This window comes from Mesocricetus auratus, unplaced genomic scaffold (assembly GCF_017639785.1).
Source record: "Mesocricetus auratus isolate SY011 unplaced genomic scaffold, BCM_Maur_2.0 Super-Scaffold_100019, whole genome shotgun sequence".
Classification (NCBI taxonomy): domain Eukaryota; kingdom Metazoa; phylum Chordata; class Mammalia; order Rodentia; family Cricetidae; genus Mesocricetus; species Mesocricetus auratus.
Window position 1 is genome coordinate 19,070,438 of NW_024429200.1, and position 1,153,433 is coordinate 20,223,870.

The 1,153,433-nt window shown below is 37.2% G+C and overlaps 3 protein-coding genes, 4 long non-coding RNA genes and 2 other non-coding genes across 13 annotated transcripts; 4 read left to right on the plus strand and 5 right to left on the minus strand.

The window, feature by feature from the left end:
• Window positions 1-4,081: 4,081 nt before the first annotated feature.
• Window positions 4,082-32,217, minus strand: Ing3 (inhibitor of growth family member 3). Of its 3 annotated transcripts, none has more exons than XM_013119073.3 (12): window positions 32,077-32,217; window positions 31,776-31,847; window positions 29,121-29,221; window positions 27,522-27,587; window positions 15,693-15,789; window positions 13,987-14,058; window positions 13,128-13,214; window positions 12,705-12,862; window positions 12,027-12,220; window positions 9,964-10,159; window positions 8,304-8,342; window positions 4,082-6,535 (listed from the first exon to the last, which is right to left on the minus strand). In XM_013119073.3, exons 1-12 carry the CDS (start codon window positions 32,102-32,104, stop codon window positions 6,419-6,421), a joined length of 1,227 nt encoding a protein of 408 aa, XP_012974527.1. In that variant the 5' UTR covers window positions 32,105-32,217; the 3' UTR covers window positions 4,082-6,418. The 3 variants fall into 3 exon arrangements, with proteins under 3 accessions (XP_012974527.1, XP_005078102.1, XP_021087470.1); XM_005078045.4 differs by having other exon boundaries at window positions 13,128-13,247; XM_021231811.2 differs by lacking the exon at window positions 31,776-31,847 and having other exon boundaries at window positions 13,128-13,247; window positions 32,077-32,189.
• A 77,773-nt stretch (window positions 32,218-109,990) lies between these two features.
• On the plus strand, window positions 109,991-174,365 carry Tspan12 (tetraspanin 12). Of its 3 annotated transcripts, none has more exons than XM_013119120.3 (9): window positions 109,991-110,089; window positions 110,334-110,489; window positions 111,414-111,549; window positions 122,880-122,962; window positions 123,805-123,940; window positions 144,722-144,796; window positions 148,653-148,760; window positions 152,681-152,824; window positions 172,326-174,365. In XM_013119120.3, exons 3-9 carry the CDS (start codon window positions 111,484-111,486, stop codon window positions 172,629-172,631), a joined length of 918 nt encoding a protein of 305 aa, XP_012974574.1. In that variant the 5' UTR covers window positions 109,991-110,089; window positions 110,334-110,489; window positions 111,414-111,483; the 3' UTR covers window positions 172,632-174,365. The 3 variants fall into 3 exon arrangements, with proteins under 3 accessions (XP_012974574.1, XP_012974575.1, XP_005078101.1); XM_013119121.3 differs by having other exon boundaries at window positions 109,995-110,056; XM_005078044.4 differs by lacking the exons at window positions 109,991-110,089; window positions 110,334-110,489 and adding an exon at window positions 110,933-111,050.
• On the plus strand, window positions 114,320-117,418 carry LOC121132987. Its single transcript, XR_005869701.1, has 2 exons — window positions 114,320-115,503; window positions 115,616-117,418. It is a non-coding gene; the product is annotated as an uncharacterized LOC121132987 (long non-coding RNA).
• Window positions 174,093-178,333, minus strand: LOC121132986. The gene is made up of 2 exons (XR_005869700.1): window positions 178,225-178,333; window positions 174,093-174,902 (listed from the first exon to the last, which is right to left on the minus strand). It is a non-coding gene; the product is annotated as an uncharacterized LOC121132986 (long non-coding RNA).
• Window positions 178,334-209,002: 30,669 nt separating this feature from the next.
• Kcnd2 (potassium voltage-gated channel subfamily D member 2) lies at window positions 209,003-703,962 on the minus strand. The gene is made up of 6 exons (XM_005078043.4): window positions 701,883-703,962; window positions 225,070-225,232; window positions 216,480-216,575; window positions 215,679-215,771; window positions 212,569-212,816; window positions 209,003-211,615 (listed from the first exon to the last, which is right to left on the minus strand). The coding sequence occupies exons 1-6, from the start codon at window positions 702,995-702,997 to the stop codon at window positions 211,438-211,440; spliced, it is 1,893 nt and encodes a 630-aa protein (XP_005078100.1). The 5' UTR covers window positions 702,998-703,962; the 3' UTR covers window positions 209,003-211,437.
• LOC121132994 lies at window positions 340,122-345,531 on the minus strand. Its single transcript, XR_005869709.1, has 2 exons — window positions 342,206-345,531; window positions 340,122-342,058 (listed from the first exon to the last, which is right to left on the minus strand). It is a non-coding gene; the product is annotated as an uncharacterized LOC121132994 (long non-coding RNA).
• Window positions 703,963-703,992: 30 nt separating the features above from the next.
• On the plus strand, window positions 703,993-717,179 carry LOC121132993. The gene is made up of 3 exons (XR_005869708.1): window positions 703,993-704,077; window positions 706,701-706,909; window positions 716,740-717,179. It is a non-coding gene; the product is annotated as an uncharacterized LOC121132993 (long non-coding RNA).
• A 126,204-nt stretch (window positions 717,180-843,383) lies between these two features.
• LOC121133076 lies at window positions 843,384-843,490 on the minus strand. The gene has a single exon (XR_005869820.1). It is a non-coding gene; the product is annotated as a U6 spliceosomal RNA (small nuclear RNA).
• Window positions 843,491-874,094: 30,604 nt separating this feature from the next.
• On the plus strand, window positions 874,095-874,226 carry LOC121133082. Its single transcript, XR_005869824.1, has one exon. It is a non-coding gene; the product is annotated as a small nucleolar RNA SNORA72 (small nucleolar RNA).
• Window positions 874,227-1,153,433: the final 279,207 nt, after the last annotated feature.

Consider the following 1,153,433-nt stretch of genomic DNA (forward strand, 5'->3'; position numbering starts at 1 on the left):
ATTTGCATTGTGGAAGCCTACGCATTACTGATTAAAATACTTTATATCATTATCCCCATTGTTGTCCTAATAATTTAACATCGTGGTGGTATTTGGCTCAGGGAGTTAGTTTCTTCCCCAGGGAACACTTAGTAATTTTTAGAAACAATTTGGTTGTCATAACTGGCATAAAATGCGTTTGGCACAGATGCCACTGACTTTTAGTGCAGAAGCCTACAGTTGTTATTAACTCTATCCTCTAATGAAGACAGTCCCAAAACAACCATTGGTAGAGAAATGTCAAAAAGTGCCAGGTTGGGAAATTTCAAATTTAACTGGAGGTAAAATTACACAATTCCTATCCGTGGCTGCATAAGATCTGTCTGTTCCTTACATTAGGATAGTGAGTACTTCAGCAGAGGCATAACCAGCTTCTGTATGATTTTAGCAACTTCCTGGGTATAATTATACAGATCCTTTTCTCCTGTTAATTATGGATACAGAGCTTCTTTTAAGCATCTTAAATACCTTTCACATTTGCATCCTTTAAACTATATATAATCTGGGTATGGTGGTAAATGTCTAGAATCCAAAAACTCAGGATGCTGACTCAAGAGGATCAGCACAAATCCGAGGCCAGCAGATCTACTCAGTGAATACCAGCCTGAACTATACAGGGAGGCCATGTGTCAGAATACCAAACCAAACCAAGCAAAAAAGGCCCCCAAACAAATACCAGGTAGATTATTATATACACACATGTCTGTGAATGTGGCTGGATGGGCAGAGAAACAGCTAGGAGGGAAAGACTCACTGGGTACACAGGATGGGAACCACTTAGTCAATGCATGATCCTATGTTTATCGTTCTTTAGGACAGATAGAATTTGTTCTTAACAGTTCAGTAATATAGAATATATTAATTTACTTAGCTTTTGTTACATAGAATATCAACTTACATTCTCAATAGAGATCTCATTTTTCTTTTCTATAGATCTGCGTTATAGCATCCCTTAGAAACTAAATTTTTATGTTATAAAAGAGCTATATGATTTTTGCTTTTTCGTTCATCCCTCCCTCTTTTACATTTCCTCTCTCCTCCCCTTCCCATCATTCTCTTTTATTTAATTCAGGAATCTATCTCCACTTCCTGAAAATAAAGATATTTTAAGACTTTTATAACATTAAACTTGTCACAAGTTGAAGTGTGTGTGTGGTGTGGAGAGGTGGCATAGGTTATCTAGTGGCTTAGGACTGCTGGCCTTTTTTAGGACATGTGAGTGCCCCTGTGACCATGACACAAAGATCCCTTCCATTACTAACCCAAACCTTAAGATCAACACATATGCTTCATTACTTTTCAACAGAAAACCAGATTTCTCTTTAAAGCATCTGCCAATGACAAACATCAGTTGAAGAAAAGCACTCTGGGCAAACTGGGAAATCCAGCCGTCTTTTTTTTTTTTTTTTAAGTAGATTCAACGATCTACCCTTTTTTTAAAAAAAATTTATTTATTTATTACATATACAGTGTTCTGCCTACATACCAGAAGAGGGCACCAGATTGAATTGTAGATGGTTGTGAGCCACCATGTAGTTGCTGGGAATTGAACTCAGGACCTCTGGAAGAGCAGCCAGTGCTCTTAACCTCTGAGCCATCTCTCCAGCCCCTACAAGCCATCTTTATAATCCGTTTCTCACACTCAAGAAAATAATCGCTTCATCCCAGAGCAATATACAAGGACGTGGACATGTATTTTGGTAAATTCTGATGTGACATACAAGGAAAGACAAACTAAAACCTACTGCCAACTATTAGCAGGTGCCTCCTACACTCAGGGTTACACAGAAGCAGTCCTGGCTGAACTATTCCATTGCACTTACCAAGTACAGTCATTTCCTGTCATTTGACACCTACTCTATATAAATGTCCCAGTGTCAAGACTGCCTCTGCTGAGCAGATCTAACAAAGCAAAGCATGAAGTCAAGGCCACCAGGGTTTTGTTTTGTTTTTGTTTTTCTCTGCTACTGTATTAAGAGCTCGGTGCTTTAAATGAGCTCATCTTTAAAACTAGCAGCCACACAGCTTCCTAAGCAGCGAGATTACGATTTCCTACCAATGGCGAGTGGCCGTGGGGAATGGCAATGAGAGAACACATCAACGGCTTACGTGCACGCACCGTGCAGCCCATCTTGCTCCCCACACCAGCTCTGCCCCAGCAAATGTTCGGGTTGTTTTTAAGCAACAGAAAAATGACAATGAATTCTAATGTTCTTCTCTAGTTGCCTCTGTTGGGAGTGAAGAAATTAGGGAGGAGCACCGGATTAGCCGAGACTGAGTGCTATGGCTCTGCAGATCACAGGGAGGAAATTACTCAAGTTCTTTCAAATAAGAATTCTAATCATGCTGAAGCTTGTAACAAACAATTACAATATGAACGCACAAAGCACGCGTGACTTACTACCTTAAAACCATCTTGCAGAAAGGAGTTCAGTTCTTTCTTACCAAACTTCAGTGAAAAACAAAACCCTAAAGCCAACTCATCTTTAAACCAACATTTCTCTAACAGAATCAAACCACAAATATTTTATTAGGTCAAAATCAAAACCTGATTTGACAATTTAGATTCTTTTGTAAGTAAGGAAGTTTATAAATCTTGACTCCTATTTGCTGTTCAGTAACTGAGGGTAAGGCTGGCCAGATGGGTCAGCGGGTAAAGACACTCGCCTGCAAGCCGGGTGACCTGACTTCAGATCTCCTGAACCCACATAAAAGCAGGACAGAACCTGCTGTGGAATATTACTTTAACTAGGCAAAGGTGTGTTACGTTTGTTTACACTGCACTTGCTTAATGATGGAAAGATGTGTTGCTCTGCCTACCGAAGGCACCTGATTGGTCTAATAAGAAGCTCATCGCTCAAAAGGCAGTAGAGGGAAAGGCAGGGCTGGCGGGAAGACAGAATAAATAGGAGGGGGAATCTAGGTTCGGAACAAGAGAGAAGAGAGAAGGAGTGAAAATGAGTGGGAGATGCCCGGGGTCAGCTAGCCAGGCAGCTGCTAGCCAGTCAGACATGGAGAAGCAGAAAAGTAGGGCGTACAGAATGAAAGAAAGGTAAAAAGCCCTAGGCAAACACAGATGAAGAGAAGCGGGCTAAATTAAGTTATAAGAGCTAGTGGGATGAGCATAAGATAAGGCTGAGCATTCATAACTAATAAAAAGTCTCTGGGTTATGATTTGGATGTTGGCAGTGTGAGAAAGCCTTCTACAAAAACCAACTCCACAGTTGTTCTCTGATCTCCATGTGAACACTATGGTATGTGTGCCCCCAAGCTTGCAGGCTACTTTGAAGACCCCCGTGCTTTTTAATTGTTATGATTTTTAATCCTTATCATGGGTAAGCAACAAGAGGTAAATATCCCCCCTTGTATTACGAACTATCTCTTGGTTAAGTACTCTTCTTACGTCAACTGCTGCTCAGCTTCTGGATTCTTCAACATTCTACCTATGTCCTTCAGGTCGACATATTGCAGATCACTGGTGTTCCTAGAATGCATATGCTGTGTCTTCAGGACACAGTTCAGATAATTCATCCTTTGGGTTCCCTGCCTTCCAGTGTTCCCACAGTGTTTTTACATTCATCATAGCATTTACCAAGATGTTGCAAGTATTTGTCGGCATGCTGGCATCCATCATTTCTGTCATCAACAACGCACATTCCTTAATGAATGTCATTCTAGGCATCTAAGCGTTTAACATTTATAAAGTTATATAGATATTTTTGAGTTTTTTCTCTTCAAGCCTGTTTGCTGGAAGATTTTTTTTAATGTGTGAAAGAAAACCACAGTGTGCACATACCAAGTAGCTTGCCTCTTACAATCCAAATTTAACAGACAATGATTTGTGTGAGATTAAAGTTAATTAACTGAATAAAGAAAACTATTTCTAAAGTCCAGGGGCAAAGGACCAACATTATACAAAGCTAACATCATTAAAAACCTAAAATATATTAAGTGTGCTTTAAGGAAGAAATAAGCCAAAAACCTGGCTACTCTTAAAAAAGAAAGACTGTAAGTTTATCAAACACTCAGCTTCATGTAGGCATTGAATTAAGCCATTTATTGCTTCAAACGTGTCACCATGAACATTTAAATACACACTACAGCAGTAAGGCCTCCTGTTTTTCAACACCTACAAACTGTGAACTCACGCTTGGGCCCTTTGCACCACCCACTGTAACACAAATTTTGTACAACAAAGATTCTGAATGTCCTTGGTGCAAATGTAACAAAGAATATTAACTGCTGACTGTGTTGCTTTAATGAGGTAGTTCCATGTTTGGCCATATATGTATGCACATACACATATATACAGCTATACAATTTAGTGACAGGTTCTACTCATTTCTAAATATTTAATTAAACGTCTGGCGCATTTCTTTATATATAGTTGGTAAGATAATCAATGCTTGACCTCAAAGCTTGCTAACGTGTTTTCCAAATGACTCAGTAGGCAGTACTTGGTAAGTTAGAGGAGCTGTAGCAAATGAATACAGGGATGCTCCTGAATGACAGGCAACTTTCTCTTACAATAAGGTGATTTCCTCTAGCCAGTTCTCATAGAGTGAATGAGCTTGAACAGTCACACAGTGTGACGACAGGATGTAAATGCCTTTCCTATAAGCATCTTCAGATTGCATATGACTGAGCTAACAGAACACATTTTAGACATGACTTGAAGGCTTCTGAAATCTCCATGAAAACACGAGCATGAAACCCTAACACCCTTGGTGAAATAAATAGTAAGGACCATATGAACCTGCCTTTGGGGCCAATGAAAGTTATAAAGTTAGCCTGTGGAAGTTGAGTATCACAGGATCTTAGAGTTGGTCAAAGCTCCTAAAATCTATCAAAGCTCTCCTCTTTAGGTAGCAGTACACAGATTTAATACTACCTTAGTTCTAAAAGATTCACAAGTGGGCTTCATTAAAACACAAATCTGATGGACTTCATACATTTCACTAGATAGGAAGCATGATATAATAACTATTTTTCAAGTTTCAACAATTTTTTTCCACTCATCATACTGACCATATTTTAAACGAACCCTCCACTCTGCAGTCCCTCATCTCAGTAGCACGTATAGGGAAAGACCGTAGGAGTGCTCTGAAGACATCCTGCAAACAGCTTTATCTGGTCTCACAAAGCCCAGAGTGATTAAAACTTGAATTAACTGCCACATCACTGTGTCATAGAACTTAACACAGAGCTGAGTTTTAAGGTCTCCTTAGCTATACTGCCACACTGCTTCCAATCCAAACATCTACAGTCATTATTTTTACTTTTTTCTTCTGTAATTAGGTTTCTTTTTTATCCCTTAGATTCAAAGCAAAGCCAGAGAAATATCTTAGAAAAATACATTTGACACTTCGAATTTACATTAAAAATGTCCTTCCCTTATTCTCATTAACACAATTTCCAACCATTGTTATAGAAATCATAGATTACATAGCATTCTGCATGCTAATCGCTAATCTTTTTTAGGTTATGAAAATTAGAAATAAATTGCAATTAAGAAATTTCCATAATTAAGTGTGTAAAGTATAAATACAAGTTATTTTTTTAAAAACTTTATTTTAACACCTAATACAATTCCAATTTAAGGATTACTCGCACAAAAAAATAAACACATTTGGTATAAAAATGTATCACTTTAACGCCCTTTCCCCCATAGGCCCCCACCCCCACCCTCTTGAGCTGCACTCTATCTGGATGCAGAACATATAGACTAATGGCACGAATCAGGTTTCACCTACAGGAGTTTCTGTTTCTGTACCCAGGTACTCTAGAGGACACCAGCCCACTTTATCACATGAACCAATCCCTTCAGCCTGCTGAATGAGTTTCACAAAGAAACAAAGCTTATTATAAAGGCATCTTAAAAACCATTATCTTAAATCCTTTTTAGAAGGACTGATTTTTTTTGTTGTTTTGTTTTTTGTTTTTGTTTTTTTTTGCAACCATTTATATACAGTGTAACATAACATACTCTGGAGTACAGTACATGCAGCAGAATATACCTGGTGAATATAAAATACTTTCTTAAAATCTTCATCGTTGGAATTCTTTGAAGTTTAAATTATAGAATGCCCATTACTTTGAGAAAATGGTTGAGGAGTACAAATGTCTGCATATGTTGGCCACAGAAATAATCCAAGGCTAACTGGAATAATATTCATAGCACACCAGGAGTGCATAAATAATTTACTTACATTATTAAAATACAACTCATAAAATTCAAGTTCAAGATCTTATAGGATTGTCTATGTAAATCCTTTAAGTGGTTGCCTGGAAATGAGTTGTTTCTTCTTTCTCGTGCCTTCTTTCTAGAGTCCGGTATAAAATGCCACGCTGAAGTCCTTCCTTCCTCCAGGGCAGCCCTCTATTTGTGCCGACTGCCTCTTCTCTTCATGGCAGCAGTGCACTGGGGACAGTACCACTTCCCCTTCGGTGCTTCTGTCAAGCCCACACACCCATAGTGGAACCACTCTATTGGACACTGGAAAGCAAAATTAAAAATTGTTGTTACTTCTAAAGAAAAGAGAGTAAAAAATGCCCAGGGGACAGAGTATTTCATTTGACCAAAATTCGACTTGTGCAATCCTATTTTTTGGATCCTGGCCATGCCTTAGAGGCTAATGAGTCCAGCTGATCTAGTTCATGAACAAAGAAATGAAAGCCCAGAAAAAGGATGCTTCTTTGACAAAATGGAGGCTCACGGACTCTATGACCTGAACACTAAAGAATGAACAGGCACTCAGGGTCATCAACTTGGACAGCCAGGCAGAACCATCCTCCAAGGACAAAAGAAGATGGATCTTACACGAAAAAGGAAAACACGTGAAAGATTTAAAGATATTCAGATATAGTTGTTCTCTCAGGAAGTGGACATCATGGCTGTGCCTCCTTTCTGGTGCTCTATTCAGAGATATGGGGAAATCCTCTGTGAAGCATTCAGAGACTCTTCACTCCACAGGAGGAAGCAGAGGGACCCCAGAGGCCGCGGGCTCTCAGTCAGCATCTTCACTAGCTGCCAGAGACCTACCAGGGCGCCGCTCTGGAAATGGAGGGGCAGCTAGCACTGCTTTGCACCCCGTTCCCTCCATGCACAGGCGACTGCACAGGGCAGTTGGGGAAAGGCCTGCAGCCAGCGAAAGGACACACCGTACCCACCCTGCCAGGGAGGGAACACATATGACCGGCACCGCATCAAGGCCATCTTTGCTATTCTTTAGACTACTTTACAGCCACTCTTGTTAAGCTTAGGATTCCGATTCTACCGGCGTCACTACTGCCGCAGATCTCAAGCTACTCCTCTGACGTAAGAGGGTTACAAAAGGGGGCTCTTCTGTAAGGCAGTTAACCAAAATTAAGTCCCTGCTGTGGTTCAAATATGAAATCCCCCATAAGCTCCTGTGTTTAAACAGTTGGTCCCCAGCTGTTTAGGGAGTTTCTAGAACCTTTAGGAGAGGGAGCCTTGCTAGAATTACTTCACTGGGGGTAGGTTTTGAGGTTGTCTACCCTGCTCCACTCCTGCTAGCTGTCGCACTATTTCCCACGTTATCAGGCAGATGCCGGGCCAACCACACACACCTGCTGCCATGCTGCCCCTGCCACAACACACTGTGTCCCCCTGGAACTGTAAGCTGAAAACACTTTTCCCTCCCGTAAGCTGTTCTGGGTCAGGGCATTCTTATCAAGTAACTGATACACCTCCTAAGAGAGGAAGCAGGAGTGCCTTCCTTCAAACTGCCTCTCATTTTCCCATTAGAGATGGCTTGTTCCAGCATAATAATAATAGAGATGGCTTGTACCAGCATAATAATAATAGAGATGGCTTGTACCAGCATAAATCCCTGGTGGAGGGAATGCTGAGCGCCGCAGTAATGAGAGAGAGATAACCTCATATTAGGTCTTCATTATTCCCAGACCTAGGGCTTTAAAGTCTCATTACCTCAATGAGGTAAATGGCCTCGACTTTAGCAAATACAGTATCTTAGCAGAAAGAAAGGAAAGCACTTAGGATTGCCAAAAATAAACGTTGAGAATTTAATCTGAGCCTAACACTGTAACACTACCTTGAAAACTGCTAAGTAAGGAACTCAGGAAGGGACTTAATCCTGCTGGGGACATGTAGCTGCTCCCATAATGATAATGTAGTTATCATAGACAAAACCCTGATTTTCAGATTGGGAGATGACAGTTAATCAGACAAATATTCAATTATCTATAACTTTTTACATAAAATTAGAAAATGAAATACTTACATCTTGGTTATCACATCCCACCATCTCACCATAGGACACCTAGTTGAAAGGAAATTAGACAAATTTATTATAACTACATAACAAGCATCTAACCTAAATTAGGTGTTTATAATGTCAGAGAACAGAGAGAAACTCACTGAAAATACAGTGAAGGATTTGGGAATATGGTGGTTTTTGTTGTTGTCTTTCTTAAAAGACTATGGGACAAGGCAAGAGGATATGTATGCCCAGGAACTGTGGCTCTTTGGCAGTCTGAAAGAATCCGCTAGGTATGCCACCCAGAACGGGAGTCAGATTTGTGGGGGTAGTCCTCATGGTCAAACTGTAAAGCTTCTTTCTGGCCATCTACCAAGTGATGGGTTTTATTCCTCTCGGGTCACGTCTGCATCAACAGGCCATCTGAACCTACTACTGAGGTCAGAGGGAGACAGCAGGTATCCTCAATGACTCTCCATAGTGTTTTGAGTTGGGCCTCTCAAAACATTAATAACATACATTAAAAAAAAACACAGAAAATACAGCCAACTTTGGTAGAAGTTAATTTATAAGAATATAAAATGAGCCGGGCGGTGGTGGCGCACGCCTTTAATCCCAGCACTCAGAAGGCAGAGGCAGGTGGATCTCCCTGAGTTCGAGGCCGGGCTGGACCGACAGCCTCCAAAACAATACAGAGAAACCCTGTCTCGTAAAACCAAAAAAAAAAAAAAAGAATATAAAATGGTTTAAAAGGCATGCATAACCAACGCCCACTAAAATGATCACGTAATACAAAAGTTTCAAATTGGTACACTGTATTTAAGAAAAAATAATAGTGCTGGACTGGGCTTTAGGAAATACTATGCATATCAATTTTAGGTAGTGTGTGTGTGTATCATACAAACATATATCTTGGTAGACTATATCAAACTTTCATAATATCATTATACTTGAATGGATCAATATAAAGTTAGTATAAAGGAATTACATTAGAAATGATGTTTAGAACTTGAAAGATGACCCAGAGGTTAAGAGAATTGGCTGCTCTTCCAGATATCCTTAGTTCAATAGCCAGCAACCACATAGTGGCTCACAACCATCTGTAATGAGATCGGGTGCCTCTTCTGGCCTGCAGGCATATATGCAGGCAGAACTCTGTATACATAATGAATAAATCTTTGTTGTTGGTTTTTTTTGTTGTTGTTGGTGTTGGTGTTGTTTTGAAACAGGGTTTCTCTGTATTGCTTTGGAGGCTGTCCTGGAACTCGCTCTGTAGACCAGGCTGGCCTTGAACTCACAGAGATCCACCTGCCTCTGCCTCCCGAGTGCTGGGATTAAAGGCGTGTGCCACCAACGCCCGGCTAAAAACTGATGTTTACAATATTTGTGATTTAAAAGAAGTGAGAACTGTATCATAATCTACAGCTAGGTACAGACTAAATAAATTACGGTACAAAGCACAAGCCAACAGATAGCAAGGTACACACTGGTAGGACATCAAAGCGTCTCACTGCAGGTCGTACTGGAAGGATGACACTCTGTGTGACTCACGTTTATATTCTGGCATTTACAGCAAATGTGTTACATATGATACAAACAAGCCATTCTTTGTTAGCCAGAATGAAAGCTGTGCTGCAAATGGAAGAGGAGTTATCACTTTTGCAGAGAGGCAGCCAACTTGTACCTGATTACAGATGCAGTATCGAGGTTCGTTTGGGTCGTACGTCCAGTCCACTTGACTGTTGGAGTCAGATTCGGGCACGACTGTTGATTGCTGGGAGACTTCTTGTACTATAGTTGAAGATGACGAACACAAAGATAAGGAGGAGGAGGACGACGACGATGAGGACGACTGCTGGCTTGAAGACTTGGTGTTGTTTCTGGAAAAAATTAGAGACAGTTTTATTTGCGCATCACAACTGGCGCCCTAAGAGTGACTCCTAGTAAATACGGATGCCTGGTGCCACGCTACAGAATCTCATTCAGAAGCAATTGCCCAGAGCAAAAAAAAGCAACACTGTTTGTAATAGCTTAACTTTGTTTACAACTTTTGCTTTCTAGAGAATAAAAATACTGGGAAGAAAATACTTTTAAAATGTTCTATTGAAGATAAATAGAAGAAAATTCTCTTAAAATGCTTTCAACTTTTAAAAATAATTTCTAAATTAAAGTTACTATTTATTGTTGACCTAAAACTTTTGGTAGTATTCAGAAATAATAGCTGTACTATCTCATATTATATTTTCACAGTAAACTGAACAGTTCTCATCAAAACCCTAAATACAAATATGTAAAAGTATTTGGTAAAAATCCTTCTCACATCAGGGGCACGTGCACAATGCCTACCAAGTATAGAACATGGAGCTGAGATTGTCAAAATTCATGAATCATTCACCACCAACCCTATTCTAGAGTTCCAAACGCAGGAACTTATTATAAGGAGTTAAATTAAATTTGGGCAATTTTATAAATTTTAATATATATAATGGTTCTGTGGATATTTTACACTGATTATTCTTTCAGGAATTTTGTAGAGAAGTAATACATTTAAAAATAAAGTTAAAATACAATTATTAGATAATTCCTTTTTCTTTACTTATTCTTCTCAGAAGACGACTCCCAACAGTTTTCCCCCCTCCTCTCCTCCCAGCACCTTCCCTACTCTCCTCTCCCCCAGATCCACTCCTCCTCAGTTTCCCTTCAGGAAAGGGCAGACCTCCCAGGGGCATTAAGCAAACATGGCATATCAAGTTGCAAGAAGATTAGGCATATCTCCTCATTTTAAGGTTGGACAAGGCAACCCAGCAGGAGGAAAAGGGTTCCCAAAGCAGGCAAAAGTCAGAGACAGCCTTCGCTCCCACCGTCAGGATTACCACAAGAACACCAAGCTACACAATGATAACATATAAGAAAAGGACAGAGGTAGACTCATAAAGGCTCCCTGATTATAGGTTCAGGCTCCCTGAGCCCCTGTGAGTCCTGGTTAGTTGATTCTGTGGGCTGTTTTCCTGTAAGATAATTCTTTAGGCCTAGCACTCGCATCTTTTTTATCTTCAGCTCTGCAGCCCTAGCTGGCCTGAACTCCCCATGTCGAGCAGGCTGGCCTTGAATTTGAGGTAATCCTCCTGCCTCTGCCTTCCAAGTGCTAGGCTTAAAGAGGAGCACCACCATGCTTGCTTGAATTTCAGTTGTATAAATACCTGGTATATTTATTGCCTTAGATATAGAGTGGCACATAGTAAGTTTTCATCTCCACAATCACCCTAAGTCTAATACCAAATCTAGGGATATTTTCATGTAATCAGTTTTGAGAACATCAGCAAAAATTTAGATGCTTTACTGTTAATCAAAAGGAAAGATCCTGTATTAAAAAAACTTCCTGGGATACACTTTATATTAATATTAATATATAATACATTTATATTAATTATATAATATATTTATATATTAACTGTGAAATACCTAAGTTAATAATGGAAACAGTACCACAAAATGGTTTATCTTAAAGAACAAAAGAAAGTAAAAAGAAGTCAGTATATACAAACTCAAAAAAAACCCCAAAACACAAAAAAACGACTTTAACACTCAAACACTGCCAGCCTTCGAGATCAGGCAACGCAAACAGCCTTCTGCCCACCCTAGCGGTCAGCTTGAGCCACTGCACCCAGCCTTAGTTCCTTGAGGCCCAGCAGAGGCTCCATGCAGACAGCACTGAGCAAAGACACACGCTTCTACTCCAAAACTTACTTGCTCTTCCTGCCACTCCGTGAGTCAGCTGCTGAGGAACTGGCATTCTGGGTTAAGGTTGTCATGAGTGCCGATGAGGAGGAATAGCCAGCTGTTTCTCTGGGCATTGAAAATTCTTTCCCCAGCTGAAAGTCATTATTCTTAAACGCTTCGTAACTGGCTTTTAAACTTGATGTTCTTCGTCCTTCTTTCATCTTAAGTAGACATGCATCGACAGCATTAATATATGTAAATACATATTTTCTCTCTTAAGCATTACAAGTTATGGTTACTTAAGTCATTTCATGTAAAGATTCTAAATCATTTTCATGCTAAATTGAGAAAAACTGTGGGAAATGGAACTTCTTGACTTGCACTGTGTGCAAACCTCAGAAATGAGCTAAATGCAGCCAACACAAATCCAGCGGAAAGCCAACTGCGCAGAAAGAACAGTAACTGTCCTCACAATGAGAACAAGGCTACTTGAGCACTGGCTGGGAGAAGGTCGGCCACGATGCATCGCTCTCTACCCAATAACCCCTTGCATTATTAATCACACACCCCGTAGCCTAAAAGCCCACTTCAAACGAAACCACGCAAAGTCTCAAACCAGTCTCTTCGCACCTAGTGGTTCCTATTGGGGGCTGCCAAGGACAGGAACAAAACATAACATTTGCCTCTAAGCCTCTGACTTTTCACCTGTGCTGTTGCTTGCACGGCTTGAGCTGCTGCCATGGTGATTGCCCCTGCACCAGTCCCTGAAGATAATGAGCCAATATTATAGGATGCCAGGGGTTGGGACGAATTCACATTGTAGGCATTGTTGGAGGAAGCTGTGGAATTATTATTTCGACAACCTGTAAAGAAGGAAAGAAATAAAAATGGTTGCTGAGAACATAAAGTTACTGAGTTTAAAATACATTATTTTTCAGCATATATAATCATTACATTTAAATTCTTCAGGTACTTCAGGGATTGAAAAACGGAAGCCAATTTTCCTTTTCCATATGTAGACTTTAACCAGGTAACACATGTGTGAATGATAACCCTGAGTGCTTCTCTATGCCTTTACTCCAACACAAACAAAACAAGGGAATTATCACATTGAAGAACACAACTTACCCAGTGTGTTCTCCTTAGAAGCATCAGATGTCAGGGTGGACAGGAGAGCTTCAGATTTGAATTTCTTTTCGGGGATATGATCTGTTGCTGTATGGTGAGAAGTTGGATTATATTTCCTTTCTGAATGAAAAGAAAGAATTCACACAATTTTAAACTTTAGAGGACTACAGACAGGGCATATAATACTTCACCTCTTTATGAACCAGTACAATTATGATCTAGGTTCCCCATGAAACCGGCCATTATGCTCATCAAGGAGAGGACAAGCAAAGTCCTAAGCCACGTGTTTCACTTAGAGTAGACACTTCAAGGACTTTAGAAACTATAGGAGCAAACTACTAAGGACAACTCATGATGTACTATGGTTTCACATACACCATTAGAGGAAGTTCATTTTAATATACTGCCTATCATTCAGAATAGCTTTCAATTTACCACTCTTTCCTCTTGTCAAAAAAATGCAGCAACACCATCAACTAGTCATATATCCAACAATTCTTTTACTAACTCATTAGTAGTGAGACTTTTTACATGCTAAACATTAGGCTAAGCACTGAGAGTCAAGGCTGACAGAGACGTAGCCGTATGAAGAAAATAGTTCAGGTCAGTCATGATACTCCCTAGGTCTACAGGAAGCTAATAAATGCTGCTGGTATTTCTACATATTCTGCCTCTATATTTATAGAGGACTGCCTGTTCTCAGATTAAATACACTTTGCTTAAATGGGAAAGTCAACTGTGACAAAATGTATTTTTTAAAAGGGGAAGGGAAAGATATTTCTCAATTGGTTATGTGGAGCTAATAAAAGGCATATACGTGACATTAATGAGTTTTCAATTGTACTTGAATCAGACTTACTTTCCACAGGAGTATGTGAATGAGCGTGGTGATTGTTCACTGGCTGAGAAGGAGTATCTAATTCTAAAGATCCTAAAGAGAGAGGCACAGAGACAAACAAGGATTAAATGTCACCATAGGACTTTACACATCAACCAACCATAAGCAATGTGTCGCCTCACAGATGACAGCCAGGCATGTAGAGGGTCATGACTTTCAATTTCAACCTGAACAACCCTCTCTCTAAGCAGTAAGACTCATCTTTCAGTGTTCATCTTATGTCCACAAGAGCTCAAGGAAGGCTAATGTCTATTTAGGGAATCTCTGATTCTGCCTACCACATAAACAGGAAAAGGGGTATTACAACTCTATTGATGGCAAGAGCTAAAAAATTCAATCTAGTAACAGAGATGACCTTTCAATAGGTAGTTTGAAGGTCTAGGTATGGGGGTATTACTGCATACAAAGACATTCCTTCAATCATGAATACAAAATGTGATACCAACAACTCCAGAAAAGAACTTAGAACTTTGTTTGCAAAAAGTAGAGGGTAGAATTCCTAATACCAAACTTTAAAATACTTCTAAAGAAATTCTGAATTTGTTCAGGATCCCTTGAGTTAAAATCATGTCAGGGGGCAGAACGGAGCAGTTTTTGTAGTGTGATCTGGTTCCATTTCGTGTGTCTGTGTCCTCGGAGTAGATGCTTTATTAACCTTCCGGCAGCAGAAAGTAGGCAGCATGGGTTATTGTTATTCACAGCTACTACCAGCATTTCCACAAGAACAAAACAAAACAAAAAACAAAAAGAAAAACCATTTCAAAGGCAGTTATACAATATTTCATTTTGTTCTCTAATACCTGTTATCCTCACATAGGTTTCCTCCAGAATAAAGGTATCCCCAATAGAGAAGATAATTATGTGAAGTGATGATCTACTTTTAAATTTAAAAATGCAATTTGCACTAACAGACACGTGCCTGGTAAACATAGGGCTTGGGTACCTTGCAGTCATGAAACCCACTATCTGTAGTAGACATAGGAACAAGTTCTGGCTGGTGACTGTACCAAGGGGCATGGTCTGTTGGAACACTGTAATTGAATTCTCATAGGAATCTCCTTTAACACTCAGTGACTATCTACCTAATCTGACCCTACTACCAAACTATCCGCTTTTATTTCACCTATCTGGGTTGGAAGATATCCTAAATCAGTTAAAAACAGAGATCTTGAGCTTGTTCACATTTTGAGGAAGTCTCCAGAGTTAAGCTCAGGAAGTACTTGGTACTGAGTTGGCGCACATCAAGTTAAATCTTGCAGAACAGAAACTACTATCACTCTTGGCACTTGCATTTCTTTGCCTCTTCCTTCTTACCACTGATCAGATTAGCATATGCAGATATTAAAGATGGGAGGAATGTTCAATGTGCAGCCACCTACTCAGCATCAAGTACTCCAGAGCCCTAGGCAACAAGGCTTTATATATAGTAAGATCCAAAATAGGGAAAGACTGTATGTTTTCATAAAGAGAGTGGGGCGCCATCTTGTATTATCTCTCAGTGTTTCTGACTCAAAGACTTCAATGCTAGACTCCAGGTTTTAAGACCCAGAGGCCACCATCCACCAAAGGGCATGTATGATTTGGAAGGCTTCTGTGAGAAAATGTCTCCTTGGTGATTGACACAGCTAGTTCTCCAAAACAGATGGAAAACCATCAATTTTACTTACGCCTCTCTAATATTTCCGTAATCCCAGCATTATCCGCTTCCAGCTCCATTTTAAACTTAGCCAGTTCCTGATCCAGTTTTCTTAAGTGGCGATCTACCTGTTTCAAAGAAGATAAAAGATGACACCGAAATCTGGGACCCTGATAGACTACAGTTTAATGAAGAACCTTAAATCTTTGTTTCTTTCAGCAAATTTGTTTCATATACTTAAAAGCAAGTCAATCAATGTACACCTTCGGGTACTAGGCTAAAAGTCTCCCAGTCTTATGTTTAAGAAACATATGTTAGAAAATGTTCTATGACCAATTTTCAGAAGCGGGGCTATGAAAATCCAAGCAAGTGCCAGTTGTGGAAGCTGGAGGACCAGCAACATTTCAAAAGGTGCCTGTTACCTTCTGTCTAAACTCTACCCCGGAGCCATCCACAGCACCATATAGCACTGCCCCTGACTACCAAAGGGAAGATCCTCAGTTAACAAAGGACAAACACAATCAGTGCTACACAGCAGGAACGTGAGCAACCACTGTAACTGCAAACATTTGTGTAAGGGCTCAAACAAAAGGGAGTTCTAGCTAAAAATCCTCATTTTTGAAAAAGCTTGGTTAAAATGATTTTATTTGTAACAGTACTGTCTTAGTTATGATGGCAAATTTTTATTTTATGATTTGCTTATAGATCTTTTCAGCAACAATACTGACAAGACTTTTTTTCAGTGGATCACTGTAAAGACTAAAGATAGCAGAGGATGGAGAAATGGCCCAGTGGTTAGAAAGGTTTATGCTCTAGCAGAACACCCGAGGTTAGGTGCCCACAGGAGGTTAGGTGCCCACAGGAGGTTAGGTACCCACAGGAGGTTAGCTGCAGGGGATCCAAAGCCCTCTTCCAGCCTCCATGGGCATTGTGTTTATGTGCACAAACCCATATAACAGATAACCCCAGATATGCACAATTAAAAACAAAGTCTCAACAAAACAAGAAAGTTGATGGGTATGGTGATTCATATGTTTAATTGGGAAGTAGAGGCAGGGGATGGTCTACATAGTGAGCTCCAGGTCAGCCAGAGCTACAGTGAAATCTCTTCTCCACAGCTGCCCTCTCCCCCCACAGACAACAACAAACCAAATCAAATCAACCAAACCAACCAAACAAGAATATCTTTGTTATAAACACCACAATGTACCACAACATAAAATGAAGAAAAAATTTTCAGTTGTTCAATTAAGTACTTTGTTTCTAACATGAGGAGGAAGAGGAAAACACCAGCAAAACACAAGATGCAGGTCAGATGTTTCTGAGGCCTGGGCATTGTGATCTGTGCTTTAGATGCTGTCTTGGTTACTTTACTGTCCCTGTGATAAAACACCATGACCTAAATCAACTTTGGGGTGAAAGAGTTTAACTTACAACTTCTAGTCCATTATCAGGAACCTGCAGGCTGGCAGTGATGCAGAAGCCACGGGGACAGTTGCTTACTGGCTTGCTCCTCAGGGCTTGTTCAGCCTGCTTTCTCACAGCGCTCAGGCCCACCAGCCCAGGGACAGCACCACCCACAGTGAGCTGGGCCCTCCCATATCCAACTGAGAAAGGTGCTACAGTCTCACTGTAGTGACTTGAAAGAGAATCCCCTTGCCCATTGGTTCATGTTTAGTCACCAGGGAGTACAACCTTTTGAAAGGATTAGGAAGTGCAGCCTTGTTGGAGGAAGTGTATCACTAGGGGTGCTAGGTTTCAAAAGCCCATGCCAGGCCCAGGGTGTGTGAGTGGGTGAGTGTGTGTCTGTCTGTCTCTCTCTCTGCATACTGATCAGGATGTACCTCTAAACTACTGCTCCAGTGGCCTGCCTATATGCTGCCATGCTTGCTGCCACAATGACAACAGACTAAGCCTCTGAATAAGCAAGCCCCAATCAAATGCCTTCTATTTTAATAGTTGCCTTGGTCCTTGTCTCTTCACAGTAATAGAGGCCCTTGCCCATAAGCCAGTCTGGTGGGGGCACTTTCTCAGCTGAGGTTCCCTCTTCCAAAATGATTCTAGCTTGTGTCAAGGTGACATAAAAAGGGCCTGGATAGATGTTCTCACCCTAAACTTTCCAATTTTATAAGAAAAAAAAATCCAAGGTTTGGATGGGTTAAGTAACACACCTAAAGTTAGACAGCTTTTGTAACACACATATAACATTTAAATTTTACCTATATATAAGAAATTATGCTTTATTATTTGTATCTAATGCCTTCTAAAATGGTGTACAGGAACCAACTGTTTTTTTTTTAAACTCAGGGACATAATTCAAATAGCAACACTAGTAACACTGTCTTAATAAGTTTTGCATATTAGCAACAGCCTTCAACATATTATTTTATAATTTTCAGTCATGTAAAGTCAAATTATCACTTAATATTTACATGAAAATGCCCTTCAGAGTTTGACCGAAGCCACAGTCACAATATTTAAAGCATTGTGGTATCATATGTTCAGGATACTTACTCCTATTCATAGGACATAGGTGACTTTTGAGTAGCCTCTAATGGAATCTCCCTTTCAACAAAAGAATGACCACATATCTCCATTATTCAACAATATAGTGTCTCTTTCATTGTCAAATTTTAATCTCGAGAGAGCTAAGCATAATGAAATATTTTCATTCCAAAACATTTAGCACAATGGAAACCTTCCATGGATTTATCTAAAATTAAACCAACAATAAGCAATGAACTTCTAGTATACACTTAGCACTAAGTTAAATGGAGGGCATGTGAAGACTGAGAAAAATCCCTGCCTTCATAGAAATTAGAATTTAACAAATAAACCAAAATCCACAAAAATATTTTAACATAATAAAGACCTCAAGAAGAAACAGTGTGAGTGCAGTAAATAAGGCTCAGTTCAAAGGGAGAGGCCAAGTAGTACAGGGACAAAAGATGGATACAACAATGCGATACTGGGCGACGGGAGACACAAAGGTATGAACAACTTAGTGAAGAGCACGGTGTATTGAAATAAAGGAAACAAGTAATCAGACGAAATGCAGAGACTGTATGTTTAGAGGGAAAGAAAAATGGTCTAGCCTGTAACATAAGGAATATGGAGGGAGAACGCTGGCATCTCAGTTGGGAGGGTGGTGTAAAGCGATATAAAAGTGCTTCCCCCACACCATATACTTAATTCATCCTATCTCTCTACTTAAAATCAATTCATTCAATACATTCCTGATGAAGTTCACTAGGTGGCTCAGAAGAAGCAATAGAATTCAAAGAATTAAAAATCCTCAAAACTAATTTCCTACCTCAGCAGGCAGAGAAGCCGTAATCACCCTGAGGGTGCAGCTCTGGAAATGGCTTCCTCCATTTAAAAGCAACTGTGAACTAATTACTTTATAAGCAACTCTTGGGCAATGTGAATTATTTTTCCTAAATATATCATCGCTGCACTTACTAAAATAAAATTAGAAGTCAGAAAGTAAGTGGACAAGAAGATTTAACTTGCACTAAACCCCCTGAGACACAGCAATGTAAACAGTAGAGAAGGGCTATACAAAGCTGAACTCAACTGAAATCACATCTTCCCTATGCCACACAGGTAAGGACCTGTTCTTGTAGCTCACCGCAGTGTGCACACAGGTATCATCAGGCAGAGCAAGGTCATAGACTGTACCATCCCTCTACACATAGATGAACCTGCAAGGCTGGTTTACAGTAGTAAAGAAGGTACTGATCTACATAGCAGAGATTTTGATGCTTGTCAAAGATTCCAAATTAAAAGCTAAACATAGAGTCTTATTGATTCCATGGCAATGAAAGGTGTCCACAAGAACTCTCTTGTTCTAGCTCCAAATCACTCTATAACCTCAACACAATAGCTAAATTTAAACCGCTGTCTTTTTCCAGAATCTTTCTGAGGCAAAGAAAACATTCTTTAGCATACTAATGATCATAAAGAATTTTGTCACACTTGGCCTCTTTGTATAAAACAACAACAACAAAAAGCCCTATCCCCTTTATATTTTACAATTTAACTATTTTATTTTCTCCTTTGAATCTCCCAGTTTTTTTTTTAATGTTCAGATTTTTCAAAGAGTCACTGATGGATCTAAATTAAATCGACATGTAACTTTTTTGTTTTTGTTTTTCTTTTTTTGGGGGGGGGTTTACGAGACAGGGTTTCTCTGTATTGTTTTGGAGGCTATCGGTCCAGCCCAGCCTCAAACTCACAGAGATCCGCCTGCCTCTGCCTCCCGAGTGCTGGGATTAAAGGCGTGCGCCACCACCGCCCGGCGACATGCAACTTTTTAAAAATTTCTATATGATTACTTCCAAGATAGTCAAATTTTCCAATTTAGACATCTAGCTTGACCTTAAAGAGTGAGCAAACAGTTTATTAGGTTCTAGGAGAAAACTCACAGCACTGACAGGCAAGTTTCTTCCGTGAGAGGATTTTGCTATAATGAAAAAGGTAAATTGGTGGGTGAGGCCCTGGAACAAAAGCTACACCTCACCATCTTCCAAAAAGGCAGCAGGCACAGAAGGCAAATTAAAGGTCAGGCTCACACAACATTATTGCCTTACTTGGAGGATCAGGAGGAGAACACTCAGTTTCATAGGTTAAACTGTGGGTCTGAAGATCAGTCATCTTAGGATGGGCCAGGATATATAAACAGAAGCACACTCAAGGGTGTTTGGCCACACCAGACTATGAAGAGCACTCAAGCACTAACTAAACGCTCTGATTTTAGCCAAGTGCACAGAAATCAACTTTATTGGGAACTGCAATGTAATGCTTCTTAGACGGTGGTATTTGTCTAAGGATCACAAATAAGTAGTTAATAACTGTATATGTATTAGGATTTTAGGAAATTATTTAACAAGGTAGTTTGTTTTGTTTCTAGATACTCTTCATTTGTAGAGGCACACGATGGCTTCTTTCCTTAAGAAATGAATATACTACTGATGTTAAAAACAAATAAAATGCTACATTGTGAAAGAGCACAATGAAATCCCATTTTATATAAAACACTGAAGCATGAACTCTGACTATAGACAGGTTCAGTGCTTCTTACTGGAAATGTATGTACAGGACAGCAGATGGGTTTCAGATTTCAAGTGTTTTCAGATTTGGGGAGGTTTACATAAATACCAAGATATCTTGAGGACAGAATCAAGTCTCATCACAAACTTCATTTCCATCTCATATACATGGACTTTAGAGGGAATATCCATATCCTGCTTTGCCTGTAACCTATCAGATGTGAAATGTTTTATGTGTCAACACCCACAAAGCTTCTACTCTGGGGAGCATTTCACATTTTGAGCCTTCAGATTTGTAAAATCTACTCAACTATTCTATTCCACAAGCTTGTGGAGGTCAGAGACCAATTTAGGAGAGTCAGTTCTCTCCTTCCACCATGCAGGCTCAAGGGATCAAATCCAGGCCACTAGGCTTGGCGGAAGGTGTCCTTACAGCCTGAGCCACCTTGCCAAGTCAAAGATTTAGTATTTCAAAATGCCCTCTTTTGCTGAACAAATCTTTTTTTTTAGAAGTCTTTCACAATTATCACATGCATTAGAAAAAAAACTATCTAAATTGAAGAAACTAAAAAACACAAGAACACATTAGAAAGAATACTAAAAAGAACTGAGCAAAGACAGAATCAAGAGGGTCCCTGGAGAACACAGTAAAATAAATCCGGAACAAAATGCCAATGATTTTGAAAAATCAAGGACACAGCATGATGAGTGTGTTTTAGAATAATCATGATAGATTTATCAGCTGGGGCTGGGCACCCCACAGTCACTTATTCTCTGCATGTGACCAGTTGTGGACCTCTGTAATAGTCTCCATCTGTTCCAAACACCTTCTTTGATGAGGAGTAAGAGCTTCACTTATCTGTGGGTACATGGCTAAGTGTTTAGGATATAATTACAAATTGTGTTGGTTTTGGAAAATGACAACAGTAAGCTCTCCTTTAGAGTCTATAACCTCTCCAGTCATTAGTAACTGGATAGGTTTACAGTATCAGGCATGGGTTTCATCTTAATAAACAGGCCTTAAATCTAATTAGACAGCTACTGGTCACCCCTAAGATAAAAGAGCCATATTGCAGTATTGGGGATTTCTTGCTATACAAGTCACTGTTATGGTTCATAAACTTTATAGCTAGGTAGGACTTGAGAGCTCAGGGAAAAATCATGAAAGGAGTGTGTGTGTGAGGAAAGATTGTAAGTGCCTGAGGATCAGGATACCTAAAGCTAGATGTCTTCTAGACATAATAGGGAAGCTGCACTCAGGAAATTTCAACAATAAGTAATATCTGCATAATTAATACCAACTGCCATGCCAACATGGATAGAGACATTCCACACCCCATAGATGAAGAGTTATGGGAAACCAATGGCTGATGAAAGAATCAGTTTTCTCCTAGGATGCACTTCCTGTTAGGTTATCCAACCCCAAGTGGTTAGTCCAAAATATATGTATAAATGATCAAGGCTAAATAGACTAAGTGGCTCTCCCTGCTACACACACATACACACACACACACACACACACACACACACACACACACTCTCTCTCTCTCTCTCTCTCTCTCTCTCACACCCACACATGTGCACACACACATTCAGGTATATAGAAAGATTAGATAGACAATAAATGATAGATAGGTCATATGCATGTTTATATGTAACAATAATTATTAAAGAGTTGTCACAGATTTGACAGGCAATAAGAGGGATGTGGGAGGACTTGGGGACAAGAGAAAGAGGGTAGAAATGAAAAAATAGTATTCATGTCTGAAATTCTTAAACTTTAGGAAGGATCAAAGCTGAAACAATTTGGAAAAGCTACTTTCTAGCAAGTGATGACTATACTGGAGGGTAAGGCACTGTAAATGATGCAGAGGGTTTTCTAGAGACTAGCAGTGCTCTTTATCTTGTCTAGGCTATGGTTACAATTAGTCAAAATGTAAGTTATGTATTTAGTGCATGTATATTGTATTCTTTCTAATTCCATTCAGTTTTTTAAAAGTACTAGAAGTAGAGTCAGCTAAATAAGTGGGGAGGAATTACTCGGTGAGTAAAATGATCAGGTCGTGGAGATCAAGGGTGGGGCAGATGGGAAGAAGGACTTTAGGAGGACTTTTAGTTCCTACTCTGAGGAACTACAGACCAGTGGATCTTCTGTGATAAGGGCAGGGGGTGAGAGAGAGGGAAGTCTCAGATGATCTGATTCAGTAACTCAGAAATGTTCAGGCTTAAGGAATTGCTATCTAGTATAAGAAACTAAATGAACAGATGGAAAGGTAACCGAGATGTATTTCTCTACTTGTGTGGAAGGTACACGGGTAGGAAATACAAGAACTCCTACCCAAACAATTTACTGTGTGGTATGGTAACTGATCTCTACTGCCCTCTGGACAGGGAAGAAAAGAGAGGCCACAAAGGTGGCAACGTTTCAGTAGAGCCTTTTAGTAACAATATATGAGCAAAAATACCAATGAAAAGAGAATGGCTAACAGCACTCAACTTCCCAAGAGAGTCAAAGTAGACTAGGTGCCCAATGGATTAAATTAGGAAGTTACCAACTGAAGGTTCAAAGAACTGGCACAGAGAACACAAATTACAATGGATCTGGGAATCAGTGTGAGATTAGAGAACGCCAAAAGCCTGGATGGGATACTCAAAAAAGACTATGCTTCAGGAAGGATTTGTTAGGGTGCCTAAGTGTCTTTAAAAAATAAGGGAGAAGTAAATGCTTAAATGCTGTGGTATACAGTCAGAAGACAAGAAGAGACTATATATATATATATATATATATATATGTATATATATATATATATATATATAAAGAAAGAAAACAGAGGCTGAAGATGAAGTATAAAATGCATGTGATGTAACAAAAGTTAAAGAAGGTATTAGAAGGGACAGGAACAGTAGTGAAAGTGAACACTTACAAATTCCAGGCTAGCCTGGACTATATGGAGAGATACCACCTGAGACAGACAGACAGAGACATAAATACATACAGAAAGACAGACAGATGGCAGGGTAGGGGTATGGAAGAATAAGAGGGAAGTAAGTAAGTAAAGCTATAGAAAGATGACTCATTGAATAACTGACAGGCAGAGATAAAGGCCCAGAGATGATTGCAGAAGCAGTCACCAAAAATCCTCAAGTTATATTCTTGTCAATGCAAGGCAAGATCACATGACTAGAGAAGGAACGTTTGTAGGAAATGGGGGCATTGTTTTGAAATAACCATGGGGAAGAACAAAAAAAGAGACTCTATTTAAACACAAGGACTAATACATAGTGTCTAATGAAAGGGTCCAAATACTAAGTGAAGCCAAGAAGTCTGCACAGAGCACCAGCTTCACACTTGCCTTGTATCTCCAACTGTGCTGGCTACAAGTGATGGCTGGTGAGTGTCAGAGCAAGTGAAGACACCGGATGATGGCAGTGATGCAGAAGGTACTGAAAAATGTGGAGAAAAGCCCAAGAGCTCAACTCGAGTCTCAGGTAAGGATGGATGGCAAAGTAGAAGGAAATGAGCACAGACGTAAGAGGTATTCCAGGGGTGCGGAAACTCAGGTGCAGCAGGTGGAGAACAGAGACCACACACAGTACAGAAGACTGGAGAACTGGGAGGTGAGATGGCCCACAGCACAGGCAGGAAGCGGGCCCTGTTTCTTCATGAATGAACGGCACTATAGAAGCCACTAAAAGTTGCAGCCAGTAAAAATTGGAGGAAAAACAAAGATGATTTAAAGAAGGCATTCTTGAAACCTAGTATGCAGGGGCTAGGGAGATGACTCAGTAGTTAAGAGCATATACAGTTTGGCTCCCAGATCACAACATCCTCTCCAACTCCAAAGGATCCCAAATCTTCTTCTAGACTCCACAGGTACCTTGTGTTCTCTCTCTCTCTCTGAAATCTCGTGTATGTTTTTACTCTCTCTGAACCTTTGTGTTTTTTCCATCCATCCATCCATCCATCCATCCATCCATCCATCCATCCATCCATCCATCCATCTACCCACCCATCCATCAATGTCTTTCTCTCTCTCTCACACACACACATAATAAAAATAAAATCTAAAAAATACGAATTCAGAAAACCTGTGTTTCTGAGTTACAATATGATACATCAAAACATATAATTTGTAATGTTCAAATCAGAATAAATACATCCATCTCCTCAACACTTGATCTCTTTTTTCTTAAGGGCAAAAAACAATGAAACCCTCCCTCCCTTTTTAACTTTTGAAAACAGCAAGCACTAGTAATGATAGTAGGTATTATAACTTAGTACCTACTCACCAACATCCCCCTATGATCCCTAGAATCTTTATAATCTCTATCCTGATTCTGAATCTACATAGGAGACAATGCAGAAGAAACGGTACTTCAATAGGAATAAAAAGGTTACTGGAATAGCAATGGCATAATTTAAGGGAAGGGAGGCAAAGTAGCAAAAAAGATGACAGAAGCAGCAAGAAGGGGAAAGGAAAAACAGAAGAGAAAATGTCAGACCTAGTGATATCAGCAGGGAAAAGAAAACAGCCTCAATGTGGAAGGCCTGAGAAAACCCTAGCTGGAAAAAAGGAGATAAAGTGAGTCTTCAAAGGAGGGAAAGCCACTGTAAGAGTGGTACGTGTGCTTGCATGTATGCATGTGCATGCACATGTATGTGTGCATGCAAGTGTGAGTGAAAATGGTTTAGCAGGAGATTAAAAATTCATGTTATACAGAAGCTATAGGTCCCACCCTCCCTGGGGGTATGCTGGCAGTTAATGGTTGCTGGAGGTAACGAAACATTTTCTTCAGTGGCGGAACCACCGACCAGTTGTTCATGCTCAAGGGAAGCTCCTCCCACCCATGCTTGTGCAAAGAACTCTCAGTGAGGTGGGCCACACAAGAGGATGTGAAAGTGGGAGGCTGGCTTCTGAACAGTGACAGTCTCAGCAGGAGTCGGGATGAAAGAGCAGAATTAGAAGTGAAAATGACGAAAATTCATTGTACACAAGTGACATAACTGTCAAAGGACAAAAGCAAGCAAAGCAATAACAAAAAAGAATATGACTCATCTATAAGATGCGCTTCTACCTTTACTAAGGTCTTAAGCATTTCAGAAGCCTCCGGGTAGTAAATACAGGGTTTTCAAGGAAACTTTGCTTTTTTTTAAGCATCAGTTTATTTGCAACTGTCCCTTTTAACCACTTGTCAGTCCAGCAAGCTTAAAAAAAAATTATCAAAAACATAAAAGCTTGCCGGGCGGTGGTGGCTCACGCCTTTAATCCCAGCACTCGGGAGGCAGAGGCAGGCGGATCTCTGTGAGTTCGATGCCGGGCTGGACTGACAGCCTCCAAAACAATACAGAGAAACCCTGTCTGGTAAAACCAAACAAAAACAAAAACAAAAACAAACAAACAAACGTAAAAGCTCCACTACATAAAAAAAGGAGACTTTTTTTAATATGATACTGATATTGTAGTTTAATGCAAGCATTTGTATGTATCATATATACAGCGGGTACTTTTTTTTCTAGGTAGCTTTAACTTGACAGCCAAGAGTCATCTGAGAGATGAACTGCCTAGATCAAATTGGCCTATGAGTATGTCTGAGGGGTGGGGGTTTCTGTCTTGATTGTCAATTCATATGGGAGGGTCCTATCCACTGTGGGTGGTACCATTCCTTAGGCAGGTGGTCCTGGGCTCTATAAGCTAGCAGAGCATGAGTTTGTATAACACAGCAAGTACAATTCCTGTCCTGACTTTTCTCAACAAGGAACTGTAACATTCGGTGAAAAAAAATCTTTTCCTCCCTTACATTGCTTTTGGTTAGAGCATTTTAAACCAGTAAAAAGAGATAAAAATCAGAGCATTTTATCATGTGTCCTGTTCACTAACAACATTTTATTTGTATGTACTTTTGGTAACCTATATCTGGAAAACACTGCAAAATTAAGATATAGAATATAAAAGCTGAAGTCAACCAAAAGTGAACATTGTTTTTCTGCTTCTACTTACTCTGACACAAAAACAGAAATTGATTTTTCCTAAACTAAAAACTTACAGAAAAGTTTTGCATGAAAAACAGACATTTCATATCATATAATGATGCCATCATAATATCAATTTGAGAAGTAGCTGCATGTGTAACTCTCTTCGTGGTGATTCCAAACTTTTAGAATTACTATTGCAAGAAAGAAACACCCTTTTTCCTTTTCTTTTCTTTTTATTAAAATTTTTTACATACAATATATTTTTATCATATTCTTTCCCCTCCCCCAACTCCTCCAGGATCCTCCCTACCTCCCTACCCCCCCCCACTTCATGCTCTTTCTCCCTTGCTCTCAAAAAACCACAACATAAAATAAGCCGCCCCCCCCCCTACAGAGGACAAAACAAAACAGTAAGACAGAAAATGACAACAGCAACAAAACAAAATGCACACACTTAACATGGAGCTTCCTTCTCATTTTAATCAGACTACCAAGAGCTTTCACCAACACAGTACGCTTAATTACATTTTATCATAGAAACAAATTCAAAATAGCAGAAAAATGGCTAACTACATAATGCCAATTCTTCATGAAATAAAAATATCACCCACAGTCTTATGGTAATCTTATTGAAATGTATGGCTTTTGACCTATTAACTAAAAACTGTGGACTTCTAAGACTCTTCCCCCAAAGAAACCAAGACATAGACACTGAATTATCAAATTAAATATGACCAAGAGAGCAACACCCCAGTTTACACGTAAGCTAACAAAACTGATAACAAAATTCTGAATTCTAGCACACACTGCATAATACGCACACCATTTTACTTACCAAATCATATATTTGGTTTGCCAACTGTACTTTTTCATCTGCATCTTCCAAAGCTTTATAGTAGTCCTAAAGAAAAATATTTTCATTTTAAGCACTGGTAACTTTAGCATGCATACATACATACATATTCCTGCCTTTTCATGATTCTACCTTGTTATCATCCAGTCTTCCCATATTCGCAATAGCAAGCCTCCCATGGTAGGGGGTAGTTGGCAGAACATTAGAAGAGAAGTGCAATGTCAAAAATTATAAAGTGATGCTCAAAAAATCTCAGAAAAGACAATAAAAAGAAACTATGCCAAGTCTAACCTCTTTTACTAAAAATTGATGAGTGATGAGTTAATAAATACATAAAAGAACAGAAAAATGCTAAGAATTAGCTAACATATAAAATATACTGACACTCCAGTTTTACAACTTAAAAAAATATTTATCTTACGTGTGTATGTTGCCTGCATGTATGTATATGTACCAAATGTCCCCAGAAGTCAGAGGGGGCATCAGATCTACTCAACTTGCAGTTATAGATGGCTGTGACCTATCACATGGGTGCTAGAAATAAAAGTTGGTCTTTTGGAAGAGCAGCCAGTGCCCTTTCTCCAGACCCAATTTTTAATAACAAAAATATAGCCATAGAAAGGATTCTGGTCTGCACGTTTCCGCTGTCTAATTGGTCTACAGCTCTAGTTTAAATTAGGTAAATTCATGTCACCCAAACTGTAGTTTATATTTTTCCATATTATGGTTTAGAAAACAAAATAACTTTTTAAAAAAGAAAAAGGTATCCTGTGGGCTTCCACAAAGCACTAGACTTGTAGAGGTATGTTCATGTTGTGCTACACCAAAAATGTTTTAGTTGAATGGATGGCCAGAGAAGTTTAGATTTACATATCCAAGTTCTAAACTCCTACATACCCGGCTCACCAGGTATTTTATAAAGCAAGACCACTTCTCTATGAATGCAGACTTTCCCCCTAACCGAAACCATCTTCCTTCCAGATGGAAGAATAACACAGCTATGAAAATTTAGTTTCAAAATTATTTTTTCTGTAGATGCCTGAAAATGTATATAAAGGTTGGGTACAGGTACATATTCTTCCTCATATTAAAGGACTTGACCCAAGTCACACAGCTGCATGGCAGTGAGGACCAAAGCCAAGTCTTTGAAGTTGTGCTTCCAACGCATCCTTGAAGACACCAGATCCCACATAACAGCACACTCAGCTGCACTCTGATCAGTGGGACAGCCCTAAGTCCCAGCACTAGCTAAACCGCAGAAACAATTATAAGCAGCTCTAATAAATACGGCGGTTCTCAACCTTCCTAACGCAGGGATCCTTTAATACAGTTCCTGGTGTTGTGTTGACCCCCAATCATAAAATTATTTTCACTGCTACTTCAGCACTGTAATTCTGCTACTGTTATGAATGGTAATGTACCTGTGTTCCCTGATGGCTTTGCAGGGGTTGTAGAGGGGTCGTGACCCACAGGGTGAGGACCACTTCTCTATGGCATACACCACCCCCAATTCCCTCTTAATGCTCCGTCACTCAACGTCCAGGACTCTACTGTGGCAATCATCCACGGCATTCCACTCACTTTTTTGATGGATGCCATCTGTTCCTCTCGCCACTCAGGCTTGTTCTTCTTTGCATTCATGAAGAATTCACTGACTCTTTGTTCTAGTTGGTCCATTGCATCTGGCACAATAAAACATTTCATACTTAGCTGACCAAAAGCTTTCACTTGAGGAAAGAAAGTTACTGCACTGTTTTAGTTTGCTAGTGGTTTATACACATTATGCTTCTACTCTATAAACAGTAGTGCCTTAATTAACTTTGTTTCAAAAAGCTGTACTGACTTTTGCTATTTCAAAATATCTTCCAATAGTCAAGGTAGCGTCAACCACACAGGCAAGCGTCTATGCCACAACTCGAGACTAGCAGAGCACTGAATCAGCTAATGGCATTAAGTCAGCTGGTCAAGGCAACCGTAGTTGCTTACTCAGAGCACTACTGGAGAGTGTCCACACTTCTTTTAATAAAATATACTCAACATTTGCAACACAGAACTAAGCACCCCACCACTTCATGTTGTATAAAGGTATGAAGTGTGTGATCATTTGTTCATGTAAGATGCCATTTACTCACTCAATACACATGCTATTTATTCTGTGCAAGGGCTTTCCAAAGCCCAGGGAAAAATAATGTCCTTAGTGGATGACTGCTAAAAAAGACAAATACATAAAAAGGATTTTTTTTTTTTTTTGGTTTTATGAGACAGGGTTTCCCTGTTTTGGAGGCTGTTGGTCCAGCCTGGCCTTGAGCTCACAGAGATCTGCCTGCCTCTGCCTCCCGAGTGCTGGGATTAAAGGTGTGTGCCACCAACGCCCGGCCATAAAAAGGATTTTTCAACATAAATCATATAAAGTCAGGGTGTATATTTTAGTGGCATCTTGTTCTGCCAATAGACTTGAGGTAATGGCCTTGGGCTTCAGTGTGCGGATGTAATCACTTATAAGGAAGAGGAGGGGCCTCACCGGGCTCTCTCTTGGGTTGTGGTCTGAGCATCCTGCATTACAGACTCTGCTCCTCCACGGGCAGAAGACTGTAGAGGTTATTTAACTTCATTGTGTGAGTGCTCCCCAAATAAATATCTGTTATACTTAAAAAAAATAAAAGGGATTTTCTGTTATGGAAATGGAGAAAAACTTGATCAATATATTCATTGTTTAAAGATCTTCAGTGCATAATAGCTTTTTAAAAAAGATTCTGAGACATTCTATTTACTCTTAATTTTTTTCTTTAAAAATCTTACTTTCAGTTCAATATTGCCAATATAGACTTCCATTAACACATAGTCACTGTGTAGCTTTGGAGCCTGTCTGGGAACTAGCTCTTGTACACCAGGCTGGTCTGGAACTCACAAAGATCTGCCTGCCTCTGCTTCCCAAGTATTGGGATTAAAGGCATGTGCCACCGCCTACCTAATACATAATCACTTTTAACTTCAGAAAACACCAAGTTTATAAAAAAAAGCAAACTTGAGAAACCCTGTAGTATGCATAGACTAAATCCAAACTATGACAGAATTTAAAAAAAAATTAAACGATTACAAATGTTTTAAATAATCCCTTATTCTATACCTATTTATAACAGGTATTATACAACCCAATTATATGTATATTTTAAATCCTCAGAAGATTGTCTTTTACCAAAAAGAAAAAAAAAAGTCCCAAGGCAGCAAAGCAGCCAAGTTGAATAAGAAACTGGTGATGTCCTAAAGTGAACCCAAATACCCAAATCTATCTGCTCTGATCAATCCCTTTGGAATGTGCTTTAGTAAATGTTTACTACTGCAACTGTATTAAGTCAGGGAGGGAAGAATCACACATACACCTGTCACACGTTTATGACCACTACGGGGCTATAGGGTCCAAGGGATGAACCAGAGACTCAGAAGAGAAAAGTACACAGTACATTCGGGGGGGAGAGGGGGCGGTGCGGGACTGACAATGAAAAGAACGACCCCTAGCAAGCCCCACCAAGCATTGATACACACACACACACACACACACACACACACACACACACACACATCAAAGCTGCGCCAGTACGGTGGCTAGTGCCTGTAAATCCCAGCACTAGGCAGGCAGAAGCAGGGAGAGCAGGAGATCAGGGCCAGACTATGATACCTAGTGAGTGGGAGACCAGCCTGAGCTACGCGGCTGGGTTTACAAAACAAGTGAGAAACCGGTAGAAAAGCCTACCGAAGGTCTAAGTTTTTATAAAGCGCAGATCGGGAGCTTTCCATAGCAATCATTTCTCTCACTTGCTTTGGCTGACAAAACAACCACGTTGCTGACAGCTCTCGGTGTCTTTGATAACATGCAACTTGTCAAAGTTCGCCCTTCCAAGTCCATTAAGGGTCCCTAAGGAGCCGCGCCGAACCTGCGACTCTGTGAGTGGTTTTTCACTCTGGAGAAACTCGGAATCTAATGAACTTCTTAGGTATGACTGCAGAACTCCAAGTTCCACACGCAGGCTCCAGGGCAAACCTTCTGGGAGCCACGCGAGTTTCCACTGCGGCGCAGTGTCGTCATCTCCAGGGCAGTCCAGTGCACCAACACCGGGCTGGTGCGCCAGCCGCCTCCTGCTGAACAAGCCCGAGAAAAGTAGCTCGGGGGACCCGCCAGGCGATGGCCGCCCGGGGGGAGGCCGGGGCTGCGCGGGGCCGCGGAGACGCGCCACTTACTCTGCACCTGCAGATCCATCTCGCGCATCTCCGTGAAGCGGTCCCGCAGGTCCATCGGCAGCTGCTCAATCACTGTCAAAGGCACAGTCCGTCAGAGGGCGGGGCCAACGGCGAAGGTACGCGCTGGCGTCACGCGTGCGTGCGTGCGTGCGGGGGGGGCGGCTCACAACGAGGCTGCCAGTTACCGTGAGAAAGAAACATCCCCCGCTCCCCCTCCCTCCCGCCATCCCGCCCGCCCGGCCACTCGCGCTCCCGCCCGCCGCCGATCCCGCCAGCCGCGTCGCCGGGGCCGCGCACTCACTTTCCAAATAGTCCTCTAGGTACAACATCGCGGCCCTGACTGCTGCGGGGACGAACGGGTCCAGGGGTTTATTTGTGTCACTCGCTGTCGCCGGAGTTTTGTCCCTTCCAATATGGCGCCTCCGCTAGCAGCACCCGCTCGACTCCGGCAAAGGGGAAAAAAAAAAAAAAAAGCGGAAAAAAAAAAAAAAAAAGGCTCCACTTTGGCGCCTGACGGCGCTTGCCTCACTGCCGCCCGGCGTTACCATTGGCTGCCTGGGGCGCTGACGTCAGCGGGCCGGTGCGGATCCCCGTGGTGTTCTGGGAAATGTAGTCTTGTTTTTCCCCGAACGGGGGCCATCAATGCGGGCAGCTCTAGGCGTCGCAACTACAGAAACCACACGCCTGCGCGAAACGGGTACGCCAGAATCCGAAATGCGGTGCCTCTGATTATTTGTTGATTTCTTTCAAGGGGAATGCCGGGAGTTGTAGGCGCCTGCCTGACAGAACTAGGGACAACTTTTCACCTGTTCTGTGCTGTGATTCCAAGCCCGCCGTTTGTGAGTCACGGATTTCTAACCGTGGCTGGGCAAATAGCAAAGATTCCAAACGCTAGAATAATCGGCCAAGTTCGGAAAATTCGAATTGTTTAGAACAGGACTCTCTGCTGGGATTTATCTTCATTATTCACCCTTGAGATATAAACGGGACGGCTGATTGTTGTTCCTGTAACTTTAAGATAATTTATACTAAGAATGGAGCGAATGTGCATTTCCCAAATTGAAAGATGCCCCAAATTGTCTGCAATAGCCAGTTATGTTTCGCGGCGTGTCTCGAATTCATTGTAAAGCAAATATTCTGATGCACCTCCAAATAAATAAATAAGTAAATAACGACCATTAACCCATTTCTGGGATGTACAGCAAGGATTCGAAGTTATATTGGGTAAATATCTGGGTTAAGGTTTATAAGTCCTGGGCTGGCTCTTTTTCTACCCTTAGCAAGTGTTCACTAGTGGTATAATTAGTGTATCACCGCTCCGTTTCTGTCTTAAAATTACTTTCATAAAAAATTCGTGCACTAAATAAATGCTTTGTGCTTTGAGAAAGTGATCCCTTCTTAGACTATCTAGCTGAGCATCGAGACACACCTGTAATTCCCAAACTCGGGGAGTTGATACAGTTCGAGGGGAGCCTTGGCAACATGGGTAGTGGGAGGGTAGCCTAGACTATGAGAGACCCTATTTTACACCAAAAAAGTATAGAAACAAATATGACATTTTAAAGATTTATTCACTACTCTGAATATATTTATATGTCCAATTTAGAAATTTTCGAAATGACATACTCTTAGAAGCTGTATTTTGTTCTCTTTTAAAGTCATTTTCCTATTTCTTGTGTATTAAACATGTCTAGTCCACATCTGCTTAGTTTAAATCCAGTACTGAAAACTATGTGTACATTTGTCCTGTTTCTTCTAAAGCAACTGCATTTGCTCACAGTGCCTAGTTCCAGTTCCATCTGGGTTTGGGGCTTTTAACTCTGAATTCACTTTTCTAGGGTTAATAAATGTGGAAATTCTTCAAGGCTGGAGTTAAAATTGAGTTTACCTAGAGAATATTAGCATTTGCTTCTTCAAGTTGCTGCAAGACACCATCAAACTTAGAGTCAAATTAAGTTGTGTAGTTGAGGTTTATTATATTGCACAGATAGATTGAATTTGAGTCTGTAACTCAAATACCTCATATATTCCTGGGGGAGACTTTCTTCCTTATTGGCCTCTCAGTCCAACGAAAGCATGTTTTCTTGCTAGCCTCTTATGAGAAAGAGTATTTCTCACCCACCTTTACATGAGGAATATAACTCTTGGGAGCCTCAAAATTTGTCTTCCATTAGACTTCTCTTTGAGAACTGACCATTGACTATAGTCTTACAGTGGCATGCTTTGGGGCTGACAAAGCAGCAATTCTACAAGTCCAGGATTTGATTGATAACCTCTGAGCAAGAAGTTCACTTTGGCCCTTGTTTTCTCCAGAAGTGCTAATATTCCTTCCCTCATTTCTTTTTGTTTCCACTCTGAGAATTTCTTGATGTCATACAAGACCATCCATGTACTTGAGTTTGGCTTTTTTTTTTTGAGAAAGGCTTTCAGGTAACCCAAGCTGGCCTCCAACTCACTATTGTAATCACAGATGATCTTGAACGTCTAATCCTTATGCTTCTACTTCCAAAAAGCTGACTTTACAGGTTCATACCACCTCATGTCATCTGGCTCTATTTGAGCTTGGTAATCCAGAATTTTTCATAGTTTTTAGCAGACATTGTATTCAGAATAGGGAATATGGCATGCTGTCAAAAGTAGAAGTCTGTCGTGTCAGTGTAAACTGAGCTTCCTCCGGGAGTGTTCTGTATTGAGGAAAATGAAATTTTAAAATGATTCTAATTTAGTCAGTGTACATATACCCCCCAGAGAAACCCAGAGTAAAGCTTACACACAGCCCATTTTCCTTGTACCAAACATAACTCTTATTGCTGGACTGTATATCACCTGTGGGAAGCCAGTTGGGTTACGCAACTAATAATACTTGGCAGTGCCACCCACACACAGCCAACACATTTCTTGGCAGTGTTTCTGATGGGAATAAGGACTGTTTGTGTGTGACTGTTCTTGTGTTCCCTGATAACAGCTTATTAGTTCATCGGGAGTAGGCTGAAGGTGGCCCTATTACATGCACTGGTTTGTGGTGTAAACTTGAGAGAGAAGAGACAAGAGGCCAATAACATTGTGACACAAGTGCAATAAATGTAACACAATAAATGTATGGTCCTTTTGTCCCTGTTGCTGAGGTCCACCAGATCTAGTTCTTTCCTTGCTATTCTCAACTTTCTCTGCCACTCTGTCTAATAAGAGCTGTGTAGTGTTGAGGGTGGTTTTAACATTCAATGTGTCTGTGTCCAGATGTGTAAATGGGAAGTAGCAACAGCAGTTCAGACACGGGGGCGCTATCATCTTTGCAGAGCTCTTAGATTAATTCCAGGTAGATGTTATTATTCAGTGAATGTCAGCTGCTATAACCATCATCACTCATTTGTCTGCCGTGTGTTACCCACATTACAGCTGGGACTTTGCGCTGCTCTGGGTTCTGCTTGGTACCTGTGCGCCTTTGCAGGCGAGACAGTGTTGGAAAGTTAGCATTATTTGGAGAGAAAAATTTTTGTGTCTGTGTATTTGTGTACTTGTATGGACATGCACATGTCATGGCTCATGTGTGGAAGCTAGAGGACAGCTTATGGCCATACATTGTTTCCTTCCATCCTTTTTTGTTCCAGAGAGGAAACTCAGGTTCTCATGCTTGACATTAAGTGCTACTACCACTGACCTATCTCCAAGGCCCTCTAGCATCAACTTACCCACAGCTGTGATGCTGCTCTTGTCATGGTAAATTCTAAGGAGTGACATGCAGAGAGAGAGTATATGTACTATGATGTATATACCATGTACATCAGGGAAAATTAATGCCTAAGTAGGAGTTAGAATTTAGGGAAATGATTCAAAAGTTGATGCAAAATGTGAGGTTATCAGAGTTCAAAAGAAAGGGGATTTAAAATTCTTTGGGCATCGTGTTCTCATGAGAACATTTCCTTAGCCTAAGGTTCTAGCACTTTCCTGGCTTACAAAGAAAACCACCATCATGAAACTTACAACAGACCTTGAAGATTAAGAGTAGATTTTAATTCTACCTTAAAGGGTATGTCGGCCGTTAAGACATCTGCATTATGTCCAAAGAATGGAAGGTGCCTTTAGCAAACTTCTCTGCTTTACCAAGTTAAAACTCCATTCAGCCATTCTCTGAATGAATCACAAGCACACCCACAGAGTGACAGACTTCCCTTCTGTGGAAGCCAGACCTTTTCTCCCCAATCTTCATCTTTCTCAGAGAGATCTGCTTTCCTGACTTGGTTTATTGGTATTGTGGATGGGGAATCTTGAGGGCAGAAGAAAGCAGGCAGGAAAAGGGGGACTAAAGGAGGGAGGGGTGCTGGCCGCTCTTCAGGAGAACAGTGAATGGAGAAGGGAAGACATTGAAAGGAATGGTAGGTCCATGGATAAAATGCCATCGCAAAACATTCTTACAAATAAACGATCAAATCGAAGAAGACACCCAGAGCTAATAGAATGGATCTCCCACAGGCTAGAAATAAAAATACTTCTGAACACCTTCAGAAGCCTAAATAATTTCATTTACAGGTCTTAACTAATGGGATTTATTATACTGTTTTTGTTTTCAGAGCTGGAGATGACACCCAGGCCCTTAGACACACCAAACATATGCTATAATACTGTTGTATTCCTAGTCACCTGGTGTTGAGGTCCTGATATATGGAGGGAAAATACCAACCACCTCACATCCTGTGCTGATGGGAAGCTAATATTAACCATCTTGCAATATGTCAGCCATCATAGACGGATCAGTTAATGTGCCTGGGCAAATGGTACAGCGTTTTCCATTTATCCACGGAAATCATGGTTGAAACATTCATCAAAGTTATGAGAACCTCAAACCAGCACACCTTTTTTTGTAGAGGCCAAACTCAAACTCCTCACAGCCTGCAGAGATTACTTCTCTATGACAGTAAACATCATTCCAATCTGATGTTTGAATTGGTACCGCTAGAGGAAATAAACAACGACCTAGCTAAAGAGAAAAGTGTTATTTAGCTCATAGTTTCAAGAGTCAACATCTGAGGTTAAGGAAGGGAGTTGCTTTGGCATTTGGTAGAGGTGGCAGGTAGCTATGCCGGAAGGATGTGTCCAAGTTAGTAGTCAGATACTGAACAGGAAGAGAAAGGGAGAAGACTGGGCAGAAGACCAACAGACCAGTCTCCCAATCTCCCAAAAACCACAACGGCTTTAGGACTTGCTACTAGGCCCCACCCTTTAAAGGCCCACAGCACCTTCCAGTCACCCTGGCAACCAAGATGTTAATATAAAGGACCCTACAGGATATTGAAATTTTACTAAGGCCATTAGCACTACATGAGGGTGCCCTCATGAAGACAAATGTAATACTGCCCACCAAGGTTTTTCCTCACTCTAGGAAACCAAGAGCAGTTTGGATTGGAAATGATCTCATTTCTAAATATAACAAATCAGAGAAAGAACTGAATACTCTGGTGGAGTAAACAGGGATTTTGAAAGTGTAAGTTCTAGAAAGGTGTGAGTAATGAAATCAAGTCAGAACAGACAAATAAAGCAGATGGACTGATAAACTGAAGAGTCAGTCTGGAAGGTCAATATGGGTTCCAGAAAGAGAATAGGGAAAATATAGAAATTCAAAATAATCCATACTTAATGGCAGCATTTTGATGTAGTTTTTTGATAAGTGAAACTCTGATGGCAGAAACAGAAGAAAGGAATGTGGGGGGCTGAGCGATCTTGGGCCACTTTACTGACAGAAGTCACCCTGTGTCCTGCCGTGTAAGAACTTTCAGAAGCACTGAGGCATTTATGTCATGAGTAAGAAATGGTACTGGGTAGTTGTGGAATTTTAAAACTCGACAGAGTGGACTTAGAATTCTAAATGATTTAGTCACATGAATTCAACTGAACTGCCCAAGATCCCTAGGACTAGGCAGAGAAGAGTAGTCTGCCCTGTAGGATTGTGGCCACCCTCACAGTGCCATCTAAAAATACTTTGTGCACTGCCCAGCACATAAATATAATACTGAAAAATTATTTTAGAATTGGCAGTGCCAAGAACTAAATGGGTTGTAAGTAGCATACCAAGGGCGCTGTGATGAGAGCAGTCACCAGAGTAGGCAAACAAAGGAAGATACTGTCTCCTGAAAATATCATAGTCTGCTTTGTGTAATCATGTGCCAGCCACTCTAAACACTGTTAGTGGTTACAAAAATATTTCTAATGATAAAGCAACATGTTGACCTAAGTTCTACACAATTGTTGCGCTGTACTTGAATTGTAATAACTGATGTAATGAGTAATGGGTTGGAAATGGAAATCAAATATGTGAGGATTGTGAAGACAGGAAAAAAATTTTAAAAATCGACTTCAATTATATCATTCTGTGTGATCACTTGTAACTTTTATTTATGCTGTAAAACCATGACATAGTAGGTATAAATTTTAGTATATGCAAATTTTTTCTTAAGCATGAAACAGTACTGAATTTGAGTAATATCTTAGAAATTTTTGACATGCATTATTTAACATTTTTATTCTCTTTACTTAATTGATATGACATTTTAATGTATCCATAAATATAACAGACCCATGTTTTCTGCCTCAAAAAAGAGTGATTATGAGTTATAGAGGCTGTATAAAATGATCCCAGAGACAGAGTAGTCCCAGAGGGCCGTTAGAGGGGAAGGGAGGAGCAATGACAGGTGTGTGGAGGAGTAGATGTAGAGGCTGGACATCGAATACGAAACCCAGGATGATGTGAGAGCTAAGTTCTAGCATTCTGCGGCATCTTCAGGAATATACCATCTGTCACATAATAACTAGGAAGAAGGCCAAAGGATCCCAACACAAGAGATGCTAACTATCCTGATTTCATCACTAAGCCCTTGTGCTACTCAATTATCCTACTGCATCTTGTAAATATCTACAATGACCAATTAAAAATGTCAAAGTATTAAAATTATTAAAACTACTGAATGTCTATTTCTTTACCACAGTCAATTAAATAATTCATTGAATTTTATCATAATTTAGAAAGAGAAAACTTAGATTTTTTCTGGTTTTTATTCTTTTTTGTTTGTTTGTTTGTTTTTTGAGACAATTTTTTTGTGTGTCCCTGGCTGTTGACCTGGAATTTGCACTGTGCTCTGTAGACCAGGCTGGCCTCAAATTCAGAGATCCACCTGCCTTTGCCTCCTGGGTGCTGAAGTTAAAGGCTTGTGCCACCATGCCTTTAATGCTGTGTTTCTATCTCTGCTTTATGACATCAGAGATTGAACACAAAGCCTCATGTATGCTAAACCCTCTCCAAGCATGTCACCGAACTACACATTAAACCCGAATTTCATAACTAGTTTTGCAAACAAGTTTCTCACATAAAGAGGCATTGTAAGAAAATTATCTGCTCCAGCAATCAGATATCCCAAATACCTTTTCTTAAAATGTTTTACTGAGTGTAAGTATAAATTAGTTTTTATCAGTCATGTAAGGACAATTTAGGTTGCCTTTGAAGGGGTAGTTTGAGTTTTATTGTTGCTGTATTAAAGCATTATGACCAAAAGCAAGTAGGGAAAAACAGGTTTTGGTCCAGTGTATATAGTTACAATCCCGTAGTGAGAAAAGTCAGGGCAAGAAATCGAAAGAAACCTGCAGGAGAAACTGTGGAGGGATACTTGCTTGCTTGTGCTCATGCTTGGCTAGCTGCCTTATACATCCCATAGCCATCTTACAGTGAATTGTCATGCCCACAGTGAACTAGACCTTCCTACATCAATTAACAGTCAAGACAATCCCTCTTAGACATACAGGCCAATTTGGTCTGAATAATACCTCAACTGAGACTGCCTTTCAGGTGACTAGCTGTATTGGCAAATACATCGATGTGTGTGTGTGTGTGTGTGTGTGTGTGTGTGTGTGTGTGTGTGTTTGTGTCTGTGTCTGTGTTTGTGTATGTATGTGTGTGTTCAGGAACTAGGTTTGGGGAGGGGAAAACTGTCCACACTGGGAAGAAAGAGGCAGATTTCATGTGTCTGCCTTTATTGCTTTCCACTTTTTTTCAAGACAGGGTGTCTCACTGAATGCAAGGCTTGCCAATTTGCTAGACTAATTGGCTAGTGTGTCCCATTATTCTCCTGTCTCTAGCTCTCATGCTGTGGAATTGCAGGCCCACATGACCATACCTGTCTTTGTGCATGGGTGCTGAATATCCAAATTCACTTGTCCAGCAAACACTATCCACCATGCATCACACCAGGTCCTCAGGGTGCTTTCTTACTTTGTCCAAATCATTAGAATTGTAGGAGGAATCCTTACTTTTCTAGAAGGAGAGAATTATTTTTTTCTAAAGTTGTCTAGGATATGCTCACCATTGGAAAATAGTGAAGTACGATAATACAGTGCTTTTCCGCACTCTGCCGTAAATATATTATGGAACTTACTACCTTGCATTATAGGGCTTGCCTCTCCCACTAATTCAGAATTCCTCAAGGGCAGAGACCATGTTTTATTCATCTGTTGATCCACAGAGCTGGCAGGTAATATGACTTCAATAAAGATGTGATGAATTATTGAATGAATGCATGAGCATTGAGAACAAGTTCCTAAGTTTTCAAGTTCAGACTGGCGAAGGCAGCATAAAGTGTGGTGATGACTAACTACTACTCAGCTGTCTGGAGAAAATGAGATTCTATTGACCAGTGAAGTAACAGACCTGAATGCTGAGAAGAGTCTTCTAAATAGAAGGCTTTGAAGGAGTCTCAAATACAGGAGTAGGTCAACTCCTTGAGAGTGGTTTTGAATTAGCTTGCCTTAAAAGATTAGGCAGAGGGAAAATGAAAGTAATATGGTAATTTGTGATGCTCTATATTTTAAAAATCCTTTGAAGTTCTAAATGCTAATCTGAAATAACAAGGCTTTTTGGGAATCTGAGAAAATATCTACTGCAGTTTATCCCAGCAAATATTTATTTAGCAGCAAATACTGCTAATATGGTGATTTTACAAGGACACAGTTCTTTCAACACATAGAACTGATCAAGACAAATTTGCTTAGTGCTACAATAGAGTGAGGTTTTGAGGAAGGGAGCAGATGATTCATCAATATAAGTTAACATAAAATCTATTGAGATATTGACTTACTTGATGAAATAATACACAAACAAAATTATAAGGTGATAACGACAGAGATACATAAAAATATCTACAGATTAAAAAACATTGCAGTCACTAAATATCATCTATAGTAGTGGTTCTCAACCTTCCTAATGCTGTGACCCTAATACGGTTCCTCATGTTGTGGTGACCCCCCTCCAACCATAAAATTATTTCATTGCTACTTCATAACTGTAATTTCACCTGTTATGAATTGTAATACACACACACACACACACACACACACACACATATATATCTGATGTGCAGGATATTTGATATATGACCCCCAAGGGATCACAACTCACAAGTTGAGCACAACTGATCTACCATCATGTATTAATGATCAGAATACTTTCTAAGAAATGGATGTCATTGTTTTGTAAGTGTTGTCGTATTTACACATACAAATTAAACTGTGTGTTACATGTTTTTGATGGAGCCTATAGTTTCCAGACTACAAATATGTACTTCCTACAATATTGAATGGTCTAGTAATCTGTAACACATGATAAGCATTGTGATTTAAGTATATCTAAGCATAGGAAAGTTATAGTAAAAATGCTAGGCAATAAGAAATTTTCAGTTTCATTATAATTAATTGTGTGGGATCACCAGTGACCCTGATTGTAGACACATATTAAAATGTGATAGATGGGGTTGCTTATGAGATGATTCACTTAATAACAAGCCTACCTAGTTGTTAACATCAGTGCACTTCTACTAGCTGGCAATCTGGATTGTCTGTGCAGTGGAATGTCCCATTCTAACCTGGTTGCCCTGTGACCCCTTGGTATACTTTCTGGACAACCCTCACTATGTATATATCTAGCCAAGGCCTCCCAGTACTTGGTTTTCTATGAAGCAAGGTTTTATACACTGTTACTTATTTTGAATACCATCCCTAGGCCCAGTTTAAAGTATAAAAGTGGGATCTATAAAATACTTTGTAAAATATGATGTCACCTTTGTAAAAAATTGAAAATATGGCATACATATATGGACTTTTACCTACAGATATATTTATATTTAGACAGTGAAAGTTAATAGTTATTTCTGAATGATAATACAACTACAATCAATGATATTTTAACATGTATTAATTTTCCGAAGTATATGACTATTTCATAATGAGAAATATATTTTGTGTATACAGACAATGAAAGCGGTAAGACTGTCATCACAGTCTTCTGTGTCTGTGTCTCACATTTTTTCAGGTCTTAAACTTCAGACAAATATCTCACAGCTGTGCTTTTCAAAGTTGGTTGTAGTCTCTAAAGCCTCTCATGTTGGGTTAATATTGGTCTGAGGATCCAGGTGGCACCCAAGTGTCAAACTACCAAGACAGGTCACAAAGCAAATAAAATATTAGGGATTCTGGATTCTGAGTCCCATTGCTAGACCTGGACCAGACACATAATACTCAGAGGCAGGAGAGGCAGGCACACAAATAGGAAATGAAGTTAAGACCAAATAGAGCAAAGAATTTCTTGCCAAGTCAAGCCTGGAACACAAGATGCCATTCCAACGGCTAGCTAAGGCCATTTGAGGTGGCAGGAACAAAGAGTGAGAGAGAACTGATACTATCAGAGTAAGATTAAGTTCTGGTTTTGCACATGCTCGAATCATGCTCCATGTGGAGGGATGGCTGAAGCAGGTGACAAAAGAGGAGGAAGAGTACCCTGTGTCGTGGGATCTCTTGAATTGCTTTCTCATTTAGTTCAGCATGCGAGCGTGTGCTTTTTAGCACTAGACTGATGCACGAGTCCAGATATAGATTGTAAGTGGATCCATTAGGTGATGCTGTTCAATGTCTTGAGCTTTGATCCACAGTGAAGCCGCATTACAGAAAGATTGCTGGCTCTCAAACAAGAGTGAGTTTGCTTCCCTGTGGACATTTGTCAATATGTATCGCTATTTTAAATTTCAAGCCTTGGCAAAGTTCTGGTGGAGGTAAGAGGATAGGATCCAAGGATGCTGTTAAACATTCCATAATAAACAGCAGAGGTACATGTAGTCGTTACCAGATCTAGAGTGCCAACAGCAACGTCACGTTACAGTTGAAGAGCACTCAAGGTGCCTATCAGTGATATTGTCATTCCCTTAACTGAGTAGTGTTGATTTGAGGAGAGCATATGGAGAACAGTGATAAAGTATTGTTATACAAACACTTTTCCTCCATGATATTTTCCTTTTCAGCTTTTCTAATCACTGAAACAATATTAATAATGGAAATAAAACAATTAAATGAAAGGAAAGTTTGCATTTTGGGGGATACACGCTATGCCAGTGGTTCTCAACCTGTGGGCCATGACCCCTTTGGGTGTCGCATATCGGATATCCTGTATCAGATATTTACATTACAATTCATAACAGCATAATAGCAAAATTACAGCTATGAAGTGGCAACAAAATAAGTTTATGAGTGGGGGTCACCACAACATGAGGAACTGTTTTAAAGGACTGCAGCATTAGGAAGGTTGAGAACCACTGCTCTATGCAATGGTATATTAATGATTTTAGAAGATGCAACCATACTCTTAGAACTGACCTCTGCTTCATTTTGTTTGCTTCTTTTCTTTAAAAAATTAGTAAAGGCATTTAAATGTTGAAAACATGAGGTACCATCTAATGCTAATAAAATGGTCATACTTTTATTGGTAGCCTTTTCCAATATTTAATAAACCTTATTTAGGGGAACTTACTATAATGCCTATATCCTTTTATAGTAAGATGTGTATTCTCTTTAAATGAGTGTGTTATATGATGAACTTTATATATCCTTAGTCCTTTTTTTTGTTAAATTAAATATTTGTCCAAAACTAAGTTAGTTTCAGTTAGTCCCTTTAAAAGTTACTACTAACTACTACTTTTTGTTCCCTTGATAAGAAATATGTCTATAATAGTTAAAATTTTGCTAGAATAAAAGACTAGAATATAGCCTAATTATTTTTCAATGTCCGTTCAGTGTCCTTTAATTTTATATATAGGAGCATACATAGACAAGGACAGGATAGATGTATGAAATTAGATACTTTTCAAAGTAATATTTACAAATGCCAATAATTTAACAGTATAAAAGCCTTTAGGATGAAATGTAATAGACTTATGCCTTTTTGTTCTTAACCTTTCATTCTTTGGGGATAATTATTACTTGTATTTTTAATTATTCTAACAGCTGGCTTTAAAAGTGAAAATTAAAGGTTCATAAGCTTTTTGAATCATTAAAATTTAATGAGATGTATCGCCTCTTTATCCTAAAAATGTGAATATAGGTACCTTACATTTTCTTCTTTATCCTGGAATTTTACATAAATTGGTGCTTTGCTCATTACAATTTTAATAATATTTAAACATCTAAGAATATGAACTTAGCTCAGTTCTATCATCTTGGGTCAGTATCTCTTGACTTTTTCTCAAAAGACAAAAAAAAATACCTTCACTTTTTCCTTCTCTCTCTCCTCCAACTTCCCACCCTCTGCAGATATCTTGTCAGTTTTCATATTTGTGAATAACATCTTGAACTACAGAGCAATCTTTCTTCCATTATCTTTAGGATAAATCTGGGAAGTAAAAAATAAGTAGCATTGACATAATTCTAAGCATATCACACATTTTCTTAACACTTAAGCAATGAACCTTTATTTTCCTAGGAGTCCAGTGTTACAACCATAGGAAACATTAAAGAAAAAATTTTCATTCATCAAATTCTCCAGTTATGTCACTTTCTTCTTTGTTAAATATTTAAGCATTGACCATTGATTTTTTTCCTCATCATCTTTCTATAGTTGGCCTTCTCTTTCATTCATTTAGTATTTGCCTTGTAGTTATCATGCGTCTACTCCACTAACTTCATTTCTATAACCCTCACATTCTTCATATTTTTCTTCAATCAGTACTGCTATTGTCCTGTTACATAATTTTTTCACACTGGCATATGCTATGTGACTAACTTCTAAATGTTGACTTCATATTTTGTTACTTTGCTTAATTAATCTAATCTTAATAGAATTATCCTTATTTTCATAAATTTCTTAGAGTACTTTCTATGTCCAAAATAATGTTATCGGTGGACAAGGTAATGTCATGGTATGAATTACATCTTCCCAAAATCCATAGGTTTAAATTCTAAATGCCAGTACATTTCTACATGATGGCCTCTGGAGTTTGGCCTTTATACATTGACAACTGAGTTAACATGAGGTCTTTGGTATGGTTGCCAATCTCATAGGATTGATGTCTATAAGGAAAAGAGACATACAGAAAAAAAACTGATGAGAAAATATAGGAAGAAACCTTTAGAAAAAAAACAATTCTTTTGAATGCTCAGACTTCTAACCTCTAAGAGAGTTAGAAAATGTATTTCTGTTTAATAAACCACCCAATCTACAATGTGTTGTTATGGTAGGTGTAGCAAACTTATAATTTCCCTTCTGTATTTTGTGCCCAGTTACACTGGGTAGAATTTCTCGAGTAGAATTCCAAAGTGAATGCAGGAAAAATGCTCCTGCTTTGTTTCCAAGATGGTGGTGGCAGTTGTAGGTTAGATTTTCTAGAAATACTACTTATCTGGCTGAGAAATTTTCTTTCTAGTTCTAGTTTGTTAGAAACTTGTTTTTTCAAATAATGAAGTAGTGTCAAACGTCTCTAAATGTTTGTCTAAACCTAGAGTTTATCATATTATTTTGATAAGGGGTGAATTTCATTTTGATTTGAAATTTGATTTGATCATTGATGAGTAAACCAACTTTGTGTTCCTGAGATAAACATTTTTTGGTTATGCTACACTAATAATTTCCATAGAATAATGTATTTAATTTGGCTATTATGGTATTTTTGAATGTAATTGGCTCCCATAATCTTAGGGAGTGGCACTATTAGGAGGTGTGGCTTTGTTGGAAGGGTATGGCCTTATTGGAGTAAGTGTGTCACTGTGGGCAGACTTTGAGGTTTCCTATGCTCAGGATACTGCCCAGTGTGTCAGTCAACTTCCTGTTGCCTTCTGATCAAGACATTGGACTCTCAGCCCAGCACCATGTCTGCCTGTATGCTACCATGCTCCCTACCATGATGACAATGTACTGATCCTTTGAAACTGTAATCAAGCCACCCTCAATTAAATGTTTTCTTTATAAGAGTTGCCACAGTCTTTCCACAGCAATAAAAACTCTAACTAATGCAGCTGTCTTCTGGGAAATTTGTGTCTATGTTCATGAGGATTATTAGTTTGCAGTTTTCTGGGTTTTTGCTAGTCAAATTATGGTAATGGGGTTATGCTGGCCTCAGTGTGGAGACTATGAGAAATTCAGGGTCAGGTGATTGCTTTAGACATTGTGTTAAAATTGAACAAAATGAGAATAGAGAATTCCTCTAAATTGTTTGCTCAGTGCATTCCAAAAGGCTTTCTATGACTATAATAACAAAGGAAAAGGAATATTTCCTTTTGCCCCAACCTGGGCATTGTCAGTTAAATCCTGTATGTTTTATACTTAAAACATCAGAAAAAGCACCACCATATCCATGTCTCTCAGGCAGACATAATGCTCTGTGCTTGCTTTGTTTCATCTTGCTTTCTCCAGGAAGAGAGGAGCAAGTACAGGAGCAGGCTGTACAGGAGTTCTCAGATGATTAGAGAGACCCACAAAGCCCCAAACACTTCTGAGTTTCCATTGTCACACTCCTTTGTGAGTACTGAATGGGGTTATTAACACTTGTCTAAAAGCCTTCAGTGATGTTTCTTGGAACATTTACCTCTCCAGTGAAGGGTTTACTTACCTGTCTCTAGCAACTGCTTTGATTTCCTCCAAATCTAAGTAAGAGTTGCATTCCAACTCCACTCAAGGAAGGGAAAATTCAAAGTACAGGCGTAAAGAGAAAGTGTATCCACGTTTTCAATGTTTGGCCACTTTGTATCAGAGATTATGGAGGCAATGATATTGGTAATAAAGTGGGATTGAATGATGATAACAGAGAGAGGGGGGAAGGGAGGGAAGGAGGGAGAGAAGGAGAGGAGAGGAAGGAAGAGAAAGAACAAAGGAAGGAAGAGAAAGGAGAAGTGACATTTGGAGGGTCTAAATTTATGAGTGTGTCGGGGCAGAGGGGGGGCATATACCAGAGCATGCAGTGGCTCTGCTTGACTCAGGAGTAAGTAGGTACTGAACAAACACCTGCATTTAGTACTGAACTTAAACCTGGAATGTTAAGAATTCCTTGATGAAAAGTTTCTAAGTCCTCAGAAGATAGTAAGTTGGGATTGGTGGATAGCTTCCCTTACTCTTCTATTCTTATCTGTTGAGTGAGTCTGGAGATTTTGCTTTGACCCATAGAAACATGTTTTGAGAAGACCCTCAGTTGCTTGGTAAATGCTCTTGGGGGTGGGGTACTCTCTGCCAGCTGAGCACACAGATACAAATTGCTGCAGTCTATATAAACTCTGAGATAGTGAGGATGCTAGGAGCCAAAATGGCATGAGCCAAGCAGCCGTGGCCAGATAGACATTTGACTATAGGTAACAGAATAGACTTGGCCTTTTGAATCAAAAAGGATTGTGTGGATCTGTCAATGAGCTGACTTGTCATGGTGTTTACTGATATCTAGATCTTTAGTGGGTCCTTATAAGTTGATAGATTGATAATACATTAGCATCCAGGTCTTGTTTATTCTCTATGATCAAAAGCCTGTGGTTTAGAAAAGAGAATCTTGATTTGAACCGTGTTAGATTCTAAAACCCGAGTTAGTTTCCATGTCTAACTCCCCCTGGTAATGGGAAGATTGGTGTATTTGAAGAGGGACAAGGGACTTGAAGTGTATTATAAAGGCCATTCCGCCAATTTTCTTTTTGTCCTCAGTCCTCATCCAGAGACAATTGTCACTGGAATGAACCCTGTCTTCCTTTTCTGAGACTGGATGATGCTCTGGGTTGATTTTGTCTCTAGGTGTAGAGAATTGTATAACCAATAAATCAAAGAAGGTGATTAATGAAGTTCTTATCAGATCCTGCCACACAGTACAACCAGTGCTACATTGAACTCAGTCGATGATAATGTCTCTAGTGTCTTAATGTAATGGTGAAATGGATGTATTGAGAACCACACAGAGAATCGCCACTTTAAAATCATGATAGGAAAGGATGAGTGGAAGACTTTCTCTCTCCCACCAAAACTAGATTTCAGGGATACTAGAGGGATTGATGCTACCATTATAAATTTAGATATGTATACTTAGTCCCCACTAGAAAAGTTACCATTACGTCTCTATATTAGTGTAGTGAGATTCCAAGTGACCCCCCCTTTCCCCTCTACCTTTACTCTTTCCCTTTTCTATACTACAGAAGGAGTTGTCCTTTTAAAAGGTGAGGCACAAGAAAAGCCAGAGACTCTACCATAGCCCACAAGTCCTCAGATGCCCTGTCTTTCTGTCAGCCTTATCCTTTAACTTCTGCTTCACCACAAAAAATACAGTAAAACCATGAAAGCCTACTGCTCCTTCAAGACTTCAGTCGGACACCCATCTGAAGGTCTTTCTGTTGAACAGCTCCCCAGGTAGTGGCTGCATTGGTTCTTTTTCATTAAGATCACAGGATATCAGTTATTGCCTTCTCAGTGTGCTTTTCTCTGGCTATCCTACTTAATATGTTAATGCCTCCTCATTCTCTTCACCAACAAGGGCCTCTTCCTCTCCTCCCCACCCCTTTCTGGCTTCTGATCCCCTTCTCCCTTTTTTTTCCTTGTCCCATTTTTTTCTTTATCTGGACTTTCTTCCTGTTCACTGGAATGGAAACTCTAGGTGGATAGGGAATTTGTCTCTGTTAACTGTTGTATATTAGAAAACTCCCCGCCACAAAGAAATCCTATGCTGTGATGAAAAAGCAAGAGGCTTCATTGTGATGACTCTCATTGCATTGGCATTTACACAAACCCACATTTGTCATATTTTCATATTTATCATATTGTTGATTTATAAGACTTCTGAGTAGTACATCTAAGTAGGTGGGAGTATGTGCTAAGAAACTACTGGCCTGTAGATTTCTATATTCCAATAAAAAGAACATCAAAAGAAGCTGAACTTCTCCTAGAATAAACAGCAGGACACACCTTTGGATCCATGATAATGTTACACCTAGCCTGTAATATGCCATGAGGAAAGAGAGAGACAACACTTATGGGTTTTAAGGATTTTATTAAATCACCCCATAAGCAGATAACTGGTCTATCAGGGCTGCAGAACAAGGACTCAGGAGCTTTTTTTTGTGATGGTCCCCATCAGGGGAGGAAGCAGGTTTATAGACACAAAAATAACGAATATTTGTTGCCAAATTACAGTTATAATTTTCACCAAACAGGACCCAAAGGGTGGGAACTTTCCTTGTATGTTTCATCATTGTTCATTGACATACAATGCAAGCCTCTCAGTGCAACCCACCAGATTCATTTGTTCTTTCTGTTGTTAGGATTAGCCATACTGTTTCTAAAGAACTAAAGATGCATAATAACCATTTCTATGGTTTAGGGATGAGGCACATCAACTATTGGAAGGTTTCCAACTTCACTAGTACTTGGAAACCTGAACTTTATTTCACCTTACAGGTAAAATGGAGTCTGAAGTCAAAATTGCAGTACTTGGGCCAAGGTGCTTCTGCTTGCTGCCTTCAATACAATATATTGGTGTAGGAGGAAACAGTGCTCCACCATTAACCATGTGACTTACTAGAGGCGCAGACAGATGAGGTAATAAAAGGGCGTTTTACCTCACTGCTAACCACACCCACTTTAGCATGACTAAGGATGTATATAGACATAGGCGGTGAACTATGTCACTAGCCAGGCCCACTTATGGGCATGGCTAGGGGCGTTACGGGAAGGTATAAAAGACTGAACAGCAAAAGTCTAGCTTTTTCTTCCAGCTTTCTGGCTTCCAGTTCAGCAGTGGAAAACTACTGGGCTCATCTGGGTTACTTGTTTGTCTCGTGTGGGTAATTTCTACAATAAATACTCACTTTTACTTTCAGTAAGTGTACCATTTATCGTTACAGCATCATATTGGGACATGGTAATTTCCACTCTTTTCTGGGGCATCATGATGACTCTGTGTGGTGAAATAATGTAGATAGGACTGAATGCTAATGAGTCACATATACTTTGAGACTGCATCTCAGACATTTCTTACAAATTCCATCAGATTCTTGAGTACCATCCACTTCTTATCTCTCTGACTGGTTTTACTTGGGCACAACCAGGTGGGTGTCTTTCATTTTTGTCACATAGTGTGCTTTGTCCCTCTACTTCTGCCATGATGTTCTTATTCCATTAATCATGCTACTCCTTTTCCTCACTTCTGCTCTGTTGTCACAACTCCACACTCACATTCTGGAGCCACCAAGAAGTCAATACACTGTACAGTACATCTTTTGCCCTTGGAGGATGGAAGCCAATGAAATTCGTGCATCCTAACTCGCCAAGTGATTATCCAGAAATGCAGCTTACACTTCTTAAGAACAAACATTAGCCTTGTAAGTGGCCCAAACCCATCCTAATATGTTATTATCCTTCATACATATCCTTTTTATGCTATTGCCTCTGATCTCTTGGGTTTATTCTCTGGTGGTAAAATTACAAATAATCCATATGCTGTAGTTGCTGAGAAAACAAGTCTCCAACAGTTGGTAGGAGTGAAAGTCTTAAGAGTTTCCTCAAGGAAGAATTTTGATGTTGGCTATTAGAGAGTGAAAAGGTTGTTAGGGTGGGTACTGTACTGACTGTTAGTGGAAAACTTGTTACAGACAGACTTTTTCTCTTGTGATAAATAAGATAAGGGAAACAGGATAGGCTGTGGCTATGGAGATGGGAGAAAATACAATCATGGCTCATTAGAAGAAGCAAGGAGTGGGTGGTTCCCTAGTACCAGCTTATGGATATGGTTAGTGATCTCATCAAATTACCTAAGACTTGGGAAAAGAAACATTGGAAAACTGATAGTAAGAGCTTTGGGGCCAAATGACATGTAACAGATGCCATGTGTGAGAATATTTGTGTCTGTGAATGTTCACACAGAGGTTTACCAATTCATATGTCAGGACTTCTTTGTCTTGTTCAAGCCTAGGGTTCTCAGTAGCATGTGTCAAAGACAGAGATTTTTCCTGCTATCAACAAAAATGGCTTTTCCTCATATAGACAGACACGACATTGTGATTCCTTTGTGTCAAAGGATTTGGCATGACCAGCCATCTCAGCCTATGGGGCTTGGAATCTTCTGAATTAGAAGAGATAACAAAGGTAGGCTTATTGATTTTCCCTGCTACCATGTACTGCCAACACTACCATCTACAGGTTGACTATCCTGATCCAGTGATTCATTTCTCAATGGAAAAATTAAGTAACAAGGTACTAGTCATAGAATTTGAAAATATTATCATTTATCCCTGCCTCTAGAGAATTTGTAAGATAAATTGGTAGAATAGTCAGTTAAACACTTAATTCATTTGGGAGATACTCAATATATATATGATTAGATTGTTGTTATACCCAGAATGTTTGACTCAGGGCGAGTAAGGAGTCAAGCAGGAGTGATCAATTTCCCCATTGTTTAAACTCCAATCATGTGATTCTACAGGTTAAAAAGGCAAATGATATGTATTATTTTGACCTGTCTCTCTTTTAGGTGGAGTTTGAATCTGCTTTTACTATGTGGGGAGTACTGAACTTACATAGTTTTAGATGAAATTAAAATTGTGAAATATGTAAATATTTTATAGCTAATACTGTGGGCTATGGTGAATATTAGTCATATTTTTACTTACCAGTAAATATGTTAATTATGGATATTTATTTTTGGAAGTGTAAGGGGACAGTGTCTCATGTAATCCAGGCTTGCCTTGAACATGTTATGTAGGCTAGGATAGCGTTAAACTACGAATCATCCTGCTTTCACCTCCAATGTGTCTTGATTACAGGTATGTCTTAGTTACTTTCCTGTTTCTGTGACAAAACACCATGACATTCCTTCCCTCCAAGCTTCTTAGTAGAGCTCTGAATTTCTAGGATCTTATGCTTTTTTTTTTTCTATTTTTGCTGACTTCTAATATTATTGACTTGCAATCAGGGACTATAGTCCACATTGTTTCTGCATTTTAATCTGTTGAAGATTTTTAGCCATAGTAAATTTTAGCAAATGTTTAAATGAGTTGCACCAGATCATTACCGGGTCTTATATTCTTATTTATTTTTGTACCTCGATTCTGTCATTTTCTGTGACTATTTGTATTTTTCTGCAGCTCTTTGAAATTAGAAGCTGATATTTTATTTTGGGAGTTCCCTGGGAGATATTTGTTTTAGGTACAGTCCTTATCATGGGCAAGTAGCCAGTATTTTCATTAATGCCATTTGTATTCATCCTCACCTTCGCAATTGCCTAGACGAATTTACAAACAGCACCTTAAGCCCTGCTTCCCCATATGATTAGCATCTCTTTGTCCTTTTACTTTCAGCCTTCCTCGAATCATTTTATTTTAAATTGTCTGCTCTATCTGTTGGAGTGTTCTTTTCTGCCAATCTAATAGATTAATATATTCCATTTCCCCTGGGATATGACAGCTGTATTGAGATATTGTTATTATCTCATATTGTTTTCTTCTCAGTATTGTCATGGTTTTCTATGATTTATCAAGAAAAATATTGAGGACACAAGCTAAGACAGCATAAAAATTTTTTAAATTAGTTTTTTTTTCTTCAAGGGCAATAGTTGTGGCAACCAGTCTTGAACCTAACTTTGGTTTACTCATCTGAACTAAGGAGACATATCCCTACGACACATCTTTCATGTCCAGTCTCCACAGCCATGAATTCTCAGGCCCAGGTTTTTGGTTTAGGATTTCGGACAGTTCTCTATCAAGTATCACATATAACACAGTTCTTTCCCTTGTGAGGCCTCCTAGCAAACTCTTGCCTATGGGGGAAGTTGCTTTCTTTCTCTCGTTCATTTGCCATGCTTTAAAGATGCTGTACAGACTAGGAGGCAAAGAGCTCGGGTGACTTGTGTTCACAGTGTTGGAATTATCTCATTCTAGATGTTTAAAAGAAAAATTCTTTGTTTAAGTGGATCCTCCCTCTCATTCCTTTGAGTTTCAGACCTGTAAAATCAAGGTTCATTGAAATAGTTGGTAAGTCTTGCAAACCCTCTTGTAAATGTACCACTTATTAAAAAAAACCCACAGTTATTAGGTACTATGCCTCTACTTTCTCTTGCTATCCCTTCCCAGGCAGCATGATAAACATACACCCATACCTTCCCTCGGCTTTCAAGACTAGACCATTATACATCACCTTCCTAAAACTAAGCATCTGTGCTGTCTCTCTTCATGTAAACACTCATAGCTATGTCCATAAATGAAATTTGATGATAATAAATACCAAATAGTATTTTATCGTAAACTTGCTATTTTAATGGAATTTTCACTTTAACTTGGATAGTTTCATGTAAAGAAATAAATTATAGATCATAAAAATTACTTAAAGATTATGATTTACTTGATTCAGCAACAGGAAAATGGAATTTCCGTGTATCTTTAAACTTGACTTTTAGCCCAGATTTTAGACAAAACTCACCATCTTTTTTAGCTAATTTTATGTGCAGCTGAATTAGTCATAATTTCCTTTTTGGTCTCTTTTAGACTGCAAACACATCATCAGTGATTAACTATTTACTTTCTACATGTTAAAAGTCTGAAGTAAATTATATTCTCATTGTTCACTCCTCTTAACATAAAGATCAAAATTTGTCTCCCATACCGTCATAGGAAGCAACAATTGTAATAATTAAAAACTTTTATGAGTCAATCTTCAAAAAGAATTTACATTTTAATAACTCAAAAGGAATATTTAAAAATTATATCAATATTTAAATTCATATTAAGACAATTGCAAAGACAGGTCCCTGCATTTTTTCATGCACACACTAATACAGTGTTAAATTAAAATTTATACTGTAGCTACACTTACTCAAGAATTAATCAACAACAATAACAACAATAAAACCCAACCAAGATAGACACCTTCTCCATAACTCACTGCTACATCTAACCATTCTTCGCTTCAGTTCCTTGTTTTGCAATTGAAGACAGGACTAGTTCCTATTTCCTCAGCTGCTGTAAAGACGAATAGATGAGATATAGCATAGAATTCTAGCACATTCTTAGAAGAAGCTTGACTTTCAGAAACACTACAATAATATGAGTGGTAGAACTGAAGACACTAGAGTTGATCAGACCCAGGTACCGAGCCATGTTCTTTGTCCTATTGGATTGGTACTGGCAAATAAGTGATTTCTTTGTTGTGTCTTCTTAGCATCTAGCTAGCTAGCTTTCCCATCTGGTAAACGACGGTAATAATACATGATGATTCCTTTGTGTGTAGTGGAGCACATAAGACGCAGGGCTCAGTACACTGTCACCATGTGGTGAGACACAGTCAATGGTTTCTAAACACTCCAAATAATTTTCAGAAAAAATCTTCAGTATTTTTGACAGGAACAAAAATGGAACACTAACGCAAAAAGAGTAAAGATCCAACAAAAAGCATGGACTCTTTTGGTCAGTAGTACTTAACTATGTTATGCAGGAACATCACATCCTTAAATGCCAGTCTAAGGACAGGAATAGAATTCATTTTGACTTCATTTCATGCAACTCTGGTCAGTGTCTTCTTATTCTAAAGCCCCTTCAATTCCAAGCATCTTCACCTGCTCACATACTGACTCCATTGTGATGCTTTTTCCTGAGGCTGGGTTCTTGAAGGGCTGGCAAGTTTAAAGGTAAAAGAAATATTGTTTTGTAAATATTTTTTATTTGAGAACAAAATGATAAAATAATTGAATGTGCTCTGAGGATTCTTTAAATTTTTGAGGATAGCTTTTAGATATGGAAACCACAATTTGAAAACAGTTCCTGTTTCATGGTGGTTAAAAATAATCTATTGGTGGGTGGAAGCCCACATTTATGTCTAGAGGTCATTACAAATAGGAACACGGCTCACAGAAACCACATTAGACAAAATCTCCTTGAAGCAAGCTGGAGATAAGATTTGCATTGAGATTTATACGACTTGTGTTCCCTCTGGGAACTGGGCTCCTTGTCTCTCAGTGGTATCCCTCTCCCCTTCTAGTCCACTTTTACAGCACATTCTATTTTGGGGTGCAGTTATGTCCCATTTCTCAAAGTCTTGCTGCTAATTTGACGCAGACCCTGCCTCAGGTTTGAGTCACTGTCCTTGTAAAGTTATGCTCTGCACAACAAATGCTCCTGATTTACTGTTACTGTTCTGTCTGCCCCTTTACTATCTCCATAATGACTGCAATGCATATTGTCTATTGTCCAATGGTAAATTAAAACTTAATAACTAATTTCTAGCGAAGCTGCAATACACTAGTCAGGATCATTTTTTTCATACTCAGTGTTTTATACAATTTCCCTTTCTTGCATAAAATATCCACAGAAGTAGCAGACAGAAGATTAACTTCATTGAACTTTGTGTTGTCTGGTTAATCACACTGATGGAACTTTTCTTCCAAGCTATCCTTCTGCACTGTTTTTTCCCTCTGAAACTATTTATTGGGACTGAAGACTGTGGCTCTGTCCCCTAGGAAATAATGTTTACATGGAAATTATTGTTTCTTTCTGATAAGAGTGGGGTTTCGGTGCCCTCATTGATTCAAGGATGAGTTTTCCTTGATAAGAAGCAGCCTTTCAAGCCGGGCGGTGGTGGTGCACGCCTTTAATCCCAGCACTCAGGAGGCAGAGGTAGGCGGATCTCTGTGAGTTCGAGGCCGGGATGGACCGATAGCCTCCGAAACAATACAGAGAAACCCTGTCTCGTAAAAACCAAAAAAAAAAAAAAAAAAAAAAAAAAAAAGCAGCCTTTCCTAACAGTTGGATGATTAATGATGCTTTGCTCTAGAAGCCAAGGTACTTACATGAGAGTGTGGTAAAATGATACTGCTCTAACTGGCTTCATCACAGGGTGTCATGATTAATGGCAAAGAGTTCTTTAAGCAGGGGTATTTATTTATACAAAGAAGGTAGTCACACTTACTATCTTTACAACAAAAATACCACTCCCCCCTTAATTTTCTAAAAACCAAAACAGTGAAATATAGATTAAATATATGAGCTGTGTTGGTTTTGGGTTCACAATATTCTCAAGGAGCTACTAAATTTTGAATTACTGCAACTTAATTATAATAATTAATGGCCTAAAGTTCTTCTAAGTGTATATTTTAGAATAGAAGTACAATAACTAGCATAAATAGATTCTTTATTCAACTTTGTTTACTGTAGTTTTGATTAAAATCTTTGAATGCACAGCAATATAACAATAATAATCTCTTGAAGAAATAGTTTTCTGGATAAAGTTGGAATCATCAGGAGATATTATTAAAGCATATATCAGCGGCTCATGGGAATTCACAGTAGAGAGCCTACCCCACTACACATTTTTGAGACAGCTCATTGGGCAAGTGATACAAGTTTATTTCTGGCAATTTATGCTACAGTGTTTTGGAAGCTTAGAGGATTACAACTTAGACATGTAAGGCAAAAGAAATGGAAGTGTTTCCCCTTTTTCTTCCACTACTAAGGTCTTCAATCCATCCCCTCCAGTCTCCATCCTGCTTGCCCCACAGAGTTAAGAAAAGATAAAGAAAGAAAAGATAGTATGGAAAACGTAGAAGATAAGGAAATTCAGAGACTAAGCCAGAGGTTCACCAACAGCTGTTAGAATCCACTTCAAAGTGCTCAAGAATTCCCTCCAGTTTTAACTCTCCCTCTCCAAATTAAGTATAACATGGTATGGGTTCATTTTTTTTATTTTAAGAATTATTTTATTATTTTATTTGTATAGGTGTTTTGCCTGCATGCATTTCAGTGCTCCACATGCGTGCAGTGTCCTTGGAGGCCAGGAGTGTGTATCAGAATCCTTGGGACTAGAGTCACAGATGGTTGTAAGCTGCTGTCTGGGAGCTGGGAATCGAACCCAGGTCCTCTGTAAGAGCTGCCAGTACTCTTGCCATTGAGTCATATCTCTAGGTCTGGGTCACGTTTTTTGAACTAAAGACTAACTGATAGGATGAAATCTCATTGACATCATATGTAAGAAAACAGAGAAATACAGAGAGCTTCATGAGATGCCATGTCCCATGAAAAACATTTAAAATAGCCCTTCCACGCTCATAGACTAGAAGAACTGTTATTATGAAAACGACCATTCTACCAAAGGCAATCTACAGATTTAATTCCCATAAAATACCAGGGCTTTTATTCACAAGCATAGAAAAAAATAATCCAAAAATTTGTCCATGTCCAAAGACCATGGATAGCCCAAGAAATCCTGAACTAACTAAAAGAATACTTTGGAAAAGTGTCACCATACCTGATTCCATGTCACTCCATAGAGTAATAAACACAGCACAGCATTGGCACAAACATGGGCACATAGATTGCTGGGGTAGAATAGAGGATCCAGATATATAAGTTCATGCAACTTTCGATACATAATCTTTGACAAAGATTATATATATATATATTATACTGACATAATATATATATATATATATATTTAAAAAGACAACATGGTGATGGGAATAGAAAACTTCAATATACAGGAAAATGAAGCTGAGTCCTTACCTCTCACTTCACATAAGGCTAAATTAAAACTGAATCAATGATCTCTGAATAAAACATGACACTCTAAAGCTGCTAGAGGAAAAACTGGGGAGTATATTTCAACTTAAAATGCACAGGTAAGCTTTAACTTATAGGCACAGGTAGGATTTTTTTTAAAATAAGCTCCAGGACCTGAGGAAATGAGAGAGTTTGGCAAATGGAAAAATGGGATCTTAGGGAACTAAAGCAACCTTTGCACAGTAAAGTAATGGTAAGGATGCAAAAAACAGCATGGGAGAAAGAAATCTTTGAAAGCCATTCATTTGACAGAGGATTAGAGTCTAGAATATACAAATAAAAACAGTCTACCAGCCAGTAAACAAAACAACAAATGCCCAGCATCCTCTGCTATCAGGAAAATGCAGATTAAAGTCACTTTAAGTTACCATCTCACCTCAGTGATGATGTAAATGTGAGCAAAGGAATCCTTTTGCTGATGATGGGAGCATGGACTAGTACAGCCCCCTTTAAAAACTGTCTAGAGGCTTCTCAAAAAACTAGGAATAGATGATCATATGACCCGGCTATACACCCAAAGGACTTTATATCTTACTACAGAGACATTTTCATATCCCTGTTTGTTATCACTCTACTTACAATAGCTAGGAAATGGAATCAATCTGGACGCCCATCAAATGATGAATGGATAATAAAAATGTGACACATATACACAATGGATTATTACTCATCTGTAAATAAAAATGAAATCATGAAATTTGTAATTAAATGGGTGGAAACAGAAAAGAATCATGCTTAGTGAGATCACTCAAGGCCAAAAGGACAAATACCATACTTTCTGTCTCGTATGTGGATACTAGCTTCAAGGTTTTGTGTATTTAGCCTAGAGTACATGTGGAAGTCAGTAAAGCAGTAACTGGCCAGTGGGTAAGGGATATATACACATATATGTGTGTGTTATAACATATATAATATATTAGATGATATGTTGTTGAAGGAATATTTGTTTAACCGTGCAAAGATGTGTTGCACTTGTTTAGGTTGTGGAGTATTTGTTTAACTATGTAAAGATGTGTTACATTTGTTTAATTGTATAAAAATGTCATGCTGTTTTACCTTACCTGTCTTAGACACCTGATTGGTCTAATAAAAAAAAACTGAGCAGCCAATAGTGAAGGAAGATGTATAGGTGAGACTTATGGGCAGGGAGGGTAAATAGGAGGAGGAATTTAGGCTCTGGGGAAGAAAGAAAAAGTGAGGTCAGGGTCCAATTAGCCAGACACAGAGGAAGCAGGAAAGTAGGACATACAGAAGGAACAAAAGGTAAAAGGCTCAGAGACAAAATGTAGATGAAGAGAAAAGGGTTAAATTGAGTTAAAGAGCTAGTGGGACAAGCATGAGCTGAGGGCGAGCATTCAGAATTTATTACAAGTCTCTGTGTCTTTATTTGGGAGCTGGTTGGTAGTCCAACAAAAGTTCTAGCTAAAATTGTAGGTGTGATAAGGGTCTAGGCCCTGCCCTATATGAAATGACAGACTATGGACACCCCCATGGAGGGCCTCACCCTCCCTGGGGGAATGAGGGGATAACGGGGGGGGGGGGGCTGGGGGAAGGGCACGGGAGGAGGGGACGGAATGGGAGAGGGACCTGGAACTGACTTGTGAAGCAACCTCGTTTCTTATCTAAATTTAAACTGGAAAATAAAATAAAAAGTAGAGTTGGGAAATTCTGGCAGAGAAAGGTCCAAGCATATAGTAGAGTGGTGGGGGTGAGAAAGGAGGGGTCAGAGGAAGGGTTAACCAAAATGAAGTGTGCATGAAAAGTTGCATGGTAGCCTGCGACCTTGCAACTATAAAAGGATCGATAGTAGAATGTGATATGGACAAATTGGAGGGGACATGCAGGGAGTCACAGGTTTAAGTGGGGATGGGGGTCAGGGATGGGGAAAATGAGAAATGAATTAACAAAAATTAAGGATGAGTGAAGAAGCCTTATGAAACTCCACTAGTATGCAAGCCAATTAAAGATGATTTAACAGGGGAAGGAGGAGGAGGGGGGAAGAAGAGTGAATAAAGGTTATCACACATAGTTGAACAATGACTTGCCTGCATGTAGCATATTTCATTTTGGAAGAGAAAACATACATAAGTTGGAATGCATAGCACATGACTATGTCAAACTGGAGGAGGAAGGGTTGGATGAGCAGAAATGACTCAGAGAATGAAAAAAGCTGCACAAATATTTGAAGTTAAACACTAATCAGCCACATACTTGGGGAAGAATGTCCCAGGTAGAAGTAACAGAAAATGCAAAGTCTTGGGCAGGGGTATGAGTGGTTTGTTATAAGAACAGCAAGGAGGCCTCGTAGCTGGGGTCATCCTTGTGGATTCCTGGGAATTTCGGGTGCCTATACTGGCCTTCCCCTATAATCAGATTAGTGACTACTAATTCTCACCCAGTAACTGATGGAACAGATGCAGTGACCCACAGCCAAGCAGTGGGCTGAGCTCTTGGACACCAGTTGAAGAAAGGGAGGAGGGATCATATGAACATGGGGGGGTCAAGAGCATGACGGGGAAAACCACAGAGACAGTTGACATGAGCTCCCACTAGCTAAGCCTTGACGTGGGAAGGAGGGGCTTGATCCTGCCTCAACTTGGTATACCAGACTTTGTTGACTCCCCGAGGGAGGCCTTACCCTCTCTGAGGAGTAGCTAGAGGTGGGATGGGGGGGAAATAGGGGATGGGAGGAGAGGAGGGAGGGGGAACTGGGGTTGGTATGTAAAATGAAAAAAAAAGTAAATAAAAATTAATTAATTAAAAAGAAAGAGCAAAGAGGCTGGTATGGGCAGAAGGAAGAAAATAAAACACAACAAGAAACAAGGAAGAGCAACAACTCGTAAACACATCAGCAAACCTGACCAACCACATTGGCACCATCAGTCTGCTGACCAGATAGGTTTGTTGTAGACCTATTACCAGCAGAGTATGGCTCCAACCTGCACTCAGGAGATGTGGAGAGCATCAAGAAAATGGTCCAGTCCACACCCTTTCAAGGCGCTTCCCTCTCCTGAGACTTTATGTTTAGTGTAGTGTCTTCAGTTTTCTTTTCTCTCTCTTACTTGTTTGTTTTAAGATGGGGCTCAAATAGCTGAGGCTGGGGTTTCATTCTTTTTCCTCATGTTTTAGTCTCCTGAGTGCTGAGATTACATGCAGCTGTGTATTAGTCTTTCTAAGACTCAGTGGCCCATCTCTGTTTTGCTTGATTGATTGGGACATTTTGTTTTGCTTTTTAAGAAATCAACCTCTATCTACAGATAGGGTTTAGCATAAAATTATGACGCTAATGTTTTATTTCTTTGGTCAAGTATCTTACAGCCCCTAAAGAAATCTCCGTTTGTTAACCCATAACAGGCCTGTGTGCCATGATCACTTTGTGTTGTGACTTAATGTCTCTAAAAATAAAATCCCTGACTCCACTCATTCAGGATACAAATCACACATCTTCCATATCTAACTAAGGAACTATGGTATGGTCAAGTATCGCCTTAAGATTTTGCTCTCCGTTTCTTGCTTTATTGGACCATTTGAATCTGTAATTCATTTTCCATGATCAATGGTGACAAACTAGAAGGACAGTCAGATCCCAAGAATAGCAAGAGAACGCTGAGCCAGGGAAGGCCTTGAAAGCTCCTCTATATTCTCCTCTATGTTCTGTTTCATTTTTTCCTCTTTCATTTCCAGGACTGTGCAGGGTCATTGAAGTTTTTTGTTTGTTTTTAGTCTAGAATTGTTCACTGTTCAGAAGACTCCTTTTTTTTAGGGAAAACATACAAATGAATCCTGTGTATTTAACTTTGGAGAGACTTATTTTCTGATACCTGATAATTCTTTAATTCTCTGTGGCCTCATGATGGGTGACCCATGAGTCAATTCTACCACACTAACTACTGAGAGGTAGTAGGCTGTTTTGTAGGTTCAAGGGCTCTACTCTCATATAAGATGGTGAGTGCAACTGCAAAAAACCCTAGGCACTTCTGTATAACTTGGTTATAAATGTACCTGTCCAAGTTCAATGGATAATTCACTAGAACTCAGGAAAAGACTCCTACTTGTCAGTTTACCCTAATGCATTTGGATCAGAAGCAGCCAAGCAGACGGGATGTGCAAGGCATTGAGGGTGATGTAGAGCTTCTGTGACCTGTTCTGGTGCTCTCCACACATTGATTTCACCATCATAGAGGGGATTCAAACTCCACTTTAAACTAAAGTCTGATTTGTTTGTTTAAATAGAAGTTTCAAGCTGGCAAGGAGACTCAGCGGGTAAAGGTACTCACCATGAAGCTGAAAACCTGGATTTGATCTTGGAAGCCACATTGTGGAGGAAGACCCAACATGTCCAAGTTGAAGCGTCTCCCACATGCATGCTATGGTACACATGCCTGGGCTCTTATATGTAAAACAGGTATGAAAGTTTGTGCTAAAAAGTTCAGTTTCATTATGTAGACATGATAGATTAAAGGTCAATCATAATTGTCGAATGAAGCTCCAGCCCTAGCTCTTCTTTTACTAGAAGCAAGGACTAGGATTGCTAAAAGCCTAAACCATCATCAGTCAATCAAAAGGCTGGCAAGTCACCTCATTACCATAAACTCAGATGTGGCTGAGGGGATCAGCATGTATAACAAGATATTTCTCACTCAGAAAAATCTCAAGGAGTTTGAAGTTTTGTGCCACCAAGAGACAAATATTATATATACATTATATCACATCTATGTATCTCCAGTCTCTTTTATGAGGTTACATGATGAACTCCTGTTGCCCTTAGGAACTGTGTTACAGGAACTACTACCGGCCAAATCTGGGACAGTTAAATGACAGAAAAATATACTTATTTTTATTGAAAATAGTTTTTTCATACAGTACATCCCAATCACAGTTTCTTCTACCTCATCTTCTCTCAGATCCTCCCCAACTCCATGCCTTCCTTCTTGCTCTCTTTAGATAACAAACAGGAAAATTAAAAAAATCTAACAAACTAGAATAAAACTTAACAATGAACCAAATGAAATTGCATGAGAAATACACACATACACACACACACACACAATCCATAAAAACTCAAAGTTGGAAACTGTAATATGCAAGCAAAAGACCAGTAAACAAAAAAAAATACCAAAACAAAACATGAGAAAAAATCTTCAAAAAGACCATTGAGTTCACTTTGAGTTGACTCTCTACTATTGGGCATGGGACCTGCCTTTAAGTGTGGTTTGTATATTCATTGAGACTCCCTTGGAGAAAACTAAATTTTCATCTGCTTGTGGTTGTCAATTGGAATGGCTTCTGGGTTAGGGATGGGGGCTTATGTTCACTTTACCCTCTCAACACTGGCTTGTACTTGTGCAAGTCCTGTGTATGCTACCAAAGTCTGTGAGTTTATTTGTACATTAGTCCTCCTGTGTCTGGAAGACATCATTTCCTAAGAGTCCTTCAACCACTCTGACTCTCTCTCTCTCTCTCTTTCTCGTTTTTTTTTCTAGACAGGGTTTCTCTGTATCAACCACTCTGGCTCTTAAATTTTTCTGTTTCTTCTTCTTCAGAGTTCCATGAGCCCTAAGTTGAGGGATTTGATGAAGATGTCACATTTAGGAATGAATGTTCCAAGGTCTCTGACTTGCTACATATTGTCCAGTTGTGGGTTTCTGTATTAGTTCTCATTTCCTTCAGGAGGAAACTATAGATGGGTGAGTGAGACACTGATTTATGGGTATAGCAGAATGTCATCAAGAGGAATTTTATTGATATGCTCCTTTAGCAAAAAGTAGTATTTGTTTTTTCCCTAGGTCAGTAGTCTATCCAGTCTCAGGTTCTAGGCTACCTGAGACTTGTACATGGGATCCATTTCACAGAATAGTCTTTAAATCCAATCAGATAGTGCTTGGTTTTTCCTCTGATAGCACCAATTTATCATTCAGGCCAGTCACCATTGTCAATGGCAGTGTTTGTAAATGAGTTGCGGTTTAGCTTTCTCCTCTGGTAGTGTGCAGAGTACCTTCTAGAACCATGAACAGTAGGGATGAAAGGTCTAGTTAGGCATCAGTTTGATGTCTCCATATTCAGTGTGATATGTAAATGTTGTCTTCAGCAATGGGGTCTTACTCTCAGTTTGTGGAGAGCAACCAACAGCCATGACAACAGCCAGAGTTTTTTGGGGATTTCCATGAGACCATGTTGGCCAACAACTGAGTTGTAATATGCAGTAGTGTCACATTAATGGATGTCAAAACAAATACCCCAACATGTTATGATACATGGTATGTTTGTATAACATCAAAGTATCTCTCCCTAAATACTTACTAATTAAAAGGGAATTGGCAATGAAATTTTGCAATGAAGAAGCCTGACAGACAACTAAGCATATATGATTAACATTTAGCATCAGCAAAAATGAGGCACACAAACATCACATGTTCTTAACACAAAACTCTGGAAGAACACCATATCTCTGCTAAAGCAAAATGGAGCACCTGTTTCAAAATGTATGATCAAAATCAACCAACGTGGGATATTATACAAACCTAGAGTGGGGGATATTCTACAAAATAATTGGACTATAATCTTCAAAACTTGTTATGGTCACATAAGACAAAAAATTAAAAATGATAGTTTTAGATGAAAAGAAACTGAAGAACTTGGCATAGGATTCTTTTTTATTTTTTTATTTAAATTTTAAATAGCTTGTTTTACATGTCAATCCCAGTTCCCTCTCCCTCCCCTCCTCCCGCACTCCCCCATCCCCCTCCCCAGCCTCCCACCCTATTGCCAATTCCTTCCACATAGGGGATATCTAGAGTCTGTCATTTCACTCAGGGTAGGGTCCACGCACTTCCCTAAGAGTCCAGGCTGAAAGAGCATCCCTCTTTGTGCTATGGGCACACGATATCTGTTTGTGTTCCAGGGATAAACACTGATCCACTGCTCAGGGCCACATAGGTTGCCCAGGCATCCTCACTGACAATCACATTGGGGGGGGGGGGGTCCGGATCAGCCCCATGCTGGCCTCCCCGCTGTCGGTCTGGGGTCCAAGAGCACTTCCCTGTTCAGATCAGCTGTCTCTGCTGGTTTTGCCAGCCCATTCTTTGCCAATTTGCTCATCACTCCTCTCTCTCTCTCTCTGTCACTGGGTTCCTTGGGTTCATTTCAGTGCTTAATTGTGTGTGTTTGCCTCTGCTTCCATCAGTCACTGGATGAAGGCTCCCGGATGGTTATAGACGTCAAGTTCATTATCAGGAATGGGCATTTGAGGTGGTCTCTCCACTATTGCTTAGCTTGCCAATTGGTGTCATCCCTTTAGATCACTAGAGGTCACTCTGGTGCCTGATCTGTCTTCTAACCTATGATTCCCTCTTCCCCCTATTCTACCCCCCCCACTCAACCTTCCTGTTCCCCCATGACCTACTCTCTCTTCCTCTTCTCCCCCTCTCTTCTTCCCAGCTCCCACTCCCCCCCCCTCGCCGTGTTCCCCTTCCATTCAGAAGATCTTGTCTCAATCCTCTTCTCTTTGGTACTATGCATATCTTTTAGGTTCTTTCCTGTTTCCCAGACTCTCTATCAGTGGAAGTGCAGACTGGCACTATCCCGATCCATGTCTAAAATCCCTATATGAGTGAGTACATACCATGTTTGTCTTTTTGCGACTGGGTTACCTCACTCAGGATGGTTTCTTCCAGTGCTATTTCAAGATTCCATTGTTTTTTTCTGCTAAGTAATACTTCATTGTGTAAATGTACCACATTATGAAAAAGTAAAATATACTTGTATATTTGACTATGATAATAATTTATTAATTCTAGTGTTTATAAAAGGCACACAAAAGAAAAAATCTTTTTCTATTAACTATAACTGAGGTTTATAGTGCAGACAAAATTGTATATGAAAATATCTCAAACATTTTTTAAATGCCAAGGATTAAACCCAGAGTTTTACCTATGTTAGCAAATTTTTAATCACTTAGCTACATTCCCAGCCATACATATTTCTTGAAGATATATATATATACACATATATATGTACTTCTTAAACATTAGAGAAATGTTTTTCTGAATAATTTTCTATACTGTGTATCTATAAATATAGAGTATATGAAAGTATGCATACTGTATATGGAAAACATCTCCAAATCTTAACAATTGCAGAATCTCAGTAAAAATGAATTTGAAATTATTTCACAATGTAAAGTGACACAAAGAAAGTGTAGCTATCATAGTTTCATTCAAGTCAGAAGGAATCTATTGTGGAGCTAAAGAGCCTTCACTGTCTGGATCACCTGTGTGGGCCTGGGAAGGACTCTAATGGTAATATGGCCTTCTAAAGTTGTCGTAACAAACTATCAAAAACTTGATAATTTAAAACAACAGGACTTTCTTCCTTCCCAGTTATAGAGCACAGAATTCTGAAGTCAAGAGTCTCAGAGCTGCAGTCACACTGGAAGTTCTAGGAAAGGAATCTCATGTGTCTGGTTCCTGGTGGTGGTAGGCATACCTTGTGACTGGCTCATAATTTGTGAACATGGCTTCCTCTGCCACTGTGTGTCTCCCCCTCCCCCTCCTCCTTTTCCCTTCTGCTCAAGTGTTCTTGTCACTTAGATTCAGGGATCTCTTCTGCAATTCAAGATAATCTCATCTCGTTTCTTAATTATATCTGTAAAAACCCTTTTCCAAATAAGGCCATGTTTACTGATCTAGAGGTGTGATATAACTGTATCCGTTGTGGGGGTTGGAAAAATTTCTCCCACCATTTATGCTCATCTGTTTTGGAAAATAAAATTTCTAAAAGAAAGGTATTTTAAATGAGCATGGTTAAGACAATGTTTTTATATTTCAACGTTTTTTCTCTCACACTTTTTGATATTGGATGACTCTGAGGCCAGTATGAAGTGTGAAACAAGTTTAGGTAGTTTGTTGGGTTTGTTTTTTATTTTTGTAATTAAAGTGAAGAAATTTAGAGTAGGGATGGCTTCCTGGAATACTTGTGTGCAAATTATACTGACTTACACTCACTATCCTGATTCAAAAGTGCAAAGCCATAGATATATTATCCATGTCTATTCTATATAGGACCTGGTCATGCCCTTTAATGAGAAACACTATTAACACATGTCTCAGTCAAAGGGGAGTCAGAGGTGAGTTTCAATATTCTGAAGAAGTGGTGTGTGGAAACTTCTTCCTATGACCTTGACTAGAAGTCCTGAGCTGCCCCAAGTGTCTCCCACCAGTAATATACTTGTAAAGGCAACATGAAGATTCATAAATTCACAACTTTGGGGGGTTTATTGAGACAGGATTTCTCTGTGTTGTTTTGGAGGCTATTCTGGAACTTGCTCTGTAGACCAGGCTGGTCTCGAACTCACTGGCTAGTCTCTGCGTCCTGAGTGCTGGGATTAAAGGCATGTGCCACCAACGACTGGCAAATTCACAGTATTTACATGTAGACAATGTGGAAGTTCATTAAAATTGCATTTTTCAAAATCCTTATGTTTTAAGACATTGCATTTCAACAATGCTTTAAGTAATTAGCATAACTAGGTGTGAAGTCATACACTGGAAGTTATTCAATTATATATTAATAGAATTGTTATATCATAAGCTAGAGTAGTCTATCCATTACAAGTTAAATATACACATTACTATGGACACACTGAAATGACCTAAAGAAATACCAGTTCTAGTTGCTAAAACTGTACTCTCTAGAGAAACTTATTTAATTTTTCAAACAATCCCAAATAAATATTTATATAACTTTAACCATACAGAATTGTGTACCTACAATATGCTTGTGTATACTATTGACATTAACATTGAAATTTAATCAAGTATTTGGATAAAGAGCATACTTTTATCCTCTCTACGGAGGACAAAATTACAAAATAATTATTACACGAAAAGCACATATAGTCTAAAATAGTAAAAGTAATTCAGAGATGAATCAACCTGATCAGTAAAAATACTTGCCCAGGAATATGGTTTTACAGTATGTGTGATTCTTCCCATTCTAGAATATTTGAAACTCATTTGTCGTAGCCTAACTGTCCTTCTATATATTTACATGTAGAAAAACTAGGATTATATTGCATGAGATTTATACACACACAAATCTTAGCTTACAACTGTTTCTTTTTCATTATTGATTTTGTATTTATATAGTTATATTACTTTTTAGGGAATGGGCTCATAATGCACACATATTTCAGGGCCTCTTTTTATCTGGTCTAGGAGTTTTGACTAGATGGCGACGTCTGGATAAGGGTGAACATTAGCAGTTCTGTTTTATCACAAGTGGTCGTCTTTATGGTGGTGGTTTGAATGAGCAACTGCTCCCCCCAGCCCCCTGCCCACATAGGATCATGTACTCAACACTTTCCAAGCTGGTGGCTCTGCTTAGAAAGACTGTGGAACTTCAGGAGTTCTTACTGTATTTTGTTCCATCAGCAGAAAAGTGACTAATATATGTAGAGATGCAGAATTTAGCCTCTTGAAAGAGCCTCCATCACCATGTTCCTTGTAAAACAAAGTTTGTGAAATAAAACTACATTTAGATATCTCACATGATTTAACTGTGATTTATTTTTGGAAAGGTATCCTACAAACAACTAAAACACTTGCGATGAAGCATATATTGGCAAAAATACAAAAACTTGAGTTTGAATTTGTTTCCAAAATGTGTATATTTGTTCACAACTAGTAAAACAGAACAACTATGTTAGGTACGTTTTGTTGTTGGGATAAAATATGACCAAATGTGGCATATGAAAGAAAGCATGAATACTGGATTACAATTCCAGAGGGAGTCTACAATGATGAGGGAGGTATGGCAGCAGGGCAGGAGCAAGAAGCTGAAAAATACATCTTCAACCACAAGCTTGAAGCAGACAGCACATGGAAGCGATGGGAGGTTATACACTCTCAAGACTGACTTCTACTGTAGTACGTCTCGCCAGCAGAGCTCCAGCTCCTAAAGGTTTCACAACCTCCCCACACAGCACCACCAGTTGAGGACCAAGGTTCAAATCCCTGAACCTACGAGGACATTCCTTATTCAAGTCACCACAATGACTACGTGTACGTATTTTCATTTACTTAAAACATAAGAGTTAAGACTAGGATGGTAGCCTACTTGATGCTTGTAGTGCAAAAATTAGAACCTCAGTTGGATCCCCAGCAACCAGGTAGGTAGATGGCAGCAGCACATACCTGTAATCCCAGCACTAGGAAGGCAGAGAGCAGGGGCTCCCAGGGATTTAGGAGCTCCAGGGTCAGTGGGAGAACTTGTATCAGAAACTAAGGTAGAGAGTGATAGAGAAAGACACCTGCTCTCAACCTCTGGCCTCTGCACATGTACAGGCACCCCCACATTTCTACAAACAACCCCACACCATCCCACGCATATTAATAACTAAGCTTTTTGAAAACAGACTAACATATTTTATGTATTAGTCTTAGCCTCAGAGAAAAAAATCTAATTTTTGTTTTGACAATAATATGCTAATAAAGTGACTTAATTATCCCAATTCTTCTTTCTAAAGATGGCCGTTTTAAATCCTTCTTGATGGCACAAACTGTGGCTGGAAAAAGAAACAAAACCAAATGGGAAAGAGGTTTTTCAAGCCAACCTCCCCGCTACCCTGCTGTCACCCTTTTTATTATGAACAGTGCAGTAAATATCTGCAGTGGTAATGAACTGATGCCTGGAATACTAGCTAAACTTTGGTTATATATTTTTAATGCACACATTTTATCAATAACACATTAATATTTCATTTTTTTAGTTTACCAGGGGATTTCCAGTTAATTATCTTCAGGGAGAAAGTTTTTTCATCCATCATGGCACAAATGTTTTATGATTCATGTGCTTTGGGACATAAAATCCATCATTTTTTTGCCTAAACTGTAATCCCTCAAGAGGACAGTCTGAAGTTCGGTTTGTGGCAGCCTCCTTTATCTCTGCTTGCAGCCAAGTCTTTATCTAAACTCTGACTCCAGGGTCCTCTTCTCAGTGTTGTGTCTTCCTTGCTTGTCCCTAACCAGTGTCTGTTTCTATTGTTTTTGTTTATTTTGTTTTTACTAATTTCAGCCTGATCATTGTGTCTACAGTATCAAAATGAGTCATGTGATCACAATTCCCTGGCCAAGAGAGTTTTTAGCAATTGCCCAGCTAGATCTTTGGGGAACAGGCATTGATCTTTCCATGACCCAGTACATTCTGGCTAGGGTTCCTGGAGCATGTGACACAAAGCATGGTTCAAGGTACTTTATTTACTTTTCAGCAACTGCTTTGAGGAATGGAGTGATAGCTCAGTCACCAAAATGCTTGCCTTCCAACCATGAGTTCTAACCCCAGTGCACATGTGGAAAAGCCAGGTGTGTTTGTACATGTCTCTAATCCTAGCACAGGGAGGGGGAGACAGAGGAATCCTTTAGGCTCATTAGCTGACTAGATTGGCCTAATTAGCAAGCTCCGGGCCAAAGAGAGACCCTGTCTCAAAAACAATAACAGCAATAACAACAAAACAAAACAAATAAGTGGATTGCATATACATATCAATACCTGTGGTTTTCTTCAGCCCTCCATATGCACATGGGCACACACACACACACACACACACACACACACACACACACACACAAATTTAAAAAGCACTTTGAAGGTATAATTAAAAATAAGATGCAGATATATTGCATGCATTGAACATTTACTTCAGTCAAACAAGAATTAAAATTATTGCCACATATAAACCTAAGAAGACACAATGTGAAATAATACCCTGATATACTAAATAAAACCCGAATTGGCCTGGCCGGAAGATAAATTGTCTTCAGGTTTCCAACCAAACTAAAGGTTAGAAGAGCAGTGACAGATTACATATGCTCGAGGCATATTTTGGGTATCCCATCTGTCATAATTACTCCGTGTTATTTAGAATGTATTTCATCACCATCAAGTGGAGTCATGCTTTATCTAAAATGACCAGATAATATCACCACTACCAAGATTCTGGATCCCAGCCAGTCCTCTGGCATTTCAGCGATCCCCAATGTAATCCAACACCACTGTGAACAGGATGTGGAAGCAGCTGTTGTTGCAGGCGGCAAGGCAGGGTAGCGTTGGTACCCGGCGGACAGAGGACTGTATCATAACTGAACAGAGAAACCTAAAGCATTGTAATCATGCCTTCAGCAAAACAGTCTTTCTGAAAGTGTGTGGGCACAAGCAAAGGCTAACTTGCAAAGCCAGTAGCTATTTCTCAATAAGCATTTCTGTTCTGAAGAAGCAAGATTTGCGCATCTATTTCTGTATACATCTGTGTGGGTTGTCCATTTTTAAACATACGTTAATATACGATTCGCTTTTTCAAGTCATTCTTGTAGGTCATTGAAGAAACAACAACTCAGACTAGGGATAATAGAAATGGTAAGAAAAATCAAAAAGAGAAAAGGGGGAGAGGAAACCATGATAGGGATATATTATATGAAAAGCATCTATTTTCAATTGCAAAGGAGAAAACACAATCTCAAAAAGAGGCACAAGTGAGCTGAGTCATGAACACAAAAAGCCAAAGGATTTGGACTGTAAGTATATTGCCCTAGAGTCAAGGAAGAATGGACTGGTTTGTAGCATCAGCACCTCTAGAGCTTTAATTGACAACGTCTATAGCGGTTTAGTTTGTCAACAATGGTGGCATATACCTTTCTTCTCTTCACTGGCTACTGAAATGGATTCTGTCTCTTCAAATTAATTTCCCTCCTTTGATCTCAAAAAAGCTTCTGACTTAGTCAGCAGTTTTTACGATGTATTATTAGAAGGAGGGATGGGGCCTGAGGTGAACAATTTGAGGACCAGAGGGTGATTTAAGAATTGAAACTTGCATGGAAGCTTTTTACAGGAAGTTTGTTGAGGGACACAGACACTGTCAAATAAGAGGAGCTGAAGAGAAGGGGAGGGTACTTCAGGGATTGTAATAGACTTTATGCCTTCTTTCCAGATTGTAAGTAAAACACATGAAGAACATGAATGATTTAAAATTGCTGCTTAGATTCCTGTGTCCTGTCTGCTTTGCTGATCCCACCCTGGACTCCTGGGAATCTGACTCTATAAAAATTATGTTAACTTGTGCCTAATCCTTAACTTGATCCAACAGCTGGGCATGCTTCTTGTTGAGACTACAGTGAAGACAGGGAGCCTAAATAGTGACTTCGATGATAAATAGAGAATAATAGCACAAAAGAAAATGTGACTTGCTTCATTAATCATCATTGACCTTGTCCTTGGTGATAATGACTTCTTTTCTGCTTTGTGTTGTGAACTAAATAGCATAAAACTTTATTTAGTTAATGTCTAATTTCAGTTACTCCCTTATGTTTTTCTCAGCCATAAATTTTCTAAAGAATTTTCAAAGATATGACCTCTACAGTCAAAGGAGTACTATTGTAGTTTTAAATTATTCATAAATTATATTGCTCATCTCAAGCATATGATTTCCTCTTCCCTCCCACATATGTCTGAGATGCATAGATACCAAGATACAAAGAGGCAGACAACACACACACACACACACACACACACACACACACACACACACACACAAAACACTCTCCCATCCTAACCCTTTGTCTCTCTCGTTCATTCTTTCTGTCTCTCTCTGTCTCTCTGTCTCTGTCTCTCTGTCTCTCTCTCTCACACACACACACACACAGATACACTTCACTAATTCACATGGCTTTTAAAAAGTCACAATAAAAAGATAAGATGTGTATCCTTTAACTGAAGGCAAAGTCATTAACAGGTTTTCATTAAACATCACAGATTTAGGCACTGTGAGAAGAATCCTATAGCTTAAAATATAGTTAACTAGCTGTGAGGATGCCTCATTGGGTTAGAGTTCTTGCTGCACCATCATGAGAACCTGATTTGAACCCTCAGCACCCATATAAAAGCCAGACTTAGATGTGTATGCCTACACACTACAGTATTATGAAGTGAAGAAAAAGGAGGGTGACTGGGCCTTGATGGCCACCAGCCTAGCTCTAGGCTCAACGAGGGATAACTTGTCAAAGGAAATAAGGTATAATGATAACCTACAGCACCTGAAACCCTCCTCTGGCTTCTGAGGGCACACACACACACACACACACACACACACACACACACACACACGCAACACATATATATATATATACCACACACACAAACAAATATTAAATAAAATGATGAAGACCTAGGTTTCCTGGAAAAATGCAAATTCAGTATCTCTACACTGTACCTGTCAAGAAACAAGCTACACCTGAAGAGCCAGATACACTATGGCTGTGTTTATATGATGGAAATATATAGAGACTGTCCAAGTCATAAAACTTGATAAGAAACCACAACTCCCCCATAACGTTTCTACCATGATTAACTGAAATTCCCTTTAAAGCTCTGGACCAAAATACCATTTTTTTGTTCCTTACTTCTGTCAGGTATATTGTCACAGCAAGAGGAAAGTAACACCTGTTAGCTGAAGTATCTGCTTTCCCAAGAATGAGTACCACTCAACCAACATGAACACTTTCATCTCTCCCAAGAGACTCTCATTCTCTCTACTTTCAGTTGATAAGGAGTGAGTGGATAGTATGGATGGAGATAATCACAGATGCTGGGATAGTGGAGGCAGGAGGAACCCGCAGCCAGGAACTTCCTGGGCAACACCTAGTTCAAGGTCATCCTGAGCATCTTAGCTGTGCCTAAAAAGGAAAGTATTAGAAGCACTGAGGATGTGTGTCACTGATACAGAACTTTCCTAGCATGTGCTATAGTAGGAAAGAAGGGAGGAATGGAGTAAGGGAGAGAGGGAGTGATGGAGGGAGGGATGGAGGGTGGGAGGGAGGGAGGGAGGGAAGGAGGAAGGAAGGGAAAATGAGAAAAAGAATGTATGGTTAGTATCCTGGTCCTTTCCTGGGACAGAGGCAGAGCTGGCCACTGTGGTTTGCTTAAGTAGCAACCCAGAACCATTGTGCTGTAGCTTTGTAGCTTTTGATGAGGAGGATACACAGTGTCACACACAAGTCTCTCCTTTCCCCTCAAAGGTTCAAAATTCTAGTGTTGTTTGCTTCTCTGCCTGACCCTCAAATATTTGCAGTTGGAGGACATTCCTCTCTAGTCAAACCGAAGGCAGAATCCCATTATTTGGCCAGTCGTAATGACACTGCACCTGGCTCTGCACCTACACGACACTTTCAACATGTCATTAGCTGGAAATATCCCATGTGTGATAAGAAAAACGCTACTAGGACATTTAATGATGATACCCAACCTTCTACTTAACAAGGAGCCATGCCACCCGAAGCCCATTATGTTTTGTTTTGACATTTAATTTGTTAGTATTTTTTCACCATGACATTGTACGGAAGATGAATGAGAGCTAAATCTGAAGTATGATGTAGTGGTCTAATGAGAAACTTCCACCATAGTCTTGGGCATTTTAACATTTGGTCCCCCGTTGGTGGCGATGTTTCTGGAGGTTTAGATGACAAGGCCTTGCTGAAGAAAGCATGTCACTGTGGCTGGGGATTAAAAGCCTCACCCGTTCACCGTCTGTTAAGGATGTGAGCCCTCAGCTTCCTGATTCTTTCACCGTGACTGTCAATCATTGCTACACCTCCCCACAAAGATGGACTCAATCGTTTGGAAGCACAGGCTCAGACTTTCTTCTATGAGTTGTCTTAGCCAAGATGTTTTATCCTAGCAACAGAAAAGAATTATTGCACATAGAGTTTATAATGTAGAATCTTTTTGCTTCTAGTAAAAAGAAACCTTCAGACTGTCACTTCTGTGTGAGGACTTTCAAAGTGTTTGAGAATTGGGATATTCCATGCTTCCCACTTACTTGAGTGACACCTGAGCTAGTCAGGTCTACTTAAGTTGCTTATTAATTTGCTTACATGTATTCTGGTTTCCCTACTTATATACATTACAACTACACAGCACAAAACAACTATAGCAGATCATGTTCATAGCTACCTCCTCATATTTTTTAATATTTTAAGGTGTGTTCCATTTTCTCAGTTGAAGTGTTGTACAGAAACGAAGGTAGAAAATATGGGCTTTAGAGTCAAACTAACTCAGTTAACACAGAACTTAATACTATCCTAGAATTTTGTATAATTCTTTGGAAATGGCTTACTAATGGACAAACAGAATTCCAATGTAACTAGACCTATATTAATTTGAAATAATTTATGAAAATTTTAACAACACAACTAGGAATAAGTAGCACATCTGTGTGACAGGAATAAATTATTTACCACATTATACCCTAAAGAACATGTTCAGAAAGTAGTAGCTTAGTGCATTGCCGTCTATCGTTTTCAATATGATCTCTTTGAGATGCCATTAAAGACTCTTAAAGGAAGATTTAATAGAAAAATGCAGTATATAGGATAGAATTTGGGGTCATCTGGTGAGTGTTCTCATGGATTGATAACCTGAATATCAGTGGGTCAGTAACACAGGAAGTTTAGGAAAACCAGCAAGAGGCAAAACTTCTGTAAATCTAAATTCAGGGAATGTCTCTTCTTTTTCAATGCCCCCCCTTTTCTGCTCTCCCTTCTCCTCTCTCCCTCTCTCTTAGAAAAGCTATGCTTCTATCTTTCAGATTTAAAAAGGAGTGCACTTTGTACATATTTAATGTATTTTTCAGCAATTGTTTGTGTTTCATTAGTTTCTTTTAAAATTTAATTTGTCAATGAAATTATTTTGTAAGCATAGTTTCAAGTAAGATCTTATATTAGTTCATACTGTAAAAGCCACAGTAAAACTTTGCTTGTTGTTTGTAGTTTAAAAAGCATTCTTTAAACTAGCCATTAAGTACAATTAGAACATTTTCCTGCTTCTAGCAAAAGAAAAGATTGATTCTTCATGTACATCAAACAATGAAAACTGAGCAAATGAGAGCAGCTGTCAAGGCAGCCTTTGCACTTCCTGCTTGGACCACACAAGGCACATCATTTTAAGAGGCAGACATATGGCCTTATATCACATGTATTTGGCATCTGTGAATTAAATGCCAAAAATTTCTACCCCAAACTATAGGGATATTTTGTATCTTATAGAATTCCACAGAGTGGAATATATCAGGTTTTGAGATTATTAATATATTTCGTTTAGTGGCAATATATCATAGTTACTAAAAAAAACACCACTTTCCATTTGCTATTCCTAGCATTTTTTGTTTTGGCTGAGATATAACGCACATATAATGAAAGAACAGTTAACTCATGAATAATATTGAGGTTGGGAGCAATGACTGTGTGCACCATGAATAATAGTGTGCAACTCAAAGACGTAACCAAAAAAAAAAAAAAAAGATGTAACCCATAACTGACTACAACTGACCAGAGTAATCAACCAGGGATTCTCAACCTGTGGGTCATGACTCCTTGGGTTGAATAATCCTTTGACAGGCTTTGCCTAAGACCATCAGAAAACACATATATTTACAATATGATGCATAACACTAGCAAAATTAAGATTGTGAAGTAGCAATGAAATAAATTTTATGATTGGGGGTCATCACAACATGAGGAACTGTATCAAAGGGTCCCAAGTTAGGAAGGGTAAGAGTCACCGCTTTGTGCCACATTTACAATGTATCCTGAAAAATATATGGGAACTGCCAGAAATGATTTCTTATGGCCATATGTAATTTACGGAAGGGGGACAAACTTTTCACACAGAGATTATTGGTGTTGTGTGCATCTATCTTATGTATCATAAGTAAAATATTTAACTTCACTGCAGAAGTATCAGGAGGAAGGTATGAAATTATATCAGTATATTATTAGTGCAGTCAGATGTATAGTTTTAAATTAGTAATTCACCATTCTATTCGTTTTAATTTCTCTTGATTAAAGAATAGAACTATGTATGGTATGAAACTTTCCCATGTGTAGTGGGTAAACGGACCTTACTGAGGGCGCCAAAGACACTTTATATGAGAAGCTGAGAACTGAGCTCAGCACTCTGATCTCCGAATCTTGTCCAGAATCCAAGAGAGAGCAGATCCTCTCCTGTACCCCTTTTTATCCCTGGTTTCTCCAACATACTTGTGACCATGCCCCTATGTGCGTGGTCAGTGTTGCAGGTACGTGATCTCTCCCTACACCCATGCAAACATGGGAAAGTTTTAAATAAAAACTTGATTAGTCTATATTTTACAATAGTAAACAATAGACTATTATCAGGATACTTTTTACATTTTCAACATTTTTCTTAATTTTTTTGTTAGCTCCAGATTTTGCGGTTCAAGATTTTTCAAATTATTACACATTAAAATATTTCTTGTGCAAATGGACCCTTGTACAATATGTGTGGCCCACAATCTTCCTTCCTTCCTTCCTTCCTTCGTTTCTTCCTTCGTTCCTTCGTTCCTTCCTTCCTTCCATCCTTCCTTTCTTTCTGTCTGTCTTTCTTTGTGTTTTGGAAAACACTCTGCTGTTCAGATATAGAACAATCCCACTATTCCCCCAGATTCACTGATGCCATCACTATCTGCTCTTCCCACACATAGTCTGTGACTGACTTGCTTTCTGCCCTTGTTTTACATTTTCAGGATGTCAGACAAATAGGTTTAGACACCATGCAGATTCTGAGGGAGATTATTTTATGTAGCAAAATGCATTAGAGATTGATCATGATTCATGCATATCAAGCCAGCATTTCTTTTAATAACCAAGAAACACCTCACTGATGAATATGGAATGGTTTATTAATCCATTATTCATTGACCGTCATGTAGATTGTTTCCCATTTTAACAATTATTCATAGTTTATTTATAAGCATTTCTAAGATGTTTTGCACTAACTTTTCATTTTGGAGTACTTGCCTAGGAAATGAATTGTTATGGTGTATGATACATGTATGTTTAACTTCATTTAAATTTGCCCAAATATTTTCCAAGTTAATATGAGTCTACACAATTTCACAATGATGACATTTTGGCCCACACTTGCTATTGTTTTTTTTTAATCCTTTTTAGTCAGAGGCCCGTTTTTGTGGAATTAACTGACATTTCTCTAATGATTATTGATACAGACTATCATTGAATGATATCACATTTTTTAAAATTCAACTTTCTTTTGCTGTTTTGAGAGACAGTTTCATTCTCTAGGCCAGTGTCTCCTGGAACCTACTTTGAAGCCAAGGCTGTCTTCAAACTCACAGCAGTTCTCCTGCCTCAGTCTTCTAAGTGCTGGTGGTAAGCCATGGTGCCTGGCTCATATAAGCCTGTAGCATCATTGGTGAAATCTTTGCCTATTGAAAATACTTTTGTATTATGTCTTATAAATTCCTACTATATTTTTGATAGACGTTCTTTCTTATATGTGTTTTTGCAAATATTTTCTCCCACTCTTTGTTTTTTCTTTCCAAGCACTTCCAAGTGACTCCCATGGAACAGGTATGTTTAAGTTTCATAAACTTAGTATTTGTCTTTTATCTGTGGTGACTTGATATCACATCTAAGAATTCTTTGCAATATCCAAAGTTCATAAAAATTTAATATTTTATTCTAGATATTTTTGTTGACTTTTTTCTTTTAATATTAACTTTTTCTAAGACATAAGGTATGAGCATTGGCTCAATTTCACACTGATGTCAAGTTGTTCTAATATTAACTTTTTTCTAAGACATAAGGTACGAGCATTGGCTCAATTTCACACTGATGTCAAGTTGTTCTAGCATTAGTAGTTGAAAGATTATGCTTTCTCCATTTAGTATCTTCTTCACTTTTATTAAGTACAAATTGAAAATGTATGTGTGCATCTTTTTCTTTTTTGACAATTTTTATTTACATTAGAAACAAGCTTGCTTGGCATGTCAATCCCAGCTCCCTCTCCCTTCCTTCCTCCTCTGCCCCAACCTCAACCCCCCTCTGCTCCCCAGGGAGGGTGAGGTCTTCCATGGGGGATCTTCAAAGTTTGTCATATCATCTGGGGCAGGGCCAGGCCCTCCCCCATGTGTCCAGACTGAGAGAGCATCCCTCCATGTGGAATCGGCTCCCAAAGTCCATTTGTACGCTAGGGATAAATATTGATCTACTATCCGAGGCCCCATAGATTGCCGAGGCCTTCTCACTGACACCCACATTCAGGGGGTCTGGATCAGTCCCATGCTGGCTTCTCATCCATCAGTCTGGGGTCGAAGAGCTCCCCCTTGTTCAGGTCAGCTGTTTCTCTGTGTTTCACCAGCCCTGTCTTGACCCCTTTGCTCATCACTCCTCTTTCTCTGCAACTGGGTTCCAGGAGTTCAGTTCAGTGTTTACTGTGAGTGTCTGCCTCTGCTTCCATCAGCCACTGGGATTGTAGGCTGGCCCTCCCCTGATCCGTATCTAAAATCCATATATGAGTAAGTACATACCATGTTTGACTTTTTGTGACTGGATTACCTCACTCAGGATGGTTTCTTCTAGTGCCATCCATTTGCCTGTAAATTTCAAGATTCCATTGTTTTGTTCTGCTGAGTAGTAAATGTACCACATTTTCTCTATCCACTCTTCAGTTAAAAGGCACCTAGGTTGCTTCCAGGTTCTTGCTACTACAAACTATGAACATAGCTATGAACATAGTTAAACAGATGTCCTTATTGTATGAATGTGCATCTTTTGGGTATATGCCTAAGAGTCGAATTGCTGGATCTTATGGTTGACTGATTTCCATTTTCCTGAGGAATCTTCATACTGATCTCCAAAGTGGATGTACAAGTTGGCACACACACCAGCAGTGGAGGAGTGTTCCACATCCTTTCCAGCATAAACTGTCATTGGTGTTTTTGATTTTAGCCATTCATCTTTTCTAAACCCGTGGTTCTATTAATTAACCTTCAAGTCTGTTCAACAACAGTATCATTGCATTTCTTTAGGAAATGCCTTAAAGTCAAGAATGTGTAGTCTCCAACTCTTTCCCTAAAATTTTGAAGTTCTAGTTCCTTCACTTTTAGACATAAATTGTAGACACTGCTTGTTAATTTCTACAGAAAGGAATCTGTTGGGATTTTGGTGGGACTGTACTGTTTCTAGCTACAAGACAAAATGACAGAAAATGACATCTCTGCAATAGTGAGTGCATTACCCATGGACATCATATGTCTCTATGTTCTTCAATGTATGCTTTCTCATTGTTATTTTTACTTGGTATTTTTTGGCAAACAAATCCTTTATTTTCAGGGGATACTTTAAAAATTCATTTCTAAGCCAGGAGGTGGTGGCCCATGCCTTTAATCCCAGCACTCGGGAGGCAGAGGCAGGCGGATCTCTGTGAGTTCCAGGCCAGGCTGGACCAACAGCCTCCAAAACAATACAGAGAAACTCTGTCTCATAAAAAACAAAAAAAAATTCATTTCTAATCATTGGGTGCATACGTATACAAATGATTTCTGTGTACTGACTTTGTTTCAACCCTGATAAAACTGTGTGTTAATTCTAAAATTTTATGGTAAATACTATATAATTTTCTACTCACACAGTTGTATAGTTTTATTTCTTCCTTTTTACTCTAACTTGACTTTTTGCAATATACAGACCTTTGTGTTTGGAGATCAACACTGTATAAATTCAAACTGAAAGACAAACCTTTACAATTTTAAGTTGTAATGGTCGTTAATATTGCATCTTTTATACTCAACACCTCATCAAACAATACCATGACTTTTATTTTTAAACTTTATACAGAATTTATGTAATTTATACAAATTAATTAATTAATATGCTTCATATATAATTATATATACACTCATGTATAATTATGTTTTACATATAATTTATAACTTATTAAGTATCTTATATATTACTTATAAGACTTAATAAGTAATTTATAAAGAATTTAAGTAGAAATATCTTTGTGTGTATCCATTTCCTTAAAACATCTCCCATTATTTTTGAATATTCAGATTTTTTTCTCCTATAGTAACTTCACTCAGTATTCTTTTACAACAAGTTTGTTGGAGCTTGTTATGCTTTCTTTCATATGAAAATTTCTATGTTTTTCCTGGAATATATTTTCCCTAAATTAATATGTGAGGGAGGTACTGCATGCCTGTAATCCCTGCACTAAAGAAGCAGAGGCAGGGGGATCTCTGTAAGTTTAAGAACATCAATTTCTATAGAGTTATGACCATCCAATGCCATATAGTGAGATCCAGAAGGAGAGGAGGAAGAATCAGAAGAGGAGGAGTGAGAAGAGAAGGAGAAAGAGAAAGAGGAGGGGGAGAAGGAGGAAGAGAAAGAGGACGGGAGAAGGAGAAGAAAGAGGAAGAGAGAATAGAAAAGGAAAAGGAAGATGGAAATAATTTGAGACTGGGAATATTTCTCTTTCAGAAGATTAAAGACTTGTCATCCATTGTTATATGGTCTGCACAGATTCCGCTGGGAAATTTATCATTTTCCCCTTGCAACATAAGGAAAGAACCAAAAGTGAGGGGCTCAGCACACACAGCCTCACTGTGCCAGCCATGGCTTGCCTTCGCAGGCTGCCTGCTCTGACTTACTTTGCCGTTTCTGGCAGAATCCTGTCCAGAGTTGTTATTTGTTATCAAGAAGTGCTGGCTTTACTGGGTCATGAACCCATAGGAGAAGAGAAGCTGTGTATAAAGTGCTTATGATACTATTTGCTTTACCCTGCATATGTTCTTAAACTTTCGCTCACAAAGAGGGTGAGTTCATGGAAAAAGAACCTAATTCACGACAATCTAAACATCACAGCAGCATCTTTAGGGATATAGTCATCACAAGGCAGTGTTACTGCCTACAATCAGGTCGTGAGCAGGATTTCCTGTCTGACATCTTCATCCTCTGGAGTTCTTCACTACAATGCCTCAGACCCAGCACATGTAGACACTTGGACATCAGTTGTTCCTGGTGCACAACTTACTGCATGTGTACAAAACACTAAAATAAGCCCGTAAATGACTCTGAAATAAATCAGAGTGTGGATAGGAATCAGAAGATCTTACCCAGGGGTAAAATAGAATTCTAGTAACAAAGTAATCAAAGAAGCACAAGATGAAGGAGGGGCAGTGTGTTCCTTTGCTATCTAGAACCACAACCTGAACTAGATTCTCCCTCAAGTACTCTTTGACTGTGCATGTTTATGTATATAAATATATGTATGTATGTATGTATATATATATTAAATCCTTGAAAAAACATTCTTTATATTATTCCTAAAGAATCTTCTCTATAATGCTATCTGGAGTAGAATTGCTAGTGTCTACAGTGGATACTTGAGTCTATAACAAATATTCATGAAATTTTCTGTGAATGTGCAAATGATGGTCAAAGTGAAGGATTGCCATCTTACAGCAGTGTCATTTGCTGGTCTACCTCATTTGCTTGCTTTGAGCATCTGCCCTTTTCTTTCAACTTCAAAATTCGGAAGGACTGTCATCAACCTCCACGGGCAACAGTTAGGTTGAGAAAGTTAGTGGGTAAAAATAAAGGGTGACTTCGTTTTTCCTTCACCTTAGAAAGGAATAAGCTCAGAATGCACAGAAGATAATGTTTGTAATGGTTTATTTAACTTCCATGTGCATTGAAACTGAAATGTTCTACAACAAAATTTATAACATATTACTCACTTCTCCCATTGCATCAGATGGCAGAGTTGTGTGGTGACCACAGAAATCTAATGTGTATTTCAACCATTTATCCTTTTGGAGCTGAGTTTTGGGTTTCGCAAACATTCCTTTCAATGTTGTTTTGATTCAGATGGGTTTTTGCTTTGGGCAGTAGGAACTGCACATGCTAGGCAAACTTTCTACCACTGAGCTACATCTCAGTCCCTCTTGTGTCACATAGAATAGCATATATTCAACAATTCGTTAAAAGTTTCAAAATAATTTGGTATGTTTTCTGTTAGCAACTGGAGGATAAGAAAGAAATAATTGTTATTTGAAGTTCACAATTACAAGGAGACAGTAATAAAAAAAATCCTCCTCTTAACTCCCTGTGAATTTCAGGAAATCCTCCTGATCTGCTGTAAATTCATAAATAAATATTTTCTCTTTGCTGTGTGTAGGTGTAAGCATTCTACTTATCACGAGGGAATGTGTTGTGTTGTTGCCTTAGCCAGTTCGATTGAGCAGTACATCTTCCTTTGTAACGAAAAACTTAGAACAAGCTGCCTATAAAGTCCGGTTGTATGATGGCAGTGTTGAGCATCGGTTAAGACCATGGGTTTTCAGTCACATTGCTCAGACATTCCTCGCTACTCATTTAATGACTGATTGTGGATGCTGCTGAATTAGTTTCTTTAAATGTCATCTTCCACAGATGCAGGCTATACTTCATAGCATTGTGAAGAAGATTCCAGAGAAATGTTCTGTAAAATGCTTAGCATGATGCTTGGCACATGGCCAATTAGACGGTATCTCCTAGTCATTGACTGTCTTACACATGTTGAAAGCATTAATTGTATTCACTGAGCTGAAGGAAATTGCTTTTTACATTTTAATATACCTCAATTTTCTAGGTCCTACAAACAAGTTTAAGAAAACTTACGTGAGACCAAGTCAGCCAATCCTCATGTGAACCACATCAAAGAAAATTGTGGACTTTAGACAATAGAACATCCTCTTTGGGAATGCTATCGTTTTCGGGAAGTTGCCTGAAGTCTTAATGTCAAAGGAAATAGTCCAGAGGAAACTGTCCCTGCAGCTTTTGAGAGCAACAATGTCAACCGCAGACCATTCTAACTAACATTTAAACCCTCAAGTTGGCCACCGTGAGGAATGAGGGGAAGTTGAGTGCTTTCATTTCCATTTTCTTTTCTATATTCTTTCCTTCCCAGTGTCTGGTATAGTAGCTGTTTGCAATGATTCTAGGAAGAAGGCAGGAGAGGCACAGTGGTAACAGGAAAAGATGAAGAGGAGGAAGAGATGGCTTCATTAATTATGTATCTCTGTAAGCTTAAAATAGCATAGTCACTTTTTTAAATGCACAAGATCAAAGAGAGGGAGAAAAAGGAAAGCCACAGAGCTGACTTACCAGCTCCCAAGTGTTGGCACTATCAGATGGGATCTTTGCCTTGGTGGTCTACAATGTTGCATTGAGTTGGGCAGGTCATCCTGTGGTGACAAAGTTCAGTGGTTTTAAACAGCGAGGCTCTTAGAGCAGGTCATTCTCAGAGGCATTGGCCATCCATAGCATTATAGTGCTGTTCTGCTTCGTCATCCAGAAATAAACCGAGTGTTTGTAAACTTTCCCAAGTCAATGAATCTTCCAGAACTATTATGTTTCTTCTATTTATTCCTCATTGGCCCAAACAAGTGCATAAACTCAAAAGGGAAGAGAACGCACACCTCATAGGAGGAGAGTTACAGATACTGACAAGCAGTCTTGTCTCCCCCTCCCCCACCCCCAAGCCATTTCTTCTTTCTAACGATAAGAATGAGATTCTGGGAGGTGTGGACATCTGAGACAAACAATTTAGCAAGTTATTTGGGTACACATCCCCCAAATTGTCTTTCTTTTGTGTCTTGTTGCTTCATATACATTCATTTTTACATTACCACATGTACTATTTCCCTATGGAGCAGTGAGGGGTGTAACTCGTACCAATGTTGAATCAGTGTCCCAGTTTTGACTGAGACATTGATATTTCGTCCTGTACTTCCTTTATGGATATTGAGATAAGTATTTTCAGTTCCACAGTCCTGTTTTATGTTGTTTGCTTTGCTGTTCCATACTTCTTCAGCACTCACAAGGCCTGAAGGAACCTCTGTGTGCACTTCCAGTCCAGTAAAACCATGGCATGTAGTTCAAAGAGAGGGCACCCATTAAGCTAAGAACATTTTCCAGATTCAAGAGAGCCTCTGCATTTAGAGCACGGTCTATGGATCAGCGGAGATAGTAGTTCAAAGGGACTAGCCAGTTTCGTAAAATAAGCACCTTGGTTACCCATTAAATTTGCCTTTGTAAATAAAGCAGAGCCCGCTTCCCTTTGATCTTCGGAAGACAGTTCAGCATGCTATACATAGCACAGAGATGAAAGCAGATGAGGCAGCTTAAAGTGGAATACACCACCGAGTGATATACAGCTGTGAGACTGCTGCGAGAGGCTCAAGGAATTTGTAAGTAATGTCCTTGTTTTGTAGTATTTTCATAGGGCGGTTGACATTAATTTCAGGGTTTTAAAAATTCATATAAATAAACAATGGGCACTGCAGGGAGTGTTGTAAAACACGAGTCATAAATATGATCGATGGTTCATAATCGCCTGCATGTACCTATTTCCTTCCTTTAAAATTACATCTTACTTTCACATTATTTCATCAAGTGTCCTTTGCTAATCTCTCTGCTGGCCAGGACACTGATTTTTGCTTTTTAAATTTAATAGAAATGCCTTGGTGGTATACATTTGATTTCCCCCCCCCCCAGCTGATTGGCATGGGTTATGTTTCTGTTGGTAGAGGATGGTGTGCTTTAAATAGAAAATAATGTTAAGTTTTATCTTAGTTTTTAATAGCTGCAGGGAGGTAACTGGTTATATCCCGTTTTTCCTTATGTTTTGCCATTTTAGTACAGAATTGTAAATCTAAAGGAGTAAATCCCTATTAGAGTGAATTTTAACCGAGGTTAGAGATGAGATAGAAAAAGAGGGCTGTTTGGGATGCAATAACTTGCTTCTGCTGTCACTTACTTCACCCCGGAGAAAGCTTTCTTTGTGAACAAATACATATGATATGTGAAATCCACATTTTACTTTAACCTTTTCTAATGTTTGTTACAAAAATCCTTAATTTAAAAAAAGCCAAAGTTATCTCCAAAGTCAGACTTTTCAGTATTTATCAGGTTGCATTTTCTTTAATAAAAATGTAAAAGTACCTACTTTCAACTGTGTTTTTTTAATTTTCATAAGCAATATCTTCTGTATTTTGCTTAAAATTCATTTTAAATAATGTTTATACTTGACAGTATCTCTTCATGGTTTTAAACTAAATTTTGGCATCTTTAAAAATTAGCAGAAAGTAGCCTGTAGAAAAACACATAATCATGTAATGATGTCTTAGATCCATGTGTGACAGAAAACATGACGACTATATAAAGATGCTCTGTTTAAATCTTCGGCAGCTACATGAAAGTGGTAGTCTGCTATAGCAATAAAGGAAATATAATACAGATTTTTGCAACAGGAATTCATTTTCACCTGTCCAACAAATGTCAGCTGTGTGTGTGTGTGTGTGTTGTGTGTGTTGCATGTGTTTCTGTGTGTGTGTGTGTGTGGTGTGTGTGATGTGTGTGTGGTTTGTGTGAGTCTGTGTGTGTGTATTTTTGTGTGTATTGCATGTGTGTTTCTGTGTGTGTGGTATATGTGTGTGTGTGTGTGTGTGTGTGTGTGTGTGTCTGTGTGCTGAGGACTGAACCTATATCTAACATATACTATCTTAGGTCCTCTCTTGCTGAACTACAACCTCAGCCCCTTTCATAAACAGAGAAAATAAGCGTGAAGGGGCTCAGTTTAATAACAAGAAATTTGGAAAAATAGATTGCAAACAGAATTTCTTTTAATAACTTCTTATGTGTATAATTTATATCTCCTTTTTAATGAAAATAGCTTTATTGATTTTTCTCATTATACTGGTAATGGAAGAACATTAACACAGGAAAAAAACCACAAGCACAATCCAGTTCAAATTTATTTTAACCATTGTGAATTTCACTATTTTGAAATGTCTGCAGTTAGCATTTTGATGATTTTATGGAAATTGGAACTATATTCTTTTCTCAGATCAAATCACTATTTCAAGATAATGCTAAACTTGTAATGACTTTAAATCAAGATTATAACACTTCTGAGCCACATTTAATATTGCCAGAAATAAGTCCAGGATGACCAATTAAATTTGAATTTTGAATAAGCAATAAATATTTTATTTTTGGTCAGTCCCCCTCGGACACACAGAAAAAATAGTATGGTTTATCCACAATTCAAATTTAATCATGTACCTTGTATTTATATTTTCTATGTATAGCATGCCTTCCAACATGATTTGGCTACCTTAAGTAAGGACAGAGAATTGGAGCTGGAGACATGGCTCAGGCTGGAGAGATGGATCAGCAGTTAAAGGCTAGGCTCACAACAAAAAAAAAATGTAAAAACAGAAGAATGAACATATAGCTGGATTCTTTGAGCATACATAGGCTTGACAATGTTGGGCAATGCTTGTGACCTCATACTAATCAACTCTAAGATACATTTTTTATATGTTACATGGTTAAACTTTCTAACGTTGGCTGGACAGAATAGACTCATATTTTACTACCCACAGAAACTTGTTATTACCATTATTATTAGAGACAACATATAGCCATACATGTGTCAATCAGAAAATCATTCAAGGAGCATTGGAGGAAAGACCTTGATATCTGCTTGCTGTATACAGCCATCTTTCTGACATGTCTCATTAGGAGCCAGGATGTACAATTATCAAACCTGAAGACAAGATGTGTGGTTTTGAAGAAAACCTTGGGTCTTTTCTTGGAAATGCTGCAGTCTCAATGCCATTTGTGGCACAGAAACAAGTTGTGTGGTACATCATCGGGGCTAGCGACATCAGGTCAAAAGGTGATTGAATATAGTTAATCTCTAAATGAGAAATACTACTCAGAGCACTTTAAGTGCTTTGTTTTCTATTTTCTGCAGACAGTTGAGAGACTGATGGTACAATCTGTCCTAAACTAGTCTTGGAGGAACTTTAATAAACATGTGATGGTAAGACTTAACCCCAGCCTCTAAGAATGTCATCAGAGAACCAGCCAGATGGTTCAGTGCTCAAGAGCACTTGGTTCTCTTGCAGATTTGGTTCCCATTACCTACTTGGTGGCTGATAACCACCCACAGCTTCAGATTCAGGGAGTCTGAAACCTCTTTTTGACCTAGTCAGGCAGCTGGCATTTACATGGTGCAGTACATGCTTGCAGGAAAAACACTCACACACATAAACAAATAAATGAATGAATAAATAAACAAATAAATCTAAACAAATTGCCTGGGGACATAGGTTAATGGTGCAGCAGTAGCCCAGCATGCACCTGTCTGAGGGTTCATTCCCCACTACTTCTAAGACAAGCAAGGAAGCAAACAAACCAACAAACCATCACATAAAATGGTCATATTTTTAATTGACAAAGTTTTATGTTTGCTAACAGAGCATAATGCTATATTGCAAGATTTCCTAGGAAGTGCACTGGAGACATAGCTTGGTTGATAGAGTTCTTGCCTAGCATGCAGGAAGCCCTGGATTCGATCCCAGAGCTGCATCATCCAGATACAGTAGAGCAAACATGTAACGTTAGCCGTTGGAAGGGGAGATGGTGGAGGCCAGAAGATGAGACAGTCAAGGTCATCCTCAGTTACATAGCTAGTTCAAAGCCAGTCTCCGATACATAAAAACCTGCCTCAAAACAAACAAACAAAAATTAAAGAATCAAACAATCAGAAGTCAGAGTAGATCAAACACAGTATTTGTTAATGATTTGTTAAAAGAGATGTTAAGTTTTGAAAAATATAAAACTTGCCCTTGTTATGGGATTATGTTTTATGGAACATATTTTAATCTTTAGAAGTAGTATTCAGTGGGACCTTATTTTGGAGACCATGTTGTACAAATTCATTTTGTCATTGTTATGCTGGGATCTCCTAATGGGGCCAGTGTTAAGAAGGAATTGGTGTTGAATGGAAATTAAAATGATTACCCCTCTTTCTTCATTGTCCATTAATTTAGCTAATCTGCTTGTTATTTCTCTTTGAGATTATAATTTAATTTCAACATTTCTCCCTTCTTTTTCTTCACTCCAAACCCACATATATAACCCTTCCTAATCTTCATGGCCTTTTTGTTCATGAGTTGAAGTTGTATGCATATATGCATATACCTATATATTCCTAAATATAACCTGTTCGGGCCTGTATGTTTATTTTCAGGGCTGACCATTTGGCACTGGACAACTGATTGGTGTGCTCTTCCCTGGGGAAGACCACCTCTGCCATTTCCAGCTTTCCTCAGTTGCCTATTGTTTTTTGCTATCTTTATCCAGGAATTGCTGTTTCCACAGTAGGTAGATTTAGGAAATCAGTATATGATATTGAAATAGATGTTTCAAAACCAGTTCAATAATATAACATTTTTTATTTCTGTTGATAAGTAAAGAAATAACTGGATGAAGAACATAAAGTCAATCCATAAGGGATCCCAGCTAAGATTCTTAGGAATAGTTGAGAGGGTGCCTGAACTGGCCATGTACTGTAATCAGATTGGTGACTACACTAATTCTCATCAGAGAGCGTTTATCCAGCAACTGATGGAAGCAGCTTCAGAGATCCACAGCTAAGCACTGGGCGGGGAGGGCTCTGAAAGGGAGGAGGGATTTATGAAACACGGGGGTCAAGGTTATGATGAGATAAACCACAGAGACAGCTGACCTGAGCTCTTGGGAGATCATGGGTTCTGGACCAACAGTTAGGGAGCCTGTATGGAATCAACTTAGGCCCTCTGCATGTGTGTGACAGTTGTAGTAGTCTGTGAAGCTCCCAGCCATGAGATCAGGACCTGTCCCTGGCTCCTTTCAACCATGACATAAGGTTATTTCAGATTGATGTCATTACTTAACCCAAACATGCCCCTAACTTCTCTTCTTTTGATTCCATCGTATCAAGAAATCCTTGAATAGTAACTTGAGTTTTTATGAGGATCATTTCTAGGAAAGCAATATGTGCAGCAGATTTTAGGTGTCTGGTCTCCTTGGTACTTACATTCCTTCTTGTGAATTAATAAATAACCATTTGATTTGATACTTCATTTTTCTGAGCCTGGTTAGCACGTATCAGTCCACAAGAGAAAGGCCAGTCTACAAGATGATCTTGACATTTTCATGCCAAAAAGGCAAAGTTGCTAGATATTTCAGAATTCAAGCTGATATGCTTTCAATATCAGGCAGAGTTGCATGATTTGATTAGTCGGAGAAAATGTATGATTTCTTTACATTCAAATAGGTTCATCCTGAGGTGTAAATTATATTTACTTGCCTCAAGAACTGGGGAAAATAAAATCAGTGATATGATTAGCTGATTAAAAGTTAATAGATTATAAACTGACTTGAAATTGGATAGTGATATGATTCACTTGTAATAGATGTGAGTCGGAGGGCACAGGAGGAGGGGAGGGAAAGGGAGAGGGACCTCGTACTGACTTGTGAAGCAACCTTGTTTCTTATCTAAATTTAAAATGGAAAATAAAAAAAATATTAATATAATAAAAAAAAATATTCACTCATCCCAAAAAAAAAAAAAAAAAAAAAATGAAATAAATAAGTTGTTTTATTCCTTAAGTCCTCTGTATTTCATCCTATAGCTGATGCACTTAGGATTAGTTAAGTGTTATTCTATCAAGATAATTTTCTAGAATGTGTCAGCAAATATCTATTTCAAACTGCTAATATCTGTCTCATTTTGGGTCTAGATTTAGATGAGAAAGAGGAATTACTGTATGTTTGAGATGTAAATTTGTATACTGCTCTAAGCCCAGGTACAGTTTTGTTTCTCCATATATTTATTTACAGATCAGCCGATGCTTTGTGGAGTCCTTTTATGTGAGAGAACATGGTTTTGATTTTCCCTTTTAAAATCATTTTCGGATCTATAGTATGGGAAATAGCTAAGGATGAATTACCATCTTCATTTTTATAATTTGTAAAACAAGCTTATTCTTACCATTAAGTATTTTTCATTAATTTCTTTGTTTTATTTGTGTGTGTGTTTGCCTGTGTGATTTGTACACCCCATGAATTTGAGAGACCATGGAGACCAGAAGAAGGCATCATATCTCCTAAAAGCCTATTGAAAGCCTCCATGTAGGAGCTGGGAATTGAACCTACGTCCTCTGCAAGAACTGTAGGCACTCTTGACAACTGCTACATCTATCCATCCCCACCATTAAACTTTTTTTGATACAAAAAAAAAAAAAAAAAAGATGTGAGTCATGTTAGTGTTTTTCTTTTTTAGTTTTGAAGTTCTTGTTATGGTGTGCTGTAATCAATCTCACAATGTTTTCGTGCCATAGACAAGATACAGTCTTGTCCTAGGACTACTCTCCAATTAATGAGACGTTCCTAAAATTATAGTGTAGGAAGATAGTTGAGTAGGTAAAGAGCTGGACTTGAGTTTGAATCTCCAGCTCCCATGTCAAATCTGGTGCCACCTGTAAACCCAGTCTTGAAGGGATGAGCTGAAGGGATCCTTGGAGTTCACTGACCATTTGGCCTAGTCAGTCACTGAGTTCCAGGTTTAGTGAGAGAACCTATCTAGAAAGCAAAGTGGAGCCCCACACATGACCAAGCTACACAACTGTCACATATTGTAGAGGGCCAAGGTTGGTCCTATGTAGGCTTCCTAGCTGTCAGTCCAGAACCTGTGAGCTCCTATGACTCTAGGTTAGTTGTTTCTGTGGTTTCCCAGTGATGACATTGACTCCCCTGGCTCTTATAATCCTTCCCCCTGTCTTCAACTATTTATGATACTCCTAAAAGTGTGACCAAGACTTGAGCTGGCTTTTGGGAACCTATTCCCCTTATTGGGTGGCCTGATCCAGCCTTAATGCAAAGGGAGGAGCTTGGCCCTACCTCAACTTGATATGCCATGCCCTGGTGACACCCATTCGAGGCCTGTCCCTTTCTGAACAGAACCTGAGGAGGAGTAGATAGGGGGCAGGAGGGAGGTGGGGGAAGGATGGGAGGAGAGAAAGGATGGGAAAGCACAGACAGGATATAAAATGAATGAAAAACTAACTGATAATAATAAAAAAGAAAGAAACCAAAGTGGAGCAAGATAGAGGAATGCACCTAACATTTCCTTCTGGCCCCTACGTGTGCCTGTGCACATTCATGCATACGACACATAAAACATATTGAAAACTTCACAAATGTTGTGAGATTTTCTTTGTGGAAAAGGTTATTATTGATGGTAGGCTTTTATAACAAACAGTGCCTTGCTATTCAGTCTAGATTGGTAGTTCTCCATATGTGGGTCACTACCCTTTGGGGTCACATATTTATATTATAATTCATAACAGTAACAAAATTACAGTCATTAAGTGACATTGAAATAATTTCATGGTTGGGGGTCACCACAACATAAGGAACTGTATTAAAGGGTCACAGCATCAGGAATGTTGAGAACTGCTGTTAGAGTTTCCTCATACTCACGATCTTTCTATACTATCCTCCTTAGTGTGAGGCATCATAGTGAGCTTGAAAGTACATTTTTTAATATATAGGAAGAATTAGATTTCATTTTAGAGAGGCTCAAGGGGATCAAAATGCAATATATTTTTTTCCATTAATGGTACATGTTTGCTGTAAGTAATGGCTTGTGGGTTAAGAGCACCTACTGATCTTGCAGAAGACTCACGCTCAGTTTCCAGAACTCACATGGCAGCTCACAACAATGTGGAACTCTAATCCCAGGGAATCCCATGCCTTCTTCTGGTCTCCACAGGTACCGGCACCTGTATATGTGCATACTTACTGATACAGGCACGTACACACACACACACAAACACACACACACACATACACACACACGTGCGCTCATGTGCTTGTATGCAAGCACAAATCATATTTAAAACCCATATTTATTTTGAGTGATAATTACAGATTCCAAAAGGTCCAAAGCAGGTCAACATTAGTAATAACGAAGACGTGTTTGTACCTTTAATAACCTAACCTCTTAATGACTTTCTGAGACATTTCAAACAAGCTTTTGCCATGTCTCTGTGTCTATTAAGATGCATGGATAGATGAATAGATATGAACAGGCAGACCTTGTAAATTCCAGGTGAACCTTGTGCTCATTTTCAGAACTTGAACAAGATAAAGATCTTTAAACTCCTAGCTTTCTAATTGGGTGGCAATACATTATAGTTGTGTTGTAAAGTTTTACAGTATTACATGAAAAAGCTTGTTTCACAGCTGACTCAATGGATAATAGATACCTTTTTTTTAGTATACCCAAAGCATTTAGCATGCTAAAACGGTGTGCTACCCCTGAGCCACATCCCCAGTTCAGATATGATTCTGATGAGTGCACGTAAACTGATATGAGGAAGGGTTAATTTATTACAGATCTCTCTCTGTCTCTGTCTCTGTCTCTCTCTGTCTCTCTCTGTCTCTCTCTCTTTCTCTCTCTCTCTCTCTGTGTGTGTGTGTGTGTGTGTGTGTGTGTATGTGTAGAACCAGCTGCCTTGACAGCATTCTGTTGCATTGTATCATGGCTGACTGCCAAACAGAGATTCTAAAGCCTCTTGTGCAAAGTTGGGTGATGAGCTGCATAGTATAAATGATAGGCCGCCAGAGCCCTGACTTCAGATGTCACGGGTTGGAAGCCCCACACAAACCCCCAGGGATCTCACACTCATTAGAATGAGAAAAGTCTGTGAGGCTGACACTTATCCACACACACTTTTGGGGATGTTTACTTAATTCTGCAGGATTTCTTTCCCTTCATCAACTATATTCCCAGGTATTTTAGTCCTATGACCATTGAATGCTTCCCTACATCCCCTCTAGCCTCATGATCATTTGAACTAAATGAATAGAACTCGAATTGTTTATGGAACTTTTAAAAAAGTGTGTCTGTTGTGATTGGGGTAATTCTGATATGGCATTTTACATCAAGTCACAACTCTAGACTGTATTCAAATAACAAACAGGATGTCTAGAACTGAGAAGGTGTGAGGGATTAGGGATGCTAACAAGATTCTGACTTTCAAGACTCTGAAACGGAGTGTGCAGACTTTTAAAAATAGCTACATAAAGAGGAAAATAACACCTCCTGCATTGGCAACCTTACAGAAATTGACTAGTTTTCTGTGAATTCTTTATATATATATAGACACCTTTCATATGAAATAATAGAGATGGGATCTGACGCATGCCAGAAGAAAACTGATATCAATTCCGCCAGGTACAGGGAGCTGAAATAAAAAGCTTTATCATCATTTCAAATTTACTTTGCTGATATCTTCAGTCAGGTGTGCCAAAGCCAAAAATTTCTTCTTGATAAACTGCTCCATGGAATTTTTCCCAAACTAGCCCCAGTGAAACTAATTTAATCACAAAACAAATGCTTTTATGAAATAGAGGTTTCAGTTGTAAAATACATGTTGGTTGACTACATTTTTCACACGTTAGTTATGTATCTTATGATGATAGAGATTTGGGTTGAGTGAAACATTTTTAATTATTATTTTAGAGAAGTTAAATGTTTTAGTTTGAAAAATGTTTTGAGCATGCTTCTAGAATACTGCTAATTCATTTGGAAAATGAGCAATGGAGATTATATTTAAAGCGGTTGTTGTCAAATGGCAAATATAGATGAAAAATCATTATAAAGTATAATTTGCCTGTCCAAGGGATTCATGTAATGTGTTATGGGAGCATTGGTGAAGGGAATGCAACTATCCTTGGCCTATGGAAAGTTTTGTTTCTGGTATAACTGTGTTGAAAATACCAGTGGGTTATCAGCAGAAAGCTAGGTTTACTTGTAGCAATTTCAAGTAAAAGTTATAGATAGAGCTAGGGAATATTCACATTTGTGGGAAAGCAAATCAAATGCTTCTGAGAACATTGGTATTCACAAGGAATGTGCCATTTTTCATGATTAGTTTTAAGAATGTATGAAAATGCAAGTTAGTTACAAGTATTTTTATAGGTGGCTTTGGATCTAATAGATAAAGGTTTGATCATTTTTCTCAGGACTGATTCATGAGAAAGGAAACTCCTTGATTGGTTGTCCTAGTCTCAGATGTACAGTGGTTTTTGCTATGTCCTGTGACATACTCTATGAAATTAGCAAATATATATATATATATATATATTTAAAAGCAATTAAAATAGCTACAAGTTGATATCAAAGAATCAAATGTTTCAACCTAGCATATTTTTGTGAGCATTAGATATACTTTCATCTATTTAAATTTTATTATGTTTTTCTTATAATGGTAAATACATGCCCTTAGTAGGGGACCTGAAAATCATGAAGATATTGCTGAGGCTATTAAATCATTCGGAGTTTCTCACTTCTGCTTCTTCCCCGGAATCATTTACTATTCTTACATTTTCTGCAATACGTATATTCACACACTTAATTGTATTGTCTGCCTTACTTTGAGGACCTTGAAACGTATTTCTGTTGCCACTATTGCTGTAGATATAGGGTGCTAGCATAATCTAACAAAAATAACTAAAACATAAAATATCCAGATCCGTTATCTGGTTATTCATATGAAGTGGGCTAAGTTGTTCAACACCTTAGTTAGTTCACCTAGAGTAAATTTCTAGCCATTGTAAAGCATGTAACTTTGGAACCTAGTTTAGGATATCTAAAAGAAAGTCTCAAAAAATTAGAAGGCTAGAAGCTAGAGTATTTCAGGTAAAAGACACAATATATGCAATGACCCAGGGAAAGAAGAAGGCCAATGTATTTTAAAAACAAAGAGTGATTATCAAGAAGGGACCAGACATGTAGGGAGAGCTTGAAGGATGGTTTGTCAGGCGAAGACACTTGCTTGTGACACATGCACACACCACACACACACACACACACACACACACACACACACACACACACACCATGTATGGGAATGTGAGCACCTACTTAGACAAGTCACCATGGTGAGGCGTTTGTATGTCACTGTGACTACAAGAGAAATATATCTCAGTGTTTAGGCATGAAAATCACCAATTTTATTTGTGTGTTTATAGACATTAGTCTACTTTTTAGAGAGGGTGGATGAGTGATAGGTTAGCGGTAGTAGACTCAGAGAACAAGAAACAACTGAACATCTTTTCTGTTGTATAATTGATGCAATTTTCCATCCAAGTGACCACACGTGGGGAGAAGAGTAACTGAGGGATTAAACACTAGATTTCCAGTAGAGAAAAAAATATTTTGAGTAAATGGTGGCTATTCACATTTACTGAAGAGCAGCGTGGTATTCTATCCATGAAAACATAATGTGCACATTAGACCTGAGAAGATGGGTAAGTTTGGATACAAGAGTTTAGAGTTCTAGGCTAGAGTCAGCATATACCTGTAATTTAAAGCTGGGGAACTAATTAAGATTATACAATGGGATGGAGTGACTGTGGACCCAGAGTAAAACAAGACAAACAACTAGACGAGACAAAAATGCTCAGCCATGCAGCTGTTCTCTACTCTCAGAGCCCTGCAGGGTGAGAGAGCTATTGAAATTAATCCTGGGTTAATTTGGTGAAGTAGGACAGGAAGAGTAGAGACATATATGAAATCCCTAAATAGAAACAGCTGCTCACTCTTATGTGTAGTAACACGATGACTATTTACTTAGCTTCAGTAGAATAGTTTGTTATAGGAAATAGTCTTACGCTGTGTGTATCTTGACATCTTACCGATACTTCTTGGGCTGTATGGATACATTCACAGAAAGGCATTTTTAAGTAGAATTAAAGTGTTTATAATGTATAGAAAATTTGGAGACATCATATGAGTTACTCTAAAGAACCAGTGCTACTTCTGAACTTGTAATGCTCTGTGTATTATTAAAAATGAAGCCTTTTCTACCTATGCTTTGTGTGGTCATCAGAAAAAGTAAGGTCACCTTGGAAATTTGCCTATCCTGACTCTGCAGTGTTTAGTAAGTGATTGCTTTTTAGTTGGCATTTACTGGAAAGAAATAATTTAGTAAGCCCATGATAGCTTTTAAATAATTATTTCACAGACTAAGAAGCTTTTCTTGTTTCTCCTTATTTGGTTTCAAAACCTGGAGACTTTTGTTTGGCTCTGTCTTGTTTCTTTCCCTTTTCTAAGGCATGAAAGAGTTGAGAATCTAAAGCAGCCCTGTTAAGGTCTGTATGGGGCTTACTTAGTTAAAAAACAAGTTCAGCGAGTTTTAAAGAAAAGACCTGTTGGTTAAGTAGAAGGCAAATATTTTCTTTAGTGCTGAGTGGGAAAGGGGAGTCTCAGGTGACATGTCACTGCCCATTGCTTCTCACTAAAGCTCCCCCTTATCAGCAGAAAATAGAGAAACAAGGTAATACTTTTCAAATAAGGTGCTTGATGTCAGAAAAGCACCCAGTTTCTTCATATAATACAGAATGAAGCAATGCCATGGTTTTATCCAGCACCTCTGGTTTTGTTTTTGAATCAAAACAAAACAAAACAAGTTCCTACAATTCTATGGGGGTATGTTTTCGACAAGGATGGAATAATTAAAGATGACGAAATGAAGATACTAAATGCAGAAAGGAAGACTAAGAAAAAAGTACCTTCTTATGGCTGGCCCACAGTAAACATGTGGTGGAGCCAGCACATTCCCTCACCCCAGATGCCTCTGAAGGCTTTACTGACCCCCTGGAAGACAGCCATGTCTGTGCACAATAAAAGTGACCTGAGACTTGTAATGAACTCTAGAGCAAAAGATTTTTCTTAACAGTGATCTTAGTTCCAGAGAACTTGGTTTGAAAAGGGGAGAGCCATAAAAGTGTTCTGTTTTTGAGCTGTGAAAGTTAAATATTACTGACAAAGTTTGATGTTCGCTACTTTGAGTACCGTCAAAGTTTAGAAGAAATTTGTTCCAATAAAATGTTCATACTGGAAGTTTCTTTAGGAATATGTTGGAGTTCCAAAGCTTTCTGATCATGACACAACTCAAAGAAATGCTGTCCTTGTTGGAGAAGCCCCATGTTAGCTCCATAAATAGATACTGTTCTACTGAGGGACCAGAACAAGAAAGGAGGCAAAATGTCATGATTTTCCAGCATCACCCAGAGCAAGATTACTGAGGTAGAGTTCAATAGTGGGAATGCAAGTTAAGTCTTGTTTTTAAATCTGCTTTAATGGTGCCTGCAGGCATGCTGAGGTGGGGTGGCCTTGCTGAAGGTCCGAAGGGTATAAAACCTTGCAGTCTGAAAAGAGGAACAACACCCATTGTTGTGTAATATTTAATTGTGTAAAGGTGTGTTACATTTGTTTATTCTACTGAATATTACTTTAACTGTGTAAAGATGTGTTACATTTGTTTATGCTGCCTTTGTTTAATTATGTCAACATGTGTTGCATTTGTTTCACCTTGCCTGCCTAAGGCACCTGATTGGTTTAATAAAAAGCTGAACAGCCAATAGTTAGGTAGGAGAGGGATGGGGGTGGTGCTGGCAGGCAGAGACAATAAGTAGGAGGAGAAATATAGACTGAAGAGAAGAAGGAAGAATGAGAGAAAGAAAAAAAAAGGCTAAAAAAAGCACTGAGGCAAAACATAGATAAAAGAAAACATTAAAATAATAGCTAAGATAAGGCTGAGCAGTCATAACTAATAATAAGTCTCTGTGTCATGATTTGGGAGCTGGTTGGTGGCCTAAAGGAAAGCCTGATATATCCAATAGTTATAATATCATTCTTTCATTCTTGTGGTTTCTAAAATTTGTAATATATATTCCATTAAGGGACAGTACTAAAAATATTTAGTGTATAGCCCAGACTCAAGCAAATTAGAATGGACATTCCAAAGCCTTGGAGAGTGATTAGGTAGTGAAAGTAAATTAGCAACCATGTTGTTCAGAAGAATACAATTATTTTGATGATAATTTTGGTCACATCAATGCTTGTCAGAAAAATATGGTCTCTGGAAAAATTCGACAAAATTCTAACTGAAAACTTCAGTCAATGACATGTAGCATATATTTTTTTACAGACGTGGTAAACTCCACTTGTATCATCATCATCATATATTATTTTACTAAACATTAATTCTGACAGAAAATATTTCAACAGTGCTTATTTTGGGACTCTCTATACTTCAGATGTAATCAAAACTAAATTGTTATCAAGTGACATTTATTTATTTATTTATTTATTTATTTATATTTCCAAGATAGGATGTCCCTGTGTAGATTTAACTGTCCAGGCTGGTCTGGAACTCAGATCCACTTGCCTCTGCCTCCTGAGTGCTGGCATTAAAGGTATGTGCCAGTGAGCCTGGGTACAATATTTCATATATATATTATATATATATTTATATATGCAAGTATTTGAAATGCCTCAGGACCATATTGCCTGAAAATTTGGGCAAAAGTCATTTAGCACAGCTTTTCCAAGCATGATTTTTATTGGAACATGATCTTTTCTAGCCATAGATTGTAAGCAAGTTGAGAGGATTCAAGACCTCTGCGTTGGTTCTTAAATTGGTCTCATGTGTGGTTCTATTCAGCCTGCCCGAGTGTAGCCCTGACCAAGCAAAATATGTCACATACATTAAATAGCTTTTCAGCAACAGAATTAACTTTTCCTCTACCCTCCTATAGGCCTTGGTGATTAAGTACCACATTCTCAGGCGGCAGTAAGGAATGTGGTTCTGGCAAACAAAATTGTGCAAGTGGGGTGGCTCAGAGCTCCCTTGGTTATAGAGGAAGGAAAAATAAACTGTTAGGTAACTGGAGAACTTTATCTCTTCAAAAATAATAGGTCAAATTTAGTTCTCTCTGCGCTTTTCTCCAGAGGCAGAAGGATGCTTGAGATGGGACTGGAGGGATGGCTCAGCAGTTGAGAGCACTGACTGCTTTTACAGAGGACCTGGGTTTGATTGTCAACACCCACATGGTGGCTCACAACCATCTGTAAGACCAGTTTCAGAGGATTTGATGCCTTCTTCTGGCTTATATGAACAGCAGATACACAGTGGTGTGTGTGTGTGTGTGTGTGTGTAGGCTGTATCTATATCCATCCATCATCCATCTATCTACCTATCTATCTGTCTATCTATCTATCTATCTAGGCAAAATACTCACACAACAAACAACCTCCAAAAGAGAAAGTAAAAGAAATTGCCACCATAACAAAAATACCATCAATCACTTTCTTCTATGGTATAGGTAAGATAATAGATAATAGACAGACAGACAGAGATAAATTGAGAGATTGGTAGATGGGTGATCATAATGGGTATGCTCAATACACACACACACACATACACACACACACACAATCAGGCTTAGATGACCTGCTGAGCAATGTGAACAGAGCATGATCTTTGTGTCCCTATTTTCACATGTTGCAAGCCATGTCATCAAGGCTTACTTTTCCATTTTTTTCCTGCCTTATTCCAGTGTCTTTGGCTCTCCATTTCTTTTCTCCTCCTCGTCCTCATCCTTGTCCTCGTCCTCCTTGTCCTCCTCTTCCTCCTCCTCCTCCTCCTCCCAGCATCCTTCTCCTAGCCCCTGTTGACTCCCCTCCTTCTTCTTTTCTTCCTTGTCTGCATCACTACACCTGTTTTCTGCCTCCACTCACCTGGTGTTCCACAAATCTTTCCTTTCCTCTTCTACTGCTTCAGTACCTGCAATTAGCACCCGCAATGGAAATTTGGACAAGTTTCTGAGGGGAAGATATAATGATGCCTAGGAAAGGCTTTGGGATACAGGGATTGTAAAATACTTCATATGAGAACATACTCAGGTTTTGTATAATTAAGATGCCTAGAAAAACATATAATGGGGTACGGATGAAACTGAATGTGCCTTGTAGCTGCTCATTAATTAGATGAAGCGAATGCTTATGATTTGTTTTATCATTTTTACATTAAGGAAATTTCTCAGATGGAGGATAATTACAGCAGAAGCCTAATTACATGCTAACAGACCCTCGTCTTTCTGTTCCGATGCATTAATGACTTCTTTTGTGCTGTAATTGTTGTATTCATCAGGGCATGGTGAGTGTTTCCTTTGCAATAATCATGTGGAGAGTGCAGGGTGCCAAGTGGGGGATGTGACACTGAAGAATGAGCCAAAGACTTCAAATGCATTTGATATTTCTAGCTGAATGCACCACAGCTTTACGGCCTACATTATGAAAAATGACTAAAACATGTTGTAGCAAGCTTTCTTGTCGGACTCTCTTTGGATCTCCAGCCCCCAAATAATGACATGGAGACCTAATGTTAATTATGAAATCTTGATCTTAGCTTAGGCTGTTTTTCCAACTTGCTCTTATAACTTAAATGAACCTGTCTCTATTAATCTACATTCTGCCATGTGGCTGGTTACCTATGTCTGACTTCTTCAGAGTCTCTGACAAAATCCGATGATGTAATTCCCTCGTACCTAGATTCCTCCTCCCTTCCTCTCTCTCCCCTGAAATCCTTCCTATCCTCTCCTGCCCAGTTATTGGCTATTTGGCTTTTTTATTAAACCGATCAGAAGATGCCTCAGGCAGAGACACATCTTTACAGCATATACAAATATTCTGCAACAACTCTTGGGATTCTCCTGTGAGTTTTAGCAGAAAATGTGTCATTTGAAAAATTGTACCTTTCACTCATTCTATTGAATCAAAAATCACAAGAACACTTCCATGGAACTACTACAGATCACTGATTCACTAATTATTTTGTGATGGTTTTCAAGTTTAAAAAATTCCAATAGTATTGTCACTTGGTGTTGTAAGTGAATGAAGGTAAGTTAAATGCATCCTGACTCATGCACTTGACTATGGGTTAGAAGAGAAAACAAATAAGTAGCTATTGGTTAACCCAGATTCATAAAGTGAAATTACACTCACAATGAATGCTCAAGGTCTAAAAGAAATTATGAGTAAATATGAATACATACGTTGTGAAACTACATGTTTTAATTATAGCCATTTTAAGACTTGAAAAGCCGAAGGAGAATCAAAAGAAAAGCAGATTTAATACTTAATATTCTTAGATGCACCCAGGAAAACCATGAATATTTGAGCTAAATAGTACATGGGATGTTTCTGAAGTTTTCTTAAACAGGAAGTATTTGTTATAGTTGTTTGAAGTAAAAGCAAGTAAGTAAACTAATCTTGTACCTTTGAAACCCTATACAACAGAGATAGGGTTTGTGTCTATTGCAACTGTTAGGTTTCAAAAGCTGGACAAATGGCTGAGATACCTATTTAACATATCAAAGGTGACTCTGGCTGCCAGGTTTCCCTAGCACCCCTGAGGGCCTACCTGTTACACAGGCCTCCTGGCTGGCATACCACACCCCCTACCCCAATTCTCTAGCCCACTGGGCTGCCCTTCCCTATATAATCCAACCATTCTGGTTACCTGGTCTTTTTAGTCTACTCTCTTTGTGTCTCCTGGCTGAGTTACCTGGTTTCTCCCTCTTCCCTCTGACTTCCCCTCCCCCTTTTCCTCACAAGGCTCAGGCTCATGTCCACTCTGGGCTCTCCCAGCTGTCTCTGACTCCGGCTAAGTTCTCCTCTACAGAAACCAAGAGCTGCCATGCTCTTCCCCTGTTTATTTCCCGTTTTCATTCATCTGGTGCCAAAACCCGGGGCCGGTTTTGTTCCTTTCCTTTTTCATTATTTCTTTTTAGTTTCCTTCGAAAACACTGAACTATTGTTATCTGTAGAATGAAAGTGCTCGGCCTTATCATACTAATTGTTTAGCTTTCTAAGAATGGGTGTTAGAGTCATGAATATTCTTCTGGGACACCGAGGCAGTCTGGAGTGGCCAGGAAGCAAATGGCACTGTTCTCTTGTTCTACTTTGTGTGATGTGAGGGCTGTGGAAGGACTAGCATTTCAGGGACAAGTGTCAGGAAGTGGCCACCAAGAACAAGGAGGGCCGGGTCACAGCTCTGGGGCAGCAGTCATGGCAAGTCCCTTCCTTTCCTTTCCTTCCTCCTCTCTCCTTTTCCCCTTGTTTCATCTCTCCCCTCTGTCTTCTTTTTACCTTGTCTCTAGCTATTTCCTATCCCCTTCCTCTTCCTCTCTCTTCCTCCCTCTCTCATACACATAGCTTCCTTCCATTTCGACTATTTTCTGTGTTTTTGTCCTTCGCGTCTCCTGCTTTGCCAAGTCCTTTAGAATGACTCAGTATTTATAAAAACTAGTGTTGGGCTGGAGAGATGGTTCAAAGGTTAAGAGCACTGGCTGGTCTTCCAGAGGTCCTGAGTTCAATTCCCAGCAACCACATGGTGGCTCACAGCCATCTGTAATGAGATCTCATACCCTCTTCTGGCATGCTTGCCAGAACACAGTATGCATAATAAATAAATAAATCTTTAAAAAAATAGTGTTTATTAAAGCATGTGCAATGGAGTATTAAGCTTATTAGTGTTAATAAGAGTATTCCATATGTACATATATAAATCTGTACACACACACACACACACACACACACACACACTTCTGGCTTATATACTAAATAAAATGAACTTCTTTCCTATAGGAGTTGTCAGAATGGTCAATACATTGAAAGGCTTGCCAATGTTTAGGAAGCAAATGTAATAGCTAGTGTTTCCTCTGCCCTTAGATTCCTTAAAAGGTAAGTGTTTGTTCCCTTTCGTAAATGCTGCCAGTAGAGACGATCTCCTTTCTCCCAGTCTTCTTGCCTCCAGCACATCCTACCTAGTGCTATCAAAATATTCTTCCTGACCACTATACAGACATTGGTTTCTAGGTATTTTGATCGGCTATTTATTAGGTCTTAGAGGACTGTGGGACTAGACATTGCATTTTTGTCTTTGGCCTTTACTTAACATGACCTGCCTTGATTTCCTCATAACTAAGATGGATGTAGTATTAAATTACCACTATTTGTATGATGCTTAAAGATAGTTCCTACCATACAGTAACCACTGTAAAATAAAACAAAACAAAGAAAGGTTTGCTGATTTTTCTTAGGGTAGGAAAGCCAAAATTTCTAGGGCAAGGGCAGATAATTAATTAAAGGAGATAGCTATAGCATCTGCGTGAGAAGTTACCAGTAATTTGGAGCTGAGGCTTCCTTGGTGGGAGACCCCAGTATGAGGGGCTACTGGGAAGACAAAGACATCAGCACACTGAGATGCACACTAATGCTTGTTCTGAGTGATCTGTGTGTTGCTACAGAAGCCCGGTCCTCATTCTTTGAGGCATTGGTCAAAATCTACAGTCGGCATAGACTGTGCTGGCTGTACTTTGGGAAACTTTTTCTGAAGGCTGCCACCTTCTGAGAGAAGGCTGGGGCGTGCAGGAGCTGCCAAGATGATCTGTAAGTGCATCAGAACTCTACAACTACTTCCTCCTTCTGGCCCCATTCTTGAATCCCCAAAGGGAGGGAAAGGTGAAAACATTTTTACCCACTGCTTGCAGGAAAGTGGCTTAGCCTATTCTATTTAAATCTCCAAGGACAGTGGGACCCCAGCTAAATTTAGGCCACTCACATATTGCGAAACCTTTATGGCCACTTCCGGAGGCAGGTGTACAGATAAGAAAACCGAGGCTGCTCACGGTGCTTATCACATCACAAGCAAGAGATAAAACCACCACTCAAGTTCGGGGGACCTCTTCAAACTTCTGCTGTGGTTTGCTATGGTTTATTCATGTATATCAACTTTCTCTGCAGGGGGCTGCTGGGGGGTCGGGTGGGCGCTGACGCTGCCTCTAAAATCATGACAAGTTCATCAGCCCCGCGTTAAGGTGTTCAACCCAGACACTGCAAACTTTCCTAATTAACATATTGGACTCTTAAAATTAGGCTTGGGAAAATATTCCCAGCAACCTTATTTCCTGATGTTTCATGGACTAGAGTTCAGGTCTCAGGATCAGTCACAGAGCTTGGGCTTGGCAAAGAGTGTCTAAGTCACCTTGACAGAAAAGGGAGTCTTGCTTCAGAGAGTCTTTCTACATTCTACATTCCTTCCCTCCCCCTCCCTCCCCCTCCCTCTCTCATTCCCCCTCCCCCCTCTTTCCCTCCCTCCCTTCTCCTTTTCTTTCTCTTCTGCCAGACTCCCTCCCCGCCGAGCCCTGTCCGTCTGCCAGGGCACCTGCCTTACACCATTTGCCCTGCCTCTTTGTGGCCATCCACTTTCCTGCTGAGATTTCCACCTAGGGCTTGCCAGCACATTCCCCTCATTCCCCGTTCCGCTTGGCTGCCTATATTTACACCGCCTTTTGATGAGTCTTTGCTCAAGTTCCAGTCACACTCTAATTGATTGGTCTAGATTTTAGGTTCTGGCCGTCCTCATCTGCTCCCATAACTGAGTGAAATGAGGCTGTGTGTGAAAGCTTGGTGTGGCGCGGACTGGGTAAGTTTGTCTGGGACACTTTGAGCCTAATAGCTTGAAGGTTGTGGAGCAGAAGGAAAAGGGACTGAACTTATGGTGTCGTTTATCTGTAGGTAAGTTGATGACAGTGTGGGGGAGGAAAAAATGGGGAGAGAATCAGTTTAGGTAGCATGAGTTTCCCGTTGGATTCTAGGTTTCACGTCTGATCTGAGGAATGGTCACTGGGACCCAGTTAATGAAGTGATGCTATTATGGTCAACTCTCCAGCCCTGGCTGGCTGCTGCTGTTTCTTAAGCTTTCTTCCTGGAAAGGCAACTGCTTCATCCTCCATGACAAGCTTGGGAATATTTCACCCAGGTAACAGACTCATTAAATATCAGCACAAAACTTTCTCTCTCTCTCTCTCTCTCTCTCTCTCTCTCTCTCTCTCTCTCTCTCTCTCTCTCTCTCTCTCTCTCTCTCTCTCTCTCTCTCACACACACACACAAAACTCAAACGTTTTAATTTTTACCAGTTATTTTAGAAAATATTTATAAATTTTCCAAACCAATACTGATACATTCCAAATCTGTTCTAGTCGCAGTGATTTACTTTGATGATAAAGTTAAGAGATGTACTCCAATGAAGAAAACACCCATATGTCATTAAAATTAACTGCAGGGGTTCACTATGAAATTCCTATGTCGCTGGAACACTATCACCCACTCCTTTCCCCCTGATATTAGTGGTCATCTTTTATCACTTTCTGAGAAAGAAAATCAAACCTAAAAAGATACACCTTAATGGAAAGCAACGTGTCATTTAAGAAAGCATGGCATCACCACTAAGTAAGGGAATAAGGATATTAGTCATCCTTCAGCCAATCACGTGAGCATCTATACTGTGAAACCTGAAATAGAAATTCGCTGCAGATCAGAATATATGGTTTTGGCTAACAAGCACACATATGCATACCTTTATGCACACGTGTACACACAGACACACATGGATATGCATGCAATAAAGAGAAAATTTAAATTCCGATGACACTGTTTTTGTAAAGGCTGAATTCTAATTACAAAATTGCAGCTGACACTACACGTAATAGTTATCATATACATGGTAGAGTGAGCATATTTGTGGACATCATTTTTAAAGTCACACATTTCAATATTATAAATGAATAGCCACTTGACGACTTGTCCAGTTGGATAGGAATTGAAGGGGTGAAGGTGAGGCATGTCACAGTTTGTTTCATCTTTCTCTAATTGTTGTGCTGTGGACACCACAGAAAGTTGGCATCCTGACACAGTGGAGTGCTCTGTGACAATTAAGGGAAGGAAGGTTGGAGTCTGATAGTTAATTAGACCTATATTCTTTCTTTTCCTTTACATTTATTTTATTTTAAGTAACTGAATTTAGATTTTTCATAAAGGAGGGGCACTTTTAGATTTCCTAAGTTTGGCTTTCTGAAGGGAAAGTATGCTAATGAAGTTGTAAATTGATAGTAGGGGTTTCTCTAAGTTTCTAATAATGATTTAGTGGATGCCTATTGAGTACAACAGGGCTGTTGGTTCCATTGGCTGCTGGTTAACGAGTTCAAAGTCTCTGAAGTTGAAACAAGAGCTGCCTCAGGTTCAGAGACTGTATTCTCATTGGTTTAATATCCATCTTGGTAAAGCCATACTTATTGCTAGAAGCTAATTCATTCATGTCTCTGGAACAGGGTCATAGAAAATGAGGCAAGAGTGACAACTTCTCATACCACCTCTAAGGAGGTTTCTTTAATCCGTAGAGAGATCCACAGGGAGGAAGCAGTTTCTTTTATGTCTAGAAATAGTGGTGAGGTAATATGACGTCTGGATTCACATAATGGCTTTCTGACTATAAGGAAATGGGACGGATAACGATTCAGAGATGATGTAAATGATGTCAGAAGATGTAGGAGAGACAAGACCTGCCCCCATGACTCCTACAAAGTAAAAGAGCTGTGTTTGTCAATTCATTGTCAAGTAAAATGCTGTTCTCACTTAGTGTGGAGGCATTTTGAGTAGAATTTCTAGTTTCCAATTTGTATATATGTACAAATTTAGTTAAGAAAAAATTTAGACTACTCTGTTAAAGAATAATTTCAGGTAAACACTGAAAGCTATATAAAAATGGTATTCTGTGGAACACTGGGGGCAATTTTGTTTATTTGAGATTTAAATCTGACTAGATACTTTGCTTTTTATTTTTTTTTTCATAGAGTTTCACTATGCAGTCCGGGCTGTACTGAAGCGAATTAAGTAGATCAGGCTGGCCTGGAACTCATAGGGATCCTTCTGCTTCTGCCTTCTGACTACTAGGATTAAAGACGTGAGTTACCATGCTCAGCAAATACCTTGCATTTTATATGGGTATTTTAAACGTACAGTACAGTGAAGGTTACCCAATTCAGAAAAAAAAAGTATTTTTGGTCTTATTGGGCATGTGCTTTCAGAAAAGCAAGGTAAGAGTATATTCCACAGCTTGAGTATGTGAGCTTGACATAGAACCAGTAGGAAGCAATCAGTCTGTCTTCCTTCTTGGAGCCTTCTCGAGGACTCCACTCACATCTGAGATGCTGTAATAGAGGTTAACAATGGAAAGGGGAAGATAGACCTTATTTAGAAACTAAAATAGCTCCCTTACTAGCTACATGTGTAGTCCTGAAGAAGTCAGTTGAGTCTCAGTGTCCCATCATGGTTCTGAGAAGTTCCCGTGTCATTGCGGGTAGCTGCAGTTATGTTATTTACATACTACTTGCTTTTAAAAAAACCAAAAATCTGTTAGCCTCTTTTGGCTGATGATGATGAAGAACTGGCTTTTATGGCCAGAAGTCAGCAAAACCAATTCATTCATGCCACCAAGCACCTCTCCTGTTCTTCCTCTACTCGGAGCAGAATGGGTAGGACAAGCTGTGCATAAGTGAACGCCTTATGCAGAGAAGAGCCTGTGCCCATCTTCTACATGGCTGAGCTCTGCTTTTTAACTCAGGAACTGATAAAAGAGTGCTTGTAAATGTAGGTCTTACTCATATTATTACCATTAAACAAACAGAAAGGAACTCTTTTGCCTTTTCTCAGCAGGCAGGGACTTACATTTTTAATATCTACAGCAGGAGGGAGGTACAGTAAGTGCTGAACACTCAAATAATACTTAATGCAGCGTGCAGTGCCTTAGAATGGGTTCCTGCCTTTAGGGCAATGAGTAGAATATGAATTCTTAATATGCTACTCCCTCCTCAAGTGGTGACGGTCCCCATGTAGTGGATGCTGTTGAGAAAATGACAGAGCTTACAGAATGGCAGCTGTGATGCCCATCCTGGAGAGGGAGGGAAACTGACTACTATCAAATAACCCATGTGCTGCCTAGTAGCAGACCCTGCTCAGGCTGTGGAGGCAAATGAGTAAAATGAGGGCAGAGAAGTTGCAAGAGGTATGTCACACTGAGGCCATTACGACTGCCTGTATTGCAAGGTTTTAAATGTGTTGAGGTCTCTCACACCGAAGTGAATTAAGCTCCTGAAGACCATTTGTCAGGAGTACCAGAGAAATAACTACACTTGTTTTCTCCTTACTTGTAACGTGGGCATACTCTATGCTCATCAACTGGCCGGTAAGGGATTTAACCCTGCTCCACCTGAAGCTGCTCGTGTGATCATCTGAGGCTTCCACCAAACCCTAGTAGGTTTTTAAACTTTACTGAACACTAAAGTTGCCTTTGGAATTTTGAAATCAATTTCAAGCTAAGGCCAAACCTTTGGAGACTCTGACTTCAGTGTGCTGAAGTCCACCAGCGTTTCAGGATTTTTCTCAAAGCTCACTAGAAGTGATCCTAACACGAGACCAACAGCTGGGATTCCAGACAGTGCCGTGGACTCTGAATGGACTTAGGGGTGATGTTAAACTATTACTTTGACTTTTTTTCCGGTTCCACATTCCTTCCTATGGAAAGACGGGATAAATGTGCCTCTAAAGCAGCATTTTTTTTTATCTGTTTCATTATTTTATCATTCTAGGATAGGTGACGGATCTTCTAGCAATGGAAGGGGGTTTTCTTTCTGAGACACTAGCATCGTTGGCATTCCTTTTCTCCATTTTAATGGCTAAGCCTCCCCTCTATGAGGAAATTCTTATATCTCTCAGGAGGTGTGTGGCACCAACAGAATTTGGATGGTGGTTTGTTTCAGTTGCTTTCCCTGTGAATCAGGCAGCTGCCTTCGCTTGTGAACACACTGACAAAGGATAAAAGCAGCTTTCTTAGCCCCTCCCACAATTCCAGAAGTCACTGTGTGACTGCAGTGGGAGTCATCTGATGGACGCTTTCCTTGCCGATCTCTGAGGATGGCTGTCCTTCTTGTATGCTTCTCAGGGCTGGCTGTCTTAGGACTTGCTTAGGAAGAACGTTAATAACTTAGCCCTGGGCGTCCACATTGTCTCTTGGTGTTGACCTCCGTCCCAACCAATGTAGACCGTGTGTCTTGGTTGCTTTGGCCACACGGCCAGCAGGTGATGATGGACACAGACTACAGCTGCAAATTGTACTGAGGACTCCAGTTATTAGTTTTTCTTAAAGATGTTGCTTGGCTCTCATGTAACACACGTTTATTGGTGTTTTTATTTGCTGTTAGATGTGGGAAGAAATGATCACAGCAATATTTGCTATTGTGAGTGATAAAACACAACCTTTTTTTGGAGAGCAACATGATCCAGCAATTTTAATTTTTCAGTATGAAATTTCTTACTTCTGAGATAGAAGCTAGGTTTGGAGAGATGCTTTGTGGTTATTGTGATACTTCCTGAATTTCTAGTTTAAAAAAAGAACATTCACCACTCTGTGTTCATTTTGAGATACATCACCAGTTAGAACATAGTCAACACAACCATATCAAGAGAAAATTGGGAAAGTTTGGATTACTCATGAATAAATTAACTGTTCTTTTCTCTATCTGAATTCTAAGCCTGGATAGAGATACTTTGATGGTTTTGCAAATATTAGTGGAGCGGAGTGGGGTACATATATATATATATATATACATACATATGTATATATATATGTGTGTGTGCGTGCTTGTGTGTGTAAGTGTGTGTAATTTGATTGGGGAGTAGTACAACAAATCAATAAGGATCACAGGGCACCACGTTAATGACAAGTCACAGGAGGCGGTTCCATAAAGATTGTGAAAACTAGCCTCTCATTGCTGGAATTGGGTTGGGCCACTCGTGCCCCCCCTTCTCAAACACAAATATTTTCATATAATAAAAGCCTGTTTCCTTATGCTTATAACAGCCACCACTCCTGCGACGCCACCATTTAAAAGGGATTTGTTGCGAGGACTTCTCCAGCTTTGCAGGTTTTTATCTCTCCAGCATTCTATCTTGCAGAGGTGAAGAATCCCTCTGGGGTGTCACTCTGGGTGAGAGGGACAAGAAACACCCACTAGGACCCAACCCGGGCAGCCAGCGGCCGAGCATGCGCTGAGAGTTTGTGCAGCTGGCCCTGGCTGCCGCGGCTGCCTCGTCCGGACTTGGCGAGGACTTGGGAGGGACAGCAGCGTTGGGAGGTGGCTTAGCAGAGACTTTCCAGCGACTGCTGCCCGGGACTTTTTTTTTTCCTTTTCTTTTTCCCAGGAGTCAGCGACGGCGACGGCTGGGGAGAGTAAGACAAGGAAGCGTCGGCAGCTGGAGTCAATGCCGCCCTTTGGCTCTCCGGGAGGAGCGTCCCTGCCCGGATGAGAGTCCGCCGTGTGTCTCCGACTGTCCCCTGGCGGGAGCGCGGCTCGGAAGGTGAGTGGCCACAAGTCCTGCATCTCTTCTGCCTGCGGTCCCAGCAGCCCGCCCTAGAGGCTTCTGCGCTGCACCGTGCGTCCTGCCGGGGGCGCGCAGTCGTGGTGGCTTTGCCTGACCGCGCGGGCTTTGTGCTCTGCGGGCGGCGGGGACCTCAGGGTCGCAGCGGCGTGAGGGGCCCCGAGGTTGGGAGGGGCGGTGGTGGTGGTGGTGCATGAATGACCTGCCCGGAGTGGGCACAGCTGTACCAGCCTTGATTCCCCGAAGTTCCCTCCCGGCCACCCCGCCCCAGGCTTATCCATTATTCCCGGACGAAAACAGTGTTTCTTACAGTCTCCCAAAGAAACCCTAGTCCCGGGGCGGAATCCTAGTTCTGCGCTGCGCCCCCTGTGGTCCCCTGAGTTCACACCCAGGCTGTGTGACTGGGTGGTAAGGTGGGGAGCGCCGAGCTGTGTGTGTGTGTGTGTGTGTGTGTGTGTGTGTGTGTGTGTGTGTGTGTCCGCCCATCCGTCCGGGAATGGGGGTAGCAGTGGAGCCTGTGGCATCTCCAGAGATGTGAAGGTTTGTAACATTTAGGACAGTTGAGAGCAAGCTGTCTCCAGGGAGGGGGCAAAGAAAGTCTCAACAGAATACAGAAGGCCAAGGCCGCTCTGCAGGTCTCCTGGGAACGAGTTTACTGTAGACCTTCATTCTTCCTGAGGGTCAGCCTTTTCTCTTGGCAGCAGGTGTTATCTGAAGCCGCCTTAGAACTTTTGGGAGTTTTGTTCCCTTTATGACCCTAACAAAGGAGTTTTGATGAGACGATGTCTCGAATAAACTAGACTTGGGGATTCTGGGGACCCATCTGAAGGCCAGCAGAATACAGGGCTGGCAGAGGGGCACACTTGCTGTGAATTTAGTTCTCTGCTGTACCCGCCCTTACAGATCGTGGCTGCTTTGCCTGGACCGGTAGGATGTGGTGAAATGATGGGGCTTCTCCCTCCGGAGATTCACAATGGCCAGAGAAGATTCCGTGAAGTGTTTGCGCTGCTTGCTCTATGCCCTCAATTTGCTTTTTTGGGTAAGTTTACAGTTCCACCATCCCAGCAGGTGGGCATGGCTGGACCCAGTTTTCTGCACCACTAGAGAAGGCGCCAAGGGACATGGCTCAGCATTAATTAATGATGTGAGATCACATCCTCTGTTTTTCAGAGAAGTAAAATTTGACCTTCTTAAAATGCCTTTGATCTAGCTCAAGTTCCATCTGTAATTAGAAAAAAAGTCCACTCCTGTATACAAGTGCCAGTAACATTAGACATGAAGCTAATCTAAGGATATAAATAAAGGCACACATTTGTACTCTGGTAGATAAGGCAATTATGACATAGCTCTCGGGAACTGCTAATTTGCAGGACTTAAGATAACTGTGCAAGCCTTACAACTTTTCTTTACGTCTGAGCCTACAAAAACTAGTTGGGGCAAACAGTCTTAATATCCCTTTAGAAGGATTCATACATAGAGAGTCTATCAAAAGTCTGGATAGATTTTCAAAGGGAATTCCATAACTACTTCTAAGTTGGGATGTTTGAAGAGTTTTATGTATATATACTTCTGGAAAGAAAAGACACAGTCTTTTAAGGATACAAAATACATAAAATTTAACAAGTCCTTGGAAATGCTGCTGTATGAGTTGCTGATACTTCATACTTCCATAAAGTGTTAGTACTGTATTGTTTATAATGCTAAGGAAAATATAAATATTAAAACTGTGAGTGCTACTTCAGAAGGCTGTTATGCTTAAGCAAATTCCCTTTTGTCACTTTTATTTCCGTTCAGTAATTTATATTCAGCATTTCCTGCTGTAAACTTTAGTGTGCAGTGTATTTCTCTGTCTGTTGTCTGCCTGGCATTGGCCGGCCCCCTTATTTCCCGACAGCTTTAATATTTGGTCTCTAGAGAATCATTTGTGCTAAATGGCTCCTTTAGGATTGACACCATTCTCAGATGACAAATTAAGTCGTTAATAAGTCATTTGAACAATATCCAAAATGACAACTTTTAAAAAGTCAGTGTGAAAATTAGAGCGTTGGGTAGTTGCACTCAGCGTTTGGAAATAGAAAATCACTAATCAGTCTTACCGTACTTTTCAATTCTAAAAGGACACATTTTAGAGTGGGTCATTGAGTTACTGATTTAATATCAGGTATTAAGACTCTGAACTCTGTGTAATTATGTGTAATTATGACTCTTATTGCTAGGTTTTGACTTGCCTGCATTATGCATTCTAGTGGCACATTTGTTACTGGTACAGTTTCTCACTGAAGGGACCTTTATGGAAGGCCTGGTTGAACTTCCTTTCTTTGTAAATCAGGAAATTGAGAGCAAGTTAAATGGCATGTCAGAGGTCAGCTATTCCGATGGCGATGCCAGGGACAGGACTAAGCTCTCTGGCACCTAGATGATGCCTTTAACAGGCAGCCTTGACTCACCTCTGAACCTCCCCATTAATAAGATCTTTTGTTTGTTTTTCAGTGAAAAATTAAATCACTGCGGAAATTTCTTAATTTTTTTTCTATTGGGGAAAATACCCAAATCATTCTGCAAAGGTATTGCCCTTCTGAATAATAAAATTTGCTTAAAAACATTCCTCCCCCTGCCTTAACCATTTGCAGGCCCCTTTATGCTACCAGGGACTTCAAAATGTTATTGTTTTACTGCTAGCCTGTCCTTCAACTTTCTGATTGTGGGAGTGTGCACATTATGATTTGCTGCTTATCTAGGCTGTTACCTGCTCTGTCTCCAGCCCTTCTCTGCCCCTCCCTAGTATCTCCTCTGCGACAATCCAGTATGCTCCCCCTGTGTTTTCATTTGTTTTAGACTGAAGTACCATTTACTTATTGCTACCCACATGAACCTATTCATAGTCATATACATGCACGACTTTTCATTTCATTATTTTTGTAGTTGCCGTAGACACGAGATTGTTTATACCAAAATATATGTGTGTTGACCGCAGTAACACAAAGACAAAAATGTAGCCAACATCAATAAAATATTACAATACAATCTATACAAAACAGCTCATATGTGGTTATTATGTATTTGACAGGTAAATTTAGTGCCTTTGTTTTCTAGTATTTTTAGGGGTGTGATGAGCATTTAGAACAGTGACACATAGTGGTGTCTGTTTAGAAGCTGTGTGGCCAGTGCGCTGACCACAGTCTTGCTAATCTCCTCCAGGAGACAAACAGGAAGTGGATTGCTACTATTCCTGGTAGTAGGAGCGGTAATTATTATTGTCCTGATTAGAACTGCCGTGACTGCCACTACTAGCACTATCCTTTTGATCCAGCAACCTTGTTTTTGCATTCTACAATTTAGAAATAAAGTCATATACCTTATGATTTGTACGAAAAGTATCAGTTGTCACCTTGTTAAGAATACTGTGCTTTTCAATTTTGGCCAGTCTGAAAGTTTTAAGTATCGTGTTATTATTACTCTATCTTCTACCTCTCCCAATGCCTGCAAGAATTACCCCCTACATAAATATTTACATGTACTTCTGACGCGCTTCCTAATGTACTTATAGTCATTGCCTATTTTGTCCTTATTGAGGTTTCCCTCTTGCTTGTTGGTTTTGTCTGTTGTTACACAGTAGTGAAACACATTTTCATAATATTTTATATATACTTTTTGTAGGTGGGTATATGTTCTCCTATGGCGCTGACACTTTTTGTCTTGGTTATTTTTCTTTTTCCATATAGACTTTAAGATTTTTTTAAGAGAGAGAGAGAGAGAGAGAGAGAGAGAGTGTGTGTGTGTGTGTGATATGTGTATGTGTGTCTGCCAGTGCCATGGCCTGTAGGTAGACATCACAGGGTGATTTTTGTGTCATCAACACCCTTTTTCCACCTGTATATGGATTTTGTCGAACCCAGGTATTAAGGTTTGTGTGGCAAGCTTTTGCTGATTGAGATGTAGCGCCAGCCGAAAGATTTTTTTTTCATTCAGTTAAAAATATCCATGTTGCAATCTTGCTCATGCTTGCGATCCTAGCATTAGGAAGGCTGATAGAGGAGGATTGCTGTGAATTCAAATTCAGCCTGGTTAGGTAGTGAGGTCTAAGCTAGCTCTTGGATGCAAAATGAAGCTTTGCTTCAACAATAAAAACAAGTAAAGAAACAAACCAACAAAACCCTTCTGAAATATTTGTTAAGCTCCCATGAAATGATTCCTCTACCTTTGGGAAAGCAGGCAATGTGTCTTAGAGAGAAATGTTTTCCTTGTGGCCAGCTTTCAGCCTGCTTCAGGCCTTGTGTGGTCTCTCTAGTTTGCATCACAGCCTCCCATACACAGGCTTCTTTCTGTCTCCTTCCTTTTTACATGATTTTTTTTAAATAAAGAAAGCAGTGCTCAGATGAGCCCAGTAACTTAGTTACTCTCTCGGAAGCATCAGAACAGGAAGTCCAGGTCCAGTGTTGTTTACTTATGCATATGTAGAAAATAGAAAAGTTATGCTGCTGGGAACCATGCTGAGTGCACTTGCAATGATGTCAAAGAAACGCCCTCAGTGGGGAAGGATAAGCTATCCACCTACCTGCTCATTCCACAACCTCTAGAGCTGCCTCTCACTCCACAGCGTGCAGGAAAATCACCTGATCATGCTACTAAACTTCAGGTTCAGCTCCTGCGTGTTCCTGTGTGTGTGTGTGTGTGTGTGTGTGTGTGTGTGTGTGTGTGTGTGCTCTACACAAGTGTGTTGGAATTGAACTGAAGGCCTTGGACATGCCAGTACTCTGCCACTGAATTATATCCCTAGCTCTCAACATGTTATTGAAGTTTCTCTGTCACGTATTTTCCACCAGCAGGAACAAGGGCTGACTTCTAGTTACTATTGACATGACAAGGAGACAAACAGTTGGTATCTACAACGCATTTCCTAAATGAAACTTCACACCCTGACGATGGAGAGATTGCTCCTTTTTCTCTTTTGCCAAGTGGACACATTTTCCCTTGTTACCCATAGGGCTCCAAGGTAGACCCATCCGTGCTTCATGTCTTAAATTCACAAACTCAAACCTTTTATGTATTGTATTGGCACTCAATCCCCTTCTTCCCACACTGAGTCTTTTTTTTTCTTTCTGTAGAAAACAGCACATCCTAATTGGGAAACATAGCCCGTGTAATTTTTGTTTCGATCTCCTCAGAGTTGAAACGTCTTTAAGGAAAAGCTTAGATCTTGAGCATTTTACTTTTGTTGAGTACGAGGTGTCAACGTGCTTAAGAGGACACAATCTGCAGGTTCTCAGACCCCAGCGCTCTGCACTCCCTTCCTGAGGAGCTGTCACACCTGACTTGCCATCTGTGGAGAATCTTCCACATTATGAAGAAGCTTGACCCTGCTGTGGCTGCACAGGGACAGAGGACAGACTCTGGTTGTCTGCTGTTGCATGGGTGCTGAGCACCTGTGTGGGCACAGCACATAGGAAGTGATTGATACTGGATCTCTGCTATTGAGTGCCCTCTGGAGATGATGATGCTTCTTACTGCCCAAGTTACTGAAAGGGCGGGAATTATCTTTATCTGAAGCATTACACTCTTCCTGTTCAAAGGACACATTAGTTAAAGAAATGAAAGCTTCTGTTTTAGAAAATGACTTCTGTAGCTGTCTGATATGGGTACTATTCTCAGGTGTTTTCTCCCTGTCATTATAAAGAGGAATAGCATGATTTTTGGAAGTTTATGAAAATGGCAAACACTTCATGTTTCCCAATTATGTATTTGTATTTTTCTAAAAGTGTGATACCCTTTTTGTAATGTTAAGCTCCCTTTTCACTTATCATATGAGTGTCATTGGTGTTGGCTTGCTATTTTAAAACATTCTAAGGGTGAACTTTCCCTGATTTAACATGAAAAGTGACCTAGAAGAACTAAAAGGTGAACAACAAATCTTGTTTGTGATTTAGGAATGGGCTGGAGACAGATGAAGCATGGAAGGTGGCATGAATGGAAATCTCCTTGTGTTATCTGGATATCAGCATCAGTAGTGAGATTTTCTACCATATGCTCCTTAAAAAGTTGTACTCTTGGCAAATGAGACTTTGCCTCCAAAAAATAGTTATGATGTCATATTAAAATTCTTTTAAAATTGATACTCTTAGCCTTATGCTATGAATGGCATTCAATTTTTTTAGGCTCTTCCTAAATGGTGGTGAAAAGTCCTCTGGTTTTTTGAGCTCTCTTAAACATAAATTATCATCATGGAAAAACTTAATCAAGGCAAAACTATTATTTTTAGAATACATTGTTTCAGTTATCATAGGCTTGAGTCCCTGTGAACCTCATGGAATGCTTTTGTGGAGTATATGGTAGATTCTGGATTACTTCCATTCCATCTTCTAGCTTAACTCAAGGAATAATCACAAGGTGGACACTGGGACAGTAGAGTTGACTGCCCCAGATTATCAAACTATAGTGCGGAATGAAACCTTCTATCTTTCTTTTGTGACCATTTTCATTCTCTTGTAAACCAGTGTGCATCTGAGAATGATGAAGTCTCCGTTAATTATATCGGAACACCGGAGACTTAAAAGTGAGTCTCTCTGGTCCAGAAGAGTCATCATAAGCAGGGAGAGATGATGATGTATGCACACTCTCATTCCAAACTGTTATTCGTTGCCACTTCTGATTAATGGAGTCTGTACTTAAATTATGCCCATAAATAATTTCTCAATCTTTCCTGGCCACTATTAAGATTGACTATTCGTTCAAGATGTTGACAAACAGTTTTATATGTTTGTTCTCTTCGTTTCTGTCATCCTCTCCTACAAGGGAAGCTGGGAAGGCATGCAGGGTGGGAGCGGAGGTATCATGGGAACATGTAGCTTTGGCCTCTAAACCAGCAAGAATTTATTTAATTTTTAAGTAAATAAACGCCAGTTTCTAAAGAAGCAAAGTTCTTGCTTCAGACTCAGAATCCACAAGATGGGTAGATGGAACTGAAAGCCTGGATGCTTTGTCTGAGCGCTCTTTGTGGAGACAGTAGGAGAACTAAGATCTAGACTTTGTTGACATTCTATCCTTGCTAACAGATTTGACAAAGGAAAGTTCTGGAAGGTATCTATCATTCTTGAAGAGAATCTGTGCCACCGTCATGTTCTATGACTTATGCAAATAGTTGAATACTTTAAAATCTTTGTTTTTGGCAATGACCCAGCTTGTGCGAACTATAGGTATATGTTTCATAGCACAACTTAGAAAATGTGAATGCATACACATTTCTGGTTTACAAAACAACTTTCCTTAATACTCCTACCCCCATAATTAGATTCAGGAGAAATTGGATCATGCCTTCAATAGAGCACATTTGATATTTCTAATTATTTGAGCTAGCATTTTTCTAAGCACTTCACCAGACAGCATGTAGCAAATGTCAAAGGCATATTTATGAAATAATAATTGTGTTATTTTATACATATTTCCTTGATAACTAATTAGACAATATGTGACGGTACTGAAGATCATGAGTAACAGGTGAACAATTATATCCCATTATATCCCTGATTTGACCCATATGTGCAAAATTTGTAAATTAGGATATGAATACCCCATAAATACATGTAGTATTTTGTATGCTTAGTCAAAAATAGGAGATGTAAGTCTAAAACAAAATAAAAACTAATTTGAAGAATTCACAAAAAACACCACAATTGAGTTAGGAACATGAGTTGTTCATGTAAGCTACATGAACATGTGTTACATAATGTCTGGAAGAAATTCAGTCTCGTTTTGGTTTACTTCCTCGGTGTGGCCATGTTCCGTATGCGCCTTCTGATACCACTTTCCAAGTCTCCATGAGTAAAATCACTCTGTGAGGATAAGATGGTTTTCAGGAAGTTAAGCCATTTGTTTTCAAAGGTGCTTGCTTACTGTGCTAGCAGGCTTTGTGTTGGTATTTATTTTGACCAGTGTTCCAGGCACAAATGCAATGTTTGCTTGACACCTGTCAGGGAAACATAGTGAGACAGGGTAGACTGTAAAGTTTACACTTTGAAGCATTCCTGTACTAGTTTCTAACCTGCATTGGAAAGCATTACATTATCATTTGGCTGGTGTCTCCCTAGAGAAATTTTTAGCGCGTTAAGTGGAGTTTTCTGTTAGAGCATCTGCTTTTGCTAAAGATCTCTAATACTCAGCTTGCTTAGAAAGCAGAAAACATTTCCATATAGTTTAATTATTTTCCCATTTACTCACCTAGCTGGTATTTGGCCCTACTGAGTGAGTACTCTGTAGATGGGGAGGTAAAACAGGAAATGAGGCTTCCCCCGGGATTGTAGCAAGAGCATTCAGAGTGCTGTGGGTACAGAGGAAGCCTGGAGACAGTCTTTCCACTCTAACTGGTGTTTGGGCTGGTGTCCAACGAGAAGTGGAGGTTACTTTGCTCCTGAGGACTGCAAGGTCAGTGCGGGGCAGAGGCAACTGCAAAAACAGACACGGGACCTTGGGAGATGTTCATGGTGGCCTTTGCAAGGATTTCCATCATTGTTCAGCTATGGGAAGGAGCTGGCAGCAAACCGGAGAGAAGAACTAGGTTAAAGAGTGAGTAGAGTGCCTTGTGTGACCTCTGCAGTCACTTCAGCTTTATTCTTTAGGAGGGAGATGAGGGACGAGGCAGTATGAGTTGGAGAATGGCATAGGTACAGCTATGTGCTGAAGCATATGCTTGATCCTGTATTGTGGAATAGGAGTCTATGAGTGGAGAGATATCATATAAAGGTGATTGCTACATCCTGACAAGAGAGGATAGTGGCTTGAACTAGCCTGAAGCAGCAGGAAATGGGGAGGGATTTGCCAGATGCTTCTCAGGAACCACGTAAAGGATTCAAAACTAATTAAATGTCCAGCGAGGAAGAGGGAGAGGTTCAGGCTGTCTGCCAAGTTGCCAGTCGATGTGATTGAAGGGTTCATTATTCCATTCACTAGGCTTGTAAATACTGTGAGGGGAACAAAAGAACAGAGCTGAGATCAGTTGTAGACATGTTAAGATTGATCATGGCTGTCTAGTGGCTCTCTGCACTGTCTACTTGGTAGACCCCCACAATCTAGATTCTTACATTGAGAAAGATTAAGAGAAACTCTAAGGTCAAAAGTGTTTTTTTTTAAATGATGATTTAAAGGTGGAAAAAAAAAACGAAGAAAGATTAAATGTTGTAACAAAGTTGTTGGCTGAAAGGGTACAGAAATAGGATTCTAGCCCGGCGTTGGTGGTGCACACCTTTAATCCCAGCACTCAGGAGGCAGAGGCAGGCGGATCTCTGTTAGTTCAAGGCCAGCATGGTCTACAGAATGAGTTCCAGGACAGCCTCCAAAGTCACAGAGAAACCCTGTCTCAAAAAACAAAACAAAATAAAAAAAGAAAGAAATGGGATTCTAGTTGTAGTTAAAGTTTAGAGTTCAGTGGCTTCCCATTGCCATCATGGTCAAGGACATACACCATCAGGTGGCTTCCAAGGCTATTATCTGACCCTTGACTGCTTGTGCATTCCCACCAGGAGCAATTTCCTTTTCCTCAACATATCATGCTGCCTTCCACCCTGAAACCTCGGCTCTTCTTTTTGGCTGGAAAGTTCTTTTTATCCTTATTCCTTCCTAATTAACTTGACATTGCTCTTCAGGATCTCAGTTACCTTAGAGAAGTCCCTTTGACCCTGTGGATTAGATCAGTCAGCTCAAAAGGAGTTGTTAAAGCATCTTGTACTATTTCTTTCCTGCATGCATGCTCACACCTCTGATGAGTTGGTAATGTGTGTCCTCTTCCTTCAGCTAATTGCATTGTGGAGACAGTGTCAGTTTCTGCTCATTACAATATCTCTAGCACATAGCACAGTACCTGGCCAAGGCTAATGTCTATTCTTTGAATGGAATAATGACTTCAAAGACAAGGCTTTATTCATCCTGCCATTTAATAAATGTTCAAAAGAAATGAATTTCCTTTTTCTCTTTGTTTCTTTCTCTCTCTCAAGTAGAAGAACTGTGTCTAGTGACAACAACTGTTAATCATTTTTCCACAACGAAGAGTCAGGACTGTAATGTTGAAAATGGACTAAGAAACAAAAGGATGAGTTGGACAGGCGAGAAGGAGCAGATATGATCAAAATGCATTATGCTAGTTCAGGAAACTCTCAAAATGATTAAAAAGAAAAAAAGAGACATTTAAGGATGGAGATCTGAAGATTATTTCTTACTTTGTAGAGCACCAAAAGTGTTCTTTGTAGCTGCAAAATAATTTGAAATAATGAAATATCCTTTCTCTGTGACATTTGCAAGGTAAAGACCCACATATAGTCAAGTAGATGTGAGATGGAAGGTGTAGAATAGAGATTTGTAAACAAGTGATGAGACGGTGAGTTCTCTCACTGGGTTCCGGCACACAGCCATTCTTCAAGGATGGGAGGACATCAGCTCACCTTGGAGGCTCTATCTAAAGAGCTGCTTTCGAAGTCAGTGGCTGCATCAACTCAGACTCATTACTTTCTTAGATGACCATACCTGCTCAGCATTAACTCTGAAATAATGAATGTCCCTCAAAATGCCAGAATTTTTAAAAATCAGGTTAAATCAAATTTCTTGAGTGTCATACTATGTTTAAGAAAAACAATGACTCATTTTGAAAATATTTCAGATAAAACAGGAAAATCTTCATAACCCAAGAACCAACCAGCTTTCCATTTTTAGCAAAAGGATCACTACCAACATGCATCTTTTTTTTCTTGCATTTTTGAGGTATGAGATTTTAAAATACATATTACTTGAAAGAACTCTAATTAAGCCCTATTTCCTCATTGCTCAGTGTCTGTAGTTGCCAACGCATCCTGCTCTGCTTCCAACTAAACTTCCCTGCAGGGCATGGTAACTTATTACTGCTTCTCAGTCATAGTTAACTTTCAGCCACAAGTCACAATAGACCTCTAGAAAGTAAGGGCCCTTAAAAGTAAATTGAATTTGTATTCATACCTGAAAGAATATTCAAGTTCTTAGTAGTTTTAAACATCTAATCAATGTTTCTCCAGCTTTCTGTGAATTTCTTTGCAGTTGATTTCTTTGAGTCAGAGTTCAAAGCAGGTCAGCCATATTACATTGGGCAATCTCTTGAACTCCTTTTAATCTTTAATAGATTTTCCTTTCTTTTTTAAAATTGGCATTTCAGTGTTTATTTTTTTAAATTGAAGAAACAATCTTGTTTGCCTTGTGAAATTATCTCATGTTCTTGATTTTATTTACTGTATCCCAGAAGTGGTGGTTAGAGCTAGACCTTGTAGTTTGTTCTCATTAACTAATACAGCTGGATGTTTAATTGGGTTGAAGCTCAGTTTTTTGGTAAAAAATATTTATATATTTCTGGGTGCTACTGATTGCTCAGATCATGAAACTTACAGGGTCTGATTGTATGTTTTATTCAACTAGATGGTTCAGCTGGGTCTGGTATCTGCAGTCTGATCTTTCCATACTATACATCTCCCTCAGCGTTTCATAGCTAAAGTGGTCCTCAGCCCAGTCAATGAACTGGAAGACCGCCAAACTGTCACACTGATGCCGCTTTGCCCCTACTCCGAAGGCTGGTCTACTATGGGCTCAGGAAATGTTTGAGTCCTAGGTGACTCTAATGTACAGACAAGACTGAGAATCTCTGATCTGCTAATTTTGTTTGGCATTGAAGAATTTCCTGTATAGCACCAACATTCCAGGAGAAGTTGTTAAATGGTGTTACTGCAGTAGAATTGCTGCATGGGTGACTAGATGTTCTGCTTTAAAAATCTCACTCAATCTTTGGTTATGTGTTTACCTTGTATAAGAAGAATAGAATGAAAATAAATAAGAGATTTGGGTCATTTTCTGAATAGTAATATGGGTGTCCATCATGCTATAATCCTTGAGGTTGGAACATATTGATGTTTCCAACCTTTACATTTATTGTTATTATCATTCTAATATACACTTCGTTGGGTTTTGGTCAGTAAAAGTTTTTTATGGTAGCTCCTATAGCCCTTTTGACAATTAATTGTTCAGAAACCATATTTAATTGCTTTATTGGGTTTAAGCATGATGCTTTTAAGTTCATCTTATAGATTTAAAAGTAGAGTTTGTCTTAGGTAATTTCATTACTGAACTTGACACCACCGACTTAAGAGTTCACTTGTCTTTACCCTATTTGCAGATATTCCATTTAGTGTATGTGTGGTATGTAAATGGATTAGTCAGATATTTATGGTACCAGTAAAATTCAATAGAAAGCCAAAGGTTATTAGAAAAACCATGAAAATTATATAGCAGATTCTCCACTTAAGGTTGTTAGTCTTCAGGGTGAATGCTACATAAATCTCTGGTAACCAGTTTGTTATTTCTCCTCTTTAGTTAATGTCCATCAGTGTCTTGGCCGTTTCTGCTTGGATGAGGGACTACCTGAATAATGTTTTGACTTTAACTGCAGAAACAAGGTAGGTGTATTGAATTATTTCACTTGCTCTCCCCAGATCCCAGTTTTTAAACATCTTTTCTCTGACCTGTTCATTGAACTGTTGTCCTCCACAATCTTGTAGAACACTTTTTTTCCTGCACCAGCCACTTATTTGCTGAAATTTACATTTATTTCTCGCATTTTCATTAAGGAATGCTACTAGTCCTACAGGACATTAGGTAACAGTACAATTACATGGACAGTTCTGTGGTTAGTAACATGCCAGTTGCCTGACTTATCCTTGTCTCTGAGTGGAGACTGTGGTATATACTACTCTGAATCATGGAAAGGATCAAGTGAGAAGAAATCTTTTTGAAAAGTCTTTAACACAACAGAATTTATAGGCACTGAATAATATCTAAGTTTCATTATCATCACAATCACAGGCTCTGGTTAATGACTACATGTGTCCCAGCAAAAAGTCCCCTCCTTACCTTCTCCTATTCTCCAGTTTTCCTATGTATTCCTGTTTCCCTCACATCAGAAAATGATTAGTTATCAGAGAAAAGAAAAGTGCTGTAGAGACTCCAAGATCAGAGAAAGGGGCAATTCTCCCGGTTGGGACCTCACGTGGGTTCCTTAGTCTGGTGTTTTGGAGTCCATAATTAAAATGTGTTGGGGTAGAAATGCTAACACCTACATAAAAACTAAAACAAAAATAAAATAAGCAAGCAAATAGACACAAAGTGACAAGTCACCAACTTTTAAAGGATGATAATTTACAGAACCACTGTTCACAGTGGCATTTGCTCAGTGTTTGGGAAGCATTTTGAGTTTTTGATAATGATCTATTTATCTTGTGATATGATCTTCCTCTTTTAGGGTAGAAGAGGCAGTCATATTGACTTACTTCCCAGTGGTTCACCCGGTCATGATTGCTGTTTGCTGTTTCCTTATCATCGTGGGAATGCTGGGGTATTGTGGAACAGTGAAAAGAAATCTGTTGCTTCTTGCATGGGTACAGTTTATACCTTCTCTTTATTATACTTAAAGCATCCCATGATAATGCATTGTTACGAGTTCACAACTGTACTAGCAACTCTAAGAGGTAGTCATAACAGCATTCTGTCAGACGGGACTTTTCTTTCCATATGAGATGACTTTGGCACAAATATTTGCTATATTTGCATGATGATGCAGGAAGATAACATAGACTATGTAATTATTTCACTCTGTCTCTGTTTTGACATTATCTTTTGATAATAATTTTTTTAGTGGTATAGATCCCCTTTCTTCAGGGCCAGAGTTGAGACATCATAATGGATACTTCTCTCTTTCAAACAACCCACTTGGCTAACCTATTTAGAAATTCAGGTGGTGAGATGGATAGTATATTGTAGTTCCCATGCTGCCTTATATGGTCTGGTGGGTGTAAGAGTCTTGGCTTTCTTAATCTAAATGTTTTGAGTTTTTATTTTATTTTTTAAACTGTAAACGAGTTGTACCAAATTACTTCTTAAGTTGATTTTACCCCTTCAGCTTCTATAATTAATCTTATAAAGATTGCTAAACTTTAAAAATTAAAAAGGAGAGTCAATTAAAATAGTTTACAAGTGTATTTCTAAAAGAATACTGTGCTGTCAGGCAGTGAGCCTGCTAACATGTAAATGTTGGCCTTGAGAGACTCCAGAACAATTAATTCATCGACTATGTTCCTTTCTTTGTAGTAGGTTTCAAAATGAGTAGTTTGCTGGCTAACTGAGTCTTTGGGCAGAATGAAGGAACTACATTTTAGCGCTTAGAGTATCCCCATAAGGCAAAAAACTCCCAGCATGACTGACTTCAAGTTACCAGGATGACATCACTGAATGCAGGGCTGGGGAGGAGTGAGTACAGATTGGCTTACTACAGTCAGCTTGCTCAAATCCATGCTTGCCAGGCTTCCAACCAAGCCAACTCAAACAGAATCTTAATGTGAAGCCAAATTAATCTCTAAGTGTCACAACCTTGAATACATTATCTGCGTGTTCCTTGGAGAGTATCTCCCAGGTTGGAGAATAGAAAACAAAGGCTGTAGAAAAATAAACCACACTCATAGGATTGAAAATGTGCCTAGCGCCCTACTTCACATGTGGGCCAAAGAGAAAAGGAGAATGGTAGAAGGGTTTCAGAGATTATGATGTCCTTATGGTGTGTTTAAGAGACTCGGGGAAGTTTAAGAATTCATGTGAGTGACTTCATACAAGTCTCCTATAATCCAAATACTGGGAAAATTCATTTCAAAGGTAAGAAAACTGCATCAGCCTTCCTAAAAACCACAACGCTGCAATGATCTCTCAAGACCAGTTTCTTTTATATCCAGTTTCAGTGTGACTGGTATTTTCTGTTTCCTTCCAACTTTTACTCTGGTTTGTCCCTGGAAAGTGGTGTGGGGTGAGGTGGGGTCAGATATATTATGGAACCACAAAAGCTTTTGAGAGCCCATGTTAGAAGCCATTTATGTATTCCATTAGACTGTCTCAATGCTAGCAAAAGAAGCCGGTAGAGTAATTCAGTCTGCTACTTGACATATTTGATCCAGATTTGTGAATGAGTATCTAGTTTGTGATGTAGAAAGAGGCCTTGTAATACACAATAGCATGGAAGACTGAGGTTCTATTGGCATTCACTTATTCATTCACTGATTCTTGAAACACTTTGTGAGCTTGTATATGCTACATGGTTCTTTTGCCATCAGAACAGTGTGCGCGATGGATGGATAAGTCCACTGTTCTCTGATAAGACCTCTATTAGGAGGAACAGCCTCACAGGCACAGGGTCAGCACAGGTTGTAGAGGTGATGTTGAGCACATCCTCCTTATTGCCCTTTCCTGTCTCCTCTCCCCTTTTTGTTTGCTTATGTTCTTTCTTCATGAGGTGTCTTTGGGCTTTTGCTGCTCTCTTAGTCCACAGGTGCCACCTACACCTTGGTTTCTCCTTCTGTCAACTGTCTTTGGTAGTCCAGTCTCCATTCTCAATATAACTTCACTTCTCACAGCAAGCTTCTAGGCCTTGCTCCGTCTAGACCCAAGCACAGTTTCTCCATTGCTAAAAATAAACTGTGCTCTCAACTCCCAGTGGTCCATCACTCCCAACTAATACGTATCTGCAGTTTCTCAAGCTGTTCATCCCCCAGCTTCCTTCCCAAGCTCCCTCTTTCCTAGCCAGTCCCTATGGGTCCTGGTTCTAAAACCACAGGAACTCAGACCCCTTTTCTGTTCTTATTTCGTTTGCTCTTGTACGAGCTCTCAGGATAGTTTCCTGCCTCCTCTATTGCCTATTCTAACCCAGTGTAGTTCAGTTAAGCCAATACAACCATGGTTATATTATTCCTGTTATGTTCTAAGACTTTGATAGTCTCCCCATTGGGTAGTGAAGGTTTTTACAAGCATCTGGAACTTGCATCAAGCCCTTCTAAAGCTAAGCCTTCATCTTCCAGTTTTAGCTTTTCATACCTACTTCGTTATTCTCTAGTTAAGGTGCATTTTCTGATCTTCGGACAGTTTTTCTTCTCCTTTTCCCTACTTTTATTCTTGCTGTCTCTTTAAGAATTCTTGTTTTAGCCCTTTTGTCTATCTGTGTATCTACTACTAGTCCATCAAGGCTTATCTGAAATGTTATCTCCTGAAATAATAGTGACAGTGAGAAAAGTAGTAAGTGATATTTCCATGATGCTTCTCATGCCACACACACACACTGTAGAGTTTTACCTGGATTATTATTATATGAGGATTCTCACATGAATTAATCAACTTAATTCTCTCCATGACTCTAATGAGATAGGTGCTATAATTGTCAGATAATTTAGATGGGGAATCTAGAATGCAGAGATGTTAAGTGACTTCCCTGAGTCTGCATAGTTCTTAAATAGAGAATCTGTCCCTCAGACCACAGCAACCCACTTTGGATAATTTGCGTTTTTCTCTGTTAATGTATAAACACTGACTTTTCTTTGTAGTGTGTATTGCAGAATACAAAACATTTTAGATGTGGTTGTTGACTTCAAACATGACAGCAATGGTCTCTGACAACTAAATGTTAAATGAAGCTTAGAGAGTTTAGTAACCAGTCCAAGGTCACCAAAGGGTGAGGACTATGTCTGTGATTCAGCCCTCGGTGACTCTGTTTGCCAAGGCCAATTCTCACTGGGCCTTTTTTCCAACTTAGAATTCCAGTGAGTTACCCTTGCCATAAATTTATTATGTAAAATCTATCAGTCAAAACTACCATACTTTGAGCAACCATTCACCTTTCCCATTGTTTGAATAAATGTTTACTAAGCACAGTTACAGACATGAAAGGTCATGAAACTAGAATGGTGATAGAGAGTTACTAGCACATTAGACTGAAGATGGACCCTGGGATACTACTGTGAGAATAGATGGATGAGCTTGGCTGTTGGGAAGGTTTAGATTACAGAGGGAAGGGCTTGGTTAAGGAGGGGTCAAGTCAGTGTAGAATGTGACATTGTTGGGTCTTGGGTAAATATTTGTGGAGCAATCATGATGGCTTCTTCTTTGGTGCCTCTTTGCCTTTTATCCTAATTGGGGAAGGTTCATTCCTTTTATTCAAGATATAAATATTTAGGTATACACAATGTGTTTCTCTAATTTGTCTGTTTCCTTGTATTAGCACTTATTTCAGTATTAAGATTTATAAACCAGATTAGTGTGAAAAAGCTATTTTTGCTTTGCATTATTTTTTCAAAACCAGTGATATTTCTGAGAACTGATGTGGTTCTTGAATAGTTACGAAAACAGGACCTTAAGTGGGACTGGGATGCAAGTCAAGTAAAGTAAAAGTGTCATCATCCAACAGTCCAGTTTAAAACAATTTCAGGGTCTCCTTCCAAACAAATCTCTATAATCAAGGTGCCCCTGCCATGCTCCACCCCCAAGAAAGACACTAAGTCCAACTATCTGTAAGCAAACAGGTTACCAATTAAAAACTTCTGATGAATGATCATTAGCATAGCCCTTGTATTGAATTATTGGTTTATAGATGCAAGAGTTTAAAAGGCTCCTATTTAAGGTGCTCAAATAAGACACAAATTGTACAATTAAATTGAAGATAAATAATGGAGTATATCATGTGAATATAAATGTACCAAAATATTATTTGTTGTTTATGTGAGGTTTAAGTGACCATTCTGTGTTTCTTATAAATATGGCCACCTTGCTCCCACTAGAAATGTTTCCTCCCTCCGCCCTCCATCCTTTGCTGGAGATAAGATGCAGGGCCTTGTTTATGTAATACATGCTGCAGCCCAGCCCTAAATTTGATCCTAATAAGTATGAAACTATCATAGAATAAGAACATATATTTATATTTCTTTTTAAAAGAGATTTATTTTTGTGTGTGTGAGTGTTTGACTCCATGTACCTAAGTGTATCATGTGTGTACCTGGTGCCTGCAGAGGTTGCAAGAGGGCATTTGATCCCCTGGAACTGGAGTTACAATTAGTTGTGAGCCTCCATGTGGGTGCTGGGAACCAAACCCAGGTCCTCTGTAAGAGTAGAAAGTGCTCTGAACCATGGAGCTATTTCTCCAGCCCCAGACACATATATTCCTATGAATAGATTAAGAGTAATTAAATTCTAACTATGAGAACATTTTCATTTTCTCATAGATCAGAAATAATTGGGAAAAGAAACTTGGACCAAATAGTGACTTTCAAAGTAATTTCAGTGGCACAAATTCCTTCAGTCTTTTGCAGAGATATTGAAGCTAACTGGAAATTGGGTTTAAGCTTTAGATAGCTATTCCCCAAGGCTTTACTAGCAGACTAAATGAAATTCATTTGTTATTGCAGTTCCGCTCTGCTATTAAGGCAGACATTAGTGAAGCTGTACCAGCTCAGGGGGAATGTAAACAGACTAACAGACACACACTCTTACAGAGTCAACAGCAGCTGAATACGACCAGGTCATCATTTGCCAGAATGGAAAGCTAATGTTTCTGCTTCCCTGTCAGCACATGGCAGGTAGCCACGGCCTGGTCAGAATAAAGTTGGTAGACACGTGGAGGACCTGTGGATTCTTTCAAGGAACGTTATTTTTCAACTCTACCATTCCAGACAACTTGTGAAAGATGATTGAGTTTGTGGAAGTATTTCATATGCTTCCTTAAAATATGCAGTGACTGAACCAGCTCTGAACAGTTTCCTTTGTGGAAATCAAAGAAATCTTCAGCAACCTTGGGGGAGTTTTCCTTTCCTCAATGGCACTGTTTAAAGCCAAACTATATCTTTACACAGTCATAAATTTTCTACAAGCCTTGGTTTAAATTTTTCTCTTAGGTAGATGTACCTTTTATAGTTACAAAGCTATTCATAAGTTATCAAGCTAAAATGAATTTATCAGGTGGCATGTTTCTCATCTGGTTTGAAGTTTGGAGTTTCGAACCTAGCAACTTTAGACTTTACTTCTAAGTTGAGGTTCACTGTGCTATTTTTCACGTGCTCTGCTTCTGACAAGTTTTACCTTTGCCTTCTGAGAAAATATTCCCGATGATTCGCTTTGGGTAGGCTAGTTACAGAAGAGGAGAAGGAGCGTGCCTGAAGATACACAGCTGGTGATGCTGTAACTAGCCTTCAAATAGAGTCTGTGTGCAAAAGCCATGAGTGTTTCACTGCAAGGCACTGTTACTGTACATCTGATCGGCTACATTGGCCATGCTTTTTTTTAAATGTTTAGTTATGCTCTATTACTCCTACCCACTTTATTTTTAATATACTCTTTATATTTTACCAAGACTTTTTACCACAGTTACTCTCACTAACCCTGTCAAAGTGTCAAAGAGGTTCTCCTCTCCTTGCTTCCTCCTTCCTGTGATCCTGTCCCTCGGTAATCACATGCACTGAGCCTACAGCCTGTGGCAGGCATTTCAGAGACAGCAACCGGTGTGCTGTCACAGTAAGCACCTTGCTAAATACCGTTTCCTAATAGGTTTAGTTAGAGGTAAGCCTACATCCATTGAGTCAATGGCTGCTCTTAGTGTCATTGTTTAAAGTTTAAAGTTAGGTGTGTGCATGGTGGCACCTTATTACCCCGCCTTTAAATGCTGTTCATGACTTCTGCTCCATGTGCCTATGGTGAAGAAGGTAGCAATTGTGAAATATTCCTGATCCCGCCTCTATTTCCATATCATCTCTTTTCTGTATGTGTTTGGCAAATACCAAGTGGTAGCTATTCGTTTAAAATCATGTAGCTCTTTAAATGACTCGAGAGAAACTCTTGTGCCCAGAGTCTTAAAATAAGAGGGCAAATAATGAAGGATAAATATGAGAAAATTCAACCCTGTAGGCCAAAGAAGAAGCTAACTTTCAGATAAACTGCTAAGACCAACTGTTTAATGGCCAATGCTATCAACTCCTAAGTAATATTATAATGCAAAACCACTTAGAAATTTAGTTTTCAAAGATTGGCATCCATATGCCTTTATTCCCTGTCAGATAAAAAGTGGTAACAGGCCCTGGTTTTATTTTTGTAGGTTAAGGTGAATATTGACAGGGTTTCTCTGTGGCTTTGGAGGCTGTCCTGTAACTAGCTCTTGTAGACCAGGCTGGTTTTGAACTCACAGAGATTCGCCTGTCTCTGCCTCCTGAGTGCTGGGATTAATGGCGTGTGCCACCACTGACTGATTGGTTAAGATGAATCTTAACAACTCAAATGATAAAAGTAATTATTTGAATTTTATTTAAATGTGGAAATAATATCGTTGTACCCCTCAATTAAGCAATACACGGAGTTACTCCAAAATAAGTGGCTATTCTTTTATATTTGTTAGATTATCATTAATTGTGTTTTATAACTTTTGAGCTTAGAAACGACAAATATGCTCAAAATGATTGTACCCATGAAGACGTCTTAGAAATAGGTGTTCAAGCAGATGGCAGTTTTTATTAGTTGATGCTTACTGATTTAAGAGTTATTTTTAATTAAGTAAAAATCGGAACGATTTCAGGGCATCTCTGAGGTAATCCCTCTTTAAATATTTTACAGTTTCAAGCTCTGAAAGCATGGACTGGAAGCTTAACAGAGCAATGAGAGGTTTGCCTTTTTTAGAATTAAAATCATGTAATTCCACAAACTTCTTTTGTGTGATTAAAAGTACTTCGGTAGAATTCTGAGAAACAATTGTCTTCCAGTTCTGTGGAGGGTACACAGCGTGCGTCTGCGCTGAGACCTGAGGACTGAGGATAAGGGCAAGCAACGGGAGGACGTGGTGGGCAGGGGCAGAGCAGTGGCTACCAGGGCCCCTGTGGGAGCAGGGAACATCAAAGAAACTAAAATGTTAATAAACAGAGCAAATCTAGCGACATTAAGAAGCTTCTGGTAAGCTAGGAGCAGGGCACGTGTGTGTCATAGGGAGCTGTGTACCAGGTATAGTTGAGGTGACCTGTGGGAGCTGGGATAGGGTTAGGGACCGACAGTCCTGAATATCACACCCATGATTGGCAGTCTGTGGTTTTTAAACAGAAGAGTCGTCTGGTTCATCTTTAGGGTATATCCCTGGTAGCAGTGTGTACCCTTAGTTACTTTGGGGCCTCTTGCTCAGCAGAATGGAGGAAAATACCGGACTATGCCACTCTGGACTAAGGGGACCTTCTGTTTATAGATTTTTAATGGCAGAAGAGAAAATAGAAGAGTTTCTTTAATACTCTCAAGATGCTTTTAGCTCTAAAAGTATCCATTGTAAATAAAATTATAGCAGTCTGGGTGTCTTTAGTGCAGATTTGATAGCAAAAAATATAGCCATCTAGCTAAATTGACACCAAGAAACTGCAAGCTGGTCTAAGACATTTTGTGGAGACAAGTGAGCACCTGGAGACCTTGTTGGACAGTGCAACAGTCTGTATTTGATATATATATATATAATCTTGGATTTTTTTTTAGCCTCAGAGAAAACAGTTCCACAGACAGCAGGGCAGGATGGTACATACCTTTAATTCTAGGTACTGAGGCAGCCAAGGGAAATGTATTTCAAATTTGAGTCTAGCCTGTGCAACCTAGGGAGAATTCCCAGCACTCAAAAGGTTCTGCTAACAGCTAATTTATGTAAGTATTGTGGTTGGAACTGGTTGACCTGCTTGAGATAGTGAAGGTTGGAAGAGTTGTCTTGGAGATAACTTATATGCTTTACTTGGTCATCATGTGTTTGTCTAAGAATGGAGGCCTCCCAAAGTCATTACTTTTCTGTGTTGTTCTATTCAAATATTTGTTTGTAATGAAGTGCATTTCTTTGAAATTGATTTGAAACTCATGTGGTTCAATTCATACTCTCCCTGCTGTCATCTAGTCCAGTGCTTCCCCGCCTTCCTAATGCTGTGACCCTTTCATACAGTTCCTCATGTTGTAGTGACAGCCAACCATACAATTATTTTGTTCATAACTGTAATTTTGCTACTTTTAGGAATAATAATAATATAACTATTTAATATTCAGGATATCTGATGTGTGACCCCCAAAGGGGTCACGGCCCACAAGTTGAGAACTACTGATCTAGACTGAACTGTTGCTATTTTGGTAACATGAGCTTGAATGACTGTGCCACTCACACAATTTCCCTCCTTTGTACTCCAACCATGACTGCCAATCAAGAATTGTTTTCCTTTATTATTGTTATTATTATCATAATACGTGTTTATGCATAGTGTGTGTGTGTGTGTGTGTGTGTGTGTGTGTACCTGCTACGGTGTACATGTGGCTGTCACACAACAACTTTGGACATTGGTTTTTCCCTTCTATTTGTGTGGGTGCTGGGACTGAAGTGCTTTTACCCAGTGAGCCATCTCATCAGCCCAAGAGTTTTATTCTTGTAGCTGGCTCTTTGCCCTTCTACTTTTAACTGTATGGTGGGGTTTCCTTTTTTGTGTGATATATGCGAATAGAAAAGTAGTTGGCAATGAAAGTGTAAAACTCTAGGTGAAGCTCCTGGGCAGAATGGCCATTCTAACTACATAGAAGGTCACTGAGAAGTATGGGGTTTAGGATTGGGCAAGGGTTTGAGGGACTACCTTAATTTATCTGTGTGATATGTTATTTGTGAGTTTATTACAATACAGTTCTTTTATTTTATTTATTTTAAAGAAAACATATCTTCACTCAGGAAGATAACATTATTTACTTAAATAGGTTAAAACTTACAAAAGAACAACTTGTCCACTTATATACATATTTGCCTATGTGGATTTAGAAAAAAAAAACAATTTTTCTTTAACACTCTTTATGGCAACACTGAGGATTTAATCCAGGACTTCATGAATGCTAGGAAATTGCTCTATGACTAAGTTGTACTCCCCACCTTGGTTAAAAAAAACCTTTCTAACATATAGGCATATATGTATAAGTGTGTGTGTGTGTGTGTGTGTGTGTGTGTGTGTACATGCACGTGTGTATACAAAGTAGATTGTATAGACTAACTGGAAAAAAGGTAAAACAATGTGATTGAGAACTTGTTTTCACAGTTGTAAGGTTTTGAAGTTATTAGCAGGTTTTAAAGTTGAGTTTTCATACTTTAGTGTTTTTCCTGTTGAATAGCATCTCCTTAGCCCTCCAATTTCATCTCTTATTAGAATTATTGTCATGGTGATGGCTGCTACTCTCATGCTTGGAAAGGGTTGGCACATTTGGTTGGGGCTGAATGAGATCATGCTCTGAGTCGTCAAGTCTAGCCTTGCTTGTCTGTGTTGCTTGGGTGATGTCTAAGGCAACTTTCCATTTGTGTGTTCATGCATAGGTTATGGGAACAAGGGGCCCTGTCTCTGCCTCTGAGGAATGGCCCAATAATCTGTAGCTATTGCCTCTTCAGAGACCAGGAACAGCCTGTAAATTATTTGGGATCTGGCTGCGCTCGCAGACTTGAGCTGACCTAGTTTACAAGAGAACAGAAGCTGTATAGATGGTGACCTTTCTAGTATGTCCAGCTGTTTTATTGCATGACCCTTAATACCTTCCCTCTCATGATATAGGTCATTGCCCCACCCCTACCCCGGGAACTTACAGCACTCAGCCAGACCCTTAGAGTCCAGCAGGACTCATTTCTCTGATGAGTTTTTGAAATATCATATGATGCAAACACTGACTTGAGGCCCACCAACAGCTTTGATAAAGACATCATTTCAGCAAAGACCAGTGAAAGCAAAATTGCATAGGGAATGGGTGAAGGTATACTTATTTTCAGACATCAAGCGTGAATGTAAGAGCATAACATGCCAATATTTACCTGAGCTTGGATTTCTGCCCGTATCGAGTGGGTACAGGACTGCAAGGTTGTTCCTTCCACCACCCTCGTTCTAGTTTTTTCCAAAACTAGATGAACTTCATCCTGTTTGCAATTGCTTAAAGGAAGGACATTCAGTGTTGCCTTTTCTTTGAAAAGTCTGAAGGACGACATTAGACTTGACTGATACGCCTGTAGAATGTCCTGGCTCTGCTGTCACTCCATGTTGAGAACTAGCTAAACAGAGGCTGTGTGTGTATATGTGTGTTTTAAGCAGCAAGTATTCTTGGGCTGTTAGCATTTCAGTCCCTGTGAATTCCTAACAGAAGGGCAAACCATTCCATTATCTTGCACAAATATTTGGCACTGGAATTCTCTTATTTACTAACTATAAGTAATATAATATTTTTAAACCCGCAGTCTCCGAGGGAGGAAAAATAAACAGCTGACACAAAGGTACTCAGCACTGACAGCTCACAGAGCTCAGTATTTGACAGGGCAGAGACTGGAGTTTGTCATTGATCATTTAGTGAACACCGGCCTTTAATCAAACTTTGCGTTTGCTAAAAGAGTTTTTCTGGAGCAGGGAGAAAAAGTCAAAGGGTCTGTGTTTTTAAAATATTAAGATGTCCAGCAAGGCATGCTGTATTTGAAATTAACTTTATTTGGGAGGATTTGTGTGAATTTTCCTAGATAAGCAATTCAGGCTTTTGTGGTTTTAAATTATATGGAATGTTATGTATAGAAAAAAATCTAACTGGTTAGTTATAAATTAAGAGGGGAGTATACTTAAATAATTTTTATAGTGTTTATCACTTTTACTTTTTTTAAAATCAGGAAGCATTTTCATAGAGTTGGTGATACTTGTCAAATTGTTTCTTATTTTCTCACGAAATATATGTAAACATTACAAATTTTGTTTTATTGGAAAAAACTTCTTTTCCAATTGGTTTTATGGGAGAACCTGGATGAATAACAACTACCTTATTTTCTGATGGTTTTCATTTGTAATCTGTACCACAAAGTTCTTGCTATAGAATTGAATGCAATAGTGCTGTTTTTTGCAGATCACTCTTTCACTAAGAACCACTATTGTAATTAAAATATTCATTTTCTATATTTCTCAATGTCCTACTAGGTTTAGAATGCTCAAAACATTGATTTTGCTGACAAAGATTAGTTTTCTTAAATACATTAGTTTGACAAAAGTTAGAAACAAAAATATTTAGGAAGTAAGCTTCCCTATTAATGAAAATTACTTAAAATATTTCATTAAAATACATATTGCCTTCTTAGAAAGTTTTTAAAAAATATCATTAGTAGTAATGAAGTGAAGATATCAAAAGAACTAAAATCACACTCTTTTGTCATTTTACTGAACTCTAGGCACTCATCTGTCTAGTTCTTCCTCATAAAGATGTAACATGTAAATAGAAATGAATTAATTTTATTTTCAGAAGGAAGCTAATCTGACTGAAGTTGAAGCTATAAAACAAGAAGACTATGGATCTAGTTTCTGATAAGATTTGCCAGTGGTGTCATAGAGCAATTAAGGTCGTGCCTTAAACTAGCCAGGGTGTGACAAAGGAAAAAGGGAGTTTTTTTATTATTTTTTTTACGAGACAGGGTTTCTCTGTATTGTTTTGGAGGCTATCAGTCCAGCCTGGCCTCGAACTCACAGAGATCTGCCTGCCTCTGCCTCCCAGGTGCTGGGATTAAAGGCATGCACCACCACCGCCCGGCAAAGGGAGGGTTTGTTTTTCATTTTTAAAATGATGTATTGGTAGGTTTTTTATTTTTCTGCAACTGGAAAGGTAAAAGATGGATATGCAAGTTTTGGATGATGCTTCTCCTTAGTTTAAAGGCAAAGACACGTGTATGCCCACACATGCACACACACACACACACACACACACACACTCATACACACACACACACACTCATACACACAACCTATATACATATAAAAAAAGACCCAGAATGGAGAGTAGTGCTGTGAGATAGTCATCTTGAATATTTCAGCTTGGATGGAGAAGGACCATGGAGTAGTTAGGAGGGGAAAAGAAGGAGGTGGAAATGACCAAAATACACTGTCTATGTGTATGGAATTTTCAAATAATAAATTTAAAGTATTATTTAATTAAAAAGAAATGATGGCCTTGTAAGTTTACAGTAGTAAATTGTATTAATATATGTAGATACTATATGATTTGTGGGTGTGTACACATGTTAATGTGCATCTATGTATACTTAGTTGTATATACATATACTAGATTTTTTTTGCCCCCACTTTGGTGTATATGATTTGATTATACCCATATGTGGATATATTTCTTCAGTAAATAAATTCAAGTCTCAGAATAAAGTTACCTTCATGATAGCATCTTAGGCTTCATAATGTTCTTGAAACAAATTATTGTAGAAGATAATCCTACCCGTGCTAGTTTAGGTAGAATGTGCATATGTTTTTAAGGAACAATGATTTCCAGTGAAGGTCAAAGCTGTAAATCACATTTAAGTACATACTTTGTGTGTTTTACTTAACTACCCCTAATTTGAACTACTAAAGGTATATTAACAAAAGGAAGATAGTAACTTGACCATTTTGGGATATTTCCAAATGCCACTCAAAGTATTTGACTCTAATAACCCTGCAATATATTTCATGTACTTACAGTTTTCAGTATTTTGGAATGGCTTCTTTCAGAATTAATTCTTCAGTGTAAAGCACACTTAAGGTCCCCTGGTTTCTACATCGTTTTTTCCTGGCCCCAAGGCTGCAGGGAGAGATATCTGCTTTAAATTTCTGTCCTCCCTTCTATGAGAGCGCTCCATGGATATAATTTAAAGAGTTAATTTAGTGCTAAAAGCCTTATGAAATATAGAAGTCCTTCACCCCTGCCATTTTCCACTCCCAAAGGCAACTGCTATCAATTGTGCCTCTGCAGATTCCTCTGCCATTTACTGCCATATCTCTAAATCACATTTTTATGTAAGGCTTCTCATTCTTCCAGGCTTAGTTTTAAGTGCCGTACATTGACTTCAGTAAAAGACGAACTCCTGGTCCTTTCCTGCCCACCGTTGCTATATTTCCTCTCCTTAACCCAGAGGTATCACAGCTTGGGTTAGTTCAGTGTTTGCAAGATTAGAACGATGGAAAACCTACTTACAGCTGGACCACATAAACTAGTGCATCTATGCTTTATTTCTGAAATAATGTTTTGCTAAAATTTAATAACTCTTATTATAATCTCACCTAATCATAATTCCTTCTGAGATCATTTTTCTTCACCTTTTGAAATGTATCGAACCACTTGGTTTTCCAGATCCCTCAGGCTATGCCAATCCTGCTCCTGTTTAGGTCTGAGGGAAGCTGTAGCCATTTATCAGATCATCTTTTACCATTCTGACAATTCCTGTGCCATCTCTTATTTTAAATACATTTAGGATTCTACCTCACTCCTTTTGGTTTATTCTCTCATTTCCATTATGAGTTCCTGCCAAAGCACACATAAGAGATTTGCGTGTATGTGTGTGTGTGTGTGTGTGTGTGTTTGTGTGTGACTACAAATTGCAAATGGCTTTTTAAATGCGACTCATGCATTGATTTTGGAGGGTGAAGAATTACAGCTTGGAAATCGTTTTGGCAGAAATTTGGGGAGAGCCTTTAACACCACATGTTGTGTCCATTTGTTTGATTGAGTTTTGAAACTCTGTAGAAGGTGTGTAGACTTGACCTTCAGATCGGCTTCTGCTGTCCCCTGGAGGAAGACGATTAGTGGAGACAGGGTAGTCACCCAGCTTCATGGTATTGGGGAGGGGACAGCAAAGGGTTCAGTGTTTCCTTAAATGAGTTTTCAACAGATCTTCTTTTTCAGAAGCTACCCCCGGAAGTGGACAAATTTGCTAGTACTCTATAGGAATCAAGTTGTTCTGAGATTTTCCCTCTACCCATCTATCCGTTAGCTTTCTCGACTGTGAACAGATTTACTATTATCCTTTCTCTTTGCACTCTCCTGAGTAAGCCTGCTGCTGTGCCATTTCATGTTTTGTTTTCTCTGGGATGATACCTTTGTTATGGTTTTAGTGACATTTTAAGAGACAGAACAGACAGACAGGCACGCGTTTGATGTGTTTACATTAGGGTGGAATCCTAGTGAAGGGGATATCAGGGAACCAGACCATTTCTGTAAATAATTGCCTCTGTAGTAAACTGGAGGATTTGCTATTGCTATAATCTTTAAAAGGGGCTGCCTATGAATGCCCTCGTTTCTACTGAGGGATACATTCGTCCACAAGTCACCAAACACTTAAATATATCTGATCTTTACCCTTGCCATTTTCTAGTCTTAAATAGTGGGATGCCACATCTTTCCCTTCCTCTTCAGAAACATCCCATGGACAGAGACTAGTCATTGATGCCATGCTTCTATGCTGTGAACAGACTTAGTTATTTTTAAATAATATGTTGATTTCAATGCATTACAAAAAGAAGTTGACTTATCTATCCTTCAGTAGTTTTATAACACAGACATTTTGAAAACTTACACATGTATTCTCTCCAGACAGATATTCCACTAATGATTTTAATAAATAATCTTTGGGATTACATTCTGCTGTGTGGATGACACTTATAGTCTCGAAATGATGAGCAATGTTTGACACGGCCATCCTCTAGCCATAATAGCATAATGACAACAGTGCTGTATTGGCCATGCGCCGGGAGATGAGGCTAGTTATTTTGAACATAATGTGTGTCCTAATAGAGTCTATTATGTGATTAAGAATGGCTACCATTATTTTAGGGAGTGGTCAGAATGCAAGGGCACATTATGTCATTGAATCCTGAGTATGGTACTGCTAAGCAATTCTCATTTTATAAAATAGGAAACAGTCTTACTGGTTTGTGGAGGACCATCAAGCTATTAGTTAAATTAGTCAGAACCTGAAGCCAGGTCTATTATGTCAAGGCCCATATTTTTCTATTACTATAACATTTTCAAAAAAAGGCAGCAATGCAATTCTACATGTGTGTTGGATGTCCAATTATTACTAGATGCTTTTTCAAAATTGCAGTATTTTGAGGGTAAAACTGGTATGTATAACACAAATTTCAGCTTAGTTAGAATAGAGGGTCTTCACTATTTTAAGGAACCTTTCATTGGACAATTTTACAAAGTAAGTAAAATGGTAATGAAAATAATTACACTTGAGTTTCCCTACAGAAACATGCAATTTCTTATTCTTAGTTCTTTAAAATGATTAGTTGCTAGTAGACCTGGAAGATGGGGAGGGGCACAGTGCCCCCCCTTTAACTGTGTAAATGATCTTAAATGTTTCCAGGCACACTGGATTATCAGAGTGTGGTCTACAAAAACAGGCGAACATAAAACAGAGAGGCAATATTTAAAATACAAATGTGTAGACAAATACCAAGGGAGTCACATGTTAGCGAGAGACTCAAGATTCGAATAAGGAAGAAGAAACCTAAGGAGATGCTGAAATTGGCCTTTTTTGTTTGCAAACGGATCATTATTTCCACTGACATTTATTGAGTATGCACTGTGTGACAGGTACTGCTTAGGTGCTGGGAGGAAGATGATGTTTAAGAATAAGATCTTGCCAGCTGGAACTGGTGACCTGGATACTGACTGATACAGTAATTTGTGGAGAAGGCAGGCAGCTGGTTTAAGCCTCTGAGGCCTTCAATACAGAAGACAGGGAGACCCTGATACATAGAGTGAAGGAGAAGAGTCCAGAGGTCAGCAGCAAAAGAAAGCCCAGGACTAGATGGTGCCCCATCGCAGACAATGTGCTGGAAGGAAGGTTAGAACCAGCGGTATTGCACTGGGCTTCACAAAGTAATACAGAAAAGCAGTTGTAACACACATCACATTTCCTGGAGCACTTGGTTGGGTACCAAATGTCCCTTAACAACTGCAAAGAAAGCTTCATTTTTAATCTTCATATTATACAGATGAGTCAACGAGCAGCAGGGCAGTTAAATGAACAACCCCAAACCACTGCTATTTGGAGCTGGCTTTGAACTTCAGTCTTCTAACTCGAGATTCAGAACCTTCCATATTCTAGAAGGAAGGCATATGGGAGAGGATAGGCTGAGTTGCTGTGTAAGTGAACAGGTTCAGGTAAATTCATCAAACAAACCGCATGCACTGGGAAATTTGGACGAAAGGTATACAAAGAAAGCCATAGCGGGCTGGAAGTTAGTTGCATAATGTTCCTCCACTGTGAAATGCAGCCTGGCCATGCCGTTAATACTGTAGCATAACTGGATGTTCCCTCATTCCTTAGCTAGGTAAACATTGCCATCATGCATCAAGATGCTCAGCTCCTCAGTTAAAATAGTGATTGAGTGGTTCTCTTCACAATGATCAGTAGGATACTGACTTAATGATTCAGATGTCCTCAGAAAGAAAAACAAAGGGTACATATAGTTGACTTGTATGCTGTAAGGATGGACTTGACATGCAGAACTGTCCCAGAATGGATTTGACATTTTGAATGTTCCTGGAATTAGGTGACTGAATGTTTCAGGTTACAGTAATAGTAACAGAGTACAATAATAGACAGGACCATGGGGCATCCTTCATAAAATTGTTTGGTTGAATTAAATCATACATTTAATTTACTTCAAGAAAGATTGATAATGTAACGAGGAATATTTTCAACCTCAAGGGCAAATAAGTCAGTCTCCTTGAATGTTAATGGGATAAAGGCCCAGTGATTGTTTCATGTGGGATAACTAGCATCAGATGAAACCACTGGAACTTCCCAGAGTTAAAAGAATGGCCAGGTCATATGGAATTTCTCCTGTCATGTGGTCAACAAACAGTTTTGACTTTTGGGACGAGAGCATGTTTGATGTATGTGCTTTCCATCCCATGTCTGTGGATGTTTAAGTAATGATAACAGCATCTCACTATCCTTATTCTTTTAAGAAACCAAATGCAGGGGCTGGAGCGAAGGCTCAGCAGGTAAGAGCACTTGCTGTCCTTGAAGAGGACCAGGGGTTTAGTTCCCTGTACTGGGTGACTCACAACTACCTATAACTCCTATTCCAGAGGAAGTTCCATACTCTTCAAATGGCCTTCATGGGTGCATGCATACACCCAGGCACATAAACACACAAAATCAGAAAAATATAAAGAAACTAGACATAATAGCATATCTGTTGGTGTAGGCCTGCAGCTTGAATCTATAGGCCTGTCGGTTCTTCACGTACTGGACATATTGTATACATCTGAGTACGTACCTATGGCCAGGTCCTGGACCATTTTCGAGAATCACCAGTGACTTCAGAAGGCAGGGAATGAGGATGGTAACTCAACCGGGATTTCAAAAGATTTAGCTCAGTCTAAGAAATCTTTGTGGTTATCACCAAGCTGGAGTCAGGGAAGCTCCTTTTCCAGTCAACACACTCAGTTATCACCCAATCTATGTTTATCTGTAGTGATATCTTGCTTTTTTCAGGGAACTGCTTCGGCTTTGACTGTGAGTGGACATCAGTTTTCTTTTTTAAAAAACACATTTTTAAAAATTGATTCTTTGGAAATTTCACATCATGTACCCCAATACCATCCATTTCCCAGCCCCCCATAGCTGCCCCTCACCCTTACAGTGTCCTCCCAAAGGAAAACAAAAAAAAAGAAACTATAAAAGTAAGATAAAGATAATAATCGTAACAGAAATACAAAGAACATGAATTTCAATTAAAAATCAACCAAACAACAACAAACCAACCAAACAAAACAACAACAAAAAAAGAAAGAAACAAAGAATCTGGGTTAAGGCTCTGTGAAGGTATCCCTTAGTGCAATTTTTTCCTTGGAGTATCACTGCCTCCTAATAGCTCTACCTTTTCTTTTTTAATTACAGGTAAAAACATTGGTTAAGCAGAAAAATCCTGAATATGTGATGTCTTTGTAACATAGTAGTAAGCATACTTTTTCATGTTGAAATATTTCTTAAATATTAAAGAGAGAGACTGACGTGGGGTAACCTAGTTCACCAGATTTCTTCTAGCCGGCTTTTCAAGGTTGAAGTTTTTCAGCTCATCCCTAGAAGTAACACGTAGAGGTGAGATCTGAGTCTTGAAGCTGAGTATGTCTGCATTCATGTTAAGACAGGTGCCTGGCGAAATGGGAGCCCCTTAGCAAATGCTAACTTAATCTTTTCAACTAGCTCCTGCTTCTGAGCTATATTACTTAGAGATTATGCAGTTGTGTTTTTTGTTTGCTTGTTTGAGTGCAAGAAATGTGAAGGAAGTGAGTTAAAACTACTAGCAGAGGTTTCTATTTTTAAGTCGCGAGGACAATTTCACAGAAATAGTAGAAAGCTGTAATTTTTGGCATCTTTGATCGCTCTCCTCTTTTTGACAAACTTTGAACAAAGACCCTGAAAATGTCAAGCGTGGAAGTTGACAGTCCTGTGCCAGCGTGCTCCTTTGTGGTCCTCTCCTCCTAGCCATCATTTTTGTTAATCTCATGACCTTGCTTTTCCTGGAGGCTGCTCTCTGTAAATAAAGTAGCCAGAAATGCTTTCATCATGGGCATCAGATTATGCCACCCATTACTGGTTTCGTCACACTCACTCAGAATAAAATCCAAAGTCCTTTTGCCCAGCCCTCTGTACCTCAAATCGTTGACTGGCATCTGCTCTATTGACCCAGCGACATCTGTACTGTGGTTACCTTGAGTTTGATTAACTCTCTCATCCACAAAGTGGCTTTGCATTGGGTACTTCCTACTCTGAGACTTCTTTTTGTCTGGAATCCTAAAGATCCCCTTTGTTAAGAAGATTTCTTCTTGTCCATGGGAAGGCAACCGTTCTCATTTCATCGTGCTTTGTTTTTACTTGTCATTCAGTGTAACAAGGACTCACTATGTGATAAAGAACACATTCTGGTGTCTGCATTTCCTAGAGCTGATTGCAAGGAAGGAGGTAATTGAAGGTAGCACCATCATCCGGTGCTCCCACCCAATCTCATACTGCCTAGGAAATAGAAGACCTGTGGGTTCAGTGGTGTTCTGTTCCTGCTGGAATCAGCGGAGAGAACATGTAGGAAGCCTATTCTTTCTTCGGTTTTCGCTAGTTGCTTCTGTAAGGTTGCCTCCACCAATGGGGAGTGGTAAGGAAGAACACACAGAGCAATTCTGCAAAGATCTAGTTCACCAAATTTACCAGGCACACTCCTAAAAGTCACATGACCTAACTTTTGTACTTATTCCCTTGTGTGTGAAGTGGGACCATCCTGGTTCAGAAGGCTCTTGACTAAATTATGAACTTGAAAAGTAGGAGGCTATCCAGAAGTTACTCTGTCCCAATAAGAGAATAGTTTTCTGTCCCCAGTCAGGTACCTGAGCTCTGAAGTCACACTTCTAATGGAATGTGTTTCTAGAGTTTGTAAATAAAGTGCACAATTTCTCTGTCCTCCCACAGAAGGGTTCTTACTCCTTCCTCTTCCCCGGCTTTGGGGAGATACATCTTCATCTCTTCATCTGTGTACCCAGGTTGTCCAATGTCCTTTTGCTAAATTGTTGGAAGGTCTTGTTTCCTACTTTTTTGCAAGGCCAAATTCAGGTCAAACCCCTGTTGGCTGTCTTCTAAGATTTTCAGCTCATCATTTAGCCCTTCCCTTTCAAACTGATTAGTATCCTGACATTTAACCCATTTATGTCTTTTTCTTATTCAGAAACACAGAGAGATGCCATCTTACTGCCTATATGATGGGTTTAAAACTCATTAGTGGGTCATCTGGTATCCCCATGATCTGGCTTCAATCTGCCTTTCAATTTTGGTCTCTCACTTTTCTTTCTTCTGGGTGTGTTTGTGTTCCTTGTTGCTTTGTTACATCTGTGTATCTATTTACCTCATTTTCATCTGCCTATACTTCTCTATTCTCTTTGTAGCAGATCTGCTCCGTGTTCAGGATCCTGTGTATTCTCCATTTCACAAAAATACTGACTCTTTATTTGCATTTTTGTTTTCAATACTGCATTCATCATTGTGACCTATTTGCCTCTGCTTGCCTTCCAAAACCTCCTCCCACAGGAGAAACTTACTGTTCATTTTAAATTAGCATGAGTAGTAGAGATTTTCTTTTGTATTTTCCTTTTTATAAATGTAAAGGAGCCCTCCTCCTCCTTATCCAAAAGAAAGTGAAAATACGCAGCAGGGAAAAGCATTGAACTTGCAGACATCTCTTCATTCATTGTGAAAAGAACCAGGTAGATTTTCTCAATGAAGTCAATTCAGCTTTATTAAATTGCATCATATATGTTCTTAGTTAGCTCAATGAAACTGTTGACATTTATAAGAGATTTACTCTAACAGCTGAGGAATGACAGAACAAAAGGCCATTTAGGTGAGTCCTCATGGTTACCAGTAGCTGGCCCCGGGCTTGGGGAAACTTTCCATGTGCTCCCTGAAGAGGGGATCTGTGTGTTTTTGTCATAGATCAATGCAGCCATGATCCCTCAGATAGTTTCATGCTAATGCTCCCTCTGTCTCTCTGCAGTACTTCGGAACGTTACTTGTCATCTTCTGTGTAGAACTGGCTTGTGGTGTGTGGACATACGAGCAGGAGGTTATGGTGAGTTCCCAGTGGGACAGAATCACAGTGTGGGGCACTGGAGAGTGACTTGCTACATGGTCGTTACTTCACATGATCACTTGATATGGGAGGGCTGAACATTCTTGACACTTCTGAAAAATCATATATATATATATATGTGTGTATATATATATATATTTTTTTTTCCCCTGTGGCTGAAGCACATTTCCAAGGGATAATTTAAAATCTTTATCTTGGGATACTATGATACATTGTAAATTTTATGGATTTCTTAAACACGGACATCATGGATTAGAACTACTCTAAGACCATTGCACCATCTTCTGAGTTGGTAACGAGGAAGATTAGTGTGTGTTTGGTGGAGAGTGCTAGACTTCCTCCTTTAAGCCCATCCTTGCTGACCACAGCAGAAAGCAGGGAGGAAGCCAGCATCTCCTGATTGCAGCAAGCGGAAACCACATTGCCCTTTAAGAAGTGCATTTGAAGAATTGCTGTGTGCTCACCGTGGTGTAGAAACTCTCACAGCTTGAGATTTGGCTGCTTGAAAACAGCAGTTCAGCATTTTCCTCTTATTTCAGTCATTGAAACCACTAGAAAAGACCTTCATAGCTTTCTTAGAATGAATGAGGAGTTTTTTTTTTTTTCAGCCTTTTTCGCCAGTTGCACCGTACTCCATAACAGCTCCCCACCCCAACCCTGGTCCTTGCATAATTTCAGTGGTGAAATTAGTACACTTCTTCCCAGTGAGGAATGGAGCCGCTTTGCATGCCTGTGAATGCTGACTGGTGTCATGCCTCATAGAATACTTCTGTTTCCATAACATGGTGCTTTTCAATGTGTTGTCCTTGGCCTTCTGGGGAAGCTGGAATGGTGACTCTTAATCATGTGCGTTCCTTTGTTCCAGTCCAGATGTGCCTAGTTAAAATGGAGGGTAAAGACGGGGTCCAGGCACCTGGCGAGTTTCTGGTGAATTTTAAACATTTAAAAAGTCAAGACCTCTTAAGAGAGGGTGATAGTTTTGTATTTGTTTCAGAGATAAGCGAGACATTAGGCATTTGTGTAATAAAACTGATGCCATTTCTGTTGTCAGTACAGTTATTAGAGGTGTGGTGAATCTGTAGAGTACTGAGACTATGGATACTCAGTGGCTACCGCAGACTAATGTCAAAGTTGACCTGTGCAGGCCGCCATGCCAGCAGTCATAGCTCCGTGAAGACACTCATACCTCCACTATGAGGACTCATGGGAAGAAGACAGAATCTATGGAAAGTTGAAGGCACAGGGTCTGTCCTAACTAACTCAATATAAAACTGAGATGCAGGGGAGAAACTTTGTACGTTAGGAACAGTGAAAAAGTAGTAAGGCCCCAGAGTTTTGCTTTGGCTATATGGCAATTTACCCTGTTTTCAGTTTTCAAAAATAACCTTCAACCCTGACATGCAGACAACAGAAAAATAAATCTTATAATTCCTTTTTGGTTATGTTCTATTTGGTAATTAAAATATTTTTTGAAATGAGTATCGTTCTATGGACTCATTTATTCATTTAATTTAGAGACAGGATCCTACTTCATAGTCCAAGCCAGCTTAGAACTCGCTACATAATGCAGGCTGTCTTCAAATTCATGGCAACCCTCCTGTCTCAAGCTTCTGAGTGCTATAGTTCTTGTCATGAGGCAGCACTCCCCATTCATTCTATGGATTCTCTACCTGGGTTGTGAAGTCAGAGTCCTCCTGATAAATGGCGACTCTCCAAAGCTGGGAAGCATGGAATGAGTTAATCAGTGTGCTTGAGAGGGGTGCTTTCTCCATGCTGGGAAGCAGAAGAACATGAAGCAACTTCCATTTGCTCAGACGCTGCCCTCTAAGCAGGGACCTCCATGGCTTCAGCTCCTGGGGCGCCAAGTGAATGCATACTGCCAGCCATTTCAGTCACAGGCACACGTCATTGTTTTGCTTGTGTAAATCTTCCCCATGACATCACTGGGAGAGAGGCAGGAAGGGCTGTTTAAAAGTGAAACGTGGAGAGCAGCCTTACAGAGAAAGGAAAGTCAGCTTTACAATTTTTATTGCCTCTGCACTAATAACAATGTGAAAGAAAAGTGCCATTAAAGTTTATTATCTGCCAAATTTCACAGAATCCAACCTTTACATAGAATGGGCTTTGTGCTCTAAGCTGTTTCATGCAAGCAAGCTGTGTGTTGTGCCTTATGGCCGGAGCCCAGTATTTTGTGCCAGAACCTCAATGGTCCTCTGTTCTCTTGCCACATTTGGTTTGAGATTGATGGTGGCCGCAGTGAAGAAATAACCAGTGTTGATTTTGGAAAGCAAAAATTTACAAAAAGTTGTTCTATTAACCAAGTCAAGAGGCTTGACATCTGTCTGCTCCCCGATTAGTTTGATAGTTTCTATGTGCTCAGTTCCTATCGATATTCCAGTTAAGATCTGTCCATAATACTGTTTCAGATGATATATTTCTCGAGAATTTTTTTATTTCCACTTACATTGTGCCCTAATGGGTATGAGATAATAATAATTTATAGCAGGTAGCTTGAACTTTATCTAGTTTTCTAGACTTTATTAAACCACAGGAATAGGATGCATACCCAACTAACTTGCTATTTTTGTATTATATATTCCCAAGTGATTATTAAAATGAACTAGAAAAGAAACAAAATTGAAGAATTTCTGTGACTAAGGAATTTTAAACTTACTTCTACTGATATTACTATTTTTTTTTCCTGAAGTAGGTCTGGCTATCCTTGAACTTGCTTTGTAGACCTTGTTGGCCTTGAACTTACAGACACCCACCTGTCTGCCTCTGGGCTATTATTACTATTTTAAAATTTAATTTTAATTAAAATGTATGTATCTATTCGTACCCTGTGTGCATGTGTGTTCACAGTGTCTACAGGTGTACATATCCATGCCCAAATGCTGAGGTCAGAGAAAAACTGGTGTCCTCTTCCACCGATCTCTGCTTTGTCCCTTTGGCACAGCATCCCATGCTGAATCTGGGGATTGGCATTTTCTGCTAGGTTGGTACCCTTAAGCTGCAGTGGTCCTCTGCTCTCTGCCCTTCCTCCCACCGCCTGAAGTGCTGGGGTTATAGGCACGTGTAGCCGTATCCAGCCTCTTTTGGATACTGGAGATCTGAGCTTAGGTCCCAGAGCAGCATGCATCTTTATAGACGGAGCCACGTCTCCAGCCTGATTGTACTGTTTTTTTAAAATAATATTTCAAAATTACCCTGGTCTTAGGTCTTAGAGCAGGGACTCTCAACCTGAGGATCACGACTTTGGGTGGGGTGTCAAATAACCCATTCACAGAGGTCACCTAAAACCATTGGAAAACACAGATATTTACATTATCATTCATAACAGTAGCAAATTTACAGTAATGAAGTAGCAATGAAAATATTATGGTGAATATTATGGTGGGGGTCATCACAACAGGAGAAACTGTATTAAAGTGTCACAGCATTAGGGGGGTTGAGAACCACTGTTTTAGAGGCGTATATGCAATTCCCCTTCCTATATCTTAGTTCTAGATCTCCATGTCAGTTTCTTGAATGGAAGGTGTGTTGGTATGAGCTTAATTTAGGTTCTCAGCAAGTATAAATTAAAATGGTATGTGTCAGCTATAACACACTCTGTATATTTGTGGTGTTGTGTTGTCAGTGTGCTCTAGGTTGTAGATTTACATATGTGAGTAAGCCTTTGGCTGTAGGTTTATACATGTGAGTGAGTCTTTGCCTGTGGTGTTGTGTGGTCAGTATGGTGAAGACTGTGTAGATTTATAAGTGCGAGTGAGTCTTGCCTGGCTGGTTGAGCTTGTGTGTTGATATTTTCTTTTCTTTTTTTCTTAATCTTTAGGTGCCAGTACAGTGGTCAGATATGGTTACTCTGAAAGCCAGAATGACAAATTATGGCTTACCCAGGTATAGATGGCTTACACATGCTTGGAATTTTTTTCAGAGAGAGGTAAGTGCTGCTATTCCTGGGGGTAGAAAGTGTAGCATAATTGGCAAGTTGTCAAAACAGGTGTTCAAAGCCTTGGCGTTGATGATTTTCTGCAGTGAAATCTGAAAGCCCGTGCAGTTTTTTACCCTCTGCAATGCCTCGAGTCATCCCTGCTTGTCTTTTCATCTCTCATTCCCATATTCCCACCTCATTCCTTCTGGTCACATGTGCCTGTCTGGAAGCTGTTTGGCCCAATTACTGTGAAGTTTCTTTTTCATGAGTTACCTAATAAATAGCCAAAGTTTTACTTACACATTTCTCTTTTATCGTCATTTTACTACTTTTAGAGTTACCTGTGTTTTAAACATTATTTCAACACTTTAAGAGGTTGCTTCCATTTGCGAATTTTGTTAGTGTGATCATCATTATCAGTCTGTTTTTTTCTTTTCTAGTCAGGATGTCTTTGGTTCAAATCGTAGCTCTGCTACATTCTGTCATTTTACTGAATTCCCTAGGTCTCAGTTTCCCTACTTATCACATAGGAATGGTACAGGTATTCACCTCGTGGGGTGCTGAGCACAGTAAGAAGAGTGAACCAATGGTACCATTGACCTTATCTCATTTAGCCTATGCTGACACTACAAAATATACCTTTCTTCCAAATGTCTTTTGCATTTCATCAGAGTGTCTTAAGCAGGAACTGTTTCCTAGACGCTTAAAATCCAGTGTCTTGAGATTACTCATTGCTCTTGGCATTAAACCATCTCTTCTGAGCATTTTCCTTGTGAGCGACATGACAGTTCTAGAAGACCAAGTATCTCAGTTTGCTTTCCTTTCTCTTGCTCGGGACTATGAGGCATGGGAGAATGAGCGTCACTGGACAGCCATCCCTGTCTATGCCTGTGGCAGAGATTCAAGTCTAAGACAATCTCCAAACCTGGCTTTGTGTCTCAGTTGTTGAGATGGTAAAATTATCAGCGTCGCGCAGATTTCCTGTTATTTCATTGTTTCCTGACTTTGTTTGTTGCACAAATTTAGTAAAAAGCAGTGCAATGAGAAGACACATGAAGCCGTTTTCGGGGGTTGCCCTGGGTAGAGCTCCGGAGTCTTTATTTCCTGGAACTGATGCAACAAACTGCCCGAAACCAGGCTGAGGAACAGGGACCTTGTTCTCCTCCTTATAGGGGGCCTCTACCTCCATGGACAGTTTACAAGCACTGCGGATGCTACATGCTAGTTTCTCTTGGCAGGTTCCCTCTTATTCCACAATGCTAGTTCACATAAAAGGCGTGGTGAATACTTCCAAATACCTGGAAGACTTTGCAACTCTTTATATTAATCTGATAGGACTGCCACAGTTAAGTGTCACAGACAGGGTCCCTTAGTCCACGTGTTTGTTCTCAATTCTAGAGGTTGAAAGTTCAAGGTTGGCAATATTGATATCTTTTGAAGCCTCTCCACCGGCTTGTAGATGGCTTTAATCCCATGTCTTCTCATTGTCTTGACCGTATGTGTGCTGTGTTTAATTTTCCTCTTCCTATAAGGATGTTATTCGTACCTAGTTATGGTCCATGATGATGGCCTTATTTGAAATTAGTTATTCCTAATGTCTCTTTCACCATAAACAGTTGCATTCTGTGACATGAGGGCTAGAATTTTAACATGGAGGTTTAGATGGAGAGAGACAACTCAGCCAAGGATGGCTTTCTTCTCCAATAAATCATGGACCAGAAAATCACATGGTCAGGATTTAGCCCTCGAAACTCCTCATTCCCTGGTACCCTGTGCATGTAACATAACTGAATCAAATTTGCATAATTCTTAGTGACACTAATTTTTTAACCCCATTTAAGAAATATATTTATTTTAACATGGTAACGGTTGTATACTTTGGAACCACAGATGCTGCCTTACACTGACCTATGACTTTGGAAAGTAACGTCACCCATCAAGGGCCTCAATTTATTTACATGTAAAATAGTGATTCTATTTTCTACAGCTTGATGTAGTATCAACTTGGGGGGAAACAGTCTTGTCAGGTAGTGGTAGACACAGGCGTGTACTGGTGTAATGCTGAGTTCACCTTAAGGAGGTTCAGGAAGCCTCTGTACAGACCCAGTCTCCTCTGTTGGGCAGGCAAGACAACCACAGAGAAGAGAACGGATGTTAGTGTTTCCTTAACAATGTTGGCACCGAACATGGCATATTTAAGTTATCTGGAAAAGCCACTGCTGTGAAAATCTTCATTTCCTGACAAAGCCAGATTAGTTGGCCACTCCACTGAGGCTGGAGGTAGAAGGCTCTGAGACCTGCCCTGTGACATCAGCTCCAAAAGGTCTTATGTGGCTAGGGACTGAGGGAAGTGGCTGTTTCTGGGTAAAATGTGGTATCAAAATGTAATAGTTTACAGCATTTAGAAAGGGGAGTCTTAATTCTGACCCTTATTTTCAGGCTTCCAAATGCTTTGCATCAGTGTGTGACATCAGATTAGTCAATCTGTGACATTTATGTTACATTTGTAGTGCTCAGGATGTGTCTCTGTTGTGACGCTTGTGGTACACCCATGGTTTTGTTTTGTTTTGTTTTGTTTTGTTTTTACGAGACAAGGTTTCTCTGTATTGTTTTGGAGGCTGTCGGTCTAGCCTGGCCTCGAACTCACAGAGATCCGCCTGCCTCTGCCTCCCGAGTGCTGGGATTAAAGGCGTGAGCCACCAACGCCCGGCTCACACCCATGGTTTTGAAACAATGGAGAAAGTATTTTTAAAATTTCTCAAAATCCTTGCTATTAATGGCTCCCAGTGATTACCATTCAGAGTGCTTTTCAGATGCTTTTTTTCTTTCTAAATCATAAGCTCGTTAAATCATAAGCTGTTTAGGCACAGAGAGTGAAAACATACCCAGTATATTGAGCATTTTCCTCGCTTGCTGTTGCATGAGGAATTCAGAATTCTTCCAAGTTTTGGTTAAACTTTGAAATGGCACCGGATTGTGATATTTTGTGCTTCAGTGTTAATCCAAGCACAGATTGGTCTCCTGGGCTATGTAATTTACATAGCCGTAACTCTTGGCAGGGTTCTTCTCTGTGAGTTCCCATATTCCTTCCTTCTCACTGTGTGCAGAGAATTTCTCTTTTATCCAAGTGCAAAGCTCTCCTCGTCACAGTTATTTTTCTGAATCCAGCCTGCACCTGCCTTCAAGCAGTGTTTATAAGCCTTCATCAAAGTTTTTTAATAATCAATGTAAAGTACAGCAAAACAAAGCAGTCTGCTTAACCATGGCATAGAGAAAGATATACTTACTTTAAGTCCAACTACATTCAAACTAGGAACATCATCATTTTTTTGAGTTTATAATGATACAATATGATAGTAGATCAAGAACTCCATTCTATTGGGTGATACCAAGTTGGACAAATTATTTATAAACTTTTTTGCCTGGATTAAGGAACCTAAGATTGGCTGGTAACCTTTGTGACGTGGGCTTTGGTCATCAAGTCTTTCCATAGAATTTTTGGAAACTTTTATCACAATAGTTGAATTTGTTGAGTAGCATGTTACTGAATGGCCAATCAGTAAAACGATTAACTACTTTCAACTGACTAGAAGTTAATGTAACACAAGTTCAGCTATTGAATTTGTAAGGATGTGTGTGAAATCTGTCATTGTTGTGATCATCCGCGGAAGATCCTAGAGGTGGAGAGTGAGACTCATGTTGGCTTTTAGGCGGGGTGGGTGTTGCTGTTTGGAACCGTTCCATTATGAGATGTTTACTTTGATATTCCCTTGTGATGTGTCTGCCGCCAGTATAGAATGCACACACAGCTTTAGCTGATAGGTGAGCTTAGCCCTGAGCACAAGCATTTAAGGCATCATTCGCATCTCTCGAGTTAAACAGAAACTATTTTGTGTAGTTTCTAAGTGTGACCGCTAACTCTTTTGTAGTTTAAGTGCTGTGGTGTGGTGTACTTCACTGACTGGCTGGAAATGACGGAGATGGACTGGCCTCCAGATTCCTGCTGTGTTAGGGAATTCCCAGGATGCTCCAAGCAGGCCCACCAGGAAGACCTCAGTGACCTTTACCAAGAGGTAAGACCAAGCGCGGTCATCATACCAAGAGCAAAACTTCCCAAAAGAACCTTCAACAGCGTTCTGATTAAAATTTCACCTTCTATTCAAATCTTTAGGCCTCAAATTTTTCTCTGATAAGTGCAGCAGCAAGAGGACAAAGTGAAGAAAAATTATCACTAACCACATTTTAACAAAGGAGAGTGGGAAAGATCTAGTTCCATCCTTAATTACATTTTATTTTATTATTAAAAAAACCCAACCCTTCCAGTTGATTAGATTGTACACTCTAGTACTTAGAGCCAATTTCTAGTGTGTTTTAGGGTTCCTTTGAAAGTAAATGTGTGTGGATTGTGTAGCTGAATGGATCTGTGGGAAGCCTATCTCTGCAGTTCCGGGGGAAACTGGTTTAGGGCCCTGATTTAGGGGAAAGAAAACTCTCCCGAGAAAAGCCCGTGTGTTGCTCTTTGGTTCCCCCTGCTGGTGACAGCTGGTAACCTCAGTTTTGGTTTGCTGAAGCAGTTTTTCTTACAGGGTTTGAATTAATCATTTGGTGCCAAAAGTTTACATATTGTGTGTTCTTCTGGAATTTATCCTAGTCATCAGTTGCCATTTCTTAAGAGTTTTTACATCCCTTTACATTTAGTGTTTTCCCAGTCAATAATGGGATTAACATGTATAGTTTTACTGTAGCTGGGCTGGAAGGTTCTGTGTGGTTAAGAACAATTACTGCTCTTCCAGAGAACCTGGGTTCAGTTCCCAGCATTTTGTGGCTCACACCCATCTGTAACTCCAGATCCAGGGGATATGACCCCCAGGCTCCTGCACACACATGCATGTCTCTAAATTCAGGCATACACACATATACACGGGATTCAATACATGAAAAAAATTAAAGTTTTACAGTAGTCACTGGCTATGTGTGGTTATTTTCATTAAATCAAGTAATTAAATTCAAAGTTCATTATTTAGTTGCAGTAAGTACATTTCTACCTGTGGTCATGCAGCCATGGGGCATGCTGAACTCTTGGGGCTTAACATAAATACTTGGAGTGAGGATATGTATTGGTGTTATGTGTATCTGTGATATGACTGTAATAATAAAACATCTGAGGGTGTGTGTGTGTGTGTGCACACGCACGCTTGCCAGTGTGTGTGTGCAAGCTTGCCCATGTGTGTGTGTGTGTGCACGCTTGCCCGTGTGTTGTGTGCGCGTGCATGCTTGCCCATGTGTGTGTGTGTGTGTGCATACTTGCCTGTGTGTGTGTGTGTATCTGTGCATGTGCTCACGTGTGTTTGTGTGTGTGTGCACACTTGCCCGTGTGTGTGTGTGTGTATCTGTGCATGTGCTCGCGTGTGTTTGTGTGTGTGTGCACACTTGCCCGTGTGTGTGTGTGTGTGTGTATCTGTGCACGCGCCAGCCTCCGAATGTTTAAGATATATGCCTTTTGTTTACTGTGGGAGAATATGCTTTTTTTGTTGCTGTTTCACCACTCAGCATTGTCTGTTCATTTTTTAAAAAGGCTACCGACCAAAGTCAGTTGTGGAGATGCATAGTTTAGACTGTGTGCTGATTGATCCGAGTTAATTTCCACAGTGCTACAAGCTGAGTGGATTCAGCAACAGAGACAGGCTTGCAGTTCTACAGAGTAGAAGTTCCCGGTCACCATGTTTGCAAGGAGAGGTCAGCCTCTTCCAAAGTCCAGGCAGAAGGGCACAGTGTACCTCTCCCCCAGCTTCTGGTCTTGTCAAAAAGCTGTCCTGACCTGTGTTTTTCTCTTCGCTTGGTATTTTCTATGTGTCTTTCTGTCTCCAGATTTCCCCTGAAAGGTCACCTTGGAGCCCACCGTTCTGCAATCTGGGTTCGTGCTCACTTCATTACATCCTAAACAACCCAGTTGTCATAAAATCACATCCTGAACTGTGAAGAGAACACATTAAACATAAAATTTTCAAGGTCATAGCCTAACCTACAATTGGTATTTTTGTAACAACTGAGTAATTCAGCTTGTTTATTATAAAAGATAATAAAAACATGTATTGTGATTCCTCACATTACTGAAAATATGGTGTTTGGCTTTGATTATTTTGAACATGTTATGATTAGATGCAGTTGGCTCCAATGACACAAAGGATACATCAGTTAAAGTTAACTGAACAAGGCATCATGGAGTCAATGTTTCTAGGCCTCTCCGTGTTTGTGCTCAGGTGAAAGTCCACTGTTCTGTTGTCTAGCGGATGTTGTAGGACATGATGAAATGCCACCAAGCCAGAGTTTTCTGTGCTACAAAACACAAGAGACTGTTAAATAGAAACTAATGTGGGGATTAAATGAGTTATAGCTTAAAAGAACATGGTTAGAGCATACACACATGTAGACATGTGAATTGCATCCTATCCGTGTTCCTACTGTAAATCTTGCTCATTGGTCGGTTCTGACAAGCAGCAAGTCAGTAGTGAAAATGACTGGGCTTCAGCCCAGCCCAGTGACGTGGCGTCTGCCTTGGTGATGATGGTTAGAGCCAGGGTGGAGACGTGTGAAGGCAGCGCCACTGTGCAGCTCTGCAAAGCCTGGACGTGGCTAATCTCTCCTCAGTTTTCCTTTATTTAGCTGAAATTTGTTCACTTTCTTATTTGCTGGAATTTTCTTCTTGTAAAACTCAGTTATTTTTTCCCCCAGAGTGGCTTAGATTAGTTCTGCTAGTGCCTCACTTCATAATGGGATGCTTACTCTCGGCGGTTTGTTTTCAGGATGTCTAATAGAAAGGATGGAAGAAGCCATTTTGTGGCACTTGTGCAAACTGGTAACCCAGATCAATCTAAATATCTTCCTATTTTAGTCAGGAAACTTTCCATTAGCTGATATGAGCAATTATAAATTGATTTCAGACACAGACCTCTGGTTAGGTAGGTTGTATCGGAGTAATCTGCTTTGGCATTTTACAATTAACAACCGATGCTGATATTAGTAATGATAACCGTACACAGTTATACGCATTATTGACTTTCGAGAGTGGATCGTTTAGTAGCTTTATAGCTCAAGTACAATTAGGTCCATAATTAAGAGATTAGCATCCTAAGATCACCCAGTAACAAAATGGGTGTTTAAAAGAAGACATAGTGAGTAAGAACTGGGGGATTTGAGAGGATTCTTTGGAAGTTGAGAAATCTAAGGGAAACTAGTTTAGACGTTTTCAAACATCTCAAAGTTCATAATTCATACCAGGAATGAGACATTCAGAGTATTGCTCCCAGGGACAGATGTTACAGGAATGAAAGTTTGCATCAATGGGAGGAAGACCTTGCTCATCAACCTCTGGCCAACCACAAAGCAGGTTATCTTGTAAGATACCGTCTCATCACCGAAAATATTAAAGTCAAGGTCAGATGGTTACGTCATTGGGGCCTTTAGAATGAGTTTTTAAATTAAGAGTGAATCTGTGCTAGATGGACTTCAAGGTCCCTTTATCTCCCATATTCTGTAAGCTCAGAGATAAGTACTGGCTTTCTTCCTGTCCTCTTTCTTTAGAAGTCTGAAATCGGGGAAATAAATCACTCTCAACCATCTGGTGGCCTGCCTGGTTCCCTGACCCAATAATATTTTATGACAGATTTTGAAACCTGTGAAAAATGATAGGGCAGAAATACAGCAACAACTGCACATTTTTGAAATATTCTCACCAGAGGTGCAGTTAGGTTCAGCATACAAATCCTTGAATGTCCATAGTAAGAGGCATACACACTTGAATAAAATGTAATTACAGGTGTGACTATCTCTGACTCTCACTTTGATTTTCTGTATTCATTTACCCAAAATGTTTCGTGATTATCTTGAGTTCCATACGCAGCGTAGAATGTTGTGGATAAAATTCTCACTGATAACTTAAAAGGGTAGTAATATAGACATTTAGTAACAACAAGAAAAAGGCTATTACAGAAAGAAAAGAAAACAGGTGTTAGTAAACACTTTGAGGGCTTTGAACTCAGTACTGGAGTGAGGCTTTATCGATGAGGAAGCTTCTTTGGGTAGCATGAGGCTGTCATAATGGGTACAATTTTACCTGAAACCAATTGGTGACATGGACCCAGCTGGGCGAAGCTTGTGTAGACTATTTTTGGCTTAGGAAACTGCAGGTGCCAAGATTCAGGTGGCCTGAACCAATGATCACTGGCTTTGTGGTACCTCATTCTTAGGAAGTGTTTGTGTAACCATGCCCTCTAATGCTGGATGGTAGACGTGGTCTCAGCCAGGCTTTGAAGTCAGAGCTGATGTTGGTGAAATTCAGCATGCTGCATGCCTCCTTTCTCCCATATAAACGTGCATTGTTTGGCTTGGTCTGGAGAAAACAAACCGAGAGAAGCAGAAAATACAAGATGTTAGGAAGTTTCACACGGCTGGGATTCCCAGACCTGCTGCCCATGGCTGTGGGCTCTTGGTAGAACAATAAGTTACACCTCAAACAAACTCACTCTCAGTGTTTTGTGTGCGTATTGCTGTTAAGCAGCTGTCATCGAATCTTTAAGGGCCTTTGTTTGGGAGAATAACTGTAGTCCTTATCTCAGATGGGAAACAAACAGGCCCTTCAAGGGAACCCAGAGGCTTCGTGCTCCATCTCAGGAAACTGCAGGTGCCAAGATTCAGGTGGCCTGAACCAATGATCACTGGCTTTGTGGTATTCCATTCTTAGGAAGTGTTTGTGTAATCATGTAAGATGAAGCTTAATGGGAACATACCAGCCATGATTCAAATGGGCCCACTCAAAATGTAAAGCAAAGGCGGGCAGAAAGCCAAGCGATACACATATCTTCTCAAAAAAAGTGATGGTCTCAGTGATGTATGTGGGGCAGGGCAGAGTGATACCCCTCACATAGCAGGTGCCTTTGGGACATTTTTCCTTTAAACTTTCTGAGTTTCATGGGTTGGGTATGAATCTCAAATAATAAGTGAATTTATCTCAAGCAATTGTGTTGCTATAAACCACATACGACTTAAATCAGTGGTTCTCATCCTGTGGGTCCCAAGCCTTTGTGGTCAAACAGCCCTTTCACATGGGGTCACATATAAGATGCCCTACATAGCAGACAATTACATTATGATTCATAACAGTAGCAAAATTACAGTTACGAACTACCAATGAAAATAATTATCGTTCAGTGACCAAAGATGAGGAACTGTATTGAAGGATCATAGCATTAGGGAGGTTGGGAACCACTGCTTTACATGGTAGCTTCTTCCACTACATCCATGAATAAAGAAAGTCAGAAAGGGCAATAAGTGTGGAAGTGAGGGTATGTCCCCTTTTTTCTGTTCCTTAGCCTTCAGGACATAGTGAACCTGGACAAAACCTAGTATACAACAATCTTCAAATACATCATTGATTGGGTACCAGGGGCAGGGCCTTAATTAAGATGCAGGTGAGCATCAGGGAATGGAAGGTTACTCAAAGGAAACCTTAGGAGAAAGGGGGATTTGAGCTATCAGGAGTCAATAGAGTTCTTGCTGATGGCTGACTAATGTGATCGGACTTTCACAATGGGATGTGGGGTGAAGGATGAGATAGAAGAACGTGGAACTCTAGGTAAACCAACGGAAGAATTCTTGCTAAAAGTGTGGCATACCGATGGACATGGAGTAGTTGAAAAGAACTAAGGATAACCTAGAATCTGGTCATCAGTACTGTCTGAAGTCTTCCTACTCTCATTAGTGTATTGAATGATGTATGGGCTGAGTATAATAAATTCACGCTGTTTATCATCATGGAGATGCTGTGTGGGTTGGTTATTGCCGATCTCTCTTGTATTCTGTACCTGAAAAATAATCAGTATACACTTTCTTTTTTTTTCTGAGAAGTCCCCGCCGTCCCCGCTGTTTGTTAATATCCCTCTCCTGTTAAAATTGTCAACCAATTCTAACGATTAGTGTTCTTTGTGTACGGAAGCATTTTTCACAAGTGACATCCTACTATAATCTTCCCTAGCATCTCTGAGCTGAGGTAGAAATACAGCAAAGATACAAAGTGCTCTGGTGAGAAGTAAGTATGGCCTTTTGTAAAGCTCTACCTACTGATAGGGGCAGCTGACTTTCACCTAGGTCCTCCTGTTCTTCAGTTTGTGTGGGATTCTCCTCAGGACCAAGCAAGTCTTCACACATGAGACAGACAGGAAATCAGGAGTGAGAATTACAGAGAAATACAGGGAGGGGAAGGAGGAGGAGTTTAGACCTTTGGGCACGTTGGCCAAGACACTGGTTGAATAGTCACAACAGGGGCTAGAAAATGAAGTAAGATTTAGATCCTCTTGAAGGAGGGCACAGAAAGGAACTGGTGTGAAACAGTTGTCATCGTCTTTGTGCTCCAGATGTGCAGGAATCCATAGCAGTGATGGTATCTCACAGGCCTTTCAGTCTAACGGGTAAGTAGGTGCTACCCAACTGAAGAAAGCATTTGATTGGCAGGTGGCAGTAAAGGCCATTTCCAGCTAAGCCATGGTACAAAGTTAGAAGTGACAGCAAGTGAAGAGAATGGCCTGTCACTGTGAGGCACAGAGAGCGGCCTGGGTTATGAATAGCCCCATATGTTCTGCTAACACGCAGATTTTATACTGTAATTGCCTAGTCAAAAGGCGAAACGTGCTCACAAATTTAAGGCATTTCTATGAAAGGCAGGCTTAGGACAAAGTAGTCCTGGGATGCTGATTTATTAATAATGACTCTCCACTACCAGATAAACACACAGAGAGCCCCCCTGCCCAGATGGTAAACGGTAGGCAGCTTTTCAGGCTCAGTGGTTATTTAGATGGAATTTCCCCAAGAAGTTCCTTTCTCAGGGTTCTTTATACAAACACAGAGGTCTTCCCTCCTGCCTCTCTTCTGGCTTCATTATCTCTTTCTAAACTGCCAGCAGGATCAGGTTGACTCTGGCTTGGAGTATTATTACCTGTTTTATCAAAGCCCCTGCAGGACTAGTTTGGGTTGTTTGCCGCTGGTGGGGGCCGGGCCTTTTATCTTCAGGCTTCACTTGATCTAATCTGGCTGCAGGTATACAGACGCATTGTTCTCTTCCCTCGCTGTCTTTCTTGATGCAGTTCAATTGCGAGTTTCCTGTTCCTTATTCACTGTTCAAAAAGGACCGCTTTCCTCCTCCGCTTTATTAATAGAGACTAGTGGTGCTTGCCGGCACAATGTAGTGCCATAAGAAACCTTTATCGTATTTTGGCAAAGCATGTTACACAGCAATAACTTTAAGTCTGCCCTGAAAAATCGTCATGCTGGTGTTGTGAAAAGGGGATGGGTGGGCAACTAAGGTTGATGATCCTGGCTTGAGGTAGGAAAATTAGAAGACTGGTGGATAATTCGTGTGATGGTAAGGGCTAGCATTCAGCGTATGGCACTGAGAATGGGCTGGAGGGAAGGCTCGCGGAAGGCACTTGAAGTCAAGAATGGAGAGAGTAGGTGCAGGCTGTGGGTGATGGCAGCGAGGCTGAAAACGTGTTGGCTTTGATTTGGACGCAGGATAGATGAAGCCTGTACGGAGGGGCCGGGGGTCATTGGCCGCTATCGGTTCCATTGTTGAAACGCTGCATTGAAGGCTGTGGTTAGGTGCAGGTTGATGCAGGAACCCAGGACACAGTTTGGAGCTCAGGAGGCAGAATTCAGCTGGAGATATGGATTTAGTGGGTGCGAGGTAAAGAAAGACTAGGTCAATGGCTTGGATGAGGTGGGAGTTTGTTGCTCGTTCCTAGAGCAGCCTGGACTGCCAGTCAGCTCTGAGGTCAAGTTTGTTCAGGGGCCAATGGTGATTCTAAGTACTTGTAGAGTTACTCCTACTTTCCTCTAGGGCCCTGGGCAGAAGGAACGGATGTGGCATGGGACCAAAGCCTATTTCAGAAAGGCTGTCTACATGTTGTCGGGGCTTTGGCTTCCCTCACTCAAGGGTTGAAAGCTACGGGGGAGGCAAAGGACACTACTGTTTCCTCACCAACCAAAGGACCACGGCCGACGCTGCTGTAAGACAGCTTAAACTTCCTCAGGAGAACTTTTACATGAGAAGGTACCTTGAGCAAGGAAAACACAAACACCCAGAGAACACTGTTCCTTGAAATCCAGTGAACGAAGTGTGGAGTAGCGGAGAAATATGTCCAGACAAGAGGGATGTGAGATTGTGATGATCAACCCGAGAGGAAAGATGTCAGCAAGACATCCTTTGTTCCATTTCCCGACGGCCCCTCAATGTGGAGCTAGACAACTGTCACTGGATTTCCACAGGGAGGAGGAGATTAGAAAAGTCGTTCTTAGGTGTTATGACTTGCTTCAGAGGACTGGAAGTCTGGTGTCTATCCATGCACCTGGCTTTAAGAGAAAAGGGGAGGGGGGCAGGAGGATGTCATAAGACCTTGCTTCTGCAGTGTTTTTTCATAGTCATCTTTAGGGTAGGGTGTATGCAAGCCCTGACAGATAACTGAGTTTTTCTTTCTTTCTTTTTTTTTTTTTTTTTTTTTTGGTTTTTCGAGACAAGGTTTCTCTGTGGCTTTGGAGGCTGTCCTGGAACTCGCTTGGTAGTCCAGGCTGGTCTCGAACTTACAGAGATCTGCCTGCCTCTCTGAGTTTTTCAAGTAGGAGACTCACTCACATGAGGTTCTGAGTAAGCATGTTGAAGGCATGCCTCCCTAAAGCCCCAAGACAATTTCTTCAGTGTTATCAGCCTTTCGTGGAAAGTAGCCTCGGGTTGTAAAGGCTGCAAGGGACTTGAGTCTGCTTGTTCCAGGAGCCCAGGCTTAAATGTCTCAAGTGTTGGCTACACGATCAAGGGCAAGCTGAGTGTGTTCACACTCCTCAAATGTCTTGTCTGTGAGATAAGATATCAACAGTGCGAAGAGAAACAGTACACCACTGGACATGAAACAAACACACATTTTCAGTGCACAGTGGTGGCTAATGACGCCAATAACAGCAATTTATTAAAGGGTTTATTGACTTAAATAGAAAAAGCAGTGATCTGCAGTCAGGCTTTCAACTAGCTGTGCGGCCGTCATTTTGCTCATAGAAACAGAAAAGGCTGCGTCTTCTGGCTATGTGATTTTGTGTGATACCTGAAGGAGGGGTTTTCAGGTTAAGGATTTTGATATTCTGTAGTTTTTCCTTTACCCCCTTCTGGTAGCTGAACAATTATGGTGGGTGTGGTGATATTTGGTTTATGATTTAACAAATAAAGCTTGCCTGAAGATCCGAGTGCAAAACTAGCCACACTAGAGGCCAGGCAGAGGTGATAACACACCTTTAATGCCAGCACTTGGGAGACAGGCAGATGGATCTCTTTCAGTTCAAGGCCACCCTGGGCTACATGATAGTGGATCAGTCTAAAAGAGAAACAAAGCTCACACAAAGGTGATCACACTGGGAGTGACATGCCTTTAATCTCAGCACTAAGGAGGTAGAGACAGGAGTTATGTGGCTGGGTGGAGAGAGGAATATAAGGCAGGAGGAGACAGAGGCTCAGTGCAGTCTGATGTTTGTGGAGACAGTTGCAGTCTTGAGATTGCAGTCTGAGACAGGATCGCCCCTTCGGTCTGAGCATTGGTAGAGGTGAGAACTCTCTAGTTGCTGGCTGCTTTTCTTCTCTGACCTTCAGCTTTAACCCCAATATCTGTATTTTATTACTAATATCAATTAGAATTTGTGCTATGGGTGGACAAATCACATTAGTTGGGACCCATAAATAAACCCTAGTGTGAGGCAGGCATGGGACCTCTTCTGCTGTGGAAACCTGGGTGTGCCTGTTGAGTTGTTAGACTAGTCTCTTTATATGCAGTTTTGATAAAATTGCAAAATGTTCAGCAAAAGCTGTTTTTCATACTTGGTAATTTTTGCCTATGTTCTGTGGACATTATAAAGATTCAGTGAGCTGTGAGAACCTGTCGTGCATTCAAAAATTATAAAGTGACTTCTGCATTCATGTTTCTTGTGCCTGGATAAACTCTACTCTTTAGAGGACAGGAAGTTTTGTTTGTGTATGCTGTCCAAGTTTTTTCTTTAAGGAAACACTTATTATCCTGATGGATTTAAGATTCTTAGTGAAGAATTTTTTGACCAACCTGTTTAACACCTATGAACTCATGAACTGATGTCATTCAGTTCTTGGATTCTAAAAAGAAATTAAACTGAAGATTATATATTTGTACCTGATAATTACCACAGTCACTTCAAACTTGAGAGTCATGCTTAGGATCAGAAATCAATTACAAAAATATCAATACTTCTGTGCATATGTTGGCGACTAGATCTTACTTATACTTTCTTTATCTTTATAACCATTTCAAGGCTTGCCTGGGGTACTGATGTGGCCTGGGAATATTGAGTACTGAAAAGCCGTGGGTGTTCTTCCAATTTTAGAAACTCATTTTGGAGATAGATCAGAGAATAATTTCAAGTGTATAATTTCTATGAGTGAAATGAGGTATCCTGACATGCCTTCAAATAGATGCCAGGAAATGTAGATTCATGTGGTTTTTCTTTTCCCCTTTCATAAATGTAGCATTGTTATTTATGGTTAATAGTTGGCCAGAATATTAATATTGTGACATGGAAAATAGGTGAGCCAAGAAGTCTTATTCATAACTTTGAATTATCTGAGATTATTAGCATAGGGCTTATGTGGCTTTATTTAAGATGAAAGCATGTTCAAGCAAAATCAATTCAGAATATTTTATCTGCAAATAATCAAACGAATGAAATTCAATTTTTTCCTATGGTGAATAAAAATGAAACCCATTTTGCTCGCTCGTAAGATGTTTGTGTTTACAACTACATGTCTGTGAACGGTGACAGCTCTTGCAAGCAAATACCCCAATTGTTTTGTCTAGACCTAATGTCCTACTTTTCAACAATTCAGTTTTACACTGTAAAAGTATAAACCTCAGTTCAGTGGCTCAAAATAAGTTCAGGGTTATGTTCTGATTTAATTATTTCAAGAGGAGCGGTGCAAAAATGAAAACTAAATGCCAGCGCTATTTCTGTGACAAATTTAGAGAAGGAAAGGAGAGGAAAATGACCACACATGGCAGAATGTTGGTTTGGAAAGCTAATCTGACTTTAAGCACTTCTGGAAATGATTCACTGATATTCAGCATAATATTTATTATGCTCCAAGACTGTTGCGAATCTTCGAAGATGTGTTAAATTGTGTGCACCTTAGAGAAATTTGTGCTGTTATTATATGCTCACACCTTTGCCTTTTATTAAATAAAGAATCTAATACAGCATATAAGATGCAGTGTACTAATAGTAATGAAATATAAATAGAATTGAGAAGTCAAGGTGAAGGGAGAGGGAAAAACAAGCAGACATGCTAAATATGAAGATCTCTAGTTGGTGGTTGAGTGTCCTACTACATCTTAGTTTCCTGACAGACCCTGAGCAGGAGACCTGCTTTTCTGCATCATCCTGATGCTGGAAGAGCTAATAGTCTAATTTTTCAAAGGATGGGAAATTCTGAAATCCTATTTTTAAGTGGGATTTTATGTGCGCAGCTTATAATTTATCTAGAAACGTATCTTCAAGAGTATTTTCACCAGTTTAGAGATGGATTTTCCACATTGTTCTTCAAAATATCCTAGTGGGACATAATACATAGAAGCCCAGGCTAGGATATTGAACATTGCCAGAATTTGGTGATCTGATTTGCTGGTACATAGAGATGCCACTTTATTCTATTTCATTTGAATAATCCAGAGATGATACTTCTGAGAGGTTCTTGGTAGAGAAAATGTAATATAATTTCACATACTAATGAACCAAATTTAAGGACTAAAAATTCTGCATTGTTTGAAGGGTGAACTTTGTGGACAAAATGATGAGGTGATAAGATAAGATAGACACATTGTTTGAAAAGTAGAGGACTTCAATAGGATCTCTTCTCCGAGTAAACTATATTGTCACCTCAAGGGGGAGATCAAGTCCTTTCATGGCCTCCTGGGTTAGAAAGAAATCATACCCAGTCTAGTGGTACAACAATACAAACTCAATTTTGATGCTCTGAGTGAACCAAAAAGTTTATTTCTCACCTGGATCCAAACACATTTATAACAGCCTTGGTTTTCTAAAAATTCTACTGAATTTTATAGTTTTTTTTGAGGTTAAAAAGCTTTATCATTTTCAGTGTAGCTCAGCATGATTCAGAAAAAGATCACTAGAGAATCTGGCCCTTGTGGTGCACAGCTTTAATACCAGCACTTGGGAGGCAAAGACAGGAGGATCTCTGTGAGTTTGAGGCCAGCCTGGTCTACAGAGTGAGTTCCAGGACAGCCAGGACTACACAGTGAAACCTTGTCTTGAAAACCAACCAACCATCCAACCAACCAAATACCCCTCCCCTCACCCACAACAACAACAACAAAGACCCAAAAGATCATTAGGAGCTAGGTATATATGTTTGAGAAGCTAGGTATATGCATTAAGGGTTAAAGTGAGGCAGCATGGACCCTGTTGTAGGTAAAGGAATGGGCTGAGCCCGGAACTATAACTAGCTCATACTGATAGAGGGGCACTTCCAGCGTAGAAATGACAGATAAGAGCTAGTCGTATGGGGCACTTAACTCAGTTGTAAGAATGCATATGTAGCATTCAGGAGTCCTTTGGTTTGGTCCCCAGCATCACATAAACCAGATGTGGTGCACACAGCTGTAATTTCAGCACTCCGGAAGTAGAGTCCATTCTCAGCTACAGAGTGACTTTATTTGATGCCACTGGCATGGAGGAGACCTCGTCAGCAGGAGCAGGAGCAGTGTGGGTAAGACTCACTAGTGAGACAGGCATATCCTCTTGTTAGAAGTGCAGCTTCCTGGTCTTTAACATATACTACACATGTGTGCCTTCCCTCTTTCCTTGCATATCTTATAATTCTTTTTTCTTTCCTTTTTCCTTCTTCCCTTCCTCCCTCCCTCCCTCCCTCCCTCCCTCCCTCCTTTCCTCCTTTCATTACCCTTCTCTTTCCATGTCTCTTTATTTTTTCCTTCCTTTCTGTCCTTCCATCTGGGCACTTCAAATAATTTTTTTTGGTTTTACGAGGCAGGGTTTCTCTGTATTGTTTTGGAGGCTGTCGGTCCAGCCTGCCTCTGCCTCCCAAGTGCTGGGATTAAAGGCGTGCGCCACCACTGCCCGGCCATTTCAAGTAATTTAAGGGCCCCTCCACCTGTGCCAAAAATGTTTCTTGTGGTTGCTTGATAACCTATTGAGTTTTCTACACTCAGTTTGTAGGGCCTGTGTTATCTTTTGTTATGAATGGCTTTTGAAGTCCCTGATCAGGTAGTTCTGAGTCAGTTTATGAATGAACAGGGATTTTCTTAGGTGATTGGAGTCAGGTAAGTCTCCTATCCTTTTCTCAAGGGCTCAAAGGCCTTGAGAAGTGAGATCTTAGGGGCCTCTCAGGTCTTTAACAAGGTTATGTATAACCATGGGCCTGTGTATAACTTTCTAGTTCCTCAAAAATAAACAGGAGCTTTTCTAAGCACACCATTGACTCATCATTCTCCAACTGTGACACCTCATAACCATTGTTTGCCCCCCACCCCCGCCCAAGGTACATATGTCAATCAATACCTCTAGCAGCCTCTGTGACTAGCAGACACTCTGAATGTCTTCAGTGGACACTTCCAGGGACAAAGCTGAAGCACTGGCTGAGCTCTAGGGTCACATAACAACAGAGAATCACCCGATCTGATAAATAAGGGCAAGTCTCATTAGGAATTAGGCTTCTGAAAGGCATCTCCATCCTTCTCTTTCATGCCCAGCATCCACCATGGATTTAGACTGCTTGTTTTCAAGACTGCTGCAAAGTTGAGAAGAAAGAAAGAACAGGGGACATCCAAACGCTACAAAAGCTTTTTGCTCTTCCTGAAAGCCAGGTGCTTTCTGGAATATATGCTGCCCGGATTGCTGCAAACCTTTGGCTAATTCCCAGAGTTCTGAAACCATGGATTCGGACTGCTTCTACTCTGCTGTCATTGCTTGTGTGGAAGACACTGCTCAGAAGTCTTACTGGGTCCACTTTGCTGTTGTCACTATTTTTCAGCCCATGCTTTAAAAAAAAAAATGGAAAGGGAGCCTATTGACTTCCAAGATCCACCTCACTCTAGAACAGTGTATATTAACTAATGTACCTTATTCCCAGTGTATCCTGGATAACATGATTTATGGTGCCTTTTAAAAGCTAAATTTGATGTTGAAAATATCAACACTGACTTCCCATAATGCCAAAATACAAAGTCCAACCGATTGTACCTAACCAACTTCTGTTATGCTTTACCTGCATATGTGAAACAGAAATATTGCCTCTCCTATGAGATTTCTGCCTAAAATGAATTATTTTTAAAGGAAGAGAGACTTGATACATAAAAGATACATATGTAAATTTAAGTTCCAGAGGCTTTTGAAATGGTAAAAAAAATTGACTGATGTATTGTATTTCAAAGGATTGAGCCACCAGCATGTATGTATACTTTCTGAATGCTTTGCTTTTTAAATGCATCATTAACTGTAGTCACCATGGTACATAATAGATCTTTTGAACTTACCTTTCCCATTTAATTGAAAATTTGGATCCTTCAATGCTTCACCTTTCATTCTAAAACTTATTATTAACTAAATATTAGAATGTCCATGCTAATTTTTCTTATGCATCGAAGACTCATATTTATACCCCAATGCTGCAAACAGGGAAAAAGACCAGCCCACATCACCCAAGGCTGTTGTATGCTCATTTCCCGAGAAACTGATAGAATATGATACATATTTCTCAGTGATAGTTAAGGGAGGGAGGTATCCATCTTCATTAACTTTCCACATATCTGAAACTAAGACATTTGAATTTAAATGGTTTTGAATAGCTATTTCTAAATTATATAAACTATTTGTCAGCTTTGTCGGGAGGCTGGTGGTCTAATCTCTCAACAGCAGGTAGACATTTTGGATAGTGATTTCACTTTCCTAAAAAATACTTACAATCACTTTGGCTCTTGCAGGCAAGTGTTAAAACACTAGTATTTGTTGGTAACATAATGCTATGTTTTTGGTATTTTTACAATCTGCAAAGTGTTGTCACCCACTTCTTGTCTGCTGGCCATCAAAGTTTCCATCTGCATTTAGTTGAGCTTTCTAATCCATAGGCTGACACAGACATCAGAATTAGTACCCCCTTTGTTCTACTTGTGTTCTGGCCACAATCCTGAGTGTATTTTATTAATCCTCCCAACATCCCAAAACAAGTGGGACCTATTAAATGCTTTCAGGTGAGAATATTGAATCTTCAGTTAATTAATAATGATATTATACTGTTCCACATAAAGATTATATATGACCATTTTAAATATGATTAGGCTCTGATAGAGCACCTGAGAGGGACAGTTTAAAATGTTGCTGAACTTTGTCAAAATCTCTTGGTGATGTGCATGTTTTGGTTTTCTACAGATTATTTGTATGTGTCAGTGTGTGTTCTCAGCTTTCTTGCTGTGGTAAGAGAGCCAGAGGCATGACTACAAGTTGATGTTACGTGTTATAAATTCTTTTTTTTTTAAGTTGGAATTTTTTTTATTTTATCATTTTTTATTTTAATTTTAAATAGCTTGTTTTACATGTCAATCCCAGTTCCCTCTCCCTCCCCTCCTCCCGCACTCCCCTTCCCCCCCTCCCTCTCACCCTATTGCCAAAGCTGTGGATCAGTGTCTATCCCTGGTATACAAACTGTCTTCATGTGCCTATAGCACAAAGAGAGATGCTCTCTCAGCCTGGACTCTTAGGGGAGTGCCTTGACCCTACCAAGAGTAAAATGACAGACTCTAGATATCCCCTATGTTATAAATTCTTAAGCACTTTATATTCACTTTTGGTAAGATGGATTATCTTTTGTTTTGTTTTGTTTTTTTCTCTAAAGTATTTATTACCAGCAAAGGGCAGTTATTGCAGTGTGTCTGACTACTTTTATAGGATTTCTTATTGCTTTGAAGTGATGCGTTATTGAAATAAAATTATCAACCGGTATATTTGCAAATGGAAGAACCTCAATAAGATGTGTGCAGTGGTGAGTGATCCCTCATCTAGTTCTCATACACATATGAATTCTTTTTGGACTCTAGTAAGGAAGACAAAGAGGTGACAATTTAAATATTTATGAATTTCCTTTTATTCGAGTAGCTGTCTTTATAGGGTAAACACTAAGTCACTTTTACTGGAAACCAAAAGCTTTTAAGGTGTTCAGGATGTGTTTTAAAATGATATCTCAGCTATTCACCTTAATTTAAAATTAAATTCCTTTTAGCAGAGGGAATTATTTCTGAGCCGTGTGTTCATCAGGGACACAGGCCCTTAGAGATTAAACACTGGTTTCTCAAGAAGATGACATGAAGAGATGCTCTCTCAGCCTGGACACATGGGGAAGGGCCTAGGTCCTGCCCTGGATGAAATGACAGACTCTGGAGATCCCCCCAAGGAGGCTCTCACCCTCCCTGGGGAGTGATGTGGGGACTGGGTGGGGGGTTGGGGGGAGCTGGTGGAGGGACAAGGGAGGAGGGATGGGAGAGGGAGCTGGGATTGACATGTGAAGCATGCATGTTTATAATTTAAATAAAAACATATATTGAGGGAAAAAAAAGAAAAAAAGAAGACGACATTGCAGTTCTTAATTACAGTTCCGTTTCTTTGGTTCTTTACTCCATTTTCCCATGTCAAGATTGTTCCCTTCTACTTTTATTCATGCATGAGTTCTGTGCTTACATCGTTTCCACCCCACATTTACCTTCCTTCAACTCTTCCCATTCCCCTCTCCCTATCCCCTCTTAACTTCATGGCCTCTTCTTTAATTATCATTGTTGTATAACAGTATGTATGTATAAACACAGCACAATAGGTCCTTTCAGTGTTATCCATCCTTATGTGTGCTTAGGGCTGACCACTTGGGGTTGGAGAACCTATCAGAACCTGTCTCTGGAGAACACAGATTTCTCTCTCTCTCTCTCTCTCTCTCTCTCTCTCTCTCTCTCTCTCTCTCTCTCTCTCTCTCTCTCTCTCTCAGAAGCCATCCCACCAATTGCTGATAGCTCTTCATCTAAGAGTAGGGCTTTGTGAAATTTCTCCTGCCCAGGCTGGGATGTCAGCTGGGGCTGTCATTGTGCAGGCCTTTTAAGAGATCATTTTGTTGAGATTTCATGGGTACAACTGTCTGTAATATATAGATGACAAGCATCTTGTAGCTGACATTCTGGTCCTCTGAATCTTCCTACCCCCTCTTCCGAGATGTTTTCTATGCCTTAGGTGTAGGGCTTGTGTTATAGAAGCAGCAGTTGGGGATGGGACACTCCACAGTTAATTGTTAGCTGCACTGTGATGAGTTGTGGATTTCTATAACAGTTTCTCTGTTACAGGTGAGGGATGAGAGCAAGTGAGATCATGGACCTTAGAGAACCTATGATTGCAGTGTTCCTAAACCAATATAATTCCCAGCTGCTTTCTAAATACCTATCCTTGTAGCCACAGACCATAGTTCTCCTACTGTTACTTTTGTTACCTTCCCTCTTCCTTTAGAATTCTTTCCTATTATATGCTGTAGATTCTGGTTAGACTCTTTTCATAAAACCAACAGTGACCCTGGTAACTTTTTTCTCAAGTCAAGTACCTGTGACCTGTATGGGAACTTAACATAAATGTTTCAGATCCATCTCTGGTAGGATAGATGTTTCATCATGACAGTAACACTCCCATCAAGACCCTTTGTGCAGAGTACAGACCTAGTGAGGAGAACAGCTTTACACACTTGTATCAGTATGTTTGGAAGCAGGCTGAGGAGATGCTTTTGATTTTTAGGGGGAAGTTTCTGACCAAGTGAGGCATTGCTATAACTCAGCAGTGAATAGTAATGACAATAGTAATAATAATAATATGTTTTGAAATAATCTGGATTAAATCTAGATTGAGAATTTGCAAACTGTGTCCTTGAGCTAAATCTGGCCTGGTGCATTTCTGTGCACTGAACTTCATAGCAGCAGCCCCACCTCTATCCAGAGATATAGTCTGTATCTGTTTCTGTATTACAAGGGCAGAAACACAAAATTACAATATATAGACCATGTAGGCTTCAAAGCCTGAAGTACTCTCTCTTTAGTCCTTGACGTGAATACCAAAAAGCTTGCCAACTTCCTTTAGATCATAGCTTCTCAAACTGTGGCTCACGATCCACGTGGGGTGTTATGAAAATTTTGGCGAAAGTTAAATCAAAATCAAACCTGCAATGAACGCTAGGTGTTTCTAACAGCACTTCTCCATGTCACATCACAGAAGTCACTGCAGTTTCGGTTCTGGGCACACTTGTGAACTTTGCACTGTGCTTCTGTGTGTTCATTCCGTACAGAGTCAACAGCGTTGCCTAAAACAGATCGGCTCAGATATTTGACTGTCATATACTGCCAATTGTAGTGCTTTTAGCTATATAAGAATTTGGTCTCTAATTTTAGCTACTGATTTTAGTTTATTATAAATTTATTAAATGAATGTTGACTTGAGACTAAAATAGAATTTCCGACAGCTTCTGAAATGGACCTAAACACACTCCTGCTTCTATGTATTTTATTCAAACTAGTATCCTTGGCATTAAAAATTAAATAAAAATATTGATCAACTCTGAAACACATGGTGTAGGTTAAAACATTGCGATCTGGAATTTCAACCAAGATTCAATTCTTCATGTTAAAAACAACAAGCACACCTGGTTCATATCATGCAAATTTTCTTTAGCCTTTCATAAATGGTAAATTTATATGCACACTAAATTTTATATTTATTTACATCTTTATTTGTGTACGTGTGTGTGTGCGTGTGTGCATGTGTGTGTGTGTATACTCCCAAGAGTGTGTGTGTAGGTGTATTAGCCTGTACTTAACTACAAAAACTGGAAGAGGGCATCTGGTGCCTCCTCTGTCACTCTGCCTTTTAGACAGGGTTTCTCCCAGAACCTGGGGCCAGGCTGGAAATGCCATCAATCCTCCTGTCTCACTGTCTTTAACTTGGAGGTTCAGGCATGCACAAGACACCTGACTTGTTTTGTGGGTGCTTGGATAGAACTCCGGTCCTAATTGTGAAACAAGTCTTAACAGCTAAATTATCTCTCGAATCCCAATGAAATGTTTTAAGATACATTTCTTTATGTTTTATTGTCAGTAGATACTTCATTGATCTAGCTATTTTATAAACCCATATACCCAAAGGTGTATTAAATTTCTTAAGTGAAAAGCAGTTACCATTACAAAATGTTTAATAAGTCCTGCTCTAGATGCTGGGTTTTATGTAAATCTCTGTGTGTGGAAAACAAAAGAAGGCTGGTCAGAATTAGCTAAGGGGACTTTTCAAGGTGCATAACACCCTCTGTGGGTTGAGGGCCGCTAACTTAAAATTCAGGGACTTGACTAACTGATTCATTTTTTTTAACCACCATTTTGACAGTCTAACACAGACAACATGAAATTGATTATGTTGTTTCTTTTACAGGGTTGTGGGAAGAAAATGTATTCCTTTTTGAGAGGAACCAAACAGTTGCAAGTGCTAAGGTTTCTGGGGATCTCCATTGGTGTGACACAAATCCTGGCCATGATTCTCACCATTACTCTGCTCTGGGCTCTGTATTATGATAGAAGGGAGCCTGGGACAGACCAAATGCTGTCTCTGAAGAATGATACTTCTCAGCACCTGTCATGCCACTCTGTGGAACTGTTAAAACCAAGCCTTTCAAGGATCTTTGAGCACACATCAATGGCCAACAGCTTCAATACACACTTTGAGATGGAAGAATTATGAAGAATGTCAAAGAAGGAAATCACAAACCTGTGGCACTCATGAGTTTGGGGGTACACAGTTATCTGTTTCAGGAAGCGTTAAACATAGGGATATTCTGCAAAAGATTTTCTAAGCAGATAATTTCCACTTTCTTTAAAACAAAGAAAAGTTGGTGGCAGGCTTTCTTGAACCGCCAGCCCCGAACCATGACATGGAGATTTACTAGTTATGAAGGCTTGGCCTTATCTTATGCTTGCCCTACTAGCTCTTATACCTTAATTTAACCTGTTTCTCTTCATCTACGTTTTGCCTAGGGGCTTTTTGCCTTTCTTTCAGTCTGTATGTCCTGCTTCTTCTGTGTCTGGCTGGCAGGTGGCTGGCTGGCTGGCTGGCTGACCCCAGGCATCTCCCCCTCTTTCTCCCATGTTCTCTCCCGTCTTCTCTCTCGAGTCTAGATCCCTCCTCTTGTTCTCTCTGTCCACCAGCCATGCTCATCCCTCTTCTGCCTAGCTATTGGCTGTTCAGCTTTTCATTAGACCAATCAGGTGCCTTAGGCAGGCAAAGCACCACATCTGTACACTGTTAAACAAACGCAGCATAAACAAGTGTAACACATCCTACAGGGTTAAAGTAATATTCCACAACAAAGGTTCCACATGTTAACACACAGACAATAATTGGTGCCCTTCAAAATGCTGAGGGTAGTGCTAATAACCACTGTGTATATTTTCCTTTTAGTTTTTTTTTTTAGCACAATGGTATTTTGAGGTGATGCAGTTTGACAATCTTTTCTGTATCCTTTCGTGGAAATGAAGCATTCGTGGTGGTGGCACTGGAGCGACTGTGAAGATTAACTAACTTCCTCTCGCTAGCCTGTAAACTCTCAGCTGACTTATACTGTAGGAATTTAAACAGTTCTAATGATCTTTATTACCTGATGATGTGTTGTTTGAGGATGATTATATACATACATATATATATATATATATATATATATATATAATCCTGTCAAGATTGGTGACTACCTAAATATGGTTTTTGTTGGTTATTAAAATAATCTTATTAACACTTTGGAAGAACTAACACATTGTCTTAAACTTATCAGGGATATGTATGTATATAAGTCTGTGCTGTGTCTGTATAATTCAGTAGTTTTCAGTTCTTATAATGTTATTAATAACGATATTTGAAGATGATGCATTTGTCTTAAATGACACCATTACTTTTTGTATTTCCCACCAACAGAGCTTTTAAATTCTGTCTTGGATCTGTATTTACATCTGTAACTGTTAATTTAAGTTCTTAACCACTAATTTTGGAAATTACTGGTGTGATACATAAGAATCATTGTAACTCTGGCTGCAGGAAGTATTAACTATGGAATTTACACATAGTTGATTCAGCAGAAATTTGGTTGCTTTTTTCTCCCAAGTGAGAATTCTTCTTGGCAATAAACATTCTGTCAAAGAGCTTAGATTTTCCTTTTGCAAAATAGAAGCGACAGTAGTGAAGTCGATGTAATTTTATGGAGAAACAACATTATCTAAAATGATAGATTAACTAGAGGGAATTTTTGCTTTATTTCACCAATTAATATAGTTTGGCAAATTACACAGAATATTAATTTTTTACAGAAGCAGAAGATATTTATTTGAAATGGGAAATGTGCATTTTACTGTATTTTGTGTATTGTGATTATTTCTTGGATTATGGAAAGAAAATTAATACAGGTGTCAATAAATACTTTCTAGAGCATGATGGTTAGTGCGTGTTTATTTTTAAGACAAGGTCTCACTATGTAGCTCTGGAACGTGTTCCCATTTTTGGACACAATAAGCACTTTTATCAGTGCAGAGACTAGCAAGGGGGAGACTAGAACAGGAGGGCAGGGGTGTGGAGAAAACTGCATGGTTGGAACTGATGCAGCCCACAGTCCCAGAACATCTGCCATACCACCACCATCTTCGGGATGCCTGAAGTAGAGAGAGCACTGAGTTGAGTTGAAACACATGCTTGAGGACATCCTCAAGTGAACATCTGAAGACCAGCGACTGTATAAGGAGGAACAGCATGTCTGGATGAGGATATCTTCACATGAGAACACAGCCACAGGCCCCAGTCACAGAGGGCATGGCCTTGTAGGCAAATAACACCTTCAAAGCCCCGTGCCTTAGGACCTTCTGGAGCTTTCTGATGCCTCCAGATGTGATGAAGCTTCAGGACTGTGGAGGCAGCATTATGAGCAAGTTGTACAGGGCAGCCCCAGACTCAGCCACAGATACCCATTCCTTCCTGTAAAAGAAATTCAAGTATTTGTCTGGTGTCTGCCTCTTTGTGTCCTGTGCCATACCAGGCATCAAGGTCCCTAGGATGGGCCCGACTCCATTTCTTTGGAGGCTCTCATTTGTCAAGATGTCTATAGCACTGTCCAGTTTAATACTTGGCACAGATGCCCCTCAAAGCAGCCATGGGGACGTAGGTTGCCCTGAGGGTCAACTATTTGTGTGTTGGACCCCAGTCCCCATGGGATCTCTGTGAGTCACTGGTCAGTCCACAAGTCCATCCTGTTTTCCAGTCTAAGTGCATCCTGTTTTCTAGTCCTGGCTTCCTGCCCTGGCCTTGACCCTCTGACATCAACATCCAGCAGGAGGAAAACACACTCTCTGGGGTTTTTTCACTGTGCTGTAAACCTGTATATAAGACTCCTCCCTCCCTACAAGAGAGAGACCTCTTAGCACTTGCAATAAAGACACACACACACACTCACACACACACAAACACACACACACACTCACACACACACACACACACACACACACACACTCCTGCCAATAAAGGCAGCATATGCATTCTCTTAGTGCAAACAGCTGGACGGCTTGTCTTTCTTTTCCTGATACCTTGGACTTGATTGTGGCACTGGCACCACAATTGGAGTTCCCACCGAGATCCAGAGAGACTTGGAAAGACTGGGAAATATCTGCCAAAAAGAAGACTCTGGAGAGGAGAGACTCAAGAAAGAAAAGTTTTGAAAACAGGAACCTCAACTTCTGACAGTAAAATTGAATGGTCAAATCTCTAAGCTTTTGCCTGAGAGATCACCTTCTAAGGAGAAGGTGTATTGAATTAATCTCCAGCCTTCGCCTGATCCACTGAGGTCAGGAAAGTAAGGGGAACCTGAGAATCACCCTCAGTTGGAGGGTGGATTGAGTAAATCTTCAGGCTTTTGCCTAAGAGATCATCCTATGTTTGAGGATGGATTGAAAATGGGTGAATTGAAAATTGGTAACAGTAAACGAGGTACTGGTATTAAGTGAAAGAAAAGGAAAAGATAAAGTATATGGAATGGAAAATACATGGAGAGTCTGGATACTGTGTGCTGTTGTGTTGTCTTTAAACTGCTTAGTTGCTCAAAAGGAACAAAAACTGCTAAAAGACATTTGATTATCAATGCTGCTGAATCAATTCAACTTATATATTTTGAAAATGCTTTGACTTCTAAATTTAAATATAAGGACAGGTTACTTGGGAAAAGAACTTTTGCTTTTGTTTCTACAGAAAATAAAAAGCTGTGGATTCCTCCCAGACTAGTATGGTTTGATGAAGCAAGACCACCTGAAGCAGTGGCCCAGGTGATCCAACATCTAAAACAGCTGAGATGATGCAGCCTTGCAGACCACAAAAACAAGGACTTCAACAGGTCTCTGTTTTTTTGTCATGATCCCCCTTTTATTTCAGCACCCCTTAACAGTAGGAAATAGTTTAGAAAGAGCAATGCCCACATTCCCAAATATTGTTTATAAATGTTTGTTTGCATTTAATGCCAATTTTGTCACCTGAGATAGGTGCTAATTTATATATAAAGAAGGGGGGAGATGTTGGGCCCCAGCCCCCATGGGGTCTCTGTGAGTCACTGGTCAGTCAACAAGTCCATCCTGTTTTCTAGTCCTGGCTTCCTGCCCTGGCCTTGACCCTCTGACATCAACATCCAGCAGGAGGAAAACACACTCTCTGGGGTTTTTTCACTGTGCTGTAAACCTGTATATAAGGCTTCTCCCTCCCTACAAGAGAGAGACCTCTTTTCATTTGCAATAAAGACACACATACACAATATCTCTCCTGGCAATAAAGGCAGCACATGCATTCTCTTAGTACAAACAGCTGGATGTCTTGTCTTTCTTTTCCTGATACCTTGGACTTGATTGTGGCATGGGCGCCGCATTTGTGCTCACTAGATAGCTACAGAAAGAAGAGAGGGCTGAAAAGCAAGCCTTGGGTCATTTGTTTTGTTTCAAGTCTTCAGAGTTAAGGGCTAAAGGCCAGTAGCAGAACAGGTTTTGTGAGGTCTCATATGACCAGGGTCAAAGATAGGTCTTCTATTTTTTTTTTTGCATAATAAGGGTGGGGGTTGGGTGTGTTGCAGAGTATACAGACCTCTCTTTCAAATGATTGGATACAATGTTACTAATTTTCAAACTCAGTAACGAATATGTAAACTACATCTTCACTAAAAAGAGGTTGTCTTTATTTTTTCAAGCTCATATTTTAGCTAAGTGAAATAATGTCATTTGATATAATAAATATGGTAGCTTCTGTTAGCTTATCTTAGTGCTTTCCTATTGAAGATTTCGTTGTTGTTGTTGTTGTTGTTAATTTGTAAAAAGAAAAAGAGTTGTCCAATTGCTACATGCCTGTAATCTCAACTCCTTGGAGGGCAGAAGACCGCTTAACCCCTGAAACCCCTGAGTTCAAGGCTAATCTTGCCAATAAAGAGAGACACTTGTTCTTTAGAGGTAACGAGAGGAAGAGAGAAACAGAATATGAAGGTATATAGGATGAAACCTCGATAAATCACTTCCTCAGATCACTTATGATACCCCAAAATTTTAACAAAGCTATGCATTTCACTTGAATTATTTAGATAGCTGTTAAGTCTGGTTGCATCTTTTTTGATGTATTTCACAGTCATATGACATGCTTATATTATATTGAGCTTAGGGGGAAAACACCAGTCTTCAAATTATAGGAATTGACTTTTTAAAACAGGTATTTGATTTATTACCCGATTTAGTACCCTCTAGAATAGTCACCATAAATTTAGACAATCATCTTCTATATAACACATTTGCTTAATGGGAACAAATGACATTTATAGCTGTGGTCCACAAAGGCCTCTTATGGTAGCAGTGCACCTGGAATAATAAAACTGCAAGGAACTTTACAAAGTGCATTTAATACTGTAGAGCTGAGGGACTTCTCTGTTTGGGTACAGTGGGGAAAAACTGTTAACTGTGTTTTTGGGAACTTTTAAAAGCTTTTTTTTGGGTAAAATCACAAGTTTTAAAGCAAAAAAATTTAAGAGATTATTTTTAGATTGGTTAACAGGCAATTCAAAGCACTCCTGAGACTCTGAGAAGGCAATTGCAACAATAATTTGTATAAAGCATAAAAAACCTGGGTTAGAGATACTTGTCATAACCCCAGGAAAGGTAAATAAAGGAGAACCCAGTGAGGGAGGTCATCCTGAGCCAGGAGAGGAGGAAAGTGGGATGGAAGCAGTTCCACCAGACAAATGGTCCTCAAGCAAGCAGAGATGAGAAGGAGGAGTAGAACTTACCCTTCTCATCGCAACATTCCCCGAGTCAAGGCTCTGAGATTTAAATAACTGCACATGATTTTAAGGCTATGCCCTGGAGTTCAGTGCCACTGGAACAGCTCAGAATGCTGGAATGAACGCCCGGGGAAAGGAAGTAGGTGAAACGTGGAATAGTAAGCTGCTGACGCGTTTTCAGAAAAGGAAATGCATGACTCAGAACTTCCGCTGTTTTATCCGAGCAAGAGGGAAAGGGCGCGGGGCATGGGGGGGGGGTAGAACAGGTGCAGCCATCCTACCAGTCCCTGGGGACAAGGCAGGCTTGGGTCTGCTGAAATAGAGATCTCTGGAGCTTCAGCTAGCTCTGCAGACTCTGGGGGATGAGCAGAAGGACTTTTTCTCTGGGCTTGTGGAGACGAGAGAGACAAAGATCCTCACCAGGAAAATGGAAGTCAAGCAACAGAGTGCATAAAACAGACTCAACTTCTACACTGTGAATCTGCAAGTCAGCAGCAGGTTGACATTAGGGTTAAGGGATAGAAATTAAAGAACCAACATTTCTAGATTTTGTACACGGTAAGTTGGCAGTGGTGTTAACTTAGATAGAAGGTTGGAGACCGACAGTGTGGAAGGGTAATTAATTTGGTTTGGGATGTACTGAGCTGGAGATGCCTGCAGGACATGCAGATGGAGAAGTCTATGGGCAGCTGTAAATTCCAGTCGGCCACTGAGGAGGACTCACTGTGGAGCCTGAGAATTTTTATGCCTTGCTTTCCCATTTCAGGAAGCCTGACAGAAAACGGGCTGAGGACCAAATCTCATGGAGAGAATCTTAAGCAGGGTGCTACAACAGCTTCTCTTTGTCTGACCTTCTATTCCTACAGATGTATCAAAAGAGGTAAAGAAACAAGAAATAAATAAGCTACTGAGTCTTCAATGACAAAGGAGCTCGCCTTCCTTAAAAAATATACTGCCAACTGCCATGCTGCTCCAGTCGCCCATGCTCGTTCATTTATGTGAGCTTGTGATTTAAAAGCGCCTTTTCCTTTCCTAAATGCAGGGTACATACCCAAGCAAATCTCAGAAGCACATATAGAAGAATCTCAAACATCACCTCAAATGCTCTCCTATTTGGCATTTTAGTATGGCAATGGCAGGCTTCTGTGTATTCATTCATGGGAGCCTCAAAGTGGCAAGCCCAGCCTGCAAGGTTCCAGACACATTTCTTCGGTTCACCATGGCTATTTTTCACTTGTATGCATCATTTTGCAAACAAAGAAGAGCAACGTAGACTACTGATGTAGTAAACACCAGTGCGGCCTCTGATTCCCTGCTCTCCACGTTGTGACACAGCGTCTTTATTACCTGTGTCCAGGTTCAACTTTTTCCTCCAGTGAGAAAGCCAGATTCTCCTTCATGCCATTCAGTATCTTCAGGCACAACTGTCCTTCAATGTCTTCCTTCAGAGTGGCCCCTTTATCCATCTAATTTCATCCCTCCTACTTATCCAGAATAAGTCTAAATCATAGTTTTGATTGATAGCATGCATTTCTATATCTCTCTTCTCTCTGCCACTCTATTACTAGTCTAGCTTATAAACACAAGTGCATCCAAGTTAATTTCTTAGTCTATCGACGTGTCTATAATATGGTGTAGTCTTAGTATATATAATATGCAAACACTTATGTAACCATAACCACAGTCAAGAGGTAGGGCATTAGTATTGTCTCAGAAATGGCTTCTTTCTTGCAATCTTGTAAATCCTATTCCTAGCCTCAGTCAGCATGGTTTTGACCAATGGCATTAACCCAGAAGGTCCCTGTTTTCTAGAAGACAGAACTATCTACCTCAGTAGCATATATATCATTTATAACTCACTTTGTGATAAATGAAGGTCAGAGGACATTAGCTATCCTAAGACTTGTCTGCTTAACACCACAGTTATAAGAAAGCAATGGCTCAATCCATGAACTAGTGTCTCATGTTCAAAAATACTAACGGGCTAAACAACATAGAAGAGCAGTTGCACTTTAGGAAGCACATGTGTGAATAGTAGCTCCAAGTCTGTCAGCCTGATGGTGTTGTTATTCTCTTCTCTTGTGCTAGCTCTCCTACCTTACTCACATACCAGGACGTGCACATCACCTCCACTCTTACAGCCATGCATAAGGAAGGGATGCTGGTAAACACATTTCATCCTGGACACCCATTGATGCAGCTAACTGGGAAACTGTATGATCATTCTTCAGCACCTATAGAATACAGCCTTCCATTTGGAACTGTTTTTCTAAATGAATACCATAACACTTTCTTATGCAGCCTGGACAGTCATGATCAATTCAGAGTCTGTTACACACCATGTGTCCCAGGTCTTCTTGAATTTGGTCACATCATGGACTTCCCTAACATATTTTATCTTTACCTGTATGTCTCAGACAAGCAATTAATTCTTCGATGAAATGTCTTTTTCCAAGCTCTCTCTTAGTCCCATCTAAATTGGTGTTCTGTATTTATTATGCTATTCTGCTTATGTATTTTTAAGTATTTTTCTGATTTCTGTTTACAAACATTTTGTTTTTTATTATTTCTACTAAGTATGTGCATATGTAAGTCCAGGTGATACTTACAATATTTTATTTGTAAATTTATTTATCATATGTATAAATTAATATACACATAAACAATGAACACCATAAGTAAATTCTAAAATCTTTGCTCATGACAGCCCACAGTAAAGGAGGCCATTTACTTTCCCTGACTTAGACAGAGAACTCAGGGTTATCAAGGGCTAAGCAGTCATTTAGCTACAAATGGATATAGATTGGATCTGTAGAATACGTTTAGGATTCAGTGACGTCTTATAAAAGTTCGAGTGGACTCTCAAATTGTACTTGTGGTCTAATCATATAATAGTGCCTTAGATTTATAAAATGCTTTTATGCCTAACCTTGGATCACTCAACTTTCAATATACATTTATTTCCTTGGTCATGTGTAGGGTAAAAAGCTGAGTATACATCACTGAAGAGCAAGAGGCTGAAGCCAGTAATTTCTAATTGCAGTTTCTATGCTACTTTAGAAAGGGACTTGAAAAAAAATGAGGCAACAGAAAGTGCTTGTGCGTGTGTAGCAAACAGCACACAAGTGCTTTCTCAAAGTCCCCACTGAGCTCCAATTTGTCAACCAGATAAGATGTTGAAGAATATTGGCAGGTAAATAATACATGCACTTAATCAGATTTGCTTAACTCCAAGGCCCACACTCTTAACTACTTTTTGAAAGAGCTACTTTGCTAACAGACTTACAAAATCATTTCTTATGGTTGTGACATAATGTTAAATCAGCATGTTGCATCATGTAGATGCTATTCTTTATGAATTCTGTAACATATTCAAAGTTAATACTAGTTCATTTTGTTGAGTGAATATATGTATCCTTGGTACATATTGTACCATCAGCTTATTGTATGTCAGTGTATTTACTTTAATCTAAGAATTTTGAATGTGTATATCCTATCTTTAACCTCTATCAGCATTAGAAGTGAGAAAACAGGACATTCTCTTCCAGTTAAGACAGAATGATAGGAGCCAGGGACCAGATTTAACTTCCTACCTGACATAAATAATTTAAAAATTTGTGCCCAAATATTTTAAACTAATTATATTTGACATTGTCCATCAGGTAATAAAAGAACAGGGTCAGTATAAAATGGGTAAAAATGAGTTTAGCACTGTGATTCCCCAGTGCACCGCTTTGAGGGGGCCTTCAGGATGTAGGAAAGAGAAAGAGAAGCCAAATACAGCCTAGAGGATGCCATAAATGCAAGAGGAAAACTGAGAGTTCAGGCACACCAACGTGATACAATTTGGAAGGCCAAGGAACTAAGTGGAAAGAGGTGTAAACAGTCACACTGGGAGGATGAATGTCTCATCTGATTATTCAGTACGATGCGGCTGACATTAGAGGATCTGGATAAATTCTCCTCATGCCTACAGAAGACTGGAAAATCTCATTGTTCATAGAGCGTCATGAGGAGCACTCAGGACAGTGCCACCTCAGGTCCTGGGCCAAAGCAAACCTTAAAATAAACACAGCTCTTTCAACACCAATGAGTCACCAAGAAAAGACCCTGAATCATAACACTGCTTCTATGTGGCTTAACTGCACCCTGGAAGAATCTTAATATTTATAGAAAGACCTATATATTCAATGTTAAAAAAAGACCTTCACAGTGTTAGACATCCAGTAACGATTATCAAGGCATGCCTTGAAAAGCTATGAAAATAGGATCCATAATGAAAAGAAAATATCAACAGAAACAGACATAGACTGTCACTTATGCTATAACTAGTGAAAAAAAAAAGTAGAGACCGTGACTATGGAAGCATTCACACATTCAAAAATTTACGAAATAAAGAAGATATGTGATTGAAAGGCTCAAATCAAGCTTACAAATGGAAAAAAAGAAACAGGGAAGATATTCTGAATAGAATTGACATTAAATTCCTCATCATAAAAGAACAAATTAACAAATGCCAAAACATAGAAATATAAATAATAAAAAGAAAGAGAGAAGGTAAAATCATTAAAAAGCAATCAAGGTTTACAAACTTCAAGTAACCTAATGTGTATGTAACTGGATCCTCAAGGAAGAGAGCAAGATTGGAATGAATGTTAGATGAGTTTCCAAATTTTGTTTCATTTTATTTTTTTGTAAAATTACCTAATTTGACTGAACTCAATGATTAAGAACATCACACAGATAGATTAACGTAGCTGTCAAGTGATCATTTGTCCAGCCCCAAGCTCCATACATTACCATTCTGAACTCCAGAATTTTACTTAGGATTTGATATTTTTACTATCAGTTCTATTTTCTGCATTTTTCAACACAGAAAAAGAAATGTTCCCATTTTCTAGCTTTCAAACTAGAGAGCCAATTAGCTTTATTTCTTTCATGACTAAATTTGATTGTCAAAAGATATAAGAATCTAAGAGGATCCCAAGAAATAAAAAATACAATGTCACCAAGGAAAAATATGATCAATTTCTCTAACTCAGTCATAGATAAAAGCATTTTATTAAAGCCAGAGGGAAAAAAATCCCATATGCTTAATCTAAGGAAAACAACTTCCTAACAAGGTGTATGTAATATAGCGTCTCCTACTAAAACAAACAACAGCAAAAAAAAAAAATCACTACCCATGGTGTGGTGGCTAGTTTTATGTCAACTGGACTCAAGCTAGAATTATCTGAAAGGGGGGAACCTCAACTGAAAGAATGTCCCAATAAGATCTACCTGTAGGGCATTTTCACAGAGAAATTAGCCTACAATGGGTGGTGCCATCCATGTGTTGGTGGTCCTGGATTATGTAAGAAAGCAGGCTGAAGCAAGTCAGTAAGCAGCACTCTCCATGACCTCTGCATCAGCTCCTGCTTCCAGGTTCCAGCCCTATCCTGAGTTCCTTTATCAGTTCACTAGGATGTGGACATGTCAGCCAAATAACAATATCTTCTACAACAAATATTACTGTATGAACTGTTCACAATCCTATAGAAAATAATGTCAGGTAACAAACATATCTATGTAGAAGAAGTAATGAAAATGCTTGTCTGTGTAAATACATTTAAGTCTTTTTTCTCTTTCTTATTTTGCCAGGCAAAGTAAAGATGTAAAAGGCCATTCACACTGTTTTTTTTCCCAGACAACAAGACAGTGTATGTAGGAAGCTCAATGGGATCTAACAATATTTACTAGGAATAATGTTATTTTAGCAAGGATAAATATAAGCAAACAAGCAAAAACTGCTTTTAATTCATCGACAACAAACAGAAATGAAAATTAAATAAAGTACCATAATCAGTGTGATTATTACATACTTTCCCCGGGGAAACACATTTCGATGAACTATAGATTGAAAACTATACAACATGACTGAGAAAAAAGTTATACATATAAACAGAAATATATGGCATGTAAGAGGGAATATGAAATTTAATGTTAAAGTGTCAATGTGCCATGCATTTATTTCTAAGTTCAAAGTTATTACATAAATTGCCAACCTTATTCCAACCACCTGAAAACTCAAACTATCTATGACAAGAAATGAGAGTATAAGTTGAAAAATATGAGCAAGGTAGAAAGATAATGCAATGCTCCATGATGTCAGTGTTCTGCGGTTCTGGTGTTAAGACAGACAAATATGCAAATGCAACGGAATACAGACCTCAGGTATAAATTGCATACATGTACAACATACTTCTTTTGAGCATTTTTATTTGCTTTAATATGAAAATATTTCCTGAGCTTTGTTTAGTAAGCAATACTTCTACAAGATACTTAGTTTGAAAACATAAAGATTACAATAATTATATGAAAGTTAGAAGATATCCATCCAAATGCCTTTACCCCACTCCTGAGGTGGAAAGTGAAACACAGTGGTCCCGTGGAAGTGCCCGAATCTGTAGTTACAGCGGCACACAGAGAGCGATAAAACCAGAGGCCTCCTGATGCTGTTGCTTTCCACCATTCTCTTGTACCCAAAGTTGTCCCGCTGGGAATCATTGGATACAGGTAGTGGGATCCATTCATGCTGGCCTTGTTAACATTTTCTAGATGGGTGACTCTGGGCAGCAAATAGCCCTTGTTAGAATGGAGGGTTTTGGGCCTACACAGTAGTTGGGGATTAAATATTGTGAAAATCGATACACCATGAAAATATATGGGCTGGTTGAATACAATCCCCCTGTAAAATTCTGATGTCATACTTCCTAGAATTAGAAAAAGCAGTCATAACATTACCACATAAGTACAAAATACCGTGGATAGCATAAGCACACGTCATATGAAGTCAGTGCTTGACAGTCATTGTATCAAGTTCAGACTATAATTGGAACAAAGCAGATTGTTCAGAATAATGCATTTATGTTGGGTTCCAGTTGTAAATACATGTAGTTAAGGCTCTTGCGGTTTTAGGTAGGTATCAAAAATGTATCTTTACTTTCACATGGACTCTTCATTAAATCATGCTGATTCATGGATATTCACATGTACAGAAAGAAACTGCATTCCACCAGCTTATCGGAGCATTCCTTTGGTCTCAGGACTCTTGAGGCAGGGACACAGTCAGAGGCTGAGGAGGAGGCAGAAGAAGGCAAATCTTTGCGATTCTAAGGCTTGCCTGGCCTGCTTAGTTCCATGACATTCAGGGCTATGGAGAAAGATCCTGTCTCAAGAAACTAAAAATAAGTTAACAAGTAAATGAATCATACTTCCTATCTATCACCCTTTAAAAAGTCAATGTCAAATACCTCAGAGGAGCCTGTGGACAGTGCTGGATCAATTGACAGCATGGATGGGCACTTGGAGGGCAAAGTGCAAAACGCCACACCAAGCAGGCATAGCAAGTGTTCACTGGCAACACACGACCAAGAGGACCAGAGAAAACAACTCCAAGGAAACAGAGCAGCTGAAGCAGTCTAGGAACAGAGTAAAGGCAGAAGAGAATCCCACCGTCCCCAAGACCAAAAGGAAGAGGAATCCACCTGAGCTCAGTCGTTGCAGCTTTAAAAAGATTCAAACCCATCTCAGCATGCGCGTGCAAGAGTCTGTGAAGGGCTCTCATCCACTGGAGGAAAAAGGAGAAGAAAATCTCAGGAGAAGAACACTGCATCTCCTAAACTTTCAACTCTTTCTGCTACTCTGTGTTCTTATAGTTTCAGAGTTGGTTACACTTTGGCCTCTAAGGTATTTGGAATTGACCTTTTACAGATAGGTGGCAGATAGGAAATAGAATCCATTTATATACACAACTTACTTTTGACCATGATGCCAAAAACAAATGTGGTGGGAAAAAATGTCTTTCAAACAAATAATGTGGTTCAATTAGGTGTTCCACATACAAAAGATGAATGCAAGGATTTGGATTACACGTATAAATATATTTCAAAATGGATAGTAGACCTAAATTAAGACCAAAAATAATATACCCTTAGGAGAACAGATAACAGGTAAACTTTGTGATGTTAGTCCTATGCTTGACACTAAAGCACAATCTACAAACTAAGACATTTGGAAAGTGGATTTTATCATAATTTTAAAGATCCCTGATTATTAAAAAAACTGCTGTTAAAATAGGAGAGATCTAGACCTAGGACTGCAGAAGCCAGGTAAGTAGAAAGGGATCATGGGCAGAGGTAGACATGGAGCTCTGGAAAAGGGTGTAGTAGGATACAGGTGTTGTGAAGGGGGTTAGGGGAAAATGGGGTGGGGAACTTTTACTAGGAAGGTGAGATAAATAGTTACAAGGATGTTTGAGAAAGCTACAGGGAATTATTTTACAAACTTCCTTTATGATCCATATATAGTGTATTTATATGTGCATAATATATGTGTATACATGAATGAATTTGTGCCACACAGGGTGATTGTGCTCCCTGTAAGAACCATGTACTATCTAACAACCTTCCACCCCTCAGTGTAAAGCATGGAAATCTTCTCCAAGGGGTGTTGATCTGGAGAATAGAAGAGACTCTCAAAACAATATGGGCTATTGCCATTGTCCTTGATTGCCTTTCAGAACTTGAAAATAACATCCTGTTGATAAAAACTCTGTATACCTTAGACATAGGACTTGGTGGAATTGAGTTGGAACTGACATGGAAGTCTCCCAACTGAAGACTGACTCTCATAGTACATGAAGCTACTATGCTGCCAAGAAGTAAATGCAATCACTACTCCTACTTGAGTAAAGCGTATTAATCACAGCAATGAGTACCCAGCATGCTGAACTGTCCCCAAAGGTACAACAGTGGTACTTACATTTCAGAGGTAACTAACAACTCCCTTGAACTCAGGCCTCCTCAGTAAGAAGGAAATCATTCCTGGCACTGTAAACCTAGACAACTAAATTGTGGCTGGAGAAGGAATAGATCTTAGTGAGAACTTGCTACTTCCATTTTCCTAAATAAATGTGATCTCTTATTATATTGTAAATACTTACACTCATTCCCACAAACAAGTACAGTTCCTAACCCCTCATCAAAAAAAGATTCCTTTTGTAACTGATGGAAACTATTAGATATTCATGATGCCAAAATGCAGAGAATCAGTGACAAGGAAGAACCTATCCCCAACTGATGCATCTCCAATGAAATCCCACACCTATGGCTCAGCCGATATTGTGGAAGAGGGAGCAGAGAAGTAATAAAAGCTAAAGAACCAGGATACATCCTCTGGACAAAACAGGGAACTCACACCTATGTTCTCAATAATGTTGTTGCCTGAACAAGATTGCATAATGAAAATACAGTTGAAATGCCCAATGCAGGCTTACAGGAAGTCAGTGATTGCTGAGCATATTTAATGTATACAATTTCATAGTTGGATATATGTCCATGAGTTAAAGCTGAGTTCCCCTTTACAGTCCACACCCGCAAGAGACTGGCAGCATCTTTTCCATGGCATTGTCTTGACTGCAGCAGTCATGCTCTGCCCACATCCAGGAGAAGGCAAATTAGATTCTGACCTGCAAAGGATGAACGCATCATTCCAGAAAAGCATAGGTCATGCATAAGAATAGAATCTGACATAAGTCCTTAAAACTTGATTTTTCCCTCTTTTGAGCCAAATTCAGGTCACACAAGGTGAATACATATGACAACAGAGCTACATTCCTACCTACACTACACTTTTATTTTTGACAAGTTCAGTGGAATGTTGAAACATATTGTTCTCTGTATTCATGCTGTGATTTCCTTGAAAATGACATTTTCCTCCTGTTTTATTACTTTATTTTAAATTTAAATGTTAGTTGTTGTTCAATACACAATAGGTTAAAGCATGACATTTGATACACAAATATTGTAATTTGCTCACATCCACCTCCTCACCACCCTCCCTTTCCCTTGTCTCACTTTTGCTGGTCCTCTTCCTCATTTATGTAGTTTTGTGTATACATATCCCCATACTATAAATACTATATATAGGCAAATCTAACCTTCTAACCTGTGAGAGGCAATGTGACACATGATCTTCCTTAGTCCCCGATATGTGCTTTCCCCCTCTTCTCTTTATATTCCTTCCTCAAAATAATCCCGTCTCTACTTTCCTGTTATACATATATCTACACACACACACACACACACACACACACACACACACACACACACAAACACACACCCTACACATGAATGTCTAAATTCTGTGTATGAGAGAAAACATATTCTACTTGTCTTTCTCAGTCTGACACATTTTGTTTAACATGGTGAGCTTCTCAATCTTCAAATGACAGAATTTTGTTTTTATTTGTGGTGGAAAAAAAACCTCCACTAAGTGTTTATAGCACATTTCCTTGTGTTCATCTGTAAGTTTCACATCTTGGTTAGTGTGAATAGCTTGGCAATAAAAATGAATGTTCAAGTATCTCTGTTTTATGATTCCTTCGGGTATTTCCGGGGTGGTAGAGCTTGGTCATATGATAGTTCTATTTTTGTTTTTATATAGAAACCTCCATTCTGCTTCCCATAGGAGCTGCACTAGTTTGCATTCTCACCAGCAGTGAATAAAGGTTCCTTCACTCTCTGCCTCCCGCCTATCCTATTTGTCTTTTTTTTCTAGAAGATACCTATTCTGACTTAGTAATCATTCTTACCTCAGTTTTAATTTGTATTTCTCTGATGACTAAGGGTGTTTAACAGGTTTTTAAATGTATTTATTAAAAATGTATACTTCTTTTTATCTATTTTTTGATTTTTTTCTTGTATACTTCTATTAACATCTGTCTTTTTATTTCATTTGCCCATTTGCCAACTCAATGATTTGGTGTTTAAGATTTTAAAAATTACTTTTGGTTTCTGGGCATTAAGTTCCTGCTATATGAATGTTCACAAAGCTTTTCTCCCAGTCCATATGCTGTCTCTTCATTCTGCTACTTGAGAAATAATGTCTCTTGTTTTTGATTTTATTGGTTAAAGAAAGTATTACCTAAAAACGAATGGATAAGAACAAGGCCACATTGTCGCAGGTATGCTAGGTAAGTGAAGAGACATCACTGACAGGGTTTGAAACCCGCTCTATGGGCCAGGTCCTCACTTGACTGTTCAACTTTGCTCCACTTCATGTTTTGCTCAAGCTTCATTTGGATGGTCCCCAGCTCAGCCTGACTCTGACCAGTATGATATCCCTTCTTTAGTAGCAATTCCAGCAACTGATTAGGTAGTATCCAGTAGCTAATACACTGTTAGGACTTGGCTAATTTTCTCTTATTTTATTTTAAGGTGGTTTAATATGAATAGAGACGAACAAATCAAATGTTGATCATAAGCCAATCTGTCAAGCTCTTGTAGCAGAGACTCAGCAAGCCAGGAAGTTCCTTACATTACTCATATACATACATATGCATCAGTCTTCCTGCCTCAGCCTTCCAAATAGCTGAGAATACAGCCTAGGCTACCTTACTGGCTATTTTTGTCTCCATAACTCATTACTCAAAGGTCAGGGCACTGTAAGAATAGATAAAGAATTGATATAGTTTGAAGAAATTTAAAATAAAGACTATTGCCTCTCATATTTTATAGAGTAAATATGAGAATTTAACATGCATAGGTTAAAAATCTTTTATCTGCTCCAAAGCTGTTCTCGAGCAAATTTAGAAGAAGAAAATTATGGTGGGGAAGGCTGTGCTATTCTTCTTCTTGAGGTTCAATGGGAATCAATCTGACAATCAAATGTCTAATGGTAATTCCTAATTCTCTTCTATTGTCTCCTAGTTTTACTTGGAATTCATTTTCTTATTTTCTTCTGCCAAGTTTGAGAGCAATTCAATTCAAGCCAGGAAGAAATATCAGTCTCTGCTCCAGAGAGTAAGTTGGGCTGAGCACTAGAGAGCAGAAGAAAATTATAAAATCCAATCTCTGACTCAAGGAGTTCTCTGTTTACTTGAACAAAGAGGCGTGGGACACGGAGTAGTTATTGAGTGCCTGATGTAGTCTCTGGTACAGTGAAGGAACTCATTAATGTGTGGACTGAAAAGCAAGGGGCACAGGCTCTATGTGCCAGGAAAATGAAGGTATCCAGAAAGGCAGAAGTTTGCACAGATCACTAAAAGATCAAACTTCCATAAGACAGATTTGAATGAGAAAAATATGATTGGCAGTCTAGGTTAGGTTAAATAAAAGAATGAAAGAGATGGACTTTGTATGTATGTATGTGTGTATGTGTGTCTGGTTAACTGTGTGTGTGTGCATGCATGTGTGTATGCATGTGTGTGTGTGCATGTCTGTGTGTGGTATAAAGAAGACATACTGTGGCTGGACAAGGTGGAGAAGACAGAAACAGAAATGACAAGACTTCATGAGAACTTTAGGATTTATCCAGAAAATATGGAGAATCCTTTATGGGTTCTACATTCATGTTGCTCCCAGGATAGACTAGGAAAAATTACACAAAGGCAAGGATATGTGAATATAGGGATGAAACAGAGGAGACTGTATGTTGAGCAAAAAGGGGGCCATATTGTTGAGTTGAATGAAAACTTGTTGGAATTCAGTTTCAATAGAATGGAGTTTTAATATATTCAGTTCCAGGATCAACATGACGTTAGATAGGATGGAAAGATGATTGAGGTCTCTGGAATTTTGTAGTAACAAGGAATCCAAGTTAACACAGCCTCCAAATGATTATAACCTCTCTTCGGTACAGTCCGTGAGCAAAAAGAGAGTTGCAGGAGTTAATATGGCATACTAGGTTTAATTAGGAGACTCCATAATGACAACTATAAGTGTGAAAGCGTAGAGGGCAGTGGGACACACAAGCTTCAGGACTGTGTGAGTTAAAGGGAAAAGGACAGTCAGAGTGAAGGATGTCACTTCTAATTACAGTGCGTCATTTCTTAATAATAATAGATGTATCTGAACCGAGGCAAAACACTAGCATTTGTTGGAGCTTAATGGTGTGAAGACAAATGTTTGTTTATGCTTTCTAATTTTCAAAATATTTCATATTAAGATATTTTAACATCCTAAACAATTGAAATGAAACTAACAGTTGTAACTAAATATGTCTGTAGTACAGTTCATATTGTGAAAACATTGCCTGTTGGAAAAAGCAATTTTAAAAATAAAGATCTTTAGAAAGAATTCTTTTTTTAAAATGCCTACTGAGCTGGGAGTGTAGCTCAATGGTACAGCATTTGCCTTTGTGATCCAGTAAAACACACACACACACACACACACACACACACACACACATACACACACACACACACACACAGAGAGAGAGACTTCTAGAAGACAAAAATGAATGAATAAATGAAATTTGATTTAATTTTTGAAATAATTTTTAAATTTTTTTACCAGTTTCATACATCACTGATATTAGTTCTTACCTCTTGTTATCCTGTTTTATCCTCAGCTCTTCTCTGGCTGAAAGTCTTCTTTTCCCAAATCCCCTCCCCCCTTCTACTTTCTTGTCATTTGTGTGTGTGTGATCCACTGAGTTTAAATTAGGTGGCCTGCATGAACAAGGTTGGGAGGCTATATATTGGAGCAGGGACAACTGAGTGGTTATACCACTGAGGAAAGTGGCATCCCTTATCCCAGGTATCATTACATGAGCCATGTCTTCCAGCATGAAACGTGGAATGGATCAGTCTTACGCAGGTCTTGGGCAGGTGATCACAGTTGCTGTGAATTCACGACTGTGTCAGCCCTCTCAGATCCACAAGACTCTGTTCCCAACCATACTTTCCAACCTATGGCTCTTACAATATTTCATTCCCTCTTCTGTGATGCTCTCTGAGCCCAGTGCTCCAGCCACTTATTCTCTGCCCTTAAACAGTTGGAGCCTCTATATTAACCACTGTCCAACTGCAGTAAGTAGCATTCTGATGAGGACTGGGAGCTGCAATAATCCGTGGGTATGAAGATAAATACTTAGAAGGTAGCTTGATACTATGTCCATTTAGCAGGATAACACTAGTAGCTTTGTTGCTAGGCCTTGTGCCTTTCCATGACTTACATTTTTAGTAATTTTTAAATGCAAAGATGCTGGTTGTATGTGTCATGTCTATGAGTAGTTTGCAGGACTGATTTGCTCAGTCAGGCAATCTTATTCATGCCTTCTTGGTGATCTGCAGCTTCCTCCATGCATGGAGTACACCTCCCTCGCATTATGGGAGGAGGAAGACAGTAAATTAAACACTTAAGTCTGATACCATAGCTGTCTCAAGAGCTGACAAAGAACACATTCCCATTTTTCTTTTGTAAAGGGTCCTGTAGAAAGTGTGGACTTTCTGCAGGAAAGTCACCTTTAATTCCATCAGCTGCCTACAATTGGCTGCTCTGATTAGTGTCATTCTTTTCTGTGATTTCAAAGGACAGAAATCAGAGTAGGCACGGAGGCTCAAAAATCCCAACTGTCATGATTCAGGTTCAGATATGTCATGGGATTTCTTGTGTGTTTAATTTAGATAATAAAAATCTCATACCAAGAATTATAAAAGAGAACAAAGAATAAGCTATTTCAAAAGTAAAATGTAAGAATAATTGAATCATGTATAAGAGGCTACATGGAGACGACACTCAGGTAGAACTGTGTGCTTTGGCATATAGTGCACTAAGCTGTCGCAGTATGTGAGGTAGTTGAAAAAGAACATTCAAGGTCACCAGAGAAAATGCAAGTGCATCATTGGGTTCTTTCCAACATCAACAGTAACATACATGTGGCAGAATGAGCACACAGGATGACAGACACAATTGTCTTAAAACCTTGTACATTGAGAGGACCTTTCCATGTGACCCTTTATCTAATCCTCCTTCTTTAACAATGGAGGACTAGCAGATCAACTCAGAAAGGGAAGAAACAAGGGTAAACACACTGGGTACCTTTCCATAGTCTTACAGCAGGCAGTCAAGCCACGCTTTGAGGTATCCTTCCATTATATTTGCAAGCTTTATATTCTTTACTGGGTACCCTGTCTTGCCCTTTTAATACCAGTAAGGTTGGAGAAGATTTAAAGTGATCCCTTTTGGGAATTCCTTATCAAATCCACATTACACTGAACTAATCTCTGTCATGTTTCATTAAGAGAGATACTGTAGGGTTGGCAGTCTTTAACTAGAATAGTTGAAGGTGGAGGATGTTAGCTGCACAGAACCGTGCATCCCATCTTATTTTTTGTAGAGAAAACATAGTATTATTTTCCAAATACACTTACCAGTCATGAATTGTTTTTTCTTAGGGCCGAAGCAATAAGAATGTTGGGAAGAAACTTATTACGCATAACTACATGACATTTTCTGCTCCATTATGCTGATATATTCACTGTTTATTGTCTCCTAATGTATTACCCCCAATGCTCAGCAGCATCAAATGACAAACTTTTATTATCTCAAAATTCCTGAGAGCCATTGTTTTCTGGATATTCTGCTTCGGAAGGTGCAGAAAAGATGTCGAATGAGGCTGTGGTCGCTCAGATCCTCAAGAGAGTCTAAATGATCCACTTTAAAGACTACATTACTCATATGGTATCCAATTGCCTGTGGCTGATGGTCAAGGTTTTCAGATCTCCACACAGACCTCCCCTCTATGCGGTACCCAGCTTACCTCAGAGCAAGTAACTCCAGCGAAAGTCATAGCGAAAGTCAAGATGGGAGTTGCAGTCTCTTTATCATCTGATCTCTAAGTGTTGCCCCATACTACTGCCAGACTTGATTAATTAGAAGCGAGTCATTAAATGTTGCCCACACACAGGGAAGGAAATTAGGCTATTTCTCAGATGAAGGCTTATCAAAGAATTTGTGGACACAGCTTTAAAACCTCGCCTTCCCCAATTCTCAGCTTTTGCAGGAAGAGAAGGAACATAAAGTAGATTTATTCCTCTTCGGTTGGTTCACACACTAGTAAAACTGATAAAAGCAGATGAAAGCTCTCAGGCTCTGTCCCATCCTTCACTGATGGCTCCTTTTATTCTCCCGCTCCCCCCTGCTCTGCATGCCTTTGAAGGCTGGATGGCTCCATCTGCTCAGGGCCTCTTCTTTATGTCCACGCTCACCTTACAGCTTCATCCAATACCACACTCTATATACCATCCCCGTTCTCGTCATTCTTCTACTTCTGTCTCCAGCCCTGACCTTGCCTTTCAATGCCAGTTTTATATATGCGGCTCCTCCTTGACACTTCCACACAGAACCCATCAATTTAAAGAACACCGTGGCTAACATGGAACTCTAGAGTACCCTGCTTCTCTTCCAGCCTACTCATTTTTAGCGAATCTACCTACCTGCTTATATTCTTCCTGTCTCGTAGCTGAGTCCCACACAAGTCTTGTTAGCACCTCTTTCAAAATTTAACTTGATCATCCTCAGATTTCTCTATGTCTACTGCTAACACCCTGGCCCAAGCCACCACTATTTGCCACCTGGAGAACACTAAAGGGGGCGCTGTCCTTCCCTCGTTCCCTCTCTCGCCTCTCCGTCCTCGCCTTCCTTCCTCTCTCCCATCTTGCCTCCCCCTCTCCTCCCTGCCTCTCTTTCTTTTTTCCTCCTAGACATTTGGCTATTCCTTCTGCATTGCAACCACCGTGCTGTTTTGAAAGAGTGAGTCAGAATGGTTTATTCATTAAAATAAATCCCTGTGGCCTTTTATTTCACTTAAAATAGATCCAAATTTGCTGTGACAGTTTTTTTTTCTTACATCTTCCTTTTCCATGCTGACTAGCAAGCCATGCTTGCATTGTGTTTCCTCTTCCATAAGAACAGACTCGTGCACGTGTACTTCTGTGTCTATGGATGTATATGTGTACTGGTGCCTGATATGTGAGATGATATATGTAGCATGTGTGTGGATATTCCTGAGTGTGTTTCCTGAGTTTATGCATATGTGTGCATTTGTGTGCTTGCGTGTGTACATGCGTGCATGCGTATGTGTGTGTGTGTGTGTGTTTCTGTGTGTGTGTGTTTCTGTGTGTCTAGATACAGGGTCACTCTGACTGACAGCCTGTTTAGACAGAATAGGCAGCTATAGACAGGATGTTTGAGAATTCGCAGGGACCACATTTCTCTAGAGGTTCATGAAATTTATGTGTCTTTTGTCAAATGCAAATATCTAGGGAGTCAGTCACACTGTCATTGTGTCTCCCTTGGAGTCATTATAATTGTTCTGTACTCCTTGCTTCCATGTCCTTGACAGTCAAAGATAAGAATGAATGAACAAGTCTCAGGAAAGGAAACACCAGGGCCCTTGGTTTTTGGTGGGTAGCATGCTGGTTGCAGTGATATGCCCCTGTGTCAGAGTCTACCCCTAACCAATGGGATTGGGCAGCATGAGGAGTCAGAGAAGTCAGTTCCCAGCTTCTGTTGAGCATCTTCAGAGCCTCCTGAGTTTCTTGCATGGAAGGTTCCACAAATGATTGGGATCCTTCTTTTTATTCAGGACAGTGAACGAACAAATCAGTTCTCAGTAGATGCCGTCACCCCTCAGTAGGCACAAACAAAGAGCAGTAAGAATGTGCACTAGTGGCTGTCTCATGTTGTCACAGGCAACCACACCGGAGAGCCTTCACTGTAGCACCTGAGACAAAGCCAGCTTTGTTCCGGGTTTCTTTCCTCACATGTGCCGATTCAGCGTCTGTCCGACTTAGTTTGTATCAGACATTCCTCGCTCTAGTTCTTTCAGGACACACCACTTCTTCATTTCTTGGGCTTTAGACCATTGCTCCAGCATTTGAGTGTGTTATTCTGTATCCTATCATGCTGAGAAAATAGAAAACCTACCTATTTACTCTACCTCTTCAGAAGACAGTTCATTTCTGACGCATGGGCAGAGCCAAGTGGATCCACAGTGTTTTCTGCTCTTGCAGCTCTAAGTCCACCCAGCTTTGACTTGGCAACGCTTTGCTCAGAGAGTCACGCAGAATCATCCACCTCTTTCTGTCCCCACTCTCCTGGGTATGTCAGAAGGTCAGTGAAGCAGCCCACTCATCTCAGAAACTTTCCCATGTCTTCTTGGCTTCATTCAGTCCTTCTGGACATCCTTACACTATGGTACAACCCTGCATGGATCCCTCTATTATTCTGCACCTTATTCAATAATTTCAACTTAAGTTCCTCCTCTATGCAGCTGTTCCCACATAAATAACTCTCAGATTTTCTTCTGGGACACTCACTGGTGTGTCTACCTTGTTTATTAAAATCAAGAAAAGATGTTCATTTTTTGGAATTGTTTTGTCTTGAAGCTTTGGAGTAATAGTCAGAAACCTGGGGGTCCATTTTAGTCTTGCAGTATAGAATCAAGTGCTTTAAATATCCTAATTTCAAAACCTTGGCTGGCAACTTGTCATGGTAAGTACATGCTAATTCTTCTTGTCACTGTTGTTATTTGTTCCCTCCTGCATGACTTATGGACATAGTCAAAACAGGAACCATGATCATCTCAGCAAATGACACTTTACTCTGTCAGTCAGCTACTTAAATCGGACATTGGCAGTGTCCCTTGATATCTCTCACATGGACACCAATCATTACCCAGGATGCTTCATTTTTACTTCAAACCATCATCCCAATCACATAGTTCTCTCAGGTCCCACCTTAAATCAGCTCTACCTCACTTCTCACTTGAGTAATGATTTCCAAATTGGTCTCCTGGCTTCCTCTGCCCTTTCCTCCAACTTGTTCTTCTGCACACAGTCACTGGGTTGAATTTTTAAAAGCATAAATTGGATCATGTCAGCCCTCATCTCAAAATTCTTCATGGCTTCCCATCAGACCAAGGACAAGCTCCAATATTCTGAGGTGGAAAGGTCAATAAGTTCATCCAAGTCAAGTAGCCCATTTTAGTTTTGGTCCACAGTCACTGCTTCCTTCCTTCACTGTGAATTAGCTGCCCAGTATTTCTAGGAGGTTCCAAAGCTTAGAAAACCTTTTCTGTTTTGCAGGTTTTCATTTTGTCACTAGAGTATGCCTGAAAAGTTATGGCTCCCTGTTTGGATGATGATCATTTCTTTTGACCCCAATAATTTTATTCTTTAAAGAAAGCTTTTCTGAACTTGAGATTTTAACTGCAGATCCCACATGCATTTCATGGTACCCATGAATTTTCATTATGGCATCATTAATTGCAATGATATATTATCTCCATATATTTGATTAATAGTTTTCATAAATACACACAAATATTATAGCGAAATCAATAATATCTGTCTTGTAATTGTTTCATCGTAAGTGTCTAGAGGAACATCTGTCTCAGATGAGGTACTTAATATTTGTTGGATTGATAAAGTGAATGAGTGAAATGTGAATAATAACTGTTTCGTGGTCATCTCAGTGGTGCAGACACCATTACAGTGCGATTCAGATGTACGTGATCACAAGAGGTTCCCATTCTTTTTGCCCTTAAGTGATTAAATCTAAAACTGCAGGTTGCATACATTGAATAGAATTTCATTGTAGTCTTTCAATAGCATAGCTTTTGTTTAGGAAGTGGATGGTCTTCTCAGTAGGAGCATTGTCTGAATGTCCTCCTGAAGTGGCCTTGGGCTAGTTATTTCACTTCTCAAAGTGTCACCAATCCTTGTTTTGAAAACGGTTTTATTAACACCAGTTTACATGGTCATGGCAGAGAAATAAAATTAAGAGGAAGGTTGGCATTGGTTGATTAACTAATAAATGTTAGTTGTTATAGTTCATGGAACAACCTTTATATTGGCACTTAACCTATGAGAGAGAAATATATAGGACAAAAGAATGACAAAATAGTTTCTTATTTATCTGTCACAAATTTGGCTGCAATTATCAAATGTTTGTCCGTGGGCAACAGAGATGGTAAAGCATTTAAAAGCTGTGGATGGTACTCTCCCCCTAGATTGGTTCTTTCCATTCTAGGGGTAAATGCATGTGCACTTACCAGGTCTGCAGTGAGGTCGGTGGTGGATTATTTCTATTTCAGCCCTCATGTGCCTTTCCCAGTAGAATGGTTCTCATTTACATGTTATGCAGCCCTCCACGTCCATTTTACTGTTGATGTGAACATTCTAGATGCTTTTATTTTTCCCAGGATATATCTTACCGTAAAGATAGATTATCACACACAATGTACTTGGGGTCCAAAATAACAACACCCTATGGATACTACTGAAAGAGGGATTTTTGTATCATTCTGCTCCTAGCATTTCAAATACACGTCTCACAAAGAACATGGATGAAAAGGATTGCTACATAGCATGATTAATTATAGTGTTTCATAATGGTCATCCTAAGAGGGCAAAAAGTTCATCATTTTAGGATACTTTCTTGAAATTTGCTTGATTTATTTTTCAGACATCATACTGTTTATGAAGGAAAAATATGCACCTTTCTTGAGCTGTACTTCATATTATTTGATATTTACTACATATGCCAAATTATCATTGAAGGGACTTTGTCTCCTTTAACTAGAGGTGTCCTTAGTCCTCCATGAAGTAACATATATAGCAATTAATGAGGGTCAATGAATGTGGGTTTCACACAGCTGTGACCCTTATAAATGACAAAGTACAAAGAATGTTACTTAAACAGGTTAGAAGATCATAGATTAATTTAGTGAAAAAAGAATTTGATATTTTGGTGTAGATTTTAATGTCATAGTTCTAAAACAGAAGTTTAGTTTTTACAGACTCACCATCTCGATCGATCCATTCTTCAGCTGAGGAGCATCTAGGTTGCTTCCATGTCAGGGGTCTCCTCCATAATTCAGTCATAACATCATCACATCCTCATAGAGAAGATGTGACTCCAGGCCACACTGCAGAAATACTGCCTCTTAAGATAGGAAGCAAGTTCCCCCAAAACAGACTTGCTGCTTATCTGCCTAGAGTAAATTATCAAGTCACTAGGGCTTAGGCTTGAACAATAGAAGGTAGATTGTGAAAGACAGGCTACCAGAGTATGACCTGCCCCTCCCACTGACTTCTTGCCCTGCCAGCGTCCTTGCAGCTGCAGTACATCTCCCATTCCTTCCCCTCCTCCCTTCCCCTCTATAAATCCCTTTGGGATGAAATAAAGGTTGTCAACTTGATCAGAATCCTATCTTGTCTTCCTTTCTCATATTTCCTGTCCACCATCTTTCTCTGAGGTGTCCCCCAGTCCCCACATTGAATGTCCCGTGGGTGGGGACACTTCCAGGTTCTGGCTATTACAGATAATGCTGCTATGAACATGGTTGAACAGATGTCCTTATTGTATGAATGTGCATCTTTTGGGTATATGCCTAAGAGTGGAACTGCTGGATCTTGTGGTGGACTGATTCCCGTTTTTCTGAGGAACCACCATACTGATTTCCAAAGTGACTGTATGAGTTTGCACTCCCACCAGCAGTGGAGGAGTGTTCCTCTTTCTCCACATCCTCTCCAGCATAAACTGTCATTGGTGTTTTAGATTTTAGCCATTCTGACAGGAGCAAGACAGCATCTCAGAGTTGTTTTGATTTGTATTTCCCTGATGGTCAAGGATGTTGAACACTTTCTTATGTGTCTTTCAGTGACTTTAGATTCCTCTATTGAAAATTCTCTATTTAGTTCTGTACCCCCACTTTCTTGTTTTCCTCAATATTTTTTATTTAAATTAGAAACATGAGTGCTTCACTTGTCAATCCCAGCTCCCTCTCCCACCCCCTCCTCACTTGTTCTTCCACCAGCCCCCTCACCCGCCCCAGTCCCCATCTCATTCCCCAGGGAAGGTGAGGCCCTCCTTGGGGGGATATTTAGAGACTGTCATTTCATCCAGGGCAGGACCTCAGCCCTTTCCCATGTGAGAAATAGAGGCTGAGAGAACCTCCCTTTATTTGATTGGGCTCCCAAAGTTCACTCATACACCATGTGTACCCTAGTTTTTAATTGGATTATTTGGTGTTTTAGTGACTAGCTTCTTGAGTTCTTCGCATATTTTGAAAATCAGCCCTCTGTCAGATGTGGTATTGGTGAATATCTTTTCCTATTCTGTGGGCTGCCATTTTGTCTTGTTGAAAGTGTCCTTTGTCTTACAGAAGTTTCTCAATTTCAGGAGGTTCCATTTATGAATTGTTGATCTCAGTGTCTGTGCTACTGGTGTTATGTTCAGGAAGCAGTCTCCTGTACCAATTAGTTTGAGAGTACCTCCTACTTTCTTCTAAGAGGTTAAGAGTGGCTGGATTTATGTTGAGGTCTTTGATTCATTTGAACTTAACTTTTGTACATGGTGATAGATATGGATCTATCTGCAGTCTTCTACACTCCAGAATCCAGTTATGCCAGCACTATTTGTTGAAGATGCTTTATTTTTTCTGTTGTACAATTTTAACTTTTTGTCAAAAATCAGGTGTTCGTAGGTGTGTGGGTCCATATCAGCATTTTCAATTCGATTCCTTTGGTCTACCTGTCTATTTTTGTGCCAATACCAAGTTGTTTTCAGTACAATAGGTTTATAATAGAGCTTGACATCAGGGATGGTGATGCCTCCAGAAGTTCCTTTATTGTACATGGTTGTTTAGACTATCCCGAGTCTTTTGTTCTTTTGTATAAAGTTGAGTTCTTTCAAGGTCTGGGAAGAATTGTGCTGGGATTTTGATGGGGATTGCATTGATTACCATTTTTGCTACATTGATCCTACCTATCGAAGAGCATGGGCGATCTTTCAATTTTCTGGTATCGTCTTTCTTTAAAGACTCAAAATTCTTGTTATACAGATTTTTCGTTTGTTTGGTTAGTATTACACTAAGGTATTTTATGGTTTTTTTTGTGACAATTGCAAAGCGTGGTGTTTCTCTGATTTCTTTCTCAGCCCATTTATTGTCTGTATTTAGTAGGGCTAATGATTTTTTTTAGTTAATCTTGTATCATGCCACTTTGCTGAAGGTGTTTTTCAGCTGTAGGAGTTCCCTGGTAGAATTTTTTGTGTCACTTATGTAAACTATCATATCATCTGTAAGTAGTGAAAGTTTGACTTATGCTTTTCCAATTTGTATCCAACTCCTTTTGTTGTCTTATTGCTCTATCTAGAACTTCAAATACAATATTGAACATATATGGAGAGAGTGGACAACCTTGTCTTGTTCCTGATTTTAGAGGAATCGTGTTGAGTTTGCCCAGCTTTTCTATTCTCAGCATTGCTCAGTTTATGTTTTCTTTGTTGTCTCTATTTCAGTTTTCAGGTCTTGAACTTTTTCCTTCCTCTGTTTGATTGTTTTCTTTAAGAGATTTTGTTGATTTCTGGTATTTTTGTTTCTTTTTTCTTCCATTTCTTTAAGGGATTTTCTCATATCCTCTTTCAGGGCCTCCATCATTTTCATGAAGTTGGTTTCAAGGTTATTCTCTTGTGCTTCATCTGTGTTGGTGTATTCTGGTCTTGCTGATATAGAATTCCTAGACTCTGGGGGTATCATATTGGTTTTTCTTTTGTTGAGTGTGTTTTTATATTGTTGTCTTCCCATCTCTTCTTCTAGTGGGTGCAGGTTGAGTTTCTTCCTCTCCTGGTGGGTATGGGTCTAAGGTTCCCTTCTGGTGGGTGCAAGCAAGTCCAATACTCTGTTGTCTCTCCTCTTCCCATGGGTGGAGGTGGGACTAGTACGGGGATGTTGGTAGTCTCTGGATGGGCTGTTTCTCTGGAACAGGTTACTCAGTGCACAGTCCCCAGCCCTCAGGAGGCTATAAGCAGGGCACCTGGAAGGTGGGTGGAAATAGACCCACATCTACCTCCTCCTGTGGGTGATTTCAGGACCAGGACCCTGGCAGTCTCGGTGGGCCAGGCCACTGGGATGGGTTCCCAAGTGCACAGTTCCCAGGCCCCTGGAGGCTCTCAGAAGGGCACTGACAAGACAATTTTTTTTATCCAGATTCAATTCACATTTTTTCAGGCTGCTCATTAAGTTGACACATTACATTCTGCCTGTCTAGATTTGTGTATATAGTATGTATGTGTATGTAGTGTGTCTGTACACATAATTGTTCACTATTTCCTTTAAAGCTTTTGTCCTTTAAGTTTATTTAAGACATGAAAGACAGACATTTCATGATAAAATGAATGAAAATAAATTCAAAAAATTTCTCAGACACGCATATCTTTATCATTTGAACTTACGTGTCTCTTTTATGAGGAATTAACTACTGGCCATTTAAATCAGTATGTTTGGCTTCTTCTCATATTGTAAAAAACAGGTTTTTGAGGCTAAGATCTTATATCATATTTTGGACACTCACAATATTTTTCTCTTTTGAACTGATATACTAATATGTCTAATTAATACTAATATATCTAATTAGAAACCAATAGTGTTATTTATCCCTCCTCTTATTACATATAATACTCATATTTGAATTTACCTGCTAACATAAGGATTTTAGAAAAGCCATATGAAAGCCTATTACTATGGATGCTTTCTAAAATATCTATCTCTTCATCTATCTATGGAATTTAAATGGGGTTAACATATCATGAGGGAGACAATACCCCATCTAGATATCATATGCTACTAAATAAATTAGGAGGAATGAGTTATATCTTTTTGAACTGTTTGCCAAAGTTGGTCCCTTACACCTGTCCCCAAATATTGCAGGTTGTTTCCAATGTTTCTGGTTACCTTCTACAACCTAATGCTAAGACTTTATTGCTGAAGACACTATATAGTTACAGCATGGAAAAATCTAGCTGATACTTAACTGGAAGCATCACTCCTATGGCTAGCGTTCATAGTTCTGAAAGGTGCTATGCATGATATGAGAGGTGAAAAGTAATAATCAATTTCATCTAACTATGAATTCTGCTAGTCATGACAAACTCCTTGCAATAGCGACACACATGTTAGGGGAGTAACCAACTATTTTTTTTTAACGTATTAGCTTTCATTCTACGAGATAGGACATATGCCTAATACTGTTTGTTAATAAGGACAAGAACATGATAATAGATCATAGGCTCTAAGGGAGAACCCACTATTATTGTGACAAATGAACACAACAACAAAAAACTTCCGAAGACAGATTGCTGTATCCATATGCCCATTGAATTTGTGAAGCTCCGTCAGGAAAGTTTGTTCTTACAGTATATGGTAATTGACACAGAAATCTACAACTACACTTTGTAGCTTTGTAGCACTCATACCTAAATGAGACATCTTTATCCGGTTGTTCCCCTTAAGGCTCAAGGATCCATGTGGAAGAAAAGACAGAAACATGTAAGAGTCAGAGGTGGTGGATGACTTGAAGGAACCAGTGTTTTCAGACACTACATGGCCAATGCACATATGAACTCACATAGAATATGGCAGTATGTATAAGACCTTCATAAGTTCAAGCTAGACAAAGTCCCAGCAGGGAGAAGGAGAATTGGTCCATCCCCTAGCCAAGGAACTATTTGCAACTGATAACTGTTGGGAGAGGGAAAAATCACAGTACAGGGCAGGCTTTATGTATGTGTGCTTTAATCCTTTTTGAGAAGGTAATAACACCAAGTTGGTTGACTATGGAGCAGGGATAGATCTGCCAGGCACTGGGGAAAGGGAAACATATGATAAAAATATATTGTATGGAAAGTTTTAGAATAGCAAAATGAACTACAGTCTCAAAAAGAAAAAACAATAGGTTTTCTGACTTTCATTTGTATTTAAATTTGAATACAGTTCAGAAGAGTTAAAAATGTTTAATCAGAGTCAGAGATATCTAGTCACAGAAACAAAACATGCCTCTCACTTTTGCCCTGAATCCCAGTCTCCAAATTGAGTTCGTTGTAATCTCTTCGACATTTGCTAAAAGTTTAGCTGTCATACTATAATTAGAAGAAATAGCTAACGGAGGAAAAGTAGTGAGTGAATTAATTTTAGGCACTCTTTCAAAATTAGCAAGTCTCTATCTAATCATAAATAATTATATCATAATCTAACTAAATTCTCAGAATTTTTGCTAATAAATTAAATTCGAATTTTGTAAGAGAAACTGACCTAATTCTAAATCCTCCAAGGATTTAGAATCCAGCTAGGTTTCCTGAAAGGCTCTCTGGATTCCAGTTCTTCAAACTACTCACAACTTAATTACCTGGCTCATCCATCCTTGGATGAATATATGCATTTTGTTTTAGACAGGGGTACCTTCTCATATAAGTGTCACCTTCTGATGTACCTGTTTTTTTTTTAATGTAGTGTGCACTTATATTAGGGTTTACTTGATACAGAATCCTAGTGTGGAGAATCATCCAGAAATGATAGATTTTCTTTTCTGAAGGCAATTTTGAGAAGTCATATCTCTGCAGAAATTAAAAAAATTATAAAACTACAATTTGTCCCATCAAATTTATATAATTCATTATCTGGATTGAACAACAATAAGCCGCATGTAATATGTGTTCTTACACACATGTCTTTTGAAGGTTAACTACAATTCAAACATTCATGTCAAAGAAGTTTTGGGAAATATACAATGTATAATAAATTTACCGTTTGAGTGGTAGAAAGGGAAAGGTTGAAAGGGAGAACAAAGAGTAATTATTATTAGGCTTGTGTTATTTTTTAGCATAAAACAAGAAAACGATGAAGCCAAAAGGAGAAGTTTTATGGCAGGTAGTTACTTCCCAAGCACCATTTAAAAAGGTACATTAAATTTCCTGCAGTTCCCTATAAATCAAATGCCTGTGTTTACACTTTATTGAAGTTTTTTATTTTATTAGGGACAAATAAATTTTTTAAATTTCTTTGTAAAAATGGAAACAACCTAAGGTATTTTAGCTTTACCACATTTATTTAGAATGCTGAAATGCAGTTATTTTGCCCATCAGGGTTTCTTAGTACCTCATTTTGCACATGGTACCAAATGCCAACAGGCCTTTTGTGAACATTCTCTGAAATTTTCTGCAAGACTTTAAGAAATTAGAAAAGGTAGTGAAGTGGAGAAATCAAGGTTATTTATGTAATTTTGGAACATTTCTTTTCTGTTATCCCAAGCATCTTGGACTTAGACTGAGAGCTGTAGGTACTACAGTCTGTGACTACAGACTTGTTCAACAGATTGGAATGTTTTGGCAGATTTTACTTCAAAATGAATGTAAGGTGACGTAACACAGTCTTCTCCACTCCCACTGACACACACAATGGTGTCATGGGTTTTGTTGAAAACAATCTGTTATCTAGGACAGTAATATATTTCATAGCTAGTTTTTAATTTAATTCAACTATAGGGAACACAGAAGCAGTTCTTAGCAGCATACATTTTTTTTTGAGGAGAAGAACATTTCTGGATTGAGAACAAGGGAAAAATTGGATCATCTCTCTTTGATAAAGTTTGAGTTTAGAAGAAAATATAGCATCACAAGATTTCTGCACAAAGAACCATTTCACAGAAAAATATGTTTTAATTTAAAATGTTATATTTTTAAATTAGGAAAGTCCAGACTTGCTATTTCTCAGTTTTGACATTTTTTCTGTAGTTACCTAGTGTGTGCATACATTGTTTTTAAATTTTCATGGTTATTACAGTCATCATTATTTAGTGCTCACTGTGAATCTATTTTAGAAGCTGTAGAGTAAAAACAGCATGTTAGGGTTTGAGTTCTGTGATTTGTGCATTGATTTCTTAGTAGGCTGACTGAAGGTAAAAATATTGTAGATTTAGCTTGAGTCTTATATAACATTGTCAAGTACATAATATATTACCTTAATTTTTCTATATTCTGATATAAAAATCTTTCTTCTCTCCAAGAAGGTGTTTTGTAGGGAAATCTGGCCAATTGTTGAACCCAGTGCAAAGTTCTTTCAACTTCCACTCTCACAGATTTATTTATTATTTTTTCATTTCTTATGACTCATCCCTTATTGTATTGTTTTAGGTTCTGTTTTCTGCTGCAAGTGGAGTCAAAGATTCTCACTGGGCATTGGTGGCACACGCCTTTAGTCCCAGGCAGAGGCAGGCAGATCTCTTGTGAGTTCGAGGCCAGCCTGGTCTACAGAGCGAGTGCCAGGATAGGCTCGAAAGCTACACAGGGAAGCCCTGTCTTGAAAACAAACAAACAAAAGATTTCTCTTAGAATCTCTGAGAATAATTACTGAAAATTGACTATAGGTTAAAATGCCTTTTGGCGTTATAGCTTATAACCCTACAAACGCAACCCAATAGCTTCAAATAAAACGTTAAAAATGCTGAGCCAAAGGATGCTTCCTTACTACTGTTTAGTCTTCGCCAACACCCCTTCTCTTGTCTACCAGTGTGCTTCCAAATCTGCCTCTGGGTCTGTGGCTCCGCTCATGCCATGGTCTCCATCAGCTCTTCCCTTTCTTTGGAGTTGGATTCATTTTTCTTTGTTCAGTTCCTGGATAGAAGCTTTTTTTTTTAATAGATGTCCTACCAGCTCACATATTTCTGTAAGATTAATTATATAAACTAATTTGAGGTATGATGTGAGAATTTATAGCAGCATAGTTACCTTTGGATAAAACCTAATCCTTTTCATAGTCTCTGAAACTATGCTGTGAAATGTGGAGTAGAAACTCCAATGATCAAACCACAGTAGTGAGCTCTGCCTGTTTTGGATTTGTTTCCTTTTCTTGGGTTTTCTCCAAGTAAGCAGGAATCCAGTATTGACATTTTGCCCTTGATAGGAAAAGAACCATTGCCTACGCAGAGAAGATTTCAATAGCATGGTGGAATGATTTGAGAAAGCACCTTAAAGAACACTGTCTCCCGGTAGTGCTTTTCAGGGAGATGTCTTCAGGAGATTTAGGCAAAATAGTGCATGTACATGGCAGAAGTTTGCAGTGCAGGCTTGTGGGTAGCAAGGAGACACAGGATGCTTCCAGCCACTTCCACTATGTAATTCCTTGAGGAAATTTCATCTACCTTTCCTCCACTTTGTTGAAAATAAACTTTTCTATACAAACATTCTGATATGGTTCCCCTCTGTACTCCTCCCATTTCTTCCCTAGGCTTCCACCTCTTTCATGTCCCTCATTAGAAAACAAACAGGAAACTAAGGAATAATAATAAAAAAGATAAGATAAAGCCAACCAAACAAAAACAAACAGAAGGAAAAGAATGCAAAAGAAGACACATGAAACATATATAGACCCTGAAACCCACTTCGTCACATATTAAGGAATACCATAAAAACACAAACCACAAGCTATTTTATATATATGAAAGGTCTGTAAGGTAAAATAAAATCAATATAAATGAAATAGAAGTTTTTAAAAAATGTCCTGACATAATATTATGGGACAAAGAACCTCCAAAATTGCCACTGAATTCTGTTGGCCATTGGATCTAGTTTCTTAATTGTTACTTTTCTTAGTGCTTAAAACAGTGTCCCATTTATGATATGTCCTCAGGAAACCAAGTTATTAGTAGAATGAATAGTATATGACTGATAAATTTCCATAGAAAATCCAGAAGAAGAAATGACTAGTGAATGGGGGAAGCAACCAGAGCAATTAATGCTTGAGTAGAAAATGAGCAATAAACAGCAGAACATAGAAAGCGTGGACTAATTTCATGGGAAAATCTTTGCTAGAAATATAACTATTGCAAACATGTTGTTTAAAATATTAATTGCTTAGAAATAAAACATAGTAACTTGATAAGAAAAATCAGTCTCCTAAGTGTAACTAGCTGAGAGAGAAATAGTTTAAGTCCTTGTTTTTAATTAAAAAAATGGTGTGTTTACACAGTTGTATTGAAAAGTCTGTTGAGGTTCGCACAGTGCAATAGCTATCTTTACACCTGTGAGTTCACAAAGAAAACACTGCAATGACTCCCATGGAAGCATCATGTCTGCCTTATGAGACTCGGAGGACTCGTGCTTGGTATCAAGAACGGTTTTTATTCTTTTGAGCAACGTTGCTGGCAGACATGAGTATAACTCTCTAGAGGTTATTTCCAAGTTATTGTTGTGACTAAAGTGAAGGAAAGAGAGGTATAATGGGCCATTTCAATGCAAGACTGACACCTCAGAAAGTCACAGTCCACCATGGAAAATAATTAACAGGAATATGGATACTGTGTACCCAAAATGATAATATGCAGAAAGAGTGAAGATTAGTTTCTGTACTAAATGACTTGTGTCTCTTTTCCATCTAAAAATTTAAATTCCCTTTTTTTTGTCTCCTCCAGGATATTGAAAAGGCTGCCACTATATGCATATATTTTAAACAGGGATGAACTCCCTGATTGGTTTTCTAATACAAAATGGTCACCCCTGAAACCATATACACACAAACAACAGAAATGAACTCTGTCAATTGTATTTATACATTTGCCCATATGTGAGTTCAACAGCAATCAAAATGTTATCAACTAGGGGCTGTAGGAAAGGTTAGACAGTATGGTCATGGGGGGCACTTGATGGAGGAAAGGGAAGGGGGATATAATTATTTTTAATTAAAATATGAGAATTACAATACATTTTAAAAACAATACTCTATGACAGACTATCTATCTATCTATCTACCTACCTATCTATCATCTATATGTATGTCATTTATACAGAAATAGCTACAGACAGGCATATAAATCGCCCACTTTTCTATGCCAAACTACTTTAGTTTGACTAAGAGTTGAACTGAGCTCTGACTAATGCTGTCCCTTCAAAGCATCACTTTGCTTGCTACAAGCATGAGTAGTAAGGGTATGTATAGTTTAAAGTTTTGGCTTTCTAGGTGATTTTTCCCCAAGTAAAGTCTCCTGGGGTCCCACTCTGGAAGAAAGCTTCTGTCTTATCTTTTAGTTTGCATGAGCATAAATTTTCTTAGATTTATTATGAGTGTAACATATCTTTTGGAAAAGAATTAAATCTAAGAAAAAAGGTCACAGTCAAACATGTTGTCCTGTTCAAGCATGCACATGTTTTATTTAAGTATTCTCCAAAAGTCTATTTTCCAGCATAATGCAGATATTATGCTATCCTTTGAAATAAGATATATGAATTTCAAACAAAATTGTCAAAAAACAATGACCTTAGTTACTCCATATGATACACAGAAATAATTACATTTCACTTACAATACAGATGCACTTAACACAGTCATCAATAGTCATTCACCACCAACACAGTATATTTTTAAATCACCTAAAACATCAAAAAGGTTTTTTAACTTTTCTGTGAAAATCTGAAGAAATTAATAATTTGTGATAAATGACAAATTAAAGGAGGAAGAATAATTATCAGCCAAAAAAAGCTAAGTGTATTTCATTTTTTTTGTACTATTAAGAGCATGAAAAATAGAACTTCTTATTGGGAATCAGAAGATGTTAAATGCTCCTGATTGTACTTGCCTTAGTCTATATTTTAAAAGGCTTTTCAATAAATGTCATCAAAGAAGTTTCACTATATATTTGCTCTAGAAGCATAAAGTGACAAGAGGCAGGTGTTAATAGAATTGTTAATATTCACGCCGCAGGAAGATTAGTAACTTTTAAAAAGACACACTAGGACTAAAGCCAGGTCCTCCCGAGAGACAGCTGAGTTCTCCTTCCTGTCACTCAGCTGTTGATGAAGATCTACTGTGTGCGTAACACAGTTCTAGAAGCTATTCTATAAATGGGAATCGATTTCTGGCTTTACCTGAAAATGGTTGGATTAATTCCTTTGTATGGTAAATTGTGGTACGCATTTCAAAATCTCTATGGCAGAGGAGCAATTATTAACTTTTTCCCTGTGTAGAAACTAAGCTTTCGTTCTTACAGTGGTGGCTTGGAATGAACAAAACTTTTCATGACAAAAAACTTTTTTACACTGTAACGTGCAGACATATCTGCCGATTTTTAAGGGTGAAAAGATAGCAAGACTTTTCACTTAAATGTACATAGTGGTCAACTTCAAATCATCACACTCCTGTCTTCCTGATTTTGCAGAGGATATTGTGCATTGTGATACACAGGGTCTTTTGAGAAAAATTGTCACTTTCTTGGATGACATCAAAATCCTGCTCTCTTTAAATATTGCTAAATAAAGCACTTCACTTTTCCTCTGCATTTCAGGTGTTCTCAAATGTATTCAAGATCTGAAGCAAAAGAAATAACACACTGAGATAGATTCTGGGATCATTGATCCTGTGAGTTTTAGTCCTATTTAACTCCTGTCATGAAACACATATGGGTGTTTCCAGGGTCTGTGTTTTCCACAAATACTGAAAACAATAGAGATTTTCATTTCAACTCCTTTACTCTAGCTTTGTCAAGGGGATTGATGACAGTCTACTTGTAATAACCAGTTGGAAAGTACAAAAGTAGCAGACTTTTTTTTTACTACAGTAAATACTAATCCTGTCATTAATGGATGAACCCAGACACTAGAAAGATCCAGGAACAGATAATGCACTGGGTCCCTGGGATACAGTGGACCAAAGAATACTACCAAAAGACATTTATGACACAATATTTGTGAATTAAAAAGTCACCTAAAACCTGGCCACACTAGAAGGTTTTCTACGAATGTGGCTCTTACTGTATCTATGAATATATGGAGAGTCCAAAAAAAAATCCTGATTCCTGATACAACAGATATAGAATGAATTATTGCAGTTATAACAATGACTAGGTGCAAAGTTAAACAATAATTAATACTGAACTATCCAAACACTTTAGATGTACTAGTGTGCATCCCCATGAGAAACACTGCGGTGCTAAAAGGAGTTTATTTGCACAGCCCACCATGGAACATGGACAATCAGCTCACTGTAAGTGCACAGGAAGTTCCCCTTTCTACAGGTATAGTTTATCATGCCTATTCTGAAGACAACATAAGGAAACTGAGATCACTGCTCCAAAGAATTCTAGCATGCATTAGGATGGTTTCCTTCAGTTCATACAAATGGATCGTATGAGTTTTTTTTTTTTCATCTACGATAATCTCCACCAAAGCCAACGTTCATGGTTTTAACAGGAAAAATTTTTATCAAAATGTTTTCCATATTTTTTTGTGTTGCATTCAACTGGAACATTATGTTCAAAGATTGATTTTATTTGTTTTATTAAAAAAAGAGTTCTGATCATAAGAAGCATCAATAGATGGCATTTCATTGTGCTCATTCACAAAGTCAAAGGCTACAGAGTCTTCCTCTGCTAACAGGTTGGACTCTGTCTAGAAATGCCGTTGGCTGTTTTGATTCACATCAAACTTTGAAAGCTTTTTTTTTTACTTCCAAACTTCTTGCTTTGCTGCCTTATTCTGCAAAAAATGGTTATTATTTCTTCTTTCTTCTACTTGAGATTCTTTCCATAGTCAGGGCTCCAATGCTATTAGACCTGTGCCAATTGTCTTACAAAGCAGACACCCTGACAATGTTTCCTCCCGAGTACTCCGGAGACTCTGGCCTGTCATCACCTTCTGGCGTGGTTACCGGAGGTGTTGGGATGCTTATTATTGCTGTGGTCACATAAGGTTGTTCACAGTTTAGTTTAACGCACTCTTCCATTTTGGCATTTAAGCTGGATCGGCTGATGAGGGAGAAAAGTAGTTTAGAACAGGTATTTATTTTAAGTTTTTTCTTGTAACTATATAATGTATATACTGCTACTAATAAATAACTTTTAATATATATACACAAAACTACATTTAAAACAATTTAAGTATATATTACCTTAAATGTTAGTTCATTAACATGAATTATTTTCCTAAAATTATGCTCAACTTAGTTCAATCAATTGTTTCTCATATTATATTCTATACAAATATAAAGGAAAGGGCTCAGATAACAGCTATATTTCTGATATGAACAAAGTGAAATATTTTTCTTTGGTGGTAACTTTGAAATGTTTAAGGTGCCAGCATGGAATGTGATTCCATGAAGATTTTGTAACATTTCTGGCCATAAAATCGTCGGAGTGGTGTTTTTCTGAAATGTACAGTTCCTTGAAAGTACCCTCACCTAATAGTGGTATTATATTAAGAACCGCAAAATACTAGCTCTAAGTATCTAAATGCTACAGTTGTCTATAAGGGATAGTCTTGTCACAAACTTCCCATGAGGACAGGGAGGAGGGAAGAGCAGGGAGTTTTATGTTGGGTGTCTTCCTGGTTACTCTCCACTTTGTGTATTGAGACAGGATCTTCTGCTGACTCACCAATTCCAGCTAGTCTAGCTACCCAACTTGTACCCAGGATTGCCTGTCTCAGTCTCCCAAGTAATGAGATTATATGTAATGCATGACCAGTTTCATTGGGATTCTAGGGAAACTCAAGTCCTTAGGCTTTCATGCCAATGGATTTATCCAAGGAGGCCATGTCCTCTGTCTCCTAATACAACTTTTGACCTTCAATGGATATCCTTTTTTGTTTTGTTTCCCTGAAACTAGGACTTAGAGGCCACATTGGCTATACTATGATTGTAGCAGACATAGTCTAGGAACTAGGACAGGCATTTACATCCTTACAGACCAATCCCAGGTACCTGTTGGATAGCGGAGTTCTCTCCACACATCTGATCTGAATTGTACTGAGTTCTTGCACACTGCCTCTATGACTTCCTGACACGTTGGCATTAGGAATGCGGAAAGTTTTTTTGTGTCGCCGTGAGCAACAAGTGCTGGTGACCCCTTGTTGTGAAGACATGGAGGGACTGTGACTTGAAGGACGATTAACTGTGGCGACTTCCATGCAACTTTCTTCAAAGACTTGCTCATCCACAAACTCATGGTTCTGTGAGAGAGTTGTAAGAAAATGTGAAGAAAACACATAAATGATCTTTTTTATTTAAAAGAGATTAAATATCACTATCTTTAAAATTCAAATATATTACGATTTGCTTAGACTTGACCCAATAGTTAAGTAAAATGACTGTCCAAAAGACTCAAATATCAAAGTGAAAATTCCTTTAAGGAAAAGTTTTGTGGAAAAGAATCTTTCTATCTAGGTCTAGACGTTCACATATGCAAGATGGAAGCTGATTCAGTGTTTATTTACAGGCCAAATTTTTTCAAATTTCATTTGTTAACTTAAGCATAAAATCAGGATGTTATAAACTAAAAAAACACAATTTTAAATGAATATAAATAATGTCCACAGGGGATTTATAAACTCATAGTGATTTTATTAAGCAGACTAAACTTGTAAAAAGAGATCTCTGCAGTAGAATGTATTAGACTGTCTACTATATACTAACAAATATCTTCACGTGTTATAGAAACATTTGTAATTAGAAACTTAAGAGTCTCAGGCTTTTCATTTCTTTTGATGCTACCCTAAAATTCTCAATATATAGAAAACTATCATTTTAAAATAAAGACTGTAATATATGTGCATATCTCACAAGAGATTAGTTCCCAGCTTTTGTGGCCTCTTTTCTTAGCTCTAGTCGTCACCTCTATTTTCCTAACTTCCCACTCAAGAGACAAACAGTAAGGTGCATCATTTCACAGACCACATATGAATTTTAATTTAAAAATAGGAAAGAATTACTTTCTGAAATGCCTACATAAGAATTTTTGCCTCAGAAATGTAAGGGCAAACATTCTTTACCGTGAATTACTGGAGAATGACTTCAATTACTATTTTATCTCTCTCTGTGTAGAAATAGCCTCATAATGAAAGGCTTTGCACATTTTGGATTTCACTTAACCATCTCTCATCCTAAAATATTAGTAAAACAATTGAAGCAACTCGTGGCCTAATGGGAAATAGATTGTTTTAGTTACTCATTTTGTCATTTCTTTGCTGAGAGTAGCATTTTTAGGCATACAGAATTCCGCACTCTACTTTTCTGAGTACAGAGAATAATCATTAGAAGACAGAATTTCATGTTAATTTTTGTTGCACAAAGGATTCGTAATCTGTGTTTTCTCTTAGAGTATATAGCAACACACAAGTTAACAGTCAGAACACACAGCAGTCAGACTTAGACCATTAGAGACCATTGGAACTGGAATTAAAGAAGATGGTCTGCCTCTGGTTGCTATACAGTTTTCTAGGTAGCGCAAATTAAACCATATTTCTTGAGGTTAAAGACATTTTTTATTAGAAATACCAGTGGTAAAATAGTGGAAGAGAAAAGACAAGAGAGGGACAAATAAATCTACCTTTAATCTATCACTTAACTTTCAAATCTTTTATTATATTAGAAGTATATGCCCTTAATCCCAGCACTCGGAAGGCAGAGGCAGGCAGACCTCTGTGAGTTCGAGACTAGCTTGGTCTACCGAGCGAGTTCCAGGACAGGCTCCAAAATAATACAGAGTAAACCCTGTATCGAAAAACCAAAAAAAAAAGTACATGTATAACTTTCCTTAAAATTTAAATATAATCATGTAACTACCCTAATTAAATCTAAATTTTCCACTTATTATGAGATAATCATCACGTATCTATCTGGACAACACAGGACCTGGCTATTGATTTCCCATGGCATCTTCCTGTACTTTCTGGTGACCTTCAGATTCTTTCTCTGCCTCCTCATCCATCGGTCTACTCCCTTTCTGCACTGATGTCATCCCTTGTGTGAGCCTGAGCCTTTCATGACTGCACTATCTCTCTAGCACTTACATTGTCTTTTGCAGCCTCCATGTCTTTGTATACTTGTAAATTGGTCTTTATCTCTTACCCCCCCCACCAAAGAAATAAGAGGGATGCAGGAAGGATTTCTTGAGCCTGTCTACTCACGGCTCCTCATTGCTTCACACTGCCCCTCCCATGCTCACACTACCTACCATCCTTCCCTAGTACATCCATCTTTCCTGCTTTGCTATCAGTGGAGGCTTGATGATGGTTAGTTCATACTGGTTTCACAGTATTTTGGATCTGGCTCGCAGAACAGGCAAGTGATATGTATTTGCTGAGTGACTGAATTAGCAAGCTGGTGGAAGACATGCTCGAATTTAGTCTACTTATAATGCGTAATTTATAATGTATCATATAAATGTATCATATAATGTTGAGTAAGCTGACTCATACATGACAAATACTTCTTTCTACAATGTGGTCACAGACTGTGATGCCCATGGATATCTAGCTTAGTAATGGGTGACTTTGCTGTGGGAGAATTCCCACTGATAGCATGCAAGTGAGGAGACAGAGACTTCTCTGTATCTGGGGATGCTCTGAGATTAGCATTTTATTGCAATAAAGAGATAATTTTAAATATCTATCTCTATTCATTATGCTTGTGAATAAAAGAAATGTGCTTTCTTATCCTTTCTCTCCTTTTTATGACAGTTTTGATGGTTTATTTAGATGCAAGGACACTTGAAATTTTATTTTTTTCCTGTTTAAATCATTTTACAAACAGAGAAGAAACAATCTTTCATTCAGTAGCTATTGGAAGATATCTTTCCTTATTCATCTGGTGTCTTGGAGAGGAGTTAATGCAGCTACTTAGGGCACAGCATTTGTAATAACTATAGCAATTTCCAAGCTGAATCAATTACTGTGGAATTTTCTGTAAGCAGGATTTTTAGCATGTTTTCTAGGGAAGCAGAGAGTCAAATCCTGTCTGGACATGCCATGTCTGCACAGATGTGAACAAAATTGCTGACAGGGTGCAAGGCTGTAGCTCTGCTGTCTTCTTACCGTGGTTTTCTCCAGGCAGTGAAGCAGGTGGTGGTGTTGTGTCTCGAAGCTGGATCCGGATTTGCTAACGAAGGCCGGTTCATCCTCTGAAGACTGTAACACAGGAAAAACACAAACTTTCTTTTAATTTGCAAGCTGGGAGAATCTGGGCTACCTATGTACACAGAGATTCCTGGCCTGGTTTCCGAGACTAACTGGCGGCACTTTACTCACTAAAAAAAGACATATGTGTAATTAAGTCTGGGTGATCAGTGGGTACGTTCCCATTTGGTCTTTTAAGACTACACCTCCTTGAATTGAAGATTCAACTCATTTTTAGAGTAAGTTTATCAAGTTTATCAAGAGTTTATCAAGGTCTTCTTTGACCATGTGGCCTTTGTAAACTTACTGAACGCTGTTCTCTGTCCATCAGAAATAGAAATTGGTATCACGTCTCACCCCAGACCCTGATCAAAGTGCACTCAAAGCAACATATGCAAATTTGAAATAAAATTAAGTATGTGAATGGTTGATAACTTTTCACATCATTGATGTCACAGTGGGCAGGATGTCAGTGGAGAACGTGGAGCTGGATTCCTTACTGGAATCGGAAATCATGACCGCCGGTAGTATCTCCTAGCACAGGGCCTACGCTGTTACAGGCAACTGCAATGGACAGGGGAAAGCTATAAAACTGACATTCTGTTGTTCCACTAGTCACTTTCATAATTACCCGCAATAAAATCATATGGTTAAGTGGAGCTGAATCACTACCGTGCTGGTGAGCCCATGATTACAAAAACGTGAAGGGCTTGGTTGTACCTGCAGCTGGTTGCTCAGTAACCCATTCCGCTTGCTCTGCATGTACGCATTTGCGCTTCCGCTTTTGGCTGCCCGGATCCTGGCCAGCCTGGCTTTCTACAGGAGAGAAAAACAAAGCATCCCGTCAACACTTATGAACGCTGTTTATAAGTCAGAAATGAATTATTCACTCTCACGGTATGTATGATGTGTGGGTGTGCACGCCACTGCTCACCCATGAGGTAGTCAGAGGACAGGTCTGAGGGACAGATTTCTCATTCTGTTTTCCGAATTTTAAACCCAGGTCTTGGGATACAAAGCCTTTTCCCACTGAGCCATGGTGCTGGCCTGGAGAGAATATGTTCTGTGTAATCCTATTATCAACAGAGGTATTTTAAAACAAGCCTGCTTTTCTGATAGAAGGGCTGAAAACTGTCCTCCCAGCGCTGAGTGATTTCTTACTGTCTTGCAGTTGGCTAATGCACTTCAGAATTGGGATTAATCTTTACAGTAAGATCAAATTATTTTGTTAGTCTTTCAAGTTTGTCAGGAGCAAAATAACAGTATCACTTGACTTATATCTATACTTACGCTGACCTGAGTAATATAATGAAGTGGAAACCACAGGCCCAGCAAAGCCGCTGTCAATTCTTGTTCATGCCACTTGCTTCTGTTTTAAAAATTAGTGACTTGTTTCCAGGAATCAGTTAAGACTTTCCCTCCCCTCTTCTCTTCTCTACCATGTTCTCATTTCCCTCTCCACTCCCCCTCTCCTTTCCTTTCCTATTTCTCTTCCTTTCCCTACTATCTTTTCTTACTCCCTTCTCTCCCCTTCTCCCTCCCCCATCTCTCTCCTCCTTTCCCCTCTCCTCCACTTACTATCTTTTTCTAAAATCACTACTCTGCAGTCCTGTAGACCCTAACTCACTTGTTTTATTTACAGTTCTGCTGTTGAATTTATCAAAAGAGAGCCCATGCTGAGTAACACATGATCTTAAAATCCTTAAATTTAGGTCATTTGATGTCTGTACATTGATATATTCATTTGATTTCTATTTCACTTTTGAATCTGTTGAGATGAAGAATGCAGTGAGTCTATCCAAATGGATTTATAAGATTATTTAAACTTTCGAAGTATTTTCCATAGACTGCTTTTCTGTTCAGAGCATTTCAGGTGGTCGTTCGGTTGGTCACAGTTCCAAGGAGGTCATCAGCGCAGTGTTACCCAGCATGACAACTTGTGGCTAGCTTTCCAGTGTATATTCTCTGTACTCTTTATGACTCACGGGTATCAAGTTTATACAACACAGCAACTGGGATGACTTGGTCAAGAAGTTTCTTGCAAACTTACTCTAGGAAGCCCACCATTCCTTTTATGAACAATCCATAATCACACTACCTTTAGTTTCTAGCTCTACAATGTCCTTTTGTGTCAGAATTAAAAATTGCTTCCATTCTAGCCGGGCAGTGGTGGCGCACGCCTTTAATCACAGCACTTGGGAGGCAGAGGCAGGCGGATCTCTGTGAGTTCGAGGCCAGGCTGGACCGACAGCCTCCAAAACAATACAGAGAAACCCTGTCTCGTAAAACCAAAAAAAAATTACTTCCATCCTAAAAATGAAAAAGTTGCCAGCACCACAAAGACATACACAAACCAAGTACTCTGGCCTATGGCCTTTCTCCCCTTGTGCTCTGTAGGCAGGCACTGGCGTATATCTTGTCAGAAACTAAGTATGTGCATGTACACATTTTAACACAGCTGGAAGAAAACATCTCATACTCTTCTGCAGTTTATTTAATTTCTACACCTGGGAACTTCATCTTCAAACACACATAGGTTACTCTAAATTTTATGGCTGTATGACATGCCATTGTTCAAATGGAGCATGGCTTATTTAGTCAACTACTGACTAATTTGTTTTATAAGTATTGAGAATTGAAGCCAGGGTTTCATGCGTGTGGGGCAAGTGCTCTACTGATGATTTACATCCCAAATCTTTTCTGCTTTCTAATTTGACAGGGAATGTACATGGGGTGGTATGTGGAAGGCTGGAGGGAGGGCATATGAGAGTAGGAGAGAAATGATAGAATCATGTTGAATCATTGGAGCTGAAATTACAGTGCTTTAGAACTACTTGATTGGAACTAGGGTCCTCTGGAAGAGCAGCCAGCACTCTTAACTGCTGATCCATCTTTTCTGTCGTGGTGTTTTATTTCGTACTTCTGAGAAAGGTTTTTTTTTGCTAAGTGATGGAGGCTAGCCCTGAACTGGTCATCTTGTTTCAGGCTCCTGAGAAGCTGGAATCACAAGCATATTTCAGCACAATTAACTTTTACTTTTGTTGTTTTGAGACAGGCTTTTATGAAACTCAGATTGGCCCTGAATATATTTAAGAGTTGATGCTGCCTGTTGGAATGTCATGCTGGCTGGTCAGAGGTTGCAGTCTATAATGGATTGGCAGCCTTTTTTTTTTAAACAAAAGCTCAACAACATGGAGACTCCCTTCCTCTCCAGCAATACTTCTCTACCGGCCCTTATCTGGAGAACTTCTCTGGACCTGGAGGACTGACTTTATCTGAAAGTTGTCTCTAAGCCAGATAACCTGATTTATCTTTAGCTTGACCTTTGGCACAGATCCTATATATATATTCCTTATACTCTGGAATAAAGTTGAGCTGATTCACTGAAGTCAGTCTCCAGGAGGGCTGTCTCCATCATTCCTACAGCCCACCAGACCCTGTTTCTGCTCTCTCCATCCTCATGGACCAGTGCAGCCAATGACCTGGAGGAAAAAACAGAGCCACAGCCTGCCTCAAGGTTGTCATCAATTCCTTAGCTTTCTGCCTCCTCTTCTCAAGTTCTGGGACCACAGGCATGTATCTGCAATCAAAAATTTAAAGTAGCCTTTGCCATAGCAAGCAAGGCTTCCTGCTTTGAGCACCCACCCTGGTGACAAATTTCAAACGGTAGATTTGTTTTAGGATCATAGGAGTGCGTGTGTGTGTGTGTGTGTGTGTGTGTGTGTGTGTGTGTGTGTGTGTGTGTGTGTTGGCAGGTTTTCGGAGCTTCCCCTTTCGTGTACTTCTTTATCCTTCATGTCTACCCCCTTCTTCCTTCACCCTTAAGTTTATGTTTATGTGTGTCGACTCCATTTTAAAGTAATGCACTGTATCACGATCATTTTTGTGTGTGATGGCAAAACTGACAAATTGCACTTTGTTGTCAGTATGATGCTTAGATCACTGAAAACATTTAGTCAGTACTGGAGAATTAAGTTGGAAGGTAGGAAGAAAACCTTTATCTTCAAAAGCTGTGCATCAGGACTAGGTTTTCAGGCTGGTCTCGACAAAGCAATGGCACTGACAAGCATTCTGGGAAATGACCTAGAATTACCCCAGTCATTTACAAGCAAGCAATGTACCTATTGATCTCCAGACAGTACATATTGTGATTTCAGTCCTTTCAGCTCTTCAAACATTCGTTGCCTTATTTGATCCACCTTCTCCCTTATGTTCTTGGGCTGCTTCATACCCCTCCCTTCTCCATTTCCTGAATTTCTTTGCTGCTTTCCTCTCCCCCCTCCTTTTCCCTCCCCACCCTCCACTCCCGCTATCTTGCATATTGCATTACCTATATTGAAGTTACTTCTCTTGCCTGTGTTATTCTCTAAGCACAAGGCAGCAATATTGAGTAATGTTGACTTTTTTTCTTTGAGAAATGTAACATAAACAAAACTGCTGTCCATCACAGAAGAATGACATACCTTTTATCACATAATAAGAAATCTATAAATGGTATCAACTGCTAATACACATAGAGTCTTAACTGTCTACAAAATGTTGTTTTAAAGATAGAATGGCCTTTTTTTTTAAAGCCGTGTACTGTATTAGTAAAAGAAACACCCATCCACCTGTTGTAATTTCATCCATACCTTTTCTTTCAGTTTGCTGTAATACTGTGAGTTAATTGGCTTAATTCATCCTGTGGCGTACCATACCAAATACCTGTTGAAGTCTAGCCCTTACCATCTGTGATTATAGCTTTGGTTCCAGCAGGTAATTGAAGGAGATTATTTTACAAAGTTGTTTCAGAAACTCACTTTTCCTGTGACCTACTCAGTATGACAGTCATGGCAATACCGGCTGTGTAATGAGAGGTTAAGAGAGAACAGTCCTTTCAGTCCCTACTTGTGCTCTCTAGAAAATAGCAGCTTCTTGCAGCAGCAAAGTACCAGCTGTGAGAATGCAAATTAGGATGAGGTTTCAGTAAATCTTTTGAACCATAGTGTTACTGAATCAAAAATATTTTCAATACTTTAGGAAAATGACGGATTCCCAGCAACCTAGTGATTGAGAGAATGTATCTCTTTTTACTAATCCGAGACAATTCATCACTCCTCAAATATTAGCCCCCACATTCCCTGCCTAACCTGTGTGTTCCAGATATCAACTACAGTTTATTTCTTTCATCTAATTCTTAAGTGTTCCGTGTGGACATAGCATATGAAACTTTGTCAGTTTTGAAGGTATGAAGGAGTTTATTGGATCATTTCCATTTGCTAAGCAAAATAGCTGCCCTAGAAATGAAACAAGCCACCCAACAAGAGAGTGTGAGACAGTGTTTTAGACCATGTACTTCCCTGTTCTAAAGTGTGGGTAATCCCGGAGAGGCAGAATTGGCAGGCACGGTACTGGGATTTAGTTCAGTGGAATGAGTGAAATGAACAAGTCAACAAGAGGATTCACAGCTAAGAGAGGGAAACATGGAAGAGGGTATCAGAGGCAAGGTCACCCATATCATCCATATATAAAATATGTGTTAATATTCTAATATATGGAAATCAAATCATATATTTATTTTTTGAATAATGCTAAAGTTTTCTGGTCTTGGGATTAAACCAACACATATGTGGTGTGTGATCACGTAAAAGGCTTCTGTAAAACTGAAATAATGATAATAATCTTTGCAAGTGATTATGAATACAATGACACATTAAAATCACCCATGGCATACTAGAGACACTGGATGAAGACAGTTGTTTTCAGTATTATTAAATTATCATTATTATGTAGTAAATTCAGGTTAGCTTTGAATAGGCAAATGACTATGTAGTCTCATTCATATTTTAAGATTTACTTATTTATTTTGTATATAGTTGTCTGCCTGCAGGCCAGAAGAGGGCACCAAATTTCATTACAGATGGTTGTGAGCCTCCATGTGGATTCTGGGAATTGAGCTCAGGACCTCTGGAAGAGCAGCCAGTGTTCTGAACCTCTGAGCCATCTCTCCAGCCTCTCTCATTTATATTTTAAAACAGGATAGCTTCTTGCTTCAAAATGTCACCCTTATGAACTAGTATTCTATCAAGTAAGATTCACTCCTGGCAAATAAACTCTATTTAGTAAGTGATATTTGAATGACTGGATGAAAACTAAATCCAGTAAGATGCAATTGCCAATAGTTAGGGTAAAAGAGATTTTTAGTTGATGCCTGTCTTCACTCCCAAGTCGATGTTAAATAAAGACTACCAAGGGTTGAGAAGAGCTCATTTTTTTAAAGGTTGCAATGTGTAGGAAAAACAAACAAAAAGAGCACTTGATATGTGGAAGGGCCTAGAAGGAAAATCCCCTGACCGTACCGACAGGAAATCTCTCTCATGTACACACAATGTATATTCCTGTTGAAGGTTGGAGCTCGTCATAGGCCCAAATACAGAAAACAACAACTTTATAATATTATTTTAGTTGGTCCATTTGAGTGTTGGCTGTTATTGAATTGTTACTGAGTAGATCGTTTGCTTGTGCACCTGTCATATCTGTTAAGTCACCGAGGCTCCAGGCACAGATTGATATAAATCATCTGAGTCTAATGGAAGTTCAGTCTGTTTTGTTTTCAGTCTCTAAGAATAAAAAGTAGGAAATACTGCTTGGTAACTTATTTAATTTAATATAAATGTTCTTCCTGAGATTGTGCCCAGTTTATTGGTCATAGACTTTTTACTGGACATACTAGATTAGGTTATCATATCTGGCTCTATTAAGTCTATTTCTCTAGTAGTCACATGCAATATTCATTACACTGTGGTAGAAATTTAGGACATGAACAATAGTTTGAAAATACCAAAAACAGCATTCATGAAGTACACTTTCAATTACTGTGCTTTATAGCATCACACTTATTTACTTTTGGTCTGCAAACTTATTTAGGTACAAATACTTTCGAGCATTTTCCTGGTTTGTAACTGGTCCTATCATGGCCTTTCAACATGCTTGTCAGCATGTGATAGCATCAGTAAAGTATAACCTCTCACCAGGTAGCCCTTGATTAAATGCCCATGAGCTCATGTAGGTACAGGGCACGTTCTGCAGAGATCTTACTTATGTCAGGCACGAGAGCATGCTTTCTTTCAGCTTGTTTAGTCTTTGAACTGCTGGCTTTAAGGAAACTCTAGTATTGTAAAGATACTCTTAAGTATTTTATTCTTATACATGATGTTCTTTGCAAAAAAACCCTACAGATATTTGTGCTTCTGGTTGTTTGTAAGTAGTTGTTGTGCTAATCAAAAGCCTAGAATGGAGACAGGTAAATAATGGTCAGAGTTAAGCTCTTTGGAGGATGACTGCTATCTCAGTGTTCATGAGTGTCCTGTAGAGGGATTTCATTGTGAAGGGTTCCTTGTAGAGGAGCCTGAAGCCCATTCTTAGAGCTCTGCCTGTGTAAATGTGTCCTGCAAGAGATGGGAATGCAGACAGTGTGTGCCTGTCCTGCTCCTTCCCTCTCTCCTTTCTCTATCTTAACATATCCAGCCTAGTCGATTATTAGAAATCCACATAAATGTTGTCTGAATTATTTATTGCTGCTCTGGATAATAATTTAAAGCTGGCTATTTGTTCACCAGTGTTGGAGGAATTCCTTAAAGCAAGCAGCTCTGAGGCTGACCAAGCTGAAGGAAAAATGCTCTCTGATGTTGTGCATAAATGAGGTCTTGGCAGAACGTGCCTGTCTCTACAAGGAAGACTGAAATTATCCAAGGGTTACCTTCTGAGGGTTTTTACTTTACTGGTGCTACACATGGCTGACCACCATGTTTAAACTCCTTGATGGAACCAGTCACAAAGCCAGTAGTTCATTAAATTGCTGGTGATGTCTTGCAGGTGCACTGAATTATCTAGGCTGTGCACCAAATGAAATATAGTTATGACTAGAGCTTGAGCATTTTCAAAATGATGCTTTCTGGAAAAGAGAAAAATATGATGGCCGTGAAGAATACTGGAAACCCAGCACTGTAAGAGCAGAGAAAGCCCTAAGAAAGATTTCAAAGTGATTTCTAAGCCAAAGGGGCTCTGACTGTCAAGATGACTATTTTGGTGTAGACTGAGGAAGGCACATGCATTAACATGCATCCAGTTTTTCCGAGAAGCAGGCAATACTACTGTTAAGTGTTTTATTAAAATTAGATTTCTAAATCGGATTTACATGGCTTCTTATCAGTTTAGTCCTAAGATGGTTCCATCAGAAGGGAACTATCAATGGGCACCAAACTATGTCTAGATGTTCTTCTCAATTGACATGGGTAGTGGGAAATAGCTGAGTTTTGCCATTTTTGTCTGCTCAGACTGACTTATGAGCAATGAATAGTTGCTCTCCAACTTTTCAGTTACATGATCTTAGAATGGCTCGATTCCTGGAATAGGATTCCCAGCCATTAATTGGGCAGAATGATGGCAACCAAATCCTAGAGCTTGGTGAAACTATATAAATAATGTTTTGAACATTATACAATTGCCTGGTTCATAGGAAGGCATCAATAAATATTAAATGTTACTAATTATAAGTTATTATAATTCATCTATAAGTCTACACAGATTTATATACTTTCACATATCAATCTTTTTGTTTCCCCATTTTACACACAAGTATTTAATGGGATTATTTTCAGAAGGATTAAATAATTGATACAAAGTTCAGAGACAGAGGAAACTACTGGGCCAGGAAAACAGCAACAACAACTAACCAAAACATATTTTAGGAGCAAATGCTCAGGATTTTCCTACATCCTATTTCAAGTGAGCAAAATAGCTGAGATACAAATCTTGGTTCTCATTCACAGCCCTTTCTTACTGGAACCAGTCTGATCTCTGATGGATAAGGACTAAATAAATCAGACCTAAAAATCAGATTTTAATAATAATTCTCAAGTATGTATATCTGAATAAACGTTTATTAACTCTGTTCACAATTACTCCTTACTTTCCACTTCCTGCCCCATTGCCGCCATTCTCTGCCCACTGTTAATCTAACAGTGGCTGTGCAATCAGCTTTGGCTAAGGCAGCAGACACACCAGGGTCTGGGGCCTGTTGCAAGAAAGATCATAGGGGGCAGAGTGCCAGTAATCACGCCCATGACTGTAGAGGTACAGTGCATAAAGTGTGATGAGGGATCAATAGCGCCATCATGATGTCCATCCATTCACATTAGTGAAAACACAATGCTTTGTTTTAAGCAACTGAGATGGTAACGTCCTTTTCATCATTAACCTAGTGCTGAACGAGTGGTGAGGATTTTGAAGATCATCATAGAAAGTGGTGTTCACAGAGTTGAATGCCTACCTTCTGTGCCCTTCGTTTGTCTGCTCGTTGGTTTTGGTGATAGATCCGACTGAAGTTGGACACGATCACAGGCACGGGTAGCGCAATGACCAGCACGCCACTCAGTGAGCAGATGGAACCAAATATCTTCCCTGCTATGGTTTTTGGTACCATGTCGCCATACCTGGGTCAGAGGAAAAATAGTTGCCATCAGTCACACGCAACACTTTGGCCTGTTACTGATTCTTGGGAAATACTTCTATTTCTACTTCATGACTACAATATGCAAGGTGTCAAACTAGTAAGTGAGAAATTATGAATATAGACTTGCAAAAATTACCTTCCAGCCTTGTAGAAAATGATGATAATATTGAGAAACCTCCCAGACTAGAAAGTATTTAAAGCCCGATGATGTCATGATAGCTCTTCAATTTGCCTTTTATATAACGTGGCATAGGTTTTTTTACATTTATTAATAGTCAATATTTCTGTGCTAGAATTTATAGTCTAGATGACACACTTTTCCACGTAATTTTTTTCAGCACTGGATGGGTGATGGAATTTAAGCAGAAAAAGTAGGACATCACATCACATGGCTCTCATCTGCTCCAATCATTTTAAAAGCAAACTTTGCAAGATTCCCATTAACCTTCACTTGTGATGTCTGATGGTCATTTCTCATGATAACATTACCCAGTCTTGTGCTTATGTGTGACAGTTGATTGTTCTCTGAAACACTCTGTCTTTGCTTCAGTATTAGTCACTTTCTTACCTCACTGGGAGCTACTTTATCATCTTTTCTGGCTTCTTTTCCTTTATCTAATTTCTAAAGCTTTGTATAATTTGTATCTCAGTTTTGAATCCTTGTACCTTATTCATATAGACTTTTTCTTGTATGAATCCAATTCATGTTGTTGTTTTAGTATAGTTTTCAGTAGAAGATACCCTAATTTGTACTGACAGCCTCAATGGATGGCTCTCCCATATGTGAGATGCTTACTCTCAGTGGTTTGGTCTGGTTATACCTAAAAGTCAGCAAAACCTTAAACTAGCTTCTGCTGCCAACTCTCAGATCAGTTTTTACAGTTTGCCATTCATAGTTAACAAAACTTTCCCACCCTGACCCCTCCAGATTCTGAAACCAATACTGACTGAGCTACACTGCCTCCACTATAGTCACACCTTATCTAAGTTACTCTCTTAATCTTTAAGACATTAAAGACACAAAACATGTAGGTCTCTTTACTCAACTTCTAATTGATCACCAACCAATGAGCAAAGCAACTTATCCACACTTTCCACATTTACCACACTGCAATTCGTGAACTATGCTTTTAAAATAGAAATTGGTCAGTTGAAATTTTATTTCAGCTTTCCAAACGTATTGAAACTAAAATAAATTGGAACTCGTCCCCCTTACCTTCAGATTATGATAAAACAATGACTATCTAGTTACTGGATACTTCACATGAGCCTCTGCTATGCTCCCTGTCCTGTGGACACACTGGCCATTTGGCCTTCTGCTTTGTGTGTAGTCCCACGCCATTCATTAGGTGGCACTTGAATGAAGACAGAAAGTAATTTCCCATTCACTTTGTCCACAGAATTTCTATTCCCTTCTTGAATAATGTTTCATAACAGATTCTCAATTTGGTTACTTTCATAGTTCTTATCCACACATGATATAGTATTTACTTTTTTATTCTTCTTTGTGATTTCTGGGGATTGAACCTAAGGCATTGAACATGCTAGTCAGGGGGTATATCACTTTTTCATTCTCCATAAAATAAAGTTAACAGAGTGGGAGCTGTTTGACTTTATGTCTTCCTAGCATGAAGCAGGCTCTTGCCATGTATCAACTGAATGTATCCACTGTTTTCTTCTTTAATAATAGAGGTTGTATAAGGCTTCATTCCTGGGGAAGAATACTGCCTTTTCAGGTATCTATTAAGACATGATAACCCTTATTAACATGATTCTTGTGAGAAAACATTTTTGTGTTAACCTGTAGATGGGAGTTACAGACAAATTGAAAGGATAGGCCAATGACAGTGACAGATGGGATACTGACCAGCAGTGCATTTGTGTACCCCACTGGGGCTCTGTTCCATGCTTTGACTCTCCAGTTATTCATTCTTAGTGTTTGTGGCTCATCGGCAGTCAAGCTATTTCACCATAATTCAAATCCCTGCAACAAATGTCTGTACTGCATTAACTATTGCCCAGCTTCTGTGACTGCCTGTGGGGTTGCATAACAGGTTGTGGGGTTCATAAAAATTTAAGACCACAAGTGGGGTTGCAGAACTGGAGGTGGAGTTCAGCAAAAGATTTCTGAACATGGCAGTAGATCAAAAAATGACTCCAAATCAAAATGGTAACGAATTAGAAGTATTTCTAGCAGTGTTTGCTCATGTTGCATCAAACAACTTCACTGTAACCTTGGCCTTGCATACACACTAGGAGCACTTTCCCTAACGCATTCAGGCACACCTGCCACAATCAGAACATATATAAATTCCGATTAACAAGGACTTCATTCTCAACTACTGTTTGAAGTTTCGTACAAAGTCCTTGATATCATGCATCCCTTCTACTTAATCAATGTCCCCAAAATAGTACAAAATAGTCAGGAGAAGAACTTAAGTGAATCTACACATATTCATTTTCTATTTATCTATGAATTAATGTGTGTTTGTATGTATATATATACATATATACATCAATCATCTATCTATTTTTCTGTCTATTCATATCATTTTTGAGTTTATATAGGCTTAAAAATATTGCTGGTTTTTAGTCACAACATATTATAAATCAAAATTTTAAAATATCCATTCAAATTCATCATTTGACATTTCTGTAAAAATCTATGGCACAGAGATATCAAAAATGAAAAAATTACATAGTTTTGAACTCTAAACTTGTAGATTCCTTGTTTTATTCATATAGTGTCTGTCTGACCTGAATACTGTATATGTATGTTCCAGTAACAAATGAAGTACATTGTAATGGGTTAACCTCCCTAGAAAAGCCATGACTTCCCATTTACAAATCTATTTTCTATGAATACCAAAAGAGAAGCCAGAAATTTTGGTTAAAAAAATCATGCATACAGAAGGGATCTTCATACAAAAGGAAGAAAGTGCTGATGTTAAAATGATTCTGATGTTCAATCTCACTCCTCCTCTTTTTGTTGTTCTGATTTAAAGTCACAATTTGCAAGGCAAGGTGCAGTTAAGCCCAGAAGAATAAAGTCTGTTGATGGATCCAGGTGCTGGGTCCGCCATATTGTAGATATCAAGTACTAAATAGTTAAAATAAAAACAACGTTATCTGGGCACAAATAAATTCTAAGAGGTATATTTGAAAGGTTAGCTCGATTAGCTCTCTCTGTCTCTCCTCTCCACCTCTCTGTCTCTGTATGTGATTGATTTTGTGTGTTTGAGGTTTTATTTTTTGTATTTATTTTGCTTTGGTTTTTTTGTTTGTTTGTTTTTGGCTTTTTTTTTGCTTGAGTGATAATCCAAGAGGTATAAGAAACAATTTCTTCTGACCTGGAAAGTGGATTACTTATTAACTAATATTTCTACCCCTTAGGGTCTCAGTGGTTATGTTATTCATGGATTTTCTGCCATCAACTTGCAATCTAGAAGGATCAGAGTTTGATGGATAGTTTTTTTAGTAGCTGCAATGTTTGCAAATAGCAAATGACTTTTTAAAGTGTTGCCATATAACACCTGCTTGTGGTTCAGTACTTGTTTGCCAGAGGGGCCCTGGTATTAATTTCACAGTGGTAAGACTGCTCTTTGGCATTTTGAAATCAATGTTTGCCTAAAAGCTGAGCTGATTTTTTTCTTGCCTATTTTGCCAAAGAGTCAATCATTCTCTCTTTCAAAGTTTGAGAACTTCACATACAGTATTTCAACTATTGGGTGTTATCTTTTGTTTCAGCCAATCTATGAGCTGTTATTCTTTAAAAAGTATATTTAAAGACTGTTTTTACCCTGTTGTTCTGAAAACTACCATATTCAGTCTCTATTAAACCAAAGGGAGAACCAGAAGATTCTCTTTTATAAGTAGAGGTCTTGACTGGAAGTAAATAGACTTTCAGGGAATTCATAAATAAAGTTCAGAAGGGCTGTAAAGACCCACAATAGTAAATTGTCCAGATGAAAGTTCATGCTATTTCCTCTTCCCTAGACCTTTTGTTTTTATTTTATTTTTTGCTGGAGAGGATAGCCTCTCTCATGCTGGGCAATCACTCTATGACAGAGTTCTTAAAAGTTGAAAAAAATAAAACAAAGCAAAAACAATTAAACCAGATTCTATTCCATAACTAGAGGTCTTTTGATTAAATTATTATTATGAACTAATAACATTTGAAACCTTATTGTAACAGCGTCTGAATTAATTTAAACCAAAGAAAGGCTGTCAAATTATCTGCATGATTTTATAACTGCATAAATACTAACTGCCCACTAGGGGGCATAAAAACCTAAATGAACGTTTGGAAACAAACCAGGTCTTTTCTGGTCTTAGGAAGCTGAGATCCGGAAAAGTATTTCCAGTAAATTGCCTGCCCAGATCCCTTATCTTTGCCTACATAAGCTCAACATTCAGGATGTATTTTGGGCATCTTATTACTCTGGAAATAGTTGAACAGTTCAAAAACCCCACCAATTTCATAGCTTACCCAATTTCAAGGTGTTGGCAAAAGGATGCAAAACAGTACCGACAATAATTTGCTTCTTCTAAAAAGGTCAGTAATCGTCCACAGTGTGTGCTATCACTAAAGCACAATTTTCAATAAGAATCTCTTCACTAGGAGCCTCGGGGTGACCATGAAGGTCATTTAAGGACGTGGTGTGTATAGAAAGGATGGAAAACCTCAGATGCCTTCAGCCCATAGACTGAACATTCTCACCAAGAACATGCAGCTCCATTCAGGCTTACTGCCTGGGTTTCACTGGCTTCTGGCTTATTTTTCTACTTGCTTTCCACATTTTATATAATGAAAGGAAGGCTTTAAAGTTCATAAGAGGAACAGATGATTGTAATGTCATGTCCTAATAAAGTATTTATTGCCTAAATGAATGTCAACAGTAAAAGGCTTTATAGCCCTGCCTGGAGAATGTTTTCTTATTTTCGAAGTAGTTTTTCATTATTTTTTTAAAGTTACGACAGTATATGTATAATTGATTATTGGATTATTGTGGGGCACATGTTGAAAGCAAACAGAATTATGGCGAAACTCCAATAGGAATGGTTTGCCCAGCTGTGGGACAACACAGGGTATTTTCCTCTGCTTCAGCTCCTTGTCTTCTTGTCAGGAGTCTGCTTTCCACTGTATTTAAGTCTGGTTATGTCACTTTTTGCTAGAAAAGTCTTAGTTTCTGTCACCTGAAAGAAAGAGCCATGATCCCAACAGATTTCACCGTTGCAGCACGGGTTCTCGCTCTGCTGCTTATCTACACAGACCACATATTATTGTAGAAATAGAGACCTTTCTGTTACCTAACACAGTATGTTCTCCCTTCACTCTCACAACAGGTGTGCCTGACCTTTTGACACTATGCACAACATTGTCATATGCAATGTTCATGACCAAGAACTGTGAAATAGAGCTACAAAAAGCACCTCCATGTTTTGAGTCACTTTACAATTTTGTGTTGCTCAACACTAATAGCTATCCCGGGGTAAATGGAGACTCTGGGCTCTAGCTTGGACCTGCCTGCATGAATATAACTCTGCAATTATGTTCTTTTCAGAAAAAGGTTATTTGTATTCCTACTGCATGAATCTTTTGGGAAAACTGCAATTTACACTTGATAAGGCACTGATATCATTTCTCACTTGAAGCACATCTTGAATGTTCACGTAGGGTCCAGTAAGATTAACCACTCTCTCTCTTTTAATACTTTGTAACTAATAATTAGTTTTTCTTTTTACCAGGCCTGTCCTTTCTTGCTAAATCATGAGGCCCAACAGGTCAAGGATCATGTCATTGTTACAAACTCAACTTTGGCACAGACCTTGTCTTTTACTGAACAAATATTCGGAGCTCAATAAATTTTCATTGCTTAAATAAATCAGTCAAGGTGATGCCTGATGGCAAATAAGAACTATGGGAAGGACTGATGAGAGATACTTGAATCCTGCTGTCTTTCTCATGCCCAAGAACAGGTCAGCCCATTATTTTTTTTCTGTTCCTTTCTGGCACTGTATAAAATGTCCATATAACCTGATTCAATATCACACCAATGTATCTTGCTTTTTATACCCAAAGGACGTGCTTGCAAATCTGGTTGACTTTAAACAAGACAAAGGTGTTGAGACTCGACCTTTCCCTACTTCCTGCATGCCTTTATTGTCACATGCCTAAGACAGGTGACCATGGTCAGCATTTTGAAATGCCTTGAAATTGTTTGATAGATTTTGTGATGTCAGATGCTCACACATCATCCTGGGAAATGGCTGCCTTTCCCATTTTCCCAGTCCTGCCACTGCTAATCTTAGACTGGGAGCACTAGCAATGTTCTGACATTGTATGATGCTGCTTGCCAAGCTGGGTTCACTCTGGTTTTACTTGGGGAAACATACTTGTCTTTCACCAAAGCAGAATTATCCCAGCATGCAGGTCAAGGTTCTCACAAATACGACCACTTGGTTTGGGGCTGACTGTAATAGCTTCCCGAGGAGGCATATTTGGGGTCTTCTATTCTAGGAAGTCTCCTGTGTAGTGCTATGAGGCTGCTCTTGCACAGTGCCTTCCTGTAATCGTCCATAAAAATGGCTTACCTTCATCTTGGCTTAAGGTCAGAGAATTCGAAACTGTCCTTACTCTTCCAAGGTTAAAGTCAGAAGACCTAATGGTCTAAGGCATGGCTATTATAGGATGTTTGGTCTTAGGTGTGAATGTCTTATCTAACTAACAAGAGAATTAGTGTGATTACTCTTAACCCTCAAGGCCAGATAACAAGAGATTTAGGCCGGGTGGTGGTGGCTCATGCCTTTAATCCCAGCACTCAGGAGGCAAAGGCAGGCAGATCTCTGTGAGTTCGAGGCTGGGCTGGACCAACAGCCTCCAAAACAATACAGAGAAATCCTGTCTCGTAAAAACAACAACAACAAAAAAGAAAAACAAGAGATTTAGTCTAAGGCATGGCTACTAAATGTCTGGAGAATTAAGGAAGAAAGTCTGTTTCTTCTTTCTATAATGATAAAGAAGTCTTCTACCATGACCCCTTTTTTGGTTGGGGTATATAAGGACGTTGAAGAATAAACTTGGGGTACTCAGTATTCACTGGATTGCCTTCCTGATTCTATCCTATGTCTCCATTCTCTCATCTTTCCCTAAATGCTCTTTTTGAATGAGCAAATCCTAATGACTTCTTAGTTGTTCAACTGGCTAGCCCTCTCTATCACTTGCAGACACCATGGAGACCGTTCATTGGGAATAATCCATTTAAAGGCCCCTTGTTACCTTTGCCATGGGTACAGGACACACTAGCCCTAAGGTTTAGTCCTTCATCACATACATTTCAGATATCTGTCAGCTGAAAAGTTACTACAGAGCTATTTATTGTGAATGTTTTCATTTTAACTCACTTGAATTTGAATAGTCTAAAACCTATTAGCTACTACAGGCCTCATGACACCTTCAATTTGCGATTAAGTATTTACCTATTTTACTTTCAACTATGCTTTTCAAATTGCTTATGGATTATCCAGTAATGACCTAACACATCTCTAATTTCTAATTATGCCCAGACAGTCGTGATAATTTTGTAAATTCTCTGTTTTGTTGGTCTTACAGAAAAGAATGCACAAAATTGCAACTGCCTGAGAGATAGTTGGCAGAGCATGAATCCCTTTTGGAAACTGCAGCTCAGGCAATACAACCCTTCCCCATCACTTCTCCATCGACCACCTTGGCCTGAGGTCCTATTGTTCTGAAGCACAGGTCCTGGCTGGGAATGACCACCTTAGACCACATTCTTACAAGCCATGCATCCAAGCTGAAGATCCACCTTGGTCCCTAATTTGTGCATCCTTTGGTCCAGTTACTAATTAGAAACTTCAAAACTTCCTGCTAAAAATGTATTTGTCTTGTGTGTATGTGGAAGTCCAAGGACTATTTGTGGGAGTTAATTCTCTCCTCTCATCATGTGGGATCTGGGGGTATTGAACTCAGCTTGTAAAACTTAGGGTAATTATTTCTACCCACTGAGTCCTCTTGATGGGACTTCAAAAATGTCTAAAGATGAATAAGGTACAGCTTCATATACATAGTTGTCATTGTTTGAATACTAAAAAAGGGGAGCCCGGATGAACAGTGCTTTTTGGGCTTTTTTATGGTGTGTGTTTGTGTGTGTGTGTGCATGTGCACATGTGTGGGTGGGTGTGTGCTTGTGTGCAGGTGTGCTACACACACATTCACGTGTGTGAGTGCACACTGTGCATCTGTAAACCAGAAACTTGCATCAGTGTCTTCCTCAATCATTTAGTACCTTATATTTTGAGGTATTTTCTTTTATTTGAACTGAGAGGTCACTGACTCAGCTAAGCTAGATAGCTGGCATGCTCAAGGCAGCCTCCTCCTCTTTCTCTTCTCATGCAGGTATCTGTAGAGACTCCACGGACTCAAACTCAGGCCCTCATGCTTCCCTGGCAAGTGCTTTATCAAGTACTCATTTCCCCACACCCAAACTACAATGGAGGTTCCCAAAGACGACTGATATTTACACTAAAATTCTATTCTTCAGACTAGCCTGAAATTCTCTATATCTTTATTTCTGATGAGAAACTAAAAGCTCATGTTTACATGAAAGGTCTTAGAAGAATAAGTTTTTTATGATCAATGATGATACTGTATACATTCCAGGTTTAAATTGCTTTGTCTTTTCTGAAGAGATTAAAGAATTGATTGGGAATTCTATTAACTATGGAAGATATACATGAAGAGGTTGTTAAATAACTTCAAGTCTCTACTTATGCAGTTCTACTGCATCATAATCATCTATAAAAATGCTCTAATTGTGGTCTTCTCATTGTGTCTGACTTAAAAGTCACCAACAAAACTCTAAACTAAAATCAAACAGCAAAATATCCAAGCTTAAACATGAACCAACTTAAAAAAATATCTATGGAATAACATTTGACTCAATATTCATTTAAAGAAGAAAAATAGAGCTCTATTGCATGAAAATAAAACTGGAAATTAAACTTTTTTTTTAAAAAATGCAGACAAAATCCAGTATTATAAGCACAATCAATATACAAATTCTTACACCCCTTTCCATGTTCCTATCTACATGCAGTTTTCCAGACATGAAAATACTATAAGCATAATCCAATTAAAAATGTAGCTTGTGTTCAGATTCTAAGCAAAACATCACTTTCCATCTTCAAAAGAGAATGGGTTTATGGTATGATTTTCATCACATGGCTGTAATATTGCAGAATAGGTTGGTGGCACACCAACAATTATCAATACAAGAAGTCTCCATGGGTAGGGGATACGGGAGAGTGATGAGAGGTTTGGGGCTAAAGGCTCTCTCGTGGAAGTTGGGTGCATGTCAAAGCATGGGGTGACCTAGAGTCACAGAGTCCATTAGTGCTCCCTTACAAGATACAAAGCAGGAGGGGAAACACTTGCCCCTCCTCCACAGCCTCCTTCAGCCCCCACTGAATACAGATCCCAGGTGAACAGCAGATGCCTGCCAGCCTAGTGTAGCCTTCTAGCATTTGTACAATCGAGGGGACCAGGAAGCCAAGCTTAGGGTGTTTTTGCTAAGTTCTGTTCTGTCTCTATCAGCACAGATCACATCTCTGGTCCAATCTCATTACAAGGTATTTGGGCCCTGATCCAAAGGTATTGGATATTTTTTTCCGGGGGGGGTTGCATCATCTATCATTTTGTTGTACTATGGACTTTTAGACTTCTTTAATTGTTAAAAATATTTGCGAATGCACAAAATAATTCTTAGCTTGTGGCCCATAAAAAAAGGAGGCTAGAATGGCCTAAGTAGCTTGTTAATTCTACTGTAGACATTAAGGAAATATTACATTTATTCTATTTAAAAACTAACTTATGAATTCTTTGAGAGTGTCACACATGCTTTTTGATTATATTCATATGCATCCCTAACTCCATCTCGTAACTTCTCCATACTTTGCCCCAATCCCCTCCTTATTCCCAACTTCACATCCCTTTTAACTCAGTCCATCTGTAAACTTCAGTTTGCACTGTGTACTCTGAGGTGTGACGCCATCCACTGTGATGAGGTCCATCTACCAGAAGCACACCCTGAAAGAAAACTGACTCACTATGCCTACTAAGCCATCGGCTCTACGCTGTTCCTTGTTTAGGTGGAGGTTGAAGCCCTCCCACAGCCTGTGGCAGGACACTGACTGGCTTGATCTTACTTAGGCAACCGCAGCTGCCATGAGTCACGGTGCAGAGGTGGTTATTTTGTTGATTCTCCCAGCTCTTCCGGTAAATGAAGAAGAGTTGTCAGAATTGGAACTCCAGCAGTGAGACTGATAGAACTTCACTGGGTAGCAGCAACACGTGTCGCTGTCATGTTACCCTCTGTTTTTGAACAACTACAAGCTATTCAGCTTTCCCACTTTAAAACCTGAGAAGGTTGGACCTTCTTCCGGGGCAGGCTTCAGGCTTTTAAGTTCTGGGTGGGGGAGGAGTGGGCATGCCGCCAATCCATGCTGAGTGCAGAACAAGATAAGGAATCAAGATATCTGTTTTGGTAGAATGTAGAGAAGGAAAAAAAACCCCACCCAGATGGGAAGCAATATTATAAAGATGTAAATTGGATTCAATGATTGTAAAAATGTTCTACTTGTGTGAAACGGGCACAATGTGTAATGAAAGCCGGTCTCGGGGGCCTCCAAGCTTCGTGGTGACTCAGTGCTGGCAAGGGGATCTTAATTAGAACAAATTGTTTCAGAACAGAACCACCGAGAATGCCATCAGCAATAAATTAAAGTCATATTTTAAAGGCAGGTGAATATATGTGAACCGGGTTGCCTTTAAAAATGAATACAGTTTCACAATTAGCTCATTTGGCCATGCATCTTTCAGTTGTAGAAGTCTTTTGTTTTTGTTGTTGTTATGTTTGTTGTTAGCTTTTTTTTTTTTTTTACAATAATGAACGTCTATAGCTAAACATACGAGAGACTGGCTATTACTTATAAGTTTATGTTAAAAAAATCTTATGTTTAAGGGAGGACCCTAAGAGTGATATGCATGGTACTCCAGAGAAGGGGAATGGACAGGATCTCCTGAGCGGATTGGGAGCATGAGGGGACAGGAGAGGTAGTTGGGAAAAGAGAGGGAGAGAGGAGGAGGGGAGAGCAGGAAGGTTGAGTTGGGGGGAAAGGGAGAAAGAACAGAGGAGAACAGGATGGGAGATACCATAATAGAGGGAGTCATTATAAGTTTGAAGAGAGATCTGACACTAGTGTCATTTCCCAAGATCTACAACAATGACACCAACTAAAAAACTAGTTAATAGTGGAAAGGCTACCTTAAAAGCCCTTCCCAAATAATGAGATTAAAGACTATCTTATATGCCATCCTAGAGCCTTCATCCAGTGGCTGATGGAAGCAGAAGCAGACACCCAGATCTAAACACTGAACTGAACTCCTGGAATCCAGTTGCAGAGAGGGAGGAGTGATGAGAAAATGGGTAAAGACCAGACTGGTGAAACCCACAGAAACAGCCGACCTGAAAAAGGGGGAGCTCGTGGACCCTAGACTGATGGCTGAGAGGTTAGCATGGGACTTACCCAGAAACCCCAAATTTGGGTGTCAGTGAGGAGGCCTTGGCAATCTATGGGCCTTGGGTGGTAGAACAGTGTTTATCTCTGGCATCCGAATGGACTTTGGGAACCCATTCCACATGGAGGGATGCTCTCTCACCCTGGACATGTTGGGGAGGGCTTAGGCCCTGACCTGGATGAAATAACAGACTCTGGAGATCCCCTATGGAGGGCCTCATCCTTCCTGGGGAGCGAAATAGGGATTTGGTGAGGGGACTTGGGGGGGGCTGGAAGGGGGAAGGGGAGGGAGAGGAAGCTGGGATTGACATATGGAAACAAGCTAGTTTCTATATTAAGTTTAAAAATCTATAAAAAATCTTATGTTTAAAGTAGACTAAAATATTTCTGGCAATAAAGTAGAAATATACCATGTGATGTGTGCACTGATTAAGAACAAAAAAGAACATAGTGATGCCATCATGGGTGTCATTAGTATGAATAGCAAGGATCTCTCAAAATCTGTTTGACAACCAGATTTTTCTTCCACTAATGAGGGCTTATGATAATGCTTATTTGCAGCTACAGTGTAAAGCTTGTGGGTTGTCAACATTCCAGGAACCTGAGAACAGTGCTATGTGATCAATGGAGGTTGAGTTTACTCTTTGGAAGAGGATGCTGAAGTTTGAAACAACAATGCATCCCTCAAAGCAATTGCAAGTGGTTTTATAAGTAGAAATAAAATTGCATAGAAATAAGCAGATAAACTAATGAACTACCATGTACAAGAAGAAAAATATATTAACTGATGAAAGTTAAAATCAAACACAGCTCTTAAATTTATCACTCTCTTTTCCATTTTTCTATCACTTCTCTGATAATTTATCTACTTCTTATAATGAACTGAGTATTTCCATGCTGATAATAGATTGAACACTTGGTTTCTCCTTACAGCTCTTCCATTCAAAAACAGAAGCTAGAACAAGAAACAGGTAATTGAAGCACCATTATAGCAGGTCTCTAAATATTTCTATCTGTCCTTTCTTAACTTCTACTCTCAGCATGCCCGAGGCTATTGCTTGCCAGCCTTTCTCTGTCTGATTCCACTTCAACAGGAGACAATTGTTAATTATCCCATTTACACCTACGACATTGACCCCTAAGGGGGATGCTCCATGGCTGTCTTTTCTTTTCTTTTCTTTCAGGCTTTACAACATCATTTTTCCCCATCCTTAATTGTTTCTCAATTTTTTAAAAAGATGTGTCATAGCTTGCTTTCTATTTCTGGGATAAACATTTATTGAAGGCAACTGGAGGAAGAAAGGGCTTATTTTATCTATACTTCTATACCACAGCCCATCACTGAGGGGCAGGAACTGAGGCAGGGACCTAGAGGCAGGAACAGAGAAGAATTCATGGAGGGAAAGCTGCTTACTGTCTTGCTCCCCATAGCTTGCTCAGCCACACACAACTCAGAGCCACCTCCCCAGGGAATGGGACTACAGTGGGCTGGGGCTTTCCTTGTCAATCATTTATCATGAAAACACCCCCAAAGACTACCTATCCGTCAATTTGAAGGAGGGATTCTCTCAGTTGAGGCTCTGTCTACCTAGGGGATGCTAGTTTGTGTCATGCTGAAAAAAATCAAGCAAGCAAAACAACTAAGTAGTGCAGAGATGTAAAAAGCAGCACTATGTTGCCTTGATTGTTCCTATCATACACACTCAGAACTCCACAGAGCGCAGGAGGGCACACTTATTAGGTTGCCCAAGGCATTTCGTTTCATAAGCATTCAATTTTCCTGTTGTAGTACAGACTCCTGTCTGAACCATATATGAGCCTGTGTGATTACAACCCATTTTATGGATATTTTAAAATTACATTTAAAATTGATTTTATATCTAAAAAAGTAGTATCCTTTAATTTTTCTATAACCATTTAAATATATAAAAACTCATCTACATATACCCATGGCTTATACTGTTTCTATTCTTCTGTTTTCTATGAATAGGAGATATGCAGCATTTGACCCAAATCCTGACTTAGAAGCCTCATTCTTCATTTACTGGAGTCATGATGGAAAGGCTAATGGCTGTTTCTTTGAGGAGGACTTGACGCCATTCACTAAAACTTTATATCTACTCTGATAGACATTAGTTTTCAAACCTTTCTGCTTCTTCGCTTTTGGCAATGCACTCCTGGGGCAGGAGGAAATATTATTCTGTCTATCTATCTCTCCCTTCTTTCTTCTTCCTCTACCATCACTGGACAATGCTGCCTTCAGATTACAGGAGATGCACCAGCCACAGGCTCACTATCTTGTTTGCAGTTTACAGTTTAGCATTGGAGCAGAGGTGGGCAGGAGTGGCACTGTCTGTGCTCCTAAGTCTTTGTTAGGTGGGTGAAGAAAGAGATTCACAACAGGTTCCTTGCTCTTAGCAACCCCTAGTAGACAAATAGAAAACACGAGGAACGGTTAAAAGAAATGTAGTTTCTGCTACAACAGAAAGTTTTCTGGGAGTCCTGAGGAGTTCATTGGTCTTGGGAAATGCCTCTACAAGGTGGCAAGATTTGAACTGAGATTAGAAAAATAAAAAAGAGGACTGTGTTGTGGAGAGGCTTCTGGGTAAGTACCAGCTCCAGCAAACTTAGGGTCTTATGAGTAAGTAGACTGATGATTCTGGGATATCTTCCATTCAGTGACACATCTCAAACACCTTCTTACATTATTAAAAGTCTGCATTTCGAGACTCATTCTGCCACGGAACACTTGTCTTTGATACAATACAATCGCTCCCCAGAGTGTCAGCACACAGAGTCTTTGAACTTACGTGCGTATATCTGGGGAATGAAAGCAGTTTTGAATGTGATGTTGTATACAAAGGCAGGAAAGGGGTCTAGAGATGAAGGTGGGGCACTGAAACTCTGGTTCATGCTTCTCAAAAGTTTCAGCCGGGGCTGGCTGGGCCCAGAGAAAGCTTTTTTTTGTTGTTCCCCTTTCGTGGGCTGACTTTTAAAAAGGCATTTGTTTGTCTAGCAAGAGTGAGGGGAGCCAGCCATTGAGCCTTGGAGACTCTGTATTGATTCACATGGAAGAACTACTAAATAGAACTTGACTACAACACAATACAGGATTAATTTTTTCCACATCAGCCCATGATGGGCATGCCAATATGCATTTATGAAGCTTCTCTGTGTAGGGATCAGGGACCTTATGAACAAATTAATGTGATGAAGTCAAAAAGAAAATGGCCAATTTTAGTTTTGCTTTTCTTAGATTCTATAAAATGGAATCCAATAAATGCATTTTAATCTAACTTAACATTGTTTATAACTACTTATATTTAATATGGCAAATGACTACTTTATGTTTTATGTTTAAAACTTTATGTTTTAAAGGCAATAAAAGTTTTCCTTCCTCTTTGTAAATCTTTGTTATGAAAATATTCCACAGATTACAGAAGATTTGAAATGGGTGTGAAGTATAATAACAAACACATGCTGGCCTAAAAATGAGATCCTGCCGGAAGAAATTGTGCTTAAACTTGCTTCTAAGGGAGGGGGGGTTTTATGAAGGTTTTATTAGCTCATCATTTACCTTGGTGATCTCAAATCAATTTCACATTTGAAAAAAAAGTGAAATGATTGTTGTCTTAACTTGATTGATTAGGGGTGGATACAAGTCTTAACTCCTGCCTTTCTGAATAATGAGTGTTTAGATGGGTTCAGGAGAATGGCATGGTAGAAGACACACCTAGAACTTGCAAGCTAGCCTTAATTGTAAAGTCGGAGAATCAGTCTGCAACTCATCAAATGTGGTACATTAGTGGCCGAAGTGGCACCTGTGTTGGTGTATATTCAGTTTAAGAGCTATGATTCTTTTCATGATATGTGTGATGTGCTGTTTTAGATTTACTTTAATTTTTCTGCTTAAAAGCAAACCCCAAACCAAAGCAACAAAAGGTAACCTTGCTGGCTGTAATTTACAAGTCTTTGAGAATACATGTTCCTAAATCTCTGAGAGCAAGAGCATCACCTTTTTCTGGAGGAAGAGATTCAGATTAGAGTCCTGTCAATCAAGGGTCATTACCCAGAAGCAAAGCAATGTAAGTAGTCATAGTTCTTATTATTTCATAAGTCAGATATTTGAAAACTAAGATACCTTAGATTTGCAGGACCACACTTGCATAATTTATCTTACCTGCCTTTGCATAAAGCTTACGAGTTACCTTTCTGTACCTAAAAAGCATATATTGGAGGTATTCTTATTCCAAATACTGTGCCAAATCACTGCCATGTGCAAACAGAGTGACCCAGGAATCCATCTCAGCCTCTCATTATTACTCTCTTTTCCCTGGTTCTCTCTTTACTTAAAACAATGATCACCATTTGTTTAGGTGTATGTATGCACACATATGCATGTGTGCAGAATTCAGAGGACAACTTGTGCCTGCTTTCCTCAAGTGGGTCATGTGGGTGGACCTCAAGTGATCAAGCCTGGTGACAAGTGCCCTTATTTCTTTAATCAGTAATACCTGTGCTGTCTTGTGAATGCCAAGGAGAGTCAGAAACAAGAGAGAGGCTTATCCCCTTGACAACATCATTAGTTTATATATTGCTGGTCCCCATCACGGATTTGGATGGCTTAGTATGTCTTTGGTTGTCTGAACATTGCTTGGCATGTCCAACAAATTTGTAAGTTTTCATTTAATTCATCTGAAAAATCCATTTTCTAATTAAAATGGGCATATCATATAACCCCGAAACAAACGGGAAAGGGTGTCTTATCCCTGAAGGCCAGCAATGGCTGCTGTGCTCAGACTTCTCGTCTCCTCCTTCTGTTTCATCATGCCACTGCTATTCCAAGGAAAGATGCAGTGCACACAGTGTGAAGAACCAGGAAAACAGAAATAGAGGGGTGGTGCCCGGGCATTGCTGAATTCTTAGGTTCTTAGGGTCCCATTGTACATAATGCTGGGAACAATAGTCCACAGAGCAGTGCTCTCTGGTGTTTTTCAGGCTGTGTTGTTTGAATTGTAATAGTCCCATTTTAGGTGTTAAGTGCAGTGTGTTCTATAATCAAACTGGTTTTTTTTACTCACATAATCAGATAAAAGCAGTAATTTATTTTCTTTGTCAAAACTTTCTTATCATCTAAAGGAGGCTTTATCTAACCAACTTTAGCCAGTAAATTAAAATTCTCCATGATTAGTGCCCTTCTCTTGAGAAGAATGCAGGAAAGAAAGCACTATTTAGGGAGAAAATTAGTTGTATTTATTTAGGGAGACTGAAGGACCTAGAGTTACTTAGAAAGTGTTATATTTTCTTGTATTAGTTATGTGTTCATTGCCATCAGAGATGGGATAATAACTAAATACTACAAAAGATAAACTCAGTGGATATGAGCAAATCCTTTTACTCACTGCTTCTCAAATACAATGTTTTAAAGGTGAAAATTGCTGGTCAGAAAGCTACTATTACCACTGAGTTTGTTTATATTTGCTACGTCTGAATTAATTTTTCTATATTCCTGAAAGAACTAAACCAAGGTATGGCACCACAATGGCTATCTTCTGAAGCCCTTACTTTCTCATGTAAGACCAGCTACGTCACACACTTAGGAGAGTTCCAGCAAAACTTAACAAAAATAGGACTGTCACTGCCCATTTGCAACTTCACTTTGTTTCAAGAAAACCTGTTAAAACTGAATTTCAGAATAACAGAAAAGACATGACATTTGAGTATGGACTGTACATGGCCGTATATGATCCCATTCATTTCTGTCTCTCATGGTAGATTTGCCTATAATTTTTATCTGCATGGATCATTCTAAGAACAAATTCTGCTATTATTGATTGTTCAATGATAAGCTGTTGTGCTCCTGGTTACCATTTCATAGCTGATGACCTTTTAATTGAAGCCACATAAGAGTTCTTTTTGTTTGGACAGATATGAAGGCAGAGAACCAATAGTCCTGTTGAGCCCTCTCTCTGTCTCCTATGTGACATTGTGCATAAAACCATGAGGTCTCCTAGACTGCTCTCTTGCCTTTAAATGTTGCAGTGAGAACATCCCCTCTTTACCTCCTCATTTGTGATGGAGATGATTTCTTACTCAGGAACATGAGGCTATTGGAGATCACTTACAACAGGTTGAAATTTACCCCAGTTTTGTGAAACAGTAAACATTATTGCACACTATGATAAAAACCTTACATGTAAAGATTCTGTAACCAATAAGATTTATCAAGTCTCATCCAATCTCAGAGTTGTTTCCATGCCAAAGATCAGCATATACGTCACTTGTGTTGTAGTTTTTCTGGGTTCATTTCTTCATGTCTATAGTCAAGATTTTCAAGGGGTCTCCCTTAATCAAGTCTGGTCTCTATTAATTGTGAAGGAATCCAGAGCCTTTAATATTCTGTGGGGTAAAAAATAAAACCTTTCCCCCAACACACACACACAAAAAAACCTTACATGTAGAGGACATATTCTTTAAAGTTCATAGCCCCATACTGCGGTAAATATTATTGTCCATATTTTGCAGATAGAGGAAAAGAATTTTAGAGAAGCTAAGTTGCTGCAGAGACATCATCAGAAGAGGTGGGAAGGGCTAAGTGGGCCTGACCTCAGTTCTTACAGAGGCTCATCTGTGTGGTAATATTTTGTTTGTGCTCTAACAAGGAAAGCTTGCCTGAAGATCAGAGGGTGGAGATACCCACTAGCTAACCATAGAGTTCTGGAGGTCTGTACAGACAGACAGGAAGTGATATGGCTAGGTAGAGAGAGGAATATAAGGTGGAAGGAGACAGGAACTTGCTCTCTTTTTGACTGGCCTGTAGAAGAGGAAAGGTATGGCTGTGGTTTTCTCCTTTGTCTCTCTGATCTCTTAGCATTTATCCCTATACCTGACTCGAGGCTACACATCTGCATGTTCATAAACGTGCTTGTAAATGGGTCCATGTGTACAGATAGTGTATATGTTTATTATTTGTTGAGTAGAAGATTTGCATCAGGCAATTTGGATCTTGCAGTTATACTAAGTTTTTCAAGAAGGTAATGGGCAGAATCTAAATCTGTTCAAGAAATTTTGGCTGCATTTCAGAGACATGTAGCTGTTTTCCCTGTACCCCCCACTACCCCGCAAGACAGGGTTAGCTTTGAAGCCTGTCTTGGTACTCACTCTGCAGACCAGGGCTGTCTTTGAACTCATAGAGATTTGCCAGCCTCTGCCTCTCGAGTGCTGGGATTAAAGGCTGTACCACCACCATCTGGCTTATAGCTGGTTTGAACATCCAACCAAAGATTAATATATTTATTTTACTTCCCTTCTATTACGAAATCAAATATAATTTATTTTCTTAGGTGGAACCATTTTTCGCTTTTCATTATAGACCTTTGTTTGCTTGCTTTACCCAATGTTATTTTACACATTTGTATCTTCTTAGGTTATAAGGTAAGTCAAACACAAATATTTCAGAAACTCAAAATTTGAAGAAAATTCACAAAAATGTAAAGAATGAAATAATTTCTTTTAATAGAAGTAAAAACGTAAACCTCTAATTCCAGAAGAAATAGATTCCTATATTGATGAATAATTTCTTGATATTTTTAAAATTTATTTTTATTTTATATGTATGTGTAATATGGACAGTGACCAAGAAGGTCAGAAGAGGGCATCATGCCCCACCCAGGGACTAGGATTACAAACAGTAGTGAGCCACCATGTGGTTGCTGGGAACTGAACCTTGGTCCTCTGGAAGATCATATAGTCTTCTTAACAGCTGAGACATCTCTCCAGCTCTACTCAATTCGCTTAAGGTGCAAGTTGACAAAATTAGAAAAAGACACTTGAGATGAGTCTGGCTACATCTTTTTACCTTTAAATTGGGAGAAAGCACTTGAGTCATGAACCATCTGGTGTGGCATGAATATTCAGTTTCTTCAGCTTTTCAAGGATTATGCTTTGTTAAGCTCATTACTGTCCCCTTAGCTTGAGTACTTTGGTGCATTTTTCTGTTGACTTGCCTGATTATCACCTGGCATCTAATCACATCTAATTATGGTTCCAGTTATAAATATGAAGGGGTGCCTTCATATTAAAATGAACCCCAAATTCCCTTACTTCTACAAATGAGGTATGAACTGCTTTTGTCCACGTGATTTCTAACAATTAAAAAATAATTACACCCAGAATATTCTATGAGCTGGATCTAAACAGAACTGCTATGCTATGATTCATAAAAACAACATAGAGTTATTTTCCTAGAGAAATAAAAAGACTACACACATAGAATCCCTATTGTCAAGAAAAGCTAATTTTACATTTGATATTAACACAGGGAGCCCTTGGGTCCTTAGATGAACAGTTTCTATGCCCTACTTCTATGGCTAATTTTCAAAAGAGAACATGATTTCTTTTAATGTGGGACTTCTTAATTGTGGAAAATAACATCTTCACAGCCTTTAGAATTTGCATTGTTTTAAGGATTTTAGTAAAGTGAGTACAAGTCATTAAAAAATAAAATGCTGCATTCCATTTTTCATACACTAGTCTTCATCAAATAAATAACAACTAGCATACATGATATGGACCATAAACTAAGACATAAATGCACTGTAATTGTACAGATGAATATGTAGTGTCCTTGAGTCTTTGATCAATTACTAAAGTTGGTGTCTTTGATGTAAGGGTGTGACATCTCTCAGACAATTCATAGATCTATCTTTTCACTTCTAATGTAACCACTTATGCATGGAGCAGATGATTAGAAAAATAGCAGGACATCTGCATCATATATACTGATATGTATATGCTAAGTATATATTAGGCAGTTCTCATTGTAGCACAGCTTAAAGGAATATAGTTTTGTATTTTATATCCTCAAATAAATCATGGCATAAATGTGGAAAATATGTATAAATCTGCGTAGAAAAATGTGCATAAAATATGATAAGTTTGATTATTGCAAATTAAAGACAGTAATAAAGAGGGCAAAGAGCCTAACTATCCCAGTTTGGTAAAAATATACGAGACTGTTGTTGTTGTATCTTTGGTTTTAATGAGCTCATTAGGATAGATTCATAGAAAAATTCAGGATTCTGCCAACCCCGGGTGAGTGTAAATCTAGTGTCATTTTCTAGCTATGTGAGTTACTCAGCTTTAATGAGACTAAGCCTTATAATCTATCACACAGACACAAAAACATGTTTAATTTTCCTAGTGGAATCTAAGTACCAGTCTTAGACGTGGCTCCTCAGGCAAAGAAAATCTTGAGTTGTGATGACTAAAAAGATATATCTCCTTTGGTGTGGTTACTAGAATGCAAGCCCTTGGAATTGGGAATGTATTGGGAAATACTACAGGAAAAAGCAGATTCAACAAACACACAAAGGATTGTGAAGACAGCTGATTTTGTTTATAACCCTTCTTACTTTGAAAGAGACCAAGAAGACATCTTCCCGGCTAATACATTTGCTATTGAATTATTACAGAATTCAGCCTTCAAATGATTTCAATAATGAAATGAGGGAGAAAATATAGTGCCTCTAAATTACCTGCTACCTGCTCAGATTTGAATATTTAATAGCCCAGTCAATGGAAAAGCAATTAAAAGATGTCTGCAACTGAAAATAATTCCTCATTCCTGGTGTGCCAACATGTGTACTTGTCTCATTTACCACTTACAACAGGAATCTGAAAAGACTTGGGGGATATTTGTCATCCTCTGTTGTCCTCACAGTATGCTGAAGTCAGGTACCTTTATCTTAATACAGTATGATTCTTTACCGTGGTAGTCTGGCAATCATCACCAGATTCAAAGCAGCAACCAGGAGGATTACTACAGCAAACATGCCTGGCTTCATAGGTGTAATCTGTGTTATGAAGGCCACAGGCTCTGCTTATTCTGATACTGTCTGGGAATGCTCAGTAAGTTTTATATATCAGCTTGTGCTTTGCAAATCCTGTGAGATAGCAGGACAGGGGCAAGAATCAAACAATTCTCTGCTGCTCATTTGCACCCACAGTATCCTGGTTGCCAAGACTTTTTTGTAACTCAGTATATGGATCAGTTCAGCAAGTCTCTGGTGAAGTGTAATGTAAGTTTACTTCATCTCCCCTGGGTCAGCAGAGACAGTAACTTTGAGAAGTCAAATTGTCTTTCCTTTAAATTGAAAATATTTTTTTTCACACAGAGTGTTCTGATCACGACTTCCCATGCCCCAGCTTCTTCCAAATCTCCCCATCTATCTAGCTTCGTGTCTTGTTTCCCTCTCATTAGTAAACAGACTCTTAAATCGATTTGAACCAAACAGAAAGAATGCATGACAATCGTTGCCAGAAAAAAAGCAACCAAAGAACCTGCCCAACATCCTTCCTCACTCCCAGTACTTCATGTGCCAGCCAGCCATTCCACACAGAAATAGAGGTGACAGAGGACCAGGCCACTCTCAGGTGCTTATTCGTTCTACTTCCCTTTGCTTATCTCCTCACATAAAAGTAGAGAAGGCTCCTGCAACGTGTGCATAGTGAAGAAGTGACATAGCAGCATTTGAGCATGTTGGCTTTGTGAAGGGAAACCATGGTTCTGGCAAGGACAAGCTATTACATACCAGTTATAAAGTGTGAGCTGTATGAATCTGCAGAGAATGCTCTTACTTGTATTTAAGCTGGCAAAAACGAATGACACAATTTATGGTAACAATTTGAGGTTTACGTCATTTTGAAATATAGTAAGCAACAAATAAATGTGACAAGTCAATGGAAGGTAGGAGAAAACATTGTGTTAATAACAGTAATGGCATTTTCATGCTTTTGAATGGGGTCTCATATTTTAAATCATAACGCGTCCTGGAAATTATGTGTTCAACCTATCATGGAGTGGGTAACACAGGGGGCAATCTCAAGAATTCCGAATACAAGGAGAAGTGGATTCAAATGGTAATTTGCCACTTATTCATGCACTTGATGTCTCAGTACCTTAATCTTTTATTATATCTTTACTTAATCAATCTGTTGGGTATTTAAGATACAGGGTCTTACCTGTTTGAGGAGAAGACAGAAATTAAGTCAATCAAAAAAATACAAAGATAAACATCATGCTATGTCCTACCAAGAAAGGCTAAGTTTTGAAAAAGAAATTTGGGGATAGTTCTAAGTCCTGATTCAGTTTAATAGTTGAATACTTAAACTGAGATATAAAGAAGGGGCAGGTGATAACTAGAAAAACAGTTTGAAAGGGAAGAAATAGAAATATCTCTTTGACACGGCATCTATGAGGTTTTGATTATATGCAACATTTTTGCTTAGGTCCAGCCACAGTTGAACGGTGAGGACAAAAACGATTTGTACCCTGACGGCATGATTAGTAAGCATGAATTTTAGTACAATATTCACTACCCTTTCCTGTAATCAATTTGTAAAATTTTTATTTTCTAGGAAGTCCATTATCAATATAGTCATTTACTTAGTGGTATTTAGTTGATCTATCAGACACAATACAATTCTGTCCTATGAATTCTCTGACCTTGAATAGCTCTTTCACATGTATACATATCAGTTTCTAACGAATTTCCTCAGGAGGTCTGTAATTCATGGTCATTTGGCTCAGTTATATTCCTGCGTACCCTCGGGCACAATAGCATCTCAATTAATGAAAGCCAATGAAAGTGTTTTCTTCCTATCTTTCATTATATTTGTCACTGGTTTTAATGGCTGCTATGAAAAAGCAAAATTGTCTTAAACAAAACAAAGAACTCTCTCTCGTTTTCTGAGTTGTTACTTTTGTGTTTCCTTTCCTTCCACTTTTGGAATGAGTACCCTTACAATCCTCTTTTATCTGAAACAACCCCTGGGTGCATCCTGCTTGATAGAGCCTCCATTTTATGAGGCTAAGGTAGCAACCTTTGGCTGAAATAGACAGAGGCATCCAAAAGCTACTAGCTGTAAAATGTAATGCTGGAGAATGACTCGAGGAACAGCTGATCCTTAATATCCCCTTTCCTACCTTGTCAGTAGCTCACTTACAGACTCATTTCTTCACCACTCAGAGATCCTTCTACTTCAGCCTGCAACCCAGTAGTTGACCTGCCACAAACTCTCAGTTACTCCAATAAGAATGAGACCTGAAATGTTTTCACTGATAAAACACACACACACACACACACACACACACACACACACACACACACTTACTTTTCCCTTTCTTAACTTCTTTTCCGTTACTATGGTAAAATATTCAGACAAAAACAACTTGAGTGAGAGTTTATTCTAGCTCTGAGTTCAAGGCATAGTCCATCATGATAGGGGGTATGAAGTCAAGGTTACAGGGGCTGTCCAGGGAATGGTCCCACCTACAAGTAAGATGGGCCTTCCCACATAGATTTACATAAGTAATTGCACCCATGCAGGCATAGAGGCCTACCCCCAAGGTGATTTCTAGATTCTGTCCAGTTGACATCAATCACATTACTAAAGTAAAATATTGTAGTAACAGTATGTTTTTCCTGATTTCTCTTTCTAATTAAACTGTCCTTCTTTCTGGTATTAATATGGAAAGAAATTAGGAGCAACTTGAGACTGGACTTAAAGAGCTGACCTAGGCATATATCTAGTTTGAGTTTATCAGACTACATTTTTTTGTTTTTTTTGTTTTTCGAGACAGGGTTTCTCTGTGGCTTTGGAGGCTGTCCTGGAACTAGCTCTTGTAGACCAGGCTGGCCTCGAACTCACAGAGATCTGCCTGCCTCTGCCTCCTGAGTGCTGGGATTAAAGGCGTGCGCCACCAACGCCCGGCTCAGACTACATTTAAATTTCCATGGTTGTAGGGGTCTTGTCATAGAAAGTATTTTCAGGATTACACGTATTATTTGCTGTGCTTTCCCAGTTTTTCTGTTCCTTAAACAAAGGTACAGGAACTACGATTCTCTCTCTCTCTCTCTCTCTCTCTCTCTCTCTCTCTCTCTCTCTCTCTCTCTCACACACACACACACACACACCTTAAATCACCAAAAAGTATGTGGATTTTCGTGATTAAGGCTGAGATAAACCACGGGAAATGTTTCTGGACATCTATTATGAGAACTAGTAAGAAAAAGATTCAGTTGTAATTGATGTCAAGAGAAGTTCACTCCTGCCAGGGGTAGATTGACAATGCATGCTACCATATAGAATATGTATTTTACAGAAGTCATAAAATAGAATTGATCAAAGTTCTTGTCTTTTTAGAAAACAAGCTGTGACAGTTTTATAGTAATGAAAATGTCACTCCTTTACATTCTAACAATTAGTTAAATGTAAATAAAATTTTGTCAAATGTGTTAGAGAAAAACACAAACTTATCTTTCAGTTCTTGATGTAAGAACATTGGGAATATTATGGCTATATGCAAAGAATCAAGTTTAAAGCATAAAATCTTGGAAAATATTATATGTGTATGCCAATCTTTCATAGAAATACTATTTTATAGATATTTTGATATTTTTGTCATTTTCAAACATTTTTGTTTTTGGTTTTTTGAAACAGGTTTTGTTGTATAGCCGATCAGTAGCCTGGAAGCAGTTATGCAGACAAAGTCACCTAAAGCATGCAGCGATTCTCTTTTTCATAAAACGTATTCTGAAATGATATGTTCATAACAGTTGTGGATGTGTTTTAGCTATTGTTCAGATGTAGAAAATAAATGTCCAGCATGACAGTATGACGAGGTGAGATTTTGACAGTGTGATCAGGTTATGAGATCTCCTCTATTGTAATGTCCCAACATGGAGGGCTCCAAGCAGAATTCAGCTGGTTTGTCTTACCCATTGTTGTGCGAGGACATACCTCTTCCTTCTAGATCAGTGGTTCTCAACCTTCCTAATGCTGTAGCCCGTTAATACAGTTCCTCATGTTGTGGTGACCCTCAACCACAAAATTATTTTTGCTGCTATTTCATAACTATAATTTTGCAGCTGTTATGAATTGTAATGTAATGTAAATATTTTTGGATATAGACGTTTGCCAAAGGAGCTGTGACCCACATGTTGAGAACCATTGTTGTAGAGGGTGTGACCATAGCCAGATACTGGAAAGAAGAGATGTATTAGTGGTGGGCTTCCACACTTCTAGAGCTCTGTGAGATAAATAATCTCTATTCTTTATAAATTTCCATTTTGTGGTATTATGTGATAATAACAACACAAACTAGACTATTGCAATGACTTTATTTTTGTCTTATAAAGGACTCTCAGTATCATAAAACCTTCAGATCTGCAACAGCTGAAGACATTCATGGCTAAAACCCTTTAAAATGTATCATCAGGACATTACTGTTACAATCCAAGCAAGGGATTGTCATACAGCCTCTTTTAGCCTGTCTGTCTATATGCACATTTACAAAACTACTTCACATTGATCCTTAGACTTTTGAGAGGCCCTGTTTATGGAAACTAGAAAACACCGTCAACCACCCAGACCCATTGTCCTTCTAAATATATTTGCTTTTCATTGGAAGACTGTGAAAAAATAACTATGATTAATTGAATGCCATCCAAATTATTGAACACCTAAACTGTTTTTAATCGTCACAATATCTCCAACAGATGGTTATTATTGACACTTTCCAAAAGAGAGGACGTCCTTGGAGAAGGTGAAACAGCAGGAACAGAAGCTGAATTGGAACTGAGCTGACTCTGCTGGGGGTTTCTATTTACTGTCCTGCACTGCTGTGTGTGAAGCTCAAGGAACTAAGTTCTGCTGATAGAATTTGCTCTGTGGTATTGAGCACTAGACTGCTGAATGCTGGAACAAGAAGAAGTCATGCCATCTAACTCAGCCTCACTGAGAACAGTGAGGTCTTAGAAAAATGTAGTCCAGCATTACAGAATACGTGTTGGCATTGAGCTAAGAACATGGGATCTCTGGCTTCTTTTTATAAATAGTGACAGTGGGCAAGAATATAAGCCATAGCTTGGTACTGCTGCAGTTGGATACAAATGAAATGCTCCTTCTAAATTCACATTGATGAAGTTGCATTCTTTATTTCAAAAGAGGATACTAACAGGCAATATAAAAGTAATTCATATATAAATTCCTTTTAAAATATTTAAAATTTATCTCTCATTTTAGACATTGTAAATGATTTGCCAATTAATTTATTTTGAAACTTTAAGAATAGAAGTAATACTTGCTATCATTTATTCAATACCCACTGAACTCTATATAAATTGTTTCCATCCCACACACAACTTAGTATGGTCTTTACATAGACAATGAAACCTAGATGGATTAAGTAATTTATACAATAACACTCAAATATAAAAGGTGGAGTACAATTTGCCTAACCTAGACCATGTTGACTTTAAATAGGAAAACTTTACCAATATTAGTTACCAATATTGTTAGTTCTTTGACAATTCCATATACATATATAATGCATTTTGGTCACCTGACCCTTCACCTCTTATCACCCTTCACCTTTATCAACACCCTTCATTCTTCCTATCTGTCCATTTCCTTGATTTGGTTCATGGCATGTGAGTGTGCGTGTGTGTGTGTGTGCGTGCATGCGTGCGTGCATGCATGTGTATTGTGATTCATTTACTTTAATCAGGAACATTTGTGTGAATACTTAACTGAAACTGCTCATTGGAGCCTGGTGGAGTCACCAGTGAGTGCATAACTGAAGAGTCTCACTCTTCAGTGTGGGGTATGGTCCTCCGACTCCCTCCTCTATCCTTGCTTGGCTGTTGATTGTCCCATTCTTTTGCAGACCCAGTGCTGTCATACACATTTATTGAGTGACTTTGTGATTCCAATGGCTCTGTACTGTCCAGAAGATAATATTTTTTTTACCAATTTTACTGAAGTTAAACAAACTTGGGATCAAATGTGTGAATCCAAGCATGAGTTATATTATATTATTGCCACTATGTATTTTTATACCATCTGTGGAATGATTATGCTTTCCATTGAAATCAGCAATCTATTCAATACGTCTTAAACATTCTTTGACAAGAAACCTTGGTCCATAAACACTCAGGGGTTGTGGATTTTCTCATTGAGCATGAATAGCCTTTGAAGAAAAGATTATTATAAGAAAAACATCTCAGCTGGTCAGATATTTAAGATTAAAGAATTATTTCTGTATTTTAAACTGGAGTTCAAGGATTTATAAGATTTACTTAAGCCTATAAAAATATCCTGGTAGTGTCCTGAATATTGTATCATCCAAAAATAAACTAGAATTTATTATGAAATTCTGGTACTTTAGAAATGTCTCTTTTTAAAATTGCTTTCTTGCTATTCTGTGGTTGATTACACTGCTATTGATTTCTGTTCTTCTTGAATAAACAGATAGGGGCTATGGAAGGCAATATCCTTTGCTGAGACTTTCTTCACTCAAGATTCTATTAGAAGGAAAGTAGACAGAACTGCATAGCGTTTGGCCAACAGCCATTATTATGTGAAATAAAATAAAATGAACATAAATTCAGCACAGTGTCTAGCATACAGCAAACACTCAGAAATGGTTAGCCATAGCTACTTTTATTACTGACCATAGAGAATGCTAAGGAAACCACCCTAAATGTGGATATTTCCTAAAATGAACATAGCATTGGAAACTTAAAGGCTAGTTAGTGGAGAATTAAAGCAGGTGCAAGTTGAGATCTGGCTCTAATCTGGCTTTATGTCAGGCATGGCAGGGTCCCTGTCAATGGCTGACCTGCTGATGTGACATTGCTGACTCCACAGTCTGGCCAGAGCCACCTGCAATATATCATCACTTTTGTTCCTGTAAGTGCCACAGACTTCTAACAAACATTCAATTTCTCACTCAGGGGACACTTTTCTTTTATTCTCCAGTTTGGGGCTCCAATTCAGGTTAGAGAATTATGGGATAGTTGTTCTCAGTGCTATAGTAGATGAACAGACTGGAATAATTTTATTTCACTCATAGTGATCTAAAAGGAGAAATTGGCAAGCCAAACATGCTACCTACATAGACATACAATTCCAATTATTTTAAATATAGTGAAAAATCAGTTCAATATCCTGGTAATTATTCTCAACGAGGGTTCATAACCTTTGAGAGGCAGTTTGCCACACATCACCATCTGGAGTATGGTGGCTCAGGTGACTCCTGTAGTGAAACAGATAATGGATAGACTGTGACCTGGAGTGATTCTCAAGAGAAGCTGTTTAAGAAGGATAGAATCAGGGTGATCTCGTGAGGAGGACAGAAAGTTCATAACAGAAAATCCATCTTGTGTCACAGTGAAAATGTAACTATGGTTCAAATGTTTTCTAAAATGCAACCTCAGTCCTTTAATCACTGGACTACTTAGGATATATAGATTGCACAATCCACACCTGAGAAAGTTTTTTGGGTTTTTAAAAAATGTGTGCCTCGGAATTGTGTAAATAGAGTGGGATGATTAGCAATTATTAAGACAAACTAATAGAACTGTTTTGATGGGGAATGTCCTTTTGGTATGTGGTGAATATATGCTTGTCTTATTGGTTTAATAAAATACTTATTGGCCAGTAGCCATGCAGGAAGTATAGGCAGGGCTACCAGACTAGGAATATGTGGGGTAGAGGAAAGCAGAGAGGAGTAGCCAGATAGATGCTATGTAGCTGCTGAAGGAGCAAGCGGTCTGGGCATTCTCCGGTAAGATAAAACCACATGGAAATACTTAGATTAATAAAAATGGGTTAATAATTAAGAGAGAGCTAATCCATAAGATACCTGAGGGGTAAATAAGGAGCTAAACAGCTATGGGACCAGGCAGAACAGAACCTCTGACCACACTTTCTAGACAACTTAAGAAGACAGAGATTCCATGAGAATCTGAGTGGTGTCATCTAGTGTCAATTTCATGCTTAGAAGTCTTCAGATCTTCATTTCAGACAAAATCTGGTAGCAGAAATTGCTACTTAACTCCTTATTTAGCTGATATACATAATATATAATATATACAGACAGATTTATGACTATCTAGGTGAATATCTAGATATACATGAATATATACATGTATATTCACATATGTAAATATTTATATTTATTCATTAAGTGCATAACTAATTTACTGATTTTTTTCAGCATTGTAGCCATTCAATTACATATTAGTCAAGTTAGGTATGCCTATACAATTAAGTTCTGACCAGTGGAGTATATGCAGAAACATTAATGAGCACTTTTGAGAACTTTTCTTGAAAAAGAAAAAGAACAACTTTGTTTTCTCTTTTGGTTACCTACTGCACACACTTAGCAACTGTAATTTCAGTAGGTGTCTCTGCCTGTGAGGACTATGGTTATACCATGTGAGATGCAAAGGCCATGATTATTAGAAACTCTATAGTTCCTATGCAGGCCCTCTAATTCCTTTATGTAAAAGTCAACCACATTTTTACCTTTTAGAAAACACTATACTATATAGAATAGGGTGACTTGCAACTACATTGCACAGATTAGCTGCCTTGAATTCAGGTCCTCTGTCTTAGTCTCTCAAATACTGGGTTTACTGCTAAGTACCACCATGACTTTGCTCAGATGTACTTCTCTTATTTAAGTTGTGTAGCCAAAACATAGATTTTATGAAAAAATTAAACAGTTTATTTATCAGACTTATCTTCTTTTTATGCACTTTTTCTATTCAGAAAATATTAAGAAATGTAAATCTTCACCCATCCAAACACAGCTTGCTTTATACATACTGAAAAAATAAGCTGACTTCACTATTTGTTTGCTTTTTGAAGGGCCTTGCCAATATGATTAAAATTTTGATTTTTAATATTAACCTCATCTATTTTCCTTTCCCTTTTAAAAAGTGCTCAATATTTGTATGTTAAAAGCCATCAAAATATATTAATCACAATTTATATCATTGGTTATGCCTTTTTAGCTAAGTGGGATATTCACTTTCAATGATAACAAAAAAATGATGGTCTATTTGTCATGTATGATGACCACAATAAACACAGGATGTTGGAAAATGAACAGACTATCACTTAGTTGGGATAGAGTCTCACATATGTTTCCCCTTCTACTGGCATATTTGCAATAAATGCATATTGATGAAGACACTTCCATTAAAAAATCCCTATACACCTTCTCCTCACCCTTGGTCCATCTACTTCATGGCTCTACTTATATCCTTTGCTTCTTAGATAAATGTTGAAGAACTGTAGTCTCAGACCCTCATATCTCTATTTCCATGAGGTTTATGATTTATTCTCTTGGTACTAATCTATGGCATTCCTCAATATTGCTAGTTTATTAGTTTCAGTGAATTCTTAAATCCCAAGTTTCATGAACATTATTGATTCTCTCCTTTATGTGTTTAATATCTGTTCTCATTCTTTCATGTGTTTTACTTTCTTTTCAGTCCTAAGTAGCTCCTCCCCAAGTGAGTCTCTTTTCTCATCGTCATATGTATATCAAGGTTTTTGTATGCTATGTGTTTTCTGGTGACCCAAATTTGTGCAGCCAATTTCCTGAAGTTTATGCTATTATGGCTACATTCATTAACACACTAATTTCACTCTCAGGCTGATCTCATCCACCTCAATGTCAAACTGTTGTCTCTTGCAGCAATATTCTCTTCTTTGGGACATGACATCACCCTTTTCCTTTTCTATCCTAGTTTGCCTCGGGAAACTCTCCAGTCCTTTGAGATTCCTAAGTCCCACCTTCACCTTGACCTTTTCCTTCTTTCTTGTTTTTGCTCTTTGTCCTCTTAAAACCATGTTTCATGGATAATTTTTTCCATGTGCTTTCATTATTGACTTAGTTTTGAAACATTTCCACTCTATGTCAGCTCATTTTGAAAAGGCTTCTGGTTATTTGACTCCATGTCATTAAGTCCTACCATGGAGACTCATTCAAATAAAAAACTAAAGAAACACTTTTGAATGAATATTCCCTAATCCATTGTAAAGACAATGTCAGTTTAGACACATTCAATTATTTCACCTTATTTTTCATTTGATGATCTTAATCAGGTTCTAGCTAGACTTATTTTTTTTTACATTGGGGCATATTATTTACATGAAGTTAAATACCTAAGTGCATAGAAATTTTGAGAAGAATCATATAGTATTTCCTTATTTCCCCATTTTCGGAACACATTTTTTTTTCTTGGTGGCATTGGGAAAATGTATGTTATCCAATACTAAATAGTTTTGCAATACAGTTTGGATTAGAGAACTGGTCTACCTTTAAGTTTGACACTCAATTTTATTCTAACATGCATTTGATCCACCATTGTAGCAGATCCTCCATTGTACCATTGTAGCAGTAGGTACTTTTCATTTCATGGATGATTGACTCTATCTACTGTTTCAAATCACATAGTATAAACTACTCATAGTAATCACAAGTAGCTGACATTGACTAGGAACATAAATTCTGTCAGATACTGTCTCCTACTCTTGTATGTTTATTTTCTGATTTGGACATAATCAACATTTTACAAGCTAGTCACCACCACCATCATCATTTCTAGCAAATTTGGAAACTGAGCCACAAAGTTGAAGAAATCTGTATAGCATTCTATTAGCAAATGGTAACGATGTAACTTCAGGCCAGCAGTTTGACTCCAATATGTATGCTTTTGCCACAGCTGCTTTTTGATGTCAAAAAGAGCCCTTACATTTTAGCAGGGGTGAAGTAATGAAAGTTGTAGGCTCTCTAAATAATTAATTCTGATATCTTTAAAAAATGAACATAGTGATATATAGAAATCTATGGTCACAATTGTGAAAAAAACAAAGGGTCTTTATTATTTCCTGTAACATTCAACAATTGTTTTTGAGAACAGTTAATAAATGACATTAAAAAATACTTATTCTACCTCAGACCCTGCGGACTATATTTTATAGTTAGTGGCAGGCTCTCTCCACTTTAGCTGTAAGTTGTAGCTTCATTAGTTGTTTTTCCCATCATCTTGAAGGATGTTCAGCTTTTCATTTCCCTGCATTTTTTCCACTGGGGTAAGACTGTTGATTTTTCCTTGTCTGCCTTTCATGCATTTCACATTTTTATGAAACCTCTCTAAAGGATAAACTGTGTATCACCACATACATGGCTTTCGTACTAAAGTATATTGCCAAGATTTATACTCTGCAAAAGTTGATAGATTCTGTTTAGCATACTAAACTAGGGACTCTTTCATATGAGGCATTTTGGTATTTTTAATATATCCTCAAGCTCTACTTTATATTCTAAAACAAATAATCGTAATGAAAATTTCCCCTCATGCCCACATAAATCTAAAAGGGAATTCTTTTACCCATCTAGACAGAAGAAAATATTAATTTTAAAAGATTGGCATTCCAGAAATCTACATTGGAAAGCATTTAGTTAAGTAATGCAAAAATTATCAGTCACAGTACAAAAAGGTATGGGCTGTTACTCTACCTTATAGTAATAACATGCAAAATCAGAAAATGCATAAACAATATCTCTAATGAGAATGCAAACTTACCCATTTACTAGTGCTTAGGGAGGATTGACCCCCTCAACACTTCTTGGGTAAAAAAATAGTAACACCTTCACCATTTTTTTCCTTGTCTGCCTTTAGCGCATTTCACAGCAACACAAAATCTGTATGATCTTGGGAGTTTTAAAAGCATATTTAACTAATAAAATTATACATAGTATCATTATTTACAAAGAAGCATAATTCTGTTTAAACTAGGAAGTTAATTCCACTTGCTTGATAATCTATATTTAGTTTTCTTACTGATCAAGCTATGCATTGAGGTTATGTCCACATGAATTTGTAATATGACTAGATGCAATATGGAAATTGACCCACCAAAAAATATATGGAGTTGCAGGTAGAGCCAAGTAGTTAATGTTCTAGTTGGAAGCATGAAGATCTGAGCTTCATCATTATAATCCATTCACGCATGATCCCAGTGCTGGAGAAATAGAGTGGGGTGGATTTCTAAGACTTCTGGCCAGCCAGACATAGTTCTTGGTGAGTTTTATGACAGACATCTTACCACCAAAATAAAGGTAGATAGCTTCTAAGAAATGACATCCAAGGTTAATCTTTGATTCCATTGCATGTTCATTTAAAGGAATGTCTCTCAGCCCAAACATCAGTCCTCAGAGTAAAATCTGGGTGGGCTCATTGCAGTCTTCTAATTATCATTTGAGAGTTCTAATTAAACTTTACCTGACGCTTAAAAAGTTAAGGGAGGGAGAGGGAACTGGAATTAGCATGTAAAACAAACTTATTTCAAATTAAAATTAAAAAAATATAACAACAAAGAAAAACCCCAAAGTCAAAACACTTCATACTCACAATAAAATTCTAATTTATCAGCTTTCTTCAACTGATTTTTTTCTCTTGAGAAAAAGCAGTATTTTATTTAGCATAGTGAAATGACTTTTCACTTACTCACTAGCACTGAAATCTATAAACCACACAGAGAATAATATTATCTTGAATTATCCATGAAAAAATAAAACTATCTACTTAAATTATGTTTGAACACCACAAGAAAACCTAAAGAATCAATTAATCTGGGCTCATAGGGGCTCACAGAAACTACACTGACCACCAGAGAGCCTGCATGGGACTGACCTAGGTCCTCTATGTATACGTTATGGTTCTGTAGCTTGTTCTTGTGGGACTCTTAACAGTGGGAGCAGGGGCTGTGACTCTGTTATCTGCTTTTTGGGACCTCTTCCTCATGCTGGGTTGCCTCATCCAGCCTTAATAGGAGAGGAAGTGCTTAATCTTACTGTAACTTGATATGCCATGGCTCACTGATATGCACAGAAGGCCTGCTCTTTTCTGAAGACAAAGGATGAGGAGGGACTGGCAAGAGGGGGTGGTGGAGGTGAGGGATACTGGAGGAAGGGACTGGGAGGAGAGAAGAGAGGGAAAAGGGAACTGTGGTTGGGCTGGGAAAAAATGATTAATTAATTAATAAAAAGATCAGTACAGAATGGAAACAAAAAGCTACACATTACACTTGAACAATAAAAAAATAAATTATGTTTCAATCAGGTAGCTTCACGTACTAGAAATGATTCTGGGACAATGGCATGTCTGGCTGGCTGCCATATTTGATGCTCTTAGAAAAGGTTTCTATTGAGACAATTAAATAAAAGGGTTTATGTGGCATGGGACTCCAGCCAGGTACCTTCTGTGTGAGTTCTGTGTGAGGGAGAGTTGACTCTTTGATTTATCTTAGCATTTTATGTTACACTTCTTTTTGAAATCAGCTTCTAGCAGTGCAGTCAAGAACTTCTGTCTGCAAAGCACTCAGAGCACTTATACTTTGAGATATCTTAAGTATTCTGATTAGCATTGGGGCACCGTGGGCTCACTACAAGGAAATGCTCGAGGTCTTCAGAGGCAGACAGAGGAGAAGTGGAAGGCAGTGTGCAGAAGTGAAACTATTGAAATTTCTAGTTCAGTTATCATCATCACCACCACCACCACCACCATCATCACTATCTATCGAAATGTGTTTCTGAAGCTCACATATACACTTGCCCAGACAGACAGACAGACAGACAGACAGACAGACAGAGAGAGAGAGAGAGAGAGAGAGAGAGAGAGAATGGCAATCATCTGAGTCTTTCATAAGATATGCCTATGCCTAATGTGAGAAACCTCAGAGACTCCTCAGCAGACCAAATACAAAACATTAAATTTAGAATATATCTCCCTGCAAAATTCCTTTCTGATAATTAAGTAGAATGACAACAATTTTTTTCTGTAAGTGCCTGTAGTTTTTTTAATTAAAGTGGAAACTTCTGACATACACACATATTCATATATCTGTGTATATACATAGTTTGATTTGGTTCAAAAGTTTTTTGATCAACATAAAACAAAAATTGTGCTTCTTGTGTTTTTAGCATCGTGTTGTATTCGATGCCAGGGTAAGAACTAAGTCCCCCCAAAACCTGGAGGCTTTGTTGAAAGTGAAGATTCAGCTGCCAATCAATTTATAACAAGTGCTAAAAGTTCGGGGTGTGTGTGTGTGTGTGTGTGTGTGTGTGTGTGTGTGTGTGTGTGTGTAGGTATTACTATGGTAGTTTGGTGGAAAGGAATCAAATTTAAGCTTTACTTTGATAATAAAATACAATTTTCCTACTAGCCTGAAAGAAAATCTTAAATGTAGAGAAATAGAATACAACATGCATTGGTTTTCTTAACTGCATAGGCAGTGGGTGCAGGAGTGCTGATCAACTTGGTCAGACAGAATGCTCAATGTCAAGGGTTACCTTCACAGTAACTATTTAACCAGTATATAGCAGGGCTACACATATCTGAGCACACTGGGTATCATCATGGGAAGTATTGCCAATATAAAAAAGAATTACAGTAGTACTTATAATTATTTCCAGATTTTTTTTATAACAGGAGGCCATGCAGTATTATTTTTTTTGTAAAAGTTTCTATAGTTCTGTTGGAATGGAGGGAAGCTTAAATTGGGTTCATATTAGAAGATAGTGTTGTCTTTCACCATGTATTGTGTGTCATGGTTTTCAAAGAAATAAACAAGCTCTCAGTTACAATTGTTAATGTATGGCTTTTGCCTGATAATTAAGTACAGGGGATGTGTTTAATGTCAGTGATTTTTAAAGACTGTATTTAAGGACATATACAGGACATGATGAACACTTACTAACTAAAATGTCCAGTTGAGATGAGCACACCCTACTAAAGTATGCATTCAGGAAACAATAAAATTTTCAAAGTTTTGGAAAGTACATTATTTTACCAATCTGTAAAACTGTATTTGAGACAAAACTGTATTTGAGCTACCAAGAAGAGTTGATTCTAAGTCCAGTATTACAAGATGAGTAGGGAAGATACTTACCATTTTTACTTGAGACAAGATCAAATATGTGGTTAATGCTATTCTCAAACCTGCCATGTAGACAAGGCTTGCCTTGAACTCTAGCCTCTTCCTCTGAAGTTCTAAGATTATAGGTGTGCATTGACAAACCTTTCCCATTTCCCCTCATTTTTGCATGATCACACATTTTCTTTCTCTTTTTCTGGCATTTTGTTACTGTATTGCTGCTCTTTATTGCCTTGCTGTAGGATTCTACAACACCAGTATAGCAGAAATCAAAGGCACAAACACACCAAAGATTGCCTTGCTGTAGGATTTTACTGCTTCAATATAGCAGAAATCAAAGGAACAAATGTACCAAAGAGATAGACTGCTCTCGGTACTTTCCAGTGATATAACTCTGATCCCCCAATTCTGTTTCATCTTGTGTAAAACAGAAATAATTTTTGGCTTAGGTTAATTGACATAGCACATATGAAATAGCCAACACAGTGCCTGGCCTGTAGTAGCAATACTTTTTGGAAGCTAATTTGCTTCATTCCTTTGTCCCCTGTCCCCATTTTCTCTCTCTTCTTGCTTCCTCATTTTATTCACTATAAAAAAATCACTTGTAATTTGCAAGGTACTGTACTTGGGATTAAGGTTGAAATAGTACCTGATAGGGAATGAATGGTCTTTGCTCTCACTGGCTAACTGTCAAATGTGGCAGACAAACATTAATCAAAATGGAACATAAGTGGGTTAAAAAAAATGCTGCTGCTAAAATACAGGAGAAGCACATGGTGTAAGGGTGAATGGCAGGAGGATTAATAACCCCCCTCTTCCTTTAGTACAAGCAAAAACATAAACTACAGTGCAGAAAATTAATCAGAATGTTTATGCACTTGTGGATTGAGCCTGAAAATATATGAATGTTGGTACTTAGGCATTCTGAGACTCTCAGAATCATGAAGCTGAGTAAGAAATGTTGCTACAACCTTATTTCTATATTATGCTTCAATATTATGCCTCTTTTGTCATGCTCACATGCACGCACGCTCACGTGTATACGTGTGTGTGTGTGTGTGTGTGTGTGTGTGTGTGTGTGTGTGTGTAAGGGCTTTAGTAGACTGTTAAGGTTTTAGTCTTCCTTTGATTAAATGAATAGGATTTCCTTTGTTCTTGTGTGTGTGTGTGGGGGGGGAATGTTCTTTACTGTTTAAAACTGCGTGTTACCCAGAAACTCTAAGTCCAATTGCATTACAAACACTCCATGGAAAATAAAGCTTGTTCCCCCATAGGAGTTTCACAGTAATGAATGGAGTCAAGGCAGCAGCCCAGTATGGAGTGCCCTGTGGGGGCTGAAGTCTCTCTCAAGCCCTGTGGTTTGCATCAAATAAAGAAGTTCCAGGTTCTGTCTACATAAGACTCTTGCCAGGAAGTGCCCAAAATCAGCAGTCTCAAGCAGCAAGACACTCTCTTATTGGATAATAATTCTTTTCTAGTTAATCCTAGAAGGGACAGATTCTTGCAGGGGGCCCTGGGGTCTGGGGCGAGAGTACTTGTTATTAAAGGACTGTGGCTGAGAACCTCTCTTTCTTATTGCTTTGTTTGCCAAGGCTGCAGGACTTGACTCCTTTCAGTGCATTTGTTACATAAGCATTGTCTAGCGTGTCTTTCCTTCTCATAGTAAGTAACTATTTGACTATAAAACTTGGGGAAAGTAGATATCGCATTTTTAATAGAAAACATGGAGTCAACTGATATACAGAAAGCTAGAACTGTTCACTCATTTAGATGTCACCCCTACTGTTTATTATCCAGCAATGGTGATCTTTGTTGCTGTAGCTCGTGATCTGCATATAATATACAGGGTAAATGCTATATTTCCTACCACTCTCCAAACAAACCCACAGAAAAAATATTTTTTTGGTTTGTTTGCTTTTGTTTTTCGAGACAGGGTTTCTTTGTATTGTTTTGGAGGCTGTCCTGGAACTAGCTCTGTAGATCAGGCTGGCCTCAAATTCACAGAGATCTGCCAGCCTCTGCCTTCCAAGTGCTGGTATTAAAGGTGTGTGCCACCAATGCCCGGCAAACAGAACTTCTTTTGATGGCTCTTTTTTGTTCACTATCCTTATCCGGTTGCTTCCCTATATAGTATCATTATTTGAGATAATTTGCTTTCCCAGTTCACCTCTCTTCAGACCTTTCTCTCTCTTATTTCCCACTGATTCTTTTCTCTCTATCATTTGTAAAACTTCTTTGAAGGTGCTATAAGTCAGTAAGTCAGATTAGTTCACAAAGTTCACCAGATTCATTCATTGCATTTGACTCAACTACCACATGCACCCCTCTAAAAAGCCTTTCTTCACTTGGCTTTGCAACCCAAGTTCTCTTTGGGGTCCCCTGTACCTGCGACTTATGCTTCTCAGCCACTGGTTACCTCAATTGCTTTGCAGTGGAAGTTAATAGTTCTCAGAATGTCCTGGTGCCTCTGATTCAGTGATAGTTATTAAATACTGTATGTCAGGATATTTCAGGGAGTTAGTTTTTGGAATTTTTCCTTTATAAAAGGCACTATATGAAAGAGTGATGGCATAGCGTTTCTGTGTGTGCACAGTTTTATATAAAATAAAAAAGCAAGTTAAGAGACCCCAAGAAAGGTATTTTTTTATGTTTTATACTTGCACCACATATGAGCTATTCATTGACAAGTACCAGGAAACATACATTTTATCGATGCTGATAACTGAAAATAAATACTTACGGCTTTAAACAATAATTATCATGTGAAAAGAAATAATTTGAAATGACAGAACCACATAAAACATTTGTGCTGTAATTTATCAGGCGGTAAGGGGCAGCTCAGGGAGGCCAGTGGCATGCAGCGTCATTGATGCTACAAAGGCCTATCTGTGTCCTGCCCAGATGATGAGGAGGGCAATGACACAGGCAGTGACACATGTCCTGGAAGCTCTTTTACCTCCCAGTACTAGTCTAGAGGTTCTAGGAGCCTGCTGCTTCTAAAAGGGGTGTTCTGGGGAAGTATTTGATGGAAATACTTCCAAGATAAAAATACATTTTATACCCACTTTACTTATCTTTGTAGTAGGTAGTATGTGCTCTCTCTTTAAAAGGAGAAAAAAATATGGGTTGGTAGGAGAAAACCAACTTATCTACGTGGTTCTATAGGGCAGTGATAGTATGTATCATTGCAGGTTAACAAACCTTGTACATACAGGTTTAGCAAGAAGGATAACTGCTATAACCAAGCTCATACATAAATCATAATTACTGAACCAGAGTATTGATCCACAAATAATTGAAGGGCAACCCATCCCATAAATTTTATGGCTTTGTTCCTTGTATACTTCAAGTCAATATTTGATCTAAATTGTATACTTGCAGACATTCATCTCCTTCTTTGTGAACAGAATGTACTGACCTGTAGAATCAAATTATTGAACTAGAAACACTTTATTACAAGTAAAAAATATACATGCATTTTACAATGGATATCTAAGGAATATTTGGAAAATAAAAGTTTTACTACAGTATAATTCACTGTGATTCAGAGTTGATGGTAAAAGAAAGGAAAACACTGCAAACATTTCCTGGTATTCTGCATTTTGTCTGTTGAATATTTTATTTTTGTACTTTCTGTTGCATTTTTCTTGTTCTGTAATGAAAATGTAAGGCTACAGCACAAGTGTATGTGTGGGTTAGGTTTACTTATGTGCACTTCACAGGCCATAGACCTGGTACTCATAAGCCAGGTTGTTGATAATTTGTGATAGACATTTCTAAAGCACGAACAGGTTCACACATCTAAGAGTGGAGCATTTAGAAGAGAAGATGGGTACCTGAAGACTGGAATTTAATATATTACTAACTTGCCCCACCAATATCATTATTTAACTGCTTGTATCGTGGCAGCAATGCTTACCAAGATATCTAGTCTTAATTTTTAGCATTTAATATGGCATTGTTAACAATACAGAATTTTCAGATTCTCCATTCCCCAGTCTTAGAGTTTGATTTACTAGCATATATGAAAGAAGTCTTCCCTTCCCTATTCTTGGCTTTATGAAAGATCTTTCTGAAGATTTTAAAATGAGGAAAGACAGACACACCCACTCTTTTAGAGACATATACATACTTCTGTTTTCATATTTATAAGAAAAGTTGGGCCTTGTTCTTTAGAATATTTTTTTCCCTGAGGATTATGTTATAGATGAAAATTGGAGTGTGGGAAACCCAATCAAGTTTTGACATGACAAGGACTGGGACCTCATCTTCAAACTGGTAAGTGGTGCTTCATTTCCTCCAGGAACTCAAGGCAATGGTTAAATGGTTATCTCTATAGAACAGGGTTTGGGACATTTCAGTAACTTTGTTTTGCCACATGTGTTTGTAAGACTTGAAACAAAAGTGGTTTGCACATTTTTAACTGGCAGACATAGGATAATGGTATGAATTTGATCTTGGTGTCTATAAAAAAAGTTTTATTCAGATTCAGAAATGTTCATTTGTTTGCCTGTTTTCCAATTACTTTTCTGATACCACAGCAGAGCTGAGTGGTGTTTACAGTGTCCATTTGGCTTATAAAGATGTAAAAAATTGTATCTTGTGCTTATCATAAAAATAAAAACAACAAAAAGGACAAAACAAGAAAATATACCACCTCCCCACTAACAACAAAACAAAATTGTGGATCCCAATTTCATGGCTCAATTTCTAAGGAATCATACCAGCATGTGGCCTTATTTTTTCTAACACCTTACATGCAATATTATTTGTCATAGCTTACCTGTTTGAGGTGTGTCAAAACACTTAATATAGGATCTACTCTTAAGTTTCTAAATGTCCAATAATGTTACAAGTATTGAAATCTGCAGATACTATGTTGTACATCAGAGCTCCAGGATTCATTTGTCTTGTACAACTATAACTATGTAACCATTGAACACCCACCCTGACACTAACTTGTAATTTCTACTTTTCTACATTAGGTTTCTTTGAGTGTGACTGACAAACTTAGAGAATTTCTCTAAGTAGAATCATTTACAATTTTTCCTTCTGGGTATTCCCTATTTCATTTACTCTAGGACCATCCTGATTCATCTATATTTCTATATTTGGCAGGGTTTTCTTTTTTAAATTTTGGGAGTCAGCAGGTATATAAAGTGGTATAGCTACTGTTGACAACATTTTGCATGTTCATCACAAACTCTTTTATATATATGTATATATAATAATAATTAATTTTGAGATCATATATTCTTAAGTAGGGCAACATAGAGAGTAATATCTTTTTTGACACAGGGAAGGTTAATAGTCATATTCTGTTTATTGTACTTATGTTGGGAGAAGACAGGTAAGATTTTCAGTCATTTAGTGGACTGTTGAGATTTAGAAAGTTTTGGCAGTATAAGGCAATTAATGAAAAGACCGAAACAAATTGGCAGTGTTATGCCAACTAAAACCAGATTTGTTGGTGACAAGTAGCTCACAGAACATTTGTTAGAACACATAAATTTGAGTATTTCTGCCTTGAGCTATGTGATCCAGTTTTTACTTCCGAAGAGCAAATTCTATCTCCTGATATTGGAAAAGCTAGTATCATCGTAAGAATTTGTTTTCTACAGTGATTTTCCTGAACCCCAGAGAAATAACTTGAGCACCATCAAGAAGAAGACATCTGCAGTGACCTGGACTGACTTGTGCCCTGGTGTGTTCATTAACTTCTGACACATCTACTGGCTGAAGAATCTGTAGGTCTATATCACGGACTTATATAAGTTCAGCTAATAACAACCAAGTGTGTAAGGGTGGAGGAAGGGTGGAGCTGTGTCTCCCTCTTAGTTTTGGTGGAGGTATAGGCAGTCTCTACCTTCACCTGTACTCATCTACATGGTTATTTGTGGGTCCTGATATAATTGTCTTCTGTAATCTGTGCTACAGAATCCCTAAAAACAACAACCCAGAGACCCTTAAGGTAAACCCAGAGAATATTAGCTTCCTCTATTACCCAACGTAGGCCTGTGTTACAAAATCATCTAACTTCTTAAAATAGAAACTGGTGGAATTTGAATATTGAAAAATATTAGCCAACTTGCTACAGTTATCAAAAACTGTGAAACAAAGTCACATACAATGCTATAACTTCCCTTTGGGAAGTGCATCCCATAACTTTTTTTCCTTCATGAACCTTTGTCTCTTGCAAATAACTTTATTTACACGTAACTGCTTAAGCCATAAGGCCCAAGGCACTAAAATACAGCATGCTAAATTGAACTTCACAAGTTAGTGAATACACAAGTGTATTTTAGTAAAGATGGATTTTCTCTATTTGAAAGTCTCAGAATAAGGCTAGTCTTAGCTAGCCAGCAAAAAGAGTTCAGTCCTTTGTATGAACCTGGCTTTTTTTTTAATGGCAGAAGTTTCCATGTAATCAGCACTGTCTCGATGCTTTCAGGTAATGATCAAACCCTCCATTTTCTTATTATAACTATTTCACTAACTAAAGACTCTATTTGGCAATGGCTTCTATTATCCCAGTGGTTCAAGCTGGAAGCCAGAGAATCACAAAAAGAGAGTTACAAGAACAAGGCTGTTCCATGCAAACCACAATGGCAGAATCTGCAATGATTCTGCCCTTCCATGACTTTATCTGTGGTTTGCTGTACCACCACCAACTGTCCAAATCTCTGAAAATCTATTTCAACCTCTCATCTCATGTTCTCATCAAGGGTTTATAGAGGAGTTTCATCTGATTTATTTATTTCTGTATCATGGTTGTCTTTTCCTGATCTAGTCATTACTAACCTGATCTTGTCATTAATTGTGGCACTGTCTTAAACTTTTCATGATCCATATTTTCTCTCTCTGGCCACAGAATATCTTAAGCATGTTGCAATACTGAAATTGCACACACTAAGTTGCAGCAATAAAATAATTTAGATAGTTTTCCTTTTGCTAAGTATCTTGTAGGAGTCTGTTTGCTATACCAACTACACAAAGGCCATCAGCATCTCTCCAAGTAATTGTCATTTTTCACAGGATAGAAGCCTTCTGTGTGACACTTACTTCTTCCAACACTGTGGGCCTCCAGGACACTTCTCTGTATTACAACTTTCTCATGCTTATTTGATTGAGAGACGCCAACTAGCAAGCTTACAGTGCCCTCTTTAGAGAAAGCTAATTGAAATGGGACTCCTTTCTCCATCAATGATTAACTGAGGGCAGAAAATAGGCTTGTGCTCAATATGAAGCACTTTACACACCATTCAGGGGAGGGGGCCAATTCCTCACTTAACCTCTTAGCTTTCAGCATTGGTTATGAGTAATCATTTTATTAGTGTTTGCGGATGAACTCTTCACTCTTAGTTACTTTTTGTGGCAGATACTGATATTTTCTTTTCCCAGAACCATTCCACATCTCTCAAAAAATTTCACTTACACAACACCCCCTTTTTTTGAAAAAAAAAGTATGACCTGAAGCTTTTCATGAGAAAAACTGATATACTGTACAAGTCCCTCATGCTTATCCACTTGTCTTTGCCAATGACTGGGGTAGAGATGGATAAATGAAGCATTTTCTCTAACAGGACAGCTGAGGAATCTGCTAGAGGTCTCAGACACATGGGCTGACTCATTTTTCTTTACTCGCGTAGATACTGTTCCTATGAAGACATATTTACAGCTACTGTGAGCATTTGAAGACCCAAAGGTAGATTATCATCAGCCTAACAAATCATGTTGGAATGAAAACATGGGATACAGATTAAACTTCTGAGAAAACCATACAACTGTGTAATCCCATAGTTCTTATTAAGGGAGACAACAAACAACTATGTATTAAAATGCTTTGAACTTTACAATGTATTACAGACCGCTAAGAAGCTCAGCTGATATATAACTATGATCCCATTCAAATAATATTGAGTCATTGCTTTCCTTATGAGGTCTCCCTGCTTAAACTGCATACTGTTACTATAAAAAAATATCATGCCTATCAATAATTATGAAAGAGCTAATAAATAGCACCAGTTGTTTTAGTCTATTAGAGGAAAGCTCAATAATTTTTGATTGTCACAATGGAATTTTCATCCATATTGTATAAATTTATAACCTGTATTTGTGTCCATGTGTGCATGCCTTATAGAATAACAGTAGGCTTATGGAATCTTAACAGGTTTTATATTTGTTTTCTGTTCCCAGGTATGGATTTTACCTTATTGTCTATTCTACCAGTTAATAAATGTACCACCACTAAAATCTAATATGCTGCTTGTTAATTTTCAAATATCTTAATGACTATATATATATATATATATATCATGGGAAGCAATCAATTTATTATTGAAGTAATATTTACTAGTATTTTCCCTCTATACAAGAGGGGAATAATTTGTGCAATGTAAATATTATTCACTAAGAGAAAATAAAGAAATTTTGTGAAGTTGTGTGTGTGTGTCTTAGCTTAGAGAAAGGAAAGCAAAGGACAATTACTACTGCATTGATGAATGAATAGCTTCAAGTTATGGGAACTTGTGTTGCGGTGGTGCCTGAGACTGCCCAATTGAAAAATGAGACAATAAGCTATAATTAAACTAATTTATATTCAGCATATCATTTAGAACTTTATCACTTGTTTTAATATAGTATTATTTCTATGGCACTATTATCTAAAGTTTAACTGTTTTTTTTTATTTCACTTAATGGTCTCTAGTTACTGTCAGCTCCTTAATCGCCCTGATTATGTTATTCTAAACTGAAATACCTTTCATATGGACATTCACCAAGAGGCATTTCCTCATATGATCATAAAAATAATCCTTAAAATACCCTCAGTTTCTGCTACAGAGTCAACATTCACATTCTCCTCGTGTTTTCCTAGAAAATCAGTTGTTAACTGGATCCTTGACATTCAACAACAAAAATGTATTTATGATTCAGCATTGGGAAGGAAATATGAAGCCCCAAACTCACTTGCGGTAGGAACTCTTTTTCTAAAATTGTAATGCTTATTTCTATATTTCCTAGAAGCAGATATTGGCTCATTTGCATTTTAAATACTTCAGTATTTACATTGAAATATCACTGGATCTTGGTTAGGTGAATAACAGTGTTTAGACTGTTAACAATCTTTAGGGTTTAATCTAGCTGCTTCTCAGACCTTTCTCATTCCTCTATCAAAGCCTTTCACATGAGCAACAAAATTTGACTCTGGAAGCGTTGCAACGAGAGTGCAATCATCTATGCCCACATCTGACCCATGAAGAAGGGAACTGAGATGTTCACAGCTCTCCAGTTATTTAGGAACAGCAGAGGTATTGGACTCCTGTCAACCCGTGCTCAGAATAAACAGTCTTCAGGGGCTCTGCAATCTTCCCAAATTCCATTTGCAATGAGTTTTCTATGGAGAACTCTGTTTATATGTACTTAGGATGGACTCTGCACAAATAAGTTGTTGAAAAAGCTATAAAATAATCTCAGTCCTTGGATGTGAACTATAAAATTATGTGGTAGAGTACTAATCTAACTTGCCCTAACTAATATGCTGTAGCACTTTACCATGTCATGTAGGTATCTGAAGAGCGTAGTATTCTATGCTTCTTTTCATCTAGTATTTGGAAATTAGTGAACTGGAAGCTTTACACCCAATTTATATAAAATTGAAGTTGAGTATTAATTATATTTATCTGGATACTTTAAATCCAGCTATTCTAAACTTAAGTCCATCACTAGCCCCTGAAAGACTTCCTCAATTCGTTTCTTTCTTTTTATTTTTTTATGGAAGACTTCTTTTTAAATTTAAATTAAAAATAATCCCACTTCCCTCTCACTCCCATCCTCTGATGCCCCCTACCAATCCTGCATCCCACCTCCCTTCTGCTCCCCCAGCAGGGTGAGGCCATCCATGGGGGATTGTCAATTCATGTCTTTATTCAAAAAATATTTACAGAGTCAGGCAAATTTATGTTGGAATTATTCTAAAGACAGGATTTTTATAGCAGTAGAAAAAAAACAAATTCTTTCAAGGATTTGAACATGCTACTTATTTCGGTTGACCTAAATTACCATTAAATATAGTAGAACACGGTAGTAAGACTTTCTTATATTAAGCTGACTGAATAATCAGGGATGATAATGTGCAGGCTAGGGGAATAAGCTGACCCAGCTGACATGAAGACCTCAAATGTGACACTTATCCAGGATATCAGTCATGTAGCATTTAACATATACTATTTTTTTGTTTTGCAATTTTTTAAACTCATTCACTATGTGTAAGTTGTGCTTTCTGTTGTGAGACGAAAAACTGTATTGTTTCTGGTACGTGTCCTTATAATGTGTAAAGTCAGAAGTGTCTACTATGTGTAATCTAGCATGCAGATGTTAGTAACTAAAACAAAGCAGGCTGTGGGACATATACATGAGAAATATTGGTGAATTTTCAAGGAGGGAAGAAGAGTGTTCTTGCATTGACACTGCTTTCCCAGTCAGCTAGCAAGGAGGAAGGGACCCTAAATCTTCACTCCCAAATTCTAGCATGCACCCTTCTCAGCTCCTTTTTGGGTATTGAAAGTTTGGTAGAGGAAGCCTGTTGCTTCTAGTATTGCTTAGATGCTACCTTCTTAAATTGTACTGCTGGAGAGACAACTATTCTTATGCAAATGAGTCATGTCTCTAGCCAAATGCCATTTCCCCCTTTATTTCCCTTATCTACCTGTAAGAAGAATCTAACACTGTCCGGCTTCCTCCTTTCCCTCTTCTATAAGTAACTGCATTATGTATGAAGAGATGACTCTTTGTGTCTTTCCATCATCCAGTGTAAGTATTACGGACAAGAGCAATATGTATGTAAATGAAAAAGTAGCTAAATGAAAACTCTTTTCTGTACTGAATTCAGCATTATTTAATTCAGTTGAGAAATAGACTTTTCATGATTAAAGGAACTAGAGAAGTGGAAAAAAATTAAAGGTTTTTTTTTTCCTCCTATTTAGAAAGTAGTTCGGTGTGACTTGGGTTCCATGACTATTTACATTAGAAGAGTAGTACTGACACTCAAGTGCTTGTTTAAACAGAGTGTGTTTTAGTCAGGTTTGTGTGTGTGTGGGGGGGGGGGGACTACGGTATTTACATGAATAAAATAAAACATTCTGTCTATGAATTTAAATACATGCATGATTGTCTTCTTTTGCCGTCCCTTTCAAATACCAAGTGTCTCATTTAAAAAGGAATCATTTCAGTTCCTCTCAGTTAAAAGATTAAGGCATTTTAATATTCCAAGGAGAGAAATTCCCAATGCCATATGGAAGTTTCTAATCCTGTCCCCATATAAAATGAATTCTTAAAAATGCCTGCCTCTGAGGGAAACAGAATCCATTAAAAAGTAGTTATTAAAGCCTGTGAAGAGAAAACAATATTAGAAGTGGAAACATGATAGCTTTGGGGCAATGAAATTCACTGGAAGTATAGTATCAGGAATGAAAAGGAGAACCATCCTTAGTATAAAGAGGATTATGATGAAAAATATAACTAATTAGCATTTTCATTGTTTCTTTCAATAAAAATCTCAAGAAACTTTAAGGGACAAGCAGGGTGATAAAATGACGCCTTAGGGTAGGCTACCAGATGGAATAATACACACAATGAAAATATAAATGATATGGAAATGTCACTGTTTATATAAGCTGCCTAACTGCCTCATCATGGTGTCTGTGCATATTTGTTGCCACATATAGTGCTCCAAAGGGTTTAATGTGTAAATGCAATATAAATATTTTAGTAAGCACTTTTACCTTACAAGTGTAACTCTAAAGCAATGTAAAAGTAGATCAAGTGTCAGAAGTTTTAATGTGAATGAAAACACATTCAAACACTGCATAAATTCTGTAGGTCCCTATTGAGGGATAGCCATTGACAAATAGAGTAGACATAGAGTAGAACAGTTGTGGGAAATAAAATATGCATGTCTTAGTTAGGTTTATAATGCTATAATGAAGACCATAATCAAAAGTAGCCTGGGCATTTATTTTGGCTTATAGTCTGCCATGGAGGGAAATCAAGGCAGGAATCTGGAGGTAGGAACTGAAGCAAGGGTGGTGGTAGAGCAATACTTACTGGACTACTCATCCTGTGTCTTATACAACCCAAGACCATCTGCTCTGCCCAAGAGTGGCACAGTCCACAGTGGGCTGGTTTCTCTCACCTCAGTCCGGAGAATGCCCCCAGAGACTTGCCTACAGATCAAGCTGGTGAAAGCATTTTCTCAGTTGAGGTTCTCTCCTCCCAGAGGACCCTAGGTTATATAAAGTTGACAAAAAGCTAGCCAGCACAGTTCATGTTTTATAGTTTTGAATCATCTGTAATCGGCGGCTTGCAGAGGACTGGGAATATGTGACACATTCTGATGCTAGTTCAGAAGAAAAAAAAAGATGTTTTGCAAAGGCTGGATCTCCCTAACAATCAGAGTTAATATGCAAGACTCATAATGAAGTTTAAATGTAACACAGTGCATGTGTTCTGTTCTGATAAGGCTTATTATTTTTTAAAAAAAGGAATAGAAGATCAGCCTTGGTTTCAATTCATAAAAGCCACCTATCGCACTGACAGTTCAACAAAAATGGCCCGCAAACTAATGATTGTGCTTCTAATAAAGGATAAAGATGGAGCACTGATTAAGCTATATGGACTGCTGATTACTTCCATGGATCTAAAAATAACACATGCTGTACACATGCTTGCTGACCTGGAAATAGCTTTAATCTTTTAAACCTTAAGCCTGTGTTATGAAATTTAGGAATTAAGTAAATCATGCACATTGTAGTCTCTTCACACAGGGCCTAGCCTTTGGAGTGGCTTAGCATTTTAAATGCAAAATTCAAAGCCCTCCTAACTACATACAATGAAGGGAGGTGATGCCCCCAAAATGGGTGGAACTGATTTCATCTGGTTGAAGTACTGTCTGACTCTGGCAGAAAGAGATCCTATGTTCCATCTTCTACATATTTAAAATTTTAGAATTCAATAAGCTCTGTTCAGCATTACATCTTTATTCATACTTATGTATGTATGTAGGTGGTTCTGGAAACTTAATAACAGATCCACCTTTAACCTTAACTATTTCAAAATTACCAACTGAATATGGAGTCTTTGGGACAGACCTGGGTTCTGTCCACCTTGCTTATTCTTCTTGGGTTCTCATGAATTTCAATTTCTTGGCATATCAGTCTATTCTTCACTGAAACTGATTTATTCCAAGCTGCCTGAACATTCCTAGGGCCCTTAAAGCCAATTCACAGAAGTATTTTGTATTTCTACTTAGTTGTTTTCTTGGTAGCAATGTCTCTATTTCATCCTCTTTGAGTTCTACCGCCATTTCTCCTATGAATCTGGCCTTTATTGAGTTCCAAAGGTTGCAAGAATCAGCCCCTGTGCTTAAGCCTTAACAATATGAGTACCACTAGGATCTCTGAGACGAGAACAAGTTTTCAACTTACTGTAATCATGTACTTGCTTGATTTTTTTCCCAAAAGCAATTACCCAGTGGATTTAGAGAATGCTTATTTAATCAGGGCTCAATTTCACCCACTATGATTTTATGGATTCAGGTCTGTCCTTCAACAGAACTGATTACTTCCCACAAGTTTTTAGTGGGAGATACTATTCTCAGCTCTTTCGTGGAGTGTAGGCATTTGAATGCCTGTATTCTCATCAATAATTGGACTTGGAAGCACTTTAGACAGTGTAGTTTTAAATCCTCAGAAATGCTGGGAAAGGACAAGTTATAAGAAAATGAGCTTGCTTACCATGAACTATATATGCAGTATACCCCACAAGACCATTTATCAAGATTTTTACTTGTTTCTTAATTCATGTCTGATACATTAAAATATATTTATCTAACAAGGACAGTACCATTTAATACACTATTAACTTTAGGGATATAGTCATATATTTTTAAATAAGAGTTGTGATTATCTAATAACTATAAGGATTAGGATTTTATCTGAAAATACTAATCTAAAAAGTTTTCAGGCTCAGAACATTACTAACACTGCATTTACTGTACACAGAATTTAACAAGCCCAAAATGTACTCATTCACTCACTCATTCCTGTATTTTCATATTCATTTGCATTTTTTAACTACTATCAGAAACTTAGAATTCATTAACCCATGGTTTCAAAGACTTTACAACTAATGACTTAGACCCACAGGTAAGGAATCTATTGCTAGTCTAATGCTATAAATGGTCAATATTCACTCAATGCTTTGGGTTCTCACTCATTTGAAATTAACCCAAGTCCGACTTGCCTTTGACATTCAGTAAGGCATTCCACAAGTGTTGCTAGTATCACTTTTTAAGGACAAAACAGAGTTTTGTGAGTGAAGAACAGAAGGCTGTACAAAGGCATGGGGGAAGGAGTGTCAAACACTCAAAACTCCCTTGCGGTTCTGATTGCTGGCTGTATAGATTGGGAAAGGCAGATGACGTTGAATGCTGTCACTGGGTCAAAGAGGGCATTTTGTGTCATAATGGAGACTTGGGATTTATTTTGTATGTGAAGAATAGCCATTGAAAATGTTATAGCAAGAGATGACATCATAAAATTTGCATTTTGGGAACACATTTTAGCTGTGTGAAGGATTGATTACAGCAGACCAACACAAGCGACCACAAGAAGGTTTTGAAATATTTCAGTGATAAATAATGATATGGAGAAGGAGAGCTGATAAGCTATTTTTAAAATTAACACTATTTGATAAACAGGATAGAAATGTCTGAGGAAATTCAATGTATCAATGAGGAATTGCAGATTTCTGGCTTACATACCTGGTGAGTAAGTAGCATGTGTCTGCATTTATTATGAGATCTAAACATAAGAAGCAATAAAGTGGAATGCATTTAAGTTTTAACAAATGTTCAGTTTGCGATCACAGCAATGCTGTTACATGGATGGACTTGGAGCACCAGATCATGTGAGTTTCATGCTACAGCATACACAGGTATTCCTGACATGGTTAACTTACTTGCCAGCAACTTCACCATTAGTTGTAAATGTCATACATAGTACACCTAGTTAATAGAATATCATGATTTAACAACACAGATGCCACAGGATGTTAGTGGCTTATCCCTGTGATCACAGGGGTTGTTCAACATGGTAAGAGTATATTACCACATGCCTCTAGTTTGAAAATGACTGAATTCCATTCAACAATCTCTACTGGATGTGTATAGTTTTTATAGATTCAGAAATTGTAAAGCTAGCCAAAGCAAACAAAAAAACCAATTAACCAATCAACCAACCAACCAAACAAACAAACAAAAAGTCAAAAGTCTTAAGCCTAGCCCTCCTGGGTCAATTACTCGAGATCACAGATTAGATGGCTTAAACAACATAAATTCTAGAGACTAGAATTCCAAGTCAGAGTATGATAAGTTGGTTCATGCAACAAGAACTTGGCTTGAAGATAGTGCTGTGTTCATGTCACTCAGAAAGAACCACTACAGTTTCATGACACAGCGATAGCAGTTAAAAGTATTAGCTACTTCAAAGGGTCTAGAGGACCAACACACAGGAGATGAACAGAGAAGTTTCATCAGGTAGGAGAGGCAAATAGCCTTATTTATTTTGAAAATGTCATGATATTTCTGAAATATACTTGGGTTCAACAGAAAAATACATAACAATAATTTTGTAAAACTTGTTTCTGGAGTAAATTTTAGATTTTGAGTGGATTCATGATGAGAGATGGGAAAATTTTCTTTCTTAAGTAGAAGTAAATTTTCTCTTTATGGAAATTTTCTATATTGCGAAGAATAGAAACTATGTATAAGGACTCAACTATGTTTTGAATAGTGTGTACAGAACATAAGAGAAAGGAATAGATTGCATACACTCTTCGAAGAGGAGATAGTCAAGAAAGAGTTTACAGAGGAGGTAGGAGGAAATGAAAATAAGGTAAAAATAATGATTAGTTTTTAAGCAGAACATGATTATCTTCCTGTTTTCTAGTTGCATACCAAGTGATTCATGCTCGGAAAGAGAATACTGCTTAGAGATGGCTTTCACACTAAGGTGTGATGTCGATCTGAGGGGCTGTCACATCTAGTTCCTTGGCAGATCAGCTTGGGCAGTTTGGAAACCTCATGACAGTACACATGCTAGAGAATTTTAAGGGTTACTTTAATTTTCTCATGAAATGTGAGTAAATTTACATTCAAAATATAAGGAAGGGCTGGACTGATTGCTTTGTGGTTAAGAGCACTTGTGGCTCTTGTAGAGGACCCAGGATCAGTGTCTAGAATCCCCATTCTACTCATAACCATCTGTAGCTTTAGTCCCAGGGGTCACATACTTTCAGATCACTTAATGAACAAGGAATACATGTGGTGCACACACATACTTTCAGGAAAAAAATTCATACATGTAAAATAAAAAAATTATAAGAAAATTGTAATGAAGAAATGTAAATAGTCATTAGTTGGTGAGGTTTAAAACAAATAGTTATAGACTTGCTAATGGGTTAGAAATTTATTCAAGAGCCACAACAAAGGTTAATCTTAAAGATGGTTAGTCATATTTCTATAGTGAATTCCTCAATTCACTAAGGAAATAAATCAAACTCCTCTGGACAGATTTTGACAGAACTAGGAACAAATATCTATTAGCAACAAACCCTTGAGCCCACATCAAATTGAAAGAGGATCTCTCCATTTTTGGGATATTGCCAATGTTTGATGTAATGTTATTCAAGGACTGATAAATAAAACGTCTGCCAGTTAGCAGAAAATATAAGTGGTGATGTTAGCATGCATTTTAAACCTTTGTATTTAGCCATCTGAAATGACATGGAAGTCTAGAGAACTCTGTATGAGTGCAAAAATGATACATTGATCTGGAAAAATTAAGTTGGAGAACATTTTAAGGCAAAATAAAATATCAGTGATCACGGCTCAAGAGACTGTGTTCCTATTGAAAACTTGTCATCATAAGAAGGTCATTTATCTTCTAGTAGAGTTCAGTAGAGTGGACACAATACAAACCTTTTCCCTAGACTTTTCCTATTGATGTTGTTGCTATACGTATTGTTGTATGTGAGTTAGTGTTGAATTACTGTGGTATAACATGCATTAGGGAGCTGGTTCAGTGGTAGAGTGATTGCCTTGCAAGTATGGGAACCTGAGTTCAATCCCCCCAAACCATCTACAAAATCTAGGAGTGGTGGTGCATGTTTGTAATCCCAGCTCTGGTAAATCAGAGACTGACCAATCCCTTGGCTTTACTGAACAGTCAGAGCAGTCTAATTTTAGGGCAGTGAGGGCCTCTGTCTAAAAAAAAATAAGATGAGTGGTACCTATGGAATGACATCAGAGGATTTTCTTTGACTTTCCTGTGCACATACACTTGAACAAATATAATCACATGCATGATGGTCCCCATCTACACACAAAGGAAAATATGAGTCATAGACATTTCACATGCACTGAAGAATCTGGAAGAGTTATCCCAGGTTTTCATTGCTGACACTGACTTCACAGTTCACACGAGTTACTAGTGAGGTTTTGCCTCTGGCAATTACTATTTCTGTATTTTATACCTCAAGAAGCTCAGGGTTTGGGAAATCATTGAACTTTTTTTGTCCTCTGCAAATCAGAGACAACAATGGCAGACAGCCTTCTGGTGGGGTGTCTCCTTGTCTCGTTCCTCAAGGAGCCTGCTAACTGCTACACAATTAAATGGCTTTCTTTACATCCAGAGCCCCGAGCCAACAAATGGTGGTAACAACATTTCACCATTCATTATTTCCTCTTTTAATTCTACCAATTAATCTAAATTCCCTTGGAGATAATATTCCAGCAGGTTAAAAATTATAAGGTTATTTCAGAAGCCAAATAAATATAAAGTTTATAGTCTTGTTTGTATGATAATTTGCTTGACTTTGGAGAAGGACATGGATGAAATTCAAGATATTTATTTGTACCTGATATAGAATTTTACTCTTGGATAATTCATTATTGTCTGGGTTTCAGTTTTTAAGCTGTGAGACAACAAGGCTAGATCATTCTTCTCATCTCCTCCTTCAGGAAAGAAGAAAGCTGAGTAACCGTTTATTAAATCCTATTTATTTGGCTCTGCTAAGATCCATTTTGAAAGTCTTAATATTTTACAATTATTATGCCTTCCATAAGAAGAAAGAGCTTTGGCAATTTGTTCGTACACTGAACAAGAAAGAACAGACAGAATTCTTCCTTTTGAGGAGAGCTGTTTAAAAACAGGACCATATATAAAGCACCTTAAAAAGAACTGATCAGATTTTGCAAGTGATTCCAGATAACAAAGAAAAATATCGGTGTAGTGAAAGGTAATAATGAAATGATTTGGTAGCTATATCATCATAAATATCAACGAGCACCGTAATTTTAATGTTGCTGAAATTGGCACTAGGGTATTATTGATTTTCTGTATCATCTAATGGTTTCCTGCAAATATCTTTCACAAAAGCACATTATATGTCTTCTTAATAATCATTTCTCGAGTCATATACCATCAAATCCTGCAGAGTACTATTTATTGTGCAGTATGTTAAAGTCATTAACCATATTTCTATTAAAATTTTATTAGACCTGAACTAATGCCCTCAAACTGATGCAATGTCACTTTAGTATTTAACCAGCAACCTTCATTATTCTGTGATAAGAAACATTTCAAAAATCTGAAAAAAATCACTTTATAAATGACTATTTGAATTCATGAGAATTTGATTTTTTTTTTGCATTTTAAGGTGGGGATAATGACTTGAAAGACTTGCTGTGACAATGACTTTCTTTGCTCTGGAAGCCTTTGTCTACTCATCCAGTCCTAGGGCTTTCTACTTGGACAAAAGACACTCTCATCTCATGACCTATGTGAGATGTGTTTCAGTTCTGCTCAATTCCCAGCTGCTTTACACCTTGGCATAGAATTACTGCCTCACAGCATGGGGGATTGGAGAGAGAGAGGGTAATTACTGAACTTTATGTTACTATTGATGTGTGAAAATTTTCCAGGAAGAAAATCCATTCATTTTAATAATATAGGCACACCAGTGAAATGGACAACCTTGTCCCATAAAAATTTTATTCTTAACACATTTTTAACCCTATAGTAAGCCACTGTTTGAAAGTACTGCACTGAATTCTGATTTTATTTAGGTTATGAGGCACACGTGTTTTAATGTATGTATGCTTTCCCCTGAGTGACATATTTTAGCAATAAACATTTAAACTAATAAAACACTTGATGGATTTCTTCTACCTGGTGCCATCAGCTTACAACAAGTTGACTTTGGTATTACACATCTTTATTTTCTAAAAGTTGAAAAGAAAGCCATGTTCCTTGCATGGAAAGGATGCTGAGAGCAAAGTCTGGTGACATTAGGTCGGGCTCATTGTTCTCTTTCCGTTCTTCTTAACCTCTCTCCCCCCAGTTCAGTCAAGGTGAGGTATATTAATATCTGCTGTGCAGAAGCAGAGACCAGATGTCTAGGAGGTTAGCTATATTTGGTTTATAGATGGCAATATTTTTTAGATGAAGAGAAAAACATGGGGCAATTCTCACTGTCTCTCAATGCTTGCTGAATTTACTCTTACAAAGAAAGTACAGGCTAAATGACCATTAGTCTTTCCCAATGTAATGTTTCTTAAGTTCTTAGGATACAGACATAGATCTGACTCTACATGATGCTGATAATGTTCTATATATACATCATCCAGTTTTAATTTGTCTTTAAATCATTTTAAGGAAATAAAGACCCAAATGGAGACAAGATGACAACCCATAGATGGGTCCTCACATGGCTACAAGGATTCTGCTGCTATCTTGAAGTTGTATGTAAAATAATTTCACACCTGCAGTACTCAGGGGAGTTATACAACTTCTAGCCGAATTTTAAATGTTTCCCAAAGTTGAGAGTTCTTATTAATCTAGCTAGACACACTAGTCATTCCTTATTGTTTTGAAACTAAGGAATCAAAGCACACACACATTGCTGTATGTATAATCGTCTTCCACCAAGGAAATGGGGGCTGAATTTGCAATTCCTAATAGTGCATCTGTACCCAAGAAGTAGATGGTTCATGAGAGCTCAGAGTCTGTGTGCTTGCTCCTTTTCAATAATTCATGTTCTTTTGCGCCCCCATCTCATCCTCTTTTCTCAGGAACTCTGTGCACCGGCAATGACTGCTGACACTCACAAAATGAATTTGACCCTAAACTTTCTTGACTCTGAGTGTTTCTCTCCGTCTTGAGTTTTTTTTCCTGTGAAAATTGTCGAGTTAAAAGCAGTGTTCTCTGATTTTCATCTGTGATTTCATAGAGTGATACAGCAGCAAGAAGCTAGGTTACTGTGTTAATTAGAGTAGCTAAACTTTGGGTTGGGTCTAGAAGGCGGAATTGAAGGTTGTTTCTCACCTGAATGCATGATGACTTCTCTTTGAGTGAGCATGTGGTAAACTTAATCTGCAGCTCCTAGGGATGATATGTCTTTCTGTTGTCTTCTTTCATCAGAACTGAATTATTTCTGTGCTAGACTGCCATAATTCTTATCTAAAATATATATACCTTTAGTGTTTTTAGAAAGAGCTGGAATTTGATGCATAGTGAGTATTCAAAACTGGCTAGTTACTTTGGTCATGCTCAGCTAGTAGGATTTATTTTGTGTCTAGCAAATAGAGGTTTTCTATCCGTTCCATTTTCTGTTCTATCTTTCAATCCTGAATGCACCCCCACACCAGTGGCACCCTTTGAATCATGGCTAACAACTTTCATATTGATGTAAGATCAAAGCATTTCATGTTATAATGCTGGGTAGGTATGATGCACCCACAATCCCAAGCTGCCAAATTTGCCTGGCCTGTTAACATTGTCTAGGTGTCTTAAGAGATTCATATTTAATAATCATTTTGCTATCACCTCCATCATTATTTTACAATTGGTTTGGCATTGTATTTGTCTAGTCAAGAATGTAATATTTGCCATACTGAGCTATTTGCAAAACTACAGACTATATTTGAAATACTATCTGCAATTACTAATGGAGCAGCAGCATTTATACATGATTGGATCTGCCTGCTTATGGGCGATTTTTCCATTTGTTATTTGAATAATTGTTCTTGTAATAAGCAGAAATAACCATGGAAAGATTCAATCTAGTTTGATCATTGCAGCACTATTTGAAGAAAAAGAGATGGGTTGTATGAGTCAATTATCGTAAAGGGAATGGAAAGTAAATGACTCCAGTGATTTCTTTTAGATTAGGAAAAGCAGTATAGAAAACCTCCCGATTTCTCTTCTTCCTCCTTAACTAATTTTATGTTGCCTTTATTGCTAGAATGTCCACAGGCATGCACAACACCTTTCCTTCATATCCTGGAGGAACAGAAGCTGTTGACAATATGTGGGGAAGAAAAGGTGAAAGTCTGGAAACTGTTTTATAATATACAGGTTTGCAACTCAGTAAAGCAGAAGGATCCAGGGAGGAATTAGCTCAATGCAAGGCACTGAAAAGTTCACTGACATGCAGAATACAAGTCATATGCATAAAGTAAACTGTGCTTGGGTATTGCTGATGGAAGTAATTGCACTGCATTCATTTAAATGTCTGGTGCATTTGAATGTAGAAGTACAGAAAGGCACAATTATCAATTTATAAACTACTAACTCATAAACAAAACCAGGTTATTTTGGCAATTACTAAATGGTTTGTTTTATGATGATGGTATTCAGAGGTATTTTTTTTTCATTTCATCACCCTGCTTTAAACACGCTCTCATTTGCATTATGACCTAGAAATGATTTATGGACCAGAGCACTATTGGTATCTGAAAGATGGTATGGTTCCTGAACTCATAAATTTTGGTTGATTAAACGATGTCTGTTGACCTTATAAAACTAATTGTGATGACTCTGAACAAATTTTAACCAATGTAATACTCAGTTTTGCTGACAGGGTTACCCTTTGTCACAGGATATGGTCTGATATTCTACTGTATTAGCCTGGTGAATATTTTTCTACTCTTGGTTGGACACCAAAGCATACTTACTTATCTCCAGAGATCTCTCCTACAAATGTCTTGGGCGTAGAAGAGTCACCGCATCACTATAGTGGTAGACTTCACTGAGACAGAGAATTAAAGTTTGGGGATGGGAGGAAGCTAAGAGTGTGAATTCAGTTTCCTTTCCCACACAATCATCACTAGCACAACTTCCTGAAAATCTCTCTTAAAATCTCAAATTATGCAGAGCTCTCTTCTTGACTTAAGCTAATTAGATATCACTTATCTTTAATAACTATTTCATTTTGTGTAGTTTGTATCTTTTTTCTACTCTGTTCTTCTCTCCCTTCACTCCTTCTGTCTCCCTTTTTTTCATTCCTTCTACATTTTAGTTCTAGTAGAACTAAATTTTGGAAGAAATAATACCAGAGTTGTCTAGCAGCATATTAAATAATATAACAATATATTTGGATCATTGCAGTGAAGGTTTAAGGTACATGTATTAATGTGTATGTAAAGCCTTTGTTCCAGACTACAGAAACCTGCTGTATCGCTAAACTAAGGGGTTAGAAAGCTTCAAGGATTGATGATTGTAAATAGAATAGTTCTAGCTGTGTCATGTTTGAATCCCCTGATAATCATACAGTAGTTGTGCTGGACTTCTTCCATGTCCTTCTTAGACATGACTAAATGCTTTTATGTAAACCAGAGTATTTCCCATCAGTCTTCAATCCATTAAAAATGATAAGCAGGCATCAGATATGAGGATCAGATAAAGACTTTACCTCACTCTTACTTCCTAGCCCTGTGTCTCCTTTTGTATGGATTGTCTACTTATGATGTAGTTGACTGAAGAATGAAAGATAAAGTGACTTTGAAGGATAATTTAGAAATAACGCCAGTGAAGAAGGATGAATTCCATATATACTATGTCAACTAAGGTTTCTTTTCCAACATGTTATAAGCAGCACATGTTCGAATGTTGGGAAGCCACAACTTCTAGAGTGTCAAGAGACAGAGAGCTGGTGTGGAATTGTGCCAGGAATAATCTCATAATCAAATGGTTAAATCCATCACTTGAAGGAAGTGCTAAGACGTAAGTACTGTTTGATCAGCAGAGATTTCTGATGAGAATTTTCTTGATTAAAAGGAGCCATATTATAAATGTTGAGGGTAAATTTAATGTAAGATATCAACACTTAATCAAGTATATTTTATGGAGTATTTATCAATGCCAGTCATGGAAAGTACCATGTACAAACAAAATGTTGAATTCGCTTGTGGCACAACATTTCCTCTACTCTCTTGGGCATTTCCATCTGGGTCTTAGAATTAAACATAAAGCAGAATAAGAAGCAAAACATATAAAATGCATCTAATGTGACTTTTGTGTGAGTATGTCTATTTTGGCACATATGTCTGCATCATGCGGATGCCAGAGCACAAACTCAGGTGTCTTTTCTCAGGTGCCATTTACCTTTTATTCCTTTCTTGACATCAATCTCTAAGTGGCCTGGAGATCACCAACTGTTCTAGGCTGTTGGCAACTGGCCAACAATATGACTGCCTCTACCTTCCCTGTCTTGGGATTGCAAATATGTGACACCATGCCTGTTTTTTTTTTTTTTCTCATATTTTTTATTTAACTTTTTATGCATGCCACTTTCAGTACCCTCTCCCTCTCCTCCTCCCCCACCCTGAATCCTCCCAATCCCTCACCTTCACTCCATCCCCCCTCTGCTCCCCAGGGAGGGCAAGGGCTTCTAGGAGGGATTTTCAGAGTCTGTCATATCATTCCAGGAAAGGCCTAGGTCCAACCCCATGTGTCCAGGCTGAGAGAGCATCCCTCCACGTGGTATGGATTCCCATAGTCCCTCTGTATGCCAGGAATAAATACTGCTCTACTCTCTAAGGTCCCACAGATTGCCAAGGCCTCCTCTCTGTCACCCAGGTTCAGTCGAGGGATGTCTGGATCAGTCCCATGCTGGCCCCTCTGTCATCAGTCTGGGGTCCATGTGTTCCCCTTGTTTAGGTCAGCTGCTTCTGTGGGTTTCACCAGCCGGATCTTGATTCCTTTGGTCATTGTTCCTCTTTGCAACTGGGTTCCAGGAGTTCAATTTAGTTCACAGCTGTGGGTGTCTGCCTCTGCCTCCATCAACCACTGGATGAGAGTTCTAGGATGGCATATAAGGTAGTCATCATTCTCATTATCATAGGAGGGCATTTAAGGTAGCCTTAATGCCAGTTGGTGTCATTCTTCCAGATCTGTGAAGATCTCAGTAGTGTCAGATCTCTTCTCCAACTTATACTGGCTCCCTCTTTTATGGTATCTCCCATCCTTCTCTCCTCTATTCTTGGCCTGGTTCAACCTTCCTGCTCTCCCATGTCTTCCTCTCCTTTCCTCTTTTCTCCCTCTTTTTGTCCCATCTCCTTCTGCCCTCCCCCTCTCCCCCCAGTCCAATTAAGAGATCTCGTCCCATAACCCTTCTCCAGGTTATCATGCATATTTCTCTTAGGGTCCTCCCTGTACCCCAGACTCTATGGCGGTGGGATTGTGGGCTGGCAATGCCCTGTTCCATGTCTAAAATCCATATATGAGTGAGTACATACCATTTTTGACCTTTTGTGATTGGGTTCCCTCACTCAGGATGGTTTCTTCTAGTGCCATCCATTTGCCTGCAAATTTCAAGATTCCATTTTTTTTTCTGCTGAGTTGTACTCCATTGTGTAGATGTAGCACATTTTCTCTATCCACCCTCAGTTGAGGGGCATCTAGGTTCTTTCCAGGTTCTGTCTATTATTTTTTTTTTTAATCATTTTTTATTTTAATTTTAAATAGCTTGTTTCACATGTCAATCCCAGTTCCCTCTCCCTCCCCTCCTCCCGCACTCCCCTTCCACCCTCCCTCCCACCCTATTGCCAAATCCCTCCACATAGGGGATGTCTAGAGTCTATCATTTCACTCTTGGTAGGGTCAAGGCAAGATCAGCTTCAGATCCTCATGCTTGAAAGGTAAGTATTTTGTGGACTAAATATATTCCTAACTCTAATATATGTATTTTATAGGCTTTAGAGGCTTTTTCTGTAAATGTAGTTCTGAAGAACAAAACCTAGATACTTTACCATAGCTGCACAGAGAGGCAATTAACTAAATTATTTAGAGATGAAAAACAACAAGAAGAATGACTTTAACATGGTCTATTTGTACACAGTTCTCTTGATCTCTCATCGTAGATAATACAAATGCTATATTCTTTCTGGTACAGAGTGGGCCTCTTGAGCATGTTGACTTTATTTCCAATGTTCTGGAAGAAAAGGGATGTCACATCATAATACTTGGTCAGCACTTGCTTTAATTAAAGTAACAGAGGCCACAGATTTGGGGGAGAGTAATGGAGGTATATGGGAACAGTTGGTGAGTGGGAATGGGGAAATGGGGAAGCTATTTCACTAAATCTTCATTTCAAAAAATTTAAGAAAATCTTTAAGACTAAATTGCAGCTTCCCCTTACTACTCTGTAGGGAGGTCCTGAACAATGGGTCACAGATTAAGATTTGTCCCAGTGTCTGCTGTTTCTTCATTTGTTTTATCAAATTTAACTTTCAAGATACCAATGTACATAAGTGCAGTGATAACATCTGAACTCCTCACAGCCTGGGCCTTCCTGTTTTTTACATGTACATGTTCCACATCCTGTGTTTTAAGAATCATTATTATAACTAGTGATTTACACTGTTTTGTGTGCATTGTTTTTCATTACCTTTAATTGCTTTTTGATGAAAAACACAGAGGTTTTTGTTTTTTAGCAGTTAGGAACATTGTAGTATCCTCTTTGAAGAGTTGGAAAGAAAATAGTTTTCTTTATGTCCACTACACACTCTCACAATTCAGATTCCTATAAGTTGCTTGATCCCTTTAAAAATGAGGCCCAAGGAGTTTGCTGTGAGACTGTGTCTGTTAGTAATATCAGAATGTATAGCCATAAAATCTGACCAACATGAGCTGAACAAAGAGGGTATCAATGAATATGCCAAAATGGATGGAGAAACGCTCATGAGTCCTCAACCCTACTCACAGAACCATAAGCAACCCAGGAAAACTGGGAGTGGAAAAGGTGAACTTCTCCTGGAAAGACTACACCAATTGATCGCCCAGGGCCAAACATTTGTCCCTGAATAAACACATACAAGTAACATTAGATAAACTTAACATATTGAGGATTATATATGTTTATAGATACGTGCATGCAAAGACAGTGAAAAAGGCCATTAATTTGAAGAAGAGTGAGGAGAGGTATATAGGAAGGTTTACAGGGGGAAAAGGGAAAGAAAAAATGTTGTAATTAAATTATAACCACACACACACACAAGGATGCACACACACACACACACACACACACACACACACAAAGGTACAGATCATATACCTTGCATTTATTTGTTTCTGGTATTTTTGTTTGTTTTTTCGAGAAAGGGTTTCTCTTTATTGTTTTGGAGGCTGTCCTGGAACTCACTCTTGTAGACTAGGCTGGTCTCAAACTCACAGAGATCCCCCTGCCTCCGCTTCATGAGTGCTGGGATTAAAGGCATGTGCCACCAACGCCTGGCTATACCTTGCATTTGTAATACTGCCAAAAAGCATATTAAAACAATCATTTCAGAAAAAGAGTAATAAGAAAAAAGAAATAAACTAAAAAAGAATCCAACCTCCTGTAAAATCATGTGAATCCAAACAGTATTTTGAAAAAGTTATAGTTACTACTGTTTTTTTCTTTTCTGTTGTGTTTGAGGGGAGGGTTTCTTTGTATTACAGGTTACAGATCATTATTGAGAGAGGGCAAAGCAAGAATTCAAGGCTGGTGTCATAGAGAAAGAATGCTTCCTGATTTTCTTCCCAGCTCATGTTCAAATACATTTCTTACACAGCTAGGCCCATCCTGCTTAGGAATGGAACCACCCAGGGTGGTATCTTCCTTCCTGTACCTATCAGGAATCAAGAAGATGCCCCAAGGACATGTCCATAGGCCAGTCTGATGAATGTAATTCCTCAGTTGAAGTTCCTTCTTCCCAAGTGTCAAGTTGACAACCAAAGATAGACATAAGTTCTTTTTCGAAGCTTTTTCTTTTTTCCCAGCTTTTTTCCTTTTATTGGAAATATTCTTTCCTCACACAATATATCTTGAGTACAGTTTCCCCTCCCTCCACTCCTCCCAGGTCCTCCCTAGCCTCCCTTCCTCCCTGAATCCATTCCCCTTGACAAAATAAGATGTAGTAAGATGAAGCAAAGGCTATCATATTGAAGTTGGATATAGCAACCCAAGAGGATGAGAAGAGCCCCAAGAGTAGGCACAACGCATTGGATGGTTTCTGTTTAAATGGTGGTGGGAAAGACTTAGAGATATGCAACAGGATTGTTTTAAACAAATAAATCATCAAATAAAGTTTAAGTGTACTGTATTCCTTGATTAAAATTACAGAACACAACACAACATATTCTTGCGGGTAATTTTTAATGACTTTACACTAAATTGGTATTGTAGAATGCAAGCAAGTTTGCTTCATGTAATGATCCGTGTTTGTATATTTGCATATACTTGGTTTTCCACGCCATCCTAGTAGTCCTATCCTAATCAATAATAGTGACACAGTTTATGTTTTTATAGAAAATTAAGGCTAAACAAACAGCAGAGATGTTATTTCTATTGAAATTCAACCAGCTGGAAAGGAAGCAGAGGTGAAACCATAGAGGGGAATAAATGATCCACTCCTAACTGCAAATTCCCTTTTACTTCTTTTCTTTTGTGTAGAGAAAAGTTTTTTTTAGTTAGGAAGCTGCCCTATTTTTTTAAACAAGATCATTGTTTCTCTTTTGAAAATTTAAAAAGGGGAGGATATATGCATTTATTCAGAAGACATTGTATAGTAGTTACTCATTTTAATTGGAAGACTTCAGAACTGTTGGAGAGAATTGTAACTCCCTTCCCATTTGAAAATTTAATTACCATGTTTAAAAAACAGAATTTGAATAGTAAATTAAGAGAGGCTATACAGAATACCCATTTGTTTCAATGGTAGAAACGTCTGTGGCAGTACATTAATACTCCACAATACACCTGTGACTCTACCACACCAAACCTACAGGGAAGATGAATTTTCCTTCTGGTCTCAGGAGCAGTCCAAAAGCAATCTCTCTTGCTATTCTTGCCTTGTGGAAATTAGTTTTCTGTTTAAATGACTCATCGGACTGACATACGAGGCCAGTTGCAAATTTACTTACAATTTTTTCTCATGGTATGCAATCAACACTATAACATTTTAATCAAAGAAAACTTTCACAATTGCAATGTAAATGTATGAGACAACCATGAATTTGCCAGTCATTTTCTACTATTGTATATCCAGAATTTAAATATGGGACATTATTCCATGCAAATTCTTCTGTCCAGGTGGTGCCTCTGATATTGCCATGTTGGTAGGATTGAGGTCAGGACCATATGATTGCATCATTTGCAGCAGTGGTGATGACTCATAGTCAAGGTTAAGACAGTGAGGAAGATGGGGACTCTCTCCTCTCAGCTCCATTATGGAATACATAACATCCCAGAGCTATTTATCCAAGAGACATGGCCTAAAGATCTAACACTATAGATGTTCATACAGCTAAAAAACATGGCCACAGGAAAACAATAAAGCCTATGAAATTGTAATGATTCCATTCTCTGTTATCCCTCCTCAAATTCCATTCTTTAAAATAATCCTAATTTCAGTCACATATCTGAATTGCTTACTACTTATACCTAAAATCCAAATCACACACTGCACATTCTCCCTCTCCCTCCATCACACCCCTTCTCTCATTTGGCAGGTTAAATTAGTTTGATTGAAACAATGAAATATCTCAATATTTTCATTCTTTATGGGTTATTCTGTGTGGTGCCTTGCATTGACTTTTAGAAGAGTATAAATACCAGAATTATAGATGTTTGGCAAACGACAAGGATAAGGTGGATTCAATGCCTCATATTTTTGGAGCTTGCCAACATCACCATCACTTTTATCTGAAATATTAAGAACTTGTATATAATTTTCTTCTGTGTCAATCGGTCAATTTCCCAGTCTGTTAGTTTTTCTTCCGTAAGAGGTGTATAGGTTACTTCTCTATTGCTGAGATTAAAATAACCAAAAGCAACTGAAGGGAGGGTTTATTCTGGCTTACACTTTTACAGGGGAGGTCCGTAACGATAGGAAATGCACTGCAGCAAATGGCTGGAAGATGGCTTATTTCATTTCAGTCGTACACAGGAAATAAAGAGAGGGAATAGGAAGTGGGGCAATCTCTAAAACCTCAAAGCCTGCCCCTAATAATAGATTTCCTTCAGTAAGACTTCACTTATTAGAGGATCTAAAACCTCTCCAAACAGTGCCACCGACCAGGGACTAAGCTTCAGATACATGATGCTTTATGGGACATTTCATTCAAACCACACAGGAGTTGACGTTACCAGCAAGATCTTTGAGAACTGTTCCATTGGTCAAGTATAAATCCAGATAATGAAAAACCGGCACAATTATACATTATCTAAAATCAGTCAGAAGGCAAATTACATGCCTAAGGAATGAACACAAAGTAAGAAGAAACTTTTATACCTTCCAAAAGCCAGGTGTAACCCACATGATGGCTGAATCCACAAAGGGGAGTTCAATATACATGCTGCAATGACAGTTTTCATCATCTCTTCGAAGCAAAAGCATCTGCCTGTTTAAAAAAGATTCTGCCTCATATTATTCATTGCTGGGTTTGACTACATTTTAAAAAACCAACTTCTGAATATTTGAGATGAACAATATTGCGAGACTTTGAAGTATAACCGCATGGAACTGAACTTCATTTCTATGCCTAACTGGACCAATAATACTGTCCCTTTTTGCTCCGTGGCTACAGCTGTTCATCTGTCCTATGTGAAAATCTCTCAAAAAGCAGAAAGACTTCTTGCCACCCTCTAAGCCAGCTCTGTTAGAAAGCTGTTTCCCTCTGCTGTTATGGCAAAAAAAGGAAGTTTTTTTGGGGTGACAGTACTCTCTGTATTTGCATGTGTGGCCCAGAGGCCTCCTCTAGTCTCAGCTGGATGGGTCATTGGGAAAGGGAAATAGATAACATATCACATTTCACAAGGCGACTTTATGCACCTCCAATTCCTCAAGGGTCCTCCCTATTGTGAATGGGAGCTGTTCAGGGGAATAATCGTTTCGCACACGGTGAACGGAGAAAGAAAAGTGAAAAACATCTCTGTGTAGCCACAGGTAAGTCATATTAATTAGTCTGTGTATGAAAAGACTCTACAAATGGAAATGGAATTTATGAAATGTGCACTATCAAATTAACACACCTTGTAGATAAAAATCACTTGAATGTTATAATTTATTGCTCCCCTACAGATTATAAGAATTACTTCAGTTTTCATAGCCTCATTAAACTATATTAGAGAGACATTCCTGAATAGGAATTTTAAGTCTCAATCTTAGACTTTGTGTATTTTAAAAGTGCAATGGAGATCCATTTCTACCATTTCAGATCTAAGCATTTTCTTTACAGAGAGAGACTAAGAGAGGTAATAGTCTTCTATGGTTCGTGGGGTAAAATGCCTGAGTCCTCTTGTCCACAGAAATGTACAGAAATAGTTCTGCGTGTCATCCAAATAGCTCAGGCACAGTCGTCCGTCCACTTTTTGTCTGTGTTCATTTCTAACTTCCACTGAGTTTAGATTATTAGAAAATATATGTATAACACAGCTATACATCAAGAACACAGGACATTTTTAAAAAGGTTTTTGTGTTAGTAGGGGCTCCTTTGGCATTAAATAGAATGTAAAAAATTCATAAATAAACAGTGAATAGAATCTTAAATGCCCCCCAGTTTGTTGAAACAGTACTGTGAAAACTAAGTATAACTTCAAGCTAATGAAATCCATTAAGGTTTCTGCTCTGACTATATTCATTTGAAGTATGATTTTTTCTCTCACTTTAGTCTATGGAATTAAATTAATTAGATATATAAATATAAATATTCATAATTATAAATGCAGACAAACAACGTTTGTTTTAGATGCTTATGGTTTACCACATGATGGTTACTCCAATAACTGTGGTCACTTTTTCTTATAGTTAATCTTTCTTTTCACCTCTACACTAGACTTTGAAAAAATCATCTGTTGTAAAATATGTATTATACTAATTGAAAATATTAACTAATATTAACTGTATGATTCAATAGTTTAGCCTTCACTTTTTATATTAAATTTACTTTATATATAAAAATACATACTTCAAAAATTATACATTTTATCTGGTACCATATAATTGTTGGTCTATGAAGCTGACACTTTCTTATATACCTGTTGATCAGTTGTGTGTTTTCTTTTGATTAATTTCTTTTTTTTTTTTTTTTGGTTTCTTACGAGACAGGGTTTCTCTGTATTGTTTTTGAGGCTGTCGGTCCAGCCCAGCCTCGTACTCACAGAGATCTGCCTGCCTCTGCCTCCCGAGTGCTGGGAATAAAGGCGTGGGCCACCACCGCCCGGCTTCTTTTGATTAATTTCTATCTGAACTCATTTTCTAATTAGCTTTCTACTGTTGATGCCCAGGAGTTTGTAGATATGTCTTAAAAACATATCTGAGATAGGTTTGGTGGCACACACCCTTCATCCCATCACTAGGGAGGCAGAAGCAGGTGGATCTCTGATGTCAATTGTAGACTGGTCTACAGAGAGAGTTCCAGGACGGTCAGGACTACACACACACACACACACACACACACACACACACACACACACACACACACACACCGAAAGCGCTGTTTCAGAACAAAAGGAAACAAATCATGTCTGAGAAAGACAGTAGGTAAAAAAATCTAGAAACAAGTTTCAAGTGGACTTTATATGCACTTTTTTCTGTATATGTTATAGCCCGTTTACAAAAACATCTTTGCTCTTAATAAATTCCCCTAAATCTTGTCTGTAAATAACCTTATCAACAAACTCAAATTAGGCTTCTTTAATGTATTCCTATGTCAGCATAGTTTCCCTTTTTTGATGAAAGGAGTCATTGCTACAGTATAATTATCTTTTTTTCCCAAGGAGTAATTAGAAATGCAACCCTGAATAAGTAATGGTGTGTAAATTACTGCTGGTGTCCCAAGGATCCAGTATCTCACACATTCTTACTTCCAAAAGTTTGTTCTTTGATTACTATGCCTCATTTATGCTATCAAATATCAGATTCATCCTTTTTTTATAGCTGATGCTGCCTCTTTTGGGGTAAAATAATTTAAGTTATTTACTTCCTAGGGGAGAAAATAATTTAAAGAATAATAATAATAAACCTCCTTCAAGAAATCTCCCTCATTTTCCCTTACATAAATATGAAAGTGGATTAATATCAGGACCTTGAGTATTTATGGAACAATTGTTTCTGGAAAATATTAAAAGTATTGTCAGAGAGAAAATTCTGCTTTTGGTATTTTTTTACTTCCTTTTGGAAATTCTGAATGTTTACTATAAGTATGCAATATCTGTTCAAAATAACAAAGGTCCGTGGGATGGCTGATCTTCTGTGTTAACTTCATGAGATTTACAGTAACCTCTAGGCAACACACCTCTGTGTATGCCTGTGAGGGAATTTGTGGAGTCATCTCACAGAGGAAAGACTACCTACCCTGAATGTGAGTAGGGCCATGAACTAGTTGGTGTTCTGGACTGAATTTATAAAGAAAGAAAGAAAGAAAGAAAGAAAGAAAGAAAGAAAGAAAGAAAGAAAGAAAGGAAGGAAGGAAGGAAGGAAGGAAGGAAGGAAGGAAGGAAGGAAGGAAGGAAGGAAGGGGCCAAGCACTAGTGTTTATTCTTTGCTTCTGGACTGCAGGCATAATGTGACTTGCTTCCTCATTTTTACATCTAGAACTGCTTTGTTCCCGCCCCCAAAAGCAATACACTGTATGTGCAAACCATGAGCCTTACTTTCTGCTGTTGATTTTGTCATATATTTTGACACAGCAATGATTACTGTTACTAAAACAGCATGTATGAGCAAATAGTTTTATTTTAACCTCTTTAATGCCATAGTGATTACTTCTTGTGTATCATGTTAGAGAAGGTTTATTCATAGATAGAATTGTATGAACACATGCATATGCATACCTATATCCAAATTTATATTTATATAGCCATCTTTCTTCACTAATGATCACCTATTACACAGAGCTGTGTACTTTCCTGTTTCACTGGATGTTTTAAGTACATAATGAATGATCTCAGTCTTTTTAAGTACTGCATGCTATTCCATTGTATATAAGTATTTGAGGAAACATTACATATGTACCTCATAAGCTTATGCAATTTTTAATAACCCAGGCATCTATCACATTGAAAATTTATATGGTTTATATTATGATCAATAAAATAAGTAACAACAACTAATAAATGCTTGTATCACAAGCTGTTGTTTAGTCTCTAGGAACATTTCTGGAGTTGGCATCAGGGAATTTAATGAATTATAAATTATAATTGATAAAGCCAATTCACACTCCATAGAATTTTCATTACTTTATTGTCCAGTGAGTGACAGCTATAGGTGTGTATCACTGTCTGCAGTCACAAACAGAATGCTGTATGCTGAAAGTGTTGTGTTGTTTCACTAAAGCACCTGCTGAGTTTATGTGACAATGAATATATTTGACATTTTGCAAGAAAATACCAAACGGCCTTTTCCTCATTGATACCATCAAATAACCTGTATCCTGGGTCATATTACAATTTTGAATAATGATCAAGCACCATTCATCATTAAAACAGATAGAAGAAACATATATGCCTGCCTGTCCCACAGCAAAACAAAACAAGATATGGGAAGAGGGGGAGCACCTTGTCTGCCAACAAGGAACATTTGCTCAACACTAACAATACAGAAACATTGGAGAAAAACAACAACATAAAAGCCCATACGCATGCTTTGCAGAAACAGTTTGAAGTAGGGTAGGGAGGATACACATCAAAAAGTGATGCCGTGTGTGTGTGTGTGTGTGTGTGTGTGTGTGTGTGTGTGTGTGTATGTGTGTGTGTGTGTGTGTGTGTGTGTAAGTATCCATACATGCGTACATAGCCTAGATAAGGATTCTGGGTGTCCTACACTGTCTTACTCCCCAGAGAAACAGTATTTTGTTGAAGTTGGACTCGTCATTTTTGCCTAGATTGGCAAGTCAGCTTGTTTTCACTTGCCACAGAGCGGGGATTACAAGCTCACTGGAGTCCGTTAGGCTTTTAAATATATATATATATTGGGGGGATGTGGAGATTTAACTCAAGTACCCTTGTGCAGCAAGAATTTTTATCCATTAAGGTATCCTCCCCATCTTCCCTTCAACTTATAGCAGCTTGTAACTTTCCCCTAGCAAGGTTAATGGCTCCCCTTCCTCATTCCCTGAATGGATCACTTCAGTTGTAACCACTGGGTGATCTATAATCCATCCTGACCATGTGACCTTGATATTAGGAACTCCCTTTTTGTGCAACATTGATACTTGCTGCATAGCAAGTGTGAAATTATTGCTTTATGAATAATTCCACAAAATCTTTAAAGTTTGTTTTTTGAATCAGAATATTTCCCTATATTCCCCCAATGAAACTTTAATGTAAATAATGTAATTGTTGTTTCTTTGTAGATTAGCTAAGTTGTGGAAATAAAAGCAGTTCTCTCAGGGACCCTGCTAGTTAGTTATAAGGGCAGGACTCAAGTCCTTAGACTTTCTGACACTGAAACAAATCTTTGAAAGAAATGCAAGATGCTTTTAACTTAGAAACAAGTAAATCAGCAAAGGTCTGGTCTAAATCCCTGAGTCCTCCTTCATCTAAGTCTTGCCCACATAGTGAGACCTGCTCCCAAATCTTTCTTTTATTCATGAATCTACAGCTGTACTGTCGCTGGGAATTCTTCCCCAAGGTGTAACATAGACAAGGGGCATTTCACCATTCCTCTTTGGTGCTCTGCCATGAAATAAAAAATACATCTTTTATACACCAAAAGTTCCCTGCCAAAAACTTAGTATAAATAATAAAAATGATGTCAAATGAATACATTTGAAAGCTGTGGGAAAGGTTGCTTACTTTGCATCTAGACATCTTGTCTGCAGATGTCTCAGTGTCTTTCTCCCTTCACATGTACCCTGTGTCCACTTTCTTGTCCCTGTCAGGAAGAAATGACTTGACAGTTGGGATGGGCAAGGCATTTGACGCTGGTCCATCCAAATTGCAACTGTGAGGAGTTGTTTTTTCCACTCATTTAATTGTCATTCAATTAAGACCATTTTCAGAATTTTGATACGGTTTTACTTTTTAATAATGTTGAACCCAAAGCTACTGCGAAGCACCCTGCAGTTCCTACTCTTCCCACAGGGATATATTGTTCATGACTGTGGGTCAACAAGACCCGAACAACAGATGACATCTAAACTGACCGAGAAATCTTTATTTATGACCCAAAGACATCAGATCCTGTTCATTAGTTTCTTAACAGACATATTTTTATTATTTATGATTGTGTGTAGCTGTATGTATCTCAATGAGGCCGTGTCATATGAGTGTAGATGCCTACTTAGGCCAGAGATGTTGGTTCCACTGGAGCTGGAGTTACAGATGGTTGTGAGCCACCTGACTCACACTGTAATAGCTATCCGTAGTTGTCAACTTGACTACTACTGGGATTAACTAAAACTCAATGGCTGGGTACACCTATGAGGGATTTTCTTAAATCATTTGAAGTGTGAAGACCCACCTTAAATCCTGACCTTTTGCAAAGATCAAATTAAATTTTTTATTGATTTGTATACCAATCACAGTTCCTCCTCCCTCCTCTCCACCCACTCCCCCCACCTGCTCCACATCCCGCCCCTACCCATGGATCACACCTTCTGCTGGCAGCCTAAATAAAGGACTTGGAAGCTTTCATTCTCTTTGCCTGCTTGCTATCACACTTGCCAGTCAGCAAGTCCATTCCATCACTACATTAGAGTCTACTTCTTCAGGATTCAAACGTTTTTAGGTTCTGCTGTCTCCATTTTCCTAATTTGCCTATGTAGTGCTGGGATTAGAGGTGTATGCTATTGTGTTGGGCTTGATATGGGTCCTGGAGATCTGAACTCAGGATTTATAGTTGCATAACAAGTGCAATCACTGAGTCATCTCCCCAGCCTAAATCCACATTATTGTCTTTGACTCTTTTGGTTTTTCAAGACAGGGTTTCTCTGTGTAGCTTTGGAGTCTGTCCTGGAACTCGATCTGTAGACCAGGCTGGCCTCGAACTCACAGAGATCTACCTGCCTCTGCCTCCAGAGTGCTGGGATTAAAGGCATGTGCCACCAATGCTTGGCCACATTCTTGTCTTTGATTTTTATAAACTTAGAACTAGGAAACTCAATCTAAGATCAATTATCTTGTTTCCAAATGACACATCGTTTAATATTTTAGTAAGATACATTATAAGATCTCTCTTTCTCCTTCCCTCCTTCTGTTTCTTTTCCTCACTCTTTCTCATTTTATAACTAATTCCTTAAAGATATTGTTGGACTGTTCTGTATTTTATTACTTATGTTAGAAGATTTGTTTTCTTCATTGCATTGAAATTTGATGTTAAGTATATCCATATCTCCCAAATTTAGAGAAATCCATAGAATTAAATTTAAAAAAGTACAAAAGTGTTCGTAATGGTGTACTTCACAAATAATAACACATACTAATGAAAGAGAGATTACTAAATATATTGATTTAACTGAGAAAGGAAGTTGTTTCTTGAAGTCTAGTCCTTAACTGTGCCATTCATTAGCTATGTGTATTATGGAGAATCTCTTAATTCCAGGTTATCTTTCCTCCACAAGTAATTGGGAGTTTAGGCTTATTCTATCTTTCAGACATTTTTATCCTATGGAAACCAGTCTATGCATCTGATTTTTTTTAAAGCTAGGCACAGTCAATTTGCTATGAAACAACCACACTAATGTAATTAGATGGCTTATTAACTTTTACTTATATTAATACTGTTAATAAAATTGATTTTTGAAATATTAGAATACAATTTACAGTGACTTTGTAAGACACATTAGTTAAGGTTTAAGAAGCACAGTAACCATTTAAGATGGCTCTTACAGTCACTTGGGTGATGGGTGCTATGTTTTGGGTTGCTGGAGAGTAGATGCACTTTGCTTCTATGCCTAACTATTTGGGGTTTCCAGAGATGCTAACCTATAAAGACTTTTGGTAGCTTAAAAGACTCATGGAAAAATATCAGGATTGAAATAAAGAAAAAAATCAGCCCAAAGTCATTCCTGCATGCTTGAATCACCAATCTGCTTTGTGGCTCAGCAGCGCCCCCTATAGCATGGAGGTGTCATCACTTTTAAAATGCTATTTTATTATTTTTTAGTTTATATATTAACTCATTAAAAATTTTTATAAACTTTATTATTAGGAAAGATGGAAGTAAATAAAAGCATCACACATAAAATTAACCAGGTTCAAAATCTATACCACTCAATGGGCTTTTCTGCTTTGGAATTTGATTTTAGAATGAAAGTTGTGCAACTTGATATAACAAGCAGCGTTTCTGTTTACTCTTTGATGGTTTCATGCAATATGTTTTGATTATATTTTTCCTCTCCTCTCCACCTCCCTACCCAATTCAACGCCAGGTTCCTTCTGTCTCTTAAAATGCAAATGAATAAATAAAGCAAACAAGGAAGTCCAATTTATCATGGCTAACTACCCCTGAGCATGGAGTCAATGTGCCGTCTTTGGTGACATACCCAGTGTCACTCCATTGAAGAAAGTTGCCTTCTGTTTACTATAAGCTATGAGTTGTGAATAGCTTCCTTAGTAAGAGTGGGTTCATGTCCACTTTCTCCATGACCCTTCTTGTGGAAAAGTATTCCAGGTTAGCTAGCATCATTTTATTGAATCTTTAACCATTTAAGTTGTTACTTAAATTATGCATGTCTTAGAAGCAGATCTGAATGTTTAAGGTGGAAAAAGACTTTTTGAGCTGTTAGCCATAAGCCCAAACACTTCTGAGTAAATAAACCATTTGGACATTTAGAAGATTAAAGAGAGGATTGTATTTTATCAGAGGAAAGTGGATTTTTAAAACTGCTGTCTCTGCAGATTTTGATGATCCCTCATGGGAGGCCTCACCCTCCCTGGGGAGTAGAAGGAGGACGGCATGGGGGCTTGTTAGTGGGGGAAGGGAGGAGGGGAAGGAAAGGGAACTGAGATTGATATGTAGAATAAGATTCTTTTTATGTTAAATAAAAAAAATCTAGGAAAAAACACTGCTGTCTCTGGACTGGAGTAATTGCTCTGTGGTTAGACTGCTTTCTTTTCTTTGGGAGCTTCCTATAAATCATACACAGGTGACCCACAACTGCTTTTCACTCTTTCCTCAGGAGATCCTATGCCCTCTTCTAGCTTCTATAGGCAATCATATGACGTCATTCATACATACAGACCCCCCCAACACACACAAATGAATCTTTAAAAACTGTTATTTACAGGAATATCATTGCCACCAATGCAATAGTAAGTCTGCTGAGAAGAAACTCACAACTATTTCATTGTTTTCACACTTCTGAGATAGTTGCAAATTACGTCTGATTTCAAATAGTTTCTTCTAATCTGGCGGTGGTGGCCCATGTCTTAATCCACACACTTGGGAGGCACAGACAACTGGATCTCTGTGAGCTCAAGACCAGCCTGGTCTATAAACTAGTTCCAGGACAGGCTCCAAAGCTACACAGAGAAACCCTGTCTTGAAAAAAAAAACAACAAAACCAAAAAAAAAAAAAGAACCAAATAGTTTCTCCCTTCAGAAACTCATTTCAACATTCACATTTCTTCCATTTTTGTCACTTAAAATGGAAGTCATGTGACCATTCATATAATTTGAGTGGCGAAGGCATTCCTTGTATGTTGCTGTTGGCGAAAAGTACAGAAAAAAATGACGAGAAAGATGAAGCTATACAAAGCAATTATAAACATGAAAGCTGAGACAGAAGAGGGATCACCACCGGTGAAAAGGGAAGACAGTTATTTAATTTTAGATAAAACCACAAGCCACTAATTGATACCCCATTTTATAAGAAAAAGGCATCTTGGGTATATTATGTCTGAAAGTGCTTAGAAATCCAAGGCATTGGAAAAAAGGCAGAAAAGCTGGCAGGAAGGAAGGAGGAAACCATGGTTTCAGGAAAGAAGAAACAGGGTAACCAGGTGTATGGCATGGTTGTGGGACTGACCACTCTTCAGATCTCTTCATTGCATACTTGGAAACACAGTACCACTTGCCTGGCTGTGTTAAGTGGGCCACATATGGCTTCAGGAAGATACTTGGGACACATTGTCATTGTATCATATCTAGATCACAAAATGTTTTCATCTGCGTCCAATCTAATTTCCCAGGGCCACACTTCGAAGTGATTTCATAGTGCTGTTGGTAGATTTGTACACTGACCTATCTTTCCCATCTCACTCAATACAGGGGACCCAAGTTTTTCCAAAAAAGAGAACAGAGATCTTAAGTGTCCACTGAGTTTACATTTTCTAGGTTAAGATGTTTTACCATCAGACATGCAATCTTGCGTTAGTTTCTCATTTATCATGTGACTAGATGATAGGCAGGTTTTTATAGCTGTACAGCCCAGGGCTACCGTTCTGTTCAATCTCTTTGTTTCGTTGTGAGGGCTGGAACTACTTCTGAGCTTATATCTGTTTTACTAAACCAATTTCCTGAGTCATTTAACAACGTATAACAAATGCCCTCTGAATGCTGATCATTGCAGTAGGCACAGAGAGATATTAAAGGCTGATATAGGACCTATAAAATATTTACAGGCATGCAGAAAAGAACAACTTCATGGGGAGGGGAACACTAGCAACACATAAAACAGCATAACTGTGAATCCATTCAATAAATATTCATTGTCTATCACTGTCCAGATACTGCTTACAACTATGGATACAAATAGCCATAATGGAACGTGATTCTTGCCTATCTATCTTTCTAGACAGGGCGAGATACCAGCCAATAAGAACAGTTATGAGAGTGCATAGCAATTGTCAACAGAACATATTTCCAGTCACAATAATTAGAAAGAGTATCACACACACACATGTGCACAATCATGTACACACATGTGTGCACACTCATACTCATGTACACACACATACACACACACAACTGAAACTAGGCTTTGGTCTGAAGTAAACATATTCTTAATGAATATGAAAATAGAACCTGTTTTGCTTCTTCAAGTAATGAGCATTTTTAGTAAAGAGAATCTAAAACCAACATGAGGCTATTGACTAAACTGTGATATATACATCTTTATGAGAATGACAGTCTAGTTGAAGAGATAAAGTAGATGCAAAACCAAAATCTTTGCTAATGTTGTCTTTGCTATATTTTATGATTATGGCATTTAGGATTATAGATACTAAATATCCTCACTTCCCAGTACTCTGTTCTTTCTTAGGAATTTGAAAATTGATTTTTAAATAATTTACCTTAGCCGTTTCTTTGGTAAGGTGAACATACCTATCTACAGCACCCACCTTTTTAGAGTATCCAGGTTGTATTCAGAAGTACAATCTGGCTGTACAATCTGGGCCTCAGAAATGGAGCTTAATTCTAGTTTGTGGTTAACTCATTTTTCTATTACAGTGGGAAGTAAGACTGTCCGTGAAATAGACGGTTCTTACATGCGCAATGGCTAATACTCTTTATAATCCATATCCCTTTCTCTGTCTTCTATGTGGAAATTACAGCCTATCATTTACAAACTGTTACTACATTTCATTCTAATTATGCTAAGATTAATACTATAGTCTCTATTGCTGATATTCTCAACTTATTACTTTGGCACAATGCTTCCATGTAAAATACTCAATAGTTTTAGAAAATAATACCTTATTGTGGAAGCAATTGTTTTGTTTGGAAATTGTTATTTAGTTGTAAATCTTTTTACTTTTGTTGAACCTCACAGTTTTTTTTCTGTTAAAAAGCCTTTGGAGTAATGGGAGAGGGGTAAGCTTATGAACACTATCAATAGAAGTTGTTGTAGTGTTCCATATATTGTTATAGAAAAATATATCAAAATTTTTATTATAGAGAAGTACTGTGGCTTTGGAATTAGGTCACACTCTTGAATACCTGTGACTTTGAAATTAGTAAACATGTTTTATTTTTCATTTGTAAAATCTTATTAAATCATTCAGCTTTTAAAGAAACAATCAAAAATGCTTGCTTCATTGATATACCTTAAAAACTTTTGGAATGGACTATTGTTATAAACCTTGTTCCCCCTTTAAAGAGATGGACTATCAATAGAAGAGAAAAAAATTAAAATCTTCAAACTATGTTGAAACAGCTTTGTATTTAAAATATTCATATATAGCCATATATTATATTTTATATCAAAAAAGTAGTCTATCCACTGAACTTAATGAAAAAGACAGATTTTGAGACAAGTTTCTCTTTAAGGGAATTCATGCATTTAACTGTAGGAAGCATTTTTGGTATAAATAGAAAGCACTAAAAAAAATTGGCAACAGTCAGCTCTTATACAGATACCCAGACAGGAAATCAATTATAAATGAAAGCTTTCAACATCACACACCCAGAAGTATTTTAATTATATTCTTACTCAATAAAATATTTTTACTATATGAAGTTAGTGTAGGCATCAAAGTCCCAGAAACCATGAGGACGGAGTAACTGAAGAGCCCTAATCGCATTAAGGGAAGGGTTGACAATGGCTATTTTTTGAGGCTACATCTTAGGAGGCAGATATGGAAGTGGCTGTGCTTTTTATTCATCTCATTCTTTTTCTCTTCCTTTTCCCCATCATGTCATGCTTCATAATGTAGAACACTGGTTATCCTTTCCAGGAAACTTTTATAATTGGATTTTTAGGTACCAAATGTGCAAAAAAATATTTATAAGAAGAAATAATGTGCTTAGAAAATTTTTAATACACGTTATACTTTGAAGGGAACAACTTGTGCTTGAGAAATCAATTTGGTGATGCAATCATGCTATTAATAATCCCATATTTGTTTCATGTCATCAGGTGGATATTAAACAATGAAACTTTGAAGTTTTATCATTCATCACATTGTAACCAGGGGACATTTCTCTTGCGACGCTTCTTCAAACATATGTAGACTTCCACCGAAAGTCAGTGGTATCTGGAAGCAGAGGGAAAGTGAGGCAGGTGTCTATTGTCAGTGTGGTTTATACAGAATAGTCTGAACTCCAAAAGCATGTCCATGAGGCTGGAAGGTTTAGCTGGATATTGTACCTGTCAATCTCTAGGGCCTCTGGAGGGTAAAGGATATTTTGGAATAGCCACTCCAAATTGATAATCTTGTTTAAATTCCCCATATGTTCTTTTTAGGATGCAGGATTAGCTGAGGGCTGCCAAATGATAGTCCCTGGTGTTAGATTTACACAGATTTCAAGTAATTGGATTTGCTGAATTAACTATCAACTGTCCTCAACAAAACCCTGAGGACTTCAATGTGTTTTCATACCTCAGATAATTAGATAGTGAATTTTGATTGTAGAAATGGAATTCTTTAGCTATCCCTGTTTCTCCTTTCTTAGTCCTTCCAAAGGATGTCTGAAGCAAACTTGTTTCTAATTACATAAAAAATTCACACACAGAAAATAACAAAAACAGCAATAAAAACAAAAGGATTGTGCTTTACATATTAAAAAACAAAAACAAACAAACAAAACAAAACAAACAAAAAAACTCCAACATGGTTCTCCACCAAACCATTCTATGGTTAGGCAGCATCTTTGATAAGAAGAAACCAAACTAAGAACTTAAACACCAGGAACTATTAGTACTAACTAGACATTTTAAAACAAATAGCAAACTTTATTCCTCTTCTCAGACAGTTGTAAAGAATTTGTGTTAGAACTTTAGCTTGTACTATGGAAATTCATTTATGAAAATATAAATCACTTAAATATATGGAACTCTATATTGCTGCTAAATAAGATTTATAATGCCTCTTATGTTTATGATGTATTTTTCCTGCAACACAACCATTTAATGAAAGGGTTCAAGAAGTCTATTGACATTTACTTTTTTTATACAATATATTTATTAAGCTCAAATATAACATTCACATTAACATCAAACACAGGTGAAATATGAAATTGCTAGAGAGGAATGATGACATATTTTAGTACTTTGATAGTGGTGCCAACATTTCATTTAGGATATTTATATGTGTCATCTAAAAAGGACAATAAATTTCCGTGAAGGCTCAATATATTATGAGACTTTTCATCAACACACTCCACAAGGTAGGGTAAAAATCACAGGGGGGAGAAAGAAATACTGCTGAATAATCAATCCTTGAAAGCATTCAGTGTTATTAAAAAAGCTACATTTAAATTACCCGTAAGTCTAAAAATGAATGTGTCGGAAGTGATATGACGCATATGTGTAGACGAGAGAGTTTTATATGAATGCTTATTTTTATCAGTGTTAAGATTATTAGGTATACAAAAATATCACAATCAAACACAGTTTGTGATGCTAAGGATCTGATACAGCCTCCTCCACTGAAAGGAAGAGAATGTCATCATGTGAAGCCTGCAGCTTTCATTAGCATCTAGCTCCTGTGATCACTGGCAAAGCCTGATACCACAGATAGTTCAGCTGGGGCAATAAGGCAGGTAAACTCTGTAGATTGACGAAAGGTGAGTCAGATCAGCCATTCATGACACTTACATCCTGCTGAAGGTGGTCATTGAGCTAGTTTAGCTTTTTCCCCAGAATAAACTGACTTTACATGTCTAGTCTTCCATCTTGGCAGACGGCATGAATTGAAAAAATCCACTATGGCTCAGGCCTTGAAAATGCGCAACAGCAACAGAAACAAAAGATGCAAGCTAGGCCATGTCTTCAGGGGCAGCCATGGACTGCTCCTTGCTAGGACTATGAGTACCGTGGTTTAAACTGAAGCGACAGAGGGGATTGATGCGAGCTTTATACATTAGAAGCAAACATTTTGTTCACTATATAAAACCAGGTGAATGGGTTCTTAACCTTGTTCTCTGGCTTATAAAAATGTATCACCCCTAAAGTGGACAGTTCCTAAGACTCCACAGTAACAGTATCTTCTGGCCCACAGTTTTTCTTTCTTTACTTTTATTTTCTCTATGAGTAAGGCAAAAACAGCCAATAAAATTTTCTATAGTCTACATATCTTATTAATGTCCTCAAATCTACTGCAACATCTTTCTCCAGGATTTATTAAGAATACTAAGGTGTGCACACTTGCAGGAGCTAATGTACCGAAGGAAACCCACTGTATAAAATACATAGCAGCAGCTGGGCACAGTGTATTATACTTATAATCTCAGCATTTGTTAGTCTGAGACTAGTGGAGTGCTGTGGGCTTAAGGGCAACCTGGCCTACAAGTTCCTGTCCAACATGAACTGTGGTATGATATCTCACTTCAAACAAAACAAAACAAAATCAAAACCAAAAAATAAAAATAAAATAGGTGAGCTTAAAAATAAATTCAACAAACTATCACTAAAAAAGCAATCTGTGAAAGTGATAACCCATAGCTTTTCTTTTTACATTGTACCCTTCTGTTTCTTTCCATCTCTCATTACATCTTCAAAACCCACAAGCCCTCTCCCAGTAATGGGTATGCATGTGAATAATCTATGAATCTTTAATACTTCCAATGATTTTTTCATTTCCATAAAATCCTAGAGCAGCTATGAAACAGCTGCTGGGCAGAGGCCCTGTTTTGATTTCCAGAAGGAAATTTTCATCTTTTGAAGAACAGAAAGGAACGTGAAAGCCTTCTGACCATGCAGAACCAGTTACAAATGGGAACTTTCCTACGAATTCAGAGTCCTACACGTGTCATCTTAGTTCCCTCCTGGGAAGGAAATGTCACACTCTGTTCAAGGACGTATTATAAGGGTACACGAGACATTTCATCTTGAGAAAATAATTTCAGTAAAGCAAATATATACTTATTGAATACAAATCCGTAACTCCGGGATAGGTAAAAATCACCTTTTTGCAAATTTATAATGGATAGAGATAGATCGTGGGAGACACATTTGTGGGTTATCTTCGATTTTGTCACAAGTTCACTCTATTTTTTCTTGTTGCTGTGACAAAATACTTCACACTGTGACTTTGAGGTAGATAGGTTTACTTTGCCTCACTGCTTCTGAGGGGGGACCATCCATCATGATGTGAGAGGCATTGATGCGGTAAGGGCCTCATTCCATGGTAGTATGGGGGATAAGGGTACCTCTTTAGCTCCTGTGGGATCAGAAATCAGGGTGCTCCAGTCTGCAACAGTGCCTGACTGTCACACATCACATGCTTAGTTCTTACCCCACCAAGCTAGGTGCTACTTTTCAAAGGCTTCACAGTTTCCCCAAACACTACAAGCTGGGGATCAAGTGGGGAAGGTCTGACAACTAAACTAACAATATCTGTCCCTCATTTGGCTGGTGGTTCAATGTTTCCTGTAGACAGCAAATCTCTAGACTCTCATAAAGTGATAGCTACAGAGAATCCCACTGAAGATGCTATACAGTTCCACGTGACTTTGTTTTGAATCTTACACAGACAATAAGATGAGAGACAAAGGTGGCTTATGAGAAACTTTTGTTAGCACACATCTGGAAAAATCTGAGGAGAGAACCTAATCCTCTACATGAGTAACAAACTCTCTGCATTGACCTTCAAAGGACTGCAGCTAGTTTTCCTTTTTTTTTTTTTTTTTTTTTTGGTTTTTATGAAACAGGGTTTCTCTGTATTGTTTTGGAGGCTGTTGGTCCAGCCTGGCCTCGAACTCTCAGAGATCCTCCTGCCTCTGCCTCCCGAGTGCTGGGATTAAAGGCGTGGGCCACCACCGCCCGGCTAGTTTTCCTTCTTATCATTTTAATAGACAAAGTAAGACCTCAAGTTTAAATATATTACTTCCTGGTCCATCTTTACTCCTTCTTGTCCCGGTGCCATTCTTTTCAGGGTGCTTCTACCTCTGGCTTCTTCGTACTTGAGTTTAACTTTGAGGTAGGCATTCCCCGGGTTCACATTTTCAAATACCCAGGAAAAGCCACACAGGACCTAATATCTTCAAGCAGGGTCTTAGACCCTTGCGATGGTTATCACCCTTGCCAGGCAATTGATAAGGATGAGGATACTTCAGGCTCTTAAGTCGTCTTTAAATTTGAAGAGCACATTTCCCATATCTGACTTTGTAAATATTCACCAGAGACAGATTGCTTTTTCACCTCAACAGTGATCGAATCAAGTTAATCTACTTATCCACACCCAAAATAGGCAGTGAGAAACCCTGAGAAATTGTTGCCTTAGGTTAACACTGGTATCAGTAAAAAACAGAAATGAAATCTTTTCTGTGCTTACATAGTAGTTTATTTCCACGAAATAATTACCTAAGAATTATCACTTATTGAATGGGTCATTGACACTCAGTTGCTAAATTAGAAACTTTAAAAGGAGAACTTGGAGCACTTCAAACATGAATACTATACTAACAAAATTTCTATTCTGACTCTGCCTGTATCTGATCACTAGTTCAAGTTTATGACCCCTCCTGCTTCTGCTTTAATTAGTACTGCAACACACACACACACACACACACACACACACACACACACACACACACACACATACACACACACACATTATTTCACATACAGAACCTAAGTCCATTTTCTGATACTCCTGTGCATTTTGGGACTGGATAACCTATCAAGCAGCCCATTCTACCTCTCTCAGCAGGCATTGATTGCCCCTAGCTTTTCATCTATGCATGGGATTTTATAAAGTTTCTTAGGCAAATTGTCATGTCAGTTGGCGTTGCTGTTATGTAAACATAGTATAGGCAACTATATTGTTGAGAATTCATAGGGGCTACTTGCCTGCTATGTCGAGAGGACACTCTTTTAGCAACAGGTGCTCTGGTCCCATGACTCTTAAAATCTTTTGTCCCCTCTTCTATGATGTTCCCCGAGTTTTAGCTGCAAGGGTTGCATTATAGATATATCATTCTGGGCTGATCAGCCCATAACCGCTTATTCCCTGAAGTTTGACTATGATTTATATCTATGTGATAGTCTCCACTCATGACAAAATGAAGCATCTTGGGTGAAGGATGAGGGTTATGCTTACCTGTGGCACCATGAGAGCTAGTCCTTAGGGAGGAGGCTTTTTGGTCAGTTCCAGCTTAATTCTTACTGTGCCCACAGTTGGTGGTGTCTTCAGAAATAGGGTGTTAACTTCACATTCTAGAAGTCAGCCAAAGGTAATTATGATAGCTTATATTGTTTGGGAGGCTCTCAAGCCCTCTAAATCTGACCAACTAAGACATAATTTTAAAACAATAACAAAAGACATCAGGTATTTCAAATACAGGATGCAGAGGGACATGAGTTGAAATTGGCCTGAATGTTTCCTCCATGAAGACTAACTTTCATTGTACCAGAAGATGCCATGCAAGCTTTCAAAGGAGGTAAGCAACCAACAGTCCCACCTAGTTATGATGTCTATGCATCACAACAGTTGGCATGGAGTCATAATCCTGATGGTGCAGTAGTGGCATGCATAACTTGGTGGTTACCAACAGTTTCTAACTGGACTTAAGACCCACTCAGCAAAAGGGAAATCATACCTAGAATTGGAAACCTATTGAACTATTCAGGGCTATAGAAGTCAAGGATCTTGAAGGAGAACATTCAACTTCTACTTTACTAAACAAGCACAATCCTTCACTGCATTCTAAATATCTGTCCTTATAAACACAAATTAAGTACAGTCTTACCCTTCAACTACTAAACTTCTCTTTGACCTGAATGGAGATGATTACAGAAAATTACAGCCAATGAAATGTAGACTTGCAGAGGTCATTCCCAACAAATACATGCAGAAGAGGGGAAGAAAAGTATTTAAGAGCCAGAGTAACAAGGAGTTTGATGTGAGATTGTTCTTCTAGTAATGTCAGAAACTACACAGTAAATTCATAACCCCCACTACCTTCCAGATTGTCAGAATTGGATAGAATCTCCTGTTCCTTACATTCTGAAAATATCTGTTGACACTATGTCATATGTTGAAACCCATTTCAACTATTAATAAAGTCTCCTTCATCTACACTTTTTGTCACTAACATAACTGTCTAAATATGAACTGAACAAGTACAGCCATAATAGATATGCTAATCGGGACAGGCAAAAGCACAGGAGGCTCCAATATTATGAAAGGAACTACAGGTAACTAAATAGGTTGAGAATTTGAGAAATAGTCTTCTCCAGGGAGGAGTATAACACTTGGTTATCTAAAACAAAATGGATAACCCTTAAAACATACATAAAAGTAACATTATACAGACTAGGCAGTTTCCATTTAAGTATTTCAGAATACACATGTAAATATACATACATCTATGTACGTAACAATTAATGAAAAAAGAGATCATGAATTTGAAAAATCAAACGGGTTTAGAAGTAGCAAAGTGAAGTGGGGGGATGATTTAATTACATTATAAACCCCCAATAAAAATTCTGTTTTCTATCTCACATCTGTTTACAGCATTATGCCTTGACTGTACAATGACACTGTCATCTTTATATTTCAGAACTGAAGAATGTCTCAGCTTATTCAGTAAGGAAGACAAAGAGAAGATCTTGAACCCTTAAAACATTCATTCATAAATTTTTACTCTTCTCTAAAAAAAATAAGCAGGAAAAGAAGAAAAAACCCCAAAACAACAGCAAAACCCCACTCACTACCTTCCAGACTGTGGGACTTGGTTAAAATCTCCTGAACCTCACATTCAGAAAGTATCTTTTGACACTGTTTTTTGTTCTGAGATATGATCCAACTATGTACCAAGTCCCCTTCTGAAGGCTAGATTCTAGACTATACATTCATAAAGGTATTCAGGACTTCTTACTTTCCATTGGTTCAGTGAGAAAAACAATTTGCTATCACAACACAGAAACTAACTGAATGCATGTGGAATAAAATTGCACATAGACCTTGAGCCTTGGATGAAGATCTTACTATTTTCTCATTACTTATCTATGCAGAGGAATCAAGTGCTGGAATTTCTAAGGTCCAGATTTCTTGGTCATAATTATGCACCTTGCTAACCATAAAAAAAATTTTGTCAGAGGACATGCACACATATTCCAAACAGTACAAGGATGGAGATTTTAGAGTTATACTTTGTCCACTGAGATATCCTGAGAAATGGCTGTTCTTTGATTTCCTTTTGTTTCTGTTCATGGAAATGACTTCCACTAAGGCAGCTCTCTGTAGTTCATATTTTCATGTTGTCAAGACATTTTGTTAAGACTTATCACATTGCATTATTTTACAGCCAACGTTTCAAATACGGGGGATTTCAGTCCCTTCATAAGGAAAAAAGTGCAGCTTCATCTGGTAATAAGGAGAATATTGGCAAACACAGCAAAATCTTCTAGTTAATCACAAATTTTAACCACTATCTAGTTGACAAGTGCCTGCTGTGCTAATTGCTTCATTACTTAATTATGCAAAAAATAATAGCATCCACAGCAAACATAGCCCATGAAGCATTATTAAAACACAAAGAAACATGTTCCACATTCTTTAGTGAAAATATAAATATTTCATAATGAGGAAAAACACTTTTATGTAACAGTAATGAAAATTTTGTAGTTAGCTTGGGTTATTTCTTTAAAGCAAATCTTTTCAGCACTCTCACACACCATGACCTCTGTTGTTTGTGATTAGAACCATAGATTTTGCTCTGACACCCAGATCTCTAAGAGTGAAGGGTTTTGTTTCATTTCTTTCAGGGCCCTGCTATATATTTCTGTATTGCATAATTGCAGATGACTCTGCATTTGTTAAATCAAACAGTAAGTGAAAAGGATATCGAATAAATGAACAAATAAATGCAACCCATAAATCTATGGTCAGGTACAGAATTAGAAGGAATGACAAGGAACCACTTTCCTGAGACAAAAGATAATATGTCCTCAAGAAGGTGGGACACAGTTATGCTTTCAGTACTTACAGACTTATAGCAATCAAGGGCTAATTTTTATATAAACATCCATGGCCCTGGACAAATAGGTAAGTATTGTCAATTAACATTACCCTATTTTATTGCTTTACATGTTTGTAAATGTCTTTAAGCTGGACATAACGATCCACACCTATAATATCAAGTACCTGAGAGTATGAATCTGTGAAGCAAATTAAAGTTTCATCTCTGAGATGGGAAGGGGTACCTGAGACTCCACCCAGTTAAGAATCCATTGGCAGTTGAAAGGTGTTAAGGGTGGAAGAATTAATGACTTTTCTTTAAAGCTGTGGATACTGGTAGGTTGGGTAAACCCAAGGGGTGATCCTCATATCCATGCCCATTAGGACCCAGGGTTATATTAAAAGAAAAAGAGTATGAAGTTGAGAAGGAGACATTTTGGGGTAGCCTCAAAGGAATCACAAGTAGGGTTACTGTTTAGTAGAATTGATCAAGATACACTGTACAAGTATGAAAAATTTTAAAGAATAAAACCAAAATACAAGAGTAAAATCTCATGTAATAAGAAACATAATTTCAGGTGTCTTTTCAGAAGAAAGTAAAAGGAACTGGGCAATAAAAGGGAGTCAAAACAGCATTAATCTGAATTAAGAGACTGACAGAAGGGTCTGGGAGACAAATGTAGTCAGGAGGCAACTCAGAGTAGAAGCAGTGGGAATCAGGCAAATGAAGAGATGGTAAGAATATTTCAGGAAAAGGAAGTGACATGATGTGACTAAGACTTGAATAGTTGGAGATATGAGGCAGGACTCAGTTGACTCCAGGATGACATCTAGAGTGCAATATAAGAGAGCAGCTCAAAGCTCACATAACCTAGGGATGGGAAAGAGTGGACCATTTTCATGACTTTGAACCTCACCTTAAGCCTGGGGAGGGGGCTATTTCAGGACATACCATGGTATTTGCTTCTACAGTTGTAAAATTTTCTACCCAAAGTAGAAAACGGAGGAGCAAGAGACAAGAAAACACACAAGGAATACCTTGAGCTTTACACTAGGCATCATGGAGAATGGATGTGCCAAGGAGAAAATAGCTTGGAGAGATAACCAGGATGCCCCCAACAGGCTGGGAATAGGCATCACATGGGAGACAAGTGGGGGAGATCATAAGCAGAGCTCTGAAGATTCTGAGTTAAGTATAGTGTCCATTGTGCTACCAAGTTCTGGGCTCACAAACATGCACACAAAGGAGTTTAGTGCTGTTTGTAATTAGTTCGTAGCATTCAAGTCAAGCTGACAAGCTGTTGTCAGAGTCTCAGTGATTGTCAAACAGCACCGCAGAACCCTTATATTGACTTTTAAGGAGACTCAAAATGTTTTCATCCTTAAACATGTACACAAAATTTGGATGTAGGAAGGCATTATCATGAATATTTTATTCAATAAATATTTGTTTGTTGAATCTCTACAAGCAACTAAGGCTCAAAGAATTGAAGCATATTTCTTGCCTAAGGTTTTAATATGAGCCTAGATTTACAGTTTCAAGTTTTACCCACTATTGACTAGATCAATAGGGTACAGTCTAAAATGAATAGATCCTCTAAATGCTTGTGAGGCCATAGTGATACTATAGTTCTTAGAACTTTTGACATTTTCATGATCATGGTTTGCATATTTTGGGCAAAATTCATTTTTCCTATATTAAATAATTTCAAAATAATTGCCTCAGATTTCAAGTTCTTGCTGTTGCAGACAAATTAAATCTAAGTACATTCTCTAAGGAGCACAGAATCCTGATATCTTTTTTCTTTTACTAATCTTTAACACATTTTAAACAAAAATATAGTTACATCACTTTCTTGCTTCCCTTTCCTTCTTCCAGCTCCTCCTCTTTTCTTCTACTAGGTTCTCCCAAGCCCCTGACCTCCAATTCCTTCTATGACTCCCTAATTGATAGCCTTTTCCAAGAGTATTACAATTATGTATGCACATATATGCATAGATGTATCACTTGCTGATGAAATCTCTTATTGTTGTCATTGTATACAGGGTTTCAGGGCTGACCACTTTGTATCAGACAGCCAACCAAGGGATTCATTGTCGGGAGAGGCTAACTCTTCCTCCTTCGATTTCCTATAGTTGCTCATCCAGGCATGTGACCCTACGAACTCATTTCACTTTAGTGCTAGCATATCTTCTGATATTGCTATTGCTCAGGTCTTGTTAATGCAGTCATTTCTATGAGACTGTTTACAGAAGACTTCCTGAAAATAAATGCAAAAGTCCTCAATAAAACCCTAGCAAACAGAGTACAGATACATATCAAGATCATCCACTCTGTCCAAATTGGCGTTATCCTAGAAAGACAAGGTTGGTTCAACACACACAAATCACTAAATATAATAAATCAGACAAATGAACTTAAAATTACCTAGTCATGTCACTAAATTCATTGAAAGCCTTTGACAAAAATTCAACATGCTTTCGTGATGAAAATCCTAGAGAGTACTGGAAGGAAAATACCTCAATATAGTAAAAGCTGTATATGACATAACATTTTCTGAATGGTTAAAGAACTTGAAGCAATCCCACAAAAAAAGAACAAGACAGCTGTCCATGTCCTATGCTCCTTTCCAATATAGTTCTAAAAGCACTGGTTGGAGCAATACAGAAAAGAAGGAAATAAAGAGATAAAAATAGGAAAATAAAATTAACTCCATATTCAGACATCATATTATACATAAGAGATTAAAAAAGTCTATCCACAAAACTTCCAGAAATAATCAATAATTTCAGCACATTGACAGGGTATAAAATTAACTTACAAAAAACTAGTAGCCTTTCTACACCAACACCTAACACACTTATAAAGAGATCATGGGAAATCTCATTTACGAGACCACCAGAAACAATAAGCTATCTTGGAATAAACGACCAAGGAGGTGGAAGACTTCTACAGTGACAACTTCAAATCTTCAGAAAGAGGCTGAGGAAGACCCTGGTTCTCAGTTTCTCTCTCTTTTTCTTTATTCGTCTCTCATATAATATATCCCAACCATAGACTCTCCTCCTTCTTCTCCTGCCAGTCCCTCCCCCAAGACCCCTTTACCTCAGATTCACTGCTCTTCTTTTCCCTTTGGAAAAGAAAGCTTCTATACATGTTCTCTTTAAGCACTGAGGTTTATTTGACCATTCTGGAAAAGTTGCCACATTCTTTTTTCCTCTTTTTATTTTAATTTATCTGACAAAGTTCTGGCATGTAGCCCAGGACTACCTCAAACTTGTCATCCTCATATCTCAGACTTATGAATATTGGGATTACATGTCTAAGCTATGATGCAAAGATCATGTTTTATCCAGCCAAGAGACATTACTAGGCTTTCTTATTAACAAAACATGTCCTGTCTCAGAGTTGCTTGGTCCCAAATACCTGGCAGCCATTTCCAATATTCCATACAGATGCTTAACATTAACTACAAACTGGCCTATTGTGTGGGCATATTATTAACTAGCTCTTAAATTTTAAGTTAACCCATATTCCTTATTTACACTCTGCTACACGGCAGTACCTATTTTCCCCTTCCCAGAATGCTTAGTTTGTTTGTCCCGCCAATAATTCCTGCCTGCTTATTGGATAATGAGAATTTTATTAAGCCAATTCAGGTGGCAAATCTTTACAGTGTATAAGAGGATTATTCCACAGCATTTCCCCTTTCGTCTAATTAAAATAGAAGGTTTTTAGCTTTAACATACAGCTACCAAGTAGGAATTGCAGTTACAATATTCAGTCCATTTGTATTTGGCAAAATTAAATATTTTATGATCTATCTTATTTTGTCAGTCCAAAGTTTTGTATCTAATTTAACTTTATCTAGCCTTTAATTCCACCCAAGACCCAAGAAGGGTAAAATATTACCTAATGAGAGGGACCTCAACCTGCCTGCACATTCACCCAAAGTTCTTCTATACCATTGGGGCATCCAACTCTAGCCTACAGGCCTAGGAGATCTTACAGACTTTCCTAAAAGAACAAAAGGGAAAACACATGAAATGTATATAGATTAGAGACACACATAGTCACACACAAACACAGTTATCCCATAAAAGTCCCAAAACAGAAGTCATATAATATATACAAAGGACCTGCAATTAAAAAATGTGACTTAACACAAAGAACTTCAAAAATGCTTTTGACTTATTTTTTTGTTGATCATGTAGTAGGCATGGGAGCTAAACTTATGAGTGCTTTATTTCCCCAGTGATACTTACTCCCTTGGAGATAGCTAATTTTTCATTTGCAAGTGGCTATCCATTTGAGATATCTTCCAAGTTAGGGATGACAGCATGTGTCTATTTCTCCTACCCCCTCTAGGATTCCATTTAGCGCAGAGCTGTGCAGGTCCTTTGCATGCTGCCTCTGTCTCTGTGAGTTTATATGTGCACTAGTTCTGTGGTTTCTAGAAGGCCCCAATTCCTTGATGCCGTCCATCCCCTCTGGCTCATACACTCTTTACCCTCATCCCATAGAGTTCCCTCCCTGAATCCTGAGGGGACAGATTTGATGGAGTGTTGAGTGTTTCAAGATCTCCCACTCTCTACATACTGTCTGGTTGTGATTCTCTGTGTTTGTTTCCATCTGCTGTAGGAGGAGCCTTCTCTGATGATGACTGAGGAAGTCACAGATCTAGGACCATAACAGAACGTCATTAGCAGTAATTTTAATGCTATATTCTCTTATTAGAACAGTGGTACTTGGTTTTCCTTTGGCTCTCTGGCTTAAATAGTCTTGGGTTCTTGATTCGACAAACAGAATCAGGTATGGATTCAATCTCATGGAGTCGTCCCTAGCTAAAACCACATATGGGTTGGTTACTTTCACAAGCTTTGTGCCACACTATTGCAACCATATATCTTGACTGTAGGCCTCTCTTTTAGATGGGTCTGTTTACCTTTCTGTTTTAGTAGCACGCAGAGTTACTTACTATGCCATGAAAGGCTGTATATGGGGGTGAAGTGCATTATATTCTCATAATTGTTTTCATTAACTACTTATTGCTGTTAATATCTTTCTAGAACTAATTTATGAATTGAACTTCATCACTGGTTATTTATGTGTAGGGAAAACGTATCTGTAGTTTATTCATTTCATGGTTTCAGCATCCATGGGGTTCTTAGAACGTATTTCTGGTAGATAAGTACTTTATTCTGTGAAATATAACAGTCATAGTGACATAAATGTGAGCTGTCTAACTTTATTCACATCTTTCTTTGTGACTGAAAAAGGTTACTCCATATCAGTAGAAAGAGATCTATCCAAAATGTCCCTTCCACCTTTTCAGAGGTGACTTACAGGTGTTGTCTGTGTCTCTCAAAATTCATTTTCTTTAACTCTCTCTAGTTTTTTGCATGTACAGGCACAAGACAGAATTGTTTCTCTCCTGGAGGTGTGTCCTTGTTTCCTACTGTTCATCACAGGTGTATATGTACTGCTGAAATTACAGCATAATGAAAGGAAATTGCAAAATTATGAGATATTCTGTATCCTCATTTTTTTTAGAAATAGAAAATTGAGGCACTATAATTGCAGATGCTGCACTATGAATACTTCACATTTACTTGAATTGCCATTTTCTAATCACACAGAAATCATGCCATGTCCTGGGGAGGTTACAAAATATACAGAAATCTATTTATCCTCTGAGGGGATGGCGGTCTACGATAGAATAATGACAAGAACTTGAAATCTAGTTTGAAACCCTGACATCATGTATTCAGACAATATCTGAAATGATTTCACTTCATGAGGACACAACATCATGAATACATAAATAAAAGAAGACAATGCTCACCACACAGAGCATCTATCATTTTAAACTTCCTATGCTATTCCTTAGAATTTATCAAATTGTAGTTGGTGCATTTATATAAGGAAAAATCTATAATGCTTCTTTTAGGTTAAATGGAGAACAATGAACTATGTATAATTGACAGTATCAGTTGATAGGGTCACAAACATATATAAGTACTTTAGCTTTGGATATACAAGGCAATCTATGCAATGGAATATATAGTCCAAATAATATTAATATAGAATGCTAACTTCATAAAATAGTAAAATAAGCCATTTTTAGAAATCATTGCATTCAGGAGAATGTACCATTTTATTTCTTGCCAGAGGAAAGCCTTTAATGTTGATTTCTCTCTGTATCACCCCACAAAGTGAAAGATGCTCATATAAAGCCTTGCATTTTTAATAGGGACTTTCACATGTGCATTCTTTTAAGACTTTGCACAGTAATGAGCTTCAATAACTTCTGTTTTGATTTTAAAAATCGCTAGCACTTAAACTGCAGCCCCATGACTAAAGGCTGGACTACTTCATACATTATATTCTCGTATTAGTCTTGGATAAATACCCTGTCAGTTCAAGAGTATTTGCATAAATAATGAATGCATAATGAGTGCTTAAATCCACAAAGGCGGTATTTTGTGAGAAACCTACATATGACATAATGTTACCTGAGTGAAAAAGATCAAAGTGTTCTCTCGACAGAATCTACACCATTTCTCAATATACTAGGTGTTCATTTCCGTTGCTATCAACAGCTTTGGGAGCAGTTGTTAGAAAAACATTTAATCTCTTTTAAACTGCCGCTCCTCAAGGCTGATGTGATCACTAAACCAACGAGTTTCTAATTTACAGATTTAGTTAGCAGATGCAGTTAACACTCTGCTTACAACATTAACAGGCACAGATACCTAATTTTAATTTCTTCCTTAAAAGATTATGGGAAGATGCTTCTGGCAAGAATAATTTTCATATTAACACAACAGCAATCGAAAATGGAAAACTTTAACTTATATGTGTTAAAATTCCTAGGAAAACACACTATGTGAAGAATATGGCTCACTAGCCTTTAAGCATAGACAAAACAATTTCTTCATTTTTCTAAGAGGTTGTTAATTACTTAAATATGTAAGCATTCAAAGCAGATTCCCTTGCATTTTTTTGGATTACATATTTTAAGTTTATGCTTCTTGTTTTAAATCATGTGTACATTTGTATGTCTGTGTTTTGTGTGTGCATGTGAATGCTGGAGCTGGAGTTATAGCCACTTTAAGCTCCCTGCCTGGATGCTGGAAACTGAACTGGGTCCCCTGCAAGAACGGTATGCACCTGTAACTGCTGAGCCTTCTCTCCAGATGGTGGCTACTTTTTGTTTCTTGATTGTTTTCTTTATGAATGTATTAGCAGCAAATTGTAATAAAATAAAATCAAATCTGTACCCTTTGTCTAATAATTTCTCTGCCATTCAAGTGGACTGAGTCAAATCATCACTGGATTGTGTAAACATTGAACATAATATTTGGGATATCGTGGGGGAACATAAACACTTTTACACATAAAAGAAACCCAATACCATCAAATTTGAATCTGCACTCTACGCTATGATTACTTTTTGTGTTTCGTTTCCTTTTTAGAACGCAACAGTGACTTGGTCATTCCAAATCTTGTAAATTTGTGTTCATCAAAGAGCAGCTGTCTCTGTGTAATGGGATCAGTACTGTTCGGGCTTGCCACAGCAATATAAAAGTGAGTTGCCAATTATTTATCTCAGCATTAATCAGTGCTGATTCATAGAAGATGCTTGGTTCACCTCTTTTGAGACCTTGCTTCTTAATGAGAGAAATCTAAGTTGGTGGGCTCATCTTATTTATCTCCCCTAAACGTCAGTCCTGGAACTTTTTACTTCTGAGACATTCACCCCTCCAGATCTTTCTCTGTCCCGTACATTCACAATTTTGACCTAATATTCCTCCCTGAACTCTTGTCTCAGATCTAATGCACTTAACATTTCCATTTAGATGCTCAAGTGTCCCCCTCACACTTTCAATTTTCAAAACTAGTCTCTGAATGCCTACTGATTCATTTCAGTACAGTTGCTCCCTTACTCCAGTTGCTCACAGCTTACTATTTGAAATAATTCCTACAGTCTTGTCACGCTTTGCATAGCACTGCCCACCCAACAACTTCCCAAGGTTCCTAATATCTCATTGGTGGTAACTATCCCTAGATAACAGGCCCAATGTCACAGACACTGCACTTGGATCACGACAGCAGCCTTCTGTGTAACTTGCAGCTTTATCTTCATCTCTAACACTCTATCATTTTCTTTTCTTTTTGAGGTCATGTTAATCTTTTCTGTATCATTCCCATTTTAGTATGCATGCTGAGGAATCAATCACTCTATCATCCAACAGTCAGGAGATTCATTTAAAATATACTATTAGTTCATTTCCACCTCACTTATAGGAGAAGCAACTGTTCTGCCTGTGGCTTCAATGCTGTGTGTCATTTCTGTTGTATATTTGCTCTCTCATCCTTACTGTTCAGCCTGCTCTTTTCCTCACCTTAGTCCAACCACCAGTCTATTTTTCCCAGTGCATGAAGAGACTTTATGCTGTAGATTAACTCAACTTGTTCTTCTTTTTTTCTATTTTAAATGAAACTTTTTACTGGCTTGTTCTTCTAAAAAAAAAAAAAACAAAAGAGTTTCTTTAAGCCATTCTGGAAATGACACCATAGCCAGGAGTTCTTCCACAAGGCCTTGTATCACCGACATATATATCCCTCAGGATACACCATATTCATCATTACGTGTTTTTCATTTCTATCCCTTGGGAGCATGCAAGTCCCCGGATTCCATGCAATTGCTTTTTTTCTCTGTGACTCCATTGGCGTATAGGAACAGTACCTGACACAAAGTAGGAACATAACAAAAATTTATTGAATTAATTCAGAAGAGCTGCAGGAAGGGATGGCATGGAGAATATGGTAAATATGTATTTAATGGTGAAAGCCTCCTGGGGTGAATATACACACAAATGAGAACACTCATGTGGCAGCTGTACTAGACTCTTAAGGAGTATATCCTTTGTACAGCTGGTAGAATTCCCAGGAACATTAGGGAAAGAATGTTTCCCCCCAGGGAACCAGCTAGTACTGATTTCATTAAATTTTTATTTATGACTGAAATGTGCCAAGGGAAATAACATTCTTGGTCCATTCAATTATATATTGGATATCTTCTCAAATTTTGATTTAGATGGTGAAGCAATCATTAGAATATTAGTTTCCTTCAAGCATTCTACACATTTTATATTTGTGCTGCCTACACCCAGAGTCTAAAAACCAAATTCTCTGTACTGTTTCTTGAGTGAATGGATGGCTAAGTGAATATGCAAATATATGACAGCAAAAAGTTTAAAATGGGATTTCATCAGAGATTTCCTGTAAGGACATTTACAGTTGTCTTGGCAAAATAACAATCTGTTTACTTCTGTATATAATAATGTAAAAATTCCACTGCTCTTAAAACTTTGGAATATCTTTACTGATTCTCAAATTGTGCAATGTTCATACTATTTCGTCCACTCTGTATTCCATCTTCTTTAGGGCACTGGGACTCCTTGAAAATTGTTTCATCTTTGTACCTTTTGTTTTCTGTTTATTTTCCTCAACTCATAACAGACTGAAAATATGTCTCTAAATCATTGCAAGTTTTGACTCATTTTGAATAATGAATAAATTTATTGAATTTTGTTTTACTTTTTGCATGTTTGCATATTTATTGGAATTAGTGCTTCTTAGATTAAAAAATGAAGTTCCACTTTATCAGAGATGGCAATTAATAGAATTTGCTTTGACAAATTTTCTATGAGATTGTGTAGCCTTACTAATATAATTTTCTTTAGTTACTTAGATTACTTATATTTAGGTTAACTGATGTCTTACTCTTGACTTATGTAAGCAAAATTGATGGCAACAGGAATAATTTTACTTCTGTGAATGTATTATTTTTCTCAAATACTTAGAATAAATTAATTGTTTTAATACCATATATACATCTGCCTTTATATATTTTATAATTATGTAATTTAGATATAAATCACTATACATTATAAATATGAAGAATAATTCTTCCATGAAAGTTTTGGTTAAATTATTTGAGTCTTTGCCATAATTTCCCAATTTGAAATTGGAATAGGGGCTAAACCAATCACCTTAATTCAATAGAATTGATAGTTAGGTAGCTTAGAAATCTGACTACTGGAAGGACTTTGGCAAAAATATGTCAGAAGAAACTGCTCAGTCCATTTACTGAAAATTTTGTGTATATGATTTCAGGGCTCAACATTTGGTATTGGATAGCTAATTAGGGGGTCTCATCCCTGAGGAAGGCTATTTCTCCCACTCTCAAAATTTCTTAGTTATTTCTCAGCATCTGTTCTTCTACTCTTTATTTCCATGACAAGGAAAATGACAATGCTTAAGGGTTTTTAGAAATGGTGAATTCAATCTCTGGTTTCACCTAGGATGCTATGGTACAAAGTGCTTACCTGAAGTCATATTGCAATATAATAGCTTTGTGATGCTTGATGAAAGTGGCAGTGTCCACAAACAGGAATGTGTTAACCAAATGTAGATAAAATATCTGACAAATTCAAAGGAACTGAGACTGTGTAGAACATAACACAACAGCACAGAAGAGTTGAGAGATCGTGGGAAAACAGGTGTGAGGTATTCCAGTATTTCTTTATAGGGATCTCTTTTATTAGCACAATATATATTTCAAGGGATATTTAACATCAGCCTCACTTGAACTTTCAAACAACATTAAGAGCTGGGTAGGGTAAAAGCTATGACCATTCTCTTGAAAATAGGAAGAAAATATTACAAAAGGGAAGACAATGATTTGCCCGAGTCATATAATTATTCAGATTTCAGTGTTGAATACAATTTTGTCTTCAGTGCAATGCAGAGATGTTCTGGGGCAATGGTGGCACAGAACTTGTGGGAGTGGCCAACAATGTTTGGTTTTACTTGAGGAACACACTATGAGAGGGAGTCTATGACTTATACTGCATGGATGGCCAGGAATTAGAGGCTGGACATCCCAGAGACCTAGTGTAGAACCAAACACGACTGTGGGAAAAAAATCAGTGAAATGATTCCTAAAGCTATTCTGCTATACTCATAGATTGGTGCTGTGTCCAGCATTCATTGGGTAGACACTTCACAGAAGAGACTGGTGCAATTAATGAACAATTGTTACCATCAGTCAGATTAAATATTGTTGGTTAGGGCACATACACCACAACCACATGTTCACAACTGGATGTAAATTTCATTAATCACAAGAATCCCCTTACCAGCTAGCTTCCGTGACTTTTTAAAAACACATTTGATACTAGAAATGTTCTGTAAAATAATATGAAACATTATTCTTGGCCTTTACTTTTATGAATTGCTGAAACAAAGGCTTCAAAGGTTTATTGAATACTTTTGAAAAGGCTAGGTTTCCTTGGTATAGTCTACATTATAATGATCAATGACAGTGTGCTTTCAAAGCAAATATTTTCTTGGACTTTTTTTTATTGTACAGTTTGTATTTATGGTGTATCTAGGACATCAGGCTGTCCTTACAGCTCTGATTTCTACCTAGAACAAAAGTAGACCAGAAAAAACCTTTATTTATGTATCAACAAAACAGACTGTGCTAGAAAAATAAATTATTATATATTACTGTGATCATAGATTCTCAATCTTAATCTTAATTTTAAAGCAAAAAACTGTTAGTACAAAAAGAGGGTTACTGACAACAATTCTTATATAAGCTCGAGGAGGTAGAGGCACAGTACATCCAGTCAGTTTCAGTGACTTTGTTTGGCTTTATTGTGTTTTCTAAGTTGTTTAAAGCCCGGGATTTAAGTGGATATCCTTCATCACTTCTTGAGTCTTTCCCTTAAAGATAAGATTTTTTACTTTTATCTCTGAAGATACTGCTGTGGAGAAATTATGAGTGTGTGTGTGTGTGTGTGTGTGTGTGTGTGTGTGTGTGTGTGTGTGTTCCACAGCACAAGAGTGGAGGTCGCAGGACAACTTTATTGAGTTAAGTCTCCTACTTTTAGGTGGGTTCCTGTAATCAAACTCAAGTAGCTAGGCTTAAGCACAAGCTTCATTATCTGCTGAGTCATTTCACTGGTCCCAACATAGATATTTTAAACTATACCCACAACTAAACACTGAGCAAAGGAGTCAAGTCAGTGCTGGAGAAACCCACAGAAACAGTTGACCTGACCTAGTGAGAGCATGGAGACCCTAGTCATAAAGCTGGGGAATCAGCATTGGAACCAACTAAGCCCACTGAATGTGAGTGCCAGCTAGGATGCCAGGGCAGTCTATGGGACCTCTAACAGCAGAGCCAGTGTTTATACCTAGAGCACAAATGGAGTTTGGGAGCCCATTCCCTGTGGCGGGATACTGTTGCAACCCAGATACGGCAAAGAGGGCCTGGGCCCTCCCACAAATGATGTGACAGGCTTTGATGATCCCCCATGGAGGGACTCACTATCCCTAGGGAGTGGGTAGGGGGGCTGGGGGCTGGTGGGAATCATGGGAAGAAAATGTGTATTATATAATATAATTGAAAACAAAAACAAAAAAATGAGAGACATGTCATATCATTTTAAACATATAGCTGAAAGCATCTGAAAAGACAATGGCATGCCTAATTTCTGTTATTTTGTAATCTAAACAAGAACTTCAGACCAGCCAAATTGCTCAGAAGAAGTGTAGATCAGCTGCCTTCAGAGATAGTTTCTGTCTACTTAAACCTCCTGGAAGTTGTTCACTGAGCTCTAGGGTTCTGGCTTTTATGAGCTGTCACTCATCCTGGTTTGAGGTTTCAGGAAGGCAGCTCTCCTAGAATCATTCTCTTGCTCCAATAGGTAAACTCACAACCATACATGTAAGTAACCACAATAAGACCATACATTACCCAAGTTGGACTTTGGTGATATCTTTGACTTGGTCTGTTGTTTGTTCCCTATCTAGGATGAGGAATGTTTGTTCATTTCTCTCCAGGAATAGTGACACACACAATAATAATAATATTTAAAATCCAGTTTCTAGTTTTCAAAATTAGACTAAAATACTGAGGATTTATTTATGATCAGTGATATAAACTATAAAAACCATACCATGAAAGATTCCAAAAATTTTAAAATTTCTCATGTGCTTGTTTTTGTAGTACCATCTACAGTTCCTTTAACTTTCTCATAAGAAAGTAATTCTCATGCATTTTTCAATTACATTTCACAGTTCAAAAAGCTGAGCTGTTTCTGAAGCATTATCTTTTGAGTTTCTCTGATGTCCATTTAGTTTTCTCCAAGTGAAAGAATTTGTTCTCCTACATATATAGCATGAGTCAAAAGAGTTTCTTATATCTATAGATGAGTATTTCTCTCAGTCTTGGCTAGTGAGCTGTGGCTGATTCATGACTCACCACTCATAAAAGTGCTGAGAGTAATTGGCTGTCAATCGCTCAGTCCTAAGTCACCATTTCAGAGTCCATGACAGAGTAGGAGCTGGAAAGAATGTAAGAGCCAAAGGATGGTAAAGAATGCCCTGAAATGCTGATGTCTGAAAATGTCATGGCTGCTGTCCTCATGAACTGATAGTATCCATGGTTACCAACACACTGCAAACATGCTATCACCGATTTTCAATGGACTCACTATGCCCCACCTTTCTCCGATGGACACCTAGCTGTAAATAGCTTCCAAGAGAGATGCAGTCAATTTGCATCTTTTGTTCAGACACTGGTATATTTTTCCTGTTATTTAGTAAAATGGCAACATATACTTCCATGTACAAACAGCCATAACTAAGCACAAAGGGTTATGTATACATAAAGAAGTTGAAGTGAACTTTATGTATGAAATCATCAAAGAATATTGAACATATTGTTCAAACATATTGAACAAAAAGACCATTTCTTGAAGACTTTTGTAATGAAATGGTTTCCACATCCAGCTTAGAAAGACAAGAAATAAATTGAATTAGTTGACAGTGTACATGAAACCCTGCAACCTACCTATGAAAATTCTTATTTCATATGTAGAATATTATTACTTGACACTGGAATGAAAACTAAATTTTCCTGATAGATGATGATACTGTTGTATGGTGATATCTCACTTGTACAAATAAAGCCTGTCTGAAGGTGAGAGAATGGAGTTTGCCACTAGCTGACCATAGATCATGTGGATGGAAGTTTCTGTCCCACCCAGTACCATAGACATTTAGTCCCAAATAGACACACAGAGATTTATATTTATTATAAACTGTTTGGCTGATTGCTCAAGCTTCTTATTGGCTAGGTCTGTCTTAATTATTACATAATTTCTATAAATCTGTGTATTTCCATGTAGTCTTGGCTTACCAATGATGCCTGGGTCTCTTGCTTCCTCAGCAGCTACATGGTGTCTCTTTGAACCTGCCTGATACCTTTCTCTATCTCTGTTTGGATGTCCTGCCTGGCTAAATCTTGCTTGTCCATTAGCTGAAACAGCTTTATTTATCAACCAATAAGAGAAACATATATCTACATTATACAGAAGGGCATCCCCCAACATCTCCTCTTTTCTGCCTAAATAAAAAGGAAGGTTTTAACTTTAACATAGTAAAACTATATATAACAAAACAGTTGTCAAGTAAGAATTATAGTTATAATATTTAGTCCATTTACATTCAGCAAAATTTTAAAAATATTCTATTATCTATCCTACATTTGTAAGTCTAAAGTTTTATATGTAATGTTTCTTTTACCATAACTAAGGAAAACTATAACCATAACTATCTGTCTTCTGCTCCATCAAAGACCCCAGAAAGATATAATATAAACTCTAGAATTGACAGAGACATCTTGCTGCTTGTACAGTCACCCAAAGTTCCTCTGAAACTTTGGGGCATCCCTCTTTAACCTATAGGCCCAGAATATCAGGCAGACTTCTTAATGAAGCAGGAACATTGAAGGACCATTCTGTCACTTAGCAAGTTCACCAATCACAGGACACCAAAGAGTGACTGCAAACCTTGCCAAGACAAGGCTGTCCAGTCCTTCAAAATATTCTGCTTCACAGAAATGTCTGTCAGTGTGCTAGGCCTTTATGGTTAGCTAGTGGCAAGCTCCATTCTCTGTCCATCAGACAAGCTTTATTTATACAATCAAAATATCACCACACTGTTGCAAAACTTGGACATAATCTAGAGTGGAGAGAATTTAAATGGTGATTGCCTCCAATGTCTTCAGTAAGATCATTACATTTTTTTTCAGTAATGGAAGTCGTTTTGCTATTTCATTGTTTTCTTTAATTTTTTTCCTGCCATCTGCTTTGTTTCATTAGTTCTAAAGGATGTGAATCATTAAATCATTTGATCGTAGACACCACTTACGAGGGCTACTCAGTTAATTTTATAGCAACTATATATAAGATGTCAAAGCTACATACTATGTGCCAAATGTCATTCTGTTTCCTTCTTAGATGAGTCACATATTAGGAAAAAACTGAATTTAGATACTTTGAAATATACATTAGTGGGTGAATTTCTCAGCTGTAAACTCATAGGTTTATGATCAAAAGTTGTGTGAATTCTTTTTATAATTAAATCAAACTGCTTTCCAAAAACATGATTGTTCCTCTACTTTTGTTACTGTCACCAACTAATAGACTTGTTTGTTTATACTCCCACCCATGGGTTGCCAATACTTTCATTCATGAAGTGTTTAACTGCAGTTTTGTTAGATGTTAAAATAATGAAACCATATGTAGCTTATTTGACTAGAAAATAGAAATGGCAAAGTTGCCACCTACCTGAAAAGACTGGTGATGTCATATGTGGGAAATCTAAAGTTCACTAGTGTGTATTTGCTGTTGGAGAATTGAGACTGAATTTACTTAGAGATTTAACACATACTGATATTCAGTTTGCTTCATGAATGTTATCTTCTGATTTAACATTGATGGCAAGGTGGGGATATGTATGGAATCCTTACAAATAGTGTTAATGTAACTGCATACACTTACTAAGTACAGGGAAGAAGCTAAATACAGGAACAACTTCCTTGAACCAAACATCTCCTTTTATTCATTAACCAACCTACATACGATTGTCTAGCATATCTTTCCTATAAACAATGCTTACTTCACATACTTTTATTAAAAAACTTTCTATATATGTATCAACTATTTTTATAGTTTTGTGACTTGCTACTGTATGCAAGGCCAGAGTTCCAGGTCTAAATTCCTCAGAGAGTGGGGATGTGGCTGAAACGAATCCATTGGGTTATTTCCACAGCATGTGCTTGTAGCTTCTCTCTTGACCAAGGATGAACTAGTCCTGTGAGTTGGGCTTTAGCTCTTGTGTATGTGTACAAACCTCAGATGCTACCTCATTTCATATATAGCAGAGCTATCTACGTAATAGTATTAGAGGCTCAAACTCTTCCATCACTCTAGAACTGCCGGCTCTCTACTTTGGTCATTCACATCATTCTAATTCTTTAAGACCTGTGTAAGATCACATGACAAAGCAACATCTAGGAAATACTCTTAAAGACAGCTGATCCGAACAGGTGAGAGCTCTTGAACCCCAGACCGACAGCTGAGAGGCCAGCATGGGACTGATCCAGAACCCCAGAATGTGAGAGTCAATGAGGAGGCCTGGGCTACCTATAGGGTCCTGAGCAGTAGATCATTGTTTATCCCTCAAATACTAACAGATATCGTGTGTCCATAACACAAAGAGGGTTGCTCTCTCTGCCTGGACTCTTAGGGAAGTGCCTGGACCCTACCCTGAATGAAATGATAGACTCTAGATATCCCCTATGTGGAAGGAATTGGCAATAGGGTGGGAGGATGGGGGGGATGGGAGGGTGCGGGAGGAGGGGAAGGAGAGGGAACTGGGATTGACATGTAAAACAAGCTATTTAAAATAAAAATTTTAAAAAAGCCTTTTCTTGTGTGCAAGACAACAAGGTTTGATCATCACCACCTTTCAGAGCCCTGCCAGTAAATTTACTCAGTTATGTATGTATTTCAAATTGTTTTTAATAGAAAAGTATTATTGTGTACCTTCCACATTTGAGGGAAGTCTTAATTAAATATGATAGGAATTTTTCCAAAGCATGGTCAGAAGAACCAGAAATATGACAAAAATGCAGCATGTCACAGTCTCCACCTAGATTTACTAAGAATGTTTACACATATTGAAATATCATATGGTACCTCATAGATAAGCAAGAGTTTAATTATTTTAATGTATAAGTTAGAAAACAAACAAAATAAAGTAGAATCATATCACAGTGACAAAATCCTTAGGCGATTACAGCTGACAAAGCTCCGTGTTAATCATAATGGGTGTTTTCAGATAGCTTGTCAATCAATAGAAGAAGGTTAGATAAACAACACAGAGTGAAAGATCTCCAGAGAGGTACAAACAAATAGCATTTCATTGTGCATGCGTGGGCTGCTGAGGAGAAAGTCAATTGCAACCACATATAATAACAATTAATGTGGTGAAGAGTCATTAAATGATAAGTACTTATTTGTTCCATCTAAAGTACCCATTTGGTCTAGTCCTACACAGTGAAAATACCTTGCTTCCTAGCTTCACATTTGTCCTTGTATGTAGTTACTAGCATTGCAACTAGACATTTAAGAAGTTAAAAAACAAAAGATTTGAGTATTAGCCGACTAATGTCCAAGTCAGGCTTCAAGCTCTTGTTTCTCTATTGCTTAACTTTTTACATTGCTTTACCTAATCTCAAAATTTATGTCTGCATCACATATTGTCTTTTCCATTCAATGTGTTATATTACTCCCAAATGTTATTATAAGGAGTTGCATGTCTTCATGTATATTTCATGCTTCTTTAGTGCTTCCTCTAAATTACTTGGATGCAAATGATAATTTTTCAGTGCTGTTTGAAAGTTAATTTCTCTATAGATAAGTAATTTAATATGGAGGTTTAGTTTAGCGAAACATAGAGGAAGAATTTTAATAGTGTCTGCAGAGGTAGAACATCTTGGGAATGACCTGTATATGTTATCACAGATTATATAAAAATAATTGTGTGTAAGTAATTGTGTGCCTATGGGGCAATGAAGAGAGCATATGGTTACAACAACAGTTTGAGAGTTCCTTGATTTTGCTTTAAACTTCTGAATATGGTAAGGAGTTGCTATGTGTTTTATTTATTTTGTTTGTTTAATTAATCACAGAAATTTTGAGATTGCATATGGAAATTTTAGATATTTACATAATTTACTTAATACTATCAGGACAAACAGACTTTGAGTAAAAACTTCTATTCATTGTCCCATGGGATAAAAAAAGCAATTTACCTATTTGTTTTGAGGTAGCATCAGGTTCTCATTCCTCAAAAAGTGCCCTATAACATGAAATATACTAGTCTTCATGCATTGTTGAACTTTGAAATCGATATTTTAATAATTAAAACATTCTGGATGAGAGATTTAATACATGTTTTCTTACCTTAGAGTCAATTCAGATACATATATATATATATATATATATATATTACAGGATGGTTAAAAATACAATACAACATAGTAAAAAACCATTTGGTTAAACGCGATTATTTATTTTGAAGCAAGTAGAATTTTCCCTTTGTTTATAATGAATGGGAATCTATACAGTGTACTGCCAGACGTTTTGTCTTATCTTGGCCAATAATAATGAATAAATTAAGAAATATGTCTTTAAGAAACAAGGACATATTCATTAAGATATATCCTTTCATTTTTTATATATGTGGTTGAATGCCATTTTTCTCAGAAGTATATGAAGGGTAGCTGGGTTCTTTCAAAGGCTGAATGAAAGAGGAGAGAATTTGCTCACATTGCTGCTAGGCTGCCTTCATCAGTCAACAACGCAGCAAATGGACACGCTGAAATATGCCCCTTTAATCTTGTTTTCTTCTTTCACTTACAGGATTTTCTATTTTTTGTTTTTTATCTAGTCCCAAATGCAATCTTCTATTATCAATGGTCTATAAGATTTGAATTATGTGTACTTCCTGAAAAACAAACTTACTACCTTTATTTGATATCAATACTATTTTATTTATAGTTATTTGTTAAAAATGAGCAGATCTTAAATTGAAATGAAAACTTTAAGGGCAGAATCTTTGTACTGCTAATGTTGCTTAATCCCTTTCAAAAATTCAATCATTTACTACAAAATTCAGAATTTCTTGTACTATGTCTGGGAAATCCTGGATGAAACAAATAGGTACATCATTCCAAGTGCTCCATGATAATTAAACTGTGCCATTATCTGGGGCTAAATTGAAGCCATATCTTAGAAATCCCATGTCTGGGTTGCAGGTATGCCTTAGTTGTTCAAATTCTTGCCATACAAACATGAGAACTTAAGTTCTGATCCATGGAACCCATGGAAAAGACTCAGTATAGTGGCACATGCCTGAAATGGGGGGGGGAGAGAGAGAGAGAGAGAGAGAGAGAGAGAGAGAGAGAGAGAGAGAGAGAGAGAGAGAGAGAGAGCAGAAGATTCATGGGTAAGGGGTCTGCTGGAGAAGTGAGTCTAGCTGAAACAGCAAGCTACAGTTCAGTCTCCAAAAGTGGCAAGAGTAACTGAGGAAGACATCCAACATTGCCTTCTGGCCTCCTTAGGTAACTGGACCTCAGCACACATGTGGGTACCCAGAGGGAAACTCTCTGTGTGTGTGTGTCTGTCTCTGTCCCTCTCTTACCTAGTCACTACCCCACTTTTGCATACTAGTGTGTGTCGTTCCACCCATTTACATTCAGACATTATGATCTAGTATAGTGATGATGTTTTTTTATCAGTGGGAAAAAATAGCCTAGGTCTTAAGATCTGGTTTTCTAAATAACTCAGTAACTTACTGATGGAATTTTACTTAGTTTCTCAAAGAAATTTGTAGACTCTTGTTTTAAATTGTACCAACTGACTATTCCATATGCAAATAGTTTACTGGGTAAGTGAGGGGGGGCAACCCCAGTGTTGGCCAGGTCCCAGAGAGGAGGCAAGGAGTTGGTGAAGGAAGAATGAGCTGGGCATGATGATTGAGAGAATCTTGCATCCTGACTAACTAGCAGCCAGAATGCTTCTTTATATATATATATACAGAATTCATTAAGTAAGGATAGATTCATGTTGTGCCAAAACTTAGATCATACCATTTTTGTTTATGGACTTGTGTTTAACATTTTTCTCTTATGCATCTGGGGTCATAAGTTTAGTCATAATTGATAAACCATGACAGAACAGTTATTTTTTACAATCATTTTCCCTCAAGTTTCATCGTCATTGACAACAGTTATATTTTATAGCCATTTTTACTCATCAACCCCATCAGATAATTTTTAAGGATCTAGAGGCTTATGACAGCTTGTTCTCAGGCTGATAGCTTTGTGGCTTCAAGGATGCTAAACCAAAAGAAAATCTCCAAGCCAGCCCAGACAGATTTCCATGTCCTAAGCAGTATATTATTAACTCTTTTTTTTTGAGTCAGGGTTTCTCTGTGTTGCTTTAGAGCCTGTCCTGGAACTCGCTCTGTAGACCAGACTGGCTTCAAACCCACAGAGATCTGCCTGCCTCTGAAGGGAGATGTCATTCTGTAAGTCTGTCTCTCTTACTGGTTGTTGATTAAAGCGCTGTTGGACAATAGGAAAGCAAGATAGGTGGGACTAGGAGTCGAGGAAGATTCTGGGAAAGGGAGGCACAGACAGTCATGATGTGGAAAGCCAGGGGAGTAAGAGGTTCAGGCCCTGTTCTCCCATAAGCGAAGACCACATTGAAATACTATAAGCAATTACGGGTTAACAATGAAGTCAGAGCTAGCTAGTAAGAAACCAAGCAAACGGCCAACAGCTTCATAATTAATATAGTGTCTTGTGTGTTATTTGGGACTGATGCAGCTCAGGGACCAGGCTGGCAGGAAGGCAACACATTACATTCCTCTGCCTCCTGAGTGCTGGGATTAAAGGCAAGCACCACCAACACCTGGTTTATTATTAACTCTTAATGGTCAGAGTGCCCAAGAAAAATCCACAGGCCAAAGGTGCTGCAGCTATTATTTAATTTCTGGCATAATATAATGTTTTACATTCTATATCTTTATAGAATTTGTTTATACGTCTAACTCTGACATTAAACCACTGTGGTTCTGCAGGAACTACCTTTTCTAAGAAAGGGAGGTCCTGACACCTCATTCTTTTGTCATCTTTTTACATCTTTCTTTGCCCATCGATATAAGTTTCTGGGTGGGGCAGAGGTAACTTTAGCTAATCTAACCTTGTTGCTGTATATGCCAATAATTACCTGAGTGTATATTGGGAGGAGGCTTGCAGTCTGATCTGGGGCCAACACCTCTAGCCCACTGAGTCATGTAGATCCTTTTTAATTTACTTTGTTTGATTGTCTTGTTCCTGAGTAAGCACAGGGTAGATATTTAAGGACTATCTCAGAGCCTCATGAAGAGACTTCTGGCTTCTTTAAGTGTCACAACCTGCAAGGCACAAATGAGACCATGTAGAAAAGGATATCTCCCTGAAAGCAGGAGGGCTGGTATGCTCAGGACTTTCCCGGGGAAGCATAGAATACTCCTGTGAGAAGGCATAAATGATTCATAAGGAATTTCCATCAATCCTATATCTTCAAGTTGTGCAAATATTAAACGTTCCCCAAGTATGCAACATGTGAAGATCAAAACCAAAAGTGGCACAGAGGACATTATGTGGTTGAACTTTGCTGGATCTTGTCAAGGAGCTGTGCTGGCCTTATGACTTTTGCCTTTTCCATCAGGTATGGCTGCGTCACTAGGCATATGACAGTGAATAGAATAACCATAGTCTCTGCACTTATCATTCACTGTAGACTCTAAATTATATTCTGAGACTAGATATTACAAATAGTGCATTAGTGAAAGCAACAAAGGCACTTTTAAGACTAAGAGAGTCAGTTCCATGTTTTGCAGTTAGAGTTCATGTTTTTATATTGAGAAAACAGAAGCATTAAGCTGAGACACTCAACAGAAAGTTTAAAATATTTAATTGTAATTACTATTTCTAATGTTTGCAGTTATAAAATCATCCTAAGGAATATTACCACTTGAAGTAATACATTTTTATGTTGTTGGTGAGAAAATATTAATTTTAAAAATAGTGGGTGTCAGTGAGGAGGCCTAGGTAATCTATGGGGCCTTGGGTAGTATTTATCCCTGCCGTACAAATAGAATTTGAGTGCCCATGCCGCAACATGGGGGGATCTCTCAGCCAGGACTCTTGGGGGGAGGGCCTAGGCCCTGCCCTGGATGAAATGACAGTTACTGGAGATCCACCATGGAGTGCTTCACCCTCCCTGGGGATCTGAGTGGAGATTGGGTAGGGGACTGGGGTATCTGGTGGGGCGGGCGGGGGAGCATGGGAGGGAGAGGGAGCTGGGATTGACATGTGAAACAAGATTGTTTCTAACCTAAATAAAAAAATAATTTAAAAAAATAGAATACTTACTTGACCCCAAGTAAGGGAATGAGCCTTGTGAATAAAGCAACAACTTCCATATCTATTTTGAAGAACAAATTCTTTCAGTCTCTTTCCCACAGACACTCTGCAATATGGCTGATACAAATATTTCCTTTGTATTACAGTCTTACTTACAGGTTCATATTTAGAAGATAAGTTTTCAAAACATTGGAATCCAAGAATAGTCAAGACAATTACTTAAATAAAATTAAGGCTTCCAGGCTGTGGAGCCAATACTCTTTAAGAGATCACATCATGGGGCTTTATTGTTCTTGTTTAGTTTCTGTTGCCATTGTTACAAATTCTGTTTCTAGCTTGTAAATTATATTCTGTGAATTTGATTGTTCAAAGCACTCTGTTACATGAATGGTTAGTTTTCTGGTCTTCTATACTCTGTACAAACTGTTATTTTTTCTCAGTTTGAAATAACATACACAAAGCTACAAACCTCTACAAACATTTATATCTGGAAACTGATTAAGGTTTGCTAACTTCTTAGTGCATGCAGTGTTTCAAACAGAATTATAGATACTGGTAAAGCAAAAGGTACATTTATGTTTTCACTTTCTAACATGTTAATGATCCGTTAGCCACCACTTGAGATACAGAAAATTCCAAGGATTCCCTAGGGGAAGGAATAAGAAAGATTTGCCAACTGCTAGAATTCTCTGTAAAGTCTTGAATATTGTATATCAGATCACGTAAAGGAGTTATTTTGTTTATGTGACTTTTAAATTCATATGTTATTCTATAATATGTTGCAATGCTGCTGAATAAAGTAGAATTGCAATAAATTAAGCTACACCTTGGTAGGTCTTTCCTAGTTCAGTATGTAAAGTTATTCATGGTTCAATTAAAAAATATATACAAGAAAATAAGAGTTTGCATTTTAAATAAATAATTTGTTATATTTGCCTGTTAAACAAAGCTAGCCTAGAAAACACACTAAATGTTAATATGAATATAACTTCAGACCTTTTATAATAAATAAGAAGATAGCATTATTCTAAAATGATTCATTTCAGAGACTCAATGAGAAATTGTAAAGAGACATAATTTAAGCTAGACAATAGGTGAAAGGTATGTATCATAGAGTGATAATCTAAGCTAGACAATTAGGTGAATGATATGTATCATGGGGAGTTTATATGGCATACCTATCTTCAACAGATTGTTTGGTTTCTTCAGTCATTGTATATATAATTAGATAGAAAACATCCTGCATACAGGTATAAAATTATACTTACAGGAAAATCATATCTCTTATGGATGACTCACATTTTGATTCTGGTTAAAAGTAAAGAAAAGTGATAAGCTTGCTTGTGGCCTCACTGCAAACACCTGGGCCATACACTTACAGTTTTGCTGTAAGGCCTCATGCTGTGACAGAGTCTACCACTGAACTGCTATCTTGGATGTCATCCAGAAGAAGGTAATTACTAGGAGTACCTGCTTTGAGTAAAACATACTTTTAGGTCATAGCCAAGGAAACCTTGTATTACACTTCATCTACGAGCACAGCTGGAATTTGATGCATAAAATCTGTCTACCAAATGTGGTGTTTGCATTATTTTTTAAGCTAGTATGGAATAACTAATGGGATCACTAGGTCAGAATGTCAAACTTAGTGGTTATCAGCACCAAGGTTTTGTTTTATGTGTGTATATGGTTTTTCTTGGATAACTTAAAAAAACAAACAAATGAACAAAACAAAGCAAACAGGGTGTAAGTAAAAATAGAAAGGGTTGAGAATAAAGGAAACTGTAAAACAAGCAAAGATGGGATAAGAAGGTTTTTGCACTAAAGCATGAAAGATGTTTCAGTGTGAACCATTTTAAGAAGACCAGAAACAAGATAACTGAACATATACAGAGGCGCGCGCACGCGCGCGCGCACACACACACACACACACACACACACACACACCTTGTAATTCATATATGTGAAAAAAAGCTTTCTGCAATTTTTTTACCTTTTTTTAAGTCAGATTAAGTGAGATGCTAAACATATTCTATGCTCTATTCAATTTTGTTCTGCTTCTGTTCATTAAAATATTTATTGACTACTACAAAGGAAGACAGCATATCATTAATGGGTCATAATATGTAGCTGGGGGAAAGTTACCACTGTTAATGAGTGGCTCTTTTTTTCTCTTAACTGTTTGTTTATTTTCTTTTTTAATCATTTTTTGAATTTTAAAAACAATCTTTTCTCATTTTACATAACAATCCCAGTTCTCACTGCCTCCCATCCTCTTGCTCCCCACACCTTCCCTCCACCCCACCCCCATCCATTCCTCAAAGAGGGTGAGGCCTCCTATGGGGAGTCAAGGAAATCTGGCATAACTCTTTGAGGTAGGACCAAGGCCCTCTCTAGGCTGAGCAAGGTATCCCTCCTAAGAGAATGGGTTCCAAAAAGCTATTTCAAGCACTAAGGATATGATGGGGGGGGGAGTCCTGTGTATATGTCAATAAAGCACTGTTGGCCAATAGGGAACCAAGATAGGTGGGACTAGGAGTCCAGGAGGAATCTGGGAAGGAGAAACACGAAGAGTCAAGATGTAACGCCATGGGGTAGGAAGCCCAGAAACCTCTCCGGTAAGAGAAATACTTAGATTAGCAATTATGGAATAAATACTTAAGTCAGAGCTAGTCAGTAAGAAACAAGCAAGGCCAACAGCTTCATAATTAATATAGCCTCCTGTGTGTTTATTTGGGACTGATGTGGCTCTGGAACCAGGCTGGCGGGAAGGCTTCCCTTTACAAGGATAGATCCTAGTCCCACTGCCAGTGGCTCCACAGACTCCCCAAGCCACACAGCTGTCACCCACATTCAGAAGGCCCAGTTCAGTCCCATGCAGTTCCCCGAGTCAGTCCAGAGTGAATGAGCTCCCACTAGCTTGAGTCTGTTGTATTTTTTATTTTAATTATGAGTGTGGGCAGGCATCTCTCTGTGGGTACAGGCACATTTCTGCTGGGGCCAGAAGACTGTGTTAGGTTTCCTGGAGCTAGAAGCTACAAGTGGTTGTCACATACCAGCTCCAGAATCCTAACTGTGTTAGTTACTTGATTCTCAGCTCTTTATGTTTTTAGTTACAGTCTGTTTGCTCAATTTTTCAAGCTACCCAAGGACAGCCATATATACCTACAACTGACCACCAAAGGTTTTAGCTGTGAAACATGCCTCTAGAGCTTGAAGTCAGAGTCCCATAACATGGATACGGAGACCCCAGCTTCGGGTTTCCGAGAGAGCGGCAAGAACTCAACCTGGGTCATCTCTGCAGCCCACAAACTTGGTTCTTTAAGCAAAATAAATAGAGAGGAATGAAATGCTTGTTTACACCACTGGAAGATTTGAGGACAGAGTCAGTTCCATCAGAATTTCAAGTAGTTGCATGACATCTCTTGAGAAAATAACATTTTTTTTTTTGGTTTTTCAAGATAGGGTTTCTCTGTGGTTTGGAGGCTAGCCTGTGACTAGCTCTTATAGACCAGGCTGGTCTCAAACTCACAGACATCCACCTGCCTCTGCTTCCAGAGTGCTAGGATTAAAGGCGTTCACCACCACCACCCGACTCTCTTGAGAAAATAAAAGCTAATTATGGTGGCACTATTTACATGTAGAATGCCACATATCACATGTGTATTCTAATAACATTCTTAGATATGGTTTCTCATTTTATACTTACCACAGCTTTGTTAGTCTGTTACAAAATTATCATTTCAGCTTCTACTTCAGGAAATCAATCCTCAATCAGAGAATACTTCCCCCTCCCTCTTCAAGGTAGTAAATAGCAAACATATTTTAATACAGGGAATATGATTATAAAATTAGTTTAAGCCTGTTGAATAAAAACTAATTTCTTTCCTTTTATCAAACAATTTTTTCTTCATGACTTGCCCTGTACTACACCTCAAGGCCACAAAAGTAATTAATACTACTCTGATAGCCTCACCTAATGAGGAATAAATATCTTATCTGAGGGACATTTCAATATCACCATAAGTAACAGAAAAACAAGTTATCTGTATTGTGCAGCCATCGCCTGTGGCCCAGCCGTACAGAGATCTGCACTCACTGGTAGTGTCTTTTTCACAGACCAAGGTCTCAGGGGATGCAAAAGACACTGTTACTTCCTGGTAACATTAGCACAGTTCAGAATTCTCTAGATACAGATGGCCGTCTCCTCTGACTATGTGCATATTAAAGATTTGTAATTGCAACAATATGGATAGTCTACACAGGATTAATTGAGGCAAATTGCACATTACAATACACAAAAGAAGCTCAATTCATTAGGCTCAAGGCTTAGTTTCCTTCTTCCATTTCACATAAACTTAAAAACTGATATTCATAATACATAAAATCTACCATACAATTCAAATTAGTTTTGTTTTATGTGATCTGCAAATGTAAACATATTGGGAAATAAATCAGACTATCACATACAGATGCAGAATTGATGTGAGAATTTGTGACAAATACTAAGGTACTCTGTCCTTGTTTTGCTATTATCTTTAGAGCCAGCTAAGTATATAATACTCTTCTGTGTCTAACTGTTACCTAGTTTTGAACCCTAAATTATACCACATACTTCATAGGAAATCTGGCTGTTACTGAAAATTTACTAATCTTTTGAGGAATTTAATTGTCATCACTTAAAAATATCGTGTTAACTCTGAAAGAAATTCTAAAGGAAGGCTCCAGAAACAGGAGAAAGTCAGCATTTCTCTTGAAAACAAGCATACTGCTTTTAAAGACATTAGCTGGAAGAACAAGCAGTTCTCTGGATATACGTCTTCTGACAATGTTGACAAGATGGCAACATAACACAGTGTATACCCTAAGGATCTTTAACTTACCCTCCTGCTGGAAGACTTGGAGAAGGAAGGGGGATGCTTTTCGCACTAGAATTGATGAGGCTCTCCTGTGAATGTGATGATAGCTTTGGCCCCTTAGTTTTCTCAAATGAATGGTGATGATGGGTGTATCCAGGAATATCAAGTATAATACAACAAAAACATAATCTTAAATTTCACGTTCTTGTTATTCTCAATAAATAGTCCCAGTTACCAAAGCCAGAATCATGACAATATTTTGTCTAATCATTCAACTCTGAGTATTCAGAGATTTTATTGTCAAAACATAATGCCAAATAATGCATTTTGCTTTCATGTCTGTTTCATGACCCATTTCCGAGAATTGTATCACCCATCTCCTAGCACATTTAATCTTTTCTACTGTCTTTCCACATGCTGTTACTTATGTAGCAGCAAAGAGAATCATCTAATACCAACACATTAGTCTAACGATGAAGCTCCCTGGCAGCCAGCCTTCAATGCAGTCCTTATCAAACCGAATAAAATCCAAAGACCTTACACTGTTTTCTAATATCTCAAAGGATTCACACTCTCTTCTACTTTATTTCTTCTTCATGTTCTTCTACACTGGTCTTTGCAGTTTGTGGTCTTGCTTTTTAAATAACCCAAACGTATTTGTTTGTCCCATTGAGCTGTGTGTTGATATGCCCCAGTATTCAACTACTCGGAGAGAGAGGTCATTATCATAGTTTGAACTTTAAACTTTAAAGCATATTGTTCAATTATATTATGTCATACATTTTACAGGTATTTGAATAACCATCTGAAATCTGCAGATGTTATCAGTTATAGAGACCATGTCTAGGATGAATGAAGCCCTAAATTTAATGCCTACCAATGCATGTGTTCTCTCTCTCCCCACCCTCTCTTTACACACACACACACACACACACACACACACACACACAAACACTCCCTACACAAGTTATTGTCAGTATTTTATCAGTATATATAATCAAATCTTAAACTCAATGAAACAGGAGACATTTGCTGAATGAGTATTAATTTTATTTTGTAGAATAGAATACAGGTGAAATGTTCACTACATTCTTGTTTGTTCCAGTGTCCCGACACTAGCTTCATATATACAAAGAAGAGTGTACTACTGTTTTTTTCCTTACACTTTTTCCTAAAATCTATAAATCAAAGGTGCTTTGCTAAGCATGACACTCAAAATTCTCTAACATTATTTGGAACTATGGACATGCATATGTAATATGTTCAATAACATGTGAATTTAAATTGTAATCCAATATGATCACATCTTAGATATTTCTTGCCATTAGTTTTGAAAGTGCATTTGCTTTATTCACCTCATTGTAAAACCCAACCTGACTGATTAATACATGATCAAGTTCCATGAAGTAAGAAATTCCCAAAATATGAAAGTCAAAGCAATCCTAGTCACTTTAAGAGGCCATTACCCAGATCAATTGGTTTCAAGGAAAAGGTTTCTTTGGATGGGAAAAATGGTTCCTTTGGAGGAAAACTCATAGTTTGACACACTTTCATATCAGCCCACAAAGGCATACTGTTAGGAAACCAAGCCCTGGAGAAGCAGTTGTTCGTTCTGTTTTAGTCCTGTTTTCTCATACAATGGTACAGAGTAAGTGGATGATTTATGGAACATGACATTCTAGTAAGCACAAGCAAGATGAGTAAGTGACTAAGGGAACCACTAGAGACAGTACAAACATCATCTTAGCTATTGGAAAAACGAAAGTGCTTTAGTTAGCTTGTATATGTGTCAATGAGAAGGTAGGTGTTTTTGAGTACATTCCAGGTGAACTAGAATTCATGTCAACCTACAGGAGAATAAAGGACATTTTTTCCTGGGAAGGGAAAAGTCTCCTTATTTGTTTTTAAAAGGAATAATTCATTCGGCATTTGCACTGATTCTGTATTCCCAGGCTAAGCCATTATACATTAGGATATCTTAAATTGGACCATTTTGGCCTTTATAAATAGAGATTTCTAGTTCTACTGTGATTTACAAGGTATTTGTCAACCCAAAATCTGTCCAAAAAAATTGAACACTTGGGTTCCAGTGTTGGAGAACCAACGTCATTGCTTCTTTCTCTCACCTGTGGTTAAGCCCAGTATTGCTTATAGATTTCTTCAGCAAAAACAAAGAGCAACAGATGCTTCTGTGCAGAATCGCAGTAGAATTGGATTCAGTATTGTACATTCTCAGGTTATTATTGTGTTTATCTTGTATTGTCTTAGTAAAACAATACTTTTCAAATTGACAGAGCCTCCACTTTCTGTGCAGGTCAAATCTGGTTTAGATGACCTATATGTTCTAAGAGCCTAGTGTGAGAGCAATTAAATTATTAGTAAATTCAGATGATGCAAACATTAAGGCTTGGTTCTATTTTTTTCTACTCTGTTTTCCCTCAAGTCTATAATGATGTATTCATCTGTCTAGTAATTTCTTGGGAGCATTGTTTCATAAATTTATGAAATAGCACAATTCATTCCATAAAGTACCTTTGTTTGTGTAAATAATCATAATTTCTGAACTTTTCAAAAACCTAATTAAAAACTTCTGTGTCATATAGTTATCTTGTAGTATAGAACATTTCCTGGCATACATTGGCATAGTAAAGGAAGATTCAAGCCAAGGATTACTGCAGTTTAATTGGGTTTAGTTCAGGAGCTTATACATATAAATAGGGAAGTTTATGTGTAAAAAGAGGGTGTGTTGGGAAATAAAATCGAGAAGACTGTTGGCAAAGAAATTCAAGTGAAGCAGATGAGTCCCACAACTGCAAATAAAATGAGATGAGGTAGATGACTGCTTAGATTTCATTGAAGTTGAAGGGGAGAGGAGGTCAACTTCAACATGGCTATAAGCGCTTCTCCTTTGCCGTGTGACATGTCAACTCCCTGAGGCATCGTCTGAGGAGTCCAAACTTTCAAAATAACCTTCACGAAGGTAAAACATGTTGTTACTGAATTGTTTATCTAGATATCACCTTACTCACAAAAATATACAGACTCCAAAATCAGTATAGGCAGATTGATTAGTTTTATCAAAGCCATATTTAGGACTATGAAAAAAAAAACATTTACCTGATACACCAATTACAGGAGCATGGACTTTTCAGTTTGACTTTGGTTCATGTCTTTTAAAGGGATAAGAAGATAGTATTTAGCAATTTTAACAATGAAAAGATGTAGAAAAGATAGTAATTCTACTCCCTCAAATGACAAAGGACCTTAAAATGAAGATAAAGGATAAAGGACTTGTCTATATGGAATTTCTGCTTCTATAAGGAATGAGCTATACAATAACATAATGGCACAATAATTAAAGGAGAAGAAATTAGTTTTGTAGGAAATGAAATAAATGAAATAAATGATGAATTATATACTTGTCTGATCCTTTAAATCGTACCTTTTTTTCTCTTGAAGCTTTAGTTCTGGAGGTATCTATGGTCAAGGAGACAGGCACAGGGAGCATTTGAGTTTATATATTATGCCATTTTTCTAAATTAATTTGTAAGAGCTAATATAAAGATATGCTAGAACAAAACAAAAATGCATTTAAAGATCCAGTTTGCTAGTGTACAGAGTACCATACACCTTTGTCAAAATCTATGGTTGTCTTTGTGGAATACCTAGATGCTAATAAACGCAATTCTACTAATAAGATATTCATTGAAATTTCTTCTCTTTCACAAATTTAATTTATAAAATTATATATATATTTAATTAAACAGAGTCTGGGAATCACACATATTCAAATTAATCCATAGAAATACAATTATTTGACGTCTTTCTTAAAATGCCTTAAATGTAGCAGGGTAAGACCCTTATAATTATAGCACTCATGAATTTATCAATATTCTTGGTAGAATAGAGAATACGATTATAAGTGCTGATAAAGGGCAATCATATATACAGTATAAGAAGTACCTCATTGTTTTGAGACTAAATTTAATGACTGAAATATACTTCTTAAGACATAATTTTGCAGTGAACTATGGATATCTGTATGTGAGCATGAAATAGTTAAACAATGTGATATTAATAAAGAGACAAAACATAATTATGGAAAAATAAGGTGAAAATATTTGTAAAAGGAATAGGCATTTTGCAACAAATGGACATAGTTACCATCTGTCAGAAAATTCCATAATTTATTTAATACCTTATCAGCAGGATACCTGATGCATTATTTCATTCACTGCTGAATGCTTGTTAATGATTTTATGCAATGAAAAACACCACTGTACATACAGAGAAAGTATGGTGAAGAACAGAGCTATGCAACCAAATTACAGCACTAAGTCTTTACTTCATGAAATTCAAGTTTAATTGTGTTAGATAGGGGATTTGAAAGACAAGTTATAGTGCTCATTTCTGAAATAGCTGTTTGCTGAAATGCAGCCCCAGTTGTTTACAAGCCTTTATATACAAACTTAGGGACAAATGAGCAGAGATGCAATGGTTGTTATTGCTCATTTGTAGGAAGCAATTCACAAAAGACATATCTTGGACAGAGAGAAGAATCAGCTAGGGTGTTGTCAGGTGGGTTGGGAAAACCACAAGAACCAAGGTTTGAGTTCATTCTAGATGAGACACACTGAGGAGGCTGGATAGGTGGGAATTATTGTGCTCAAACGGACTTCCTGTGGTTGCAGAAAATATAACAGCACTATTACTGCAGGGTACAACCCATGGAGTCAAAACACCACGAAGCAAGGTTTTCTTCCTTTGAAACATCCATTTCGTTTCCAGCTCTGTTGGTGGTTTCCACAGAGCAGCTCAGGCAGAGTCATGTCATAGTTCCAGGGTACCATAACTTTGGGTGATATTTTCAGTATCATTACTAAGAAGTCTTAAAAGGTCACTTTCTCAAAAGACTCACCTTGGAAAAATTTATTTTTCACCTTACTGTGTAGAACACACACACACACACACACACACACACGCTCATCTGTGTTCATTGCCACTCTATTCACATTTGTGAGGAAATGGAAACAACAAAAATAAAATCCTTTTTACACTGGTATCTTTGAGAGTTCAAACTGTATGTCCTGAAGCATATGTTTCTTTCTAATATAATCAGTGCCATCAGGAGTTTTGAGACACAGATTAGAGTTTTAGAAGCAACCATCTCTGTTCCCTGCTTTACACCCTTTACTCTAATTCTAACTACATTAGAAGGAAATCACAAAAAAATATCATACAGTCTACTCACATCCTAAGAGCAAAAAATAGTTTATTTCTGGGATGACTCATGCTTCCTGAGAACGAAGGGTAAATCACCAGTCTTTCAAGGCTAGTCTAGATTTAAGGGTAGGACAACTGAAAATTACTTTCAAAGTTCATGGCTCATCACCAGACCTTTCTTTAAGATTCAGACCCAGCGATGCTAAGTAACAATGAGGGCTCAAGGCAGGACACACGGAACTCTATCTCCCTGGGAAGCAGAAATAGAAGAGATTTTGTGGGTGGACAGTTGTGGGTAGGAATGAGAACAGTAGGGAGAAGGCAGAGGGAGGGTGATGGATAGACTACTGGAATGGGGGAGACATTTGGATGTGATGTGAAAACCTAATGTGGTGGAAACTCCCTGGTATATTATGAGGGTAATCCTAGCAAAGACTCCCAGTCATGTGGGATACAGAGCCTGAAATGGCCATCTTGTGTCACGACAAAACGCTTCAAGCAGTGGGACAAGGATATCAATCCAGCCCCAAAAGCTTGGACCTTTGACTTGGCCTGTTTGCAAGATGTGCTGGGGTAATGGTGGCACCAAACTTGTTGGAGTGGCCAGCCAATGACTCTTCTAACTTAAGACCCAAGCCAGGAGAGGGAACCCAAGCCTGACACTGCTTGCATGACCAGAAACCAGAGGCTTGATAGGTCAGGTACTTGAGAAAGAACCAAACATGACTGGCAAAATGAAACGGTCAATTAAAATGATATTCTGCTATACTCATAAATTGGTGCCTGGTTCAGTTGTCATCGGAGAGGCTTCAGCCAGCAACTAATGAGAGCAGATGCAGAGACCTATAGTCAACCATTAGACAGAGCTTGGAACTCCACATAAGAGAGGATGGAAGGATTGTAGGAGCCAGAGCAACTAAGCAACTCATAACCACTGAAGCAACTAAGCAGGGTTCACAGAGAGTGAAATGACAACCAGGGAGTCTGTGTGGGCCTGACCCAGGTTGTCTGCATCTATGTCATGGGTTGTTTAGCTTGGGTTTTTTGTGAGATTCCTAATAGTGAGAATGGAGGGGGCTGTCTCTGACTCTGTTTTGGGAAGCCTTTCCCTCCTACTTGGTTGCCTCATCTAGCCTTGACATGAGGGTTTATGCCTAGTCTTTTTTTTTTTGTTTTTTGTTTTTACGAGACAGAGTTTCTCTGTATTGTTTTGGAGGCTGTTGGTCCAGCCTGGCCTCGAACTCACAGAGATCTGCCTGCCTCTGCCTCCCGAGTGCTGGGATTAAAGGCGTTTGCCACCACTGCCCGGCGGTTTGTGCCTAGTCTTACTGTAATTTGTTATGCTGTGTTTGGTTGACTAACAATTGTGTAGTACAGGTAGTCAGTGTTTATCTTGGGTCAGATAATTGATTCGTTTCCTCAGTAGAGCAGCAATGTAGGCATCCAATGTAAACCTTCTTAGATTTTTGTTCCTCCTCAACCTAGATCAGAACCTGCATTTGAAATACCCATTGGGTCATTTTCACATTAGCATCTGATGGACAGCAGTCCAGGACACTCTCTAGTGCTCCTTTCTTAAGGAATAGGGACAGCTAAGACCAGTTCTGTAAGTTTTCAGATAAAGAGGTAGGTATCTGGTTTCTAGATCTTTTTAAAATTTAAATTAGAAACAAGCTAGTTTTACATGTCAATCCCAGTTCCCTCTCCCTCCCCTCCTCACCTGCCCCCCACCAGACCCCTATCCCATCTCCTTTCTGCTCCCCAGGGAGGGTGAGGCCTTCCAAGGGGGATCTTCAAAGTCTGTCATATCATTTGGAGCAGGACTACCCCTGCTCTCTAGGCTGAGAGAATATCCCTCTATGTGGAATGGGCTCCCAAAGTCCATTCGTGTACTAGGGATAAATACTGTCCACTACCAGAGGCCCCATAGATTAACCAGACCTCCAAACATCCATGTTCAGGGGGTCTGGAATAGTACTATGTTAGTTTCCTAGCTATCAGTCTGGGGTCCATGAGCTCCCCTTGTTCAGGTCAGCTGTTTCTGTGGGTTTCTCCAGCCTGGTCTCACCCCTTTGCTCATCACTTCTCCCTCTCTGCAACTGGATTTCAGGAGTTCAGCTCAGTGTTTAGTTGTGGGTGTCTGCTTCTGCTTCCATCAGTTACTGGATGACATATAAGGTAGTCATCAATCTCATTATCGGAGAAGGGAATTTAAGGTAGCCTCTCCACTATTGCTTAGATTGTTAGTTGGGGGTTTCTAGATCTTTAAATGCATTCACAACAGTTCCCTCATTCTATACTTTGGGAGACCAGCATTAATTTCTTTTAGTAGTAGAACTGTCATGATCCCGCCATCACCCGAGAAGCCCTAACATGGAGAGGTTCCATTTACTCAGCATTGCCACTTTGGGGATCAAGCTTCCAGCACAGAACCCTCTGGTGATACTCTCATGTCACATCCAAGCCTGAAAACAAGACCTAATCTATAGTGTCAAAGTCTTCATCAGAAGGCTGGTTTTGCCAACTGGTTTTACTCCTGTATTCTTTATGGTTTGGACATTAACTCATAATTTTCCATCTTTATAAGCTGTTTTACCTTTTTACTTTATATTTTATTGTGATAAAATGTTTAAAATGTTTATACATATAAACACATCCATACAAACATCCCTTTCTCTCACTACTAAAGCTATTAAGGTCAATAAACATGTTCAACATGATTGTATGAAAGGAGATCACTACATACGATCAATTGTATTTCTGTATGCAAGCAGTAAACCACCTGAAAACAAATTGAAAAAAACCAATTCGTTTTATGATAGTTTTAAAAATCAAATACTTGGAAAGAGTAGAACAAAAGAAGCAGAAGACTTACATACTTAGAGCTCTAAATCGTTGAGGAAAACACCTAAGTGTGAAAGTAAGTAGAATGACACCCTGTGTTGAGTTAGAAGGCTGACTAGTGTCAATCTGGGACAATTACCCAAACCAATCTGCAGATTGGAAGAATCTCAGTAGATTTTTCTGACGAAATCGACAAGCTGATTCTGAAATTGACATGCATATTTAAGAAACTCCCAAACAATCTTGAAAACACAAATCAAATTTGTGCAACATCACCTCCCCAATACTAAGGTTAACAAACCTACAATAACTGAGATAATGCACCAATGGTTTACATTGGCTTCTATCTAGATTATTTAACAGGTATGTGAAATGCTGTAAACATTTGGTAAAACAATTCCACATTTCCTGGAAAAGCTTAGTATTGAATTACCAAATAGTCCATCATTTTCAATCCTAGGTACTGTGCACAATGAAAATAATTTTAAAATATTTACATATCTTCTACATGAATGCTATAGAAGAACTTATCAAAAGAGACCAAACACGGAAGGAACACAAGGTCTAACCAATAAAATGAATTGGTAAAATGTGATGTATGCAATGGACTACTGTAAAACAAAACACTGAATTATGTACTATTACATGTTACAATAAAGGTAAGCTTGAAGATAATATCCTAGGAGAAAAATGATAGATATAAAATGACACATGTTATGATTCCATTTTTAGAAAATTCCCAGAATATTAATATTCACAGATACACAGGCTGTAGAGAGGGAGTTTGGAGGAGAACACCACTAGGAGCAATATAGTTGTTTCTCAGGGCCAGAAAGACATTGTAGGTTGAAATAACAATAACTCATGATTGTGCAACAGTCTCCAGCTTTGCCAAATACAGCATGGGGAGTGAAAATAAACTTTGTTGAGAAAGGTTAGGACATATGCAAAAAAGATTTTGGTGATTTTTAATTCAATAACAACAGTACTAATTTTTCAAGATACATAGCAATAAAATTACATCAATTTTTATTCTAAATATTCTTATCATCTGAGTGAAGCAACACTGCAGTTACATAGGACAGGGACAATCTGTGGCAGGATTTCTTATAAACGATGAAGGAACACACATGCTACCTGCAGCAGAGTTATAATAGAATGACTTAGAGGTCACAGCCATGGGTGTTTTTTTTTTTATTGTACTCAGACAAAGTCTGATGCATCATTACAAAACACTTTCCTTGTTTTGCACTTAACACAGCACTGAAAAGTAATGTTGCTTCCCACAATGATTAAAGCATAATTACATATGTAAAAATAAATCAAACTTCTGTATATTCAAAACAAGAGAATACAAATAGCAACTGTGTTCATTTTAATTGTCTGAGAGAACCGTGAATCTGGTTGTGTTTTGTAAAAGGAGAGACATAACCTTAGTTTAAAACCACTGAGGATAAAGGACTGGAGAAGCAGGGCTGCTTTCTTCAGGCTATTTTGTAGAGCAGTAGGGAGGGTCTTGTTTTATAATTCATTCAAAGTGTCAGGTGCTGTGTTACCCATTTTAAACTCGTATTACTACATGCTCCTATTCAACATGGCTTAAAGGGCGCCTCCCATTTTAGAACCAAAGAAATTGAAGATTCATAGATTGAGGATATATAAGTAACAAGTCCTGTGATAATGTCCCAAATTCAGGCTTATTTGATTACAAGGCCCAAGTATTGAGCAAACCTCACTATTTGTAATTAAAGCTTCATAAGAGCCTGTATAGACCAAAGGGCATGATGTTATGTTTCTCATTACACAGGGCTGAATATTCAATGCCAGTTTTACTAAAAGGCTTAAGAATCACTGTGCTTTTTAAATTTCTTATTGGAAATATTTTTCATAAACATATCCTGATTCCTGGTGGCTCTCCCTCTATTCCTCCCAGTTACTTTCCACCACCTGAACACCCCCCCACACACACACACAAAATCTGCAAAAGTCCGTGTCCATACTCAGGTGTGTGTCATATACTTTGTTCCCGAACATGTCTCTTTTCCTTAACCACCATGTTTAAAAACTTTATTAACACCCCATTCAGTAAACTGTGACTCTGCTTCAAATAATTAAATAAAAGCCACTATGCTGTGCATATTGTAGTATTGTCCCTGGTAATAAAGACCACAGAAACCTTCCCTACTGATGTGTACTAAAGAAGAGCATAGAGGGTCTAGTGCTATCCAAAGAGTTGGGGAAGCATTCAAAGCAAGGGATGCTAAGCAAGTGTGGGATCAAGACCTGTGCCTCTCCCTCTTTACAGAGCATCATGTGTTTCTCACTACATTATAAAACATAATGTATATCAAACACAGGGCTGGACTGCCCAGAGAGACTCCTAGCTATGAACACAGTGTTTCTGAGGAATTTTCTACCTGTTTCTCAGAAAAACTGGAAGTCTCAGTCAGTTTTAATCTAGGCTAGGCTTGCAGCACAGGTGCAGACAACTTAGGATATGGAGAAGCAGGTGCCTCAAAAGACGCCACTGTCATAGACTGTTTTCCATGTTGAGAAAAGAGAAAAGATGCTTCCCAGTGTTTTATTGTATTTGAACTTCATATAATTCCTAAAATGATATGTTCTTTTATGTAAAGGGACCAGCCCCCTGCTTTAGCAGCCATGACAGGCTAACATGTGCTTGTCTGACCTTGCCCCTCCTATCCTACTCACTAGAAGGTCAGACACCATCCTCGTGGCAAGGAACCAACCAGAAGTTAGATGGTGGGGCTGTGCTTTGCGGCTCTGGGTGTGCTTTATGGTACAACTGCACAACAGTGATGTGCAGAGCATAGCAACCTCCATGGAAGGGCCTGTAGGCCATAACAACCTAGTTGACCAATCTATATATGACAGATCACTCAAGCCTGAAAGTTCACCAATCCTGAGACTGTTGTATACCCCTAGACACTCCCCTTGCTCTACCCAATATATTCCCTGCCTGTGGCTCCCCTGGGTCCTTCTCCAAGCATCTGCCATGATGAACAGACAAAGGGCCTGAGCTAATGGGGTTAGCTCATTAAACAATAATAGAAGACTCTTTGCTTTTGTATTGAAAAGGGTCTCTTGGTGATTTTGGGGTTTCAGAATTTGGGCACAACATTGATGTAATGTTATAAATGAAGTGAAAATAATCAGAAATAGTAAATAACCACTAATGTGCCAGTGGGGAAGATGGTTAGAGCTTTAATTCCACATGTAGCATTATTTCTGCTGCACTCTGATCCATATTTGTGCCTGGATTGAAGTATTTCTGTATAGCTTAACAGTAAATGAATCCCTTATATAATTTGTGAAGAATTCTTTCCTGCTTTTGTCCAAGGGCAAAAGGGAACATTTCAATAGATTTATAAGAGCAATATTTACTCTCACAAACCCCTTCTTTCTCTGAGTCCTTATTCCTACCTTTCCTACTTTATCTCAAGAATTTGTTTACAGACATTTCTGTCGAAACAACCACAATCATAAGAGAAGATGATGAAATGTATCTTATTCACGGTGGATATCTTTCTGATTTTGCGCCATCCATTCCTCAAGCAGTTGAGGATTTTTTTCCCAAAAATTATTTATAAGGGGGGATTTTTCTTCACCTTTCTCCTTACTCTTTCTATTATAAACTCATACCATATAATTTTAGTAAATTTTTTTGAAGAATGCAGAACATTCCAGGTTATTATTAAAGAAGAATGGTGTTATTTTCATCTCCATCATCTGCACAGGTGACTCTTCTCTCATCCCCAGTGCTGACATTGAGTCATGGAGTACTGAGCACCACTTATTTTGTCCATCTCTGTTGAATAGGTCACTGCCAGAGGCCAAAGCAGCTAGAATGAGGTGACAAAGAAGAAAACAAACAAGAAAAATGCATCCTATAGCTCAGTGGTATAGCTGTTAAAAAAGAGAGGTAAGAGATGAATGCCAAAAAGAGGACATTTGCAAATGATGGAGGATTACCAAGAGCCACCATTTTTCATAATAGCACATTAAACGCCCACGGATCTACAAAACAAAGAACTCTGCTCACTGTAGAGAATGTTCAAATTCTCCCTTGATGCTATTTATTTAACTTTGTTATTTACACCACAAAGGGCTGGAGTGGAGGCAATCGAGGTGCCAGTAGTCACGGAACTGTGCAACTCCAGCTCAGTGCATAGGGAAGAGCAATAGCTAATGGTGTCTGCCGCAGCAGGTCCTAAATTCTTTGCTCTTATCTTCACTAGACAGTTTTATATTTGAGATTTCCCTTATCCACCTCTTCTAGCTGATCAAATTGCAAAAAAAAATCACTGAGTGTAATTCTATATCGGTCTTACATGTGAGCTGGTAGACTTATAAATTAACTAAGTAAGAAAGGGTTATATATTCTAAAGGGCATTGCAGCTCAGTGATGGGGATGGGCTTTAATGCTCTGAGTGGATGATTACAAGGTTTTTAAATGTAGAGAAGTACTATGTAATAGTCGGGTGGGTTCACAGTATGGAAGAACTATGAGAATGCACAACTCCTGATCCACAGTGCGAGTTTACTGTGCTGTATAGTATATAACGTAAATTCAGTTTTTAGCTGCCACCTGCATTGTTTATAGAGGAGGGCATTCTGAAAAAGAGGGCTAAAACTTCATTTTCTGTCTACTTTAGCTTTGTAAACAATGGCCACTCTTTTCAACTATTATGGTACACAGTGCAACTAGATGTGCCTTGGAAACTATCTTATCAAACATACACATATCTCTTGCTGTGACATTATATATTGAATTCCCTTTTCTTTCCTGGTCCTGTCTCTTCTGAGCAGACTTTTATATGCAAAACTGGTCACTGGTTAAGTCTTTGTGTTATCTACCGTAGCTCTACACCAAAGCATCAGGGACATTAGTTCATGGGTGTGGCATGCACTGGTGTAACAGGGGTATAAAAACATGAGGAAGTACAATGAGGTCACACAATGAAAGGTGTGCATTGCCTTTTTTTTGTTTTGTTTTGTTTTTCGAGACAGGGTTTCTCTGTGGCTTTGGAGGCTGTCCTGGAACTCACTCTTGTAGACCAGGCTGGTCTCGAACTCACAGAGATCTGTCTACCTCTGCCTCCCAAGTGTTGGGATTAAAGGCGTGCACCACAACCCCCCGGCTAAGGTGTGCATTATCTTAACTGTTACTTATGGATCTAAGACACCCACTAGAATAGCACATGTCTTTCAACAGGATGCACACTGTGTTTTTGTTAACATTTAGTATAAAGCTTTGAACAGTGAAATATAATAAATTTCTGGTTGAATAGGTACATGGTGTCAAACATATTTAACCAACTTTACAGATAAAATGAATCTCAGGGAAAAGAATCAGCCATAAAATGTTGAACAAAATTAAAGGAGATTAGATATTTATATCTAATGTACAGCTTACATTTTTTTTATCAACAAAAAAGTGACACACAAGACATTTCATCACTTCATTTGGTTGCTCATCTAACAGTCACAAGATGATGTAGAAGTTGTATCGGGACACATTTCCAATTCTGTATGTCACTGAAATTTTATAAAACTTTATAAGAACTTATCTTGAATTAATTAAAAGGGATTTTCCAAACACTTTCCACAGTTCTCTAAGTGAAGGCCAATGCTGTTTTAAGATAAATAGTAGTATTCACCTGGTAATTAGACATATCACTGTCAGTCTCCTTTTTATAAAAAATAAATTTGCTGTTCTTCATGTTCACTTGGTTGATTCTGAATGAATACTTAGCCAATTATCTGAAACCCACACTAATATAATTTTAGGTTTATCTGGAAAAGTGACATGCTTAAATGTCAAATATTCTGTCCTCATAAATCAGACTTCACTCAAATCTATTCCAGTGACAAAAATTTGAATCTTTTACATACCTGGTAACTCAGAAAGTTTCTGGAATTTTGTTTATTTTTAATGTTATGAAATTTTAATATTTAAGAGTAGATCTAACTGATCCTAAAATGCTATTTGATTTGGTCTGCTTAGGGAACATTAGGGATGGAGCACTGAGCCTCAGTGAATGACTGAAGTGTGACTCTGTCCTGTAGTTGTTCAGTATGTAAATCCCTGGGAAGGACTCCCACTTTCCAAAATGAAGTGCTTTTCCTAACATTAGCCAGTAAAGGCTATCTTAAATGCCCTTTAAGTGAGCACATTAATAACTTAAGGATTCCCAAGATCAGAAGACAGAGGCTCCTGTGCTAAAATCACAGTTGTTCCAATACAGGATATTTAAAAAATGACTCATTTGTATGCGTGTAAGCATTTTTCCTGCTATGTAAGGGCATTGCATGTGAGCCTGGTGCCCATGAAGGCCAGAAGGGGGTGTAAGATTTTCCCAGGACAGAAACTAATGATGAAGGTTGTAAGTCACCACAGGGATGCTGGCACCAGACCCAAGTCCTCTGAGTCAGCTGTGAATGCTCTTAACCACTGAGCCATCTCTCTCTTCGATAAATTCAGCATATCTCATTTTCTAAGCAAGTCAAGTCAGAAACTGGCAAGAGGGTAACTATATTTCTCACACCAGTCCTCCCACTTTCCTGTCTTGTTTACTTCCTTCCTTCTAGATCTTGCATCTGAGCTTAATATGAGGAGTATGAGAAGGCTAACAGTCACAGAAAACTTTTTTTTCTTGTTGTTTCAGGAACTACCAGTGCAGCTTTTGGTGAAACTCAGTTGATCATTGTGAAATTCAGTTATTTTTTCTTCATAGATGGCCAATGAGAAAAGAAAAACGATGACTTGAAACTACGAGGTTTAGTGAAAGCGATGAAGAAAGGGGTGTGTGAGGGTCTACCGAGAGTAATGTGATCAAGGAGAACAATATGCATGTATGTATCACAACCGTATTAGTATACTGTAAAGTTAATGTTCACTGACCAAGAAAGACATAAAAAAGAAAATATCATTGAGATAGTTTGGCCTTAGCTATCGGTAGTCCAATGTAGAATCTGGAAATGAGAAATCATGAAATGATTCTTATAGACTTGAACATTTCCATAATTTTAGTAGGATGAAAGTGAGAATGTTGTGTCTGGGATGGAGAGTATTGATATTTTCCCTCTTTTTCTCTTTCAGTCTTTATCTCCCTCCCTGCCTCCCTCCCTCTCTCCTTCTCTCCCTCTCATGCTGTGTTCTGACAAATCAACCTCTAGTCCATTGAAATCTTAAGATGTCTTGAGTATGATATATTACTCCACAGGGTAATGGAATTGGTACTCTGCCTCAGGAGGAAAAGACTGAAATAAACCGTGATTTTGAAAAACTACCCTGCATACTAAAGACCGTGTCCCTTAAAATTTGTATGATGAAATTATGACCTCTGTATATTAGGAAATGGACAGTAACTCACAACTCATAACTCAGATTAGTGCCTTTCTAGAAAGGATGGCAGAGAACTTAACAGTGCTCTTTCACCATGTAAAGAAAGATAGAAGGAGTTGGAAGTCAGGTGAGAACACCCATCAGAACTACCCCAGACACCCTGATCTTGGATGCAAGATGAAATTTGCTCTGGAAACCACCTGGTCACCAGTTATTTGTTAGATCAAGAGAGATAATGTACACAATCCATTTTTTAACATTTGAATACATTTTAGCTATAAAAACAAAATCATTAAATCCTCAAGTAATAGATGAAGCTAGAAATAATTATCTGGTCTTTTGTTTTATTTTGACTTCTGAGACAGTCTTATATGATACAGCCCTGCAAGGGCTAGAAATCCCTGTGTAGTGCAGGCTTGCCTCCAGTTTGTAGAGATCTTCTTGCCTCTGTTCCTGTGTTTTGGAATTCGGGGTGTGCATCACCATGTCTGTCCTGTTTTTAGAGTTGCTAACAAGATGATTCTGACAATTATGAATATTGGGAAAACTCACAAATCTATGAGTGTATGAGTGTATAATAATTCCAAATGCTCTACCTCTCCCCCATGACCCCCATCTGTTTCTGCAACATAAATGTCCCAGTGTGTGGAATCTGGTAGTCCTGGTGGGACAAATGCTGTCTGCAACAGGCCAGTGGAGTGATCAGTGGAGCACAGATTTTTACAGTACTGAAATTCATACTGAGAATTAACTGGGAAGAGGGTATCCAGGAAAAAGGTACCCTCCACCCATAGGAATTAACAAGAGAAACAGTAATTGCTCTGCGGGGCCACACTTGTACTCAGGTGTGGATAGTGTTCAGTTCACTTCCATTGCTTTTCTGTGTCTGGACACACACTTTTGTGTATTCATCAAACTTCAATACAATTGTGGTGATAGTAAGGCCCATGCTGGGGTATTGGGAGCATGTTGGGGGGAGGGGGCCAGGAAAAAGAGAGGGGGAGAAGAGGAGGACATGGGCAAGCAGGAATGCTGAGTTGGGGGAAGAATATAGGAGATCAGGATGAGAGATTTCATAATAGAGGGAGTCATTCTAGGTTTGAGGGGAGATCTGGCACTAGTAAGATCTCCAGAAATCTACAAGGAGACACCAACTGGCAAACTAAGCAGTAGTAGAGAGAGTACTTTAAATGCCCATCTCTGATAATGATTTTGACGACTATCTTATATACCATCCTAGAACCACCATCCTAGAATCTCCATCCAGTGTCAGACAGAAGCAGAGGCAGACACCCACAGCTGAACACTGAACTGGAATCCAGTGAAAGAGAGGGAGGAGTGATGAGCAAAGGGGTTAAGACTGGGCTGGTGAAACCCAGAGAAACAGCTGACCTGACCAAGGGGAAGATCTTGGACCCCAGACTGATGGCTGAGTGGCCAGTATGGGACTGATCCAGACTCCCTGAATGTGGACATCAGTGAGGAGGCCTAGGCAATCTATGGGGCTTTGGTTAGTAGATTAGTATTTATCCCTGGCACACAAATGGACTTTGGGTGCCCATCCCACAATGAGGGATGCTCTCTCAATCTGGACACTTGAGGGAGAGCTTGGGCCCTCCCCAGAACAAAATGACAGACTCTAGAGATCCCCCATGGAGGGCCTTGCCCTCACTGGGGAATGGAGTGGGGATTGGGTTGGGGAGAGCGGGCATGGAGGGGAGGGAGAGGGAGCTGGGACTCTCATGGGAAGCAAGCTTGTTTCTAATTTAAATATATAATAAAAAGTGTTTCAAAAATATGAAGCATGGATTTGTTTTAAACCTGGCTGTTGGGATGGAGGCTGCTTTCCTAACATAATCAAAGGTTTGGCCTGGACTTGATAACAATAGGGAGTGACAAAGCATGCACTTGAAATGGTTCTGTGACATCTTCTCAAAGATGTACAGGGACAATGTTTATGGACCCTAACCAGTAGGAGATTTAATTAGCTTCTTCAATGAATGTTTAGAATCAGTTCTGCTTGGTAAGTCTACCAGGACAGTTATAACCCCAATCAAACACTTTGTGGAAATAGTGAAGAGATAAATCCGTGTGTAATTGTTTCTGCTGTCACATACTGCCTGCTATTCGGGTTCCAACACCTTCTCTGGGAGTATTTGATTAGTAGAGGGTTCTCTTTCTTGTTGTTTTCCTGATTAGCTAAACTAAATATGTTCTTCCCATCGTGATTTTGAAATGATTTTGTGTTTGTACTTATGTTATCACACTGTTTGCGGGTTTTTGAGCTGTCCATTTTCTATGAACATCTTAACAAAAATTGCTTGATTATGACATTTGACCTTTCTCACTGGGCTTTGCCATCACTCATGTGATGCTCTTTCAGAAAATGTGGGCATCAAGACAGTTTATAAGATTACGTTGTAGTTGTAATCCCACTAGACATTTCTTCTCATTTTGAAAAAGTTAAACATCTCCACCAAGTACATTTATAACAAAATGAATGCTAAGGGAGAAATTTCTAGTAGCACCTAGAAGACTCTGTGGGCATCTTTGTTTTTTCATACCTAAATGAACCTGTTTTACTAGGCAGAATTACACAAATATTTACCAGTATTTATAAGCTGTAGACAGACATGTGTCCCACCAGATGAAATATGCAATTAGGAAATGTGTAAACATAGATTTTTTCTTGCACCGTGAAGCATAAGGAGAGACACATATACATTTCTGATTTCACAAGCAGCATGCCCTACCTTTCCAAAAATTACATAATTCAAGGCAACCAGATAGGTTTACAGGACATTGTACTGTCCGTACTCCTTCACGCAAGGAGAGATCTATGGCTCTGCTGCTATAGGGCTCTGCTTCATCTGAGTGGTTGCATATAACTGGGTTGTTAGGCTTGGTGACTAAACATACCCAACCATTCAATCATGCTAACAGCTGATATTTTAGGCCTCCACTGCAACCACTACTAACCTCAAATTGAGTGACTAGAATTCTGAGAATCAATTTATAAACTAAAAATATTTTCCATTAAATAATTTTAATAAGCACTGAAATTGCATTAACCTTTTTTGTAAAACCATGCTAGCCACCAACTCTTCTCCACTGAAACTATTTAAAAATAGTATATATATGTATATATATGTATTTATGCATGTGTATTTTTTCATATTAGCTTAATGAAGAGAACTTTTCTTTTGGAATAGTTATCACCTTTAATAACAAGGGCTTTATTTGAATTATCTCATTTATTTTCCTTAATAGTTCTGTGGAAAGGCCTCTGAGTGTCAGCAGGCTCAGAAACTAGCAAAGATCATATAAGTTATCTACAGTGATGCTTAGGTCAAGTCTGTATTGTATTGCTTAAGAGCCCTTTAACTACAGGTTCAAAGCTTAGGTTGGCTGTGGGTTTACTTCTACGTTAAGCAAGGTAGTTTTGTAAATGTACAGTAAACACAGGTTATATCACTACTATGTATTTCTATAGTACTTCTTCATAGTGTTTTTCCACTGTATTATTTTAATTATGCTAACATGGTTTGTGGCTCCCTCCCTCCCTCCTTCCTCCCTCCCTCCTTCCTTCCCTCCCTGCTCTACTTGTATAATTACACCTGCTGCTTCAGAGCTGGGATTAGAGTCAGTCTGCTTGTTTCCTGAGTGGGGCAACGATTGCTGGCTTCTGCAGGTCAGTCTCTTCTTTTACTAAGTAGCATATTCAACAAATTACAATTCAAAATAAAGGAAACTGTTAACAAGTCTACTTCAGCATTGTGCAAGTTATTTACACTCACTGTCTGCAGGGATAAACATTTATAAAGGTGATGAAGAAGACTTACACTTATAATTCTCACTGTTCTCACTACTAGGGTAGAACGCTGAGGCATAGCTCTACTGAAAGACACAGAATATATTGGTGGCCCTTCTTAGAGAAGAGCCTATTCATTTCTTATAGGAGTTACAGTTGAAGAATTTCATAGCCAAAGATATTAATACTCAGAATTTTTCTGTGAAGTTTTAGTATCTACTGGTTTAGAAGACAGGCATGAAGCAGCTGTTTAGAATTTTTCCTGAAATTGAAATGTAAGTAAAATTTCTGCTACAAGTCTTTGTAATGTAATTACCATCAAAGTTGTCCTAGGAAGTTATCTGCTTAATAATTAGAGTTGAGACACAGTGGCAATGCAATAATACTAACATAATTTGGTTTAAAATTCTATGAAAAAATACAGTATAGACCTTATGTATAATTTGGGAGGTTTGGGTATGTTAAATAACAAATTAAAATACATAGACAACTTCACAGTTTTTTTTTGTTTTGGAATTACATAACATTTTAAGAGTCAGATAAGAGCTTTAACTAGAACTCTAAAAATACAGACATACCTTACTGTGCAATATACTCAATAGAGAAGGCTGAAAGTTACAAATCTTGCTGCAGTTTTACTTATGGAGTTTACATTCCAAATGCCCAGTATCCATACAGTAAACGAATGATAGTTTAACACTTAACTATTATTATTTACCATAGAAAGCCTTTTGGTAAGGATCATTGTTAGGATTTGAATTCTGTAACAGCTGGTAAAAGACAGATCTTATTGTGGTGTCAGTATGATGTCATTCACTGAGACTGAACAGTAAGGAGCCTTTATACAATTAACAAGCTCTGCTGAAATAGTATGATAAGTAAATAGCTCCTAGCTCATTCATAAAGACCTGAGTTGGATTCTCAGTACTCATATTGAAAAGAAAACAGCCAGACACCATAGTACAACTATCTGGGTGGACAAAGATAGTTGAATTCTTGTGGCTTGATGGCCATCCTGCCTAGCCAACTGGTGAGCGTTCATGTTTGAGTAGTCCATGTTGGTGATTAGTGAGATAGACACCTGACATAAATCTTTTGCCTCAACATATACAAGCAGTGTTCATGTACCCACACAAAGAACTGTACACACATGAACACATATATGCACACACAAGTTAAGAAACAGCTATAACATGAGCTTTACAATTTTTGGGATTAGATATGTATATAGTCATATTTATAACAAAATGAACCCATATTGAGCCCCACTATGTTCTCACCCAGGGTCCCACTCAGTGTTATAAAGTTAGGATTGAGCCAGGAGTTGGTGGCGCACGCCTTTAATCCCAGCACTCAGGAGGCAGAGGCAGGCGGGGTCTCTGTGAGTTCGAGGCCAGCCTGGTCTACAAGAGCTAGTTCCAGGACAGCCTCCAAAAGCCTCGGAGAAACCCTGCCTCAAAAATCAAAAAAAAAAAAAATAAAGTTAGGATTGACATTGTTTCTATTTTACATAAGAGAAATCTAATGATCCACACATTGAGGTAATTAACCAAGTCTTGTGCTCAATCAGGAAAAGTTTAAAAAAATTCACTTAGAAATGAGATTTTTATTCTGTACTCAAAAAACATTGGCATGTTTTCCAGGGAATAAATTATTCTTAAAAATAAACTGACCCCATGATGAATACATTCTGTATATTAGAAATTGACACACAATTTCAAACACAGTAATTATTACATTTCCTTTCCTGTCTGCTGCTTTGTCTTGGCACTGGAGGATTTGTGAGCTAGTGAGCAGGAAACATCTTCAGCACTTCTCTGTGCATGCCTGTGATGTAGCCAATGCTTGCAGCAATGGACTGTCACACGTTCTCCAACCTAAGATTTTAAAAATTAACTGTAGCCACTCTACAGAATACTCTATCAAATTCTACCATATTCATGCATATTATTTATTAAGAGTACATTTTGGTAAAAGCAGAAAGGATTTTAATACTAAAGCTTAAATTCTATTTCTATTTATCTCTGATACTTTTAATTTATCATACATTTATTTGTGTACGTATTTATAATTGTGATGCTTAAATGTAACCTCAGGAGCAAAAGATTCTATTGTTCATGTGTGTGTGTGTGTGTATGCTGTATGTATATATATATATGTGTGTGTGTGTTGTGTGTGTGTATGCTTTATGTATATGTGTGTATTTGTGTATGTTGTATGTATATGTATATGTGCTGTGTGTGTGCATGTTGTATGCATATGTATATGTGTTATGTGTGTATGCTCTATGCATATGTGTGTGTGTATGCTTTATTATATATGTGTGTGCTTGTGTATGTTGTATGTATATGTATATGTGTTGTGTGTGTGCATGTTGTATGTATATGTATATGTGTTGTATGTGTGTATGCTGGTGTTGTGCTCTCCCTTGCAAGCACATGTGAATGTTGCAAGTTGAAATTGGGTATCTAGTCTATAATTTTTATTTTTTGAGATAAAGTCTCCCACTGAACTTGGAACCTGAAAGGGCAGCACCGGCCAGCCTGGAAGTCTTTGGAATCTATTCTGCCCAGCTCTGAGGTCACAGATCATGTCACTACTTCTGCCTTTTTATGAACTCAGATTTGTCTATGATGCTTCACATACAGACCCTAGGCCCCAGAGATCTTCTAATTACTCTCCCAGAAGCTCTGTTTTTAGAAGACAAACACCCGAACTCCCATGCTAGTTTCCTCCCAGCAAAGTGAAATGATGTGTCAGCTTTGCCTGTGTGCTTAGAAGAGAGTTTCTCAGTCAGCTGCAGAAGGTGATCTTTCTCCAAGTTTCATTGCCTTGCTGTATGACAACACACACACACACACACACACACACACACACACACACACCACGGTGGTAGAGAACAATTGGGTATTTTCAAACTGAGCACGAGGGGTAAAGTTCTGAAATTCCAAGACATTAAGATACGCAACATTATTGAATCAAACACCATCAGACAGGTGGGTGGATAATTATGTCCAAAATTTAAAGAGATTGGATGAGGCAAATTTAAAAATATACATCAGGCAGTGGTGATAAACAAATTCAGCCGGCTTCCTGTTCCGGTCTATTTTACCATTCCTTCCTCCACCCACTTTCAAGTTTCCATTGTAATCGGTGACTGAATGTGGTTTCTTCACAAGCTGTGTTCTCTTAGGCCACAGATGTCAGGAGGAGGTAGGAGTGGATGCAGCTGTGAACCAGTGCCAAGTTCACCCTCCCACTAAGCAGAGGCAAAAGAGCTCCACTCTGCTCTCTGCACACATCTTCCTCTACGTTTACCAAGATAACGAACCTGAAAGAGGTTGGATTCTGATCCTATACTCTGGCTTGAAGAATCCACTCTGTAATATTTGTTCAATGTGTTTGCAGAAGATCCCTGGGCACAAATCTTTGCAATGTTGCACAACTATTCCAGACTCAGGGCATAGGATTCAGTTCCTATAGTCACTAGTCTGGGCTTCATGTGCAATATTCCCCTTTTAATAGGCTTGATAGGGTCAGGAAAGTTACCTGCTTCTGCTACTATTTTTAGCACTAATAAAAGCCAACAATCTCTGCATATGCTCTTTAAAGATTAAAACAAAGGGCATCTTTTATTGCATGCCAGTTTGGGCATTTGCGGCTAGAAAAAGTGAGTTGCAATGAATCACTTTTAAATTACTTTACATAGACTTGATAGAACCAGATGAATCAACAGGAAAAATATTTAAAATGAGTTCACTGCTAATTATTTCACCCAGGCAATAGGCTACTTAAATACACTGTGCACTTTTATTACACAGGGGCCACAAAACGAAGTCTCACAAAAAATGACTGCACAAGCATTCAGCTGAGTAGAAGAGGTCAGGTGGCAGAATTAAAGCATGTACTTTTACAGTTAATTAGTGAAAGGATGCCACTGGCTGCCCCTTCAATCCTCACAAATGATACACTCATTTACATTATAAAAGTACAGTGTAAGCGATGAGCATGGTTTCTCAGTTTACGGTCCAGACTCCGATTGTGCAAGGGTTTATCACATAGGGCATTTTTGATAAACATAGGATCTGTGAATGGTACTAAATTACACTTCCTGTATTTGAGTCAGAAGATATTAACTTAACAGCAATCAATGCAACAGCGCACAGTAGGTGCTGTAACACATGCTCTGTATGCTATTATAAGGGAAGTGCAGTGCTCTGTAGAAATGGACCAATACGAAGATAGGAACATTGATCAAGCTGAGGGTGGATTTTTTTCATCATAATGTAGAGAGAATAAGGTGACTGATGTAACAAAAGAAATGCTGAGGGAGAAAGGTCATCATCTTTCTTAAACTCCTGTGTTCTCTTCTGCATGGGTATTTCTGTGAGGAAATCTATTCATTTGGGAAATAAAATTCTACATGTTACTAGAGGATGCCTTCTCCTGCATGCTTACTGATCGTGAAACAGGTCAAGCGTAATAAATAGTACGTAGCTGCTTTTTTGGCTAAGATTTCCATTATGACAATTTTAATAAAATTAATGTTCTTGACGTCTACTTGATTACATAGGGAATTTGTCAAGTATTTCTATGTTCACTTTTTCCATTTCAAATCACTGACTCAATTTTTGTTTGCTGTATTTTTTATATCTAAAAGTCCTGGATTAGAAAAAAATAAGCCCAACATACTCCACTAATATTATAGAACATTTTTCACTACAATTGCAAAACCATGTCCTTTTTGTCTTTCCAGAATATTTTACAGAACTCAAGCATCAAAAATATTTGATTTATAAACTGAAGTAGTGGATGGATTGAACAATTTATATTCACAGTGTCTCCCACCTTTAATAAAAACCTAAGAATCTTTATTTATATTTTAAGAAAAGAATTTAAATTATTTTTAATGTGATTTAATGGATCTACCACCCTCAAGTCAAAGAAATCTCCTATATTTAGCTTCTTTGCTGAGTTTTTTTTTCTTATTTTAGGAAGTTGTGCTTTATTCCCCAATGAAAACAAAGGGTTGTTTCTCCCTGATACAGATCTCGAAGAAACTTGAAAAGTATGTGTACTCCCATTTCAATGAAACCATTCAAGCAGGGCTATGAATGTGCCTTTGGCAGAGATTTATAACATCCACTTAAAATGCTACATGGGTAGGAAATGAGAGAAAGAGGAAGACAAAAACATATCCTCTAAAGTAAGAGGACGGCTGAAAAAAGTGAAGTCTTAGCAACGAAATGCCACACACCACTACTAATATATCCTTGGCTCTTTTGACAGTCTATCAAATGCACAAGAGAGGTGCAGACTGATTGGATGTAGGAGAGGAGAGTAATTGTCAAAGCATGAAAGAAAACATGGGACATCCATTCTAGTTATACTATTTCTGAAATAACAAGCTATCCTACAAGTTGAATTATAAACAAAGATGTTGGTACATTGCATGATTGAAATTAAGCTTTGTACTTTAAACATGTTTTGTTCTCTGACAATATCAACCACCAATGACAATGAGAACTGTGTTACTTACACAGAAGAAAATAGAATATAAAAAACTGCACACACAAACACAGTTTAGACAACACTATGTATGCAACTTTAGAAAGCACTAAAGCATAATTTTAAAAAGCATAAGATACAATGGCATCTTTTTTGAAACCATTTGTACTTCACATATGTGTATATGTATGTGTATTTGTGTATACATATTTATAACTATTACATATTCTGTTGTGCCATACTAAATATCTTAGGAATTTGTGTACAAAACCCCTACTAGGACAAAAGTCATATATAGAAATCAAAGAGAGAAGCCTCTGGCATTTTTCTTGAGAAAGATTCATGGGAATGAGTTCAGAATTTATGACACTATTGATTGGGCTATATAAGAGCTACAGGGTTCATCTTAAGAAGCTGCCAATTCTCCATAGGAAAACTTTAGGATTTCCCACTAATGTAGGCTAAAGAATAACCAGTGATGGCTTATAGACACTGGAAAAGATCATATAATTCCCTAAAAAATGGACGTTTAGAATTCAGATCCACTCTGTCATTGCTTTCAAATAATGTTGCTGGTAAAGGTCTCTGTTTCAGACAGCAGAGCACTGAGATACATCCCTGCCATGTTTAGTCTTTCTGCTATGCCATGATCCTTATTTCCCTGGCTTCCTTCTTGGGACTCATCCTTAACCAACTTACATGGGTGGCACCTGCTCTCTGCTTGTTTCCTTCCTTCCTTAAATCCCAGCGAGTGATCTCTGACCCACTGAATGAATGATGCAAATCCATTCATTTTCTCTACTGAAATTTCAGAACCTGGCTTTACTCCAAACCCCAGCATAGTACATTTTCCCACAAGTTTCCCCTATTTTGTCAGGTCGAGACATGCCTATCAAACCCACACACCTCTTTGCTCATGTACTTAAAGAATTTTAAATTATATCACATCAAACTCTTTTGTCAACTAAGATGGCATTCTTAATCTTCATTGCTCTGTCATCACTTATGCACTGAACATATTTTCATCTATTTCATGGAGGTGTACTTATTTCTTACTGCTTTATTTCAAAGTTACATTATGCTTCCGCAATAATTGCACAGGGGAGTTGGGGAGATGGCTCAGTGAGTAAAGTTCTTGCTGCATAGACATCAGAAACTTAGGAGCATCAAAGTTGTGATGACAGCACCCAGAGAAAGGAAAACTAGGGCAAAGTTTGTGTGTGTGCAATCCAAGCAATATGGCTCAGGAGGAGATAGGTGAGATTTTCTAGAGGTGATTCTACAGGTCGCTTAATTTTGAAATCTACCCTTCATATTCTTCCTGATGTTTCTGGCTAATACAGCTTTTTTCCCTGATATTTGTGAATAACATTGAACAGAAAATCCATTTTCACTGTGAGAAGGCTTTTCCTCTGACTGGTAAGAAAGCTGGGCTGGAAAATTACAACAAGTTGACCAAAAACATAACAGCAATCATATCAGCAAGTTAACACTCCAATGAATGTACAAAGCCAGGCACCCAAATATGGGACTAAAGGTGATCAGCCCATGTCATGACTGAAAGCAATCAATGAATGACCCGGGCTCGGCAAAGGCTTGGGAAACCAATGTGCATGGAATGTTAAACTGCTGATGCATAAGAGCAGCGTATATGTGATAAGGTGACAGACAGAATAACTTATGCCCCCAAACAGGATAGCAAGCTCATTTATATTAGTGAAGCATGTGTTCCATATGTCTCTGTCAGTTTTGCATTCCAGATATTTATCTCAGTTTCACAAGACTTTCTCAAGGGAATACGACTTGATGTGATTAACACAGTTTAAAATTTTACTGGAAGTAGCAGCTATTTCCTTTTCATTAGTGAGATGACAGTGCTGAACCTATGGCCTCCCTGATATTCTGGGACTCGCACTTTCCCAGCTGAAGTCTGCACACATTTGGCTGGGTGAGTGGTTGAATTTTTATGTGTGCCTGTACTTAGTTTTGTTTTCTTGTCATTCCATAAAGCTAAAGTATCTATTATTTCTACAGGTTTCTGTTTGCACATAATTTCCTACTTAATTCTCTTACACATACGGTACATATGGCAGAATAGTGTCTTCCCCAAATTTATTTGTTAGAAAGTTTTAAAGTCACAACGGAACTATTAAAATATATAGGAGGATCCTTGCAACATAACTAAGTGAAAATGAGGCCATTAGCTTAGCCCAAATCCATTATGACAGTATCTGTGTCTGAAGGGAATATTTAGACCCAAAGGGCAGAAGGTCCCTGTGAACACATTTGCAGAAGTGGGCCATCTATCTATAAGCCAGTGAGGGAGCTTCAAAAGATGAGTTTGATGATGTTGTCACATGAGACTAGATTTACATTAGAAATGTGAGAAGATGGATTTCTGATTTACTATCACTAAAAAAAGGTTTTCATAAATTTATTTTGATCACATTTTCTCCCTCCCCCAGTTCCTATCTGACAAAACCTACCCCGAAACATACTTCTTTTTCTTGAACCACCTACCCAGTAGTGCTTTGCTATGGTAGCACTAACAGAGTGATACAATTTACTATCTCTCTCTCTCTCTCTCTCTCTCTCTCTCTCTCTCTCTCTCTCTCTCTCTCTCCAAATAATTTGTGGCACAGAGACCAACAGTTGGATAATGTGCAGCAAATGAAAGATCTTGGAATACTAAATGGGATGTCTTTGTCAATGTCCTCCCCTCAGCTCTCAGAGAACCCTAGAGAAGAGGAGGCAGAGAGTGTTTAAGAGTCAAAGGTCAATAAAGGAACTTCTGGAGGCATCACCAGCCCTGACTTCAAGCTCTATTATGGAATTATAGTCCTGAAAACATGCACAAAAATAGACAGGTAGACCAATGGAATAGAATTGAACACCCTGGTATTAACCCACATGCCTACAGACACTTGAATTTTGACAAAGAAGCTAAAATTATACAGTGGAAAAAAGAAAGCATCTTCAACAAATGGTGTAGGCATAACTGGAGGCTGGCATTTAGAAGACTGCGGATCGATCCATGTTTATCGCCATGCACAAAACTTAAGTCCAAATGGATCAAAGACCTCAACATAAATCCAGCCACACTGAACCTCTTAGAAGAGAAAGTGAGAGGTACCCTTGAAAGAATTGGTACAGGAGACAGCTTCCTGAACATAACACCAGTAGCACTAATCCACAATTAATAAATGGGACTTCCTGAAACTGAGAAGTTTCTGTAAGGCAAAGGATAGAGTCAACAAGACAAAAAGACAGTCCACAGAAAGGAAAAAGATCTTCACCAACCCCACATCTGACAGAGGGCTGATCTCCAAAATTTAAAAAGAACTAAAAGCAAGTCTCCAAAACACCAAAGGATCCAATTAAAAAGTAGGGTAAAGAACTAAATAGAGAATTCTCAATAGAGGAGTCTAAAATGGCTGAGAGACACTTAAGAAAGTGCTTAACATCCCTAGCCATCAGGGAAATGAAAATCAAAACAACTCTGAGATACCATCTTACTCCTGTCAGAATGGCTAAAATCAAAAACACCAATAACAGTTTATGCTGGAGAGGATGTAGAGAAAGAGGAATACTCCTCCATGCTGGTGGGAGTGCCAACTCATACACCAACTTTGGAAGTCAGTATGGAGATTCCTCAGGTAAATGGGAATCAGTCTACCACAAGATCCAGCATTTCCACTCTTAGGCATATATCCAAAAGATGCATGTTCATACAACAAGGACATCTGTTCCACTATGTTCATAGAAGGATAATTTGTAATAGCCAGATCCTGGGAGCATCCTAGATGTCCCTCAACTGAAGAGTGGATAGAGAAAATGTGGTACATTTACAAAATGGAGTATTACTCACCTGAAAAAAACAATGGAATCTTGAAATTTGCAGGCAAATAGATGGCACTAGAAGAAACCATCCTGAGTGAGGTCACCCAGTCATAAAAAGAGAAACATGGTATGTAATCACTCATAGATGAATCTTAGAGATGAAACAGGGGAGTGCCAGCCTACAATTTCACCATCAGAGAGTCTGGGAAACAGGGAGGACTTTAAGAGAGATTGCATGGTACCCCGGAAAAGGGGAATGGGACAGGATCTCTCGAGTGGATTGGGAGCATGGGAAGAGGCGAGAGGGAGCTGGGAAGAAGAGAGAGGGAGAAGAGGAGGGGACAGGAGGACATGGAGGAGCAGGAAGGTTGAATCAGGGGAAGAATAGAGGAGAGCAGGATGAGAGATACCATAATAGAGGGAGCCATTATAGGTTTGAGGAGAGATCTGGCACTAGTGAGACTTCCAGCGATCTACAAGGTTTACCCCTGTAGGAGGAAGTCTGATGCCGCTATTAAACATGTGACTTATTAGAGGCACATACAGATGAGGTAATAAAAGGGCGGTTTACCACACCGCTAACCACACCCACTTTAGGCAGGACTAAAGACGTATACGGCTGGACGTAAAGACGTATATGTTCTTAGGCGGAACTACGTCACTAGCCAGGCCCACTTTTGGGCATGGCTAGGGGCGTTCCGGGGGAAGGCATAAAAGACAGCACACAGGAAGTCTCGGTCTCTTTTCCTGGAGTTCGGCTTCCGGTCCGGCCGCTAGCTGAGAACTGTTTGGCTCCTCTGGGTTTGGTATCTTGTGAGTAATTTTCTACATTAAATACTTAGGTTTACTGTCAGTAATTGTGTGTCGCGTATCGTTACAGCGTCCGTTTAGCCTACATACCCCAACTGGCAATCTGAGAAGCAGCGGAGAGGCTACCTTAAATGCCCTTCCCTGATAATGAGATTGATGACTACCTTATATGCCATTCTAGAGCCTTCATCCAGTGACTGGTGGAAGTAGAGGCAGATACCCACAGCTAAACACTGAACTGAACTCCTGGAACCCAGTTGCAGACAGGGAGGAGTGATGAACAAAGGGGTCAAGACTGGGCTGGTGAAACCTATAGCTGACCTGAACAAGGGGGATATCCTAGACCCCAGGCTGATGGCTGAGAGGCCAGCATGGGACTGATCCAGACCCCCTAAATTGGGGTGTCAGTGAGGAGGCCCCAGCAAACTATGGAGCCTCAGCTAGTAGATTAGTATTTATCCCGGGCATATGAATGAACTTTGGGAAACTCATTCCACATGGAGGGATGCTTTCTGAACCTGGACATATGGCGGAGGGTCTAGACCCTGCCAAGAATGATATGAGAGGTTTGGAGGGCCCCACCTTCCCTGGGGAGTAGAGTGGGCATTAGGTGGGGAGTTCCAGGGGTTAGTGGGGGCCTGGGGAGGAGGGGAGTGAGAGGGATGTGGGGTTCACTTGTGAAGCCAGCTTGTTTCTAATTTGAATTTAAAAAAATAGTAAATACAGTTGGATTAATCCAACTTAAAAAAGAGTCACAGGGGACAGAGGACACTAAGGAAAAAAATCCTTTAAATTCAACAGGACAGATGCACATATAAACTCACAGAAACTGAGGCAGTATTCGCCAGCCTGTGCTAGTCTGATGAGTTATCAGTGCTGAGAGGGGAGAAGATACAAGCCCCCATCCCTAACCAGGAGTTAATTCCAAAATTGATAAATACTCACAAAAGAAAAGCTTTCTCCAACAGTCTCACTGGGTATACAAACAACTCCCCATGCCCAGTAGTAAATGGCCAACAGGAAAGGAATCAGTGGCATTTTTGAAGGTTCTTTGTTTTTTAATGCTTTGTTGTTGTTTTCTTTACAAGTCCCTTGCATATATATCATGGTTTTGTAATTTTTATGGGATTTCTCTGTGTGTGTTGCTGCACCTGTATGTTTCTCATACTTTTTTATAAGCTTTTGGTTTTGTCTGTTTTTTTCTCTTATTCTGGCTTGTTTGCTGTTTTCATTTTATGTTATTTTACTTATTATTTTTAGGTGTATGTTTCATAGTCGAGAGAGAGACAAAAAGGGGGGGGTGAATTTGGACAGATGGGAGAGAGGGGAGGATCTGGTAGAAGTTGGGGTAGGGAAAAACCATAATCAGAATATCTTGTATGAAAATAGGTCTACTTTCAATTAATAAAATACCCTGAGTATTGAAATATCAATAGTATGAGACATGTTATAAAGACAACCATACAAGAAATTTACATTGGGAAATCCATGAAAATAGTTGCCAGGAACTAGAGAAAATAGTGATGAAAATTGAGGTGGGTATGCTGGTCTGAGCCAAGATCTCAAGTAGTGGAGAGAAAGGTACACTGTACTTCTTCATGCCCTTAAAAATAACTGAATGCTTCTCAAGTATCACGATTGTTACTAGGATACATACGCCATCAAAGATGCATAAGAATTTCTGCTAGGAACTCAAGGTATGCTGCAAATATATACATATGTATACACACACACACACACATATCCCATCTTATTCCTTCGAGAAACTTACTTTGAAATCAGGGAAAGAATAAATGTGTACATAAACACACATGGAGCTGGAAAACTAGAGAGGATGGAAGACTGAATTATGAGTTAAGGAAATTTTAGAAAACCAGCTAAGAATATTATAGATTACACAGGTTACAGATTAGATGAAAGTAAGGCTAGAAAGGAAGAACAATTGAGGACTCAAAGAATCAAAAAATTGTGTATTAAGAATGGGTTAAGAATAAGACTAAACTTAACCAAGAGATCGACTGGGTATGTTTGTCTAGACAAAGCAGTGGTTATGCTACTCACACAACTCACACGTTTCTCCTCGTGCTGTTTTTGTTCACGGTGTTTATTTCAGCAACAGAGAACCAAACTCAGAAAGTCAGGGTGGTGAAGGAAAGCACGGATAAGTCTGCTTAGCAGGTTACTGTTTTTGTCCTTTAAACAATGACAACTTACGATAAGGACAGAAACTTGACTATAGAATATTAATAAAGACTGTCTATACTACAGGATAATGAAAGTGACAACAAACACCAAACACTCTGAAATCTGAAAATAAATCCAGAGTTTATGTTTGCTTGAAAAGAACAAAATGGAGGAGAAACTAGCTAGAGAAAGGAGGGCTATATAATTTAAAGCTATATCATAGAGGCACATTGGGGTATTTTGGGGTATTACAGGGATAGTGAGAAACAAGGAATTATTTAACATTGCAGTAAAGTCGGGACTCTAGAAGCCAATGGTGGAAGATTATGGTAGATTTAATGAGAAAATGTTGGGAACATTTAAACTGTACTTTAAAAAATTTTACTTTTTTAAATCCCAGTTTGCCCTCCCTCCCCTATTAGTTCCCTCCCACCCTACTCCCCATCTACTCCTAAGAGAGGGTGAGTCCTCCCATGGTGAGTCAACAAAGCCTGTCATATATCAAGGTGACCCCTCCCCTTATCTAGGCTGAGCATGTATCCCTCCATAGGAAATGGACTCGAAAAAGCCAGTTCATGTACTAAGGTTAAATCCTGGTCCCACTGTCAGTAGTCACATAAAATGCCAAAGCCCGCCAACTGTCACCCACATTCAGAGGTGATAGTTAGGTTCTATGCAGGTTCCCCAGCTATCAGTCCCCAGTAGCTCAGGTCAGCTGTTTCTATGGGTTTCCCCATCATGGTCTTGACTCCTTTGTCATATTATCGCTCCTTTCTCTCTATAAGTGGCTTCTAGGAGCTTGGTCCAGTGCTTAGCTGTGGATCTCTGCATCTGCTTCCATCAGTTACTAGATGAAAGTTCTATGCTGACAATTAAGAAGGTGAAGAGTGGTGCAAAATATTCTTAAATATTAAGACCAAGTTTTCCCTCTTTTTCTTTTATAACTTGACAGATAATTACTCTAACCAATTTTGGATTCTAGGCAAATAGGTTACTGCTTGTTCATCTTCCCTAATATTCCTTTAAACAGAATAATAAAATAGAAAACACGCCTTTGTTTGTAATAGCAAAATGTATGTAGAGGACTGTAACTCTCCAAAGAGGGAGGAACTGAATTATTACTTATATCATTAATGTTATATGTTGTCATTTTAGATTCTGACAAGGACTCCCCTGAGGGTTACATTTCACTCCTTGCCGAGACATGTGAAAAGAGGAATGGAGACGAACTTTCTGCCCAAGGTTCATTTCTTACATGAAGTCTTGGCATTGAAATGTAACACACAAGTTAGTCAGACTTCTCTACTGTATTTGGGGATCCATATTCTACCATTTTTACACAATCGCTATTAAGCATGTAATTTTAGGAGCAAAGATATACACCCCCTCTGCTGAGGTTGACCATTGTATTAGGATGCAAGAGAAAAACAATCATATATAGACTTATAAGAGTTATTTTATAGATTCTGGTAGCAAATTACAAAGCAGCGAGCATGCATTATTCAAGTAATGTGACAGATACTAAAACATAAAACATGAACCATAGTTTTTCATGTTCGAAGAAAAGGTGAATTGTAAATGTGTTAAAGACTAAAGAATTTTAGAAGTTCAGCAAAGAGCAAGTGGCTGTAAACAATGTGGGATTTCACAATAACTATCACTCAGCCGATGGAATGCCCTCATTCTGAATATGGGGTTCAGTGGTTTTACAGGGAAGCAGAGAGGAAAAGTAAGAGTGGAGAGGAATAGGGGTGACCTTTCACCTATTTCCTCCCAACTAAACGCACCCTCACCTTTTACTCGCATTAGGTTTGATGTGACATGGGTGATGTTCTCCTGGTAAGTAACCCCAAGTGATTTATAATTGATTAAAGACCAGTTTGTCACATCTTTCCAATATGTCGTTCATAGGTGTGACTGATATTGCTCTGGGGCGTCTGAAGCTCATGAATGAATGAAATTCAAACAGCACCTTTATTCAGCCTTATGTCCACAAAGCCACAGGAAGACACAGCAGCTTGTCCCCAGTGCAGGTCCCCCCAAGATTCTGTCAATGTTCTACCATTCTCAGTGTTGCTGTTGTACCATACTGAGTACAGAAGAAAACTGTCCAGTGTATAATAATGTAGCTAATAAATGTAACAGTTAGTTAAAGAAAGTTTCCTCAGACACCATGGTGACAACATCAAATGTGTTAGATAACGATCATACAAGGCAAGGCAAAAGCAGTTAACTTTTAAGTGTAATGTTCACTGAATTAACAAAAACGTTAATTTTTCCTTTGAAAAGTATCTTTATGGTTGTCATCCTTTAACCCAGTAAGGAATAGCTAGCCTAGTTTCTCTTCCTATAGAAATGGCTCTGGGGAGATCATCCCTGTTACCCTTGCAGGCATGAGAAAACTCACATAAGAGAACTCTGAAATAATGAATGATCCTGAAAAGACATATTTCACCACTGGCCTATTCATAATAACTAATGAATAAAAATCATAGAAACCCAAAAGGAAAAATAAAAATGACCTTCCGACTGTGCTATTATTACTCTTTCTCACCTTCTCAGATCTATCACTTTTTAAAAACTTAGAATTGGTGATTTAAAACCTGCCATTGCTATTTTCAAAATATTATTAATTTTTATGTATTTCCAGAAGGACCCACATTTTTATTTATTTATTTATTTATTTATTTATTTATTTGTTTGTTTGTTTGTTTTTTCGAGACAAGGTTTCTCTGTATTGTTCTGGAGGCTGTCCTGGAACTCGCTAGGTAGACCAGGCTTGGTCTCAAACTCACAGAGATCTACCTGCCTCTGCCTCCCGAGTGCTGGGATTAAAGGCGTGCACCACCAACGCCCAGCAAACATCTATAATAACCAAATCAGCCTTTGCTCGACCGCTGTCTGTGAGTTCTTTCCCCTTCCATTGTTTATTAGCAGGGGAACAAGGATACGCTTATTGGGAGAATGAGCAAAAGCCAGCAGGCTCAGAAGAAAATCATTCATTAACTTATACACATAAAAATACTCAATTGTGGTGAGATTGTGAGCTTTGCCACATTTATTGAAAAGGAGTTTGGAAATACAAGTAAGGTTGATATTTTCTGAACTTCATTCAAAGATAGTCAAAGGTACACATAAATTTGCTGCTTACACTATTTGTGAAAAATACCAGAAGAATCCTAAATATTTGACCAAAGGGAAAGCAGTTTAATGAACCTTAAGGTATAATAATTTATATTTCATGATCATTAAAATTTTGGATAGTATTTAAAAAATATTTACAATTAAATGGGGAGAAACCTATGAAATATTTAATTCAAGTAGTAGACTCAGGAGACTGGGTGATTCAATACTCATGTACTTTTTAATCAAAATTGGTTACAAAAAATTATTTTAACATCTATCTCTGGCTATATGTATGTGTATAAAATCTAAATAATTGTGAAAAATTACCAGAGAAGAGTCTGGTCAACTGATGATGAGAAGACATTATAATTAAAGGCCTTATCAATTGTTGTTTTCCACTGTGTGTTTAACACTTTCACAATGAGCAATCATGCAAGGCTGTGAAGCAACCAAGTCACAAAACTCTGCAATACATTTAGTATCAGAATCTATAGACACATATGCCAATACAAAGACAATTTCTGATGTATGACAAGAACGATGTGTGTACTCTGAGATCTTTTTTCCAAACTTTAGACATGGCTTTCCCAAACACATTAATTTTACCTATGTCGACAATGAGGTGAAGCAATGGAGTCCTACAGGGGCATGTGGCTTAGGAGCATTCTTGCCTGTACAGCAATACAAGGCTCAACAGTGATGTTGGCTATGCACAGCCAGGGATTTACAGCTAAATTAGTGCATTTTCTCCTAAGACATAAACTAGCCACTTAAATAAGTTATTCCTGAGCAGCATGCAAGGAGGTGTATAGATTTTTGTGTAGTTGGAATTATTTCGGGAGGAAATTCTTTAAGTGTAGTTATTTGTCTATGTAATTGTAAAGGTCAAGAATTGGTCTAGTATCATCAGAGTTATTTGTAAACAAGAACATTTTATAGAATCCAAAGAAAACTTTTTTAAAAAAAGTCTTTTACATAGACTCCCAGGAATCAAAACAGAGCTATTTGTTTTCTTAAAAGCTGGTTTTTTACAAAGGGTAAAGGGTGAGAATTCTAGAAGAGAGACTTTTAACCCTGCACTCTAACCTATGAAGGAGCCATAGTTTCTTGCCTAGACTGAAACCAATAAAAGCCATCAAGGAAATCTAGGGGAGGATGACTCAGTCCCTTTTTAAAAATGTGACTGTCATGTGATTTAAAAGCCCAGCTAAGTCAGCTAAGTTTAAAAACCACCTTTCTAGAAACATTGATTAAATAGATTCATTGTTTGGCAAGTCATCATTATCTGCAGTGGCTCTTAATACATGCTAAGGTTTAAAGTTTCCTGCAAACTCAGATCCCTCCCCAGATCTCACAAACAGAGGCACTCCTGAATACACTGTCATTTTTGCTTTCACTCTCTTTTTTAAAATTTTTCTATTTAGATTAGAAACAATCTTATTTTACATATCAATCCCAGCTCCCTTTCCCTCCCATGACAACCTCCCCACTGACCAAACCCCCACTCTGTCCCCCTTCTGCTCCCCAGGGAGGGTGAGGCCTTCCATAAGGGATCTTCAAAGTCAGTCACATCATTTAGAGCAGGGCCTAGACCCTTCAGGTGTGTCTAGGCTGAGAGAGTATCCCTCTATGTGGAGTGGACTCCCAAAGTCCATTCCTGCACTAGAGATAAGTACTGATCCACTACCAGAGGCCCCATGGACTGCCCAGGCCTCCTAACTGACATCCACATGTACAGGGCCTGGTTCGGTCCTATGCTGGTTCCACAGCTGTCATTTTAAAGGAATGTCACTGCTATTTGAAATCATCTTTCAAGTGTGATATGTGGAGCTGGGCTGTTGACAAGAATTTCTGTTCACTGCATAGTTAGACACTTGACAGTGATTGAGTTCAAAGCACCTTGGTTAGTGTGTAACCCAAATCAATTCATTTTGGAATTCATTAAAAGTGAGTCCTTCAACTATGAAAGCTGAAAACGTTTAGTGGCATTTTATGCAATTGTCAACAATGTCACTCTGATTGCATCCGGAACTAAACTCTATGGTTCAGAAACATATCTGGGGAAAGAACAAGAAACACGGAGGATCTTAAAACTTTCAAATCATCTAGGGTCAATTGAAATTTGTTCTATTTTTCCTAATTCTGAAAGGATGTTTAGCTGAACCTTCTTTTAAGTAATTAGTGTTAGTTCAGGAACAGAAGTCCAGGGATTCAAGAGTTAAAGTGATGTAAAAATGTTCTTAATACCCAAATTTAAGTTATTTAAAGACAAGAATGATAGACAGAAAAGTGGAGGTAGGATTTGTCACAGGATTCTAACATTTCTTTTCTGGATTTAATTTCAGAATAACCTCTCAACTATAATTCATCAAAGTGGGTTGCTATAAAGTTGGAGTTTTGCTCAGTGTCTGACATATTGCTAGAATATGTATTAAATTTGGATCTGAGAGAAAATTGTCTAATTTCTGTGACAGATATGTTCACGTTGTATATTTCTTACATTTAACAAACACTCAAATTGGTTGCTCTCAAAAATACTAACAGCACTTTCCTTCCCTCCCTCCCTCTCTCCCTCTCTCCCTCCCTCCCTCCTCCATCTCTCCCTCTCTCCTTCCTTCCCTTCCTGGCTCCTCTTTACCTTTTCCTTCTTTCTTTTCAGGTGTGTATGTATGTGTGCATGCAGGGATGTGCGTGCATGTGTACACGTGTGCATGCGTTTGCGTGTGTGTATCAAAGTGAGGTCTGGGGTCAGACCTGGGTGTTCTTTCCTCAGATGACATCTACTTCTACTTTTGAGGTTCAAGGCCTCTCTCTCTGGCTAGGCTGGCTAGCCTGGGACCTCTAGTCATATGCCTGTCATTCCTTCCCCAGCTCTGGGATGGTAAGTGTATCACTGGGGTGGTTGACTTGTTTATGTGGATCTGGAAATGGTCTTAGGTTCTCATGCCTGAATGGCAAATACAAAGCAGACTGAAAATGAATTAACACTTAGTTAAATCACCCTTTCCAAGCCACTTTACCTTTATTTCACTACTACAGGTGTTTTTAGGTACTCCAGCCTAGTAGAAAAAGACCACATTAGTAGCATATTAAATACTAGTTCACTGGAGATTTAAATGTAACAGAGCAACTGTTTTGTGGGTAGGCTTCATTTCATTCTGGGGAATGAAATGGGAAATGGGAGCTTCAGATGGAATAAGCCAGGAGATTTGTTTCTTACTGCACTTCTACAAAAGACTTTTTTCATCTTGTAGTCAAACCTTGAGGACAATACTCATTTGCTGGTTTCATGTGCATTTTACAATTGCATCTGCCATCTGAATGCTAATGTGTAGTATAAAACAAATGGAAGAAGAAATGGAAAAACTGGAAAGCATTATAACATGACTGACTTGTAGTTATTGTGTGCTTATGTAAATTTAAATGCTGTAGGAAATAATAACATTCAAAGTGTGGTTCTTTCCAAAGTTTTTAAAGAATGAATTTAAAGAAGTATAATTGGGGAAAATCATATAACAGCCACATAAAATATTTAATTTGATGGTATTTATTGGATTCTAATACCATACCCAACTAAACATAACTCATTGAAATTTTGAAGCATTTCAGGTTAAATGTGTAAACATTTTACAAATTGAAAAGATAGTAGCTATTTTTTTAAAGGAAAAGCTCATGTGTGTCTGTCTCAGTGTGTGTATATTGTTCACAGAATTATTAGCTTAGGCACCCTTCATTCTCATTTCAAAGCATTTCAGTAGACCATTAATTGAAATCATGTTCACACATTCCCAAATTATTAAAGTGTAACTAATCATGACAATAGGGCTCATTCAATAGGGCAATTAGTTACTCAAAATATGCACAGGCAATAGTGTAAGTAATCACACATATATGCATATGGCATGGTGTGGAGAATACAAGTCACTGGAATGGTTTCCTAAATAGTGAAAATATAGAATATTGCCTTTAAAACATTATTCTACAATTTCACTCTCTCTCTAAAATTCTAAAGTGAGCACCCACACATGTACTACTTTCATATTACTAAAGGAGAGGTTTTCCAATCATTTGGTACATTATTTATGCAATCCATCTACTGTGTTTTAATTAAAAAAACTGTAGTTGTTGTTATCATAGGAAACTTCACACAATAGAGCCATCATGGTCTTGTGCCTAAGCCTATGAACTAAGAATAAGGAAACCACTGTTTTAAATTTAGCAATCTCATATGCGGATGAAAATAGATAAACCAAATAATACCAATCATAGATTAACCAGAGAGATAGAGCTGGAAAATGCCAGCTAGACAGCTAAGAATATCTGTTTTCTCCTGGTCCATTTTCCACTGCTTTTCATAGTTTATTACCTTAGTCAGGGTTTTGTGAGCAGACATTAGAGTGAAATTATGTCACTGAGAAATAAAAGAAATATTCTACCCAGAAAATGCAACAAATAAATCCATGTAATTGTTTTTGGAATACAAATAAACACCTGACTTTAAGGAAAATTAAACTGGTGGATTGTATCTGGATACTTTGGCTTATTTTCAGTAGTATACTTGCTTTTACGTTGCCAGATGTTTAGGTAATGAATGCTGTAGATGATGCTTCATTGAGAAAGAATTATGTAGCTTTAAAAGAGAAGACAGATGTTTAAAATGAAAAGAGACCCCAAGGAATTTTGCCATGATGTTTTATGTAAAGTCAAAACTTAAGCTGTGTCTTGCCCATGCTTTTCTGGGATGGAGTGATTGAGAGATGCATGCAAAGCTGGCATGTCTAAAGTCCCGTGGGATGGAGTCTAGAAAATCAAGGCTGCCTCCTTCTGATGCTTCTTCTCTTCCTCCATTCATTTAAAAACATCATACTGAATACTTGGTATGTGCAAGGCTCGGAGTCAGAACTGTATCAACAGTGATATGAGGTATTGATCAGAATATTTTTTCTGATATCACTTTAAATTCATAATAGAAATGATAATGTTTAATCCATTTTATTTTCTTTTTAGCCACATTCAATCTCTGCCAAAGCTCGCTTTCTTAGTCACAAAGCTGTAGGTAAATATAGACATGCCGAGGTGAGAAGAGACGTATGGAAACACGCTCCGTGGTGTGCATATGGGAAGTATCAGGAGGTAAGTGAGACTGCAGAGGGACTTACACATAAAGATATTGGTAAGGGCATGTGTGGGTGTGGGAGGATGAGGAAATGGTTACAGTAACACGGATGGTGAGAAGATAAAGAGCTGAGGTATGAATAAGTCCCACACAGAGGTTATGTATCATGTGGCATTCTTAGCCTTATTAACACAGGACGTAAGACATACCAATGATTCATACCGTGTTTGTTAGTCACCAAGGACAAAGAGGCCATGCTTAATATTGAAAATAGAATTGTTGCTAATATGTTGACACAAATTCTGCTTGCTACATGGAATGCCAGAAAATCTGAAGTCGAAGATAATGCAGTGAGTGCATTACAATAGGGGTAATAATATGAAGATTAATACATGACCAGATACCAGTTAGGAAGCCATTTTACTGGGAAAAGTGGTGTGTTATTTATGAATAGGTATGGAAGAAGCCGTCATGAGACAGGAAAAGTATATTTCAATTAAGAGGGAAAAATAGAAAAATGATGAGAAATAGGGAAGTTACAGTAAGAGAAACTACCAAAGTTCTCCTTCCTTTATATTATGCACATATTCAAAGAGATATTTTGTCAGCTAGAAATTACGTACAAAATATTAAGAAGGACTGGTTGATTGCTAGTGTTTAAGGCATTTACTACTCAAGACCTATGACCTCATTTCGAGCTCTAGAACCTACATAAATGTAGGAGAGAATCAACTTCACAAAGAGTTCTACTGATCTCAGCATGAATGCAGTGGCAACCACACACACAGAGCTCTCCCGTCACAGCCCTCCCTCAGAGCCTCCACCCACACAGAGACACACAGAGGCACATGCACACAGAGACACACACACAGCATGACATACACACACAATACACACACACACACACGCACACACACACACACACACACACACACACACACACACACACACACGGAGCCATAGACACACATGCTCACGCCAAAACAATACATAATAATAAAAATTTGAAACATGAAGAAGCAGGGAGATCATTAATTAAAACAAATATTTACACAAAGGGGATCTCACAACTTCTCTTTAATATAGTTTATATTATACTTAAGCAAAGCAGGGCTTGGAGTATTTCACTTATGTTTTAAAGAATCATTAGCATTTCTCAAACAGAAATCAATACCCATCTGAAAGGCCCCCTGTCTCTGCTACAGCTCAATCAGCCTGTCTATATGGCCCTTCGGAGCATATCTACAATTATAAATCAGCTTCAGATGTCCTGCATCTCAGCATCTCAGTTTATAAACACCTTTGAAAATCATCTCTTAGAAACAGTATACTATATTTTGTTGGAAAGACTATTTAAGCTCCAACTATTGCAACACAGACTTTCTCTACTTAATACCTGGTAGGTAAATACTTAGAAATCATTTGGTAAATTTCCCTTGTAATAGTATTTCATATTTTGCTGAAATAAAGTTATTTTTTTCTACAGTCAACTGATTATGAAGGAACCTCTCCCTATCCCTGTTGATGAGAGATATAGTACAAGACCCTGAGTGGAAACCTGACAATATAGATACAACCAAATAACATTTGTGCTATTTTCTTTATGTGTGTGTGTGTGTGTGTTTACATATTGTTACATAGTATGATAAAGTATCCTTTTCAAGCATACACTATAAGATACTAAAGTAACTAACAATTGAGTCAAAGAACCATAACATGTGCTTTTGTAAAATTTATGGGGGTTTAGTTTCTCTTCCTTTTTCAGAATAGATAACATGCTCTTACAATGTTGTGAGGTGGTCTAATGCCCATATCATATGGTAAGGGGAAGTGAGGGACTTAGGCACTGTAATATAACATTAAACTGTTGTGTAAGTTCCTGGGATTCAAGCTCTGTTAGATAAAAAATGATTTATGGCCAGAGCAAGATCTCATTACTCTACTTACTGTGATATGTGCTTTAAAATTTATGAATTGTTTATTTCTGGAATTTTCCATTTAGTATGTTTGAACCATAGATGGTACTGAAACTTCATAAGGTGAAAATACAGATAACTAGGAACACGATCTCTTTTTGATTATGTAAGTGTGTGTGTGTGTGTGTGTGTGTGTGTGTGTGTACGTGTACGTGTACGTGCACATGGGGGTAGCTGACATACCTGTAACCTGGAAAAATGGCATAAGCTAGTCTACTACAACTTGAGTTCTTAATTTTTATTCTTGTCTATACAAGAGTCTTCAAGTGAGACAAGAATTTCAGGTTATTGCTTTATTTCTACATAAGGAAATTTAATCAGGAAATAATTAGATGAATGATTTCAGAGGCAACAATTAACCCTGAGAAATCATATTTTAGGAATACAGTATGAGAGGATACTCTGTTTCCCTTGACACCAACTAAAGATTTCTGGAACCAGACCATGTAGCCATTTGTCAGAACTTCAGGGATACTGTGTTAAGATAAATGAAAGTAAGAACACATAATGAGATCACTAAATGCATATCTTTTATAGGGGAAAGAATCATAGCATGGATACATTTAGAGATAGATAAATGTTGCAAACTTCTTCCCAGATCACTGTGGAATCAAGGCTATATTTAATATTAAACATCTGGTGTCTATTCTAATGTTTGTTTACCCTGTCCTCATGCTGCTAGTGAACACAGAACTATAATTTCATGGGAAAGACTGACACAGTGATGCAATGTTAGGATTACAGGGCAAATAACAGACAGACATACCCTGCCTGACCCTCACATATGAAACAGTTAACAAGGATTGTCACCAGTTTCACCATAACAAACATTTAGTTAGTATTTCCTAAATTAGACAGTTGCATCCTCATAAAAACCTGTGAGGTTACACCTGCACTTTATTGATAATGGAGCTTAGTGGCTTGCTAACGGTAATAAATCAAGGAGTATTGAAGATGATGCATCCTGGACCAGCATCCAGGCACTAATCTACTCCAAACGTAAACTGTAGGTGTTCTGATGCTGATTGTTAATTGGTCTTCAAGGTGAAACTCCCCTGATTAGAACTCTTGCCACATTCTTTAAGGAATTCTTGTGGAAGTCCTGAGGATTGATTATAATAAAATCCTTTGGCTTAAAGTGAGATGCAAATGTATCTTTACGGGAAATGCGATTCCTTACTTTCTCATTCCTTTCTACTCACTAGAATCATGTTGTTTAGACTTTCATGCTACTAATGAAAATTTACATTTCCATAGAACAAATAGGAACTTGGCCAGTATCACTAGAAACTCAATAGAGGGGCCCAGTGATTTCTAAATCATTACAAAACACTCGAGTTTTTGGCCTGAGAGCATTAATATGTAGCCGACTTCACACAAACCCACTGAATTTGTTGAAATATTAATCTCCAGGGTTAGAATAGAGTTTATTTGCTGCCTGGCTCAAAGTCATTAAACTTAGTTCATGCAATTCTGCTGAAAAAAAAGCTTATGTAAATGTTCTGGGATATTTTTGCAATGTTTTACATGGGAAGCTAGTTTGTGTCAACCATTTTTCTTGTGAGTATATTACCGAGAACATACATAGGGATGTGTTAAATATCCTTTATGCATACACTGGTTAAATTTAAGGACAGCACATCCTTCATTGTTGCAAAATACAGTTACTAGAAAAAGATGAAAGGACTGTGTGCTTCGCTGGTGGGATGCTCCAGACCTTGATCGTATCTAGGTGTCTATGTCCCTGAGCACTATGTTTAACATCAGATTGGTGGAACCCATGGTGTTGATGGGCAAAGTTTAAAGTCTACAACAGCATTTGCAGACAGAAATAAAATCCTGTTGAAATTGCTACACTGTATGATTATAATTACCATGTAATTATATGATATAGATGATATTATATAATTGCATGTAAGGACATATGGGTGTAGAAGTTTATTGTGTATTTTCTCCTTGGTTTTCAGTTGAAATCAGAAAGTGTTCTACCATAACGTTTTCAGAAATAGAAGTCTGTAGCTCAAAACAAGTAAGACCACCAGAAAGAAAAAAATTCTTCTAAGATACAAATGGTGGCAAACCAGTATTTTCCAGTATCCCAGACTACTTCTCAGATGACAGATATAAGGACTTTAGAAGAGTGGTTACACCGAGGCAGCCATTTTTCTCAAGCAGAAGCAGATACTGGAAAATTATAAACTGAATGGTACTTCTTTTGTGACTCTGGATTACAAGGAAATTGTATTAGGTATATACAATTACAAATGACTGTCCACAGACTGTGAGTATGGTAATATCTAGTACAGATATTTTATAAAGGAGAACATTCCTATTCCCATGCAAACACAGCAATCATTCCAGTTGCTGGAGAGAAAATAAAAGGGTCTCCAATGATCACTGAATACAGATAAGTACAACAGGAGTAGGAGCATAAAATTCTTTTCACAAGATTGTTTTTCCTTCAGGGAAATGTCTAATAATAGACATTCTGATGAAAAATAATTTCCCATTTTTAAAAACTGCAAGACAGGCTCAAATACAAGCCTAGTATTTGGTGATTTCTAATGTATCCCTCTGTAAAATACAATTACAAAAGGAAAAGCAACTTACCCTGTTGCCAAAGGAGCTGGTATGAATGTAAATATGCTTAATATTTGTATAAAAAGTTGTCTGTTAAAATAATGTGCAAAGGGGAATAACTTAAAAATTATAAGAAAGTGATGTTTTTAAAAACTCCAAAATATATGAGAAAGGAAACCGTTATAGAGATAACCATTGCACAACATCTATATGCTGTATATATATTACATATTATGTATGCAACTATAGTTTTGCATACATAATAGTCTCCTTGTATACAAGGGTTTAATCATCTATGAATTGGAATGTTAAAAAAACAGCAGAAGGTTTTATGAATCAAAAGCTGAGTTTTCTTTGTGTCAGACACTCAGGAATCCATGCAACTGGAGTGATGTGTGGACCCCAGCTCTGCTCCCACACATCCCCTGAATATTTCTGAACACTCTTCACTTCACATCTCTTTTGTGAAGAATATACCTAATCTAAGATTATGGTGCATATAATGAACATGAGTCAACACTTTTTTTTTTGTGCTTCTCTAAAGCAGAGTACGGTCAGATAACTAGGCTTATGTAGCACAGCACTTACATTTTGCCACTTATCATACATTATCTATTCTGACTTGATGTATGTGAAAGGCTATCCACAATCACACACACACACACACACACACACACACACACACACACACACACACACTCACACTAAGTCACTTAATATAGCTACTTCAGTCACTGTCAATTTTGGTATTTATGGTCATCCTTGACCAGATCTCTCACCAGTACAGAAAGGATGTATTTTCTGCCATGGTGATTTATTTAACATTTCTGAGCTAGAACGCTTCTTACAAGAATCCTAAAAAGTATCATTAAAGAAACAACGCAGGCTTTAAAGATATTTTTGATATCTAGATTGTTTTACTTCGGTGATTTAGAATGATGAGGAACATGGTGCTTTTTCTGTCAACTCATTCCTCACTCGCCTAGCTCTGTGTACCACTCTGCTATTTCAGGGTGGAAGATGACTCATTGTAAAGCAGCACTGCTGACACCTCCACGTCAGTAATAGAAAGAAAAATCGCAAGCCCTTGTGGTAGCACTCCTTTCAGTACAAGAATTTCCCAACTCTGCTTTTTGAGAGTGACTCCCTCATCTACCTCTGAACATAGGTGTCCATGAAGTCCACGAATCCTCAAAATAGCTCTCTTCATTTCTGTTTGACTACTAAGAGAGTATGTAGACTCAGGAATTAGAGAATAATTTTTAACTCTTTGGGGTATCACTGGGGAATTGACTAATAATTTTTTTTACCTTGTTGAGAGTTCTGAAAGGAAAAGTACTTGTCAAAATTTCATGCTTGGATTTCCTCACCCTAGAATAGCAATAGAGTAATGGAGTCTCAATTCTATTGAGTATTTTGCAATTACATGCAATTATATTTTTTTATAGCTCACAAGAGAAATTTTGTGACCTTTTCATGGATCATTCTCCTTGACTCAATGTTCTTATATTTTGAGAGGGTGAGGCCTCCAATAGGGGAATCATCAAAGTCTATCACATCATGTGGGTCTGGACCAAGGCCCTGCTCGTGTATCTAGGCAGAGAGTGTAGCTCCCGCTTGCTCAGATCAGCTGCTTTTGTGGGTTCCCCAGCACGGTCTTGACCCCTTTTATCATCACTACTCCCTGTCTACAACTGGACTATAGGAGTTTGACTCAGTGCTTAGGTGTTTCACCTCCACTTTTAAATACAATTCCAGTAATCAGAGAACAGCTTCATGAAACCTGTATTATCTTGTTTTAAGTCATGACTATTTTTTCATGAGTTTTAGAGTTGTGAGAGAAAAAATATTATTTCTGTAGCTGCAACTAAAAAGTGATTGTACATGAATACAATTTCTGAAAATAAAAACCCATTTTTCTTCTCATTACAACCATGTGTAACTCTAGATGTGTAAGAATATTCAGCAGTATGACCATATGATTCAACACAAAGCTTTTCTTGTAAGAAAACAAGAAACAAAGGGAAGCACATTTTGCAGTGAGGGTTCTAAAAGGTGAGGTGATAGAAGTTATTATCAGAATATTTTATGGGCACTCATTAAAATGAAAAATCATGTGTCCTGAAAAACTTCTAGCAATGGGAACATGAATTGGGCCATTTATTATAAACTCTAGAATCAAATGCTCAGAGCAACAACTAAATAAGGCTTATTGAAAATAATCTTGATATTTTTTCATACTTTATAAAACACACATCTGTTCCTTTATTTTTAAAGTGTAATTTCTTGATAGAGCATTTCCCTAAATTGAAACTATAGAGCAATCTCCACAGAGTCAAATGGACTCTGAAGTGATTGAGGTTAAGTCTAATTCAATTCTATTCAATTCTTTTTCAAAAGATTATGGCTTAATATCCATTCCAGGTCCCATTATAAATCAAACATCTATAATACATGCAAATACTTGACAATCAGAAATTAACTCATAAGTTACTATTGTGATCTTCTCCAAGATATACATTGACACACATTCGTTGCCACATGTAAATGGGATCCATTACTCTATGGAGTTCCACACAAGGACAACAATATGGTGATGTTTCAATCTGTATGTAAAAGCTGCAGCTATCACATCACTTTCACAATGGATTATTAACCACAAATAACTACAATGTACCTGCTTTATGAACTTTCCCTTCTCATTATCAAAAGCTTTACATATTTTTTTAATTTGATCATTTGCTCTTTAGAAGGATTCTGTGATTTTTGCTGGTGTGCAAACAGAAGATTTCAGACAAAGGATATTTGATCAAATTTACTAATATATTGAGTGCAGGTACAGAACAGAAGGTTTTAAAAATATCATTCATTCTTAAATTTTTATTGAGATATACCTAACATAGTTTTTTGTTTTAATTCCTTGAGTACAATGGGAAAAATCAAAACAAAACAGAACAAAACAAAAACCAAAACAATTAAAATAAAAAATGATAAAAAAAACCAAAACAAAATAACAAGAAACAAACCAGATACCCAAAGAGGTGGCAGGAGAAGCGGTGAGATATATAACTGTGATTGGAATGTAAAATTAAGTTAAAAAATATATGATATATGATGCCTTTTCTCCCTCAGCAGTCTGCATAGCACTTTCCAGGGTTCTGAAAACTGTTCTGCACGGCACAGAAGTCAGCTCAGTTCCAGCCTGATTTTACTACTTCTTATAACAAAGATGTATGCCATCTTCAACAACATCTTATCAGCTAGTTTTAGTGAATGATCAAGAGGAGTGACAAAAGCCTACATTGTTTTTTGCTTTCTTAGGGACTTCTGTGAATAACACCTCATGAGGTAGTATCCCACACTTGGCCCTGAGATTTTTTAATAAACCTGGGATTTTAGGACCAATATTATCCCTTCATGTATGATATCTTTCTCATGAAACAATATTTGATGTACTTGTGTGTGTGCACATGTACATGTGTGTATTCAAACACACACACACACACACACACACACACACACACACACTGATGTATTCAACTGAAATACATCATTTTACTCCATCAATTTCCTCCTTTCAGCACCTCTGATGTGCTCTAGCCCACCACAGATCCACGTTCTAAAGTTGATAACCTCTTTAGCTTTATTATTGTTACATATATAAGAGCATGTATAATATGTAAATACAATCAGCTGACTTCCTTTTTGTTGTTTGCATATGTATGGTTTTGGAGCTGAATACTCTGCATTAGACAATCAGCAACCTAGGATAGGCTAATATGCCTTCTCCCAAGTGTCATTAGTTGCCTGTAATTATTTGTCTAGGAGTAGGATCCTGCATTTCTTTCTTCTTCCACTTTAGCATATCTATTGCTATTGACATTGTTCTGGCTTCTGTGTCCATTTCTTTAAAGACTGCCATGTGACAGGAACATTAACTAGTACTCAAATTTCCATTTCTTAAGTCAAAATAAAAGGGGATAGAAAGGGATTCTAAACAGGCACCACTTTCTGCAAAAGAAGGGAGGTAGCAATTTGTCTGTAATGTTGGTAACGCCGTGGATGGTTGAGCTTAATCTGACACTAGAGATGGAAAAGAAAAACCATTGGTCATGTTTTTGAGGACTTTTTTGAATGTGATTTGGAGGATTTTGAACTTGAATCTGTTGATGATACCAAGATATTGTGAATATTACATTTACATTTTAGATGCTTCCTAGGTGTTGAGGATAGATTGTGAGGTAGCTGAATTGAGCAGAATCTGTCAAGTTGATGGGTTTAAAGATGATGATGATTTCAATCTAGAAGACAGGTAGATGTGAAGCCCAGGAAAGGAGTAGAATTGAAGGACTCTGTGACTGATGGGATGAAGCAGAAATAAAGAGTGCAGAATAATGCCTCATCCAGTGGACAACTTAGTGAAGAGTGGCACAAACTGAAATGGGATATACAGAAGGAAGGATTTCATGTTTAAATAAAAACACACGCTACTCCAATATTTTTTATTTTAAACAACGCTAGTACTTAGTAAAAAGCATATGCTTCTAAGTAGGGGGAAGAATCAGTTTAATTCCATTGCTTAGCATTTTTTTAACCGGCCCTTGATTGAATTCACACAGTTAGCAGACACCCCCTTTCATTCTTTCTTTAGTATGCATGTGGGGTTTTTTTTTTGCTGCATTTTCAATTTTAAGGATTGTTGTTGCCTATAAAAAAGAATGATGTAACTTTTCTGTGATTACTAGGAGAAAATGTACTGTGCATTCTTCTAACACATATGTCAGGATTCTATTTCAGAAGAAACAGTTGTAACATTAAAATCTTTACTTAAGGAAAACAACATTGGCATAATCAGGGTCTACAATAAATGAACAATACCTGGATTTCATAATCTATAAAGTCAATTTCAATTCAAATTCAAGCTGAATTGTATTGTAAGTGAATGACATTTTCTTGTTAACTGTTAAACCTCCCAAATAATTTTTATAAAGAGACCCCTACTTCCACATAAATCTTTCATTATCCTACACTAATTTCATAAAATTTCCCTTTCCCATCAATGGTTCATCACTGTGTCCATGTTTGTTGAATGCTGATGTTTGGAAGCAATTTCAGTGCCTGGTGCTATGTATGTCTAGTAAAATATTTCTCCATTTTAAGAGAAGTGATCTTAGAGCTTGCAACACAGTTTTATATATCAACAACGGAAAAACAGAGAGTATTTTAGTTTCTTGTTATTAAGTTGACATCTGAAAGCATGGGAAAACTGATATTGTCTCTTAAAATGTTAAAACTATGATTAGGAAAAACTTTTTTCCTCATTTTGCCTTCTTTGGCTTCTGTTTCGCTTCAAGAGACTGTTCCCTTAAACTGAAGCCATCCATCTCATCAAGAAGCCCGACCATCTCAAACCCATGCTTCCTCATAGCACAATGGACTTTTGTATCCCTGAAAGACATCCTTATTAGTACAGCGAGGGCTGTTTATGCCTCTTTTCCCTGACTTTTTATCCCCCATTGCAGAACATATTCTTATTTTTAATTTTTTTCACAGCACAAGAATGGTGTGTTTTATTTTCAGTTCCTTCTATCGTTTACATTTTAACTAGTTATCCTAGTTTATTTTCTATTCTTATTACCTCAAAAGTCAGTGTGTACACTTAAGGGAATCTTAGTTGTCATTCAGTATAGGTTCTGAGCAAACTTGCTCACACTCATCTTGTGAACTGCTATGTTCATAGCTTCTAGAGATGACAGAAAACACTGACACTCTCATACTTGGATAGCTTGAATATATCCAATCAAATAATGTGGCCATCCTTCTCTGTTTCTCACAAACATATTTTTTCTCCTTATTGTCAGTTGTATTTTAGAAATCATTTATCATATCACTTAATGATGAGGATATTCTCTGCAACTTTGTCACTGTGCAAACATCATAATGTGTATATATACAAGTTATGTCACTTGGGACCTCTATAGGCAATATTATCTTAAGGAATCATCATGATAAGTGCCAATTTCTTGTCATTAGCTAAAACATAGTAAGGCATATTTGTAGACTCTTTCATTTATGAACTCAAGTCATAGGAAGTATTCTATTAAAAAATACATAGCTTAGAGCCGGGCGTTGGTGGTGCACGCCTTTAATCCCAGCACTCGGGAGGCAGAGGCAGAGAGATCTCTGTGAGTTCGAGGCCAGTCTGGCCTACAGAGTGAGTTCCAGGACAGCCTCCAAAGCCACAGAGAAACCCTGTCTCAAAAAACAAAAAAAAAATACATAGCTTAATATTTACGAAGTGGGCTACAACCTTTGATCCCAGGATTTGGGAGATAGAAGCAGGTGAATCTCAAGTTCAAGGGCAGCCTGGTCTACACGGGAGAGTTGCAGGACAGCCAGGGATACATGGAGAAACCCTGTCTTAAACAACCAAAAAATGTGGACTATAGATTAGTTACCAGAACTCAAATTCTAGCCTTGTGAATTTGAGTAAGTTGTTCAACATTTTTGAGCCTCAATTTGCTCATTTGATTAGATAGTAATATCATGTCTTAGGGTTTGTTTGAGGGTTAGTTTTCATAAAACCTAGTACAGTGACTCACAGAGTATATGGAAATAATTATTAATCTCGACCTTCTCTGCCTCCTCTTAGAAATCTTGAGTCCATTCAATATTTGTATTCTGTTAATTGTGTTTCCTATAAATCAACCCTTTTATTGCCCAATGCTTCCAGCTTCTTTGAGAAAGAACACATTGGCTCATATGTCTTTATTTGCTGTGCCCAATACAAACATACCCTCAACCACTGTTAAGTACTTAGTAAGTTATTTTTTAATGTTATAAAATTAATTTCTGAAAGAGTATTCCAGACTGCCCATAAGTCCTTTGAAGACAATTGTTTGGGAAGATCGATCATTTGGATACAGATTGGTGCATGTTAACCCATCTCAATTTATAAAACTGCCATGACTTAAAGGTACTAATGTCCTGTTTCCAGGCAGATAGATATTCAGTGAACCAATCAAACATTTTGGTATCTACTATTTTATAGCTTTGAGCAAGGCACATGCAGCTTCCCTTAGCTCTGTTTCTTCTCTAAAATTAGTAAACTATATTAGAGTGTTCTCAATAATGTTAATGATTCCAACAGATTTGAGCAAGTATTCAATACATAGGAAATGAGACCCAGAGAAGAACACATCACAGAGAAAGAATCAGGCAAGAGTATATTAGACTGATAACCTTGGCTGGATAGAGGATGTTTAGCTCAATGAGACAGGCTGGGAGATAAGGTTTTCTATAAGGTATCTTTATAAACTTAATTCTGTGAGATGTTCCTGATCTTAGTATCCATTTGCATCTACTTAAATCTATCTCTCCAAAAGATATTATCACAGTTTGACCTTGAGTCACAAAAAGCTCCACAGAATTGAAATTCTCTTAAGGTGATGTTGGCTTTAAAAATGATAAGTTCCAACATTTTATGGTCATTTAACCCATTTTTTTTAAAGAAAAGTGTTTTAAATAATATTTAAATTCCCACTTCAAGTAGCAAGTCTTTTAAATGTATCTGCTTTTAAAACACCTGAAAACACCTGATCCTTAAAATTGCCTCTGCTGATTAATCTATGGCAACTTTTATGAATATAATCGAGCTGCAAATATGATTTCTGAGACCTGGAAAAAGATTTTTTAATGAAAAGTAGCAGTGTTTATATCAATGTTGAATTATTTATGAGTCAGTCATATAAATTCCAAGTTTTAACCAAGAACAAGCCAACAATTTTGGGCTTGTGTGTTTATTTGCTTAAAATTATTATTTTATGAAATACAGTCAGGCTATGATTTCAGTAAAAGTCATTCCAGCTCTGTCATAATGTACAGGAAGTAATTTTTGACTGCAACCTTTAACCATCTAATTTGCAATAGTGTCATCCTCCATCTGAGAACTTTCTCTTCTGAAGAATCCATAGTATTTTCCAAGACATCCTAAAGAGGATAGTTAGTGATCATCAAGGACTTGCTTAATTTTCTGATAAACATTGTTAGCAAATAAATTCACAAACTCAAATGTTAATGCAGTGTATTATTGTATTAAGTTTCAAAGAGCACACTCAATTAAAACAAAACAAAACAAAAACCTCTTGTGTGAGACCTTATCATATTATAAACTAGAATACGTCAATCTCAAAAGCGCAGACTGTAGCATTGCAGTAATTCAAACAGCAGAGTTTGAATTTTCAAATGTACTGTCCATTTAATCCTGAGTACATTTTTGTTCCTATCAGATCATTTGCTTAATGTTTTTATTTAGAAAATACTACTATGACTAGATGAAAATTATTGATACAGTAGCTTCTAACTAAATCTTATCCTTTTGGTGACTGATACTGAGTTCTGAAAGGTGTTATCTGGTAACTTTTTGAAAAGTGTATGATCTTAGAGGAGAAAGGAAAGACTGAGAATTGTGCACAGTGAGCACTGCCCACAGGATTGCTTCCGTGGTCAAACATGAGGCACTGCATGCACAATATCTAGAAAAAGTTATTATTAATGCTGTTATTAGTAGCATTATTAATAGAAAGCATTGGCATACATCTGAATTGGAACAGAAACTAGAAAATATGTAACTTTACTCATGACAGCAGCATCCCACATTTTTATGAGATATAAAGTTGTCCATTTAATTATGTTCATAAAAGGAGACTCAGCTTTGAGAGCTGTATATTAACGGTTACTTTTTTTAGCCTTTGATTATATCTATTTAGCATTAGTAATGCAAGAAGCAGGAAACAAAAACAAACTCTAGATAAGGTGATGGCTCCTTGGGTAGAGTGTATGCTGCACAAACATGAAGAACTGAACACAGATCCCCATCACTCTTACCAAGCAAGTGGAGCAGAGACAGGTGAATCTCTGATGTTTGCTAGCCACCATGCTAGCTAAATGGCAAGCTGTTGTTCCAGTGAGAGACTGTCCCTCAAAAATAAGAGGAAATGTTTTAGAGAAACTTCCTGACGTTAACCTCTGGCTTCTACATTTTTTCAACCTGACTATATACGGACATGCATTTACACATAATTCTTGCCAATCAATCTGCCTGTCTGTCTGCCCATCCATCCATCCATCCATCCATCCATCCATCCATCCATCCATCCATTTATCCATCCATCCATCCATCTAGACTGTAAAAATCATTGATTCTAGTTGCTCAATATTTGCCTAAGATACACCTACATGTATCTGACATACTAAGAATAAGCATCGACATTAAATTTAATAAGAAAGACTTTACTGAGTACTTATTAAATGTCACTGTATAGGGAAACACTGGCTAGTTATTTATAGAATTCAATTGTCTGTAACCTCTAAGACCTTAGTAAAATGCTGAGGATTAACCACTTTCACACTGCCTTGTCAGATGTAAACATTTACAAGACATCATAGTTAGTTTCTCACCAGGCTTGGTGAGTTTGTGTTGATGTGGGTGTGCAGCATAGATATTTCAGAGAAACAGAAAATTGCAAGGTGGGGAGGTTTGAAACCACATTACCCTGCTAATAAAGTACAAATGCATCTGCTCAGCACTTGGAAACCTTTGCGAACATCTGAGTCAATCTCTTTCACAATAGGACATAGCCATTATTTTCAATGAAAAGAATCATTAAAGTGTAGATATTATAAGAAACAGTGTGATTAATTAATTGTTCACATATATCCTACAGATCTCATTAGGTTCTTCCTAGAATAGCCCATTATATACAGATAGATAAAATTAATGTGTGAGCTGAAATAAGCTCTTAATCCCTGCCCCCAATTCTGGGGTGAATAGTTAGGGTGAGGATGTGCTCCTGTGTAGGAGGAAAAGGTTTTCAGTGATGTTAAATGTTACCAAGAACGCTATAATTTAAGGGTGTGATGGTTATCCCTCTCTATCTTATCCCAGCACCTATGATTGCAACGCCTCTCCTTCTGTGATTCATCAAGGCCATTTATATTCCCTCCCCTGCAGAGCTTTCTACTAACTTTTATTTAAGTCTGGAATAAAATCTTACTTTGTAAGAACCAGATCATGTTTTTTCAGGTTTATAATATTGCTATTGGGTTCTAAACAGTGTAAAGGCATAACTAATCAAACCAAGAGAGTTTACATGACAATTCTCTAATGTTCTCTGAAGAAGTTGGACAGCCACAAAAGAAATATTAATAATAAAGAATTGGCAGAAAGTATCAATAGAAGTACACAAGAATTATACATTGAAATTTGTCACCAGGATGCAAAATGTTAGCCAATTAAGGTAATTTGAATTTCAAATCCTGTATTGCTTCAGGAGTTTGGTATTTAAAAACTGTGATACAAATATTCATTGTTTTTAGTTGCTCATTATTTTCTAAGATGAATCTTCAAGTACCTGCCAAACTAACATAGGATTAGGTGTTGACATTAAATTTAATGTAAAGGACTGTAACTGAGCACTCATTAAGTGTCACCATTATGTTAGCTGGAATCCAATAACAATATATAATGAAGTTCTGAACCCCTCAAGGATATTAGGTTTCCATTAGAGACATGTAAATCAATTCAAATTACTGCTGTCATTTAAAAGGAAAGCAGTTTTGTGCCATTAGTCACAGAAACAACACAAACATGCATGTTGCTTAGAGAGTACCACTTGGTGTCTGATATCTTCTTGATATGAGCCATTTTTATTGGCATAAAATGAAATATCAAAGCAGTTTTAATTTGCATTTTTCCTAATTGCTAAGGATGTTGCAGGTATTTCACTTTTCCTTCTTCCTTTGACCTTAACTACTGAAAAATGAAATTCTATTTAAGAGGCCATATCCTATATCAGTGTCTTATAGGGTTCAGCTTATACCTCCTTCCAACAGTCATATGGGGGAAAGAGAACCCTCATTCAATGCTAGAAACATTACAAACTAGAAAACCAGAGTGGATATTTTTTCAAAAAGCAGAAGATAAATTTATCATATGATTCAACTATACCACACCTTGGCGTATTCATTGCTACCTTATTCACAATAGCTAGGGAATGGAAACAACCTACATATCCTTTAATTGTTGAGTTGAATGCATAATGAAAATGTGGTTCATGTACACAATGGAATTTTATTCAGCTGTAAAAAAATGAATTTTTCAAGAAAATGGATAAAACTAGAAAATATGTTGGGTGATGTAACCCAGACCCAGCAAGAAAAATGCTGTTTGTTCTCTCTTGTTTGTAATTCAAAGCTAATTATTTAGATGTGAATATTTTACCTGGGACAACTGTGGAAAACAGGAAAGTAAAATGAGACAATGAGTGAGAGTAAAGAGCTCCAGAAAGGTATACACTAGAAACAAATGGGGAATAGAGCTTCGAGGCTCTTTTAAAAATGACATATCTTTTGGTCATCCGGCTGCTGGGTCCTGGCACTACAGGCAGAGTCAGGGAAGGGCTCACTCCTGTTGCATAGGTCTCAGGCTGGACAAGTCATTGGTTGGCTATTCTCACAATCCTTGTGCCAACCTTACTTCAGCACAGAGTGTAGGGCAAAAGTTATGTGGCTGGGCTGATGTCCCATCCCAATCCCTTCACTAGAAGTCTTGTCTGGTGACAGGAGATGGCCAGATCAGACTACATATCCCCAGATTCTAGGAGTCTTATCTGGGGTCATCCTTGCAAATTCCTGGGAGTTTCCTTTGCACCACGTTTCTACCGACACCGAAATGTCTCCTCCTTCTGGTAGTCTCTTTCAGTACTGTCCCTCTCCATCCCTCCCACACCTGATCCCTCATGTTCCCATATACAGTTGCCCTAGTCCACCCACAAGATCTTTTCTATTTCTCCTTTCCAGGAAGCTCCTAGTGTCCCAACATGAGCCTTCCTTGTTACCTTGGTTCTCTTAGAGGGGGAATTGTAGCATGGTTATCCTTTACTTTACATCTAATATCCACCTATAACTGAGTACCTGTGATATCTGTCTTTTTGGGTCTGGGCTACCCCACTCAAGATGACTTTTTTTCTAGTTCCCATTTATTTGCTTGCAAATTTCATGATGCCATTATTTCCAACAGCTAAGTAATACTCCACTGTGTAAATGTATTACATTTTCTTTATCCATTCTTTTGTCGAGGGACATCTAGATGATTTTCAGGTTCTGGCTATTACAAACAAAGTTGATATGAACTTATGAGCAAATGTCCTGATAGTATGATGGAGAATTCTTTGGGTATACACCCAAGAGTGGTACAGCTGGATCTTGGCCCAGAGACCTAGGATAGAACCAAACACGACTGGAGGAAAAAAGTCAATATAATGATGTCTAACAGTATTCTGCTACACTCATAGATTGATGACTATCCTAATTGTAACCAGAGAAGTTTCATCCAGCAACTGATGAAAACAGATGCAGATACCAACAGCCAAACACCTAGGCTGAGCTCTGCTGAAATCCTGCTGAAGAGAGGTAGGAAGGATTGTAGCAGCCAGAGGTATCAAGGACATCATAAGAATGCCCACAGAATCAAGTAACCTAAGCTTATAGGAGCTCACGGAGACTGAACCAACAACCAGGGAGCCTGCATAGGACTGACCTAGGCCCTTTGCATATATATGGAAGTTGCCTGGCTTGCTCCTCTTGCTCCTTAACAGTGGGAGCAGAGCCTATCTCTGATTCTTTTTCTGGCTTTTGGGACCTGATTCCTTATACTGGGATGCCTTGCCCAGGCTTAATACAAGGGAGGTCTTACTGCATCTTGATATGCATGTTTTCTTGCTATCCATGGCAGGCCTGCACTTTTCTGAATAGAAAGGCTGAGGAGCAGAGGGGGGGTGGGGGAAGACTGGGAGGAGGGGAGGGAGGGGAAACTGTAGTTGTGATGCAAAATAAGTAAAGTTAAAAACAGACTTATATGATAAAAACAAAAGACTAGGAGCTAGCCCTCAAAATTCATTGACAAAATTCTAGATTACTAACTTCCAGAGTTAGAGAGTAACTAACATACATGTCAATTCAGCAATGTGTGCAGTAATACGAAAATCACAAACAGCACGGAAAATTTGAGTCAGGTGGCTAGAGATAATCTCAGTTCAAGGCAACTCCACTTTATGAATGTTAATATGTTCACAAATTCCTTTAAATGATTAATTTTAATGCTTCTAACGCAGGTAAATTTGTTTTATTACATCATTTAAATTATTTTCTGGCCCACATGTTTTAGGTAGCACCATTTCTATGTGCAGTTGTGAAAGAAATACCTTCTCTTCAGAGTCTGTGCTTTAGGAGCAGGTGCTCTCAGCTCCTCAACCAAGGCTGATACCATCGTGAATAAAGCAGGTTAGCCACATATCTGATGAGGTGCTACAGGAACATGCTAGAACAAAACCTTGAAACAGTGAGAAAAGGGAAGCCAATTCCTGACCAGTGTTCTATCTATCCTAAGAGGAGATTGCTGAATTTTGAAACAGTACACAAGTCTGATGTCATTGCTTTCCCTAGCAGGCAGGCATCTATCTCATGGTCTCTTTGAGGTACTATTCACTGAGTCCCTTCTTTTTACAGATAGAATAGCTGAGACACCTAAATTTGGCTAGAGGTCTGAATCTGTTTGTACTTGTGTGGTAACCAGACCAGGGTGTAAATATGAAGAGAAGAAGATGCAATCCACTGCTCACTAGGAGACTTGTTCATTTACCGTCCCATCTTCATCCCACCTTACTCTGGAGGCACTGACATGAGAGTTGTGAGGGCAGGTTAAAGTGTCGGGAGTTTGTTCACTAAAGCTTTTGTCTTCACTAATTATTATTTAACATGGATCCCTTCGATATAAATACAACATATAGCATGAAATTATTTGGATAAGTGATGAGGATACTTTACTACTCCAACTTAAATTTCAGGTAGTTGAGTTTCCATTGATTCAAGAATTGCTGAGGTGCTGATTGCTTCTCATAGTTATGCTAATATCAATGTCTCATCTCAATATATCACAAGCATTGAAGGAATCTTCTTTCAGTCACCTTTCCTATAAGGAAGAGAGCTCCTGAGCTTTGTTTATCGATATGCTGATTTAATGATTCTGTACTGCAAATTTTCTGGAGGGTCTGCTCACAATCAGGGATTCTGAGTATCTCATTTGGAAACTGAAGCAGACTGAAACCATCTCTGAGATTTTACTGAATTTAAGAAGCACATTTATTTACTTATTTAAATATGCCTTTAAACGACGCTTTATGGAACTACATAGACCCCACTTAAAATATGTATTCTTTTGAGGTTATAATGTAATTACATCAGTTCTCCTCCATCCAGGCTCTTCCATCTAGAGAGCAGCATTTGAACCCAGATGTCAAGTCTTCAGTTGCAGGAAACTAAATCCAAATCAAACAACTGGAGTTTGTAAAATTCACCACGATGGATTTGTAAGGTGCTGACCTAATAGACCCAATTTCCATGGAATAGGAGGCTTCACAATTGTTTCTTTCCACTAAGAAAAGCCAAATAAAGAATAATGGAAGTGTTATCTTTTTCTGAAACTGAATGTGATGGTACTTGTTTTGAGTAATTTTCTATAATATTCATTAACAAAGTGAAATTTCCTTCTAATTATTGTAAAAATGAAGAGAAACCAAAGGTACATTCAGCCACTAGGGGTCAGCAGATACTGGGATGTTGGGCACAACTGTCCGGATGAGAGTCAGGAGACCAGGAAGGAGTCTCTGGGTTGGTACAGTAAGGTCTTTCCTTAGTTCCATGTAAGTCTGGAACCAACCAGGCTTTTGACTTTTTATGCTTTGACATGTGTAGTTTGAGGATAGGAACAGGAAATGAGGAGACATGTAAAAGGCTCTGTGTATTACACGGAGGGGAGGGTAACACTGGTGGTGGATGAAGCAGCAGCTTTCTCTGTATCTTTCAATCAACTCCACAGATGTTTGGGATCTTTCTCTAAACCTGAATCTACAAAACACAGTCCCCAGAGTAAAAAATAAGCATGCCTAAGAAATGTCAACGTGTAGGTTTTTAGCACTACTAAGAACTCTCCAACTAGAAACTGATGGATTTCACGAATATGTTACTAGACTTAGTTACCCTCAGTGATTCAGATGCAAGTTCCTTTGAAATCACTCTCTCCTATAACTTAACAACATGATGATGACCAGAAGGAGTATTGTACTCAGTTAATTTTTTTTGTTACTTCTTGGATCTTAGGCTGGACTTTATTATTTGTTGCATACTTTTAGCCAAGACTTGGTTTGGATCCTCTTCCAGTCCAGCAGAAAGTATGCTGACCCTACTGGGAATGGTAATAAGACACCAGGAAGCCCCAAATGAAGAATAATGGTCTAGCTCTCCAGGGTAAGGTGCTTAGCAAGGTCAAGATGCCATAGGAAGATATTACCCTAGAATACCCCAAGCTTTGCTTACTGAAGCTACACCAAATCTTTGCTTGACAGACACAGAGAAAATTAACATCACCTAGGATGCCAGACTGGCTCATAGCAGTCTCTGAGACTCATGATGTGGTTGAAAAACACACTGGGAGTCTCTGTATTTTTTTCTGTCTAATTCTAGCCCCTCTCTTTAAACCACACTTGAACCAGAAAGTATCTTGAGAATCATGTTCAATTAAAGAGTGATCTAATCTCTGTGCTCACAGGATGGCCTAAAAGCATTCCTAACAGATGTGAGCTCTCCCTATATTTATAAATGGATCAAGATGAGAATTCATCAACCTCAGCAGCTGCAACGAGGGAAACGATGCCTTAAGTAGCCATTACACAAAACACAATGCAATAGGTGCGGGAGCCACAGAGTCAAGGGACCTACAATTTAGTTAAATAAATAGGTAAAATAAAAATCAATAATATTCAGGGTAGCTAAGATTAAGAATTACATGTGTATTAGTAGAAATATAAACTAAATGCCATATACACTTGTACAAGTATATGTAGATATACATGTAGATCATCATAATAAAATTTATTCATCTATAAAAGAGGGACAATTGCGATGCTTGTGATGACAACATGGATAAACTTAGAGGACATTAACTTATGTAAAACAAGCCAGACACACACTGCACGATCTCATTCATGTATAAAATGTAAAATGTAACACATATCCAGAGATTAAAATGATGGATATCGGTGGCCAAGGAGGTAAAGTCATGTGTGAGGCATGTAGGGCAGGGAGATGTTAGCAAAAGGCACAAAAATCAATTGTGAAATGAATAAATTCTGGATAGCTAAAATACATTATGGTCCCTGTGGTTAGTGATGATGCATTATGGGTACAAAATCCACTGAGAGTAAACAAAGAGCAGTGGTTCTCTACCTCCTAATGCTGTGATGACTTAATACAGTTCCTCATGTTTTGCTAATGCCTAGCCTAAAATTGTTTTTGTTGATACTTCATAACAGCAATTTTGATACTGTTATGAATCACAATGTAAACATCTGATATGCAGGATGGTCTTATGACCTGTGAGAAGGTCATTAGACCCCCCAAAGGGACACAGACTCATAGATTGAGAGCCACTAATCTACAATGTTACCATACAAAAAAGTACCTATGTATGGTGACAGCTTGGCTATTATTATGAATTTATTAATCATGTCACAATGCACACATGTGGACAGTTTTATGCAGTATTCTTAAAAAACACTGATTTAATTTATTAATTATACTTAAAAATTAGGAAAATTGTGACAATTTACAGGTTAATTATTTAAAATAAAGTATATGGCTCAAAACATAGTATATAAATATATGACACCCTGATTTCCATGATATTTCATGCTAAAGCATTTAGCAATTATACAACAGACTCATTCTTTCTCCCCGCCTCCACACACAAACACACACACACACACACACACACACACACACACACAGAGAGAGAGAGAGAGAGAGAGAGAGAGAGAGAGAGAGAGAGCACCAAATGGATGACTGCCTGCAGATGCTAGAAGAGGCATTGGATCCCTGGATCTTTTGTTACATACAGATGTGAGATACCATGTGTGTGCTGGGAACTGAGTCTAGGTTCCTCAAAAGAGCATCAAGTGCTCTTAACCTCAGAACCAGCTCTCTTGGCCCAAGAAATGGGTACTTCTGTACCACCAGGACATAAGATTGTCAAGTGAGAACTACTTCCCCATTCCCTAAGAGAAAGAATATCCTTATCTCTGAAGACAGAATAGCACCAAGACTTACTGGTGTTCTTGCTGAGCTTTTGCTTGCTAACTACCTGTGATGGATAGTATTCACTATGAACTTGCCTAGATTTGGATTTACCTAGGAAATTCATTTCTGGGCTGGGCCACAGATGTTTCTAAACAGATTTAATTGATGAGGGAAACGCAGCCATGAAGTAGGAAGACCATTGGATGAGTATCAGCATGCACCTTTTTCTATTTCTTGACTGCAGATGCAATGTGGTCAGCTACGTCGTAGTGACATGCCTTCGCTCCATGATGGACTGTTTCCCTTCTTGACCTTATGCCCAAACAGATCCTTCTACTCTAAAGTTGCTTGTTAGGCCTTTGTCACAGCAAAGAGAAATGTTCCACTACAATGAAGGTAGCACATATTTCTTCATTATAGCATACCTTTCCATGGGTTTCTATTCTTTATCCAGAAAGACCAGAAACACACAGGCTTGGGGCTGGAAAGATGGCTCAGTGGATAACAGCACTTGCTATTGGTCCAGAGAAGCAAGACTCAATTCCCAGCACACACATGATAGCTTACAATTGCCTGTACTAAAAGATTCAGGGACCCATTGCCTTCTTCCAGCTTCTGTATGTGTATGACACACAAATATATATGCAGGCAAACACTCATACCCACAAAATAAACACAAATATACCCAAGAGTAGCCATTTAAAATATTTCAAGCCTTCATTTATGAATACTGATATTTTACATAAAATAGTAACAAATTTATGAGAATTCCTAATTTGCTAATGTGTTTACCAAGTTGCCATAGAGAACCTGGAAGAGTGAAAGAAAATAATGTTTAACCATTCCAATTTGGCAAAAGTAGTACTAACTTGAAATCAGCATGAATTTTAGAAGCATTCTCTTAAAATTAGTAAATACCTCAATATATTAAATAAGCACAATGCCTATCTTCTCAATTGAAAGTGGTTTTTATGATTTTTTGTTGCAACATAACAAAAATACATATACCTGATTACCACTATAAGTCACAAATATGTGATTTTGAGAAAAACATTCCTCCTAAAGATTTACATTTCTTTATAAGAAATGTGTGTTTCTGTTGGAAGAAGACATTTACTACAGTCTATTTTCTTGGAGATATCCCTTCTATTTCTCACTGGGTTTCTTGCATCTCCTGCAAAATTAGGCCATCATGATGCTTGAAGAAAGCAATATAGAAATTCTTTAGAATAAAACCACTAGTATTCTGTCCCCTGGTTATCTGATGACCCCAGGAAGTCTTGCACCACAGAGGTCACATGAGAGGAAATCTTTCTTATCATTAATCTCCATGTGTTTGGTACCTGGTGGGCACACACTAAGCATTCAACAAATATTAGGTAAATGAATGATTGCACACATAGCTAACAGGTTCTGAGTGTCACACCTTATTATAATTTCTAGAGTAGATGCAGGTAGACAGAACGAGAATTTAGAATGATTTAAAGATCAAACTTTTATGTTTTAGCTTATGAGGAATCATATGGCTTTTTCAAAAGTATTTTTTGGCAATTTCTTAAAGTGTGAAGGATAACTACGGTGAAATAAATGGGAATCTATCCCTGTCCTGTGCTAAGATAACCTTATGAATTCTGCATCTCAAAGAACCTTGGCTTACAGGGTCACTGCTATTAGCAGGTAGAAAAGCAATTTCAGATTTCCTCCATCAACTTTAAAGGATTCAACTTAATTTTCCAGTACCCAGGACAGCTCCTGACACACAGCAAGTGCATCGTACCTATTGACCAATTTGAGAGCTGTGTAGCCTCCTAGTGAAATAAATATATGCAGAAAATATTTGTATACTTAAAGATGTTAGAAAAGAACTTTAAAAAAGGTATTAGCTATTTCACTCTATTTCTTTTCCAAATTCTTACAAATTGAAAACAGAAAAGCAGGGTATTCATTAAAATCAATCTAAATGAAGAGAAAAGAGAATTATGAGGTTCTATTGTGCTGTGAACTCCCTTTAAATGAAGTATTTCCATTTGGGAAGTGCTAGTTCATGGCTGCTTTTCTAACTCCATGAATGTGTTTGCTCTACTTGGAAAGTGCCTCTCTCCTCACAATTTGTTCTCCCGCAAGCTGATAGGAAGATTCCACAAGCATAAAAGCAAATTGGTCTTACTTTCCAGGAGGCAGTTATGAAGGCATGTTTTATCCTGAAACGGCTCCCCAGAGACCTTGAAGAGCTGCATGAATACAAAAAAGCGAGAGCCTCCTGCGGTTGACTACAAAGTGCTTGGTTGCAAAAACCATTTCCTTTTCCCTAACATAAGATGGAATCAAGGAAAGCCAAGCACCATTTAGAAAATGTGTCGATATGTCACCTTACAATGATTTCTGACCAATTGGAAAGTATTAACTCTGTCTCTTTCCTTTGGTCCCTTCATATAGGTTTCCCTATTGACAACAAAATATAAAGGGTTGATGGGCAGTTCTATTCGTTTTCTTCTGATTTCTTCCCTAAGAGTCACCAATTCCTCCTCATTTTCTGACAGGCTGTCGAACCTCACATTAATGCATGTTTTCCCATGAGTAAAATGGGAACAGCACAGCTTTCTCCTGCATGTCTCATTAAACTGTCTTGCTAATGTACTTTTTAAAAAAGTTGTTTAAAAAGTAGTAAAAATCATCTCCAGTTTTAAATAAAGAAACACAACAGAAAGAACCCATAAGTGCTAGGGGGGATGGGGCACGAGAAAGTGGGTGCTTAGCAAATGGAAATTCTTCTGCAGTGGAAACTCTAGCTCTAGCCAGGTGTGAGCCTTGCTTTGTATTTAGTAGGTATTGCTAAATTATACATGATTTGATGTATACTTCCCAACTATCTTTCATCTTTATGTCCTTTACTGTACTCATTCTTGACATGGCTATTTGTATTTCGTTTTATGCCTACTACCTTTTAAAAGAAAAGAGGACAGTGCAATGAATGATGTCACACTGATAATATCTGAAAACATGGAAAAATTCTCTTTGAAATAAAGCACTTCTCCCAGAACAACATCCTGGGAAGATGGTATTTCCAGTCCTTCATAGAGCACTAGCTCAGGCGACTCACATTAATGTTAATGGGAGCTAATCGGTGAGAGAATAAACACCTTACCACACATTTCATTTAGAACTCAGCATGATCTGAACAACAGCCATTTTACTCAGTTAGCAGGATGGATGCTTTTAGAGTAAAGGGAAAGCCTGCTGTTGAGTTCACAATTCCTCTAGGTGAAAAGGAAAGAAATTATTTTAAATGTTATTTGTATCCATAACCCACTACTGTGCTCCAGCTATAATTTGCAGCAACATGTCAGTTAAGTAATAACAGATGAAACCCTAACCTTGTTAATCAACAACAAGCCCTGCAAGTGCAGAGACCAAAGGCTTGGCAGGAATGTGCATAGAGAAAAGAGCCCATGCTCTCCACCTCTCTGCTACCTCTTACATTTTCTTCTCACTCAACTCTTCGACACATTTCACCCATGTCCACAAGAGGAAATGGATAACTCCTCTAAGTCACCATGACTGATCTATAGAGAAGAAAATGGTGGTTATCAAACCCAATCCCAGCGAAGTTGTCCCCTTTCAAATGGCATGCTTGTTAATGTGAAGCCCTGCTAAAAAATCACGTGTTTTGAATGGGCCTTCTGAATCTTCATACCCTAAACTGATGTATTGTTTCTGCTCTGGTTCAAAAATATTGAACCCTGATCCTTTGCTTGGTCACATTTTAATGAACATGGGGTCAGATTTAACTCAGATGTAAGTCTTACTAAGGTTCAGATTGTATGACAGCAAGTATTTTTAAAATATAAAGTCTAGTAAAAAGGTTATATCAAACTACCACTACTGAACAGAAATGTCCATTGGACTACAGTGTTATCACAGGTTGGGGCAGGGTACCTCTTCAGTGGGTATTCTGAGGATGTCCCCTCTCTTGCTTCTGTGGTGCTATGCATCTGTTTGATCTACTTCTGTGGTCCAGACCTTTCAAATTCTTATCGGCAGCAGACAAGAACAGATTGGCCACTAATGGTATCTTTATTATTCCCCACGAAATGCATGTCCTCTGCTTTAGGCTTTAAAAAACGATTGAGCATACTGATGACTCCTGAGAGAAGTCAAGAGTTGCCATTTTTTCATTTCATATGACAATATTTATCAGACCTGTGGTACTAAGCATGTGCCACAGGATTTTCCTCTCACTGAAAGACTTGTGGAGGCAAAACTTCCCTAGCTTGATCCAGATGGGATTTGTTGCATTTGGGGGGTTTTGAGCAGAGCAGGAAGATGAAGGCAATTTGAATCTGGAGGCATTTTTGAAGAGGAGGGTAAGGCATTTATGTTTTCTTAATTCATATTATGTTTAAACTGAAACTATCTTTTAAATGAGAGAAGACACTGTTTTCTTCCCCAGTAGTAGATGGAATAGAAGAAGCATTTGAACAGTAAGCTTTATTGTTACTCTGTTCAGAAATATGATGGCCTACCTACTCCTCCTCCTTCATCCAACATTGAGGTTTAGATCAATTTTTTTTCTGATCCAAAATATAGCAAACTATGACTTCCCACAAATGTTGGGGTGGGGTTTTACTACCCTGAATGATTCTCCAAATTTCTCCTATGCCTCCTGAATTAGATTTTGGTTACCCAAGGAACGATACTGGCTGGTTTTGTGTATCAACTGGACACAAGGTAGAGTCATCAGAGAGGAAGGAGTCTCATTTGAGGAAATTTCTCCATGAGATCCAGTTGTAAGGAATTTTCTCATTTAGTGATCATTAAGGGAGGGCCCAGTCCATGGAGAGTGATTCCACCCCTGTGCAGATAGTCCTGGGTGCTATAAAAAGGTGTGAAGCAAGGCAGTAAGCAGCCCCCCTCCACAGCTTTTGCGTTAGTTCCTGCCTTCCTGGATCCTGATCTGTTTTAATTCCTTTCCTGACATCCTTCAGTGATGAACAGCAATGTTGAAGTATCAACCAAATAAACTTTTTCCTCCTGAAATTGCCACTTTGGTCACGGTGTTTCATTTCAGCAATAGAAATTCTAACTAAGACAGGAACAGGGCTTCTGCAGAAAATTCTATCTTATATTTACTTTAGGAAATTTTCTGAAGTTCTTGGTTATAGATACGGATTTTTTTTAACTCTTTAAAGATCATCAAGTGAGAACACCAAGTTTCACGTGAAAACTGAGTCTCTAGGAATTTAAGTTTTCCACTCACAGACATACACTTGGGACAGTTTAAGCCTAAAGCTCCGAAATTCTGATGCTGTGCAAGATGGCACATGCTTGTAATCACATCCCTTATGATGCAGAAACAAAAGGAACAGATCAAGACCAGCCTCAGCTACACAGTGAGACACTGCTTACTTTTGTATCCTAGAAGATAATGTACCTGGAATTCTCTATACCATACAAGTGAACAAAGCTGACTGTCTCATACACTACTCAGGTTAGCATTATGCATGTCACATAATAACATCCGATTCCATTGACAACACAAAGAGCATACGGAAAATAGTTGGACCTTTTTGCACTTATCATTAAACCTGGATGAACAGCCTAAGTTTTAGTTGCCTAGAGTTATTTTAGTACAGCACTTAAAAGAGAAGACAGGTCCATTTATCCTTGTCATTGGGTCCACTGTGAAATCCATATCACTTTAAATGTGTTAGACTCTTAAATTCCAACAACAGAGTCTACAGCTTCGATGAGGCTACAAGAAGCATATTCCCATATCCCTCCTCATCATTTTGCTAGGGAAATAGGGGAAGTGAGATTCTTTTATAGCAAAGATCAAAAATAAAAGAATTCTCAGGGACAAGATGACCCCATGAAACCCACCTTCACAGACATAAAATCAGAAGCAGAACTTCCCAACACCAGGGTAGAATGGGAAATTATTTCACTCACTGAACTCTGACTGAAGTTCATGATGCAAGGCCAATTGATTTTGGTCAAGTAATTCTAAGGCTGACTACATTTGATTCATTCACAATCTCCCTCTCCATCTTTGGTGGGTTAAGATTCATGTTAATGTAACATAAGGGAAAGTTAAATATAATTATAGAGTAGTCAAGTGGATTTCTTGAAGTGAATTTAAATTTTACTTTGTGTTTGACTAATTGTTTTCATACTAGTGCCATCATTTATATTTTATAATCAAGCACTTGTCATACAATGACTTGAAAGGTCTTATTAGTCCTGATTTTCATAATAGAATTCAGAAATAATGAGATTGGTACTATCAGTAATAGTTTCTGATACTCTCTAATGTGAGAATATGAATAATTTTTACAGTTATTTATGTTGAATAAACTATCATTGTACTAGACGCTCAAATACAGAATGAGTAGTTTCACTTCTGTGTCTAACATAGCTTACTTACTGTATTGTGTATTGGATCCTTAACCATATAGGAATCTATCTCTTGAAGACACATAAATTCATGAAATCAAGGGAGGTCTTGTGGGAGGAGATACTTTCTAGGGAAATAGGACAATTTAAGTGAAAAAAATTACTGCAGAGGCAAACAAAGCGCCCCCCCCAACAAACCAATAAAAAGAAACAAAAAAATCACCATATCCTCTATATTTGTATCTGTGAGGTCCCTAAGAAGCCCCACAAAACTGTGAAAATCCCTTATATATTTCTAGCTGTAACTTCTATTTTCAAAAATAGAAACTTGAAAACCAACCCTACCCTATTTCAATGGGCAGTTTATAAGATGACTTTGAAAAAGTGAATCTGAGCCACTTTGAAAATTTTAAAAAATAGAATTTTTCTGACATTGTTGAATAGATCCCTCTCTCAAGAAGAAGAGCTTTAGGGGAATGTCCCTATTCTAAACATCTCCTTTTGTACCTCACAATACTGCTACATTGATCAGGGCTAGATTCCTTGCTCAATCTACAACTAACAAAGACCTCTCATAAAATTTGATTTTCAAATGTAGAGAAATTGTTATTTTCCTTTAAGGTTTCTTTGAGAGGGAGATAAAAAATGTAGATGATCTCTCCTGAATATTTATTGTGTTAAAAGAATTAGGGAGAAAATTGGATATTTGAATGTGTTGTGAATATACACTTTTATATTTCAGATTTGCATTTTAAAATTTTAATTACTTATGTACCATCTTCATGTAGACACTGTTTTCGTTAGATATTTAAGCATTTCTTAGTGTTATCAGGTTACAGGAAGGTATCTTGAATTTAAAAATCGGTGACTTGTGAGATGCAGTAGCTCTTGGATGGAAGTCAATTTTATTTAGACTTTTAAATGCATTTTTTAGAGTATTTTTTTCTCGTGGCCGCAAATATTTTAGCTACTTTGATACCAATACCTCCTACCTTGATTTCAAAGTCATTCTCAGTAAGGCTTGCATTTCATTTTCTAGTATATCAACACTGCTGGCTCACCTGCAATCTGCAACTAAAGCATGGAGATCTTACACAGATTATTCCTAAAAATGTAACTTGGACTAATGAGAGTTATTAGAAATGTGTAAGAGAATTTATAAGCCATTTTCATGGAGATTGTTCCATCTTCTCATTAGTGGCGTTCCCTGTTGTGATATCACCAATTAACAATTTTTTCAAGATATTCAATCCACAGTAAACCATTTTTGTAATACATAGACAACATACTTTAATGACTACTTAAACAATCTCTCTCTCTCTCTCTCTCTCTCTCTCTCTCTCTCTCTCTCTCCCTCTCCCTTTCTCATCAATCTATCTATCTCTTGCTTTGCACTAGGGATAACAGTTGTCACACTTCCTGCTTTAGCTTACTGTTAGTAAGCCTTGATGTGGTACACACTGTCTAAATAAGCCAGAGTGGCTGCACCCTGGGGTCAGGCAAGGGCTGATGAGGAAATCCTGCTCCTGGTGAAGGGAGCATCCAGAATTCAGAGACACATAATAGATCTCTTATCTGTTCAGGTTTTCCAGATCATTCTGAGTACTGGATTACCATTAGTGACACTGGATTAGGAAGAAGATACCTGCTTCATTATACAGTAGAGTCGTCTCTCACTACTGCTTGTATATTGCATTGTAAGCACAGGAAATGGGTATTGGTTGGAGGGAAACAAATGATTTTGAATATAATCAGCTTACTTTTGGAAGGTATTTTTGATTTTGAAAATTTATTTTAAAAATAGATTTTAATAGTTAGAGGACATGAGTTTATTTAAATATGGAAATATATTTAAAGCATTTTTCAGAATGATGAAGAAGCTTAGACTGTCTCACCTGTATTATGGTGTCCTATAAGTGTTGTCTTACATGCAACTCACTTTTGTAAAGTTTGATTTCCTAAGAACGTAAGAGATTTTGAGTTCAAATGCTATTTAAAGAATTAGATCTTTCAGTAACTGGTGAAGTAAGAAACAGTAGAGGATAATGGGAATGAGAGTGTTAGAAGCATAAGTATTATCATATATAGAAATGCTAGAGAGCCACATTAGACCTTAGAAATTGATCTTAGTTCATTTGCAATTGAACATGTGGTCATGAGTCACAGAATTTATGGATCAATAGATTAAAATATAAGGTCAAGAGATCAATCCTAAGACTATAGAAATTATGGCAGAATTGTGTGATTGCGTATGATTATTAATTTATAGAAGCTAAAATTTAAAACTATTTCCTAGATAAAATTTCAAATCATAGTAAAGCCAATAAATAATGTTTTAAAGGTGCTAAGGTACTTCATAATCCTACCATCAGAAAAATACTGAAGTACAGATATGAATTATATGACATTCTTCTCATGGTTCTATATAAAGCAAAATTGAATCTCTTCTATCGTGACTGATATCCAGTTTTCTGTTAGGCTTCTCATATGTGACTGTCCTTTTCTGTTTGCTATTGCCTCTAGCTGATTTCCATTTGCCCTTACAGAACTCATCAGCATTATTAAGATTGTTTAGAAACAGTTTATCCCCTTGTTAATCAAAAATTTTGTGTCTGCTGTTTATTGATAAAGGCTTCCACATAAATTCTAACGTTCTTACTTAATAAAGGCCATAGTTCAAATTTGTCAGGGAAGTAGACTGTAATTATCATTAATTGTTCGCTCATTAACCACATAGTTATCATCCCATGTCTCTTTCAACTTAGATTATGAGGCTTCATCAGGGACTTCTACTGATTACACACAAAGTGGAAAAGAGCACGGTGTGTTCAGCCAGTTCTTCTTTAGCACCCAGGATTTCCTGCCCTGGGTTCGTACCATGCACAATGGACTGGGCCCTTCCAGATCAATCACTAATTAGGAAACTGTTCTGTAGACATTCCTATAGGCCATTCTTATAGAAGCATTTTCTCAAATGAGGTTTCATTTTCCCAAATGACTCCAGCTTTTTCCAAGTTGCCATAATTCTAGCAAAGGATACCATCTTACAGATAAACCATCACCCCCAATTTCTCAGCGTTTATGCCAGCTTTTCATAGAATTTAACATTGCTACAGGAAAGGTAGACAGAAACTAGGAGTCTTTCTCTCCCTGGACTGATCATGTAAACAAATCTGTTTTTCTTTTATCAATCTCTGTCCCTCAATTTATTTTAGAACCAAGGAGAGCAGGCAGAGGATACTAAGCAATCTTGGCAAGTCAGACAGATCTGCAAGCTCATGGGTGTCATGGTTAAGAGACTGCCTTGAGTAAATGTACCACATTTGCTCTATTCACTCTTCAGTTGACAGACATCTAGGTTGCTTCCTGGTTCTGGCACTCAGCAGAAGAAAACAATGGAATTTTGAAATGTGCAGACAAATGTATGGCACTAGAAGAAGCCATCTTGAGTAAGGTAACCCAGTCACAAAAAGGCAACCTTGAGCCTTCATCCAGTGCCTGATAGAAGCAGAGGCAGACACCCACAACTAAACACTGAACTGAACTCCTGGAACCCAGTTGCAGTGAGGGAGGAGTGATGACCAAGGGGGTCAAGACCGGGCTGGTGAAGCCCATAGGAGCAACTGACCTGTACAAGGGGGAGCTCATGGACCTGAGACAGATAGCTGAGAGGCTGCATTGGAATGTCAGTGCGGAGGCCTCGGCAATCTATGGGGCCTCTGGGAGTGGATCACTATTAATTCCTGGCGTACAAATGGACTTTGGGAGTCCATTTCACGTGGAGGAATATGGTCTCGGCCTGGACACATGGGGGAGGCCCTGGGCCCTGCCCTGGAGGATATGACAGTCTTTGGGGATTCCCCCATGGAGTGCCTCACCCTCCGTGGGGAGCCTAGGAAAGATGGGATGGAGAGCTGGTGGGGGACCAGGAGAGGAGGGGAGGGAGAGGGAGTTGGGATTGACATATGAAGCAGACTTGTTTCTAATTTGAATAAAAAAATAGAAAGAAAGAAGAAAAAAGAGATTGCCTTGAATTTCCAAGGAGATTTTGGATTTTTAAACAGTATTGAGACAGAGAGACTATAGAGACCCCTGAAGTTAGAATAAATACATTTTGCATTATTATATGGCTATAAGCCAATGGGGGCTAGGGGATGGAACATGGAGGAATGAATGTCCCCCCCCCCACCAAGTGCATACATTTGAATGCTTAGTCACCAGGGAGTGGAACTATTTGAAAGAATGAGAAGTATTAGGAGGTGAGATCAGTTTGGAGGAGTATGTCACTGATAGTGGAATTTGAAGTTTCCAAAGCCCATGCTAGACCCAGTCTCTTTCTCTCTCTTTCTGTCTTTCTGTATCTGTCTCTGTCCATGTGGATCAGGATGCAGCTTTCAGCTTTTGCTGAAGCAACATGAATACTGCCATGCCCCTGCCATGTCTGTACCATTATGTTAATGGGCTCTGAAACTATAAGCAAGAACCCAAATAAATGCTCTTTCATTAAAAGAAAAAAAGAGCACAGAAAATGAAGTTTTTATAGATAATATCTACCTAAAATGAAAGTTCTTAACAAGCATTACGGGTTTGGTTGTATCCAATCACATCTATTAGCTATAAGGCACAATGAGCAAAAGATATCCGCAAGCAAGCTTTTTGCACATCAAACTTGAAGGCAACATGACCATGCTTCAAAAGAAAGGTAAGTGGGAGAGAAAGAATTTGAGAATTAATAGTGATTTCATGATAAGGTTCTTTCTACAAACATGACCCCTAGACCTAACATTAACCAAAATAGGACAATGTTATATAACAGATCAAACAAGAACAAGGAAAAATGCTTATATAGACATTATTTTAACTATATAAGCAGGTAAACAAGGTAGACTTCATCTCTAAAAACATGACATTATTTTTGTATTTTACTGAAGTACAAAGCACAAATGTGAACACTGGAAAATTCTACAATATTAGATCAAATTTACATCTTATTCTTCCACTTTTCAGAAAAGCAGTTGTCAATTTTTTGAGATTATTGTATAATTATATCATGTTTCCCTTCCCTATTTTCCCTCCAAACCTTCCCGTGTGCTTCCTCACTTTCTGTTTTCCAAAATCATGGCCGCGTTTCTTTTTTTTATTTTAAACTGTTGGGACATGCATGTGTGCTCAATGCTCAGTCTGTATAATGCTACTTGTATGTATGTTTTAGGTTTTCTGGACTGACCAGTTGGTATTAGATAACCAGCTGCTCTGACCTACCCTGTGAAGACTACTTCTCTCACTCAGCATTCTTTAGCTGCTCTTCGGTTTTATCTAGGGTTGAGGTTTCCAGTGAGCTTTCTCTCTTTCTCATTAGCATGCTTACCAGTGTTGTCATAATTCAGGTCACGTATTGACAGCCATATTGTTGAGACTTCATGGGCATATTTTCTCACATTTCTAGGAGACACAATCTCATAGCAAACTGCCTGTTCCTCTGGCTCTTAAAATCTTTCTGCCTCTTCTTCTGCAATGATCATTGAGCTTTAAAGTCCAGGGATGGTGCATTCTTCTACATTTCAAGTAAAATTTTGCTATTAGTACTTTTCTGAATTACAGAAATCACACTGTGAGAAGACAGTAGGAGGAGACAAATGCAGGCTTGCTCTTCAAGACACAAATGAAGAAATATGGAAAGATACAAAACTGATATTGATAGCAAGAAAGATGAGATGGGCAGAGCAGAGTGGATAGAAAAGAAGAAAGCCAGAAAGATGTTTCCAGAGCACAAAAGGAGGCTGGAAGGCAACTTGGCTAGAGTTTGGTTGACATGGCTTTGCTTAGATTTTTCAGAAGAATTTCTCTGACAAAATAGAAACCACTTCCACTCTCAAAGAAATATCCTGGCATCTCCTCTGTGTGTGTGTGTGTGTGTGTGTGTGTGTGTGTGTGGTGTAGGTCTGAGCGCACATGCCTGTGTATCTAGAGTAAATAACATCCATGAATTTAGTCATCGGGGATAATCCTACCCTTTCTGGAGTGGTAATGTATTAATTGTAGACACACACACACACACACACACACACACACACACACAAAAAGAGAACAATAAATAATAGCCTTTTGCTGAATCCTAATATAGTCCTTAAAACAGTCATAATTTTACTATTATTCATACTTTACAAATCATACACTCTTGCTCACAAATTGTACCATAGGTTATCAATAGAACCCTGGCAGTGGTTAAATGTGTCTTGCTTGTGAAGATGAGTACATTCAGTTGGGTCCTTGAATGGTAATGCACAGACATTAAATCTTTAACAACACAAGTGAAATCTCATGAACCTGACTGAGTGAAACGGACATGTGGTGAAGACATTAGAATTAGGTCCCACAACATGGAATTGCTGCTGCTGCAGTTTTAGAAATTGGGAATATCATGAGGGAAACTTTATCTTTATTAACAGTCATGTAAGTTAAATATGTTGGAAATCTTGTGCTGTTTGGGAAGGAATCAATAAAAGAAATCAATAAGTTTCTTTTAAACTGATATGTCATCCACCCAAGTGAACAGAATTATGGGTTGTGATGATATCTCCCAAATCCAGTTGCAGGATGATTTTATAGCACCCCCATGAATATGAATATCTCAATGTGTAATGAGTACATGATAGAATTTAAATGTGACCCAAACTGTTGGTATTTGTGATATTACTGTGATCATCAACTAGGCCAAGGCGATTGCCATTGTCTTTGGTTTTCTTGCCGTTAAAGCTGGAGAGCTGCATCACAAGGATCTGAAATTTTAGATATTACTAATAACCTCATTAATTCACCAACTTATATAAAGCAAAATTGTGACTTATGTTCCTGATCCTAAAACACTTTAAATTATTTAATAAATTAGGTCAGAGCTGTATCATGTTATGGCAACAAATAACTTCAAATGGCTTATGTGTTTAGGGTAAGCGTCGAGGTCATCTCAATGACATACACCTTTATCATAAAAAGAAATGCTAAATAACAAACCCAGCAAGATTTAGATCTGAAAATATTTTCAAATGATTTACTCATGGTGTGTCTGAATTTATTGACAGATACATAAAGGCACATATAATAAGTGATTGATGCTATAATTTGCTCCATTTCTTTCTTCTGAGCAGTAGAATTATTGTACTGTATTTACCACCTAGGTTAAGAACCTGCTCTTGCTTCCAGATCATCTGGTAGCTCCAGGCATTTGGCCAAAGACAGTTGGAAAGTAAGTGGACTGTAGCTTGTATGGGAAAGCAGCCAAATGAAAGACATTAGGAACTTACAAGGGATACATGCCTGAGTACAGAATTAATACTTGTAAGTTCTCTAGTCTTCTCTTATTTCATTAGTAACTATCTTATAGGTGGGCACTCTCTTGTCTATGATGAATATATTTCTGCTATTTCCATCTACTGATGAACCTTATTTCTTCTAGTTTGAAATGCAGCCATTTTCTTTCTCATCTATTCATTTTCCATGGTGTGCCACTATTTGCCATGCTCATCAGAAGCCAAACCAAAGCCCTCCCACAGACGATATCCACTCCTGACAAACAGAGGTATTCAACCCTTATTACTGTTTGCATAGACTCTCAGTAATTCAGAGAAATCTATGGCAGCTATCTTGGCTTAAATACCAGAAGTCTTCATACACATCAAATCTAAGTCATTCAAGAAAAGAGCTTTAGCACCTACTATCAGCTGGTTGATTTCATGATGGGTGTCTAAATGATCACAACATATGAGATGAACAGGCTCACTCTGAAACTTCCAAAAACAGTACTCACAGGACAGAAAAGCCATGGAAGAGGCAATCAAGCCTTGCTCTCAGAGACACTTGGTGACATCTCCCATGTTGTTCCTCCCACAGTAACAATATTTGGCTATGTATTTGATAAATCACTATTTATGTTTAAGACAAATGGTATATATATATATATCTATATATATATATACATATATGATGTAAATAGTAGAATTGTTGTTATAGTCCAGCAAATTAGCATATCCATCATCATCTCATAGCATCATGTGAGTTGTTCTGTTAATTTCCCAAAGATAATGGGGTGCCTTGCCATTCTAACTACTATATGCTAAGCAGACATCTGTGATGAAGATGTCATATATCACATGAACTCTATATATTTTTATACCTGTTTTTACAAATATATTCTTTCAATTGAGATTTTTTTTATAAAAGAGTGCATTTTAGGGAGTTTCCCTACAAAAATGATAGATGTCACTAAGTACTACTCACAATCAGGTTTACACTGTTCTGTTCAAGGCTGTTTTCCTGTACTCACTGCCATATTTTTGCAGCCCTCATGCCTAATATTCTGCAAATAAGCTGAAGCAAGGTTATGATTTTGGATCATGTATGTCAGTAGGAAATATAGAGGTTCAGAGGAGGATCGCTTCTCAGCCTTTTGGCTAAGATTAAATATAAAAGCATAAGGGATACACACACACACACACACACACACACACACACACACGATGTCAGGACTATTGATATGAGTAAGTCATGCTGTAACCACTAATAATTGGAAATATCCAAGTTCTGAAGAACAGCCCACAACTCTCCAGACGATGAAAGTAACAGCAGCACTTTATAGTCATTCTCCAACTCTTCATCTTATTTAGTGAAGCAAGCATTTCCACAGTCTTTGTGCCAGTTACAACTCTTTAAAACTGAAGACTCTCCATAAAAAACAATCTTTCTGTATGACAGGGTAACTACTCAGAATACATTTTAAAGGCACATTTCTCATTTAAAAATATTACTTATAACAGATTAAGAATAATTTTGTCACACCATTTGATGTGGTATTACTTCCTATAAACACCATATAGTGTTTTATGGAAGGTAGTATATTTTTAAATTTAAGTACCCTTGTATTATAGAAGAGATTTAGGTTTGCAGGAACGTTGTAGTATAACACACAGTTCCTGTATGCCACACCCTGTTGTACCTACTGTCACTACTGCATCACGATGGTGCAGGCTCACTACTTAAATAATTATTATTGGCACGCTGCTATTTGATTCCACATAGTCTTTGGTTTAATGTCTCTGTGTTCCGGTACTGCATTCAGAAAATAATTCATTACATGGGGCCTTCACCCACCTTTTCCTATGTGTGTATCTTTTCACCTTTTCCTAGTTTAAAATGTTCAAAGAGACTTTTTTTTAGCATACATTCTGAAAATTTAGGGGGGTGTCTCTTGGTTTTGGATGGTGTATTGATTCCCATGTTGTCAGACCAGGCTATCATGGTTGTCAGAGTGAAAGAAATATCATTGAGGCAAATTGTCATTCTTATCTCATTTTGTAATGGTGTACTGTTCCCACAGAACATTATTGATCCTATGGCCAACATGATTTTCTGCAGGCTTCTCCCCAGTGTATTATGACCTGCCCTTTCCATTTTCTTTCTTTTTGAAGACTTGGATTCTTTTTTTTTATTACATTTTTAAATTAGAAACAAGCTTGCTTCACCTGTCAATCCCAGTTCCATCTCCCACCCCTCCTCCCACACCCCCCAGCACCCCTCAGCCACCCACTCTATCCCCACTTCCTTCCTCATAGGGGATATCCAGAGTCTGTCATTTCATTCAGGGCAGGGCCTAGGCCCTCCCCCAAGAGTCCAGGCTGAGAGAGCATCCCTCTTTGTGGTATGGACAGTCAAAGTCCATTTATATGCCAGAGATAAATACTGATCTACTGCCCAGGGCCCCATACATTGTTCAGGCCTCTTCACTGACTCTCACATTCAGAGGGTCTGGATCAGTCCCATGCTGGTCTCCCAGCTGCCAGTCTGGGGTCCAAGATCTCCCCCTTGTTCAGGTCAGCTGTTTTTGTTGGTTTCACCATCCCATTCTTTACCCCTTTGCTTATCACTCCTCCCTCTTTGTCACTGGTTTCCAGAGGTTCAGTTCAGTGTTTAGCTGTGGGTGTCTGCCTCTGCTTCCATCAGTCATTGCAGGAAGGTTCTAGGATGGCATATAAGATAGTCATCAAACTCATTATCAGGGATGGGCATTTAAGGAAGTCTCTCCACTATTGCTTAATTTGCCAGTTGGTGACGTCCTTGTAGATGGCTGGAAATCTCATTGATGCCATATCTCTCCTTAAACCTATAATGACTCCCTCTATTATGCTATTTCTCTTCCTGTTCTCCCCAATTTCCCCCAACTTAATCTTCTTGCTCCCCAACTACTCTCTCCTTCTCTTCTCCCCCTCTTTTCTCCAGTTACCAGTCCCCTCCCCTGCCTGCTCCCAATCTGCTCAGGATATCTTGCCTCATTCCCCTTCTCTGGAGGTACCATGCATATCTCTGTTAGGTTCTTTCCTGTTTCCCAGACTCCTTGGCAGTGGAATTGTAGGCTGACACTCCTCTGATTCATGTCTAAAATCCATATATGCGTGAGTAGATACCATGTTTCTCTTTTTGTGACTGGGTTACCTCACTCAGGATGGTTTCTTCTAGCGCTGTCCATTTGCCTACAAATTTCAAGATTCCATTGTTTTTTTCTGCTGAATAGTACTCCATTGTGTAAATGTACCACATTTTCTCTATCCACTCTTCACTTGAGGGGCATCTATGTTGTTTCCTCTTTCTGGCTATTACAAATAATGCTGCTATGAACATAGTGGAACAGAGATGTCCTTGTTGTATGAATGTGCATCTATTGGGTATATGCCCAAGAGTGAAATTGCTGGATCTTGTGGTAGACTGTAAGGCAAAGGACACAGTCAACAAAACAAAAAGGAAGCCCACAGAATGGGAAAAGATATTCACTAACCCCATATCTGACAGAGGGCTGATCTCCAAAATTTACAACTACCACAAAAAGCATGTCTCCAAAACATGAAAGGATCTAATTAAAAAGTGGGCTACAGAACTAAATAGAGAATTCTCATTAGAGGAGTCTAAAATGCCTGAGAGACCCAGACTTTTATTGGTTGGAGACTTTTGATGGCTGTTTCTATTTCCTTAGGTGTTATAGGTCTATTTAATTGCTTATCTGTTCTTGATTTAATTTGGCAAGTGATAACTATCCAGAAAATTGTTCATTTCCTTTTAATTTTCAAATTTTGTGGAGTACAGGTTTTCAAAGTATGATTTGATGATTCTCCGGATTTCTTCAGTATCCGTTGTCATGTCTCCCTTTACATTTCTGATTTTGTTAATTTGCATGTTTACACTCTGCCGTTTGGTAAGTTTGGATAACGATATATCTATCTTGTTGATTTTCTCAAAGAAATAACTCTTTGTTACATTGATTCTTTGTATTGTTTTTCTAGTTTGTACTTTATTGATTTCAGCCCTCAATTTGATTATTTCCTGGTGTCTGCTCCTCTGGGGTGAGTTTGCATCTTTTTGTTTTAGAGCCTTCAGTTGTGCTTTTAATTCTCTAGTGTGGCTATTCTTCAGTTTCTTCATGTGGGCACTTATTGCTATGAACTTCCCTCGTAGCTCTGCTTTCAAAGTGTCCCATAGGTTTGGGTATGTTGTGTATTCATTCTCATTGAATCCTAGGAAGGCTTTAATTTCTTTTTTGACCCAGGAGTGGTGCAATTGTGCATTATTCAATTTCTATGAGTTTGTAGGGTTTCTGCAATTTGTGTTGTTGAATTATACCTTTAAAGCATGGTGGTCTGATAAGATACATGGAGTTATTCCAATTTTCTTGCACCTGTTGAGGTTTGCTATGTTGCTAAGTATGTGGCTGATTTTAGAGAAGGTCCCATGTGGTGCTGAGAAGAAGGTATATTCTTTTGTGTTTGGATGGGATGTTCTATAGCTGTATATTAAACCCAATTGTGTCATAACTTCTATTAGTTCCTTTGTTTCTTTGTTAAGTTTCTGTCTGGTAGTCCTGTCTAGTGGTGAGAGTGGGGTATTGAAATCCCCCACTATAAGTGTGTGAGGTTTTATGTATGGTTTGAGTTTTAGTAATGTTTCTTTTATGAAACTTGATGCCTTTGTATTTGGGGCATAGATGTTCAGGATTGAGACTTCATCTTGGTGGATTTCTCCTGTGTTGATTATGAAATGATCTCCTTGATGTCTTTTGATTGATTTTATGTTAAAGTCTAGTTTGTTAGATATTAGTATTGCTACCCTTGCTTTTTTCTTGGGTCCATTTGATTGGAACATCTTTTCACAACCCTTAACTCTGAGATAATGTCTGTCTTTGAAGCTGAGGTGTGGTTCATGCATGCAGCAGAAGGATGGATTCTGTCTTCAAATCCATTCTGTTAGCCTGTGTCTTTTTATGGGCTAATTGAATTGGCAGAGGAGATTTCAAAACAGTCCAGTATTGACTCTGGTGCATGGTTATTAGGGTTCACTCTTAAAAAGATCTATAATGAAAAGGACCAAAATGACCAAAGAAAAATATGAAATGTAAAATTTGAAGACAAAAGGGTACCAGGAAGTGGAAATGGAGTTAAATCCTTTGTTTAAGGAGATAAAATGATTAAAGAGAAATGATTAAATAGAATATAGAGTGGTGACATCCTGGCAAGACCCCACTCAGGTGTGCTTCCCACTTGTGAAAAGGAATTAAAGAAAAGTTTAGGGTCCTGTGGGTGTGGTGTCTCACACACACACACACACACACACACACACACACACACACACACACACAGTTTGTTTGTTTTTGATTTTTAAGACTGTTTTTTTTCTGTATTGCTTTGGAGGCTATGCTGAACTTGCTCTGTAGACCAGGTTGGCCTTGAATTCACAGAGATCTACCTATCTCTGCCTCCCGAGTACTGGGATTAAAGGCATGGGCCACCAACACCCCGCTTAAATATAACATTTGTTTTTGTTTTTGTTTTCTTGGTTTGTCTGTTTGTTGGCTTTTTGAGACAGGGTTTCTCTGTGGCTTTGGAGGCTGTCCTTGAACTAGCTCTTATAGACCAGACTGGTCTCTAAATTGCAGAGAAGGGCCTGCCTCTGCTTCCCGAGTGCTGGGACTAAAGGCGTATGTCACCAGTACCAGGCACCTCACATCTTTATTACTAGCACTTTTAATGCATGAAAGTCAAATTTTAAAATACATGATGAGATGTGGGATTTCCCACATCAGGTAGCAGGTGGAGAGAGGAATTTGATAAAAGGAATTGTTTTATAAGACAAAAGTATTGCCAAGAGTTTATATGTAGAACATTTACAGGAGAAGTATGGAACTAATTGAAAGCAAAAGTGCTTTGAATGCATGAAATGGGTAGGACTGAGATAAAGTTGTATTCCCATCACATCAAGGATTATTCCTACATTAACTAAAAGTAAAAAGAAATGAGTGACTGAAGGGAAAGAGTGTGGTGGGAAAATTACAAAGATGAATCTAATTTACATTTTAAAGAGTTATGAAGTCACAATAGCCAGTTAAGTGAATAAAGATGAGGAAGGAAATCTTAAGAGGAGAATGTATCAGAAGATTTTTTCAGGCAAAAGTCAGAACATACAAGAGAAGTACCATAGGATTTCTAAATTAATACCAGTCAGTACAATTGTAAAATTGTATTACTTCCCCCCACCCCCATTTCAACAGTTTTCTGTTGTGGGAATTCATTCTGCCAATATCTAGGGACTGACCACATTCTGTTTCATGCCACCTGATCTGGTCTTCACAACCTAAGAGAGTGAGTGACCTTTCCTCTATTTCCTTCCTTTTAAGAGACAAGTAGCCATGCATTAAAGCCGGTACCCACAAACTATTGGCAGAATGAATTCCCACAACACTTCCCTTGCCAAGACAGGGTAGGACAGTCTTTTGAATTTTCCTGCCTCTGAAAGGGGTCTGTCATATAGTCTAGGCCTTTAGCCAAAGATGGTTACCCCAATGTTGCAGAGAGACTTCGGGTGACTACCCAGGCAGCCAGCTGTTTCTGTTATTTTCTGAATCTTTTGGAAGTTGCTTGCTTCCACTTTCTGCTTACTACAAAATAATATTTTCCTTCTTAGGTCTTCGATGGGGTTGATGACTAGTTAGTCACTGTTAATGATCTTCTCATATCTCAGCTAAGGCCTATTAGATGTAAGACTTAGGCTCTTCAGAATAGAACAGCTATTGGAATAATCTCTGTTATTTGCCAATTGCCTACAGCCTGGACATTTAATATGTGTTTCTTGCTTGATGTTGCTCTTGTTGGTTGTAGGTCCATTTTATTGCATGTTATTACCCTTTCTTTCTCCTGGACAATACTTGATAATTGTTCTTATTGTATATAGTTTTGTATTGTTTTAACAAAAAGGGCAAGTGTTTTTGGAATTCATTCCACCAACAGTGTTCCTATAACCATTCAAAGTTGTATGGCAGAAGAAGAGAAGAATTTAAGCAAACCTGGGATTTGGCAGGTGCATGTATGTGAAATGAGAGAAGAGAATAACATGAGAAGTTATGCTGTATTCTAGGTAATAATGCAATAACCAACTATGTGATCTAAATTATGCCAGATGACATCAAATAGAGTGAAAATGAGTAAGGATAGTTAACAAGTAGAAGTGTTAATGAACATAGAACCTGCAACAATGATCAAATTATTGACACAATAATATAAAAATGAATCATAAGATAATAATACACTACTATTGATTGAATAATAGCACAGTAGAGATGATAAGGAAGAAATATAATAATCTGTAGGTCTACCATTGACTATTTTGAATTAAAGTGCAAGAGATATTGCCTATAGTTACAGTATTAACCAAGTCCAGAGAAGTGTGGTAACATTCCATGAGGGAGGATATAAAAGAACCTCCTTATGAGACATGGCCAAGGTTTGGAGGTTAGACAAATTCCTTCCTAAATTCTTAAGTATCAAAGGTTATAGAAGTTACATTTTGTTTTTCCCTCCCCCAATGAATTGTATAACATAGGAAGAAAACACTGGCTGTAATAACCTAAAATTACATTCTTAGTATATACATGGTACATGGGAGGAAAAAAAAGAATACACATCTTATGGAAGTAATCACAAATGTATGATGTGACAAGTCCAGACCTGATCAGTTGTCAAGATAACAGAGTTAAGGTAAATCTCTGGCATTCCCCAGTGGAGAGGACACACTCTAGTGTAAGGAGTATACTCCATAATTACAGCTGTGGACTTCCTTCGGTCCAAAGAGAAAGGTGCCTAGTTTAAACTGAATTTCAACTTGAGTTAGCAATTGAAAGCCTGTGCACAAAAAATGACTGTATTTATTAAAACTGACTATGAAATAATCCCATGGCAGAATGCCTCCTCTCATGTTTGTGGGTCAGCAGTCTGTTTATTTAGGAAAGGCACTTTTGCTGCTAGCTTGATTTGCTCTTTGGGGTTTTTACTGACATAGTTGAAATTTAGCCAAGGTAATAGAGCATTTCAAATTCAACTGGAAGAAAAGCAGTTGGAGTGCTGCCATGAAAAGCTTTCTAGAAGAGAAGCACAGGGGTGAAGGTGAAATGGCCCAAGTACATCTGAAATCCTGGCATCTTTCACATCACAATAATTCAATTCCACTGCTGAATAAGCTACTAGGAAAATATCTTTCTCACTTAAACTCAAATTTACATTGCCTACTCTGTATCCACAATAAAGCTGAGATTGTGGGAACCTAACCTTAATAGAAAAGAAAACAAATAGAATGCTTTCCCAGGACTTGAGTCTTCAAATGGGTCAACATTCCTCAAGATAAACATTCATTGCACTGTTGATATGAAAAATACTAATAGCTGTGTGTAAATAATTTAGGAAGTGTCAGTTCATATCATTTACCTTTCCATATTTAAAGCATTCATTGGTATCTATTAGAAAATAATTCTGGAGCAAAATTAATGACTAAAGTTCTATAAACATGTATGTTAGTTTGTGAGCTTGAAATTTCCCATGTTTTTTCCTTCATGTGCCTCATATGTTAATGCCCTGTAGTTAGGAGACAATGAGCTAAGAAAGCCATACTGATACGAATTATGAGACTGGACAAGTAGGAAAGGGTTTATGGGTTAAAAATTAAAAATATGTAGCCAAAGCTAAAAAGAATAATTATTGTTGTGGAAAAATTTGTATCAACTTTGTGTCCTTGCTTGTTAAGTTCTCTCTATGCATGTAGTCAATTCTACCCTCCTTCTAGAGTTTCTCAAGATTATGAGTATGCATAAGAATTCAATCCCAAAACAAAAATCACTGACTCTTACCTTAGTAATTTTATTTCTAAATGACATAAGATATCTTATATTACCATAAATTAATTTTGTGTTCAAGTTGATTATTTAGTTCTATAGAACTAATAACTCAACATTAGAAAATCTAACTGCTAAGCAACCTTCATAAATATGTCAGGTTTTTGTAACATACAAAACCACTTACACATGTAACAAGTTATTTCCTTGTTAATCTAGACTCTAAAACATACTCCAGATAGGAAAATACTAAAGTAAATGATGTACTTCAAATAGAAATCTAAATTCTTTGAGTTTTGTCATTTTTAATGTTGATATATTTATATCTTTATTAGGCTTTTCTTAAAAAATAATATAAGACAAATAAAAACCATCACCCCAGAATTGGACAAAAAAACAGCAGAAGGAAAAGAGCACATGAGAAGGCATGAAAAGCAGAAGCCCACTCTTTTCCATACCCAGTTATCCCACAAAAATACCAAACTGGATGCCCTAATAATACATTCAAAGGAACTAATTTCAGACCCGTCTAGGCCCTATGCATTGTGCCTCAGTCTCTGTGAGTTCCTATGTGCTTCCCTTGGCTCTTGTACTCTTTATGTCTCCTCTTCTGCTGGATTCCCTGATCCTGAGCGAAAGGATTTGATGGAGACATCCTGTTCATGGATTAGCATTTCAATTTCTCACAATCTCTGCCTAATGTGTGGCTTTAGGTGCCTGTATCTGTTCTCACCTGGTGTAGGAGGAAGCTTCTCTGATGATGGCTGAGCGAAGTATTGCTCTACACAGAGAGCAGAATTTCATCAGGAGTTATTTTATTACTACTTTGTTTTCCCTTTAGAATAGTAGTACCTGGTGTTACCCTATATCCCTGGGGTATCTATTCTCTGGTCCTTGGTTACACAAGCAGTGCCATGTACGGGTTCCATTCCATCTCATAGAGTGGACCTTCAGTTAAATCACATATTGGTTGGCTTCTATTACTTTGTGTCAACATTGCACTTAACACATCCTTCAAGCTGGACACGATCATCAGTCAAAGGATTTTGGACACCATCATCAGTCAAGGGATTTGTGACTGGGTTTATGTCCAAGTTTCTCTTTCAGTAGCATGCTGAGTAATTTCCTGTACCAAAGATGCTAGAACATAGGAGTGAAGGTTCTATATAGGTATCAGTTTGATTCCTCCATTTTCAAAGAGTTTTGCAGGTTTTATCTTCTGCAAAGGAACCTTGCTATCAGTTTTGGAAAGCAATTTATAATATTGGCAGCAGCCTGGTTGTTTGGGGATTCTCATGGTACCTCTTTGATCAACAACTACTTTGGCCAGTTCAGGCTCAGTTTCCCCCCATTATTTGGTAATTTCATTTAGATCATCTTAATATATGAATGCATTTTAGGAAGCTTCCACCATATTACCTTTCCATACTACCCTACAATTGGCCCTTAATTTTAGCTGTCTCTTCCTATATTCCCTCCCTCAGCCCCTTTCCATATAACTCACTGATTCTCCGGATTCCAGTGACCCCTTCTATCCAACGCTATTCATTTCATTTCTGTTTCCTAACAAGATATAAATATACCCCCATAGTCCTAGAAGCTATGTCTAACTCCTGTGATTCTATGGATTGCAGTTTGGTTATCATTGACTTAATGGCTAATATCCACATATAAGAAAATGGATATTTGCCTTTCTGGGTCTGGGATACCTCACTTGATGATAATTTTCTGGATTTATCCTTTTATCTGCACATTTCACTTTAAATGACTGAATAATATTTGATTGTGTAAATGTACCATGTATATATTATCTATTCTTCTGTTAAGAGTCATATAGATTGTTGTCAGTCTGAGTATCAGGATACAGTAGCACTGAATATGGTTGAACAAGTAAGACTGTGGTAGGATGAAAATTCTTTTTGGTATATGTTCAAGAGTAATATAGCTGGAAACAGATGTGGATCAATTCCCACCTTCCTTAAGAACCATCACACTGATTTCCATAGTGGCTGTACAAGTTTTCACTTCCACTAGCAGTGAAGGACTGTTCCACTTACTCACCATAATAAAATGTCACCTTTTAAAATGAATATTAGCTATGCTAATGGATGTAAGATGAAATCAAAGCAGTTTAGATTTGCATTTCCCAGATGGATCGGCATATTGAACATTTCTTTTAGTATTATTTGGCCATTTGAGTTTCCTTTAGAGAATTTTGTTTAGAACTATATCCAATTTTTAAATTGGGTTGTTTCCTTAATATCTAGTTTCTTGAGTTCTTTATATATTTTAGATGTTAGGCGTTTATTGCATGTGGAGTTGGTAAAAATCCTGTTTCATAGCCTACCTCTTTGTCCAACTGATGGTGTTCTTTGCCTTGGGGAAGCTTTTCAGTTACAGGAGGTCCCATTTATTAATTGTTGATTTAGTACCTGGTTATTTGTGTTTGTTCAGAAAGGCATCTCCTGTGCCAATGCTTCCCACATTCTCTTCTATCAGGTTCATCATATCAGGTTTTATGCCAAGGTCTTTGATTCGTTTGGAGTTGAGTTTTGTGCAGTGTGATTAGTATGGATTTATATGGATTCTTCTATATGCAGCTGTCCAGGCTGAACACCACCACTTGTGGAAGATACTATCTTTAATTCCAAAGTGTATTTCTGGTTTCTTTATAAAAAAAAGTAGTTGTCGGTGGGTTTGGGGATTTCCATTTGGGTCTTCAATTCAATTACATTGATCAACTTGTCTGCTATGTGAATACCATGCTTTTCCCCATTACTATAGCTCTGTTGTACAACTAGCAATCAGGGATGGTGATGTCTGCAGCAGTTTTACTTTTGCTGTCCCCACTCCAATATCATGTGTATGTTTCTATATGAAGCTGGATATTTTATTTTCAATGTCTTTGAAGAATTGTGGTGGAATTTTGATAGGGATTGCATTGAATCTGTTACCTTCGGTGCGATGGCAATTTTTACAACATCAATCCTATTGATCCATGAGCATGGGGGAGCTTTCCATCTTCTAATATCTTCTTTCTTTTTTCACTGTCTTAGTTTTATAATACAAATATTTTGCTTGCTTTCTTGTTTAAAGTTACTCCGTGATCATTCATGTAATTTGAGACTATTGTGAACAGTGTTGTTTCTATGATTTCTTTCTTGGTCTGTTTTTCATTGGTTTATAGGAGGACTACTGATTTTTTGTTTGTTAATTTGTGTATAGTTACATTGTTGAACGGATTTGTAGGGTCACTGTCAAAACTGCATATAGTTACTTTGACTTCTCTTTTTTACAATTTGTATTGCTTTGATTTGATTTCTTTCAGTTGTCTTATAGGTCTAACTAGACATCAAGTAATATATATATATATATATATATATATATATATATATATATAGAGAGAGAGAGAGAGAGAGAGAGAGAGAGGAGAGAGTGGGCAACCTTGTCACCTTGTCTTGTTCCTGTTTTTAGTACAACTGCTTTAAGTTTCTCTCCAGTTAAGATGATGTTGGCTATCAGCTTGCTGTATATTGCCTTTATTTTGTTAAAGTATGTCCCTTGTATCCCTAATCTTTTCAGGACTTTTATCATGAAGGTATATTGGATTCTGTCAAAGGCCTTTTTATGTAGCATCGTATGAGATGATCGTGTGGTTTTGTCTTTCAGTGTTTTTACATGGTGAATTATGTTTTCTGACTAAAGTATGTTGAACCATCCCTGTATCTCTTGGATGAAGCCTATTTAACATGGTTGATGATATTTCTGATGTGCTCTTTGGATTCCATTTGCAAGTATTTATTGAGCATTTTTGCATCTATGTTCCTGATCCAACTAAAGTGCTGTGTTTATATAGTATGGCAAAAAATCACACTTTCTTTTCCCTGAGGGCCTGAGATGATGGGAACAATATTTGTCTTAAGAGCAGAAAAGTAATAAAATCACAGAGGAAAAGTAAGTGTATCTGAACTGTTGTAATACTTCACTGTATGGAATAATATAAAATCTCACAGCTAAATTAAATAATTGTATTCATTTATCATATTCCACAATTGTGTCACACTTCTCTGTGATCAAAAAGGTGGATAAACATCTCTGCTCTCTGTATTTATAATCCTCAAGATGTATTAGTTGGACTGTTTCATCAAGATAGATATGCAATCATCCATTTATCATTCAGTAAATATGTCGTATATTTCTTCTAATTCCCTCTAATTTCTTTATTGTTTCACTTACAAGAATGCTTCTTGTTCTTATAGAATTCTCACTGCTAATATAAAGATGAATATAAATATGAGTTCATCATTTTACTGTTATATAGTTAACCATAAACCCAACATGGAAGATACATGTAGATTTGATTACAAAACAATGTGTAGTGTCTATGAATGCTGCCATAGAGGTTTCTACCCTGAACTGCAGAAAATTTTGGAAGGAAGAAATTTTTGTTGGGAACGGACCAAAATTTGATTTTGGCATCAGATGCTTCCTTAACCTGGACCCTGTAAGATGAGTAACTCTTATTAAAGTTTCCTTGGAAAGATGGTAAATGGTTTCATCTCTCAAGTTTATTTGAAATTCTACAAGAAATATAAAAATGTGTGTGTATATGGACTACTTTGGCTTATTTGTATCAGGTTAGCCAATTTCCTCCTATTTCAGTGGCAGTTGTGAAGAACTGTCTTCAGTAGAGTGGAACTGAGAGTTTTCTAGATGATATTACACTAGCAGGGACAAATGACCCCGACTTCCATTAGACATAGGAGGCTTTATTGACTCATACAGCTCCACACAGGTAAAAGATAACTATTCTCACTCCAAGAAACACATGTAACCATGGCATAATGGAGCAATGGAAGATAAGAAGAGAGAGAATAAACAGCTTTTTAAAAAATCAGATGTTTGTCATAATGGATTACTGATAAATAATTACTAAGGTGATCCAAGAGCCCACACCTCCCATTATCCCCTAGCCTATAGCACTTCATATATCCCTTCCACATTCATACCCACAACCACACCCCTCAAGAAATTTTGTCATTTAAAAATGTAAACTGAAAAGTGACCTATAAGTAGATTAAGGAATATAGGAAATGATGTACAAAATTCAGATTTGTAACATAACCAAATAATTCACAAAATGGTAGTTAAGTAAATCACAATTCATTCGTTATAGACAATAAAGTGGAATACTTAAGAAAATGTGATATAAATGTCACATACATGAAAAATATAAGAATAATATGGAGCATAAGCTCAGGCTTGTGTTATACACAGCATATATTTTCATCTATATATAGTTTTTTCTTTACACATAACCAACTTATTTCTAGATAAATGGCAGCAAAGTATAAATGAACAGTATTTGACAGGATACTATTAAACACTTAAAAGATGGTAGAGAAAGGATGAGCGAGTGAAGAAAGCTATAATTGCATTTTTGCTTTAAGAAAAATGAGTTTGCTTTAAAAGCTACCTGTCACATATTTGACACAGCAGGAAATAACACTTATGAATTCACAGCCTTTGAGACTGCATTCAGAAGACCAATCTCATTCTAGACAAAATTCCAAAATAAAAAGGGTATACTATCCCCAAATCCTACCCTGAGGAGAGAACCCACCGGTTTTCTTTAAGGCTGGAATATGAATATGTGGGCAGCAACAATACACTTGATGGGTTTAAGCAAAAAGAGCCGTGGAGAAAATGGTGGGTGAATAGTGAGGGAAGAGTGGATCTAGCATGAATAAAGGAAATGGAGAGATTATGACCAACGTTGTATGAAATTCCTTAAGATTTAATAAAAGCAAGGACAAAGCCTACAAAAATCTATAAAGAGATAATAGATCCTACTCTAATTCTCACCATTATGCGCTAGTAGTAGGATGCAGACACAAACATATCTGATTAAAAATGCAGTATTTAGTGAAAAGTAAAACTTTTCTGAATGTTGTCTTTCTACATTCATTTCCTTGCAGCACCGTTAGTTACCCATCACTTGCTGTGAACTGGTCTTATACATAAATATCACACAAACCTAGCACCCTCATTAGAGCTACAGTGTCCCTAATGTTAGAAGTCCTCAAGTGTTGGCAGTTTTAAGGATACCTTTGAACTGAGTCCAACTAACATGCAAAAATAGAGTTACAAAAAAATGACCCCTAGAAATGTTTTATTGATTTCCAGGAACGAGGCCCCTAATGACCACTACACTTTGCTTGCTACATGTTTTATGGATGTTTTTATTAAAGTTGATTTAATTTCCCCCAGTTCACGTGTTCTACCAATTAAATCATTTTTCCCGATTCCCAGAAGACTATAAAGCAGAGAATTTATTATATGAAGTCTAACAATACATATTAGGGTAATGTATGGATGGATGTAATTCTGTAGGTAGCATGTTATACGGATTTGATAGTTCATGATTGTAATTACTCAATGGGCCTACTGAACTTCATTTTACTTTTGCAAGCTCACTGCTTATGGAAGTTTTAATGATTCATTGAATTATTATTAAATTAAATTCACATAGTTTATGTGATTTTAGGTATGAGAAAGATGTTTTGCCTTCTCATATTATTGGCAACAAACACTTATTCAGGAGTTCAGCTACTGCTATTTGCCAAGAAATGAAATACCATTATTTAATTGAAAAACTGAAAAATGAAATAGAAATATTGTCTATCTAGCTCTGTACATGTGTCATTGTACATTAAAAAAGAGAATATCTAGTATAATATAATGAATATCTAGTTGTAATGTAATGTAATGTGGAAATAAAGCTATTACAATTTTACAAATATTCCTCTATAATAGATGTTCATCAAAATGTGACATAAAGTATTACATTTAAGTCTTTACACCTAAAAGTTTAATTTGTGAGCCAATCATTTTATTTTCATGTTGGACATTCACTATATTAAAAAAGTAAACCAACAGGGTACTTTTTGTCAAGCTTTCTCAAACTAACACTAACTCGCTGTTTTTTTTTTAAATTTTTTCCTGGGTGTACATGGATCACTATATTTGAAATTCTGTTTTGGACATAATTACAATATAAATTACAGCAACAAGAAACTTCTTTCAAACTTCATAATAAAGATTATATTTTATTTTGCCTTGATGTGTAAGTTTTCTTTTGTATGTGAGGAGATGACCTTACGGGATTTAACAGAATTCTTTTCCCAAAGGTACATAAATCTTGTAGCCCAGATTCATCCACCATTTATGAACCATTTCTCATTGTGCAGTCTGCTGTTTTTCAGAACTGTATAATCAATATTGAATAGATCAGTTCTGAATTGAATCAGAATCACCAAGTGATGTCTGGTGAATTGTGTCTAAAAATTCATAAAAGAGAATGTATGGATCACAGGCGTGTGCTGTCATGCTAAAGGGCATGGTTGGGGAATATGCCCAGGGTTAAGACAAAAGAAAGCAAACGATTTTCAATGGAGAATGTTTTTGGAATGGTAGAAAATCTTATTATAGGAAGTAAGATGGGATCATCTTTTGTCAGGTATGATGGGCACCTTTACACTAAGAAGGCAACAAGGGAATGTTTTTTGGTGGAACAGAAAATACTAGGATAGAATAAATGATACTAGTAATAAACAAAAGCTGTCATGATATTTGTAATATGAAAACATTAAAATGGTTCCTATTTTACTTTCCTTCTGTTGTTGCTTATCATAAGCAAAAGCAGCTTGAAGGGAGGAAATGCTTTATTTGGCTTACATTTCCAGCTTGTAATCTATCATGGGTGCAAATCAGGGAAGAACTGAAGCAGGAGCTTGAAGAGGAAAGCCTGGAGAAATGTTTGCCTTTTGATTTATAAACCGTGCTTAGATAGCTTTCTCACATAAGTCAGGATCACCTACAGAGCCACTCACATTGGGCTGGGCTTCCCCACATCAATACTATCAATACAAAATCACTCAGACATGCCCATGGGCCAATGTGACCTGGGGAATCCTTCGACTGAAATTCCCTTTTCAGTTGATTCTAGACTGTATCAAGTTGACAATTTAAAGTTAAATTAGACAACTCCAAAGGTAAATTTAGCCACGGCTATTTAGAGTGAAAATAAGAAAGTTTCACTCAGGTGGTATTGGCTTCGTTGTATAGTATCGGTCAACTTGGCATTCATAACAGCTCTGAGATTTGTTTGTTCATTGAGCAAGTCATAATTGAGGGAATAAGTAAATTTATATCAGGCATACCGTATTTTATGCTTTGCTGATCAAAGGAATGTCTAACTTCAAAACTGGAGAATATATGAGAAGCCCATAGAAATCCATGAGTCAGTTTACGTTCTCCAAAAGCATCTACTCAACAAGTGTTTGGCCACCTGGGAAAAGAATGAAATCTTGCCAGATACTTAATTGCACTTTCAGAATCACAGCAAAGATTCTAAGTTTATTTCAGGTGTAACAGCTTGGGCTATGCTGTTTTCAAACTATATGGTAGCATTCTGTATACAAGGAGGTGTCCTGAAATAAGAACCACTCCTAGGAGGTAGGCTAAAATCTCAGAAATTAACTAAATAGGCAGAGGCTCTAAGAAGGCTTTGGCTCAGGGTTTTTACTACGCTTTTTTTAATTCTGATTTTTACTCTAAATTTTAAAGCTTCTTTCACATCATACTTCCTACATATTGCTTTTCATATTGTTCAACTGTTTGAGGGCATGAATTTGTGCACAAAAGCAGCCAAACATAACAGAGTGAGTTTGTCATTCGAAAACACTTATCAGAAAATCTACAGTAACCAACAAAAATATATTATACAGAAACGAAGTTTAATTTATAAACTATAATATTTTACTAATTCAAAATGACTTAAGGAATATATTTTCATGGGGAGAATGAATGTTGGTGAAGGGGTGCTGTGCTATACTGCCAGCCCTGACATCCAGCTCACCCTAGAGATGAGGTGTGCTAACTGCAGAGAGAGATGCAGTTTGTACTGTCACCTTGATACAAGATAGAGTCATTGGAGAGGAAGGAGCCTCAGTTGAGGAAATGCCTCCATGAGATCCAGGAGTAAGGCATTTTTCTCAATTAGTGATAAATGGGGAGGGTCGAGTCCATGGTGGGTGGTGCCATCCCTAGGTTCTATAGGAAAGCAGGCTGAGCAAGCCAGGGGAAACAAGCTAGTAAGCAGTTCCCTTCAATAGCCTCCACATCAACTCATGCCTCTGGGCTTCAACCCTTCCTGGGTTCATGTCCTGACTTCCTTCAGGTATGAACAGCAAGGCTGAAGTGTAAACCAAAAATGATCTTTCCTCCCCCAGTGGCTTTTTGCTCATGGTGCTTTGTCAGAGCAATAGGAAACCTTACTTAGACACAGTATAAAATAGCTTTATTGTCCCAACGTTGAACATAATCCTAGGAGAGTGAGATTTATTAATTCTCTTTTTGGATAACTTGGGATCCTAAGCTAACGAACTCAAGAAATTTCTTGGCAAGGAATTGTCTCTTGTGAGTATATACGGTAGGATATTGACTAGTTTCATAATCAGAATAATTAAAGCAAAGCAAAAGTTGTCAAAATAAATGTACAAGTACATCCTCAACTGAAATATCTAAGGCTTTTATTATGCTTGTTCTCATAGTTGGTAATTTTCAAAATTCAGCAATTGTCTCCTTGTCATTAGTGTGAATTAACAAGGCTCCGTGGTAATAGCAGTTGCAATGGTAATTATGGAAAATGAAATTACATTTCTAAACAAATGAAAGCTAAATTCATATTTAGTACTGACTGAAGACTAAATGTCAGAGAAAGAGCATTTAAGCATGTACTTTACAAGATGGCATATAACTGATGCAAAAAGTTTTAAGAATGATGTAACAGTTGCACACTTCATTCTGTTATCAAGCCATAATCCCATTTCTGGTCTCCTATTGCTATTGCTTTATTATTCTTAGTATATTTTCTTTTTGTCCTCCCAATTTTGTTCTTTTGAGACATTAGCTGAGCCTCTGTGTGTGTGTGTGTGTGTGTGTGTGTGTTTAAAAGACGATTGATTTTTAAGAATTTGAACTTTCCAAGCTTCTTGCTGTATCATTTCTGTAATTCAACATTTGCTATTGTTTGATTGCCTTGTAGTGGGGTTGATTAAAATAGAAATTTACCCTTTCACTGAGTTACTTTGGTTAATTATTTTTGTAATAGTGCATGAAAACTAATTTCTCCTAAAATTTTTCATGTCAGAACAAAAGTTTACCTTTCCTGAAATGAAAAAAATAGTTAATTAAAAAGTATATGGCCACTAGTTATTTTTAAATATTATTAAGTACTGTTAAATCAGGGTGTTAAAATAATATATTATTCACTTTATTAATATGTAAATGGAGGCTCTGCTGGTAATTATAAAGTTTAAAATTTTAGTCTGATGTTCGGTCAAACAAGTAATGCAAAGTTCCTGTTGATGCTAAAATATATTTATAAAATAAATTTTCACTCAAGACTAAAATTACTTATGTCCTTACCATAAGTCAGAATTCTGTGTATCACAGGAAAAGAGATATGAACCTACCAAACTCCTGCAGGGCTTGCAGCGGGGTAGACAGAAGCTTATAGAAAAGATCACACCAATAAAGTAAGAATGAAGAACAATGGTGTACAAAGTACATTTTCATTATTCATTCATTGTTTGGTGGGCATGTAAGTAATAGGCAACTTTCATTGCTCTCTCTGCATGCTGTGGAAGGGATAGAAAGAGCTATTTCAACTGAATTTTATTCAGAAGTTTAAATGGGTATCATCATCCCTATGGGCAAGGCCAATAATTTGGGATGCTTCGGCTCAGTGTGTGGAAGATAATGTGGTAGAGAATATAGTTGGAAACTACATGGTGTCTAAACCACAAAGAGTAGGATGTATGTATAGTGCTTATGCATACTAATTTTCACAGAACTGCAGCAATTTGGTGTGATTACTACAAAAGTACTTAGTAACAGTACCTCCTTTCAGTAAAGAAAGTAAGATAAAGACTATTTCCATTCTATTTACCAGTCATAATAAAGACTTGGTTGTTATCTTACTATGAAGTAGGAACCAAAATGAGTTTCTTTTAAATTCAAAGACAGAGACGGATAAGTTATAGTTTCTTACAGTCTAGTGCAAGAGAGGATGAAACACATAATACCATGAGGAAAGTAGACTGCGGTCTACACTATCTCTAAGAAAGCCATTCCCTGTGCCCCATTGAATCAAGGAAGAGTTTATGCAGGGTTTGATATTTGAGATGACCTTAAACAAGGATTAGGCCTTGGATCTGCATTCTCTTTGTTCTCAGTCGCTCAGTCAGCTCAAATTTACATATAGGAATAATTTACTATTCCTCTTGATGACACTATAAATGTTTAAAACTCACTATATTTTTAGAAGTATGGAATAAATTTCTATTTTAGAAGATTAAAGAGATGAGAATGAAGAGTCACTATGACTTTTAAATAAGTCATATGATGTACAGTTATCATAGTATTCTTGATTAGATAAATTTGTGATGTTAGTTATGTATATTCCAATCTTTCTTTCCTCCTCAAGACTGAGAAGTGTGTTGTTCAGGGAGGCAAAACAAAGTTTGCAAAGGTGAGTAGGTTTATGATCAGAACATTTTAAAAGCATACATTCATCATACGGATAAAATATTTCACTGTGACACTTTCACATGTTTGTAGAGTGACCTTTGGGCACACGCGTCCTCCTCCCCTTAGAGCTCACACAGCCGTAAGGCTCATCACATGGGAAGAATGGAGGACTACATGTGATCTGCCTAAGGTAACTAGGAAGTATTTTCAAATTGTACATTTAGATATTAAAGAGTCTAAATATCCATGACTTACTCATTCCTTCTAGTCTACCACGGATGGGTCTCTGGATTATTATTATTATATAACACATGAATAAAAATGGCCTTTTCTAAGGATTTCTGGCAGATTTTGGGGCACTCATAACAAAGCACAATAGATCCACAGTGAAAACGCAGAGGATGTGAAGTCTTTTTCCTCTTCTGCTTCTTCCCAGAGACTTGTTTCCGTATGTTATGCCATTGATCTTTTATTTTTTTTCTACCTTGGAGTGAGCAGGAATGATTCATTCAGGGACATGCTGTGAGAACTTGAAAGGAATTCTATGCATTTATTTCTAATGTATATCTTCTGTGCAACTGTGTAAATTAATTTAAGAGTTTCAAATAATGCTTATTCAGCCGTATTAAAAAAAAACCAAATGAAAGAGGGATGACAGCAGTAAGTGGTGTTACTACCTCATATGGGCTAAAGATGAATAAAATACATATTAATTCTATAAATCTGTTCCTGCAGAGAACCCTGACTAATACAGCTTCCTAACACTTTAATACACAAACTTAAATATATGAACTTGAGTGGAAAGGTATTTTAGCTCATGGATTGATAAGTTTCAGTTCATGACTTCCAGGATCTTTTCTGTAAACCAGTGATTGCCCTATTCATTATTTCTAAGTAATACCAAGGACTCGTGACCAAAGCAACACATAGTTCTTTGGCAGATACTCAAAATCAAATCTACCATTTTATTTCTGTAAATGTTTAAAAAATAAATTTGCTACTTATGTAATGTAATATTTTCATTCATTTAATAGCATTATTTTGCCAATCAAAATTTGATTATACCATTTTGTCTAGCTGTTGATGTAATGTTTTCATTTACTTCATATGATTGGTTTGCTATTACACTCCATTATAAAATCCTTTTTTGATATTTTAGAGCATGTTTTCTCACATACATACTCCTTATTCCAAGTAAATCATGGTATCTTTAAGTGTATGCTTAAAGATTGCTATATGTCTACAGATAACCACAATTATGACTGAAGGAATCTGAAGACTGACTGTAGGAGTATTGTCTAGTGTTTCCACTGAGAACTAAAAAGCTTAGACCAGTATCATTAAAATGCAACTGGAATATTGTAAAGTGGAGCATGACTTTGGGAGATCATGGCAACAGGTTCAGGAGTTCAAGAAACTCTACAGTAAAATGTTGTCTTAGTTATTTTCTATTGCTGTGAAAAGATACCATGGCCAAGAAATCTTATATAAAAAAGCATTTAATTGGGGGGTTGCATACAATTTCAGAAACTATGTCTGTGATCATTGTGATAGGAAGCATGGCAGCCCATATACAGGTATGTACTCAAGCATTACCTAATAGCTTACATCTTATCCACAAGCTGGAGACATTGAGTTATTTGGAAGAAACATGGGCATGCTACAAACTTTTAAAATCTCATATCCTACTTGTAGTGACACATCTCCTCCAAAGCACACCACAAAGTCCTTTTCAAAATAAATTTGTTAACTAGAGATTCATTCAAGCATATGAGCCTGTAAGGAGCATTTTCATTAAAACTATCATACATACTAAATTTGAAACTAGTCTAAATTACATACCACATCCCAGGTCAAAAGTAAGGTAAATGGAGATAACTGATGTCCCTTATTATTTGGAGTAAAATTTCAAGGGTCATTTTTTTTAAAGTTTGTTGCTTTATGTACAATGGAACTTCCAACTTACATTACATTGCATGTTATTAAGCAACTGAATATATGAGAAGAAAAGATCTAATCATAATAGTAGGATATATGGAACAGTTATGATAGCATAGTATCTATTTTAATAGATGTTAACATACATACTCAAATAACATTAGAAAAGTGTAAAAACAAGATAATCATCAACCTAATTCTATGAAACAACCTATTATCTTTATATGTTCTTTTTAAAATAGCCAAGTTGTAACCTTGTGTCTCAATAAATATTAAGTTTTGTAGATCATACATTTATGAGCTCCTATATAATCACAGCTTCCTTTACAATAAATAGTATGTAATTTCATTGAACTAGCATTCAAAATTTTTGGTTAAAATTTCAACAGTTATACCACTGTAAAGGATACTTAAGTGCATATTTATATGTGTAATTTTGTCCCTAATTTGTATCAATTTATTAAAGTACAATTTAGAAGTATACTATTTAAAGTATAATTTTCTATTCATTTTTATACATTATGTTCTGATCATATTCTTCTCTCAAATCCTCCTTTTCCTTCCTACTCAGCATGACATTATTTCTCTCTCAAAAACAACAAAAAAAACAAAACACAAAAAGAAAAATGAAAACCAAAGTGAAAGTAATGAATAAAACAAAAATTACCACCCAAAACAAAAGACATGTGTGGGCACAAGTACGTGCACCCACCACCTGAAAAGCCAAAATCAGAGTCTGTTTTATGTTGAGCAAGTACTCCTGGGCATGGGGCCTGACCTGGAGTGTTATTGACATCCCTAGTAACACTCCATTGTGGAAATATCTGATTGTCCTTTTCAGCAGGTGCCAATTGAAAATAGTTTATTGGTTTGGGGTGGGACTTTGTTTTTATATTCCCTCCTCGGTGTTGGGATTCTGTCTGATTTGAACTTGCTTGCTGTAACAGTCTCTGTGAGTTTCTATGTGTAAAGCAGTTCTTTTGGATCTGGAAGTCCAGGTTTCCTTGAAGTTATCCATCACCTCTGGCTCTTACAACCTTTTCACCTTCTCTTCTGCACAGATCATTGAGCTGTGAGGGATGGATTTGATAAACATATCCTAATTAAGGCTGAGTGCTTCAAAGATTCTCATTCTCTGTCCATTGTCCAGGTGTGGGTCTCTGTGATAATTACCATCTGCTGCAAAAGCAGCTTCCCTGATGAGGGCTGAACGATGGATCTAAGGTTTTAGCCACGTGGCATTAGGAACTATTCTATTGCTATGTTTATTTAGCAGAATAACAGTAGTAGTTTTTCCCCTAGGGCTTTACCTCTCTAATCTCAGGTTGTAGCTCACAACATCATTGTCCACTATGGGTTCCATCTCATTGAATGAGCCTTAACTCCAGTGGAAATGTCTTTAACTACTTCAACATCTGTGCCACTATTACCCAAGGATATCTTATAGTCTGATCAATGTTGCAGCTTGCAGGGTTTGTAGCTTGGTATACAGATTAATATTTTTATCTTTCAATAGCATGCAAAGTAATTTCTGGCACCACAGATTATAGTCAGTAGGGGTGAGGCTTTTAGCCATGACCAGTTTGATTTTTTTCATGGTCTGTGATATTAGTAAGTAGCAAGTTCAGCTACAGGGTCTTACTGTCAGCTTATGGACACTAATCAATAGCTTGTGATGTTTCTGTGGGCTTATGTGACTCCTTTTTATTGAGAGTATATTTTAATAGTTTCTTTGCTGTTAAAATACTTTACAAAGTTACTTTAATTTGCATTTCCCTGATTGCTATGGATGTTGGGCACTTTCTTAAGTGTCTTTCAGCCATTTTAGTCTCCTCTATTGAGAAATCTCTATTTATTTCTGTACCCACTTTTTAATTGGATCCTTTGGTGTTTTGGAGACTTGCTTCTTGAGTTCTTTGTTGATTTTAGAGATCAGCCTTCTGTCAGATGTGGGGTTAGTGAATATCTTTTGCCATTCTGTGAGCTGTCTTTTGTCTTGTTGAGTGTGTCCTTTGCCTTGAAGAAGCGACTCAGCTTCAGCAGGTCCCATTTATTAATTGTCAATATCAGTGTCTGTGCTACTGGTTGTATGTTCAGGAAGCAGTCTCTTGTACCAATTCATTCAAGGGTACCTCCCATTTTCTCTTCTAAAAGTTTCAATGTGACTGGATTTATGTTGAGGTCTTTAATGCATTTGGACTCAAGTTTTGTGCATGGCGATAGACATGGCTCTATCTGCATACATGCCAGCATCCAGTTATGCCAACACCATTTGTTGAAGATGCCTTCTTTTTTCCATTGTATAATTTTAGCTTCTTTGTCAAAAATCAAATGTTCATAAGTGTGTGGACTAATATCAGGGTTTTCAATTCTATTCAATTGGTTTACCTGTCTATTTTGTGCCAATACCAAGCTGCTTTCAGGACTATAGGTCTATAATAGAGCTTGAAGTCAGGGATAGTGATGCCTCCAGATATTGCTTTGATGAATAGGGTTGTTTTGACTATCCTGTGTCTTTTGTCTTTCCATATAAAGGCTAGAATGGTTCTTTCAAGGTCTGTGAAGAACTGTGATTAGATACAATCTTACTCCTGTCAGAATGGCTAAAACCAAAAACACTAATGACAATTTATGCTGTAGAGGATGTGGTGAAAGGGGAACACTCCTCTACTGATGGTGGGAGTGCCAACTCATACAGCCACTATGGAAATCAGTATGGAGATTTTTCAGGAAAATGGGAATCAGTCTACCACAAGACTCAGCAGTTCCACTGTTAGGCATATACCCAAAAGATGCACATTCATACAAGGATATCTGTTCCACTATGTTTATAGCAGCACTATTTGTAATAGCCAGAACTGGAAGCAACCTAGATGCCCCTCAACTGAAGAGTGGATAGAGAAAATGTGGTACATTTACTACTCAGTGGAAAAAACAATGGAATCTTGAAACTTGCAGGCAAATGGATGGCACTTGAAGAAACCATCCTGAGTGAGGCAACCCAGTCATAAAAAGACAAACACGATATGTACTCACTCATATATGGGGGAGACTACTTTAAATGTCCTTCCCTGATAATGATTTTGACGACTATCTTACATCCCATCATAGAACCTCCATCCAGTGATAGACAGAAGCAAGGAAGACACCCATAGCTAAACACTGAACTGAACTCTTGGAACACAGTGACAGAGGGAGGAGTGATAAGCAAAGGGGTCAAGACTGACCTGAACATGGGGAGATCTTGGCCCCCAGACTGATGGCTGAGTGGCCAGCATAGGACTGATCCAGATCCCCTGAATGTAGGTGTCAGTGAGGAGACCTTGGTAATCTATGGGGCTTTGGGTAGTAGATCAGTACTCATCCCCGGCACACAAATGGACTTTGGGTGCCCATCCCACAATGAGGGATGCTTTCTCAATCTAGACACTTGGGGGAGGGCCTGGGCCCTTCCTGGAACTAAATGACAGACTCTAGAGATCCCCCATGGAGGACTTTGTCCTCCCTGGGGAATGGAGTGGGGGTTGGGTGGGGGGCTGGGGAGCTTGTGGGGGGAGTGGGTGTGAAGGGGAGTGAGAAGGAGTGGGACGGACATGGGAAGCAAGTTTGTTTCTAATTTAAGTATATTATAAAAAGTGTTTAAAAATACTTTACAAAAAGAGTAGGAAAAAGCATTTAAATAAAGATTCAATATTATAATTAATTTGCCTATTATATTACATGGCTATTATTACTTCCTCATTTTATAAAACTATTATTAATACATTTCTTGTGAAAATATACTCCCAAATTAATTAGAGAAACAATTAAAATATTTTCTCTGTGCAAACATGATGTTATTTAATAATTATGATAATCTGTAATTTATATTCATGGCTTACCTGATCACATCATTATATGTCTTAACATTAACTCTGATTGCATAAATATTACATTAACTTCAATCACACAAGAATTTTAGAAACCATGTTAAATAAATATTAAGTAAACCAATCCAAATGTGAGTCTTAAAACCAACTGTATACTAACTTTACATTGTTTAAAAGATTCATGTGCCATCAGTCAGAGGCAGATACCCACAGCTAACCACTAATTTAAATAAACACACACACACACACACACACACACACACACACACACATATATATGTTATGTGCCATCAGAAAACACTCCTTAAATTATGATGGCTGTATTAATGAAAGAATGGTTTCATGCTAAATAGAACCAGGAGAAACAATGTTTTCATTTTCTAATGCTCCTGTAACAAATTTCCATGATGTCTATGACTTCAAACTATATAAACCTATGCTTCCTTGGCTCTCCAGGTCAGAAATGCAGGTGGCTGTTACTCTTTACCCTGATCCTATTCTTACAAGGTTGGCCATTGTGGGGGTCAGCCTGGACTCACACCTAGGATTCAGATGTGTCTTATTGGATGACTATCCAAACTCAAACTCTTTGAGCTCATTGTCAGGGTCCCTTTCTTTATGATAGAGTTGAGCTCTGGGATTATTTGCCAGTGGTCAGTGAGGAGTTTCTCTTCTGTCTGTAAAGCCTGTCTTCCTTGCAAGACCTCCACTATGTCCAATCAGCAACTGTACACTCAGTCATCATGCTTCAAATCTCTCACTCTCAGTCAGGTGTCCTCTTCATCATGTAGCCAGAATAAGGTGCTCTATTTTTAAAATCTTCAGTGATGTGATGATCTACTTAGAAGAATTCACAAAAGATTCCCAATTGAAGTACCATAATCTCAACCACATATGCATGGTCCCTTTTCCGTGTATTTGTACTACAGATTTATAGCCTGAACATTTTGGGTACAAAGTGCTATCCTATTTGAAAAAAAAAAGAAATGAAACAGAACAGAAAACACAAGTACTGTTTCCACATTTCTCAATTCTTTTGAAATCACAATTTATTTTTCATTATTCAAAAAGAACTGGAATTAAATATAGAGTGATCACATTCTTTCCCTCCGATAAGTCCTTCCATATCCTCTCCTCTTCCCTACCCACTAAAATTTAGAATCTTTTACAAAATAAACAAAAATCCAATACAACTACAACACCAAGGAAACAAAATGAAACCACACTGAAAAGGACAAACCAAACAAAACCAATCAACCAAGCAACCAACAAAACAAACCCACAAAACTGTCACCAAATAAAATCACACACCACACACAAAACAAAAACAAAACAAAAAACAACTGTGGAGTCCATTATATATTGGTCAACTACTTCTGAGCATGAGGCCTGTCCTGGAATGGTTGATATACTCAGTGTCATTTTTACTGGGGAGAACTAATTTTTTCTCTCCCTGGAGGTACCAGTGACAGTTCAGTTGTTTACATTTACCCTAGTGGCTAGGTCCTCATTCATTAATTAAAAAAATAAGATATATTAGAGCAAAAACTTTTGACAAAATTCTACTTCCTTTATTCATAGCATATATAATAACATTTAGACTCATTCTAGTAGTATTTTCTATTTCATATAGATAGGTTTAAAGAGTAAATAAGTGTAATCTGTGTACAGAACTATATTTTTGAGGTTCAGTCTAATAGATAACTTGGGGTAATGATCATATTACAGAAAAATCTCCTATAGTATTTTCTGATATAACATCTTTTATATAATTTTAAATGTTCTTCCATTTTTGGTTGAATGTTAAAATGGACATGACTTCCATGTCTCAACTGAATCTGCAAAAGGTGTTTTCATAGCTAGGTGATTGTGCCTTAATACTATATAATAAGTTTAATAACTGTTGCTGGAAAAATTGCTCTGGAAATGGAGTGCCACTTTTCTTAATGAAAGGGTTCTAATACAGCACTCAATGCTGTTAGGGACCAGCCACATGCAAATGATTTATCACAGCATTACCTAAGTTAGTTTTTCTGCCTACATGTTAAGCTCCTACACTTGATAAACAGTTTCTAAGGACACATGGTCACAGTTTCTTATTCACCAACCATGTCTGTCACAAAAGATGTGGGTCCTATAGAATGGTGTACTAGCACATGTAAGAAATCACAATGTCTGAGAGATGAGAACCATGGAAAGGAGTGCAGATCAAAACAAATGCATATGTGTCCCAAGAAGAGATACAGCACAAGCTTCTTTAAAAATCTAACACAGAGTGTTAATCAGCACAGTGGGATTTTAGGTAAGGAGAATAGCAAGAGATGAGGACGCCACAACGATTGAATTGCAATTGGACTTATATGTAAGTGCACTGCTGATATGACAATCTAACGTTATTCAAGTAGGCTATGTAATAAAGATAGCAAAGAACAAATGCTTACAACTGACAATTGCGGTGAACTCATAATAGCTACATTATACTGAAGTTATGTGCTAAGCACTTGGCCTACTAATCTTCTAAAATTTGCATAACAATTGTCTAAGGTCTCAGCTGACAGGGAAGGGAATGCTACCTTAACTGAAACCTTCGCTTTTTCTTGTGCTGCAATACCTCTTTTAGAGATCAGATACTAAATAATGACTTTACCAACACTTGACAGCTTATTGACATTAATTATTACGTGAACTTCAGCGATGGATGGTATTCCTGAACAAGAATTACTGAAATAATTACAGAAGATGAGATTCTGACTCAACAGCTCTACTGAGAATAGCATCTTCCTTATTTTCTCCAATAAAGGATTTGAATATATCATTAACGATGTCTGACTTCCACCAGATTTAACTATGATTGCTCCTCATGCAGTATTGACTAATTCCCAAAAAGCTCATTATAAAATTGCCTACAAATCCAATTTTGACAAATGCAATTGCTTTTAAAGCATACAATGGGCTTATTTTAATAAGAGTAATTGTGTAGTCAATTATTTGTAAAATGAATAATCAATTCGGAGCTTACCATTGTTTTTCAGAATAAAATCTGACATGCATTATCTTAACACCATTTTACTTGAATAAATGATTTCTTTGGGGGAATATGAAATTTTGACAATTTTAACACTGATTTCATAGTTCTCAGAATAACCTTGGGAACTCCAAAATCCTAACAACTCAAAATTAATTGTTAGGAAAAACATTGTTAAAACATTCAATTCAAAAACTTTCTAATCTCAGATGTATACTGCTATGGCCCACATTTCAATCTACCTGCTTATGTATGCATGTATGTCAGCATTCATGCTTGAGCCAACAATGGACCTCCCACCTTCTATCAGATTAAAATCAGATAATTTATGTTTAATTCCAGCTGATTAATGGCCATTTGATCAACTTTAAACACTTGGTGGGACAGTCTGTACAGATGGGTGAGGTGAGTGCTACTCAGCCATTTCTGCATGTGTGCAACATGATAATCTTCACTGAGAAATTAGGTGTCTTTCTCTTATTTCCTATTTTGTAGCCTACATAGCCTCTTCCATTAGGAGGTTATGCATTTGCATATCACTGTTGTCACCTTGTTTTAATGGAAGCAAAGGGGTAAGACAAGTCTGAAAAACCCTACACCATTTTGCTTTTTTTTTCTTTTTGAAAAAAATTTAGATTAGAAACAAGCTTGTTCTACATGTCAATCCCAGTTCTCTTTCACTCCCTTCCACCCCTGCCCCCCACTGACCCCTTATCCCATCCCCTCTCTGCTCCCCAGGAAGGGTGAGTTCTTCCATGGGGATCTTCAAAGTCTGTCATATGATTTGGAGCAGGGCCTTGGCCCTCCCCTGTGTGTCTAGGCTGAGAGAGTATCCCTCTATGTGGACTGGGCTCCCAAAGTCCATTCGTGTACTAGGGATAAATACTGACACACTACCAGAGGCCCCATAGATTAACCAGACACTCAAACTGACATCCTCATTCAGAGGGAGAAGAGGAGGGGAGAGGAGGGCATGAGAGAGCAGGAAGTTTGAGTCAGGGGAAGAATAGAGGAGAGCAAGAAAAGTTACCATATGAGAGAGAGCCATTATAGGTTTAAAGAGAAGTCTGGCACTAGGGAAATATTCAAAGATCTACAAGGCTGACCCAACTAACAATTTAAGCAATAGTGGAGAAGCTACCTTAAATACCCTTCCTTGATAATGAGATTGATGATATATGCCATCCTAGAGCCTTCATACAGTAGCAGATGGAAGCAGAAGCAGACACCCACAGCTAAACACTGAGCTGAACTCTGGAATCGAGTTGCAGAGTCCAGGGAAGAGTGATGAGCAAAGGGGTTAAAAGCAGGCTGGAGAAACCCACAGAAACAGCTGACCTTTACAAGTGGGAGCTCATGGAACCCAGACTGATAGCTGGGAAACCAGTATAGGACTGTTCTATTTTGCTTTTTTAAATTATTACATTTATATTTTTATTTATTTTCTTACTCATTGTGCATGCATGTGATGTTTGTGGGTGCATTCCATACATGCTTGTGTAGGTTAAAGGACATCTTATAGGAGTCTATAATCTGTTTCCATCATGTGAATTCTGCATATTGAACTCAGTTTACTAGGTTTTTTTTTTTGTGGAAAGTCTCTAAAGCTTCTGATCCATCTTGCTGCTGGCTCCCAGTAAATCATTTGGGAAACCAAAGCAGCATTTATATAATTATGCAGACCAATGAAAAACTACATTTAAAAAGAACATTCTCTGGAGTACAATTGATACATGTATTATAATAGGCATACCGCAAAAAATCCTAAGGAAATTATTTCAAGTGTAATGTAAGAGAAATTCCAATTTTCTAATTATCGTCTTTTGTAATAGAACACTTCACTATTCAGAATTAAAAGTGGAAGGTCTTTGATTCTGGGAAATACATATATTCACTGTTTCAACAATATTAATTGAAATTTGGAAGGATAAAATATATGACTTACATAGATATTATTTGTAAAATTTGTTGAGACTGGCAGTAGACAAGATTATGAAGAACAGTATATCAGGGGGAAGAAAGCAACTGAGAAAATTATATAACTAAAATTATAAGGTGCTGATTTATAGGTTATTATCTCAGCATCAAATCCAAACTTCTATGCTCCATTTTTGATGGCAGGCATGCTTCTGTTTCGTGTTCTCAGCTAGCTCCTGGGTATTTTCTTCAATCAAGAGAGATGGCTAAAGGAAGGGGAAGAGGCATGCCATTTTTTTTTTTCTGCTTGGTTTTCTGCTCCTAACAACATAGCCCCAGAAATTGGCTCTTCAGCTTCTCCACATCAACAAGTTTCATTTCTGTTTTCATCCCCTAGGCAGATAGAGCCCCAACCAGCTAGAAGACTTGCATAGCACAGTGTCATGTCCCAGTTCTAAAGGGGCTTGTGAGTAACCAAGAAACAAGAGGAACCAAAGATCTGGGACTCGTCCAGCCCCCTGAAGATCTCCCTAAATCTCGAAATTCTAAAATTCTAACATCTTCATTCTTTTTCCCACAGTATGGGGGGGATGATATCTTCCACTTGCAACAAATAACATTCATTTCCAAGAGGATAATTAAGACACAGTGCTAAAAATACATGAATTTCCATAGGGCCAATAATAACTATATGATGACTGGCCAAACTGAAGTCCAGGCTAACGAGAAAGGAAGTGGCAGATGGGGAAACAGAAGAGCACTTTCCAGAAGATAGGCAGGTTAAATAAGTTACTGGGATAGTGTGTGACCAGACAGAGGGAGGGGCAGCTAAAAATACTGTCCTTTCTAAGAAAACTTTAAGTTTTGTACAAAATTAAAGCAGATAAAAATTAAAGCAGCAAAATACAAATGCACTTTCAGCATGAGTGATTGTTAATTTTTCAAACAACACGTTTTACTTAAAGAGACAGCATAGGAATATTGCAATGGAGCAGTGGGCTACTTGAATTAGAATGCCTAAGATCCTTAAATACCATAGCTCCTGTAGGTACACACTCAGTACCTAATTTTTTGTTATAAAAGAATACGTTTAAACAAAAATTTACATGATTGAGTGACAATTTCCCGTTGAGAAATACCATAGAAACATCCATTTTTAGAGAGGAGACAATAATTGACTACATTTATATTTAAGTCATAAAAATCTGTATAGAAATACATTGTGCTCTGCAAAATGTGTACTTTCAGATGCCTGTAGCTTTTCCGTTTTCAATTTATGTAGCATCTCTTCGAAACCTGAGCTGTGACTGATACCTCCCTCAGAACCTATTTCATGCATTTTGACAGTGTTATTTTTCACATCTTCATCAGGTAAAGAGCGTCTCAGGCCTTCTGGGATTCTGATGTAAGCACATGAGCCATTCTTTGGTCATGAGCTAACCTTTAAATCTTAGCAGTCATTGGATATGAAAGTAAGGTTTTGTTTATATTAATTAGATTTGCAACACCTTTTCCAGAAATGCATGCCTTATAAAACAATTAGAGAACAAAGTGAAACAACAGATCAGTTACCTGGTGCTTCCACTATATGTCTCACTGAATTCAAGCTAGGCAACATATAACCATGTGAGGGTAAAGTTCTTGTCATTTTTGATAATGAATTCACATTTAAGTTCTCACTAGTAGTTTTAAATTGTTTGTAATAACCAATTAAATATTGGCTTCTGCTTTTTGCCAGACCAGTGGCATGGTTTGCATCAAATAATCTTAACAAAAATTTTTGAATATTTAATGCTGTTATCTGTACATACAGTTAACTAATTTAACTTACTTTACTATTATCTTGAGCCTTGGACAGCAGATCAGTACCCATCCCGAGTATACACACGGACTTTGGACTCCCATCCAACAATATGAGGTGCACTCTCACCCTGAACTCTTGGGGAAGGGTCTAGGCCCTGCCCCTATATGAAATGACAGACTATGGACACCCCCATGGAGGGCCTCACCCTCCTTGGGGAAATGAGGGGATAATGGGGGAGTTGGGGGGAGGGCACGGGAGGAGGGGAGGGAAGTGGAGAGGGACCTGGAACTGACTTGTGAAGCAACCTTGCTTCTTATCTAAATTTAAACTGAAAAATAAATAAAAAAGTACATTCTAAAAAAAAACCAAAAAACTATTATCTTAAAGTAAGCTTTCTAACATTTAATGTGATTTGTTTCTTAATGATAAATTCTACTATATTTACATGTGTACAAAAGCAATACGTTAATTAGGAAAACAAAGAACTAAAACGCTCAAATGTTAGAATTACATAAAATTAATCAAGGTTTCTTTATGCTTATTTATACTAATCAATTATTATTGTACTCATCTAAACCATGACACTTCAATTCTGCTGTTTTTGACACTGCAAGGTTATTTCAGTAAAATAAATCTGTGAAATTACTTTTAAAAATACCGTATCTGAATGCAACTACATGTTATGTTTTCAACTCTCTTGTAAACAAAATCTAAATCCAAATCCCAAGAAACAAGGGAAATAATTATCAGTTGCCTTTACCGACTGGCTCCAAACTCTTGAAATGTTAAACTTCAAAGTATCTATTTCTCAAAAAATGCTTCAGAATATGTGTACAATTTACAGATGTTTGTGAGCTGCCCAAATTAACAGATAAAGATATAAAATTTATTACATTGAAAAGCTGCTCTGTTCTTTGTTTACTCTCTGTGAAGAAGTCTCACCATCCGCATGCATCACTCTTAGTTGGTTTTAACAGTCTCTACTCTCCTTGTCTCTGTGAAGGAAAGAGGTTTCTTCTTACTGATTTGTTATAATTGATCCTAACATACATGTGTCATCTACAAATAACCTCATCAACATTCAGAATGGGTTACCTGGGTGAACTGTCTACATGTCGCTCATTATAATGAGTCTCCACAAGACTGATGACTTATTTGTGCCACTGGCAATGAATGATTAATTAGTTGATTCTAAGGCAAATTGTTAATGGCATAATTACTACATTTTCCTAATTTCTGAAGGTTAGAAAAAGTTAATGTGATGTTAATGTAACCCCAAAGTCAGTAGAATTGTGTTTATTGATATAATTTTAAAGGATTTGGAAATCTGATCATATATATGCAGGAATTCTTTACATTTGTACTAAAATAAAATGTCTACATACTTTAAAATTCTATCAGTTAATTCCATTTAAGCTACTTCCCCATTAATTTTAAGTGACATTTGTCCAACTTTTAATGTAAACACAAATTTTGTGCTTCTCTGGCACTCGTGAAGTAGCCCAGAGGCTTCTCTCTTCCCCCGAACGATGGTGAATTATTTGCTCTTAAAAGTGCAGTGAAGCCTGGGATTGTTGATCTTCCTAAATACAATCAATTTTTGATTACTTAATGCCAATGAATGGATGCACTGATATGAATAAATAATACTAGTTGGTAATTCATATATCTGAGTTAGGGCAAAGGCAATTCATCTCAAGCTGTTCCAATCAACTGAATTAAAAGAAAGCATCAGTGGAGAAATTCCATTTGTGCTAGGTCTGGAAGGTATTGGAAAGGTGAGGCTGTTATTATATAATATGAATGGACTGGGATTTGATCTTATTAGGAACATAAATGTTCTCAGTGATGAACAGCTGTGTGTTTGCCCAATATTTCAATGTTACTCTAATTTAGGATTCTCTGGGGATATTTTTTTACTGAAGTCTTTAAGATAGGTGTTATTTTTCTCACACTATTATCAAGAAAATTAACTCAAAAGGGCAGAAACTAAAGTCCCCGAACCTTGCTAATAGGTAATTGTCATAATTTAATTACCTACTATATAAAATGAGACACTACCATTTTCTGTATTCAAATAGTCTAGAAATAAAGTGTAAGTATAAATGTATAAATTATGCAAAGCTTTTTAAAATGATTAGAATTGTGATTGTCTCTTAATCACGAAGCCATTGGGAGTTGTAGATAGAGAAGTGAGTATTTTTTCAAGTACCTGGTTGCTGTTACGCGGTAGAAGAAGATGAATTATGAAGATTGATAGATTAAGAAGACAAAACTTGGGGTTTGTGAAAAGCATGCCTAGCATGTTAAAATATCTAAAATTCAACACCTACATACATACATACATATAAACAAACATACATACATACATATGTGTGTGTGTGCTTTTTTCAACACAGGGCTTCTCTGTGTAGCCCTGACTGTCCTGGAACTTTCTCTGCAAATCAGGCTTGCCTTGAACACTGAACTCAGCCTGCCTCTGCTTATAAGAGCTGGGACTACAGGTGTGTGCCACCATGGCTCAGCCTTTGAAAGCTGGGTCACAACAACAACCAAAAAATCTCTCACACACACTCTTACAGTTTTCTAACAGTTTTGAATGTAGGAAAGTATGTACTGCTCTTTGGTAGAGATTTTTGAAATTCATGAACAGGTTTTAAAAGATATGATGTGACACACTTCCCTTCCCCAGCCAGATTTTGGGAAACTGTCTTCTACTTGAATGTTATTCCTTTATTACTGGATATGTGAATACGAAGTGATTTAACGGCTTTGAGTTCAGGCTGTGCTTGAATTGAACTCCTAATGTTTACCATACAATGCTCTCCCTACTGCCAAGCACTGGCATAGTTTTACAGGAAGAATATGATGTGAATTTAATATAGTCTACCTGAATTTGCTTAAAAAGTAGTGATATATCGCAAGTGAATTTAAATTTCTGGCTACAGTTTCTTCTTCTCTAAAACTTAAGGCAGCACAGGGTCATCATTAAGAAATATGTTAAACATGGGCTTTAATTCAGATAGAATGCTTAGAAGAATACCTATGGGTCATCATCAATCTATTTACTAACAACATGTTCTTCCAAGTTAGAAAAGATGGAATGATTCTAAGACACAGCATTAGTACTAAGTGGTGTGTGAGAATATGCACACACCAGTTAATTTGCGTGCATGAGTTTGTGTGTGTTTGTGTGAGTGTGTGTGTGTGTGTGTGTGTGTAGCAAAGGGGTTGCAAAATAATTTTGCAACTAAGAATTGTTTTTAGTCTGTGTTCAGATTAACGACATACAATTAGGTTGTAGGGATACTATGTGATTTATGCCACACTGGAAAGTCAGGGCACTAAGTTTTAAATTGTAACCCAGGAATAAACAATGTAGTAAAGAGATTGTCTTACTAAGGGAAAACAAGTAAAGTTTCCAGTTATACTTGAGCTTGTAGACATTTGATGGATAACTGGAAAAGGGTGAACTGAGTTGGCTTCTCTTCTTCACTTTTGACTTAACCTAATGTCTATTGAATGACTTCGAGGGTTGATGTCTCTACCCTTGTTTGCATTCAGCTACTGGAGTTTTTTAAGCATCTGAAGTCTTTCAGGTAGGTAGTGACTGACTACCCATTAGTCTATCGTGAAGATCAATATATACTTGCCTCTCTGTTTGAACAGCATCCTTATCTCTTGTTGGGCAGTATTGACTTCCCTCTACTTTTGAGCCCAAGTCATATTAAAACCACTTTTGTATTTGCAAAAATCCTTGGCTCAAGGACATTTTTATTATTTCAATGTCAAAAGACTCCACATATCACATAACAGCAATGCCCAAACATGTGATCTGGCAAACTCTTTAGGTAGAAGAAAGAGGCAAAGCTTATCCAACACAGTAACCAAACCAGTGGTTCCTAGTACTTACACCACACAAGTCACTAGGTATCTACTGGAGTCACACAATTTTATACAGTATTTCTTACATTAAAAATACTGACCTTTTGATTTTATCTCACACATAAGTTAATAATATAACTTCAGATCTTCTCTGTTATCCCACTGCATAACCTGCTTATGTTTGACCTGCTTTTAGGAGAACAATGTGACAACCAACTTCACTTGACTGGGAATTCCCATTTAATCACATCCTGAGCTAAAGCACAGCATTAATCTTAAGTAATGTAACTTACACGCCCTCAAAATGAGTATGCATGTATCAAGGTGGCTGTGTTGGGATTATCACTGCTGAAAGCAGACAAAAGGTTGGGAAAAAACACTTTTATACTATACAGGTCTGTCATATATGTTGGATGAAAGCGGGTGACAAAGCTTGATAAAGTGTGTTGGCAGAAATGACTGCTTTGAGGACTGTTGAGGTTAAGTGGAGATAATGACTTAATTCCTTAGGAAACTCTGTTAAAGGTTTTTATAAAGTGTCCTTCATTCATTTTCATGTAATGTGTTCTGTTCAGCTTAGTAAAAACAGAGCAAAGCCCTTTGTTAGGGACAGGTGGAAGACACGTGGGGAGAAATGGAGAAGTCAAACTTTGGCTCACTTAGTCAAGTTAATTAAGAGGAAGACCCCAAGTAAGAATATAAGCAACAGTGAAGAGGCTACTTTAAATGCCCTTGCTCTATAATGAGACTGATGACTACCTTCAATCCCATCCTAGAGCCTTCATCCAGTAGCTGATGGAAGGAGAAGCAGACTTCCACAGTAAGCTTTAGACGAACTCCTGGAATCCAGTTGTAGAGAGGGAGGAGGGATGAGAAAAGGGATCAAGACCATGCTGGGGAAACCCACAGAAACAGCTGACCTGACCAAGTGGGAGCTCACAGACTACAGTCTAAAGCTGGAGAATCAGCACTGGACAGAACCAAGCCTCCTGGAAGTGGGTGTCAGCTAGGAGGCCTGGGCAGTCTATGGGACCTCTGACAGTGGAACTAGTATTTATCCCTAGTGCACAAATTGACTTTGGGAGCCCATTCCCCATGGAGGACTACTTTCTTATTCTAGATACACAGGGGGGACCTAGCCCCCCCCAGATGATGTGACAGACTTTGATGATCATTAACAGAAGTCCTCACCTTTCCTGGGGAGTGGATGGAGGGTGGGATGGAGGGTCTGTGGGGGTAATCAGAGGATGGGAGGGAGAGGGAACTGGGATTTATATGTAAAATAAGATTGGTTCTAAATAAATAATAATATATATAAAAGAAGTTTGTGATGTTATTCATTAATATGTCACAGATATAGTATGGTGCCTCTGAAGTTAACTTTAATGTGTTTAAAGGAAACATTATATTGCCTTGAAAAAAGTGTGGGAAATCATTCCTCCAGAAGAGACAGGATCCACTTGAAGTGCATGAATGTGACATGGCAAATTATTATGAAACTAAAAACTGGCTATACTATGCATTGATGCATTGCGATATAAACATAATACTAATTACTGTGGCTTCTTAGTAATATATGACAGCAAAAATCCCACTTTATTTACAAATATCATAATATCCACAAGAAAAGTATGATTAAGAGACAATCTGTTAAATATATTTTGTATTTCTAAGCATAAGAAATATTTTATTTGTTCTAAAAGAATTTCAGAAATGAATTCACACAAAATTATGTTTAGTTCTCTCATTAACTGCACAGTGTGTTTCTCCACTTATTCTTATTTTTATTAATTTTTTTCATGCTCTTTTGCTTAACCTTTACAATGCAATATAATTATAAAGGTTTTCCTTCCTTTTCCTCCCTCTAAACTCCAAACTCTCCTACATATATCTCCTATGCCTTTTCCTTTCTTTTTGATATGTTGTGGTTTTTTGAGACAGGGTTTCTCAGGAGCTGTGTACCCAGTCTCAGAACTTGCTCTGTAGACCAGGCTGTCCACAGACTCACAGAGATCCATCAGCCTCTACCTTACCTGTTCTAGGATTAAAGGCAGGCACCTCCACTACTCAACTGTCTTACTCATTTTCAAATTTGTGGCTTCAGTTTTCATTAATTGTCATTGCATGCACATATGCATATATACTCTTAAACTATACTATCATATTATATCTCTCTCTCTCTCTCTCTCTCTCTCTCTCTCTCTCTCTCTCTCTCTCTCTCTCTCTCTTCAGTCCCTGCAAGATTATTTGTATGCGTATTTTCAGGGATGACTCTTTGGCACTGGACAAACAGTTGATGTGCTGGTCCCCTGGGAGGAGCACCTCTCCTGTTACAAACTTCACTCAGTTGCCTGTAGTTCTTGTTTATGAATGTGCTTTATTTTTTTTATTTTATTTTCCATTTTAAATTTAGATAAGAAACAAGGTTGCTTCACAAGTCAGTTCCAGGTCCCTCTCCCTTTCCCTCCCCTCCTCCCGTGCCTCCCCCAATCCCCCCCCCGTTATCGCCTCATTCCCCCAGGGAGGGTGAGGCCCTCCATGGGGTGTCCATAGTCTGTCATTTCATATAGGGCAGGGCCTAGACCCTTCCCCAAGAGTTCAGGGTGAGAGTGCACCTCACATTGTTCTATGGGAGTCCAAAGTCCGTGTGTATACTTGGGATGGGTACTGATCTGCTGCCCAAGGCTCAATAGATTACCTAGGCCTCCTCACTGACACCCAGATTCAGGGGGTCTTGATCAGTCCCATGATGGATTCCCAGGCTGATACCTGTGATTCAAGAGTTAACCTTTGTCTGGACAGCTGTTTCTGGGGGTTAAACCAGCCCAGTCTTAATCCCTTTGATCATCAGTCCTCCCTCTCTGTTACTGGCTTTCTTGAGTTCAGCTCAGTACTTAACCAAGGGAGTCTGCCTCTTCTTCGATCAGCCACTAAATGAAGTTTCTGTTTCCCAGACTCTCTGGCCATAGGATTGTAGGTTGGCACTCCCCAGGTCTATGTCTAAAATCCATATATGAGAGAGTACATGCCATGTTTCTCTTTTTGTGACTGGGAGGAGCACCTCTCCTATTACAAACTTCACTCAGTTGCCTGTAGTTCTTGTTTATGAATGTGCTTTAATGTACAAAGCAGTCAATATGGGAGGGAAACTGTGAAAGTCATTAAAATGAGCAAGGCAGCATGACAAACTTTTGTTATCTTGATTTTTTTCATTAAATTGGTTTAATTATGTACAATATGTAAACATATATTTGTAGAGTACACACACACATATATATAATCAATACATACTAAATCCAGCTTTTTCTTTTATGTATGTATATATATATATATATAATATCTATTATCTTATTGATGTATGCAGTAGAAACTTTTGCTCTTGATCCATACCTATTCTTCTCTTCATTACTAATACTACCTTGAATTTCATTTAAAAATAATTTATTGTTAGCATGGATAACGGGTTGTGGGTGGCTCTTTGCCATGGTGTGTATACCTTCACAGAAGTTGGAAGACATCTTTGTGGAGTGTTCTTGAATGGTGTTTATGTGTGTGTGTGTGTGTGTGTGTGTGTGTGTGCATTTTCAAACACTGAAACTCAGTGTAGTATTAGTAATAAGACGACTACTATAGATATAAAGGTCACAATCAAAACTTTCTGCACCATATAAAAACTCATTTAATATGAAGTTGGTAAAATTCTACAAGCTGGGCTCATAATAGCACTTCTTATGCATCCAATATCAGAGCTTGCTCCAGTTTATCTGGCCTTGTTCTATATTTCCATAAAATGTTCACCTGTTGATCAAAGGAGGACTATGTGCCATAATGTGTGTCCTAAATAATGTGTAATAACCATTTTGACATTTTAGTGAGCTATCTGCTTAATGTGGCATAAAATAGTGTAGGCATAATCTTTACTATATACATAAGTGCACAAATATCCCAGAAAGTATACTTAAAAACTGCATTTTCATCCCTTCTTATCTTGGGACTTCCTTCAGAAGGCAAACAAATAATATGGCAATTATTAATATCCCAACTGCAACGGGAGATTTCAGTAAATGGTGTAGGTAGAGAATAAGAAGAAAACCAGGTAAGAGTTGACTACAAATTCTACTATAAGAATGTGTCTTAGAAGCCAGAAAACCTCTATAGTTACTCAGTGATACCTGTCTATAATTATTTACATTTTCTCTATGAGCAATCTATATTTTACCTTAGTTCTTTGTAAATTAATTAGAGAACTCCCTAATATGTTTATTCTATTCAAAGCATTTTAGTGAGTGGAGATATTATTTAGCAGTTTAGAGTGCATACTGTTCTTGCAGAGGACTGGAGTTTGGTTTACAGCTTCAACCACTCACAACTCCAGTCCCAGGGAATTCAATTCTTCCTTCTGGCCTCTGTGAATACTTGCATGCATGTGATACACATAAACTGATACAGACAAATATGCATATACATAACCAAAATTAAATCATAGAAAACTAGTTTTACACATTTTCTAGCTTATCATAATAATCAGCAAATTTCAATTTCTGATTTTCTTAGGCTAAAAATGATATTTTATAGCAGCAGTGTTATAATTTATGGCCCCAGATGTTTTTTGAATTATATTATCTTGAGTTTCTGTACTATTTTTTTCTTTGTTATTATTTATTTTTTTTAATTTAAATTTAAATTAGAAACAAGGTTGCTTCACAAATCAGTTCCAGGTCTCTCTCCATTTCCCTCCCCTCCTCCCGTGCTCTCCCCCCAACCCCCCCAATATCCCCTCATTTCCCCATGGAGGGTGAGGCCCTCCTTGGGGGTGTCCATAGTCTGTCATTTCATCCAGGGCAGGGCTAGACCCTCCCTCAAGAGTTCAGGGTGAGAGTGCATCTCACATTGTTGGATGGGAGTCCAAAGCCCATTTGTATCCTCGGGATAAATACTCAAAGATAATCTTTGAGTATTTATCCCGAGGCTCAATAGATTACCTAGGCCTCCTCACTGACACCCAGATTCAGGGGGTCTTGATCAGTCCCATGCTGGATTCCCAGGCTGATACCTGTGATTCAAGAGTTAACCTTTGTCTGGACAGCTGTTTCTGGGGGTTAAACCAGCCCAGTCTTAATCCCTTTGATCATCAGTCCTCCCTCTCTGTTACTGGCTTTCTTGAGTTCAGCTCAGTACTTAGCTATGGGAGTCTGCCTCTTCTTCCATCAGCCACTGAATGAAGGGACTTCCTCCCAAAGAAGGGTGGAAGTCGCAGTGTGGAGCTAGGAAGTGATGGAAACCCTCCCCCCACCCTCCTCAGAGTTGGTAAAGCCTATCCAGTTTCCCGGGTTCTGCTAAGGGCTTTTGATGATAAGATGCTCCACAAAGGCCAACTTCCACAGGCACGAAGGAGTTCCCGCAGGACTGACGATCACCTAGAGAAACACATTCATAGTGCCTCAGCAGTTAAGAGTTTCTGTACTCTTGTATATCTCTGCTGTTTTTTGTTTTACAACTTTTTCTTTTTTGGAAGAGATTGAGTACAAATTGCCATGAAGATATCTACTCCATATGCACTCTATGACTGAAGAGCAAAGGCAAGCTAATTGGTTCATAAGTGGAATACACAATCTTAGCATCATTTACTATGGAGCTCTGACCCAATAGAACTTTCTGCACAAACCTCATGATTATCAATCTTATCTATATTTGTGCATACAATATTCAGCAAACCTACTGGCATGTGGCTAAAGAGAGAACTTATTAAACAAAACTATAACCATACATTACACACCCTTTAAAAGGGCTCTTTAAAGTAACTTCCCAACTTTAGAAGAAAAGAATTAAAGAAGATAAGTCATTAACCTTCTTTTTTTGTTGAAATGGACACATATTTCATTTTTTCTATTCTGTTGGAACAATCCATGGAAAATATCAGTAGTGAATATAAGTGAAATGAACTTTTAAAATTCCCTTATTCAGAGTAAATAATAAAACATTACAATGTATTTTAATGTCAAAATGTTTTTAATCAGTTATGTCTTCTGCATAAAACTGAAACAAAGAAAACAATTATTTCCTGTTCTTCTCTGTACCTAAAGTTACTTCCCACAAGCATAGACTTTGTTTCTCTGCTTTGTTTGATTTCTTTAAAAGGCTACTTTGACTTGGCTTGATGATGAAGAGGAGAGAGAGGACACCTTTTATTTCAAAAGGGAACAGTATTGCTATTTTTAGACATATCATGCTAATATTCATCTGGGTTTCTAAATAAAAATAAGAAAAACAATATAGCATCAGTACATATCAGAATACCTATTTTATATATCATGAAAATGAATTCATGATTTTAAATATAGAAAGAACATTTCCTATTTTAGGAATTTGGTAAATTCTTTATTTAACATAATAAAAAGTTTGAACTCTATTTAAAAAGCCAAAGTGGTCTAAGGTTTATAATGGAAAAAATTGTGTTGGTTCTTAGCCAATATTCAAATGCACTCAATATTTATCACCTATTCACCTGTTAAAAATTCATATCAATATCCATGAATGATGTAGAAGCAGCATTCACCAAAACTTTATTCGAGGTATAAAAAATGTATCAGTGTACTACAATGATATTTGGAAACAGGTCTATAGCTGAATTCCTTAGAAACACTTTGCAAAGCTTTCCATAATCTATAAACCACCCCTTAATTCTTAATTTAAACATGTATACCAATATTTTTTTCTAATTTTAATGACAATTGTATCACATGGTCTTTGGTATGGCAGTCTGCCTAGAAACTGTTTCAGTAAATTACACACCAAGATGATCTGCTCTTTGGATTGTCTCCAGAACAAAGACTATGATGTATAATTAAAACCAACTAACAATTAGTTGCCATCAAATGTAACACAGGGGACAAGCATTGTAGATTCGGTTATTTACAATAAGAAGCAAGATCAAGGCTTTTTTTCAATGAATGATAAGAATAGATCCATACTCTTGAGGTTATAATTTTAAGGTTTATATATAAATGATGAAACAAAAGAAAAATAACATGTTGTACATTCATTGCATCGAAATAATTTTGTTAGTACAATAAGTAACTGTCTAAGAACTCAAACACTACTCTATTTACATATTTTCAAATATGTGATTATTTTAACCAACATAGTAATATTACTTGGCATCTCTATTAGTTATATAAGTGTGAAGGTGTCAAATGAGCCAAAATTCTGTTTTTGTACACTATAATATATTTGTGCTTACCAAAAAAGAGTCACTTAATTGCTGTGAAGTATTTTTTATATTTAACACCCATTTAAGAATCAAGTCTTGAAGATCTGAGTTAACATATTTCTTTCATTATTTAATTCTTATATAACTTAGGAGAGAGGCATCAGGAAGCAGCTATCTAATTATGACTGTTTTAGAGGGTAGAAGAAAGAGAAAAAGATTTTTCAAAGCTTTTAATATAGTGATGCCGAGGCAGATTTGCTGTGCAGCTAATGATGCTTCTGGCCCCTTGCTTACAAGGTTCTCTTACAAAGCCCTGGATTTAATTTTGTACTGTATTTCTTAATGTGACTTCCTCTAAATTACAAGAGCTGAAGGCTCTATGGTATGTATATTCAACAGTGCTGGATTGAATCTATGAATCTTTTGGGTTTTAAACAACTAGGTCTGAATGACATACAAGGGCTCACATAAGGATTACAGTTCTGTGTAGTAATCTAAAGATATATATTGCATTCAGGCACTTAAGCACACATGTATGTGTGCATGCAATGTTGCACATATGGAAGCCAGGACAGAACTTTGTAGAGTGAATTCTCTTCTGCCTGTCTGTTGGTTCCAGGGCTCCAACTGAAGTGTTCAGGCATTCTAGGCATGTGCCTCTACTTACTAAGCTGCACCACCAGTTCCCATTCTTCTAAAACAAAAGTAATAACAGCCTATGTTTATGTGCAGAAAAAACTTGAAAACAGGGTGGTAAAACAGTGAACAGAATCCAGAAAGTTGAAGGAAAGTGGGTGGGGGCAGTGAGAGAATGGAATAAAATTTGTGGTGAAAGAAGCTTGAGAGAGTCTCAATTACTCATCTTGAAAATAACTTGAGTGAATCTTGCCATTTTACTCCATTCTGGGATAGCAGTTGAGCATTAGCTTATCTGGGTTATGCAGTTTTGGGAACTGAGTCCAGTTCCCAGTTGTTCTGAATGGTCAGCAAGAACTCCAACACTTAAGTTACATCATCAACCTTTCCATAACTTGCAACTCTATCTTACTTCAGACACTAAGCTATGTGTGTTTGCATGTGTGTATCTGTTTATGTGCTCATGCATGTGTGTATGTATGCTCATACATAGGGGGTGACTGACAGTATGTAGGCATATGGACACTAGATAGCAATGTCAGATGTCTTCTTTTATGGCTCTCTTATTTATTTACATGATTTTTTAGGTGATTGATTGGTTGATTCATTGTCTTCTAATGAACTTGAAGCTTGCTATCTCAGCTAAACTGATTGACTCTTGAGTTGTAGTTTGACCTTAGAGTTTACCTATCTTTTCTCACCAACAGCATTGGGCTTATAGATGACTACAGCTACACTGATTTTAGTAGTGTTAAGGATCTGAACTCAGATATTCACATTTATGCTACAACCTTGCACACTGAACCATTTCTACAATTCTATATCTTTAAAAGAGAAACTCTGAAATATTAGCAACCAATTTTACTGTAACCTGGGTCCTGTGTTTAACCTTAGTTACTTTTGATTTTTACTTTTACAAAGAGAAATTGTAGATAAACCACACATCTACATTCTACATAAGCCTCCTCTTTATTCTTTATCCTCTTTGGATTAGTCTATTTTTAAATGCTTGTGAGATAAATAACTCAAGAGATTGTATTTATTATAGCAATTTTTAAATGGACGTTTCAGCCTGTACTCTAAACAACAGACATCAGAAAAAAGGCCACACTTTGTCAGACTTCAGAATAAATAAACAGAAATAGAGATAGCAGTTTTCCTGCATGCATTCAAAGCATAAACATTGTCTGGCAAAAACAAAGAATGGCAAAACAGAGTGAAAGAGTGACTGTCCTGTGGCAGTTAGTTTTCAAGTCATCATTTATTTCCAAAAACGAAGAGAGTTCTGTTTGACAGACCTGATGGAGGGACTGATGGACACTCTGCCTGGCAAAGTTGGGGACTGATTTGACAAACGCTGGTAAGCTATGTGACCAGGTGGGGCAGACACTTAGGTAAAACAGCAGCTTAGTGTTCTGGGAGACTGCTTAGATGCCCGTTGGGCCTGGGAGCCAAAGCCATCTTACCAGCTTGGGAGGAACTCTCCTATCTCCCTTCATCCTCAAGAATTCCTAGTGAGAACACACACCTTAGTCAATAAGATACTAGAAAAGGGAGTAGATACTTGCTGTAGGGGAAAAGCAAAATGGCAAATTTTGAGACATTTGTAAAAAACATACCCTTAAGTATGGGTTTTGACTGCTGCAGTAACTTTATACCTGTGAATGTCTGAGGCGGCTGCTTAAACAACGTTTTGGACTTCTGTCACTTTCAGACCTCAACTGTGTAACCACTTCCACTAAGTTCTTTACATAAGCAGTGGGGACAGCACCCAAGGTAGCTTCTCCATTTGCAGGACTGCTTACCACACTTTATACCTCCTATAGATGGTTTTCCTGAGTGTGACCTGATTAATTGGTTCAAGATAATGTTTTTAACACATATGCTCTTGAAAACCTTGAACTCAATCAGGCATATTTCTTATAGTGACTCCAACTGAATATTTAATGAACAATTAAATTTTAACCTGAAGATTTTTATGTCTAAGATGCTCAAGAAGATACAGAATATCAGAGAGGGAAATATAAATCTTGTAGAGGAAAAAATAAACTATGTGGGACTGTCAGAATAGAACAAGTGAGTTTCTGATGTTTGTGGGTCTCTACATATCTACAGCCCCCAGAATAGCAACCTATCAAAGTAGTAAGTTGAACTAAGAAGTTAAGTAATTCAAGCAGAGTTTGATTTTAAACATATTCTTTACCTTTTCAGGTAGTTTCAAAGTGGTTTTTGAACTGTAAATACCTTCCTGTGAAGGTGGTGCTCTGAAAGGGTAGAGGGCATTTATCTGAATGCTGCTTGTGCCCTCCGCACTGGCAACCGTTTCTGCTTTAGACTCAGCATGGGGGAAATATGATAATTAAATGCATTGCTCTGGAACCTGACTCACAGCTCATTTCTTTTCTCTATGCATTCTCTCCTACAATGTAGAAAAACTTAAGGGACCTGTCATATAAATATTTCTTAAGATCAGTCAATACCCGCAGCATTGCCATCCATCAGTGCTGAACAAGCTCTGGTTCATGGAGTAATCACATAAATCGAGTTACAAGTGATTATAATTCCTTAAGACCCACCTCTTGTTCCTTGGCAAGGTCATTACTGTGCTGCTCCAAGATGACGCATGCCAAAATGTACAGACTGGTACAAGGAAGGAATAGAAAGTAAGGCTAACATTCTAGTGGAAACAGTCTAATTTAAAAATGAATACATACTCAAACTGTGGCTTTAGAGTTGAAGCTAAAATTTAATACATGCTTATAAAGTCTACTGAGTCTAAAATCACTTTATATGAAGAGCTAATTATAGAAGGGAATTACAAGATTCAACTATTACATATGGTTTAATCCATACTTGATGAATGAAAAAATATCAAGTCATATTTAACCACATAATTTGTATAGGGATTTTTAAACCCATATTCACCATAATTACTTGGTAGGTGAAAACTTTTAAAAGTATTGTTTATCAACATGATGAAGTATCACATAAATTTTTCCAATGAAGAATAATATTTCCTTTTGTAGGAAATGTATGTCTTATCTATAATTTTTTTTATTTATTTATTTATTTATTTATTTATTTATTCATTTGCTATTTCTTTGTTGGAATGTTGTCTTTTGGTTTGTCTTCCTTTTCAGGAATGACTCACTCAAGTTTTTAATCTGGACTATACTTTTGTTTGAATAAATTTCAGAGTATAGGAGCTGGGCAATTTTTAAATGTAGATAGTTAGGACAGTTCTCAAAAAAGTCATAAAAAATCACAAAAGTGTAGACTTCAGATGAAATCACTAGATGATTTCAGAAATCATAATAATTTTTTATTACTACTTGATGAATAGAGAAAATTAAAGTAATCAAGGGAATGCAAAGTGCTGGCAGAGGAAATGATTTATGTGTGCTAAAGATGACTGGTTGAGTTGTGTATTAAAAATGGTTTATGTCTATCTTGTCCATCTTTGCTGGAGTATGATAAATAAGAATTGGTAAGTCACTTCCCATTTTCAGTCTAAATAACCAAAATCCCAAGTTGTATTAGCATTTATTAATTTAACACAATAATGGATTTGACATACTATTTACGGAAGTATACAAAGAATTTGACATAACTTTCTCTTGTCCTCCTCCTGATGCTTATTCCTAATTAATCCCTATTGTACTTCCATATCCTCTCCCCCCCTCTCTCTCTTTCCCTCCCTCCTTTTTTTCCTCCCTCCCTCCCTCGTTCCCTCACCCTCCTCCCCCAACCTCTCCTACACCCACTCTGTCTCTGTGAATCTATGAGTTTAATTAGGTATACTTACAGAAACTATTAACTGCCTATAAGTACTCAGAAAGGGGTAGAACATTGTGGCTTCTCTTTCTCTCATTTACAAGTGGAAGGAGTCAGTCTTTCCTAGGTCTTATGCAGGTAATGGCAGCTGCCAGTGCAAGAATGCAAAGGTTGTGCCATTCCAGGAAGACAACTATCAACAACACTCCTTCCCATCACTGGCTAGCACAATCTTTCTGTTGTCTCTCTCATGATGTTTTCTGAGCCATGAAAAGCTTTCTTGATTCACATCAAAGGTGATGGAAAATAAAGGTGTCAGCAGTTATATCTAATCTTTCTTAGGTTCTAAGGGAAATCTCCATTCAAGCTGTTGTTCAGGGGATTCTGAGAGACTCCCCAAACAATATAAGGTGTTTCCACTGTCACTGGTTGTGATTCAGAACATGAAGATAAGAACCTCTTGCTGAAGACTTCACATATTTCAGACACAGGAGATCAAGGCATCAAGTTGGAACTCACTGAGGACTGACTCTTGTAATATCCAAAGATGCTATGTAAGCTGTCAAGGGAGAGGAACAGTGGGTAGCCCTGCCCAGTTGTAAAGCCTTGGAAGCACAATCATGACTGGGCCAATGAGATATCTACAATGGGGCAATAGCAGTCACTTTTTGGGTAATACCAACAGCTGTCTTGGACTTACAGCCTGCTCAACAGGAGGGAATATGTGCCTGGTACAGTCAACCTAGGCAACTACCAATGACTAAGGTGCAACAGAACAAAGAAGAGAACCTTCTACCATAATTTTCCTAAACCATTATAACTTCTAACTGTATTTTTATCTGTGTAACTCCATATAAGTGCACCTCTTACCCTTCTGCTAAGAAATTGGTTTTACAACAGATTATGACTATTATAGAGATCCAAAACTTGTCAAAATTCAGAAAAATGGTTGTGCAGTGCTCAAGCCCAACCAATGCATCTCCAATGCAACTTCATACTAAAGCTCAGGGAAAATTACAAAAAAGACAGGGCAGAAAATGACAGCAATTAATGAAGACAGGGAATTTGTGAGATAATATGTTCTATAAGGGAAGTTGCACCCTTGAACTCTCAACAGTGTAGTTGCATGAACAAGATCAGCATAATTACAATATGCCAATATTACCAAGAGCAATTCCACATAACGCTACTCCTGGATGACAAGTTACAGGTGGACAATGCCTTCTGAGAGAGGAAGACTATCTTCCAGGAAGAGTTATTGCACAGCTGATCCCAAGTAGTCAAGCCTGGACATATATAATAAAAGATAAATGAACTCAATAGGTTCTATATGCATGCACATATACACACATACACATATAGACACACACACATAATGATAATAATTAAAGAATAGATCATGAAGATATATAAGTGGTAAGGAGGAAATGGGGGACTCGGTAGGAGGAGTGCTGATGTGTTGCTCATGTATGCATTTCTCAAAAATGTAACTATTTTTAAAGAGAGCATAATTTAGCTTTTATTTAAATGTTATTTTTAGTTTTGCTTTGAATTTAATTTTGTTTTTGAATTTAATTTCACTGGCTGGGCATTCACTATACACTGAGAGTATCGTCTGGTAAGCAGTGGTAGTAATGGTTATCAGTGTTAATCAGACAGGGACTTAAGGCTCAAGAAGCAAGCTGTATAACATGATAAAATACTACAGGAAAAAATGATGTATGATATTTCAGATAAGTGCACACAGGAAACAAACAGATAGGCACTGTTTCTGGTGGTCATAACATAAAACATTTTGGTGATAACAGAAATGCTGGTCTTGAAAGTTACATGGAAATTGTTTCAAGGCAAGTGATCAAGATGTAAGGAATAAAAGAGTGAAGAGCTTTCAGTGGATTAAAAAACCTTCTAGATAATCAGAATATGAATGAGAGGTTAGCGTTAGTAAAAATTAATATGATAAAACTGCTATTTTCAGAATATTTTAAATCCTTTTAAAATAAAGACATATACATTTTAATGTGCGTTAAACTGATCCCAAAGGAAGCATAAAATTAGAAATAACACTGGTCTTTTACCACTGATGATGAAAATAAGCAAGCCAAAAGTTTTTCTTAACTCTATTTTGGAACTTATAGCATTAAATAAAATTAATAGGGTAATATAAGTGATTTATTATTTGTGTTTAATTGAGTTATGCTTTATTTATAATGAAATATTTTACTATATTTCTGAACATTCATTAATTTCCCTAAGTCTGTAGGAGTTTGTTTATAAAATCCCCCTCATCAGAGAAGCCATTTAAATACAGCTCAATCTATAATGAGCTTTTCTTCCTTTTTGCTTCTGCTGAGTATTTAGTAGTATAGAAACTTGACAGGATAGGCAATTAGAATATAATTTATGATACAGAGTTCATATGGATGTATTGCTTCCTGCCCATAATTTTGGAGGCAATTAAAATCTTACGCTAGTTTTTATGCTAGATTAGAAGGATTTCCTATTAACAGGACAGTGCATGAATAGTTTCACTGAATCTTTAAATGATGAAAACGGTGCCTACAATATGTCATTCATTTGGTTTACATAAACAGTATCAAAATAACATAAAATCGTTGTATGCTAGTCAGATTAATATTCTTGGACTTTATATATATATATATATATATATATATATATATATATATATATTCTGTGGATGATTGTTAATATTCTCAGATGTCCATGGGTTCTTTTAAATGTATTTCTGTCATGTAGTTTGGAGAGATTTTCCCTTATAATATACCTGTGTCAAGGCAAATATTACCAGACACAGTAAAAAAAAAGTTGTCAAATGAAGTACGATTTTAAAATTTATTTTAGAAGCACTCTTCTTTACATATCCATCCCCTCATTCCCTCGCTCTCCCATCTTCCCATGCTTCCCACCGACCTCCCAACGAACCTCCCACCCACTCTCAGGAATAGTGAGGCCCTCCTTGGGGGATCATCAAAGTCCCTCACATCATTTGGGGGAGGGTCCAGGCCCTCCTTCACATATTTGGGTTCCAATAGTATCCCTCCATAGGGAATGGGTTCCCACGGTCCATTTGTGATCTAGGGATAAACACTGGCTCCACTTGGTTCGGTCCAATGCTGATGCCCCAGCTATACCACTAGGGTCTCTGTGCTCTCATTAGGTCAGGTAAATTGTTTCTGTGGGTTTCTCCAGCACCATCTTGGCTCATTTGCTCATTTCTCCTCCCTCTCAGCAACTGGATTCCGGGAGTATGGCTCAGTGTTTAGCTGTCAGTGCCTGTTTCTGCTTTTTGTTTTGCTTTGGTTTTTTTTTTTTTTTTTTTTTTGAGACACAGTTTCTCTGCAATGTTTTGGAGGCTGTCCTGGAAATTGTTCTGTAGACCAGGCTGGCCTCAAACTCACAGAGATCCACCTGCCCCTGCCTCCCGAGTACTGGGACTAAAGGCATGTGCTAGCAACGCCCGGCTTGCTTCTGCTTTTATGAGCTACTGGGTGAAGGCTCTAGGAATGGTAACCAAAGTAGTCATCAATCTCATTATAGGGGAACAGCATCAAAGGCAGCCTCTCTGCCACTGCCTAGATCCTTAGTTGGAGTCATCCCTGTGGATCCCCTAACAGTTCCCCTGAGCCAGACCTCTCTCCAAACCTGTACTGTCTCCTTCTATCAAGGCATCTCCTTTCTTCCTCTCACTTTTTCCTCCCCTTTCTCAGTCCTCCTGTTCTCCTCCCTGCTACTCAGGGAGGAATCTTCAAAGTCTGTCATGTCTTTTGGAGCAGGGCCTAGGCCCTCCCCAGTGTGTCTAGAATGGGAGAGTATCCCTCTATGAAGAATGGGCTCCAAAGTTCATTCATGCACAAGGTTTAAATACTGATTTACTACCAGAGTCCCCATAGATTGCTGAGGCCTCCTCTCTGACACCCATGATAATGGGGTTTGGGTCAGTCCTATACTGGTTTCTCAGCTATCAGTCTAGTGTCCATGAGCTTCCCCTTGTTCAGGTCAGGTGTTTCTGTAGGTTTCCCCGGCCTGGTCTTGAGCCCTTTGCTCATCACTCCTTCCTCTCTGCAACTGGATTTCAGAGGTAAGTTCAGTGTTTAGCTGTAGGTGTCTGCTTCTGCTTCCATTAGGTAGTGGATGAAGGCTCTAGAATGGCATATAAGGTAGTCATCAAACTCATTATCAGAGAAGGGCATTTAAGGTAGCCTTTCCACTATTGATTAGATTGTTAGTTGGGGTCAACATTGTAGACCTTTGAACATTTCCCTAGTGCCAGATTTCTCTTTAAACCAATAATGGCTCCCTCTATTATGGTATCCCTTTTCTTGCTCTCCTCTATTCTTCCCCTGACTCAATCTCCCTGTTCTCTCATATCCTTTCCCCTCCTCTTCACCCCTTCTGTTTCTCCTAACTCCCATTCCCCTCCTCCCATGCTCTCAATTATCTCAGGAGATCTTGTTCCGTTCCCTTTCTCCAGAGGACCATAAACATACCTTCATTTTTAAGAGTACATCACTTTGTGGCAGACTGATAGACATTCTCTTTAATATTTACCCCTTCCACAAAGGTGAGACTAAATGTCAGAGCTATATTTAGTGCCCATTTCCAGTAAAATTATTGAGGTAAAATCATTCTGTCACAATATTTAGGCTAAGTTTGTCCATATGATTAATTCAGCTCTACAGTGTCATGAAAATGTTACATGACAATGTATAAGCCTCAGGCACTTTATACTATGTCCTTTTTTTCCCTGAAAGTTCCTGGGCTATAATTGCTGGTGTTCTACTATTGTGTTAGAATATGAGAACATGAATAGCAAGCTGGGTGGTTGGAAGTTTCATGGGGTTTTGAAAAGTTTACAAAGTACACTTATGCCTACCTCACAAAATGGGAGAAAACATATTTTTAAAGAATATTACCAAATCACTAAATTTTAAAAAGTGAGTCTAATTTTGGGAAACAGGACTCTTTTGTTCTTGTTAAATGTTCTATGAACAGACAAATTGTTCAGAGAGTCCCCAAGACTAAGCAAAAAACATGAACAGAATCTTATGAATATTGCATTTCCAATTGGCTTAGCAAAGGATTTCCAATGGCAGGACCATATCTTAAAATGAAGGTCTCATGAAAAAGATCACATATTTAGAGCTTGTAGGCAAATAACAATGAGGAAATTAAAGATCTAGTGGTAGAATTGAGCAATCTGAGAATATTTTCCTATCAAAGTTAACAGAATACTGCATCTTATCTTCATATTTCAATATATTTAAATAATAATTACCTTGGTTGGTACCCAAGCCACGCAAAGACACAACTAAGAAAGAGAATTAAGACCAATTTCCCTCATGAACATTGATGCAAAAATACTCAATAAAATACTAGCAAATCAAATCTAAGGACACATCAGAAAAATCATCCACCATGATCAAGTAGGCTTCATCCCAGGGATGCAGGGATGGTACAACGTATGAAAATCTATCAATGTAATCAACCATATAAACAAACTGCAAAGGTAAAAAACATGATCATCTCATAAGATGCTGAAAAAACCTTTGACAAAATTCAACACCCCTTCATGATAAAGGTCCTAGAAACAGAAGAAATAACAGGAGCATACCTGAACATAATAAAAGCAATTTATAGTAAACCAACAGCTAACATCAAACTAAATGGAGAGAAACCCAACACAATTCCTCTAAAATCAGGAACAATCCAAAAGATGCCCATTCATACAACAAGGATGTCTGTTCCACTATGTTCATAGCAGCATTATTTGTAATAGCCAGAACTTGGAAGCAACCTAGATGCCCCTCAACCGAAGAGTGGATTGAGAAAATGTGGTACATTTACACAATGGAGTACTATTCAGCAGAAAAAATGGAATCCTTTACAGGCAAATGGATAGAACTAGAAGAAAACATCCTGAGCAAGGTAACCTAGTCACAAAAAGAGAAACATGGCATGTACTCTCTCATATATGGATTTTAGACATAGATCTGGGGAGTCCCAGCTTACAATCCCATGGCCAGAGAGTCTGGGAAACAGAACCTTCATTCAGTGGCTGATGGAAGCAGAGGCAGACTCTCACAGCTAAGCACTGAGCTGAACAGAGAGGGAGGATTGATGACCAAAGGGGTTAAGACTGGGCTTGTTTAACTCCCAGAAACAGCTGACCTGACAAGAGTTAGCTCTTGAATCCCAGACTGATGCCTGGGAATCCAGCATGGAACTGATCAAGACCCCCTGAATGTGGGTGTCAGTGAGGAGGCCTAGGTAATCTATTGGAACTTGGGTAATAGATCAGTATTTATCCCTGGCATACAAATTGACTTTGGGCTCCCATTCAACAATGAGAGATGCACTCTCATCCTTAACTCTTGGGGAAGGGTCTAGGCCCTGCCCTGGATGAAATGACAGACTCTGGACACCCCCATGAAGGTCCTCACCCTTCCTAGGGAAATGAGAGGATACTGGGGGGGGGGTTGGTGGGAGGGTACAGGAGGAGGGGAAGGAAAGGGAGAGGGACATGGAATTGGCATGAAAGCAACCTTGTTTCTAATTTAAATTTAAAATTAAAAATAAAAAACAAAATAAAATAAATCAGGAACAAGACAAGGCTGTCCACTCTCTCCATATCTCTTCAATATTGTACTTGAAATTCTAGCTAGAGCAATAAGACAACAAAAGGAGATCAAGGGGATACAAATTGGAAAGAAAGAAGTCAAACTTTCACTATTTGCAGATGATATAATAGTTTACATAAGTGATCCAAAAAACTCTACCAGGGATCTCCTACAGCTGATAACTCCTTTCAGCAAAGTGACGGGATACAAGGTTAATTAAAAAAATCAGTAGCCCTATTATATACAGATGATAAATGGGCTGAGACAGAAATGAGAGAAACATCACCCTTTACAAAAGCCCCAAACAACATTAAATATCTGGAGACAATGCTAACCAAACAAGTGAAAAACATTTATAGCAAGAACTTTGAGTCTCTAAAGAAAGAAATTAAAGAAGATACTAGAAAATGGAAAGATCTCCCATGCTCTTGGATAGGTGGGATCAACATAATAAAAATGGCAATCTTACCAAAAGCAATCTACTGATTTAATATAATCGCTATCAAAATTCTAGCACAATTTTTCAAAGACCTCTAAAGGACAATCCTCAACTTTATATAGAAAATCAAAGATCCAGGATAGCCAAAACAACCTGTACAATAAAGGAACTTCCAGAGGCATCACCATCCCTGACTTCAAACTCTGTTATTTAGCTCTAGTCCTGAAAACAGCTTGGTATTGGCACAAAAACATACAGGTAGACCAGTGGAATAGAATTGAAGACTCTGATATTAACCCACATACCTTTGAACACCTGATTTTTGACAAAGAAGCAGAAACTATACAATGGAAAAAAAGAAAGCATCTTCAACAAATGGTGCTGGAGTAACTGGATGCTGGCATGTAAAAGATAGCAGATAGATCCATATCCATTACTATGATCAAAACTTAAGTCCACGTGAATCAAAGACTTCAATATCAATCTAGCCACACTGAACCTCTTGGAAGAGAAGGTGGGAGTACCCTTGAACGAATTGGTACAGGAGACCGCTTTCTGAGCATAACACCAGTAGCACAGACAATGAGATTGATAATCAATAAATAGGACCTCCTGAAACTAAGAAGCTTCTTCAAGGCAAAGGACATAGTCAACAAGATGAAACAATAGCCCACAGAATGGGAAAAGATATTCACTAACCCCACATCTGACAGAGGGCTAATCTCCAAAATTTACAAAGAACTCAAGAAGCAAGTCTCCAAAACACCAAAGGATCCAATTAAAAAGTGGGCTACAGAACTAAATAGAGGAGTCTAAAATGGCTGAGAGACACTTGAGAAAGTGCTCAACATCCTTAGCCATCAGGGAAATGTAAATCAAAACAACTCTGAGATACCATCTCACTTCTTTTAGAATGGCTAAAATCAAAATCGCTGATGACAATTTATGCTGGAGAGGATGTGGAGAAAGGGGAACACTCCTCCACTGCTGGTGAGAATGTCAACTTGTGCAGCCACTATGAAGATTGTTATGGAGATTACTTAGGAAAATGGAAATCAGCCTAACACAAGATCCAGGAATTCCACTCTTAGGCATGTACACTCATAAAATAAGGCATCTGCTCAACTATGTTCATAGCAGCATTTTTTGTAATAGCCAGAACCTGGAAGCAACCTAGATGTCCCTCAACTGAAGAGCGGGTAGAGAAAATGCGGTGTATCTACACAATGGAGTAATACTCAGCAGAAAAAAATGGAATCTTGAAATTTGCAGGCAAATGGATGGCATTAGAAGAAACCATCCTGAGTGAGGTAACCCAGTCACAAAAGACAAACATGGTATGTACTCACTTATATATGGATTTTAGACATGGAGCAGGGGATTGCTAACCTACAGTCCCACCACCAGCAAGTTTGGGAAGCAGGGAGAACCTAAGAGAGACATGCATGGTAACCAGGAGAGGGGTATGGGAAGAGATCTCCTATTGGATTGGGAGGTGGGGAGGGGGCAGGCAGGGGATAGGGAGATGGGATGGGAGAAAGAGAGGGGGAGAAAAGGAAAGGAGAGCAGGACATGGGAGAGCAGGAATGCTGAGCCAGGGCAAGAATAGAGGAGAAAAGAATGAGAGATACCATAATAGAGAGAGCTGTTATAAGTTGGAGGAGAGATCTGGCACTAGTGAGGTCTTCACAGATCTACAAGAATGACACCATCTAGCATTAAAGCTACCTTAAATGACCTCCCCTGATCATGAGATTGATGACTACTTTATATGCCATCCTAGAACCCTCATCTAGTTTCTTACAGAAGCAGAGGCAGACACCCACAGCTAAAAATCGAACTGAACTCCTGGAATCCAGTTGCAAAGAGGTGTGATGGACAAAGGAATCAAGACCAGGCTGGCAACACCCACAGAAACAGCTGAGCTAAACAAGGGGGAACACATGGACCCAAGACTGATGACTGAGAGACCTGCATGGAACTGATCCAGACACCCCACACCCCCAACCTGGGTGTCAGAGAAGAGGCCTTGGCAACTTATGGGACCTTGGAGAGTAGATCAGTATTTATTCCTGGCATAAAAATGGAATCTGGGAGCCCATTCCACATGGAGGGATACTCTCTCAGCCTGGACACATGGGGCAGGACCTAGGCCCTGCTGGGGATTATATAACAGACTGTGAAAATCCCTCATGGAAGGCCTTACGCTTCCTGGAAGTGGAAGGGAGGTGGAGTGGGATGGGGGGTTGGGAGGAATCTGGGGCCGGGGGAGGAGGAGGGAAAGGGAACTGAGAGTAATATGTGTAAAATGTTAAATAAAAAAATAAATAACATAAAGAAAAAATTAGCAGCATATTGCATGTTTTCTTCATATTTCAATATATTTAATTAAGAATTTAACTTATACACTACACGTAACAATCAGCAGAAGGATATTATTATTGACTCAACTATATCAAGGTTCATGCAAATTATATTTACCTTTAAGAGATCCTACATAAAATCTATTTCCATCACCATCATCATCCAATCATATTAGCATAATTTCATGGTTCTGGTTTTGAATTTTATGAATCTCAATAAGCCATTATACTAGGTAGTTCAGAGTGTGAACCTCTTGGGTAGGTTCAGACTTTATCCAAAAAGTGAGATATAATAATTGTAAAGAAACCAGAATATATGGTTCCTCCTACTAAAAAAAAAACAAAGTATCTAGAGAGAAAAAGATTGTATCAGAAAGACAGAGCTTAGGAAGTGTTGAAAAGTATTTGCAAGTAGCCTAGAGCTACCTTTTAGAGTCCATTTGGGATATGTGGTCTTCTCATGCAATACTTCTTATGTCTTCCTTGTTCTAAGGATGACAAAGCAGCATATATGACAAAGGAAGTCAGACATTATACCACCATGTAAGTCTGATGCTTATAGAAACAAATCTTCCAGTCTCACAGCCCATCACAGCAACTTATTTGTGGAGAGTACTGCAAGTTTAGTACTTCTGTTTAAAGATGGGTTTGAACCAGGTTGGATCTTTCTGCCTTCTCTTATTGAACTGTTGCTTCCTTCAAATAGTCATTAGTTTTTTTTCCCACTAAATTTCAACAGTCCCTGCTAATCGTATTCCCTTTACTAATTGTAGCTGTCTCTTTCTGTGACTATCATGCTTATAACTGGTTGTTCATGGGATGTCCTCAAATTCTATAGGACTACTTATTTGGTTAAATCGTGTGCCTACTTCTTTGCTTAGGCCTGAAGCATGTTAAGCAAGTACAGGGTAGGTAAATATTTTCCTTTTAAATTTTAGGGTAAATTTAACCCTTTTTTCTCCCTTAATTACAGACTTATGATTTATGAGACCTTAGGTTTGCCAACTGAAGACAATAGCAACCATGCCGTGCATGTGTAGAATATGTTGAAGCATTATCTTTCTTGTAATCTGATCTTGGACTCAGCCAGAAGTCAGTATAACACTTTTCAGTTCTGCTTACTCTACGAACTGCAGGGGAGCACATTCTCATCTGAAAATGTGATCACATAAAGCAAAAACTGTAGCTTTTTCAATGCTTTCTTTTCCTTGCTGTGATGAGGACCTGTTAATAGCATTAAAATGCATTAGGTTGATCAGTCATTATGCTAATGCATAACCTGGACAGTTCTGGGTCAATGCCATTATGGCCTCAAGTTTCTTGACTGAAAAGGGACACAGTGACCCTGGAAAATTGGTTTGACAGGCATGTTTCTTATCTCACTGTGATAAAGGAGGTCTCCTTGGAGTGCTTGATCATATTGAATTGGGGTAAGGGATAACATTGTCATGCTATCCTTAAAGTATCTTTGCTTGCCTGATACCTGTTTCTTAATAGAATGTGTGATCTCATCTTCATTTTTTTCTCAAACAAGGCTGTGCCGAAAAACAAGTCCAAATTATCTCCTGTTTGTAGAACAGGCTTCAATGCTAGCTTTTGTACAATGTAGTGCAAAATGTTTACAGTTTAGCATGGCTCAGGGAAGGGTAAAAAAGCCTAATACTTTTCATAAAGGTGTGATTATATTTGCAAAACACCTACTTATTTCCTAGCTTTATTGTTACTAATATACATTATTTCAGGGAGGCACAGAGAAGCTGAATTTAAATAACTACTCAAGGCAAGAGAGCACCAATTATACACTTCATGGCTATTTATGTCCCCTAGTGATCAACTAGCTGTGGGAAGCAAAGCTGACAATACCCTGGCACAATCACAATTATGGGTCAAATTTCAACAATCCTGTTTAAATGGTTCATTAGATCGCACTTGATACACCGATTTACATATATTTTGACTATTTTCAGACATATTATCTACTTTAAAATGTCATGATATAATCATTTCCCTTGAAGATGCATTAGTCCAGAACCCTGAAAAACAACATAGTGTGTCATGCAAAGAAATTTCTTCAGAGTTTAAATTGCATTTAGAATAATCTCTACCTTCATTTGGATTCCATTGCAGAGTTACTTAATAGAAAAATTGAATATTCTAAAACTGTTTAAATATTCCTTTTCTAGGAGCACTGAAGCAATCAACTAATGTATGCCCATTCCTGTCCCTCAAAGCCACCTGATCCCCCATCCTAGATCCAGCTTTCCCACTAGGGGAAATAACTCCAATCAGATCTGTTTTCCTTCCATTCTGTTATTTGAATATACATAGAGGTTGGACTCCATGTAGGCAATCTCCTAAAAATATATTGTTTATTAATGCTTCTTAAACATAACCTAAAATAACATTATCCTATTGGTAAAACTATTAAATTATTTATAGATTTACTCTCAAATTATTTACTACTAAATACTATTAAATTATTTATACATTTACTACTTAATACAATAAATTTATGACTCATATGATTAGCTGTAGGTGAGTAATTTTAATGATTATTTAATAGTTCATTATATAAATGTTTACTATTTACAAATTATCTATTGAAGTGTTTCCCACTAAATAATATTGTGGACTGTCCTCCTATGAATACTCTAGATTATGGCTTCTGAAATATATACACATACTTCATAAGCAGTTGTAACTATTTGTCCTCTTATGAACATACATAAACAATATAGTACTAGTATACATGTAAACCAATATTTGATCTTGCAAAAATTCTTCTAATTATATATATATGTGTATATATATTTGTATACAATATAACACCCTTATATATATTTATCTATTCAAAACAAGATGATAATTCAATGTATGTAAACAACTTACAATGGTCAATTCATGGCAACTTGTAATTTTATTTTTTGAAACAGCTATTCTTTTGTCCTGGCTATCTTTAAACTCTTTCCTTGTTATCTTGAAACAGACAGAAACTCTTGTGGACTAGAATTACCATATTGTGCTGTAGAACACCTTAACTAATTCTGCCTACCCACCTCTTGTAGTAGCCAGTATTTGACATTTCTTTATTTCACCTCCATTCTCTAGTTTTAAGTGTTTAGTGACTCCTATACCACTGTGTGATGTAAAACTGGCTTTTTAAAATCCTACAAGTGGGAACATGTAGTATCCACCTTTTAATGATTGGTTTATTTCAGTTAATATGTTATTCTTTAGCTCTATCTACTTTGCTATAGACAAACTTTTATGTTCTTTCTTTTTAATATTTTGACTGAATACCTGTACATGGTACATGTACTATACATTTATTAATTATATTTTTGATGGATACCTTGGTGTGGTGATAAATTGCTTATAATCTAATAAAACTTTTCTAGAGATCAAGATGCAAAGCTAGCCAGAACCATAGAGGCCAGGCAGCGGTGGCACACAACTTTAATCTAAGGACTTAGGAGATAGTGGCAGATGGATCCCTGTAAGTTCAAGGTTACATAATAATGAATCAGACTAAAAGAAAAACAGAAATCACATCTTTAATCCCAACACTAGAGAGGTATACTAGACAGGAACAGAATCTCATAGCAGACAATTAGTCTTCAGTCACCCAGAGGATAGTATCTCTCCAACCTTCGTAGAGGTAAGCGCTCTCTGGTGGCTTTGGCTTCTTTTCTCATCTCCAGCTTGAACCCCAGTATTATCTTTGATTTTTTTTTTACCTTAGATATTATAAATAGTATTCCAAAAAGCACAGGAATGAGGACTTTTGACAAATTATTTCATTTCTTTTGTCGATGGGAAATAATGATAGTTCTACTATTAGTTTTCTAAAATAATAACCATATTGTTTTATAGAGTGGTTACAGTCATTTACATCATTATTAGCAGTGTGGAAGAATTTATAATTTGTATTCTAACTTCATTTGTTAGATAATTTTCATAACATTTATTCTAACTGAAATGAGTTGACATCTCTGCTATTTTGATGCGTATTTCTTGATAATTAGTGACAGAAATTTTCAAGTACTGAAATTGTTTATTTTTTCAAATGTTCTGGGTATTATCAGAAATCCCACAGTTGTAGCTTGCATTTCCCTCATTATCCCTAAAAACAAGTTACAGGTCTTGGTGTTGTTTACCATCTTCTCTAGAAAGGAAATTCTGGTTTACGTGCCCTGTCATTTTTTCCATTTTATTATTTGTATTCTTCTTATGTACTGTGAGAATGTTTTATGAAACTGTATATAATTCCTTCATGTCTATCTATCCCACTGCATTTCATGTTCATTCAGGGTAATAACTACTTTACTATTGTATTCATAGTACTATTGTATTCATAGTGATCAGATCTGTGATTCAATTACATTCATCTGGCTAAAATTTCTTCTTGAATGATTAAGAAAGAAACCATTAATCTTTATTTCACAAGTTGTTTTAAGGATCCTGTGTAGGGAAGAAAATATTGTGGGAGTTAGGCAGACACTTCAGGATACATATTGTATATAGATCTATCTAAATCTATCTGTCTATCTGTCTGTCTATCTATCTATCTACCTATCTATATATCATCAGTCTATCCACATGAAAGTGAGTGTATACATATAAATGTAGGCTACAGATATGGATGTATGAATGCATGTATATGAATATATGTGCATTTATAAAAAACAAATGATTGTAATTGAGTATATGTGAATGTGTGAATACATGCAAATGCACATATATGAATGTGTGTATATGAAACTGCATATATATGCATGTATATGTATGTACATATATGTATTATTGTATGTGAATATATATATGCATGTGCATATATTTAAATTATAGTTAAGTAAATGTTTGAGTACATGTTTGTTATGTATTTGTGCATACAAATATGTATTTAAATAAACAAAATCATGTTTGTACATGAGTGTCACATATGTGTATTTGAATATATGTATGCTTGCATTATGAATGCACATATGCATGGTCATGAGTAAGTGTATGAACACATATGTGATAACACATGAATATATGAGTGTATACATATATATATATATTTATACATGCATTCACATATAGTTCCATGATTGAATGATTTGACCACCCTAAATTCATATTGAAACTGTCATCTCACTTCCAAGGTATCCATATCACCAAGGTGATGAAATGCTGAGTTATGGCACTTGGAAGGTTATTAGGTCATATGGATGGAATCTTCATGAATGGGATAATTTATATTACAAACAAGACTCCAAAGCACTGTCTTTTCCTCCCACTATATGAGGTCAACTCTGATGGATCCATCAGTGAATCAAAACATATGCCTGTGGTGAACTCTGCGTGAGCAAGTATCTTGACCTTGATTCCATTAGAAAAGTGACAAACACATATTTTAAAAGTCACACACTGGAACAGCCTGTATATACCATGATTATAAGTGCAGTGTGCTCACTGTTTGTTCACCTAGCTAAAAGTGAAAAGATGATATTTAATTCTGGTTGGCACATGTCCATTTCTCTATTAACTGAGTTGAAGATTCACTTGTCCTATGCTTTCTTTCTAAAAATCACATCATATTATGATTTTATGTTACTGTAGAGAATATATGCTTGTGTGTATATGTATTTTGGGTTTTATGAAACTCTCATTCCAAAAAGAATGGTTAGAACAGGGAATTGAAATGTTCAAAGATCTGGAAAAATATATTACTATTTTAAATAAACATGTTAAACATATATTGAAGGTTTTTCTGTGTACATCTGAATGTTCTCAGACTCACTTTGAAGATCAGGTTGACCTCAAACTCACAGAGATCTACCTGCCCCTGACTCCTGAGTGCTGGAACTAAAGACACAGTCCACCACACCAAGAAAAATTGCTATTTAATTGATGACCTTGAAATACTGCAGTCAGGAAAAACCTGATGTCTGCCATGAGCTTTTCTTGGAACAAAGATAATGATTTTTTCCATTTAGAAACATAGAATCAAGACTTCTAATTTGTGTGGCACTGCTATTGAAAACTGTGATTAGACAGGGATTAAACTGTCGGAGTTTTAAATGAAAACTCATGTTGGTTCATGAAATTTCTTAACAAAACAAATACAAAAAATTGAAATATTTTATTAACACATAATAAACCATAATTATGAAGTTGGAATTATTTACAATAATTATCTAATTGCTCTAATCACATCAATATGTAGTAAAACTTTCAATCATTCCCTAATTGCTTCTAATATTATAAATATTGGCAATGAGAATTAGAGCTAACATGAAAAAAATGGAAAAATTAAGAGAAGACATATTTAAAAAGTTTAAACCTACATATACTGTGGTTGGATATAATGTTATTTCTATGTATTTTTCACTGAAGACAGAATGCTGTTTCCTGGGATGATCTACACAAATTTTTCTGTGTGATCTACTAAGAATGTAGGTTAGGTTTTTCTATATGCTTAGGGTGTCTTAAAAATCACATTTCCAACTAAAAAGAAAGTTCACTCTTGATTATAAACCTAGAATATCAAAAGTAATATGCCCTAACTTCCAAAGAAAGAAAGCTATTCCCCTGCTACTAGAAAACAATTTATAACAGGCTGCTGGAATTATACCCATGCACTATACATGTATAACAACATATTACAGCTTGATCTCTGGGCCCTGGACAGCTACTTTATGCATTGTTAATATGTAAGCTAATACTGGCATATTCATGTATTTATGTATTCATTTATGTACTTCTTAAATTTACTTATATTTATTTTGACTTCTGTAACAGAGAACTACAGACTGGGCCATTTTTTAAAAACAAGACCTCTACAGGGGAAACACCAGTTAGCATGCCAACACAGATGGGGATTTCTAAGAGCACTCCTCCCATAGGTAAAGAGTTACAGATAATCAATTATTGATAAGAGAGAGAGAGAATCAGGCTTTTCCAGGAATGATCTCCTTGATACCTTTTCCAATTCCATGAATTCAGATGTAAACATGTATACATAAAAGCAACACTAAATCGATTCAGTATGTCTCTTGGTATGTACACATGCACACATGTACACACACACACACACACACACACACACACACACACTTAATAACAAGAAGCCATGCATTGGAGAGAGATTAGAGAGGTATAGAAGTAATTGGAGGTGATGGGTGGAAGTGGTTTAACAATATTCATGTATGAAATTCTCAAAAACTTTTTAAAGCGAATGTTCTTTCTCATATGTTTAGAGGTCTGGAGGTTGAGAATTTGATGTTGGTGTCAGACAAAGGACTACTATGTCATAATATGACAAAAAGGCAAGTAAGTTTATCTGAGCCAAACAAGGCACGTTTAAGCAGAGCTCAGAAACGTCCACTCATGAGAACTACCTACTGCTCATGGTAATGACATCTTTCCATATTAGAGGCAAGTCTCCAACATCTATTCTCTTAAGAGTATATCTCTTCAGATTGCAAATGACAACTGCACTTCAACATGCATTTTGGAGGTGTGTTCAAAGTGTAGTAATGCTTTTCTTGCTCTGTGTGGTTTCTTCACCTTAATGAGTGTAACAACATTGAATACATCCTCACGTTCCTCGAATGTGAGCCACGATCCAACACTGACACCATTGACGCCTATCTGATGAAAATTCTCCTCTCACTTTTTTGGATTTGAGGGCATGTGATCATCCCTATGTGCATCACCTGCTTTTCCGCTGATGTGGTAAGATTCTATGATGAAGGAGATTAAGTTGATTGAAGTAAAGGTGTGTTTGGGTTTACGGCTCCAGAAGGCTAAGACTCTACCGCTGTGGGGAAATGTCTCAGCAAAAGGCAGCCATGAAGGATGGAGCAGGAGGATAAAAGCTCCCATCCTTTACCACAAGCGTGAAGCAGCAAGTGAACCGGAAGAGGAACAAGGCTTTTAATCTCAAAGCCAGTGATACACTTTCTGTGACAAAACCATCCTTCCTAAACCACCCACACCTCTCAAACAACACCGTCAGCTGTGACCAAGTGTTCAAATGCTGAGTCTATTGGGGACATTTCTCCTTCAAGCTACCAAGCTATGCTAGAGGTCTGGGTGGTTTCCTAATCAAAGGAAGGGCACTGGAGCAGTCCTTCAGCCAGGTGGCACACAGCAAGCATTCACAGGGCACTTCCTGTTGCTGGCCAGTATAGAGTGTAAGCTCTTGGCTCACTCATTCATATGTTGATCTCAGTGTAACTTCAATAATGGGGTGGGAGATTTATCTGTCTTAACAGGAGATTTGCATTAAGGTTCTGGTGACAAATGCAGGATAAGAAGAGAAATATTATTTTATGTAAATAATTTCTCATCAGATTCTGTCCATTTGTTTTGTGGATGTCAACACTTTTGAAAGAACTCTAGATAGTTTTTAAAAGTCTGAGTAGATCCGTAGAGGTGTGTGGCATTACAATGGGTGTACTGGAGGCTTTGTGTGGTCTGCTCTGATTCTGAGCTTCATGAATACTAAGTCACAGACTCCTTCCATATTTCCATTAAATCCAAGCATTCATCTCCCGAATATAAACATAAGATTACGAAACAATCCAGTGACAGTGAAACTCAATTATGATTTAAAAGATATCATGTCATGATTCTTCATCAACACACTATGTGCTAATCTTTTGGCTTGGGCCTTATAATCACTTATCTCACAAAGAAGGGGTGGGTTTAAATGAGATTTAAAGAATTGTGCAACTACTATAATTGGTACAGTGACACCCTGATCCAATGTTAGTACTATGTTTCCTTTATGATATCACAGAGATTTCCAGGAAAATATAGTGTCTTATTTATTTGTACCTAGGGTCAAGAGTAGCAGGAAATGATTTGTAGTCCTTGCCCTAGACCAGAGTCTGGCTGTAAGTGCAAATGCAGAGTCATCCCAGCATCTTGGCCAAAGTGAAGTCTACTCTTTTAGTCTAGTTTAATAACATTTTTTGTTTGGTTTTGGGTAAATGATGAGTTTCATTTTCATTTTTCCCATAAATGTGGCTGGCTTATAGAAGTGGGTGTTAGAGCAACATTTACAAACTTTCAGAAATGCTCTACATTTTTGTCAGGATTGTGGTAGGACAACCACTAAAGAAATATATGCAATCTTCACTAATTGCAAATGTCTCATGATTATTACTTCAAACTTCACATGTCTTTCTTTATACCTTTAGGATGAGATGGAAAGCCTAGTTTTCTTTATGCAAAATTCCATCACCTCAAGATTAACATTGATAACTATGTATCTGAGGGCTTTACATAGCAATTGAAAGGAGAACATTTTAATCTCAGTAGAAATCAAAATAAACACAACACTAGAAAATAACTTTAGATAATATACTTGTGGCAGCAAAATGGACACTATTTCAGGAGGACACTGAACAAAGGAGACCTGCTAATGGGCATGGGATTTCTGTGATATTATTTATTTATAGCAATATTAAGATGACTTATTTCCTTAGGAAGTTTGAAGTTTACTTTTCAAATTTATAAAAATCATCAATGTTTGTTTCTAAAATAGCCAATAAAGTCAAAGAGCCAATTTTCTATTAAAGTTAATAATCTTAAAGTATATACTATACATATTATACATAACTACTATGAGGGTATTGCATATAACTTTTACATATATTGATTATGGATATGTAATTAACTGAAGATAATTCAATTACAGTGCCTTAGACTGATCCACAGATACATGAGTCATTTTTTACGAATGCATGAGTTTCTACTTATAGTACGTGTTTTTGATGTTGGGCATGAGATATACAAATATAAATAGTTGTAAATGGGAATAGAGGATTATTTTGCCATATGTTTAATATACAGAATATTAATATATATTTAAAAAGACTGAATGCATTTCGCATTTCTAGCAGAGTGGTAATTTTAATCAGGGTGCTTGTTAATATGTAGCTGCAATTGCTAATTTATTCTAATTATCTAACATTCAGTACTCTGAATTGGTTGGAGAAAATTGGGCATATTACTTAGGGAAACTTTTTGAATATTGGCTTTTTAAAAATTCTAGAAGGTATACTTTGATTTTAATTTTCATGCATACTAAGTGGTGTTAATTATCTTGGATTTTCATGTATATTGTATATTTAAAAGACTAATAAGATACCATAAAATGTAATATTTATTTAAAATATGAATACCTAAAATAGTTCATAAAAGGGAGAAAGAATTATTTGATGATATAAAAAATGAGGATGACTTTCGCTTTCTAAATCAACTACTAATTTTGTTTTACTTTACAAATGCTGTTTTAGATTTTCAAAAGTAATTTTTATTTAAATTAAAACAATCTTGTTTTACATACCAACCCCACTTCCCTTTCCCTCCTGTCCTTCCATGCCCTGCTAACAACCTCCTATCCCGCACCTCATCCATCCCTCAGAGAGGGTGAAGCCTTCCATGAGGGATCATCAACGTCTGACACATCAATTGGGGCAGGACCGAAGCCCTCCTCCATGTATCTAGGCTGAGAAATTATCCCTCCATAGGGAATGGGTGCCCAAAGCCAATTCGTGCACTAGGGAGAAATACTGGCTCCACTGCCAGAATCCCCATAGACTGCCCAGGCCTCCCAATTGACACCCCTGTTCATGGGGGCTGGCTTGGTCCTATGCTGGTTCCCCACCTTCAGACTGAGGTGTGTGAACTTCCATTTTCTCAGGTCAGCTGTTTCTATGGGTTTTCCCATCTTAGTCTTGACCCCTTTGCTCATCAATCCTCCCTATCTACAATGGGATTGTAGGATTGCAACTCTGCTTGGCTGTGAATTCTGCTTCTGCTTCTATCAGTTACTGGATGAAGCACTTTAGGATAATACTTAAGGTAGGTATCAATCTCATTATAGGGGCAGCATATTTAAGGTAGCCTCTCCATTATTGCTTATATTATTAGCTAGAGTTAGTCTTATTGATCTTTGGACATTTCCCAAGTGCCAGATTTCTCTTTAAACCTATTCCACTCTTAGACATATATCCAAAGTCTGCATATTGATACCACAAGGACATCTGTTCAACTATGTTCATAGTAGCATTATTTGCAATAGCTAGAAACTGGAAGCAACCTAGATGCCTCTCAACTGAAGAGTGGATAAGGAAAATGTACATTTACAGAATGGAGTACTATTCAGAAGGAAAAAATGAAAATTTGAAATACACAGACAAATGGATGGAACTAGAAGAAACCATCCTTAGTGAGTTAACTCAGACACAGAAAGACAAGCATCGTATATACTCACTCATAAGTGGATATTAGACATAGAACAAAGGATAACCAGCCTACAATCCACCAGTCCATAGAAGCTAGGAAACAAGGAAGACCCTAAGAGAGACATACATGTTCCCCCAGTGAAGCATAAAGGGACGAGATCTCCTGAGCAAATTGGGAGCAAGGAGAAAGAGGAGGGGTGAAGTAAAGAGGAGAGAATGAGTGATCAAGAAGATCAAATTGGGGGAAGAACAGAGAAAGAAGAGAGATACCCCATTATACGTTTAAAAAGAAGCCTGGCTGTTTTAGTTTGTAGACAATGTAATTGCTACAAGATAATAAGCAATGAAGTACATGTACCCTCATGGAAACAATGCCATAATTATTTCCCTGGTTCATTTGTTTGCTTAACATCTCTTACATTGGCATTTTCATACAGAAAAATTAATTTTGCTTATGGATTTTATTTCAGGTCTTCTCCATGACATCTCAAAGGAAGCCCCAGTTTAGATGAAGCTAGGTAGGGAGATGAAGTGTAGTTTCACTATTCTGTTGCTTGTTCTGTCAATTATTTGAGACCCAGTAGACAGGAGTGCTGCCTATATGCTATTTGTAGTGAAATATAGGGTTTGGGAATGCTGCACAAGGTTACAGGCGATGAACACACTGCCTGGAAAGAGAGGTGGAAAAATCACTGCAAAACCAGAGCTCACCCATGCTCAAAACACTGAAATTATTATATGAACAGTGTCCACAGCATTAACAAATGAATATTAAATCAGGATTCACTCATTTCCCCTCTGTATTCCCTTTGATTCATTTTTCCACCTCCCTTCTCTTCTTCCTTCCCTCTCAATATCTATTCAACCATTTAATCTCCTCTCACTCCATGCCTCTCATGCCAGTTCACTCTGCTATAGGCATGTGTGTTTATTTGAACCCAGAAAGAATGATTTTCTCAGTTTGTTTAACATAAAAGAGTTCAGTTGCTACTTGCCTTCATAATACTGAGTTCCGTCCACCTCTCTCTCTTTCATTCTCTCTTCTTTTCATTCATAATTTCTTGCTCCTATTATTCAAAGAAATGTCCTCATTTCTAGTCAGAGCTGTATGCCTATTTGGCAAGAAGGGGAACATCTTTAAATTTCAGTTATAGTTAGTGGATAGTAAACCCTGGTGGTGCTCCAGAACCATGGTTTTCACACTGTCTTCCAATAGCTTAGCATATTGATTTTACAATTGATGGCTTTCAAAGCCTTTTGCAACCTTGATCCTTACTAGAGTTCCAATTTGCTTATGTCAGTCAAGAACACTGACATTGTTCCATGATAGAATGCTTCCTTTGTAGCTCTGATTTTTTAATAGCTCGATTCATTTGAAAAGGGACTGAAGGCTAATATTGATTTCCCTAGCATTCTCTGAGTTCTAGTCCCATATATTTTGAGCTTATTGGATGTGTTTAGAAGGACAGTTTGCCTGGGCCTTTTACAAATTTCTCTTTTATCATACTCTGTAGTTGACTTACAAATAAAGAAACAAGAAAGGAAGAAAGAATAAAAGAAAAGGTGAATAAAACAAGGGAACATGAAAAGAGGCTTGGGCTTCCCATGATTCACGATGGATATTTTCACCTAATTCTTTGTTGCTCTTTGGACTCTGCCTGGGTATAAAGTGGAATCTATGTGCTGGTTTCCTCATTCAAAGTTAATGGGAAGTGACACTCTAGTCCTCTGTCCAAGGCCTGGGTGTTGAGTGCTGCCTATTGTTATCATTCGCAGACAACCCTCCTTAGTTAAACTGTTTGCTCCCAGAGGGATATGGGCCTGACAATTCCTGTAATTTCCTAACTTTAGGGTTTTTTTTGTTGTTGCTGTTAATCACCCTGCTCTGTCCCCTTGGTTTCAGCAAACGGCTTAATGGGCAAAGGCACTTGCAGCCCAATACCTGTGTTTTATCTTTGGATTACACTTACTACATCAAAAAGTTTTTTTCCTTAAAGTTTATTACAAAGCAAAATTAAAAACAATGAATTGGAAAGTTTTCATAGTTGACTAAAATACACAAATATTATTTGTTTCTACTGGATTATTTCTCTATCAATTTATTTCTTTACTACAAAAGAAATTGTGTGTGTGAGTGTGTGTGTGTGTTAAAACTAGATTTGCAATATAGGAGGAGCCTATACATTTATATAGTTTATTTTTTGTTACAGGGGAAATACTGAAAGACATATGGTTCTTAATTTGGTATTTCTCTCTGTAAATATTGACAATATTTTAAAATAAAATAAATGGCCATGGATGTAGCCAATTCTCTTAGTTTGAAGCTCTATGTGAAAACTACATTCCAGGTATTATGTATTATTAAAAAGCAAATAAGAATAATTAAATCCTCTATCAGGAAAAATGCTTAACTTGTCTATTTGACTGAATGTATTGAAAAATATTTTAAAGTGTTAAAAATCTATATATACTGAAACATATTCTAAATCAAAATTTAATGACATTTGGAGATGAATATTTCCCTTTTCACGGATGGGGCAGATTGTATGTCTGGATAGAAGTAGAAGAGGTAAAGCCTTTACAAAATTAAAACACAGAACTCCACAACTGTCTGCGCCAAGAAGACCAAAGTCATGTTTTTAACCACTATGAAACATTAGGAACCTATAAATTCTTCCTAAATAGAAAGCAGAAATTAAGACTTCAAATATAATGAGTCTTAAATGGAAAGTGACCCACAGCATTTCCATCAATATGCCCATTACCCTCAGGCGTCTTGCCATTCTCTCCCATACCTGAAGCAGAGTCATCTTATCTTTTACCTTTCCCTATTTTGTTCTATGATGAATATAAGTGTGCACATGTTCATTTGTGTAGGCCCACAGTATGTTCAGTACACTTGTGTTTGCACCTATGTGTCTGTGTGCAGCTGTGTGTGTATGTGTGTTTGTGTGTGCACCTGTGTATGTATGTGTGTGTGCACCTGTGTATGTGCGTGTGTGCATGTGCATGTGTGCGTGTGTGCATGTGTGTGCACTTGTGTATGTATGTGTGTGTATGCATGCATGTGGTTGTGTATGTGTTTGTGTGTATGTGTATCTGTGTATGCATGTGTGTGTGTTTGTGAGTGTGTGTGTGTGTTAGACAGATGTTAGACAGATGCTTCCCTCAATTGCTCTTTTCTGGTTTCTGGAGACAGGGTCTCTCTCTCAGTGTGGAGTATAACAACTGGCATAGATGACTTGTCAAACAACCTCAGAAAGGGTCCAGTCTCTACTGGACCCCATATCTGGAGTTACAGATGCCTTCACTATTTACGTCTTTTACATGGCTGGGCTCTCTCCTAAGATCAAATTTCTCCTGCGTCTTTTATGAATCCCATTTAGCTTTTATTTATTTGTAAGTTCACTTTACCTTTTACCTACTCATTTTTGTTGGGAATAGCCAAATTTGTCTACAATGTAAGTTTTAAAAATCAAATAAAAATAATAAATAACAAATCCATATGGATTCTTCCCACTCAGATACATATCAGCATAGACACATTTCTTCTTCTTGTAATGCCTATGATGAAGTGATATTTCTAATTCTTAACCTTTCACATATTTATTAGTAAAACAGAATTAGTGTTTTGATTTACAACTTAAAAGAACTTTCTTATTTCAACTTAGGGATAAGTAGCTTTCTAATTTTTTAGTATCTGCATTGCCCTACTCACTTTATCTGTAGTATTTTCTGTCTCTGTCTTTCACTGTTATGATTGGTGACTCTTGAACTTCGTGCTTCTAATTTTTCTAATACAATTCTGATGAATGATCTCAGCCACCACTATTGTGTGCTTCATTTATAACTTTCTTAAGTGAAAATACTCTCAAAATACTTTGCCTCAGTTTTACTCTGCTATTTCCCCTTTCAGATGATCTCAGAAATTACTACCGTTTTGGCTATCACCTCCATGCAGATAACTCACAGATGTATATATGTCTAGATTTGACCTTTAGAAAGCTAAGGGATCCAGACTCATATTTTAGTTGCCTATTGTGCTTTGCCACCTGGCTGTCATTCTGGTGACTCAAACTTGACATTCACAAGCTCTAAATTACTAGAGTTTCTTTTACTAATGTCTCTTTCTTCAAAGTCCTTTTGCTAAATGTTGTAAACCTTCTAATATCTGTTACAAATGCTGGATTTTTAAAAGAACTATGATAAGTTTCAGAAATAAGGCACATTAGAGTCTGCTACAAGTTCAATTGTTAACATAAAACATAAAGTCTTTATGTGTAAAGCTTTAAAACCAGTGGTTAAGATCTAAGGTTTCAAGTCAGTATGCCATGGGTTTGAATCTCATCAGTACTTAAAAACTTGTAAACTTTGTTATCAATTAAACGTCCATGCATTTTTTCTCAACTGTAACAATAAACAGTGCAAGTCCTGACCAAAAGTGGCTCTGTGTATGGAGATGAGTTTTATGAAACATCGTAAATCATAAGCAACTTACTCTTTACAGCATAGTTTATTGGTAATTTAATTGTAGTTATAAAATTCTTTGTGTGCATGGTACAAAATGGCAGGTTAAGCCATGGACATTCTGATAATATTGGATGAAAAGCAAGAAGTGAATAAAAACAAAGAAACCTTGCCTTTTAAAGGAATGTCTAAATTTTGCTTAACTTTATTTCCTTTGTGAATAGCTTCAAAGGAGTCAATAAAATGGGTCTTTTAGTTGGGTATAAGATCAGTGTGAATGTAGTGAAAATATGTATAATGGATTGTGGAGTAGATTAATCTTCTCTGTCCTAAGGACCATGTCAGTGTTAAATTACATCAGCTACATAACTTAATTAGGGCAATTACACTTGTCCTTGATTAACACTAGGATTGCAAAATAGTCATAATTTTATATATAAACTAATAAATTTTGATGATGCCTTGATTTTACACTTTGAGTGTGAATTCAGAATTGCTTATCTTAACTATGGGTTCGGACAAGAAATGCAATGGAGAATTGTAAAGTATTAATAATATCCCTTTGATTTTTCAACACAAAGTGAAATAGCAGGTTTATGTATATCTAAAACCTTCACAGACACTAGTTTTAGGGATTTCTAAATATCACATCTTTAATTTAATGATAAGATGTAGCTCCAATGGACAGTGGTGACACATAACTTTAATCCAAGCACTTGGGAGGCAGAGATAGGCGGATCTCTATGAGGTTCAGGCCAGCCTGTTCTATAGGGAAATTTCTAGGACAGACATAGGCATACAGAGAAACCCCAACTCACAAAAAACCAAAACAAACAAAGAAAAAACTAATGCTAATGACAATAAATTGTCCTCAAGTAATTTTAAAGTAAGCAGTCTAATGAATAAGCTCTAGAATAATTAAAATTGATATGAAATATATGTATATCTGTGAATTTGACTGACATGGTTATATGTTTCAAATTTCTATTGTCTTTTGGTAACTGAAGGAAGCAGATGCAGAAAAAATAGGCAGATCTCAGGGAACCCTGCAAAAGATGGGGAGGAAGGACTGTAGGAGTCAGAGGGGTCAATGTTATCAGAAGAACAGGACCCACATAATCAACTAAACAGGGCTCACAGAGGCCCACAGAGAGTAAAGCAGCAATCACAGAGCCTGCAAGGGTGTGATAGACCCTCTACATACATGTCTTGATTGTTTAGATTAGGGTTTTCGTAGGCCTCTTAACAGTGGGAATGGTGGTGTCTCTGACTCTTTTACCTGTTGTTGAGTTCCCTTTACTCCTGTTGGTTGCCTTATCCATCATTGATACAAGAGATTGTGCCTAGTCCTAAAGTACCTTGCTATGCCATATTAGGTTGATATCACTGGGACACCTGAAGGGAAATGTAGGAGCAGTGGATATGGGGAAGAAAGGAGGTAGAGGGAGTCTGTGAGGAGTAAAGGAGAGAAAATAAGTAAAATTAAAAGGCAATAATCATCTGGAAATCAGTATGGCGATTCCTCAGGAAAATGGGACTCAGTCAACTACAAGACCCAGAAATTCCACTCTTAGGCATATACCCAAAAGATGGCTATTCACACAACAAGTATGTCTGTTCCAGTATGTTCATAGCAGCATTATATGTAATAGCTAGATCCTGGAAGCAACCTCGATGACCCACAACTGAAGAGTGGATAGAGAAAATGTGGTACATTTACACAATGGAGTACTACTCAGCAGAAAAAAATGGAATCTTGAAATTTGCAGGCAAATGGATGGCACTAGAGGAAACCATCTTGAGTGAGGTAACTCAGACACAAAAAGACAAACATGGTGAGTACTCATATATGGATTTTAGATATGGATCAGGGGAGTGTCAGCCTACAATCCCGTTGCCAGTGAGTCTGGGAAACAGGGAGGTTCCCAAAAGAGATGCATGATACCCCAGAGAAGTGGAATGAGGCAAGATCTCCTGAGCAGATTGGGAACATCGGGGGAGGGGAGAGGGAACCAGGAAAAAGCAAGGGGGATAAGAGGAGCGGAGAAGAAGGCATGGGGGAGCAGGAAGGTTGAGTTGAGGTAAGAATAGAGGAGAACAAGATGAGAGATACCATAATAGATCGAGTCATTATAGGTTTGAAGAGAGAGCTGACACTGGTGAGATCTCCAGAGATCTACAAGGATAACACCAACCGGCAAACTAAGCAATATTGGAGAGACTACATTAATAGCCCCTCCTTGATGATAGGGTTGATGACTACCTTATATGCCATCCTAGAACCTTTATCCAGTGACTGATGGAAATATAGCTAACACTGAACTGAAATCCTGGAACCCAGTGACAGAAATGGAAGAGTGATGAGCAAAGGGATCAAGACCATAATGGAGAAACCCACAAAGACAGCTGACCTGATAAGGGGGAGCTCTTGAATACCAGACTGATGGCTGAGAGGACAACAAGGGACTGATCCAGACTCCATGAATGTATTGTAAGTGAGGAGGCCACAGAAATCTTTGGGGCCTTGGGTAGTAGATCAGTATTTATCATGGAGCATGAATGATCTTGGGGAGCCCATTCCAAATAGAGAGATGATCTCTCAGCCTGGATACATGGGGAAGGGCCTAGGTCCTGCCCTGGAAGAAATGACAGATTTTGGAGATTCCCCCCAATGAGAGCCTCACCCTCCCTGGGGAATGATGTGGGGATTGGGTAGGGGCCCTGGTAGAGGAGGAGGAGGGGTGGGAGAGGGAGCTGGACTTGACATGTGAAGCATTCATGTTTCTAATTTAAATAAAAACATATATTGAGGAAAAAAACAAGAATCATCATTTGAGAAAATATGTCTTCTTAGTATGTCTCTTAAATTTCTTGGTTGACAATATACATCAAATGTTCTTGCATTAAGCATTTATTAACAATGAACAATGCTACACATCTTCAAATATTATGTTCTCAGTTATTATCCTTTTCTGGAATTCAGTTAGCTGTGGATCTAAGGTCTTAGTATTTGAAGGTGTTCAGTAAGTTGGAAGAAGTTTAGCAGGTATGTAGAATGAATTATGGTCAATTTTAGGTTTATTTACCTAATCACTATGTAGAAGTATATTTCAATGTCAACAATTAATTTAAAACTTGATAGTCTTATAAATTTGGATTTGAAAGTCTTTTATAGTAAAATTCTTTTCTATTGTTTTAACACACTATCTCAACATAAAGTACACACTGACTTATATCCTGTTTCTTCTCCTTCCATATCCAGATTTCTGAGCCCACAGGCATTTCCAAAGATGAATAAAAGTGTTTATACTCTATGATACAGATGTATATTTTGGTATGGAATTGGTATCTATCAATATTTTTTGTCACAACAGATCACCTACACCATTTGTATTTGAGTATTCTGATTCTTACTCCTTTGGTGAGAATTTTTTAATATTTAACCAAATAGGAAGACCATATTGACAATAATCAAAATAAACTCTCTAAAATCTTTGAAAACTACTAGAAAATATTTCAAATATTTCTTGGACTGGTTTAATCATAAGTAATAACTACATATAGTGCTGGTGTAATGGTCTATATGTTCAATTACTCTGAAGGCTGAGGCAGGAGGTTCATAATTTCAAAACCTGTCAGTAACCTGGAAAGCATAACAAGACCCTGTCTCACATTACAAAGTTTAAAAAGGAATAAGCAGGCAGAAGCTATAGCTCAGGAATAGCACTATCCTAGTATGTACTAGGCTTTATGTTTAGTCCCAGCACTTAAAAAAGGGGAGGACAGAGGAATGGATGGAGGGAGATACAAACACACACACATGAATAGAGGTTGATTGATTGATTGATATAAAGACAGACAGATAGGCAGACAGACAGACAAATATAATTAGTGTATACTACTTTTGAAAATAAGAACACACACATTTGTGGGTTGGAGTTTCATTTTAGGGAGCAAGATTTCCTTTTAAATTTTTTTCTAGCGCTTATGTAAATCTATCCATGCATCTTTTATAATTTATTCAACTAACAACACAGTAATGATAAAACATATTCCAGATTTAAATTAAATATGATTTTATGTTATTTCATTAGGTGGAAAAAACAGTGTTGCAGTGATGTAGTTGCAAAAAAACCCGACAGTTTTAGCTACTTAGGAAAAATACCTTGAGGTTTTGCTCTTCCTTTGTCTCTAATTGATGGAACTGCGTGCAGGTAGCTTCACACTGCCACTGAACACACTACTACACCCTTGAATTTTAAGTTGATACTGCCTGAAGTCGAGTGTGAGTCATGAATTTCAATACATTTGTTTCAATATGTTCTTTGCAGCAAAGATGCAGAAAACATTTATTTCTCTGTTTAGATTTAATTCAACTGATTTTTCTCATTTGAACTAATAAGAACAATCAAATGAACTATCATTCCTATTAAAGATATAATGATGTATAAAGCATTGATAATTTATACATTATTAAATTAGAGTATATCATTCTTTGCTTATACATTCATTGGATATAATTCTTCAGCATGGTAATTTTGGTAAATAGGTTATTATTGTGCAATAAGTAAAAGATCATTCTGTCTTCCATGTATGGTAGAAACCATGATAGCCAGAGGCCAGAAAAATAAATCATCATAGAGTCAGTGGTACAAACTGCTGGTAGGGCTTTTCCCCCTGATTTCCTTTATTAACTTCTGGCTATAATTACATTGTTCAAAAATATTTATGAAAAAGTTCACATAGAGAAATAGATATTTAAATTTTCAGAAAGAACCTTATTTATCACACTTAACCAGACAGAAAAGGATGTATTTTACATGAATTACTATATAAGTTGAGGACAAGCTAATTTCTATTTTTCTATAAATATGAGGCATACAGAGATGATGGTACTAGGGAGGTTGTTGCCTGGCACATCTCTTAAAAAAATGAGCATGTTACTGTTCTTAAACATCTTTGTCTTAAAATGTAATACAACTTACTAATCTCAATGGGGTAGGTGGTTAGTATATCAAAGACGAAAACCTTTGAATTATGAGGGAACATGAACAGTTTTGCAATTTGCCAATAGCATCTTTAATATCTATAGTGTACTTACATAATGCAAATGCTTTAGGATATCTTTCTTATTTTGGCAAATTTGAGAAGTAACATTAAGAATTAATATAGAAATTATGCATGAAATTAAGTTTACCAAGTCTATTTCTTGGTTGTTTGTCTTCCAGGTGCTTTTTTTCAAATTAGTGTGAGACTCATGATTAATACATGCTTAGAACATATTATCATCATCATATTACTACAAGATAAAGATATATCTAGCTGTTTTAACGACAAAAACCAGTGACAAGAAATACAGAGGTTATGACCAGAAATGAACCACAAAAGCAGGATTTTATGAAGATTTTGGAAATGAAGCCCAGTTTATTTATGCTTGTAATGAAAACATATTATTAACTGAAATAGTTCCTCAATTCAGAGATGTCTGTACTGATTTCATATCTCAAGTATAGAATTAGAATATGAAATATTCAAGAAATACCGTTGAACTAGTCTAACAGTTCCAGATAAATGCTGTCAGTATATGTCTAGCATGCTTAACTATAGTCTTTAATCAGACTGCCTTGATCATTAACTCTTTCTTAAACCAGCGTTTTAGCTATTCTTTTTTATTATGTAACTTTACTAAATCTTGTGGCAAGCCAAATAAAAGATGATTAAATTATAGTCATGACTGAAGATAGGACAGTGAGCAATCTCTTTGTTACGTGTTATAATCTATTTCATAATTTTATCCTGGTTTTGCATTTTTAAAGTTAATACATTTTACTTTTATGGAGTAAATTTAGGTTAACAGTGAATTTGAGCAGAAAGTACAGGGTGTACCCATTTACTCTCATTCCTAAAAACTGCACATACTGCCTGACAGTTGGCATCTAGGACCAAAGTGGTACATTTGTCACAACTGATGGGAATACATAGACATATCTCTACCCAGAGTCCATAGCATTCACTGGTGTCTATTGCTCCTTTTCTGGAAATTAAATGTTAATGCTTCCTTCCTCACAGTTTTACTCTAAGCTACTTGAAGCAAATCCTGATAGCATATAGTAAACTAGTAAGGATAAGGCAGGATGTAGTATTGGCACTTGTAAACCAATCATCTACTGTATTTGAGCTCTTCTATACCTTTGAATTTTAATATTTGTGCATTGATGCTAGGCTAGACAGTGGGTATATGATGGTTTTAGGGAACTGTACAATTACTTCTTTTTAATATTTTGTGGTTATGGCTACCTACTTTACCACTTAGACATAAAATGAAGAAAATCCTGCAGGCTGGCATTTAGGAAGGTTAAGGGATATGCAGAACCTTGAGGTCAATGATAATGCTCAAACATAGCAGCTAGGTTTGTGGTTTGAGTATTTTATTCCTTTCTTCATTTGGAGGGTAATGACCTATTTGATCTGGCTGTATTATCTTCTAATACAAGTAAACACAAAACTCGCTGAGTAGAGAAAAAATTGTAATGGATATTTTGAACACAATGTTGGGAAGAAAATTATTAAGGTTGTGTTAAATACTAATGTTCCACTCCTGGATTGTGAACTCCTTTCTTTCTCCACATATCATGAAGCAGAATATCAAGCCCAATAACAGTTAATTATAATATGCTAACTGGCATACAGGACTTATAGATTATAGGAATAAAGTGGGATGACTAGTTAACTCAATATTACCCACTTTGTGTATTTGGTTAAGTGATAACTATTTCATTAGGTGACGTGTGTGCTTTAAGGTACCTTTTTAGGCTAAGTGCTGTTGTGAACCCTGGAAATAAGAAATTGACAAAACTAAGAATGTCTACTCTTACTAGATTTCACTTTAAGAATATTTAAAAAACTGACTGCTCTATGCCATTTACTTTATGCATTTATTTATTTTTAAGCTACACAAATTATCCATCTTAAAGAATGACTAATTCAGATGAAAGGAAAACAACAAAGCTATTAAAAGGGTGAGCAATTTATATGTGGTTGAGAAGCAAGTAAATGAGGTTGTTGAGATTCAGACGGTGTCTGTTCCTCTATAAACTTTTGCCATTTGACAATGTACATGGTTTAGGATTAAGGGAAACTTGAAAACCAAAAGCAGTTATAAAGTGACTACTCACTAAAAACAGATATATTTTTCCTATGATTTTCAGAAATTCTAGGTTTGTTTTTATGATGAAGTCTCACCACAGAAACTGGTGGCACCATCTGGTAAAACGCCCTATGTTATCTGAGACATAAAGAACTTTATGTAGTGAGAATTTCATTATACTCGGTTTATTTTTGTCTAGGTTTTCAAGCAAATTTATCAAAAGCAGCGATGCGTGTATAGTTAACAGTTTTACAATATTATGGCATCATGGATGTTGCATGTGGACCCTGGACCTTCTACTTTATATATGGTCACTCGATGTGGCCACACTGTGGTCATGCATATCTTTTCATGAGTTTTTAACAAAGGAAAATTTGAGCAGAAGAATGAAGAGACATTCATTTCGTGTATTTTTGTCATGGCTTTATAATTCCTGATGTGTGCCATGGCATAATGTTACTTGAGCTCTGTGAAGCTGCTCCTTAGTGTGAAACAGGGCTACTAGCAGCTTTGATCCTTACCAAAGAGACTAACGTGAGGTTAAGGCACAAACAACACAAGTAAAAATTCCTTGACACTTCAAAAACCTTTTCACATTTTAATTTTAAAATGATTTCAAGGAAAGATGCATGCCATTTAGGCTGCTAGATGTCAAAAGCTTTTCATATTAGTCTAAAGATACTTATCCAAGGGAAGCAAAAATGAAATTACTAAGAGAGAGCAACATGCAAGTAGAAGTCACCCAACAAACACTATTTGTCTCTTCATCTTTCTGTTTCTGTAAACACAGAGTTTTGCTGATTTATTTACCACTCAAGGAACTCAAGAAATAGTACAGAGAAATATAATTACTGCTAGTTTCCTGAAGGCCAGTACTTTAAAAAGATTAATCTTCCTTGCTTCCAGTGCCTTTCTGAATTGAAGACTTTTCAGAAAAAAAATGTCTGAAAAGGATTAGGATTTCATACAGCAACAAACCACAAAGACTGACATGTACAGGTCAGTTTTGGTAACTCAAACTAGGTCTTTAAGGGCTAAAAGAAAAGGCCTTGTGTGAGATGAAAGTTAAGGTCATGCTTATATTCAAACAAGAATACAGACAGTTTTAGTGACATTTATAGCCATACTTTGTTTCCTAGACAAAGATGGTTTATGCTAAGGATAGGGGATCTTGGTAAAGTGGAACTTTACTTGTGAGGGACACAATTACTTCTGAGAACACCATGCTTCTAGTCCTCCTGAACTCTCATGATCAGCCACCACTCCGCTGATTTTATGTGTACCACTGACGCCTTCACACAAACATTGACATGAAACAATGAGAGATAATCAGAGACTTGAGATGTCAGGTAGTGTCTACAACAGCTTTCTGCCCCTGTACTGTGTCTTGGAAACCCACAAAAAGTGAGAGGAATGGCGCCAGAAGATTGGATAGGATTACTTGGTAGAAAACACAGTGCTATAGCTGAGTGGGAGCTAACATGGAAGCACAGAACTGCAGATTACAACTGAGAAGCAACAGCTTCTATGAGCAGACCCCAGAAAAGGCTGCCATCAAGTCATATCACTCACTATTTTCTGCACTACGGATTGCAGCTAATAATAACACTGGACAAACCACAAGCAGTCTGATAAATAAGTCTACCGTCTTGTCTTCCAAGGCTGAGGATTATACCCATGTTTCCAGCTTCTCCTCTCTCACAGTACGGCCACAAAATCTCCCCTCCTTTCCTAACATAGGCAGTGACCAGCTGGGATAGGGGTGGGGAGATTTAGGGCCTATGATATAAGAGATGGAAAATTTTTTACCAAAAAAATCCTGAATGCCTTGGTATTCTTACAGTTGCTTAATTAAAAGAAAAAGATCACTTTGGAAACAATTAAAAGTATTTTTTACTCCTTTGCTTTTTCAACATATATATAGATTATTCAAAGAAGATCAGTTAAATACAAACATACAAAAGTTGTACTGCCTCTGAGCATGAGCTGGAGTTAAAATTTACTATTATGAGAAGGACAATTGGGGATGGAGATAGGGTAGTAGTTGGGATGATGAGAGGATTTAAGAGAGATGAAAGTAACAAGATTCCATTTAATTAGAATAACTTGGTCATATGATCATGGAGAAAAGCAGTTAGATCAAGCATAGGATCCTCTAGCCGAACAAAACAACACAAAACAAACAAACAAACAAACAACAACAAAAAAAACCTGACCTGGGTTGACTTAGGGTTTTAAAGACATTTCTTGCTGCTGTCAAAACACACAGTGTTCCCTGGGACAATGGCAGTGAGCAGCCAGGTAAACTCCTTAGAGTACCCATCATATCACCAGGACAAGTGAAAGCTCCACACACCACAGAATCATCCACAGTTTTTGCAAATGGACTTCAACATGTTTCCACTTCAACATGCTTTCCAGCAGTGACTGGAAATCTTTGCTAAGGACCAGCTTACATATCTCCTTCTTATCTGTGAACATCTATGTACCACTGCCTACACTTTGACAGAGACAAATTTCAGTTCAGTTTCATTTCTTAAAACATGTTGGTTAACTGTTCATAATTCTGTGGCTCCTTAGTATTACTTTATAGATTCTGAACTCATGAAATCCCTGTCTGCCACAGGCGTTCCATCTTTCAGTCTATATGTATTCTGCTGATCACTAAAATCAAATCAAAATTACTAAATTGTGAGCGAGTCCAGCTTCAGGTGAGATTGGGTCTCCAGCAGGGACCGCCCGCCCATCACCCATCCCTCTTGATCTTCCGGGCCGCTCCTGGCATCCAGAAGACCCGCCCACACAGGAAAGACATCAGCCCCTCCAAGACACCAACCCCAGCGAGTCCAGCTTCAGGACCCCCTGACCATCACCCATCCCCTTGATCTTCCGGGCTGCTCTGGGCATCCAGAAGACCCGCCCACACAGGAAAGACATCAGCCCCTCCAAGACCCCAACCCCAGCGAGTCCAGCTTCAGGAAAGACATCAGCCCTTCCAAGACCCCAACCCCAGCGGGTACAGCTTCAGGAAAGACATCAGCCCTTCCAAGACCCCAACCCCAGCGAGTACAGCTTCAGAAGACCTGCCCACACAGCAAAGAAGTCAACAATTCCAAGACCCCAACCTTAGCGAGTTCAGCTTCAGGAAAGACATCAGCCCTACCAGGACCCAAACTCCGTGTCAGCATCCCCAGCTTAAGTTGCAGGAAGGAAGGAGACCAGTGGAGACAGAAAGACCCCACCAGCACCCACTGGAAGAAGAGATGGGAAGAAGACAGAATAAGAGATCACTCAGCAATAGAAACACCAACATGACTCCACCAGAATCCAGGGATCCAACACCAGCAAGACCCGAAAAGCACTACATAGAGGAAGAAGAGGAGACAGACCTTAAAAATTATTTCATGAAGATGATGGAGACCCTCAAAGAAGAAATGAGGAAATCCCTTAAAGAAATAGAAGAAAAAACAAACAAAAAAATCCATGATATGGGGGAAAAATTCAAGAAATAAACAAATCTCTCAAAGAATCTAAAGAGCACCAAGAAAAAACAACCAAAAAAATTAAGGGAACAACTCAAACAGTTGAAGGATTGAAAGCTGAAATAGAAACAATAAAGAAAACACAGAATGAAGGGATGCTGGAAATAGAAAAGTTGGGTAAACGATCAGGAACTACAGATGCAAGTATCACCAATAGAATACAAGAGATAGAAGAGAGAATCTCAGGTGTTGAAGACTCATTAGAGGATATAGAGTCATCAACCAAAGAAAATCTCAAAACCAACAAATCCTTAACACAAACTATCCAGGAAATATGGGACACTGTGAAGAAGTCAAACCTGAGAATAATAGGTATAGAAGAAGGTGAAGAAATTCAACTTTAAGGTACAGAAAACATATTCAACAAAATCATAGAAGAAAACTTCCCTAACCTAAAGAAAGATATGCCTATGAAAGTACAAGAATCTTACAGAACACCAAATAGGCTCGACCAGAAAAAGAAGTCACCTCGCCATATAATAATCAAAACATCAAACCTACAGAGTAAAGAGAAAATATTAAGAGCAGCTAAAGAAAAAGGCCAAGTAACATACAAAGGCAGACTTATCCGAATTACACCTGACTTCTCAATGGAAACGATGAAAGCCAGAAGATCCTGGACAGATGTCCTACAAACGCTAAGGGAACAAGGATGCCATCCCAGACTACTATATCCAGCAAAGCTCTCAATTGCCATAGATGGAGAAAACAAAATATTCCATGACAAAGCCAGATTTAAACAATACGTATCCATGAATCCAGCTCTACAGAAAATGCTAGAAGGAAAACCTAGAGCCAAGGAAGATAACTACATTCACAAAGACACAGGCAATATATAATCACACTTTACAAAACACCAAAAGAAAAAGGGAGGAGCAACTACACAAAATAACTTCACTAACAATAAATCAAGCACAAACAAGGATCACCAATCACTGGTCATTAATATCCCTCAATGTCAATGGCCTCAACTTGCCTATAAAAAGACACAGACTAGCAGAATGGATACGAAGACAGAACCCTTCCATCTGCTGCATACAAGAAACACATTTCAACATCAAAGACAGACGTTATCTCAGAGTAAAGGGTTGGGAAAAGATCTTCCAATCAAATGGTCCCAAGAAACAAGCGGGTGTAGCAATCCTAATATCTAACAAATTAGACTTCAAATTAAAATCAACCAAAAGAGATGAAGAAGGACACTTCATATTCATCAAAGGAAAAATACATCAAGACGAAGTCTCAATTTTAAACATCTATGCCCCAAATACAAAGGCACCTACATTCGTGAAAGAAACATTACTAAAACTCAAAAATGACATAAAATCTCACACACTAATAGTAGGAGACTTCAACACTCCGCTCTCATGGCTAGACAGGACCTCCAGACAGAAACTTAACAAAGAAACAAAAGAACTAATAGAAGTTATGACCCAACTGGGTTTAACAGACATCTATAGAACATTCCACCCAAATACAAAGGGATATACCTTCTTCTCGGCACCACATGGAACCTTCTCTAAAATTGATCACATAATAGGAAACATAGAAAATCTCCACAGATACAAAAAATTGGAATAATCCCCTGCATCTTATCAGACCACCATGCATTAACATTAGAATTCAACAATAACACAAATCGCAGAAACCCTACAAACTCATGGAGATTGAACAATGCACAATTGCACCATCCCTGCGTAAAGAAACAAATAAAAAAAGAAATTAAAGACTTCCTCGATTTCAATGAGAATGAAGACACAACATACACAAACTTATGGGACACTTTGAAAGCAGTGCTGAGAGGAAAGTTTATAGCACTAAGTTCCCACATGAAAAAACTGGAGAATAGTCATACTAGAGAATTAATAGCACAGCTGAATGTTCTAGAACAAAAAGAAGAAAACTCCCCCAGGAGGAGCAGACGCCAGGAAATTATCAAATTGATGGCTGAAATCAATCAAGTAGAAACCAGACAAACAGTGTGAAGAATCAATGAAACAAAGAGTTGGTTCTTTGAGATAATCAACAAAATAGATAAACCTCTGTCCAAACTAACCAAAAGACAGAGGGAGAGCATGCTAATTAACAAAATCAGGCATGAAAAAGGGGACATAACAACAGACTCTGAGGAAATCCAGAGAATCATCAGGGCATAGTTTGAAAATCTGTACTCCACAAATTTGAAAATTTAAAGGAAATGGATAATTTCCTGGATAGATATCACTTGCCAAAACTAAATCAAGAACAGATAAACAATCTAAACAGACCTATAACCCCTAATGAAATAGAAGCAGTCATCAAAAGTCTCCCAAACAAAAAAAGCCCAGGCCCAGATGGCTTCAGTGCAGAATTCTACCAGAAATTCAAAGAAGAGCTAATTCCAATACTCCTGAAAGTATTCCACACAATAGAAGCAGGAGGCTCACTGCCAAACTCTTTCTACGAGGCTACAATTACCTTGATACCCAAGCCACACAAAGACACAACTAAGAAAGAGAACTATAGACCAATTTCCCTCATGAACATTGATGCAAAAATACTCAGTAAAATACTCGCAAACCGGATTCAAGAACACATCAGAAAAATCATCCACCATGATCAAGTAGGCTTCATCCCAGGAATGCAGGGATGGTTCAACATTAGAAAATCTATCAATGTAATCCACCATATTAACAATCTGCGAAAGAAAAGCCACATGATCATCTCACTAGATGCTGAAAAAGCCTTTGACAAAATCCATCTCCCCTTCATGATAAAGGTCCTAGAGAGATCAGGGATAACAGAAATGTACCTGAATATAATAAAAGCAATATACAGTAAACCAACAGCTAAAATCAAACTAAATGGAGAGAAACTCAAAGCAATTCCTCTAAAATCAGGAACAAGACAAGGATGTCCACTCTCTCCATATCTCTTCAATATTGTACTTGAAGTTCTAGCTACAGCAATAAGACAACAAAAGGAGATAAAGGGGATACAAATAGGAAAAGAAGAAGTCAAACTTTCACTATTTGAAGATGATATGATAGTTTACATAAGTGACTGAAAAAACTCCGCAAGGTTACACCTAGAGCTGATCAACACCTTCAGCAATGTGGCAGGATACAAGGTAAACTCAAAAAAATCAGTGGCCCTATTATATACAGATGATGAAGTGACTGAGAAAGAAATCAGGGAAACATCACCCTTTACAATAGCCAAAAACAGCATCAAATATCTGGGGATAATGTTAACCAAGGAAGTTAAAGACCTGTATATCAAGAACTTTGTGTCCTTAAAGAAAGAAATCAAAGAAGATACCAGAAAAGGGAAAGATCTCCCATGCTCTTGGATTGGTAGGATCAACATAATAAAAATGGCAATCTTGCCAAAAGCAGTCTACAGATTCAATGCAATCCCTATCAAAATTCCATCACAATTCTTCAAGGACCTGGAAAGAACATTAATCAACTCTATATGGAAAAACAAAAGGCCCAGGATAGCCAAAACATCACTATGCAATAAAGGAACTTCAGGAGGCATCACCATACCTGACTTCAAGCTCTATTATAGAGCTATAGTCCTGAAAACAGCTTGGTATTGGCACAAAAATAGGCAGGTAGACCAATGGAACCGAATTGAAAGCCCTAATTTTAACCCACACACCTATGAACACTTGATTTTTGACAGCGAAGCTAAAACTGTACAATGGAAAAAAGAAAGCATCTTCAACAAATGGTGCTGGCATAACTGGGTACTGGTATGCAGAAGACTGCAGATAGATCCATGTTTATCGCCTTGTACAAAACTTAAGTCCAAATGGATCAAAGATCTCAACATAAATCCAGCCACACTGAAACTCTTAGAAGAGAAAGTGGGAGATACTCTTCAACGAGTTGGTACAGGAGACCACTTCCTAAACATAACACCAGTGGCACAGGCACTGAGATCGACAATTAACAAATGGGACCTTCTGAAACTAAAAAGCTTCTGTAAGGCAAAGGACACAGTCAAAAAGACAAAAAGGCAGGCCACAGAATAGGAAAAGATATTCACTAACCCTACATCTGACAGAGGGCTAATCTCCAAAATTTACAAAGAACTCAAGAAACAAGTCTCCAAAACACCAAAGGATCCAATTAAAAGGTGGGGTACAGAGCTAAATAGAGAATTCTCAGTAGAGGAGGCTAAAATGGCCAAGAGACACTTAAGAAAGTGCTCAACATCCTTAGCCATCAGGGAAATGGAAATCAAAACAACTCTGAGATACCATCTTACTCCTGTCAGAATGGCTAGAATCAAAAACACCGAAGACAATTTATTCTGGAGAGGATGTGGAGAGAGAGGAACACTCCTCCACTGCTGGTGGGAGTGCCGACTCATACAGCCTCTTTGGAAATCAGTATGGAGATTCCTCAGGAAAATGGGAATTAATCTACCACTAGACCCAGCAATTCCACTCTTAGGCATATATCCAAATGAGGCAAGTTCATACAACAAGGGCATCTGCTCCACTATGTTCATAGCAGCATTATTTGTAATAGCCAGAATCTGGAAGCAACCTAGATGCCCCTCAACTGAAGAGTGTATAGAGAAAATGTGGTACATTTACATAATGGAGTATTACTCTGCAGAAAAACACAATGGAATCTTGAAATTCGCAGGTAAATGGATAGCACTGGAAGAAACCATCCTGAGTGAGGTAACCCAGTCGCAAAAAGACAAACATATATGGATTTTAGACATGGATCATGATAGTGCCAGTCTGCACTTCCACTGATAGAGAGTCTGGGAAACAGGAAAGAACCTAAAAGATATGCATATATGCATAGTACCCAAGAGAAGAGGATTGAGACAAGATCCTCTGAATGGATGGGGAACATGGCGAGGGGTGGGGGGGAGTGGATCCTTGGAAGAAGAGAGGGAGTGAAGAGGAAGAGAGTTGGTCATGGGGGAACAGGAAGTTGAGGGGGTGGGGGTAGAATAGGGGGAAGAGGGAATCTTAGGATCGAATACAGATCAGGGACCAGAGTGACCTCGAGTGATCTAAAGGGATAACACCAATTGGCAAGCTAAGCAATAGTGGAGAGACCACCTCGAATGCCCATTCCTGATAATGAACTTGATGTCTATAACCATCCGGGAGCCTTCATCCTGTGACTGATGGAAGCAGAGGCAAACACACAATTAATCACTGAACTGAACCCAAGGAACCCAGTGACAGAGAGAGAGGAGTGATGAGCAAATTGGCAAAGAATGGGCTGGCAAAACCAGCAGAGACAGCTGATCTGAACAGGGGAGAGCTCTTGGACCCCAGACCGACAGTGGGGAGGCCAGCATGGGACTGATCTGGCCCCCCCAAATGTGAGTGTCAGCGAGAAGGCCTGGGCAACCTATGGGGCCCTGAGCTGTGGATCAGTGTCTATCCCTGTTATACAAACAGTCTTCGTGTGCCTATAGCACAAAGAGGGATGCTCTCCCAGCCTGGACTCTTAGGGGAGTGCCTGGACCCTACCCAGAATAAAATGACAGACTCTAGATATCCCCTATGTGGAAGGATTTGGCAATAGGGTGGGAGGGTGGGGGGTAAGGGTGGGGGGTAAGGGGAGTGTGGGAGGAGGGGAGGGAGAGGGAACTAGGATTGACATGTAAAACAAGCTATTTAAAATTAAAATAAAAAATGATAAAAAAGAAGAAAATTCCAAAAAAATTACTAAATTGTGTCTAATACAAAATCTTTCCACTAGAAAATAGTCTTCCTCCTTAAAGATAACAGTTCAATAAAAATATTTTAAAACTAAGACAATTTAGTAACTAATCAGCATATATATTAATTTTCTAGCAATTTTGTAAGAAAATAAGATTATTAATACTTTAAAGGAACTTGTAGCATCACAATGAAATGCCCCAGGAACGTAAGCTAAGCCACAGCATTTAGACTAAGCTCTGCTATTTCAATTTCTTTGCCCTTTTCACCATGTCACATGAGACTATAGTTCCATACTCTTCCAGCTTACGTTACTCCTGTTATCCCTGTACTACAGTTTCATCATCCTGGATGAATGGGAGAGGGATAATAGCAGGACATCAGGTACAGCAAAGTGATACTTGGATCATAGCAATAATTCATATGGTATGATTGTTATTGGCCAAATGTTCTTTGATGTTTTTACTGTATATGTGCTTAACACTATTTTAAAGGTATAGTTCATTTTCCTATGTATTTGTTTTATTACACATAGGCATATTATCACAGATTGCTCCAAAACATTACATGCCTCCCCAGAAAAAGTGCTAGAGAAAGTATGTGACATTTAATCTAATATTTTGCAATTGAGTGTAGAATTCGGCACCTTGTCCTGCAGGGCAACTTTTCAAATGAATAATGTTATCCTGTTATCATCAGTCTCCTCATGACATAGACCCTGAGGACAGTGATGATGAGGTGATAGTAAATTAAAACTTTAGAGACATTAAATCGCTACACTAGAGTCAAACAGACAGACAGTGTCAGCAAAGGGCTCACATTTCTATCTACTCATCATCCCAACCTCACCCATTAAAAAAGGCAAGAAATAAAAAATGTATGCCTGGCCTAATAGTATCAGGTGTTCGTGTTTGCAAGCCCTTGTTGTGTTAATAGTTCATTTCGGTGGTCTGTGCTCAAAGATAATATGGAGGAAATATTTTCAGAATAATCTTTTTTTCCAGTTACATAATTGGTATAGTTTAGAATTCATACTCCATCCAAATACATCGTAAGATGCTGATATTTGCCCACAGGTCAAAACAATTTTGACTTTATTTTTCAGGATTACTGTGGTCTAGGAAAAATTTTAACTGCAGTTTTCAATTTTAAGACAACTGGATAACATGATAATGCAAATTTCCAGAATAAGAATAATCTTTTATGATTAAAAGGAGAGAAACTTCTGATACCAAGTCATTTTAGGACTCTTATGTTCTGTACTAAGTACATGTAGCATTGAAAGCTTTATTATGCCTTACTCTCTAGACATAATATGCTCAGAATAATAATCATAATAATGATGATAATAAAGGTACCTTATTATTATTATTCTCAGTTTACCTTTTAAACTGTATAAGGTAACAGCATGCCAACTCCTGCGTTTTTCCTATCTTTTGAGTAACACAATGTCCAACATTGAGTTGAGTAGCTTTATTTATTTCAATTTAACATATTTATTTCATATTTATAATTTCAATCAGAAAAAGATACCACTTGCCTGCCAGGGTGAATGGGAGAAATTTGGACTGATTTATTTTGTACTCGCTCATGGCCAAAGTCTGGGCTCTTAATTTAGTTTCTGTCTCTGTCATATTGCACTGAAGCTTCCTGGGGAAATATCCTATGCATCCGGCAGATAAAAACAGACAGAAAGGGAGATGGGAATTCAGTTCTCAATCCTCTGCTGAAACAGAACATTGACTAATGATGATTTCTCTAACAACATTAGTGTGGTTAGAATCTCCCATATCCTTTTGTTGAAGTTTTATGGCACTGGGGAACTAAGAATGAACTCACAGGACATATTTAATACTAAAATGCAGTATATCTACTAAAGACACTTAAAATTCCAGAATGAAATTATATGTAGCACTTCATCGTGGACAGAATTTAAATATGCTACTCATGGAAAACCTGAATCACATTTTACTTTCAAATACACATTTTATGATATTATATTCAGCTAATACCTAACTCTATTCTATTACAGAAGTATGACTAAGATGAAGTGTTGGTTTCACTAATGAGAGGATCCAGATCATCTGCATTTAGTGAATTACTCATGCTTGACATGTAAGGAATTTGTATCAATAAAATACATAATGGATCAAATATTAGTTACATTTTTCATTTAATATTTAATACAGGATTGCAAATTCATAGTGCAGCATTTCAAGTATGAGAGATACTGTCTCCATATCTATATGTCCATATAAAGAGACCCTTCCAGAATATGTTATCATTCAGACACCATGTTTCCTAATTAAGTTCTAATATGGGAACAATAGGGATTTCATGGTAAGCAGTGCCACTGATTTCAGTCAGAAATCAATGAATAATCTTGAAGCTGGGCCTATATCCTGCGCAATCTCATTATGACAGGCTTCTAGGAAATCAATCTGTCTGCTGTTTATTGCACATTTCACAGATAGATCACATTGAAATTCATCCCTTCAGTTCTTCAATTCTCATTCCATAGAAAACAGCATCAGAAGAACCAATTCAGTGTTAAAAATACATAAATATGTAAATAAAACCATAGCACAGATAGGCTTGTTGTTGCCATGGCCCTCAAAATCCATAAAAAGTACAGTTTTCTAAAAATACATTGCAGAATATACATTTCCAAATAGTTGTCACATGAATGTTTCCAAAAGGAATGTTACAAGTATAAATTGGGAGCCTTTGTGCAAATTCTCAGTACAGGGAACCACTACTACAGGTCTGGTTATGTGCAAGGTAATGAGATTAAGAAGGACACCTTATGCAATGATGTGTAGATGAAGCCTTTCTCATTTCCTTGTCTGCTTCAGAGAAAAATCATATTAGAGCACAGGGACTCCATTCTTATTTACTTTAAGTATGAAAATAAATTACCATTTTTCTTTATCTCATTCGCCTGGCTGTGAAATGAGATTGTAAGAGAGAATTAAGGCAAGCATTTAGTTAGTATTTGTGAGGGATTTAAATGGGAAGACAAGAGAAAATATAAATAGATGAATGTTATTTCCTATGCTTATATGGAATTAAAGATTTTCACTAAACCGGCTGGAAGCATTCTCCCTGAGACCAATTAGTTTTACAATACAAGCCTCCTTCAGTAGAGGCGCAAAGCTCCCAGAGACTACCTTGATGAATGTAAGTTTGTATATAGGTATAATTGTCATTTATCAACACTAATGTTAACAGTGAACTTCGTAAGTGCCCATTAAAAATTCTCCATGAGGTCTGATTTTTCATTGCAAAACTACTACACAAGTACCTTTATGGATTTATGTTCCAGATGGTTGTACCATCTGGGAGCTAACTTTCATTGTCTAATGGTTTCTTGCTACATTTATATGTATTAGGCACCAACACCCACTTCTAGTTGCAATCGTTTAATTTCTTGCGTTAATGCTTAGTAGAATGGGTGCTGTGTACACCTTAGGCAACTGATCACAGATGACAAAAAGGGGCAAACAGACTTCAAGGTTCACACGGTTAATAACAGAATGAGCAGCAATAAAGAAACCTCAACTGACCATTTTCAATCTAGAGATCAGTAGAATTTGTGCTTAACTTGACATTATATTGCATGAAATATGTATCCCAAACAGGTTGAGTCTGCTACTCTATTCCCTTGTTAATGTAGGCTTGCCAGATGGTACTGATTAGACTTATTTTCTGGAGAGGCTGAATTTAAAGAACACCTGATGGCCTCCAATATACCAGAAATTAAATGGCCAGATTTTCTAGTAGATTGATAAAAATGAATGTAAAGTGCACAGCAACTACCACAGCACATTTTTCTTCTTTGAAGGCCAAGGATCCTAATCAATTTCAGATCCAACAATCAAATAGTTGATGTCAGGACATTATAGCTCATATGACTAAAGCTTGACTTTTGCTTAGATAAAATGTATATCCAATGCAATGTTTCTTCTTTGTTCCTGTCTATAGCCTGCATATAACCTCCATATTTTCATAGTAGTCCTTTTACCATTTCGTAACAGGCATAGTAGTATGCTCTGTAAGATCTGGAACCAGTATTATGTTATATGACAAAACAGACCTTATGGACATGATCAAGTTGTTGATATTGAGATGGGAGATTACATTGCCCTATCCACCCAGGTCCACTGAAATCAGAATTGTCTTTTTGAGACACAAGGAATTCAAGTCATTAGCAGATAGACAATGAATGCAGAAATGGAATGATAAATGGTGTACCATGAAGATAAATGTAGGACCATGAACTATGGAGTTGGGAAGGCCTTTACAATCTGTAGAATACAGGGTGACTGATTCTATCTTATGTTCTCCAGTAAAAGCTCAATACTGATATTTGACTAGAATTTCTTTTTGTAAGTCTTTTAGTTCTCAGGCTCCAGAAATAAAAAAAAAGAGGAGATCTGTGTCATTTCAAATAGTGAGTAGAGAATAATTCATTACAGTGATATTAAAAAGTGAATTCAGATTTACTGAAACCAGCTGTTGATTTAACATTGTGGGGAGCCATCCCCACATTCTCCGTTACAAGATGGCGCCGACACCCGTTGTCAGTTGGAGTAAACAACCTTGGTGCGCATGTGCCTGCTACTTTTCCATCCCTTACTCTCTGCCTCTCCCGTGGCGTCATATGGGCTGATGAGCAGGAGCCAGTCAGGAGATGACACGTCCGAGGCGGGGACTGCTGAGCTATATAAGGGTTGGGCTTTTCGCTCTGTAAGCTTATGCTCTCCCTCTCAAGATGCATTAAAGCTGTTCTGCAGAAGGATCCTAAGTGTGCCGCGTCGTTCTTGCTGGCGAGACGGTAGCGCGGGACATAACATAATCTTGAATAATTTCATTATACAAATTTAAAATGAGGAAGATTTATTTTTATAAGTATCATTATTAAAGGAAGCCATGCTAGAAGAACAACACGGAGAAGACAAGAAAGTGAAAAAGGGCCACATTTAATTGTCCTCATTTACGTGAATGATATGAAAAAGTCTAATATCTATGGATAGGAATATTATTAGATGTTTCATCATTGGATGACAACTTATGCTGCTTTTATTCAAAAGCTGCTATGAGAAATTATCCTCCTTATTATTCCTAGGTTTCAATACCTTGAAAAATTTTTTATTCTTGTAGTAGATGGCAGTTAACAGAGACACACAGCTGAACAAAATGGCTTTGGAATGCTCAGCCCTAGATGGGATATCTATAACACTCCCCTCCTTCATGCCTCAGGGATCTATGTGAATGAGGAGGCAAGAAGATTCCAAGAGTGTGAGGTGATGTTTGGTCCCAAGATAATAGTGGTTCCCAGACACAACCCACCGACAGACATCATACACGAGAGCAGCAAAGGCACAAGCCAGACAGAATCCCAGCATGAAGGAGGCAAACAGTGCATGAAATTCCATGCCTAGCCAAGAACTATTCACAAATGACAGCTTTGGCAAGAAGGAAAATCAGTTTCCTTCAATCAAGTAGCACCGCGTATCTCAACAACACTCTAGGGCAGGCGTCATGCTTAGGAATACTGAGCCAACACAAATTTGAAGAAAAAATATTGTAGATAGGGAAAAATGGGAGGATATAAGACAAGATTGGGGAGGGGTAAGAAAAAGATCAAGATAAATTACAGGAAATAACGATGAATACATGAAATATTTTTAAAAGGAGGGAGAAAATAAAGTTCTTACCCTCAGGATCTGTAGACCAGAACTATTATATCACTGGGTATCTTGATATTTCAATTGATCTTCTAATTTCAATTATATTCACTCACTCACTGATCACCTATTCAACATGAAAAACTTTTAAATCACTGGTCCTCAATCAGGAATGATCCCCTGGAAGACATAAGTCTGTGTTTGGAAAACTCCGGTTATCCAAACTTTGGACAGTGGATGCTCAATATGTGTCTTATAAGATATTACACAGTTTGCCATAGAAAAAAATTATCTGATCCCAAAAGTCAACAGCGATGCTGTAACGTGACAATTTTTCCAGAATACCCAGCATCTTGCATCAGACAGCTTCGTTTCCCTCTAAGTTGAGCTACTGAATGAGCTGCCTGTATCTATATGTTCTACTTCTTTTCTGAATTTACTGCAATAAGTATGTTTCTGCTTCTGTGACCTTGTTCTCTGCTTTAAGAGAGCAGGTGAATCTTTTGATCCGTGACTTTAAATGCTATTTGTAAGTGATGCTTATATTATTTATTTATATCTATTTTCTATATAGTTATTCAGTTCCAACTACCACTTAACTTTCTCAAACACATAAATCTAATTGACTATGAGATATCTCCACATCTTTCAAGTATATCAAATTGTATTTGCTACAGCTGTCTTATCAGCTTTTTCATGGATGTTTAATCTTCTTCCTGCAATTACTATTCATTCCTCTTAAATTCTTCAGGTTTTTGATACTAGACTTTTTCTCTTTGTCATCCACTCATTGATATCCATAACTTTATTTAAACTTGAACACACTGGACATCTGGACATTCTTACATTTCTTATAAATACAATACACATTTGCATATCTCATAGCTGCTGTCCTTTCTCCAAAATGCTGAAATTCAGTCTGTGTGCTTAAAAAGGGATGTGTCCTTAACTACAGTGTAGAAAATTCTAGAATGCCCCCCAAATTTTGTTCAAGTAGATGCTTGCATTATGTCATTACTTGCATGCCAAAATGTTGACCTGATGAAATTAAGGATACTAACCAACTGACCTGCATTAGAGGTCATCTGTGCAAGCCTAATGTTTTCTTATGAGCCTTGTTAAAGTAGGGTTTTCTCTCACTCATAGTGGGAGTTAAAATCAGAGACTTCTGTACTCTAGCCTTCCAAGGACTATTCATGCCCTTGTAGAGAAAGAGAAGCCACTAGAGAGAGAAGAGAGATGGCTTTCAGGAGCAGAGAGAAGGCGCTGACTACCAGACAAAAAAGGAAACGAGATCTCAAACAGACAACTACAAAGGGTTATATTCTATCAATTGCCAGTATGAATAAGAACTGAAGACAAGTGCTGACCAGACTCAATATCTTCATTTCATTCTTGAGTGATCATAGCCAAAAAACACTGTCAAACTTGCTTAGAATTTGGACTTTGAGAATTTAAGATAAAAAATGGTTGATGAATGGCTTTAGTTTTTCAAAACCTCCAGCGACACACTAACTCTAAGCAAGTGATACATCTTAATACTTTTAAATATGCTCCACCAAACTGGGGACCAATTATTCAAATATGGAGACCATTGCCATTGCAACAATCATAATGTTATTAATTTTATGTTAACTTTTTAAGCAGCAATGAAAACTGATATAATAAGACCTATTGCTAAACTAAGGTTCATAGAGCCACTATGAACTATCTAATTTTAAGAATGAACCCTGACAATTAAAATTTATACATCTTAGAAAATCTAGGCAGCTGGGTGGCATGCTATCAGGTGGCTAGCATTTTCCTCTTGAAAATACAGAGCACAATATAAGGAAAAATGTTTCCTTTATGTCAGTGTGTTACAGTATTTACAGCAATATATGTACAAGAGTATTAAAATACTTGTACAAATGTACTTGTACAGATTCATGTGTTCAAAGATTTCACATGTGATGTTCACAGCCCAACTTATGGTTATCATTCCTTTTCTAGGAGCAATAATCTAGAACTGTCATCTTCAATTGATAAACTGGTATAAAATGGTTAAAAATGGCAAAGATGCTTCCTTTGTGTTTTTTTCTGCAAATTAAATCTATCTGCTGGTAAATTTCAACCTATAATGAGTGAAAAGATAGGACTGTCAGTTGAGCAATGCTGTTTTAACTGTACAAACTTGCAAGGCAAGTTAAATATACATTTGTCTTGTATTAAAATAGGTGACCTAAAATGTAAAAGAATTGGAGATTCATCCAAATTCACAGACATTCTGCTTTATTCTATAACTATCTGGTGAGAATTGTCAATGCAGAGGAATTTATGAAAGATTTTGTTATTTTGCATTTGTTTAGTTTGCTTCTGCTTATAGTCCTGGTTTTGACCTTTAAAATACAAATTGTAAAATTAAAAAAACTTTAAAAGATCAATATTTTGAGAACAATATTTTATATTTACCTGGATACAAGTATTTATGTAACTCTACAAGACCACATTCAACAAAATAGCAAATTATAAGCAACAATTCATGTATCTTGAAGCCTAAGCATGCTCCCAAAACAAAAACTATGTTATAATCATCTTCATCTATATGGGAAATATTCTTGGAATCAGTATATGGTGTATTACTCAGTTACACGTGGTTTCTTCAATTTCAATGTAACTTTGCAAGACAATGGACAGTTTGATCTGTGCTAATTACTGTTATCTCTTAGTGTAGCATTTGCTGGACATACAGATGTGAAGACTGTAAGTCTGTAGTAACAGATATGGAAAGTAGATATAAGGCAGAGAAAGGTGTGTAGTCATCACAGGGGACTGTTTATCAAACTGAATATGTGCGGACTTCACTGAAAATACGAAAGTGAACTCCTGTTGTATGGTTTGCCTCATGATTCTTTTTCCAAATCTCCTCTCTTGTTTCTTTCACATGTGTGGTAGCAGTTTTCTTCTTTTATTCCTTTTCACAAAGGGGATTTGTAAGTTCTGTGATAAAATAGGGACAATCATCACTTAATACAGAAAAAAATGAACTACACAATTATTTCAGACAAAGAAAGGGTCCACGGCATAGAATACATGCCATTCTATTTTCCATGATGGCATATTCTCAAAGTTATTTCAGGCATTCAGATCATATCAGTCTATTAAAGGAAATAATAATATTTCTCCCGATTCAGGACCACATTATAGTTACAGTTTCAGTTTTTTATTCTTTAAAATCCTTAGAGTTACCTGTCAACTCTTATTGTCAACAAGGAAATTGAATAAAACTCAGGGTTGAGAATGTGTACAGAGACGAGTGGTCAAGCATTCATGATGGACTCTTTTCCTTTCAACGTATAATGCGTATTTTGCATGAGCTTTCCAGTACCTAATGTCCTGTCTTTATGTCATTCACCCATCAGCTCAGCCAGCTAGCTATCTACATACCATACATCATCTACTCAGCTAATGAGCCATTCGCTATGATTCTGTGGTTTTAGAGATTGAACCTATGGTCTTGAACGAGGTTGACAAGTACTTGACTATTTCTATTTGTTGTTTTGAGATATGTCATCAAGAAATTGCCCAGACTTAATTTTGTTTTTCATTTTACATAACCCCAGTTCTCTGTCCCTCCCCTTCTCCCATCCCTCATGTCTTCCCTTCCCAACCCCCCACATCCACTCCTCAGAGGGTATAAGACCTTACTTCCTTGGGGAGTCAACAAATCTGCCATACGAAGTTGAGGCAGAACCAAGCCCCTCCCCACTGTAAGGATTCAGGCATCATGCTGGCCTGCCCCTGTCACCTAGCAACATGCACTCAGGAAGTACTCTGATCAGCCCAGGGTTCCATGACTACTAGTCTGAATGCAGGAGCAAAGGATCCTTTTAAAAGGAAAACCCCTACCCACTTAGGCTCTCTTTCCTACTGTTCCTGTGGACTTTTCCTGTCTCCCTCTTCTCTTCTGTCCTCTCTCTGTCTCTGTGTCTCTTTACCTATTTTCTCTTTCCTTTACCCTTCCCTCCCCTTTCTAATAAAACTTCTCATTTAAGCTTTGTCTGCCTGGCATGTTTGTCCCTCGCCTGGCATGGAACCTGCCAAGGTTCCTCTTTTGCTTTATCATAACACCCCCTGTATCATGGTTGAGCAAGGTATCCCACCATAGGCAATGGGTTCCAAAAGACCAGTTCGTGCCCCTGAGAAAAGTCCTGGTCCCATTGCCAGTCCCTTACTCCAACAGATCAAACCTCATAATTATCATTCATATTCAGAGGGCTTAGTTCTGTCCCATGTATGTAACCCAGCTGTAAGTCCCTACTCCATGAGTTCCTACTACCTCAGGTCAGCTACATCTATGTTTTTCTGCATCATGCTCTTGACCCCCCCCCCACTTGTTAATATGAGCTTTACTCTCCTCCCTCTCTTCAACTGAACTCTAGGATCTAGCACAATGCTTGCCTGTAGGTCACTGCATCTTCTATCATTTCCTGGATATAGGCTCTATGATAACAATTATGGTGGTCACTAATCTGATTAAATGAGAAAGCCCATTCTGAGACCCTCTCCACTATTGCTAGGAGTCTTAGCTGGGGTTACCCTTGTAGATTCCTGAGATTTTGTCTAGCACCAGGCTTCTTCCAAACCCCATAATGGCTCTCTCTATGAAGATACCTCTTTACTTGCTCTCCTCCTCTGTTCCTCTCCCAAGTTGGTATTCTTCATCCCTCTTACTTCCATCTCCTCCATCCTACGCCCCTCCCAGTTTACCCAGGTGCTGTTAGTGTATCCCTTTTACCTACCTTCCCTGGAGCTGTGGATTTTTAGCCTGTTTGTCCTTTGTTTTACATCTTATAACCATTTATGGGTGAGTGCATATGTTTGTCTTTCTGGGGCTGGGTTACCTCACTTAGTATGTTTTTTTTTTCTAGTTCTGTCCATTTGCCTGCAAATTTCAAGATGTCATTGCATTTTAGCACCAAGTAGTACTCCACTGTGTAAATGTACCACATTTTCTTTATCCATTCTTCTGTTGATTGTCATCTAGGTTGTTTATATGTTCTAGCTATTATAAATAATGCTGCTACGAACATATGTCCTTTGTGGTATGAATGTTCATCCTTTGGGTATATGCCCAAGAGTTGCACTGATAGATCTTTAGGTAGATTGATTCCCAGTTCTGTGAGAAACAATCATACTTATTTCCTAAGTTAGCAAACTCGTACAGCCCAGACTCATTTTAATTTCACTAATCAGCCAAAGCTAGCCTTGAAATTGCAGTTTTTGTGCTTCAACCTCCTAAGTATCTGGGATTTCAGACCTGCAACACCAGGCCAGATGGCCAAATTTTGCATACAAGTTGAAAGCCTTAGCCACTAAGACTACTGTATGTATGTATTTGTGTGTATACTTGCATGTACTCACATATACTTATATGCTTGGGAGTGTGTGTGTGTATGTGTGTGTGTGTGTGTGTGCGTGCATGCGCGTATGCACGTGCACTCATGCATGCTTGTTGAGTGTGTCTACATTTTTTCTGGAATTTTTGGACAACACCTCTTGGATTTGTTAAGGGACTATGATCTTAAGGAACTAGCATTATGAAAGTATTTATATTGTGAGATTAGTTAATATTAAAAACTCCATTAGTTTTTCTTATCTATCTCACATAATGGTGAGAATTTAATCTTACATTTCTACATATTTTACATTTACGTATCTTAGTTTCCATTCGTAATGATGTAAATAATTTAAAAGTTATTTAAGAGAACTAAACGTATGTGATCAACTGTCTCTTGTACATTTTAAAATTTCTTTAATTTACTAAGCGTACTCACTGATTTGTTAGATCTGCAATGGAAAACTACAAGTACAGGAGTGGGAAGATTGCGACTTTAGGAAGGTGACAAAAGCAGAATCAAACGGGAGCAGAAATCTGTTTAAAAAACAAAAATAGCATTCTATATTTCAAAAAATAACCTGATTTCCATTAATCTACATACATATTTATAGTCTCCTTTGAAAAAGCCTCTGTGCCTCTTGGAAAACCTTAGTGGTTAGTAGAAGGCTCCGTCAGTTACGTCACTTTAAACAGCAGCTCAGATCTTGAGCAATCTCCAGAGTCATGTGCATGGTGAACATGACATGAATGAAAAAAGAAGCTAAAAAACAGAGTCAAATGTGTTTGAATAGGGCACCTGTGGAGAAAAGTCTAAGGTTCTTGACCATGCCTTGTGGCCAGAGGAAGGGTGAGAGACGGGCAAAATATCTTATCTGGGGGGAGGGGTTCTCCTTGGTCACAGAGAGCAATGGAAGAAATTCTTTTCTCTGAGAAAGAAGGTAAATTTTTTCCTTGGAAACCTATGCAAGAACTACGTGATTTTATAAATATTTCCCACAAAACTTAGTGTTTTTTTTGTGGCAGCTGACAAGCCACTAAGGCTAATTGGCTATGATCCTGTGAACAGTTACAAATCATCCTAGAAGCTGCAGGCTGTGCAGAACTGTCATTGAACTAGTGTATCTGTGTCAGGAGGTACTAAAGGAGATGCTGAAACAATTAAAGGTACCCTGGGGCAGCACACTGTGTCATGAGAACTACCCAGGACAACACATAAGGGCTCAGATGGGTACAGAATAAACAGCAAGAGGTAGGTTTGTCAGAAAGCATGGATAAAAAAAATCGATACAGGAAATCCTTTTTCGGAGTATTGTATCCAAGAAACAAAACAATAGTAATAACAAAAGAGAACTCAAATATCCAGGAAGGTACTAGTTTTTTCATTATATTTAATAAAAAGAATTCCCTGTCTTGGTTGAATGTATAATTCTATGGCTCTTAAACCTCTTTGTCCTGTATGTGTTCCCTTTACTTTAGATAAAAAGAAAGTAGTTATGGCAGGCTGAACCTTCAAATTAGGGTTTCTTTTTCTGCTAGTAAAACATAATGAGTTTTGATATAAAAATGCCCCTTCTAGGTTCACAGGCTGCTTTTAGAATTTTTCGTAACTCACTTCTTCTCTACATGTGTTCTAAATAGATACTTGTTTCTATTTTAGTTGGTAATTTTAAATGTTTTAAAAATAAGAGGTCTTGGTACAAATGAAATGGATTCTTAAGGATTTTAGTAACTGAAGGATGCCTTTAGGGACTGAGAATAAGACTAAAGGGATTTAAATAATAAAAAAAGAAGAGTGGATGCATGAGGAGATATTTGCAATCAGGATGCAGGAAGTGAAAAAAGAAACACTTTGGAATCAGGCTGACAAATGTTTGAGCATAAGCTTCATCAGCAGACACAGGACGTTGGGATCATTGCCTATTTTCTTCCAACTTGAGGTTTCCAAGCTGTAATACGGGGATAATAATTTAGAGGTCTATTATTGTAGTTCAAATTCAATTACATTATAGCATTTAATGCTCCTAGAGTGCTCAGTCTACAGTAACATTTAATAAAAGTCTCTTAAGGAAACTCAACTACATCAACACAAATGTTCTAATGATATGCTCAGCTACAGAGGAAGCTAGTGGCCTATGTCACAGTGATGAAAAGGATTTCCCGTTCTCCAAATTTGAGCAAGGGAAACATTTCCTTCTAATTAAGAACATTTAGTTTCTGTCTAGATTAAAGTCTAAGAGGAGACTCATTAGCAAGGAGAGGCAAAAAGGAAGGAGACACTGGGGATGAATAAGTAGAAGACTAACACTTGGTAAACGCACTAGTTCCTCATTCTTTTCTCTCTGGTTTTTAGAGGACAAGGAAAGTGTTATTTTTTATTTGGGGTAGAGAAAAAGGCATTCCCAGGCATTAAATTCACAGGGGTAAGGACAAAAGTATTGTGCTCCAAAGTTAGAAACTGAAATGACCAAGAAAGTAAATTCTGGCGTGAAAAAATGATATAACAAAGAAAATATGTTCATATATTGGTATCAATTATTTGATTGCAAGAATAAGAAATTGTATTCTTTGTATGCATTTTGTATAACTGAATATATTTGTTACAATCTAAGAACCTCAATTATTATGGAACAACAGGAACAAGTTGCCCCTAAAAGTTTACTTTCTAGGGAATAATATATGTGATGTACGTGTGTACATGTTATATTTTAATAGTATGTATTTATATTTGCAGGGTATATATTTGCATTACATATATGAATGTGTGCGTGTGTGTGTGTGTGATCAAAGTAAAGCAACATAATGTAACACTAGAAATCAGTGAGGGTTGTCAAAAAACATAAAACAAGGTAGTTAGGTGTTTTCAGGCTTGTAGGGTGCCCTCCACTTTCAAGTAGTGCATTTAGGGAAGGAGTCACTAGGAAGTACAACTGAGTTCAAAGTAAAGGAGGCTGCAGGACACTGCATTCAAAGATACTTATGGGAGGGCAAACAAAAGTAAGTACATTCATGGCACTGCACAAGGTCTATGTGAGACAGACAAAGAGACAAGTTTAGTTTCTATACAAGAAAGAAGTGAAAACATGACTCAACCAGTAGGAGTGAAGAGAGCTGAGGCAAGACTTCATACAAACTATTTAAGCATTTTCTTGTGAAAATGTGAAAGCCATTAGAATGATACAAATAACTTGGTCACAAGTACTTACTTTTGGCTTATTATTTTTAAGCATAAAAACGGTAAGTAATGATGAAGTGATAAGATGGAGTTGGAGAGATGGTTCAGCAGTTCAGAGAACTTGTGTCTCCTCCATATGATTCAGGTTTGGGTCCCAGCACTCACAAGGTGTTTCATAACCATCAACTCAAGTTCCAAAGAATCTGGTGTCCTTTTCTTGCCTCTGTGGTCACTGAATGTACATCTTGTCCCATGATACATAGATATACATTCACATGAAGCACCCACAAAGAAAATAAAACTGAAATGGAAATGTTCAAAATATAACAAGGACAAAATAATTTTATGGCTATAAACTAAAATATACTCATGAACTATTGTAGGTAGGCCAGAAAGGATGTGCTAGAGAGAAAGATGTCTCATCTAAAAGTTCATGTGGCCATTTATTTCCTTAAAGTTATAAGTGTAAATTTCTCAAGTAATTCTAGCATATATTTTCATCTTCTTAGTTTTGTGTCCTCCTTGTATATGCCCTTAACTCCATGTCATACAAGGTTCAAATTTCAACTCTCATCTATTAAGTTTAATTTACAGGAAGTAGATGGCTGACCATTTGTTTTCTCTCTGTCTGTCTTGAGGTGCACCTAGAATTTGAAGTTTTCCTTGCAGGATTCCTTAATAGAGAATACAGTCTGTGGAGCCAATTTTCTTTTGTCTTTATCATATTATCCTGGGCTGCAGGATCCAGGCTGGATAAAAGGAGAAAGGGGGAAAGCCAGTGAGTCATGGCATTGTCTTCTCTCTGCTTCCTGACCTGATGGATTGTGACAAACACCTGTCTAACAACTTCATCACCACAGAGCTGCCTGCCCCCTGCTTTCCTTGTCTTACTAGGCGGGATCTTTCCTGAAATGAACCATATGCCTGTCTCTTCCCTTACATTGTGTCTCACCACGTGTTTGTTCACTGAGTGAATAATAAAGCAACAAATAGGTAGGTTAAATGTCAACCAACTCTTGCCTTGCTTTTCTGGTTTCACGTGGTATTAACTTGTCTATGATTTCTAATTTACAACTAATATAATGATTGCACAGTAGTGAAACTATATTTACTTAATATCATATCCCCCACAGAAAATAAACTGTAAAAATAAAATGAGTAGATTATTTTCTTACATTCTTTAATGCTTGATAACTATACTAATATTTTAAAAATTAAAAGATAACAACAAATTAGTTAGTTTGAGGCTATATCAATGTCAAATAGTACCACCATAATAATATATTTTTAAAGATGTATACATTGTTGAAAATAGTCCAAACTAATGAAATTGCTTTGTAGAAAAAGGCTCACATACTAGAGAAACTAGGATTTCCCAGTGTAGCCTGTGCTACTAGAAGGAACATTCTTTAATTAGATTAAACACAATAAAAGAGAAAATACCAATCTTTTCAAACAAAAGTTCACTATCAAATAGAGATATATGTATCCTATAAAACCTCAGCTGGAAAGGGATGGCACTGAAATTCCTGTGACTTTCCTCTAAGGTTGGTCTGAAGGGCAGGCTTTTCATTATTTGTTCCTTGGGTATTAGCAAACAGCTACATATAATTTTCAAAATTCATGATAGGTATGCAGGCCCTGTACAGCATGCCCTCATATATCTCATCTGAGTCTGGGTACCCATTAACTCTATGTGGTGAGCACTCCTGACTGACCCTAATGCTGGAAGAAGTCAGAGTGGAGACATTCTGCCCCTTGCCTCAGAAAACAACACCAGAATCAGAACTTGAATCCAGTGCTATGTGACACCAATGTTTGTGCTTTAAAGTATTATGCTTGAAGGTTCTTCCATTTTAAAACTGAAATTCAATTAATATGTTCTGTTGAGAGATCCAAGACTTAGCAGAACTGTAGCCATAGTACAAAGACCTGAACAGAATGCAGGCCTCTCCTTAGTCAGTGGACATGACTGAGCTTGATCTTAGTCCTAGTTACAGGAAAGACCATGAACACATCTGCGATCAGAGAGAGGCCAATCAGAAACTGAAAAACAACTCCAGATATCCTTATGCTGTCACTAAAATGTTGTCATGTCCCTAGATCTAAAATAGCAAATCAGCTAAGTCCAGATATTCCTAACCAGGGTTTGAGCCAATCCTAAGTCTGTAACAATATAGTTTTGGAATCCCCCAACTCTCCCTTGTCTAACGACAACAAAAGCCCCCACCCAGTGCTACTTGAGGTCTCTGCTACTCTGATATTGCCTCAGATGGGCAGAGAGGCCTGATCAGGTCTCTTGGTCTTTTGGGATCCCCAATTTGGACACAACATTGTTATGACCTAGTCTATTCAAAATGGCATCCTTATTGTTTCTTGATATCTGTAAAGTGAATACCTAAGCAGACTGACTTTAAAAATAAAAAAAACTTGGACATATCAATCCTGCAGCTTATAAACAGTAAAAGAACTAAATAGCCCAGGAATCAATAACTAATGGTGGCTATGATTGATATTTGGAAAATTCTTTGAGGTTGTTGAGATCTCTTGAACATTTTGTTATTGTTTTATAGCATTTGAGTGTAATTCATGTCTGGGGCTGCAATAGCTCATAATGGGGAAGTGATTTCATCTCTTTTTACCATTGCATGTTGTGATTCTGTCACAATTTGTTATCGTCTGAAATGAGCATACAAGGGAAGGAAATAACACCTGAATCAGGAGTTTGGCTATCATCTGTAACTAGCTCTGTGTTACCCACTTGGCTCATGTCTACAGCAAAGCTGTACTCAGTTAGGGATAATAGAATTGTGTCTATCTGTAGTTTGAAGGTGCTTGGACTATGATACAATGATTATATGGTGCGCGGTACAGTGCATGAACTGTAATATATATTTATTTAATATTTGTAATTACTACTTATATTTATTATTTACAAGGACACAATGAAGCTACAAGGTTTGGCTGTTTTCCCAATTCAGTAACACAAAATGATGTAATAAACTTATTTTAATTTATAGTCATTCCACAGAACAGGTCTTCCAAACATGTATTTACTTGAGAGCCCATATACATTCTCATTAATTGAAAGAAGGGTAATGGAAGATATTGGCTTTTTCTATGTGTTATAATTCAGCCAGTTGCAAGCTAACACTTGGACTTGATTACAACCCTTACTTTGCTGTGGTTACTCATCATATTGGAAAACTCAAACCTCTTCTTTCCATATTCAAATGCACCAATGCAATTGGATAAATCTACTTGAACCATAGGCAAACAAGAAGCAAGATATAGAGAGTAGGGGAAGGTATGAACTGTTTTCTTTGGGAAAATGGCAAAAGCGACAAGGAAAGGGGTGACAGAAAGAGGCAATGAGACCAAGACTGAATAACACTGCTTCCTACTTACAACCAAAGAAAATTCACCCGATGTTTGGAGGAATGCAATTGCAGATATTGGGTTCCTTGGTGCAAACAGGATCTAAATGCACTGTTTTCTCTTAGAAGCATGTTGAGTAGGAAACACACTAGAGATATTCATTTTAATAGTGTTTACTCTTGATATGTGGGACAGAGGTCTCATTCCCATATTGAAAACTAAGATGAGGGAGATGAGGCCAACACACTAACCAACACTCACAGTCTACTGTTTTAGGTTTTTATAGTTAGCATGAGCCAGTTGTTATTTCATTTTTTTCTTCTAATTCTCCATATGTCAGATGATATAGAAAGGAGTGCAGAATATACACTGACTGTGGCTGGGACATCGCCTAGCAAGCGTTCCACTTGAAGTTGTTCACTTTAGGCATAAGGAAAAGAAACACTCCACTCCTTGAGATCATGAATGGTTGTTTTGTGTCTTCCCCCACAATCCCGTGAAGGGCTTATGAAGCTATTCCCTGTGAAAACATAGTCTTTTCTCTGACATTGACATTCTTTGATTTCTCCCCTCTCTTCTCACCACGAAAGTAAGTAAAAATTCTGCTCAAGTCCTATACTTTCCTCATGTACGTCAAGCACATGTGCATAACTGTTAAAAGTACATTCTATATCTCACTTAGGTAACCACGGAAACTACAGTCAGAGCTTACACCTGGGATTCTTCACAGTCGCAATGTCCCCTGGAGGTTAAACAACAGTACACTACCGCTACATTAAATTTTTCCAAAGGCATTAGGACGTTATTTTAGCTGCCAAAGATGAACTAACAAGAGACGCCATCTTCAAGAGCCCCACTCACACTCTATTATCATGAACAGTGTGATTTTTCACTCTCTCCTTGTGTGCTTTCCTGGTGGATCACAGGAAGAACTGCCCTAAAAGGCAGATCTGATCTGCTATGTCTTGAGAGCAAGTTTCATATTAGTATGTCACCTACCTCATAACAATTCATTAAAATGCTTTAGATGTGAAGATATGATTCAGCAGTAAAAACATTTACTGCTCTTGCAGAGGACTTGGGTTGAGGTCTCAGCATCCACATGGTAACTCACAATCACCTGTATCTACAGAATCAGAGGACCAAATATATCTTCTGACCTCAATGAGCTCCTAAACACATTCACAGGGCACATACATATAGGCAGGTACACACACACACACACACACACACACACACACACACACTATAATAAATATATTAAAAAATTAAAAAGCCTTTAAAGGAGAACCCCACAAAGGAGAACATACTATGCCACTACTTACCAACTAGCTTTGGATGTTCTACTTCAATATTTCTTTAAAATGCTTACCATACTAAATAGGCTTGTACTTGAACTGTCTCTTTGCTGAATTCTTCACTTTGAGAAGATAAGAATGCAACAGACAACATGGACTTGGGTGTCATAAAGAGTGATGTATCGAAACCTCTGTCTTTGTGTAAAAGTTTAATTCAGATATGACTGGAGCTGACATTCTATCACTACAAACTCAACTGTGAAAGAGGGTCAACAAGCATACAGTGATGGGGTTGACATCCCAGAGGCCAGGAAAAACACATAGTGGTAGCTCCAATAAAGATTATTTTTACTTTAGTTGAAGTGGTAATATTTTTTCTTCTTAATGATTTAAATATCATTAGTTTGTTTCTGTGAATGGACCCGAGACTTCATATTTCAAATATTACAGTGAATCCAAAAGCTTAATTTAAATGATAGTTAACTTTTTCTTAAAAAAATTAAAAAAGAAGACATTTCAGCAAGTCCTCCTCAGTATGTATGATGTTGCTTGAAGACAATTCTTAAAAAGAGTGAGAATTTGTCTTTTCCTGTGTGATTCCGTTTTATGTATGCTTGTGGAAGTCATGACAGTTACTCGTTTCTTAGTAGTTTTATTCAACTTCAATTTCAATATGAGACAGAAAGATGTCTCTATCTTTGAACTGAAATACACATTTATTCTCCTATCAGTGATAATTATGTGATAGAAAGGGTCAAAGATACAAATAATTTATACTTTTAAGACATTTTAAATATTAAGATTTTCTTAATTTATCAAATAAATGCAGAAATACTTTCCAATGTAGTAATTGATTCAACGTGTGTGATCTAATTCTGTCAAGTATTTACTGACAGCTGAATTGGAAAATTGGGATTATTATTTTTTTGTTTGTCCAAGAACTAAATTACAGGTGTAAAGGCAAAAACTAAGCCATTTGCATATTGTACCTATTAGAAATTCAAGATGAATAAAAACAATTAGGGATACTAATTTGCCTTACTGGAAGAAGTAAATTGTTGCAATGTAACAAGTTCTAAAATTAAAAATAACATCTTAAAGCATGAAAGTTTTATTTCCATCTGTTGAAGGTTTTAAGATGAAGATAACAAGAAATGGCTTAAAAAACTTATTGTTGTTTTCATAGACAAGGCACTTGTTGGAAATAAGGCAAAAGCTGTTCTAGGGACTCCAAAGTATAGACACTCTGATTCTTCTCTAATTTTCTGACTTTTTTCCTCAGGTGCAAAATGAGTGCATAAACTATAAACAGGGAATACTTACACATTAATCCTAAGGTGTGTGTGTGTGTGTGTGTGTGTGTGTGTGTGTGAGTTAAGTTCAGCTTATAAAATATATTTTATTTTATCTTAAATTGTAGAAATTATAAACCAACTAGGAATTTCTTCCAATGTCATGAATAATTTAAACATCCATCTTTGTACTACCTGATATTAGCAAGGTTAGGAGATGAAATGGATGGTGTGTGTGTTTTGTTTGTTTGTTTGTTCTGGCATTGTGGTATTGCAAGTAAGACCTGGTCTTTGTTTTGTTTATAGTTGCTGTAAAAGATAACATGAAAAATCAAGCTAGGAGAGCAAAGTTTTATTGTAGTACACAGAAACACTTTATAGCCCACCCTTGTGGGGATGTCAGGAAGAGTTGTAAGGAACTGAGAAGACAGTACCACCCATTCTTAGGCAGAACCCTGTGAGCTACAATAATGACCTTCATGGCAAGAGATGGCCATTCGTGTAATACCAGCACAAATAGTATAGGTGTAACAAACCACATAATTATATTACAGAGCATGGACAAATCTATTTGGAAACTTCACTTGCTTCCTAGTGCTGGCAATGTTGTGCATACTACCAGGGGAGATGAGTAATCAGCTCACTTTCTCCTTTTTTATACATTCTAGAACTGAAGTCAAGAGAATGGTGTCACCCTCTCTTATGCTGTATCTTTCCTCAACAATCAAGGTAATTAAGACAATCCATTTCAGACATGTCCAGAGGCCAGCATAATCTAGAAAATTCTCCATTAAGACACCCATCCCAAGTAGTTCTAGACTATATAATGTTGGCAATTGAAACAATTACCTCAGGGCCAGACTTCCTAAGACTGATTCCTAGGTAATGCATTTCTAAACTATATGATCATGAGTCATACTATAAAAAACTTTAACTTCCTAATTTACAAACTATAAACAAAATTGTTACTTCTTATTTCATGCAAATTATAATTTTTTAAACATTTTAATTATTTAGAGTATGCTTTTAAATGTGAGAAACTGAGGCATAGGGCTCATCAGACTTACCATTTGTCAAGACATCTAGACTGTTACATGGATGCTGGAATCTAAACACTACCTCTAATGGTTGTACAGCAACTAACCCTTGCTGTAAGCCATCTCCCCAGTTCCTAAATTATCTTTATCATATTATTTGCATACAATGAATATTAAAAAACATGCATTGTTTTATAAACTCTACATTAGGACATCTGACTCCCTTTATATATTGCTGTTAAGGGAGAACAAGATAGAAACATATATACAGAAGGGCAAAACTCTTGTGATAGGATAATGAGAGAAATTCTATTAATTCCTTAATAGCTACCAATGACTTCTTGCTCGATTAGATTTATAGTAACCATCAAAATATTTGCTTTACCATCTCCCATTCCACATAACAACAGAAAGAGATTGCAATATCAAATGAATAAAACACTAGATAATATGTAAAAACCTGGGAAATGTGTGTTCATTTAGAATTTCTGAGTTAGCTGGGCATTGGTGGCCCACACATCTAATCCCAGCACTCCGGAGGCAGAGGCAGGTGGATCTTTGTGGGTTCAAGGCCACCCTGGTCGCCAGAGCAAGTTCCAGGACAGCCTCCAAAGCAATAAAGAGAAACTTGGTCTCAAAAAAATTCTGAGTTAGAAACTAGACCCAGTATTATTAGTTACCACCCAGACCCTATTGCTGAAGACACTACATTCTTATTTCATAGAGCAAGGAGAAATGTATCTGGAAGTCCCATTGTATCTGCTAGTGCTGGTAGCACTGTTTAAGCTACCAGAGGAGAAGAATAATAAATCTCACTCGGCTGTGAACCCTGCTACCTACAATAATAATGTGCCTGGCAAGGTACATCTACTGGTTCGACAATGGCACAATGGTATAGGTGTAGTCAACTGCTTTTTTATTAAATTTAAGACATACTCCCTGAGACAGAACCCATAACTGACATATTTCAAGTGGTCAAAAGCCTCACAGTAGACAGGCTATGGGCTCTAGAGGAAAAACTACTACTACTATGATACTAAAGGAACACAGACATATAATGGCTCTTATTGACAAATTATTAAAACCATAGATCAGCGCATCTCTCAGACCTCAGTAGAGTACATTCTTCTTGAAAGAGATGGCAACCAACAAAGAAAGCCACAACTGGTTAACGTGTAGTCAATAAGAAACTATAAAGTGTCCACTGCTATGTGGAATGTCTATATCACATTCCTCACCTCCAGGATCAGGGATCTTTGCAAAAGAGGAGGCATAAAAATTCTAAAGGCCAGAGGAGTGGATATTTAACTAATATTTTTGTGAACAAACTACAGCATATAATCAAAATTAACATTAATCTCAGCCACAGTATTTAACTCTGTTCACTGCATCAAGTTGAGAGAAGTTTGCAGGAAGACAAGACCTGAAACTTTTTAAGCACTCAATCAGTGCTAAAGTTAAAAGTGATCCTTAGATAAGGGAAATAAAGGATGCATGGCCCTGGGTTATAAATAAGCATGTCTACTTACAATTGCTTGAAATAGGTAGTACGAAGGAGAAATGATAATTTTAAGAAAGATTAACATTTTAAATAATATGTTCTGACTGTTCACAATTGCCAAGCTGGTTTTAGGAGATAAAATACAGAATTCACTGAGATTGTATCTCTTCCTTCAAAGGATTTTTAAAATAACTGTGTGTAATTGGAAGGGGACATACAGATAAACATTCCACACAGAGTAGTGAATAGGCCTCTCTGAATACTTATTATCTACTTCAAAATAAAATAATTATGTTAAACACACAATACATTAATATTTATTTTCTTAAAAATAAAAACATTTATGTAAAATATTTTCAGAAATAATAAAAAACACCTGTCAATCACTGATCTCTCTAATGTTTCATGCTGTAATATATTTATATATGATATAGAAATGAATACATTGCTTTAGTATGGATTTTCATTTATTGGTACAAATTTAAGGTCAATTTTGTGATATGCATATTTCTCCTCTTTTTTAAGTATTGGGTTTATACTGATCTTTTAAAATGTAATGCATAATTAAATACAGATTATAGATAGTTACCTACAATAGTCAGAACTTATAGTTAGGTAAGTTAGGTTTTCTAGATATACAGTGATGTATTAGATAGATAGATGTTCTTCAGACCTTTCAAAGACCTATAGAATATATGTCTCATAGTGAGACACAACTGCTCCTGACACACCAATTATGTCTGAGAGGAAGATGGACATTAAAGAAACTCCTTATGGAGTTTGCTTTCAACATAGCAAGTTTAGCCATTTCAGCAGGAAACTGCTCCCTCCTGGACTGTTTGAGTGTTGCTGTATAAGCTGGACATACAGAACCCACAGGAAAGTAACTACTAAACTTATGGACAGTCCTAAAGGGTTCATGCTTCATGATAGAGTCTAACATATATTCTGAAAGACACACAAAAAAATGACTAACAAACTACCAATACTTTCCTAGTTTGCTAAAAAGTCTGCCAGACATACTGTGGCCTTGGCTGAAGATGGATGCCCCATTGTTACAAAGAAACTTCAGATGATTGTCCAGGTAGCAAGATGTCTCTGTCAATTCTAGTGTTTATAGATTATCCTTCTTTGGTCTTTGTTTGAGTTAAAGACAGATAGTTATAGTTTTCCTTAGTTAGGATTAAAGATAAGTTACATATAAGACTTTAGAATCACAAAGATAGGATAGATGATATTTTCTTTAAATCTTGATAAATGTTAATGAACTAAATATTGTATTTTAGTTCTTGCTTAATAACCCCCTTGTTATGTATTTTACTATGTGAAAGTTAAAACCATTTTATTTAGACAGAAAAGAGGAGATGATGGGGGAAGTCCTTCTGTGTATATGTTGACTTATTGGTTGATTAAATAAAGCACTGTTGGCCAATAGTAAAGCAAGATAGGTAGTACTAGGAGTCAAGGAGGATTCTGGGAAACAGAGGCACAGTCAGTCATGATGTAGGACACCAGAGGAGTAAGAGGTTCGGACCCTTTCTCTGGTAAGAGAAGATCACGTGGAAATACTCAAATTATCAGTCATGGGTTAATAATTAAGTCAGAGCTAGCTGATAAGAAACCAAGCAAATGGCCAACAACTTCATAACTAATATAGTGTTTTGTGTTATTTGGGGGCTGAGACATCTAGGCACCCAGGTAGCTGATGGGAAGACTACGTGTTAACACATGTCTGCTTACAATTGCTTGAAAGAAGAAGGTAGTATGAAAGAACAATGATAATTTTAAGAAATATTAATGTTTGAATAATATGTTCTGACTGCCCACTATTGCCAAGCTGGTTTTAGGAGATAAAATACACAATTCACTGAGATCGTATCTCTTCCTTCAAAGGATCTTTAAAATAACTGTGTGTAATTGGAAGGGAGCATACATATAAACCATCCACACAGACTAGTGAATAGGCCTTTCTGAATACTTATTAACTACTTCAAAATAAAATAATCACGTTGAATACACAATACATTGATATTCATTTTCCTAAAAATAATAACATTTATGTAAAATATTTTCAAAAATAATAAAAAACACCTGTTAGTCACTAATCTCTCTAATGCTTCATGCTATAATAAGTTTATAATCACATAAAGTTACTAATAAATATTTATTTTACAATCATCATTTTCTAAGTGTGTTTTAGGTCACCCCATAATAAACTTATATGAGAGTACTATGGATATTTTTTTTTAATTTTAAATTTAGAAAAATTTAATATTTCTATCCCAACTGACTTTCCCCTTGTGCTCTTCCCAATCAATTCTCCCCTGCCTCCCTCTTTCCCAGATTCACTGTTCTTCCATTTCCCTTCAGGAAAGAGTTGTACCAGAGATATCAATTGAACATGGCACAAAAATTTACAGCAATATTAGGCACATACCCTCATTTCAAGGTTGGATGAAGCAACCAATTAGGAGAAAAAGAGTAAATTCAACTACTTTCAATTAAAGATTGAGAAAACAGATGCCATATAATATGACATAACTGACATGTAAAATTATGGAGGGAACCTATAGAGCACATTTTAGATACTGTTTTCAACTCTCTGGTGTTATAAACACAGAAATAAGCACAGACTTCAGTTAGTTTTCTTAGACTGGCATAGGGTTTATTTCGAAAAATTATTGGAATACTAATTGGAATTATCTTCAGCCATTACTTTTTTTAATTTTCTTTTTATTTAAGTTAGAAACAAGCTTGTTTCACATGTCAATCCTAGCTCCATGTAGTAACTTTCCACTTGATTGTACATATTTCCACTAAGACAACTGACTACACTTTGTGTTCAAAGTATTATTTTCAAACATGTATATGTAATAAAGAATATTGGATTTTGCCTTCTATTGGTTATATGAAGGATAACAAAATCAATTTTTCTGCAAGTACGATGTGTGAAGAGAGACATTCAATATAAATGTACTAGTTGCTGACATTTCTTTGTGAAGCGGGCAGAAAATTAAATTGCCTCAAATTAGAGGAGACAATCACACACCATGAAAAGTAACATGTGTGCTGACAGTGGAGGTCATGCTTCCAATGACATAAGCGGCACTCTCACCATATGACTCATTGATGGTAATGGGAACTGTGTCATTGCCTTTCTTCATGAGCACCAAACCATTTCTCTCAGCAACCTCAAAATGTCCAAATTTCCCTGGCATTTTAACTTAGTTTTTATGGAATGACACTGCTACTGTGGCTTTAAAAGGTTAACTTCATTAAGTATGTGCAGTCTTAATATCTTAATCTTCATTCACCCAACCAGTGCTCTTCAAATCGATATTGTGATAGTCTAGATTTTGACTGCTTTGAATCAAACACCTACAACTGGGATATGATAGTCAGGATTTTGAATGTGCACATTTTTACAAAGGAAGTGAGTGTTTTGGGGATAATTTGAAAATCCACTACATACTGCCAAGGAAACAGGATCAATGAGAAATATATGTTGACTTTAAGCTTTTGAACAGACTCCTGGACAGCACAGAAAAAGCAAAAGGGAAATTACAAGTTGAGGCAGTAAACATGTATAGCCTTCATAAAATTAGTAATGTGCATTTGGTACTTTCACTAGAAATCAGTGAACAGCTCAAAGTCTAATAAAATTTGAGGACTTGGATTTGCTTTTTCAGTTTATCTGTGGTATAAATGGCAGAGATGGTGAAGTGTGACACCACTAAAGTGGGTGCTTTCAATCTCATCAAGGTCAATACAACACTGAAGGCAACTCATCAGGTACAGAAAGTAGATACACCACATGTCTCAATTGTAATGAAACACCATGACCAAAGACAAGTTGGGGAGGAAAATGTTTATTTGGCTTACATTTCCTTTTTGCTATCCATCACTGAAGGAATTCAAGACAGGAACTCAAACAGGGTAGGATCCTGGAGTCAGGAGCTGATACAGATGCCATAGATGTGAGTTGCTTGCTGGCTTGCATTCCCTGGCTCACTTAGCCTGTTTTTTTTTCATAACCCAGGACTACCAGCCCAGGAATGTCTCTACTCACTATGCATGAGACACTTGCCCATTGACCATTAATTGAGAAAATGCAATATAGCTGGATCTCTTAGAAGCATTTCTACAACTGAACCTCCATCTTCTCAAATGACTCTGCCTTGTGTCAAATTGACACGTAAAGCCATCCAGCACTCTACACATGATAAGATTTTTCTTGGATGTGTTATGTAATGAGGAACTATTTCAATTTTACAGTCCAGGCAGAAGGTAAAATCTCTTTGAAGTAAACATCAAGGTAATTTCACTAATATCCCAAATGAAAAGCCATGAGAATGAAATATTACAGGCTGACTATGTCATAGATGAAGACTCTAGGATGGCATATAAGGTTAGAGAAGGGCTCTCAAGGTAGCCTCTTGGCTATTGCTTAGATTGTTAGTTGGGGGTCAACCTGGGCATTTCCCCAGAGCCACATTTCTTGGTAAACCCATAATGTCACCCTCTATTATGGTATCTATTTTCTTGCTCTCCTCCATTCTTCTATAGACTTAATTTTCTTGCTCTCTCATGTCCTCCATTAGAACAAACCAACAGCCAACATCAAACTAAATGGAGAGAAACTCAATGTGATTCCTCTAAAATCAGGAACAAGACACATCTGTACACTCCCTCCATACCTCTTCAATATTGTACTTGAAGATCTAGCCAGAGCAATAAGAAAACAAAAGAAGATCAAGGGGATAAAAATTGGAAAAGAAGAAGTCAAACTTTTACTATTTGCAGATGATATGATACTTTACATAAGTGACCCAAAAACTCTAACAGGGAACTCCTACATTTGATAAACACCTTCAGCAAATTGACAGGATACAAGATCAATTCAAAAAATTCAGTAGGCCTACTATATACAGAAGATACATGGGCTGAGAAAGAAATCAGAGACACATCACCCTTATAATTTAAACAAACAACAGAAAATACGTTGGGGTAATGCTAACCAAACAAGTGAAAGACATGTATAGAAAGAACTTTGAGTCTTTAAAGAAAGAAATTAGATAAGATATCAGAAAATGGAAAGATCTCCCATGTTCTTGGATTGGTAGGATCAACGTAGTAAAAATGGCAATATTGCAAAAGTAGTCTGCAGATTCAATGCAATCCCCATCAAAATTCCTGCACAATTCTTCACAGACCTTGAAAGAATAATAATCAACTTTACATGGAAAATCAAAAGACCTATGGTAGCCAAAAAAATCCTGTACAATAAAGGAATGTCTGGAGGCATCACCATCCCTGACTTCAAGCCTTATTTTAAAGCTATAGTCCTGAAAACAGCTTGCTATTGGCACAAAAATAGACAGGTAGACCAATGGAATCAAATTGAAAACCCTAATATCGACCCACACACCTATGAACACCTGATTTTTGACAAAGAACCTAAGATTATTTCTCTTTTAAAATTATTTCTGTGTAGTTCATCAACCAATGAAACTTTAAAGTTTTTCTGAGGGCTTGAAATCCAAGCAAGAAAGGGAATCTCTATCAAACTTATCAAAGACAGAAGTTCTTTTATTCCACTCTTCAATCTGCCATGGTAACATTTACTTGAGGGACAGAGTAGCAGCTCCAGAAATGCGATTTCAACAGCACACCTGATTTGGCATAAAATTCAAGTAAAGGAGCTGATACTGTTGGACTCCCTGGACCAGGTTGTCTATCAAATCTGACACTACTGTAGTTCTCGATTTCTTCATGACTCAGAGCCAATATCCCAGGAGTACTTATAAGGGATAATCTGCATGTGCATACACATGTAACACATAGGACAGGTTTACATCAGCATGTTTATTCTTGAATACTACCTCAGGAAAAAAACAGAGCAAAGAAACCAATGATTGTGTATCCATCTTAACCATCTTTAAATGTAGTTTTGAATGGCAACTAAATGTTAAATATTGCTTCCTATGTTGAATTTAAAATTGGGACTGGAAATAATTGGCACACAAGGCCAACAAACCTGGCTACTTGGTACAAACGTCAGGGTGGCTCGTGTACCCAGTGCTGGTTAAATGCAATCTCACGCTATCCTGTGTTTTTGTGTAGTTTCCCAGACAGGTATTTGTAATTTTTTTCAGGAGCCTTGCATTAAACACCCCAGCAATTAATTGCTCTCAAACTATGTAAATCACAATGTTCAATAGGTTAATTATGTGTTACTTCCAAGAGGGTTTACTATGTTTTCACTGTGTTGACTTTTAGGTTCTCACATATTTTGCCTGACATTTTCCAACTCATGGAATTATTTCAGACATCCATGTATTATTTACCTTGTCAAATAATGAAAGGAGTTTAAAATTCAATTGCAGAAATTTAAAGTAAAGATTGCAGAGAGGAACACAGTAAACACGGCAGACCATGTGGCACTATAGCCACTGTTATTAAATGTTATTGACAATCACTATTCTGGACACACAAAACGTGTACACTGATTGCACTGGACCCACTGGCTAATTGATGTGTACCCAGGCATTAAGGTCAGCTTGCTTGCTAATCATAAGTCAGGGCATTAGAGGGTTCCATTGTTGAATGAGAAATGGAGTGTTTGTGCCCTATGGAAATTTTTATTTTTTTTACAGTTTCTGGGAAGGAATTGTTGTAATGAATTCTCTCTTGTATAGGAAAAGAAGAATATATCCGTGTCTGAGTTACTTTTCCCAACACTTGGACCTTGCTCTTAGTTCTGGGCCTCGCTGGAGGTAAGTTTCTTAACAAAATGGGGTAATATGTGGATACGGAGACATTTCTTAGATACTATCTGGTTGACACTCCATAGACTCACAACAACAGGTAAGCACTAGAATAAAATTCAGAGTGATGGAAAGAGCATAAAATAACACATCAATCTTGAGCACATGCATCACTGTTTAATGCATTCACCCCCTTATAACAAAATAATTTTACCACATTTTTCACTTAGGAGTTAGCTATTGTCTAACTACAATGTGGGAAATACTCCCGTAACTTAATCGCGTATTCAATAAAAGGTTTTTTCTTCTGTTCCATTTTCACAAGGATGCCTGTTACATGCACATTTACTTTTTATATGGCATTTATTATTTTACAGATTGCTGTAAATGTTATATCCATTATTTATATAATAAAATGCAAAATATCCTCCATAATTCATTCCCATTAAACTAATCTCTGATTTTGATAAAATAAACATCAAATCAAGGAGCTTTCTTCTGGAAAGGAAAATAAAGATGCCTGAGCCAAACTGCTGTTGCAAGATATAAAAAAGAAGTGTGTGTAATACTACTTCAGTTGAAAACATTTTTATGAATTCTGTTAGAGTATCAGTGACATGGTCAGATATATCCTTAATACCATTAGAAGTTAATTTCCCCAACTAACTTTAGGCATGTTTTCCTATCATGATTGAGCAAACCGAGTGAGAAAATTTGTGTAAAAGAATTAAAAACAATTGCACAATTCTTTGACTCTAGATATGCATCTCAGTTTAGATTGAGGTATCTCTGATACAACAGAGCTTTGCTCATTTTTAACATACCTGTTAGATTATCCATACAGGAAATGATTCAGCCTTTCTGAACCAATTAATTGGCGAGGTTTACCTTGTCTTCTTGAAATTGGCAGCTACAATGCAAAATAAGGTGTTCTTACATTGTTCTGCTTTCCTGTTATCAATGTTGTATAGATTATAACAGCCAATGGAAGTTTGCTGATCATTAATCAACTGAGAGACTACTACAGAAAACAAGACATTAAACTCAAAAACCCAATTGCTTTTTTTCTGGTAACTCTCTTGTTTAAAAGTAGCCTTTCATATCGAATAGCTTCTTCTTCAAAGAATAATCAGGTATCCCATTAAAGAATGTCTAGAAAGTTGTATCATTAGGATTATAAGGGAGTCTGGCATTCAGAAACAACTATGGCGCCTTTCAGATGGAGGCATATATAAGTAGAGTTCTGTAGGATGGAGGTTCAGCTGCTTGATACAAGGAGTACTAGAGGTTCTTCTCTCAAGGGAGTCTGTGTGAATGACTGATACACAGAAGTGCTTAGTACACTATTTAGCCCAGTTTACTCCCTTTAGAAATTATTTGCTAGCATCTCATTACTGCTTTCATTGTTGCATGCAGTTTCTGCACAGCAAAATGAATTAAGTAACAAATATTTAAAGAAAACTATCTCCTTCTTAGAAAACATTAAAATCAATTCTTACATTTTTAAAACCTTCATTAGCCTTCTCCTGAAAACACTAGCTATCTTTTCGGTTCTGAAAACAGTCTCACCTAAAAGACAAATCATATAAGAGTCCTGTTACTCTCTATCCCTGAAAGAGGAATACTGTCACATATTAATATTTTTAAATACTTCTTTAAGAAGTTTCTTTAGGAAAGTCAGAAAAGGAGGAAAATTTCTTTTCAACACTAGGTCCTGATTAAAATAATTTTATACTACCAGAGACATAGTTCCTGTCATCTTAGAATTGAGTTGCAAATTAGAGTGATGGGTAATTTGACAAAACAGACACTGGAACTCTTTCCTTGTTGTCACTCAGTGTACCTGTAGGATGCTGACAAATTTTAGTCTTAAATATATCACTGTAAAATCATCTGCTCCATTCAAACCTCTCAGCCCTGCAATATAATGAAACAATTATTTGGATTCTAAATGCTGTCCATATCCTTCTAGCTCCTAACTTGAGTTTAATAAAGTGGTAAGGAAAAGTATGTATGTTTGGACAAATTCCATTTTGGCAAGACCACAAGCAAAAACACGAAGTAGTAATGTAAAAACTTATCACGTCTAAACCTGAACTCACAGTCTGCAGTTCCTCTACATCTCTACAGTATAATAGACAATGGGGAAATCAATTATCCAAGTAATATTTAAGGTAGAATTTCTGGAGAGATACAGTAGTGAATCTGCTTTCCACAAATAATTCACGATATATGCTTGGGAAAAGTATATCAATTCAGTTTTCTTTTGCATGCAATTTAGTACCATGACCAACATAGCACTTGGATTTTAGACATTATGAAGAAATGACCGAAAAACTGGGGCTGAAGAAGGGAGATCCACGTATTTCTATGTGTTTCTGAAAACTGTACATACTTTTCGAGAACCAAACCTTCATCTTGAAATCGATATTCCTCCATACATAGTTCACTATTTGATCAAACATTTCAATTCAGAACACCAAGTGAGCACCTTCTTAACTCATTCATACGCATCTTAAATCCTAGTCAAATAGAATGGTTTCTTTTAGACAACATCTACAGCCTATATACAGTACTTTCTCAAAGACTGTGGGAAAACTAAGCTGCAAGGGGCCTGACAGCTGTTCTACAGCATGCATAGCAGGTATCTCCTGAGAGCTGGCCCAGACCAACAGTAAGAGCATGCGCAGTATATATCTCCTGACAGCCAGCCTGGGTCTCCCAAAGGGTCTTGACAACAGGAGACTAGAGCTCATGTGGACCCATGGACAGCAACCACGTCACCTCAGCAGACGCCAGATCAGTGGATCTCCTCCCCTGGGGCAGGGTTGAGGGTATATAAGGCTTCCCCCTTCCTGGAATAAACTGGCTTGTTGTTTCAACTTTTTCCCGATCCCTGTGTCATTGGTGTCATGCCTGCTTTACCCCCCCCCCAAGGGACAGCCATTGGGATCCTGCAACATCTGGTGCCCTGCAATGTGGGGCTTGACATGAATGTGAGTTACCAGAGATCTTACATTTGCTTTTTGACTTCTCAGCCCGACAGACCCCTTCTCCTTGCACTCGGTGCTAGATAGAGTCCCCTGGTCGGTATTTCTTTGTAAGTAGGTCCCTTTGTGTTGAATGCTCCTTTGGTCCTGCTGTGGAACCTGCTCATTTCTTTTTGTGTTTGACTTTGTCTCAGGAAATTGGCAGGGAGGCACACATTATTTGCTTTAGTTCACCCAGAACCTCTGCATAAGTATTGACCACCCAGGAAGTGGAATCAAGGAGCATCTCCAATTGTCCCTATCATCGCTCCCAGTCCGGAGACGATATGCACACATCCTTTCACTCTGCCTATAATTTGACTGCATTTTCTCTATGGGAAATTATAATGATACTCGAAGCTATATAGGGAAAACAATATATTTATTTACCAGAGAGAGAGAGAGAGAGAGAGAGAGAGAGAGAGAGAGAGAGAGAGAGAGAGAGTCGCACAGACCAGGAGTTAGAATCCTGGCTGGCTTCCAGGAGAAAAGGGAAGCCCCTTTTCCTTTCACTTCCTTTTATCTCTACCTTGACCCCGCCCTGTTGGGCAGATAGCTTTGTGGGGTTCACTCCTACAGGAAATCTCCCTTTTCGTTGTAAGGGGGCTCATATGGCACCCTCAAGTTCCTTTTAATCAGCTGAGGGCTTCTGGTCAGACTGTGTATTTAGAAAAAATTTGGATGGAGGCCGCGATTTTAGAGCCTGGGATCTCTGTAGAGAATATATGGGACCCTGGTCTCTGGATTCAGGTTTGTTTTTGGATAGGAAGAAAGAGTAGCCTTGGGAGTCGTTCCTCAGTTATTCCTTATCCTTATTTTTTGGTGTTAATAACTGGTTTAAGATCCTCCCAAGTAGAGGAGGTAATGAAGGGCCACAATGAACACTGTCAGGGACTGTTCAATGTCAATTTGTCTCTCACCTCCATCCCACTGATGACTAATATTCTCTGTAATTCTGATGATGAGGAAGAGGCAGCAGGGAAATAGTGGGAACAAAGGAGGCAGAGGGAACAAAACAGAGAAAAGGAGAAAACAACAGCCCTCAGGTCCATGTCAACTCTCCCTTCCCCTGCACAACCAGTGGCTATGCCTCCCCTGTAGTACACATGAGGGGACCTAAGGATGTTTGCCCATTGCAGCAAACACTTTGTCAATCTCTCAAACTATCTTAACTGTGATACTACAGGGTTTGACCATGGCCTTTCCAGTCTTTGTCAAAAATGCTCTTGGCTGTATCAAACTCAAAAGTCAACAAAATCTTAGAAAGTCCTTGGTAGTACAGGTATAGGGACTTATTCTTACTTCCACAAGCTATATAACCTACACTGGAAGCAAGTTTTATGAAGTTCTTTTTTTCATTAGTGTGACCCTTAAAGAAGCACAACCCATATGGAGTGCCTACATTCCACTGTTTTAGTTGGCTGTTGACACAGAGACAATTTCATCACCACTAACAAACTTAGAATAAGTGACTACTTTTCTGTGTCCCTTGAATATCATTATTGGCTGTTTAATGTTACAAAGATCGTAGTAGTGAATACAGTGATCTACACAGCCAAAGGCTAAGTGATATCTGAAGGAAGGACTGAATTTCCCACAGAAAACAGCACACATTAGCCTTTGCCTCAGTGCTTGCCATGGGATTGTCTAAATTGGTAGACCACACCTTCATTTTTGCTTCATCAGAACCTAAAGCCAAAAGTTTAGGATCCATCAAAATAAAGTCAATAATCCAACACCTCTTTTCATGTTCCTGATAGACCTTTGACCTCTGTCCTGTGAATCATCCCATAGTATAACAGTGCCTTCATAATCATTGCTAGAAGATGGTGTGATCAAGAAGGAGCTTCATACTGAGGCACTGTGCTATCTTCGCTGACAAGAAAGTACAAGAAATTCATTTCTTCCCCTCTTTTAATTTCCTCTTCAAAAACACTTACTTCCTTCTGGATCTTTTCTAACTGCGCTCTCTTATGTCTCCTTGCAACCTTGAGGAATCCCATAAGGATCTGTAGCTGAGCTGCATGTGATTCTGCTTACAGTTGTTACTTCTTCTGCACTAGTGATTCCAACATGAGGGTGACATTAGCCAAATCAAAGTCATCCTGATCATATCCTAGCCAATCTTGAAATATGTGCCCATTGGTGACTGTAGGCCCAAATGTAGCCATTCAGTCATGGATACCCACTCCTTCAGCTGATCACTCCCTCATTCATAAAGAAGACAATTAGTCTGGTTCCAATTCACCATACTTTGAACAGATTTAATGGCAATGCAAGGGAGTTGGTCAGACAAATTTTTCAATTACTCCATATTGTTTTTGGATCAAGTTCATTGATTAAACATGACTAGAGTTCCACCCATGTCCTTGGAGACTGATTTTTAGGTGAGTGAGTGGATCAATTTAAAAAGACTCTTTGGTTCCTCCTGGATCCTGACATATGTTTTGCTTGGGAGAGGGTGCTGCTAATTGTTCTCTCATTTGGATGTTTCCTACGGCATGTTCATCAACAAAAGGCAAGATGGCCACCAAGATGACCCTCCAGGTACTAATGGCTCTCAGACACTCAGGACAAAATCCTCCTAGAGAGGTAATGCATAAATGGCTTACTGAGATGCAAAAGGCTACTGCCTGACCTAACACCTGGACAGCTCGCTAGGATTGGTGCTATTCTAGGTCTGGTAGTCAAGGCTGGGTTAGAGTTTGTCTGACAGGCTGACCTAAGATAGGCATAGTCCATTAGGCTGAGCCATTCTGAGGTGCGGGCAACAAGGCCAGAGCAAAGCACCCTAGTTCCCACTGAGCATGTCCCATTAAAAAATTAAAAGGGTGGAAATGTGGGAAAACTAAGTTTCAATGAGCCTGAGAGCTGGCCTAGAGCAGGCACAGTAGGTATCTCCTGACAGCCAGCCTTGGTCTTCCAGAGGGCCTTGACAACAGCACACTAGAGATGATAAGGACCTATGGACAGCAGCCATATCACCTCAGCTGATGCCAGCCTAGAGGATCCCCTGGGGCAGGGTTGGGGAGTATATAAAGATCACCCCTTCCTGGAATAAACTGAGCTTGTTTCAACTTGTTTCTGATACCTGTGTCGTTAGTGTCATGACTACTTTCCCCACATCCAAGGGACACCTGTCAGGATCCTGCAACAAAACATGGTATCTGCAGCACATATTAAAGCAGTCTGATCTTCCCTAATGAGTAACTTAAAGTTCAACCTTTCTCACAATATGACTGTTTGATTAATAAAGTGTTGTATGCATATGCAGAAGAACAAGGCATTTCTGTGACACTACTGACCATTCTGAACCAAGTTTTGCTTGTGCCAAGCAGTAGTCTAGTTCCCATAAAATGTTACTGACATGCAAAGTTAACACATTCTTTTGAACTGAGTTGCCCAGGAATGTTACAAAAATGCTGATTAAAACAATGTAACATTATTTATAATTTCCTAACTGCGTGTAAGTAAAATGAAAATCAATAACATATGCTGGATCAGGCTGAATGAGCACAATTAGATGTGGTTTTTAATACTGCAAGATTCAAGCCAGTAAAGGTTTTGACCTGGCAGACAACTTCCTTCCCCTCCTCTTCTCACAATATATATTTTAATGTACAACTTTATTATTTCAAGCCACTTTAAATTTAATTATCATGCACGGATTCTTGTCATGCATTTTATATGTTTTTATTACTATTATAGCCAAGAAGCAGTCATAAAAATTGGATTTAATATATATAAACTTCTTTCCAGAGAATACATATTATATATATACATATATTAATAATATGATTAATAATATGTATGGATTTATTGGTTCATCCATCATCTATCCATCCTTCCATCCATCCATCCATCCCCCCTACATACTTACATCTCTACTATTAATATTCTATATATTCCCTTCATAGTGTTGAAATATAATTCAAACTGCCCTATAAGAAATACATCCATTTAAGGCTTAATAAAGAGAATCCATAATTGCAAAGTGGATGTTCCAAGAATCTTACCAACAAGCACAAGATATTCCAGGAGAGCTTCATTAAAATGCTCCATCACTGTGACCAGCTTCTAATAATGCCAGGATTGCTGTTATTATCTTTGTTGTGAGACTCTGAGAATTAAATACTTGCTATCACACATCTAAAAATGTTTCCTAGAAATGATGAGACTGGATGTAGCTCTCTATGTTTGCAGGTGGACAGCGCTTCTATAATTTCTATAGTTTTATAACAATCACAAATATTACACTTCTCACAGGGTTCCAAAGCATTTGTCTTAAGTTTCTTTGCCAAATGACACCCAATCCTTGTAGACCCATATAATGCAGTGTAGTCTCAAATCTCTGAATTTACATTTTTAATTGTTCAAGAGAGCTTTTAGGAATTGTTATTGAGCATCCTGTTTTCCCAGAGGCACCATAAAACCCATCATGGATAAAGCTGATCGTATTTGTTTAGTCATTCAGCATTTGTGTAAGCAGTTTTACATTCAGTGTGATATTATCAATTGTTTGTAATGCTTACTGCAAGGAATAAACAACTACTTTAAATCTAGGAGCACTTCCGCTATATTGTTTAGTATTCAGTATAAAGAGGATGAAATATTACTGTAATTTTCAATATTATACCTGTATATACGTCAATGTAAAATTAAATATGACTACCTTAAAATTATTTCCATTGGATTATTGTATTTTAAGTTAGAAGTATCTATCTTCTATTTTAGCTTTTTTAAAATTAAATTAGAAACAAGCTTGCTTCACATGTCAATCCCAGCTCCCTCTACTACGTCCCCTTCCTCTACCTGAAGAGCAGTTAGAATGCCTTATGCTCATTGTTTCAAGTCAGGACTTACACATTAGAATGAAAACAACAGTTTTTATTATGTTTAAAATTTCGTAGTCTAAAAATAATGAGGAAAATGCAACACAAGTAAGGAATAATTTTTCCTTGATGTGCCCCTTCTTCAGGACAAAATTCCATAACCTAGAAAAAAAAAACAAGCGGGGGTGGCGTAGGTATTTGTCACTTCACTGAGAAAGAGACTAAGGCCTACAGAACAAGTCCACATACTAAACGAGAGTGGCAAAACCTGAGATTAATTTGAGCTCTTAAATGGAAGTCTGGTTGGAGCATCAGGGCTGAGAAGGGTTCACAGAGTTTTGATAGCCGGGAACTGTACAGAGAAGTAATTTCCCCAGTAAAAAATATAGAGAGCCAGCAGGCTTTGTGTGTCCTCAGAATAAGGACATAAGGAAAAAGATTTTGATAGCAACTGCAAGGACCAGTGACCACAGGCCAGACTGGATGGATGCTAGTCCCAGTGGGTGTCAGCAGGGATAGTGTAGCTGATGTAACCAAAGGCCAGATGGCCCCCACCTGGCATTCTGTAGACACAACAACCTGAAGGACACTCGGTGCCTTCCACTTGATTGAATCGGGACCTTCAATACATATGTGGCAAAGGAAAACAAATGGAGGAAGTTGCAGTTTTTGGATGCTGGAAAACCTGAGCTTATGCACTGACCATCTCTCTACTTGTATGTATGAATGACATATAAAACAATAGGTTGGCCTTTTTCAAATATAAAAATGCTATCTTATGATGCTTGTGTTCCTATAAATAACTACGTACTACTTCTTACAGGGTAGTTAAACTGCCATGTTATACATCATAACATTCTTTTTTTTCATAAGTGCAAGAAAATCCTTATTTATTTATTTATTTATTTATTTATTTATCTATTTATCTATCATCCTGGCCAGTATCCCTTCCTTTCTCTCTTCCTTGTCCCTCCTCCTCAGTCCTCTGTTCCTATCATCCAATCTATTCTTCTTTTTCTGTTCAGGGAAAGGCATTTTCACAGGGAGATCAACACAACATGGCATTTCAAGTTGCAGTTATACTATGCACCTTACCATGTGTTAAGGCTGGTCAACGAGACCCAGTAGGATAAGTTTTTCTTAATTCCTCAGCCTGTACCACATTTTGCTATGAGAGCACTGTCTGTTCATCCTGCATTGGCTTTCTCTTTGACCTTGTACTCCTTTACTTTTGTGGGGACAGATTTCATTCGCAGAAAACATGATATTAACTATAATGAGTCAGTCTCAAAGCAAAAACAAAGCTTTCTAGCCTCCCCTTTATTACTCTTTGTCTCGGCCCTTAGTTTGTTTTCCAGCCTGTAATTCGTAATCTTTACTTATACTGTAATTATGTTCAGAATTTTAACACTCACATTCTACTCTTATGTCTTTTCCTAATTATTCCAGCTGATTACGTGAGGTATCAAATGATTATATATCACAAACTCTGAGTCACAGTTTCCATTTGCGAAAGCACATTCAATGCTTAAACAGTCCAAGAAACAGGCTTACCGCATTACACCAGTATGTGGTAAACAGCCAGGAGGACAGGCCCTACTGACACTGGTTTCATGCAACAACTTTGTGCAGAAGAAAATGGTGTGGGGGTGAGTGGCTCAGATCATATTTCAATTTTCTTCATTCTTCATTATTATTTATGCAAAATCTAAGTTTTGATATGTTCTAAATTGTGCTAGTGCACAATTCATTTTGCAACAGAGTTATTCATTTGCTTGAAACATCATTGTGGTTTGCTTTTTTTTAAACTTTTCTACATGAAAGTGCAATTTTCGTACTCTGTATCTAATTATCTGGAAATAACAAAACCTGCTATCTTTAAAAAATCATAATGATAACTGGAGTGATTGGGGTCACTGATATTAAATGTGTTGCTCTGCTATTCTACAGGGTGATTTAAACTTTGCAAGATATAGTATGAGAGATGTTTTCTACCATGTAAATATATCACATTGCTTTTCTTCTTCTTCTTCTTCTTCTTCTTCTTCTTCTTCTTCTTCTTCTTCCTCTTCCTCCTCCTCCTCCTCCTCCTCTTCCTCCTCCTCCTCCTTCTTTTTGAATTCGTGAGTCCTGTGAGTCCTGGATAGAAGACAGTGTGTCCTCTGACATCTACTAATGGACAATGATCACAGGCGTATGCCAGGTGGGAAATGCTATTTCAGGGTAATAGCTCACACCTGGAAAGGTCTATTTTTTCCCTTTAGGATCTTTTTACACAGTGGTGAAAATAAACTAATTAGGTCAAAGCATCACATTGGGACTCATGAGCTATGAAGGTCTCTCTCACTTGTGTCCCCATAGCGGCCACTGTCCGAAGGCAAACAAGCAATAAACTCCAACCAGAATAGGAATCACTTAGCCATTTCTCCTTTTGGTGTAATTTCCCATTGTGTTTCATTGCAATTGAACTCAAGCAATGTTCACAGGGGAGAAAATGTGAAGTCATAGAGAAGAAAAGAAATAGAAATGAGTAAGAAATTGAATTTCCTGGAAGCAACGTCCCTTCTCAGACCCAAGTGCTACTACATTTAGGATACAAATAATTACAAATTTGGGGCCACAAGATGGATTCTGCAGCTCCTCCAGGTATTTGTGGATGTTCTTCAGGGGTAGTTTACAAGGAATGGAAAGCCTGGGAATGTATATACGTGTATCTTTTTAGTCACTTGATATTTTTATATAAAGGGAAAGTGTGAACAAAAGTAAAACAACAAAAATAAAACTATAATAAATAAAAACTCAGGGCTGGGGATCTGGCTCAGCAGTTCAGAGTAATCCTTGCTCTTTTCAGGGACCAGAATTCCCTTCCTGGTTTCCATACTCATGGATCACAGCCATGTTAACTTTGTTTTAGGTTATCCCATGCCCTCTCCCAATTGCCTAGAAGTAGACATATCATATATTTATCAAACATGCAAAAATAACACAAATTTAAAGAAAATAAATATTAAATTCAAAACTCCTCTCATTCCCCTACCACTCTTGAGAGCTCCTTCACTCCATACTTTCATGACCATGTTCCACTACCCTGGCTTCTCTGGTGATTTCAGAAGACACAGTTAAGTCCCAAGATTCTGAGCTAGGATCCACAAATGAGAGACGTTATGCAGCATTTGTCTTTCTGGGTCTAGTTATCTCACTTTGTGAAATGTTTTCCAGGTTTCACCATTTACCTGCAAATTTGAAGACACCATTTTTCTTTGCAGCTTTATCACAGCTTCATTGAGTACATGTACCACATTTCCATTACCTATTCATCAGCAGGGGGACATTTAGGTTTTGAGCAGGTGAAGGGGACACAGACCATAGAGGAGAACCCACTATGGCCATATTACCAACAAAATAAAATTTCTAACTGTATTCTAAATAATTGTTCCCTCTTCAAGAAACTTCATTCTTCAGCAGACAGAAACAATTACAGAAATCCACAACTTGTGGGAATGCAGAGATTAAGTGCCTGGATGATGGTGCCCATCCCTAAGTTGTACAACTAAAATGAATTCATATATTTAAGGTTTGAGGACATTGCAAGAGAAGGAAAGAAAGTTTGTGAGAGTGAGAGGACCTAGTTGTCTGTTTCTAGTATCTTCTATATAAAACAGGAAGCTGTACCCATGAAATTTCAACAATATATCTACACAATATGATTTATTTACTAATGTCAATACAAGTTGACTTGCAGACTAGATGGGAGTTATTTCATAATACCCACCTCTAGCTTAAGTGGGAGAGGAGGTCAACAGCTGCTGAGAGATAATGAATAAGGCATGAGCCTCCTGATAGGTTATCAAATTCCAAGTGGTCAATCCCTAAGCACATGTACACATGAGTAATATTAAATGGATTCAATGGATTCTATATACATGTATGAATGTATATCTATGTGATCATTTATTCACAAATACATATAAAAAACAAATGAGGGAATAACTCATGGTTTTCACAGGAAGTGGTGGAGCATAGGAGGAGTTAGAGGGAGGAAAGTGAGAGAGAAATTATGTGAATATAGTATGTATGTAGGAAATTCTCAAGAAAAAGTCATTCAAAAATGAAACGTTCCCCTAATCTTTCATACATCTGTTTTACGGATGTCATAGTGTCAAAACAAAGTTTTAATAATGGTCTTCAATCTGCAATGACTTGGCAACAAGTCAGAGGCACTGTTTTAGGTGCTTATGTGACATGGTTGTCAGAAGTGGGTCAATGGTGTCTGACTTTGCCCATTATAGTCAAGGCGTGCTTCAGGTCCTCTTGGCTCCTAACTTCTTGGTCCCCTAAAACGTGAAAAGATGAAAACACTAATTGTTGTTTAAGGCTCTTCCCTATGTACATTCCCTTCCAAGATACTCTTAATCACAAGAAACCATGAGACAAATCCTTCTAGTTAAAAAGTTATTAATAAAAAATAGAGAACAAATGTTTTTACACAGAAAAATAATAAATACCATAAACACCTGAGTATTTCTTCTGTTTTATGTTTCTTTTCATGTATTATCAGCTTGCATGCTCTGTGGTCAGATTTAACATTGTTATATGCATGTAAATCTTAATACATTCTTCTTCAGATTTTTTAAATAAAATATATTTTGTCTTTTTATTTCTTCAAGATAGAGTTTCTCTTTGCATACCTGGATGTCCTAGAATTTTCTTTGTAGACTAGGCTGGCCAGGAACTCAAAACTCCATCAGTCTCTTCCTCCCAAGTCCTGGGATTAAAGGTGTTCACCATCCCTGCATGGCTTTACCAAACGTATTTTTAAAGGCTGTAAATGATCATTAGTCTACATTGGTGAATACTAAACTTTAATGTTTTCAAAAATCATACATACATGTTTCCATACATACTTACATATTTACTACATACCAGACAAAAGTGCTCACTGTTATAAAGACAGTTCCTATGCTTTTGAGGTAAGAAGAGTAAAATGCAGTGAGATTTTTGTTTATGCATCATGAGTAGACTGGTGTCCACTGAATTTCTTGCCATCTACCTCCAAAACAGCCAAATAATATGCAATGATCATGAATATAAGATACTTACAGTTTTGAGAAAGTATCATATTTGATCATGCTTTTACTGTTTGGCTTTTATGCAGCACACAGATAGTGAGAGCAATATGATATCATCTTCAATCTATTTAAACAACCAGGGGACATGAAACCCTTGGAGGATGTACTACCTATGGCTTAGTACTGCTGGCATGCCCCACTGGGGCATCTGTCCAGGAAGAGTGGCAAAATTTGAGGATTTTATGTGTGTATATATACACATTAGAAGGTATTCTTGTGCTAACCAAACACTTCTATAAAGATGAACATTTTTTAGGCACACAGATGTTCACTCATTGATGTTTTCTTAGGCTTTTAAAAGTGATCTCATATTTCTGTCAAGAATAACAGCAGTCTCAATGTATATACACTCTTGCAAATACACCTGAAAACACAGTAAGCCACGCAGAGACAAACTTCACAAAGATATTAATATTCTGGATATGTCCTTGATAAGAATCACCAGGAGGGATGAAATAATGAAAAGTTTTATAATCTGAGAATTGCTTGAAAAGTTGGTGATATTTACACTAAGGGATAAACTATTCAATGAATACATAAAGGTAATCTTTAAATATTTGAAGATCTGTCATACTGAACATGTTGATATTTTGAATGCACAAGGTGGCATATCAAGGATAAATAAATACATTCAATGATGTCAAGTACAAATTATCCCAAAGACCTGTTTTAAGAATTCAATGTGATAAGGATTAGCCATAAAACAAGTTGAATTTGTGCTGTAGTGACAAAGCCCTTCAATTCTAATCTTACCAATTTAGGGAGAGTTAGTTTATAAAAAAAAGACTAAAATGGTTGGGGAATATAACATATTAAGTAGTATAGTACTTGTAAGTTATGGTCTAATTTCACCTCCTAATATTGGAAAGAAGTAAGGAAGGGAAGAAAGAAAGGAGGGAGGAAGGGAGAAGAAGGCAGGCATCCAGGAAGAATGGCAAAAGGGAAGAAGAGTGATTAATTCTTTTGCAAATGAAATAATAATCTTCTAACCCCTGCACATACTGAGTGCTCATGATCAGCTGTGTGTGTTTGGAGAGTGGTGTCAGGGGTGAACCTAAATCTCAGCTAAGTGAGAGACTTGAATTGTGCTAACATCCCACACTTCAAGAACAGTGCAGATAAAAACAAAGTAGTTCTAGTTATTCATCATTAATATGAATTTTGGGGTCAGAATCAAAAATTAAAAAAGATCCTGACTAACCCAATAGTTTTCCTTCCTCTTTTTTTCTAGCAGCCAAAATTGAAGGATATTTTTCTCCTGGATGCTAAGAAAAAGCAGAAATGGTGTCTCCACATAACCTTAACAAGCTACCACGGTCTTGGATTCTGCTTTTATGATTTTTTTCATCCAGATGACTCTGTGCTATAGAATATTGCCATTTATTCTAACACACTGGATTGTATTCTCTGGAGCAACTTATGAGCAGTCACTCATCAAGACTAGAGATTCTACTGTTTTCTATACATTTAAAAAATTGTTAGCTGCTTTCTGTGCAGCCATAAACGAAATGAAGGTAGAAGCCATGTATATTTACTTATTTCTGTGGATATGGAATTTAGCATAGTGTCACAAACATTTAGGTCTTCTTTATTATTCATTTTTGGCAGTTTGCTATCCTTCTGGCTTCAAATAAAGTGTTCATCAGGCTTTCATATCAAGTTTGACAAAACATCTCAAGGATACTACAAACTCTAAATATATATGTCCAATATCCAAGTTTCCAAGTTGATATCTCGAGCCTGAAGACATTTTCCTTTTAATAACTCCTTGAATACTTATAAATAACTGCAATAACACAAAACAATTTGCTTATGTGGCACATTTGTTGATATTAAGAATGTTAAATATTAACTCAAAAATGTATTGCCTATTCACAAATAAAGCTACTACTACTACTACTACTACTACTACTACTACTACTACTACTATGTCCCTACTGTAGTTTTCCTTACTTCCTCTCTCCTAGTGTAGCCTCCCATCTCCCTGCTTCTCCCCACCCCCAATTCTCCATTTCTACTCAGAAAAGAGCAGGCATTCTATGAGTATTAACGAAACATGACATATCAAGCTGCAGTAAGACTAGGCACCTCTCCTCATATTAAAGCTGGAAAAGGCAACCCAGTGTGAGGAATAGGGCCCCAAACACCAGTAAAAGAGTTGCTCCCACTGTTAGCAGCCCTACAAAAAGACCAAGTTATGCAACTATCACAATATGTGAAGGGAGTAGGTCAGTCCCATATAGGCTCCTCAGTTGTCAGTTCAGTCTCTGTCAGCCTGAGTGTACAGGTTGGTTAATAATGTGGTATTTCTTGTGATGCCCTTGACCCCTCTGGTTCCTATAATCATTTCAACCCCTTTTCAGCATGTTTCCTGCAGGTCTGTTTAATGTTTGGCTGTGGGTCTCTACATCTGTTTCCATCACTTGCTGGATTAGCTCTCTCTGTGAAAATTAGGCTAGGCACCTATCTCTGAGTGTAGCACATGTCACTAGGAATCATTTTATTAACTTATTTTTTGTGGTTCTGTTTGGTTCTATCCAAGTTTCTAGAATACCCAGTCTTTGGGTACTGGTCCAGGTAGTGTCAGGGGTAAGCTCCTGCTTGTGGTGTGGGTCTCAAGCTGGACTAGTCATTGGTTGGTGAGGTGACTCACACAATTTCCATGCCACTCTTAACTCAGCACATCTTGTAGGCAAAGCTAAATTATAGGCCAAAGGTTATAAGGATGGGTTGGTATCCCAATACCACCACAGAGCAAACACCAATATCCTAGTGCAGACCAGGAAAATGTGCTACCAGCACACATCACATACAAATAGAAGCAGGGTGATCTGCTGTATTAGTGAAATCTGGAAACAGAATGAAACATCATAACATGGTCAATAAAACAGTATTTTGTTAGTCTAAAATGAGAGGATGTGAGTAGAACCGAATTGCAGACAAAATCCTCAAAACCAAACTTTGGAAGAAAACACTGTAAGTTATAAAATAGCCAGAATTTTCAGTGATGGTACCTGCCAGCCAAGGGTGGCTTGGAAGGTAATAGCTTTCAAGAAAGGAGAAATCATATTTATTTAAATAGGTGCATAATTGCTAATCACATTACTTAGCAGAAATTCTAAAAAAAGTAGTTCTTAATTGTGAATGTTGAGAAGCATTGCCTGAAGAAACATGGGCCTTTTTGTAGACTCGGGTACACATGTGGGTGCACATGGTGTATGCTTGATATGTTCCTTTCATTGTACCTTTTCTAGGTTGTAAAGTATTCCATATAAGTGGAATGCATAGTGCAGGACACACTTAGTAGTACTGACAGAGAGAGTGAACCAGGAAAATATGATGTATTATTGCATTTTCATTCTACTATATGCTGTTTATGTGTAAATATAAACATAGCAGAGAAGAGCATGAGGAACAAAAAGGAATATACACAGGAAATGAACTATGAACAGTGATGAAAAACAACAGGGAGAGAAAATGATTAACTGTCACTATAAAGATGAAATCAATTTGTTGCTCATTTTAGCAAATTTTGCCTAATAATACATTTCAGGGCAACAAAGGTTATTAACTGTTGAGATCAACAGAAAAACAATGAACACTGTACAAAATTCCAAAAAGCTAACTTTGATTCAAAACCATGGAGAGAAAAATGAAAAGGGCTAATTTTCCTTTACAATAATGAGTCAGGTTGAACCTGACTTCTTTCTGATCTATTGCCACGCTGGCTGGAGGTGTAATTGTAACTCCATTTACTTTTAGGTTTCATATTATTTTCTTCATCGTGACGTTCAGATATCTTACCAAATCTAGTTTGTAGACTCTGGTTATATGTAGAAGACAATGTTAAAGAAATGTGTAAGGCACTATCTACTAAGTGGGGAATCCATTGCCCGGGACACTGCAAAAAGCCAACAGACACAGGACAAATGGATTTTTCTTTATATGCAATTAGTTCCAGAGATTGGCTTGTGGCCATTAACAGATATAAATGTGACCAAAATATCTTGCCATTTTAATTTGTTGTGATTAATTTACATGATACTGTTGGTACCATCATCTTAATTAGTTGCTGCAAATTGTATTTGACAGACAATTAGGTACCGTATTCCCTTTGTCCATAGAGACCCTAAGCTGAATCAGGTTTTTTACATCCATCGTCTTCTGCAGTCTTTATTCACTTCTGCCAAGTGGTAAATAGTACTGAAAATTTTAAAAGGACGATCTCAGAAGCACTACTAATGTTACCAGAGTCACAGTTCAAGAGCTGTAGTTTGGGGAAACGAATCCCAGTGGAATGGCCCTGAGGTATATCTTCCTAGTAATGATCATATCTCTCATTTCATTGAAAAGCTTATGTGTAAAAAGAACATCAAATACATTATCAGTATAAGATAATGTTATAACATTTTTTTCATTTGCAAAGAATCAAGATTTAAAAGGATACAAAGTAATTATCTATATTTTTTGTAAAAAGGACTTCAAGATAACCTACTGCTTACAGAGTTTTATCAAGGAAGCATAAACAAACAAAACAAGCCAAACACAAAACAAGACCATGATAGCTAATATGATGTGATTTGTCTTAGCAGAGTAGTGAGAACATAGGTCCAAAGTTATCACATTTATCTTATTCAAGCTAGAAATCCAATCAAATAAAAGTACAGATAGTAAAAGCAAAACCAGTTATCTTTACTCTTCTCATCAATGACACTGAATATTGCAGAAATAACTGAATGTGGGGAGAATTTGTTTTGATCTACCCTACTTGCTTGCCTTCATGAGTTTGGGGAGCTTGAGGCAGGCGTTTTTCTCACTCCTTGCTAACATAATGGAGACAGTGAGACAAGACATGGTCAATGATAATGTACCATCAAGGGCTCACACCAGTAACTTTCTTTCTCTGGGAAGGTTATACCCAAAAATTTCCAGAACCTCCAAAAATGTCAGGTGATCAAATGTTGTAAACCTAAACTTTTAAACGACAGTTCATATCCAAATCATAATAATCACCAAAGGCAAAAATACGTCCTTAGAAGGAATGTGACTATGAGACTGTCATCAGAACAGGAAGCTTTAGGAAACAAGGAGATCACGATGCTTTGTTATAAGAGCGAGAAATGCAGTGAGCACGTAATGAATTCTTCAGAGAAGACATACTTCCTGCCTGCTGTAGCGGGTAAAAGAACATATATTAGCCTATGTTCATTTAAAGTGGGAAAGTGGGAAAGGGTCTTTTTAGTCACTATAAACATATTCTGGTAAAAAAATAAGCATAGACATGAATTTAGGAGTAACCTATGAGACTGAACTTTAAGAAGATAATATCCCATGGCTTTGTATTGAAGGTATGTTTTAGAAATTGACTGACAGGTGAATGATCGACATTTTCTACTTATAAAGGTTTATTTATAAATAAATACAAGCATGTAAATATACTACTAGCTTGCCTACTGTCCATGTAACTCAGAAGAGGGTGTTATATTCCATGGAGTTTTGGGTGGCTGTGAACCACCATGTGGGTTGTTGGGGATTGACCCAGTTCCTTTGCAAGAACAAGTGCCTTAAGTGCTGTGACATCTCTCCAGACCCCACTTGCTACATTCTTGCATAGAATCATTTGTGCAAGGAAAAACTTTATTGAACAAATTAATAAGTAAGATTCAATTGAACCCTAGTATTATAGCCACCAGTTTAAAAGAAGGCATAAAAGCTAATTCTGCAGGAAGAAAGTAATTGGAAGAATTTTAAATTAGGAGATGTAAATCCTTGTCATCTGAATGTGGATGGTACTTCAGAGATAAGAAGTGAAGCCATAATTCAGATACCAAGGTCTTGATTTGGTATCAAAATAATATAGATTATCATAGTACTTTGTGGAATATTACTTTAATTAGGCAAAGATTTACATTTGTTTATGCTGTAGAACATATTGCTTTAACTATGTGAAGGTATATTAAGTTTGCTTCTGCTGTGTTATTAACAATGTAAAGATTTATTACATTTGTTTGTGCTATGTAAAGATGTGTTGCATTTGTTTCACCTTGTCTGCTTAAGGCACCCGATTGGTCTAATAATGTGGTGAGCAGCCAATATCTAGGCAGGAAAGGTGATGGGGGATGTTTTTCTGTATACTGTGAATATATGTTTCCCTTATTGGTTGGTGAATAAATGCTGATTGGCTAGGAGCCAGGAAGGAAGTATAGGCGGGGCTACCAGACTAGGAGAATTCTGGAGAGGGGAATGAGGAGAAGAGCCACCAGCGAGAAGCCATGTAGTAACTGGGAAGGTAGGATTCCAGAACATTCTCCAGTAAGATAAGGCCATGTGGAAATACATAAATTAATGGTTATGGGTTAATAATTAAGAGAGATTTAGTCAGTAATAAGCCTAAGCCATCGGCCAAACAGTTTATAATTAATATAAGCCTCTCTTTGTTTATTTGGGACTGAAGGGCAGCAGGGCCAGGCTTGACAGAAAATTCTGTCTTCAGACAGGATTAGGCAGGGTTGGCAGGTAGAGAGATTAAGTAGTAAGAGAAATCTAGAATCAAAGAAGGAGGAGGATGAGAAAGAATGAGGGAAAAAGAGAGGACACACCCAGAGCCAGAATCTGGGCACCCCAAGCCAGTCAGCAATGGGGACAGCACCATAAAAGATATACAGAAAGAAGGAAAGGAAGCAAGCAAGCAAGCAAGCAAGGAAGGAAGGAAGAAAGGAAGGAAGAAAGGAAGGAAGGTAAAAATCCTCAAGGAAAAATGTAGATGAAGAGAAACATGTTAAATTATAAGAGCTAGCAAGAAACGAGTCTAAGCTAAGGCTGAGAATTCATAACTAATAGAAAGTTATGATTTGGGAGCTGGTTGGTGGCTCAACAAAAGAAAAAGCCTGCTACAACCTACTTATGGAATATGGTGCTGTCTTCTCAAGTTGTACTGAACATTGATTGGAAGCTACTGAGAACTCAGCAGGACACTGAGTATATAGAGCAGTTATTCAGCAATGTTGAAAACCGAGCATGTTGCGGGGACTTATATAGTCCTACCTTGTATGCAGTGGGTTCTGTCCAGAGCATCCTGAGATGAAAAGATGAGCAGGCACATTACTCTGCTCTTCTGTCCTGATTCTTAATGTAATAAAATCCTCCTCCAAACTCTCACAGTATACTACTGGGAACAGAAGGAAAAGACTGTGTTGAGAGCCAGAGACTGCCAGAGAACTTCCTTCAGAGACAGGATATATAACTAGGACTGTAGGTTAGGAAGTTTAACACAGGTGCTTGATAGAAGAAAGACTTAAGTCTGGGTTTTGGAACATCTGTGAAAGAGGATATACATGCCAGAAACAGGATGGAAAAGGATGGAAACAACATGGTACTACTCGGAACATAGTTCGATAAAAATGAACTACTAATGTGGAACAAAGCTAAATGGTAGTTTCCAATGTCAGTTGCCCATCTTTACCCTAGAGGACAGAAAACATGAATAATCCTAAAAGTCAACCATAGTTGGACCACTTTCCATCATGGTAACAAAATATGCAATAGTGTAAAAAATAAGGAAAGGAAAATCATGTAGCTCACAGTCTTGAAGATTCAAAGGCAGGACATTGTGATCATTTTGACTGTTGTGACTGCTTCACTATGGGTCCTATAAGAAAGGTGAGAGCTCATTCAAAGAAAAGAGATCACTCACTGATGAGCAAACAGAGTGTAAAACACCAACTTTGTTCTTTTGTTTCAACCTCCTCTTAGGGCAGCTAACCAGAGCCCCCTAGATAGTTGAATTAGAAACATCTGCAGACACTGTTCCCCCATGGTTTCACACTAAATTCCAACTATAGAAGACCTATAATTTCCCTCATGGGCCATATTAGGAACGAAGCTTATAATACACGCAATTTTAGGTGACACACCCCAACCTTGTCCTCAAACTGCCTAAGGAAGGCAGAGCTTTCTTTACTTTCACGGGAATAATTGTGTTGATGAAGGGGAATGAAGCAGGAATCGAAGGGCATGATTCTGGATTTGAACAGGCTACATATTTTCTTCAGTCTCTCTTCAAACATTTTGAAGGACAGCCATAGAGGAATTTAAATAGGGTAAGTCTGAGAATCCCTATTCGTTTTCTACCTGCCAGGTTGGTAAGACTGACAAAGATATCTAGAACACTCACAGAACAGCGAATAGAGATAGAGATGTTGGAATATCTGCCTTGGAGTGTGTAAAGCTTACACATGACTGCTACATGTGTCAGACCCAGATGAGAGGAAACTTCCCTTCATTCTTTCTCCCCATTTAGCACTTGGTGAAATTAGTAATTTTCCTTAAGAAACTATAAGAAAGATATCCCACACAGCCTCCTAACCTTCTTCCTTTGTACTATATTTCAACACTGAATATCCCAGTATTGGTGGTTCAGGCACAGATACACGCTGTGTACAACTACCTAAAAAAACCCAGTTGGGGTACACGCCTTTAATTCCAATACTTGGGAGGCAGAGGCAGGTGGATCTCTGTGAGTTCCAGGCTAGTCCAGTCTACAGAGTGAGTGTCAGGACAGGATCCAAAAAACAATACAGAGAAACCCTGTCTCAAAAAACAAACAAAACAAAACAAAACAAACAAAAAAACAAAGAAAAAAAAAGCACCAGTTAGTTTACCAGCCACCTGGTATAAAGGAGCAACCAGGTCAGTCAACCATGTCATAGAATTGTGAAAGGTGGGTTCTATCTTATGCAGGTTGCATCCAAGTAGACTAGTGATTCAATACACTGCCAAAACAAGAGGACAGACAGAAATGTTCATAAGTATTTATAACATCCTCAATAAAAACAGGAATGGAACATGAATAAAAAATCTAGGGGTACAGGGGATTTGGTGTCTCATCAGATAAGATAGTTTACTACTGTGGCTGAAGAAAGTTGTTTGGAGAAACACAGATCCTTAACTTGGAATCAGAGCCTAAATGTTTATAACACATTCATGTAGCTTTTCTCATGTAGTTTTCAAAATTGTTTTGTGGTGAATATGATCTCTGCTGTTCAAAATAGAAATGTGATTTTTGGAAAAGCTGCCAAGTATGTGGACGTCTTGACTAGAGATTCAGGAGTGCCCTGACCATTTGGGCAAGGCCTTTCTTCTGTGCATTTATCTCAATGGATGGAAAATTTTTAACCTTTGTGAGGCATAACTTCATTATTTCTATAACAGAGATAATTATCAACGTTTACAGTTAATATGGCAATAATGATAATGATGCCTAATACACATATAAACAATAGGATAAACTACTAATGTTGTTGATAGTTGAGTGTCTCCTTTTATTCACAGACTGGCATTAAGGGATGTAGCCAGTAATCTAATGCACATGCTGTGACTAGGAAACCTGACATTATCAAGTAATAAACTCATAATGATAAACGTGTTTCAATATCAATCATATTGTGATTTGGTATATCTGTTTTATAGAATGAACTAGAAATATGTGTCATATCATTAATCACTACAACTGCACTTTCTATTTTACCAGATATAAAGCATTAGGTTATTTTAGCTATATCACTCAACACTACAATTTGCTTCCTTTCACTATCTGAAAGGGTTTATGGTTTTATATATGCCAAGTGATATACAAAAGGCTTCATGTTTATGGTAACATATTTCAGAGGCATGCTTTATATAACACCCTGAAGACTGAGTTTTCCCTATGTATTTGTTATTTCAAAAAATGTTTTCCTATTAGCTAAACTCAGATAATGAGTACTGATCAGGCCATGTTAATGATCATGAGAGAAACTAACAAGATTTTAGTTCCTGTTTGACTATCTATTGTAGGCTGATCAAACTTCTTTTTACATACTTCTCTCTTCACTGTGGCAGACAGTTATGAATGTTTTTACTGAAATTACCCTTGACTAATAAGCTTCTGTGGCCATCGTGTGTCTAGATAATTTGTCTGCCAACGAACTCATGCAACACTAAGGGTTAAGGTAATCTTACTCTTCCTTTCCCCTTTGGTACTAACAAGAACCATTCATATGTTCTGCCATGTGGTGCATTAATAAACCCATAAACACACACAATTATTGAACATATTTTTTCATGCAATATAATCTGATAATGACTTTACCTCCCTCAACTGTTCCCAGATCTTCCCACCACCCCACAACCCTTTCTTCCTCTAAAAAATAAATGGAAATCACAAGAAACATTTACACACAGCCACAAAAATTACACAATTGGAAGCTATAATATATGAGCAAAAGGCCAGTAAGACAAAAACAAACAAACAAGAAAAAAATCTGAAACAAACCAATATAAAACAAAAAGTCGAAAACAGTTGAGTTCATTTTGTTTTGGCCATCTAAAGTCATGGGGCCTACACTAAAGTCTGGTTTGTACCCAGTGACAATTTACTGAAGAAAACTCATTTTTCCTTTTCAGACAGATATCTATTGAAGATAGCTTCTTGGTTAGGGATGGGAGGTCTTGTCTTCTTCCTTCTCTTACTTTTGGGACCCCACTTGAGTGCACTGTGTTACTGAATCTGTTCAACAGACATACTATTTGTCAGGGGTAGGGTTCTTGTTTGGATATTATTCATTATTCAATTTGCATTGTATTATGTAACTAAATTTCTTCAAAACTTAAAAGTATGACCAAAACAACGTATGCATATAAAATTTTTCAACAATGCTATAAAAAATAAATACACAAAATACTATCAAAATGGCAAGCATGGGTTAATAATCACATGCAGGTCTCATAATAACACTAATTAAATTACTTTTGTCATTATTTTTAAAAGCAATTGTGATTTAGAATTTAGAATTTTTGTTTATGTTGTTTTATTGAAAATAGATTCTTCTCTCACAGAATACAACCAGATCATAGATTTTCTTCTCTCTGAGACTCTTTCAAGCTCTGCTCTCCCCAGACCCATTCCCCCTCCTCTTCAGGAAAGAGCAAGCCTCCAAAAGACACAGTCAAACAGGACAAAACAAGATACAATAAGACAAGGCAAAAATCCTATTGTAGAGACTGAACAAGGCAACCCAACAGGAGGAAAAGTGTCCCAAGGGGAAATCTCTTACACTCAGAAAAAAGAAAAAAGAAAGAAGGGTATCACCGAGAAGGCTTTTTTTAGGGTTTACCCATTTGCTTGAAGTTTTGTTGTTGTTGCTTGTTTGTTTGTTTTTCTGGCAAAACAAGTCTTTACTTTCTATCCAGGGTTCAGATAATTAGTAAAATCACGCTAAAAATAAAATACAACAGGAAAAAGACAAGAGCATCATCTCCTCTCTTTTGTCAGTGAGGGAGAGTGTAAGCCAGTGTATTTGGGCCAGTCATTTTTAGGTTACTAATTTGGTTCCCAAAACTTGATTAATAATGGAGCTAAGCTTTAGATTCTGACCATAGGTGTGACAATTACCTTTTGATGGAAAGTATTAGAAACTCTTTCTTATCACAGGAAGGAACATATTGAATACTAGCTTTCAAGTTGTGTGTGTGTGTGTGTGTAGTGTGAGTGTATGTGTGTGTGTGTGATGTGAGTGTGTGTATGTTTATGTGTAGGTATAGACTCACCAATATATACAGTGTATATATGGTGGTAATATACTGTGATAATAGAGTTCCATTTGAAATCATACTAGTGTGAAATATACGTCATCGCCAAAACTCAGCAATACAGTACCATGTAGACCACTGGTGGATCATTTTCACAGCTGCATGGACAACTAGGAACTGTGATTTGCTACTGTGATATATATTAATTATCTGGGAAAAATACAATTAAAATTCAAAGTGTGGTTCCTAATAGATGCATATTGATTTTGCACCATAAAAAATAAAAAAGAAATTATCAGTTACAAATTAAGCCAGGAATCACACACACACACACACACACACACACACACACACACACACACACACACATTTATTGAGATACAAATAGATGTATATGTTTCCAATGATTTTGTGTGAGAATATGTGTATCTCACATATTGTCAGCTAAGGTGCTCCAATATTGATGGAGACATCATGATCATCCATGAAGAATTCTGATCTAAAGATGTGTTATTGTGGACTATGGCATTTACTCACCTGGGTTAAAGGCAGAATCCAGAGCATATTAGCACACATGCTTAGCACAATATCAGCATAAATGATGTTTCAAGTAAGACAAATAAAGGGTTCTCTTTTCTATGGCAACTCATTTAAATTTCATTTCCTAAAATATACAAAAGCAATGGGAAGTTCATCACAGACCTGCAACAACACAACGCAGATGGCATTTGAAGCAGTAGAGAGGCAGGAGGATAAACTCACCCCTCCCTCACAGTAGACCTCTCATTTCAGGACAGACTTTGATCCTGGTCTATAAATGACTTGGGTGTTATATATAGGAAGTACAATATGTTCCAGTTTGACAACAAGAACACTATTCTTTTGAAAGAAAATAGAAATGCAGGGGTTCTCTCACATTCAATTATATATTTTTAAGAATACGGGACTCAGCAGAGCATGTGCATTTGAGTATGCACTACCAAACTCAATATCTGGGGAAACCGAGTGTTAATTTAGTCAAGCAAGTGATTTAATTCATGAATTTTTCCAGTGAATTTCCTACTAGCCTAAAGGTCTTATTTTGTCAGTGCTTAGAATATTAAAGCAAGGGTTCTGTTTGTGCGAAAAGTGAGTGTCTGAGAATGCGTTGTCTCATAAGTTTACTCCTGGACTAGTGTCTATTCAGAAGAGTAGAGCATCTGGGCTCCATGGCTATTTCTTTAACTTGGCTGTTGGTCTTCTTCTGAGTGACAAATAAGAATGAAGTATTCCGCAATCCATTCTCAAACCAGGCTATGTATAACCAACAGTTTTCAGGAAACTAAGCAGACACGTTCAAGCAAAGACATCATTTAAATTAACTCTCTTAGAATTGTTATGTGAGGGGACTCTGAAGAATAAAATGAGTAGAAGACACCCCTTTCTCTGGGGGATTCTGAATGATAACTTTGGGTAAGTTCCTTCATGGTAGTTCATATCTAACAACTTCACTTCAAGGTAAACTTTAGCTGCTAAAAGTAATTTACCTGAGCTGTGTTTTATTAATGACATTAAAATGTAGTTTCATCATAACTTTTCCTCATTATTAGATGGGGAAACATTACAGTGCTTACGAAACACCATTTTTTGTGAAATGATGGCAAAGGATGCTTGACTCACTTTGTTCATGATCACAATGTCAACTTAACCTTCTGAAAGGTGTATATCCTTGTTTACAAAGGCTTTCCAAGACTTTGGCATTAAGACAATAAAGTTAAGTGTCTACCCTCTTAATAGGATTTAGAAAGAAATGGCGAGATTAATATCAAAACTGAGGTAGTACTGACCTTGTTGTATTAAATGAAGGACAATGGGAAGAAATTGTTCTATCATAAAATAAAAAAAATACTTGATTATCCAACAGATATATATTCTTTGATTAACTTTTGTCCAGTGGTTGTGTAGTGGTTTCTCTTAACTGAATATGTTATAGCATTTCTAAAATTTATAAAAGACCAAAAAGAAGAGGATGCCCATCATTAAATCTACACAGTAGGGTGTAGATTCCTGGTTCAAAGATATTAAGCTTATATCCATCATAAGCCAGTTCTTTTTCTGCACTTTGAACCCTGGATTCTCTGTTGTGCTGTTTTCCCTGACACTGTAAATTAGAGGATAAAATGGTGAGTCTCCACTCTGCTTTCCCACAAAGATGTGTTCTTAGCTGAGCTTAGGTAAGAAATTTGGATGTTTCAGAAAACCAGATTGCTTTCTTTCCTGCCTAAGGGGCCAAACCAGCATAACACGGGATCATATATCATTCCAAAAAATTTATACTTGCTTACAGTATTAGATTTTGTTTGAGCCGTTTATTTCTTCTCAACAGATTCTTCACAGCCACAATACTGGAGGCTGTTTCTGAAAACTGCTAATTTTTAAAAATAGACCAGTCAAGCAAATTAGCAGCATGACGAAGGAAGAACTTTATTAGGGAATGAACAGCCATAAGGCCTCAATAAATCTTTTCAGTCATATTGAAAAAAATTAGAAGAATGGGAAGGGTTTATGATTAGTTCAAATTTATTCCAACAACCCTGGAAAGAAAATGTAGGATTTTGTTTAAGTATCTTTGAAATTTCATTTCTGCACACTAACCCCTTTTTTACCTGAGGGGAGCAATCACTTTATGTGATAACACAGAAGTAGGAATGGTACGTCCTACATTTTAGGAGGTATTTTTTTCTTATTGATAACAACTATAAATATTGTAAGTATACAATTGATAGACATTCCTTTATGTTACAGTTGATTTTAAGGTCATTGCAGTCCATAAGTTTCTTCAAAGATGGGTTTTGTATTTTTTCTGTGTGCCTTGCTGGTAGCACTTGATAAATGTTTATACAATTGAAGAAATACGTGTGTTGTTATTTCAAAGGATACTTTTGCTTATTTTCTTAAGTGTTTGACTTGTTGTATATATAATGAGAACAATAGGCTGGGTATAATATACATTGAATACCCAGTAAATCTTTGCCGAATTGGGCTGATTATCTCTCACAAAACTGTATCATCAGATCAGTACACACTAAGCTGCCAAGCCTGACTTCATGGAAAACATTTACAGAATCCTGTGAAACTCAATTATAGGAGATGGATTTTATCTGCAGTATCAAGGGAGGTCTGAATGAAAAGTGATATTGGATCCAGGAAAATAAAATTAATTGAGAAATGTGGTCACACTGGGGCATGCAAGAAAAAGATGGGTGTATTTGAAGCAGAGGGAAAAAAAGAGTATAATCAAAGACCCTGGAACAGACTTGGAGTTGACTCATTAAAAATGATAAAAGCCATTGTTGCTGGAGCATGAAGTGAGAGAAAATAGTTTGTAAATTGATTCCTAATAACATCTGCCTATTAAACATCATAGGCAGTGAAAAAGTAAGACAGCTACAAAGATACAATGGACATCACAGAAAGTTCCAGGTAAGAAAATACGTGATGGTAGAAAAGAATTATCCATGTTTCAGGGCAAAATCAACACAATTTGCTACTGGATTTTTGTAATGTGAAAACAACAGAAAAAGGCTAGGAATGATTCTTAGGATTCTGACTTTATAAATGACTGAATGTTTCATTAAATAGTAAAGCGCAGGAAGAAGGCAGGATGTAATATTTAAAATATAGATGTTTCATTTGTTACATTTGAGTTTCTACAAAATATTATCTAAAAGAAAGTTAGACTATCCTCTGGACTTCCGGAGAGGACTGAGCTGATTATATATTGCAGGTGAATGCCATTATTGACTGGTTTTACATAAATGCCATTCACCATGTTAGTTGGCTTTAGGTGGGGTGGAGAATGAAAATGAAAGGATGTCCTTGCCTGGGTCTTGAGGATCCCAACAGTTTATATAATAAAGGAGGGAAATGGAAAAGCAAAGATTATTACAAAATATGTGGACAGTTAGGAAAAAGAAAGATATAGCTCCAGGGAAAACATTTCTAGTAAAAAGATCGATGTGGTCAAAAGGCAGGACCATGAGCTCTGACTGCATTAACTTGGCTTAAGAAATATATTATATATGCAGACGTAGAAATGAGAGTAGAGATTTGAATACACTACTAGTAAATAGCTGACTATGCCTTCTGTTTATTAAAGTGACTCTAATAGCAAATCTTTTATAAGGAAGAGGGTTCGTTGTTGTTGTTTAGGCCAGTAGAATTTTAGACAATGAAGGAAGAAATAGCAACACTGGAGATTTTTTAATATGTCTCAAATACAGCCCATCAACTCTACCATATGAGTGATGAAACATAGCTGAAGCACAATACAAAGATTTTAAAATGACTTTTGTGGATATGATGGAGGTCTGTAAAGACAAAACAATGCTTTAAAGAAATCTATGAAAACCCAAGCAATCATTGAAAGGAAATGAATAAACTATTTCAAGTTCTAAAAGTAGAGAATGAATCAATAAACAAAATCCTGCCCTTTACAAACCAGAAATGGAGGACGAGTAGATTGGGGGATGAGGGTATGGTGGGTGACTTGAAGGAGGGAGGGGAAACTGCAGCGGGATGCAAAATAAATATATAAATAAGTTTATTTGAAAAAGAAAAGTAAATCCAAGCAGGGAAATATTGAAATGAAAAATTGGAACTCCAGAGGTATAAGCCTCACCAACACAATACAAAAGATGGAAAAGAGAATCTCAGGCGTTAAACACTCAGCTGGAGAAATGTTACTTTGGTAAGGAAAACATTAAATCCAAAATTAATCCTATCCTAAAACATCCAGGAAATCTGGACACAATAAAAAGTCCACATCTAAGAATAATAGGAATGGAGTGAGGGAAAACAAAGCCTAGGTCAAAGGCATTGAAAATATTTTTAACAAAATCATAGAAGAAAATTTACCCAACTTAGAGATGGAGATGTATATCAAATTACAAGAAGCATATAGGACACCAAATAAACTGGAATAGAAATGAATATATACTCACCATATTATAATCAAACACTAAGCATACACACCAAAGAAAGAATATTAAAAGCTACATGGGAAAAAGATAAATTGCCACATAAATGCAGACTTATTAGAACAACATCTAACTTCTAAGTGAAGGTACTAAAAGTCAGAAGAGCCTAGACAGAGTCATAGATGCCACTCAAATTACTATAGGCAACAAAACTCTCAATCAAAATATATGTAGAATATAAGAAATTCTATTATCAAACCAAATTTAAGTCATATCAACCTAAAAATCCATCCTTACAGAAGGTGTTAAAGACTCCAACTTAAAGTGTTTGACCATAAAGAGTTCAAACACATTTAAGAAAACACACAGAATAAGTACCCGAAGACCAGTAAATCAAATGAGGGGGACCACAGACACACGCACATGCAAGCTCACAAGTGCACACACACAAACACAATAGCAGTAATATAACAGGAATCAACAAACATTGTTCATCGGTATCTCTTAACGTCAATAGTCTCATCTCCCCAATAAAAAGATACAGACTGCTTGATACATGTTAAAAGAAAATGCATTCTTCTGCTGCATCCATGAAACATGCCTTACCATCAATGAAAAACATTACCTCAGGGTGAAATGATGGAAGAAGATACTCCAAGCAAATGGACATGAGGAGCAAGTTAGTTGGTACAGCTATTTTAATGTCTAACAAAAGAGATTACAAACCAAAATTATGAGAAGACATAGGCAAGGACACTACATATTCATCCAAGGACAGAATCTACCGAGGATGTCACAAATCTTAACATCTTTTCACCAAACAAAGGGGCACCCAAGTTCGTAAAAGAAACATTAGTATAGCTTAAATCACAAACTGACTCTCTCACATTCATAGAGTATGACTCCAACATCCTAATCCTGCCAATACAGAAGTCATAGGAACAAAAACTGAACAGAGAAATATTGATGTTAATAGATTATCAACCAAATAATTATATCATGGCTTCTGGTTTAGTGTTTTTAAGGTATTCCTGCCTGGGCAAAAGAGGGTTTCTCTGTGTCTATATCTGTTCCTTGCTTTTTCCCCTGAGTTCTTTTCCACTCTTTGTTTTGTTCAACTCATACATATTATTTTTTGCTTTGTTTTATTATACTACATTGTATTATTATCCCATAGAAGCCTACTTTTTTTCCGAGAAGACAGAAAGGGTAAACCCAGATGTGAGGGGAGAAACTTGAAGGAATGGAGGGAGAGAACCAAATCAAGATATATTATGTAAGATAAACAGCCATTTTAATGAAAGAAAAAAATAAACCAAAATATAAAATGTGAAATATTAGGCACCAATAGGCTTTTCAGAACGGGAGAGGGGCAAATAACTCATAGGATTTTCTGTTACTGTTGCAAAATAAAAATAGCTATAGTATTGCTAAATTCATCTATGTCGTTATCATCACCTGAGCTCTGATGCAGACCTGTTTCTGACAAAAAAGGTGAGTTAAATTGGGACTGATAATTTTCTTGATGGAGTTTTCAAAATTATGGGAAAAAGATGACTAAAAAGGGAAATGAAGGCAGAAGTAAGAAGGAAGATATTAAAGGGGGTGTCTGGAAGGCTGAAAAAATGGCTCAGAGATCAGGAGCACTGGTTGCTCTTCCAAGGTCCTGAGTTCAATACCCAGCCACCACACATGGTGCCTCACAACCATCTGTGATGAGATGTGGTGCCCTCTCCTGGCCTGCAGGCATACATGGAAGCAGAACACTGTATATATAATAAATAAAAATAAATCTTAAAGAGAAAGGTCTGGAAGAGTGTAAAGGCTTTATATGTTATAATGCGATACAAGAATGACCACATAGGTATGCAGCAAGTTTCAAGCTGAGAAATAAAGAATTGGGGTAGGGGTGTCAGGGCATTTAGGAAACAGGACTAAATGAAAGGGCAATTGATCATATGTCATCAATAAAAGTTACGATCCCAAAATGAAATACACCAGCGATCTTTGACAATGGCATTGCATCAGGGAGAGATATTTATCTGTCTGTCCCTCTGTCTTTCCCTTCCCCCCGTGTGTGTGTGTGTGTGTGTGTGTGTGTGTGTGAGAGAGAGAGAGAGAGAGAGAGAGAGAGAGAGAGAGAGAGAGTCAGAAGCATAGTACAGAAGTTTATGGGAGACAAGTTCCTAGTGATTGCATATACAGGGATGGATGCTCACCAACAAGCATGACTGGCTTGCAATGCACAGGAAACAGGAATGAACTTCATTTAGTGCATGTTAATCAAAGGTTATGCAATAACAAAGGATGGGGGGAATAATTGCATTATATAGTTGGCAATTTATATTGAGTATTAGCTGGAACTATTCTAAAACAATCTTTAGGCTTCTGCTAGTTGAAAATAATCCATTGCAAATGTTTTCATATATAGTATCTTCCCTTTTATGTCCAGAGGCATAAATTTTATATACATTAGCTATAAGAATGTCCTTTTGTTGTTATAGGTAAAGCTTGACAAAATTATACTATTTGTACTATGAAGTATGAATAATCAAAAATGATAAAAGGTTAAGTAAATTTTCCCTAAACAGAGACTTTCATTACATATTTTCTATTTTTCCTGGCAGAGGAGAATTGTAACTTCACCATCAGATTTAGTACAAGGGAAAAAATTAAACTTCATCCTAATAAATTGACTTACTGTACATATTCTGAACCAAAAGAAGTGGAGGAAATTGCCTTAGGAAATATCTGAAACATAATAAATCAGTTTAAGGAATAAAACAGCACCATATCTCCGAATGTCAAAAAACATCCTGGAGACTGATTCATCTGTGTTGCTTGTGAAGAGAGAACAAAATAGCTAACCAATGCTGAGCACCGAACATGGAGCATCCACTGAACATATTCAGACAGGAGTTGTCAGCTAAAGCGCAGTAACATACATTTTATTTTCCCACAAATTTTAAGAGCAGTTGTTGGTGTTTAATTAAAAACTGTAATTCAAAGATACTTCAAAAATTTCAAGTTAATACATATGGTAAAAGAAAAGTATTGGCACTGAACTGTAACAAAGCACAGAGTTATCATTTGCATATGTTAAATTGAATACTCAGATTATTCTTATTTTTTCTATGTGTGTGTATGTAGGATTTTTTTGCAAGTCTGTATGATGCAAATACAAATTAGCAGGATAATTATAATAGTTATTGTTCTTATATACCAAACCCATTTTTAGAAATTAACAAAAATTTTATATCTAATAATACATAGTCAACTGGGATTGGAAGAAACTGTGAGTTTTCAAATATTTACTCTTTAGCTAAAAATTAATTATTTAAATGAAGTGCTCATGATTGCTGGTGAAGATCATCCAACCATAGTCCTCAGTGATACTAAAAACATGAGGATGCTAAAATAGCACTGTATGTTCACTGGAGTGTTCAGCGAACTATGTGTTGGATTCAAATCAGTGTTCCCTATCAATTACACCATTCATTAACACTGAGTATACTTTTCAAATCTATTTCTTGAATAAACGTTACATTTATAATTGCAGAGTAGGAAGGATGGCACTAATAATTGCAATCTCTATTTCTCATAAACTTTCTTAAACCATAGGTATTTTTCATTCCTTTGCATTGTCAAGATTTTGAGAGAAGTAACCCAAAGTGGATGATTTATGTTAAACATATCTGCACAGAACACATGATTTGGTATAGAAAACTGGCCCTCTCCATGAAAGCTGTAGAACCCTAGGGGCTGCTGTGCTGTGCGTTCTTAAGGTTCCTGAAATGGAGGGATCAGGAGTCTGTGCTGATCATTGCAGCAGATGTTCCATCAGGAAGCAAAACTGGTGGCTTTCTGAGTAAATTAACATCTCTGTAACAGTGGGTGGAGAAAACATTGTATAACAGTCTTCACAGCTTTAAGGAAGACTGTGCCAGAAGAAAAGCTAGGGATGTGACAGGCACAATGACTGTGTGGGGTAGCAAGCTAAGGCAAAGAGCAAAAGCAGATGAACAGGTGTCTTCAGGAATTGCAGGAGAAAGTTCATAAAGATCAGAAAGGAAACTACAGGATAATAGAAGACGTGAAGCGAGATCTATTCTACATATACACTTAAAATTGAGTAAGAACAATGATAATGATGATGATTCCGATTTTGAAAATAAAATCTTGATGAGAGACTAAGTATGGATCTAAGACATGAAAGTATGAATACATGTAGCACATGCAAAAGTAAAATTCTATTCTTTTTCAAAATTGTATTTCAGTGTTTGTTGATGGACATTGCCACAAAGAGTGCTTGGAGAATAAAAGAACCTGTGGAAATAGATTCGTTTTTCTTATACTTCAGGAAACCAAACATATCAGACTTGGTAGAAAACTTTACCTAATAAGCCATCTTACCCAAGATAGTATTCTTATACATTTACACAAGACTTCATACACTGTGTATTTCAGATAGACAAAGACATGCTGTTAAAATTAAGCCAACATAGTAATTATGAATCAAGTTATTATTTGTCTCTTGACTAAAAGGTGTTACTTCTCAGTTACCCAGTTATAAAATATAGCAACAATGAAGCTAAAGTATTATAAATTAACTAATTTTTGCTTATCCCATAATTGAACAGTTCTATAGTAGAAATATATGTGTAGATATACAGAAATATGTAAATAAATCTACTACAATAGTTAAAGAAATATATATTCACAAAGTTTGCTTAGTAACAACCTACGTGGCTAATAGAGGGAACCCAGGAATCACATGTAAGATCCATGCTTTTCTCTCTGAAAATGAGATCAGACACATGAGTGACATAATCGAAAACCACAAAGACAAATGTAGTATATACACACTCACGTGTGGAGGTCAGACATAAAGCAAAAGGTACCCAGCCTACAATCCACAACCCCAGAGAAGCTAGACCCCTCTTACAGAAACAGATGGAAGCAGATGCAGAAATCCACAACTAGCCTATGGGATAAGCTCCTGGACTACAATCAAAGTGGGGAGGGAACAATAATAAGAACAAAGGAGTCAAGACCATGATGGGGAAACCCACAGAAACATCTAATGAGAGATCACTGACTCAGGTTTGACAAATGGGGAACCTACATAAGACTAAGCTAGACTCCCTTAATATAGGTGACAATGGTGCAGCTGGGACAATATATGAGGCCACTGGCAGTGTGTCCAAGATCTAACTCTAATGTACAAGCTGACTTAGTGGAGCCCATTCTATATAGAGAGATACCTTGCTCTTCCTAGACACAGGGTGTGTGGGGTGGAGAAGTGTCTTGGTCCTGTCTCAATGGGAGATGATGGGAGAGACTTAGTAGACTTCCTAGGGGAGGCCTTATCCTCTCTGACAAGTGGATGTGAGGTGGGGGGAGAGTGGGGAGCTGGGGAGCTGGAGTTGAGGAGGGATGGGGAACTGGTATTGCAATGTAAAAAAATAGATTACTTTTAAAAAAGAAAAAAAGTCTTATGTAGGAAACAAAGAGCTATGGCCTCACCGTGCAAGTACTGATTCATCATTTGCTAATCATCTCAAAATAACAAAAGGGTACTATGTTTCCTATTCTAATCTTCCTTTTCTTTATAATAATGAATAACATAGACTATATATTATTTGATGCTCAAGAATATACTAAAATATTGAAATAAATGCTGAATTTTATGTACTGTTTTCTTGCTAGTGTGGTTTAACATATCCCAACACAGGCTGCTAGTACATTCAACAAAAGATCTGAGGTTGTCTCACATGGGATTTCAAGGAGCTATTTTAAAATTTATTTTCCTAGTTTGGAAGATAACATAGATATCATAAAAATCTTTTCTTTCTTCTTTCAAACTTCTCTCATCATTGTCAAATTTGAACTGAAATAAGGTAAGTTCGCAAATATCTGAGTCTGTGGTAACGTTCTTGAAATAGTAATGTAAGAAACCAGGTTGAGCCACTGTCAGCCAGGAGATGAGCACAGAAAGAATGGTGAGTTATGGGCTCTTCTGTTAATGCTTTATTAATGTCTTCAAGGATAATGGATAAAAAAATAACAGAGAGGTGTCCATTCCATCTGAATTCTGGAGGACTAAGTATCACTTTGAATAGAGTATCACTAGGCACTGAGTTCTTTGCACCCATGAGCTTAAGCAATTTTTTAACCTTAAGTTGTTTTTGCCTAATATTTTGTTATACAGACAAAAAGCAAATTTACCACAGGGCAAGCAATGCTGGGTTTATCTCCCTCTACTACTCCCCAAATTTTGGTCTATGTGCACCTACTTATTCTATATGATGTTTTGGGGGTTGCGGGACTGTATAGTTGACTTGGATTGAGGATCCCTATGGCCTCTTAGATATCACATGCATGTCAATGAATAACGGACTCCATAAGGAAACAGTATAAAGAATTCTGTCTTAAAATTTCCATTTATAATTTCCAAATTCATTTTAGCTTCCAAGTCCTATGCCTCTTATTTTTCTTCCACTGTCCTGTGGTAGCTTCATCACATCTAGTGGAACTACTGCCTTGAAGACTGTGAACTTGAAAATGCTGGCAGACAGAAGATGTAGACAAAAATCCCTTAGCCAGACTCTGAAAAGCTAACACCCCCTAACTCTAAGCATTTTTATCGTATTTCTACTCTCTGCTTGTACTTTTTACATAGCTCTACTTACTCTTAACTGATAAAAAAGAAAGAAACAAACAAAAAACTTTTCTCCTTATTGTTTTACTGTAGTTCTGGGTGTTTCTTGCCTCATCTGACACTCCAGCTTCACCTCTATCTTCCACGCAGCTCAGTTGCTGTCTGCAGGCTACATGTAGCTTGCCTGTGCAACAGAGGTGTCTCCTCCTATGACCCTGTTAGCAGTTGCCTTGTAAATCATTTATCTTATGTTTCACCATGCACTGTCTTGACACATATTCCTACTGTAGAATGGGAAAATTACTTATGTTTAGCATGCATGTGTATTTCTTTATAAACAATTCTTTAAATTCTGACCCATACCAGAATGGATCTTTGTCCCCGAGGGGAAAATCAACACAGGAGGCATACTGTTGGTATGCCGTCTTTCGTGGTTGCTTTGAGCCAAATAGAAGAATTTGCCAAAATCATACTCATTATTGTACAATAATGCTGTGAAAGAGAATTTCAAATGATGGAGAGTTTACGCCTTTTGTGTGGCATAAGCTAAGCTGATTTTGAGATTACTAGTAGGAAAATGCACATTTTCAAGACATCACTGAGTTTTATTTGAAATAATTCTCTATTTGACAGAAGTCTAATACTGTATTCAGGAAGTAAAGGTAAAAATGCTTCCATTATGATTAACTGTTGATGCTCCTGAGTTACTTAGCAAAATAAACACAACTCTCTGGAGTACCACTGAAGAATAATAAACTACAATGAAATAGTTTGTCTTTGATTAGAATTGAATTCTAAAGCAGTTCCTTACAGATACCTTTACAAGACAAATATACCTACCTGCAAGTACAGAAATGAAAAGGAAAAGCATAAACAAATGAATTTCCCTTTGTCTTATTCTTTCAACACTAGCCAATACCTACTAGACTACGATACAAAACAATAAACACTCAGTGCCATTGCTGACTTCATTAACATACGGAATTTCCCCAGAAGCATTTATGTCTAAACCACTCCAATTAAATACAGGGACTACGCCTACCTCCTTTTCATATTTAACACCTGTCATGATTCTATTTTCAGGAAGAAAAAATTGTCACAATGACAAATTCCTCAGTAACTACCTGACAGATGAGAGAAGACATTTTTAAAAATATAAATCTGTTATTTTAACTTTTATTTAGGTATGACATCTATTGTTATGCATTTGGCAGACATATTCTTTCAACTTTGTACATGAATGATATTTAGGGCCCATTTACTCATTTTATTTGAAATATTTGTATAAATACATACAGAAGTATGTTTACCTCTAATTTAACACAAATATCATGTGTTATTTAGGGGAAGACATGAGAGAAGTGTTTGTTACTTCCTATGAGGTGTCTCAAACGCTAATCATGTGGAACCATGCTCTTTATACACCAAGATCCTCTAGACCATCAATCACTCCTGAGCAAATACCAAGAGGAGGCATCACAAACCCCACTGGGAAACACTGCATCAGACTATATCAGTGACCAGCTTTGTAAATCTGTCTCAAAATAATACACAGCAAACGCTAACCTAAGAACTGTAAGTAATGAATGATACACGGGCCTTACTTTAATACAAATTTATTCAATACAAACTTGTTAAATACAAATTTTGTTGTTTAAAACAACCCTTTTTTAATACCAAAGATTTTGGGAGGATTTTTATTTCAAGTTCTCTTGAAAAAGAATGAATCCTTTGCTTTCTCAAGGTGATTTACGAAATGGAAATGTAAGTATTAAAATCACGAATTGGAAGGTGTTCTCCACTATTTTATTAACTGAAAATGCGTCGATTCTGTTAAGTTCATTGATAATAGAGTCCAATATCAGTTGAGGATGAAGGAATTAACGTGCATATATAAGTCACTTCAACACATCTTTGTATATATGTAATGGTGTGGTTAATCAGTGGTCTGACATTTGTTACTTTTACTCCATCATTACTTGTCAAAACGTTTAGGAAAGTAACAGAGACAGAGGCTACAACAGGGCTCTGAAAATTACATCAATGCCAACACACACACGCACACACACACACACACACACACACACACACCCTAGAATTCTAATTCCAGATCATCATGCTGAAAGGGTATAAGTGAGACTGACAGTAACACAGGCTCCTGCTACCAGAGCTGTGTGTAGGGCGTTATCCTGGAACACGATCTCTTGTCAAGTTAGGGAGCTGTCTGAAGTACATCAGGCCTGACAGGAAACAAACATGTCCTCTGGCCTAAAATATTAACAGTTTTCCTTTCCATCTTGGAGAACTTTTCTCATGTTCCTGAGTTTTTTACTATTTCCCTGTGGCTAAAATATGCTTAGAAAAGGCAGCCAGCTAACAACGGGTTTATTTTTTTAAAGAGATGTGACATTAAAACATTTTGCAAATCCTTAGACATTCAGTAGAATCTGTAATTCTATAAGCAATAATGCAAAGTTTAGGAAAATGACATGTACTAATAAAACCCGTGGCACTAATGAGAAGATTGGGTGCTGTAGAGCATGTAGGCAGCACCCCTGTGGTTCGCTGTCATGACATGTTGATTGTGTCAGTTTTTGCATATGAATGACTGATTCACTCTTAGATGACATGTGAATTCAGAGGTAGGGAAGCAGCATCTAAGACCCTGTCAGGGAACATGTCAGAAATAAATACACAACATCCTTATCAGAAAAACAACAAAATATTCGCTAGAAATAGTCTCTTTCTTTACTTGTACTTTCAATGTTGCACAGGAAATGATCTTAGGGACTCTCTTTAAAGATCTTGATAGTTTTGTGTTTTATTTATTTTCAGGAGTTAAATTTTTATTTCGGCAAATATAAGACATTAGTTGTATCTTAGCTAAAATACTTCCAAACTGTAAATATTGATGTTGATAAATGATTATATGTGTGATTTTTCCCCTTTACATGATATATTCTTATTTTACACTGCCTTCATATGATTTATTTTCAGTTTCTAATAATATTTTCACATTTACAATTTGTAACTTGGGGTAATTTCTAAAATAATCCACAGCTGTGAACTCCTTGGAGTGTCTTCTTAGATGGTAGTTAGAGAAGCATTCACACAGGGAAAAATTCTGTCAGCAATTGGGAACTGAAATGAAGATATTGTACTTCACCTGGAGTTGTCTCTGCAAGAATAAATGTGTAAACACCTAGAAGCTTTGGCTCAGTCATGTTTCTACATAGACTCTCCATACAAGAAAAGCTGTCTGCTAGTGAGAACAACGAAATAAATATACAAGGGCACATAACTTTCCATTATGTTCTTGCGACTTTTCAGTTCTTCTTTGTGATATGTAGGCTGTTTTGAAAACATTGACTTTCTGAAATGATGTATATTTAATCCATTATTTTTTTTTCTGTTTTGTACTGGTTTGCTATTCAAGCTCTCTCAACATGTTTTCTGCTCCTTTTAAACATATTGCTATTCAGAAATATTATTCAGTTGTTGTTGATAAGAGTGGTTGTGGGAGTGCCAACTGGTTCAGCCACTTTGGAAAGCAGTATGGAGATTCCTCAGAAAAATGGGAATAAACCTACCACAAGACCCAGCAACTCCACTCTTAGGCATATATCCAAAAGATGCCCATTCATATAACAAAGATGTCTGTTCCACTATGTTCATAGCAGCTTTATTTGTAATAGCCAGAACTTGGAAGCAACCTAGATGTCCCTCACCCGAAGAGTGGATAGAGAAAATGTGGTACATCTACACAATGGAGTACTATTCAGCAGAAAAAAATAATGGAATCATGAGATTCGCAGGCAAATGGATGACACTAGAAGAAACCATCCTGAGTGAGGTAACCCAGTCACAAAAAGAGAAACATGGCATGTACTCTCTCATATATGGATTATAGACATAGATCTGGGGAGTGCCAGCCTACAATCCTATGGCCAGAGAGTCTGGGAAACAGAAACTTCATTTAGTGGCTGGTTAAGTACTGAGCTGAACTCAAGAAAGCCAGTATCAGAGAGGGAGGACTGATGATCAAAGGGATTAAGACTGGGCTGGTTTAACCCCCAGAAACAGCTGACCAGACAAAGGTTAACTCTTGAATCCCAGGCATCAGCCTGGGAATCCAGCATGGGACTGATCAAGACCCCCTGAATCTGGGTGTCAGTGAGGAGGCCTAGGTAATCTATTGAGCCTTGGACAGCAGATCAGTACCCATCCCAAGTATACACACGGACTCTGGACTCCCATAGAACAATGTGAGGTGCACTCTCACCCTGAACTCTTGGGGAAGGGTCTAGGCCCTGCCCTATATGAAATGACAGACTATGGACACCCCCATGGAGGGCCTCACCCTGGGGGAATGAGGGGATAACGGGGGGGGGCGGGGATGGGGGGAGGGCACGGGAGGAGGGGAGGGAAAGGGAGAGGGACCTCGAACTGACTTGTGAAGCAACCTTGTTTCTTATCTAAATTTAAAATGGAAAATAAAAAACAATAATAATAATAAAAAAAATACAAAAATCCCTAAAGTGTAAAAAAAAAAACAAAACAAAACAAAAAAAAAAACAAAAACAAAAAAAAAAAGAGTGGTTGTAAGAGCACTTGTTTGTAAGAATGAGAGTATGGACAAACTATTACTTTTAAAATATTTTAATATGCTACAAGAATTGTGTTACTTAGAATGGGACAAACAGAGTAATAGAACTGCGGCTATGCATCAGACTGGGACCATTGAGAATGAGCTCCCAGAAGTCACTAGATAAAATGTAGCCTCCGAATATTCCATCAGGGAAGTTTTACACATGTGTGGTCTATGGAAGGCAGGAGCAGTGAGCTATTATGAGGAGCATAAAAACAGTCTCTATTATGATGACTGATGTCTATGGGAAATGATAGCCGCTGAATTACAAGACATGCCTGACACAGCTATATTTTGGAAGCCTACCTCCCAAAAGAAACCACAAATGGGGTCTTGTTATAGGTAGGTGTTAAGCGCTAACTGCTCTAGCCAAGTGGTTCTAATCAACCCTCTACAGAATACTGGCAATGAGGAATTGGAAACTTTGGTAGAGGTGGAGTGAGAAGTTATTATTGACCCCTTGTGATACAAGGTGGTAAAAAATTCTGATTTGATTTCTAATGACGTGTAATAAGTCAATATAAAATAAGAAATTGGATCTACATAATTTTACTTTTAAAAAGAAACAGGAGACAGAACACTGACATAACAGGTCAGAATTGTTACCCTATCCCAACTCCTTCCTGGGTCTCAGAAAACTTGGCTGTGTCATCAAAAGATTAAAAACAGATAAAATTTTCAGATCAGCAATTTCTATACCAGCACCAAACCCAAGAACTCTGTGATAACTACCATGATGCTGCTATCTAATTGCTGCTATAACAAATTACTATAGTTTATTAGTTCAAACAGCACAAATACACCATCTTATAGCTCTAGCGATCATGTTTAAAATAGGTATTAATCTGTGTTCTTTTGTAGGACTCAAGAAAGAAATTATTTTTGTTTGACTGTCTAACTTCTAGCTAGAGGTCTTCTGGCTTCTAGTTCACTTAAATCAACAAAATGCACAATATAATAAGGTTCCCATCTCTTGGGAGGCCATTTCTGGGATACCTACTCACCTCTCTTTAACACTGTGTTATGGTCTGAAGGCTCTAGACCCTTCCTCAGTTCCCCTGTTAAAATATAACCTCTAATGTGATGATACCAGAGGTGAACTTTTGGAATGTATTTGGGCCATGAGACCAGAGTCTTCATGAACTGCTTCATACCCATCTAGGAAGGCAGAGTTAATATTCTAAAAGGTAAGAGGGCATTTCAAAACCTGAGAATCAGTTCTTACCATCCACAGGATCTGGAGACACCAGATCTGAATTCCCCAGCCCAGGACAGTGAGTAACAAATGACTGATGTCTTGTGAACCACACAAACTATGAATTTGTTATAAGAACATAAACTGTCATACATGCTATGTCAAAACCCTGTATTATGTCATCTCAACTAGAATAGCCCATGCTATCTCCTTTTACTTACATCTGCTCTTACCTTGCTAGCACGATATATGTACACATTGTGATGATCAGGAAAGATACATAGTGGTGGAGGGGTTACAATATTCTGCTTACTATATTCACTAACATGTCATTTTCCAAATAAGTCCAAATAAGTCAACCCCTTATTTAAGCTGTGGTAACCACAGATTCAAGTTTTGACAAAAATAAAATATCCATGAGACAGCTGAACAAAAAAGTGAACTGAGGCCAGGTATGCTAGCACCTAGGAAGCAGAGTCCGGTGAATCTCCTTTTACACATAATATCCTAGGTATGATCAAGAGCATTTTGAAGTTCTGGAACCTCATGAGCAAACCACCAAGGTGTTTATTCCCCACATAATGCTCAACATCTGGAGATCTGGAGAGGTAACCTTGATTTCTGTCTGCTGCATTCCATGGTACTGAACTGCAAATGCCAGACACAGTGAAAATGAGTAACTAAGTGCCATAGAGCCCGGACAGCCTCTTTCTAAACATACTCCTCTCTATTTTATGTGTGAGTGTTTGCCTGCATGTACATGTACCTCATGCATGTCTGATACATATAGAATTCTTGAAATAGGACTTGTAGACCATTGTGAGCAGCCATGTGGGTGCTCGGAATTGAATCCTAATCTTCTGGAAGAGAATCCAGTGCTCTGAACCTAGGAGCAATTTCTCTATGTAACCTACACTTTTATAAGACCAAACACATTTGCCGGAAAGATTGGTTCCATCATTATCAAGTAACACCATAAGGCAGTTTAAAAGAGGATTTTGGTGGGATTGTAACACATTCCAGCCCAAGCTCATGTTGTCCAATAATCCATCAACATTACATGATTTTCATACATTTATCCACAGGACATATAGACTAATTCCATATCCTGGCATTTGTCAACAGTGCAGCAACAAACACAAGTGAAAACATCTCTTTGACATCTCCATTTCACTTTGGAAACACACCCAGTAGTGGGATGGCTGAACCATATGGCAGTGCTATTTCTAGCTTTTTGATAATAGCCCATTTAGAATATGTAGATTACATAAGTAGGCTGTGTTTAAAAGATAACCTATATAAACTTTGAAAAATTGGAGGTAAATGTCAAATCTTTGGAAACATAAAAAATACACTGAAAATTAATCTCAGTTTCCCTGAAAGAAATAAAATGAACCATCTTAGGACGGTAATGAAAAATTTCACTCTCAGGTAAAATTGCATGTGACTAATAGCTTTAAAATAGCAACCAGCTTTGTAACAAGCAAAGAAAGGAGCACCTGGGGCATCAATCAACATACCATAACTGATTGATATTGCCTATTCTAATACATCTCACATTTGAAAATGCACTACCCCTGTTGCAACTGAGAAAAAATATTTATTAAAAGAACTCCCAATAAAGAAGACACAGACATTAATGATTCTCAAAAGCTGGACTGCATTAAGCTCTGACAGCACCAATTGTCCGCACTGCTCCCTGATTTCTGAACCTCAACATCTTTTATGTGAGAAGGGATACACCTGGGAAGCTTCCTTAATTTAGTTCCTTTCATCTGAAAATTTCAAAAGCTTTGCTGGTGGCTATTATTTACAGTAGCTGAGTATATGGGAGCAATGATCCAATGGGAAGGCACAGCTATTATAAAAATGAGTTACAAGGGTTTACAGCGTTGTTTAAAAACTTCAGACATAAAAGTCTGAGGCATACTGCTCAATCCTAAGCTCCTGTCCTTCCCCCAACCCCCCTTGGCAAATTTTCATCTTTTTTGTCTCCTTTTGTTTATCCTTAGGTAAATAATAGCCTTATTTCCCTAGTTTGACACAAATGAGATTCAGAGCAACTGACAGATTACCTGTGTGAGTATACTTGAAAAGGAGGTATGAATGTGTATGAAGACAATTTGAAAGTACCTAGGGTGTAAATCTTGCACAGGCCAAGACAAGAAAAGGAATCATTTAGAACAAATAAATTTGAAAAAATAAAAAGAATATATAAGAAAGTTTGAAATACAGAAGAGAGACTCTGATTATATGCATAGCAGTTGGAACACTAGTGTTTCCCTTTATCCTTAACTGGCTCTCCAATGTACCTTATAGCCAGACTTTATTTTTCTTTATTTCTCAGGTCTCTTAAAAATATCAGGAACAAACCAGAAAAGAAGGCTTAGAGCAATGTGCTCTATGGTCATATAAAGCCTTTTCTCATAGTGTTTTGAGGCTTTGTTCACTGTGACCCTCTCAATTCATAATCCATTAAAAAGTCAAACGGATTTCCTAAAGTCTTCCTGAATCAAGTAGATTCCTTAATTCCATTCATGAAATTTTGTCAGAAGTTGCAGAGAGTAATCTTCACTCCTGAGTCATAAATGCTGGTGTCCTTGTTAATAAGCAAATTCTCAGTGTCTGTGATCTACTCCATTAGAGTCTCCATCTGTAAGAGTTAAGAACCTGACATATAAAACAAAGTCTTATAGGTTAGTTTCTTATAATGGTTTGAGAATTTATGGAATACCCAATGATTGTTAATTAAGTAATCATTTACTACATTAATTTACACCACAAATTCTATTTTGATCTTATCTGTGTATCAGATACTTGATAAGCTTGGGAGTAGAAAGACAGGATGAAGAATGTAGATTCACAGTCCAGTGAAGTGATAAGACACAGATAAAAGCAACGGGCCGCTGAAGGAGACAATGGCAGAGACTCTTACGAAGAAGCACAGGAGGCATTTCTCCGTCAGTTCTGGTGCTCCTGGAAAATGGTTGAATAGTTGTATATTGTCAAGGTGACTACACTTGGAGTGGTAGTTGTTTGCTATGTAGTTCCTTACAAAATAATCAAATGTTTCCTTTAAATTTGCATAATGAGTTCAAAGTATGAGACTTTATTGCACATCGTTTTTGCATCTAGATACTTTTAAATTATATAATTATAGATATCTCAATGACGCATTCAGATGTAATATCCAAAATGAGCTGCATTAAAACAGCCAAAAGCTTCAATCACTATTTTTGCTGCTTCTCAGTAAAGCATTAGACAACATTTTAGAATAACTTACTTGCTTCCTTGATATTCCATAGACCAAAGTTCTAGTTAATAAAATAAGCCTGAGATAGGTTACCTATTGTCAAAATATGTTACTATTATATTAAAATCATTCAAAAGCATTATAATCACCTATACATTATTTAACATTTTAGGAAATGTTTTGTGCATTTGTTTTAGTAAATATGGAGTATTTTAATGAAATAACGGTATTTTGCGAATTTAGAGGGGTTGGAAGTTTGTGTAAGATTATATAAGTGACTAGATATTTAATTTACTATGATTTTTCAGTAGTGAAACCAACACCCACTTTTGTCAATTTTAAGGAGCCCGTGATCATTCCATTAGAATATTTGTTTGTCTTTTTCTTAGGTGTCTTAATCAGAATAGATGTTCACAAAGCATAGTTGGCAGACACCATAGCTTCATGACCACTATAATTACTATTATAGAATAAAATATATTCTTAAGGATGTTCAATTTAAATGCAAAATGTTAAAAATAAATTGATTCAACTACATACAAATTCCCATGCCAACTGGAATACAAGGTGATTAATGCCCTCATAACCATAAAGGTGTTGGAGACAAAGACAAACATCTCATAATGTAAGTTAAAGAAAGGCAGGGATCAAGAAGGTGTGATAAAAATTAACAACAGAGAGAAGGATTATCAAGATATTTTGAGTCTTTAATTTATGTAAATACAATTAGGCAGTGGCACAGGGCTGACGTCATAGCTTAGTGTATTTGTATTCCCATTATTTATCATAGTGTCTAGAATATGGGATACAAAGGAGAACTGGGATTGTCAGAGGTGGTAATCTTCATTGGATGGATGGATGGATGGATGGATGATGGATGGATGGATGGATGCAAGGAAACATTTCAGAAATGTTTGAAAGGTGATTAGAAAAATGAACATATATTGACAAACTGCAATAATAAATATGATAACATGTAATAAATATTTAGTCAACAAGGGGTTGTTTTACTTGTATAAAGTAGAATGAGGACAGTGGGAGGCAGACTATTTGAAAGAATATTTGAGAAGTCTATTATGACTTTCTATATAATATCTGTTTCTACTTCTTTCCTTTTTGTAAACCAAAGTTTCAACGTCAATTTTGTAATATTTCAGCTCCATCAAAATTTGAAATCAGTATTATTTTATCCTTAAAGATCTTCCCACAATTTAAAAGTATTTTAAATGATGAAATCTCTATATCTTCTAAATATATAAAACAATTAAATACAAACCATTATGACATCATGACTTTTTATGAAAACACATGTAAAAGAAACACTATTATAGAAACTGAACATACACAAACATACACAAATACATACATAGACACATTTTTATATGTTGATGTCATGAGAGTTTGTCTTTAATCTCCTTAAATAGAACAACAGATATAAAATTATAATTTAGTTACTTTTGTTTAAAGAAGTTGAGAACACTGTCAAATCTAGCAAAATGTAGGAAACACTTATACTATGTATGGGATTTTTAGTCCAGTAACTTTAACAGGACTTTTGTATATTAAAATGAAACAATGTCCAGCACTTTAAGACTATATTCTTTGTAACTTTTGTGACAAGACCATGAATATACTATTGACTGAAACACTGAATACTGAAAAGTAATTAGAGGACTCGTGGAATCTATGCCAGTGTCTATTAAGCCAGTATCTAAGATTCATGGTTATTTTCTTCTTATGAAAAACAACAGTGTCTTGGGTTACCAGGGACAACTCCAAAGTGAACTTGAACACTAACGTCAGTTGTAAAAACTGGCACACATACTGTCTCGTTTGCATTCTCATTTAAGTACATGGTAAATCTGAGTCTGTAATGATTGACATGCGACCATAGACATATTCATTCATAAGAACACGTAGATAATCTAAGAACAAAAATCAAATAAGTAATGTCAGGAAACTCCATGATTAACTTACAGAAAACTGAAAACAAACAAATATGGATAACTTCCCAAAGCCTATGGGGACAGAGTAAATACTTATAACATAAGACATTAAGTGATATAATATGAGCAAAGTCATTTAATAAGGTAACAACAGAACTGACTAAGTTCTAGTTTGCTATTCAATATGATTAAGATATTCTGTGCTATGTACAAATGAATTTTGAGGATGACTACTTTTAATACAGTGTCTCCCTATGACAAATGGTTCATAATTACTTAAAATTCAGAAATAACTTATGTATTATATTAATTCACAAGCATGTACCTGTGTGTGCATCTGCAGACACATATAACGTGGACACATATACACATGTACACATGCACACAAAAATACTGAAATCAAAAATACACTCAGGATTGCTGAGTCCTTACTTTCAATAGTGTATTCAGATATTAATAGAAATAATCAACAATCAAACTTTACAGTTAAACATACAAACCCCAAAATAGTCTAATACAAATCAGTTGAATAATATAGTCATAAAACATAAAATACAGTGTAATTATTATATATATATAAGTATTATATCCAGTCCAAAGGTGTAATTCACTTGGACTTGTTTCAAAGTAAGCCAAGAATATGCGATTAATGTTTAATGTAAAATATACTATCTTATTCTAAGGATATAAATCAGAAAGCTATTGGGTAAAGCATAGCTCTTGATTTGGTGAAGTTCAAATTTCACATAATAACTTCAACAGTTAAAAGGAAAACAAATTGATATTATGATTAATTTGACCAACACTGCATGTACACTTAGGTTAAACATGAATACTGAGTTGACAATTGACCAACTTGGTTCTCTGTGTTGATGAAATTAAATGATTAATTGACAGCACGTGGCTATATCAGACCCCACACTTATACCTAGTAATCTGATTTTATTTGCAAGTTCAACTATTAAATGTATATAATTTGTTTACTTTACATATTTCTGAATTGCTGTACTTTCTTGTTTTGAAAGTCCTAAGTGAATGTAAGATGTAGCCCCAGGTGAAATAGGCAGTTTATTTACACAGGGACACAATATTTGAGTGACTGCAGTAGGAAGAAAGAATTGCAATCTCTATGTTGCGGCAAAAAATAGTTCACAGTCCTAGCCAATTTTAATGTTTTTACCTTGAAAATGAAATTGCAAGGCAAAGAACTGGAACCACTTATCTAGTTAACATTTACTTACGTTGAGTGAGACTGAGTATGAAATTAAATATTAGAAGAGTTACTGAAAACAGCCCCAAATATGTATACTATGCACAATGTAAAAAACTGTGCTAAAGAAAATGGAATGTTCTTTTGGAGTTTACCACACATGGAAGATTTTTAAAGACTCAAAACTGAAATACTGAATAAACAATGTTAACTCTATTGACAAGAACAATTAGAAAAGTTCCAGAATACATTTCTTCATCACTACAAATCTACCTTATAAATATCTGAAGAAATACCATAAATAAAAGTTTTGATGACAAAGATTCTATAGGTAATAGGGATAATTTGTATGGTATAGACTGCCTCTGAGAGCCAATAAAAAACCCTGGAGAATAATATAGAATTTCAGCGATGCTAAAGCTTTATTTTAAGTCTCCCCAGCAAAAGACAGGTGAGAGAATTTTTGTGACATGTAGATAAATAGTAACTTAAACTATATGATTTAAAGAGTATTGTAACAGGAGTACTGTTAAATAGTCATAATGTGGCTTTTTATTTCTGAGTATTTTTCATAACTTGAATTGATTATGACATACACTTAAACTGCTTTTAATGGCTAGATATTTCTGGTGAATACCTCTAATCTCAAAACATGGTAGACAAAGGGCAGAGGAGTCACAGTTCAAAAATCATTCACAGTTATATGAAACCAAGCTATCTATTCCCTGAAACAATAAATAAATATGTTTAATATATCACATATTCTTTTACGGAAACATATGTTTTGAAATAATTAAAAATTACTACTTGTGGTGACTACAAAAACATTTTCCCCAAATGAGTTTGGAAACTGTAAGGGGAAGTGTTGGGACTCATTCACCACATAGCACAATGGTACTATTGAAAAACATGTCAGTAAGAAAATTATCCAATAACAAATTGCATTGTGACCTCCTACATCTCAAGTCATCATACATTTCACATTATTCGCTTGGAAGATAGTGCTCAAATAAACAGAAGCAGTCTGGCATTGTTGGAACATAGGATAAGAGAATGACTCATGGTGAACATGCCTAGATTAACTGTAAGAAAGGTTCCAAAAAAAATGGTGCATTTGTGTCCTGGATTGTTCTTAGACATGATTTCAAGCCTCCTGTGGTAAGCAGCTACATTCTATTTATAAGATATGTTTATTCTTGTTGGATGTAAGAACACAGCTATAGAATCCAGTCTCGTCAGTGTATCCTGAACCTAGATATGTTCATTTATGTTCTTCTGATCACAATTTTCTGATCACGTTTTTCCAAACTCAGACAACCCTCCTCTGATCATTGCTTTCCTCGTTTCCTTTATGTATGAAAAGTACACTGAAACTGAAGTAAGGTTGTCTACAGCATTATACTGTAGTCTGCCCATTCTTTTAGGTCCTCATATCTCAGGTCCAGCAGACAAGATATGCACATGTCAGCTGAACAGCTGAGAGGGCATGACGCCTCAAGCCTGTGATCCCAGCATTCTGAATGGTAAGGGAGGAGGAAGGCTGTCATGACCTGCAAGGCAATCTACCTACACGGGGAAATCAGGCAAACCGAGGCCACAGTGTTCTGAAACTCTATCACCAACACGAAACACAAACACATTAAAATCCTAACTAGGCTACACTGGGATAACCAGAGAGGATATTTCATACAGTGGCACAAAGTTGATTTAGGTGTGGAGATGCACACTTCAGTGATTTTATTAAGTTATATAACACAATTTCCTGGGAAAGGGCAGAGTTAAATTCTGTGACATCATTATGATTTTCTCTGCATTATCAGTGACTTAAAATAGATTAAATGTTTTAAACCTACACCTCTCCATTCAAACTAAAGAAAGTTAACAGTCTCAAAATATCACTAGTATTTTACCGAGTATGGAGAGATGTTAAATTGATCAATGTATATTTGTTCATTCATTCTTGAGATGAAGTCTCACTATGTAGTCCAGTCTAGCCTTGTGAGCTCAGGATCCTCCTGCATCTGACATTAGAGATGAGGGCACCATGGCCTAGTAATGACTTTACAACACAGGTTATATTAGTTGCAATTCTTACTTTTGTTTTCATTTTTGAGGGTCTAGGTCTTTTTTCCTTAAATGGCATGTAACAGAACATATTTGTAGGGCATAATAGAACTTGGATATTTCTTACTCAAGAGTCTCAAACCAGCAAAGACAGCTGATCTGAACAGGGGAGAGCTCTTAGACCCCAGACCGACAGCTGGGAGGATGCATGGGACTGATCCAGACCCCCTGTATGTGAGAGTCAATGAGGAGGCCTGGGTAACCTATGGGGCCCTGAGCAGTGTTTATCCCTCGAATACAAACAGACATCGTGTGTCCATAACACAAAGAGGGATGCTCTCTCATCCTGGACTCTTAGGGGAGTTTCTGGACCCTACCGTGAGTGAAATGACAGACTCTAGATATCCCCTATGTGGAAGGAATTGGTAATAGGGTGGGAGGATGGGGGGATGTTGGGAGGTGCGGGAGGAAGGGAGAGAGAGGGAACTGGGATTGACATAAAAAACAAGCTATTTAAAATTAAAATAAAAAAGTTTTGAAAAAAACTCACTAAGAATCCCAGACTATATTTTGATCAAATCTATGCCTCATCCTTTTACCTACAATCCCTCCCTACTACCTTCCTGCCCCCCAATTTCCTATTGCTCTTGGTTACTATCTAGAACTTGAAGGTAAGAATCTGTTGCTAAAGATATCACATACTGGAGTTGTAGGACATGGAGAATTCAAGTTATTATTGACCTGGAAACTTCATCCATAATGGCTAGCTATCATAGTGCTAAAAGGTCACTGGAGGAGAAAAGTAATCAATACTCTTACTCAGCTATGAACACTGCCAGCTACAATAACAAGGGACCTGGCACATATGCCCACTGGTACAATAGTGGTGCAAATGTTAAGAGAGTAACTAACCTTGTTCTGATTGTATTCACAGCCTGCTACATAAGACAAAACTCATGCCTGTGCCTTCAACAGGACCAAGAGCCCATGACTGTGTCAGACATGGTTCTATAGGTGATCCCTTTACTACTCTTCTAAATAAACATACTATCAAACTGTTCCCTAAATTCTAATATTTATGTACATATATTAGTGTTCCAACGTACATTTTTTCACTGAAAGGAATTAGATCTAGTATTTGCAAAGTAAATCCTCAATTGTTTATGTATACATAAGCTTTGCTGTCATTCACTAAAGGACATTTTGAAGAATTCTTTCACAGTCAATATATAAAATATATTTTTAAATTTCATGCTGCTTTCTTAATACATTTTTAATGGAAAGACATAGCATATAGCTGCAAAGAATATCACTGGCAGAGACATTCATTGTAAAAATCACTATTTGGTTTTAGAGGTGACATATAAACAAAACTAGGGTCACTCAAATGTACAAAATTATAAAATTATTTTTCATAAATTTAGTATTGTAAAGGAATCAATTTTATTTTACCATGCTTATCTATTTTTAGAAGCAATTATCTCTGTTTCCTTTAGTAGGACAATTAGTCTTAGTAAGTTTGGATTTGCTCTAAAATATTTTGACAGTTATTTAGAAAATGTCATAACTAATATGCTCTATTAAATAGATGTTACATGTACAGTCACTCAGTATGTCATCCATTTATTCATATAGTAAGCTATACTTGAGAGTCTGTCTGTGTCAGCACTCTCTAGCTGCAGGAATTTAGCTGTAATTGAAATAGATAAAACACTATGTTTAAGGATCTTACATATTCTTAGGAAAAACACATGTTAGTGATAAAAACCCTTCAGGAAAATAAAGTAATTAATGATGAGTGTGGTGATTTAGTTAGCAAAAGTGGTATAATTTAAAATATTATATGAGATGAATAATTAAAGTCAATGAAAACAAAAACAGCCTATGCACTCATAGTTTGAATGTATGTACTCATCAAAAAATGTTAATCAGAATATAATTCTTAAACATTTTCAGCTCTATTTTCTCAAAGAATACTTCAGGGAAATAGTATCAGTGCCAAAACCCTGGTAAGACAAACAACAGTGATGAAATGTTCTAATATTTCCAAAAGCAGGAAATTTGCAGAAGTCTGTATTTTTCTCTTCCTTTTTTATTCAAATTATAAATTAGCTTGCTTTACATGTCAATCCCAGTTCCCTCTTCCTCCTCTTCTCTGCTACCCTGCACCAACCCCCCTATCCTATCCCCTTTCTGCTCCCCAGCGAGTGTGAGGCCTTCCATGGAGGATCTTCAAATTCTGTCGTACCATTTGGAGCAAGGCCTAGGCCCTCTCCCATTTGTCTGTAGTTTTTCAGAATACAATTAAATGTAAAGTAAATGGTTATGTGCTGTAGACATATACCAGCTCTTTACAATATACCACATAAATATATACAACTGATATTTTTAAAGTAATAAGATAAATTCAATAAAAATGTCTTGTTATAGAAAGATGGATGTTCTCTTTCAAAATCTTTGCTCTTTTACAGTATGACTTGTAGATTACCAGATATTCAGAGCTATGTTTTCTTTTTGGTGTTGAGTTCTCTGTATGGACCTGTTCAGGGACACCTGCTTTGGTTCCCATGCAGAAAAAAAAACCCTACTTGTTGACTTCCAGGCCCTCCTCATATTCAAGAGCTACTGAAGTGGGAGAGGCAAGATGGGGACAAACAGTGCGAGAACAGAAGTGTCCACGAGAGAAAACTAGTAGGTAAGTGGTAAGCAGATCCCATGTGCTACAATGGCGTCCGTTTATACTGTACCTCAAAGATGATGAGGACAGACATAGGAAAGCAACATGGTTCTTGCTCCTGAGGACCTATCCTAGCTTCTAACATACTCTAGTAGTTTCTTCCAGGTCGTAGAAAACTTCAATGACTTCTGAGGTTAACAAAGTACAGCTGTTTCTGACTTTGTCCGTTCTACCAGCAAACCTGCATTTTAACGGCTGCGCTGTCCTGAGAGCCTCCTGAGGTTAGAAAGAAAATGGGAGTCTTGCACAGAATTCTTAGAATCAACACAAAGGAGTGTCAAGCCAAAAATAATGTGTTCTGAGTCTTGGAGCACAAAGAAGTCTAGATGGAGTTGGCATCATCAGGTAGCCACTGCTCTCATTTCCAATTGATACTGAAAATAACTATGTTCTGGATTGAAAATAGCTCAATGCAGAGCGACTGGAAACCAGCACAGAAGCCTGGCTACCTGTGATGAGAATGAAGATGTGGTTCACATGAAAACACCGGTGTGACAGATAACAGTTTCTATACCAAAAGTATTTCCTTTCCTGAAACCTCTATATCAGCCTGGATTGGACCTCTGCAGGGGGTACTTTTAGAACATCACAGGATCTATGAAGATCATCATGTCTTCCAGATTGGTTCCTGCCTTGTCTTTCAATTGTCATCTACAAGTTATATTTGGTTTGGTTTGGGTTTGTTGCTCTCCTTCAAAATTACTGAATTTTATGGTTTACAAAACGAAAACATGCAATAATAAGTTAAAGGTGCCACTTTCCAACACTTTAAGTGTTTGCTAATTTTGACTTTGTAGGGGTAAATATAACTGACAATGCCTCAAATAATTTCCATATAGGGAAAAGCATCTACTTAAATTACATTTACTAATTGTCTACCTTTGTCAGTCACTAATCAAAGGATGGGATATCCAAATTCTTTATATTTAATAACCTATTTTCAAAATATATGACAGTGTCCATTATTTTAATTTTAATTGCATTTATTTATGTACCTAAGGGCAGGTGTATACAATAATGTATACATGGAGGTGAGAGGACAATTTGCATGAGTTAGTTTCCTTCAACCATGTAGATTTCAGGGGTCAAACTCTGGTTGTCAGGCTTAGTGGTAAGTGCTTTTAGCTACTAAAATGGTGTTAAAATTTGTGTATAAATGTCTTTCTTTATAACAAGGAAATAAAAAATAACCTATCTAAAGCCATGAAATATTTCACCTATAAATATTCCTTTCTACTTAAGAATGAAGTTTGACAAGCACCAAGTTCCCTGGCTTAAGACTATGCAACCATCCCTCTTAACAGTCCGGTATGATACTCTAATTTAGTTGTGGCAGTTTAACTTGAGTGACACTTATATGAGCCAGCTGTGTATCCAGCTTTGAAAATTGGTGGGAGTATTATTTTCAAACAAGAACTCACTGTGTTGTTTACGTCTTTCTCAGGACATAACTTTCAGGTAAAGGGGGAAAAAATCAAAGTTCTAAAAACATTTTATGTGTCATTTGCTTGTGTGCATTCGAGGTATATGTCCATGTTTGCATGTATGTAGGTGCATATGTATTCACAGACAACTGGAGGCCCAAATAGGATGATGGATATTTTATTTATTGGCTCAGGGTTTCTCACTGAACCTGATGCTCATTTAGTCTAGCTAGTCAGCTAAGACTAGTTCACCAAGAGATTACCTGTTGAAGTCTATTTAGACCTAGCATTAGTGGCCGACATGTCTGCTTGAATTTTATTATTGCATTCTGCAGAACTAAAATCCAGTAGTTAGGCTTACTTAGCAAGCACTTTCCCAATTGAGTAATTTCACCACACCATCAGTGTGTTACCTTCAAGTAATGTGATATAGGAATAATATATTTTAATCAATATAATATGTCATATTATGTCAACAGTTCCATAAAAATACAGTTTTATAAATGCGGAAAATATTTGGGATTAGATCCTTAGGATGCATACTGAAAATACATTACAAGGGGTGAGGGTTAGTTGTGCTAACAGGCTTACTGGTGATTTACACTAGATAGCACCACTCACATAGTAATTTATTTGGCAATCTTTCACTTCCTCTTTGGAATGCTATTGGGAAATAACACTTCACTTGTTATATGTGTTATTTATAAGTTGGGACAAAAAGGTTATTACTCTAACCTTATACAATTTACTCAGTCATATAGAGTCAATAAGTTCTACCTTAGTTTTAATATGGACTTCATTACATGTATGCATTGAGTTAGTCAAATGTTGCTCACAAAATACCAGCACTAACAACCTAAAGAAGATAATTTATCTGGATTACCATTTCAGAAACAGCAGAGTATGCTTTGGGCCTTTAGTGGGCTCAGCAGACATCATCACATAGAGGACATGGAAGAGCAAAGCTTCTCAGCTAAGGCATGCAGGAAGCAGAAAGCTAAAGAAAGAATCAGGGCCTGGAGACCCTCTTCAAAAGTACATGCACAATGACCTAGCTTTAACAAAATGATCACCATGTCCTAAAGTTGGAACAACTTCCTCAACACTCCACTAGCTAGGAGTAAGGCTTTCAATATGGACTTTGAAGAGGACGGGATGCCACTTCAGATAAAGCTCATAATAGCAAGCCCAGTCTTGAGATTATAAGGAAGCTAAGAGAGAAAATGACATATTCATTGCCTTCTTAATAGGCAAATCATAATTAATTAATCTCAAATAACATCACTTTGTTTAAGCTTTCTGTTTTAATCTCTTCTGTGTCAAGCTACTCAGTGAAAGAACACAGTTCATACAGTGTTCATATATGACAACACATAAATATGATACAAAAATATATGAATTATGAAATGATGCTACTTGGGTGTTGTGTGTTTACATCATAACATCAATTCCTGTTGCATTCTTGTTACTATATGTCAACCTGATGTGAATTTTGGTCAGATATTAGACAATATGAGTGTTAAAGTACCTGCATTATCTTTGTGATTATTCAAGTTTTAGAAAGTCTTCAATAGTTGTTAGTTATTATTTCTTGGCAAAAAGATTATTTTAAGAATATTTGTGTTTATTTACTCATAGTTAAGAGATAACTAAAATATATTAAGGCCATTATGGTGAGTGCAAGTAGAAGGGCGATCTGGACCATACAGCCTGAAAAGATTCAACAAGAAGGAAGAGAAATCTGAGCAAAATAAAAATGAGAGGAGGGGAACAACAGAGGAGAACTTGTATAATGCATGGAGTATTCCAGGAACATGGTGTTGTTGGATGGTGAGTGCTAGAATTTCACCTAGAATTAATTCCAGAGAAATGTATACTTTCAATCACAGAAGGAGATGGGGAAAAGAGATGTCCTTTAAGTCATTGAGGATAAGAGACATATTTGGAATTTCTCCAGGATTTTTCCTTCAGCTAGTATCCCACATCACCTCAACACACAAAAAGAACTGACAACACTGTGTGCTTATAGGTAAGGGTAAATTTTAAATTCATGTAAAGGCTGTTCTAGACTGCAGTGAAATGTAGGAAAATGAAAGTTAGACTTTCACGAAATTATCAAGGAATTGCATTTGTGCTTCAGTTCTGGAAATTGATGTCTTTTTGTTTATTGTTGATTAACAGTAATTTTCCTGAATTGAGCAAAATATTTTCCTGCATTTGCACTCCTCTAATAGCCTATCAGCACTGTGAGAATGAACTGTGTAAAATTTTCATCTAGACAGTGTCTGAATAACAGACTCTTTGCTTCATATTTGGTTTTGAGATGATGAGCATATTATGAGTAGGGAATAGAAGATCACAGGCTATGTTATATTCTAACAATTTTTACAGTATTCATGATTGAAAACCACGAGGGTTAGCCATGCCTGAAATCCAGCATGCGTGAAGCTGAAGCATGAACACCACTGGCAGCTATGTTGGGATATAGGGCAAAACCCAACCTAAACCACAATATAATAATAATAATGAAAATAATAATAATATAAAAATACAAGAATGGCTGGTGATGTAGGTCAGTGGTAAATTATCTCCTTGTGCAGTGTTCTAGGGCAAGTCCTCATCAACAGAAGAAAAAAAAAGGAAACAACAAGATGAAAAAATGGAGTTTGTTTTGTCTGGATAGGAATTCACTGGATAATCAGTTACAGGCTTACAAAATCCTCAAGGAAAAATAAAATATGTTCAGCATGAGCAATTTGATTGCATCATCCTGGATAGAACTATAAAAGAACTATAAAGTCAAGTAAATAGCTCATATAAAACTACCGTCTATGCTAACTCTATACCTATAAATAAAAACAATGGATTTGAATTTCAAGTGTATCATTCTCTGAACAGCTTTACTGTTAAACCTAATGAGAAAGTACTGCTTGTCTCCTGCACTTTCTTGAAAGGAGTGGCATAAGTTGTCTTTTAATATGTTCTTTTTCTATATTTAAGAGTTTTATTAGAGGCAAAATTTCAATTCATCAAAGTCAGTAAGTGCAAAGTCTACAAGCCATTCCTTCGAAATGATGGTTTACTTGGTTTTTGTCATAGTGTAAGTCTCTATGATGGCTATTACTTAGTAAATATTATCTCTGGAGTTAGTAGAATCTACCATGGAGATAACTTAAAGTATAAATGGTATCTAGGTACTACAATGTCCCATTCACTTATTTTTATTTTTCCATTGACATTGAAGATGAATTAATTCTTACTAAAGAATATAGCAAATTAAAAACATAACAATGCCCTGGCAGAGGGTAAACGCAAATAAATTTTATTTTATTTATACTATCTTATTATTAACAATAAAATTTTAAGTTACTCCCATCGAGTAAAAATGTTATTACAGTACATAATTACCTTTTACATAAGAAAATTAAATTATATTCAATATTTTGTTATCCATATCATTGCAATATATGATATATTTTTGTCTTTTAATATTTTGTAAAAATTATTTTTAAATTCTTTATGCTTTACCATTTACTTAAATTACAAGCAAATTTAAATTAATTCATTTAAATAATGTATTGCTGTTAAAACACTTTGAATGCTGTTGAGGTCAATTCATGTGAAGAATTTTTAATAATACATTAATATTTATACAAAAATCTTCATTCCTTATGATGAATATTTGGTCACATCTATGTCAGTTTGGATCTGAGGAAAAGACTTTCATTTATCTTTCTTTGTCAGAATTTTCTATATACTCTGACCACAATTTATGTCTAGGGGGCCTCTGGTAGTCAAAGCTTAGTGTCATATCATAAGAACAATATAGTATCAATGATAATATTGCATCATGTGGCATAAAGGAAGTTTGCACATAAAACTCCAGGCTGTCAATACTGAGTATGAGGATTCAGGCATCTGCAACCACAGTTCACTAACTCAAGAGTAGGGGTTCAGAAAGCTCTAGATGAGAGAGCAGACTGTTTTTTTTGTGTCTGGCAAGATGTCATAATCATCTCTCCCAATCATATCAGGCAGAACTTTACAAACACAAAAGTTCTTACTCAGTACCCTAACCAGGAAGAACAGGAATCAAAGAAGTTCTGAAAGTTCACCAGCCCATAAACCTAAACATGTCATGAAAGGTAGACTTGAAGAATCGGGACTAAAAATAATTTAGTCAACTACAGATGTGTGTGTGTGTGTGTGTGTGTGTGTGTGTGTGTGTGTGTGTGTGTGTGTGTAAATAAGAAGCATTGTCAACTAACAAGGAAGACAAAAATCATGAAAACATGAGTAAAATCAACCAGGTTTTCTGTTACTATTCTAGCAACCATAATAGCGCAATTTATGTTATTTCATACAGAGAAATGACTTCTTCCCCAAATTCTTGCCGATCACTAATATGTATTGGTGACTGTTGTGGAATATTCCTTTACACTGTGTGAAGATGTGTCTCTGTGGTTGGTTTAATAAAAAGCTAAATGGCTAGTAGCTAGGCAGGAGATACAGTCAAGACTTCTGGACAGAGAGGTTTCCGGGAAGTAGAAGTAGGGTCGCCAACCTGAGGCAAAGGAAGAAAGAAGGACAATACAGAATAAATGAAACTGAACTACATAGAATAATGAAGATTTAAAAATATGTGTTAAGTTATAGGAACTAGTTAGGAACAAGCCTACGCTAAGGACAAGCTTTTATAATTAATAATAAGTCTCTGTGTCATGATTTGGAGGCTGACAGTCCAAAAAAGCCTGCTACATGTGACACCCTCAAATTACTATTAATTAGAATTTTCGTAGTGTATTAAAAAAAACAGTTTCACAGTCCTGGGCTATGGTATGTATTTATATGATTAATTGTATTCCTGATAAAAGTTATCTGTGAGGAAAAAGTTACCTGTGGCATGGGGAAATACAAAGTAATTTCTTTTATAAAAGATTTGCATGTTAGAGATCTGTATGCCTTAAAGTATCTATTAAAGATTTCTGGACGTTTATTTCAATTTATATATTTTTAGTTATTAATGAGTCTTTCCCTTAAATAGATACATAAATTTCCATTATAGATTAAAGTAGAAGAAATTATCCATTTGCTACTAAGACAAGCATTATTAAAACTGACATTTCTATCACCCTTTCAGTCTACATAATAGTCCCAATGCATGGGATCACACACACACACACACACACACACACACACACACACACACACACACACACGCACAATATATGTATAAATACACACAAGCACACCCTAAGAGTGTCTTGAACAAAAAGTAACTTATTCTTGCTAGATGTTTGATATGTGACATACTTAGAACTATTACTCAGCAATCAAACTAAAAGTGATGTTGAGGTCTGGGTTACCTCACTCATGATGATGTTTTTCTAGTTCCACTCACTGCCCTGCAAATTTCATGATGTTATTGTTTTATACAATAAAAAATTTATACAATGAATAATACTCCATTGTGTAAATGTGCCACATTTTCTTTATCCATTCTTCAGTTGAGGGACATCTGGGTTGTTTCCAGGTTCTGGTTTGGTTGTGCCTCAATTTAATGTGCCAGGCTTTGTTGACTCCCCATCAGAGTCCTTACCCTTTCTGAGGAGTGGATGGGTGGTGGGTTGGCAGGGGGAATTTTAGGAGCAGCAGGAGGAGGAAAGGGAGAAGGGAACTTGGTTGTTATGTAAAATGGAAAAAATCAATAAAAAAGCAAAAAAAAATCCCCATTTTTAGTAATCCAGTAAAGAATCACTATTCTGTGACTGTTTTGCATAAAGTTATATTTTGCAATTCTACCCATTGTCTTACCTAGTTAAAAATCCATTTTAAATTGTTGTATTTAGTTATTAGTCTACTTAAAAATTGTATAGGTTATGTGCCACCAAGAAAAATACAGCTGCCTCTAAGAAAATTCTTTTTCTTAATTATCAGGAAACTTTCCATGCCCCCAAAGATAATCTCTTGATTCAGTTTTTATGTATTTGTAATGGAATGAAACCTGGAAAGCTTGTAATTTCTGATTTTAAGTTGCATTCAAAATGTCTTTGTCAAAATCTGTACTTTCTGAAAGAAAGCAACATATTTATTCTTTCATTATTTTTGCTATTTTAGTATCATTTTTATACTTCATTGTGTTAATCCTGACATGTTGCAATCATGTGAAAAATGTAAACAGATACATGTTTTATTAGATTATCTTAAACTTTAAATTTTATATTTTCATATGTAATAATTTTGTAGATATATTTATTATATTTATTTATGCATACATATGGAGGAAGTGTATGATTTTTTTCTTGCCTTCATATCAGTGTTTCATATATTCTGCTACTGGTAAAACTTTTTGCAACACAATACTTGTGATACCAATTTCCAAGACAAGCTGAAGTGACATACAAATACATTCAAGATGAGGCAATTGGGCATCAGCCTCTTGCGGAAAAAAAAGCCATGGAATTGGATGGACCATGGTAGGTTCTAGGGATATCTGCTTTGAAACATTTTTCTAAAGTAAATCACCAGTTCCTCATTCTCACAATTTCAGTTAAGGCTTGGCAAGCTCAAGTATCTACACCTTCCACAGTAATTTACCTGTGTGTCTGTCAGACTCAAAAGTCACAGCGTCAACACTGCATGTTCATTTGTTCTGGAGAACAGGGAGATGACGAATCAGTATAATAAAATTCAGTTACATCTATGAAAACATCTAATTAGACGCTATTTGAGAGTTAAGCAAAATGTATTTCAGTAAACTTGTCCAGGGATGAGAGAATTGGTTTTAATGAACTGCAAACCTCTCTGGCTCTGAACTTAGCTCAATGCACCTCTGCTTGACTGATTCCTCTGGATATATACTTCATTGCCTGAGTGAAAAATATCCTTAATATTCTGAGATAAATGTTCTGAGTATCATAATTTACTTTTAAAATTTAATCTCTACTTTATATTTCCTTCTTCCTTCTAAGATGGATCAGAAAAGGCTGTGTGCATTATTGCTTTCAAACTTAGAAACGCCAAATTAACTGTTACAAAAGTTAAATTATTGAATCAAAAATCACACTATATAGAGTCAGAATCTGAATCCCATTTTTCAAACCTCAATTGCAACACTTATTGAAAACTGTACCTTACACCAAAGAAACCATCAAATTTAACCTGGAAACACTCCACTTTCAACTTGGCTAAAAATATCTGAAATATTTTTAAAATAGAAGATATATATCATAGATTCTATATGTGCAAGATAAAGCCAGAGTTTAGATTTGACAAACTCATCACCAAGAAGACCTGCAGAAAATAATAATAGTAATGAGGAGGAGGAGGAGGAGAAAAAGAAGAAAGAAAGAAATTAGCCAATAGACACATAAAAGTGAAATTTATATAAATTATTTATCACACTGTTGTTTTAGCATCTTGTTGAGGTGAGATTGAATCTGAACTTTTTTCATGACTCTTGAAGCATATGAATACATGCTAAGCTAATACTTTGGCCACAATAGATGATTCAATGGGTAGTAGCCAAAATTAATATCATTATATTCTCCAATATTTCAGATGAATAAATTCTGGTCCAGGAAACTCATAGAAAATAATTATATACTTATAATCATGTTATACTTCTATTCATGCTATTCATCAATTTAGAGTTGCCGTATTAAAACAAAAATATGTGAAGATAGTCTAAGCAAGTGCTTTACCACAGAGGTATAACCCAAGACAATTCCAGTGACAACCTTTTAAATAAAGAAATAAATCAATATCTAATACAGCAAACTGACATAGTTAAATTGTCAATAATTTATTCTTTTACCTAGACAAAGAAAATCTGAAATGGGTTCTTGGAAATTTGCCAGAAGTGTTCCCCAAGGACTACAGACTGGTGTCTTAGCTCTTGATTGACAATAGATGTGCCTCCCACCTTGCACAAAACAGCTCTTCTTCTAACTAGAGCTCCTGGGGGGAGGCTGTGGAAGGAGGAAAGGAAAGTGGAGAACCATTCTACTACGTTATAACCTAAAAAGAGATTAAAATCCAGGAGAATTGGAAAAACAACAAAATGCAGTAACCGTTAACATTGAAAAGCATGACTTTCTTAATACTTTCTGGATTTACAGGAAAAAAGGATTCTGGACACAAATCTGCGTATATTGTCTATATAATCTATGCTCAGTAGGTATCAGATAATGAAACTACATAATGATACGGCAAATGAACATCTCAGTTTTCAATAGTTTCTGTGACAAATAATATTCCCTATGACATTTTTTTCACTCCAATCCCTACATATTTAATTTTGACTAAATGACTAAGGATTGTTTCCCTTTGTGTGTTGTACATGCCTTAATTGGGGGATAAGAGGAGATATTTTATAATGCTGAGGAATAATGTTGTAATCATTACAGCACCCACACAAACAGACTTAACTCATTTATAAACTTAAGCTTTGTCAGGAAAATGCTCTGTTAACTGGTTTTTCAAATGCCAGTGAATGGTTCATTAGCTTTAACTGTAATATTATGATGACAATTCATGTAATAGAATAGACAGCTATATCTCCTCATCTACATAAAAATAATGCAGTCTCTGGAGAATTTAGGATTTCTGTCACTCAGTTAGAAAGCCTTGATATAAATCCATGAGGCATACTGAAAAGACACAGTTCTCAGGTTCTGGTACATTTAAACTGAGGAGGACTAGAACCTAACAATGATTCTTCAGTCTAAAAAGATTTGGCATGGTATGTAAAGTGCATTGTGTGACTTGGATAAACTTGGCGTGTACGTGCAGAAAATAAAAGCATCTGCATTTCTGAGTAAATTGAATTACAAGTACCTGGACAGAAGTTCTCAGTCCATAGCTTCTTAAGAACTACTGTTTTAATAGTGGAGGGGCTATGGGGAGGTAGCTATGGTAACGACTTCCTCAACATGTCATGTTTCCACAGCACACAATGCACATCCTAAAGGCCTTTGGTAATTTTAAATTAATGTCTGTGAAATAGTTATCAAAAAGCAACAGCAAAGGGAAACACAAGGCAAAACCAGGCACTGTGCACCTAATTTCTTCACGGCTCAATACCAAGTACTGTGCAAGATGCAGATCACTTATGTCCTTGTTCAGTTTTATTGGCAATCTGAGCACTGGGCAAAGTACCACAAGTTTCCTCTCCAGATAGGACAGAGACTCTGTAAGCACTGGGATGAGCTAATGTGTTGGCCACAACAGATGAGGACTGCTCAATCTCAGTAGAAAACTAACTGTTGCACATTGAAAGATTTCTACAATTCACTTATTTATCTGAGAAACATTGTGAAATAATCATGTAAAGTATAATTGACAAAATCCTTGCTCATAACTACCATTTGGAATACATCACCAAACTGTATTACAAGATTAAGTCAATGAATAATAATAATAAAATACTTTCCCTAAATATAGTATCATTGGTTGACTAGTTACAAATATGGGTCTTATATTTTTTCCTTCGAAATTGTTACCTGAACATCTACTATGATGAATATATTAACTACATTAAAAAGCTAAACTAATGTTATCATATACAAAAGTATCTCAACTCACATTCAACAAAAATATCATAGTAGAAATTAAAGTGAACATTGACAAGCTTCTCATAAGCACAATAAAATAAATAACAGTAATTAATAATAGTAATCCATCCAAAACAAGAAATTTCAAGTAAGCAATTGAAATGCATCAATTGGCACCTTCCAAAAATCACATTAAATACAAAAATAGTATTTAAAAGATGATCAAGTGTCAAAGAGAATCAGCAAACCCAACTGTTCATATCCCAGAGTTTATTAAATAGCTAGGGAATTAAGAGTCATAGATACATTATACCTACTTACGATTCTCAGATGATTTTAAAATTTTTCAGGAAGATTATAGTGGAGGCAGATTAAACTTATTAAATTGAATAGAACTGACTTAATACTTTAATAGCTAGAAGAGGTATTGTCAGAAAATTTCCTTGGATATTTTTCTGTCCTCAAATTCTATGTCACATAGAAGCACTCCAATTCTATCAATATTTGCTGTCTAGTTTACTAATGAATGTATGTGGCCAATTTCTGATGGTATTAAGTATTGAAAGTCAAAGTTTTACACCCACCCCCTCCTTCTGCTTATGTGTGGAAAGTGTTTTTATAATGTCTATTAAAATTCTGGAAAGTCCCCTCATAATGGGACAGGTATTCCAAAGGAACAATGAGTTTCATTATTACTCCCAAGCATGAAGAACAGTTGCAAACTAAATCAGTTCTGAGGAGGAGGTAAAGAGCTTTACAGATTTACATGTGAATCACTCCTTATAAAGAGTTGCCTGCTTTTGTGTGAGAGATGATGAATGCTCATGGCTTATTCTGGACTGCCCTTTGCCAGTTAACCCATCAGAGGAAAGAGCAGGGCCCAGGGCAGGTTCTGTTCCTCATCCAGCAGCAAGGGCAGGGAACTATATTTTTCTAACTTCTTTACAGAATAGAAAGGAAATAAATCAATGCTAAGTTTAGAAGCCTAGTTCTAGGTAAGGGGAAAGCAAAATGGGATGAGAAAAAATGTCAAGATAGAAACAATCATTGGGAAAATCAAATAAATTCTGTCTTGAAATTAATAATAAATTAGACTCAGGGAATACTGAAGCATTTGCAACAAAGGTGAAAATTCTGAGAGATCTCAGGCACAAGTCACTGTGAGGTGTCATTTGCCAGAGAATATTCTAGTGAAGTTAAAGCAGCCCTGAGGGGAAATGAAACTCAGAACACAAATCTAAGGTAAAACTTTATAAAGGGAATTCAATTCACAGGCTCTGACTTTGGCCCAAAAAGTCCAGGTTCACAAAGACTACAGTTGAAAGGCCGGCCGGCAGGCAGCTGTTCCATTTTGGGGACTGAGTAGGAAGCTTTGATCCTGGAGTATTAGGCAGGGCTAAATTTAACAGTCCTGCTCCTCTATAGAAAGAAAGAGACCTATCAGAAGAGAAAGAAGTCAATGGCAAAACAGAAAGGGAAATTGCTACCCACTGTTTTTTATTTGTGGAAAAGACCTACATGATAATTTTTAAGAAGTTATTGAACTTTCTTCAGCTCTAAGCATGTGCTCTTCCTTAGGAAAAAATACACAAATCTTCGCCAAATAGAGTTATTTATTCTAGATCTGCAAAGTATTAGGGTAACATTTTAAAAAGTTCAATTTTTTATTTTTGAATGGATTGAAGTTGGCTGTTACTCTCATGGAACACAGAATTAAAGATTGAAACAAAGAAAAGTCTTGTCTTGTGCATGCTTGGCAGGTGGAATAAAATAGTACTACACCTGAATCCAAGTGTGTGAAACAAGTTTGTGTTAATTGTCTTTATATATCAGTTTATGATGATTATAGAGATGGCATTGTGGGAATGTGAGATGCGAAGTGAACTTGCATTGAATGCCTTAGATTCAAGGGAATTTCAGACACAAGTAGTTTAAGAATAAACAGCCAAAGAGATGATTCAGTGGTCAAGAAAACCTGTGCTCTTACAGAGGATCTAAATTCACATCCCACCAAACAAATGACAGCTTACAACCATCTGTAACTACAGACTACAATTTTTTTTTGGTTTTTTGAGACAGGATTTCTCTGTGGCTTTGCAGGCTGTCCTGGAACTAGCTCTTGTAGACCAGGCTGGCCTCGAACTCACAGAGATCTGCCTGCCTCTGCTTCCTAAGTGCTGGAATTAAAGGCATGCACCACCAACGCCTGGCTGTAACAACAGACTAAATGAATCCACCTGGCTTTGAGTTAGCAACTTATCTATTGTGTGGATTTGGATGACTTTCTCCAAATCATGATGCGGGAGAAAATAGCACCCAAGTCTCATCTTCAAGGACATTTCCCTTCATGTAATGCATGTAAAGTGGCATGATAGGACCTGTGTCCCCTCACATGCAGACAGATTCATCAGTGAAGCAATAGCTCCTTTATTTCTGCATCAATAGCTATACCTTCATCAGATTACAACTTACTGAAGTTGCAATTACTCACTGACATAGGAAATGGGGCATTTACTTTCCTGTAAAAGAAAAGCATCTCATTACTTGAGAAAAAATCAGAAGCATCACTACTAATTTACAGATCTATGCCTTAATTCTAGAAAATGCCAGGGATATCCTGCTGTAGACTATGGAAGACAGAGGTTGGAATCGGAGTAAAATTGACTCTTGAACTATTTCATCTCCCTGAATGTGGGATTTGTCTGTGTGATATGCACAGACTCTGTTGAACTTGTGGATAGTCATGTGATTTTCTTTGGTCAGTATTAAGAGGTCAGAGATGAATTCCGTGTGGCTGTCAAAAGATTTAATAGTCCAGGGTGAGTAAGCATGTTCTCTTTCCCATCACTGGTAATACTGACATGACCCAGATAAGAGCAGTTTCTTCATCATAAGTCCCAGAATGAAGACAGGAGGAAGCATTGCTGCTGGAGAGCTCCTGAGAGGCTGGTAACTCCAGGGATAAATAAACTTTAGTGAGAGACTCTTATTCCTGCTGTATGAGCTATCTGAATAAGAGAAACATTTGCCTGCAGCACTGGCATCCGTTCCCAGGTTCTTTTCATTGTTTGTAAAGTGGGAAAAGAAGATTCATTATAAAAGAAGAAGTCATTGCTGCATTTTCCTCTTTGGTATAATGCCTTTCCAGACCTGAATAGTACAAATTAAAAGCATACACTTGGCCAAAACTAGATTTAAATTCAAAACCCCCTTTTTTACCTGTGTGATATTCAACACCTCATAGATCTCTCTTGCAAATGGGAAGGATGCTTTATGCCTTGAGTCCAGACAGTGCTGAAATCAGCTAAATTAGCACATGTAAATCAGGGCTCCTTATGCCAAACAGCAAAGCTTTGCATGTTATTTACCACTAACATTGCTGCTAATATTTGTATGGGTAGTGTTCACCACATTGTCTTTGGCTTCTATAGTCAATACATTCATTAAATTATGAATTTAATTCTAATCCACTAGCATATGCTATTTACATTCAAAGTTTATCTAGGCTTCAAATAAAACACACAATATCAATTTTGTACTCCAAAGTTTGCAAGAGCATTCCCATTCAACTCAGGGTTAACTGGATCCTCTCAATAGCCATTTATACCCTTTCTAGCATGTGTTAGGCTCTATCCTGCCTCCCCCCCTCTCTTTTATCCCCCACTATTACTAGCTCCCTGTAGCCTAAATAAGCTGTCCTTGTTCTGTCTTCACTTTGAATTTGGGGTGTTTACTGTAGCTTTCGCACTGCCTAGAATGTTATTCGTCCAAGTATCCTTATGGCTAAGTCCCTCACATTCTTGATGTCTTTGTTCAAATATCAGCTTTAAATCAGGCAGAACAATGATTCCCCTTATTCCCACCCAAATTTTATCTACTTTGCCCCACCGGTAAGCAACTTATAACACACTATGCTTATGTTAGACAAATGTCACGATTATGAGAGAAGGGTCTTTTGTTCACTGGTTGCAAGCACTGAAAGCCGGGTCTGTATATGACAGGTGCATGAGGGTGAGTGCTGGGACTGCACATAATATGAATGATTCTTTGAGATAAATAGGACCTTTGTCCAGCAGGTAAGTATAGCATCCTAGAAAGTCAACTTCTAAGAAACTGTGCCTTATTAAAAGAGCCATGATGTGCTAAGAGGTAAGCGAAGCCAAGATGATGAGCTATAGAGACAAGATGAGGGATTTTATATTCATGCAGCTTCCACATTTGGATTGAGGAAGGTCAGCTATTTCAGGCTAATAAGGAAATCATGCCCTCAGAAGCCCTGAGACTGTGGGACTGTTTAGATCTGTACTTTAATATTTAATTTCATATATTTCCTGAAGGAAAGTGATTAATAATTGCAGCCACTGAAGCATCTACTTTAAAGGACTGACCCCTGCAAGCTGTTGTTTTATGAAGATTAAAATAGTAGCCTTAAAAAAATAGAATGAGTCATGGAGGAGCATCTTTTAACTTCACTGAGATGAAAATACGGTAAATGAAAGATAACTAATTAGCCACAAACTTTGAAGGGTGTTTTTTTGGATAACGAAGCTGACTCGTTCACACTGTGACACAATGAGATGATTCGAGCATTAATATGAAATGATCCTGCTTTGACACAATCCCTCTATTTTAACAAACTTATCTCAACGCCCCACCCCCACCCCAAATGGTCAACTTTGACTCTTGCTCATCAAAGCAAAAGCATCAAAGATAACAGAGGCAGTGTTAAGGACCATTCCTACTGCAGTAATCCATGGGCAGGTGGTCCCAACGGCAGCTCAATTTAGTATGGGAAGTGAACACCTGCAGATTCTCACCAGAAAGCATAATCTTTTAAGTACAATGAATAACACAACTCTGATAAAGTAAAAAAAAATGTTTGAAGTGCAACACAGTGATTTAATTTCACTTCAATGCTGCCTTTAATTCTGCCATTTATCTTCCATGAAAGCCTGCTGTGTCTTTATTGCGGTCTTCCTCTTTCCAACCCTTTCATTCTTTATGGATGCCAATTAATTATTTCCAAGAAATCTGGCTTACAATCAACCAAATTTAAAATGCCAAAGATGCATTAATAAAAATTAATGCTTCTGAATTTTTGGATGGGATGCATGTACAGCTTATACACTTACGTTGAGCTAAATTTTGTGTATTCTATTAGAAATGAAAATGACGTCAAATATTTTAAGCTTACATTTAGATATATGCTGTCAGAGTTGAGTAACTTTTTGAATGAAAGGCTGATTGGGTCATTTCCATATTAACAAAGATGTACTTTAAGCTGATCATTAAAAATTAGTGCTTGCCAGGCAGTGGTGGCGCAAGCCTTTAATCCCTGCACTTGGGAGGCAGAGGCAGGTGGATCTCTGTGAGTTTGAGGCCAGACTGGTCTACAAAGTGAGTTCCAGAATAGGCTCCAAAGTTACACAGAGAAACCCTGTCTGGAAAACCAAGTCCCTCCCCCTTAAAAATAGTTCTTTAAGAATATCACACAATGCATTTGATCATATTTGTGCTCCCCAACTCCTGCAAGATATACCCTTTACCCACACTACTTTGTGTTCTCTTTTATAAAAAAACTATAGATCCATCAGGTCCAATTTTCCTGACCATAAACTCCTGCGTGGTTAGCCTACCAGTGGCCAAGTCCATAATAAAAACAGACTCTCCTCTTCCCGGCATCTAGACAAATAGACTTGTAGATTTATTCTAAGGATACATAATTTGGTTTTGTTTTTTCAATATAGTATATATTCTCTCTATTTCTCTTTCTCTCTCTCTCCCTCTCTTTCTCACTCACTCAAATACTTTGAGGCCAATAAACTTACAAAAAAGTTCAAAATCCCTATACCTAGCCATTAGCAGTCTGATCACTAAAGAGAAATATTGTCTAGGCACCTAAAAGAAGGTTAAAGAATGCTCTAACTCTGTATTCTAGCAATTTAGTTCATTGTTAACAGTGGAAAAGAGCAGTCTGTCCTGAAATGTTGGCATCAAACAGACCTTGACATGGTTCTATAATGTGAGCGCAATTGCAAAGGGAAGATGAACAGTGTGTCTAGGCATTTAGATGTGACACTCCTGGTTATGGCTTGCCTGGTTGAATTAGTATCAAATAAAACAACTATCTCAGGCCTTTTTACAGCCTCAAGCAACAAACATCCCAGAGGAACTTAAACCTTTAGAGAGGATGTTTGTCCGGGTAGATGCTGCCCTTCCTTCGTCACCTTGGTAAGGCAATGGGAGGGAAAACAACTGTGTCCTTGGTGTTGCTTGCTCCTTTTGAAAATGCTTTTGAAATTAATTTATCTCTACTTCTGTAACTAACAACCACTACAGGCTGAATCTCCTTTCTTCTGAGAAGTAACCCTACAGCTAATTAGTCATTGCAAGGAAACTTTAAAATTGGGCAAACAAATCATCTCTGTCCTCTCTCACTTTCTCCCTCCCTCCCTCCCCCCCCCTCTCACACACACATACACACACACACACACACACACTAATATACAATGTAACTTTTCTAAGTGGGCAAGAACCATAATGATCCAAAAAAAAATCCTAACACCAAACATGAGAAGACTTATTTATAAGTTGTTAATTGGTGTTGTCCAAGAGACTTCCAAAACATTATGTTTTTTTTGTTTCCCTTGGTGGCCTCCAAGAGGCTAGGGTAAGTCCCTAGTGGTGAAGACACAACACACTGTGAACAGAGAGCCTGGAGGATACAAGCTAGATCTGATTTGTAAACCACCTCCCTAACGACTAACTTTTACGGTATCAGATGATGTATACAAACTTCCAACGGAGTGAAGCAACCAGTAGTCCTATGCTACTATGATGCTTATGAACTATAACAATTAACAACATGTCACAATAACTCTAAAATTGCAGGAGTTGTAGTTATACGTTGATGGAAACCAAAATATCTCTATTTGGAATTAAGTTATGCTCATCAAGACGGAAATCATATTTGGTACTGCAGACCTAGTCAAATGCCATGCCTTGTGAGCCCATGGATCTTAGACAACTTTCAGCTGACACCCAACTAAACCAGATTAATTCTTAACTGCTTTCTAAATATGTATCCTTATACCCACAGAAAGATGTAGCTCTTGTCCCTCAATAAAGAAGCTTCTCTTTACAACCGATGGGATAATTACAGAAAACCATTAAATATCAGAATTCAAAGAACAAGAGTCTGTGTAGTGCCTAGCTCAAATCAATACATCTACAACATAATTGCTACACCAAAGGCTTAGGGAACACCTGGGAACAGGTAACAGAAAGACTATAAGAGCCAGAGGGCCAGGACATCTGCTCTGAGATTGTGTCCCCTTGTAATGTCAGGAAAGCTACTCCCATGAGGGGTCAACAGTATGACTGCTTAAACAATGAAGACAACAACGGGCATAAGTAAACTCTGAAATTACATATGTATGTATGTATATGTGTGTATTACACACTGAGCAGTTTATATTTACATGTATGTAAATATGTATGCATGTATGTAAAACAAATTAAAGACAAAGATGCTAGATGACATGGTTCTGAGAGAGAATGAGGGAGGAGTGTGAGTTTGGAGACAAAGTACAGAAAAGGGAACATAATAAATCAAATTCTAATTTTGAGGAACAGAAACAATTTTAAAAGATTTTAATCATAAAACTTAAGTCCTTTTGAGAAGAGGTTCTGTTGAAAGCATCTGCATTGTGCTTATTTTGAGGTTTTGAGCTAATGATTTCCACACGTGAAGCCTGGGTTTCAATCTTGTGCCTTATATTTTGATCATAGGCAAGTCCCATGATCTACAATGGTCCTTAACTATGACAGAAGAATGGTAACTAGCATGTAAACTTTCTAAATCTCTAAAAGATAATGTATTATAAAACACAGTGTCTATTATATTACATGAACTTGTATTCATTGGTATATTTTAATATAGATTGTGGGCATATAAGAAATTTTTAACTTCAAAAGTTCTTTCAAATATTTTACTAGATTATATGAAGAGGTTTAGAAAGTTGAAAGAGAAGGATTAGAGGGAGTGTCCTGGCTATTGGTTTTATGTTTTATTTTCCTCAACTTGATATAAGCTAGAGATATCTTGGGATAGGAACCCCAATTGAGGAGGGAGAAGTCTTTATGTGATTTCTGAAAGACAAGGTAAAGGTTGTTTGTCTTGATTCACAGTTGAAGTGGGAAGGTCACAGTCCACTGTGGGCAAGTGCCACCTTCAGATAGGTGTGGGCAAGTGCCACCTTCAGATAGGACCCCCGGGGTATAGGAAAGAATACTGTGTAAACTGTCAGGAAAAGCCAAGAAGCAACATCCATCTATGGCCTCAACTGTGCTACATCTTAGACCTAAATAAACCCTTCCTTCTCTGAGTTACTAGAGCACTAGAAATCTATGAGGCTGGGAAGCAATAATAGAGGGAAGGAAAGACTTATGAAATGGATAAATCAGTTTCAATTTAAAAGTTAACATGCGAAGGAACAGTCAAAAAGAAAATGCTGGTGTTCTACCGAGGGTCACATAGTACTAACAAAATTCTAAGTTTAGAAGAATTTGATCCAATCGACACTTTAACAAATGAAGAGACAGATGTTCACATAACTTTCAGTGCTAGAACCATGCTGCTCTGCTGTTTCTTAGGACAACTAAATTTTGAGGACACATCCATTGTTTCCCCTACATACTGGGGAAACATTCAGCAGGGATCAGGGGCAGCCATGGCACACAGAGGATTTATTATACCCAGCTTTCAAGAGGAAAAAGCTAGCGCTGTCAGGCAGAAGCCAAGTGTTTCCCTCACATTCCAAGTCCCACCTGCTTTCCACATAGTTTCTTCTATGTGAAGAGCACCAATACAGACACATTATCTCATTCAGCATAGCAGCTTTAAGTCACAAAACAAAAATAGAGCTAAGAGGGCCAAAGTGGCTAGAACTTTACACATGGTAAGCCTTTATTAGATTGACACCTTGAACATAAATTTAATTTTTGAAAATATCTGCAAGTTACCCAATTACACATTAACTTGAAAGAAAAAGCTGCCCAGTACCTCACTTTAATTTCCTTATCATTCTAACCAGGTACTGGAGACCTGAGAGGAATCCCTTCTTTAATTTTTCTTCCTTCTATAATTATTTGATCAGTTATTCATTCTGCTCTGATTGCCATAAAAATGAGGACCCACAGGCTTAGGAAACATACATCCATACTCACACACATGCTGCCTAGGTGAGCAGGCTTACTCAAACTGTTTTAAAACATTTATTTGTGTGCATTTGTGCACGTGTGCGTGCACACATGTGTGTGTGTGTGTGTGTGCACTCACACTAGTAGAAGTCAAAAGACAACATGTGGGAATCTGATTTTTCTGCCAATATGGATTCCAGGGATCAAATTCAGGTCCTCAAGTTTAGCAGCAAGCATCCTTACCCACTGAGCCATCTTATCAGTCTGCAGAGCCCTTCATGGAGCTAAGGATAGCCCAGAACTCCAGATCTCAGGCCTTAGCTTCCCAGTTACTAGAGTTAGAAGCATGGGACAGCATACCCAGATGAACTTACTAGCTTGAAGCCATTCTAATACTTTTGGTATCTCAAATGTCTGTGTCTAATGATATCACACCTGCTAAGATGAAACCTACTTTCCCTTCCATGCTGTTTGCTACACAATAACCCCTAACTCATGGGTATCTAAAATGATTTACTGCTAAGAGGTACCCTCTGACAATTCCCATCAAGCCCTTTTGAAATTTGACAATCATAAAGGAATTTTGTAACAAAAATCTAAAATTTGTATTAAATATGCTTTATTTCTATTTAAACTAAAAACAAAGTTCTAACATTCTATTCCTAGTCATATTATGTTGTACCTTGACATAAATATCTGGGTTTTGTTGATGGTGGTGGTAGTAATGTGTGTGTGTGTGTGTGTGTGTGTGTGTGTGTGTGTGTGTGTTTAAAAGCACATAGAAATTTGTGAATGTGCTGTCCAGACAGTTCCCATTTAGGCATGTGCATCCTGTTCTGGAGGAACAAATAAAATGTCATTTATTTTTCCTCTGTATGCACTTTCTATTTTCTTCTTTCCTATCCCTTTAACCAGACATGTCACAAAGTGTTAAGGAATTACAGAGGTAACATCAGTGCTTTCCCATCTGTGTCTTCATCCCAGCATCTTTGTCTTCTCCTTAATCAGGATCTGGCAGGTTCTGGCTGACTTTTTAGCTGACATATAGGAAGTTAGTCTACAAAAATTCAGCCTTTTGTCTTCTTGGACAATCAGAACTGCCTTCCCATTTCTTATTCCTTCCCATGTCTTCTCTTCCAAGGGTACTTTCTGACATGTCAAGACCAAACACCACGAGAAAACTCACAGCTGTGAACAACATCTTGACTTTTTTCTCCCAACTCTACAATCTTACTTTTACCAACACCCATTTTAAATGACAATATTTTCCCTGTGTACTTGGTATGATTTTCTTCCTTCTGATTTCCATAATCTGTAAGAATGCATGTGTAAGGTGTGTCTCTGATCCATGACTAGTTTTGCTTTGAACATGGGATTAGCTACTTCTCATTGCTTTTTCTCTGGAGTTTGAAGCACTAATAGTGTCTCCAGTTACTGAGACATTGTTTCTTCGTGACATTACAAATGCAATGCAGCTGATGGCACCCAGGAGAAGTGTCTGGTTCCATGGTGAACTCAAGCAGAAAGTAGAGGTTGGTGGTTAAGACAAGTCCCAAATGTAGGAATATAGCATCTAAGATGATGTACTCACCAAACACTAAGTGGATATGTGTCATAATCTATGAATTAATTGTTTTAGGTACTTGGAATGTTTCAGTGAACAAAGCAGAAAATGCTGATATTGCGTAATACAGAAACTTTAGAGAACATGGATCAATATAGCAGATGAATATCTGAGAAGAATCCCAAACACAATCTTGTGAGTGTAGGACTCACCATATGTTCTAAGAATGTAAGAAAATAGCTAGAATCAGAAAAGAATTAAGGTACGTTGGGTCAAATAGAGCAAGAAAAACAGTTATCAGGTATTACTGCAGGAGATCATAGAGCTAGCAGCAAACACTGCCAGTGTGGGACACACTGATGACAGTGAAAACTGTTTCTGCTTGCTTAGGTTTTGCAGTTATTTGTTTTTGTTTTGTTTTGTTTGCTTTGTTTTGTTTTACTTTATTCTGTAGAAAACTGAAAGGCATTCCATGGTATGGGCAATAAAAATAACATACAAGACTGAACCAAGGTTATTACTGCATAATGAAATGGAGCAGGGATTGAGTTAACAAGAGAGTCACATGGGCAAAGGAGGGATGATGGCTGTTTTAAACAGTATGGTACCAAAAAGCAGTTTCTCTCAAGATACTTGCAATTTGAGTTCAGCAAATGGCTCTGAATCCTGGTGCTACAGTTATAAACAGTTGTGAGCTACTTGACACGTACATATATGTCAGATATTAGCCCTCCTTTGGATATGGAGTTGTTGAGATTTTTCCCCTATTCTGTAGGCTGCCATTTTGTCCTTTTGCCTTACAGAAGCTTCTCAGTTTCATAAGGTTTCATTTATTGATTATTGATCTTAGTGCCTGAGTTATTGGTTTTATTTTCTGGAAGTTGTCTTCTGTGCCTTACTTTCTCTTCTGTTGTTCAGTGTATCTGGATTTATGTTGAGGTCTTTGATCCACTTGGACTTGAGTTTTATGCAGGGTGATAGCTACCAATCAATTTGCATTTAGATAGTGCTGACATCCAATTAGATCAGCACGATTTATTGAAGATGTTATCCTTGTTCCATGTGTAATTCTGACTTCTTTATGAAAAATGAGGTATCCATAGATTTGCGGATTTACTTCCTGGTCTTCCACTTGGTTCCAATGATCAACCTAAAGTGTCAAAACCACAGTCTGGAGAGTCCAATGTTACCTGTACTTTTTCCTGCCAGCTGCCTGGCTTCAGTCCCCAAATCACACATGAGACACTATATTAATAATAAACTGTTGACCATTGGCTAGGGCTTCTTATTGGTTAGCTCTGTTTTAATTACTAACAAATTTCAATAAATCTAAATATTTCCACGTGGTCTTATCTTACTGGATTAAAGGTCCAGGCCTCCTACTCAATTGTGGTCTACATCACACTTCCTAGTGGCTACACTTCCCAGAATCTTCCTCATCTCCTAGACCCACCTATTTTTTCCCTATTGGCCAACAGTGCTTTATTCATCAACCAATTAGAGAAGCATATTTACAGAATGACATCTTCCATCAGTCCAGAGACCTAGAATAGAGCCAAATAGGACTGGCAAAGGCAAAATAAAACAAACAAACAAACAAACAAACAAACCCTAATGATACTCTGTTATACTCATGGGTCAGTGCCTAGCATAGTCATCATCACAGAGGCTTCATCAAACAATTTATGGGGCAGATGCAGAGACCCTCTTCTAAACATTTGGTGACATTCAGGGAAATCCCATGGAAGAGGATCGGGGGAAGGATTGTAGGAGCCAGAAGGATCAAAGAAACCACGAGAAAAACCACAGAATCAATTAAGGGGGCCTCATAGGAACTTATGGAAACTGAAGATGTCAACAGTTAAGGTACAGATCTAAACATAAATTCTCAAAAAATGAATCTCAAATGGCTGAGAAGCAGAAATGTTCAATACCCTGAATCATCATGGAAATGCAAATCAATATTACTCTGTGGTTCTGTCTTACACCTGTCATAATGGCTACGAAAAGACACAAGACACAGCTCATGCTGGCAAGGAGATGATGCAAGGGAAACACTCCTCCATTGTGGATGGGAGTGCAAACTAGTACAGTCATTAAGGAAACCAACATGGCAGTTCCTCAGAATTGGTAGCTGATCAACCTCAAGAGCCAGCTATACAATTCTTGGGCATATATCCAAAGGATTCTCTAGCTTAACCATGTTCATTGCAGCTTTATTTATAATAGCCAGAAGTTGGAAACAACCTGAATGTTCCTCAACCAAAGAATGGATAAAGAAAACACGGTTCATTTACACAATGGAGAATTATTCAGCTGCTAAAAGCAAGTCTCATGAAAATTTCAGGCAAATGGATGGAACAAGAAAGAAAAATTATCCTGAGTGAGGTAACCCAGACCCAGAAAGACAACATTGCTATATATGTACTAATTTATAAGTGAACATTATCTGTTAAGTAAAGGATAACCATAGTACAATCCACAGACCAGAGAGGCTATGTAACAAGGAGGGCCCATTGGGGGAGGGGACACATGTGTTTCCTTGGGAAGGAGAAATAAAATAGATTTTATGGGTGGAGAGGGGGTGGGTGGGAATGAGAACAGGACGGATCTGGTTTGTGGAGGGAATGATGGATGGAGAGCATGCTGAGAGAGACTACTCAGCTAGGGGTCATTTGGGGGTAAAGTAGAAATGTAGTCCAGTAGAATCTATGCGAGGGATACTGGCAAATTCACCTAGTGATGGGAGATACAAAGCCTGAACTGGTCATGTTCTATAACCAGGCAAAGCTCCTAGCAGTGGAACTGGGACATCAATTCAGACATAAAACTTTTGATCTACAATCTGTCCTGCCTACAAGATAAATCACTCCATTAAGATAGAGAAACTAACTTATTGTCTGATACTGGTGCAATACAGGCCACTTGGGCCTCTTGCAAAGGTCCACCCTGGTTTTGAAGTCCTCATATTCCATCTTCCTCTGCTGTTGGACAGTCAAATTACATGCCTGTGTGCCTGGCTTAAGTCATTTTAGAATATGTAGAGGATGGAACTCAGGGCCTTTCATATTCTAGGCTAGACCTCTACCTAATGTGCAACCAAGAAATAGAAAGTATGTTAACAAAAAGCCATAGTTCGCATTAAGGTGTGATATCTTGAAATATAGGAAGTTGCCATGATGATTCTCTTAACTGAATAATAGGGTTCATAACATCTGAGCTAGCAAAGATGTAGTTGCAGGAGATTTAGGGTGAATGACTGGCAATTCAGTTTTATACATAAGTAATGTGAGATATTCCTATGCATCAGAGAATTACAGCAGAGTTAACACTAAAAACAATTCCTCTATCCATCTTCTTCCCCCTACCCAGTTTTGTCTCAATATATTCCCTGATCAACATTTTACCAAGTAAATATTCTTTGCCTTACTCTGGTTCTGATCTAACTTGGTCTAACCTATAATAATATTCAGTTCAACAACTGAATACATTGTGTGATTTACTAAGATAAAATACACTCACTGATAAGCTGACTCTGATAGGAAGCTGTAATATGTAGCCTATGACGTAGACTTACAGTCTTTTAGGAACCTCGGGCCAAATTCAATTCATGCTCTTATTCCTTCTTGTAAAAGGTACAGCTCATGAAGGATAAATGACTTTCCAAAGGGAGCTCTCTGGTTATCACAGAGCTGGAGTGAGAACCAGGGCGCTGAGAGCCATCAGGACTGCTGCCTCTTAGCTGGTTTCCTGTCTTGGTATAATTTGTATGCTCCAGCATTCACTTTCTATTTACATATTTTTATTTGTAAATATAATTAAACTCCAGACATTTAGCATAATGTCACCGTTTCCATGATCTTGAAAACAAAACTTGGTCGTTTCCTTCCTTTCCTAATTAGCTGTGCTTTGTTACCTTCAGTTAACCTCAAAATGAACAGGACTATGAAATGTCAAATTGTAAGCAGAAAAGAAAATTCTATCAGGAAGATAGCCCTGAACTTCAACCAGACACAATCATAATTTTAAATGTAAATGATTATGGTCAGGATACACAGAAATTGTTCTACAGTGTTTCCAAAAATTACACACACACTCTCTCTCTCTCTCTCTCTCTCTCTCTCTCTCTCTCTCTCTCTCTCTCTCTCTCTCTCTCTCTCTCTCACACACACACACACACACAAACACACACACACACACACAAACACACAGAGTTCTGAGCTAACTTTATTTGGAAAATTAATGATTCTCGAGATTTTATGGCTACACTTTCTTCATCTTCAGGTTCATTTATGAGTTTATAATTTAGCAATGAATAAGAACAAATTGTAGCTCCAAGCCCATAATATGGGGTAGATTTAATTACAGACTCTATAGTTAATGTTAAGCTATTGATTTCTTCCCATTTTTTAAATCACGTGATGTGTGCAGGATCTACAAAGGCAGGAGGATTATAGGAAGATGTGGGTGCTTCATTCAGTTCTGCCAGTACAGAAATAGCCTAGACTCCTTGAGGTAATTAAATAGCCAGCTGCACTACAGTCTTTAAATAGAATTAGAACCCACTTTGAAACTTACTTTCAACCAGGTTCTCCCATTACATTAATGAGCCAAACAGGGATCAATGGTGATTAGAGTCGGTCTGTGCACTAGACCTTCCAGGCGGTTTGCAAACACTTCTACCTTTATCATTTAGCTATTCAGATGCTTTTCCTAAGCTCCTTTCCATGAATCATGTTTAGCATGCATTCCCCTCTTCCTCTGGTGCCATCTCTCCTTCTTGCCTGCCCCAAATGCCTCAAACATCAAAGCTGCACTGTCAAATTCATGAATTTTACCAATTGTCTTTATAAGCACAGGAAAAATTTAATGTGTGTGATCTGAGGATATACACTTCTAAAATATGAAACTCTCCCACCTGCCATGCAACAAAATACCATACCTGGGGGGGGGGGGAAAGTAAAAAGTAACTACAACAAAAATAAAAGTAACACCCAAAAAATACCTTTTCAAATTCACAAGAACATTTCAATCAATGCAACATTATTTAATCAGATTCTTGATTAAAAATTTAAATATGCCATTCAGTTTACTGTCTATTTTCTTTGTTGATGATATTGTTATCATGATTATATTGGCTGTCCTGAAACTCACTATGTAGACCAGGCTGGCCTTGAATTCACTGAAATCCACCTGCCTCTGCCTCCCTAATGATGGAATTAAAGGCAGGTGTCCCCATACCAGACTCCAGACCATTTTCAAAGTGAATCTTCAAGAGCCAAATAATATTGCAATGAAGTGATAATATTTAAGTAAGTTTTATATATGTTCCATTAAACTTTTTAGCCCCTCTATCTCATAAAAGAAAAAAAAAACAGAAAGGAGGTATTTTGAGCTAGGCTTGTCTGAGAGAAAATCTATAAGTAAATTTTATAAATGTTACACTAGATCCCAAAATAACTTCGATTTTCTTCCAGGTATAAACTCTTCTGTGACAGTCAATAAATAAATAAAGATAACAATCTTATTCACTTATTTGCATATTTACTTATTTATGGGTAACTCAAAGAATTGTGTGAACATCATCATACTTGGTAAAAGCCCTTCAAACAAGCTAGGGTTCACTTGCCACAATAAAAAACCACATTCTTATTTGGGATCTCTCTATAAAAGATAGTTATTTGAGTTTAATTTTATGCCAACAAAGATATGTGATATTGCCTGTAGAGGTATATTAACTGAATCTAATCCATTATTTATATCATAATAGTTTCATCATATGGAAAAATGAACAAAACAAAGAATAGTCACATTTCTATGGCTTTGGTCATGTAATAGCTAGCCACTTCCATCTGGAAGCTTTAAGTTTCTTTAAGTGCCTTCTTTGTTGTTTAAGGTGGAATGTTTGTCAAATTAGTATCAGAATTTAAAGGCAAAAATTAAATTACATTAGTTTCAACAAAGAGAGAATGGCAAACAGGAAAAACACATCATTCTTTTGTACATTACCTAAGCCCGATCCTTAATTTAAAATGTATTTAGAACCATAGGTACCTGTAAATAGAAGCTTTTTCTTTGAGAGAAGCCTTCCCGCCAGCCTGGTTCTAGAGCCGCATCAGTCCCAAATAAACACACAGGAGGCTATATTAATTATGAAGCTGTTGGCCTTGCTTGTTTCTTACTAGCTAGCTCTGACTTAAGTAATTACCCCATCATTGTTAATCTAAGTATGTCTCTTACCGGAGAATAGTTCCGGGCTTCCTACTCCATGGCGTTACATCTTGACTCTCCTTGTGTTTCTCCTTCCCAGAGTCCTTCTGGACTCCTAGTCCCTCCTATCTAGATTCCTATTGGCCAGAAGTGCTTTATTGACAAAGGACTTCCCCAACAGGTATCCACGGCTAAGCACTGAGCCATACTCCTGGAAACTAGATATAGAGAGCAAGGCAGGATGAGCAAAGGAGTCAAGACCGTGCTAGAGAAACCTACAGCACATGGACCCAGCATTGGAGCGAACCAAACCCTCTGAATGTGGCTGCCAGTTAGGAGGCCTAGGCAGTCTATGGGACTTGTAACAGTGGAACCAGTATTTATCACTAGTGCAAAAATGAACTTTGGGAGTCCATTCCCTATTTAGGGCTACTATTGCAGCCCAGATGTACGGAGAAGGGCATAGGCCCTCCACTAAATGATGAGACAGACTTTGATGATCCCCCATAGAAAGCCTCACTATCCTTGGGAAGTGGATGAGGGGGTTGAGCGGGTTTGTAGGGGGCATGGGAGGATGGGGATGCGAGGGAGTGGGGGGATTGATATGTAAAATAAAATTGGTTCTAAATAAAAACATGATAAACGTGTATTTAGACTACTCTGCCTACTTTCAAAGCAAATGTTAGAGAGCAAATAATAGTATTACAAAGGCATAATCTTTAAAAAGAGGTTAGGTAGAATCTATTGATTTCTGCAGCTTTCAAATCTGATCCTTTTTCCAAGACTATAATATGTTAAAATTACAACATATGCAGTAAGAGTAAGGGCAAATGAAAGATCAAAGACAAACTCCCATAAATTCTTAGATCACAAAGTTAGAAAGCTTAAGGATGTCCTTATAAAGTAGCTTGATAGAAGACACAGGTCTTTGCCCTTAAGCTGTAAAACTCACCAGCCATGGTTCATAACAAAGGTCAGGAGAGAAAATGAAGAGGCAGTGTCAGTGATTGGTATCATTCTCTGTAAAAAGGCAAGATCTGTGGGCACAGTTATACTGTCCATGAAACACTGTTTACATAATTTCCCTTGGTTTAAAGGTTTCATGTTACAGAATTATGTTCCATGCTAAGAATTTTCATTATTAAAGAGGAATTATTAAAATTTATCTTTCTACTTCAAGTTAGTAAGTCCACTTATGAAAATATAAGGGAACGATGAGCGATAAAGTACACCTTATTGTTTACCCAAAAGATAGGATTTTGGATTTTTAAATACTATAGGTACTAACAATTGTGAAAGACACATACGACTTTGAAATATAATGAAGTTCTCATCACATCTGAAATGTCTAGAAACGTCACTTACTCCATGGTCTCAATTATTGGTGGTACAGTCACGTTATAATTGAAAAGGTCAAAGGCCATCAAACAGCCAAATATAAAATGATTTCCTTCATCCCACATGCCATCTTAATTACTTGTAATATGCAAAATGTGAGTTGTTGCAGAGGAGAAGGGCACCGTCCTTGGCAGAAAACTGAAGAAACTATTTATGCACAGGATAGAAAATCTTTCTAAAAACAGTCTGAAGGTAAGCTGCAGACAGGGCTCAATCTGTTCCCACCATGGGAATTGCCAAACGTCATGACAGTATACTCATTTCCCAAGAACTACAATGGGAGAGAGTAAGCTCCAAAAAGCTCTCAAAATATCTAACCTATACCATGGCAAAACTCTGATTACTATGGTCAACAGAAGTCTATGGAGTACCTATCATATCAACAGTGCAGTATTACTCAGTGTCTGGAATAGAGAATGAAATTATTGCCTCCTGCACATTATATGTTCTGATGTTTAAAAGGAAAAGAAGCTTTTATATACAGGTGTCGAATCCCAGTGTCACTTTTGAGAGGGATTTTCCAGGCAATAAGCATCTGAACTAAAAAAAATATCTATTATTCACATCTAACTCATGTATGGGCATTAAATCCAATTTTTTCTCATGTTCAACCTCCATTCTAATATTGTATCAAAGTTTTCTAATATCTCTCTGCCCACAGAGTTCTAATTTGTATCTCCTTTCTCCAACACACATATCAATATCCTCTCCTCGTATGTAGTACCTAAGTCTGAAGTTTCTCATCCTAAAAAGATTTTTAACTTACTTAAATTACTGATCATCTTTGCTACCAGTTGCTCACTGGACTGAGTTCCACCTACCACCAATTTAAATGTGGAAACTCTAACCACCAATGTTGCTACTGTATTTGGGGGGAAAGATCACGAAAGAAGGTATTGTGTTCAAGTGGGACCCCACAGAATGCACTTTGCACCCTAGTAAGAATGCCAAGGGAGAGGAGGCAAGGAAAGCATACCCTAAAGCAACCACAGCTCCTTCAAGGTACAATGTTCTTGGAAAAAATAGTTTTTCCAATCTATGAGAAGTAATCATTTCTCATTTAAATATGATCTGCTGCTTTGTTGTGACAGCCCTTGTAAAGCAACATACTTCTTGTTTATACAGAGTACTTATTTTTCTCTCAACTTTTTGATGATCTCATTCTGAAAGACAAGAAACTAAATTTCAAACTCTGTAATGGAAGCTAAGACTATGTTATTTTCTATAGTGATGTTAATTGATTACATGCATGCATATATGAATTAATAATAAATTAGTACTCAGAAGATAGTTATAGGGGAAAGTGTTTGCTAAGAAATTCTAAGCCATCTGTGTAAAGTAGGAAGAGTGAATTGAAATAAAAATGATCTTGATCTCTGTCTACTAGTTGAGGTAGACAGAGAATCTTAAGCATGAATTTCCAATTTCTGGTGACACTTGGTTAATAAATGTTATCTATTCTGATCAAGTTTGTCAGCTCTCTTCGATGAAGAAAAAATAGTCGAAATAGAAACCTACTAAGGAGTTAAATGTGTTACAAGAGATTTGAAAGAACTTAATAGAATATAGAGAGTGCATAATATCAATATATGATCTGCAAAGAAAAGCAGGGCAGAGGAGCGCTGGAACTGATTTTACAGCAAAAGCGCTCTAACCCTCCCCACCCCCAACAACCCTACCCATCCTAGAAATAACAAGGAGAAAATGTCTAGATTCACACAGGACTTGAGCCTAACACAGATGGTATGGCCCACACAAAGAATACAGAAGGAGAAGAGTGCTAGTGAGGATTCATGTGCAATATTAGATCCTTAGTCCACACTAGCTAAGTAAATAGGGTAAGTAAAGCAAAAGCTAATAGGATAATGGAATGGAAATTGTGCCTAGTTTTCTTCTCTCATATCGTTATTGTTTTAACATAAACAGGTCATGCCTTCCCAAGGTATCACATTCAAATACAGCCTATCCATGAATGAAACCGGACTGTTGTACCATGATTATGGTTATGATTAAATCATTCCACCTTTATGACTATCTCATTTCCCACCTATTGTCTTAATACACTACTATATAACTTGTGATCACTCAAAATATTAATCTGTGATTTAGAGTTCACATTACAAGGTCCTTATAATTTATGTTTATAAAAGGATCTAGTGCATATTATTATCCATAAAGTAGTTATACTCTCAGTGGTATAATTATAGTTTAAATGACATTAAGGGCATATTTATAAGATCATATTATTTGATGACTTTTCAAGGAATTTTATGATTATATTTTCATCAGGTAGGATAGTCCTTCTGCTTGGGAATCTAGAAGCATCTGAGTACCTTTCCCTTAGAGCATTTTTCATGGGAAGTTTGCGTAAAGAATTAGGTGTCCATAGTGGAGCAGATGCCCTTGTTGTATGAACCTGCCTCATTTGGATAAATGCCTAAGAGTGGAATTGCTGGGTCTAGTGGTAGATTAAGCAGCATTGTTTGTAATAGCCAGAACCTGGAAGCAACCTAGATGCACCTCAACTGAAGAGTGGATAGAGAAAATGTGGTACATTTACACAATGGAGTATATCTCAGCAGAAAAAAACAATGGAATCTTGAAATTCGCAGGGAAATGGATAGCACTGGAAGAAACCATCCTGAGTGAGGTAACCCAGTCGCAAAAAGACAAACATGGTATGTACTCACTCATATATGGATTCTAGATATGGATCAGGATAGTGCCAGTCTGCACTTCCACAGATAGAGAGTCTGGGAAACAGGAAAGAACCTAAAAGATATGCATATATGCATAGTACCCAAGAGAAGAGGATGGAGACAAGATCCTCTGATGGAGAGCACGGCGAGGGTTGGGGGGGAGTGGGACCTGGGAAGAATAGAGGGGGTAAAGAGGAAGGGAGTTGGTCATGGGGGAACAAGAAGTTGAGGGGGTGGGGGTAGAATAGGGGGAAGAGGGAATCATAGGATCGAAGACAGATCAGGCACCAGAGTGACCTCGAGTGATCTAAAGGTATAACATCAATTGGCAAGCTAAGCAATAGTGGAGGGACCACCTCAAATGCCCATTCCTGATAATGAACTTGATGTCTACAACCATCCGGGAGCCTTCATCCTGTGACTGATGGAAGCAGAGGCAAACACACAACTAAGCACTGAACTGAACCCAAGGAACCCAGTGACAGAGAGAGAGGAGTGATGAGCAAATTGGCAAAGAATGGGCTGGCAAAACCAGCAGAGACAGCTGATCTGAACAGGGAGTGCTCTTGGACCCCAGACCGACAGTGGGGAGGCCAGCATGGGACTGATCTGGACCCCCCAAATGTGAGTGTCAGTGAGAAGGCCTGGGCAACCTATGGGGCCCTGAGCTGTGGATCAGTGTCTATCCCTGGTATACAAACTGTCTTCATGTGCCTATTGCACAAAGAGAGATGCTCTCTCAGCCTGGACTCTTAGGGGAGTGCCTTGACCCTATCAAGAGTAAAATGACAGACTCTAGATATCCCCTATGTGGAAGGATTTGGCAATAGGGTGGGAGGGAGGGGGGGAAGGGGAGTGCGGGAGGAGGGGAGGGAGAGGGAACTGGGATTGACATGTAAAACAAGCTATTTAAAATTAAAATAAAAAATGATAAAAAAAAAGAATTAGGTGTCCTCCATCAATTCAAGGTTACACATTGGGTTTGCAGGATTCATACTCTCGCAGAGACTGGCTTGTTCTTTCTAGTAGTTTTCCTCATCCCAGTGAATTATTTTTTATTTCAGAGGTCTTGCTGCTGAACTGTAATGCTTTAAAAGTTCCAGACTCTGAGAAGTTAAGGAACACAAAAACTGGATTTAATGTCCAATGAAATAAGAAAATACAAACTATTTTCGCAAATGTCTTATTAATTATTAACACTTATAAGGAATTTATATAAATAATATAGCATTTTTATCATGGGCAATGATGAAATTTGGAGGACAGAGATACTCAATAGAATAGATTTGTGTAGTAGAAAGCATCCAAAGATACAAGTGAGGAAAAACACAGTAACTTCATCATCGCACTGGCATAGTAGAGGAAGAAAGAATAAGGGGACAAGGATGGTGCCTGGATGGAAACTTTACCCCTTAAAAATGTGTGTCAGGTTGTTCAATTACATATATTGTCATAGAGTTGTCAGAGTGCTATAGTTGCACATTTTAATTTTAAAAATATTTTTATTCTTTGTGTACGTGTGTGGTATGAGTGTAGGTATGTGCACTATGTACATGCAGGAGGCTGGAGGCAAGAAGTCTTGGGACCTCTGGAACTAGAGTTACAGGGACTTAGGAAGTGAATAGTGTGAGTGCTTGATACTGAAGCTGGTTTCTCTGCATGGGTAGCAAGTGTTGCTGAACACTGAGAAGTTTCCTCAGTCCAAATATTTTAGTTAATAAAATGTAATTCAAATAAAATGTACTTCATGTCTTTTGTACAGAATTTCTAGTTAAATTTTAAGGAAACAGAATATCATTTACCTAAAGCATACTTGTCTGCATCAAGTGAAGTCATCCTCAGGCCGGAGCCTGTTTTGAGTGCTCAGCAAGGTACATCTCCTGTGCAAAGTATATCAAGATTACCTAACATAAATCTAATGACTGGAAAAAGATCTGAGTGTTCTCTTACCCTCAGACTTGGGGATACAACCACTTATTTCCAAATCTACTATTATACACTATGTTGTACTAATTAAAGATGATGATGATGATAATAATAATTATAGTAATAATCTAGCCATCACTCATTTATGACACATTTTCCATTAAAAATCACTCTGTTTTTAAAAGAGTGAAATTTCCACATTTTTGAACGTTATCATAATAACTGGCTTAGTGGAAGACAGCTAGGTTCTCATATCTGCTTTTGTATGTAATATATTGTATATGTTGGCTTTTTAAAAAATATAAAAACACAATTCTACATCCCAAAAGGGAGATGCATTTTTGTTACCACGCTCAAATAACTGGATACTCTTCCTTAATGGTACATGAAACCTCAACAAGGGACAGTTTCTCAAAGAAAAGCTACAGTGCGAAATCTGAAACCACATCAAGAAACTTTTGTACATTTTTATATAAAACTATTCCTCTATCTTAGACATTGGCCAGATCAGTTTTTCACATAGAAATTTCTATATCCTGTATTAGATTCATATAATAGTGGTGTCCTGAGTTTTGTTCAACTTTCAAATCATTTTAACATGTAATATTTATATAATGCATTGTAAGTATTTTCAAATGATAATGGCAAAAAAGGTTTTGAAGTATTTGGAAGTTTAAAAACAAAATTATTTCAACAAGTTCACATCATTTACTTTGATGAAATTTCTAAAGTATGATTGACAATACCTGTCATATTAACTATTCTTTTCAATAGAGGAACTACACTGGTTTTCCACTCAAAATTTTTTATTCTTGAGACAGCGATTGATTTCTTTGTGTGTAAGAATAAAATAATGTAGTTCATCAGGCAAAATATTAACACATTATAAAGTTCAAGGATTTAAAAAATTAATATCTTCTGTCCCCACACTCTGAGTAAATCCAGTTTCTACTTTGTAAACATTGAGTAGATGAGGATAAAAATAGTTTGTTGTCACTTTCCTAGGTCCCATCAATATCCAAGTCAATAAAATCATAAGACTTACAAGGCAGTTTTAATTCTCTTTCTCCAAAACCAATATGCTAAATTATGTCTGCTGTTATCAGTAATTAGTTTTCTTCTCCCAGACTCCACCTTTTCTCCACCACTTCTTTCTATTGGAACTAAGATCTGTGAAAGCTGTAGACACATGTGCTGTTTTGCAGAGTCATAAGCACAAGACGTTTATCTGTGAATTGCTAGATTAGGTACATTGGTAAATTCCTCAAGCTGTGCTATTCTCTTTGTCTTTTAAATAATAAATGAATAAATAGTCTATAAAGGTAGTATGAAATAAGTTATAAGTGATTCTGAGATGAATTCATTTTAATACATATATTGACATCTTAGGCTAATAATATATGTTAACAATAAGCAAATATCAATTTCTTCTTTAAAATTTCTCAATGTGAATGTGAACATTCTTGGGCACATTTTTTTCATGGATATAATGAGATAGACTTTAGCTAATGCAGTTCACCTTTGCAGAACACTGGTTCCAGTGTAAGTATACATTTCTTCAAGAGCTATACTAGGAATATTTGTATACATCCTATAAATAACACCCTTTTTACTGTAAATCATTGCAGATAGTTTATATACCTAATATAATGGATTATTACATAAGTGACTGAGGGAGTAATGATGAAAATGAAAGATAATATATATTGAGTATAGATACAGTCATTCTAGGACTAATTAAGCAACGTATATTAACAGTGACACAACAATTTTCAAATATATTCTATCTAAAGTTGGTTATAAACCTGTATATTTGACCTAATCTTATAATTCCCAAGGTACAACATCTGAAATACTGTTGATAATTAAAAATTTCCAAATATACAAATGTTAATTTTCCCTAATTTTCTATATGTAACTTAGTTGTATTAAAATTTGCAAGATGCAAGTGTATGCTTCAACTATGAGTCTATAATTATCTTAATTATGATATTAATATATAAGCTAACTTTATATCAGATTTAACCTGGTAATATATTGTTTCAAGCTTTTCAAATGTCTAATTCCATTTAAGAGCATGTTTAAAATTCCATAGTCTGGAGGAAGGGCAGGGTGGCATAAGAAATACAATCAGTATATGTAATTCAAAGAGTATCATGTTTACTTCCAGGAGGAAAAGTTTAATGAGCATTTTTTCTTTTCACATTCTCAAATGCAGTTGTGATTCAGTGTTCTCTGAATACTATTGTAAAAAATGGAAGAAAATGTAGTGCCAGGAGTTGGCAGGGTTCAGGCCAGGCTGCAGGAGAAATATTTTTTACCACGGTAACTTTCTGGAACATGCCAAATTCCACAATGAAGGGAATTGCTAACTAGATCTACATTTATCTGGACTCCAAAAATAAATAATATGGAGCCTATAACTCTAAGCCCAAGCAGCTGACCTCTGACCAAAAACTGATAAATAAAATCACCAAATCATGGTATAGGTTTTATTCCACGCATTTGTGTAATGCGCACTACATATGTTATCAACATTACTGGAGATTTGAGGCCTGTGATTATAAATTTTGCTTTTTCTTGTGTTTTTATCTGTGTGTGAGTGTGTGTTTCTGTCATATAGTCTTTGATTTTACAATTTTTAAGATACATGTATTATGTAATAATTAGTCTAATGTGTATGTGTTGTATGCCATATAATATAGTATGTAGTACATAGTACAATGTTCAACCTAAAGTTTCCATAGTAAATAAAGCACAATATTAAATGGCATTTTCTAAACATATGCCTTTTCTAGAGTAAAGATGTGCATGTTTGTAAATACAGTAATCCTATAAATAGCTTTAGAGGAAGATAAATTGAATAAAGTCAATGATGACAGAGCATTTCCATTTCCTAACACGATCTTTGTACAAAAGTACAAAGGGATATGTGACTTTAAGCCCGGCTTTTATTTTAAACTCATTTCGTGTATTTGTTCTTAAGTGACTTTATGTTGACATCCAGCACACCTGTCTATATATTGCTTACATCAGTATTTTTTTCAAAATAGAAGTTTGATGGGAAAAACAGTTTGGGTCTTTATGATTTTACATTCAGTGGATGTTAACAGGTGTGTAGTCACAGGCTATCACAGGAACAGAATTCTGTCCTTCAGTTCAAATTGACTAACAGCTGAGATAGAAATAAGTGAATGTGTTATCAGTGTATACACTCTGGAATTAAGCATGCTGATTAAAAATTCAAAGATTTGACTTTAAATTTTCTAGTGAAAGAGTCATCACTCTGAAATACTCGTTATCAACTTTTCCTTCTATAATATCTGCTCTTGTCTCCTTTATAATAGTCTGGAAATTAAATGCAGCATATTTCCATTACTGTACTGCTCAGTCTGTAAATTTAAAAACAGATCAGAGAATATGAAAGTTTAGATGCTCTCAGTAACATTAATTTGTCCAACACTGATTATATATAATTCCTGGATTGCTGGTTAGTGCTCTAAAAGTGCACTTTAATATAAGGTATAGAAATGTAGGAAAATTAATGCTGTTATAAAAGCCCAACTTTTCATGTTTTGAGTTATGAAGGTGAATACTGACAGTCTTAAAATTATATTAGCATGGGACTTTGATATTTAATAAAATAAACTGGCTGAGAAAGGAAACTGCATTCACTCAGTAAAACATTATGCTTAAGATCTTGAAAGTGGCACTTAGAATATCTGAATTCAAAGGCAACAGATGAAAGCTATAATGATGTATTCATTTTTTACAAATACTGATAAGTTATCTCATAAAATTATGTCATCATATACACATGTAAGTTCTGAAGAAATTTATTTATTTTCTATTGAATTCCTAGGATATTTATCCCTAAAATAGACAAATTTATTAAATATATAGTGATTAGACTTATAAAATATTTATATATGTATTCATTGCACTAATAAAGGAATTAAATGGGACTACACAAAATAAGCAATAAATAAATGTTAATTACTTTTTCATTTACCTTTTGATAACTATCATGAAGGACAGTGTAACAGAGAGTAAAACAACACCATGGCTGATAAATAATAAAAATGGAGGTCCAAGGGAATCATAGGTCTCCTATATATTATTAAGTGATGCTTGAAATATATTTGCAACCATATCTATTTTTAAATAGCTGCTCAAAAGGTAACCTGGAGAATGATTTAACCCTTGGTACTTTTAATAAAACTTCCCCAGATTTCCTATGATTATTGTGATGCTCCCTGAGACAAGAACAGCCTCAAGTCTCAGGAGCATACTCTATAAGAGATACAGCTGGAACTATCTCTGATTTAATAAACTAATAATGATAATGAAACATGTTTTCTAATGAAAACATGAGATGATATATTCAGAAACTCTAGGTAGTGGTTATTCATGACATTAACCTCTATAGCCCTCATTGGGCTAAATATGTGTATGTGTGTGCATATGTGTGTGTGTGTGTGTGCGTGCGTGCGTGTGTTTGTGTTTAAGAAAACATGGTGAATAAAAGTACATGACTTATGTGGATATAAAAGTAGGAAAATTAGTTTATTTATATTGTTGAGAAAAGAGTTCCAGCAAGTAGATTAGTTCTTCCACAAAACTGAAGCCCGGTGAGATGGTAAAGAGTGCAATAGTTTCTGCTCTGCAGTAGGTCTCTTGAAATTCTTCTTAAGATTCTATACTGTAGACATCTATAATCGTATGCTCATTCATGTGTTAGGAAATGCTTATTGTTTGCTATCTCATTATGGATTCTTTTGACAAGTTACTTATATGTAAATCCTGATTTACCGCTGTGTAAGACTGAAGAATATCCAATGTACCTTCCAGTGACATTGGAATAAACTCCCAAATTAAATAACAGTAAAGCAAATATGTACAGATTTAGGAAAACCTTGACATTATGGGGTTGGGATATGGCACAGTGGGCACAGTCTTTGCCACACAAGCAGAATGACATGAATTTGATCCTCAGCACTCACAGAAAAATATCAGATACAGTGGCAAATGATGTAAGTCATCTTGAGGAGTAAAAGCCAGGGGGCATCCTCAGGACTTTCTTGCCTAATCTGCTCACTCAACAAGCTCAAGGTCCAAGGAGTGATCCCAGCTCAAGCAATGGGTAGAGAATAATTGATTAAGATACCCAACATCAACCTCTGACTTCTGAAGACATGCAAACACATGTGTATGTGTACATACTCACATACAGGTACACACACGATTCTGTGCATTCACAGACACACATATTCCTAAAGTACAAAGGATGGGTACCTCAATCATGGATGAAGTAGTCTATCTTAACATACCAGGTGATGGCTTTTTTATGATTGCAGATGCCACTTGTTAGAGAGCACGATAGATACATTTACAAGAACGCCTCTGCTCACAATGAGGCTGGAAAGTATGTTCCAATCAAGTCCTGCTGCAAGCTGCTTACCCCACTTCTCCTATCAGAGAAAGTGCTTCTTAACATCCTGTATCAACAGCTATAGTCAGTGCGCCTACCTCAGGTTAATTGTCTTTTGTCTAGTGTATATTAAATTTGTCAAGTCTCAAGAGCCCACTTTGTATGAATCTAACTTGATAGACTTTTCAGTCTTTTAGTGTCATTTGAACAAATAATAATATTAAGGATTTTTAATAATATGCTCAGGACTGCCCCCTTGAACTTCTTAAAAGAAGGCCTCTTAGGAGAGTTAGCTCTGTCACAAGTTCTCCCTCTACTATATCAGGAAAACTAGATAATCCTATAATAAAAACTTTATTCTGTTAAGGGTGATTTGTGGTGCATGTAAGAAACACTTTCATCATATATGAAGTAATATAATGATCATGGTGTATTTAATATTTATAATGGACAGAATGTTTTCGTCACCCTGCTCCTGACCCCCACCGCCCACCCCAAAATCAAATGTTGAATTCCAACCCCCAAGTGATGTCATTAAGTGATTAAGTCCTTGAGAAGTTATGTCACGTGACTGAGGCATCTGTAAATGAAATTACCGCCCCTTCACAGGCATCCTAGCAAGCTCTCATTGTTTTCTCCAGCATGTGAATGCAGAATGACAAGTTAGCAATGGACAACTATGAAGAGAGGCCTCATCAGAACCCAACCATGATGGTAAATGGATCTCAGATGTGTGGCCTCCAGATCTGAGGGAAATGCATGCCTGCTGTTTATGAGCAACGCAGCCTGTGGCTGTGTATTACAGCAGCATAAATGGATAGAGACCATATATATATGGCAGAAATACCTCTTATTATCAGACATTAGAGCTTTCTTCTTGAGGTTGCATAACCCTCCAACACCAATGATATCTCTAAGTAACACAGACTGTAGGCACACAGAATAATGGCTGCTTGTGACCATGGCTGCATGTCTATACACATCCTGAGTCCTGTTTGGAATTGTGTAGTACCAAGGGCTAAACAAGCTGATTACAGGTATAAAGATCATTTTCTAGAAAAATAAACTTAAAAAGATGGTAAGGCCACTCATCAGAGTAACAGCTTAATGTGTATCATAAAAGGAAACTAACATTTTCTAACTTAAATGGTCTTAAAGCAAATTATTCAGAACAGTGTGACTACCAAGCTTATCTATTAGGATAAGGTTGCTACAGCACTGCCTAAAGTAATATGCTCTGTAAAACCCAGCCAGCAAGTGTATCTCACCCAGCTTGACTGCATCACTCTCTAGCTGTAGAGTACAAGCCTTAGAGAATCAGCACTGTGTGGGAAGCAAAGGCCCACACCCTGCTTTCCAGATCCAAGAACAAACCGGCACTTAGTGAATGCTATGAAAATGACATGGTTAGTAATTTTTTTCATGAAAGGCAATGGAATATTTAAATGAAGACTTTTGTCACAATTTTTTATCCAGACAGGGAACTAGATTACCTAACAGGAGGTACAGGGCACAAATAAAGCCTGATGATAGAAGAGGAGGGAGGAAAAAGGGAGATTATTAAGAAGCTACTTAAGCAATTTTGCACATATGTGCAAGTTCCTCTTGTTTGGGGAAAAGAAAAATTTACAGTTTAAGTCTGGCATGAAGTTCCATAATATGTAATGGGATTACAACCATGAGCATTCAGAACTGATTCTTCAAAATAGAAGTGAGTATAAATAATTAGTAACACACTCCCATTTTCTTCCAAGACAATGACTTCTATTTCTGATACCTTGAATTTGAAACTACTGAATTTTCTTTGAACTAAATCAGATTCAACCAATAGGAATGGGTAAAACAGCAGTCTACATATTGGAATAAAATATTTGTAATTGATAAGGAGTTAATGGCCAGGATCAATAAAAAAAACTCCTAAGACTTAACAAAAGGAAGCACCCCAAATAACTCTATGATGTTTCACCTTTAAGTAGACAGTTCTCAAGAGAAAAATGGCCTATAGTCCTACAAAAAGATGCTCAATATCACTCATATTAGGAAATACAATCAGAATCACAGTGAAATATGACAGTGTCACATCTTCAGAAAACTGACTTCTTCTAGTTGTCTTCTGACCGCCACACTTGTGTTGTTGCATGCATGCATACCTACCCACCATATGCAGGCAAATATAAACACACATGCACACAGAAAATGAAACAATGTAGTTTATAAAAAAACAAAAAATAAAGATCCATGCATAGCTCCTTAGTATTAAATTAAAAAGAAGGTATGGATTTTTCATTTTAACTTAATGAAAAATGCTAAATGCATAGCTTGATCTATGTATGTTTATTCCCAGCTAGTGATGTAAATGCATACTGATGTGACTCCAGCACTCGCCTGCCCTTCATTATTCTTGAGGCAGTACTACTGTGATATCATCTTGCCACATAAGACCTCCAATCTATTTTAGAAGAAGTGAGATATGATTAAATATGTAAATATGCAATATGAGGCTAAATATGAAGATGCTGCTTCAAGGCTGTTCTCTTTAGTTTTATTTGCTCCAGGAAAAAGATTTCCTGCATTTCAGGAGATACCTAAGCAGCTGGGCATCCATAGTTTTACTATAAATTCTGCTCTTTACCTGGTCTCAGCCTGCTGTTAGAAGATGGTATAGTCTGCTGTCCATAATTTGTTTTGGAACAAATATGTGACTATGTATTACATTAGATACTATCTTTTGTGAAAATATACTCTCTTTAAAAAGCAACTAGACAATATAGGCAATATCTTATTTTCTTCATGAGTTACAAACATTTTGGTTGATGTAGTTAAGGTAACTGAAAATATGAACACACTTGAACCTCAGAAATTATAGTGCATGCATAGAAATTTATTCTTAGGATGAACTGTGATTTCTTTGAAAATCACTTGACTTTTGGGGTTTGAATGAGAAATGTCCCACATTGGTTTGGGTATTTGCATAGTTGGTTCCTGGCTGATGATGCTTTTTTAAGGGTATGGAGAGAGGTACAGCTTCATTGGAGGAAGTCCATCACTGGAGGCAGGGTTTGGGAATTTAAGCCCCTTGCATTGCTTCCAGCTCACTCTGTGCTTGCAGCTTTCAATTACAGATGTGATCTCTCACTCCTGCTGCCATCCCTGTCCCTTGATGCCTTGTGTCTGAACCACTGTGAGTGAATCTCCTCCTCCTGGAGCTGTAAGTCAAAAGAAACTTCCTTTCTGAAGTACTACTTGGATATAGTATTTTATCAAAGCAATAGGAAAATAATAGACACAACAACCTCAGACAATGTTGTGTCAAAAACTGTTTGCAACTCTTAAAGACTCTGGATTTGCTAATCAAATTTAGAGATAGTTGAGGTGCAAACACTTTCAAGACAATAAGCATAAATATACATACACATGTTTATATAGTCCTTTCAACAAAAGGAGCAACCCTTTATATCTTGAGTATCCCAGTTAATTTGATATAGAACAAAAATGAAAACTGTATAGCTCAACAACTTATACACTGGATTTATTGCTAAATCCATCTGCCCCATATGCCTATGTGCTTGGACATGTGTTTCACTACTAATGGGAACTTTTGAAACTTTCAGAAGGTATGACCTTGCTGGAGGAACTAATGGGGACAGGACTTGAGATGATAGGTAGATACATGATTGGATGGATAGGTGATGACAATAAGTAAATAGATGATAGATGGATGATTGATAGATAGATGACAGCAATCACACCCACACTTCCTGCTTAAACATTATTTCCTGATTGCAGATGTGGCTAGCCAGACTTCTACTCTTTCTGCCATGCCTTTCCCACAATTACATGATATATCCCCTTGAACTGTAAAACAGAATAAACCCTTCTGTAGCCGGGGTTTCTGTCCTGCCTGGTCCTGTAACCTGCTGTTTTGTCTTTGCTTGTACCTTTAGGAAGTCGCATGTTTGCACTTCCTGCTTACCCTAGTAACATTACTTTTCTTCTCAGGTCTTTGGTGAGGCTGAAGACTGGACTAGACTGTCATAGCTAACATTCTCCCTCTTGCCTTGCCAGTGAACTTGTAGTGGTGGCCACACATTTTAAGCATGATTTCAGGTGCAGACCTGACCCATTATTAGGTAGAGGAGGGACTGGTTCACGCTCTCTTGTGTTGTAGAAGCATCAAAAGGGCAGAGACTGCATCTTCTGGAGCAGGAAGACCACAGTCGTTATTTAATTTTATCTGTGTAAGTGCTTCCCTAATAAATACCAATTTATCATTTATCTTGGGTCTGGTGGGCTCATTTAAACCCTGCCTTCACTCTCCCTCCCTCAAATTGCTTCTTCACAGAGATTTGATCACAACAATGAGAAAAGGAACTAATACATAAATATTAGTGGCAAATACCATGATTGAGTGTATTAACATCATTTCAATTATAGCATAACTTAACTAAGCATAATTTCCAAGTACTCACCCAATTACTCACTCTAGTATTCAATTTTTTTATCTTTATACAAAGGTTGTCCTTGCCTCACCTAAAGCTGAAATTCCCTACTAACAGACACTGCTACTGGAATGTCCCACAGGGATGTTATTTACCCTTAAAAACTTACAAGATGCTTTTTAACAAAAAATTCTGTAAGTCTTACAAGGCCTAATTTGATTGTGTACCAGGTGAAACATTCTTGACTATCTAAATTAACTACCAACTGTCTGTATTCTAATAGTACCACCGCATCTTGAAACTTCTAACTTAATCTCTAGCAATGCATCCATTCTTGAATAGACTGGCTAGCTGGTCCATAAGCTGGCATTTTACAATTAGGTATCTCCCAGCCTCCTTTGCATCTGGGTGGGGTACCTGACTACCTCAAATTCAAGGTACATGGACAAACACTGTGTTCAACATTTGGAAACCTGTCTGAAAATGTATTTTAAACATGCACGCATTTCCTTTGCACTTTTCTGATAGCCACATGCCACAGACTGCAGAAGGCACAAAGACCCTGAGGAAGACAGAAAACCGAGGGGCCTCAATGGCAATACGGAATGCAGCTAACCCTTCTGATTAACACACTGCTTCATATACTATTGTGTTTTTTTCTTTATTTTCTGCATTTTTCCCTTCCTGTCATTGGTCACATGAGAAAAAACAAACTCAAATAGTTTTCAATTTCTCTCTATTATCAATTATTTAAAAATGTTCATTCAATTTGAGTGTAGTTTAACAGGAAGCATTTTGTGGTTGACATTGTCACAAAAGTATATGCATGTGTCATTGATAAAATGCATGAGCACTAATATAATGTTTTTGTAGGTTGTTAAATGTATATTTCACTTTTTAAAATGCTTAATAGAAGTTAAAACAGACTTTTGAATTTACCATACAAAAGAGTGATAATGACAAGATTTCCATTGTATTGCTGTTCCCCATCTTTTAATAAACAACATGAAGCCAAAAATGGAAAAGAAAATGCCTACGAATCCATGAACACTCTTTAGTCACAGAAACAACCAGCAACTGGTATAGGAATGCATTCTTGAATCATGAATCAATGATCAAGATAGAAATGGTTTGCATCAGATGTCTGCCTTTGTTACAGAGCTCTATAAATACTTTTAGTACTTGAATCTCTACTTTTAGAGAAGAAACTAACATTAATCGAATGATAATTTTGTGCCAAGTGTTTTACATCATTTTATTCAGCCCACACAATAACTTGATGAAGTATTTTCTTTTTACCAATTTCAGGGAGGAAACGCCTTAGTAAGGCTTTAATTCATATCTGTATTACCTTGAAGGGACTCCAATGTCCTTGTTACTTACCCATATTAATTTGAACATGTAATTCTTTCTAAAACTTTGCACACTCTCCTTGTTTATTATACCTGTGTATGAAGTACTTTCCTACTGCAAGGAGCAACACATGGCCAAAGCGGGTGTTGTTACTTAATGGGTTCCTACATCTTGAAAGTCATAAATCTAAAACTCTGTGAACAATCATCTGTCACTACAGAGGCCACACTGACAGATGGCCATTTCCTTTGTTGGTATCATTTCTGAACCAGTCTCCTTCCTTCCTCTCTGTAAACCCTAATTTTGAAACTCCAGTTATTAAATTACATTCCCTATTATATTCATTGCTGCAGCCACTTTGTGACTGTGCAAATAACTCTCCTTATTTCTCAGCTAGATAAACTGTAATTCTCTTTACATTCCATGTGATCTATTTCTTGACAGTTCCAATATGGAAGAAGGGGGTATTCTCTAAACTTGCTTGACCATATTGTCTGTAAACATTTATCACCCACCTTACCTGAGCTAATCAACTCAAGGTCATTTCTTTCCAGATTTAAAAACTATCAAGAATGCCTAGCCATCTGTCTCATGGATTTTACATGTTCAACTCTCTAATCCTAATCACGCTTCTTTGTAACTCATTGGCTCTAGGATGTCTACTATATTAAGATTTGTCTCAACCAGCCCTTTTAATTTACTAATCATGCATATTAGTCAGTGTCCTCAGCCTTTTCTTTATGAGGCAAAATTATAACCCTGCATCACCTTTTCAACAACTATTGAAAATTTACTAAGAGAAACATATGACTAAATAATTCCACTTTTAATTCAGTTAAGGAACCATTAGAGGATTCCCAAACATTCACAAAGTTGCTATATCTCACTAACACACATATTTTGTTGCATCCAAAACGATGTAACCTTCTCCTTTCTTTTGAAGCTTGCAGCCCTCATTCTAATATTTGTAGTAAAAGAAATCTGTTTTTTTACTTCGTTGATAACAATGAAGGAAACAGTGAATCTCAGAAACTTGCAGTCACAAGTATCAACACACAATTTTACTCATGTATCTACTGTGTTTGCTTACATATTTTGTGAGATAAGTAGCATTTATGTCTCAAAAACTCCACTGTTCATCAGCACAATTGTCTAGCATCTATTCAAGAACCATCAAATAGAAATATCCCTTTTTACCTTCATCATTTTTCATTTTGCAGTTATAGTTATCACTAAAGCAAATCAAATATTATTTTATACCTTATTAAAGAACAATCCTTTTAAAGCACGAATTTCCTCACTAGTTGTGACTCTAATCATCTCTATTTGGTAGTCATCTATCTTAAGATATTTCACTATATTCAGTAACACCAATTTCATTCCTTATGTCTTTCTTTATCCTCTGAATTGAGATTTGTCTCCTGACCATTACTCTAAAATAATACTTGTCATGTTCACCAATGACCTCTAGACCCAGAGGTAACTTTTTATCTCACCATAAAGGACTCACCAACAATAAGTATTGCTCTTGATGTAGTTTCTCACATGGGCTTTCCTGGCACTAGTATCTTTGCCCTTTTTGGACTATGATACTACTTTTTCTCTTCTAGGCCATTTAATATTGCAGTCTCCTAGAGTTCCAGCCTCTGTCCCCTTCTCATTGCCTTTTTTTTTTTTTTTTTTTTTTTTTTTTTTGGTTTTTCGAGACAGGGTTTCTCTGTGGCTTTGGAGGCTGTCCTGGAACTCGCTCTGTAGACCAGGCTAGCCTCGAACTCACAGAGATCTGCATGCCTCTGCCTCCCGAGTGCTAGGATTAAAGGCGTGCGTCACCCACGCCCGGCGTCATTGCCTTTTAATAACAGCATAATGTCCACATCGCCCACAATGTATATTTTTCTATCATCTGCCTCTATACTCAGCTTTTTTATGGGTTCTAGGGATCAAACTCAAGTCCTCACATTTTTATACCAAGCTGTTGTTGAATAAGCTGTCTTCCCGGGTGAAATATAAAACATGCCTTTTTAAACATACATCTCATTATTAAGCTTGGAGTTTGATACTATCAGAGCAAGAGATACCAGCCCTGCAGAAAGTGATAATTATAAAAGGAATGAAACAGATCATTCCACAAGTAACTTCAAAACACACCATACTTTATTCTTGAAAATCCATTAGAGGGTTGGAGATAAAAGTGTAAACATGAAAAAGTGTAGATAAAATAAGCCATTAAAAGTTTCTCAAATTAATTCTCAAAATAATTCAAGGACTGACTGAAGCTTTAGAAAAGCCTTGTTCTTTCCATTACCTGATAATCAGAAAAACATGATGACACACAAAATCCAATCACTCCATCTCAACATATGAAGTACTTTTCATTCTGTAATTGATTGGACTTCTGCACTGTATATTACATTGTGAAATCAATGAATAAAAATGTAATAAAAATATCCTAGACAATAAAATGCTAATAATGAAGACGCCTAAAGAATGCACAGTAATCATGAATAACAAACTGTAAGTACTCAAGAGATATCATTAGACTCTTCAGATTTCTAAAGATCTATCCTATCCAGACTCCCCTGTGTACAAATGTTATATTTAATAGATAAAAGGACAATTTCCATTACTGTGAAACTCTGAAATGTAAAACAGCTTGACATTTTTGATTCACCATGTCGGGGTATCATGTTCAAGTAGACTTTATTCTGTGTGGTTCAATAAAAACTTTTATTATGATTTCCAAAGAACACAGTGCTTTGAAAAGATCGTTCACTAGGAGCAAGAGCCCAACACTCTCAGGAAATGCAAAGTTTGTTTTCAAAACAATAAACAATCCCCGCTAAAACTTTCATAAACTAACAGCCCTTGGCTCGTTTTCCTGGAAGCACTTGTCACTCTTGTGTATTCATGCATACTCTTATGTACTGTGGCCCACACTTGCCTACTTCAGTTGCCTCTGACTGTTTATAAAGACATCACTTTAGAATGGAGGGATAATTCCCTTGAAACTGACCATTAAACCCAACTTAACTGCCATAGAATTATAAATGAAATCTAAATTTAAAAGCCTATTCCTCAACAGAACTCAGGACTGCCATGACAAAGACTTTCTAGTATTTTATACAGGTCCACATGTTCACTAAATGAGTTTTTTATTATACACCTGTAGACTTTGATGATTTTTGCTTGGATAGGAGATTTTAAAATGACCCCAATTTCAATTGCAATTATTACTGTCTCTCATTTGAATCATTTCATCATATCGTATATATTTTAAATTATTTATTTGCAAAGACAAATAAATAAAATGAATTCCATTGGGCTTCCTGGGAAGAATAATAATATACAATTGCTCTTGTTTCAAAATAACTATTATGCTTATTTTAAAGTATGGCTTATATGTACTAAGGTAAATATGCATATGAGAAGGAAAACATCTATTATTCTGTACTTATTCTTTACTTTCCTTGTCACACAAATACCACAAGGAATATAGAAAAGGGAGAAAATGCTAATTAAATTTGTGATATAATCTGTCTTTTTACATGGACACACATAGTTTGTACCACTAACAAAAATCTGGTTGGAAGAAAATAGTTCCTTACGTTCATTTTTGTTTTCATGTTTATGAAGTAAGCTTACAGACTAGATGAATGAAGATAAGATTATTTAGAAACCCACTCTATCTGAAGAACATTGAAATAAACTTAATGGGTCCAGAAGAAGACAGTTTTGTTTGTTTGCTTTGTTTTATGTTTTTACTTAATTTAAATGCAGAATCCAAATGTCTAGTGCAATGATTTATCTATCTTTGCAAACCCAGTCACCTACTCTGTCTCTATGCTAATATGCACAGGAAGAAGCAGGAAACCTATTTCAAGGACAATTTTACAAAAAGAACGTGTAAAGCAATACACAAGGGAAAATATCATGGGACTATATCTACTCCTTGGGAAGGGAAGTCTAAGAAAGGAACAGGGCTAGCTATTTATTGAAGCACATATTAAAATTTTATACCTGAAGTGTTTACATACTAGGGACACATGCTGGTTTGCCAAAGTAGAGTAGGGTAATTTCATCAAACTCGCTGTACTTGGTACTGCTAGAGTTTCAAGAAGTGATGAGATACAAACACTCTTGATCCTGTTGGGGAGCAAGTGAACACAACAGAATCTCTGCATATCTTTTCATGTTGTCTACAGTGTCTAAACCTTCAGTACAATCTAGAAAAAGACAAGTATGGATTCACTAAGTCCCTGAGTGATTCAACTCTAGGCTCTCAGAAGGTGGCTTTTTTTTATTCTTGACCTTGTTTAGAATGAATGCCCTTCAAGTTAGCAACAGTTAGCATCTCTCTATTAAGAAAACATATATTGTTAGAATCACAGGGGAACTATTCCAAATAAATGAGAGAATAAATGGGGGAATAAATCAGTTATATAGCTATAACATTTAAATTATTCATTTTTGCTGAAGTGATGTCAGTGTCCCTGATGGTTAAGTATTTGATCACTTACGCTGAAATTCTATGACTATTTTACCACTAAAGTTCACAGGGAATAGATTAAAGAATTCCTGTAACTGGAATTGGACAGATGGCTCAGAAGTTAAGAGAAGTTGATGCCCTTGCAAAGAGCCTTATTTTGTTTCCCAACAACCAAATGGCTACTCACAAATATCTATAACTGAAATTCCAGGGTATCCAATGCCCTCTCTGAGCTGGATGCATGAGGCTCACAAGTAGTGTGTATAAAACATGCAGGCAAAGGTTTAAGCACATACAGCAACACTAAATTAAAAGGATATCTGTAATTATTGTAAGCACCCTTGTGTTGTCACATGTATTTCTTACAGAGCTATCTGCTGCAACAGAAAATCCTCATAAAACTGCCTTCAAAATCTAAGTAACAAGGATGTTATCTTAAGAACCCAATTTCTTTCCATCTTTCTATAGCAAACAAGCTTTTTTATTATAATCCACTCAAATAAAAGTCAAGTGATTTTTGTGTACATGACATTTTATAATATTTTAGTGTTCTGGTATGCTAAGATTTAAAGTGCAAAATTATGTTTGGGAAAATGTGTTTGAATCTAGCCCTCAGACACCATCTCCCAATGCATGCAGTGTTACAGATATTTTCTAACATGGACTTCGGTTAATATTAATAGATATATCCTCTGAGTGTAGGAACAAGTGGTAATATAAATGGACATCGTGAGTTAATATATTCGTATCCCTATAATATAATAACCACAATACAATCTGTGGATTGTAGTCTGGAAAAGTTAATTTCTTTCTAGACTTTTGTAATATTTCTATAATTCAAATGGTGCCATTACAGCAAAAATCAAAAGATGTGTTCTTAGATATGGAGCTTGTCCTGAGTTTGGCTGCACTTCTATAAATAGTCCCGAATGTCTAAGAATCTGCCCATACCGTATCCTCCATTTCCTGTGATAATTGACTGTAATCAACTACAAGGGGGATACTCTAAGGAGAAAGTGGAATGAAGCCTTCATGGAATGAAGCTAACTGAAACTCACAGATCTTTATATGCCCTCTCCAATCGAAACAAATAGAGGTTCAGCTCACCCCGGAAATGCGTGTCCTTAAAGTGCTCACGGAATGTCTTATTAACCCCCATTTGCAGAAGCTTCACTTAGCTCAGTCTCAGTTTTCTATAAACCATCCAAATAGCCCCCAACTCAGATACAGCCCTGTGTCCCTACACTTTTTACACTATGCCTGCAAGATGCCCTGAACACTAAGTCTGCAGGATAACCAAAGCTATTGAGAAGATCTCCCCCCACCTGCCCACCCCCGCAGTAATTCTTAGGCATGCTGATCCGCATGAGGCAAAACACTATGCAAAGCAAGATGATTTTAAGTGTATCATGTTTATATTCTCTGCTAATATTCCCTTGCTTAGTTTTACATATTGGACCAAGACCAAGCTGCTGTTCACATATTATTAAGTGGTCTTGTGTAAGCCTTTATTCAAAGCACCAACAACTGGACATAATTTATAATTTAGGATGTATAAAACAATACATCAGTGAATTCTTTTCCATAAAATCAACTGAAAGTAATTAAGCCATGAATTAACAGAGATCATCTGCTCTTTGTTTCTTTTTTGTAGGATTCAGCACATGCCCATCTGAAGCAGGATTTATCCAAAGTTTTATAAAAGACTCTTTTAAAAGAGGTCCCAAGCTTGGATGCCAGAGCATTAAACATTCAGTGAAGCATTTTAGGAAAAGTACAGGGTGAAAGGCTTCAACAGCCACTCATTCACACCGGAAACACTAAAGCATTACATTAAAAGCTAGCTGCACTGCTGGCTTCCTTACATTTAATAAAAAGCCTTCCAAAAAAATGTCAGCCGTGTCTACCTATTTTTCTCTTACTTGACACAGTCTTCTTAAATTGGGTTGATAAATGTATTACTGGATTTTAAAACATGAATAAAATACATTTGGAATAATGCATTATGCCTTCCATTTGGGGACACTTAAAAGACAGCTTTGATATGGTGGAATAACTATTAATCATTGGCTTAAAGTTAATTTTTTTCCTTTTTTTTTTTTGTTCTTCATGTGGATATATATCTTCTTTGCTATTCAGGGGTAATAATTGTTATTTTAATTTGGTAGAGCAATTGAGTGCTGCCTTTGAAGCTGATCAGTTTAATCTACTAACACCACTGTGGTAGGTTCTGGAGATAATTAATGGTATTCAATAATACAGCATTTCAAGGAGGACCGGTGAAGATAAAGGAGAAAGGTTAGGAAAAGGGGGGTGTGGGAGGGAATTAGCAACATCCGCAGCCCCGTAAAGGATGTGGGAATAAGATTTAAAAATCAAAAACAAAAACCTCAAAGTCAAATAGGAAAATAAGACAGGAATAAATTTTAACTAGGAGAACAAAAGTGTGTAGGGTGGACAGATATGTCTGGAGAAAGTGGCATAGTCAAACTATTTAGAATCAGGTACTACAGTACTAAGTATCCAGGGTTTACAGTACTAACTAAAAACCCAGAGCATGGGGTGATTCTGTGGTTTCCTTAAATAGCTTCCTTGTGTCCAATGAATCATAAAATAATTTATCATGATGACAGTTTTCTCTAAATTTGACAAATTTCTATGTTATTCCAGAAGATAAATTATAAGTAGAGTTCCTGCTTTATAATCATTGTTAATTTCACCAATTACTTGTAGGGTTATGAAAGTAAAAGCAAAACAAAATCACTCATGTCACTTCTCTGAGTAATAAATATAGCATGATGCTAGAAAAACCTCCATTCCTCATAGCTCTGAAATTACATGAAAAATTTAGGATCTCAGACAAAGAATAAGCACTTTTTACAACTACCAAGTCAAACTGGGACAACCACTGAAAATAATATTTTGAAAATATTAAAATAAAGAAAAAAAGGAAAATACCTTTATGGTAATTTGTTAGAATTTTAAATTATGTAAAACAACTATCTTTTAATGAAAATTTTTAATTTGCTTGAAAATGACTATCTGCTTTTGGTAATAAAATGAGGAGGTTGAATGACATGAGCAAGCAAATTGAGAGAAGTGTCTCCTGAAAAATTGCAGGCTATTGTGACTGTTAAATTCTCCTAGACCTGCAAGTTGAAGCAGGTAAACCTTACTTTCGATACTCATGAAATCATTTTAAAAGAAAAAACATGGCCCATCAAACACAATGTTCCATAAAATATTTATTTACAGATTAATGATCTTATTATTTTAGTCTCCTAGTGGGTTAGACGATCCCATCCCCCATGTCAGTGCTAGCTGGGTATGAATATGGGATTTACATGGTTAACAGCATTTGTTAGTAATGTTCTATTTTTAAAATCCTCTCCAGAGTGTTGAAAGCCTCACATATTCTTTCAGAACACGAGCCTAAAAAATAAACAGCATATCTGTAGACTATAGTTGCTGTGCACCTGCTCGGTTATTCTGATATTTCACATTCTAAAAGGTATTCATCACTTGCCTTTGATGTAGGAATTCATAAACACAGCCTCAGGTGTCCCACCCCCTCATTTCAGCAGCTTTTATTTGATGAGAAAGTCTATATTGAGAACAGTAATACAACTAATGCTTACTGATTATTATGTGTCAGACAGTTTCTATAATTCAAAACAGATTAATTTTCCACATAGCATCCATCATCTAGAGTAGACAATGTATAATCTTCAATTTATAGTGTCAGAAACTAACACAGAATGTTTAAGCAAATTGCCCAAATTTTGCAGTCAAGAATGGGTATGTGGGGCTTCAGCTTAAGCAGTAGCATTGCAGAAATTGGCTTGATTGTGCTGTAAAAGAAACCACGGTAGTAGAGAGGCAATATTGCCAGGGTGAGCGCATGGGCAAGCAATAGAGGGGGAAACCGCAGAGTACAAGTGATCTGATCTGGGAAAAAATGAAGAATGGGGGAATCTAAGAGAAAGAAGGGAAGGAGATAAATACTTAATAAGTAGGAGGGTAAAATAACAGTAAGGGTGTCTGGAAACGTCATAGGGAGTCATACTATCTACTTAAACAAACAAACAAGTGAACACTACAATACACAAAAGACTGTGTATATACATAGATACATACAAATATATATATATATATATATATATATATATATATAGTTTATCGAAATTCTCTCATCTGGGATTACAATGTTCTCTCCATGAGCCGAAGAGCTGCTAACAAAAACCCAATAGCAGGAATGAGAATCCCTTTTGCGAGTTATGGGTCCGGGTTTCCTAAGAGTCTTCCAAAACATTACAGGTAAATGATGTTGCCCCGGTTTGCCCACTTTCAGGAGTGGAAGTTAAATCCCTATTGCTGAAGATAAGATGCATTTCAGGGGCAGGGACCAGTAGTTGCTCATTGGCGATAGATTGGAAAGCCTCCTCCATGCAGACTAGCTTTCATGGTACTAGAAAGAACAAGCTTCCAAAGGAGGGAAGAGACCAACAGTCCTACCCAGCTATAATGTCAATGAACAAAAATGATCCTCATGGCATTCAGCCTAAGTATTGATATGTATACCTTGGTAGTAATCAACAACTCTCTAATTGGATTTAAGACTCTCTCTTCAAGAGGGAAGTAATGGCTACTACTGGAAATCCAGTTAACAACACAGGGCTAGTGAAATCCTGGATCTTGGAGGAGAACCTACAATGGCCACTTTACTAAAACCAGCATAATCCCTAACTATGCTGTTTCTTTTCTTCCTTCCTTTTTTTCTTTTTATCCTTCATTATCATTATTATTTTTATTTTGGCTTTTGGCATTTTCAAGACAGGGTATCACCATGTAGCTCTGGCTGTCCTGAATTACAGTACGTAGACTAGGCAGACCTCAAACTCACAGAGATCCACCTGCCTCTTCCTCCCAAAAGCTGGGATTAAAGGCCTTCACCACTATGCATGGCCTTATGCTTGGTTTTTAATAACCAATAAAGCAAACTGCAAAGGAAAAATGGTTCTCAGGGACAAACATCCTTTTAAAGAATATACTGTTATTAATTTCCTGATGTAATTTAAATATTGAAAGGGACTACTTTTAAAGTCCCGCAAATTGGTAATAATGGACAGTATGGATCCTTCATCATTCAGTCTGCAGCGACTTAGCAAACCCTTCCTACAACTGTCTAGCTACATAAATTCACTGGTCTTTTAAAACTCCTAATTGTATGGAAAACAGCCGAAAGTAATTCTGTTCCTGCCTAGGCAGAATCAATTACTCAGCACCTTGAAAGACCAGTTTAAAAGTAGTTTAAAGACATTTATTGAATCGCTGTAAATTCAGGAGGTCTCAAAATAGTTTGTCCACTGTCAGAAAGGACTTAAGAAAGCACTTTGGGAGAGGAAGAAAATAATAAAAGGTCAGAGGACAGTGTATCAGATTTCATAGTATCAGAACAAATCCCTTCATTTTCTACTATTTTTTTTACTATTAAAGAACTTCCTTTAAAATTTATTACATTTCTCATTTTCATGCATAAATTCTATGGGGAATTAACTAATTATGAAACAGCAAGGAATATTCCTATTAAGAGTCTAACTCACGAAGTATGCTTGAGTATAAACATACTAAGCTAGTTATGTTTTCATTATCTGGCTGTTTCATCTTACCACATGTTATTTTATTGCTATGACAGTAGATTGCACTAGCCCATTACCTAGATTAAGGGGATTCCTAACTGAATTATGGCAGGGCAAATAAGGAACCAATTGAACAATTCATAGTAAAAAAATTTTATGGCATTTCCCAGATGACTTTAGGGAAATAAAATTGTGATAAGTTAAAAAGTACTAAAAACTGTGTGTCACAACTATTAAATGCATTATTATCAAAATATCATCTCTTAGAGTGCATAATTTACATGATAATGTATGACTCAGATTTCAGCAGCTATTAAGAATCTCAACACTACATGAAAATTACAGATTATACTTATGTCTCTTTCTTCTTATGAATACATTCAAACAATTATTTTCCTATTATGATGCTAAGGACAAAATGTGAAAAGGAAAGATAAGTAACCTTTAGAATTTAAATTACCATTTCTTATTTATCTCCTGTGGTTCTTTGTTTTTCAGATATATTTCATGCTCTGATTCATTCATTATTTAAGACAAAGTGTCCTCTGGAGGCCATAATTCAACATGTCTATTCATTCACAGTGAAATTGAATTCCTGCTTACATGAGAAATAGATTGGGTAGAGTCTTACCTTTGTCGTCTCCTAGCTGAATGCTACTTGGGAAATTACTTTATCTCTAGAACCACAAAGATTTTTAACTCTGATATGAGAATTGTCTATGCCAATAGGTTTGCTCTTAAAACTACATGTAATATGTAGCTCTTAGGGGGATGTAAATACTTGAAAAACACCACCGAGTATTAGATGAAAATTAATCATAAATTTGACTCCATGTGAATTTTGGAAATTTTTAAAGAAAAATTTCATAAGAGCTCTACAGTAATACACATGACTAATGAATGGAAATTCTGTCTTGTTTGAGCAATTGAGAGCAGTTACTGGTTTCCAGTTAAGATTTCCAAGACAATATACTATGAAATTCAAATGAAATACAAGGCTTCACAGAAAGAATAATTTGAAGAGAAAGTAAAATGAGTAAGATTAAGATAAAAACTTTGTAAGAGATTATATGTTACAGATAATGGTGGGAGCCCAGTGAGGTCTAGGAGAATAGTTAATCCATAGATATGGGTCACAGTTACTACAGTATGCTTGAAAACATGACTCAGGAACAAAACTGAACCAGAGGTAGATCACTCTAGGAAACAAATATTTTATAAAGTGCTATATGTAGTCAATAATTTTTAAATACCCCTATTTTTTAAAGAATCTGGTCTAGAACTCTTTTAAACTTTTTCCCTCAAGACTCAGAAATTTCTGCAGAAGAGGACACTGAAGGACTGTAAGAGCCAGAGGGGTGGATGACTCCTGGGAAACAATATCTTCTAGATACAACAGGGCTGACATACATACGAACTCACAGAAACTATGACAGCAGGCACAAGATATGAACAGATTAATCAAAACAAAATCCCAGCACTGAGAAGGGGAAGAGGACACAGTTACACCTCTATCCAAGACTCTAATTTGCAATTAACACCTGCTTGCAGGAAAACCACTTCTACACTGCAGTGTCAATGGTCACTGAGTTTAACAACTACACTCTAGGTCAAACACCATTTCTAGGAGGAGTTGCCCAGCACAAAACACACTCCACATTTCTTTGTGCACTGTTTTACATCTTCTCTCTTCCTTCCTTCCTTCCTTCCTTCCTTCCTTCCTTCCTTCCTTCCTTCCTTCCTTTCTTCCTTCCTTCCCTCCATATTGGTTTTATTTGGTTGGTTTGTTATGATTTTTATTGTTTTATTTATTCTTTTGCTCTTTTTAAAAGAGAGAGAGCAAGAATTTGTGTGGTAGGGAGGGAGCAGAATCTCGGGAGGAGTTGGAGTAAAGGAAAGAATATGATCAAGATACATTAGCCAGCAATTGGAAGGTAGAGGCAGGCAGATCTATGTGAGTTTGAAGCCAGATTGGTGTAAAGAGCAAGTTCCAGAACAGGCTCCAAAGCAATACAGAGAAACCCTGTCTCGAAAAACCAACATATATATGATGACAAAAAATTTAAGTTAAAAAGTAGTTTTAGAAAATGGTAAAATGGTAATGTTAATGCTTTCTAAAGGAAAGAATATTCTATATTGATCTCTGGATTGGAGTATATTAAAACCCGGTATTTTCATTTCCAACAATCCTCATGAAACTGACTTGAGTAAATATGAGTAGGCTATAAAGCTGCCAACTTGCATATTATGTGACTCATATTAGAATTGATTATTTCCAATAATTTTATGAATTCATAAATTTATTTTGTTGCTGTAATTTTGGACTCATTCTAGCAAAGTTGCACCTTTCTTGTATTTACAATTTTGGCAGAACAGCTTGATACTGATGAAGAAGAAAGAATTTAAAATTTTAGCTACAGAAGAAACATTTGTGATAAATATAAATTTGAGAAGCCGAAAACACAGTCAGAATTTAGTGACCAAGTTTTCCTCCTACCATGTGTGAAAAATTCAAGTTTGGAAAGTTACTACATAACTGAAAGATTCGTAGTAGGCCCTGTATTATTTCATATTCTTAAATCTGAAGACCATTTCTGCTAATAGGTCACTAGGAATAACCACTGTCAGTTCCACACTGTATTCACACTCAAATCTAGAATACCAACTGCTAGGGGAGTCTGTGGCTCCATTTTCTGTATTAATTTCTTTTGATATAGAGCTTATTCAGTGATTCTTGTTACAGTCACATTTATTGTCTTGTATAGGAGACTGAACAGCAACAATGACTGACAAATTGGATATGCAGGAATTTTGTCTTCACATCTCAGTGATTGAAATTAGTATTTATTGATGTGTTTTACTTCTGCACTAGCCCTTCCTCTGTACTGGACAAGAAAGAATCAGACCTACCCTGAAAACTTCACATACCAACACTTATTTCATGACCTGTCAGTTCCTTGATAAGAATGTCAGCTATGATTTTAGCATTGTTGGTTGCCAACGATATACATTAAACAAGGCAGATCCCATTGGTGCATTCCTTAAGTTTATTTTGTTCAGGGCAATACAAAGGCTGGAGAAATAGCTCCTGGTATATATTTTAGTATACTGCTTCTATGGATATTCAGAGTGAACCTGAATTATCTGTATAACGTTTTTGTGCATTCTTCTCACAAACAATCTAAAGATGATGGATGGGAATTCTTATTGATTTTACTTTTACAACCATAAATGTTCATGGAATTGGGAACAATTACACCTACTCTAACTGAAAACATCCCAGAAAGTAGTATAATCCTGGGTTCTAGAGACTGGTCACCATTAAATCAATGTCCACCATATGGAAAACTGTTCATGCCATCCCAAGCACTGTAACCTACATACATGTACAAATACATACACATGAAAATATACTTTTTCATGTGAATTTGAAATTTCATTACTTTTTCATGATTAAATTCCTTGAAATCCAGTTGGAATTTCTGCTTCTTTTTTGTTGTTCTTTTTCTTGTTTTCTTTGTTAATTGACTAAGGTCAGTGAACACAGCATGTCACCTCTTCCATATTCATTACAAAATATTAAAATATTTACTAATGAAGTAGATTTAAGAGGCTGTGTTGATTGATCTAACAAAGTTGTCTTTTCAGGAATGCCCATACCAGTTCTGTCCAAATAAACCATCACAACTCTATATATAAAGGTTTAAATTTATAAATATGTTAATAATGTATTTACTTAAGGAAACTGTTCTCAGAGTTGTTTTCATTTATATCTTTATGTGTACACGCACACATAGTTTATCAAACATCTCAAAAAATCAATTTGTACAATTTGAAAATCTTTGAAAACCGCAGTTGCTAATTTCACTAGCAATAGAACTCCTATATGCTTGCTTCCCCTTTGGTGCCATCTTCTTCTCCTACTTTGCAAACTTGGATCTTTTGAGTCCAGAAGTTGACTCTACATCACAGCACATCAGTGTCAGTACAAGGATAATAATCTCTAATGATCTCACTCCAATTTGATGCAATTTTTTTAAATAGCTGGCTTGGTTCACACACTACCAGCTTTTCCTCCAGGTCATAATTTTAACCTTATTAATTAAAGCCAGTGTGATTACAAATGACCTTGTATATCTGTGTACTTTTGTTACAAATCAGAAACTATATACATACAGCAATGTTCATTTAACCATATCTAGGATTCAGATTAAAATTCTCCGTTCAGTGGCATTAGATAAAAAAGTAAAGATTAATTCATCTGACACTCACAAGGCTTTAATAGAGCATTTTCTTATCACAAGACAAATTTATCATGCCAAGAGTAACACTGACTTTAACTGAAGACACAGATACTCCTAACTCCTAGCTAAAGAATAATGAAGCATTCTCCTCTTTCTTTAACAGACAAAAGATAGAGAATAGGATATGAGGCTTTCTAAGAGGTTAGGAAATGAAGTTTATATAATAAAAATAAAGCCGGGTATTGGAGACAAATACCTTTAATCCCAGCACTTGAGAGGGAAAGACAGGTGTGGTTCTGTGAGTTCGAGGCCAGCCTGGTCTACAGAGCTAGTTTTAAGACAGCTAAGGCTACACAAAGAAACCCTGTTTGGGAAAAATAGTGCTTCTTTTCTTAAGTGGTTATATTACCTGAACATTCAACAGCCATTTACTCCTTGTTCATTAAATTATCTGACACCATAGAGTCTTATGGCTGAGGAGTTCCATTACAAATAACTAAAAACCATTTTGTTTGCTTTATGAAATATTTTCTTTAAAATCCTCTTTATTTTCATGCATCTGCCACTGCTATGTAACAAGAAGAGTTTTGAAGAGAACAGACTTGGAAATGTCCAGATTCATCCACAGCCTGACTGCATTACAAAGCATTGACGATGCTTGGCCTCACTTTCCCCATCAGCAAAAGAATAGATCTGCAAACACAGACTGCTAAAGTCTAATCTTTCTAAAAGCTTTAAGTCTATAATAAACAATGTACCCTACTGAGTTTCATTGCCTCACTAGATAGTTAGGAACCAGCCACCTCTACCAAACTCATGGACTTTTGTTTTATATTCAATGTTGATTTATTTCATCTGAAGTTGAGTTTTCTTTTCACCCAGCTTTAAAGTTGTTCCCAGCTTGTTTACTGTTTACAGATGCTGCACTAACTTGTTTTCTTTATTCTCTATGATACCATTCCTTTATATTTACTTCCCTGGCACCATATTCATTTACTATTCCCAATGGAGAAGCACTGTGAAGATGAAAGATTTTTATCGTTTGTTAGCATGTTCTGGAAAACTGCCACAAAAATTAATGAATGGGTGAAGGAACTTTTCAAGTATTTGCTAAGTTTATATTGAATATTGAAATTTATTCCTACTGGAATAAGGACTCTTCAACTTCTGCTAAATTACTATAATGAGACATTATAGTTAGAACTATTAAATCATTGCAAACAGAAGCATCCTTACCATTCACTTTATTCACATTTCTAGCTCCATTTCCAGTTCTTCTAGTTTCCAGTTGTTTCAGGTATTACCATTGTTTTTGTTTTGTGTTTTCCTTTTCATTTGTGGCAATAGGGCCTGGATCCAAACCATCCATATGATAAGACCCCCTTCCACAGTTGAGCTAGCCCAGCCCTCCACATCTGTTATGATACTCTGAAGTTATAGAGACTCCATATGAGAGATTAGAACTAAAACAGTTCTGGTCTAACAGTCAACTATTTTGTCTGCCTGTCTACCTTCTGCTGTTAACTTGCTGAAAGCCTTCTTTCCACTTATACTTGTCTTCCATTGATGGAGTTAAGAGTGGGCTGGTTTAACCCACAGAAACAGCTGACCTGAACAAGGGGGAGCTCTTGGACTCCAGATTGATGGCTGTGTGGAAGGCATGGGATTGACCCAGACCCCTGAATATGGGTGTCATTGAGGAGGCCTAGGTAATCTATGGAGCCTTGGGTAGTATTTATCCCTGGTGTACAAATAGACTTTGAGTGCCCATGCCACAATATGGGAGGCTCTCTCAGCCAGGACTCTTGGGGAAAGGCCGTGCCCTGGATGAAATGACAGTTACTGAAGATCCACCATGGAGTGTCTCACCCTCCTTGGGGATTAGACTGGAGATTGGGTGGGGCACTAGGGGACCTGGTAGTGGGGAGGTAGGGGGAGAAGGGGAGGGAGAGGGAGCTGGGATTGACATGTGAAACAAGATTGTTTCTAACCTAAATAAAAGTAAATAAATAAATACATAAATACATAAAGTAATTCTGTGCTTAATTATTCAAAGTAACATACCAATATATCTGAAAAATTGGTACTTCTAAAAAGTTATATGTACGCTTCTCAAAATGAAACAGTAAATTCTACATTAGTCCTGCCTTTAAAAATTAACTGCATATTTGTTTACATTTTGCTTCCTTTTAATTTGAGGGGGTTATCTGTTAGACATGCAGTCACCATAAACTTTATTAACATAATAGATTTTTCTCCAAACACTTGTATTTTTCTTATAAAGATTTAATCATGGTGGAACAAGAATGTTGGATGTAAAAATACTAGCAAGTTTCAGAAGTGAAAGAACTCTAGTTTGTTTGTGTGTGTGTGTGTACATATATATATATATATATGAGAGAGAGAGAGAGAGAGAGAGAGAGAGAAGAGCTTCTAAGCTTACTGAAAGTCACTTTCAAATATATGATATATCTCTACCTAACCAGAGGTACTTAATTTCAGCATAGACTTCTTCATACTATTAATAATGTCAAGATAGCAAGCAACATTAAAACATAAAGGAGCAAGGATTTTTAATACACCTTATAAATAAAATATAATGTCTTTGACAAATTGCCTGAACTTATTAATTTTCTAACTCAAAATACTACTTACAGGGATTCTTAGGTTGTATTTGCATAATTGTCTTAACCATGCTGTAACCTAAAATGAACTTAACTTTTATCCAAGAACCTAATTGTTAGCCAGGCAGTGGTGGCACACGCCTTTAATCCCAGCACTATGGAGGCAGAGGCAGGCAGATCTCTGTGAGTTGGAGGCCAGGCTGGACCAAAAGCCTCCAAAACAATACAGAGAAACCCTGTCTCATAAAAAACCAAAAAGAAAAGAAAAGAAAAAATAGAACCTTCTTAGTCTTCTGTTTTGCACTAATGTATCTTCCTGATAGCTCCAAGCAGGTCATGGACTATGATGGTTAGAATGACAACGCCCCCTAAAGTACAATACTTGTATTTTTAGTCCCCAAGTGATGTACTGTTTGGAACTATTACAAGGTGTGAACTTGTTCAAGGAGGCATGTCATTAAGGATGGGCTCTCATGTTTCAAAAGCCCATATCAGGCCCAGTGTCCCAGTTTCCCAGTGTCCCTGTTTGTGTGTGTGTGTGTGTGTGTGTGTGTGTGTGTGTGTGTGTGTGTGTGTGTGTGTGTCTGACTGAGGATCAGGATGTAAAGCTCTCAGTTACAGTTCCAAATCTTTATGCTTATCTGTTCCCCACCATGATAATCGACTAACCTCTGACACTGTAAGCAAGACCCTAATTAAATGCTTTCTTCTATGGAAAACAAAAAACAAAAACCTTAGTCATGGTTGTCTCCTCACAAGCAATACTACAGTGACTAGGACAGGAAGAGAACACTCATGTCCACACCTTAAACCCCATTTTCAGTACTCAGTTACATTTTATAAGCCCTGCTTTTACTTTCTAGTGCCGCATTCTTGACTGAATCTTCAATTTCACATTCTTCATTTCATGCTATCAAAATCAACTCTTAATTTGCCTTTCTGCTCCAGTGTCAGCCTGTTTCAGTCCACGTTCAGTGGTGCAGCCACACTGTTATTTCTTGATAAAAATTTCCTCAGTGATATTTGTATCTTTGAGAGAAGAATGGGAACATGCTTCTGCAGAGCGTAAAGGTCTTTGCCAAACTTGCCCTTTCCATCTCTTTCACAGATAAACACGAGCTTCGCCGTACACCACGTGCCGTCCCATAGAATGCCAACTCTACCATTTGGAAAGTTTGCATCTGCTAGTCTCCGGGTTTTCTACACACTCTTGCACACAAACACTGCATTAGAATTGGTCAGCCAGATTAAAGTGTGACCTTTCCTCCACAGATCCCTTCTTTTACTCCCATCTGGATTCAGGGTAACTTCTCTGTAGCACGGCTGTACTCTGTGGTTTTTTCATATTGCATTGCATGCCTGTGTAGCTCTACCATATACGATACCTATTTTCATAGACTTCTATTATTTTGCATGCCCTACTAAGTGACAGAAATCTCAAAATGGGACAGAATAATTCAATATTTATTTTATTTCCGTTGTATTATATTCATATCAAAAGAAAAGCAATTTTGATATATTTCTATTAGTGGTATCAATGTAATGATGTAGTTTATTTGTCACTACTGACCACTTAAAGCCTGTACGTGATATGCCTATTATAAAACACAGATAAAGATGCAGTAAATATAATGCCTGTTGTTGGTGGTGCACGCCTTTAATCCCAGCACTCCAGAGGCAGAGGTAGGCGGATCTCTGTGAGTTCCAGACCAGCCTGGTCTCCAGAGCGAGTTCCAAGACAGCCTGCAAAACAATACAGAGAAACCCTGTCTCGAAAAACCAAAAAAATATTAATTATAAGAACTCCCTTCTTAAATGGAAGGTAGATGTATATGGAGTAATATTCGACATATTGGGCATATAATTGCATTATGTAATCTCTGTAACTTCTGTGTAGTTTAAAAGTAATTGTTGTTGCTCCTTTTTTGCCTGGAACATATTTCTAAAATGATTTTAAAATGACTCTGGAATTAATCTTTTGTTCCAATGGCTTAAATCATGATGTAACATGACACATGTGATGTGCATTAATAAAAGCTAATTATTCTCATTAACATTTAAAAAAATTAGAAATATTTTCTTTTATATGCTGTTTTCCAGTCTATATTTCATGATAGGATTTGGAAAGGATTTTCTATGTTTAAAGAAATTTAAACATCTGGACCCACACGAAGTGTAAATAAGAAGACTATTTTAATGCAAAACATATCTAGAATCGCATCTAATACTAAGTCTATCATGCCATAAAATGTTCATGTATAGAATAGTGCAATCAAAGTCTTGTTTTAGAAAACTTTAGCTTGGTACTGTGTACCTAAGGGTCTACAACTGGTCCTTTAAAAATACAAAAATATCTCTAGAGCTACCCAATTTTTACACCAGAGTGAACTGGAATGAGGGTCTGAGCTGAAAGAGCTTTATTGGTAATAAGAAAAAGACCGAATCGCCAAATAGCAAACACGGCGTGCACTCAGAAAAGAAGAGATTAGAGTCATCTCTATTTATGAGGGTAGTAGAATGGCAGAAGAGGTCACAAAACATGAAGCCAAAAACTATGGGGTTTCTATAAAGTGATTATTATAGAGAAAAAATGGGTAAAACATAGCAACTAAAAAGAACATTTTTAAGTTAACATATTAAACGATGATGGTTACAACATCATAACAGAATCTCTAAATTGCAGGTGAATACTGAAAATAAAAATAAAAGTAACCAAAGTCAAAGTCTAAAATATATCTACACTAATTTTGTTTATGTAATTTCCAAGTTCTGTAAGATTTTCTAAGGATGTTTGTTTGGTTATTATAAATAACTGAAACATTGTTAGAAAGAGCAATGTAAACATGTTGGGAGATATCTTTCCAGCTTTGTGAATCACTGACTGTGAATTATATTTGTTTAGACTGAAAAAAAATAATACTCACTTACCTTACCTTATATGAGACCCAGACATGATTCTTAAACTTCTTATATCCTATGTAGAAATTACTGTTTTTAAAATTAATATTCTGTTCAATTTGATATGTTGTAAATAATGTTGAAATGCTATAAAAGAATTATTTCTGTATGTATTAACCACTGTGGATGACTTCAGTTAAGAATGATATTCATCTTTCATATATAATCAGTGAAAATGAAACAATTTGTTTATGGGGATTACAATCTAGACACACTGATACAGATGAATTTTCTGCTTAATCATTCCCCGACTTACCTTCTGATGGCATCACTGTGTCATTTGTACCGTTCACACTTCCCTATCTTTAGTCAACTCAGCACCTACTCTGAACTCTTAGCTTCGCTTGTTTTAGTTTTGTTTTCTCTTGTACATTCTAATTCTAGCACTGACTCTAAATTTAGACGTGAGAATTTAAATCACTTGCATTTTCTAGGTCTTGACAATAGAGCAGGGAAGCCAGACCAAGTAAAATTCTTTCCAATCAAACATTCCATAGATCTTTCACATCTCTCTTCTGAGCCATCACACCTCAGAGGACAGGGTGGCAGATACAGTCAAGTGCTCAGTGAATGCTTGCTTAAGCAATACAGCATAGCATTTACTACTTTATCCATCCAGCCTTTTGCACAGAGACAGGGAAGCTGCGAATTTTTCATAAAAGTAGCAGTCAGATAATTTTGCAACGCTCTTCAACCTACTGATTTGAGACCATTGGTGCAATCTTCCCATAAAACTGTGGAGATTCAGTTTCAAAGCTTTACAGACAATAATGAGTACACTTAATTACATATGTAGAGTGGCAATAATCTCTAAAGGCAATTTAATTTCTGAAATCATGTATTGTAATCTCTGCCAAATCATAGACTCACACAAATCATAGGGGTATGAGGTTTATGGATAAAAAAATAATTTGTCTCATTTTGCAGTACTTTTCACCTAACTTTAACCATTTGGTAACTTGACTCATTAGTCTATTTGAACAAATTATTACACATGAGTATAATTAATTAGAATGAGGAGTTCTTAGTAAATAAAATAGCTGTACTAGGCACAGCTGAATTCAGAGTAGAATACATTCAATTTTTAAAGAATGAAGTATCAACTAAAGATACAAACTTGCTATTTTATTGGTATGACAAATACATAACACGGTTAAAACATCACACATTCTAATGAAATAATAATACAAATAATATCTGACATATAACTAACAAGCTTTAGTTTTTATTCTAATTTGCTTTCTTCCTCATTTCCTTCCTTCCTCCCTGTCCTCCTTTGTCCTTCTTTACTAGATCTCATGTTTCAAACTCTCTGTATAAAAAGGATGGAAGGATGATATGGTCTCCTTTCTCCACTTCTTAAGTGGTGGGATTATTGTATTGCATCTCACAAAAACACACCTATGTATTCCATTTTTGCAGAATTAATTTCTTGCAAGGCAATAATATAGTCACTTTATAATTTGAAAATTACCTGAAGTTAGGATATTATAACCTGACTTTTAAATATTGTATATTAATAAAACAATGACTCAGCAAAATCAAAATTGCTATGCTGTTTCTTTGCCAAGTAAAACCTTTCCCCACTGTCCTTTTATATATACTTGTTTTCAAGGTTTGGTTAGTCCTCTCTCATACAAGCTAAAGTAAGTGGACAATATGCAACATTATATGCGAATGTGCTGATAAGAGTGAAAATATAAACTTTACATTCATGACTTTTGTCTAAGGCTTAGTAAATCTACTATGAGTAAATCCGTATACTAAATTTTACACATAGAAATGGCAAGTCCATGTAAGTGTGATGCTGGGAGCTTCAAATGTCTACAAGAAATGAGTTCTTGCAAAAATGAGACTTGATTTAAATATAAGGTTGAAGTAGTTATGAAAAACATTAGGGGAAATTGGAAAGGCCCTGTTAAAATAATAGAGCTTACAGAGCACTGATAAGAATGCAAATCTGAAAATTGTCTCTGCACCACATAGCTGGCTAAATAATCCTAGAATTGGAATCATTTTTCATTCTCTGAAAGCAAAGTTGCAATTTTTATAGATGAGAGAATAGTATGGAAACCAGGTACACCTGGATTTCCATTATGTGAGCCACATATAAAAGAATAGTTTTATCTTTTAATTAATTGTCTGAAACTTGAGTTAAATGTTAAATTTTAGTTTTCTCTAATAATCTATTAAGGGCCGTGAATATATTAAATTTTGCAGTAAATAAATATATCCAGCTTTTATTGTTTGAGTAGCAATAAGCAGTTTCTGACATGCTTATTTATTTATTTATTTTTGTTTGCTTTGTTTTTTGGTGCTTCATTTCTCCTTATGCCTGGAGTTTTGAAATGTCTACAAAGTCTGTGTTGAAAATGTTACTTACTGATTCAATCATCTTCAATTTTAATCAGTTTTCAGTTAAAACTTTTCTTAGTTCCAGCACCTAAAAATTCTAAAGTACATATACACTCACACACACACACACACACACACACGCACGCACAAGCACACGCACACAAATGCTTACACAGAAACAAAGGATCATTTGAAGCCTCCCAGTTAGACTTTTCTTACATTCACACAGGCATTGCTTATGACCATGAAATTCACAAGGCACTGATCGCAGGACCCTTGTTTAAATGATCTAAAATTTTGAGTCCTTATGTTGCTGCCACCCAAAACGTTGACACAAGTATTAGTCTAATGTTCTACAGGTAATACGTGTTATTTGTTGTTTGGCAAATAAGTGCTACCAATAATCACTAAGAAGTGGATAGTTTTAGGTGTCATTCTGCTTCTGAGCTATCAAGCTTCCTGTGGAAAATTCAAAGTTGCAGTGTACCTTGTTCAGCTGTGTCACTTTACAAATATCTAGTCAAGGTTGACTCTCCCCTGAGCCGGGGGGAAGCATAACACACACGGCATAGCACAGAGTTTTCAAATGTGATGAATAATCACTATTTTCTGTGGTTGAACCTATTTCCACAGAAGACTCCTTTTGCTCAAACCCCGCTGCATCAGTGAGAATCAGGCTGAGGGTGTGTGGTGGTTGAGAAGGAAGCAGAGCTCTTAACTAAATGCTGAGCAAGGTATAATACTCTCAAGCTCGCAAGGGTCTAAATAAATCACATTAATTGATACTCTTGCTTTTACGGAGTAATTGGAATTGGACTAAGCTCTAATCAATTGATAAATTGATAATTTACATCCATACATCTTTCAATAATTGAACTTGTGTATCCTCCACAGACTGTGTGCATGTGCATACTTGCCTCCCATTAAGGAAAGTCTTGTACGTATTATGCAGCCATTGCTTCAGCAAAGCGGAGTTCTAGGACTTAACTCCAATGTAATCAAGGAGAAGATGTAATTTATCATACTCAGCTTTGTAAAGTTACATTTTACTCTTTTTCACATATTTTATAATCTTCTCTCCTATGTAGAGATTATATATTTCAGGCTATAACCCTGTTATCTTGCCAAGGGACTACATTTTTGGGCGGTTTGACCATGTAATGTTCTGTCATATAGAAAACAATTGATACATGCTCAGTGATTCTTTAGCCCATTTGTTGTCATTGTTTATGCTAACTCTGACACATAGTAACAGCATGTATGGCCAAACACACCACTGTAGGCTATTGGTCTATATCTGGAATAAAACCTACTTTTCTTTTCCTTATGATGCCACAGAATAATCCGAGTAAGGTATGCGAGGTGCCAAAGAATTATGACATAACGATTTACACATTAATTATAGGTTTTCCCCCATATTTTCATAAGTGTCTTATTTAGCTTTCTACTGCTGTGACAAAACACCACAAATAAGTCAACTTATAAAAAAAATCATTTAATTTGGAGCTGGCTTACAGTTTCGGGGGAAAGTGCATAACCATAGCAGCAGGCAGGGAGGCATGGTGCATAAGCACCTACTTATCTGAAAATCTACTGACCCACGAGCTTGCAATCCTGCCCTGGGATTTTTAAACCTCAAAGCTCACCCCAGTGACATATCTTCTCTAAGAAGGTCAAACCTTCTCATCATTCACAAAATAGTTCAAGGAATTTGAATCAAGCATTCAATATATGAGCCTATGGGGACCATTCTCATTTGGACTACCACATTCAGTTATCTATTCTACGAATAATTAGAGAATAACATATATGTTATTTATTTTGAAAGACAAGCAGAGTTAAAAACAAAACACAGTTGAAAAGTAAGTTTTTCCAACATAAACTATATTGTATATAGAATACTTTGAGCACAGTACCTCCACACTCCCTTACCCTCCCCAGAAACATATTCTGTTTATAGCACAAAGGTAATTCTGGAAATCGGAAATATATTCAACAAAATTTAAGTATCTCTCTTTTCTTTTGCATATCCCCTGAGGGAGAACACAGAGATCTCTTTTCTTTTGCATATCCCCTGAGGGAGAACACAGAGATCTGTTTGAAGTAAGCAGTAGATTTACTGTCTTTTGTGTTGATACAGAAGAAATAATAGTGTCTCAGAAGGCTTTAAAAGGGAGTTTAAATTCCTAGGATCACTTTCTACTCATCTAGGACAACGATTTAGAAACAGATGGATGAAACCATACCACAGAAAGTTACAAAGATTCTTAAGGTGTTACATGATTCCAAAAGACACTGTTCTTTACATAAGGAAAATCCCTTGGCACATTGAGCAGTCCTTTCTAAGGAACAAGAGCTTAGGTATGCTACCAGCAGGGACAAGTTATTTGGAAACCACCAACAAGGTGGCTGGTGACATTTAACAGAATCGCAGCTGCTTCAGCTTCCAGAAGTCATCTCATCTTTGTCATTCAGGTCTTGTAATTACTACTGACAACACAGGAAAGGAGATTTTTTTTTAAATGTGGTTGTCTTAAATGAAGTCTAAGTTTGTGTCTTATATTTAATATCATTCCAACATACTTTTAAAATTGGAGTACATTTACCAAGGAAACATTCAATAGTAAATGCTTTCTCTCAACTACATGCCTTAATGATCAAGCATGCTAACTACCATCTACCTAATTTTTCACGTACACATTTCTATACATATACAATAATATTTTATCTATCACAGGACGTGCAATTATGTTGTTTAATAATTTACTGAGGATAATTTTTTATTAATAACAAACAAAACTGCATTCCACATACATAATTTTTAAAATTTATTTTTATGCTTTCTGCTAATTTATTTTGTGTATTTACCTAAGGGTGAACATAAAGCCTCACATGCACTAGACAAAGGTTCTACTACTTAACTACATTCCCAGGCCTCTTTTTTCATTTTTATTTTGAGACAGTCTAATTCAGCTGTCCAGGCTGACCCAGGGCTTACTTTTTATCTCAAGCAGGACTTGAACTGATAAACTTCCTGTCCAAGCCTCCTAAATTGCCATGATCACAGACCTGCGCTATCAAGCCTGACTGCTGCAATCTAACTCTTCTGTAAAGTCAGATAAAGAAAATCTTCAGTGAAATTTTCATATGATCACACAGAAAATTGAAAATATTTGACTACACACAGTCAGTCGACCTCCATGATTCGTTAATAATGTTCCAAGTATGTGGAGACACCTTAGTGGGTAAAGTGTTGCTATGAAGACCTTATGTTGAAACCCCAGGGCCCACTAAGGTAGGGCACAGTAGCACACAACTCTTACCCCAGTATTCCCAAGGCAAGATGAGAGTCAGGGACAGGAAAATCTCTGGAAGTTTGTGGGTCACCTTGTAGGGAAAAGGGACCAGTCAAAGAAACACACCCTGAGCAGAGCCAAAGAAACACACTTTGGCCCTGCAACCACAACCAAAGAAATGTACCCTGACCCCAAAACCAGTGCCAAAGGAACACACTTTGTCCCTGGAATCAGAGTCAGTGAAAGAAATGTACCCTGGCCCTGAAATTGGAGCCAAAAGGTTAAAAAGGACCAGAGAAAGAAACACACTTTGGCCCTGAAAGCAGAGCCAAATCTGACCCTAATCCTGTGTAAAAAAGTAACCAATCCCGGAGCAGAGCTCTAGCCAATCTGAGCTCAGCACTGAAATCGGACGAATCCCTACTCTGGAAAAACTTCCCCAACCCCAAGAATCCCTATATAAACCCTGTGTATGTTCAGCTTGGCTGGTCTAGCTGCCTTCCAATAAACCCCTTTGGATGAGCTTCGGTGACAGAGCATAGCAAGCAGAGGCGACCCTGGGCAGAGCAGAGCGAGCAGCGCTGTAACACTTGCTTGGGAAACCTTCCTTGGCAGAGCAGAGTTGTTACACTCTGCTCCCGGCTCCCTGCTCTTTGCTCTCCAGGAGCAGAGCTGAACTGTAGCAACTTCCCCCGAGAAACCTCCTGCCTAGCAAAACTGCTACACTAGGCAAACATCCCCAGCTGGAAGACCCTGTCCTGCAGGAGCCCAGCTGATACACCAGAGAAGCCTTTCTCTGAGACAAGGCTGTAAGCTGCCAAGCTTACTGCAACCTGTGGTGGTCCTTGGCTCCCGTGCTCCAGGATACCTTTCCACCTGAGCTGTGTAACACTCAGTATTCTGTGACTCCCGAGTGCCAGAATACCTGACCCACTCCTCTTCCATCCTGTCCCAACCCATCCCGATACGCTTACACACCTGGCCCAGTGCACAGAGCAGTGAACAACAGCAAAACTGTCTCAAACAAGGTGAAAGACTACAACTGATACCCAAGGCTGTCTTCTGACCTCTACATGGCACATTATGACACCCACACCTGTACACAAGTACACACACACACAGAGAGAGAGAGAGAGAGAGAGAGAGAGAGAGAGAGAGAGAGAGAGAGAGAGAGAGAGAGAGAAACAGAGACAGAGATAGAGAGACATAAAGAGAGAACCACACACAAAAGATAAAAATTCTTGTCTTAGTTAGAGTTTCTATGGCTATACAGAGACACCATGACCACGGCAATGCTTTTAAGGAAAATATTTAATTGAATGGCTTACAGTTTCAACGGTTTAGTCTATTATCTTCATGGTGAGACATGACAGCTTGAAAGCAGACACAGTTTTGAAGAAGTATCTAAGAGTGGAGAATGAATTACATCTTGATCCAGCAGGAAATAGGGAGTGGTCTGAGACACTGGGTGTATCTTGAGCTTAGGAGACCTCAAAGGCTGTCCCCTCAGACACATACTTCCTCTAACAAGGCCACACCCACTCCAACAATGTCCTAACAGTGCCACTCCCTATAGTCTTATGGGAGTCAATTACATTCAAACTACCACAATATTCAAATGTATCAACTAACTGCACGAATTAAGCCATTTGTTTATATTTTTACAATAGAAAAATCCTACTTGTAAACCAGGTAAGCCAAGTCATTGCAGGAAGCTGAGATTTTTGAAAAATAATGGGGATAATTTCTTCAGCCATTGAAAATGAGTATCCTTTCTGATATCTATATAATAGACACTAAAGTACCTACTCATTCCCCCATCATCTCATACCACTCCAATGTCATCATGTGGTGATTTTTCCTATTACTATCAATATTTATGTGCTTGAGGATTTGTTTTCTTTAATCCCATGGGGTATTTCTCTTCAAACTTACCCATTCAAGGCTAAGATAGAACAGCTTCAGAGCTAGTAAGGCACTGAGTACCAACTTGCTGATCAGTGAACTAGAATTAGTACATATTTGAGGCAAGCTATATGGATTGTGTTTGCAACAATCATGCAGGTAAGTTTTTGAATATCCATAGCAAATCAAATATCCTTTCCAAACACCAACACAGTTACTTTGTGAGGGCTTAACTTGAGCAAGCTTTTACAATTCTGTACTAATTTCATCGTCTGGAAAATATTCATTTAAAATTGCATGTGCTTTATGAATATAAGGATAGAGTCGATCCATAATGTTTACCATAGTATTGCAGTTAGCTCAATAAATAATTGTCATTTTTGTTCCTAAAGGAGGTAGTTAAGAGACTTTAGGCTCATTCTCAATCTTGCTCACATTAATGCTACTTATTCAAAATTCTATTTCACACAAATTGCCTATAGAACTAGTTGAAGTCCTTAATAGCATTGGAGGGGAAAATGCAAAGATATTTTGGAAATATTGTACTATTCTTTTCTCTGGCTTCTTTTACTTTGAGAAAGGTCACCTGAACTTCTATATACAAATTCTTGCAAATTTTGTTTGAAAAGCATGCTTTTACAGAGAGCTAACTCTTGGAAAAAGAATTCTGAATTGATCAGTAAAAATTCCCAAAGAGCATAACTGTAATGATATTATCTGCTATGTGTTGTCACACTGCTTATCAGAAACCTAAATAAGGAAGTAAGAAGGTGTGCATGCTTTGAAAATTAAAACCAATCTATGGTGTCTTCACATCTAAACTATATCTCTAGCCCACCATTTATTCTTTACTTACATATTTTAAATCATTTGTTCATTATAAAATTAATAAATATTATCATTCTTCCTCTCTACCCTCTTGCTCTCCTCTTCTCTTTCTTTGTCCTTTTCTTTGTCTAAGAACAATGTCAGTGTCCTCAATAGAGTAATAGCAGGCTACCCCTGCTATTGAGCAATATCCAGTGGAGTCATCAGCAGTCCCTCTTCACAAGTGCACAGTAGTCTAAAGAGCCTAGAGAAAAAAAACACTGTATTTGAACAGATAAATTAGCAGAAAGAAATGGGGACTATAGAGGAGGAATTCCCTATATCTGCTGTATAAGTGAGGATCAGGTTTATTTCCCAAAATAAACAGTTTATCTTCATTACTTACAGTGTTGGAATAGTACAGTTTTAATTTATAAAATGAAAAACATCAGAAACTATTAGATGAGTTAAGTGAATCAGAAGATATGTGATCAATAAATAACACACACCCCAATACACTGGATATTCTACATGCTAGGGTTTATGAAATACTTTGCACGAACTTAACAGATAATGAGCTATGTCAGAAAAATACATTATATTTGGCATACTTAATAGAAAAATTCTTCTATATATGTATTTTAAGATATGTATCCATTGAAATATAGTACTGATGTTTTATAATAACATGTTTTTAATAGAGCCTCATATCTCCATTTTCTGTCTTCAAACATTTTCTGTTTAGATGTCCTTGAAGAGTAAATATTTTTGCCAGGGTCTGATAAGGATACAGGCTTGGATGCACAGAGTGAGACAGGGATCATGAGGTCTAACTATTCTCCTCAAAGACCTTTGATTCTCCTGAATCAAAAAAAAAAAATACAAAATGTGCTCAGGTCCCTATCACAGTTGTTAGCTCTTACATTATCTGTTCTATTGGATCCTTTACCACTGCCCACATTTCCCATCCCATTCTTTAAATGCTATTATAAACAATCACTGACCTGGCCTTTATCCTATTTTTCTTTTCCAAGTAGGTTTACACACTTCAAAAACGCATGTGCTTTATATTTAAAAAGAAAGGGACAGAGGGAAATATATTCAAGTTAATTCGTTAAACAAAAGAGCCTTATGCTCCATTCTGCTCACTAAGCTGAGTTTCAGAGAAGTTAAATAACTTGCCATTTGCACTATTCAAAATGAGCCAAGGGCAGAACCATTTCTAGACACCCCTGTTTGTGAAGCCATTTGCTCCCATCCCACACTTCTCTACACAATTCAAATCTGACTCTTTGATGAGAAAAAAATGACCACATCAAGGACATTTATCTCTAATCCATAACAACCAAAAGCAATCTTGAACCAACAAAGTATACAGAGCAGCATAACTAAAGGTAATTGTGATGATGGGAATCGCACATAATGCCTAATGCCCCTTGAAAGCTTAATTCAGTAAGTGTATCTCTACTTGAGATTTTCTTCACTTACTGTTAAAAACTAATTGTGAAATCACACTAAGCCATCCAAAGACAAACCAGAGGAGTGCTCATGCTGATAGCTGTGAGAATGGTAATGTGTCATCTCTGCATGGCACTGCTTGGAACTATTTCAGTAAACAGGATAAAACTGTGTTGGACCAGAAGAGGCAGTGACCTCCCATCACCTTTATGGGAACCACACAGTGATTATGAGAAGCACAGACATAAAACTTTTATAATCATAAAAGGCTTTGAATCATTTGAAGGTGGACTGGGGTAAGGCTAAGATGATTTTTCCCTCTCTATTTAGTAAAGCCCTTCAGCAATTCTTATTACAGGGGGGAAAAAAGTAAAGGAACAACTTCTGTGTTTAAGAGAACCTCATCTAGCAGCCATGGTGTTAAGTTGATAATTGATCGCATAAACAACTCAAAGTTATTTGTTTATTTTACATATACTCATGGCGGGGACCTGCATCATAAAATTCAAAAACCCACAAGTTTTAGCTGTTCTGTCACATCTCAGTGGGTTTAATATCCTTCTGCCATATTATTTACGACTTCACAAAGAAAGTAGTTATTTCCTATTATCTATTCAATAAATACGCAGAGAAATGCAGGCTGCAGAGATGCAGCTTGTTAATGAAATAGCCCAGAGAATCTTCATGGTTTCTAGTTCCAAAAGCTTGTGCAGTATCTATTAAAACTTGCTTTAGTTCTGAAGAGTGATTCCAATTTCTACACACTGATATGTTCCACTCAGATGGCTGAGGCACACTTTCTGAGGAGAGGATCCAACCTGTGTAAAGCTCACTGAGAAATAGCACATGTCTGACAACACAGGCATGCCCAAGGACTTTCCCCTACTTGATCTACAGTTCTCTATGATGAGGCATACAGTTTCCCTGTAGAAATTAAATGGATGTAGACCTTTAAACCTATCTCTTCTCATGAATTAAAAAATACAAAATGTGTTCAGGTTCCTATTATAGGTCACCCTTTCTTACTTTATCTGTTCTATTGAGTTATTTACCACTGCACATTAATTTCCCATCTCATTCCTTTAATCTTAGTATAAACACTTACTGGTCTTGCCATGGCAGCACGTTTTTAGAGAAGAGAAGAAATAAATCTTCCTTGTTGTGGTTCTTAAACAAATATTACAAAGACACTGTAATCTGCCATGTTGATTCCAGTTACAGGGCATCAATAGCTAAATAGAGGGTAAGAAACATTAGTGTTCCCACATCTGCATGTATGTTTTCCACAGTGTTAATAAAACACCTGAAATTATGTCTTATAGTTTGCTAAAGAAAATAAAAATATTCATTTTATGCTATCATTCAAAACTCACTCAGAACAAAACAAAAAAGACAGAAAATACTAAGAAAAAAACAGTCATATACAGAGCACTCCCTTATATCTGTGTGAGTTTCATCCCCTTCTTGTAATAATGAGTGCAGACAGGCTTAGTGGAATAGGACAAAAAATATTATGATTTTGAAACATGTTCCCTGGGGAAAAAACCAAAGTCTTTCATATCATGTATAGGAATCTTTTTCTAATCTTAAACAGAGAGCTGGTTAAACAATCCTATGAATATGTTTGACTTTGATGAGAAGTTCAGAAGAACCAAAGCTTCTCAAGTACTAGCACTCCTTGTGTAGACTTTTGAATTGCATTTTAATTTCTACACAGAATCACATCTTTTCTTTATTCAGGGTCAGGTGAGAGCAGCACAATATATTTACAATTTTTACAACAGACAAAAAGATAAAACATCAATTGTCAATAAGTCCATATGTCACAAATTTTAATACTGAGTATTATTTATGTACTAACAGTAGTCCATTGGATTTCATACATATTCAAGAATGCAAATCACTGAGGTAGCTATAATCAACTGCATGGGAAACACAGTACTGCATTGATATTTTATCAGCAGTCAGCATGAATTTAAGAAATAGTGAAAATAAGTATGTCTTATGAGTGTATATAACACACAAAGTTTGTTTTGACTAATAGTTTCTTCATAAGTGATAATTAAACCTCTAAGCAATTTATTTTATTAAAAGGTTAGTAACATTTACCTAGCATATTTTAAAATTCAGCTAGTAATATATTAACATTTTAATAGGATGTTAACTATTATAAGCCATTATTTACTGTTTTGCAGAGAGCCTGAACTACAAATAAATAATAAACATGGGTAAATTTGCTTGATCCTTAAAATAATTTAGAAACCACTGATTTATTTTGTCTATGTGCATTATCCAAGGCACATAAAATATCATGTGAGTCTTAGTTTGGAGACAAAATACCTGAGAGGCTCCCAATCCCATCTCCCATCTACAACTACACTATTATGCTATCTAGGTAAATATCAGTACTTTTATTTTGAGAGTTTTATCCTCTCAATTTGCTGCACTGAAATAAGAAAATAAGCTTATAAAATGTGATTGTTTTAAATACATTTGTACCTGTACTTTATGATATTAATGGTTGATACTTTTTGTTTGTTTGTTTTTGCTTTTCCAGAAAGAATTTCTCTGTGGAACAGCTCTGGCTGTCCTGGAACTCTCTCTGTAGACCAGGCTGGCCTTGAACTCACAGTGATCTACCTGTGTCTGCTTCTTGATTGCTGGGATTAAAGGTGTGTCCTGAACACATTCTATTTCTCTGCCCGTCCAACTCCTAATCTCTTAGGTAGTTTTGACCATATTTTCACTACCACATCTTGTAATTTCCTGGGGGCAGGGGTGGAGTCTTAGAAATACTCAGAAAAGATTCAGAAGGTATATTAATCTATGAACAAAAGTGTCAAATATCATGTGTTTGAGGAATCTGGCAATTATTAGGTGACAAAACACATGTGCTTCGAGGGTTAGAGATAATGTTCCAACACATCATCATTTCAAGAATGATGGAAGACTCGCAGGAACAGTCTTAAAGGGAACCTGTAACAACAGTGTGACTGGTGTGTTTTGTAATATCTCAACCTTAGTTCTTCACTGCCTTCAAGTTTCAGTGTTCTGTTTATAGCTTTTAAATTTCTGAAAACTTCACTCATCTAACAGATTTAATATTTCCTTCAAACAAGTTTTCATAAAAGTTAAAAGGCAAAAAAATCAGTGTTCAAAAATATACAATTAAAATAGTTGGATTTGGAAGACAAATACCACTTTGTTGACTGAAGGTACTATATATAAAGTATTTACTTTTAAAGACATGTTTATTTCTCATCCAAGCACTGAGAGGAGAAATGTGGAGGGGATGAGAATGTACGGGAATGGCTATGGTCAAGATGGAGGAAAGACAGAGAAGGAGAGCAAAGAAAGATAGCTTGACTGAGGAAGTCATTATGGGGCTAGAGAGAAACCTGGCACTAAGGAAGTTCCTTGGAATCCACAAGTATGACCCCAGCTAAGACTCTAAGCAATAGTGGAGAGGGTGCCTGAACTGGCCTTCCCCTGTAACCAGACTGATGACTACCTTAATTGTCATCATAGAACCTTCATCCAACAACTGAGGGAAGCAGATGCAGAGATCCACAGTAAGCACTGGTCTGAGCTCCCAGAGTCCAGTTGAAGAGACAGAGGATTGATAATATGAGCAAAGGTCAAGATCATCAAGGTGATACCCACAGAGACAGCTAACCTGAACTAGTAGTAGCTCACTGACTCTGAAATGATTGCTTGGGAACCTGCATAGTGTCAAATTAGGCCCTCTGAATGTGTGTGACAATAGTGTGACTTGGGCAGTCTGTGGGCCACTGGTAGTAGGACCAAGATTTGTCCTTAGTACTTGAACTGGCTTTGTGGAGCATATTTTTTGAAGGGATACCTTGCTCAGCCTAGATATAGGGGGAACGGCCTTGGTCCTGCCTCAAAGTGATATGCCAGACTTCATTGAATCCCCAAGGGAAGGCTTACCCTCTCTGAGGAGTGGATGGAGGGGTGGGTATGGAAGAGGTTGGGAGAGTAGGAGGAGGGCAGGGAGTGGGAACTGGGATTGTTGTGCAAAATGAGAAAAGATTGTTTTAAAATTTTTAAAAAAAACTATTTCATTTATATATGTGAATGTGCCTGTTGTCTTTTGAAGTCAGAAGAAGGAAATGGATCCCCAGAAACTGTTGTTATATTCAGTTCCAAGCCACCATGTGGGTGCTGGAACTGAACCAGGTCCTCTGCAAGAGCAGTTAGTACTCATAACTGCTGAGCCCTCTCCATCTCTCCAGCACATGATATCATCTGCAAATTTCTAAGGCACTGCCTAATGACATTCCACAGCAAAGGCAACATTGATATAAACTGTAAAGCAGCAGGTGATTATTTAAATGTAGAGAAAGGACACAATTGTTGTTTGAGGATCTATGAGAAGAAGGTCCGGAATGCAACAAATAACAATAGTTACCCTATACTGTAGGCTTGCTAACTGCTGTCAGGTGTCCTATCATCTAAAATATACTCGAGTAACTCAACATTAAAGTCACATTATTCCACACTTCAGAGTTTATACAATTATTCCAGAGTCCAAGACCCTGTCAAAGGTAAATGGTGCCAAAGAAGGGTTGGAGAGCCTCAGAAAATGGACTGCCACCAAAAGTTGGATCCTTAAAAGCTTCATTCAGCGAAACAAAGCTTAGTTAGAAATAACCAAATTAACTGCTAAGAGTTTGCAAACACTGTAATTCTATAGAGTTCCTCTGGGAAAACTTATGTGGTGCTTAGTTCTATTTAGTGGTGTAATGAGATTTCAGCAGAGAAATACAGAGAAGAAATATTTTGCAAAGCTTAAAAGACAGACAGGTGGCGATCTACAGGCTCTACAAATGCACTGAGAAATGTAACACTGCTGTAAAAATGGATTAAGTAGAAAACTCTGAGTTAAGAAGTAAAAACAAAGGTGAGGCTCAGCCATGACTTTTTGAGATTACAAATAAACAGAAGACACAACACAACTTAATTTCCTCACATGCCATGTTCCCTAGTTTTTCACTTTATCCTAACAACTCATGCATGCCTTGGGTGAAATAATATATCACAGATGTACAGTAAGTACCACAAGAGACAAAATACCAAGTATGCGGCTTTATTTCTGGCATAGCTTGAACACTTTTTCTATTGAAGAGTTTAAACCTAGCCTCAATTTTCATGCTTAGAAAAAGACATTCAAAATTATTTCCTTGATACTCTGCAAAGCTCTGGTTCAGAAAATTACTACCCTTTTGATGTGAAGGCTGAAATAACTAATTATAGCTAGGAAGATACAATTCCTCCTTTAATAATGAAGAAATAGCAATCTTTCACCTAGAATAGAACAGCATCTGGATCTGAAGCATGGGAGATTGAATCAGAAAGCTTTGAAATTCTATTATACTCAGAGAAAGAGTGTCTCCAAGGACGACCCTATTGACAATAGAAGGTGCTTTCTTCAAGAACATTCCAACATCTTTGCAGAATCTTTGCAGACATGACCCAGGGAAAAAAACTGACAGATGCACTTGCTGTTATATATAATTTCTTCTTAGTTATCAGGTGAGTACCTACATCAAATCAGTCAGCTTCTCCAGTTTGATAATAATGCAGTGACTAGTTTTAATCTGTAGTTTCCCCGTATCTGAGAAAAAGAAGAAACAGAAAGGGAATGATGGAAAGAGAGCAATGGAAGGAAAGGTTGAAATAGAAAAGAGGAAATACAAGTAAGGAGGAGGATGAAGAGAGAGTAACAGAGTAAGTAAAAGGAAGAGGTAGTGGCCCCCTTACATGTAATCACCTTTTCACTTGAATTGTCATCAGAATTCGCTGAGTACCTGTGAGTGTAGATAGATAGGTTCCACCTCTCAAGCCTATGATGCAGTCTGTGGGTTAGCATTTCCAACAAATTCCTAGGTATATCAGTCAGCTTTCCACTACTTCAATGAGCACTTGAGACCAATCATTTTGAACAGCAGAAAGGCTTACTTTGACTCAAAATTGAGGGAGGGTTAGTTCAGAGTCAGATAGTCTGCTGTTTTGTGTTCTGTGGTGGAGCAGTTAGTACATCAAGATGGGAGCATACAGCTTCCCAGACACAGTGTCCACTTCTGCTTGATGGGCTCCAGCCTGGCACAAAGGACCACAAGATAATCGCCATTTCCATTCATTGCAAAGACAAACTTCATTTGTCAAACTGCTTTTGAATCTTTGGAAGGTAAATATCTAAAACCCTGTTAATACTACTGCTAAGGACGACAGCAACCCACCAATAAAAGCTATGGAAATGAGTTCTTATTTCCATGTTGTATTTGGGTCTGTGGTATGTCTGGTGAAATTTAATCCTTCCAACAAAGAAAATGTAATGCAAAGGGTGCCACTTTACTTCTTGTTGGTCAGATCAATCCCTAATTATATTCACTTATGCAATCATTCCTTTAACTCACTGACTCACAGAACATATACACATTCAGAGTCAGTTTGGTTTCTTTCTTAAATGAGCTAAAGGTGATCAGGAAGGCGGAGACTAAAATTACTTCCTGTTGCTCAGATCAACATCCTTGAAAAAAATTCTAAATCTTAGAATACCCAAAGAGAAGCTGCAAATGTAAAAGGCACCTTCCCTACTTGTTTCAAAAGAAAACACTTTTGTTTTTGGTAGATTATCTAGAAACAGTCATCAAGGTCATCTTTTTTTTTTTTTTTTTTTTTTTTTTTTTTGGTTTTTATGAGACAGGGTTTCTCTGTATTGTTTTGGAGGCTGTCGGTCCAGCCCGGACTCGAACTCACAGAGATCTGCCTGCCTCTGCCTCCCGAGTGCTGGGATTAAAGGCGTGCGCCACCACCGCCCGGCTCAAGGTCATCTTTTACTTGTGACTTTGGAAACTATAAACAACTTGAGACAATGCATCCAAGATAAAGCACACATACTACACACTGTCACTTCTGGGTTTGACAGAATAAGCATTTCATGAGTTTTAGCTTTAACTGCAAACATCTTTTTTTTTAAGAAAAAGGAAAATGGTGTCTCTTTTTGTAAATACAATGCTGTATTTCTTTGCCCAAAGGACATCAGTTCCTTACTTCATTGTATGCAGATGCAAGATTATGGTGTCTGTACAATTACATGTTCTGGTCATTACTTTAGGAATAAACCTCATGTTCTACTCTTTCTAAAAGACTGCAGAAATCCTCTTACTGTTCATACTTTGCAAAGTTGTCTGGGTACATGGACCTCTTCTGTTAGTTTTGTGTCTGCTGTGGGCAGAGTGGGTTGAGGCAGAAAAAAAGAGATGTGCAGGTCTGATTGAGCCTGTATATCTGATATGGCTTGTGAGAAATGAAGTCACGTGGACATAGGGGCCTGGGTTGCTGTGGAGGACAGGGATTGTGGTTCAAACCTGGAGTTTAGACATAAATCTGGGGCTTCAGCAAGTGCAAGGATGGGTTGATAAGGCAGACTCACACATGTACAGAATGTGGCTAGTAGGGAGGTTGGATGTGGTATGGAATGGGCCGGTAGACTTGGAGCAGACATGGGGATCTAAAGGGAAGCCTTGAGGTTGGGATTGAACCAAAAAAGGTGATCAGATTAGGCCTGAACTCAGAATGTGAGACCTGGGCTCGGTATGGGGGTTGGGTGAGGGTGTATGGAGAAAGGATTAGAACTCACCCAGCTAGACCCTGAAGAAGCAGGCTCAGTACTTCCCTTTATGAAGCAATTTTTCCTTTCCTATGAGCTGAGACCTAAGGAAATGTTATAGACAGGTTTTTCTAGTCACATTGACTTGTAATAAGCATCCTCCATCTTTTTAAAATAACAAATATAGACCCCACAATGTACAATTCACTTTCAAAGAACTCTTGAGTCGTATCACACATGGCTACAGGAATAGAGTTTTTGTAGACTCAGACAGTAAATGGGACTGAGTTTCCAATGTCTTGTTGTCAAGCCCATTTCTGTCTCTAGTCTGCTGTCTGACCTTTGCAGGGATGACTGCACATTGATAGATCACATTACACTCGCATACATAATAAGAGTATTAGACTAGTTAAACTCTAGAACTACACAGGTTCCCTCAATTCATAACTCACCCTGATGAGCAGATTAAGGCAAGAGATGTAAAAGTGAGTCTAAGTTCCCAGTGCACAAATATGCATGGAAATACAGCTGACATAGGAGTCCTAACAAGAATTATACTATATTATCTGCTATGAAATTAAAAGTTGGCTTCCTACCAATCTTGTGGACCTAAATATTTAAAACATGCATACATTTTTCTGCCCCATTTAGTAATACGGAAACAGTACATCATTCAATGACTCCGTAATGCTGTTGTAAATATAGTTAGCTGAGGGGCTACAGAACTAGGTCACGTTTGTAGGAAATTTTCAGTTATAATTTCAGTATGATAGATGCATCAGTTAGGTAAACAGCTCTTTGCATCATCTGCTGTATATAAAGACATATAATAGAGATTAAAAGAAGATTATAATCTCATATCAAATATGTATTTCACTTTGGCTTGGCATCCTAGTATGTGACGAACAAACTTTATATGTATTTATGGAATATATACAGCATTGATAGGAAAATAATATTTATGCCAATGAATACCCTCCTTGATACAAGTCTTCACAGCAGTTAACCAATTTCATTCCTCTGATTTCTGTTACTCTCATGCCATGTGTAATATGATGGCAGCACATAGCTTTCTATTTTCATAACTGATTAATTAACTAATCACAGGCACATTCAACTTACATTATCTTCCTAATATTGGCTCTAACAAATGCCAACTTTAATTGCATAGCTCACAGAAACTTTTCAAGTTCAGAAAGTTCAAACACTTCACACAGCAATGATCTTGTTGAAATAACAGTTCAGAGGTTCACAAAAATTAAACCTGCTTAGAAATTGGGCTGTCCTATTATACCATCCAACAGAGTGGCAATTTCCATAGTGTTTACTATAAAAAAGTAGATGGATCCAGAAATAAGTGTGTTAGAAGAAACAATTCAGTTTATTAAAACCGAAAGCACTTTACAGATGCTCAAAGACTTTACAGCTTCCTCAGTCAGTGGTATAGGAAAACTTCCCCACTCATCTTAATGAAAATTCTACTTTGTTTTGCCACAACCTGTTGTGTTTGCTTCGTATTTCCATTCATTGTGCAAAACATGCTAATGTTTCCATGTTTCTGCCTACAAACTGGAGTGGCACAAGATTACATAAAAAAATAATGAAAATAATAAACCATCCTCCTTTAGAAGCTTGTGGTAAACATGAAATTTGGTAATTTAGTAAAAACCACTTAAAAACAATTTGGCCAGTAGTTAATATTACAAAACGTTTTAGCTATTGTTTGTTATAGGATATTGCTTGAGTTCTATGCAGAAGCCATTGTTCTAAACAGTGACTTTTCAACAGAGCTTTTGTCTTTTGTTTTTATATCAATCCTAATGACTGAAACAAGGGTTCACACATGCTAGACTGCACACCATCACTAAGCCACATACCCAGCGATATTAACTTTGTGGTTTGCTATTGTTTTCTTCGGTTTCATGGTTGTTTGGAACAATATCCCAATACAATGTACACTCTGTCCTTGAACTATAGCTTAGGCTGATGGTGAACATTCAACCCTCCTGCTTCAGCTTCCAGTGTAACCAGGATTTCAGGTCCACACCACTGACAACCAGAACTACTGGACAGAAACTGTGTCTGAAGAGACTGGGATAAAAGTGATCCATCAGCAGGGTGGTAGTGTGGCGCACACCTTTAATCCCAGCACGCGGGAGGCAGAAGCAGGCAGATCTCTGTGAGTTCAAGGCCGGGCTGGTCCGACAGCCTCTAAAACAATACAGAGAAACCCTGTTTCTTAAAACCAAAAATATCCATCCGTGTTGGAATGTTGCAATTAGCTTTTAGTACCCTGAATAGCTCCTTTCCTTGCCCACCTATGTGTTGGAACTAATATCCTGTAACTAATAGATAAAAACCTTTAGGAATCATTTAACTCAGCAAACCACTATCTTTCGCCAGTCACAAAGCTAAGAATGTCTCGTAGAGAATCTGAGCTCTGTAGACAGATTACCTCAACTTGCTGTCCCTGTTTCACTGATGTACTCAGTGGCATTTTTAAACTTCCCTGGATTTCTGACTGGCTCTGTTCTGTAAAACTATAAAACTCCATGAAACTGCATTCCTCTTGGAATATGGAATGTGGGGTAAGCTAAATCTTTGTTCCCAGGCTAAGGCCACTCAGATTTGGTTCTGGAATAAACTCTCTTGGTCCCTTTAAGGAAAGTGTTGTGCTTTCTTCATGGATCTAATTTCCACCACATGGATCTAATTTCTTCAGACCCTGTTTATCTCTCCATTGTGCATGATAATTTTCATGTGACCCTAGTTCTTATTTCTTTATGGACTTTTTTCCCTTAAGAAACCAAAAACTATATTGCACAAATATGTTGGTTAAAAATAAAATAAAGCGTATTCATACAAAATATCAATTTACACCAACCTAAAATTCATTATTCATTTTTATTTGTAAGTAAGCAATTTATTTTCAAGGAACAACTTAAGTGTGACTGTGGGTCCTAGAACCTTAAAGATTCTGACCTTCATGTCAGAATCTATGTGAACTTGTAATATATGGGAGGAAATAAATGTTAAGTTTCTTAACAATAATGAAAACTTTCACTGTAACTATAATTATTTTTATAAAGCAATGAGAATAGCTTGCAATGAATCTATTACCATAAGAATAACCTAAAGATCTGTAATTAGAGCATATGTTTCCCATTAAGATGTTTTTTTTTTTCTCCTGAGAGGAACCCACAGTCAGCTTATATTAAAGAAATGTAGTATTCTTCACCTAGTGCTAAATGGAAACAACCTGTCATTATTCGTGAGTAACAAGGCAAATGCTCTGTCTGCCCAGCCAGCAATCAGAACACAAGCCCAAGGCTCCCAGTCATTGTGTGCATTTCAGCTCTCTTCTTCTGGACGCTTTCTTCAGGCCATTTGCTCATTAGTGTTGCAGGACTCATCTTAGGTTAGGAGCTTTCCTTACTATTTGCCTCGTACTTTCTGGACACAACATAGTGAAGTTAGAAAATTTTAAATTTCCTACTAACAAGAATTAGTCCATTTCAGAGTCACCCTTCAAGTGAAGGGAATCTTTTCTAAATCCTTTATTCCCTTTTTGGGTGTCTTCTTATCAAGAGGAAATACTTTGATAAGATAGGTCCTATCTATGTCAGTGGGACATACCTTCTTTTCACTGACTCTTTCTTAAAAATAGTCTGGTTAAAACTTAAAATGTTTACCTTTGGCAATTTTGACTTTTACAACTAATATACCTCTACCAATACAATTTATTGTCTATTTCTTCAAGAGGACAAGGAATCACTGAAGTTCAACATTAATCTCTAAAGAAAGTCTTACTGTCATTCAAAACCACAGATTTCGTTCTTCTCTCAGAAACTTATAAAGCAACAAAGCAAGCGAGCTTTGTCATAGTTAGTTTAAGAACATACAAATCCATGACATTTATTCAAAGCATCTTGCAATTGTAGTTTCTTTTGTCTTTCTCTTGACTATAGATAGGACATCTAGATGTCAATTACCCATTATGGCCATAATTTGAAACATGCTAAATTTAGCAGATAAAGAAGCCCATTTCTCAGGCTGGTTTAATCAGTAAAGTTCTTGCCTTGCAATGGGACCCAAGATTGATACCCAACCCCCCACCGGGGTGGCATAGGAATAAAGGCATGCACAAACAGACCCTTGGATGCTCAGACAGTCAGCTTATTCTAATTTATGCATGCAGAACCCCAGGGAAAGACTGTGTCTCCAAAAAAAAATATAAAAATAAAACAAGGAGGACTCTTTTCCTTCAGAATGATATTAAGGGTTGTTCTGTGACATTCACAAGTATACCCAGACACAGTTAAGAACCTAAACACACACACATACACGCACGCGCACACACACACAAACATACACAAACACACATATGCATGTAATTTATGAAGAAATAATTAAAGCACTTCTGAAACACTGACTTTAAAGAAACAGAGCAAATCTAATTCAGGTAACTTTCATAAGCATAGGCAATGGGCAAAGGGAAGGAGAGAGAGAGAGAGAGAGAGAGAGAGAGAGAGAGAGAGAGAGAGAGAGAGAGAGAGAGAAAGAGAGAGAATGAGAGCTACTCTACAGCTAAGACAGTCTCTTTTTTTGTGGCTCTTCACTGGGACTCCTAAGGTCTATGGGATAGATTTACCTGCTCTGCTTTCACCAAACTACAAAACAATAAAAAGTAAGGTTAAATGATAGATTTTCCCATTAACCAGTAAATACATCCTTAACCCATTTACGGGCACTAATCACTCACCAAGAAACTACAGTTGACAAGGTGAGAGCTACACTTCTTAATAGTACTGCTAAATTATCATTTATATGCATGAGCAAAAAAATTAATTCAATATTCAGTTGTAGTTTTACCAAATTATCATATGAGAGAATTACTTCTCACTTGGCTCTAAAACATATTGTTTTGGATGTTATTAAAACAGAAGCTAAAAGAATTGCATGATCCCAAATCATGGGGGGGGCAGTCCTTAACACTTATTTTTGGCTACTATTAGGAACACTAGAAATATATGTCTGCCAAGGAAGTAGTCCCAATCATCCATCATCAAAATCACACTGAATATTTAATTTAAAATCACGAATTCATTAATCACTAAATAGTTAGACCTAAAAGTAAAATGGCCAGATATTAGTCAGTGGATTTGGGTTATGTTAGACTTCCTGTTGTTTTCTTGTGAACAACAAGAAGATTTTGATATGTTTCACATAGGTATTATTTATGATTGAAATGTATGCTAGCCAAGCCTCTGTTTTCATAACTATTCCAGTACTCTAACGAAATGACCATGGGGGAGAATGTGTCATGCAGATGCTTGGCATACCTGTAGGGAAAGAATTTTATTGTCAGATCCAGACTTAAGTTAACTTTATGCATCTTTCTAAATACAGAATTGTATTAACCACACAATAAGTATAAACTAGTTAAAATGGGCATTATCTATCTAACATAACTACTATCAAAGTGTGACCATTTAAACTTAAGTAAGTGTAAATAATATAAATAAAACAATTCCTCGATCACACCAGCCACTTCAAATACTAATAATTGGCTAGTAGATATTGTACTGAATGCAAGAGATAAATAGGCCTTTCTCAGACTATATAGTATGGTACTAGGCTAATTTAATTTTAAATTTAACTTAAAATTATGAACTTAATTTTTATAATTATTTTCAATCAATAGGGCATATATAACATCCCAAAAGGCTCCAAAGTGTTTTGTTAGAGAAGAATCTTTAGCCTCTATAAGATATAACAAAGGACTTGAGTAAACCCAGTCACAAAAAGAGAAACATGGCATGTACTCACTCATATATGGATTTTAGACATAGATCTGGGGAGTTCCAGCCTACAATCCTATGGCCAGAGAGTCTGGGAAACAGAAACTTCATTTAGTGGCTGATCGAAGAAGAGGCAGACTCCCTTGGTTAAGTACTGAGCTGAACTCAAGAAAGCCAGTAACAGAGAGGGAGGACTGATGATCAAAGGGATTAAGACTGGGCTGGTTTAACCCCCAGAAACAGCTGACCAGACAAAGGTTAACTCTTGAATCCCAGGCATCAGCCTGGGAATCCAGCATGGGACTGATCAAGACCCCCTGAATCTGAGTGTCAGTGAGGAGGCCTAGGGAATCTATTAAGGCTTGGGCAGCAGATCAGTACCCATCCCAAGTATACACACAGACTTTGGACTCCCATAGAACAATGTGAGGTGCACTCTCACCCTGAACTCTTGGGGAAGGGTCTAGGCCCTGCCCTATATGAAATGACAGACTATGGACACCCCCATGGAGGGCCTCACCCTCCCTGGGGGAATGAGGGGATAACGTGGGGGGGGTTGGGGGGAGGGCACGGGAGGAGGGGAGGGAATGGGAGAGGGACCTGGAACTGACTTGTGAAGCAACCTCGTTTCTTATCTAAATTTAAACTGGAAAATAAAATATAAAATTTTTTTTAATTAAGCTTCTGCAGAACATTTATGTGTAGAAATTATTTTAATGAAATGATCTATCAGGAAAATGCTGTCTAAATTCATAAAAAATGAATGATAAAATCCTTCCACCTTAAAAAAAATCCCAGCAGCTGAAGATATTCATAGAACAGAATTGCTATGGATGAAAAGATTGGTGTTTGGCTATTTTAACTGTTCAGCCTTGACATTTTTTTTATTGACATCTCATTTCCAGGGCTGGTACTGGTTTCTACCATCATAGCCAATAGATCCATTTCTACTGTAAACAATGATTCCTCAGTTTTCTTGGTACAGGAAAATTACTCTTTCAGCAATGAATTATAGAACAACATCAAATCTATTGAATTTTTCAAATGTATGTGATGGATTATCACACAGACAATTCATTCTTAAGACTATGTAAAGTGGTATAAAGGGATTTGCATATGATCATACTATGGACACATACTGAGTCCTATTTTCTAAAAGTTGTGAAACTTATCATTAGCAACATATCATTCTTATGAGAAGTATCTTAAATGGGAGATTCAGTTTTAAGTGACTACATTGAAGGGACATTTCCTGTCTCCTTGGTTCTAGGAATAAAATTTAATGATATCCCCAGCTAAGAAACTTGGTAATGGAGGACTCAGCTTACAATTATAAAGACAACCTTGAACACTTCAATAGGAAAAATATGGCATGTAGAACACAACTTTCAAAGTAGGAAGATATGTCACCTTCAAATGTAATGTTTCAACTTCTCATACTCTGTACACAAATGCAACCAAAGTATTCCCCACTAGTAAACATGCCTTGTCAATCTTTCAATGTGTGAGAAGTAAATTGAAAACTTTAGTACTATCCATTAGAAAAGCGTTCAGATTCTTGTGGGTCATACTTCAGAACTCAGTGTCTCATAAAAAATTCCCATGAACCCTTGCTGTGGAACTCCTGCCCCACTGGTCTGTGAATCCTGATTTGGGAAACTACCAACAGCAACTTTGCATTATTGGGTTGAACCAACTCACAGTGGCGAGACAATGGAGGTACATGAATCAGACTTTCTGTGTTTGAAATCAAGACAGTCTACATTTAGAGACTTAAAAACAACTTATATCTTATAAAATTATTATTAGGAGACAAAAGTAATACCCCATGTGAAAGCCTTCCTACATCTGACAGTAATAGTAATTATTAAACACATATCTCATGTTTTCATTTTCCATACAGCACTGTGCTTATTTCTGTTTTTTAATATTTCCTCACTCTGAAATGATATAATTTTCATTGTAATTCCAATAGATAATGCACATACATAAGAAGTCATTTGAGGCATACTATAAACAAGGATGCATTGTGAATTACAGTTAGTTGACGTGTCCTTCTGAGGATTCCTAGAACTCTCTGGCATAGCTGTATATGTTAGCGTTATAATGTGACTTTTGGTAGTGTGTGCACACAAACACATGCGACTACTCTGACATATTCTTTCAGGTTGAAAAAGATGCTTTATTAATCTTTGTATCCTCAGCATTAGAAAGAGCCTGGTCCAGAATTTGATACTCAAATATTTGCTGAATAAACACAAGAATAGGATCTTGATATTTTTCTAACAATTCCTGAGAAGGAGCATTATGATACTCTTACAGCCAAAGTTGAACCAAAGTGATGCTTTATTGAATTTGCTTCCTTGTTTTCAATATGAATCCTTACTGCTACATATTGAAAATCGTTATCACTGTGTCAAAATAATTCCCCTTTATGCATAGAATACTACTTATTTTTACCAAAATCTACATCAAAAATCAAAGAAAGTCCTCAATACACACATATTACAATAAATCAAGGTAAAGGCAGGTGCTGGCCTTCAAGAGCTTCTAAGAGAAAGTACAACAAAAATAAGAGATGGATACACTGGAAATTTATTATATATATATTTATATGCTATATATTTTTATACATATATATGTATAAGCACACATATTTGTATATGCTTCAGAGAAGTAGAGAAAATAAATATACATAAACATTGCAAGCCATTTACTTAATTGCTGTGGAAAAAAATCTTTGTACACTGTAAATATACATTGCTCTCATTGTAAATAAAAGTCTGTTTAGCCAAAGGCTTGGCAGGATTTTGTGGGTAGACAGAATGCTGGGATGAAGGAGGGTGGAGTCAGAGGAGTTGCCAGGAGACACAGAGAGGAAAGAGGATGTGCAAGCTAAAAGAGAGGTAACACCACATGGCAGAATGTAGATTAATATAAATGGGTTAATCTGGGTTGTAAGAGTTAGCTAGTAACAAGTCTAAGCTATGGATCAAGCATTTATAAGTAATATTGTCTCTGAGTCATTAGTTTCGAAGCGGCTTTTGGAAAAGACCTGATGGCAGTCCTGATCTTACCAGATTATAATTCCTTTTTTAAGGTTTTTAATTTTTTTAATTTTTATGTATATTGACATTTGACTTGCATGTCTTTGTGAGTGTATTGGATCCACTGGAACCTGAGTTACAGACAGCTTTGAGCTTTCATGTGGGTGCTGAGAATTGAACTCTGGTCCTCTGGAAGAACAACCAATTCTCTCAACTGCTGAGTCATCTCTCCAGCCCCTTTGTGATCCTTTATCACAGAATTGGCTTAACTGAGTTCTAACTAATTTTCAGAAACTGAATTCTGAAAGCATAGTAAGATGTTTGCAATAACTTGCATATATCTCTAAATTTTAAGTTTTCTATAAAGGTCTACAGATTATGACAATCCTGTCATTTTATTTTACATATCACTAAGAGCAATAAGATCAGATAGAATAACTTTATGAATAAGATATAATATAATATTTACATTTCATTCTAGGAGAAAAATTTTAGAGTGCTACCATTTTCAGACTTAATATAAGTATCTATCACTGCTGACATGATCAAAAATCAGATAAACTCCATTCTAAAGTGTGAAGACTTGTCAAGACAAGTATTATTTCAATGTTACTCGGATGACAATTACAAACAAAAGACTTTTGTAATATCTTCAAGGATATTGTCCTACAGGAAGAAAAAATTTTGAAAACTTGTATAATATACCCACTTTTCCACTAAACTATTATGGAAATCCTGAATTAGATGTTTTAATTTTCTATATTGAGTGACCTCAAAAAGGAATCCTAACTTTGCAAATCATAGATCTAAGCCTACATAGTTAATTTACATATCACATTAGCATCAATCCATTTATACAAGAGAAAATACTGGAATGCATTCATCATAACAACAATAGTACACCAAAAGAGCAAGAAATTTAGTTTTGTCATTGTTAGGGTTGATGTACTTTGACATAATCCTTTTCTATAATAGTACTTCTAGCTCTATTCTGATAGTGCAACTAATTATTTTACTTATTCAAATAATTCTCAAGGTTATGCATTTCTGTAAAAATTGCAGATTTTGCATTTTGGATAAAGACAACACTAATATCAATCATTCATTAGTTACATTGGTTTATATTCAAAAGAAAGATAATGCCTGTATCACCAGAGTTGAATACAGTTTAGTCTCAAGGCAATTAATTATTCATCAAATGAGAATGACTATAATGATAGAGAAAATTATTTCTATTTTATCTCCAAATGAATTTGACCAAATTTTTAGAAATGGGAATGGTATGTAGGTCTGAGTCTCTCCTTTTTCTATCTCGGTTGTGAAGAGGAAAATCATCAGACTGGGATGGCCCATGTTGTTCAAATAACTCATTAGGTGTTGTAATATGCTCTTTCTTTTCTTCTCGCCCTGACTAGTTCCATTGGGCAGATGTTCAAGATTCCACTGATTATACCTTTGTAGTATCTTAGAAGAAATATCTTGGCATATGTTCTTCTCTGTTTTTATGATGCAATTAGTGAAGGCACTCAAGCTATGTATACAGGCATTTTATTAGTTCATAGAATGAAATGGGGTAATATTTTATAAATAATGTAGTGTAACTTATTCTTAAGTAAGTGGGCAACGTAAGAAAAGGAGAGGTAAAGGGACACTGCAACACATAAACCAAAGGAAAATAACTAGTGCATATTTACAAGATGGATACAATGTCTATACACTTGGGCTGACATATTCTGACATATACATTGCTGATGTCACAGTATGCCACACATCTATTGTACTCTCTTATGGTCGAATTAAATTCAGAAGATTCAACTCAAAACAATGATTACGTTGAGAAACCATTTTACACAGCAGGGTTTGGATGAATTAGTGTTAAATCTACTGAAGAAAAGCCCAAGCAAGGACACAGCACCCTGGAAATGATGTGATAAGGAAAGCATACCCAGTCTAACTTGATGAGATCTTATTTGAATAAGTGTGTGGTAGAAAGGGTGTACCTTTCATTTTATCTTTTAATCTGATAAAAATTTTAGCTACTCTACAAATGAAATGGGTTACCTTAAAATGTTAATTACATAAGATATTTAAAATAGTCATAGAAAGTCATATAATTGCAGAGAATATAGTAGAAATGAAGGACATAAATGCTTGAAAGTATGAGCTATGCAACTTATAAAGATTTTTTATTTCAAGAGTCAGAAATTCTATATAAAGAACAAAACATTTGAAGAATCTCACTTACAAACCAACACGATGATATCACTGACTTTAAATATTAGGACCTATGTAAAACCAAAGAGTAATTGTTGAAAGTGAATTTGAAAAATGGGAACAAAGGAAGCATGATCTCTCATAAAGCCGAGAAATGTAGGGCTGGGGAGATGTCTCAGTGTATCATCAAGGCTTAGTAAAGTCAGTTTGTGAGAAGAGTCATAATTTTTTTGTTGTGTTGTGCTGTTTTGTTTTTTGAGACAGGGTTTCTCTGTGTAACAGTCCTGGCTCTCCTGAAACTTACTGTTGTAGACTAGGCTGGCCTTGAACTCACACAGATCCCCTGGCTTTTGCTTCCTGGGATTCAAGGCATGAGCCAATACCACCCTGCTGAGAAGGGCCAGAATTTTAAAGCCACAGTTTCTTTGTAACTCACAGATCCTCTAACAACCCAATTGCCTACACTTACAGCTGTTTTCATAGTGCCAAGTGTATTGCCTGGCACAAAGGAACAGTCGATATATGGAAGCAGCTAATGTATGGATTCTGTTTAGTAGTTAAGATTTGCATATGCCTGTATATTTTCTTTCCTGTACTGCTGGACACCATGCTTATGTCTCTGCTACAGAACCATATTCAAGTATGTTTGAGTCTAGGCAGGAGCTGAAGAGCATCAACAATACAAATAACTAACACAATCATCTAAAAATAATGACAGTAAATGGTTACTGAAAAGAGTACTACAGTGAGGTTAACTAATACCATGTCATGTAGCACAGATTATTTTGGGGTTTGAGCATCAATATCATATAAAGAGGTTCTGGTGCCATAGAATGCAATCTTGTCAATCCTTCCACTAGAAGCATACTTATCTATATTTTAAAATTAATCAAATGACCTGGCATTAGTAAATATAATTTTCATTTATCCTTTCTTTTTATTCCATGAATATTTATCACATGATAGGCAAAATATTTTAAAATGAAAATATAACTATAAAAGCAAATATAATTTGTAAGTGACAGGATTACTTTTGTGCAACAATAATGACTTTCAAATTCATTCCTAGTACTATGTATTGAGATTCAGAAAATGACAAATGATTCCAGAGTTTTGCTCAAGAGACATTTGAGTGCCAAGTAAATCTCCTAGCTGTGCCCAGAATCTGCTCAGCATTTTTCTGCCACCGTGACTATGCTTATGCCAGGTAAGAAAATGCTCCTGTCTCCTACCTATGTCTGGTAGTACTGATTCATCACATAAAGTGCCTAAATGCCATCAGAATTGAAAAATAAACACACACACACACACACACACACACACACACACACGTGTGTGTGTATGAGATTTGCACGAAATTTTAAAAATAATATTGTTTGAGAATTACATGTTTGAATATAAATTGTTTTGTGAAGTCAACTGGGGTTAGAGGTAGATAATATTCTTAGACTAATGATTTTGCTTGAGATTTTAGAAATACTCTCCATATGGCCATTTCTTATTCTGTTTATTTAAAGCCAAGGATACAAGGCTGGAGAGATGGCTTAAGGGTTAAGAGCACGGACTGCTCTTCCAGAGGTCCTGAGTTCAATTCCCAGCAACCACATGGTGGCTTACAACCATCCATAATGAGATCTGGTGCCCTCTTCTGGCGTGCAGGCATACATGGAGACAGGATGTTGTATTCATAATAAATAAATAAATCTTTAAAAAAAGACAACATTTTCTAATAACATGAGTCTGGTAATTAATGTCTGAAGCTCAGAATGGCTCAGGACAGATATGAATAACTCTGAACCAACATCAAGGGGAAGAGAGAGGCAGCTTAGAAATGTAAGAAAGCATCTTCAACAAATGGTGCTGGTATAATTGGAGACTGGCATGTAGAAGAATGCGGATCGACCCATGTTTATCACCATGCACAAAACTTAAGTCCAAATGGATCAAAGACCTCAACATAAATCCAGCCACACTGAACCTCTTAGAAGAGAAAGTGGGTGGTACCCTTGAACGAATTGGTACAGGAGACAGCTTCCTGAACATAACACCAGTTGCACAGACAGTGAGATCAACAATTAATAAATGGGACCTCCTGAAACTGAGAAGCTTCTGTAAGGCAAAGGACACAGTCAGCAAGGCAAAAAGGCAGCCCACAGAATGGGAAAAAATATTCACTAATCCCACATCTGACAGAGGGCTGATCTCCAAAATTTACAGAGAACTCAAGAAGCAAATCTCCAAAACACCAAAGGACCCTATTAAAAAGTGGGCTGCAGAACTAAATAGAGAGTTTTCAATAGAGGAGTCTAAAATGGCTGAGAGGCACTTGAGAAAGTGCTCAACATCCTTAGCCATCCGGGAAATGCAAATCAAAACAACTCTGAGATACTATCTCACTCCTGTCAGAATGGCTAAAATCAAAAACACCAATGACAATTTATGCTGGAGAGGATGTGGTGAAAGGGGGACACTCCTCCATTGCTGGTGGGAGTGCCAACTGGTTCAGCCACTTTGGAAATCAGTATGGAGATTCCTCAGAAAAATGGCAATAAACCTACCACAAGACCCAGCAACTCCACTCTTAGGCATATATCCAAATGACGCCCATTCATACAACAAAGATGTCTGTTCCACTATGTTCATAGCAGCTTTATTTGTAATAGCCAGAACTTGGAAGCAACCTAGATGTCCCTCACCAGAAGAGTGGATAGAGAAAATGTGGTACATCTACACAATGGAGTACTATTCAGCAGAAAAAAATAATGGAATCATGAGATTTGCAGGCAAATGGATGACACTAGAAGAAACCATCCTGAGTGAGGTAACCCAGTCACAAAAAGAGAAACATGGCATGTACTCTCTCATATATGGATTTTAGACATAGATCTGGGGAGTTCCAGCCTACAATCCTATGGCCAGAGAGTCTGGAAAACAGAAACTTCATTTAGTGGCTGATCGGAGAAGAGGCAGACTCCCTTGGTTAAGTACTGAGCTGAACTCAAGAAAGCCAGTAACAGAGAGGGAGGACTGATGATCAAAGGGATTAAGACTGGGCTGGTTTAACCCCCAGAAACAGCTGACCAGACAAAGGTTAACTCTTGAATCCCAGGCATCAGCCTGGGAATCCAGCATGGGACTGATCAAGACCCCCTGAATCTGGGTGTCAATGAGGAGGCCTAGGGAATCTATTGAGCCTTGGGTAGCAGATCAGTACCCACCCCAAGTATACACACAGACTTTGGACTCCCATAGAATAATGTGAGGTGCACTCTCACCCTGAACTCTTGGGGAAGGGTCTAGGCCCTGCCCTATATGAAATGACAGACTATGAACACCCCCATGGAGGGCCTCACCCTCCCTGGGGGAATGAGGGGATAACGGGGGGGGTTGGGGGGGAGGGCACGGGAAGAGGGGAGGGAATGGGAGAGGGATCTGGAACTGACTTGTGAAGCAACCTTGTTTCTTATCTAAATTGAAACTGGAAAAAAAACACCACCAAAAAAAAAAAAGAAAAAAAGAATAATATAATGTAAATATTTTACACTGAGACTCAGAGGTAGAAACTTGTAACTACATAGAGAAAAAATCAAATAAAAAAAGAAAAAAAAAAGAAATGTAAGAGTTTTTTCAATGGTTAAAGCTTTTAAAGACAGTTTTATCGGGGAATCAATCAGTATGTCAGAAACTATTAAAATTCAGGAAGTTTACTTTGCATGTGATAATATTTACTTATACGTTGAGTTAAAGATCGCATCACTAGAATCTTGGTTTATATGCAGACATATGGAAATCAGAGGGGAATGTAGCTCCAAAGTGAGTGATAGAAGGTTAAAAACCTGAACAAACCCTTTTAATTCTCCAGCAAAAGGGGAAATCTTTATTCAGCAGCTACAGTGTTCTTTCTATCCATTGCTTAAAGCCTATGGGTGTGGTATGAACAAAAGCCTAGTTGAAATGAACTTTTGTTAATAGGCTTCTTAAACACAACATGGCTCCAAGTGAAGAATTATAGAACCATTGATTCTTTTTTCTTGATTTGTCCTAGAGATACCACAAATAAACATAAACACAATGTAAGTTTAGATAGAATGTATTAAAAATTAATTGTAGATATGACTCTTCAAATTTTTCTCCAAATGAAGTGAAAGAAACGGCATCCTCCAAGATGAGAAGTGAATTTCAACACCTGGCAATGTTAATCCAGAGCAATGATTTCAAAAATGTTGTGCCTTTATACCTAAGTCTTACAGGGAAATTGACATTACATATTTCTGTATATCTTCCAGAAGAGGACACAAAGCACTTTAGGCAACTAACAGCCAAGAAAATCCAAGTCATATATTTGGTGGCTATTTAGATAAGACATTCCTTAAAGATAGGCTATCTCAGACCTATAATCCTTACATTTGAAGATGGAAGAAGGTTTGCAAGTTGAGGCCAGCATACACTCTATTGTATGGTGTATGCCTTCTAGTCCCACCCTGGCTAAGTAACATCCCATCTGAAATTAAAACATTAACAACAACAATCTTTGTCCATTATATTCATTTATTATGTAAAAATCCACCAAGTGATACACAGTTGAATTTCCCTCTATGTGATTAAAATTCACTCATTTAGGGAAAGTAAATCCTTTAAAAACAACTTTCTGTTTATATAGAATATAATGATAAAGAAGAAAAACTCCTCAAAGAAAATGCTAATATTGTGCAGTTTGCATTAGCCACTGCTTTTGTGTTTCTGCTTTCTAAGCTCTTCTTGGGAAGAGCTTAGGAGTAGGAGATCCAGGTTAATGTGAGGTCCTTATCTTTATTATGCATGCATGCTCCATTATCCTCTACAGGAAAGCTCAGCCTACCTATTACTGACAGTACTAGGACATGAGTAACTTTAAAAGCTGACAATGCCCAAGTGCCAAAAGATGTAGCTTTCCAGACCTCCATGATGGGTGCTTTCATCCTTGAAATACTATTATCTCTTGTCTCGCAGACTACTGGGTCTCAAAACATGACCCGAGAACAGAAAATGCTAAGGTGATGGTTTCTATCTCTGAAGATCATATGAAGTGTCTGAAGCAAACTCTGGGAGCCTGTAGTTTCATTGAATATATTAAGTGATTCAAATTCCTAAGATCTCTGTCTACACTGTTAAGTACCACTCCAGACTGCTTACCCCGTCTATGTTTGTTCTCATGATGATATAGAGGTTAGAGGTTTCAATTAACCTACTTGAATTTCCTATTAAAGCACTGCTAGATTCCTACAAAACTATTATTTTGCTTTATGAAAGATATATATATATGTATATATGATCAAAAACAGAAGCAAGTATTTCTCAACTACTACAAAATTCAACCTAAAATGGCACAAGTCTCAAATACAAAATCTGAAACCCTGAAATCAATTAAGGGACAATTCCCACACAGAGTAGAAATAAATATGTCCCTTTTTAATATGAGACCCCAAAATCACAAGTATCAAAGTTAAAATAAAAGGGCAAATGATATTCTGTCAAATTAAAAGGTTTTGTACAACGGAAGTAAAGGAAAGGGATTACTTACTGTATTTGAATACATGAGAAAAACAACTTTAAGCTAGCCATCTGACAAAAGAATTGAAAAAATGATGGAGAAATTCAAAAAAGGAACTGGTGCTGGGATGGCAGACACCACCATAACAGGGGCTTCTGAAAAGCTAAATGGAGACCCACTATATCCTATCAATCTTGCTTCTATCACATGTATCCAAGGGGAGCAGCATATCAAGAAAAGGTACATTTGTATCCATGTTTACTGTTAGAATATTGGTGATTGGTTGGATACAGAATCAAGCAAGATACTAATGGCTAAAGAAGAGGTGGTGTGTATACAGACAGTGGAATACTACTCATCCATTAAAAAAAAACAAGCAAACACATTATCGTGTAATGTGCAGCAAAATGTTTGGAGTTTGAGCACATCCTGTTAAGTAAACTAAGTCACATGTAAAAAGCATAGACTATTTGTACACTCTCATACATGGATGCTAAAAATGTTGCTTTCAATGTGGAATAGTTTTGCCTAAAGACAGAACGGGTATGATGGAGGGATGATGAAAGCAAAAGAAACACTCTTATCTCACAGAATAAACAAATTATAACATTCAACAGAAGACTATAATCTCCAATAATTGTTATATATTTTTGAGTAAGTATAGTAAGTAAGGTTATAAATACAAATTGTAAGAAGATTGAAAGCTGAGCTATGGAGTTAATCAGTACCTGCTGTGTATATTTCCTGAATATCACACCAAACCCCCAAAATAGACACAATTATGTATTAACCAGGCACTTTTTAAATACCTAAAAAGACAGAAATGCTACCTGCCATGGTTTCACCATGACACACTGTAACCATGTGCTGAGGCATCACACCTTCCTCCATCATGATTCACAATAAAACACTCATTAACAGAAATGTGTCTCAGTATCCTATAAAAGTACCGGTGCAGAGGCAGTTCATTGTGCTGGCAAGTGACCCATGGGCCAAATTTATCTTGACCTTCGTCTTCTAAAATTGTCTTCAAAAAGGCTGCTGAGATGAATGTGGGTATGCACACCTGCTGCTAATTGACCTGAAGTAAATCTGCATGGCGCCAGAAATTTATCCCCGACACACACAAACTCACCATGGAGCATGCATATGCTCACACAACACTGGGGGTGGGATTGTCAGTATTTAAGTATCACCTTTTCTGTGCTTACAATCCCTAATCTGCTATTCTGTTAGTTAACTTATTTTAGGTGAATATTTGAAGGGTTTGTAGAGGAAGACAGTTATAATTTGAAAGAGAATCTAAAAAAAAATGGATACAAAGGAATACAAGTAAAAATAACTGAATAGCAAAAGGAAATGTTCTTTAGCAGAAGTTTAGTAACGTGTATACTATATAAGTATTTATTGCAAGTTACCTTAAAATCTATAAGCTAATGATTTTAAATGTACATACAAATCCATTACATATAATCACACAATTACATGAGCAAAATTTATTTTTCCTACCACCTACATGCCCAGATCCTAAATATTTTATCCTCAGTGGTTCACACATTTATTCTCAAATAGAAAGCTGATGTACACGTCAATACATGAACATGTGACCAATACTATTTTTATATTTATACATTTTTAGTTATGTTTATGTTCCCTAAGTGTCTGTCGGAGTGCATATAACAGGCATGCCTATATATTTTGGTAACATTTAGGGTAACATGCACCAGTCTAGATATTGGGCACTGGACTTTAAGAAACAATGAGACATAGGCGACAAGAAAATAAGTGATCTGTCAAATTGTTTCTTAATTTATGCAGTTTAGATTTAAAAACCATTGCGAACATTTGCTGCTGTACTTGGAGCCTTCTTCATTTTAAATAAAGTAACAGTAGCTCTAATTTATGTGAATACAAATGTTGCTGAATTTTGCATAAAAGTAATGAAGTTATTTACAAGATCAATGCACACATCATGTATCAGCGTTTAGAATACTACCAACTCTTAATAAACTGACTGCTTCCTGATGAAGACCTGGTAGCCACTTTCAAATTATACCTCTTGACTTTTATTGGAGTATGTACTGTGCTATCATCTGGCATTTTATATCAAATCTATGATTTTTTTAAGCCAAAGGCGGAAACATACATAAGAAAGACAGTTGATCAACATGTATGAACTCCAATTTAATTACGCTTTTCATTAAAACTGCCTTTTGATGCAAACATAGAAACTCACAAGGCTACTCGAGAAGGATTAGAAGTAATATTCACTTTAATGCCAATGGTTAGAATTTCCTGAAATAGAAATAATTTGTTTTAATATTTTTTCTCATATCCCCTTTCACAGTGTTGGTTCATCTTCTAAGTTCATATAAGATGTCTTAAAATTACCATAATTTTTCTAAGTACACCAACATTCTGATAAAGAAATCAATACGAATGAAAAGGATTAAGAATTTTCTTCATTGTTTATCTTTATGGGTTACATGTGACATTCTATAAAATCCTGAATTTATCAGAAAATTAGCTGAATGTCAACTTAAATAATCAAATCCTCTTTCTTAGTTTCAAAGCAATAACTAAAGTAGATCCTAGTGAGAAAGTTTCAAGTTTACGATGTTTTCATGGGGCTGTCCTTAGAAAGTACCTGGCTACAACAGAGGAGGATAAATGCAGGTTATGATACCAAACCACGTCTCTGTTTCAGAAAGGCCAGAGTAGAAGTGACACCAGAATAACACTGTTCGTCTTAACTTCCTGCTTCATAAAATGGACTGCTGCACAAGGTATGAAATGATTTAGCAACTAGAGGAAAGTAGGCGTTGTTCTTCAATACACAAATCTCAAGCATATGTCCCAGAGATTTCATTCTGTGGAATATACAAAGGCAAAGGTATGTACATGTCAACAGTTGTCAAATACTAACCTATGTTCAAGTATCACCAGAATACTTGAAAAAATTATAGCATATACACATAAAAGAATGACATATACATACATACATACATACACACATATATAAACATATATGCATATTAAAAAACAAATATAAGCTATAAAGGACCACAAAGACTGCATCAACATTTTATTCACTCATAAATTCAACAAATTCACTTACATTTCCGATTTCAATGAAACAGATGTGTGGTGCTGCTGCACACCTTGAATCCCAGCACTTGGGAGGCAGAGGCAGGTGGATCTCTGAGTTCAAGGCTAGCCTGGTGTACAGAGGGAGTTCCAGGACAGCCAGGGCTGTTACAGAAGAAACTCTGTCTTGAAAACTCAGAGAGGGGAGGGGAGAGAAATACAAAATACAAGCTGATACTTATCCTGAGAGGTGAGAGAAAGGGATGCAACAAAATGTGAAGGAAAAGGTGGTGTGTGGTTAGATGTAGGCTAAGATAAAATAAAGAGCTTGTATTGTCTTATTTCATCCTTAGAACTACTAAATTTAACAGAGAGACAAAGTGATAAAGAGGACCATGCATAGATGAGTGACAGGAGTTATATAAACGAATAATAGCTACTTAAAGGTGTGCACCCGGAGTCAACCAAAGCCAGGCTTCTTTACCTCAAATTCTTAATAACCAAAAGCTAAGTTTTAAAAATTCACTTTAGTGAGGGGGAGAATAATGAAAGACATATCTTGATAGCGGGAACCATTATGGGGTTAGGGTGCTATGGAAATTCACAGGAATCCAAAAGGATGACCCAAGCTAAGACTCCTAGCAGTAATGGAGAGGATGCTTGAAGTGGCCTTCCCCTGTAATCAGGTTGGTGACTACCCTAATTGTCATCCTAGAGTCTTCATCTAATAGCTGATGGAAGCAGATGCAGAGATCCACAGCCAAGCACTGGACCCAGCTCCTGGAGTCCAGTTGATGAGAGGGAAGAGGTATTACATGAACAAGAGGGGTGAAGATCATGACAGCAAAACCCACAGAGATTGTGAAAGCTCATGGACTCTACATGGACAGCTAGGGAACCAGCATGGAATCCACCTAGGCCATCTGCATCTGGGTGACAGTGTGTAGGTTGGTCTTTTGTGGGGCACTTAGCAGTGAGACAAGAACCTGTCCATGACACATGACCTGGTCTTTGGTACCTATTCCCTTTAGTGGGATGTCTTCCCCAACCTTGATGCAAGGGGGGTGCTCTTGGTCCTACCTTAATTTGATACGGCATGCTTCCTTGACTCTCCATTCACTGTCTTCTGAATGGAGAGAGAGGAAGGGATGGGAGGCAGGGTAGAAGAGAGGTAGGGGGAGGGAATGGGACAAGAAGAGGGAGGGGAAACTGTGGTTGGTATGTAAAATAAATAAATAAATTGATAAAGCATTTTATTGACATTTAAATTGCTCCCTTATAAGTTATCAAGTTCACTTCATCTTGGACATCTACCTGAAAATGTTATAAGTTTCCACTTACTACCAATGTCCCCAACATACATTTTACAATCTGAAGACAACTGAAGTGTTTTCCCTTCAAAGTCACTGGAATTAAATTCAAATGATCATTTGTACATTATTTTAAAGTACAAGCATAGTGCTTGAATAACTCAAACATCTCAAAATACATGTTAAAATGTTTGCTTTCAGAAATCTTTCAAGTTCCTTTTACAACTAATAAATTATGCATAATGCAATTATTCAAGGAAATTATGAACTTTTCAAATATTTCAACTTTTAAATTTCCAGTTAAATTATTTAGTCCAAAATTGATCAAATAAAATACTTTACACTGAATTACAGCACTTATTTCAATATTGTTAATACTATGATCCACTCAGTCATAATTTTAGATATTTTTGGTAAAATTTGGGATTGAAATTTTTATTTTGTCAGTAAGTTTCCTTCAGGTTAACAAGATTCCATGGTTAGCAGACTACTCAGAAGGAACGACAAAAGAGGTTTTCTATAAGAATTTGCTTAGCTGAACTGCCCATTTAGTTTCTTACTAGATTAAAAATCAATATAAAAGAGGAATTATCAGAGAGAAATACAGGAAGCCTTCCAGGGAATTATACTCTAAAGATTATTACGCTTCAAAAAAATTCCTTCAAATCTAAATTCAGGTTCTTTACTAATTAACTCTGTGATTTTGTATAAATTCCATCAACACATTTTACTTTCATACAAATACAAATTAGGAAGTTTTATGGAGCAATTCCTAAAGTTTTCTGCAAACTTTAACGCTATGATTTTAATGCCTTTTGGCTGAAGGAGAAAAACAAGACAATCGTAGCAATTCATTGGGCATCTTCTTTTATGGCTCCTTAAAATGTTGGTACACCTTACTGGATAGGCCTGATTTAGGACCATAATACTTCTGAGTGCTTTTCAGTCCAAAACTACCACATTTGGTAAAAATGAAAACATCTTTATAAATTCTCAAGTATTAGCTAAAGCTCTATGCGTAATGTATTTTGCAAAATGCATTAAACTAGAATAGGGTCAGATAGAGTTATTTTATGTAAGATGTGGGAAGGAAACAATGACTTGCTGTGAAAAGTGTAAGGAGGGTAATTATGAACGTGTAGGTCAGCCCAAGTTCATCACTTGCAAAGATTAGGCAATATCAAGAAAATCCCCATGTAGCAGCCTTTGCAAATCTTAGATTTCCTCAGCAGTAGCCCTGAGGAGTGTTTGAGTAGGACAGCATTATGTGGAGAGAAGGAGGATGCTCTTTATTGGTAACACCAGGTCATGGTGAGATTGCACAGGCCATTCCTTTAGTTTCAAGCATATGTAAATGTATGCTTTCTGTGTTGTTGATATGTGGGTACATATCTGATTATGTTAATTCATTAATGAACACTATGATGTTAATTCTCTTATATACACTTTATGGTGTTAAATCAATTATCATTCTCCTAAACACAAGTGTCTCCAATTATCTATTCATGATTATGCTTAATTCCCCAGCATTGTGGTTCTTATCAAAGCACTATCTCTGTATATTTTTACTATACACCTGTTCCTTGAATGGTCCCAATCTGGTTCTACTAAAAAATATGTATCATATGGGAATATTCACAGGTTTCAAGACATGTGAGCCACTTTCTCTTCCAAGTTCACAAAAGTAACAGAACACCTAGAAAGGATATATATATATATATATATATATATATGTACATACTGCAAAGTGAGAAAAGGTGTCTGAAATCCTTTAAATAGAATTCACGATCAGTGTGATATTCTCAAGCACTAATATTAGAATAGACAGCTGCTAATCTTCAAATCCATATTTAAAAATTTTAAATTATCCTGTCATCTCTGAAAAAGTTTCATATCTATTGAACACTGACTCTTTCTTTTAAGCTAAAATGTGGAATTCAACTTTTCAATTTAAGTAATCTTTTTCTCAGCTAGGAGCAATGTAACAATATCTTGCAAGTGACTCCAGTTTTAAAGAACCTTGTAAATAACTGGCTATAACTGTAAACCGAGGGAATACAACCAATCTAAGGACTGGAATCTGTACACCATTGAAGAGGTTAATTTTAAACTAGAATTACAAAGCATTGCATAACTTGTGTTCATTTTAACAGCAGCAATTCCACGATCCCCTTCCTTTAACGTCTCCCTCTCTCTATACTTTCACTCACTCTTGTCGTGGGTTCACCCACGACTGCTCATCTTGCCATGAACACTGTGCCCGGCCTCCCTCCCTGATGTGCAAACATCGTCCTACTCCATGACCTGCACCTTACTAACACAGACCTTTTCTTGAGGTCCCCAGTGGACCAGGAAAACCATAGCCCCAAAGGCACACACTGTAACCACAAAGGCCTCTCAACTTAGAAAGGAAAAAGTTAAAACCCAAGCTATATGTGGCATGACAAGTGTCCACAACAAGTGAATTCTTTACTAGAGATGATGGGAAGTTAGAAGGTTTTGTAGAGGTCAGTGTAAAGACTAACAAGGAGAAACTTCAGATGGAACCCTATAAGGCAGAAATAAAGAGGTTCTGCTCCCCTCCTCTGCTTTTTTTTTTTTTTTTTTTTTTTTTTTGCTGCTTCACAATATCTTACAATGCCAAATCCAGCAGCTGAAGCTGGTAGAAGCCAGAAGTCTTCACAGTGGTCTCCAATGTCCTGTATCATCTCCTCCCACACACTTCACAACCCATTTGCTGCTGAGTCCTGCACTCCACTTGATTCAATTACAATAGCAACAGACAGAACAAACCAAACTCCTTCACTGTGAGAGTTCTGTACAGGTTCAGCCTTCCCAGTCTGGAAATGAAAGTCAAAGTGCCACCAAATGTATATTTCTTTTTGTGTCACCATAACATTTTAAATGGAAAAATCTACATCTAACCCTCAGGTACCACATCCCAGTAAAAGCACAAGTAAACTAAAACTATTGTGTGAAATTATTTTCAGACTCTGGGTATAAAATGTATATAATGTAAATGAGTTTCTTGCTTAGACTCGGGTTGCATAGCCAAGACAATTCATTATACATTTGCAAATTTCAAAACCTGCAGGACTCTGAAATTCTTCTAGGCTGAAGCACTGTGAATAAGGGATGCTTCTAACTCTACTCCTTTTCTGCCTCACTCTAAAGTATCATTCCATCAGTCTCTCTTTCATTCTGTCCCTGGCAATGGTCTTCTGATCAAGCTCATCCCTCTTGAATAGACTTTATCTAGCCCTCTGCAATACAGCAGACGTCTCAACACAATTTATTGCCTTCACAGAAGTCATCACAAACTGCAGTTACATTATGTATCTATGTGTTTATTTTCTGTCTCTCCCACAAAGCTAGTTCTACATGTGTCTTCCCAATGCTAAGTTTACCGCTATAGTCAATGATGGCTAATAAGGGTTTAATAGACTTGCTAATTAAGTTGAAGTCTGTGGGCCACATTTTCATTTCCTAAGAGTGTATGGTACTGGTATTACTCTTACTTTCCAAAAGCTGACCCTCCCCAAATGGAAGAAAATGAGAAGAATATTAGAATTAGAACCACTTTACTGGAGGGGGCAATTCTGTTTTAGAACAAAGCCTTCCCATCCTATCTGACATTATTTCAACTTTCATACTACTCTCTCAATGTTATTTTTTTGTCTTTATTAACTTCTGGTAACTCATTCCCTACTCCCCTCCACTTTATGTGATTCAGATTTTTCTTTACATAACAGACTTCTCAAAATTTCCAAGGCAAAGCTGATTGTACCAAATGAGCATATGTATCTGTATTTGAATTTACAACTGCGAACTATTTAAGATTTGAAAAGATTTTAAATAATTCTTTGACAATTTTATATATATTGCATTTTGATCAATTCTCCCACCCCATCTCCTCCAACATCCATCCCCATTCCAAAACCCACAAAATTTTGTGTGCTCATTTATTATTTTCAAATGCATCCAAGCCTTTCGAAAGTAGTTTTTGTTTGTTTGTTTGTTTGTTTTGTTAAACAGGTGTTTTGACCAGGTCACAGGACCTCTGAACTTTGAGAGTAACTGCATTTAAAGTGTACATCCCCTGCAGGCAACAGTCCACGATTTGTATGCACATCAATAAACCTGGATGCAAAAGAAAACAAAAACAAAACAACATCTTGTCACTCTGTGCTAATAGGAAAGGCATAAAATACCTTGTAGTGCAAAGAGTCATCAAGATACTTTTACTACATGGGTTCCTTCAACTGCTTCCATTCAGATTGGAACTGGGCTTAAAAGAAAAGGCAGCGAGTTGCTGATTGCCTTACAGACTTGTACCCTGCTGTTCTCCAGGGGCATCTGCAATGTAGGCATTCTTCAGCAGAGGAGGCAGATTAAAGAAACAGCCAGAGGCAACTATTAACTCGGATCTTTGCAGAAAATATAGTTATAGATGATAAACTGGAGATGTTTCTTAGTAATTCACAATAAAATAATGATGATAATAATGAGAAGAAGAAAGGCAGGTGGGCTGGGGAGGGAGAAAGAGAAAGGAAGGAAGGAAAAGAAGACAGGAAGGAAGAGAAAGAAGGGAGAGAGGGAGGGAGGGTTGTGTTACATTCGAAGAACAAATCTCGAACAATAAATTTAAAGCAAAGTACAGGTTTGACTTCGATAGGTATATTCTTGCCTATTGAGAAGAACTGCTCCATATTTAAGGATCTCTCTGTGGGATAAGGGTATCATCTCAGTCCTCGCGACAACATATTAGCAAGGATTATTTTCTACATTTGAGCAGTGGTGGAGAAAAATCGCTCCTTACTCACATCTCAAAAGCTATTGAACCTAGTTAGCAAAGAAAGAAGTAAAAGCAGATGATGTATATAAAACGGCACTTACTAAGTTCAAGTGTAATTGCAAATAGAGATGATGCAGGCAGGGGAGGCTGAGAAGGTTTAATGAAGGTCAGTGTAAAGGCTGGCTCTCAGAAGGGGAAACTAAACAGTCAGATGGACACTTCTGAATTAAAGAGCCTTGCAAATGTACACAAAAATGAAGGGATGGTGCTCCACTCCTGGGATCATTCCCAATGCTCGAGTGTTAAGACAATATCCCACTACATCAGATCAAGCTTCTAAAGTTACTGACTGGGACAACTGAATCTTCCTCCTTCTCGCGTGTCTTCTCTCTTCTCTCTGTTTACCTCTCTGCTTCTTTCCCTCACTCTTTCCCTTTCCTCCATCCCCTCCTTCATCTATGCACACACACACACACACACACACACACACACACACACACACACAGAGGTATGTTTGTAAGGAAGCACAGTAAAGAAACTGCCAACATGACCATTCAATTATTAGGGAATGTTTTTATTGTAGATATCACAGAGAGAGAGAGAGAGAGAGAGAGAGAGAGAGAGAGAGAGAGCGAGAGAGAGAGACTCAGAGGCATATGTAAGAATTCAGAGCACAGAAGGAAATAAGTAGACTGAAGGAGGAGGTCAATTAAGAATGCAGGAAAGTAGGAAAGGATAGTAAATACAGATATAGTGAAATAGCAAGATACCGCGAGCACAGAGAGAGAATGAGAGCAAGTAGGAGTAAAAGAGAGACAGTGAGAGTAGCCAGGCTTCAAGAAGGATGAGTGGCAGAGGGGAGTGAAGCCCTGGAGCTGCAGTGACTTTAGGGTGGGGGAGGTGAGAAGGACTAGACGTCAGTGTGAACTTTAAAACATATAGCAAGCACTTGTGATCTTGAGGGAGTCTGGAGGCCAGCATGGGCTCTGATATGCTCACAGGTGCCACAGGCAGCCACATGTCCCTTCTGCCAGAGCTAAGGGAAACAACTCATTTGGGAAGATGGGAACCAGTTTTACAATTTCCTGAGTAATGACCCCATCTATCTAATCTCAGAAATCCTCCTATAGGCAGCTTAAACTTATTTCTGGATATCTGGACATCCTGATACCTAATGGTGTGTGTGTGTGTGTGTGTGTGTGTGTGTGTGTGTGTGTGTGTGTGTGTGTGTGTGTGCACTTGCATGGTTATGTGCACACATGCACGCATGTGCAGGCACGCATGTGGTGTTCAGGCGTATGAAGCATGGAAAAAAAGGGAATGAATTATAGCTGCGACAGCGTGACAATACTTCTTACCAGTGAATGTTCTCTTCACCCTTCTTAGTCTTCCAATGAAATAGAACCTATGGTGCGCATTTCCAGGAATTCACAAACCAACTTTTTAAAGGTAATTTAGACAACATAATTGCTTGATTTTCATTTGCACCAGGCCAGGTAGCATTAATTAGTTTGCTCCAAAGGCCTGAAAGTTCACTGCAGGAGAGTAAGCAGTTGTGTGATAGTGATTTGGGTGTTTTCATGCTCTACCTGAGGGCTGGATAAATTTGCACAGAGACTGCAGTAAAATATATGCGAGCCACCGGTGATGGTACAGACATGAACAAAGAGTTAGAGTTCAGAACTTGGGGAATGATCTTTATTAATGAAATCAGTAGCCTGCTTACTTATTCATTCTCCTCTTTGTAGCGTTACAAGCAACCCCTAGATAACTGTTACAACACATTTTTTTCAGACATACAATGTAAAAAAAAACCAAAATAAAATATCAAAAATTACCTGTACATTTTCATCATGTAAATTATGGACAATCCACAACATTTTCATATGTATAAAATGAAAGACATTCACTAAAAGCTCATCTTTTTCCCTCTAAGAACTTAGTGACCAAGCAATGAAAAACTCGAACTTCACAGCTAGGTATGGTGGCACAAAGTGTATAACCCCAGCACTTGGGAGGCAGAGACAAAAGCATCAGGAGTTCGAGGTGATCTCTAGCTGCCTGTTAAGTAAGAGGCTAGCCAAGACTACAGCAACATGAAAAATGAAACAAAGAAAACGTAAACTTCAGCTCATTTAAAACCAAATAAAAGACTCAGTAAAGTGCTCATCATGCAACCATGGCCACTGGAACCCCAGCACTCATATAAAACATCTCCTTGTAGAAGCATTTATAACCCCAGTTCTGGGGAGGTAGACACAAGATTCCTGGAACTCACTGGCACATCAACTGGAGATAAATCATCAAACTCCAGATTCAAAGGAACCTTGTCTCAAAAAGTAAAGGGAATGTCCATAAAGGACAGCTGGCATCAACCTCTGACCTCCACAAGAAGGCATGCACACAGATGCAGACACAAACACAGAGTGTGTGTGTGTGTGTGTGTGTGTGTGTGAGTGTGTGAGTGAGAGAGGGAGAGAGGGAGAGAGAGAGAGAGAGGGAGAGAGAGATAAGAGAGGGCATCTCAAACATAAGTGCTTAAGCTATAAAAATAAAATAAGTATTAAAAGTTAACTAGTCTCAAGAGGAACTAACAAAGGGAAAGGAAGAACTCAACAGAGACACTGGAAATCAGTGTGTCCCCTTCCTGCATACATTTCCATCTGGAAGTCAAGGGAAAACTTAAGTTTTGCATTTTGTATGGTAAAATACATAATTTTTAAAATGTAATCATATTATATTTCAAAACTAAACAGCAAACTACAGTGAAATATTTTTAAGATTTTTTTGATGCTGAAGACCAAAAATATACATCTCATGTCTCTGTATTTCTTTAAAAGTCCATGTCAACATCTAAAAATTCACTGTAAAGACTCGTATATAAATGCTAAAGTATACTGAAATAAAAAATGAAAGGTACATGGAGCATAAGTCTGTTTGCCACTTACCTTAAAAGATTTTCGGGTCAACACATTAGTAATATTTGTGTATAGAAGATAACACAAGGAACGTGATGCCACACGTTTTTCAGAGTGACTGGGGCAAGGGGATGTTTGTAAATGAACAAGGTTGCAGCATTTTTCCTCTCAGCCTTCCCAAAACCTATGTTAACTCCACAGTGACAGGTAGTCAGAAGACAGTACTTAAGGGCACATCTCTATGCCTTTGACACTATCATGGTATACCTAGTAAGTTCCAAGACAATCAGAGATGAATAGTGAGACCCTGTCTTAAAAAAGTGGGGGGGGCATTATCTGTCATCTTTTCAATAGCACACAGTTATAAAAATGTCCTATTTGGTAGATGTGATCATACATGTATGATAAATTTGTCTCAAATAATGCTATTCTAAGAAGAAATGATTCATTGTTAGAAACATTGCAATAAAGCTACTTTGCCTTCTCCTCTTTTTCTTATAACTTTAACACTGAGGCTAAGATCACTCAGTCTTAATATTAAAACAGAGATTTCTTCTGATGTACTTGTATTGATTTTTTAAGTGTGCTTTCAATGTTTTCTACTTTTACTAATACAAGAGGAACATTCTTAAAACTATACACATTTTACCGGAAGATTATACACATAGTTAGCATAGTCAGGTTACAGGCTATGATAAAGCAGATGTTTTAAGAAGCAAAAAATGATTATGTAAATGCCATAATCCCAAGACAGACAGACTAAGTTCTTAAAACCCTAAACCAAATGGATATTGTTTACAGTGACCTCAAAAGTAGTATTGAATTCTATCAAACCTGAGTCGCAATGCCCTGATTACTTTTTTTTTTGCACATGAAAATGTTACATGTATCAGGTGGACATCTGATAACATCATGTGGAATGTCACCTTCACATGTAATATCATCAATTAATTAATATAGCTTCATTAAAAATAAGAGCCACATAATGAGAACTTAGAAACTTTGTTTAAAAATATTATTGAATGCCTAACAGATACAGCTTGATAACTGCTAAAACTACTGCTTATTTTCCAGAAAGTTCATCCTTAACCTTCTAAAGTTGCAGCATAAAAGATCAAGTCAGGGACAGATGTGTTACATCATTTCCATTCTTAAAAAACACAGAGCCAAAAGGCTACTAACAATAAAACACCAAAAAGGCAAGTCATTTAAGAATCTATTTGTCCAAGCAATTAAAATACAAACACATTTAGATAAGGATATTTCCCTAGGAGAGTGTTGTGGTATTACATAAAGCATAGGCTTTAACTAAATATTCACGTATATTCTCATTTTGACTGCTTCTACATATTAAAAGCCTGAGTATTGTTTTCCAACAGAGTCATTAATTGGCTTACTATCTTAAACAATAAAATCTACAACTCCAGTAAAACTTAAAAATCTTAAAATCAATCCCATGCTGCTTCCATCCTCTAGAAAGTATGTGTAGTTATGTTTCTATCTGCTTATCTACAATAGGACAGAGAATCAATGACATAGATTCTGCTCAAGTATCACAACTTAGTTTCTAAACTCATTCACATGAGAATGCTGGAAAACATCTAATTTATATAATAAAACTCATCATCAATACTACCATATCCCTATTTTTCTATATTGTAAGCATATTTTTCAAGATAAGGTAAAAATTGGAAATAAATGTTAACCTTAACTTCTCAAGTCCACAATGGAATTTTCAGACCCTTAAAATTAGAAACTCATCCCCATTCCTTGTAATGATACCTACATTCAATCATTTAGACAATATGCCACATTAAATGACTCGCTGAGACCTCATGAAAAACCTGCAACCACCACATTTTTAAATTGTACTGCCTCTCAGTAGTTCCTCCTTTGTTTTCTTTTTAACATAGATCTTCTTTAGCACAGTTCAAATGCGAAATCATGACAGCAGTTCACACTGATTGTCCTTTCATGATTCCACATAACACCAAAACGAGACAAAAGAAAGAAAGAATAAGAAGCTATAACTCTTTCTGAGAAAGGGTAAGCACTTGTAATGCCTTCACATCCTCTCCTATCTATCACAAAACGTCCAACAGAATAAAGGGAAATCAAAACAAAAGGATGCAGATTTCACTCATTCATGTCTTAGTACCCCCTCAAAGATGCTTGAGACTTCATCAAAATCCAAAATACTATATTTTACTTTAGACAGTTTCTTCATTAACTCAGGCAAACATTCATCTCATAAAATATACTCCACTGGCTGGCCATATAACATGAGAAATTTTGTTCACCACACTCTGTCCAATAAAATTACACTGACTTTAACCACAATGCCACTAAAAGAAATGAGACAGAAACACAAAACTTAAAACACAGTCTTGGGAATAACTTTTTTCTTGTAACCATTTCCAAATCCTTCTGAGTCTGATAACCTAGGCAAGAATGGTAGCACAGAGCTCAAGAAAGAGCAATGGTATCTCTCCAAGGATTATCTAAGAATTCAAATAAAAAAGTAGCTGGTTCCTTCCATTTATTTTATTAGTTCTTCTACTAGGGCAAGTGCTGCTGCTTTTCTGCAGTTTGAGTAATATTCGTAATCATTTCTCACAATTCTTCTTTATAACATCTAAACAATCTTAATTCTATCCTTAAAAGTCCATTTCAGAAGCCATGGCCTCAGAATATATTCCTTTGGTTGGTAAAACTTCATGCGCCATATGAAAGAAAGAAGGAAAGAATTCTAGGAGAAGGTGAGACCCCAGAATTCTACACAGCAGCTGGCCTATGATAACCATTCATCTCAGGGACACTGGTCTGCCTTCCACGTGTATTTGATGGACTCTCTATAGACGCTTTGCCTGATGGGATCCATAGCTTCTGAAAACTGTAGAGATGAGAGTCATATGCTTATTTTAAAAAATGAGGGGAGTGGGGAAAACCTAGACTTTCAAACATTACATTTTAGATAGTTGACCACTTTCGGTCTAATATTCTATATACAGCCTACTAGTAATAATGAAAATGAACATGGTATCCAACCGATATAGCATAAAATATTCTGATAATCGTATCTACGATTTTTATAATTATGTAAAATAAGGCAGGGGTCTTAGGTTGAAAACACATGCCATCTGCATATAAATTAGTCTATTAATTCTATACTTGGCACTTTATGGTATTCTTAATATTTGCCTGCAACTCTCTGGTACTTTCTATCTTTTGGGCATACCCATTTCACAGATCCAAAGAGTCTTTCCAAATCTTCAGTGCTTTCATCAGTCCGTTAAGGGAAAACTGTAGGCACTGTAAAGCATCAAAAAGCCTTAAGAGATTCACAATCAACCCACCCGTGTCCAATCTCCATCCCATTTCCTACAATGGCACCTACCCCAGTGTTGTCATGGTGACGATGGTGTACCAGAAGGCCGCAGGGATGCTGGTGAACTTGCTTGCTGATGACCCCTTCTCTGCGTAAAACATAACCGTAGCAAAGATGATGATAGCCATAGTGAGAGAGAAGAGCAGGAAGCCCAATTCCGACGCACAGCTCTTCAGGGTGTACCCCAGGATGCGCAGGCCTTGAGAGTGGCGGGAAAATTTAAAGATCCTGAAGACTCGAAAGACTCGGAGTGTGACAAAGGCTCCACTGACGTCCTCATTGTCTGTCATGACCAGCCCAATGTAATAGGGCAGGATGGCCACAACATCGATGATACTCATGACACTGCGCACAAAACGGTAACGGCTGGGTGCGGCGGCTAGGCGGAGCAAGTACTCAACAGTGAAGATCATGACACAGGCGGTGTCCAAGCAGAAGAAGGCCACTGCATACCGCTCCCCGCAAGGCAGTTCTTTTATGTGGCCAGGGCTGGACCCACATGGAACTGTTTCCACCACATTTGCGATGACTGAGACGGCAATGAAGAACCCAGTCACATAGTAGAACACCAGGGCCATGGTGCTGGTGTGAGGGTTCTCAAAGGCCCGCCACACCCTCTGCCTAGCAGTCATGGTGGGCAGGGCACTCTCTCCTGTGTTGTCAGTGTCCGCATCATCCTGCAGGCGCTCTGCGTTCTCCCGCCTGCGGTCCTTGTACTCCTCATAACAGCAGTCGCCAATAATTTCTGGGATGAGGCCAAAGAAGGCCAATTCTTCATCATAAGCAGAGATGCACTCATGGCGTGGATAGTGAAGCTTCCCTGTGCGGTAGAAATTGAGGATGTGGCGGAAGATGTCTGGGTCACGGTCAAAGAAATACTGTTGGGTCTCTGGGTGGTAGAAAAAGTCTCTCTCAGAACTGCCCAGGAGAGTGTCTGGGTACCGTTCCAGGGTGTCCTGCCATGTCTGGAAGCGGGTGCCACTCACGTTCAGCACAATTAGAGCATCCTGAGTCCTCTTTCTCTCCTGCCTTGGGGGAGCTGGCATAGGCCCGGAGGCAACAGGCATCCACCCAATGGCTGCTGCCCTGGCAAAGGGCAGCCATGCTGCAACACCAGCCGCCATGTTGCCTGGAAGTGTGGGTCACAACAGTGATCACTGTCACCCAAAGTCACACAGTGAAAGTAACACAATGCCCCACTTCTTCAAGTCAAGCAAAACACTGGGGAACACTGTTCACAGGAACACTGTTATTCCAAGGTGCAGGTGAAGTCACAGTTCTCAGAAGGCCAAGTTTCCCTCAGACAAGCATTTGGAATACTAAGAACAAAAAAATGCAGTGACCTAAAAATCTCTCTCCATAGAACCTAAACAAATCTCTGCCAACAGTTGGACCAGGGCCCCTCCTGGCACATGTAAGCACTCAAGTGCCTTCGGAGACAGCAGTTTCTTCAAACAGGTGTCTTCCCCTCTCCCCTGACACAGTCTGGTTGATATGGGGTCAATATATAGAGCAAGTAGAGAGGAAAACAGGAGTCACCCAGTGGTCGTCTCTGAAAAGAAAGAACCTTTTCACCTTCCCCTTTCGCTGAAGTAGTCCTTCCCGCCAAAGGCGTCTCAAAAAAGACGACCTGTTGTTGTAGCTCCAGAGATGCGGTCACAGCCACTGTCCCGCGTCCCTGGGAGTCCGCTGGCCGCCTCTACTCCCGAGGCGCTAGCAGAGATGGAGATGAAGGGTCGGGCTCGCGGCGGGGGGCGTCGGTCTAGAGCTCCTTCTCGCCCACGTCCACAGTCACCCTCTGAGCCAGCCAAGAGCGTTCGCCCTATGGCCCCTTCACTCTCTGCTCAAGTTCAGCTCAGGTGCAGCGTGACAGTTATAGAGCCCCGGAGCTGGCAGCCGCCGCCACGGTGGCGGCAGCAGCATCTGCCTCCGCGCAGAATGCGCCTCGCCCGCGGTACATACCTGGCAAAGTGCGCGCCGGGGCTGAGTTGCATAGAGACTTTGCCGTCGCCTTGCACCCGGAAAAGGAAAAGGGAGAGCCAGCGGCTCCCGAGCAGCCGGATCCCAGGCGCCCAGGGAGCATAAATAAAGCTCTGGCGAGCTCTCCGTCCCCTTCCCCCAACCCTCCGTGCCTCCCTCCTCCTTGTCACCTTCCCAAAAGCCAGGCGCAGGCGAGCAGAGCCAACAGCAACAAGTTCAAAAAGGTGCGGGGGAGGCGAGCCGCCCAGGCCACTCGCTCCTGCCAACTTACTGCGCGGCCGGTGTCCCCGGGGTCGCGGCGCTGCGGGGCTGCGGGGTGCCGGGACTGCGGGGCTGTCGGGCTGCGGGGCAGGCGGCTGCGGCGGCGGTGGCAGCTGCGTGGGGCCGGGGCCGAGGTGCGAGCGGGCTGGCGTCCGGGCGCGGAGGCAGGAGGCGCTCGGCGGCGCGGGGGCGCGAGAGGGCTGCTCGCTGCTTCCCCGCCAGTGGGTGGTCCCTCATCTCCCCCAGGCTCCGCGCGCTGCTCTGCCCGTGCGATCGATAAATAAGCAGGGAAGAGAGCGAGAGCCGCACGCACGCCCCGCCACGCAGGTTAGGCAAAGGCAAAGGCAAAGGCGTCTCCTGCCTTTCCCTCGCCTTGACCTTTCTCCGCCCCCGCCCCCCCTGGGCTCCTCTCGCTCCACCCTAGCCACCCACCAACCAAGGCACCAAATGTCACCAAGGGACTCGAGCATCCAGGTGGTTCGGCCCCAGGGATGAGCGAGCCTCCGGATGAACAAAGAGAAGCTTCAAGGCTCTTGGCAGCTGCTGTTTGGTGGAGGAGAGGAGGAAGGGGACCGGTGGCTTAGTGCTGCCTCCGGAGGAGCCCCGGTTCCAGATGAGCATGGGAAAGAGGGGAAAAAAAAATTCGAGAAAAGCTGGGAAGGAGGGTGAGCGGAGCGGAACGCAAAGGAATTGGTTGTCTTCTGGGGGCGAGTGGGTCGCAAAACCTGCAAAGCTCCGCGGCAGAATTTTTAAGTGATTCCTCTCTTTCTTTCATTTTTTTAGAAATGTATTTTTGTTCAAAACAGATGTTAACGTTACTGAGGTTAATATATTACCTACCCAACTTGCTGAAAAAGTCAGACAAGTCTCCTTGGCTAGGTCTTGCCACAACTCCTTTCCCCTGTCCTTTGCAAATGACTGGAGAATTTAGACCCTTTTTTAAATGTCAGAGTGCAGGGGCGTGCGTCTGTGAGAGTGTCTTTTCATGCTCTTTGCGCATCCCTGCGCATATCTAAAATGGCCAAAGGAGGAAAAGGTGTCCGGGTGAAGGGTGAGTGATGTGAGGAGAGACAGGAAAATTGTAGTGGCCAACCGATTTTGGTCTTCATGTACCCCGCCCCCAGTCATTAGGTGTCTTCCTTAAAACCAAGGTTTTGACATCCATAGCCACTAGATGGCGTGAGTGGCGAGAAGTTAAATCTGCATCTAGGGTAGTTGCTTTAGAAAGGCAAAGGATAAGAAAAATCTACTGATTCAACGGAGAATCCGATCACATAAGCACCCTTAAACTCTCTACCACCCATCTTTTTAGTGTTCATATGGGACCTACTATTCAGACTTCAGACTGCATTTTGATGGATATGGAATATTATGTAGAGAAGGTCCTGTTTAAAATTGTCTCTAAAAATTAAATCTGAAGTAGCATTATCAGCAAAATCATTAAGATCGTTGGAAAAGCGAGGTTCACGTTGACTCATTAGGAAGACCAGCTTTACTTCGGCATAAAAATTGCTGTTCAGGGCTTTGTTTGCTTGTCCTTGGTTTGGGAAGTAAGTGGATTGTAATGCGCTGTAAAGAGAGTGACTTCCAAGAGATCATAGGCATTATGTGCCAACTTGAAATGGAACCTATGAGCTTAAGGTTTAGAAAATCGTCAGATAATGAGATTAAGCAGCCCCTATAGTCTGTGGGATTGTCTGTCAAGACAGATAGTTTGTTGTGTTTGCTTGTATGTGGAGGTTTAGGGATTCCAGTGCAAGTAGATAGTGCAGCTGCAGCTAATGTAACATAGAAGTTTAAACACGTGCTATGTATTTGTTTGTGTTAGCTGAGTGAAGGATGCTTGCAAAGCTGAAAACTATAAAATAGAAAGGAGGGAGCGGTTGTCTGACAGTTGTTATTAAAAAAAAAGGAGAACCTAATAAAAAGATGTCATCATGCCAACACAAAGGCATGGCATTTAAGTAAGAGACGTGAGTGCTAAATACCAATAATACACGCTACCCTGTAAAGATGGGACAAGCAAGTGAAACAGACAATTTACCCTTTCCTTGTGGGAGAAAAAACACAAATATAAAGCAACATTAACTGCATGGAAGCCTTAGATAATGCAACTTTCACAATTTAGGAGGGAATTGTGATCTGCCCTCCTCAAGTGCTTCTCACAGTACAGAGAGAGCTTTAGAATTAAAAACATCTAGATTCAAATTCCTGCCTAGGAAGTGACTTCCTAGTTTCATTTAACAAACTGCTTAACTTCTATGAATAAAAATGGTAGATAAGGAAACAAAACATTTAGAGGTGATATTTAAAGGTAATATTTCCAAACTCCAATGTGTTTAAGGTATTCCTTAGAACATGGGAATTAGCTCTTTTATTACTTAAATGCTGGTGCAATTCATGCTCTCTGTCTTGTGCTTAGAATTCTCCCAAAGACATCATACTTACTACGGTCCCCAAATAAAGCCTGCCTCCATCTCCCAACAGGCAAATGCCTGATATTTTTGTTGTCATTCATTCATTCATAGAAGTGTGTGGAGATTACATGTCAAACACCCAACAGAGTGCTTGTATTTTCTTTCCTAGTCCAAAGATGCCGGTTCATCCTTGTGGTCTTCCCACCCTTGTATACTGTATGGTACCGATTAAGTGGGAGGCAAAGAGACAAACTCAGCCACACAATACTGAATTCATCACCATAGTCTTCAAACCACATCAGCTTCTGTTTTCCGCTCCTGACAAGTGAAGACCAGAAAAACCTGCATCACCTGTCCTCGCAGACTCTCAGGGACCCAGTAAGTCTGAATATTCCATACTCACTACAATTCCTCCTTACATGGCACTTAGAGAGTTTTAAAAAAAGCTATTTTAAGAGTTGTAAGGAATAATATAGCTCTTCAGGGTATCACCTACTTCCCCTAAAGGTATCATGTCACATCCTACAAAATCACAGTCAAAAAGATAACATTTATACCCTGACATGATTGGAACAGCCACACAAACATGTCACAAGAGGGAGGTTTATGAAAACATATATCTATTGCTCACAGTTCTGGAAGCTGGAAATCCATGGTCAAGTAACGAGCAGTATATTGGTATTTATTTGGTGAGGAATTGCTTTCTGATTAAGAGATGGGTCCTCCAAACTGTGTCTCACATGTTACAAAAAGAAGACCGGCCTACTACTACTGCAACTACTACTGCTGCTGCTACTACTACTACTACTACTACTACTACTACTACTACTACTACTCACACACACACACACACACACACACACACACACCAATACTAACATTGAAATGTCTGATCTAATCATTACTTTCATGATGCCGTGGCCTCCCAAAGGTCCCATATACTATTGCTATTTCACTGGAGAGCACATTTCAACATGAATTTAGAGACCACAAACTTTTTCAGTATAGATGGTGTAATCTCCTGATGGTATTCAAATTCACTCATTTTACAAATGCTAACTTTTGTCCTTACACTTAGTTACAGATTTTGTTAGTGTTTATTGTCCCCCATCATAATAGAGATGATACATATTACAATAACAAAGATTCCTTTTTATGACTATAACATAGTGTCACACCCTATAACTCTTGTCATCCATCCACTAATCTGTTCTCTACTATTTATGACTTTGAGAATGTTATCCTAAAATGGCTCCTGAAGTATATAAATTTTTAAGATTGTCCAATGTGAGAAAATTTAAGATTGCTAAAGAAACTTGAATCTTCTGGTCATGTAGGACACAGAGCTAAAGTGTGTGAGCACTGGTTGTCTGAGCACAAAATCATAATGGGTACCTATCAATCCTCCTGAATTTTTGTAATTTTACACTCATCTATTTCAGTCAAATCTCCACTTACCCTGCTGCACCGTCTCATCCTCACTTTACAATGGGTAGCCATACACAAACAAATTGAACTCTAATTCAGTTAATCCTAAAATATCCCCTTACTATCGTAGTATATTAATGATTCAGATACAATCATCCTATATTAACTACTGTCTACCCTGGCTTTTTATTTGGATTTCATCATGGTTTTATTTTTAATTTTTCTAATGACAAATTTAATTGTAGATTTTTTATTTTAATTTTTTATTAATTTTACATACCAACCAAAGTTCCCCCTCCTTTCCCTCCTCCTGTACCCTTCCACTTTCCCCGCAACCCACCTACTCCCATCCACTCCTTAGAAGGAGTAAGGCCTCCCTTGGGGAGTCAAGAAAGTTGATGCAGGAACAAGACCCTCCTCCCTGCATCAAGGCTGAGCAAAGCAACCAACCACAGGAAATGGGTTCCAAAAAGCCAGCTCATGCACCAAGGGAAGATCCTAGTCTTATTGCCAGGAGCCCCTCAAACAGACCAAGCTACACAACTGTCACCCCTATGCAGACAGGCTAGTTAGGTACCATGCAGGTTACCCAGACATCCATCTAGAGTCCTTGAGCTCTTGGGACCTCAAGTCATCTGTCTCTGTGGGTTTCCTTATCATGATCTTGACCCACCTTGTTTATATAATCACCCCTCCCTCTCTTCCACTGAATTCCTGAAGCTCGGCCTGGTGCTTGGCTATGGATCTCTGCGTTTGCTTCCATCAGTTACTGGATGAAGGTTCTATGATGACAGTTCTAGTGGTGTTTGCCATCTGTACGTATTCTTCCGTAAAGTGTGTATGACTGACTTCCGTAAAGTGTAAAAGTCTGTTTTTAATATGATTGGTCTTTAATGTTTGCTTTCAGGACTGTGTATATATTCTGAAAAGATTTCCTGGATCATTTATGTTGTTTTCAAATGTTTTTTGTGTAACTTGTTTTGAATATTTTTCATCAGTCTATTGTAATGCAAAGATTTTAATTTTGATGACAGTTTATCAATTTTCTCCTTTTGTTGGTTTCAAGTAAAAACTATAATTGCTAAATATTTTCTTTAAAAACTTTATATTTTACATTATCAAACTATTGTCTATTTTGAGTTAAATAGACATAATATATGTTTTATTCTTCTGTTTTTTCACTTCTGTTTTTTAAATCTTAAACCAGTTAATATGGAGTTTTACCTTTTATTGAAATGGATGGTCTTCCCCTATTGATATGTTTTTGCACCTTTGTCAGATCTGTGTTGAATTATTGTGTGCATCTGTTTCTGGTTTTCTATCCTATTCCTTTGATTGCTGTGTCTGTAACAATCACTAACATTACCCCTCCCCCTTTTGATTCTTGTAGTTGTACAGTAACTCCATACCAGGTGAAAAAATTCATTCTGCTTTATAATTTATTTTCTCCAAATTGTTTTAGCTATTGTATGTCCTTCCTTTCCATATAAATTTTGTGATAAACTTGTCTGCATGTGTAGAAAAAGATTATGATTTTAACAGGTATTATATTGCATCTATAAATCAACTTGGGAAGCATTGACAGGTTTCCTACATTGAGTGTCTCTCCATGTATTTTGCTTTTTTATTGTTTTCATCAGCACTTTGTAATTTTCAAGATACAGATATTGTACATGTTTTTATTAGGTTTATGCCTAAATTGTGTTTCCTGTGGAGAAATTTTAGTCTTTTATATTTTCCTTTTCATATAGCCATTCTTCATGCATAGAAGTCTGATGAATTTTTCCTTATCGATTCTGTGCCTTGAAATTTTGTTGAACTACATTGTTCTCGATTTTTCTTTAAATACAATCATGGCATTTGCAAATAGAATCTGTTATTTATTTCTTCGCAACCTTCATAAATTTTGTATAGGATATGGCTCATATTGAATCTAAATGATGCCAGAACTACTCTCCATAGTGTTCTATTTGTTCAGAGATTAGTCCTTAGAAATGAAGATGAAGATACTCAGAATCTCAACTTCTTCTATCCTACAAACTCCATGTCTTTCTACTTTGACTTTAGTCTGCTACCATCTTACTCAGATAAGTCTAGCTTGCAGAAGTTAGAGTTTGTTTTGTCCTCATCAGGGAATGGTCCATGTTTCTCTTTTCCTCAGTTAAGTCATGGGGAAAATCATATAACCTCTTCAAAAAAGTCCAGTTTATGTATTTCAGAAGAAATCCTAATAGATGTGATTTGTTTGTGACCCTCCACCTCCTAAGAAATTCAAACAATGCAAAATGATTTTAGTATTTACTTTGCTGTTGCTGTGGTAAAATACAGCAAATATAAACAACTTATAAAAGAGTTTAATTTGGATTCTGTTTCCAGAGGAGAAATCATAATGCTTAAAAGAGCAAGGCAGTGTGCCTGGGACTGAGAAGTTGGCTGATCACGTCTCAACTCCACACAGGATGCAGAGGGAAGAAATTTAAAGGAGGGGGACACTGTAAAACACTCAAAGCCCACCTCCAGTTTTGTGTTTCTTGCAGCTAGACTGTACAACATAAGGGTTCTATAACAACCACACACACACACACACACACACAGTAGTACCACCAACAGGCACCAAATGTTCAAACATAGGAGCATATAGAGGACATTTTTCATCCAAATCACCATAATGAACAAAACTTCTCACAGTAATTGAAAGAATATGTCTCGCATCCTTCCAATCTTATTGTTAAAAGGTAACAGTATTTTATCCTTTCAGTTGCTGAATAGTGTTCATTGTGTATTTATACAATATTTTCTTCAGCCATTCATTTATATATTGAAAACAACTGCTGCTGTAAACATGGGAATGCAAGTTTTTCTTCAGCAGACTTACTTCAGTTTCTCTGGTTAAACCCCCAGGAGTGGGGATGTTACAGCCATATGGCAGTTCTGTTTCTTCATTTTTAGTAATATTTATATGATGTTTTATATTGATGTCACCTAGGAATGGAACCTTTGGGAATACCTCTGAGGAATTTTCTTAATTAGGTTAATTGATGTGGAAAGACCCACCCCAAATGCAGGTGGCACCGTTTCAAGGACTTGGTCCTGAACTAAATTAAAAAGAGAAAGTTTGTGAGTATTAGCAATTTTTACTCTCTGCCTCCTGAACACCAATGCAATGTGACTAGCCAGTCTCTTGCTCCCAACATCTTGCCTCTATCTCCTTGGCCTGAAACCATGATCCTCTCAAACTATTAGCTTGAATGGACCCTTTCTTTCCTTCAGTTGCTTCTTCATACATATTTTCTTACAGCAAGAAGAAAAGTGGCTGGTCAATTCTATAGCCTTTGCTCTAATAGCTGATTTATTTTACATCCTCTCTTAGCGTGTGAGGATGCTGCTTACTGCACAACCTAGCCGATTTCATCCTGTGCTTTTGAATATATCCTAAATGCAGTGCAGTTCAATACTGTTGTAGTTTTGTTGTACATTTCTCTGATATGTTTTTTTTCACATACTTGATTTGAGAAATGTCTATTCAGTTAAATGTCCATTTGTATTGGATTTTTCTTTCTGTTGTTTGAATTCTGTGTGTATTCTGGACACCAATCCTTTGTTTAACAAAAAAGTTCTCAAACTTTTCCCTTGCTCTGTAGTATATACACTGCAAATTTATTCATTGTTTATTAAAACACGGTAGCTGGCACTATGTCTTGGTGGGTGAAGCACTTGCCGCACAAGTGTAGAGACCTGTATTCAAATGATCAGAACTCACGTAAATCCATGGCAGTGCCCGTCTGCAATCCTGTTACTCCTGCAATGAGATAAGAGATGGAACATCCACAAGCACACATTACATCTAGCCTTCTGCATCCCACTGTGAGCAGCAAGACACCATGTCTCAAACAAGGTGGGAGGTGAGGACCAACGCCAGTCTTTGTTCTGACCTCTCCACAAGTGCTGTGGTTTATACACACTACACTTGCATACAGTAACATGCATGCACACACATACCCTCATAATCATGCACACACAAAAAAACCCGATTTTTAAAAGCAGTCTATCCATTCACATTATTTGCTAAAAGTTAGAATGTCCTATATTTCCACTATTCAAACATACTTTTATTTAGGGAGTTTTATTACATTCTAGATTAGCACACAAAGTACTGAGTTTCCTTCAATCTTCCCTCAAGCTCAATTCTTTTATTTTACCCAGGAATAAAGTTTGGCACACTGATAAGATAAAGGAGACATATGAATGACACATCATTGTTAAGGCTGGTTAAATGCTTAAAACATTGATATTTCAAAACCTCTAGCATACAGTCACTGTGGCAAGTGCCATGACCTGTATCTCCCTTTGGGGCACCATTAAAAGGATAAGCTGACAACTTGAACTTGATTTATTTTATTCCTTTGGCTACTCTCAAAGTTCTTTCCAGGTTTTAAACATTGAATAATGCCAATTTAAAAACAGTTTCCATAAATTCATTTATTTCATATGTAGACTATTCTTAGCGATATTTTACATAGTTCTTATAGTCATGCTGTTTAGAAGTCTCTAGCCTGCTCCTCAACCTGAGCTCACATAACCGAATTTTGAAGTCACAACTTTGGCCACAAATAAAAAGGCTTTTTGAATGGTAGATGACTGAAATGCTATTCACATTGAAATGTGCAGTGAATCTGAATTGTTTCTTTAAACATCTGCCAATGTTACATTGCGCAGCTTAATTGCTAGCCTTGGTTCCCATACTCTTCTACCATCATTCCTTAGCATGTATCAAATTAGTATACTCTGTTTCTTTCTGATATATTAATAAAAGTATGCTTCATATTTATATATATTATATACCTTAGATTGCATAAATACCAGATATAAAAGTTTAAACCATGCTTCAGAAGGCTAACAACTTTTTTTAAACGCAGAATCAGAGCAGAATCATTGCCTGATTTCTTTCTTGTAAGAGTTCAAAATCACTACTCCATGTCCTAACACACTGAACTGTATACACTAAACACATGAAATTCTTCATTATCCAATATAAACATGATTTTGTTATAAACATATTATACGCCTCATGCACTTTGGTGTTTTTTTACATATGACCTAGGAAAAGAGAAGAAAAAAAGGGAAAAATAGAAGGGAAAAGTCAGTTGTTGACACATTGTTTTTATCAATCATTCATGACAAGTTGACCATTAGATGCACCAGTATCCTAGTTACTGAAATTCAATCTATCTTAATTGAGCTAGCTAATGAGAGAAAGAATAACAGATTTGGAGAGAATAGAACTCTGCTTTAGCCCAAATTAATATTATTTGTGCATTTTACTTTAGAATCTTACGTGTTTTCTATCTGAACTTGTGTTTGTTAGAGATGAGGAAGAAGAGAAGAATGAGAAAACTATAAATGCCCCTCTAAAGATCTGTATTATAGCCTTGGGAATAATTGCTATGGAGTCATTCTAGTGCCATAAGAATTGAGTACCTAGGGGAAGGGGGCAGACAGAATGCTGAGAAGCACAGTTCTTTTATCTTAACTAGAAAAGAACACATTCTTACTAGTGTCATGTGCAGCATGGTACAAGATGAACTGAGTCAAATAGTTTGTAGGACATTCACAACCTTGAAGAGGTCTTACAAGGACAAGAATTTTTCATCTGAGTATCTGTGTTCTGCTAGAAACTTTCCAATCTGATTTACTTTATATATTATTTGATATACTCAGACAAGTCATTCTTTGCATGAAGTATACTTGCTTCATTATTATTTTTTTGTAAAATCATGTGGTTACTTTTAATATATAACTCTAAGTAGAACTTTTAAAAAAGCAGAAAAATGCAATACTCAAAAAATTGATAAATAGAAACAAATCCTGTATTATCTCAGTTTATAAATTGATAGTATATGAATGTTGTTTTTTATTAAGCCTGTGTTAGGTTTCAATTTTAATGAAGAATATCAGTTATTTAATAGATGTCTATTAAGCAGGTTTTCCATTTACAGTTGTTCCAGTCACTCAGGAAAATACTAATTGAGGGAATTTATTAATATTTGTTCTTCTAAGTGTATGAATTCTCCTTCTTCCTCATTGTGTGAAACCCATGTGGTGATAGTCCTCCCACTGACCTTAACAGGATTTTGGTGATAAGAATTCAAGTAGCATCCAGTTTTGAATACTTATTAAGGAATTGCCTTTGATGATCTTACTCTAATTTTCAATATTTTTGATACATTGCTTTCTCTTTAGAAAGTGTAACTACACCATGTCTCTCTTCCTTTTCCTGCCTCCAACCCTTTCCATGCAAACACTACCTTTCCTTCTCTCAATTTCATGATCTCTATTTCTGTGAACACATCGCATATCACACACACACACACATACACACACACAAAACACACATGTATATATTTCTAAATGTATGAATATAATCATATACTGTGTCCAATATGTATAATGTTACTGGCTTCAGGTCTGACCACTTGGTTTGAATAAGCAGTATTTTTACATGGATTAATTGTATTCTGAATACAGTCATCTGTAACCTTTCTGTGTTAACAAGGCTTTGCATTATTAGTAGTGAAATGAGGCATAAATAATTGAATAAATATCTTTAAATTTTAAAAACTTTACTGTATGAATATAAAAATGTTCTAAGATTTAAAAGAGAAATAGGAGCAACATTGATGTAAGATGGTGATACTATAGACTATCTCCAATAAAGCTGGTATGGACATAGTTGAGCAAGTGTCCTCATGGTATTATTGAGCATCCATTGGGTATGTGTCTAAGAATGGTATCACTAAGTCTTCAGGTAGATTTTCTGGAAAACCACCATCCTGATTTCCAAAGTTTGCACTCCCACCAGCAATGGAGGAGTATTCCTCTTGCTCCACATCCTCTCCAGCAAAAGCTGTCATTTGTGTTTTTGATCTTAGTCATTCTGATAGGTGTAAAATGTAACCTTAGTCGTTTGCCTTTCTCTGATGGCTAACAATGTTGAACATTCTTTTAAGTGTTACTCTGCCATTTGAGATTCTTCTGTTGAGAATTCTGTTTAAGTATGTACCCTCCTTTTTTATCCCTAGATTTTTAAATTTAGAAACAATCTTATTTTACATGTCAATCCCAGTTCCCTCTCCCTCCTATCCTCCCATACCCCCTACCAACCACTATCCCATCCCCCTTCAGCTCCTCAAAGAGAGTGAGGGCTTCCATGGGAGACAATCAAAGTCTGTCACATCATTTTGGACAGAGTCTAGACCCTTCTCCATCTGTCTAGTCTGAGGGAGTATCCCTCTTTGGGGAATGGACTCCCAATGTCCATTCATACATTAGGGATACATACTGTTCCAATATCAGAAGTCCCATAGAATGTCCAGGCCTTCTATGTGACACCTAAATTCAGGGGGCCTGGTTCAGTCCTATGCTGAGCTCCCCCTCCTTCAGGTCAGCTGTTTCTGTGGGTTTCCTCAGTCTGGTCTTGACCCCTGGATTCCAAGAGTACGGCTCAGTGTTTAGCTGTGGATGTCTGCTTCTGCTTCTATCAGCAGTGGATGAAGGCATATAAGGTAGTTATCAATCCCATTATTGGGGAAGGACATTTAAGGTAGTCTTTCCACTGTTGCTTAGATTCTTGGTTGGGGGTCATCCTTGTAGATCCATGAAAATTTCCCTAGTGTTAGATTTCTCTTTATACAAAAAGTGGCTCCTTATATTAAGGTATCTCCTTTCTTGCTCTCCTGTATTCTTCCCTCTTTAATTGGATTATTTGGGTTAATGATGTCTAGTTTCTTGAGTTCTTCATATAATTTGGAGATCAGCCCTCTCTTGGATGTGGGGTTATTGAGGGTCATTTCCCATTCTGTAGGTTGTCATTTTGTCCTGTTGATAGTGTCTTTTGCCTTATGCTTTTCAGCTTCATGAGGTCCATTTATCAATTGTCAATCTTAGTGGCTGCACTGGGTTTCTGTCTTTTATATACCTTTCTAGGCCTGGGATTATAGGCATGAGCTTTAATTCCCTTTTATACTGATTCAATCTTGTGTAGTGTAGATCTGGGTAGCCTTACATTCACAGAGAGATCCGTCTACCCATGTTCCCTGACTCCTGTGATTAAAAGTGTGTGCCACCATGTCCCAGCTTCTATTGCTAACTAGTGTGGCTTCTGGGATTAGAGGTACATAGAGCTTGTGGCTGACTTTGCATTTTGATCCTTGGTGGCTTCTTTAAATCATAAGCATTATATCAGCACATAGAAGTATGGAAATTTCCCAAGACCAACTACTTGGTGAAAGCTAATATGCAGATTTGCAAAGACAGTTTAGATTTGATGATCACACCTTGGTGCTTTGTCTTATAGTATCTTTGCATGCTTCGGACAGGGTTGAAGAATCAGGAGAAATGACTGAATCATTTACAAAAATTATACAAGGCTGAAAAGAAGCCTTCAATGATTTTTTACAAAGATTGACTTTAAACTGTAAAGAGAATGATATCAGATCAGTAAGTTAGACAAATATTAATTAAATCTTTGCTTTTGAAAATGATAATTCAGAATGCAAAAGGGTGATTAGGCCATTAAAGACAAGATCAGCACAAATAGATGAATCAACTAGAAATGCAGTTAATATTTATCTTTGGCATATTATGCTGCTTTGATGGGAGAAATAATATCTAAAATCTTTAGAAAAATTAAAATGTCAGATGGTTTAATTTGAAAAACAAGGTCATTTGAAAAGGGATTGTAAAAGAGACATTCCTAAAAACAATGTTTTTTTTTTTTCTAGAGAGAATCTAAACAGAAGGCCCAAGTCATCCGGACTATGCAGAATGTGTGGTAAAGGTTGCCATTGAGCTAATGAATGCAGAACCAAAAGGGACATGTAAGGTAACCCTATGACATTGAGAAGCACCTTAGAGAGTCTCTGGGAGGTCCCAAAGTTAAATTTGGTTCAGTCATCCCCATCAGCATTGGGTGTATCCAGAAACTTCTTGTTCCACCTGCCAGTTCCCAAATAACCCATCTAAGACTTAATATTGATTACAATAGCTTGGCCAATTGCTCAGGCATATCACTGGCTACCTCTCACAATTAAATTAACCTTCCTATTGTTTTTATATTATACCATGAGGCTTTTGGCCTGTTACCTCATTCTGCCTTCTCTTTCTCCATAACTGTGTTTGGATTATAGACAAGCTCTTGGTGATAGAAAGAATATAATAAAGCAGTACAGAAAACAGATGCTAAACATACAGGCTGTACTAAAACAGGATGCTAGTGCCAAACCTACAGAGCAACCAAAACTCTACCCTTAAAATGGCTAACAGATAAACCTGTCTGAGTAGGACAATGGCCTATGACATCTGAGAAGTTAGAGGCTTTGGAGAAGTTAGTTCAGGAACAGCTAGATGCTGGACATATCGAGGAATCAACTAGTGCATGGAATTAACCTGTTTTTGTTATCAAGAAGAAGCCTGGTAAGTGGAGAATGGTTACTGATCTTAGAGTCATCAACAAGGTCATTCAGCCTATGGGGTCTCTACAACCTAGGATGCTGCTACCTTCTCTAATACCTAAGTATTGGCCAATTATAGTTACAGATTTAAAAGACTGCTTATTCACTATACCATTACAAGAAAACGACAGAGAAAAGTTCACCTTCACAGTACCTACCAATAATAATTCCTGACTGGTACAAAGATTCCAGTGGAAGGTGCTGCATCAAGGTATGTTAAATAGCCGAACATTGTGTCAATATTTTGTGCATAAACCTCTAGAAATAATCAATAAACAATTTCCACATTCGTTAATATATTATTATATGAATGATATATTACTGTCTGATTCAAATAAGGATACTTTGGAAAAGGTGTTTGAAGCAGTAAAGGAAACTTTGCCTCGCTGGGGATTACAAATCGCTCCAGAAAAAAAACACAAAGAGGAGATTATATTAATTGTTTAGGTTATAAAATAGACTCTCAGAAAATCAGACCACAGAAAGTACAGATCAGAAGAGATCGTTACCAGACTCTTAATGATCTTCAAAAACTATCAGGGGAAATCTCTCAATTACAGACAATTATCGGTGTAGAAGGGCATGATTTAAAACACCTGAAAATGGCTTTAAAAGGAGATAGAGACTGAAATAGCTCACGATTACTATCAGCTGAGGCTGAAAAGTAATTAGAATTGGTAGAAAAGAGAATATTAGAAGCACATGTGGACCGTGTGGATCCAAAACTGGACTGTATTCTGGTTATTTTACCATCTAGAGAATAACCCTCAGGAATTTTAATGCAGAGGGAAGACATCATCATACTAGAATGGGTATTTCTGCCACATAAACAAAATAAAAAACTGAAAACATATATAGAAAAGCTCTCAGATTTGATATTGAAAGGTAAGTTAAGGTTTCATCAACTGACTGGGAAAGACCTAGCTGAAATTATTGTACCTTTGACTAATGAGGAAATTTCCTCCTTATGGAAGGATAATGAGTATTGTCAAATAGCTTGCAGTGACTTTTTGGGAACAACTATCCCAAAAGAGAGAGAATCAAATTCATAAAGAAAACAATTTGGATTCTTCCATGTATTGTGAGACAAACACCTATTTCTGGAGTTCTTACCTTCTACGCGGATGCAAACAAATCAAGTAAGGCAGGATATCAATGTGAAATATAAGGAAAGTAGTTCAAAGACCTTACGACTATGTACAAAAGGGAGAGTTATATGCCATTCTCATGGTACTTAAAGACTTTACAGAGCCTCTCAATATAGTCACAGATTCTTAGTATGCAGAGAGACTTGTCTTGCACATAGAGACTGCAGAATTTGTTCCTGATGGCACAGAATTAACCACATTGTTTTTACAATTACAGGAAACCATCAGAAACAGGACTCATCCTATATATATATATAACACACATCAGATCCCATACAGGTCTTCCAGGTCCTCTGGTGCATGGCAATGATGAAATTGATCATTTATTAATAGGTAATGTGTTGGAAGCTTCAGAATTTCATAAGAAACATCATGTTAACAGCAAAGGTTTAAAGAAGGGTTTTTGCATCACCTGGCAACAAGCCAAAGAAATAGTAAGAAATTGTCCCACTTGCTCATTCTACAATCAAACTCCACTACCATTAGGTTTTAATCCTAAAGATATTCAGAGAAATGAACTTTGGCAAATGGATGTATTTCACTTCCCAGAATTTGGCAGTTTGAAAATATGTACACCATACCATAGACATGTTCTCAGGCTTCCAATGGGCTACTGCCCTCAGCTCTGAAAAGGCTAATTCTGTTATTACACACCTCTTAGTGGTGATGGCTGTTATGAGTATACCTGTAAAAATAAAAACTGACAATGCTTCAGCATATGTCTCCAGTAAATTAGAACAATTTTTCAAATATTACAATATAAAACATGTAACTGGTATAGCATACAATCCCACAGGACAAGCAATGGTTGAAAGATCTAATGGAACCTTAAAAGACATGCTTCATAAACATCCAGGGGGAACAAAGACCCCCAACACAGGTTACATAATGCCTTACTAATACTGAATTTTCTTAATGCTAATGAAAAATGACAAACTGCATCAGAAAGACACTGGACTACAGAGAAGACTTCTGAACTGAACCAACGGGTGTATTTTAAGGATGTTATGACCTCTGTCCGGAAAACAGCATATGTCTTACTTTGGGGAAGGGGTTTTTGCTTTTGTTTCCACAGGAGAAGAAAAACTTTGGGTTCCATCGAAATTAATTAAGATTTGATCAGAATAGAAGACATCTCAGGAGGAGGAAAGATAACAGCTCATCCACAAAATCATATTCTACCATGGGTAAAGTGACCTCATAAAAGGAAAGATAAGTGTTTTGTTATTTGTCCTTACAGGCCTACTCAGCAAAGAATACTGAATGTATGGATTCCTGAAGAAGAATGAATAGCTACCCTGAGGACCATCAAACAAACAATAACTCACTGTGTGGTATCAAAGTCTAAGTCGTTCTATATTGGTTTTTATAATACCTATGTCTTTCTGTTTCTTAATATGCTTTAGTCCCCATTCATTTAACTGAAGCTGGCTTTGGAGTTGGATTGGCTCTGTTACTCTAAATTCAAGCGTATTATTTAAATAAAATTCAGAATTTCTGAGTTATATAAAAGAGCCATTGATATAAGACAGAAGAAAATAAAATTAGGGACTGTTATCTGTGGATTTCTTTTTCTGAAAAGTCTAATCTTCATGCTTACCATCTTCCCTATTGTCACATTTTCTAGTATCCTTACATATAAAAGTTAGAATATTTCTTTGTTAACATTAATGTTTGAGTTTTCCAGAGAACAAGGGTTTTTCTGGCAGGAATCTTTAACTGCTTCAGAAAGAGAATAAGGATCCACTGCCTTGACTCCACCTGATTCGACTGGAGGCATCTGAACTGCCCCATATGATTGACTCCACCTGACAAGCACTATCCTGAAACTGGCTTGAAATACATCACTCGACACAACTCTAGACCAAGGAACTGATACAGTGCACCTTCTACAATCTGGCCAGAGCTTCAGATGAGAGATTCAATCAACACTAGAACTCCAGTCAGGAACTTCAATCAAGCATCTCCTTCCAAAAAGAGACTGTCTAATCTACTTAATTATTACACTAACATTTTTCTTCTCACAGGTTCCCATGAGATTGTCATTGTCCCATCTCAGCAGGAAGTAGTTTTGAGAATTCCAAGCCCCCTTTCCCTACTATTGATATTATAGGATAGTTTATACCTGTTAGTGTTAGTTTTCAATTATTTTAGAGTTGGGACTGGAAGGAGGTGTTCAGACTTAGGCGTTTCTTTCAGATAAGCGTAGGTTTAGATGGGATAGATGTTTGAGACATTTTGTTCATTGACACATGTTTTGTTTTAAGTTAAAGCATCCTTTTTAGACTAAAAGGGGAATTGTAGGATGAAATTTAGTACTCCACCATTAGCCATGTGGCATATTAGAGGCACATACAGATGAGGTAATGAAAGGGTGGTTTACCACACCGCTAACCATACTCACTTTAGGTGTGACTAAAGACTTATATAGACATAGGCAGTGAACTACATCACTAGTCAAGCCCACTTTTGGGCATGGCTAGGGGCATGTACAGAGGAAGGAATAAAAGACTGAGCAGCAGAACCTCTTGCCCTCTTTTCGGCTACCAGTTCGGTGGTGGAAAAATACTCAGATCATCTGGGTTGCTTGTTTTTCTCTTGTAAGTAATTTCTACAACAAATACTTACCTATACTCTCAAAAGTGTGCCATTTGTCATTGCAGCATCAGTATACAGTTTCATTTTGTTAAAGTTAATATCTTTCCCTTTTGTTTAGACAATACCTGATAATTGTTCTTATTGTTTGTAGTTTTTCTATGGTAGAATCAAAAGCTTTCTTTTTTATTTAGACAAAAGGGAAAATATTGTAGGGGATTTATTTGTGTTGTTGTTCTGAGACCACCAAAGTAGTTGTAGAGCAGAGTCCCCATTCGGCTTGTTGGATTAGATCTTAGAGTTTTCTGGTTAACTACTAAAAAATTAAGGGACACTCAGGAGAAATAATGAGGGACCTAAAGAGATGTGTGTGGGGTTCATTGCAAGTTGTTACTGGTTATGGTCAAATAAAATAAACAAATGATGTTAATTCAGAGACCTCAATTTGAAAAAAGGGGGATATAAGAATGACAGAATAAAATTATACATTATTGAATTTACTTTTAAAATGAAAAGTACTTCTCTCAAATAGTTTGTATTGGTATGGATTTTTGTCTATTTATACAAATTTAAATTTATTTTTGTACAGCATAATGCATATGTTTCTACTCTTGTTTAAAGTATGATACCTATGCAGGTCACTTACAAATGTAATGTAAAATTCTTGTATTTGCAAGATACTATTAAAAACTGTTTAGGAGAATTAAGAAAGCAGGTGAGTAGTTAGTCATCAATAACATTCAAATTTGTAATCATCTTAGTTATATTTTCAATGCCAAAACAGAGATACATTTTGGATTGATAGATAGCCTTCAAACACTTAGGAGATCTACAGATTATGATATTTAACATATTTTAATAGCATAATGCTTTTCTTTTCAGCAACACATGTCTGCTCCTGGAAGCATCCATGTACTTTTTTTTTAAAAAGGGCGCTATGCATCTAACAAACTTCATATAGAGATTGCTTTCATTTGTGGCAAAGATAGACACTGGGCAAGCATACTGCTTTTGCCTTGGCTCTGTCAGTATGCTGGCCAAATTGGACAAGTAGTACACAAAAGAGGCATATGCTGAACTTTGCCAGGACAAAGTAGGATGGTTTTTCAAAATTCATGTTTCACAGAAAAGTCTGTCAGATATTCTGGGCCTCTAGGCTGAAGATGTATGTGCCAATGTTGTTATAAAACCTTGAGTGAATGTCTAGGCAGGCAGCTGTCTCTGGCATTTATATAGCATTGAATATTGCTTGCTCTACACTTCCTGTGTACTCAGGTAATAGTTTATCCTTCTTGGACCTCTGATGGGGGGTTAAGAATACCTAGTTATACATTTACCATTTCCTTTGTTATCAAATTAAAACAATGAAGAAAAGAAACTTGCAAAAAAGGTGTAAAGTTTATAAGAGTGAGAGACTAAAAGCTTAAGTTATTTATCTAATAAATGTTTAATGTCTAAAAAGTTATTTTTAGGCTGATTATGCAAGTTATGATATAAAGTGGTTTAGGAATGAAACTTTGTACTTTCTAAGATAGTATAGACAATACAATACTTTCTCTGCATTTTCCAAATACAAATGGACTGGATATTGTGAATAATTCTTACCTAATAGTTGTTCTTATTAATGTATATAGTTTTACTGTGTTAGAGCAAAAATCTTTCCTTTCTATTTATCCTAAAAAGGGGAAATGTTGCAGGATATTTATTTACACTGTGTGATCATGTGTCCCGGTTTTATTCTGACTGATTTATCCTGATTGGTTTAAAAAGCTAAATGGCCAATACCTAGCCAATAGTGGATAGGCAGGATTTCCCAGCAGAGATAGGAATTCTGGGAAGAAGAAAGATGGTATGTGCCAGCAAGACTTGGAGCAAGTCTGACATACTGTACTGAGGAGAGGTAAGGAGCCAGGTAGCAGAATGTGAATTATATAAATAGGTTAATTTAAATTATAAAACCTAGCTGGGAACAAGACTAAGTTAAGGCCAAGGTTTCATACTTAGTAAACAAGTCTCTGTATCATTATTTGGGAACTGGTGATGTGAAAAATGTCCTCCTACAAGTGCCAGGCATGGCACAACATTGGAAGGGGAGAACATAGGAAAGAAAGAACCAGAACTCTTCCAGACATTGCCTTTCCCAACTATGTGCCATATGTGCATCCTTTCTATGCTAGACCATGGAGGCACGTACACCTGAATACTGACCCATGCAAGCTTTTATTTCTATCTAAGTTATTGCTATATAGCCGAGAGTGACCTTTAATTTTGGATTTTCTATGAACTTCCCAAACATTGTTCTTGCAAATGTGTACCCCCAGATTTGCTTTCTGTGAGTTAATTAAATCTCTGAATGCATAGGGTTCTTCGAGACACATCGCACAATCCTAAACTGGCTTTCAAACACTAAGCTACATTTTATCAAGTGAAAATGGCCAGAAATTGGCCAAGAAATGAGAAAAAGGCAGGATTAGAAAAGCAGGGAAGAACCAGACACTGGGAGTCATGTGGTAGTCTACAAATAACTCATATTGGAAACATGGAGTCTCAGGAAGGCAGTGTTGGAATCCATGAGCAGAGGGTGTCTCTGCATTCTTCCATGGGAAGCAGTACTGCTTTAAGGAGCATTCAATATGAGAAGCAAAAGCAGATGGTTCAGTGGATATTTGGGACAATGAAAGGCATTTTGATCATTATTACACTTCTGAGCTCATTTGTCCTATTATTTGTGAGCTGCTAATAACCTAGAAAATCCTTAGCCACTTGTATCCATCATTTAAAAAAAAGGAATCATGGCAGAGTTCTCTGTTGCTTCATAGTTCCTTGAAATATTTTGTGGCAGCATTTTACTCTAAGCATAAATTTTGATGAATATCAGAAAACGTAATATACTCTTTATCCAGCGGTATCAGCACTTTGTTTTATATGTTTTCAGATATTTTTCTGTCAGATTAAGAGTCACTTGCAAAGTTTCAAAATATAACAAAACTAGAAGACGAAATTTATCATTTATGTATTATATGCAGTGGGGAACGGATGCCAGCCACTTACAATGTCAGTGTGGATGAGGCTGTTAAGCATTTGCCTTTGAAAAACAAAGCTTTTCATCTTTATTGTTGGCTTGAACACCCTGGGACATGCTGTCAGAAGCAATAGGTTAGAACTAAATCCATATGTGGTGATTTTGTTATCTTATTTCATATGTGAAATAAGGAACATCCCAGTTGATCAGTGCTAGATGCAATTTAAAAGTGGCATGAGTTGTTTCTAAGTTTTATGACATAAATTTTATCTTGACATTTTTGAGACATATATCTAACTATTTTCATGAGAAGAATATAAAGTATCATTTTAATAGAGCTTTATGTCATTTTACAAATATTCATTTCTATGCCATATAGCATTTTTCTAATATTTTTTGATATTTTAGTACATTTTTAAAGACGTCTAACCATATTTCCTGAGTTTATTGAACCTAATGATTATAAATGACAGTAATCAATGAAGTTTCTGTTTTCAAAGGACATATGTAAATACCTCTGTTAGATGTTGCCAATATTTACCACAGATAAATCCATACTACAGTTATATAAAACAGATGATAATAACATACTCAGTGGCTATTTACTCAGTGATTTTATTTTACTCTGATTTTATGCATCTCTGCTTATTAGTTAATGAATATCATTCACTGCCAATACTGCTGGGAACTAGCTGTACCTCACAAGCAGAGTAAATAGTAAAAAAATCTTCACAGTCATAGACTATACCCCCAACCTTGCATGTTCTTTGGAAACTATTTGCTTTGCTTCAAATTGATAAAGTACGAATTACTTAGTTGAATATTAATTCTTGTTTTGTAATTGCTGCCAGGATCTTTTCACTTAGGAAAAATGTTAAGATATTTTGATTTTAAAGTAAACAAAACCTAGTCTACATAAAATGGTGGGAAAAAAGAAGAAAAGACTAGAGATATAGTTCAGTTGGTGGAGTACCTGCTCAGCAAGCATGGTGTCTAAGTTGGGTCACTTGTCCTGGTGTATGCCTCTAATCCTAGCATGTGCGACGTAAAGACAGGGGATCCCATGTTCAAGATCACCCTTCAGTATATATCAACTCAGCATGAATAATATGAGACCCTGTGTCATAATGAGATGAGGAGGGGGGGGAAGAGACAGAGGGAAGGAGGGGGGAAGAAAGGAGGACAGAAAGATACTGCATACATTTCAATATGTATTATGATGAAATCATTAAAACAGTGACTTTTTAATAAAAAGTTATAAATATTACATTATTTATAAAATGGGTATAAAGCGATTTTTAGATATTTAAGTCAGTCTGCTATTCATTATAAACTTACATATTTTAATATGCTAAGTTCCTGATTGGACTAAATCTGTTCTAAGAACTGAGAATATGAAAGCTGATCAAGCAAACAGGTCTTAGCTGTCCTGCAAGGCACCTTCAAATTACAAGGATGTGCTCTGTAGGGAAAGGTTTTTTTTTCCCATGAATGCTTCCATTCATTTTTTTGCTAGGATTATGATTATCTTTAGTACTGATAACAAGTGTGTGTAACCCAAGCAGAAATCATTTCATGTTTTTCCTTTATCTGTATTATAGATTAATGAAATCATATGGCATGATTATGGGACTGACAGTAAATGTTGTTAAGTGAAGCTCAGGCCTGGAAGAAAGCCTGAGGCTCCAGTTACAATCTATGTGGGTTTCTGCCTGGGGGCTGGGTCTCCTCTTAGTTTGATGGCTGGTGTCTGTTGGAAACTAGCCAGAGCAAGACCTAGATGCGAGCTGTGTATCTTTGATGATTAAACTTGGCCAACACGGAGTCATTCCCACTATTTTATTGCCATGCAGGGTCAGTGGGAGGAGATATGGGATCTACCCCTTAATGGCAAAGTGACAAGATTCCAGAAAGTCAAATGAGGCTAGAAATCTTGTTGCTGTCATCTTTCTTAAAAAGTACAATCTATCACAAGAATACGATATGAAAGAATATTTATGAGAAATAATATTTTATCCCATTTATGAAACAATGAAGGAGCACCTCTAAAGAACTGAATTGCTAAAAATCAATGTAACCTTTACAACGAAGGTATAGTTACAATATCATGCCAGCATTCATTACATAAATTTTTATTAATGAACTATAATAGAAAGAAGTATAAACTTCCATCTCATTGTTCTGGTTTAGTTACTGAATATTGAATGGATGTTGTGAAGTGTAGTAAAACTCTACATGACAAATGGTTTACAATTAGTAAGCCATTAGCAACTTCAGTGAATCAGCCTGAAAGATGGGTATTATGACAAAGTCCTTCACAGTCTAAATTACAATGGATTAAATAAGAAATATTACATATGAATAAATTTGATGAGAAGAGGTAACTCTCATATATATAGGTAGAACTTGAAATTAGGTTTATATGTAGATAATAATGAAGATGAATGTACCTAGAGGAATAGAAAGGGACTGTATGTTTTCCTGTGCTCTGGGGAGCATTTGGTATTTTCTTATCACTTGAATGCAATGCTATCTAAATTATGGTTCAGTTTGAATTTCTTTCAATTTTTATTAAAATTAAAACAATCCTATTTTACATACCAATCTCAGTTCCCTCTCCCTCCTGTCCTACTCCCACCCACCATTCACTTCTCAGAGAAGGTGAAGGTTCCCATAGGGGAATCATCAGAGACTGTCACATCATTTGAGGTAGTACCGAGGCCCTTGCCCCTGTATCTAGACTGAAAGAGCATCCCTCCTTAAGGAATGGAGTGTAAAAAGCCCAATAATGTGCTAGGGATAAATACTGGTTCCATTGCCAGCAGCCCCATAGACTGCACAAACTCACATTCAAGGGGCCTAGTTCAGTCTTATGAAGGTTTCCCAGCTGTCAGTCTGGGGTCTTTGAGCTCAGATCAGGTGTTTCTGAGAGTTTCCCCAGCATGGTCTTGACCCATTTGCTCATCAATCTTCCCACCTCTATAACTGGACTCTAGGAGTTTGGCTCAATTTTTAGCGATGAACCTCTGCTTCTGCTTCTAACAGCTACTGGATAAAAGCTTTATGATAGCATTTAAGGCAGTCATCAATTTCATTATAGGAGAAGGGCATTTAAGGTAGGCTCTTTACTATTGCTTAGATTCTTAGTTGGGGTCATCCTTGTGGATTCCTGGGAATTTCCCTAGTGCCAGGTTTCTTGTTAAGCCCATAAGAGCTCCCTCTATCAAGTTATCTCTTTCCTTGCTCTCCTTCTCTGACCTTCTCCCAACTTGAACTTCCTGATTCATTTAAGACTTTAAAGAAAGAAATTAAAGAAGACATCAGAAAATGGAGAGATCTCTCATGCTCATGGATAAGTAGGATCAACATAGTAAAACTGGCAGTCTTTCCAAAAGCAATCTACAGATTCAATGCAATCCCCATCAAATCGCAGCACAATTCATCTCAGACTGAAAGAAAAACACTCAATTTTATATGGAAAAACAAAAAACTCAGGAAAGTCAAAACTATCCTGTACAATAAAGGATCTTCAAAAGGCATCACCATCCCTGACTTCAAGGTCTACTAGAGCTATAGTAATGAAAACAGCTTGGTACTGGCACAAAAACACAGCTGAGCCAATAGAATTGAATTGAAGACCCTGATATTAATCCATACACCTATGAATGCCTGATTTTTGACAAAGAAGCTAAAATTATACAATGAAAAAAGAAAGAATCTTCAACAAATGGTGATGTCATAACTGGATGCTAACATGTAGGATACTGCAGATAAATCCACATCTATTGTCATGTACAAAACTTAAGTCCAAATGGATCAAATACCTCAACATAAATCCAGCCACACCAAATCTCTTAGAAGAGAAACTGGGAGGTACCCTTGAATGCATTAGCACAGGAGACCACTTCCTGCACATAATAACAGTACCACAGACACTGAAATGGACAATTGATGAATGGGATGTCCTGAAACTAAGAAGCTTCTGTAAGCAAAGTACACAGTCAACAAGATAAAATGGCAGCCTACAGAATGGGAAAAGATCTTTGCCAACCCCATATCTAACAGAGAGCTGATCCAAAATATACAAAGAACTCAAGAAACAAGTAACCAAAACACCAAATAATCCAATTAAAAATGGGGTACGGATCTAAATAGAGAATTCTCAACAAAGTAATCTGAAATGGCCAAAAGGTACTCAAGGAATTGTTCATCATCCTTAGCCATCAGGGAATGGCAAATCAAAACAACTCTAAAATACCATCTTGTACCTGTGAGAATGACTAAAATCCTTTCCTATTTATTATACATTGATTGGGCATTTAAAAACAATAGAGTATATGTCACCAATTGTCAAACATGATATTCTCTCTACTCTTAAAGATTATAATATTTTAAATATTATATTGTATCATATAAGTATTATGTTATAGTATATATTACATATTATATTTATTATATTAATCTATCAGTAGTCCCTAACCTACCTAATGCTCATGTTGTTGAGACCCAAATCATAAAATTATTACTGTTATTACTTCATAACTATAATTTTCTAGTGTTATGAACCATGATATAAATATCTGTCATGAAGAATATCTGAAATGTGACCCATGTGGATAGGGATTGCTAGACACAGGTTGAGAACAATTGTATTATATAGTAATGTAAGAAGGAAAATAAAAACTAGCTTGCAAGCTATAGACATTGTAACGTAAAAAGACAAAAGCAAATGGAATCTCATCTAGGATAGCCATGAAGAAAAGTATAGTGATCTGAATTATCTTAATAGTATTAATGAAGGATATTTGCATCAGGGAAAACACTTGTATTTTTCTTGAAAGAGCAAAAACAAGGCCACTGGCTATATGAAATACTGTAATTGAACAGGGTAAAATGATGCTTTGAATCTGGATATCTTCAGCACTGAAGCATTGGAAAGTTTGTTTACTGAGTTTATAACTAAAGGTAAAGTTCTTGAAAGAAAGTGTAATGTTACAATTAGACCTATCCTTTCCTCCACACTGCCATTTCTAGTCTGAGCCCTCTTCTCTCAGGACTATCATATTTTCATACATCCTCCAGGAAACAGCCTTTTCTTCTCTTTTCTGATAAGGTTTACCTAAGGCTTATTTTATTCCTCTGAGAGTTCTTGAATAGATCACATGACAAGGAACATAAATTTACAATGGTAGATGTCTTGATCCATTTCCTTTTCCTGAAATGAGACACCTCCTTCTCCAACCCACAAGTCCCCAGCCATGACTTAGATACACAGGAAGTCAGGTAAACACACTGCTCATTTCAGGGGGGTGGTTTGGCTAATTGCTCTGTACATATTGTCATTGCTTTCTTTGAAATTCCATCATCTACCTAGTCTGACAACTTCTTCGTTAATCATATCCCACTCTCACTATTTTCCCCAAATACCTGAGTTGCATGCTAACTCCTACAGACTGCTAGTCCTACATATCTGCATTTGTTATATTTAAAATATGAAAAGATAGAATTGTATTTCATATTTTTTTGCATTTCAAATGGCAAAAACCAAGTGGGTACTAACTTCTGATTCCAAATGCAACACTTTGTACTGTGTCATTCTGTGGTATCTTTTGAGGAAAAGAAACAACTAGAAACATTTATCAAGTGACTAAACATAATTTAGAGCAAGATAAGTGACAAAAAGGTAATAAAGCAACATCTTTAAACAACTCAAACTCCATTCGTCAATTAAAAGGCATGTTTGTAGGCACAGATATTAATGAAAAATTGCAAAAGTGATTGAGGGAATTTAATGACACAATAAATATAGTTTATTGAGATAAATTTAAAACAAATATTTCTTATATATGTGTTTCTGCTAATTAACCAAATTGTTCATAATAGGAATTAAGGATTTTAAATATTAATGGTGGGTATTTTCAATTTCATTAGATATATGGGCACTATATTATCATAGTGTTTTTGAATTCTCATTTATACGCAAAGACATGAATCCAGAGACAGGAAGACATAATTTGACTTCATGTCACAAGCTGCAAAGTGTCTAGACTCTACATAGATCTATTCTTTCATCACTTTCAGTTTGTAAAACATTCCCACTCTTGAATTTTTATGTATAAACTTGCTTTTATAATCTTTAGGATTACACTAAGCTGGTGAGCCTGTTTGTATATATGTCAATAGGGATATATTCAGCTACATATGATTTTTTTTACTTACTTGAAAACAATTTAAAAATATTCAGACAGTATATGCCAGTTGTGACTGAAATTATGGGGCTTTGTAAAGTGAACATATTGATACAAATTTAATTTGAAAAACATGTAACAAGATAATTATCATGCATTTTCAATTTACTACAAGATTTTGGTGTTATTTTAAGTTGAATATATTAGTAAATATAGCAGATTATATTGGATTATAAGATATCTGATCTTTCAAGGTCATTTTAATGTGTGTGTCATTCATTTGTGCATTATTGATACTCTGGCTAAGAGCAGGAAAGTGTGAAGTTAATCAACATACTGTAATATGTACATTTTTACTTTTATGATATGAATTAACATTGAATAAACTATTATTTAGTCTCAAAATTATTTTAATGTAATAACAATAAGCCTGGCATGAAATTTAAAACAATTTACACTGAGAAAATATAGTCATTAAGTTGATATAACTGAAGTAAAAGATGGTATTTTATATGGAAAATTGACAGATATTTATATCATTAGTTGTCTACACTAAAAAATAACATTGTTATTATTAATTGATTCAGTGCTAAAGTAAAAAGAGTCTTAACAATTTTAAGTATTATAACCATTTTAATGAATATGTATTCACCTTCTGTTTGGATTTTTCATTTACCTGCCAATAAATGATGTTGAGTATTTGCATGTATATTTTTCTACTTGTACATATTTTTCCTTTGGTGTCAATTAAGCCTCCATGTTACCTGGATACCTCATTACCATGGCAAAATGTCAGAAACAATCCTGACAGTAAGGATTTAATTTGCTTATCATTTCAGAGGTTGCCTGGAGGAGAGAACAGGTCCAACATGGCTGTCAAGAATATTGGAATAATGAAAGGAAAGACACAGGGAAAGAACTTTCCATCATGATCCTGCCTCCACCAGTAGTCGAGTTTCTTACATAAGACCATAACTTTAACAGTTCTACTCACTTTCAATACTCTTTTCATAATTTGAATCTATCAGAGGAATGAACCATTCAGTCAATGATTGTGCCAATTATTATAGGCTAGTGTTGTAGTTATATCTGTCATTTGAATTAAGTTGACAATCTAGATATAACATTCTATTTTACATAGGATCATCCATTTAATTTTGACCATTAACATTTTTTCAAACAATACTCATCACATAGATTAAAATTTTGATGTATATATCATTTCTTGCTGCTACTCAAACTTTTGTTTTTCTCATATACTTTTGCCATTTATCAATTATCTGTTCATATTCACCATTTCTCCCTAAGAAATCTATGCCTATTCAAAGCCATTATAGTTTTCTCCTTATACTCTCTTCTAAAGTTATATTGAATATCATTTTTATCATTTCTCTTTAAGTAACTGATTAATTTTTTAATTATGTGTATTGCTGAAATGAGTCAAACTTAATAATTCCAAATTGGCACAACTATCCCAATACCTTTTACTAAAAAGATAATCATACATTGAAGCACCCTAGTAACTCCTGAAAATTAATTTAGCATATATGTATACATTTATAATGGATTGTGTGCTATGCATCATTTAATTACAGCTACAACTTTACATCAGCATTATATGTTTTATATAAAATGGATTCTTAATAATAGTCAATATGCATAAAAATAGGCAATCTTTTTTTTTGGTTTTTATGAGACAGGGTTTCTCTGTATTGTTTCAGAGGCTATTGGTCCAGCCTGGCCTCGAACGCACAGAGATCCGCCTGCCTCTGCCTCCCGAGTGCTGGGATTAAAGGCGTGCACCACTACCGCCTGGCAAAAATAGGCAATCTTTATCTGCAACTTATTTATGGTTTTGAGATCCATTAACCAACACAAAGTACTTTGTGTATCCATGGAAAGTTTAGAATGTTTTTCTTCATTTTTTCCATCAGATATCTGAATGTCTGGTTGAAATTACAATTAGTTTACAGACCAGGGGAACACAGGTGTCAAATAGTTTTGGCATAATTCTCACTTAAACAGACCTCTGTTAGTTTAAGCTACATTTTTTAATCTGAGGTTATTTTTAAATATATAACTATTTAATATATTTAAAACTATGCTATACCATGTTATCTGTAAAATTCTAATTTCCATTGGTTCAGGAAAATCTATAGAAATACAGCAGGTTATAGCATTAGAAAGAATGGAATACATTTGCTTGCATTACTCAACACTGCTTAGTGCAGCAATGGCTGTCTGTGTTGTAAACAGCTAGAGCATCCAGTGGCTATGCGGTCCATAAAGCATCAGAAAAAGGCAAACAGTGATACTGTCACATTCAAGACTAGAAGCCTGGAAGCTCCTTGGAGAGTTCTTGAATGGAAAGGCTGAAAGCTCTGGCATCTCTTGTTAAATAATAGAGATAGCAAGAGATATGGCACTTAGGGGAAGTGCAGCTGGTGTCCGCTGTTTGACTTCCTGTCTCGTCCACCTTTGTTGTGCCTAAATGCACAGCCTACTGAATGGTGCCATCCACACTCAGGGTGGATCTTTCCCTTTGTTGTTGTGGTAATCATTTCTGAATAAACTTGGGCAGACATGCTAAGACACTAAACATACGTAAATTATGTAAATATTTTGTATATTTGTTGATCCAGAATAAGGGATAAGATAATTAACAAACTCTCCCATATAGTCTTCTTTGGTAAGAGGGTGGTATTTTTGTGGCTGTCATGGAATCTGGACTTTTGCTGCTGTTTAGTTTGTTTCATTATGTTTTTGTGACAGGGTTTCATTATGTATCTATGGATGGACTGGAACTCACTATAAACACCAAGCTCACTTTGCATTCCCAGAGATGTGCCTGCCTCTGTCTCCTGGCTGCCGGAATTAAAGATGTGTACCACCATACCTAGCATACAAACTAGACATTGGATGCTGTCAGCTTGAGACAAGGGTTGAGACAAGACATCACTCCTCTTTTATATTCTAAAGCTTCTACTTTCTTAGACTTAGATGCTACTGGTTTCTTAAGCCCTCCAGCTTGCATGTAACCATTATAAGACCATCAGGCATTTGATCATAAAACATTCCCTAGTATCCCCATACTTGAACATTAATTCTAGAGGTACTCTTCCTATACAGATCCCTGACCTATACAGAAGAGTTTGATCACAAATTCATCTATATGTAAGGGGTAGTTGCATGCATGTGTTTGTACTTGTGCGTGTGTATACACTGACATGCGTGGGTGCATATGAAGGCCAGAGGTTGATGCCAGGTGTAATCCTCGATGATTTTTCTTTATTTGTTTCTTTATTGTTTATTTATTTCAGACAGGGTTATTACTGAACTATTCATTCACCTACTCTGGTAGACTTGCCAGCCAATATACTGATGAACCTCCTCTCTCTGCCTCACCAAAGCTGAGATTATAGGTGCATGCTACAGTGCCTTCTTGGGTTGTCCCATGCATGATGGGGATCGAAACTCAGGACCTCAAGCTGGTACAACAAGCATATTTCCTAGTATGCCACCTCCCTAGCCACTATAGACTTATTTTTCAGTTAACTTAATGCTATTACCTATTATTTTCTGTTTTAAAGTTATTTGTCCTTCAACAAATTTATAATCTTCAAAGTTTCAAATGTTTTGGGTTTCAAAGTTGGTAACATTAGTTTCATACATTATTTGAGGAATCTATACTGAACTTCTTTCTTTACCTCAATCATTTTAATTTCAGGATTGAACATTTTGCAGCTTTTCTTACTTTGTAGGCTTCTCATTGTCTTTCTTTGTTCTTACTCTTACATTTTCATCACTCTGTGTTTTCTTCTGTTGTGTCATGATTATGTTAGACTTATATCCTTTTTCAGAGTTTTTGTCTTCTTGTGGTGAATGTTCATATTGGTTATGTAGTTTTCATTAAGAACTGTATTAGTTACAGTGTGTGTGTGTGTGTGTGTGTGTGTGTGTGTGTTTACCTTACCTGATCATTTGTTAATTTTTCCTCACTATTTTCTAGAAAACAGTATTCTTATTCAAATAGGTTGCTCTGGCCTTGTTTCCATTATATAGTTATAACACATATGTCCTTGAACTCTTTATCTGGTTCCTCTTGCTTCTAAGTTTATTTGCATATTAAATGGGTTAAAGAAGATGAATTCTATGAAGGATCTACAACAGTGTCTGATACATAAATGTTTCAGTAACTACCTCATTTTGCACAGTGGATCACAATGAGATTGGTCACTGCAGTAAAAAAAGTCTCTGATTATGTTAATGGTAGTTTTTGTGATGTGACAAAAATCATATAAATACAGAGAAAAAATGGGATAAATACAATGAAAGGTATATAATAAGAAAAGAGAAAGAGACAGAGAGGGAAGAGAGGAAGAGAGAGGCAGTTGGGAGCAAGACGGGAGAGAGATGGAGAATGACTTTCACTTGCAGGCATCACAGAGTACTCTTTATGATTCTGCCAATCAAATAGAGGGCTTGGAAAGGTGAGAGAAAAGTAGAGAATGAGTCATATGGATTTGGAAAAGGCATTTCAGACCAAGATAAGAGAAAATGCCAAGGCCATGAGATTAAAAACTTGACTGGCATTTTGGGGCAAGAGCAGCAAGACCTTTCTGCTTGAAATGTAGCTAGAAAGGAAAGAAATGCTGTAGTATGAAGCACAAATGGTAGGACGATTTAAGATCAATGGGATGTGGCCATTTCAAGAAGTTAATTTTCATTATGAGCGTGTTCAGGGAACACTGGCAGCACAAAGGATGAGCTACATTATGTTCTTATTTTGTTGGATGTCCTTGTGAATATGTTTGTGTGTGTGTGCGCAATATTATATATATATGTGTGTGTGTGCAATATTATATATATATGTGTGTGTGTGCAATATTATATATATATATGTGCAAATATAAATAAAATGGAAACATGACATGTAAGCATTAATGATAGCATTTTGTGTAGGAAGAAAACAATGTCGCCATTAACCATGTGACTTACTAGAGGCGCATACAGATGAGGTAATAAAAGAGCAGTTTACCACACCACCCATCACACCCTCTTTAGGCATGATCAAAGACATATACAGATGGATGTAAAGACATATACGGACATAGACGGTGAACTACATCACTAGCCAGGCCCACTTTTGGGCATGGCTAGGGCCGTTACGGGGGAAGGTATAAAAGACTGAACAAAGGGACTCTTAGTCTCTTTTTCTGGCTTTTGGCTTCCAGCTTGGCAGCGGAAAACTACTCGGCTCATCTGGGTTACTTGTTTCATATCTTGTGAATAATTTCTACAATAAATACTCAGTTTTACTTTCAGTAAGTGTGCCGTTTATCATTACAACATTATATTGGTGTCAGAAGTTTCAGAATCCGGATCCAGGCGCCCAGAAAAGCAGCTGCTCCTCGACCCTACCAGGCACAGGTGGACTCTTCTTTTGCTAAGTGCCCCACCACTTCGCTCGGCAAGGCACAATTCCTGCCACCGGGAACCAGCACCTTCTACCTGCTGGCAGCCTGCTGATTTCGTCCTGAATAAAACTCCACTGGTAACAAACTTAACTGCTTTATACAATGTCAGCTAACATTATGATGCAGGATGTTAAGAATTTTCTTGTTTTTTGTATGGATGGGATTTTAGAAAGGATTGAGGACCTACCTGAAAGGTACTTCCCACCCACGATGGTGATTATCAGTTTCATAATCAATATAATTTTGCTAAAAAATTGGCTCAAAAATAGGGCAAACTTATACAGGTCATATGGTCATTGCAGGATAGTTTTGAAATCCTAGTACAAAGAATACAGGAAATGCAAAATTCCTTGCAGGATAGTAAGGAAGGTTAGTAGAAAATATTCAGGATATTAAAAATGATAATGTAGGTCTGACAAACAGTTTTAAAGAGACGGAACACAAAATTGAATTACTTACAGGAAAATGTGTTCAACAGACAGAATAGAAAAAGTGGAACATAATGTTGAAACGATTAACCAACAAAACTGTTCCATGTTTGATGATTTCACTGGCAAACTACAAAGACTGGAATATAAGATTGAAATGGTAACAGAACAGAATTGTTCCATGTCTGAGAGCAATGACAAACTAGCTGATAGAACATCATTTCTGGAAGGTAGTTTACATGCCATAGAGATACTTTCTAAGGATAACAATGTTAAATATTTGGAATCAAGTGTAAATGATGAATGCAAAAAACTGAAAGATTCCATGATGTACTTAGAAAATTATTTGTCCTAAGAACTTCAAGAGCTCAGAGAACCAATGACGAATAGAATAGACTGCAGGTTTTAGAAGACGTTCAATCTGATACTTCAGAATCAGACATACAGGCAACAGGTCAGGACAGGGGTTTCCCCACACATCTCAAATGCCTGAAAGATCTCCCTAAGATTGCTATGCGTTCACCTATGGTTTTCCCAGTATCTGTAACAGAAAAACCAGCAATGAAAAAGCACTGAAATGGTCCTATTGCTTATCAATGGGAACCTATACTGATGAAGGATCTAAAGAGAATCAAGGAGGCCATTGTTTCGAATGGTCTTCATTCTCCCTATGTCAGAGAGCTCCTCACCTCATGGGCCACTGTAAATAAAGTAACTCCAAAAGACTGGGCCCAAATTGCCTCAGCAGTGCTCGAAAATTCTTGTCAAATTCAATGGAGAGCTTTATGGAGGCAAGAGGCGAAAGCCTTAGAGATTCAGAAATTAAAGAACAGTCATGAAGTACCCCAAGACAAGATTCTTGGGGAGGGTGCTTACGCTGACACTCAGGTTCAGTCTGCATATGATGAGTACATGTTGTCTTTATGCCATACAGCTGCTTTAAATGCCTTGGATAGGGATTGTGAAACAGGAGAGATAATACAACCTATACCAAGGTATTACAGGGACCAAGGGAAAGGTGCATTGAATTTTTAGAGAGATTGTCCAGAGCAATAGAAGTACAAGTAGCAAATCCAGAATCTAGGTGACTCCTTATGGAATCTTTGGCATATGAGAATTCAAATCCTCAATGCAAGCAGGTAATTTGGCCATTAAAAATAAGATCAGTGCCATTGGAGGAAAGGGTCCTACATACAGCGAACCTGGAATGTCAAAGTCACGATACGGGAACTTGGGTAGGTGAAGCTATATCTACAGGCTTGAGGAGGCACCAAGATCCTAAATACCCTACATGTGATGATATAGAGTCCTGGGTAGGGATGGCAATCTCCCAGAATTTTAAGAGACATAAAGATGCCACATGCTTTAACTGGTAAAATAGGACATCTGAGTAGCCAACACATTGCTAGAAATAATGCTGTTATGAGGAATGCATCAAACAGAAGGCCTCAGCCTCCTGGTCTCTGCAGGAGGTGTGGAAAGGGCTGCCATTGGACCAAAGAATTCTGGTCCACTACAGATAGACAAGATAGATCTTTACAGCCGGGAAATGGGAATCGGGGCCTCAAGCAGGCCCCAGAAAGAAAGATTATCCGGTCATTCCCAAGACAGTAGAGGATAGCTTCTCCCAGGACAATTAGAAGATCCACTGCTCATTGTAAATAATACGGCACTGAATAATACATTAGCTCCAGAGAATGAATCAATTATATCAGGAGGAAATACAAAATATATATATTGGCAAACTTCTATACAATATCATAGACCCAAGTTACCAGTTAAAGTAAATAATATGGTGATTAATGGCATTTGAGACACTGGAAGTGATGTCACCATCATTAATCAGAAGTCCTGGCCCCCAAATTGGGCTTTAGAAGAGGTTAATGTTCAATTCTTAGGGATTGGAACCCTATCTGAAGTTAAACAGAGCGTTAGATGGATTGAGTTTATTGGGCCAGAAGGACAGAGAGGAAAGTTAAAGCCATATGTTGCAGATATTGCTATAACCTCTGGGGTCGTGATCTATTACAGCAATGGAATACGCAGATTAACATTCCTCCTGTATAAGATAGGAATTATAGAGAAGCTCTTAGTGGTAGAAAGAATATAGTAAGGCAGTACAGAAAACAGATGCCAAATGTACAGGCTGTACAGAAGCAGGATGCTAGTGCCAAACCTACAGAGCAACCAAAAGCTTTACCCTTAAAATGGCTGGGTGGGTCAATGGCCTATGACATCTGAGAAGTTAGAGGCTTTGGAGAAGTTAGTTCAGGAACAGCTAGATGTTGCACATATTGAGGAATCAACTAGTGCATAGAATTCACCTGTTTTTGTTGTCAAGAAGTCTGGTAAGTGGAGAATGGTTTCTGATCTTAGAGCCTATACTCCTCTTACCTTTACAGCATCCACCTAACATTTAGGAGAGGAGGAAGATAACAGCTCATCTACAAATTCATATTCTACCACGAGTAAAGTGACCTCCTAAAAGGAAAGAAAAGTGTTTTGTTTTTTGTCTTCACAGGTAAACTTAGCAAAGAATACTAGACATATGGATTCCTGAAGAAGAATTAATATCTACCCTGAGGACCACCAAACAAACAATAACTCACTGTGTGGTATCAAAGTCTAAATCTGTCTATATTATTTTTCATAGTACCCTTTTACCTTTGCTTCTTCACATACTTCAGTCCCCATTCATTTAACTGAAGCTGGCTTTGGAGTTGGATTGGCTCTCCTACTCTAAATTCAAGCATATTATTTAAATAAAATTTAGAATTTCTGTATTATATCAAAGAGACATTGATATAAGACAGAAGAAAATAAAATTAGGGACTGTTATCTGTGGATTTCTTTTTCTGAAAGTCTAATTTCCTTCACATTTACCATCTTCCCTATTGTCACCTCTTCCAGTATGCATACATGTAAAAGTTAATATATTTTTTTGTTAACATTAATATTTGAGTTTTCCAGAGAACAAGGGATTTCCTGACAGCAATCTTCAACTGCTTTAGAAAGCGAATGAGGATCTACTTCCTTGACTTGACCTGATTCAACTGGAGGCATCTGAACCGCCCCACATCATTGACTCCACCTGACAAGCACTATCCTGAAACTGGCTTGAAACTACATCACTCGACACAACTCTGGACCAAAGATCTGAAACAGGACAATCTGGCCAGAGCTTCAGATGAGAGCTTCAATCAACACCCGAACTCTAGTCAGGAACTTCATTCAAGCATCTCCTGCCAAACAGAGACTGTCTGATCTACTGAAGATTTTGTTACACTAACGTTTTTCTTCTCACAGGTCCCCATGAGATTATCATCGTCCCATCTCAGCAGGAAGTAGTTTTGAGAAATCCAAGCCCCCTCTCTCTACTATTGATATTATAGGATAGTTTACACCTGTTAGTGTTAGTTTTCAATTATTTTAGAGTTGGGATTGGAAGGAGGTATTCAGACTTGGGTGTTTCAGATAAGTTTAGGTTTAGATGGGATAGATGTTTGATACATTTTGATCATTGACTCAAGTTAGTTGTTTTAAGTTTATATATCCTTTTTAGACTAAAAGGGGAATTTTAGGAGGGAAACAATGCCGCCATTAACCATGTGACTTACTAGAGGCACATACAGATGAGGTAATAAAAGAGCGATGTACCATACCGCCCACCACACCCACTTTAGGCATGACTAAAGAGGTATATGGATGGATGTAAACATATATACGGATGTAGGCAGTGAACTAAATCACTAGGCAGGCCCACTAGGCATGGCTAGGGCCATTATGGGGGAAGGTATAAAAGACTGAACAACGGAAGTCTTGGTCTCTTTTTCCAGCTTTCGGCTTCCAGTTGGTGGCGGAAAACTACTCAGCTCATCTGGGTTACTTGTTTGGCATCTTGTGAATAATTTCTACAATAAATACTTAGTTTTACTTTCAGTAAGTATGCTGTTTATCATTACAGCATCAATTTTGCTTTCTCCTTTTGTATAGTTTCATTAAAAAGAGAATGTTTTTAATCATTGTCATCTTAGATAATAGCTCCCTTTCTGTTTCTCTTTCTTTTGACTTCTATACCCTTCCTCACTCTTTCTCTTCCTTCTCTTTCCCTTCTTTTGTTTCTTATTTCTGTTCTCTCTCCCCTTTGTTTTTTTGTTTCCCTCCATCCTTTCTTTTCTCTACCTCCCTCATCATTCCTCCCACACATACAAGGTCAGTTATAAAGGAGTATCACCTGGGAAGAATTTCAAGTCATATTTTCATGCTTTGAGGTAACTACTTTGAAATTCTTAATTTCATCATTGAAATGCTATTTTGCAAGTTAAATCTGATATAATAGTAATGCATATGAATTACCAGAGGACACATACAAACATGAGAACATTTTGTATTTAGCATTTTTTGTTGTTTTGAACAACTGTTTCAATATTTGCTTTGTAGTGGATCATGTGACACTATCAGTCCTTCTCAACCCCCATTTTCCAGATTTCCCTCGTTTTGGTGAAGAAGAATAATTTTCTTTACTATGTACTATATGGGACAAGAAGGAATTAGTGAACTAACTGGCTTTCATTAGAATAGAATTCAACACCTCAAATCAGGCATCTAAGCTGAAAATTTTTCCCATATTACAAAGAAAAAGAAACAAGATTTCACTTTAGATATTCTAACCCTTGAAAAATAAATATTCTTCTGTCCTATATGTGGTCAATCCTTATCTCAACTCATCCAACTAGGTAGCACAGGAACATAAACTTCTTAAGTAATGATAATGTATTACCTATTCAACACTTCATGGAAAGTCTTCTAAACATTTGCCATTAAAAGTCATAATAGCTTAATGTGAAAGAAATTATTAGAATAACCAGAAATTATGGGAGAAAATAAAACAACAAATGGATGTAGAAACATTTTGAAGCCCAGCTCTCTTGTAAATGGCAAAACAGTGATACAAAACCAGAGTCTTTCCCAGAAAATATTCTTTACTCTTTCATATAAAAGTGCTTTCAGTACCACTCTGTAGGAGTTTAGAAAAGGGATAAGTTGACTTCTGTGTTGCCTAAAATAAAAGGTAAAATGTTTCCAGGAATCATTATGAAAGATCAGATTCAAGAGGATTTTCTTCCTGTGTTAGTTTTTGAATTGCATAGAAATTTAGACATACCCTAATGCATGTCTTTTAAATTTTGAACACAGAATCTATCTTAGTAGATTTTGGGTTTTCTGATAAGTGCTTTGACTTTCTAGTATAAAATCCACTGCTTTTCATGTCTACTGAACATGTGTTGTATTCAAGTGTTATTTGTACAAACTCATTCTTTCCCCAGTTACTCTTCATTTTGAGGGCAGCACCATAGCAAATAGTTCCAAGAACAAACACAGATAATATTTATTTTTAGAGTGTTACCTTGTAGTTTTGATATTTGCCTTATTTTTGTTTGTTTAACATCCCCATAAATTTTTCATTAGCTTCAATTAATGAAATGTAATGAGTCTCATTACATTTTATGTGTGTAGTATGAGTTTAAGTCTCTTTTGCATAATGGGAAAACAAAGAGGAATTGTGAAAAACTAATTAAATATGAAGATGATTTAGCATATCTCCTGTCCTATTATCAGGTTATTTGGCTTTCAATGTCAATCCCCATAATCTGCGCTATCTGGAAGTATTCTTTCTTTTGAGTTTCCTGGGCTTCAGAACCAAGGTATATTGGGTTTAACATTGTTCTTCCTATTTTTCATTAGACTTGATTCAACTTCTAGTATAGTAGTTGGCTTGCCATTCTGTTTTGTTTGGGAAAGCATGTAATCCCTATCAAACTTGGAACACTGACAGGTCACATTCAAATTTTCATCCTTAAATTAATATACTTACCACCAAATAGTTAAGCACAATCACAAAAATTGCATTGAAATAATCATTGTTGAATAGATATACATGTTTGTAGCCAACGGCATGGTTACGGGGCTACAAAACTTCTCAATGATCCAGGCAAAGGGCTAAGGATTTCAATGAAGACAAAGACAGCTGTTCATTCTTGCAAGGAGAATGGCATTTATTGTAACAAGAGCTGAGCATTAAGTACTAGTAGCAGGCACTGTGGAAAACTACCAAAGTCAGGAGCTCATATTCCCAGGGCCCTCCAGCAAAGGATGGGTCATAAACAGGAATTAGCATTTAGACAATAAAGATGGACAAAAAACAGGAACTCGCATTCAGGCTTAACTGGAAGGAGGGGATAAAAGGTAATTTGCTAGCAGCTGCTAGTCACAAGCTTGTCAGCAGACCTCCCATGTGGGAAGGGTGCAACATATGTTGTTTTACCTTAATATGATAGATGAACTTAATTATTTTTAATTTAATTTCTTTATTGAGTCTTTGGGAATTTCAAATCATGCACACTAATTATTTTCACCTCTCGGCCCCTCCATATCCTCCCCTTACCTCTACAGCATCCACCTAAAAAGAAAATTTAAAAAAAATACAAAAAAAAATAAGCAAACAAACAAAACATAAAGGAAAACAACAAACAAACTAAAGCCCCTTTTGATTTTCCATTTTTCCTGCCTCTCCAACACCTCTTCATTCATTGGGAGTGCAGATGTGTCACACAAATACCCTTGTATTACAATGAACTTGCAAATGTTCATTGTAACCAGTCATTGGTCTGGTTTAAGGCCTCTCATTTCTGGTCCTGCACTGCCACCAGGGACAATGGTGATATCCAGACCCAGCTGCAGCTGAAGACCATATCATGCCTAGGTCTTTGGTCCTTCCACAGACAGGGCCTGTGTTGAAGTCCGAGGCCCACTTTCTTTAAACATTACAGGGGTGCCTAGGGCTGGGAATGCAACCTGTAGTTTTGTTGTGCTGCCACCAGAACCATCCTGATTTGAGTGGCCTGTGCTTACATTCAGAGCCAGGATGTTATCTGGACCCAAGTTATTGCCAAGGGCCATGTCTGGGTCCATGGTCCTACAACAGTTGAGGTCTGTGTTAATGTTTGTGGACTGCGTCACCTTAGAGGACTGTAGGAATCATTTGTGATGAAATCAGAGGGCCATGCTGAGCTGACTGCACACTTGCTAGACACTGCAGCAAGAAAGCTGCCCCCTCTCACAGTGGGGAGAAATGACCCCACCTCTCACCATAGGTGAGGAAGAACTGACCCTGATGACGTGTGCCTAGGGAAGTTGGCTCTAGCCCTTGCCTGAGAAGAGCTGCCCCAGTAACATGGACTGACCAGCCCAAATACCACCCAGGCTCAAAGCCTGGCCTTGCAGCTTGTGAAGGTGTTAAGAGAAGCTTTTTCTTTGCTAGCTGCTTTGGTTTATCACCCACCAGTCGCCTAGGCTCTGCCACGTTGTAGTCCCCAAATAACACACAAGACGCTGTATTAATTATGAAGCTGTTGGCCTTGCTTGTTTCTTACTGGCTAGCTCTGACTTAAGTATTTACCCCATAATTGTTAATCTAAGTATGTCTCTTACCGGAGAATAGTTCCGGGCTTCCTACCCCATGGCGTCACATGTCGACTCTCCTGTGTTTCTCCTTCCCAGAATCCTCCTGGACTCCTAGTCCCACCTATCTAGATTCCTATTGGCTCAACAGTGCTATATTAACAAATGTATAGGACTTCCCCATCATGAAGGGACTGATTTGTGGAATGATACCTGTAGGATCTCCATTACTCAGGATATCTGAGAGGAGTTTCAATGAAGATCCAGTGATGATGGTGTACCAGAACTTAATAATTACCTGAGAAATGTTTTTAATTAATTTCTGTCGATTTAATGTTGTAATAGCAACTCATTGCCATTTCTATAAGTTTAAAATTTTCTCCTTTGTCTAGGAAGCAAAGAGGATCCTAAGAGAGACATACATGGTCCCATGGAGAAGGGGAAAGGAACAAGATCTCCTGAGCTAATTGGGAGCATGGAGGAGGGGAGAGGGAGTTAGGAGAAAGAGAAGGGGAGAAGAGGAAGGGAGAGGAGGACATGAGGGAGCAGGTAGACTGAGTCAGGGGAAGAATGGAGGAGAGCAAGAAAAGAGATACCATAAGAGAGGGAGCCATTATAAGTTTAAGGAGAAATCTGGCATTAAGGAAATATCCAGAGATCTACAAGGATGACCCAAATTAAGATTCTAAGCAATAGTGGGGAGGCTGCCTTAAATGCCCTTCCCTGATAATGAGATTGATGACTACCTTATATGCCATCCTAGAGCCTTCATCTAGTAGCTGATGGAAGCAGAAGCAAACACCCACAGCTAAATACTGAGCTAAATTCCTGGAATCCATTTGCAGAGAGGCAGAAGTGATGAGCAGGGGTCAAGACCAGGCTAGGGAAACCCACAGAAACAGCTTACCTGAACAAAGGGGAGCTCATGGACCCCCTATTGATAGCTAGGAAACCAGCATAGGACTGATCCAGACCCCTTGAATGTGAGTGTCAATTAGAAGGCCTGGGCAATCTATGGGGTCTCTGGTAGTCGATCAGTATTTATCCCTAGTATATGAATGAACTTTGGAGGCCATTCCACATAGAGGGATACTCTCTAGGCCTAGACACACAGAGGTGAGCCTAGGTCTTGCTCCAAATGATAAGACAGACTTTGAAGATCCCTCATGGAAGGTCTCACCCTCCCTGGGGAGCAGAAATGGGATGGGATAGGGGTTTAGGGTAGGAGGAGGGCAGGGGAGGAGGGGAGGGAGAAGGAACTTGGACTGACATGTAAAACAACTTTATTCCTAATTTAAAGTCACCCTAAAATGTTTTCTACTTTGCATTTAAAAACTATTAAACAGGAATACTCTTGTTGGTCCTTCTCTTTGCTACCAGAATATGAATCAGAAATGTTTGCTGTAGGCTTTTTATGTATCCTCTTCACATTGAGGTCCAAATCCACAGGTCTTTTGAATGCTACAATATTTGAAGCCATGTCATCCAAAAGGTAAAGTACAAAGTTGTCATGTGGGTGGGTCCTAGCCCAATGTAAATGGAGTGTCTAAATGGAGATTAATTAGGACACAAACACCATGCTGACTGAGACCTGATCACACAGAGGGAAGCCAGCCCTCTGGGAAATATAGAGAACAGCCTCAGTGAAACAATAGTCCAGTGCTCCTGCCACCTTTATCTTGAACTCCTAATCTAAGAAGTAAGACAGCAACATTTAACATTTATGCTACTCAGTCTAGAAGCTGACATAATCCCTGAAATGGAAGAGTATCAAATATAAAATTGCTACATAAAGATATGAAGATTTGGGGGAAAAACCGTTGAAGGTGATTGATTTGAAAAAGGGTAATTGAGGAGAGTGGAGGTGGGAACTATTATTGTTCACAGAAAACTTTATGTAATTGTATTAGATAGGAGAATGTATAAAATTGACAGCAATTAGAATGAAAACTTAAAAAATACAGACTTTTCTATATTAGATAAATGATATAAAACATGAAGCAAACTTCTTTTCTCATTGTATTCTTGAAAATCTTAGTCTTTGAATTGAGTGATGTAATAGAAATATTAATTTTGGATATTAAAACCTATTTGTATTAGATGAAATCATCATAAAAGTATTGTCCATAACCCCTGAAAGTGCACACCAGCTAAAGCTCCATGCAATTATGAGCTGTTATTATCAGTACATTTTTATGATCAAAGCGAACAAGAAAAATTTACAGATTGACTAGCATGTTCTCCTTTATCCCTTCATATAGTCATAGTATTTCTCTTTTGTACTGGGTTCATGCAAATTTAAATTTATAGTTTGCATATTAAACTTATAAACTGTATAGTTTGAACACTTTCTTCTGGATCTGAGTAGGAGTTTGGATCTGAGCAGTCAGAGCAGTAAGCAAGCACATGGAAGAAATTTTTGACTCATTTCTCATCTGGTGATGATGCCTTGGGTTGGCTGTGCCTTAAGGTTAAAGATAGCAATGCCTTCCAGTGTCATGGTTCCTAAAGTACAATCCTCCCTTGCCTCATCCCATACTTCATAGGTTTTACTTCCTTCCTTGATCTCTGTCCTGAAGTTCTTTCCACCATGTTGTATTATTCTTGGTTTTCTTGTCTTTATAACAAACACACCTAACAAGTCCTATTTTATGTATGTAAAAGGACACTTCCTAGAGTTCTAATGTGGACAAATATCAATAAATTGGCAACAAATACCTCTTCATTTACCTTCCGATTTTGTGTCTGATGGCATCGGGACTGTAACGTTTTTAATTTTATTTATTTAAATTAGAAATAATTTAATTTTATATATCAATTCCAGTTTCCTCTTCCTCCAACCCTCCCATACCCCTCACTGACCCCTATCCCATCTTCTTCTGCTCCATAGAAAATGTGAGGCCTTCCATGGGGGATCATCAAAGTCTGTCACATCATTTGGGGCAGGGCCTAAGCCCTCCCCCAGGTGTCTAGGCTGAGATTGTATCTCTCTATGGGGAATGGGCTCCCAATGTCCATTTGTACACTAGGGATAAAAACTACCAGAGGCCCCATAAACTGCCCCAGTTTTCTAGCTGACACCCATTTTCAGGGATCCTGCTTCTGTACTGTGCTGGTTTCTGAGCTGTCAGTCTGGGGTCCATGAGTTCCCACTTGTTCATGTCAGCTGTTTCTGTGGATTTCCCCCAGCCTGGTGTTGACCCCTTTGCTCATCACTCCTCCCTCTAAACACCTAGATTCCATGAATTCATCTCAGTTTTTAGCTGTGAGTATCTGCCTCTGCTTACAACAGCTACTGGATGAAGGCTTTAGGATGGCATATCAGGCAGTCATCAATCTCATTATACGGGAAGGGCATTTAGGATAGCTTCTTCACTATTGCTTAGACTCTTAGTTGGTGTTATTGTTGTAGATCTCTGGACATTTCCCTAGTGTCAGATTTCTCTTTAAATCTATAATGGCTCCCTGAATTAAGGCATCTTTTCTTGGTCTCCTCTATTCTTCGCCTGACTCAATCTTCCTGCCCCCTCATGTCTTCCTCCTCCCTCCTCTTCTCCCCTTCTCTTTCTCATAACTCCCTCTCCTCCCTCCCCATGCTCCCAATTAGCTCAGGAGATCCTGTCCTTTTCCACTTCTCCAAAGGACCTTGTTTCCTAGCTTCTGTTGAGGTGTAGATTGTAGGCTGGTAATCCTTTGCTCTATATCTAAAAATCCATATATGAGTGAGTACACACAATTTTTGTCTTTTTGTGAGTGGGTTACCTCGCTCAGGATGGTTTCCTTTAGTTCTATGAATTGTGGGGCAGTAACTTTTAAACTATTTTGAAACTTAATGTTGGTATTCAGGTTACAAATAGTATTATTAGCACATCAAGACTCACACAATTGAGCAAAGAGTGGCAACTAATATGGAAATGATGGTGTAAAATTAGAAAATTTTTGGGTCTGAGGTTAAATGGATCATCAAACATCAGGGTGTAAGAAGTAAGGTAAGTGTTAATACTACACATCAGGATCTATTAACCACCACAGCTATACTTATTTCCTAGTGGCCTTGTTAGTGTGCTCCCCTACTTGGTCTTTCCCTGGGGTAACTATCCCTCTTCTGACTTTGAACAGTTAAGTTATTCTATTTGACCTCTTTCTTGGGAATAAAGATCATTCTTCTTCATCACTCATGATAACAGGAGTATGTACTACCATGAGTCTTGTTATACAAGTGAGGGCAATCACTGGCTTTTACAGATATTGCAGCAATCTCTCATGAGTGCATTCTCTACCATTTCAGTTAGTAGAATGTACTTCAGCTCTTTCTGAAGAATGTAACCAGTTCATTTTTCAACCTTATATATTGTGTCCATTTGAGCATGCCTACTTTTCTGAAGTGTTTGATCCTTTCTTTTAGCATTTTTTTCAATTATTTCTCAGTATGAGTCACTCCTTCCCATGTTTCCATGTACAGCACATGTCACTTCATGAGACCCTTATCAGGGCACTAACTCCTATATGAGGGAATAATCTTTCTATAAAATCTTCCTCTAGCACAGCGATTGTGGCACATACCTTTAATACAAGCCCATGGGAGGCAGAGATGGTCAGAACTTGAGGGCTGCCTAATCTACAGGTGAGTTCCAGGACAGCCAGGGATTCATAGAGAAACCTTGTCTCAAAAACATACAAAACAGAAAAATATATATAAATAAAAAAGTTTCAGTCTCGTTATCCAGCATCCTTCATCCAGTTCATTAAGACTTATCTATATCATTTAGTATGTGTAGCTAATGGCAGTCTTTAAAATGGAATCATGAGCATTTCAATCATTTCTATCCTCTGTCTGAGGGAGATGAGCCTCTTTCCATGTTATGAAGAAGACTTTGCATTTCATACTTATTTGTATTTGATAATGAATGACCTTCTACCTTTTATTGTCTTTATCCAATACATAAATGGCCCATAAGGCATTATCATTCACTTTGAAATGTAAATTGTTACCTTGCAAGGACCTATGAGCAACAGCACATTATTTTGTTCTTTCTGCAATGTGGTCCAGTTCCAAAAATCTGGATTTAGAATCTGCTTCCTTGGATAACTCCTGGTACCAACATTTTTATGATAGTTGGCCCTTGAAAGACATTATAAGGCAGAGAGTTGCATGCTGAAAATTTATTAGGAAGCACCCTCAGGGTCAACACCTGCAGAGGAGCTAAGAAGCAAGATTGGACAGAGTGATTGGACTGTGGTATAATTTCACTAAAAGTCTCTGTTGTTCCTATGGGAACTCAGGAGGAAGGACAAAGATCCAACTTCAGGCAAGGACATCAGGTGTTTATATTCCCACATCAAATAGTCTCTTTCTACATACTGGCATTGTAATCTTGGAAAAAGATTTTATTTTTGTCTGAGTACCCTTTCCACATAGGGAATATAAGACATTAGCACCTAAATCCAAATAAATGCATGTCATATCTAAGGACAAAAGGGAAATCTAGGCAGCACATTACTGTATGTGTGTGTTTGTGTGTGTGTTCACCTGTGTACTTGTGTGAGTGTAATTATAGACATATCAATTATAACATGATTGTGTCTTATATGCTTTTAAGTAGTCCTGAATATGGGGTGTAAAACAAATTATCCTATATAAATCACAGTGTATATAAAAATCTTATGAGATATTTAATTATTATAATAAAAGCTGATGCTGAGAATGCAAAAAAAGAATGAAAGACATGCTACATTATTTGTGGTTTCTAGTACAAAAAAATGTCAGGAATAATTCATGGTAGCCAAAGGGCTTGCAGAGAGTAGAATTTTACAAATACTTTGGAGAAAAGGGAGCATAAGATGCCAGGAAGTAGCATTAATAAATGAAGACTGGTAAGTTAATGACAATTCTGAGGGTCTGAGCAATCGAGCTTATTTAAAAAAAAATTGTACTGGAAAGGAGCAAAGGAATGAAAAGATTCACACATTTAAGCAATGGCCATATAGATCTTTGAAAATTTGCCTTGAAAATGAAAATAAAATATTGTGAATATTTTTCTGCAGAAGAAGAGAGAATTAGATTAAAAATAGTCACAACTTATTTTCCATTTCTGGGTCTAATTCAGCTATAAATAATTTGTAAATTGAGAGTCTCAGCTTCCCTTCCTTATTTGAATCATGATTTTGACCTTTGGGGCACTACTTTTAAACAAAGATTTCTATTCCATTGAGTGAGAGGAGAAAATTTTTTCCCTCATAGAACTAACTGCATCACCTGTAGGCAGATGATGGTTGACTCTCCCTCCACACACAACAGATATCTTCCTCTGAGAAGCCCTGCCAGCAGCTGCCTTTAGGCAACAGTTAGAAAGCAGAGATAAACCAAGTTCTTCGGCACTAAGGGATGAAACACATGTAAACAAAATAATCTTGATGAGGTAATTTCCTTTCCAGTCATCTTAGGTGTTTTCAAGAGACCCAGGTTTCCCAAAGGAAACACCACTTCTGTGAGACCTCCGCCAATTTTCTGCTCTTAACTTAGAGTCAATGCAAAGTAAAACCAAGCATAAAAAGGTGAAATAGACATACCCTCCTCAACTAATATTTTCAGGTTCTATGAATATTATCTTCCAGCTCTTTCCCATCTCCCTGGTAGATAATTATTGCCTCTTAACATATTGCTTCTCTCAATGTTAAAATGTTTTTTGCTCAAGGTTTACTTTTAAACAGCTTTTATCATAGAACACTACTGAAGATATTTAAATTTAAAGCTATTTACATTTTGTCCCTCTTGAGTTGAATATGTAAGGGTTAGAGTGTAGCCAAGCAAGCCTCAAGTCACCAGTTTAGGCCACCTGTCCACAATCAACCAATTAAATAAACAAGTGCAAAGAAAAGGAAAAAGATTTATTAAAGATTGCCATGTCAAGAGGAGGAACAAAGTGATTTAATGAATTATTCCAGTCCACCTCTGAGATACTGCCATGAGGTTTAGGTTTAAATAGAATGCCAGTGATATGGGTACCTATACAGTCCTGGACAAGGTATGGTCCTGTCCATTGTTGATCCATCATTATCTCAGCTCCAGATCTCCTACCAAACGGCCTGACAAGTTGGAAAACTCTTTTCAGAAGCCAGCTCCTTCCCAATTGTCTACACTCTTCAGCATTTTCTTTTTCACTGCATGAGATTCCTGGGGGTAAATTTCAAATCCTTGGGGTACCATGTTTCAGTAGTTGATAGTTGAAAGGAGGAAGGAGGGAGACAAGTGTCTCTTCAGAATAGTGACATGCCTGTCAGGACCAAGGCTGACAGTTACAGTTTGCCCAGGTGGCTCCTACAATAAACACAACACACACACAACACACACACGTACACACACATGCACACACACACTCATATATGATTTTTATTGTAAGATAGATATCTACATGTATATTCTTCCAGAAAATGTCAACAGAATCTTTCCTAAAAGGTATTATATACTACCATTAAATCTATCTAAAAATATGAATGAATTTACAATGATGACAGCTACACAGAAGATAGAAGTATAATTGTTACCAGAATTTTGGGATCCCTTTATAGACAAAAAAATGATTCAGTGAATGATTCTTCTTGGGAGTTCATAGTCACATGAATAACAGAATTTAAGAATGGACTCAAATGGAATTCAAGGACAATTTTATTACAGCTTAAAAAAACCCACAGCAAGAAAACTGTAAATTATAGCAGCTATTCAGAGAAGGAGAATGGAGAAAAGGAAAAAAAGGCAATACCATTTAAGCTGTCATAGAGGTTAAACACTTGACCAACAAACAAGGACATGGCAGAAAGAGAGGATTTGGAGAAAGAGTAAGGGACACTAAAATGTTTCTTGTAGTGATATATTATTTATGATTTATTGAACTTGCCTGAGGATTTAGAGAGCAAAGTTATCTTCAAGCTATATAGATCAGACTGTAGTGATACACACCTTTAATCCCAGGACTGGGGAGACAAAAGCAGATGGGTCTCTCTGAGCTCAAGGGCACCCAGGGCTACATGAGATTGAATCAGTCCTAAGGAGAAACAGCTCACACAAACATGATCTCAGTATTTGGGATCACACACCTTTAATCCCAGGACTCATGGGAGGTATTTGAGGCAGGAACAGGGTCTCAGAGCTAGCATTCATTCTCTAGCCATATTGAGGACAGGAAGACATCTTGAGTTTCAGGATTCTCCAGCCACGTTGAGGAGACCATAGCAATCTGTGATTACAGTCTGAAGTTTGGTGGAGCCAGGATAACCTTTCAGTCTGAGATAGAGTAAGAGCTGTTAGCCTGCTGCTTTGCTTTTCTGATCTTCAGCTTCAAGCTTGAACCCCAACATCTGTCTCAGGGTCTTTTATTTTTCATGCTACAGTTTTGGGAAAAAGCCCTGAGTGCTAAGGAAAGAAAGCTTAGGGAAGAGATAGGAGAAAAAAATAAAGTTATGTGGATGGACTTGTGTTGGGGAAGGCCTGTGCAATTGTCAATAAAGCACTGTCTGGCCAATAGGGAATCTAGATAGGAGGGACTAGGAGTCCAGAAGGACTCTGGGTACGAGAAACATAGGAGATTCAAGATGTAACGCCATGGGGTAGGAGCCCGGAACTATTCTCCGGTAAGAGACATACTTAGATTAATAATTATGGGGTAATTATTTAAATCAGAGCTAGCCAGTAAGAGACAAGCAAGGCCAACAGCTTCATAACTAATATAGCCTCCTGTGTGTTTATTTGGGACTGATGCGGCTCTAGAACCAGGCTGGCGGGAAGGCTTCTCTCAAGGAAAAAAGCTTCTCTTTACAGACTTGGATTCTATCTGGCTGTGTTCCCAGGAACTATTGCATTAGGTACAGGTAATCTAGGGACCAAAAAGTGCAGTCCCCCCAAATAACTAGTAACACCACAATCCTTATAGCATGGCATAGATGAGCTAGCTTTGTGTGTGTGTGTGTGTGTGTGTGTGTGTGTGTGTGTGTGTGTTGGGCATAGGGAAAAGGGGGTTCCACATGGACCAGTGAACATCTTGGCCCAATTGGAATGTTAGGCCTTCACTCAGACCAAAGTTTCCATTTTTTTGATCTGAAGTTGTTAACCTAACATGACAGGCTGAGCTGTGCCCAACACTCCAATTTATATATTGTAATCCATATCCTCTTGCCCCCAGACAATGAACATATTTGGAGATAAAGTTTTTAAGAGGGTGATTAAGTCAAAATGAGCTCATTAATGTGGCCCTAATTTAATACACTCATTATCAGAAGATATTAAGATACAGATATGCATAGGACAAAGAACCCAAGGTTACACATGGTTATGGTGACAGTCTTTAGGCCAAGGAGGGAGGTATAAGAAGGAAAGCCTGCCAACATTTTAACCTTAGCCTTGGAGGATCCAGCCCTGTCAGAAAGCAGTTTACTGTGGCTTATGTCACTCACTTTCAAGTATTGCCACCTGAGCTGCTGCAAAGAATGCCCTAGAGGTTGTGCTCTGGGGTTAGCTGGAGGGAGACTAGAATGAAGAAGGACTGAAACTTCTGGGGCAGCTGCCTTGGGCTTAGCATTTAGAACAGAGTTGAAGAACAACGTTTGCAAAGTAGTGTGATGCTTTATAATAAGTATATAATACCCCTGACTCCCCATGCCTGTGCCCTGCTTCCTCAGGAAAAATAACTTGAAAATACTTTGTAAATGAAGTAAAACATTTTTTATGTTGTGATTGTGATTGGAAAAACAACCATGCTCCTTAATTTTGTGACTACTAACATTTTTCTAGGCTACTGGCTTCCTACTATGCTGAAAGTTTAAATATATTGTTAAGTCTCAGGAAGTACATATATATCCTGAAATGAGATCAAAATGGACAACAGAAGGATTTCTCGTGGTTAGACAAGATCCAGAATTCCTCAGTACCTTGTCTACCAAAAGTAGTCAAAGTAGTCATTTCTCTTGCTTCCAGTGTAAGGCACATTGGCTCTGTACATACATACATACATACATACATACATGCATAATACACACACACACACACCCTTGGTGCATATTCTCACATGTGAGCCCATGCTGACCTGAAGACTTCCTAAAGCACTGACTAACAATACTCATTATACATTGTAAAGCCCATGATAGCTGTCATCCTGGCCCTTCTTACCCTCCTTATAACATGCATGACTTTACCACACTCACTTCCCTAACCATGTCAGCCTGTTTTTCTCTCAGTGCCAGTGTCTGATCTTTCTTATCTACTATACAAACCTTTCCCCTAATAAAACAGCTCTTTTGGTGGTGTCTTTACTTACATAGATATTTCTCCCGAAATCCTCACAGAATAAGGACTGTATTATTATTTCTAGACCAGCAATTTGTTCATGTGAGCCAGATATTAAGTTCTAGAGCAAGAATTTACTCTGGGTGAATATGATAGAATACTTGAGTACTTTTTCAGTTGTATCATGCAGTCTTTCGAAGTTACCTTGAGGACATTTTGGAAGCAGTTCATGGGTGCCCTTAATTCTTTGTTCACCTTGCCAAAATACTTTCAACATCCAAGAATACAGTCTCTACTTTTCTCTGTGTGTCAGCTGCCAATCATTGCTGCATTATGTGATCTCCTTTGAGTCACCCAGAAGAAAGGAAAGCCATATGCTTCAGGGAAAGTGACCACGTGGAGCTTGCTGAATTTCAGAGCTCCTTATGAGGGGAGCTGGGGGCTAGATTTTATTTGGCTGCACATCCTTGTAAAGCTCCTCCTCCTCCTCCTCCTATCTGTCTTCTGCATATATTCAGTGGACAATAGCACCTTAATATGTACTGACAGAAAACTTTTCATCCAGATGCAAAGCTTCTAAGAGAAATGTGGGGAGCCGCCCCCACATTCTCCGTTACAAGATGACGCCGACACCCGGCCGTTATGCCCTGCAAACAAGTAGAGTGTGCACGTGCCTGGTACTTTTCCATCCCTTACTCTCTGCCTCTCCCATGGCGTCATATGGGCTGACGAGCAGGAGCCAATCAGGAGATGACAAGTCCGAGGCGGGGACTGCTGGGCTATATAAGGGTTGGGTTTTTTGCTCCCCGGGGTCTCTGCTCTGTAAGCTTATGCTCTCCCTCTCAAGACGCATTAAAGCTGTTCTGCAGAAGGATCCTAAGTGTGCCGCGTCATTCTTGCTGGTGAGATGGTAGCACGGGACAGAGAAAGAGACTAAAGGTTGAGTGACTTGAACTAGCGAAATAGCATTGCAAATCAAAATTACGATGTGGAAATACAAATCAACAGCCAGGTGTTGGTGGCACATGCCTTTAATCCCAACACTTGGGAGGCAGAGGCAGGTGAATCTCTGTGAGTTCAAGGCCAGCCTGGTCTACAGAGCGAGTTCCAAGACAGACTCCAAAACAGTACAGAGAAACCCTGTCTCAAAAACCTTAAAAAATACAAATCAGGAGTGAATAATAACAAGTAATAACCATACTTGAGACAATAACAATGAATCTAGTCTATTACAAAAATTACAAATTATCTTCATAATAATTTACAGCTCAATCAAATGTATTTTGAACTACTATTTCTCTCTAATATGATACATACATATTGTGGAAATCTGTTATGCCTTTTTCTAGCTGCTGTTGACTGTTGCTCTATAATTGCTCATTATAAATTTGATTTGCAATGCCCTTTAGTTAGTTACTACATCTCAGCCAGTACTCTTTTTTCTTTACACGGACATATATATTGATTGATAACTTTAGAAATACTGAAAATTACCTAAAAATAGAGCAATTTCTAGAATTTTGAACCTAAGAAAATATTGGGCTGAGAATCTGAAAACTATTGATTTCTTAAATAGCCTTTATAAAAAACATATTTTACCTTTATTGGGTCACCTGTATTTGCTGTAGAAATATGCAATAAGTAGCTAAAATTTACCAATTTTCCTTTCAGTATGTTGGAAGAATAAAAAAATACAAAGTTATAGAAGATAACTGCTTTTCCATGATTTGCTACTTTCTTATATGAGATTCTGTTGTTTTCCGAAGAAGCTAATAAAGTTAATGTAAGCAATATAAAAAATTGTTAAAAAGTAAAATGAAGAAAACATAAAAAACAAAGGTCTCAGGAGATGGGGCCATTACTCCTGTGTTAAAAGCATTGTTGTTCTTGCACAGGACCCATATTGAGGTCCTAGCACCCAGAGGGCAGGTCACACCCAACTGTAACTCAAGTTCCAGGAATCTGACATCTTCTTCTTACTAACAAGAGTGGTGCACACACTTGGTGCACAGACGTGCATGCAGGCAAACACTTGTATGCATCAAGTAACACATCAATCTAAAGCCAAAGTCAGAAGATTTCCAGAAGAAGCAGACAGTGCTCAGCTTATGACTTGTAGAACTAATCTTTCAAGGTGACTCAGCTATCAGCTTTGACTTGCTGCTGTGCCTATCTGAATTTTATGTGGAGGAGGTAATGAAATTGGACCAACTTGGGTTAAATGTCAGCTATAATTCAATCATTTGTGGACAAGTGCCAAAGATTTGTCAGAGAATGGCCTATCTTCTCTTTCTGGAAAGAACATTTTGCAGGTTACTTGGAGGTGATCAGTCATTCTAAACCTAAGAATTTCAACTCACTATAACATCTCCTTTACACACTGAGAACAGAATATGTTATCCTTGAGAAGTTCTTGCTCCCACAATTCATGGTTTTCTTAGGTAACCTTGATGAACTTCCTTATTTACTAAAAATTTGCTTCAAGAACTCTTTGAGAAGAGAAAAATAATTTAGTGCCACCCTTTGTACTGAAAATATGTTATTGCTTATGTTTAATTGATAGAACTAGGCATTTACCTAGGGCTATCATTATGGGAGTGGGAAAGAGTCATGTCTAGGGAGGAGATTTAACACAGTCCTAATAACTTGTCAGAACACCTTATAGGACAAGACTCAAATCCAGACAATGATGGATCAATGATAGGCAGGACCACACAATGACCTTGACTATTTAGAAGTTAATATATTTTTTCCTCTATTTAAAATTTAGTCTAAATTCAGGACTGGAAAATGGACTCCTCTGAAGTTCTGAATCTCTGTCCTTCTTCTCAATGTGACCATGTTGAATACAACTCCTTATTGTACTTTCTAGTTAATTTAAATTTGGCTTTTTTAATTGGCTTAATGTGGACAGGAGGCTGGCCTGGCTTGGAGCATAAACTATGATGCCTTGCTAGATAAGATCCCCTCCTTTTGAAATACTATTCTTGCCTCTAAGGGTACAGCAGTGAGCATCAACACATGTCCTAGAAAAACACTAGTGATTCTGCCTTACTCAGAATGTGATGGTGGTTATTTATCCTCCTTGGTGGTTTTAGAGGAGTGAATAGCAGGTCCACCAAAGTAAGGAAGGACTCTGAGTCATGGATTTGATTGTAACCTGGGGCTAAAACAATCTAAACACCTACTCAGTCTTCCTCACAGTCTGCCCATAGATTGTACATGGTGGCATGCCCCATGGGAAAAAACAACCAAGGAGACAAAGGCTAAGTCTTGATAATATGCAGCTGAATTCGATTATGAACCATGAAATGAGTGACAGACAGAAACTGCCTAAGTCGAGGCACACATTTTTGTTCTATTGTGAATACTGGTACACTGACAATGTACTTTAAGTTCAACATTCACATTTTAAATATTCTCATTGATTTGACTGAAAGCTGTGCTTCTCATGAGAGAAGCTCCTCGGTAGTAAGGCTGTCTGTTTAGATTTGAAACAACAAGGGCCTGGAGCATGTGCCTAGAATATGCTATTTAAAAAAATATACTGTGCCTCTTAAAAAAGAGGTCAGGATGTCAACTTTTGCACTTAGAATCAGCACGAGAATGTAGAATTGTTCCTTGTTGGTCTTTCCTCTTGTCAGCAAATAAATTAAAATAAACTGGAAGACTGAAATAGAAATAATCCTCCTTCCAAGTGTTTCATTTAGGGAATGGTATCCTGTTTGCTTCAGAATATCATGGGCAATTCTGCATATGAATGAATGTTGGAATAAAAAGGCACTATAAATTAAATACATAAAATAACTTACAATTTCAGGTTTCAGTAATAAATATAAATGACACTTTTCTGTTCAAAGTGTGAAGGGTAAAAAGAAAGTTGAAATGCTTTACCTAAAGTTCTGGAGTTTTTGTATAAATTTGTGACAGCACATGACAAGTGACATTTCCCTTATAATAGGATATAGTATGTCTCCAGGACAATTGCTATTTTGCCTATAAAGAAAAGTTGACATCATTTAGCTAGTAGTTGTAGAAGTCAGGCAATCTTTCTCAGTACAGTTAGAACCAAAAAAGGTGTATTTCAAATGTTTATGGAATCTAATGTCACTCACCTTTCTTCAGGCTCTCATGAGCTTGAAGTGTGTAGCTGATGTCCAAAGTAAATATTGTTGACGGGAAAGTATTAAACATTATGAAATTTGTTACTTAGCAAGGAAAAGGCTATATAGTGACATAATATAGCATAAGGAGCAATAATGTTCTGTTTAGAGTTAAGTATATATGCCTTTAATTGTGTGACTACCAAGCCGGGCGGTGGTGGCGCACGCCTTTAATCCCACCACTCGGGAGGCAGAGGCAGGCGGATCTCTGTGAGTTCGAGGCCAGGCTGGACCGACAGCCTCCAAAACAATACAGAGAAACCCTGTCTCGAAAACAAAACAAAACAAAACAAAAAAATCCAAAAAAACCCCCAAAAAACAAACAAACAAAAAAAAACAAAAAACCATCCTTCAACAGTGCTGGCCCACATATGTAACCAATGCCCTCCTGCTGCACTTTTCTATTCTTCCTCATTTAAAAGGAGTTAAGAACTTAATCACTGTTCAGGATTTAAAAAAGACCTTTACGTTGCTGAAAATGAAAGAATATTTTCAGATATTGTTCCTCCAAATCTGGCCCATAAATTAATCCTCAATAGTCCAATCACAAGAGCAAAACTGTTAGTAGAAAGCCTGAAAACAAGATTTACTCAAGATAGCTACATTGAAAAGAGGAACAAAGAGACACATGGAACTAACTCCAAAGTCAGCTTTCAGAATCCTGAAGGAAGACTAACGTTTAAATTGAAGGTCAAGGATTTGCACACCTAAGCACTCTAGAGAAAGTGTGGCTTTGCCCACCATTTCCTGTCTTTGATTAGGCTTCAATTTTGTCTTGTAAAATGTTTGAAATGTGATTGAAGTGAATGGAATCTCATTTTGGAGTTTTTGCTCTGACTTTTAACTTTTCCTTTTTCCAGAACAAATTACTTGGGCAAAGTCTCATTTCTTTAGAATTTTTTATTTCAATAGATTGATAATCAGATTGAGAATCTCTAGCATCTTTTAAAATTATATTCATTTGCCAGTCTGGCACAATATGCCATCTTTTGAGAAACTGTGAAGCCTGAACACCAAATGTGATAGCAATTCTTAAAAAAAACCTTTTTATTGATTTTAATTTCTTTTTTTCATAAAACTTCTTATTGGCTTATTTTGTGGAGTTTAAATCATGCATCCTGCTTTCCCTTCATATCTGCCTCTGCCCTTGCAACTTCTCCCACAAAATAAAATAGCTTAAAATAAAAATAAAGAACAAATAACAAGCAAATCTCCTTGGAAGCTGTAATGTGATACAGTGAATAGCACAGTATACCCTTTAGTCCATACATACTTACTGGTAAATATTCATTGAATTGAGTTATTGGTTTGGATCAAGAACTCTGGCTTCTGCTACACACTTGATACTGGGATAGCAATTCTTGTATCGTTTGTATTAATTTTTTCTACCTGTTGTGTCTGTAAATTTGACAGGTTTTAAATATATCTTTGTTAATTTTATCAGAAGTACATCAAACATTTTCCTTTTTTTGTCCACATGTAAACTAAGTTTTCCAATACCTTTGATTATAGGTGCTTTCCTGTAGCTTGCTCCCACTAATTGACTGTGAGCACAATGATAGTGTGATGTCTCCTATGATTCAATTATCAGCTGCTCTTAAATCTATTTTCCAGTTTCTGTTGATGCTGTTATCATTGCAAATTTGAAGCCATATAATGCAGTTGGCCAAAATTCAACTCTTTCAGGTCTCTGAGTGACTACATTTCTTTTCATATTTTCTTCCTATTTGTAGAGAAAATATTCTTTGATACAGATGAGCAATACACATTTATACTGGTTTCTCTGAGGGTTCAAGATTATCACAATCCCACCATTCATTACTCACCCAAAGGATATAATAGAAAGAAGCTAAAGTAATAGGGTACAAATCAAGTACACACACACACACACACACACACACACACACACACACACAAGTCACAGTCATAGATATACAATTACTGTAAGCATTAGAAATAATAGCTGGGACTGAAGACACTTCCATAAGTGTCTTTCTGACATTTGAGATTGTTCTACTGAGAATTCTCTGTTTAGATCTGTACCCATTTTTAATTGAATTATTTGATAATTTGATGTCTAGTTTCTTAAGTTCATTATATATTTTGGATATCAGTATCCTGTCAGATGTGTGGTTGATGAAGATCTTTTCCCATTCTGTAGGGAACCATTTTGTCTTATTGACTGTATCCTCTGCTTTCCAGAATCTTTTCAATTTCAGGAGATCCCATTTATTAATTGCTGCTCTCAGAGTCTGTGCTACTGGTGTTCAATTTAGGAAATGGTCTCCTGTGTCTATGCATTCAAGGATATTTCCCAATTTCTCTTCTGTGAGGTTCAGTATGGATAGATTTATATTGAGGTCTTTGATCCATATGGACTTGAGTTTTCTGTATGGATCTATTTGCATTCTTCTAAATGTTGATAGCCAGTCATACCATCACCATTTGTTGAATATTATTTATTTTTTCCATTTTATATTTTTAGCTTATGTGCCAAAAATTAGGTGTTCATAGAAATGTGGTTTGATATCAGGGTCTTATATTTGATGCATGCAGACAGTCACTGCAGCTGTAGGTGAGAGCTATATCCTGATATGTAGGCAGAGAGAGCTAAGTCTGGCATGGGCCTTTGAAGCCTTAAATCACATCCTTAGTGACATACTTTCTCCATCAAAGTTACACCTACTCCAACAAGGCCACACCTACTAATCCTTCTAATTCTTTCAAATAATGTCACTCCCTGATTGCTAAAAATTCAAATATTGAGTCTATGGGACTATAATTTTTCATCACCACACATACATATAGTTTTTTTAAATAACTTTAACACTGAAATTCTTTTTGTTTTGGGTAAGACTGATTGATTTTCTGTACCTATGTTAAAGAATTTTAAAATATCCAAGGAAGAAAGGTTATTGTAATGAAGCTGCCATCTAATATTGTTTTAATATTATCTTGTAAAAGTAGAGAATATCAATTTGCTATATGTTGAAATGAAGACTACATTATTTTGTTAGGAGAATGCTAGCCAATTATAACATTTTATATATAATTTATATGATGGTATGTTTGTACAATATTATTACCCATTTCTTACAGTGAAATTTTATGAGTGCAAAAAATGAAGATGCCAAAATACCATGTTTCAATTATGAAGCTTAAAAATAGTACTACAATTTATCAAAGACCAGACTGATGGATTTTGAAAATTTCTCAAATAATGAATCTTGCTTTGTCAAGTTTCAACATCAATGTCTCAACATTAGGACCATCAACAACTTTTTTTATATTATTTGCTTTCTGGTTTTTTTTTTGTGTGTGTGTGTGTTTTACAATAATCCTATAATGTGAAATCATTATTAGCCCCTTTCACTACAACATGAGAAAATTAACATTTGCCCAAAGTCACCCAGTCAATAGGAGCCAGAGCTGGATTTTAGTCATAGACAGACTAGCCATACTTCTAAGATTACTAGCCTCCATACCTCAGGACTTGAGTCAGTTGTATCTTCATTGTTGGCTGATGGGTGATATCTGTACTTTTATAGAGGCAGAGCCAAGGAAGTCAGAGCATTAACAACATGAGTTTGTTTCAAGGAACTGCTACCACCATCAATGAAAACTGTTTGAGAGGGAACCGATGACAAGTCCAGAGCTTTTTCGTAGAGGCTTTATATTTATTCACATGCTTAGGTGAAGCCTTTAATTTTTATGTCAAGACTGAACAGGTAATTTTGTCTTTACAGTTCCAAATCTAGATACTAGACATTAAATAGTTTAATTGAAATATAAATTTATTAAGCCTACCATTTAGGCTGTCATAAAATGTTAGCTGTAAAGGATTCCACCTCTACTCCCAGGTTATTGAGTAATTGACCTATATGAATGAAATTATTTAGCATAGTCCTTTTCAAGAATGTAGTCAAAATTATTATATGAAATTATCCAAGTGATAATGTTAGGCTATTGTTCCATTATTCATTTTCTTGTCAAGCAATTACATACTTTAACCAATTTGTTAAACAATCTATAATCAGTAGACTACACAAAAGAAATAATTTTAGTTTTTTATAATCATTGCTTTTGACCATACTGATGAATTTTTCTTGCATTTTTCTTAATTCCTAAATGATACCTTATGAAAATCACATTCAATTTCTTTCAATTTACATAAATTCCAGTCAGTTTAAAGTATCTAAGAATTCTAGTCTTATACCGCTTGAAGCTATCTATACTCCTGAATGAAGATTGTGCTTATATAACTGCCATGACAAAGACTCCTCCTTACGTCAGTCAAATGCCTTCATTACTTTTCTCTTCATACATTCCTTATTAACTTATTATTACTGTGCCTGTCTGCAGAATGTGTTGCATGAACTCACCATTCTCCTTTCAAGCAAATCCAGGACCAAACTCTGGTGGTCAGGCTTTCATTCTAAGTGCATCTTCTGGCCGAGCCATCTGATCAGCCCTCATAGTCTTGTCTACTAGGTCAGAACAGAGAAGAGCCACAGTGAGAGAGGATTTCTCAGTGCCTCAGTCAGTGAATTTTTCTTGGTAGCTTTCTAAATTTTGGAATACATTGTAACTGTTAATAGAGGACCATAGAGGATTCCCAGTGGCACAATTCATCATCTTGGAAGCTGTAACAACACCTCATCCTGGATACTGCTTCTTCCATTGCCACAGTAACCAACAATTTACAAACAGGAACTTCATGATTGACCAATGATACTAAATCTGAACTCATGAAGGCCTCTCTGACATGGTGATTTTGTACACAACTACCCTGTCTTTGCAGAATTAGTCACTGAAGACAAAGTATAATTCTCTTTATATGTAAAAAAATGACCTAAGATGCTGTTCCCCTTTTGACTTGACCCTGCCCTCTCCAGTCACTATCAGTGGTCTTTCTGAATTTATAATTTGCCTTGAAGTGTAGCCACTTACTTGATTTAATTTGATATCAATACATTTAGGGGCACACACACACACACACTTAAAAAGAAGCCACTAATTTGAAAGAGAGAGAATAGGGTATATGGGAGGGTTTGGAGGGAGGGAAGGGAAGAAGGAAACTATATATTTATATTATGAATGCAAAAGATTATATTTACAAGGCATTAGACACCTTTTACCTTTGTTATATTTTACTATAGCTGTGCAAATTATATGACTAGGTGAAAGAGAAGAAACAATGGAAGAGAAGATTATATTCTTGGCTTGAATTCAGCCATACTTTAGTAAGATCTTGAGCACATGTCTGCCTTATCTGTTTGCATCTAATATAAACAAGTATTTGATATGTGACTTAATTGAAACAATATGAAGCCATCTAAATGAGTTTTATTAGCTTTCAGATGCATTTATCAAGTTTATTCTATTAGAAGAGATCAATATGACACTTTATCACATTAAAAGGTTATCACTAAGCTATAATTTTAAAATATTGTAGAAATATTGATAAAATATATAAAATGACAATTATATAGAATAACTTCATGGCAGCTATTTTGTGCTGTGGCATCTTTAGTTAACAGCAAGATATTATGTAATTAAATATTGATAAGAGAGGAAATTTTCAGTGACCTTATCATATAAAAGTATGTCAGGGAACCTACACGGCAAATAATTGAATCTTACCATTTCACATTGTATACATGTGTAAAACATCATTCCATAAACTTTAAATGTATCAAACTTTTATTTTTCAATTTGAAAGGTAGCTATTATTGGTTCATGCAATTGAAATTTGTTTTCTATATCATTGAATATTTTACAGACTGTTTCAATATCATCTGATGTTTGATCATACACATATGCTATAAAGCAATTAATGTGTCTCATATGTGATAGGCTTTTACATATATTCAATTCTTATGGGATTATAAAGATGATAGCAACAGAGATATGATTCTATACTTAGATCTTTCTGTAAACACTCAACTACTTTTCGCAAACATTTTTCACTGGAGTTACTGTTAATTAATACAGTTATCTTTGAAAATACCATTAATATATGCTACTGAATAATGCTCCTGAAAATATATATTATGTATATACTTATTAACATGTGTAAAAGCGCCCATATTATCACTCAGGAATATATAACATTATACTTCTGAGATTTATTTAAGAAATACACAGGTAAAATATGGAACCATTTTATTTTAACTTCAGATTCTTTGATTAGTAATACTATTATGCACTGCTAATAGGTCAATTGTCTTTCTTATGTCCATTTTTCTATTTAGGGAGAAAATTTTACTTATTTCATTATTTGCTTTTTTTATTTACTTCATTCATGTTGATTTTCAACTACTTGTTATGGTCACTTCACGATCTATGAACAAGGCTTTCATATTTCTGTTCAATTGAATACATTATAGCTGATAGTCACTGTGAAGTACTTGCTTTTATCTTTTCTTGGTTTTTGAGACAGTCTCATATAGCTAAGGTTGGCCTCAAGCTGTCTATTTAGCAAAGGCTAAACTTGAACTACTGATACTCCTGCCACCACCTTTTTTCTCTCTCTCTCTATATATATATGTTTTATTTAAATTAGAAACATGAATGCTTCACATATGAATCCCAGCTACCTCTCCCACCCCTCCTCCCTTGTCCCTTCACCAGACCCCTAACCAATCCCCATATCATTCCCTAGGCAGGGTGAGGCCTTCCTTGGGGAGATCTCCAGAGTCTGTCATTTTATCCAGGGCAGGGCCTAGGCACTTACCCATGTGTCCAGGCTGAGAGAGCATCCCTTTACATGGAATGTGCTCCCAAAGTTCATTCGTATGCCATGGTAAACACTGATCTACTACCCAAGGCCCCAGAGGTTTCTGAGGCCTCTTCACTGATACTACATTCATGTAGTGTTGGCCTCTTAGCCATCCATTTGGGGTTCAATAGCTCCCCCTTATTCAGTCAGCTGTCTTTGTGGGTTTCACCAGCATGGTCTTGATCCCTTTGCTCATCACTCCTCCATCTCTGTCACTGGGTTCCAGGAGTTCAGTTCAGTGTTTAGCTGTAGGTATCTGTCTCTGCTTCTATCAGTCACTGCCACCAACTCTTAACTGTTGAGATTACAGGCATGTATGACACACCCAATCTCACTTTGAAATTCTGTGACCTTTCTCTCATAAACCATTTAGATTTGATGAAGGAAAAACACTAGGCCCTACAGTTAGAATAATGATTCTCAATCTTCCTAATGTTGTGTCCCTTTAATATACTTCTTCATGTTTTGGTGACCCCCATCCCTAAAATTGTTTTTTGCTTTTACTTCATTACTGCAATTTTGTGACTTGCTGATGGACTTAGATCAGCCCTGTAACAGGATTGTTTGACCCCCAAGGGGTCCCGAACCACAGGTTGTGAACTGCTGCTCTAGTTGAAGCATTATAGGCAATTATGGATGCTTCGGGGTAGAATAAGTCTTCTCCAGGGATGAGTTCATGATAGATCATCCACTCCAAAGGGGTCATGCTTAAGCACATACATGTGTGAGCAACTGTCAACTGTCAGTGTTCTAAGGAGGTAAATATCCAAATGTGTATACATAATTATATCTAAATATATCTAAGTGTGTGTATGTGTGCCTAACTATAATCACTAAAGAAGATGGCATGAATCTGAGACTGAGAAGGAGCAGCATGGCAGATCTTGAGGGGAAGATGTGGGGGTAGGGGTGGAAACAATGCAAATACAGTACTCACATATGAAATTCTCAAAAAATAAAGGTAACAAAATGATTAAAACTTTAGTTTTTTTAAAATCTCCAATGTGTACTTAAATCTCGTGTTTATAAAGGAGACATTCCATGCAGGTGTATGTATGGGTGTGATATCTATCTATCTATCTATTCAAAGTAATGACTCTCACTTCCATACTCTATATGAATTTATATTCCAGTATTACCCAAAATTAAAATTGCTACCTAGGGTTACACAGAGAAACTGTGTCTGAAAAAACAAAACAAAGAGGCAAATCTTTATTTCATATTGTTAAAAAAATCAGAATATTGTAAGATACCCTAATTACTTCCTATTGTCAGCTGACCATTGTAAAGTTTGGCTTCTAAACTATTATTTGAATTCTGAACAAACATATTCTAAATTATGACAAATGTTATACCATTGCCAAAGTTTTAGCCAATTTGTGGCATCACATATTTTATGTAAAAGTTGCAACCTGAGACTAATGCAAACTCCTGCTACTATTTGAAGAAAAATCTCATAGTTTCTACACTATAATCTGTTTTTCATATGTGTGTTTTCATTTGATAAGTTTGTTGATTTTTTGCTTTATTCATTTTAATTATGCGATTTTATTATTTTTTGTTTTGGAGTGTTTTTTGTTGTATTGTGTTTTGGGGTTTTTTATTAAGAACTTAAAATTGGTTGGCTGAGGAACAGGAGAGGGTCTGTAAGAACTTTGGAAGAATATAATCAAAACATGTTTTTTTCTCATTTTTCATGACATTGTTTTTCGGTTTGACAGTCCTGTGTTTCCTGCAACTTGCTCTACAGACCAGGTCACAGAGATCTGCTGCCTCTGCTTCCCAAGTGCTAGGATTGAAGTCAAGTGCCACCACTGCCCAGCAAATGCATATAAATTTAAAAACTGTTTTAAATAAAATTGTAATAGTAGTAAAAATTTATAAAAGAAAAAAGAATCACAACACACAGAATAGAAAAGGCATTGACAAGATTCTAGTATTCTTTGCTAGGAATCCTTGAAAGACATTGATGAAATTACACACTCACAGATCTATTTGGGTGTATTTATATCAAATTTCAAGTTCAGTATTCATTGTGGTTCTTCTATCTTTTCAGTTTCTTCACCTAATAGCATGAAGTATAGAACTAAAAACATTCCCATCTGTAAGTCAGAAAACACCACATTTGTCTTCCGGCAGAACTAATCTTTTGTATTTAAAACTCTAAGCAGCATTTGTTCATTCAATGCTGTTAGAGTGGAATTTGTCGATTTTCCTAGGGAAAAAGAAAGAAAATAACATAGAAAAATAATTTTTGCAATCATATTGAATTAATTCTGCAGTTACCAGTTAAATTTCAAATCATTTAAATTTATTGAATATGGTCTCTTTGTTTACATTTAATGTATGAACATGAGTAAAATACAAACTCTTTGAAATGTGGATCACGGTGTGACCTAAGTGTCAACGGGAAGCATTCATTCTTATCTACATCATGCTATGAAGAGGTAGGGTGGCTGTGCAGTCCTGTTCTTTACCCCTAAAATATTCAGAGAGCAGAATAATGAAACAATGGTAAATCTAAGAGGAATGTTTTTATAGATTGTAAAATTGAGGTTCAACAGTGTCAAGACAGAAGGTCGTAGAAAAAAATCAATGGATCAGAAGGGACTGGAACTTGAACATTTCTCTTTCTTTTACTATTACTCAATGAAAATGTATTGAAAGGTGATGTTAAATGGAGACAGTTGTCTGCTGAGTTAAAAGTGTGCAGATATCTCTCCTCTCTCTCTCTCTCTCTCTCTCTCTCATAATTTAAATTTGGCAGTTTCTCCTGATTATATATTCTCAAGTAGTAACTGTTACTTAATAGTTTTCCACTTTGCTCAATTTCTACACTGACAACAGAGGAAAAAACATCATCATGAAGAGAAGGGAAATGTGAAATTCAGGTATCTGATATGAGGTATTATTTGTAATATATTAAAAGCTCCTAATATTTTTAAAAAATTAACAAAGAGTTTAAATAGGAGGTCTTCTAAGGATATGTAAATATTCAATGAAACTAGGAAGTAACTTTTATATTACAAATAGAGAAACACAAAATTGACATAATATTGAGATGTTACTTCACTTTCATCAGTATTACCACAAATAAAAAAATATAAAATGGAAAATGTTGATCAGATAAATCAGAAAATATAATGTTATAATCATTTCTATATACTAATAATAGATATTTTGGAATACCTATCTTCATCTCAGCTTCTTATATATCTATTGTTTTGCTTTTAATTTTAGTGAAACATGAACTCACTTTGTAGCTAAGACTGGCCTTGAATTTGTGAAATGCATGCTTTAGGCTCTTGAGTAGTTGGTTTTACAGGTATAAGTCATCAAGTCCAGATAACTATAAAACATGACACTGCAAAATTAGGGGCAGTATCTCAACTCTGAAGTCTTCTTGCAGGTATCTTTATTCTTCTGAATAATGTTTTACACATCTTTGACTAGATATTTCTAGAGATATCTCAGAGAAAGATAAGATTGTTGTCTATCTATTTTCCAGTTAAACCTTCAGTGATAACAATGACTAGTTACTATTAAGTAGCAATCAGAATTCTATTGAACATCCCATCAAAAATATTGAGTCCTTCAGGTTGTGGAGGCACATGTATTTAATTCCAGCATTCAATAGTTAGAGGCATGCCTGGTCCCTATAGTTAGTTTAAGCCAGCTAAGACTGTATAGTGAGACCTTCTGTCAGAAACGGGATCCTAGAAAGGAGTGGAAAATGGTTTCTAATATTTATTTTTCAGCACTGTAGAGTGACTGTGATGAACTCAAGAAGCTAGCCACCAAATCACTAAACAATCCAATTAAAAAGTGGGATGAAGAAATAGAGAATTATCAATAGAGGAATCTGAAATGGCTGATAGACACTCAAGAAATTGCTCAATGTCCTTATGTATCAAGGATATGCAACTCAAAACAACTCTGAGGTAACATCTTACTCCAGTAAGAATGACTAAAATAAAAAACACCAATAACAGTCTATGCTGAAAAGGATGTGGAGAATGAGGAACACTCTTCCATTGCTGGTAGGCGTGCAAATTGTATGACTACTTTGAAAATAAATATATCTGTGGCATTTTCTCAGGAAAATGGAAATCAGCCTACCTCAAGATCCAGCAATTCCTCTCTTGGGCATATACCCAAAGAATGCACATTCACACAGTAAGGGCATCTGTTCACCTATGTTCATAGCAGCATAGTTTGTAATAGCCAGAGTTTGGAAGCAGCCTAGATGCCCCTCAACTGAAGAATGGATAGAGAAAATGTGGTACATTTACATAATAGAGTATTACTCAGTGGAAAAAAAAACCCAATGGAATATATATTCTCAGGAAAATGGATGGAACTGGCAGAAAACATTCTGAGTGAGGTAACCCAATAACAGAAAGACAAGCAGGGTATGTACTCACTCATATATGGATATTAGACATAGAGCAAAGGACTACCAGCCTACAATCCACACCAGCAGAGAAACTAGGAAACAAGGAAGGCCCCAAGAGAAAAATACATGGTACCCTGAAGAAGGGAATGAGGACAAGAACCTCTCAGCAAATTGGGAGCATGGGGGAGAGAGAGGAGGGCGGTGAGGAGGGGAGAGGGGGAAAAAGGGTGAGGAGGGAGGAGAACAGGAGGACATAGGGAGGTGAGGAGGCAAAGGAGAGAGGGGGAGGAGGATAGGAGGACTGAGACAGGGGAGGAATAGAGGAGGGCAAGAAAGAAGATGCCTTGATAGAGGGAGCCAGTATAGGTTTGGAGAGAGGTCTGGCACAGGGGAAATGTCAGAGGATACACAGTGATGACCCCAACTAAGAATCTAGGCGGTGGCAGAGAGGCTGCCTTTGATGCCCCTCCCCTATAATGAGATTGATGACTACCTTGGTTGCCCTTCCTTGAGCCTTCATCCAGTAGCTGGTCGAAGCGGAAACAGGTACCCACAGCTAAACACTGAGTCATACTCTTGGAATTCAGTTGCAGAGAGGGAGGAGGGATAAGCAAAGAACCAAAATACCCGCAGAAACAGTTGACCTGACCTAGTGACAGCACAGACACCGTAGTTGTAAAGGTGGGGAACCGGAGTTTGACGGAACCAAGCCCTCTGAATGCGGGTGCCAGCTAGGAAGCTAGGGCAGTCTATGGGACCTTTACAGCAGAGCCAGTGTTTAGAGCACAAGTAGATTCTGGGAGCCGGTTCCCTATGAAGGGATACTATTGGAGCCCAGATACGGGAAGGAGGTATTCCCTTAAATGATGTGAAGGATTTTGAGGGTCCACTGTGGAGCCTCACTATCCCTGGGGAGTTGGTAGGGGGTGGTTTGGGGGGGTCAGTGGGGAGCATGGGAGGATTGGAGGGCAAGGGAATGAGGGAACTGATATGTAAATAAGTGTGATTGTAAAGTTAAAAAATATTTTAAAAAAGACTTTGGTTACTAGTATATAATACCTTTCTTAAACATTTGTATTTTTGTGAATATATATATATATATACATTTATATATATAATATATATTTTCATTTCTGCAGTGAAAATTCCTGAGCCTTATATGCCAAAATGCATGTTAAAAATCTTATCCACTTAGTGATTCTTATTTAAATTTTCAAAGGCATGAGGATCCTTGAGAGAACCTAATCAAATTTAATGAATTTATAAGTAGAGTTTATATCAGTTTTCAAAAGCTGACAACTAAATAATTTTTAAACAGTGAATTGCAGGAAAAGTGTTTTTTTTGTGGTAAGTTACAAAACAAAAGAAAATGAGCTGTCCCCACAGAGCACTGCAAGTGTACAAAGATAGATGTCTCTTGTCCTGTGATGTTAGCATCAAGGCTGTTCTGGGCACCTGGCAGGCTTCAGCTCCAAGGATTCAGAGGAGCTAAGGGAACAAGTGGCCTTAACTAAAGGTTAATTCAGACCCTTGGATTGCACACACATGTGTGTCTCAGTTCTTTTAGTCGAACTTGGTAAAAATATACATTGTAGGGCAGAGCTAATGGAACCACATAAATTCAATATATGTACATAGAACAGCATTTGACTTCTTTACAGATCAACTGAAGTAAGGAAAAAATAGAACCAGATTTAAGTAATTGTTTTTCCCTGTGTTGCTAGCTTTGATTCCTTTCCCCCCCAAGAGAAAACAGCACTACTAACCACAGATGGGAGTGCCATGAAAGGAACAATATTTAAACAAATGATTTTCCTTAAATACAAATGATAAATCTAGAGGTTGCAGGATCAGCTCTTCACTAAAAGCATGGACATTTTCTACTGTCTTTGTCTAGTCCAAAGATTATTTTCATTTATCTGAATGACAATCTGCCATTTCTCTACTAATTGGGCCAATTCTAAATTAGGTCATTGTTCAGTCCAGGTAGAAATAATATCAAAATCACAGGTAATTCTGTCAATGAAATTATCTAGAGTTTAGGTATTAATACACAGAAGGTATGTTGACATATTTGAATAGCTTTAATTTTCCAGTTTGTAATGTCACTGAGGTTTTGGGGTTGCTAGGGACATAATCACTACAAATGCATGCAGAAATTCTGGTAATAACGTCTGTGATTACTGAGAAGGGCCAATGTAAGTTGTCTTTCGTGGACTGTGTATTTGATTTTTGTTCTGCCTGCTACTTTGATAGGTGTCCTGACAGGTGCCAGTGGGTGCAAGTGAAGTGATGAGTTTCGCTTGTTTAGTCATTTTATCACATTTATGTGTTTTACGTATGTGTTAGGGATGCTGTGATTTGGGGTGCTGATTTGTTTTCAACATTTTAGGAAAAAATATCAACGTTTTCTGCCAATAAGCTGTATCTACTCAGAATTTCAAGGTTAAATTATGTCAACATTTTAAAAACTCATTTGTCCAGCAGATATTTAAACACTGAAAATATTATTAGGTTGTATTTGGAATCAGCAATATATCAGGCAATAAATCAGTAAAATAATATGCCAAAAACAAATAATCTAATTGCATCCGAACATAGTGATTGATAATTAATGATTTTAATTTTGATTCTCACATGAATACAAAAACATAAGTCATCAGGGAAATGCAAATCCAAAGAACTCTGAGATATCATCTTACACCTGTCAGAATGGCTAAAATCAAAAACACCAATGACAGTTTATGCTGGAGAGGATGTGGAGAAAAGGAAACACTCCTTCACTGCTGGTGGGAGTGCGTACTTGTACAGCCACTTTGGAAATCAGTATGGTGGTTTCTCCAGAAAAATGGGAACCAGTATACCTCGAGATCCAGCAATTCTATTCTTAGGCATATACCCAAAAGATACACATTCATACAACAAGGACATCTGTTCAACTGTGTTCATAGCAGCATTATTTGTAATAACCAGAACCTGGAAGCAACGTAGATGCTCCTCAACCGAAGAATGGATAGAAAAAATGTGGTACCTTACACAATAGATTACTGTTCAGTGGAAAAAATAATGCAATCTTGAAATTTGCAGGTAAATGGATGGAACTAGAAGGAAATCCTAAGTGAGGTAACTCAGTCACAGAAAGACAAACGTGAGCCTTCATCCAATAGCTGGTGGAAGCAGAAACAGAGATTCACAGCTAAGCAATGAGCCAAACTCCAGGAATACAGTTTCAGAGAGGGAGGGGTGACGAACAAAGGGGTCAAGACCAGGCTGGGAAAACTCACAGAAACACCTGACCTGAGCAGGTGGGAACTCATGGACTCTGGGGAACCAACGAAGGACCAAACCAGGCTCCCTGAATGTGGGTGCCATTTAGGAGCACTGAGCAGTCTATGGAGCCTCTGATAGTGGAACCCGATGTATCCCTAGTGCAGGAACAGAATTCCAGAGCACATTTCCTATGGAGGGATACTCTCTTAGCCTAGATACTCTCTTAGCCTAGGACCTGCCCCAAAAGACTTGACAGATTTTAATGATCCCTCATGGAAGACCTCACCTCCCTGGGGAGTGGATGCAAGTTAGGGTGGTGGGGGTCTTTGGGGGGAGTGGGAGGATGGGAGGGAACTGAGATTGATATGTAAAATTATGTTTGTAATTTAAATAAATTGTATATATAAAAATAAAAAGCATAAAACATTTTCTAAATTAGTAAATATTATTTACTTCTAATAACAGTGTGACAAATAAATAATCTTTGTTAACTGTTCCTAGTATTATTTGTTTAAAGGAGTCTAGAAAGGTTTCCTACAAAGTGCTATGAATTTGGTGGCTAACAGCAATTAGAGACTGTATCCCTCCTTTGCCTCTTCTGAGATTATGGTTGTTGTGGTAATTTGAAACTGTTTGATAAGTCACTTTATCTGTTATTTCTGTTGTTTTTCCTGTTTGTGTCTTCATATGATGTTCATGTTAGCATTCTAGAAAAACATTATATGGAGCCAGTTACCTTCCAGTATGACAAGATCTTAACAAATTATAACTTTCAGTTCACCCCATGAAACATAGTAACTGATATAACATTGTAAGGGAATGTATTCTATCCATTATCATTTTTATGGCTTAAACTTTTGTAATCCTACATTTCATTTGCTGAAACATACCAAATATGTTTGGCGAAAATTACTATTTTTTAAAAATTAAAAACAGCCGGGCGGTGGTGGCGCATGCCTTTAATCCCAGCACTTGGGAGGCAGAGGCAGGCGGATCTCTGTGAGTTCGAGGCCAGGCTGGACCGACAGCCTCCAAAACAATACAGAGAAACCCTGTCTCGAAAAAACCAAAAAAAATAAAAAATAAAAAAATAAAAATTAAAAACAATTTTATTTTACATGCTAACTCCAATGCCCTCTCCCTTCTGTTCTCCTACGCCCTCCCACCATCTGCCTATCTCACCCCTATCCACTCCTCAGAGAGGGTGAGGCCTCCCATGGGGGAATCAACAGTCTGTCACATCATTTGGAGCAGGAATGAGACCCTCCCCCCTGTATTAGACCAAGAGAGTATCCCTCTATAGTGAATGTGCTCTAATAATCTAGTTCATACATTAGGGATAAATACTGGTTCCACTGCTAGAGAACCCATAGACTGCCCAGTGCTCCTATATGACACCCAAGTTCAGAGGGCCTAGTTTTGTCTTATGTCAGTCTGTAGTCCGTGAGCTCCCACTAGCTCAGGACAGCTGTTTCTGTGGGTTTCCCTAACCTGGCCTTGACCACTTTACTCATCACTTCTCCCTCTCTACAACTGGACTCAGATCAATGATTGATTAACTGTGAGTTTCTGCTTCTGCTTCCATCAGCTACTGAAAGAAGACTCTATGATAGCTCCTTTAGAGAAAGAGCTGTTAATGAACTTAGTGAGAAAACTGGTACTAGGGAAATTCCCAAGACTCCTCAAAGATTACCCCAATTAAGAATCTAAGCAACAGTGGAGATGCTACCTTAAATGCTCTTCCCCTATAATGAGATTGATTACTAACTAAAATTATTATTTTTTAAAGTAATACTTTGTAATGAGATAGACTTATTCAAATAATGACCACATATTTACTCTTGGAGAGTTGGTGATTCATTGCACTCTATAGGGTCCAGCTTACAATTGTCTCAGGTGGTGTCAAGTGAACTGACACATTTAAATGAAAGGAATGACAAGTCCACATCATTTCTGCATTATTTTCTGTACTTAGAAAACAGAGATCATAACTCTGTAGTATAACTTCTGATTATTTACTGTAATATTTCCCACGTTGTTCTCATAGCTCAGTACTACTTGAGTTATCTGGCGTCTTTTTGCTTGTATGTGAACCTTATGATTGTTTCCCTCTAGATCTGTGATAAATGTCATTAGAATTTTGAAGAGCTTCCACCAGTTGTTAGTGTAGCAGTTAACGTCCACTACAAAATTAAGCCTCTAAGTAAAGGTTGACAGCTCCACTAATCTATGGGTATAAAGAAAAGTGCATAAATTATATATTTAGTATTGAAAGTGTTAAAAGCCAGTGTGAAATTTCTCAGCTTCTGAATGGCTATTCTAGCTGTATAGAAGTTCATTGAGATGTACAGACTTTGAGTTTGGTTAATTTCTGTATGAAATATTTTTATTTACAAGTTCATTTTAAAATAAAGTTAATTTTCAAAGAGACAAATATTTAAATGACAGTTTAATAAAGTGTCCTTCAGCAGAAAAATAGCATTAGATTATCTTTTGGAGCCTATGACTTATCCAATTATGTTTCTTGGCCCAGTTTACAGGATCAGGAATGTATTCCATACTGCAGAGCCGGACAGACTTATATTTAAAAAGAAAAGAAAAAAAGAAAAGAAAGAGTTGGTTATGTCTATAACAGTCTGATACTATTGCACTTGGCAAGTGAGGTATTATTGTAGCTTTCTGCATTCACAGCTGGGTAGGACTGTTAATTTTTTACCTCATAACATTCATAGCACCTTCTAGTGCCATAAAGCATAACCAGTAAGAATGAATCTTCCTGTTTAGTACCAGTTTTTTTCATTTCCTATGACCCAAATATAAGCTGTTTTCAAAAATATGGTCCTGTCATCATCTATTTCTATAGGGTAGCTAAGAACAACGACAATATCTTGTGTATTTTTGAAGATCTATGGGATCAACTGAAAAACAACTTGAAGGGAGCCAAGAAAAACTGTCCAGGCCTTTTGTTTTATAGTATGGAGTCTGGGAGGGGCCTTCTGCTTACAGTGCAATTCTGTTTAAAATCTTTTTGTATATTATAAGTTTAATAATATGCATTATTATATATTTAATGAAGCTTCTACAATACTAGGTTTCAATATGGCTTTTTAAAACATTCTTAGTTTTAGGAATCTCTCTGTGTTATCTATCCTTCCCTTTGCTCTTCAATTTCCTACTTCACTTAACCCTTCCTGCTCCATTATTTTCCATTATACCCACTTCATAAACCTATGTTCTACTGTCATCCTTTTCTTAATACTGTCCTTCCCTTGTCCCTGTCTAAGTTCTTATCACTACTGGTACTACAATTGGAGCAGGTATAGCTAAACTTCAAACCAAAAGACAACACATGGGAGGAAACAGACAATCTTTCTCTTTCTGGGTCTGGATTACCTCATTGAGAGTGATTATTTCAGATCCATTCATTTACCTGAAAATTTTATTATTTAATTTTTCTTTACAAAGGAATGTAATTCCATTATGTAAATGTACCACATTCTTAATATCTATTCATTAGCTGAAAGCAATCAAAATTGCTTATAATTTCTGGCTATTGTGAATTCATCATCAATGAACAAAGATGAACTAGTACCTCTGTAGTAGAAAATGCAGATATTTCAGAATACAAACAGGAATGGTATAACTATTTCTAGGTTTAAAGATTATTTTTCTATATATGTATATGTCTGTTAGTATATATATGTATATATACATATATATATATATATATATATATATATGTGTGTGTGTGTGTGTGTGTGTGTGTGTGTGTGTAGGTCAGAAAAGAGCTTGGATACTGTTGGGACTGGAGTTATAGATAGTTCTGAAGAGGTGCTTGAAACCAGATCCAGATACACTGGAAGAGCAGCAAGTGCTCTTAACTACCTTAACCTCTGAGCCATACCTCCAATCCCTAATATTTTATCTTTTGAGAATCTTTTCCACTGGTTTCCAGCCCTAAATGGGACATCTAGATAACCCACTTCCCCCAAGGCTTAGAGATTAACACAGAGAAGAGGACAGCATAAAAAATTGAGAGTCAGAAATGTCAGAGGAATGCTTTTTTCCAGACATGAAAGGACCATTGCACAGACAAACTCACAGTCAATGTGACTGCATGTACAATCCCCATGGAAGCTCAAACCAGTCTAAATTCCAAAATGGATGGGTAAAGGACTTACAAAGCCCCACCAAATATCTGAAGAGATAATTATTGGAAATTTATCGCTTCTAGGATATGGAGAATTTTACTTCTTTAGGAATATATCCCCACATAGGTTGCCAGTGTTTCAGTGAATGATTATAGGGTCATGCATGTATTGGTACCATTAAGTGAACCTAGAAATTTTAAAAATAATACATGAATATTTTTATGAAATATAATAAGAGTATACTTAGGGAAAAGAAGGGGTGGGTTTTATAGAATACTATATTTATGTATGAAATTATCAAACAGTAAATAATGAAAAGCAGGAAAAATAAAACAAAATATGAATTTCAAATATGAACTAGGGAATATACTGAATCTACAGAATTCTTTAGATAATATGGCTATTCTCGTTGTATCAATTCTGTTGTACCAAGAATATGACATATCTCTCCATTTTTTAGTATCTTCTCCAATTTCTTTCTTCAGTATTTTGAAATTTTTATTGTAGAGGTCATTCACTAACTTAATTAACTTCATTGGGTAGCTTATACATTCGATGCTTTCTGAGTGGACTTATTTTCCTGTTTTCTTTCACATTATGTATATTATTGGTATATAGAAAGGCTATGTAATGTTCATAATATGTGTATTTTACTTCATTTCTAAGAGTTTTCTGCTGCAGCCTTTGGGATCTTTTATCTATAAGACAATATTTTCCACAAAGAGGGATAATATGACTTCTTTTCCCATATGTATGATATTATCTTTATTTCTACTCTCATGTTAGCTAGCTAGCTAAAACTTCAAGAGAAATACTTGGTAAGTGTGCAGAAAATGGGCATTCTTGTTCCATATATAATTCATGTACAAATGCTTTTTGTGTTCCTTCTTTTAATATAATACTCACTATAGCCTTGTTCTATATAGCCTTTATCATGCTGAGATACATTCCATTTCTAATTTCTTCAGTACTTTTATCAGGAAGAGATACTGAAATTAACCAGAAGCCTAATTTGCATTTATTAAGAAGATTGATTCCTGTCTTTAACATGGTATTGGCACAGAACCAAATATGTAGATGGATGAACTACAATATACAATCCAGAATTAAACCCATGAGTATAATGCCCTCATTTTACACACAAAAATCAAATTTAAAGGATTACAGAAATTTTAAAGAATTACATGTATTAATTTGGGTGAGGCATACCATGGTGTGTAGTGTGTAGTCTTCCTTGCCAGCCGCCTGGGCCCTGCTACAGTTTCAGCCGCCAAATAACACACAGCACACTATATTAATTATGAAGCTGTTGGCCATTTGCTTAGTTTCTTACTGACTAGCTCTGACTTAAGTATTTAACCCATAATTGTTAATCTAAGTATTTTTCTTACCAGAGAAAAGGGTCTGGACCTTTTATTCCTCTGGCAGTCTATATCGTGTCTCTCTTTCTGCCTCTCTTTCCCAGAATCCTCCTTGACTCCTAGTCCCACCTATCTTGCATCCCTATTGGCCAACAGTGCGTCAACAACCAAAAGAGGAAGATTTATAGAATGACATCTCCCATCAATGGTGAACTTGTGATTAGAGAACAACTTTGGAAAATCTCTTCTATCCTTCTACTGATTCTTGGGAATTGATCTCAAGTCTTAGAACTTGAAAATATGTGCTGTTACCTGCTGAGCCATTATACTTGTTCCTTGAAGTCCACTTCTTAATTTTAATTTCAAATTAAATAAGTTGGGTGTGGTGGTGCTGCACACTTAAGAAATGACGATAGAGAATGATCCTCCTGTCTTTCTCAGCCCAGAAGCTAAGGGACCTAGAGCAGCATCCAGCATGTACTTGACAAATATGTTAAGTAACTGTGAATTCCAAAAGTCTAGGTAAACTTCTGGAATATACTAACATTTATCCCCGGTGACCATCAGAGATCTTGATGTAAGACAGCAACTATGAATCTCTAGAGCAATGGTTCTCAACCATCCTAACACTGATACCCTTTAATAGAGTCCTTCATGTTGTGGTGATCTCCAAACATACTAACTGCTTCATAACTGTAATTTTGCTACTGTTATGAATTGTCATGGGAATATATGTGTTTCCCTAGGTAACCCCTGAAAGAGGTCATTCATCACCATAAAAGTCAATTCCCAAAGTTTGAGAACCGCTGCTCCAGAGGAAAAACACTTCAAAAAATAGGTATAGAAAGAGCTTAATATGAAGGATCCCCAAATTTCAGGAACTTAACTGACAAATGAGATTTCATGAAATTGGAAATCCTCTGAATATCAAAAAAATCAGATGAGGAAATATTCTACATAGTGGGAGAAAAGTTTTATTAATATATCAGACAGATTAATATCTAGAATACATAATGAGCTCAGAAAATTACAAACAAACATAACCAAATAAGCAAATTGGCAAATGAAATTAAAAGATAATTCTCAAAAAATGAATTACAGTTAGTCAGTAAAAATATGGAAAAAGTTCAACATTCTTAGTAATCAAAGGCATGAAAATTAAAACTATGCTAAGATCCCATATCACCTCAGTCAGAATGGAAATCATTAAAGAAACAAACTAATGCTGGAGAGAATTGGGGGCAAAGGGTATGCTAATGAACTGATGATGGGAATGCTAATTGGTCCAGTTACTATGGAAATAGATGTTGGAGTACCTCAAAAAATGAAAAGCAGAGCTACTATATAATTCAGTTTTACAACTACTGAATACATATCTGCAAAGTTTAAGCTAACTTCTTCAGAGACACTTATGTATCTATATTTATGGCTGCATTTTTTTACAATGGCCTAACAGAACAACAGATGAAATGATAAACTACTCTACCAGCAAATCTCTATCTATTTATCTATCCATCTATCTCTCTATCATATATTTATCTATCTACCTATCAACTATCATTGCTCTCCATCTATCTATCTCCCTATCTATCTAACACTGCCTCAGACCACATGGTTAAAAGCTCACAAGCCACAATTATTCTGCTAAATGGACATAGATTCATACTGCCTAGTTGAAAGCCAGTGTGGCTCTCAGACCTCATCAGAGAAGTCTCAACATGCAGTGGATGCTAGTTAACACAGAAACTCACAAAAGGACAAAATACAGATAATAGATATCTGTGGAATGCTCAGAAACAAAGAGGACAGTTGTATTTTACTGTCTTCTTAAAGCTTAGGGACCGTTATTGAAGAGAAGATGGAAAGACTGTAGGAACCAGAGGTCATGTGGACTGAAACAAAACAGTGCCGTCTGGATATGGCCAGACCCCTGAACTCATGAAGCTATATTAGCTATGGTGGGTGGAATGTAATTTGTAGAAGATAAAGAAAGTTGCCACTCTACCATAGACTGGGCAGTGGTACATGTAAATGAGGAGAAATGGAACATTGCTTTCTGAGGGAGAATCAGTTTCCTTTAATGGGTGGCTCCTGGTACTGTTTAGGTAGCACGAATTGGATATGATGGATTATTAAACCTTAAAAGAGAGAAGATATAAAACTGGGGATAAAGTAGAGATTGATAGAACATAACATGAAATATCATCTTGTATGTTTTGCAAGCATATTTAAATGTGCATTTATATCTTTTGCATACACATGCACACATACACAGACATGCATACATACACATACCACAGGAAAAGGAGAGGGAGAGGGAAGGATGTGGAGGGAGAAAGTGGTCCACTCTGTGAATACATAAGTAGCATATCTTCCAAAAGACAAATAAAATATAAGTAAATTCATTGTCTTCACAGTGGGAGTTTAAAGTGTATCAGAAAAAGTCTGTTATCCTAAGCATTGGTCTCAACAAAAGTTGTCAGATTCTACTAAAACCCTTCATTGCAGACACTTTGACATCACCCTCCAAGAATGACTGGACATCAATAATGCAGTTAGTGCTCATTTTTCATTTGTCTGCAATGGAGACAGTGTAATCTAAAGAGAGAATTTCAGGGACACTGGTGATGACTCATCTTTGTTGTGGATCTTCTTGGAGTAATGATCTGCCTCATTCAACCTGACATTCATCCAAGTTTTGGTTCAGTTGTTACAAAATATACCTTCTTTATTTATTTCTGAACATGCCCTTAAAGATCATTTTAATCTCCTATAAAGTTATCTCTCTAGTTATGTTTATCTCTTGATAAACATTTATACTTATTTATACATTATATTGTAGGTTACATTCATAGACATGAAGTAAAATATTTTAAATGCCAATATATACTCATTAGAGTGACTGCTATAATAAAGGCAGCAACATTCATGTATCATCTATTCAATTATTCATTCATCCATTCGTATGTGTGTGTTTACATGTGTGTGTGTTCTCTTCAATATGAGGTGTAGTAAGTCTTCCTGCTCCTAGATACATCAGATAACCTCCTTTATTCTCATCTTTATGTCTAATGCCATAGATGGACTACTTTACTTTCTAATTGGGTTCAACTTAAAAAAACTTTTGTTTCCTTGAGCTGTGTGTCATTTGTTACTTAAATGTGTTAAACTTTAAAAAAACTTGAATTATCTTAATTAAGCTTAACATCCATGTTTACCATTCCCTAATTTGCCTAAGACCTTCAATATTGCTTCACACACTTCCTAAGCCTTTTGCAATGCCATGTTGTACAATTGCTTCCTAAAAATTAATATAACCCCTTAAGAATGGAAGAAGACCTGTTGTACCTGATCCGGAACAGCTACTCCCCTGGTCTCCCTGGCTCCTCTAGTTTCCTGGTATTTAGTGGCTGGTTAAGTACTGACCTGAACTCAAGAAAGCCAGTATCAGAGAGGGAGGACTGATGATCAAAGGGATTAAGACTGGGCTGGTTTAACCCCCAGAAACAGCTGACCAGACAAAGGTTAACTCTTGAATCCCAGGCATCAGCCTGGGAATCCAGCATGGGACTGATCAAGACCCCCTGAATCTGGGTGTCAGTGAGGAGGCCTAGGTAATCTATTGAGCCTTGGGCAGCAGATCAGTACCCATCCCAAGTATACACACGGACTTTGGACTCCCATAGAACAATGTGAGGTGCACTCTCACCCTGAACTCTTGGGGAAGGGTCTAGGCCCTGCCCTATATGAAATGACAGACTATGGACACCCCCATGGAGGGCCTCACCCTCCCTGGGGGAACGAGGGGATAACGGGGGGGGATGGGGTGAGGGAACGGGAGGAGGGGAGGGAAAGGGAGAGGGACCTGGAACTGACTTGTGAAGCAACCTTGTTTCTTATCTAAATTAAAAAAAAAAGAATAAAAAAATATTAGACAAAAAAAAAGAATGGAAGAAGACAAATCTCACAATATCACACAATTTTATAGATTCATTTAACTTAGAAATTCACAAAAGTCACCAAGTCCTTTTTCAAGGTTATATAAATTTGAAATCTTACTGGGAAAGAAGATCCTGGCTGTCCAATCTGCCTACAAGTACTTCAGGAAGTTCATAGCAGCCTATACAGGGTTGGCGTTTAGGAACTGCAATCGTCTTAAATCTCTCATGGTCCTGTAAGTGATCCTAACATACCCATTGAAGATAAAAACAAAGCAAAAACAAACAAACAAAAAAAACTCCTGCCTTAAAGTCTACAGATACAGGAGACAAATACACACACACACACACACACACACACACACACACACACACACTTCACTGATATCATAAAAATAAATGCAAACTCAGGCTTAGACAATTTTACTGGTGAGTTCTTCCAAATGGTTTAAAGATATGTATGTACTATTAACAGCTAAACATATAGAAAAAAAGATGCTTTAAAGCAACAATCATTTATTACTTCATCTATGGTCTCTGTCTCAAAATGCAAATGTGGATATGTTTACTTAGGAACTAGGAATCTATAAGAAGTAAAAACATACAAGTTTTCCTGGTATGGGAGCTTGAAATTTTATTTTATTCTGTTGGCAAAATTGAAGTCATGAACACTTTTGCAATGGAAGAAGTTACAAAATCATTTACCCACGATAAAATAAGAGTGAGATTAGACATAGTTATGTATACTCATTTTGCATTTAGTTGTAAATCAGCATGGGATATATCACGTATTAACCAAAGTTCTATTTTTAAATTTTAAAGCTCTTTAAATAAACTCTGTATAGAAGTTGCTTATAAGATATGTGTTGGCAATATTTTCTCCTAATCTTTTGCCTTGTTGTTTATTTCTTATGTGGCTATTTTAATGGTTCTTCTTTCTCATCCCTCCTCTTCCTCTTCTTTTTCTTCTTTTCTTCTTCTTCTTCTTCTTCTTCTTCTTCTTCTTCTTCTTCTTCTTCTTCTTCTTCTCCTCCTCCTCCTCCTCCTCCTCCTCCTCCTCCTCCTCCTCCTCCTCCTCCTCCTCCTCTGCCTCCTTCTCCTTCTTTTTTGAGACAGGGTTTCTCTGTATTGATTTGTAGCCTGTCCTGGAACCTGGTCTGTAGACCAGGCTGGCCAGCCTTGAACTCACACAGATCCACCTGTATCTTCCTTTCAAGTGTTGGAATTAAAGTCATGCACCACCAACGCCTGGCAGCTTAATGGTTCTTATATAAAACATCTTGTTGCAACTCAAGATTGAAAAGATTATGTTTGTATTTTCTCCAAAATAGTATCTTTATATTAAGCTTTGAAATAAGGCTTAAATGACTTTTTGCTGTGCTGTACGTTTATATTTCAAATTCAGGCTGGCTATGTTTTGTAAAAATTTATTTCTTATTTATTTATTGGAATTATGTATACTGGCATTTTTGACTGTAGGAATGTACTCACCAGATGCCTGTGGAGCTGGACAGATGGAACTGGAGTTGTGGCTCTGTGACCGCCATGTGAGTGTTAGTAATTGAACCTTTGGTTCCTTTTAAGAGCAACATGTGTTCTTAAATGTTGAACCAACTGTCTATCTCTTAACTTTGTATTTTTTGAGACATGGTCTCACTGATTTGCTCATGCTGCATTTGAACTCCCTCTATAGCCAAGGCCAACTTGAGCTTTCAGTCATTTTATTTCAGTCTTCCTGTATTTCTGTACCTGAAATTCCAATCATGTACCTCCAGACTGGGTTATATTCCTTATTTCTTACTATTTAAGCACTATCTGTTGAAAACACTTTACTAATGGATTGCTTTGAATCTTAAAAAAAAATCAATCAACGGTGTGTGTGTGTGTGTGCATGCGCGCGCGCACATGTGTGTGTGTGTCTAGTTCTAGGTATTGATTTATTTGTTATACCTACAATATTTACCACACTGCCTTGTTTTTATGGTCTCTTTAATCCAGAGAGCACACAACTTCTAAATTTGCTTTTATTTTTTTTGAAAAAGAGTTTCAGCTATGTATGCCATTTAAATTCCCATTTGTACTTTAAAAGTGATTGTTTATGTTGTTTTTAATAACTTTACTTAGTTCTGATTGATTGTTAATTCAAAACAAGTCTATCTCTGTAAGAAATAAATAAAAGCTTATACCAATTAGTGCTGCCATATGGATTTGAGTGTGGGGTCATCCCCTGATGTAAGGGCATGGGCAATCTGCCATTGGTTAACACACACAGAAAAGTGATACTCCATGCTCCAGTATGTAAAGTCGTGTGCATATGGGTAGCATTAATTGGGCTCAGAGGGTTATAAAAATGAATAAGACTTGAAGCTAGAGTAGAGTTGTGTTTGGTAATTAGACCAGAGAAAGTTTGAGAGAAATTGTGTTGGATTTCTACAAATTGTATACATCTACAAAAATATTTAAAAAATAAAAAAATATGTTTCTAAAAGGCTGACATGAATGGCCTGCTAGCTACCCAAGTACAAAGTAATGTCCAAGCTTGGACTATTGCCAAGAGCCTCGTCATGATGTAAGGCCCTGAAGGAGCTAAGGGAGCCTGTGTTGATGTCTGACGCTCCTGTTGTCTCTGCGGGCTGTGCAGAGGACTACAGTTTGGACTGTTGCTTGGGGCCATATCGGTATCTGAGGGCCACTCTACCACTGGGGCCGTGAGGTCTAAGAATGGCCTGCAATGCCGCCTAGGGCCATGGTCATATCTGGGCCAGGCTACTGCCAAGGATCACGTCTAAGTCCATGGTCTTTCCACAGCTGCATTCTGTATTGATGTTCGTGGTCCATGTTGCCACCAAAGTCCATGCAGATACCCAGGGTCTAGGCTGCAACCTGTGGCCATGGGGGTATCTGAGGACCGGGAGCCACGAGGGTGATGCTGATCTCAGTGGTATGTGTTGTCACCTGGGGACCGGATGTACTCCAGGCCAGGGGATATGTCTGGGTCCATGGCTCTATAGCAGCCAGGGTCTGAGTTGATATCAGTGACTTCTATTGCTACTAAGGTTGTGTGGATAATCTGGGCTAGGTCAGCCACCTGGGACCATGTGGGTGTCTGGGGACAAAGACACATTAACAGAACCATATCCCAACCCACTCTTACTTTTACATTATCTTGCAATTCTTTTTTTTTTTGCTTGTTAATTTTTTCACTCATTTTAAAAAAATTTACAAATACACATTGTTAATATGCCCAATGGTAGCTTGAGTCTTTATTGTAAACTTGATTTTTTTCTATTTTTAAATTTAAATTAGAAACAAACTTGTTTTACATGTCAATCCCAGTTCCCTGTTCCTCCACTCCTCCCCTGCACCCTACTAACACCCTATCCCATCACCTTTCTGCTCCCAAGGGAGGATAATGCCTTCCATGGGGAACCTTCAAAGTCTGTCATATCATTTGAGCAGGGCCTAGCCCCTTCCCTGTATATCTAGCCTGAGAGAACATCCCTCTATCTAGAATGGGCTCCCAAAGTCCATTCCTATGCTAGGGATAAAATACTGATCTACTACCAGAGGTCCCATAGATTGCTGAGGCCTCCTCACTGACACCCACGTTCATGGATGTCTGTATCAGTCCTATGCTGGTTTCCCAGCTATCAGTCTGGGGTTCATGAGCTTCCCCTTGTTCAGGTCAACTGTTCCTGTGGGTTTCACCAGCCTGATCTTGGCCCCTTTACTGATCACTCCTCCCTCTCTGTAACTGGATTACAGGAATTCAATTCAGTACTTGATGCTTAATAGTCTAAATATCTCTTCCATTTCTATGAAGGGCAACCTGAATTGACTCCAAATCATGAGAACAAAATTTAGTGTACAGACGATAACTATGGTTAATCACAAAATCCTAACCATTGCTTCCACACTATGTTATACTGGCCCAAATATTTTGCTTAAGAAAAGCAACACCTTGGATAGGTTGCCACTGATATGTGTTTTATATTACAGGGAAGTGATGAAAGGTGCCGAGTGATTAGGACTCGTGATTCTCTAGAGCTCATTATTTCTGGATGATGGTTCATGTGACAGAAGACCAGTTTCTCTGTAAAAAGTTGATGGGTCAAAGTGATGCTCTATATTATTCCTTCCTAGCATGTGAGAGAAAATACCAAAGTCATAGTGAAACCTTGTTATGGTGGAGTAAAAATGTCACATCTAAGGACATCTAAGAACTGTGTGACCTTTACACTACTCTGTGTATTGCTTGTTGCCTAAATATGGTAGTTTATTTAGACATTACAGTGTGTAACTAATGTCTAGTAATGGCTGCCCTGGATGAAATGACAGTTACTGGGAGATCCACCATCGAGGGCTTCACCCTCCTTGGTGATCTGAGTGGAGATTGGATGGGGGACTGGGGGACCTGGTAGGGAGGTGGCGGAGGAGGGGAGGAAGAGGGAGAGGGAGCTGGGATTGACATGTGAAACAAGATTGTTTCTAACCTAAAGAAAAAAAAAGAATTTTATGTTAAAGTTTGAGTGTGAGTAATTCTGCTAACAATGGGTATTGATAAAAAAATTATTGTTCAAGGCTGTTGTACTTGAAACAAGAACTAATCAACGTAAAATAGGTTATTTGGACATTTTGTTCATGTGTTACTGAAAAAGGCAATTTGGTGTAATTTGCATCAAGCATATATTTATTTCCATGTAATTTCTGGCTATGTAGATATAATAATAGTTAACAGATTTTTCAATAACAGATTTTTCAATAACCCTGTGGTGACATTGCTTTCCATGTGAACACCTGACCAAATTCTTAAGTATGTATGATCAAGATTCTCTTTTTTCTGAACTAATTGCAGTAAGAAAATAAGGGTTTGAATAATCATTGGTATGATTTTTTCAATTTTGCCTGTCTTTGAATAGAGGAAAATTATTAATTACCACAAACTCAGTAATTCTGAACATATCATTATCTACAGGTCAATTAAAGATAAAAATAAAATTTCTACAATAGGTGATATCAAGGAGGTAATATACAATGAAGAAATTACAACAAATAGAGGAATAAGCACTCAAGTCTCACTATGTGTACACACAGCTAATTTTTTTTGTAAGTTGTTTTGAATTTGAAGCCAGTCTATAGTTTCTTATCTCTTCTTTTACGAATGGATATGTGGTAGTCTGAGACATGTTCCACACATGTTCTTATTTAAACAGTTGGCTCTAAATGGTTATACAGTTTGAGGACCTTAAAGAATTTTAGCACATGTCACCTTACTGGAGGAAGTATGTCAACTGGGACTAGCTTCATAGTTTGATCTCTCTACATCATGAATATGGATAGAAATATGATCAGCCTGTTTTCTAACCAGGTAACCCTTTAACCTTTATTTCCTAAGTAAAGGTTAGGTATGTACTCTCCTATAACTGTAAGTAAAATGAACACTGTATATAATTTACATTTAGCCATGATGTTTTTTATCATATTAACAAAGAGTAACTAATACATTATTCAAAGAATACTCTTAGTAGAGTGAGTTCATAGACCAGGTTATTTCTGGTTGATGAGTATCTTGGTTCAAAAAGACTACTCATCATTATCCTAGCAATGAACTTCTGAAGATGCAAAGGTAAGTTAATGTCTGTTAGTGGATGGTACAGTTTATATTGCAAGTATCACCAGTAGGCTCACGAGTTTGAATACTTGCTCCCAAGTCAGTACTTCTATTTGAGAAAAACCTGTAGAATATTTGAGAGGCAGAACTTAGCTAAATGAAAGTAGATCTTCTTGTGGGAATTGACCTTAAGATTTGCTCAAGGATATGAGAATTTATTTACTGAAGCATCCGAAACTTTTTGGTGAGTATACCACAGAAAAAATGACAACTTAGCCCAATACTCTAAACTGCCAATTTCTCCAGGAAAGGATAGTGTCTGAAACTTAAGTCTGCTTGATCATATTATCAAAGTTAGAATACCAGCCATTATTCAAATATCTGAGTAAAAATACCATTTTTATATTAGTTCCTTTCTTTAGTATAAGCCAAATGTTAAACTAAAATAAAATGGGATAATGTACTGTAATTTACCACTAATATTTCTATTTTGAGCAATAGTGGGTAAGTCAAGGCTTCTAGTTGCCTTTTCATACAAACACATCGATGTCTCCAGAATTTCTGAATACATCTGTTTTAAATGAATACTCAGACACTGGAGAAGATCATAATAAGGTTTAACTAACACATGTGTAAGCCATATTAAATCCAAACTTCATTTATGAATGATGGCTCCCTCCCCCTTGGTTATAGTTTGAATAAGAAGCTCATAGTTGCAAAGCTTTACCACTCTGTATTGGAATCATTCAGCCGCATTTACAAATGAGGCTCAACTGAGGAAATGAAAAGCATACTAATTACAACATTGAAAACACTGGGAATTTATTACATAGAGTCTTTTAAATAGGTGATGAAATATCTACAAATCTGTAGAAAAACTGGCTTTTTTTGAGACAGGGTTTCTCTGTGTAGCTTTGGAGCCTCTCCTAGTGCTCACTCTAGAGCAGGCTGGCCTCAAACTCACAGAGAGGCCTGCCTCTGCCTTCTAAGCTCTGGGATTAAAGGCATGTGCCACCGCCACCCTGTGAGAAAGTAGCTTTTTATAATTGCTGTTATTAAACCTTTTTGGAAGAACACAGGAAGTAGATGTTTTTTTTTTTTCAGAAAAACAGAGTCAACCAAAAAAAAAACACAAAAAACCAAAAATAACAAAACTAAAACTATGTCATCTTGTGCACACACTGATACACTCTGAAAGGTACATTCTGTGAGATCAAGTGTACATAAGCAAAACATTCCAGCTTGACCTATCGCACCTTACAAACTGCCTCTAGGTCCTCTTATCTAGTGAACTAAGTGGCAAGACAACTTGCAGAGAGTTCACAAATACAGTTTATGGGCCCCATACTAAAATATAGGGCAGAAACAAGAATAGGTAAAGAGTATATCTGAGTAACAGTGGGCTGGACATAGGCAAATTATACTGCCTTCCTAGTTATCCACTATATGGTAATAACAAAAGGCCTCAAACCTAAGTAGATTAAAATTGCTGCAATATATATTTGATCATGGATGGGCATGCTTTGTAGAGCTCTGCTATACTTAGAGTCAGCTGGAGAGATCTGGAATCATTGTTTCCTCACTTGTTCAGTGCTTGATGCTGGTTATCAGCTAGGACCTCAGCTGAGGCTGTGCCTGGAATAGCTCTATCTGCCCTGTCCATGCCACTACTTGGCAAGAACTTGTATGGCCTAATTCCAAGGATGAATATTCCATGAGAATTAGGTTGCAATCTGTGAAACCCGGAAGTGCCAGTGCTGTCTGAATTTCAAGGGAAGATCCTATAGGAAGGCACATCTAGGTGGAGACGTGTCAAATTAATTTTGTAGTAAGGACATGACAAAAATGTATTATTTTGGATATGTTATGGTATACCTGACATACCAAGAAATTCATAGAATTCTGTGTCTTTAGTTCAGGCCACTGATAAAATCCATATACTAGCCAGTGAGTAATACCAAAATTTTATGTTATATAACTCTTTAAATTTAGAATCTCTAGTGTAAGTACTAAACTGATGATCCCAGTCATACAATCTACAGTTATAGGACATATCTCCACATATCATGCAGAATATTCTTGGTAAAAGTTACCAAAATTTTGAAATTGAACAGCTGTGGTTCTTTAGGAACACAATGGGTTCTGAATTTAGAAGCCTTGAAATACTTGGGATAAAGTGAATAAAGACTATAATTCTTGAACTGTGCCTTCTGTACAGTGGTAGAGCACTATCTTAGCATGTACGACATCCTGGACTTAAGAGCAAACACACACACACACACACACACACACACACGCGCGCACACACACACACATACATGTATGCACATGCACACACACATGCTTGCCCCTTTGTCATTGAGGGTTTTGTGTAGTGTGTTTATGTAGATTGCCCCAGTACACACAGAAAATTAGAAGATGCTGTTTTCCCACATTTGAAAGTATCTTCAATGTGTTTTACTAATGACAAAACATTGAGTTTTGTATAATTTCTCAGTTGTAAAATTTCATCAGGGTTTTCACATTTTAACTTTCCTGTTTCTGTTTTCTGCCAGTCTGAGTGTTATTAAATTTTTCTCTTTACTCGTAAGTCTCCTTTTCCACCAACAGAACTGAAATATACTTTAAGAAATTTTGACTCTTCAAATATCTAGTATATAACTCAATATTGATTTTTATCTTTTAATAGAGCTTGGCATGCTAGGCATATTTTGCTTTACTGATGCTTTTCGCTTCATGGAAATTTTGCTGTGTCATTTCTTTAAGTCATTTTTCCAGGTTGGACTGAGTCATTCTGTTTAGTACCCGTTAGATAGATCACTGCTTCTGTTCTCTTTGTTCCTATAATTTCATCCTTATCACTTTAATTTCTTTATCCTTTTCTCAGCCTTTGAGCCAGAACACAGAATGCAGCAGTCACTTTCCTCCTTGTTTCTATTTTATCTTATTAAGTAATCTTTTCTATCACCATAGTTTGTAAGATTGCTCTGCAATCTCCTTCTCTAGCATGATTTAAAAGACGACAAAAGCAAAAACAAAAGACTTCAAATGTTTGTGTGTGTTTGCTTATGGAATATTTAATACCTACCCGATTGATCTCATGCATGCTAAATTATTGGAAATTTCCTTTGTACTTTTTTTAGGTTTCACACAATTTCTTCATTAATACTTTTTGATGTAAACAGAGTTCTCAGCAAAACATTTTAAGCTACTTGTTGAAGAGAATTAATGCGCCAATAAATACTAGACTATTTCTCCTCATTTGTGTATTCTCCATTATTTTTCTTACTCAAGCTTAGGTTATAAAATGTTATAACTTCCAGGAATTGCACCATTTCTCAGCTTCTGTTATTACACTATGTACAAAATAACTATGTAGGCTTAAGCCCTAAATCCAACATGTCATTTACTCTGCTGGAATTAAAGTTCCTTTCTTCTTCCTGTCTTGCTTTGCTTCTGTTTCAGATGTCAAAGGTATCTTATGGGCATGATGTAGGGAGACATTGTAATCATTTTCTCACTGAGGGAGAGAATGCTTGCACTGGTTGTGCATAATTCTAGTCCTAACTGCAATCTATCATGGATTAAGAAGTTCACAAAGCCCTACCATTCTCTGCTTAATTGTTGGTTACTGATGGGGTTTGGGAGAGGGTCAGTTATTGTTTTCTGTTGTGTATCCACTGGTGAGCCCATCAGGCTCTGATGGGTACTCATGAGCCCATAATCACATAAAAGCCCCTCTTACTTGTAGTGGATCATACAACAAAACCAAAAGCATGAATGTGAAACAGTGATTGAGGAACAGAATTGATGGCTGTAGAAAGTAGACAAGAGTGGGTACTGAGAGTAATTAAATAGCAGCACATACATGCTTGTATGATATTTTCAAAGAACGACTTTTAAAAAGTTATAGACAATCAAGTTGGAAACAATAAGCTAAATAAGTGTCAATATTAGTACTAACTAGTGATGAGCAGGCATGGCTAGCCTGCTGCTCTTAGGAGAGTAGAATTGGGAGAAAGGATGCTGGTATGACAGAAAAGACGTAATCCATAACTACCCTTTGCGTGCCCTGGAATCTAGTCTTCAGAATTTCCATGACTTTTTTGTTTTATTTTGTTTTAATTTTAATGATTTTTTTATTTTGAGTTGAGATATCTTTACTTGTATTTTCTTGAATAAAGACAGTGAAATAGGGACACTACTCACCTGGAACTATTTTAGTCTCCTTGAAATGCCCTCTTTCAATTGGTCATATCTTGGTATACACTCAAAGTTTTATTTCCAAAATTTACGTTTTGTGGTGACTTTTTCCTAAAGAACAACGATTTTCACTTTTAAAAAACAGGACTAATTTTAGCTTATTTGTGTTTTAGTTGGTTTGTTTTGATTTCTGATGCTTTTTCTTTCTTTCCTGTAAACTCACAAATGGTTTAAAATATTTGTTTGTAGGACCTTAGTGCTCTTCTGCGCAGGACAGGAGCTGTGTTTGCATCTCTTGATGTCTTTATGGACTGTAATAATCATAACATCCCATCTTTATTGTATGTGTTTAACGTGTGTATCTGTGTAGTTACCAGCAACACTTCCAGCCTCATTATTAGATCCTTCATATCAAAGTCAAAGTTGAAACTAAGTCACTTTGTTATGCAAAATTTAAATATCTGATTACTAATTTAGTAAAAATTCAATTATGCCCAGGCCCTGGAATGGCAAAGTGAATTCACTACCTCAATTTAGAAAAGCAAAACCAAACTTACCAGTGAAAAAGAAGGAAGAACACAGGAGACCTGAGGTACCATTTTTTTTGGAGTCCCAAAATGGAGGAGTTGATTTAACTGTTCCTTCATATTAGACTCATATTTTTCCTTAGTTTAGATTGTACTGATTTACTTCCAGTCTGTCTGGTTATTCTCACCGTGCATTCATTCCACCTTGATCAGACTTTCTTCCTTTTACTTGAAATTTACATTGGACATTCTACTAAATCTTTGTAGTCTACTTGGAGGGAGATAAGAGGTGCTAATGTTCAAATTATATTCCTCTCATCCTTTGTGGGGTAAAGTTACCATAAATATGAAACTGAACACTTGGAGAGGACTTGTGGGTGAGACTCATAGACTGGAGACAAATGCAATTCAGAAATCAAAATATTACAAGTAGAAACCCAGTGGTGCAGAAATAAATGAGAGACAACATTGGTATGATAAAGTGTTTGGAGAAATTTGGCCCGACTCCATGGCAGGCAAGGATGACAGAGCTTAAGTGAGAAGTTTTATTAAAAAGGGACTGGGATGGGGGAGAAGGAAAGGGAAAAGACATAAAGAGGCACAGAGACACAGACAGAGACAGGACAGAAGAGGGAGACAGAAAAGTCCTATCTGCCCCAGGGGAACAGCATGAAAGAGAGAGGGAGAAAGAGAGGAGCTGCAAAGTAAGGAGCAGGAGAGAGAGAAAGAGAAAGAGAGCAGAAAGAGAGAGCAGAAAGAAAGTTGGAAAGAGAGGAGCTGGAAAGAGAACATGAGTGGACAGAGGTCTTTCTTTTAAAGTGGTCCTTTGCACCTGCACTGACCAGTGTACTGAGTGCATTCCACCAGGTCAGGCCAGCATAATTCCTGAGTCATTATAAATATTATATATATATATATATATATATATGTGTGTGTGTGTGTGTGTGTGTGTGTATGTGTGTGTGTGTGTGTGCATTTATACACAAAATAAAAGGCATGTGCCTGTGTGCATGAATTCATGTGTGCGTAAAAATATACTTACTTACTTTGTATAATCCTCTAGACATTTTAAACAATACTAATGAAAAATAATTAAGCTTAGGAAGCATGAACACAGAGTTAAATTTTTTAAGTTTCTTAATGTTGTTTGAGAAATCACAAAACTACTGCTAAATGTGGTCACTCATGTCTGTATCCATAAAACTTGACAGGCAGAAGTGAGAAAATTTCCAAATGGTTGAGGCAACCTGGTGTATAAACTGAGCTCAAGGATAGTCCCCGCTATAAAATGAAAACTTATTATTAAAAACGAATGTAAAAGAAGGTAAAAGAGTGACTAGAACCAGCCAAAATTTCATGGTTTAACTCTGTATTACAAGCCATTCACTAAGTGAATAATATAAAAATGTACACACAGCCTGTGAATAGAAAGATAGAAAATATATTATTACTTACAGAAGAGAAGAGAAAAAGAATAAAGAAGTGTATACTATGAGCAATACTTAAGCTGTAAATATTAAGATGGTAAATTAAATCTACCTGTATTTGTAAATAACTTAAACATTAAATACACAAATTTAGTTAATGAAAAAGATTCTCAGAATGGGTAAAATTGGAAGAGCTGATTGTTTTCCGTTTATAGAGGTTGTACTTGAAATAACAATACAAATATTTGGAAGGACAAAATGTCTACCATAAAAATATTAAGAAAAAGAATTTTAATGCTACAGTATTTGCTGCTTAAGTACTGAAAATATTAGAAGTGAAGGAAGACCATTTATATAGATAAAATACCCCTTAAAATGGGAACATAATAATAGTAAATTTATGTGGCGATACTGACTTTGCTTCAAAATGCAAAGCACCAAAATTTAAATACACTCAAAAAATCAAAATTTTATAATCACAGCCGCGAAGTGTTAAAAGCAAAGAGCATGAACAATGCAATGCCTTCTCTGGTTGGACACAGAGCACTGCACAAAGAAGGCCAGAAATCCACTGATTTAGGATTAGAGGCACAGCACAGCCCAAAGGAAGTACACATTAGATACTTGATACAACCACAATCAACGTCTAACCAGTAGCAAACTTATCTTCTGATCGAAGTGGAATTACTCTGGATGGCTTAAATAGAATAATTTTTAAAAATCCTCAAATGCCTCGAGATAAGCTCCGGTTTCAAAAAATCACAGTGAGACTATGAAGTGCACTTAACTGGAGAAAGTAATTCAGCTAAAGAAGAGCATAGAGGGGCATGAGAAACTTTAAATATAAGCACTAGAAAGGCTGATGAGAGGGTAAAGCTCTTCATGGAGCTTTAAGTCAAATCAACTGTCATGTTTGAGAGTTTCTTTCTGTGTTCAGTGTGGTGACTTCTAGCAAAGACCGGTTTTTTTTTACTATTGTCCTTATCTATTGCCAGATTGCTTCTGAATATCTTAGAAAGGAAATTTATATACAAACAAAAAAGGAAATACCCACCATAATAATTAGGGCATGGTAAGTCTATCACAAGTGTATAAAAGACAAGTTTTTTCAGGGAATGTTCTTATTTTTTGTGTGCCAACACCAAATTCTACCTTGAAAACTTCTTAATTTCTCTTGCACAGATCCTTTAAAATGTGCTTTCAGGTGAAGTTTGGGAAAGCTTGGGGATTGTGAAGAATTGATTTATAAAATTAAGTAGATATGGCATTCAATACCAGGTTGGTTTATTCAATAGAAACATATAAAGAATAACTAAAAAAATTTAAATGCTAAAGATGGTTTTGTAAAATCAGCTATTATAGATAAATGAAATGAATAATGTCAGTGATGCTTGGATTGGAAACTTATAAAAAGACAAATAGCCAAGGTATCTATGTTAACATTTTGAAAGAAATGCTAAAACACCTTATTTTAAGTGAGGGGAAATTGTCCTAATAATTAGTAGCCACACATGAGTGCACACAGACACAAAGACACACACACACACACACACACACACACACACATGCACAGAAACACACACATATCAAAATGCTAAGAAAAATTTAGGGTTGGAAGAAACGTGGACAGGATATCATTTTCTGTGTTGGTATCACTAAACACATACACTCTTATCCTCTTTTTGTTCTTTCTGGCCTGTTACCAACTTACTTGTTTAGCTTCTAAAAAGTACAGTTCTTTCATTTTTCATAGCAGTCTAGAATTTTATGAAACTTGTATTTTTTAGAAAAACTACTAAAAATAGATAATATAACTTATCTTTTTAGTCTATTTTCATTTTACAATTTTTTGACTTCTGATCATGCTACTAAACACACTCTATTCTGTACTCAAATTGCTAGGAATATAACATTTCCTTTTCTCTTTTGCATTCTTCTTCATCCCATAATAACTCTTAGTTTAAGGTTGTATAGAAACAGCATTCTTTCATTTGCCAAGGTGAAGGTTATTCCACAGCAATAATAAGAAGTAATATTTTAAATCCCAAGACACACAATATGTATCAAAAGTTCACACTTTTGTTATTGTGCCACTGGGTTTGTGCAGGTGTCTCTTAAAGAGTGTATAACATTCTTTGAAGAGTTTTGTTTCCTCTGAACTCTCTCAAATTATTTGCTTAAAGTGTAGCTTCCCCCTCTCTGAAATACATTCTTTCTCCCATTTCTTAATCCTAGAAATGGGTGAAATCAGCTACAGGCATAGTATTATTCTTTGTCTGTTTTTTCCTCCTGCTTCAGACACAGTCAATTACATGATGACTTTTCCTTCTGTATGTTTCCTTCTGCATACATGAAATCATACTAATTTTGACATCAGTTCTGACAATGATAAAATATCTGTGCCCGTGGACACACTATATTTTGATTATTTTGAATTTTTAGTTCTAATGTGCTCATAAACTCAGTGATTTTCTTTGCATGTAGTTTAAGCACAAATCACTTTTGGAATTAGACAGTATGTAAATAAATTAAATAACATAAACTAATTCAACAGAGAGAACTGGGCTGGCAGGCAACCTACAATGTCCTTGGGAACAAGCATTTCCTGTAAATTACATTTGGAGAACTATTAATCTTGTTCAGTGCATGTCTGTGATGTTCTGTGCCTTTTATACCTGTAGCCTCAGTGACATAATATACTTCAGCCCAACATTGCTTTGAACACTAAGACATTAATACATCTACCAACGGAAGCTATTTTATTTCATGCTTCACATGCTCAATGGGTTTGACCTTTTAAACAGTATTAATAAATGTCATAACTGTCTTTGACCTCATCATCTTTAAGAGAGTCTCTTAAAAGCACTGCTGAGAGGCATAAGATTGAAAACAATAATTAGAGAAAACCACTGCACATCAGTTTAGAAAATGAAGCAACTTTGAACATCAGGCTTCAATTGTGTTATCCGTAGTTTAGGTTAGACTGAGCTGCTCCTGTGGTTTCTGTGGCAGAGAAAGATGGTTGGCGAGGTAGCTAGGACTCCCATCTTTGACTTTCTGCATCTATTATGACACCCACATGGGAATTGTAGAAGAGACATTAGAAGGGTCTTAGAAGTGAATTCTGTGATTTTCACTCATTTAATCAATTACTATCCTGTACCACTTTTTGTTGTTGGATTTTCTTTTACTCTTTGCCCCACATTGGAACACCAAGATGTTGTTGGTTGTTTTCCTTACTCTTTGGCTCTTTTCTATTTTTAGGGAGCTGTCACACACTCAGCTCCCAAATAAATCACACACAAGGAGGGTTATTATTACTTATACACATCTGGCCTTATCTTGACTTATATCTACCCAGATTTCCTAAACTTAAATTATCCTGACTTCCATTTTCTTCTGGGCTTTTACCTTTTCTTACTTCTGTGTGTCTTATCTTCACTCTTACTCCATGGTTGGCTGGGTGACTAGGTGGCTGGCCCCTGATATCTTCCTTTACTTGTTCTATCTTGTTCCTTCTTTATTTTTCCTCCAAGATTTGTCCTCCTATTTATTCTCTCTGCCTGCTAACCCCGCCTATCCTTTCTCCTGCTTCGATACTGGATATTGACTGTTTAGCTCTTTATTAGACCATCATCTGTTTTAAACAGGCAAAGAATCACAGCTTCACAGAGTTAAATGAATGCAGTATAAACAAAACAATGTCTTTACATTGTTAAACAAATGCAGCAAACACTTCAGAATATTTTTCCAAAACAGTTTTTGTTAGAAGTCTTATGTGAATTCAATGCATTGACAGGAGACATTACATGTTCTTATTTGAAAGCCTTTTTTTCCAAGTTCTTGATGCTATACTTGATGCCAAACAGGCCTCAAACTTTATCTCTATTTTAGAAGGATTATTGACTCAAAACATATGTTGGTTCCATCAATCCATAGTACAACCAGTTTCATAAATAACTGTTTTTAAATGCATGCCTTAGTCACTTTCATAAGCTTTATATATGCCAAATAAAACTGCATTAGAGGAACATTAAGTGCATCTGCATTTAAAAAGGAAACATAACAATCGCAACTTCTGACAGTTAAATACTCCAAGCTGTGTTACAGATTATTTTGGAACTGAGTAGTGTAAATTGCTTTTTAAGTAGTCTGATTTACTTAATAAGAGAAATTTCAAGACGCATATACCTCAGAATATATTGTACTCAGGGACATTTACTACTACACAGCTGGCAAAACACCTAAAGTGGATTATTCTCATTAACAAGTTTTTTAATTTGCATTTTTAGACAATTAAATACACTTAATGTTAATCTGCCTTACCACTGCTGCACTACTGTCTACTTCAGAAGATAAAATACAAGAATTAGTGTTTCCTAGATGAACCAGAGCATTTCCAGAATGATGAAAAGTACTTTAGCCCACTGAGTATAAAATTAGATTGTGAACAACGGTGGCTGGCTCGTTCTGAGGTCATGATGACTCTTTCTTATGCTAAGCAGATGAAATGTCAGAATAAAATCATAGCCTGGCTTTAGTTATGAATCTTAAATTAGGTGAGATAAAAACCTTTTGAAGTGTCATGTAGTATGATTTAAGAACATATCTCTTTATTCTTAGCCAGGGTACCAGAAATCTTATTATATACCATGAACCCAATGTGATAGCTAAGCTGACTCTAAATGAGTTTGTATCCACCCAATGCACTGCTGTGTAATCCTTTCAGTGATGTTGGTTTACAAATGTGCACATACCACTGAACTCATATCTTGTTTTCAGGTCATCATTAATATTGTAATTATTATGCAGCAAACAAGACAGAGACAGCAAGGGAAATTTCATCACTTCCTACATGCGTACAGTATTGTTGCTTCTTCCAATCTCTTCTCTGAACATGAGAGTAAATCTCATTTGGGATGATGGTAGACCAAAGGTCAATGAGACATGAGTTTGAAAATTATAAATGAAAAATTGAGCTGAATTTTTGAGGATAAAAGGGAAAGTTATTGTGTTATCTTCACATTTTGATACTTGACTGTTCAAAGGATACTTCCCTAACTTAACGGATGCTGGATATGAAGTGTTCAGTTTGTCAGCATCTGCATGCCTTGCTTGCTTTTGTTTTCAGTGGAAGGTAAAGCACAATAATCCTAATTTTTTTCCTGTAAGTTTTCATCATTACATTTTTGTCTTTGAATCTAATCTGTTTTGAGCTTAATGTATTCTATAATGTTGCTAACATTTCATTAATTGGAGCCCAATGACAATGTATATTGTCAGACTTCTGTAATTTGACACAGTCGTATTTTAGTAGTATGAAATTTTGGTATTCAGTTTACCATGTAAAACTTTGAAGATTGATATTCTTTATAAAACTAAGAAATTCAGAGCTCAAAGCAGGAATAGCGTCTTTCATACATTACTGATCAATTGTCTGAAAGAAAATCAAAACCAGAACTCTACAGAACTCCATGAATATTATTTATTGCTATCTCTCATTTACTTTTTCCATTATCTTCACCTCTTTGATCCTTTTAATATTGTAAAATTATGTTAACATATAAATACATGGATGAATATGTGTATAAAGCTATGCACATAATTTATATTTCACACCAGTATTATATATGTTATACCAATATTCTACAGTTCTGATAATGCTGTTTTGAAATAAATTTTTTGTCAAGTACTCTGTTCTATTTATATTTAATATGGTGTTATACAGAGATAGGTCAAATCTATTCTAGTCCCTAAATAATTTTTATATTAATAGAATATTAGACATGATACTCAGCTTCACTTTCACCTATCCAATTTTCCAAACTCCTAATTATATCTCCCTAATTAATTTTAACCATTTTCTTCTGTAAGATTTTAAATGTGTTTCATGTATTCCTCTCCTATCAATTAGTTGGATTTATTGCTTCTATCACTTAAAAAAATTAATTAATGTTTCTACATGTCATCCTTTGCAGTTCTTTTTAATAGACAGTTCATTTCCGGCCAAGCAAGATCTAACATGCAATTTTAGGTTTAAGACAGATGATAACCAGATTACAGAACTCTGCAGGACAGACTACTTGGAAAAATATAAAAATAAGATATTTAAACTCATAAAACTGCTTTAAAATGACTTAGGCTATATATCAGCCACTAAAAGAAACAGAAACTGAGAATTATGAAATTATAATTATAAGGACCTAAATGTTTTTGTCTTCAGAAAAGTCACCTGTTTCCATAAAATCACCAATGTATAGGCATTGGATGAGATTCCTGCAATTCCAAATGAGGCCCACTGAGCTGAGAGCTTATCTGCCCCACGAGGATCCAGCAGAAACGTGGCACCATAAACCTGAGAGATGATAATTATCTGACTCTAAGTACAGCATGGTCTTGATATTGGACTTCCAACCAAATTCCTGTTGTTTGCAGGTCACAGTTTGTAGTATTTTATGCTATAAGCCATTCAGGAGAGGCTGTATCCTGTATATGATAAGAAATAAACCCTTTACTATCCAAGCTGTTTTTAGTCATGGTATTTATTGCTAGCTATTGTAACTTATACTTTCTGGGAAAAAGTTCATATAACATGATTAAGTAAAAGTGAGATCCCAAAAAAGAATATTGATTGAACCACAGCATTCTTTTTGTCAGGTCTAGAAATTCTTCCCCTAAGAATATTTGTTGATGGTAATTATACAATTATACTTGTAAAATGAAAAAAATTGAACAAAAAGAATGTGTGTTGATTTTTGATAGAAGAATACATTGACACAAACATATTAGAACTTGGATTGATTCCTACAAAGCCAACATTGTCTTTCTATGTGCTCAAAAATGGGGGCCTGTCTATTCCTCTGAGTAAAAACGGCACATCCTCCTAAAATTTTCCCATGAAGTTCAATGACAGTGAGGTAGGATCCAGCTGGTATGAAGTAGGGAAGGAAATATTTGTACAAGAGGAATTAAACAGGGTAGATAATAGGAGGACCAGGCAGGGGAGTTCAGGAAGGAATAACTCACACAAAATACCTTTGAAAATGCCATACAAAAAATACTGTATATTCTTTCTAAATACATGTATACATATATACAATTATTTTAAAAATATGATGGGGATACAATGCTTCTTCTAGACAACATAAGTTATACAAAAAAGTTAAGTGCTAGATATGACTTACTATTTACAAGTTTTTTTTTCAGTTGATCTTATACCATACCCTCACCAAAGCATCACAAGCTATTACTCTCTAAGGTGTTATAATAAGCCTCTGGTGCTGAAAACACCACATTGGGTCCTTGGAAATGGGAAAACAAGCTGATCCTCATTGACAAGCTTCATTCCCAATTGATTGTTCTCATAGTGTTAGAAGTTGCTATTCACCAACCTGAGGTAAACAGCAAATCAGCAGTCACAGCTCGATGTGAGCACTGTGAGCTACAAGAATGGTTTGGTGATATATATATATATCTGTTTAATAGTAGCACAAGTGCTATGGCAGTAACCAATCACTTGTTGATTTACTTTAAAATCTGATCCAAAAGATGGAATCCAAGCACAGTTCCATCAACTAGGCCAGGAACAATTTGTCAGTGAAGGCATAGAACTGAGAGGAGAACCTAATACTATTATCCTGCTAAATTGACATATTAACAGTCTATCCTCCTGGCTCTTATCTTTATAGATGTATATTAACACACACACACCTGGTTAACACAAAAGAATGAGTCTGCATAGAACTCAGTTCTAAACGGGAAATCTCTATTAAACAGCCCCCTCAATATTCAGGGATCATTGAGCACGAGGGGTGGAGCTAATGTAAGGGCCAAGAGAAAATAGTGTTTTCTGAACACGAAAGGGTAGTTACAAACATAAACTCATAGTAGCCATGACTGCATTCACAAGAGCTGGTCAAGATCAAGCTAGTCAAAATCCCAGCATGGATTATAAAGGTGGGTATGAACTTCCACCTCTTGGCAGTTGATGGCTACTATGAAAGGGAGAGTCAGTTACCTTCATGGATATAGCTCCTGAGAGACTGCCAGTATGCCTACATGAATGCTTATACATGAATGAATATACATGTATACAATGCCATCTCTCACACAGAATGAATAACAATTGTGATTATGATCATAAAGCAGAAAAATCAATATATCCCTATTTAGGTGAGTGGATAAAAAACTGTAGAATCACATTGTGGGAAAATAATGTTAACCAATTAAAGGAAGTAGCCTGAGAAACACCAAAGAGTGTTTATATGAATATTTCTTAAAGAATGAATGAACATCAAAGGCTACATGTTACATTACATATTTGATACTTCAGTGCACTCATTGGCTGTAACAAGGTACCTCACCCAAACTTGTTGGATTATAAAATGAACAGAAATTTCCTTCTGGTAGTTCTGGCAGCTGGAAAGTTCCAACATCAAACTGCTAACAAATTGGGGTCTGTTGAGGGTTTATTTCATTCCACATAGACTTTTGCCTTTTCTCTTACCTCACATGATGGAAGAAACAAGAGATTTCTCTGGAGTCCAGTTCTGTGGACATTAAGGTCATTTATGAGGGTAGAAGACATGTTGCTCCCAAGAACCTATCTCATGACATTACCTTGCAATTTATTATTTCAACAGAAAATGTGGTGGCTTACAAATTTTCTGAATGAAACATGGAATATAAAAAGCAAAGAAAACAATCTTAAATAGAATATAGTAATGGATGCTGGTTTAATAAAGTGGCACTATTCATAATTTTACTATCCCAAGCAAATGACGGGAATTTCCTTTCTGTTGAGTGGGCTTTAATTCCAACAGCTGTTGGTTGCCACTGACATGCTAGTGGTACTTCTTGCTCCTTTATGCATATGTTTCCATGCTTGTGATTGTCACTGTTTTTAGATATTGTGTCAGAGTAGTGTTGTTTAATTACTCACATTCCTTTATAGTTTGCACAGTATTTTATAAAAGTTTGGTGGTCCTGCTCAGAGTCTCCTGAGGGACTATGCACTGGGGAACCCATTCCAGCAGGCCAGCAAGCCAGTAGCTGCCACCAGAAGAAAGGATAGGAAGAGGGCAATATAAAAACATTCAATATCAGAAAAACCAATATGATACCACCAGAATCTAGGGACTATACAGCAACAAGACCTGAACATCCCAATGCAGATGAAGTAGAAGAGAATGAACTTAAAAGCAACTTCATGAAAATGATAGAGGCCCTCAAAGAGTATATGAGAAAATCCCTTAAAGAAATGGAAGAAAAAGAAAAGCGAAAATACAAGGATTAAACAAATTTCTTAAAGAAAGCCAAGAAAAATTAATCAAACAGATGAAGGAAACAGTTCAAGAACTGAACACTGAAATAAAGACAAACTGAGGGAATGCTGGAAATAGAAAAGCTGAGTAAATGATCAGGAACTACGAAGCAACCATAACCAACAGAATCCAAGAGATGGAAGACTGAATCTCAGGCATTGAAGATACTCTATGAAAAATAGATTCATCAACCAAAGAAAATCTTAAGTACAACAAAGGCCTAACACAAAATATCCAGGAAATATGGGGCACTGTGAAAAGACCAAACTTTAAAATAATAGGTATAGAAGAAGGTGAAATAACATATAAAGGCAAACCTATCAGAATTACACCTGACTTCTCCATGGAAACTCTAAAAACCAGAAGGTCCTAGATAGTTATTTTACCAACACTAAGAGACCAAGGATGCCAGCCCATTCTACTATACCCAGTAAAGCTTTCAATCACAATAGATGGAGAAACATGACAAAACCAGATTTAAACAATACATATCTATTAATCCAGTCCTAAAGAAAGTTCTGGGTGGAATACTCCAAGCCAATGAAGTTAACTACACCCATAAAAACATAGGCAATAGATAATTCCACTTAACCAACAGCCAAAAAAACAGGGAGGAAATCCACACACAATACTACTACCAACAACAAATTCAAAACAAACAAAAATTAACAATCAATTATCATTAATATACCTAACTATTAATGGTCTTAATTCACCTATAAAAAAGACACAGGCTAACAGAATGGATACACAGACAGAATTCAACCTTCTGTTGCATACAAGAAACACACCTCAACTTCAAAGACAGACAGTACCTCAGAGGTAAGGGTTGGGATAAGATTTTCCAATCAAATGGATCCAAGAAACAAGCTGGTGTAGCAATACTAATATCTAACAAATTAGACTTTAAATTAAAAACAATCAAAAGAGATGAAGAAGGTCATTTCATTTTCTTTGTTTTTTTTTTTTTTTTGGTTTTTACGAGACAGGGTTTCTCTGTATTGTTTCGGAGGCTATCGGTCCAGCCTGGCCCCGAACGCACAAAGATCTGCCTGCCTCTGCCTCCCGAGTGCTGGGATTAAAGGCATGCGCCACCACCGCCCGGCCATTTTCATCACAATAAAAATCCATCAAGGTAAAGTCTCAATTCTGTGTCCCAAATTAAAAGGCATCAACATTCATAAGAGAAACATTACTAAAACTCAAATCACACATAAAACCTCACACACTTAGAGTGGGAGACTTCAACACCCCACTCTCACCACTAGAGAGGGCCACCAGAGAGAAACTAAACAAAAAACAAAGGAAGTAATAGAAGTTATGCCCCATTTGAGCTTGGCAGATATCTATAGAACATTCATCCAAACACAAAAGAATTTACCTTCTTCTCAGCACCACATGGAACCTTCTCTAAAGCCAACCATTTACTTGGCAACATACCAAACTTCAATAGATACAAAAAAATTTGGAGTAACCCCCCTGTATATTATCATACCACCACACCTTAAAGTTAGAATTCAGCAACCACACAAATTTCAGAAAACCTACAAATTCATGGAAATTGAACAATGCGCAATCGTACCTTTACTGATCAAAGAAAAAATATAAAAGAAATTAAAGGCTTCCTAGAATTCATGGAGAATGTTGAGAAAATTAACATGATAGACAAATCAACCGGTGGTGGTACATGCCTTTAATCCCAGCACTCAGGGAGGCAGAGGTAGGCAGATCTTTGTGAATTCCAGACCAGTGTGATCTACAAGAGCTAGTTACAGGAGAGTGTCCAAAGCCACAGAGAAACTCTGTCTCAAAAACGAAAATTAAAAAAAAAGTCAAACCTTTATCCAAACTTACCAAAGGGCAAAGAATTAACATACAAATTAACAAAATCAGAAATGAAAAGGGGAACATAACAACAGACACTGAGGAAACCCAGATAATCATCAGGTCATAATTTGAAAACCTGTTCTCCACAAAATTCAAAATGTAAAGGAAATGAATAATATTGTGGATAGATATCACTTACCAAATTTAAATTAAGAGCAGATAAACATTTAAACAGACCTATAACCTCTGATGAAATAGAAGCATCATCAAAATCTCGTAACAAAAGAAGGCCAGATATAGATGGTATCAGTGCAGAATTTTACCAGAAATTCAAAGTATAGGTAATACCAATACTCCTCAAATGTTTCACACAATAGAAGCAAAGGGTCATTGCCAAACTCTTTATCTTGATACCCAAGCCACACAAATACCCAACTAAGAAAGAGAACTACAGACCAACCTCCCTCATGAACATTGATACAAAAACACTCAATAAAATGCTTGCCAATGGAACACATAAGAAAAATCATCCACCATAATCAAATAGGCTTCATCCCAGGGTTGCAGGAATGGTTCAACATATGAAAATCCATCAATATATTCCACGATATAATCAAACTGAAAAAGAAAAACCACATGAACATCTCATTAGATGATGAAAAAGCCTTTGACAAATTCAACAACCCTTCATGATAAAGGTCCCAGAAACATACCTAAACATAATAAAAGCAATATACAACAAACCACCAGAAAACATCAAAGTAAATGGAAAGAAACTCAATGTGATTCCTCTAAAATCAGGAACAGGGCAAGACTGTCCACTCTCTCCATATCTCTTAATATTGTACTTGAAGTTGTTCCTAGAGCAATAAAACAACAAAAGGAGATCAAGGGGGATACAATTTGGAAAGGAAGAAGTCAAACATTCTCTATTTGCAGATGATATGATAGTTTGCATAAGTGCCTGGGGAAAATGCTACCAGGGAACTCCTACAGCAGATAAACATCTGATATGTAGAGGAAGACTGCAGATAGATCCATATCTATTGCCATGCACACACAATTGAAGTGCAAATGGATCAAAGACCTTAACACAATTCCATTCACACTGAGCCTGTTAGAAGAGAAAGTAGGAGGTACAGGAGACTGCTAAACATGACACAAGTAGCATAGACATTGAGATCAACAATTAGTAAATAGAACCCCCTGAAACTGAGAAGCCTCTGTAAGGCAAAGGACACAGTCAATAAGACAAAAAGGCTGTCCACAGAATGGGAAAAGATATTCACCAACCCCGCATCTGACAGAAGGACAATTTCCAAAATACACAATGAACTCAAGAAACTAGTCACCACAACACCAAATATTCCATTTAAAAAGTGGGGTGCAGAACCAAATAGAGAATTATCAATAGAGTATACATAAGATAAAGATCAACATCTTTAGCCATCAGAGAAATGCAAATGAAAACAACTCTGAGATGACATCTTGCTCCTATCAGAATGGCTAAAATCAAAAACACCAGTGACAGTTTATACTGGGTAGGAGTTGGAGAAAAGAAAACACTTTTTCAATGCTGGTTGGAGTTTCAAATCCTACAGCCCATTTGGAATTTAGTATAGTGGTTCCTCAGGAAAATGGATATCAGTCTACCACAAGACCTAGCAATTTCACTCTTGGGCAAATACCCAAAGGATGCATATTCATACAACAAAGGCATCTGTTCATCTATGTTCATAGCAGCATTATTTGTAATAGCCAGAAACTGGGAGCAACTTAAATGCCCCTCAACTGAAGAATGGATAAATAAAATGTGGTATATTTATATAATACTATACTGAAAAAAATGGAATCTTGAAATTTGAAGGAAAATGGATGACACTAGAATAAAACATCCTGAGTGAGGCAACCCAGGTATGTACTCACTCATATATGGATTTTAGACATAGAGCAAATGATTACCAGCCTACAAGCCATACCGCCAGATAAGTTAAGAAACAAGGATGACCCTAAGAGAGACATACATGGTCCCCCAGAGAAGGGAAAAGGGATAAGATCTCGGGAGATAACTGGGAGCATGGGGAGAGCTGAGAGTGAGTTAGGAGAATGAGAAGGGGAGAGGAGAAGGGGAGAGGAGGACATGAAGAAGCAGGAAGTTTGAATCATGGAAGAGGAGAGGAGAGGAAGAAAAGAGATACCATAATAGAGGAAGTCATTATAGGTTTAAAGAGAAATCTTGCACTAGGGAAATATCTACAAATTTATAAGGATGACCCCAACTAACAATCTATGTAGTAGTGAAGAGGCTACCTTAAACGCCCTTTTCTGATAATGAGATTGATAACTATCTTATATGCCATCCTAGAACCTTCACACACTAGATGATGGAAGCATAAGCAGGCACACACATCTAAACATGGAGCTGAACTCCTGGAATCCAGTTGCAGAGAGGGAGAATGATGAGCAAAGTGGTCAAGACCAGGCTGGAGGAACCCAGAGAAAAAGTTGACCTGAACAAGGGAAGCTTATGAACCCCAGACTGATCATTGGAGAATCAGCATAGGACTGTTCCAGATCCCCCATATGTGGATGTCAGTTTGGAGTTCTGGTTAATCTGTTGGGCCTCTGGCAGTGGATCAGTATTCATCCCTAGTACACTCATGGACTTTGGAAGACCACTCTACATAGAGTGATACTCTCTCAGAGTAAACACATGGGGGAGGGTCCAGGCCCTGCTTCAAATGATATAACAGACTTTGAAGATCCCCCATGGAAGGCCTCACCCTCCCTGGGGAGCAGAAGGAAGATGGAACTGGGATTGACATGTAAAAAGCTTGTTTCTAATTTAAATAAAAATGGGGGGAGAAACCTTGGAAACTAGACAGTAGGAAAAATGTTAGATCTTGCTCAAGTTATCTGAATCTTATCTTAAGTGTATGTTGGCTTCAACAATAGGGGTTGATCATTAATCCCTGAGAAACAGCCAAGTGTTACATCAATCACTTATATTGATTTTGGAGTTCCTTGAACTAACTAGACTAACCTTTGAAAATGGAGGTTTCTCAATTTGGTACTGGGTTCTTTTCTTTTAGTCTATGATTCTTATAGAGAGTATTGTTGAAACAAGTGCCTTAACTTCTTTTTTTATTGTACATAAATTTTTTATTTTTAAATTTAAATTTCACATGTCAATTCCAGGTCCCTCTCCATTTCCCCCCCCTACTCCCGTGCCCTCCCACCAACCCCCCCATATCCCTTCATTTCCCCAGGGAGGGTGAGGCCCTCCATGGGGGGTGTCCATAGTCTGTCATTTCATCCAGGGCAGGGCCTAGACTCTCCCCCAAGAGTTCAGGGTGAGAGTGCATCTCTCATTGTTGGATGGGAGTCCAAAGTCTATATGTATAAAACATATATGATGTCACATTCTATTATATTATCCTATATTACATTTATTGCATAATTACATAAAAATGTGTAACAAAAGAAATAATTGAGTCATTCAGAGATCACAGGTAGTATGCATGCTGTACAATAAATCACCTCTAACTTTATCAGAAATACTTGAAATAATTTACTGAATGAGGTTAAAGGAATGAGTTACTGACGTAAATCTCTCTTTAGAAATGAGTGGCAACAGCAAGATTAAAAGGAAGCATATGTGAGTCATACACTTGTTAATATTGTTGTGTTGTTTGGTAAAATGGGCTAAGGATTTCTAACTACTTTATACACATGCTCCTTTTGGTAGTAGACACATTTTTCAGTCTTACAGTAAAATAGTACAAATAATCAATGAAATTTACCTAGAAGGATACATGTGGTTGGTTATTTGAGATGATTACATCATTATGGATAAGTATTTAACTTATTAATATAGCAACTAAAGGATGTAGCTGTATTTGTAGATATGTATGAATATACAATCTATGATTCACATGTGTATGTACACCTATGGCTCTGTATGATAACAGGATATAGAATTAAAGACACAACAATAGCAGTGAACTATAAGGATTCATATTACTGAGAAATTAATTGGTGTTGTAAGGAACAAAGCTTGCATGGAGAGACAGATGGTTCTAGGAATTGAATCATGAAAGTTAATTCCCACATATATTTTACTACATGATTATAATAAAGTTATCAAAATGATAATTACGGTAGTATGTCACAAAGACAGCAACTAAACACAGCAGTCTTTTTTAAATTAACAAACAAGTAAAGTTAGATTAAAATATAGGCTATAAATTTTTATATATCTGTGTTGATTTAAGTAACTCTCTTGCAGAGTAACTCCAATTGTTTTATTTAGACAGTATATTATAAGTGATGAAGCTCAACTCTCCTAAAGTTGGTGATGTTATTCAGAAGAGTACAACATGGAAACAGGAAAAAGAAATATTTGGGCCATGGAGAAGTCTGTATTCTAAAAACAAATACCCAACCAATACTCCTGAAAAATGACAGAATCACCAAACACTTGCATTCTGAGAAAGTTCCTATGCTGCCTGGAGATATGCTAACTAGATGATTTTGGTATTCTGCACCGGGTCAGAATAGGAAAGGATATAGGTAAAAGCTGAAGTATTCCTAATAAAGGAATAATTTTAATCCATTGCATGCAGTTAATGCTGCTTCATTAATTGTGATAAATGTATAATACTAAAATAAGATGTTAAAATTGTAGGAGAGTATCAGATTTACAAAAATTATCTGGCGTATCTATAAATTTTATGAATCTAAATGTATTATTAAACCTAATAACACATATAACAAAATCCATATATAATTTATGAAATAATTTTACTTTACAATGCTGTGTCAGATTCCATTTTAATTAGCAAGATTTTTTCCGTATGGGTGGGTTTACTCTTGCTTTAGTGTTTTCTCTCAGTCATTTAGCTGGGGATGCCTCTGGGGTTGAGACTCTACTTAATCATTCCAAAAATTTAATCATCCCTATATTTATTTTACTTTTAATATTTCATTTGTCTTGGAATAAAAATTTCAAATAAACTAATTATTGAGAATTTTATTTAACTAGGGGATTTTCCTTAGAAATTACACTCTGAAGTTTCCAGGGTAGAGAGAATGGAAGTGTCAATAAATATAATAAATGAGTAATGTCAACATAACCCACCTGGGTAGCAGCAGATCTAGAGTACAGAAGGGTGTCTGCTCTCAGAGTACTTTTGTTCCTTTCACAATTTTGTAATTTTCCCTATTTCGGTTTGGTGCTATCCCCATAGTCTTAAATATTAATTATATGCTGAGAAAAGTTGCTCCAGTCTTATCCTGTTATCCTGAGATAAATTTGAATAACCTCTAAATCTAAATCACTCTACAAGCTACAGAGGCAAAATACTATTAAAGACAAAGTTTATAAAATATTTATTATTCAAGTATTTTAAACACCCTACAAGGTTTTGTTTAGTAATATAAACATATACTTCATTTAATATAATTTCACAGTAGGTCATAGAAATGCAGACTACTTACATTCCTCTGTGAATAGTAAGCAATTTTATCGAAGACATGGCCTATGCACTCCACCTGTATTGACCTGTTAGACAGTAATGGTTCATTTGTAAGTCTTATATTCTAAGGGCTTAATAATTCACTGTAAAGGCTTTAATAGTCTTTGTCATAATTAAAATCTATGGAGGAGTCAGATAACTTGCATAAATTACCAAGTAAATAACCGTTTCTCAGATTATGCAAATAGAAAAGAATCTTCTTAACCATCTGCTTTAATTTTTATCACATTTCTCATTTCATGCTACAATTTTATAGGAGGTTGTTTACTGTATACTGTCTTTGATTATGGAGCACATTTGATTTAAAGAAAGAATACAGAGACCATTCAAGCTCCCCCACACCCATAGTATCTCTATTTCCTTTAAATTGTATACAAATTTATCAAGATATAATGTGGCATAAGTATTGATTTCTTATAACATAGTATTCAATTTTCAATGCATTTTCTCATGCAATGTTATTTGCCTCAATCATATTATGTGTGTGTGTGTGTGTGTAATGTTTTATATACAACAGCAATGGTACTTATTAAAGTGAAAATTTAGAGTATATTTGCCTAAGAATATATTTCAGATTTCTTCTATGATTTTCATTTTAATCAAAGTTTCTATATGAAGAAACTCTTAAGGACCTCACTCAGTCTTGCAGCATGTTATCTTACTTAGCACTTCAAGCTCGGATAATCTTGCATAATGAAATCCTCTGAATTGGGGAAATTTTATTTTTCAAAATTGTTGTATTTTCTTTGAAACTATAGACATATCATTTCATGATCTGAAGTGTAAATTTGATGTGAGATAAACAAAGGAAAAATTTGGTCAGTGAGGGATCAAAGAGAGAAAGAAATTTTGTGAAATGACCTCAATGAGGCAAGAGTGGAACTCTTTGCACTGGAAGTGCTCATTAAGACAGTTACTCATATCTTGCACATGACACGTAGGAAACTCTATGCAAGAGTATAATAATAGTCACCCCCTTCAAATTTACATGAAACATGTGCCATGACGCTTCATTTTCGTGGAGCATGCGACACAGCCTAATGCATATTAAAGAGTCAACACCATATAAGGTATGTACTCAGAATTGGATGAATTGGAAGAAGTCAACAATGATAAGAGATCTGAAAGATCCCTTATACTTAAGGGTGAAATAACATACCACTAACATATTACTGGTGAAAAATTACTAAGAACAGTTAAAATATTTTGAATGAAAACAAAATGCAGCTACCACTTTTAGACATTGTGGGATGCTTCAAAACTAATATTGACAGGAAGTTTGTGTCACTGGAGATACTGTAAATAGCCATGTGCAGGATGCTTGTGTAGATGTAAGCACTCAAAACTTTTGAGAATTTTCCAAGAAGTGTGATTGACAGATCATTTGGTGAGTACACATTGTATCTTGTAATGAACTATCAAATTTTCTTCTAAGTGACTACATCATTTTGCATCTCACTAACATATTTGTGGTGCTCCTCATGCTTGTCAGCATGTGGTAGGTCACAGTCTAGATTTTGACTCTTGTCACAACTATGAATAACTGGGCTTCTCACAGTTTCCATTTGGTTTTCCTACTAACTTAAAATGAGAGTTCCCATGGGTTCTTTTTGACATCTGTTTATCTTCTTTATTGAGGTATCAGTTGAGATTTCTGGAGAATTTCTTTAGCATGGTTGTTTCCCTTTTTTGTACTCCATTCAAAGGGCCTATTGTATATCGTGAATAAAACCTTTATCAGCTATGTCCTTTAGTAATATTTTCTACCAGTATATTACTTGCGTTCTCATCCTGTTGGATTTGTATTTGGCACAGCACAGGTTGATAGTTTGAATGAAATGTATCTCATCAATCATGTGTCCCATGGTTCTTGCTTTTGTGGCCATTGTGTTGGTGAAAGTTGTGGTTACACCTTAACAACCAAGTCATCCTCTAGATATCAAGAGGAAAAGCCTTGGAATATAAGAAATTACTTCCTTGCTTTTGAACTAACCTCTTCATATAATCCCTGTAGTTTAGAAAAATTAGCAGTTCCAATTCGATTTAAAAACACACTGTCTCCCTTTGAATAAGAAAGGATAGAGACATAGCTGTGTGTATAAGCAATTATGAGTAAACAGGCATAAGGCTTTTTTCAGAAGTAGAGAAAAAGAGAAGTTTAAGTGAGATTTCTTAAATATAAAAATGGAGGAAGGTACTTTATTAAAGTACTTTCTTGAAGAAATTGATTTTTATTAATGATAATAAACAGTAATGTTCCAAGGAAAGCAAGTTCAAAAGGTAAAAGAGTCCAGGAAATCGCAGTGCTCCTTTTGGCCATCATTTCAGCAATATTTTCTAAATGTTTATACAATACAGAAAAAAGAGCCAAAGTAGGCCATTTAAACTCAGAGCTGCATAATGATGTGAAATATATTTAAATTGGTTAACAGTGAAATAGGAAAAGAACAAACAGGTCAAAGGTAGTTCAAAGACATTCTTTTTCTGATAAAACACAAAAGAGAGAAACATTGGTCTAACGTACATTCTGCATTTACCAGGAGAGAAAGAAAACAAAGCTTCAACAGTTTGTCTGAAGGTAACTGGGATAGACAACATACCAAGTTAAGCTGCTTCTTTTTTTTCCTTTTAACCTATATGATACTTTTCGGAAGGAAATCAATATGTGCAAACTACATTTAAGAAGTTTTGACTTAAATTCTTTTTTTGAGAACAATGCATCTATTTTATTTGAATTTGTTTTAAAGGAGAGATCTGATTTTCTGTCTAATTATTTAATAAGTATTTTATCCACATACATTTGTATTCATAGATGATGTTTTCTGGTCAGACTCATGATTTAGTACAGATTTACCTGACTTTTCAAGTATTTAAGACCTCGGGTGAATCATGTGGTGAACAAGGGCCGGGTGGGGGGTTGCTTACAGCTAGCTATCCTCCATATCTTTTAGGTTCCAATAAATGATTATCTGTTTTTAACAGTGCTTCTTTACTTTCTTGCACTATTATATGCTATCTGTCCTTATCTTTAAATAATACACTTATCTAAGAGGGCCCAGTTCTCCTGTTATAGAGTGGAAGATCCTGGAGCTAAGTAGTTATTAATATCACAGGGGCTTATTAACTCTAGGATAGCTTTTACCACACAGCAAGGAAATGTTCATGAGCAGACTACTGCAAGTAAGTGTAAATAAATATCTGTAAATATCCATAATCTAACAGTACAAGCATATACTATTATTAATTTCATAATTTCTAACATTAATACATTATCATATGGGCTAATATAGCCTTTTCATATTTTTCATTCTCAAATTACTTCTGCAGATGTGAAAACTAAATTAACATTTATTACTTCAAGTGTGAAAATCTAGTATACATGTAGAGAAGTATCAGAACTGTAGGAACAATAGGGCCTATTGGGGGGGAAACTTAATTTCCAAGAATTCACCAGTCATGTAACTTTCTGGCCTTAGTTTTACAAGCTAAATTAATTCCAAAAATTAATTAGATAAGCACTTGTGCACTAGGTCTGGAACTTGGGTTGTCTCAAAGCACATATTACAGAAAGACATCCATCAGCATCTCTGATCTTAAGAGGAAACTGATAATTCCTCTCTATTAATACAACATTCATCTAAATGTTTCTCAACATGTGAATACATTGTCTTTTATTTTTAAATTTGATTAATATCTTATTCCAAATGAGTACTATACTTTATCAAATGTATTTTTCTTATTGATTGGCATCATAACATTTACTTTATCTTACTGAAGTAGTGAAATATATGAATTGGCTTGAGAATTTTATAAACATTTTACCTGCCTAACAATCTCAGAGAAATATTTTTGGTGAAATTGTGTTTGGTAATCCTTTCTTGAAGTTTTCTGTAATTATGTTTATATAAGGTAAAAGTCTATACTTCTCCTTTTGCAATGATTATATGGCTGGTTTTGTTATTAGCTGTAAGTTCAATATTTATAGTCAATCCATCTCTGTAGAGGCTCTATTATAGTACCTATAGCCTCTGACCTTTGATACTTACTGTATTTTACCTCAACTATCAAGGGTGAGAATAGCTGTGTCTGTAGAGTATCTATGTGTTAAACATCTTTGTAGAACCATTATATTATAATCCTCTCTGACTAGGGAAATGGTATCATCTTCCACCATTTTTTGTAGCTTGTAAAAATAACCTTTTTTATATTAACATTGTTGTTTTAAATGATGTTTCTGTGCACAAAAAGATAAAATTACAAAATACTGAAAATTACCATTGGAAAATAATAATCAAGAAGTCCAGGAGTCTTCCAACATTTTAAGTTTTAGGTTTTATTCCTTTCTTTAATTTTTTATTACTTTAATTTTAAATAAATTTGCTTCACATGTCAATCCCAGTTCCATCTCCATCCCCTCCTCCTCCACCCCTCCACAATTCCCCCCAGCCTCCCACCCTATCCTCACTTCCTTCCACACAGGGGATATTCAGTCTGCCATTTCGCTCAGGGTAGGGTCCAGGCACTGCCCTGAGAGTCTAGGCTGAGAGAGTATCTCTCTTTGTGTTATGGAAACACGAAGTCCTTTTGTATGCCAGGGATATAAATATTGATCTACTGCCCAGGGCCCCATAGGTTACCCAGGCCTTCTCACTGACTCTCACACTCAAGGGGTCTGGATCAGTCCCATGCTGGCCTCCCAGCTGTCGGTCTGGGGTCCAAGAGCTCCCCCTTGTTCAGATCAGCTGTCTCTGCTGGTTTCACCAGACAATACTTGGCCAATTTGCTCATCGCTCATCTCTCTCTGTCACTGGGTTCCATGGGTTCAGTTTTAGTTTTTGAGAGTTTCTTTTTTCTTTTTTTCATGCATGATCATCACTTTCCCTTGTGATCCTCCCTGTGCCATCTAGCTCCTCCTGTGTACCCTCATACCTCTCAAATTTATTATCTCTTTCTATTATTGTGCATATCACACACACACACACACACACACTTTCCATTTAGTTTATTGTCATAATGTGAATCTGTCTAGGGCTGATTTGGTATTGAACAATTCACATGGGAGCTCGTCTCTGGAAAAAAGTCTTCCTGCTTCTCTTAGCAGACACAACCACCCATAGCTCTTAATCTAAGAGTGCCATCTTGTAAAATTACCCCTCCTACCTCTACGTGTCAAATGGTGTTCAGGAGTGCATACTATTGAGATTTCATGGATGCATTTTCCCTGTTATGTCTAGGAGACACTATCTCAAAATTCACATCATAGTCCTCTGGCTGATACAATATATTGACCCTCTCTGCTGTAATTGTTTCAAGACTTTGGTGTAGGAGTTGCTTTGTAGATTTTTCAGCTGTAGTTGGAACAATACAATCATTTGTTCTCTGCATTTTAACAAGTTGTGAATCTCTATGTTAGTCTCCATATATTTAAAAGATAAGTTTCTTTTATGAGAATGCATTTATATCCTAATGTATCCATTAAATAGTAGTTATTATGATTAATATATGGAAAAAAGCAATATAAAATGTTTTATTAACATACTAATACAGAAAACCTATCCAAGTATGGCCATTTTTGTCTCTTCTAGATTTATGAACTTTTCTTGCAAACTGCTTCACAAATGAATGGTGTGAGAGTTACTTGTTCAACAGATCATCTTATTACATCTTGGATCATCCCACTTTCTGAAAAAATACAGTGGCATCTGTCTGTCTTGAAACAAACTAGCAGTGATACTAACATTGATTTCTAAGGAAGAGAGACTTGAAAGAAAGATAGGTGAAAATTGAATACATATTAATACATCCAATATACTGAGAGACCCAAAGAACCAAATAAATAAAGATATGATTATTTTGGGTTAGAATTCTACTTCTTCAACATACTACTTGTAGAAATACCTAGATGAAATTTAGGTAGTCACATGCAGCCCTTTCCTGAGGATCCTTGAAATTCAGACTATGTAGTTAAACTTCACAGACAGTGAAAAAACGGTGAATTTTGAACAAGTTGGTGATATGATTACAGTAGTACTTAGGAAAATTAATTTTTCAATTACATTTAGAATTCATTTCAGAAAGGGACACAAAAGGAGGATGTTATTATAACTGTGCATAAAATAACAATGGAACTGAAACTAATGAAAGAATTCCTGTCATATTCTGGGTAAATGAATACTGGGTAACTGCAAAGATTGTCGTCTTGTGTCTAAAATGGACAGAAATTATCACATTCATAAAAATGAGAAACTTATTTGCATGAAATTGTCAAAGAACACATATAATATTTAAAAGATAAGTTAATATTTAGATAGTATAGAATTATATAAAGTTAGAGACAATATAAGAATAATTTGTCAGTATTATTCATACATCAGGTATTTTACAGAATTATGGCTATCATGTCCACACATACACCATGTAACATTTATGGAGACTTGAATATTTCATTTGTAATGTCATATGTATAATATTTAAATTATGATTTTTTTAACTTTACATGACTGTGGAAGAGCTATACTATTTTCATAATGTATATTATTTAAGTTTAACTTTCTATTTATATTATTGTAGAATAAACATCCACTTCCTTCCCTTTTAACTCATTTTCTTGAACTCATGGTATTTTGGGAGGCTCACTATTATAAAATAGACATAAAGATTTAGTCAATGATAATGACATCTATAGTGTGGATTTAAATCTACTATTATGCCACATTGAATTATCTATAACATATATTTTGACAGATTAAATATGTCATTCTGTATATGACAGATTAACATAGGCAAATTGGTCACTTTGTAGACAGGATAATGCAATAAAGGACCTTTGGGAATTAAAAAGACTCCACTTCAAATACAACACAGGGTGTGTAAATCAAGATCAGGTAAACTATATTAGCTAAGGAAGATTGAGAGAGGAGAAGGGAGAGGAAGATTGGAAGGAGGAAGATAGAATCAAAGGATTGAAGAAAAGAAGAGGGAGGAGGGAGGAGAGGACAGAGTTTAAATTAAATAATGGAAGTGTGTGACAAAGGAAGATATGAGAGGTGGGATGGAAGGAGCAGAATCATAAAATTTATTGGAACAGAATTGTTGAGAATAATAATTAGGAATTTAGAAGGTAGTTAGTTGTGATTGCAGTGACAGGAAAGATGTGGAAATGGAGACTGTTGAACATCTAAAGGAGTATACTTATTTAAGAAACCATGAAGGGCTAAACACATCAATTTCAGGAACCTTTCTGCCCTAATCTTCCATGACCAGTGAGTTTCAAGTATGGTACAGAAACCAACTCAATGTACTTAGACATATTTAATTTAGTTAAAGCCAAAGCAAATGATCCACAGCCCCTCAGTGGGGAACAAGGGGTTACATCAATGGCCAGTGTTCATTAGTGATGCTCATTTTAATTATTTTCTAGTAGTTTGTTATGATAACTCTTCCTGCCAGCCTAGTCCCAGTGCCATGTCAGCCCCAAATACTACACAGAGATTCTATTACTTATAATGCTGTTGGCAAATATCTAGGGCTTCATATCGGCTAGCTCTGTCTTAAGTATTAACCCATAACTGCTAGCATATGTATTTCTACAAGGTTTTATCTTACCAAGAACACCAGATGGATGTGTCCTCTCCTCTCAGGATCACATGGCAACTTCCCTTACTACACTTTCCAGAATCCTCCTTGTCTCCCAGTCCCGCCTATTTTGCTTCCCTATTGTTCAACAGTGTTTTACTCATCAACCAATCAGAGAAACATATGTACTTCCCCATCTGTAGTTTTTGTTAAGAGCTTGAACTTAATTGCATAAAATCTGACTTTACTCCTTATTCATGTAAATGAAAACAAAATATAAAAATCAGTAGTACATAATTTCCTTATTTATTATTTGTACTCCAGTAGAGCCAACATTATCTAACTCAAAGCACATGATATATCCTATTTCAACTTAATATAAAAACACTGATAAATAAATAGACATTTAATAAGAACATAGACACATATATATACACATCTAGAAGTTGTATGTACACATGAAAATATGAATGTATTTAAGAATATTTATTGTTTTGTATGAGGTAACATAAGTTTATTTTTGTTAACCTTTCATTTTTTGATTAAGTATGAATAATTGACATGACTTTTGAAGCAACTAAACAAGTGAAATAAGTCATTTTTTATTGAAATGGAAATAGCTAAGTGCTTATAGAATTCCAGTTACATATTTTGTTGAATGATTTTATTGATATTAATAAAATGAAGCAATGCTCTAACTAACACTTAAACGGAAGCATAGATAAGTCATATGTGTTTATTATTTATCCAATAGTGCATTAGATTGAAATATTAGATATTGTATAAATGGAAGATGTTCTTAAATGTCTCAAATACAAAGATGACACATGAGTCCAAACATGTACAGAAAATGTAGAAGCCTGAAATTATGAAACCAAACTATGAGTGTGAAGAATTAAGGAAAGGACCTTGTATAGATGATGTCTAATTTTATGAATGGTTTGATAATGCACAAGCAACTTTTTTAGAAACCATTGCTTGCCAAAGAATAACATAGGTAAATTATTGGATTATTACTTTAAAGAATATATTACAGTGTACACCATTCAGACAGAAGATAATTTGGAAATATTTTCAAATGGCCAGCCATTTTAGATTCCTCTATTAAGAATTCTCTATTTAATTCTTCACCCCACTTTTTAATTTAATTCTTTGGTGTTTTGGTGGCTAGCTTCTTGAGTTCTTTGTGTATTTTGGAAATTAGCCCTCTGTCAGATGTGGGGTTGGTGAAGATCTTTTCCAATTCTGTGGGCTGCTGTTTTGTCTTGTTGATTGTGTCCTTTGCCTTACAGAAGCTTCTCAGTTTCAGGAAGTCCCATTTATTGATTGTGGATCTCAATGTCTGTGCTAGTGGTGTTACATTCAGGAAGCAGTCACCTGTACCAATTCGTTCAAGGGTACCTCCCACTTTCTCTTCTAAGAGGTTCAGTGTGGCTGGATTTATGTTGACGTCTTTGATCCATTTGGACTTCAGTTTTGTGCATTTCTGCAGTCTTCTACATGCCGGCATCCAGTTATTCCAGCACCATTTGTTGAAGATGACTTCTGTTTTTTCATTGTATAATTTTAGCTTCTTTGTCAAAAATCAGGTGTTTGTAGGTGTGTTGGTTAATATCGGTTTATTCAATTTGATTCCATTGGTCTACTTGTCTATTTTTGTGCCAATACCAATACTATAGCTCTACAATAGAGCTTGAAGTCAGGGATGGCGATGCCTCTGGATGTTCCTTTATTGTACTGGTTTGTTTTGGCTATCCTGGGTCTTTCGTTTTTCCATATTAAGTTGGGAATTATTCATTCAAGGTCTGTGAAAACTTGTGCTAAGATTTTGATGGGGATTGCATTGAATCTGTAGATTGCTTTTGGCAAGATTGCCATTTTTACTATGTTGATCCTACCTATCCAAGAGCATGGGAGATCTTCCCCTTTTCTGGTATCTTCTTCAGTTTTTTTCTTTAAAGACTCAAAGTTCTTGTGATACAGGTTTTTCACTTCTTTGGTTAGCACTACCCCAAGGTATTTTATGTTGTTTGTGGCGATTATAAAGTGTGATGTTTCTGTGATTTCTTTCTCAGCCCAATTATTGTCTATATTATATAGGAGGGCTTCTGATTCATTGAGTTGATCTTGTATCCTGCCATTTTGCTGAAAGTGTTTATCAGATATATGAGTTTCCTGGTAGAGTTTTTTGAGTTACTCATGTAAACTATCATATCATCGGAAAATAGTGAAAGTTTGACTTCTTCCTTTCTGTTTTGTATATACTTGATCTCATTTTGTTGTCTTATTGCCCTAGTATTTTTTCCCACAATAATCCATGACAAGACAGGGAAGAAAAGAGACCTCATGAACTAATGACACAGTCTACATGCTGAATGTAGCACAAACATACCTTTGCATTTCATGTTGGGGTCAGTCTATATTATTTACTGTTATACCTCAGAAGTAACTGAAATGATTATCAAATTAGCTAACTTGCAGTATGTTTTATGAAATTTAATGTCACAGTCCTAATTATATCAATTTTAAATACAACATTTTCATCTTTAAGAAGAAAAAAGCATAAAAAGATAGATGATTTTGCATACAAAAGTTTGTACACTTACTAGACATTAATTCAAATTAGATAATAAATATGTTAGTACTTAACAATATGTCCAAGTCAGGGAAATGTGGACAACAATATTATTTGTTTGGCTATTCAGGTCTCCAACCCTGTTTTATGTTATGCTTCTATGTTGGAAGATGGAACTGTTGATATTGTCATCTCTCTTACATACCAGCAGGAGTGAAACTTTGGTGATTTTTTTTGTTTATTAGTTTTTAATGCACACATAGCCTCACCAAAGCTGTGTTTGTCTACACACTCAGTTTGTTTTGCCTAGTTTCATGATATTTTTTCTCTAAAAATATATGCACCAACTTCATTCTCTCCATTTTAGGTTCTACAAATATTTACTAATAATGTAAACTAGATGGACATTGTAATTTTTCCAAAATGAATCTAAGCTCTTGCAGTCAGACTCTTTGTATGAGCTATTGACTTCTAAACTTATGTGGATATAATAGATGTCTAGTTTAGTAAGATACTTGAGCCTAGGTAACTAAAAATTGAGACTTTTATTTTCTTGCAGTTCTGAAAGTTAGGAAGCTAACTTCAAGGTGATATCATGCTCAGCTGTCTGATTAGAGCTGATCTCCATATCCCAAATGATTCCATGTGATATGTCCTCCCCAGATTATCTGGATAATATTATGTAATTCCATAGTTGCCTTGAGAAGGATGGAGAGGCTGAGGTATGCATGAAAGTTTCCCTATCAGGTCCTTACTCCTGTTAAAGATAGAGGAGGCCCCATGCACTGATAAGTATTTTAATGCCATATTTCTCAGCCCTACAAAAATGACCATTAAATTTTAACAGCTGAATTTTTGGAAGGACACATTCCAATCTGAGTAGTAAGACGTTCATTGCTATACATCAGTATATCATTAAAGAACATTGTAAACTTAATTTCTATTTTATAAATTAAATTTTGTACTCACATATACTGAACTATGTATATAATAAAACACCACAGAGATGAATACTACACACACAGATGCATATATATATATACACACTCTTTTGTAACTTAAGACAATTTTAGATTCCATTAAATATTTTATTTAATCTAGATACTATGATGTAACCATTTATTTAAGAAATGAGTAATAGTCCTGAAAATTCATTGTCATATTTCCCCTAATATTATTAGATTATATTTCTCTATCCTTTTGCGTCAGTATGAGTCCACATGACTAAGTGATTGAAAATAAAATGTGACCAGGTGATGTTTTCCACTTCTTTTATAAGTCAAGATAGAGGCCATACATATTCTTTCTTATAACAGCAGTTAGAGTGCGCAGTCATTCATTTCTGGTTATTGAGACAAGGTAAATCCTTTACATAGTGTGACTGATACATGAGGGAAGAAATAAAAACTTCCTGATGATAGTGTAAAACAGCATTGCCTTGTTATTATTGGCTTGGTTACTTATCTGTAATTATCCCATGAAAAAATAACTTTCTCTTTATATAAGTCACTATATTAATAGCATATCTGACTGAAATCAATGAACTAATTGTGGTCATTAGATTATCAACAAGACATGATTTAATACCATAGAATCTATAGGTTAAACACAGAAATACATCAGGACTGAATTTTTTTGATACTGGTAAATCTTGAACTTTTTCATTATAGATGTTTTATAAAATATGCCCATTATAACATAAAAGATAGTTCCCATTTTACATTATTGTGCAAAAATTGTGAACATTTGAGAAAACCAATTCTAGGTTGTATATTTTAAAAATCTGCTTTGAAAATTTTCATTTAACGTAAAGTGATTTATTCTTTTACTCATCCTGTTTGTTAAAGTTTGACCTTCAGTTGGTTCTTAATAAAACTGAAAATTCAGTGAGAATAAATAATACTCAAGATAATATTTGGAAGCTTTAAATAGAACATGGGAGGAATTGAGAGCAAGAAAAGATATACCTTAACAGAAGGAGCCGGTATAGGTTTAAAGAGGAAATTCTTACTGCAAAGTTATGCACAGGATCAAATATTTTACTGCTTTTTTGCTTTAACAATTTGTTTTTGAATGCAATGAAAATCTGTATCATTTCCTAAAACAACAGTGATTTTTATAAAACCTAGAGTACAGAGTCAAATGTGAAATGAGGCAATCTCCATTGTGCATAATGTGATCTGCTCTCCCATTTAAGGCCAGGGGGTAAAAAGAAACAGAGTGCTGGGCACTGACATACATACAGTATGAGAGTCAACAAGTATTTCCATAGAGAACAAATATGAATCATATTTTAAATCCAGCATTCTTTGACATATTGAACAAGTAAGTTCATAAGCATAGTTTATTGACTCTAAATTTGTTTTATTCTCATTTCAGGTAGATAAAATGAACAGATAGTTCTTGCACAAAATTTCTTATTACTTCAGCTTGGTGTCATAATGAGGATTTCTCAGAGGAAATAACAACTGAGATGGCTTTCATGTCAATAATTTGGATTCCCTCACTACAGTCCTGAGAACTATAAGTAAGGGGGTGCTAAGTGTAGGAAAATGTGTAAACAATAATGTATTCCCAAACTAAGTGGTTCTGGGCCTTGAGCCTGCTTGTGACATAGAGTGAATAGGAGCAGTGTTGTTATAAAAGCTACACATGACCTTATATGGCCCAACACAATTATCCTATTATGAAAAAGTTATTTCAATGAGGGAAACAGACCATAAAAACAAAACAGCTAAGCCCATAGGATGGCTCATCAGACCAAAGTGTTTGTAGCCTTCCTTGTAGTCTTAGAACCTACCCAGCAGAAAGGTAGTGTCCCCAAGCAGTGTCCCACAATGATTTGTGTGCATTTACACACACATTTAAGCAATAAATAAATGTCAAAATGAGTTTTATGTAAAAGAACGAATCAGCCAATGATTATAACTGATATAGAGGATAGAAATTCTCTCTATCCACTATACTTATATTCCCATCCCAGTTATATGAGAATGGTAAGCATTCTTACCATCAATGGAGGAGTGTTCCTCTTACTCTGCATCCTATCCAGAATAAGCTGTCATCACAGTTTTTGTTCTTAGCAATTCTGACTGAATTTATGTTGAGGTCTTTGATTCACTTGGACTTGAGTTTTGTGCATGGTGATAGATAAATATCTATTTGCGTTCTTCCATGTGTGCACATGTGGTTATGCTAGAAACATTTGTTGAAGATGCTTTCTTTTTTCCATTGCATTATTTTAGCTTCTTTGCCAAATATCAGGTGTTCATTAGTGTGTGAAATAATGCCGGGGTCTTTCATTCAATTACAATGATGCACTTGTCTGATTTTATGCCAACATCAAACTGTGTTTTTGCTCTATAGTAGACTTTGAAGTCATGAATGGTGATGGCTTTTGAGGCCCCTTTATTGAACAGGATTGTTTTGACTATCCTGTATTTTTTGTTTTTCTATATGATGTTGATTGAGTATTGTTCTTTTGAGGTCTGTCAAGAATTTGTAATGGGATTTTCATGGGAATTACATTGAATCTGTAGATTGGTTTTGGTAAGATTGCAATTTTTATTGTGTTAATACTACCTATCCAAGGACATGGGAGATCTTTCCATTTTCTGATATCTTCTTCAGTTTCCTTATTCACAGACTTGAAGTTTTTGTCATACAGGTCTTTCACTTGTTTGGTTAGAGTTATCCCAAGAAATTGTATGTTTTTTGTGGCTAATGTAAGGGTTGATATTTCCCTGACTTCTTTCTCAGCCTGCTTATCATTTGTGTATAGGAGGCATACTTATTTATGAGTTAACGTTGTATCCTGACACATTTCTGCAGATGTTTATTAGCTGCAGGAATTTCCTGAAAGAATTTTTGGGGTTACTTATATATACTATCTTTTCATCTGCAAATAGTGAAAGCTTGACTTTATCCTTTCCAATTTATATTCCCTTGATGTTTTTTGTATGTATGTATGATCTTCATATTGTAATGATAATGAAAATACTCTTGAACCCTTTCTTTGCTCATCACTCTTCCATCCCTACAGCTGGACTCTAGGAGTTCTGCTCAATGCTTAACTGTGAATCTTTGCTTTTGATTCCATCAGCTACTGGATGAAGGCTCTATGATGACATTTAAGGTAGTCATCATTCTCATTATAGGAAAAAGGCATTTAAGGTACCTTCTCCACTATTGCTTAGATTCTTAGTTGGCCTCATCCTTGTGGATTCCTTGGAATTTCCCTAGTGCCAGGTTTCTCATTAACCTCATGATGGTTCCCTCTATCAAGTTATTGCTTTCTTGGCTCTCCTTCCCTGTCTCCCCAACAAGACCTTCCCAATCCTCCCTGTTCTTCTCCCCCACTTCCTTTCTCCTTTCTTCTTTCTCCTTCACCCCTCCTCTCTCCCCTCATGCTCCAATTTACTGAGGAGATGTTGTCCTTTTTCCCTTCTTGGGGGATCTATGAATGTCCCTCTTAGGGTCTTCCTTGTTTCCTAGCTTCTCTGGGGTTGTGTACTGTAAACTGATTACACTTTTCTCTATGTCTAGTAGACCATGTTGGGGAAATGCACAAGAATAGCTGACCATAGCAAATGGGAGCTGAGGGACTCCAGACTGACAGCTGGAGAACCTACAAAATGCCAAACTAGGCCCCCTAAAGATGGGTGTCAGTTGCAGCGCTAGGCCAGTATATGGGCTCATAGGCAGTAGAACCAGTATTTATCCCTAAAGCATGACCTAACTTTTTGGAGCCCATTCCCTATGGAGGGATACCTTGTTCAGTTTAGATACAAGGGGGAGGGCCTAGGTCCTGACCCAAATTGATGATTCCCCATGTGAGGGCTCACCCTCTCTGAGAAGAGGATGGGGAGGGAATTGGGTGATGGTGGGGGGAGTGGGAGGACAGGAAAGGGAGGAAACTGGGATCGTTTTGTAAAATAAGATTGTTTTTAATTTAAATAAAATATGTTAAAAAAACAAAAAACATTCTCTGATTTTGAATTAAGTAGTGGTATATTTGAAATTTCTTAACACTTTTGACAGTTTGTCCCTTTACCAGTAGGTATCAATTATAAATAGCTTCTTGGTATACATATATATATATATATATATATGTATGTATACACGTACATGTGTATATTACATACTTGAACTAATATAGAAATATAACCTAGTGAATCTGTTTTAGTTGTTTGTGTGTATATGGTCAAAGAACTTTAAAAATTACTCCAGAAGTGTGTATAATCACACATATAAATTTAAAATGGATTTCTGATATTGTCTTAAGTACAAAATCATAAGTGTATCTATTGGGCAGTCATATAAATTAGCAAATAAGCTATATCAACTATATTTTCTCATTACTGTGAATTTTTATGTATTCTGACAATTTTTCTGTATGTATTTATATTACATAATATATTTTAACAGGCAAATTAAATTGTTACACATTTTTAAATTTTCTTAATCTATAAACACATCTGGCCTTTTTTCAAAATGTTCAAAAATGAAGACATTTTGGTCAGTTTACAATTATGATTTCAGTGATTATATATTCTGAATTATCTTTTCATATGATGACACATACATTCAAGAATTTTAGTAGATGTCTAGAGAATATCACAACTCATGCTGCTTAAACAGTCAACTTTATGCTGCTAGGAAAATGGTGGCATTGAATTTTTTATAAGGATCATAATTCCTACACACTAGATACATGTGATAGTCATTGGGCACCTTAATGTTTATCTTCCTTTCTTGATATATGAGCTGAATTCAAACTAATTCTCAAGCGAGTTAAATTTGCAGGCAAATGGATGACACTAGAAGAAACCATCCTGGGTAAGGTAACACAGTCACAAAAAGAGAAACATGTCATGTACTCTCTCATATATGGAATTTAAACATAGATCTAGGGAGTGCCAGCCTACAATCCCATGGCCAGAGAGTCTGGGAAACAGAACCTTCATTCAGTGGCTGATGGAAGAAGAGGCAGACTCCCATGGCTAAGCACTGAGCTGAACTCAAGAAAGCCAATAACAGAGAGGGAGGACTGATGACCAAAGGGATTAAGACTGGGCTGGTTTAACCCCCAGAAACAGCTGACCTGACAAGGGTTAACTCTTGAATCCCAGGCTGATGCCTGGGAATCCAGCATGATCAAGACCCCCTGAATGGGGGTGTCAGTGAGGAGGCCTAGGTAATCTATTGAGCCTTGGGTTGTAGATCAGTATTTATCCCAGGTATACAAATGGACTTTGGGCACCCATCCAACAATGAGAGATGCATTCTCACCTTGAGCTCTTAGGGGAGGGTTTAGGCCCTGCCCTGTATGAAATGACAGACTATGGACACCCCCATGGAGGGCCTCACCCTCCCTGGGGAAATGAGGGGTTATTGGGGAGGTTTGGGGGAGGGCACAGGAGGATGGGAGGTAAACAGAGAGAGACCTGGAACTGATTTGTGAAGTAACCTTGTTTCCTATCTAAATTTAAACTGAAAAATAAAAAAGAACACTTATGCTCAATCCCAAAGACACAGTACAGATAATATAAACAACACTTATGCTCATTCCCAAAGACACAGTGCAGATGATATGAACAACACTTATGCTGATTCCCAAAGACGCAGTGCAGATGATATAAACAAGGTGATTTAAGGTATCACATGTAAAGTAATTGAAAAGCTGGTATATGTGATTCATTGTACGCAAATTTGGTCAAGTACTCAGATTGGATTATCTTTTCTTTCACTTTACTAGGATCCAGTAAAGGCATAGTTCCTATCATTGAACTAATTTATGAAAATCTATAATATAGCCAGCTACCAAAATCTTCCTTTCATGGTTAATAAGAACTAAAACCAATTATTTGGAGAATGGAGGAGCTAATTTTGTATTGTAGTAAATAAACTTAATTTTATACACACAGAAACAAAACTGAAACAAATGATTTATTCTAAAAACCATTACATAGAGCTGAACTTATACAATAGTATCCTTAAGAGTATAAAAGATGCTACATATTGTTTACTTTAATCGAAGACTGAAATCTGTTACTTTACTCTGGATTACTCAAAAGTGCCTCAGTTTACAAATACAGCACCTTGCTTCTCTGTAACAAATAAAGCAGGTAGTTGGCCCTGAATTCACCTCGAGAGTTTAGTTTCTGGGTTCCCTGCTAGAGCACAATACTATTTATGCCTAGACACAGAAGCACATCCCTTGCCCCATCTCCACCCAGCAAAGCCCCTGAGACCTAGTAGCCGCCTCCGGATATCCCAACCAAACCCCTGGCATCTGCAACCACCTGTGCCTTGCCAGACCCCCATCTGGATAGGTGAGTGTCTGGATCCCTGGTTGGAGGCTGGAGGACCCTACTCACTTGGCCCCTGCAGACACATGCCATACTCTACCCCCATTCAGCAAAGCCATAGAGGCCTTGCAGCAGCCTCCCCCCACCCCCATCCATCCCCCATGGCATCTGAGACTGCCTGAGCTTTGGTACCACCTACACATGGAAAAGCCCCAGAGCCATATCATTGTCCACTAGAGACACAGACTTGGTTAAACATGGATTTAGAGCAATCACCAAGTCACAGGCCCCACCTGTACCAATGGGATGAAGAGGGACCCTCCAAAACACATGTCCCACGTGCTTCTTCTGGAGGAAGAGATGGGTCTACATCTATTCTTACTACAGTCTAAGAATAATACATTCAACATCATAAAGAACAAGATGGCACCATTAGAAACTAGTGGTTTTACATCAACAAGATGTGAAAATCCCAATACAGATGAAACAGAAAAAAACAATCCTAAAAATAATTTTATGAAGATGATAGAGGCCCTTAAAGATGAACTGAACAATTCCCGAAAAGAACTGGGGGTAAAAGTCAGAAATCAACAAATCCCTTTAAGAAAGCAAAGGAAACCAAGAAAAAAACAAGCAAACAAGCTCAAGACTTGAAAATTGAAATAGAGGTAATAAAGAAAATACAATTTGGGAAATGAAAATTCTGGGCAAATGAACAGGAACCAGAAATGCAAGCATAACCAACAGAATGCAAAAGGTTGAAGAAAGAACCTCAGTCATTGAAGATACAATAAAGGCAATAGATTCATTAGTCAAAGAAAATGTTAAATCCAACAAACGTTTAACAAAGAACATTCAGGAAATCTGAGACACCATGAAAAGACCAAACCTAAGAATACTAGGAATAGAAGAAGGAGAGGAAATCTAGGTCAAAGGCTCAGAAAATACATTCAACAAAATCACAGAAGAAAAAATTTTCCACCTAAAGGAGGATATGCCCATGAAAGTACAAGAAGATTATAGAACACCAAAAAGACTGGACCTAATATAAAAAGTCTCCTCACCATATAATAATTAAAACACTAAACATACAGAATGAAGGAAAAAAACACTAAGATTTGCAAAGGAAAAAGGCCAAATAATGTATAAGGGCAGAACTATCAGAATTACTCCTGATTTCTCAATGGAAACTGAAAGCCAGAAGATCCTGGATAGATGTTCTGCAGACACTAAGAGACCACTGAAGCCAGCCAAGATTACTATAGCCAGCAAATCTTTCAATCACCATAGACAGAGAAAGAAAGATATTCCATGAAAAAAAACATTTAAACAATACCTATCCACAAATTCAGGCCTACAAAAAGTACTAGAATGAAACCTGCATCTTGATGAAGTTAGTTACAACCACAAACACATAGACAATAGATAGCCCCACACTAGCAAAACCCAAAGGAGGAAAACACTGAATACCACCACCACCAAAACAAAAAATAATAGAAACTAGCAATCATTGGTCACTAATATCTCTTAATGTCAAAATTCTCTGGGAAAACCCACAAAAACATGTGATCTGAGCAAATGGGAACTCCTGGACCACAGACAGACACCTGGGGAGCTAGCATAAGACAAAACCAGATCCCCTGAATTGGGATGCCATTGGGGGGGGGCTTGGGCAGTACAGGAGCCTCTGGCAGTGGAACCAGTATTTATCCCTAGTACATGAATGGGCTTTGGGAACCCATTCACTATGGAAGGGCACTCCATGACTTGATGACCCCCCCATTGGAAGTCTCATCCTCCCTGAGGAGAGGATGGGGTGGGGTGGGGAGATGTTGGAGCAATGGAAGAATGGGAAGGGCAGGGAACTGAGATTGGTATGTAAAAAAAAGATTGTTTAATCAAAATAATTTTATTTAAAAATATCAACATTCTCAATTTCATTATAAAAAGACACAGTTTAACAGAATAAACACAAAACAGGATCCATCCTTCTGTTGCATACAGGAAACATACCTAAACTTCAAAGACAGACATTACCTCAGAGACAAGGGTTAGGAAAAGATTTTCCAATAAAATGGACCTAAGAAACAAGCTGGTGTATCTATCCCAATATCTACCAAATTAGACTACAAACTAAAATTAATCAAAATAGATGAAGAAGGTCATTTCATATTGGTCACATAAAAAATTCCATCAAGATGAAATCTCAATTCAGAGAATCTATGCCCCAAATGCAAGGGTACTCACATTTGTAAAAGAAACATTACTAAAGCTTAAACCAAAAATCAAACCCCACAAACTAATAATGGGAAACTTCAACAGCCAACTCTCACCAATGCACCTGTCTGAAAGACAGATAAGAGAGAAACAGGGGAGCTAACAGACATTATGACTAAAATGGATTTAGCAGACATTTACATAACATTACACCCAAACATGAATGTTTATACCTTTTAGGCACCTCATGGAATCTTTTCTAAAATTGATCACATACTCAGTCACAAAGCTAGTCTCAAAATATATGAAAAAAATATTATAACCCCATGTATCATATGAGTCCACCATGGGATAAAGTTAGAATTCAACAACACAATCTATAAAAGCCTACAAACACAGTTGGGCAGCTACAAACTCATGGAAACTGAACAAATTTCAGCTGAGTTATCACTGGGTCAATCAAGAAACAAAGAAATCAAAGACTTCCTAGAATTCAATGAAAATGATTGCACAACATACCCAAACTTTTGGGATACAATGAAAGCATTGCTAAGAAGAAAGTTCGTTTCATTAAGTGCCTATGTAAGGAACATGCAGAGATCTCACACAAGCTGCTTAACAGCTTACCTGAAAGCTCTAGAACAAAATGAAGCAGCCTCACCCAGAAGGAATAGACTGCAGGAAATAATCAAACTTGATGCTATAATCAATAAAATGGAAACAAAGTGAACAATATAAAGAACCAATGAAACAAAGAGTTGGTTCTTGTAGAAAATAAATGAGACAGAAAAACCCTTATCCAAATTAACCAAAAGGCAGAGAGGGAGTATACAAAATCAGAAAGGAAAAAGGAATTTAACAAGAGTCATTAAGAAATTCAGAGAATCATAAGGTCATACTTCAAAAACCCATACTCCATAAAACTGGAAAATTTAAAGGAAATGAATAATTTTCTGGTTAGGTAACATATACCAAAATTAAATAAATAAATAAAATAGATAAACAGTTTAAATAGACTGGAATGCATAAGGAAATAGAAGTAGTCGAAAAAGTCTCCCAACCAAAAAAAAAAGTCCAAGGACAGATGGTTTTATCACAAAATTCTACCAGTTTTTAAACAAAGAGCTAATGCCAATACTCTTCAAATTGTTCTACACAATAGAAACAGAAGGGACTTTTCCAAACTCTTTTTTAGTAGGCTACAGTTACCATGGTATCCAAACCACACAAAGACACAGCTAAGAAAGAGAATCATAGACCAATCTCTCTTATGAACAAAGATGCAAAAATACTCAATAAAATACTGGCAAACCAAAACCAAGGACACATGAGAAAAATCATCCACCATGATCAAGTATACATTACACCACAGATGTAGGGATGGTTCATAATATAAAATCTGTCAATGTAAACCACCATATAAATAAACTGAAAGAAAAAACAGGTGACCATCTCATTACATGCAGAAAAAGCCTTGAACAAGGAATATACCTAAATGTAATAAAGGAAATATATGCAAGCAAACAACCAACATCAAACTAAATGGAGAGAAACTCACAAGTGATCCCATTAAAATCAAGAAGACAAGCCTATCCACTCTCTTATCTATTCAATATAGTATTCTAAGTTCTAACTATAGCAACAAGACAACAAAGAGAGATCAAGTGATACAAATTGTAAAGGAAGAAGCCTGATTTTCACTATTTGAAGATGATATGATAGTTTACATTAGTGAGCTGAAAACATTTATCAGGGAACTCCTACAAGGTATAAACACCTGAAGTAATGTTTCAGGATAAAAGATTAACTCAAAAAACTCAGAAGCCCTCCTATATGCAGATGATAAACAGGCTGGGAAAGAACATCACCCTTCACAATAGCCACAAACACCATAAAACACATATGAGTAACTCTAACCTAACAAGTGAAAGATCTGTATGACAAGAACTTTAAGTCTGTGAAGAAAGAAATTGAAGAAGATATCAGAAAATGGAAAAATCTCCCTTGCTCTTGGATAGTTAGGATAAACATAATAAAAATGTCAATCTTACCAAAAGTAATCTACAGATTTAATGCAATACCATCACAATTCTACATAGACCTGAAAAGAACAATATTCAAGTTCATATGAAAAAACAAAAAACCAAGGATAGTCAAAACCATCCTGTACAATAAAGGAACCCGCAAGGACATCACCATTCTTGACCTCAAGTTCTACTATTGAGCTATAGTAATGAAAATAGCTTGGTATTGGCATAAAAACAGACAAATGGATCAATGCAATTAAATGGAAGACACTGATAGTAATCCACACACCTATGAACACCTAATTTTTGTCAAAGAAGCTAAAATAATACAATGGGAAAAAAGCATCTTCAACAAATGGTGCTAGCATAACTGTATGTACACATATAGAAGAATGCAAATGAATCCATACCTATCACCAAGCATAAAACTTGAGTCAAATGTATTATATATCTCAAAATAAATCCAGTCATGCTGAACTAGATAGAAATAAAAGTGGGAAGGAGCCTAGAACGCATAGACACAGGAGAATACTTCCCGAACATAACACCCATAGCATAGACACTGAGATTGACAATTAACAATTGGTACCTCCTGAAATTGAGAAGCTTCTTTAAGGCAAAGGATACAGTCATTCAACAAGACAAAATGTCAGCCCACAGGATGGGAAAAGATATTCACTAACCCCACCTCTAATAGAGGGTTGATCTCCAAAATACACAAAGAACTCAAGAACTAGACATCAAAACACCAAAATAAACCAATTAAAAAAAGGGTACAGAGCTAAACAAAATTCTCAACAGAGGAATATCATATGGCCCAATGGAATTTAATAAATTACTCAACATCCTTAGCCAACAGAGAAATGCGAATCAAAATGACTCTGAAATACCATATTATATCTGTCAGAATGACTATTATCAAAAACACTAATGAAAACATATGCTGGAAAGGATGTGAAGAAAGGGGAACATTCCTCCATTGCTGGTAGTAATGCGACTTGTGTAACCACTTTAGAAATCAATACCCAGGAACAGCACTCTTGGGCATATAACCAAATGATGCACACTCATACCTCAAGGACATTGGTCAACTATATTCATAGCAGTATTATTAGTAGTAGCCAGACCATGGAAACAACTTAGATGCCACTCAACTGAAGAATGGATACAGAAAATGTGATACTTTTATACAATGGAGTACTACTCGGTGATATAAATCAACAATGTCTTGTAATTTGCTGACAAATTGATGGAAATAGAAAAAAACATCTGGAGCAAGGTATCTCAGACACAGAAAGACACACATGGTGCATACTCACCCATAAGTGGATATAACTCACAGAGCAAAGGATAACCAACCTGAATCCACAACCCCAGAGAAGCTAGGAAACAAGGAGGACCTTACGATGGACATATATAGTTCCTCCTGGAAAGAAGAAATAGTCAAGAGATCCTGAGTAAATTTGGAGCATGGGGGAGGGAGAAGGTAGTAAGGGTGTGGGGAGTGGAGAAGGTGAAGGGGGAGGAGAAAGTGAGGGATCAGGAAGGTCGAGTTGGGGCAGTGGTAGCTTGGGCAGTTTGTTTGGTCACTAGCAGGGATCCATTACTTATCCCTAATGAATGAACTGGCTTTTTGGAGCCCATTCCCTATGGAGAGATTTGTTGCTCAGTCTTGATACAGGCAGGAAGGCTTTGGTCCTGTCTCAGTGATTATGACAGGATTTGTTGATTCCCCATGAGAGGCCTCACCCTCTCTGAAAAGTGGATGTGGGGTGGGGTGTGGAGAATGTGTGGGAAATAGGAGGTCAGGAGGGAGAATTAACTGGGATTGAAATGTCAAAAAGATTGTTTTAAAAATAAAACAATAAAAATAAAAAAGAAATATAACAGGTGTTTTACTGTCTTGAACTTCTGTATTTCCCTTTAAAAGTTTTGCTTACGAAGCTGAGGAGATCATTTTAAAAAGTCCTAAAGAAAGAAGAGGGAAGGGACAGTGGATCGTCATCAGAGCAAGCCTGATTATGTCAGCTGCTAGGTAAAACGCAGATAGTTCCTAACTTATTTTCATTCAGTCTGTGATTTCTTCGCTTTACTATAATTAGAAAGAGTAACTAGGCACCCATTGTTCTTTTAATGATTTCAGTATAATATTCTAAAAATTTCATTTGATATTCACTGTTTCATTTTATATTATATTGTGTTTGTTATTTTTGTCCAACCGTAAACTAATTGTAAAATTCTGAGAATGCTTAGGGAAAGCGAGGGGAAGGTATTATACTTTGCAGATTATATATATTAAATGTAGTTGATTTGAACAAATAAATTTTTTATTTGAATGAGTTTGGATGAAAGCAACCCTTTTCTAATTTGGGGGACATGTTTGATATCTCTGGGAAATTGATACCATGTGGCACAGAAGGCTCAACTTACCCTTCACTACATGTGTGAGTCACAATTGTCGAACCACATTAAGGCGAGTGTTATACAGCTTTTGAGCATCCATTACTATCATTAAATACCCGATAATACGGAAATGAGAAAGAAAACCTGTATTTTTTTAACTAATGTACATTTACACATTACTAACAGTAATATTATGTCTATGTAGGCTATTTGGATTGAGGATTTTTTTTTACCTACATAGCCCTGAGCTGAATAAAAAGAGTAGGAGATAGCTCTGAAAGGTTTTCTTCTAAATAATCTCTGACGTGCATTTTGCTTTTTCCTTTGATCTTAATTCTGGATAGAGAAACATTACTAAGACTAGAGTGTAGTCATGTAAATAAAAATAGTGGACTCAGCTAGGTGGATGACAGCAGTAAAACAGGCATATTTCACTGGCTCAAGACCAAAGCTGTGAATAGTGGACATGTGTTTTTTTTTCTTTCCAGGCAGAATGCTCCTGAAGTCATGCTCCATCCAACTTTGCTATCTCTAAGTCCCAGCTCCCTTCCTGCATGGGTTTCCACAGCTCTCAGCAATGTTACAGCTTTCAGTAGGCTTGCAAAAAAAAAAAAAACCAACTTTACCAGTCTGTTTCTTTAAAAGGCTGTCCTTCAGCTTAAAAAAAAGGAAAGAAAGAAAAGAATGTTTGGAATTCAGTTGTATTCAGAAACAAATGCAAGAAAAACCTCAGCAGAAACTAAGAAATTGGCAAGAAATATATTTTTATAACTCACTTAAAATAAGTTGATATTTTCACATTTATGAGTTACCAAAACTTGATTAAAATATTTATTCTCATTTGTATGCACATATAATTCTATCAATGTAATTTCATTGTGTTATCAAATAAGAGAACAGATTTAGTTATAGTGTGAGCTATCTACTTAATACCTGTCAGGATTCTCTGCAACATTCCTCACATATCATTATAAAACAATACTCAAGCCAGGAGTGGTGGCATATACATTTAATCTTAGCGCTGAAGAAGCAGAGACAGGTGAATCACTATGAGTGTGAAGCCAGCCTGGTCTATATAGCAAGATCTAGGCTAGCCAAAGATACATAATGAGGCCATGTGTCAAAGACCCTATGAATAAATAAATAAATAAATAAATAAAAATTTTGCCTAAGGAATGTGCCAGGATACAACAATATTTCCTGGTATCTTTCTATGTGACCAAGTAGTGTTAAAATATATGAAAAACCATTTACCATATATGATAATCATAAAAAGGTGGAGTTATGTAGTTTCCACTAAAGCAATTCATGGGCCTGTGAAAATAAGAGATTAATATTGAAACTTCCGTGTTGAAAGAGCAGACCAGTATTTACCCAAAAAGCAAAACGTTAGATGATTTTCTGTCACCTATTGTTGGCTTCATGAAATACTCTGGTGCATTGAAATGGTCCATCCTTGAACAAGGCTCTTTAAGATTCAGGAAGTAAACGATACTTATAAGACTCTGCAAGCAAAGAAAGCCCGAAATTTAGGAAGTCACTGAAATCAACAAGATCCACAAGGCCTCTGTCTAGGTTCATATAAGCACTAACAACTCCCTGGAAGGAACATTGCTATGCAGCTGAGTTGCCTGGGATTGACAGTGAGGCAGCCATTCTGTGTCATCACCCATGCTTGAGTGCGATTTTCGTAATGTGGCTGACTCTGTGACTTGTATAGTCTTTAAATAAAGTCAATAACTTTATTAGTTCACTAAGTTAGACTTGGGTTGGCTGGTTTCTCTGCCTTATAATCAGGTCTCTGTGTTGAGGTGGAATGCTTGATATTTACTCATCATTTCTCCAGGGAAAGTCACATAAAAATACAGAAAAGACAAAGTGAGAATAGCCAACAACAACAAAAATAACTGCAGTACAACTAGAAAGAGTGACCAGTAGCTAAGATGACTTACTTCCAAGAACTGCACCTTTGAAAACAAGGAAGGAGGTACACAAGTCTTAAACAAAGATCCACTCAGCCCTTGTAGACTGCCCCCATTCATAGCATAAGCATAACATGAAGATTCAAATGAATAGTAAAGAGATTCTAGAGGATTTTCTTTCAGCCCCAGACAAAAGCCTTTGTCCAATCACTCCAGCATGGCAGCATGCATTCCAGTCTTCTGACTGTATATATCCTTTTTATGATATTCTTTGTGGCTTATTATATAGGGCTTGCATTGCAGATGTATTCATAACTATTCATAGTTACTGCCACTCTTCACTATAATAACAACCAGAGGACCAGGATGTGAACATGGAGATAGTGTCCCCTAGACATGACAGGGAAAAATATACGGATGACCTCCAAATAATGTTGTTGTTTGAACAAGACAAGCATAATGAAATCATCAGTTGATGTGCCAATGGAAATGACAAACATTCCCCAAGATTCTACCCTTAAACAGAGGGCTTCGTTCTGGTGGGCTAATGGCTGCAGGGCCTGGGAGAGACAAGCATTTGGGCAGGAGAAGGAGTAGATTGAAACAGTTTGGGGGAGGCAGGAGTCAGAGTGATGTAGATGAAGTAGTCATATATTACACTCACTAATTAAATTAAAGGAATGAAAAGGAAAATTCAGTTAAGGTCAATAAGATATCACAATGTATAATACCTCTTTTAGAACGAAATGTATATGGAATGAGCCAGCACACAAATGAAAAGTATAGGAGTATTTCTTATTATCTGGAAAATACATAATAAGAATGAGACAAATGGTAAAGCAGTATGGTGTGTATATTATATGATTAAACATATATACGGGACAGAGAGTAAACAGTAGTAAAGGATAATATGTATCTATCACTGAAAGTGAAAGAAAAGCATGTGGACAAGTTAAAATAATTCCAACTAATAAAATATGCATACAAGTAAGACAAAAAAATAAAACAAATTCTTCAAAACTCACACAATCAAACATGCAATAATAATAACTTAGGTAAAAATCTGCGATTTTCATTAGTGAAACATAAATGTAGAGTAAAATGCATTTATTTTAGAATAATCAAATCTTCAATGTCATTGACAGAATGAGGAAAGAAGTATATTTAAAATATAATGGCACATTTAATACAAATATCAGTATGTTATGGAAAAATCTAGTTAATACTTTGATTTGGGTGACTGAAATAAGATGAACAGTATTTATCACTGAAGTACTCAAAATATTTTATTTGCTTATTTGTTTATAAATAAGCAGGCTTATTTCCAGATACCTGTCAATATTACTCTTTGTGTTTTATAAAATAAAGGTTTTTTGTTTTGTTTTGGTTTGGTTTGGTTTGTCGGGACAGGGTTTCTCTGTATTGTTTTGGAGGCTCTCCAGGAACTCTCTCTGTAGACCAGGATGGCCTCGAATTCACAGAGATCCTTCTGCCTCTGCCTCCCGAGAGCTGGGATTAAAGGCGTGTGCCACCAATGCCTGGCTTATAAAATAAAGTATTTTAATGTGTATAAAAATAAATTGCTTTGTTCTTTTACATTAAATTTATATGATGGCATGACAAATTACTTCACATTTAGTGGTTTATATAAACACAGATTTTGTTGATGTCAGTGAGTAGGCCTAGGCAATCTATGAGGCCTTGGATAGTATTTATCCCTGATGTAAAAATAGACTTTGAGTGCCATCCCACAACGAGGGATGCTCTCTCAGCCTGGACTCTTGAAGGACGGCCTAAACCGTACCCTGTATGATATGACAGACCCTGGAGATCCACCATGGAGGGCTTTACTCTACCTGGGGATCAGAGTAGAGATTGGGTGGGGGACTGGGGGTCCGGTGGGGAGAGAGAGGGAGCTGGGATTGACATGTGAAACAAACTTGTTTCTAACTTAAATTAAAAAAAGGAAAAATAAGTAAACAAAGATTTACTCATTCTGTTTCTGTATATGATATGGCTAGCAGTTTTTATAAGCCTAGGACCAAGTACTTGTAGGTCTAAGATCTTTGCTGTGGAGTCTATAAGAGAATTTACAGGGTTGGGCCATCTGTTGGGTTCATTTCCTTACTGTTATTGTGCTCTCTTTGCCAGACATAGTCAATCAATTTTTGAAGACTCCAGAGGCTGCCCATGTTTATAGGTGTGTCAAAATTTTTTTCTCCATTATCCAAAGCAGCTACCATGATCAAGTCCTTTCTACACATGAGATCTCTTACTTTCTTTGGTGATTCTTTCCTGCTTTATCCTCAGAAAAATGTTCTTGATGAATTTTCCTGCTGCGCTAGGAGACAGAAGGGGTCACACTGAGCCACCTGGGTTATTTGAGATGATTTTTCTATCTTCATATTACTAGGTAAAGAGCTTTAATTCCATGTACAAAATCACTTCACATCAATATTTAGGCTGGCATTTGGTAGAATAACCAGGCATGAGAATCTTGGTTGTATATTTATAGAAACTCTCTGATCACATTATTATCAAATTTTATTTAAAACCAAGATAGATAATAAATGCTTAAATATCCAACAAGGACCTAAAGTCTAAAGTAGAGTAGTTGAATGTTGTCATAAGAATCTATGATAATTTTCATTTTGTCATAAGGAATTATGCCCAGAAATTGTATTAGTATAGCACCAGGTGTTTCAGATATTTTAAAGCACAACAGAAACCAGGAAAATTGTCCATATCCACCAATAGTAATTCTAGAGACATTAAATATTTAAGTGTAAAATGTACTAGAAAAGTAAAGGAATATCTACATCATCTTGGAAGGATAACACTATAAGACACTAAGAGAAACAATACATCAGAAAAAGTGTCATCCTACAAGAGAAACAAATTCAAATCCTATTTTAAAGGGAAAAGTCTCTTTAAAGGATTCAAACCATAGGTAAATCTCTTAGGAACATCGTATGCAGGTTTTTTTCCACTCACAGTTTTCTCACAAGCTTAAAAATACTTAATATTTAAAGGTGAAATACTAGTCTAATTTCTTTTCCTTTGGAGCAGCATAACCTTGTATTACGTTGTGAGAGGTCCTAGTTATCACAGCAAGTAAAACACAAGAAAGAAAATTTGCAGCTCAGAAAGACCCACTGTCATAACTTGCAGACAAGATAATTGTTTAAATATAATATTTAAGATAATATAACAGTGGTTTATGCATTTTCATCAAAATGAAACTTTGGCATTCATGAAGACAAAATTAAGTAGATACTGGAATCAAAAAGCATATGAGGAGTTATTATTAAGGGGAGTTCCCAAGGTTTCTGGAATAAAACAAGAGTCAATATAGTGAATTAACCTCATCCCTCAACACCAGCAGAAACTGCCAGAAAACATCACAGTTCTGTAGTCTGCAACTCTGGGTAAATATATAAGAATGAGGCCTGCAATAATTGTGTACATCTAGAAGAAACATTAAGCTCAACTTGACTCTATCTGAGATCATCTTTTTTCTAACTCGAGATCTCTCATGCTCAAACCCTTTATGTTATCACACCTGTAGGTATTTATAATTTTGAGGTGTATTTTTTTTGGTTCTTATGTTAAACCTATCTCTGTCCATGCATTAAATTTCATCCCTTTTGTTCTCCTCGAGGACGTCGTGCCAGCATTTTCTTATGTACTCCCATATTTTCTCTATTTTTTAGGTGATTGATGCATGTTGAAATAAAACTAACCCCACTCCTTTCACCTTAAATGCATGTTGAAATAAAACTAACCCCATTCCTTTCACCTTAAATGCATTTTTAACATCCTTAATTAAAGAAGAATTGCATCACTTCTCAAACACACACACACACACACACACACACACACACACACACATACATACATTCATTCTGTATTTTCAATTCAATGCATCTCTCACTAAATGTTCATCAAAACAGTATTAGAGTGCTGAAGTATACTTTATATAAATTTTATTTACAAATTAACAGTTAATTTGAGTTCTGTTTTTACTTGTTTAGAAATATGCTGTGTTTCTCCCAGTCTGATATTGAGCAAAACACAGACTTTGTCTGGAACACTGTTTTGTGGCTTCTATTTTGGCATTGTTTTGCTCCCATGTTGTGGCAACAGTCCTGAAATGGCTCGCCTATCCTCCTCTGCTCTGCCAGTCTCGTTTAAACACAAGCCAATTGTGCCATGGTTCCGCAGACCCTGTGCTTATACCTCCCTGATGTGAAATCAGCTCCTACTTGACCTAACAGCAGCATTCCTCACCTTTGACTGTGCTGTGCTTCTTTTCTCCACATTCTCCAGCTTTTCCTGATTCCTTTCATGCCTCACGTTTTTTTTTTCCCTTCCAGCAGTTTCCTTATCGCTTCCTTTTCAGGTGGGCCACAACGTGCACAGAGTACGTTTTTGCCTTCTTATTTTCCTTTTAAGATTTTTTTATTCCTAATCTCTCTGCCAGCAATTCTGAAATTCACCTCTACAACCAAATAGATTTCCTGAAACACACACTCACATAGACTCTCTCACACTCACATACACACTGGAACACAGTCACTTACACACACACACTTTCTCACACACACGTACGCTCTCTCTCTCTCACACATTCAGTCACTCAGTCACATGTAATTACATCTGGTCAATTGTGTTTTTCTTGACACCTGAAAAGCATATCCAGAGTACCAAGATGCCTTACTATCTTCCTGTCCACCTAGTTCATATTACGTTGTTTCTCTTCTGCTTTCTGTGATATGAACATCCATCCTTATGATTGCAGTGAGAGTACAGAGTCATCCTTTTAGGATCAAATTTTGATTTGGTGACTCCTCTCTTCAAAATCCTACACAACTCCTCATTGTGCTCTCTTGTTCTCTGAGGGCATCATTAGAATCTTCTGTGATTCTGCCAGTGTCCCATGATATGTGTCACTTCTTAAAGTTATCTCTATTTCCCTCTATTCTACACATGTTGTCATTTTTGTATTTCTCCAACACAGCAGGCAAGTAATTAAAAATAGATAAAAATCAATGAGCAAATTGCTAAAATGTCAGCAAGGAAAATGGCTGCAGTTGTTATACAAGATAAAATACAAGTGAACAATTAACATAAGTTAAAATAACTGAAGATACAGCCCTCAAAATCTTGAGGATTATATTTATAGGAAGTCATGAATTATTATTGGTAACATGAATAATAAAAACCCAGAGACAGATTTGACGTTCAAGTTGAAGATCAGAGATACAAATCAGCCAAGCTACCAGAGAGCTCTTTGCATGACCAAGGCTGGGGAGACCATGTTCTCAACACAATTGGAGACTAACTGTCCTGATACTGAATACTAAATGCCACATGAGACTCTGGCCTCCTGCTTATATTTCTCTCTAGTGCTGGCCTTCTTATATTCTTCTCTAGTGCTGGGAATAAAGGGTTGAGCTCTGTTTCTCATTTAGACTGATTCACTGTTATACAGCCGTAGGTGGCCTTGAACTCACAGAGATCCATTTGCCTGTGTTTTCTGAGTCTTGGGATTAAAGGTGTATGCCAGCATTGTATGCTTCTATGGCTAACTAATGTGACTAGTTTTGCGTTCTGATCTCCAGTGGCTTTATTAGATCATAAACAAAGTATCACCACAGTTATTGATAATATTAATACTCTTCAAATAATAATTCCTCACCATGTGTGATATATGTGAAAATGATACAAATCTATGTCTATAACTTTCCATAACAAAATATATCTCCCATTTGTTACTCATTGTATTCAAACTTAGAACTCAAATTAATTGTCAATTTGTAAATAAAATTAATATAAAGTATGTTTCAGCACTCTAATACTGTTTTGAAGAACATTTAGTGAGACATACTTTGAATTGAAAACAGAATAAATATATATGCACTTGAGAATTGATGTAATTCTTTTTGAATTAAAGATTTAAAATGCATTTAAGGTGAAAGGAATGGGGTTAGTTTTATTTCAACATGCATAAATCACCTTAATATTATATGGCTATATGATGGGAATTATGGAATCAGAGCAAATTTCTATCAATAGTAATAATATTTATCACATTAACATTACCACTACTTGATTGATTTTTAGGGGTGTATTTTCATTGGTCCATGAAATAGCTTGTCTCGAATATGTACACAGTATTGTTTTAAATACTGAGAATATAGCAGTCAATAATACATCTTTCTGTCACAGAACTTAAACAATGATGGCTTTCACACCAAGGTTCCATCTTTCTCCCAAGCTTACTTTTCTTCACTTCCCTTTGTCTTGAAGGATATTTGTAATACTCCTGGAGTGCGCTAATGAAGTTACCTTTGAATCAGTGAGCGGACACTGCAACTAGGTGGTTATATTTAGTCATAGAGAAATCCGGATTGTGGAAAGGGAAGACAGATAGGAACGAGAAGGGAGGGACTAGAATAAACATGCCTTCTTCAATCTGGACTTATGGAGACACGAGGTGCTGGTTGAGTCTCTGGTAAGAAAGGGAAGTTCAGCCTGCTGCCCCTCCTCTGCTTGCTTGATCTATATGTTTCACCCCCATATCTGACTCTCAAGTTTTTATTTTTAATAGAACAATTTAGCAGAATACAACCTTCTTTGTAATCTTGGTTTTTTTGAGGCAGGTTTTCTTTGTGTAACAGGGCTGGCCTCAAACTCACAGAGATTCACATGCCTCTGCCTCTTGAGTGTTGAGATTAAATTCGTTTGTGACCACTGCCCAGCTGGCCTTGAAATAAAAATAGGAATACTTCACAAATTTTCATGTCATCCATGTGCAGAAGCCATTCTAGTCTTCTCTGTGCCATTCCAATTTTAGTACATGTGCTGACAAAGACAGCACACGGGGCACCAAAATGTTTCAGTTTGCTAAATCATATCAGTAAAAGCTCAAGAGTCAGATATTGGGGTGAAAGCCTTAGAGATCAAAGGAGCAGAGAAGGAGCAACCAGCCGTCCTTCCCTTTCTTACCAGAGACCCAGCCAGCACCTCTTCTCTCCACATGTCACAGGCTGAAAAGGCAGAGGGAGTTCCAAGTCCCCCTTCTCCTTCCTGCCTTCCTTATCCATATTCCCGCCTTCTCTATGGCTAATTCTGATTATCTAGGCACTGTCTCCACCCTCTGATTCAGAGATAACTTTATTAACATACGATAGGAGTGTCAGAATGTGATCAAATAGCCCTGAACATCTCTGCTTCTTCTTTAAAATGATATTTAGGTAAAACTTTTGAAACCTTAGGATTTTTTTCATTTGTCTCCTGGTAAAGTACTTAATCTAATTAACAACTGAGCAAAAACTCAGAATTTATATATAATGTAAATAATTCAAATAATGTCTAAGGTATTTCAATAAAATATTTTTCTCCTATGTTTCAATTTTCTGTAGACAGCTGTCTACACTGTACATAAAAAGCTGCCAAATCAATGCATCCAAAAGAGACACTTTTCAAGCCATTATCTTTAACAATGGGCTTTGTCTTAGAATTAATTTTAATGTTCTAATAATTCAGTTGGCACCAGAATTTCATCTGCAATCCAAATATTTCGAAGCATGTACAAACATTAATTAAGTAGCACAAAATCTCTGTAAGGAAAACTATTATTAAAATTGGGGAATTGAATAGATCACTGAATAGGAAAAATAATGATGGGGGAATTCATTTTTAACTAATCAAAATGGGAGGAGATTGTGAGCTGGAATAATTTCAGTTCATGACTTTACTCAAAGAAAAAGCATTGTAGGATAGGTAGGGCCAAATCCTGAAATTAGACTGTACCATTCAAATCATCCTTCAGTTTAGGATATCAAAAAAGATTGATAATCAATTTGAATAGTGTTTGAATGACAACTTATGGAAAGTGAAAGCTGTATGGTTGAAACTCCCCCAAAATTAACTCAAATACAATCACCAAAGGAAGATGCATGTCTTAGTTGTTTGTAGTTTTCTGTGTAGGGATGAAGTTTCTGCAGTTTTCCCCTATTTATGTTAGCATATTTATTGGTGTTGTTCTTCAATTGGTTATCCAATACTAAATAGCCTTGAAACTATGTGCATTCAAGTAACATTATGCCTACTGGCTGGGTAGGTTGTATTCTTGTATGTGGGAGTGTGTGTGTGTGTGTGTGTGTGTGTGTGTGTGTGTTATAACCACAGCTAATGAAAAAAAGGAGAGAGAAGGACCATTAAGTTAAAAAGAGAACAGAGGGCCATGGACTGTATTGGTTATATAGAATGGTGTAAAGGGATCAAAGTGGTGAAAATGATGTAATTATATTATAATTTCAAGAGAATCAAAATAGTAGTTATTAACAAAATAAGATAGAGAATATTATTTATAAAAGAAACATGGGCAATTCAATTGGAAGAGTGTTTTATGACCACAGAAAATGAATCAGAAATCCCTGATCTCTTGAGGTAAAATATGAGATATTCGTTTAAGCACATGTTTTAAATCTGACACTGAGCCTATTTGTTCTACAGAACAAATGTTACCAGGAGAGATCACTCACCTACAAGTAAATAAAAAAAATAGAACACTGAAGTTATTATTCTACTAATAATTCTCCTCTGTTCAATGAAAAATCTAAATATTGGACAAGGAAAATTCATTCATTGTGATCCATGTGGCATGGAAGCATTTGAGTCTTCAGTATCCCAAGTTCTTGATCCATAAAAGGAAATAGTCATGTAGGCAGAGGGAAGGCCAAAAACTACAATCGTATGTTATCTACACCCAACAAATGGACCAGGGGATTTATAGGGAAATAAATCTTATTTTCTTTTTGTGCAGCTTCGTTGTACTTAACATCATCTAAATTTAATAACTGTCAGATTTTGTACAGTTTCACTGCGAAAAAGATTTCACGTTTTGCTGGTTTGTAATTGGCAATGCATTCTGAAGGCAAAGCTGTGAAAGACATTGGAGTTAAAGGGCTTATGTTCTTCTCAGGAAGCACATTGCATTTGCATTTACCACAGTTCCCAGAATTAGGAGAGGTACATTGTGTTTGTTTGAAAGATAGTTTCAGAATTACTTCAATCCTTTTCAGTACAAGTGAGTGAAAAGTGCTGAATGAAAATGAGATTGGTCATCAATCTGTGGAATATGTGGAGGTTATTAGAGTGGGGTTTTACACTGGAGCTACGTCATCCATAAAAAATGCCTTCTCAGTTATTCTGATTACCTTTTCAAAAGTTGACAGCTGCCTGCTATGTTAATAGGTGAGATTTGAGGAATGAACATCTTTCCTGAATTTTAATATAATGAAGATCAGCTTATAAAATACTTATGTGTAGGGCACTGGAAACTCCATACTATTTAGTATGAGTTAACCTAAACTTCTCAACAAAAACAGCTTATGTTTTCAATATACTACACCTAAAAAATAAAATTAATATTTTACCTAAAGTTTAAAGTTTTTTTGGAATGTTTTTATTTAAATTAGAAACATGCATGCCTCACATGTCAATCCCAGCTCCCTCTCCCACCCATCCTCCCTTGTCCCTTCACCAGCCCTCCAACCCCCAGCCCCCTACACAATCCCCACATCATTCCCCAGGGAGGGTGAGGCCCTCCTTGTGGGAATCGCTAAAATCTGTCATTTCATCCAGGGCAGGACCTAGGCCCTTCCCCATGTGTCCAGGCTGAGAGAGCATCCCTCTATTTGGAGTGGGTTCCCAAAGATCATTCATAAACCATGGTAAACACTGATCTACTACCCAACGCCCCAGTGGTTTCTGTGGCCTCCTCACTGAGACTATATTCATGGAGTCTGGATCAGTCCCCTGTTGACCTCTCAAGCATCAGTCTGGGATACAAGAGCTCCCCCTTATCTGGCCAGCTGTAATTTTGGGTTTCACCATCATGGTCTTGACACCTTTGCTCATCACTTCTCCATCTCTGTCTCTAGGTTCCAGGAGTTCAGTTCAGTGTTTAGCTGTGGGTATCTCTCTCTGCTTCCATCAGTCCCTGGATGAAGGTTCTAGGATGGCATATAAGGTAGTCATCAACCTTACCATCAAGGAGGGGCATTTAATGTAGTCTCTCCACTATGGCTTAGTATGCCAGTTGATGTTATCCTTGTAGATCTCTGGAGACCTCACTAGTGTCAGCTGTCTCCTCAAGCCTATTATGGTATCTCTCATCCTGCTCTCCTCTATTCTTATCTCAACTCAAACTTCCTGCTCCCCGGTAACTTTTTCACCTCCTCTTACTGAAATATTTTATTTGAAAATTTAGTTAGTTGATATTTACTCTCACCTGTTCCTCCTTGGTTTATCTATATGATTACAGAGAAGAAACTATCAATCAAAGTATTTTCTTTTTTAAAAATTTCTTATCTCATATATTACACCCAGACCACAATTTCCCCTCCAGTCACACCTTGAAGTCCATCCCGTCCCTCTACCTCCTCTCTATTCTACATCTGTTCTTCCTTTGTTTCTCTTCAGAAAAGAGCATGTCTCCCAGGGATATCAACCAAACATGGTTAAAAGGTTACAAAAAGACTATGCACATATCCTCATTCCAAAGGTGTATGAGGCAACCCAGCAGGAGGAAAAGTCCTGAGCAAGCAAGAGAGTGAGAAAACTCCTTATGTTAGGAGTTCTAAAAGAACACCAAGCTACACAAATGTAATATATATGCAGAGGATCTCACTTAGACACGTACAGCCTCTCTAATTGTCATTTCGGTCTCTATGAGCCCTTATGCACCCTGTTTAGCTGATTCTGTGGGCCATGTTCTGGTGGTGTCCTCATTCCTCTGGCTCCCATCCCTTTTCTTCAGGTTTCCCCAAGGTCTGCCTATTTCTTATGACTCAGATTTACACAGTTTATGAAAATTGTGCTAGGAAACAAATTCATGTGTTTTATTTGAAACAATAATTATTAGCAGTAATAAGGAAATAAGTATCAGACACACAATAAGTTTTAAGTATCAGACACATAGCCGGGCGGTGGTGGCGCACGCCTTTAATCCCAGCACTCGGGAGGCAGAGGCAGGCGGATCTTTGCACGTTCGAGGCCAGGCTGGACCGATAGCCTCTGAAACAATACAGAGAAACCCTGTCTCATAAAACCAAAAAAAAAGTATCAGACACATAATAAATGTATTTACTTATTAAATCTGTATGGAATTTTTTGAGATAGGCATTGTACCTAGCAAAGATATAACACACACACAACACACGTTTATGTTGGGAAATATAAAGTAAAAATAAGAAAATGCTTTTATCCAAAGAAATTACAAGGAAATGGCACACCTGTTAATTGTATAGAAAATTGTATTATATCTTGAGAAGAAAATGAAGTTCAGGAGTTCTCCCTTCTTGTGAAGAACGGGATTATACAAGTTGTAAAAACATGATTTCAGGTGCCAGCATTCAAGAGAAAATCTTAGGCCTTGACTTTAAGAAGCAGGCAGAGTGTCCATATTTGTAAAGGGCTCTTGAACTTAAAAATAAACTAATATTGACCGGTTTCCTTGTATTTGTCAGTGTTGCTTATGTGCTATTAAACACCTCTCATTGTTTCTATTTTCTCAGAAACACACATTTTCTATGTTTGTACCCTCTCTGCTACATTTCATAATTGGTTATCTTAACTAAGCATAATACACTGGATTATATTCTGTAAAATGTGTGCTGATAGTTCTAGTTCTAAGCTACTGATGGCATGTTTAATATATTGCAATTGACTTCCAGATAAGAAACTTTCATGAAACACTGATTAAGTTTACAAGGAAACTCCAATAAAAATAGTTCCAGAAATGTCATAGAATAAAGCAGAGTAAAATTGGCAACAAACAATGCTGATCAGTACTACAAGGAAACTAAGGAGCAACAAATTGATTCAAAAGCTTATAGAGAACAGAGAAAAGTGAAACTACAGTCAAGAGGCAATATTGTTACCACCAGGGCCGCCTGAGTAACTGGCCCAGGTGCCTGTCTTAGACTGGGCCTTGCTCAGAACTGGGCTATTCATTGATCGATGCTCCACTGTCCTTGGCAGGAGTTATCATAGATATCATCAAACACAACCGCTCCCTATAGGTATGTGCTTGGGAGCATTTCAGGCATCATGCTAGTCTGCCCCAGGACCCTCAGCTGTAGCCACTAAAAGCATCCCCTGCATGCATGCACTATCAACATTCAGGCAGATACCTGGCCAGCCCACGTTCCTTCAGCTGTGTCACAACCTACATAGTTTGTGTACATGTGATACGTGATTATGTAGTCTCTTTATGCATGCGCTAAACCTCCTTTAAAAACGAGAACTGCCCACTTCCCTCCTTTTTTCCCTACCATTTCTTCTGATACAGACATCAATGACCCTCTTCTCTCTCTCACCCTTTCAGTAAACCTCCAACTTTAGTTTGTTTTACAAAATCTCTATCTTGAGTTTGTTGTACAGTGTGATTAGTCCTCGATGCCGCTTACCACGACAGACCTCATTCCTCTTGGTACCCAGTCTTTCACAAGTTGCATACATCATCTCATGCATGGTATTTGATAGTGTTAAAAGCTGGCTTTCTCGTGTTATACCTAACCTTTGCTCACTTTTAGCAGTTTCCTTCTTTTCAGGAAGCACATCATTGAGCGTCGACTGCTTCCTGTAGCACAGTGATGAAGCAATATGTTGTTGTCGGCTGCAACACCTTGCAGCTTCCTCCACACATATAATCCTTTCCTGCCTGCTAATTGATTGTCAGCTGCAATTATATATTAGAGCTGAAATAAGATCTTTGGAAATGAGAAAACCAAGCTTTAATGCAGAAATTCAAACACATACTGACTCACGTGACATAAGTTACTAGTCCTCCATAAGAGAGTTTCTTTTTTTTTTCTTCAAGATTACCCCACAGCCTTTATTTTAGTTTGATATGCTCAAGAAACTAAGCTGTTGCCAAGGCCATCTTGACTGACTGTGATCTGGGCACTCTCCTCCAGGTTCTTTCTCCATTTTTGTTGCTACCAATGACAATGACTCCCATGATCTTGGAAGCTATGTGTTGAAATGTGAAAGTCATTCCTAATGTAAGTCCCTAATTATTATTGCTCCAATTCCTCCCAGCCCTATTCGTCCTATCACATAACACAGCTTGTCTCATTGACAGTAATACCTGCTTCCCTGATTACATATGTGTTAGATTAAGTCTTTGACATTTTGTTCACCTGCTTCAATGGCATATTTGCTCCTTTCTTTTAAATTACCTTACTGATTCAAGACTCTCAAAATTCTCATTCTACCTTAGGTAAACACACCTTTGCATCTTGTTAATATCTAATCAATTAAGCTGCTATGATAAAAAACAAAGTTAATATGTCACATGTTGTGTCATTTATAGACAATGATGTTTTAAATGTGTCCAAAAATTCCTGTAAGTTTAGTGAGATAATTCTAAGGCCAAGGGACAGAATGATTTCTTTTGATGTTGAGTTCTCTTCTGATGTACCACTTTCTGATGCGTGTGTTCTACCACTCTTATTGAAGTGATTAAAAAATATGAAATCAAGTTTTACAACACTTTTCTATAACCCTTCAAATGATAATTCCAAGTGGCAAGATCTCATTTGGACCTGTAATTGTCTCTTTTCTACTTCAATACACTTTATAGAACTATGATGGACTTTAATACTTTGTTCTGAAACATAGCTATCAGATTTCACATAAATTTTTAAAACATTAAAAAGGCCAAAACCTATTAAACAGGCATAATACTATACAGTATTAAAGTATATGAGTACCTAGTTAGAAAATTAATACTGATCATGATTATAATTTTTCTACAACATTCTGTAGGAACACTGATTTTAAGTCTCAGTATACAAGGAACACTCAAGAACAAGTTCTTGAACAAACTTTGACACACCTCACTGCATATAAAATATTTCTATGCTTTTTCTTTGCAAATACAGAGAAAAACTTGCTTCCTTTATTATTATGTATTCGTATGGATACTGATAAAATTAAAAAAAGAGGGCTGGAGAGATGGCTCAGCCATTAAAGGCTAGGCTCACAACCAAAAACATAAAAAAAAAGAAATTCACAAAATTCTTACTTTCATTAATAATATTAAAATTATTAACAATATATTAAATATCAAAGAAATTTATAACTGATATTTGTCTTGACACAAAACATTTATAGTAGGAAATAAGTATGAAATAAATTTCAATTCTGGTTATGGTTTTCCCCCTCTCAGTTATTCCTCCCTCCCCATCCAATTCCATATGCTTTTTGCTCTCTACTTAGAAAACAATCTGGCATCTAAAGAAAAATAAAATAGTATAAAAGAGAAACAAACCATAATAAAACCAAAAATAAAAGAAGAAAAGAGTCAAAGAAAATGTATTAGAGGCACATATAAACAAAGAGACAAACAGGTTCACACATTTAAGAATCTTATAAAAGTAAAAGCTGAAAGCTATTATATACCTGCAAAGGGACTGTAAGTAAAAATGCCCTGACAAAATATTTTCAAGCAAAGAACCTTGAAAAATATCACTGAGTTCATTTTGTGTTGGCTGAGTACTGCTGGGCATAGGACCTGCCCTTAAGAATGGTTTGCAACCCAGTGATAGTCCATTGGAGAAAACTAACTTTTAATTTGCAAGTAGTTATCAATTGGAAATAGCTTCTGGGTTAGGGATAGGGACTGGTGTTCACAATTCCTCTCATCATTGGGACCCCATCTGGTCTAGATCTATGCAGGACATAAGTATGCCATTTGGCAATCTCCATCACTTGCTTCTACACTCTTACTGGCTGTTCCACTCAGGGTTCCTTGAAACATGAGAAGAGGAATTTTATAGATACAGAATGTTTAGGATTAAATGTTCTAAGGTCCCTCTCTCTGAATTTTGTCTTGCTATGGGTCTCTACATTTGTTCCCATATACCACAGGAGGAAGCTTCCCTGATGATGGTTGAACAAGATGCTCATCTATAGCAGAATGTCATATAGAGTCATTTTATGGTTATGTTCCTTTAGCAGAATAGTGGTATTTAGCTTTCTCCTAGGTCTCTGGGCTATTTGGTCTAGCAATGTCAGGAATGGGTTACATCTCAAGAGGTGAGCTTTAAATAGAATCAGATACTGATTCTCTGGGCCCACCAGCATTGTGTCATTATTGTAATAAAGCATCTTGTAGACACATAACCTTTGCAAATGGAAGAATCTGTAGTTATGTAAGTCTTTACCTTCTTCATTTGGTAGCACACAGAGTAGCTTCTAGTCTCTTGTGTTGGTGGCTATTTGTCTAGTGTAACTTGTAACTGCTTCTTGACAGCATTAGTGCAGCAATTTCTTCTCATACTTTGAATTGACTTTAGGATGAAAATTTTCTTGGTGTTTATAGACAGTGTTCAGAATCTTGAAGAAATCGCCTATATATGTGTGTGTATGTATGTATGCATGTATGTATGTGCATGTTCATGCATATTGTGTTGGTACATTTGTATGAATGTTCATGCATGTGGAGGCCTGAGGTCAACTTCAAGTGTTATGCCTCAATAGCTATTTACCTTGTTTTTGAGTTAGTGTTTCTCATTGGCAGGTAGCTTGCCTTGTAAACAATGGTGACTGATAGCAACCTGCAAGGTTCAGGCTGTCTCTACCTCCTCAGTGCTGGGTTAACAAGTGTGTGCCAGCATGCTTGACTTTTTAAGTGAGCTCTGATTATTTACGGTGAGTAATTTACTAAATAAGGTATTTTCTTATGTTATTTAAGAGCAGAAAGAATATGTGATAGGGGGTCAGTGGGGGGCAGGGAGGAGGGGAGGGAGAACTGGGATTGACATGTAAAACAAGATTGTTTCTAATTTAGAAAAAAAATAGTCTACAAGCCAAGCGGTGGTGGCACACACCTTTAATCCCAGTACTGGTGGCAGAGGCAGGTAGCTTTCTCAGTTCAAGGACAGCCTGGTCTATAGAGCAAGTTACTGGACATCCAGGGCTACATACACAGTGAAACCCTGTCCTAAAAACCAACCCCTCCAAAAGAAAAAAGAAAAAATCGCAGAAGCAAGAAAGCAGTGTTGGTATTCTAATATGCATCAATAATCAAATCTAGATATTTCTTACTTTGGAACTGAATTCTGAATTCTAATTCAAACACACAAACACATGCACACACACACACAATCACACATACACATATTCATCAATATATACATGAACATACACAAAAATTCCCAGACACAAAGTTCAAGATATTATCTATTAGTTTAGGTAAAATAATATTTTTCTTTTACTTTTTGCTTTTTCAGGCTAATACTAAGGAAAAATGAACAACATAGTATAACATAGTGCAAGAGTCCTTTTTCAGAGTCTCTGGAGAAAGTATAACATAGTATAACAATCCTTTGTCAGAGTCTCTGGAGAAACAGAACTGAGAGAACAAATATGTATATAATAAAAATGCATTCATTATATTGATTTACACACGATGGCTGAGTAGTTCAACAATGGTCTCTCTGTATCCTGAATAGAATAACTCAGTAGTGACTTAATCCATGATGTTAGAAGCCTCAGTATTCTCAAATCTAACTTCTTTACAGCATGAAAAGATTTTGGTGAACAGCTGGTCTTCAGTCCATATTGCACTGAGCATTGGAACTCCATGTAAAGAAAAAACTAAAACTAAACTGCAAAGATGAGATGAGATTTTTTATGATTTGGGGGTGTGGGGAAGACTTAAAAAGATAAGCAGAATTTGACAAGATTCTAGATATTTATAGAAAGACATTAGGAAGACATGAGAAAGCACTGTGAGAGACAGAAATGATTACAGGGTTATATCCTGCATGAAACTGTTGTGTTTGGTCACTATAAGGCTCTCCAAAGATTTATTTCCTAGGTATGAAGGAAACATGGATCATCATCCAAAACAATATGTCTTAAAGTTATTTTGTAGTATTACTAAAGCAAAAATATTTATAAATGCACTGACATAGAATTAGTATTTCTTAATTTCCATTCTGATAAATCTTTGAATGTATGCTTAGGGTTATATGAAAATGAATATTGATTTTTTTAACTTCAATGGAAAGATAAAAAAACATGTTTGTCAATAACACAACAATAAAATATATCTGTGTAGACTATATCATACAGTTATTACATTCATGCTGTGTGTAGATGTAAATCAAAACAATAGAAATGCCCTGTGTATTGATTGTACGAATGGGTACATTGGTGTTAAATTTGCTAAAATTCAATGAACTATCATTGAGCTGTATTTTGTTATATGTTGATTTATATCAACAATGAAAAATGCAAAGAAATAATAATTGATTGTGTGGGAAAGACTCTACTACTGTTAGAAAAGAAGCAAGCCTGGGATCAACGATGCCTATAAAACGATACAAAGTAAAATGAACTGTGGCATTGTAGAATACATATTTTTCTTTGTTACTTCTCCTGTCGTAAATTGTCAAGTAAAAACAGTAAAGTATCTTCATTTTGTTTTAAGAACTCTCTGTATATTACAAGCAGGCATGGGAGTAGATCTTGCAACAAAGGAGTGCTATCATATGAAGTTAAATTTCCATTTGTATTCTGTGATGTCCAGTGGGAGATGCCTATAGATAGCTTCATGATGGGGCTCGTAATTGGAAAGACTGATGTTGGGGAAGTCCTGTTATTTGTCAATAAAGCACTGTTGGCCAATAGCGAAGTAAGATAGGTGGGACTAGGAGTCGAGGAGGACTCTGGGTAGGAGAAACACAGGGAGTCAAGATGTAAGGCCATGGTGTAGGAAGCCCATAACTATTCTCCGGTAAGAGAAATACTTAGATTAACGATTATGGGGTCATTACTTAAGTTAGAGTTAGCCAGTAAGAAACAAGCAAGGCCAACAGCTTCATAATTAATATAGCCTCCTGTGTGTTTATTTGGGACTGATGCGGCTCTAGAACCAGGCTGGCAGGAAGGCTTCTCTCAAGGAAAAGGCTTCCCTTTACATAATGGTGTTCAGAAGTGGGATCATAAATTTCCACGTAGAATGACAAAAGCTTTAAGGTAATTTTAGAAACAAAAGAACGGAGAAAAGCATGGGTTCTTGGTAGCAGCGTTTTTCTCAGGTGGGCTCTGTTTTGCTAGCGGCAAGCAAAGACTCACGAGGCTCGCTTAAGTGAGGCTTCCTGACTCAGCATAAAAAAAAGCAAGGTTGTTTTAAGAGGCTCTGCTAACGATTGAAAGGTGTGTACATACAGCTGGAAGTGGCAGTGAGCACATCTCCAAGCTGGCAGCTGGAGTCATGCTTACGCCTGCCATCTTGGAAAAACGGCAGTTTAAACAGCCTTGGTTTTAACAGATAAGACACGTGGCCAGAAAAATATAGAGATTTACAGTAAAGTCAGACTTGAATGAAGAAAAATTTCTAAAGGTTTACAGTGTGTTTAAAAATATTTGTAGGATTGAGAGAGAAAATCAAACGATAGTGGTAAATAGAGAAGCTGGCTGTGGTGCACACGCCGGTAGGATTTGCTGCAGAGGCAGAGGCAGGTGGATTTCCAAAGAGAAACCCTGTCTCAGAGAAAAATAAATAAAAGTAAAAGAAATAACATGATGATAGATAAATAAGCCACATAATTATGGAAAATACACAGAGAGTCTGGATACTGTATGCTATTGTGTTTTTCAGTTTTTTGATTACTCAGGAAGGAACAACTGCTAAAGTACACTTGATTATAAATGCTGCTGAATTAATTCAACTTATACCCTTTGGAAATGCCTTGACTTCAAAATTTAAATATGAGGATATGTTACTTGGAAAAGGAGTTTTTGTTTATATTTCTACAGAAAATGAAAAGCTGAGGATTTCTTCCAGGCTTCTGTGGTTTGATGAACCAAGACCCCCGGAAGCAGTGGACCAAGTGTTCCAACAACTGAAACAGCTAAGATGATGCAGTCTTATAGATCCTGAAACTAAGGACTTATAGAGGTTTCTAAGTTTTGTCATGATCCCCATAGTATGAACAGTGCCCCCTTCCAGCATGAAGGAGTTTGGAATGAGCGATGTCCTAATTCCCATCTTGTTTATACCTTTTGTTTTCATTTAAATGGGGATGTTTATAATTGGATAATGATCACAGCCAATCTCTTTTTAATGGTAAAAAGGGGAATTATGGTATGGGTATTGTTTTTCATTTATTGATACAAATTCAAGGTCAATTTTGTGATATGTATAATTTTCCTCTTGATTAAGTATTGTGCTTATACTGATCTTTTAAAACATAATGCATAATTAAATACAGATTATAGATAGTTACTTATAATAGTCAGAATTTATAGTTAGGTAAGTTAGGTTTTCTAGATATACAGAAATATATTTGAGATAAACAGTCTTCAAACCTCTCAAAGACCTTCAGAAAATGGCATTTAAAATGGTTTAGGGTTTTTCTTGACAATGAGAAATATCTGCTCCTGGCAGCACCAGTTATGTCTGAGAGGAAGATGGGCATCAAAGAAACTTGTTATGGAGTTTGCTTTCAACATGGCAAGATTAGCCATTTGGGCAAGTCTAGGCTCTTGTCTAGAGTGCTCGACCGTTGTTGTATAATCTGGACATGCAGTACCCACAGGAAAATGACTGCTGAACTCAGTCTTACAGGGTTCCTGCTTCATGGAAGAGTCTACCAGACTTTCTGCGGGACACAGAGAAATGACTGACAGACTGCCAATGGGGATGGACAGTTTTGAAATTTCCTGCTTTGCTGAGAAATCTTCTGGATACATTGTGGCCTATGGGCTGAAGATGGATGCTCCAAAGTTACAGAGGAACTTTGGGTGACTCTCCAGGTAGCAAGATGTCTCCGTCAATCCTAGTGTTTATATATTATCCTTCTGTGGTCTTTGATGGAGTTGAAGACAGATAGTTATAGTTATAGTTTTCCTTAGTTATAATAAAAGGTAAGCTACATATAGAACTTTAGACTCACAAGGATGGGATGGATGATATTTTCTTTAAATCTTGCTAAATGTTGACAAAATATTGTAACTGTGTTCTTACTTGATAACTGTTCTGTTATATATGATTTGACTATGTTAAAGTTAAGACCTTTCTTTTTGTTTAAACAGAAAAGAGGAGATGTTGGGAAGTCCTGTTATTTGTCAATAAAGTACTGTTGGCCAATAGCAAAGTAAGATAGGTGGTACTAGGAGTCGAGGAGGACTCTGGGTAGGAGAAACACAGGGAGTCAAGATATAATGCCATGGGGTAGGAAGCCCGTAACTATTCTCCTGTAAGAGAAATACTTAGATTAACAATTATGGAGTAATTACTTAAGTCAGAGTTAGCCAGTAAGAAACAAGCAAGACCAACAGATTCATAGTTAATATAGCCTCCTGTGTGTTTATTTGGGACTGATGCAGCTCTAGAACCAGGCTGGTGGGAAGGCTTCTCTCAAGGAAAAGGCTTCCTTTTGCAGGTACATTTAGAGGTTTTTATTTCTAAACTTCTGGAAAGTGTACAAATTGAACTAATTCTTCATGGCTAAATCACCATGAGTAAGGTCTATGGAATGAAGCCTCTGTAAAGATCCCCAGAGAACTGTGTTCTAGGAGTTTCTCGATGGCTCATTATGTGGATGCTGATGAAAGGTGGAGCCTGGAAGGCATGGAAATGTGAAGTCTCCACAACTTGTTCCAAATGTGCTATTCAGATATTCCTGATGGACAAAATTAAACAAGAAAGCACATTAAGTGAGGAGAGCTTTTGGCTTCTGCTTTCAGAGGTTTCAGACCACAGTGTAAAGCTTCTGGGTAGGTCAGGACACCCTCATGTGAAAGGTTCTTGTCTCAAGGCACCTGAAAGAGGAGAATCAAAGGTGAAGATCTAGTGATAAACTACAGTACAATTAGCTGATGTCTGATATTTCCTTGGAGTCTGGATACTCCCATCTTCTGTTTTAATTGTGTACTATATTAAATGAGTATGAAAATAAAACAGAGATAACTATTTTGTTTTATTCAGTATTTGTGTGTGTATATATATATATATATATATATATATATATATGGACATATGGATCCTTTTACACATATAAATACATATACATACATATGTGCATGTAAAGTTGTAACTGGGACATTATTTTGATGTCACAATGAATCCAGATTGCTGACAGAAGTTATTTCACAGTGGAAAAATTAAACATTAGAGAAATGGAGGTCATCACTTTTTGATAAATACATTTCTTCTCAGTTTGCACTTTTCACAAGCATTCGTTTATGAGGCATTTTAAAATATCAATATTGAAAACAGCCCAGGACAAACAAACACACTGTGAAATAAAGAAAATGTGAAAATAGGTTCCTTCTTGATTTTCTCCTTCACAGCAGCTAATACTTCTTAGGGATGTGCCTCTAAAATTATTAACCCCAAACTAGGATGTGCCTGCCTCCAAAATATGAGTGCATACTGCTGCTAATACATAATCATGGTGGAAAACGCAGTGATAAATGGTCACTGTTATTACAGCCCGCTATATTCTTGTAATCCCTGGACATGTGCTGGGACATGAACAGAAGCCACAGCAGAATGAAGCACTCGTGAGGATGTCATAAAACGTGGGTATCAAGACTGGAATGTTCTGTAGCAGCTCCCAGAAAATCTCTCTGGAGTGTCTTTCACACTGCTTAATATGTTCCCCTCTGATTGACCTCAATTACCAGACGCAGGCACACTGCCACTTTGTGAGTTGGATGTCATTGCTTGGCCCTAGCAGTTTCACTGGACAAACAGAACAAAATGTCTACAACTCTTAAAGCAAACAGCAGGCACTGGGAGTTTTGATGAGATGTACTTAAGCCCAGAAATAGATTTGAGGAAAATATATTTAATATGTGTTTAGATATTAGCACCAATAAAATAGAATAAAATAAAATACGTTCATTATATTGAGACCTCCACAGAAAAGAGGAATCACAACGTCATAATTAGCACACAGACAAGTCAGACCAAATCTTAAAAAAATAATAAAGACATGTATGAGTACTAACCAGTTCCCCATCCCCAGTGAATCATGTGTAAGGAGAGATTAGACATTTTAATGACCATGCTTAATTAAAACAAAAAACCTGGGGATATGAGTTGGTTTCCATTACAGAGTCAGTTAGTGCCACTGTGTGCTTAACCATAAGGCCTTATACCCATGATAGAAGGACTAAACTCCAGGGGTTAAGATAATCTCATAGTGAGGGAGCCAAATACAGATAAGCTGATTACCATGGAGTGTTTATAGCAAGACAAACTGGAAAACATAGCACTAAACATCTCTTATTATTAGCAAATGTTCACAGCAGCTGCTGATAGTCTCCAATCACAACAAGGCATTCAACAGAAAAGAGAAAAATATTGTGGATGAGCCCAAATTCTGAATCTTGGCATCTAACTGAATTTAGCACAGAGCATCAGCATTAACTCAAATATGTGTGAATCCCAGTAATCACACAAAGTGCTAAATCACACATTTCATGGTTTATCCAAACTACTCAGATGTTGTGGGCACTCTGGTGTGAGTTCTGCAGGGCTTTTCAGGGTCAGATGTATAATGACTCAGATTTAACACACACACACACACACACACACACACACACACACACGTTCGTGCACTATAATCCTTCCCAATAGCACAGTGATGTGATATTAAAAAACAAACAACCATTTGGATATATGGATCAAAATTACTTATATCTTTTATCCATATATTTCTAAAACAGTTTCAAAATCTCAGCCTTTCATTAAGATCAAATTGTATTTTCACTCTAATATTGTGGAATGAGAGGTTGGGATCTACTTGTATTCTTCTACATGTGAATAGCCAGGTTTCCCTAGACTACTTGTTAAAGAGATTTTTATTTCCTATGGTGTATTTTCTAGAACCTTTGTAAACGCTGAGGTGGCATACCCTGTGTGGGTTTATAGTTGAATCTTCTACTCTGTCTCAGTGGTGTACATGACTTTATATATGCCAGTATTATTTTGTTTTCTAATAAGACACAAGCAATCTCAAAATTCAACAAATGGTATTTTGTCCAGCTAAGCAGCTTCTGTAGAGCAAAGGGAATAATCACCAGAGTCAAGAATCAGCCCTAAAATGAAGAATAAGGATTGGCCAACTATACATTACATAGAGGGTTGATATTTAGAATATGAAAAGAAATGAAAAAATTAAATGCTCGAAGCCAAATTAGCCAAACAATAAATTCCTCACTGAAGAGAATAGGGTTCTCAGAGGAGAATATACATTTGGCCCACGAATTTTGGGAAAGCTTTCAAAATCCTTAGTAATTATAGAAATGTAAGTCAAAACTGCTTTGACATGTACACCAATCCAGTTAGAATGACTAGTATCAAGAAAACAAAAGATACTAATAGTTATTGTGGGGAAAGAAAAACCCTTACTTCCTGCTGGCCAGGATGTGACCTGGTGCCGCTAGTATGCAAATCAGAATGGAGGCTTTTCAAAAAAACTAAATGCCTGACAATGGACCTGAAGGAATCCAAGTCAGCACACCAAAGAAATAATTTCATACATGTGTTTATTGATGCATTCTGCATAAACTTAATAAATGGAATCAACCTAATAAATGGAATCAACCTAGATGTCCATCAGTAACTGACACAGTAAAAAAAAAACTGGTACATATGCAAGATGGAACTTTGTTTAGTCACAAATAAAAATAAAATTATGACTTTGCTGGTGAAATGGAAGTGGAAATTTTTACCTTAATTGAAATGTGACATATTTAGAGGAAAAAATATGAAAAGTTTTTTGTTTGTTTGGGGTGTGTGTGTGTGTTTGTGTGTATGTGTGTGGGCGCACGCACGTGTGTGTGTGTATGTGTGTGTGTGTGTGTGTACTTGTATCTGAGTCCTGAAACTATAAAGGATCCATAACGGCTCAATAACTGCTCAGGGAGAGACATTAAGGGATAAGAGAGAAAATAAAAAGAGGACAATGTAATACTGTAATACAAGTGACATCAAGGCAGAAAAAGCTCCCTATTTGTGTTGTGTGGTGGGGGGAAGAGATAAAAAAGAAGATAGGGAACTGGGGACAGAAGGAAACAAAATATATTGACACATGACTATATAGTATCATATAAAAACCATTTGCTTATGTGCTTACTTAAAAACTGATTAAAAATCAACCATTTACCAATTTCAAGATCACAAGAATGCATTCTATATAGTTATATATGCCTAATATATCAACTAAGAAAACTTCAGCATTTCATGTGCATTATTTATCACTTATTCTACAAACACATAAGTTATTAACAACTTACTAGATTTTAAATCAGGGAAGATAATCATGATAAGTTGCTTATGGTATATAAAATACTAAGATTGAGGCTGGGGAGCTGAGGACTTAATGAGCAGAAACATTCAATCTACAGGAATGAGCCCTAGATTTAGATCCAGAACATGAAAAGTCTGGTATGCCTGTTCATAGCCATTGCTTCAGCATTAGGAACCAGGGACAGGCACATCCTGGGAACTCCCTGTCCAGCCAACTTAGCAGGAATGGTGAGTTCCTGGTTCAGTGAGACACCCTGTCTCATGACTGTGGTGATATATTATTTATGATTTATTAAAGCTTGCCTGAGGATTCAGAAAGCAAAGCTAGTCACAAGCCATAGTGCAAGGCAATGGTGATATACACCTTTAATCTCAGGATTCAAAGGGACAAGCTAATGCATCTCTGTTAATTCAAGGCCACACTGAGCTACATGAAAATGATCCGTCCTAAAAGATAAACAACTCACATAAAGATGGCCTTAGCACTGGGGATCACATGCCTATAATCCCAGCATTTGGGATTATAAAAGGAAGAACCAACAGGTCTCATGAAAATATTTAGTCCCCAGCCACGTTGAGGAGAGGCTTCAATCTAGGATTACAGTCTGAGGAATTGTGCAGCTAGCTGGATCACCCTTTCAGTCTGATGTGGAGGTAGAGCTATTGGCTGGCTATTTTGCTTCTCTGACCATAAGCTTGAACCCCATTATCAGTCTGTGGGTTTTTATTATTCGTGTTACACATGACAATAAGATGATGAAGGAAATACAAGATAATCACAAGAGCAAAGAGCCTGTGTAATCGCATGATTTATTCACCACAAAGTCTTGTATGTGCATAGACATATCCACACACATACAAACAAGGAAATAGGACAATTCATTTAAATTGGAAGACCACAGGAAAGTTGAAGATGGAGTATTTAGATATATGGAGAAAAAGGAAGATAGAAAGTAGGAAATTTATAGGAAAGAAGTGTAACACGCACAAAGACATAAAGATAAGAATATATCTCATACATGGAGATTAGAAAAAGTCAAGATATAAATAATCTCTAAATCAATTTGATAGTGAAAGAAAATGTAGTGTATTATGACAGCTTACACTTCTGAATTAGAAGATAACTTTGAACAATGACAATTGAGCATCAAGTGTTAAGTCTGTGAGTCCAAACATGAGGGCTGCTAGAGGAGGTTGAAGGAAACATGAATAGCTTAAGTGGACATACATTCTAAGCAGAGTATTGTGGTAAAGCAGGCTGACCATTTCCTTTTAGGAAAGTAATCTCAGCCTCCCCTGCCTATTCATTCTTTACAGTTTACAAGACAAGCAAGGTTTGTTCCTTCACACTCTAATTGTGTGATTGAATGTTAACAGTTTACCAACAACATTACTGACTTGACCTAGGTAGACCTGGTCCTGTGATCATATCAAAATCAATTTATGCACCAACTACCCAGTGCATTGGTGACATGAAAAAACAAACTTTAAGCAATTAAAGTTTAAGTAACTAAAATTAAATTTTAAGTAATCTTGTGTTCTCAAGAAGTTTAAATTTGATCTTTAAATGCCAAGTTTAAAAATTTGGGAATCAGTTTAAATAGCAGTAATGACAATGCAAATAACAAAACAGTGCCATATACTGCCAATAAATCAAGAAGTGATGTCATTGGTTAAAGCCTGGAAAGAGAAGGGGAAAATAAGCAATTAAAACACATGGATGTCTGAAAGCTCTATGAAAGACAAATGCTTTACAAAGGTAGATGCTGTGTTCACTGTGATTCCTCATCCTCAGTAAGCCATAATCCATCAAAAGACAAGTTAAGTATTTCTGATGCTAAGTATAAACTATTCCTAGAAGTGAAGCCTTGAAGATTTTCTGCTAAGATTTTTTAAAGTTTTATTGTTTTTAAAATTACACTTGAGTCAATATTCAGTTTCACACAATACTTATATGTATGAAATTTAGACAAAGTTGCAATTACTTTTTGGTTGTGGATATCCAAGTGTACCCACATCATTTGTTCAACAGTCTGTTTTCTTTGTCGGAATTGACCTCTTGCAATAATAAGTTAGACATATTTGCTGATCCATCTTTGATCCTCTATTCTGCTCCATTGGCCCATGTGACAGGCAAATATCACACTGTAATGACTATTGCAACTATGTAAAAAGACTTTTTTATCAGAGAGTGTGATCATTTCCACCATATTCATTTATTGAAAATAAGTCTTGCTGTTGTACGTCTTATGAATTTAATGGAAAATTTAAAATAAGATTGAAATAAAATTCATTAATTCTACAAATCACTTGGAAGAGAATTTAAATCTTTTCTAAATTGAAACTTACAAAACGCTTTAGAGATGTCCAAACATTTATGCCTTCCTAGAATTTCTTAAAGATTAGTAAGTGAAAATGACAAATACATACAAAAGTCAAATACTTTGCAAATTTATTGCTATAATATTTTTGTGATTGAAAAGCATGTACAAATAAAGATCTGTTTGTTACAGGTTAGATACAAAGCAGATTTGGAAAATAGGGAAGTAGAAGGCTAGGTATAGTTAAAAAGTAATCTGTAGGGGTTTCCTGGTTGTATAATTATTTATATTTTGATTGTGTTGGATGATATGTTGCATATGTTTTGAAATTGTGGGAAAATAAAAAAAGTCCCCAATGTTAGCTGTTAAGTCTTCAATAAGGAGGCTATAATCTGTATAACCACAGATGTTAGGTATAGACAAATGGGAAGGGATGGATCTCCCTAAGAAAAAAGAAATAGAATACATATTTATGGATGTCAGAGGAGGGATAGGATGAGATTTAAGGGTCAAACAGGGAGGAAGAGACAACAGAGTGGTGAGGGATATTTGAGGGATCACATGGGAATCCATTATATTGGAAGATGCCTAAAATATATGTATATATGGAGGTGATCTAAATAGAATTATCAAATAATTCAGGAAACAGAGTCCCAACTGAATATTCATGGTCACAAAATAAAGACTGTAGTTCCAGGAATGAATCACATCTAATAGCATTGTTAAGGGGCCCCAGGAGAATTCCCAAACAACTCAGGCTATTGCAGAAGACAACACCTAAACAACTCATTGAACATGGAGAAGTTGAGTTGGTGATTTCCTAGAGTCTTCAACCCTACTGACTAGTGTTCATCATAATAAAAGGTACCTTGCACAATACCAAAGGAATGATGTGAACAGCAAACCAGCCTCAAACCTTCCATTTACAATGGTGACCTCTGTTCAAGATAAGCTGGTTCAATAGCAGTACAAAGTTTGTGGGACAAACCAAGCAATATTTGATTTGATTTAAAGTCTAACCCATGAGATGGAACCCATCTACAACACTGTTCATGTGGTCAAGAACATGACACCAGATAGCCTAGGAACCTAGGGGAATATCAAATACTACTGTTCTGTTAAAGGAACATAGCAGTTAAATAATTTCTAATGAAATTCTGCCATACTCATAGGTAATATTTTGCTCATTCATCAGCAGAGAAACTTCTTCCCGCAATGTGTTCTCAAGCTTAAAAAATGTACTTAACATGGTGCCATTTGGGAGGCCTGGGTAGTCTATGGAGCCTCTGGTAATGGAATCAGTATTTATCCCTAGTACACGAATGGACTTTAAGAGCCTATTCCTTGTGGAGGGATTCTTTCTCAGCCTAGATACATGGAGGAGGGCCTATGTCCTGCGCCCTGCATGTCAGACTTTGATGTTCCCTCATGGGAGGCCTCACCCTCCCTGAAGAGTGGATAGAGTGTGGAATAGAGAGCATGGAAGGAAGGGAGGACGAGGGAACTGTGGTTGGTATGGAAAATAAGATTGTTTTTAACTTAAATAAAATTTATTAAAAAAGAATTGTTGGAAAGATTCCAGTCTTCAGTATAAAGACTGAATGTGTCCTAATAAACAGAACCAACACAAACAATTTCATAAAAAATAACATAATTAAAGGCTTTATAAATTCTTAAATTCTAATTAAAATTAAAACATAAACAAAACTTATACTTAAAATAAAAAATGAAATACTGTGGGATAATTTCAAATATGAATATAAACAAATAGCTTTGGAGACCCATATTGACCTGGTGGGCAAAGAAGAGTAAATAGCAACTAGCCAGTAAACACAATGGGAAAAATGGCTCAATCACAAATACAAATAGTTTGCAAATGATGTAGCATAGAACACAGACTTTTTATTTTTAAAGAGAATATTTTCCTTGAGACCCAAAATCAGGAGAGGGTGCTGACTATCAATTGGAGTCTGCTTCTGGAATAGTTTTTGAGAACCATTTGATGGTATTAGTGTTTGTAGATCCAGACTGTAAAATTCTTTGAAGGTCTTCAAAGCCTGACCATTTAGAATAAAAATGAAACAACAACCACAAAGTGAATGTCATTGTGAATGGAAGAGTTACAAAAATCAGGGTGAAATTCAAGACAGAATTACTACCACAAATAAAGGACTAGACTGATGTTGTGTTTATAGACAAGGACACCTGTGATATCTATGTCCATTCACAGCCTTGAATATCCATTCTATACAGACATTATTGTGAATGAAGTAATCCATTTGATTCCTAGAGTACCTTGGGATATTTAGGAAAAGAGTTTTTCTAGTTATTGGCATGGGATTTTTCTTAAGTGTTTCATTGCAGTATTCACTTTAAAATAAGTTGGGCTTGGTGCTGTCTTTCTCCTTCTTCCTTCTCTATTTTCTAAAGAGATACTTTCAGGCCTCTTGTACTGGACATATGGAGTGGCAGCACAATAACCAAGTAAACAAAAGTAACTGTTCCAGCTATTTCTATTTATAGAGTCAAGCCACGTCAAGTCAAGTCCTTTAACAATAAGAAGGTTATGTTATACTGTTTTGATTTCACTTGAAGAGAAAAGAACACTGTATTTTTGGTACAAATGTTAAAATAATGTGTCCTCACTGAAAATCAAAAATGTAATATTCACCTAAACAACATAAGCTGTGGCCCTCAACGATTTACAATGTCTTTGAAGCTGCCAAGAGGTGGTAAAAACACTAATTTTAACAAGATAACAAACTGTATTTCTTTTATGATATTCCTGCCGTGGTGAAAATGGAAATTATTGATGCTGGGAACAGTGCCCGTAGTGCTGTTAATCACTGCATTGCTATTAATTGATTTCCCTAGGCATGAGCCAAGACTTGCTAGGATACCACTTAATATACCCCACTACCACTCCAACAAAGCTGTTTGATACCTCTTAGAAAGTAGAGATTTTTTAGAGTGAAATGCATTCTTATTCTAATACCAGAGAAACCTCTGTTTGGCAGAAGAGCTAGTCAGTTTAACTTTTGGAATGTTAGAGAATAGAATTTTCCTTCCCTCTGTATTACCATAAAATAATTTGAAATTAGGTATTGAAATATCCACTCCAGTTACCTCTCATGTATATTCAGAATTCCTGAGAATTTTTTTTATTTAAATTAGAATTAACCTTGCTTCACGTGTCAATTCTAGCTGCCTTGAACGCCCTACCTAACCCACATCCAACAACCCACGAAGTCCCACGCAATCCCCACTCCACTCTCCAGGGAGGGTGAGACCCTCCACAGGGGATCTCCAGAGTCTTTCATACCATCCTGGGCAGGGTCTAGGCCCTACCTCATATGTCCAGACTGAGAGAGCATTCCTCCATGTGGAAATAGCATCCAAAGATCACTTGGGATAAATACTGATCTATTACCTGAGGCCTCAAAGAATGCTGAGGCCACCTGACTGACACCCACATTCAGGGGGTCTGGATCAGTCCCATGCTGGCCTCTTAGCCATCAGTCTGAGCTCCATGAGCTTCCCGTTGTTCAGGTCAGCTGTTTCTTTGGGTTTCTCCCACCTGGTCTTGACCCTTTGCTCATCACTCCTCCCTGTCTGCAAATGGTTTCCAGGAGTTCATTCAGTGTTTAGCTGTGGGTGTCTGCCTCTGCTTCTATCAGTCAATGGATGAAGGCTCTGGGTGGCATAAAAGATAGTTGTAAATCTCATTATTGGGGAAGGATATTTAAGGTAGCCTTTCTACTGTTGCTTAGATTGCCAGTTGGTGTCATCCTTGTAGATCTCTGAAAATCTCACTAGTGCCAGATATATCCTCAAACCTATAATGAATCCTTCTATTATGGTATCTTTCATTCTGCTCTCCTCAATTATTGCCCCGACTCAACCTTACTGATCTCCCATGTCCTCCTCTCATCTTCTCTTCCCCTCATTTCCCCAGCTCCCTGACCTCTACCCCCATGTTCCCAATTAGGAAATCCTGTCCCATTCCCCTTCTCTGGGTCCTCCCTGTTTCCCAGACTCTCTGGCAGTGGGATTGTGGACACTCCCCTGCTTCATGCCTAAAATCCATATATCAGTGAGTACATACAATGGCTGGCTTACCTCACTTAGGATGGTTAATTCTAGTGCCATCCATTTGCCTGAAAATCTAAAGATTCCATTGCTTTTTCCACTGAGTAGAACTCCATTGTGTAAGTGTACCACATTTTCTCTATCCACTCTTCATTTGAGGAGCATCTAGGCTGCTTTGGGGTTCTGACTGTTACAAATCATGCTGCTATGAACATAGTGGAACAGATGTCCTTGTTGTGTGAATGGGCAGCTTTTGTGTATATGCCTAAGAATAGAAATGCTGCATCTTGTGGTCAACTGATTTCCATTTTCCTGAGGAGTCTCCATACTGATTTCAAATGTGGCTGTAGGAGTTGATAACTCCCACCAACAGTGGAGGAGTATTCCACTTTTTCCACATCTTCTTCAGCATAAGGTGTCATTGGTGATTTTGATTTTCACCATTCTGAGAGGAGTGAGATGGTATCGCAGAGTTGCTTTGATTTGCCTTTCCTAATGGCCGAGGATGTTGAACACGTTCTCAAGTGCCTCTCAGCCATTTTAGGTTCCTCTATTGAGAGTTCTCTATTTAGTTCTGTACCCCACCTTTTAATTGGATCCTTTGATGTTTTGGAGACTTGCTTCTTGAGTTCTTTGTAAATTTTAGAGATCAGCCCTCTGTCAGATGTGGGGTTAGTGAATATATTTTCCCTATTCTGTGGGCTGCCTTTTTGTCTTGTTGACCGTGTCCATTGCCTTACAGAAGCTTCTCAGTTTCATGAGGTCCCATTTGTTAATTGTCGATCTCAGTGTCTGTGCTACTGGTGTTATGTTCAGGAAGCTGTCTCCTGTACCAATCTGTTCAAGGGTACCTTCCACATTCTTTTCTAAAGGGTTCAGTGTGGCTGGATTTATGTTGAGGTCTTTGATCCAGTTGAACTTAAGTTTTGCGGATGACAATAGGCATGGGTCTATCTGCATTCTTCTACATGTCAGCATCCAGCACCATTTGTTGAAGATGCTTTCTGTTTTTCATTGTATAATTTTTAGCTTCTTTTTCAAAATTCAAGTGGTTGTAAGTGTGTGGGTTAATATCACGGTTTTCAATTTGATTCCATTAGTCTACCTGTCTATTTTTGTGTCAATACCAAACTGTCTTCAGGACTAAGTAGCTCTATAATAGAGCTTGAAACCAGGGAGGGTGATGCCTCTGGAAGTTCCTTTATTGTACAGGGTTGTGTTGGCTATCCTGGGTATTTTGTTTATCCATATGAAGTTGATTATTGTTTTTTCCAGATCTGTGAAAAGTGTTGCGGTATTTTGATGGGAATTTCATTAAATCTGTAGATTGCTTTTGGCAAGATTGCCTATTTACTATGTTAATCCTACCTATCTTATTTGTTTGATACTAGGATAGCTACATCAGCTTGTGTCTTTGATCCACTTGTTTGGAAAATCTTATCCCAAGCTTTTACTCTGAGGTCTGTCTTTGAAGTTGAGGATGGATTATGTCTTTGTGTCCATTCTGTTAGCCTGTGTCTTTTTATAGACAGATTAAGACCATTACTATTGAGGGAGATTAAGGACCATTGAGTGTTAATTCTTGTTTGTTTTTGATTTGTTGTTGGTAGTATATTATTTTTTGTGGATTTACTCTGCTTTTTCTTTTGGCTTTTGGTAAAGTTGGATATCTATTGCCCCCCCCCCATTTTTTTATAATAGTTACCTTTCTTAGGTTGAAATTTTCCTTCCAGTACTTTCTGTAGTTTTCTGATTAGTGGATATGTAATGTTTAAATCTATTTTTCTCATTGAATGTCTTCTTTTCTCCATTGATAGTGATTGAGAGCTTTACTGAGTATAGTAGTCTGGGCTGATATTCATGGTCACTTAATGTTGGTAGGATATTTATCTAGGACCTTCTGGCTTTCAGAGTTTCCATGGAGAAGTCAGGTGTGATTCTGATGTGTGTGCCTTTATATGTTACTTGGCCTTTTTCCTTTGCTGTTTTTAATATTCTTTCTTTATTTTGTATGCTGTAGTTTTGATTATTATGTGGTGAGGGAACATTTTAGGGGTCCACTCTATTTGGTGTTCTTTAGACTTATTGTATTTTCACTGGCATATCTTTCTTTAGGTTGGGAAAGTTCTCTTCAATGATTTTGTTGAATGATTTCTGTACCTTTGAGGTGGTTGTCTTCACCTTCTTCTGCCCCTATTATTCTTTTTTTTCTCATTTTATTTTTTAACATTTTTAAAAATTTTAAATAGCTTGTTTTACATGTCAATCCCAGTTCCCTCTCCCTCCCCTCCTCCCATACCCCCATCCCCCCCATCCTCCCTCCCTGTTGCCAATTCCTTCCCCATAGGGGATATCTAGAGTCTATCATTTCATTCAGGGTAGGATCCAGGAACTTCCCTAAGAGTCCAGGCAGAGAGAGCAACCCTCTTTGTGTTATGGACACATGATATCTGTTAGTATTCGAGGGATAAACACTGGTCCACTGCTCAGCAACCCATAGGTAGCCCAAGCTTCATCTTTGACTCTCACATTCAGGGGGTCTGGATTGGTCCCAAGCTGGCCTCCCAGCTGTCGGTCTGGGGTCCAAGAGGTCTCCCCTGCTTGGATCAGCTGTCTCTGCTGGTTTTGCCAGCCCATTCTTTGCCAATTTGCTCATCGCTCCTCTCTCTCTGTCGCTGGGTTCCTTGGGTTCTGTTCAGTATTTAACTGTGGGTGTTTGCCTCTGCTTCCATCAGTCTCTGGATGAAGGCTCCAGGATGGTTATAGACATCAAGTTCACTATCAGGAATAGGCATTCGAGGTGGTCTCTACGCTATTGCTTAGCTTGCCAATTGGTGTCATCCATTTAGATCACAAGAAGTCACAATGGTGCCTGATCTGTCTTCTAACCTATGATTCTCTTCCCCCTATGCTACCCCCCCGCAGTCGACCTTCCTGTTCCTCCATGTCCTGCTCTCTCTTCCACTTCTCCCACTCTCTATTTCCCAGGTCCCCTTCCCTCCCACTCCTCACCTTGTTCCCCATCCATTCAGAGGATCTTGCCTCATTTCTCTTCTCTTGGGTACCATGTATATCTTTTAGGTTCTTTCCTGTTTCCCATACTCTCTGTCAGTGGAAGGGCAGACTGGCACTCTACTGATCCATGTCTAAACTCCATATATGAGTGAGAACATACCATGTTTGTCTTTTTGTGACTGGGTTACCTCACTCAGAATGGTTTCTTCCAGTGCTATCCATTTACCTGTGAATCTCAAGATTCCATTGTTTTTTTTTCTGCTGAGTAATACTCCATTGTGTAAATGTACAATATTTTCTCTATCCACTGTTCAGTTGAGGGGTATCTAGGTTTCTTCCAGGTTCTGGCTATTACAAATAATGCTGCTATGAACATAGTGGAGCAGATGCCCTTGTTGTATGATTTTGCCTCCTTTGGATATATGTCTAAGAGTGGAATTGCTGGGTCTTGTGGTAGATTGATTCCCATTTTCCTATGGAATCTCCATACTGCTTTCCAAAGTGGCTGTATGAGTTGGCACTCCCACCAGCAGTGGAGGAGTGTTCCCCTCTCTCCATATCCTCTCCAGCATAAATTGTCTTCGGTGTTTTTTATTTTAGCCATTCTGACAGGAGTAAGATGGTATCTCATTTCCCTGATGGCTAAGGATATTGAGCACTTTCTGAAGGGTCTTTTGGCCATTTTAGCCTCCTCTATTGAGAATTCTCTGTTTAGTTCTGTACCCCACCTTTTGATTGGATCCTTTGGTGTTTTGGAGTCTTGCTTCTTGAGTTCTTTGTAAATTTTGGAGATTAGCCCTCTGTCAGATGTGGGGTCAGTGAATATCTTTTCCCAGTCTGTGGACTGCCTTTCTGTCTTGTTGACTGTGTCCTTTGCCTTACAGAAGCTTTTTAGTTTCATGAGGTCCCATTTGTTAATTGTCAATCTCAGTGTCTGTGCCACTGGTGTTATGCTCAGGAAATGGTCTCCTGTACCAACTTGTTGAAGAGTATCTCCCACTTTCTCTTCTAAAAGTTTCAGTGTGGCTGGATTTATGTTGAGATCTTTGATCCATTTGAACTTAAGTTTTGTCCAAGGCGATAAACATGGATCTCTCTGCAGTCTTCTGCATACCAGTACCCAGTTATGCCAGCACCATTTGTTGAAGATGTTTTCTTTTTTCCATTGTATAATTTTAGCTACTTTGTTAAAAATCAAGTGTTCATAGGTGTGTGGGTTAAAATCAGGGTTTTCAATTCGGTTCCATTGGCCTACATGCCTATTTTTGTGCCAATACCAAGCTGTTTTCAGGACTATAGCTCTATAATAGAGCTTGAAATCAGGTATGGTGATGCCTCCTGAAGTTCCTTTATTGTATAGGGTTGTTTTGGCTGTCCTGGGCCTATTATTCTTATATTTGGCTTTTCCCTGTTTCCCAAATTTCCATGATATTTCTTGTTAGGGATTTTTTGGAATTAAGATTTTCTTTGGTCAATGAATCTATTTCTCCTAATGAATCTTCATCGCTTGAGATTCTCTCTTCCAAATCGTATTCTCTGTTGGTTATGCTTGTATCTGCAGTTCTTTCTTGTTTACTCACCTTTTCTAATTCTAGCATTTCTTCAGACTGTGTTTTCTTATTGTCTCTGTTTCAGCTTTCAAACCTTACACTAAAAATTGTTTCTTACAATTTTTAGTTTGTCTTTTTTTCCATTTCTTTAAATAATTTTCTCATTTCTTCTTTATGGTCTCTATCATCTTCATGAACTTGTTTTTAAGGTCATTCTCTTCTGGTAAATCTCTGTTGTGATGTTCAGGTCTTGCTGGTGTAGACTCCCTGGACTCCGGTTTTGTCATATTGGTTTTTCTGTTATTGAATGTGTTCTTATATTGTTGTTTTCCCATTCCTTCTTCCAGTAGGTACAGGTGGGATCTCTTCCTTTCCTGGTGGGTATGGATTCAAGGTTCTCTTCCAGTGGGTGCAAGCAGGTCCATTAATCTGATGGGTCTCACAGTGGGTACAGATGGGTCTGAGGCACTCCCTCTCCAAGTATGTGGGAACTGGATTAGCACAGTGCTATCAGCAGACTTGTGGTTGCTTGGTGAGCCAGGGGTGAGTCCACCTGTCTGTAGTCCTAAGGCCATGAGATCCCAGAGAGAGCAAGGGAAAAGAATTTGGGATGAAGGAGGGTTGGAGCTCACCTCTGCCCTCTGCCCAGAGTGAGGGCAGGAGTAGACAGCCTGTCTCAGCAGGCTCCTGGTTACTTGATCCTCAGGGGTGTGTCAATTTGGCTGCAGTCCCCAGGCCAGGAGATCACAGAGAGCTCCCTGAGAGTATTATTATCTTCAAATATCAACTACGAGTGTTCTTTTTCAATATAAGTAGAGAAAGCATTCTATTTTGTAAAAGATCACAACAAATGTAAAACCCCAAATAGACTGAATTTATAAACACTAGTACCTGAACCCCAAATTAAAATTTTTTTCCTGCCTTCTTTCCTTCCTTCCTTCCTTCTTTCCTTCCTTCCTTCCTTCTTTCTTTTTTTTATATTTTATTTTCCAGTTTAAATTTAGATAAGAAACGAAGTTGCTTCACAAGTCAGTTCCAGGTCCCTCTCCCATTCCCTCCCCTCCTCCCATGCCCTTCCCCCAACCCTCCCCCCATTATCCCCTCATTCCCCCAGGGAGGGTGAGGCCCTCCATGGGGATGTCCATAGTCTGTCATTTCATATAGGGCAGGGCCTAGACCCTTCCCCAAGAGTTCAGGGTGAGAGTGCACCTCACATTGTTCTATGGGAGTCCAAAGTCCATGTGTACCTTCCTTCTTACTTTGGGTCCTTTACTATCTTTAAAATATAGTTGGTAATAGAATGAATAAGAACAGGTATTAAATAAAAGTATAATTATAAAAATTAGAAGATATTTTCAAAACAATGACTACTTATATATATATATACATATGAATGCTCTTGCATCATGAGCTCATGCCTCCTTTAAACAAAATTGGGGTGCTACTATCCACTATTAGAAAGTTTGATTGCATGATCATTTTCCCTTTTGTCTTAGTGGTCCAATACAATAGTAGGTAAAGAAGGAAAACACGTGCCCTGTCAATTGATGTGAATCATATATAAAAGGTCAAAATGGAATTGTTTATGACTACTGTCAGAAGTGGACAAAATATTAAAATTTCTGTATCATGTTCTCATCACAGAAATTATGATGGTGTAAAAGATGCAATTTCCATTTATTGCCATGACCAAAAGAACTATTGATGGGAACCTGAACAGCAAAATTCTAATCTAAGGAAGCAACTGACTAAAATAAGATAATGCTCAAATTAACATGTGTGCTTGTAATTCTTACCCTATTCAGAAATATACCAAAACATAAGTGGTAATTAATTCATAATGTAGATTCTAAATGCAGACAATATAAAAATTATAATAAAATTGATAAAAAATGGTCATTAAAATTACAATTTACATTTTGTTGAGGATGAATAGCAAACTGTAAGAAAAATATATAAGTATAAAATTTCTATGGATATTTTCACTTTTGATACTTTGGTAATTCAAATAAATTATCCATAAAAGACTTTCAATATGTTATTGGTGGACACCTTGTGTCTACATGCTTTTATGAACATTTAGCTGAACTCCATGAATAATTGTAACACAGGTAAGACAAACTCACTGCTCACCAGAGGATTTAAGAAAGAAATATGATATGGATATTTCCCCTGTTCTGATTCTGTGGTAATCAGGACCAGCTAAAAATACTCTACACTTAAGACTATGCACGTGTCCCCATAACTAGTTCTATCCCTAGGCCTGGTTTTAAAAAGCTGCGGAAAAGAAGCTCTGATTTGATTGTTATGTGTAATCATGTGATAGCTAAGATTTCAGGGTTCTTTTAATTGACCCTAAAAAAATGACATCGTAGCTGCTGTAATAATTAGTACTTAATCAATTCTAATATGTTTTCTGGTCTGCTGTAAGGAAATTCTGTGATTATCTGTTGCCATTAAGGGAAATGTAATGCTACTGTTTTTCTTTCTTTGTTTTTTTTTGGTTTTTCGAGACAGGGTTTCACTGTATTGCTTTGGAGGCTGATCTGGAACTTGCTCTGTAGACCAGGTTGGCCTCAAACTCACCTGCCTCTGCCTCCCGAGTGCTGGGATTAAAGGCATGTGCCACCACACCCAACTCTGTTTTTTATTTTATAGGAAAATATAAGTATGAATTCTTTGTAGCCCTGGCTGGCCTTGAACTCATGACCTAGACCACACTGGCTTTGCACTCATAGAGATCTATCTTGAGTGCTGGAATTAAGGGTGTGTACCACCAGGACAGGCCTAATAAACATGAATTCTAGGACTCTGAACATTTGTGTCCCTTCTCAGAAATAAAGTCAACTTTTGCTTGGTGTTGTACCTTGGCAATATAACTTAAGTTGACTTTATGTGGTAATCCTCTTTAATTGTTTGAGCCTCTGAGGAACCTCTGCAATGATGCTTGCACTGGAGGTTTCATTGTTATTTAAAATATCTTCAGGGAAAGAAAGAACAATACAAATTCAATTCAGTATAATTGCAGAAGAGAGAATATTTATGAGAATGAAAGTTTGTAGATAACTTTTGTATTAGAAAAATATCATATTTTAGGGTTGATATTTAATTTAAATGTAAACCAATAAGCAGTTGAACACCCATTAACAATATAGCGTGGCATGAAAGAAATGGATAATAAAGAATGGAGAGTCAATATAGGTATATTAAAAAGTTGAATTCTGCATGTATTAAAATCTGTAAAGAAGTAATAGGGAGGATTTAAGAATAAAAATGATGACATTGGTAGAATTGTTGCAAAAAAATACCAGAAATGTTTAAACTTAGCATGAATGTCAATTGGATCAATTAAGGGAGCTATTTCACCTGACAAAACAGAGAAGAGAAGGCCATAGTGTTTGTGGAAGGCATAAGCCATCCAGGTTTATTATAAAACAGTTTGAATACTTAGTGAGGTGTCTTCTTGGAGGCTGAAAGTGATGGTCACATGCAAACAGCCAGAGAAGTTAGCACAAATATCAGTGGGATATATGACATGCCTCTTGCTAAGAATGAGAGGTGCTAATACTCTTTGAATACAACATGGGCTTAGGTATGTGTACTAGTAATGCTTTTCCTTATTAACAAGGTCACAGAAAATGCCTAGATTGAAATTCATCTGTCAATGTATAGCACGTAGACAAATAATTCTGGCTATGCGAGGTTAATACTGAAAGAAATAAAGCTGGACGAAGTTTGATACTTTGGGATGGATATGTTGAAAGGGAAAATAATTGACCACCTCAATGAAAACAGTAATGTATGAAACACTGGCTCTGGAGAGTCCAATGCAAAGCAAAGAGAGGAAGTGACTTTGAGATGTAGGAAATATATAAGTCCTATGATTTCCAAGAAACATCCCAAGAGTCATTCACAGTACAAATCTCAGGCAGAAGACAGGAAGAGTTGTACTCTCTATGTGGGTGGTAATGCAGCAAGGATTCTAGGATTAGGAAAATGGAGACTGAAATTCAAGGAGCAAACTACTAAAGGAGGAATGTTGACATCATTCAAGAGTGAGAGAACTTCAGGAAGTCATAAAATGACCAACTTTGAGTATGAACTAATGATAAAGGCCAAGAAAGACTCGGAATTATCAGGAAAAAAAGAACCTGAAAAACCACGCTGGGGCAGGGAAACTCCTTATTCCTGTCAAATACAGTGGACTGTCAACAGTTTAACTGTTTATAGTTAAAGTTTTCTTAAATCCATAAATTGATTGATATTCTCTCACCAGGAAACAGAGTTTTAATCGATACCACTCCAAATCATGTGCTTTGCTTAGTAAGTTACTTCTGGAGAACAGGCCACAGATACAGAGATTTAAAGGTGTTTAGTCCCCAGTCCATGTGATCAACTTAACATCATTAGTGATGCTACTTTGTGGACTTGCTCCTTTGGATGGAATGAAAAAGGTTCTTCTTGTCTCCATAGTATTCTTCCTTTAAGATATTCATTGATTAAAAAGAATACAACTTTTATGTGCATTTAATTTGCATAGAAATCAACAGAAGTGGAGATAACATGAAGAACTGAAAAACTTATAGGACATTGGGGACATGGCAAACACTGTCCTTCTTTAGTACTGGGGCAACACTAAATGAATAATACTAGTAACATAAAATCTAGAAAGAGTATAGCTTGATTAAAATAAAATTAAAGGACGAAACAGGTAACCAGAAAATTCTAGCTTCCCAGAAGATTTCTTGAAAACATTTAAAAGAAATATAAATTCTCTCACAGTCCATTATAGAAAACTAAATTCTCAACTAACCTTAAAGAGTAAATAAAGTCCTGCATTATCAAAATCAGAATAACAACCAGGCAGTGAACAAGATGGGTACCTTCTCTCATGCAAAGATAATTTTCTTGGGGTTAGACACAGGTGGATCGGTGAGGTTTACTGGCTAACATTCTAGTTGAAAAATCCGTGGTCCAGGTTCAAGGAGAGATTCTGCCTTAAAGGAATAAGGTGAAGAGTGACGCATAACAATTGAAAACATTTTCTGGATTCTACATGTGTATAACAGACATAACTAAAGAAATGAATGAGAACCTAACATTAAATAATCTGAAAAGAGTCATAAAATTATTTGACAATAGCTAATATATGTTCTATTATGAAAACTATTTGCAAATTAATGTGATTGTCTTGGTCTTGTAAAATGACCTGTGATTGCCCAGCAAGAAGACCATAATTCCTAGTGCAGCTTTGTCATTGCTTACAGATGCTACCACCTGCCTGCATCTGAAGTACATTTATTAGCTCATGTAGCTCCTGGGATCTGCACTGTCTTCAGAATAAGGCAGGACACATGGCTTCATAAACAGGCTTACTATGTTATGGGAAGTCAGGTTTACACCGGGTGAGTTTCTGCAATGGGCTTTCAGCAGGACAGAAACACAAAAGAATGTTCGAGAGCGATAGAGACTTTCAGATAGAGAGGAGAGGACTCATTTCACAGATAGCATGCCTCCACTTCGACCATACTGTACAACACAAACCATTTCAGTATGTGTTTGAGGCAAATTAATTCTACTGGAAATAAGATCTATTCTTTTTTCTTAATTTAACTTACAAACAAACTTGCTTCATATGTTAATACCAGCTCCCTCTCCCACTCCTCCTCTCCCACCTGCAACAACCCACTCAACCCTCCACCCCATCACCCCACCCCTCCCCAGGGAGGGTGAGGCCCTCCACAGGGATATCCAAAGTCTGCCATATCATCCTTCACAGGGCCTAGGCCCTCCCACATGTGTCCAGACTGAGAGAGCACCCCTACATGTGGAATCGCTTCCAAAGTTGATTCGTATGTCAGGGATAAATACTGATCTACTAATCAAGGTCCCAAAGATTGCCAAGGCCTCACTGACACCAACGTTCAGGGGGTCTGGATCAGTCCCATGCTGGCTTCTCAGCCATCAGTTGGAGTCCATGAGTTCCCCCTTGTTCAGGTCAGACATCTCTGTGGGTTTCACCAATCTGGTCGTGACACCTTTGGTCATCACTCCTTCTTTGTAACTGGGTTACAGGAGTTCAATTTAGTGTTTGGCTGTGCATGTCTACCTATGCTTGTATCAGCCACTGAATGAAGGCTCTAGTATGGCATTCAAGGTATTTGTCAATTTAGGGTAGCCTCTCCACTATTGCTTAGATTGCCATTTGGTGTCATCCTTGTAGATCTCTGAAAATCTCACTAGTGCCAGATTTCTCCTCAAATGTATCATGGTTCCCCCTTTTATGGTATCTCTATTCCTGCTCTCCTCTATTATTCCCCTGACTCAACCTTCCTTCTCTGCCATGTACTCTTCCCCCCTCTCTTTCTCACAATCCCTCTGCCCTCCTCCCATGGTCGTAATCCAATTAGGAAATCCTGTCCAATTCCCTTTCTCCAGGGTACTATGCATATTTCTCTTAGGGTCCTCCCTGTTTTCTGGACTCTCTTGCGGTACGATTGTAGACTGCCAATCCCCTGTTCCATGTCTAAAATCCATATGTGAGTGAATACACACCATGTTTGTCTTTCTGTGACTGGGTTACCTGACTCAGGATGGTTCCTTCAAATTTCATCCATTTGCCTGCAAATTTCAATATTCCATTTTTTTCCTGCTGAGTAGTACTCCATTGTGTAAATGTACTACATTTTCTCTACCACTCTTCAGTTGAGGGACATCTAGTTTGCTTCCAGGTTCTGACTATTACAAATAATGCTGCTGTGAATATAGTTGAACAGATATCCTTATTGTATGAATGTTTATCTTTTGGGTATATAACTAAAAGGGGAATTGCTGGATCTTGTGGTAGACTGATTTCAATTTTCCTGAAGAATCTCCATACTGGTTTTCAAAGTAGCTGTACAAGTTGACACTCCCATCAGAAGCAGAGGAGTCTTCCCATTCTCCACATCCTCTCCAGCATAAACTGTTTTTGGTGTTTTTTATTTTAGCCATGACAGGTGTGAGATGGTATCTTAGAGTTGTTTTGATTTGCATTTCCATGATGGCTAAGACTGTTGAGAACTTTTTTTAAATGTCTATCAGCCATTTTAGCCTAATCTATAGAGAATTCTCTATTTAGTTCTGTACCTAATTTTTTAATGGAATTATTTGGTGTTTTGAAGCCTGGCTTCTTAAGATCTTTGTAAGCTTTTCAGATCAGCCCTCTTTCAGATGTGGGGTTGGTGAATATCTTTTTCCATTCTGTGGGCTTCTGTGTTGTCTTGTTTGCTGTGTTCTTTGCCTTACAGAAGCTTCTCAGTTTCAGCAGGTCCCATTTATTAATTATTGATCTTAGTGTCTGTGCTACTGGTGTTATGTTCAAGAAACTGTCTCCTGTACCAATAGAACTAAGTGTCCACATGAAGAAACTGGAGAATAGGCACCCTACAGAATTAACAGAACACCTGAAAACTCTATAAAGAAGCAAACTCTCCAAGGAGGAGTAGATGCCAGAGAATAATAAAATTTGGAGTTGAAATCAATAAAGTAGAAAGAAAGAAACAAAGAGTTGGTTCTTCAAGAAAATCCTTAACGTAGACAAACCCTTATCCAACCTAGCCAAAAGGCATAAAGAGAACATGCAAATTAACAAAATCAGAAATGAAAAGCGGGGCATAACAACAGACACTGGGGAAACCGAGAGCATCACCATGTCATACTTTCTGGATTACTATGTTATGGGAAGACAGTTTTTCACCTGGTGAGTTTCTGCAATGGGCTTTCAGCAGGACAGGAACATAAAGGAATTTTTGAGAGTGATAGAAACTTTCAGATAGAGAGGAAAGGACTCATTTCACAGGTAGCAAAATTAAATCAAGAACAGATAAATGTAGGGAGAGATTTTATGTATCCTTAGCACCGACAATGCTTTGGGCATGGCCACAGGTACATAGAATATACAGGGCTTAAAATAATTAGGGGAAGGAGACTTTTTCTTGGGTTCCGGTTTAGGCCTGGAGAGCAGCATGCAAATCTTTGATTCTCGACTTTCTTTGTTTCTCATGTAAAGTGATTCATTCCTCAATAAAATATCATAGGAAATCCCTATTTTGTGTAGCTTAATATTTCCACATTAGATAAGCAATTTAAGTAGACCTATAATCCCTAATGAAATAGAAGCAGTCATCAAAAGCCTTCCAACCAAAAAAAGTCCATGGCCAGATGGTTTCAGTGCAGAATTATACCAGAAATTCAAAGAAGAGCTAATACCAGTACTCTTCAAATGTTCCACACCTTAGAAACAGAAGGGACATTGCCAACCTCTTTTTACAAGGCAACAATTTCTTTTGTATCCAAACCACACAAAGACACAACTAAGATAGAGAACTACAGACCAATCTCTCTCATGAACATTGATGTGAAAATACTCAATAAAATACTGGCAAATTGAATCCAAGAATATATCAGAAAAATCATCCACCATGATTAAATAGGTTTCATCCCAGGGATGTAGGGATGGATCAACATATAAAAATCCATCAGTGCGATCCAATATATAAACAATCTGAAAAAGAAAGATCATATGATCATCTCAGCAGATGCTGAAAAAAGTCTTTGACAAAATCCAACACCCATTCATGATAAAGGTCTTGGAGAGATCAGGAACAACAGGAACATACCTAAATATAATAAAAGCAATATACAGGAAACTGACAGCAAATATCAAACTAAATGGAGAGAAACTCAATATGATCCCTCTACAATTTAGAACGAGGCAAGGCTGTCCACTCTCGCCATATCTCTTCAATATTGTACTTGAAGTTCTTGCTAGAGTAATAAAACAAAAGGAGATTAAGTTGATACAAATTGGAAAGAAAGATATCAGATTTTCACTATTTGAAGATGATATGATAGTTTACATAAGTGACTACAGAATTCTACCAGGGAACTCCTACAGCTGTTAAACACCTTAGGCAAAGTGCAGGATACAAGATTAACTCAAAAGATCTATTCTTGTAGTCAGGTTTATGTAAGTATATGTCCATAATTTTTAAGACACTCATTGATCATTCTCTACTAAATATCATCTGATTATTTTATGTGTTTTCATGCATGACCATGCATTATCATGTTTGTAAAAGTTATTTTCATAGTTATTTAAATAGAAAAAGTAAATGTGGAATAAGAATTCATAGAAGAAGCAAGAGATATTAAGATTTAAAATCATATATGCACATCTAATTTTAGGTTTTTTGTGTGATTTTTTAAATTTGAATTAGAAACAAGCATGTCTTACAAGTCAATCCCAGTTCCTTCTCACTCCCCTTCTCATCTCCTCCCCACAAACCCCCTATCCCATTCCTTTTATGCACCCCAGGGAGTGTGAGGCCTTCCATGGGGGACATTCAAAATCTGTCATATCATTTGGAGCTGTAGCTAGACCCTCCCCCATATGTCAAGGCTGAGAGAGTATCTCTCTATGTAGAATGGGCTTCTAAAGTATGTTCCTATACTGGGGGTACATACTGATCCATTGCTAGAGGCCCCATATACTTCCCAGGCCTCCTAACTCACAGGAGTTTTAAATCAGTCCTATGCTGGTTTCTCAGCTATCAGTTTGTGATTCATGAGCTCCTGCTAGTTCAGGTCAGCTGTTTCTGTGAGTTTCTCCAATCTGGTCATAACCACTTTACCCATCATTCCTCCTTCTCTGCAAATGAACTCCAGGTGTTCACCCCAGTGTTTAGCTGTGGGTGTCTTCTGCTTCTATCTGCTCCTGGATGAAGACTCTGGGATGGTAAATAAGGTAGTCATCAATCTTATTATCAGGGAAGGGCATTTAGGGTAGATTGTTATTTGGGATCATCCTTGTAGATCTTAGGACATTTACCTTGTGCCAGATTTCTTTAAAGTTATAATGGCTCCCTCTATTATGGTATCTCTTTTCTTGCTCTCCTCTATTCTTCCCAGACTCAATCTTCCTGCTCCCTCATGTCCTTCTTTCCCCTCCTCTTCTTGTTGTCTTTCTCCTAGCTCCCTCTCCCCTCTCCCCAGAATCCCAATTTGATTTGGAGATCTTGTCCCTTTCTCTTTTTCCGGGGGAAGAAAGGAAAAAAAGAGATGAGAAGAAAGAAATGGAAATATGGGTTGTGTCAGATGATGATAAAATGATTTGCAGACTAAAAAAATACCCAATCAGATGTTGTGAACATGTGTTTGCTAGTGTCGTGTGTTGAATTTGTTTCAAAAAAAGAAAGTTGAACATGTCCATATCTTACAGTGCTACTCATCAGGTATATGTGCTTTTCCTAACTTATGCAGTTTGAGTATTTTTCCAAATAGAACACAATTTTTTCCTGCTCCCAATAGTTCTTTAATATTTAGCTTCAATACTTGCACTTTAAATGCTTGATTTTAAAACAGATGGTAGAAAAATACAATTCAGCTTATTGCATGACATAAAAACTTACCATGAATAAGCATTTTACATTATTTAAACTGGGAGTTCTAAAATACGAAAACATCATAGAGGTAAATTTACATTATTGGAAAGTAAGCTTTGGTTCTAAAGAATGCACATGCTGTAGTACTTTTGATTTTCAGTAACATCTTCCAGCCCACTACTTTACTGAGATATTATACTTTACATTAAGATAATCGGTATTACCAAAATGTATTTTCAGTCTATTTATTGACTTTAGGAAACATAATTTTCAAAATTTTCAGCTGTGTTTATACAGCATTTTACTAAAAAAACAAAACAAAATAAAAATGAATAATTTTCTGATGCTAGCTAGAGAATTCTGGGAAGGATAAAATTCCAGGGTAGTTAGATAATATAGTCAATGAACAACATGTACATCCAAGGAAAGAGCACTGGATCTTATTCATGTGCCAAATTGATACATTTTAATGAAATAATGCATAAGGCATTTGGATCTAAGTATGATTTTTTTAAGGTAGAAAAATGACTTTTTTAAAACTGTGCTAATAAAACATTTCATTTATTTTCTAGCAGTCTGTTCCACTGTAATTTTTCACTAATAGCTGTAAAATTGACATATCCAGTGTTTTTCCCTCTGTTTTTTGTTCTTGATTATTTCCATTTACTTTCTCAGCAGTTTCCTTAGTCACAAATTATGCATCACTTTTTATAACACACACACACACACACACACACACACACATGCACACACTTTTAGTTGGTTTTTTTAAATGATTGTATTGTAATCATGACTGGAGCCCACTTCTAGTATCTTTCTCCCTGCTGCATTATGTTAACTTGCCCATCTATCCTCATGATTATCAAATATGTAACTCCACTTACTCTTCAATATATTTGGTGTTGTGTAGTCATTAAATATGTCTTCATTTGGATAACATTATAAAAATCAAATGTATTGTTCAAGTTGCAATGCTAGGTCTCCCCTCCAAACCTATTTTCTATTCATATTTCCCCTTATTAATGATAACTACATTTGTTAAACCTATTCATTTGTTCTTCCTTTATTGTTATACTTTATTTTATCCTACATTATTAAATTAATGAATATATTAATACCCAAAAGTTTATCTAAAATAATTCTGTCTTCACTGCATGATTTTGTTGTGGTTAACTCTTCCTTAATAAACATTTAATAGAAGAGATTAGTATGATAATCACCTAAATTCTCAACTTCCCAGAATGATGATGTTGTCCTACAGAAAGCTAAAACATTAAAGAAAATTTAAAGAAATGTGTTACCTTCTGTTATATTCTCATGTTTGTTCTGGCTTTACTTAGGAAAAAAGGTTATGAGTTTTATTAGAATGTCCTTTGTTTCCCCAAGACTCATTCCTCTATCCCTTTGTGTTACGAAAGATTTTGATTTAGCTTCATTCTAAAATCTCTTTTGATGTTGTTTACATAAGAATGAGATTTTTCTGCATCCTAGTTTTTCACTCAATATTATACGTCTCAAATTTGTAATTTTTACCCATGAAAAGTTGTTATTCTTCTGGTAAACATCATATTGGACAGTTTTTAATACTTAATATCACTAATTACTCTGTAAGGAACGCATGTATGTTTTGTGGTGTATAGTAGCAGGAGAAGTCAATGAATCAGGAGGAATGTACAGTATCAATTTTAATTATGGTCCCACTCACCGATGTCAAAATGAATGGCCTAATTTTTTGATTTTTTATTGAAAAAATTCATATATTTTGACTTTAGTTTCTTCTCTGTATTCTCATCCTGTCCTTCCCCACTTCCCCTCTCTTCCTGATTCCTTCTCTGTCTCTCTTTAGAAAATAAAGGGATTCTAAGAAACAACAACCCAACATTACAAAATAAAATATGGTAAGATGAAGCAAAAATTATCATATCTAAGTTGTACATGGCAACCCAAGAGGAAGAAAAGAGTTTCAAGAGCAGGCAAATGAGTCAGAGATTTGTTCTCATAATCAAGAGTCCTTTGATAATACTAAGCTAATATCTATGGTAAATATTCAGTGGACCTGGTTTAGACCCATATATGCCCTGTATTTTGCTATTTCGAGTTTCTATTAGCTCATATATGCCGTGCTTAGTTGATTCAGAGCGTCATGTTCTTTTGGTGTCCTCCATCACCTATGATTTTTCACAATCTTTCTGCCTCCTTTTACAGTATTCCCTGAGTTCTGAGGGGAGGTAGTTGATGGAGACTTCCTCCACACCTGATCTTCCATACCTAACTTCCCCAAGTCTACCTCTAGACTCTATTCTGTGTTCCCTTTCCAAGGAAATTCATGTATTCTCCCCCCAGACACTTCTGTTCTTAACTTCTCTGGGTCTATATATTATAAATTGGTTACCATTTATTTAATAGCCAACAATGCAACAATTGTCTTTCTGCATCTGAATTACCTCAATCATTATTTTTTTCTAGTTCCATTTTTGTACAAATTTCATTGTCATTTTTTATCAGCTGAGCAGTATTCCATTGTGTAAATGTACCACACATTCTTTATCCAGTCTTCTGTTTAGGGACATCTAGGTTGTTTCCAGTTTCTTGCTATTATGGATGAAGCTACAATGAACATGGTTGGTCAAGTGTCCTTATGGTAGGATGGAGCACCCTTTGGGTATATACACAAGAGTGGCATAGTTAGGCCTTGGGGTAAATTGAAACCAATATTCTGAGGACATCCATATTGATTTCCATAATGGTTAAATAAATTTATACTCCCACCTGCAATGGAAGAGTGTTCCTCTTGCTTTACATTTTTCTCAGCATGAACTGTTACTTGCATTATTGAGCTTAGCTATTCTGAAGGGTATAAAATGGGATCTTAAAGTAGTTTTTATTTACATTTCCCTCATGGGTAAAGATGTTGAACATTTAATTGTTTCTCAGCCATTTGCGATTCTTCTATTGAGAATACTCTGTTTAGATCTGTATTTCAATATTGAATTGCATTATTTAGGCTTTTTATATTAATTTGTTGAACTCCTTACATATTTCAAAATATATCCTCTATTTCAAAGTTGATAAAAGTATTTTCCTACAAATGCGGAAACCTACAGCCAAATATTAGACAGAGCTCAGAGAATCCTGTGGAGGGTGGGGGAGGTTGTGAGAGAGGTCAAGGAGACCACATGAAAATGCACAGAATCAGCTAACCTGGGCTCATGGGTCTCATGGAGACTTTACTGTCAATAAAAGAGCTTGCATGTGATTGACCTTGGCATATATGTTAACAGATTTGTAGTTTGGTATTCTTGTGGGACTCCTAATGGTGGGATCAGGGGCTGTCTCTGACTCTTTTATCTGATTTTGACATCCTTTCCTCCCACTGGATTGTCACATCCAGCCTTAACAGAAGAAGTGCCTAGACTTATTGCAATTTGATATACCATGAATGGTTGATATATATGGGGGTCCTGAATTTTTCCGAAGAGAAAGGAAAAGGGGTGGATGCAGAAATGAAAGGGTGAAAGGGAGAATAGGTAAGAAGGAGGGGAAACTGATCGGGCTGGAAAAATTAATTAAAGAATCACCCTTTTCCACGCTGTAGACTGTCAGTTTGTCTAACTGATGATTTTGGTTGATTTATAGAAGCTTTTTGATTTCATCAAGACACGTTTACTATTTTTTGTTTCTTAATTTGTGAGACAGGTCTTCTCTGTAGCTCTGTCAGTCCTAGAACTAACTTTGTAGACCAGGCTGGTCTTGAATTCACGGGGATTTGCCTGTCTCTGCCTCCTGAGTGCTGGGATCAAAGGCATGTACCACCATCACCCATTTTCCATTTCCTGTTTATTAATTGTTGTTCTTAGTTGATACATTTCTGGAATGAAGCCTACTTGACCATGGTAGATTGTCTTTTGGATGTTTTCTTGGATTGAGGGTTTTTTGTGTCTGTATTTATAAGGGAAATTGGTCTGTAACTCTTTCTTTTTTTGAATCTTTATGTAGTTTTGCTATCAAGATAACTGTGGCCTCATACAATTATTTGAAGAATGTTCCTACTGTTTCTATTTTGTGGAAAAATGTGAGGAATATTTGTGTTAATTCTACTTTGAAATTTTGGTTGTACTCTGTGCTAAAACTACATGGCACTGGCTTCTTTTGGCTGGGAGAATTTTAATGACCACTTCTATTTCACTTAGGGCTACAGGTCTCTTTAAATTGTTCATTTGAGGTTGATTTACATTTGGTAAGTGGTACTGACAGAGAAAATTATCCAATTTCTCTAGATTTTTCAGTTTGGTGATATACACATTTTAAAGTATGTTCTATGATTATCTGGATTTTCTTGGTGGTGCTGTCATGTCCCCCTCTTCATTTTTGATTTTTTTAATTTAGATGTTCTCTCTCTGGTGTTTAACTAATCTGAATAAGGGCGTGTCTAACTTGTTTGCTTTCTCAAAGAGCCAACTTTTTGTTTCATTGACTATTTTGTATCTCCTTGTTTCTGTTTTCTTGATTTCAGCCTTCAGATTGGTCATTTCCTGCCATCTACTTGCCTTGGGTGTGATTACTTATTTTTGTTCTAGAATTTTTGCATGTCCTGTTAAGTTACTAGTATGAGAACTCTCCATCTTTAATGTAAGTGCTCAGTGTTATGAACTTGATTATTAACAGTACTTTGATTATGTTCTGCAAATTTACATCTTCTGTGTACTTTCCTTCATTGAATTCTAGAAAGTCTTTAATTTCTTTATTTACTTCTGCCTTGGCCCATTTTCATTCAGAATAGAGTTGCTCAGTTCCCTGAGTTTGTATGCTTTCTGTTGTTTCTGATGTTGTTGGTATCCAGCTTTATTCTGACTTGGCCTGATAGGATGCAAGAAGTTATTTCAACTTTTTTGTATGTGTTGAGACTTGCTTTGTGTCCAAGAATGTGGTAAATTTTAGAGAAAGGTCCAAGAGGTGCTGACAAGAAAGTATATTCTTTTCTTTTGGAGTGAAATGTTCTGTACATATCTGTTAGTTCCATTTAGTTTATAATATCTATTAGCCCAAATATTTCTCTTTTTAATTTTTGGCTGAATGAATTATCCCTTGGTAAGAGTAGAGTTTTGAAGTCTCCCACTATCAGTGTATGAGGGTACATATGTGATATAAGCTATAAGCTATAATATATTTTTTTCAAACTTTGGTACCCTTGTCTTTGGGGCATATATGTTAAGGACTTAAATATTATATTGGTGGATTTTTCCTTTGATGAGTATTACCTGTCCTTCCTCATCTCTTCTGTTAGATAGTAAAATAGCTGCAACAGTTTGCTCCTTGAGTCCATTTACTTTTTATATCTTTTTCTAATCCTTTGTGCTGAATACTTTCTAATTTTGGTGCTGAAGTGTGTTTCATGGGTACAGCAGAACTGGTTGGATCCTGTTTTTTCATCCATTTGATTAGTTTGTGTCTTTTTATGGGGAGTTACAACCACTATTATTGAAATCTATCAATGGACAACAGTTGTGGATTCCTGATATTTCTCACTGTTGTTGTTGTTGGTGGTGGTAGTGTGTGCTTGCGTGCGTGCGTGCGTGCGTGTGTGTGTGTGTGTGTGTGTGTGTGTGTGTACATGTGTGCTTTTCTTCTTTAGGTTTTGCTGATGTGAGATTTTTTTTATTTTCTGTCTATTGATGGTGTAGTTAACATCCTTATGTTGGTGTTTTCTTTCTAGACATTCTGCTCACCTGGATACTTAAATACATTCTATTTAGATTTATATTTATTATGAAATATCTTATTTTATCCATCTACGGTGAATTAAATTAGTCTTTGCTGGTATCAGCAGTCTCTTAGAGTCTGCAGTACTTCTTTCTATACCCTTCTGGCTTTTAGAGTCTCCATTGAGAAGTCAGGAGAAATTCTAGTAGGTCTGCTTTTATATGTAGCTTGGATTATTTTTCCCCTAATAGCCTTTAACATTCTTTCTTTGTTGTGTATGTTTAATGTTATTTTCTGATCCAATCTGTTGGGTATTCTATATGCTTTTTGTACCTTGATAGGCATTTGTTTGTTTAGGTTGGGAAATTTTTTTGATTAGGTTGGGAAATTTTCTTTTATAGTTTCGTTGAAAACATTTCCTGGGACTTTGTGCTGGAATTCTTATTCTTCTTCTATCCCTATTCTGAGGCTGGTATTTTCATAGTGTTCCAGATTTGTTGGATTTTTTTTCTAGGAGTGTTTTTGATTAATCATCTTCTTTGATGGATATATCCCTTTCTTCTTTCATGTCTTCAATGCTATAGATTCTTTTGTCCCTTTCTTATATTCTGGTGGTGAAGCTTGCCTCTGTAGTTCCTGTTCACATTACTAAATTTTTCATCTTCAGAATTCTCTTAGTTTGTGTTTTCTTTATGGCTTCTGTTTCCATTTTCAGGTCTTGCTTGAACAGTTTTATTTGTTTTCTTCAATTGTTTGCATTTCCTTGGTATTCTTTAATGGATTTATTCAGTTCCTCCAAATGTTTGTTTTATTTTCTTGGATTTCTTTCAGGGATTTATTAATTTCCTCTTTAAGGACCTCTATAACCTTCATATAGTTGACTTTAAGGTCTTTCTCTTATGCTTCATCTATGTTGGGATAGTTGGGGGGCTGCTGTCGTTGGCTAGTGGAGACATACTGCCCTGGCTGTTATTGATTTATGCTGGTGTCTAGGCATCTGGACTTGAGATTATTATAAGTCTAGATGCTTATTTCTGTGTTTGTTTTATTGGATGGGTATTTTGCTCTTTGTTTTCTGTTTCTGCTTTGGATTTTCAGAGAGTGTGATGGTTGTGTTAGATGATTTAATTGTCTACTCAACTGGAGGGTTCACAGGGAATGCCTCTCGGTGTTGTAATCAGAAATACAAACATGAGTTGGGGGAGAGAGGTTAGAATGTGTTGGTCTGCAGGATCCACAGGAAATGTGGGAGGCAATGAGAGCTGCAGTTGGTGATTTGTCACAGTGTTGAGTGATTGGCTCTGGGGAAACAAAGAGAGAGGAAAAGGTCTGTAAGCAACCTACCTATTTTTCTCAAAATAAAGTATTTTTCTTAAGTAATTATATACTTCATTCACTTCACTGTCAATTTAAATATATTTTATTTCCTTCATGAATGAACTAAATTATTGTGTCTTATTTTAGAGCTAAAGTTTAAATCTGATGTCTTATTAATTGCAATTTAGTAAAACATCACAGATCCCATGATTAAAAAGAAATAAAACACCAAAAACATGTTATATGCTGTTACTAGGTGATATAGCTTTCCTTCTATTCAATACAAAGTAAAATATTTGCATCTGTGTATTTATGTATCATATATTCGTGTTTGTGGGTGTGTGTATGGATGTGTATAGGTCTGAAGTTAATGACTCATGCTTTCCTCAATCACACTTTATAATGTTTTGAGGCAGGGTCTCTCACAGAATCTGAATTTCATCAATTTGGCTAACCTAGTTAGTGAACCTTGAGAACTCTCCTATAGCTGCTTGGGGTAGCTGGGATAATAAACCTGTACAATAATACCTGACTTTCTTTGTAAATTAACCTGTTATTATTACACATTCTGCCATGTGGCTCATTACGTCCCCTCAGTACCTCATGTCTTACTACCTCCACATCTCTCTGGTGATTCCCCTGCATCTCATATTCTTCCCAGAGTTCCTATTTCTGCTATGTGGCCAGTGGGGATCCAATCTCAGGATCATGCTGTGTGACAAATCTCTACCCTCTAAGCCATTTCCCTGGGCCACAAAACAACATTAGAAATAATGCAGAGTAACTCATCTCTTTCTCAAGGCCTTTGCTTTCATTTCTGTCCCTAAGTACTCTCTCCTTTGCATGAAATGGCTCTAGGAAAATATGGGAAAAAGCCCTATTTATAAAGTTTGACTAATCAAATTCAGTTTATTACAGAGTTCGCTAATGTATTTAATGGGTATTCTCTAATGTAGTCTTGTTGATTTTTCAATGCACTTTCCACAGACATTTAGTTTTTGCTGCTATAACATTATGAAAAATTTCTGAGCACTGGAATCCTCACAATTTTGGAGAATGTCTTGGATTGTGTTATTGCCCATGATCTCAGTGTACCCATCCTTCCAGCAGTGCTTCAAGTATTGTAAATATGCAACTATTAATGAAATGAGATTATATAAAATATGATAATAAATACCATGATTATTTATGGCAATAACAGTAGGGGATATTGCCTTATCATTGTGTGGTCTATTACTGCTCTTCATGTAAAGTGAAGATGAATGAAGAAAGACCTTCATTTTGATAACTAACTTTTTTTCTCTTTGGGTGTTTGAGACATGGTTTGTCTGTGTAGCCCTTGAAATCCCTCTGCTGACTGGGCTGACCTTAACCTCAGAGATCTGCATGTCTCTGCCTCTTGAGTGCTTTAAGGCATGTGCCACCAATACCTATCAGTAATTGACTTTTAAAGTCTCATTCCTTTCTTTTCAGAAGAAAGTCTTTAACTATCCAACAGGTAAGTCTCCAATACCATAAACATGAAATACATGCATATAAATTCTGTGACATGTCCATGGTCTGGTTGTTGCACATGTGTCCATCTGACAGTCAATAGCGCCACTGTGATTACAACATGAGCACATCAGTAATATCTGACTACAAGATAGGTGATTTTTGTTCGTGGTGGTGATGGTGTTTATTGTCCTTCCAGATCCTTCTCCAGCCACCATATCAAGACGGATTTTTACAAGATAGAGACCAGACTCTAGAATGCCAAATCAAATCACTAAGCACAAGACGCACTCAGAGCTGGGGATTAGATTAAGCATCCCAGATTGTACATATGCAAATTAGTAACTGGAAACAGAATCAGCAGGAAGAATGCAAAGTCATGACCATGGAGAAGACTGTTGTATCTTCAAAAGAATACTAACCAAAAGCATTTTCCTTTTTTTCTTCCAAGGTTCAAATGCTATGCAGCAAAATTGTACTGAAATATGATGTACAGAACAATGCAACTCTTTGCTGGATTAACACTCCTTTACTGCAATGTAAATCTTCTAGAAGTTGCACTCAGAAATAGAAGTAATGTTTTGTTTGCTGAAAGGAGGGCTGAAAATATTATGGAGATAATGGATGTGAGACAACTGACAAGCTTCAGGCTCACTGCTTACATCTTAGATCAGTGGCCACGAAGAATTAAGATCTAAGAGGCAAAAATAAACAAATAATAAAAAGGGAGAGACTATGAGTAAACAAAATGTTCTTACCAGTTACTGTTGTATTTTCCACCCTCCTATCCACTCTAAGATGTCATTCTGCTATCAGTTTAGCTGAGAAGTTCTTCACTTCCTTAGAAGCCAAAAGCTATTTATGTTTTCATCATAAGAGTTAAAATTATAAACTTAATAATCCACTACAAATATAAATATGGCAATATTATCTATTTCTGTTTTCATTGTAGTTGTTTACATCCTTTTCACTTTAAAAGAATAAAATAAAAGTCACAAAACTAAAACTGAGAAACTCTTGGTATGAATGAATGGTGTTGGATGAAATGATAGGCATGAATGATGGTTCAGGATCAAACAAGCTTAGGAAAGCATGCTGAGAAATGACTGCAGTGTTTTCTGTTGGTACACCCATATTATCTATCACAGTGGTTCTTTTGAGTGTGTTGGTATTTTTATAAGTTCCTAGAGACTTCTGTACCATGTTTTTTTATCTTAGTCAGCATGTTTCCCAACTCCTTCAATGCCCACCTATCCTTACCTGCTCATGCAACATTATGTTCCCCTTTTTTGTTTTTAGATACATAAATCAAATTTATGCTAGTATACTATTGGATGTGTATATATGTACTCTTCCACGGGAACATGGTTGGCCTAACACAGGTGTGACTCTAGAGGATTGCAGAAGAGAACCTGGGGCTGGCTCAAAGGTAGTGAGTTATTTATTGTTCAAGGTCAGCTACATTTTAGACTCCTTTTCTATGATTTTTCCTGTCACACTATCCCACCTGACAAGTTCTAAGGAGAGAGAGAAAGAAGCAGATAGTAAGGATACTGATTTTTCAAATCTAGGTTTCCCTATGACAGAATTAATTGCTGTGTATATGAACATTACATTTCAAAGAATACTTCTGATGAAGAAAACTTTGATTCTTCATATTTTAGCACTATACTATATAGGCAAGTTCTCTTTGAAATCATTGAATATCAAATCTTTTGCAAATCTCTGAAATACTATTACAATTTCCCGGCATGGGCTTGGGTGAATTTCACCAACTATGAATACCATTATTATACTTGGAGCTAGTAAAAAATAGATACTAAATAATATATCATTAAAAATTCTTTCTCCAAATGTTCCTACATCTGTATATATACAGGCAGCACTAAATGTACTCAAAATTTCAAAATGTAGTGCTTGAGATGACTAGCACTCCTTCATTATTTGGAGACTTTTTTGAGATCATCTTCATATATTATAGAAAGTTTCCACTGCACTAGGTTTCCATCTGCCACTCAAATACTCTCATATTATAGCTGTCTCTCTATTCATTTTCTCCCTCAATACCATATCCTCTTCCCTTTCTCCCATTCTTGCTCTCTCCAATTCCCTCTCTGATTCATACATAAAATCTACTTTATATCCCTTATCCAGGGGAAAATATGTCCTCCCTAGTCACTTCCTCTATGCATAAGCTCTCTGGGTACTTTGGGTATCATTTATTTAATAGCCAATATCTACTTATAAGTGAATAAATATGATATTTATTTTTCTGGTCTGGGTTAACTTACTAAGGATAATTTTTTTCTAGTTCCATTCATTTGCCTGCAACTTTTTGTTTTGTCATTCTATTCAACAATTTAGTAATACTCCATTGTATAATTGCACCAGATTTCCCTTATTCATTCTTCTGTTGAAGGACATCAAGGTTGTTTTCAGTTTCTAGCTATTATGCATAGAGCAACAATGGATATGGTTGAGCAAATATCGCAGGGGTAGGATAAATCATTCTTTGGATATATGCTCTAGACTGTTAGCTGGACCTTGAGGTAGACTGATTCCCAATTTTCTGAGGAACCAGCAGAGTGCTCTACATCCTTGCCACTATGAGCTGTTGCAAAATTTTTGATCAAACTGTGATACATGGAGAATGTTAAGTAAAGTTTACCTTGAGTCGGGGTTGGAACAATCAACTAGCTGACTAGAATTGACCATAGAGAAGCCAGAATTTTGAATAGAGAAGATACGCAGGAAGGAAAGGGTGGAGATTTGAGTTTAGATCTTCTTTTTGGTTTTGGGACAAGAAAAAACAAACATCTCTTGTTGGGTCTTCAAACACAAAGCAATGTCAGCTGGTTGCTTCTCAGCTTTTCTGATCTAGCAAGTTTTCACCCCCATATCTGAGGTTTCATTTGTTAGTTGATGATCTTAGTGCTTGTGTTATCAGTGTTCTGTTCAGAAAGTCTTCTCCTGTCCCAAAATGTTCAAAGCTATTCCCTACTTTTTTTATGAGTGTATCAATTTTTATGTTGAGGTCTTTGGTCCATTTGGAGTTAGGTTTTGTGCAGGGTGATAGGTGTGAATCTATTTGCATTTTTCTATATACAGACATCCAGTTTCCGAGGTATTAGGAAAAGAAAGATCAGATGTCCAACTGTTTGTACTAAGAAGTGTCTTTATTTTTGTAAGTGCTAAGAGGTCTCTCTCTTGTAGGAAGGAGCAGTCTTATATATAGACTTACAGCACAGTAGAAAAACCCCAGGTGGAAGAGAGTGTGTTTTCCTTCTGCTAGATGTTGATGTCAGTGGGGCAATGCAGGGGCAGTAAGCCAGGACTAGAAAACAGGATGCACCTGTGACTATCTGCTGACAAACAACTCAGAGAGCCCCAACACAGCACAATTTGTTGAAGATGGTGTCTTTTTTGGAATGTGTTTTTCTGGTTTCTTTATCAAAACGTATGTGTCCATAGGTATATGGGTTTATGTCTTGGTCTTCAGTTGACTTCATTGTTCAATGTGTCTGTTGTTATGCCAATACCATGCTATTTTTAGCTGGAACTGGGTTTCATCCAATTGAGTCGCTGGCTAAAAGAGTCCCATGGAAATCTGTAAACAACAAAGGCTGTTGCCAACACAATAGATTGCTCTCCATAAACTGACAACCAGGCCCCATTGCTTGAGACAACACCCACCTAAACCATGGAACATGGAAAGGACCAGCTGATACCTACATAGAAACTTCACCCCCATTGTCTAATGTCTATGATACAAAAAGGTACTCTTCAGGTTCACAACAGAAAAAAGTAAACACCAACCCTACCCCAAAATGTTTGATCTAGAATTTGCCCTGCCTGCAAAATATGTTATATTGGTGACACAAACCTTATGATGTCTGATTTTACTTAAGAAGTACTCCATGCAATGAAGCCCACATTTGACATTGCCTGGGTGAATAACAATCAGAATCTAATTAGCTCAAAGTGATAGAATAAAACCAAAGATTATTATTTGGTGGGGGGGGAGTTAGCAACAATTCAATTACTCCTAGTTACATCATGCTATACTCACAGATCAGTGCCTATTTCTGCCATCACAGTGAGGCTTCCTCCTACAGCGGATGGGGATAAATACAGAGACCCACAGCCAGACATTACATAGAAAAAGAATAAAATGCATAGCTCTAAGCAAGATGCTTCCATCAAATTCCCTCAGAGCTCAGCAAACCTAGTGGAGAGGAGGCAGTGGGCATGGTAGATACAGAAGGACAGAGGAAACTAGGAAAACAAGGCCGTCTGAAACAACTGAGCAAAATTCATCTGACCTTAAGGAGACCGAATCAGCAAGCATAGGCCTACACAGGTCTGTACCAAGTCCTCTAAATACATACCATAGCTTTCAGCTTAGTACTTTTATGGGACTCCTGAATGTGTAAATAAGTGGACTCTGATTCTTGTGCCTTCTCTTGGGGCTCTTTTATCCTTTTGCTGGTTTGGCTTGTTCAACTTCAATATGAAGATTTTCATTTAAACTTATCATCCTTTATTTAGATATGTTTTCTTGCTATCTCCCAGGTACATGTTCTTTTCTACTGGGAAACATAACAGGAGTGGATCTGGATAGGAGAGGTTGGAAGAAACAGGGAAACAGGGAGGCATAAGTGAGGAGAAACTCTATTCAGGTTATTTTGAATGAGAAAAGAATCTATGTTTAATGAAAGTGGGAAGATGAAAAATGAATGCATAACATACCCAAACTTAAATGTAAACACACACACACACACACACACACACACACACACACACACACACACATCTCATATGAACTTTGTAAGAAAATGTCATAGGGCAACAGGAGGAAACTTGGAAGAGAGTGAATGGGGGCTAGAACAAAATTCATTATATTCATATATAAAATTCTTTGCATTTCTAAGTTAGAAACAAGTTTGTTTCACATGTCAATCCCAGCTCTTTCTCACCTCCTCCCCTGCCCTCCCCACCAGGCTTCCCAGTTCCCCACTCAATGTCCACTCTGATCCCTAGGGAGGATGGGGGATGAGACTCTCCATGGTGGATCTCCAGAGTCTTTCATTTCATCCAGTGCAGGACCTAGGCCTACCCCCCCCCAGGAGAGTCCAGGCTGAGAGAGCGTCCCTCATTGTGGGATGGGCACTTAAAGTCTATATATATCCCAGGGATAAATACTACCTAAGGCCCCACAGGTTACCTAGGCCTCCTAAATGACACCCACACTCAGGGGATCTGGGTCAGTCCCATGCTTTCCACACATCCTTTAATCTGGTGTCCAAGAGCTACCCCTTGTTCAGGTCAACTGTTTCTGAAATAATTTAAAAAACAAATATAGGCAAAACATAAAATTAATACATGTGACATTATAGACTGATTTGTTTCTGCAGGAGAGGTGGGGTAAGTTCCAGACAGTGAACAAGTCTTGGAAAGCTCTAGTTACATTGGATACTGTGCAGAAGTGTACAGATATAGGCAAACAGAGGTTCAAAGGAAGTTGAATAAGAAAAGGGGGGTGGCCTATATTAATTACTTATCCTCTACCTATATTAGCTACTTATCCCCTACCAGTGTTAAGTGCACTGAGGGTGAGACACCCTTCCTTTATCAGAGACTTCTACAGTGTAAGATAAGAGAGAGGCATCAATTGGAATACTGGGAAAGCCATTTCCATCCCCATATATGGCATAGCTCATTCCCATGCACAGATCCTGAAAGAGGAGACAGATTTATACCACCCAAGCAAGAAATCTAACTGTTTTCCTGTAAATTCACCGCATATAGAGCTTCCAATCAATTTTTAGTGCATTCTTTGTGAATATAAATGGGCTGCTGACATTGAAGAATGAGTAATACAAAACAAATAAATATAAAAATGGAAATGATAGAATAAAAATATGTTGGTTTCAAAGATATTAGAGAAGATATTATATCAAGGAAAAGAAGAAAATATATTAAAAAGAAAGAAAAATGAGAGAACTATAAAAATCGAGGAAATTACAAATCTGGCTAGTAGGACTTTCTGAGGAAATATGAAAATAGAATGGAAATAATATCAATGAAGAAGGAGAAGGAGGGTAAAAGACAGAGAGAATGAAAAAGATAAAGAAATGATAAAGAGGCTGGCAGTTTATCTGTTTTCACACCATTGTGTCAGCTGAGTCAGGAAGACTGAGCCAGCCAGTGCAATAATCTCCTAGAAGGAAGAGCATGGATTTCCATTGTTCAGGATCCATAAGTATGCTCATCCAGAAAATAAAATGAAACACACTGTTGCATTACTTTTTTTTTGTTGAGACACAAATTAAGGAAAGAAGGGTTTTTTTGTTTTTTTTTTTGTTTTTTTTTTTTTTAACCAAATGCAATCCGTCATGGAATGAGGGGTGTGGCAGTAGGAGATCCATCAAACTGTCCACAGTGCATCCACAGTCAGCAACCGGAGGACATTGGATGTTGGTGTTCAGTTAGCTTTTGCTCTGTATCTGTCTGGGAGTTAAGGTAGATCTTTCTACCTCAGTTAACTTAACCCAGTAACTCCTTCAGAAGAATGCCTGCAGGTGAACTTCATCTCAGTGGGTTCACACAGGCAAAGATAGAGATGATCAGACTACGGACAGGGTCAACTTGATCATCATTGTCAGCCATCACAACCACGGATATATCATCACAGAATTTAGGAGCCTGGACTGGGAGAAGTTTCTGCTATCCTTTGGATATTGTTTATCTGACAAAGTTGATGTGCTAGCATCTTTTGGATGCTAGAGTAACATGCTGACAGGTGGTGGGACCTTTAGGAAGTGAAGCCTGGAAGGAGGTCTTAACTCACAGCTAACATGGTGGTCATGAGAGCTTGAGTGTGTTCTAAGAGAAATGATGCTATTGAAAAAAAAAAACAACCAAAGAGACAAAGTGATAAATACAAACTTGGCCACACTCCTCTTGCATTTGCTCCCCTTATTGTGAAGTTGTCTTCCTAGAAGTCCTCACCAGAGGCAAGCTGATGCTAACAGCATGCCTTCGAATACACAGAAGTATGGGCTGCATAAATCTTTATTCTTTAGAAGCCTCCAAATCAATAGACACTTTGTCATATAAAGGAAAACAAAATGATGCGGTTTTCAAATGGTCTTCCAGTACTCAGTTAGGGTTCCTTAGTGAAATATATCAAAATCAATGCTGTTTGCTGCACTGAAACATGGCAAAACTGGTGTTGTCTCTGGTGGTCTAACTGAAAGGACCATCAGCCAGCACTTTTGTCACTCTGTTTTCCAATAAAGGTCTGATTGCTTCTTTTTCTTAATTTCTTTTCTCTTTTTGAGATAAGGTCTTGCTGTGTAGCCCAGACCAAACTCAATGTTGCTTTTTTCTTTCCACAGTTTCTGAATTGTGGGAGTTACAAGTTTGAATTGTAACTACGGGTTAAGATCCATTTTATCAATTCTGTAGTTCCTGCATCCACAGCTCTGGCTGTTCAATATGTTCTCAAGGACATCTCCCAAGCAGACCTTCAGTGTCCTTCCCTGGACTAGAATGACCTGTGACACTCACAGTGCTGTTAACTTCAGGTTTAAGACAGCCCCTCAGCTGCAAATTGGTAGATTTCCCTTCAGTTAAGAAGTATATAGGAGATAATTAAAACATGAATGTATCTCAGGGGATAAGTTTATGAAAAGGATAGGGAATAAGAATGACATCAGATTGGTAAATGAAAATATAGAAACAGTATCAGACAGTGTTTTCAAAAACTGAGAGGATAAATATATTTGCAAATTAAAATCCTTTATTCACTGAGACTCTCTGATGAACATCAAAGTAGCACAAAGGACTTTTATACTTATAGACAACAGGAAATTGAATTTCCTGTACCTTTTTACAGGAATCTAAGAATCATTTGTAAAGGAAATAAGCCAGAATAGATAAGCTATGGTCCCAGAAACAGGGCACCCAACATTATAAGAAAGCTGAAGAACTGCAGGGTTATGGAACAAAGGAAATTTCTGCACCATGGTTCCACAATAAGCAATGCACAGTGGTCCTGTTAGTGGGTCAGAGGTCTCTGGCAGAAATACAGGCCAAAAAAATGTGCTTCACATAAGTTGGAAGACTTGGTGATGTAAATATTTTACTTTTTTTTTGATAAGCACTTCTCTATTACATTTAGCAACACCTAAGCATTCAATAGTAAAATTGATTCCACTGACAGTGCTAGAAGTGTGTTCAACATGACCGAGCTCACAGCAGTGCCACTCAATAACCCACCAGCTGCCAAGTGTCAACAGCACCAATCAGTGGTAGCCTTTATCTCCCAGACCCATCCGTTTTCCATAACATTCCATGATTGCATTTTTCTTTATGGCTGAACAGAATTTCACTTTGTATATGAACTACATTTGTCATCAGCTTTTAATGAGAATCTAGGCTGATCACATAGTTTTTATATTGTTAATGGAGCAAATGTAAAATGTATCTATGGCAGTAGTGGAAACAATGGGTCATATGTTGCCTCTAATTTTGGCTTATTGAAAAACCTTCATTTTGATTTTCCTTATGGCTGCACCCACTGAACTCCAAAGCAGTGAATAAGGTTCACAACTTTTCCATATCACTGACAATGTTTTATATGTTTGGTATATTTTTTGGATGATGATAATCATTTTGAATATGATGAGACTATGCATTATTTATATGTTTCAAATATTAACCCCCATCTAAAGTATTGCTGGCAAAGATATTATCTTGGTCTGTAGGCTATTTGCTGACTCTGTTGACAGATTCACTTGCTGCACTGAACATCTTATTTTCATGCTAACATATTTGTCACATCTCAGGGCTATTTTCTTTGCAGTTTGAGTCCTATTCAGAATTTTTTCTTTTGCCTGCAGTGGTATCTTGAAGTATGTTAAGTATGTTTTCTTCTATTTATTTCAATATTACAGGTTTTTAATTAAGGTATTTTATACATGTACAAATAATATTTCTGTTGAGTAGTAGTTCTTAAGTTCCCTAATGCTGAGACCCTTTAATACAATTCCTTACTTTGTGATGACCCCAACCATAAAATTATATTCATTGATACTCCATAACTGTAATTTTGCTACAGTTATGAATTTCAATGAACCCCGTGAAAGGGAATTTTAAGTTCTGAGTGGTTCTGACCTGCAGGTTGAGAAACACTGCAGAGGTTAACACATAATTTCATTTTCTGCAAATTGATAACCAGTTTTTTTCCAGTGACTTTTGGTGAGTGGGTTGTATTTTTCTTCCAGTGTTCATACTTATGTGGACTTAGTTTTGTTTCCTCTGTGTGTTTTTTGGACTATATTTCTGCTTCTGTTGGAGAAAAACGCTGAATCATTGTATCACTGTGTAATATAATGTGATGTTGCATGAGTTATAATACGTCTTATTAATAAAATAAACAAATTCAGATATCAGAATAAGTGCTGTAAGGTCACAGATATAAACGAGCCAGCCACAAGAAAGACCTTTTACCTTTCCTGAATCCTTAAACCAAAGGGGGTGACCCTGTCCCTGTGAATTCCAGACTGCTTCTCAGACTGAATCCTCAGACTGCACTGAGGTCCTGTCTGCTCCTGCCTTATATCCCTCTCTCCATATTACTCCCATCTCCACACTACCACTCCTGTCTCCACCTCCCAGTGCTGGGATTAAAGGCATGTGATCCCAAGAGCTAGGATCACTTTTATGTGAGCTCTGTTTCTCTTTCAGACTGGGTCAATTTCAAGGAGCCCCGGGTGGCCTTGAACTAACAGAGATTGTTTGTTGGGCTTAAAGGCTTGCTCCTCCACTGCCTGGCCTCTATTGCTAACTAGTGTGGCTAGCTCTGCACTCTGATCTTCAGGCAAGCTTTGTTATAGCATAAACAAGATGTCACCAAAATTTGAAGGCAGCTCTTAGGATATCTCCAAAATCATGCTATCTGCTTTGAATATTGTGGTATTTTATATTTCCACATGAATTATAGGATTGTTTTTTCTAGTTCTGTGAAGAATGTCATTGAAATTTAGAAGAGTATTGCACTGCACCCTTAAATTACATTTGTTGATACAGCAATTTTCACAAAAATTGATTCTGTCAATCAGTAACTATAAAAAGTCTTTCCATCATCTGCTGACTACTTCACAATTGTTTACAATGGTCTTAATGTTTTGTTTTTAGTTGTTATGGAGGTCTTTCAGTTCCAGGATAGGTTTATTCCTAGTACTATATTTTAAGCTATTTGAATCAGATAAAAAAGAAGTTTATTTTTTAATAGAAAAGCTATTTCCCCATTTTTCTTTTATTTAAGTTTTTATTATGCTTAAATCATTCATCCCCTCCCTTTTTATCAGTCTGAACATGCCTGAATGTCTCTCTTGCTCTCTTTCAAATTCTGTTCTGTGTCTGTCAACTTTACTGAGTAGAGTTTGTAAGATCCTTTAAGAAAATGATCATGCCATCAGCACATCAGCAAATAATTTGAACTTTTCCTTTCCCAGTTGTGTCCTTTTTCTATGTCTCTCTTGTATTATTGTCATAACATACCTTCAAAGAACAAGAGTGTAAAGGTTTGGTACCTTTGGCTCATTCCACAGATTTAGAGGAGATTATTTCAAAATTCTCTTACCGCAAAGTATAATCTTTATTATGCTAAGACATATTCTGTTAATTCTGAATTTCTACAAGGCTTTTGTGATTAAGAGATACTAAATTTTGTCAAATTACTTTCTGTGTCTATTGACATGAACGGTTGATTTCTGTCCTTAATTCTATTTTCATCTTGATTACATTTATTACTTTGCATATATCGAGCTACCTTTGAATTCTTGCACCAAAAATAAGTTGGTTATACTGTACAATCATGTTAGTATGATTTTAATTCAGGGCACAATTAGTCACATTAAAAAATTTTGAACCCATATCCATCAGAGAAATCCATTTAGAGTACACTTCTTTTCTTATATCTTTAATTGTTTGGACAACTGAGAATCTCTGTATGTCAGAAGAAGACCACGTTGGTTTCCACAGCAACATCTAGTTATTGCCTTTAGTTCAGCTCCTGCCATGGGAAGGAAGGGGGAGTAATTCTTTGACTGCATGTCTCAGTTTCAGATTTAGGTCATAGTTTTAAAAATATTTTAATTTTTATGCAAGTATATGTATTGCCTGCATGCTTGTCTGTGTACCATGTGACTGTCTGATGCTTTTGTAGGCTAGGAAAAAACACTGGATCCCATGGAACTGGAGTAACGGCTGGTTGTGAACAGCTATGAGGGTACTGAGAATAGAATGCGGGTGTTCTGGAAGAGAAGCCTATGCTCATAGCCTTTTTTCAACTAGCTAGGTCCTAGGCCAGAATTCTGCTATGTATTTTCATGCTCTCTTTGTTCCAAGCTGCTCTCTGTGTTTTCAGTAGCCAGGATCTTCTCTTTCTGAGTATCCTGCTGTCACTACTCTGAGCAGTTCAGTGGTAGAGAGGGATAACACTGATTAACATAAGGGCTGTGGTGACAGCAGTGGTGCCATCAGGCAGTTGGGGGCCATTCGTGGGAGATGTTTGCTTTCAGCAGATTGGTTGGAACATCCTTGGACAGTAGTGCAGTGTCCCTAGCTTTCCTTCTTTTACAATTCATTGAAATGCAGCTTCTCCTCAGCTATCCTGCCAAGAAAACCAAGGGAGTATTTTAATGAGGAATTTACAGCGTGTGGTGATTTATTTGCAAATTCAAAATTTTTCAAACCAAATGAGCAGGACCAGTAATTTCATCTAAATTTTTAAAGTTTTGTACAGTAAGGCAATGAGACCAGGACATATTTCTTAGTTCAGCTTTCAACAGTATTAGAAAATCCATCGTGGAAAGACTAAATGTTTATAAAGAAAAAAATTTACGCATGCATCGAAAAGAATGTAGAGGTTTCAAGTTAAGTAACAGTAAAATCTTACAAGAGAAAGTTAATCAGTAATGTCTAGTTAATTTAAAATGATGTCATAGTGTGTATTAGTTACTTTTTATTGCTGACACTGCTATGCCATAATATCTCTCAGAAGCGCCTTTAGAGCAGATTTACTTATTTACTTACTGTATCTGTATGCGTACGTGCATGAGCTGTGGAGCTAGGAGTGCTGGAGGACCATCTATAAGGAGCTAAAAAGACCACCTTGAATGTCAGTCCTGATCACCACCCTGTTTGAGACAGAGGTTCTTATTTGCCTCTGCATATGATTCACTAGGTAGCCATGGAGGCTCCAGGCATTTTCTTGTTTCTACCTCCAATCCTGTCATAGGAGTGTTCTGACTACAGAGAAACACTATTGTGCCAACAATGTGTGTTCTCCAGATATAATAAATAGTATTCTATGTAATATAATATGCCATACAAATATTGATGTTTGATGATACACACTCTTCCCACCGAGCCATCTCTCCATCCAAGAGAAAGGATTAATTTTGATTCATGGTTTTAGTGGTTGTATTCCTTTGTGACAGGGAAGTTGTGATTCAAACTGGAGGAGGTGGAGATTGCTTTGCATAATCTAGCATGGTTGTTCAAGAGAGAGTGAATGCATCAGAGAAAGTAGATGAGCTATAATATTCAAAGCACTGCCCAGTCCAATAATGCTCCCATTTCCCAAAGGTTCCTTAGCCACTCAGAAGAACAGCATTGTTAGCCAGTAGGGTTACGTTTTACATTCAAACTATAGTGCACTAAAACCATATACATACATTTCCTGTGTTATAGAGATAACCACTGAACAACTTATTTTGATTTGTGCTTCTTCGAACTCATAACATGTTTGCCTTGGATGTACATAGTAAGCCATAAAGAGAAAAAAGCCTGAGCTAGCTTTCCTACCTGACTGTCTTTGGATCACCAGTCCCCAAATATCCACATGGTAATTTATTAATTATGAAAGCTAAGCCATTAGCTTAGGTTTATCCTACTAACTTTTATAACTTAAATTAACCTTCTTTTATTAATCTATGCTCTTCCACATGATTTGGTTACCTCTACTCTGTACCATTTGTTGTAAACCTAACTACTTCACTGCCTCCCTGGCATCTCTCTGCCTCTCTTCTTCCCAGATTTCTCTCTTCCCAGAAATCCCATGTTTTCTTTCCTGCCGCGCTATTGACCATTCAGCTCTTTATTAAACCAATCACAGTACACATCCTCACACAGTATAAACAAATATTCTACAACAAAAATCTACTGTGTTTTAATTTTGGATTCAAGAATAATTTATTTTTATTATAGTTTTGTCCATTTGCTAGAGAATAATTATTGAGTTTATAACCATATTTCTTATATTTCTAGTAACAGAAAATGTCACATAATAATAATTACTAGCTAGTCTCTCTCTCTTTTTTTAAAATTTTGTTTCTTTTTGTTCTAAATGCACCATGACCACTTTGACTAGCTAGTCTCTAGGTGGTTTTTATTAGTTTTTCTGGTGAAAAGATTTATAAGTATAATTGCTTTCACTATGACATGTTTTGGAATATTAATTCTAAATTTCCTTTAAAAAACTTTAGCAACTTTTTACTGCTTTGGTTTATTTCCCTCCAGCTCATATGGTAAATTAATTGGAATCTTCTTAAGAATCGTTAGTCTGCTCTCATTAAGAATACCCTTTTGAGATCAAATTATGTTGAAAATAAAATGGTTCTTGAGATCTAATTTATCTGTAGTTTACAGCAATTGGAAAGCTAATTTATCTAATGATGATCAGCATAAATCTCAAGGTCACAGATGGTGATGTGTGCCTAATATTTTTTTATGTTGAATTCCTGAATATCCTAGTAATAAGTGAAAACATGTAACCCAGATGATGTTTCATTACAAATCTACTTTACATTTAAGCTTAAAAAATACTCCTGTAGAAAACCTTTTAAATGCCTGATAATTTATTTCAGTCTAAATGAAATACTACAGTGGGTAGCCATTGTGAAAGCTGAGCTTGTACTCCTAACTTTGGCAGCCACATTTGTACTCCTAAATTTGGAATCACCCAGGTAGTTAACGGAGATGAGTTTATATGCAATCCATTACTAAATCATCTCACTTTTGACTATTCAAATATAACCATACGTCTAGTTGTTAGTGAAGAAGTACCATTTTAATTACCAAATCACCCTTATATTTGTAAAGACACACACATTTGTGTTTGTTTTAAAAGTTGTGGTCACATAGACCTGGGGCCACAGGTATGTTTTTGAAACTGTGGTGTAGACAAGCATATGTTAGCAGACTGAAACAGTGGCTGGGGAATGGGAAGTCTTTGTATACAGTACCTGTAGAAGTATGGAACCCTCCAGAGAGCTGTGCCCCAACTTATGGAATTAAAAATCTAGAGTAATATTGGCAGTTGGGCGGGTATCTTAAGCGGCAGTATACAAGTTTTACCTAAAGCCTTTTCAGGGTAATGGCACCAAAAAGGACTTTTAAAACTATACTCTTAGGGTATACAGAAATTTCTTCTCTTTACTTCTAATAATTTCCATTCAGATAAAAAACCTAATACATTTTATGAACTAGGAGAAAAATTTAAGTTAAACACTTGATTTTGAGCAATAGTGTGAGTCTTATTGATATGAGATAAGTATTTCCAAGCTCAAATGGACTGAGTTCTCTTTAGTACAATCATATTGGTCAAAAGATAAAAATATTAGATCCTAGAAGAATCTCCAAGCAGATAATTACACAAAATATTACCCTAATTAAAATAATAATTTTATTATATACTTACTCTGCTTTTTCCACAAGGTGACTGTTTAAAAAACAATTCTAAGTAATACCCAACTTTACAGTCTAAGTTAAGTTACAAAGAAATTGGATGAATATCACATGCATATGCCAACTTAAGCACTAAATGGTATACTTGAAATATTATGTATAAATACAGTCTAATATGATTATATATTATGATTTGATATAGATTGCATAGAATTATTTATAAATAATCTTTTGTTAACTAAAATTAAAAACAACATTATAATATTCATGTAAAAAATCAGTAGACTATAGTACAGAGTCAATTACTAATAAATGGAATTTCTGTAAACACAATGGCTGTTATTCAATTGTAAAGAGGAATGAAATTTGCAGGAAAATGGATGAAACTGGTAAGTACTATATTAAATAATCTACAGAAAGTCAAATTCAACATGTTTTTCTCTCATATGTATAAGCCATAGAGGAACCTATTATTTTTTACTCTCATTAAAAAATGAAAATAATAATAAAGTTTGAATGGAGGTACTCATAATGGGTGAATAGAGTACATTATTAAATGGAAATCTTTGTGTCAGGTATGGAATTTATCCCCATGAGGTATTGACCAAGGAGGGAACAGAATGCTATTGCCAATGCCCTAGTTATCCACCAGAACTAGGTGGTAGGAACCTATTATTGATGGTACCACATATTGCAACCACAGAGTACAGGAAAAAATACCTTGTAACTGATGTAGTTGATTCCATCTTTCTTAATGGCTTTTATAGTGCAAAGGGATGTTGTTCAGACTGCTCTAAGAGGCAAATTGCCAGTAATTTTACCCAACTGTGAACCTCGTGGGTTACAATAATAATTTTTCGAGTAAAACATGCTGATTGGTACAATAATGGCATGGGTATTGCGGGGATAAACAAGTTCTTTCTGATTGGATTTGGTGCTCACTCCACAAGGAATTCATGCCTAGTCCTATGAACCTTGTCAAGACCAGAGTTCAGAGACTGTAGGTTCCACTGCTGTTGCTTAGCTAAATGGATATATTTCCCAAATGTCTTCTGAATAAAATTTTTGTCTATATCCACAGACAGCTATTCATCAGAGAGACTTCTTTCTTCAATGAACACTGGTTAATTAAGAGACATATAACTGGTCCAAGTTCTGAGAATACTTGATTTCTGGGTGCTTGGCTCTAAGAAAGGGGTCTGTTTGACTCTCTTAAAAGCTTAGGGAGTGTTGTAGAAGGGGAGACTGAAAGAATGAAGACCCAAAAGATGAGGAATTCTGTGAAATGTTGTCTTCTGTACACTGTATAGCTGCTGCAATCATAAACTGATAGCACCTGCTGTAGCTTACACATGTAACTTGCCCAACTGTATTTCATCGTGGGTGGAGAAGAAGTTTGCATGGTTTTACTCTTCCAGGAAGGATTAGTGACAGTTAATTTTCCCTCGGGGCAGTGATGTCATTTTCTTCAATTGTATAGTCACTTACTTATAAGCTGCATATGCTCCAACAAATAACCTCAACTCATGTTTATGCAAGCAACCCCAATAAAATTTACTGGATCACACAAAAGGGAGTGGATTAAGACATTAAAATAGGTAAGAGAGACATACATGGATTTGCCAAGGATAGGGAAAAACACAAGATCTCTTGAGTTAATTAGGAGCATTGGGGGATGGCAAATGATAGAAGAGGAGAAGGGAGGAGGGAAAGGATGGGAGATGTCATTCTGTAAATCTGTCTCTCTTACAGGTTGTTGAGTAAAGCACTGTTGGCCAATAGGGAAGCAAGATAGGTGGGACTAGAAGTCTAGGAGGATTCTAGGAAATGTAGTGAAGGGTGCCATTGCCATGTGATCACCGGAGAAGAGAATACAAGTCAGGCATTCTTGAAAAGATAAGTCCTTATAAAAATATATTGATAATTATGGGTCAATAATTAAGTCAGAGATAGACAATGAGATAGCAAATGGCCAACAGTTTATAATTAATATAGTGTCCTGTGTGTTATCTGGGACTTCAAACAGCTCGGCAGGGCCCAAGAGGTTGGCGGGAAAAATGACACACTACCGGGAAAGGGTGTTGGGAAAAACATATAGCTCAGTAGAGATAAGGTAAAAATAGACGTTAAAATAGGTGGGGCATTTGTGGGAAAGAAGAGGTCTAATGGAAGAGGATATTTTTGAAAAGCCCATTGTTCAACTACTAATATTTATTAGAGCAGGCCTTCATTGCATTATGTTACTGATTTAGCAAGCACTTTAAGACTTCATGGCTAACCAAGTAACAGGTAGTGATGAAAGAGTAAAGGTAAAGATTCATTCAGTACCTTTCCTCAGTAATTCATCCTGCCATTTTGTTTGGGAAGTGAACCAGAAACACTTATTCTATGTCTTTTAGACCCACAAATTCAATTTACATTGTATTCACATGCTGTTTCTGATCCACAGGAAAATTAGACCTGTTCATCCTTGTCTTAAAATGAAACATTATTGTTAGTTTTCTTTTTTCCCTTTCTCTATGAGTTTTATTTAAATTAGAATCAAGCTTGTTTTACATGTCAATCCCTGTTCCCTCTCCTCCTCTCCAGCCCCCCACCGGCCCCCTATTCCATCCCCTTTCTGCTCCCCAGGGAGGGTGAGGCCTTCCATGGAGATCTTCAAAGTCTGTCATATCCTTTGGAGCAGGGCCTAGGCTCTCACCAATGTGTCCAGGCTGAGAGAGCATCCCTCCTTGTGGAATGTGCTCCCCAAACCCATTTGTATGCTAGGGATATAAGTACTTATCCACTGCTAGAGGCCCCATAGATGGCTGCGGCCTCACTGTCAGTTTTCTTAACTTTTACCTACCATACAACCCTTCTCTGCCATGTGTATTCCAGACTTGTGGAAAGAAAACTGTTAAGTGTGCCAATCAGGTAATATTGAGGATGAGTTAGTTACCACAGGAGAGAAAAATGTCCTGGGTAATTTTACATGCATACATGATGGCAGGTGCATTAAGGTGGTTTTTTTTCCAAGTCACAAAGACTTCAATTCTCTATCAAAGACTTTATCTCTATTTTCATCCTATGATCTTGCTCCCATGAAATGTGTGGGCGAAGAAGATAAAAGAGTCACCATTTCACAACTGTACCATAGGGAATTGTGGTGATAAATAGTTTTTCAAAGACATGATGACAGATGCCATTAAAAGGCTCAAGCTGTTAAATCTAGACTCTCATATGTGCTTTGTTCTTTATTTCTAAATTTATCCCAGGTTGTTTTCAGAGATTAAAAACATAGTCATGGGGTGGGGGTGGGGGTTAGAGAAACTGTTTGAAGTCCACAATCAGAACATCTGGTCCAAAGACCAGTATGGATTTTGAAAATTTTTGAAGTAAATGAAAAATAGTGATTGGGGAATGTTTTGGCAAATAACAAGAGCCTTACTGCAGGTGACAAGTACCATTCACGTTATATATGTTTTAAAAAAAACTAATGTATCAATTATCCCTTTTGGTTGTAAGGGTAAAGCTTCATGATTACTTGAGACGATTAAAAATAGACAATACTAGGTTAGGAAAACATAAAAAAGTACTCATATGTAGTTATTTAAAGGACAAGCCACACCTTCTAAGGGTGTAAGATCACATTCATGAGTCATCCAGCATATTCACAGCCTGATGATAAACTTTCTCTCTTAAGAAGATTTTAAAATTTGTGTAATAGAGTATTGAAATAATGCCCATCAGAAAAATCTCTAAACTTAAATCCTCTTCCATATTTAATTTTTGTATATAGAATAAGAACTCCTCATTTCTATCCCCCAGTTCCTGAAAGGTTAAGTTTAACTCAAGAGTTTTTGACTGTATTATATGCCTCCAAGTAGTATCATAAACTATTTATCCAACTATCAGTGGCTTCTCTCACATAAAATAATGTCCAACATGTTCATTCATGCTTTCAATTAGGGAATAATAATAATATATAATAATAATATTACATGTATGACATATTTTCTATTTCTGTATATGTGTTAATTAGTATTTGGGTTTCAGCTATTATCAATAGTGTGATATGAACTGAAGAGTGCAGATATCTCACTGAATGAAATCTTTTCTTTAATTCCTTAAAATAAACATGCAGAAGGGGGATTTCTGGATAATACGGCATTCTAGAAGCTTCCAGTGGGTCTTTCACAGTAGCTAAAGCAGGTTACATTCCATCAGTAATTTACTACTGCATATGTGCACGCATGTGTGTTATTAAAGTTGGTCAAACATTTCCATGCTAGTTTACTAGGCTAGTGTTCTAAAGTTTACTCATCATAGAAAAGTTAGAGAGATATCACCTGAATTACCAAACCCTCAAGTCCTATACTTGCAATATATTCTCTTACCCAGTGTGAATTATCTCCTGTTATCTGGCTCCTTATCACCTCTCTTTCAGACACTATTTTCACATTCCATTCAGTCCATTTAGAACAGAGGACTTCCTGCTATTTATAAAATGCACCAATTATCAATACTTCATTATGCACTATCTTTACAGATAATTGCATTATTATTTTCCAACATTCCCCATGGCAAGATTTATTCAACTTATGTTTAAATGATATCTTCTACTAATCCATATCTTACTCTATTGTTTTAATATATATTAGTTATTTTAACCTATCCATTTATTGGCTTGATTTAATCATTATATAATTTGGACCATGGGATGTAAACATCAGTAGATCAGTTTGTTGTCTTTCTCCTTCATTTATTTACCACAGTACTGACAATCCAATAAATATCCCAGTAAGTGATATTAAATACATTTAGTTTTATACATTATGATATTTCTTTAATGTTATTTTAGATAGTTAAAGTAGTTGGGGTAATTGAATTCTACTGTTCTGACACATTAGGACTCTGGACATGAGAATTTAAATTTGATGTCTCATTGTCCCAGAACAGAGCATACATAGACTCAGGCAGTAAATCTTGGTCTTGTTAAGACTTTGTGCTATTAATATTAATGCCTGGTGCTGTGTTTTTGTTTGTTTGTTTGCGTACTTGAATATTTAGTTCCTTTACTTTAGTTGAAAATAGATTTTTTTCTCAAAGGATATATCCTGATCACATTATTTCCTTCTACTCCTTATAGTTCTCCTTCCCTCCAATCCAGCCCCACACATCCTGTCTCTCATTAGAAAAAATGCAGGCTACTGAGGGATAATGAACTGTATATCTATACATAGATACATTAAGATAAAATAAAACCAATGTATTAGAATTAGACAAAACAAGCAAGCAGAAGGAAAGGAGTCCAAGAAAAGACAAACAAAACAAAACAGGGACCTATCTGTTTGCACATGCAGGACTTTTATAAAAATAATAAGCTGGAGATCCTATTATGTATGCAAAGGACCTGTAGGGTTTTAAAAAAGAGATGGGAGAACAATCAAAATAAAAAATAAAACTCATAAGATCTTTCATTTCCATTAAAATAAAAGGAAAGGCCCTGACATGAAATTGTGAGACAAGGAACCTCCAAAGATGAAATTGGGCTCATTTTCTGTTGGACATCAACTGTTGAGCAAGTAGTCTACATGTAAGTATAGTTTGTTTCCCCAGTGACACTCATTTGGAGCAAACTTTTTTTTCTCTTACAAGTGGTTTTCTATTGAAGATTGCTTCTAGGCTAGGGATAGAGACATGTGTCAACTTCTCCTTTTAGTTCTATGATTCCATCTGTTGTAGACCCAATGCAGGCCCTGCACATGCTGCCTCAGTCTCTGTGACTTCATGTATGTGTCCATAGTAACTTAGAAAGTGAATATCAAGTATGCTCTAGGAGAAGTAAATGTAAGAACATACACACTTAAAACCTATTGCAGTAAAGCAAGAAGAGCAAAATGGGTAGAGTTACATATCCAGTCCTAGGATCAAGGCATAGCAGAGATTGCAATAGAGTTGTCCTAAGCCATAAAGTTTAAGTCTTGTAACTAATATTTTTATCTAGGAAGAGAAAACAATAATTGTGACAGTCTAATCTTCAACCTCATCAAAGACCTGAGAAGGAAGATTGCAATACTAGGGTAAGCAGGAAATGCACTCAAGCAACTTCCAAAGCCCAAAGCATGAAGCAAAGACAGAAACAGCAGGCTCCCTGGACAGTCACCTAAAGTCTCATAGCAACACTGGGGCAACCAGGTTTGGCTAAGGACTAGAGTATCTGAGTGAAAAAACACAGAAGCAGGGAAGCTGAAAGGCTGTCTTACCCTGACTTGGCAAGTAACAGTAGTTTTTAAAGTTTATCTCCTGTAAGCACAGTAGGATAGTATGTCCAAAGTCTGTGGTTGAGGGGGTGGCAGTTCTTTGTCCAAGAGGCCATTAACTGAGGAGAGGATGGACTCCAGAAGGAGTGACATCATTGCCCAACATATTCTTAGGAATAGCTCATTGATGTTAGGAGCAAGTATGTCTCATGTCAATGGAGTACTATTAAAACATTTAAATGCCATTTTCTGTAGGTCTATGAAGTATTTGAAGATCAAACATCTATGTCTGACTAATCACATAGGTATAAGAAACATGGGTGATGACAATCTGTGATACTCAGGAACATAGCTGTACAAATGGCTGAAACTTCCCAAAGTAATTTAGCAAGGACCATGATTTCAGCAATATATATATATATATATGCATTATATATATATATAATGCATATGTAAATCTTTAAAACAGAGGTAGAATTGAAATGTCTTGAACAGAGGTAGAACTGTACAGTGCAACATGATAAAAATATCCTAAATTGTATCAATATACAAAGTATCTTAAACATATGTAAAGCATACATACATACAATATGATAAAGATATTTGTGTACAAAATATCATAAACAGAAAGAAGACCTTACACAATATGACAAAATATACAACTTACCCAAGAAAGGAATACAAACTTAATTTACTTAAGTTACAGCATATGAGAATCTATAACAATGTAAGTTGACTATGGCTAATAATTACTAAGATAATTTACAAGAAGATATACTAATCCACCTATATCCTATCTTAATCATACCTTTCCTATCCATACCCTTATAGTTATCTAAATGAGATACCTGACTCTGAGCATCACCTTCCATACCCAACCCTATATAATAAGAAACCAATCCTATGTAGGAATATTATCCCTTAGTGTCAAAGTAAGGAAAGGGGGTATTGTTTTCTTAGGATTATTTCCTGCTGAAATGGGATGATGATGACTCCATGAGATCCTGTAGAGAAAAGAAATTAAAGCAACAACTAGTCTCCACAGGACTGGCAGGAACATTTGTAGCTAGTCTTTGCATGGCAGGAGATGTTTGCCTGAAGTCCTTATCCGAAGCTCAGAATTGATCCTTTCTTTATTCTGTAGCTAGGTGTTCAGTTGCAATGATACTGTGTAACATTTAGCCTTCCTGCCCACCGGCTGGTTCCTGTTGCTTCTTTCAGCCACCAAATAACACACAGGACACTATAATAATTATGAAGCTGTCGGCCATTTGCTTGGTTTCTTATTGGCTAGCTCTGATTTGATTATTAACACATAATTATTAATATACATATTTTATAAGGACTTATCTTTCTGAGGATGCACTCCTGAGCACCCATTGCTCCCGGGAGATCACATGGCGAGAGCTCTCCTCAACTACAATTCTCAGAATCCTCCTAGACTTCTAGTCCCACCTATCTTGTTTCCTTATTGGCCAACAGTGCTTTATTCAAACCAATCAGACACATATTTACAGAATGATGTCTCCCAATAATATTGCATGCTTTTATGTTTTTTGTTTGTTTGCATGGGTTTTTTTATGTGTTGTTGTTGATATCCAGGTTTAATCTGTGGTGGTCAAATAGGATACAGGAGTTATTTCAATTTTCTTTCATTTGTTGAGACATGCTCGTGTCTGAGTAAATACTAAATTTTGTAGAAAGTTCTATCAGCTGAGATGAAAGTATATTCTTTTGTGTTTTAGTGATGAGAGGCTGAGTTTCTAAACATTTAATTTCCAGATTTCCCCTAGATTGGCTTTTCTTTGTTTACTCTATTTCCACATTTTTCTTTTGAACTTTCTTTCATCCCCTTCTACTCTTCGTGTTTTCATAGATTTCCTTAAGAGATGTATTTATTTTATCCTTACGGGCATGCATCATGTTCATAAAGGCTGTTTATCTTTTTTATTTGTGATTCTGCAATACTAGCATACTCAATACCTGCTGTGGTTGTGTTGTGGGCTCCAGTGGAGACATACTATCTGTTATTGATGGGGGTTTATGCTGATGTTTGTTCTTGTCTTTGTTGGATAGAAATTTTATCCCTTTGTTTCTGTTGTCCTCTCTGGTTCATAGGAGACTGTAGTGGCTGTATGTTGCCTGGAGGAAATTCTTCTGGGATCCTGAAAGTTTTGGCATCTGGGGGTTCCAGGTAAAATGTATTTCCCCATCCTGGAATCTGACACTTAGGAATGGAATAGGATGGTAGGAGGGGTTCTGAGTGGATGCAGGAGGGAAGAAAGCAGGATGTTAAACCAAGATCTGCTTAGTCCCCTAGGAATGAGGGTAGAGAGTGAGAAGAGGCAGCAGCAGGTGGTCTCCCACAAATCTAGGGAGGAAACTGGGGAAACAGAATAGTAGTAATGTAAAGAGAGGTGAAGATAGGCCATTACCCCACATGCTCTATGGCTTCAATGGCCCCTGTGTTCCCAGGGAATGGCTGCTGGAGTTGGAGCCTTGGATAAAGTAATGTATGAAGTCAAGGAAGTTTGAAGGGAAAGATATATGTGGTCCACCTAATCAACTGAAGTTGCAGGCAGAACAGAGTGGGGATATTTCAGCAGGTGGCCTGCTATAGAGCTGAGGATAAAACGGGGATTGGTTTCAAAGGCGCTGATGGAGAGGAAAAGATCTCCTATTTGGAGTAGTTACTAGGTAGTGCCTGCTGGTGTTGAGAGCTGGGATAAACCAATGAATTGGGGAAGGAGACTAGCAGGAGAAGATCTGTGTGATCCACTGGAGATGGGTGCAGAGGAGGTAGGGATGTTGTAGCATGTCGTCTTTTGCAGAGCTAGGGATGAGACTGAGTGACTGGATTTGGAGGTGAGGGAGAGGTGAAGCTCTTCAGTTAGCCTCCTTACTTCTCTGACTAAGGTGGCCTTTTAAAACCTGGTTTTAATGTCTTCTGTTAGGCAATTACTAGAATATCTTGTTATCCTATTTTAAATGAAGTCCATTCCAACTGTTTCTGTGAACCTGAAATACCACACTAAAAGCAAATTTCATACGCCAGTCCTTATTTTCATGATTATGTGATATCTCCAGTTTTGTCCAAAGCAAAATCCACAGCAGCACTGCACCCTGATTTATGCAGATGCTCATGCTGCCCATCAGAACTGAGCAACTCTCAGCTGGGTTATTAGAAACAGTACTTTTTCCTTTGTTATTGGTTTATATTCTTTGAAGATATACTCAAAGGAGCAGGAAATTATATTGTTATTGATATAATACTCTAGTTTATTTAGCATGACAACATCTATTAATATTTAACAATTAAACATCTTCTTTACACCCTAAGGACAATTTGTACAACATGATCTGAAATATATTGTTTACTATAAGCAGCATTGCCTTGAGGTAGAAACCAGTTGTACTTTTGTGAAAAGCAAGCATGCCGAATTCACCCCTGCTGATGCCGTCTGTTCCAGAGCTTCAGGAAGGGAGGGTTAGCCAAGTGAGTGTAACATATACAGCCATCTCTCACTGATTACCCTTGCCTTGAGATCTTGTTTAAACGCTATATGTTTGTTTCCATGTATGTATGTGTACCTCGTGTAGAGAGTGTCTGCAGTGGCAAAGAGGGACTTCTATACCCTGAAACAAAAGGTATAGCTGGTTATAAGACACCATGTGTTTTCAGGGACCCAGACCTGAGTCTTCTGTAAGAACAGCAAGTACTCTTGATGGATGAACCATGTCTCCAGGTCCTAGTATTTAAGTTTGATTTATTTATTCATTTATTTGTTTATTTATTTATTTGCACTTGTGTGTGTGTGTCTGTGTCTGTGTTTGTGTGTGTGTGTGCGCATGTAAGAACAAACCAGCCACAGTGTGTTTGTGGAGGTCAGAGGAGAAACTGTGGAAGCAGATTCTTTGCTTTCCCTGTGTGTTTCCCCTTGGAAACCAACTCAGGGTCTCAGCCTTGTTAGTAAGTTCTTCTATCCATTGAGTAGTCTTCCTAGGCTACTATTTAAAATTAGTTTTCTTTCTTTGTGTTGTGGAACACACATGTAATGTCAGTGCTTCAGAGATAGTGGCAGGAAAGAGAACACAGTCATCTTTGCATCCATGTAAATTTAAAGCCAGGGCAAGCTATAGGGGATCCCTTCAAAAAACATGAAAACAAATAAAAAAATACCTGGGATTGATTGTTACTTTCTGTTTTCTATGGGTACTTATCATGCTTATATATACACACTATAAGAACCTGAAGTATCTCAAAGGGGATTACTAAATACTGTCCCTTAGCCTCTCCTGACATGAAAACTAATTGAAAGTTAAGATAATAAAATAATAGGACAAAAAGGCAATTAATAAAAGTGGTTAGAATAGAGGATGTAGGAAACTATTAAGTTGATAATTTACTTGCTAACACTTTCTCCAATATAGATAACAAAATTATGTAAGACAAAGTCATTAAACCTACCTTCCCCTGGATCTAAATGAAGGTGAAATGAATCAAATTTACATGGAGAAGAAAACAAAAGGCTTGCATGCTTTATTGAGTTTTAGAGGGTAAGAACCCTATAAATCTTTATAGTTTAAAAACCAAATTTAAATTCTCTAAATCTGATATTATCTTAACATCAGTAAATTTTTATTTTTCTGTTATTTGTTAACTATTATCAACTTCTATATTTGTGCTTTGTATTCATTAAAATACATGAAAACCTAACATAATTTTAACTTTGTCATTGAAAGCTAAAAATCCAATATTTCTCCATGCCTCACACACTCGTTACTAAGGACTATGTAGTTCCCTGGCTCATGCTTGCCACTCTGAACTTTTTATGTGTGTAGTCATTTTATATGTTGTAGCCACTTTTACATACACGTATTCATAGTAACATGTGTGAATAAAAATACACCATTGTGTTTTGTATTTCTTTATATGCATTGGATGAAACTTACACATTGTTTCTTCATTGGCCTTGTAAACTAAAAAATTTGATAGAGGGATTCAGTGATTTGTTGAGGAAGAAGGGTATAACATGCTTTTTGAAGCTTTTCATAGTATAGGGTCTTTCTTCACAGAAGGAACAATTTGTGTAGGTCTGGCTGTTAGCCTTTCTGCTCTGTCCACAGTACAGTAGCTTTGAAATTGGAAATAGAGTGATGGATTTCTGGACTGTATGATGAGATCAGGAGTAAGGCCTACTGTCATTGGCATTTAGGGCTCTACTCTGCAGCTACAGCAATGATAGCCATTCTGCAAAATTATTTTCTCTTCCTCTACATTTACTCTCATCTTAATCTCTTCCTATAGTGCTACGTATAATTGCTTTCTTTCCCCACTTACATCTCTATTATTTTCTTTTATAGTCATAGTTATCATTCTGTCCCAGTGTAGTCCTTTGGGGCTCTAGCAAATAAGACTATAAAAGAAGAAAATAGAAGTTTGAAATTTCAGTTGCTTGCTTTTCCATTGTGTGTGCTTTTTCATTTTGTTCTCAGAAGCTTACAGCCACTGAATAGTACTGATAAGAAATACCAGCTCTTTTCTCCATCACAAAAGAGAAGTGTACTATGGTTACTGCCATAGAAACCAGTAAAGAAATAATCATGTTTTGAAGTAACTAATAATTTGTGTATTGAAATTTGCATATGGAATAAAATTATGAAATTGGAAAGCCACTTTTTAAAATTTCTTATGTACTTGCAGAAATAACTTTGAATATAAGCAAGTGTATACAAACATGAATTTATAAACATATGCCTTAGCTCTTTTCTATATTCACTTGTGTATTATAGATATGTACATATATATCTACATATGCAAAGAAATGTATTAAAATTTATTCATAGCCAGGTGGTGGTGGCACACACCTTTAATTCTAGCATTCATGAATTTTATGTATTTGAGGGCAGTCTACTCTACAGAATGAGTTCCAGAAAAGCCAGGTAGACAAAAACAAATCCTATCTGGAAAAACCAACAAAGCAAAACAAAACAAAAATTTATTCTTAGCTAGGTATAGTGACATAGGTCTTTAATCCCAGCTAGCTCTTGGAAAGAAGAGGCAGGTGAGTCTCTGTGAGTTCAAGGCTAGACTGGTCTACATAGATAGTTCTAGGATAGCTAGGGCTATGTAAAGAGACCCTCTCTCAAATATATATATATATATACATATATATAATTAAGAATGCATATATATACATATTATTTTCCTTGTATTCACAGTTTTATGTCAGCTTGACAAAACCTATTAATATTTAAGCCAAAATCCTCCATGAATTTAGGCAAGGCTATAGGACATTTTCTTAATTTGTGATTGATTGGGAGGGCAGTCCCATTGTGGGTGGGCCATTCCTGGACAGATAGTTCTGGGTTCTACAAGAAGGCAGACTGAGCAAGTCGTGGGAAGCAAGCCAGTAAGCATTAATCCTTTGTCCAGGTTCCTGCCCTATTAGGGTTCATGTCTTAGTGTCCTTCAGTGTTGATCAGTGGTGAGGAAGCATGAGCCAATAAGCCCTTTCCTCTCAAAGTTGCTTTGGTCATAGTGTTTCATCACATCCCTAGTAAGCTTACAAAGATAAATATACATCATAAATGTCCACATCCACAAGTCTATTTGTTTGTGCTAATTAATAAACTGCATGTTACTTGAAAGGATTATCATAGTTAATTTGGTGTATAGGTTTAGTGTAAGTTGTTTCAAGTTTTTATATTCACAATATGGAAGCAAGCATTCATAAAATTATGTTTTCATATATTTAGGTCAGTACAGGATGTAGAAATGGGACTTCTATGAGGTCAAGAGCAGCCTGAACTACGTAGTCCTAGGTCATGCTTCCACTAGGCAGATGTTGGTAGCCTAGAACATCAGTGAGGATGAGCCTCTTCACAGTAAGCACCTAGGATCGAAACTACAGGACTTCAATTACCAGTCAAAAGAATGAGAACTGACCAACATCTCTGGGTCACTGTGTGGAGACCTGGCATTCTAAACTTCCCCAAAGACATAGATGGCTATGTAGCTTAGGCTATAAAGTAAAGAACAAAGGTGTATACCATGGACACTTCCTTTAAGAGTCAATCCTAATGGGTCTGTGAGTCACTTGGATAAGAAAACGCACTTCAGTAAACTGTCTCAGAAACTTTAAGCAATAGTAGCAATAGGATGACACCTACGAATATTCTCTTTTACAATGGTCCTTATCTCACACTGTGAAGGCTATTCTCTTTACATTGTAATAAACTTCGGCTGTATCATACACTACACCTCATATGTCTCTGATTTCTCCTGATAGAGATCAAAGAGACCAGAGAGTTAAAGGGAGACAAGAATGAGATCTCAGGACCATAACAAAATTCAAACGTGCAATCAATAAACCCAAGTATATTCTCTTGAATCCACTCTACAATTGAGGGCAGTGAACAGAGAGAGAAGATTCTGAACAACTGAGTCCAGGGGATCATCTGTGTCATGGCTATAGTTTTTCAAAAACAGCTGTAACAGTATTCTTTATGGGAACTCAAAATGATCTGTTCTCAATTATGAAATTAGTTTTTTTATAGACAATTGATCTCCAGGCTGTAGTATTACTTCTATACAAGAAGATAAGAAATATGGTAGGAGTTTTAGATTTTGGAATTTCGTACTCTTCCCAAGGTCTTCCTACCTACTAGTAGTGTGTTTTTTTTTCTTTTTTTTAAAAAAGAGTTATTTATACAGTGTTCTGCCTACATGCCAGAAGAGGGCACCATATTGAATTGTAGATGGTTGTGAGCCACCATGTGGTTACTGGGAATTGAACTCAGGACCCCTGGAAGAGCATTCAGTGCTCTTAACCTCTGAGCCATCTCTCCAGCCCCGTGTGGTCATTTTCTATTGAGATTAGATTATGCCCTTACCTTAATTATCCCATATTTTATAAAGCAGTGATGCTTTGCCCTGAACATCTCCATGTTACAAGTAGTTCACTTAGGATGGAAGGTGATTCTATACTTGAGTGGACCCATGAAATCACCATTTATCCAGGTTCGCCCATGCAGTACATATTATTGAATGATGTCTTCTAGGAATAGAAAGGATGCTGTACTGTAAGTTCATCAGGATAAATTGGGACTACAGAGACAATGTCACACTGAAATCATATCAGAAAAATAGCCCAAGAATGAATTGGGCACAGCAGAATGGCTGCACCTCACAAAGAACCCATAAAGTGTTAGATATTTAGCACTGTGGTAGTGTTGTCTCCCACCACTTACCTGACCACTGTGTTTGCGCATTAGAAGACCACTAGAGAGAGAACTCGAGATTGACCCTGGGGTCTCATTTCATTTTAATCCACATGGTTGACATAACCTTCTTGAATTGCCATCCATCCATCCGCTGGAGTACTTATATATTCATTCATTAAGCTCTTTTCTTCTTCACACAACAAGACCTGATCCTGTCCTTTACTTCTTCAGTTTTCACCATGCCCTGTTTATTGTTCTGCTATTACCCTAAAGTGAAAATCTATAGCAGCAGCAGCAGCAGCAGCAGCAGCAGCAGCAGCAGCAGCAGCAGCAGCAGCAACAACTTCCTTCCAGACCCCCAGCAAGCGTGTATTTATTTATATATTTAATTAATTCATTTCTGTTGTCTTCTTTTAATATTAGGACTATTTGAAACTCTTGAACAAAAAACTGTGTCCTTTCGGACCCTTTACAGTCATTCTTGTTAAATCACATAGCTTCTATTTGTCTTTCTTCCTCAGAAATCAGGCCAAGCCCCTTGCAGTCTGTCCTTAGGACAAAGAACTGACAGTAGCTTGTTGTAAATGAAAGGGGCAAACTAAACTCAAAGGTTTTACCTTAAATAACTTAGAAATAAAGGGACTGGATCCTCACTCAGTCCCTTGCTTTAGCAGCTATGACAGGCTACAGAAAAGATACATAGGCCTCTGACACAAGGGAACTGCAGATCCTCTGGCCTCCTGGAACTGAACACAAAGAAACTCCAGAACCCCCCTAGACTCCTAGATACTTGGTTCCTGGGAATTGTTTGGCCATAAAAGAAACTCCAGGGGAGACCAAAACCACCCCTGTAGTCTCCAGGATATAGTTTTAAAAACTATTGGTACCTATGAACAACAGATTACCTGCAAAGAACAAGACAATGCCATAGAAACTGCAGAATGTTCCCTCTCAGCACTGACCAATGAAAATAATTGATACACAGGTATTTCATGCCAAAATATGACTTTGAGAAATGCTCCTAATTGTCTCTAAATGTCAACCAATCAGAAACCAAACTGTACCTACTGATGTAATCCTGTAACTTTTGCCTTTAAAATCTAGCAGTAGAGAGGGAAATTTACTGCCCCTGGAGGCTGCTGTGTCAGCTGATAGACAGGGTCTCTGTTATGTCTGGAAGAACAACCATTAAAACCTTGCTTTTGTAGTTTGGTGGGTCTTCCTCTTAGTCTCGTGGGATCTTAGCATCTTGGGCACAACAGTAAACACTAAGGCTTCAACAAGTAAGGCAAGCCCAGAGACTCCCCCTCCCTCATTACTTCCAATCCCCATGTCCAAGGCAACTTTAAGCTATTTCCCAGCTTCATGCCTCCCTCCATGATTGCTGGTAGTTAGGCAAGGTCATGTGATAAGAAATTTGTCAGCAATCCAGGAAAACAAGATCAGAGACTCACTTTGTTCTCTGGATGTATTCTTTATCTCCTAAAGGCTTACACATAGCAGTCTGACCATGATTATGCGTCTCTTCTGATATTACACACACTGAAGGCTCTGTCTCCCTCTTCAAGACTTCTATCATGCTCCACATGATGGCCACCTCCCATAATGAAACCCCTTGTGGACCTGAAGCCTTACTCTCTCCATTCAGGGCCCATCTCCTAATAAGGTTTCACCAGATCATTCCTGTGAACCTGTCATCTCACCTCTCTTTTAAATTGTAACTACTCTCTAGCCTGTTTTTATGCATATAACTAGATATATTTACCATGCGACGTGCAAAGTAGGATTGAGGAGTAAATACCAGTAATTGTGATTGATATAGAAGAATCTGTATCTGCCTTTGCTGAAATATCAAGGAAAGTGTGTGACTATGTGACAAGTGTGTACCACTGAGATGTGAACTCTTTTCTTATGACAAGCTTTGGAGCAAGGCTTCTGTAGAGTAGGGCTCTCACTCTTCGCAAAAAATGGGCCACAGGGTACTGCTTCCCTTAGTGACTGTTGTTAGAGGTGACTGTTTCCAGCTTCTTGAGGAAGGCACTTCTGGGCTGCAAAGCTGGTAAGAGGATTTTGAATAGATTTAAATCTCAAAGGACAGAGAGAGAATTTACATTTCTAAGTTTTTCAGAGTAAATTCTCTTAAGTAAAAGGAGGTCAGAGGACTAGAGTCAGGGAGGAGACTGTATCAAATTCAGTCAACCTGAGGGAAAAAATTAAGGTCATTTTGATCAATTTAAATGAAAAAGTCTCAGAGTAAAAGCAGACTTTAAAACAGGCGCCACCTATAACCTCACCACAGGATGTAAACCTTTGTGAGGGATGTTTAAATACAGGCTACTTCAGAATGAAATGCATAGTGAATTTCAGTCATTGGAAGAATAAATGTACTCTGGGATCAAGTTTATATATTTGCTAAAATTCATATTTCACAATGTACAATTAAGATTAAAGAAATACTATACCAGATAAGGAAGTGCTTGGGCCCCTTTATTTGTATTTATAAACTGTCTAATTGTACTTTTGAAAATATTAAAGCATTATGCTTATCTTTTCTCCTTAAAGTGCTTTTCAGTCTTTTTAGACCTACTGATGTTTATATGAACTCTCCATAATTTAACTTGATAATCATTTAGATCTCCATTGTTGGAATGATAATTTTTCATTGATGATTGCTAGCTTAATGAATGAGAAGTAACCATAGAAACATACACTTAATAGTAAATTTGGCATTCACTAGCAAATGTCGGAGGAATGCCATATCAAAAATAATGTGTTAGAAATGACACCTCCCTAGGGCATTGCATAACAATATACTGGAAAGTTCAAAGGATTCATTGCAGCAATTACCATAATGATTGTGCCTTTAAATGTGTCTCCACTTGTAAATCTTTGGGCAATTAGCTTTAATAATGCCACCATATTTTCACCCATTAAACATCTCCAGATTTTTTTCCTAAATTCATAAAATTCACATGCCTTACAGTGAAAAAAAGATCAACACATTGAACTACAAAGACTCATAAGAAAATCAGTTCAAAACAGAGATTATCAAAATAGGAAACTTCTACTTTAATTTTATTTTATACTTACTTATCATAATGTAACTTACCTTGTCGTTGTACTGTGATATCAATAAAATTTTTGTTGAAAGGTATCTGAAATATTAATATTAGACACAGAAAACCATTGCAGCCTCATTTTATTAAGATGTCACATTCTTCAGTGGTTTGAGTAAATTTTGCAACATTTCAGTGCTTGTCTAAAAATAGTTCAAATTTTAGGCATTGATTTTAGCGCAGAAGTGGTGTGTGTAGGGTGGGGGGGGAGACTGATTGTTGATTGGAGACAAGGTCAGAAGGATCGTGATCTGAACACCAAAACAACCCATGACTTGGTCCTTCTTTGTATTGATATCAGCCTCTTTCAGCTGTCTAATAAGGAAAATTTTTCCACTTCAATACTAGGATCAAGTATAATAAGGTTCATATGCACTTAGAGGAAATATTAGGAATCAGCCAGACTATATCTACTCTGGGTTAAGAAGATGCCCTAGTGGTCTCCAGTGAGCAACAATACTCTATCTTCTTCCTGCTGTCAGTCAAGTTGCAAAGGGAATGCCTTTAAATGATCATATTTTAGCTGGAGGAAGGAAAAGGGGTTTTTCAGCCAACAAAGGCTCTAAAGGTTAAACAGGTGACTGTATAAATTAAAAGCAAAACAAATTACAGAAGCAGGTGAGGAACACTGGATGGTGAAACTCTAAATGTCTCCAAAGAAACCTGCATGGCTATTCTGAGGGTTCTCTTGACAATTGTCTCCTGCTGGTAAGCAGCCCCCAACATATTGACATTGAAGAGCTGATCTCTTTAAATCCAGAATGCATCTTTAAGTAACAGATTAGAATAATGAATGGATATGGGCCAGACAGGCTCAGTGGATGGCGGAGAATCTGGGCTTCCTCCAGCCTTTGAAACAGCAGACTGAAGATCAAATTATGAAACCTTCTAATCTCTTCCAGAAAATAGATGCTTCTTAGGTGGGAGTGAATCTCTTTGGTGAAACTCCAGAAGGACAAGGTGTCTGTTTTGAAGCCAAGACAAATTTATTGACACCACTAAAGTCCAACAAAAGGACACATTTGCTATGGACAACAAGTCAGAGAATAAGTACACTAAAAATGAAGCTTCCGTTTATGGTCTAACACATTGAGACTGCTCGTAACATCATTTTTTTTGCAAATGGTATAGGATTCTCCCTGGCTACTCATGACATCATTCAAGGCTGTGAAGCCAATAACCTTAGTTCTCAAAAATAGTGTAAAACTCCAGTGTGCTGCTCATATTTGGTCCTAAGATTGAATCCATACTTGTTAATGTTCCAGATGTTATATGTCAACTGTGACATCAGAAGCAATGGAATCAATAAGGTCACAAGGAGATAAAGGTTAAGGTGACCCTTCCTAGAGGGAGCCATTATGGAGTTAACTCAAGAAATCTGGCACTAGGGAAATGTCCAGAGATCCACAAGGATTATCCCAACTAACAATCAAAGCAATAGTGGAGAGACTACCTTAAATGCCCTTTCCCGATAATGAAATTGATGAGTACCTCATATGCCTAGAGCTTTTGTCCAGTAGCTGATGGAAGCAGTAGCAGACACTCACAACTAAGCACTAAATGGAACTCCTGGAGTCCAGATGTAGAGAGGGTTTAAGATCATGGTGGGGAAACACACAGAGACAACTGACCTGAGCAAGTGGGAGCTCATGGACTTCTAACTGATAGCTGAGGAACCTGCATAAGACAGAACCAGGCCCCATGAATGTGCATATCAGTTGTGGGGGGCTTGGACAAACTATGGAGCCTCTGGCAGTGGAGCCATTTTTTATCCCTAGTGTATGCACTGACTTCTAGAATGCCAATACCTAGGGAAGGATCCCTTACTCAGGCAAGATACAAGGGGGAGGACCGCAGTCCTGCCCTAAATGATGTGACAGACTTTATGATTCTCCCTTTCTAAGGAGTGGATGGAGCATGGGATGGGGAAATGATCAGGGGAGTGGGAGGACAGGAGGGAGAATGAACTGGGATTTGTATGTAAAATAAAAATGTTTTCAATTTAAATAAAAAATTCATAAAAGGAGTGATGTATGAAAGCTTTTAAATAATAATAATTTTCTCAAATAAGAGTTATAGATCACCTAATTTTCATTTTACTTTTACAGTATCTATAAAACTATGTCTCACAGTTTCATACTTTTCTAATGGTAAACCCATTCAGTAGGCAGGTTTTGACAACTCAGGGTCAGGGAACAATTAATGTGATTAAGTTACATACATGTATACAAAAGGTAAAGCTAGGCTCTGGTTCATGTAGTTCAATATTGGTATTGTCAGGTAGCTAGTCAGGGATTAGTGGCCTTGGAGGCCATTCAGGTGGGCCCCTCCCTCAGGGTTGGCTTAGGACCCCATCTCCAGTTTCTCTGGTCACCTAGAAAGGGTGACATTACCACCACTCTTCCTAAAGAACACCTCAGGAAAAGGTGGTTCAGATGGAAGCTTTTATTCTTCCTTCATGGTTCTGCAGCTGCTTGTAAAATAATCACTCTGAGGCCTAATATTAATTAAAATTGTTTGTTCAATGGTTCTAGTATATTATTAACTAGCTCTCACATTTAAATTAACCCATTTCTATTAATCTATGTATTGCTATGTGGCTGTGGTTTACCTGTAATGCTCTGGTATCTTATTCCTTCAATGGCTACATGACTCTGCCTTCTTTCTCTCTGAAACTCTGTTTGGACTTCCTACCTGGCTCTATTCTTCCTGGCTATTGGCCAAATCAGCTTCTTTATTAACCAATGGTAATAAAACATATTCAGAGCATACAGAAGGGCATCCCACACAAGATGGATCTATCAGAGTTTTGTTTGTATACATTATTGGCAAGTCATTTCTTACTGGTCTAAAAAATGGAATCTGAGTTCTTTACCTCTGACCCTGAGTGGAGGCAAAACATTCTGATGAGAGGAATAATTATGTCCTCAATGAAATAATGTACTCCCAGGAGGCCTCCACCCCATGCTGTAACTTACAGAGCTTATCAAGCAGCTATGCAGCAGACAGTGGTTTTTCTGAGAAATAACTCATAAACTCATAGTTTTCCCTTTTTCTCCTTTCTGTTTGTTTGTTTATGTTGTTTTTGTTTGTTTATTTGTTCTTTTTGCTGATTTTGTTTTGTGGATACTGGCCAAAGCAAGTTTACCTTGTACTTTAGGCATTCACCTTTTTTTAAAGAACTCCAATCCTAATCATATCTGTGCCCTTGGCACCTTACCCAAAAGGCCATCACTCCCTTCCTTCCTCTTTTTACATCTTTCTTTCTTCCAAACAAGTTGTTTTTGTTTTTCTTTCAGAATCAATTAAAAAAGTCATTCCTTCTGAGTTACTTTATAAAATACATACATTCACACATGTACACCAATCATCCTTACACACACACACACACACACACACACACACACACACACACACACACACACACACAAAGTCATTCAAAGATCAAGTTGCATTTAGAGAATCTTGTCACTGAACCCATTGAACCACAACCCGCATGCTTGGGCTATGAAGATGGGAAAATGAATTGAAGGTATTCTGACTTTTTCCCATAAAGTTAGCTTCTGTGGAGGGAAATTTTAAAATTAGAATTTTGTTTAATTTTTAGCAAATGAACTATTTACAGTTGATGGCTGCAAGGGGAGGAAGAATCAGTTTTCTTTAGGAGTTTGGTCCCCGACAGACATCTTGACAATGTTTCAATGGCTGTTCTGCAGTTGTGTATATGTGGACTTTGGCAGTGCTCAGTGGTCTCAGTGAGATGTGAGAAAAATAGACAACAACAAAAACAAAATAATAAATAAATAAATAAACAAACAAGAGAACTGCTGTGTCTTCCTGACTCATTGGCTGCATGGTGTTTTATTCATCAACAAGTAAGAGAAACATATACAGAAGGACATCCCCCATCACATAAAGAAGTGTAATATTGTTTATTGAGGACCTGGAGCTTCAATCATTTTTTATATGCTCATTTGTATGATTTTGTGGGTTTTGTAGGCCAGAAGATAACCATTGGTTTTCCTCCACCAATACCCTACACCATTTTTGTTTTAGTGATGGAATTTCTCATTGGTGCAGAACTAGGCAAGTAGACTAGACTGTCTGGCCTGCCCGTTTCTACCTCTTGAGAACTGCAGGTATAGCACATGTCAACATGCCTCACTTTTCATAGCCAGGTCTGAGCATTAAACTCATCTTCTCATACTTTACACTAGTAAGCTATCACCTGGATCCTCATTCAGTATTCAAAACAAATGCTTTCTCCTTAACTTACTGATTCATTGTTTTCTTTCTCCGTTACTGTGTCTAGGAGATGTCAGTTTTATACACTATCTGTGGAAGAAGAGTAGGAAATAGCTGCAGCTTCTTATGGGTGCCACTATAATGCTTTTAACAATATAGACTTTGTATGTGTTATTAACTTGCATCCTGAGGAAGCAAATATATATATTTTTAAAGAGAAACAAGAGAAAGACTCATGTAAAAGTTCAAATAAGTCACAATGTTACACCAGATGTAATGTGGTGGGGTTGGGAGAGGTATGTGCAGAAAGGACACAATAGGTGACTCAGTTGAATGTTCTATTTACATAGTATAAATTATATTTTGGCAATTTTGACTACTCCACTTAACTTTTATTGGTTTTTCATGATTGATTTTAGAACACATAATGAGAGCACGCACTATGCTCCTCTAATTAACAGTGTGTGACAAAATGAAATAAAACTTTGCCCATATTTTTTTTCATTAGCAAAATGGTCAATAATGTAAAACGGCATCTGGAGAGTAGTTGCTGATTTAGCTTATCACAAATACACATAAAGTTGTGGATTAAGCATAACAAAAAGATGAAAATGTAGTGCTCCATCTAAACCCATATGCAACTGACTATAACTTTTAGAGAATTTCCATCAGTTTTAACTTTGACAAACAGGGCTTTTGTAGTCTCAAAAGTTCTAGTTGTAAACATGGTGAAAAGGAGCAAGAAATCAGTGAACAAGAGCAGAACACCCAGTTGGGTAAAATGTCCATGTTCCTCAAATCCATTTGAATGAATGAATCCCATTTTCTTATTATTCTTCTCTGTTTTTTGTTTTTTTTTTTGCTTAATCTGTTGCCAAAGCAGATGCCTACTTATTTCTGTATGAATGCAATCATGTAAGAGCTAACCTCTTGTGGCTGCTGCTTTGTTTACCAAGTTTTGTGATTTACTAATGACACTTCTTGTGCTTGCTGTATTTTTCTGCTGCTGCCGAGTGTGCAGAAGTATGCTTTGATTTCTCAGTCATTTCTTACTGGATATTTGGATTGATTGAGAGCATTGCTTTCTGTGGTTCAGGCTACTGTGCATTTGGTAATCTCCTAAGATGGTCACACTTCTAAGCTTTAATTTTTATTTTTGTTAAGGAATAGACTTGACATCATTGTATCATCTAATAATGGTACTTGACAGTTTGTTAATCAAAATGAAACCTACTGAGTTGCTGTTGGGAATCACTAGATGACTATGTTTGTTTTTTTGTTCAAATAGTGTGTTTTCCAATTCCTTTACATGTCATTCTATGCAGAATATTTTATCATTTGATCTTTCATCTTTCTAATAAATATGAATAATATACGTCATTATTTTGAATGCGTTATTGCTTTATACATTGTTGCTGAAGATTTTAATGCCTTTTAATGTGTTTACATAATATTTACATAACTCTTCTTGAAGACTTCTCAAGCCATTTACTTTACTACTCTTGTTTTAGACACGGCATGACTATGTAACTCTGGCTGTGCTGGGCTGTGTAGAGCAGGCTTGCCAAATCTCCCTGTAACCGCAGAGATCAGCCTGTCTCTGCCTCCTAAGTACTGGGGTTAAAGTTGTTCTTTGCCACACATGACCCTTTTTTCTGTGTCTAAAATGGTTTACTTGCCATATTGTGGCATTGTAAGCGTTTTATTATTTACTTTATTTTAAAGTGGTTTTATTTTAATGTTGAGAATTCTTACATGTATATAATTTAGTTTGGTCATATTTATTTCTATTGCCCTATCTTATCTTCCTTCTACCCTGCCTAAACACTTTTCAGAAAAATTCTTTTATTCCTTTCATGATTTTTAAATGACCCTCTGAGTTTCATTTTAATCACAGTTCACAAATGTATATGATATATGTTATGTGGCATATGATATATAATGTAATATATAGTCTTTCTTCACAGTGTCTTTAAAATGTGTTTAAAATATTGCTATAATTTCCCAATCTGTAATTTAAACTTTTATGAGTTTTTTTTGGCTAACACTCTTAAAAATTTTTAATCCTGTCAATATTTTAAAGACTTTCAAGAATTAAACAAATTTAATAGTTACAATAATGTTTAACTACACTTAATTAAATTTTGTGGTGTGTAGTCTGTGGAAAGGTGAACACCTATTTATTGAGAAGGAAATATTTAGCTAATACAATAGCCAAAGTGTTTAAATTAAGGGCAAAAAGCAGGTTGCAATATAATATTATCTGTAATCTATAAAAGCACAGAATTCAACCAATTTATTCACTTTATTTTAAGTTTGGAAGACGTTTTCCCTACATGTGAGCTTTTGTGCTAGCCCGTTCTTTCACTAATCAGTGTAAAAACACTGTCCTATAGTCTTTTCTTGTCTGTGTATTTTGTTTCATAGTTGGGGCAGGCTGGGTTGTGTGAGTTTATTCACCTGTGTTGTAATATGGATTTTAATTCATCCATTCACATTAGTGAAGAATACTAATGAAGGATACATGGCTATATTAAAGGTTATTCACTGCAGCCCCTCCAAGACCCCAACCCCAGCGAGTCCAGCTTCAGGTGAGATTGGGTCTCCGGCGGGGACCACCCATCCCTTCCCCCATCCACCTTGATCTTTGGGGCTGCTCCCGGCATCCAGAAGACCTGCCCACACAGGAAAGACATCAGCCCCTCCAAGACCCCAACCCCAGTGAGTCCAGCTTCAGGAAAGACATCAGCCCTTCCAAGACCCCAACCCCAGCGAGTACAGCTTCAGGAGACCTGCCCACACAGCAAAGAAGTCAACAATTCCAAGACCCCAACCCCAGTGAGACCAGCTTCAGGAAAGACATCAGCCCTACCATGACCCAAACTCCGTGTCATCATCCCCAGCTTCAGCTGCAATAAGGAAAGAGACCAGTGGAGATGGAAAGACCCCACCAGCACCCACTGAAAGAAGAGATGGGAAGAAGAAAGAATAAGAGATCACTCAGCAATAGAAACACCAACATGACCCCACCAGAATCCAGGGATCCAACACCAGCAAGACCCGAAAAGCACTACATAGACGAAAAAGTGGAGACAGACCTTAAAAATTATTTCATGAAGATGATGGAGACCCTCAAAGAATAAACGAGGAAATCCCTTAAAGAAATAGAAGAAAAAAACAAACAAAAATCCATGAAATGGGGGAAAAATTCAAGAAATAAACAAATCTCTCAAAGAATCTAAAGAGTACCAAGAAAGAACAACCAAAAAAATTAAGGGAACAACTCAAACAGTTGAAGGATTGAAAGCTGAAATAGAAACGATAAAGAAAACACAGAATGTAGGGATGCTGGAAATAGAAAAGCTGGGTAAACGATCAGGAACGACAGATGCAAGTATCATCAATAGAATACAAGAGATAGAAGAGAGAATCTCAGGTGTTGAAGGCTCATTAGAGGATATAGAGTCGTCAACCAAAGAAAATCTCAAAACCAACAAATCCTTAACACAAAATATCCAGGAAATATGGGACACCGTGAAGAAGCCAAACCTGAGAATAATAGGTATAGAAGAAGGTGAAGAAATTCAACTTTAAGGTACAGAAAACATATTCAACAAAATCATAGAAGAAAACTTCCCTAACCTAAAGAAAGATATGCCTATGAAAGTACAAGAATCTTACAGAACACCAAATAGGCTTGACCAGAAAAAGAGGTCACCTCACCATATAATAATCAAAACATCAAACCTACAGAGTAAAGAGAAAATAATAAGAGCAGCTAAAGAAAAAGGCCAAGTAACATACAAAGGCAGACCTATCCGAATTACACCTGACTTCTCAATGGAAACGATGAAAGCCAGAAGATCCTGGACAGATGTCCTACAAATGCTAAGGGAACACGGATGCCAGCCCAGACTACTACATCCAGCAAAGCTCTCAATTACCATAGATGGAGAAAACAAAATATTCCATGAAAAAGCCAGATTTAAACAATACGTATCCATGAATCCAGCTCTACAGAAAATGCTAGAAGGAAAACCTAGAGCCAAGGAAGATAACTACATTCACAAAGACACAGGCAATATATAATCACGCTTTACAAAACACCAAAAGAAAAAGGGAGGAGAAACTACACAAAATAACTTCACTAACAATAAATCAAGCACAAGCAAGGATCACCAATCAATGGTCATTAGTATCCCTCAATGTCAACGGCCTCAACTTGCCTATAAAAAGACACAGACTAGCAGAATGGATACGAAGACAGAACCCTTCCTTCTGCTGCATACAAGAAACACATCTCAACATCAAAGACAGATGTTATCTCAGAGTAAAGTGTTGGGAAAAGATCTTCCAATCAAACGGTCCCAAGAAACAAGCGGGTGTAGCAATCCTAATATCTAACAAATTAGACTTCAAATTAAAATCAATCAAAGAGATGAAGAAGGACACTTCATATTCATCAAAGGAAAAATGCATCAAGACGAAGTCTCAATTTTAAACATCTATGCCCCAAATACAAAGGCACCTACATTCGTGAAAGAAACATTACTAAAGCTCAAAATGCACATAAAATCTCACACACTAATAGTAGGAGACTTCAACACTCTGCTCTCACAGCTAGACAGGACCTCCAGACAGAAACTTAACAAAGAAACAAAAGAACTAATAGAAGTTATGACCCAACTGGGTTTAACAGACATCTATAGAACATTCCACCCAAATACAAAGGGATATACCTTCTTCTCGGCACCACATGGAACCTTCTCTAAAATTGACCACATAATAGGAAACATAGCAAATCTCCACAGATACAAAAAAATTGGAATAACCCCCTGCATCTTATCAGACCACCATGCATTAACATTAGAATTCAACAATAACACAAATCGCAGAAACCCTACAAACTCATGGAGATTGAACAATGCACAATTGCACCATCCCTGGGTAAAGGAACAAATAAAAAAAGAAATTAAAGACTTCCTCGATTTCAATGAGAATGAAGACACAACATACACAAACTTATGGGACACTTTGAAAGCAGTGCTGAGAGGAAAGTTTATAGCACTAAGTGCCCACATGAAAAAACTGGAGAACAGTCATACTAGAGAATTAATAGCACAGCTGAATGTTCTAGAACAAAAAGAAGCAAACTCCCCCAGGAGGAGCAGACGCCAGGAAATAATCAAATTGAGGGCTGAAATCAATCAAGTAGAAACCAGAAAAACACTGAGAAGAATCAATGAAACAAAGAGTTGGTTCTTTGAGAAAATCAACAAAATAGATAAACCTCTGTCCAAACTAACCAAAAGACAGAGGGAGAGCATGCTAATTAACAAAATCAGGGATGAAAAAGGGGACATAACAACAGACTCTGAGGAAATCCAGAGAATCATCAGGGCATACTTTGAAAATCTGTACTCCACAAAATTTGAAAATTTAAAGGAAATGGACAATTTCCTGGATAGATATCACTTGCCAAAACTAAATCAAGAACAGATAAACAATCTAAACAGACCTATAACCCCTAATGAAATAGAAGCAGTCATCAAAATTCTCCCAAATAAAAAAAGCCCAGGCCCAGATGGCTTCAGTGCAGAATTCTACCAGAAATTCAAAGAAGAGCTAATTCCAATACTCCTCAAAGTATTCCACACAATAGAAGCAGGAGGCTCACTGCCAAACTCTTTCTACGAGGCTACAATTACCTTGATACCCAAGCCACACAAAGACACAGCTAAGAAAGAGAACTATAGACCAATTTCCCTCATGAACATTGATGCAAAAATACTCAATAAAATACTCACAAACCGGATTCAAGAACACATCAGAAAAATCATCCACCATGATCAAGTAGGCTTCATCCCAGGAATGCAGGGATGGTTCAACATTAGAAAATCTATGAATATAATCCACCATATTAACAATCTGAGAAAGAAAAACCACATGGTCATCTCACTAGATGCTGAAAAAGCCTTTGACAAAATCCAGCACCCCTTCATGATAAAGGTCCTAGAGAGATCAGGAATAACAGGAATGTACCTGAGTATAATAAAAGCAATATACAGTAAACCAACAGCTAACATCAAACTAAATGGAGAGAAACTCAAAGCAATTCCTCTAAAATCAGGAACAAGACAAGGCTGTCCACTCTCTCCATATCTCTTCAATATTGTACTTGAAGTTCTAGCTACAGCAATAAGACAACAAAAGGAGATAAAGGGGATACAAACAGGAAAAGAAGAAGTCAAACTTTCACTATTTGCAGATGATATGATAGTTTACATAAGTGACCCAAAAAAAACTCCGCAAGGTTACTCCTAGAGCTGATAAACACCTTCAGCAATGTGGCAGGGTACAAGGTAAACTCAAAAAAATCAGTGGCCCTATTATATACAGATGATGAAGTGACTGAGAAAGAAATCAGAGAAACATCACCCTTTACAATAGCCAAAAACAGCATCAAATATCTGGGGATATTGTTAACCAAGGAAATTAAAGACCTGTATATCAAGAACTTTGTGTCCTTAAAGAAAGAAATCAAAGAAGATACCAGAAAATGGAAAGATCTCCCATGCTCTTGGATTGGTAGGATCAACATAATAAAAATGGCAATCTTGCCAAAAGCAGTCTACAGATTCAATGCAATCCCTATCAAAATTCCATCACAATTCTTCAATGGCCTGGAGAACATTAATCAACTTTATATGGAAAAGCAAAAGGCCCAGGATAGCTAAAACATTCCTATACAATAAATGGGCTGCGAAAGAAACTAGAGAAATATCACCCTTTACAATAGCCACAAACAACACAAAATATCTTGTATTATCTTTAACCAAATAGGTGAAAGACCTGTATGACAAGAATTTTGAGTCATTAAAAAATAAATTAATTAAAGAAGATACCAGAAAATAGAAAGATCTCCCATGATCTTACATAGGTATCATCATCATAGCAAAAATGGCAATCTTACCAAAAGCAATCTCCAGATTCAAAGCAATACCTATCAAAATCCCAGCACAATACTTCTCAAACCTTGACAGGACATTTCTCAACTTTATATGGGAAATTAAAAGACCCATGATAGCCAAATGTCCCTGTACAATAATGGAACTTAAGGAGGCATCAAAATACCTGTTTTCAAGCACTGCTATAGAGCTATAGTACTGAAAACATCTTGGTATTCGCACAAAAATAGACAGGAAGAACAATGGAATCAAATTGAAGACCCTGCTATTAACCCACATACCTATGAACACCTGATCTTTAACAAAGAACTAAAACTCATTGTTTGTAATAGCCAGAACCTGGAAGCAACCTAGATGCCCCTCAACTGAAGAGTGGATAGAGAAAATGTGGTATATTTACACAATGGAGTATTACTCAGCAGAAAAAAACAATGGAATCTTGAAATTCGCAGGGAAATGGATAGCACTGGAAGAAACCATCCTGAGTGAGGTAACCCAGTCGCAAAAAGACAAACATGGTATGTACTCACTCATATATGGATTTTAGACATGGATCAGGATAGTGCCAGTTTGCACTTCCACTGATAGAGAGTCTGGGAAACAGGAAAGAACCTAAAAGATATGCATATATGCATAGTACCCAAGAGAAGAGCATGGAGACAAGATCCCCTGAATGGATGGGGAACACGGGCGAGGGGTGGGGGGGAGTGGGATTTGGGAAGAAGAGAGGGGGTGAAGAGGAAGAGAGTTGGTCATGGGGGAACAGGAAGTTGAGGGGGTGGTAGTAGAATAGGGGGAAGAGGGACTCATAGGATCGAATACAGATCAGGCACCAGATCGTCCTCTGGATAACACCAATTGGCAAGCTAAGCAATAGTGGAGAGACCACCTCGAATGCCCATTCCTGATAATGAACTTGATGTCTATAACCATCCGGGAGCCTTCATCCCGTGACTGATGGAAGCAGAGGCAAACACACAATTAATCACTGAACTGAACCCAAGGAATCCAGTGACAGAGAGAGAAGAGTGATGAGCAAATTGGCAAAGAATGGGCTGGCAAAACCAGCAGAGACAGCTGATCTGAACAGGGGAGAGCTCTTGGACCCCAGACTTACAGTGGGGAGGCCAGCATGGGACTGATCTGGACCCCCCCAAATGTGAGTGTCAGCGAGAAGGCCTGGGCAACCTATGGGGCCCTGAGCTGTGGATCAGTGTCTATCCCTGATATACAAACAATCTTCGTGTGCCTATAGCACAAAGAGGGATGCTCTCTCAGCCTGGACTCTTAGGGGAGTGCCTGGACCCTACCCAGAATAAAATGACAGACTCTGATATCCCCTATGTGGATGGATTTGGCAATAGCGTGGGAGGGTGGGGGGGAAGGGGAGTGCGGGAGGAGGGGAGGGAGAGGGAACTGGGATTGACATGTAAAACAAGCTATTAAAAAATAACCCAGAATGATGGGTTCTCAGTGATGAAAAAAAAAAAGGTTATTCCCTAAGCATTTGGAAACATTTTTCCTTCATTTTGCAATTAAAAAGAAAATTACTATAAACATTCATGGATAATTTTTTGTTGAGATTCATTTTCATTTTGTTGGGAAAAACCCAGTAACTCTGTGTGTGTGTGTGTTGGGGGGGGTTACACATTGACTTTACTTTTATTTATATTTTAGGTATATTTATCTTATTGTGTGGATACTCTGCCTTATGTATATATGCACACTATGTGCATGCTCAGTGTACACAGGGGTCATAAACAGTTAATCTAATCTCCTGGAACTGGAGTTACACAGTTGTGACCCAGAGTGGATGATGGTAAGCAAAGCTGGGTCCTTTGTAAGAGTACAAGCTCTCACCATCACTCTCCAGCCCCCACAGTGAATTCATCTGAAAACAATAAGAGTTTGTGTCTTTTGAATCTCTACTAGCAATTAGATTTCAAATAGTTGTGGGTTATCACTGACACTTTATAATATAATATAATATAATAATATAATATAATACAAGAAAAATTATTTAATTAGCTATTTGAGAATTACATGCAATGAATATATTCACTAGTCCTTCCAGATCTACCCTCTCTACCGTTAACTCCCTGACCACCCAACTTTGTTTTGTTCTTTATTTTTGTTTTTTTATCTTGGTGACTCTAATAGGTATATCATAAATTATGGCATTTCCCTTGTATGTCTGAAATAAAGATGGATATTAAACACATTCAAAAATATTTAGGTGATGCTTTCGTATTCTTGGTGATAAAATATCTGCTCAAATCCTTTGCTTGCTTTCATTGGGCTTACCACTTTAAAGTTCTGTCTAATATTCTTTATTCAGTACTATGGCTTGTATTTTGTTTTGAGATACATAAATCCTAAAAGACTTTTTTCATTGTAGTTTTCAATATACTTAAAAATTTAATTTTATGTCTCTCAACTATTTATATCTAATAAATATTCATTCAGCCCAAATGTGCACATTTCCCCAGATAGGTATTTTTCTAGAATTTCATAGATTTTTGCCCATAATAAATATAAACATTTATGTTTAATTTTCTTATGTTTGAGCATAAGGATAAGTCATTAATTCATTTCATATGAACACGTGTTATTTGGCAGCACACCTTGCTGGCAAGATTACTACTTACCCACTGTTACACACATGGACATAATTAAAAATGAATTTAAAAGAAAAGTGTTTGCCTTGTTTTTTTTATATACACATCTAAGCTTAAGAGTCCATTGTTTTAAAAGAAAATTTTTATATTTGGTGTATCAGTGTACTGCATGTGTCCATGCAGGCCAGATGAAGCCATTTGATGCTATTATAGATGATTGTGAGACACCATGTGGATGTTGGGAATTTAATTTAGGATCTCTAGAAGAACAACAACTACTCTTAAACTCTAAACCATCCCTCCATCCCAAGAGTCCATCTTTTATTACACAAAACTGATCAATAATTTTAATATAATATGCATTAATTAAAACACATAGCACACACACACATATAAAACTAATATTAGACAGTGTATTTTGACAATATTCACCACTTATTATTCCCCTTAACTCTTCCCAGATATGTTGCTGCCCCTTTACTCTCCACAGCTTCCACCTTGTGTCCGTTTCTTTTTTTTTAAATAGAATCTTGGATGCACAGTCCTCCACTGAAGTGTGACATACCAACCAGGAGCCACGACCTTAAATTAAGCTAACTCTTCTTCCCATAGTGCCACCGGCTGTCCAGAGCTCCTCTGCTAGGTATGGGGACTTATGGGCCACTTCCCATTCCATGGTAGAACATCAACTGGTGTGGTCCCATGCTGTCAATCACAGCTGATGAGTTCATGGATACAGCATTCCTGGCCTATCCAAAAGCTACATTTTTGTTCCAATCTTTCTCAACTATTAACTCTTACAGTCTCTCTGCCTCAAGGGATAATATTTTTAAGTAGTATTGTCCTTTCTACATCTCTCAATATTTCTAGCTTTTCTCATCATAGATTTTTTTGGTTAACTCTTTCATTCTTTCTTATATTTCTTTGGATCTGTGGATGTGTGTTTCTCAGTTCTAATCAAAAAGGGCCAATGCTTACTTTCTTGTTCACCTTGTTGAAGCTTTTGTTATCAAGGGGGTCTTTTAAGCATTTGGCAATGTTGTTAATGGATCATTCTTTGTGAATACCATATTCCTTTCTAGTATCATTGGAATGCATGTATGTGTGTGTTCATGCATGCATATACATATGCGTGTGTATATGTGTATATAAGTGTGTGTTCACCTTGTCTTTCATTGATTTTTCAATGTTATCCACCCTTTCTATGAGAATTTTGAATCTTTTCGGGGGTAGATCATTAAAAGGAAAACACAAACTAGGCAGAATGCTGATAAGGGGTCATTGTTTTATGGCGTTTTTAATAGACACCATTAAGAGTCTTATCCATCTCTCTGGTCTTATGATTTTAAAGCACTTTAAAGATTTCATTCATTTTTAATTTTTACCTGTTTAACTAAATACTATCTTTTTGTCTTATGTTGTAAAGAACAGCAACAGTTGACATATTTTGACAAGAATTTAGCAGTTGTCCTGATGCCAGTTTATATATTGAGCATGTTATGCAGAAGTTAAAATGTAAGTTTAGAAAATCTATAGCCATTACATTTTCAAATATTTATTGTACCCATATCTTTCAGTCTAGAAAGCCAATGGCAAGTGTTTTTCTCTTTTGTTATTGTCCCATATATCCCTAAATAACTGCTTTTACTTTTTTTTCCACTTTGTGTCTGTTATGGAGATTCTTTCCAGCTAGACTGGTCCTGCAGCAGCTTCGGCACCAAATAGATATACATATGCTCTATCAACTAAGAATCTGTTGGCCGATAACTAGGGCTTCTTATTGGCTATCTCTGTCTTAATTGTTAACCCATTTCTATCAATCTATGTATTTCCACAACACTGTGGCTTACCCATTAATGTCCTGGCAATTTGTTATCCTTTGGCAGCATCATGAATCTGGCTCACTCTGCCTGCCTTTCCCAGAATTCTCCTTTTCTCCTAGATAGACCTTCCTAAGTTCATGCCTGGCCAATCAGTATTTTATTCATCAACCAATAAGAGAAACATATATACAGAAGGACAACCCCCATCATGCTTCATTTCAAATATTTTCTATTGCTATACATTCAAATTTACTTATCTCTTAGCAGAAGTTCTTCAGGGTTAAATTTCTTGTGTTGATTGAGAAACTGTTTATTTTGAGCTAATTTGGACTTTACACACAAAGTGTTTTAAATTTATTTTTTATCTTTGATCTCTTTTGCAGGTATAGCAGGGGAAGAGCTGGTCCAGCCAGTCTCTTTCTGGGCTAAAGAGGATGGTGAGTGTTGACGACTCAGACCCACCCTCCATTAGTTACTGGGGGTGGGGGGAAAACACACTGAGTTGGGAAACTTGTCGAAGCATAATCTCAATTTATTCCAACAGGTATGATCTTTCATAGGGCCAAGGTAGGGAATGGGAATCTTAGGATAGGGTAAGATGACATGAGGAGTAAGGGTCGATAATATTCCACCATTCTGGCAGGCAGCTAGGCAGGGGGCAGTCTTACATCAGGTCTGGCTGAACCACCCATGTGGAGGTTACAGGCCAGAGACAGGTCCCCACACTCTAGCCAGGCTCAGGAGGCTGCACTGGGCCTCACATCAGATCCTTTCTTAGGCCCAACACTCTTTTCTGTGCTTAAAGTTTGCATTGATTTTTGAGGACTATTTAATGATTCATTTGATGCCTCTACTTCCTGATTATATTATTTCTGTTATTACTTTAACTATATTTATAAAAGTGTTGCCATTTGCTGTTTGTAAACCATCTACTATGATTATTTCCTGTTTGCATGGATATGAGGATTAGTACACTGGCAAGTGTTTGAATCTTTAAATTAAAAAAAGTTTGTGTTTGTCTTCATAAGTTGCTTATAGATGCATTTTGTGCTTTTGAGGCTTAAGTTTGCAGCTCTTAAGATAGTCCGAATACAGTTTTTACTCCAGGCTATCAAAGCCTTGCTATAAATATGACTCCCTTATTGGCACTAACTGAATTGTCTAAGATTTCAGCAAAGTATCTCTACTCTGGATGGTATGAACTTTGCACCCTTCCAGTCCTGTGGGAGCTTTGATGATTGCCTTTAAATCTCCAGCAGTGCTTAATGCTTCACACTGAACAGTTTTACGCTAGGCCTGTATTTTGTTTAGGAGCAGACACATGGGGTCTTCTGGAGATGCTGCATGTATATAACTTCTCTACAAGTCTGAGCAACAAACCTGCATGTGCTTCAGCTTTTACAGCTTCTATCATGGTCACAGTAATTCAATGAGACTCCTACGCAATACTTAAATTCCTCCTGAAGGTCACAGTCTGGGCAGGTGGTGTCTCACAGCTCTTCTGTTCTCTCACAGGTCATGGTCTTTCCTTCCTTAGTCTGATGTCTGAAAGTGCTACTGTGAATCCTCCCCATATTACCCATATTAATTTTCCATGACAGTTATTCCATTTGAGGGCAGAGCTGAAACTCATCCTTTTGTTCCACTTGCTTTACAGTACAGCATGAAAATTAGGATTTTTATTTTATGGTTTGATAAATGAGCAGCATGTTTTCTCTACTGCCTTGTGCATCACATATTTAATAAACACATGGCAAGAATTAGGTTCAATTTGTTCCTTGCACATGATGTCCCAGTTAATGCCAATATTGCCAAAATACAGAATGCTTAGTATAAGATTATTTAAGGTTTTATGCATTACACATTTTATTTCTTTTCTTTTCTTTTCTTGAGACAGGGTTTCTTTGTGACACAGTCCTGGCTGTCCTGGAGCTCACTTTAAAGACTTAGGCTGTCCTTAAACTCAGAGAGATCCACCTGCCTCTGCCTCCCAAGTGCTGGGTTTAAAACATGCACCACTACCACCCAGCCATATTTTACCGTCCATGTGCTTTCCAGAGATTTTGAATTGTGCTTTACTTATCTCATATTATACAGCATGGGCTTTAAAATGTTGCTAACACTTATGCTATATCTCTACCCTGTTAGATTGCGACTCCTGCTTCATTGGGCCTATTCACCATTGGGAGCTACAGATCTAGTGTGCTGTGTCTTCACTTCCATTTTTGGATCTATATTTTCCAAAATAAAATCCTGTCAGTAAAAGGAGTTTCATTTTTAACTATATTTTTTAAAAGTTCTTTGTTAAAAATGAATACATTATTTTTTTAATTTAAAACATTTTATTGATTATGTTTTTCCTTTTTTATTTAAGTTAGAAACAAGTTTGTTTCACATGTCAATTCCACCAGGCCCCCCAGTCGCCCACCCAATCTCCAGTCTGATTCCCAGGTAGAGTGAGGTCCTCCATGGTGGATCTCCAGACTCCGAATTATTTTAAATAGACCATATGTTAAGCTATCTTTAGCACAAGAGATAATTGTCTGCATTTCTCTTGATTGAGGGGCCTGAGGTCCTTTGTCACATTTCAGACCTGTGATGAAGGCAAAACTTACAGTTTCCTAAGTTTAGTCCATTATCACTATAGGAGGAAGCATGGTCGCATACCTGCAAGTCTATAGCAGTAGCTGAGAGCTACATCCTGATTCATGGGCAGAGAGAAAGGTTATGGAATTGGCATGGCCTTTTTAACCCTCAAAGTCCACCCCCAGTGATATACTTCCTCCAACAAGGTCATACCTCCTAACCTTTTCAAACAGTGCCACTCCCCAGTAACAAAATCTATGCACCTCTGCCAGCCAAATTCATTGAAATCACCACCCCATTGTACCAGCTAATGAGAAATGACTTAAGATGAGAAATCAAATAAGAAAAAGTTATTTCCCACAGTAGGTCTTGTTACTATTGTTTTATTTCATGGAATTGTGATAATATGCCAGTTCAGGTATTATTCTATGATCCATTGTCTGATATACTAACTAGTAGAATTTCTTCAGATCCCAGAACATGGCAATGGGATGGAGAATTCTTCATTATCAAATGTGTAATAAATAAGTTTAACTTTTAGCACACAAATAGTGATTTATAGAAAAATGCTTAATGATTTTCAGAAATAAGAAAAAATATTTACTATGGTCAGTTAATTTAAATTTTAAATACTGGCAAATACAAGAAGGAAAAAGAAAATTTTAATGAAATATATTTATAAAATTTACTTATGGTTAATTTAAAATATACACAGTCTCAGGACTAGTATCTATCCCTGGTGCATGAGCTAGCATGTGGGAGCCTATTCCCTACGGTGGGATGCCATGCTTATCCTTAATGCAATGCGGTGGAGCTTGGTCCTGTCTCAACTTAATGGTTCAAGCTTTGTTGTATACCCATGGGAGCCCTTACCCTTTGGGAAGAATGGATGGTGGTTGGTTTGTGGGGAGGTATAGGGGAAAAGAGGAGGGATGGGAGGAAGAACTGTGGTTGGAATGCAAAATGAAACTAAAAAACGACTTAGAATAGTGACTGAAATAAAGAAAAAATATACACAATAGTTTGGTGCAAGTCATATGTGATAGTAAAGACATTGACAGAATTATAAGACTGTACTAATCATGTAAATTTAATTATATATTAAAAACAAAACCTACATAAAATTACCTTGGTTGCATGTAATATTTAGAGAAGATAATATAAAAAGTGTCAGTGGATTTATTCTAATCAAAAGTACCTGGATGAATAATTTAAAATTGGCAGAATTCAACAGCATCCTATCATCACTTCTTCAAATTGTAGAATTTAATCAGCATTATAGTTAAAAATTAAAAAAAAACAAAGTATTAATATCAGGATCTCAGTAACAGAAAAAAATTACAAAGACTTCTGGCAGTCAAGTTAAGGTGTCACCGGATAGGCAAAAATGCCATAAGTCTAAACATTTGCCATAAATAATGAGAAAAATACTGGAACTTGACCCTTTTCTCACCCTCATGATTAGTGAGTTCTAGAATGGTCTGCTATGAGAAAGGGAGGGAGCAGTCTGAGAATCATTGAATTCCTGTTCCTAAAAATTTCCTCCCTTTAGTGAGAAAATATACATTTCTACTGACAGCTGGTGTGCTTTCCCATGTGTAGTTTATGTGTTTCTTCCCCAATACTAGGCTCAGCCACGAGACTTTCCAGGGCTAATAAAGCATGAATGATCTCAACAGTGTGCAGTTTCTAAGCCAATATATACAGCTTTACATATTCCTATTCATTCTTTCTAACTGAAGTGTGAAATCTGAATTATACTATGTACTGATAAGCAATTTATAGCAGGAAGTTAATAACTTCAATTATATGGCAGGTACTCCTGTTAAGTAGTTTATTTTTTATTCAATTATAATTTACTGAGAATTTACAAGGGCTCATTGACAGGTATTAAAGACATGGAGTATAAGCCCTTAGTATTATTACAGAAATCACAAGAACAAAATACTTCAGGTTTTCTAGAAAGAAGGATTCCAGGGCTACTGTCTTGACCTGGCAGGGTTTGAGTTTACAGGAATGTGGCTGAAAGAAAATAATCAGCTATTGACTAGTAATGAAACAGAATAAACACACAACATATATGGTTATAATATGGTCAACATATGATTGAGAGCTTGGAAAGGCAACATAGATTATACAGCTTGCATGCCAGCCTTGCTTGATAATTGTAACTCTAATTTCTCATCAAATAAACTTATTTTTATTTTATTGTTTGTTTGCTTATTTATTTGCAGATGGTAGAGGCTACAACAAAGATTCACAAAATCCATGAAGTAATTGTGGAATACCTAGCCCCAATTAGTACCTTAACAACTTAACTCCTACATCTGTTAGGAGGGAACACCATCGAAGAGGAGAAGAAAAATTATGAGACAGAACCAGGATGTCTGCTGCTAGTAAGTGTCATCTTGATGAGACAGGGATGCTGCACCCATGGTATCTCAACGAGGTTGCCAAAACAAGAACTGCATGATGATATGAGTTGATATACCAACATGGATGGGGGAAATTTCACAAGTCCTATCCCCCCCACCGATGAAGAGGACAAGTAATAAATCACTATTGAGAGAAAAAGAATCCGTTTTCTCTAGAAAGGATCCCTCTGACAGGTTATCCAGTCTCAAATTGCCCAGTCCTAGATAGACATATAAGTATACTCAACATATACAGTAATAACTATGGTAGAAGAAGAGGTCATGAATTTGAGAGAGATGGAGGGCCACAGGACGTGTTGGGTGGTGGTTCATTTTAGACAGGGGAAGAAATGATGTCAATATAATACTTATGTATTTAATTCTTAAAAATATTAAAAGGTAAAGACAGAAAAGAAAGCAAAGAAAATGAAAGAAATGTGAGAACAAGATACCCAAGCAGAAAATGAAGAAGTGGATTGAGGACTGATACATCTAATATAGAAATAAAAACAAGGCCCATACTATGTGAAATGTGTGCTTAATTATTCTGATCTGGAGGTCAATTTAGCATAAATAATTTGAATGATGAAACTATTATAAGATTTGATTTAATAAGAACACCTATGTGACAGAATATAGAGAAAAGAGTTGGGAGGAAACTAGCTTGCAGAACTAGGTAATCAATCAAAGAACAAAGCATTAAAATGAATTCTAAATAATAAGAATAATTGGATAAGGTGGAAATCATACAGTTCTGTAGGCCCTAAGCAATATAGCATACTCAGACATTAGAGGAATTCAGGTTTTTGAAAGTATTATTATTTATCACTACCTATGGAAATAGACAAAAACAAAATTAAAAACAATCAAAACATCAAATCAAAGGGATCCTGTCAACCCAACCTTAAACTTCTCCCAGTTTTATTTGGTTTAAACATTGCATTAGATAATGAACTTGAAACAAAGTAAGACAGGGTATATGGGAAAGTTTAAAGGAAGGAAAGAGAAGGGAGAAGTGATGTAATTAAAATCTCTAAAGTAAAAATTTTTAAAAAAGGAAAATGAATACAATTTCAATTTTAAAACACAAAAAGTAAGAAAAGAGGCAGATACTTGTTTTGTGAGACACAAATAGCCCTGGCTGACCCTGACACTCACTTTCCTTTTGCCTCATTCTCCCAAATGCTGTTATTGTGACAAAAGCAGAGATGAAAACAGGCATGAGCTCGTCTTGACTTATGTACACAAAGACAAAAATTGTACAAGCATGTAAGAGTCAAGCTGTCAGGAAAATGAATGCCAGTACCTATTCTTTCCTAACATCAGTTCAGCTGTGCAAAACATGGCTATCAAATACTTATATTCATTAACTTAACACCCTGACCCTATCATTTCAACAGATGAAGTGACACGCCTTCAGTATTGGTGATCAGACGTGGGGACTTTCAAGAAACAAATTGCATATCCAAACGAGTTGAGTAACAATTTGAGAGGGTTAAAGCCTCAATAGGGAATTTCTATGCTTATGAACCTACTGACTTGAACATGATGACTTTAAAATTCGAAACAACTTTAGTAAATACTCAACAATTCCAGCCTTAAAATGTTCTATAGCTACTTTTCTTTTATATTCTTGTAGGAAAAAATGAATGTTGAATTAAATCATCTTCTATTTCTCTGCTTTCTAATATGGCATTCCTTGAAAGTTTTTTTCTTTTCTCAATATGTTTTATGTAAATTAGAAATATGCATGCTTCACATGTCAATCCTATTTCCCTCTCCCACCCCTCCTCCATTGTTCCTCCACCAGCGCCCCCAACCTCGAACCCAATCCCCACACCATTCCCCATGGAGGGTGAGGCCCTCCATGAGGGGATCTCCAGAGTCTGTAATTTCATCCAGGGCAGGACCTAGACCCTTCCCCATGTGTCCAGGCTGATATAGCATCCCTCCATATATAGAGTGGACGACCAAAGTTCATTAGTACGCCATGGTAAACACTACCCAAGGTCCCAGAGATTGAGGAGGCCTCCTCAGTGACACTACATTCAGGGAGTCTGGATCAGTCCCATGCTGGCCTCTCAGCTATCAGTCTGTGGTTAAAGAGCTCCCCCTTGTCCAATCAGCTGTCTTTGTGCGTTTCACCAGCACAGTCTTGACCACCTTGCTCATCACTCTTCCATCTATGTCACTGGGTTCCAGGAGTTCAGTTCAGTGTTTAGCTGTATGTATCTGTCTATGCTTCCATCAGTCACTGGATGAAGATTCTAGGAAGGTATATAAGGAAGTCATCAACCTTATCATCAGGGAGGGTCTATTAAGGTAGACTCTCCGCTATTGCTTAGTTTGCCAGTTGGAATTATCCTTGTAGATTTCAGGAAATCTCACTAGTGTCATCTCATGCCTCAAATATATAATGTCGCCATCTATTATGGTGTCTCTCATAGTGCTCTCCTCTATTCTTACCCCTACTCAATCTTCCTGCTCCCCCATGTTTTCTTCTTCCCTCCTCTTCTCCCCCTCTCTTTTTCCTGGTTCCCACTCCCCTCCCATTGTGTTCCCACTCTGCTCAGAAAAACTTGCTTCATTCCACTTCTTTGGGGTATCATGCATATCTCTTGGGAACCTCCCTGTTTCCCAGACTCACTGGCACTGGGATTGTAGGCTGACACTCCCCTGATCCATGTCTAAAATCAATATATGAGTGAGAACATACCATGTTTGTATTTTTGTGACTGGATTACTTCACTCAGGATGGTTTCTTCTAGTGCCATCCATTTGCCTGCAAATTACAAGATTCCAGTTTTTTTTTCCACCAAATAGAACTTCATTGTGTGAATGGACCACATTTTCTGTACCCACTCTTCAGTTGTGGGTCATCTAGGCTGCATCCAGGATCTAGCTATTAAAAATAATGCTGCTCTGAACATAGTGGAACAGACATCCTTGTTGTATGAATGGGCATCTTTGGGGGTATATGCCTAATGGTAGAATTGCTGGTTCTTGTGGTTGACTGATTCCCATTTTCCTGAGAAATCTCCATACTGATTTCCAAAGTGGCTGTATAAATCAGCACTCCCACCAGCAATGGATGAGTCTTTACCTTTCTCCACATCCTCTCCAGCATAAACTGTCATTGTTGTTTTTTTATTTTAGCCAATCTGACAGGCTTATTTTGATTTGAATTTCTGTAATGGCTAAGGATGTTGAGCATTTTTGTCAGTGTCTCTCAGCCATTTTAGACTCCTCCATTGAGAATTCTCTATTTAGTTCTGTACCCCACCTTTTAATTGTATCCTTTGATATTTTGGAAATTTGCTTCTTGAGTTCTTTGTAAATTTTGGAGATCAGCCCTCAGCAAGATATGGGGTTAGTGAACATCTTTTCCCAATATGTGGGTTGCCTTTTTGTCTTGCTGATTGTTTCTTTTGCTTTACAGATGCTTCTTAAGTTTCAGGAGGTCCCATTTGTTAATTGTCAATCTTAGTGTTTGTGCTACTGGTGATATGTTCAGAAAGCAGTCTCCTTTACCAGTTTGTTCAAGGGTACCTCCCACTTTCTCTTCCAACAGGTTCAGTGTGGCTGGATTTATGTTGAGGTCTTTGATCCATGTGGACTTAATTTTTGTGCCTGGTGATAGTCATGGATCTATCTGCAGGCTTCTGCATGCCAATATCCAGTTATGCCAGCACCATTTGTTGAAGATTCTTTTTTCCATTGTACAATTTTGTCTTCTTTGTCGCAAATCAGGTGTTCATAAGTTTTTGGATTAATCTCAGGGTATTCAATTTGATTCCATTGGTCTACCAGTCTATATTTGTGCCAATACCAAGCTGTTTTCAGGACTATTGTTCTATAATAAAGCTTGAGGTCAGAGATGGTGATTCCTTCAGACGTTGCTTTGTTGAGCAGCGTTGTCTTGGCTATTCTGGGTCTTTTGTTTTTCCATAAAAAGTTAAGAATTTTTCTTTCAAGGTGTGTGAAGAATTGTGCTGGGATTTTGATGGGGATTGAATTGAATCTGTAGATGACTTTTTGCAGAATTTCCATTTTTACAACATTGATCTTACCTATTCAAGAGCATGGGAGATCATTCGATTTTTTGGTGTCTTCTTTAATTTTTTTTAAAGACTTAAAGTTCTTGTGATACAGGTCTTTCACTTGTTTGGTTAGTGTTACCCCAAGGTATTTTATGTTTTTTGTTGAAATTGTAAAGAGTGATGTTTCTTTGATTTCTTTCTCAGCCGTCTTATAATCTGTATATAGTAGGACTACTGAATTTCTTGAGTTGATCTTGTATCCTGCAGCTGTGCCGAAGGTGTTAATCAGCTGTAAGAGTTCCCTGGCAGAGTTCTTTGGGCCACTTATGTAAACTATCATATCATCTACAAATAGTGAAAGTTTGACCTCCTCCTTTCCAATTTGTATCCCCTTGATCTCTTTTTGCTGTCATATTGCTTCAAGGTCAATAATGAAGAGTTATGGGGAGAGGGGACAGCCTTGCCTTATTTCTGATTTTAGAGGAATTGCCTTGTGTTTGTCTCCATTCAGTTTGATGTTGGCTGTTGGTTTGCTGTATATAGCTTTTATTATGTTTAAGTATTTTCCTATTATTCCAGATATCTCCAAGACCTTTATTATGAATGATTGTTGGATTTTGTCATAGGCTTTTTCAGCATCTAGTGAGATGATCATGTGATTTTCGTTTCTCAGTTTGTTTATGTATGAATTACCTGGATGGATTTTCGTATGTATCTCTAGAATTAAGCCTACTTGATCATGGTGGATGAATTTTTTGATGTTTTCTTGGATCCAATTTGGCAGTATTTAATTGAGTATTTTTGCATCAATGTTTATGAGGGAAATTGGTCTAAAGTTCTCTTTCGTAGTTGTGTCTTTGTGTTCTTGGGTATCAATGTTATTGAAATCTGTTAAAAAGAGTTTGGTAAAGGACCCTTCCGATTTTATTGCAGGCAATAATTTGAGGAAAATAGGTATATGCTGTTCTTTGAATTTCTGGTAAAATTCTGCACTGTGATTTTTTTGGTTGGGAGACTTTTGATGATTTGTTCTATTTCCTTAGGTGTTATAGGTCTCTTTAAATTTCTTATCTGTTCTTGATTTAATTTTGGCAGGTGGTATCTATCCAGAATATTGCCCATTTCCTTTAAATATTCAAATTTTGTAGAGTATAGTTTTTGAAAATATGACCTGATGATTCTCTCTATTTCCTCACTGTCTGTTGTATGTCTCCCTTTTCATTTCTGATTTTGTTAATTTGCATGTTCATACTGTGCTGTGTGGTAAGTTTGGATGAAGGTTTCTCTATCTTGTTGATTTTCTCAAAGAACCAACTCTTTGTTACATTGATTCTTTTTATTGTTTTCCTATTCTATTCTTTATTGTTTTCAGCCCTCAATTTGATTATTTCCTGGCATCTGTTACTCTGGGGTGAGTTAGCTTCCCTTTGTTCTAGAGCTTACAGTTGTGCTGTTAATTCTCTAGTGTGACTATTATCCAGATTCTCCATGTGAACACTTAGTGCTATGAACTTTCCCCTTAGCACTGCATTCAACGTGTCTCATAAGTTTAGGTATGTTTTGTCTTCATTCTCATTGAATTCTAGGAAATCTTTAATTTCTTTTTATTTCTTCTTTGACTCAGGAGTGGTGCAATTGAGTATTATTCAATTTCCATGAGTTTGCAGTGTTTCTGTGATTTGCGTTGTTTCTGAATTCCAACTTTAATGCATGGTTGTCTGATAAGATACAAGGAGTTATTCCAATTTTTTTGTACCTGTTGAGGTTTGCTATGTTGCCAAGTATGTGGTCGATTTTTGAGAAGGTTCTGTGTGACTCTGAGAAGAAGGTATATTGTTTTGTGTTAGGATGGAATGTTCTATAGATGGCTGTTAAGCCCAGTTGGGTCATGATTTCTATTAGTTTCTTTGCTGTCTTGTTAAGTTTCTGTCTGTTAGTCCTCTCTATTGGTGAGAGTAGGGTGTTTAAGTCTCCCATTATAAGTGTGTGAGGTTTTATGTATACTTTGAATTTAATAATGTTTCTTTTACAGACGTGAATGCCTTTGTATTTGGCGCATAAATGTTCAGAACTGAGACTTCATCTTGGTGGATTACTCCTGTGATGAGTATCAAGTGACCTCCTTCATCTCTTTCGATTAATTTTAGTTTAAAATCTAATTGATTAGATACTAGGATTGCTACCCCAGCTTGTTTCTTGTTTCCATTTGATTGTTAAATATTTTCACAACCCTTAACTCTGGTGTAACATCTGTCTTTGAAGATGAGGTGTGTTTCTTGTACGCAGCAGAAGGATGTATTCTGTCTTTGAATCAATTCTGTTAGCCTGTGCCTTTTTATAGGTGAGTTAAGAACAGTAATATTGGGGGATATTAATGACCACTGATAGGTCATTCTTATTTGTTTTGGAGTGGCTGTTGGTGGTGGAATTGTATGTGTATTTCCACTACTTTCTCTTTTGGGTGTTGGTAAAGTGGGTTTATCTATTGCCTCTGTTTTTCTGGGTGTAGTTAACTTCCTTGGGTTGGAGTTTTCCTCCCAGAATTTTCTGTAGGCCTGGATTAGAGGATATGTATTGTTTATATTGTATAAATCTAGTTCTGTCATGAAATATCTTGTTTTCTCCATCTATAGTGATTGAAAGCTTTGCTGGGTATAGTAGTCTATCCAGGACCTTCTGGCTTTCAGAGTTTCCATGGACAAGTCAGGTGTAATTATGATAGGTTTGCCTGCATGTGTTACTTGGCCTTTTTCTCTACCTCCTCTTAATATTCTTTCTTTATTTTCTTTATTTTATGTTTGGGGTCTTGATTATTATGTGTCAAGGGGATTTTTTTGTTTGGTACCCTTTATTTGGTGTTCCGTAAGCTTCTTGCACCTTCATTGGCATGTGTTTCTTCAGGTTGGGAATGTTTTCTTCTATGATTTCGTTGAATATATTTTCTGTCCCTTTGAGGTGGGTTGCTTCCTTTTTTTTATACCTATTATTCTTCAGTTTGATCTTTTTCACGGTGTCCCATATTTCCTGGATATTTTTTGTTAGGGATGTGTTGGACTTAAGATTTTCTTTTGTTAGTGAATCTAGTTCTCCTAGTGTATTTTCAACACCTGATATTCTCTCTTCCATCTCTTCTATTCTGTTGGTTATTCTTACATCTGTAGTACCTGACTGTTTGCCCAGCTTTTCTATTTCCAGGATTCCTTCAGACTGTTTTTTATTGTTTCTGTTTCAGATTTCAGCCGTTGCACTGTTTGAATTGTTTCTTGCAATTTTTCCTTTGTCTTTTCTTCCATTTCCTGCATTTTTTGGATTGTTTTTTCTTCTATCTCCTTAACGGATTTTCTCATAGCCTCTTTGAGTGCTTCTATCATTTCCATGAAGTTGTTTTTAATGTCATTCTCTTCTGCTTCCTTTGTGTTCAAGTCTTGCTGGTGTAGGTTCTCTGGATTTTTGCGATGTCACACTCATTTTTCTGTTCCTTATTGTGTTTTTATATTGTGTCCTACTCGTCTCTTCTTGCAGTGGCTTCCAGAAGGTGCCTCTTCCTCTCCTGCTGGGTGCAGGACCAGTCTTCCCTTTTGGTTGGTGTAGGCAAGTCCAATGTTCTGGTAGCTCTCCACTTCTTGATCTCCTAGTCCCGTGGGTTGAGCAGGAGACTAGGTACTTTGGCTCCTACTGCTGCTAAGATGGAAGCTGCAGTGACACACCCAAGCACTGTCAGGTGGCCTGGAAATCCTTGACAATTTTTAAAGTGACGTTGTTCCAAAGTCTGTAAAGGGAAAAGGAGGAATATATAACTTAAGAGTGGAGGGACGTAAAAGAAAGACTTCAGCAGTGATGGCTGCTGTTGAGTGCATCTGACCATAGCCTGTCACAAGGAGAAATGGCTTGTACTTTCTGTGATCTTCTTTTACAGTCATAACCCCATTTTAATTATGTGGGGGAAGAAAACCAGAAACATTCTAGACAGAAATTCTATAAAATACTGGAAAGTGATTTTCAGAGTTGTCAAGATAATAAAAGGCAAAGTAATCCAAACTGTCATAATAAAGGGAGAAGTCTTGGACATGCAATGTGATGAGGTATGATATAATAAATAGGAGGTGTCCTGGACCACAACAGGATGTTAGGAAATAACTAAGGGAGTGTGATAAGTGAAAGTTAAATTAATGATAACCTGTGATTAATAATACTAATAAAAACAGTAAGAGGAACTGTGATTTACATACAAAATCTCTGAGCTATTTCTGCATACATAAAATACCCTAAACAACTTCTGTGTAAAGACAGTTAATGATGGTTTACCATTGGCAGTTAATTTGGAACAATGTGTCTCTATTAATGTTTTGCTGAGAGAATTCCACCTCCTGCATTAAAATATAATGTGTTTAGAAATGACCTAATGTTACAAAATACTAAATGATTCCAAAATGCCATATGCAGTCATTAAGCTAAATCACTTTTGCACTGCTAAAAGTTATTTCCTTTATTTTCTAGTAACATCATATTATGTGTTGCTGTATTTTACCATTAACCACAGAGCTCCAGATCAACTTTTGGGAAGAGGCATGTCATGAAAACACAACCAGCAGAATTTTTAACTTGTGAAATATCTGAAGAATAGTATACATATTTTTATGAGAATGATGAGGTTGAAAAACGGAAAATAAGTAAGTAGTTAAAAAGTAAAGAAAGAATAATTTTCTGTATTCTGATGGAACCACTAGATTTTATTTCATGTCAGACCATATTTCACCTTAAATTTAAAATTTTTCAGTTCATTTTTGAAATCATCATTTTATTTATAATCCTCTTGTCTAAAGTGTAAATATTAGTTTTATAAAAAATCTTTGTAGTATATTAATTTGTAATATACACATAAATACTCACAGTACTTTATTCAACCAATGTGTGGTTGAATAAAATACATTCTCTTCAAATTGTTTGTTCTGGCCTTAAACTCTAAATCAATTTTAAGATTGTCAGTACTTTGTTCCAATGCTATTGGCTGTAAAGGAAAAGGGTTTGGTGTAACTTAACAGATACAGTGTAAGTGATTGTTGGCTATTAGGCATTTTTCAAGGTATTTTGCATTATTTTTATTGTGTCAGTCCTTGGTACAGAAATTGAGGCCATTTGCATGTCAGAACGTTTCTGTGTACAACTGATGCTTAAAGCAATGTTACTCTAAGCTAGATTCTGATCGTTTAATGTAGATCAATGAACACAACAAGCATTTTGTAAAAGGCACTCATGCCTAAAGTACATTTCCAACTATACAATCATGTAATCTACTTATAATAAGCCATATTTGTTTCCACTTATGGGAAACATTTCATGCTAAGTTTGTGAGTCTTAGACTCAGGTCCTATGCCAAGCAGAAGAGATGAACCTATGCAACAGAAAGCAGAAGCCTGGGATTAAATATCTAGTCATAAAGATAAAACCTAATAAAATTAAAACCTATTCAAATTATTTTTCTCATTTTTAATTGATACAGCAATACAAATAAATATACACTTTTAAGAGCTAGATATTCTGTTCTGAAGACTTCAAACTTTCCTTCATTATATAGTAAATTGTAAATATGTTTCTTTGTCTTTGTCTCTCTCATATTCTTCCTGCTCATGGAATCCTCTTCCTTTTCTTCCTGTCCTGTCTCTTTTTCCTTGTATTAAGGTTGCCTGGGAAATGGTGGTGAGGCACTTTATAGTTTTCTCACACGATATTATGAATCAGAGAATCAATCATTGATGGCATGAAGCTAAGTACCCAAACCTGTGTTGACTGGTGATTCTTTTCTGTCCAGACAAAATATTGACCTTTCAGTTAGCTATCATTTTTCACATGCACTTAGAGGTAGTGATTCTAAGGAGAGAGAAAACCTCATGGAGAAATAAGCAAGAAAAAAATATATATATACATATATAGTGTGTGTGTTTGTGTAGAGGTGGGGCTGTGGGAATTTCTAGACATGACTTTTCTTATTTTAAGTCACTGCAGGTTAAGCAGGAGGAAGTAGGGGCAGAGAGGGAAATAAAGAAATGAACAAACAAAACAAAACAGCAGGGTGTTCATGATGATTTCATATCAGAGCTGTAGATAATTACATAGGTCCACAAGAGTTTGCAGTCACATTACAGAGATGTATGAGTAAGAACAGTAAGGAAGTTATGGATTGAACTTGTGGCTTTAGAGTTTGAATTATTCTGTACATAAACCAAAGGGGAAATGCTCAAGTACCGAGTGCAAAGTGGACAACAATAGCAGCAACACTGTTTCTTCCTATTAGTAGGACAGCAGGAACATCCTCTGGAATTTACTGGATATCACAAATTCTGTTCACTGTATTAGGGACTTTGCACACAGTGTAATACTTAATTACCTGGACAACTAACTCAGAATTATTTAGCATTATTTCATTTCACAGACCAGAAAGTAGTGAGACAGACCATTTATTTTCTTAAGATCCCATAATTGTTAAGCAGTGGAATAGGAAGTATTAAGATACTTCACAAACATAAGTGGACATACCCACACATGCACACAATACAGATAGCACAACACAACACATACACAATAATGTATACAGTCAAATTCTTTGCAGAAAGTTTAAAGTGAAGCTAGCCTTTTGTGACTGAAGAAAGTTTAAGTAACACTTTTTATTAGGAATTAGAGCATACAGCTGCACACTATTTGAATACAAACTACATTATAAAACTTAAGGACTGCGATAATCCTCTCACTGTTTGCAGAGAAGATCTGTTTCCCTTAAAGTATTTTATTTCACCATGCTCTTAAAATTCCTTGAATCTTTACTGTTCCAGATCTTGATTTATTTTATTTTTAAATATGGACCTATTAATGAGATTTCTGTACCCTGAGAATTATTTAACTTGAAATCTGAGAATGCCATAACCTTTCTGGAAGTGTTTTTAATTGATTAGCAATTACAAGTAACTCAGTTAAATGAGCTAATTTTTATTTTTAATGAAGTTGTTAGTGTAGTAATTATTTCCTGAGCACTGTACTTCAAGCATCTAAATATATTTCTTCTATTTGTCTAAATAATCTTTTCTGTAAATTAGAACAATGACTCTTTATTTCAATACTTAATCTCTTGTTCCCTCACAAAGAAGTCAGTAAACAGTTCTTTGGTGCCTTTCCAACTTCCAGAGGAAAAAGCAGTCATTCCACAGTTGTAAGTAAAAATAGAACAGTGCAACAGGGGTGTGATGGATCATCATTAGGAGCATCCATAATGAGTGAGTACAAACCACATTTATCTTTTTGGGTCAGGGTTACCTCATTCAGAATCATTTTTAGCTAAGTCCATCTATTTTCATGCAAATTTAAATCTTAATATCCGACTGATATCCCATTGTGAAAAGTACCATACTTTCTTTACTCATTCATCCTCTGATGGACTTCTAGCTTATTTGCAATTTCTTCTATTATGAATAAAACAGAAATAACCATGATTGAGCAAGTGTCTTTATATTAGGATGTTGAATCAATTGAATATATACCCAAGAGAAAATTCACTGAATCTAAAGTTAGATCTATTTCCAAGTCCCTGAGATGCCACCACAATGATTTCAAGAGTAACTGTATAGCATTCCAATTTCACCAGCAATGAGGGAGTGGTTCACTTACTTTTCCTACTTGATAGTGTGGGCTGTCATTTGTTTTATTTATCTTGATCATTCTGGCTGGTGTAAGATTAAATTCCAAAGTAGTTTTAATTTGCCTTTTCCTTATGACAAGGGATGTCGAACATGTCAATAAGTGCTTCTTAGCCATTCATGTTTCCTCTTATGAAAAGTGTCTGTTTAGATCTGTACCCCATTTTAAAATTGGTTTATTTGCTATCTTTATGCCTATTTTCTTGAGTCCTTTATATATTTTGAATATTAGTCCCAGTCAGACATATAGCTGGTAAAAATCTTTTCCCATTCTGTAGTCTTCTGCATTGTCTGACTGATGATGTTCTTTGCATTACAGAAGTTTTTCAGTTTTGTGGTTCCACTTTACAAATTTTTATCTTCATGCCTATATTAATGGTGTTCTGTTCAGATGTTTTGACTGTTTTAATAACTTCAAGGCTATTCCTCACTTTCTATTCTATCAGATTCACTTTATCTGGAATTTATATTGAGGTAACTGAGCAATTTTGAGTTGAGTTTTTTGCAGTGTGATGAATATGGTTCTATTTGGATTTTTATACATGCAGACATCCAGTTTGACTAGTTTGAAGATTCTATCATATTTGCGGTATTTCTGGCTTCTTCACCAAAACCTATGTGTCTGTGTATATGTTGATATATGTCTAGGTCTTCAACTTGATTCCATTAAGCAACATGTCCATTTTTATGCCAAGACCATGGTAGTTTTACTAGAATAGATATGTAGTAAAACTTGAAATCAGAAATGGGGAGAATATCTCCTGTAGATTTTTATTGCTCAGGATTGTTTCAGATATCTGGTTTTATTAATCTGTGTTCCCACATGAAGATGAAAATGGTCCTATTAATTTCTGTGAAGAATTATATAGTAATTTTGTTGGGGATTGCACTGAATCTGTAGATTGCCATTGGTAAGACAGTCATTTTTTGCTATGTTAATCCTACCTATCCATGAGCATTGGAAATATTTCCATCATTTGATATTGTCTTCAGTTTCTATCATTGATGTCTTAAAATTTTTATTTTATATGTCTTTCACTGGCTTGGGTAGAGTTAATCCAACGTATTTTTAGGTTTTGAAGGATATTGTGAAAGGTATTTTTCTGTTTTCTTTCTCATTCTGCTTGTCATTTACACATAGGAGGGATACTTACGGTTGTGTACTAATTTTATATCCGCTATGTGGTCAATGTGTTTATCAGTTGTAGGATTTTCCAGGTGCAAATGTTGGGGCCACTGGTGTTTATTGTCATATAATCTACAAATAAAGATGCTTTTGCTTCTTTCCTCCCTATGTTCACACCTCAATCTCATTCAGCTGTTTTACTAATTGTGCTCGATAGTATTATATCAACTTGACACAAGGCAATAAAGTCATCAAAGAAGGAACTTCAAGTAAGAAAACGTCTCCAAAAGATTGGACAGCAGGCAAGCCCATAGCGCATTTTCATAATTAGTGATTGATGGAGGACTCAGCCCATTGTTGGTGGTTTCAATACTAGGCTAGTAGTCTTGGGTTCTATAAGACAACATGCTAAATAAGATTTGGAGAGCAAGCCAGTAAGTGTCACTCCTCCTTGGCCTCTGAATCAACTTCTGCCTCCAGGATCCTGCCATAACTGAATTCCTGTCCTAACTTCCTTCTGTGATAAATATTGATGTGAAAGTGTAAACCATATAAACCTGTCCTTCCCAACTTGTTTTTTGGCCATAGCATTTTGTTGCAGCAACAAAGACCCTAACTCAAACACGTTTACAAAAGCTAAGACTTAAAGTACTACAATGAATAAATAGTGGGCAACATTTTCCATGTTCCTGCTTTTTAAGGAAATGTTTGAGTTTCTCTCATTTTGGAGTTGATGTTGGCAGTGGGTTTGCCTTTATTATGTTTACATATGTCTCTTGTAGCCTTAATTTCTCCAGTATTTTTACTATGAAGGGGTGTTGAAGTTTCCAAAGACCTTTCTATATACAATGAGAGGATCACATGATTTTTGTATTTCAGTCTCCTTACATGGTGGATCACATTTATTGATTCATGTATGGTCGACAGTTTTTGCATCACTGGGAAGAAGCTTACTTGATCATGGCTAGTGCTTTTGGATGAGCTTTTGTCTTAGTATTTTATTGAGAATTCATATAACTATGTTCATAAGAGAAACTGATTTGAAATTATCTTAATTTATGTCACTTTATGTGATTTAGGTATCACAAAATGAATTGAAATGGGTAATGTTACATTTTGTCTAGTTTGTGGAGTGTTGAGGAGTATTGATATTACTTTTTTGAAAGTCTAGTATAATTCTGTGTTGCATCTATTTGATTCCGAATTTTCTTTTGGTTGGGAGACTTTAAATTACTGACAGAGGTTATAGGTCAGTTTAAATTGCTTATTTTGATTTAACTTTGGAAGATGGTATGTATCAAGAAAATGATCAATTTCTTAGAAGCTTTTCAATTTGGTGGAGTACAGGATGTTTTTATGATTCATTGAATTTCTTTGCTGTCTGTTGTTATAGTCTCTTTTTAACTCTATTCTTATAAATTTGGATCTTCACTCTGCTTTTTAAAATTTTCTAAGGGTTTTTAATTCTTATGGATTCTATCAATAATTAGTTCTTTGGTTTATTTATTCTTTTTATTGTTTTTGTATGTTTGAATTTTATTGGTATTTTCCCTGAGTTTAATTATTTCTTGTCATATACTTCTTTTGGATGCTATTTCTTATTTTTGTTCTAGATGTTCCAGGTGTGTTATTAAGTTATTTATGTGAGATTTCTCCATTTTTTCATGTAAATAAATAGTTCTATGTACTTACCTCATACAACCACCTTCATCATATTAGGTAAGTTTGGATATGTTGTTTTGATTTTAATTCAATTCTGAAAAGTCTCTAATTTCTTTCTTGACTCATTTTTCATCTAGTAGTGAGTTGTTCAATTTCTTAAGTTTGTAAGTGTCCTGTTGTTTCTGTTGTTGACAGTCAGCATTAAATCATGGTACTCTGGCAGGATTCAGGGTGTCACTTCAATTTTCTTGTACCTGTTGAGATTTGCTTTGTGTCCAAGTACATGGTCAATTTTGGAGAAAGCTCATTGAGGTGCTTAGGAGATGGTATATTCTTTTGTGTTAGGCTGAAATGTTCTGTAACTATTAAATTTATTTAGTTTGTAATGCTATTAAAGCAAGCACTTCTCTATTTTTCTTTTTCTCTGAATGACCTGTATATTATTTTATATGAAGTATGGAAGTTACACACTATCACTGCGTCAGGATTAATATGAGATTTTTAACTGTATCACTGTTTGTTTTAGGAATTTGGGTACCATTGTGTTTGGTGTTCCAATATTTAGAATTGCAATATCTTTTTACCCAGAGAAGATGTCTATTCTTGATGTTAAGTTGTGTTTCTTGTAGGCAACAGGAGGATGGATCCTGTTTTTATATATATTCTGTTTTCTGTGTCTCTTTGTTGGGGAATTGAGATCATTCACGCTCAGGGTTGTCACTGAGTAGTGTATGTTGATTTCTACTGTTTTTTGTCATGTGGGTGTCCCCATTTGTTTTTTTTTTCTGCTGTTTGGATATTATTGATTATTTTTTCTTGTATATAGTTACCTTCTTCAGGTTGAAGTGTTGTTTTTCCTAGCACTTTCAATAGAGCTGTATTTGTAGATAGTTACTAATTAAAGTTAGCTTTATTGTTTAATTTTCCTCATACATTCTGGTAGACAGTTTAAGACAAAGTAGTTTTGGCGGGTATCTGTGGTCTTTTAGATTTTGTATGATATCCATCAAATCCCCTTTAGAGATTCCTGATGAAAAGTTGAGTCTTATTCTTATAGTTCTGTCTTTGAACATTACTTTTTCTTTTCTATTTTCAGCTTTTAATCTTCTTCTTTTGTTCTATATGTTTAGACCTTTTATTAATGATGTTCTTGCCCGGTCTATTTAGTGGTCTATATACTTCTTGTACTTTGATGACATCTCCTTCTTGAGGTCCTGGAAATTTTCTTCTATGACTTCACTGAAACTTTGTGCATTTGACCTATGTTACTTCTTTCTCTATCTTCATTATGCTTAGATTTGGTGTTTCCAAGGTGCACTGGATTTCCTGGATGTCTTGTGCCAGAATTATATTGGATCTAACAGTTTCTTTGACCAAAATTTCTATTTTTCTGTTGTGTCAACAATGCTTGAGATTGTCTCGTCTATTACTTGTAGTCTATTGGTTGGCCTTGCCTCTGAGTTTCCTGTTGGATTATCTAAATATTTCATAGCTAGTTTTATGTCAGGGTTTTCTTCAGTGATTCAATCATCAATGTCTGCTCAAAAAAAGCATGGATCATAAGGAATCTTGAACATAAGGAAGGAAAACCGATATAGAGTTAAAAAGGAAGAAAAGTAACAATACCAACAAATAAGCGAACAAACAAATACAGGAAAGCTTCAAGGTCTACTTTGTCCACAAGAAATAGGAAGTCTATCACTTATCAGGAAATAAACCCTTGATTTATCTTTCAGGGCGCAAAATCTCTTAGGATATATTGCAGATTAAAAAGCAATGACATGACGAGAGCAGTAGGAAGCAAAACTGTGGCATAGTCAATGGTCCCTGCAAGGGAATTATTTTACTCTTAAAATTATAAGCAAGATAGGCTATTCAAATTTTAGCATTTAGCATATGTTTAAGTTAGAAATTTGTTATCAGTAATACTGCATTTTTAAATGTTGAAATTAAAATTAAAGTAGAATATCTATTGGAAGTAATTGTGAACCTAAATATTTTTTAATAAAACATGAGGGAAATGTCACTAAAATTCAATAAATTCATATGTCATATAATTGATTAGAGTAAAAAAGAAAGCAAGAATCAAAGCAATCACTTAAGTGTAAGGAAAGTTGATCAAGGAATCAGAATAAAACATTAAAGAAAAATGGTAACAAAAAATATAGATGGTTACATTTTAAATAAACTTTCATAGACCAAAGATCATAAATACAAATCAACACCCATTCAAATGAAAATATATATTCAGAATTCATATACATGAGCATGGGTATTCCTTCATATTCAGAGGTTACTTTAGTGTTACAAATATTCTAAATGATAGAAGTAATGTCTTAAACTGAATATGGATAAATTGATTATAGAAATTGGAGGAAATGTGAACAACATATTTCACTTTTTTACAATATATTTCTTTAAAAGAGTTTTCTAAAGCAGCACACAAAATATAGTTATTACTGGTAAAATTAAAGATAAAAACATTTGTTTTAGAGGGATTAATTGTCGTTGAACAAAATATGTATTGTTTTCTGAATGTAGACACTGGCTAAAGTATTAGGCTGATAATAAAAGAAAATTTACTTAAGAAGGAGCTTTTAATAACAATAAATGCAACTTACTCAGCTAATTATATTTTTCTGTAATACATTTGAATAACTCACAAGGACATTGAAAGTCCGAGAGTTAGTTTTCTGAGAAATATTTAAGATAAAATATAAAGAGATGTGCATTTGGTAAGATGAAAATGTTTCCCTTTTGGATATTGGAATAAGATTATAATTTCTCCATTATTTCACAAGAGTGTCATCACTCTGAGTGATGAATATGACTGGCCACTGAGGAATATAGCTACTTTTCAATTGGATTTTCTGAAAGGATGAAGACAATGGGTAATCATTTACCTTCTGGAACTGATTCCCTGTGGAATACTGGGTATGGTCTTGATTACCTGTGAGTTATGAGAGTAGATTCAGTCACTAGTTAGGCCATCATATGTAGTTCTTTAAGCACTAACTGTACTAGTTTCTCATTTATGTTGAGATAAGATATTTAGTTAACATCTTACCATGTTTGTCGTCCTGACCAGAAGCATATTTTAGAAATAAATAATTTGAATGTGTATTTTAATTGAATATGAATATAAGTGGATATGCATATAATTCAGTTGTAGAAAAATATTGTAAAGAATAAATAATTGTACACCTAATTAGCCATGTTTACATGTTTGGAGAACAGGCAAGAAGGGGAAGATACTTACATCAGTATCTCCAGCTTATTTTAAATCTTATATTTTATGGATTTTTACATCTAATGTCCTTAGAAATCTAATTATACATATAATCTAATTTTAAAAGAATAGAAGTTTCTAAATATATAACAGCAAAAACTTCTTTTTTGATCAAGAAGAACTAACATGGGCTTAACTTCTACTGTTATCAGCCACCGAGGAATGAAATTCTTTTCTTTATCATTAGTGCATTGAATCTTTTCATTTTGATTCACTATATATAATTAATATATACCTATGTATAATTATATAGATATATTTAGTCATTCAAAATATATCCTGATTCCAACAAATAGAGATGACCAACATATATCTTCTCATAATTAATTATTTATACTTTAGAAATGTACTTTGTAGGGAAAAAATCTTGCATATATATGTGTCTTCTAGGTGTAGAATTTTATTGATACTTACTTGATATGAATATAATGGGGTACTACTGTGACAAAGAATGTTCTTTTTCCCTTGGGTGCTCTGTGAAATTATTAATTAGCATGATGTACCTAATATAACATTTTCATATGTACATTATGTTGTATTTGCTACTTTCTCTTATTGCCTCTGAATGATTTTCTTAATCTTTAAATTTTTATTTTATTCAAATCACATTTTTTCATTTATTTTTACACACTGACTGCAGTTTCCCCTCCATCCTCTTCTCCCAGACAACCCACACTTCATCTACCCCCTCACCTTCCAGTCCACCTCCATCAGCACTCAGAAAATTTCAGGTCTCCCATGGGCTTGAGGAAAGCATGACACATCAAGTTATGTCAAGACGGAGCTCCACCCCTTTTGTTATGGCGAGGCAAGGTAATCCAGAATGGGAAACATGTTCCCAACAGGCAGTTAAGCTCCAGATCCTGGGCTCACTGCTAGGAGCCATACAAAAAGACCAAGCTACGCAACTCAAACTCACGCAGAGGGCCTAGATTGGTCCCATGGACGCTCCTTAATTTTTTGATTCAGAGTACAGGAGCTCGGGTTAGCTGTGTCTGTCATGACCTGCTTGGCTCGTACAATACCTTCACCCTTTCTTCAGCAAGACTCCTGGAGCTCAGCCCAGTACCTGACTGTGGATCTCTGCATCTGCTTCTATCAGTTACTGTATAGAGCATATCTGCTGACAATTAGGGTAGTCACCAATATGAGTACAGCAGATATCCAGTTCAGGCATCATCTCCACGATTGCTAGGAATCTGGGGTTATCCTTGTGGATTTCTGGGAGTTTCCTTCACACTAGGCTTCTTCCCATTCCCCAAATACCACCCCCCTTGCATCACGATGTCTCTTTTTTAACTCTTCCTCTTCATCCCATCTCCAGTCTGTCTCCCAGATTCAGCCCACACAACACACTCCCTCAAATTCCCATTCCTCCATCCCACCTCACTTTTACCCAGGAGATATCCTCTATTTCCTCTTCCCAGAGAAATCCATGTATCCCTCTTCGGGTCCTCCTTGTTATCTAGTGGATGTGGATATCTCTTCAGATGTGGATTACTAAATTTGTTGTTCTATAATTTACTCCTAATATATACTTATGAGTGAGTACATACCTTGTTTGTCTTTCTTGGTTGGGTTATCTCGCTCAAGATGGTTTCCTCTAGTTCCTTCCATTTGCCTGAAAATTTCAAGATATCATTTTTTTCTGCTGAGTAGTACTCCATTGTGTAAATGTACCATATTTTCTTTATTCATTCTTCAGTTAAGGGTCATATAGACTGTTTTCAGTTTCTGACTACTACAAATACTGCTGATTTGGACATAGTTGAGCAGGTGTACTTGTGATATGATTGAGCATTCTTTGGATATATGCCCAAGATTGTTATAGATGTGTCTTGATGTAGATTGATTCCCAGTTTTCTGGGAAACTTCCATATTGATTCCCAAAGTGACTGTACAAGTTTTCACACCTACCAGCAATGGAGAATAGTTCCCCCAACTCCACATTTTTCCAGTATAAGTCATCAGTGTTTTAGATCTTAGCCATTCCAACAGGTGTAAGGTGATATCTCAGAGTTGTTTTCATTTTCATGTCCCTGATGATTAAGGATGTTGAGAAATTTCTTACAATTTCCAGACATTTGATATTCTTCTGCTGATAATTTTGTTATGATCAGTATCTCATTTGTAAATTGATTTATTTGGTATTTTGATGTATAATTTCATAAGTTCTTTATGTTTTGGAGATCAGACCTCAGTCAGGTGTGGGGTTGGAGAAGATCTTTGCCAATTCTGTACACTGCTGTTTTGTCTTATTTATTGTGTCCGTTGGCTTACAGAAGCTTTTCAGTTTCAGGAAGTCCCATTTATTAATTTTCAATATCAGTGTCTGTGCTAATGGTATCATATTAAGGAAGTAGTCTCCTATGCCAGTGTGTTCAAGGTTGTTTCTCATTTTCTCTTCTTTCAGGTTCAGTGTAACTGTACTTACATTCAGGTCTTTGATCCACTTGGATTTGAGTTTTGTGCATGACAGTGGATATGAATCTATTCTCATTCCTTTTACATGTCAACATCCATTTTGGCCAACATCCCTTATTGAAGATGTTTTCTTTTTTCCATTGTATCATTTTGTATTCTTTGTCAAAAATCAAGTGTTCCAAAATGTGCAGACATATGTCAGGATCTTTGATTCTATTCCATTGATCCATGTATCTGTTTTTAAGCCAGTCCTAGTAGTTTTTATTACCATAACTCTAGAGCAGAGGTTGACTCAGGGATGATAATACCTCTGGAAGTTCTCTTATTGTATAGGATTGTTTTACCTTTCCCCGGTTTTTTCTGTTTCCATATGAGTTGACTATTCTTTCAATGTCTGTGAAGAATTGTGTTGGGATATTGGTGGGGATTGGGTTGAATCTATAGATTCCTTTTGGTAAGATTTCCAGTTTTACTATTTTGACCCTACCTATCTAAGAGCATGGAAGATCTATATGCTATCATATTGTCTGCAAATAGCGAAAGTTTGACTTCATCCCCTTCCAGTCTGTATTCCCTTGGTTTTTATTGTCTTACTGCTACAGCTAGAACTTTGAGTACTATATTGAATATATATGGATAGAGATAACAGTCTTGTCTTGTTCCTGATTTTAGTGAATCACTTTGAGTTTCTTTTACCAAAAGCAGCACATTTAATTTGATGCTGGCTGTTGGCTTGCTGTTTATTCCTTTAAAAATCCCTATTTTTAATATTTATATTTAAATTAGAAACATGCGTGCTTCAAACGTCAATCCCAGCTCCCCCTCCCTTGTCCGTTTACCATCCCCCCTCACCCCCAGCCCAATACACATCATTCCCCAGGGAGGGTGAGTCCCACCTTGGGGGGATCTCCAGAGTCTGTCTAGGCCTTTCCCCATGTGTCCAGGCAGAGAGAGCATAGTTCCAAGTGGAATGCGCTCCAAAATTTCATTTGAAGGCCATGGTGAACACTAATCTACTACCCAAGGCCCTAGAGATTGCAGAGGCCTCCTCACTGACACTACATTCATGGAGTCTGGATCAGTCCTCTGTTGGACTCTTAGTCATCAGTCTGGAGTTCAAGAGCTCCCCCTTGTCCAGTCAGCTGTCTTAGTGGATTTCACCAGCATGGTCTTGACCCATTTGCTCATCACTCCTCCATCTCTATCACTGAGTTCCAAGGTGGCAGTTCAGTGTTTAGCTGTGAGTATCTGTCTCTACTTCCATATGTCACTGGATGAAGGTTCTAGAATGTCATATAAGATAGTCATCAACCTTATCATCAGGTAGGAGCTATTAATGTAGTCTCTTCACTATTGCTTAGTTTTCCAGTTGGTGTTAACTTTGTAGATCTCTGGAAATCACACTAGTGTCAGCTCTCTCCTCAAAGGTAAATTACAGCAACTATTATGGTATCTCTCACCTTGATCTCCTCTATTCTTACCTGTACTCAAACTTCCTGTTCCCCCATGTCTTCTTCTACCCTCCTCTTATCCCCCTCTCTTTTTTTCTGATTCCCTCTCATCTCTCCCCATGATCCCAATCTGCTCAGGAGATCTTGCCTCATTCCACTTCTCTGGCATATAATGCATATCTCTTGGGAACTGCTCTGTTTCCCAGATTCACTGGCACTGGGACTGTATGCTGACACTCCCCTGATCCATGTCTAAAATCCATATATGAGTGAGTACATACCATGTTTGTCCTTTTGTGACTGGGTTACCTCACTCAGGAGGGTTTCTTCTAGTGCCATCCATTTGCCTGCAAATTTTAATATTCCAATTTTTTTCTACTGAATAGGACTCCATTGTATAACATTTTCTCTATCCACTCTGCAGTTGTGGGGCATCTAGGTTGCTTCCAAGTTCTGGCTATTACAAATAATGCTGCTATGAACATAGTGGAACAGACATCCTTGTTGTATGAATGGGCATCTTTTGGGTATATGCCTAGCAGTGGAATTCCTGGGTCTTGTGGTAGACTACTCCAATATTCCTGAGGATACTCCATACTGATTTCCAAAGTGGCTGTACAAGTTGGAACTCCCACCAGCAATGAATGAGTGTTCCCCTTTCTCCACCTCCTCTCCAGCAAAAACTGTCATTGGTGTTTTTGATTTTAGCCATTCTCACAAGAGTAAGATGATATTTTAGATTTGTTTTGATTTGCATTTCCATAAAGGCTAAGGTGAGCATTTTCTTATTTGTCTCTAAGCCATTTTAGACTCCTCTATTGAAAGTTCTCTATTTAGTTCAATCCCCCACTATATAATTGGAAACTTTGATGTTTTGGAGACTTGCTTCTTGAGTTCTTTGAAAATTTTGGAGATTAGCCCTCTGTTAGATGTGGGGTTAGTGAATATCTTTTCCCAATCTGTGGGTTGCCTTTTTTGTCTTGCTGACTGTGTCCTTTGCCTTACAGAAGCTTCTCAGTTTCAGGAGGTCCCATTTATTAGTTGTTGATTTCACCGTCTGTGCTACTGGTGTTGTGTTAAGGAAGCGATCTCCTGTACCAATTTGTTCAAGGGTCCCTCCCACTTTCTCTTCTAAGAGGTTCAGTGTGGCTGGATTTATGTTGAGGTCTTTGATCCATTTAGACTTAAGTTTTGCTCATAGCGATAGACATGGATCTATCTGCAGTCTTCTACAAGCCAATATCCAGTTATGCCGGCACCATTTGTTGAAGATGCTATCTTTTTTCCAGTTGTATAATTTTACCTTCTTTGTCTAAAATCAGCTGTTCATAGATTTGTGGAATAATCTCAGAGCATTGAATTTGATTCCCTTGGTCTACCTGTCTATTTTTGTGCCAATACCAAGCTGTTTTCAGGACTATAGCTCTATAATAGAGCTTGAAGTCAGGAATGGTGATGCCTCCAGATGTTGCTCTGTTGAGCAGGGTTGTCTTGGCTATCCTGGGTTTTTTGTTTTTCCATATAAAGTTGAGAATTGTTCTTTCAAGGTCTGTAAAGAATTGTGCTGGGATTTTGATGGGGATTGCATTGTGTCTGTAGATGACTTTTTGCAGGATTTCCATTTTTACTATATTGACCCTATATGTTGCCACTTTGCTGAAGGTGTTATCAGCTGTAAGAGTTCCCTGGCAGAGTTCTTTGGGCCACTTATGTAAACTATCATATCATTTACAAATAGTGAAAGTTTGACTTATTCCTTTCCAATTTGTATCACCTTGATCTCTTTTTGTTGTCTTATTGATCTAGGTAGAACTTCGAGCACAATATTGAAGAGATATGGGGAGATGGCATAGCCTTGCCTTATTCCTGATTTTAGAGGAATTGCCTTGAGCTTCTCTCCATTCGGTGTGATGTTGGCTGTTGGTTTGCTGTATGTAAATTTTATGATGTTTAGGTATGTTCTTGTTATCCCAGATCTCTCCAAGTCCTTTATCATGAAGGGGTGTTGGATTTTGTCTTAGACTTTTTCAGCATCAAGTGAGATGATCATGTGACTTTTGTTTTCAGCTTGTTTATATAGTGGATCATATTGACGGTTTTTCATATGTTGAACTATCCCTGCATTCCTGGAATGAAGCATGCTTGGTCATGCTAGATGAGATTTCTGATGTGTTCTTGGATCCGATTTGCCAGTTTTTTATTGAGTATTTTTGCATCAGTGTTCATGAGGGATATTAGTCCGAAGTACTCTTTCTTAATTGTATCTTTGTGTGACTTGTGCATCAATGTTCTTGAATCATTGTAAAAAGAGTTTGGCAAAGACCCTTCTGCTTCTGTTGCTGGAATACTTTGAGGAGAAATGGTATAAGATGTTCTTTGAATTTATGTTAAAATTCTGTGCTGAAATCATCTGGCCCTGTGATTTTTTTGGTTGGGAGACTTTTGATGACTGCTTTTATTTCCTTAGGTGATATAGATCTATTTATATTGCTTGTCTGTTCTTGATTTAATTTTGGCACATGATATCTATCTAGGAGGTAGTCCATTTCCTTTAAATTTTCAAATTTTGTGGAGTACAGGTTTTCAAAGTATGACCTGAATGATTCTCTGGATTTCCTAATTGTTGGTTGTTATGTCTCCCTTTTCATTTTTGATTTTGTTAATTTGCATGTTCACATTCTGTCGAATGGTGAGTTTGTACAAAGGTTTGTCTATCTTGTTGATTTTCTCAAAGAACCAACTGTATGTCACATTGATTCTTTGTTTTGTTTCATAATTTCTGCTTATTGATTTCAGCTCTCAATTTGAATATTCCTGGTACCTATTCTCCTTGGTGACTTTGCTTTCTTGTGTTCTAGAGCTTTTAGTTGGGCTGTTAGTTCTCTAGTGTGGGTATTCTCCAGTTTCTTCATGTGGGCACTTAGTGCTATGAACTTTCCTCTTAGCACTGCTTTCAAAGTGTCCCATTAGTTTGTGTATGTTGTGTCTTCATTCTTATTGAATTCTAGGAAGTCCTTAATTTCTTTTTTTTATTTCTTCTTTGACCCAGGAGTGGTGTCATTGTGCATTATTCAATTTCCCTGTCTTTGTAGTTGTTTTTTCAATTTGTGTTGTTGTTGAACTCTAACTTTAAAACATGATGGTCTGATAAGATACATAGAGTTATTCCAACATTTTTTTACACCTATTGAGGTTTGCTATGTTGCCAAGTATGTGGTCGAGTTTTGAGAAGGTTCCATGTGGCGGTGAGAAGAAGGTATATTCTTTTGTGTTTGGATGGAATGTTCTATAGGTGTCTGCAAAACCCAATTGTGTCATAACTTCTATTAGTTCCTTTGTTTCCTTTTTGAGTTTCTGTCTTGTAGTCCTGTCTACTGGTGACAGTGTGCTGTTGAAGTCTCCCACTATAAGTGTGTGAGGTTTTATGTGTGGTTTGAATTTTAGTAATGTTTCTTTTACAAATGTGGATGCCTTGGTATTTGGGGCATAGATGTTCAGAATTGAGACTTCATCTTGGTGGATGTTTCCTGTGATGAATGCGAAATGACCTCCTTCATCTCTTTTGATTTATTTAAGTTTAAAGTCTAATTTGTTAGATATTAGTATTGCTACCCCTGCTTGTTTCTTGGGATCATTTATTGAACATTTTCCTAACCCTTAACTCTGAGTTAACATCTGTCTTTGAAGCTGAGGTGTGTTTCTTGTATGCAGCAGAAGGATAGGTTCTGTCTTCGAATCCAATCTGTTAGCCTGTGCCTTTTTATGGGTGAGTTAAGACCACTAATTGTAAGGGATATTAATGATCTTTGATTGCTTGTTCTCATTTGTTTTGGAATGGTTGTTCTTGGGGGAATGTATGTGGATTTCCACCCCTTTTCTCTTTTGGGTTTTGGTAAACTGGGGTTATCTATTTCCTATGTTTTTCTGTTTGTATTTACCGTTCTTCGACTGGAGTTTTCCTTACAGAACTTTCTGTAGGTCTGGTTTAGTGGATATGTATTGTTTAAATCTGGTTTTGTCATGGAATATCTTGTTTTCTCATCTATAGTGAATGAAAGCTTTGCTGGGATTAGTAGTCTGGGCTGGCAATCATGGTCTCTTAGTGCTGATATGATATCTATCCAGGACCTTCTGGCTTTCAAAGTTTCCATGGAGATGTCAGGTGTAATTCTCATAGGTTTGCCTTTATATGTTATTTGACCTTTTTTCTTAGCTGCTCCAAGTATTCTTTCTTTATTCTGTATGCTTGGGGTCTTGATTATTATGTGGCAAGGTGACTTTATTTTGTAGTCCACTCTATTTCATGTTCTGTAAGTTTTTTGTACCTTCATCAACATGTCTTTTTTAAGTTGGGAACGTTTTCTTCTATGCCTTTGTTGAATGTTTTCTGTTCCTTTGAGTTGGGTTTCTTCACCTTCTTCTATACCTATTATTCTTAAGTGTGGTCTTTTCATGGTGTCCCATATTTCTTGGATATTTTGTGTTAGGGATTTGTTGGACTTAAGATTTTCTTTGATTGATGCATCTATTTCTCCTAGTGGGTCTTGAACACCTGAGATTCTCTCTTCCATCTCTTGTATTCTTTTGGTTATGCTTACATCTGTAGTACCATTTCCCCTGTTTACTGTTTCCAGCATTCCTTCAGAGTGTGTTTTTTATTGTCTCCATGTCAGCTTTCAACCCTTGCACTCTTTGAATTTTTTCTTGTAATTTTTGCTTAGTGTTTTCCTCCCTTTCTTGCATTTGGTGGGTTTTTTTGGTTTGTTTTTTCTTCTATTTCTTGCATTTTTGATTTGTTTTTTCTTCCATTTCTTTAAGGGATTTTCTCACATCCTCTTTGAGGACCTTTATCACTTCCATGAAGGTGTCTTTAAGGTCATTTACTTCTGCTTCACCCACATTGGGGTGTTCTGATCTTACTAGTGTAGAATCTCTAGACTCCGGTGGTATCATATTTGTTTTTCTGTTGCTGAATATGTTCCTTTATTGCCTTTTCCTCATCACTTCTTCCAGTGGGTGTAGAAAGAGTCTCTTCCTCTCTTGGTGGGTAGGTGACCAGGGTTCCCTTTCGGTGGGTGCAAGCAAATCCAAACTCTCTGACCTCTGTTCTCTGATCTCTGATCTCTGCCATGAGTGTGGGCAGAAGTGGACAAACTCTCTCTCAGGCTCATGGCCAGCTGGTTTTCCCTCCCGGGGGTGAGTTGACCTGGCTGCAGTGCCCCAGCCAGGGGATCTGAGAGAGGGCAAGAGGGAGGAATTTGGGTCTAAGAGGGGGACCCGGTGTACTCACCTCTGCCCTCTGCCATGAGTGTGGGCAAAAGTGGACCAACTCTCTCTGTAGGCTCCTGGTCCCTTGGTTGTCCATCAGGGGGTGGTAAGTCGACCTAGCTGCTTAAAATGCTTTTTTATGTTTCTTATATCTGTGATGTCTCCAAGACCTTTATAATGATGGGGTGCTAGATTTTGTCAAAGGCTTTTTCAACATCTAATGAGATGATCATGTGTATCTTTCAGTTTGTTATATGGTGGATTACATTCACAGATTTAAATATGTTGAACCATCCCTGAATCTCTAGGATAAAACCTACATGGTCATGGTGGAAAATCTTTTATGTGTTCTCATATCTAGTTATTTAGTATTTTTGCATCAATGTTCATGATGGAAACTGATTTGTAATTCTCTTTCTTTGCTGTATCATTTTGTTATTTCAGTATCCATGTGACTGTTGTGTCCTATAAAGAATTTGACAATGTTCCTTTGGTTTCTATTGTGTGAAACAATTTGAGGAGTGTTGGTATTAGCTCTTCTTTAAATTCCTGGAAGAATCCTGTGCTGAAATCATGTGGTCCTGAGCCTTTTTAGTTGTACTTGCATTTCTAATGGGGTATTAAGTCTATTTAAATTGTTTACCTGGTCTTGATTTAATTTTTTTATGTGGTACCTATCAAGAAAGTTGTGCTGGGTGTTGGTGGCATATGCCTTTAATCCAAGCACTCAGGAGGCAGATGCAGGCAGATCTCTGTGAGTTTGAGGACAGCCTGGTCTATAGAGGTAGTTCCAGGACAGCCTACAAAACAATACAGAGAAACTCTGTCTCAAGAAACCAAAAAAAAGTTGTGCATTTCTTTTAGATTTTCCAGTTATTTTGTAGTACATGTTTTTTGAAGTATGAATTGATGATTATTGGTATTACATTAATGCCTGTTGTCATATCCCACTTTTCATTTCTGATTTTGTTAATTTGGATATTTGCTCTCTGATTTTTAATTAGTTTGGATAATGATTTGTCTATCTTGCTGATTTTTTCAAAGAACCAGTGCTTTGTTTCATTGAATATTTGCATTATTCACTTAGTTTCTATTTTATTGATTTCAGTTCTGAGTCAGATAATTTCCTACAGTCTACTCCTTCTGGGTGAATTTTCTTTTTTGAGTGCTAGGGCTTTCAGGTGTCCTGTGAAATCACTAGAGTGAGAGTTCTTCAAATTCTTTAAGTAGGCACACTTTGTGCTATGAGCTATTCTCTTAGCACTGCTTTCATTGTGTCCCATAAGTTTGGGTATGTTATACATTAATTTTTATTGAATTCTAGGAAGTCTTTGATTTCTTTCTTTGTTTCTTCCTTGAACCAGGGGTAGTTCAACTGAGATTGTTTGTTTTTTGTAGTTTGTGTTTTTTGTTGAATTGTAACTTTATCCCATGGTGAAATGATAAGATACACGGGGTTATTCCTATTTTTTTGAACTGTTGAGATTTGGTTTGTGACAGTGTATGCAGTCAGTTTTAGAGAAGATTCCGTGAGAACCTGAGAGCAAAGCATATTCTTTTGTTTGGGTTAAATATTCTATACATATTTGTTTGAGTCATAACATCTATTATTTCCCTGTTAATATCTATGTGGCATACTGGTTCATTGGTGAGAGTAGGGTGTTGATGTTTTCCACTGTTAAGGTGTTTAAATCTGGTTTTTCAATAGAGTATATTGTTTTCTCCGTCCATGGTGACTGAAACATTTTCTGGGTATAGAGTCTGGGGTTGCATCTGTGGTCTCTTAATATCTTCATAATATCTCTCCAGGACCTTCTGACTTTCAGAGTCTCCATTGAGAAGTCACATGCTTGTATAGGGCCTTCTAATGTTGTTATTGATGGTTAGCTAAGTGGAGGATGATGGGTTCAAAGGGTTTTGGTGACAAAGTGGGACACAGATGATACAGTGACAAGTGGGTGTTAGGGGTGTTGATGCAGCCTGTACTCAAATCTCCCACCTTTTGGAGACTGCTTCTGAGTCATTCTGTATGGTTTCTTCCTCTTTTCTTCTACTCTCCTAACTACTTTATTGCTTTCAAATTGTTCTTTTACTCAACCAATGAGTTCATTTGGAGTCCATTACATGATAACCATTGGGGAGTATTTGTGGAACATACAACTTAATGTTTGTTGTGCCATTAAAGACATTAATTCTCTGTCTCTGTCTGTCTCATTCTCAATTATTGATTATTCATAAATCCCCCAGGATGCATAGGGTCTCATGAGCTCCTTTTTACTCATGATGAAAGGACAGGGCAAATATTGATCAGCTCTGGCGTAAGTAATCATAGAGGCTGATAATTCCAAAGTGTGTCTGATCTGAAAGTCATTGTCTACCAGACTCCACCCCTTTCTCTGGCTCTTAGATTCCACTTACTCTCTCTTCTTTAATTTTTCCTGAGCCTTGAAGAAAGTGACATAGATGTCTGGTTTATAACAGAATATCAAACAGTCATTCTCAGCCCTTTGTGCCAGCTAGGAGTCTTTGCCACAGACTATTCTATGTGATGGGAATATATGAGTGAACAGAAAAGAAAGGATTTCATTCCATAATAATAAATTTGAAAAATACTCACTGTGTTAGAAACTGACAAAAAGAGAAATGTATTCTCTCTCTCTCAGTCTCTCTCACTCTGTCTCTCTCTCTCTCTCTCTGGTGTTTTTAGTATTCTTAGGGATTTATAGATAATATGAACTCACAAACTAAAAATGCAAAAATAGATGGAAACTGTGACCTGCTTGCTACAATTGTAGAGTACTGGGCTGTATTGGGAATTAGTAGTCTGATGGATGATGGATATGACAGCACTGTTTCAGCTAATGAAGTGGCTTTTGATGATTAAAAAGCAGAATATGACAAGGGGGAATTCATACCCTTGTCTTCAGAAGAAGAAAAAAATCTTTATAACACGATGCCACGGAGAACTGAATTCTCCACTTCATTTTTAACTCCATTAATCTCTTTCATGAAAATCTGTCTTATTGTCAAACATCTTTGTGCCCACTGCAGGGAAATGTTTTATTTCTTCAAACAGAAAGCAATGCCTTCATCATTCTTAGAATCGACTGATGTTTTACCTTCATAGAATGACCAAGACCAGGACAGCTTCCTAGAGTCTATAAGGAAGATGCCAAATTGGCACAGTTGGGAACGACAAATCATTTGCCTTAAGGGGCAATTTTCTTCATTGTTTGTTTGTTTTCATAAAATAGTGGTCTATACAAGAGTGAAATGGTATTTTGAAAATTTCCTTCAAAAGTGCTTATTCCTGGGTTGCAGACAGGTTTCTTAAATTGCTCTATTGAAACTTTTCTGTAGCTTGATCTTAGCATTTAATAGTACACACTTTGTGATGTCAAAAGCTAAGCAAAACTATGACAAAAGGAAATAGCTATGGAAACTGACTCCCCTCAAAGCAGTCAGTCAAATAATTTCTGATCTCAGTCCATAAGGCCTTCTGTGCTCACAACAAAGCAAGAAAATAGCACATTCAATTCCCCTCTGGAAAAGATTCAAAATCTAGGAAGATTCCACTTTTGTATTATTGAAAGTATAAAGTGATTAACGAAGAATTTAATTTGCAATAGACTGTCACACTAATTACAGACTATATTTAAAGTGAATACTTCATTATTAATAGTTATTTTCCATTTGAAAACTCTTTAACAGACAATTTTTGTTTGTGGTGTATAGTTAATCAAATCATTTTGATGTTCTCACAAAGCCCAATTGTAATAGACTTCAACTTCTAAAAGCACTGATAGCTTGTCATTGAGATGGTTTTTGTTGTCTTCTAGTCCAGGTACTTTCTGACAGTCGGATTTCCATGCTAGACTCATTTCTGCGAGGTGAAAGGGACTGGTGTGAATCATTTTCAGCCCTTAATAGATGGAATCACAGACAAAAGACAGCAAAGTCTCCAGTGCCAAGCAATAAATGAAGACAGACATAGAGGACAGATGCTGTCCATGGCCTAATCATGTTTATTAAAATTATTGTTTAAGTTTCCTTGGTTATGAGACTTTCATGGATCAAAAGATACCTAAGAAAATCTTGGTCACCAGTTGTCTTTTATTGTCTGAATTTGTTTAGATTCAATTGGAGTAAGCTAGAAACATATCTGATTTCAGATATAAAAACCCAGGATAAATGAAGGACTGGGATAGGTCATTGTTAATGAAAAATCATAGTACCCAAACTTTAAATGTTCTCCATATTTCCCCCTCCAGTGTTTTGTGAGCTATAACTGGCAGCAAGATTAATCCAGGATTTAGTTTCTTGGTAAAGCACCAAGAAATGAAGAACTTTAATTATTAATTACAGAATTTTAATTACCAATTCAAATACATCCTTTTTTGTATGCTTTGTTGTTTGTTTAATCATAAATATGCAACTATGCCATCCATTGACCTACAGATTTCAGAACTTAAACAGGCCTTACTCATGAATTACCTAAAAGTAATCTATAAAAAACTCTTCTTCTGTTGTCTTGTTTTCTTAAATTTTATTATGTGGAAATTAAAACTGGGTCTTCCAGTTTCAGCTTTCATATAGCAAGAGTTAGGAGTGTGACATTGTCTACCATTGACAAAGGAAGAAACCAAACACACTTTTGGACTAGCTCAAGAAAGACATTTCCATTAATGAAAAAAGTCACATCTGAGTTCTGTTAACCAGCAGCTCTGAGATGTAGAACCCAGAGTATCTGGTTCAATAATATTTGCAGGATGTTTTCAAGTTATTGACAACATTCCTGACTTAGCCTTCTGACTGTTTGGATTATGAACCTATTTATTTCCAATTAATTCAAAACTTAGTCATTTTTTCTTCCCCCTAGTATATCCTAATCCAACCATTTCTCACTGATTTCCTGGAGAGGTACAGAAGAATGCAAGGCAGACAGGACAGGTGGAGGTGGAGGGTACAGGAAAACGCAGGGCACAGAGAACAGGTGGAAGTGGAGATGGCTACTTCCCCTGCTGAGGACAATGAGACAGTCAACCACCCTCACCATTACATCTGTAGCATGTGCACAGATTCTCCTAGGGAAAGAGTTCTTGCTTTAGAGAAGGACTCTTCCTTAAACAATGATACGCTCCCAGAACAGTCCCACCCCAGTCCCTGGGTCACACACCCTAACTGTGGTAGCCCAAGCTTAATGGAATTGACTGTTCTATTGATGTTCCCTGAAACGATACTGGTTTGGAAGTTGAAACTAGGGACCAATGTGATCAGGCAACACAGGACAGACAAGCTGCTGTACAGCTCATTTCTTAATCAAGAACTTTTGAATGATATAAGACTTTGACATTTATGACATTCTCAGTAGAAAGAAAAGAAAAAGAAAGAGCGACACATTTTGAAAAATGAATAAAACACCATCGGCAGATGAAGAATGACTCTGAAAACTTCATTAGTGTACTGGACACTGTATAGGGAACAATCAGAGTGACAGGAAATATGCTGGTTAAAATGTGACAAACTAAATAGGGAACGGAAAAACAACAAAAGCAAAACAAATTATCTCTGTTGTGGGTGTTCTTCTCCGATATGTACAGGTTTGTGTCAAGCTAACATAAACCAGCACAGCCCATGTTCATTTGTGTATTTAATGCATAGGCATTAAATCTATGCATTTCATTATGTAAAATGTTATAATTTCTATAATGAAATTAATGACAAACTGCAATCATAGTTATAAAAACATGTGAATAAATAACAAAAACGCATGATGTATGATTGTATTAGCAAATTAAAAATTCAGTGTTTAAAGATGACAGACTACAACTAACTGCTGTCATTGTGCAAATGACTTGACAGTTTAGTTTTAGAAAGTTTAGTAATAAAATTGAAGCACCATCAAAATCATACTGTTGTGTGACTAAATGCAGATATTACAAGTATGGTTTCACTACATACTTCATCCTAATTCATAACCTTTTCATCACAGTAAGAACTTAAACACACTTTATTAATCTGATAAGAGTATCTACTTTATAACAGACAGCATGCCTAATATGGAAACCAGTTTTTAAATCATAAAAAACGGCACATAATAAAAAGTTACTTGGAGTCCTTGTCAGTGCAGAAAGAAATAAGAGGAATAGCTGGAAATTAAGAAAAAACTTGTTTTCATTTACTAATGTGTGAGTGACTACAGAGAACATTTCAGTGAATCTATGAACAAATTTATGTGAGAAAACAAGCACGAGTCTAAGGTTAGCACATAAAACAATATGTACTTCTATCGTGAAAATTAGAGTGCAGTAGAACTGTAAAACCATAATCATAGGTATCTATACTCACATTACTAGACACTGATGAGGAGTGCATGTGTGTATGATATGATATGTATTTATCTCCATATAAATATTGCTTTGAGACTATGTCAATTATTGAAACATTGGATATTCCTATACTTTAATGTTAGGAAGCCTCTTTGTCTTTTTCATTTGATTTAATTTTTCAGAGGATATTGGATAAATGTATTTAAAATTTTTCATATAAAATGTTGGCCATTATATTTGGTATCAAAAAGATACAGATCCAACCTATAAGAAAATGCTGTGATATACTAATTAGAATTCATGGATAATCAAGACTGAAAATTCCAAGAACCTAACTGATACAGAGCAACTGAGTTCTAGTATTAACAACACAGAGAGAACATACATTCAAAAGTAATATTAAATTATAATGAAATATAATAATTATATTTAATTTATTATCTATATTTAGCTAGTATATGAGAATTATTATAATAAATATAAAAGTATTATTAAATTAAATCAAAACATTTGAATCATGAAGCATAACAATGTTAAGGAGTTTTGTTGTTTCTGTTTTGGGTTTGGTTTTGTAACTTTTCACTATGAACTTCTGACTGGCTTGTGTAGTAGATCAGGATATTCTCCTGTTTCTGCCAATACTTTCTTTGCCTCCTGTGTAGTAGGATCACAGATATGTGTGGATTCACTTGGGTGATGAAGTGCTATTAAATAAAGGGATGATGGGAACAAATGGAATATCTACGACATTCAGAATTAGAGATATTTAACATTAAATTAACTATCATACTCTCAAATAAGTCTGAGGCTTTATAATTAAAATTTTCAAAATAGTTCTTATTTTCCTGGGTTTTTTTTTTTGGTTTTTACGAGACAGGGTTTCTCTGTAATGTTTTGGAGGCTATCGGTCCAGCCCAGCCTCGAACTCACAGAGATCCGCCTGCCTCTGCCTCCTGAGTGCTGGGATTAAAGGCTTCCGCCACCACTGCCCGGCTTTTTCCTGTATTTTAACAGGGTTATTAAATGATAAATAGGTAATTTTGGCAATTGGTTAGAGAACATGCTATTTCTCAAAGCAAAATATGTTATAAAACTCCAATTTTAGGTCATTGTGAAGACTAAAAACAAATAGGTAGAACTCTAAAAAATCAAATGAAATATAAAAAAATCACTCATAAAAAGCTTATGACAAGTATCAGTAGAGAGTTTTGGGAAATAAAATAGTTGTATTGAATAATGTTTACTTACATGAAACAAAATGGTATCAGGTTTCAAAGCATTTACAGAACCTTTTCAAACTTTGAAATATTGTATGATTTCAAGATGGACAAACTACAGACATGTATGCACACACAAACAGTATTTTATAATTTGATCAGATTAATCATTAAGCTAAAATGTAACATTTACTTCTAGTCTATGAATGGCCCATAATTAATAATCAAGAAAGGATGCTTCATACTTAATACTAAGTATGACAGCTCATTTTATCTTGCAATAACAATTATAAAAAGTGTGTCTTCTACAAAAAAAAATAGCTAGGGCTTAGTTGAAAAATAGCACACAAACAAGTGAAGTGTCAGTTCATAGAAGAGATTAAAAAATCAGTACACTTACAAAAGCATGTTTAAATTGTTCATATAGCCAATAAAATATGAAAACAGATTTCAGTTAAACATGATTTGAAAATGTTAATATATCAAGATGACAACTGTGGCAAAAGCACCAAATGTAGAAACTTCATCAGCTGATGAGGGAGGAGTAAGACGCAAAGGCACTTTCCAGATCTTAGCCAATTCCTCTTGAAGGAATATCACACATTTAAAAGTGGAGACATGATAAAAATGTTAATGCAGTTTAGCTGTATGAACAATAATCTTGAGAAAACTGAGATGATCTTGGCATGAGTGGAGCAAATGGAACAATATATAGAAATAAAAACGAGGAATCTAGTTCCATAAAGTATAAATGTAGATACACTGCTAAAATGTCAATGTCGGCAAAATAATTGGAAGAATGATGACAACACTATTATGCAATTTCTGTATTGTATGTAGAAACAAAATGCAGCATAAACTATAGGCTAGCATTTAAAAGAGTAAAAAGTGTTACTTTTGGTGTCAAGGTGTAAACCAAGGTCTTTGTAACTGTAAGGCGTTATTTCACTCTGTGTTTGGCATATGTGACTACATGTTTGAGTAAATATTAATGTGAATGATTAGTCAGAGATTTACTTTACAGGGAGTAGAAAGTGGAGGGAGGAAGGGAAAGAGAAATAAGAGAAAGGGAAAGGCAGAGAGAGACAGATTGGCAGAGAGACAGAGAGATACAGAGAAAGACATAGAGAAAGACAGAGACAGACAGAGATAGAAAGAGACAGATAGGAGCTAGAGGAATGGATAAAGAGACAGAGGAGAATGGTTCTGGAATAGGGAGGGACAATATAGGTATGATAACAGGATTGTATTGATGAGAAGTGTTGGGTCAAAATCTATTCAAGTTTGAATTAGATACATTGACAAGATTTACAAGAGGCCTTGATATGGTTAGAGTTTGCATATATGTCATATATAAAAGCAAAGCATATTTTATGTAACCTATCACACTAAAATTCAACCATCAGTGCACACACGTTTGTACCTTGTTGCTTTCAGTAGTATCTTATAACTTTGATTCCAGGTCCAATATTCCTCTTTCTCATCATTTTTTTATTTCCCAATTTTAATCTTAATTAATGTGTATCCTTCATGTCTACAGGAGTTGGGTATAGGATCTATAATCCTCTTGGAACCCAGTTTAAGCTATATGGTTTAATGTGTTAAAATTTCTCTACAGATAATCATATCATTTATTTATTTATTTTGTTTAGCAGGAAATTCCAAACTTGCCTCAGCCCATTTATTGTCTAAAGGAAATGGACAATTTTCTGGATAGATTTTTAAACTAAACTTTAAATACACACCTCAAGAATGATAAAGGGAACATAAATCACTTTTTTTCTATTGAAGTGTTTCCCTTAGAAATTGCATAGCATGAGAAACTTGGATGCTGTGATGAATAGTCATTTCACTGTTTTAGTTAATTTTGTTCAAATATTGATTACTTCTGACTTGCTAGCTTCTCTTATACACAGAATGCATTTATACACTTAGAGCAATACAAGCTTAATATCTTGCTGTTTGTTTGAATCCAACTGGAATTGATTTTTTTCTCCTATCTCATTTTCACTGGGATGAAGTCACAATGTTTTCTAGTTAGTCCATTATTTGGAAAATCTAGGCAAAAAAACCAAAAACACAAACAAAAAACAACAACAATATCACTTTACTAACTCATTTAGATTTCAGGGAGCAAGTAGGTAGCCGGTTCTTTCCCTGAACTTCCTGTTTTCTTCCCGGTTGTCTCCATCTTGGTGAGTGCCAACCTTTGTGTAGGGTACCTGCACTTCAATAATGCACAAATTCTTCTCAGCTTAGGACCTGCCTGAAGTCTGTTGCTTCATCTCCCCGCTATTCAGGTGGCTAAATGTCTGTATCCAAGGACCATGTTAATTACTCTCCTGGCTCCATTGGGATAACTTAGGACTTGGATACTGCTTTAAGTTCTGCAATCTTCACTACATTGGAACATCTCTTTTTACTATTCAATAATTCTCCAGTATCTAAGAGTTATACTTGAGTGCTCATTGTTTTTCTAATAAACATAGGCTTGTGCATTCTGTCACTTCAGTTTTATGTTCGATGTAACTTATGGGATGGGATACCACTTTGCACTGGGTAGTGCCCATTAAACAGTAGATTATAACCTTTCTACAATTAAATCGTCCTATGCAGTTTCTAAGGAAAATATTTTAATAGAAAAAAGTGATTTCTTTTCCCTTTATCATTCTTGAGGAGTGTATTTAAAAGTTTAGTTTAAAAAACTACATAATGAATTAATCGCTCATGTACTAAAAAAATATGTTGTACTATTTTAGCGCTTTTAGAATCTCATATAATGGTCTGGTCCCATCAATTTTTTTTAATCTCACCATATTTGAGTTTACACCCAATCATCTCTATTAACACTCTATATTTATATATTGCTTTTGTAGTTCACAGGTCCTTAAAATACGCAGCCTAATTCAATTTGTGTGATATAAATAACTGTGCCATTTTGAGGTGGATAATAAAAAGATTTGGAGAAGTTAACTCTCCCTAAAAAAATAAAATAAATCATATGTATTAAATATATTTAGTATTTAAGTCCATGATAACTCTATACCAAATTAAAAGTTCCATTTTATACATTAATATATTGTTACCTAAATATTTGTTTCTCTATCCACCTGTGTAAAATCCTGTGTAAAATCAGTAACAAACTTTATAATAGCATCAATGTCATATATATATGTATATATACAACTTATGAACATATATTTTTTTATTTTTTAAACAATCTTTTTATTTTACATACCAATCACAGTTCCCCCTCTTCCAGTTCCCCCCACCTGACACCCACCTCATGCACATCCACTCCTAAGAGAGGGTGAGGCCTCCAATGGGGAGTCAACAAAACCTGTCACATCACATTGAGGCAGGACCAAGGCCCTCCCCCCTGTATTTAGGCTCAGCAACTTATCCTTTCATTGGGAATGGGCTCCAAAAGTCCAGTTCATGCATTAGAGATAAATCATGGTCCCACTGCCAGCGGCCCCATAGACTGCCCAAGCCACACAACTGTTACCCACATTCAGAGGGTCTAGTTAGGTCCTATGTGGATTCTCCAGCTGTCAGTCCAAATTCAGTGAGCTCCCACTAGCCCATGTTAGCTGTTTCTGAGGGATTCCCCATCATGACCTTGACCCCCTTTGCTCATATTATCACTCCTCCCTTTCTTTAACTGGACTCCAGTAGCTTATCCCACTACTTAGCTGTGGATCTCTGAATCTGACAAGCCTATTTTTAATTAGCTATTTTGAAAGTTTTTACCTTACAGCTGACATTTTACCTTCTCTATTAACACCATTTCCCAAATACAGTTTTTGTCTTCTCTTATTATGTTCCATATCAAAAATGTCATGAACATTTTAGCTGTATGATTCTATAGTTCTAGTTTTGACAGATCATACCCTTGATGTGTCGTAATTTTAACTTCCATGTATGTTTAAAGCAGTTTGTTGGATTATTTTTTGACGAAGCTAGATGGTTTTCCTTTAAGAAAATTATAAGTAAACTTATTTCTTTGCAATTAATTTCCTCCTACCATTTTTAATAGTCTTCAGTTTGTGCAAAATTTAAAAACTAATTTCTGTTTATATATTTTGAATAATTGTTTACATTGCTAGTTTTAAGATAATTTATTTTGAAAGTACTGGGATTGTCTGTAGGAAATGACATTTAGGCTATATAGTAAAATTTAATGTTGACTCATAGGTTACAAATGGACTGTTAATATTCTTAGTTTTTCACTTATTTCTTTCTACTTTCTTCCTCCCTCCATACCTGCTTCCTTCCTTTCCTCCCTTCATTCCTCTGTCCCTCCCTCCCTACCTTCATCCCATCCTCCCTCCTTTACTTTAATAAAGATACGTGTTTATATGCCTTCATGAATTTATGTGCATCATGTATATGTAGAATGTCTAAGAGGACATTGGATCTCCTGGAGCTGGAGTTACAGATGATTATGAACTACCCAATATGGTTTCTGGGAATGGAACACTGGTCTTTTACATAAGAAGCAAGCAATTTTAATTGCTGAACCATTATTCCTGTCCACTTTCATACACTTTTGATGCTTAATATGGTGAAAAATTCTTTTACCTTTCTCTTGAATCTTTCATGCAGTGAAAGCTCATTTATTAGATTTTTATATCTGATATTGTCTTTTAAAGTTTTTAAAAGAAAATATTTTAACATAGTTTTTGAAATGATAGCTAAAAGCTATTTCAGAGAATTTAAGTTTCTATTGCTTCTTCCTTTATTAAAATTGCTAGTTAACATTTTTCTTGATTATGACACATGGGGCCATATTTCTTCTTAGTTCTATTAATTTCTGAGTAGAAAAGAAACAGTCTTGATAATAACACTGCAAGAGTTCTCAATATGTTATTTTCTCCTGAATAACTTTTAATCAGTTTACATACTGAACTGTCAGTTTGAGCTTGTGGAATGTTGCTCTTCTGTATGTATTGAAGGTTCCTCTAATTTGACTGAATTCTGATCTATTCTAACCTTGGTTAGTGCTTCATTTTAGACATTATTAGAGGAGGTCTGAGATACATGATTTAGACACACCTAAAAAAGGGGTAAATTAGCCCTGGTTTCCTTTTTTATGTGTCACAATTTGAAAATTGCTATTGTGGAAAACTAATGGTGATGTTCATCTCATCAATGCCTATTACACGAAATACTATGCATTTTTAAAAAATTCCAACATGGTAATTTTATATTACTATAATAATTTCTAGTGGACATGAAAGTTTTTCTTTGATAAAACAAAACTTTTTCATGTCTTTCAATCATTTTTTGCAATGTAAGTGAATTGATATTTTGAACACTTTTGTTTAATAATGTCAATGGTTGCATAAATTAAAAACTTGTTTTTTTAAAAAACTTGTAATTTATACATCTAATACTGCTATTTCTTAGTTATTTTCTGATACAGAATGTGGGGAATCACAGTAAAAAAGGATTTGATTATTCAGAATACTGGGGAAACCCATGTTGACTCCTTAGGAAACGTCATGTTAAGTCTAAATCAAGGACTATAAATCTTCTTGTTTGACCTATTTCTTAAAATTTTCCAAAAGTTACATGGAAATTATGTGCTTATAATTGAGTATAATTCAATAATATTGGGTGAGATCATGACTGAGCAATAATATGAACTTAATGGGGATGTGAGGAAAATATTACATTACAATTTTGTCACAATCTGCATAATTTATGCAATCAAAATTTTTATTGTGAAAAATGTTAGCCATATTTTCAATAAAAGTGCACATAATTTTATCACTGGATATTGCAAACCAACCATAGAATGTATAATCATGGACTTGAATTTACAGAATCAGCCTCATAAGATTGACAGAATGATTAGTCTTAGGACTAAAATATAATTTAAACCAGTCTGCAACACAGCTTATCTCAGGGTTTTTGGTTCTCAACAAAGATTTGTAGCTACTAATAGAACCCATGTATATTTCAACAACCCTCTTCCTTTATAATGCAACTTGGCAATATGAGTTCATATGATATTTGCTACTTGTTTGTTACAAAGACTAATTTATTCTCAGGTAAATTGAGTCTGATAAAATGTGTCATGAGTTAGATGATACTGCAACAGTGTCACAAATGATAATTTCTTGGCCAAGAGTACCAGCTTGCCTGTAAATATGGAGATGTAGACAAGTTTATGCATCTCTCTGCTATTCATTATGAAATGTGTTTATACATATTATATGTAAATTTATACACATATTATCACATATATGTTATTGTATATTATATAACTATAAATACATATATGATTATGGAATGCAATATTCAATATATATTGTCTTATATTGTAAAATATCAGTATTTATTATTATGTTTAATAGCTGAGAAAGAAAGTAAGGTCTTTTGGTTAGTATATTATTTTTAAGATTTTTAAATTAAAGACTAGTATATAACTCATTTTTAGAGTGACTGTCTGAAGTCCTCGGTTTGATTTCCAGTGGAACATAAAATTCAGTTGTTAGAGCATGTCTGTAATCCCAGATCCATGGAGTTACAGACAGAAGGATCAGAAGTTAAAAAATAAGATAGCAGATGCCAGGAATTAATCAAATTGAGGGCTGAAATCAATCAAATAGAAACCTGGAAAACATTGAGAAGAGTCAATGAAACAAAGAGTTGGTTCTTTGAGAAAATCCACAAAATAGACAAACCTCTGTCCAAACTAACCAAAAGACAGAGAGAGAGCTTGCTAATTAACAAAATAAGAAATGAAAAAGGGGACATAACAACGGACTCTGAGGAAATCCAGAGAATCATCAGGGCATACTTTGAAAATCTGTACTCCACAAAATTTGAATATTTAAAGGAAATGGACAAATTCCTGGATAGACATCACTTGCCAAAGCTAAATCAAGAGCAGAGCAGATAAACAATCTAAACAGTCATCATTAATGAAATTGAAGCAGCCATCAAAATTCTCCCCAAAAAAAGCCCAGGCTCAGATGGCTTCAGTGCAGAATTCTACCAGAAATTCAAAGAGGAGCTAATTCCAATACTCCTCAAAGTATTCCACACAATAAAAGCAGGAGGTTCACTGCCAAACCCTTTTTACGAGGCTACAATTCCAAAACAACCCTATACAATAAAGGAACTTCAGGAGGCATCACCATACCTGACTTCAAGCTCTATTATATAGCTATAGCCCTGAAAACAGCTTGGTATTGGCACAAAAATAGGCAGGTAGACCAATGGAACTGAATTGAAAACCCTGATTTTAACCCGCATACCTATGAACACTTGAATTTTGACAAAGAAACTACAACTGTACAATGAAAAAAAGAAAGCATCTTCAACAAATGGTGCTGACATAACTGGGTACTGGTATGCAGAAGACTGCAGATAGATCCATGTTTATCGTCTTGTACAAAATTTAAGTCCAAATGGATCAAAGATCTCAACATAAATCCAGCCACACTGAAACTTTTAGAAGAGAAAGTGGGAGATACTCTTCTCTTCAACGAGTTGGTACAGGAGACTGATTCCTGAACATAACACCAGTGGCACAGACACTGAGATCGACAATTAAAAAATGGAACCTCCTGAACCTAAAAACTTTCTGTAAGGCAAAGGAAACAGTCAACAAGACAAAAAGTCAGTCCACAGAATGGGGAAAGATATTCACTAACCCCACATCTGACAGAGGGCTAATCTCCAAAATTTACAAAGAACTCAAGAAGTAAGTCTCTAAAACATCAAAGGATCCAATTAAAAGGTGGGGTACAGAACTAAATAGAGAATCCTCAATAGGGAAGGCTAAATTGGCCAAGAGACCCTTCAGAAAGTGCTCAACATCCTTAGCCACCAGGGAAATGCAAATCAAAACAACTTTGAGATACCATCTTACTCCTGTCAGAATGGCTAAAATCAAAAACACCGAAGACAATTTATGCTGGAGACAATGTGGAGAGGGGGGAACACTCCTCCACTGCTGGTGGGAGTGCCAACTCGTACAGCCACTTTGGAAATCAGTATGGAGATTCCTCAGGAAAATGGGAATCAATCTACCACAAGTCCCAGCAATTCCACTCTTAGGCATATATCCAAAAGAGGCAAATCTGCTCCACTATGTTCATAGCAGCATTATTTGTAATAGCTAAAACCTGGAAACAACCTAGATGCCCCTCAACAGAAGAATGGATAGAGAAAATGTAGTACATTTACACAATGGAGTATTACTCAGCAGAAAAATGGAATCTTGAAATATGCAGGTAAAAGGATAGCACTGGAAGAAACCATCCTGAGTGAGGTAACCCAGTCACAAAATGACAAACATGGTATGTGCTCACTCATATATGGATTTTAGACATGGATCAGGATAGTACCAGTCTGCACTTCTACTGAGAGAGAGAGTCTGGGAAACAGGAAAGAAAGTAAAATATATGCATGGTACCCAAGAGAAGAGGAATGAGGCAAGATCTTCTGAACAGATGGGGAACACGGCAAGGGTTAGGGGGGAGTGGGACCTGGGAAGAAGAGAGGGGGAGAAGAGGAAGAGAGATTAGGTCATGGGGGAACAGGAAGGTTGAGTGGGGCGGTAGAATAGGGGGCAGAGGGAATCATAGGTTAAAAGACATATCAGGCACCATTGTGACCTAGAGTGATCTAAAGGGACGACACCAATTGGCAAGCTGAGCAATAGTGGAGAGACCACCTCGAATGCACATTCCTGATAATGAACTTGATGTCTATAACCATCCAGGTACCTTCTTCCAGTGACTGATGGAAGCAAAGGCAAACACCCACAGTTAAACACTGAACAGAACCCAGGGAACCCAGTGGCAGAGAGAGAGGAGCGATGAGCAAATTGGCAAAGAATGGGCTGGCAAAACCAACAGAGACAGCTGATATGAACAGGGAGAGCTCTTGGACCCCAGACCGACAGCTGGGAGCCAGCATGGGACTGATCCAGATTCCCAAATGTTAGAGTCAGTGAGGAGGCCTGGGCAACCTATGGGGCCCTGAGCAGTGGATCAGTGTTTATCCCTGGAATACAAACAGATGTCGTGTGTCCATAACACAAAGAGGGATGCTTTCTCAGCCTGGACTCTAAGGGGAGTGCCTGGACCCTACCCTGAATGAAATGACAGACTCTAGATGTCCCCTATGTGAAAGGAATTGGCAATAGGGTGGGAGGCTGGGGTTGGGATGGCGGAAGGGGTGCGGGAGGAAGTGAGGGAGAGGAACTGGGATTGACATGTAAAACAAGCTTTAAAATTAAAATAATTAAAAATTTAAAAAGAAAAAATTAAGATTAGAAGTTAAAAATCATCCGTGGCTACCTATTGAAGTAGAACCAATCTTGGCTATGTGAAACTCTGTCTTAAAAGTAAACTCAAAAAAAATTAATGGCCCTATTATATACAGATGATGAAGTGACTGAAAAGGAAATCAGAGAAACATCACCCATTACAATAGCCAAAAACAGCACCAAATATCTGGGGATAATGTTAACCAAAGAAGTGAAAGACCTGTATATCAAGAACTTTGAGTCACTAAAGAAAGAAATCAAAGAGGATACCAGAAAATGGAAAGATCTCCCATGGTCTTGGACTGGTAGGATCAACATAATAAAAATGGCAATCTTGCCAAAAGCAGTCTACAGATTCAATGCAATCCCTATCAAAATTCCATCACAATTCTTCTAGGACCTGGAAAGAACATTAATCAACTTTATATGGAAAAACAAAAGGCCCAGGATATCCAAAACAACCCTATTCAATAAAGGAACTTCTCAGCCTGGACTCTTAGGGGAATTCCTGGACCCTACCCGGAGTGAAATGACAGACTCTACATATTCACTATGTGGAGGGAATTGGCAATATGGTGGGAGGCTGGGGGGAAGGGGAGTGCGGCAGGAGGGGAGGGAGAGAGAACTGTGATTGACATGTAAAACAAGCTATTTAAAATTAAAATAAAAAATGATAAAAAATACTTACTCCCAATATATTGCTAACAAAATCTCAGTTTATTCAGAATTACTAAGATGTATTCCAAAACTATATACATCTTTATATTTACTTCTTTGAGTAAAATTGAGTATATGAGGAGACATTTGTGAAATAGTCCATCATATAACTAATTTGAAATAGTATTTTATGTTAGACTTACACAGCTTCATATGTTGCAGCTCCGAGTTACTTCTGATACTATGATATGACTGAATATTACAGAACAAAGAAGCTCATCACCTCAGGAGAGAGAGACTGTGAGAGACAGGAAGGACGATAGAATAGACACAATATATCCCTACAAGGCACTCCAATTGGAGACAACTTCCTTCAACTTCTAGTCCCTTAGCAGTTCTAGTCCCTCCCAGTACAACAACTAAATTATGAAATACTCAATAGATGAATCCATTTATGAGGCTAAACCCTATCATTTAGTCACTCCCTCAAAGTCCTACTTTTTTCCTTTTTTTTATTCAAATTGGAAACAAGCTTGTTTTATATGTCAATCCCAGTATCCTCTCCCTCCCTTCCTCCCCTGCCCCCTACCGACCCCCATAGCCCATCCTTTTTCTGCTCCCCAGCAAGAGTGAGGCCTTCCATGGGGGATCTTCAATGTCTGTCACATCATTTGGAGTAGGGCTTAGACCCACCACCATGTGTCTTGTCTGAGAGAGTATCCCTCTATGTGGAGTCGTTTCCCAAAATCCATTCGTGTACTAGGGATGGATACTGATCCACTACTAGAGGCCCCATTGATAAAGCAGACCTCCAAACTGACATTCTCATTCAGGGGTTCTGGAACAGTCTTGTAGGGAGAGATTTTACATATCCATAGCGCTAACCACTTCCCTGTGGGTATGTTCACCAGTATGTAGAATGTATGGGGGATAAACAGAGCTAGGGGAGGAGACTCTCACTCTTTGGGCTTTGGTTTCAGCCTGGAGAGCAGCATGTGGACCTTTGGTTCTTGGCTTTCTTGGCTTTTCACATAAGTGATTTCTCTTTCAATAAAATATGATAGTACATCCAAAAAAAAGTAAAATTACTTGTGAATTCAAATGCAATTGTGATTTTTCTTACAATGGCACTGCTTTTCTCTGCCAAATATCTCCTTATATTGATGCAGGAAGCTGCATTACTGAGCAGGTAGGTGTATTTGGCAATTAACTTTATATCTACCATGTACAATTTTTCAGTTCTTTCTGTGTGTTCTGGTTTCTTCATGAATGCACATTGGTATTCTACTCAGAGGTGTGCCTGGTGCTCTGCATGCATTGAATATAATCTTCCAAAATTATCTGGATAAAATGATCACTGTAGATGGAAAATATTGTTAGCATTAATGTTATATGAATACTCAGTGAGTAATAAACATTTTAACATTTAAACCCTCATAAGGCAGTTGTTACCTATGTCTTCTGATACTTACAGAGCAGATAATGTTAATCCCAGGAAACAGTGAAATTGGTGCACACACAGCAGTGTTTTCTTGCATTTCAGCATTGCATAACTAAGTCTTCATCTTCCAGGTAGGTGTGGCACGCAAGAAAGTAAAAGTCTACTTTAGGAAACAGGAATAATTGTAATTTCTGCTAATACTTTTCAGTAGTTAGAGCCCTGTGATGTTGTTATCTCAGAACAGTTTTAGTACATTCCCACCCTCTTATATTATAGTTGCAAAAAAATTAATGCTGAAGTTGTAAGTAAAATGGTTACAGTCATGTTCATTTCACATATGAATGTTACCAACTTGAGTATACTATGGAATATTTGGATTCAAAATATGTGGAAATATGTTATTATTAACTATGATGGCTATTTTTTGGTTGTCAACCTGACTACATTTGCAATAAAAAAATGGTGGGGCACACCAGTAAGGGATTTTTGTTTAATCTGATGTGGGAAAATCTACTTGTAATGAGAATTTTTCAGGTAGGAAGACAATTTTTAATGTAGGTTTTTTGAAGGGAAAGACCCACCTCTCATCTGAGCCATGCCTTCTGCTGGAAGCCTGTACAAGGACATGGAAGAAGGATGGTGGGGCATATCCTTCTGTAGTCTTCCAATATATGTGTCACTTACTGCTTGACAAATAATGCTGTTTCTGCCAATGTTCAGACAGGATTCAGCAAGGTGGGAAATCCAAACATGGATAGAGAAAGGTAATAGGCAGCGTTGGAGAGTCACCATGTAGCTGATAGGGAGACAGTATCCCAGGTCATTAATGGTAAGTGAAAGTCACATGGAGATATACAGATTAATATAAATTGGTTAATAATTAAGAAAGATCTACAAAATAAGAATTCAAAGCCAATGGCCAAACAATTATGAATGGATATTAAGTTTCATAGTGATTATTTCATAGTGATTGCTGTTGGGACCTGATTGGGTGGAGACTAACCAGTCCAGTGGGACTGAGACTAGACAGAGAAAATCTTTCAACAGAAGGAGCATTTACTCTTTTGCTTCCTTAGTCTTGCTTCACCAGCCAAGTCCATTGCTTCACAGGCATTAAAGTCTGTTTCTTTGGTATTCTGATGTATTGAAGCCCAGCTGAGACATTCAGCCTCCTCGACTACAAAACCACAGGATTCTTCTACCTTCTGTTCATAGGGAGACATTACTGGATCAGCTGAAACACAGCAATATATTATTCTAATAAATCCCTTTTATTTGCTTGTTTACATGCACGCACGTGTGTGTGTGTGTGTTTGTATGTGTATACAAACATATATATATAGATATATAGATATATAGATATATAGAGAGAGATTAATTCTATTTATGTTACTTCAGAGAATCTGACCAACACATTAACAAATTTAAATAAATCACCAGAGCTACTGTTGCATGTACTGCATTATTCTGATAATAGTATAATATAGAAGTGGTAAAGTTGATTATATAAAGGTTTTACTGAATCAATTTACATTCACATCATAAGTAGCTAGGCCTATTAGTGTCTCCCTTATAATGGAAAACATGCTGTAACTTTCAATATTAACATGTCTGATGCAAGAAAGTAAACAGTTTGGGGACCATTTATACTTTTGTTAAAATCTCAGATTTATTTCATAGTACTGTGTGGACTAAGTTAAGTTTACATTTTGAGCTTTAGTTTTCATGATTTGAATACATTATACATAAAAATAAAATTAGCATTTATTTGTAAAGCATGCAATATACACAGAATACCTGAAGTTAGTACAGACATTAGCAGGGAAAATTACAATGTTGGCTACTGTTGACTGGATATGTATCCTTTAGAAGTAAGAATATGATTGTAGGTTTGTTTTGTTCAATATTCTTAACTATTAAGTAAAAGGTGGAATGCCATCTGCATCTTTTCAACCATGAAGAAGAGAGATAAATGTTGTCAACTTAGTAAAACACTTTTCTGTTTTCCCTGGAAATACATAGTCATATTACTAAATAAGAAAACTTCTTTTAAACTCTATAAAAGAAATGTGATCTAGTAATGTTAGTAGGTCTGTATACTAATTGTATCCAATAATTTATCTTCTATTTGTAAGTATAGTTTAAAATCTACGTAAACCATGGTCGAAAGAATTATGAGGAAAATATACAACACATCTGCACACACATTATAATAATTGTATGTATCTTTACCTGAAAATCAAAAATATGTAAATCAAAAGAAAATGATTTGAAGAATGCAGAAATCATTTTAAATAAGACTAAACCAAAACTGAAAAAGTTCTCTGCATTACCTTCACAAAGGGCAAGGAAGAGTTGAAAATTTAAGCACAATTTTGGACATGGTTAGTTTCTAAAAATATTTATTTTGTTTCTCTTGTATGTGTGTGTGTGTAGGGTGTGCATCTGCCATTGCACATGTGTAAAAGTCAGATAACAACTCTAGGTAGTCATTTCTCCACTTGCACATTTACTTGTGTTGTGGGTACAGAACTCAAGTTTTTAGGATTGAAGGAAAAGTGCCTTTATCTGATGAGCTAGTTCCCTGGTCTTAGACTCAGAAATTTTTACAGAATGTCGCATCCATTTGTGTGTTATCAGATGTATATTGCCAAGAAGATGTTATAGTCTACATTCCCACAACAAATATGTGAAATCTGTGCATTAACAGTAATCCATTCTTGTTCTAGGTGTGGAGCAATATGAAATCAGATTTCCTCTAGATGTTTACTCCTTTAAACAATATGAAAGATTATTTTTTAAAATCTATTAATGATTTACTCCTTCTTTTCCTGTTCAAATCACTTCTTTTCATACTATTTACCAATATTTTTGGTAATTTAAAATATATTACTTGACAATGCTTGAAGGGTTAACATTATAATTTGGACGTGTTTTGAAGACATCCTTAAAGTACTGCCTTTCAATTATGGTTCATTTTGTGAAGACATTTCTTTTGTAACTATCAACCATTTCATTTTCATATTACTACTTATAATTATTTTCATGAAGTCCCTACTCAATTTTTACCAACTGTAAAATTCACTAAAATATCTATGTCTCTATGGCTCATATACGAGAGTCAGCAAAAATTAAGAGTTTATGTCATGTTATACACAGAGGACTAGTAATATATTAGGAAGATAGTATCATACCAAAGATTTAACAGCAATATATGTGTATGTGTGTGTGTGTACATGCACTTATGTGACTTATGTGGTTTGGATATGTGTATGTCCAAGTGTACATGTGCACACACATGTATTTGCATACATAAAATCAGAGACCATAGTTCAGAAGTCTTTCTTAGTCACTCCCAATCATAGGTTTCCTTTTTTATCCTTTTAAGTGAAAGAAATGAACTGAGTGGCAGACTTACTTCAGAATACAAAGCAAAGCAAAAGTACACTCTGGAGAACTATGAAATCAGACAATCCCAAGGCTGGTACTAACTGGGCACTTATTTGGGCCTTACTATTTTTTGACGGATGTTTGTGAATCTTTATGAGATAGAAGTACATTTTCTGGAGTAAACATTCAACCTTCCACATCAAGGCACACCATATCTCCTTTTTAGCATTTATCCTTCCAGGAATTTGATATTTTCACAAGTTATAACAAAATTTCAATCCAACTTTTATTATCGTGAAACAAGGATCTTTTGAAGATTATTACCCTTCATGTATTTATAAATAGCCCTGAGAAAGTGTCCCTCTGCATTAGTTTCTGATTAACATGAAGAACCTAAAAATTGTAGCTTCAAGGGTGTTTAACTTTACATGAACATTGTAACCACCAAGGGGCATTGTAACCAAGACAGGGATATAGTGGACTTGGTTGTCTCATCTTAAATTTGCTGCCAACTTGGCTACATTTCAAGTATCTGTTAATATTTAAACAATTTCCATAAGTTACATTTGACAGCAACATATTGAAGATAAAGCTTTGTTAGCCAAGAATAGCCACCACCCCCCTGGTGTTTACTAGATTTCTCTACATGGCTGATGGTTCATGATACTGAGATCCAGGCATGTTTTACAGCTTTGGCTTTTCATGTCCTAGAATGCATAAGAGCCAAAACCTTCTTAAAGTCCCCAATTGATGGTTTCCAGTGGCTCTAAAAAGATACACTCAGATACAATATCCACATGTCATTGTGTGATGATTATCAACCTCTTATGCCTCCCCTACTTGATGAATATTTTTCCATCTACTCAAGACATAAACAAAAAATGATGGCTTAATGTTCATAAAAATGAGCTTTATATTATTAAAATAACAAGTATGCTCAGTTAATGAAGGCCAAACTGACATACCAAAAGGAAAAATATTTCCTTACCCTTTGCTCACAGCTTGTGCCCACATAGTATACAACTGGGAAAAAAGTTCATCAGAAAGACAGGAGCCAGGTGACTGAGGCTCAGAGACCTGACCAGACTATTTGAAGACGGAAAGCAGGCAATGCTCAGTTTAGCAACATTGTTGCCAGATGTAATTTTCTTACTTGTTTACTCTCAGTCATTTCAATACTGCATTTGAAATGTGCCTCCCTTTACACAGTCTGAAAAAAGTAAACTTGGCAGGAAAGCCACATTAATATTACAATATTTTCTTTAGTACAGAATGACTTTGCTTATCTGAAGGACACTTAATTGATCTTGACTGAACACAGACAGTTTTAGTCTTATTTCTATCTGTCTGGGATAAATAAACAGTAAGATTATGCACATATTTCATATATATACAGGTATGAATATATTAGTTTGATTTTCACTTATGAATTGAAAATTCACTAACATAATTTTTTCTTCATTGAATTACTTTTAGTATAATACCTATCAAATTCAGCAGTAAGTTTACACAACTATGTACCAAATACACTTTGGTAACCATCAGAGTGTGCCACAGCTTTCATTTCATTTTTTTTGTGTTTTTCTTCTTTTTTTATATCATTTTTATTTTAATTTTAAATAGCTTGTTTTACATGTCAATCCCAGTTCCCTCTCCCTCCCCTCCTCCCGCACTCCCCTTCCACCCTCCCTCCCACCCTATTGCCAAATCCTTCCACATAGGGGACATCTAGAGTCTATCATTTTACTCTTGGTAGGGTCAAGGCACTCCCCTAAGAGTCCAGGCTGAGAGAGCATCTCTCTTTGTGCTATAGGCACATGAAGACAGATTGTATACCAGGGATAGACACTGATCCACAGCTCAGGGCCCCATAGGTTGCCCAGGACTTCTCACTGACACTCACATTTGGGGGGTCCAGATCAGTCCCATTCTGGCCTCCCCACTGTCGGTCTGGGGTCCAAGAGCACTCCCCTGTTCAGATCAGCTGTCTCTGCTGGTTTTGCCAGCCCATTCTTTGCCAATTTGCTCATCACTCCTCTCTCTCTGTCACTGGGTTCCTTGGGTTCAGTTCAGTGCTTAGTTGTGTGTTTGCCTCTGCTTCCATCAGTCACAGGATGAAGGCTCCCGGATGGTTATAGACATCAAGTTCATTATCAGGAATGGGCATTCGAGGTGGTCCTTCCACTATTGCTTAGCTTGCCAATTGATGTTATACCTTTAGATCACTCGAGGTCACTCTGGTGCCTGATCTGTCTTCGATCCTATGATTCCTTCTTCCCCCTATTTTACCCCAACCCCCTCAACTTCCTGTTCCCCCATGACCAACTCCCTTCCTCTTTACCCCCTCTATTCTTCCCAGGTCCCACTACCCCCCCCTCGCTGTGTTCCCCATCCATTCAGAGGATCTTGTCTCCATCCTCTTCTCTTGGGTACTATGCATATATGCATATCTTTTAGGTTCTTTCCTGTTTCCCAGACTCTCTATCTGTGGAAGTGCAGACTGGCACTATCCTGATCCATATTTAAAATCCATATATGAGTGAGTACATACCATGTTTGTCTTTTTGCGACTGGGTTACCTCACTCAGGATGGTTTCTTGCAGTGCTATCCATTTCCCTGCGAATTTCAAGATTCCATTGTTTTTTTCTGCTTAGCAATACTCCATTGTGTAAATGTACCACATTTTCTCTATCCACTCTTCAGTTGAGGGGCATCTAGGTTGCTTCCAGGTTCTGGCTATTACAAACAATGCTGCTATGAACATAGTGGAGCAGATGCCCTTGTTGTATGAACCTGCCTCATTTGGATAAATGCCTAAGAGTGGAATTGCTGGGTCTAGTGGTAGATTAATTCCCATTTTCCTGAGGAATCTCCATACTGATTTCCAAAGAGGCTGTATGAGTCGGCATTCCCACCAGCAGTGGAGGAGTGTTCCTCTCTCTCCACATCCTCTCCAGCATAAATTGTCTTTGGTGTTTTTGATTCTAGCCATTCTGACAGGAGTAAGATGGTATCTCAGAGTTGTTTTGATTTGCATTTCCCTGATGGCTAAGGATGTTGAGCACTTTCTTAAGTGTCTCTTGGCCATTTTAGCCTCCTCTACTGAGAATTCTCTATTTAGCTCTGTACCCCACCTTTCAAGTGGATCCTTTGGTGTTTTGGAGACTTGTTTCTTGAGTTCTTTGTAAATTTCGGAGATTAGCCCTCTGTCAGATGTAGGGTTAGTGAATATCTTTTCCCATTCTGTGGGCTGCCTTTTTGTCTTTTTGATTGTGTCCTTTGCCTTACAGAAGCTTTTTAGTTTCAGAAGGTCCCATTTGTTAATTGTTGATCTCAGTGCCTGTGCCACTGGTGTTATGTTTAGGAAGTGGTCTCCTGTACTCGTTGAAGAGTATCTCCCACTTTCTCTTCTAAAAGTTTCAGTGTGGCTGGATGTATGTTGAGATCTTTGATCCATTTGGACTTAAGTTTTGTACAAGGCGATAAACATGGATCTATCTGCAGTCTTCTGCTTACCATTACCCAGTTATGCCAGCACCATTTGTTGAAGATGCTTTCTTTTTTCCACTGTACAGTTTTAGCTTCTTTGTCAAAAATCAGGTGTTCATAGGTGTGTGGGTTAAAATTAGGGCTTTCAATTCGGTTCCATTGGTCTACCTGCCTATTTTTGTGCCAATACCAAGCTGTTTTCAGGACTATAGCTCTATAATAGAGCTTGAAGTCAGGTATGGTGATGCCTCCTGAAGTTCCTTTATTGTATAGGGATGTTTTGGCTATCCTGGGCCTTTTTTTTCCATATAAAGTTGATTAATGTTCTTTCCAGGTGCTTGAAGAATTGTGATGGAATTTTGATGGGGATTGCATTGAATCTTTAGACTGCTTTTGGCAACATTGCCATTTTTATTATGTTGATCCTACCAATCCAAGAGCATGGGAGATCTTTCCATTTTCTGGTATCTTCTTTGATTTCTTTCTTCAAAGACACAGAGTTCTTGATATACAGGTCTTTCACTTCCTTGGTTAACATTATCCCCAGATATTTGATGCTGTTTTTGGCTATTGTAAAAGGTGATGTTTCTCTGATTTCTTTCTCAGTCACTTCATCATCTGTATATAATAGGGCCACTGATTTTTTTGAGTTTACCTTGTATCCTGCCACATTGCTGAAGGTGTTTATCAGCTCTAGGAGTAACCTTGCGGATTTTTTTGGGTCACTTATGTAAACTATCATGTCATCTGCAAATAGTGAAAGTTTGACTTCTTCTTTTCCTATTTGTATCCCCTTTATCTCCTTTTGTTGTCTTATTGCTGTAGCTAGAACTTCAAGTACAATATTGAAGAGATATGGAGAGAGTGGACAGCCTTGTCTTGTTCCTGATTTTAGAGGAATTGCTTTGAGTTTCTCTCCATTTAGTTTGATCTTAGCTGTTGGTATTTTATTTTTAAATTTAAATTAGAAAAAGGTTGCTTCACATATCAATTCTAGGTCCCTCTCCCTTTTCCTCCTCTCCTCCCACACCCTTCCACCAACCCCTCCAATATCCCCTCATTCCCCAGGGAGGGGGTGTCCATAGTCTGTCATTTCATCGGCAGGGCCTAGACCCTCCCCCAGGAGTCCAGGGTGAGAGTGCATCTCTCATTGTTGGATGGGAGTCCAAAGTCCATTTGTATACCTGGGATAAATACTAATCTACTACACAAAGCTCAATAGATTTCCTAGGCCTCCTCACTGACACCCACATTCAGAGGGTCTTGATCAGTCCCATGCTGGATTCCCAGGCATCATTCTGGGATTCAAGAGCTAACCCTTGTCAGGTCAGCTGTTTCTGGGGATTAAATCAGCCCAGTCTTAACCCCTTTGCTCATCAGTCCTCCATCTCTGTCACTGGATTTCTTGAGTTCAGCTCAGTGTTTAGCTGTGGGATCTATCCCCATTCTTCTACATGCCAGCCTCCAGTTATGCCAGCACCATTTGTTAAAGATGCTTTCTTTTTTCCATTGTATATTTTTAGCTTCTTTGTCAAACATCAGATGTTTATACATGTATGGGTTAATATCAGGGTGTTCAATTCGATTCCATTGGTCTACCTGTCTATTTTTGTGCCAATACCAAACTGTTTTCAGAACTATAGCTCTATAATAGAGCTTGAGGTCAGGGATGGTGATGCCTCCAGATGCCGCTTTGTTGAGTAAGGTTGTTTTGCCTATCCATATATTTCAGACTATTTATCTAATACTACTTTCCTTTACCAATACCCAGAATTCATGGCAGACTTGGAAAAACTGAGAAACTAAGGTGGATTAACTCCTGTAAACAATAAATCCTCATATTCCAAATATACAATGACTAACAAAATGTAAAGTCTTCCTAAAATCTGAAGAAAAACAAGCAGTATCTTCTAGCGATCCTGTTCCCCACAAAGCACTTGTCTACTTTATCACAGGCACAAAAGTAAAACAAAATGGAAGAAAATCCAAGCAACAACACCAAAGAAGCAGATAGACCTGAAAGCAACCTTCATTGGCACTAAAGATAAATGAATGAAAGAATAAGTGAATAAATGAATAAATAAGGCATAATGGTAATTGGAAAGTTAAATTACTAGTTGACAAATAAAATGAAACAAAATTTAAAATAATTTAAACAAAAATTTCTAACAGAATTCTCCACAGCGTGTTATAAACAATATGCAGCATACACAAATTTATTAGACATGTGAAAACCCTCAGATTTGTCTTACAAACTAAAAATAGACATTCGACTCAGCAAAATCCACATACTAAACTTACCAATACAATTTTAAATGCAATTATTATTTTTAATAATATTATTACCTCTGCTATTATTGTTCTTCTCATAAAGTCAGCTGATTTTATCTCCTCAGTTTTATGCTAATGTCAATTTTCTTTTCGAATCTGGCTTTGTGAATGTCCTCCCAGGCATGCAGTGCAATTGAGGATACTTAGGAATGTGGCCAAGCAATATCCTAACCTTAGTTAAAACATCATACTCCTTTACTTTCATTGAAAACAGACTTTTTTCTCACATAATATATCATGATTCCAGTTTACCATCTTCCACTCATCCTTGGATTTCCCTACCTGCCTTCTCACCATGTTACATGCCCTTCATGCCTCTCATTAGAAAACCCATATATGGCACTGCTAGAATAACTAGATATCCCATCTATCTATGGGGAAGAAGACTGATTTGATAGAAAGAAAATCAAACAAAAATGTTACAATATAATTACTCTGAATGGCATTCTGTTATATTCATAGATCAGAGCCTTTTCCAGCTATCATTCCAGAACCTTCTTCTTGCAGCAGATGGAAAAAATATAGAGACACACAGCCAGACATTATGGAAAGCAATGTAAGGCTCTAGGACACTCAGTGCTAATGGGATATCTCCATCAAATTCTTCCCCATCAAGTTTCAGGGATTCCCCATGTAAGAGAATGTGAAATACTGTAAGAGACAGATGGGATGGAGGACACCAGGAAAGCAAGTTCCTCTAAGGAGGACACCAGGAAAGCAAGTTCCTCTAAATCATGATTAAAGCTTATATGAACTCACAGAGACTGAGCCGGTATACACAGAGCCTGCAAGGGTTTGTAACAGGTCCCACATATATATTATGGTTTCAAGACTGTTGGTTTTGTAGTATTCCAGAGTGTGTAAATGAGTGGACCCCTGATTCTTTTGCTTTATATGGCAATTTTCCTTTCCTTTTCCTTCTTCTAGTTTCTGTTTATTGCATTATGCTATATTATATTTTCTTAAAAACAAATGGATACAGTTGTGGGTATTGTGCTATATTATGCCCATATTTTTAGCATACATTTTTTAATCACATGAATTTTTTTAAGATGAAGTTTAAATACATTGCTCCCTCCTTTACACAAGTATATATAGTGGTGAGTCTTGTACTATACTATGCACATTTTAAAAACAGAAGAAAGAGATATGGATGAAATCCAAAATGGGAAAAGATAATCCTGTGCAATACAATAAACCCAGCACTTTCAGCACTTTGCCTACAGTCAGGAGCATGTTCCAATTTAAGGCATGTACTTATGAGACAATGAGAGTTCCAGCAAGCTACATCTGGCTGTCTTCCTTCATATCAAATACTATAGTAAAATAAATGTATATTTTACCATATTTTCTTCCATTTAGACATTTCAAATATCATTCTCTAAATTTATAATCATCAGTAAACATAAAATGTATCTAAGCACAAACAAAAAAGAAAATAAATGGGCTCCTGTGGGATAATAATAAAATAAAATAAAATGAAAGTCAAGATTGACCCCATTAATATAGATAGAGAGATGGCAAGTGAACATTATCTTATTTTGCTGGAATGGAAAAGAGAAAAACACACACAGTCTATCAATCACACATCTGTACCAGAAAGAAAAGCTGTCAAAGTTTGAGATTTGAATAGATATTTTCAGATTATCAGATGGTTTCCAATTATATCAGCAAAAACTTGTGAGAGTATTATAGTCATTTTCTTTCTTTTGAAAACTGCTCTTAGGAATGAATTTCAAATATGACTAAAACGTATAGTAATAAATCATCTGAAATTACAAATCAGATCAGGAAATAGATAACATTGTTGAAACTTACACATAACATTAAATTTTACGTAAAGTTTAACTGTCATACCAATATCATTTACTAGTATAGAATTCAAATGTTCAAATCATATTATGAAAATATAGTATTATTATTAGTAGCATTATTTAGATTTTTCTATTCATTTATTCATTTAATTTTAATAATAAAACAAATTTACCCGTTAACAGTTTAATGTATTAAGGAATTTAAGTAAAAAATTATAATATTTTAACATTGAAAAATCATCTAACATAACCATGAATATAAAAAAAATCAAACTCTCAAATATACCAAGGGAAAGAAATATAAAGAATATCTTTAAAAAGTTGAAATGGAATTATTCTGTCACATATTGTTGAATATGTAATATGCAATATGATAAAATACTGAATGAGTTCTTTCACAGTTTGAGTTCAAAATAAGAATGAATATGTTCTTCTAGTTAACATTTCATTCAAAATTTCTTTTGCAACAATGAAATCATTCTATCATATGACAATGTTTTATCTGCCATATGCCCAGCACATGTTAGAAGACATGGCAGTGATTGTTGATCCATTTAAAAAGTGGGGTACAGAACTGCACACAGAGTTCTCAGTAGAGGAATCGAAAATGGCTGAGAGACAGTAAAGAAAGTGCTCAGCATCCCCAGCCATCAGGGAAATGCAAATCAAAACAACTCTGAGATGCCATCTTACTCCTGTCAGAATGGCTAAAATAAAAAACACCAATGACAGTTCATTTTGGAGAGGATGTGGAGAAAGGGAACACTCCTCCACACCTGGTAGGAGTGCCAACTCATGGAGCCACTTCGGAAATCAGTATGGAAATTCCTCAGGAGAATGGGAATTAGTCTGCCACAAGATCCAACAATTCCACTCTTAGGCCCAAAACAATCTTAATGAAAGCACAATTATGAAAAGGGAAATAACAAAATTATGCCATACTAGAAATTCTATATATGGAATACGTTTACAAATACTAAATAAAGGGATATTGACTATTTTAATGGAGTCAGACACTTACTAGGAATATATACTGTTTGTGCACTAATTCTGTGCATATATACTTTATAAGATAGAAAAAACCAAGAACAGTAAATTATTCTACAATTATACTGTGTTTGCAAAATAAAAAATGAATATTGTTTTGATACCATCCCTCTGAATTGCCTATATATCTCATAGTGTCATTAAACTCTGCAACTTGTTGATCTGCATAACTTTATACACATGATTTCTGTCCATAAAACTGAACTTAAGATTGTACATCTACAAGTGAATCATGTATTTGTGAAGTGTTAAGATCATTAGCATCTTCTTGCTACACACTAGCTCAGAGATGGATTTATTGTATAGAACTGGTGTGTTTAAAATGCTCCATTTAAATTGATTAAAACTTACTATTATAGAGTGTGATAACCCACTGAGTTTTAATTTCTATACTGCCAATTTTTGCATTTTATAAGCCTAAAATTTTATATTCCAAATATGCAGGGTTTCTGTTTTTGCAGAGTGTGCGCTTCTAAAATTTGAAGAACATATAATAAATTAATTAATAAATTTGATTTTTGTAAATATATTGTTTAGAAACATGACTTTCAAAGTCTGGAATAACATAAACAAAATTACAGAGCATTAATTTGTCAGAATTATATCTCTATATGTACTGATTATTATATCAAATTGCAGTAAAGGGCATAAAGTAACTTTGCTTGTGTTTCAAGAGAAGCTTAGTCTTACCATAATCCAAAATCCTAAAATAATGAAACATTTCAATAAGGTTATCACAAAAGTCGAGTCAAAGTTAAATTTTAGACCAGGTTGGTAGATGATAAGGGCTAATACAGCCCAAAGGAAACTGGACATTTCTATTTTAAAGAATCTATAGTATAAAAAATATAACTTTTTTTCCCATAGAGAATGGAAGGCAAGGAGTTAACCATTCCGGAATCAAATCAGATCATTTAAAATATAAAAATGAATAATTTTGATTGTATATACTCAGAGATGTTAAATAAGTTGCATTTGTGTTCATAGTGGAGTCTCATGCTGTATCAAGACACTTTTTCTTTAACAAGTAAAAAGATATAGAAATTCTCTTATATGCATATATTATGCCAGATTAATGCAAATTATGTCTCAATGTTGCTTAAAAGTTTTGTATAAATAGACTATTGCTATACATTCCATCAATAGGTTAACTTGTTTTAATCATTTGCCTATACTAAAGTGTGTCACCATTTATTTTTAGTGTGGTTTATTTTTGTTTGAGTATATATGATAGGATCAATAGCAATTTATATTATGAGCTTTAAATATATGCTATGCTTTATCCTCAGTATTTGACATGTACTGTATTCAAGGTACCTAAAAAATGTTATGAGGCAGCTACCAGGGTAACACAAATTTCCAGACTGAAGTTGTGAGGAATTGAGGGCCACAATAGGTTTCTAAGATCAGAAATTTAGTAGATATTGCAAGCAGGACTTGAATTTATAGGGATTTAGTGTAAGGCTAAATGTTATATCATTATCATTTGTGATACACATACTGACAATTTTGGCAATCCATTTTTCATGAATCATGATACTCACATAGAGATCATATAAAAATAGAATAGGTACTAGATTTGATTGTGTTTTAGGTACTCTAATATTTCTGTGTCACAGTTTCTAACAGTAAAATAAGATGGAAAGGTCATTCTGGCTCATTTTTTCATTCCAACATGGTAAGGAAGGCCTGGAGGAGCATCTCTTTTATTGGAGGTGAAGAATGTTGTAGAAGCTGGATTGTGGTGGATCAAGAAGCAAGAAGAACAGAACGGATCTCTGTGAGTTCGAGGCTGGGCTGGACCGATAGCCTCCAAAACAATACAGAGAAACCCTGTCTCGAAAAAAAAAAAAAAGAAGAACAGAAAAAAGCATGTTTGATAATAACCATTTCATAATCAAATATACTTCCACTACCTAGGTCCCTTTCTTGAAGACACCACAACTTTCAGAAACGGGTGCTACCAACTGGGACTAAGTGTTAAAACAAGAAACTACTGAGACAACATTTGATATTCAAACCAAACACTTGTTAAGAGGAGTAAACCCAAATTAGAAGAGGATAAAGCTATTTTACCCGAGGACAAGATGTAGCACGAATTCTAATTGGTCTTAATTAATAAAAATCTGGAATCAGATACATGGGTAAGTGCTGAGAGATCAGGAAGAGAAAGGAGCAACCCACAGCTACCTCTTACCTCACTAATTCTTTTCCTCAGCTTTAAAGAGGCTGAGGTCCTGTCTTCTCTCACCTTGTGTTCCTCTCTCCACTCAGCCACTCATTTTCCTGTCTCCACCTCCCAAGTGCTGAGATTAAAGGCCTAAGTCTTTCAAGTACTTCCAAGTGGTGGGATCGATGGCATGTAATCCCTAGCACTAGGGTCAAAGGTGTGTGCAACCACTACCTGGCCTCTATGATTAGTGGCTAGCTCCACCTTCTGATTTGCAGGCAAGCTTTATTTGTTAGAGCACAAATTGTCATTCCAGTATAGTGCTCTAGATGATCCTAATCAAGTATTTAAGGCTTCTCCTTTTATGATATCTAGATGGTTATGTTTGTTCCATCATCTAAAGGCCCAGATGTCAGCCATGTTTTTAATATTCTCAGAGGATAAGTTGAAGAGAATACAATAATGAGGATCACCTCTTTACGGTACTAGAAATTTTATATCATCTCTCACTCCTCGATCTCTTATGGTCCACAAATTAGTTAATATCCACAGGTATCTAAAGAGGATGAATGACAAATACAGTCCTTACTGTGTATGCTGGTAGAATGAACAGGATTATTATTATATTAATATCAGAACACAAAATGTTCAACTTTTGCCATATACATGAACAAATAAACTGAAAAAATAATTTTTTTGCTAGCCAGTATTCATACTTGCTATAGTGGGACATTCTATTTTAAATAATTATTATTATAAAAATAATTGTGAAAGAGATTGTAAGATCATAATCCTAATTTAAAAGTGATAAAATACAAATTATTTTCACTTTCATAAACGTATGTTTAAGACATATATATTTTCTTTCTCCTAGAGAAGTAATACTAATTTTACTGAGCTCAACAGTGGATATACTTTAAAACAAAAAAAACTTTACAAAATAAATTAGGTTTTTTTCATAAATTCTACATTAGTTTCAGGTTATGATATGTTAGACACAACTTTTGCAGTGGAATTTAGGGTAGAAGTTTTCTTAAGAATGAATATCCATGAGAGGAAGGAGAAGAAAGCAGGCTAAGAATGAAGCAGTGCTTTGATTTATATTTTCCAAAATTTTGGTGAACAAATGAAGATTCCGTAGCAAGTATTGGCTAACAAAATCATCTACTATTGATCTGAAATGTCTGTTCTTTTGTAACCTGCCATTTTCAGTCTCCAAATGCCATCCCTGATAGTGACTGCCTGTGTAAGACCACCTGTAGAGTTGAGTGATGATTTCTAAACAGATATGTCCACTTTTCCCTCTGCAAGCCTTTTGATGCCTGCTATACAATGGATTCCCATCAGTCATTTGATAACTAAATCTTATGTGTGATTTCCAACAAAGAACAATAAATATCTCAGGCCAGTACCTCCAGTGCTATTTTTCTTTCTTCTAGAATGATGACCAGCCACATACAAACTCACACTTGTCATATAAGAGTCTATGTCAGCAATGATCAAGGACCTTGTGCTGATTCATGTGACCTGACAATGAATTCATTTACAATTCACACTAGGGGTTTGCTTTTTTATCACAACAGCATAATTTACACCATTCTATCTGACTTTTATTAATAATAAAATCTGCATGGGACCGAACTTGGCCCTCTCCATGTGGGTAACAATTAGATGAATTTATCTGTTGTGGGGTACCCTTGCAATGGGATCAGGACCTATCCTAGGTGCATGAACTGGCACTTTGGAGCCCATTCCTTGTGGTGGGATACCTTGATCAGCTTTGATACAGGGGGAGGGGCTTGAGTTTAAGTCCTTGATAAAAGCAATTTAGCTCAAGCACAAGATATGGACTTCCAAATAACATTTATGAATATGTTCAAGGACCCTGAAGAATATGAGTAAATGCCTCAATAAAGACCATGAGAATATAAACAACTGAATGAAATGATAAAAACATTAGAAGACATGACAGCAGAAATTGATAAAAAAACAGAATTGCTAAAGATATGTCAAGCAGAAATAAACTTCAAATGAATAACTCAAGAAGTAAAACAGAAACAACAAGAGTTAGCCTCACTAAAATAGAAGAAATAATTTCAGATATTGAGGACAAAGTAGACAAAATGGATAACTCATCCAAAGATATCCAAAAAATATTCAGTCATAAAATAACTAGGAAATTTTGAGTACCATGGAAAGAGTAAACTTATGAATAATAGAACTAGAGTAAGGAGAAAAAGCCAGGTTAAAGGTTCAAAAATATTTATAACAAAATCATAGAAGAACTAATTCCAAATCTAAAGAGATACCTATTAAAATTGCCAAAAATTATTTCATGATTAAAATGTATTTGAAAAATTTGTGAACACCAAGCCAGCTCTACAGAAGGCACTAGAAGGAAGACTTTAATATACAAAGAGGTTAGTTATACCTGAAAGGATACATAAATAATTCCCAAAAAGTTATTCTAGATATTGGGAAAAACATACCACCACAGCAAGACAGGGATTAACTAAGAAAACTGGATCCACATTTTCCATGCATCACAGGAACATACCTCACCAACACCTTGGGGTAAAAAGAAGGATAAAGGTATTCCAAGCAAATGGAACCAAGAAACAAGCAGGTGTATCTATTTTATTATTTGGAAAAATAGGGTTCAAACTGGAACTCCTCAGAAGAGATAATAATAAAATAATGAAAGATATAATCATCAAAGGAAAATTCACCATCATATATTTTGTATATCTTCTCATCAGACAGCAGAACGTTAGAAATCAATAAAATTAGAAATTAAAATAGAAGCATTCCATTAGACTTTAAGGAAATTGAGAGAGTCAACAAACCAGAAAGTACCAAAGAAATAGATGGCCAATTAGAGTTATGTCTAGAAGAAATTAATGCTTTAAATCATACTATTGAATACAATCAGTAAATAATAATCACCCAACCCCAAAAATAAAAATATAAAAATCCCAGATGGTTTCATCTCAGAACTCTTCAAGCCCTTCAAGGAAGACCTAACAAAACCACTATTCAAGTTACACTGTAAAATAGAAACTGGTAGAACATTCCCGAAGTCTTTTTATGAAGACAAATTACTTTCATCCCAACACCATATCAAGTCTCATGAAAAAACAATGAGAATTATAGATCAATGTCACTTATAAACATAGATGAAAACGTTTTCAATAAAATGCCTGCAAATCATGATCAACTTTTATTCATCAGAGAGATGAAATCAATAACCATAATCTACTGCATAAGCAAACTAAAAGACAAGACCACCACAACAACAAAAACATGTGATCATCCCATCACATGCAGACAAGGCCTTTGACAAAACCTGAGATGCCCTCATGTGAAAAAAATCTAGAAAGATTAGAGGTATGAGTGACGTATCTGAAAATAAGGGAAAATTTACAGCACCAGTACAGCCAAAATCATTCTTAATGGAAAGAAACACAAAGCATCTTCAAGATGAGGATGCTCTCTTTCTCCATACTTACCAATATAGGACTCTAAGTCTTAACCAAAACAATAAGATGACTGAAGGAAATCAAGGAGACACGAGTAGGAATAGAAAATGTTACAGCATCTTTATTTGCAGATGGTCTCATTTTATAAATTGAAGACCTTAAAGATCCCACCAGAAAACTTCTAAACCCTATAGGCAAAGTCAAACAACTCAAAATCTTGACACATAAGAGTCAAAAGCCTTCCTATATAAAAATGACAAAACATCCTGAAAAAAGAAATCTTGGAAATAGCGCTTTCACAACAAGCTTAATTATTATCTTGCATTGCATAGGCCATGCTTGCCAGAAAACCAGGGATTCTGCCTGCAGAATTTTTCTTCTCTCCTTGTTTCCCCAGAAACAATATCCCAGTATCACCACCAGCTCTTCAACAAAACACCTGTGGTAGCCTTCCTTGTTCCCCTTTCTCATCTTGTGTGGACCCCACAGATCTTTCCTTTCTAACATCCCCCTCACTCATTACTGTGTCCCAGTCCACAAGTCTGTCAGATACTTTCTCCTAATCCAAGGGATGCTCCTGCCAAGGAAACTAGTAGGCTGATGGTAGTACAATTACTCTCCTTATTCTCCATCTCCAGTACCCCAGTGTCACCCCCAACTCCAAAGACAAAAACCTGCTGTGGTATCCCTTTTCTGTCTGACCAGATCCACAATGGATCTCATCCCAGAATACCAACCTTCAATACTAGCAGGCATTCACCGGGAGCACACCAGGTAAGCAAGCAAGGTAAGCCAACTGAATACCTCACCACTCCTTCCTCCCTTCCAAATTCAGTCCAGAAATCTCATCCCTAGCACTGAAACAGAACACCAGCTGTAGCCTTCATTTCCCAATGCCTACAACTCCTGTGGATTGTTGGGCCCCAGCCCCCACAGGGTCCCTGTAAGTGGCTGGTCGCCTTACGAGTGCATCCTGTTTTCCAGTCCAAATGTATCCTGTTTTCTAGTCCTGGCTTACTGCCCTGGTCTTGCCCCCACTGACATCAACATTGAGCATGAGAAAAACACAATCTCTTACACCTGGAGTTTTTCTACTGTGCTATAAGACTGTATATAAGACTTATCCCTCTCTACAATAAAAAGGAGACCTCTTAACAGAAATGACAGGACGTCTTTTCTTTCAGTTCAGTCTGCAGGCTTTCACCCAGTATATTAGACTTGCCCATGGCTTGGGTGCCACAGAACTTCTGCGTGAACATCCCTTGTCCCACTTATTACTTTATTCCAACTCCAACTACAGCAGGCACTCTCTGACAACCTAAAGACCACATCTGCCAAGAAAGCAAGTAGGCTGCCTGTAGATCTTTCTGTCTCCTTCTTTTGCTCTAAATCTATCCATTCTGTCTCACCCCAGTTCTGTAGCAGATCCTATGTGATGGCCTCTCTTCACTGTCTGCTCCTATTCCATGGAGACAAAATCGGCACATCCTGGTAAAACATTGCTCTCCTCCCTCTTGTGAACTACTTCAGGCTCCTAGCCTGTCCTTGTTCCTAAGACTTTCATTTCCCAATAATTGCATACATATTTTACTTGGAAGTCTAGTGGTCATAACTATCAGGTGAAAAAAATCCTACCAGGCAACAAACAACTCTCACAATCTCTAAAATTCAAAGGAACCGAAAGAAACCAAGGAACAAGACTCCTACCTAATGAGCACAAATCCTGGTAGACTGATTTCCATTTTTCTGAGGAATCTCCATGCTGATCTCCAAAGTGGCTGCACAAGTTGGCATTCCCACCAGGAGTGTATCCCTTTCTCCACATCCTCTCCAGCATAAACTGTCAGTAGTGTTTTTGATTTTAGCCATTCTGATGGGAGTGAGATGGTATCTCAGAGTTGTTTTGATTTGCATTTCCATTTGGACTCCTCTATTGAGAATTCTTTAATTAGTTCTGTACCCTATTTTTTAATTGGATCCTTTGGAGTTCTGGAGACTTGCTTCTTGCGTTCTTTGAAAATTTTGGAGATCAACCCTTTGTCAGATGTGGGGTTTGTGAATATCTTTTCCAGTTCTGTGGACTGTTGTTTTGTCTTGTTGACTGTGTCCTTTGCCCTGCAGAAACTCCTCAGTTTCAGGAGGTCTCATTTATTAATTGTCAATCTCAATGTCTGTGCTACAGGTGTTATGTTCAGGAAGTGGTCTCCTGTACCAATTTGTTCAAGGATAAATCACATTTTCTCCTCTAAGAGGTTCAGTGTGACTGGATTTATGTTGTGGTCTTTGATACATTTGGACTTAAGTTTTGTGCATGGTGATAGGTATGGATCTATCTGCTATCTTTTACATGCCAGTATCCAGTTACTCCAGCATCATTTGTTGAAGATGCTTTCTTTTTTCCATTGTATAGTTTTAGCTTCTTTGTCAAAGATCAGCTGTTCAAAGATGTGTGGGTTGATATCAGGGTCTTTGATTCGTTTCCATTGGTCTACCTGTCTGCTTTTGTACCAATACCAAGCTGTTTTCAGGACTATAGCTCTATAACAAATTCAACGTTAGGAAAGCATTATGTAACCTGTTTTTAGGTGTGTTTGTTTTCCCTGGCTGTTTATGAAGCATCTCTTTTAAGGTTCGGTTAGATCTTTCAATTACCGCTCTATAACAGAGCTTGAAGTCAGGGATGGTGATGCCTCTGGAAGTTCCTTTATTGTACAGGGTTGCCTTGGCTATCCTGGGTCTTTTGTTTGGATTCGATTTGCCAGTATTTTATTGAGCATTTTTGCATCAATGTTCATGAGGGAGATTGGTCTGTAATTCTCTATCTTAGATGTGTCTTCGTGTGCTTTGGCTACTAATGTAATTGTAGCTGTGTAAAAAGAATTTGGCAGTGATCATTCTGCTTCTATTGTGTGGAACAATTTGAAGAGTATTAGTATTAACTCTTCCTTGGATTTTTGGTAGAATTCTGCACTGAAACTATCTGGCCCTGGACTTTTCTTGGTTGGAAGACTTTTTATGGCTGCTTCTATTTCTTTAGGGGATGTACATCTGATTAAATTGTTAATCTCTTCTTCATTTAATTTTGGTAAGTGATATCTATTCAGAAAAATCATCCGTTTCCTTTATATTTTCCATTTTAGTGGAGTATAGTTTTTCAAAGAATGATCTGATGGTTCTTTGGATTTCCAAGTGTCTGTTGTTATGTCCCCGTTTTCATTTCTGATTTTGTTAATTAGCATGTTCTCTCTCTGTCTTTTAGTTAGGTTTGATAAAGGTTTGTCTATCTTGTTGATTTTCTCAAAGAACCAACTGTTTGTTTCATTGATTCTTTGTATTGTTTTCTTTGTTTCTACTTTATTGATTTCAGCTCTCGATTTGATTATTTCCTGGTGTATACTCCTCCTGGGTGAGTTTGCTTCTTTTTGTTCTAGAGCATTCAGGTGTTCTGTTAATTCTCTAGTGTGGTAATTCTCCAGTTTCTTCATGTGGGCAATTAGTGATATGAATTTTCCTCTTAGAACTGCTTTCAAAGTATCCCAAAGGTTTGGATGTGTTGTGCCTTAGTTTTCATTGAATTCTAGGAAGTCTTTTATTTCTTTCTTTATTTCTTCCTTCACCCAGGGGTGCTGCAATTGAGCATTGTTCAATTTCCATGAGTTTGTGAGGTTTCTGCAATTTGTGTTGATGTTGAATTCTAATTTTAAGCCATGGCAGTCTGACAGGATACAGGGGGTCATTCCATTTTTTGTATCTGTTCATGTTTGCTTTTCTGCCAAGTATGTGGTCAATTTTAGAGAAGTTCTGTGTGGTGCCTAGAAGAAGGTATATTCTTTTTTGTTTTGGTGGAATGCTCTATAGATGTCTGTTAAACCAAATGGGTGATAGTTTCTGTTAGTTCCATTGTTTCTTTGCTAAGTTTCTGTCTGGTGGACCTGTCCAGTGGTGTGAGTGGGATGTTGAAGTCTCCCACTATATGTGTGATTTGAGTTGTAGTAATGTTTCCTTTATGAACATGGTTGCCTTTATATTTGGGGCATATATGATCAGAATTGAGACTTCTTCCTGATGGATTTTTTCCTTTAATGAATATGAAATGATCTTTTTCATCTCTTTTGATTAATTTTAGTTTGAAGTCTGTTTTGTTAGATATTAGGATAGCTACACCCATTTGCTTCTTATGTCAATTTGATTGGAAATTCTTTTCCCAACCCTTACCCTTGAGGTAGCGTCTGTCTTTCAAAGTAAGGTGTGTTTCTAATATGCAGCAGAAGGATGGATTCTGTCCTTGTGTCCATTTTGTTAGCCTGTGTCTTTTTATAGGTGAGTTAAGACCATTGATATTCATGGATATTGATGACCATTGATTGTTGATTCGTGTTTTCTTTGGATCCCTTTTTGGTGGGAGTTTTAATGTGTGAGTTTTCCTCCTATTTCTGATGTCTGGTGAAGTTAGATTATCTATTGCCCTTGTTATTTTGAGTGTAGTTAACTTTCTTGGCTTGGAATTTTCCTTCTAGAACTTCCTGTAGGGCTGGACTTGTGGATATGCATTTCTTAAATCTGGTTTTGTCATGGAATATCTTGATTTCTCCATCTATACTGGTTGAGAGTTTTGCTGGAAATAGTAGTCTGGGCTGGAATCTGGGGTCTCTTAGTGTTTGTAGAACATCTATACAGGACCTTCTGTCTTTCGTAGTTTCCATGGAGAAGTCAGGTGTAATTCTGATAGGTTTGCCTTTATATTTTACTTAGCTTTTTTCCTTTCTGCTTTTAATATTCATTCTTGATTCTGTATGTTTGGTGTTTTGATTATTATGTGGTGAGGGGACCTTTTTTGGGTCCAGTCTATTTGATGTTTGGTATGCTTCTTGTAGTTTCATAGGCATCTCCTTTTTTCAGGTTGGGAAAATTTTCTTCTATAATTTTGTTGAATATATTTTCTGAAACACTGAGCTGGGCTTCTTTGCCTTCTTCTATACCTATTATTCTTAGATTTGGTTTTTTTCATGGTTTCCCATATTACCTGGATATTTTGTGTTAAGGATTTGTTGGATTTAAGACTTTCTTTTATCGATGAATCTATTTCCTCTAGTTTATCTTCAATGAATGAGATTCTGTCTTCCATTTCTTGTATTCTGTTAGTTATGCTTACATTGGAAGTTCCTGATAGTTTTTTCAGCCTTTCGATTTCCAGCATTACCTCAGTTTGTGCTTTTATTATTGGTTCCATTTTAGTTTTCAGGTCTTGAACTGTTTGAATTGTTTCCTTCATCTGTTTGATTGTTTTTTCTTGACTTTCCTTGCTCTCTTTAAGAGATTTGTTGATTTCTTGCTATTTTTGGTTTGTGTTTCTTCCATTTCTTTAAGGGATTTTCTCATATCCTCTTTGAGGGCCTGTATCACATTCAGGAGGAATTTTTGAAGTTCATTCTTCAAAAATACTTATTTTTACTTTCAGTAAGTGTGCCATTTATCGTTGCAGCATCAAACTCTAAACCAGGAAGTGAAAGACTGGCATTATAAAAACATTGAAAGATCTCAGTACATCCCACCTTGATACTCAGAAGGTTGCCCCAGTGGAAAATCCCCCAAGGTCCCACAGGCAGGGAACAAGGTCAGATCAAAGAACATTTGGTCTAGAGTACTAATGCAGGAAACCACTCTGTTGAGATAAGATTGATTTTGACCTTGTGATTTCTCCAGGAATGTTAAATTATGCCTGCATTTTTTACAATACCCCTATTGCTTGCCAAGATTATGCATATATAAAGAAAACTGTCTTACAGTCCAGTGGGCTCATCTAGCTAAGGCTGCAGGAGTGACCTCAGGCGCCTGTGTGAACAATAAACCTCTTGGGGTTTGCATCCAACTGTCTGGTTATTGAGCTTGGAACGTCATGAAACGTTGGACGTGATTATCTAAGGTCCTTCAATATTAAGACATTGAATAGAAAAATTAATGATACTGGGAGATGGAAACATCTCAAATGCTCATGAATCTATAGGATTAACATAAAAAGATGTTCCTACCAAAAATAATCTACAGATTTAATACAATCCTAATTCCATTGGAATTCTTTGCAGACTCTGAGAGGACAATTCTCAATTTTGACTGGGTAAACGCAACATCAACTAACCAATCAACCAACCAACCAACCAAACAAACAAACAAAAAAACAGGATAGCTAAAACAATCCTTTACAACAAAAGAACTGTAGCAGGTGTTACATTCCCAATTTCAAGTTGTACTAGAGAGCAATAGTAATAAAAACCACCTGGTATTGGTATAAAAACAGACACACATTGATCAATGAAGTTATTGAATCACCAGACAAAAAGCCATATACATCTATGGAAATCTAACTTCTCATGAAGAATCTGTATATGTACATTAGAAAACAATACACCATCTTTCACATTTGGACCTGGTCAAACTGGATGTCTACATGTAGAAGATTCCAAATTTATCTATATACACCACCTTCACAAACCTCAACTCTTAGTGGATCAAAGACCTCCACATAAAACTAGATACACTGAACCTGATAGGAAAGGAAGTGGGGAATAGCCTTGGTAAAAAAAAAGACTTCATGAACACAACACTGATAGCACAGAGAGTAACAATTAATAAGTGGGACCCCATGAAACTGAAAATCTTTTGCAAGGCAAAGGACACATGTTCTGGACAAAGCAGCAGCCCACAGAATTGAAAAAAGGTTTTTCCCAATGGCAGAAATCTGGGATATCCCCAGCATATCTTTTTAGCTCTCCTGTTTTTTTTTTAATTTTGCTTTGTGTGCTTGTTCCTGTGTTTGCGTGCATGTGTGTGTGTGTGTGTGTGTCTGTGTGTGTGTGTGTGTGTGTGTGTTTCCATATGTAGTTGAAAACTGTCCTTTCAAGTTCTGTGAAGAATTACGTTGAAATTCTGATTGGGACACTATTGAACATGTAGATTGCTTTGGGCAAGATGGCATTAATCTTTCCAATCCATGATCATAAGCTCTTCTGGGACATTCTTCTATTTCTTCCATTAGTGACTTAGAGTTTTATTATATGAGTTGCAATTGTTTCAGCACAGTTATCTCATATTTCTTGGTTCATTAAAGAGCCATAGTAATAAAAAATCTATATGGTAATGGCATAAGACACATTGATCTTAAGTCTTTAATGATCTCAAGGTGGATTATTAACTCTAACTGTGAGGTGAAATGGAATTTTCAGTGTTTTAGAATGTAAGAGGGATTTTCATCATATGTGTCTGCACACTAAGCGATCATGGAAATGCAAATGAAAAATTCCTTGAGATTTGGACAAGAGCGATGAAACAAATCATAGAACGTGCTGTGGAGTAAACAAGAAAGGAGAACATATACTCATTGCTTGTGGGAGTGTAAACTGATTATTGAGAAAAACATGACATTTCCTTGAAAAGCTGAAAATTTTTCTACCAAAAGAAATAGCTATATCTTGAATGTACATTCAAAGTCTCTAAATATTACTACAGAGCTACTTATTCATCACTTCATTTTTGCTCCATTAAAAATAACCAGAAACTGAAAATAGCTCACATATCTATCAAACTGATGAATAGATAATTAAAATATGACACATTTATACAATGAAAAATTATTCGTATCATTAGACAAAAGAAATTCACAGGTAATTGATAGAACTAGAAATAGTTATCCCAAGGGAGATAATCCAAACCTCCACAGATTTTATGTAGCCAGTAAGAAACCAGTTGGGAAAAGGAATTTTTTTAAAGAAATGGAAATAGAATACTGTCTTATATAGAGATAAAGCTGAAACAAGAATATAAGGATTATGTGGGGGAGGAGATGTGTAGGCATGATTAAAGAGGGAATATGGGAAGATACAACTAAAAAATTAAATAAAGATTTTTTGAAAATTCATACATAAATATGTAGAAGCTTGTTGGGCCCCAGCCCCCACAGGGTCTCTGTGAGTCACTGACCAGTCAACAAGTCCATCCTGTTTTCCAGTCTAAGTATATACTGTTTTCTAGTCCTGGCTTCCGGCCCTGGCCTTGACCCTCTGACATTAACATCCAGCAGGAGAAAAACATGTTCTCTTTCACCTGGGGTTTTTTCCCCTGTGCTGTAAACCTGTATATAAGACTGCTCCCTCCTACAAGAGAGAGACCTCTTAGCACTTGCACTAAAGACACACACACACACACACACACACACACACACACACACACACACATATTCTCCCAGAAATAAAGGCAGCACATGCATTCTCTTAGTACAAATAGCTGGACATCTTGTGCTTCTTTTCCTGATAACTTGGACTTGCTTGTGGCATGGAAAAAACTAATATACACAATATACACAAAAATAGAGTCACTTACATGATGGAGGACACAATAACCCAACTATATATCTTATATCACAAAATAAAATCTCCTTAACCAGGAATCTCCACATCATAGGTTGTGGAGTCATTAGTCAAAGAGTTTCATAAACTCCCCTCAAACATCACTGCCTATTTATGCAAGGCTATTGTTTATCCTCTACAAGTTGATGCTAAGACATTATTACTGAAGACACCCCTTACTGATGTCATCAAATATGGAGAAATTGAACTGGTGCCAAACTAGAAGTTTCACCATTGCTGAATACCATTCATTGTTTGGGGAGCTACTTCATACTGTGTATGGGAGGAGAAAATTATCAACATTACCATCTCCAAACTTTAGATCAAATCAGTGACCTACATGTAAAACATACATGTGTAATATTGACACAAATATATGTAGTAGTCAACTTCTTTCAAATTAAATATAATGCCTGGTCTGTGAAATGGAATCCATCCATGAAAATGATACTAGATAGATCATGACCCCTAGGGGAAAGCATACTACTATTGTTCTGGTATAATCACAGAGCAATAATAGAACTCCTGTTGATGTATTTCTATACCTGTAGATCAGTGTATTGCTAAACATCCTCATCAGATAAGCATCTTCTTTCAGTAGATGGTCATAAAACAGAGACCCACAACTAGACAATGTGTTGAGAGTCAGAATCTTTGAAGTACTCAGTCCTATATGGATGTCTTTATCAACTTTCTCACCTCAAGTTTCTAGCATCTATGCAAAACTGAATTGGGAAGCGTATAAGAGAGAGAAGTGGTAGATGACTCCAAGGACAGTTACTCTTCCAGACACAAGGGGGCTGATATCTATTAACTAAACAAGACTACGACAGAATGATTAAAACCAATTCAAGTCAAACCATACAAAATTCCATCACTGAGATTGGAAAATGGACATGCATCCCATCCTGACCAAGATGTTGTTTGTGAATGATGTCTGTCAGAAAAGGGAGATTTAGTTTTCTCCAATGTAGGGACACTGAGTTTATCTATCACTCTAAGGCATGCCCCATGCGCAGGAATAGTTGGGCAACACAAAGGGGATTCCAGGATTTTTGTTTTGTTTTGTTGGAGTATTTTTCGTCTTGGGGGTTTTTTGTTCTTATTTCATTTTAAATTTTATTGTTAGTGACAGAGATAAAGAAAGAAATGAATAAGTTGGGTGCACAGGGAAGGTGGGAAGAATCTGATAGGAGGTAGTGTGGGAAAATATGATTAAAATATAATGTATGAAAAGTTTTTAAACTGTTGAAGGCCTTCATTATCAAAGCATCTCAGGAGTGTTTGGGGTTGGGTGTAATATAGTTTATTTTGTATAGTTATTGCTTGAAAGCATGAGCACTTAAGTTTGACTCCCCAGCATCTATGTAGGATATCATGTCTGATGCCTGAATTGCAGTGCTGAGGAAGCAGATGAATCTCTGAAAATTGCTGGCTAGCCATTCTAGCCAAACTGGAGAGTTCCAGAGTTAGAGGTTTAGTGATAAACCTTCTATCAAAAATTAAGGTGGAAAGCAATTTAGAAAGATACTCAATATGGACCTCCAGATTGCTGCAAACATTCAGGTACACACACACACACACACACACACACACACACACACACACACATGCATGCACGCACACACACACACACTTACTGCATCATGCTGGTATAGTTATAGGCAAAGATATGTATGTACACATACAGCACACACAAACACACACACACACACAAACACATTTACTGCATCATGCTAGTTAGTATAATTATATACAAAGATATGTATGTACACATACAACACACACACACACACACATGCCTTTCTCTTGGAAGCAAAGGCAAAACTGTCAAAGGATGGGGCACAAAAGCTAATAACTGATACGAGAAATCCGACCTGTAAACTAGTTGAGCTCCCATCATTATCTTTCTAGGTGGTTTCTGTGAAGCAAGACAGAGAGAATTTTGCCCTCATTTAAATTCCGTCACTGTATGTTGCTGATGCTGATTACTTGTCAAATAATCTCATTTAGATTTTTGATCTTTCATATTGTCTTCAGATGCTATTTATAATATATATTGTGCACTTACTTTTATTGCACTTATCTCCATTTATTAAATAGACTTAGTCATTTATAGGTTGAATCTCTATCCAGTATATTTTCAAATTGTTTTTCACTATATAACAGAACCTAGTAACACAGGAGACACAATTTAGCTTGGAAAACAAGTATTTCTCTCTGTATTTAAACACTCTATGAATTTTTTTCACTGTAATATGAAGTTTTTCCTTTGTGCTATTCATGGCAATGACTTCCAGAGATTGTGCTTTCCCCAGATGTCCAAACAAAGACAAGCAGCAACAAACTTCAAATAATTTATTTCATCTCAATAATTTACCAATAAAACAAACATTCTCTTTTATAAATATAGCCAGATGGTCATTATGTCTAAATGAAAACACAAAAGCTGACTCTGTTTTGTATTTCATCATGGATTTGGGTGTTCTTGAGGAAAATCTCACAAATTTTGTGAGCCTTTTTTGTCTTTAATGTGACATAAAATAACATTTTAAAAATGGATGTCTTACCATATACTTCACTGTACCTGTACACTGTACAAAGAAAAGATAAATAATTACTTTATTTTCAACATGAAAATCAAATGTTAAATGTAAAGTTAGTGCCACTAATAAAGGAAAATGGAATTCAATTTCAAGCTAAACATTTTAAGTATTTAATATTTTAAGTAGCAGACATTAATTTGTTCCAATAAATTAAATCATCTGTAGGTAACTGTGACATAGGAAAGAGGATCGTTGTTTTAACAAGAATTCTAAAAATAACTACTAATTTGTTTCCTTTGAATTTAGACAAACTGAAAGTGTACATATTATAGTATCACCCAGAACATGGTTACTATAAAAATAAATAAGCGATAAGATTGCCCATCATTTTATTTGAAGTATTTTTAAAGTAGCTAACACAATTCAAAATTTTGTGCCTGTGTTCCAAGGGCAGAGCAGGTAAATGGAAATGGAGCTTTTTTGTTAACTGTCTGATTCAAATTGGAGAGTTCGAGCTTCAGTGAGAAAGTCTCACCCTCAAAACAGGATAAAATGTAATGAAATAATATATGCACTATGGTATTTGAAATGAGCCATGTAAAGTAAAATAAAACTGTAGATAGATGGGGAGTTGCATGCACAGTAGTATGGGTTTATTAATTATGTGTGCATGTCTCTGCATGCATACATTATGTAGTACACTTGGGGAGGTCAGAGGACAACTAGTGGGTGTAGATTCCCTATTTAAAAATTACGGTACTATAAAATTAAACTAAGGTTGTCAGTCTTGGAAGCAAGCAACTTTGTCTGCAGAGCTACCTCAGTGGCCTCTAGTATATCAATTAGTGTATATTCAGTGAGAAAAATCCCAATTTATCTCATATTTACAAATTAAATATTTAGTTTAATTTTTAACTTAAATACAAGTTGACTTTCTGTCTTAAACAACTATTAACATTCCAATCAACACATAACAGGAACAAAGTTCATGTTCTTCATGTTTGCTGTAAGGACTTTTATTATTATTATACCATTGATTACCATTTGCTTGAAGGCATAAGCAAATTTATAAAATATATTCTACCACTAAAATATTAAATCCTTGTTTTCCATAGCTAGTAACAGACCAGAAAACAGGAAAGAATCTTCCAAGGATGTAGAAATAGAATATAATGTTACACAGAGATAAAGGAGAAATGAGAATATGAGGAGTAAATGGGGAAAGGAAGGAAAGGAAGCACATGGTAAAAGAGGGAATATCAGTGGAGAAAAGCAACATTTAAGACATTTTGAAAAGCCACATAGGGAACAGATACTGTAAAAGCTTTCTAAATTCATTACATTTATGGAAGGATTTTGTATGTAGTCACAATATAATTTTGGAAACAAGGCTCCAACCAGACATCTTATGGACCATTGCCAATAATGAGTTATATATTGTTGTGTCATTGGCCAAAGGGTCCTATATTTGTCACATACATCATAGACTACTGCTTCAAAGCTATTTATTACCCTTCACAACCTAAGCATAAGACCTTATTGTTGTACACTCCACTTATGTCATCAAACATAAAAACATCAAACATGAAAAAGCTTAGCTGGTTCCCAGTCAGAAGTTTTACTACTACTGACTAACCTTTATGGTGCTGGGTGGAACTTGGCACACTAACATAGGAGAAGAGGAATAATCATTATCACTCAGCTACACAGCCTGTGGTCTAGACAATGATCTGCCTACAAGATATACGCATAAAATAGTGGTACAAATGTAATGGAGAAGTGAACTGTGCTCTTATTGTATCTAAGGACACTCCATGAGGAGGAACTCTTCTCTGACACTGCTAAAGTGACTGTGATCCGGAGACTGGAGAGGTCATGAGTCCTAAGGAACAACCTATTATTCTGGTAAAGTAACATAGCAATACTATGGCTCCTAGTGACATACTGCTACATTTGTGTATCAGTGCACTGTTAAACCCTCATCTTAGAAGCTTGGTCTTACAGTAGACAGTAATCAACAAAGACTCACAACTGGACAGTTTCCAGAGAGTGAGAGACATTGGAGGATTCATTTTTAAACTCTTTCCCTGAAGAAAAAAAGGATTTAACAACCAGAACTGGTAGATGACTCAAAGAAAAGTCACAACTATGATTTTGCATATATAAACTTAAAGAGACTATGAAAATATATGCAAGACAAGTTTATACCAGATAAAATCCCTGAACTGACAAGGGGAATTAATACAAGTTCCCAAATCTAACCAAGATGCTCTTTGCAATTGATACCTATCTAGTAAGAGAAATTCAGGATTCCATTGTTTTTATTCTGCTGAATAGTATTCCACTGTGTAAATGTACCACATTTTCTATATCCACTCTTCAGTTGAGGAGCATGTTGCTTCCAGGTTCTGCCTATTACAAATAATGCTGCTAGGAACATAGTGGAACAGATATCCTTGTTGTATGAATTTTCATCTTTTGGATATAATTCCATCTTAAGAGTGGAGTTGCTTGGTCTTGTAGTAGATTGATTCCCATTTTACTTAGGAATCTCCATATTGATTTCCAAAGTGGCTTTATAAGTTGTAGCTCCCACCAGCAGTGGGGGAGGGTTCCCCTCTCTCCACATCCTCTCCAGCATAAACTGGCATTAGTGTTTTAGATTTTAGCCATTCTGACAGGAGTGAGATGTTAACTCAGTGTTGTTTTGATTTGCATTTTCTTAATGTTGAGCACTTACTCAATTTTAAAATTTGCAGGCAAATGAACAGCACTAGAAGAACCCATCCTGAATGAGGTAACTCAGTCACAAAAAGACAAACATGGTATATACTAAGTCATATATGGATTTTTGACATGGATCAGTGGAGTGCCACCCTACAATCCCACTGGGAGAGAGTCTGGGAAACAGGAAAGAACCAAAGAGAGATATGCATGGTACCCTAAAGAAGGAGAATGAGGTAAGATTTCCTGAGTAGATTAGGAGCAGGGGAGGGAGGGGAGTGAGAGCTGGGGACAAGAGGGGGAGAAGAGGAGGAGAGAGGAGGTCGGGGGAAGCAAGAAGGTTAAGTTGGGTAAAAATAGGGGAGAACAGGATGATAAATACCATAATAGAGGGAGTCATGATAGGTTTGGAGAAAGATCTGGCACCAGTGAGATCTCTAGTGATCTACAAGGATAACACCAACTGGCAAACTAAGCAATAATCGAGAGACTACCTTAAATGCCCATCCCTGTTAAGGAGTTTGACACCTACCATATATGCCATCCTAGAACCTTCATTCAGTGACTGATGGAAGCAGAGGTAAAAACCCACAGCTAAACACTGAAACACCGTCTCGCCAGCAAGAACGACGCAGAACACTCGGATCCTTCTGCAGTAAAGCTTTAATGCATCTTGAGAGATAGATGATCAGCTTCTTAGAGGGAGACCCCAAGCTAAGAAACCCAGCCCCTTATATAAGCCTAGGAGCTCCGAGTGAGATGTGTAGAGCCGGGATTGGTGGTTTGCACATCACCCCAGATGACGTCACGGGAGAGGCACAGTTTAAACGGTTAACTCCAACTGACAGCGACAGTTAACTCCAACTGACAGCGACAGTTAACTCCAACTGACAGCGACAGTTAACTCCAACTGACAGCGACAGTTAACTCCAACTGACAGCGACAGTTAACTCCAACTGACAGCGACAGTTAACTCCAACTGACAGTGGATGTCAGCGCCATCTTCTAACGGCAATAGCGATAGCGAGGGCGGCTCCTCACATCTCCCCCTATTCATTTATTTTTGAAGCAATAGGACACCCACAACTTTGGAGTGGAGATAGAGGTCAAATCCCCATGTGCAAATTCGGAACATGTACAAAGCTCCTCTCCAGGGTCTTATCCCCAGAGGAAGTCCTGACCAGTCCGATGTCTTTTTTCTGGGGGAAGGAGATCATGACATAGAACCTTCATGCAAGATGACTTATCTCCCAGGAGAAAGTCGTTATACCGCAGACCTCTCCTGTGCAGTGCTTAGCCTTGCAACTCCTTGGGCTGCTGAAGCCTACCCACTCTATCCCGTGCAATGAGACTAGCCTCGTGGGGTGCAAGAGCTGGGAGGCCAGCGACCTATTGCTTTAACATGGTTAACCAAATGTCAGGGGATGCTCCGTGTTCTAAGGCAGCAAGTGCTTGTGCCACCACCACTTTCTCCTTTTGTTTGGGCTCTGAGCGTACACACCATCCAAAGCATCAACACTATTCCACAGCAGAGAACTAGGCTAAATGATCCTACCCCCACCCATTCCTTAAAATAAGAAAATGCAGATGAAATCCAGGGGAGAGGTCTTCCATCAGAGAAAGATCCAGATGCGTCGAATTCACTTGCAGGATCGCCATTCTCAACTCACGGAGTGTCTGCTCAAACTCAAAAGTCCAATTCTGTAATAAATGTTGAGACAGAGCTTTTGACAGGTTAGCTGCTCTTGTAAAATTCTCATATTGTACTAAGTGACACAAAGGCCAGGCAACTTTGTTCACATCCCAATTTGGCCATCTGCCACAATATATCCAATTGTTCCTGAACCAAATTAATCTGTTGGTTTACCAACATCAGGCCTCCTTGTATCTGAGAATTGGCAGTGGCCTGTTTATCTAGGACCATGGTCACAGTGGCCTATAGTTCATTAATGGTTTGAGTTGTCTGCACAGTGGCAGAAAGTGCAAGGGCCGAGGCGGTAACCGAAGCAGTAACCGCGGCGGTGGCTATCAGGCCCACAATAATAGCAGAGATCCCAAAATCTCGCTTTTCCCTAAACAAACTCAAATTACTTGGCGTCTCAACAGGAACTGGAACAAATTGAGGCATGCGCATTACCAAAGCAAAAGGGTGCTTAATAGCATCCCAGCATAATGCATAAAAACAATTCTAAGCAGAACAATTTATTTCTTTCTGATTCTTACCTAAGGTATCATTACTCACAACCCAAATAAAGGGCAGCTGAATAATTAGTTCTCTTAAAAGGGGTATACTTAACATTGGAGGAGGACCAATCAGATGATCCAGAGCTCTGTCCCTCACTCAGACTGTTGCCTAATGCCCCTTTCCAATCTGTCCCTTCTCACTATCATAGGAGAAAGATCAGTACAGCTTCCATTAATTCAAAAGGATTAGCATTAGATCTTTCTGGATCCATATGAATAAAATTATCCTTTAATGAAGAAATCACAGTAAAGCACAAGCTTCCTACTAATGACAAGGTTCTCTCATCCTGAAAACTCTGTATCTGAGGATCTAAAGGCAAAAAGGCAAGCCCCAACTCTCTATTATTTGTGAAAAATCTAGGGAACACCTGGGCATTCTGCATCACTGGCATCGGTAGGGGGAAGGTAGACATGATGGCCCACCGTAACTCTCCCATCATACTAGGAACCATCATCCCGAGTAGGAGAGTCTTCATCACCCACTTGGCCTCCATCCTTCTTATTCTGGAGTTGTGAAGGAGCTCTTCGAGTGAGTCTTTCAGGGATCCACAGGTGGTTTTCTTCCTCCTGTGGAAAAACACACACAGCTCCCCTGGATCTTATAAGAATAGGATCCGGGCCTTTCCAGAGATCAGTCAAGACATCTTTCCATTTTACCATTTCTTTTGGCCTATCAGGCTCTAAACTGTGGCGATCAGCCGCAGTGTGGCCTTGGGCATCACAGTTCAAGAAATTAAGGGTAAAAAGTGCCATGGATACAGCAACTCTTGGTACCGAGGGTAGAACATCCTCAATACTCCCCTTTTGTTTAATCAGATATGATTTGAGTGTACGATGGGCACGTTCCACAATGCCCTGTCCTTGAGGGTTATAAGGTAGGCCAGTTAGATGGGTAACATCCATTTGCCGACAAAACTGTCGGAATTTTTGAGAGGTATATGCTGGTTCATTGTCTGTTTTTAAAATTCTGGGTTTTCCCCAAGCACTCCAGGCCTCAAGGCAATGTTGAATCACATATGAGGCCTTTTCCCCTGTTAGGGGTGTGGCAAACATTACGCCAGAACAGGTGTCAACAGAAACATGAACATATTGAAGCCTTCCAAAAGAGGGAATATGAGTAACATCCATCTGCCACATCTGCAATGGTCTAATGCCACGTGGGTTTATTCCCATGTGGGGAGTAGGTAAGAATTCGCAGCAATTCTGGCATTGAGTAACAATTTCCCTAGCCTCTTTCCTGGATAGAGCAAAACGACGGCGCAAGGTCTCAGCCGTCACATGAAAGCGCTTATGGAATTCTTTTGCTGCTTGTGCATGGGTAGACAAGGCAGCGGCCACCAGCTTTGTAGCCTTGTCCGCTAAGTCATTCCCTAAGGACATGGGACCTGGGAGTCCAGAATGTGCTCGGACATGGGTAATGAAAACAGGAAATCTCCTATTTAACAAGGCAGCTTGTATCTTCTGAAAGATGTTAGCAACTCTGCTGGAGGATCTTATTATTCCAGCTATCTCAAGGAGATTAACTGCATTAACCACATAAGAGGAATCTGATACAATATTGAGGGGTCCTGGAAAAGCCTCAAGAACCTCCAGTACTATCAGACATTCTACAACTTGAGGTGAAGTTTCATTATATTGTTTAGATATAACCCTATCCTTGACCACATAAGCTCCCATACCAGTTTTTGATCCATCAGTGTACACCACAGTCCCATCTGGGAGTGGGTCTTTAGCTGTCACTTGTGGAAACACTATAGCCTGGTTTAGGGCAAACTGTAAAATTGGATGCTTTGGAAAATGATTATCAATTTGTCCTGAAAAGGAAGTAACTAAAACTGCCCAATCACTAGATGTGGCTGCCAAGGTCTGAACTTGTGCAGCAGTATAAGGCACAATCAAGGAATCAGGATCCCTGCCAAAATGTGTAACAGCTGCTTTTATTCCGCGAAGCTGAGCTGTGCAACAGCATCAGGGTACCAGTCAATAATCTTAGCAGGGGAAGCATTTGGATGAATCCAAAGTAATGGTCCATGTTGCCACAGGACTGCAGTTGGCAATTGAGCTGTCTTAAAAACACACAGATTAAAAGGTAGTGACTCCTCAATTCGTTGTAATTGTGCTTCCTGTAAGGCCTCTTCCACCATCTGTAAGGCTCGGTGGGCGGCAGGGGTAAATTTTCTGGGTGAGGAGATATGAGGCTCACCCTCCAGGAGATCGAAGAGGGGTTTTAGATCAGCAGATGGAATTTTTAAAAAGGGCCTCAACCAATTTATATCTCCCAGAAGTTTCTGAAAATCATTTAATGTTTGTAAGTGGTCTTTGCGAATTTCTATTTTCTGAGGAACTATATTTTTGGGAGTAATCTTTGAGCCCAAAAAGAGGCCTGTATCTGCAATTTGAACCTTTTCTGAGGCAATCTCTAATCCCCACTGTTTTAATTCAGCCACCAGCATGGGAAAAGCCTTTTGTAAAACATCTAACTCTTTGTGACAAATAAGAATATCGTCCATATAATGGATAACGATTAAAGATGTAAATTGCTTCCTAATTGGCTCCAAAGCCTCCTGCACATATAGCTGACATATTGTTGGGCTATTGGCCATGCCTTGCGGCAGTACCTTCCACTGAAATCTCTTGTCTGGTTCCATATGATTAAGAGAAGGGATAGTGAAGGCAAACCTTGGTCTATCCCGTGGGTAAAGTGGAATAGAGAAGAAACAATCCTTAATATCTATAATAATAAGCTTCCAATCTTGAGGAAGTGCAGAAAGCAAAGGAAGGCCTCTTGGACAATCTTTGTAAGGTGTCCACTGGACTCTCCCCTTTTTGTGAGGGCCTTCCATGCTTTAATAGCGGCGGCCGACACCTGACCATAGACGCCCCAGATGTAGTTGGTTTGATTAAGGGCATGTTGACCCTGACCTGTCAGCATTTCAAATGTCCACTGCCTCTGATTCTCATCTTCAGCCGTGGCATTAACTCTAGCTTGTGCCTGGGCTGCATCATACCAGAGAGCCTTCCATTCCATGTATTGTCCCATGTTGGGAAGCACTGCTTTCACTGTCGTTTGCCAGTCAGTGGGAGTCATGGCAAAATTAGCAAGCCTTTCCACCTGTAATGTGGTAAAGTTAGCATTGACCCCATAATTACGAACGGATTCGGCCAATTCTTTAATTTGATTGTAATCTACGGGGTATGTACTCTTCCGCCTTCCACATTCTCGAATACTGGAAAAGCCATTTGTATTTTTCTCCGTTCCTCTAAAGGTAAAAAGGAGTCAGTACCAGTATTCAGCCGAAGCTCATATGGCGGAGGCGCTGAGGGGCGTGAGCCCGCCGGATTTATAGGCGGTGGCCTCACATTCATTTTTGTTTTCAGTGGCCGGTGTCTATCAGGGTGATATCTTTTTTCCTCATACCGTGCCACCTCCTCCTCTAGACCACCTTCTTCGCTAGAATCCAGAGTGTCAGAATCAGAATTATCTAGCTCCAAGGCTTCTAGCTCTACTGCAGGGTATAGACTAGATTCTGGCTTTTTCTTTTTCTTAGATTTGTTAAGGGGTGAATGATAACTCCCTTCTTTCTCTCCCCCTTTCTTAACTTCCTGGGAGGGCCTTTTTTCTTAGACATGTCTTTTCTTTTGCGAGCTCCCATTCTCTCACTCCGTTCAGTTTCTGACATGCTATCCTGAACTTCCTCTAAGGTTCCCTGACTTTCTATTATAGCAGGGTGACAGGCCTCATCCTCCAAGCAGTTTTTAACTAGCTTCCAAATGGCTTTGGTACCTAAGCAGAGATCTCCTTCTGCATGCTTCCTGTCTAGTTCTTTACCTAGCTTGTTCCATGAGGCCACAGTGAGGGACCCGGAACAAGCATACCATGGTGCCACTCTATCTACCTCCTTCACAAAATTTTGAAGTGTTCGTGGTGCAATTTTAAGATCTCTTTGTTTTAGCACAGTCTGTAGGGCAGTAACCACTGACTGTGACGACCCCATCGCGCTGACAGCTTATCTAAAAACGCGCTCAACTCCGTTACCAGACTGACAGCACCAGACTGACAGCACCAGACTGACAGCACCAGACTGACAGCGCCAGATGGACAGCGCCAGATGGACAGCGCCAGATGGACAGCGCCAGACGGACAGCGCCAGACGGACAGCGCCGTTCTGTCAGCACCAGCCACGATGAAGGAGAAGGACAAACAGGACTAGCACCAAAGCCTCCACTGACCCGTCCCACGGTGATGACAAACTAAGGCCAAAGTCGAGAAAAGGGTTGTTCAGGATAAAGCATACCTCTCTGAACCTACGTCCCTGCAGTTCTGAATCCGCCCCGTCTTCCGAGGGGTCTCCCGCGGCGCCGGCGATGTTGAAGAGTTCCCGGGTTTCGGCACCAGATGTCCCGCGCTACCGTCTCGCCAGCAAGAACGACGCAGAACACTCGGATCCTTCTGCAGTAAAGCTTTAATGCATCTTGAGAGATAGATGATCAGCTTCTTAGAGGGAGACCCCAAGCTAAGAAACCCAGCCCCTTATATAAGCCTAGGAGCTCCGAGTGAGATGTGTAGAGCCGGGATTGGTGGTTTGCACATCACCCCAGATGACGTCACGGGAGAGGCACAGTTTAAACGGTTAACTCCAACTGACAGCGACAGTTAACTCCAACTGACAGCGACAGTTAACTCCAACTGACAGCGACAGTTAACTCCAACTGACAGCGACAGTTAACTCCAACTGACAGCGACAGTTAACTCCAACTGACAGCGACAGTTAACTCCAACTGACAGTGGATGTCAGCGCCATCTTCTAACGGCAATAGCGATAGCGAGGGCGGCTCCTCACACCCATCCCTGTTAAGGAGTTTGACACCTACCATATATGCCATCCTAGAACCTTCATTCAGTGACTGATGGAAGCAGAGGTAAAAACCCACAGCTAAACACTGAACTGAACCCCTGGAAGCCAGTGACAGAGAGCGAAGAGTGATGAGCAAAGAGGTAAAGGATAGGCTGTTAAAACCAACAAAAACCACTGACTTGAACAAGGGGGAGTTCTTGGACCTCAGATTGATAGCTGGGAGGCCAGCATGAGAGTGATCAAGACCCCCTAAGTCTGAGAGTCAGTGAGGAGGCCTGGACAATCTATGGGACCCTGAGCAGTGGATCATTATTTATCCCTGGCATATAAATGGACTTTGTGTGTCCATACTGCAAAGAAGGATGTTCTCTCAGCCTGGACTCTTGGGGGGGGCTAGGCCCTGCCCTGAAAGAAATAACAGACTATGGATATCCCCTAGGGAAGGGAGTGGGGATAGGGTGGGAGGCTGGTGGATGGGTAGTGGGGGGATATGGGAGGCAGAGAGGAAGAGGGAGCTTAGATTGACATGTGAAGCAAGCTTGTTTCTAATTTAACAACGTAATAAAAAAAGAGAAAGTCAGTTTTCTCTAATGGAGTATCACTAAATATAGCAAAGACACTCCAACGTAGGCTCCACGTCAAGAGTAAGTGACCAATAATAAAGAGATTCCATTGTGTGTGTGTGGGGGATTGTGTGTTTGTTGGGGTGGGGAGGCATTAGTTTAGTTTTGATTTGGTGTTTTTGTCTTACTGTTCATTTTATTTGTACAGTTTGATTTTAATTTTTTTCTTTTCTTTGAGAGATGAGATAGAAATAAATAGGTATGTATGTGGATAGATAAATCATAGATAGATAATCAGACAGACAGACAAACAGATATATTGGCAGATAACATAAAGTAGCTGGCTGGGAGATAGGGAGGTAGTGAAGACATTTGAAGCGTTGGGGATAGTAAGAAATATGATCAAAACATAACTTATTCGAAAGAGAAACTCAGCCACCACAAACAGTGGCTTGATAGAACTGTTTGTCCTTGTGCATGTTCACAGTCTAGAGTATTCACAGGACAGACAGATATGCTGTTTCCTTGAAACTCTGCTTCAGATCTCACCTCGTGTGTCTTGTTCACATGGGAGTTTTTCAAATAAAACCAGTGACAGTAAAGAGAGAATAAACTGGTAAAAACAATCTCCCCTTAGAATGTAGAATGCCACATGAAATACAATATCTCACTACATGGTGAAACCTACAAGTGAGAAAAGGAAGACAAAACAAGTTGTTGGGTTGGAAATGAAGTGGTGTGTCTCTAGTATACGAGGCGAGTCATGTAGACTGCACAGTCAATGTGGAAATGAGTGATATCTGTGTTTCTCTCTGTAGTCCACATTAATAGTGGGCTTATGCAATATGTATATTCAGCATGAACCTGACAAAATCTCTTTTCTCACTCTACCCTGTATTGTGAGCTTGTTTAGGCGTGCTTTCACCCTTCTTTGTTAAATTTGTAGCATGTTGTTTTAAGCAAATGTGATAAACATGTTTATTTAAAACTTGCTGCTGAACATGTTGTTTTTGAGAAAATTTTGAAAGTTAAAAACATGTTTTTTAAGATGAAACGTGTACAAGATGAAGGTGAAAGAAAGCTTCGGAATCACCAGAGTTTTTTGTGTTATATTGCTTGACGCCTCCATCCTGGTATCACACTGGTCAAAGTGCTGACATCTGCCTCATCTACTGATCTTTCTTTGTCCTGAGCATGGAGCATCAAGGTAAGTCTTGCAGTGATGGAAGAATTATTACATAGCCTGTAGATGGTAAAATGATAAAAGTGAAAAAGTTCCAATGTTCTTTCTAGGTCAGTTAAAGCAAGTCTTGCAAGGAGAATTATCTGACACACTGAAACTATAGGATAATAAAAGCAATCTGCCTTTTCTGATGCTGAAAATATTCTGAAGGTGCTTCATCTACAGTATTTCATTTACTGAAGTTATTCAAACAAAAGAAACATGGCTAGTACACTAAGTAAGCATATGCTGAGCCTCATTTCATTTGACATGGCTTTTGATGTTCTCACTCTAAACTTAGCAACATAAACAAGGTTGACAGAAATTGTGGACAGAAAATTTAACAAAAAATGTAAAAAAATCATAGCTTAGGAAAACTTTCTACTGAATGAAGACACAGATTTTTCTAGTTTTGTAAACCTACATGAGATATATCTGGATTTTGATGACTTCCAGATACTGGAGTGGTGGCTTGAAGAAAGTTTGCAGAGTAGAAGAGCATCATATAACTGAGGAATGACATTACAAGGATGGACATAATATTGTCCCATGCCAGAAATTGAAGAATATGGAGGGGAAAATCCTCATGGTCTTTCAAATTATGCACATTACATATATATATATATATATATATATATAATGTTTGTTATATGTTGGGGAAGTCCTGTGTATATGTCAATAAATTACTGCTGGCCAATAGGAATCTAGATAGGTGGGGCTAGGAGTCCAGGAGGATTCTGGGAAGGAGAAAAACGAGGAGTCGACATGTAACGCCATGGGGTAGGAAGCCCGGAACTATTCTCCGGTAAGAAACATACTTAGATTAACAATTATTGGGTAATTACTTAAGTCAGAGCTAGCCAGTAAGAAACAAGCAAGGCCAACAGCTTCATAATTAATACAGCGTCTTGTGTGTATATTTGCGAACTACAATGCGGCAGAGCCCAGGCGACTGGCGGGTGATAAACCAAAGCGGCTAGCAAAGAAAAAGCTTCTCTTAACAGTTATGCTAGGCCAAACTCCATATTACACATTTCCCATCAACTATGTATACTGACTTTCATTTCATTCTCTTTTGTTGTTTCCTTTTCCTTCTCTCCCTCCCTCCTTCCCTCCCTCCTCTCCTCACTCTCTCCCTCCCCCTCTTTCTTTCCTTTGACAGCAGTATGCCATATAGTACAAGCCATACTTGAATTCATTTTTTATCAGAGGCTAGTATAAAATTTACAAAGCATCTCCCTCAGTCTCCTCAATTCTGCTGGAATTATAAGTGTGTAGTACCACACCTGAAAAACTGAGGTGTTGATACTTTCTCCATGGTTGTGAATACAATGAAAACTAAAATTTTTATTACATTTACATGTAATTACTATACACACAAGTATACATTAACACAGATAAGCATATATATGCATAGAGGTATTATCCAGACATGAATTCTTAGGAAATGTGAAGCACCAAATTCTAGAAACTTAAAATGTATTGCTGTACTTCTAAAGACAAAACATGTGTATTGTTCTACAGGATCATATGAGAGAATAGGTAGATGTAAGAAAATTATCATTTAGTAGAGTGAAGGGAGAATGAAAACAAATGCTCCTCCCTGAAAATTTCGTAGATCACTAACTAACATATAAATGTTGGTACAATTTGGATAACCAGAAACTCAAAAGTTGTATCTCAAATCCAGTGCAAAAATAAAGACAAATCAAGCTAAAGAAATATATTCCACTCATAAAATAAAACTCACAAAGGGGAGGACAATGTCCTCCAAGTTGCAGAGGCAGATGCTGTGTAACTCTTGAGTGTAATTACATAAGAGTACCTGGTGAAGAATGTGCAGATTCTGTCATGTATGAGGACATATTTCCTCTACACAGTCATTACTACTAATCTGTCTCTCAAAATGATAATGAAAATCATGGATTGGTATGTTCAATTAGATTCACAGTGACAGTTCTTCCAGACCAAGTGACTACTGGGAAGAAACATTTCCTTAAAATCAACGGCCAAGAATAGAGCAATGGAAGCTGTTTTTCAAGATTTTCAAGAAAAGACAAATTGTAAAACCTCTCATTTATGAGTGTATGAATGGAATGGAGACCAATGAAGTAAGATGTTGATGTAGAACTGGGAATAAATACAAATTAACAAATCACAATAAACAAGGGAAAAAAAAGTCTAGCATCAAGATCAGCTTTCAGTGGGTATAGGTATTTGTTACTAAGCATAATGAACCTGAGTTACTTCTCCCAGACCTAGACTGTGTAAATATGTAATCAGGTGCATTCAGGGTGGCATGGCCATAGACTACACTGTGTAGAGAAAGAACCAACTCCAGAAAGTTTTACTCTGACTCCCATGTATATTCCGCCGTGTTCCTGCACACACGAATGGCAGGCACACACACACACAGACCAGACACAGACACAGACACACACACACACACACACACACACACACACACACACACACAATTAAAAATTTTAACCATGGAACAAACTAAATATTTGCCACATAATATATTTATATAATTATAATATATATAATAAGATTACGCAACATTTTTAGGAAAATATTCTCATATAGCCATATTTGACTGTTAATATATTTGGGCAAATTGATATTTACTGTTCATGATAAGAATTTAAAAGAAATGTTACTGAAATATTTTTGTGACAAATAGTGAATATTATATGAGAGTCAAACAACATCTACGTATACATGTCAAGTAATCATTTGAACAATTCCAATTTTAGCAGTGTTCACAGTGTAGGAAAGGAGTTCTATTTTTCATTCTAAAGGAAGATGAATCGTTTATAATTAATAGATTGGCACAGGGTGTATAACTATGCAGCCTGATAAGTGGAACTAATCCATACAGAACAAATCTTGAGAGAAACATTTGCAGAAGAATATTGTATTAATTTTATCACAAGAGAAAAAGAATTCATGTAAAATTAACCAAATGTAAAAATATAAAAACAGTAGGAATTAGGCAGTCAAGGGAAAAAGTAAAATTTGTGTGATAATAATCTAATTTGTTTTCTAGTCAAAACATGGTGTGGGTAGCACTAAAGTCACTCTATCATAAGAACATTTAAAGAAAATGTTTCATGAATACATCCAATGAGGCAACCTTAATATTATCTCCCTAGTAGCGAAGTATTTTATACCTTTAGGGAGAAGATTTTATATTTATTACATATCTTCAAGTAATCACTAATATTAGAAACAATACTTCAACAGGAACAGACATTGGGTATAATTAAATTCTTAAAAACTATCCTTGTAAAGTTAATTTATAGTTGCATAAGCTCAGGAGATGAGTATAGCTCTAGAGGTGTCTGTTTCACTTCAAAGAAAAATGAGGGCAGGACCTAGAAGGCATCTTCAGGTCTTAAAACTGATGATGCCTCCAGGTTTATTTTGCCCTTGGAGAGATAAGTTTGCTTTCTCAAGATAGTGAGAACTCAGAGCACTTTTTAAAAAATCATGTCTCCAAGGAATAACTATACTTTATCCTGCTTGAAGATGGCCAGCAGTGGGGGAGGGGTGAGGGAAGTAAGAAAGGGGTTTTAACTGATTAAATGCAGTCGGTCTTTGAAGAACCACTTGTATGCATATTCAGGAGAAAGTTTATAAAGCTAATATTGAAAGTACATTGCTCATTATTGGTAGTTAAAGTAGGGAAATACTTTCCAGTGGAGCAGACATGTCAGGACAGGGACCACACTTAGTAAATGAGTTATATTCTTCAGGAAGTATGTATATATAATTTTATGTAATTTATCCCAAATCCACTTAACCCATAAGCATAATTTGACCATCAGTACCTTCACTTAACCATATTTAGGTAATTATTTCAAAGCCAAAGCAGCTTGGAATTAGAAAAACATTTCTTCTTAGATTTGGTCTTTTACTTATCACTGAAAGAGGATAAGAAAAAATAACCTGTGGTGTTGCATCTAACCCTCTAATTCCAAAGCAGAGAAAGTTTGTAAAAGTGTACTGAATTACTTGGAATGAGTATACAAAAAATAGCTTCAAAGAATTATAATGACATTGATATAATTAATTTCAGATCAGTTAGATAATTGAAAAATAAATTAATTGGGATATAGTCAGCCTTAAGAATACATGATTGATAGGCACGAGGCCCTGTGTTCAATCCTTAGACTAATGATGACAAGAAGAAAGAGAAAGAGAAGAAAGGAGGAGAAAATTTACCTGTCTATTACAGATAACCTTTTCTTCAGTCCTCCATGGGTAACTTTATGTATCTATATATCTATTATCTCATTGGTCTTTTCTTCCTTTACTTTTTCATTAATTTAAAGGACAAAATGGTATGTGACAGCAAGTGTAATTATGCAGCCATGGGAAAAAGGCACATTTGTGTAATAATATCCTCCATTGTTTACTAGTTAAGACATGGGATGGAGGGTATTGGTAACACTGAAGACATTTTTGTATAATAAGAATATTTAAAGAAAATGTTTGATGAATTTATCTAATTAGGAAGTTTATCTCTTAAATTTTTGCTCACTAACACCCAAAGCCTGTGTACTTTTAAGCACAAGATGTTTATTGTATTTGTATTTATTGTATACCGTCAACATTTTTTATTTACTAGAACTCAAATGCTTTACACTTTTAAGGACAAAATTTTTATATTTATTACATATACTCAAATTATCATTATTATTAGAAATAACACTTCAGCAACAATAGATATAAGAATTTCAGAAATTCAGATATATTTTAGTTGAAAAAGGCTCCCTGTGGAAACTTGAGAGTAGTACATTATAATCTTAGGAAATGTGTAAGCTATTGTATACAGACATAATTTTTATGAGGTGAGAATTACACTTGGTGTTTCCTTATGTAAAATTCATAAATTCATTAAAAATATTTGTAAAACAGGTTTCAGTGGTTTTCTTTTTTATTAGCATCTGTTAATTATGCATGGTAATGAGTTTCATTAGGTTTTATCATACATGTATAATATATTTCATTATATTCACCCTCCATATGTTACAGCAATGAGGAATATATGGATCAGGGGATGATATGGTAGGAATGGCTTGTGAGAAGGACAATTTGTATTAATTGTCTTGTAAACCTTCCCAAATACACTTTCTTTGAGAGTACTTTAATCCACCCTGTGAAATATTAGGCACCGTTGTTTTCTTAAGAAATGTTACAGTTGCATTAAAGCAGTGCTTACTTTTGTACAGGTTCTTGAGAAAAATTTAAGAAAAATAAAAATATGTTTTACCTACAAATTGAGTGATGTAGAGAAGACATTTGTTTTTATAAGAGGGGCTGGAGTGGTTCTGAACAAAGACAAAGATCTATGCTTAGACTCCTGAATGCTGAAAGTCAAAGTTTCTGCACTGTGCTGAGCCAACCAGTCCTTTCAGGAACTCGGGTATGCAGCATTGCTTCTGTTCTTTTGCAGAAGCCTGAATAAAGGTTCCCTCACATGTAGCCAACAGCACATGAGGACACTTCAATCTCTTGGTAATGATCAGAGGCATATACTCTGCTAATAGCCATCACATGTTTCAGTTGGCAATGTTGCAGACAGTGGAAGAGAATTGCTTATAATATAATGTCTCCCTATACCCCACATTAGGTAAAATAATTAATTGTTGAAGAAAACTAGCTGAGGGTTAACAATGCAAGTTTTCATCTCCATGATAGTAGGTTAGTAATACTGTAGATTTTTGTGTTGGAGGATGTGACTGAACATGCAAACCAACAAACTGAAAGTTTGTAGCTAAACTCCACAGAGTGTAGAGCGACAGAGGCAGGCACAAATGAGTGTAAGTTATGTTTCAGTTTTATTGACATGACAAATTAACATTGTCATTAGTAAGAATACTGACAAGTAGAGTGGTTTCTGAGTAGAAGGGGTGTGGTGAGTTGTTGGGCATTTTCTGTTTATCAATAATTACACTAGCTGAATGGTTTTTATTCTGTAAACTAACATAGATGTATCAATAAAAGAATAATATCAAGAATATACTTTCTAAGCTCAGAAACTTAACAAAATATCCAGTAATCCAACCAATAACTAATAATTTGAACAGGAACATTTCAAAAGAAGCATAAGGGGTAAATAATTAGAAAAAAATGCTCAACATCTTTAACCTAATGGTTAACTCAATGAGGATAGAAAATAAATAATTATAATGAGCTTCCATTTCCTTCCAGTTATAATGACATTTATTCAATTCCAAATAGAAAAATAACAAATGTTGAGGATTTGGAGGAAAACAGCTTTACATATAGTTTGTGGAAGCAAGAATTACTATAGTCATGATGGAAAACAGCATAATGGAGTCTCAAAACCTAAAACTAGAGCAGCCATCTTATCCTGCCATTCCACTCTTGGTTATATCCTGATGAAAACCATGGTGAGATAAGATAAACTCATATATCCATGTCTACTGTTGATAGTTAAAATATCTAAAGTAAGAAATCTACAAAAGTGATTGTCAGCAGATGTATAGATAAAATATTCATGCATAACCACAAAGGAGAACTAAAATATGCCACTTGCAGGACAATGAATGAAGCCTGAGCTCATCACATTAAGCTACATATGTCTGGTGCAGAAATATAAGTGTCACATCATTTTTCTCTTCTGTGGATGTAAGAATATTAGTAACAACACATGTTAAAAGACTAGAGAGGGCAGATAAGAAAGAATAGACAGGATGTTATATGTGACCAAATATGCTTTATAATTTTCAATTTCTGTTCATTAGAATTTAGTGTGGTTGGGCACCCAAAATCCATTTGTATTCTAGGGATAAATACTGATCTAGTACCCAAGGCCCCATAGATTACCTAGGCCTCCCTCACTGACACCCACATTCAGGGTGCCTAGCTCAGTCCCATGCTGGCCTCACAGCTATCAGTCTGGAGTCCATGAGCTTCCCCTTGTTCAGGCCAGCTGTTTCTGTGGGTTAAATCAGCCCAGTCTTGACCCCTTTGCTCATCAGTCCTCCCTCTCTGCAACTGGATTCCAGGAGTTCAGTTCAGTGTTTAGCTGTGCGTGTCTGCCTCTGCTTCCATCAGACACTGGATGAAGGTTCTGTTTCCCAGACTCCCTGGCAGTAGGATTGTAGGCTGACACAATGAGGGATGCTCTCTCAGCCTGGACTCATGGGGAAGGGCCTAGGCCCTGCCCTGAACAAAATGACAGACTCTGGAGATCCCCCATGGAGGGCCTCACCTTCCCTTGGGAAAAGAGTGGGGACTGGGTTGGGGGCTGGGAGGCCTGATGGGGAGGTAGGGGAGGAGGGGAGGGAGAGGAAACTGGGATTGACATGTGAAGCAAACTTGTTTCTAATTTAAATTTTAAAAAAGTCAAAGAAAAGAATTTAGTGTGGAGCACATATTTAAAATTACCTGTCAACTTTCAGCTTGGTAGAGTGTTTGCTGAAGAAACACCAATGAAAGATCTTCTCCTGTATTTGTAATGTCTATTTCAGGGACAAAATTTCTAATTAGGGGAATGAAGACAGGTTTCATTACAGACAGTAACACTGTAGCTTGATGTTGAGGCATGATTCTTGGTTGTTTTTGATGATCATGTAACTATATCGCTCATCTCCCCTTTAATTTCATTCAGTGGTTCGATTTTTTTCTGAAGTTTTCTGTAGTGACAAAAAGTTACTTTTATTCCTTGATTCAAGCAAGAACAAAATGTAGACACTTGAAACAAGGTAAGTATCCAAGTTAGTTGTTTCCACTCATATTTCATTTTCATGGCTCCAGTATCCAACCTTTTCATTAGTAAGAGTTTTGACAAAATTGACCTAGAGTTCAGAATACAGATTCTTCCTGCCAAATTTTCTTCCTGATAATTGATTAGTAATCTGTTTTCATCTAGTATTTTAAGCCTACAACAAAATAAGTCATTTTATTATTCAATTCTTTTCTCAGTTATAAGCTAAAATATATATTTCCATAGTACATGTTATCAACTTTTCAAACTATTTTGCTGAAAAATTTAAAATGTATATTTTCTTACTAGTACCTTACTCATTTACATCCTAATTTTCAGTTGAAAATGAATCTACCTATAAAATTGTTTATAATTCGTAGTTGGGGTGATTATAGAGAATTAGTAAGAATCATTTCTAATAACATTAATTTTCAAATGAAGATTTACTTTTTCATTCCATTAAGCTTCATTCAAGCCCATATATTTATCACACAGTTTTATTGTGCTCTCATTGTGCCCAGAGAAATAAATAAATAGCAAATACTCACTCCTAGTCACTAACTTGTTTAAATTTTAATAAATAACTGTGTACAGTTCTTTATTAAATTTATCCATTTCCTTTTCTCTCATCAAACCCTCTGCTATAGCCCTCCCCACTTTCTTTTAAATTCATGAACTCTTCCTTTTTTCACTGACTGTTAATTGCATGCTTGTACATATATGCATATACATACATACATACATTCATACACACATATATTTATATATTCCTAAGTATAACCTTCTCAGTCCATATAATATTACTATTAATATTTTCAGGTCTGATGATTTGGCACTGAACAACCAAATGGTGTGTTGTTCTCTGGTGGAGACCACCTCTTCTGTCCTCAGTCCTTTTCAGTGTCTTACACTTCCTTGTATAGGACTGAGTCCTTGAGGACTTTCCCCTATCTGCTTTCACAAGCTGGAAACCTAGCTAACTATTCAGTGATAGTGAAAACATGGTTATTGGAAGAGAATCTATGACCACTAACTTTGAACACCAGCATAATGTTAAGCAACAACACACACTCATTTATCCTTATATCCACAGAGAAATGCAGTTCTTACCCCTCATCCAGGAAACTTCTTATTGCATATGAGGACCACTACAGAAACCACAGCCAATCAAAACAAAGAGCTGTGGATCCCAGGCCCAGTGGATACTACTTCAAAACACTCATACACTTAACGCTCTGGGAGCCTTTCTGAGGACGACAGGCAGGAAGATCCAGCCAGTCAAGGTGTTTGCTGTGAGAGTGTGTTTTCTAGTAATGTAAAGTGTTTTCATGCACTGCTTTCCGGAGGATAGACACCCAGATCTGGGGATTATGAAAACAAATGTGGAAGCTCAGAAGAACAAAAAAGCAAGATTATTGATGAATTTAAAAAGACACCTTAAAGAGAAGCAAAGAATTTCCTGAGCTAGTGACAGCTCCCAGACTATGGACTGACAGCTGCAGAACCAGCATGGAACTGACCTAGGTCCTCTGCATACAGGTGACAGTTATGTGGCATGATCTGTTCGCAGGAGTCCTGTCAGTGGGACCAGGACCTATCCCAGGTACATGAACTGGCTTTTTGGATCCCTTTCCCTATGGTGGAATACCTGGGTCAACCTTGATATAGGAGGCATGGGGCTTGGTCTTGCCTCAACTTTTTTATGCCAGACTTTATTGTGTCTCCAAGGAAGGTTTTATTCCCTCTTAGAAGTGGATAGGAGGTGAAAGGGGGCAATTAAGTGTGATAAAGGTGAGACGAGAGGGAACTGTGTTGGCATGTAAAATGAAAAATAATTTTTAAATAAAAAATAATTTCTATTTTTCTCTAGACGAAACTCCCAAGCAATAAAACCACAGTGCTTCTGCATATTTATATATGTAATATATAATGTATAGGAAATGTACCTAAGAATTGTAATATATAGTAAAATGTATTCTTAATCAAAACATGTGTAGGCTACCAGATTTTATGGGAGGACATTTTCAGTAATGCTTCTGATTGTTTTTATGAGTCTTTCCATCAGTCCAGTGCTGACACATAACGGCTCACTTATTTGCCAGACTTATCCTTCTTGGAGTTTAGGCTGTACTTGGAATGTCACACGACACTTGTAATTATCTGTCTTTACCTGGCAGCAAAAGCTGGTTATGATTTAACTTCATTGACATTTTGTGTAACTCCATCAACCAAACCGATATGCTTGCAGTCTCTAAGAAAGTAGCTCCCTGAACAATTAAAAGACATTAGAAGGATAGAGGAAATATTTTCTGGGGTAAACTTGTCTCTAAAGACATAGGGTCTTGGAATATGTTGTTCTATAATGCTTTTACTTTATCTGACGTGTCACTTGAGAGAGACTTCAATTCTATACATCATTGCCAGAGGTAGCACATATCTCTGAGGCAACAGGGAAATTTACAACGAAGTCTGTAGTGTACTTAACTAAAAATATTTTTCTTCATTCTTCCCTACTTTATTTCCTTACTTATTCCACTCATAGTTATCCTAAATCGAGGTCTCACACATTAACAGTACATTCAGGCAAACTTTAGGTCTAGGTGGTTTTCCCAATTTTCCCAGAAAGGGAATACGGGAAGAAGATACCAGTGAACTGTGACCTGAAAATAAGAAAAAAAATCTGTTAGTTAGCTAACAAAAACACACAAGGATAAATGTCCTTCCAAATAAGGTAAAATAATAAGGACTTGCTTTTAAATCTTGAAGAAAACAGCTAAAATTTGGAGTAACTATATGAATGAATGCTGCCAATGCAAAAATTGTCCTGAAAAGAAGGAAGTGAATGGATCCAATACAGATAAGTCCACACTTGAGACGTTACCACACTCTAGGTAGGGAGACAGTGCACAGGCAAAATTGACATACCCTGAATAAATGCAACTCACTGAATATGACATCAGAAGTAAAGAAGTATTATAGCTAGATATGTTGCTTAAATGAGCTCATTTGATTGGTGCAAAGTACTAGACAACCCAGGGATTGGCCTATACTTACCTGGTAACTTGATTTTCAAAAACAAATAAAAATTATCTTAAAGAGAAAGATCTGTCAAAATTGCGACTCAAATCCCTGGTGACCAATAAATACTAAAATGATTAACCTCTTAATTATAAAATTATAAAAACACATAGTCTTGAAAGAAAACAGATACAGGGCTAACCTCTGTGTACTCCTATAAAATGTTTCCCAAAACACATATAGTACAACAAAATAACTAAGCAGGCAATTTTTTTAAAGACAGGAGGTTAATTGGCTTATAGTTTGAACCATGTAAGTTTATGAGCAGGTATCCAAGTTGGTTGGGACTAAAATTATTGTCTAATCTTAGATGGGATCAAGTGTCTGTGGGAGAACAAGAAATCACACCGCACGCAAGACAGGGAGCCAGAGATCTGTGTGGGGTCAAGATTGCTGTTTCCCTAACAAATATCTCTGGAAAAGCAACAGCATTTCAAGAGAGATGCCTCCCTCTGGGTCTTACATGTTAGGGGCCACTGCTTTTCACACCATTGTGCTGATGTGCAAATCTCCAGAACATGAAGCCTTAGGGGAATAAATCATAGCAGCAAGATATTTTTTATTCTGTATTTGTTTTATTTTATAAAGGTCTGTGCCAGTTTTTCTCCTATAGTATGGACAAGTTATTTTTCCTTTCAATTTGGTAACTAGTTTAGAATTACCTTGCCAATTTTTATTATGGAGTTTGCTGGAATTTTGGATTGACTCTCTAGTCAGTGTCATTGTAAACAGTCTTCTAAGCCTGTGTTCTAGAGTACAAATCCAATCACTTTGGTGTTGTGTTTCTTGATTTTTGCTGTATAGCAAGTGTGCTGCCTCTTAGTGATAATTCTGCATTGTCAATCACAGTCAATGAGGATGAACTCTCTCCCACTGCAGAATTCTGTGGTTGCTACCTGATGAATTCATATATGTGCTTAAGGGAAAGGATGGAAAGTTCTTTCCTCACTTCATCTCAGGACTTACTTTCATAAGAAGTAGTTTCTGATAACCGTGGTGCACTGCTTTGCAATTTCCCTCTCTAGTATTTGCTCAAGACAATAAAAATAAGAATGTGAAAAAGCATTGTTAAGGTTGATTTATTCACAGTTGCTTCAGACTGGAAGCTGTGGGATATCTTTTTGTGTGAAATTAAACTGATTTATATTAGTGCAAACAATACAAATAATAAAAAATATTGATTTATGCAACAACATAGGTTACTCTGCATAATATTATCCTGAGTGAATAGCTGACAGAGGATCATATAACACTTCCTGATTATATCTTTACAACATTCTGGAACAAGAGAAATTGATTCATGGTTGAAAAATTAAAGAAACTATCATTGACTTTCAGGCACTAGAGATGTATATTGTCTCAAGGAAGTGGAAACATTTCCAGGTTTTAGCATATTGCATTTGTAAGGCATGATTTTCACAGTTGTGTTTTCCTAGTATCTCATACTTACATAATCCAGCTTTGTTCACTTAACTATATTTAAAATTATGTAAAATCCCCTAATAGTAAATACTTATAGATCATGCATATTTTTAAAAATTTTACAGACACTCTTATTCACATATCCATTCCCCATTCCATTGCCCTCCCATTCTCCCATACTTCTTCCTAACCCCCCAATCCACCCCTCACCCACTCCCCCAGAAACGGTGCGACCCGCCAGGGGGAATCATCAGAATCAATCACATCATTTGGGGGAGGGCACAGGCCCTCCTTTGGATTCCCAAAATCCATTTGTGATCTAGAAATAAACACTGGCTCCACTGTTAGAGGTTCTATAGACTGTCTTGTCCTCCTAGCTAGCATCCACAATCAGAGGACCTGGTTCGGTACTCAGTGAGGTAACCCAGTCACAAAAAGACAAACATGAGCCTTGACTGAGCAGCTGATTGAAACAGAGACAGGCACCCACAGTTGAGCACTGAGCCATTCTCCAGGAATCCAGTTGCAGAGAGGGAGGAGAGATGAGCAAATGAACAGAGAGGGATATGGAGACACCCGCAGAAACAGTTGACCTGACCTGATGAGAGCACGCAGACCCTAGTCGTAAAGTGGAAGAACCAGCATTGGAACCAGATCATGCGTATTTTTTAAATTAAATTTGAAATGGTTTTACAAAATTGAAACTTTAAATATGTTAATAAATAAACTATATAAGTTTATTTAGAACAAGACATCTAGAGAGGACAAACAAAGTCTTTTACAATATCAAACTATTTCCTTTGCAAGGAATTACAGGAAACATCAGAGTTTAGCCATCAGAAATTGTTATCTTGTTAGGTGTCAATGGCTATATTAGTTTATAAATTGTATGTACAAATCTAATTGTTTTCCTTTCCCGAGGCAGGGTTTCTCTGTGCCTTTGGAGGCTGTCCTGGGACTAGCTGTTGTAGACCAGGCTGGCCTCGAACTCACAGAGATCCACCTGCCTCTGCCTCCCTAGTGCTGGGATTAAAGGTGTGCGCCACCAACGCCCGATGACATATTCTTGAGTTTTACATGAGTACTTTATTAGGAACTTGATATATTTAAGTTGTATGGATATTAATGTCTAATTCTGCAATAGACTATCAAAGTTTCACACAGAGATTAATGTAACTGCTGTGTTTTAAAATGAGTTACTATTTCAAACAAAGGATATAATTGTAAACAACCATGTAGCGTTTGTCAGATTTTGAATCTATTGACAGTCCCCTAGCCACAGCTGGCGTGTATCTTGAAGTTTTCCCATGTTTTGAAACAATCAAAGTGACAGTTATAGTACTTAGATGAAATGACTAGCTTATTGCTACACAAACATTATAGTATCATTAATTCTTAATCACTTATAATAGTAACGAAACATTTTTCTTTTTTGATCATTAAGATGCTGCATTTTAGGAATGATTATACTATGGATTGTTTTCTGAAACACTGCCATCTTGTGGCGCCATTTGTGATATGGCCTGCTGGAAACGAAATGCTCTATGAGATTAAATGTAAACAAAAACGGTTGCCATGGAAACCTATAGAACAAGAATAACCTATAACTTAATTAGGAAACATCACTTCTCTGCTCATCCAGACTACTGCAATATCAGAAACAGAAGATATCATGTATCCTACTTGCCTACACATTCATTATGAGGAAATAATTAAGGGAGAAATTCAGTCAATACTAGCTAATACTCTCCAAAGGGGAAAAGGCTTAAATTCACTAAACCTGAAGTATTTCTACACAGAAATTATCTATTAGGCATGTTCAATATAAGCTTTACCTTGGTCTTACCAAGCATACAAATTCATTGGCTATCCTTGGCTTTAGATTGAACAGGATCTCATTTGCAGCATGATTTGAGCTATCAGTAATATGGACTTATGGCGGCATGATCAAGTTTGATAATCCAGGATCTCCTAAATCAACCTACTCTCTCCTCTGATTAATTCAGGCATATAAATGATATGCATAGGCAGAGTTAGCTCAAAATCTGTTTTGTGATTGACATAATTATATCGTTTTATTTCTGTATTTGGAAACAAGTAAAGTTGCAAATTAAGTCCATTTACAAAACAAATGAGGTTTATGTATTTTTCATTGTTTAAGACAAATGAAGTGTATATAGTATGATCTGAAAAAAACCCTCAAAATTGTTCATAAGTTCCTGACAAAACCCACAGTGTCTATTCAGAACTGTAGGCTCAGGGATATTCAAATGATGCATTCTGTTACTTTAAGGTTTATGTTGCAAAGGTTCACCCATTCCACAAACACTATATGAAGATACTCTGGAAATTTAGCCCACTGGAAGAGTTGCTGCATGGCCTTCTGTACTAAGAGGTTGCCTGGTAGTGTACTAGAGACATTTGATAGATCACAGACATAAAAGGAGTATTTGTATACACTGTTAAGATCTGTTTAGGCCCTGTCTAGTAGCTGAAACATAAGGAAGCAGTACAAAGCAATCCTGAGTAAAATGCCCCAAGCTTTGAGTACTGAAATAGTTTTCACAAAATAAAAGCAAAACTCCTTATGCGGCAACCTTGCTCTTGCTCTCAAGACAGTCTTTTAGTTGCTGTAGGGGAAATAATGTGAGTACTATCAATGAACTCAGCCTTGTAATAATCCTTCCTTACATCGTTGCCAAATGCTCTCTGTTTCTGTACATCTTAGTCCAAATTCAAGCACTTTCACTTTTGCTGTGGAACCAGAGACAAATCGCTCTATCTTTTTTTTGTTTATTTTTGCATCTTTGACCCTGTGATGGCATCAACAACATTAGAGGTCTTCCTCAGATGTCTTCAAATACTGAATATTAAATTAACTAATATTTAAAGAAGGAAACATAATAGGTTTGTGTAAGAGACAATGCAGATATGGTAAGGCAAAATACTTCAATGAGAGATATGTTACTTGTAAATGGTTATTACTGTCATGATTTCATTTTGACATGTCATTAGAAATAGAAACATGTGCATGTTTGGAATAAGGATACTTGTGAATATGTTACCTTAAAATAGTGACATTTTCCCCATAAAAGATGCAGCTAGATTCAACTCCCAGCACTACTTACACAAACAGAATACACAACTTATAAACTCATATGTGCAAATGTGTCTGACATCTTAGTATTCAGTAGTCTAAAGAAATCCTCTCCAAGATACCATAGGTATGAATTGTGGTATTTTGAAACTATAATGCATTGACCTAATTAACTCAAATTTATGTAGAATATGTAATTCTAAAACATTTTAGCTATTTCCAGTATACACACACACACACATACACACACACACACACACACACACACACACACACACACAGTCTGTAATATGTACACATTAAGGAGCCTATTTTATTGAGGTAAAGTGGCTCTGAAAAAATAAAACAATGTGTTTAAAAGCAGCAAGCATTTGGTTGTAGCACTAAAACAATAAATCAAGAGCATCTTTAAGTCAATGCCTCTCTTCCACCATTGCTTCAGAATGGAAAAACGCGGATGGGCCAGTCACTAGAAAATGCTGGCATCTCTTTCTTGAGTGAATAACCCAATAGTTAAAAAGGCAGAATTCTAGGAATTATTCCCTCTTAGAAGAAATATTGTGACCCCAAATTGTCCATTTAAATCTAAGTATGCAGACCTGAAGTAATTCTTGGTAAGTAACCAGAGAATACTAGTTCATTATTCACAAACTATAATAAGGTGTACAAAAATGCTTAGAGATTATGAAAGGGAAATCTAGAGCACAATGCATTTATTTGCTTATGCTGCTTCATACCGGGTCTCAAAGAGTTCAAGTTGAAAGTTACAAATGTAATTCAGTGAAAAGTGTTAAACAAAAACAGGAGCTTTGTCAAAAAATAACATTAAAACTTGTCTGAAATCAATACTTTCAAAAGAATGATGATTTTTGAAGCATAAGGCATTCAGTAAGCTTTAGTGTGGTTGTTCAGTTTGTTCATCACTCTCGATACTATAGCCTGGTTTCATGCTTTCACACTTTAGTCTCCAGCTTCCCCTACGGACAGGGTAAGACAATGCACAGAGAAAGAGCAGCTTCTAACTAACTCATGGCACAAAATAAGATCATAATGTTCTGACTGGTAAATACACTAAAAGAACTATATTTTTTATTCAGTGAGCATAAGGAAAAATTAGGAATACATTTATGGGATATAGCTTTTCATGGACAGTTTCAGCTTATTATTTTAAAGTTGTTTTAAAAATTAGTGAACGTGCAAATGAACGGTGGGAGCCCATTCCCTGTGGAGAGATACTATTGCAGCCCAGATATGGGAAGGAGGACCTAGGTCTTCCCCCAAATGATTTTACAGACTTTGATGATCCCCCATGGAGGGCCTCACTGTCCCTGGGGAGTTGGTAGAGGGTGGGTTGGGAGGGGTAGATGAGGAGCATGGGAGGGTGAGGGAATGGAATGATGGATACATAAATAAGACTGCTTCTAAAATAAATTTTAAAAATGTAAAAAATTAGTGAACTGGAAAAAATTTCTTCATTTTACAATATCATATACTTTACCCAACCTCAAACTTGTCTAACAACAGAAAGAAAGAAAATAGGTAGAATAACTGTTTATGTTAAATGTTCAATACCACATGATTTTTTCTACAATATTCTGTTATCGCTAATATATATTTCATATATTTGAAAAACATTGCGTCTGATTAAAGCCTAATTTTCTAATACTCTTTAACTGTGTGAAACTAATTTATTTCATCAGTTCAAAACACTTACCCATAATATCTTAAGCTCCAAAAGATTATCATTTACACTCCTTTAGATAGTAAGACTTAGTACTCTAATACCTAATGATAATAAAATTAAGAATAGAACACTTTCCCTCAGTTACTTGTCCTTCAAATGCTTCATGAGATCCTATCAGGGATATAGACAGATGTTGTGGAACAGAGAAAACTGCTTACACAGTTGTGGCTATCAATAAGAATGTGTGTGTTCCTTTCTTTGTGCCCATTTAGAGTCAGTGTTTCCTATTGACAGAATGTCTAGATGTTAGTTTCTATATTTTTGTTTTTATAAACCCCCATTTTCTTTTCAAATTTTGCATTTTTTGGCTACAAATGTTTTTATGCAATGTGTTTATATTTTGCCATTAAAAGTAAGTCACTATAAATCAACAGTATTCATCCACTACCTGATTTTCCCTCATTAATATACTGATATTAGTAATGACCAATCCCTGGCTATATTTTGTGCCCTTCATTTAAAGTTTTATTTTTTGAATTTTCATTTTCTGTTTATTGTTAACCAGTTGGTCTTAGTCTACATCTGTCTTTTAATTTTTGTTAATAAGAATGACAACTTCTTAGTAACTAAGATTAACATTGTAATTGTAATTAGTTCATTAGGTCCTAAATCACATATTCAGTGGATTCTCACATTTTCTGTTTCGTCATTTTTGTTGCTTCGTTTTTGTTGATTTATGTGAGCACTAGGGACAAGAATTAATTTATTTTCTCATTCTCTTATTTCTATCCCTCTCTCTCCCCATTTTACTAGTCATTTTGTCCTTTTTCCTTGGCGGAGGAAGAATCAGGGTAAAACACGATTTTATCAGAGGCTCAATAATATCTTCCCCATGAAGGCTTTCCTTAATATGGAACAGCTAAAAACTAATATTTTCATACATCCCTGAGGCTTTTATTTTGCATATAGAACTGCTTAGGTATGGGGAGCTCTTGCCTGTGGCCACCCTAGAGATTTAACTGCTGTGGGCATCAGAACTGGTCTTCAATAACTGTTCCCACAACCTCTACCTCCACCCTGTCAGCTGCCACAATGAGAGAGCTGGGCCCACCCCTCACAATGCAAGCAGGAAAGCTGACCTCGATGGTGTGGCCTCAGAAGAGCAGGGCAGACCCGGTGGAGACCTGAACTGACCAACTCAGCTACCACCTAGGCCCACATCCAGGGCTTTAACATCCACCCTATCTATGACCTGCTAGAATGTGTGAAGGGACAGGTCTTGGGGAACTGTGGCCTCAGGATCTCCATGACTCAGGGCAACAGCAGGATATCCAAGAGGAGTTTCAGTGAGGGTCCAGTATTGATGGTGTCCCAGAAACCAGAGGCCTTGAACCAGACTAACAACACGTTGCAATGGGCAATTGTAAGTAAAGCTGGGCAAAAGTGTGTACTGTGTGACACATGGCAGATCTCAAGGCCTCTAAGATGAAGTGTGAAGGTGAGGCAGGAAACATGGAGAAGCAAAATGTTTTCTTTGAGCAGGAGGCAGGCATGGAGAATTGGAGAATGAGTGCGGCTGGTGTTCATGATGTGAAATTCCCAAATAGTCAGGATGTTTTGTATAAAAAGGAAAACAAGAGTTAAAATGGAGAAGAAGATAAAGAAAAATGGTTTGAGATTTGTTCTGAAATACTGTTTTTCTAGTTTTTAGTTTTTTATTTCATTTTACATTCCAACCACAGTTTTCCTCCACCTCTCCTCTCCCCCCCTCAACTTCTGCCACTCCCATCACCTCCCCATAACCCAACCTCAGTCAACACCTTCTTATGGGTACGGGCTCCCAAGAGGAATCAACATAGTGTGGCACAATGGGTTGGAGCAGGGCCAGGCCCCTCTCCCATGCTTTAAGATTGAGCATAGCTTCCTGCCATGGAGATTCATGAGGAGGATCCCAGGTAAGACTTCTAGCAATAGTAGAGAGCATGCTTGAAATGGCTTTCTCCTGTAATCAGATGGATGAATACCTCAACTACCATCATAGGACCTTCATCCAGTAATTTATGGAAGCAGATGCAGAGATCCATATCCAAGAACCAGGCAAAGCTCCAGGAATGTAGATGAAGAAAGGGAGGAAGGAATATGAGAGCAAGGGAGGTCAAGATCATGATATGTAAATCTACAGAGACAGCTGAACCAAGCTTGTTTAAACTCATGAACTCTGTGCCTTCAACTATGGAGACTTCAGGGGACCAAACTAGGTCCTCCACATATTGGAGACAGTTGGAATCATGGACTAGCTGAGGGGTTCCTGGCAGTAAGGGCAGGATACAAACCTGGTACATGAGTTATCTTTTTGGAACCCATTCCTTATGGTGTGATGCCATGCTAAGTGGCAGTATGACCAAGATATAATCCAGGTACATTAGCTAGCTTGCTGAAATGCTGTTTTGATTATGCCAGAGCATTAGGTGCATGAGTATAACAGACAATTCTCCAGGACTAATAATACATATGGAAAAGCCACTGCAATGAAGCAAAAGGTGGTTATGGCTCATCTCAGTCATCTCTGCTAGCCACAGGTGGTTCTGAGTATTCTTGTTCTCCCTAGTTGAGCAGTCACAGGAAGCCTTTCTGTAGCATGCTCTGTGGTTGCATCAGACTATCATTGTGTTGAGGTTTCCCATTCTGTCAAGTCTGCATATACTTCACCTAGTGTTTCTCTTTACCTGTCAGAGGACCCAATCTGCCAGCAATGTGTTCATCACTTAAAAAATGATCTCTCTTCTTTGTTCTCATGGCAGCTTTGAATGACTCCTTTGGGAAAGAACACTATATGTGGAATATTTGAGCATTCTCAACTCCATTAGCAATTAAATATTGTTCAATTCCATTATAGTTAATTTTTCAACTTAGTGTGTGTGTTAAAGGACAACTGCTGTTGTCAGTTCTCCTCTCATGTGGATCCTAGGATCCAACAAAGATCATCAAACTTGGAAGTAAATATATTTACTTGATGAGATGTCTTGCTGGACCAATTTTGATACATTTTTAATTATAAAATCCTTCTAGACATTGGATATTTAAAAATTAACATCATTCAGAAATAGAACTTGGTTTTTATGGTTATACAAAACTAATTCTATTTAGTCAAATTTAGGAAATAAGTACATTATTTATTACATAAAACCCACAAAATGAAATTATTCTGTGGTTTAAATTCTCCAGTAAGCAATAAATTTTATTTAGAACAAAGCAAATGTTCACTTTTGTTTTGTATAATTACTAATAAGTAACTTTTAGTAGGTTTCACAGTATCGATCCTTTGTAGACATTTTTCAACATGAAAAATTTAATAGTCTGCACATAGCAAATGAAACCCCTCAGATATCTGATAAGTAAATCTTTATAAGAAATATGAACTGTGCAATTGGAGAAATCATATGGTATATTAGTTATTTTCATTATTGCTTTGTCAAAATATGTAATCAAAGAAACCTAAGGGGAATGGGTCTTACTATGATTTACCATTTGAGAGCTTTACAGTTAATAATGGAGATGAAGACATGCAGTCAGGATCTGAGTCAGTTGATTATATTGCACCTATTATCAGGAATCACGGAGTGATGCATACTCATTTTCATCCCGTCCTCTCTCTTCAATGTAGCCCAGGACTTAAACCCCAGGATTGACACTTTTACTATTAGGTTGGGTTAGCTCTCCTCAACTAACAAAATCCATTTAACACCCCAGATCAAGCCCAGGGACTAGGCTCCTTGCTCTTGTCAAGCCGACGAAGCTAACCAACACATTCTCTCTGCTTTGACTTTTCATGTCTGAAAAAGTTCTAACCATAATAATGTATAACTATTTCTCGTTTCATTAGGTAAACTCTGTGTGTTTGCTATGACTTATAACAAACAGTCTCAAATAGTGGAGAATAAGCTTTTCCTTTCTTGTGCTTTCCCTAAAGGTTTCTGAATCAAAATTAGTTTCCAGAATGTAATTCCTGCTACCATTGCATATTGACATACTTTCCCCCTGAAAACAGCAACCTTATACTCTCCCCATAAACAGCATGATGTCCAAGATTCAGTCAACTAAAATATCCACAGAATATAAATGCATTGCAATCGTTAACTATTTTGATGATAATTTATTTTACAACAAGCAGTGCATCTATGTCCCTATGTGTATTTGTATAAGTTATCAAAAATGCAAAAAATCAAATATATATTCTTTGTGCTTTTCCAAAAAAGGCATCTAGAACAAGCAAGTCATTTAAATTCTTTGGATTTCTCATCCCAGAATACTGTATTCTTTCAAACTACTTCTTATTTAACTAAAATCCCAGGGGCTAGAAGACTGCCAAAAGTATAGTATTTCTGGCTCAAAGAACAAGGACAATTCCCCAAGTGTAGAATGTATTGAAAGTTGTTTATTATAAACACAAGATGCTGAAACTCTATTCACTATAAGACAAATTGAAATCCAGTGCACTTGAAGGTAAGAATTGCAGAAGCAGCTGCAGCAGTAAGCTTGTTGGAGTCGGCACAGTTTTAATGAGACCATCAGAAACAGTAGAATTTTGCTATTTTCTATTGGCTGTCAACAACATCTATTCACCAGCACTTTCTGTTATAGCAGAAAAGTTAATCATCTGGATTCATTGGTTATTCCAATAAGCATATCATTACCATATAAATACACTCTGCACTGAGAAAATATTTTGTGTTGTTGCTAGAGAGTGCATCATCTTGCAAGGTCATTGAGGGTATAAAAATCATGGATCTTGAAAAGTCCTAGTTTATGGTGGCTTATTGTTGAAGTTCTCTGTGAAGCCATAGTAAGGGTCGACATTTGTAGAAGACAATAATAATGTGGTTCTCTTTAGAAACCTCAATGATGAAACAAATTTATTGCAAAAAAAACCAACATGTGCACACACAAAATTATTCTGCAGTTGTTTTGCTTCTTAGCTGTTTGCTGGTGGTGTGGCATGAAGTCAGAAGTCTAGTTCTGTAACAGAATTCATTATCTTGTTTATCAAAGGTGTGTTAATGTAACTAAACTTCAAATAAAGCTGAACATGTGCTCAAGCAATAGTTAGGGTCAATTTTCCTGATCTTTTGACATCTTTGTTCACCAGCCTATACCCTCTGAATGTATTTAACCTCTGTCTCTTACCCTTTAATGAAGCCAGTGAAAACAAGATAAGATTTATGTTCTGAGACTTTCACGGTGATTTTGGATGGATTTTGGTTAGAGTAGATAAGGTTGTAGACCTTCAATGCCTCACTAGAGGAAGGATGTAGACTGGCATCAATGTCTGACCTCTGTTTCCTTTCCTTGAAACTGCATAGGCAGTAAAAGACATCACAGGTTGGGTGCCTTCCGTTTAACAAGGGTTATGATAATTGAACACAAGACATATATGTAAAATAATAACACTACGAATTCCATCTAGTTCATACTTTAAAAATGTTTATAGGTGTGGGGGAATAAGCATGATGTCACAAAGTTGGAGGTCAGAGGAGAGAGCTTGTGAGAACTGCATCTGTCTCTACTGTATTTATTCTGGGAGTCTAACCTAAGTTGTCAAGCTTGGTCTAAAGTTCCTTTACCAGTGGAGTCATCTTGTACTTCTTGAGTCTACATGTTGTGGAATATTACTTTAACTACATAAAGTTGTGTTACATTTGTTTATGCTGCATTTGTTTAATTTAGGTAAAGATGTGCTTTTTTAAGGCACATGATTAGCCAAATGAAAGTTGTACAGTCTATAACTATGCAGTAGAGGGGTAGACGGGGCTGGCAGGCAGAGAGAACAGTTGGAGGAGGAATCTAGAATCAGGAGAGAGATCAAGGAGAAAAGAGGGAAACACCCACCAGTAGCCAGCCACCTAGGAAGCCACCAGCTAACCAGACATGGAAAAAGCAGGAAAAAATGGGACATACACAAGGAAAGAAAGACAAAGATCCCTGAGACAAAATGTAGATGAAGAGAAACAAATTAAATGAAGTTATAAGATCCCGTGGGACAAGTATAAATTAAAGCTGAGCATTCATTACCAATAATGAATAATGAATAAAGGGACATTATCTATTGTTTTTCTGCAAAGTATGGTATTTTTTTAAATTTTTGTTGTGCTCATGTACTTAACAATTACAAGTGTCTTATCTATACCTTCCTTATATAAAGTTAATCATATTCATGGATTTTTGTTTGCCAAACACACATTTTCATAACTTTATGTTCTGAACTTTCATTAGAAACCTTGGTAGACAAATGCGGTGAACAACGCAGTCTCTTGAGATACCCTTTGTCAAATGATGGAGTCCATTACCTTTTAACATAGCTCTAGTAAAATTATGAAGATGGAGACTAAATTCTACCATATTTTTTCTAGAATAGCGTCTAGTCCAATTTTCAACAGAGTACTTGTTACTAAAATACATAGAGCTAGTCCTCCACTGTGTGAATTTCTCTCAGCATTTTGACCTTTAAAAGTCCCTATTAAAGATGACGATATGATCTACCATAGCACTTTAAGGCTCCTCTGACACACAGACCAAATTCATCGATGTACTTCTCCCAAAGGAGGATATTCTTTCAAAGGCCTATAAGTTCTATGGTAAAGTTTATCACAGCAACAACCCCAGGTTTCTAAGTTAGTTAGGTTTCTGGGTGAAGTGGTAAATAACTAACAAAACAATGTAAGAAAGATAGGGTTTATTTTGACTCACAGTGTGAGAGGAAGGCATTGTGGAAAGAGTAGCTCTAGCATTGATTGTTCAAGTGTGAGATGGCTGGTCTCCAGTTTCTACAACTAGAAGGAAGGGGGAAAATGTGGAAGTCCAACTGGCTATCTTCTTTCCTCTTTCTTTTCTGGAGTCTGGGACCCCAGGTTAAGGTATGTTGACACTTACATTCAGTGTGGGTCTTAAAGGTCCACTTAATGCTCTCTTATAGATATCTTCACAGACACAGTGAAAGGCATGTCTTCTATGCAATTCCATATTCAAGCAAATTGAAAACTAAGCTTAAATTAGCCATTGTACATACATGGAACACATTACAACTTTTTTGTAATTCTTGCACAAATATCTGAAAATGCAGAACAAGCATTCCTATACTGCCAGTGAATTAAATCTTATGTCTGATGTTATACTGTTTTCTTAATTTTGTATAATCTTAGGGTAAGTTTGCATTTAATCATCTTATATATAATGGTATGCCTCTATGTAATTTATTGGTCATTGAGACCCTAGCTATCTCCAAACAAATATGAGCTACCACCATTGCCCTTAGCTAACTTCCATACCCATATTGTAAAATTCTATGGATGAAGACACCACACAATTTCAGTAAGATGAAAAATGTCCCACTCATGTGCTGTGGGATAATCCTTCTATATGCTGTGAATATATATTACTTTCACTGACTGATAAGAAAGCTGACTAGGCATATAGCATGGCAGAATAAGTCTATGTGGGAAAGCCAAACTAAAAATACAGAGAGGAAGAGGGACAGAGAGAGAGTGAGAGGGAGAGACAGAGAGGGAGGGAGGGAGAGAGAGAGAGAGACAGAGAGAGACAGAGAGACAGAGAGACAGACAGAGAGAGACAGACAGATAGAGAGAGACAGACAGACAGAGACAGAGAGACAGAGAGAGAGAGAGAGGCGAGAAGAGATAAGTAAGTATCTGCAGGGGAAACAAGATGCTAGAGGACAGATAAAGCCATAAACCATATGACAAAATATGGAAATAAAAATGGGTTAGTTTAAGACGCAAGAGTTAGTTAGTAATAAACCTGAGCTATAGGCTGAGCATTCTGTAATTAATATAAGCTTTTGGGGCTGGGCAGTCAGGATAAAGAAAAGCTCTGTTTTTGTTTACAGTCATGGTTAACTTGCATAGTATCAGGGAATGCTATCAGACCTCAGGGGGAGAAAATATATTAATTGTCTAATCTAGTTGTGGGTCCTGCATGCTACAACACAAACCTTCAAGGTACATCGCACCTGATGGTGTAATAGTGGCATAGCCATTACTGGATAACTAACCATTTCTGATTCAATCTGAGACCAACACCAGAATAGGGAATTTTATGCCTGTACCACCATAATCTTGGTCAAAACCCATGGCTGGGGAGGTGATAGGTAGTGGCATAGAACCGGCTATTGCCATTTCTATAAATAGTTATGCTGTCAAACTGCTGTCTAAATATTTATGCACATGGTCCTGACTATAAGATTGAGAAACCTTGCTCAGAGAAGGTTTTTGCTTGCAGTGCATAGAAAAGTCAAAAGAGAGATGCGCAAGTAGTGAGAATGTTGTGAACCAGAAATTTATGCTCAGCCCAACCAAGACATCTACATCGACCATATTTTCATTGAAGCTAACAGAATACCTAGGAAAAGGAGACAAAAACAAAGTAAGAGTTGAAGGATAGAAAAGAATGCTCTAAATTGAGGTTTTTCTGATATGACATCACCATTTTGATCATTTGACATCACAGCTGCTTTAGTTACCAGTAACAGAGTTACACAAAATCAACCTAGCCAAAATCCCAAAAGAGATGGGGTATATGATTGTCAGTATCCACTCTATATTGAGGACCCATAAGCAGTAGATTGTTGCTTGGAGAATGCAGAATATTCTTTAGTGAAATATGCCCACTTCCATGCTTCTCAGACTCCAGTTGATAGCACCGCACTCATTCACATATAAGTAACAATAACAGGACATATTGCATTACTAATAAAAACAGAAAAAAGACAAGGTACAAAGTTGGTAGGGATAATGTTTGCAAGATAATGGAAATTTGGAGAGGGTTTGGGCACATTACATAATATTTTTCATTGTATGCATACATGTCATTTTCATAAATAAAGACAATATAAAGAATATAAAACATGTTTCATTCATCAAGGCACAGTTTTTAACAGACTAGTAGGTCTTAGTGTATGTTAAAGAAATGCAGGAATACCCTATGGCTTTGAGTTATGTAGACCATTTGGAGATAAGATTACAATATATAATTTCTAATGGATATTTTTCTTAGCTCTCTAGTCTATTCCTTTTGATTTAGATATAAAATATTAAGCTATGCTAATGATCTTGCCTACTTTTATCTCTTACATCTCTTATTCTGCCCTGAATGTTTTCTCTCTCTCATCAGCAGGCTTTTGTGATCTCCAACTCCTTAGTATTCAAGTCATTCTTCCCATTCAGGCTACTGGCTTCCTTTTGGCTTCTACGTCTTGGGGAATTAAAGCTAATTGTCTGTTAGAGTATGGAAAGGAAAAGAATGAATTCTTGCAACATTAAGCAGAGACTTTATGAGAGATAGTGCATTACATAAGCCCAGAAACATCCAGCTTTTAACATATGATCATCATATAAATTTTGCCAATTTGTCCCCTAATAACATTAACTTTGTTCCCAGCATTGATCTTCAATTCTTTCAGTTTCCGGTTACTGGAAACAAAATAATCTTATATTATAGGAATTTAAATATATATACATACATATATGTATAAATATGCATAAATATATATATATATTTATACACATATATAGTTTTATTACCTATAAACTTTCAAGTACTATTTTTTCTTCTTAGTTCTTAGCCTCTGTGTAAAAGAACTTAAAACAGTAACTAAAGTAATTTTAATTATAGTAGAAGTCAAATTCTCTAACTTTGAGAATGGAGATAAACAAAGGTAAGATAAAAGGACCCCTCACTGCTTCTTCACTCTTCCCACTATTTTCTTCTGTGCACTGTTTCTGCTCTTCAGAAAGTCATTGGGAGCACGTATGCCTAAAATAATCATTTATGTGACTGGAGAGACAACTCAGCAGTTAAGGGCACTAGCTGCTCTTCCAGAGAACCTGGGTTTGATTCTCAGAAACCAAAAGGTCACCGAACATTTTTAACTCCTATTCTAGAGGATCTAGCTCCCTGTTCTTGTTTTTGCAGCTACTGCACATACACAGTGCATAACCACACATTCAGGCAAAGCACACACACACTTAAAAATAAATCTATTAATATCTAATAGCAACACAGGTACTTTAAATTGTTCTTTTTACTCATGTTACAATTATTTTATTGTAAATCACTGCTGATTTTACTATGGAGGCATCTCGACATTTCATATTATTTTCTTTCTAAATAATTGTTTAACTTTTAATTTGAGAATATTTGCCACCTCTCAAAGAATTGTAATAGTGTTTTATTGAATTTAAACTTTATTTTAATTTGAATTTCCAAGACACTTATAATAATCTTTTTGCATTATTTCAGACTTTTGCAAATAATATAGGCCTTGATGCTGTAAGGAAGCAATGACACCATATATAGAAACAAGTTGGACTATCTTAAATATACTTAAAACATAAAATTTGTGAAGAGATGCAATTCTGTAGGTAGGAACAAAAATAAAGAAATCATTAGTTTAACATTAGAGAATATTATTCAGTCTAATAAACATATGCATACATACAAACACACACATGCACACACACAAATATATATATATATGTATATATATATATTTGTACAAGCACTAGCAACACTAACCTAGGCCATGATTTACCATGATTCCAATGGCATTCAAGTTAAATTAGTATAGATTTGAACACTTGATATCCTTTGATATATCCTACAATATCATAATTATTTGTGACCATTCCAAAATTTACTAAAATTTGAGTATCTCAGATAGTTCTTAGATAATTTATGATTTCATGAAAAACATTATAGTACTTAAAAGATAACTATAAATCTGTATGTCAAAGAATATAAGAATATGTATTTGATCTTGTAGCTGCATTTTTCAAAATTTAGTAGTATTCTAAATATGAATAATTCTTCTATATATTCTTTCCTTTCTACAATTCAAATATACTTTTCTTTATTTTTATAAGATTGGTATCCACAAATATTTGTCTGGTACTGCTATTACATATACTATCCATTGTACTAATTTTATTGATTTTTATTTATAAAATTTCTTACAGTTTGTGTTTTTCTCTTTGAAACATATATGTTTAAGTCAGTAAAAATATTATTTGAATTTTATAATGTCTAGAAAAATTTAAATAACAATAACAGTAACCTTAGACTTTGTAGCTTGTTGTGTGAGTGTGTGTATGTTCTTAAAGAGATTATCAAGGACTGACTTTGTATTTTCCTTGATTTCTGGCCATTTCTTGATGTATCTCTGGTTAAACTACCTGTAAACAATGTCTCTCTAAGAATATTTTTGTGAATAATGCCATGTCAGTGTCTTTCCTATACTCAAATTCAGGCATTTGAATCTATGCAAACTGTATAACTTTCAGAAAGAATATCCCTAGAACTTTTTCAATTCTGGACCCGCGTTAATTTGGTTAATGTTTCCCAAGTATTCACCTCCACAGACTCTGTATGTGATGAGTCAGAACCAGCGTACAATTCATCTCACAGTGTAAACTACTTTGGACCATACAGATCTCTGAGATTACTGGCTCAAATGAAAGTACAAAAATAAAGGAGGAGAATGGAAGATATAAACTACTCAAGTGTGGTAATTTAAGTGATGGAGAGGAGTATGTTTACTGACTCACTGAGATATATTTTGAGATGTGTTGGCGAGACACAGTTTGGTTGATGGGGTTGAAGAAACAGCAGTAGAGAAAAGGAATTATTTATGTGATCCCAGGAAGTGAGTGTTGTTCATCACCAGAGAACTACAATATGGGGCAAATAACTCAGAGTCTCTGATGTAATTACACAAAGTCTTTTTAGTGTGACTAAAAGACACCTGGTGTCTAATCTCAGAAATAAGCTCTTTTGTAAAAATCAGCAGAAGTAATTGAAGCTATCCTAATAGTCATAGGTTCTGCATGAGCAAGGCTTCTTCTGTGTGTGGAGGGCTCAGAGAAAAGTAGATGTTACACTCACCAGTATCATGTTTTTATGAATAGCACAGTTAAAATATTGGTAAGGGCTATTTGTGTAAAACTCATTTCAAGACACAGTTAAGAAAATCCTTATATTATTTAATGTCATTGCTAAAATTTTCTTATTTTAACAGACATTGATACTTTCATTTACATCTTACTCATGCTACCCCTACATCCACAACTTTGCCTTTCACTATTTTAGAGAACAGATTTAGATTTTAAATCGCAGAGGGAAGGATTAAAGATGTAGCCCTGTGGTTTTGGTATAGCATTATTTTTTTAAGCAAGGTCTCTTGGTTTGATCCCAGAATACTTAAAAATAATTAATTTAATAAGCAAACAAGCAAATATGTAGACAAGGGGCTATAAGGAAAGGCCTGTTATTCTGACACTTGAGAGAAGGGCAAGGTGGGACAACCTGGATGGGAAACTGAGGCCAGCCATCCCAATTCCTCACCCGTAATATAGTCATGAAAATGAAAGTCACAGAAGTTACATGCTCAATGTGAAAGCTTTCCAGAGACTTTTACCATACCGCAGAGGAAGTTATATAAATACAAAGAAATTACTTGAAGAATTCCTGAGAAAAGAAAGAGAGTGGGGAGACAGGCAACCAAATTAATATATAATTTTAATGATAATACATCAAATTTCAAAGCAAAGGAAATCAAATGAAAAAGTCCAAATCATATGAATACTCTGCTGATAAAATGTACATTCAGTGTTTATTTCTATATTGAACACTGTGACAGTAATGAACATGTATTCCTCATAGAAAGACATAGTCTTCCTATTAGTTGATTGATGTTTTTTATTGTAGTTTTCTATTTTTCCTATTACTTTACCATCTTTCAGATAAAATTTCTTTGAAAAAGCAGAAAACCTATTCTGTTTTTCTTATATTAGACAGACTGAAATTCTCTTTTTAAAAATATTTATGTTAAAAAATTCTATACACCTCCAGTACTCATTGTTAGTATACTTGTGATATAAATGTAAAGATATGATGAGATGAACAGTTTCTTCTGTCACTTTACATCCTTAAAAAGCAGGGGGATTGATAAAACAAGTATATTTAACCTTGAAAATTAGTGAATAAGAATCATCCCTGAGAACAGAAATGGTGGTGATAATACTTATTAGAAAAAAATGTACCAAGGGTTTAAAAAGCCCCTGAATTGTGGAGTTGTTCTGAGTCTGGGGAGACCTAAGAAGCAAACAGAGTATTAGAGAGCGTAAATCTATGCTGTGAACTCTGATTAAGTCTTTTTCTGGATTCTGGCTAGAGTATACTAGTGCAAAACCCGTGTGAGATCAAGTCAAATGCTGCTGCCAAGAATGATACAAAGCTGTTGCAGCTCCTTAGGACAGACGTATTTTAAACAGAGAAAACCTACTAAGGCTTTTCAAATCATGTAGACTACTTGATAGCTATTTGCCTAAGAAGTGTAGCCAAATTTCACCTAATCTAAAGTCTATATTTGTCCCTGAGATTTTAAAAATAGCAAACGTTAAAAATACACATTGGAAAGATCAAACTCTATTCCAGTAACCTATGAGCATCATTCAAAACAAGAGATACTGATAGGACATTACTATCCTCTGAGCCCTGTAAGCTGCCCAATGTCTAATATGCTAAAAAATAAAAAAAAACTATTCAGCAGGTAAATCATAATGTTATTCTAGAGCCTAAACAATGGAAAATTAAAAATGTTAGATGTGGAAATTATAAAGCAATTGAAATTCTAAAGAAGGTTAAAGAAGGTAGAAAGAGAACAGGAGAAGGTACGCTAGACGAGAAAATCCCAACTTGAGTGAAAACAATGATATTAACAGTCATTTATTGAACACAATAGAATTTTGTTTAAGCTGAAACAAACTGATTTTCTTCCATCAGTGAACTTTGGACCAACATTAAGCACAAGAGTCTAGAAAGGAAATTCAAGGGTTAAAGTGTGTAGAACATTGTTATAAGTGACTGCTAATGATTTTTCTAAGTTTGACATGAATTAAAACAACAGAACCCAAACTTCAAACAAAAACAGTCTAAGCTAAGGTTGCTATTGCTATGACAGAACACCACGACCAAAACAAGTTGGAAAGGAAATGATTTATCTGGTTCATACGTTCCTATCACTCTTCACCATTGAAATAAGTAGGGATAATACGTCAAACAGGGAAGGAACCTGATGCAGAGCTGATGCAGAGGCCGCAGATGGGTGATGCTTACTGGCTTGCTCTCTGTGGCTTGCTCAACCTGCTTTTATATAGAACCCAGAGACGTCAGCCCAGGGGTGACTCCACCTACAATGAGCTGAGCTATCCTCCATCAATCACTGGATTGACATGTAAAACAAACTTGTTTCTAATTTAAATTAAATAAATGCAAAAAAGAAAATAAAATTCTGTACATGCTCTTCTAAAGACAGATCTTATGAAGGCACTTTCTTACATGAGGTTCCTTTCTCTCAGATGATTTCAGCCTGTGTCAAGTTGACAAACAACTAATCAGCACTAATAACAAGGTTGAAATTCTGCATTTTATTTCTGACCAGATTTCTTTACATTAAACTGTAACCCATACATAAAGATGATACAGAACCCAGTTTACAGAGAAAGTAGCCACAAATTCCTTTGCAAAGTGAAACTTTTGCTGCATCTGGCTTGGGACCAGAGCTGATCATAAATGCTACTAATACTATTATGACGAATGAAGAAAAACTTAAAAGCAAGTAGAAGCATTGGCCAGGAGAATGACATGTGACCAGAAGAACAAGGATGATAAGATTATGCATTAGCGAAATCAGATAAGTAACAAATGGTGAAGCAACATCTTTGTAGTTTTGAATTAACACTGTAAACATAAAGATACAGAAGAATGGATGAGGAAAATGTGGTACATTCCCACAATAGCCTCACAAATCCTTTAACAAAATGAAAACCTGAAATTCACAGGTAAGTGGATCAACCTAGCAAAAAAATCATCCTGAGTGAGGCATCCCAATCCCAGAAAGACAAATATGACCTGCATTCTCATGCTAGTTCATTGTTAACCAAGCTAAAATGCATGGAGTATGGAAGTTCAGTACAGGGTCAGTAGGGAAGTAGAACAGATTTATCACCCTAGGGAAAATAAACAGAGCAGATAGTTTTGGATGATTGGGGTAGAGGATGGAATGGAGAGATCAAGTTATAAGAAGGGGGCCAAGGAAGAGAATACGGGGAGAGACATCTAAAACTACAGGGCACTGAACAAGTAGTATAGAAAACTAATACAGCAGAAGCTTCCTAAAATATATCCAAATATTAAGGGAATTTAAATGAAACTACAAAATAATGGGGTTGACAGAGTTCTGCTTGGGATTTTGTCAGCAAATGAGGCTTGCAATACAAAATTGGGTTAGAATTAATTGAGTTGTTGGCCAAAGAGGCACATGGAAATTGCTAAAGAACCTAGACTGTTGCCAAGATTATTAAGCTGCTTTCCACAAGTGCCAGCAAGCTCCACGTTCCCTTTACTAAAGACAACACTTGCACAACTCATGGAACATCGATAAGTCAAGTTGATACATACATAGTTCCTTCATGCCTACATTCTAGTGTTCTTGGTATATGGAATACTCTTCAGGCTATCAAAAGAAACATAAACATGAAGCCACTCACAAAACCTTTGCTCCATAATGGTGTACAGCCTGCAAGATATAACAGTGCAAACTTGTGTGACTGACCAATCAATATCTGATTTGACTAAACACACACTACAAAAGATGGAACCTATACCTGGCACTGATACTGCTTGTGTGACCAAAAACCTGAGAATAGATAGCCTAGGGACCCAGGGTAAAACAAACTATACTGTTCTAAGAAGCAAAACCAAACAAAATAAAAACTAAACAAATAATAATATAGAAATAAAATGACTCCTAATGACATTGTGCTAAAGTTATAAATCAGAGTATTACAAATAAAATTATTATATCTTTGGAAGACAAATCCTTCAAGTAACTGTCAATATCTAGTAAAGTTGAACGTGTGCATACTCTATAACCTGGCAATTACACTCTAGGTAATAATTAAAAGGAAAATAAGAAAAACCTGTGAAAACTCCTAAAATAATGAAATCATCATAGAAACATTACTACAACTACTACTATTACCACTACTACTATTGCTACTATTTACGATAATTATAACTATTATTATTATTATATTCATAAAAATAAAAGTAAAAGGATGAATAATTTACAGTTTCATGTAAAATTATAGAGAAAAAAGAGTAGCATGATGAGACTCATTATGTGTAGTAATAAATAGTGTTGAATACCATGGTGACAGAAATAAGCCAAATGCAAGGCTATATCATATGATACCACCTGGTGAAGCTGCACAGTAAATACTTTTATCTATATATCTTTCCTTGCAAGTGTTCATTTCAAAGAGTCATTGGCTTGTTTCAAGGGCTCTGGTTTCTGATACGCTGTCTTTGCTGGGCCTTCAATGGATTCCTCTTGGTTATTCTGCTGTTGCCTGGTGTAATAGAGATCCTTCAGCTTTGGGCCTAAGCAAACTCATATCCCTGGTTCTGGGCCTGGTAGTTGCAGCGTTGGTCAGTTGGCCAGCTCTCCTTTCTCCTCTGGAGATGGAAGTTTCTGTCCTTCCCTGTTCTCCATCCGTTCAGTACCAAATAAACAGAGACTTGTATTAATTATAAACTGTCCCATTGTTCAGGGTTATTACTAACAAGCTCTCACAACTTAATTTAAACCATAATTCTTACCTATGCATAACCACATGACTTGGTAACTTTTCTAAGTAAGCCATTCTTATCTTGCTTCCTCTGCATTTGGCTGGTGACTCTGTCTCTGCATTCCTCTTCCCAGAATTGTTCCAGTCTACTAGCCTCATCTATAATCACTGCCTGGCTACTGACCAATCAATATTTTACTAAACCAATACAAGTGTCAAATCTTTACAGTGTACAGGTACATTATCCCACATCACTCCTCATTACTAGGGTGAGCTCTCCAGCATTTTCCTGACTTGTTCACCCCTTACAGCATGAGCAAGGGGTGAGGACACTTCTTCTGCCTTCCAACCCCCAGGGTGGGCTCTTACATACCTGAACCACCAGTGCCAGCTCTAGTGTGTTACTTCAGAAGGCTCTTTCTTAATACATGAGATGGTTGCAGTGTGCTCTGCACTTTTATCTTCTAGGAGCAAAATATATTGTGCCATACATATAGATGAGAAAACGGTTTAGACATATCACATAGTGTTTGGACCTCAGACACATTATCTAGAGGTTAATTAATTGGGATGCAGTCAGTTTCTTCCAACCCCTAGGCATCTTAACTTTGATTACCTTCTGACATCATTAAGCTCATTCTCAAAACATTTCTTTCATTTAGTGTTCTAACACTAATAGGCAGATATTGAGGGAAAGAAGCCATATGAAAGCTCTCAATTATTCTTAGCACATTTATTTCTTCAGGAATAAAGAAATAACATATAGTATGCATTAAGGCATCCAATAACTTACTTGTCTAGCATTCAATTTTCATTTTAGTTGTATTTGAACTATTCAATGTTATTGCAAAGTATTATATTTCTTAATTAAAAATTACACAAACCCAGATAAACAAGTTAAATATCATTCTTTGGCCTGTATCTGAAAAGTTCATTGTGCTCTGTATCATGCTGGTCTTACACCAATATACACATTTTAGTACCATCCTTTATTACTCTCTGAAGTGCTTCTAGAAATTGATTGATTTTTGAGCTTCCAATAAATTTAATAAATAAAATATATTGAGAGAAATACTGCTGTGGTAAGGAAATTTCCTATCTATATACCGATTAACTTGAGTTATGGAGTAATGGATTTTAGTTGAGTTCAAAGGCAAATCAATGTCATGCAGAATGGGGTAATAAAATTGAGCCCCATAAAGCTCTTTTTGAATCTCAGCCAAATCATGGAATATTTGGCAAAATTCCTGGAGTTTTCTTGTAGAATGTAACTTTAGAATTTCTTCAAATGGTCATAAACACATTTAATGTGCATGTTGCCCATAAAATGGAAAGCTGTGGACAGTGTTTCATCACCCTGATATTCAGAAGTCAGTTGCTATATGCTCCAGTAATTCAGAGTGGTTACATCAGAAACAAGTAGAATTTCCTAGACAATGAAAACATTCACATTAAGAAAAGACACTGATCACTTATTTTAACACTCTGGAGTCACAAGTGTCTGGGTTATGTACATAGAAAATTAAAAGAAGAAATAGAACTACCATTTGGAGACTAGAATATGGCTAAATCTGAAAGAGAGAAAGATAAAAATCTCTGGTTAGTTTGGTCTAAAACTTGTAAGTGGGATGGTCTGGGGGGGTACCCCAAATCAAAGCAGGTAGCCTGAAACTGAAAAGAAGTAATTAGCAGATATTTTATATGTATGCTGAAGGGAGCAATCTGTACAAGATTAATGAGAAATTATTCTGTAGCCTGTGAATTCAATTTAGTGCGTCATTACTAAGTTTGTAAGCCCAGAAGAATGAAGAATGTTCATGGAAGGAATATTATCAATGGCATATAAATAAATTCATTAAATAAGTATTTAAATTATTGGTGAAAGACAAAAAAATCTGTAGGTATATCTGATTCTTCCCTACAAATATTTGGTAAGAAATTGTAAGTCAATAGTAATGTGCATTTTAATTTTCTGTTCTTGCTTAATGAGCCATTTATTTTTTCCAAAACTTAGAATTATGGAAAAGTTATATATTCCCTTCCTCATTAAAGGAAAAAGACAAGATTTCTGAGGAAGGGCCACAAATATGCATATGATGATTGTTGTGATTCTCAGACCACACAAACACCCTCATGCGTGCGCGTGCGCACACACACACACACACACACACCAGGTGTCATGCCTTTTAACATTTATGTGCTTTGACTAATATATTATACATTATATTCTGTTTACAAGTATTATTACAACTTCCCAGGAAGGCAGTATATGCTACTACACAATATGATTGTTTTCCAGTTCTTTTAGATAAACTTATTTTATTCAGTTCTTAATATCTATCCATTTCTCTTGAAGAATATACTACCTACACTACAGCATGATAATGGTAGACAGATGAGTAGACCTGGTTTCCCAGTGTAGAAGAGTAAAATTACACAAATGGCTCTAAGATGGTTTAGGATAAATATTGTCACAATATATTGAACAACTCAAAATATGGTCCCTTATGGATAAAGAATAGAATGGAGGCATGGTTTCATGTATACACACAATGATAAATACATATTTCAGTCTTTTCCATTATAAAGGAGAGGGGTGTCAAATAATGATCCTTATATCCATAGTGTACATGGATATTTTTTCTAATATCATTTTCACTAAGAGAAATAAATTTCATGATGGCAGTTATTGCAAGAAGAGAAAAGATTAACCAAGATGTCCCTAGATTGCCTTTTAAAAGAAATTCAAAAAGAGATGGTCATACGTGAAGGACATTATACTTACTCACATTTCTTAAAAGTGATGACATTTTCTTGTATAATCAATATAAAATTATAAAACCTGGAATTTACTAGACATTTGTGGCACATGCCTTTAATCCCAGAACTCAGGAGGAAAAGGCTCTGTGAGTTAGAGGCCAGCCTCGTCTACAGATTGAGTTCCAGGACAGGCTCCAAAGCAACACAGAGAAACCCTGTCTCAAAATAGAAAAAAATAAAACAAACAAACCCAACACAAAACCATGGAATATAATCAAATTCTTGATAAACGCTTGTGCTAAAAAGATCCTCTTAGTTTATATTAGTTTATATGATATATGTCCATACATATCATATTTATTATTAAGCTGAAATAAACATTTATTTCTAGCATTTACTGTTTGTATACATGTGTATATTTAATAACATTAAAACATGTTCAGTTTTTTGCAAAAAACATATTGAATGCTTGTTAAGAGAAGCTTTTTCCTTGAGAGGAGCCTTCCCGCCAGCCAGGTTCTAGAGCCGCATCAGTCCCAAATAAACACACAGGAGGCTATATTCATTATGAAGCTGTTGGCCTTGCTTGTTTCTTACTGGCTAGCTCTGACTTAAGTAATTATCCCATAATTGTTAATCTAAGTATTTCTCTTACCGGAGAATAGTTCCGGGCTTCCTATCCCATGGCGGTACATGTTGACTCTCTTGTGTTTCTCCTTCCCAGAGTCCTCCTGGACTCCTAGTTCCACCTATCTAGATTCCCTATTGGCCAGACAGTGCTTTATTGACAAATGCACAGGACTTCCCCAACAAATGTTCTATTTTATTCATTAGCTTATTTATCTGGTTTACTATTTGTATTATAAATATAGTTTATTTTTGTTTTCTGGGTTATGTTTAATTGTAATAATTCATTCAAGGAAACTTATTTGTTAAGAAATCCTATGTGATCCCAGGATATATTTATAGGAAATTTGTCATAAACTTTCTCAAAAGAACTCAAAGGAGAGCACATAAAGTAAAGCCAAATGATAATGAAAGAATTTATAGCTACAAAGAGGCTTGATAGTGTTGCAAATTTGAATGCACTTTGAGAATACCAATCTAACTTACCTATACTTAAATTTAGCAGAATTCAGGAAACATGTTCAAAAGGTGAAAAGAGGCATCAATAGTTCCCTGGGTTAAGGAGGCTCTGACATAACTAATTTTGGGCCAAAGAGGAAGAAATTTCAGTAGTAACAGCATCAATATGTTTTGGTTCATGGAATGACATTGAGAGGGACATATTGATTTGATTCTATTGAAAGAAGCTCAGAGTACGCATGGACTTAACACATATATACATCATTTGGATAATTAACAAAAGAAACATTCAAGCATAAATCTTGGATATATTTATTGAACAACTTACTGTTAAGCTCATCATTAGAAGTGGAACATTTTGGTCTTCATACTTACTGAAAAATAATTTAATTTACCTTCCATTAAACCAAATCCAAAACAAACAAGAATGAACAATCAATGATTATTAATATCCCTCAATATTAATGGTCTTAACTCACCTATAAAAAGACACAGGCTAGCAGAGTGGATATGAAGGCAGAATCAATCTTTCAGCTGCATTCAAGAAACATACCTCAAATTCAAAGACCGACGGTACCTCAGAGTTAAGGGTTGGGACAATATTTTCCAATTAAATGAACACAAGAAACAAGCAGGTGTGGCAATCTTAGTATCTAACAAATAGACTTTAAACAAAAATCAATCAAAAGAGATGAAGTAGGTCATTTGATACATAGCACAGGAGAAATCCACCAAGATGAAATCTTAATTCAGACCATCTATGCCCCAAGTACAAAAGCATCCTCATTCATAAAAGAAATGTTGCTAAAACTCAAATCATACATAAAGCCTCACACATTTATAGTGGGAGACTTCAACACCCCATTCTCACCACTTGGCAGGACCACCAGACAGAAATATAACAAAGAAACAAAAGAACTAGTAGAAGTTATGACCCAAGTGTGATTGACAGACATCTTAGAACATTCCACTCAAAGACAAAAGAATATACCTTCTTCTCAGCGCCACATGGAACCTTCTCAAAACTCGACCACATACTTAGCAATTTAGCAAACCTCAACAGGTACAAAAATTGGAATAACTCCATGTATCTTATCAGACCACCATGCTTTAAAGTTAGAATTCAACAACAACACAAATTGCAGAGTACCTATAAACTCATGGAAATTAAACAATGCCCAATTGCACCATTCTTGGCTCAAGGAAGAAATAAAAAAGAAATTATGGACTTCCTAGAATTCAATGAGAATGAAAACACAACACACTCAAACTTATGGGACACTTTGAAAGCAATGCTAAGAGGAAAGTTCATATCACTAAATGCCCACATGAAGAAACTGGAGAATAGTCACACTAGAGAACTAACAGCACAACTAAAAACTCTAGAACAAAAAGACGCATATTCACCGCAGTGAGTAGACACCAGGAAATAATCAAACTGAGGGCTGAAATCAACAAAGTAGAAACTAGGAAAACAATATAAAGAATCAATATAATGAAGAGTTGGTTCTTTGAGAAAATCAACAAGATAGACAAACCTTTATCCAAACTCACCAAATGGCAGAGAGTGAAAATGCAAATTAACAAAATCAGAAATGAAAAGGGGGACATAACAGTGGATACTGAGGAAATACAGAGAATCATCAGGTCATACTTTGAAAGCCTGTACTCCACAAGATTGAAAATCTAAAAGATATGGACAATTTTCTAATAGGTAACACCAACCAAACTTAAATCAAGAACAGATAAACAATTTAAATAGACCTATCACTCCTAATAAAATAGAAGCAGTCTCCCAACTAAAAATAAAACAAACCAAAAACCAAAAAAAAAAAAAAAAACAACCCACAGGGCCAGGTGGCTTCAGTGCAGAATTCTACCAGAAATTCAAAGAACATCTAATATCAATTCTCCTCAAACTATTCTACACATTATAAGCAGAAGGGTCATTGCCAAACTCTTTTTATGAGGCTTCATTTTCTATTGCATTAAAGGACCAAAGTCACGTTTTGTATTCCCTGGCAATATATTATACTGTGCATCAAATCCCCATTATTTTCTAGTAACATGGGAATAAAATAAACTGAATATATATTCCTAAGACTCTTAAAATTGGACTTTTGTAACTTTTGTTCAGTTAAAATGTGTTATGGTAGTAGGTAAGAGTCTAAACTCTGGAATCAGACTGTATTCAAATTGTTATTTGGATGACCATCAATATGTAAACTATATCTCTATTTTCTCAAATGCAAAGTAGAGAGAATAATAGGGTCAATTATTTGAAGTGATACTGAAGAAAATTAAGTAAGTTAGTGTATATAAAATATTTAAAATGGAATTTGACACATTAAGTATTTTGCAAATATTTTCTAGGAATAGTGCTGTGCCTGACACTTTACTTACAGGTTTATGGGCTTTTTGTTTGTTTATCTATTTAGTCCTCAGATTGAATGTATGTTGATTATTAAAGAGGAATCAAATGGGGTATGGAAATCAAAATAAATTTCTTTCTAATCACATTTTTGCTCATAGACATTCAAGTTCAGAGTTTTCATGTTTAATTACTATTACAGAAAAATTATATATCTGCACTGTGAATATTGTGCATAAAAAGAACTTAAATCTACCTGTAAGCAATTTAAAAGACAAAAATTCGAAAAGAAATCAATGGCATTCCATTACCATTAACATATTAGTCTATTTTCTTACAGACTTGTCATAGATAAGTTAAACACTGCATACTATGGTTGTGTTTTCTTGTGGTTTTATTATGGTAAAGATAAAGAGTCAACCAAAACAATTTTACTCACATGAACACAGATTTGTTCCCTGAGATGACTGATCATTTAACTACCAAGAAAAATTAAAAAAACTTGTTTTCTATGGAGGGAAAATCATTTGTTCCTTTATATCCATTGATCGTGTTAGACCCATGGGCTGCATAGCAGAGGAGGTCAGCAATTTTTACAATTACATCTTAGACACATAAGAATCTGCCTGTGCTCTGGAGGCACAGCATAAAAGAACCACCCGAAAGGAACCGGGAGCCATGTGTCTGAACCTACACAGCTTTCTTAGCAGTGTCAGGAGAAAATCTTCAATAGAGAATATTGATCTCATTTTATGCATCAACCTGCCTGGGTCACAGTGGACATATAAACTTATATTTTGTCAAACATTATTATTATTCTATGTTTTTCCAGGGTTATTTTGTTTGAATTAATGTTTGAATCAGACAGAATAAAGGAGGCTGTCTTCTGTAAGAAGTAGGGGTGAATCAACAAAGGACAAGTTGACCTTCCTATTGAGACAATTTCCAATTGCTTTATGGTCTTTAAGCTGGGATTATAAAATTAAACAAATAAAGGTCTGTTTGACTCAAATCTAAACAACAAGTGTCCCAGGACTGGCCTTCATAGAAGCCACAGCTTTGGCTCTGTTGATTGTCAGTCTTTTGAACGTAGACTTTAATGAAGAGAAAGGGGCTTTAAACTCATCTACAATTTCATTCTCAGAAGTGATTCCTGATCTCTCCAGGGCGGCAGCAGCATCTGCAGGCTCATGATTCACAGTGGGCTTAGGAGTTGAAAGTAGAGATAATTTTCAAAAGAAACTGAAAATGTTATTACAAAAAGTGGAAGGAGGATGTGAATTCTTTAAACAAAATAATTTTGATAGAATAATAATGCCCCTGCAATTGCTTCTCTCTCTCTCTCCCTCTCTCCCTCTCTCTCTCTCTCTCTCTCTCTCTCTCTCTCTCTCTCTCTCTCTCTCTCTCTCTCTCTCACTGTCTCTCTCTCTCTCACACACACACACACATTTTTCCTTAATTGGGTGCCTATTTATTTTGCTGTCATTGTTGGTTCTGCTGTGATGGATGGTGGGATCTTGTGGTTTAAAGAACAATTTTGCACTCCTGAATCTTTCAGTCAGAAAACTGTGTTTCTTATTATGTCTCACACTTCTAATCTTACTTAAGAAACACTTGGACTGCCATCCTGCCCAATACTGCTAACAAAAATGTCGATTTACTTGGCATATTCTGCAGTGGCATCCCACGCCTTTCCGGAACATTGACTCAACTGGTCTCTAGCAAAACATTTCCTTTAGCCTTTCCATGGATTGCTGAGCTCCTTTGGAGGTGTGGTTTCTTTTCTTTCTAACGACTGTGTATTTTCATTAGAAATAATTTTTCCTTTATTTTTCTGTGTGAGACTTGGAAAAGTTGAAGAGATAATTGTGATAGCTCCGTTTGTTACTTACTCATAATTTTTTTCTTTTATTCACAGCTTTAGAATAATCCATTACCACTTCCATCATGACTACACTTTATTGATCTTAGATTTTTCTATGGATATTTCTTTATAGAGATGACCCCTGTTTTGAAACCAATTAATAGTTGGTATCTACATTATTGACTTTAAAATGACACTTATTCTAGTAGTATTCAACTAATTATTTGTGTCTTTACATATGCATTCCTAAAATACAGTTTTCAATTTTAGTGTAATTTAATAATAGGGTATTAATTGTATAGTCAAGCTCAATATTATTACATTCAAGTTGTTATGTATGTAAAGTTTCAGGAAAATTATTACATTAGAACAAAACTGAATTTGGCTATGTTAGTACAAATCAATTGAAATTTTAATTGTTCCAGCTTTAATTATAACCAAATAACTAAGTATTAATAGTCAGAGCTGATTCTGAATGATGCCATTTAAACGCTTTTTCAAAAGGGAAGATATCCTTTGATCAATTATTTTCTTTATTGTGTTCCCTATTATTGCTATGTTTGCTTTTCAGAATTCCAGAACAGCATTCATAGCTAGCATTATGCATCCACAGCAGGTAGGTGTATAACCTACTCATAGGCTACATTTTTATAGAATTTGAAGCATGGTTGGCTCAACTTGCTGCATTTCACCAAACAGTCTTTCTCTTTATGTGTGTAGCAAAGAGCATACTTGCTGGAGAGAATTACTAATCACATGAATTTAGAAAGTATGAAAACTAACAATACCATCGCAAGCCATTATACAATTAACACACACTGACTAATTGGCTTCTGGCAAATCATCAATGAGACTGAAATAAGTGGCACATAGCACTACTTTTATGCAGAAAGAAAATCCATTAAGAGTTATTATTACAATTATGACATTTATGTATGAACTCAAAAGCCAAAATAAAAAATACATAAAAATTTTTGAGACTAAAGCTGTGAAAAATCTTGAACACATTATGGACCATTTCATTTACTGAAGCTGCAAGTTAATTCAGAATAAACACAATTTGGAAAGCATCATCTCCATCTTTATATAGAAGATAATTGGAAATTTAATGAACTCTATCTTTGGTCAGATAACACACTTCATAACAGCGCAAAGCTTAGGATTTGTTTGCTTTTCTAATTTACAAATTACAGCAGATATAAATTCATACTATGTTTGTTGTCCCCTGAATGAAGTGTTAATTATTATATATTTTGTTAGTCTATTTTTTACGTAGGAAAGCATGTCCACATTCTATTTAATTAGTAAAGGAGAGATTTTTTGGGTAAAGAATAGATGGGAATTGAAAATGGAACAAAATCTTTTTTTTTGCTAATTAGAATACTTAGGAATTAATATTTTGTTGATAAGAACAGATTTTGTTGGGATTAAATGTGTGAATGCCCATGCTTTTGAAGGTGGTAGTGCACACACACTATACACATATATGTTTAGGCTGGAGGAAGACCTCCAATTTTACGCTTGGGAATTCTATTCTGCTTTGAATCAGGCTCTCTCCCTGGACCTTTTGCCCAATTAAACTTCATTCACTAGCCAGTGAATTTCCAAGATACTCCTTTCTCTCCTTGCCTCAATGTTAAGGTTCAACTGCACCACCACCAAGCTCAATTTCTATCTGGATATAATAATGTCCTCATGGTTTCAAATCAAGCACTAGACTAGCTAAGCTACTCCACTGCCTCCTAAAGGGAAAGATTTTTAAGTCATTGGTGGCAGTAAGTGCTTTACTGCCCAATTGAGACCAACAGACGTTTTGTTAGCTTGAACAAAGTTGATTGAACCTGGCAGATTACTTATAGAAGACTAAACTAGCAGCGTTAACAGAGGAATATTAAATTAAGAATCAAACCAAGTGACAATACAAATGCATTTGTTTTTGACAAAGTAAAGTTTTTCTTTTCAGTATTATGTATGCAATCATCACAAAATGTAAACAATATATTTTTATTACATGTCAGGAAAACATGTTTTTGAAATATTTTTGAATGAAAGTGATTGTGGAAAAGGCAACAGAAAACGATTAACATATTAACTTAAACCATATACATTTTCCTTCCTAATTCCTTCCCTACCTTCTTTACATCCTTCCTCAAAGATTCTTTCCTTCTTCTATTTCTTCATTTCTTCCTTCTTCCATTTGTTTCTTTCTGTGCCAGAATTTGAACCAAGATCCTTGCATGTGCTAAGGAAGAGAGGAACATGCTGTACCACTGAAATGTATCTCCAGCTCCAAATCACATTATTTTATAATGAAAATTAATGAAGGAAAAGAAGCAAAATACCAAATAACTGAACAAACCTATGTGAAACTTAATAGAGAAAAATATCTTGTCATAAGGAAAAGTAATAGAAAAATATCATGTATGAACAGATTCTTTTGGTTTATATTAAAAAATACACGAGATGAATATATCTAGGACTCCAAAGTCTTCTGTGGATTTACATATTTTATTGAAAATACATCCCAATGAAAACCAGTTGTGATGAACTTCATATTAATAATATTTTGAATGAAAATTAAAAGAAGGGTCTATCTTTACATCTTCAGGGTATTTCCAGATATTTTCAGTAAGTAGAACATTAATGTTAATCTAAAATCAATTAGGTGTTAACTAAAATATTATTCTTTTCTCCTTGGTACATAAAGGAAGCAATTATAGCTGATTTCACTGTTAAATGGATTCCAGTTGGAAAGGTTTGTCTACATTTCAGAGTGAACTTCCAGTAACCATTTTATGATGATTTGCATGAATCTCATTAGAAGCAACTTGTACCAAAACTCTGCAGGTATAAGACTCATGTAATCTACCTGCCAAATAATGTACCTAATGCCTCCTAATCAATATATATTCATTATTGGTAACACTGTTTCTTTGTCTTGAACAAAAGGAATATGACATCAACAAGAAATCACAAATTTTTTTGTAGTTCTTACTTTCTTTTTATTTTTACCTTTTTTATTTATTTTTAAATTTAAATTTAAATTAGAAACAAAGCTGCTTCACAAGTCAGTTCGAGGTCCCTCTCCATTTCCCTCCCCTTCTGCCGTGCCCTGCCCCCAACACCCCCCAATATCCCCTCATTTCCCCAGGTATGGTGAGGCCCTCCATGGGGGTGTCCATAGTCTGTTATTTCATCCAGGGCAGGGCCTAGATCCTCCCCCAAAGAGTTCAGGGTGAGAGTGCATCTCACATTGTTGGATGGGAATCCAAAGTCCATTTTTATACCCGGGATAAATACTGATCTACTACCCCAGGCTCAATAGATTGCCTAGGCCTCGTCACTGACACCCACATTCAGGGGGTCTTTATCAGTCCATGCTGGATTCCCAGGCTGATGCCTGGGATTCAAGAGCTAACCCTTGTCAGGTCATCTGTTTCTGGGGGTAAAAACAGCCCAGTCTTAATGCCTTTGGTCATCAGTCCTCCGTCTCTGATACTGGCTTTCTTGAGTTCAGCTCAGTGCTTAGCCGTGGGAGACTGCCTCTTCTTCCATCAGCCACTGAATGAAGGTTCTGTTTCCCAGAATCTCTGGCCATGGTATTGTAGGCTGACACTCCCAAGATCTATGTCTAAAATCCATGTATAAGAGAGCACATGCCACGTTTCTCTTTTTGTGACTGGGTTACCTCACTCAGGATGGTTTCTTCTAGTGCCATCCATTTGCCTGCAAATCTCAGGATTCCATTGTTTTCTTCTGCTGAAAAAATACTCCATTGTGTAAATAAACCACATTTTCTCTATCCACTCTTTGGTTGAGGGGCATCTAGGTTGCTTCCAAATTATGGCTATTACAAATAATGCTGCTATGAACATAGTGGAACAGACATCCTTGTTGCATGAGTGGGCATCTTTTGGATATATGCCTAAGAGTGGAGTTGCTCGGTCTTGTCGTAGGATTATTCCTATTTTTCTGAGGAATCTCCATACTGATTTCCAAAGTGGCTGAACCAGTTGGCACTCCCACCAGCAATGGAGGAGTGTTCCTCTTTCACCACATCCTCTCCAGCATAAATTGTCATTGGTGTTTTTTATTTTAGCCATTCTGACAGGAGTGAGATGGTATCTCAGATTTGTTTTGAATTGCATTTCCCTGATGGCTAAGGATGTTGAGCACTTTCTCAAGTGCCTCTCAGCCATTTTAGACTCCTCTATTGAAAAGTCTCTGTTTAGTTCTGCAGCCCACTTTTTAATTGGATCATTTGGTTTCACAGACTTGCTTCTTGAGTTCTTTGTAAATTTTGGAGATCAGCCCTGTGTCAGATGTGGGGTTAGTGAATATTTTTCCCATTCTGTGGGCTGCCTTTTTGTCTTTCTGATTGTGTCATTTGACTTACAGAAGCTTCTCAGTTTCAGGAGGTCCCATTTATTAATTGTTGATCTCACTGTCTGTGCTATTGGTGTTATGTTCAGGAAGCTGTCTCCTGTACCAATTTATTCAAGGGTACCACCCACTTTCTCTTCTAAGAGGTTCAGTGTGGCTGGATTTATGTTGAGGTCTTTGATCCATTTGGACTTAAGTTTTGTACATGGTGATAAACATGGATCTATCCGCATTCTTCTACATGCCAGCCTCCATTTATGCCAGCACCATTTGTTGAAGATGCTTTCTTTTTTCCATTGTATATTTTTAGCTTCTTTGTCACAGATAAGATGTTCATACATGTGTGTGTTAATATCAGGGTTTTCAATTCGCTTACATTGGTCTATCTATCTATTTTAGTGACAATACCAAGCTGTTTTCAGGACTATAGCTCTATAATAGAGCTTGAAGTCAGGGATGGTGGTGCCTCCAGACGTTGCCTTGTTGAACAGGGTTGTTTTGGCTATCCTGGGCATTTTGTTTTTCCATACATAAACTTCACAATATTTCATGTTTCACTGCATGGTCCCCCATGCAGAGAATTGGCCTTTTCTGAATGAGAATGGCAAATCTGTCTGCCCATTTCTAAAATAAATAAATAAATAAACAAATGAAAATACATAGTCTTCTATTATGCTTCCTGTACTGTAAAACACAGAATAATGATTTAATTATTTGGTATTGCATTTTGAAAACAAATTTGTTTTGGTTGTAGCTATGCTTTTTGTCTGTTACCATGATGAAAGTGTGTTTATTCTATCGCCATGGACATTTTATTTTCCTGCTGATTGTCAGATCCAATACTAACCAAGTGCATGGAGAACTGGTCAAAAGATACGTATAATGATTTGAACTGGATTAGATTTATTTTAATTCAGGATGGATCATTATGAGTAGACAGAACAATATATTAAGTATAAATTAAGTATCATCCTGGCTTTAAATTAGTACTAGATGATTAATCAGAGGTTTTTGCTTATATAGAATGCAAAGATATCAACAGAGTCCTTAAGATATTTCAGCAAGTCACTCCTACATGTCCTTACAATTAAAATGAAGTGGATTTTTTTTGTTTGTGTGGTTTTGGTTTAGTTTTAAAAATTGTTTTGATGCCGCACTGATAGAATCTAAAAACTGTGGTTTATTTAAAACTATGAAAAAAATCTAAACCTATATTTTGAAGCTCTTTAGATGTGATTGTTTTGCATTAAAATACTTTACAGCAAATACTACTGTTCTAAAAATATAAAAACAAAATAACTTCAAATGGCATTCTGCTATACCCATAGATCTCACAGATTAGTATTTGCCCAACCATCATCAGAGAAGCTTCCTCCCTTGGTAGATGGGAACAATTACTGAGACCCACAGCCAGACATTTCACAGAGAGTGAGGCACTAGAATACTCTGCTCTACATGGGATGTTTCCATAAAATCCCTTCCCTAAGGCTTCTGGACCCCCAAGAACAAGAAGCAGAAAATATGTAAGAGCTGAGGGCATTGACAACATCAAGAGAGTAAGGTCCTAAGTCAACATATATCAACACACACATGAGCTCATAGATATTGAAGCAGCATGCAAATGGCCTCTTGGGATCAGCACCAGGTCCTCTGCATATACATTGTGGTTTCCATTTTAGAGACGCTATGGGATTCCTAAGTGTATGAACAAGTAGGTCTCTGATTCTTGTGCCTGTGCTTGCCCTCTTTTCCTTATGTGCATCTTGCTCAACTCTGATGTGCTAGTTTTTGTTTTATCCTTTATTTCATTTCATCATTATCCCATAGAAACGTGTTCGTTTTCTAATAAGAGACAGAAAGTAATAGATTCTGGTAAGATGGCAGATAGAGAAGAACTAAGAGGAATATAGTGAGAGGAAATAGTAATCAGAATACATTATGTGAGGAAAAATCTATAAGGACAGGAAAATATTTGTTTGTGTGTGTGTGTGTGTGTGTGTGTGTGTGCACATTGCACACATGTTTGCGCTTCTTCCCTTGGAGACTGGGAGAGTAAGTAATCTTGGAGATAGACTTACAATTTATTGTGAGCCTTCTTGTGTGGGTGATGGGATCTAGACACCAGTTCTTTGAGAGAGCGGTAAACAGTCTTAACTATTGAGCAATCTCAATTTTTCCAAATGACTAGATTTTAAATCATGTTTTGAAACTGACTCTTAACGAGGGCATGTGGTGCTTTTGACTAATTTGTAAATATGCATGATGTTTAAAATATGCTAATGTTGTTTTTCGTATTTGATAGTGTATCTCTTGCAACATGAGATTAACATTGTTGTTCTCAGGAGAGAGGAATAAATCTGTTTAACTGTAGGATCACAAGTGGAAATGAACACTTATGGATGCGTATGCTTCCTCCATCAATATATGCTTTTAAGAAAGCATTTTATCCCTCAAAGATTTGAAATTTGTGATTGTAAAAAGACTTAAAATTAGACAAGTCTAAATTGATATAGTTATTTTTTAGTTAATTTATTTGAGTTGATGGATTTAACCATATAGTTTTCACATGCAATTTTGTTCATGTTTCTGAAGCTAACCTACAATTTATTTGTATAATCTTAACAGAAAAGATGGGAATTGTTTAATTATCTATGCATGGTGACATATTAAAGAAAATGTGATTCCCATTCAGGTACATATGTAGGACTCCCATTCAGATGTATTTAGGTAGCAAGTGATATCTTATTAAATGAGAAATAACTATTTTTCTTTAATACTTCATTGTCCAGACTTCATTAATTCAGGAAAGATTTCTCCTTATGATTACCTCATTTACTTCTAACACACAACACATTGTTTATCAAAGCAAAATAATATGGTAAAGAATCAGATAAACTTGATCCATAGATGTTCAAGAAATGGAGCCAGTAGTGCTCTTGAATATCCAAAAGGCTTTGTGGTTGTTGTTGTTATAGTATGTGCTTCTTCTGAGAAATGTCAGAATGTTAGTGCACTATTTTAGGGCATGGCTTAGGTCACAAATGCACTCAAAGTGATGTGAGAGATGAACTCAGGATAAGACTGTCATAACTGAAACTGGGTACTGGAAATAAGAAGGGTGTGGGTGTACCAGAAACAGCACTGCACAAAATTTAGCATGCCATTTCTTTAAAAAGTTTTTAAATTTTTTTTATGATTACAAGCAGTTTCCTGTATTATAGGTAAATAAACATATGTGTGTTTGGTGCCCACAGGCTGGAAGACTGAGTCAAAGTTCCTTTGAAGTGGAATTTTGAATAGTGATGAACTGTGTTATGGGTCCTAAGAACCAAATCTTATCCTTTTTAATAGTGGTCAGTATTCTTCTGCTCCTCCTCTCTAGCCAGAGCATCCCATTGATGATTTGCCCATGTTGCATTGGCTGTAGTCCTTCTCAGGGTATTCACTACAGAACAGGCTGACTTACAGTTTTCAGGTGTCCTCATGCCATTTCTGCTTCCATCTCCTCAATACGTGTGCCTCTGGTGGTCTCTTCATTCTCTTTATATCTAGCCCTTGTTGCCTTAGTTTCTCTCCAGTTTTCTGTGTTTTTTAATTTTTAATTTATTTTAACTATGCATGCAGACGACAGAGCTGGTCCTTTTTTAAAATTTTTATTTAAATAAATTATGTCTTAGAAACATGCATGCATGTTTCACCTATCAATCCCAGCTTCCTCTCCCACCCCTCCTCCCTTGTCCCTCCAGCAGCCATCACCCAGCCCAGCACCCAATCCCCACATCATTTCCCCGGGGTGGTGAGGCCCTCCTTGAGGGGATCTCCAGAGTCTGTTATTTTATCCAGGGCAGGGTCTAGGCCCTTCCCCATGTATCCAGGTTGGAAGAGCATCCCTCCATGTGGAATGGGCTCCCAAAGTTCATTCTTACGCCATGGTAAACACTGATCTACTACCTAAGGCCCCAGAGATTTCTGAGGCCACCTCATTGACACTACATTCATGAAATCTGGATTAGTCCTCTGTTGACCTCTCAGCCATCAGTCTGGGGTTCAAGATCTCCCCCTTATTGGGTCAGCTGTCTTTGTTGTTTCACCAGCATGGTCTAGACACCTTTGCTCATCACTCCTCCATCTCTGTCACTGGGTTCCAGGAGTTCAGTTCAGTGTTTAGCTGTAGGTATCTGTCTCTGCTTCCATCAGTCATTTAATGAAGGTTCTAAGATGGCATATAAGGTAGTTATCAACCTTTCCATCAGGGAGGGGCTATTAAGGTAGTCTCTCAGCTATTGCTTAGTTTGCTTGTTGGTGTTATCCTTGTAGATCTCTTGAAATCTCACTAGTGTCACAGAGCTGGACTTGAATCCCGTAGAGCTGGAGTTACTCGGGTTTGTGAGCTACTTACCTGAACGCTGGCCTCCTAACTCAGGTCTTCTACAAGAGTGATAAGCACTCTTAACCATAGAGCCATCTTCCTATCCCCTTGTTTTCTGTTCTTGTGTGTCCTGTTTTGGAGACACAAGTACCTCTCTGGAACAAAGGCAGAAATGTAAACTGACCTCCTGGCTTCATCTTCCTGGAGATTACACCATAACTAATTTCGTTTTCCACCAGTCTTTTGCTAATTCACTGTTCCACAAAATGATTTTAGTAGCTCATCGTACCCTGGTCCTTGTGTTTATGAGTTCTGATCATGGTTTTACATTAATTATTTACAAAGCTTTAAGATGATTGACAGTTTAATTGAAAACATTAGTTTCCATTGTCTCTAGATTACGCTTTACATCTATATTTACTAACAAATTAAGAGAGATGAACAGTCTAATACAAAATCAAGAGTTGGGAAATATAAAATACTAATGGTGTTGGTAGTGCAGCAATATAAATGTCACATGTTTATAATTACTCTTGGTATTCATCTGTTACCACATATAATGTACTGTAAATGGTTTAGTAAATATAATTGAAATATCATCATTTTCTGTGGAGGATTTCTTTTCTTTCTCATATTATTTTCTGAGTGCTGAAATAATTAATTCAACACCTGTTTTAGTCTGGGAAGATTGTCTACTGTTGTTTCTATCGGTTGTGATTAATTTAGTAGAAAATAGCCTACCCCTTAGGGTGTGTCATGAATTATACCTATTTGCTATTATCCAAAGTTTGGAGAAATTCATGAGGGAAAAATAATTTAGCAACTGACAAACAGTGCCAGATACTTCCTCTGTAATGGTGTCAACTTGTTTTACTTTCTATATTTCATAGAGGGATAGATATTTTCAAGTCGAGAAATTTATATTAGTTTTCCCTCTATACATTGTAGTGTAATACTTGCACAGGCTATTCAAGATGCAGCTATTAATTAATGGCCATTTGTATTTGTCCTTGGATTATGAAAAGAGAAAAGGAAAATAGAATACGTTTCTCTGTTCGGGTTTTTTTTTTATGCTTGTAGGCTGTTTAGTGGAACCATATTTGATTTCAGGGTCAATATCCCACAATCTGATCTCACAGAGGAAAGTGTGACTGGTCTTTAATGAGGTCCTAAGCGTTTGAGAAACACTGCTTTCCATGATGACCACCCTGAACTCTTCAAGCTTCACCACAATCAGATACTCTGAAGTGAACCAAACTGAAAGGGTTTTATCTAATAGAGGAGTTAAGATAAATATCACCTATTTGGCTAAAGATATATTAAAAGATGAAACTTTAAGCTTTTACTTAAAAATTCTTTTTACCTGAGATAAACAAGTCAGTAATGAGAGAAATTTTTTTATCTCTGATTGTTGGGTTTGAACACATGAGGTATGTGGCTTCAAAGAGGAGCGTTCCTACAATGTGTGTATTATTGATGACAAGAGCGAGCTATTAGTTACTGCCCTAGTTCCCTATGGCCGCTGTAAATATTCCATGTACTGGGCAGATAATAGCGTCAGAAAAATTCCATTTTACTGTTCTGGTGGCTAAAGAGAGTGGCTGGGCCGTGTTCTCTCTGAAGCCCTGGGGAAGTCTAGGTCTGCTTCCTTCCTGTCTTTGGTGGAAATGCTTGACATTCCTTGGCTTGAGGATGCAAGTGTCCAGTATCTGCTTTGATCCTCACATAGTTGTTTCTCTTTTAAATTTTTGTATCTGCAGATGTGTTTCCCCATAATACACCAATCCCTGAACACGGAGCTCGTACTAATCTACTTTTGATAATATTTTTATTTCACTATGTTTGAATAATGTCACAATTATAGGTTTTTGACGTTAGAATTTCAACACATCTATTTGTGTTACCTACGTCAATCTTCGGCTGTGAAGCAGATGGTTACTTTGGAGAAAGCACAAGGAGCAGGGAGAATAGAAGGAAACAAAATGAAATGCTCTAAATACATATTTATTAATGAAATGTGTTTATTAAAAAGAAATCAAGCAAAGTACTCAATCATGTTACATCTTCCCAGTTGAAGTTATCTTCCAATAAAAGGAGACGTTCTGTCATCATACGTAACATAGGAAAAATGCTGAATTGGTGCGGGAAATCGAGAAAACAAAGAATTAAAAAAGAATATAGCAACATATGATCTTTCTTCATCCATGGTGGGTCTGTAAATAAATATAGAACTTGAGCTTGTAAGTAAAAGTAGACTACATAATTATGTAGAAAAAGACTCATGTAGCAAACTTTATAACAACTTCATCAATTAATATACCTGAAAATATGCCAGGGCCCAAAGAAATGGCTTCACTTTATCTTGACCTAAGGTAAGAGAATTCAAAACCAGTATTGCTCTTTCAAGGTGAAATCACACAATGTTAGGCCAAAGGTGTGGCTATTAAGTATATTGCCTTGACAATAGGATACTTGGTTTAAGGTATGGTTACTTGATATTTTGAGTATTGAGAAGGTAATTAGAATTGCTTGTTCTTTGTATATTGGTAAGAAAGCCTTTTGCCTTACCCCACTTTAGATTGTAGTATATAAAGAGTATGTGTAATATACTTGAAGGTTTTCTTCCTAGTATTCACTGGAGTGCCCTTCTGACTCTTTCTTATGTCTTTTTCTTTTCTTTAGTATCAATAATTTTTCTACCTGTCATTTCTTAATCTTCGCATGTACCTCCAAGAGAGGACCTGACTGTTATCACCCTGACAATGATTATGACAGAAATATATACTGAAAAGCATTTTGCTTCAACTGATTGAGAATTCTAGAAATAATTTAATCCTGGATTAAATTCTTATGCTAAATCTAAACTGACTATTAAAAACCATAACTTTGTTACTTTCTTTCAAAACCTAACTCCAAGCTAAAGATAAAGTTCAATGGTAGTGAACACTTGCACAGTAATGCCTGTGTTAGTGTCCCAGGATGCAATTCCCAGCAATGCAAAATAAAATAAAACAAAAGAAGAAAATATCTATACTTTCTGCCACTTCTTTATCATCCTTTTGTATATAACCATAGAAATACAGCAATGATAATATTTTATGAACATGTACATGAGATATAATTGTTTGATTAAATTTATTTTTCAAAAAAATTAAGAAGGCAGAAAAAGCATAATTAAATTGTAATAAAAGGGTTCTTGATAGGCAGAAATGAAAAACGATATGATCATCTCACTAGATGTTAAAAAAGCCTTTGAAAAAAATTCAACTACCCTTCATGATAAAGGTCTTGGAGAGATCAGGGAAAACAGGACCATATCTAAACATAATAAATGCAATATAGAGCAAACTAACAGTCAACATTGAACTGAATGGAGAGAAACTCAATGAAATTGCTCTAAAATCAGGTACAAGACAAGGCTGTCCACTCTCTACATCTCTTCATATGGTACTCAAGTTCTATCTAGAGCAATAAGAAAACAAATGGAGATCTAAGGGTTAAAATTGGAAAAGAAGAAGTCAAACTTTCACTATTTGCAGACAATATAATAATTTACATAAGTGACCTGAAAATTTTTATCAGAGAATTCATACATCTGAAAAACACCTTCATCAAAGTGGCAGGATACAAGATTAACTCAAAACTAGTAGCCCTAATATATATGGATGATAAATGGGCTGAGAAAGAAATCAGAGAAACATTACCCTTTACAATAGCCACAAGCAACATAAAACATCTTTGGGTAACTCTAATCAACAAGTGAAAGATCTGTATAACAAGAACTTTGAGGCTTTAAAGAAAGAAATCAAAGAAGATACCAGAAGATGGAAAGATTGCCCGTGCCCTTGAATACATAGAATCAACATAGTAAGAATGGCAATCTTGCCAAAAGCAATCTACAGATTCAATGCAATTCCCTTCAAAATCCCAGCATATTATTCACAGACCTTGAAAGAGCAATACTCAACTTTATATGGAAAAACAAGAAACCCAGAGTATCCAATACCACTGTGTACAATACAGGGATATCTGTAGGCATAACCTTCCCCAACTTCAAGCTCTATTATAGAGCTATATTACTGAAAACAGCTTGATACCGGCACAAAAATAGACAGGTAGTCCAATGGAATCAAATTGAAATCCCACACACCTACAAACACCTGATTTGTAATAAAGCAGCTAAACTTATACAACGGAAAAAAGAAATGATCATCAACAAATGGTGCTGGCATAACTGGATGCTGGCATCTAGAAGACTGCAGATAGATCCATATTTATCACAATGCACAAAACTTAAGTCCAAGAGGATCAAAGACCTCAACATAAATCCAGCCACTATGAACCTCTTAGAAGAAAAAGTTGGAGGGACCCTTGAACAAATTTGTACAGGAGACCACTTCCTGAATATAACACCAGTAGCACAGACACTGCGATCAATAAATGGAACATCCTGAAACTGAGAAGCTTCAGTTTCTGTAAGGTAAAAGACACAGTCAACAAGACAAAACATCAGACCTCAGAATGGGAAAAGGTCTTCATCAACTCCATATCTGACAGAGGGCTGATTTCCAAAATATGCAAATAATTCAAGAAGCTAGTCAGCAAAATCCCAAATAATCCAATTAAAAAATTGGGTACAGAACTAAATAGAAAACTCTCAATAGAGGAATTCAAAGTGGCTGAAAGACACATAATAAAGTGCTCAACATTCTTATTCATCAGGGAAATGCAAATCAAAACCACTCTGACATACCATCTTGTACCTGTCAGAATGAACACCAACAACAGTTTATTCTGGAGAAGATGTGGAGAAAGGGATACACTCTTCCACTCCTGGTGGGAGTGCAAACTTGTACAGCTACTTTCAAAATCAATATGGTGCTTCCTTGGATAATTTGGAATCAGTCTATCTCAAGATCCAGCAATTCCCCTCTTAGGGATATACTCAAAGGTGCACATTCATACTACAAGAATATCTGTTCACCTATGTTCATAGCAACAATATTTGTATTAGTCAGACCCTGGAAACAAGCTAGATGCCCCTCAACTGAAGAATGGATAAAGAAAATATACTACATTTACATAATGGAGTACTATACATAGGAACTAGAAGAAACCATCCTGAGTGAGGTAATGCAATCACAAAAATATAAACATGGTATGTACTGACTCATGTATGGATATTGGACATAGAGCAAAGTGTTACCAGCCTACAATCTACACCTCCATTGAAGCTAGGAAACGAGGAGTTTAAGAGAAAGACACAAAATGTCCTTGGAGAAGTGGAAAGGGACAAGGTCTCCTGAGCAAATTAGAATCATGGAGGGATGGGAGACAGATTTAGGATACATACAAGTGGAGAAGAGGAGGGGAAAGTAGGACATGAGGGAGCAGGAAGATTGAGTCAGGGGAAGAACAGAGGAGAGAAAGCAGAGAGATGCCTTAATAGAGTGAATCACTATAGGTTTAAAGAGAAATCTTCCACTAGGAAATTGTACAGAAATCTATGAGAATGACCTCAACTAACAATCTGAGTAATAGTGGAGAGGATACCTTAAATGCCCTTCTCCAATAATGAAATTGGTGACTACCTTATATGCCATCCTATAGCGTTTATCCAGTAGCTGATGGAAGCAGAAACAGAGACCCATAGGTAAGCACTGAGCCAAGCTCCTGGAATCCAGTGGTAGAGAGGAAGGAGTGATGAGCAAAGGGGTCAAGTCTAGGCTGGGTAATCCCACAGAAGCAGCCTGACCTCAACAGGACAGAGCTCATGGAAACCAGTCTGACAGCTGGAAAACCAGGATAGGAACCAAGTCCCCTAAATGTGGATGTCAGCAAGGAGGATTGGGCAGTCTATGGGGCCTTTGATAGTCATTACTATTCATCCCAGTGTACAAATGGACTTTGGGAGCCCATTCCCCAAAGAGTGCTACTCTCTCAGCTTAGATACACAGGGGTGGACCTAGGCCCTGCCCCAAATGACGTGGTAGACTTATTGATTCCCCATGGAAGGCTTCAATAGTAACAGAATCAATTTTGTGGATATAGAACTCTATCTTTTAGGTGACTGCTTCTGAAACAATGAAGGAGTATAGCTAATCATTATTGAACACAATTTACATAAATGTGAAATGCCTCTAAAATTTTGAAAATGATACAGAAACATTATTAAAAGCTTAAAATAATGAAAAACTCCATACCATCCCTTGATAGATGTTCTTTTTCTGACATGAAAGCATTTCCCTGAAACATCAGTCATAAAATAAATGAACTATTGAAATATTATCTTGGAATCAGGCTAAGAAAATTCCAAGTTTTCTCCAGAAAATTACATTTTTAAGTAAAGAAAAATGAAAAACATACCAAGAAATATGGCATCATGTTTTCTCATATTATAAGTATTTCTTTATGACTAATTCAAACACAGGGGAAAGTAAAGTATACATCTGGGATAAAACTATCCACTTCCAAGAAGATAGAATTGCACAAGTAGGTGCCTTCACTTCTCTTTTCCCTATTTCTCAGAGTTTCTAATTTATTTCCCATATAACGCATGATAATTCAGTAGTCATGCCAGAACCAAAAGATAGTTAAAAGCAGTGTCTGAAACAGCTCAGTTTACCTTAACAACTACATGAGAGCAAGGTTGGAATGAGGAAGTTTGAAAATAGAATGGAATGGCAATTGAGGGAAATTGATCCGTGTAGGTCATCAGAGAATTGCTTCAGTTCTGTCACTGCAACTGTCTATAACTTATTGGTAGACTCCAGCAATTTGGTCTTCACATCTCATCTGCTCACCTATTGTGAATAATCTTTAGAAACTTGGCTTTACTGGCCTTTTAGAAAAAGAAATATAGACATATGGTGAAACTCTGTTGGATACAATGAGGCTCATGAGTTTTCATTTGGGGAGAAGGACAAAGCCTCCCCTATCAATGCATGACCAGAATAAATGAACTCTGCTAGACAGAGGGCCAGAAAATTCTCTGTGGGATTCTACAGTATCCTCAGAATGTGATTGAGCCTATCTGTTTCACTAAATCACTAAATCAGTTTCACTAAGGGAAATGGGTGATTTCATTCAGATAACTGTTATTCTTAGGTGAGCATATTTAATGTACCTATTATAATTACAGTCTATAAACTCCTGTTAATTTTTCTATGATTCTGAAAGTAAATACAAACTGCTAACAACAAGCTGTAATTTTTCTTTTTCTAAATTCCTGTCAAGATCCTAGAACTTATCTTTAAATACCAGATTAACAGAGATTCATCAAAACTAATATTCTGAGTTAGGAGGATTGGCAAACAAGCCATTTGTTGAACTGTGACAGCATTTTCCAGCTTCCTAATAATCCATCCAATTAACAGTCCCTTTTACACTTAAAGTATTCAAATTTGGATAAGAATTTATGTGATCACTCTACTAAAACGCCCATATACACACTGCCCCACTGCTTCAGGACTTACTTAGGAAAAATTTATCTGTCCCATGTCAAATTGTTTACATTAGTTGCACTTGTTATTGTAACCATGTGGTCTAATTAAAGAGCACATAAATTGGCTCCTGTGACTAAAGAAAATGAGAACTCTAATTTGAATGAGCTCAAATGAGTGATTTGTAGGTTTTAACAATAGTGACATACAAATAATGATATTAAAATAGTTATCTATAAAAACAATGAAATATTTTTATTTCATTTTTAGTTTTAAAAATACTTTGTTTTGACTGTGTCCATTGCCTTACAGAAGTTTCTCAGTTTCAGGAGGTTCCATCTGTCAATCTCAGTGTCTGTGCTACTGCTGTTATGTTCAGGAAGTGGTTTCCTGTACCAATTCATTCAAGGGTACCTCCCAATTTCTTTTCTAAGAATTTCAGTGTGGCTGGAATTATGTTGAGGTCTTTGATACATTTAGACTTAAATTTTGTGCAAAGTGATTGGTATGGATCTAACTGCAGTCTTGGAAGCACAAATAATGGGAAAAGATATTCACTAACCCCACATCTGACAGAGGGCTGATCTCCAAAATTTACAAAGAACTCAAGAAGCAAGTCTCCAAAACACCAAAGCATCCAATAAAAAAAGTGTAGTACAGAACTAAATAGAGAATTCTCAATAGAGGAGTCTAAAATGACTGAGAGACACTTGAAAAAAGAACAATGTGAGGTGCACTCTCACCCTGAACTCTTGGGGAAGGGTCTAAGCCCTGCCCTATATGAAATGACAGACTATGGACACCCCCATGGAGGGCCTCACCCTCCCTGGGGGAATGAGGGGATAACGGGGGGGGGTTGGGGGAGGTCACGGGAGGAGGGGAGGGAATGGGAGAGGGACCTGGAACTGACTTGTGAAGCAACCTTGTTTCTTATCTAAATTTAAACTGGAAAATAAAATATAAAAAAATATAAAAAAAGAAAAAAAAAAGAAAAAATGTTCAATATCCTTAGACAACAGGGAGATGCAAACCAAGACAACTCTGAGATACCATCTCACCCCTGTCAGAATGGCTAAAATGAAAAACATCAATGACAATTTATTCTGGAGAGGATGTGGAGAAAGGGGAACACTCCTCCAATGCTGGTAGGAGTGCCAAATCGTACAGCCACTTTGGAAATCAGTATGCAGATTCCTCAGAAAGAATGGGAATCCGTCTACCACAAGATCCAGCAATTCCACTCTTAGGCATATACCCAACAGATGAACATTCATACAACAAGGACATCTGTTCCATTATGTTCATAGCAGCATTATTTGCAATAGCCCAAACCTAAATCCCCTTTAACTGAAGTGTGGATAGAGAAAATGTGGTATATTTACACAACAGAGTACTATTCAGCAGAAAAAACAATGGAATCTTGAAATTTGCCAGCAAATGGATGGCACTAGAAGAAACCATCCTGAGTGATGTAACCCAGTCAAAATAAGACAAGCATGGTATTCACTCACTCATATATGGATTTTTCGCATGAAACAGGGGAGTGCCATCCTACAATCCCACAACCAAAGAGTCTAGGGAACAGGGAGGACCCTAAGAGAGATATGCATGGTAACAGAGAAGGGTAACAGGACAGAATCTTCTGAGGGGACTGGGGGCAATGGGGGAGGGGGGAGTGTTGGGGGAAGTCCTGTGTATATTTTAATAAATTACTGCTGGCCAATAGGAATCTAGATAGGTGGGGCTAGGAGTCCACGAGGATTCTGGGAAGGAGAAACACAGAGAGTTCAAGATGTAACGCCATTGGGGTAGGAAGCCCGGAAACCTCTCCGGTAAGAGAAATACTTAGATTAACAATTATGGGGTAATTACTTAAGTCAGAGCTAGCCAGTAAGAGACAAGCAAGGCCAACAGCTTCATAATTAATACAGCGTCTTGTGTGTTTATTTGGGGACTACAAAGCGGCAGAGCCCAGGCGGCTGGTGGGGGATAAACCAAAGCGGCTAGCAAAGAAAAAGCTTCTCTTAACAAAGGGGAGGAAGCTGGGAGAAAAGAGGCGATGAAGAGGAGGGAGAGGAGCACTTAGGGCAAGAAATTAGAGTAGGGGGAATAGAAGAAGAGAGAAGGAAGAGAGATACCATAAGAGAAGGAGCCATTATAGGTTTGAAGAAAGATCTGGTACTAGTGACATGTTCAAGGATGACACCAACTGGCAATCTAACCAATAGTGGAGATGCCACCTTAAATGCCCTTCCCTGATAATATGATTCATGACTTACTTGTGTGCCATCATAGAGCCTTAATCCAGTGGCTGAAGGAAGCAGAGGCAGACGCTGCTAAACACTGAAACAAACTCCTAGAATTCAGTTGCAGAGAGGGAAGAACGATGAGCAAAGGGGTCAAGACTGGGCTGGTGAAATCCACAGAAACAGCTGACCTGAATAAGAGGGAGCTCATAGACCCCAGACTGATAACTAAGAGGCCAGCATGTTTCGCATCCATGCCTTGGGCAATAGATAAGCATTTAGCCCTGTCATGCAGAGGGACTTTGAGCCCATTCGACATGGAGGGATGCCGTCTCCACCTGGACACATGGGAGAGTGCTTAGGCCTTGCCCTGGATCATCTGGCAGACTTTCAAGATCCCCATGAAGGGTCTCACCCTCCTTGGAGAGTGGAGTGGGAATTGCAGGAGGGTTGAATGGGGCAGGAGAGGAAGGGAGAGAGAGGGAGCTGGGATTGACATGTGAAACAAACTTGTTTCTAATTTAAATTAAAAAAGAAAAAAGTTTCGTTTTATTTTTCAAATATTTGAGGTATCCTAACCCTCCTCAACTTCAACCCTTGTGACCCCCTTAGCTCTCTAATCATTTCTCACCAAACTTAGAGATCCCTTTCCTTTTATTTTTTGTTGTTGTTGAAAACAGATGTTTTTCTTGAATAAAATATCCTGATCATGGTTTCCCTCTCTCTACTTTTCCTAGTTTTTCCTCCAATCCCCTCCCATCTGGATCTATGTCCTTTCCATCTTTTATTAGAAAACAAAAGGCTTCTACTTCTAAGGGACAACAAAAGTAAATATAATAATACATTCCATAGAAGTAAATCAACAGAAGGAAAAGAGCTCCAAAGAAGACAAGAGGGCCAGAGAAAGACTTGTTTGCACACTCAGGAATTCCCTTTAAACACCAAACCATAAACCATTATATATAGTACCTGGTGCAGAAATGTCTGTGCGAACATCCGATTGTAGGTTGAGTTTCTTATTTTGAAATTTATATTAAAACACATAAACATATTCACTACTGAGAATCCTTGTTATGTTATAATCAATAATCTAACTATTTTCCAATGTTAATTAATTTATTGTATCTCTAGTTTATTAAATATTATTCAGATTTAGACTAATTTAAATGGAAAGGTATAACTTTTACCATTTTCACTCTTTAGCATTCTTTATTGCCAATTTGCTATGTCTCCTTAATTCACTGTTCCAGAAAAGCCTGGAAATACATAATATTGTTTGAGTTGTGGTACACTTTGTGTACTAAGATTTTGTTTGAGAATCTTTGATGCCATAACATTTTCACTGTTTTCAAATGTGCTCAGTTGTACTAGCTATCTAGTCTCAAATTTTAAGCATAGAAGAAAAATTGGCTTCAACTTCCTTACATCTTGGCTTATAAGTGATGAAAAATATTTCTAGTCACACTACATTTACACCTCCTGTCATTTTCAATAAGGGTTTTTCTCAAGCAGAAAAAAATCTTACACCCAATAACAACATACAATTAGAGGAGGTTCAATGTATTTATAAAACCATGTCTGTGACTTTCGCTATGGGACAGAGTATTTTCTCTCAGATGTAAGCTATGGCTTGATTTCATTCTGTATGTTTTCAGACACCTCACAATGCAGGTTTTGCTCCTTCTAACCAAATAAATTAATGTTTTTAAGGAACTGTAAAACACTACATTGGATGATTTTACAAAGAAAAGGAAAGCAGCATTTTCCAAACTGTGTTATTATAAATTTGCTCAGCAGTCAGTACTAAGATTAAAAAAATTACCTCTATATCTTAAAGACATTCATTTGATTTCATTTTCTTTAAGAAACAATATGGAGAGGGTTGGTGTTGGATCCATATTTCAATGACATTATCAGAAACCAAAGTGTTTCTGCTCTTTAATTTATTCCACCTAATAAATGCTTATGATTGCACATCAGGAGATTTTCAATTCTGTTTATTATGTGCTATCTTATAAACAAACTAGATGATTAGAGGAATTTTCTGTTCATAGCAAAGTTGAACAGATGACAGCAAGATTTCTTTCTCAACTTTGTCCTTTCCACAAACATAACTCTTAACTATCAACATCTCCAAGAGAATCACACATTTATCCAGTTGATGAAGTTATATTGCTGCATCTTGTCACCTAAGTCTATACTGCAGTTTAGGTATAATCTTTATGTTAGTGCATTTTAATCATTTGAACAATTTCATAAAGGCATTTTCATTACAGTGACATAAAGAGTAGTTCCATCGCTTTATAATTCCCCTGTATCCCGCCCTCTAAGCACAACCAGCATCCTTTAATCCTTTGAAAACATGCTATTTCATCTTTTACAAACCACAATGTAGTAGTTGCAATCAAATAGTGTGTAGCCATTTCAGATTGAGTTGTTTTATTTAGAAATATTCATTTAAATTTTCTTCATGTCTTTTTATGTATTTATAGTACATTTATTTTAACACCAAATAAAAATTCATTGGATATGCAATGGTTTATTTATCCATTATCTACTAGAGCACATCTCGGTTGCTTCCAAGTTTGGCAAATATGTGTAAAGTCACTAAAGACATCTTTGGGAAATTTCTGAGTGGCATAAGTTTTTAGTTAAAACACGGAGAAACACAATTGATAGGTCCTGCCAAGATATAGTGTAGTTTCCAAAACAGTCCCACTCTTTCTAGGGAACTATGACATTTTGTAACTCCCCAAGGAATGAATGCATTCCTCTTTCTTTATATCTTCACTTAGTTTGTGGTGTCTAAGTTCTCAATTTTGGCTGCCATCGAAGATGAGAATTAAGCCTCAATATTATTTTAAGTGATATTATTGTTAGCTTTGGCAGCATATTATGTAGTCACCAACTGCATGATTTATTTTATGAGTTATGTGTTAGTACTTCTGGTACAAATTTGAGCTTTGTATATTTGTATATTTGAATATTTATTCTTTCCATATTATGGACAATATAGCTGTAACTGATATGTTTTTCCATAAATATTATCTTTCATTATGATATTTGAAAATGTATTTTAAACGTTTTGATTAAGTTCTGCTTTTATTTCTTTTCTCATGGATCATCATCTTCATGTTTTGGCTAGCATGTCATTCCTTACCTAAAGATAAGGTCTTTCTTATGTGAATATGAATGTTTTAATTTTGGGTTTAGGATTACAGTTATGGCTGAGACAATTTTATGCATCTTTGAAGGTCTAACTCTTGACTGCCATTTTAACATGTGAATGTATATTCCGCTGTTATAATGTCATTTGTTGTATGTGCTTACTGCTGGTCCAGTTTTAAATCCTTTATTAGATAAGCTGTCTCTTTGTGGGGTTCTCTAGTATTGATCTTTTTAATCCTTTAAGCCCTATACTATCTTGAGTATTTATTGTAGCTGTCTAATAATTTTTGCTTAAGGTAATGTCTGTTTATTAACTCGGCCTCTTGTGTTAACCATCCTGGTCTTTTGGGTGTTATATACATGTCATTTTCATTTTCTCAGTATTTATGCAGTAGTATCATTATATATTCATTGCAATTAGTTGAGGATATACACAAGTCATAAAAAAACAGGCTTCTCAATGTCATATTCAACTTATGAAAAGAAAAGCAAATAAGTTTGTAGTTATCTCTTTGTTGAGAATTAAAACCTCAGTGTTATCACAAACTACTTTTTTATATAATACTGTTCAGCATTGAGAGAAATTCTAACTTAAAAAGTGAAATAAGAGAAGAAAGAAAAGATTGAAATTAGCATGATAAGGAGACACCTTCACATTTAGTAGAAGGATGGAACCAATTCCAACAAGGTATTCTCTAATCTCCATGTCACACTGTAACATGGAGGTTTCTACAAACATACAAGCAAGCAATATAAATAATAAAAATGTAATAGAAACATCATTGCTTTTATATAGAAAGATAAAGGAAGGGACAGAAATTTGCAGGCAGATATAATTATACAACTGTGATAGAGGGGCTATTTTTTACAATGAAAATGGTGACTCCCAGCTCACTTTGGAGAAGTTAATAGAAAAATGCTTCCCTTCATGAATGATCAAGAATTATTGCCAGAAGAAGCAGTGGCTGTGATTTTATACTGCTGATGATCTAAAGATGAAAAAAGAGGCATGAGAACCCAGAATTTATGGTGTGCAATTGTAGCCAGCAAGAATGTGTATGTTCTCTAAATGAACTGCCTCTCTCCAAAGAGCTTACACTGCTCACGGTTTTAACAATGAAAGCACAAACATAATTCAGGGCTATAAAAATTAAAAGCAGTAAGTAGTAATAATGGATGGCTAATTAGAACATAGAGATAAAAGGTGAGATTTAGCTCTTGGTGCAGCATTATCTCAGCTCCAGAAGCTGTGTCAGGGCTGTTTTCCATGCCTTAGCAGGAGCACTCATGATGAACTCAAAATGAAAGTGCTGCTAAACCCTATCTGTGAAAGTAGAGGAAATTCCAAAACAGCATCTACCTCCATAAACAACATCTTAGGTTTTGTAATATCGATATCTGTCCTCATTTTGTGTTTTATTGAAACCATTGCTTATGCTCATTGAGATCTTAAGGAGCTCTGTGTTCATAAAATCTGTGAGACAAGTACTTGTTGCACTGATAAACAGTCTACTTCATCTCCAGAGCCATTGTTTCTACTGTGGAGCTTCCGAGGGATTTCACTTCTAGCACACTCTCCTTAAGTCTCATTTCTCTGATGAGCTGCCTTGCTCTTTTATTCATTAACCATTTATTTACTAAGCAGCTATTTGCTGGGATGGCTCTGAAGCATTAGATATGGATGTAGAGACAGATACATGAAATGTAAAGAAAAGTACTTAGGAAATGTGTGCCAAGGCAAACACAAAAGTGTTACAAATTTTATATATAGTGAAGGTTGAAAGTGAGAAGCTTGGGAAGTTAATAAAAAAGGCAGGGTCCTTAGTACAGACACACTTGTCTTCGAGCACTGATCTGATGGTCTTTTCATAGGCCCATTTTGCTCTAACTTTTAAACCCCAGGGATTCCTCTATCCCCTAGCCACTACCTTAGAAGTAATAAGCAATTATTTGAAGAAGCTATTTTCTCTCTCTAGAATAAATATCAGTAACTACCAGTGAGGTTCATAGCTGATGGAATGAAAATATTTAGCATTCTCTTATAATTAAAAGTGAACATTCAGTAAAAATGAGTGACATTGTGTTTGAAGAACCATTTGAGTAATGTGAAAGACAAAGATAACAAAACTGTAACTATTACCTATGTTAAATTTTCTTAAAATATTAACAACTAATAAAAGATTGGTGGTTTGTTGGCAGATTTGTGGCATCTATCTTTTGTGTATATATGATACTGTGTTCAGGTAGAATAGCAGATATCAGGGGCAATATGCAGTACTTACTTTGCCCACTTCCATGGAAGGTGGAAAAAGTTTGCTTTCTTTATTTATATCAATGGTTGCTTATTTTAAATATATGTATCCCTAAGCTTGTTGAGAATCAGAAAACAAAGTGGATGAGTTCTGAGATCTCTCTCTGAGATCTACATACTAATGTAATAACTGTTTTATCATACAGCATTCATCACCAACCAAGGGGGTCATAGTGGATGAAAAATTACTTGTTTTGTGCCATATTAATACAATACTCAAACTTTGAATACATGTTCTATTGGGACAATGGCTCTAAGCTGATATGTCTACAAATGTCTTCAGGATAGTCAAATCTAGCTATAGACTTTTCTCTCTTTCCCCATTTTCATGTGCCTCCCCTTCTCTCTCACCTTCCCACTCTTCCTCTTGCTTTTCCTTTTTCTCTCTTTTGAAAAAAAATCATCTTGCAAATGCCTACTTCCAGATGCCCTTAGGATAGTCCAGGTGTCACAAGTCTCTCCCACACATGGAGGGAATAGTTCAGTTCCCTGGAGTTTCCTCAATTGTAGGTCTAGACTTCCTGAGTTTCCACGAGCTTGGTTCAGCTCTATCTGTAGAGTTTTTCATGATCATGGCCTCTCCTACTCTTCCTTCTCTTCCACTCGATTTGCAGAGCATGGCCTGGTACATGAAGTAGCATGCTGTAACCCACTGCCTATCGTGGGATGCCATGCTCAGCTTTAAAGCATGGGAGAGGGCCCTGGCCCTGTCAAAATCTATTGTGCCAGACTATGTTGCATCCTCATGGGAACCCTTATGCATGAGGAGGAGTGGACTGGGAGTGGACTGGGGGTCTGGTGGAGGGGAGCTGGTGACCAGAGGCAATGGTGGCAGGAGGAGGTATGGGAGAGAGAACTGTGGTTGGAATCTAAAATGAAATTTAAAAAAATAAAAATTTGCAAAAGATTAATAGCATATGAAACGTAATATTCACCTTTAATTTTCTTTTAAAATCAATCTTTAATTTTTTTGCATTTACATTAGTAGCCTTTTAGCTAAAATAGTTTTATTGTTTTCCTTAATGGACTACAGGTGAAATGTTCACACATAGTCTCATGGAACACAGAACAATTTTACAGTGTGAAATTAGAGAAAACCCATTAAAAATCCTGCACTGCGAAAGAAGTGAGAAATTGTGAGTTAGGGCCTCAGAAATACATAAAGAGGGTATGTAATGGCACTACATGTCTATAATCCTAGTACTCAAGAGTCACAATAAGGTGATCATACGTTTCAGGGCCAGTCTGGGAAATGAAAGAGATCCTACCAAGTAGAAATAGGTAAACAAACAAGTACAATGAGAAAACACAGGAGATCTACCATAGATGTTGATGAATCAGTGCTGTATTATGTAGTAAAGCACAGCTGTAGTAGATGGATGTTGTGGGCTCATCAGAAGAAAGTGCATTCAACTGGTGGTTTCTTTCACCTTTGAAAAAGTGCTTGACTTTGCTGTGGATAAGAATTTGTTGAGTAGAGTTGTATTGAAATCAAAGGAGGACAAAAATACCTCAGTAGTACAACTGTACCATCGCAGGTGGTAACATTGTCTAGTCTGGAAGCAAGAAACCATACTAAGAATTTTTTTAACCTTTTTATTTTTCCTTTTCCCCCTCCTTCTTCTGCTCCCATTACTCACCCAACCTTCCCACCTACAAAACTGTCACATATATGTAAAGGGCCTGGGTCAGTCCTGTGTAGAATTCCTGATGGTAAGTTCAGACTATGTGAGCTTGTATGGACCCAGATTAGTTGTTTCTGTAGGTTTTCTTATGTTCCTACCTTCCTCCTCATTAGCAGGATTCCCCAAGCTTTACCCAATGTTTCCAATTGGTTACTGGATGAAGAATACTAAGAATTTGGTGGAAGTAGATTGCATACTGCAAGAGAGGTACTCTAGTGCCAGAGTGCTGAAAAGTAGGGTTCCAGGTACAACCTACATGCTTACTAGGAAACAGCTAAACCCCAGGACTTAGGCAACAACAGAGAAAAAGAGTCAGGAGGGTTCCAACTAAGAAGAATCATTGCAGTAATGTTAGAAAATATGATTCTTTAATTTTCTTTCTATATTTTGTAATTTAAATTAGAATCAAGCTTCTTTTAAATGTTAATCCCAGTTCCCTTTCCCTCCCCTCCTCCCCTGCCCCCCACTAATCCCCTATCCCATCCCCTTTCTGCTTCCCAGGGAGGGTGAGGCCTTCCATCGGGGATCTTCAAAGTCTGCCATATCCTTTTGAGCAGGGCCTAGGCCTTCCCCCATGTGTCTAGGCTGAGAGAATATTCCTCTGTGTGGAAAGGTCTCTTCACTGACATCCATGGATTGGGATCAATATTATGCTGGTTTCCCAGCTATCAGTCTGAGATCCATTTGCTCCTCCTTTTTCAGGTCAGCTGTCTCTGTGGGTTTCACCATCCTGGTCTTCATCCCTTTGCTAATCACTCCTCCCTCTCTGCAAATGGATTCCAGTGGTTCAGTTCAGTGTTTAGCTATGGGTGTCTGCTTCTGCTTCCACAAGCTACTGGATGAAAACTCTAGGATGGCATACATGGTAGATATCAATCTCATTATTGTGGAAGCCTCTCCACTATTGCTTAGATTGTTAATTGGGGTCATTTTTGTAGATCTCTGGACATTTCCCTGGTGCCAGATTTCTCTTTAAACACATAATGGCTCACACTATTATGGTATCTCTTTTCTTGCTCTCTTCTATTCTTCCCCCGACTCAACCTTCCTGCTCCCTCATGTCCTACTCTCCCCTCCTCTTCTCCACTTCTCTTTCTCCTAGCTCCAACTCCCTTCCCCCCATGCTCCCAATTTTCTCAGATGATCTTGTCATGTTCCCCTTCTCCAGAGGACCATGCATGTCTCTCTTTGGGTCCTCTCTTAGGCTGGTAATTCTTTGTACTACATCTGAAATTGATATATGAGTGAGAACATACCAAGTTTTTCTTTTTGTGACTTGGTTAACTCATTCAGGGTACTTTCTACTAGTTCCATCAATTTGCCTGAGAATTTCAAGATTCCATGTTTTTTTTTTCCTTTGAGTAGTATTCCATTCTGTAAATGTACCACATTTTCTCTATCCATTCTTCAGTTGATGGGCTTCTAGATTTCTTTAAGTTTCTGGCTGTTACAAATAATGAACATAGTGGAACACATGTCCTTCTTGTATGAATGCGCATCTTTTGAGTATATGTCTAAGAGTAGAATTGTTGAATCTTGTAGTAGACTGATTTCCATTTTCCTGAGGAATCTCCATACTGATTTTTAAAGTGGCTGTATGGGTTTGTACTCCCATGAGCAGTGAAGGATTGTTCCCCTGTCAATACATCCTCTCCAGCACAAACTGTAGTTGGTGTTTTTGATTTTAGCCATCCTAACAGAAGTAAGATGGTATCTCAGAGTTGTTTTGATTTGTATTTCCCTGATGGCTAAGGATGTTGAGCACTCTCTTAAGTGTCTATCAGGCAGCAGAGACTCCTGTATTGAGATTTCTTTATTTAGTTCAGTACCCCACTTTTTTCATTTTAATTTTTAAATTTAAATGAGAATCCAGATTGGTTCGCATGTCAATCCCAGGCCCCTCTCTTTTCCCTCCCCTCCTCCCTCCAATCCTCCTAGTACCCCTTTCTTTCCCATGGCAGGGTGAGGCCCTCCATGTTGGTGTCCATAGTCTGTCATTTCATCCAGGGCAGGGATTAGACCCTCCCCCAAGAGTCCAGGGTGAGAGTGCATCTCTCATTGTGGGATGGGCACCCAAAGTCGATTTGTATGCCATGGATAAATACTGATCTACTACCCAAGGCCCCATAGATTGCGTAGGCCTCCTCACTGACACTCACATTCAGGGGGTCTTGATCAGGCCCATGCTGGATTCCCAGCCATCAGTCTGGGATTCAAGAGCTACTCCTTGTTCAGGTCAGCTGTTTCTGGGGGTTACGCCAGCCCAGTCTTAACCCCCACTTTTTAAATGTTTTTGCACAAAGTGTCTCTTACTACTGGTATACAAATAAAACTGACAGAAAGAGAGATATTTTCTTTCCCTCTTTGATTCCAGTGATAACAAGTTGCTAAGAAAAGATATATAAAACAAAAAATGCATCTTCCAACTTTCCTCTAAAAATAAAAAAACTGAACAAAAAAATAAAGAGCAACCCCACCCTGAAATTAAAAAAAAAGAACTATATACATTTAACAGCAACAGAAATAACCTGAAAAGGGATGAGTTCACTAAAACAAAGCAACAACAAAAAAAGTGTAAAAAAAAAACATTTTAACACAGGGTATAGGAGGCCAGACCTTGTTTCTTAAAATCATGAGGATAGATTATGATGTCTGCCTGATAAACCTTTGGCCTCAGCACAAGAGATCTGCTGGTCTTGGCCACCATGCCCCTAGTCCTGGGAGAGATCCTGAAGGGCTGTTGGGGATGTGGCCTGCAGAAGGTGAGCAGGATAGGCACTGAGCTCCATGAGAGCCCTGGTGTCAGGTGTCCAGTGACTGGAGACAAGGCACTCAAGTCACCTCACATGGGGTTATACTTAGCTTTCCCTTTGGTTCCCCTAAGTGGGAGGTATCAGAAATTCATGATCAAAGACAGAGAAGGATCAGGAAGTAAACAAGTTTCTGTTTCATGATTCTAGGAAAGAGCCTACCAATCCCCTCTGGGCAGCTTCAGTTCTCACTAGGGGTATAGTCCCCAGAAGCTTGTAGGCCAGGCAAAAGCAGACCTATTCCAGTGTGAAGCTGCAAGGCCCCTCTCTGAGTTCAGGCTGACCGGGCTAAGAACAGCACAGGGTCCTCCACTGTGAACAGATCATGGCAAGAAAGGACCCCATTGGCCAGTCTATCATGCAGGCAAGGATCTGGGTGGGAGGTGACTGCTCCTGGGAGACTTGCCAGGACAGACAGCCAGAGATAGGCAGGGGGTGAAGTGAGCAGACTGAGGTCAGGAAGTCTCAGAGAGCAACTGCACAAAGGCAAGCTTTTGCCTGGCCTCAATGCAGAACTCAGGGACAGCAATGGGCAAGTGGCAAGTGTGTTTTCCTAGGTGAGGGTTTGGTTTTGCTTCCTTGGAAGAACATGGCCCAGGTCAGGATGAGTTCAAGTTCTAAGCTTGCACTCTCTTCATCCTTTGAAGAAGGCAGCCAGGGTAGGGAGATACCAGTGACAGAAAATCAGTGGTGAGCCACTGAAAGGCATTCCTGATGTATCCCAGTGGGGTAGGAGAGAGGCACAAGTGCCTCACTGAGGCAGTGAAGGATGGGGCTGGGGAGAACAGGCAAAGGGGCCTGCTGCTGCCTGGGGCTCCTAAGACAGGGAGGTTGTCAGGGATGACCCCACCTTCAAAGAGCTATCAGCATGCGGATTAGGAGGAAATGGTATCAACTATACCAAGGAGGAGGGATCCTTCTGGAAAGAAGAGGGGCTCCCTGATGTTATTCCCCTTGAGACTAAGAACAGAGGTGAATGGGCTGAAGTCAGAGGTGTGTGTCCAGGCAGGACTGTGGTTTCCTTCTTGAGTAAAAAAGCTGAGTCAAGATCCTCAGAAATGCAGGAAGATCCAAATGCCCAGAGATGCTGTGTCCCTAGAGCAAACACATAAGAGACTGACAGCTCTTCCTGTCTTCTCTGACTCACTGACAGTGATGAAGACACAGTGTCCCTCCTGAAGTTGCCTGGTCACCTGAGACTCCACACTGTATATCTACAAGGACATGGCATAGACCCCTGCATCTTGGCATCAAGGACCTGCATGGTCTCAGGAAGAGCACTTGGTCCCCAGAGTAAAAATGTCCAAGGATTGTTGTGTGTGCCCCTGCATCCAATCCTTCTAGGGACCAGCAGACTCCAGGTCTTTTCACAAAGGTGGGTATAAACGTTCATTTGTCCATATGGGGCATGGTGTGGGTCCCTGTCAGAAATCCACCTGCCCACAAGGAGCCCACCTTCCATTTTAGGGACTCAAGGGCTAAACGAGGAGGAGGCAGACACTGCCCAAAGATGGACTCAGTGTCCAACCTGTCATCCTTCTCACAGCCTGCTCACTCAGTGTTCACTCCTGTCAATCTGCTTTTCCAGGAGGGTGTGGAAATGAAGCTGGGGTCACTGCTCCCTAGGGTTCTGTACTCTCAGGGTATCCCTGGCTCATGCAGGGCTAAGCACCCACAGCGCTGGAGGTACCTAGCAAGTGGCTTAAGACAAAGGGAGAAAATAGGCATAAGGAGAGTGACTTCACTTTCAAATGGTTCTGCGAGTGGCAACAGCGACCACAGTGCCCGCCTGTGTGGGAATGCTGGCTGTCGCCAAACTTGGTCTTGTGGCTCAGAATCTCACAGGAGCAGTTGTCAGCACAGCAACCATGCATGCTAGTGGAAGAGTCATCAATTAGCATCCCCTTCTTCATCTGTGTGATGATGGCCATGAGCTGCAGGATCTGAATGAGGAACTTTCCTAGGTCTTTACCGCGGAAACTTTGATTTTCCAACAGCACTTCATAGGAGTACAGGACTTCCTTCCCGCACTCCACATCAAACCGAAAGTGAGAAAAGGCAGCTGGGATGGAAATGTTTTCCCAAGAAATGAGGTACCAATTTTTTTAAAATTTAAATTAGAAAAAAAAGCTTGCTTCAAACATCAATCTCCCTCTCCCTCCTTTCCTTTCCCACCCTCCAGCAGTTCCCCCAGCTCCCTACCTAATACCTACTACATTCCCTAGGAAGGGTGAGGCCCTCCATGGGGGATCTCCAGCCTCTGTCATTTCATCCAGGGCAGGCCCTATGCCCTCCCCCATGTGTCTGGGCTGAGAGAGCATCTCTCAATGTGGATGGGCAACCAATGTCCATTTGTAAGCCAGGGATAAATACTTATCTACTACCCAAGGCCCCATAGATTACCTAAGCCTCCTCATTGACACCCACATTCATGGCATCTGGATCAGTCCCCAGCTGGCCTCTCAACCATCATCATGGTGTCCAAGAGGTCCCCCTTGTTCAGGTTAACTGTCTCTGTAGTTTCAGCAGCATGGTCTTGACCCCTTTGCTCATCACTCCTCCCTCTTTATCACTGGGTTCCAGAAGTTCAGTTCAGTGTTTAGCTATGGGTTTTGCCTCTGCTTGTGTCTGTAATTGGATGAGAGTTCTAGGATGGCATATAAGGTAGTCGTCAAACTCATTATTAGGCAGGGTACCCCACTTTTTAGTTGGATCATTTGGTGTTTTGGAGACTTGCATATTGTTTTCTTTGTAAAATTTGGATATCAGTCATCTGTCAGATGTGGGGTTTGTGAATATCTTTTCCCAAACTCTACACAGGAATGCCTACAGCTGATAAACACCTTCAGTAAAGTGGCAGGATAAAAGATTCACTCAAAAAAATCAATAGTCCTACTATATACAGATGAAAAATGGACTGAGAAAGAAATCAGAGAAACATCACCCTTCACAATAGTCATGTAAAATATCTTGGAGCAACACTAACCAAACAAGTGACAGACATGAATATCAAGAACTTTGAATCTTTAAACAAAGACATGAACGGAGATACCAGAAAATAGGAGGATCTCCAATGCACATGGATAGGTAGGATCAACATAGTAAAAATGGCAATCTAGCCAAAAACAACCTACAGATTCAACGTGATCCCTATCAAAATACTGACACAATTCTTCACAGACCTTGAAAGAAAAATAATTGACTTTAGATGGAAAAACAAAACACCCAGGGTAGCCAAAAAACCCTGTATAATAAAGGAACTTCAGGAGGCATCACTATCAATGACTTCAAGCTCTATTATAAAGCTATAGTTCTGAAAACAGCTTGGTATTGGCACAAAAAATTGACAGGTAGACTAATGGAATTGAATTGAAAATCCCGATATTAACCCACACACCTACAAAAACCTGATTTGTGGTAAAGAAGCTAAACTTATACAATGGAAAAAAAGAAAGCATCTTCAACAAATGGTGCTGGTTTAACTGGATGCTGGCATGTAGAAGACTGCATACAGATCCATGTTTATTGCCATGGACAAAACTTAAGTCGAAATGGATCAAAAACCTCAGTATAAATCCAGCTACTTGGAACCTCTTAGAAGAGAAAGTGGGTGGTACCCTTGAAATAATTTGTACAGCAGACCACTTCCTGAACCTGAACACAACACCAGTAGCACAGACACTGAGATCTGCAATTAATAAATGGGGCCTCCTGAAAGTGAGAAACTTCTGTAAGGCAAAGGATACAGTCAACAAGAAAATAGGATTCTATATGATTCTCCTGAATATTTACAACAAATGATATATTCATAACTGAACTGAGTTAAATGCCCCCTTGATCTGTCTGAGATTTTGCTTCTCATTATTGATAATTTATTAGTGTTATCAGTGGTCTAAGGAATACCAACACATTATGCAGATACCTTGTAGACTGAGTGTTAGCATTCCTCACTCTTTTATGTCAAGTGTAGAAAGTGGAAATCCACAATGAAGCCATACACAGATGTTGCTTACTTTTACTGTATCACAAAACTTCATCACATTAATTACCGTGATGATTTACATCACTATAAGGGAAATGAAAACCAAATGCTCATTTTTAACCATAGCTATGAGATACTGTTGTCAGCTTAGCATTAACTTTTTTAATTTGCAAGAGAACTTCGAATACAATCCCACAGAATGCATAATGCAACATCGAACCTTCCGTGAATACAAATCGGCCTCCAATCCTTCTGTGCTTCTCAACATATTCACTGGTGCATGCTGTGCTTCTCTGTTTTACAAGGACCATCAATCTTGGTCTTTTCAATGTGTCTCTTTCCCACATTACGGACTTCTGCAGCAATAAACTCACACTTTATATCGATATAGAATTCACTTTCACTGTAAACAAGGGCTGTTGAGAAGAAAAGCACACAAACAGGTATGTCTTCTCAGCACAGATGGTGTTTTCGTTCCATCGAGCCAGTGCCTGTCACCACCACAACAGTTGCATTTTTAGTTAGGGTTGAGAATGAGCCTGCTCATTTCATTAGAGCACAATGTCATTTTCAGCTGTTCTTTAATAAAATGATCAACCATGCATTGTGATAATCTAACCGCTATAGGGCAAATCCTAGAATTTATAAATATTAATACTGTGATGCATTTCCCTGGATAAGCAGTGTATAAAAACAGTTTATACCATCATTATCACATAAATGCTAGCAATCATATTTTACATAAATTTAACACTTAAGAGTAAGTAAAAAAACATTAAGTATCATGCAACACACACCAGTATACCCCATTCCTGAATAAGTATTAATTATTATAACATAATAAAACTTATAATGTACTAATTATCCAGAAAAAATATCTAGAAACTCTTTTGTTCAAGAACCATTAATTGCTTTCTAAAGATAAGACTCAGCAGAAGTGTGATATTTACTCATTCTCATTTGCTTACATGAGAAAATATCTATGAAATATAGTTTAAACTACTTGTTTTCTGTAGTAATAAATGTCTCATACATTTGTTTTATGAGATAAGTTTAATTAACATTTTGTATATTTACCTGGTTTGGTTCTCAAAGAAATTTGATTTAGAAACTAGTCTGTCTCTGTCTCTGTTTCTCTGTCTGTCTGTCTGTCTCTCTCTCTCTCTCTATCTCTATCTCTCTCCCCCTCCCTCCCTCTCTCATTAACAGTCTTAATAATTGGCCACTAGTTCAGTGACTCAGTGAAGAAATTCCCACTCCTCATAAAATTATATTTACAGTTAGGATATGAACAGGCAAGAATACAGTTGAAGGGCATCGGAGTGAAGCACATACTCACAAAATAGAAATGAAAAGCAACAATTTTTCCTCTGTTGAAACAGCATGAGCTTGGTTTTTTGTTTTATTATTTCTTTCATTGTTTGAGATTATTTTATTATATAATTTCCCTTCTATTTCCTCCCTAGGAAGTATTACATATATGCCTTATTACTCTTTTTCAAATTTCTCTTTTCTACTAGAATTCTTTATTCATATGTATATGTAACACACAGACACACACACAGACACACAGACACAGACACACACACACACACACACACACATATATGTAAATCCAAACTGTTACTTACCTGTCTGCAATGTAAATGGCAGGGAAATTGTTAAGACACACTTGCTACAGATATTCTTTATGAGTCTCGAAACCAAAACCAGTCATGGTACAACTTCCTTTAACGCACCAGAAATACTTAATGAACCTTGGGTTTTACTTTAAATATGATATCAGGTATATCTCAGCCCACTGCTTCTATTATTTCTTATAAATATAATTATCAAATAATTATAAGAATACCCCAGTAATTTTGATTTCAGAATTTCACTGATGGCTACTTTTGTTGTTTACAGAGCTAAACAAGAACTGGACAGATCTGTACTATTAGCTATTTTCTCTAAATTATACAAGAAATTTGAACAATATATGAGTAGTAAAGCAGTCTTCCAAGTTAAAATAAAAATTAGTTCCTAATTGATAATATTAATCACTAAATCAAAGCGTCCTTTGAAATATTTTTATTATCTATAATGTGCATGGGTATGCCCGCATGTATGTCTGTGTGCCATGTGTGTGCCTGGTATCCTACAGATTCCAGACATTAAATCCCTTGGAACTGAAGTTACAGATGGTTACTGGCTGCTATGTGAGTGCTGTAAAGTGATCCCAGGTACTCTGGAAAAACTGCCATATCTCCAGCTCCCAAAGAATGTCTATATGATGTGACATAAAGATAAGGTTCTGTTCAGTCTCTGTGATGTCACAAGGAGACAGGAGCTTCATTTCATTTGTAATGATACTCCAAGTACCAGTGTTTCTTTGGCATAAAAGGATGTGACTGCTCAAAAATCATAACCTCACTCAGCCATTTTCAAATGCAGAAAACCTCTTTCTATGCATCTTGTGTTACTGTGGGACTTTTAACCCAAGAAAACAAAAAAAAAACCTAAACAATTTATCATTTTCTGTTGACTGGGTTGTTTTAATCATTAGCAATGGTGACTAATGATTACTAGTCAGCATGATGTCACTATAATTAGTTTTCATAAAAAGAATACCCCGAGTCTAGCTCAGGTTTTGTGAGCTGAACCAAAACGTGGGTAAGAGCTGTGGAGGACTTTTGTCAGATTCCTGCTGTTTCTGTGTCAGAGTTCTATTTGAATCAATCATATCTACAAGTCTGTATCTTCAGTTCTATTCAGTAATTAAACTCCATACCAAGTGTCGAGTAGTTATCGAACCTGATCAGAGGGTTCTCAAAATGCAATCTCATTGCAGAACATTGAACAAATTTTGCCATTGTCTTCAATCTAAATCTCATATGCTATTAGCTTATTTATATAAAAGCATTTTGTACTTGCACATTCATTTATGGACAGTAGCTATTTTGTATGTCTGTCATGGTTTGAAGAAAAATGACCCCCATAGACTCATGTAGGAATGCTTGGTTCCCAGTTGATGGGATTTTTTGGGAATAGGAGTATGGCTTTGCTGGAGTGAATGTGGTTCTAGAGGTAGTCTTTTGTTTCTAATTCTAGCATCAAACTGGTTTAGATTCTCTCTCTCTCTCCCTCCCTCCCTCCTGCCCTCCCTCTCCCTGTCTGCCTTTTGCTTGTAGATTAGAAGGTAAGCTCTCAACTACTGCCCAGGCACCATGCCTCCCTGATGTCATGCCGATCATGTGCTATAACCCTCTGAAACCATGAATCCCAGTAAATCTTTTCTCTTAAAAGCTGTCAGGGTAAGTCTCTTCAAATAATAGAAAAATCCCTAAGACACTGTGAAGATAATGTCTTAGGTGGTATTAAGTTACATCCCAGCCACATGTGCAATGACTAAACTAATTTCTTCACATCATTACACACAATTCTGTACCATTCTAAACTGATGGAGATGCATCACCCAAGTATACATTATAGTGTTATCCATTTTCTGTACTTCCTGTTTAATTCTCTAGTTTCTTAAATATGCTATAAGTCAACATTTTTTGAAATGTGAATAAATTGAAGTATTTAAGGGTCAAGAGTAATTATAATATTCATTTGAAATAAAATCAAAATTGTCAACTAACATGTTTTAAACATTTTAAACACCAAGAATCTGTGATTACTCATCCCCATCTACTTGTACATGAAATACATTTTTAAAAAAATTAAAATCATTAACTAACTTTCATTGGCATGTATTACAACTAAGCACAAGTAAAGCAAAATAAGTAAATATGCACATCTGTGGTTTGTTAGTCTACTATTCATTCACATTACAGATAGCTAATCAGATAGTTTAGGCTCTGAGCATTACTTACATCCTCAAATAACTTCTGCTTGCTAATTATGTAACTTACCAGACCACTGCATAAAATTCCAATGACTTTAAACTGATCTTTACTTTCTTGAATATCAAATATGAATCAAATTCTTTGCTTATCTGAAATCTTGTAGGTGAAGCTAGATGATATGATAAACATGATTGTCAATCTATTAAAATAAAAAATAATGAACATGTTTTAAATCTGATTTCTTGGAAATTCATCCCATTTTAATATTCTTATTTAACTTTTTAAATCGAATTTTTAATTATTTTATTAGGAAACACACACACGCGTATAGCCCTACACTCGTCTGTCTCTTTGTGTGTGTGTGTGTGTGTGTGTGTGTGTTGTATAGATCCCTATGCATTTTTACATTTTCTCAACTCCCTGATTACACATTTTAAAATAAGCCAGTGTTTTCCAATTTATGTTTTAGTGTTCATATGATTCTATTAAATTCAACATTTATATATGAAATGAGCTAGTTGAAGTCACTTAGCTTACATGTGCTAAAAGCAACACTTACAACCTTCTTTCTTAAAATGCATCTTGAGTACTTCCATTTCTCAATGAATAGAACACAGTGCCACCAGTTTTAGAAGTCAAAAATCTAGGAGTTCTTGGACATTCTACCACCCTTATTAAAGGTATTAAATAGAGACATAATATTATGTTCTAGACAAGAAGAATGTACCCTTTTTGTTTACAGAACAAATGATTTACATCAATAGAATGCATTTTTTTTACAATTGCTCATTAGTAATGCTCCAAAGTGTGACATATTGCATCTTATGCGTTTCATCTTCTTTATGCCCATGTGCTCCAGATGAGTTTACTTAAAATTATTCATTATCAACTCTATGATCATTATCTACTTGCTTGTTTTCACCCAGAACACTCCAAAATTTTGTCACTTAAAAACTTTCAATATTTTTTAAAACTTTGTCTAGCAACAGAGTTATTTCATCATTCTGCATGTTTACATTAAGTTATTCATAGTTTATTTCGCAATAGTTTCTTGCGGTGATTTTCATAATTAATTTCCTAGTAAAATAGGAACTATTACTATGTTCTCCATTAAGTCAGGGGTTATCTTCAACCAAACCTTCATCTGTATGAATTGCTGTTATAAATCACAGTAGGAATTTTTATTATTTTAAATGATCCAATAAAGTACATGGGACTCTTCTTTAGAAATTACATTTTATTTTGTTTTCCCTCATTATCCTGAATTTGTGTATGTGGTATGCATGTGTGCATGTTTTGTATGTATGCGCATGAGTATGTCGTGGAACCATACATTTGTAAATGTCTGGTTGTTCTTACTCTCTATTCATTGAGTGAAGTTTGCTCCAGCAAATTCATACTTTTCCTATATGCCTAGTCTCCCTAGACAATTTAAGTGTTCTTCCTCCTGTGAAGCTGTACTTACAGGAAGAACCCTTGATCTACCAGTTCTTTACATAGTTTTTGGGAATCAATCTCATTCCTCACACAAGGATATTAATTACTGAGCTTGTACAATTTTTATAGAAAATGTTTTGGACAACTATTTCTTAATTTTATTAATGAGAAAAAGCAAGTTTCTATGAACAGAATGTGAAGAATTTTAGAGAGTATGACTGGCTAATTATGTAGGGCTAGTAATTACATTGGTGAAGGCAAACTGCACCTAGGCTTCTAGATAAATCAGCCAGCCTCCTACAGAAATGATGACCTTGCATGGATCTGGAATAATACCTATCATTGCTGTGGGCTGAATTGTGCTTTCTTCACTGCTATATTCATATACTGAAATCACTTTAGAGATCCTCATAACGTGTATGTATTTGTAGATAGGACCTTCAAAGAGGTTATTATGTGGAAAGGAGGGCATCTGGGTGAGCTCAAATCCAATTATGTTCCTATTTGTATAAAAAAAGAAAATTGAACACATGGAGAGACACCAGGGACTTACATGCACAGAGAAAACCAGGTGGAGAGACATAGAGAATGTGGTACTTGCAGGTCAAGGAGAAAGAAACATTGACTTTGAACTTGTTGTGTAGATTACACCGTGAGGAAGAATCTTTGCTCTTCAGTCAACAGTCTCTGACATTTTGTTATAGAAGCCCTACCAAAATAATATGACTGCCATATTTAAACTAATTTTGAATATTAAAACTGAGAGTCTTTATATGGAAATGAAAAGCCCTTAATGAGATTTACCAACTCTATGAACTAAAAATGACTCACTTTTTCCATTCTTCATCATGTGGAAATTTGCTAGATATAAATGTACCTTCTAATTTGACAATGTAATTTGTAGTGATAATGCAATATTCAATAAAGGACAAATTGACCTGAGTGTCAAGTAGTTTTCCTTTTACACAAAATACAAAATAAGCCTAGTGTTTACTAAGCTTAAAATAGACTTAAGGAAAATGCTATTGATTATTAATAACTCAAGAGATTTAAATGTATTTTAAAGTACCTTACATTGCTGTATTTTATGATCTTACCAAAACTAATTGCTTTATCTGAAGCCATTTTCCACTTCTACAATTGTTACAGTATAAATAAATTGTTTTATGATACTTTTATAGTACTTTGGGAAAACATGAAAGTTAGGTGTCAACATTTTGCACACCACCCAATTATTGTAAGTCCCGTTACCTCACCTGTTTCAATCCAACTCACATATCAATGAAACAGAGAAGTGACCTAATGATTCTTGAAACAGTATAATTCTGAGATACCTATCTTTTATTGAAGTTAATAGTTGGTTCAGCTTAAGGGAAAAACTGTGTTCAGAGAAAAGAATCCAGTGTATAAAGGAGAAGAAATAATTGGTCTTTCACTTGTCACCAAAAGAGCATCCCCGAGGACACCACATGTCTGGCTCCTATTTGATTTCTTCACTTGTGTTACTTCTTAAGAGTCGTCAGCAATGTCTGTTGTAAACATTGCACTGCCAGGGTCATTCAGGTCATATTTCTACAAAAGAAAAAAATCTGGTAAATAAAATTTTATAACATGTTTAGGACATTATAACAGAAAATAGAAAAAAAGAATGATGTATTTATATGATTTTTAATATGAAAGATAAAAACTTCATGCTCTGGTTTATATATAGAAAAGTCATTAATGAAATTGACATGTAAAAAATCTGATCATTTTAATGTTTAAGTGGTTACGTACTGAATTATCTGATTAAGGATGTCATAAAAATATTGAAGTATAAGCAGCATGAATAATATGCTTCTTATCATGAAGATTTAGATGTCAACATAAAATATAAAGTACTCGAAAGGTTGCCTCAGGTCAGATCTTCTCTTCTAGTTCTTAGCTCTCCTCTCCTACCTACATCTCATCAAACTACCATTTTCTCTGTATTCTTATATGTGTCCATATATTTCTTATTATGAGGACTTCAGCCATAATTGAATTAGGGGCTGCCTTCATGATCTAATGCTTACTTGATTTCCTCTACAAGCAGACTGTTCCAGAGTTACATTGTGCTGTATGGAGGGTTAAAGCTTTAACTCAAGAGAAGAAGCATATTTGACACATAACCCCAACTACAATTCACCACAATCTTAAAGTAACTTTCATGGAGAAGTAGATCATCCACCTCTGAACTTTAAATTATGCACTGAGACTTTGTGTTAGCTCTATCAGCAAGATAAGAAGTACAAATATGGAGTAAGAGTAGCAGTTGGAGAAATATCCATTAATTATGGAATTTGTAAAACGCTGTCAGAAAATTTGAGCTCTTGTGCACGAATAGTAGAGATTCAGTAAAGTAAACCATACAAACATCATTAACCTTTTAGTATATATGTCAGTTTTCTTCAGCAATAACAACTTGCAAACATAAGAGTTGTATGATTTACTAAAAACAGAACAAATTGAATATACTACTTAGAATGAACACTGTTCAAGAATGACTGACCAATGAAGAGTAAAGTGTTTTGTATTTAAGTGATAGAATAGGAAACTTGAGGAAGTAGGCTCAAGAGGAAGAAAGCCAGACTAGTGTGTTTCTGAAAACACCTGACCTCTGATTTCAGTTATATTCAAATGCAAGAGAACTCCTGTCTACTGTCCTATAAAATGTTTGCTCAACAAAGTTTCTTTTACTTCTGTTAAACGCTAGAGTTTCAAAGCACAAAAAGCAAGAGAACATAAAAGGCTGACAAGGTATGTCAGTAACAAAAGATAAAAAGGTCTTGACTTGGTCCCGGACACAGAATGAAAGAGATTGTGTAAGAGAAGGACAGAAGAAGTGATAAGCAGAGAGGAATGACATTTCATCCTTAGTTTATCTTAGTAATTTAGTCAATATTCTTAAAGTTTTGTGCGACATCAAAAAATTTGCTTCATCTATGGTGTAGGTTCTGCAGTTGTCAGTCTGGGGTCCCTGAGCTCCCACTTGCTCAAGTCAGCTTGTGGGGAAATAGTATAAAACTTAACTGGGTCCCCTGAACATGGGTGTAAATTGGAGGCCTGGGGCAGACTATGGGGCCTCTGGCACAGGAACTAATATTTATCCCCAGTGCATGAATGGGCATCAGAAGCCATTTTCCTATGGAGGGATACTCTCTCAGCCTAGATACATGGGGGTGAGCCTAGGTCCTGTTCCAAATGATGCCACAGACTTTGAAGATCCTCCATGGAAGGCCTCACTCTCACTGAGGAGTCGGTGGGGGTTGGAATAGGGGGATGGGGGATTGGGAGAACAGGAGGGAGAGGGAACTGGGATTGGCATGTAAAATAAGATTACTTTTAAATTTCGATGAACAATTAATTTAAAACAGCGGAGTGACAATGACGAATATTGTCTTTCATTTTGCAGTCTTCTATAGATGTTTCTGAGCCTAAAAATTGAGCAAACATCTAGAAGCAGCCATTGGGTCTCATCATAATTTTGCAGTAGCCTTGACTGCTCCTGATTTTTCTGAGAATTTTGTTTAGGTTTCTAACTCCTGCTGTTGCAAACAGTTTCCTGGAGATTATTCTAAAAAATAAATGTCTCAGCCATAAATGAGACATCTATAACACCCCTTCAAGGTTTGGGGAACACTTTAGAAAAAGGGGAAAATAAATGGGACAGCTGAAGTGTGAGGTGTGGGACACTTCCTTCAGGGAATCCCATGTCTTTTGCACTCTTGAAACTTCAGCAACTGTGGCTTCTTGCACAAGTCTGGGCCTGCTACCGCCTTGTCATGAGAAGGAAGGGTCTGGAGCTCAGAGCCAACCCATCTGGGATTTGCATTAACAGATGATGCAGAGAGGTGGTGGTTGTATCTGCAGTGGTGAATTCAATGCTAAAATGTCCATGCTCTTGTAAACAAACTTTCTTCCATTCCCTTTTAAAAGACCTTAATGAAACTCATCATGTTACACACACACACACAGGGGTGAAACTACAGGAGTACAATTTGGGAATAGGACTGAGATTACCAGGTATGGAGGATAAGAGATGGTAATCAGGGGTAAGGTGAATATGTTTGCTATACAACTACTACAACACGGTTACACCTCTCAACAGTGTCACTCATTATGAGTCTATGCAGGTCATTTTCATTCAAACCACCACACCATCTGTTGTACAGCCTCAAAAAAAAGTAACAATTAAGATAAAAAAATCACATCTAGGTTTGCAATCAGTTGTATGAACACAAAATACAATTAACATGCATAAAGATGAACTCTGAAAATATGAAATTATTATTCATCTAAATATAAATATGCCATACTTCATAAAGTTTTTCCATCTTAACTACATGAAAATATCACTCATTTTCATATTTTACTTGATTTATATTTATTGTATATAATATTTACATGTACATATATATTATCATTAAGCATGCAAACAGAAAAATCTGCAGGAAACATGTTCATCATTGTATTTGTGAAAATTTTTCAAATGAACTTTCTAATTAATTTAATGTATTTCAAAAATTATTTAGATTATATACCATTTAATTTTTAAATTAGTTTTTAAAAATTTTATTTTACAATCCAACCACAATTCCTCTTTCCAACCCTCCCCCTTCCCCCTTTGCCTCATCCCCAGGCCACCCCCATCCATTCCTCCCAAAGGTTAAGGGCTCCCACGGGGAGCTGACAGAATCTGGCACCTTGAGTTGGGTCAGGACCTGCATTAAGGCTGAGTATGGTATCCCACCATATGGAATGGACTCTGGCAAGCTATCTCATGCAACACGGATAGATGCTGGCCCTACTGGCAGAGGTCCCTCAGACATTCTGAGCTTTACAATTATCTTCCATATATGGAGGGCCTAGGTCAGTCCCATGGAGTTCCCACAGCTGTTTAATAAGCTTCTATGAGCTTGGTTCAGCAGTTTTTATAGATTTCTGTATCATGATCTTGACCTGTCTTGCTCATATATTCCCTCCTCCCTAACTTCAAATGGATTCCCAGAGCTCAGCCTGGTGCTTGGTTTTAGATCTCTAAAGGCTCTCTAATAATAATTGAGGTATTCACCAATCTGATCATAATTTTATCTGTATTTGAAATGTATCTCAAATTTGAAGAGGGATTTGTTGAAAGTGTATGGGGTGTGTAAGTTTTCTTTTCTGTGACAAAATGACAATACATTTAAAACTTTGAGCTCATTGGTTTCTTTAGTAGGAAATAAAAGCATTTTTAGCACCCAGAGTTGTGTCCTTACCATTTTAAATATTCCTTACACATTTCTTTCTTTTACTCTACTTATATTCCAAAACTCTACTTATATTTCTTCCCATCAGTCATTTTTATTTGGTTTGTATTTGTCCATAAATTGAAATGTAAAAGTATGAAAGTTAAAAAAAGTGGACCCTAAATAAAAATAAAAATCCCATTCAGAGTGAGGTAATGCATGTTTACTACTCTAGAAGTCAGGTAATAGCATAGTCAGACTGGAACATCATGAGTTCAAAACCACCATATACCATGTAGTGAGAATACAACTCATACCATATTAAATATGACTAACACAATATCAAATGATATTTTAATGATTGTGTCAAACTCTAGATGAAAGTCCAAATATGTGTGATTCTTAACCTTTAGAAAATTAGTTAAAATGCACAACATTTCAAAGCTTTGAATGTCTTCAGAATGATGTCTTTGCAAAATTTTTTCCTTTGTTAAAATCTCCTTCCCAATCTTTTGTATAAAATGTCTCATTGTAAGTATGAAGCTTACTTTCCATTTCTGCTTAGCCCACTCAGGTTCAGTTAAGTACCACTTTTTCCTTTCATATCCATAAATTCCTACCTCTGTATATGTCATACACTGTCATTTTATAATAATTGATGTTTAAATCTGTATCTCATGCAATGATATTTAGAGTATGTTTGCATTGTTGATATTTCTGCAACACATGTAGTATTTCCTACTAAATTAAATAGAAAGTCTTTAGCTTTGGTCTGTGTAAATTAAGTCAGATTGATACCCATGTATGAATACCTATGAATCATTATGTGGAGTTTTCTTTCAAGGGCAGAAGCATACAACCAATGGTCTCAGTATATCTTTGCTTTCACAGGATCTATGTCCAAATATTGCTAAAATTAATACATAATTATATACTTCTTGATAATGAATCACCTCATACTAGCTACGTAAACAGATTAAACTCAGAATGAATTAGAATTCAATTTTACAAAAGGCAACTGAAACATTAGCTGAATAAATGTCACTGATGCTGAAAAAAATCCTATTGGAGTTGAATGGGACCGAAATGAATATCACTGTATTCAAAGAGCAGTAGCATTTCTGTTTGCTCACAGTAATTTAACTGAAAGAATAGAGAAAAATGGTTGTAGTCATGGGTGGATAGGTCACTTGAAGTCCTTGCTGCACAGGACAGCTATCTTGGCAGTAGCTGTGAACATGCTGAGTTCTCACAGGGACAGATGGATTTGATGACAGCAATACTGCATAAAAGCTTTTATTAATAGCCTTTATTTTTAGCCCAGCATATGCTATTCTTGTCTAAATATTCAAACATTTCAGAAACTTACTAAGTATTTTAAAACTTATGATATCTTGTTGGAAAAGTAGATAAATTATATATTACTCTATAAAAGATACAATGGTACAGTGACCTCTGAGTGTCAGAGATGGCATAGTGCTATTTTCATGGCTAGTGCAACTAACTGGATCATGGTTTGAAACAGCAAAAAAAGACTTCATATTATCATTTATGAATATGGCATTGACTACAACATGACCTGGTTATTCTCTAGAAATATTTGTAATAACTAAAGGCAGCCCACACAATAAAGTCTGTGACCATGTGGATTTTAATTATAATATATGGATTAAAATAAGGTTTAAACAGCACAATAAATTTGATCATTTCATTTTCATTTATTATCTAAGCATTTATTTATTCCTTCTTTATTCCACCAAGCAAATTGAATTGGAAAATGGCCCAGTTGTTATTTTTAATACATCAAAAGTGAGTATTATTCAGTAGGCTAGCTTAAAATTCTAGTTCTTCCTCTAATCAACTATTCTCTTTTATAAATAAAATTTACTTTTGTATAATTTAGGTATTGGACTGGATGGTTCTATTGTTTGTTAATATAATATACAATATGTGATTCTAAATAAAACTATTTTATTAAAATACAGAAAGGGCACACCATAAACATCAGTACTGTTTTGAGATTTTAAACCTAATGCATGACAAATATTTCAAAATATAAATGACATATTACCCCCAAATTTCACCATGTTTTTGTTTGAAAATACAAGTATATTTTTCATGTATCTTAGAAAATATTGACAGAGATTTAAACATATGAATTACCATATTGTCTTCCACATATAGAGATAAGATGCACCTTCCACTGGAGTCCTATGTGAGCTGATTAGTGGTCATTTATTCTATAATAGTTTACTGAAAAATAAATTCTTTCTAAGTAGATATATGGACATAGAAGAGGAATGCAGGATGCATAATTCTTTTCTGATAGAATACTCGTTATTAGAAGGAATTGAACTAACACATTTCAAAAGATGAATATTGTGTAGCATGAGATCAACTCACCTGCTGATGTTAGCATTTCTTATATATATATATATATATATATATATATATATATATATATAAAATATGTTAGCTGGTATGATATACATACATAAAATGTAAACAAACAGTAGAGAGAACAATTGAACTATGAAGCAAAACAGCTATTACAATCAATGATAATGTGCCACAATGAAAAATAAACATGAAATAATTACAGATATTTTTTCCATACGGTTCTTAAAATTCTTTTCAATGTTTATTAAACCTCTTGGCATGGCTAGTTATTCTTTTAAAGAGAAGGCATTAGAATCAGAGACCCACTCATTAACACACTCGAGAGTCTCATAATAACACTAAACTGAAGGCTATAATATATGTGCACAGGTCCTTCTGCAAAATTTCAGATATGCCCTGTGTTTGCTGGTTCAGTTTCTGAGTGCATATACATGTTACTCAGTTGATTTACATGACTTTTTCTCCTGGTATTCCACATCCCCTCTGTCTCTTTCACTCTATCTACGTCCTATCACTACTGGTATAAAAAAGTAAAAATACATTTTTAATAATAAGAAAAATATTAATGTAAAATCTGACACTACAAGTCTAACAACAAGATATTTGTGGTGGTTAATCTCAAATGAATTTCAACATAATGAGATCTATAATCATCTCAAGTGGTGACTGACTACATATGTCTCTGAGGGATTTCTTTATTTTGTGATAATGTGGTGGCCCCCATAGTCTCATATGTTTGATAGGGAGTGACAATATTAGGAGGTGTGACCTTCTTGGAGAATTTGTGTCACTGTGGGCCAGGATTTGAGGTCGCATTTATGCTCAAGCTATTCTCAGCACACAGTCTCCTTCTGATGTAAGCGATCAATATGGAACTCTCAGCTTCTCCTCTGGCTCTTGTATGCTGCCATGCTTTATGACATCATGGTAATGGACTAAACCTCTGAAACTGTAAGCAAGCCAAAATAAATGTTTTCCACTATAAGTGTTTCCATGTCCATGATGTCTCTAACTAAGAAAATGAATAACTGAGAGGGGAAAACTCACCCACTTTAGACTTAGCAATGATTTCTTGAAAATAGAAGGAAGCATGAACCTGTTTGAATGCATTGAATTAAAATGGCTGCCACAAAACATAGAAAAATAAACAAAATACAAATTAATCGACAGAATAGAGTAAACTATTTTCAATGGTAAATCTGAGAAGGGTCTAATACCCAAACACACAAGAAAGTTTTAGTGATCTATAGCAATAAATAGAACAACATAATTCAAATGGACAAAGATTTTTAGCTGTTCTTCAAAGAATATATATAATATATGTTACAATAATAGGTAAATAAATCTTCAATATCGTTAGTCCTGAAAGTAACGAAAACCTAATGAAAGTGAGATATCACCTCATACTTGTTAGATGGTCATAACTAAGCAAAGTTAATAAGCATTTGTGATGGTTTCATGAAAAGGAGAGCCATCTAAATTGAAATGGGAACCAAAATGAGGCAGACAATGACACATGGAAGATTTTTTTTTCATAAAAAGTAATAAATACTAGATGAACGCTCTAGGTTGGCATTTAAAGTAGTTATCTGTCTCATTATAGGGGAATGGCATTTAAGGTAGCTTTTCCACTATTGCCTATATTCTTATTTGGGATGGAAGCAGAAGGAGAGACCCACAGCTAAGCAAGAAGCTGAATTCCTGGAATCCAGTTGTAAAGAGAGAGGAGTAATAAGTAAGGGATCAAGATCATGTTGAGGGAACTCAACGAAACAGTTGACCTTAGCAAATGGGAGCTCACAGACCACAGTTTGATGGCTGCGGAACCAGCATAGGACCAAAGCAGGCCAGCTGAATATGGGTGTCACTTAGGAGTCCTGGGCAGTCTATGGGGTCTCTGTCAGTGTAACAGTATTTACCCCTAGCGCACAAATGGATCCTGGGAGGTCATTACCCATAGGAAAATGCTATCTCAGCCTAGTCAAATGACTTGACAGAGTTTGGTGCCCCCCCCCCATGGAAAACCTTACCCTCCCTGGGAGTACATGGTGGGTGGGGTGTGGAGTAGGTGGGGGGCATGGTAGAATGGGAGGGAAGGGAACTTGGGTTCACATGTAAAATACGATTTTATCTAATTTAAATAAAAATAAAAAAGACACATATAAATACTATCTGGTACAGCAATCATAACTTTGATACGTATTTAAAATAATTAAAATATGGATTTCAGAGTTGGAGAGATTGTTATGATGTTAAAACATTTTCTTTTTTTATTTTTTATTTTAATTTTAAATAGGTTGTTTTACATGTCAATCCCAGCTCCCTCTCCCTCCCCTCCTCCCGCATCCCCTCCCCCCCCACCCTCCCACCCCACTGCCAAATCCTTCCACATAGGGGATATCTAGAGTCCATCACTTCACTCTGGGTAGGGTCCAGGCACTCCCCCAAGAGTCCAGGCTGAGAGAGCATCCCTCCCTGTGCCACGGGCACACGAAGACTGTGTGTACACCAGGGATAGACACCGATCCACAGCTCAGGGCCCCATAGGCTGCCCAGGCCTTCTCGCTGACACTCACATCTGGGGGGTCCAGATCAGTCCCATGCTGGCGTCCCCACTGTCGGTCCGGGGCCCAAGAGCTCTCCAAATGTACAGATCAGCCCTCTCAGCTGGTTTCGCCAGCCCATTCCCTGCCAATTTGCTCATCACTCCTCTCTCTCTGCCACCGGGCTCCCCGGGATCAGTTCAGTGATTAATTGTGTGTTTGCCTCTGCTTCCATCAGTCACTGGATGAAGGCTCCCGGATGGTTATAGACATCAAGTTCATTATCAGGAATGGGCATTCGAGGTGGTCTCTCCACTATTGCTTAGCTTGCCAATTGGTGTTATCCCTTTAGATCACTCGAGGTCGCTCTGGTGCCTGATCTGTCTTCGATCCTATGATTCCCTCTTCCCCCTATTCTACCCCCACCCCATTTGTTAATTGTCGATCTCAGTGCTTGTGCCACTGGTGTTATGTTTAGGAAGTGGTCTCCTGTACCAACTCGTTGAAGAGTATCTCCCACTTTCTCTTCTAAAAGTTTCAGTGTGGCTGGATTTATGTTGAGATCTTTGATCCATTTGGACTTAAGTTTTGTACAAGGCGATAAACATGGATCTATCTGCAGTCTTCTGCATACCAGTACCCAGTTATGTCAGCACCATTTGTTGAAGATTCTTTCTTTTTTCCATTGTACAGTTTTAGCTTCTTTGTCAAAAATCAAGTGTTCATAGGTGTGTGGGTTAAAATTAGGTCTTTCGATTCAGTTCCATTGGTCTACCTGCCTATCTTTGTGCCAATACCAAGCTGTTTTCAGGACTATAGCTCTATAATAGAGCTTGAAGTCAGGTATGGTGATGCCTCCTGAAGTTCCTTTATTGTATAGGGATGTTTTGGCTATCCTGGGCCTTTTGTTTTTCCATATAAAGTTGATTAATGTTCTTTCCAGGTGCTTGAAGAATTGTGATGGAATTTTGATAGGGATTGCATTGAATCTGTAGACTGCTTTTGGCAAGATTGCCATTTTTATTATGTTGATCCTACCAATCCAAGAGCATGGGAGATCTTTCCATTTTCTGGTATCTTCTTTGATTTCTTTCTTTAAAGACACAAAGTTCTTGATACACAGGTCTTTAACTTCCTTGGTTAACATTATCCCCAGATATTTGATGCTGTTTTTGGCTATTGTAAAGGGTAATGTTTCTCTGATTTCTTTCTCAGTCACTTCAACATTTGTATATAATAGGGCCAATTATTTTTTTTGAGTTTACCTTGTATCCTGCCACATTGCTGAAGGTGTTTATCAGCTCTAGGAGTAACCTTGCGGAGTTTTTTGGGTCACTTATGTAAACTATCATGTCATCTGCAAATAGTGAAAGTTTGACTTCTTCTTTTCCTACTTGTATCCCCTTTATCTCCTTTTGTTGTTTTATTGCTGTAGTTAGAACTTCAAGTACAATATTGAAGAGATATGGAGAGAGTGGACAGCCTTGTCTTGTTCCTGATTTTAGAGGAATGGCTTTGAGTTTCTCTCCATTTAGTGTGATGTTAGCTGTTGGTTTACTGTATATTGCTTTTATTATATTCAGGTACGTTCCTGTTATTCCTGATCTCTCTAGGACCTTTATCATGAAGGGGTGCTGGATTTTGTCAAAGGCTTTTTCAGCATCTAGTGAGATGATCATGTGGTTTTTCTTTCGCAGATTGTTAATATGGTGGATTACATTGATAGATTTTCTAATGTTGAACCATCCCTGCATTCCTGGGATGAAGCCTACTTGATCATGGTGGATGATTTTTCTGATGTGTTCTTGAATCCGGTTTGCCAGTATTTTTTTTTATATTTTATTTTCCAGTTTAAATTTAGATAAGAAGCGAGGTTGCTTCACAAGTCAGTTCCAGGTCCCTCTCCCATTCCCTCCCCTCTTCCCGTGCCCTCCCCCCAATCCCCCCCCGTTATCCCCTCATTCCCCCAGGGAGGGTGAGGCCCTACATGGGGGTGTCCATAGTCTGTCATTTCATATAGGTTTGCCAGTATTTTATTGATTATTTTTGCATCAATGTTCATGAGGGAAATTGGTCTATAGTTCTCTTAGTTGTGTCTTTGTGTGGCTTGGGTATCAAGGTAATTGTAGCCTCGTAGAAAGAGTTTGGCAGTGAGCCTCCTGCTTCTATTGTGTGGAATACTTTGAGGAGTATTGGAATTAGCTCTTCATTGAATTTCTGGTAGAATTCTGCACTGAAGCCATCTGGGCCTGGGCTTTTTTTGTTTGGGAGACTTTTGATGACTGCTTCTATTTCATTAGGGGTTATAGGTCTGTTTAGATTGTTTATCTGTTCTTGATTTAGTTTTGGCAAGTGATATCTATCCAGGAAATTGTCCATTTCCTTTAAATTTTCAAATTTAGTGGAGTACTGATTTTCAAAATATGTCCTGATGATTCTCTGGATTTCCTCAGAGTCTGTTGTTATGTCCCCTTTTTCATCCCTGATTTTGTTAATTAGCATGCTCTCTCTCTGTCTTTTGGTTAGTTTGGACAGAGGTTTACCTATTTTGTTGATTTTCTCAAAGAACCAACTCTTTGTTTCATTGATTCTTCTCAGTGTTTTTCTGGTTTCTACTTAATTGATTTCAGCCCCCAATTTGATTATTTCCTGGCGTCTGCTCCTCCTGGGGGAGTTTGCTTCTTTTTGTTCTAGAACATTCAGCTGTGCTATTAATTCTCTAGTATGACTCTTCTCCAGTTTTTTCATGTAGGCACTTAGTGCTATAAACTTTCCTCCCAGCACTGCTTTCAAAGTGTCCCATAAGTTTGTGTATGTTGTGACTTCATTCTCATTGAAATCGAGGAAGTCTTTAATTTCTTTTTTTATTTGTTCCTTTACCCAGCTATGGTGCAATTGTGCATTGTTCAATCTCCATGAGTCTGTAGGGTTTCTGCGATTTGTGTTATTGTTGAATTCTAATGTTAATGCATGGTGGTCTGATAAGATGCAGGGGGTTATTCCAAATTTTTTGTATCTGTGGAGATTTGCTATGTTTCCTATTATGTGGTCAATTTTAGAGAGGGTTCCATGTGGTGCCGAGAAGGTATATCCCTTTGTATTTGGGTGGAATGTTCTATAGATGTCTGTTAAACCCTTTCTGCTCTTGTACGTGGCCTGAGCTCAGTTTCCAGCACCCAAATAGGGCAGCTCACAACAGTCTTTAATTTCAAGTTCTGGGCATCCAGTGCTCTTTCTGTTCTCTGAAGCTACCAGTCAATATGCTAACACATATAAATAAGAGATAAAAATAATAAAAACAAAGCTTTTCAAGAGACATCTATATTCTTTTGTCTGCTGTAATATTCACAATAGTCAAGACATGAAATAAATCTAAATAGATAAAAGGAGAATGCAAACAATTTATGATTATAATTTTGTGATGCATTTATGAAGTTGGTGGTAGTAAAGTATACCAGATAATATGTAAACCATGCAGGATGGTTTATTGTCTAATACTAAACATAAAATATAATGTAATATTGTTCCTTCTTTAAAAATAGAAAACCACTTTAAAAAGTGGGCTGCAGAACTAAATAGAGAGTTTTCAATAGAGGAGTCTAAAATGGCTGAGAGGCACTTGAGAAAGTGCTCAACATCCTTAGCCATCCGGGAAATGCAAATCAAAACAACTCTGAGATACCATCTCACTCCTGTCAGAATGGCTAAAATCAAAAACACCAATGACAATTTATGCTGGAGAGGATGTGGTGAAAGGGGGACACTCCTCCATTGCTGGTGGGAGTGCCAACTGGTTCAGCCACTTTGGAAATCAGTATGGAGATTCCTCAGAAAAATGGGAATAAACCTACCACAAGACCCAGCAACTCCACTCTTAGGCATATATCCAAAAGATGCCCATTCATACAACAAAGATGTCTGTTCCACTATGTTCATAGCATCTTTATTTGTAATAGCCAGAACTTGGAAGCAACCTAGATGTCCCTCAACCGAAGAGTGGATAGAGAAAATGTGGTACATCTACACAATGGAGTACTATTCAGCAGTAAAAAGTAATGGAATCATGAGATTCGCAGGCAAATGAATGACACTAGAAGAAACCATCCTGAGTGAGGTAACACAGTCACATAAAGAGAAACATGGCATGTACTCTCTCATATATGGATTTTAGACATAAATCTGGGGAGTGCCAGCCTACAATCCTATGGCCAGAGAGTCTGGGAAACAGAAACTTTATTTAGTGGCTAATCGAAGAAGAGGCAGAATCCCTTGGTTAAGTACTGAGCTGAACTCAAGAAAGCCAGTAACAGAGAGGGAGGACTGATGATCAAAGGGATTAAGACTGGGCTGGTTTAACCCCCAGAAACAGCTGACCAGACAAAGGCTAACTCTTGAATCCCAGGCATCAGCCTGGGAATCCAGCATGGGACTGATCAAGACCCCCTGAATCTGGGTGTCAGTGAGGAGGCCTAGGTAATCTATTGAGCCTTGGGCAGCAGATCAGTACCCATCCCAAGTATGCACACGGACTTTGGACTCCCATAGAATAATGTGAGGTGCACTCTCACCCTGAACTCTTGGGGAAGAGTCTAGGCCCTGCCCTATATGAAATGACAGACTATGGACACCCCCATGGAGGGCCTCACCCTCCCTGGGGTAATGAGGCGATAACGGGGGGGGGGTTGGGGGAAGGGCACGGGAGGAGGGGGAGGAGGGGAGGGAAAGGGAGAGGGACTTGGAACTGACTTGTGAAGCAACCTTGTTTCTTACCTAAATTTAAACTGGAAAATTAAATAAAAAAATGAAAAAATAGAAAACCACCCCATTTGTGACATGACTGAATCTTATAGACTTCATTCTGAATGAAAGAAGCCAGACTCAAAAACACAATTGCTGCATGTTTCTGCTTACTAACAGTATCTAAAATAGATAGAAGCAGAGAGTAGTATATTGCTTACCAGAGCCTGGGAGAAAGGAGAGAAGGAGCTGATTTTCTGTGGATATACAGTTTTAATTAGGAATGTTGATAAGTTCTAGAAACATTGTGTGCAGCATAGCAGTTCAATAAACCGTCCTGTATTATATACTTTCAAATTTGCTAAGATAATACAACAATAATATATATAAACAGGAAAATGGAACCTGGTTACTCAATGGATATTGCAGTTAGTTTAACTGGGTGTGTTTATAGTGTTCTGCTATATGTATTTAACAAAACTTATCAGAACACATATATTTTAAATATGTACAATTCAGATACCCATTTTATGTCAAGATATGTATTAAAAACAAAATGTCAAGAACAACATTAGAAAAGACTAATATGATTAAAATATAATAGTATGTCAAACACATTTAATATGACAGTATTTTAAAAGTTAAAATTTTGTGAACGAAAACCTTAGTCACATAATTAACATGTTCTTGTGATGCAAACATTATATAAAAGGAAAAACCATCAATGTTAGAAAGTTTGTTTGATGTAACAGTAAAAACAAAAGCAATTTTTCAATTAGGGAATAGAGAAGAAACATTGCCATGAAATTGAAAGTTGTTGCTGTAATATTACATTGTGACTAATAATGCACCATCATAGTTCTTAATTGTCAATACTTTAATAATTATCAATACCACTATTCTGAATTGTTGATAAACCCAGAATTTGTAAGATGAACTATAGAGGAATGAGTTGATGAGATTTTTTTCTGTTTTTTCTGTAACAGATTAGATCCTTATGTCCTCAAACCTTCAGTTTGTACATCTTAAAATGGTGCCACTCTCCTATTCACATATCCCAGACACCTTAAAATCATTTTATGGTTTGACATCTTCAATGTTTCACTCAATCATTAATTTTAATTATTAAATCAGATATTTCCTAATATAGTACTTGTAACATATTTTGGGTGCACATTATCAAAAACTAGTTAATTTATATCACAATATAATGAGTCACAATTAAAGAAATACTGATTGAATGCCTACTGTTTTTGTATAGTGTTTGCAGTAATAAGAAAGAGGTAGAGTACTGTGAGAACATCTAACCACCCAAGTGAGAAAGAGTTTTGTACTCTAGGTACACATGTGACCACATATTTACAAGACAAATACAATACACATAATAATATTATGTAGCATATGAATGTATAGAATCAATGTCTGAAATAAGAAAATTATATTTTAATATGGTATGTTCATTTTGAGCACTCAAATCCCTATTATAGCAATATGAATAATTATTCAATTGTATCAGCTTTTCTTTGTTGAATTATTATTTTTTGTTCAAATTAGATATTTCAGACAGGTTAAAAAATCTACATCCTTTTGTTAACATGTATACTTGCAAAATTATTCAACATTCGTATCTATCTTTTAAAGGGCATGATTGAAGTTATGTATTAAGATATTCTTGACTTATTAGAGTGATAAAGAAGTTATGAGTTGGATATCAATATTGTGTTCCTAAAAATTTATATAAGAAGAAAAATTTTGCTATTTTCCTTATTGATGATATATGGATATGCATATCAGTATGGAAATAAATTAATTATCTGAGTATCTCTAATATTAAAAATTGCAAATATAGTGAAATTTAGAATATTTCAAGACATATGAAGCACAGAATATATTAAGTTAAAAACATATTGAGTACATCTAAAGGATCCATAGAAATGCATGCATACAAAAATAAAGGGAAAGTGATTCACTGATATTTAGGCACAACAGTCCCATAACCTGGAAGGAATTTTTGCTTAGTATTAGCTAGCAGAAATTTAAATAGTGAGAGCTAATTTATTAAGAAGCATGTAATATTTGGTGAAGCTACTAGGTTTTACTTCCCTCTCTAATATATATTTGTTCTAAAACATCACATATATATGATTTTCATTTTTGTATGTTATAAAATGCAGGCTTTCCTTTTTTATATCTGTTCATTATTCTTAAAATTATGTGCATGTGTTTGTGTGTGATTATGGGTGTGTAAATACAAATACCCTTGGTGCCAGGGATGTTGGCCCATTGGAACACGCTTTTCAGGTAGTCTATAAACCCGATGCAGATGTTGAGAATGGAATCAGTTCCTCTGGAAGGGCAGTACATGCTCCTAACTTCTGTGACCTTTCTACAAACCTAAGGAGCCATTTGAACAAAGAACATTTATTCAGCATTCGTGATTATTTCAGTGACAAATGTCTTCCATGGCACAGTTATTTGAGCACTTGATTCTCAGTTGGTAGAGCTCTTGGGGAAATATTATAGAAACATTAAAATTTGTGTCCTTACTGGATGATAGACATCATTTGGGAGGAATTTGCGATTTTATAGCCTTTCCCCACCTCCAATTCACTCTCTCTACTTGCTTGTGATTGACAATGTGATCTGTCAGCCTTCTGTTCTCTATGCCTGCCCCCATGCCTCCCATACCCCTATGGATTTTTCCTTTGTAACTATGGACCCAATAGACCTTTTCTTCCATAAGTCACTTTGACCATGGCATTATTATTGTAGCAAAAGAAAAGTAACTAATGCACTATCTTTGTTAACTTGTATTACTATAACAAAACAATACACTGGATAGCTCAAGGACAACAGCAATTCATTTATCACCGCTCTGCAGGCTATGAAGTTCAAAAGTAAAGCTTTGGTTAATTCTGTGTGGTGAAACCAAGCAGTTCAGTCCATAGACAAAGTCATGCCCATGGCTGCACATTCAAGAGGGCCAATGGAATTCATTTTATCCTCTTCATGAATACTGTTAATCCTGTACTCATCGTCTCTGTGCTCATGACCTAAATGACCCCACAAAGTCTGTAGTTTCTGGTAGTATTACATTGGAATTCACATTCAGCTTATGAATTTTGAGTGGGACATCTTCAGTTTGTGACAGTTACTCTAAGAACATTCTTTTATCAGGAATAAATGTATATTTCATAAATGTCTTCATGTCAGAAATCATTGTGATGCTGTTTTACCAATTTTGTATCCTAGCACATATTCTAGCATTGTCCAAAACTGATTATCACTTTACTTTGTATTTTCTACCATTATTTGAGTAAATTTATCACTGTGTTTGTCCTACTTGCCACTGGATTTACTGGAGTTAGGTTATTATTATACTACTTTTGTATGTTTATTTTATACCATCTCTTATCAAATATAACTCTTCTTTATTGGGAGCTTCTATTTGATATTTTTCCACCTTTCTCAACAGCATCTATGATAGTTGCAGACTAGTTATTAAATAAGCATATATAGAATGAAAGAATAACTTATTCTTCATGTACCAAATCATGAGCAAAGTATCCATTCAGTAGGTATTCTAAAGAATGAGGTTTATTTGATTCAGGACAAACATTTTAGTGACTTTGATAACATTTTCCTATATATATGTAAATTGAAAATTGATAGGAAATACAGAAAGGCACAAATTCTAGGATACACCAAGATAATCCATTGTGAACAAGTTGTTTTTATAGAGAATAATTTATACTGTCCCTTGAAACAGGAATAAAATCTATGAGGTAAATGAATTAATGTTCTGCAAGGCAGTCCCCACTAGACAAAAACAGTGATGAATAAGAAATATGAAATAAATGAAGCCTTACTATGTTCATAGCTAACTTGCTTATTGTAGGTAGAAGACTACCGGGCACAACCCATCGATTCCTTCACTATAGAAGAAAGAACAAGTCCAGGGCAGCAATGGAAGTTAAATTCACAAGCAATCCTGTGGAGAGAAGCAGAATACATCTCCCCAGCTTGAACTTCTAAAGCCATGTGGCAAGCAGCTGCATCTGTTTTGCTGAGGGAAGTCAGTTACAACTGTAAACAGAAACAAACAAAATCCCTTAATTAGGGCAGAGCCGATTAACAATTCTTTCTCAACAAATGACAGAAAGTGCCAGGAGGAAGGATGAATGACATTGTGACCTGTCTTAATCCATTTTACATAATTTAAGAGGTTCATAATGTATTGAATTTATGTATTTTTAAACAAGTAATATTGATTCAGTAAAATGTGTTTCCTTCATGACATGGTATCTTCCATCTGGATTTGTCAAATTCTTGTGTACGTTGAAAAAACTATTAAACTACAGCACAGATATGAGAATGGGAGAAAGCATTGTGTTAGAATATTGCTATATTAGATCTAGTTCCACATGAACAAATAACTAGAGATGTTTAATGACAATCCTTAAACAACTAAATTTGGTAGTTACATTTATGATGGCGATTTGCTCAAACGGTTAGCTATCTCAAAGTGTTTCAGATTGAATTGTTTAATTGCATGTCACTTACTGGATCAGTTCAAATCTCAAGAAGAATTTGAAGGTGTGTTACATCTATTGAGAGAAAAGCACCTTTTGCAGAAATTTTGTTACTAGGTTTCTTTAGCTATGAATATGTGTAGTTTTAACTTTGAATAAAGTTTTAGACTTTAGAACATATTGATCAACTAGATTGTAAGTCTTTTTGAATCAAATAGTATTGAACATTGAATTTCCTGAAATTCTGGCATTAAGCAATAAAATTGGCTACAATAGTTGAAATTTCTTTAATGGGACACAGATGTGAATTTGGAAGCAGTCTACAGATTCTCATACAAAAACTGAAACTTCACTTGTGAAGAATTGCCTCAATTATTTATTCAAATGAAGATTTTTGCTGATGAGTAAGTACTGCCTAATTAATATTCATACATATTCCCATAGATACCACAAGCATGTACTACATCCTGTGCAGCTGCAGTGTGTGTATATTTGAGTTCATATATCCACATCTTAAATTTTTGCATGTATGTATATTTAATTGAGTATGAATGAGAAGGGAGGCATTTGTTCAAACTGTGTCCTGTCTTTCCTTCCAGAACAGCATTGGCAATTGTAGGTGATATAATGACACACGTTCTGCCAGTTGCTGGGAGTGCTGCCCAATATTTGTTTACAGCCGACTCTCTTCACCAGAATGATACTCAGACAAATGAAGCCATCTTCCCCAAGGCTATTCCACCTGAAAAAGCTCACATCAAATGACCTGCTACATCTGTTACAACCCTGAATATCTTAGGTTGCCCCTTGTGGGCCATCTACTCTCTGAATTTATGGGATTCTGTGACACCGATGCTTCAACTGTATCACAACTAAATCTCTCCCTCTAATCGATATGTTCCCCATGTTCCAGATGGATGTTGACTTTGAGATTACTACTCAACAAATTCTGGAGATAAAAGTATAACTTGCTGTGTACTTGCCTGGATTGACAAAAGAAATGCTAATTTTTCTCTTAAGTTTGTCTAACATGTTTTACAATTAATTTTATATTTTCCCTTATTTTGGATTTTCTATACAGGGTTTCTCTGTGTTACAGCTCAGGCTTTCCTGAAACTTGCCTTGTAGACCAGTCTGTCGTTGAACTCAGAGACCTGCCTGCTTCTGCTTCCCTAGTGCTGGGATTAAAGATGTGTGCTGTCAATACCCGACATACTTTTACTTTCTAAATCTGTTTTCTAAGTTTTTCTGGTTCCACCTGTATTTAGATTTTTCTGAAAAACTCAATCTGTTATAATTAAATCTAGAAGTTCATAAAGAGTTATGCTTTATTATTTCTTGACTTTAGAAAAGTCTTGCCAAGGATATTATCTAACTGTCCCATCTAAGCAATCTTGTTGTGACTGTGTATGCAGTCCAGGATTTATGTGAATAGTTTAATATCTCATCTCAATTTGTTTTATTGCAAGATAAGGTGAATATATACATGCCTTCATAATTCCTATGCAGATGATGTCTCAAGTACTAGTAGAAAGAAGTAAGACCATGGAAGATAATTACGTCATGACAAAGGAGTCATCAAAATTTAAATACACTGCTTTATTGAGTTACAGCAAGAAAACGACTTTCTGAAAATGAAGAAACATGACCTCAACAAGCCACAGAATTTTCAATATGATGTCCCCATTGTCCAGAGTGGTGAGAAATAACTATTTTTTACAAAATATTGTCCATGATAATCTGCTTCAGTAGCCCAAACTGAATAACACATAAAGTCTGCATTGAGTATTTAGAGTCCTATGTACCTACTTCATAAGTCTGTTGGCAGGTCAGTAGGTTCGGTGAACACTGATGATCTGGCCACTGTCTCGTCATGCACACCATCTTATCCTCATATCTCTTGATATTTTTGATCATAGCTAAATGTTAATTCATTATTGGTTGTGCTGTGTTGATTAACTTCTGATTTTGGCTACAAGACATTAAATATATGTTTTAAGATATTGTAAATGAAAATTGCAAATTTTATAGAAAGAAATAAATTCAACATATAAATAAAAATATTAAATAGTTTGTCCATAAGGAGGCTGACAATCAACTGAATTTATGTATCTTTAAACAAGTAATATTGATTCAGTAAAATTTGTTTCTTTCATGTAAAGACAATGCAGGTATAACAGTTTTTACTTTAAAATTCTGAGTATATACTTCTTGAAAGATAAATTATTACTCTTTAAAAATATGTTGAAAATTTCATTCTTTGAGTAATGAACAGATTCATCCCTCACCCAACACCTCCTATATTCACCCTTTTCTTTACCCACTTGTGACATCCTGACCTCCTTTTACTTTTTTATATCCATAGAGTCAAATGTGTTCTGCCCCTCTATTAATGAATGTGTAGATTCCACTGGGATGTTGTCTGTCTCTCAATAGCAATCCTGATGAATGAAACTGACACTCTCTTTTCCAGCAGCTATCAGTTGTCAGGGGTTCCACGGCTACAGGTGAGACTTCATGTCTACCACTGCTCTCTTTGTATGATTTTTGTCTGGCTGAAGCTTGCACAGGTCTTGTGCATGCTGTCCAGAACACTGTGAGCTCATATGTGCACTTCCATGTTGTGTCTGGAGTTTCCTTGTATTCATCCATAGTCTGTGTCTCTTACACTTTGCTCCCTCTTTGACAACAACCTCCAAGGAGGGGGTGAAATATAAATGGATGCAGACCTTTTTGATTGTCCCTACTGGTCAGTTCCAAATAATCACACAATAGCTTGTATTAGTTACAAAAATTTGGTCTACAGCTCAGGCTGATTATTAATGCTTTCATATTAATTTATGTTAATTATATTAATGAGGCTCACGGCTGTACCTGTGTCCTAGCACCATACGCCTCCAGCTGGTAGCGCATGTCTCCTTAATTCTGCCTGTCTTTCTCCCTGCATCTTGTTAGTCTTTTACACCTAACATTATATTGCTTGGTTATAGGGCAAGCCAGCTTTATCATTTAACTAATGAGAAGAAGGCATATTCAGAGCATATAGAAGGATCATCCCATAGCAATAAAATATAGATGTTCTGTTTAGGGCTGAATATTTCACAAGCCCTCATTTTTTTTCATCTTGGCCACTTTTGAGTCACTGTATTAATTGTCATCTACTTATCTGATGAGGACTGAGGGATTAGGATAAATCTATACCTATCTGATGAGGATTTAGAGATGCATTAATATAAGGTCTTGACAATGATTCATTAGTAATCAGTTTATGGTTTATCCACTTAGCAAAACAATAATAGTATGTTCTACCTAGAGGTTTATGATCAGGGTAGCTCTAGTTTCTTACCCAACAATGCTGCTAGGCATGTGTTTCAACTTGGGGGAACATAACTACTTTCATATTTTAAATGCCTATTAAAATATTAAAGTACAATATTTTTCTAATTTTTTTCATTTGGAGTATTTCAGTATCTTACATTGTGTTCTTTAATTATACCATTAGCTGTGCAATTATTGGATCAAAGGTTATTAATTCAATAATCAGACTAAAATAATTTGGAATTGTCAGGTATTAAAGGTCAACTGATCTGTGTTTGCATATGTGCATCAGATATATGCATATTCAGTTTTCTAACCTTGCGTTTGTTAAGGCATAAATCTGGATGATAACAAACCACATATAAGAGAATTATTAGCATTCCATGTTAATTAAGTATATGTTTATTGATATTGGCATGTTGTAACTTATATCACATGATATTATCACTGCAATCTGCTTTGTTTGTTTTATTGTTCTTTGTTTTTTGCTTGTTTGTTTCCCTCTTCTGTGGGTTGATAAAGGAATGGCCAGGGCATATGGTTTTAAAATGATAATTTTAATATACTTTGTTTAAAAGTAGTATTTAGAGAATTTTATGCTATGTTCATAAACAGTATGACATAATTTTGCCCTTTTATATTTTTAGGGGGGCAGGGTTTATTTGGCTTATTCTTCTATGTTATACTCTATCATGAAGGAAGCCAGAACAGCAGAAACTCAAACAGGTGAAGAAAATAGAGACAGGAACTGATGCAGAAGCCATAGAGGAGTGCTTCTTAATAACTTGCTCTGCCTGATTTCTTATAGAACACAGTAGAACTACCAGGGAAGGGATGATAGCATCTGCAAGGGGCTGGACCCTTCCCATTGATAACTAATTAATAAAATGCATTATAGCCCGATCTTATGGAAGCATTTTCTCAATTGATGTTTCCTTCTTTCAGATAAGTCTAGCTTGTGTCAAGCTGACATAAAATTTAGCCAGGACAATCGACCCCTTTCTCAGGTTAGCACACTGTTAATCCATAACTTTCCAACTTGTTCATAGTCAATATCACACAATACCATCAACATTATTATATAAAATATTTTACAAACTTTAAAAGTCCCACAGTTTCTAGAAATTTAAATATTTTAAAATGTACTTCTTTAAAAATTCCTAAAGGTCCTGAGTTCAATTCTCAGCACCCACATGGTAGCTCACAACCATTATAATGGGATCCGATGGTCTCTTTTGGCATAAAGGTGTACATTCATATATAGCATTCATATACACAAAATAAACAGAATTAAAAAAGAAAAACTAAATCTCTTTTTAAAGCTCATCGATAGATCAAGAGGAAAGAAACAGGGCACATCCTTACTTCAAGAGGAAAGAAACAGGGCACAGTCAAAATCTAGACAAAGCAAAACCAAACTCCAGAAGTATAAATAATTCATTGACCAACATTTGGGATTCACTTATGATCTTCTGGGTTTTTCCAAAGTGCTTCAACTCTGTGCGCTACAGCACACACAGCTTGCCTTCTAAGCTCTGGAAGACTCAACTGTATGACTGCTGTTCTTGATGGCCATCCCATAGTACTATTGTCTCCAAAATCTGGGAAACTAATTCTATTGCAACTGAGCTATACTTTCACCAATAGCCTCTCATAGGCTTTCTTTATTGTGTCAAGCCTCATCTTCTCTACAGGACCCCTTTATTGCTGAACCTTCTATGGCCACTGACGCTTCACCTTTACCAATGGCCTCTTTTGGCTTCTCATTGTCCAAGCCTCACCTTCTCTCCATGACTTTTTGAACTTTCACAACCAATACTACCTGGGTAATTCTCATACCATCAACTTTGCTGCCAGCAAAATGTACAAACATGGCTGCCTCTGGAACATAGTTAACTATCAGGAATCACTTCCCCAGAAAATTTCACCTTAATGATGCTGGTCTCCTTTTTACCACTGCTGATTTCTCAGACACAATTGACCAGTATTAATGGTACATGAATATCAAAAGTATCATTGTATGTTCCCGTGTCTTGTTAATCACAGCTAATTCTTCAGTTTCAGCTGACCAACTACCACAGACTTAATAGATGTTGAGGAAGAAAACTCATTAATGATGATATATACAAACATGAAGAATTGCAAACCTAACAATTATGAGAAATTTGTCTCTCATGATAGAGTCTTTGTGTCCCTCTGAAAGGTCATAATCCTGGCCTGTATCTTCTGCATTGTTCTCAATCTTTTTATCTTCTAAACTCCTAAAGAACAGGTCACTGAGATCTCAACACTCAATGGCTTTTCTAAACCAAAGTTCAAGTTTTCTACAATACTCCCCAAAGTAATACCTTACTTCTGGTACCAAGTTTTCTTAGGGTTTCTATTGTTCCACCAAAACACCATGACCAAAGCACAAGTTGGGAGAGAAAGGGTTTATGTGGCTTATACTTCCACACTGTAGTACTGTAGTACATCCTATAAAGACTCCAGAACAGAAACTCAAACTAGGTTGAAATCTGAAGACAGGAGCTAGTGCACAGGTCATGGAATAGGGATGCTTGCTAACTTGGTTCTTGTGAGTTGTATTTTCATTTTTTTTTGTATTTTCATTTTTTTAAATTTTGTTTTTACATCCTAATCATTTATCCCCTCTCTGAACAACTCCTAGATCCTCTGTACCTCCCCTCTCTCCCAAAACAACCACGTCATTTCCTCTTCAGAAAAGAGCTGGTCTCCACGAGACAACAGCCAGAGCAGGCAATACAAGATACAGTAAAACAAGGCAAAAGTCCTCATAAGACGGCTGCATAAGGCAATCCAATAGGAGGAAAGGATTCTCAAGAACCTGAAAAAGATTGAAAGATACACCAGCTCCCACTGTTAGGAGTCTCACAAAGGAAACAACAACAAAAAAAGCGAGCAGAAAGTCATAACTTTTACTCAGAGGACCTGGTGAAGACCCATGCAGGTGCTGAGCTTGCTCTTTCAATCACCATGTGCTCATGTGAGCCCTGTTTAGTTGATTGAGTGGGTCGTGTATTCCCCATGTCTGTGAGCCCTCTGAGTCTTACAGTCTTTCCTCTCCGTCCTCTCCAGGGTGCCCACATCTCTGAGGGGAGGTATCTGATGAAGATCACCTATTTTTACTCCCTCTGGATAATATTTGACTGTGGATCTCTGTACCCTCTCCCATCTGCTGCTGGAGAGAACCTCTCTGATGGTGGCTGGACAAGACAATGAATTATGAGTATCATAGGATGTAACTAGGGATCATTTCATTAATTTTTTCTGCCAGTCATGTTTGGTCCTATCCTTCAGTTTTAAAGATGACAACTTTCTCATAATTGTTAGGTTTGCAGTTCTTCATGTTTGTATATATCACCATTAATGAGTTTTATTCCTCAACCTCCATTAAGTCTATTAGTCGACTGCAATTTGATATAAGAAAGAAACAGCATATTGGATGCAATAGACTCCATCATCTTTCTCTTTGGATTTGCAAATTTAAAACTTAATTCTTCTGTAGAGAAGTGCTTGAAAGCTTACCTAATCCCCATAGTTAGAGTAAGGACAGGTCTTGTTAAATTTTTTATAGAGTCACAGATTGTTCTTAGCGTAATCAGGCTAATTGATTCTTTAAAAATGTTTGTAAGTTATGTGTCACTTTATATATTAATGTGAGAGATTTATTTTCTTAATACTCCCTGTTGAAAAACAATTATGTTGCATGTATAAAAATTAAAACTGCACTCTTCAGTAAAGTCAGGGAGGTAACACATATCAAACAATGGCAGGGATCATCATGACATTCTTTGAGTGATGGAGATAATATGTTACTAATTATATCAGTGGCACAGGGGAAAGAAATTAGCTAGGCTTAGCCAAAGCATCTGATTAATAGGCATGAATTAATAGACATGAATAATAATTTTAGTACCCATGAGATCGAGTGGATATGATTATATAAATGATTGGCAGGTCCTCAGTCTTAACCATTAAATATTTTCCAAATTGTGGGTAAAGGTCAGAAAACAATATTAATCAAAGTTTTATGTGTTTAAACCTCTGTCTCTTATTGTGATCTTGTGAAATATGACATAAACATACCATCCTAAATTTCTCCTTAAGCATGTGGGATTCCTATACATGTCTTATCTTTTCTGCACATATCCATGAGAAGATGCTGATCAGTTTTAACATCATTAAAATATCTCCTATGAATTAAATTAATGAAGATACAACTTTCAATAACACGCCAATGGTTACAGTGTAGAAGGGTATCATCTGGGACTAAGTTCACCTCCTTTCACAGTATGAAGTATTTTCAAAGCAGGAATATACAAATGGCATTCACAATTCAGAATGTGAGAGATGGCATCTTCAGAATTAAAGAGTGGCTAATGGAGATAATTTGATGTGACTTTTTTTAAAGAAAAATTTCTTAAAGTGAATCAATTTGCCCTTTAACTGTAGAAGATGTGAATCATGTTTTAAATAATGTAGTCAATCTTCACTTTTCAGCTAGGAATTAGATAGTCACTAAAATCATCATTTTAAAGAAAGACTTGGTAAGCTTGTTAAATACAAATATGCTTTTAGAAAAGGAGACCTTTCATAAAGCAGAGTTTCAGTGGTTAAGCAATTATTGTTGTAGTACAATTTCTTGTACAACAAAGAATTAACCTTGCTCTTTAACATCGAGCCATATTTTTTAACCTACAGGCCTACCTATAGCTCAATCTTTTTGAGGCATTTGCTCAACTGAGATTCCCTCTTCTCCAGTGACTCTAGCTTGTGTCAAGTTGACACAAAACTAGACAGCCTGAAGATGCAAATAGAAAATGAATTTCAGACTGTTTTAGAGATGCCTGCTCACAAAGTAGTTTTTGTGATGGAGAAAGCCTAAGTAAAATGCTGACATCTGTATTCATCCTAAATTAAACATACAAGTACCTTGAGGAATTGAAGTCTAAGTACTTCAAATACTTCAATAATCAATTAAGAAATTACTGAATAAATATGTAAATATATTTTCAAAATAGGAGAGGAATTTATTTGAACTAAATTCCTGTCAAGTTAAGGGAATTTTGAAATTGAAATTTTAGATCAGAAAAGATGACTTAGTAGTTAAGAGCTCTTGGGGCTCTTGGAGAGGACCAAGACTGAGTTCTCAGCATCCACATTACAGGTCACAACCAATAATCACTCCAGATTCAGGGGATCTGATACCCTCTTCTGCCCTCACTCAGGCATGTAAGTTTTGCACACATATGTATGTATAGGAAAACACTAATACACATAAAACTTAAGTTAAATAAATATACCAATAAGGAAAGATGAATATGTTTTTCTTTTTATAATCAGGTGTGATTGTTACTCTCCATTAGTTATGTAATTAGATTGAAAACTGCTAAAAAATTAGTAAAGGCCACTTCTGGATATGTTTGAGAGTGTGTCCAGGAGGATTAAGTAAGTAGGGAGAACTTCCCCTGTAGCCAGAGTTTCTGTCCCACCAGGTCCCAAAACCCTTTAGTCTCAAATAAATACACAGAGGCTCATATTAATTATAAACTGTTTGGCTGATGACTGAGGCACCTTAATGGCTAGCCCTCTCTTATTTATTAACCCATTTCTAATAATCGAAATATTTCCACATGGTTTTTGCTTACCAGAGATTGCCCCAAGTCCTATCTTCCTGGTAGCTACATGGTGTCTCTTTCATGGATTCTCTCTGCATTTATCTTACCAGAATTCTCCTTGTCTACTAGCTCTACCTATACTAGCTTCCCAGCTACTGGCCATCAGTGATTTATTCATCAACCAATAAGAGAAACATATATTAACAGCATACAGAAGGACCTCCCCCACCATCCCCAAATGTGAGATACCACACCCAATAGCCTGGATTCTAGGATAGGATTACAGAGGAAGAAACAGGGCCTGGGATTCAACAACATTGCAATGCCCAGTCACATACCTGTGCTTAGATCACTGTCTCCTGTCTTTACTCAGACCCAGAAGCATTAGAGACAGACTGGACCTTCTAAAGGAGCAAAAATAAACAATATTTTTTCTTTAAGTTGTTTATATTAGCAAGGATGTTATAAATACTGGGTTGTAAACATGTGTACAACCAACACTAATGCATATATTAGGAGAAAATTACATTCACAAGACCTCTGAAAATTCATAATCTCCATGTAGTTTACTTGTGAAGAGACCAGTGTTGTCATTCTCACTGAGGTATTTAAAATGTATCAGCCATACACCTGGTATCAACCAGTTACTATTGCACAAGTGTATGGGACATGCATCCTGTGGTCAAGAAGGAACGTTTTAAAATCTTAAACCACTGTAACTCATAATATGGGATGATAAGACATTGATTAAAAACTTGATATTTAAAATATGACATGTAGTTTAAAATATGATATCATGGAAACTTCACAGATAAAAGGGAAATAAAATTTCAGAAATTAGAGAATTAAAATTGAATGGAATAAGAAAATATGACTTTAGTGAAGTTTTTGCAGGTTAAAGATGCCATAAGGTATAGTACTTGCACAACTCAAGTCATTATTGCAGAAAACCAAAGGTGAAATGGGTGAAGTGAACAGATTCATGAGATACTGTGAATGTTGTAACATTGTAGCTGCAATTTCAAGTACAGACCTTAGGTTTTATAAAATCAATCCTGTGAAAATAAAAATGGATTCTTCATCTGAGACTTAATTCTTTACACTTGTGTGACTTTTCTTGGAGAGATGCAAATGAATATCTGTTAGTCTCTTATGAAAGACTACAGAAACAATCATCCCACTTTGATTAGTTTAATGGATTAATGCATAAATTGGGATTAATTATGAGAGTAGAGAAGTTTGAGTAAAGAGTTATTTCTTGAAGTATTGATGGTTCCACGGCAGCCCGATCACTCAAAAGCACATCCTAGCATGTGTAGGGATGCATACAAGCTGCATCCCTAGAGCTCCTTGCTTGACTTGCAGCCTTACCCCGAGTGAAGGAGTATTGTACTTCTTGTAAATTTCTGGAGTATCCAGAGGTTTGTTCTTTTTTTTACTTCCTGGGACCTGTAGATTCTGTTTGGTTTCTGAGACTTAGAGACTTCCCTCAAGGAGGAAATGTTTCACTTTGGAAGAAGTAGATATATAGCAAGACTTTATGAAAAAAAAACAGAAATTAAAGGTAACTTCCTGTCTGATTTTTGTTTTCATAGAATTCAAGAACAAAAAAACCAATTCCAGGAGCTTTCTGAAAAGAATTTCCTTAAGATGACATCCCTCTGCTTAAATGACTTATGTTTAAGGCAGAAGAAAGGTGTTGACTCAGAGTAAGCAGCCTTTAGACAATTGTCTTTGCTCCCGTGAACACTGAAAAATTGAGGATTTTACTTCCTTTGTGGTATGGTGCTGATGTACACACATTATGTGATTTTAAGCTCATATTATAATTAGATTTTCATTAACTGTGGAACAACTTTTGTAGTGAATTTATTTATATGATAAGTCATTTAGGTTTTCCTTTTTTAACTTTAGAAACTGTAATTTAGTTCCTTTCATATAGGAATATTGTATTAAAATTTAACTACAGAGCTTATATTAAACTTTGAAATTTCTCTACTCAGGAAGAAAGCTTTTGAAAGGTCATAGTATTTTCATTTACTTCCAAAAGATTAGTCTCTGATGAGAAGAAAAATGTAGCTGTCATTTTAAGCTTCACATAGCAAGGAAACTGTCCACCAGTCATTTGTGGAGTTCTAATAAAGAACTTTGTATTTTTATAATTGTAATTTAATTATGTTTTTCCTTAACTTTCCTCCATTCAAACCCTATCATATATTCCCAACTATCCTTAAATTCATGACTTCTTTTTACACTAATTGTAAAATTTATATTATGCATCTAATATGCCTAAATATAACATATTCAGACTTTTTAAGGACTTCACCATTTGGTACTAGATAATAAACTGGTATTCTTTTCTCTGTGGAAGATCACCTCTCTCACTTCCAGATTACCTCTACTGCCTATAACTTTTTGTGTAGTGTTGAGGACTCTTTGTCTTTCTCCATAGAGTTTGACATGTTCATTGTTATTATCCATGTTCAGATGTTATTTGGGAAGTCATGTTGTTGAAACTTTATGGGTGTAACATTGGATATTGCTAGTAGATAGAAATCTCAGTGAAAACTCCCTGGTATTCTTACTCTTAAATTCTTTCTGTTCCCTTGTCTGCAATGTTCTCTGGGCCTTAGTTGAGAGGATGATATTTAGGTTTGTTCATTGGCACTCTGCTCGAAAGCTCTGAATTTCAATTGATTGCTGTTTTCTATGGAAGTCTTTATCTATTACAAAGGGAAGTTTCCTTGATGAAGTGTGGTGACCACAATATCTCCAGATTAAAAAACAAACAAAGAACCAGGCATTGGTGGAACACACCTTTAGACTCAGCACTTGGGAGGCAGAGGAAGATGGATCTCTGTGATTTCGAGGCCATTCTAGTCTACAGAGTGAGTTCCTGGACATCCTCCAAAGCAATACAGAGAAACTCTGACTCATAAAACAAAACAAACAAACAAAACAAATGTTTATAGATTGGTTTTATGGATTGGGCTGATTTAGTAAATTAGTGGTTTTAGTGTCTTCTTCAATAACCATGACATCATTAGCAGAGTGTAGTTAGCTAGGAACATCACTGTGAGTAGTTGATGTGGTTTATAGGTTTCATATAACAGTTTTGGAATGTTGTTTACCTCCTTCCTCTGGAAGATTGTATGGCACCTTACAGAACTTTGACATCTAGTTCTCAGGGATAGAGCATTTAAGTTAGTCCCAATCCAGAGGTCTTTGGGCCCTATTTCTGAAGTGCTTAGTGTCTTAAGCAATAGGATCTTACCTTCTACCTTTGGTGTTAATTAAGGGCAGCAACAATAGGCTGTATGTATTTGGAGTCTCATGGACATCCTTAAACAAAATCATAAAATAGTTTGTCTCATGTGTGGTATTGCAGTTTTGTTAATTGGTCTTTGTCTCTTAGAGGGAGCACTATGAGAAAAGTTCACTAAAACTATACCTGCATATTTATATACGGAATTATGTGCATTTTATTTTTTAAAATACATTAGCATAATTCCTTGTCTTTTTGGATACACTTACTGTTATTTTAGCCTCCCCCCTTTTCTATTTGCCTCCTATTTTTCTAAAGATGCCTCCCTGTTCCCATTTCTCCATGAGACCATTTGTATCTTACTATTTCTCCTTTCTCTCCTCTTTTCTTCTCCTGCATTTGCTTCCCTCCCCTCCCCTTTTCATATTTAATCTATGACATAACCTATATTCTGCTGTTTTCCTTTACTGTACTTCTTCTAAAATTATTATTGTGAAGGAAAATCATAGAGTTAATCTTAACTGAAAAATATGAAGGATTCACAGGCCTACATGATATTCAGGATGATTATCACCTCTGCTTTCTCAAGGAAGGATTTTTAGTATATTTACTAGCCTGTATCTTACTTTTTATACTTTTATTTTAGATTGAAGGAATATTCTATGTAACAATTGCTTTGGTTTAATATAGATAAAGGAAAATACCCAGAATATATAAGTATACTAAGTAGACATAGTTTATAAGTAGTAGAAATATTTCTCTTATGATTTTAGATGGTTTGGAAGTCCATCCATTAAAATAGCAAATATGGCATCTGATGAGGGCTGTTGCTCATAAATAGTGTTACTTCTATGTCCAAGATAGTGGAAATTAGGATTAGGAGTTATACGGAACATCTCAGCAATGTGGTACGAAGGAAGGTCTACATGATGTTATTATCAGTTGAACTAAGACTATGGATGGGGAAATTTCACATGCACCATCTTACATCAAGAATTAAAGGCCAGTAATTCCTACTAGAAGAGAGATTCAGTCTTCTTCATGGATGAACCCTTGAGAGTTGGTCTAGTCCCAAGTAGTCACCCCCTCCACACAAAAATTCTCACACACATAAACAATACTAAATGGACTTAGCAGTGTTTGTGTGTGTGTGTGTGTGTGTGTGTGTGTGTGTAAAACAACAATTAGAGATAAGTTCATTATTTTGAGAGAGTAGTGAAATACGCAGCAGAAAATGAAGGCATTAAATGATATAAATACAGTTTTAATATATGGAATTGCCAAGAAAATAAAATAAAAAAGGGGAGACCATTTTGAGTGGCTGGGGAGATGAACCAGTAGCTAAGGGAACTTTTTGCAAATTAGGAGGACATTAGATTCCTAGATTAGTTTTCAGTCTATGTTTGGCATCTCACAACAATCTGCTCTAGGAGTTCAGATGCCTCCATTTTTTCAGACACTGTACACAGATGTCAAATACTCATACAGTCACACACATAGATGAAAAATTTAAGTGTTTCTAGTTACTCTAAGAGCCCACTGGTAAAGCTTTTCCATGACACTAGGGTGAGGAGAAAGGTTTTCCCAATCCATTAAAAGTTCTTTCCCCTAAGCTCCAGGTCTATACAATAATCAAGATATAAAAATTTCCCAACTTGTGTAAGATAAGTAGGAAAATGGTATTTGAGGTTGCAGAGTAGTCTAAAATATGTCTTTCTAGTTTTCTATTTTATTTCAAGTCAATTCTACCAAAACATATGAGCTAAGGAAAAATTATGTTCCATCTATTTTAATATGCAAAAATTGCTAGGAATTGTAATCAACCTAGATGTCAATCAACTGATGCATGGATAATGAAAAACATGATACATACACACAATAGAATTCAACTCAACTGAAAGCAAATGGATGTTATCAAACTTGCAAATGGAAATTATCAAATTTGCAGGCAACTAGATGAAATATAAAAAGTGGTGCCAAGTAAGGTAACCCTAGAAAAGAAAGTCAAATGCCCCATGATCTCTCTCATATGTGAATTCTAGAAAAATAACTTTACAAAGGCCAATAAATTATAAAGGTACTACAGAAGGGTTGGTACCTGAAAAGAGGAGAGATGGTACAGCACAAGTGATATTAACATAAAGAGGGGGAGTACTGAGTGTGGAACAGTTTGTTTAGGAAAGAGGGTAGGAAGATGGAAAAGATAAAAGGGAGAGGGCTAAAAAAAAAGGTTACTTGAAGAAGCAGTATGAAAACCTCCTATTTTATAAAACAATCAGAAGTTATAAGTTAAACAAAAAAAAAGATTTAGATGGGAAATATCCTGCATATCTGGAAGAGGCTGTTCCTAAAAACTCAAGGGTTATTAAACACAAATTCTACTGTAAAGTGAGTGATAATTTCTTGTGAGATGTTGGCAAGAGAATCCGCAGTGGCGCCGAAAACAGTACAGATGCCTGCCATTTCTGGTGGTTGCCACCAGAATAGCTGATAATTTTTGTCAACGAAGTCACCACCACGTTTTGTTGTAAGATATTGCAAAGTCAAGCTAGATGCTCTCTGCTTGAAAGATAGCTTCCATTGTGCTGGAAGGTATAATGCAGGCTTTTGGGGACCCAAAGTCCTTAAGAGATTTGTGGTCTTCTCTGTACCACAATACTAGCATAGCAGACAAAATATGTAAACTTGTGAAATAGTGGCATGGCTGCAATGGAATTGGTAGTTGCTCTTTGATTAGATGTGAGATATATTTCACAAGAGGTGAGTCCATGTCTGGTACTATAAATCCAGTAAAAAACATGGTTGAGGAGCTATTTGGGTCTGGGGGAAATTTACTATTGTTGTATAATTAAATTACCACTCATCAAAAGTCTTCTAAATACGTTTATACTTACACAAATGCTACTCTTATTCAAAATCGAAAAACTCCCCTGACATAGTCAGCACTAAACATGTCATTTTATCATCTCCCTTAAGGTTCTGGGATATTACAGAACACTGGATAGAAAGATTATAAAAACCAAAAGATGGAGAAAGAGGGAGGTTGCAATCTTGATTTTAAACCAGCTGTAGTTGTCGACACTTGACCTGCACAAAAGTTGGCCTTCCATATGTTAAACATGTTATAGACATGACCCCAGGGCTACACCTCCCCATTGAACTCCTGGCTAGTCATGGACTCTTGGGGAGAGACAGTCATTGAATTTGAATTTATACACATGAACAAATCTTGGCTCTAATGATCAGTTACACAGTGTAGATGATCACGCAGAGGACCCTTGTTAGATGAAGTGTATCCTGAGACAAAGCAAAGGAACATGAATTTTGGAAAGAGAGTTATAATAAAGCAAAAGGGTAGCTCAAAATAGGTGGGAGAGTTAAGAAGGGATGGGGGTGACAGTTACATATTCAATAAAAGTTATATCTAAAACAAGACTGATTTATAAACAAAGAAACCACTCCCCGCACCACACCCCCAACTCTCTGTCTCTTCCTATAGTTGTCAGTTTGTGACATCAATAATTATGTGATTGACACTCAGCTAACTAAATCTAGGAAATACCAAAGTAGAAGTAAGACATTCATGTGGATTTATAATACCTGCATCTTGAGTATAATAGGAAAAAGTATTCAGTTTCAACCTGTGTATTTTGTATTCTTCTCAACTACTACAGTTTGTGAGTTTACACTTCAAATAAAAAACAAACAGACTGAGAAGTGTAACTGTGCCTTTTCAGCTTGCTTCCAATGTGAGGTGAATACTAATACCTCACTCCCTTCAAATGCTGTGAAAAATTGGTCGTTGAAAACACTGAGTATGTTGGTGCTGTACTGCCTCAAACCAATGCTTCATTCATCCTTACTTCCCTTTAAATTCAATTTCAACTCAGAGAAGGGAAAAATGAGAAAAGAAAAAAAGGGAATAAGTGAAACAATAAAAGTGCAAAGAATACATAAAAATCTATCTTCTTATATTCTGTACAAAATACAAATATCAGCTTAATTTTATTTTTTCTCAGTTAAGCACTTGTGACTAAGTTCAAAATCAATTTGTATGTTTCCTTGAAATCCAGACTGACATCTGGTTTAAAAATATATGTATGAAAGAATTAGTTTTCTTTTTCAGAAAGGTGTTGGGAATATGAGGAAATTAAATCTGGTTTATTTCTCACACTTGGAAATACTTAGAAAATAAAAGTATCGTGACTCAATATTGAACAGGTGTTTTATTTTCTCAAAATATAGGAATGGATATGCTGCTGTTATTCAATTATAGGAACTCTGTTTTTTCCCTATGATCATTCAGCCTTTTTGTTTTTGGTGTCACTGCTATTTGTCTATTCTCACTATAGTCTGCAGACATCTGAACCACTCTGACACTGGAATTTGCTTTCTATTTTTCTCTGTTGACTTCCACATTTGTTTCTCCTGATTACACATAATTCTCATAAATCCAACTGATAGTGGATACATTCTTATAATTAAGTTCTATTTTACTTCCTCAAGAAAATACTAAATACATAATCCAGAGTCTTAACCATTAATATATTTGCTCCCTCTTCCTAATAATCAATAAACAGTTATTACTGAGTATACAATTGATTCTTTTTCTCTTCTTTTCTTTTATTAGCTCCTTCACAGATAACTACATAGCTAAGAACCTGAGCTATTACTTCTATATAGTAGCATTTCTAAACTATATAACCTTTGTTACACTATTACTTCTTTCAAACTCTCCGGTGCCATTCCTGTTGCTTCTGAGTTGCATTTCAAGATGAATTCCTGACACCTTTAACTCTTTAGACCTTGCTTTCTTGTCTGTTTTTTTATAATACCCTCAATTTTAAGACCCCTCTAAACCTTATTTCTGTTTGGAATCTTACTGTGTGGTATTAGAGCCAACACCTTTCCCCTTTCTCCAGACTTTGTATTGTATCAAATTATGCATTGCTACTACCTAAGGGCTCAGTGATTTCTTCCATCTAACTGAATGTGCTACCTCTTTCTACAGCTTCCTTTCTCTGCCATCATCAAGTGCACAGTAGTACAGTTTTTACTTTATCTTCTAACATTGCCTGAGCTGTCACTGCACAAAGAGCTATTTGTTCTTCTACCATGATACATTTTTGAGCAGACCAATGTTTGTTTTCCCTGAAAATGTCACAATCCAGAAGTAATGTTCTGATTATTTTGTCAGATACGAAATAATCATACATTCCTTTTATGTCCTTTAATTTTGATAATATGATTCAGAAATGATTACGAATTTCTTTACAGAATTTGATATATAGAATTAAGTGAATATTTGTTTTTAATTTTTCATATACGTTTTATTAATTTTTGATATTTTCATGCTTGTATACAGTATATTTGGTCATATATTCCTCTCCTCTTTTCTGAGCCCCTCCCTGTAACCAGCCCTTTCAAATATTGTATTCTGATTTTTTTCGCTCTTCATTTCTTTATTTTTGTTTCATTTTTGTAAATAACCCACTCAGTCCAGTTTGTGTTGCCCATATACTCATGGGTGTGAGCTTTAAAGAAAAGTGCCTCTCCCTTGCCTAGAACTTAGAAACTATCAACTGATCCTCAGCTGGACCTGGGGGCTTTGAGCCTTTTCCCCTCCAATCTGTAATGCTGACTAGCTTGATTTTGTGGTGTTCCCTTACTGGCAGCCAGAGTGACTGTTGGTTTATAAATATAGTCATTCTGTCATCTGTAAAAGACAGTTTTCCATAAGTCTCTGAATCTTACAATCTTTCTGTTCTCACAGGACAAATCTCAAGTCTCAGGAAGAAGGGACATATAATGTATGTATGTATGTTTGTATGTAAGTATCATATTCATTGATAATAACTTCACAGACAAGTTCCATGAACTTTGACCCGCTGTGAATGTCTGTGTTAACAGCTATCTACTGTACAAATAAGATTCTCTGATGAGTTCTGGGTACTTCACTAATATTTTTAGAGCTAGGAATTTAGAGGGCTATTTGATACTATGTCCATTTATGAAAAGCAATTCAGTCTTTGGGCTTATGAGGTTAGCAATTATGGGTCATGTGATGGCTGTTCTTTGTTTTTTACTTGAATACATATGGAATTAACTAACACCCAAGACTGTGGATACAATAGGTTCAAAGAAGGTTAATTTCATTTGCTAGAACTATTTTGATGCCTATGGCTTCTTGGAGAGCATTTTGCTGAATCCAACATCCCACATAATCCTTACTCAATGACATTAATTGAAATTTTAGTTTTCTGTGTCTCAAAGCCACTCAGGTTTTTGAATCAATAGAAAGAGAGGAAGGTGAAATGTGTTCAATTGAATATATTATTGTGAAAACGATAGCGGTACACCAAATGAATATATACAAAATTATTATATTTCTGTAAAATTTAGGACTATAGTAACAGATAGGGAATCAGTGAATCCTTGACAATGGGGTGGCAGAAACAACCAGCTACAATCTAGCAGATGGGGATATAATGATTATGTGGATATTTTTCATTTTATCTGCAATAATAATTTGAATGAGAGTTTGTATAAGAAAACCAAAACTTAATAGCAAACTCCACTTTCTTTTAAACAGTGTTTGCAATTATAACTTTAAAAAGTGAAAATCAAATATTTTTGTACTTTAACCATGTAAATCAAATTTTCATTAATTATACTTTTAAACCACAGCAAATCTATAAAAACACAAAGGCAACAATGTGCACATGTCTTCAAAGATTTGCTTATTTTTTAATTTTAATTATATTGTTAAAGTCTCTGTACAAAATAGTAACAGCAGTCAATTTTTTTATGCTTTTCAAACTGTCATAATGATTCCCTTATAAATAAGAGGGTAATCCCAGCTGACATCACTAGAATTCATGAAAAAAAGTAGCTGTGTCATGTAGAAATTGTACAGATGTAAAATCAATATTAACTTTAGACATGGAAAAATTGAAGATGGCATATTAGCAACAGGATGGAGTACAAGAACGTAGTCTTTATGTTTCACATGAAACAATAGTAAATAACAAAAATAGGCTCTTGAGGACTTTAGTGTCCAATTAAAACTGTGCAGTCAAAATGGAGAAACAACAATGAACTATAAAGGAAGGATCAATTCAGATATAAGTGTATATGTTTTGCTTGATGACAGCTAGGAACAGGGCAGGGCTCTAATTTCTATCACAGAAAGTGTAGAGCAACCATTGTTATCACAGGAAGTGCCATTGTGTTTCCCACAGATTATGTCTGCAGTGCACACTGGCTTCTTCACCACATAGACAAGAATCATGTATTGCATTGTCCCTCCAGATGACAGATACACTTGATCAACTTTCATATGAAGGATCTACCATTGAATCATGATGAGACAAAGGAAGGCACATTTTCATCTCTGCCAAGGACAAGGTAATGCTCTTTAAAATGTGCTCATATTCCCAGATGACTCCTATTGTTTCTCTGCAATGTCCCTGTTTTAGGTCTTAGTTATTGGCCTTTTCCTTGACTGTTAGTACAGACTTGTTTTGCTAGGTGTTGCATCTAAAATATTTCATGATTGGGTATGTTCACTTCAGATCCTGGCTCTACTACTTCTGTCCTAATAGCGTCCATGCTTCTGACATCTGATTCTTCAGTTTGTGATCTAACCACCTTGTCAATCTCTGGGAATACAGTAGCTTATTTCTTACATGTACTCTAGTCCTTGGTTTGGTGGCATCATCTTGCACATCTCATTTCAGGCACCAATGCCATCACTGGTACAGAGTAATGAATAAGCCTTTTAGTTTTTCTGAGCATAGCTGTATTCTTGTCAGGAGGTCTACTACCATGGACTCTGGGGCTTCCATAACTATGTATGTATCCATGTGTCAGGACCTATTCCCTCTAGTTCACTGATGAATATTTATTATATAATACTATTGAAATCACAGTGCTGTTGCCTATGATACTTTGGCCTACACCCAAGAAGAGTACTCTAGTTTGTGTGTCTCTAGTCCATATTGATTCTTTAGCCAATACCTAGCATGGCATATTAAAACACTAGTTCTACATTAAACATGTCCAAAATCTGGACCCAGCAGGAAGAGAGGTCTTCTTGGTCTCTACATTTCTAATGAAAGAAATAGAAAAGGATGCTGAAAAGAAATGAGGTTCTCCAGAATCTGAGAGTCTTCACGATTATACAAACAATCACAGCAGAATAAAATGAAGTCTCATATATTTTTTACTAATGCCAATCTAGGTGCCAGAGTTGTGTTCAAAGCATGTGTTGGATGTTCAGTGAATCATTGCAGTTGACTCAGATGGTGTTCTTATACTTACCCCTGGGGAAAAATTAAAGTGTTCTCTAGAGAAAAGGATGCCTACTACCAAAAAGGGGATACTTTTCTTTAGAATAAACAAGCATCAATAAAAGGTAATAAAAATATTACAAACATCCCATCCCAGCTGGAGCCATGCACCCCAAATCCCAGGTCTTATCTTCCACCCAGGAGACCAAGGAAACAGAGGGCTGAGGTTAAACAAGGCCCCACATCCAATTGTGCCTTTCAGTGCCTGGGGACTCCCACTGAGCCTCCCATCCAGGCAGGAGCCATGCACCCCAGATCACAGGTCTTCTATCCAAAAAAGGGACCAGAGGATCAGTTGGGAGATTAAGCACCCCAGATTCTTTGGCTTCTTCTCGAACAACAGGACCAGAACTAGAACCAGGAAGAGAATAATTACCAGAGTATTGCACTTGCTTCCACCCACTGAAAGGGAACACTGGTCACCTAATCACCAGAGCAACAAGGGGCTCTTTATGCACCACTAGAAAAAGAGATGGGAAAGAGGCAATACAAAAACACACTCAGCAACAGAAGAAAAATGTGACACCACCAGATTCTAGAGTCTCCACACCAGCAAGACTGCAACATTCCAATGCAAATGAGGCAGAAGAGAATAACCCTAAAATCCAACTTCATGAAAATAATAGAGGCCATAAAAGAGGATATAGGAAAATCCCTAAACTAGGAAAACAATAGAAAGAATCAATGCAATGAAGAGTTGGTTCTTTGAGAAAATCAACAAGATAGACAAAACTTTGTCCAAACTTACCAAACAGCAGAGAGTGAACATGCAAATTAACAAAATCAGAAATGAAAAGGAGGACATAACAACGGACTCTGAGGAAATTCAGAGAATCATCAGGTCATAATTTGAAAACCTGTACTTCACAAAATTTGAAAATTTAAAGGAAATGGACGACTTCCTGGATAGCTATCACTTGCCAAAATTAAATCAAGAACAGATAAGTAATTTAAATAGACCTATAACCCCTATGGAAATAGAAGCCGTCATCAAAAGTCTCCTAACCAAAAAAAGCCCAGGTCCAGATGGCTTCAGTGCAGAATTCTACCAGAAATTCAAAGAACAGCTTATACCAATTCTTCTCAAAGTATTCCATGAAATAGAAGCAGAAGGGTCTTTGCCAAAGTCTTTCTATGAGGCTTCAATAACCTTGATCCCCAAGCCAAACAAAGACACAACTAAGAAAGAGAACTTCAGACCAATATCCCTCATGAATGTTGATGCAAAAATAAAATACTGGCAAATCTGACCTAAGAACACATCAAAACAATCATTCAACATGATCAATTAGGTTTACTTAAACATAATAAAAGCTATATACAGTAAACTAACAGCTAACATCAAACTAAATGGACAGAAACTCAATGCTATTCCTCTAAAATCAGAAACAAAACAAGGCTGTCAACTCTCTCCATACCTTTTCAACATGGTACTTGAAGTTCTAGCCATTGCCATACGACAACACAAGGGGATCAAGGGGATACAAATTGGGAAGGACGAGGTCAAACTTTCACTGTTTGCAGATGATATGATAGTTTACATAAATGACTCAAAGAACTCTAACAGGGAACTCTTACAGCTGATTAACACCTTCAGCAAAGTGGCAGACTACAAGATCAACTCAAGAAAATCAGTACCCCTATTATATGCAGATAATAAAAGGGCAGAGAAAGAAATCAGAGAAACATCACCCTTTACAATTGCCACAAACAACATAAAATACCTTGGGGTAACGCTAACCAAACAAGTGAAAGGCCTATATCATAAGAACTTTGAATCTTTAAAGAAAGAAATTAAGTAAGCCCTCAGAAAATGGAAAGATCTCCCATGCTCCTGGATAGGCAGGATCAATGTAGTAAAAATGGCAATCCTGTCAAAAGCAATCTACAGACTCAATGCAATCCCCATTAAAATCCCAGCACAATTCTTCACCGACCTTGAAAGAACAATAATCAATTTTGTATGGAAAAACAAAAGACCCAGGATAGCCAAAACAACCCTGTTCAACAATGCAAGGTCTCGAGGCATCACCATCCCTGACTTCAAGCCCTATTCTAGAGCTATAGCCCTGAAAACAGCTTGGTATTGACACAAAAATAGACAGATAGACCAATGGAATTGAATTGAAAACCCTGATATTGGCCCACATACGTACGAACATCTGATCTTTCACAAAGAAGCTAAAAATATACAATGGAATAAAGAAACCATCTTCAACAAATGGTGCTGGCATAACTGGAGGCTGGCATGTAGAAGACTGCCGATCGATCAATGTTTAATGCCATGCACAAAACTTGAGTCCAAATGGATCAAAGACCTCAACATAAATCCAGCCACACTGAACCTATTAGAACAGAAAATGGTTGGTACCCTTGCACGAATTGGTACAGGAGAGAGCTTCCTTAACATAACACCAGTAGCACAGCTAGTGAGATCAACAATTAATAAATGGGACCTCCTGAAACTGAGAAGCTTCTGTAAGGCAAAGGACACAATCAGAAAGACAAAAGGCAGCCCACAGAATGGGAAAACATATTCACTAATGCCACATCTGACAGAGGGTTGATCTCCAAATTTTACAAAAAACTCAAGAAGCAAGTCTCCAAAACACCAAAGAATCCAATTAAAAAGTGGGCTGCAGAACTAAATAGAGAATTTTCAATAGAGGACTCTAAAATGGCTGAGAGGCACTTGAGAAAGTGCTCAACATCCTTTGCCATCCGGGAAATGCAAATCAAAACAACTCTGAGATACCATCTCACTCCTGTCAGAATGGCTAAAATAAAAAACACCAATGACAGTTTATGCTGGAGAGGATATGGTGAAAGGGGAACACTCCTCCAATGCTTGTGGGAGTGCCAACTGTTTCAGACACTTTGAAATCAGTATGGAGATTCCTCAGAAAAATGGGAATGAACCTACCACAAGACCCAGCAACTCCACTCTTAGGCATATATCCAAAAGATGCCCATTCATACAACAAGGATGTCTGTTCCACTATGTTCATAGCAGCATTATTTGTAATACCCAGAACTTGGAAACAACCTAGGTGCCCCTCTACCAAAGAGTGGCTAGAGAAAATGTGGCAAAAAAAAAAAAACCAATGGATTCCTGAGATTTGCAGGCAAATGGATGACACTAGCAGAAACCATCCTGAGTGAGGTAACACAGTCACATAAAGAGAAACATGGCATGAACTCTCTCATATATCAATTTTAGACATAGATCTGGGGAGTGCCAGCCTGTAATCCCATGGCCAGAGAGTCTGGGAAACAGAACCTTCATTCAGTGGCTGATGGAAGAAGAGGGAGACTCCCACGGCAAAGTACTGAGCTGAACTCAAGAAAGCCAGTAACAGAGAGGGAGGACTGATGACCAAAGGAGTTAAGACTGGGCTGGTTTAACCCCAGAAACAGCTGACCTGACAAGGGTTAACTCTTGAATCCCAGGCTGATGCCTTGCAATCCAACATGGGACTGATGAAGACCCCCTGAATGGGGGTATCAGTTAAGAGTCCTAGGTAATCTATTGAGCCTTGGGCAGTAGATCAGTATACATCCTGAGTATACTGGACTCCCACCCAAGAATTTGAGATGAACTCTCACCCTGAACTCTTGTGGGGAGGGTCTAGGCCCTGCCCTGGATGAAATGATAGGCTATGGACACTCCCATGGAGGGCCTCCCTGGGGAAATGAGGGGATAATGGGGGAGTTGGTGGGAGGGTACGGGAGGAGGGGATGGAAAGGGAGAGGGACATGGAACTGACTTGTGACCCAACCATGTTTCTAATCTAAATTTAAACTTAAAAATAAAAATATTAATAAAAAAAGAGGATATAGGAAAATCCCTCTAAGAAATGGAAGAAAAAAATGCAAGATTTGGAAGAAAAAGCAAACCAAA

Excerpts from the sequence above, each read along its gene's own strand:
- Ing3 (XM_005078045.4), bottom strand. The coding sequence starts at position 32,104 with ATGTTGTACCTAGAGGACTATTTGGAAA. Across the intron at positions 15,790-27,521 it reads CAAACCAAATATATGATTTG|GTAGATCGCCACTTAAGAAA; the intron begins GTAAGTAAAATG and ends TCTTTGAAACAG. Across the intron at positions 13,248-13,986 it reads TTCACATACTCCTGTGGAAA|AAAGGAAATATAATCCAACT; the intron begins GTAAGTCTGATT and ends CTTTTCATTCAG.
- Tspan12 (XM_013119120.3), top strand. The coding sequence starts at position 111,484 with ATGGCCAGAGAAGATTCCGTGAAGTGTTTGCGCTGCTTGCTCTATGCC. Across the intron at positions 111,550-122,879 it reads CCCTCAATTTGCTTTTTTGG|TTAATGTCCATCAGTGTCTT; the intron begins GTAAGTTTACAG and ends TCTCCTCTTTAG. Across the intron at positions 148,761-152,680 it reads GGAATTTTTTTCAGAGAGAG|TTTAAGTGCTGTGGTGTGGT; the intron begins GTAAGTGCTGCT and ends ACTCTTTTGTAG.
- Kcnd2 (XM_005078043.4), bottom strand. The coding sequence starts at position 702,997 with ATGGCGGCTGGTGTTGCAGCATGGCTGCCCTTTGCCAGGGCAGCAGCC. Across the intron at positions 216,576-225,069 it reads ACAAACGAAGGGCACAGAAG|AAAGCCAGGCTGGCCAGGAT; the intron begins GTAGGCATTCAA and ends TCTCTCCTGTAG. Across the intron at positions 215,772-216,479 it reads TACTGAGCAACCAGCTGCAG|TCTTCAGAGGATGAACCGGC; the intron begins GTACAACCAAGC and ends CCTGTGTTACAG.